The 1,153,433-nt window shown below is 33.2% G+C and overlaps 2 protein-coding genes across 5 annotated transcripts; both read right to left on the minus strand.

The window, feature by feature from the left end:
- Positions 1-20,405: 20,405 nt before the first annotated feature.
- LOC118180668 (synaptotagmin-12-like) lies at positions 20,406-193,260 on the minus strand. 3 transcript variants are annotated; one of them, XM_085826707.1, is made up of 11 exons: positions 192,775-193,260; positions 100,401-100,439; positions 86,471-86,604; positions 74,406-74,602; positions 70,782-70,986; positions 67,608-67,746; positions 55,226-55,355; positions 53,829-54,038; positions 51,207-51,327; positions 45,832-45,971; positions 20,406-44,012 (listed from the first exon to the last, which is right to left on the minus strand). In XM_085826707.1, exons 4-11 carry the CDS (start codon positions 74,583-74,585, stop codon positions 43,830-43,832), a joined length of 1,308 nt encoding a protein of 435 aa, XP_085682833.1. In that variant the 5' UTR covers positions 74,586-74,602; positions 86,471-86,604; positions 100,401-100,439; positions 192,775-193,260; the 3' UTR covers positions 20,406-43,829. The 3 variants fall into 3 exon arrangements, with proteins under 3 accessions (XP_085682833.1, XP_085682829.1, XP_085682837.1); XM_085826703.1 differs by lacking the exon at positions 100,401-100,439; XM_085826711.1 differs by lacking the exons at positions 100,401-100,439; positions 192,775-193,260 and adding an exon at positions 88,854-88,992.
- Positions 193,261-214,501: 21,241 nt separating this feature from the next.
- LOC118193378 (synaptotagmin-5-like) lies at positions 214,502-892,095 on the minus strand. Of its 2 annotated transcripts, XM_085826718.1 has the most exons (9): positions 891,378-892,095; positions 811,418-811,515; positions 361,944-362,160; positions 254,703-254,935; positions 249,719-250,026; positions 241,174-241,323; positions 239,147-239,457; positions 234,914-235,034; positions 214,502-223,526 (listed from the first exon to the last, which is right to left on the minus strand). In XM_085826718.1, exons 2-9 carry the CDS (start codon positions 811,420-811,422, stop codon positions 223,222-223,224), a joined length of 1,650 nt encoding a protein of 549 aa, XP_085682844.1. In that variant the 5' UTR covers positions 811,423-811,515; positions 891,378-892,095; the 3' UTR covers positions 214,502-223,221. The 2 variants fall into 2 exon arrangements, with proteins under 2 accessions (XP_085682844.1, XP_035220348.1); XM_035364457.2 differs by lacking the exons at positions 361,944-362,160; positions 811,418-811,515; positions 891,378-892,095 and adding an exon at positions 336,610-336,737.
- Between the last annotated feature and the right edge of the window lie 261,338 nt (positions 892,096-1,153,433).

A 1,153,433-nucleotide genomic window follows, 5' to 3' on the forward strand; every position in this document is an offset into this window, starting at 1 on the left:
TGTTATAATGGGATTCTATCCAGCAATTATTTACAGATAGCCATTAAAATAACTAGATTATGTCAGTTCAGAAAATAAATTTTTGATAGTACTTTAGCCTGGAAAGTAGATACTTAAAATATCGTTGAAGGAGCTTGACCTACCTCAAAGTGTCCAGAGGGATGGTTACAGGTGGTCTGTGTTGGTGCAGTACCAAGTATTTACCAAATTTCACATATAACATTTATTACGATGACAAACACAACACAAAATTATATGGAAGGAAGAATGATACATTTTCAAGAATGGTGCTACAAGATTTGAGCTCGTTTGACGCTGCAAGATATGCGTCTGTATATGGTGAGTTACAAGGCTTAACTTACATGGTGAGTTCGTTACTTAACCAACGAAAATTCTTTCGGCGCATCAGCGCCACCTGTATTATCTCAGAATTCAGAACAATCGTCCTTACAGTAATCTTCCTAACTGGATCTTCCCAAAATTTCTTTCTAACTGGACATCATTGTTTTAATGTTCTTCTGTTTTACATTAGGCTCAGGAATTCTCCAATGTGTTTTCAATGTGAATTTGAACAACCCATGAACCGTGAACATTAAAACATACGCACTGCACTTAATGGTTTTAATTTTGCAATCCAGAAGTATTGTGAGGAAAGACAGCTCATGAATTAAGTACCACACAGAAGCATCTATAACTAAATAACTTTACTATATAGAAATGACAGCTATCTACTTACAATGCATACTTGGTGTTGCTTATACATATTTCTACATTAGGTTGAGCCAAAAAAAAACATTTTTTTTTTCTATTGCTTTCTCATGGAAAAGTTGCATACTGTCTAGTTAAGTAAAATGAAATATATATATATATATATATATATATAATATCTTCCGTTCGCGCATGGTGCTGAAAATTTTGAAAAATGGTGAACGTTTCATATGTTTCGTCAATTTTTTACAGTTACTAAACTCATTAATATCGAAACGTTATGTATTCCTAATGTGAAGTTTGGAACATGAGGAATATGGTGTTATCTGCCAGATCGTACTGCACGTTGAAAGACCACTGCAATGGGCCATATGGCTTCTATACTTCAATGAATTAAAATTCCGTCACCATGTTTCATCAATTAGACAGTACTGGCATAGGGTCTAAATCCTTCAGAAGATCGATTAGGGAAAATTTCTAGCTGTATAAACCTCCCACTTGTTCGCTTTGAAGATGTTGAATGCTCTGCTTTTCAAATTGACAGAAAGGTTCTGAGCAAGGATCAGTTATAATTATTTCTTATTTCTGCTGCTATAAAGTCAGGTACAATTTTATAAGATTTAGCAGCTCATGATCCTGATCAGCTTCCACACTCAAGATGACTGATGACAGCAAATTGTCATCTCAGACTAGGAAAACCCACTGAGGAATTTGGGCAATTGATGCATTTTATTTTGAATTGTTACATGCTTCTCTGGTTCAAAATAAACACCACAAAAAATTTCTCAGACTGTCCAAATATAGTTTTCGAAGCCGTCAGAACGACAGGATACCTAATTCAAAGTTTAGTGCAAGTCCTCAACCCAGTAATTCAGCGGAATTTCGTTTTATTTGCTCATCCCCGAACATTTCATCCTTGCAATTGTTGTGGATGAAAAAAGATATGTGAGACAACTAGGGGCTACTCGCCGATTCTTGCAACCTCTGATTACTTGCGAAGTAAAAGACTATTCGACATATCACAAAGCTAAAACTTAACTTTGAAGCAACAGATTGCTTCAACATAATTTGGTGGGATACTTGTTATATCTCTCCTCCTGCATTATTAATTAACATTATGGATGAGGACATCAAAAATTTATTAAAGACTGGAACACTGCTGCAACCAAAGTTTTCCTTGTCACATTCATGCTTATCAAACTTGTTAATCGAGACATCTATAAAATGTGCGTCGCTGACGAAAGAGACGGCTTGATTAGGGATACTCTCCAATCAAGTTGTGTTATGTCGGAATTTTTTCCCAAAATATTTAAGGTTCAATCTTTTGGGTAAAAAATATAAATGAAAAATATATTTACTGTTTGTTTATTAAAAGTGGAAAAGTAAAATTTTCATAAATAAAAAAATGTCGCTATTTTATTTCCTTATCGTTTGTCACGTATCTTTTCTCAATTATGCTTACTATTTTCATTTTATGATGTGGAGGGAGAGGGTATTAAACCCTAGGCACACCAAAATAGTTAATTCTTGGTCTTTGGTATTGCAATTTTTAGAAAAAAACTGTGTTTTTTGCGCTTTGGGGGCAAACAATACATAATTTGAAATATCAAAATTCATATTAGAAACAATTGCATTTCAATAGTAATAAGTTTTGTAATTATGAAAAATTGACAAAAAAACAGCAAAATTTCGCTGGTTGTCAAAGCACTGAGTGCGCTGCAAGAACGAAAGATACATTTTTGTATGAAATTTTTTAATTTTTTTATTTTCCTTTTGCAACACTAGACGATATGCAATTTTTCCGGAACATAGCGATAGGGAAAAAAAAAAAAAAAAAAAACTGTTTTTCGACCACTGAACTCTAGATACCTACTTCAACATAGTAGCTAACAGAAGCTGCTACATTGAACCAAAAGGATGTTAGTGTTTATGTTCCATAGCCCATTCTAAGTTTCAACTTAACCGCACTGCTACGGATGAGTGGCATGAAGATTAGCACAGTGCTTTTTCAAAACCAAACGGCTTACAATTTTTACCTAAATTGAAAGTTTCTGATCCAATACACGACTTCTTTTCTACATACTAGCTAGCAAGAACTATCTTAACACTATATTCCTAGGTTTATAGTGAAAGGGAATATGCGGATGATTATATCGGCAGAATCTTCTTGAACAAGCTCATCCCCTGAAGAACTTAAAGAACGAGGATATTGTATTCAAAAGACATTTACTTAAGCAACGTTATTACTCAGAAATTGCAGAATTATTAAAAATTAGCCGCGTTGGCAATAAAACTTATCAGGTGTAATTCTAACACCATTGTGTGCAAACACATGAATTACTTTTCATATTTTAGCTTTCTGTTGTTTTAATCAAATTTATAAAAAGGCTTTGAAATGTTCTCTTTACATATCCGAGGCATAAATGTTGCTCAAATTTATTATCCTCTTCGAAGCTATATACATAGATCAAGGAGTTAATACCTTATATCCAAAAAATTGATAATGAGTATTCAGTGAGTAAGCACGAGTTAGGTTAACCACAAAAGCTCTTAATGTTTTACAGCGATGTCCGTGTGAAACGATTTTTCCATTTCCGATAACTCTTACATCAAACTTCTAAAAACTTTCATTCCTCGTATTTATGCTTTCTGCATTCATGTACAAAATTGATTAGATTTTGGGCGAAATTGGACAAACGGAAGTGGTGCTTTACTTTGAAGCCCATAAAAGGCCTATTTACATTTGGTCGGAATTTGAGCCCGAGAAACGCGCATAAACTTGACAGCTTCGTTAAAGTAGAAAAAGGGCATTGTCTGTTTTTATCTCTTGACAGTCATTGATTTGTCAATCTGAAACACTATACGACCAGAGGATATACTACGATCGGTGCAAAACTTTCAAATAAAAGCATGAGAACTGATCTGTACAAGAGGAAGTATAGTTATCATATAAGACTACTATTTTTCCTTATCTGCTTAATTGGTAAGGGAGGTAAGTTTTCGGTCCAAAAATTCGTTTGTGAGATTTCAGTGAATAAACACGAATATGGTCCTTACAACATGTTTTTACTATTTTTACAATGATGTTTGTCTGTCTATCTCTATGTGACGGTATTTTCGTCTATGATAATTCTTATATAAAACTTTTAAAAATTTATATTTTCTATACTTAAACTATCTGCATTCATATAAAAAGCAGATTAGATTTTGAGTATAATCGGACGACTGGGTTTGTTACTTTACAGAAAGCTTTTACAGTCTTCAACTGACTATCGGAAGCGGTACTTTACTTGAAACCCCTAACAGTTTTTAATGAAAAACTATATTAAAATATAATCCAAAACAAAAACTTCTATATCCATGGGAACAACATATTATATTTTGGTTAAAATTGATTAAACGGAAGTGACACCTTACTTGAAGCTCTGAATATATATATATATATAACGCTAAATTACGATAACGATACGCTAAATGGTATTACGCTAACTGCAACAAGAATAAGCTCATTATGAAGACGAGCTCTCGTTATGAAGCAATTAAATGCATCAGCCTCAATCCTCAATTTTGCATTCCTTTCATTTTTATGTCGAATCACTTTTCAAATAAAAGGATGCTGCAACCAAATGTTATCGCTATGTATTAAAAAAGTAATATGGCGAATATAAAAATAAATATATGGCAACAATTAACACTCTATCGGGAATTCTAAAGATATGCTGCCTTTAAAATGCCTGCCATTCTTAAGTCATTTATTTGTCAATCTGAAACACTATACGACCAGAGGATATACTACGATCGGTGCAAAACTTTCAAATAAAAGCATGAGAACTGATCTGTACAAGAGGAAGTATAGTTATCATATAAGACTGTTAACCAGAGAACAGGGGCTCCATTACCTAGCTGACATGATGTCTGCCTTACACGGATTAAAGCCCCTGCCTCCAGAAGCTATTTATTATGACTAAGCAGAATAAGTTTACAGTGGCATACAAGGCCTTCAAGAACACAAGAACATAAGTAACATAGTCATAAAAGACCCTAAAGAAAGCATGTTACAAGTAGTACCTATAGCATTCAAACAATAAACCGAGTATACTTTCATAATTTGTACTGAAAATACGAAATACTTTCAAAACTGAGTCCAACTAATTTAAATAAAAACTATAGTACAAACAAAATATAATACATCCATTACTGAATTATACACAATTAATATCAATTAGATTCACAATTTCAAGAAGAACCATTCAATTTAGAAAAAAAAAATGCATAAAGATAAACTAAGGCAATAAAAAACTGCCAAATAAAATTTTTTCATATGAATTCAGAATTAAGAACCAATAACTTTGATACCTGAACAATATTATCATAAAATACACTTGTAGGGTTTATATTTATTTTAACTAACATTTATTTTAAGTTTAAACTATCTTTCCTGTCAAGCCTTACTTTCCCCTGGAACTGCCAATGCCAGAATATGTAAATTTGAGTAGAACGCGCAAGCATTCAAATTATCAGCGGAAGTATTCTGATTTAAATAGAAGGAAACGAGTTCGGTGTGATATTCTTACTGCACGAGCGCGGAGGTAGTTAGCGAGAATTGAAGAACCCCGCGTTGCGGCCTATGTGCTTGGCGGGAAGTAGTGGTAATCGTTCCAGTGAGCTTCAAGTCTGCTGAATTAGCAGCGGTATTGTAAAACGCGGTGAGTTAGTTATTTTAGAGAGCCTCGTAGTTAGAATCTTGTCTTTACTTTCTTTTCAGGTTATTATTTTTATTTTGACTGCCAAGTTGGCACAGTCTGTGAGCGTCAAGAGCACGCAATTGTAATTTTATTACGTTGAATAAAAAGGGACTTAAACCCTTCACAAGGCTCTACCTTTTATACAAGTTTTCACAGTCACCTCTTGGTTGCGTGCAAGTTGGAGGCGCGCAACGTTATATTGGCGCCCGAACAATTATCGAACTGAAATGGCCGAAAACTGGATGGAAGCCGCTGGACAACACCAAGAAATGACAACTCAGTTAGAAGGATTTGGATACCTGGTCCAGACTTTGAGAGCATCAATCAAGCCAAACGTCCATTTCGACGGAAAAAATTCGGTGGCGGTATTTCTCGAAGGTCTAGAAAACCACTTTCAGCTCTACCCTGTGCCTGAAAGACAAAAAGTTGCCATCGCCACATCAGCACTAAGAGGACAGGCCGCGCTACGGTGGAAAAATATAGGCAAATTTCTTCTAGGTGAATTTGGAAGCCCGACGTATACATTTGAAAATTTCAAAAAATCGTTAGTAAAGGCCTTCCCCATAGTGAAAGATCGCGCACGGCTGGAAGCCGAACTATATAGTTTCTATCAACGGGATACAGCACAATTGACGGACTTTATTTTACGAAAAATCAAGCTAACGGATATGCTGTATGGAAAAAGACCCGATGCGGAGATAATTGAAATAATATTACCAAGATTGTTACCCGCTGTCCAAGACTACTTTGAAATTAGAAACCCAAGCACATTGCAGGAACTTTTCGAATTGGCGGTGAAGTTTCAAAATCGCAGAATAGCGGAAAGAGCGAGAGGGGAAACATATTCTCAAAGTACCCGAAGGAAGGAGGAAACCAGAAATGGAAATCGCTCGTATGGGGGAAAGAACTATCAAGCTAACGCATCGAAACTCGAAGGTCAAGGCCCAAAAAGAAAAATTGAAAATAAACATCCGCGTACCCAGAAGACACAGATTGAAAGGAAAGCTCTAAACGACTAGAGGGGCCTGTGAAAGGGAGGGTCCAGACCCCGGAAGTTTTAAAAAAACCCTCAAATAGACATTTAAACACGGTCATCGTAAAAAACTCACAGCTACCAATTATACAAGTCCTGGTTGGCGATGTACCAGTAGAAGCCCTCATCGATACAGGAGCAGAAGGAAATTTTATGAGTGAAAAGTTCTTCAAAAAGAATTTTTATAGGATACGACTATTAAACTTACAGGTAAAAGAGGAAAATCTCAAAGTATTAATTTTTGTGGTGAAAGACCTACAACACTCTCTTATTTTAGGTATGGACTTTTTAAGGGCCGCGAGGGCCAAATTAAACTTTCAAGATAGTTCCGTGGTGTTGGAGATGGACCAGAGGGTGGTGGAACCCGTGGAGACACATGAAGTGGACCTTAGCCATCTGAATGACCATGAAAGTAAAGCAATACAGCAAGTGGTGAGTAATTTTTCTCATTTGTTTTCAGAAAAACCAGGAAACTGCCAGATAGTAACTCACAAGATTCAATTAAATGCCGAAAAACCTTGTAGGACTAAACCATACCGTTATGACAAACAAAAAGACTTAATCATCGAAGAACATATTCAGGAGATGTTAAAGAATAAAATAATAACGCCCATAAATAGTGAGTACGCGAGTCCAGTCGTACTATGTAGGAAAAAGAACGAGTTTCCTCCTTCGGATAAAAGGGCTTGGAGGTTTGCTATTGATTACAGAAAACTAAATAGTATTACTAAATTTCCAGTTTACCCTTTGCCGGTTATAGACGAGATCATTAGACAGATCAAATCGACAAGATATATGTCTACTTTGGACTTAACGTCTGGCTACTATCAAATAGCTATGAGACCCGAAGATATACACAAAAACGCGTTTATAACAAAATCGGGCACTTATGCATTTTTACGCATGCCCTTTGGGTTGTCTGGGGCCCCATCAACATTCCAGAGAGCTACGGACATTGTTCTAAAGCCTGTCCTAGGAAAATCAAGTTTAATTTATCTAGATGATATAATTATAACGAGTAGTACGTTGGAACAACACATTAATGACCTCGAACAAGTTTTTAAATTATTAAAAGAGGCCGGTCTTACAATTAACGCCTCAAAATGCAAGTTCGCAACTAAAGAACTTAAATATCTCGGTTATAAAATTTCGCAAAAGGGTATAGAAACGCAAGATTCAAAAATAAAAGCTATTAAGAATTTCCCACCGCCCAACACCGCCAAGAAACTTTCGTCTTTCCTTGGATTATGTTCTTACTATCGATCTTTCATAAAAGATTTCGCTAATATTGTTGAACCACTCTTAGTAATCAAAAGAAAAAAGAGTAAGTTTACGTGGACAGCGGAAGCTAACACAGCTTTTGAAAGATTAAAAGAAGCGCTTATTAATGCCCCTGTTTTAAAATTCCCTGAGGGGGACGAAAACCTGGAAATTGCAGCAGATGCGTCAGACTATGCGGTGGGTGCGGTTCTTATGCAAAATAACCATCCGCTGGCAATTTTTAGTAAAACATTGAATCAGACACAAAGGAATTATACAGCTACAGAAAGAGAAACATTAGCCGTATTAATGGCTGTACACAAATTTCGAGTTTATTTCGGCAAATCGCCAGTAACAGTCTTTTCGGATCATGCGGCTGTTGGTAGACTTTACTCGGGAAAAAACCTAACGCCCAGGTTAATAAGATGGGCTTTAAAACTACAAGAATATAATATCACAATAAAATATAAACCGGGTAAGGAAAACAATGTAGCTGACGCACTTTCTCGTATAAAACTGGACGATGAAGGAAATGAACTTAAATGCGCTGTGTTGACTTCAAAAATTTTAGATTCTAGAGATACGGTTATTACTGAACTGAAAGCTGATCCTGAATTTGGAAATATCTATGCTTATTTGAAAGACCCGAAAGCTTTGAGCATACAGATATCGATGCGATAAGAAATAGAGCAAAAAACTATGAAATAATAGATAATTTATTATTTTATACGAAAACAACAAACGAAAATCTTGAGCATAAGCCAGTCATCCCAGCCTCGCTTCGATTAAGCAGTTTGAAGGAGTTGCACGAAAAAAAAAACAGCGGGCCACCTAGGGGTCAGAAAGACTTTAAAAAGGGTACGCGAGGCGGTATATTTCCCGCAATTATACAAAATAGTAACGGCGTATGTCAGGTCCTGCAATCAATGTCAGTTAATAAATGATATTAATTACAGCCCGGCCGGGTACTTAAATAGCATTCGCGCTACATTTCCGAATGAAATTTTAGGCATAGATCTCCTTGGTCCCTTCCCCCAGAGCGAGTTAAATAAAAATCGTTTTCTTTTAGTAATAGTAGATCATTTTTCAAAATGGATAGAAATTGTTCCACTTAAACGCGCGTCAGCCAAAACAGTCGCAGATGCATTCTTACACAGATACATTTTAAAATACGGTGCACCGATAAAAGTCATTAGCGATAACGGAAAACAATTCATTAGTCAAATATTTGAAAACATATGCAATGGACTTGGCATACGCCATATCAAAATGGTTCCGTATAGACCACAGGCTAACATAGCAGAAAGAGTTAATAAAAATATAGTAAAAATAATTCGCAGTTACGTGAGCACACATCACAAGCGCTGGGATGGCTACATAAATGAATTAGCTTATGCTTTAAGAACGGCAAATCATGATACTACGGGGAAAACTCCAGCAGAATTATTTTTAGGCAGAAAGTTAATTACGCCTTTAGATAAATTATTCTTTGTGCAACAAAGAGAGCAGGAGTTCAAACAAAAAGATGTGCAAAAGCTGATTGATCAGGCGCTTAAAAGCTCGGATACTGCAAGAAATAGGCAGAAAATATATTATGATAGAAAACGCCGTGAAGCAGATTTTAAAGTTGGGGATAAAGTATTGAAGCGGAAATTTTCTTTATCAAGTGCCCCAGACAATTTTACGGCAAAGCTAGCTCCAAAGTTTGAAGGCCCCTATGTAATTCAGGAAATCAAAGGGGTAGTATTATATCTTAAGAACGAGAGAGGGGAAATCTGTAAAGCAAGTCCCGACCAGGTGAAAAAATACTATAATCCAAATGATTTTGAAATCCTTAAAAGTTTCTTGCAGGACTCAAGTCTAAACGAAATAGAAGGTCCAGAGTCTACAACAACTATTCCACCACCCAAGAAACAGAGAACTGAAGAGAGACCTAGCACTTCTACAACCCGGACGTCGGTATCAAAAAGAAAAAATAATTTTCAAACTCCGGCGTTTAAGAAAAACAAAAATACAGATGCACCGGGTAAAGAAACCGTGGTAAAGAGAAAAACACCACCTACAAAGGATAGCAGAAGAAATTACACATCAAGGAAAACGCGCACACGGCCACAGAGTCAGGTGCCAGCAAGGCCGCCGTTCCGGAAACTGAAACGCCAACAGGAGGCACAAAAATACGACGAACAGAAGAAATTCAAGAAGGACTCCAGACCGGAGGACGTCAAGACCAGCCGTCCCAGGCAGAAACGGAAAGGCCAACAACCAGACGATTACTCCGTCAAGAGGCCAGCATGTAGAGGACGCAAAAGAAAAAGCAACGTGGACGACACTCGGAGATCAATAAGGAGAAGATTGACATCCATGAAACCTCTAACTTGGGATCAATTTTGCCAAAAACGGATGACGGAGTTTCAAGCATCGAAAACTCAAAGATAAGTTAAAACCTTCTATAATTTTTTTTTCTCTCTTTTGTTCCGAAATGTTATGCATAAGTACGAAGTTCTATGTTTTGACGAAAGTCAATATGTCTCAGTTGAGACTTAGTTTTGTTTTACTTTATTTAGCTAAGGCAAAAGTATTATTTTCTTTAAGTGTAAAAACTAAAAACAAGCATTTTCTGTTGGTCGAAAGACTAATTCTGTTATGTTAAAGCCAAAATTTGGCCGAAGACAAAAATAACTTCGTATTCTTGTATTAATAAGAATTTTAGTTTCAGTGCCGCCAGCCTGGCGAAGAATGAGTAAAGTAAAAATTTATTTTCTCTTATTCATTTTATGGTAAATTGTAAAAAGCATATGTATTAAAATTTTGTAAATGTACGTAAATCCTTGAAGGTTATGTAAAAGTAGAATTTAGTCTAGAAGCATAAAATTGTAGATGCTAAAAGTGAATGCTTAAAAGCAATGAAGTCAAAATTTAAGTAGTAAATTGTAGATAAAGTCATGCTTTAGAGCGAAAGCCTGCATGTTTAAAGATGGTGGTGTATTTAATTATGGCAAAGCACACTAGGGCTATCTGCCTAAGGGGAGGGATGCCTTCGTGGAGGACTTTCTAAGGGAAACTGGCTCGTATACACGTTACACATGGGGAAAACCACGAAAACACCCATGCAGCCAGCCCGTTCGCGGGATTCGAACCTCGGACCGAACTACCAGTGTTCAGCGACTTTTACCGCTCGGCCGCTGGTGGGCCATGTTTAAAGATGAATGAGGGGGAAGTTAGAATGAATGTGTTTTGTAGGGTTCTCCACCTACATTTAAATTTTTAAGAATATTAAAGTAGCTCATTGAGTTGTAGAATGTCGAGTAAGGTGTGTCTATTTGGTCGTTGAATTCTAACAAATCATGGTGGTTAGGGGAAGTGTTGTAAGACTAAAACACGAATATTCCCGTTTGACACCACACACGGTGGAGAGCCAGGGTAAAGTTAAATTAATGCTTGAAAAATTGAATGAATGTGAAGTAAGCAATAACTAAGAAAAACGAATCGTTTAAAAACAAAAATTTATTGTGTCAAGAAAGTGTAAATTATAATGTATTTAGAAAGATACTGATACTTATTCCTTCCAGATGCTGGAAGGAAAGACCAAGATTGATTGATGAAGTCCAGGAAAAGTTGCTGTAAGAAGAAAGTATAACGAGCAACAGAATTTTAGTATATAATTGTTACATAAGATTTTTTTGTGTAAACGAGGTTCTCGCCAGTTAGTTCAGAATTAGATAAACTTACAACAGGTCGTTTGTAGGACCTGCTTCCAAGTTTTCCAAATTCTGGCAGCGGCAAATGTAGGGTTTATATTTATTTTAACTAACATAATTTTTAAGTTTAAACTATCTTTCCTGTCAAGCCTTACTTTCCCCTGGAACTGCCAATGCCAGAATATGTAAATTTGAGTAGAACGCGCAAGCATTCAAATTATCAGCGGAAGTATTCTGATTTAAATAGAAGGAAACGAGTTCGGTGTGATATTCTTACTGCACGAGCGCGGAGGTAGTTAGCGAGAATTGAAGAACGCCGCGTTGCGGCCTATGTGCTTGGCGGGAAGTAGTGGTAATCGTTCCAGTGAGCTTCAAGTCTGCTGAATTAGCAGCGGTATTGTAAAACGCGGTGAGTTAGTTATTTTAGAGAGCCTCGTAGTTAGAATCTTGTCTTTACTTTCTTTTCAGGTTATTATTTTTATTTTGACTGCCAAGTTGGCACAGTCTGTGAGCGTCAAGAGCACGCAATTGTAATTTTATTACGTTGAATAAAAAGGGACTTAAACCCTTCACAAGGCTCTATCTTTTATACAAGTTTTCACAGTCACCTCTTGGTTGCGTGCAAGTTGGAGGCGCGCAACGTTATACACTGAACCTGAGATATTATTAAAATGCAAAACATAAATTTGGTTTAAAAACAAAACCACTCCAAGTAATATAAAAACTCTACATCAGGTTTGCTGGCAACGCGATCGAAATACAGTACAAGAATAATGCCAACATAAATATATGAAAAATTCCGATTCCAAAAACCACATACATTCAAAAATAAGTCAAAGAAAATTATTATAAAATACTGCCTTAAATGCACATTTTACAATAGAGAACTCAAGTAAAACCAATAAAATTTACAAAAACAGGTCAACTATTCAATTCAGAAAAGTGCAAAAAGGTATACAAAATAATTATTCTAGATTAGGTTTGCTGGCATTGCTAAGACAAATGCAATACTAGAAAAATGCCGACACAAAATTTTACAGAATTTCAAAATCAAAAACAAAATGCATTCAAGATTAAAGTAAAGAAAATTAATATAAAATAACTATCATGAATGCAAATTTTTATAATAGAATGCACAATTAATGCCTATCAAATTCACCAAAGTGAATCAATTCAATTACAAAAGAACGCATTAAAATATGCAAAGTAATAAAATTGTCACAAAAATTTTCTGATAAATTTAATTAACAATTAGAAAACTAATAGGCTACAAGTAACCGTTACAATTTATAAGAGCATAGATGCATTCAATGTCAGATACGTCTGTTCTACGTAAAACCATTTCTAATTTTAAATCAGTAACATAAGTAGTGGAAACAACAAAACTGAACAATAATAAGCATCAAACACACAAAGTTAAACAATTACCATTATAAAGTAAAAATCTAACAGTCGCTGAAAGTCAATTACTCACTCCCAATAGAGATGATCTGAGAGAATTATTTACAGAAAAATTTAATTCCTGACAGAAAAGCATAATTTCCTTAAATTTCTTACTCTCACTAGAGGTTTTAATATCATTTCAGCCCATTTTGGCCTGTGTTGATCTAAAGGTTTATTCAAGTGAAGGTTTTTAGTAAATGGACAGTGAAAGATAAAGTGTTCAGGGTCTCCCAACTCCCCGCAAGAACAAAGCTCAGTCGTACGTAGTCCAAATCGAAAGAGATATGTATTAAAAGGTCCATGACCAGTGAAAAATTGAGTATAAAAATTGGATGTGCTTCTTTGACTGAGTGAAACTTTTGGAAAGAAAGAGAAGACTCGTCTTCCTATGGAGTCATTAGTCCATCTTTCCTGCCATTTCACAAGCAGTGTATTTAAAGTCTCGCTCTTCAAGTGTGAAAAAGGCAATTTCGTTGGATTTTCAGTTCCGTTGATATCATTAGCAGCTCATTTAGCTAAAGTATCTGCTTCTTCGTTGCCCAGTATGCCAACATGAGCTGGCACCCAGGTAAGAAGTGGTCTTTCAGATGAATTAAATCTTAGCAATTTCTCTAGAATAACTTGTACAATCGGATTTCTGTTCATAATGTCTGAGATAGCCTGCAGACTAGATAATGAATCACTGAAGATCTTAGTCTTGTCCGATAGATTTCTTTTAACATAAGTGAGAGCAGCGTTTATCGCTAAAAGTTCTGCCTGAAAAACAGTATTTCTGTTATCAAGCCTTCGAGTCCATGTATATACCTTTTGAGTATTGTTAAATACACAAAATGCACAACCTGTTCCACGTTCAGTTTTAGAACCATCTGTAAATAGAGCAATGTCATTGGCTACTGGAGCCGTATAGTATAAATTGACTGCAGATTTGAGTTTTAAAGAGGCAGGATGGCCAAGATTAGATGGAACCCGTAGTTCATAATCATTTACTAGGTGATGTTGGTTCCATAAATCCCCATTCAATCGTAATCGTAGGATCCGTCCTAAGAAAGCGTCTCTTTGAGCCTGCAGATCTAATGGAGGTATACCCGCCAAAATCTGCAGTGATGCTGTCGAGGTTGTTCTATAACCTTTGGAAATAAGTAATAGCTGATGCCTCTGTATTGAATTCAGTAAGCCACTCATAGTTTTGTTCATATCAAAACCCCAAATGGAGACTCCGTACAAAAGAACTCTTTCAGTGATTGTTTTATACCACAGCCGCAAGATTTTTGGGGAAGCACCCTAATTAAGGCCCATAGTCTTTGTCATGACATTCGTAAGAACGGCACATCTCTGTTTAAGATGTTTCACATGTGGAAACCAAGACAGCGTATTGCTGATAGCAAAGCCTAAATATTTCAAGGTGTTTGCACATTTTATTGGCCTTCCATGGATTTTTATAGACGGATTTCGACGCATTTTTCTTTTCCTACCGATAAACAACATAGTAGTTTTTTCTTCGGAAATTCTTAATTTATGCATGTCTGCCCACTCTACAAACTTATTAATCGCTTGTTGAGCTCTTACTTCAATGTCCTTTACGCCTGAGATAATTAACAGAAAATCGTCGGCATAAGCTTGCAAAGTTACTTGTTCAGTATTTTCAAACATACCAAAGGCCGAATTAGCGACTAAGTTCCACAGGGTTGGTCCTAAACAGGAACCCTGTGGACAGCCTCTTTGCAAATCTTTTATTAAAATTTCATTATCCAGGGTTAATTGAATTTTGCGTTGTTCCAAATAATTTCGACTTAAATTCAAAATTTCTACAGGGCAGTTTGCGCTATCCAATGCATCAATTATGTCAGGCCACCAGACCGTGTCAAATGCATCACGTATATCAATGGAGATAATTAACGTGTGCCTGTTACCATCCCTGTTGCGTTTTACTGTGTTTAGCAGATTAAAAACAGCCATTTCAGTTGAAATCCCCTTTTTAAATCCAAATTGAAAGTCGCTGAGATCACTTTATTTTCAGTTAGAAAATAATTTAGTCTGTTCAATATTAATTTTTTAAAGAGTTTATTTAAAGAAGAAAGAAGACTCACTGGTCTAGAAGAAGACAAAATAGCAGGATCTTTACCTTTTTTGCCAAATAAAACTATTTCGGCAATTTTCATCTGCCGTGGAAATAAAGCCAATTTCCAACATGCTCGATATAAAGATAACAACAATTGGGGGAATTCTTTGAAAAGTATCTTTATGATAATATTATCAAGACCGCCTGGTCCGGGGGCCTTCTTAGACGGTAGAGAACGAATTGTATTTTCTAACTCCTCAAGCTCCAGGAGGGCAGAGTCACTTACAGTAGAATTCCAAGTTTTATTTTAAAATTTTTCTCGCATTACTTTAGTAAATCCATATCGTCAATCTCCAGATCCAATGGAAATAAATCATCTAATTTTTTTTTTTTATATATTTCTCTCCCAGAGAAGTGCAGTCCGGAGCTACCTCTACTGGCAGCTGAAGAGGTCGAAATACTCTGTCCACTGCCATCTTTTGAGTGATGTCATAAGGATTTTCAATAGCTGCACAAAATGCCTTCCAAGATTCACTTTTTGTCTTTATAATCATTTTTGTCTTTATAATCAATCTTTTAAAAATTGCTAGTTCCTTCTTATAAGAAATTTTAAGTAAATGCCTTATATTGTCATCCCTTTCTTTTTGCATACGTCTCCTCAAAGCACGAACTTTGTTCCTTTTTATTGTGAGTGAGTTGGACCACCATGATGTAGAGGTTTTAATCCGTACTCTTTTCGACTTATAGGATGCTGTTGCTGCATCCATCAATGAGCCAATAAAAAGGTCGTAGTTATTTTCTAAATCCCCTCGAGAAGTATTCGATTCAAAGAAATTTATAAATTGAGAAATTCGTGGACGAAGTTTCTCAATGAATTTTTCATGTCCACCATATGAAGTTTTAAATCTGTTTCAAAATTATGTCTTCCGAGATTCAATTGCAAACAAAATAATTTGATTATCACTAATAGACAAACCTGTCAACACCCTCCAATTTGTTATAGAAATTGCAAAAGGAGATGAAGCTAATGTAATATCAGGGCAACCCTTGGCTCTTTAATTAAGGTTCAAACCTCAAAAAATGAATTCATAAATTGTAGATGTTTACTAGATTCAACTAGTGAAAAATCATTCATTCGTCGGAAAACAGTTTTCAATTTAGGATTGAGCATAAAGGATTCGAAGATATTAGTGTCATTGCTTAGGTACTTTCAAAACAATTACTACTGGAGAAGTTGACTTGTTGTTTACACCTCATTTTAATATTAGTTGCAGAATTTCAACGTCCGCTTACATAATAGACAAAATTACAGGAAACATTCCAAGTGTAACATTACCTTTGAATTTATATGAAAGCTTCTAAGATTTAACTTTAGCAGATCCTACATTTCATGAATCGGTAGAAATTGATATTTTGCTAAGAGTTAACGTATTCCTTACTTTAATCAATGGAGAGGTAATTAAAAGGGCCAAAAAATCTTCCATTTGCATTTTGTTCTAAGTTAGGATGGTTAATTACTGGAACTACATGTTTTGAATTCCCAAACCGTAAGCAAGTTTCAGTCAACATAAACACAGACACAGTAAACATAAACACAGAGGAATTAGTTAAATCATTTCGGGATTTGGAACAAATTCCCACATCGAAACTTTTAACTAAAGAGGAAAGATTGTGTGAAAACCATTTCGTGGAAAATCACGTCCTTAGAGAAAATGGGAATTACTCAGTAAAATTGCCATTCAAGTCTAAAAGAATTCAGTTTCTCAAAAACGACAAATGCACAACCAAACAACTTTGAGATAAAAATTCCTTTTATGAAGTACACAAGTGTTACCAGTAAATTATTCTTAACATAATCCAGTAGTGTTACCGGTAGGTAGGTAATCCTCCAGATAATTTATATCGCAATGTTTCTACCTATTGGATTCGTTCTTGTTGACACTGCATTTTCACAGATTTCATTACCCGAGTGAACTCTTGTGTCCTTGTGTTTGAGCTTACCTTGAGGACTTTAATCAGTCTATAAAGAAAATTAGTATGCTTCAAAACACTATTACTGACCTTACATACAAGAGTAACACAATGTCTGAAAAATAGAATTATTCCCAAAAATAAGATGTCTGTTACAGTGCGCACATAGAAATGCCGTTTTTATGGAAGCCGAAAGCTGATGCTTCCAAACTGTTATAAATAATTCAGGAATGTTATGCAGCTGTAGCTAAAGTTTTACTGGCTGATTCTTGCAAGTGGCTCATTCTTGCACCACTGTTCAATATCTGAAGTCATTCGATTCCTGAGAAAAAAGCTTGCTCTAATTTACACTTCCTGGTTTACGTATCGAGCACACACATATCGCTGTGATAAAACGATAAGACTTTTAAATGTATATAGTGGATTTAACATTTTTATATTGGTCGAGACTTACTTTGAAAAGGTCAGTTATTAATACGGCGAAATTTTTGTGCGTAGAATGGATTGCCCGTTTTCATACCCTCCTTTATCGTGCTTATCTATATCGATGCACAGATGATAAGGAGAAGCCAGGATCGACCTTACCGGGTTTCAGACCAAGAGCAGACGAAACAATGTGTCTCGGATTCGGAATGAAAATAGGTATTTGACAACAAGCACAAATCAATCTAAGAATGCTATTTTCGTTTTTTTCATCGTAGATCAGAGCTACGCATGCATAAAAAAGTTTGGATCTTATTGCAGTAATTACACGCAGTGGATTTCAAGTGCAATTAATACCCGGTTACTTTGTAACGGGTTATTGTTGTAACTTTGTTGCTGTCACTGGAGGAAGACCGTGTATAGAATGCTCGGTCACACTTGAATAAATTGTGTTTCTTAAGTCCTACTGTTTAAAAAAGAGTTGACAAATAAAAAAATTATTTAATTGTACATTGTTTTCCTGACTAAGACCTGTAAATATATACACCCTTTTGCTAACGCATTTAAAACTATTCTGAATTATTTTGATATTCGCGTTTCGATATTTCCTATTTTACGTTCAGAATGCCTCCGTTTATTCTTACGAAAATCAGTTGGCGGTAAACTAGTTTTAATAAGCCATTTTGCAGAATTGCTGCTAATTGAATAAGTCAGTAAATTTACATGCTTTAATCCTACTACATTTCGCTACCTACTTTAATCCTACGATTTTATGTTCAGTCACATATATTCAATAACATTATGCAAGCCAAAAAATTGTTTTTTACTTTTCAATCATTTGATTAAAACCGTGTAATTAAAAAAGTTTTTTTTTCCTAACATATATATATATATATATACATTATATGTATCTATATTTTCTCATTCCTGCTCTAGAATATAAAACGAAACATTTCTAAATAAAAATTAGACAAACTAAACCTTCGAATCTTTAGAAGTATGAATTTAACGATTTTTTTAAACAAAATAAAAATTATTTCCAAATGATTATTTTTATAACGTCTCAAAACTTTTTCCTATCTCTTTTTTATTACTAATTTTGAACAATTAAATTGTACGAAATCCGTTTAGAATCCGCCAAATATGATTAATCACAGCTGCATGTTTTATTACTACATTTGTACATGCTACATCTCAAAGAGAACAAGGTGAAAAGAAAATAATGATGGAAAAAGTTAACTGTGCTTTAAATGTCAAATGTTAGGAATATTTCATTGATTCCGTGACTACTATATATTTCTTTCCTAAATTTTTGTTAATTTTGCTTATGGCCCGTCCTTAGTAAGTAAGGCCCGTCCCTGTAAGTTTATTCATATTAGTATCCCTAAAAAATGCTAGATTTTTAAGCATTTTCTTTATTTACAGAATTAGAGGGGTCACTGAACAAAAACACGTGTAAAACTTATTTACAAAGTTTAGCTAAACAACAAACTCAACACACATTGTTTATATTTTGAAATATGTTAATGGTAAAATTTTTTGTTATTTTCAATTTAATTTGCATTATTAATATAATTCACTTCAGAAAGTTAATTATTCATTTCAGATTGAATAATTATGAATAGCTAGTATATAAAATAATCAACTTTTGCTTTAGTTAAAATGCAACAATTTTAATTACATTTATTCCAGTTCTAAAACATTCTAAAATCTTATTTGGCTGCTAAAACAAAGGGGAGAGGAAGGTAAAGGTAAAGGTAAAAGTATGGGGGACACCAGCGATGTACCATAGGTCAACTGGTAATGCCTTCCCATACTAACTCTTTGAGAGAAAAAAAAAAGGGGGGGGGATAATTGCAAGTTTTATAAGAATTTGCATAGACTGAAGCTTTTCAAAAGGTCTAAAGTTTGCCTATTATGGTACATCGTGCAATTCCACAGTACGCCCCGTATCCAGTATTTATTAAAAATAATGGTGTAGGGCATAAGTATATTACAAAATAGTAGGAATACAATTTGAGATTCACAAGATAAATTGAACATCTGATTTGGTGCAACAAAAATAGGAGATAAACAAAATTAATAAACAAATAAACATAATGAGATAATTGTAATTAGTACTGGCAACACAATGTTAAATGAATTGTTATAATAATGCTAAAGAGGTAGGTGTCCATGGGTTATTTCAGATATATTGGTTTATTGCAGTTTATAAAGTTCAGTTCACGAGCGGATCCATTTTGTCCATAATTACAGCATGTAAGAGTTCACTAAGTTTAAACTGTATGTGGACTTACACTTGACAGAGATCTAGGCCGTAGGAAGAGAGTCGTTGCATAATTTTCTGAAACTTTGGATATTGATGTTTATCTTTAGGGGAGAGGAAGGGAAGGATAATAAAGTAGGCTACTTTATTATTTAATTAGGCTACTTTATTTTTATTTGCTTGATAATCTTGCTTCAAAACACCAGTTGCAACCAATCCCAGCTTTATTCTGCATTTTCAATAATATATGTTTTTCTGCATTTTAATGTCTAAGAATTTGAAAACATATGTACAATTAAACAACGCAAATAGTTATAAAAATGCACAACGTAATTCGAAAATAATTTATTTCGAGATTTACTTGAAATAAATTATTTTCAAATTACAAAACTGTAAAATTGATTTTTTTTTTTTTTTTCTGTGAGTTCTGGACTTCCTTTAAAATTCTTTCTACTTTTTCATATTTTAGCTATCTTACATCAAATCACTATATAAAATTCTGTTAAAAGTATTTTCCGACACAATTTAAAATTAAATTATATAAACTTGGATTTATATGTCTTAATACATGTAAGCGAAAAATATTTTATTTAAAAAAATGTGAAAAGGAAATAGAAGTATAGGACTTTTGAAATTGAGATTAATAAGGAAATTTAACAGATGTTGGCTGGCAATAGATGAGAGCCAAATTGCGACTGTATTCTTGAATATGCTCTAATGTTATTGCGTTAAGATGTTGGTAAAAATGAACGAGTTTTCAGTTATATAATCATTATTGACTGAAGTATATCAACGACAGTATTGATACAGACTTTTATTTTCTTCAAAAAGAAAATACTTCACAAAACGATGGAAACAATTTTTGAACAGTAGAAATTTCCATTTAAAAACACAAGTGTTTGGGCTTTGCAAAATAGAAGAAAATTTTCATTTTATTTTTGAAAGTATCACAACTATTTTGCACTGAGAAATGAAACAAATATCTGCATTCTAACACAAATTAACTACACATACGAAGATAAATGTTGCAAAAGTGTAACAATTCTCATAACTGAACACATTTCAAACTTTATTCCAATAAAATTACACATCACATCAATACAGTCATTTTTTTTTATCAGTTCACCAAAAGACACACAGAGCTTTAATCTCAAGATGATGACCAAAATAATGATATGTCTGGACGTCAAACAGCTTCGTAAGTACTAATAACCTACTGGAAGAAAAATATTTAAGGCCCCGAAATTTTATTTTTTACTTTCTAACTACCATTAATTTATTCTTTCTTTTTTTTTTTTTTTTTCAATATTGTAAAAAATCAGCTATTCGGTAAGTTTAAGCAATAGGCACTGCTATAAAGTAATAACCAGTTAACGAACATCGATACTTAAAATTGTAAACAAATGACAACATCAAGATGTTAACACTAAAAGCAACATTTAATGAGCTGATAATAAAATCTCGCATAGCAAAGAGAAATTTTAATTAATTTTCTGTTATCATAAACGATTAATTTTTTAGTGTATCATTTAATTGAATTTTTTTCGTATTATTTTACTTCCGTAAATTTAATTCGTTTTTATTTTCTTTATATTTCTTGTTGAGAGGGGGTGACCCTGAAGCTCACTGATGATCTTAAGACTATGCATCGAAAGTATTTCAAATGACTTTAGATTTGGAAAATCCGGATATTTTAGAAAATTCGGATAGTTTTGTTGTTTTTCTCCTGCAGACAAAATACGTATTTATCGCAACGCAAGGGAAAAAGTTTTGACAGTAACCCACTACTTAAGAAAAGTTAAACAGTGACGTTATTTAATTATATATGTAATAAACAATATAATTTTATTTCATTGAAATAAATTATGAGTTTATTAAAATTATTATTAATTAATGCTAACTATAATTAAAGTAATTATTATACATTAATTACATAATGAATAAATGTATATTCATTAAATTCATAATTATGACAATTACTTATTAAAATTATTAATGAAATCATAACTAAAATTCATTATAATTTAAATATTAAATTAATATTCAATTTTTACAATTACAATATTTCTAATAAATTATTTAACTTGAATTAAATTTGAAATTAACCGCTTATTTTCAAGTAAGTGTATTAAATTTCTACCATGGTATTTCTCCATTTATCTTTCTAATGTATAACAGGTCGGAAATAACGATGAATCTCGGGTGAATCACGATGAATTACGGTCAAACCAGATAGACATGTCTTTTTTCTTCTTCCGTGGGGTAAGGAGCCCACCAGCGGCCGAGCGGTAGAGTCGCTGAACACTGGTAGTTCGGTCCGAGGTTCGAATCCCGCGAACGGGCTGGCTGCATGGGCGTTTTCGTGGTTTTCCCCATGTGTAACGTGTATACGAGCCAGTTTCCCTTAAAAAGTCCTCCACGAAGGCATCCCTCCTGTTAGGCAGATAGCCCTCGAGGCTTTGCCATATTTACACACACACACTTCCATGGGGTAAACCACAGTCAATCATAACCGAGCAATCTTAAGCTACACCGCCACATCTACTATGTACTGCTGTGAAGAGTAGAAATAAATAAAATTTTTTTGAACGTCTAAATGATGCCACGTCTATGTTTAGTCAGTTAGACTCTTTTTAAGCCCAGTCTTAGCTCAAATGATATGAAGTTGAAGAATTTCAAACCTTCAGACAAGCAAGGATTAACGCCATGCCTTTGCCTAACAATGAAGTTGCCCTTAAGCCACTTAAGATATATATGTCATAATGTGAATAACTTTATGGGATACTTTTCCATTTTTAATGGCTCACAGCTCCATATCCAAGATACAGGATCACTGGCATTTGGTTACAGGATTTTAATTTTAATTTAATTTAATTTATTTATTTTTACATATTGTTATCGTATCTCTTATCGCTTTTATATGCTGTAATTTCCCGTGAAGATATGTTTAATAGTTTATGGCTACAATGATGCTCGGTCAAGTTTTAATAGGTGTGGTAAAACCTTAAGATATTTTGAAGAGGTCTACATATACAAGATATGTTTTACCATATCGCTTATTATAATTTCTATATGCTTTTCTCGTTATTTTATGCCATACTAATATAATAATCTAAATACTAACACATTAAAATTTCTATGTTGATGATAAAAATATATTTTTAGATCATTAGTTTTAAGTCCGCTTCGAAGTATTAACTCAGAGTGTGAAAATTTTTTTAGTTAATATCATTAACAATTTCTAAAAGGAAAGAAAACTGATTGTTGCCGAAAATTTTATCTTAAAAAGGGTAACTTTTATTTCAACTTGGCTATTTTTGCATTTTGAATTCTAATGCATAAAATTTAGGCTAATATGCGTTTATTTCAAATGTTTTGTGATTAATTTCAGTTTTAGTGAATTTCAATGTATTTTGGCCATTTTCTTGTCTCTTAATGCAGGATCAGATCTTTTTTCAAATTAAACACATCATCAAGTAATGTAAAGTAAAACACTAGGAGGAGGGGCGTGAAAAAAGAAAACAAATACAATTAAAAAGTTAACAAAATAAGAAGTTCAAACAGCTTTAGCTTATTCAATTAAACAAATAATTCATGGAAAAATATTCATAAATTTAAATATCAAAATTCCAGGCCACAGAATTGAAGGATTCTCTAATAAATTTGCTTTCTAATAAAATATGTTAGTAAAGTCAGTCTGTGTCTTAAACATTTGTAAGCTCCCGGATAGCTGAGATTTTACAATTTACTGTTCAGATTTAAACGACTGAATAATTATGCAGACAAGTGCAAAATAATAATGTAATTCAAAATAAAACTGCATAAAAAAGTCGAGGAGGGGTGACTTTTTTTCTTATAAGAAAGCCCCACGAATATTAAGGGCAAACTTAAACGTATCCCTCTATATCTCACAGATCTAAGTTCAGCAAGTTATTGCTATTTTCTTATATACTGTAAACTATTATAAAGGGCGACAGCGTTGTAACGTATTAAAAAAATAGCTTCGTAAGAGAAAAATTGCTTTTGACTTCTGACTCTCTATCAAGAAATGCTTATAAGAATGCTAGTTTTTTTTTTTTTTTTTTTTTTTTTTTTTTTTTTTTTTTTAACATTTAACGTTTCAGTAAGACCACAGGGAACTTCAGCCGGTTCAAATTTCCTAACATATTTTTAATAAGGCAAACCGGTTGCTAAGATTGAATTGCAATATTTATTTTTGAAATTTATTGCTACTTAATAGATAATTTTATAGCTTACTTAGGTAAATTCTTAAAATTTTTTAATATCATCACTCAATATGATTCCTTTTAGATGATGATCCAGCTGCACTACATATTCTTCTGAAAGATATGACAGCCTTCTGTTACTTAATGTAATTCATCATCATGGATATTGGTGACAGAAACTCTAATGCAGTCTTTCAATTCCAGCACATTAAGCGCAATTTGTTTGGAAAATTTTTTACTTGAAATAATTCCATAAGAAACATCAGAATCATTAATTCTTAAAATTTCTGAAACTAGTAGATAAAACCAGGTTCCGCTCCAAGCATAGGCGACAAAGGCAGTTCCTTAAGGTGTCGATTTTCATAGAGCGCAAAGTTTAAGTTGTAGTTCCGGCGAGTAGCAATGTACAGATGCAGTGATAAGGATAAAATACTAAATTTGACATTAGAGCTGAAGAAGTAATCACAGACTTGTGCAACTTACAGTATCTCATTTCCGAATTGGCAAAAAACCCACCAGTGGCTGAATGGTTAAGACCACTACATGTTGTTAGTTTGACTGGGTTAAAACCAAAGAAACGGGTTGACGTAATTAATTTTCGTGTTTTTATGCATATGTAACGTGACCATGAGGCAGTTTTTCTTAGTCCTACACGAAAGCAACTCCTAGGCAAATAGCCCCATATGCTTTGTCATATCCAAATAACATAAAAAACCAGAGAGAAAAAATACCAAAAATAATTGCTTCTTACATCTACACCTAAGGTTCTTCTACACTCTACAAAATACATATAGGGACCATCTAGAAAAAACACAAAAGATTGTTCCTTTTTACATTTACAAGTAAATTTCTACACTTTACAAAATACATATGAGGGCCAAGATACGTATGGTTTGCACTAAGAACACTTTTGGCAATTCTGTGAAAAAATTACAGCGCAGAGGACTTTTTCTAAATTTAGATTCACTATACTTATCAGCGTGATGTTACGTGAAGAAATTTGAATCCACTTCCATTTCTATCAACGGATAATACTATTATTCAATTGCGTACGATGACACATCAATGAATTTTCTGTAAAAAAATATGTAGTTCAGTTACAGTAGATTGCAAGTGATACAGATGTTATTTCTTAATTAATTTAAAACGTATATTTTGGTTGGAAATATTAATTTGTTTAATGTATTACAGGCCGTAAATTGCACTGAAGACACTGAAAATCCTCTAGCTGGGCCTGAGTGAAAAAGCAGAAGCGTTATTTTTGATTCAGATTTCAACAACAGAAATACGAAACTCAGCGTTCCAACTCAGTGATCCATTGCAGCCATTAGCAAAAGAAAACTGCATTAATCTGGCAGTCGATGGTTCTTAATTGTTGGCAACCGCCGTCGATTCCCCTAGCGCATGCGCATGATAAGCAAGTTCTCTGCTGCGTAATACTTATACTTAGTAGGCAGTTAGCCAAAGTCAATGGTGAGTAATCCATGTAAGCGAGAAGGGCTAAGCGCTGTGTAATATCATGTTTCTACTCTGCTGTTCAACGTCTTCGTAGTTTAAATAAATAATTGTTATGTACATAGAAGACGTCATTTTATTCTTCAAAGGTTATGGGCCCAGATAGCGCTTAACTGTGCAGAGCAACTACCATTGTTAAATTCTTTCGGCAAGCCAAGCTGCGTCGACTGAAATGAAAATGGCGACGACTAATACAGTGTCAATTGAAAAGCTAAACAAGGACAACTTTGACACGTGGAAGTTGCAAATGGAAGCAATACTGATTAAAAATGATCATTGGGACTATGTAACTGGGAAAATTCCGAAACCAGAACCTGGTGATGAAGAATTTGCTAAATGGAAAACTACTGACCAAAAGGCACGAGCGGATATAATCCTATCCATCTTACCCAGTGAACTTCCACAAGTAAAGAATTGTGTAACATCTCACGAACTGTGGCGTAAATTGCATTCTATTTACGAATCGAAGGGACCAGCTAGAAAAGCCACAATTCTAAAAAAATTGCTTTTTACAAAAATGAGTGATTCTAAACAAATGACTGTTCATCTAAATGATTTTTTCATTCTTGTGGACAAACTTAAAGAAATGGAAATAAACATTGCGGATGATTTGCTTACAATATTGCTTTTATATAGCATACCGGACTCTTATGAAAGCTTTCGAATAGCAATCGAATCTCGTGATGAACTGCCTTCTCCAGAAATGCTGAAAATTAAACTGTTGGAAGAAGCTAACGCTCGCAAAAATACAGATTCAACGTTTTCTGAACCACAACATGCGTGCTATTCAAAAGATCGGAAGTATACTCAACGACCGGTTCCTAAACCGAAACCAGATAAATCTGCAAACCGAAGACAGTATCCAGTTAACTACAGATGCAACTTCTGCCATATCTATGGGCATAGAGCATCGGAATGTATGAAGAAAAATAAAGAAACTAAAAGCAAACGCCTCAGTGAAACTGCGATGTCTGCAGAATATCAGAATTCCTTGGAGCGAGAAAAAGCCGTAGCATGCACTAATAGTAATTCTAAAGAAATTTTTTGTCTGGATAGTGGTGCAACATCGCATATGTGTAACAGCAAGGAACTGTTTCAAGAAATTCACGAGGTAGGTGATACTTATGTTAAATTAGCTGCTGATAAAACTGTTAAAGCTATTGGAAAAGGAACTGTTAAATTTAAAGTTCGCATAGGTTCTAAAACTGAAAATATCAAACTCAAAAATGTATTGTGTGTACCTGATTTGAAAAATAATTTAATCTCAGTGTCTAAAGTAACTGAAAATAATCTTTCAGTAATTTTCAAAGAAAAATGTGCTCAAATAATTAATTCTAATAACGAAATAGTAATTTTGGCTAAACGCAAAAATGATCTTTATTTTGTCATGCCAATATTTGAATCTGTATCAATTGCTAAAGAAATAGATCAGTGGCATATAAGATTTGGCCATTTAAATGAAAATGATCTTAAAAAACTTCAAATAAATAACATGGTTAGAGGTCTTTCTTTTTCTCAAAATGACTCTCTTTCTACTTGTAAGGTATGCATTCAGAGTAAACAAACCGCAACCCCTCTTCCCAAAGAATCTGAATATAGAAGTACTGAATTGTTGAATCTAATTCATTCTGATTTGTGTGGTCCCATGAGAACTGAATCAATCGGTGGATCATTTTATTTCGCAACATTTATTGATGATAAATCTCGATATGTTCGTGTTTATTTTCTGAAATCTAAGGATGAGGTTAAAGAGGCTTTCAGAAATTTTAAAGCATCTTTTGAAAATAAACTTAACTCTAAAATCAGAATCCTGCGAACCGATAACGGGCTAGAATATTTAGGGAAAGACTTTAATAAATTTCTTAATGATGCGGGAATAAAACACGAAATGAACACTCCTTACACGCCAGCCCAGAATGGCGTCGCCGAAAGATTAAATCGCACTTTAGTTTCAATGGCGCGATGTTTGTTATTGCAATCCAATATGCCTCAGAAATTCTGGGCCGAAGCCGTCAATACGGCTGCTTACATTCGAAATCGCTGCCCAACGCGAGGTTTAAAACACGAAATAAAAACACCTTACGAAGTGATGTTTGGCAGAGTACCTGCTGTCTCTCACTTCAGAACCTTTGGCCAAAAAGCATTTTCGCTAAATAAAAGGCCGGGAATAGGCAAATTTGATATTCGATCTAAAGAATGTATTTTTATTGGCTATTCTGATGAATCAAAAGCGTATAGACTTTGGGATCCCGAGGCATGTAAAGTGATAATAACCAGAGATGTAAAATTTATTAATGAGTTTGAAAACTGCTGTAGTTATGACTCAGAGCAAGAAATAAATCTGCCTTTCGCTCCGGAGAAAAAAATTATAAATAAAACATGTTGTGATGAATCATCACCTCTGGACGGTAGCGAGTCGCCACTTCACTCTGAAGCTGAAAAGGAAAGCGGAAGTGATTTAGATAGCGAATCAATGCTTCCTATCCTGATTAAAAGGGGGCCTGGTCGACCCAAGAAAATAAAAACAGGTTTGCCAGGAAGGCCTAAAAAGGAATATCATTATACAGTTGTAAATAAAAATGAACAAATTCAAAATGCTGTTGAGGAAAGCATTAATCCTACGGTGCAAGAAGCATTAAATGGACCATATGCTGAAAATTGGCATAATGCCATGCTGTTAGAATATAACTCGCTTGTTCAAGAAAAGGCTTGGGAATTAGTAAAAAGACCTGAAAACAAGAAAGTTATTGGTAGTAAATGGGTTCTTAAATTAAAATATAACCATGACGGCACTATCAAAAAATACAAAGCTAGGCTAGTTGCTAAAGGGTGCGCTCAAATCCCTGGTCTCGATTTCACTGAAAACTTTTCCCCTGTTGCTAGATTAAGTTCCATAAGAACAGTTTTAGCCTACGCAGTAGAACACAATCTCAAAGGTTACCAATTAGATTTTGTAATGGCCTATGTAAATGGAAATTTAGATGAAGAAATCTACATGGAAATTCCCGACGGTTTTCGCGATGAAACTAATTCAGATAAAGTGTGTCTTTTAAAGAGATCATTACACGGTCTTAAACAGTCAGGACGTCAGTGGTACAAAAAGTTGGATGAAAAATTGAAATCTATGAAATTTAAATCTCTTAATTCAGATAATTGTGTTTATATTAAAAAGACGCCTAACAGTGAAAGTATTATAATCGTTTATGTAGACGATCTTATCGTTTTTACCGATTCTCAGCAAACGTATGAAACAATTCGCGATAGTTTAGCTTCTGCTTTCAAAATGAAAGACTTGGGAAAATTACATTATTGCTTAGGAATAGAATTTTACCAAAATGAGAATTCAATTAAAATTTCTCAAAAGAAATACGTTGATGATATTTTAAATCAGTATAACATGCAAAATGCTAAATCTGTGTCTTCACCTATAGATAACAGCAAAAAATTATCAAAAGAGATGAGTCCTAAAAACGAAAACGAAATCGCTGACATGAAAAATGTTCCATTTAGAAATCTGATCGGATCATTAATGTACCTTTCAGTAGCTACTAGGCCAGATATCACATACGCCGTGAATTTCTTAAGTCAATTTAACAACAATCCTGGAAAAGAACAGTGGCATGCTGCGAAAAGAATACTTCGATATCTAAAGGGAACCCAAGATCAAGGACTAATTTATACGAAAACAGGAAAACCACTCATCGCCTTTGTGGATGCAGACTGGGCATCAAATGTCGATGATAGAAAATCTTACACCGGTTTTGTATATATATTAAGTGGTTCAGCTATAACCTGGGAATCACGAAAACAACACAGTGTAGCTCTATCTTCAACGGAGGCGGAATATATGGCTCTGTCTGAGGCCGCCAAAGAAACTGTCTACCTACGTCGTTTCCTGAAGGAGCTGGGTTACAACATAGAGCACCCAACAACAATATACTGCGACAATTAAGGAGCTCAGAAAATTACAAAGAACTCTGTGTTTCACTCCCGTAAAAAGCACATAGACATTCGCCATCATTTTGTGCGTGAAGTGTCTGAACGCGGTGAATTAGATGTGAAGTACATACCTACCAGTGAAATGGGAGCTGATGTGTTAACCAAACCCCTGACTCCTGTTAAACATCAAAACTGTTGTACAATTGTAGGATTGAATACTGTTTAATATGTATTTTGTTTTATTTTTCAGGAATAGGAGAATCAACGTCGAAAGGGGGTATGTTGGCAACCGCCGTCGATTCCCCTAGCGCATGCGCATGATAAGCAAGTTCTCTGCTGCGTAATACTTATACTTAGTAGGCAGTTAGCCAAAGTCAATGGTGAGTAATGCATGTAAGCGAGAAGGGCTAAGCGCTGTGTAATATCATGTTTCTACTCTGCTGTTCAACGTCTTCGTAGTTTAAATAAATAATTGTTATGTACATAGAAGACGTCATTTTATTCTTCATTAATGTCCATTGCAGTCAAAATATTTTATGAACGCTGCCGCCCCTATGTTATATAAATAGCACTTTACATAGAATGAGCGCGTAGAAACTTACAAATAATACATTTAAATTTAAAAGTTTGTAAAAATTTTACTTGTAATGAAACAGTTATTTTTTAAAATTTGGGATTTAATTTTTGTATTTTAAGCATACTATGCTGCGAAATTGTTTCATAGTGCAGTTGTCTTACTATTGATAACAACATACAATTTCAGCCATGAAATAAAATTCTTTTTTGACATTTTTAAACTACTCATAGACTGCATTTACCTCGAAAACATATGCAAACTTTAGTGTAATATAGCGTATCACCAACAAAAGCTTTTAAAAAATATACTCTTACATTCATGCAGAATGTGTGACATATATTTTACTGATACTATAAATAAAATGTTTAAATTCAACAGAAGCACAGAAATTCTCATTGATACCTCTAAAACGATGAGAAAAATAACAGAACATTAATATTTTTGGAATTTACATTTATGAAGAATAAACATTTCGTTATAATAATAATATTAAACTGACTTACAAGGTGTCCCAAATAACATGTAACAAGGCAAAAGACTGCTTTTAAAAAATTAGAAAAGCCAATTAAGTCAAATTAGTTAAACAACAAATGAAACTGCAATCAGAGTTTTCAAGCTATTTATTTCCTGTCACTCGTGTTGTAGACAGGGGTTCTAAACTCAGTAGTTACAATTAATGTGTCAGAATTTATACATTTCATGAAATGTATGATCTTATTTTTGATTTTTCAAATGAATCTGAGACATCATTGCAAATTTTGTCCACTCCCGATTTGAAATGAGCGCAAGAATTAATCGCTAAGCTTTATGAGGAAGAATGTTGTTTGGAAAACTTTCCAATTTTGCTTCTATTATTGCATCTAAGCTAATTTTATAAAATATTACTCTCAGCCAAAAGAATGCACTATCAGCTGTGTTGGATCAAACACTATCCTCCATGAATCAAAAGTATCGAGTCATACTCAGTAATAATCTTCAGTAGCAAATTCTTACTCAGACCTTTACCAATGACAATATTTTCTGCAGGAATTATTTGCTTAGAACTTTATCACAAACAGGAAAAGGTTTTGTAGGTATATTATTGAAATGTGGGTTCTGAGTTTCCAGTATAATCATTGCTGCCTAAACAATGTGTATTACTTTTATTAATTTTCACATTTTCTACCTTCCAGACAATTAATCTTGCAAAATGGTATAATTTTTTTATTTACTATTCTTTAAACCAAGGGTCCTCAGCCTTATGCCAGAGGGCACCTTTGCGCAGGGAAAGGTTTTACATGAACCCGCTGCTGTGCAACCACGATAAAAAAATTTTCAAGTTTTCTGTAAAATATTATACAAATTTCTTTTATAGTTCGCAGTTAACTACAGGGGTTTAATGTACGCATTTGCTTAAAAATTATTTATTTATAATTACATATTTATAATTTTAAATGAGCTTATCATACGTCCCGATTTGAAAGTACGGTGCCAGTCAGTTATTTGTTAGACCCAGTTACTTGTTAAAAATTTAAAAAAAAAAAAAAAAAAAAAAAAAAATAAATGTCATTATTTTGAGCAATGAATATGACAAAACACAGATCTCGATTTAAAGATGAATATTTCAATGATTCCTTACGAGCTGGAATATCATCATACTCACCTAATTAGAAAGCTATGGCATTTAAAATTCAGTGCCATATATCACAAACTTTTGTTATTATGTATATTATTAACAGTGTCAACCTATAAATTTATCTTGAAAGAATAAATATGTCACCAACCCACCGATATTCTAAAACGTGCTTTAAGATACAAAACGGTCAGGGATACTTATTTTAAACACAGCCAAAGCTGCATCTTTTACAGGAACAGTCTCATAGCATTCGTTTCTTTGTATCTCCAATTGTATAAACCCTTTCGCTTTTAAATAAATGGCTTCTCTTCGAAAATATTAGACACGTTCTCTATCTTTCGCTTTGTCATAATAGAGAACTTATCTTAAAACTTGCATTTCTTGAATCAGAAACGTTTCCTATTGACTTGCTATGTTGCTCATTAACCTAAAATTGAATGGAGATTAAGAAACCAGGAAAGCATGAAAATATTATCATTTTAAAAATGAATAAAATAAAGCTTTACCATGTAATTTCTACTTCAGTAGGAGCTTTCTAAATTTCTTTTAATTAAATCCATATCAAATTATGAATTTATTTCAGTTAGTTGATCAAATGTTTTTACAATAAACAAACGTTCTCCCAATAGTTTCACATTGCATTAGATAAACATACTAATCGTGTAAATAAATCAATAGAAATGTGATCGCGGCAACAAAATATAATTTTTTCATGTTATTTGGGCCACCGCGTATATAAAGCTATGGATTAATTTGAATACGAAATACAGTCAACGCTTATTACAATGGCAGTTCATTATAGCAATCGTTCCTTTACAACGAACGGTATAAAAGGTCCCGAACTAATTGACAGTAAATTAAATCAACTTTTGTTGCAGCAATATTCGTTATAGCGTTCTTTTCCTTTAGAGTAAAAAGGGGCATTGTAAAAAGCGTCAAATTTAATTTAAAGGCATATTTATGTCATAGATAATTTCATAAAGTCACTGATTACTTTAAAGTTCGTATTATACATTCACTTTTATGAAAAGGTAAGCTTAGCTGCAGTAATGATTTCATATCTAAATGTTTTTATACAACATAATGTAAAATGTAGTTTGTTTAGTACTTTTGTCTTTGCAAGAAGCTGCAAATTCTGTAAAAAGAATCTTAACACCTTTAAAAAGCACCCATAGTTAACATATTTTGCATAACATATTTTTCATATTTCAATATCAACATTCAAGTAAATAAATCAGTGTGACATAAAATTGAGCACATCATGCAAAAATCTATTTACGAAAACTATACAGAAACAGTTGGTCTTCAACAATCTGAGCAAGTACTTCACTTTTCACTGTTAGGAAATACAAAATCTACGACTCTTTAACTAACTAAACAGTCTCTGAATACAAGGGTGTTTAGTAAATCAATGACAGAAACAAGTTAATTGCTTTCGAATTCAAAAGAGCTATACAAGGTTTCACAATTTACGTTTACAGTTTTACTTTCACAATCATAACATTGAATACCATTGATATACAGAGATGTAAAAGTATATATATAATACTTGTTAAAATATTAACATTAACTTGCTGCCTCAACAAGCAGATAAGTTTACAGATATTCGTATTTCATTGTGTTTTGATATGCTTAAGAACTTTTATTAGTACTACCTATCATTAAATTACAAAAAAATTAAAATACAACTGGATATTATTGTGTTAATAATAGTAAAGGAAGAAACACAACGAGTAAAATATCTTTCATTTATAATACCCAACAACTAATAAAATGTGAAACATAGAGAGTTTTAGTAGACATAAAATCATACACTGAATATCACAACAAATGTATGCATGATTAAATGAAGCAAATTTTCGTCTAATTTTAAGAAGATACCAGAATATATTCAAGATTATATAGTTTGTTTTTAAAGTTCAATAAATAAACTAAAGCAGTGGCGTAGCTAGAAATTTTGGGTGCTTAGGCAAAACTTAAAATAAGTAAATATATATACATATTTCACTGTTAATGTGATATTTAGTATATATATATACATATAATTCATTTACGTTTCAATTATTTGGACAGAGTTCTCTTTGTTTAAGGGTAAAATTTTGATATGAATTTACTTTGTTTTTTCCTTGCCTTGGGGAAGGGCCAGAATTTTCGGGTGAACTGTTATAATTAAACTACATTGAAATAGTTCATCAGTTAATTATGGATACAGAAAAGCAAGGATTTTTTTTAATAGAAGAGAGATTTTAATTGATTTCAATATTACTCCTCCTGACGAAGTGGCATTGAAGTTAATTAAATTTCTCTTCTTTAATATTCTTTAAATTTCATTAATTTTTTGAATTAAGGTTTTACTTGTTTGAAGTATTTTAGTTTTAATATTTATTAAATTCTTTTTTACATTTATAGGATTTTTTTAAAATGTACTTCTTTTGAATTTCAGTTTTTTGTCTTTGTGTAAAATTTGTTCTAAATCTTTTACTTTATGTCTTTACTGATAACATTTCAGGAGCGTAATGCGCGAAAATACTAGGCATGATTATATTATGTTATTTTAAAAAAATGTTTTGTAATTATACATATTGTATATATCTATCTATCTATATATATGTATGCATACTAAATGTCATATTAGCACTAATCATGAACTTCAAATCCATTTTAACCAAATAAAAGAGCTTTATTTAATATTTTCAAGCAATTAGAGATTATTTTAACAATAACAAAATGTATTAAAAATAAAACCAAACTGAAACAAGTTTGATAAACATAACAAACTAAAAAGGAGGGAAAATACGACTCGTTTGCATTCTCGATAATAAATGGATTTATAAAGTACATAATTAGAATGATCGCTTGCTTTTTTTTTTTTTTTTTTTTTTTTTTTTTTTTTTTTTTTTTGTTGAAGCAAAAGAGTCTACTCTATTTTTCAGGCCCATTTTACTTGTCCTTTCATGCTTGATGGCAAGAAGTGAAAGATAATTTAACCGTGTTTTTGTTCGGTCGTATTTCCTCCGCAATCTTTAATGGTTTTAAGCTTTTAAAACCATCTTCCTACTATTGCAACAGTTAAAATAATCGTTAAAAAAGTAAGAAAACCGTATACATTCACCGTAGTAGTATTCTAGTGAACGGTATTATTTTAACATTAAGTTCCAAAATTCTCGAATGATCATATTTTCAGTAAGCTCATATCTACACAACTATAGTGCATTTGTAAATTGTGTAAAGTAAACGCTGGAGACAAAATTTTAGAATTAATATCTACTAAAGTATCGAATTTTTATATTAATTTAGTTTTTATATAATGAGATTCCCAAAGAAAAAACAAATCGATGTGTCACATTTGTCATGCCACTAAATAGACAATTTATTCGCCCTGAAATAATATCTGAAAAGCATTGAAATGCATTCAGTTTAAAAATTCTTTAAGGATTGAAATTTATGAAGTGTCGAAAACTCATCAAAATGGCATTTCAGCTTATTTTATCTCTCGGTTAGAAATTATGAATTCCATTTTCGGCCATTTGTTTCGATTTTGGAAAAGTGAGTTCAAAATTTCGTTGCATATTTATGTAGGTGTTATTTAAACATTGCGTAGCTTCATCTAGACATATATTAGTTTTCTGTAATATTTTTTAAACGTAATTTATTCCATTTAATACTTTATGCATAAATATATAAATATCAATAAATTCAAAATTTAGTATTTCCTTTTTCATCTGCAGCGCTTCTTCCCGTTCCTCTTTCTTTTTTATTTATTTTAAAGTTGAATTTATTTAAAACGTTCAGAATGTTACTATAATTTAATTTTACAGCATTTAGTGGGGAAATCCTTTCTGAATTGAAGAGTGGAGTTTAGTTTTTCAAAAAATATTTCAGATTTAGATGTAAAATTTCCAGACAAATCCCATAGGTTTATCCTTTTGCTTACAGAATAAATATATATTTTGCAATATATAAAGAAAAAATGTAATGCCCTTACAACCTCTTACAAAGACATTAATGACGAGGTTTAAGTTGCGAGACGAGTACTGTACATATTCTACATTTGGCTGAATAGTTTTTATCCTTGGCTGGAGGCCCTTATAGAAAACACTCATAAGCGCCGTCAATCTTTGCCCATAACGTTTTTTAACTGTAATTTCGTGTTTATTCAAGAAATTGAGAATGAGTTCTTTCAGTCCTTGGGAAGAATGATCTTTTACAGCATAAAATCCGAGAAATACTTCTTTAAAAATAAAATTTACGGGTTCTGAATTATCATTTCTTGCAATATGTCTTAAATCAACACTCATATGATCCGTCTTCGATATATCTTGAGTGGCGTTTAATAATACAGAATAAAAGGCAGATGCATTATCTGGTTCACCAAAATTTGTTCTAAATTATTACCAGTATATTGAATTAACTCACTTTGCGTGGTAGGACTCAAACATTGCACACTTCCTGCTGATATTTCATCAACTTGTTTCGTAACATTGTAATATTTACTTAATAATTTAAACCTGCGATAAAAATTTGCCACTAGAAATAATATTTATACCTTTACTATGCCCATGAATGAATTTTTTGAATTTTTGCTAATGAATTTTTTGACAGCATAAGTTTAATATTAAGTAACCGTTCGAAAACAATTTTCCAAACGTTTTCTTGGTATCGAATTTGTTTATCGAGATCTTCATCAGTAGTCAAATTTTTTTTTCTATGCTTCGTACACAGCGCTCGCTTCTATGTGTGATTTGAAAGAAGTATGGGTTTTAATTCTTGCTGTTAAATTTTCCCAGTATAATACCTGAACGTCAATTAGAGTGAGAAAACAACCAACACGGTTTGCAGTGGGTAGTATTCAATAATTTAGAGTAACAAGAGTATGGCATGGGACTTGTCAATACTTCGTCATGGATATATAATACGCTGCACTAAAATGCGTCTCCTTATTTAGTATCTTTTAGTAATGGATACATAGATTTTTCTGCATTTTCATCGCAATTAATTAAATGCCTTCCCATATCGTCAGTAATATTTTTACCTACATAATTACCTGTATCTGCTGATACGCACTTATTTCTTCTGTACGTTTATTGTCGATGCGACTTCGTTCAGTATGTTCAACCTACTAACAGACACGATATCTACTGAAGAATTTTTCTGTGCGTATGATGGTTTACTAAATAGAGTTGTTTAATTTTGGGAGATTTTTTCTTCTTTCTTCTGCTCGTTCTTTCTTATAGTTTTTTGGGCTCTACTTTTTTTTTTTTAAATTCCTTTCAACTAATAATTTATATAGTATTTCACCAATTACTATAATTATTTTAATATTTCTTACTTTTAAATTTTAATTTGCAACCCAAAACTAATAAAACAGTTGTTAAAAGTTTGCAGAGCTAAATATAGCACTACTATAGGACACACTTGGCTGTTCTGGTTGCCCTTTCATCAAATGCGCATTCGCAATCTAACTAAACTAGCCCATTTGGTTTGTGGTAACATTATTTTTATGTTTTAATACATTCTTATGCTCAAATATAAAAAAACACAGTAAAAACAAACTTAGAGTTATTATCACAAACAAAACAGGCTAGTTTTCGTTAAAAGGAGCATGCGCATTTGACGACAAAGTTATTATGCTGCAGACGGTCCAATAGGTGTAAAGAAAAGAATTCATTACGCAGCACTAGAACTAATAATAAACAAGATAGGCTGATGTGGCATTCAGTTTTATTTTTAATTTTTATATTACTATATGCAAAACTCTCTGAAGATATAAAACTCGTTTATAATTAAAAACATAAATTATTCACTACGTTTAAAATTAATCTGTACATAAAAAATACCAAAGATGTATTCGGCAAAAAATTAATGAGTTTATTATAACTTTTCAAATATAACAAAATCGAAAAGTAATGAACCGTTAAAACGCATGTGCCCTTAGGCATTACCTAATCTTGCCTATCTATAGCTACGCCACTGATCCAAAGAAAATGAAAATATTTAGATTTCAAGAAATGCATAAATGCTAAAGGAATAAGTCAATAAATACTTTTCTTTTTAACATTTTAGATGAATCTGAACGCACTTACTTTTAACACAACAAACAACATTAATTTTTAAAGCATAACATTTTTAGAGCATCAAAATACAGAACAGTTTCTGAAATTTCGTTTGATATTTTGAACATTTCGATGTCACTCTGTGACTTAATAATATAATAATATTATTCAAAACTATTAACTCCCCTAAGAACTTTTATAATACAAATAAATAAGTTATAAAATTCTTAAATTAGTATTTAAAATATTTTATAATTCAGCATTTTTATTCAAAATGACATTTGAATCATATTTCATTCACAGGAAAATGCAACAGTTGTATACGCTGATTCATTCCGTTTTGAGTAGGTAGCATATATAGTTAATATTAGTTTACTGAAAAGAAAAGGAAATTACTTAAACAATTAATTACTTGGGCAATAACTTAAAAAATCCCTTTCTTCTTAGGGGATATTCGTGGTAACGTTATGAGTTAAGAAGTGAAATTCAGTTTTATAATTATAATTTTATTAATCAGTCAAATATAAACACTATTGATTTTGGGGGACGGTGAACATCTTCTAGAGTTGTGCTACAGTGTTTTAATAGATAACATGCAAAAAGTTTGCATAAATGTATATTTTAATATAATTGAATCAAATACCTTTAAATTTTTTTAAAGCATTTGAAGTTTTATGTTTTCACTGTAAAATTATTTTTTAAATTAAAATGCTTAATGCATCAAAATTTTTGTATTTTTTAGAGTTTCAATTTATTATAATTGAAATATACATAACGAACAAAACCCATTTTTCTGAAGTATATTTTTATGCTTTAAAAAGTATATTTTTACAATTAATACTTAACAGTTAGGGATCTCCTACAGAATGCTTTTATTTAACGTCATATTTTAACACTATTTTAAATATCATAAATATTTATATCACGAAATTATAAAATTCCATTTATTCGGTCAATTTTTGATAAATTAAAAGCTCACAGTTTGGATATTGCATATTGAGTGGACGATATTAAACACAAAATTTATCCATCAAGCATCATATTTAAAAAAATTATCTGGTTCACCAAAATTTGTTCTAAATTATTACCAGTATATTGAATTAACTCACTTTGCGTGGTAGGACTCAAACATTGCACAGACTAGATATTTAAGGTGATTCAAAATTCTGTTGAATTTTGAAACAGGATTACTTCACAATGTACTTTTGAGGAAATTCTAACAAAAATTCGCAAAACATTGTTTATATATAGAAATAGTCGAAATATTAAAAGTAATAATAGGAAAAACTCGATATTCGCGAAATTTCGTGAAATCTATGACAATACTCGTGAAATTTGTGACAATTAGGCATGTCCCATAACTTCCTAAGAAATAACAGGGACTTTTGCCTTTTTTCCTTTATCATAATCAAAATGATCTAAAATTAAAAATTACACAATAATTATGATTCTTAATACTTATTCTTGAAGCTTTTTTAATGTTTTTTCCGCTTTAAAATCACTTTTTTTCTAATATATAGCACAGGATTTATTCATGTTTAATTCTTTGGCTTACTGCTATATGTATATATATCTACAGTTGTTGCACTTTATCTCAGTGTACTGTGGTCAATGCAATTATATTGAAGGCACCAATACTCTTTGATTTGGTGGTTTAATTTTCATGCGGTAAAATTTCAATTATAGTGAAATAGGTTAACATGCTGAAAGCATCAAATAATTTTTGGATAATAATAATCCATTATTTTCAGTTTATAACTCGCTAGATACTTTTCTTTATCTAATTCTTGCTTGCATCTGACCTATCATCAAGCTCCGAAATATTTTTAAAGATGCTTATTTTACGATTGCTCCTAAACGAAATTTTCCCATACATTTGAGAGTTTTAATATTTTACAGATATTTTTCACAAACAAGAGACAGAATTACAAAACATTAGCATAATTATTGTCTTATAATGGACTTCAAGCTTAAGTATTATTTTCTGAAATATAAATAATCAATATTTTCAACGGATTTTCTTTTCGAACGGATAACATTTCTAATTCATTCTCATAGGAGTTGCAAATAACATTTCTAATTCATTTATGTAAATTAACAGCTATTGTGTCACAAGCTGAAGAATTTAGAAATATTAAAACCACATATCAGAAAATTAGAAATTTCATTTAGAAGCACGTAGCAGATACTTTAATCTGATGTAACTATCTAATTCTACCTAAATTTGAGCCTTAGAACTCACTAGCAGCTCCTTTTAAGGGCACTTCAGCTATCACTTTTGCCGAGTAAAGGGAATGATTGGTCTAAAGCATGCCATTTTGTGATGCATACATGGATGAATCTGCTACGAGTATTAGATACTCTACTACATTTGTCACAAAAGTAGACTGCGTCTAAGGAAGTCCTTATAAACCCCTTTATAGGGGATATTTTAAAAGAAATTGAGATCAGCTTGTGCGGCAGTGTGCCACATGAGCTAATTGTCCAAGCACGATTTATTGGGTAGTATTTAGGGAGCATATCTGTGTTTCCAGAGACCCTCTAAGCATTTTACTGGACTACTGTAGCTAAATGTCTACTGCATAACTCAAAAGACGCATTACTATGTTCTTATGATGTTCGAAGTTTCATTATGGGGTAATGTCAATAAACAGGTCGAGAAACGCTTTTGTACAACGGATAATTACTGCAGAGGTATCTTGTCACCCAGGTATCTTGTTACAAAAGTGCGAGCACCCTTATGCAGATCAGCCACCAGATTTCCATTATGGCATCTTTCTTTACTACCTCCTCACCATTCCTTTGCTGGCCTGGCACAACCTCTTTCTTTCCCAGCTTTGCATTAGGTCGTATTATCTTTCGCAAACTAGGTTCAGAAACCGTATAGCTAAGAGTTTGGACGAATGTACAACGGATAATTACTGCAGAGGTATCTTGCCACCCAGGTATCTTGTTACAAAAGTGCGAGCACCGTTATGCAGAGCAGCCACCAGATTTCCATTATGACATCTCTCTTTACTACCTCCTTCCCATTCCTTTGCCGACCTGGCACAACCTCTTTTCTTCATCTTCAGAAACCGTACAGCTAAGAGTTTGGACGAATGCCTGTTCTGGCTGAGTTAAGTAATGGCCAAGACAAAAGCTTTCACAAAGCTGCTTGAGTACCAGCGTGAAAATCAGTTTTTTAATTCAAAATACAACTTTTATATAAGTGTGCACTCTTATGCCAAGGTAATTTTATACAAGCTAAGATCTTTAATTCGTCCTGTATCAGCATCTTTATGTCGAGGCATCCTTATGAAGACATACGCAACTGCCGTATCCAGTATATACCGATATATGCCATATCCAACTGCCATATCTAGTATATACCGATATATGCCATACATAGCTGCCCTATATTGGGATATCCAATCGCAATATGAAGCTTGAAGTCGGTCACACATCTGTCGATATATATATTTTTTGGTTTACTAATCAAAGAAAATAAGTGAAACTTTCTGATATAAGAAAGCAAGAAGCATGAAGCTTTCAGCTTGGTCATATTCGAAATACTGTAAAAGATACAACAAAGAACTCTGAGACACAAAACTTCAGTATCCAATGCAAGGAGACTAAACAATCTCTGTGACAACTCCACAAAATTCATTACATTATATTGAATTACATATGTTTATGTAGGAGTATAAGAATTTCCATGACGCATTATATAAACTAATTATTGTAAATTAAGATAAAAGGTAAATTGAATGTAATTTGAAATCAAATATAATTTTGAAAATTTGGTTTGATCAAATGGTATGGTTGGTTTGAAAGGTTTGATAGGCTTACCGAGCTAAATTCTGTTTGATCAAATGGTACGGTTTGGTTGATCGAATAATTTGGTTTGATCAAATGTAATTTTGGAATAAACAAACTAGAATTTAAGAGAACAGGCCTAGGGAAAACTTCCATTCATTTATGAAATGGAGAAATAAATTTCAAAGTAAAATATAATTTATATAAGTAGAAGATAAGTAGGATTTAAAGTGAAAGATTGATTCTGAATCTTCATTTACGTAGCCATGTCTTATTATTTCTCTAATTATGGTAGCGGAAAAAAAATGTTCTTTTTAGCAGGAACAACTTGGCAAGGTCTGCAAATTTTGGTGGGGGGAGATTAAAACTCTATATTTAACCTAAAATAGTGTTTACATTTTTAAGAGATGATAAACAGATCTTATCTTTATGATAAAAAAGTAGAAGATAAAAGTTTCATTAGGTGTAAACGTTTTAAAGTGGAAGTAGAACGTCAAATTTTTCTAATGTTTGCGCCCTCATATATGAATATATACATATATTTATCCACGTGTGAAAATGGTAACTTCAATCACATAATTTCTAATTTCTTAAACAGGGTATAAAGAAGATGAGCTGGAACTTAAAGTGGAATACACTGAACGCGCAACACATATTTAACAGTATTAAAATCTTTGTTGCATATTTTAAGTTTTTAGAGACGATAGGTTATTTGAATCCTTAGATCATACGAATCTTGAAAAAGATTAGAAAATCAAACATTTGAGTCTTATCACCTTTTTCGTTATTCGAATCTTCCAGATCCTATTTTTAAAAAACTGTTAAGCATTTTAATTCAAAATTTGAAAAGATTCATTTTATTAAAGTCTAATGGAACTTTTCAGTAAGAAAAGCAACTGTTGAAATTTCAGTGGTATATTATTTTTGCACTTTGATTAATTTTTAATAAAATTTGCAGACCCTTGCTTTATATTGTATGCTTTATTAAAGACATGTGTTTATTTCATGCAAATTACGTTTCAGCTGAGTTAAAGTTGAAATGAGGTACCATATTACATCGTAACGTTTTCATTAAATAATACATAGAGTATGTATTGTTTAATGAAAGCGTTTTACATAAAATACCACTTGAAAAGTTAGAGAAAATAGACAGCGAAGAATTGACAGAATTAGAAGAAAATGCATTATAGCGAAGAATAGACAGAATTAGAAGAAAATGCATTATAACGAAGAATAGACGTTATAAAAGCGAAGGCATTGACATTTCATAAAGCTTAATTTATTGTTTCTAAACTTTTGCAACATGAAATATTCAACTAAATTGAAATTAAGATAATTAATGCTGCTTTTTATTGACTTTCTTTTAAATTTTTAGCATATTATTTTATTTGTAATAAAATATTATACTAATATAATGTAATATAACAATCATATGATTTTAAATATAAATAAAACTTACTCTTAAATCTAACAAGGAATAAAAATTAAATATCAAGAATATTTTAGTAGGAACCCTAATTACAACTATAAATAAATATTATTTTAAAATCTTAACAATAAATTAAAATGGAAAATATTTTAGTAGGAATCCTAATCATTGCACATTCCCGTTGTTTTAAATTAGTACATTCGCAAATATATATATATATATATATATATACCCGATTAAACCTTTAACTGCGTGAAATCGATTCAGATAACTGTTTATTTTTATTATTACAATATTTATATGCCTACATTACATTTTCCTTTTAAAGGGGGAAATTGTTTAGTGATTAAAAATTTTTAAGCTTGCTAAAAAGTAATGTATTTCTTATCTTAGTGTCCATTTTTATTGTACTTTAACACGAAATAAGTAACATATTCGTGCAAAAAGTATTTAACAACGCTTTTCAAATTACACATAATTTGATTTAATAATAAACAACTCTGTACGTCACAATAATATCTTACACGAAAAAACAGTTAAACATAAAAAAATTAAAAAGTAAGTTACTGGCCCCTGTGCATTACTGTCATAGCAATTTAATGACGCTCTTTTATGGTTTTGATTACAGTTCTGGCGCGTAACGTCTGAGAGCTTTGATGTATATTTTATAAGTATCCCTGGTTTTGCACTATTGGAAATTTCTGCTATTGGCAAGAAGTAAAGTGCAACGATATATACATGTACTAATTCTAATTTAATAAATTATTAAATTTACTCTCATTATAAAATGTAAGAAAAATTTTCTAGAAAAGTATATCTTACAGTGTTTTCGTTCCCCATTTTAAAGAGCATTATAAAGCTGCTTTTAAATCAAGTGGATGTGAAAGAACTACTTATTTTGAAAATGATTTACATGTTGGTACCACGTTTGTTTCAAATCGTGTAAACACACCTTCAAAGTACTCCTATTCATCTTTAGACGCAATGAAATCTTTTATCAGACATTCTATGGTAACGTGTTATGTGCTGTAAATCAACTAACAATTTAGGAAAATTTCTTTCGTACGCTAATTAAAAGTCAGAGATCTTTCTCAATGGATGCCACATCGCTACTGGCTTGCGCAAGGAAGACATCATCTGGTTCCAATGGGACAAGGATTTTCCTTTGCAGTAAGGTCCCACAAATACATGACCGACGGCAGGTGATTTTCCAGAACCTTGGAAATCGGCGACTGTAACTCGTAGTTGCATATTCTAGAAATTAATAAAACATGAAAGGAAAGAATAATTCAGTTTTTGTTAATGACAGAGAAAATTACACAAAAACAGAAGAACAATATAAGTGACAAGAATCTTTTACCTTTTGATGAATTTTATGACATGCAGTTGCAGTGTGCATCACGTTAAAGATTATTTCACTTTTGTAATATTAAATTTTAATTTAAACCTTCTGTATTTCATTACCAATGTTTATCATTTTTTAATCCCACATTTTTGCAAACTCAAAACTTATTGAGCTAAAAAATTTGGCCTCGTTCAGTCTAAAAGACTGTCGTTTAGTGTACAAGTTCTACCATAATCTTCATCCATACTCCTTAACAGCCGAGTGGTTGTAAAACTGGTAGTTTGATTTAGATTCAAATTTAAGAGAACGAACTAATTTCAGGGAAATTTCGTGCCATTCTGTATGCAAAGAGTGAATATTAACCATATTTCCTTATAAAATGCTTCATAAAAACATTTTTCCTCTAAGGCACATAACCCTTATCCTTGTGTTCTTTGCTATAATCCCAATAATCCATTTAATTCTATTATAATGAGTATAAAGTACTGTAAAGAAATGACTCTCTCAAAGATAAATTATTATTATTCAGCATTTTGACATGTCTGATTATATAATAGTAATAATTTTGTAATTCAAGTCAACTGCCTGATAATAATTAAGACACAATAACACGCCGAACAAGTACTAATTCAGAAGTCAAACAGCAAAAATCAGCGTTATATTCTCAAATTTTCACAGGACTAGTTTCGATGGTTTTACCGAACCACCATCGAAACTAGTCCTGTGAAAATTTGAAAATATAACGCTGATTTTTGTTGTTTGACTTCTGAATTAGTGCCTGATAATAGTTAAAAAACTCTCAGTAAATAAAGGTCTTGCTTTATTACATAATGCCAATCACTATTTCAGTGAAATTTTATGAAAAATTAAATTGATTCTGCTCTGGCCATTTTTTTTTTTTGTTTCAATTTAAACTTTTTAGGCTTCTTCAGCTAATACCAGTATTATCTTCGGTGAATACGTAGATATGTCTTACGGCTGGAACCAAATAAAGATGAAAGTTAAATACTAAAAATTTAATTAAATATGATAATGTAGCATAACATTACTTTACGTATTTGATAAGTTATGGATTATACACAGAAAATCAATCGATTAAAAAAGTAATATTTTTAAAATAGTCGACTGCGTATGTTTTTCTGCAAATTGCTATACTTAGTCGAAATTTAAACTACGATTACTAGAAAAACTACAGTTAACTATTTGCTTCTATTTTTCTTATTTCTTCGTTTGGAGCTTTGACCATAATTTCGGAAATATACATATATTGTTGGAGAAAACAACATATAATTCGTTTAGGCATTCCAAAAATAGATATTAGTAATCATGCTTCCTCGGTAATTTTGAAATTTACAATCATTTTTGCAGTGTGTCTACAGATTTTTCAGACTAATTTTTTTCAATCAATTTCAAGAAAACTTGCTTTTCCTAAAACATCGTTTGCTTATGAGTAGAATTTTTTGGGCAATTAGGCAATCAATGTTTTTTTTTTTTTTAATTAGTGGGCATCTGTTGTCGTGGATTTGAAGCCTGACCAAAGAATATCAATCAAGTTTCGCTGTAAAGCAGGGAAAAACAATGAATTAAAAAATAACATTACGAAATTCATTACGTGGCAGATATACACCATCTATGCATTTCCTGAGCTTTCAGATCAGCATTGTGTACAGTATCATACTCCCTACGCAGTATCATACACATTTTTAAGCAAAGGTCTGAATTTTTTACCTGTAAGGCGTGTGAGGGCACAGAAAAGATCATCGCTTCATTGAAATTTGGATCCCTTTCATTCTTTTTAACAGACGTTTTCTTCTTTGCGAATTTTTTGCCATTCTGTAGGAGGTAAACTTTTACAAAGGGGTTGAATTCTGAAAGTAAATAAAACAAAATTCAAATTAAAGAAATATAGATGCTTAAAAAGCAATAATTAAATATAAATTACATATGAAATTCACATTCCACTTTTTTTTTAAAATAACGCAGAATTCAACCTTAGGTGGACGTTGCTTTTATGGAAAAGTTCCAACATATTTCAATCGAGTCTAACAAAATGAATTTCACACCTTGAAGAAGCAGAGCATATTTTAGATTGCCTCGAATCCCATACAAACTTTATATAAAACTAAAGCCAGTCTAAGGTTTACCTTCGGCTAATTCTCTTCAGATCTGCCTGCTTAGCTTCAGTTTAAAACCACTTTATTATTAATTCATATAAACTCCAAGAATTTGTTTCGAAATTTATCGTTGAAGAGATTTAGTTTGTTTGATAGCAGAATCAAAAGGAACACTTATAAAATTAGAATAACGAGGTGGTGGTGGTGAGTAAACAATCGCATCCTATAAACCGTTTCGAAAAAAAGGTATCTTTATGTATTATCGCAAACTAATAGAAATCGCCAAATTTTTAGTAGTCACGATCTCAGCAGGACCAAACTTTGGCTGCCATGTGTATAACAGTTTTTAGATAATCATACCCATTGTAAATTGCAATCCGAACATTCACTAAATCACCTTTTTCTTCTGTCAAACCGCCAAACTGTGCCAAGGTAGTTGTACTAATACGTATGAAGTGAGAAAAAGTAGTAATATTTTTGTTAAAACGCGCATTTTGTAAGTTAAATTCTATCTGTTATTCAGCAAATACTAGTCTTTACATACCGAAACGGCAGTCTACGAGGTACTTTTCATCGGGGAGTAGTGAAGCAAGGCATTTTACATTTGGAAATTCAGAAAATTGCAAAGTGAAGTATTAGGCAGTTTTTCTGATTGCGATGTAGAGCACAATAGGCAATTTACGCCTAGAAATCTGCATTTATTTATTTAAAATTCAGAAGATTTTAAATCTTTTAAAACGAAGTTTACTAGTAGTTAAAAACTACATGTAAAACAATAAATTAGAGATAATTTCAAAATAATTGTTTGAACTGAAAAAAAAAAAAAAAAAAAAAAACAGTAAACCATAACTCTAAACTATATTTAAAAAACAATACATTGCTAATGAAAAATAATATTTATAATTCATTATTATATTATTGAAAACTTTTCTATGAATGCATAATTATCATATAATTAACTATTATTATTATGAATTATCTCATTATTTATTATAATTAGAAAGGGTAGATATTTTTTTAAATAATGCTTAAAACATTTACTGTCGTCGATGCGGTTTTTAAGGCAATTTCTATTTGAAAAAGGAATATCTTTTCACGTGAGGTGGTCAATCATAGAGAAATGATTGCATACGGGAGATGGCACATTTTCCAAAGAAATCTGTCTTATCTGGAAAGTATTTCTCAAAAGATCACTACATTAGGCATGTGCATGGAGGACCGCATTAGGAATCTACATGGAGAACTTTCCAGAGGGATTCGCCTTAAAAAGAGATGTTATTGTATTGAGTCGAGTATTTTATTATTTATTGGACAGTCTATTATTGCTCATTGCACAAGTACATATAAAGCAATATTTCACTTCAGTGTCCTTAAGAAATGACTGCCTACATTAGCTTACTTATTTACTATGCTGATTACTCTTACATGCCCATAAATTTTACTATTTATTAGTAGCCTTACTTAATTACTTTGATGTTTGTTTTTACATGCTTACTACTGTTAATAACTCTGCTTTGTACAATTGTAAATGTCTGGTTCACACTTACCCTTCACGTCATTAGTTCGAAGCGCTTAATAGTGCCTCGGAGCATTTTCAAGTCTGTCAAATTGTCTAGGTATACCTTTGTTCTAATTATTTAATCTCGCTCTTTGCAAATGACTTAAAATGTATATTAAAAATGTTATTTAAATTATGGTTTATAACTTCTGTATAGAACTATTATTTCCTTTACAAATTCGAAGTTGCGTACATATTCTACGAAGGTAGGGTCCTCGACCCCAGGTACTCTGGTGACAATCACCACTCAACCATCTAGCTTAAGGAATGACTGCATACATTATCTCTTGACAACACAGTTTATTTCTGTTTTCTCTTTTTATTTAATTATTTTTCACTAATATATCTGTTTACTTTTAAGTAAAACAAATGAAGCAATAATAAATAAATTTTTGTGCATGGTTGAATATACCCAGTTATAAGGCATTCGATTGTATGTTGTTTTTTATTTATTAAAACAGCACTTTTTATTTTATTTCAGTCAAACCCAGATACACATTGATAGCGATTTTCAACACATTTTGAGTATACATCAGCCCTACATAGATATGAGTAAATGGGAAATATTTTTGCTCTAGGCTCACGCAAAAAGGCTGTTATAATGATGATGCAAACAAAATTAATTAAACTATTAAACTAACAATTATATGCAGTTTAAGATAGTAAAGAAAGATAGTAAAAATAAATAGTGAGAAAGTAAGGAAAAGAAAAATCAGAAAGAAAAGACAGAGGGAGTATATTTTTTGTTTCTTAAAATGCTATTTATTAATAATGCAATAATTTTTTTAATCACGTAATTAAAATCATGATTTAAATGGCTCAATTTTAATTCAGATACACTCTATCTACATTAAACATATACAAGTTGCTATGAATAGAAAAAACATTTCTTATTACAAACTTTAAATCACATCTCTCAAGTAATCTTCTTGAAAATATTTGAGACATTCGCGATAGAAAAATAACTGTGAAACTCGCGTGTTTTCTTTCTGCTCTTCTAGGGAAAGAGGCCCACCAGCGGCCGAGCGGTAAAAAACGCTGAACACTGGTCCGAGGCTCGAATCCCGCGAACGGGCTGGCTGCACATGGGCGTTTTCGTGGTTTTCCCCATGTGTAACGCGTTTACGAGCCTGTTTTCCCTTAGAAAGTCCTCCACGAAGGCATCCCTCCCCTTAGGCAGATAGCCCTCGAAGCTTTGCCATAATCACACACACACTTCTAGGGAAAGAGGGCGTGTGCAAGAACTCTAACTTCTCTACTCCCCGATGAAAATAATAGAATCGCCTCTCTCGTAGGCTGCCGTTTTGGGATGTAGACGCTAGTCATGCAAATGCCTCCGCTTTGTTTCGCTGGTTACTGTCACTCTTTGGTGGTGCCATCTCGTGATGAATGTGGTAAATGCATCATTGCTGAGTCCATGACCTTAGGGGCCGGATTGAGATCCGAGTGAAACCCGAATATAGTACTTCAAGGCCAAAACGTGAACATAACTATATCGTCTTAATAATGCAGTTGGAAGGAGGCAGTATTACAATACGGGACGACTTTTGCAATTTGGCTGCCTTCATAAGGTACTATTAGGTTGCGTTCAGATGGCGACGTAAATGTCAAAAGCATAGTTACAAGGTATAAAATGCGAGAATTCCGTTCACAAGATACTACGATGTTAGTCTTTTAGGCTGGTGTCCAGCACGAATTTCATCGCGCTCTTACCAGCACCGCATTTGCCCCATGATGGGTATACCACGCGTGTATAACCTTATTTATTTTGCCGCTAATGGGGGAATTTCCCGAAGGAAGTGTATAAAATAAGGCTCTTGCCTGTATGATCCGTGTTGGTGCTGCACTGAGATGTGAGATTATGGTAAGATTAAATGTCAAATGTAAATAAATGAGTGGCATATGGTCTTAAGTTAAAATCTTCGTCAAGCAATTCATATTTAAAGTTGTCTGCGTAGTGTACACGGCGTTAGTGACTGCTTTAGTAAAAAAAAATATTATTTATCCTTCTGATGTGACATTTTATATCTTCAATTTCGAGGTTTTTATGCAAATCTTCGTTATGAATAAACCAAGGTGCACCTGTGATCTTTCGTAAGAAGCTGTTTTGAAATGTTTGCAGTTTGAGAAAGTCAGTTTTGGAGGCAGTACACCACGCCGGTGAAGCATATATCAGAATAGGCCGGAGAATACTTGTATAAATTCACTTTTTCCTTGATAGGTCTAATGATGATGATGGGTTAATAAATGAATTAAGCTTTCGAGCAACCCCAGTTGCTTTCCCGATGGCTGTGAAAATATGTGGATTCCAAGTCAGGGTGGAATTAAAGCGAACTCCTAAATAGGTTGCTTTGCTGACTTTTGGAACCGTTTCGTTGAATAAGGTCAGCTCGACATCTACATTTTTCCTTCGGTGGCGCCCTAAAAGTAATAGTTGGGATTTAGAGGCATTTATACTGATCCGTCACTTCCAACACCAATGTTCTGTTTCACGCATCCGCCTCTATATGCGTTGACATTTTCCGGATTGAGAGAACATGAGAGGATGGCTGTATCATCAGCATAACATGCTGCGATACAGTTGCTATTATTATCAAATAACGGAAAATCCATTGCGTAGATAAGGTATAAGAGGAGACCTAAATTTGAACCCTGAGCAACACCTGTTTGGATTTGTTTGTTTGGAGAGTAGTAATAACCGCACCTGATGCTAAATGATCTATTGGTGATGAACGACTAAATAAGGAGAAGCATCTCTCTAGTGACGTTGAGAGGGATCATTTTATATATTAGTCCGTTATGCCGTTTATATATGAGTATGTTATATGGCCCCATACGACGCGTGCAACGGTTGCAAACATGACAAACCTGAAATTTGAATACCTCCCACATCCCCCTTACTCGCCAGACCTCGCACCGAGCGATTTCCATCTGTTTGGTCCGCTCAAAGAAGCAATGGGCGGCAGGAAGTTCCACTCCGATGAAGAGGTACGCAACGCGGTGCACGAGTGGTTGCGTCGTCGCCCAAAAGGCTTTTTTTCTGCAGGTATTCAGGCTCTTCCGAAGCGCTGGCGGACTTGCATTGAACGAGGAGGGGACTATGTTGAAAAGTGATTTACTTCTGTACCCTGTGTGACCAATAAATAATATTAAAAAAAATAATTATGGTTTTCATTTGACTCCCCCTCGTATCATCAATGGAAGGGTAAGGGAACAATAAAAGATAGCGAAGCTGAGCAAAAATATCCCGAAAAAGCGGTGATGAGTCGAAATATTAGGGCTTCCTTGCTTTTCCAAAAATAACTACTCATAAATGTTAATACAGTTTATAATATAGTTTACTGAGAAACAACGAAACAGTTTCCGGCGATAATACATCACTGATGAGTTAAGCAGATTTTTTAAATAGATGGTAATAGGTTAGTACTTACCTGATAAATTGGGTGTCTTTTTCCATCGCAGATTTCTTCCTTTGACAATGACTACAGTTAGGCGTTCAGCGGTAGGTAAGTAACTCAAAGAAAACATAATGTCGCCTAGTTCTGCAGGACCCTATCAAGAAAATAGTTAAAAAGTTTGAAATTAAGAAAAGGTATTTATTAATTTCATTTGCGCTTATAATTGTTCACTTAAAGTATAAGCAATTATGAAACACAAACGAAGATCCATTAAACAAGTTTAAGAATTATTTCCGGATATAATGTTCTTTTAAATTTTGTTCTATTGCTAATTTAATCAGATTTTTTATTTTCTTCGCTTTGAGATGAGGGTAAAGAATAGAGATCTAATTCGAAAATTTAGGGATTAGAGATTTCGTTCAAGTACAATTATAATTATTAAATATTTTAATAAAAACATGGAATATAATCAAAACAGATGTCTACAAAAACTGACATTTATTTAAAAAATAATAAATTTTGTACCAGATGAGTTTATTTATAAGTAATAATTAGATGTATAATGAGTATATTGCATTTCGTAAAAAATTAAAGGCATTTCTCTTTATGACGTTTTGTGATATAACTGTCAGCATATGCCGTTGGAATGTCTGAGGTTTGATTGTCGGCGATGACGCAGCTGACTATTCAAGATTCTTGCTCACCAAAAGCCTAACGATTCTAAGGTGGCGCCAAAGATGATGACGCCTGAAGATAAGAGGTGAACAATATTTATTGCATTTCAAACGCAAGCCTAATTCACGTAAGAAAAGTTAAGAAAGTCAAACTTCACTCATGGCAGCTCTTGCAATTGTTACGTTGCAATCAAAAGGCTTTTAAATCAACCTTTTGAATCAAATTTAGATTCCTTTGTCAGTAATGATAATGATACTAATATACTCGCTAGATGCGAATGCTTTATGCTAGATGCTTATTTAATCTTTTGATTTCGATGGACATTTTTGTTATTTTTGTGAATAAAGCGGCAGAGAATTATTAAATATTTTAATTTTTATGTCCTTGGAATATTTACGGTTAGTTTTATTTTAATGTAGCAAACAAGCTTCGAATACTTCCAAAATACTTACAGATATTCTGACTTAACATAAAGTTCGAGTCGGAAAGCGATATGAAGTAAATATTGTTCAAGTTAGAGGGGATCTTAGAAGTTTTATAAATATATTAATAGAGATAATTTATCATACATAAAGTTAGTGTATTTTGAAATATTTAATAAGGCGAGTGATTTAAAAAATAATAATACAATGAAATTAAAATTTAAAGAGTTCTTACTTGCTAAATCCATTAAAAACTAAGAAACAAATAAACATCTGTAACTTCATGGCAGAAAAGGAAGATTTTTAGGACTATGTTTGTTACAAATAACGAAATTGAATAAACCTTTCATTTATTTTAAAATATCCGCAGTTCTTATTTATTGGTTGGTTGCTTTTATACCCACGAAGTGTGAAACTAATCCATGAATTGTTAGGGCAGCTCGATTAGTATGAAGAAACTTTCCATAGTATGAATTTTCCCGTGAACGTTAAGTATAACATTCTGAAATTCCGCTAATATTACAGGACAGATGCTCTACAGTGAATTCAATAAAAGGAGAATTTCTGCAATATGGACTTTTAACACTTCGATGTGAGCGAATTTTTAATATCTTATAATGCCTAGTTCTCAATCTAGGACTGGATTATTTAATTATGTCAAAGCACACTAGGGCTATCTGCTTAAATGGAGGCATGCCTTCGTGGAGGACTTTCTAAGGGAAACTGTCTCGTATACACGTTACACATGGGAAAAACCATGAAAACGCCCATGCAGCCAGCCTGTTCGCGGAATTCGAACCTCGGACCGAACTACCAATGTTCAGCGTCTTTACCGCTCGGCCACTGGTGGGCTAGTTCTCAATCTTGAAATAATATAAAAGATGTCTAAAAAAACAATGTTTTTCTTCAGCTCTTCACACCAGAGGCTAATTTGATAAGCTCTGCCGTCTGAATGTATGGACACTCCCAGAGGAACACGCGAATACAAGGACCCAATATGTCAGCAATAACTTAATTATTTTGACAAGCACATTTACCACGTAAGTCAGTTGGTTAATGGAAAACACGTAAATGTAAATGCTGTTCTAAAAGGAGTATGTCTAATTAAGAGCCTCGAAAACTACAAAAGCCAGACGGTCCCTGATTTTGTTAAGATGATCCAATGGATAAAACTGAACAATACTGGTAATTTGTTAAGGGTTCCGTTAGGATGAGCTGGCTACTTTAATAGGTTTCGTCGCTTTAATTAGATATAATAAGAATGAATGCATTTCAACGATGATAAATTAGAAAGTCTTCAACAAGTGCACTCCTGCTAAAGCAGACAACATACTTTCCCATAATTAGTTAACTAACCTGTTCAAATTTTAAAATGTATTTTCTTATAGTTTGAAATTGGTTATGACATTAACATCACCACGGAATCAAGTCTCTCGAGCTAATATTGAGAAAACTAATTACTTCTAGATGTTTTCGAAAGATATAAAAATTTGGATTCGTTTAGTGAAGAGTTCTTTAATAAAAAGTTAAAAAAAAAAAAATAAAATAAAAATGAAACCTGATTTGAGTCGATAATTGGGAACCATCCTAGATAAGGCTGCGCTAGGTCAAGATCAGATAATTTGACTTCGCACTCTCCCATCATGGAATTTGTGTACTTGTCACAAGTATACACAGTGCACAATAACGACCTTTGAGGAAGATCCGCTTCATCCACCCCAAAAAGGAACCTTTCTTTGAAGAGTGGGTTATTGGTCTTGCGCTGAACCTGAAAGAATGAAGAATTGGAATAGTTTTAATTCCTGAATAATTTACGCAAAAGAAAAAAAAAAAAAAAAAAAAAAACTTTTAATGTAAAAGAGACATTGTGTAAGAAAAATAATTTTTTCAGAGTTTTGAAAGCATGTTTAGCATTTTGCATTATTCAAGACTGAAGAAGAAATATACATTTACACCTTTAACAATATAAATGTACGATTAAATTCAGTAATTATAAAAAATTAATTTAATTTAGTGAAGTAAAAGTTTCATTAATGATTCCTTTAAGAGTGAAGGATTATTCTAAGCAGGAAATCGGGATAACACTCAAACGAGTTATTCGTATTCATTACCTAAATAAGTTAAATGTGTAAATATTGACTAGTTTTCATTTAATGAATAACAGTTTTCCAATCTTTTCTTCTTAATTCTTCTGAAGAATTTCACATAGATAATAGACATTAAGTATTAGAGAAAATTATCTAGGTACTGTACCAAGTTTCATATCTGTATATACTGTATTTTGTGACAAGGAAGTGAAAATTAAAAAGTACGCACTCGCTCATAAAAGCTATGTCATAAAAGCTATCACCAGCACTTTGTAATTTCTCATACCAGTGTGCGACGTCTTTGCTACGTCACGTGCTACTTGGGTTTATTTAGAATTAACTTCATAGAAAATTATAATATAGTTAAAATTTGTAATTAATTTCCACATCGCATAATTCATATGATTAAGTACGCTTCCACTAATATTATGAAACTTATTATATATATTAAAATGCAAGAATGTATTAATATATTTATACCACGCATTTAATACATCGAACTTTTATATTGATACTAATCGAAGTACTGTTGATTAAACATTAATATGCTATTGAAAGTTGAGCTTATACTAAGGAGTATCCTGAGATGAACACCTTGTGAACCTGAATAATGCACAAGATTTACATTAAATAATATTCCCATGAGTTTTATCTTCTTAGTAAGCAAGATTTATATTAATTTTTCCTCACAGCCGATTAATTTTTCATGCAATTTCAGTAACACATTTTATTCTTAAATAGTTCATCTTTCATATAAATTAAACATCTAATAAGCAGTTTATAACAAATAAATGAAAAACTTGCAGTATAAAATTATTTGAATACTAATAATAATTACTACAATAATAATAATAGTAAATATAATTACCCTTGTTTGCATGTTTGTAGATCTGTCAGGAAGAAGGAATACTTTGATATAAGTATCGACAACAGAGTTAGGTATAGGTCCTACTAAGTCTCTGGCTCGGTTTATTATCACTATTAGATCCTCGGTTTCACTAAAATTGTGTTAGATAGAAGCAGTTATAAATTATCTATGTTAATAACTTCTTTATTCCATAAAAAAAGACAAAATAGATGCCAAAGTACTATCTAATGGCAAAATATTTTGCGATTAGACAAAATAATAACAAACATTGTAATGTTTTTGCTTTATAGTTGAAAGCTTTTGTTAATAATTACTTGAAACTCTGAATGTTTAGAAAATTATACTATAATTTTCAAATTAAAAATAATTTTATAAACATATGCAATGAAATAAGATTAGTTTTAATAGATATATTATTAAAAGTCACTACAGAAAATAAATTAATTGCTATAATAAAGATAAAATGATGGGAGTTCATAAAGCTTCTTAACAACCATTGTTTTCTACTTCAGTAAATCTTCAGATTTCTTTTTATATCACGAAATCAAAAAATCATTTGCTTTACCTAATGATTTTTGAAAAATCTTTAAAATTGATTTTTAGTTTTCTTCAGAAATTTCGTAAGGAAATTTTAATTTTAAATTAAATTTATTTTGTAAAAGATGCATTTTAGAAAGCTACAATATTATATTTTCCGCATTAATTTTAATGCATGCTATTAAGCAGTCTGGTATATGAATCTTTCTCTTATTGGATATCACATATATAAATTCATAAATTACATATATTACTACATAAACTACATACATTATAAAAGGTATTTTATACACAGTTATACACTCCCATTTATGAAAATTATAACACTATGAAATAGTGGCGGCTAGTGGCTAAAATTATTGGGGGTGCTGTTCCAAAAAAATTTAACCTTCTTTTTAAAATTGTGTAAAAGGAAACAAACATGTATAAAAAGAAAATTTATTTTGAAACTTCATGAAATATTACAAGAAAAAGATTAAGCATTTCTTAATTACTTTAACCAAAATTGCTACAGTTGTCTATTCTTTGTTCATTTAAAAATGAAATCTATTCTTGTTTTAATTTGAGCGAAAAGATCAATAATTTTCTCCTTGGTCTCTGGATGACAACTGAGGAAATTTTTCTTTATTGAAAGCAAAAGCGCATTTAGTTTTTCTAAATTCCTAGTGTTTCTTAGAAAAGTTTTCATTCTTTTCAATGTTGAAAAGCAACGTTCTGCCTCTGATGTAGTCATGGGAACTCTCAAGAGAATTTTTATCAGTTTCGTAATTTCACTAAGAACATCATCTAGATTATTTTCGAAGATAAATTTCAGTCTCAATTAATTTGAAGTATTCATGGATATCAGACCTACAATGGAATACTTTTAGTTCAATTTCAAGCTTTTCTTTGTTAATCATTGGATATACTTCACAGTACTATGATATATCACTAGATAATGGTCAGTACTATTTCTTCTGTAGAATGTTCATTCCTAAAACTAAGCATTTCTTGTTAAACAATTTAGCAGCTGCCAAGTGTTTAGTGGAAGAATATCTGTGCATTATATCAATACCTAGTATAAAGTTACATATTTCCTTAGCTTCTGCCATCAGCGTCTTTGAAAAATTATCACAGTACTTTGAGTTTCTTAATTCTAAAATAGCAGTTTTGAAATTTGTTATATATTCATTAACTTTAAACACACTAATTTCTCTGGATTGCATTAAGTTGTATATTATTTCAACATGAGGCATCTTGATAAAAAAGCTCTAACCAAAACTTGAAATTATCACCATTTAGATATTTTAAAATTCCTGTTACTTTTGCAATAGTTTGATCTGCATTTGATGTTGACTGAATTTCAGTAAGGCAGTTTTTTAAAAGTTGCAAATTTTCACGAACTCTGTTTATGATCCGTATGATGAAGTTCCACCTTGTGGAGGAATACCACACGCACAGAGTAAAAAGAAATCACGTTTTTCAGCAACATGCCAGAATTTCGGCACTGCAAGAGTGACAGTGCTCCTCTCTCTACCCGGCTCGTGTGCTTGCTTCTATATGCGCATGCGGAGAAGAGCCAAACACCACGTCGCTGGAACTGTGAAGCGCGCAGTTCCAAATAAAGACTTTCGTACCTCTTTCACAAAGCGGGGGATGGCAACTGACTTTAAGGATTATACATTGTAAAAGTATAAAGAAAGAATTAAAGACTAAAGGGCACACTATATTAAATATTAAAAATAATAATAAGTGGAAATAGAGTGTGCTGTAGTTCCACAGTGCTTATTACGAGTCGCCACTGCTATGAAGAAATCTTCGTCCTAGAAAGAAACATACGCCAGTATTACTCTTAAAGTGCAACGAAAAATTAAGGACTTAAAATTAAGGAGTAATACTCCTAAATCACTGGCCTGAAATCTGCATTTTGCAAAGCATCCATCAATGAAAATAAGTGCTTCTACAAGTCACGGCATCGAATGAGAGATTGTTGTATTACTGGTATACTGTCTGTTAGGCATTATGCTTTCTCGTCGTTGGAATCTACAACTCATTGATAGTGACTTTTAGAAAAATGTGATGAGCCACTGGCCAGTTGACTATCTCTCCTATATGCTCAATCGACATTTCTGGCGAATTAGTAAACCAGGGAATGAACAATATTCGTTGTGCTGCCAAGAAAACACGGACATTCCGGACAGCATGTGGCCAGAAGTCACCTTATTGGAGTGTAACTTTAGAAGTGTATTGAATAAATGGTAGGACCTCAGCCTCTACATCTTCTCTCATATAGCAGTTGCTACTGAGAATACCTGAAACTCTCAATAGCTAACCCATAATAACTTACGACGCCCCCCTCTAAAGCGCCTGCTTATCGCCCAGTATGACGTTCTACAATGAACACTGGATGATAGAGCTCATTACAGGATTCGTGCCCTAATGTGTATGCGGTCATCACTGTAGTCTATTTCAAATCACGATTATCAGTAAACATAACCTCTTGACGCGTCCGTCGTAGTTTGAGGCGTCGATGGTTCATAAATAAGCGATAAGCAACGGAGGACGTGGGCACTGTCCCTTTACCAAAAGGTTAATCGGTATAGCTCCACGTCCACCTATATCTAGAGCCTAAAGAGGAATCACAAGACGCCACGCGCCGGGCGCCCAAACCCAGAGCCAAATTCAACCCGGGGGCAGTCCAACAGACCAAATGCCCACGAAAGACAGTCTCAACAACCGCCCAGGCTCCACATTTATTAAATAAAATAACAAAAGCATGCAGGGCCAAAAAGGGCGAGTAAGCAAAAATTTTACAAAGGTGTAATACACACAAATATAGAATATACATAAGCTAAAGTACAGTCTGATGTTGGGCAGCCCAATAATATACAATGAATAAAATATAGACAGTAGAATTAGACTTAATGACAATATAACATAAAAATAGAGAACATAGTGAAATAATGAATGTAAATGATTACAGCAATACACAGAGGATATACCAAAAGAAATAAAAATAAAAGAATACAATGTAACAGAATGCAATAGCGGTACAATATACTTGATCACGTGGTATTGTGGGAAAAACATGCAATAAGGCTAATTATACGATTATGAGGAATAAAAATAACATATTTAGCCTGCATAAAAGTTAACGAATATAAGATACTATACAATACTATACAATATTACAATACAATACAATACAAAAAAAAATTAACATATTTAACCTGTACTAAAAGCCAACTGATATAAGATACTATACAATACTATATAATACCACAATACAATACGATACAGTAGATACAATACCACAATATAATACGATACAGTAGATGCTATACAATACTATACAATGAAAATACAAAATACATTCAGTGTTGGTGACACAAAAATACATTTAAAATTGTCATGACACTAGTGATGAAAATACAAAATACATTCAGTGTTGCTGACACAAAAATACATTTAAAATTGTCATGATACCAGTGATCCTAATGCAGCAAATAAATTGATGCAGTTACCTGCATAAAAGATAACTTATATAAGATACCATGCAATACTATACAATACTACAATACAATACAATACAAAAGCTAATTAAACGATTATAATGAATAAAAATTAACATATTTAACCTGTATAAAGCCAACTGATATAAGATACTATACAATACAAAACAATACCATAATACGATACGATACAGTAGATACTATACAATACTATACAATAGAAATATAAAATACATTCAGTGTTGATAACACAAATATACATTTAAAATTGTCATGACACTTGTGATCCTTATGCAGCAAATAAATTGATGCAGACAGTTAAATGTGTTACTATACATTTGCAAAGGATGAAATATAGACTTAAGTATGCCACAAATTATGAACATATATTATACCGTGAAAAACACAAAATACATTCAATGTTGGTATAAATACAATGGATATATTTAAAACAATGGATAATGGTTGGATATATTATACAATGAAAATCTCTAGCGACCCCAATACATTCAGTGCTATTATTACACAGAGAATTAAATGTATGATATTACATGGGCAATTGATGAAAAGAAGACAGTAACAGTATAATGTATAGCCAAATATGCAAGTATATGGTATACCGATGTTTAACAGCAACTGGCAAACAATGTACCATTAATACGCCCAACTAGATATGCCAAGATATTATATACTATTATACAGTGAAAAACGCAAAATACGTTCAATGTAGATATTATCATAGTGCATTATGAGGGAATACAGACAGTTATATGTTTGATAATACATGGGCAAAAGATAAAAATAAAGACAATAACATTATTATTCATAGGTAAATATGCAGATTTAATATATTCAGATATTTAACAGCACCTGGTAAAAAATGTACTATAAGTACATTGATAGCTGCTATGGACAACAAAGAGACTATTAGGACAATACATATGCAACAGATAAATATGCAAATTCAATATATACAGATATTTAACAGCACTTGATAATAAATGTGCATATGCAAAAGATAACATTATTATTCATCGGTAAATAGGCAAATGCAAGATATACAGATACTAAACAGCACCTGGTATTAAATGTACCATAGGTTCAAGGACAGCTGTTATAGACAATATTACCTGGTTGCACTTAGAAAAAGATGCTGAGAGAGAATATACAAATATTTGACTGCTGCTATACACAGCGACTTATAACAGATGGATTACAATAGATTACAATGGTTACAAACACTTCAGAGCATAAAAGTAGATGGGTTATAATATATACAAGCAATTGAAGAAGTTGAATCATATGTCGATATTATAAGGCACAAAGATCAAGTCCCAGATTCATCAGTTTGTCAATTAAACGGACTATCTTTTTGACTTGATGCCGTTGCTTAATCAAAAAACGACTAAAGGCAGTCCTATCCGTTGGTGGAAAAGGAATATGGAATTCAGTAGTAAGTGGACAATCGATTAGATAGTGTTCTGGATTGCCCAGTTGTCCACAACTACAGAGTGCTGAGGAAGAGAGTCCATGTCTCTCGAAATAAAAGGGAAAAGGCCCGTGGCCCGTAATGTAGAAGATCAGCTGTGGTGGCATGATTAATCGGTCTAAATCTACTTTAGGGACATGGGCAAATGCTCGGCGACCAGTTTCCTCCGAACTCCATGCATTTTGCCACAAGGAGATGGCTGTGAGAAGTAAGTGACGCTTTAGATTAGATACTGGGCGTGAAACCGTCAAGGTCTGTGTTATCTCGTGATTCTGTGCTGCTTCTTTAGCAAGCCTATCGACAGTTTCATTACCGTAGTTCCCCACATGAGCTTTTGTCCATTCTAAACAAATGTGTAGATTTTTATGTCGAGACAAGCTAGTTTGAATGTCCACAATAATGGGGGATGAATGCAGAGGATTTAAAATGGCATACAATGTGGAGAGACTATCGGTAAGAACATAGGAATGTGAATATCGATGATTAATGATTGTTTGTATTGCTTGTCGAATAGCAATAGCCTCACTCTGGAAGACGCTGTTAAAAGAAGACAGATGGCATTTCCACTGGTGAAGAGTTGTCTGATCTTGCAGTATGGCTATATATGCACAGCCAACCTGATCTTCCAATTTAGAGCCATCAGTATAAAAGACCAGATCAGCATGAGAAACTTGATGACTCGGTTTGAGATTAACATTAACTCCCGTACCATAGAGGGAGGGGTGTTGATCTTCTCTGTTTATTGCTGCTTCATAATCATGGGGGGAGAAAGAGTGATCTCCAAACTGAACTGAACAGCCAAGTTGTCTAATCAACTGATAAGCTGCGTCCTTTTCAACCGCAATAGGTAAAGGCAAGACTCCAGCTGCAACTGCGAGGGCGTTAGTTGGTGATGTGCGGAAGGCACGAGTGATATTTAAGAGAAATGGTCTCTGTATACTATTTAAATGTCGGACTTTGCGTTTTTGCATTGGTGCTGCCCAAATTGCAGCACCATATGAAACAATCTTTTCAGTTACTGTTGCATATAAAACTTTAAGAAGATGTGGATTTAAGCCCCAGTGGATTCCCTTCATAAGTTTAAGGCGTTGAGCAATCACAGCAGTACGCTTCTTGAGATCTAACACATGGGGAATCCAATTGAGTTTGTCGTCGAAAATAATTCCAAGGTATTTAAGTTCACGTTTAATACGAAGACGCTTGCCATTTATGGTTATTCTCGGCTGACGAGTCATAGAACCACCCTTCTTAGGAATGATCAGAATTTGCGATTTCTCTTCAGAGATTTGCAATTTAAAATCTTCACATCTAGTCTGAAACAAAGAACAGGTCTCCTGTGAGTTTGCTTGAAGTTGATCACGAGTCCTACCTCGCACTGTGAATGCGGTATCATCGGCATAAGTAACCACAGTTGTATGTTCAGGCCATGGCTGCTTAAGGATAAGATTGTATGTCACATTCCAGAGAAAGGGGCTCGCACATGAACCCTGCGGGCACCCTCGAGTCTGACATCTATGTACCAGGCCTCCATTATAGGAAATGATCAAATGTCGATCGGACAGATAATGTGCAAGAGTATTATATAAATTGCGGGGGCAATTGGCATTTCTTAATGCATATAGAACTGCCGGCCACCACAACGTATCGAAGGCGCTCTTTAAATCCACTGAGATAAACGCTGTGTGGTGGCCGGAGAACTTATTGCGCAGGATGGTATCTTGAACTTCCTTTAAAGCGTGCAGTGTTGATCTTTTGGTGCGAAAACCGTATTGAAAAGGACACAGATAATTTGTTGAGTACAAATGAAATCTCAATCGTCCCATAAGAAGTTTTTCAAAAGTTTTGCCAAAAGCTGACAACAAACAAATAGGGCGATAAGAATCGGCACGGGCTGGATCACGGTGTTTCTTTAAAAATAAGATCACCTGGCCAATTTTAAAACATTGAGGAAAAGTTCCACTATTGAATAGCTTATTAAACAGGCTTTGGAAGAGACTGAGATTGGTGCTAATAATCAATTTGACAATACGATAGTCAACACCATCTGGACCCGGTGCGCGCTTATTAGGGAGTTGGCGTAAGACTTGCCGAATTTCTTGAGTAGTAAAAATAACATCGTCTGGTGTTTGAAGTCTAGAAGTTTGATTTCGAATAGTCTGATGAAAGGAGGAATCAGTTGAATTATCATCTGTAGAAAAAACCGTATCAAGGACTTCTGATAGAGTTGATTCAGTCAGGTGACTATTAGGACTAACTGTAGGTAAAAGATGGAAAGTTGCTGGCTTAAACAGCTTGTCGGTCGCAATCTTATGATGAATACCATAAACAGATGTTGTCTCAGAACAAAATTTGCGCCAGCTAGTTAATTTGACACGTATAATCATTTGTTTGTAACATGCTCTTTCCTGTCGGTAAAGAGGCAGAGTATTGGAGCTGATATTATTTCGACGCTCTTGCTTTAGCCGACGTCGAAGAGCTCTACATTTTTGTTGTTGAGTACGAAGCTGAGCATTCCACCAATTTAATGTACATAACTTCTTAGTGGTACGAATAGGCAAAACACTATCACATACTATTCGGATGGTAGCCATAAGATCACTAGTAAAATTTTGTAGATCTTCACGAGAATGCAGAGAATGATAAGAGGCCAAATTGGCTTGAATGGCTGCAGTAAACTGTCTGACCTTTCGGCCAGGTAAATTATAACGCCGTATGATTGAGGTGGCTGTAGTTCCCGCGAGTGAAAAACGTATATAGTTATGGTCTGATAGACTTAGACCCTCAATTACTCGCCAATCTTGAAGAAGAGAGGCCATAGGCAAAGTAGACAAAGTCAAATCTGGCCAACCATGTGAATGTTGACGATCAAAAGTCGGAGGAGCATCATGTGAATTATGTTTCACGAGATTAAAACTGGATATAAAATCTTCCAGAAGTCTACCCTTTACGTCCGTAGTAGCATATCCCCACAAACATTATGAGCATTAAATTCACCAGAAAAGAGCAAATTTGGAATTTGAATTGAGGTCAGTAAATCTTGCATCGCAGAGAGCACAGGTTCGATTTCTGAGGACGGTGAGGAATAAATGGAAACCAGAAGGACTGTCAGATGATGAACTTCCAGAAGAACAGCAACAATATCTCGCTGCGCAGTGACAAGTAAAGGAGACCAGGAAGAATTACAATTGACAATAATTGCACGGGGTGGAAGTAAAGGATCTTCCTTTTGATATAGTGTCCAGTGCAGTGGAAAGCCAACCGCCTTACCATTTAGACAATACGGCTCCTGGATTAAGATGAAGTCAATATGTTCAGAAGTAGCATATTCTACAGTCTGTGCCGTCGCAGCTCGAGCATGTTGAAGGTTTATTTGTAGACATTCCGTCGGTAAAGTTCGTTGCAGAAGAGTGGTATTAAGATCTTTTTGTATATGATCCAATGAAGAATCAGATACTAAGTTACCTGATGCTAGACTATAAGGATTGAAGTTAGTAGTCTGTGTTTGCCCCGATGAGCTGGACGCGACGTTGATACTCTGGACAATCGCGGTGGTAGGCGGGATGGGCGAAGTCATATCTGGTACCGTAACGATTATTGGCTTCGCCACAGTTGATGCATTCAAGTGTTTGAGCTGTGCAATCTTTGAGCCCGTGATCTCCTGCACAGTAGGAGCAGTATTTTCGCTTACTCTTGCATTCTGTTTGCACATGGCCATATTGCTGACAGGAGTAACATCTTTTAATTCCAATAAATTCAGTGGCTCTGTGAGCTTGCCAGCCGACGAAAATTTTTCGCCGACGCATGACCGCAGCAAAACTTGGGGAGTCACATTCAACAATCCATTTAATGTATCCCTTCCGTCGCTCCCTGAGACGGAATCGCATCGTGAATGCTGTTTCTGGCAATCCCGTGGCTCCGCTGAGTTCTGAAAGTACTGTTTGCGGTGTGATTGATTCCGGCAAGTCATGGATAGCAATTCTTGGTTTTCGTCTGATTGGTCTACTGACATCTGCTGGTACATCAGAGCGCGTGAGTTCTTGTTCGAGTATCGCAACATCATCAGGTGTTTGACAGAAGACCTCCAAACCTCCGTTATTTATTTTAGTAATACGATCTATTCCAACTTTAAGTTGTGAGAGCGGAACTTTGGTATTAAGCTGTTCTTTAAGCGTATCACTAGTAGTGTCAGCTTTAGGACGAATAATAAGGCTAGGCTTTTTGGGTCGTCGAACAATATCCGCAAAAGATGGAGCAGGAGCCAAAGCCTGATCAGCTGTAGATGGGAGAACAGGTGACTGGAAAGAATGTTGTCGAACCGCTTCACAGCAAAGTATGGTAGATGTATTGACTTCAGCGTCCACCAATTCTGGAATAAGTAAGCCCTCAGGCCCCTGTAAGGCCAAAGTTTGCAAAGTTGTCAGAGATTGTAACAGATGCTCTCGAAGGTCCGAAGATAAGAGGATTCTGCCACCTCTGCTGGTGGTAGCTACTTTGCGTATATCAGCACAGAGTAGTGTAATTTTATCCGCATAAGGTAAGTCAGAGTCTAACAAATCGGGTGCGCTAGTAGCCCCCTGTGATGTTTCTCTGGCAGTTGTTAAAACAGATTTACGGGACATTATAAAGTATTAAAGAGCAGTAGTAAAACATAGACTAAAAGTGCAATGTTCAAAAGTCACTAAGAACGATCAGATTAAAATGTCTATGTGACACGTGATAACAGAGAATAATACAAGCAAAATTCCTGTATAACTAATCAATATACACAAAGTAATGTTTAGACAGCAGAATGACTAAAATTTTAACTGACTCAAATACATATCGAGGTATATTATCAGCAGTTATAATAGCAAGACACTAAATATAGGCAGAGATTATAGATTTCAATCTTCACAATATGAAACAACTAAGTCCAGTAAATTTAATTAAATTACATAAAAAAAAACCCATAAAATAAAGTGAAACAATGCTTAAGGAATATTATAAGACAGTTGAGAGATCAAGAAATATACGTAAAACACTATTTTAATCAATACAAATGTCAAAAAACGAAAACCGAACACTTGTCGAGTGAGATTCGACAATAATCTAATGACGAGAACTGGATCTCGACAAAAAGTTCAACTTCTCGACAATGTTAAAAATTTCGCGAAAAACAACTGCCAAAAGGACAAACCCTTTGGAGCAAATACATATGAAAATACAGTTAAGCCTATTTAAATACAGGGTGAAATTTAGCATAAGTGCATAAAAACATAGCTATTATATACTAACTCGTTAAATATCAATACAAGATTATATTAAGTAATACAAAAAGATAGAACTTAAAATTTAACACATTTTGAACAAAACCCGGTATGAAAATCACTAAAATTTGAAGAGTTATGGATTTTTGAAAACAATTGTCTAATCTCTGGACTTAGAAAATTTCAAGCAAAAAGTTAAGCCTACCTCGGTGCCACGTGTTTGGCCGGCGGTAACCTTCCGTAGGGAAGGCAGCGAGGTAAGTGAACAGAAGTCCGCTGAAATTGCAGCAGCCTATAATCCTTTGTTATTGCACTAAAACACTTATATCTCCGTAAAAAATGGTCACACACACATAAACAAAGTATCCACGCATGTAGCAGATATTCATACATACTTTAAAACCAACGGCGCACTTTCGGCGGCAGAATTTCCAATAGAAAATCTCGAAAAAACAGGAGCGAAACGACACACGTCTGATCTCTCAAACATATATCTCCGACTTATGGTTCATAAATAAGGGAATTTTCCCCAAGGTAACACTTATAAGGCGTTTCTTCCGCCTTCTTAGCGTGCCTTCGCGGTGTAATGGTCAGCACGCTCGGCGCGTAGTCGAGAGGTCCGTGGTTGGAGTCCCGGCAAGAGCATTGCTAATTTTTAATTTCTCCTGCTTTAAAAAATACATAATGTCTCTGCACACTTATATGCAGTATTCCATGTCGAATCGTGGACGCAGGCAGTGGCATTCATGTAACAGAGCTCTAATGCTGTGTTAATGTCAGATATCTCCTGTCATTGTCCCATTTTGTGGTTTTACTGCTGAATTTCGATATGTCCGGTTCTCTTTACTGCTCCAAAGCCATATCACTGTCATGGAATTATTTCAAGTATGATCAACAATATTGTGACATGAAAAGTTTTCACCACTGAGACCGATAATTCTTTCTCAATGAAATTTTACTCTGATTATACGGTACTCTTCGACTTCAAGGAAGTAGTAATGACCTCTACAAGTCAATTTCCAATTCAGTGATGATAATCCACTATATGACCATTTTTATACATCTAATACTACGTTTCAGAGGACTAAAATAAACCAAACGTTTGTTTTATAGGATTTATTCCATTCATTTTCATGCAAAGTTTATTTATTTATTTCCAGAATAAGACTATGTAATTATATTTTTTGTTTAATATCATCTTAAAATTCTTTTTAACGATATTACAATGGGATTACACATTAACATTAACATTATTTCACTCAGCTTATGTAATTTTGCTGATTTAATATATTAAGTCTGCCTTGAAGTTTGCAAAGAAGCAATGAAATGCAAAAGAAACACTTCCCATCTCACTGAATATTTCTGTTAAAATTAGCTTCTTCTATTTTGAATGAGAATGCAAGTACTTTTCGTACCATTTTCTCATTTTGAGCAGTTTTTTTTTTTTGACATTTTGTTACTTGTGTTATGCTTCAGAATGCTACTAATATTTAAAATTGTTTTTGATCTTCAGTGCATTCTTTACATTCATATGATAAGTTGATAACACAAGACATAATCACATTAATAAGAAATACCAATATCATTGTATCGATCCTTAAGCTCGACAGTATACTTACGTATCGTACTCTAATCCTAATTCTAGTTCTCCACAATGATGGGGTGATTCGAGAGCATCTGCTGCTACTGATGAATTAGATGTGATACTATCACAGGAAATGGCTCTTTTCAGAGTGGGTGTATTCGATTTTTCAAAAACTGTGAACAATAATGAAAATATGAATTTAGTATTCAACGCTAACAATTTAATTCGAAATAACTTACTAGTATAAAATGAGATATTCTACGGCAAATTTAGAGCATATTTCTAAATTTTCTAAACATTCTAAAAACATTCCTTCACTGCTTTTATTTTCGAAACCGTTGGTCGTAAACTTTGCATTTCCAATTATAAAAATGTTTTAAAGTAGTAAATTCATGTCTTGGGATTAGCAAATCTAAAAACCCAATTCTGTAGTGATTGCAAAATCTAATCTTTTATAGGGTCCCTTTATCAACTTATTATATTTATCAAAGTTTATATTCATTTTAAAAATAAGACAAAAAGTATGATTTCCGTACCACAAAAATTCAAAACATTTACCGAGATATTTAATTTTAAAATATGAGATCATATTTTCAGAGAAGTCAGGGGTCTTTTATAAATTGAGAAGTGAAATATTTAAATTTTCATATAACTAAAAATGAAATATCAATTTGAGAAAAATTTTTTAATGTTAATACGTTGCCGCTGAACACTGGTAGTTCGGTCTGAGATTCGAATCCCGGCGAACGGGCTGGCTGCATGGGCATTTTCGTGGTTTTCCCCATGTGTAACGTGGATACGAGTCAGTTTCCCTTAAAAAGGCCTCCACGGGGCATCCCTCCCTTTCCGTGTAGTGCCTAAGGGCGGAGCACGTAATAAGTAAAAAAATGTTAATGCGTTAAGTGATGAGCACAAATACGGCAGTTTTTTAAAAAATGGTGTCTTGTTTACCGAAACTTATAGAATTCGTGTTCCAGTAAACAGTAGTAAGCTTCAAGTATTGGCGCGTAACCAATTCGTAATATTATTTGCTTAAATTAAAAATGAAGAAAATTTCTAGTCTAACAAATTTTTAGCGTATGAATTTTAGATTAAGGTAGCAAAGTAGGTAATAAATAATATAATTCTATTCGAATATTATTTACATATTTTTAGCATTTGAAAACTTATAAATTATTTGTGTGAAAATTCGTTCAGCGTTATAACCTAACAAAATTCTAAATTAAAGAAAGTTACGTACTAGAAAATCGCAAAGGAGAATCAGTGAACGACATTAAATACGGAAAAAAATAAAGAATAAACCTCTGAATATCCCTTTCAAATTTAGTTTTTAACCAGACTCTCAAGGAAAGAAATAACAAGTAGTTAATTAATTACCACAATTTTTCTCGTACGACAGCCAAAATATTGTGGCCAGATCACTAGACCTAACTTAGTGTGATTTCCTTATCTAAGGTCACATTAAAGACCCTATATTTGTGTTACCTTTATCCTGAATTTTATTAAAATTAAAATAACGAACTACAATGATTATCACGTATGTAGACCACACAATGGGAAATCAAGCGAGGGTGAATCGAATTAAGATATAAAAGAAGGAGCCTTTAATGTGATCGACGTTAATGTTATCATACGGATATTGTAATCGAATTGTCGAAATCCCGTCCATTTGTATGCAGAAGGCTAGAAACTACATCGTTTGTTGTGATCAATAAGTCTGTTACTATTACCAGAATATCATAGATTTATTTTATTAAACTGAAATAGTTGCCAAATGGATAAAATTGGCCTATAAGGTCAAAATAGAGTATATAAATTGCCAAAAGACAGAAACATGCCGATAAATAAAGGATTGCGTCGCCATGCAACTTGATTTTGATTTAAGGCAATCATGTATATAAGAATTAATTTTCCAGATTTTAGGAAGATCGACTAGACTTAACAGAATTAGCAAACAACGAGGTGCTTTCTGGAAGATTTTGCTTTTTCGCTCGTTTAAAGCTTACCAGAACTGAGTCAGCGGGTAAGCTGCTCTTAAATGAAATATTTCTCCAATTCCCATATACAAATGCTGAAATGAGGATGCCGTATGCGTATCAAAAGTAGGCGTACAAAGTAAAATAACTTCCAGAAATTTTATGAATATGATCAGCTCATAAATGACTTTTCAAACAGCAATTGCAGACAATCAACTATTGATTACTCATTTCTTAATTAAAAGAAATGAGTAATTAGTAGTAAAAGTAAGTATTGATATATATCTCAAGTATTAGCTGTGAAAGTAAGTATTGATATACTTATTGTTATATATGAATTAAATTCTTTAAATTACATAGACATTTTTTAGAATATTTTTTTCATAGTTTAAAACAGTTCTGGAAAATACCGACCACATAAAGCGGCGCTTACTGTATAATTGATTCTATACGAACTCTTGTAAGGAAGTCAAAACTGTGCGTAAAATAAAGAAGTTGCAAATATGAATATTAAAGAAATGACCATAAATTACTTGTAATCGACTCCGTAGTTAGTATAAAGGCTTCGTAAATTGGAGATTCCTGAAAATGTGAATCCGCTGAAGATATTTTCCATACCACGAAAGGTGAATACATCAAAAAATTTTTAAACACTTTGAATATTTCTTCTTCTGTTACCTTCTGTTATATCATGGTAACTATAAGACCATACTGCAATGCACTGGCTCACTAAAAATGCTGGAGAATAACCCCCTACATTACACTCTCTTTTTTTGGTTTATCAAATTTGGTTATAAAATCACTCGCTTGATTTTGGGTTTTCTTTTTTTTTTTTTTTTTTTTTTTTTTTTTTTTTTTTTTTATAAAATTTTCGACTTTTTTAAGGCAAAATTAGGATTAGAAAAATGGCTAATGTTAATTAGTTTATTAATGAAATATTAGCCCTGAAAAGTATTGTAGAACAACATACTTTGAATAGAAAGCAACGAATATTTAAAAGAATTTAATGGAATCTTTCCTAGATTCTGTAAATCATAAAAGTGGAGATTAATTTCTGATCATCTAATGCAAAAAATGTGGACCCTTATATAGTAATAGTTTTCGAATAGTAATTTTAGACTTTGATTGAGAAACTAGGGACAAATTCTCATCAATAAATTTCGAATGATAGATTTTAATTATACATTGAAGGTATTAAATATTGTCTTACAGTATAAAAATGCCATACTCACATAATATTTCTTCTTGATCCCGTTCTTCAGGAAGATCTTTTTGTGGCGCAGCTCCATTGGGCTTCGTAGGTGAAGGCGTAGAAATGATGTGATTCGAAGTCTCCTTGCTTTCCACAGTAGTGACCAATTTCAAGTCATTGCCCACATTGTCGTAATGTTTATAATTGCCGCTCAAGTCAAGTGCAATATCCGATTCAGAGCTCAACTTAGAAAGAAAAAAGAGAAACCAACCAGTACTTGATAACTACACCTTGTACGTAATTAAATGGTGATAATTATTAACAAATGAGGACCGCATATTTATTCTTTCTTTTATAACTTATAATAGAGAGATTAGGGTCGATGAAGAAGTTATTACACTGTCCGGGGTCTTGGAGTAATATTAAAATTTCTCTAAATTATCGCATGATTTTAGAATAATTCAAAAGTTGAGAAGTGATGATTTTTTTTAAAACAAAAGTTGCGTTTTTATTTTGAAGAAACGACAAAAATAAGATACAATATAAGTGAAACATTTGAACAAGATAAATGCTTATACAAATTCAATTAAAAATTTAAAAATATCGCTTTCTTGTTAGTAAATAATTTTATGTTGAATGATGTTTAAAAATATAGATCTAACATGATGAATAATTTTTGAAAGGTTGCAGCTAGCACGTCAAAATTTACGTGGTTTCAAAGAAAACGCAAGAGAGAAGCTGGTAGCCTTTTTGTCCTATGCTGCGCATTGTCCTTTCAAGGGTATTGTATATTCGAAATTCAAATGAATGCGTACAACAGAATCCTTTACTCGCATAATAACAATTTAAGGGTGCCTAACTTCCTCATTACGTCTGCTCTGCTCACCCTATGAAACGTAGAAGTTTTCTATGAAGCTTACAGAATATGTTATCACCTTTGCTAAATCCTGACTCGTCACATAACATAAACGATAAAATGTAAAAATCAACTTTATTTTCTCACAGTTGACTTTATTTTATCATTTTAAAATAATGCAACACAAAATTAGAGTCCTCTTGACACAGCGGCTAGCTGAAACTTAACAGTTTCTTAAACAGATTTTCACTCCCCTTTAATCTACGCGAAGCTAAATTGAGTCGGACTGACAGAGCTCAAACAATTCACAACCCTAACCACCAGTGCCAAAGTTCGGTGTTCACGTCGCTTCTGATCAGCGGCATTTTTTTGATAAGCAAATAACCTGCGGCAACAATAGCCGAGTCACTATTACCAATAATATTGATTTATTCTTTTTCTTCTCATTTCAGCCTATGCCATATGCCTTATCATTTGCATAAGCCCCTGGAAATAGCGAGATTATAACGAAACGGGGCATGACGAAAGACATTGACATAAGTTTAACCGTTAGTCAAATTAAAGGAAATGTCACAGAATGAAACTTCGTAACACGGAAATGTTTTGGAAATCTTTAGGATAACATATTTCGAAAATTTATTAATTAATAAATATACTTTTCTACTAAATTTTACAAATTAAATAATGTAAAGCTGGAGTATTTGTCAGACGATTTTAGTTTATTAAATAAATTAAATAGAAACTTAATAGAAACACTATTCTTATTTTCAAAATCTTCGACAAAATTGAAGAAAGAATAAAAAAAACTGATGTGTAAACAAATCGCAGTGCCTTAAAACTTATTATTGACAATAATCGAATTCTTAATAATCTGTAGAGATAGAGTGTGCTCTACATTGATAATAATTTTAATATGCATTTAAAAAACTGTGGATTCGTTTTCCTCAAATCAGAAAATGCCTGGATAAGATAACCTTCCATTGGCAAAACGTTAATGAAATCTAAACCTCAACTTCTTCAGAACTATATAAAATTAGGAATTATCATACGGTAGTTCCACGAAATTAAATTTCAAACAGATTAACCTACCTGACTTTTTTTATTCTTGAGGAATAGAAATACAGTCCTGGCAAGAAAAGCAATAAAATAATTACGTCATTAGCGAACAGCGCTTTACTTCTGCAAAAAGCATTTTCCAATCTTGCATTAAACACCAAATTATTAGATGTTCAAACTTAAACAAGTTCCTACTTATTTCAAATAGTGAAGTAGACATTTCATATTTAGCGGCAAAGGAAAAGCGTAATTCTTCCCACAGGAAACAACAATAAATACAGGGTATCCACAAAAGCTCTTGAACAACTAAATTTAAAAACTTGTTGTTTGGGAATGAAACACCTTACACCTTTGCTGCTGGTCACACTATCACAAGCAAGGTTCAAAGTTTTTGTGACAAATAACGCAAATTACACGACCACGTTAGGCGCACCATTGGTTGCGTGCAAAATATCAAGCCGTTATTCCAGTTCTGTCCCTGTACGGTGCAAAACGGCGTGATCAATGATCGCAATTACTTACTCTAAAAATGTTGCAAATATAACGTTTTTATAAAAAAAAAGTTAAATTTTGCAACGTTTATTGCATTAGAGATTGTAAAAATTCATAAAAAAATTGTACACATGACACATATGGTAATATTTTCTTACCTTGTATTAAGCATAAGAACAAAGTTTTAGGATTTGGATTTGTTAAGGATTTGGAAAATGCCTCGAGGATCCCCGAATTTGTAATATATAAGAAGAACTACAGATTCATTTTATATTAAATTACTAAAGTATAACACAGAGGAATGAAAAAAGATCTAAATAAAATCCCTTTGCGCTCTGGTAGTAATTGCATGTCCTTTTTGTGATGAAGAAGTCTAAAGAAGGACTCAGGTACTCTGATGTAGCTCAAATGAAGTATTGAATGCACTATTAAACCCCAACATTACATTTAGTACTCAAATGAAACACGAAATGTAATGTTAACTTTTCAACACGTGCAAGAGAACTTTTTCAGAGAACGTTCAACGCAAGCATTTCACAAATGTGCCGGGAACGTTCAGGCTGAATGTTCTAAATCATGTCTCTGTTCAGTTCTAAAACATAACAATAATATGTCAAATGTTCAATATTTCCATGTAAGGTGCCAAATCCAGTGATGTTTTAATATCACTGGCATGTTCTAGTAGATCAATTCTGTATATATCTAGAACCACGTCTGTAGAACTTTGTAAAGGATAACAGCCCTTAAAATATCCGCACTATTAAATTTTTTATATAAAGTTGTTGTTAAAAAGTTCTTCGTAAGATTTCCAAACAAAAGCAAAATTAATTCTAAAAATTATGTATCTATTAACGAAGTTCAATGAATAAGAAGTGTCTCTTCACGATAAAGTTTCAACAATAAGTTGTAATAACATTGCTTCATAACGCAATGCAAAACGTTTTGCACATAAATAACATAATCAAAATTTAGTCACTATGGGAAACAACACAATAGTCGAATTTATTATATGCATAACTTGTACTTTTTACAAGCCGACCTAAAATGTAGAGGATAGTTCCAGTATTACTTTATGTGGAAAGACACGCGCTATTAACACGATTGTAATAAACCGTACCACTTCAGCACCTCTTGCAAAATGCTCTGAAGCCATTTACTATCGATTGAAAATGAATGACCCACACTTTGAACGTTCTGTAAATGTTCCGATGATGCTTGCGTTAATATTACATTCTTACATACTGTAACTATGATACTTACAATGTATCCATTGGCTCCAAAATGTCCATTTTTTGTTAATTGAGCCGTTTCTTCTCGATCGCCTTTAACCCAGGAGTTGATACGAGCCCATCCTCCCAAAAGCTTCCAAAGAGCAACGATTATGAAGACCAGCCCGACAAAGACTCCTGTAAGTGTCAGCACAAGAATCCACACCTGCATCTCGGCATTGGTATAAGCTGTACAACAAGAAATATAGTTATTAAATTGAGTAAAAATACTATTATAAACCACACAAACGGGGGGGGGGACATTATAATGCTCATCTACTCATTTCAAATAAAAAATTAAATTAAAACTCTTTTTCCGTTCTGGTATGTTCAAGAAATTTAAAAATTTGTTGTTAGAATTTCTTATATATTTATAAAACGATTTGTGGATGTTTGTTTTGTAATTATTAAAATTTGTACAAACGCTAGAATTTAACAGAGGCTCCTAACTTTAAAGGGGAATTTTCATAGTCCTTCTTGTAATTGAAGTTCAACGTATTTATAACTTAATGGACAGATATGCACAAGTTTGAACTCGTCAGAAATATAACTAGTTTCTTTCCCCTGCTAGTTTTAATCAACGTTTTGGAAAAACAGATTCACAAAATATTGTGCAGCCAATTATTATTAGATTTTTGGGTAATGAAGGCGTTAACCCGTCTCATATTTATTCGATAATTAAACACTTGCGTTAATAAATATTAAAAAAACTGTGTTCTTGAACAACTTTAATTGCTTGTTATTTGTTATTCGGCCTGATGTCATGTTTTGTCATGCTAATGACAGGAATATTGTGTATATTCCGATGGATGTTAATTCGTAGATGATTAAGTCAAAAATTTTTTACATTTCAAACACAATTCCCCTAACAGCGTTTTCTGTGTATCTTTTGAACATAGAAATACAGGGTGTTCACAAAATCCTTGAACAGCTTTAATAGCTTGTTGTTTGAGAATGGAATAACTTATACTTTTGGTATTGAACACACTTTCATAAGCAAGGTTAATAGTTTTTGTTACAGCCGATAGTTATACAAAGTAGCGGGCGTGGGGCAAAATCAACTGACCTGCGGTAAAAATATGGTTTTCTAGCTCTCCGCAACAGTGAACCCTCGACATTAACAACATTGTCTCTGGTTGACAGTCCTCCGACTGTGGGCAAAGGTAATTAATCAATATATCGAGGTAAACTTCGGCTATGGAATGATAACGGTCCTAAATTCTTATCATGCAGCATTCCACACTAGACTTTCGCTTTCGGGCTGCCCCGTTTCAACTTCCTTAGGACATGTGGAGTTTACGGATCCCCAAATCCTTACATTGTACGTGTATTAAACTAAAACAAACTGCTGGGAGTAAACTTTAATGTATATGTAATAACACTACAAAAGTTCAGAGTTACCTTTTACAAAGTGCTCACAGTAATACGTCAAGAGTCCTTGTGGAGAATCTATATTTGTTTTGTATTTATGTACGTAACTATTTTAGTACGTTATAACATTAGAAGTTGTAAATAGTCATGCGTATGTGTAAAAACCTTTATTTTATAAAGTAGAATTTATTTCTTTGTTTAACTGAATACGGAAAAACACAATAATGATATTTGTCTAAAAGATAACTTCATGGAGGATTTTGAAAAGAAACTGGCTAAGTTCATTCAATGTACACTCTTATCTAACTATGATTGTACATCAAGCTTATGTATTTGGTCATTGTGAGCTTTGTAGAATTAAAGATAATTCGTAATTTGCAGAAATTTGGCGAAATATTAATATTCTGGAGACATTTTGAACTTATTAAAAACTGCGAGTTCCAGCACTTAGCAGTCCATAGGATGTGATGCTGAAATATTCAGGAATTCTTTCTTTCTTTTTTTAGTTTCTGTAAAAAAAATGCGTCTGTTGAAATTTAATCAAGATTTCAAATTAGTATTAATATGTGTGTGTGCAGATGTTCGAAAATTACGAGTTTTATTTCCTTAAATACTTACGAGTTTATTTCTTTAAATATTTATTTAAAAATTTAAAGGTCCTTGATTAGGTTTGGATTGGAATGCAGAAGGATTATCAGTTTTGTCAAGAACTGCAGTCAAACATTTGTTCCCTTTCGCCGCAAATTAAACACATGAAACTGGATTTTTTTCTTTGCTTTAGAATATGCTTTCTTTAGAATGTATTTTCTTTGCTTTCTGTTGCTTTAGAATGTGCAGATACAAGCTTGCTTGTTATTGAAGATGACTTGCTATTGTGTCTTAGTGCGATGACTGCAAGCATTGATGAGACTGCAAGCATTGATGACTGCAAGCATTGATGAAAAATTTTAAATTAGAAAACTTTGTTTTGTATTCGCACTAAGCAATTAAACTAGCACAACCATCTCGCTGATTATCCAATATAAGTAAGTTATCATTTTATCCAACAAGTTTATAATTTTAACAGATTTGAAATCTGTTATGCGATTTTAAGTCTTTATCGATAAAAAAGGCATTCCTCGCTTTATGCAGTTTCGCTTACCACCCACATCGATATAAGAACTGCGCTGTTGGCTGCCATTTCTTTGAGCCTAAGCTCGAATCGAGGAGAAGGCAAGATGTTTGTGTATGTTTAGTATCTTTGCGGAATTAGGGTATTTAAAAATTTTGCCAAAACTTTCACAGTCTGATAATTTAAAACTCCCTAAAAAAGTTTAGTGATAGGATTTCGTCCCCTGAGTTGTTCTAAATTAAACTTGGGACGGAGCTCAGCGAAGTCTTTTGTCGCTTATAAGGTGTCCACGGTCAATAACAGACGCTACGTTTCCACTTCTTGATGAGATAAATTTCGTGGACATTGACCTGGAATCAGAAACAGATCAGAAGGATTAGAGACTTTTTATAATAATGGAGTTTTTCACTCTTATCAAAGACCTACAGCCAGTGCCGAAACAAGGATGAAGCAAGTAGGCACTTGCCTCAAGAGAACAATAGAAGGGCCTCATATTCGCTACAAAAATTTAGAAATTTATTTTTAAGAAAGAAATCACAGTTACTAAATTGTCTCTGGACATTGGAATACATTGAAAGGCATCAAACGAATTTTATATTATGAAAAAATTCAGCGAAACCAAGAGAAGAACTAATAAAATTAATTCTTTTTCAAAACTGCTGACAGTACTAGAGACATTATTTTCCAACATTACAATTTATTGATGGAACTTTACTGAAGATAATTTGCGCTTGTTTTTACTAATGTAATGGCTTACATAGTCTAAACTTTCCTAGAAAGCGTCATGTTACTGACATCAGTAATTCTGTACTACCTTCATTTTAAATTGGATTGTCTTATTGCTCTTAGTACTCCGAAACAAATGAATATGGACGGCGAAGCAACTTTCCATAGTTTTTGAAACCGGCTTTTCAAACAAAAACTTATTGGAATAGCATCGGGAACCTAAATAATAATGTTTAAAAATAAAATGTATGTCATACTTTCAATATTTTGTTTCAATTTGTTTTGTGTAAAATTTACCGTTGAATAAGATGCTTAGTTGAATATTTTGTCTTTTTATTGTCATATTTAATTTGCTCAGAACTATACATTTGGTTTCATTTGCTGTTATTTCAGAAGCAGTTATACATACTGTTGCACACATTAACTGAAAAGGCACATTAGTCAGTCTCATTCTGTGAAAAGACTGCAATGTAAACATATAAGGAAAGACAATACATCTCTCGCTCTCTTTTGCTTGAGTTTTTAAATTGTTTATAATGGAACCGTAAAATGAATTGCTTAGTGCGAATACAAAACAAAGTTTTCTAATTTTAAATTTTTAGGAAAGATTTAATATAACATATTCTGGTTACTTCTAATATAACTGATATTAATATAAAAGAACACATTTTAAAAAGCTTAGCTTTGCTCTTTTCATTCTAAAGTAACCGATAGAAAGTATGTATTTAAAAAAATACGTTTGCTGCAGAAGAAATTTAATAAACACGATTTCTGAAAAAGCTGAAACCTGAAGAACAACGAACGAAACAGAAAACAACGACGCTATAAAATAATTGACTTGATGATTAGAAAAAACGGAAATAAAAAGATTAAAATAAATTAGGCCATAAATTAAACTGCAAACTTGTTTACTTGTGGGAATACAAATTAACAGAAGCACATATAATATTAGGGAAATTTAACACACTGAAAACCCGCAGAATTAATTGATGAAGCGGAGTAAAAGTAAAGAGAAAGCATAAAGCGATATCATAATGATTTTCAATGCTTATATTGAAGGATATGATGAGAACAATAACTTATAAAATTGTACCTGACAGCCGCTTTATCGGTCATATTTAAAACAGAATTAGCCAGCATATAATATTCTTCTCTAATTGTAACAAGTCTTTCTTAGAATAAAACTTCCTTCGACCGAGAAATGATATGCTTGTTTTAAAGACGACTCCTTTAATCAATCGATTATAATAAAAGATAGGGGCTACTTTCTTTAGGAAGGATGCTTTCGTGAAGAATAAACCAAAGGAACTGTCTCGCATTCAAATTGCCCATATGGGGAAAGTTCGAAATTTGCCAACCCTTTCTCCATCATTGACACTAGGACTAGCTGTCAGTGTTAGCCGCTTGGACACTAGCTACCACGAATTTTAGCGAAAGAATCCTCTAGCAATTTTAAGCTGGATAAGGATTCCAAAGATTACATCTTAAAAAACAGGATGGATCACTATTTTGGAATCAAAATATTCGTAAATTTTTAAAAGAAAAGTCTCCAAAACCGTTGGATAGGTCACTGTGGATCTGACAATAGAATATTAAACAAATAACACTGATTTCCCAAGCTTAAGCTTGTCCATGTTTTTGGAAGCGCTTCTGCGGAGAACACGGTAAATGTACGCAAGTACATCCAAAGGTGTTCGACTTGATATACTCTTAAAAGAAATATAAAAATTTTATCAGTTTATTTTTAAACATGATCTCCCTGTACTTCCGGTACATTTTTCACATCGTTTAGTGACCAGCTCTTTGCTCCTGAAAATGTAATCTGAAAGGCTTGACTTCAAAACGTTCCATAACTGTTTTTTTCACGGCATCATCATCATCATCATGAAATTATAAGGATCTTATTTTAGTTTAGAGAATAGCTAATAATCACTTGAAGCTAAATCTAGGCCGTAAACGGGAATCAAGGCCCTTAAACTTACATTGTTTTTTAATAGCGCTGACACGTAGCTATTTATGAATTGCTGAAAGGAGTCAGGGTAACTGACCTATCTTGCAGAAATTTCGCTCATGTGAAGTGTTCACGTGGAATGCGAAAAACAGTTTTAGACAGATACTTTTTTTTCTGTCTCAATGACTTTTCATCGCCTATCATTCAATCTTTCATTCTAGGCACGTGCAAGCCAAAGCTATCGATGATTTTTATGATTGACCTTCATAAAAATCATATTCTATGGATTCTCGACAAATTGTTTTTCTCATTTTATCACTGCGGAATAGGAAGGAGACGAATCATGTACACTATCGCTATAATCCAAATGTTGTTTAATTTTTTTCTATTTTATTTGTTTTATTTATAATTACAAATTAAATCAGAGAACAACAAGCAATTTTAAACTTTTTAAAAATAATTAATGCACTACTTTTTTTTTTTTCAAATTGGCCAAACATATATAGGGCCGTGTAGGCGAAAACAAACTGCCTCAGGTGAAACGCTACGCAGCAACTTCTCAAAAGAGATCCGAAGATGTCCAACGTTTTTCGCAAGGACAAGGAAACGTATTTGGTATTTTTTATACAATGATTGAAGAAAAATATGGCTTAATTTTAAAAGAATACGCAATTCAGATACGAAAAAATGTTTTTATTGATGAAGAAAATATTAAAAGAATATGCCGTATTTAATGTCTTCGACATCAGCGAGAGCATAATTGAAGGCTTGACTTTCGAGACTGGAGCAGGGGAAGCAAAAAAAGTGTATATATTATGGATGCAAACGATCATTTTCTCTATCCCTAAAAAACTTTATTGTCTTGCATTTCTGATCATTTGGTCTTCGTTTCAGCTTAGTGCATCATTGTTTCTGTACGTACCCTCTATCTTTCGAGTTTCGGAACCGAAATTGCATTACATGTTATTTTTAACTGTTTGCGTAGTGCATTTATCATACTTGCTTTTACTCGTGTTTTAGTTTCAGCTGCATGCCCAAAACTCATGAAATAATTTATTATAATTAGATATATTCTCCCACCAGTGGCTGAGCGGTAAAAGCTACTGGTAGTCGGTCTCGGGTTAGAGTCCCGGCGAACGGGCAGATTGTATGGCGTTTTCGGGGTTGTCTGTATTCCTATGTGCAACGTGGAAGCGAGAGAGTTTCCCTTAAAAAGTCCTCCACGGGGCATCAGTCTATTTCCGTGTAGTGCCTAATGGAGGAGTAATAATAAATATTAAAAAGTATGATATACTCTGTTTTGAGGCCTGAAAGCGTTTTCCATATAAGTTAATGATAGCTGATTCTTAACTTTTCACAATTCTGGCCTAAAATAGATTTCAAAAGAAAGTTCTATTTTCACAATGTGCAGGAAACCCGTAGGTGTAATTTATGTACACAAATTTTAATATATTTATATACGCTTCGAAATCAGAAAGCTCGAATCTTAACCATTTGGACTGTGGCGACTTATCTCCTTAGCTTTCACTAACTGTGGAAGTAAATAAAATAAAATAAAAAAAAAAAAACCTTTTCTTCTCACCATTTGTGAGTGAACTTAAAATAGTTAGAAGCATACATTACTTACAGCCAATAGTTGTAAGTTTTCTTCACTTACAAGTAGAGCTACTGGCTGGAGCATACAAAACATTAATTAGCTACAGCACCAGTGGTCCTGCTCGAAGTTACAAGTCTTAAATGTGTTAGAAAACCTAACATTAATTAAAGGGCACATTTACAAAACCGTGTATAATGTCGGAGACTACTTCTAATACAAAAGCGACTTCCGGCAAGATGGCGGCAGTAGCAACAGCCAAAGTTTATTGCAAGTTATTCCGGTTAACAATTCTTCCTCTCAATTTGAATAATACAAATTTTTTCGTATGCCCTAAAATCTGCGCAAACTTCTGGACTGAGAGAATACGCGGCGAAACGAGATATAAATGAAAGAATTAAACATAAAATCTTATCATTTAGTTAAATTAAAATGAAACTTCACACAATGATGCAACAGCTGTGGAATAAGATAAATATAAAATGAGAGTTCTGGTTTCATTATGAAAGCAATTGGCTTTAAATCTCAGTCTACGAATAAAAGATAAATCAAGAAATAAAAATGAAAGTACACAGAACCGATGATAGCTAGATGAAATTTATTTAGAAAAAAGGAAAAGAAAAGAAAACCACTTTATAATTCTGGAACTTTTCACACAAAAGTATTCATATAGCTCTTCTCAGTATGATAAAGCACAAGCAATAGTTACCACTTGACAATACAAAAATCCTCAAATGCGTAAGCTCGCAAAGTAGTCCTTTAATACTCTATACCCTGAACTCTCAGTAATCTGAGTTAAAAAAGAATGTAACATGAAGTAACTAAATTGGTCTCATATTATCCTGGTCTCAATACTGGCTCTGGTCTTGTACAGTTTCCTCCATCCGCCGAGAAATTTCCAGTAGCTTCGATTTCTCGCAATTGCTGGAAGACATGCACAGTTACAGTTACATTGGGCCGGATACAGTTACATTTACTTACGGATCGGACCAGTTACACAGGGATCAGACCCAAATGTCACCAAATGGTGGCAAGTTTGGCGAGTTTTGGCAAATTCTCGCCGAATTTTAAGACAAAAATTGTTCGTCAAAACCATCGCCATCTTGACGTTGGCCATTTACCTCAATGTTAAATGGATTTATCCTGTAATCCTACTTTTCCGGCGATGCTTCACACTTCTGAGGCCTTTTATGATACATGATACAAGAGATGCTACAATTTATACATAATTTTACTAAAATTATTTACATGTATGCGAAATTCGTAGCAACAGCAATTTTTTGTTTTCAATTTGTTTAAGTAAAAATAAATTTTTTTCTTACTGTTTTACTTGGAATAATAAGTATATAAATAATTACTTTTATTCAGTATAATTATTAACTTAATATAAAAGAGACATTATTGTGATATTTTACACCCGGCGGGTAAACCGGTGAGCTTTTTAGAGGATATTAATTTGTCCTAACACTTTTATGCCAGAAAACACGCTATGCTATTGAATGAAACGAACTTTTTTAATCTTTGCATTAGAATAAATCAGAACAATAGCTTTTGTTCAGAAACCAGGTAAATATTACTTAGACAAATAAATCAAAGCTTGCTTTAATTCATTTATTAATTAATAGTTGCTGCTTCGTTATTATAAAGCTAATCCATTTCCTGTTCCCAAACGCAGAAAAAAATGCTGCTTCCTTTTGAAGAATGAGCTCAGAACTAATCTCTGACAAAAGCAGAATTTTCCAATTAAGAACTTTAGTGCATTTTCCCCCCTATTGTTTCAAGAGGAATTGTATATTACGAAATTACTCTTGAGGCAGTAAAACGTTTTTTCTGTCTCACGAGTCGATCTGAAGAGAAATTACATCTGAATTATTTACGAATTCACGAATGCATGATTAAATATTCCTAATGTAGAAATTGAAAATAAGCGACTAGTAGTTAAAATACTTTGAGGATTTCTATTTTCCTTTTAAATTAATGCTTTAGATTTAACTTTGTATCTATTTTTGTTAGCATTTTACACACGGAATATGGAGCTGTGACAAAGATAAGTTCATCACAGGCGAACGGGATGGCTGCATAGTTGGTTTTTGTGGTTTTTCTCATGTGTAACATAAATACGAACCATTTTACCTTGGACCGTCCTCCACGAAGGCATCTCTCCTAAGCAGAAAGCCCGCGCGTGCTTTGTCATATACAAATATATAAATATAAATATCTGACCTTAAAAGCCCATTACGTTGCCTACTCACCACCATTAAATTAAAGGTATAGCAAGCCTATGTAAAGATTTTATTTTGAGATAACAGTTATCAAATTATCCACAGTCGCAATCTTGATTTTACTGGGCTTTTTGGTTCAGAAAGCGTTCCACAGAATCATAACATAAATTCGTATTACTTTTAAATGCGAATACTTTTCCACGGCCTTTTCTATAGATTGCACTTAAAAGAACAAGGTTGGTGGCAAAGAATACTTCTAGATTCAAATTTAAACCAAATCAAAACACAACAAAAGGTTTTATATCTTCGTGGGATTCTTCTGTATCCAACATTCTTTGCGAAAGGCAGCTAAAACAGATATATCGTTCAATAATGATTTGAAGAAACAAGAAAGGTCTTCCAGTCTTGAAATCCCAATGTTTCTAAAAAAATATACAAAAATCTACTCATTTAGAAAAGCAAAATAATTATAATAATAAAAAACTAGAAGCTAATATTCAGGAGGAAAAATGTTAAAAACTGAGGTTTTGGTCTCCAATGACGAATTTGATCGTCAGTGGAGAATTTGCCGACAAAAATGTAAAATTTCGGTAAATCTTCAAACCGGCTCTGTATCGCAAAATGTAGCAGTTTGTATTTAGGAACTAAATTTTAATAATATTATGTACTTCTAAATAAGAAAAAGTATTTTCAGTTTTTTGCATATTGTATTTCTAATGATTTTAATGGTAAACGCTTAATCTGTTTTCCAATGAAATTACAATTTGCATTAACTTGAACTCCAACTGGATTTGAGGGAAAAATATGGTTGATTTAACATCCTCAAAAAGATAGCAATAAAATTAGCTACTAAATTCCTATATATCTAAAAAGAATTAAGGAACAAAAAAAGAAATGAAGCTTTTTGAGACCGAAGACAAACTTTCTCTCCGAAATTTTATCTTCCATTTACTTTTTCTGTGTAATGCTAGTGTTTGGACATAAAACAACTGTAAATCTGCTACTTCAAACCGTATAAACGAAAATAAACTGCCTGTGCTCGGTGACGTGAGGAAGAAGCACAGAAATAAACTGGATAAAATAGGAAGATGTGGTTATACCAAGCAGATGCAATAAAAGAGATTCAGAATAGATATATAAAAATACAAAATGCCTTACTTCATTCCTATCAAGAAGAATCACAAAATCCTTCTGTTCAAGACGAAGCAAAACACTTTAAAAAATAAGAAAAATAGAAGCTTATTCTAATGGAACAAAATGCTGACAAAGCTGAATGCATTTTAGCAAGTCCATACAGCGTCTTTATAATACTTTATCGATCCGTATAAATTTGCTACAAAGTTTACCATGATACGTACATACATGATTTAAGGAAAAAATTAAATAATAATAATAATAATAATAATAATAATAATAATAATAATAATAATAATAATAATAATAATAATAATAATAATAATAATAATAATAATAATATACGAGGCATTAACAATATTCGGCATAAAGTTTTACGCTAATATTGGAGAAAGAACTCGAAAATGTAAGCGGTTTTTTTAATGAAAACACTACATAAATGGAGATATCAGTTTAACTAGTCAAGCAGATTTTAAAACAAGTAAGATTTTATAAGGCTTTTATTTTTAGTCCAAAGGGGCAATTTGCCCAGAAGGACTATTAATTTCGTTTTGGCATTTTGCGCTGATTCACTTTTCAAATTGTTGCCACCAAATATTAGTGCCCTGTATTATATTTAAAGAAATTAAATATTGAAGAGACTGCATAAAGGTATGTATGTTTCTCGCATTGTGATAAAACAACCATAAACTGTGATAAACAACGGTACCTAGAGCCGTCAAATTTTGAATAACCTACGTTTTCACCCAAATATGGGCGTCTGGAAGCCTAAATTTGGAATTTGAAATTAGTTTTATTATCTATTTCTTATTTTGTAAACCTTCAATGAATTTTTGATTAACAAACTCAACAATTTCAAAGCGAGCAATAGTAACAGTGTACGGGGAAAAAAAATGTTTTTCTTCAGCGCGTGAGACTGTATATCGGAATTTCCAAAGCTATATGCTCATTTTAAAATTATTTTGCGATATTGCTGTTGAACTGAATTTTATGGTTGAAGTGCGAAGAATATGATATTTAATAAATAAAGGTAACACACAAAATCCGGCGATGGGTTCATTAATGAACATTGATGAAGTTTAATTAACTAAAATATTGTAAGGAGAAGAAAATTTATATATTTAATTTAAAAAATTCGGAAGCCGTGATCGATTGAAAATTGCATCGGGATTGATTAACTGGACAGCTTGCTATGCATATTTTTAGAGAATTCATCTACAGAATATATTCTGCCTTTGAAGAAATGGCTCTCGTGTAAGATTCTCACAGAATGTATACGACATTTTTATAAAACAAGTGCATTATACTGAGATTGACTTGTACATAACCTGAAAATAATATGTGTTTCTTTTATCAAATTTCATCTACTACAAATTTGGACAGTAGGTGTAATTTTCTTTTTTTTTTTTTTTTTTTTTTTTAATTACAGAATTTCCCTCAAACAGTAAGCCATTAATAAAATTTAAACTAACAGATAAATAAGAGGTTTTCAAAAATCTGTACTAAGATTTGTTTAAAATAGAATGATAAAGTGCTGCGAAATTAATAAGCTTTTTAAAAGTATCAGTAGTACCTAACATTGAATTAAATGTTAAATAGTAATATATTACAAATATATATTTTTAATAATTACAGCGATCTCAATAAAATATTATTATACCATGTTATTACTAAATTATGCGATAATAACATAAATATATAATATATAATATTATTAAAACATATGAAATTATGACATTATGATATTATTGTACTATACATATTACTGTAAAATAAAATTTTAATAACATACCTTTAGCAGTGTCATATTTAAAAAAATTTTGAAATAATACGTAAAATTAATAGCACATTATTTTTTAGAGTACAAACTGGAAACACTTACTCACAAAGCACGGATTACATCAGAGAAAGCCATACAAAAGGAACTCATAATTTGGGTTAAACTTACCTTTGACTTTCTCAGGCCGCTGCAGATAATGTGTTCACCGGCTATGTTTAATTCGTTGCAAGTGACCCCTGTCCTGAATACCTGCAGTCACATCACTGAGCTCCAATGATCACGGTCTACTGGACTTTCGCTCTCTGAAAACAGAATAATATCCATAAGAATGGTCTTGGAATTACTTAGATGCTTCATGTGCAAGTTTTTGCTTTTCCTTTTTTTAGTTTTTGAAAAATTGGGTTTTCCCTACCCTCTTGGTAAAGGCGTTTTTTAAAGACAAACATAAAATTGCATTCAACTAAAATATTGCATCGACCAGGCCCATAATTTGTACATTTTAATAATATAAAAATATGCAGATATATTTTGAACAAAAAATTAAACACATACTTATATATTTTAAGTATTTTTTATACTTCTTATCTATTTTTTTTTCGGTTTATTATTTGTATTTTTGGCATGCACTTTCATTTTTTTTAAAAAGTTTTTCCTGGAAGATAGCTGTTTCTTCTTTTTTATATAAAAAAAAGTTTGTTGCATACGATGCAGCTGTAGAGCAAGTTATAGGCTTTTTGTTCCTATGTTTTCCCTTTTAATTACTTTTAATATATATATATATATATATATACAGTGGAGCACCGTTTATACGACATTCAAGGGTGCATTCATAAACGACTTATAAATGAAAAAGGCGTATAAACGAAATTTTAATTTACGATGAGAAACAAATATATATTAGTTGCACAATTTTGATACTACTGACATACTACTGATGTTGCGCAATTTTAGTATCGTACTTTCAATTTGTTAAATTGTTAACTATGTTCGAACAAATTTAAATTTTAATTTACGATGTGAATCAAATATATATTAGTTGCACAATTTTGATACTACTAACGTACTACTGATATTGCACAATATTAGTATCGTACTTTCAATTTGTTAATTTGTTAACTATGTTGAAACAAATTAAAATTTAATATTTTAAATAAATAGTTAAAAAATATAAATATTTTAAACAACTAAACAGTTAAAATAATTTTTTTAATGAATATTTTAAAATTGAAATTAATACAAATTTAATATTTTCAAAATCATAAGAATGCAAATTTGTGTAAGTAGTTACGTTAAACTGAAAAAAAGTTTTACATTTATTTGAATTACCTAAATTACCATTCTGAACATTTTTAAACTTATACAGCCATCCAGTTGAAAAGCAAGCTTCCTTAACATTCATTCGAATCACTATTTCTTTTGATTTCTCAATTATCATGGGACCATTCATTGGAATATTGGATGTATGACATCAAATAAAAAATTTTAGCAAAATGTGTTTGACCTCAGGTAACTTTCGTCTTGAAACTCAATTTCTTTCAGGCGGACTGTCGACAACTTTCTGCACATTCTTTCAATTTTTTTTTCTATCATAAACAACCATTTTTAGTAATGTCAAAGGAATATCCAGTTTCTTTGCAAACTCAACTTTCGTAAAATCAGTATTCTTATCAAATTCTTTTAAGATTTGAAATTTATATTTTAATGAGAGAGTGTCCAGGTTGAACTACTAATGTTCAGCGACTTTACCGCTCTACCGCTGTTGGACCCTCGTCAAACAGAGAAAAATCTCACCAGGTTTCAGTGCAAGATACATTAAGAAACTGCACCGTAAATCTATTTTTGAGTAAGGAATAATTGCGTATAAATACGAATTATTGCAACCGAGGCCTAAAAGAAAAAGACAATGTATAAAATTAAAATTTAACTCTTGGTAAATAAAAACAAATAAAACATTTATACATTGGATAATCGGGGCTCTATTAATTTTCCTTAAAATGCTCTTCTGAATTCTATATACATCCCAAATGAACAGTTAAACACTTCATATTTATTGTATTGATATTTCATATTTTAGTAGGCATATATTTTGAAATAATTTATTATTTGATCTTTTCTATCAAAAGTAACGTTAATTTAGTTTCAAATAACAAAAGTATTTAAACTATTTTACTGTAACTTATTTATTACCTTTCTTGTTTAAGATAAGTGCGAGAAAATCTTATTTTAAAGAATTATTAGCGTTTCGGAGCTAGAAGACACAAGTAATCAAATGTGCTCATCCCTAGATTCGAATCACAGATCTTTAAGTTTGCTAGTGGACATGCTAGCCATAAACACGGGCGATAATTTCTATTTCTATTCTATACCTGTAACTTAGCTAATTGTAATATTCGAACCCTACATTAGCTTTTCCCAATTCATACATAATAAGTTTTAAGCACTGTTGCAATATAATGCTTATCAGAATTATAAAATGACTCATTTAAAAACGTGTATTATTTAATAATACACTCACATTTCTTAATAATTAACAAGACTATAAAAGGCGTACTTGCTTGCTGAAATGCGGCTTGCATAATAAGCCCAACTAGGATAACTGTCAGAAGTAAAAGCTAAAGAATTTAGGAAAGAGCGCACCTTGAAAAAATTGGAGACAATTCAGGTCTGTAAAGGAATTTAAAGTAGCTTTTATCGCAAAAAGAAAAGCATGGAAGAGTGCAAACAGTAATCTGCTGAACTGGTTACTCAGGGAAAAAATACTAATTTTGCAAGCACTATTCTGTTTGTGACAGATAACACCCATTTTAACCGCAGCTTGTTTATAGCGTTTGTAAACAAGCTGCGGTTAAAATGGGTGTTATCTGTCACAAACGATAGCCTTCATCTAAAGACAAAGTAAACTCCTACATGTAATACAGAACAAATACATTTCACGTTAGCTACAGTTTTAGTAAAATAATTTTAAGATAAATATTTCAACTCAAAGCATTGCTACTCTCATATTAGCTTGATCTCTAATATTTTATCGCCAAAATATAAAACAAAGAGCATAAATTGAAAAAAAATATTAATAATTCATAGAAAATGGGAATAGTAAAATTAGATACCCTTATATTACTTTAAATTCATTACGTAAAGAAAGAAGACTTACGTCACGAGAAAATTATTAGAAAAATTGGCAAAATTTTTACACCCACATGCACAAATAACATTCATGAACAGGTCCTTTTATGCAACAGTGGCGAAATTCTAACAGTGCCGCACAAATACCAGAAACTCTTTCTCTGTCTAAGATTCAAAACTCTCAGCTACATAGCTAATTTGCATTCTGGTAAGGAATACGGAAAGAATAATTTATAATAAAGATCAAAATCATAATAACTTCTTACTTAAATAATAACCTTAGACCCTTCAATAATTACTGTTGCACGCGTACGTGTTCGTAATAGATTGAATGCACACAAGTCTAATGATAGGCTGAATAAAATTTATTTTATCAAAAGAAACACTTCAGAGCTCTTGAACATTCCACAAAAATTCTCCTATAATTTTCACAGTATCACAGAGTGCAATCAGAAGTAACACTTCAAATTACTAAGAATGTTAAACACAATGCAATGCAAAGAGCTGCTAAAGAGCGAAGCGAAGCCAACTACTTCATATAACAGGTAGACGGCTCACCCACAGAGAATTCGTCTGCTAGGGTGTCTCCAACATATACCACGTGACTAATGCTCTTGGCGCTCTTGGGGAGTGATAGCTTAGGCTGTTCATCACCAGTTTGGCCCGCTTTTGATATGGCAGGTAGTACTTTTTATTTCCGTCTGCTAGCAGTCAGTAGACAACGGCCTCGAATTAGGTTGTTCGATTTTTTACAATTATATTTAGATATAACTTAACCCTTTTTTTCCTGAATATTTTATCTATATTTTTAATAATTGCTTTAAATTATTTGCACCATTGTTTAAGATGTTTAGGTTAAATAATTTTAGGAAGAAAATCTAAAATAAATAATAAAAAATTGAGATGGAAACTTTAATTTTGAATAACGTTAAAAAATTAATTGCACTACTGTTATAATATTTGAGAAGGTAAAAAAAATCTCGTTTAATTTTAATGCATTGCATCCTAAAGAGAAAAAGAAAATCACATTGTATTATATGTATTTATGCCATTGATTGTCTTTCTTTTCTTGAGAATATATTACTGGAACAAAATAATGCACTCTCTTTTCTTGAGATTATATTACTGGAACAAAATAATGCACTCTCTTTTCTTGAGATTATATTACTGGAACAAAATAATGCAATCTTAATTACTGATTTCCACACTCATGTGTATGTCATGGGGAGATCAATACATCTTATTAACTATAAAATTTATTTTATATTGAATATGTATCAAACGGTAACAAACTTCAACTCAGTATTTATTATTAGGATCAAAACGATATTACAGTTAAAAATTATTCTCTCACTCTCCCTTTTTTTTTTTTTTTTAAATACTATTTAAAATATACTAAGTTTTTCACATCGCATTTTTTCAATTACAATAAATTTCTAACAGCATCGTAGATGAGACAGAATTATAATCCAGATTATTTTTATTTTAATTGATTTTATAGAAAATAATGATAAAGCATTGAGCTTTATAAAAGTAATCTGATTTTTAAAATAATGCTGTTTAACTGTTTATGTTCAATGTTGCATGAATCAAGATCTTTAGCTTTTTTTTTTAACAAAGTAAACATATCGCATAATCTTTTCTCAATAATTTAATGCTAATAATAGCGTTTTTCTTTTTTTATCGCAAGCAGTAATTGCTTATGAAATCAAAACGCGTACGACTTGGCGAAAAAAGGTTAACGCCAATTGGCGCAGCTTTCTATTTCAACGGAATACACGGAAAAAAACATATAAAATTCAATTATTTGTAAAGGGTGATTCCAGTAAATAGTGTCACAGTATTTAATACATTTTGATGCTAATAATACATGCTGAAAATGTCATATACGGCGGCAATTTTCTTATACAATATGGCTGAAACTTTCCAACCAATTCAACAGAGATAGTAAAATGACAAAAATACTGAAAATAAAATAATAAATCATGCAGTTTTAACTTACCTATGAAAGGTTACAAGTCCTCCTTTCACGAAACTTTCTTTACATCCGTAGGCGGTGCAGCGAATAACCATTTTTACTTAAATTTTATGTGACCAAGCAGAGCAGCAGTCTTTCGTCCCATAGAAAGCAATGTAAAGTATTTCCGCACTTTCGGAATTCGCGCAGCAGTCACGTGACACTAATATTGGAACCGGTTGAAGGTTGCAATACGCTCTCTACCAGTATATTATCTCGTTGAGCGAAACCGGGGATAGTACTCGGAATTCACGCTAAGCAAACAGCCAACCAAAGAATATCTAAGAAGTAAATGTTCCCCGAGGCAAATGTGGCTCCGTCAGACCGAAGAGACACATTATGTATATCCCTGAAGCTTATTTTAAAGGGGCAATCCGCCCACCTTCCGTACCTCACTGCGCATGTGCGAAATAACATCCTGCATGCCGTCGGCCATATTAGCAATCTTTTACCGCGTTGTTCGAAAAGGTTCTTTGTTGTTGTAGTCAGAGGTACTTGGTTCTAGTTATGTGAAATTCTTTAGAAGACTTTTGAAATGTAATGCTGTAAGTGAAATGGTTTTGGCTATTGGGTGCAAACTTTGCTCTTGGTTTTCATAATGGTCATTCCAAATAATTGTCTAAACGTTTTCATGGTATTTTTTTTTTTAAAGTTGTCATCGGATAATTATAATGTATTTCAGTGTTTTCAATTTATTTTGGGGTGCTTTTGATTGTCTTTAATTATTTTTTCTGTTTCAGTTAGTTATATGCAAATTTTGCTTTTAAAATTTCACTGTTACATTTTAACTATTGATTCATAAAAATTTATTACGTATTGTATGGTATATTTAAGTTTTTAAGTTTACAGAATTAAATGTATTCATTTGTTGAATAATTTTGGATTAAATAGATTTTTTGCAAAATTAAAATCATGAAAAATCCAAGCATACAGCAATTTTACGATTATTAGTTTTGTAGCGAAGGTAGAAAATTGTATCATCAGAGAAAATCATTTTTGTAATTTTTATTTAAAAAAAATGTATTCCTAATTTTATAATTTGAAATAATTTTTGTCCCAATGGCTACAATATTTGTTTGATATAACAATATTTATTTGATTCAGTAAATTATTTACAAAATTTCTTCGCAGGTTTTAATGATACCTATAGGTTTAATTTTCATGTTAAGTACTTAATCTTATATTAATAAATGTAAGAAGTATTGAATATTTTGCGAAAAAAGAATGAAATCAGCTATTTTAATAATTTATGTGAAATTCTTTAAAAGACCTTTTAAGTGAAATTTTGTATTTGTTAATTTAAGAAATATGCTTTTGGCTCTTGGCTGCAAACATTGCTCATGGTTTTCATATTGGTCATTCCAAATAATTGTCTAAAAAATTCCTTGGTATTTGTGAAGATGCTTAAAATTATTTTGCATACCTATATTCTGAAACTTGAGAAATGTCAATAAATATCATTGTTTTACTTAAAATGTGTTATTCTTCATTTTAATATTTAATAATATGCTTGATATGAAAAGAATTACAAAATAGCGTTATTTATGTAATTAATTGAAGATTTGTTAGAAATTTAATATCACAGCCGTAGTTAATTTTGTTTTCTATTAATTCTGATGTTAGTTATAAATTAATGCTGGATATTATATCAAATGAAAAACAATTATGTGGATTTACAGAAAGGAGGGTTAAGGGGGAAAAATAAGGCATATAAAAATATAAAATTTATTCACTTTTTTAAAAATTCATTTTGCAATTGAACTTTGGGATGTTCCATGCGAAACAATTAAAGATAAGAACATAAAAGATCAACTTCACAATTTATCTAAAACAAAAGTCTCTGAATCCTGTTAAGTATTAAGAAATTTATTTCATTTAAATTTTGTCTTCGTATGGCTCGCTGTTTAAATTGAAAGTAAAAATTGCATAGGATTCCTATAATTCGCCCAAAATTCCAACTAACATCATTTTGCTCATAAAACTCAGAAATGTATGAAAATAAAACATTTTGAGTTATTTCAAAGTAAAAAAATTACTATCTCGGACGGCGCTATTTAAATTCACCCTGTGCTGGTGTTTCACTGCATAGCCGTGGCTCTTCGGTACAGCGGCGCAGAGGCGAAACAGGTTTACATTGCGTCAATGGAAGCTTTCATTCTTCTCCTTAGAGATTCTTTGAGCTAACCACAACAGATGTACTCTCCGGCCCTTATGTAGTTTTCACCCGGTCGCCGAGCTCTTTCTAGTACTTTCTGATTCTCGAAATTACTGGAAGGCAATATGAAAGCCGAATTACGGTTACAGTTAATATAGTGATGAATTACATTTATTGAGTTGAAATATTTATTACGGAGCAAATGTTCGTCAAGTATGGCGACTTTTGGCTGTTTCTCGTCAAATTTGGCGATAAAAATTAGTCGTCAAATCCGTTATCAGCTTGGCGATATCTCACCAAATTACCGAGATATCCAGTTAATCAACGTTAAATAGACTTGCCCCTGTATTCCTACTTTTCCGGTATAGCTCGTCTCTCTAGATTTTCCTGTTATCTTACACAAAAAATACAACAATTTCACATATCACTGCATTAAAATCATCTACCTATTTACTAAATTCGTGACAATAATAATTTTTATTGGAGGGGGAACAGTGATTTTAGTTCTATATTAAAATCACTAATATTTTGGTATATATAAAACTGCAAGTTTAATTTGATATGTAATTGTGGGAAATGTAATAGACATAGATAGCATTTGTTCGTCAAAGTTAGTTACATTTAAAATTTTGCTAAACTTTTCCGTCTTATATTCGGTTATCAACCAGGTACAAGAAAAATAGAAGTAACATCAGGAAAAAGTGGGGGTTCAAAGCAAATTTCCAACATTTTTTTTTTGTTACAATGAAAGAGGGATACGTGGCGACATAATGGCAGGACAGTTAGAGACAGCAGGAACGAAACGTGTCCAAGACGAAAGCTTGATTCACATGGATTTAGCTTTCAGTTCAGATTTATTTGAATTGGTTAATGCTAAGTTTAGGTTCTTAAATATGATAGCATTCTCGGCTGAAGCGCTATGCAAGTATCTGTGTCATGAATGTTATGTAAAACTCAAACAAGGAACATTAATTTTGATATAACGCACTTTAGAGCGATTTATTATAAGTAGTTACTACTTTTAGGATGGAAAGGGGGAAATAACCAGTTAGTACGGTGAGCTAAGAAACTGTTGAAAATTAAAGTTAGTATATTAATTTACATATTTTTTTCTTATATACAGGGTGTTTCATAGATCATGGGACAAACTTGGAGGGGTGGTGGAGCGTACTAAAACATGCATTTTTTGTATAGTAATGTAGGGTCTAAAGTGACGGGTTAACAAACGACACGAGAGTTACTCGGATAGTAAAACGAAGAGATAGTAAAACGACAATTGTTTATGTACAAAATCAACGCAAAGTGCTTCTTTGCAGCAATACGGTATTCAGAATAAACGTTCAAAAAACAGGAACACTAGCAGTAATAGGAACTACAGTTGTGATTAGCTGGCAATGCAGCCGTAGTGAGCCGGACAAATCACGATCCGATGCATCAGAGGATCATTCGCAACTCTGATGTCGAATGTGATGGGTGAGTTTACGCACAGGGAAAAAGCTGACATGCATCTCATGTATGGTGCTGCTAATGGGAACGGCAGAGCAGCGCTACGGTTGTACCAGGAACGGTTTCCGAACAGGCGTATGCCGAAGCACACAATGTTCGAGAGGTTGCATCGGTCTCTGTGTGAAACGGGTCATTTGAAGCCACCCCTGACACTAGGAGTGGAAGAAGTGCATGACAACCTCGCATTGAAGAATCCATCTTGAGCATTGTGCATGAATCACCTCACACAAGTACAAGAGCTATTGCACGTTGTCTGCGGCTGAGTCATTCTACCGTTTGGAGAGTATTGCATGAAAATGGTTTGCACCCATACCATTTGCAGAAAGTCCAAGCCTCGCAAAAGACAGATTACCCTCTTCGAATTCATTTTTGTCATTGGTTCTTGCAGCAGTATGCGGCGCAGGCGGATTTCCCATCGGATGTGCTACACACGGACGAGGCAACTTTCTCACAGGACGGCATCTTCAATAGCCACAACATGCATGTGTGGGCAAGTGGGCAACTGTTAATTCACTGTACCAATTACTTATTCCAGCATAACATTGCGCACCTAATATTTCAGTATGTACATGTCTTCTGTAATCTAACGATAATGCTTCAAAGGATCATAGTGTACTCAACATTTGAGTACACACGTTATGTATATATGCTACCGTATCCATGCTTTTGCATACACCTTGTAACATGGCAATGTATTATCCAGTGTCTAACATTAATTAGCTTTAACGCCACTGTATTAAGTACCAAATTTGTATGTATGGTTATGTATTAGTATATTAGCACAATGAACACGTATGGTTATCTAGATATAGGTGGACGTGGCGCTATACCGATTAACCGTATTGGTAGAGGGGTGGTGCCCACGTCCTCCGTCGCATGTCGCATGTGTGGGCAACTCATAATCCACACTTCCACATGCATTCCAAACCTTCTTCTCCGTCTGTGTGTGGGCGGGTATTGTTAACGATTACCTCATAGGCCCATACCTCTTACCTGCGCATACAAATGGCTTATGTTATCATATTTTTCTGCAAGAAGTGCTACCGGATTGCTGCAGAATGTTCCAGCTGTCATTCGCGATCGCATGTGGTTCCAGCATGATGGTGCCACCAGCCCATAACCATGTGCGGGTCTGCAATTACTTAGATGGGACATTTCCATGTTGATGGATTGGCCGTGGTGGACCCGTTCGACGGCCTCCCCCTTCGCCAGATTTATCCAGCTTGGATATTTTTTTACGGGGCCATCTGAAGATCATCATTTACTAAACTCCTGTTGACTCACTGGAGGACCTTGTTGCACGACTATCCATTGCGGCTGCAAACGTGCGCGAAATGCCTGTTGTTTTTCAAAATTTTCGTGAATTCCTTCTGCGACGTCACCAAGCATGTATTACTGCTGGTGGTCGCAATTTTGAACATTTATTGTGAATACTGTATTGCTACAAAGAAGCACTTTGCGTTGATTTTGTGCATAATCACATTTTCCTCTCGTGCCGTTTTTTTGCGTTCCTGCCTTAACCCGTCACTTTAACCTATAAAAATATGCATGTTTTAGTACGCTCCATCACCCCTCCAAATTTGTCCCATGATTTATGAAAGACCCTGTATATATATACATATCAAGCTGAATTTATTATACCAAAACCTCTCTGTTCTTCAAACCAACGACTTCTCTTATTGACCGTAAACTGATATGGAAAGGACTCATTACAAATATATTGGAAAGAACTGCCGAGAGACTTACTTTTCTGAAAAGAATTGCTGCCTCTAAGTGGGGATACTGCAGAAAAACCCTTGTCATGACCTATAATTCATATATTTCGCCACTTATCTTACTGTCCCGAGCCTTTGGTGGCTGCAAGTCAGCAAGTTATTGATACCCTGGAAAATTTCCATTCCCAAACCCTTCGTCTTATCCTGAGAGCTGCTAAGGCAACTCCAATTCATGCGCTTTTGATATCTACCCAACATATGAGTATTAAATCAGTAATTGAAGAGAAGGCGCTAATTTTATGGGAAAAGATCGCAAGACTACCAGATTGTTCTTCCCTGTGGAATAGCCCTTTGTCATCATCTTCACGGAACCTTAAAACCCAATGTGGTTTTTTTCAAAGAGTTTTTGATATGAAAGAACAACTAAGATTGAAATGGGAGATGGAAAATCTCATCAAGTCATAATGTCCAGTTGAAGGAAAGAAGTACACGGTTAGGATAAACCTATCAAGTTTGCTTTTTAAAAAGGAAACAAATAACTTGATTCTAAATGTTGTAGCCTTGGAGACTATCCATGAATTGTACCCAGATAATGAGTGGTTGTATGTGTTTACATACAGCTTCATGTTAAATGACCGTATCAATGCGGGCGCTGGTGTCTTCTGCAGGCTTTTCTCATTTTATACCCCTGTCGGAAGATTTAAAACAGCCTTTGAAGCGAAGATCCCTACAATTCAAATCGCCTTGTCACAGCTCCAATACCAATCTGACAATTTTTCAAGGGCTGTTATTCTATCAGATTCTAGAGCTGCCCTCCTGACCATTACTTCATCTGAAGCCTCTGTTTCAGCTGATATTTTGAATATTCGTCTGACCCTTAACGATTTAATCGAAAACCATAAAGAGGTTGCTTTGCAGTGGAAACCAGTACAGTGTAACTCCAGGGTAATGAAATAGCTGACTCCCTGACAAAGAAGGCAACCAAAATTACTCAGATAACAGATAAATTAATTCCTTTTTACACCGTCAAACAGTTAATTAAAAAACTTTTAGAGAGGAATATTGAAAAAATATCAAAGAGGCAAACAAAGACAAGAAATGAATTGAGGAAATCACAAATATTCCACTATGGCCAAGGGACAGAATTGTTGCCACTTTTCGCCTCGTTACGAGCCATGGTCTATATCGTATAAAGCATCTATATCGTATAAAAATACTGCCAAGTCCTCTTTACAAATTGTGCAACATTCGTGAGGAAATGGACATGAACCATTCGAGTCACTGCCCTGCACTGGGCTCGGGACACTTAAAAAGAGTAATACTGGAGATTGAAACTGAGAAATACTGGAAATCGGCACAAAATCGAACGATTTATAGTCTTACTGTAGTTTTAGTTCTATTATTTGTTTCTTCTGTTTGTACTTTTGACTACAGTTGCCCTCTAATTATTAAGTATATAATCACACCTACAGTAAACAAAAGACCTTTATATTCTTCAGACATCATAGCATCATCATTTTCAAATGTAGCGATCCTGTAGTACCAGAGATTAAGTACGCATATTTGTGCCAAATCACATACTAATTTGTAACTAAACGATATCGTTTTCAGGGGAATACAAGACAAAGCCAAATATTTGATTTTTAAAGAAAAATACAGAAAACAAAAATCCGAATTTAAAATTTTGCTCCTTCTAATTTTTTATGATTAAAAATTAAAAAAATTATATATAAAGTTTTATATATTTTAAATATTACAGAAGAATTTGAAGGCTCTCCTAGAAAAATATTTATCATTACTTTTTTATAAAAACAAATAATTTTGGAAACAGATTCCCTAAGTAATATAATAGCGAAAAAGACTGCATTTAAAGTTTTTTAAAAAAGCGATTAAATAATTTGTTTATAAATATTCCCAATTTGGAAAAATTGTAACTACAAGATTAATTAGATTAAAAGATAAATAATATATATATATATCATATATTGTATGATCTTAAATTCATTTAGTGCGAAAACAAGTTTTCATATAAACTATGATAATTTTATTTTGAAATGTTTTGATTTTATGAACTCCTTTACAAGGATGCAATTATTAATATTGTTGAGGAATCACCCTGCTTTGATTCCAATTTACTTTAAACTTTAGATGCTTTAAGTTTATTTTACTTCAACCCTACAGCTATAGCGCAGGACGGGTTTAAAAAATTTGCTTTTTATTTTTGCCTCTTATTAGGTTTATTTATGTATATGTATATAAATATAATAATATATAAAAAATAATTGTTTAATTTTTATAAACTAAACAAGTATAAGTATTTTTACAGTAGTAAAAAGAAATGCTTTATAAATTAAACAAGAATATGTTTGATAAGTACCAAAACTTGAATAAAAGTGTTTTTTATATTTACAATAAAACTCATTAGGTAAATAAAAGGCTGACAACGCCCCCCCTCCCTAAAACTATGATTCTCCTTAGATTCTCAACCTTCCCTTAACCCCTTCGCGCCGACTGTCACGTATACGTGCCAGCAACGAACGCACTTACCTACCGGCCGACACGCAGGCGTGCCAGAGGATTGTTCCATTCTCTACCGACTGTCACGTATTTGTGCCAGTAGTTTGGAACGTTTTTCAAACTATAATTTCTGCCACAAGATGGCACTGTATGTCCATATGGTTTCAGATATATGTAAATTAGACCTTCTACTCCAAATGAGAGAAGCATGACTCACATACACGTGTTTTTGATTATATAAACAAACGGGGAAATAAATGTTTCCGAATGGCGTGATTTATGACGTCTCTTTAAATCGCACTTTATTCGCACGTGGTAGTTGTTTACTGTAAGTAGAGAAGTTTTATTTGCTCTAAAGCGTTGGGTATTTCGGTTTGCAGTTCAGTTTTTAGAAAATAATTAGATCTTGTTAGACGTGAATTCTTTGTTTTTACCGTTGCAATGTCGAAGCGTCGAAAATGTTTAACAGAGCATGAAATAGCAGAAATGATGCAAAATATTTCAGATATTGATTCTGAAAGATTAACTGAAAGACATTTTCCAAAACTTTGTTCAGAAGAGACTGATAAGAAAATGAGACGACGATGCTTCGTTTGTTCACATTCCCGGAAAAATCCTCCAAAACGGCAAATGAGTTATTACGAGTGCAAGGAATGTAACGTAGGACTGTGTGTAGATCCCTGTTTTCAAATTTTTCATACGAAAAGAGAATTTTAAGTAATATATTTAGTTTTCAGATGTATAATGTTAAAATTCATAAAATGGTGAGTAATTAAAATAAAATGTGTAAAATATGCATTTAAACAAGAAATAAGGTAATTAAAGTATATATATAAAAATATTTATAAAGCATAAGCCGTTTAAATACTCTATAGAGCATTATTAAACAATGCGTTGATACTTCAGAAATTTCATGGATTTAGGCTTAGTAGCAAAAAAGCCCCCGGCCCTGGAGAGACGCTAGACACTGCCGGCCTCAGCGATAAGCGCGCGTTTTCGCTACCTGGCTCGAAGGGGTTATGAAATTCCGATACAATTCGGTAAAAGTAAGCAACAGTAACGTACCGAGAATTTTCGAGTTTTTCCATGTACAGGTGCTGCCATCTATGGAAGAGAATAAAAATATATTTAAGATATACTTATCTGGTTTCTAGATATGACAAATAATTATAATTTTTCTGAACTTTAAGGAAGTAAAGTGAACTAAAAAATTAATTAGAACCACAAAGGCATACATTTGGAACCTCTGGTTAGTTAAAAAATATAAGCATTAGACAATACGTGTTTCATTACGACTGCAGTCAGTTGTAATGTTACCTGACATACGAAGCCAAATGACAAATTAATCCTTAAAACTATCTAGTTTACATTAATTAACTGAAGTAAACTATTGCAATAGAAAAGCAACCGTATCCTCTCTTCAAATTTTTTGTCAGCTGCACCCTTCATAATTTCGCTAGAAACCTTCATTTATTGATAAGTTAAGGGAAATTCTGTTTATTACAGAATGTCGTAGAAATTCGAATGCGTAGTAAGAGTATCGATCAAAGAATCGTTCTGTCCTTGAAACTGACATCAAAGCTAAGAAGATAAATTTTTCAATCTGTTTGTTTTGGAAGCATGACAGAAGTAGTAAGACTATTTTTGTTTAGATCTAAAAATAAATTCTAATATTTTTAAGTGAATAGGTTGCTTAGTGTTGAAGAAGTTTGTACAAGAAGTACTTGTAATAAACCCAGAAAGTGTATGTAACTTATTTTACTTATATAATATGTTATATTATAGATAAACTTAGAGTAGTTAACATAGAAAAATGTAAAAACAGTACAGAAATGTAAAAATAAATGTTCCCATTCCGGCGAATATTTTTTGTTTCCTTTTTCAGGATTTAATGATGCCACTTTATTAGCCCAAAGGGGCTTTGTCCCTGAGTTTTCTTTTTGCGATTTTACGTCGAATCACTCTGAATGTCAGTTTCACTCTTCAAACAGTTGCCACCAAATATCGCCCTGTAATTATATTTGAAGAAATTAAATAATGGAGAATCTGCATAAATGTATGTAGTATGTTTCTCGCATTGTGATAAAACAACCGTACCTAGAGCCATCCAATTGAAAATTGGAATTTGTTTTAATATCGATTTCAAATTTTGTAAAACTTTAACGAATTTTTGACTAAAAAACTTCACGATTTCAAAGCGAGCAAGGGTAATGTTGTACAGAAAATACAGAAAAAGCCTTTTTATCTCCAGCGCTTGAGACTGTGTATCGGAAATTCTAAAGATATGCTCAATTTAAAATTATTTTGCGATATTGCTCTTGAACTGAATTTTATGGTTTAAGTGCGAAGAACACGATATTTAATAAATAAAGGTAACACAGAAAATGTTAAAAAAAAAACGCCCCTTAGATCGTAATTTAAAATCTGAAACTTTTCAGTTTTTTTTCTTCCTTTTTTCGAATTAATTTCAAACCAACAATGTCATATTTATTTTTTATTTCGCAATATAATAGAATCTTTTAAGAAACTTTTTGTTGGCCAGAAGATAAAGAATTTCTTAAGGTTCGAGAAGATTTATGAATAATGAAAGCTCATTAAAAAGGAACAAGATAGTAAACAACTTGAAAATCACCAAAGAGATAATTAAAAAAAATATTGCGATCCGATTAAATCTATGTTTTTGGTTCTGATAGAATAGCAATAAACTCCTTATTAACCGGTCTTTTGGTTAATAGGGTTGCTAAATTAAACGACATGAAAGAGTAAACGAAGGAAAAGTTAGAGGAAATTGAAGCCAAAATAGCAGATACGGAAGAAAGTTTTGAAGAAAAACTGAGAAAGTTCCGGAAAAAAAATGGATGTTTTGAAGGTGACTGGACTGAGCACAAGACTGAACCAGAAGATTTTTAAGGTTCTCCCAGTTTCTTCTCATAAGATAATCAAACGAAGCACATGCGATGGAAAATCATCATGGAGTATATATAAGACTCAGTTTTCGATCGTGTTGGAAACTAACTCCCAGATGAAGCCCTCGCAGTCGGCGGCATGACACCGGGGTGATGCTGCAGATCCTAAGACTCCTATCAGAAAACCAGATTTCAATCTTCGAATGCGCTGGAATTGAGATTTGGGGAAAAAATGAGTAAAGGACTGTAGCCTCCTGCAGTTGAAAACTCGCCAGCAGAAAATCACGGTAAACCTTCAAGAGCTGGCGATTGACATTAAAAGGTTGGCGCATCAAGCACATCCGGACTGTCCACCTTACGTCCGCGAAAATCTGGTCCTAATGCTTGATGATGAAGGAACACTGGCTCCATATACGTTACAGATGGGGAAAACTACGAAAATGCCCATGGAGTTGGCCCGTTCGCGGGATTCGAACCTCGGAACGAACCAGTGTTCAGCGACTTTTCCCCTCGGCCGCTGGTCGACTACTTCGCATGAAGAATTACTAAAACGAGTGAAAATTACAAAATAAAATTAACATTTTAAAAATAATAATGTGACACAGAAACACTTCTTTACTTCCCAGCACAGAACAGAAACGCTTCTGAACTCAGCACAGAACAGAAACATTTTGAAATGCATTCTGTACTTATTTCATGTATTTCGTTGGCAATAGACATCTGGTGCTATACTAACTAACATCTGGTACTATAATTTATTACGTGGGCTATTTAAATCCGTTTGTTTTATGTTTTTTCCCCCCTTGAAATGTCTTTTAAGAGTTTTGTTCTCCAGCCTCCATCTCAAAATTTTTCGCGGAACACTTAGTGACTATTAGCAGAAATCGAACATTCTATGGAACATAATTTGGAAAGCGCTGGATTAGGGGAACTAAATATAATGAATACTGAAGAGCTTCCATACAAATTATTAATAGGAGTCCAGCTAGGTAAGATAACTAAGGGCAATTTTATTTAAACCAATCAGATTAATGAACTGTACTTTATTCCCTTTAGATCCCTTTATTTGTACACATGTGGATTAAATATCTTAGCTCTGCAGGGTGGGAGCACACTAGAACACGGCAGATAAAAGTATTTTACATCCGACAAGTGGCAACACACTGTTCTTAAACACCCATGCTTGTTGATTAAATTTCTGAAAATTTTAAATATCTTACACTTTGCAGAATAGCAAAACATTGGCGTGCAGAAGTTAATAACGTTTTATTTCGAGCAGAGTGGCAATACACTGCTTTTTAAAATTGAAAATTTGAATCAGATAATTTTGAATCGAATACGGATACTAAGAAATTTGGTTAATATATATTAGTATTAAATGAAATGAAAGTATATTTTCAGTAGTAGAATCAAAAATATCATTTTTATGATAAACATATTTGTAAATCATATTGAGCCCATACATAAACCGAAGCCCAAATTTTAGTTATAAAACCTTTGCTAAAATTTTGTAGTTTGCACACAACAATATGCAGTAATTATTATCATGCTTATACCACTAAAAACGGTTGTATTCAGCTTGCAATAAGATACAAAAGCTTATATATGAATTATGCTTCAAAACAAATTCAAGGGGGAAAATAAAAACACCGTTTGCTTCCTTTCACCTTATAACATAAGTTTAGATTCGATCCCTTAAACATAGTGAATTAAACTGAAATAATATTAAGCACTTTATTGAAATTTTGGAATGAAACGAGAAGTTGCGAATGTGTTGCGATTCTAATTACAGCACGAATTATGTAAATTTCCAACTCGCTGGCTAAACATTTAAACGGCAATCCAGTATCTCAGTTTCTGAGCAGGAATAAATTTATTAGACACAGTAACAATGTACATAGATATAAATTTCGATTAGGCGTAGCTGATTACTTTTCCAAACGGCTCGAACTCTCTACAGTTTGAAATATTATGCATTTTTAATTAGGTATGTACTAAAGTGTGGAATAGTAAATGATTAATTTAAATGTCACATATATTTTATTAAATATTAATGCAGTAATTGCATATGATCTGCCCTGCCAGTTTCAGTATGTTCCTGATGACTAAACTCTTCGGAGTATTGGAAATTTGTTTCCTTAAAATATTGAACCTGAATCAGAGTTTATGTTGCTTTTTAAAATCAGAATTATGTACAATTATTCTAGAAAATTTGTATTATTTCTCACCCAATACAAGGGCTTGTGTAAAGTTGCATATTTCACAATATGTCACTACACCTTGTAATGTTATGTAAGAGGTGTTAAGATGAAGGCCCTAAAATTTTATCGTCTTCACTTGCTTGAAAAACAGAGAGGGGTCATTCGAATTTTGAAAAATATTCGAAATTCGAAGTGCATTTCTCGCCATTTAAATCTATTGAATTCTAGCTTTTAATTACATTACTCATTAATTTTTTTAATTCTTTTTTTTTTTTTTTTTTTTTTTTTTTTTTTTTTTTTTTTTTTTTTAACGCAAGTATTTTTTTAGCCCAAAGGGCGCTAGCCCAGAAAGGCTATTAGTCTCAAAACGCCATTATGTGGCGTTTCACAAATAAAATGCAAATCACTTTATTAAGTTGTTGCCACCACATATTATCACCCCGTATTATATTTAAAGAAATTAAATAATGAAGAATCTGCATGAATGTATGCATGTTTCTTACAATGTGCAAAAAGCAACGGCGCCTAGAGCCATCGAATTTTGAATAACGCAAAATTCCGCCACCCGATCATCGGCACCTGGAAGCTCGAATTTTGAATTTCGAATTTGTTTTATTATCTGTTTAATATTTTGTAAAAATTTAACGAATTTTTGATTAACAAACTCCACAAATTCAAAGCGATCAATGGCAACACTGGACAGGAAAAGAAAAATTATCTCCAGAGCATAAAACTGTCTACAAGAAATTTTAAAGATATGCTATTTTTAAATATTTCTTGATATTGCTGTTGAATTAAACTTTATGTGGTTTAAGTGCGAAGAACATATTATTTAATTAACGAAGGTGACACACAAAACGTTAAAAAAATACCCCTTTGGAAGATAGTATAAAATCTGAAAGCTTTCAGATTTTATTTATTTCTAACAGAAACGTTCATATTGGGGCGGGGTAATAGAAACGCAATTTTTGTAATTTCAATATTTTATGGTTTACCACTATAATACAGTCTGCTTTTAAGAACTGTTAAAATAAACAAGTACTTCATTAAAAAAAATTCTGGATAATATTTTGAGTACCATGGTTAGTGTTTGTCTATGTTAATTCTCGAAATAATTCTGCCCTGTATATGTGTTTTTGATTTTAAAAAGTTCTGGAAAACAATTTTTTAATTTACTATTCAAATAGTTTCTGCCAGATTAGACACAAAATTAATCGAAATATTCCCAACGTTTTAATTATATACTTTCTTCCTTTATATGTCCATTACAAATACAAATTTGAAAACTGAATGCATAAATTTTATTTAAAGCCAACATTTCTAAAATGAAAAATTCTTAACATTAAAAAATATTTTTATGTGAAGGATTTGACAGAAATGAAGTTCGAAATATTCCTGGAATTGAAGAAGCTTTTGAGATTCTGATTCGGGAATCTACTGAATCCTACTTATGATTGGTTCAACCTCTATTGAAAAGTTATTGGGACTCTATTAAACGAATCAAACACTAGCTTTTAAAGGAAATTATAGAAAAGTGGCAACTTATCGTCCATTAAGAATAATTCATAATAAATAAAAGCGCAGAAATAAACAGCAGTTCACAAAGCCTGCCTGTTGGCATGTTTGTAAGGGAGTCTAGCCTCAGACTCAGGTCTCAATCCTGCTAAATTCATGAACATTTGTATCTGCGTAGTGATTATGCGGCATGAAGACACTTATAGTACTGACGAGACTAAAGTCACTTCGAGAAGTTGATGGTACGGAGAGAGAGTAGGAGTAGATGACTTTCGGATCTGTACCCGTGGGGTTCTCCACAAAATCGCAACTCAGTCAACATTGTACTGTCATCTTTAAGGTGCCCAAGGCCAGGGCAACCGCAGACTCTTACTACTCTTTGGCCATGATGAATTTCATTGACCTGACCTAAAGATCCTCTAAGATCAGAAGGATTAAATAAAAAAATAAAAAAAAAAACAACACAGCTCGCAAAAGAATACAAAACTAAAAAAAAAAAAAAAAAAAAAAAAAAGAAATCTGAAAGGTTTCAGATTTTAAATTACGTCCAAAGGAGCGTTTTTTTAACGTTTTCTGTGTTACCTTTTTATTAATATCATGTTCTTTGCGCTTAAACCATAAAATTCAGTTCAACAGCAGTGTCGCAAAGTAATTTAAAAATGAGCATTACTTTAGAATTTCTGATACACAGTTCCGCGCGCTGGAGATAAAAAGTTTTTTTCTGTACAACGTTGACATCACTCGCTCTTTGAAATCCTTGAGTTTCTAAATCAAAAATTCGTTAAAGTTTTACAAAATATGAAATCGATAATAAAACAAATTCCAAATGCCGATATTCGTAGGAGGATTACGTCATTCAAAATTCGATGGTTCTATGTACCGTGGTTTTATCACAATGTGAGAAATTTACATACATTTATGCAGATTTTTCATTATTTAATTTCTTCAAATATAATGCAGGACTATAACTTTTGGTGGCAACAGTTTGAAAAGTGAAACGGACTTTTATAGTGATTCAACGCAAAATCGCAAAACGAAAACAATAGTCCTTCAGGGACAAAGTTCCTTTGGACTAATTATGACTCAAAGGCTCTATCGTGGCTTGGGATGCTAGATCCCAAACTTCAGTGACAATAATACTGTTCAATATTGAACACTAATGTATTTGAATGATTTATGTAAAATAAATTTCCGGCAACACTCGGTCAAACAGAATATTTTTAAGTTTCTTGATTCCAGGAGTTTTGATAAGCGCTTGAAATCAACATAAATGTTTTCAAAAGTGATTGTCATTACAATTTTGTATGAGAAAGTCAAACATTCTGATACTCAAGAGAAAAGAATACTTTTAAAATGATACGTTTACCATAATAAAATAAAAATAGAAAATTTCACAGTTCTCGAAAGAATGCTACATAAAAGCTCCTTTTGTTATTAGACATAAAAATATAAATCAAATTATATTGTAAAAAAGAGAAGAACTGGTAAAAAATATTTAAATCTTTTGCACCAGAAAAAACCGGGATTTCGAAGTGGCACATCCTAAGCGCCTAAGCGATACACGAATAATAAATTATGCTTAATTCTTTTTTTTTTTTTTTTTTTTTTATTTTAGTGCTTCCTCCGCGTTTTTTTGTGCTTCACTTGATTTCTCTGGAGAGTTTGAACGAAGTGCTGTTATTTGAAGTAGTCTAATGTTGCAGTTGTACAGTATTATATTTTAGAAATTTTATACCTATGAAATAGAGTCATGGCGTTTATTTTTCCGTTTCAATCCCAGACGGACATCTTCTCAAGTTTTGTCTTAAGAACAGACAAAACTCGTGTAGGGACCCTTAAGACATGCAAAAACAGGTATCTGCTAGAAAAAAAATCATAAAAATAACAAAATAAGTAAATAAAACAATTTTTTTGGAGACGCGAAAAATTCAACAAAATTATTTTATATGAATTACCACCGAAAATAGTAAGCTGCTCAGAAATAAATAGTATTAAAAATCTTTAATTAAAATTTTTAATTATTTTTATTCAATTAGATGCATATTTTAAAATTTTATAAGCTTGCTAGTTGGGTACCTGGCTTCGCTCAGGGAGCAAACATGAGATTGTGTGGTATAGTTGTAAAAATGGGATAAACTTTAAGAGGTAAAATTTTTTTATTGATAACATATTCTAACTATATAGAATACTTGTTTATAAACAATATTTTTCATTTTATTATACGGAGTGTATATATATAAATTTTTCGAATTTTCTACTCGAGAGCAACCTACGTTTAGCTGAACCATGAGAAAAACAGGATCTTTGAGGTTGAAGCCGCAATATTTTAAAGTTTGTCCTTGGGCTTTGTTAATTGCAAAACTATACACTAAATTGTTTGGAAATTACAGTCTTTGAAATTGGAATGGCAGTTCAGTAGATATCAGTGGTATTCTGGGGATAAATACTGTTATGTCCTTTGTCCTTTCCAGTCATAAGTTCGGCTTCGATGATGTTATTCGATAGCTTAAAATTTCTGCAGGGAAGTTAAGACCTTCTTCAACGTTTACCATCGTGTCAATCGATTTGTATATTCTCTCTTCGCTAGGAATTTTCTTTTGAATATTAAAGTTAATATCGTCGACAATATTATTTTTAGTTACCAAAATTGCCCTTTGAAACAACCACTCCGGAGTGTTTGGATAAATTTGGTCGAGAGTTTGTTTTCAGTAGTGGCTATGTTGCAGAAATCATTGACAAGAAACTGACGTTCGAACCCACGACATATCTTGCTTTATATACCCCTACCAATGGATAGCCACACCCATACAAAAAGGGCTACGAATGGCCCATAGTGTTCTAGAACATTCCATGACATTCGAGAGTGTTCCAGAATGTTCCACAATGATCTGGGATGTTCCCGAACGTTCCAAACTATTCCCGAACATTACACAACATTCCAGAATGTTCTTGGATGTTCTGGAATGCTCTCTAATGTTCTGGACTGTTTTAGAAATTTCTAGGTTGTGAAACCTGTAGCCCTTATATCTTCAAAAGCACCCCTTTCAGGTAAAAACGGGAACTTTCTCCATGGATGGGGCATAGAGACCTACCACAGCGTATAACTCCATTGAGCGTACCGGGACTCGTTTCTGAGTTTTAACTGCGCGCACATTGTACATTTATTTTTATAATATATATATTGATCATGATAAAATAGTAATCGCCAGGAAATGAGTTTTAGTTTCAGTGACTACTTTTGATTTAATATTTTTTTTTATTCTTCATTTGTTGCGTTATTAAAAAAATGAAATTTTTTCTCAAATACATAATGTGTGGTCTTAGATATTAGGCGAAATTAATCTTATATTGATAAATGATTTTTAGAAAAGTGTTAAAGTTTCGAAAAAGACAGGAAGTTTTTCTGTAATGAGACAAAAACTACGTCAATATAAGGTTGGGTACCGCTTAATTTTGAATTCGAAATTAGCGCGTTTTCTGTCTAGGTATTAAGCTAATGGCATTAAATATTTTATTAAATTTATCTACTATGTGCATCATAAACTATGTAGATTTTTAGATATAAAATAAAAATAAAAGAGTATGATGTGGCCAACACAATCTGTTTGTAAAAAAATTTAATTTCTATATAAGTTATACGGCCCATTATTAATTATAAACATTACTAATTTTTTATTATTTTATTCTCCTAAATGAACAATGACAACTACATATCATCATGTACACATCTGTTCTCATGCTTTGATCTGAAAATCTCGCATCGATCGTAGTATATACCTTCTGGTCATAACACTGTTTCGGATTCACAAATTAATGACGTAATAAACCCAAACGTTTTAAAAACAGCATATCTTTAGAATTCCCGATAGAGTGTTAAGTGTTGCTGTACATTTCTTTGCTTATTAGCTACAGAATTTTTTTAAAAATTGCAGACATCAGTATCATTTGGTGGCAACATCCTTTTGTTTCAAAAGCGATTCGACACAAAGTGAAACAAACAGAGGATTGAGACCGATACATTTAATCGTTTCATAACGTGAACTCGTCTTCATAATGAGTTTATCTCGTTGCATTTAGAGAATTTCAAGAATAAGTTTAATGCTAATTTATGTAACATATTTTTCAGTCACATACCCATTTTAAGTACCACATTTAAAATGCTTTGGATTATCTCTTAATATACTTTTTCATGAATGTTTGTTCAGAATCTCATGTAAAGTGTCACTTCCGGTTTATCAACTTTAGCCGAAATTCTATTGATTTAGAAGTTATTTTCATTGATATAAAATTCTTAAATACTAAAAATGGAAAGGTTTTGATTGACTTTTAATATAATTTTTCATTAAAAAATTGGTTATGGGTTTTAAGTAAAATACCACTTCCGGCTATCTATTAAAGACTGTTATGGACTTCCTGCAAAGTTTCCCTTCCTGTGGTAAAATTTTACTTAGAATCTAATCAGCTGTTCGTATGAATGTAGAAACCTTAAAGGCAGAAAACAGAAATTTTTGGAAGTTTCATATAAGAGGACATTCATGGACGAAAAATTCGCAGCACACGTACAGACATACATGCAAACAAACAAGATTACAAAAATAGTAAAAATGTGTTGTGGAGACTCTAACTCTCGTGCTTACTGAAAACTCACTATCGAATTTTTGGACTGAAGGAAGACCAGTTCCCTGGAGCACAATGGATTCCTTGATACGTCTCAACTTATATGAATATAATTGTCCATCATGTACACACGAGTAGTAAGCGGAGGTACTCGTGCTACGGAAGTGACGTCACAGAAAAGGGACGTGGCTTGGATCACGTGACCGGAAGTGCCGCCATGTTGTCGAGTGGAGTTGAGTGGTTTCGAAGTGAAAGTAGAAGTGAATGGAAATTTCAGAATTTAAGTTTTTTAGAAGTTTCGTTTTTATTGTGTGGCAACGATTATTTTTTTATGTTTATGGCAACGAGCTCTTAACCACGTGTTTGGCAGTTTAATTTATTGTTTTTAATTATTTAATACGTGATTAATTAGTTAATACGTCATTACTTTTAATTATTTACTCATTTTTATACGATTCATTTTAATTATTTAATCCGTCATTATTTTTAACTAGTTTTAATTGATTCCATTATATTTTAATCTATTTTAATGAATTTTAAAATAAACTCCACCGCCGGGATTCGAACTCGCTATCTCTCGGATGGGAGTCTAGCGCTTTACCGCTCGGCTACCCGGTCCTCTTATCAGACTCGTTATTTGAAACTCTATTTAGCCCTTTGACTTTTTGCACCATTGATGACATAAGGCTGAAAGTCTGCGCATGCGCTTTGACATGAAAACCGCATCACACATTTTGTTTTTACACGACGACGAGGATTTCTTTTGGCTTCTTAATCATTACTTTATTCATTGCTGTTTTAAATGTAAGATTTTCCCACAGTTTAATTTTTTTTATTATTAAGATATTTTTAATTGTTTTCATTTTTCATCTCATTCTTCCTTTTTTTTTAAGTTATTAGTTAATTTATTAATTTTTATTTCATTTTTTCCCTTTCCCAAACATAAATTTTATTTTTAACTTTCGCAAATTGACGTTTACTTCCAACAAAAGTGAATTTAAATTTTCTTTTTACTTTTCATTTTGCAAAGTTTATTTTTTTATATTTAATTTTCTTTTTGGTTTTACAAAAGTAATATTTATTTTTACGAATTGAATTTTTCCTTTTCCCTTTTTTATTTTGCAAAAGTTTTTTTTTTCCCCAAAACTTTTTCCTTTTTGTATTTTTACTTTACTTTATTTTAATTTTTTGTTTAAACTTTTTTTTGGTTTTACAAAAGAAATATTTATTTTTCCAAATTTAATTTTCCTTTCCGCTTTTTATTTAAAAAAAAGGTGTTACTACATTTTTAACTTAATTTTTTTTACAAAAATAATATTTAGTTTCATAATTTTAATTTTTTGAGTTTTTTGTTTACACAAATGTTTTTTTTTTTTTTTTTTTTTTTTTGTTACATTTTTATTTTACCCTTAACTTTTTTCCCTTGTTTTAAATACAATACGATGTTACATTTCCATTTCTCCAAAAGTAAACTTACCTACATTTTCTGTGTCTTTAAAATTTTAAGCTGGAATTTACATGCATATAACTTCACTACATAATATTCTCTGTAACATTAAGCCAATATACACAATGCTCTTTCTATATAGTTTAACTGGAATACTACATTTCTTACTTTTTTTACTACTAAGTTGGAGATACTCAGAACTTTTCCTTCTAATGCATTGTACTAACTATTAATGCCTGTACTAACTTTTTTGGCCAACTATACAAAACTTTGTTGATTCCCCTTTACACGTCTTACTTAGGATTCACCAAACTATGTCTGACAAATGTAATTTTTACACTTTCCATTTACACATTTACCCTTATATTTAACTTATAAAACATATTGATGCTGTATTTCTGATTCCTTTTTCCCATAATAAATACAGACTTACGCATGTTTCTTTATTGTAAGACTTACTAACTTTAAAACAAATCTCACAAGGAGCAATAAATTTTCGTGGTATGAAGCCCACTCAAACCAATGCATGGAGGATTTCTACCCAGTTAAGTTTAGATACGTACCAATAGTACTTCATTTCTTCTTATTTTACTCTACTGACATTTATACATATATATATTCAGAACACTCCCTTTTATTTAGTAAGATTCATTTATACTACTGACACAAATTTTGCTAACTCTTTGAAATATTTTACAAAAATATCTTGTATTTTCTTGCGCACATCCTACTAAAATCACCAAACATACACTAAACCTTGATTTTTTCCTTCATATGAAAACGTCACTCGGATTCTTAATATGATTCCACCATTTACCGCAGAACTTTACAAACACTACTCTATTTGAACTTATCACAGCCTTACTCTCTTAACAGGTACAGCAGATTGAATTATTTTTAACTACAGAGAAGAATATCCACATTGTAGCGTATTATTTTAAATTTGAATTATAGTCACATTTCGTGAAGGAGAACTTAAAGTCTATAATACACATGGAATTAATATTCAACCGTGGAAATGAAACTTTATCGCCTTTTTCCCAACTTGGAATATAAAAATTTGTTAATGTGGAATATTTTTAACGTATTCATTGTAACTTAACTGAAAGATACCCATATTTTACATTGTCATAAATTTATTTAGCAAACTTACTGAACTCTTACAGCCTATTGAGAACGAAATTTAATTTATCATACCTGACAAATAACTCCTACATAGTTATGATACATTACACGAAATATTGAGCAGACTTCCAAATAATGATCCAACATAGTAATTAACTTAAAAGACCTAACACAAGTAATTTTAAGATAGAAATTTCAAACTGACATTGCTTAACTCTTACAGCTTTATTTGACATTTAACTTCTCATAGAGAGTAAATAAAACTACACACAAATAATTATACATAATAGGTAATAATGACAGAAACTCCATATAATCTACTATAGTTACCAACTTTAAAAATTTTAACGCATTTTAATATGTCACAAGAAAGACCACACTTTCAAAAAAGCATTATTTTAATTAAACATTGGAGCCATACAATCCTGCGCACATGTTTTTATTTATCATGAACATGACACATAATAAGTAAATAAAATACATTTCACAAAGTACGAAAAGCATTTCTCTCTTAACCAACTGTACTCTTAAGAAAAGTTGCAGTATGGAATGCTTAGAACACTCAGTGCCACAGTTCCTCATTTCCCCACGCATTGACCAAAATATACATGTACTTTAAAATCAGCTAAACAAATTCAAATGTTAGTATTCAAACAGAAATACTTCACAAATTAGATGAAAGAGAGGTACACAATGAACTTGAGTGATACATACAGAAAAGCATGTAAGGACCGAGAGAAAGATGTATTCGTGGAGAACGTTTTTAAGATAAACTTGCTCTATTTTTGCACACATTTTGCATTTCAGATTAAGGAAACATTCAAGATAATTCCTGTATAACTAGGGATTTATTCACACTTGTTAGTAATGTAATTTACTAGAACAGTCACAGACATATAGGACAAGTATGCCATTTCCAAGGAAAACAATTTTTCCCAAGCCAGACTTTAACAGTGAAATATAAAATGGAATAAGAAAATCCCATATTTTAAACATAATTAGTATCTGAGTATGCAAAAACATGAACAAGAAACGAATATTTTTTCTGAAAATGTTCCGAATGGTTTAAGTCAGGACTAGTTTCATGAACAGAGCATGAAAAATAATGATGAATTTTTAATTTTATTTTGTCTGTAGTACATTTACTTATGCTAAAATCTTCCATTTGGTTGATTGTACTTTACATTTAGACCTAAGTTAAAAAATCAGAGGGATTTTTGTGTTTTGAAGCTTAAGATTCAGAAATACTACAATTTCAGAAATAATACAACTCAAAAGCAAAAAGATTAAAACGACAAGAGAATATACTGCAAGCAAGCGAACGTGATAAATGACTTTTTGGGCTGAATTTCATGAATTCATAGATGGGGTGCAAAATTTTAATGCACTGTATATGAACTATTTTTCAAATGTATTACGTTGGTGTATTTGGTGTATTTAATTATGGCAAAGCACACTAAAGCTATCTGCCTAAGGAGAGGGATGCCTTTCGTGGAGGACTATCTAAGGGAAACTGGCTCGCATACACGTTACACATGGGGAAAACCACGAAAACGCCCATGCAGCCAGCCCATTCGCGGGATTCGAACCTTGGACCGAACTACCAGTGCTCAGCGTCTTTACCGCTCGGCCGCTGGTGGGCTCAAACGTATTACGATCACCAACATTACATAGACTTTAAGTAAAGATTTCATGTTAATTTACCATTTTTTCCTGAGATTTATCTACGTATTTACTAAATTTTTGCATTTTGTTTATAAATATAATACCAAAAGAACATAAGAGAACATTTGTTTCTTGAAAATGTCCATAATTTTACCCAACTGTTATTTCTTTCATAGCTTTGAAGTAACCTATTAAACATATAGTTATCTTGTATTGACCAGACAGGCGTTGGTCTTGCCAATGTCTGAGTTAAGTCACAAAGCTAGAGAATTTAAGCAATATTTTACCAGTACGGAGAACTTCTTACGGCGTTTTTGATGAAAATTGACCGAATTTAGTAGTTCATTACTAACCTAGGAGCCTTTAATAATTTTTTTATTCGGAAAAAACACACCAGAAATTATCATCAAGATTTTCCATACAGATTTTCCATGTACTACTTTTCATGTCATTACATTTCCAATGAAATTTGATTCATTGTCAGATAGTTAAAGGTTTGTTATTTTTTCGCATACGAATGCATTTCGTGTCTCACATACGCTCATTACATATGATTTAACAAAATTACAAACGAGTTAGAAGTTAAGTGAATATTTCCTGAAATACTGTACATTTCATTTCGGAAAGTTTACATAAGTATCTTCATTTTGAATCCTTAAATGTTTCTTTTCCTGTATCCAAAGTAGATTTGGAGTAAAAAATTTTCAGTTTGGACGAAAGTTATTTACCGATGGTTGTGACGTGTTCGTGTTTTCATATATTGTTTTTTGTGAAGTACCTTATCGATAACCTTTTGAACACTTTGAATATTATGGCCACTGCAAATCATTGAATTTTCAAATATTTTCTTATTTATCTTTTACAAGTCCTTGTAAAGATTTGGGAACAAAATTTTATTAAATTGTTGTATTGTATGATTTAATAACTTTTTACACGTTTGGAAGATTTAACTTCAACAACACTATCACACTGAATCAGAAATTAAGGAAAGAAATAGAATTTTTTATCTTAGTATACTACAGGAATAGATAAATTTTCTCTAATGTATTCGAATGTAGTAGATAATGGAGACTTTTAACACAGATCATACAGACTTTGAATATTTTCTTTAAGTCACCAAAAATTGCATTGTCATAGATTTTTCTCATAAAGTCTATTTCTTTCTTAAAAGAAGTTTATATACTAATTTCATTAGAAACATATCTAAGAAAATATCTCACATTCATAAGAAAATCAGCGCTTGTTTCTTTACCAAATTTTTACTTTCTGACTTCATTCTACTGAAACAAAAACATTCATAACTTATTGCGATGAAAAATGTTATACTTTTTGATTAATTTTCATACCACAGTACTATCTTTAAAAATTTTTTTTTTTAGTCCACTGCTAATATATTGCTAATTTTCGTACGTGACAAAAAAAAACTCAGTTTAGAAAATTTTCTACTTAAAACCTTGTATTGCATTGCTGAACCGGGGCCATGCTTTCATTTTTATCACATATCATGCGAATATTTTAAAAAAAGCATATTTTTTCCTTCTGTTAGCACAATTTTAACCAACATTTTACTATTACAGAGACTTCTATAGTAAAATCTCAAGTGTTAAATTGAATGTTTCATTACTAATTTTGAAGATTCTGGATATATCCTACTTAAAAGTTCATAACCGATTAGCAAAATAATTTATATATGTACTTCGTTGTGCTCTTGGTTAATTTTTAAATCGTTGTTCAACTATAACACTTGATTTCTAGTGAAGTATCGAAATGATTATTTACTTTCCGCTTTTTTCCAAAGAATTTCGTAGACACATATGTTCAGTACAGAAAATTTTCCTAACTTACCAGTATCATTACCAAAATAGAAAACATGCAAAATTTTCCTAAAAATTTATATATTTGTTTTTTACAAACATTTACACGAATACCCACATTTAATTATTTAATGTGTATTTTCCTATATCAGAACTAAAATTTCGAACGAAAATTTTTAACTAATGTTATGTTCCGTAAAATTTTTGTATTTGTGATGTCATCTTTTTTTCGCAAACTTTTTCAGAGTGTGCTCTCGGTAGTCTTTTAGACATTTTGAAACTGTTTTCTCTTTGCTATTGGAAACTATTCTCTTTGTTATTGGAAACTATTTTATCTTTGTTGGTATATGCCTATGAATTCTCGATACTTTCTTCGTTTATCTTCAACTTATGAAATATTTAAATACTTAAAAATATATTTGTAGATCGTCTATGTTGACACTTGTGATAGATTTCCTGGATTAAGTTTTTTTTGGAAAATGTATTTTATTTTATTCACGTGAATGAAACTGATTTTTTCTTAAAATTTTATTATTCAGAGTATTAGTCAATTATGACAGAATTTCTGATTTGTTCTCTTTTTAGTTTACATTCATATGAACTTCAGTATTCCAAATCTCTCACGTAACTGTAATTTTTCCTATTGGTAGTAGGAAGACGAATGGAATACATGCAGGTTATGCAGACATAAGGTAAAAATCTGGAAGTAGAGAAATTCTTCATATCTAGGCAATTCAGTACAATGTGCAAATATTCATCCTATTCAAAGCTTATTTTTGGAATTACATAACATATAAAGTGTAAATTTAATTAAAAGAGATATAATGAAAATCAAGTACTCTGCAAAATCTGAACGATAATTATGCAAATCTAGTTATAAGGCAGTTTTTCATAAAAAGTGGTTCCTGCGGAAGAAACACGCCAGCAGTCTCCTAAAACTTTAAGTGAGCACCTGATCTTTGCTCTTACAAAAGAAAAGTAGAATTGTAAATTCTACGTAAGAGCGAAGATAAAACGCCCACTTAGAGTTTCAGGAGATTGCTGGCATGTTTCCTTCGTTGAAACCACTTTTTATGGAAAACCGCCATATACCTAGTTTTGCATAATTATCGTTCAGATTTTGCAGAGTACTTTATTTTCATTATATCTCTTTTTATTAAATTTATACTTTATATGTTATGTAATTCCAAAATTAAGCTCCGAATAGGATGAATATTTGCACATTGTACTGAACTGCCTAGATATGAAGAATTTCTCTACTTCCAGATTTTTACCTTATGTCTGCATAACCTGCATGTATTCCATTCGTCTTCCTACTACCAATAGGAAAAATTACAGTTACTTGAAAGATTTGGAATACTGAAGTTCATATGAATGTTGACTAAAAAGAGGACAAATCAGACATTCTGTCATAATTGACTAATACTCTGAATAATAAAATTTTAAGAAAAAATCAGTTTCATTCACGTGAATAAAATAAAATAAATTTTCCAAAAAAAAAAAAAAAAAAAAAAAAACTTAATCCAGGAAATCTATTACAAGTGTCAACATAGACGATCTACAAATATATTTTTAAGTATTTAAATATTTCATAACAAGATATTTTTGTAAAATATTTCAAAGAGTTAGCAAAATTTGTGTCAGTAGTATAAATGAATCTTACTAAATAAAAGGGAGTGTTCTGAATATATATATATATGTATAAATGTCTGTAGAGTAAAATAAGAAGAAATGAAGTACTATTGGTACGTATCTAAACTTAACTGGGTAGAAATCCTCCATGCATTGGTTTGAGTGGGCTTCATACCATGAAAATTTATTGCTCCTTGTAAGATTTGTTTTAAAGTTAGTAAGTCTTACAATAAAGAAACATGTGTAAGTCTGTATTTATTATGGGAAAAAGGAATCAGAAATACAGCATCAATATGTTTTATAAGTTAAATATAAGGGTAAATGTGTAAATGGAAAGTGTGAAAATTACATTTGTCAGACATAGTTTGGTGAATCCTAAGTAAGACGTGTAAAAGGGAATCAACAAAGTTTTGTATAGTTGGCCAAAAAAGTTAGTACAGGCATTAATAGTTAGTACAATGCATTAGAAGGAAAAGTTCTGAGTATCTCCAACTTAGTAGTAAAAAAAGTAAGAAATGTAGTATTCCAGTTAAACTATATAAAAAGAGCATTGTGTATATTGGCTTAATGTTACAGAGAATATTATGTAGTGAAGTTATATGCATGTAAATTCCAGCTTAAAATTTCAAAGACACAGAAATGTAGGTAAGTTTACTTTTGGAGAAATGGAAATGTAACATCGTATTGTATTTAAAACAAGGGAAAAAAGTTAAGGGTAAAATAAAAATGTAACAAAAAAAAAAAAAAAAAAAAAAAAAAACATTTGTGTAAACAAAAAACTCAAAAAATTAAAATTATGAAACTAAATATTACTTTTGTAAAAAAAATTAAGTTAAAAATGTAGTAACACCTTTTTTTTAAATAAAAAGCGGAAAGGAAAATTAAATTTGGAAAAATAAATATTTCTTTTGTAAAACCAAAAGAAAATATTAAACAAAAAATTAAAATAAAGTAAAAATACGAAAAGGAATAAATTTTGGGAAAAAAAAAAAAACTTTAGCAAAATAAAAAAAGTGAAAAGGAAAAATTCAATTCGTAAAAATAAATATTACTTTTGTAAAACCAAAAAGAAAATTAAATATAAAAAAATAAACTTTGCAAGATAAAAATTAAAAGAAAATTTAAATTCACTTTTGTTTGAAGTAAACGTCAATTTGCGAAAGTTAAAAATAAAATTTATGTTTGGGAAAGGGAAAAAAAATGAAATAAATATTAATAAATTAACTAATAACTTAAAAAAAAGTAAGAATGAGATGAAAAATGAAAACAATTAAAAATATCTTAATAATAAAAAAAATTAAACTGTGGGGAAATCTTACATTTAAAACAGCAATGAATAAAGTAATGATTAAGAAGTCAAAGAGCCAAATAGAGTTTCAAATAACGAGTCTGATAAGAGGACGGGTAGCCGAGCGGTAAAGAGCTAGACTCCCATCCGAGAGATAGCAAGCTCGAATCCCGGCGGTGGAGTTTATTTTAAAATTCATTAAAATGGATTAAAATATAATGGAATCAATTAAAACTAGTTAAAAATAATGACGGATTAAATAATTAAAATGAATCGTATAAAAATGAGTAAATAATTAAAAGTAATGACGTATTAACTAATTAATCACGTATTAAATAATTAAAAACAATAAATTAAACTGCCAAACACGTGGTTAAGAGCTCGTTGCCATAAACATAAAAAAATAATCGTTGCCACACAATAAAAACGAAACTTCCAAAAAACTTAAATTCTGAAATTTCCATTCACTCCTACTTCTACTTTCAAACAAACACTTCCACTTCGAAACCACTCAACTCTACTCGACAACATGGCGGCACTTCAGGTCACGTGATCCAAGCCACGCCTCTTTTCTGTGACGTCAACGAAACTTCCAAAAAACTTAAATTCTGAAATTTCCATTCACTCCTACTTCCACTTTCAAACAAACACTTCCACTTCGAAACCACTCAACTCCACTCGACAACATGGCGGCACTTCCGGTCACGTGATCCAAACCACACCCCTTTTCTGTGACGTCACTTCCGTTGCACGAGTGCCTCCGCTTACTACTCACACGTTTAGAGCTGCTCTATTCCGTGATGCAGATAATCACTTTAAGCAGGAAAATATGCCCTTTCATCATGCACGAGAGCCCTTCAAAGTAGTTTGTGAGAAGCATTATTTCGGGTTCAGATTACTTTGATGGGTCAGTTCCCTAATTTCAACTCACATTTTAACATCTGAAAATGCCACTATCTTATCTGATCGAAATTAAAGCTGCTAATAAGTCAGCATGATCATGAATCATGTTCCATGTCTTAACCCACTAAGTGCAAGTCTTAACATGGACTTTCTTCATGAACGATATGTTAGGACATTATTGGTACTCGGAAGGATATTGACTGAAATCAAAGGTAAAGAACCATCAATGCTTGTTGGGAAAAGCATCTCGAAAATTTTATCCGTTCAACCAAAGATAATATTAGAGACATCTTTGTTATGCAGGTATTCTATTTTTCAGTATTAAATTCAAATGGATATTTTGCCGAGTTGTCAATTTATGAGAAATAGGAAGCGTACAATTAGATCAGAACTCTAGAAGACAGTTAATGACTTTTCACTGTGTCTTATAAATACTACAGAGACAAGGAAAGGGTGTAAATGACCCTTTCATTAAACCAGATAAAGTTTAACAGATGGCACCAACTTGTGCTTATAGAAGTCAACATTGTTGGCTTAAATAAAAAATAATGGATAAACTAAAATTCATGAAGTTTAAGTATAGCCTAACAGCTTCACAATATAAATAGCTTACGAGTTGGCTCCGATCGAAGTCGGCGTAAACAAGCTATTAGCAAGCATAACTCATCGCAGCAGAATTCTATTCGAGAGAATCAAAGTTAGCAACGTGGACTTCAAGCACGCAGAACACGCTCTGATTTCACCAGTATTAATACTAATAGTGAACTATCGCTGATTTGTCGCGGGAAGATGATTTAACAGTTCAGTTGAAATTCTGTCTTTATGGTGCAATTGTGAGGAAACTTGCGTGGATGGAGACCGTGAAGACGGAAACGTTGATCTGATTTCACCCTCCGAAACCTTTCTACTTCTTTATTTCTAACTAATTTGAATATCGCGCGCGCTGCAAATATACATTCTAGCCGAGAAACTAAACGAGGCTTGATAGAAAAGTAACTTAAAATAACAGATTAGAAATTAAAATGAGACCTTATAAATTTATAAAAAACGTAAGCATGCGAAAGCTTTCTGAACACCGTTAGATCAGAAAAAACCTTGTAAAGATTCTTCCATCAACCCCATATACAAATTTCCTCGTTTTTCTGATTTTTCAATCATTAAAACTGAATGATTTTTGAGATATGGAGTTTTACGCATTTCAAAGAGCAGTAGGTGGAAAACCAGTTTTATTTGAAATCTAACAGTTTTTGTTTTCAAGGCTATTGAAACTCAGATGTAAAAATAGAAAGATATATCACAGAAAACTTTTAGCTTACGTGTTTTACTTAACTCTTCAAGTTAAGTATTTCTGTTTTTTATATTTATTTTCTAACGGAAGCACAAGGATGGGGATTTAAGATATAAAAATTTAGTCAATATCACCAGAAAACTAAGGCTTAAATCCGAAATTCAACCATGCACTTTTCTCCGAATGAGATATGAAATTGTAAATATCTTCATTATTGAAATTTATTTTAAAAGCCCTTAATTGAAGTTTGCTACAGAAAATTAAAATGAACGGTTCATTAACATATATTCTTGTTCATGAGAATGATAAGAGCTAAGTGGAATTAATAACGTATATTAAGAAAATAACCCTAACTTGAACTCCATACAATTTGGCTAAACAGCTAAACATAAATTTGCGTTGACTGCGGAAAAAATTTTGCATGAAACGGCTAACGAAACTGAATCTGCGGACAGTTGGTAACATAATTAATAACAGAAGGCGAAAATGGGATGAACACAAGTTTATTGTTATTTCTTTTAATGGAAGAAAATCTTAGGTAATTTTAATTCTTGTAATTTCTTTGAGAAGGTAATTAAGAAGTTTAACACATAGGTTCTATACTCATTTCTTGTTCGGCTACGGCTCAACAGATGGCGACACAAATGCTTTTTATGTAGTTTTTATTAATTTAATAAATAATACAACAGTTTTCATGTGCTAGATATTTCTTGAAATGTGGTGAGTATTTTTTTTTTTAAATTAAAGCCACTAATTTTCAACCAGAATAGTTGCCTGAAAAATATAAATTATCAGTAGCAAAATCATTCATAAACGCATAACTTCGTCCTTAGGATCTGCGATAATTTTAATTGTAAATTATTACTATTATGATTCTGTGTTTTTGGTTTTAAAGGATGCTTTTCACCTCTCGTTACAGAATCGAAATTTTTCGGCTATTACGTGCATTATTCCTCAACAGAATTTTTTTATACACTCGACAAGAGTCGATGAGATATAACCGAGAAAGAATAATTTACATTGTATTTTAGGATACAACGTTAGTAGGGTGGGAAAAGAAAGCAACTATAAAGATACAATAATCATTTTATCTTCCTAGCAAAATCGGGAAGAAAATGTCAAAGCAATTTCTGAAAGCGAGTTAAAATTCACGAAATGGAATAAATCGGATTAAGTTTTCCTTTCCCATCCAATCATTCTTTAACCTGGTGACTGGAAACGAAAATATCTTATCATTGGACAACAAAGTCTTTTTTTTTTAAGCAACTGACTTTGATTCTTGGAGAGAAAACCGAAAGCGAAAAAGAGCAAGAATTACTTCTCCGAAAGGGCAGAGGGTTCTTTACCTTAATGACATTTGTTCCGGTCAAGGAAAGAGAGACCTAAAGGCAATTTATTGAGTCCGCTTGCTTTTAACACCGCTCTTAAACGTATTCATCTGTTATCCAAAAAGATACCAAGCGCAACAGTGTACAAGGAAGCAAAAGTTTACATGGAATATTTCTGCACATGAAACTTGCAGGTTGGATTGAATTTGCTGGTTGATTTGCAAAACATGCTATCTACCTAAGAGGAGGGACGTTTTCTTGAAAGATATTTTGTTAAGATGTTTCCTGACATGTGAAGAATAGTTATAAAAGCACATGCATTTAATACAATTGCTGGGATTCGAACCCAAGTTGAACTACCAGTGTTTCGATCGTTTCCGCTAAATACTACTAGTGTTTGAATTGGTAAACAATAACACTTCAAATAAAGCTGGATCTAAGAAAACCAAGCATAAATAGTACATATTTTGCTTTGGTAGAAACTTTTTCAACGATTAAACCATATTGCCTTTTCAGTATCTTTTGCAGCTGAAGCTCCGTCAGTTATCGTTGGTTTCCTATAGTTGACATTAGTATTTATCACTGGTGCTTCTTTCTGATTTTTAAGCAACTGCACATTTATTCCAGTTCTACATTACGGAAGATACGTAAGAACAGTACATAAGCTATTTTGGCTTCTATTGAAACAGTATATATGCTAAAATTATTATTTCAGAAACAACATTAGCCGATGAAACTCATTTAAAGCAATAAAGTTTTCCCCACAATATTGAAATTTGACATGTTATTATTTTTTTCTTGCAATGAAAAAATTATTGTAAGGTTGGTTAGTAGAGTAACTGACGCAGATATGCACTCTAGGACTATCTGCTTCAGTAATGGATAGCCTTGTGGAGCAGTTTTTAAGGTAAGTTGACTCGCATTTAGATTTAATTGACGTTGTCTTCTACAAGTTGCTATAGAAACAATTAATTTTAATCCTTTCCCGAAATTATATCCTGCTTTTGCCAATTATAAAAGTTGAAACATCGTAAATAACTTCAGAGAATATTAAAAATACTCTCAATTTTGGAATTGCTGGAAATTTAATAATTTATAGTTATTTTATAACTAATATATCAGTAATTAGCGATAAAGATCGCGAGATTTTACAATATGCATATACACAGTATCATAGTTTTATTAGTTTAGGTTTAGTTATGACTCTTCCCAGTCGTTGAAAAATTGAAGATTCAGTTAACCTTTGCCATCTTCGGTATATGAGAAGTCAAGGTTTCAAGAAATATTTTAAAATGGGCTCCTCCTTCTTTGGAATGATCCTGAAGCACTGCATGACACTCTCATTGGGCAGATCAAATAATCTTTTCACCTCAGATTATTGAGATGCCACACTTCGATTATATAACTTCGATGCCACACTGTTGGAATCAAATTGTATCCTGCTTTTGCCTTCTGCGCAGTCTTTACTATTCTACCACAATATTCATTTAGCGTTCGTGACAAAGTCCTTTCAAAGGAAGACTTTCATTACCGCAGTCTTCAACTGCACTCGCCAACGGTCAACAATATGCAAAACTGCCTAGAACTCCACGAACTTAGGTAGGCCATACAGCCTCACGTGCATTCTACATAATGTTCAGAAATATCTTTATTTGTTCGCTCTTTCTTCTTTTTTTCTAATATTTTTTATACGTTTTATTTACACATTCTGAAAACAGAAAGTGAAACAAATTCAGTTCCATGCTTGGAGAATTTGTGAGACATTTGTTGTACTAGGTGCTCTTATGCGAGGTGCCAGCACAGCCTGAATAAAATAATTGATAAATATTAGAAGAAAATAATGTCATAATATATTTTAAAGGGTATATATGCAGTGTGATAATAAATAATGGAGTTGTTGTGTAGTAACCACTAAACTATATTTAGTAGCGCAGCTATAAAGCTAGTACTGTTTAAAGCAAATGTTACGATTCCTGTACAGGTAATATATAACACAAAAGAGGATTATTTTTTATTGCAAAGGCACTTGATTATACACCATCGGCCCCCATTCATCTTTGATACATTACATTGGAGCATGACAAAAATACAAAAATAGAAATACAAAAAGACAAAACAGTAATTAACCTCATCACAATAACAATAACTACATTAAAACTTGGAAATGACAAATGACTGCATTAAACATTAATAACAATAATAAAATGAATCTCTGGATGTTAACTACATCAATTCTCTAGCCCGCCAATATCGACTGTATAGGTTTTCTTCCTTCAACAGGAATATGTTAGCAAATGATCTCTGTCCATCTAAAAAAATCTGGTTACATAAGGTACAAAAGAGGTAAAGACAAAAGACATAAGGTACAAAAGACTTGATGTTGAATAAATGTGCAGGCAAGCCTCCACATTTATTCAACATCAAGTCTGTTCACTGCGACCGCTCAATGACACAGCGAGATTGACCACGACAACCGGTTTTCGGTCTCTTGTGCTGCTAGACTCCGAAGGTGTAGGGCGGGCTTCTGTCCGTCCTCACCGCGGATGATGCGTGTCTGCAATTGGTTCTTTTCGTGCCTTTCTGACGACCATCTCCATATAATTTCAAGAGAATACATTATATCAAAAAATAATAGTAAGTAATAGGAAGATTCAACTAAAATTGACCTAGATGCTGACTTCTGCGGTAAATGAATGATGTTTTACGACTTGAGACGTTCTCGAAAGGAAATTCCGTGCACGTGTTGCGACTTTATGCTAATATTGGCCTTGTGTTTCCACAAAAATATATTGAAATAAAAAGTCAAACCAACGTCCTTCGCTATAAAATTACAAATTTGTCATCATGTAACTTTGTGCAACGAAGATGATCTGAGATTTAGTAGATTGGAACTTTACGCATTTTGTGCACGAAAGATTAGGACTCGAAATAGTAGGACTGATTCTTACTGCTGCAGTAGTACGTCGTATATTGTCTTCTGCTTGGCTATGTTTTCTTGATTTATACTAGTATTAATTTAAAATTTCACAATGTCAAGATATAGTAAATTTCTCGTAATTCACATTATTTGAAGTATCGTCCTTTGGGGGTAAGTTACTCTTAATTTCATATTTTTTTCAGATCACACATTTCATCCTCCACGTTTTGGGTTGTTGCGGTATCACATTTGGCACACCCATTTATTATTACAAATAATAAAATTAGTCTTTGGATGTTAACGACATCAACCCTCTAGCTCGCCAATATCGACTGTATAGGTTTTCTTCCTTCAACAGGAATATGTTAGCAAATGATCTCTGTCCATCTAAAAAAATCTGGTTACATAAGGTACAAAAGAGACCGTCATACATACCAGCGCGGTGCAGCTGTTTAGCGAGACAATTATGTCCGAACTCCAAACGAAACGCCGCAACTGAGATTTGAACGCAGCAGCTGGATCTGAATTTTCCTCAGGATATTTTTTACTATTCTTTTCATTAAGGTAAAGGGTACGCCACTACTAACTGATTACAAAATTTCAGTTCCTGTTTTATCTAGTTTAACAACCCATTAGTTACCAGTAATTCCAACATGAGCTGGGATCCACTGTAAGACAAAAGTCATCTCCTTTGAGGCTAAAGTTCTGGAAGATTCTATAATTTTTGATTCCGCGACATTATGAGCAGAAATCGCTTGAATGGCTAAAAATCAGTCTGAAAAAATTAACAATAATTTTGAGATGGATTATTCTAATGATAATTTGTTCAGTTGCAACTTTAATTGCCTCCAGTTCTTCATCGAAATTGGTCCGAAATAGACTAAGGGAATAGTAGAATGCAAAAAGCTCTAAATACCCACTAGCTCCTACTATGTCAAGCTTTTTCGATCCATCAGTATATGTGGGAAGCCAATTCTTCTTTGAGTGCCTGGAGTAAATTGTCTCCACAGTAGCTGTTTTCAGTTCACTATCACTTGATGATGATTTTGTTTTAGTATACATCAAATAACATTAAATTCTAACAGATCCTAGGTGGATAGGACTAGGTCTGGAGATATAATGTCACCATAACTCTGTCGATGGTAATCTGATTAATTTCTTATATAGTATTGAAGCTATGTCCTGAATAATTTCCTCCAATGGTTTATTGCCTGTATTGGGATGGTTTTCATAGCTCCAGTAACAACCCTCAAGGCCTCATTTTGTAAGATTTCAAGTTTTGAAATATTTTCATTGCTACAGGTTATCAGGGCTTATGACAATAATAGCAGATTAACGGCTTGACATATGAATTATATGTTTCATTCAAAGCTGCTCTTCCACAACCCATTTTACCCCTGCAAGTCTTTTAATGACCCTTAGCTTTTTCGAGCTCTATCAATCACGTTATCGATATGTCTTCGCCAAGAGAGCTTTTTGTCAAAATTTCACTTCTAAATAAATAGCTTCCTTCCGTTTCTCGGTTGTTTTCATCATTATACTTCAAGTCTATATCAGATGGTTTATGATTCAAGGTAAATGTTTGGAACATGATCTTGTCAATATTTACTTCCATTTGATTTTCTGTAGACCATTCACATAACGCTTCCAGAGACTGATTGATCCTAAGTATCATTTTATCAGTATGTTTTCTAGGTACTGATGTCCATAGTATCAAATCATCGGCATATTTAACATTAAATTTCCTTTATTGTTTTTAAATTCTGTCAGGAAAATGTTAATGGAAACACTGAAAAGACTTGTGATGGTCGTCCTTCCCTGCGGTAGACCACAACCAGTTTGTTTGTAACCAGGGTTCCGATCCATAGCGAACTGCACAAAAGCTTTGAGTAATGAAACTATTTACCCATAGGGAACATTTTATAAACAATTCCAAGTGTTTTTAATTTATTAATCAATTTAGTTTGCCGAGTATGATCGTATACTGCTCTGAAAACAATAAAAACTGCCACTAAAAATTCACCTCTGCCCAAACTACCTTTAATTGAATGTGACAGTCTTAGAATCTGATCTGTTGATTAGTAGACTGATGAATTCTAAATCCACCCTGAGTATCTGCTAAAAACTCATGATGTTTTAAATAAAAAACAAGGCTGTCATTGAGTATTCTCTTCATTATCTTAGCCATAATGGAACTTAGTGATACTGGTTTGTAACTATCTAGACATTGTACTGGTTTATCTTTGTTATCGGAGTAATAATGGATTTTCGCCAGGCAAGATGGTGTGTAAGAATTCCAAGCCAGATTCTACAGAGTCAAAAGGAAGTTCAAGGTCTTTGTACCTAAACGTTTAATGCATTCTGCATGGATGCCGTCAGAACCAGGATTCTTCTTAACTGTTTTTTCTCAATAGCATAATTTTAGTTCTCTCATAGAAAATTCCATGCATCTAATATCTTCCCTACCCGAATGCTTACGCCCAATTAATCAAAAGAAAATTATAAAAATCTTTATTCTGCTACTCAAGTAACATTACCTTCTCACTGGATAATGTAAGAACTGTAACGTTTAAATCGACCTCTTACTGTACAGGAAAACATTTTTATAAAGATTTAAACAAACATTTGCCAGAATTATCATCCCGAATCAGGCTGGAATTGGCAGCAATTCAAGAAAATCGATGCAGAAATCACGTCGTGAGACATACACTGGTGTGCAAAAATTAAGGATGAAGTCGAAAAATTAGCATATCAGCTGAACGAAGAGGCAGAGCGGACAGAAAGACCAATCAGGAGATTAAGTAAGGTGATGTACGGTAGCACATGCGCAGATATGCAGGTAGACGTAATGGGGAAGTGCCTGAGAAGTATAAAGCATGTTGTCGGTGTAAGATCAGTATTTCTGGCAAAGAGATTGCACGCCGTATAGCAGTTAAAATCACACCGAGTTGCTGCCTCAGCGAGAAATGGCGAATAATCAATCTGTTAGACGACATCTGGATGCTTTTACCCGAGGTCGAATCATTGGGAAGTTGGAGGAAGGCCGCAGTGTGACAAGTGTGGCTGCAGAGTTCGGAATTGCTCACAGTATCGTTTCACGACTTTGGAGACAATTTCAAACTACAGGAACAGCTATCTGGGGGTTTAGTAGTGGTAGTCCACGAGGAACCACACCCTCAGATGACCGGTATATTGCCTTACAGGCCAGAAGAAACAGGCGGCAGACAGCAGGAGAAATCGCTAGACACACGACACAGGCGACTGGACGACCGATATCGCGTTTTACCGTGGCCAGAAGACTGCACGGTGGTGGTCTGTTTGCACGACGCCCTGTACGGTGTGTAAGGCGTTCTCTGTGGTGCCGGGAACACCGGAATTGGAGCGACAATGAATGGGGACGAGTACTCTTTACAGATGAGAGCAGATTAAGTCTGAGTAGCGATTCTCATCGCATACTCATCTGGAGAGAGCGGGGAAGCCGCAATCATCCCTCGAACATCATTGAAAGGGACAGGTATAGAGGTGGCGGTGTTCTCGTTTGGGGAGGCATCATGCTTGGTAGTCGTACAGACCTTCACATCTTCGACGCAGGTTCAGTCAACGGAACCCGTTATTGTAACGAGATTCTTCTTCCATATGTGCGTCTTTTTAGAGGTACTATGGGTCCCCAGTTCCTTTTCATGGACGACAATGCACCATGTCATCGCACAGTAGCTGCCGAACAGCTCTTAGAGAGTGAGGATATTGAGCGTATGGATTGGCCGGCACGATCTACGGATCTCAATCCCATCGAGCATGTATGGGATTTTCTAGGCAGACGCTTGGCAGCTCGTACCTTACCACCAGTAACGATTCCGGAGCTTCGATTGGCGCTGCAAGACGAATGGGCAGCAATGCCTCAACAACTCATTGACACCCTCATTCTCAGCATGGGCAGACGCTGTGAAACCTGCCTAGCAGTCAGGGGAGATCATATCCCCTATTAAAGACCGGATGTTTCTTGCTGGACACCCATCACAGGGATGTTTTGGCCTTCAGTCGCATTGCGCTCCATGCTACTTTTTCAATAAAGCTTCTTTTTATCCTTCTGATTTCTCTTTTAGTAAGTGTTGCTTACATTACTCATGTCCTTACGTATTGGGGATCTTACGGTATTAAATGTGTTGATTTGGAAAGCTTTTGTACAAAGTTATATTGAAAAAACCGTCTCGTCCTTAATTTTTGCACACCAGTGTATTCAAAAACTTTTGCTCTTTTTGCCCCAAAACCAGAGACAGGTGACAGGTGACGGAGGACGGGCACGCCTGATGTTTAACAGAGGTAAACAGGCATATGGCCCGCGCCCTCCCCTATCTAGTGGCAGCAACTCCCAGGAGCCTCATGAGGCCACCTTGGGAGTTTATTGAAGAATTTTACGTAATTGTACATGGCCATACAGAGGCGTCTTAAGAATACATTAGTTTTGATCGATAGGCGAATGATTTGTTACATCTTGGTTTGTTAGACACTGTTAGACACTAATTACAGCATATACATACACATACAAGTACATACACTTGCACATATAAAGATACATACAAAACACTTGTAAAGCACGTATAAAAGCACATATATAACACAGATAAAACATGTAAGCACATTATATAATAATAGAAATTAGATACTAGTTTGCACACACTTATACAAGTAAAACACATACTTATAATGAAACATAATTAAGCTAATATATAGTATACACTTACACTAAAGACACATTTAGATCACATATCACATGTAAAATGCGCATATAAACATACATAAAGCATGCAGGCACACTGTAGAATATTAAATTTTGTTATCAGATGATATAGTAATTACAGATGAAACTTTACTCTGGAGAATACATTATGCAATACGTTATATCAGGTACACAATACTTATTTAATTTGAATAGATACGCTTTTTATATACATAATGCTTACAGAATTGATACACAATGTAAAAACAGATGCTATGCTTGTAAAGCATTAGATATTAGAATTTATACTGCGCACAATTGTACAAACGAAATAAGACACTATACTACTATATACAACACAGTTATGGTGTACAATTATGCAAACACAATTATACTAACGTATTAAAACACAGAATAAAACACTATACTACGGCATATAACACAGTTGTGCACAATTATATAAACACAATTATACTAACAGATTAAAAAAAAAACTATACTATTGTATACACACAATTATAGTACGCAGCACCATGCATGCTATGTTGCCAAGCTATATATTTCTATGCGAAGCTATGAGATTATACAGATAATGCAGATACAATATTGATAGATATAGATGAATTATACATTATGCATATGTCAGATACAGTGCAGATATATTATAGGTAGTTTGAGTAATACAGATATGATGTGCAAGCAATAACTGTAGTGGAGACACTACGTTATAGAATGCGCGGAGCTTATTTTATATTATATTAGATGCACAGTGTTTATTGGATTAAAGTTGGTACACAGTACGTTTTATATACATATTGCTCACAGAACAAATGCACAGTGCAAAGTCAGATACACAACAGGTTGTAAGGTATTGCAGGTAATGCACACGCAATGTAGATAGTTGCATAGTAATTATATGCTTTATATACAGCAGATACTGTGCAGAATTTCAGTGCAGAATGAGGTGCATATATATTGCAGATAGTCTGTATAACGCGTTTATGTAATACAGTACTGGCAATGACTGAAGGAGAAACACTATGTTGTAGAACACACAGTGCATATTAGTATTGTAATAGATACATGATGCTTGTTGTATACACAATGCTTACAGAATGGTTACACAATGCAAAGTCGGATACACATTTGTTTTACACTGTTCATTTAAGCATGGACTAGCATGGACATGCAAGTAGTAGCCTGTGATTAGTCAATGTTGAGCTCTGTACACTGTTGATAAGTTCTGTACGCGATTTGTAAGGGCGTTCCAATTACTCTGCGCACAGTATCTTATACACCGATATATAACTTGCAGTTGTTGTAATAACTGTGGTTATTCCAGTAAATACTTCTATAGATATTTCAGTCGTTGTAATTACTACAGAGACACAATGCAGGTAGCAGTCTGTTCATAGTCAGTAGTTTGCTCTATACGCCGTAAGTGAGTACTGTACGCAGTAAGCAGCTATGTCTGCAATTATGTTACAGTGCAATTATGTTATAAGCACAGCACATAATTTAAACATATTGTAAGTTGCATTCAGCTGATTGTCAGTGTAAGAGACTGTCAGAATTCTGTTGATGATTTGGTTGTAAAAGTTGACTGTGGTTGCTTTATAAGACGCTATAATTGACGCTAGTTTGGTTGGCAGATATCTTGCCCTAGGGCGTTGACCTGCCTAATTATTTGGAAGATCTTTTTGACCGCTGGTGGGTGCTTAATGATGAATCGTTTATATGATTCTATATTTGTGGCTGGGAGTGGTAGGTGAAAGTTGGAGGTAAGGTTGCATTCAAATATGTAGTGGTCGCGGGAGCCAGTTGCCCCGCAGACGCATATATCTGTCATCGAAATTGCATGTCTCTGAAAATAGGATGGAAATGGGCCGTGCCCCGTGATATAGTTTGTCAAGGGTGCAATGGCCTGGAGACGTTCGTTATCTGAAATCCGTACTGCCTCATACTCTAATCTTTGGCAATGGACTAGAATGCAAAATTAGCAGCAACTTACATCAATGTTAGCACTCTTAATGTAAAACTGACATATTCACATACAAAATATTCCATGCATCATCTTCCTTATAATAAATGACAATTAGACTCTAGCGATGAAGTTGTAGGCAGAAGCGTGTTCAATTTCCTTTCAAAAGTTAATACAGTTATCGAAAGTGGTATTCCAAATCAAAAACACGGTTTTTCACTGGATATGCACCATTTATGAGCTAGCGGAATCGATTAAATTTTATGAAAAGTGATCCTTGTATATATGGCGAGACTGGCGACCCTGCCGGAATCGATTCACTTTACACAGCGAATTTAATTCGGTTTCACAAAATGGAGTTGCACCTCTTTTTTACAGTTCTTGTTGGAAGCGTGCCAAGAATAGATATGTGCTATTTGTTTGCAAACGTATTGTCTTTACTGAGCGGGCAAAAGCTTGTTTTGCGAGAAAAGAGCAGAGCTCTTGTTTTAAGCGCATCAGGAGAGTTCGATTCCCATTTTAATCGATAAAATCTTCCCAGTGTTTAATCTCCCTTGTTAAAAGAGAGTTTATTATAATTTCCCAACTTTTTGAAAAATTTTTGTTCTAGAATTTTATTGCTGATACTATACAAAAAGGCAGTTTTAGGAAATCTATATTCTGTTGTTGAAGGAAATCAGTTTAGGCAGCGAGCGTTTGACCTAAGTGGAATCTTCTGATCATACTACTTGTTCGATTCCTTTCGCTTTTCGCTTCTTAATCGTTAACCGGTTTCGATCCCATTCCTCGTTCGATTCTCTCCACTCTTCGCTTTAACCTAGCTAACTGCTTTTGATTCACCCCTCGTTCCGTATATTTTTCATCAAGGTTATTATTAGTGAGCGGTGAGCCATTAAAAATAACCAATTTATTTCAGCGAATGAATGGTTCTGATCCGATCCCAATAAAAGAGTGGTTTTGCTCATCTCTAACCACGATCACTATGCATTTAATTGCCCATTTATCTCCAGCTACCATTTCTGGAATCCAACAGCTGAGAATTTTTATGCATGGGTAGCTAACACCTGGAAAATCAGGCCTGCAATATCCAGCATTGAGGTCTACACTTCCCATACTCTCACTATTTCGAGTACAAGAATACAAGACTTCTAACTTAATCCAGCCAGCCATGTAATGTTGTGTTATTAGTTAAACACCATTTAATACTTTTAGCAATGTCAAGCAGCTGTATATATCGATGTGTATTTTTTATAATTTAATTTTGTAAATTTTTCTTTATGTGTTATAAGGTATTTCTTCCGTCTTCTTAGCATGCCTTCGTGGTGTAGTGGTCAGCACACTCGGCGCGTATTCGAGAGGTCCGTGGTTCGAGTCCCGGCGAAGGCATTGCTAATTTTTCTTGACTTCCAAAATAACCTAATGTCTCTACAGTGGCGCCCGTACTAAAAACATGTGGTGGATGATGATTCTCCACAACCAGGATTTGGCGATTGGGTCCCCTAATCCCCAGTTGCCCTTTAAAAGGGGGAGTATATAAGGTATGTCTCCCGCCTTCTTCGCATGCCTTCGTGGTATAGTGGTCAGCACACTCAAAGCGTATTCGAGACGTCCGTGATTCGAGTCTCGGAGAAGGCATTGCTCATTTTTCATCTCTCCTGTTTCAAAAAATACCTTGATGTCTCTACAGTGTAATACTTAAATGCTTGTTCTGATTTCATCTTTACATCTATACGTAAATCTACATTTTGGCCTCATTATATCTGTATACTCTGCTTATGCTATAATACAGTAATAATTTTGGTATTTCTCACTTTATATAGTCGCGTACTAGAGGCCAGCCTAAGCTGCTAATAAAGCTGCTAGTTTTCTAATAAACGTCGAAGCTTGATTCGTATTAATACTTTAAACTAATTTGCATTCTGCTGAAAGCTGATGAGAGTAGATGTATTGAAACGCCCAAAATGATAAAATAACTGGTTAATTAGAATAAAACTTAAAAATCCACATCATACGGATCACATACTATTATAAATGTAAGTAGATTCTAAATTTTCTTACATATCTATCGATTGGTAAATATGAAGAAACAATGATAACAGAAGTGCTCTAATTACGACATTTGAAAACACATATCTAATGTTTATACTGGTTAAAATGAGACTACGTAGTTTACGTGATAATTATTGTTTATGCTTTGTCTCCACCAGTGCATTTTCCAAGTGCGAAACATTCGTGGTAGCTTCTGGAGCTGTTTGTGCCTTGAAAATGACAAGCTTTTATGATTAAAGCAATTTTTAAAGCCATGTAATAGTTGAGACTCCAGTTCTTCGAATGTTGAGAAAAAATTTGAATTTTCACATACAGGATTTAAAGAATGTATCAAAACTGCAAGCAATGTTTGACTTGCGAGAAGATTGTGGACGCTTTGAATGAAGAGAGCTAGCCTCAGCTAAAACGAATCATTTCACGTGATTGGGATGCAAAACCACTTCAAATAACAATGGGGGTGTTATTCCACAGTAAAATTCACTATATGGACTGTAGAATCTTATCCTAATTATACGGCTTCAGAAGTAGTATTTCAAAATGACTACTTTTGAAGAATATACAAAGTATAGCTATACAGTTCGACAATTCGGGCATTGCATATTTGATGACTGTAAACTAGTAGCCTAACTTGACAAGTCGCGTTTCCAAGATGGAAGAAATTTGTGGAGAGAAAAATCTTATAAATCCATATCTTCCTCATGGAAGAATTTGGGTTTGGAAAAAATTGCAAGTAATTTTACGGACTATGGTGGCTTTATAAATGTATGTAGTTTCATTAGATGGAATTTAATGGGACTTCTGGCACGTCTAGAAGCATATCCGACATGATTCGTGAAGAAAAATTTAAAAATCTTGTGATTTAGAGATAATCCTTGAAATAATTCTAATTTTCCAAATGATCAATATTTAAAAATTTGAGAAACAGTTCTATAAATCACTTCGCAAAGTACATAGTATATTGAAGAGTTTGAAATTGGAAAAATTTAAGACAGATTTAACATAAAAGATTACTTTTTAATTTTCTATCAAAATTGTCAACATCAGTAGAATTCTAATTCCACTAACTGGCATTTTCTCAAAAGAAGGAATTACGTTAAGGGTTATCCCTGCTCAAATAATTTCTATTTACGAAACATAAACTCATTTCAAATCTATTTGGAAGATAAAATTCAGAAAATGAGTAGAAGATTTCAAAAAGTATGCCTGTGCAATCATTCAAGCTTCGCATCATGATTACTAGAACACAAACGAAAACACGAAGTGACAAACAAAAGGAAAGCTTCAGAATTCAGCAAACATATTACATATTCTTTAAACTAAAATATATATATTTCACTCACGTTTGCAACACACAAAGTGAATATTTTTCATTCAAAATGATGCATTTTATTTCAGATTTTATTCAACAGCTATCAGCAAATTCAGGTAATGCGTTTCTGCATAACGGAACTTTTATGTGTGAGAGAATTTTCGAATATCATCAGGTGCGGGTTGAAATTTATCGATTATTTCCTGTAAGGGTCTTAAATCTTTCCAGGGAATCGTAAAAACAGCCTATGTGTTATCGGATTTCTGAATTATTCAGAAGGTTCTAATGGACTTTAGTTTGCTACGTACTTCTAACAGTGCTCTACATAAATGTGCTTTATTTCTGTCAGTAATTTAGGCTAACGAAATGTTATCAGCCATTACGGAAATATGTTTCATTGCTGGGTGTATGTATTTGCGAGGTAGTTAAGCATATAAATTTTATCATCGTATGCGCTGCTCAGCCGTTTTAACAAAAGGTAAAAGTTTAAATTTGTTTTCGATTGGATTGATTCATTTTTTAGATTTTCAAGTGCAATTTCTAAAATTCGGATTCAAGATGCATTAAAATATATAGGTAGGCAAATTTTTCTAGTATATTTATGCAAATTATCCTATGTATAGATATATAATATATATATTACAGTGCCACAAATTTTTTTATTGGAATTGGGTTTCACTTCTTTTGAGTCTTTGTGTAAAACTGGTTCTAAATTTTTTACTTTTTGTGTATATAATATACGTATATATATATGTAATAAAAGAAAAATTGAGAAGTACTGATGCAGAAACACTGTTGATGCGTAATACATAAATAGGATAGATCGTAGATCCATATTGAATAGGAAGAATTCTGATTGAGTAGTAAGCTAATATATACCGAGTTCATAATATCTACTAAACTTGGCAATCGAGGTGGTTTTAATTCCATTTTTATTTCTAGTTGACATTATGTGGCCACAATCACGTGGCACTCTAGTCGTGCCTATTCACAGAACATTTACATTTTTGATACTTTTGCGATAGGAAGAAAGTACAGAGAAATTACGTCCTAGCAGCATAGAGAGAGAAGCTGAAGTGCGTAGTTATGCAATATTGAAGCACAGGAAGAGAAAGGTTTTGGTTTAAGTTAAAAGTTTCAGTTCCCAATTATTACATCATCAGCGCTGCGCAGGCCACGCAAAATGGAATGATCTAGAAATGACGCAATCCAGAGAAGTTATTACGATTTTTAGAGCAGAGAGAGAGAATTAAAGTTTTACCGTTAGTTTAAATTATAATTTTGATTCACATATTTTTTTACCTTACATATATTATATATATAGAGAGAGATAAGATATATATATATATCTATATAAAGAGAGAGGATGATTCGCTACTCTAAGTACAAACGTCTGAGAAAAGTAGGCTACTTAAAAACGAATCGGAATCAGACACCAGTACAGGGTCAGAAAGGCCATTTTTATGTACAATTGTTCAGAGAACACGAGAAATGAAAAAGCAACATATAAGATGAGAATATTACTTTGTTTATAAAATATAGCGACTGCAGTATTAAGACGGACCATAGAAGATGTTCAAAGTTTAAGCCGCTAGTTGGAACACAAGCTTGATATCGGTGTCAAATCGAAAAGCGAAAGCTTTTAAATAATCTAGGCGTCGCTCCGACGGCCGAGACTGCTACGCATTTATATCCGAAAAGATGCTTCTCACTGTCCACTGATGAATCGTGCATCTGGTCTTTTATATAATCCAAGGGAAAAAAATCTAGGGGAGATCGGTACGACAATCGTAATAAATGAGGCCACCATGCCTGATCCATTATTTTTCAAATGTCGCATTGAAATGCTCCCTAACATCACGGTTGAAAAGGACTGCTGCCCCATCATGCGGGAATTCCATGTCACGTACAACGATTGCTGGATCTGGTAATCATTCAATAGCTCAACTAAGATTCCAGTGCAGTGTTTACACCGTCAGGTTTACCAATACACCGTCTGTCCGACAAATAGACAAGAAATGTAGGACTATTAAGTGGTACTCCACAACGCCGAAACAAACACCGACAGAAAATTAAACAATGACATTGCGTTGCATATGCTTATGTTGTATTGAGATGGCACAGCTATGGCAATATTATTCGTTGTACGCTTTTAAGCAGTAATGTATGAAATACATATTTTTACATGAGGCGTAATAACTGGCCATTAATATCTCCTGCAATATACATCTTTAAGAAGAAAATTTTGAATAGTCACATATATTCTTCAGATTTTTCTTATTTTTAACGCGAATAGAAATTCCTAAGTATCAGTTTCCACGACAGAACTACCTTCTTCTTCATAGTACGGAACAAATGCACAATCTTTACACACACACACGCACACACACACATACACACACACACACACATATATATATAGTAGTAAGAAACTTAGATCCAGAACCACATAGACATGAAAGAAATGAAATTTAAAATCAATAAAATAGGGATATTAAATAGGGATAAATATTGTGATATTTTTATTAAAAAAATTCTGTGATACTATATACATATACCTTCATACACTTTCCTAATATACATAGATATTCTGAAGTTAAGAGAAGAACTACCATGCATCGTAATCTTATTGTATCTTATATTAAATTTTGGATTCTGAAAAATAATTGTATTAATAATACTGGATAATATAACTGAATTTTAGGATTAACTTGAACACATTGAGCATGTTTAAAATAGCTACGTATTGAATTCTGCTCAACCAACAAGAGAAAAACAAATATTTTCTTGTGCATGGCAACCTGGCTTATCCATTTGTAACAATACATTAGAACTGGCTCGCAGAAATTTCGCTATCTTATCGTTTCCTACGGCCGAATCCTCAAGGGAAACACTGTATGGGATAGATATGCTTTCCCTGCTACCCACTTAATGACTCTTTTGGACCGACCCTGATGAAAAATGATGCGCGTTAGACACGAATAAAACTGCACTGCAACAACTATCTCTTTCGGAATCCTTGAATAGTTGCCGAATTTCCTTGGTTTGCTAGAACACCGTCTGGGAAATTTATTCTTTGTTTTTCAGCAAGTAGACTCGTAGTATAAAGTGCTTTGAGGAGAACATTCAGTCACTGCTATGTACTTTGACGTTAGTAGATTAAAATAAGTAAATATAAAGTTTAAGTAGTTCTCAGATGGCGCTGAAATGTTTGATTAAGCACCGTTGAGTTTGTGTTTATAATGATTTTACAGAAAAGCTGTTCGAAAAATATCGTTATACACATTTTATTTCCTGAAATATTAATCTTAAATACTGAAGCAAATTAATTACTTAAAAAGGATTCTACAAAAGCATCTACCTTTTCATGTTGTTATAACAGGAAAACTGCGATATATAATTAAATTAATCAAACATTAATAGCTCTATAAATTTTTATTTCAAAATTTACAGAGATATTCAAATACAAGTTTTTAATTACTTTTATTGCGATGTTCTGTGATTTGGCAATTTTCATGGTCCAACATGTTTCCAATCAGCCGCTCTTAATTGGTAATTTGCCACCAGAGTACAGATATCAGGCATATGAGATTCAAAATTAGCAGTTTCAACATGTAAACTTCGAAACCTACTTGTACTTAATAGAATGTTTGATTTTACCATCCTCTATTCATTCAGGATGATTATTTCCTTGTATTACATAATATCCTAGTCCTTCGGGCTTTTTACTAAGAGACCAATAAAAGCAAAAAATAGTGCTAAAATTAATAATCATTATTTATACTTGGAAAGATAGAGTTGCTAAATAAATTAGTTAAAGCATCTCCTGTAAAGACATCGTATGAGTATTATTGGATCAGATCATCAATTATTATGAGATAAAAGAAAAACTACAGAAGATTTTAAAGTTTTTGACTTAACAGGCAAGCCAGAAATGTCGGGAAAATTCTGAAAGACACCATTAGCACAGAATTAAACAATGCATTTTAAAAGTGGCTTAAGACCAACGTAGTGATAGGTTAAGGAGTTTTGCTTAGGTTGTTATCGAGCAACCTGAAATATTTCATAAACAACTGCAGATACTACTTCTTTCAATATCGATGAGAATGCTTAGGATGAAACATAAAATTTCAGTGCATAGCAATCTCAGAGAAAATTATGAAAACATCATTTGGGACCATTAATAGTTTCACTCTTTTCCATTTTAAACTTTGCTTTACCTGTGATCTTAGAGAACTATGTATAATGCGAACTAAGAAATGTAAGGTTATAAGGCATATCTCCCGCTTTCCTAGCGTGCTTTCGTGGTGTAGTGGTTCTGCACGCTGGGCCGGTATCCAGAAATCCGTGTTTCGATTCTTGGCGAAGGCGATTGCTAATTTTTCATCTCTTCTGCTTCCAAAAATTACCTAATGTCTCTACAAGGTAAATATACTACTTTATACTTCGTAGACGATTCTCTTAGGAATTAGTTTCTGCTTCTCAACTTTTTTTTTTTTTTTTTTTTTGTGTGTGTGTGTTTGTGTATCTGTGTGTATGTGGGGGGGGGCTAAGCACAGGTCTGGTTCTTCAGTCTTTTACCGGTATTAATTCAAGTCATTTGAACACAGGACTAGCAAGAAATAAAATAAGGACTGATTGTTTTGAAGATTAGAGGTTCCATCTTATCTAAAGCAACATTAATCACTACACTGTGCGTTTAAAAATTTTAAAAGGAAATTCACCAAAAGTCGAGATATGAAGGAAATACGAGTAATTTGTTCAATTTTTGGCCACCATTTAATCATTGAATACATATTAATATATGTAGTCAATGATATATACTGTATATATATATATAAATTTAATTGAATAAATCACTTTAATTTTAATTTTCACAATTTTATGAATATATATAGTTTTTTTCCCCGCTTAATTCGTAAACTTTTCTACATATATTGTAATTAAAACTTCTTATTTATTTTACTTTTAGTAAATATATTCTAAACTAATTTCGGTTCCTTAATGTATTTTCTTTTGATATGCAAATATTTTAGAAATTTTTCTTTATATCTGGTTTGAAATTTATTTAATTATTTACTTAGCACATGGCTTTTAATTTATCCAATGGTTTTTCCGGTTTATTACTTCGAGAAGTCTCTTTATTTTTACAGCATTTTTGCTTTACGCCAGGGCAGGGTAACGTCGGAGCAAATTATTTTTTGATTATTCATGAAATTAAAAAATACTTTATAGCACTTTTACTGGACTTAAATCAATAATTTTAATTAAATTAACTTTTTATTTCTTTGGAATTATTTCAGGACTTCGCAATCTTTCGGACAGAATTCAGAAACGTGGCTCTGTCGAAAATTCTTTGGCTGCTTCTTGAAAAGGACGAAGGAATTTTCAGCAGTTTGTTATATTAATTTCATTATATTATATTGATTACGTTAGTTTTATTATGTTGTTTTATTTTATTGAATAGTTTTGTTTTTATTTCAATTTTGATGTATATATTTTCTATTAGAATGTTGATCCCCTTTATTGATTAAATTTTAATTCTATTGTTATCTTTTATTCACATGTATAGATATAGATATACAAGGTGTGACAAAAAATAAACGAGACTGGTTCAATAAATTATTGTACTTACAGAATCTGTTCTCCGTGACATTATCACCTTCAAAGTACCTTCATCATTCGCCCACTTCTGCACTTGGTGCTACCATTGCTGGTAAGAGTCACAGTCTCTTTTTTTTTTTTTTTTTTTTTTTTTTTGTGTGTGTGTGTGTCACCTCGTATACTTGAATTCATTGAAGATAGACTTATTTGCCTAATGAACAACTTACAGACGTGGCCGAATTGAATTATTCCTTTTTATTTCTTGTTAGCCAAATATTTCAATAAGACAACATAAAATAAATGGCGCAACAAGTGCACTTGAGTTGGAAAAATTAAATCGGTACCGTTACATTGTTAAAAGCATAACTATCAAGCGTGGCGAAGTAGTAAGACAGCCAACTCGAAATCTGGCATACTTCAGGATGCAAGGAGAGAAAAGAAAGAAGGATTGGATTTCAATTCTCCTCTTCGCTGTTAAAAGTCTCGATACTGGTTGACTGACTTTCGGTTTGCGACATCTAAAGGATGAGAAGAGGAATAATATCCAGATCAAAATAGAGAGTTAAGGGACTAGTGCAAATAAAGGTTTAGTATTTTCTTTTACATATCGTTTTACCTTATATACATACGTAAATTACTACTCCTACCTTCAAATTTAGCTTGTGTCAAAACAGAAACAAATATTGAGAAGGAAAACTAATTACAGTACTTTTGATTCAATATAATCGGAACCGTTTTTACACAGTTAAAATCACAAGTCACTTAATCACGGATTAGATTTACTGTTTCATCCCTTTTAGACTAAATGATTTTCCCTAATTAGATTATTTGAATAGGCTCTCTGCTTTAAGAAAGCAAGTTTTCGTGAAGGACATTCCAAGGGAAACTGGCTTAGATTTTACATTACACATACAGAAAATCATCGCAGCAAATCCCTTCACCGAGATTCGAACTGTATCTTTCTTTGAAACTTTTACACAGCGAGATATATCAATAAGTATTCTACTTATTATACGGCATCTATTTGAAAATTATACAGCCTGAAAGATTTAAGTGCAAGAAATTTTGGCATGCAAATTTAATCCTGGTATTTAACTCTGGATCAAGACTATCAAAGCGCAAAGCACTCCTAAGAGTCAAACTTCTAACTATCCCGGGTAAAGAAAAAAAAAAAAAAAAAAGTCCGGAGAAATAAATTCAATTATTGTAATGATTTGTGTCCACAATCTTTTATTTAATTTCTTACGTGAAAAAAGAATTCGTTCGATTTGCTCCAGTTCTCACGACAAAGGAAAGAAGAAGAATGGATTATTTTTGTCACAGGACAGAGATGTTTATAAAATGCAGTTCATAATAATATACATTTTATTATTACATCCCCTGCAGTCTTTTGAAACAAGATAGTCTCAAAACGATGTTTCATTTAACAGAAACGGGTTTTTAATTAGAAATCGTTGATGGATAAAAATTTCGCTTTTTCTTCGAGGAAATATTTAACGAGATTCAGGTGAAACAAAATCAAGAGGGAACTGACAACTGGATAAAGAATGAATAACTTTGTTACTGAAATAATTTTCAAGATCAACTAAGAACTCTATAGTATTATACAGCAAAGGGTTAGTGCTAAACGACAGTTACATAGGTGGGGGAACAAAATAAAAAATTAAAAGTTAAATAAACACGCTTTTACAGCCACTGTAGTTTAACACCCCAAACAATAATTTATCATTAAAAATTACACAAATATACACTTTTTTCATATTAAAAAGAGTTACAAAACTGCAAACTGATTTTTAAATTCAAATTTCAATGTAATACGTGAAGCTGTTTAAACTTGAAATTTATCAGACTTAAACGTTTAAGAACGAAACCCGAGAAATTAAAAATACAGAACATAAATAAACGTACATTTTAAAACAAACTATTGAGAACAACAATAGAAAAGGCAGGAGAAAAGTGTGCAGTGATATTAATGCATTAGAAATAGAAAATTTTACATTTGTTTAATAAATAAAAAGTTAATTATTTAAGACGAAGCCATGAAATTTTTTAAACTGATCCTTTGCCCCTGAGGTCGACACAAATATTTTCTTGGCTAGAACACGAGATTAGCTTTTAGGTTGATGAATTTAATAATAATAATATGAATGAAGTAATAATGAAAACATCTACATTCTTTCATTCATACAAATATTTTAAAGTTTTACTGAATATTTCTACTAGTGTAACTGTATGCATTTGAATTTCTTATTATGAAAATGAAATAATTTCTTTTCATATTTCATTTAGTAATTATTAAAATAATTATTCACATTTTGTTCATAATTTTCATGCAAATTTACAAGGGTAAGTTTTAAGAAAATGGATGTTTACAAGTCTAAATTTTAATCGCTGTTAACAAACAGAAATAACACAGATCACTGCTTATAATTTTATGTAAATGAAATAATAATAGATATGTAATGAAATACATAATTTATCAAAATGTTTAGCTGGAAAGAAGTATTTCAAATGAAAGGATCAAGTATTCCTTGATGTGGGGATATTCGATACCTTTTATGTTAAAAATCGGAATTTTAATTTCATTCAAATACATTTATTTATTTTCTATTAAAAAATGCCGCATTCTAGAAGAGACACATCGTAAATTTCAATTAAAATTTCGGTACTTGTGTGTTAGCCGACAACTTCCGATGATCCGCCAAAAATTTATTGACACATTTTAACTATGAAATACATTTCGAAGCCAGTAAATAAATTACAAATATTTCTTTTAAAAATTTCCAACAGGTACTATTTTTAGGGTGAATATTAGGTGGTCTCTTCACTTCTACATAACATAACAGGTATTATCTGAGACTTCATTTTAAATCGCATCAAACAGGTTGTTATTCGTCGCAGCTTGTCTATTTCTCGATATGAACTCCGTTGAATACGAAAGCCCTTGAACAATTTCAAATTTAAATTCTAAAACTTTGTTAACTTCACTTTTTATAATACGTTTTCTGTCGTTCATGTCATTAAGCGATAAGTGGAACATTCCCGATGTTTTGGCAAAGAACCGTATACCTGGAAATAAGGATTTCTTTTTCTTACCTTTCTTAGCAAATCTACTAAATATATAGGATGAAGAACGCAATAAAACCTAAAACTAGAAGAATAAACATTGTGTGGAGTTTTTTTCCACGGGAGAAATGGTCAGCTAATAAAATGACGCAATGCAAATATGCGTTTCCTGTAATTGGTCTGAAACAGACCCTGAAATTAAAAAGAGAGAAGTTCTAGTCACCCTACTCTGATTAAAAGAAATGGAACAAAAAGAAAGACCCAAAATAATCAAAATTGGAATAATAAAATGACAGATAAAGACGGCAGTTTTTTTTTTTTTTTTTTTTTTATCTCTAGAAGAATCCGAGACGGTTTCTAAGGTTGGCTCACTGCTTTTAAGAAAGCAAAGTTATGAGTGGTACTGTTGACGGGATAAGAGTAATAGTTGATACCCAAGTACCAAAACGTTTCTTCTAATACCCCTTACAGCAAAAAGGGGAATAATATAAACTTTGCAGAAAGCATAATTAACATATTAATAGGGAGTGGTAGCATATTGGCAGTTTTTCCTACTTCTAATACAACATTTATTTAAATTTTGAAAATATTTGTCGACTACAAACTAGCTACATTTTTCACTTCATCTTATCGCACGCACTTCTGCTGCTTTTCTTCTTTACTATCTGACAGCCATAAATTATGCATCCAAGAAAAGAGGACGAATATTGAACAAACTATCTCAAAGCAGTTTCCGGATAATTAACCCAGTTCAAAATAACCTCGCAAAGGTCCTACTTAATAAATATTATATTTGCTTTCTCTTTCGGAAACTCGCTCCATATGTAATCATCTCAGAAACTACATTAACGCACTCGTTGACGTTTTTCCAGGGCTAGAGAAAAGTATCTCTCTTAAAACAAATTAACTGAAGCCTCCAGGGAACTGTATTTCGCATCATTCGTTCCGAAAAGCAACCAAGTCTGCAGAACGGTAAATATTCCCAAACAAATCTTGTCAAGGTCTAGAAACATCGATCCAGATATTTCATTAGCTTCAAAGGAAAAAGAATGAAGGGTTTTCTAATGTGGTATCTATTTTAAGAGACAGTTTTGCAAGTTTTGCGTACTGGAAAGACTGTATTTTACTATCAAGTAAAATTGCAAGATAAGTCGCTGTTTTCAGGAATGGCTCAGAGATATTCAGAGGTACTTAGTAATTACACTAACATTCGAGGATATTTAATACATTAATGGAAAGTTAAGCATTCGGTGAAGTTTCCACTTATCATAAAGACTAAGGTTTTAAAGACTTGGTATTGTTGCGTTTATAGATTTTACTTAATAACTGCTATAGCGGATACATAAAAAAATTGATACTATAACGAAATAAACTACAGCTAATTCAGCACTATTATAAATAGCCCAAAGAAAAAAATGTAGTGATAAGACAATTTCAACTTAACATGCGGGGAATATCACAGGTCACCAAAATTAAACATTGGTGACCATTTTAAAAAACAAAATTTAAAATTTAAGATAAACAGCAATCTAAGTAACTTAAACATTAGTCTAAAATTAAACTAAGCATCGTTCTAAATTTCTAGATTGCCAGAGGAGTTTCCGTAATTATGAACTACGCAATAATCATGGACTGTAAAAGAAGAAAAAATAATTTTAGAATAAGCATGAGGTTTTCCCCCTTTTACCCTTGGGGTGCACGCACTGACTTAGTATCTTACTATGGTAATAGCACGCACTCTCGGGGAACAAAAACACGAGGCTGGCTTTCCAGAACCCAAAGGGAAGATCGTTTCATACGATTGGACTAAGACGGGATTGGTGAAGACTTCGAACCTGTAAGGTAATAACTCTGTACTCCATCAGGCGGTTGGCCCTGTAGAGGCTGGGTGGAATTTCTGGTAAAGAGACAAATAATAACTCTGTACTCTGCCTGATGTGGTTGGCCCACAGATACGGCGAGATACTGGTGGGAGTATCTTGACGACCAGTCAAATCTCCAGGCTTTCATTGATCCCACAACTGTGCTCTCTGAGCGCCGGAAGTGGTGATCCTATTTGCTCAGTGTGGCAGTAGGCTAGAGAGATTTTCTATGGTCTGCCATCTCGGGATTGGGAGCCCAGAAGTGGCAGCATGATTGGAATATTTCCTACTTCTCGAAAGGGACATTTGGTATGACATTTCGCATATGGAACATTTCGCACATTTCCTAGTCCTCGAAGAGGACTGGACGATCCACCTACCGCCAAATACGGAGGCTTCTCAGTTGGGCCCAGTCCGTGTAGTGCATGAACATTAAGATAGCAGAACATGTACTTAGCACTTAATTACTTACCCTACCTTTAGATATTTACATCTCTCGAAAGTCAACAACGTGCTTTAGACCTGGCAGACATAAACAAGAGTTACTTAAGTATATATCATATAATGAAACAAGAATATAAACAATATTATATTATTTATGCGGTTAACAAACCAAATAAATAACTTTCTGTTGGTTAATTTATCTCATCTTTAGATGGGAAAAATAATAATTCGTAAAAGTAAATAGATATGCATATAACATATATGTACTTACAACTAGAATTTAATTCATCTTATAAACAATATTCTATTGCCTCATCCAACTTTATCTCCTCCCAGGACAGAAAAAATAATAAATCCAGATCGTAAGCACATCCAATATTATAAAGGATGTAACAAGAAAGATATTCACAACTTAAGGAAGTAACAGGACATGACTAAATTAACAATTTTCATGGAAGTAGTGGAATGTGAATGTGAACAACACACTAAATACTGTGGCAACAATTAAATTCATCGCATAGTAACGAGTTGAAATAGTAACGATAAGCTCGGAAGAACAGTTATTATATCTTTTATCTGTGAGTTTGTATCATCATGATATGTTTCTTTTCTGCAATTAGATATTTTTAACTGGTAAATAAATAAATAAGTATTTAAGTACCAATACGAAGAACGTGGAAAACATGAAACGGTTTTACTCATATTTAAAAATGTTTGATATTTGCAAGAATTATTCAATTCAACGATCACCATCTGCTATGCGTGTGTCACAACGATGCCAGAGTGATTGATGTACATTTTGGGAGATGTCCGTCATGTCAAGTACATCTGCAGCAGCATCGTGTCCATGCGCATGTTAAGTTCTAGTACGATGGAGCGCCAACTGATAACATAAAGGAAGGGCAAAACTGTGTGAATAATTCATTTTGCGAAAGGATGAACTAGGCCCCGTGGTGCCATTGATTTGGCATCCTAGATCTCCAGACATCTTCTATATTGCTATCTTTCTCTGATGATATCTGGAAACCCTTGATTACGAGACGCAAGTTGACTCTCCTGAAGAGCTTGTCACTGGAATTAGGATCCATTTGAGCAGTTCTAATAAATATCAATATAATTGCCTATTTCTTGCAAACATTGTGATTAAAACAGATTTTCATTATTCATGGTCTTGGTACTTATTCTTTTTGGACTATATCCACGTTCCTGTTTCAGATTACAACACGCAATACATTATAAGAATTTTTACTGTTCTCTTCTGTTGCCGCTAAACTTGTGGCCATCTTTTTGGTTACACATTAAATATTTACTGATTAATGATAATAACTAAAATACCTTTGGGAATTCATAATGATAGAGTTTCGGGATAAATGATAAGAAGATACAAAACAGAAAGGGTAAGTATAAAGAAAGCAAGGATTCGAGATGCAGCCAATTCATCAAATTTCAAACACAACTCAACAATTCTTTAATTTTAATTTAAAGTTGCTTACACTATTGCAGTTATTACACAGCTAGGTAACGAACAACATGTGGCAAGCAATAATAGTTGCTCTTTACATTTCTAGCCGCAAAAGTATTTTTGCTCGCTAAACAACACTTATTTCACATTTTGATGCTTTCCGAGTTTCGTCAAATATCTGGACAAATAACTGGAAATAGCTTATAGCGTCCTAAAAGGAGTAGCTAAAGAACGAAAGTACCTAACATAATACATTAGCTAATAAGATTATTCAACCATAATCCAATTGGAAGCTCTTAATCTTTCTCTCTCTCAGAAATCTTCGAAACCTTCGAACAGAATCTATTCTCATTGAAACTCCTTCAAATAGTTGTCTAGACTATAAACGATTACATTTAGGTAAGCTAATTATATTAATTTTGTGTACTTTTCTTCATGTGTAAGTTTATATTTCAGAAATTGTCTCATTATTTATGTTTGAACAATTCTCTTCCAAGCGTTTTCACGGATGAAACGAAAATGGTGAGGCTGTTAACAGTGATTTATTTTAAATTAGACTAGTTGAAAAGAGTTTTAAGCGCAGCGAAATGTAATTATCCTCACATATATTATTTCTATACTATCAGTTTTGCTGCTCCCTAAATCTGTATTCATGTGTGTCCACAAATTCCTGCATAACTCTTCCGCCCATTTTCAGTTACATATGACGAAGAATATCATAATAACTAAACTTATTATTTTCATATGTTCGTGATTTAACTAAAACAACGTAACTTATATTTTTTATACATATTTTTATACATATTTTATGTTATAATTCTTAATTCTTAGAAAAGAGATACAGAGTAATAAAAAAAAAAAAGAAAGCCGTTATTAAGCCGTTAAAACTTGTATTAAAGATATTTTTCTACTAAGCCTAGCAACGATGTACTTGATGTACCTTTTCTTTAAAGATATTCTAATTTATCCAAAGATGCAAAATTAAATCAAATTTCTCTTTGATTTACGCATCCGATTTCATCATCGCTGAACATTAATCGTTGAAATCTTTTGATTTAAAAATTCGTTGTCTTTAGAAGTCGCAAGATAGCTAATAATTAGGATGGATTTCTCCAAAAAAGTGTAAGTTACCACCCCCCCAAAAAAAGTGTAAGTTACGTTAAATATTTCAGAAAATACATTTCGGTTGGAAGAATATTTTTCGATCTGCCTGATGATCAAGATTAAAAATGTTTCGATGAACAGTTTGATCATTAAAACGAATATGTTGTAAGGATTATGTTAATTTTATTAACAGTTAAATTTTAAGTTCCTTTTCTGTCACATTCTTAACTTCAACTTACTACTTCCGGCCGGAGCGTAGTTTTGGAATCTTGCTGAATATTTAATGAGGAGGAGTGGTATTTAAACCACGAAGTTACTTACAGAGTCAGAGTTTCTGATTTACGAGCGTCTGCCTTTTTGGCCACTTTCTCTCTCAAAACTGTTATTACGGCCGTACTCAGGTCCTTGCTAAGCTTCGTAGTCAAATAAGTTAAGGGGCCAACTCGATTTGAATCTTGATAGCTTCGGCTATGTTTCTTTAGTTAATCTTAGTTTTAGTTTAATTCTTAGTCTCTTAAGTTCAAGCCCAAATGAGGGCTTTGTTTGTACACACCCAGGCGGAATTTTGTTAAATCTTATTGAAATAATAAAATGTTAGTTACCCTTCTTTTGCTCCCAAGTTGTTTCTTGTCGTCCGAATTTAAGCGATTATTCGCTTATCAGTTCTTAAGATTCTTCACTTCCAACATTAACTTAGAATTAGAAAGTGAGGAACTCTACAATGTGGCAAAAATTCTGCATTGAAATTTGAAAAATGGTTTACGGATTTTAAAAATACCTCTGTAACAAAAAGTGTGTAAAAAATTTATATCAACGATACAATATTTGATAAAAAATCCGTATGAAATTTTCCGTGCGCCAGACGAGATGCAGAATAATATTTTATTGTCATCCTCATTATATATATGTGCCAAGGTTTGAAGAAATCGCTTAGAAAAAGGGAGTAAAAAATAATATCAAGATTAGATTCAAACAAATGTTTGAATAACTAACGAATCTGAACAATATCATATTAAAATAATAACGAGAGAATTAATTACATTCGGAGCATATTCTATAAGGTTTAGATAGATATTAATAAAGAAAGAGTAATAAAAAAGAAAATTATTACATTGTATTAAAGATATTTTTTCTAGTAAGCCTAGCAACGATATACGTGACGTAGTACAGTTTGAATAGATAGTAATAAAAAATTCAATTATAAGTCAAGATTTTGAGGAAGTTTTTGTCGCAGAAAACTATTATTGCCACTGTACAGTAATAGCTCTTGTAAGAGACAAATATGTTGTTTCCCTTCCCTTTGAATATGGATCTTAACCTGTTATTAACGGAAACTGAAAAAAGGTTCAAACAATAAAATAGAGGTAGCGAAATAAATAAAAATAAAAATAATCTTTGTTAGCAATCTTTTGAAGTTTCAATGGCAAGTTTGTGCTTAGTGAAACATGTTACAGGGAAACAATAAAGTGAAAAGTTATCCCTCTCTTCAGCAGGGAAAGAGGAAAATACATTGGGAAAAATAAAGCTGTAGGGCAGTCAAAAGGGTATTACAACACTCATTGGAATTCAGATTCCAGTTATTCTTGCTACATTTCTGAGTAGGGAAAAGAAAACAAAGTTAGCAAGTTGTAAGCTAATCCAAGACAGGGACCAACTTCGAGATGACTGGACCACTTGCCAACGCACAGGGAACTAACAATGTGGATAGAGTGAAAATTTCTGTCATTCTTAGTTCTTGGTAGACTGGGAAGCAAAAGAAGTGTATTTGTGTGTTATTTTTACTTACGTTAACTAGCATCGCTTCAAAGAGGAAAAAATTAACATTAAAACGAAAATTTGACGTAATTCGTGTAGCAGGAACTAAAAAGCTTAGTTTGAGAATTTAGGAAAGAAATTCGGAAAAAGTAAAGGCAAAGTAGGTCTTGTGCCAAAGGATAGAAAAGAAATAAAAACATTATGGATTACTAATCCAAATGAACATTCCAAAACTATAAAATTTGGAAAACTGAAGCATGTGAAATTGATACAGTATTGTTCAATTGGTTTTATTCTATAAGAGCAAGTAATACTTTTGTAAGTGGAGGATTACTGTAAATAAAAGCCAAAAGAATTTTCGAAAAGTCTGGTATTATAGAACTTTGAAGCATCAAAATTGTTGCTTAGATAAATTTAAGGAAAGTAATAACATTACATTTAAGCCCATTTGTGATGAAAGAAAATCAGTAAATATGCAACATGTAGCAGATTGGATAAAAAAGCTAAATGTGACAGCGAAGAACTTAAGATCATCCGTGACTTTAATATCCGCGTGAAAAAACATGCTTGCAATGCGGACTTTCAAACAAATTCATGCAACGGATTATTTTCAATAAATTTCTGTAAATAAAAAACTCTGTTTTGTATTAGCTGAGAAATACTTGGCGCCAGAGCAGAATCTTAGCTAATAGCACCCACCCAGAATTGGCGCTGAAATATATTCTGTGAGAAACTTGATTTTGTGGTACATTCGAAGTTGCGATCAAAATGTTACGCTGTAAGGTGAAACCTCGCGCCAGAGAGTCGCTATGGAAAATAAATGTATTGAAAATTAAAGCGTGTTATTTCTGGGTAATGTGTGTTATTTTATTATGATATATAGCTATCGACGGGAAATAGAATAAGTCAATTTTTATTATAATTGAGTTTTTTGGCCGCTCCGAGCCGGAACAACTAATGAAGTTTATGAGACTGTGATATTACTTTCGGTTTTGTGAAACGAAGTTTTGTAAAAAGTTTATCGATGTTAGTAACCTTGTGATTCCTGAGAAGGTGAATTTGGCGGATCCGGAATTTTATATACCAGAGAAAGTAAACCTGTTGTTCGGCGCGGAAGTTTTTTATGATATGTTACGAGCTGGTAAAATCTATGTTCCTAACACAGACTTGATATTACAAGATAGTGTGTTTGGATATAAATGATTCACAGAGAAATTATTTATCGCATTGTGGGTTAATAAATGATAATTCAGAAAGTGAATTGAAAATGTTTTTCGAACTAGAATCATTAGGAATTAAAGATGATCCTTACTATCATGAGCAAGACAAAGCATTGGAAATATTTAATAAGACAGTTTGTTTTAAAGCTGGTCGCTACGAGGTTACTTTACTTTGGAAAAGGTAAAGTAACCTCGTAGCTGATAGTTACCGAGTAGCGGAAAATAGATTAAAAATCGAGTGAATTAGCTGATAATTACCGAGTAGCGGAAAATAGATTAAAAACTCTTGCAAAGTGAATGAATTATGACAAAACACTGTTTCCTATGTATAGTGAAATATTAGATGATTATCTCAAGCAAGGTATTATTGAGAAAGTGTCAGATGGAAATACAACCTATCGGTAAACCAGCCTTTTACCTACCACACCAACCGGTATTTAGAAAAACCAGTGCTTCAACGAAGACTAGAATAGTGTTTGATGGCAGCTCACATGAGTTCGGGCAGTTATCACTGAACGATTGTCTATGGACAGGGACAAATTTGAATCCTAATATGTTCTATCTGCTAATTAATTTCCGATTAAATAAAGTTGCAATTTCAACGGATGTAGAAAAACATTTTTACAGATTGCTTTGGCAGAAAAGGATCAAGACGCAGTGCGATTCCTGTTTGTGGAAAACATACAATTAAATGATCTAAAACTAGCTACGTATAGATTCAAGCGCGTAAATTTTGGGATTAAGTCAAGTCCGTTTTTGTTGGTTGCAACAATTAAACAACACATTAGGAAATATCGAGATGAGCAGCCAGATGTATTTGAAATATTGAATTCTTGTGTTTATGTTGATGATTTTATTACTGGACAGGACAGTATAGATGAGTCTCTAAGTTTATCGGATAAAGCTAAACAAATTATGAGTGCAGCAAATATGAACTTGCGTAAATGGGTATCCAATGATCCTGAGCTGATGAGAAAATGGGAAAAAGAAGAGTTCGAGATCCATCCACATAAAATCAATGACTCAAACGAGACACTTAAGATCTTGGGAATATTTTGGGATACTAATGAAGACAGTCTGAGTATAGACACAGACAGTTTGATGGAATTCCTTAAGAATAAGCGTAATACGAAACGTTTCATCTTGAAAATTGCCGGGAAGATTTTTGATCCCTTTGGGTTAATAACTCCATTTACTGTTAGACTTAAATTTTTGCTACAAGAACTTTGGGTTCGAAAATTGACATGGGATGATGAACTACCTACAGATATCTGTCAAGAGTGGGAAAAGTGGTGCTGTGAGTGTCATCATCTAAGTAAAATTGCAGTTCCAAGATTCATTTTGAAACCTGAAGCCGATTCCATAGAGATCCATTGCTTTTCAGATGCCAGTCAGAGGGCGTACGGTACTGTTGTCTACGTAAAACTGCGTAAGCAAGAAGAAATTTCTGTGAATTTCGTCGCATCAAAATGTCGTGTTGCACCTGTGAAAAGAATTACGTTACCTCGTCTTGAATTACTTGGTGCATTACTAGCAGCGCGTTTAGGTTCTGGAGTGAAAAAATTGCTCGATCAAAAGAAAACCTCGAGAATATTTTATTGGACTGATCCCAAAATAGTGCTATGCTGGATTAAAGGTACCAGTACCAAATGGAAATCTTTCATCGCCAACAGAGTTAACAAGATTAGAAAGTTAACACAGCCGACAGAGTGGTTCTATTGTTCAACAAAAGATAACACAGCAGATGTTATGACGCGTGGTGTTCAAATTGACTTTCTTGTGAACTGTTCCAAATGGTGGTCATGCTGTGACTGACATCTGGCTTGTATAGAATTGAGGTTGCTGAAGAAGTGTGTTCAAATGAACTTAAAAAGCACAATGAACTGCATAACGGTTATAACTTAGTTTTAATTGCATGTAATGAACCAAACCTCTTTAATGATATTCTTAATTTGTCTTCTAATTATGCTAAACTTATTTGTATTGTAAGTTTCATTTTCAGATTTATCCATAATCTTAAGAACTCTCAGGTAAGGAGGTACGGAGTACTTACTTCAGAAGAGATTAAGGATGCTGAGGTGTATATTTTATTAGAGGCCCCAAAAAAGTGAGTTTCGAGAAGAAATAAATCAATTGAAAAGAGGTAAGTGTGTAAACCTCAAAAGTAAATTAGCATTTTCAAAAGTGATCTTTAAGAGAGACTGTCACCACAAGAAAATTTCACTGTATATTATTTTCTCATTGAAACAAATTATTTGTAACAGTTCCATTCAAACATTTCTTAAAATAAATTAATAAATAAAATTAAAACTTCGAAAATAATTATAAGTAACTTTACATAACGCCATATTCTTGCCATTCCTGATTTAATCAATCAAATAAATTCAGTTTACCAAATATTCCGCAACTGAGTTTCGAGATTATCAAGATATTGAGAGTTCATCATTATAATTACGTGGGAAACATCCGTTATACTTTTGCCGGGAGTCGAACCAGAAACATTTTAGTGCCAGTAAGATATGCTAATCACTGACATCCCGAAAGTACGTTCGAGGTGAATAAAGGCAATTTTACACTTATTGATCTTCCGAGTTTAGACCTTATACGAAGCACTTTCTATGAAAAATTAGTTCCTTTATAATCAAACAAAGAATCAAAAATTCGCTGTAAACGGCGACGTACGCACATAACGGATGACGTGTATATATTAATCAATAACCGCATTATTTATTAAGGATTGAACATATTAAAGCCGCTGTGACTATCCAATCAACGATTATGAATAAAAATGGAGGAAAAGCAATCTCAGAAATGGAGAAACTTCTAATGTAACCGCTTTAGATTAGAATTCCGTATTCCAGTGAGCTTAAAGCTAATTCAAGTAAAAGCGTTAAATCTCTTTTGCAGATACAAGCCTACCTAATGTGCATATAACAACATGTTTACAGCAAAGCACGATTAATTTCATAGATCCAAAACTCGGGCAAATCTGCATAACATTAATGCAATTGATGAAACGACAGATCCGGTTCTGAATATTTTGCCTAAGCATTTGCTAATCGTATCGAAACTCTGTGTTATAAATGACACAAAGTGCTGAGTTATAAGTAACACATTCCCTTGAATTGTGTTATAACTAGCATAGTTTAATATAATTTACTTTCGACTGTTAATTTTTAAAACAAGTGTGAAGTGTTTTTAATTCATAAGGGCAGCGAAAGCAAATCTTTGTTAGCTGAGCCGAAAAAGATTTCAAGCAGCAATTGAAATGCGCACAATGAAAAGATCTGATTTCGTTCTTTTTCTTGCATGTTAAAAGAAAATGTGTATTTAGTCATAAGAGCTATTTTACAAACGTTTAAATTTCAGTGTGCGTATTTAAATTTCAATGTGGCCTTTTTCAGAGGGTGTATTTAAAAGATAAATTTAAAAATGTTGAGAAATTTGCATTCTTCAATTGTTCCACACAAGGAAAGCAACCATTAAATCTTACGTGTTTCAACTCACAGCAAGTTTACTTACTTCTTTGGTAGGGAACCACGCCAAAACTCTCATTATCAACAAATTAAAATTCAACAAAATGTATACACTAAACTTTAATCTGTGTCAGTGTGCACATTAGAGAACACACGTAGAAATCAGCCTATGCATAATAAGTAAGGAAACAAAGGTAAAAAACAAATTCGGAAGTAAAAAACAACGGAAGAAAAGTTACACATTTTAAAAATTAGTCTGCAAGAAACAATTCCACTCCTCTGAAAAAAATTGGAATCTTAAAATTTCCGATTGCACTATAACGCCGCAGGGAAGAATTAATAATTAAAAAATTAAAATATATAAATCAGATTTAAAAAGATAAAAGTCATTTAAATATTTCCTTTCTCTTCTGAAATAAAAAATCATATAATTTATTTTACCAACTTCTGAAACTAAACCTTTATTGTTGAATAGCATTAAAACTAAAAAAGAATTTCAGTTTTAAAATTTCTAGTGTTTGTGTCTATGTTTTGTTTCGTTAGCAAAAACTGTATTTAAAAAAAGCAAAACATTGAAAACTATATAGCCATTAAGAAACATGATCTACACAAAACAGCTGACAATTTGTATATCATTACAAAACATTATAACCTGCACATTTTACATTTCACGCGATGCATGCAAAAAGTAGGATTAGAAATTGAACCATTGATCTATTATTTGATGCCACCAAACCAAACCTCTCCAAATTTAAAAAGAAGAGCAAGCATGGTGGAAAAATTAAAAGCCGTAGTAGCAGAGATTTGGCAGGGGAAGATGCAGGTCTTACAACGTATTAAAGAGTTGTATTATGGAGTGTGGCACAAAATTAAATATCGAGATTTTCCATGTCTTTAGCTAATATGAGAAGCCTGAAAATGAGAAAGCATGCTGAGATACTAAGACTTATTCATTTTCACTCCTTGACTTCTTTATAGAAAATCACACACTTCTGCGTTCTTTCAGAATTAAATATACTTTCAGAATTTGCTGTAATCATTGCAGATACATAACCGAAGGATGTTTGCAACTTTCATTTTCTTTACCCCAAAATTAAAAATCCTCTCAGGAATTTTGCTAACAAAGATAACAATCAAAACAACCAAATACGTAAAAAAGTATTATGTAATAATAAAAGTCATAGGTTTAGAAGGTGAATACAATCTGGACCAGATATATAGAGTTCGCTTTAGCACTTAAAAAAGTTTCAAGCTAAGATATTATGATAAGCATAATTATATTTATTTTATATACAGCTAACTCCCCATTTATCGATAATAACTTAATAAAATAATAACTTATATAAAACTTATGTAAATAAATTTATCATCAAATATTACTTAATTAAATGAACTTATTGTCCAAATTAAACTCTTGCAAAATGCAGCTAGAAGTTTAATAGCAGGCTTTGCTTATTACATTCACATATATGTCTTTTTTTTTCTTTTGAAAGTATCCCCAGGATAACTGTGATTTTGAATTAACTGTGGACGTTTCCTCGATATCGCCACGGTACAGCGAGAGGTGACTGAATCCAGATAAATTTTAGTTTCGTATAATACTTAGGTATTATACCGTGTTTACTATTTAAATATTATTATTTTTTAGTCCAAAGGGACTTGAGTCCCGAAGGACTATTACTTTCGTTTTGGCATTTTGCGTCGGACGGATAAATGTCGGTTCACTTTTCAAACTGTTGCCATAAAATGTTAGAGTCCTGCATTATATTTGAAGAAATTAAATAATGAAAATCTGCGTAAATGTATGTATATTTCTCACATTGTCATAAAATAACGATACATAGAGTCATCGAATTTTGAATAACGTAATCCTCCAACGAATATGAGCATGTGGAAGACCAAATTTGAAATTTGTTTTATGATCGATTTCCTATTTTTTAAAACTTTGACGAATTTTTGATCAACAAACTCAAGGATTTCAAAGCGAGCAATGGCAACGTTGTGCAGAAAAAACATTTTTATCTCCAGCGCGTGAGTCTCTGTATCGAAATTCTAAAGATATGCTCGTTTTAAAACTATTTTGCGATATTGCTGTTGCACTGGATCTTATGGTTTAAGTGCGAGGAACATGATATTTAATAAAGAAAGGTAACACACAAAATGTTAAAAAACGCCCCTTTGGACGTAATTTAAAATCTGAAACATTTCCGATTTTTTTTTATTTTACTATTTTTTATTGTTGTTTACATTTTATTGTTTTTTTGAGTATTATTATTTTGTGCATTGTTTTATATTTGTTTATGGAAAGCCCATGACAGCTATCTAAGAGGATGGATCATCTCATGAGGGATTTAATAGGGAAAAAAGTCTTGTATTCACGTTTTGCATAAGAAAAAACTACGAAAAACCCATGCAGCCATCATACTTCGGGCTTCGAGCCCGAGCCAAACAACTAGTATTCAGCAGTTTTATCACGCAACTACAGATGGGCATAATTCCTTAGAAATATAGGTAAAAGTCATAAATATCATATATAAAATGAGTTATTCGAAATGGCAATAGTTAATGGTAGAAAAAAATTCCGAGTGATATTATTAAAAAGCACACGCCAGATAAATGCCACATAAACATTTCTGCTTTTAATAATTAAGACAACAATAACACGCCGAATAAATACTAATTCAGAAGTCAAACAACAAAAATCAGCGTTAATTTACAAAACTTTCACAGGACTAGTTTCGATGGTTTTACCGAACCATCATCTTCAGCTGCAAAACCGCAAATGAACAAGATAGGAAATAATGTTTAGATAAGATAAGAAAGCCTGGACAAGAATAAGCAAGTGGCGCCATCTGTTGGCGAAACCAGAACTAAAACATAATTTCTCTAAAAGCCGAAGGCAAATTTGGATTGGAATTAGGATCGTTAACTAGAACAGAAAGATTTTTTTGAATGTGAAATGCCTCTAGAAAATCCAGTTCTCCAATGGAAGATGTTTTTTGAATAATTTTGGCAGCAGAAAAATTGAAAGTGTGATTTTCGGACCAACAATGTTGAGCAACAGAAGACTTCTGTGTTTCCTTTTTTCTAACATATGCCTCATGTTCTTTGACGCGAAATTTTTTTTTTTTTTTTTAAGGCTCTCTTAGTTTGGCCAATGTAAATTAAACCGCACTGGCAAGGAATCCTATAAATACCCCAGGAATTCATATCCGGAATGGGGTCCTTGAGTATAGAAGTTGGAATTTTATTGATGGGAGAGTAAACAACCCGAAAGTTAAATTTCTGCAAAATATGTGCAACTTTATAGCTAATTGATGGAAAGAAGGGAATGACAACAGAATTTTTATAATCTCCTAAAATAAGAGTGTGGCTTTTAGTGTGTTGAGATGAGAATTTTTTAACTGCTTGATTAATAATGTTGGGTGAAAAGCCCCTGTCAATAGCTATTGCTTTTAAATAATTTAGTTCTTCATCAAGGGCTAGTTTGGAGGAGCAAACTTGAAGAGCACGGAAAACATAGGAATAAAATGAAGCTAACTTTTGTTTAGTCGGATGACATGATTTAAAGTGTGGTGGAAGGCAAACCGATGAAGGTTTACGGTAAACTGTAGTACTGAAGTTGGATGTGTTACGTGTGACCAGAATGTCGAGAAACGGAAGAGAATTGCAAGTCTCAAGTTCAAAAGTGAACTGAATAGCAGGATCAATAGAATTCATTGTTGAAAGAACTCTATTTAAATCATCTTTATTACCTTCAAACAGGGTAAAAGTATCGTCTACGTAGCGGAACCATGCCGGGAAGTTTAAAGTTTCAAACAATTTTGATTCATAATAATGCATGTAGATATCAGCCAGGATGGGACTGAGGGGGCTTCCCATGGCTAATCCCTCAGTTTGCTTGTAATATTTATTTTGGAAAACAAAATGTGTTTGTTTCAAACAGAGTTGGGTGAGAGAAATTAGCTCATCAATTTCGATGCAAGAGAAATGAAATTCGCGAAGTCTGGTTTCTAGACATCTTAATGCACCCTCCACTGGGACATTGGTGAATAATGATTTTACATCAAAAGAAACCATGAGTAAATTACGAGGAGAAATGTTTTTAACCTTTTTTACAAACTCTATTGAATTTTTTATGGTGTAAATGTTATTGTCTAATAGAGTGGAAAATCTAGAAACTAAATATTTAGCTAATGGATACGAGGCAGTACCTAAATATTCATCGGTTTGCCTTCCACCACACTTTAAATCATGTCATCCGACTAAACAAAAGTTAGCTTCATTTTATTCCTATGTTTTCCGTGCTCTTCAAGTTTGCTCCTCCAAACTAGCCCTTGATGAAGAACTAAATTATTTAAAAGCAATAGCTATTGACAGGGGCTTTTCACCCAACATTATTAATCAAGCAGTTAAAAAATTCTCATCTCAACACACTAAAAGCCACACTCTTATTTTAGGAGATTATAAAAATTCTGTTGTCATTCCCTTCTTTCCATCAATTAGCTATAAAGTTGCACATATTTTGCAGAAATTTAACTTTCGGGTTGTTTACTCTCCCATCAATAAAATTCCAACTTCTATACTCAAGGACCCCATTCCGGATATGAATTCCTGGGGTATTTATAGGATTCCTTGCCAGTGCGGTTTAATTTACATTGGCCAAACTAAGAGAGCCTTAAAATTTCGCGTCAAAGAACATGAGGCATATGTTAGAAAAAAGGAAACACAGAAGTCTTCTGTTGCTCAACATTGTTGGTCCGAAAATCACACTTTCAATTTTTCTGCTGCCAAAATTATTCAAAAAACATCTTCCATTGGAGAACTGGATTTTCTAGAGGCATTTCACATTCATAAAAATCTTTCTGTTCTAGTTAACGATCCTAATTCCAATCCAAATTTGCCTTCGGCTTTTAGAGAAATTATGTTTTAGTTCTGGTTTCGCCAACAGATGGCGCCACTTGCTTATCCTTGTCCAGGCTTTCTTATCTTATCTAAACATTATTTCCTATCTTGTTCATTTGCGGTTTTGCAGCTGAAGATGATGGTTCGGTAAAACCATCGAAACTAGTCCTGTGAAAGTTTTGTAAATTAACGCTGATTTTTGTTGTTTGACTTCTGAATTAGTATTTCTGCTTTTATTTAATACAAAAAGTCGTGTTACTCAAGACATAGCTATGTATTTATTCGGTAAGGATATTTCAGTTATGGCAGGATGGATAAAAGTCGTATATGGAAACGATAAATACTTGGGAAATGGTTCCTTTGAGGTGTTTAAAGAATTAATAAAGTGGTACAGCTTCAGTTTTGTTAAAACAAAGTGAAGCAAGATCGTAAAAAGGGGATATCTATAATTTTAACAGAAAACAGATCACAGAAGGTCAAATCTAGGCCATTAAACACAGAAGGTCAAATCGAGGTCATATATCACAGACCTTCCTTTGCGAGCAATTATTTAAGAAATCTTCATAAAGACCGCTATTATTTTTCAGTTTTACAAAACAAACATAAAGCCTGAACAACAACACCAACAGAAAAGAAAAAAAAAATAATAATTCAGATTCTTCCTCTCATATTTAAAAAATTAATGTATCCACTACATGACTTCCTCGTTATTAAATTACATGCACTTTCTGTTCCACATCATTTAAGCTTACTTCCTGGAATTATTCTAATTTAATTTAACAGAGCCCTCAAGGAAAACTGAAAATGACATAGAAAATTGCAAATTTTGAAATTAAATACCCTGGTTAATTTTTGTCATACGGGAGTGAAACTTCTTTTTTTTATTATTTTCATAACGAGTATAAAGCTATAAGTACAGAAATCGGTAAACCGCATTAAAAGTTAGATTTTGTTATTTGTTGAAAATTAATTTTGTCTGAAAATTTGACATTGCTAAAACTTGGAATATTTTCGTCACTTGAAACAGCTCTGTAACTGGAACAACGACCAATGATTGCGAAATAAAAGTTGCGTACGGACTTTTAAGCCGGGTATGGGTTGATTATGTATATATATGGATATAGTAACATATTTGGCATTAAAATATTGCAGTAAAAAAGGCAGGATCACGATTAGATGTTATAGCAGTCACATATACAAAATTCCAACATTCTACGGCTAATCGGTTTTGAGTTATGCAAGCTACTGTAGAGATATTAGGTATTTTTGAAGCAGGAAACTGAAAAATGAACAATGCCCTCGTCGGCATTCGAACAACGGACCTCTTGAAAACGCATTGAGTGTGCCACGAAGGCATGCTAAGAAGGCGGGAGAAGTACCTTATATACTCCCCCTTTTAAAGGGCGACTGGGGATTAGGGGACCCAATCTCCAAATTCCTATGGTGGAGAATCATCATCCACCACCTTTTTCTTTTTTTTTTAGTTCGGGCGCCACTGTAGATACATTTGGTATTTTTGAAGCAGGAAATTGAAAAATGAGCAATGCCTTCCCACGGACCTTACGGGCCTCGAACCTCGGACCTCTTGAATACGCGCTGATAACTACACCACGAAGGTACGCTAAGAATGCGGGAGAAATACATTATAATACATATATATACACACACACACACAGACCTCAAGAAAAAAAATCCATTTAAAATTCATTTTACAATCCGTTTCGATAAAAAGAGTCCTTTATCTATCCGCACATGCAGACGTCATGCAAAAAAAAAAAAAAAAAAAAAAAAAAAAATCGTTTAAATGGATATGGGAACGGGCAAAATAAATACCCGTTGAATAAGATACCTGAACTTTTTTGCGACTACAATACTTTCTTCTCTTCGTACAAGGAAGTAAAAAAGCTCAATTATTTATTTAAATCTTTTACGTTTGCTAGGAATTCTAACAATTAAACTGAAATGATGATTACATAAAAACATCAGAAGAAGGCAGTGTAATTTTTTTTATTAATATGCTTGTGTCTAGGGCAAATTATTTTAAATATTTTTATTAAAAAAGCATTCCATGTACGCAGCGGTCGAAAATCATACATAAAAATTAGTGTTTGAACTTTCTAAAGAATTGTCGCGTAATTAAATATTCCTAAAAATAAATATTTGACAAAGAAGCGTCATCCCTGTTTCTAAACATTCCGGGAAGAAAAGTGTTTATCCAAGAAATGAAGTCCGTTTTTATCTATAAATCTTTTTAAAGAACCTGGAAGAACTTTTCTCTTTAATTATGATTGCGCAAGAAAAGTGCTTTAAATAAGGAAAAAAACACAAAGATGCATTTGGCACCTAGTATTCTTATCCTCGTAGCCGTAATAAGTCTTAATGAAAAATACTTTGTTTTTAATATTGTGGTTGAATATTTAAAGTTATACATTTGTTTTTCAAATTTGTACGGCTTTAAAACTTCTGAAAAAAAAAAAAAAAAACGTTCTTTGGAGCTTATATCTACAAGCGACTTAGTAATAATCATTTGCAATTTGTCCTTGCTTGTGGGATTTTCAGTTGCTCTCTACAATGAAGAACTTCTTAAGAATTTATTTTCCCATAAAAACTTGAAAACTGTAACTTGATTATTTTTTTCAATCATCTATTTTTGAATCGCAAAAAAATTCTGATATCCTATTTCAATGAAAATATCCATTTTGACCACTCTAGAATCCAATAAGGACTCTTTTTCTCAAAATAGATTTCAAAAGAGATTTAAAACGGATTCAGAGGAGATTTTTTTCACGACATCTGTACGTACGTATGTATGTATGTACCCCCTCCATTACCCAAGTTGGTGAGCTCAGTTTTTTATTGTTATATGTTAATGATTGTATGTTGTTCTTACGTTCCAGTTAAGGTATTTATTCCTTTAGTTAATCTGCATACAATAGTTGTAGAATTATACACAATTTAAAAGTTGTTTAGGTGGTACTAAGCCTAACGAAGCTGTCATTTCTTTACATTTGAAACGCTTGATAGAGCAGTGAATTAAGTCAGTTTGTGCTTAATTAAGTGAATTAAGTCAGTTTGTTCCAACTTCAGTGTCTCTTTGAGTGGGAACAATTGTAAACTTTCAATTTTGTGCACCGAAAAATCTGTCTTCCTGCACGCTGGCCTTATGGCTTGTTTTTGAGTACAGACTCTAATTTTAATTGTAAAAATTGTTTTTTTTTAGCTGTTTTTAACTGTATTTGGTGTTTTATTTCATAGTAACTGATTTTACGATTTTTAATGCAAATATTTCGAGTTTTATGTAATTTTGCCTTGCCGCAAAGGGAAAACTGAATTAATTGAATGATTAATATATCTGTAATGAAACTGGAGGGAATGAATTTAAATTAAATGTAGCATTGATATGTATAATTTAGTAAGCCGTACACGGAAGTCATGTAGTGTCCATATCAGATTTTTTGACACAATTTATAGTTGTAGTAAGAATCATTCTCGGATTCTTATTTTTGATTTTTATTGTTGGAAAATTAACGGATTATCTGGTCGGTGTGATCTATCATCGTCAAAATGAAATTTATTCATCGTCAAAAAATCGAGTGTTAAAAGTCTCTGCCAAGAAGCATATATGTCACGTTCGAAAAAGAGAAATAAACAAATTTTTGATAGCTAATCGGAGTTGCACACTTGATCGCAACTTTGACTTTGTTCTGCAAAAAGCGGGTGAATTGGTTTTTCTGGAAGCTTTTCACATTCACAAAAATTTATGTTTTTTAGTAAAGACATTTTTGCCAATCCAGTTCTTGACGCTTTCGGAATTCTATAATGTCTTACTTTTCCCAGTCTCCGTACTATTTTTCTCGATAGCTGGCGCTACGTTCGTTGTCATTTTGCTTTACCTATAACTTTCGGAATAAATCAGGTCGTCGTTCTTCTCATTTTGGAAACATTCTTGGTACATTTCTGTTAAAGTAGTGAAAATTACGAAATGTGTCTCAAAGCGTTAAATGTGATAGTCGGTTTTTATCACGTGATAAATAGCTGAGCACTGTTTACATATATATAATGCTTAATATGCGCAATGCCAACGCTGTGCATGATGCCGAATATTTATAATTCTCTGATTTTTTCGCTTGAAAAAATCGGAGAATTGCATAAATGCCTCGCTCATAGATTTGGCATCGCGAACATTAAACTTTTTATGTATTATAGTTATTACATATAAAATAGTTATTCTTTTGATATGATAACTCTTAAGTTCCCGCCATCTAGCTAGATTTGAGCCAAAGTTTATGTTTGGCGGTAAATAGTGTCCCTGTTTACGTACCTCGTATTAGAATGCCGCCGACATGGATGACGCAGTTTCTACTTTAAACATACTTAATAAATTCAGTCACTCACGTCTATTTAAATCAAACTGAATACATTTAATAATAGAACATTCACACGTAAACATTTAGTAATAATTCAGGAGTACAGATAAGCATAAAATAATAATTATAACTGTTACAGGCCAGCTACGCTTTTAGCGAACGAATCCTACGAACGACAAATCTCAAAAGCGTGTTGCCAACGCAGGGAAACGAAAAGGTAGAAATTAATTCGACAGGCGTGGAAGTGAACATACTCCCACCCTATCAGGTTTAGTCCTGATACGCAGGCAACGGTGAAAGTTTATTAATTCCTCTTTTGAAAACACCAGTTTTAGTTTTGACAGTGGCTACGCGAGCTAAGCCGTCCTTGCCCGGATAGACATCAATGATTCGCCCTAACTGCCAAGCTAGCGGTGGAGATCCATCTTCGATGATCTGGGTCTCTGGAAAAGAAGTTAAAGTATCACCTGTAATGAAATGAGAAGGGGTTAAAACATTAATACAGTCAATATCAGTATCGTTCACGTAAGTAAGTGGACGTGAATTCAAAATTGCCTCGATCTGGGTAAGTAGCGTTGACAACTCTTCGTAGGTTAAAAGAGTCTCTTTCAATACTTTTCTCAGATGAAATTTCGCTGAGCGAATGCCGACTTCCCATATTCCTCCGAAGTGGGGCGAAGCAGACGGTATAAAATGCCATTTAATAGATGACTTAGTTCTCGGGAAACCGATTCCGCTGCATACAAGGAAGACCAAATCTGATTTAGTTCTTGTAGTTTTCGGCATGGTCCCACAAAATTGGTACCGTTGTCACTGTAAATGTACCGTGGTGCACCGCGACGTGAAATGAAACGTCTAAGTGCCGCGATAAACGAGTCTGCCGTCAGGTCACTGACTGCTTCTATATGCACAGCTTTAGTCGACAAGCAAACAAACAGAGCTATATAGCCTTTCGTTGTTTTAGAGCCACGACCCTTATTAAATTTCATGGTAATAGGAACAGCGTAATCCACACCAGATGCGTAAAAAGGTCGTTCCAAAGTCACACGATGTTCAGGTAAGTCACCCATCAATTGCGGATTTGAAGCAGCTTTAAATCGATGACATATTAAGCAATGGTTGACACAACTGCGTATCAATTTCTTTCCTCCAATTATCCAGTAAGATTGTCTGATGAGGTGTGATAATAAAGAAGGACCAGCATGAAGGTAAGTAATATGAAGTTCTTTCACTAGTAATTCGCTAAATTTATGTCGAGAAGGAAGTATGACAGGATGTTTGATGTTAAATGCTAAAGATGAATTTCGAAGAATGTCCTCCCACCCGTAAGAGAACATCTTTATCTACGAATGGATACAAAGAACGTAGTTGGCTCTTCTTGGGTAAAGGTTTCTCTTCTTTAATACATTGTAAATCATCTTTGAAATGATGATTCTGAATCCAACGAATAATGAAATTTTCTGCTACTCGAATCTCTAGAAATTTTAGCGGCATAAGGCAGCTGGAGTTAATGCCACTACGTGAAGTGTTCTGAGTAACATGATGCTTCTTGCAATTAGTAATAAATCTTTGGCAGTAAGCCAGAATACGAACAATTTTACAACGCGAAGAATAATGCTCGAACAAATTAGCTAATAAATCATTCGATTCACGTATATGAGAAATAAAAATAGGATCAGATCTTTGTTCGGCCTTTACTTCAGCATCATCTTCAGATTTTAATTCATATTCAGGCCATTTTTCCTCTTCCTGACGCAACCATGGTGGACCATTCCACCACAAAGTACAATTTGGTAGGAGTTGAGGTTCAATACCACGAGAAGCAATGTCTGCAGGATTCTGTTTAGAGGGAACATGATTCCAATGTTTAATAGGTATCACTTCTATGATTTGAGATGTTCTGTTTGCCACAAAAGTGCTCCACTTACGTGGATGAGCTGATAGCCAAGACAGAACTACCTTGGAATCCGTCCACGCAAAGATTTCAAAATCAAACTTCTTTAAAATGCTCAATAGAGATCGCATTAATCTGGTCAACAAATACGCAGCACAGAGTTCTAATCGAGGAATGGATACTTGCTTTATAGGCGCGACCTTAGTCTTTGATACCAAAAGATTAACCTTAACCGTACCATAGCACCTTTGGCGACAGTAAATGGCTGCTGCATAAGCCTGCGAAGATGCATCAGAAAATCCATGTAGTTGGATAACACTGTCCTTTGTAAGTATGACACATCTCGGAATTTCACAATTATTGATTTGACTGAATGTCTCTTGAAATTTAGACCAATCATCTGAGATATGCTGGGGAACAACTGAATCCCAGTCGCCTTTAACTAACCATAGTTTTTGATAGAATATTTTAATCAATAAAATGCAAGGAGATAAGAGACCTAAAGGATCGAAAATGCGTTAACATCAATTACTTGATTATTTAACTTTGACCGAACTTTAAAATCAACAGAATCACGAGTTTTGTTTGGCGGTAAATAGCGTCCCTGTTTACGTACCTCGTATTAGAATGGCGCCGACATGGATGACGCAGTTTCTACTTTAAACATACTTAATAAATTCAGTCACTCACGTCTATTTAAATCAAACTGAATACATTTAATAATAGAACATTCACACGTAAACATTTAGTAATAATTCAGGAGTACAGATAAGCATAAAATAATAATTATAACTGTTACAGGCCAGCTACGCTTTTAGCGACCGAATCCTACGAACGACAAATCTCAAAAGCGTGTTGCCAACGCAGGGGAACGAAAAGGTAGAAATTAATTCGACAGGCGTGGAAGTGAACAATCCCGTTAGTAGAAACGTACCACAACTATTTGCTCCTGAAAGAAGGAGATCTGTTTCTAATCGCCCTCTAAATGGATACAGTTGTAATCAAGTTCTATACGAAAGTATGCTTTCTTTTTTGCCTAATTTTACAATTAGTTTTGCCTAAATAACACTAGCTTGCTTCTCTTTCATTTATTATAATTATTTTTCCCATATGAAGTATGAGCCAGTTTATAAGGTTGAACACAATTTGGCTTAATTTAAGATTAATCTAACTGTGTTTGTTTGTTAATATTTAATAGTTTGAAAGACAAATTTTAGTCCCGGCTTTTGTGACAATATCAGAATACTAAATAGAAAGAGATCAGAAATAAAATAGTTTCTTGTTGACTTCAGCTTGTAGTATAAAATTAACTTTAAGTAATGGTTTCCGCTTCTCGCGGGAATAAAATGCAGCATGGAATTCAAATTATTTACAATTCCTAAGTTAAATCATCCTAGCCTCTGAATTAATTTCACGAACTAAATATGGAAAGGGGAACTAAATCTGGAAAAAGGAAACTCAAAAAATGCCAGAAAATATCACTCGTGTCAAAAACAACAAAAGGAGTTCTTTGCGGCACTAAACTTATATTCTTAGTCTGATTTAAAACTCCTCTGATTTTTATGGTCTGGTAGAGTTAACGAAACAGTAGGAGTTTAGGAGAGATTTTTAATGGAAGTAAAAGTGTGTTAATTAAAGTAAACATAAAGTTCGTGAAAAGCTCAGAATCGTAATTTTCTTAAAAATTTGTATTGCATCGCAATGATTTTAAATTCTTTTAAATACTAAATTCAATTTTATCTAGTAAGTGACAACTAAAGTAAAAGTTAATCCAGTAAATGGTACAAAAGTTTGCATTTAAATAAAGTTTCAAAGTACGGGTTAGCAACAGAATTACAAAAAGGTTAGTATAGAAATGCATAAAATAAGGACATTTTTGGTAAAATAAATTATAACAAACATATTTTTTAATTAATATTGTATTTTGAAATCATGAATATATGATATGTTGCTGAACTCTCTGTGCTAGAAACCAGCATGACGCTGATTTATTACCAAACAATATTATTTTAAGTACAAAATAATTGAAATAAATAAATTTATAGTATTTTATTGCGGGATAATGAATCACCTTCTTTTGCTTTTTTTTAACTTTCAGTTTTTAGCTAAAACAGAGTAATGAGCCATATGTTTTAATATGAATTTCCCCATAGATCTTTATGCCTATATTCCTGTAATTTTTTACAATAGAACTATTTGAGTCACAGTTACAGAGAGATCACTTAACATCACTGATAAAGAGGAAAGACAATGAGGCACGACATATAGCAAGATTCCAAGTCTTTTTTTGCTGTCTTAGCCCGTCTACAGGCAGGTTAACAATGGTGGTTAATGAAAATTAATGAGGCTTCTCATATTCAGTATATCAGTATTCACAAAAGTATTTTGTGTCCTTTTTGCAAATTAAAAAAAGTTTACAAAATATACTTTCTCAGAATCACTTCTCTGATTCTATGCATTCCTCAGATAATTGTGTTATTATATGTGTTGAAATCTCCCATACAGAATATCCTTCATCTGCGTGAGGAAAAAAACGTTTCGATTTGAGTCAGCGTTGGCATGGGTACACCATGCAGTATGACGAGTTGTGTAACGTAGATATACTATGCAATATAATACATATAATTCCTAAAAATTTTATTTAAAATGTAGGGCAATATTAAGCAGCGTACTTCAAAATATGTGTTATTATATATCTCCCGTGGTAAGAAATAACTTGTGTGTCACATCTAACGGTTACACAGAAGTTTGTATAAGACGTGGCGAGTTATTGCCCTTACGTACTGCTTAACTACCAACTCTAATTACGAATATTATTGTTAAGAAAGGTAAATGTTGCAATAAAAAAACAAGTAAGTATTAATAAAAAGCATCTGCTGAATTTAATTACAATTTCTTTTTTTTTACACAATTTCCTTGTCGTTTTAAACATTTATGATAACGAACAGAGGTTCTGCATAACGTTTCTATAAAATAGTGCCAATAATCAATTATTAAAAGTTATTTTCTTTTCGGCATCATTGTCTTAATCTTCCTTGCAATCTCCAAGTTGCTGCCATTCACTGAACTCACCATACCACTTCACATATCTGGCAGTGAATGCCGTCAGTCTCCGTGTTTGTTGCTGCTGAGAACTGGATGACACAGTCGTTCGATTTTTAAGGCATTTCAACCTTAGCGTACAGACTGACATCTTAAATGCAAATGGCGTCGAATTTGGAGGAATGTCAGGAGCCTGCGCATTTATTTTCACTCATGTGCGACATTTCAAACGATTTTTATAATCAAATCTTACTTGAAGAATAATCTACTTACCCATCAAATGTAAAAATGTAAACAGGAACAGGACTTTATTTGACATTCTTGGTGAATGGTACAAAATTTAAATTATAACAAATTAAAAAATGAGTTTCTGTGGTGCAAAACTTCCAAGAAAAAGACTACTTGTTTTGATGGTAAAATTAAAGTTTAAACAATAACTTAAAAATTCAAGTCTACAAACATCTGGGGTTCGAATAGCATAACTAATTTCCTAACAACTCACTGAGCACACTAACATCTCTTGATAGTTTCTTCAGAGACAAGGCTAAAGAAGCACAGTGCAAGCTCCACTAGGCTGCTTGTAAAAATGTACCTTCTGCAGTTAAACTATGCCCTTATCGTATAGTTTGCATAAACCTTTCGTCTAATCGAGTATTGTGACAAACCAAGGAGAATAGGATAAAATTTAAATCAAAACCAATTGTTAGCAATCACATCTAAATATTTTTTAAAAACTACAGAGATAGAATTTATAAGAAATAAATATCATTATGATATTTCTGATTTTATTCTAGAACAGCGTCATAGAAATATTTTAATTAATTTCATAACAAGCTCTGTGAATTTTCAAACAGAAAAAGTTGATGAAATGATTTTCTTCTGTCTTATAACAGATGGAGTAAAAGTTATATCAATAAAAAGACAGATGAATTATCACATATTTCTTTTCATCAACAGCTTTTATGTTTCAAATTAATAATAATAAAGTTCAATGGATTTATGATCCATTGAATTTTATGGGAAAGCTTAAGTGAATCTAAAGTAATACTGAAAATTTACTGCGGAAAAGCTTAAGTGGATCTAAAGTAATACTGGTGAATTTATTTCTTTTTGACAAGTGAAAATTTATTTTAGAACGATTAAAAATTTAGAGATGTTATCCTTCACATGTTTCGTTTTCTTAGGCAATTTTGTTTTACGTAGTTCAAAATTTATTTGTAGTTTCTCATATATTATGCGTGCAGTTCAAAATTTATTTATAGTTTCTCATATATTATGCGTTTTTTTAGGCTATTATTTTACGCAATTCGAAATTTATTTATAGTTTCGCATGAATTATACAGACTTTAATTCCAATGGGTTTAAAAATTTCCAGTCACATGCCACTCCATATTATTTACTCTGTTAGAAAGAGGGAATAAAGCCACACAGACACTTTAGATAACTTAGATAGATCATTTAGGCACAACACAGACAGACATATTTTTGACACAACCTTCTATCGGTTATAACATCTGGATTGTTATTGTCAATCATGTTTCGATTGCAGTTCATTTGCGTCATTCATTTAAGTCATAGGTTAAAGTTTCTACATGCCGTCAGCAAACGACGAGGAAGCGAAGGCTCATCGTTTTTCAATATATATTACAAATTTTTATAGTCAAAGGATTGTACGAACATGTTTGACCTTTGTTGTACAAGCATGTTTCGCAAGGTAGGTGTATACTGAAAGGGAAAAAAAAAGTAATTTTTTTTTTCACACAGCAATAGATTTGAATTGGGTTTTCAAAATAAACCTACTTTTTACTAAACAATGCGGTTTTTAAGTACGATTTACATATCGTTCAAAAAGGGATGTGAAATGTTTTTTTCTTACTAAATGGTTGAACATTTGCTCTTCAAACATCAGTCGAGAGTGACCGAATCCTTTTTTGCAGTTAGCCCTTTCATCACCGGTGCACTAAAGAAGGCAGATTGATATTACACCCAGGAGAAGAAAGAAAGGACAAGCTTTAAGCGGTATTCGAACCCGCATCCAAGAGCCCTTCAGCGCAAGTGAGCGACAGCGGATGTACTTAAATTCGCAAAATTAATATAAAGATGGCAGACACACGAAGAATATCAAAAAATTCTTTAAGAAATTAAATTATAAATTGTTTATAAAAAAGAAAAAAAGTCTAAGTAAGCACTTCTTTGTTTATTAATCAATAACGACAGATTAAATTTGAAAGAAATATTAAATATTTTATAGATTATCCAATTTCAACGGAATGGCGCGGGGAAGATAAAAATATTATATTTCAAGGAGTGGCAACACATTTCCTTTATTCTGCTGAATTTATTAAACAAAATTTCATAAAGTGCGCACAAAACAAAATAAATTTATAGATATAAAGTTCAAAATTCGGGCTGCTAGGTGGGCATGCTAAGATGAAGGACTATGCATGTTCAAAACATGGCAGCTGTAGATGCTGCTGTTTTCCTTGAACGCGAGGAACAAACGCACATAGATATAGATTTTTAACCATTTCATATTTTATACGTATCAGTGGATATGACAATTATTACTTAGTTCATAAGCTTTTCATGGGATGTGAATATAAGAAATGTACAAAATCTTACATGGCTTCTTCCTAGCCATGTGATATTACATTTTGCATTTAAACAAAAATTTTTGTTTAATACCTCTGACTTATACAGGGAGGTATGTGTAATTAAACACAGATGTTTCCGTTTTGGCCTAACCTTCAAATAGTTATGGTTAAAAGACTCCATGTTAGAAAACCACTGCGTCCATAAACGAACTTGAAAATGAACTGAAAACAACATGATATTAAGAAAATCATTATTTAAAAAATATCAAGTTAATCAAGGAAATTCTTTAACATCAATGCACTGATTTCTTTGTATCAGCAGTAAAGACAAAATCGACTTATAATAAAAAATCGACTTATAATAAAATCGACTTAAATTAATTTGCACTAAATAATACTTGTTCTGCCCTTCACAGATAAATATTATACATATAAAGAGAGAAAAATCTGGAGTACCCTACCAAGATATATCTGACTATTACGATGATAAACTGCAGCATCCTACCTTATATTTATAATGCATAACTAAAGAATAAAATGTGAAATACCGTCAGTCGACAAGACTCTAGCAGCATCCCCATTTGCGATCTTTATCCATTATTAATGAGGGGCGAAAAACGCTGCAGAAATAAAATAGATAAATCCTACCCTATTATATCACGGAATATTTCCAGCCGGTTCTATTATTCAGAACCACGGCAGTCGAAGTTAGCGGAGATAAGACGCAGCCCTTTTTATTGATTTAGTAAAAGATATAGAGATATGGCATTAATATATTTCAAAGAATTGATGATACTGTAATGTTGATTTAACGTTAGTGGAACATTCACAAAATTACATGGTCCTCATCAATGCATTCCTTGAGCGTGTTTTATGCTTACACTAATGATACATGGATGAAGATCAAGTAAGAAGAATCTTAGCATAAATGTGTTGTTTAAATATGAAGTGTTTTAGAAACATTCCAGCAGTGTTTTAGGAAAATGAAAATGTAAATAGTTTCAAATTTAACTGATTGATGGTGTGGACCTACTGACTATTCATATTTGAGCGTTAGATTTTAATAATCACCAAATCATTTGCTTTATTCTTTTATTTACAAAACAAAACTATAGTTTAACTGAACTATCTAAACACAGAGGAGAAAAGAATAAACATAAAGGTTTGTACTAGGTTACTTGTCACCTCTACACTGCAGAAATACTGATTGCTGCTAACATAGAACAATCAGTGTCATAATTAAGAATCATTCAGTGGCCCAAATGTTTCAAAAAGTATCAAAGAAAGATGTTCGAATTGAGAGATTTCAGCTTTAAGTCAAGATAGTAATTTCTGAGAACGTTTTGCGATTAATAAGAAGTACTTAACGGTAAGAAATTTATCTCAAAAGCTAAATATTCCTATTTTCACTGTTCACAAGCTATTAAGATAAGAAAATTGAGTTCAAATGTATTTCTCCTCATGTGGTTCATTTCATGAACAAAATTCGGTACATCTCTGTGATAGGATTATTAGAAATAGCTAATGTCAGTACAGATTTACACCGTGAACAGCAGGGGATAACAATACCATCGTGAAATATAGATATAGAATGCTGAAATACGAACGCCTTTACCCCGTGGGAAAAATACAGCATCAACAAATATTTCCAAGATTAAATCTAAGGCAAAGATTTTTTTGACTTACAATAAACCAATTTATGAAGAGTTTATGATTGTAGGGCAATTTGTAAAGAGAAGCGTTTGATTAGAAGAAACGACAAAATTAACACAGTGCATTAGAAGGGAGAGAAGCATATCATGGGAGACAGAAGCATTTTATCTAATCTTACATTAGAAAAGGAGGACGTGTGTGCAGTGGATGCAGCAGCTGATCAATGTTCACATTTCCAGCATGTTAAATGTTGCTATATTGTTTTTATATTCGCTATACTATTTATAACTGGGATGTAAACTGATGAAAGAATCTGAATGATTTGCTCCAAAAATCTTCATCTATAAAATTGATACTGCTTGGAGTTGTAAAAAGGGTACCAAATATTTTTGGTAAATTTTTTAAACTTCTTATAACGTTTATAGTACGAACTGTTAACACACAAAAATGCTAATTTAATACCTGAAAATTTTGGAAAATATTAAAAGGTTTAATTTAAGTATTCTTTGCTTTGAAGCTATGGATAGCAATGACTTGTGACACAATTCAAGATGTAATCCTAAGTTCTAAAACATGTATTTTAGAAAACAGGTGAGAAGTTATTTTTATATTTAAAATTTGAATTTTAAGATCCCAATCACACAATCCATAGGACGTTATAAGCCTTATTATTATAGCAGAACCTTAAATATGCATTCTGTAAACTGTTTTGATGTCAATTTTAGGATGCTATAAGTTGAATGAGCTTTAAGGCACGGGTTGTATACTTTAGTTATTATTTCTAGCGTTAGCAGTGACATCAGCATCCTGGTTAATATATTTTAGAAAGGCGAAGAGAAAGAAATGCGATGAAAAAAGAAGGACAAAGAAAAAAATTGCGTGGGTGTGGACGTGTAGCTGCAGCTGAGGGTGCACCAAAAATAATACACTTGTATCCAAAATTAAGAGATTTTGCAAATTTGCAAAAAGTATTGAATCAAAGATACTAATTTGGCACTAATTAGTTTTTCAGAAATTCTATATAATATGCAAATTCTCTTATTTTTGTACACGCGTAAAATTTTATTTTTTCTTATCTAGCAAAAACGTGACTACTATTTTGGGTTAAAAAAACTTCTACAATGCATTCTGTTTAAATTTTTTTGGAAGTCTTAATTATTTTAGCTATGATTAGAAACGATATGGTACAAATGATTAGAATAGATATGGTAGTATATATATATATAAATTTTAATTGGTAATCTGCTGAGAAAATGTAGTACACATACAAAAAATATGCTTAGAAAAGCAGAATTAGATGATATTTAAGTTAATATTATCTCTTCATTTGGAGTATAAAAAGGAAAAAAAAAATAAATGATCAATGTGTAGCTAAGCGTTTAATGCAACGGTAAAGTAAAAGAGATACGTAACAAGGGAATAATTAAACTGGTTCTGTGCCGCGCTGCCCGTCCTGAAGTTTTTATAGGATTCTAATTCTTGTATATTCTAGTTCGTCCTTTTCACATTTGAAGCTATCTGAGTGCAGATGTCAATGAAAAATTAAATGTTATATCTTTATTTGAAATGAAGTATAAAATGGCAATATGTGTACCAGAAAGAACTGAATATATTTTCCTGTTATGAAATTAGAAAGAAATTGATATTATTAAAATAAACATAACGAATCGGGCATTACCGGTGCGTGGAACTGTTTTTAGCGACTTGATAAAAATATAAACAATATAAATTTTATGATTTGCTATACAATCATTGAGCTTATTTTAGTGAATCATTGATGCTATGTTATAAGAAAATAAAGAGTCCCTATCGACAGTACTGAATTATTTTCAGCTGCGAAATCCAATAACAAAAGACTAAAAATCCGATAATATATCAGCTGAGAAAGATTCTGAGAAATAGAAAGTTTGAAAAGAGAATCTCCGATGCAAATATTCTAAAAAGAATATTAGAATGAATATTTTATAGAGGAAGGAAAAAATATGCGAAAAATATATCACGCATTTAAAAAATAATGTACATTGGGTATATAAAAAGTGAGAATTGCATATTAATTTTTAAACGAAATCGTTTTTCTCGTGCGGATATATTTCGAGTATTCGCCTATTAGTGATCGATTTTAAACTCAGAATATTGCATACGTTTATATTAGAAATAACCTCGTATTATTTTATACTAGTCACTACGCGGCTAGCCTTTGTCTGGCTTTTAAATATATCGAAAAAATGCCTAAAGGGAACATCAAACATTTAATTTAAAAACTGCACAGAATTTTACTCTGCAGAACAACTTTATATATATAAAAAAATTCAATAAAAATGTATTACATATAAAAAATTACAATGAAATAAGAAATAATCCTTAATACAAATATCAATTATCCTAATAAATAAATTAAACCTGTAGAGAAATTAGGTTATTTTGAGGCCGGAGAGATGAAAAATTAGCAACGCCTTCGCCGGGAATCGAACTACGAACCTCTGGAATACCGGCCCAGCTTGCAGAACCACTGCACCACGAAGGAACGCTAGGAAAGAGGGAGAAATATCTTATAAACCAACTTCCCGTTACCTTCTCCCGACACACGTCCAGTATCTAAGAGAAACATTAAATTAAAAATCTGCACAGAATCATCGCCTTCATTTTTCCAAGTGGCAACAGTGCTGATATCAGCAACAATGGCTACAGTGATATATGAGAAACAATGGCTGCATGCCATTGTTGCTGATATAATGAGAGAATTATCGATTTGATGCAATTTGACACACAGACAGACTCTTTCTTTTCTTATATGTAGAGATAAAGGAAAGAAATAATTTTCTCTGTATTATAATTAATAAGCACTTAGCCGAAAAACTTTGCAGGAGCATCGTATATATTGGGAAAATTGTCCTCTATAATTTATAAATTTCGCTTTTAGTTTTCTTGGAACAGCTTTGTTATTTCACGGGTTAGAAAATAGCTGTTAATGATTTAGAATGAAATTTAACCTTGCATGTGTGAATCCAAGTTAAAAATACAAGGTGGAACACGCTTTTGATTCCTTGATTTTCCACTATCATTTAAATATTTTAAGAATATTTGTAGAATAGGGTTGAAGGTTACATTCGGCAACTCAACATCACAAACATCAATCCATAACAACATAAAATGTTGAAATCATTTTTTAAATCAATGCCTTTCGTGCACCATTCAGCTATTTTATTATATATAAATTAGTAATAATAGCTCTATTTAAAACATTTTTGTGATATATGCATTCAATCAACGACTGAGGAAGCGAAGGCTGCGTAAGGATTTTCGTTTCCGTGGACACTGAATGTATACTGACTAATGTCGTCTATGATTTTAATATAAACGACATTTCTAGTTTCGAGGTACATTTTTTGACAATTATGTAATAAAAAACTAAAATATTGCACATTATGCGAAAAAAAAAACTTGATCTGGATCACCATTTTACAATATTCTAATTTTTATTTTTATAAAAAAAAAAGGGGGTTATTTTTTTGACTGCTGTAAGTTGCGTGTGTGTGGGAGAGAGTTAATTTAAATTTTCTTTTTATAAAACACATGCAAAAACATTTTATAAAGGACACAACCAGTAATTCTTATATTATGCATTCGCTGCTTAACCAGTCCAAATAATATAGCAATAAGTGCGGTTTGACTTATTTATTTATTTATTTTTTAAATTTAGAAACCATGTATTACTAGAAGAAAAGTGCTTGGCCAGTTTTGCATTCGTTTAATGGGTTTCGCGTTACATTTGCTTGCATTTTACTTTTATAAAGAAAAATTCGTTTTTCCGTGAATTGTCGCAATTGCATTTTCTTCGTCAGCTACGAGTTCATGATTTAATTCATCTATACACCGATACCTTAATTTCTTTGCTGTTAGTTTTATTTGGAGAGTCTTCTATAATTTAATTCAGGGTTTCTTAAACTGTGGGTCGTGACTCCCGAGGGGGTAGCGGGACCTGCAGCAGGGGGTCACCAAAAACTTTAGCAGTTTTCATATTTCTATAACTTATTGTAATAATTTTACAATTACCAAATATTTTTACACAATGTATCTGAAAATATATAAAGATAAGACAATACAGACAAAGAAAGAAACGAAAACTTTTCGACGCATTCTTTTTACAATATAGACATTCCTTTTCTTTGTTGCTTTGCAGGTAACCCTGTCATTTCGTCTGTTACTTATTTAAAATTATCACATTGTTCTATGTCTTAAAATTAGAAATTAATGACCTAAAACTGCAATAGTATTGTTACGTTCACTTTCTGACACCAGTTGTTACGTTATTTTCTTCACGGGTTCGTGCAGATTTGGAGCGAATAACGACGACACTTGAGGAAGTATCGAAACACACTTTATTTAGCCAATATTAGTCAGGACAGCTCCAAAACACTTTTACAGTAGTCGAACTATTATAAACAAGCTGACACATTCAGCGACACATCCTTCATGCTGTCAGGCAATAACGGTGGAGACAGCATCACTGCAAAGCACCAGAGTACAGCTCCCGACTCTTCGGTTCAGTCGTTCCCGGAGCTGAACACACTCTCTGGACTCTCCATGCTACAACTCGCGATGCACTCGACGAAACACTAGAGTATAGCTCTCAGCACAGTCTAAGACAAAACTCGACAATGCACTAATTCGCGATACATTAAAAGACTCTCTCGATGCGCTCGACGACCAACTCGGCGCTAGACTTCGAGATACTCGCTCAATGACTGACTATCAGCTCGCTAGACGAGGCACACACTCGATACTAAGTAGATGAGACTATCTCGCACTCCAGACGAGGCACTCTGACTCGCCCTCTAAACGAGACACACTCCGACTGCGGACCAGCAGGGTTTATATAGCTTTCGGCTTGTGTTCGAGAACATTCTGGGCTAAATCGGTAAGAATTCGTTCCAGAAGGTACTCCATTCGTCAAATGTCGCCTAATGGGCGATTTCTCGCCAAATATGGCAACCCTGCATTCCCTTGCCATTTTATAGCAACCCTACAACTGCTTTGCGGGAAGCCATCTCACCGCGCCTGTGCATTTCATAACAGTATATTACAGTACAAGTGAAAAAATTGACAGTTTCACTCAAGCGTGTGCCGGATTGGCGCAATACTTATGGGGTCCCACAAAATGTTTGTAAATAATATGGGGTCCTGGGGGTCGCAAAAAAATCTCAGTGATAAAAAGCGATCGCGACTGAAAAAAGTTTAATAAACCCTGATTTAATTCAACACTTATCTATAGGTGATCGATAATCAGAAACTAATAAATGGATCGTGTGAGGATGAAACCTGTTACACACATTTCTTTTAAGTACCAATACATTATACAGAGGGTGTTTACACACTTTTAGAACGATTCAGGGCCCTTTAACTAAAGTTAAAAATGTAATGAGTACTTTTTTAAGTATTCAACCTGATAGCATGTTTTTTGAACTGTAAGTTTGCATCGTGATTTCCACGATAAAAGGGCTTATCATAAAATCTTAAGATATACTGATTTTCCTTCTTCTTCCAATACTTTCCAGAGCTTTCCATCAACCGTGTTTGGTTAGCGCTTAGTAAGAGCTGTTTGTAAGAGACCAAGTGCATAATATCCCATAGGAGACCTTGCAAGAATGCATTGAAAAGATATATATGCAATACAAGTATGAAGCTTCACTTTTTCAAAAAATTCGTAGTATGACTGTTTGCTTTGTTTTTATCAAGCTACAACTATCTTTGAAAGTCAGTGGGGTAGAGAAATGCAATTTCTTTTGTAAATATCGGCAGTAAAACTTTCTATTGATAATACAATTGAGCTGATTTAAAACATTTTCTCCCACTCTTCTTATTTTTAATTTCACTTTGTAAAAGAATCCGACGACAATCATAAACCTATTACTGAAACTTAATTTCCATTGACGGAACCAGGTTTGTGCATTATCTTCTCTTCGTTCTGGATAATATGTAGACCTTTTCTTTCCGTCATTTAGCTTGCAAGCATTCGTTTGCAAGCTTTATGCGATCACAATTTATTTATATTTATCTCCCGCTAAATATTTTTCACGTGGAGCTCTATAGCTTGTTCTGCGTTAAACCACATGACTCGCTAAAAGCTGGTGAACATTACTTTTTTAGCTTTTTTAAATTGTAAGTCTTGGTTTATTACTTTAATTATTGTTGCTACAGACTGTGTTTAAAGATATTGTCATTGACTTCTGCGTCGAAGAATTTTCTCTTATAAAAAACATTTAACTTCAGTAAGGTTAGAAACATTACGTACCTTTTTCAGGTATTTGTTTGATGTCTTATTTCCATATAGAAGTAATGATTGACTTTTTTTTCCTTTCCGAATAATAATGATGCTCATTCTTCATTTAAAATTTTAATACCATGAATTTAAAAAAACTTTTTGGATTATGGAATAAAAATATTTCGCTTCAGAAAGCGCAAAAGCATACCCTTCAATACCCAACTTCTTTACATGCGATATTTTAAAAGAAGAATAAATTTAAAAGTAGCAGACAATATTATTCATTTCAAATTAAGCTGTTGCTAGAAAGTTTTATTCCAAAACATTTGCGTTTCCTTAATTCTTTATCGAAATCGTTCTAAAAATCTGAAAACATCCTCTGTAATTATAGATAACGCATGAATGAAGTATACCAGTCAAATTGAAACAAAATTATTCAAAATCTACTCTTAACAAATGCTATGATGAAAGGGAGAACTGTTCTTTTGCTGTACTAATCTCGCAAATATTTTTCCCTATAGAAAAGAACTGTAAGAAACTGTATAGAAAGGCACCACTGCTATTCAAGTTCCCTTATAGGGTGGTAAATGATCTTAGGAGTTGAATTGAGGTCTGCAGCGAAGAACCCAAATATCATAAAGCCAAAGTAAAATGCACTTCTGCCTTCGCTTCGATAACTGGAATAGGGCTCCTCTAGTGGCCGAGTAGTTGAGACCACTAAGCAGTGGTAAGTAGTGGAAGTTCGATCCGGTACGATACCAAGCAAACAGGCTAGCTGCGTAGTTGGTTTTCGTGCTTTTTCCAAAGTACTGTAAAATTTCTCAACGAAAACATTCCTACCGTTAGGCAGATAACCCCCGTGCTTTTCGTTGATTACAATTAATCTAATTTATCTAATCATTACCTAATTTATCTAATCGATATCGGGATCTGTTGCCTTTGTTTTAGCCTTGAAATCGGCTATAACGAATTGCGCACACAAGATTTCTTCTCTGTAATATTATAGGTAAATTCTGTAATTCATAGATGAACAAACATATAAATTAGGAATTTAACTATATAATAATCGGATTTGTGTTTCTGTTAGTTTTCTTGAGACCTGGGTACACGTTTAAGAAATAATTAAAAATCTACGTTATTTTTACTTCACTGTAAATATCTGCAATGTCTCCAGTTGATGAGAATTCGTATTTCGTAGCAATTCTATAACCTGAGCTTGGACTATCTCAGATATATCCGCTACTTTTTATCACGAATATTTATTTTCATTTATATGTCGAAAACTCTTTTTATTGCTATTTATTTCCTGTTGAAAATATACAGTTTCTCATCTGTCGCTGCATTGAAAAATGACGTCATGAAAATCTGTTGTATAGGGGGTAAGACAGAGCTGTCTATTGCATGCACTCTATGGGCTGGCTTCATTGTTTTTGTGGATACTCCTGTTATAATCTTTCAAAGCGGGTCATTGAGCCTTTCCTGAATGACGCTACGATGTTTTCTGTTTCTATGATGTGCGGGCGGCTTCTATGCCAGGTTATGTTGGAAAAATCCCTTCCTGAACCTGAATTCCTGTACGAAATACTGAAGATTCATTCCAAAGAAATTTCCGACGTTTAAAAGATCAGGTCAAGAACTACCTGTTTGAAGCAAACACTCTGCCGTGTTATAGCCCTTTTTAATCACAAACTCTGATTACGGACGCTGGTTTATCAAAACTCTTAGAGTCCCACCAGCGGCAGACGTCGCTGAATACTGGCAGTTCGGTCCGAGGTTCGAATCCCGGGAACAGGCCGGCTGCATGGGCATTTTCGTAGTTTTTCCCATGTGTAATGTGGATATGAGCCAGTTTATCTTAGAAAGTCCTCCAAGAAGGCATCCCTCTTCTCAGGCAGATAACCCGCGAGGCTGTGCTATGATCACATAACCTCAAGACTCAGATTTATATTTCTTATTTTTTCAGTTAATTAAAAAATTGTTTTTTAAGCAATAAGATCTCTTCACCTTCAAAAACAATATGAGTTGAATTTAACCACGGGATTAACGTAGACCTGATCAGGGCGGAATTCAATATAGGGTTGCACAAGAGTAACCTTTGGAAGGAGTGCGTTACGCCCCATCAAATTACGGTATGAATTTACCTTATCCTTTTTCAAAAAGAATAAAATTAAAGATTTAAAATTATCATTTCTCGCGTATCTTTATGGCGTTGGCTCCAAAATGTATTTAAATATAGCAGTAAAGTCATACATCGTTACGTTTCATAAATTTAACTGTGAAATAGGCATTACAGGACAGCAGTTAATGTTCGTGACTTAGAAAGCAATTGAAAAGAATTCGCATTGAAGTAAAAAAGTAGGGTATAGCGTGACCATCCCACTTCAGTTTTAAGTGTTTTCTTCCCAAGTAAATCAAGTTAATAGTTCAAGGTATAACGTACTCAACAATATTATATGTATTATTTTGAGATTTCTTTCTTTCCTTAAAACAGAAAGATTCTTTGTAAAATATATGAAAAGCCTGTAACAGAAAGATTAACTCATTTGTCTTGAAACAGAAATCCTGATGCTCGTTATGAGTTGTTCCCAGACTACTATTCAGAAGGTAGGGTTTACATACGATCCTAATCTCTTATTTTAAAAATACTTTTGATTCTCGGATTGATATTTAGGGACATAAAATCCGCAATTCTCCTTTTTTGGAGAACATGTATATTAACATATAATTAATATTTATTTTAGATAGGACGTTATCTTTATTTCGTTTTTTATTGTGAGTTCTATTTCTTCCATCAATTTTCAATAGAATGTAAATTTATTTAGACAGTGAATATGGAATTTAAGGAACGAGTTTTGGCAATACGTCAACGATCAAATTTAGTTCCTTGGCCTCCACCAGTTTGTCGATCCTCTTCTAGTGAATGATTTGCTTGCATTTGTTAGCAAAGTCTAGAAAATCACGAGTAGCTGGAGTACATATTTAAATATTTATCTTTCTAAGAACTGCAAGGAATGGTAGACAAATTTTGTAAAATTTTAGTTGTATCTATTAGATGCAGTATTAATTAACTTTTAATCAAAATTTACATTTAGACTGTTTTCCTAAAATTTACAAGTACGAAAATGATAATTCTTTCCTATAACAAGCAGATTAAACAGGTTTGTAGTATTAACTCATTTGTCTAATACAGATAATTAGGTTTACAGACAGACGGAAGAAAAACACGCTAATGTGAAACTTGGACAAGATTCATCTTTAAACTGAAGCTGATTTCATAGAAAATCTTTGCACAGTTTGAAAACAAAGACTGAAACGGGGCTTTCGAGTGCCACAGTTTTTGTCTAAAACAAATGTCAAACTAAGGCTGTATTTTATTTCATTTAAAAATCCAAAAATTATCACATGAACAATACAGATTAATTTCGTTTAATCTTTTACAAATTTGGTGTTGGTGTATTTAATTATGGCAAAGCACACGAGGGCTATCTGCCTAAAGGGAGGGGTGCCTTTCGTGGAGGACTTTCTAAGGGAAACTGCCTCGTATACACGTTACACATGGGGAAAACCACGAAAACGCCCATGCAGCCAGCCCGTTCGCGGGATTCGAACCTCAGACCGAACTACCAGTGTTCAGCGTCTTTACCGCTCGGCCGCTGGTGGGCTTTACAAATTTGGAGGCTCTCTCTCTCTCTCTACTCTACACAAGCATGAGGACAACAGGCTTGCTATTATGCTTAAGCTGTTATTGCGTGTTTTCTAGAGGAAAACAAAACTACTACCTGTGCACCACGGTCAAGGCCATAGAGGATATTACATGGGCATACAAAGCCCTTGAAGGAAATACATTGAAATCCGGTGTTGCTACATGTGAACAGTGCATCATAAGCTTAAATTTGCTCTGCTTAAATTATAGGATCATTTACAACAATTTCAGAGAATCATATGTTGTGCCAGAAGTTATAGGCACTTTTTAAGCAAGTATCAAAATAATAATTCACAAGAATGCTAACATAATATTTACAAAATAACGGTTTAGACAGCGTGAAGAAAATATGCGCGTTACACCATTAAAAGGTATATGAGATTGAGCAATGTAGTACTTCGCAATAGATAGATAGGAGTATATGCTGTGCGAAAGGCCTAAATAATAGCGTCATATATGCAGTTACTTTTATAGCTTTCTTCAGATATTTAAGTTTTCACTAGCTGAGCTCTCCAGGTCTGTAGAGGTTTTTCGAGAGATACGTGTCCTTGTGTTAGGGTGCACAAATCTGGAGGCTGGAATCTTGCTTGACAAGCCTCTAAAAATCTACCGGAAAGGCTTAACCAAAAAACAAATAAGACAAATGCCTAGGCCCAATAACTCGGAAGAACCCTACTTCAGTACAGAAAAAATATAAATATATAAATAAAAAATTAAACAAACAAAAAATATTAAATCTCAATTACATAGAATATTTATTATTTGAGATTAAGTACTGACGAGAATGAATGCATCCAGGAAATCCATAGAAGACCCTAGTTGTAATTTAATGAACTATACGGAGTTTCTATAAATTTTTATCAAAATAGTCTTGATTTAAAAAGAAAATATAAGAAAACGGATGCATTAACAATATACGACTTCAAAATTTACATTAATAAACAAAAGACCTAGAAAACGAGTATTTGATTTTCATTGGTCAAGCAGATATTAAATAGATACATTTTGGTTGTATGCTTATATCTATAAATAGTATAATCCAGGTAATGAGACTCTGTAACAACAAAACATTACATTTATAAAACGCCACAATAAAGTAACGTAACGCAAAAAAGAAACAAAAGAAGAGGTGGTCCACCGCTCTGCGCGAGCTGCAGTAAAGCCAGTACTGGGCTTTCGGGAAGAGCAGAAATACAGCCATAATAGACAGGCTACTTGTAGTAACAGCAAGCAGCTTAACCATGTAAGCATAGAAACAGTTCCGAAGAGAAATCCAGACACCGCTCGCAGGCGGCACTCCCTGCTCAGGTACAAGTCCCATGCGGCGTTCCACCACATTATATGCTATTCGTGATAAAACTTGTAGCCAAACTGATATATAAAATATATATATATATATATAATATATATATATATACTCGTATATATATAAAATTAATAAAATATTTCAAGCGGCTTCTTATAGAATTTAAAGATTTAAAGAATGTATTGGATTAAACATGTGACATATGGATCACAAAATTTTGCTTCAGTGACACTAATGTATGAGGCTTGGACAATGAGTTGATATAACGTATTGCAATGGACTGTACCAGTTCTTACACAATAACAATATTCTATCTTCATTTTCTAATACAGAAATATCGTTGAGAATTTATTTAACTGTGCCTATACGTAATACAACAAGAGAAAAATCTTTCTCTGCTTTAAAACGAGCTAAAATTACTTAAAAAATCAATAGAATAGGAAAAGCTAGTTCTTTAATAATACTTGCTACAAGAAAGGCATTTATTAACGGTTAGATTCCGAAGATACTATTGAAAAGTTTTCTTAAAATGATAATCCCAAAATGAAAAATTTACATTTTTTAGAGGCGCTGATTAACGGCTATTAATTATATATAATTTTATACATTTTTCAATACACCAGAAACTCTTTCATTGTATAATTATTATTCTATTAAAGTTTCTCTTTGTGATAAAAAAGGCAGTATATTTACGTTCCAAAATATTTCTGTGATCTTTAAAGAACGTATATATACGCGTATCTTGAAATATGTCCAAGATATTATAGCAATATATTAAAAGTAAACAAATCCAAGTATAAAATATCAGAGTAATTTTTGCATTATAATTTAAATACTACGTCTTTCTCGGAGCAATTCTGGGGAATTTAAGCTTTCGTAGCAAAAGCCCGAGGGGTTCAGAGGGTTTTAATAAACACTTCAAAGGACGTTATTTAAGATTTTATAAGAAACAACTTATATAAATGGGGCCCCGATTTTAATTTTGTCTAGGGCCCCGACAAGAGCTTAATCCCGTTCTGCACAAAAGAAGCAAGTAAAATTTCCGAAGTAGAAATACAAATTACTTAAAATAAAAGTTATGATATATAAAACACTTGGAAGTAATCTCAGTAATAGTCTCACAAATGGAATGGTCATGGTTACCCTCTATTTATAGACGTTCTGTGATCGATAGATGATATATCCGTAATCGATTCTTTAACGCGGAAGTTACTTTCTTTTTCACAGGAAGTTTGCCTAATTACCCCCCTCTCTTGCAGAACGGTTGAGGCGAGAACTGAGCCGAGATATTTTTGCTATAGAGCCGAGCGAGAGGTACGTGCTTTTATTGATTAAGGGCAGAACCCAGCATTATTAGTGGAAAATCTCATTAGGCTTAGACAGTACATATTGGGATATCCTCCCTTCAGAAAGTCGTTTCTTTTCACCTGCCATGCTTGAAGATAATTATTAATTTCCTGAGTATGAAAAGTAATATATTCCCCAAAAATCATGAATGCTGTTTCCATTGATGTGCGCTGTGTTTCAAAGAAGGAGAATAAATCTTTGAACTTTCAGAATTAGTTGCTGAATTTCAAAACTAATTGGATTTTATCTTCTTTATTCAAAGGAAAAGGCAATCTAATAATCATGAAGATTCAGAATAAATCTCATCATTTCTTAACATATAAATATGTGTTTGTGATTTTCAAGGCCAGGTATTTTGCAGTTTCCCATTATATAAACTTTTTGTGGGTAAAATGAGAATAAATTCAAATGAGAAATTAAATTCTTTAATTTAAATTCTTTTTCGTTAAATTCAAAAAACTTTATTTTTAACTAAGAAAATTTTTTTAGTTATTAATAAACTGTTTTTACTTATTTCTATTTATTATTTATCTTTTTTTACCTATTTCTTTCTACTTAACACTAAAATGCTATTTTTAGTATAAAGTCTTAATACTTTTTTTAAACACTGCGATACTTGAGACATGCTTCAACACTCACACAAGCAGTATTCAACTTTCACCCAGGCAGTCAGTTTCACCCACCCGATGCCACATAAGACTCGCGAAGGGTATCATGAAATTTTTGAATTATAACATATAAGTAAATATACAGTATATGCTAACTGAAAGAGGAACAAAGTAAAATTAAAAATTAGACCAGTATTTGATTGTCATGGAGATGATAAGAGTTTTATTGAAAGTCCATGCCAAAGACTGGACAACATACAAAATGCCAGTAAGTTTCGAAAAGCTTTGTTCTGTAATTATGCTTAGTTAGCGTAATTATCATAGAATAAACATCCTGATGGACTACTAAATTGAGTTTATTTTTACACACGACAAGGCGGTACCACAGATATAAAGACTAGTTTTAAAACATAGACTTGAACAATGGGGAAAATATTTAGCTAATTAATACGAAGTAGATTATGGGCAATTAACTTCCTTTTTAAGTGATATTTGTAGCGAGAGCTACGAAACCTGCACGAGTTTAATGAAAATTTTTATTTTGTTTCTTTACGTAAACCTGATCGGCTGAGAGAATTCTACGCATTTTCAGAGAGTATTTGCTGGACAACATACAAATTTTCGGGATTCGCACCAAGGTCTTCCAAAATTAACCAGACATGTTATTTCTTTATAACAAAGACCACACGCGGATTAACGACCGCACATTGTTCTGCATATTATCGCACTCAAAAGGCAACTGAAAAGTGGCACAAGGCCTATCGGTCAAATTCAATCGATGACAAAATATTGTCCACCCCACTTTCAGTTCTGTCATTCCTGTAGTGATTATTAAACATTTTCTACCAGGTAGCATGAAAAATCAAATGTGTCCTCACTGAAATTCAAAACAAGGATCTTTCAGTGCTAATTGGATGTACTAACTACTTATACCATGAGAATACATATGGAGAAATGCGGTAATTACTTATACATTTAAGTCTCGCATCTGTCAAAAGAGATTACAATTCAAAAGAGCTACAAAAGAGAATGCCAATTCATAAGGTACCTATACTATTCCTTGCCAGATTTGCTTAATATACATTGAATCTAGGACAGCCTTTAAATTTTGCACTAAAGAACATGAGTCACATGCTAGGAGAAATGAAAGTCATAAATTCTCCATTATTCAACATTGCTAGTAAACAAAATTGCATTTTCCATTTATGTTCGGCCCAAATTACTCAAAACGTATTCATTGCCCAATTATATTCTCTAACAGCGTTTCACGTTCATAAAAATCTTTCACTTCTGGCTCATGTCCTCAATTTTAATTTGTGTTTATCTTCAGCTTCAGCTTTATTTCCCATTTGCTTTCATTTTTGCCAAAGAGGGTGCCAATGGCTTTGCTTCTTCTTTGATTACTTTCAAATTTTTTTTGTTTGCTGTTATTGAAAAAGTTCTATTTAAACTTAGAAACTATAATCATACAAATTTGTGCATGTTACGCTAGTTCCTGATGGTATAACACTTTTACCATCAGTACATCCAGTTTGAAAATCGGAATTTCGTGGTTTGAAACCTGACAAGAACATAACTGAATTTACATGTTTCCGCCTTCGAAAATCTTAATGATAGTGATGCCCGAAGTAAATTTATGATAGTTGATATTTCGTCACCGCCTCGAGTGATCGACGGTGTCTTCATATTTTAAGGGGAGAAGAATAAATGATTTATTGTATTCTGTCGTACGTGTTCTTGTGGTGTAAGTGTCCTTAGCAATTGAAATACCCTAACAACCTGGTACCGTTAGGCCCCAATATTTAATGTAATTTCAGTCAAACTCACTATCTCGGATAAACAACGCTAAAGGCAGGCATCAACCAAAACGTTTATCATGATGATGAAGTTACCATCACTTTCTCCTAAACCTAGATTCTTTCTCCCTATTTAAAACTCACCCCATTTACATATTCTGGTGAAGTAGAACAGTCAGCAGTAGTGCATTCAAGATTCAGCATAAGAAATTACATGCTAATTAAAATAAACCCTACAAAACTATCTTAGTAAGAATGGAAGCTTAGACTAATTTGCAGAAGTGCCTGGAGAATCATATACGTACAAACATATATTGAAGAACAACTTGCATTCAAGTAAATCAAGACTGTATTCTTCAATAATTTATGATATTCGCCATTTATATATTCGCCAAATCATCTGCTATAGATTCAGAAACCCTCTGAGTTAAAGGGCGTGAGCAAAAGCCATCGACAAATGTCATTTGTATGAGTTTCATTCACTGATTTCGCTTTGAGCAAACAATAACTTATCATAGATCAAAACAAATAGCACTAGAAGCGATTTCATTGCCTGGTTATTCTTTGTAAATACCGCTGGAAATATATGTTGCCCAAAATGAAAGAAAGATAATATTGAGTATTCGCACTATTTTCTTGACTTGAGCACTTTTGAAATAAGATACGTATTACTCAGATGCAAGGTACTATAAATATGCCTTCTAAGAAGCAAAGTTCTAAGTTCTTATAAGAGCTTTGCAAGTTCATACTGTCTCCCTGAATTACGAAAAATCATTTTAGTAATGCAGTATTAAATTTGTGATCATATTAATGTAACTAATGATTTCTTGAAGATGCGCAGTTTAGACTTCCCTCATCTTTTCCATTTCTAGTAGAAAGTCTATGTGATTTGTATGACGACTTTATGCACCTTTTTCAAAATACTGATATAGACCAGCTGCTGGTTCGATTTGTATGTAGAGATGTTAGATTTATCGAAGACAGAAAATAAGAAAATCAATTGAGCTCTTGCCGGGATTCAAACCAAGGATTTTCGAGTTGCTAATTGAACATGCTAGAACTTATAACTAGAACTTATAACACGAGCGCACGCACGGAAATATAATAATTTCTTATTTATTTTTCATCTTAAAAGATGACTGAAGAAAGACACGAGAACCAAGAAATTAAAGCGATGTGTGAGGTCCACCACATTTTAGTTAGGACGCCATTATGGAGACATTTGGATTTTAGCAACGAGAAATATGGAAAATACGTACACAAGTATATGTAAATAAAAGCCAGCAGTTACAACTTTAATTACAAATAACATTTAGTTCACTAATTTTATATTTTTTAATGTTTTTTGAATGTTTAAAATTTACGCAGATTGTCTACTAGTTTAATTTTCAAATTAATTTGAATCACAAAAAATATTTTACACGTAATAGAAATTCATTTTCCCATTGGGCAGAAAAACTGTTTTTAAGCTTAATTGGCATGAAGTGATAAAAGAGGCTTAATTTTTTCGAGTTACATGAAAGCTAAAGGTCAGATATTAACCTTTTATCTTCGTGAAAATAATATTTTTGTTCATAGATAATAATATTCTCTCTCACAAAATGTAAAACCCAAATCAAATTTAAAATAAAAAACCCAAAAGATTTTTTATTTAATTTAATTTTTGTCCTGGGTTCTGTCTTTTAAAGTGGTTGTGTGACAGTTCATAAAATATTAGTAACTGACTTATAAAAAAAATCCACTTACTTTAATATATTTTCGCTTAAAATGCCATTTTCTTTTTTTCTTAAGAGAAAACAAGATCGGAAAATATAGAGAATATACATCAGTTTCACAGGATAGATGCTTCAGCGCTCTTTGAGTGGGTCAGATTTTTGAGTGGCATGAGCGCTTTCAACTAATCATGATAATTTCGCCACTTATTAAATATTGGCTTATACTTTTAAATATTTTGCTTTCTTACTTTATTCTTGTCTTAATGATGCAAATATCAGCTTAATGAATGAGAGTTTATAGAAACGGTGTCTAAAATAAGTAATTATAAAAATTTAGCTAGTAAATGTTCTTTAAAATACAGGGCCCCATGAGCAGATTCAGAACGCCGTGCCATTCAAAGTATTAAAATTAAAAAATCTGACTCCCTCAAAGAATTTTAAAAAATAACCTCTTACGTAAAAATGAAAAATAATTAATTTTAATAACCTTTTTTACAGATGTCTTTATAACAAGATCAATGATTGATAAAGTACATAATAAAATCCTGTTTTCTTTAAACAGTATGTATAAGGTTAAAGAAAATGAAAGTATTTGAAATCATTAAATATAAATGCAGCGTATTAATCTCTAAAGCTATAGTGACATGTAATGCTGATTTTATTTTCATTTATTATGATTCGGATGCAATAATTGCATTTCTTAAAGTGCATTTTTTAAAGTGCAGTATGCTGATAATGAAATTCAAATCACTTTTCCCTGATTATATTTTGTGCATTTAAATGCCACTGCGCAACTGATAGTCATGAGGATGAAAATTAATTACAACATCTATACAGATAAATGAAAAATTAATAAGAGTACTTGTACGAAACAATATGACTGTAAATACAAATATATGTGCAGAATACATTTGAATAGGAAATTTGCACGCATATGTTTTTCTTCTCACGGCGGGGACATGAATCAAACACATGCAATACACAGCATGTATTAGTTATCTCTTAAACTCTCTTTATCTTTATCTTAAAATCTCCTTATCTCTTAAATAAAGTTTATAAATAATGAAACTGATATTTGAATTTATGCCTTAAATTTTCACGAAAAATGCTTGCAGAATTTACATAAGCAATACTTCCTGAAATCTAGCCTATAAATACAGTTTACTGAGCATGCAGCTATATAAGATATTATTATATAGATATATAAGATATATTAAGAGCATGCAGCTATATAAGATATTATTATATAGATATATAAGATATATTAAGAGCATGCAGCTATATAAGATTACTATATATGCAGCTCTATCTTATATATGTACATATCTATCTTATATATGTACATATATAAGATAGAGAAACTCAGTTTGCGCCTTAACATTAAATTTAAGCTTTAAAACTCTTCACAGAATGCGTGAATACATTTGTAATTTAATAGAGCAAATGCAATGTAAGAAATGTTAAAGTGAGGAAAACAACTGCGAAATACCCTATCCACGTGAGAGCACTGTTAATACACAGATCATAACAAATAGCATGCATCGATACTTACTTCGCTCTTATTGGTCCAGCAAGATGTCAGTTAAACAGAGGGAAAGTTATTCCAAAATTAAAGTCAACACAACAGAGAATGACGAAGTTTAGCAGATGTTGCAGTGAAATAATTGATCAACAAATCGAAAGGTAATTACTGCGTCGATGATTAGCAAGTGGACAACGCCGTTTGAAATTAGATGGCGCCATTTTGGTATCCAGCATTTCCCACTGCAACCCGCTAGACGTTCTGTGTGGATGTCTGTCTACGGTAACTACGTTCTTGGGCTTACTGAAGAGAACCAACTGCGTTTGTAGTTTCCGAAAGGAATTATTGATCGAAGTCATCCCGCGCTGTACCCACAGCCATTCGCAAGAGCATTAGGAAGTGCCTTAAAATGCGGTTAGCAGATGGTAGCTTGAAAGTGAAATTCCTTCTGACAAAATGTCTCTTCTTATACTCTAAAACCGTTTAAACTCACCAACTAACGTATGGGAAATATAAACAAAAACACGTTTGCAATATAAAGTCGTTTAAAATTTAATAATACCAATATATAAATTTGCAGTACTAAAACATACTGAATAAATTAATAATTAAAAAATATAATAATGTAAAATAGTATAATAAAAATATAGCAAAAAAAGTAATAAAGAAAAAAAATTTGAAAGCTTTCAGATTTTATATTACGTCCAAAGGAGCGTTTTTTTAAAGTTTTGTGTGTTACCTTTATTTATTAAATATTATGTTCTTCGCACTTAAGCCATATAATTCAATTCAACAGCAGTGCCTCAAAATAATTTAAAAAGCGCACATATTTAGAATTTTCGATATACAGTCTCGCGCGCTGAAGATAAAAATATTTTTTTCCCGTACTGTGCTGGCGTTTCTGACTTTGAAATTGTTGAGTTTCTTAATCAGAAATTCATAAATGCTTTACAAAATATGAAATAGATTATGAAACAAATTCAATTCCGAATTCGGGCTTCCAGATGCCTATATTCGGGTGGAAACGAACGATATTCAAATTTTGATGGCTCTAGTACCGTTATTTTATCACAATGCGAGAAACATACACATGTTTATGCAGATTATTCATTATTTAATGTCTTTATTTATAACACAGGGCGATAATATTTAGTGGCAACAATTTGAAAAGTAAAAAGGGCATTTCAAGTTTTGAACCCAAAATACCAAAAAGAAATTAATAGCTCTTCTGGGCTAACGCACTTTCGGCTAAAAATGTCAAATAAATTAATTAAAGGAAATAGATGCAGTTCTTAAGTATATTATTTTTGTACTTTTTTATCTGTCTGGTTAATAAAAATGTACTTAACTCATATATCTAATTAAAAATATTAAATATTTTTATACATAATTTTCACTAATTCATTACATAATTTTCACTTTTTAAATACACAAAAGATATATATAGTCTAAATGCATATTTATCTAATATTCTATAAAATGTTTCGCTATTCCAGCTGGGTCATCTCTCTATATGATATCTTTAAAAGAATTAAATAATGAAGAATCTGCTTAAATGTATGTACGTTTCTGGCAATCTGAAAAAAAAAAAAGTACCTAGAGCCATCAAATTTTGAATAACGTAGTCCTCCATTCGAACATTTGAATTTCGAATTTGTTTTACTATCTATTTCTCAATTTGTAGAACTAAACGAATGTTTGATTAACAAACTCAACGACTTCAAAGCGTGCAATGGCAACACTGTACGGAAAACATTTTTATCTCCAGAGCGCGAGACTATCAGAAATTCTATAAATATATTGTTTTTAAATATTTTATGATTTTGTTATTAAATCGAATTTTACGTGACTTAAGCGCCAAGAACGTGATATTTAATAAGTAAAGACACAAATCTTTAATAATAAAAAGAAAAACTTGTAAAGCTGTATTACTAAGAACACTGAGCTTTGACATAATAAACTCAAAAAAGAAAAAAAAAAAAAAAAAAAAAAAAAAAATGCATGCCAACCCTTAACGCTACATTGGGAATTCGAAACAGAAAAATATATCCCAACACTTTACGTTACATCAGTAATTTTAAACGTATACTGCTATGTTTCTTTTTAAAATTTTTGTAATTTTGCTATTGGATTGTATATGGCGTAAATGCGAAAAAAATAATGCTTAATAATAAAGATAAAAAGACAAAAAAGTGGGTCAGCAGGAGTGAGTATAACATCAGAAGGGGTAGACTGCGAACTCAGGGAGAGTAAAAAAATCTTAACAAACTCCTACCGTTAAAATCTGAAACTGAATTTTTTTAAAATTTTAGCCGAAATTGGTGTTAGCCCAGAAGGAACGGCATTTTGTATCGAATCATTTTAAATGTCCGAACCACTTTTCAAATTGTTGCCACCAAATTGTATCGGTGTTATGTTTAACGAAAGTAAATAACGAACAATGTACATGAATATATGTATGTTCTCGCATAGAAGAAAAAACGACGGTACCTAGAGGCATCAAATTTTTGAATAACATTGTCCTCCACCCGAACATGGGAGCCTGGAAGCCCGAATTTGAAATGTGTCTATTTTATATTTTGTACACCTTTAACGAGTTTCTGATTGAAAAACTGATCAGATTCAAAGCGAGCAGTGAACACTGTAGCGAATGAAACACTTTTATATCCAGTGTAAGAGACTGTCTATTGGAAATTCTAAAGATATGCTGTTTTAAAATATTTTTAGCACAATATGGCCCAAAGGCTCATGAAACGTGTATGTGCCTGTAAATGGGAAAAAAAAAAAAACGCGCCCGTTTGGGCGTAATATAAAATCTGAAAGATTTTTCAGACCAGATTTTATTTATTTTTTGCCCAAAAGAGCGTTAGCTCAGAAGGGCTATTAATTCTTTTTTGGCATTTTGCGTTGGCACGCTCTAAAAGTCTGAATCACTTTTCAAACTGTCGCCAGAAAATATTAGAGCATTGCATTATATTTAAAGAAATTAAATAATGAATGTATGTATGTGTCTCGCATTGTGAAAAAACAGTGGTACCCAGAGACATCAAATTTTGAATAGCGATGTCCTCCACTCGAATAGGGAGATCTGGAAGCTTAAATTTGGAATTTTTAAATATTTTTTTTTAATTTTTCCCTTGAGTTTCTTTAAAATATATATATATATATTATTATTTCGCAATACAGGACACTGGTAAAGAGCTGCCACTTTGAACAAACTAAGATAAATTTTTTCCCTCATAAATGCCCTTTCTGAACATAACTCTAATTGTACTTGTAGCCTAATATTTAAATTATATTGAGAAAATAGTTTATCTCCTAACTTTTACGTTTAAAGAAGGAAACTCAACTCGATCGACTCAGCATCGACTGACTCGCTAGACGTGACACCAACTAACTCGTAACTAACTCTCCGCGAACCAGCAGGGTTTATATAGCTTTTGACTGGTGTTCGAGAACATTCTGGGCTAAACCGGTAAGAAAACCTGGGCTAAACTAATTCTGGGCTAAACCGGTAGAAGGTTCTCCAACCGTCCATGCTATAATGGCAGTTTTGTCGCCAAATTGGCGATTTCTCGCCAAATGTGGCAAATCTGCCTTCCCTTGCCATTTTATGGCAACCCCAAAACTGCTTTGCGGGGAAGCTATCTTACCGCGCCTGTACATTTCGTAACAATATTCTGGTTTACAGCGGGAATTAATTCCGATCTTACCAAAGCTTATCACAGAATCCCACGAGGGTCTCACACATAAGGGCTCATCAAATTGGTCCACCATAAAGGTGTGTACCTTAAGATAAATTTATATAGACATCGATAATGACATATTTATATATGATTTCCGTATCATTCAATAGTGCATACCACTGATAATTTTATGAACATTAAACCAGTGACGAAATTACCGAAGCAGATTTCTAACGATATGCATGCCATATCTTTCGACTATGAAATATCGTTTTCTTACCTCAGAATAATGTATTTAGAATACTTCAGCATTTTCCTTAGAATACTTTTGGCGGATCATCTTAATATATACAAAGTGACTCATATGAAAACCTTAAAACTCCCTAAAGAATGCAGTAGCGTCTTACATATGAACAATATACGTAATATATTCGGGCAAATGAAACTATGCGCATCTAAAGTAACGGAAATAATTTAGTGAATTCAGATTTAATCATGGTAATGCCAGAAACGACTTCTACGGTTAACTCCAGGGCAGTTAAGAAGTATTAGAAAGAGAAATTACTACTATTATAATTAAAACAATTTACATTTCAGCTATATTTTCAGAGAGTGTACAGTAAAGATTAAGTTCATTTGGTTACATAATTGAAATCTGTATTAAGAATATACTACCAATAATGGAAGTAGAAACAATTTAGAAATGAAGAAAAGTAAGTTGTAAGAGTCATTATAGAGCAATATTAATTTAAACAACGGCATCAGCTCCAAATTCGGTTGAAATGTTCTGCTTTTAACAAAAGTTTCTTTTCACTTCCTTGTACGAAGTAAGTGAAGTATTGTAATAACGAAAAATTCCGGTTACCATATTTAAACGAAAATATCCGTTTTGACCGCTATCGAATGATATTTAATGATGTTTTTGCTTGACATGTTAATGATATTTTTGCTTGACATCTTTGCATAAGGACAGAATAAAGAATAAAGGACTTCAATAAACAGATCTTTTGAGTGCATTTTTAATAACAACTCTTGGCATATTTGCACAATTCCCTTCATCGAATTTGAATTTCTGATAACGGCTTTCTGAACCCTTTGATTAAAATGAAAAAAAAATCGGATGTGGCCAGTACATGACTTCTCACCAGTTTAATGTTGAGATATAGGATTGTAGAAATAGCAGCGAGCTTTAAGTAAACTATTTTTGGGGTTGATTGCTTGTAAATAAAATCTAATTTGTTTGTAAACTAATGAGCTGAATTGTCTTCAGAAGTTTCCCTGTAATGTCTTTATGCAATCCGAAGTTCACCATCTGGCTCTCAGTAACAAATTTCTTGTTAATGTTTCCTTCCAGTCCGCCTGAAACCAAAATTTCTGTGGCCTTGCTGAAATTTTTCCATCCAAAACTGATGATTTTGGACTAGGATCATAATAAAGCACCAAAAGTTTCATCTCCATCTACAAACTGTTTCAAGTAATCGGATTACTTTTCGCTTTGTTCCAAACTTTATTTATCTTGTTCAGTTTTCGGATCCATGAGAATAGTTGCGTTTTGTATTCTAGCAAATTATTAACTTATAGAGTTTGACTTGCTTTGGAAGCATAAACTAGTTTTAAACTCCTAACAGACGCAAAGCGAATAATTTAGTCACAGCGATGATTCGCTGTGACTAAAACATGAACCACTAGGCTAGTAATCAAAAGCTACACATTTAACTAACTTTTAAGTTGACTCATAACTTCTCACTGGTGTAACAATTTAAATGATGGCAGCTATAATGCAAAGCAATTAAAATCCTACAAGAGCTGCCAAAACTAAGTAACATGGCCTGGAGAGACAGAAACACGCTCTGTCTTACATTCCCCAAACTTCAGCTTAAATACTGTTAAAATTATTTACATTTCTGGTGAGGAAACGGAAAGAAGAATATACAGTAGAGGCAGAAATTATAAATAACTGGTTAATTTAAATAATAAGCCTATCAATTGAAAAAAAAAGTAGATGATATTTTAAGAAAACAAACTGAGGTCACAAAGTAATAATTGCTGTCAGTTATCCTTTGGCAGGATTAATTAAAAATTAATTCATTAAAAAGATATTCTTAAAACATCGTAGATATACTGTGTAAATCTCAGCCAATTAATGAACAAAAAATTATCTGACTGTATTTTTCATCATTCAAAAATAAGGAAAACAGTTTTAACCAATAATGACCTTATTTACCACTTATGAAAATGGGACAAATATAAGTGCTACAGAACTGGGAAAAATTATGGTAAGTACAATTTACTTACTGCACAGTTCATCGTATCAAAACATCTTAATATTCTCCAGGCTTATAAACACACATTTTTAATAACATTACGAGAGTGCACTTAAGGTTACATCACAAGTTCAATAACTTGATTGCAAATAAAAGTAGTTCTAACATCGTTTTTTTTCCGAGTGTATTGCCCTTGAATACGGGCAATTAAATATGCATTTTCCGCCATCGTAATGTAATTGTGGCATTAATTACGTAATCAAAGTTCTCTCTTAGTTTTTTTTCGTAGTGTTTTTAGAGTATTTCATCGGGACCTTCCTTTTATTTATCCCCTTGAATTTTGTTAATCTTCTCGTATGTTGATTAAAGTTTGATTCTCAAACCTTTTACCCTGGGGAAATACTATAAGTACTTTTAGATAGCATGCAACGTGTATAAAATGCTATATTTACGGTTGTAGATATAATTACCAGGAACTCTCATTGACAATGTTACTTTCGGCCAAGAACTTATTTCATTGGTTTTCAGTATATTGTGCACGATGTCCTTAATGTATTTTATAAGCATTGTAATTTTTTTTTGTAAGTTGTCATCATTTTGTTTTCAAATGGAGAATATTTGCTTCCTCAGCTTTCGGTTACTAAAGGTAACCTTTGATCATTGAGCAATTATATCAACTAGAGCGATGTTCAAGGTACACGTTGGAGGCAGCCGATATTACATCAAAAGGGAAGATGACATTGGAGCAGAAAATATGATAACATTATAACTTCTATGGTATAAAGTTAACCTTAAACTGAATGTTCAACACGTAAAACGCTAAGTGTTACTTAACTTGCTGACGAGTTATTGCTCTAAATATCTGACAGTAAAATATTTGATATCTTGATTAATATTTCATTATAGTGGAATAGCTCCAAAAGAGCTTTTCAATAAAATGGCAAGTAATTCCATACAAGAATTCTATCACAAAAACTCGCGAATATTTGCAAAGTCCCGTGGGCCAGGGCAAAGTGATGAAAAAGCAAATCAAGTCAACACAAAACTCAAGCCGAATTAAAATTAAAGATTTGTTCATCGACGCCTGGCGAATTAATATTAAAATGACAAATCAAAGTAAAACGATGGACGTATCAGATACAAATATCGCGAAATGAACTTGCTTTCCCTGTCGTTAAGATTGATAATTGCAGGATCCAGACGTTATTCGAACAGTCTATGAAAGCCGACCGGGTGTCCGGAACCTGCGTCACCTGTTCACCTGGCGTTAAGATTCAAATTATTAACAACATGATTTCCCCGAAGCGATTACATAAATTGGGCTAGGATCATCGAAAATGCCTGCATCGAGCTTTATAGTAACTTATAAGGTTACATTACCAGTCACACCTAATTTACTTTCATATTTAGAATATGTGAGAAATTGAGACTGTCGAACTGCACGTTGCCAAATCTCTCTCCAGGCCTTCAAGGGTCTTAAAATGCTTCTTTAGCAGGATGGCGTTCCACAAGACTGATCAGCAGTTTGCTAAATTCCAGTAATTCAATATAGGACGTCTTCATTTTAGAGATGACAATACATCCTATTAAATTATTTTGCTGTGCAGAATGAAGTTGATTTCGCTTCAGTTTTTTTATGTTGTTAAATGGAAAAGGCATGTTATGCAAGCAGCAGATTAAAAATTTTATTGTAAATTTCCTGTGTATATATTTTTTGTACAGGAAACTTAACATTTGCTCTAAACAGTACCAGTTTTATGTCTGTGCTACTAAATTTAGTTTAATTGTTACTACGTTACAACTCGGAATTTCATGAGCAACAACATGTACCTTGGTTGTTTATTATTACAGTGCATATATACCCTTTAATATATATTATGACGTTTCTTCCTACTAATATTTACCTATTATTGCATTCAGATTCCAGTGGTATTTCTCATAAGAGCGCCTAGTATAGCAAACGTCACGTGATTCCATCAACCATCAAATATAGAGCTACCTTTGTTTTACTTCCTCTTCCAATATTGTACGAATGCATAAAAAAAGAAAAAGACATATTGAGACGTGTCGCGGAAGCACTTCTGCATCGTTTCGGACACTATATCCAGGTAGGAGAAGGACATTATTTTCAAGGGTAATTGATGTCTGTATTGTCCGTTTTAAATATATGATAAATGCCTAAATTGGCAGATACAATACGTGCCATTCTGTATTAGTAATAAAGAATCTGAGGTTTTCCCTTAAAAAGAGCATGAGGAAGGACACAGAGAATACATGCGATTCACTTTTAAATATATGTTGTAGAGTCCATTAATTTTTTCAAGAGCAGAAAACATGAAAAATATGTCTTCTAGCTGAATATGCTAATCACTTACACCGAAAGCAAGTATGGGGAATATGATATCGCTCAATTACAAGGACTCAGTCAAAGGGCACATCAGCTTGACCAGAAAAAATCGCTAGCGATTTCATCGAGATTTGAGTTTCGGATAATCCAGATGCTACTTGGACATGCTAACTACTTCTACCAAGAGAAAATGCCATAATTACTTATAGTGCCAATGAAAAATAAATTTTAGAGTCACATTATATCACTAAAGAAACTTTGATAAGATACAAGTCTTCGTTCAAGCATACAAATATTTTGTTTCTCATAAAGGTGAAAGGAAGAGAAAGGAGACACATGAAAAATCATAAAGGGACGAAATATGGTCTTCATATTCCGATATCTGTTTTATGTCTGAAACAATTTAAATCTAAGAAGTTACAATAAACATATTAATTTAAGAGCCAGTATCCACAAATTAAGAATTCAGAACATAAATGTCATATCTACATAAAATTAGTTTTTCAAAACTTCAGTGCCAAAAAAGAAAAATGTTTGTACATTGTTCTTCTCCGAAACATTTGTGTATAAGACTTGAAACAAGTATTTATTATATTTTGCGTACTGGCATAACAGATACTATTACCCGTAATTGCAGTGGTAATAATAGCTGTTTAATCAGGGCAAAAAAATTTAGGCAGTGGAAATAGCAGTAAAACTCTTTGTCAGAGGTAATAAAAATTATTATTATCCTGCTCCCAATATCAAATATAACCTTCACTTCCCCCGATATATACCATATGATATATTTTAACGTCATGTACCTAAGACAAGGCATAAGAAAAATCCTTGTTAAACTACATTAGTGGTGTAAATACTTATAAGGATTATAACTGGGACATAAATTATACCAAGAAATGTATTACAAATAAAGTAAATACAAGGATTATAAAATTATAAGAATTAAATGCATTATAAAGATATTACATTACATAAATGTTCTCATCAAGCCGAGATTAAGAAATGAGACAGCTCCTTAGGTATTTTCGTGGTTATCACGAAATCCTCCGTACCAAAGAAAAATTTCGGCTCGCGTCAGTGCTTGATCCTCGTGTGCTTTACACATGTCATATGTCTTCTTTGTTTTGTAGAGACATTAGGTATTTTTTGGAAGCAGGCAAGATGAAAAATGAGCAGTCGCCTTAGCTGGGAATCGAACCACCGCCCTCTGGCATACCGACCCAGCGCGCAAAACCACCATACCACGAAGGTACGCTGAGATGGCGGGAGAAATACCTTATAGCTGTTTTTCTCGATTTACATTAAACTATATTGCTGTTCTTTGGTCAGATTTGAAACCCACGGCAGTGAATGTCCATTGGATTAAACTAAACGATTTGACTGCACGCAAAATTTCTGTCCTTAAGCAGACTATTTTAGAGAAAGCAGGCTGCGATGCATAAAGTTTCCTTAACGTAACAATTAGTCCTTAAACTTTGTAGATGCACTGTGGATATAGCATATATTGCATGCTTAAAACAATTATGCATAGAATATAATGTGTAAAGTAAGTAGTTATCTCCCACTATGTGCACTTAAAACATAATATATAGGTAACGTATATTGTATACGTAAAGCGATTATGCATAAATCCAAATTAAGCAAGCAATTATGCTTAAAATAATTATCTGTAAAGAATTAAAAATAAATATATGATATTATAGTTCTTTTAGTTAAATATGTTTTTAGAATAGTGCTAGGCATTACCAGATTCCTTTTGTAGTACCAAACAAGAAATATTAGTATGAAGCATATCTAAATGGGTTTTGCATTTTATGCTTTTGGACTGGCTTACTCAGAACACCAGTGGTTATATCTAACGTCAGCATATACTACATGCTGCGAATTGCATTTGCTCGACTAGTATTGCTTAATAACTGTCAAGTGCTTAATATCAACCATAGGCTTTCCATGTAATTAGAAACATCCATTTGCATCTAATGGATTTAGGATATTCTGGTAAATTAATTAGTTCCCATGCTGTATACTTTCATTAGCTAATCATATTATCTTATAATGGGCATTCTGTTTCTAGTGCTCTAAATCTTTTTCCAAGTTTTTCCCATCAGAAAGCTCGTTCTAAGCTACAAGAGTGGTGTGATTTTGTAGACAAATATTTATTGTTATTCAAGATATCTTAAAAATTATTTCATTCATTCCTCAAAATCTGTGCTGTTTTCTGAATTTTCGTTGCTATTAAAATTTTATTTAATATTCTATTTCATTTGATAATTAGTTTCACTTACTACGCATACTTTTGCTAGCATAAAATCGTTTATCATCAAACGGAGATTGTTTTACCTATGTGTGAAAATGAGCCAATGGTAGTAAATCACATGTCAAGGAGTTTAATTAATTCTTCTTTCTAAATTTGTACAAATGATAAAATTTGAGATTTTTAGAATTAAATATATCCTCCTAGATTGGGGAAGAACTCTGCTTAGGATCACTGTGAAGGTGAAATTAATTTTTAATATTTCATGAGTAGGGCGTCCTCTAGTTAACTAACCATTTATTTAAATTTTTGTTATCTTTCCTGAAGTCCTCAACGTCCCTCGCATTTCCTTGCCAGGATGTAAATTTAAAGTTAAGAGAATCCTTCTTCTGTGTTGGTATTCCTTCACGCCTGTGTGAGAATTCACCAGGTTCATTTGTGAGATCTAGGTTAGTTAATGTGGCCTAAAAAGGCTAGATTTTATAACTGACCCCAACTTTTTCCGAACTGATGACTGGTAACGACGCTGAAGTTGAGCTAGCCCCATCGACACGGCAAACTCCACCGGCTCTTGGTAATATCATGGAAGATTTTGGCTACTTTGTTGAAACAATGCGGGCTTTCATGAAACCCACGGGGACATGCATTCGACGGAAGAACGTCGGTCACCAGCTTCCTAGAATATTTACACAACCATTTCCTATTGTTTCCCGTCCCTGAGATTCAAAAGATAACTATAGCGACGACCGCCTTACAAGGACTGGTATTAAGTTAGTTGGTTTAAAGACATCGGGAAATTTCGTCAGGGGGAAATTGATAGATTCACATATACATTTGAAAGTTTTAAAGCTTCTCTGATAAAAGCGTTCACCGTGGTCAAAGACAGAGCAAAACTTGTAGCCGAATAGTACGGCAAATATCAATTTAAAGTCGAAAAACTAGCAGAATATATTTTACGCAAGGTCCAAGTTGCTAATTTGTTGTATGGGAAAAAGGCCCGATGCAGAAAAAATTAAAATTATTTTGCCTCGACTAGTGCCGCAAGTCCAGGATTATATCAAAGTGAGAAACCTGAGCACATTAGAACAATTGTTTTGGCTGGCGGTGAAATTCGAAAGTAGGAGGGTTACAGAAAGTACGCGTACAAAATGTTTTGGCCAGAGGCGTTTTCTAGGCTGTATTCAGAACAAACAAAGGTATTCAATGCCGGAAATAAATTTCAAGATAAGAAGAAAGACGATCGCCAAAAGAAGCCGCAAGATTCTTAAAAAGGGGGCAAGAAAGAGGGAGTTAAACTAGAACGGGTTGCTGACAGGAGGGTACAGTCACCCCACTCGAGGAAAAAATCCCTCGAAAGTACAATTGAACACGGTAGTAATAAAAAATTTGTTCTTACCTGTTATACATATTTGACTAAATAAGGTGCTAACAGAGGCCTTGGTGGACACTGGAGTGTAAGCAAATTTCATTTCGGAAAATTTCTTTCGAAACAATTTAAAAAAAAATACAGGTTATTTAAAGTTCAATACACAAAAGTTATTGCAGCGCAAAACAAACATTGCGCATGTACAGCGACGTTTAATGTGGAGATAAAGAACGATGTACAAAAATCTATATTTTTTGTTGTGCATAATTTACAAGCTTCAGTAATTTTAAGTACCGACTTTCTAAAGCCCAAATTAATTTTCAGGAAGAAACTCTGCAATTGCATGTGGAACCAATGGCCGTGGAAGCTGCGGAGCCGCCTGAAGTAAATGCAAATCGAAGACTGTTATTATTAAATTAGAAGAACTGGTAATTAAATTTAAAGAAATTAGAAGAACTGGTAAGAAAATATTATGTTATATTTTCTTAAACACCAGGCCTCACACAAATTGCACATCATGAAATTAATTTAAAAAGTGAGGAGCCCGTGAAAACCAGGCCATATAGATACGACCGCGTTAAAGAACGACCGCGTTAAAGAAAAGATTATAGAAGTGCATATTCAGCACATGCTCAAAAATAAAATTACTAAACTTATAAGCAACCCATATGCTAGCCCATTAGTGCTTTGCAGAAAAAAGAATGACCTGCCTCCCTCAAATTTTAAAGCGTGGAGACTAGCGGCTGATTACATAAAATTAAATAGTTTAACTAAGTATCCCGTTAACCACCTGCCTATTATTGAGGAAAATATAGGTAACATTAAATCTACTAAATACATGAGCACGATACACTTCACCTCAGGGTACTTTCAGATAGCGATAAACCCAAAGATATGCCCAAAACAGCCTTAATCACGAAATCAGACATTTACGCTTTTCTTAGAATGCCATTTGGATAATGTGGAACCCCAGAAACTTTTCAAAGTACTATGGATATCATATTAAGACCTGTCCTTGGAATATCTACATTTATATATCTGGACGACATAATTGTCACTTGCGAAAATATTGAGCAACATATAAGATATTTAAACGAAATTTTTACATTACTAAGAGACGCTTAGATTAGTCAGCTTCTTTAAGTTTTTCTGGGAGCATAGCAATCATTTTCATTTGATCAAACACGTTCAATTTATTGAAACAACCCTCATTAATAAACCATTCATTCTGAAACAAAAGAAGTACATGCAGAAATCATTTGGACTTTTAGTACATTTACTAACTTCATGCAAGTCTTTATGCGGCCTTTGTTTCCGAAACAGTTGATCGCAGACATATTCTTCGAATTACAAAAGTGTTTAAAATGAAGCAAATATGCACGATTTCGCATTTTAAATTTAAACAACCGAAGTGGTAAAAATAACAAAATCTACTTTTTATACTTTTTCCGGTCCCTAAATGTATGCATAAAAATAGATTATATTTATTCTAGAAAATATGACACAAAAAATGTGACGCCCATACAATAAAAGTTAAGCCATATAATTTAATTTTTAAAAATCTGAGATCAGGTTCTAGGACTGTACACACAATGAAAAGTGAAATGTTAGCTCTTCATCATTTCGTTGTCAACTACGTAACTAAAAATGAAATGTAAATTAATAGAAAGGTTCTGATCATAACAGACTAAATAACTTGCATTGCTATGCAGAGTTTTGGAAAATATTGATCGGTGTAATTTTTTTTTTCAAAACAGAAAGCATTCGTATCCTAAGAAAGAGTATTCGCACATAGCCAACTCATAACATTGTATGGATAAATTAAAAATATTTCTAGTTGAATGAGTTTGTTTGATTATTGGAGCATGATTTTAATGTGATAAAATTTCATGAGAATATTAGCAATGTATTTTTATTGCTTGAAAAATTATAAATAACTTGCACGAAAATTCTTTCGCCGTACCATATGGGACAGAATTTTAAATCAAAATAACTTATATGTAAGTAAATCACGAAAAACTATCATTGGTTGATATTCAAGGTAAAAAATTAAGTTTAACTTATTCTAATTTATATTTAATTGTTCGTTGATAATAAAAAAATCCCAAATTTTGAACTTAAATATATTTATGAATTCTTTCGCATTTGAGTCAAATTTTCTGCTTTTCCTTTTTAATAAATGAGGGTAAAGGTTTACTAACTATAAGGACCAAGGTAGGATCCAAAATATTAGATTTGCAATTTTTGCGGAACTGGGTTTTTAGATTTAAAAATGAAATATTGTGAATATTTGTACCATTTGAAACATTCTGATACTTGGAAAAGATGTACTATCAAAATAATGTCCGAGTAAGGATTTTTATGGACGTTGTGTACAACCGAATTCATATTAACTAACCGAATAAACCTTATCCATCTGGTTGTTTATTAAGCTCAGATGTCATTTAATTATTTCCTAGAAACCTTTCTGCGTATAGCTTAAGCACTTATAACGTCACACTTTATTTATATAGTCTCTAATTTTACTGTGCGTAATATATGCTTGGATTAAAAGACACACACAAAAGCGAGAGATATTGTGACAGTTCAAACTTAAAATATACTGACCATTCTTTTCAGTTTAAGAAGATAGTACCGAATCATGATCTTATTCAATCCGATGTTACGTATATTTTCTTGTTTCGTATACGCGGCCAAAGATCTGTATTGAAGACAGCTGATTGTAGCACATGTTCTATTTGAACGATAGTTGCAACGCAAAAGTCACATTTTAAAATAGCGTCCATTTTCATTATAACGCGAGAGTTCATAATAACGAATGTCAACTTTAACGTATGATTAAACTTTGGTCAATCAGAAGCTTTGTCGAGTTTAGTTTCATAAATTCAGTTTAATAGTTTCATAAATTCAATTATCCCTTTAAGTTTTAAAATTCTAGCCAGATTGTGAAATAAATTTTAAACTATTCTATATTATCAATGTGATTATACACGAGCGATTGTTCAATTAAATAATTTTAAACATTTTTGAATATTCATAATCAATAAATGTTCTACATTTAATTACAGAAATTACTATTTTAATAGGTAAATGAAATAGTTAATTTAAAATCTTATGAAATTGAATTATGGCTTAATTTCTAAGAATTAGTTAGCCAGTACTAATTTTTCATCTTTTTCTGAGCATCATAATTTAAAAGTTGGGTTTCAACATATAAATCGGCTTTTAGTATTTTTTTTAATAAATTTTAATTATATGTTAAGGATTATAATGAGTCAAGTGAAACCCAGAAAGTATTTTAATACTGAAATCGTTATAATTTGCCCCAATTACGTTTCGCTAGGTAGGATGCACATAGAAAAAGTAGTGTATCAGTTATATCGAATTTTTGCTTTCAGTGAAACGTCGCACCTTCGAAAGTTTCCATTTCAGTCACAGTGCAGAGAAAAGTTGCAGACCTAGAGTGTGTCACAAATTTTCCTTTTTACTTGGTTGGCAGCCAGAATATAGCGATGAATATCGACATATTAGGGGCACAGAAGAAAAATGAAAACAACTGTGCGTATGAATCGATTGTCGAAAATTCCTTCTTCTGCAGCTGTGATGTCAAAAATGGACGCTCCCGCGAATGTTGAATGAAAGGAAATTCATATTTATGTAATTCAAGGTACTGTAATTCTCTGCATAAGTTAGTTTCCTTATTAAATATTTAACGCAGGACAATAATGATTCTTATTTAACACGAAAACATGAATATTTAATAAGTACTTGAAATGGCTTCCGAAGAAATGAAGACGATTACGGCTAACTGATCTGAGATATATTTACTACTCTCACTCATTACGTGACTTGAAGGTGATTACTTCAAAATGTTAAGCAAAAACACAAGCTTCTTTTAGGCATGTTTTGACTTCAGTTCGTGAATAAATGTTAGAATAAAATGGATTTAATAGCTATTATTACTCATCGAAAGCAGGTTTTGAATAAGCATAAACTATTGATGTTACTTCATAAAATACATTTTAAGAATACATTTTTCTGGAATAAAGTAGTAACATAAATATATAATATATGTATAGTAATAATATAAATAATTGAAGATGAGTATGAAAAAATACTCCTATTTTAAAAAGCTAAAGCGTATGTATTTCTCTCAAAACGAATTTAATTCAGTTTTAAATTTAACTATGGATATGTAAAGCACACGAAGGCTATCTAATCTATCCAAGGCAGCACATGTCTTGGGGCAGAAATGTTGTTGTTTTTGTGACTTATTTCACTTGTCTGACGGAAACATCAAAACAAGCTCACGAAACTCATCGTGGCGAGAAGTGCAAGACTACTCCTGTCGTTGGCAAGAGCCTTGAGCACCATACAGGTGAATGTACGATTTTGCTCAGTTCCGCTCCTAATTTTGATGAAGAACACTCCTGGTGGGGGACTGGTCCGAGGGTCTTCCACCCCTCTACCACAAACCCCTCGACAGGACTTTCGGCTCGCCGTATATTTAGAGTGCCTCCTTGCCACACAGACATTATACATTTACAAACATCCATGCCTTCTCTGGGATGTCTTCTCCTTTCGGTATGGCAGTCAGAGTCACTAATCACTATCCTGGTTGGGCGGCGGGGAAGATTTTCTAGCAGACTCTGGTTCGTATTTACGTTACACATCATGAAGATAGCCTTTTCATTGGTATTCGAATCCGAATGAAACTACCAGTTTGTAACTTGGGCTTAAAACAGTACAGCAAAGTACAAAAATATTGCACCACAAAACATTTTTATCGCTAAAAGCATGCTTCTTAACTCTTCTTTTTCACTCCTGTAGTGATTAATTCCGGTATACAATCAACCAGTTTCTTCCGTAAGAAATCAGCATCAGCAAGGTTCAGGTTACAAACAGGAGGCCTGTCACAAAACTTCTTATGGAGTCCTTCCTTATAAATAGTTTCAATGCAGGAGCTATTAGTGACGCAAATTTCATAACGCATTTCATAAAATAACATAACAATGTATTACTTTTTTATTTAAAATTATTTAAAGAAAACGTACAGTTCATCCTCATGGAAATTTTTTTCATGCTTTCAGTTCATTATATATTATATATAACTTGAGCATATATTTTCTAACTTAGAATCATTTTCTCAGGAAAAGACTGGGATAAAGAAAGACCTAAAGAATTTTTAAGAATTTTATCGATTCCACTCTTAATTTTAAGGTTTAGACTGCCTGTACTAAGCATTATACAAAATAGAAAACTATTTCCATTGAAACAGCATCGTTTGATAAAACTGCTATAAGAAAATAAGCTTTCCTTAAAAATATCAAAATTTGGCTCTAAATGTATAGGTAAAGTACAAGAGACCTGTCTGAATGAGAAGAAGGATGCTTTCATCAAGGTTCTTCTAAGAAAAACTGCCTCGTATTTACATTACATATCGGTAAAGCAGCGAAAACGCTTATGCAACCAGTTTGGAAACACTTACGCTAACGGTGTTCGAAAGTCTTGTTTATTATTCTATTAGTGGGAGCAAAAGCTTATGCAAGAAAGCATTTTATATGCATTTGCAGGGTTCTACTACAGTACCCGGCATTGAAAATACAACATCAAGAAGGAGTGGCCAGAAAGTGATGAAACTCGACAAAGAGAGACGGTGACGAATAATAAGTGATCTTTATTTTGAAATGATATGCATAATACAGAGCGAGAATAACGTCGGCTCAGTAGGTCGGTTGGTGACGGAGGACGGGGAACCCTGATGTTTAACAGAGGTTAAAAGAGGAAACGTTAAATATATGCTGGGAACATTTGAATGCACTTTATTTAATTAGTGTCTGTAATAAAGTCTTATATAAACTTTATGGGTAGACTTATGTGTCTGCGGATGTGGAACTACGTGCTGACTTAGTGAGTGCATCATCATACCTTGCGAATTTTGGTTGAGGAGAGTATAAATCTCGGACCATTACCATGAGTATGTTGACAACTTTGAAGATTGTATTTACTGCCGATTTGTGCTTTATAAGGAAGCCGTGATAGGCTTCTCTATTGTTGGTGGAAAGAGGGAGGTGATTTCCTGCTGTCAGATGGCATTCAAAAACGTCTGCGGAGAGGAAAGCCTTCCTCTCCGCAGACGTATATGTCAGCGGTTCCTGTGACATGTCTATTGAAGTAGGTCGGGAATGGGCCATGTCCCGTAATATAAGCCGTGAGAAGAGCTATTGCAATGTTGCGTGCGTTGCTAACTTTCGACAGGCAGCTGTATGTACGTCTTCCAGTTGTGTAATGCGTCTAGTCTTTCTGCCAAATTTTTAGGCCTTGAGCCCGTAATAGCCCTTTAAGGTAGGAAGGAGGGGCTGGGATTGTGATTGGTTCAGCTTCTGGATCAGCGTCCGATTGCTTGGCCAAACTATTAGTTACTTCATTCATCTCATTTTCTGCATGTGCCTTGATCCATGTGAAAGAGAGATGTTTCTTCGGGTTGCGCTGTAATAGTTGCTATAATTTGATGATAGGGGACTGAAGGTGATCTCCACATTTCAAAAGTAATGAATAAGGTATAATAAATTTATGAAGAAAATTCAACGCATTAAAGTTGGAAAAGCTCAATCAAGTATCTTGTTATTTCTGTTTGACTGTAAGCCGTTATAAAATTCCATTCTAATTAAACAATTTATAGCAAAGAAAAGCGTTACAATTTTCAGCCTCCTCTTACACAGCAAATTTGGTACCTACAGATTAATTTTTATTTCCTGAAGCAAAATTTCTCCTCAGAGGTTGCTATTTAAATCGTATTTACAAGATTCAGAAGATCTGAACGAAATACTTAAGCAATATCCGAAAATGCGTGTTCTGAATGAGAATCAAGCAGCTGTACGCATGTGCAAATCGTTGTATGAACCGACAAGGATTTTATATTGAAGATTATAAAGTAAGAATTTTGTTCTTTCAAAATTACAAATTAGTCTTCAAAGATCGTTGCCTAAGAAAAGTCAGCTATACTCCCTCCATCCGTTTATAGATGAAAACAGTCTTTTACGGTTGGGAGGGCGTTTACAAAATTCAGAATTGTCTTTTAATCAAAAGCACCCAGTGATCCTACCTGCTAAACACAAGATAAGTGAGCTCATCGTAAAAGAAAAGCATGTGACTTATTTACATGCTGGTGCCTCATTACTGTCCCACATTATCAAACAATCATATTGGATCATAGGTGGAAAAAAGCTTATTAACAAATGTGTTTACAAATGCATCAAATGCTTCAAATTTAAAGCATCCACCGCATCCCATCTTATGGGTAATCTACCCTAAGCATCGTGTAACTTTCGAGAGACCTTTCTTCAACTACGGAGTCGACTATGCCGGTCCTATTTCAATCAAATTCAACAAGGGTCGTGGAGCAAAATCAACCAAGGGTTATATTGCTCTATTTATTTGTCTCGCTACTAAAGCACTACACATCGAGGCAGTTAGTGATTTAATCGCTGATGCATTTTTAGCTGCTTTGCGTCGCTTCAGTGACCTCCAAGTCACATTTACAGCGACAATGCAACAAACTTCGTTGGGGCTAATCGAAAGCTCAGCGAAATACAACGATTGTGGGCTTCACTTCCTAAGAACGAAGCCGTTGCTCATCATTCAATTGATGCTTGACAATAGAATGGCACTTTATACTTCCAGCATCTCCTCATTTAGGAGAAATTTGGGAGGCCGCAATTAAATCAACCAAATATCACTGTAAAAGAGTAATCGGTGAAACTCTACTTACTTTCGAAGAATTGACAACTCTATTGGCTCAGATAGAAGCCATTTTAAATTCTCGTCCGTTATGTAGTGTAAATAATAGTGACATTGATTGCATTAATATTCTCACTCCTTCACATTTTCTTACAGGAGACGTGATCCTATCCCCTCCTGAACTACCTCTTACTAGTCCTGCTAATATACGGAATAGGTGGGATCTCCTTCAAAAGATGTGGAAGGACTTCTGCAAATCATGGACCAAAACATATCTATCTTCTCTTCAAACCAGAAAGAAATGGAAGGACACAGCCAAATATAAAAATTGGAGACATCGTCCTGTTACTAGATGATGGTCATCTTCCAGGTTCTTGGCCACTAGGACAAGTGGTCGAACTTCATCATGGTGCTGACGGACTGGTTCGTGTGGCCACGGATAAAACTAAAAACTCTATTTTCAAAAGAAACATTCATAAATTAGCTCCTTTGCCCATATATCAGGACTAATGCCTGATAGGGTGGAAGTATGTTCCGGTGCGCCGGAACAGAACAACTCACCTGACTCTTTCGCTTTTGGAACTATGCCAAAGAACATTGAATTCAGTTGAACAGTCAGACTCAGACGAACGCATTCGCAAGGCAGCTGGAATGCTGTCTACTTTTCACTATTTTTGTTGTGTTCTCGTGTTTATACGTTTTATATGTCATTTTCTTGTTTATACTTGTATTGTGCAGTTATTTAATATAAGTTTATGTTTAAAACGAGGACGGGTATCTAGTTCATTCACATTATATCGCAACAGGCATGAAAGAGCTCAATGGAATAAGTTTCTGCAATACTGCAATACACCAGTACCCAATTCTATTCTTGTCAAGCAGCTTCTAGCAAAGAAAATGCATAGTTGTCAATAAGCTCTGTCATATATTAGATTGGGCACATTCCATACAACTTTCATTGCTCTAAAGTGAAGCCACAGCTCAAAGGTCATTATTTTAATAAAGATTCAAAAGACTCTAACCACAGACTTAAATAGTAATACAAAAGATGAACTGTATGAGGAAATCAAGCATCTGTATAAACGCGCCAAGCGTTATATATAGATATACAAAGATTATGCATTGAATGTTAAGGCCTAAGCAAGATTTTATTCAGCTCTTTCGGTCTTGTAAGAAGTTAGTTCTATAACATTTTCGATGCATTGTGCCGAAATTCTGAAATGCTATAATACATATAATTTTAAGAAATTAATGAGTGAAAAGCCAAAATACTTAGCTACCGGGTCAAAAATGTTTTGGTCCTAAATGCTAACAAAGGCATATTCACAAATTATGAAAAGATTGAAACTGTGCTGACCATTAGAACTAGCGAACCACGGAGAACAAGATTTAACTTAAAATGCAGATTAATTATTACAGTAAACTAATAAATCAGTATTTCTGCTAGGTATTATGTTTATTTCATTGCCCAACTGCTTGCAAAGGCAAAAAGAAATCATTTTACGACGATCTGTTTCTCTCTCTCTCTGTATTTTAAATTTGCTTTTAATAGTTAGTAATATATTTGTAATCTTTATTTTAAAGTATATTTCTGATACCGGATATTCTTGAAATTCTAGTATTTCGTCTATGTCACTAAAGATATAAATATGCTACTAAAATGTAAATTTTAAATCATGAAGGAGATTGTAATCCCGAATACGATGATCCTGATATATTCTTGCTTGTGTTGAGTGATGGTGAAAGATAGTCGCGTTGAGTGATAGTCTGTTGAGTGATGGTGAATTAAATTTTCACTTGTAGTAACGAGAAAAGGTGTGTTAGCAATAGAATTCTTATTTTGTAGCTTTGATATAAAAATATCTAACTAGTATTGTACTGCCAGGGTAGAAACCAGGAGTTAAGTTTTTTATTCTTTTTATATTCAAACGTTAATTATCAATAAATATTTTAGTATTTTTTCACTTTAATTGTTATTAGTTGTATTGTAGCAATGTAAGATTAGTAAGGGAGAAACGTTATTCCACAATCTGGCAAGGCTACTTTGTTTAGTTCATGCTAAAATTCAGCTTAAATATGTGAAATAAAAGAGATCGAAAATTTACAGAATCATAATTTTGTTTATTACATCCTCCTTATTCACATTTTTATTACATTTTCAATCATATCACAAGTTAACACTTTGTAAACGTTGAAACACAAATGTGACTCAAAATGAACATTCTTCTTCACATTACCATAGAAATAAAGTCTGAGAACATTTCTTGCAGAATGTTTACATTATTTTCGATCGATGTTTATATATTTATATATTCACAACCATCATTTGAAATTATAAGGGTACGATTATGACACATAATGTTATTTAGCTCTCATCCTGAGTTCAGTACACAATGAATACTTTGCATTGGAGATATGTAGATTATGTATAATACCTCAGAAAGTTACTCACTTTCATGAATATGTCGTAAAAGCACATATAACAAGAAGCTCAGGTAAAAGAAGGCTATAAAATTCTTGAAATAGACTTAATGTAGAACCTTCAGACATGTAATTTAATATATTTGCAATTTTACTGAAGATATTAAAATATTTGGGTTCCAAATTAGACTTGAAAATTTACACATTTGTAAATTTGTTTTAGAATTATATTTCAAAAATGTACAAATTTAACATTTCATAGAAAATTTGTTTCATAAGATTTAATAACAAATTTTTCATCGTAATATTATACAGTTTCTATTAAGTATGTATTAATTATGTAACAGTAAAATTTATAAAATATCAGGCACAAAACAATAAAAAGATCACTTGCTCAAAAGATAATGCATATTACATGGAAATTCACTAAAATACTGACATGGAATTTTAGAAAGGATTTTACATAGTTATATTAACAGCAATATTTTCATAAAACCCCATAATGAATTTTAATATTATAAAATATGTTTTGCACATTAAGTTTTATGTTTATACATTTTATGAAAGTATCGAGATTAATGACCTTTCGAGATTATATGAATATCTCACAATTTGAGGACTCACGAGGCATGTTGAACAACACTGAAATTTTCTGTTCATGTAAAATAAAGCCAAAAACATAGAAAGAGAAATGACCCTACTTTTATATAAAATGGGCGGCCAAAATATTTCCTTTGTATTGAGAATTGCGATGAAAGGTAAACACATGCTAAATTTTATTAAAAATATCAAAAAAAAAAAAAAAAAATCTAGGAAAACAAATAAGTAACTGAAATTTTAATAAGTCATAAACTCGAAGATACTGATGTATTTTAGTTAAACAGTTGCACACAATGTATTTATTTACATAAAAAGTCTGAAAATTTTTATTTTCAATATATAATATTTTGGAATAGGAATTTATTATTTACTTAAAAAAATTTCAACCATGTTACAACTGAATAATATATTAAAAACATATTTTTGTTTTCTCTTACTCAGTCGTTCAAATTCCTAGGAAGAGATAGACTTGAAAAAAAATGTGCCCATAGATAGATAATAGATTTATTTAGGCGACATGGATCATCTCAAACTGTCGTTTTCAAAAACCGAGATAAAATAATTAAGTTTTTTAACACAAAGCGTTTCAGTTTTGAGACATTCTTCAACAAGACAACTTTCGAGACCTATCAATAATTACACTTCAAAGAAAAAAATTGCTTAGAGCATAATATTGCCGCTTTAAACAATTATTTCTTACAGTATGCTGCTATAAAGATGGACTTTAAAGAATAGAACTATCAGTTATGCCCAGTGTATATATTTATATACATTCTTAGAAGGAAGGGTCATTTTTAGAGGCGGCTACATGTGGGATGTGGTCGTCAATGAGAAGTTTTACGGAAACGATTGTTTATGGAAACGCTCGTCTTATAGGTGCAATTGCTCGCAGAATGCAGAATGTAATTATCAACGTGAAAGCGTCGGAAGAAACACTGATTATTCTGAAAGAAGAAAAATCTCATTCTGATTCATATAACTTCAGTTTTATACTCGGAAAATTATTGCACGTGTTTCCGGATACAGTATTTCACTATAAATTTTGTTTTAAGATAATTCCTCTTCATGTAACGAATACTCGGAGAACGTTAATCTGTCCTGCATGTTCTTTCATTGTAAAAAAATTTCGAAACCTGATCCGTATAAAATTACATAGCTGATTTAATTTTACTGTTCAGTTTTTCTAGTACGAAGTGCAACTGAGACCAAAACAGTCACTCATAAGACATGTTTACTTTGATATTAGTGAGTTCCGTAATATACATCTTTAAAATTTACTGTTATTGCGTTTTTTAATCGCATAGAATTCTTTCCTGATTGCATGGAGCAACATGAACATATTCTTAACCATTGATCATCCAGGAATATTTTTAGAATCCTTAATAAAATCCGGGAATATTTATAGAATTCAGAACATTTTCCGAAATATATTAAAACTTTGATCTATTTCATACAATGGCTAGTCAAAGTAATTTAACAGCATCATATGGTTGAGTAAATGCAGACATCTAAGTAAATATGTGGTATGGTAAAACTCAAATAACTAACATTAACTGAAACCTGCATTATCGGAAACGTTATGATTACGAATGTATTTACGCTTCTATTATTTAATAGGTCCATGAAAGAAATAGTAAAATTAAAGCTCATCACAGTAAAAAGTGTGCTTTTCCTTTAGTTTAAGTATTCATGACTGTCAGTCATTGTAAGAACTACATCCGAATACTTAAGACTTCCTTCTTTAATTTAACTGACAATTATGAAAGGGCTTGCAAATTTTAATTTCTTTCAGTAGCTGCAAAAGCCAAGAGAAGCGTACTTTAGCACATGCACATATTTTATTGCTGAAGATGTTTGTGTAGCAACATTAAAATTAAACCTGCATTATTTCCTTTTTAATATCTGTTCTCAGTTTTCTCACAGAAACTAAAAGTACGCTAATAAAATCTAGGACTATATAAAGTAGTGCATTATATCACTCTGTCATTTTAAAAAACTGCGTTATAAATGCCTCTTTATATTGAATTTAAAGTACCTACATATGTTATAATAATGAAATTAAGCAGAAAAATATTACTACTACGTAGATAAAGGTTTACTACATCAGTCGGCTCCCAGAGTGAATTTATAAACTTCCCTTAACTTATTAATTTATTGATACAGACATTTCAAAATTAAGTTAATAAACGGTAAGTGGGAAAACATTATTAGTATGCAAAAATGTCTCTTAATATTTTTTATCTTACACGTGTAACTCATTTTTTTTTTAAATTATAAAAATTATAAAATCAATTAACCCCAAAAGGAAGACTAATTTTACATGATAATTTGTATAAATTTGCACTATAACCTAGTGTGAGCGAAGATTTTGTCAGGTTTCAAGCAATTGGGCTAAAAAAAGGAGGCATAATATATATATAAATTATTAGACAATCATAACACTCGAATGCAAATAGAAAGGAATGAGATTTGTTGTTTAAAAATGTGCTTAAGTATTACAGATGTATGTATTTTGAAAAAGTATTACAGATGGACTCATAGAAGTATAATTAAAAGAAACAGAATTATTAATTATCGAATATTACAATAGAGTTTGGCCATCCATTTCTATATTTAACATTTTTTAAGATGCTATTTTCTTCATTTTAATATTTTAGTGGGAACAAATAAAAGCGGTTAAAAAATGATACAGTCGACTCCCGATTAATTGGGATGATTCCGAAAATGACATCCTTAGTTTAACTGAAAATCAGGATTTATCAGAGGGCAGTTAAAAATAAGAGGAAAGGGAAAGTATTACTAATGGTTTGCCTGCGTTAGTAGTTAACTTTAGAGAATTAGTTGTGTAACTTAAATCTGTATTCAAAATTCTCTCTCAGGGAACGGCGAGCTCATCCTTTTTTCTCTTCCTTCCTATTCTAATCTACTCGTATGTTTATCACTTCACGGCGCACATGCTGTTTGTCTTTGTTTACACTGCTTTTTTATTTGAACAGGTGTGAATGTGAAACAAAAGATCATAACGTCTGTACAATTTTTTAAATTGCTCAATTTACTTTTAACGAATAATTTAACAGTATTTAAATATTTAGAAACATGTACAACTAAGTCGCGTGCTTGTTTTGACAAAAAATAATTCCCAAAAGCTATTATATGATATTCTATCGCTACTAGCCCACAGAGCTACTAGCTACTAGTTTTTCTGTTTTTGTAGTTTCCGTTAACAGTTCGGTTGAAATGGCAATGAATGGAAACACCTGTTCTTTATCAATGGTTAACAGGTATATAGTCTCACATCAATTGCTAACAAAAACGTATGATGAAAATATTTTTTGTACACAATATTGTTCCACGCTGAAGACTGTCATACTCAATCTTCTATTATGTGCAGTAAACACACTAGTATTTTGTGTAAAGATAGGGTATGGTTAATCTATACCTGGATAATTTGGGTGTGACTATATTTGTATTGATTACAAATCCGTTCCCGCTTAATAGGGTGTTGACTGTATTTGTATTGATCTTATTGATAACATGCAGAGGTTTCATTGGATGAAGAGATTCCACTTTCGAACTTGCATTTTAATAAATGGAATAAAAATTAAGACTGATCTTTATTTTGTAATTAAAAATGAAATGCAGTTTATAAATTATTAAACTAAGAAAAATTTAAAGACCCATTAACGATACGTTCATAACATAAAATGGGGAATGTTATTCGGGGAAAGCCTTAAATTTGTAGGTTCAGAGCTTTTTTTTTTTTTTTTTTTTTTTTTTTATAAAAAATGCCATATAATAAATTTATTTATATTATAATACCTTAAGGGATTGATACAGAAATTTAGTTTGGTAGCTGTCTAATCTTCCCTTTAAACTTTGTAAATGAATCCAAGCCATTCCAAACACTCTATAATCTAATTTATATATAAGCTCATTTCTCCATTACAAAAGGAGTTTTACATCCACAAGAGATAATTCATTCAACAAATTCAATACATCTGTTAATTTAGCCTAAATATATCAAAGCAAGATTTCGTATAAAATACTGGATTGTCCTTCCATAATTTTATTTTTTTTATTCATATATTTTAAAAAGATTATGTGTTAAAAATAGCGTGTCTTATAAAATGGTGCATTTTTGTTTTAAAAATAGATGTTATCTGTTAATCTATAGAAATATTGTACAGGTTCTAATATATTTTCATTTGTTTCATTAATCAGTGTAATTAATATACTGTAATAAAATTAAATTCTTTACAATAAGTGATTTTGACGACTATTATAACGAAGCGTTATTCTAAAATTACTAAAATTTTTCATTTATTGAATACTTAAACTAATATGCTTTATCATTTCTGGTTTTGAGCTGGCATGGAAAGATCCAAATACGTACACACTTAATTAACTGTATACAAATGTCTGATAATTTATAACAAATTCAGAAATGTTTATAAATAAGCATTTGAATATAAAGTTTTGAATAAATTAACTATTTCATTTACAATTTAAATACTAATCCTTTAGTGCATAAAATTTTAAATTCCAAATAAAAATTATTTTTTGATAGGTTGATGACAGGCTGTTTGTGCACAAGTTGGCAACATGCTTTCTTTTGTTAACTATGGCTTACAATCACAAAATTTCTCAAAACGAGGTAGAAAATGTAATGAAGAGAGTTTCAGCACCGGGAAAGAATGTTTCAAAAATACAATATCTCATCTCTAGGGCTATCTGTTACAACAGTGATCCAATGAGCAGTGATCAAATATTCATGAAGTTAGATTAGGTTAAATATTTTATATAATGCCAATATAAGATATAATATAAGCTGACTATATGATTTAATAAATGTTTGTTATAAGAAGTAATGTATTTTTATGTAAAAATTGATGTGAGATTTTAAAAATCTAAGAAACGAATTAGGTTACTTACTTAGCTTACCAAAGCATATTTTCTCAGAGATAAAATATTCCTTAAAATAATTTAAAATAATCCTTAAATTTTTTCTAAACTTTATTTAGAATTATAAATCAAATTTAGTTTGTTTTGCGGATAAATAGAGTTATAGAAGATAAAGAAAAAAACACACATTAATTTTGTAGAAATCCTTGGAGAAATAGTAGTTGCAAATATCTCTCTAAGTTTTGCACCTTAAGTATAGAGCATTTTTAATTAATTATTAGCGCTGAATGACTTTTACTAACTGAGCTCCGCAAAGACCATAGAAATATGTCAAATTTCCAAAACCATTCCACACCTTGTGTATGCATAAAACATTAGAAAATTTTAAGAAATCTAATCATACATATAAAATTCTCTGCTCTATTTTAAGAAATTTTGTGATTTGTTGTATATATCTGAGATCAATATTAAAAAAAAATAACTTACTTTTGAACGTTTAGCAAAAAGATAAAAAATTATACAAATATTTAAAATTTGAAAGCAAAATTATTAAAAGAAATTTTATGGTGCTTGAAAAAATAATACAAAAATCTTCGAAGTAATTTGTTTTGCAAAAGATTTAGCATTATTATATAACTTAAATTAATTATTAAATAATCAGTAAATAAAGCTATGAAACGATCAGGTATACTAAAACAAATTGGGAACCTACGTAATACTTAAAATAATTCTGATGAGAACTGAAAAAAAAAAAAAAGATATTTGTAGAGATAACAACGTTATTTATCTTGAATTCATTTGAAGAAACGTTAAATGTCAAATGTTTCGAACAGCTTGTGAAAACGTTTAAAATCTATATAGTGCGTACAAATGACAGAGAAAACTTTAGTTAAATAGTATCAGAAGTAAATTCAGTACAGACACATCATGCAAGTAAAAGTTTTAATGAAATTAAAAGTATTCATGAAAGCATTAATGACTCCAACTTTATTAATGAATAAATTTTATCCTTAAAATCTACTGTCACTAAGGAAATGATGTAGATGACTTTGTTATGATAGACAACTTTAATAATATGTTCACCTACATAAATGTAATATGAAAAAGCATAAATTAATATGCGTTCCTGAACTTCAATAATAAACTCTTGCATAACACACTTAAAAATCTTAACTTCAGATTAATTCAAATGTGAAGATATAAATATGAGAGTTTTATGCTTAAGAGAAACCTGCTAGTGTTTATTAATATAGTATACACTTTTTAGAATATATCTGTGCTATCTAAATCTAAAGAATCTAATAGCATTAAAGTAGTATAAAATTCAAGATGTTACTTAAGCATATTACTACTTTTCTAAACTTTTTTAATAATACAATGTCGGATTTTAGGTTCAACTAGTTAATGTAGTAAAAACTCATTTACTTGAGCCTTTTCAAAATGACTTCTAAGCGCCATTATATATATATATATATATATATATATATATATATATATGTTTTTATGTATGTATACTGGCTTTTCTGAGTTTGTTCAAAATATTAAGAAAGAGGCTAAGATCCTTGAATTCGTAAGCATGGCTTGTTTTGGATAATATATCCTATGGGGTTAGATAGCTTATTTCAGAAAAAGAGATGCCCGATATTCGGGATACATAATCAGGTTCAATCAGGATTGAATCAGATCTAACCTACAAGATTCATTACAATTTAGGAAAATATTACACTTAAGACAGACACAAACAATGAACGTTTTGTCTCAATAGCACAATTCCAGTAGCGAATACGTTCTGGATCTCCACAACAAAAGTTCTGATTCATTCAGAACTGCAACAAGACGTTTATAACTTCAATTAGTTCAATAAAAAGCAATGTACGCAGTATTGCAGAAGCAGTTTCATAACACATAGCATTTGAATATGAAAATTCCAACAGAAAAGTGCATTAAAAGGGCATGAAATGTAGGTAAATTAAATGACATTTAATTTCTTCAGAAATTTAAATTGCGAGTGAAAAGTATCTATGCAACATTCAACAAATGCAAAGCATTTAATAATAAAAATAAAGTATGGGTAAAAACCGAAAATATATTATAGCATAAAATATGAAGGACTGATTTTTTATGTTTATTAAACAAAAGTATCTTTTGCCTTCTTTAATATATGAATTAAGATATATACTTCTCTTGTAATTTTTCTTAACAAATAAACATCGCAGTAGCTTTATAAATAAAATAGCCAAATTGGAAAAATAAGTAGAGAAAAGAGATATCAATTACAAGCATTTAACATCAAACATACACACACATTGAACAATACATACATGAAAAAATTATTAAAAATAAATAATTAAAATACTTAAAATGATAAAAACAATTTTTTCTTGAAGAAATAATTTTAGTTATTTATCAAGCAAGTATTATACATATCTTTGTATTCTTTACATGATTCTGTTTCTAAAACTGAATTAATTAAAATTTAATCCAAAAGCACACAAAGAACACATATTATCGTTTCTCTAGAGCATACTGTAACAAATAAAAATATTCATTTTAAAGAATTTAAGCATTTTAAATATTTTTATTAATTTGATAAAACTTTCTTTAACTATTAGATGAATTCTATGGAAGGCATGAAAAGCTATACAAAAAAAAAAAAAAAAAAAAAAAAAAAAAAAATGTTTACGAACATAAATTAAAGAGAAGCAAACTGAAGGAAGCAGTGCCAACAAGTGCATTCTCCCATCTATTAGCAAGTAAAGTATTTTCACACCAAAGCATGGCTCGTACCCGATATATATTTTTGACCAAGGAGTACTAAAAATACCCCATGACACACAACATAAGTGTGTTCAGACAGACAACAATCAACTGACGAAATCAGCTTATTAGCCTGTTTGTCAAATGTAAAGTGGATGCCACATGGCCATCGACTTCCGCGGGTTCTGAACTATATTATCCCAATGGACAGAACCTTGGCCATGTCCTCTGTGCCCTAGGACGCAAGTTCCCAAGAGTGGGCTGTGACCGTGATGGCAATTCACTACACTCACCACCAGGTGGCAGTGCTTCAAATCGTCTTCTGTGACGTCGAAACTGAGCGCCTCGTTCCATACTGGGTTATTGGCACCTTTTTTCGTGGTAGTCTTTTTCTTCTTAATCTTTTTATTGTCTCCAGAAGTGAGACTTACTTTGACATAAGCATCTGAAAATAAAAGGAAGAGTTAAAATTTAATTTTTTTAAATAAAATTAGCAAAGAAATATACATATAAATCCAACTGTCGTATTTGATAGCGAAAACAAGTCGGTTAATGTTCTGATTCTCAGGACAAAGATGATGATTGCTCACTAAGACAATCCAGCCCACCAGCGGTGGAGCGGTAAAGACGCTGAACATTGGTAGTTCGGTCCGAGGTTCGAATCCCGCGAACGGGCTGGCTGCATGGGCGTGGTTTTCCCCATGTGTAACGTGTATACGAGACAGTTTCCCTTAGAAAGTTCTCCACGAAGGCATCCCTCCCTTTAGGCAGATAGCCCTCATGTGCTTTGCCATAATAAAATAATCCAATCCAATCCAATCCACTAAGACAATCCTGATTTCTTGTATCGTAGAAAAGAGGCATTAGGTAACAAGAATACCTATGTAAGATTTAAAAAATATCAATATTTATAAAACAGATTGCAAATGCATTTAGAGAAAATGGCTTAGAGCCGTAAAAAAGGTCAAATAAAATAAAACCCCTAATAAAGCAGAACTTTATTTCCCATTTCAGAAAGAGTTAAAATCATTGATTACCATTATCCTGCATTCACAGAAAATCCACAAATCAAAGAAGAAAACCGTAGATGAAACAAAACGGATAATTTGTATAAAAGCTGCTCGGAAAAAATACTTCGCATGAGTTATTGTTGTGTAATAAATACTTCTCAGGTCTTCAGAGGCATTCTTTTCATTTTTGCTATATAGTCTAAGTATCGGATTTGTAGACTGTTTTAATTTTAAAAACAAATTTCAGTCTTTCTAAAATATTTTAACTATTGGTTTGCTGGATTTTTTAAAGTACCCTCTCTTGCAAAAAGAAAATATGCATCCAGAGAGAAAAGAGCTACAGCTACGAAACTCTGCAGTAATATAGTGTTCGAGCAGATAAACACATGATCAAAAACTGGACAAAAACAATCGGTTTTAATTATGAGTAGCAATACAAAGAAGAATGTGAAAATAAATAGGTGTTAAAGACACTCCTGGGGACTGTACAAGCAGATACTAGGTTGGAGATGAAGTCTAATAAGTTGGCACTGTCTCTCTGCGGTAGACTGTGCCACAAATGGAACAACTGCTCAGCGAGTTGGGGCATATTTGTACACGTCATGTTCCAACATGTCCCAAGTATGTTCGACAGTCGAAAGTCTGTAGACGTAAAAGGCCTAACAGTTGATGGAATAGTCTTGCTGCATGTGAGGGAACGTTGTGCTGGACGTACCTGGAGAACAACAACCTGGAAGAACTGCTATCTTAAGCAGTACCGATCGGCTGAAAACTGTCGTCAATGTACCTGGTACCTGCGAGCATTCACAGTACCTCGCCGCACAACTAATGATGAACGGTTTCCCAGCTGATCGCTTCCCATACTGTAATGCCCTGTGTTCTGTTTGTCAGCCGCTTGGTAACAAATAGTACATTGAACCACTCACTTATCCGTCTCCAGACACGTATTCGGCGATCATCAGGATTGAGAGGAAAGAGTGATTCGCTGCTGAATATCGCATTTCTGCAATCGGACACTGTCCAACTTGAGCAAGAGTGGCACCATGTAAGACGACACTTCTTGTGGTGGGGTGTCAATGGAAAGCGTCATAATGGAAGTCTAGATTTGAGCCCAAGGTTACCTAGTCTTCTGCGTATCGTATCCCGGGATATCCTGACATCACCGAGAGTTGGCAAATGGCATTGTTTTGATGATTGCGTAACTTGTTGGTGCGGACGTGGCAGCTCTTCTAATTGAGCGATCATCTCGCTCATCAGTGGCTTGTGATCGGTGGCCTTCTCTGAGCCACTGTTTACAGCAGAGGACGAACACATCGCTTAGACCAATATGCCGGCCGATATGCCTGTTCAACCAACCAACCTCTTTTAGCCCTATGATGCGACTCCTTTCAAAGTCTGACAACTGTTCGTGACGCCGTGGAGAAAATCTTAAGGGAATCTTTCGTTACAGCGTTCGTGCATCCAAACCATCCGCGCGGTTGTAAATGGTCGTCACTCGCCGCAAATACCTTTTTATATTCTAAGAGCTGCGTTCTTCAGACGCACGTTGTATCTCCGCAGTGTTGATTGGTGCTGGAAGTTTAATCATTGACACATTTCAACAAACCACATTTGCATGCCGCGTTTTGTTTGGTTTGGTTTGATTTATTTAATTACGGCAAAGCACACTAGGGCTATCTGCCTAAGGGAAGGGATGCCTTCGTGGAGGATTTTCTAAGGGAAACTAGCTCGTATACACGTTACACATGGGGAAAACCACGAAAACGCCCATGCAGCCAGTCCGTTCGCGGGATTCGAACCTTGGACCGAACTGCCAGTGTTCAGTGACTTTACCGCTCGGCCGCTGGTGGGCTCGCCGCGTTTTGTAGTTGTGGCTAAATTTTCAGGAGCATTTAGGGGAGCCTGCTGTGGTACTAAAGGGCACGGGTTGGAATTCCGGCGAAAGCATGGTTGTAACTGTCCGTCCCTTCATAGAGGCAACTGTGGACCTCTATTAGTATATCCACAATAAAATGGCCACCACTTCTGGTAAAAGAATAATTTTTTTCTGCAGTGTGTATTCATAATTAAAAGTTTTATTTATTAAGCATTGCATGCATGCAGAAATACATACACAAGCAGATGTGTATGGAAGAAATATTCTACAATATTTATGGCGAATCTAAAGTTTGAAATCTCAATCCAGTGTAAAAACAAAATTATTGTAGCCAAACTATGACCATTATAGAAAACTGAAGGAGTAATACTATCGGTTATTTTGACTATAATAATATTAGTTTTTATTATTCTTTTTATTGCTGTTTCAATGGAATTTGAATTTAAGACTTGTTATTATCATTAACTTTATGTTATACTAAATAACTGAAGCTTCCAGCAAGGTCTTTATCAACCGGCGTATTACCGAACATTCTGTGCATATAATAAAATTAAAAAATAAGCTTGTTTTCTTATACATTTTTGTGGGAACTGCGTTTTTAAAAATGATTTTTTATTATGCTTTATTGCTTCGTTTGTTCATGTCACAGGAATGAGCTAAGAGAATGTTAACAATGATTTTAAACAGCTAAGTAAGTAAGAAATCTTATATTAGTAAAGGCAGATAAGTGTGCGATGGGCATAAGTCACCTGATCAATGTTCACGTTTGCGCATTGTTAAGCGTTGACATATTTAGCTATACTATTTAGATTTGGGATGTAAATTAATCGAAGTATCTGAATGATTTGCGACGGATATTTTTACCAGTAAAACTTGTTGCTGTTTCAAGTTATAAAAACGGCTCCAAGTGTTTATTTAATTTTGTTTGCTCTTCTGGTAAATTTATTCACAAAGTTTATACAAAAAATATATAAAAAAAATGAAATGTTTGAGATTTTAGATTCCGTCCAAAGGGGAGTTTTTTTTAACGTTTTTTGGGTTACCTTCCTTTATTAAATATCATGTTCTTCGCACTTAAAACATAAGATCCAGTTCAACAGCAATATCGCAAAATAGTTTTAAAATGAGCATATCTTTAAAATTTTCGGTACAGACATTCATGCGCTGGAGATAAAAATGTTTTTTCTGCACAACGTTACCATTGCTCGCTTTGAAATCCTTGAGTTTGTTAATCAAAAATTCGTTAAAGTTTTACAAAATAGGAAATCGATAATAAAACAAATTCCAAATTTCAAATTTGATCTTCCACATGCCCATATTCGTTGGAGGATTACGTCATTCAAAATTCGATGGCTCTAGGTACCGTTTTTTTACCACAATGCGAGAAATATACATACATTTATGCAGATTTTCCATTAGTTAATTTCTTCAAATATAATGCAGGACTCTAACATTTTGTGGCAACAGTTTTAAAAGTGAACCGACATTTATAGGAAAAAAATTCTAAGGCAGTTTAAAATGAAATCCTAAGTTTTAAACTTTTTATTTTGGAAAACAAGTAATATGTTATTTTTATATAATTAAAAATTTGAAATTTTAAGATTCCGTTAATAAAATAGATAGGGTGTTATAAGCCTTATTATTATGATTTCATTTTTATGAATTATATTCTAAGAACTGTTTTGATGTTAATTTTAAGATATTATGAAATTAATGACTTTTAAAGCATGAGTAGCCTGCCTACCTTAGTTACTTTGGTGCTACTTTGGTAGACGGTTGCACGGATTTTGGCGATTTTTTGGCGATATTCTGGCGATATTTTTTGGCGAGCGATACGACTTATGGTAAACCCATTGCTGGACAAGTTATTTATGGTAACCGATACTTTGTTGTCATTTTATTTAAAAAAATAATGCGTTTTATTATGCATAAATTCCGTGTTTTAAATATTATTTATGACTTCAAAATAATAAAAATGAAATTAATTTTGCATTTTTATTTGAAATAAAAATTTTATTGTTTATGATATTTTATGGAATTTTATGTTGTGAATGATGCAATGAATGACGTCACATTATTTTAAAAGTAATTGGTTTTAATATCTATAAGTTTAATCTAACGTTTTAAACATTACTTATGGCTGTTAAATATTAAAATACAATTTAATTTTGTAATTTTTTAAATATGATTTTATTATGAATGATTATTTAAATAATTTTAATTCTATGCGTGATGTAATCAGCTCCCTGATTGGTTACTGAATATTTGTGCATTTCCGCGCCATTTTAAAATTTTATTATTCATCTCTTCGAATTCCTCAGATTTCAAAACGAATGGATGTCTCCGTTTCGAAGATAAATGTTGTTATTGGTAATTACCAAGAATTATTAGTATCGGCATAAAAAAATTGCCGTTTGAGACTTTATTTTGGACAACCTGGATTTCCTACTCAAAGATTTATTTATTGTTACAAGGTTCAGAAGAAATTTATTAAAAATTTTTTGAGGAAACCTCGCTAATTGTTTCTTCAATGAAGTGCGAGAGATGGGGATAACAGATGAAAATCTTTTTTTTTTTTTTTTTTTTTTTTTTTTCTGGTACTTATCAATATACTTAAGGTAAAATGCTTAAAAAAAATGTAAGTACATATTTTTCTTTTACTTTATTATTGCATACTTAAATTTTTATTAAAAAATTGATACACTTTTTTCAAAAATTCCTGAGATATTTATTGCCACATGTGTTTTAATGTTAAATAATTATATCCTATAAAACTTATTTTAAAGGATTTGAATTTAAGTAATTGAAAAATTTAATTCTTTTAAACGTTGGTTAATGCTTTTAATTCAATATTCAATTAAAGTAATATTTTACTCCAATTAAATGTTGGCGCAATGTTTTTATAGCGGTGTTTTTATTCTATTATATGAAAGTAATAATTTAACCTTACTTTAGCATTTTATACACTTAGTAAATCTCTTTATTTACATTTGCCAGCCATCTTAAAAAAACAACGTTTTCAACAAAAAATTAATCCATTATTTTTAACGATATTTATTTTTTTAAAGTTTCGAATACTTTACTATGCGTGAAATACGTAAAAACAGCATTTTTCAAGATGGCTGACGACTGTAAAAACCGCGCCAACAATTGTGCCAATGTAAATCGCCAAAAATCCGTGCAACCGTCTACCAAAGTAGTACCATTATGAAATTAATGACTTTTAAAGCATGAGTAGCCTGCCTACCTTAGTTACTTTTAACTTTAGCTATTATTTATTGTAACTTCAATTATTATTAATAGCGTTAGCACTGACATCAGCATATATTGGGTAATATGATTCAGAAAAGCGAAAAGAAAAAAATGGCAAAGAAAAGAAGAAGTTCGAAGAAAATGTCTATAGTGTGTGGATATGCAATTGTAGCTGGCATTATTCCAAAAATAATAATTATGTAATTTCTTATTTAGTAAAAAAAAAAAAAAAAAAAAAAAAAAAAACCCGATAAAGTATTCTAATACTACATTTTATTTAAAATGTTTTGCTTATTGTATTCTTTTATTATTGTTCCTATTCTGAACTACTCAAATGATTGAACCTCTACTTCATTTAAGATTACAAAAACTGAAACAAACATATAAAAGATCATATTTAAAAATATTCTTATGCATATAAGGAATGGAAATAAATTGGCATTTCGATTTTAAACTGCTAGAGACGCACTCAGCTGATCAAGTTACAAGTAATATTTTTGAAAATGAGAGTAATTAAATAAAATCTGAGAGAGATCATTGAGCAGTCAAAACATTTTAGTTCTCTCAGTGCTCTCGAGGAGTTAATATAAACAAAACAAAACAAAAAAAAAAACTTCGAGACATATCAATGGGGACTGAAGTACGCAGTTACAATTGGTTGGCCATTTTGATTTAAAACATTATTCGATTCGTTAGGGAATCAGAAGTTAATTAATAATTTAAGTAGAGTATATTTCTAATAATATGATTAGTCCCGATAAATGGACTTCGATAAATGGACTAGTGTGCGGCCAATCCATCGGCCCCGGAAATGTCCCATCTAAGTAATTACGGACCCGCACGTGGTAATAGGCTGGTTCACCATTATGCTGGAACCACATGCGATCACGAACGACAGCCGAAATATCCCGTAGCAATGGCGGTAGCACTTCTTGCAGAAAAATATAACATAAGCATTTTGTACGTGCAGGTAAGAGGTATGCGCCTATGAGGTAGTCGTTAACAATACCCGCCCACACATTCACGGGGAAGCGGGTGTGGCATACATGTGAACGTGTTCCGTGTGGATTATGAGTTGCCCACACGTGTATGTTGTGGCTATTGAAGATGTCGTCCTGTGAGAAAGTTGCCTCGTCCATGAATAGCACATCCGATGGGAAATCCGCCTGCGCAGCACACTGCTGCAAGAACCAATGACAGAAATGAACTCGAAGAGGGTAATCTGTCTCTTGCAAGGCTTGGACGTTTTGCAAGTGGTATGAGTGCAAACCATTTTCATGCAATACTCTCCAAACGGTGGAACGACTCAGCTGCAGACGACTTGCAATAGCTCTTGTCTGACGTGATTCATGCACAATGTTCAAGATGGATTCTTCAATGCGAAGTTGTCGTGCACTTCTTCCTCTCCTAGTGAGTGAGTGAGTGCACCGCTATGATGGCTTCCGACCACGGACATGAACCAAACGGAATTATATACCATCACGGCGGGGAAGAGTCCAGTAACAAGGTTGAATATTATAAACTAATAACAGTTTTTACATATTGTTAACTGCAAGGCACTAAGCGTTATTCTGGTTATCTGCTTTAAGTTCTGAACTTTTGAAACATTATAATATTATCCACGGTTGTTTCTGCTTAGGCAGTGTTCTGAGATTTTCTCTATTTTATCAAGGGCTATTCTGTTTTTGAGTGTTTTAGTCGTCCACATTGCCCAGGCACAGTCCGCTGGTTTCTTCAAGTGCCAGGTTCTTGTATGTACACAATGGAAGTAATAATGGTCCGTGTCGCCTTCCTCTCCACATTCGCAGAAAGGAGTATCCCTAAGTCTGAATCTGTTCAGGTATACTGGGAATGGTCCATGACCTGTCAAGAACTGTGTTAGGCTAGCACAGTGGGTCTTTATTACCATGTTAACTTTTGGCAGTAAGCAAAATGTCCTTCGTCCTACCTCTGCCTCTATCCATCTACTTTGCCAATTTTGTAGCAAACTTGTCAAAGTTGTTCGCTTAATATGAGACCAAGGAAGTTTAGTTGGTCTTTCTAATATATCCGTACAGTTGGCTGCCTGCTTGGCCAGTAGGTCAGCGGCTTCATTGCCTTGAATCCCTGTGTGAGCGGGAACCCATTTTAAAGTGGGTCTTTGCGAAATAGGCATTGTCAGAAGCTGTTTCTGAATTCTGTATACCAATGGACTCCGGCTGTTTTGACTTGCGATAGCCGTCAGACTTGATGCCGAATCACTGAGTATGGAGAATTTCTCCTGTTGACATGTGTTCGCATATCTAATTGCAGCACTGATAGCTAGAAGCTCTGCTTGGTATACCGAGTTGTTCCAGCCTAATTTCCTTTTCCACTCGAATGTTACAACTCCATTTTCTAGTCTACAGAAGGCGCTGCCCGTGCCGTTCTCAGTTTTGGAGCCATCTGTGAAAAGGTTATTACTGTACCTCTGAATTGGTTGGTCGTTTATACTGATACCGTCAGAGAGATTAAAAGCTGCTGGATGAAAGTTATTGCAGTTGTTTTCCTCCTCGTAGTCCGAGTGGTGATAACTATGACCCCAGAGTGTTGAAGTTTGACCCAGCCTGGTAACCCTTACGATAGCTGCCTCCCTTTCTACTATCAAATCTAGGGGAGGACTTCCTGCTAGTTGTTGTAGGGCTAGTGTTGACGTGGTACGGTAGGCCCTGCATACTTGAAGTAGCTGCTGTCTCTGAATAGAGAGCAGGGATCTTTTCATATGAGAGGTAAGTTCGCCACCCCAGATTGCTGCTCCATAAGTTATTACTCTTTCTGTAATGGTTCTATGCCAAATTTTTAGTAGCTTAGATGAGATACCCCATTTATGTGAAGTCATGCGTCTCATGTTGTTGCTTAGGATGCTAATTCGAGTCTTAAGATTCCTGACATGTGGCATCCAAGAAAGTCTGTTGTCGAGTAATAGCCCAAGATATTTCAATTGGGGGAAACATTTTACCGGTATCCCATGGAGTTTAATGCTTGGGTTGCGTCTTAGCTGCCTGCTGCGTCCTATGAGCAAAGCTTTAGTTTTCACTGCCGAAATCTGAAGCTTATGTGCTCTGGCCCATTGGGAGAACAGATAAAGACAGTATTGAGATCTCATTTCGAGGTTACTCCTTCCTGCCACAACTAGCATAAAATCGTCAGCATAGGCTATGATTCGAGCGTATTCTACGCTCTCAAACTGACGAAGTGCCGAGTTTGCCACTATATTCCACAGTGTTGGTCCAAGGCATGACCCCTGTGGGCATCCTCTAAAGACATTTTTGACATAAATGCCGCTGTCTGATGTTACTTGTACACTTCGATCTTGAAGGTATGAGCGAAGGATGGTAATAATGGCTGTTGGGCACGCCATGTTGTGCAGCAAATTTATTACGTCTGGCCACCAAAGGGAGTCAAAGGCTCCCTTGATGTCAATGGCTATTGCCAGTGAGTGCAAATTGTTATCCTTGTTCTGTTTGATAGTGGCCATTAAGTCTTTTATGGCATGTTCAGTTGAGTTGCCCATTCGGAATCCATATTGGTTGGGATGTAGGGCGTTGTTCCTTTGCAGGAAGAAGTCCAATCTGTAAAGAATTACTCTTTCCAATACCTTACCGAGCGCTGGCAGTAGACAGACTGGCCTGTAAGATGTAGGATCTGCCGGAGTTTTGCCTGATTTTAGGAATAACGCCACTTCTGCCAACTTCATATTTTTAGGAAAGTACTGATGTTTCCAGCAAGCTGAAATGACCACAAGGAATAGTTTTGGGAATTCCCGGTGTATCTCTCTAATGATGATATTATCAATTCCATCCGGACCTGGAGCTTTTTTGGGTGCCAGAGTACGTATGATGTTATCCACTTCCATTTGCGTAGGAGGGAGTTCGTCTCTTCTGGTAACTTGGCGAAATTTCATACTGTAGGTTTTTCTCGCTTCCTCTTGCTCCTCTAAGAAATCCTCTTCATCATCATCAGGAAAAACTGCATTTATGATCTCACTGATTACTTCGATGTTGGATGAGGCAGTGCTATTCACCATAGGCGAAAGGGTCGTAGGACGAAACACCTTGTTACATGTTATCTTTTGAGTAGGTCCAAAGGCTTTAGTGACATTACTACAGTAAGTTCTCCATGAGATTAACTTGGCCTCTTTAATTTTTCTTTTATATAAAGCTCTGGCTTTATTGTATGTTATCATTTTGAGTTGCCGTAGATATGGATCTACCGTGGATTGTGCTTTTCTGCGAAGTGCTCGAACTCTGCTCCTCTCTGTGGTAAGCTCTGGTGACCACCAGGATATTGAGTGTTTTGCCTTTACAGATTTCAAACGATATGCTTTGTGGGCGGCTTGCACTATTTTTGTAACTAGTAAGTCGTAGAGATTATCTAAGGAGTTTCTGTCCTGGCAGTTGTTGAAATCTTTGATAAATTTCTCTACGTACGCTCGAATGTGTTCCCGTAAAACGGAATGTCCTCCAAATGCCGTTTTGAATCTTTTCTTTATTATGTAGTCTATAGGAGTATCCAGCCTGTAAGTAATAATTTTGTGATCACTGAGTGACGGCAGGTCACTCACTGTCCAATCTTGTATGTACGGAGTTGTATTGGGAGTTGATATTGTTAGATCTGGCCACCCTCGAGCTCTAGATGTTTCAAAGGTAGGCGGTGAGTCCTGAGCGTTGATGACAATGAAATGCTTACTGTCCAAGAATTCGAGTACCGCAATTCCCCTTCGGTTCTCCGAGTCAGCACCCCATAGTTGACTGGTGGCGTTAAAGTCTCCTGCTATACAGTGTGATGCCCCAGTTAGAAGGTTAGAATTAAGTTCCTCTAATAGAGAGGTAATATCTTCGCTCGGGGGAAGATACACAGCAATAATATCAATGCTGCAATTACTAGTGTCTAGTCTGATGGAGACTGTATGCTCTGTGATTTTCATTAGGAGAGGGGAGAGAGGGCCACTGTAAATAATCGCAGCTAATGACCCCTTTTCACACAGAGACCGTTGCAACCTCTCGAACAATGTGTGCTTCGGCATACGCCTGTTCGGAAACTGTTCCTGGTACAACCGTAGCGCTGCTCTGCCGTTCCCATTAGCAGCACCATACATGAGATGCATGTCAGCTTTTTCCGTGTGCTTAAACTCAGCCATCACGCTCGACATCAGAGTTGCGAATGATCCTCTGATGCATCGGATCGTAGTTTGTCCGGCTCACTACCGCCCTCTACCGCTGCATTGTCAGCCAATCACAGCTGTAGTTCCTATTACTGTTAGTGTTCCCTTTTTTAACATTTATTGTGAATACTGTATTGCTGCAAAATGTGTTTATGTACAAAATTAATGCACTTTGCGGTGATTTTGTACATAAACACATTTTCCTCTCGTGTCGTTTTTTTGCGTTCCTGCCTTAAACCCTACATTTCTATACAAAAAATGCATGTTTTAGTACGCTCCAACACCCCTCCAAGTTTTTCCCATGATCTATGAAACACTCTGTATATTTACTAACTATCTTTATTAGTTAGTGTCTGTCCGAGACTTCGTCTGCGTCATATTAAAGACTTCACATAACTATTTTGGTTTGCTTTGTTTCTAAATATTGTGAGTGGTAGATGGTATTTGAATGGTAGATTAAAATGTATTTAAAGAACAAAATGTTGCTTTATAAAGGGCCACATGTTTCTTACCTGGGTAGTCTTTAGTATCAGGCGAAACCAGATTGGAAGCCTTAAGAACTACGAGAGTCAAACGCCCTGCAGAAGGTAGGTAACTTAATGACAGAAGAATTTCAGGTCTGTCTTGAGATACCTGAATAAGAAAATAGCCTATAAACTAATCTGTTGCTCAGAGGAAACTTTCAGGTATAAACAAAATTCAGTAAAAAATAATACAGCGCAAAATAAAAATTTCGTAAAAAATTAGAATCCGCATCAGCAACAGAAGATGTCATCCTTGAGTAATGCAAGATTCTGATTATTATTCACATTTACTAATCTGAGATTTAAGGAAACAGGGAATATTTAAGCTCTCCTGTAATAACAAAATTGCAACTCAGTAGTAATAAAAGGTAATAAGTAGTAGGCAGCAATTCATATATTAATAAATAATAACTTAATGGTAACTCATATAGTAATAAAACGCAACTCAATTCGTGTTACATTAATACATATACCTTACAAATATACTCATACTGTGTATATTCAAATCAAGTATTTTGATATATTTTTATATCTGTTACTTCATTTCAAATAGACTAAGTTAATGAATGATAAGGAATTTATAACATTTGTAAGAGTATATTACACGCACATTTTTATAGCTACGATATATTCAAATAGATATTTCATTCTTCACTGATAAAAATCATTGCCTCACCAACTAATACCCAATTGAGTTTGTACTCATAGTGATTATTTTATAAAATTCAAAATAGTTAAGTAACTCACATAAAAATGAAGTATTAACAAAGTAAAATATTTTACATAATAAATAATAATCATTATATAAAAGATCATTATAATCTAACAAAAAGTTTCAATGCAGTTTCAGCCAGAATACCATCTTCATATTCATTTACAATCAAATTTTATAAGTATGGTTTTGTCACATCAAAAGCTATAGTGCTCGTATTAGTGTGACCATGAATATCACATTTATAAATACATGCGAGTATATACACCTGCAAAAATTGTTAATTCAAATAATCCTTCTCTGAAAGCATAAAAATTTGTTCTGCACTTAAAAGGCTTTCTTCTGTAGCATTTAAAACTATTTCCTATACAGTTGTTATCATTGAGTCCAAATATGTTTACACTTTACAGTAACTTACCAGTTTTAAGATAAACAAGGATGGCATCTCGTCTGTGGAAAGAAATATCTCATAAAATCCACAAAAGTTGGAAAAGTTATGGAGTCTCGTATGTTTTGATAACATAAACTTACGAGCACTAGAAAAACTGTAGAGGAATTATCCTCGTCTCTTTAGAAGCAGAGAGACAAAGTTAGAAGAAGGATGTAAAACGAAGGAAGGCTCTGGCTTGTAGAAGCCGGCAAGACGTGACGTGGCCTAAAACAGGCAGAACACGCTCTAAGATCAATTTGCGAAACTTTGCTTAGCTAGCATTCCCTTAATCTCAGTAAACGCGTGTATGTAATTTACATTCTGGTATGAAACGCGTAGGTGAAAAGCAGAGCAACAGAAAAGTTGTTTTAACTCAAAGTTAACTATTAGTCAAAATAAATAAATAAATCTTCACAAAGTAATATATTGTCCATACTTTAAAAAATATTATATTGCTTCTGACATTTACATGAAGTTGTGACAAGTAAATATTTCCATAATCTATTAAAGTTTCGCAATGTTTTCATATTTATATACGGAAACAGAAGGCATTCAGAAAGTAAATTTGATTTTAAACGCTCAACTTTTTTTTGAATGAGTAATTGAGAAGCCGCAGGTTTTTCCTTATTATATACAATGCATCTGAAAAGTTTCAGATTTAATTGTTTAATAAATTCCAGCAGCCCTGCCAAATGATAACTGACAACTTATATTGCAATGCTTTTATTGCTTTAATTCGCTTTTCCTAAAATAACATTTACTACGGACAGATTTTTATAAGTAATTAACGGTTTGCTTTGATCCAATGAATGGATTCGAACAGCTGAGAAAAGAATAACAATAAGAGTTTGCTGTGAAGCGAGAATTAATCATAATTTTCAAACAAAAAGAAACTAAATATCCAGGGTTCGATTCCTGGGCTGGGCAAGGTCGACTCAGTCTTTCATGTCTTGATTTTCATCCCTTGGGTCGATAAAATGAGTACCAAGTTCGCTTGGGGACTGTCACAGGACACTGGGGTCCTGCGACATGCTGACCACTTGTTCAGGGCATATGCTTACGCACCCCGGGGCCCACGGTCAAGAAAGCAGATTTCGGGCACAGCAGACCTTGGCGCATTAAGGCTGTTACGCCACTGAGTTTAGTTTTTTCTAGAAACTAAAGATAAATCTTGATGTTTATCTCATGATCTTGAGACAAACTTCAACCATCTGCTGAGCTCATAGAAGGTTCACCATAACACAAAAACTTTGGTTTTAGAACTTCGAAAAAATATCATTTTAGTGACTAGAAAAGATAATTTAAAAGAAGGTGTAGCTTAGTAATAGAGGATTAACTCCATATTTAAAAAACTAATGGATAAAAATGTGATGTAATCCCCATTTAAAATATAAACATTCTGAAGGTATTCATCGCAGTCTGTAAAATATTAATTGAATAACTTGTATCATCTGCGCAAAAATACTCCCTCATACAATTCTCTTGTGTTCAAAGACTTTTTACAAATAAAAAATTTCACACTTTTCAGCTGGCACATTTAAAGGGCGATTGAGTCCTCTAATTCCCAGTAGCCCTTTAAAAGGGGGAAGTATATAACGTATTTCTCCCTCCTTCTTAGAATGCCTTCAGCACGCTCGGCGCGTATTCGAGGGATCCGAGGTTCGAGTCACGACGAGGGCATTTCCTCATTTTTCTGTCTTCTGCTTCAAAGCAAAATAACCTAATATCTTTACAATTTTACCATCAAAAATAGGTTATATACTGCTGAATAAAGAAAAAGAAGAAATCTTTTGGCACTGTTTTCAGTTGTTTCCAATATGGTACCTGAATATGTTACTGGCTTCCCAGGTTTCCAGACTTGATCGCTTCTGATTTTTTTCCTCAGTGGATTTGTCCAAGAACACCATGTATGCATCACCTGCATCCACTGTATTACATCAGTATCGGCAAGGAATAGATTTAGTAGTGCATTCCGTAGCCACAGAGCAAAAGCACGAGTGTCACGTAAAACTGACGTTTTCTTTGATATATGTCAGTTTAAAGAAAGTGCAAACACATAATGCTTGATACAGCTAATTTTCGTTCTTTCTATATCAGGTGGAGTATGACACCCTATGTTTAGAGGAAAAAAATTCAGAAACAAGTAAAATATAGTCAATCTTTGTGAAATACTATATATTTCCGTATATAAGCCAAAAAAAAAAAAAAAATTTTATACTAACATAGACAAAATTATAAACGTGTGTATAACCCGACTTTAAAATCGCCTTGTTATATCCAAGTACATATTGCCAAAGTAGTGAATAATTAGGCATCTGATTTAGACAGACTTATCAAACAAGCCAAAAATGACTAAATATTTTTTATACTCTCGAGCTATTAAGGGTCGATATTGAGAAATTTCGAAATTGAAAAATCTAATGCATGTATATTAGAGTTAAATTAAAATAATATTTTTAAAAATTATTTAATTTATAATGTTATTTTTTGAACGAATTATTTAAACTTGAACTCGTAAAGAAGCCGACCTCCAAATTTCAGTCGCAAAGCATTTACTAAAATGTTTCAGCTTATAAATAGAAATATGTGGTACCCTATATTATAATAAATGCTACGAATGCTGTTCATACTGCTTGATGGGAAAAAGCGGAAGAAAGCGCGATCTGTAGATTCAGTTATACGTGTTGTCTGCGCAGTTCCTTTAAAACACCTAAATAAACAAAACAACTCCAAAAAACTCACCTAATATAACCTATAGAACTTCAAAACGCCCAAATATATAACTCTAAAAGTGTAAATAAGTGGTTATTTGGCTTAGCTAGACCTATCAACCAAGACTGTTAATTCCTTGTATTTAAAAAAATAGGGAGTCAATATAGAGAAAATTCGAAATTAGGAATAAGCTAAAGAGACACTGAGTAAGACATTTTTTTTGTATACATTAAGTAAATAATTTACTTCGAAATGAAGAGAACCGAACTGCCTTCTAAAACGTTTTTCGGATATTACTGAAATTGAACAAGGACGTTTTATTACAAGCTAAACGGAATGCACGTGAGTAAGTAGTATATCTACTCACTCTTCCACTTTTTTGTATTTCGCTCCAGACTTCTATTTCAGAAGTGATGTCCACTTCGCACATTTGTATCCGAACTTCACCTGTGACATCATTCCGGGAGAACCTATCATAATCGAATACTTGGAAAAGCAGTGATTTGTCGGCCAACTCATCGTATGTGACAGGAAACTTAAAAATCTCATTGAAAAAGGGATCCGAGCAATTCCTTCTGATGTCTGTTCGTCGGACTTTAGAATCCACTTCCGGTATGAGGGATACTTTTACGTAAGGGTCATTGAAACCATTTTCTGAAAGCGTTCCCAGGTCTAAGGCTGGAAAAGAAATTATGGTACATTTAATATATAGCTCAAACGAAGTTTTTATAAATATTTTCTCTTAACTTAATTTAAGAACTACTATATCACATCAATTTTGCCAGAGAATAGCAGTAATCAGTATCATTGCATTTAGTGACATGAGGAGAATCATGACATGATTTAATGACGTGAGGAATAATCAGTGTTATTACATTTAATGCCATTAATGCATTTAATGTCATTATGACAGCAGGCAAAGAACTTCGCATTTTAATAGATTTCGGCAATAAACAAGTTGTACAATTCAGTGAACATAAGATAATTAATGAAAGTAACATTGTGACAAGTATTCGTAAGTTTTACTAATGGTTTTGTTTAATTTAAACTCCATGCTATGCTTGCTCATGTTAAAATATTCAATCAGACCGGAGAGTTATGTAAATTTAATGGCATGTGGTGTAATTTAAAAGCAGAAGCTTATCGGAGCTTCTGACACGTCACTCTAAATCCAAGTGCTGATCATAGCCAACATCTTCAACAGTGAGTCTATCTAAAAGTGCAGCACTTGGCGAGAAAGCAAGGGCAAATTACAACGCAGCACATGGCTAAGATACAAACAAAAATTGCATAGAGTCAGCTAGTCAGTTTCACTAGCACTAGCAAGTTTCTCCTGCTATTAAGATAGCGGGAGAAACTTGCTAGTGCTTTAATAGCTCGTAAAGAAGATACTGAGTTAATTCTAAGTATCTTTTTTGTATTTGTAAGAACAGGTTGCGTTCTACAGTACGTGGCGATTCTACAGTAAGCAATTAGCACCTCCACTTAGGAAATGGAAGATCCGCGTTTGGAATAGAGACAACGGTGCAGATGATAGTTCCCATTTCTCGTTTCGAAAACCCGAATAGTTCTAGTATATAAAGTGGTACCAGAATTAAAATGCTGCATGTGTAAACCAATGCATCCTTAAGTTTACAACATAATTTAAATTATTTGGCTTGGTTTGGTTATTTTTTAATTTGGGATACCGGTTACCATTTCGACCAAATTAAAACATTTGCTTTTCTTTCACATGCTATAGCGCAGATTCATTACAATATCGAAACTGAATTTAACGCCAAAACACCCGTGTTGAATTAATACAAATTAGAAATATTTATAGATAAATCCACTTTTCTACAAATTCAAAGCAATTGTTTAGTACAACCATTTATTTGTCCGATAGATCAGTTTTGCCTTTTGCACACAAAAAAGGACGATATCCTTTTTTTCGTATGATATATACGAATTATCACCTTTTTGTTTGAGTATTCGTGTACTGGAAATGGCTTGTAAGTGCATTTAGAAATTCAAAAGTTCGTTGTTTCATGTGTCGTGTTCCAAAAAATACAGTGATCTTTTTAAGTAAATTACGGAAAATATTTCTGTCGCTTGTAAATAACCTGAACCGAAGCACAAAATGTGACCACCGGTCCATTCAAAGGATTGCACTATATTTTAATCTAGGTCACTTTACCTTGATCTTTAAAATACTTGTGTCCAATTTAAGATTTAACGTAGGTGCTTTTGTGCGAAATTCTGTTCTTCTGTCTATAAGTATAATGACCCTTGCGCTGAGTTTAGCTTGCTAATTTTAATACCTTAAACACGTGCATGATTGGATAAATAACTACAAAGACGCTGGAAATGACGCATTTTAATTCAACACGCTATATAATTTAAAAATAATAATACCTTCTATCACGTGGACAACCAAATCCGATCTGTCGAAATCGTATTTAAGGCGGAAATGGAGACGGCCGTATTTAGTGCCATCTTGGCTGTCCGTTGATTGGTGGAAGAAGACCATATCCTTTTTCTTATACAAATCTGGCTGAATGGATCCTGCAATTTAAAACAAAGCTATAAAAATGAGCAGAAATTTTTGAGTATAGTAATTCACGAAAACCATTTTAACGGATCATTCCAATTCATAGCATATTGTATTATGAATCCTTGAAATAAAAGAGCATAAACCTGTTTTAAATAAAATTTTGCAGTTAATAAGGTTAGTAACAAGTGAGCGAAGTGGATTTAATTAGTGACCGTCGAAAAAATAACGTGCAAGAATAACACAAAGTGAAAAACATCATGGTAGACAACATCATGGTAGAAAAGGAAATAAAAGAGAAAACGTTGTAGTTCTAAAGCATCAGGGTAGGAAATAAAGCGCTGTAAAAATGAGCAGATTTAAAACGTTACCGAGCAAAAAATCATGGCAAAAATAAAGTACCTACAAATCATCATGTCACAATAACATGGTATATATGTATATTTTCAGATTTTAAAATCCGCAAATGCATATTCGCTGTTGCATAAGAATAATAATAAAAAAAAAAGTATTTCAGTTTCTAGCATGCAGGAAAAATAAATACATGTGTGAAAACAAAGAGGATAATTTCGAGAAAAAAATTAATCTAAAATACAGAGTTAAAAAATGATTAATCTCCAATGATGATAGTGCCAAGCACATAAATTACTTTAGCAGGTAGAGTTTCGAATTCGTAAACTGCGTATTCTACGACACTTTCGCCATGCGATGGATTTGTAACCCGCATTATACTTGACTACGATATTTGATGCAAAGATGTTTTGAAAGTGCGAAGTCTTCCTGTTTCTTTATTTCCTACCGTAACATTTTATAATGCTGTGTTATTTCTGTGCTTTCTTTTCTTTGGCGTTTTAACGACGACATTTTTCTCTCACGTTGCGATGTTTTCACCCGTAACCGATCTGCGATGTTTTTCACCCGTAAACGATTCAATATCTGACTCGAAAAAAATGCTTTTTAATTCTATCTTTTTCTTCATATTATAAAACAGATACATCAGCATTCAAACACATAAAGAAATAGGCATCTCTTAAAGTTGGACACGTGACAGAGAGCTAAGACTCCTGGCGGTTACCAGAGGTTAATATGAATTGCCTTCCCCCCACCCCCGCTATCAAGACTTTACTGTAACAAAAAATAATTTTGAGGTCGGAAGACAAGGGTGAGAGTATATAAATTATACATTACATTTATTTTTCCGCCTAGAACATGATGAAAACTTTGGTCTTACAGAAGTTGAGCGTGTTTACTAGCTAAAAATGCGATTTTAGAGCGTAATAAAATAACACTAAACTAAAATGAATATTAAAATTTTACTAAAACTAAGAATACACTAAAAGTAAAACCAAAATTATACACATAACTTATGTTATATATTCACTGTGCACCAGCTGGAAAGAAGTGTAGCTCGGTGAGTGAATGTCCCTGATTTGATTAGTGCTGTTGACAGATATCTTGTCCCATTGCTAGTATGAATTTTGTTATTCTGCAGATTTTATTAATAGCCGTTCTGTTGATAATAATAAACCTATTATATGCATCAACGCTGTTGATAAGAAAACGTAGATGATTTGCCGCTGTTAGGGGGCAGTGGAAAACGAAGTGACCATTGCAGCCTTCGTCTACCCAGACTCAGACATCTGTGTCAGAGATAGTAAAACTATAGTGGGATACGGACCATGCCCAGCAATATACTAACTGGTTAGTTACGAGATGGTAATTTTATGTGTTGGTGAAACTTTCGGTATCATACCCCACGTTCGTTTTCCTATGTCACTATGGTCCCATTCGAATTGTCATATTTGGATCGCCTTGCTCAGCAAAGAGTACTTCAGGTGTGATGATGGCGCTGAAATGTTAAGTTCTGTTGCATTTATGTTGCTGGCTTCTTACTTTGGCGTGCATATCTGCTGTTTCGTTTCCTTCCAGTCCGGCATGTGCTTTTACCCAAGTAAGATTTATGCACGAATATTGTTAAATAGGAGTCTCTGTATTTCTGTTATTAAGAGAGAGGTATGATTAAGGTTCAGAATTTAGAATAGTAGTAGTAACTTAAAGTAGGATGGGTTCATTTAACATAAAACATTTAAAATCACACTTTCTTGATAAGAGATAGGCGATAGATAATTTTTGTAGTTTTTGCTTCTTAGTTTGTGAGCAATTCCTTTAAGACATATTTGTCTAGTGTACTATTATCGAAACATTTCGATTTTATTACTGCAAGAAAAAAATTTTAAATAAGTACTTTCGTTTTGATTCTGGCATGAGTTAACAGTATCGCGTATAAACCAGGTACTGCCTAAATTGTTTGCTTTTTGGGACATGATGAAAAAAAAATGCTATCACACAACCTTTAGCGTAAAACAAAGTTCTATATAGGAAAAGCAAAATAGAAACGAGAAATATTGTTTTTATTCACAACAGTACTTAATTGTCGTAATACAGGTTATATATCCATTATGCAACAAAAAGGCACAAGATTCTCTCGGTCCTTTTTTAGCAAGTTTAAGCTCAATACAGTTTTACAATTATGTTGTAAATTTTTTTCTGTGATGTCATTTAAAATTTAATTTATTCAATTTTAGAAATGTTTATTTTCCCATTATTTAGAGCATGTTTTTTTTTTAAATTTTTAATACTGATTTAACTCATATAGCAAAATGATCTAATTTTCCAGATTAAGCTGCTTGAAAATGCAGGCAAATAGTACTTTGCTATTAATTTATAAGATATGTTTTTTCTATTTCTGGTGTTCTTTTAATATCCCTCGGATTAACTCTGATTTCAAATTAATCATGAAAGTTGTTGCAGTAATGGATGATTATGTCAGTTATTCTTACATTACTTTGGAAGAAAAGTTTACAATAAGAAACATATTTTTTTTGCTTCCATATTAAATTAGCGGCCCGGAGAACAAATTTTGTAGCCATACAGTTTTACTCCGAGGAATAATAAATTAAAAAATAATAGACGTCTTTCTTTTATGTAGCAAACATTTTTCAAGTAGCTCTTCAGGTAGCTTCCATCAAATTGAGTTGCTCTCTGTCGAATAACTTAATCACTGCTGAAATAGTCCTAGATTTGAAGTTCTTTTCTATTCCTTCTCCTTTCAAAGTGATTTCTAAAGAAATCGATATGAAGTTGTCTAACTTGACTACTAATTAGTATGGAAAATACGGCTTTATACAAATTTAAATAAATTATTATTTTATTTTTAATACCCATTTTAAAATTGTAATTGAAACCTTTACAATTTCTTTAGTAGGAACATTGATTTAATTTCGGTCAGGTTCATTTCATTCTCTTTTACTATGATTCTCATTTAAAATGAAATTACAATTTAATTTTTAACTGAAAATTATTGTATGCTTACTCCAACATAAAATCTGCAAACGTAATATCTTTGTCCAGCTCAAATCATGACATTTAGTTAGCAGAATATTCCCTAACGCTGCATAAATGCTTCTTTTTAAGGATTTTACATTCGCAAAAGCAGTACTTCACTTTTATTATAAGTGATAAACAAGGTTAACAACACTTCCAAATTAGTAATCATGTATCCCATTTCTGACAGAATTATATTATGCGATATACGGGTATAACGGAGAAGAAAGCATTTAAGTTAAAGCTTTCTAAAAATGCAGTAAATTAAGCTGATTTTTGGCTTTGATAGCGCAGGGGTTGAATAACTGCCCTCTACTAAAAGAGGTCGTGAGCTCGAAGACCAATCGGCCAATTCCTATGGGATTCCCTAAAGCAGGTTCCATATCAAATTGTAGGAGGAATATAAATGGCTTATCCAGCCTGAACACTACAATCGACACCGAAACGAAGGTCATACATATATATCGCTCCAATAGCTCGGTTGTACAGTACTTTAGAATATATCCTGGAAAAGATGCTTCCAAACTGAAGTCAAAGTTTTTAGCCCCTCATAATACAATTGTAAGTTAAGTAATTAAGAGCCCGGTTAAACTTAAAATTTGCGAAGAAAAATTATTAACTCAAAGGAATACTTTTTTAGACTAGTAGTGAAAAAATAGGTAGATTTAGACAAGTTGGATCTCATGTAACATTTTCAGCCAGACAATAAAAATTATTTCGGATAATAGACACATCCTGACCACTATTTCAGTGGATCTGAAAACTGTATATGATATTGAACAAGACACAACTTCTTAAAGCGTTAAAAATGGAATAAAATCTAGCACAATGAAATGTCTGAGCAGTTCGTTCGAAGCGTGTGAGAACGATCACATATGGAAGTTGTTTTCCTACATGCAAAGTACTCAAGACAGGCCTTCCTTACGGATTTTCTAGCAAGACTCTCTTTAATGAATATATTAGTGACATATATTATTAGATATTTTCTCCTTCCTTTCCGCATGCCTTTGTGATATAATTAGAAGAACACTCCATCTGTATTCCGGAGGTTCAGAGTTCATGCCCCGATGAGGGCATTACACAGTTTCTACGTCTCCTGCATAAAAAAAAAAAAAAAAAAAAAAAAAAAAAAAAAACCTAATAAACTAATGATCCTGTAAGTGTCGCCCGAACTAAAAGATGGTAGACGTTAATCCATCAACACCAGGATTTGACGACTGGTTTCCCTCATCCCCAGTCGTCTTTTAAAATGGAAAATATACAGGGTATTTCTTTCCTCCTTTCCTCATGCCTTCGTTGTGTAACTAGAAGCACACTCGACTCTTATTCGGGAGGTCTGAAATTCGAATACCGGCAGGGGTACTGCACATTTTCACGTCTCCAGTATTAAAAAAAAATGATTCTACAAGGTTTTAAGATGATACCTATGGTGGATATTATATAACTCCTATAGGCATCTGATATAGTTATTTGGAACTAATCTTCTAAACAAGTCATTGAAAGAACAATGCTTTCAAGTTCTCAAAGCACAGAGAATTAGTGTGTTGTGACTGACAAGAAAATAATATATGTAAAATATTATTCCAAAACTCCTTTTGTCCTACTGATGCTAATTGTCTAAGCTATTTCTGATTTTATACGAATTTTTATTGCAAATAAATGGGAAAGTTACGTGCTAAGAAGATTGTGATATGCGTCTCAATCTGCATGATTCTCTTAAAAACTCTTGCCGGTTCCTATCAAAGAGTGTTTAAGTTCGATTTTATACTTGACAAATAAAATAGACGCTCTTGCCTTTGGCATTTTACTTTTGGGATATTTGAGGACTTAAAGTTTTCGAAACACCGTTCTATGTTACATTATGGAATAGTAAATAAATATTCCTACTAATGCAATGTTGTGGCGACTAAACAAAGATACTGAAACTTTAGGCCTACCAGCGGTCGCTGGTAGTAAAGTCGCTGAACACTGGTAGTTCGGTCCGAGGTTCGAATCCCGCGAACGGGCTGGCTGCATGGGTGTTTTCGTGGTTTTCCCCATGTGTAACGTGTATACGAGCCAGTTTCCCTTAGAAAGTCCTCCACGAAGGCATCCCTCCCCTTAGGCAGATAGCCCTAGTGTGCTTTGCCATAATTAAATACACCACACACTGAAACTTTAGATCATGCCATCAGAAATGGACTACAGCGAAGTTTTACTGTCGAAGGAAGAATTGGGGAGAAAACTAGAGCGATCAACAAAATAATTTACCCGAAGAAGATACTTAGAAAAGCGAAATTGGGATATGAGAAATCAGACAATTCTTACTGAAGTAGAGGCGAAACTCTTTCTCAGAACTTTGCTCTTCTATACTGTGAGGCTGCATGCCAAAACCTTTGTGTTCTGTACATTTTATTATTCGAAAAGAATTACATTTTTATCAAAGAACAAAATTAAGATTAAAAAAATTTTGATGGAAAATGATATTAGAGATATAAGAAGAGATTCACTCTAATTCAAACGCTATGAAAAGCATATAGTTCACAATTCGGCGCGTTGTCAGTCAGTGCGAGAGATTAAGAAGGACTTCACAATACTTGGTACGTAATAAATGCTAATTAAATGATTGTAAGAAATTCGATATCGTCATTTAATTAATCAGGCAAAAGAAAGGACTATGTGTGCATGTACATTGAAAACGTCAAATGCGATTTAGTCTTGCGTAACACCAGTACTCGGAATTGAGTTCAATTGAGGAAAATCCAAGCCTACATTTTTCTAGGCTGGAAGAAATAAAGCTATTGCTCTGAGCAATTTCACTTTCAAAATTTAACGAAGAATAAGCAACGTAAAAGGGTCTGTCTTGTTTTTCAACTTCGTTACGCTTATCTGATTTCCTGACTGGATATTCAGATGTTTGGGAATTCCTAGTCTCTAATTAATTTATACATGAGAGAGATGACCATACTTGAACGAATTTGAACTTCGATGTGAAACTCTTTACATGATTACATATCTGAACACACGCTAATACAACTCGTCTCTATCTATCGAAATGTTTCAAGCGTCTCTGCTGCGAAGGTGTAAAGTGTACGCCGGGTCATGCCCTAAGTCTCGACTGTTTGAGGGGTTTAATGGGCTAAACGATGGAGCTTGCGACAGTACCACTTTCGTAAACTCTGCTATTTCAAAAGGAAATAGACTGGCTGCTCTTGCCCCTTGACGTTTTCAGTCCTACAGTGCGGTACCGAAAAGCAAGCCACAAATGGAGCTTACAGATTTTATTTATGCCATCGCCATATCTTTAAATGTCCTTACACATTTAATATTTATTTTTAAATTTCATTTTTTTTTTATTTTTTTGAATTTGATTCTTTAGCATCTTTATTCTTTAGTAGCTCATAAATTGTTTTATATTTTATAATTTTGGCTTCAGATGTCTTGTTTTTATAACCCGGAATTAAAAAATATTGAAATAAAAAAACATTTTTCAGTTTATTTTTATGGAAAAATAAATCACGTATATTAAGTGGCTTTTTTTCTCTCCGTTTCAAGAATGAATTATAATTTATTGCTTTTCCTAATCTTTATTTACTTCCATTTGAGGGAAAAAATTGCTGCCTGGAATACATTTCATTAACTGCGAGTTTCGAAAACTTATTTTATGCAAAGCTCTTAAATTGCAAACCGCTTAGAAAATTATTGATCAGTTGCATAAAGGATAGATTAACAGTTAGAAAAATGTTTCCTCATTAATATGCATTTAATTTGAGAAACCATGTTTAATAAGGATAAAATTTTCAGTGGTGTGTTTCGATTATTACTGGTGTGACACAGATTATTAATTTTAACGGAAGGAAGACAAGTTTAAGAACATTAAAATTTTATACCATCTGAAAGCTAAAACACATTAATAAATGAAGCATTGAAATTAATTCACTGTGAAACAAGCATTCGGAATTTGATGAAATCCTTTTAGTTTTTATCATGAAAAGAACTGACAAAATTTTAAAAGGTTTAATATCATATGGAAACTATATGCGGCCATTTATAAATATGCAAAACATGCCAAAATATCAAATAATATTTTATGATGCTACATATGAGAAAATTTTGACAACACTGATTTACAAAGGCTATTACAGACCTTCATCTCTTTTATTATTAAAAGAACGCAAATATTTATTCAAGGGCGACAGATTCTACACAATAAGTTTTACAAACTAGAGTTTAAAAGTTACTAGTATAAGGACTACAACTAGAATAGCTAACTACTGAAATCTTTACAAGCATTTATGTCTATCTATCATCCGTGATATTATGTTTTATAGTATGCCTGTAATTTCCTGATTTCTTTAGTAACTACTATAGTTCTCATCAAAAATCGAGACAGCTGGAGGGAAAACGTTTTGGCATAATTGTTCCAATTTTTGCACACAGCAATAGGCATTTTATTATTTTAACTAATACTATATTGGCTGTGAGAGGAAAAATTGTTTTACTTGTTATTTTAGCATGTCTTGGATAACAAGAAAAGTTTTGATATTGATAGGAAATTAGCTGATAAATTAGCTACTAGCAGTTTATGATAAGAAGGAAAAAGGTACACTACTTTTGCTCTAAAAAGATGCTTATTATAGACCGTTATGAATATGATAATCTTCGCAGATAGCTTTAAAAATGTTATGCTAAACAATAAACTTGCATGTTTGATATATTATTTAAAATAGGACACAGAGAAAAGATAAAAACTGCCTTTTTAGCGTATTTGTAAGATTTTCTTTTTGTGACACAACAAGCTCCCTAAATATTCATTTGGAAAGCCGCTAGCCCAAGCAAATAAAATTTAAATAATTCCTTAACTGAAAGAATTTGTATCATCTTCAAGAACAAATAATAAAGTCACAATTCCATTAATACCCAAATAAAATTTTAAACGCTGCCAAGAACATCCTATTGAAAGTGCAGTATCAACAAGTATAAATATTAGAAGAGGTAATTTGATATGCAGAGATTACTTTTCCGATTGAATGCAATGACACTCACCGAGTGGGCTAGCAGATCCGGGACTCACTCCGCAGTCCGAATCCTTGGAGTCCCTGGAGCTCTGCGAGTTCTGCGAGTAGGCCGGGGAGAGCAGGGGGCTGAGAGATCTGGGCCTGATCCCCCCTGAGGTGGGGCTGACGGGCCTCAAGACAGGATCCGGAGATCTTGTTTCCGGAGATGGAGTCCTGAGGTAAGAAGGCGACGCTGGGCCCCCTGTCTGACTCTCACATCTGGTACAGATGGAGAGTCGGGGTACGGGACATGGCATCGCTCGAGCGTCCATGGATCGGGCCCGGTTAACTGGAGATCTGAAACAATAAAGCATATTCGAAATGAAAAACAAATCTGTTATTTATCTACAAAAGAATCAGTATTGAAATGAAAATCAAGAATTTGCCTCCTGAATGAGTGGAAAGTCTACACTAACGAAAGATTTACCCGAGCTTACCCATGCTTAATTTACCATGCCTCTGTTTCAACAAAAGACAAGAAGTGTTTGAGAGAAAAGAATGATTACTAATCAGTAAATAAATTTCAGCCAAGCGTTTATGTATTTAACTAACAGAGAAAATAAATCTGAAGAAAAAAGAAAAACTCTCTGTTTGTTACAAGACCGAAGATGTCTTAAGCGCAATAACTATCAAAGTAACCTCGAAAACCTTCTACTGTAATTTTCGGCTATACTTATATGATTCATTACATTTCTTAAAAATTGTTAATAAACGAATGTTACAACTTAAACCGTAAAACAGGATAAATAAGCTTAGAAGATGGCTGTCATATAAAGTATTTCCGTTTTTGAAAGTCAAATTTTATGAAAAAGAGAAAAGAAAGTTTAAGAAAATAAAAACAGAGTGTAACATAATCTATTTACCAGTAAATACGTACCTTACTCTTACATCTGATAATTCATTCCACATGCATATTGCTATGATATAGAGGTTGCTATGACATAAAGCTTGAAACCAGAATAAAGACATTCATTTTCAGTGAACAGTAAATATAAAGTATGAATAAAAAAATACATGATATATTATACATTCATCTCATATTACATAAAAAGTTCATCAGGGTAAGCAAGATCTTCATAGAAAATTATTATTTTTAGAATTTCAGGTATTACCAGCAGGTGCAGGTACTTTATCAGAAACAGAGCAGACGTAAGGAAAAATAATTATTTTGCCTTGGGATTGGCCTTTGTAATATAAAAATGTACTTTAAAAAAATTAAACAGAGCTAATTTTCTGTTCAGCTTCGAAATCTCTATATTACAGACCCATGGCTGACTGTCGTATTATCTAGATAATGTAAATTATTTCTCCTGTCTTCCAACTTTTATCTATATTTTCTCTATGATTATGATTTCGATTCTTATTTTCCTGAATAATTTGTTGTATCTACATGATTAGTTTTTAAGGTACTTCTCCCGCCTCCTTAGCAAGCCTTCGTGGTGAAGTGGTCATACCTGGCGCATATTCCAGAGGTCAGTAGTTCGAGTCCCGGCAAGGGCACTGCTAATTTTTTCCTGTCTCTTGCTTCGAAATAACCTAATGTGTCTACAGTGGAGAACTACTGAACTTAAAACGGTGGTGGATGATGATTCTTTACCACTAGGATTTGGCGACTAGGCCCCCATTTCTCCTCGCCTTCTTAGCATACCTTTGTGGCGTAGCGATCAGCACACTCGGCTCGTATTCGAGTGGTCCGTGGTTTGAGTTCCGGCGAGAGGGCATTGCTCCTGCATCGAAATAAACCTAATGTCTCTACAAATTGATTAATAAATAACAAGTTTATCTTTACGAACATTACTCCGTTTTCCCTAAGATTTTCTGTTGTCCATTTGCTTACTTCAAGACCTTTCAGAAAATAAATACTTTTAGTATATTAAGTCTTCTAATCGATCGACAACGTTTCATCAAATACTCCTAATTCAGAGAAATCCCAAAGAAATCTTATCCCTCTCTTCGTCTTGAAATATTTAGACATAAGACTTGGTAAAGATCTTGCCCTAATTATTCTCAGCAATAATCTGAATTAAGTTGTCCCATTTAAAAATAAAAAAAGTGCGTATAAAAAAAATACTTGAAAGTATACTTTTCACTCGATCAGGGTCGAACACAATATTTTCTATATCATCTTACATATAGCTGAACACTATAACTTCGGTGTTTCTGACCGAATTGCGAAATGTTGAACAAAGACATGGAAAAAACGCTTTCAATTCTTTGCATTCTTCCACTCTGACAAATCGAAGTAATGAAAAAGCATCGGTCAACAATTCAAATGGAACACTAAATGCTGGCAAAAGAGAAAATTATTGGCCGCAAACTTTTAAACAGGGTGTATCTTCACTTAAGGGGAAACTTAAAAATTTTAATGTAAAAGACCTATTTTCAGTCAGTGCACCACAACCTTAGATGGATGGAACGCCTTTAATTCCTTATCCAATTCTATTAAGTAATTCAAATTAATTTCAGTCATGAAATCTCCAGAAGGCTTTCCCTTATTCTTTCCAGAAAGGCTTATTACGCTCAAGAGATAACTACTTTAGCTGCCCAATCATTTCAACATTTTGGACTATTTTAAAATTTTAACTCTTCCATTTGCATAACCAAAACCTAAAAATTCCAAAGCATGAGTAATTATTCATGCTTGCATTTATGAGCAATATCTAAGGAAGAATTTAGTTTCTTATTTTGCGTTTTTAAATTATAACAGAATAATAGAAGTGAGCAGGATCAATATACAAATGCACACGGCTGCAAATATGAATTCAGAACTTAAGTGCTACTAACAACTCCGTCTTGGTAGTGAGTTCTCGAACTAATTGCATCAGAACTCAAAACGTGTCATAAAGTAAGAATAATCGAGCTAAAAACAGCGTATTATATTAGTATAACTTGTACATGATTCGATGAAATTTGAAATGCTCGTTATTGAAAATTAATTGGAATTACACGTCAAATAACCCTTTTAACGTTCAAGCATGTGCATCCAACGCTTACTGGGAAAAACCTAATCCAAGAAAACATTTCTACTTCACTAGGGCTGATTTAGAGATAGTAGGAGACATTAAAGATGCCACTAATTTTTAAAATCCTATGAGGTTAAGCGCTTGGTACACAGTGCGTCTACAAACTTTAGGATTAATTTGATAATTTGCAGCAAGTCTGGTAAACGATTTATAGCCTTTATTTCTATAAAATCTGAACGTGCTTTTTCTAGTTTATCTTCTACTTATAAGCAGAATTTTTTAACAGTTAAACTTCCTTCTATCAAGTGAAATATCTGCTGTCACGGATCAAAAATTAAGCAAAGAACAGAAATAAAATTTTACTGTTAAATGGGAATAATTCCCGAACTTCACAAGCAGTTTGCGACTAGAGACTAAGCTATTTTGTTTTTTTTTATAAGACCCTGAGGCAAAACGATAATCATTTAATGGGACTGGAGATGGTTTACTACATCAACTCCTATTTTGGACAGGTTTCGATTAAAGATCACATTAGTGAGCAGTTGTTCTTATGGGAAAGAAATTACACACAATATATTTGTTCTTGAAAGACAGAAGGTGAACTCCATGATTTATAAAAGTATAATGAACGTATTTCGGAAGGGAATTTAGGAAGTTAAGCCTGAAAACGCTTAGGCAAATACCAAGTTTCTGCTGTATGATAATGTGCTATATGTCTTTTTATCAAGCGCTGGTTAACAGTAAAAAGTGCCACATTTGTTAGACATCTTCCCATTGATTAGATTTGGCATCTGTAAACTACTTCTCTTTCTTGAATAGAAGTCTTACTTCAGAAAACGGTGTTTGAATAATATATAATTAATTCAGAAAACTGCAAACAAAGATTTAAAGGCTATTCCAAAAGATAAGTTCTACAAAGGAATCATGCAGCTGTATAAAGGGGCTACACAATGCACGGACTTGCATAGATTGCATTTTAAAAGATAAAAAATTTAGAATATTGTTTTTCTCAACTTCCAATTTTGTATAAGGGTTTCGATTTTTCATTTTATGAAGGTGAGGAAATACTAAATTTAGCACACAATTTCTAGCCGAAGCACACGATTTTATATCAATCCGTAAACTGAGGTATATTGTGTTAGATTCAAACTCTGACAATTTTTTAAGGTAGTTCATTACGAAAAACAAGACTTTTGAGGTCATATGTCAAGAACCCATTTTCTTGAGTGTCCAAGTCTAGACTAGAGTGCTGTAAGCGTAGTAGACTTGCTGACTTGCAACAGAGAAATTTTTATATACATATAAATCCGACATGGCGTTAATTATATTACGGGCTTATACATATAAATCCGACATGGCGTTAATTATATTACGGGCTTATACATATAAATCCGACATGGCGTTAATTATATTACGGGCTTTGCGTTCATATGCGGAATTAGAGGCCTGTAATTCGTTTTTTAATCAAACCCAATTTCCCCATTGAATTAAATTGAATTAAAACAAGGCTTATACGGTTACGAAGTTCAACCTTGAATAGCCAACTCAGTACTCAATAACCTAAAAGACTGTGGAAATATTTTTCATCTCCTCTGATTTCTAGTAAGAAAGAGCACAGCTAAAGTAAGCGTTTAATATATTTATTAACACACCGCGTTTTTGGTTACACAAACTGAAAACTGCCAGGAACAAAATGGCGCTAATTTCCACGTAGGCAACACTTTTTTCAACACAAAATAAAGTGAACGTATCTCGTAAACTTAAACCGGCATGCTAATTTCAAATAGTTGAATTCAGAGCGGAGCAACAGTCTAATTGGAACTTGATATTTAATTTATATTTTAATCTAATTTGTGTTTTGGTGGAATTTAATGAAAATAAAAGTACAGAAAACCAAAATAATGTTAAGTGGTTAACTAAATAAAAGTTTACAAAATCATGGTAAGCAATTTTACCGATTTAATTTTACCAAATAATTACAGAAGTAAAAACGCAAAAAAATGTTGTCACCTTTTCCGGACAGCGGGTAGTGAGTAGCTGGACTGTGAAGAGGACACCTTTTCATCCTCTACATGAACATCGGGTAGAGAAAGCCGGACATATACGTGATCCTGACATGCCGATGAGTGCGTTACAGCACTCGGCCTAACCGGAGGCATGCCGGACGTTGTGGGACAGGATGAAGAAAGAATGGGCGGCGATGGATGCGTCCTCTGAGGTTGTTCTCGAAATATGCTAAAGTTCTGAAAGAAAAAGAAATCATGATAGAGGAGATTCAAAACAGGTCTCTTTTCAATTGATGCGAAAAATCTCAGTTACATTTTGAATTTATATATCAATCACATATCATATCCATTCTTACTGTAAATTAATTTCAGTGATACAGTTTCTATTAACATCATGAATTTTTATAATATTTTGTAAGATAAAGGCAGGAAAAACTGTCTCGGATATATATATATAGGCATACATAACCAACAAGTGGTCTTGCGTTTGTCTTTCTTTATGACCCGATATTGCTGCTGACAACTGACTGACCTGTTAATGCAATCACCAAACAAGCTGAAAATTTTCTATTAATTATTTCAGTTTGACGATTCTGATCTCCACTCTGATACCATGATGTTGCGACTCTGAACTTCATACCGAATACGGTACATGACATTTGGCGTCGCCAAATGTGGCAATCCTGCCTTCCTTGCTATTTTGTGGTAACCCTAAAACTGCTTTGCGGGATGTAAGATGGGGAAGATGGGTTCTTTGTAAGATGGGGAAGCCATCTTACAGCGCCTGGACATTTCGTAACACTGCCCCCTCCCAAGGACTGCACGTCTCGGGCAGTACAACCCTTGGTCAGAAGCCCAATTCAATACACACAAAACGTAAAAAAACAAACAAATAACATAACTAAAGAAACAAATATTTACACTGTGTTAAAAGTTATAAACACAAATTAAACACATAATAATTTTAAATTTTACAAATTAAAGTTAAGAATGAATCAGTCTTTTCATTAAGTTATACCCGGGTCAAATAATTTTCCACTACAGTTCTCATATGCATTTCTGTTCTGCATATCACAGTCTAAACAGTCAGTTCTTTGAAACTTTCCATCCACAGAAAGATCTGAAACAGTTTGCTCACCACTCTGCAGTTTGTTCGCATCATGTGTACAGTTCACATCGGTATTTTCAGCAGCTGGTACATGCACATTTTCCTCCGCTTCCTGGGAACCAGCTTCAAATTCTGCATCAGAGTCATGAACGGAGCCCAATACCTTACAAACGCAAGTATCCTGGTTTAGAATCAAAATCAAGTCCTTGTCTGCAAAACCTGCACTATGAAGCATACACCCAGTTTGTGAGGTGGGTGAATTTTCTTGCAATACTGGAGCCCACTGCTTAAGCTGCACATCTGCTTCCTCCATCTCTACATCACATGAACTTTCAGATGGTTCAATACTTGCTAACTGGGACTTCGTAACCTCACTATCATTTTTGACGAACTTAACAGTCACATTTTCACTTCAGGCACTTGTGAATCAAAAGCTTCTTTCCCGTCTTTTATTTCTTCATGTTTTCGTTGTTTTCCTTTAATCCCGTTAGATGTTTCATCCATCATTTCTTGATTTTCCCGTTAGATGTTTCATCCATCATTTCTTGATCTTTCTCAGGCAATTCATTAGCTACTTCCTTCATTTCTACATCGTCTTTTATGGCACCAGTTTCTTCTGGAAGCTCGACTTTCACCTATCGGAGTTGCTCTCGCATCTTTTCTTGGCCGACAATTATTTCTTCTCATCGGACTTTCTTCTCTTCCAGTCTGTCTTTCATCTCTTTCAATCTGGCATTCTTTCAGCCTTTATCTCCTCCTTTGTGTTTTCAACATTTTGTGTTTTCAACATTTTGAGGGCTGAAATGAAAGCCCATCAAAGTCTTCGTTTCCTCCGCCATGGCTTTCCTCTGCAGGATGGTAACTGGCATTCATTCGCAAACCCCACTCTGACACCAATTGTTGCGTTTTTTTTTCTTCACGGGTTCGTGCAGGGTTCGTAGATTTGGAGTGAATAATGACGATACTTGATGAAAATACACTTTATTTAGCCAATGATAATCAGGACAGCTCCGAAATAACATTTTACAATCGTCGAAGATCTCCCATAAAAACGCTGGAACAATCAGAGACACAGTCTTCACACTATCAGGCAATAACGGTGGAGACAGCTTCACTTCAAAGCACCAGAGTACAGCTCTCGACTCTGCTCGGTCGTTCTCGGAACTCCACGTATTCTCGAGACTCTCCACGCTACAACACGCGATGCACTCGACGGCACACAGAACACAGCTCCTCACTCTTCGATTCAGTCGTTCCAGGAGCTCAACTCGCTCCCTCGACGATGCACTAACCGCGATACACTAAAAGACTCTTTCGATGCACTCGACGACCCATTCGGCACACGCTGCCAGGCTGTCAACTCGATCGACTCCGCACGGACTGACTAACTCTCTCGCAATCTAAATGAGGTACACACACTAACTGCCTGTGGACCAGCAGGGTTTATGTAGCTTTCGGCTTGTGTTCGTGAACATTCTAGGCTAAACTGGTAAGAATTCGTTCCAGAAGGTTCTCCATTCGTCCATGGCATATCGCCAATTGTGTCGCCATGTATCGCCAAATGCGCGATTTCTCGCCAGATGTGGCAACCCTGCCTTCCTTGCTATTTCTTGGCAACCCTGAAACTGCTTTGCGGGGAAGCCATCTTACAGCGCCTGGACATTTCGTAACAATACTTTCTAATCTTTATACTATTTTGTTAATTTAAATAAACTGGAAATCTTTGCTTTTACTAAAAATTGGGGCTCCTAGTTTCAAAAACGTACTGTACCCCGATTACGTGAAGACTTTTTTCTTTTATAACCTGACTTTTTTCTTTTTCCTCAACTTCAAGCTAGTTTAGGTTTCGCGTTTTAAGAGTTTATTGTGTACATTATCTTTTAGAAAGTTTCTCCCGCCGCCATGTCAGAGTTGCCACTTACCTCTTCATCGGTAGTAATTTTTACAGACCACACAAAACAGCAGTCCCACATACAAATTTCAACTGGATAGGACATTTTGAACACACGTTAAAATACATTTTCTACTATAGGACACTTTCAACCTTATCCCAAACATTTTTCTAAGAAATACAACTGTTAGCTTCTCCAAGAGTAGATTGAAGTTAACTTTATTTTGCACGGAAAACAGTTTGGAAAAAAATGGTCGTAATTCAGTAAGTTTATGTTTTTTTTTTTTTTTTTTTTTTTTTTTTTGTTTTGTTTCTAATAGGTTTTCAGTTTTTAGCTGTTTAAGGCTAGGATTAGAATTTTATATTATCTACAGAAATCTCTTCTGAAAATATTTTCATTTGCATGGTATTAAAGTTTAGGATTAATCGGAGACCACCCAATTTTTTAGTGTTTTTGAAATGACAATTTGATTTAAAAGTGTACTCTTTTGCTCATTTATTTGTAATTGCTTTTGAATGTCGGATTAAAATTTAATGCATATTTGACAATTTTTATTGTTTTGAGTAGTCAATTTTGCATAATGATATGTTTTATTCTTTTTGTCCAAGTGTTTCGAATGCGTGTAGGGAAAATTATAGATATATCTGAGATTCGATCTTTCGGTTTTAAGTGAAATTTAATTGAATCCTTTTTCCGGTTCTTGACCTCAAATGATTCAGCAGAACAAAACATGCATTCGAAACATATTAATCGACTTTTATGAAACTCTAATTCATTTTCCCCTGATGAGTTCAGAATTAGAAGGTTTTAGGAAAAGGAGATTGATTTTCATTATTTTTTTCCTTTTCGTATTTTTATTTTTCGGGGTTATTATACTAATGAATTCTTATTTTAATTTTGATTTGTTTAGATACAATGTTAGACCTCTTATCCACGGTTGCAATTATTAATATTGTTGGGTAATTGCCTTGTTTTGATTCCAATTTAATTTTAGCTTTAGATGCTTTAAGTTTATATATATATTCGTATTTATCTTTTTATTTGTATTTGCTTTTGAATTTCGAATTTGCATATAATGAATTTAGACCAGATTGGTTTTTATGCATGGTCATTTTACTTAATGTAAAGTTTTATGGTTTTTTGAGTAGTCGGTTTGACACAATGTTATGTTTTATTCCTTTTTCCAAGTGTTTCGAAGTAAGAAAAATCCTGGTACATCTGAGATTCGACTTGTCGGTTTTATATAAATTTTAATTTCTTAAATGAAAATATGATTCATTCTTTTTTCGGTTTTGGATCTCTGAACCAGGAGAACGAAACATGATTTCGAAGCATGTTAAGCAACTTTTTGAAACTTTAATTCATTTTCCCCTGATGAGTTCTGAATTGGAGTTTCAATAATAGGAGATTAATTTTTATATTTTTATTATTTTGTATATTTTTCTCTTTTGAATTTTTATTTTTTAGCTTTGTACTACTATTAATTCTTATTTTAATTTGATTTCCTTAGATTTTGTGTTAAACCTCTTATACACGCTTGCAATTATTAATAGTGTTGAGGAATTGCCTTTCTTTGACTGAGATTTACTTTCAACTTTAAATGCTTTATGTTTATTATACTTCTATCCTGCAGCTATAGCGTAGGACAGGTATAAATATTTTGTTTTTAATTTTTAACCTAAAAAATTTTTTTAAAAATTAAAAATGTATATATATAATCATAAAGAAACCTAATATACATTTTTTCAAGAGTGTATATATATATACACACTTGGAAAAAAGTTATTTTTCATTTCCACCTTCCAGTGGATTCAGTTCAGCAATTGCTGGTAAGAGCCATTCAAAGGTTAGTATGATGCTTCCATAGGAATTCCGCTAAGATGACTTCCAGGTAAAGTCATACTTCTGTGTTTCTTATTCTACCATTTTCACGGATCCACATTACCATTCTATATTCTACGTATGGATGCCAGTCGTAGGATGTATAGCTTTGTTCAAAAATGATATAAATAAGCTTCTTCCAGTTTCTTTAGCTTTATAAACTTTCCAACAGTCTATGTAGATCACTGATCCCTCATTCACGTGCTCTTGACTACTTATCATCACGGTTCTTTTGTTTCTCTTTCGCACTTAAACTAAGAAGCATTTGCCTCTGCTGCGGCAAACGTAGCCTAAAAATGCATGTGTATAATATTTGACATCATCTGACACGATTTATGGTTTGCCTTTCTTTTCAGACGGTATTAATTACGCGAACTGCATTATTTATGAAGCTGTAGATGCTTCAGTGCACTAACATTATACAAAATCTATTTAAATTTGGTTTCAAATTATAGATTTATTTAAACTACTTTTCTTTTCCTTTTTTTTCTTTTTTATAATCAAAGGTTAAATCTGATTTGCTTGGGCATAGTTATATATGGCACGTTTCTTTGGATGCTGCCATTTGTTCTAAAAATATTCATTAAGAGGTTTAAAACGAATGTAGCAGTATACTAGTTAATTAACAATAAAGAGATATTTCGATTTAATTAAAACATAATACATTTTATTAAGTAATGGAAAAGAATTTATTCTGTACTTTAATGTAAATTTTTTTTTATCGGTTAGTGGATAATTATTTCAGTTTAACCACTGCTATTTTTGGAAAAAGGAACATTTCTCCCCTCACATTGCCCCCTTAGCAACGTATATTATTCTTAATGCAAATACACAGAATTGTTTGGCACCTGCAGATGACAAACAATAAGTCCTCTTGTGGCTTATTAACTCCTCTACCGCCGAAGCTGTATCGATTATGCTTGCTTAATCGATACAGGGGGAAAGCAGGAAAAGGAGATAGGGGATTCAGCAATTTGGTAGGAACCCACGTTGCAGTTCTCTTTTCAAGCGACGTGTAAAATGAGATCCTACTGTTCCCTTCCCAATTCATTTTTTTATTTTCTTATTTTTTCTTCCTTTAACTCCAGGGAAAAATTTTCAGGCTATTTTATTTTCGACAGAAATCTCGCTTATCGTGTTGTTTTAATCTTCCATCCGTGACTCGAAGCGCAGATGTGGGTTTTTCCTCGGTTGAATGTTAGATTTTACTCAGCGCCTAATATCTATCTGGCTGTTTTTGTTCAGTTTCTTGTTCCATAGCTTGTGAATAAATAACAATAAAATAAAACTGAGAGAAATAGTTTACTTCTACAATTTTTATCACTAATCACTAAAAATTGTTCTTTTGAAAGTACTAAATATATGTTAATCCAGTCATCGTTAGTACTACCCAACTCTCAGTCTGCTGAAAGCCTGATTAATACACATGGGTGTGTTAAGGAGTGATCCCGTTCTTGGCCACATGCCTTGAGCAACAGTTGTGATCGTATGATAATTGGATTTCACTGAGTGCCGTGATATTTATCTGGAGGATTTTATTAAGTTTTTTTATTCCAGAGCTTGCGAATAAATAAACAACAAATATTCGTTCGGAGAGAAGCATTATTCTTCTACAACAGCTATCACTAAAGCATTAAAAACTTTTCTTTTGAATATAATCATTCGACGCTGATCCCATTATCATTAGTGAAACCCAGTTTCCTGGTTTATGGGTCACCTCAAGAATACTCATGAGTGAGTTAAGGAATGAATTAACTATAGGCCCTGAACAACAACAATTATACAATGACTTTACTAGACTCTCTTCAATTTGGTAAAGAACTACCAAGAAAAGAATTCGAGAGGCTTGTACTGTTCTTCCCCTACCATAACCTTTCAAGAAAATTCCGAATTGAGGGATTCCTGTTCAAAGAAACATTGATGTTCTACTTTGGATTTGAAACTGAATTTTGTGGCGGATTAACTAATCATTATATGGAGAGATGTGGTCCTAACCAACCCAAAACTGTTTCACGTACTTTGAAACCCAGAAGAATGTCCAAGGGCCATATCTCTTTGGAATCTTAAAGCTGAAGTTTAGTCCTCTTTAGCTATATATTATGAGAGAAATTAAGTCCTTTTCATATGCATGCTTTCCTGATTTAGGTAAGGTTTTAGCAAAGATCACCTGAGCTATCTGATTAAGAGAAGAGATACCTCCGTGGAGAATCTTCTAATGAAAACAAGGCTCGAACACACGTTACACATGGGTAAATACACGAAAACCAATCTTTCAGCAAGCTCATTATTCTGGTATCAAACTTTCAGTATTCAGTGGTCTTTACCACTTGATCACTCGTGGGGCCTTTTCGTGATCCAAGCGGTTAACACATTGAGCTGCAAATGGATGATAGGCATTTCAAATCCGGCGAAGATAGAAATGGTTTTGCAAGTTTCGTGCATCGAAAAGCTGTCTACAATGTCATCACAACTAAAACATGGCAAACAATAACTCGTGACCATATGGATTTGAATGCTTGAATATCTTCTGACTGTCTCGTGATTGAATATCTTCGTAATTATCTGACTGATTCTTCCAGTCAGTTTTTAATTGAGGGTAGAATTATCGCATTACACCACGCATGCTTTAGTGGGAAATTAGCACATCCACGCAGAAGCTGGAAAATTCATGGTTCGCATCGCGACGAGAAGCTTAATATTTTATGCAAGGATACTACACGTAAGCTTTATAACGGTGACTATACACCAAGAATTGAGATTCGTAATAATAATTAAAAACAATACTTTAATAATAAATTTGTTAGCTCAGTAAGTAATTAATATGCACATTTTAAGTTCTTTAAAAATTGTCAATTAAAATTATAATATGCATTGTTTACGAGAAAATGCTCACAAAATATCGTCATAAAATATATTTAAACACATAAGAAATTAAGGAATTTTTTACTTGTGAGTCTTCTTAATATAATGGTAGTATAACCAGTTAATTCTTTGAAGTTGTATGCCTCGATTCACGGAAAGGGTATAACTGTATTTTAACGTTTCCAATGCAAAATGTTTCACTAAATCGGAAACTTATTTATCGATAAAATACTATTTACAAGAAACAATTTAATGTTATATACTACACTCATTTATCAAACTATATCAATGTGCCATAGCTCTATCAATATATTTAAATCATCTGTAGTAGAAAGACGGCAACCAAAAACTGCGATTGACAAATCTAAATGTTGATTTAGAAGGAACGTGTTTGTGAGGCTAAAGGCAGACATATATATGCTGAAATTTATTAAATGTGTAACTTAACTTCAAAAAATTAATCTTTAATTCAAGTTTCCCATATAATTAATTTTAATGAAGTTTGCACGGTCAAAAGAAACGAATTGTTGCTTACATGTTTCTTGTATGCCAAGCATTTAATTAATATACTTTTGTTGCATATGCCTTAGCAATCTCTAGATTGGTTAAAATATTCGTACGATAATATTTCGCTTGTAGACTGACTTTGATTCGATATAACGCAATTGTTTCCATATACTAAGAAAATGGCATTACATATTCGTAGATTTGTTACCTAACGTGTTATATCCTTCCCCAAGTGCCAATTTGACCTTAATTCATTACAATTAGAACTATAAATCTCTGGACGTCTTTCAATACGTGGCTTGAACTATGTCACACACTTTTAATCCTGACACACTCATACCTCATTGGATATGACCATTGAAACTGATAGCTCGACCTGAGCTTAAATCTGGACAAATAAGTTAGCTGTCTGTCCGTTTTTATAATTTTTTAAGAAATAAAAAATGAAAGAGAATGAAAGAGTTTCTGTGTAGAAGTGAAATAGAGTAAAAATGAAAGAGTTTCTCTTAGCAAGTCCTGTACAAAAATATGCCTTTCCTTAGACTTTTGTATTCTTTGGAATATTTTATAAGGTATTCCTCCCGCCGTGGCGCCCGAACTAAAAGGGTGGTGGATGATGATTCTCCACACCCAGGATTTGGCGATTGGGTTCCCTAAAAACCCCAGTCGCTCTTTAAAAGGGGGAATACATAAGGTATTTCTCACACCTTCTTAGCGTGCCTTCGTGGTGTAGTGGTCTGCATGCTGGGCGCGTATTTCAGAGGCCCGTGGTTCGATTCCCGGCGAGGGCGTTGCTCATTTTTCATCACTCCTGCTTTGAAATAGCCTAATGTCTCTACAACTTAAATAATCCATTCTAATCCTTCCATTAGCTTAAACGATGAGATATTTGACAGCTAATAAAAATGAGCTTTTACTTAGTAGTTCAGATTATTATATTTGACAAAAAGCTTACTTAAACAAAACGAGAAAGACTCGACCAGTAGAGAGGTAAAAGTATTTTAGCATCTAAATAAGACAAGTCTTTAATGATGTCATGTCTTGCTATGAAGAATTCTTTTCATGAAACTGAAAAAAGGAAAATTAGGTAAAATATTAAGCAGCTTCATCGTTAAAAATTTCTGGAGTTCAGGATTTCATATATTCCAAGGTGGGTGACTTCAAAAGGGAAACACATTTTTTTCTGGAAGCTATAAGATTATACAAGTTATTACAAGGGAAAGTAAGTCACACATCGGTATATTATATTTGAAAATAACAGTGAATACTTTTGTTGTATGTTAATATGCAGCAGAACTGTTTTTTTTTTTTTTTTTTTTTTTTTTTTTTTTTTTTTTTGGCGCTGGGGTACAAAATGACTTCATGCGACTGTTATTCCTAAAGGAATCTTTCCTGTTTATGGGAAGAAATGTTTATCGCTTAAAGATATGTTTAAGTGGGTTGAAAAGGTTTCTCACGGTCGCTCTGAAATGTGAAGTTAAGACGTAGATTTAGATAGATTCAGGAGCGCAGAGAGTTAAAGAATTGAACTGCGAAATGTGCTGTACGCTGTAACAATGAATTGTAGCAGTACCTGTTTGGCTCACTAAAAACATCTTGCAGGCAAACGCTTTGCACAGGACGATGATTTCGAAATGAAAACTTAATACCTGACACAGCAACCCGAAGAATTATATGCTGCTGGTACTGGAGCACTGATAAATTGATGTGATAAGTTTATAAATAATTATGAAGATTAGGTTGAGAAAGAAAAACAGTTTTCAAGCGAATACCTCATTAAGATATTTTGTGATAGCTTTTTGTGATTTACTTATTTCCTTTCTTTGGTATAAAAAGCTAAATATAAAATAAAGTAAATTGTATTTAGTCCTGCTTATTAAAGAAGTATTAAAGTTAACCATATAAACCATATAATGTTCTGATATGCTTTTTAATATCTATATTTATTACCTGTTACAATTATCACATTTCAAGCTGTTTCCTTCAGAGTTTCGTTTTCTATTATTATACTCCTAGTGTCAGTCAGAGAATTATTGTAATTTTCTCAGCTTTTATTAGTACCAAAACAAGTTGGTTCATGGTTTTCCTCAAGTGTCAAAGAAACTCGAATTATTTTTTTGTTTTGTAAACCCTTCACAAAGGCAATACCAAATAGCCTTCAAGTGGTTTGCCACCAGCAGCCTAGAGATAAAGTCGCTGGACACTGGTAGTTCGGTTCGTGGTTCGAATCCCGCGAACGGGCTGGATGCATGAACGTCTTGGTAGTTTTCTCCATATGTAACGTGTATGAGAGCCATTTCCCTTAGAAAGTTCTCCACGGAGGCATCCCTTCCCTTAGGCAGATAGCCCTCGAGGCTTTCCCGTAATCACATAAACCAAACCAAACCAAACCAAATCTAAAAACTGGTTTGGCTTATTTAATTATGGGAAAGCATTCTAGGATTATCTGCTATATAAGAAAGACGGCTCTGGGGAGGATATTCTAAGGGAAAGTGGCTGGTAATACATTACACATGGAGAAAAACACGAAAGCGCCCATGCAGCCAGCCCGTTCCGCTGGGATTCAAAACCTGAACCGAACTACCAGTGTTCAGAGACTTTACTACTCGTCCGTTGGCGGGCAGCTTAGAAGAAATGATCGGCTTACCCACAATAATGGATTTAAGTAAAAATAGGGAATAATGAATGAATAATAAATGAATGTATGAATATTAAATGAATTCCTAAGTATAAATAATAACACCACATGAAATCCTCAGTATTGCTAAATACAGTAGAATCTATTTCATTCCGCGAAGCAATCCGTTTAGTTCGCGAATGACGATAATCCGCTCTTATTTTTGGAAGAAAACAAACCAAATTTAGATTTTTATAAAAATTCAGCATGGTAAATTTAATGGCGATTTTTCATTACATACACTCCTCAAACGTGAAATTGAAACACCAAGAAAGAATGCGCGTAGCGTCATGTAAATTGCAGGAGCGAGAGTTGTGAGGTGGATATGCAAATGATAAAAGTTGCGCATGCATTGAATCATGTGGTACGCATATACGGGCTATAAAAGTCAGCCACTTTCTTTTCTCATAAACAGCATCTGAGGGTTTACGGAGCATTGGAGACTTTAGGAGAAGCATAGAAAATGTCTCTGAGACGTCGGAGGCGAGCTCAATCGGCTCAGTACCATCAGTTAACGATCGGGAACATGACCGTATTATCGAACTCCATGAGCTTGGTTTGGCGCTGCGCACAATAGCCGCCCGTGTTGGGCACAATGTGAGTACTATCCAACGTTGTGTCACACAATGTATTCAGGAAGATGTGCGTGCACGTCGAAGAGAAAGTGGTGCGCACAGATGCACGTCAGAGCGCATAGACCGGCATATTCGCGGATTCCATGAAGTACATTTACGTTCAATGGTACCAGCCACAAAAGTACCCTTGACTGCTGAACACAAGGCAAGACACCCGGTGTAGTCCGCATCTACCTTAGTTTCATTACCACTGAAAGCGAATATTAATAACGCACTGGAAATTCTAAAAACAGAGCTAAATAATTTACGATATGATATAAATCTTATTCATAGATCTGAAGCTACAGTTAAGATTAAATTTTATTCGTACATGTCAAAAAATAAATAAACTCAGTTATGAATTTTTGCACCAAGAATAATCACTTTGGGAGTAAATGTACATTTGAATAAGTTTTTTCACTGTTGAAAATTAAGAAGATAATCGGACTGGCAGATGAGCATTTATAATTCATGAGAAGATAATTTCTAGTAATTTTTATTCAAGGCTCCGATTATTATCAGGATCCAAAGCCATCAAGTATTAAAGAATAGTAAGAAATAAAGAAGTTTATAATTATTTGCGTATAAAAATATGTATTTTTATTTATGCGTAGAAGAAATATTTAATAAATAAGAGAAAGAGAGTAAGTTGTGATTATTTATCTTCAAGTTTTATCCCACATAACAAATTTTCTGTAAAAAACTTAGAAAGTTTTCGCAATTTATTTTAGTTTAGATTAAATTATTCAGTAACTAATTAAGCATGTTAGAATTATTTGAAAAAACAAATATGAGTTATTTCAAAGCATTAAATATATAGATATCAATATATTTGAATTACAAAGTGTAGCTAACAGAAATGTCTTTCAGGTAGCAAAACTCTAAATTTCGGACAGAAAAGAAAAATGAATTTGAATATTTTCATTTGCGATTTTATCATTATTATTTATGCATGTTTGATAAATATTTAGTAAGCGAAATTTGAAATGTATTTAAAATATTTTTACTTTATTTTAAAAAAGTTTCATTTTGTTAACCCTTTCCGGCACGCTACCTTTTAAAGTTGGAGTTTTGATAAAAAAAGGTAGGCAGTCTAATTAGGCCTAGAGGAGTACACAAGTAAAATTTTGTGAAGATAGCACTTATCGTTTAATTCTGTGGGTGTGCCCAAAGAGGGCACACTGAGTGAATAGAGCTTCGAAAAGAGTGCTGAAACGAGCATTGTTGTCAATGAACTGACCGATGAGATGCAGAGAAACAAAGAATACAGACTCTCAGTTGTCGTAAATTATCGGTAAGCCCGGTCTGGGCACAGCTAGGGTTCGCCGTTTGATTTTAGGCAAGATTTCAAGGTAAAAATTTAGAACTAATATAGAATAAGGAGATTATCATACAGCCAAAAAATAACATAGAAATTTCTTTTCAAACAATTCCTTTTATACCCTAAAAAATCTGGAAGATTTCTTTGAAAGATGAAGGTCTTTAAGAACTAAACACGGCTAAAATATATGGATTGGTTTGTGTTGAGCTACCATCTACTATAAATAAAGAAGGTTCAGAGTAACCTACAAATTCTTTTTCATTCAATTTTTCTGTGCGTACAAAAGGAAATTTTTAGGTGTGTCGAGACCGAACACACTGTACCGCAAATGGCTAAAAAATAAATAAATAAAACTGGCACTTTAGCTGTTTTTAGGTTATTTGTACAGCATGCAATTTGCGTTTGATACTACTGCTGCACGACACTACAAAGTAATTCAATTGAGTCTAGATATAAGATTTACTTATTAATAAGCACTTGTTTACATTTGCTTTATTTGTTACAGCACAAAAATTTGTTTATCACTAGTTTTAAGCTTTAAGAGTCTTATTGTACTAGTTGTCTTAATGTGTTAGACTCAGTTAAATCTGCTATAGGTACGTATTAAATCAAACATCGCAAAAGTATATAGCTAGCGGCATTTCCAGAAATTCTCGATAATTTTTTGTTCATTTCTTCCATGTTTTAATAAAATCGTTGCTCTGGGTTCTGTGTGTATCGTTCTAAAGAAAGGTTTTTTAAAGCTAATGAAGGACAGACAGAATAAAAATGCTTAGATGATGGAAAACTGACACAGCAATACCTAGACAGTGCTGTACCTAGAGGACATGGAACTAGCTTAACTATATTTAGATGATGTAAAACTTGCATAGAGATTCTTCTAGAAAAACAAAAACACAGAATATGCCACGTGTGGGGAGACTAGAATAGTGGCCTTGTGAACAGGGAAAATAGAAGCCTTTCAAACGGGTTCGCGATACTAAGAATTTTCGGCAGCTATGATTAATCCACCTGATCAAGCAGCATCCGTCAGCCAAAAACCAGCATTTATAACCAGCATTCGACCAACCAGCATTCGTAACTAATATTTAATGGAGCATTCGTAAAGCACATAATTCTTTGGGTTCTACGTAAAAGTAGATAATAGAATATTTTAAAAAGAACGTCATCGAACAGACTTTGAAAATGGATTAGGTAACTAAGCTCATTCTAGTGTTCCAATATTTAATTTTAAAACACAGTTTGTTGAAAGTTAATTAATTAAAGTGCCTTTACATATGCTACAAGTTATTTGATTTGAAGTGGAAGTGAAAATCCCTCTCAGTTGCTTATTTTAATAAGTAGGTTTGATATATCACAGTTTTGACAGCTGCTCTTCTCAGAAGCATTTGCTGGATACATTCATTTCCTTTTCCAAAGCGACTCGTGATATATCGCCAGAATACTTGCTGCAGGAGCACGAAATAGCTTCTCGTATATCTGCTGCTTGGCGTTTACTATACTCGGAATAGAGAAGGTGGATGCTGTGTTTCTTTGCTTTCGTCGAGAACTGGGGTGGGTGGTGGGAGAAAGATGGCTTCACATCCCAGTGAGCCCAGGAGTGGGCAAACCGTCGAGAAGACTGAGCGATACCGTTGTCATGGAAACCGGATGCAGGGATTTCCTGTTATCTCGCGGATAAAAGGACCGAGGTGAAAAATTGCGAAAAGAGAAGTAGTCCATTCAACGATCAAATATCAATTAAATTGATTCAAAAGGGAAGCTCCTTTTAGACTTTAAAAAGAGAACGGACGGAAAAGCTTCGCGAAAAAGGCGTTCAAAATGCCATTTCAGTGAGCTTTCCTTATTTGTAAATTTTATTATATTTGAATTATTTTTTGCTTTTGTTTTGTTTGAATGCTCTTTTGTAGTTTTAGAGCCGTCAATTAATTTTTCTCTACCAGCCAATAAGATGAATTTGCATAATTTTAAATCATCTAGTGCAGCCTTTTAGGATTACCTACGGCTTCATGCACAAAAATGTCTGCAAATACTCGCAAAAGATATTCAAATTTAAGATCGTTACGATAAAGCATGTGCTATATTTGGCAGTCTGTTGTTTCGTGCAGTGTACATTGAAGATATAGAAGTATCAAACTAATAATTCACCAGTCTGGTAAAGACTTTTCTCCTTCATTAGCGCGTACCTTCGTGTTGTGATTGGAGGCATGTCCAGCTGTTAACTGACAAAATAAAATTTGTTGAATAAAGTAAATATACCTCTCTCTATCTCTATGCAAGTTTTACATCATCTAGATATAGTTAAGCTAGTTCCATGTCCTCGTTAAGTCGTTAAATAAGAATTTCGAATACTGTATCAGAAATAAATTTAACTTAGCTATTAAGAAGAATTTAAGAATTTTCATAGAGTAAAACTTTTTATGTGTCTGTTTAATAATATTCTGAAATGACACCAGTACTACATGGCAAGTACAATTATGTTTCAGTTTTGCAATTGTTAGCTGCTAAAGTATAAATGAAGATATTTAGAAGTCAAATTAAACTTCAATGAGATATTTTCTGAACTAGTGAATTTTAAAGAGATTTATATTCCTTACGCTCAAAAATTCAGTGCAAAATACTTAAGGTAGTTTTATTTGAATCATAAAATATGCTATTTTACAAGTAATATCCAACGAGACATAAACATTTATTCCAGCGTTTTTCGCGTCCTTAGAAGTATTGGATAAATCCCTCTTCTGATAGCAATCACAAAAGACGTTACATCGATTTGGATATCCTGAACTTTCCGAAGCTCTTAACACCATACAAACATACTTGAAAGAGAAACCGTCCAGAAGTCAGAGAGTAAAAAAAAAAGGGGAAATAAGGTGGTTGTGAAGTAGAAAATAAAAAACGCTTCTGTGATATGAATTCCATAACTGACATGGCCAAGGGTCTAAAAACATTGATGTGGAACATAATCCATCCGATCTTCCGCTTCTTAAGTTTTATTTGATTCACCTTTTCTCTGTCTATGCATCTCATCAGGACAAAAGGCCTACTATTATGCTTAAGCTCTTATTATGTGTCTTCTATGGGAGAAAAACTACAACCTGCGCACCACTAACAAGGCCTGGGAGGGCTAAATTGATGTGTAGGGTTTATATTTATTTTAACTAACATTTATTTTAAGTTTAAACTATCTTTCCTGTCAAGCCTTACTTTCCCCTGGAACTGCCAATGCCAGAATATGTAAATTTGAGTAGAACGCGCAAGGATTCAAATTATCAGCGGAAGTATTATGATTTAAATAGGAAGGAAACAAGTTCGGTGTGTGATATTCTTACTTCACGAGCGCGGAGGTAGTTAGCGAGACATTGAAGAACCCCGCGTTTCGGCCTATGTGCTTGGCGGGAAGTAGTGTTAATCGTTCAAGCGAGCTTCAAGTCTGCTGAATTAGCAGCAGTGTTGTAAAACGCGGTGAGTTAGTTATTTTCGAGAGCCTCGTAGTTAGAGTCTTGTCTTTAAGTTCTTTTCAGGTTATGATTTTTATTTGACCGCCGAGTTGGCGCCGTCTGTAAGCGTCAAGAGCACGCAATTGTAATTTATTACGTTGAATAAAAAGGGACTTAAACCCTTTACAAGACTCTGTGTTTTATCCTGTTTTCACAGTCAACCCTTGGTTGCGTGCAAGTTGGAGGCGCGCAACGTTACATTGGCGCCCGAACAATTATCGAACTGAAATGGCCGAAAATTGGATGGAAGCCGCTGGACAACACCAAGAAATGACAAGCCAGTTAGAAGGATTTGGATACCTGGTCCAGACTTTGAGAGCGTCAATCAAGCCAAACGTCCATTTCGACGGAAAAAATTCGGTGGCGGTATTTCTAGAAGGTCTAGAAAACCACTTTCAGCTCTACCCTGTTCCTGAAAGACAAAAGGTTGCCATCGCCACATCAGCACTAAGAGGACAGGCCGCGCTATGGTGGAAAATATAGGCAAATTTTTATTAGGGGAATTTGGAAGCCAGACATATACATTTGAAAACTTCAAAAAATCGTTAGTAAAGGCCTTCCCCATAGTGAAAGATCGCGCACGGCTGGAAGCCGAGCTATATAGTTTCTATCAACGGGATATAGCAGAATTCACGGACTTTATTCTACGAAAAATCAAGCTAACGGATATGCTGTATGGAAAGAAACCCGATGCGGAGATTATTGAAATAATATTACCAAGATTGTTACCCGCTGTTCAAGACTACTTTGAAATTAGAAACCCAAGCACATTGCAGGAACTCTTCGAATTGGCGGTGAAGTTTCAAAATCGCAGAATAGCGGAAAAAGCGAGAGGGGAAACATATTCTCAAAGTACTCGAAGGAAATCTTCAAATGAGGAAACCAGAAATGGAAATCGCTCTTATGGGGGAAAGAACTATCAAGCTAACTCATCGAAACTCGAAGGTCAAGGCCCAAAAAGAAAATTTGAAAATAAACATCCGCGTACCCAGAAGACACAGATTGAAAGGAAAGCTTTAAACGAGTAGAGGGGCCTGTGAAAGGGAGGGTCCAGACCCCGGAAGTTTTTAAAAAACCCTCAAATAGACATTTAAATACGGTCATCGTAAAGAACTCACAGCTACCAATTATACAAGTCCTGGTTGGCGATGTACCAGTAGAAGCCCTCATCGATACAGGAGGAGAAGGAAATTTTATCAGTGAAAATTTCTTCCAAAAGAATTTTTATAGGGTACGATTATTTAAAACCAAAAATACGAAAATTATAGCGGCGCAAGGAAAAACATGTCACTGCATCGGGAAATTATCATTAAACTTACAGGTAAAAGAGGAAAGTCTCAAAGTATTAATTTTTGTGGTGAAAGATCTGCAACATTCTCTTACTTTAGGTATGGAGTTTTTAAGGGCCGCGAGGGCCAAATTAAATTTTCAAGATAGTTCCGTGGTGTTGGAGATGGACCAGAGGGTGGTGGAACCTGTGGAGACACCTCAAGTGGACCTTAGCCATCTGAATGACCATGAAAGGAAAGCAATACAGCAAGTGGTGAGTAATTTTTCTCATTTGTTTTCAGAAAAACCAGGAAACTGCCAAATAGTGACGCACAAGATTCAATTAAATGCCGAAGAACCTTGTAGGACTAAACCATACCGTTATGACAAACAAAAAGACTTTATCATCGAAGAACATATTCAGGAGATGTTAAAGAATAAAATAATAACGCCCATAAATAGTGAGTACGCGAGTCCAGTCGTACTATGTAGGAAAAAGAACGAGTTTCCTCCTTCGGACGAAAGGGCTTGGAGGTTTGCTATTGATTACAGAAAATTAAATAGTATTACCAAATTTCCAGTTTACCCTTTGCCGGTTATAGACGAGATCATTAGACAGATCAAATCGACAAGATATATGTCTACTTTGGACTTAACGTCTGGCTACTATCAAATAGCTATGAGACCCGAAGATATACATAAAACCGCGTTTATAACAAAATCGGGCACTTATGCATTTTTACGCATGCCTTTTGGGTTGTGTGGGGCCCCATCAACATTCCAGAGAGCTATGGACATTGTTCTAAAGCCTGTCCTAGAAAAATCAACTTTAATTTATCTAGATGATATAATTATAACGAGTAGTACGTTGGAACAACACATTAATGATCTAGAACAAGTTTTTAAATTATTAAAAGAGGCCGGTCTTACAATTAACGCCTCAAAATGCAAGTTCGCAACTAAAGAACTTAAATATCTCGGTTATAAAATTTCGCAAAAGGGTATAGAAACGCAAGATTCAAAAATAAAAGCTATTAAGAATTTCCCACCGCCCCACACCGCCAAGAAACTTTCTTCCTTCCTTGGGTTATGTTCTTACTATCGATCTTTCATAAAAGATTTCGCTAATATTGTTGAACCACTCTTAGTAATCAAACGAAAAAGGGGTAAATTTACGTGGACAGCGGAAGCTAACACAGCATTTGAAAGATTAAAAGAAGCGCTCATTAATGCCCCTGTTTTAAAATTCCCGGAGGGGGACGAAAACCTGGAAATTGCAGCAGATGCGTCAGACTATGCGGTGGGTGCGGTTCTTATGCAAAATAACCATCCTCTGGCATTTTTTAGTAAAACGTTGAATCAGACACAAAGGAATTATACAGCTACAGAAAGAGAAACATTAGCCGTATTAATGGCTGTACACAAATTTCGAGTTTATTTCGGCAAATCGCCAGTAACAGTCTTTTCAGATCATGCGGCTGTTGGTAGACTTTACTCGGGAAAAAACCTAACGCCCAGGTTAATAAGATGGGCTTTAAAACTCCAAGAATATAATATCACAATAAAATATAAACCGGGTAAGGAAAACAATGTAGCTGACGCACTTTCTCGTATAAAACTGGACGATGAAGGAAATGAACTTAAATGCGCTGTGTTGACTTCAAAAATTTTAGATTCTAGAGATACGGTTATTACTGAACTGAAAGCTGATCCTGAATTTGGAAATATCTATGCTTATTTGAAAGACCCCGAAAGCTTTGAGCATACAGATATCGATGCGATAAGAAATAGAGCAAAAAACTATGAAATAATAGATAATTTATTATTTATACGAAAACAACAAACGAAAATCTTGAGCATAAGCCAGTCATCCCAGCCTCGCTTCGATTAAGCATTTTGAAGGAGTTGCACGAAGCAAAAATAGCGGGCCACCTAGGGGTCAGAAAGACTATAAAAAGGGTACGCGAGGCGGTATATTTCCCGCAATTATACAAAATAGTAACGGGGTATGTCAGGTCCTATAATCAATGTCAGTTAATAAGTGATATTAATTATAGCCCGGCCGGGTACTTAAATAGCATTCGCGCTACATTTCCGAATGAAATTTTAGGCATAGATCTTCTTGGTCCCTTTCCCCAGAGCGAGTTAAATAAAAATCGTTTTCTTTTAGTAATAGTAGATCATTTTTCAAAATGGACAGAAATTGTTCCACTTAAACGCGCGTCAGCCAAAACAGTCGCAGATGCATTCTTACACAGATACATTTTAAAATACGGTGCACCGATAAAAGTCATTAGCGATAACGGAAAACAATTCATTAGTCAAATATTTGAAAACATTTGCAATGGACTTGACATACGCCATATCAAAATGGTTCCGTATAGACCACAGGCTAACATAGCAGAAAGAGTTAATAAAAACATAGTAAAAATAATTCGCAGTTACGTGAGCACACATCACAAGCGCTGGGATGGCTACATAAATGAATTAGCTTATGCTTTAAGAACGGCACATCATGATACTACGGGAAAAACTCCAGCAGAATTATTCTTAGGCCGAAAATTAATTACGCCTTTAGATAAATTATTCTTTGTGCAACAAAGAAAGCAGGAGTTTAAACAAAAAGATGTGCAAAACCTGATTGATCAGGCGCTTAAAAGCTCGGATACGGCAAGAAATAGGCAGAAAATATATTATGATAGAAAACGCCGTGAAGTATATTTTAAAGTTGGGGATAAAGTATTGAAGCGGAAATTTTCTTTATCAAGTGCCCCAGACAATTTTACGGCAAAGCTAGCTCCAAAGTTTGAAGGCCCCTATGTGATTCAGGAAATCAAAGGAGTAGTATTATATCTTAAGAACGAGAGAGGGGAAATCTGTAAAGCAAGTCCCGACCAGGTGAAAAAATACTATAATCCAAATGATTTTGAAATCCTTAAAAGTTTCTTGCAGGGCTCAAGTCTAAACGAAGTAGAAGGTCCAGCGACAACAATAACTATTCCACCACCCAAGAAACAGAGAACTGAAGAGAGACCTAGCCCTTCTACAACCCGGACGTCGGTATCAAAAAGGAAAAATAATTTTCAAACTCCAGCGTTTAAGAAAAACAAAAATACAGATGCACCGGGTAAAGAAATCGTGGTAAAGAGAAAAACACCACCTACAAAGGATTGCAGGAAAAATTATACATCAAGGAGAACGCGCACACGGCCACAGAGTCAGGTGCCAGCAAGGCCGCCGTTCCGGAAACTGAAACGGCAACAGGAGGCACAAAAATACGAGGAACAGAAGAAATTCAAGAAGGACTCCAGACCGGAGGACGTCAAGACCAGCCGTCCCAGGGAAAAACGGAAATGCCAACCACCAGACGATTACTCCGCCAAGAAGCCAGCATGTAGAGGACGCAAAAGAAAACGTAATATGGACGACACTCGGAGATCAGTAAGGAGAAGATTAACATCCATGAAACCTCTAACTTGGGACCAATTTTGCGAAAAACGAATGACGGAGTTTCAAGCATCGAAAACTCAAAGATAAGTTAAAATCTTCTATAATTTTTTTTTTCTTTTGTTCCGAAATGTTATGCATAAGTACGAAGTTCTATGTTTTGACAAAAGTCAATATGTCTCTGTTGAGACTTAGTTTTGTTTTACTTTATTTAGCTAAGGCAAAAGTATTATTTTCTTTAAGTGTAAAAGCTAAAAACAAGCATTTTCTGTTGGTCGAAAGACTAATTCTGCTATGTTAAAGCCAAAATTTGACCGAAGATAAAAATAACTTCGTATTCTTGTACTAATAAGAATTTTAGTTTCAGTGCCGCCAGCTTGGCGAAGAATGAGTAAAGTAAAAATTTATTTTCTCTTATTCATTTTATGGTAAATTGTAAAAAGCATATGTATTAAAATTTTGTAAATGTACGTAAATACTTGAATGTTATGTAAAAGTAGAATTTAGTCTAGAAGCATAAAATTGTAGATGCTAAAAGTGAATGCTTAAAAGCAATGAAGTCAAAATTTAAGTATTAAATTGTAGATAAAGTCATGCTTTAGAGCGAAAGCCTGCATGTTTAAAGATGAATGAGGGGGAAGTTAGAATGAATGTGTTTTGTAGGGTTCTCCACCTACATTTGAATTTTTAAGAATATTAAAGTAGCTCATTGAGTTGTAGAATGTCGAGTAAGGTGTGTCTATTTGGTCGTTGAATTCTAACAAATCATGGTGGTTAGGGGAAGTGTTGTAAGACTAAAACACGAATATTCCCGTTTGACACCACACACGGTGGAGAGCCAGGGTAAAGTTAAATTAATGCTTGAAAAATTGAATGAATGTGAATTAAGCAATAAGTAAGAAAAACGAATCGTTTAAAAACAAAAATTTATTGTGTCAAGAAAGTGTAAACTATAATGTATTTAGAAAGATACTAATACTTATTCCTTCCAGATGCTGGAAGGAAAGACCAAGATTGATTGATGAAGTCCAGGAAAAGTTGCTGTAAGAAGAGAGCTTTATAACGATCAACAGAATTTTAGTATACAAATTGTTACATAAGATTTTTTTGTGTAAACGAGGTTCTCGCCAGTTAGTTCAGAATTAGAGAAACTTACAACAGGTCGTTTGTAGGACCTGCTTCCAAGTTTTCCAAATTCTGGCAGCGGAAAATGTAGGGTTTATATTTATTTTAACTAACATTTATTTTAAGTTTAAACTATCTTTCCTGTCAAGCCTTACTTTCCCCTGGAACTGCCAATGCCAGAGTATGTAAATTTTAGTAGAACGCGCAAGGATTCAAATTATCAGCGGAAGTATTCTGAGTTAAATAGAAAGGAAACGAGTTCGAGGTGTGCTGTTCTTACTTCACGAGCGCGGAGGTAGTTAGCCAGAAATTGAAGAACCCCGCGTTTCGGCCTGTGTGCTTGCCTGGAAGTATTTTTAATCGTTCAAGTGATCTTCAAGTTTGCTGAATTAGCAGCGGTATTGTAAAACGCGGTGAGGTTAGTTACTTTTAGAGAGCCTCGTAGTTAGAGTCTTGTCTTTAAGTTCTTTTCAGATTATTATTTTTATTTGACCGCCGAGTTGGCTCCGTCTGTAAGCGTCAAGAGCACGCAATTGTAATTTATTACGTTGAATAAAAAGGGACTTAAACCCTTTACAAGACTCTGTGTTTTATCCTGTTTTCACAGTCACCCCTTGGTTGCGTGCAAGTTGGAGGCGCGCAACGTTACAGATGAATTAATTAAAAGAATATTGTTAAGTTTATAAAGTATTTCTTCCGCCTTCTTAGCATGAACTCGTGGTGCAGTGGTCAGAACGCTCGACGCGTATTCGAGAGTAGGTCCGTGGTTCGAGTCCCAGCAAGGGCATTGTTCTTTTTTATGTCTCCTGCTTCGAAATAATCTAATATCTCTACAGTGGTGCCCCGAACTAGAAAAGGTGGTGGATGATGATTCTCCACCTTTTCTGCCAATTTGATTTCTGACTGAAACCGGGATTTGGTGTTTGAGTCCCCTAATCCCCAGTCGCCCCTAAAAGGGATAGTATACAAGGTATTTCTCTCGCCTTCTTAGCATTCCTTCGTGATTTAATGGCCAATACACTTGGCGCGTATTAGAGAGGTCCGAGATTCGAGTCCCGGCCAGGGCATTGCTCATTTTTCATTTCTCGATCTGTCAAAATTAAAAAAAAAAAAAAATGTTTCTCTGCAAGTGACATGCGCATACAACACCTTTGAAGGAAATACACTGAAAGACTCACTGTCCTAAATGCCCAAACGCTCGCACTTAGTACACAGAGTTAGCAGTAGTTTCTTTGCTCAAACATTCTTTGTTCAAAATGTGTCATCGAGGCCAAATGATTGAAAGCGTTTTCATTCTGATTTCCTTACAATATGAACTACGGCGTTCCACGTCTTTGCAGTATGAACTACGGCTTGCTGCCACTTCATATATTTCGCTGATAATGTATGTTAATGTCTCTCGAGTTTCAGATGTAAGTATTTCATGTTTCGTGCACCCGAAAGAAAAGCGTTCTGTTAAATTTTTAAACACAATAGCATGATTTTCAAGCAAAAACTCTTAATTTAAGTAAATGAGGTCCTAAGGATGGTCTAAATTTTTATATAAAGTTAAAGGCGTCTTTTGAAGAGTAGTATTCATAATTGTATTTTAGGGTAACCATCTAAGAAACTACTGAAGTACTAAATATTGAATATTGATTATCTATCATTTACGCAAATGCTTAGATCTTGAAACAATTGCTTTTATGACGTGACTATCTAGGAGTATTGTGGAAAATGACATATTCTTGGCAAACATTTAATATATCCAAGCAATTCTTTATAAAATAATTGTCTGTCACGTACAGTAAATAATGGATTTTATTATAAATCGGATTGGTGAAAAGGAAATAATGGGAAGAATTACTGTGCTATGACTCAATTTCAGGCGCACGTTCGAGAGCGCTTTAATGAATAATTTAATTATGTAATAGCAATAGCATATGCTAGGTATACAACGAATAAGTGTAAACTATGTACAATGTTTGTGAGCAATGGTGTCTTCCAAGCGGAGATGAAATAATTTTTGAAGCGGAAACAAAATCATTCCCTCATTTAAGTAATGTATAAGTAATAACTTTCAAGTTTCCCGAATTGTCTTCTTCATGAGTGACGAAAGCTGTTTTTGATAAAATGTATTGGATGATACATCAACGTTTCTCGCATGGCTTGTCCATCATGAACGATATCGATTATCGTGCTTCTCATATTCTGATACTGCCTACAAAAGATAGGCAAATATGTGCATCATTAACTTGCTCATAACATTCTTCTTGCGAAGCGCATCGCAAAATATCATGCCTTTACTGAAAACCTGTCTAAGGGATCATGCGTCACTTTTAGCTAAGACCTTTTAATTTTATTCTGGAACCAAAATGGATAATTGTCTGTGGGAAAGACCCTAGAAGTCAAAGTTTATTAGACATCTACCGAAGCATTGTCTCGGAATGCCTGTGGTTTCAAACTCAGAACATTTAATATGTCCAGGCAATTAGATGAATCTAATTGTTGATTATTGTATCTGCAACGTAAAGGCCAAACAGGACACATATTGCATATGAAACCAACTTCCAATAAGCTAAGTATAATCTAATTATTACTCGGATTTCCTGACAGACCTTTGGCATTACTGGTTTTACTTTCTCGTCAGAAACTTAATTCTCTGTATGTATAGATACAGTCTTTATACGGTTCAGAAAGATGAAAATCCCATCTCTTGAAGTATAATAGAACGAAAATTAAGGCATCAAGAAATATACTTTCAGGTCTCTCAATCTATTATTTATGATTGTTTCATCCCTACACTCTGGTCAAATATTAAAGCTAATGTTGGTCAAGTCATCTACTATTTGACTATTGAAAAGAGCAGTCATATTGCCTATTGATAAATGCTAAAATACTCTAATTCCAAGTTCAGATTTCTTGCAGTTGCAATCAAAGTTACAAAATGAATATCATCGCCAAGCTGATGGATTGGCTATGAGTAATCCGTTCAGTCTTGTACTTGTTGCCATTTACTTGCACTAGTCTGAGGTCAAATTAGTTGTAAAACTATCTTTCCGTCTCTGATTCGCTACGTAGAGGACACTTTCGCACTTTTATTTGGTAATAAAGATTTATGTAATAAAAATTATCCTAGACTTTATCTATGATAAATTCGATTGATCCAGCCATCCAGTTCACCTTTGAAACTGAATCTGAAAATACCCTTAACTTCCTTCATATTCTTATAAATCGCAATGCATTTCATTTCAGCACTACTGTTTACAAACAAACCATTTTCTGTTTGTTTACCACTCCATGATAAGTCATGTCCCCTGGTACATGTCACCATGTACGGAAAAGTTTTTTTTTCTTTTTTAATACCATGTACCTCGCACTCTCAAAGTTTTTTTTTTTTTTTTCAGAAACTTTGCTTGCTAATGAACTCAATTATTTGAGATCAGTTACCATTGACAAATGATAAAAACTGTTGTACCTCTCATCATACAGCGAGGATAAGTCTGGCAACAGCTGCAGGAAGAAAAACTTGGCAGTGCTGGAATGGCAACAGCGGATGATATTCTATAGATTTAATATTTTGATTTTGAGTCGATGTTTCCTTTGCGATACTATTGCGTTAAAACATTTGAGTTTTGGGTGAATGAAATGAATCCGCTGTCCCGCTGCAGATATTAGTAAAATATATTTAGAAAATTAGCTGCGTTGGAAAGGATGAAACCTTGTGTTTGAATTTACGGTAATTTTCCTCCTAAAATTGCATCGAGTTCAGAATATTATGCCAGGCTTATTCACGCAGATAAGTTTAAATTTTGTTTATTGTTTTTATAGTGTATAACTTGCAAATATATGAATAGAATTCTATTAAATAAACATTTAAAATTCTGGAATGGTGTTCAAATTTTAGATGTAGAGTATTCACATCGCTATGTCGGAGCCAGTGGCAGTCAGGTGTAAAGTAAAATTGTTTTTGCTCCTAGACATAACAAAATGGCGAGCCTGCCAGGATTGCGATCCTGATTTGAATGTGTTGGGATTATTATATTAATATAGTTGAGAAAGTATTGAGTTTGCTATATTATATTATTGTAGAAGTAAATATTAATTTAAGTGTTATTTGGAAACGTAATGCGTTTTATCGTCTGCAATGTTGAATTTCGTATTTGTATTCGAATTAATTTCAATTTTCAATCGAAATGCTATGCGTTAAATCGTCTGCAGTGTAAACGTAGAAAAGGTTATGCGTTAAATCTTCTGCGGTGATATTCAAAATAATTTTGTTTTGCTGTATTATGAATGTTATGACATATTGTTATTCATTTTTATTATATTGAGTTATATTTTTGGAATTGCTGAGTAAAGACGAATTTTGAGGATTTGTCGGATTGGTGATAACATTACAGATTTTGAGTTTTAAGTGGGTCTGCGTTTAAAGATAAAATGGATGTTGATATGTTGAAGAAAAAGCGTGCAACGGCACGCATTGCCTTTAATAGGACGGCTAAGATTCTAAAAACCGAACTTTGTAAAGATGTTCAAGCGGATAGAGATGTATTGAAAGACAAAATTTTGAAGCTGCAGATGATAATTGCTGAGTTGAGATCTTGCGATTCAGAAATACTAGATTCAATAATTAAGGAAAAAGCCGCTGAAGATGATCTGGAAACAGAGGTTATAGGCTGCGAAGAATATTCAGACGAGTTTATCACGCTTAATCGTCGGGTGAAAGAGAATATAGATAATGCGGTTGACCGTAGTGTCAATACGAGTTCTAACACGGATAGTAGCATAAGTGCTTCTAATGGAAAACGGTACAAGTTGCCGAAAATTCAAATTAAAAAATTCGATGGACAGTTATTAAGTTACCTTACATTTTGGGGTCAATTTAAAAAGATCCATGAGGATAAGGAGCTTAATGACGTTGACAAATTCCAATATTTAGCTCAATCAATGTTACCCGGAACTCGGGCTAGTGAGTTGATAGATAGTTATCCTTTAACGGCTGAAAATTACCCGAAAGCCATTTCTGCGTTTGAGGAGCGTTTTGGAAACACGGAAATTTTAACTGAGATATATGTGAGGGAATTGTTAAAATTAATTATCCAAAATGTACGCTCACAAGGGAAAGATCGGTTGCCGCTAGTGTCACTGTTTGACAAAATCGAATCCCATCTCAGATCTCTAGAGTCTTTAGGCTTAGCCCTGGATACTAATGTTTCCTGGTTATATCCCATGGTCGAGTCTTGTCTGTCTGCTGAGATGCTTCGAGTATGGCAGAGAAGCGTTTTGTTCAGTAAAGAAGGATCACGTCTCACAAATCTCCTGGAATTTTTGCGTAAAGAGGTCGAAGGAGAGCAGAGAGTTAAACTAGCCAGGTCTGGATTTGAAATTTTTTCTACTTCGCGCAATGAAAATTCTAAAGATGTAAAAGTTAAGACCAAAAACCCAATCGCTAGCGCAGCAAGTCTAGTGGCTGTCAAAGAACAAAAATGTGTTTTTTGCGGAAAATCTCACGAAAGCAAAGAATGTTTTACAGCTCGATCGATGAGCTTAAAGGAAAGATTAGACAAATTAAGAGAATTAAAATGCTGCCTCCGCTGTCTTAAACCTGGGCATTTTGCGAAGAAGTGCCCACAGTTTATTCAATGCTATTTGTGTAGGCGATCTCACCCTATAATTTTATGCCCGGAGGTATTAGAAAACAATGCTGACAATAAAGAAAAACGAAACGAGTCAGTAATGGTACAAAGTACAATGTCCTCTCCCTTATGTATGAATGAAGTCACTCTTATTACGTTAATGGTTGAAATAGTTGTAGGCACTGTAAAGAAGGTGGTCAGGTGCCTCTTGGATTGTGGATCCCAACGATCTTACGTTTTACAATTCACAGCTGAAGCTTTAAATCTGAAAAGCACTTCCTCTGAAACTTTAACTCACGCGTTATTTGGCGGAACAAGGACTGAGTCAAAAATTCACAAGAGATATTCTATAGGTCTAAGCCCGGTTAGGAAAAACAAAGTGTGCCAATTTAGTTTTCTGGATCAAAATACCATTTGTGGAGGCATACCACGCATACCTAAAGGACCGTTATTGAAGGAATTAAAAAGACACAGAATTTGGATTTCAGATGTCGGTGAGGGTCACCCGGAAATAGAAATCCTCATAGGGAGTGATATTTATGGGCAAATACTTACTGGTGAAGTAATTCAGCTTGAGGGTGCTTTGACAGCCATAAATACTAAACTGGGATGGACGCTGTGCGGGGAATCGAAAGGAACGATTATCCAAAGTTTTAAGGGTACCCCATCTATGTTAGTAACTAATCTTCTTATTCAAGACATGGAACCTTCCTTTATGTGGAAGTTAGAAACTATCGGCATTGCAGATGATGCGCAAAGCATTTCCAGGGTCGCAGATGATCAAGCAGCGAAAGATCAGTTTCTTAGGGGCCTTCGCAGAACCGGAGATGGTAGATATTGCGTGAGTTTACTTTGGGCTCTAAAATTCCCTCCTGATATTCCCTCTAACTGGCATATTGCAGAAAAGAGGCTCTTTGCTACTACGAGAAAATTGAGAAAATTAAATAAATTTGACGAGTATAGTACAGTATTTAACGAATGGCTAGCGGAAGATGTCATAGAAATTGTCCCAAAATCAGTAAAGAATGACGGAGGGCATTATTTACCACACCATCCAGTAATAAAATTAGCTAGCCTCACTACCAAGATTAGGCCTGTATTCGATGCGTCGAGCAAAGTCGTTGGTTCGCTTTCGCTAAATGATTCCTTGATAAAAGGTCCAAACCTTGTAGAAGAAATCTCAGCCATTCTAATGCGGTTTAGGGAAAAGGCAATTGGTGTAACATCCGATATTAGGCGGGCCTTTTTACAGATTGAGGTAGAGCGTGAGGATCAAAATTACTTAAAGTTTTTGTGGTGGGTAAATAATAGAATTGAAGTGTTTCGTCACAAGAGGGTTGTTTTTAGGTTAACTAGTAGCCTCTATTTATTGGCAGCTGTGATTTCATTTCATTTGTCCCACGTTTCACCTGAATTCAAAGCTGTTGCGAATAAACTTGCCAAATCATTTTATGTTGACAATTGTGTGACGTCAGTCGATGATAACGAAGAGCTAAAGGTTTTTATGAGCCAGTCGGTTACTATTATGGCAGAAGCCAAAATGGATCTTCGAATGTGGACTTTTAATCAATATGATGATCAAGAGCTAGCAGCTGAAGATAGTGACCCAGTCTCCGCAGTTCTAGGCTTGCAGTGGGACCGACGAGATGACAGCCTTACAATATCCGTCCAAAGAGAAATCGTTAAAAGAGACTTATCAAAAAGGAGACTATTGTCTCTAATCCATGCTGTTTTTGATCCGCTAGGTTTCTTTGTGCCCGTCATATTACCTGCGAAATTAATTCTTCAAGAGGCTTGGGCAACAAAATCGACCTGGGATAAGCCATTACCGGATGAACTTCAAACAAGATTTGAGAGATGGTACGAAAGGTTGCCTAGTCTTTCCAGCCTTAAATTACCTCGTCGCATGGGTCATGGAATTAAGGATTCATGGACTCTACACGTCTTTTGTGATGCCAGTCAAGCTGCTTATGCAACTGTCATTTACTTACGAAGTAAGGAAGAAGACAAAGTTTTCGTGAAATTCGTCATAGCAAAATCACGGGTATCGCCCTTAAAGAAAATAACTATTCCGCGTTTGGAGTTGCTAGCCTGTGTTCTAGGTGCACGCTTGGCAAGGTATACTGTTGAAACCCTGTGCTTAGTCGATGTCCCGATATATTACTGGACAGACGCTACTGTGGCTCTTAGCTGGATACAACGAGAGGAAAACTGGGGAGTATTTGTGAATAATAGAGTAAAGGAGATTTGGAAACTCTCGAAGCAGGAATGTTGGAGACATATCCCTGGGAAATTGAATCCGGCAGATGTGGCATCTCGTGGCTGTAAGCCTGAACATTTGCGGCAATGCAATTGGTGGGAGGGCCCCGAATTTCTGAAAAGCTCTCCGAAAGAATGGCCAGACTTTGAGTTTACTCCAGACGAAAATTCTGTTGCAGCAGAAATTAAGAAGGGAGTGATTGTCAATTTGAGTATAAAATTAGAAGATTCTGAGTGGTAGAAACGTTTTTCGAGTTTTTCTAAAATAGTTAGAGTATTCTGCTGGGTTCTACGCTTTACTAATAAACTCCTAAAGAAGCCCTCGTATTCTTCGGATACCTTAACAGTAGAAGAAAAAACTAACACCGAAACATTTTTGTGGAGTTTAGAGCAAAGGAAGCACTTTCAAGAGAAAGGACATTCCGTCCATGGATTAGTGGTAGTGAGAGACAACGACGGAGTCCTCAGAGTCAAAACTAAAATCATTGAACGTGATGATGAATTCTGCTTCCTTTATCCCCTGTTGCTTCCGTCCAAGCATTATTTAACTGAATGCCTCATAAGAGAGTATCATGAAAAGAACTGTCATGCGGGAGTGCAGATATTAGCTGCTAAGTTAAGAGAGCGATACTGGATCATTTCGTCGAAACGTAATATAAGATCTTGCGTAAGTCGATGTGTAGTATGTAGGAGATTTACCGCTAAGGCTTTATCTACCCCTCCGATCCAGTTACCCTTTGACAGAATAAGAGATTCGGCAGTCTTTGAAACAACTGGAGTCGATCTTTGTGGACTTTTACTTCTGAGACCAAAGTGTAAAGCTTGGATCGTCTTGTTCACCTGCGCCGTATACCGGGCAATTCACCTGGAGCCTGTCACCTCTCTGAGTACCGAAACGTTTCTACAGGCTCTGAGACGGTTCACTGCCAGACGAGGCCGTCCTGCGACAATGTATTCAGATAACGGAACCAATTTTACCGGAGCAGACAATGTTCTGAGATGTCTGGATTGGAGAAAAATCACAGAAAACGAGTGTTTTCCAATAAAATGGAAATTCACCCCCCGCTACGACTGCGTGGTGGGGGGAATGGTGGGAGCGCTTAGTTCGTTCCACCAAGACTCTTCTCGTGCGAATTCTAGGGAGGTCGTCCGTGAATTTCGAGGAGTTACTGACCGTCCTGTGTGATGTTGAATCCACATTAAACAACCGTCCAACATACATCTATGATGATTCGGAAGAGCTCGTACCTCTGACACCTTCCCTGTTTTTGCAAGACATAAAACAAGTGGGGGTACCAGATCTGGATTACATCGATTCCCAGAAACTGAATGTGCGTGTAAATTACTGCAATACGTTGAGACAAGAACTGAGAAGTCGCTTCCGCAAGGAATATCTGGCTCAACTAGTGCAGAAGGCAAGCGCTTCATGTCAAAACCTAAAGGTGGGGGATGTAGTCCTCATAGAACTAGACAATAAAAAACGTCTAATGTGGCCAATGGGCAAAATTGTAAAAATATTCAGTAGCAGAGATGGGGCTACCAGAGTGGTACAGGTAAAAACAAGCAGTGGATATTTGGTAAGACCAATCAAAAAACTGTATCCACTAGAAGTTTCAACTACCAGTGATCCTGTGCTAACACTGGCAACTGAAAACAGATCTAGCTACGGTAGACTCTTAAAACCAAGGACATGCTCTTAGACATAATGTACAATATAGACATTTTGGACTTATATCCTCTTTTCTTTAGCAATGACTTTAATTAGAAGTTTATTCTTTATTGATCTCATTTTAGTATGATCTGTCATATATATTGTATGTTAACCGAGTTTCTTTTATGTGTTTTCTAAACTAATACGTAGTACTGTTTTGTTTTATTCGTAATGTTAGAAAATTTTATGCAATGTCTGATTTTGAGAAAATCAGGGTGAGAGGATGTTGTACCTCTCATCATACAGCGAGGATAAGTCTGGCAACAGCTGTAGGAAGAAAAACTTGGCAGTGCTGGAATGGCAACAGCGGATGATATTCTATAGATTTAATATTTTGATTTTGAGTCGATGTTTCCTTTGCGATACTATTGCGTTAAAACATTTGAGTTTTGGGTGAATGAAATGAATCCGCTGTCCCGCTGCAGATATTAGTAAAATATATTTAGAAAATTAGCTGCGTTGGAAAGGATGAAACCTTGTGTTTGAATTTGCGGTAATTTTCCTCCTAAAATTGCGTCGAGTTCAGAATATTATGCCAGGCTTATTCACGCAGATAAGTTTAAATTTTGTTTATTGTGTTTATAGTGTATAACTTGCAAATATATGAATAGAATTCTATTAAATAAACATTTAAAATTCTGGAATGGTGTTTAAAATTTTAGATGTAGAGTATTCACATTGCTATGTCGGAGCCAGTGGCAGTCAGGTGTAAAGTAAAATTGTTTTTGCTCCTAGACATAACAAATCATTTAAAAATGTTTCCAAATTATCACTGAAAAGACAGTCCAGTGTTAGACATAACATTAATAACCTTGTCGTGCTTCCATTTCATCCTTCCGTTCATTATAAAATTCCACAGATTCTCCATAAGTTAAATTTTCAAGGCATTTTCTCTCCTACCAATAAAATCCATGGTTCGATTCTTAAAGATTCAATTTCTGACTTTAATTCTTGGGAAAGTTATGGCATATCGTGCCAGTGTGGTTTCAGATATACAGGCCAAACTAAAAGAACGTTAAAGTTTCATATCAAGGAGCATGAATCTTATGTCCGAAAAGGAGAAATTAACAAGTCTTTGTTTAATCATAATTTTAAATGGTGGTATTCAAAAATTATTGAAGCTTCTACAATTAGTGAATTGGATTTCCTTGAAACTTTACACATTCACAAAGATTAATTTTGTTTAGTTAATGACTTTAAGTCCAGTCCTGTCTTTCCTAAGGCCTTGTAAAATTCTATTAATTTATTTTTTCAATTTCGTTACTATTTTTGTCACTGCTGCGCTATCTTCTCGTTCGCTTTACTGTCGTTGGATACAAAACAACCGTTGCGTTCGCTGCTTTCCAGTTTTGCAGATTTATTTGAGCCTGATGAAAAGAAAACTTTACCTGGTTTCCCTAGAAATAGTTTGAGGTCTTAATTAAATCTACCCAAGGAAGAATGTGAAAATTGTAGATTAATCTTTGCTGCTTAGAAACACTCAGTGTTTTCTAACTAAACACTCAGGTGATATAATATCCCTTAGGGTCTTTGCCCTATCACGTGAAGTGGAAGGAAGGAATTTATCTTGGTCGATCATTTTGCAAGTTTGCATTTTCTGAGAAGTTTTATGTTGCCGACATCTGGGGCTCCTTTGAAAGAGAGTCTAAAGTTACTCCTGAGCCTAGCAGTGGTGATCAATGAGAACCCCAGGGTACCGGTTACTGCGAAAACCAGCTGTCGCACTTGGCGCTTCCCTAACGAAGCAAGCGGTGGTCTCTTAGTTACACGTTCCCTACTTGTCATCTCGCTTAGTACAGACACAAAGCGAGATGGAACGTCATACAATGTCATACAAATACGGAACCAGAGGGACAGCAAAGCTCCGATAGCTTAACGCAGTCGGCAATAGCTCCCCAAACAGATTAGGTTTACAAACAGAAATGTACGTGATAGCTAGATGCAGAAATTTGGCAGACGCCTGCACAAATTTTCAGGAGTCAAAAGAATGTTATTCCAGCCTAATTGGATTCCTAAATAGAGACGACATTTCCACGAAACTGGCGAAAGTTAAGGAGTTATTTTGACAATATGTTAAAGATATCTCATCAAAGATAACACATCGTCTTTTGGAAGGTCAAGCGGATTAGACCCAGAATCTAGAAGCGTATGCCCAAGGAACTGTCGCCCAGCTGAAGCTAATGCAACATACAGATCTAGGAAACCTGAAATTAAGGGTCGAGATTTAACAAAAGTGGACTGCGGTAGAAGTCACCGAAAAAGAAGAATTGGTGATCTTAGAGGAGGCCATAAAATAGAACAGAAATTTAAAGTGTGGACACAAAATGTCCACAAAAGAGAAACCCAACAGTCATTATTAATAATATAAATGAGGATATTAACAAATATGAACTAGGAAACATACTACACATACAAAATCCAGAATTTAACAAAGCAGAGCTAGAAGTTTTATTTGAAGCGAAAGCTCTGTTCTCACAGCACTGGGTAGTTTCAGTAGACCCAGAAACATTTAAAACTGTAATGAAAAGATAAATGAGCATTGAACAAGAAACAATGCTGGAGAATTTTTCATAATCGCATAATGTGTGAAATGCCTTGACTTTAATCACTCGGCAAAGAACTGTACAGAATATCTGTGCCGGATGCGGATCTAAAGAACTTGACCTCTTAAACCGTGACAAAAAGATAGTTAAATGTGTAAACTGCACTTAAGCGAATGAACGATAATACCAGACTTATAATCAGTACGGTAGTAGAAGTAAAAATTATGCATGCTACTTAAGGATCCATGCTGCTTAGAACGTCAAAAACAACGTATCAGTTATGGATAGTTTACAAATCACTCAGATGCATTTACAGCACAGTGGTCCTAAAAATCAAGATAAATCTAGACGAATATAACCTAGAAGGACCATATGTAGTCAAGGACAATCTCTTAAGATTTCCTATTAGATTCTAGGAGTTCTAGATGCAAAGACTGCAATAACAATAATCGATGCTTTCCTACCTGCATTAGAAGTGAATAGTGCTCCAGAAATCGTAGCACTTAAAATAGGACTCAGATCTTCGTCTAATATCAACGTATTGTCCACCAACACAATATAGCTTTTCTATATAAACAGATCTAAAGAGCTTAACAGCAGAACTTCCTAATACCCTAATTGTTATCAGCGGTGACTTTAATGCTAAGGTTTCCTTGTCGAACCCTCATTATGGCGACCCTAGAGGTCTGACGGTTTGTGAATTTATAGCGAGTACAAGACCATCCATAGTAAACGAACTAAGAGACACCTTAACATTTGCAGGAACAAGCCGCAACAGTTCAGTGTATCTAGCACTTGAGAAAAGAACAGGCACGATGAACATTTAAAAGATGAAGAGAATCACAGTAATCATAACAATTATGAGATTAATAACTTCACACATCGGAACCCCAAAAAGATAAAAATGAATATTCGACAAACTGACTGATTGAAATTTAAAACAGTAGTTTTCAAAATGCTTTCAGACGCCAGACTCTCTCTTGAAGACAGAAAATTTGCAACTGATTTTGATTACAATGTTTATATTTGGTGTGATTTAGAATAATTGTAATTGTAAAATTTTAAAATCTGCGCATTGATTGTATTTACTTTAAGCTTTGCGTTTTAGAGAATGTTAAGAAAATACAAACATGATAGTTACTAATACTAGTATAAATTTCTATTATTAGCAGTTCATTGACTGGAAATCCCAAATAAGAACTATTGTAAACGTCTGTGTTAAAAAAAGGAATTTGATCGCATACTGTATTAGAATAAGCATATTTTTAAAAATAATTTGCTTAGGAATAGTATAACAAACTACCTATCATGCTGCAATCACCAGTATTCCAAAGATTATATCCCTGCTGCCATTTTCAAACAAGAAAAGATAAAGCCACCAAATTTATACAAAGTAAATAAAACCCTTTTAGAACTGAATATAAGAGAGCAAATTCTAGTCAATTTTATTGTTTTTCTTCTGTTGCAGCCTCTCAATCGATTGGTCTTTGCGCAAAACAAAGATGGGAGAGAGACAGAAAGGTTTTGCCATTAAGCGCATAAAGTGACCACGTGTTATGTTCCCTTGCTGCATCATTTTTAACCCTACTAGAAATGTCTCTGCTATGCCTTGGTGTGTCACAAGTGCCAATTCCACATGTGGCTGTTTTATATATTTTAAATTTATGGATCACTTTATGTTTATTGAAAAGAAAAGAGACACTAAAAAAGCTTGAGTTATGCAGCGACATGAAGAATATTTTTCCAGCTGTAAGGAAACGTTATTTTGTATCTTAGCTAAAATTTATAAATCCTGTAAAGGTTTGCATATAATATAAATTTTGAAGTCAATATTTGACGCTAAAATCTAAATTAAATTATTCTAACATTTTGATTTCAATCGTGTGTATCGACTGTAACTGTTTGGAAGATTGAATAAAATGTACAGAAAATTTTAAGTTATAAACAGTGCTTCTACAAAGTTATAGAAATACGTTTGTACAAAACAAACTCAAATTTAAAACAATAAACAACATTTTTACCCAGTCATTGCAAGTCTATACTATGCCTTCACAATCCTTGTAGATCTATACAATGTTCGGCATGTTCTTACAGAAATTTGATTCTTTTGTAGATTTCATCTTTTAGAATACTATTCAGGTTTCTGGTTACAATTCTTTGAAATCTCTTCAGTGTTATTAAAAGTATGTTCTTTGAGATTATGCTTCACTTTGGGAAAGCCAAAGTAGAAGGAGGTTCCAAATCTAGAGATTAAAGAGGGTTAAGAAATGTGGCACTTTTTTTGCTAGAAACTGCTTCACGAGAAAGAATTATGTAACAGCATATTATCATATATCGGGTTTAACTTATACACGATACATGATTTATACATGATAATTATTACATGATATTGATTTATTTATACATTTATATACATGGTATTTTAATCTATAACAATTTTATACATGATATTGATAATCTATAACACTAAAACAATCATTGAAAGTTACCAAAAAACGCATTGACGCCGTGCCTGATGCTGATAGGTAGTTATAATCTCAGCTTCCGCGCATAGGTCAAAATGTGTTTACCCAGGGGTTCTCGTGGTATCCTTATTCTTCTAGTCTGTTAAAGATAAATTTTCAGTTCACTTTATCTGAGATTATCTCAGGAAGCAATTTGTTTATTTATCAATGATCTTCAGATGTTAATTTGATGGAAAACTATTCTATGAATTACACTTATTTCCATTTTTCAGGATGTCTGGGCTTAATTTCACTTACGAAGGAGGCAACAAATCTTTCTCAACAACGAAGGTATTTCCGAGTTTAATCAAAACCGACCAAAAAATTTCTTCTTTGCATTATAACCCTACTAGTTGTTCCTCTAGTATAAGTTGTCTTCCATAGTTGTTACCCTAGTATAAGTGGTTAGGATAGCTATTTAGCAGTTGTTCGAATTCAGTTCGAAACCCGGATAAACCCCATTTTAATTATCACTCCTGCTCTAAATGCTTATATATATTTAAGCGAATCACTTCTGATAAAGTAGAGACTTCTACAGAGGGTGTTTACACGTTTTTAGAACAATTTCCATTACAAATAAAAAAGCAAAGGTTTCTAAAATAAAAATTTCTGACAACAGATTATTATTTTAAATAAGAAATACTTTCTGCTACTTTAAAATTTATTCGTCTTTCAAAACGTCGCATGTAATATAGATTGAAGGATATGTTTTTGCTCTTTCCGAAAAGAAATATTCTTATTCCGTAATTCCAAAATTCTGTAAAATGCATGGTATTAAACTCTTTTAGTGCAAAATAAGAGACATTATTAATCAGAAATGGTAAAACCCATCAGCTATTACTTCTGCATGGAAAGAAGGCTCCAAACGACTATCCGAAAAAGCACTGCAAAAGGTATTAGTGTTTTATTTTACTCTGTGTAAGAATTTGTGATGCTTTTTATTTTCATTTCTTTTTTTCGAAAATTACCTAATATTTCAGTGGTTCCTTGAAATCAAATATTTCTACCATTCCCTAAACTATAGAGTCTGATAAATTTTATTAGTGAGGTATTCACTAAAAATGTAGCAAATTAAAAGTTCTTTTTCTGGAGTATGGAAATTAATAACTTATAAATTTTGCATACTATACTCACAAGCATTTTCCATCAATTACTATCACCCCATAATATACCTTTAAAAACGTGTCATTAACGCAAATTTACATATTTACTCAAATTTGAAACAGCGTGATCGATCATTTAGTGTTTGTTATCATACTTATACCTGAAGTCATTAGGCTTATTTGGTAATTTTCTATTCAAAATTAATTGTCCGCTAACTTTGTTGACATTTCTTTCATTTATGAACCTCTTATTTTGGATAGCGTTAAGGATGAGTATTAGAATAATTATTTTTTACTAGAATAACAACCTCCTTTTCTATCATACTTTATCAGAGCATACTAATACCCTTATTCAATAGTTTATTTTCAAAACGCATATAGTTTCATAGAAACACACATTTCGTAATAGGACGGTAAATACGCATGTCAAGCAAAATAAAGAGCTTAAACTAAGAGGATTGAAGCTGGAAATAGGTGCAGCATTTTTATCTCAATTCATGGGAAACAGCAAGTGAGTACTCATCTGTTAATAGGGTCCATCGTTTGCCGTGGGTATTTTCTGCCTCATCCACGGCAATTAAAAGATCAAAGTTAAGCTTCTAAAAGGTACATATAATGTGGATTCATAAGAAAGGGGGAATTTGATGACATGCTAAAAATACATCATGGAAATGTATTCGTTTTAAGTCAAATTAAATCTTCAGATGAAAATTAAAGCACAGATTGTCAACCAGTTAATTTAAGGGTTGAAATGTTTGACTACGTGTCAGTGAGGATATTGCCAAATGATACCTAGTGGCATTCCTATATTCGTTTAGCTGCTACGAATGGTATGAAATTAAAATGTAAAGAGCACAGAAAGCTTTTAGTCTAATGGCCCTGGTTTAAATCTCGAACTCCAGCTGGATATGTCAAAGTTTTTTTCAAGGTTTCATAACACTTTAACATTATTAAGTATGTGTAATATACAATTTCTCGTGTCCGAAGCCATCTATAGAATAATTCACAAGAAATGTCTGGGAAGAGTAAGTTGCCCAAAATCTTACAGGTATCATATAGCAGTGTGGAGGTCGGAAACGTTAACTGCATATGCTGAGAGAGGAAAAAGCAGCACATGAGAGAGAAAAAGAAGTTTTTTTATTGCTCTCAAAACATATAAGGCGAGTATTGAGGTTACAGAAGGTGTTCAAAGCTGCGACCATGAAGAATAGCATTTACTTTGAAATTAGCAGCACATGGCATCACGAAGTATATTAAAAAATTGTTGACGTGTCTGCGACTTCTGAAGCATCTACAGAAATGGTATTTTGGACTCTGCATTACTGTGCAATTCCAATTTGTCAAGGAATAACCTACCGCTCCAGGAAGTTTGCACATGCTTAACTGAATCATTTATAGATTTTTTTCACGTTGGCTAGATGTAAGGCCTGAGATACCCATTCGTGGCCCATCAGTCTTGTTAAAATACAAAGTTCAAATATCATATATGATTCTGTCTGTAGTAGCTTTGCTGACTGAGGGATGTTTCTGTTTGTTAAAAGTTCTTTGCAAAATGAAACTTTCATGCTAATGGGTCTCAGTTATAATTTTAACTTATGTTTAGTGTGTTCTGGAACAGTGTGTTTCCAGGCTGTGAAAAGCTGCATTTTTGGAAAGTCATTTCGAGATGCTGGTAGCAAAAAAGTCGTGTATGAGATCTTCGAATTCAACTAAGCATGTTTCGAATCAAAACTGGAAACTTACTTCGGCAAAGACATATTGATAGTCATGAGACTGTATGGCTCCGGATAGGAAGAGATATAAGACCAATGAAATGGAATGGAATAATGAAACGTAATAGGATGAAACAAACTGAGTTTATTTTTTCCTCGTTTCATTCTCGTTTATAATCGCATTAAAAATGTCATACAAAACAAACTAATGTTTTGAAGACGCTATTACAACTCACAGCATTGTTTATTGTGTTAAAAATTTCAAACTTTAACCGAGAACTGCGATATAAATTCAGTTTCGGTAATTAAAGTAACATGTAAATCATAATACTACTTCAGCAATCCTATGTTTATAACGCATGTTTTTCCGATAAAAAAATCTAATACCTAATTTGCAGTTGTCGGTATCAGTGTGAATGTATTATTTCCTCCGACTGCATTTAAATTTACTGAGTCTAGTATTTGATTTTCGTTAAAATGCATTAGCTGCAATTTTTCTGTATGTGAAACGTAAATATGAGACTGTTTAATTTAGAAAGCTGTCTATAAAGGAACTCTTCCTAAAGAGTTACCGTATTAACTTAACTCATTCGTCTTTCCGGCCCTTTTATGTACAAAATTGCTTGCAACGTTTATGTTGTCTCTTCCAAACTTACTTGTCTTCAGTAATCTATAGGAGATGACATTATAATAATATAATATACATTCCGTTCTTGCCGTCCTGATCTGTGCAGTGATTAGCGGTGTGTGGGTTGTCGTATCAATGGGCAAGAGTTGAATCGTGGAGAAAGCTGGAATATTTGTAAGTGTATAGTGTTTTTGCAGCATGGGGGCACTTAAACTACTGCCGAGCGCAAAGTCCAGTTGAGAGATTTGATGGTAGGGGAAGAGGCATAGGAGATTTTGGGATCTGTCTCCTGGTGTTCTTTCTTCCCCCCCCCCCCCGGAGTTACTCGTTGGGGAGCAATCCCGGGATTCTGGCTGAATCAGTACGTACACAGACTCGACGTTTGAAGAAAACAGTCTTAACAGTGACTAGAACAATCGTTTACTCTGTGGTAGGTTCAGGCTTGGCAGGAGCCACATGGTACTATCTTGTCTGCCCCTTGGTTATGGGGATGCTGCATGGTTTGATTTCGAAGGTTGTTCCTTTGACGTTTGGCTCTCCTTGGTCAGCACTGGGGAACATACCAACTTGCGTTGTCTTTGTTGACGGTTGTTTACTAACTTGTGTTGTATTTAGCCACATTTCGTTTTTCTTTCTTTCCCCCGGGTTGATCAAACTAGCCGGGTCTGGGTGTCCTTTCCTCCTGGAGAACTGTTGTTCTCTACCAAACTTGGAGGGGAACATTCCTTTCCTCAGTGCTGTAATCCCCTCGGGGATTGACTCAGAAGAATTCCTGGGAAGTACTGGCTAGGATCTGTACTTAGACAGTCTCAACCACGAGGTAATAAAATCAGTCTTCACAGGCTGTGCCTGAGTTTACTCCGGACGGTATGAGCTCGGCAGGAACCGTACTGGTACTGTCTCGTCTGCCTCTGGGCAGTGGGGTCGCAACATATTAGATAAATAAGTACAGGACGGCACTTAATTCCGATTGGAAATAGCCTTAGGACGGAAGTTGTCCTGTCACCAGAGTTGTCCCCCCCCGGGTTGATCGAACTAGCCGGGTCTGAGTGTCCTTTCCTCCTGGAGAACTGGTGTTCTCTCCCAAACTTGCAGGGGAACATTTCTTTCCTCAGTGCTCTAATTCTATCGATCTTTGTGGTGCGCCCAGAGCAACGTTCTCCAGATGAAACGGCCAAATGATCGATGTATGTTGAGTATTACTGACGAATGCATTAAGCTGCAAGTGTCCGGCTATTTGGAACAATGCCGCTTCGTAGGCTTTTTGGTATGTACAGAGAAGAGCAGTAAATTCAGGAACCGACTTGCACGGGAAAACTACAGCTACGGCAATATTGTCTTTACATTAAAATATGAATCGAATCATTTACATAGTAAAACCATAATCTTTAATCTATCATTAAGATACAATAACACGCAGAACAAATATTAATTTAGAAGTGAAACAACAAAAATCAGCGTTATATTTTCAAATTTTCACAGGACTAGTTTCGATGGTTCTATAACGCTGATTTTTGTTGTTTGACTTCTAAATTAGTACTTTAATCTATCACTTCTTGGGGTCCAAATATGTCAGAACGGAAATTTATTAAAGAATGCAGCCTTTCACGGAGCTGCCTTTATGTATGAATGTTACTACTACTACTAATAATAATAATAATAATAAGGTTATAAATGTGTATATTATGATAGTGGATTCATTTTTATGAAAGCATTTTAAAATGTAAATATCAAATCATAATATTTTTGACAAAATTTAATTTTTACGTAATTATTAAACGCTATTTTTGTTATTTAGGAACTACTCGTTTTTAGTTAAAAATTTTTGCAGTGTTTTTAAATATCTTAATACAAAGCGGGATTAAGAATCAAAGGAAAAGATGGTAAATTAATTTAATTCCGTGAGAAAATTACATTGCAAATTTTAAATACGGAAGATATCTATTCTTTGAACGATGTTGTTGTTATTAAATGAATATAAATTCATGTGATGTTAAGCCTACGTTAGTTTGTTTCCTTTGCACTCCTTTAAAACATTTACTACTCTTAACGAGAACGATATGAAAAACAATGTTTTCTTCTCAAAATTCCACTGAAGATTCGCAACATTAATATTTAAGACTCATTTACTTTCTTCTGCAAGCAGCTGCATTATCATTAGCTTTGACATCCGAGGATGCCCTCCATGGTGTGCCCTTAGAGATATTCGCTTAAAAGGAGATGCGGAGTAGGATATTTTGTTTTCATTTAAAATGCCACGAGATACATGCATGTATAAACCAGAACCTATTAAACTTTAGACGAACTGCGCACAAAAGAAGCTTCATGCTGCAGGTAATTCAGCTGTAATGTTGTACTGTATATATAAAATCTTTACATTTTAAACCCAGAACGTAAAAGAATCATCGCTTTTCTTTTGCATTCTTGATTACTATTAATCTTTATTCTTAGCGAATCATGTTTCCGCAGTCTTTTTTTTTTTTTTTTTCTCCTTTCAGATACTTGATGAATACTGGAAATGTTATTTAAGATGTAATATAAATACAACATTATTACAATACATATAAATGTTTGTGTGTAATAAAATTTTAAAAAGCAAATAAACTAAAAAATATCATGTACATTAGCGCTGTTTCAGCGCTAATTTTCCGACGGTTTCCTAAAAGTCCGACGGAAACTGTCGGATTTTTAAAGATAATAGAAGGAATATTTTGTAGTCTATCTTTAAGATATTACTACTAAACAGGAAATGTAAACTACGGCAGAGTAAATATAAAACAGACTCCAATAATTTAAAATATCTGATGTGGGCATCACATGACTTCCTTGTACTACCTATCAAAATTATACCTATTTTTTGCTGCATTTCATTTGAAATTATTTCCTCGAGTTTCATTAGAGATATATTTCTCATTCAATTAATTCAGATCGCAGTTCGTGGCAGGGCAGAAGCACATAAAAACTCAAAGCATATTTATTAAAATTGCAAAATACATAAAAACATAAAACACCAAATACAGTTAAAACAGCTAAAAAAACAATTTTTACAATTAAAATTAGAGTTTGTACACAAAAACAAGTGCTACGCCATTGGCGCAAGAAGACATAGTTTTCGGTGCACTATATTGAAAGTTTACATTTCGTTCCTCTCGGCAAGAAGACACTGAATTTGGTGCACAAACTAAATTCACTATTCTACTAGAAGTTTCAAATGAAAACAAATGGCGGCCTCCTTAGGGTAGCACCGCTTAAGCTTTTAATTGTTAATAATTCTGCAACTGTGCGGCCGATTACAACCAAAAAGGGAGCTGCACTACTTCATGTTATAGTGTTATCATATACAAAATTTCTAATTTCTAAGGCTACTCGTTACTCGTTTTTGAGTTATGCGATGTACATATATACGAACGTATGTACACAAACGTCACAAAATCTCTTATAAATCAATTTTGATTCCATTTTACAATCCGTTTTGGAAAAAGGAGTCTTCTTTTCTAACTATACGTACAAATGTAACGCAAAAACATCGTTCAGATGGATTCGAGAGCGATCAGAGATGGATCGAGAGCGATATTTTCGGGTCAAACGAGTATTTCGGGTATATGAAATAGGCTACCCGAAATTTTTAAAATTACAGTACTTCCTTTACTTTGTACAAAATGTAAAAAACACAATTAAAAATAACTTTTCATTACAGAATAATTATTGTAGGGAATAAATTCGACATGAAAACAAAAACCAAAAAAAAAAAAAAAAAAAAAAAAAAAAAAAAAAAAACGAAGAAATATAATGTAACATCATCTTCAGAAGATTGGAGTTATGAGAATTGTAGTCATAGACTTGTTTCTGAGTTAAACCAAATGAATAGTTTAGTATGCCCGAAATGTACTTAAAACAAAATGAATTTAATTGTAATTATTTGACCCAGCCTTTTCAAGATTATCAGGTAAACTAAAAATCGTAGCAGTGTTAAATTCCATGAAAATTTAAAATAGAAAACCTACCGAAGAAGCAAATTATACAAATTATAATACGAAACATTGAGCGCGATTAAATGCTGAATTAAAGATTACATGGTTAAAAAATTTTAAATAAAATAAATCCAATAGCTAAGCTCCCTTGCAGTTTGCTATAAAATGGATCGATAATTTAGCTAAAAATAATATCCGAAAGGAAAAGTAAAATATGAATTTTGGATCAATTTATATTCCTAGTGAAGGAAAAGAAACGCGTAAATGCAAATAAAGCTTGGGATACGAAGAGAATATGAATTCTGGAATAGAAAAATGGTGCAATACGTCGTCAAGGACAGTTCATAGGATTTTGACCACTGAAAATGAGAACCAAGGAAGAAGTCCTAAATCGTAAATATCAATATTTAGGATTTTCATGCATATATATGTAAAATATAAAATGTGAAAGACGGTCACAAACAAAAGTTTGACAATAGACCTTTTAATTTGAATATAAATACAACTCCCTTCTAGGCATGTAAATTGCCCTGCAGTATTTTGCATTGCGAATGCTCTTGCCCAATCATCACATTCATGTTAAAAACAGAGGAGCCAAGCTTATTAATACTACTGCAATCAACTACGCATCCACTTTCCCCACTTTGCTCTTGCTAACAATTTGTCGCTTATTTTACTGTATCGTTGGTTGTATGAAAATGAGCCAAGCTTTCAAAATTGTGGGATGCTTTTTTCAATCATAATCATAAGGGGTGCAGATATTGTGTCTTCATAATTGTTTATTCAATAATAAAACGATGTTGAATTCATTTGTTTGCAAGTACATCCTTCCATATACGTAGTAAACATTTCCAAGTTACACCTACGGAGTAAACCATTGCCAGTCTATTACAGCTATCACATGCAAAATTATTTGTCGGCCGTTATTAAAAAGTGAATTGGTTAATTAAAAAGTGAATTGGTAAACTCTCACGTAATGTTACGTATCTACAACTAAATAAATCAGCACATAATTTGAAACAAGATGCAACTCACACAAGGTAGAAGATTGGCAGGCGGAAAAAATCACGACTAATTTGACAGTTAACACACCATTTTATTTCTGGACTACGAATTTCATAGAACATATTTTCTTGATTGGCACAGTAAAATGGGGTGTTAAACGCTCCATCAATTTTATGTACGCATATTTTTAAACAATGAAGAATACAGCTAAACGAGAGATGTGGCTTTTCCAGGCTTAAGCAAGCAGCAAAAGAGGATGTAGACAAGGCAGCTTAAGTATTTGTGGCTCAAATTATTTGTTTTTGAGTTTTGAATATTTTTTAGTTCGATTGGGCAAAAGGTTGTAGCGCTGCGCGCCTCCAACTTGCACGCAACCAAGAGGTGACTGTGAAAACTGGATAAAAGACAGAGTCTTGTTAAGGGTTTAAGTCCCTTTTTATTCAACGTAATAAATTACAAGTGCGTGCTCTTGACGCTCACAAACTACGCCAACTTGGCGGTAAAATAAAAATAATAACCTGAAAAGAAACTAAAGACAAGACTCTAACTACGAGGCTCTCTAAAAGTAACTAACCTCACCGCGTTTTACAATACCGCTGCTAATTCAGCAAACTTGAAGATCACTTGAACGATTAAAAATACTTCCAGGCAAGCACACAGGCCGAAACGCGGGGTTCTTCAATTTCTGGCTAACTACCTCCGCGATCGTGAAGTAAGAACAGCACACCTTGAACTCGTTTCCTTTCTATTTAACTCAGGATACTTCCGCTGATAATTTGAATCCTTGCGCGTTCTACTAAAATTTACATAATCTGGCATTGGCAGTCCAGGGGAAAGTAAGGCTTGACAGGAAAGGTAGTTTAAATTTAAATGTTAGTTAAAATAAATATAAACCCTACAAGGTTTCGCAATGCGGATGACTGCAAATAAGTGAGGTAAAGTGAATATTTATATTGAATACAGAAATTAAAAGATTTATTATCAAAATTTTGTTAATCAATTTCTTTCATATTTTATATTTTACATATGCATATATATATATATATATACAAAAAGTAAGAAATTTATGACCAATTTTACACAAAGACCCAAAAGAACTCAAAGTAGAGAAGTATTTTGAATCCATTTCGCAGCAAGGTTTAAGCAAAGCAAGTTGCTATGCTTAAATTTTGCTTTGAAACGGATTAAGTTGTTATTTAGTAACTAACTACACTTAATTTTAGCTGTCGGAGGTCGATAGAGTCGATGGTCGATGAGGTCGATGAGAGACAATAGAACAACCCTCGGAGTGGGTTTCGAAACTGGGATGGAATTGCATGTTATGCAGAGATTCTGGCATCAGGGTTATTTCTAAATGTTGCTCGATTTTAATTAGGAAGACCAAGAAATTAGAGGTATGAGCATCCTTTCGTTTTTATGTCTGTTGCAATGAGAGATAAAGACATTGTGCTTTATCTTCCCTTAATGAGAAGCAAGTCGGAGGAAGCCCGCAGCGGACCGCGGCATTTTCTAAAAGACTTGCTACAGGTGAAGGTCTGAAAGTGTTGAAAGAGCGGTTAAAATTTATTTTGTTGTGGGAGGTAAATAGATATGGCAGCTTTTTAAAAAATTCTTGACTTGGAGCATGGCACTATTTATAAATGTCCCTTAGACTACAAAATAAAAAAAATAGAGAAACTTCTGCTAGACTGAATATAACTGACTCGAAAATAAGCTGTGGGGTGACTGAGGTGACCAAGTAAGCTCAAGTGAAGCTTATTCGATAACAGATGTCTTTCCATTAATAATTAGGTATAGAGTTATACAGGAAATATTTTTTTCGGAAAAAAAGACCTTTTGGGGGCGGGGCTTGCTTTGAGTCAGATCAGAACAAGTTGAAGGTGGGAGGAAAGAAATTTTTCTGAATAACTAGTAGAAAGTTGTGTAGTTTTTTGAGATGGAGAAAGAACGTTTGATTGGAGATGACTTGGCAACACCGAAGTATAAAGGCCCTTGCCCTACACTGATGAAATATTACAGTTTTACAGATGTTTAACAAACTACTGCGCTAAAAAGGATTCTTTTCTTACACTTAGTTTTGTATTATAATCACCTTAAACTAATCTGGGATATATATCGATTTAGAATGCATCTTCCGGGTCCTACTGATGTGCAGTTTTGCGGCGTTATGCTCGTGTTTCCGAAGTATTATAAAGAGTGTTCCAATTTTATTGAAACTTAGCGAAAGGCTGAAAGAAAAAGATCCCTGCTTGAATTTAGACAACTTTTTAGTGTTCGCGTAGTATTGTAAAGATATTGTTCGAAACTGATATTTAGCGTGATAGATAAAATCGCTTCACTTACGAACAATAACGAGCTGTGTTAAGGACCAAAACTGTCTGTGTCATGGACAGGTTTCAGGAATTCATTTGATGTCGCACTCTGAGAAAAATTTTGTTAATATTCCAATAAAATTCTTATATAGGGGCTCTACGATTTTATTTTAAATTCTATTTGATTAAATATGTTTTACATAGCTAAGAAAAGGTTTTACTTTTCAGTAGCTTTAATTTAAACAGTAAGTTGTTTTATATATTTTATTTTGTTTTATTGTGCAAAATAAGGGTTTAAAATACGACTCCGCACAGATGGAAACTCAACTTCATCGTAGGTGTTTTAAGATAAATGTGTAACATGACCCCTTAGTACATAACCACAATAAACGGTTATTGATTATTTCATGTGTCACTCTTTACTATGTTAACCTAACTAGTTATTTTATGTTTTGTATCTTACTGTCTCTTCTCCCTTCCGGTTTCTCCCCAGAATGCAAATTAGATCGCGTGTATTTAAGGCTAAAGTTTTGAGATTGTAAGACAGAGCGTGTTCTACCTCTCGAAGCCACATTGCTAGATTGTTGCTAGGGTAAATAAGATTTCGGACGATGATTGCATTATAATTGCTCAAATTTGAATATCTACGCCAGTTAGGTTTGTGAGCCAACTTCGCATTAAATCGATTTGTGTAGCCTTCAGCTGCTAGCTTACTTGAACTTAAATTTCACATTTGACTGTCCTTTTAAGTTACGTCGCCACAAATGATTGGCTGAGGTGTCGACATCAGGTGTGTCTTCCGTTCTTCTTTAGTTTTAAATAAAGGGACTTTTACACCCTTCTCAAGGCTCAGTTGTTATTTTAGATTTATCGATGATTCGCTTCCAGTCTATCTTGCTGACTGGAAGTAGTTTGGTTACAATTATGATAATCCAAAAGTTCAAAACTTTATACATGAATAAATGGGAATCAAAGCTCTGGTTCATTATAATCTGTTAATGTGATGACTAATACTTGCCTAATCATTACAGTTTATCTATATTTCATAATATAATAATTACAACTCATAAATATGTAAAACATTCACTGCTTAAATTTATAGTGCTGTTTCTTTGGTTAATAAATCTAGTACGATTATGCTTAGGTTGCTCTTACCATGCTTTTCAAAAAATAATTACTACATTTCTAGTTTTAGTTTTCCTAATTTAATATTCATAATATGAAATGTCATTGTAACATTTAGGTAATTTTAGCTTTCAGAATTTCAACATTTCTAGTGTGAAATATCATTGTGACACGTTGATAAAGCTGGGAACATAAGGTACACATTCAAATTCAAAAACTTTAATGTATTATTTAATTTAATAATTTTTTTCAGAACATCCTTTGTTGATTTATTCCATATTTAATTCTAAATTTCACATTTAAAATTCTTATGATTTTGAAACTTATTCCTGATCTTGAAGTTAAATAGGAGCATGTTATTTACTACATAGTCGAATTTCATCAAATAACTTTGGATATAAAACAAAATAATTTCTCTTTCGTGTGTCTCTAAGGTTAATGTTTCATCCTACTCAATACAGCTTCGATCTATCTGATGAACCAGAATAATATTTAGAAATTAGAGTTTTGTGTATAATTTTTCTGCCAGAAGTTATTTTAGATGCGAAAAAAAAATATGGGTTTTTGAATACGTTGATTTGCTGTTCTAATGTTATCGTGCTGTAACGTACTATACCGATGCATATACATACACACACAAACAAAACACACCATAGCTTTCCCTTTTAGTTTACACAGCCGCTGATGTTTAATGCGTAGATTACTAACAAAAGTATAATACAGAATAAAAGATTTTACACACACTTAAATTTTATTTTTTACTTATTATTGCATTTATTCATTCAAAATCTATGTGAAATTGCTGGATGATATGAGAAATAAAATACGCAATTTAAGATGCCCACAACGATATTCCTAGTAAATGTTAAAGCTATAAATGAAGTGTCATGTGTACATAGATAGTTACTTGGTAGCATATTGCGATTAAAATGATATTTCATAAAATCAAATGACTTTTCATTTCGTTTGACGTCTACATTGAAATCTCCCATCATAATAACAGAAACATTTGTAGCTATAGTAAATTCTTTATCGATCATAATATTTCATCAATGCACTATATATATGTATGTGATGTACCAGCTTTTGTCGGGAATAAATAGATTGGTGAAGAATCATAGATGTAGTCGTAGCTTAAATTATCAGACGATAAGTTTAAAAAACAGGATCCATTTATTATATTTCAGGAGAATAGCAGTTACAAAAATTAAGATCTCCGGAGTAAATAAAAAGAACTACTATAACTTTTTGTATTGAGTTTACTGCATCATTACATTAAAGAAAAGGCCCCGATATTCCTTTGCGAATCCTTTTATAGCCTCTGGAAAGGCGGAGCTTCCAAGAAATGACGTCAGCCTCGTCAGCCATTCCAGTCCGCTTTAAATATCTCCAGAACATTCTATAACTGTTCGTGTAGAAAAGGCGGGAAAAACAACTTGACTACGGGGCTGTGAATTTAATTCCACGTACTTTCAAAATAGAGACCGTCGCCATTAAAAATGAAAGGAACATACAGTTAGAATTTTAAGTGTATTTTTGACTATGGAATTTTATTATTACATATACATATATGTGTGTATATGGCTATAAACATATCCATACCTATATATATAACATAATAAATTTACTACTTCCAAAGACTAGTGGAAAAAAAGATAATCATTTAGTACATGAAAATGTAAATGCAAAAATAATTAAGTAAAACCAATAAATTTCACAGAAGTAATTAATTTAAATTAAACCGAGAAGGAAGCCAACTTGATATAATGGTTTTTGAAAATGTAAGCCTTGGCTCAAAATTGGGCAGAAATCATAGCCAAAATTAAAAAAAAAACTTTTGAAAAGTTACGAATTAAAAATATATCGACCTTGTCTATCGTCAAGCTGGAGGCCGAACCCGAGCATTTTAATCAGACACATTTATAAAATACAAAAACGTTTCCGTATCATGGGAGAGCTCCAACAAATTGTCCTTAAATTAATGAAAAACTTCCTAGACCATTCACAAAAACTCACCTCCTGCATTTCAAGACTTTATTAAAAATGAAATTACGTTGGCAATAATGCGAAAGTTCAGATCGTAACTGAAAAACCAATGCTTTACAATAAATAAATAAATAAAAAAAAAAAAAATCTGAAATGTTTCAGATTTTAAATTACGTCCAAACGTTTTGAGTGTTACCTTTATTTATTAAATATCATGTTCTTTGCACTTAAACCATAAAATTCAGTTCAAGAGCAATATCGCAAAATAATGTTAAATTAAGCATATCTTTAGAATTTCCGATATACACAGTCTCGCGAGCTGGAGATAAAAGTATTTTTTTTCTATATAACGTTGCCATTTCTCGCTTTTAAAGCATTGAGTTTGTAAATCAAAAATTCGTTAAAGTTTTACAAAATATAAAATCTATAATAAAACAAATTCCAAATTTGGGATTTCAGATGCCCATATTCGCAGTAGGATTTCGTCATTCAAAATTCGATGGCTCTATGTACCATTGTTTTATCACAATGCGAGAAATAGACAATCATTTATGCAGATTTTTCATTATTTAATTTCTTCAAATATAATGCAGGACTCTAACATTTTGTGGCAACAGTTTGAAAAGTGAACCGACGTTTATGAGTCCGACGCAAAATCGCAAAACGAAAACAATAGTCCTTCAGGGACAAAGCCCCTTTGGACTAATAAAAATTAAAAATTAAAAAAAAAATAAATAAAACAAAAATATTAAAAAAAACTTTTCTATAATTATAAACAATTTGTGTCAAAATGTATAAAATCAAAAGCTGGAAAAAAAAAAAAAAGAATAGGGAGATTTACCATACTTTACTGAGAAACGTGGGCCAATGCAGTTTTAAAGCTACAATGAGGTGTGAGGAGACTGAATAACGTTTCACTGATGAAAAACAAATTGAGCCAATTGTAATAAATGACTACAAAACGGACTTTACAACGATTCTTTTAACAAAAGGATTTTTAATTTAAATTATATGAAGAAAATTAAATCTCTGGCAGCAGTAAGGAAGGGTAGAAAAGGAAAAATGTAGCATAAGAGCAAAGATCTTTGCATTACGGCTGCAAAATGACTCGAAGAGAAAAAGTTAGTCACAATAAACTTTTGCTCTAGAGAATATAATTACCCCCCCATTAGTACATAAAATACTCATCCGCTATTACCTCCTTATAATTTAAGTTATAGTCTCATACTAACTTTCAGCTTTAAAGTTGGTAATTGATGCCAATTTTTATTAAATTACGAGTTACTAAAATAAACGGGAATTTTTTTTCCTAGAGTGTTTAGGCAAGAATGAGTATTTCATTCTGATGGTCCAAAATTTCTGTGCAAAGTTTTTGAATTCTGTGTATTTCGTTAATTATGGTATTAGGTAAAATGTTTAGATATTTTGAAATTATAGTGGATAAGGATTTTGGTAGCAAATTAAAATTATCTCTTTTGATCAAAAAGTGTAATCCATCGATAGTTAATATTTTTTAAACTGAGAAAAGTAATTTAATTCTGGTTTAAATTGGTATTATTAAGCTTAGAGCAGCTAATTCTGCTACTTTGAGTAAATTCTGCTACTTTGCAGATACCTATCGTTATTAATTAAATTAACTTTTGTTGTCATTATCATTTTTTGTAAAAATTAAAACTCCTTGGCCAAAAGGTAAAGATTGTAATTTCGTGAAAAACAACTTGTCCCCATGGGAATTTCGTTAATTTGTTCGAAAATGTTAACGTTAAAATTAACAAAGTTGTGAAATAAAGAGCAAAGTAGAAACACTTTTATTTCTTGCTTTCAATGATGTGAAAAATTCGTGAGCAATGTTTTGGTAATTCTAATAAGCTATTGTAAATTTCTTTAAGAAGTGCTGTATGCAGATTCAAAAGTCGTAAAATTTAATAGCTTTAATTACGTTTTTAGGGTAGTAATTACTCTTTTATTATTATTAATAATCCAGCCGATAGTGAAGTTTTAATTGATTCCGAGAAAATGTGGAGATACATTCTTTTTTGTTGTTGAGCAAAGTCAATGGCCTTTTTAAGGTTATTAATCCCGTTGGCAATGAAGCAAAATTCAACTGTATTTTTGTGAAATTTAGGTAAAGCATAGAGATTGGGGAATCTGTTGTATTCTCGTTTATGGGATATTTTAAGTTTTCTATATAAAGCAAATAAATTTTCAGTATGGATTTTTCAGTTAAAGAAATCTTTTTTTATATGTAGCAAGATGATGAAGTTCTTGTTTCTGAGCTCGTGGTAAGCGTTTTTACATATAAATGCTAAAATTGTTGTTGGGTTTGCCAATTTTGGAGATGATAAACTTACTTGTTAAATTCGTATTACCGGAAAGTAAATTGAACCAGTTAATTTGCCCTTTAAAAGTCTTTGATTTGGTGAAGCTCCTTTTACGTGTTATATGTAACTTTACTTTAACATTCCAAGAAAGTTTCACTTAGTGAGCTGAACTTGTAGCTGATCTTAGAAATGAATTCATCAAGGTTATCTTTAATACTTTTAATGAAGTAAATTTTATTTAAATAAGAACTGGTTTAAACTTTTCCTTTTTTCATAATGGCACTAAGAGCTTGGTTTTCAACAATTCGTAGACTGCCAGCAATAATGTATTATGAGGTGGATAACAAAAGAAATAAACTCTTTTTCCCTTGCAGAAACAACTTTGTGCATTGCAAATAATATCGTGGTTGTTGGGGATTAAGCTACCAAAGGTCTTATTTTATTTGAAACAGATCTGCCTAAAAGGAATTTTGGCAGGATAAAAGGTTTTGCTTTTGTCAAAAATTTTATTAAATTTAATTTTATCAAAAAATGAATGAAAAGAGGAATAGATGAAAGAAACTAATTTCGAAGCGATTTTCTGAGAGTTTCTTATTATTTTCTTTAATTTGTAAATGAATGAAGGCAAGTACCAGGTCCTTAATAATTTGAATTCTCTCAAATTTTCTTGGAATAACACTTTAAACTGGAGCAGGTATTTATTTTTAAACGTGTGAATGACTGTTAACATATTTTTGGGCAAAACGGGCTTTATTATAAAAACTGTTGAACTGAAGAAGAATCTGATCAATATCCAAGTTAAGTTGGAGGATTTTATTTTTATGACTGTCCCTTTAAAAATTAAAAACTTAAACTGAAATTATAATCTGATCTTCGTATACAGCTTTAAATTTAACATCTGATAATTTTTAACCTATGCATTTACAATAAATATACTCATTTAAAACGTCCTTTTCTAGAATTGAAAAATATATTTTATAAACATAATTTAGAATAAGCTGGTCGAAAAGTCAAAACCAAATGGCAGAAAAACAACATTTGCTCCCTTATTACATTATTTAATCGTAAATTAACGGCACATGCACAGACTTGCACGATTATTTAATAATGGAAAAGCTTTATTATTCAATATATAAATGTGTATTTTATTTCATTGGTTGCTTACGTACCCATTTGCAACAAATATTTCTCTCAAGTGGCAGCACTTCCATTTCTCCGGGTTAAGATAACCATATTTTTAAACAATAGTCATTTTAAAAAGTTCCGAGCTTTGAACTAGAGTGTTCAGTAAAAATGTTTAGTATACATAGGGTGATTCAGAACTATTGTTAAAAAATCTGCATATAGATCAGGAACGCGATAACAAGCAAGAATCGTATAAAGAACATGTGGTTGCACGTGCAATCCACACGAGCAAGAAAGTACTGGAAACTTATTCCTGTTTATGCTATGCTCTGACGTCTGCATAATCGATTGAGCGAAACTGGACGTTTTGAAACACGAATGAATGAAACTGATATTGACAGAACAAAGCTGACGCGTAGCCTGAAAGAAGCTATGTTGTCAGACGTCGAAAAGGATCTAGCAGCGAGTTCCAGAAGTATTGCAACACGTTTACGTACATCTCAATCCAGTATTTGAGTATCTTACGTCAGGGCGAGTTGCATGCGTATCACATGCAAGATGTGCAGGCTCTGTCCGCCGGTGATTACCAGCAGCATAGGGACTTTGAATGGGAACATTGGTTTGTACAACAGAATGCATCGGTCCCCAACTTTGCAGCCAAGGTCCTGTTTACTGACGAAGTGATATTTACACAGGAAAGCATCTGCATTACGCATAATATGCACGTGTGGGCACATAAAAATCCAAGACCCACAAGGCCTAATGCTGCTCAACGTTGCTGTAGCATCAGTGTCTGGAACGGTTTGCTTGGCGAGAGAATGATGGGCCCTTACTTGCTTCCATCGACCCTAGATAAATAGATTTATCGCATCTTTTTGTTCAAGTCCTGCCGGAATTGTTCTGCGGCGTACTGCTCTATGTAAAACAGGAGATGCTGTTTTAACATAGTGGAGATCCAACGCATTTTTCCCGCTTTGCCTGCCTAGATCTGGGCGCTACATTTCCAGGAAATTGGATTGGCAGTGCTTGACCCTTCCCATGGCTACCTTCGTTGAGCAGATTTGTTGACTCTTGATCTTTTTCTTTGGAGTTACATGAAAACTGTAGTATATGAAACCCCTGTGGAATCGGAAATGCATTTGGTAGCACAAACTGTTGCTGTAAGTGGGAGTTATTGCCGATATACTATGCTTTCTTACAAAAGTCATCATTGCGAGGCGTGTATTATAACTACATGGCGCAACCTTGAACACCTGCTTTTAAACTTTCCTGTAAACTAAAATGTTGTGAAACCTCGTCTTTGTGTAATAAATCTTCATTATTTGTGACTTCACATCTTTCAGACTATGGCTTTGTGGTTATGCAGTGCGTCTGGATTGCTTTTGCAACCATATGTTCCTATATGATTCTTGCTTGTAATCGTATTCCTAGCCTACATGTAGATTTTTGAACAATAATTCTGAATAACGCTGTATTTTTGCGCTGTGGTTTTTCGGAAACGTAACATTTTAAATTATAATAACAGTTTGTAGAGATTTATATTTATTTTAAATAACCAATTTTATTTATTTTGTTGTTCTTTCCTATAAGCCTTCATTCCCCTAACTGTCAATGCCAGAATATTGAAATTTAGTAGCGCGCGTGAAGGAATGTAAATTCTACTATGAAGAAAGGGTTTAAAAACCGAGGTTCAGTAGGAAAGAGAGAGAGACAGAGAGTTAGGCTATTGCCGTCACCTCTGTTGCGTAAGTGTCTGCTCCCAGAGTTATTGCTGGTTCGCGTGGCTTAACTGCATTTACTTGCTGCCACTAGATTTCGACGGGGGGTTTAGAAACATGAATGTTCTGAGCTGTAAGTTAGTTCTACTACGTGTACATATCTTCAAATCTTTAGTTAGTTCTTTGACTTCAGTTACCGCCCAAGCAGAGGCGTAGTATGTTAGCGTCGAGTTGACGCATTGTAAATTTTAATTAAAAGAGTTAATAAAGGATACTTTTAACCCTTCTTCTGTGCAGTTACTACTCTTCCAGTTCTCACACAGGAGTTAATCAAGTGGATTCTACAAGTTAATTTTTTGGGGTACTTCTTAAAGATAATTAACCCAAAGTTATGAAAATTTAGTTAATATTAAACTTCCATGTTAGCTAACTACTAACTGAATTTTTCTAATTGTAGCACTTTTCTAACATGCAGCAATTTGCATCTGTCAGCTAACAGCTTTCGTGAAACCGTATGAAGATAGTTTTGTTATAGAACTTGCAGGTACATTTAGAGTCAGCAAAATGATTGAATAAGATGCATCACTAAGAATTTATTAGATGATTCGTCTCTGGGAGAGGTGAATCTGATTACATAATATCTGTTTCCTTATTTACGAAGCGAGTTTTATTTAAACGTTAGGAAGTTCTTTCTTTCAAAAAGAGAAATTCTTTGCTCGCGGCTCATTTTAGACCTTTATCCTGATTATAATCCCGCTGGAAGCCAATATAGTATTTAAGATGTAGTTTTATTTTACCTGCACTTTCAAAAATAGAAACTGTAGACTTTAATACATGATCTGACTGTTTTTTACTTTAACTCGTGTACTTTAAAGTATTTTGATTAGATACGTTTCTGTCTGGGTGATCAATCACTAAAGTCAGTTGCGTCTAGCCAACTAATAAAAGGAAAATACGCCTAAAGCTTACAACCGAATAAATTGCTTTAAATGATAAAAACAGACTATTGAAATCTTTACATAAAAAATTCGTTATATCTTACCTACCTGCGACTCTTAATATTTAGGTTGTCGATTCCACGAACGCCAATATAATTCACAATATGAATAAAAACATAACTTTTGTCGATGGATATTCTTTGAGGATTACATGAATTGCAGGATCAGAGATTCTTATGAAATCCCCCTACAACCAATATTTTAAAATTGCTTTGTCGAGTTATGACCTGTTCCCATAAAACTATTTTCTATTCAAATTAGCATAATTCTTCTTTGAAATTACATAGTATTATATTGCGTTATAATGTAACAGAATTTTATTTTGATATTAAAGTGTTAAATGCTCTTTTACAGCATAACAGCGTAGATAGAGTTTTATTTTAATATAAAAATATTAAATGCTGCTTTTGATAAAATGGTTTAATAATTGGTGCTGTATTACTTTACCTTTGAAACTCTGGATATTCTTTTTAAGTAGGAAAGACTAAAGGTGTGGCTTCAGAATTTTCAAGCAGAAAGTTTCATAGGAATTAAAAAATTAGTTTTAGTGAATAAGCAAGTTAAAATAAAATACTTCTTTAATTATTTTATTTAGGCTATATTTTGATCTTAGGTATCATGTAATATTATTTTACATAATGAAATTTCTGGAAGATTTGCATTTGTTTTGAAATAAGCTTTGTGTAATTAATGTAAAGTAAAAACTTAAGGTTTAATTTAAATGACCAAAGAGAGACCCTCGTTAGCAGTTTAAAGTCTGAAATGCAAATGAAGGGATTTTGGTAACTTAAATTTTTATGATTAACTGATAAGAAATTCGTCGAAACTGATTAGCAAGGTAAATTTTGTAAAACGAAACAGAATAAAAATTTTAATTTCCATTATAATAGCATATAAAATTATATTTTCTGCAGAGAGTACTTGAAAAAAAAAACTTTTATTTAAAAAATAAAAATATTAATTTCTCTCCAAAGTTAATTATGAAAAAAACTATGCATTAATTTTTAATTTTCTATGAGCATTATATATTAATCAAAATGCAAATATCGATAATTCGGGTAGAATTAAATTGCTCTAGTAGAAACTCTATTTTTTTTAATAATAAAGTATTTTATTTTAAGCTTTTGATACAACACTAATTTATCAAAAAGATGAGTAATATAGCTTGTTTTTAAACACAGTAATGCCGCTCATAACAAATTTAATTTATTTTCCGATGTTGTTTGTTATGCAACGCTTTTTCAGAATATCAGTGTAAAAAATCACGGCTTGGATAAAAAAACAGTGGCAATTACGTTTTTTGAAGTTACAAGATGGTATCGTTTCCCATCAGCATGCCCACTTCTGTTTGTGTAACATAGCGAGGGCTGAATAGTAGAGATAATCTTCTATATACTGCTTCAGTGTGTCCCTAAGAAAGAGTCTTCCATTTTAGCAAAGAGGTCGTAGTCAAATGCGTAAAACGTGGATGAATGTAAGTGTTCTTGTAGATCCCATCGTCATCCTCGTGGGAGATCTGTCATCATGAATAACGTGCATTTTTAGGCGAAAGATGGAGTTCATTACCGACAAATATTGTCACTTTTTCCTGAGTATTGCACATATATAACATCACAGGTGACAAGTTCCATCATCTTCTGTAATAATGCAGGCTGTCAGAATACGAGCGCTGTAACGGAACGACGATAAGGTGATGCTGAAACACTTGCTATATTCACCCGATATGAGTGCGTCTGAATATATTATCTTCGCCAGAATGAATGAACCACTACTAGAAATTCATTACAACAGTAAAATCCTAGCAGAAGGGGCCAGTATTGTAAGCATATATACCTGAAGTTTCTTTGAACCACAGACGTACTGCTACTACTTTTGTAATTTAAATATACTCCCGACTAAGTCTCAAATCGCACTTTATATTGGAAAACTTTTAGAGAGTATTAAAAGCCCACCTATGTTGGAGCTACTAGAAATATATACTAATTTACGGTTTATAAAATTCTTTACGTGCCCCTGTGTATGTATACATAGGTTTTTAGTTCATTTTAATCTGAGTATTTCCAGTCTTCCACTGGAGATACAAGACTCAACTATCTTTGACTTAACGTTCATCATTCTTTAGGAAATTCTAGTTTTAAGACATATTTAACTTCAAGAATTGTTACTTCTCTCGTCAGAATCATCCTTGAGTAGTGATCTTCTTATCATTCAATCGACCAACCACTTTTTTCATCCCAGCATACTGGGATTCTATGCTTTCGCTATGACCTAGACTTCTTTCTATTTCAAATTAAACAAACTTTAACAAATAGTCTAAGTTACGTTTGATTAGATGATATGTAATATTTGCAGTAGCCATTTTAAACCATCTGTTTTCTTACCAGGAGGCCGAGCGGGAAAAGTCGCTGAACACTGGTGATTCGATCCGAGACTCGAATTCCGCGAACGGGGTGACTGCATTGAGGGTTTCGTGGTTTTCCCCATGTGCAATGTGTATACGAGCCAGTTCCCTTTAGAAAGTCCTCCGAAAAGGATTAGGCAGATAGCCCTCGAGGCTTTGCCGCAATCACCAAAAACTTCTTACCAGAAGAACATTTCTTTTCTCTGCTTTTAGGACAACAAGTTCCTGGTCAAGCAGGGCTTGAAATTCTTGAATGATAGTATCCAGAATGGTGCCTATTGTACTATAAATCAATTTAAGTTGGTGACCCTGTCAGAATGCAAAGTGCGTAAGTGGGACATATCTGCGTCTGTGAAGAAATAGATGTCCGAAACTTAATGTACCACAAATCAGTGGTGGATGCTGTTGTGGACTGCGGATCTGAAAGCCTTCCTTATAAACATTCTTTTTCATAGCCGCTCGGTGGATACCGTGGAGGAATGGTCGGTAAAACTATGAGAAAAACATTTGGGCGATACAGTTTGTTTTTAACAGAACATCGCAACATCGAGTGCAAATGCTATATTCCGACGCATTTCCACATGACATATTGAAACGCGTCATGGAAGTTTTGAGCATCGCCTGAAACGGCGCATCTTATCACAAGGAGAACATTTAGAGGGCATTATTTTCAAATTTCACTATTGTCTACATTATCCGTATATCATGTACTGCAGTAAATGCGCATACCTATACTGTTCTTCATAACCACGTAAAGCTACTTTCTACACAAACTCAACGCGTTTCTATTGTTATTTAATTTTTTTCCCAATGGCAGATTGTGAACAGTTACAGTTTTGTAACAGAGTCCATTAATCTATAACTAAGGCCAGATGTGGTGGTCTCTTTATTATGGAGGCACCTAATAGGTGGGACACCATTTCCTGGACGAATAGTTACAACCGTGACTTCTCCGGGATTCGAACCCAGGCCCTTCGATATCGCAGTCAGGCTTCCCTAACCACTATACCATCTGGGCGGCTTGTTAGTTAAAATTGGTAGATACATTACGGACTATCGTTATAATATTAATAAATATATTTATTTTCCCGCTTCTGTGCTCGTTACCTTTGTTGCATGCATATATTATGTTTTGTATTTACTTTCCGTTCAAATAGAAAGCACAATAAATTCGGCCTTTTTTTAATTGCGATGAAATTCGCAGTTTGGTTTCTTATTTGAGACTGAGTTCGTTATGCGATGCATCACCATAAATATAATATTAATAAAGTATATATTTTATTTCTATTCCATTATTTTCCGTTACAGATATAAAAGAAACACAATTCTTCTGCTTACAGAAAATGTCTTTCGCCGCATCTCTGAATTTACTTTCATACTTGAATAATTATTTAATTTTTTCATGACATGAATAACATTAAATAATTTCTTCTAAAATAATTAGTAATCTCTAAAATATTTTCTTTCGGAAATTAAGCAGGCTTATGTTTGTTTATAATCTATAACATTTGCAAAATATGATCCATTTCAAGTTCTTGAGACGATTTAATTTTGCTGTTAATTTTCCAATTATGCGGCGCTTTTAAAATAAAAATCCAAATAATTCTTTTAGAAATTATTACCATGGTGGACCTCTCGAGTCCCCTATAGTGCATGTCTAGAATGTACGATTATTTATGCGTTATATTTTTTATAGCATAAATTATTTCCATTGACGTATGCAACGGCACTGACACTTCCATATCTGCTATTTAAAAATCTAAGAGTAAAACAGAGAGTGAGGGACATTTTCTGGAACATAACCTGAAATGAGATACTGCATCGAAATGCGAGATTGTCTTTCACAATCCTATTCGCTTTAGACTAAGCCCGTCTGTTCTCTTTAAGTTAAGCTTAAGGAAAATAATTAGATATTTTCGATTCTGTTGAATGATATTTAACTCTAAAAAAGGCATATTTAACATTACAAAAGCTTTTACTAAAGTACTTAAAATGTTTAACTTAACAAACCTATCACAAATATTATTGTTTTCGTACCATCGTTTACTATAAAACTGTTACAAAATGCAACGCGTAGTGAAATTAATTATGCAGTAATTTATGTGCGATGTATCTAAAAAACAGTAAAAGAATTATAGTATTTGGATAACTATGCTAACAACTGGAATCGTTATTTTTCTTTCCGACCAGATATAGCTACCTGCTTTTCAGGAAAATCAATCGCAGTCAAGTTGATAGAATATACGCAAAGCGCATGCGCTTAATATCGACGAAGATACAGTGGGTACAAAAATTATTTGCACACATACATTTTTGTTCACAATTTATAAGAAAATGAATTAAGAAATACAAAAATTGGCATTTAAAAAACAAAATAAGCTTATTCATTAAAATTTATTACAAAAAATACAATAATATTAATAAAAAAAATTTTTTGCAACAATATTAAAATATCTTATGCCAAAAAAGTATTTGCACACTCAACTCAACTTTAGCAAATTTGCATTTTTATGCTATTATTTGACAGTCATCCTGCAGTAAATAACATACGTAAGACGACTATAAAAGGAGGTGTTTTCGAAACGTTATCAGTTGATTGTCGATTTCAAATTGTAATGGCACCTAAGAAATCTTAATTGCCGATTTCGTTGCGAGAAAAATTGTTTCTCTACGTGAAAATGGCCTAAGTTATCGAGAAATAGATAAAAAAAGTAAATGTTTGCTTCTCTACTGTTCAGTATGTTATAAAACGTCATAAAGAAAGAGGATCTACATCAAATAACTTGCGTTCCGGACGCCCAAAGAAACTTTCACTGTAAATGAAGTGAAAAAATCATAAGAGAAGCATCAAAAAATCCATTTATTAGTGCAATTACTTTAGCCAATGATGTCGCTTCAACATCTGGAGTTCAAATCTGTGCCCAAAGTGTTCGAAATGTATTGCACGATGCACACATTTATGAGAGATCTCCAAGGTAAAAACTTCTCATAACTGAACGAAATAGACTGAAGAGACTTGAATTCGCTAAGAAATATATCAATAAGCCAATTGATTTCTAGAAAAATGTCATATTCTCCGACGAGAGTAAGTTCAATATCTTTAAATCAGATGGCAGGAAATTAGTTTGAAGAAAACCTTGTACTGCTTTTCATACCAAAAATATGTTACCTACAGTTAAACATGGAGGAGGTTCTGTTATGATTTTGGGGTGCTTGGCTAGCAAAGGAGTTGGTAATTTGTGTTTCACTGATGGGAATATGACAGCTCGAACCTATATTGATGTGTTGCGAGATAACTTGCCACAAAGTGCAATAAAATTGGGTATCAGTAATTCATACTATTTTCAGCAAGACAATGGTGCCAAGCACACTGCCGGGTATAACACGTATGTGGTTGCTTCATAATGTACCCAGAAAACTTGCCACTCCACCATTATCACCAGACTTAAATCCTTTGGAAAATTTTTGGAATTCTTTGGATTTAAAAATAAAAAAAGGAAGATTTCAAGCAAATCTACCCTTAAACAAGCCCTTATTGAAGAGTGATCGAATACTGACGCTACTATTACAGAAAATTTAATTAAATCAATGCCAGCAAGATTACAAGCAGTAATAAATGCTAAAGGAATGCATGCTAAATATTAGTTATTTGAAATTTGCTTATATATTTTATTTCTTTTGTATTCATGCAGGTGTGCAAATACTTTTTTGATACGAGGTATTTTAATTTTATTACAAAAAAGCATTGTTATTTATATTATTGTAATTTTTCTGTTTGTTTTGGATGATTAAACTTATTCTGATTTGGCAATACCAATTCTTTTATTTCTTAATGCTTCTTTTTATGAAATGCAAACAAAAATGTAGGTGTGCAAATACTTTTTTTACCCACAGTATGTGGTAAATCTAACAGTGGATTATTAAATAAAACGAGTTCTTAACATAAAAAGTTTTGTACTTTTTGAAAAAGATTGGATTGGGATATGTAACATATGAAGAAGTTTCAGTATGGAAAATTTGCACGGAAATTTGCATTATAAATGGAAATTTAAATCTCTGATAATATCACTTATAAAAAACTTCTGGTAGCGTTATTGCTTTATTGCACAGCAAAATTCTCTACAATACATATAACTTGTTTTGAAATTTACTGATTTTCGAATTAAACTCTACATTCAGCCTTGTTATCCTATAATAATATAATCCGCTATTATCATATAAAATAATACTATATTATAATATACAATATTATTGCATTATTATACAATAATATATTCGATACTGAAGTACACAAGTCAGCCCTGAAATTAAATGTCGATGATATTTGGAATCAGTTAACATCTTAAATACTGAAATAATAATTAAAAAACCTGAAACTTATACTAAAAATTTTCAAATTCAATCAAGTGCATTCAATTTTAAAGTTGAATCACTAAATACGTAAACAATTAGCTGATATATTAAGGTAAATTCATACAGAAATAAATAAAACAGAGAATTGATTTTGAAAATGAAGACAGTAAAAAAGCGATTAAATGCTATTGGATGATTAACCTTATCATAAACTTTAAAAGGTTTTTAATATTTTTAAACAGTAATTTTAAAAAGTAAGTCTAATATTTTCTCGTATAAGCTTTTTGTGGAACACTTTTAAGTTCCTTACGTACTTTGGAATGTGTTTAAGGATTATTTATTAAACTAAAATTTTTAATAAATTACAAACTTTGGGATGTGGTCGTACGAACATACCAAGGATACTGTCCATAGGACACCATAAGTCCTTATAACATATGTTACCACATCCTAGGAACCACATGAGAAGGGTACTGAGGATATGCCTGGTAGTGGTAAGCAAGACTTAAGGTTTTTTTTTAAATTATTTTTTTTTAATATCCTTGTATAATTCTGTGAAGGCCGAACAAGGAAATCCTTGAGATATCTCTAGATATGTCAAATTACACTCAAAGAGGGTACTTTATGTTGGTTACAAATATTTTTGGGGAGATCTTGAAGATATAATCGGGGATTTTGTAAGTAATATTCTGAAGAATATTAGCAAGATGTGTCATAAAAATTTTTCATTTTAATTTAACTGCAACCTGACAATAATTTATGGATGTGAAGCCAAAAATATATAAAAACACTTGCAATCATTAAAAATAACATAAAATTTCTACTGAAATTTTTTTATTTACTACAAACAGTTACAATTCTGTACTATAAATTTTATTATTTATATATTACAAATTTTTATAAATACTTGCAACATTTAGGTAAAATGCGTAAATTTTTTCCCAGAAACTCGTGATTTTTTATCAGCACGCGTAATCGTAATTATTTATCAGCACGCTTTGTAAAACTATGTTTTTAGCGAAAGTTTAGTTTATTATTGTAGACTCTTATAGAAAAAAAATATTTTAAAAGAAAAACAAAATTAGGCTTGAAATAATTGACTTTTTATTTATTCAAAATTTAAAATATAGAAAATTAATATACATATAAAAATTATAATAAAGTAAAATTTTGTAAAAATCTATAGGAAACACAAAATATTTTCACATCATGTCCTTGCTTATCACAAAAGACTTAATTGCAATTTCATCTTAACATACATAGAACTAAGCGAAAGATGTAGTTCTACATTCATATGTTTCTAAATATACTTTATCAACAATCAAACAAGAATAAGACTTTTCTCGTTTAGGATAACAACTTAACGCATGCTGGAAGATTTTAATTTATTTAACTGCAATTTATTTAAAATATTAAAGGGATAGTTTTCTTTTCAAACACGTTTGACAGAGGTTCGTTTACACGAGGGAGAAACTTCGTTTACTGAGTGTTTTATAGGTGTTCTCTTGTATAATATGCATTAGAGTTTTGGTGAAAAAATACCTCCATGAAAACGTAAAGTAATTCTGAAGTATTTCTTTGCTATAAATGCCCAGTTTTATTAATTACCTAAACTTAGTCTGTATCTGCAAATTTCAGATGCCGGCAAAGACATAAGCGGCGGCAACTTTAACAAGAAACAACCACTAAATGTAAATATTCTGCATTCAAATAAAAGACTTTTGAGGAAGAGGATAAACTAAATTAGTGATCTAAAACTGGCAGCCTGCGAGTAGCATGCAGTTTTACACCGCCTGTTCATACATTTGTAAGGTTTATCCTAGTTTTTAACAATTATCTTTAGTTAAAGCTAAATTCCTATCCTTCCTAATTTCAGTTTACAATTTCCTATCATGATGTGTTTTTAGAATCGCGTTTAATGCAAATGAGTAAGAGCGGTATTTAAGTCCAAGTTCCACTGACTTCGTTAGAGAGCCAGAGTTTCTGACTAGCGCGCGTTTGCCTTTTGACTATGTCTCTCTTTAAGCTATTACTACGCTCGGCTGTATTTCAGGCTCTTCATAACTTCACCAGTTTATTTGATATTTAGGGGCCAACTACTTAAATCTTGAAAGCTTCGGCTATATTTTTTAGTTAATTTTTAGTTAAGTTTTATTTCTCATTACTTTGAGTTCAAGCCCAAGTGGAGGCTTTATTGTACGCTCTGAGAAAGGAGTCGACTGTACACTCTTATTTTGAATAATAAACGGTAATTAACACTTCTTGAGTTTTACGTCTCTGTTCCCGAACTCAAGCCATTATTCACTTATCTGTTAACGAGGTTCCTACACATTTAGCTGCTAGATAAAAGAGTGGAATCCTACACATTTACCGTAAAATAAGTAGCGTTTTTATGACAAGAAGTTGAAGACAACGTTTAAGATTTTAATGATTTAGAGTCCAATTTAACATTATTTTCAATATCGAAAACCAACGTGAATAACGCTTTAGAGAACCTACAGATGTGTACAGACATTAGGTATTTTTGAAGTAATTAAAGATGAAAAATGAGCAATGCCCTCGCCGGGAATCGAACCACGGACCTCTCGAATACGCGTTCTGACCACCACACTACGAAGACATAGTGAGGCGGGAGAAATACCTTATAGATATAGCTAATTAATTTACACGGCGATATAGATCTTATTCAAAGATCTAAAGATAGACGTTTGGTTAGCTTTTATTCGTGCTTTTCAACAGATAAATACCATCAGTTACGAATTTTGGCAATAATAATAATCGTTATGTTTGGGTGTACATTTACAGAAGGACAGATATTTGCTTAGTTGAAAATTAATCAATTTTCAGAAAAGAACTATATTGCTCATGAGCATGTACAATATTCAAGATAAAGATCTTTTCTAATATAAAGACAGAAAAAATCAAGTTTTCATAATTTAAGTAAAACATAAAATTAGCAAAGCAAGAACCTTGTGTTTGCTGTAGATTTTAGTCAGGAACTTGCCCAAAATGCCTCTTCCATTGGTAAATTGGATTGTTTTAAAGATCTGGATTTTTTTTTTTTATTTTAAAGATTTGGATTGGATTTTTTCGCATTCACAAAGAACTATATTGAACTATATAATTTTGGTTACTTAAGATTTTAATTTCAATCCACTACGTTCTTATGCATTTAAAATTCTATTAACATAATTTTTGAATTTTCGTTACTAATATTTCTGCCGACAGATGGCGCTGCCTTCTCATTCAATTTACTCCTTTCGGGGTTAAATACAGTCGTGGCTTTCAATTCGTTCCCTCTCCCTAAAGCTCATACAAAAGTTAATTGGTATATGGTTACCGAACAGCTAAATTCTGTTAACAGCAGAGCCACACTTCGTTACGACTGCGATATTGAGCTGGAAATCACCAGATTAAACTCCAAAATTCAAAACGCTATCAATAATGCTACCTATACAGTCAAGAATAAAAATCCCTATGACATCCCAGAAGAAATTAAATCCCTTATACAAGAAAGAAATAGACTTAGAAAAAGATGGCATATTACTCACAATCCTACTGAAAAACGTCATATTAATTATTTAAACAGAAAAATAAAAGAAGACATCGCCACCCATCGATCAAATTCGTGGGATAATTTCCTAGAAAACATGGATCTTTACCCAAACTCTGTTTGGAAAGTAGCTAAATCACTCAGAAATCTTTCACCCAATCAAATTCACCCCCTGTATCACATGGGCAAAATTCACCACTCCGAAGACTCCATAGCTGAAATTCATGCAAAAGAATTAGAAAACATTTTTAAACAACATGAAAATAAAAATTCTGATCACGAAAAAGATATTAATTATTCTGTCAATAGCATCCTCAACAGTCCCAGCATTAATTTTTTTATGCCTGCATCTCCAAACGAAGTTCAGCAAATTATTAAAAAATTAAAGAAGCGCAAAGCTAAAGGATATGACATGATTTCTAATGAAGCGTTGCAAGCTTTACCTAGAAGATGCATAGTCTTAATTACAAATATTTTTAATGCTTGTATTAGACTCAGCTACTTTCCATCGCAGTGGAAACATTCGATCATTGTTATGATCCCGAAACCAGGAAAAGATCCAAAGCTAGCAAATAATTACAGACCCATCAGTCTTCTGCCAGCGCTTGGAAAAGTTTTCGAACGAGTACTTAGTGCTCGGCTCACCAATCATCTAGAACGCCTTAATCTAATAGACAAGCATCAATTTGGATTCCGCAAAGGCCACAATACCACACATCAAATATTAAATTTAGTTGAATTTAGTAGAATTTACAAAAAAGAACGGAGTAGCGGCATGCTTCCTCGATTTCGAAAAAGCTTTCGATCGAGTGTGGCATGCTGGCTTACTTCATAAGCTATCTAACTTCCTTTTACCAAACAGCTTTATTAAGCTTATGCATTCTTATTTTAAACATCGTACTTTTCAAGTGCGCTGTGGTGAAGCAATCTCTTCAAAAAAAGTGATTTACAGTGGAGTAGCTCAAGGCAGTGTTTTAGGACCGAAGCTTTTTACAATATTCATAAATGATATGCCTCTACCTTTTCATTCTAATATACTCAAATATGCCGACGACACAGTCATCCTCACCAGTTCACGAAGTCCAAATAATGCTTTAGAGAAACTTCAGCTCCAAGTCAACATTATTAACAAATTTTGTCAAGACTGGAAAATCAAACTAAATACTGATAAATGCTGCGTAGTTCTCTTTCGCAGATACAGAAAAAATATCCCAGTGAATATAAATATCCGACTCAATAACCAAGATATTCCTGTTGCCAACTCCTATAAATATTTAGGTGTCTATATTGACAAAACCCTAAATTTCAAAGATCATATTCAATATGTTACAAATAAGGCTAACGCTGCTTTCATTGCTCTCTACTCATTAATTGGAAGAAACTCTAAGTTAAGCCTCCGTACCAAGAAAAATATCTACATCTCACTTATTCGACCAATAATCCTCTATGCAGTTCCAGCCTGGGCTACTGCCCGAAAAATAGACAGACAAAAATTAAATGTACTCCAAAACAAAATCTTACGTAGCATAGTGAACGCACCCTGGTTCGTGCGAAATTCTCAAATTCACAAAGACCTGGATATCAATCCAATTCACGACTAAATCCTAATTTCTGCACACAACTTCTTTGAAGATATGAGAAATTCTCCCTATGAAGCTATTAAATCGCTTACAGACTATGACCCTACTATTGAGAACGTAGTGAAAAGACCTCGAACGATCCACCACAATTCTAAGTGGTGGTAGTGTATATAATGTATATAAAAAAAAATAAAAAAAAATTACTATTCCTTTGCAGTTACTATTCAAGAAAGATGAACTTTGCAAAATTAGGACTTTATTTTTCATCGATGAATTCTTCGTTTTACTACTTATTTAACCAAGATGTTTACTTTTTATTTTTAATATTTCGTATCGTGTGTTTTAAAATCAAAGTTCGTGGTAACACCAAGTGCTTACTCTCACTCATTAGCCCTAGTGAGCTACATGACCTCATTTTCACCTTTTACAGTTTCCTATTCATTTAATGATTATATCGCAAGTTTAGAAGATTTTCAAGTGTTTCAAAAGACATAAGACTCTTAAATTCACAAATAGATGTTGCTTTTACTATGTTCGAACTTTATTTATTGCCAAAAACTACAAAAACTTCATTTTTCGAACTCTAACTCCTCGACCAATCTAAATGCCGGTCGCTGATCACGTGCTCCTGCTCTTCTTGACTCACGCAGAAGTTTAGAATTTCATTTCGCTTCTCGCCACCATTTACGTATATAATCACCCATGCTATGCCATGATATGCAACTTAGCAAAACTTATTTTATGAGTTCTCTCATTTATTGATCTCGCCTTCGGGCGCGGTGTATTTTAAATACACCTCTTAAATTTTTAACTTTATGGCCTATGGTAAAATGATAATATACTGGTAAGAGCTCCTAGTAGCTAAAGCCAGCAGTAAAGATATGATCCAAGATCCAAGAATTCGTTTTCAGATTTCTTTGCTCCTGATGAAGTGGATCATGTACCTATTTGCCCTGGAAATCGATAGATTCTTGACTAAAATCTACTGCAAACACAAGTTTTTTTCTTTCCTAATTTATACTTTACTAGGTGTACCCGCCCGGCGTTGCCCGTGCATTTAGAAAATGTAGATAAGTGAATAGCGCAGGAATAGTAGTGTAGGACATGTAGACTGTCTCTCTCTCTTCCCCCCCCCACAAGCTACAAAAAAGAAATGAATTGTAATTAATCGATTTAATGTATCGTCAAAACAGCAAACTAACGCTAGAATAAAGAAATCAATTGTTACAATCGAACGTTATTTGAAAACAAATAATAATATCAGTGAGTCAAAAAAACCGTGATTAATTAATTATAAATAATTTTTTTAAAATTTTTCTAATTCAAAAATCGAAAATCGGGCTTCGAGGTCTGGTGGCCAGCCCCTTTGTGCTTCCGTATAAAAAATTCCAGGTCCCTGCGTGCGATAGATTTGGCTGGAGAGCTCGGTCAGACAGACAGACAGACACATTACACTTGCTTTTATTATTATAGATAATCATTTTTATTCAAGATTATAAACTTTTTAAAATCTAAAACTGAGATATTGTAGCTGAAACTTTTTGTAAGGAATCAAAAAGTTTATAAACACCTATATCAATATGTATTTTTTCTGTATGTGTAAAATTAAAATATAACAAACAAAAGAAAAAAAATTTGGTTTCCATTATTTATTCCCAAGCTTTGTCTCACTTGAAAAGTTTTTATAATTTTAGTTATTTAGACTGTAGAGTACATCAATATGTTAAAATTATTTGCGTAAATGCCAGTCTGAAAATTGAATACTTTGCCGTAAATACATTTGAATTATATGTTATTGAATGCTAAAAGTTTTGTGAACGCTAAGATCGGAAGATCTCTAATCACAACTTATTTTGGCAAAATATGTATGCACTTCACTCTCTGAATGCTTATTTTTATGTCAAGAGTTCTTAACACTACAGTTCTTAAAACTTTTTTTGCGTGATATCTGTACGTAAGGACAAAATAAAGGGCTCTTTCCTCCCAAAAATTATAAAACTGATTTAAAATGGATTCTGAAAAGTTTTTTCGTGGCGTCTGTGCCCGCACGTACGTACGTACGTACGTATGCATTTACTTCGCATAACTCAAAAACGAGTAGCCTCAGTACGTTGAAATTTTGCATCTGGGACTGTAATAACATGTAAATGTGCACCTCGTATTTTGGTTGCAATCGGCCGCTCACTAAATATATAAATATATGTATATCTATGTCCACTCTGTCACTCGGCCCAGTGAACTCAGTTTTTTTAATTCTTATATGTTGGTAAATTACGCATTTTTTGCTTTAAAAAGGATTGAATTATGTTGCTCTTATTTTCCGGTTAAGGTTATTACGCCTTTAGTAAATCTGCATGGAATATTCATAGAATTATCAGCAATTTAAACGTTGTTTAAGTGCAGGTAAGCCTATTTATTTTTACCATAGCAGCCATACTTGTTTGCATTTGAAACTTAGCAGAATAGTGGATTTGTTACCAATCTAGAGAAAATAAGCTGCGCAACAACAAAGATAACGCATTCTTTTATTAATGCGCATTAAATCATGCTTAATCCATTCTGGGATATATTCGAGGAAATAAGTGTTTAAGATTTACTTCGTTATTTTTAACACAGATATTTTGAGTTTTTATGTTTTTTATTTTCTCGGGTAGTAAAAACTGAATTAATTGAATGAGAAATACTGAATCGCTTGTGAAAAACTGTTTCTTTTTTTGTTTGTTTGTTTGTTTAATTTTTTTATACATTGTTTTAGATTTATTATAGGATTTGAATAGAACATGTGGCAACGATTAGATAATTCTTCAGATTGTATAATTTTTGTGCATTCTGAGTTATGAAATGAATGAGATGTAACGCTGTTAAGTGAACCTACCGCCAGCGTGTCAAGAAAAAAGTGCGTATAATTTAATATTGCGTACAGGGAAGTTATGTGGTATACACATCAGATTTTTTTAACACTTGCTTTCTGAAGGTGACAGAGATTCAATAAAACATAGTTATAGTTTTATGGGCTCTCTAAATTCAACAAAATAAATAAATAAGTTTATTGGTTCGTTGAGTCAACAAACTTTTAAGCCTGTTAATCTAAGGTAAGTCACAGTTAACAATAGAATTACCACAAACTTAAAATATACAATCTAATTGTTAAGTTAGTATAGAATGGTAGCTTAATTTCGTGAACTTATTTCTTTTAAAAAACAAAAGTTATAATTTTTCAAAATCTGACACAATAAAATATATGTATATCGAACATTTAAACAATCATTTTCGAATAAACGACAACAGTGTTTATTTTTAAAGAAATTTTTTAAATGGGTACCGACGATAGTTAAAAATTCTAAAGATGTAGCGGTCAGTTGTTCTCCGCATTTTTTTTTTACATTAATGCAAAGGTAAGTATTTGTATTAATTTAAGTATATATTTATTGCATAAAAGTGTTATATCATTGTATTAATTCAATTAGACATAGAATGGGCATATGTATGTTTAGGAAATAATTTCACGGCAGTCTTGCAATTGCAAAATAGATTTCAGAGAATTTGAAATATTATATTTTTTCCATTTATGACATTTCTTGTGTGATTTTTATTACATGGTCAGTGGCTTTAAAATATTTTAATAAGTTCAATAAAGCATGCGCACTTAAATGAATTCGAACGCTTTTCAAAATTTATTCTTGTGTCTTATTCATTCTAGACCCTTATCTCCCCAAGACAAAGGATTTTGCTTTTGAAAACATATTTTTAAACGCTTTTTGCTGCAAAAAATTATCAAATAACATTTTTGTTCTTATTTCATATAATCATTTTCGCAGGTAATTTGTTAATAAAACCTCATTGTATAGAACAGAGAAATGCACAGAAAAATCATTGCGCAGCCGAAATAAAATTACGACTAAGAACTAATGTGAATGTGCCGCCCAATCGGTATAGTGGTCAGGGAAACAGACTGCGATGCCGAAAGGCCTGGGTTCGAACCCCGTAGAAGGCATGATTTTAACTGTCCGTCCCTTCATAGGAAAGGCGATAGTTGCCCACCTATTAAATGCCTCTATAATAAAGAGACCACCACATCTGGCCTTGTATAGATTAATGGACTGGGTTACGTTTGTAATTGTTCACAATCTGCCATTGGGGGGGGGGGAAATTACTGCGAATGTTTTCTGTTCCGATACTTTGTAGCTGCACAGATTGAAATGCGTGCACGTTTTTATAAGTATTTTTAAATTTTGAAATACGCAACCAATCAGTACATAATAATAACAAACACAGCAATGAAACTTTCCTCAGTAGACATACAGTGGCTCATTCTTTTTTTTTGGGGGGTGGGGTGGCACACTTACATTTTACATAGGTCTTGTATAAAATATTGAAACACAGACTTCAAATGCTTTTCTAATGTATTAAGTTCCTATATTTTAAGTCCTGTTCTTTGCAAAATAAATCACATTCAAATATTTCTAGTAATAAAATAACTTAAAAATGCGTATAATTTAATATTCCGTACAGGGAAGTTATGTTATACACATTTTCAAAGTTATTATACGCATTTTCAAAGAGTGTTAAACAGTAACTTACATCAAACTTCGGACAATCGAAAGTTTTGTTGAGACGTTTTGTGTCACGTTTTTTTTTTTTTTTTTTTTTTTTTTGTCTTAAACGGAATTGTATCACAGGAATTATCATCTGCATTTAAAAATATTACTTTGGTTTAAGAAAAATGTTAACATTTTTACATCTGCGTGAGCATGGCAAATCGCTACATTATAGAGACATTAGTAATTTTTTGGAGCAAGAGAAATGAAAATTGACCAATGCCCTCGCCGGGACTCGAACCACGGACCTCTCGAATACGCGCCGGGCGTGCTGACCGCTACATCACGAAGACATGGTGAGAAGGTGGGAGAAATAACTTATAAAATAATAACGACAAGTTCTGTTAGAAATTTAATTATTCATTATTTTCAACATGGTAAAAGTACTCGAAATATCCATAAATTTCTTCATGTAAAGCATTCACCTATCTGTGACGTATAAAACGAAGAAAATTGTTTGGACCTGTTGAAAATGCACTAAAGTCTGAATCCCATTTCAAGCTAACATCAAAGAATCGGAAATTTATCCTATGAAAAATCAAACACGAAATTTAGTACTTCAAAACTTGCAGCGGATTCAGGAAAACATTTTGCAATAAGGCTTAACTTGAAACTGTTAGCAGAGTCCACTTGAAACTGTTAGAGAGTTAGACCACATGGAAACGATGGAAGAACCAGAAAAAGGAAATCCTTCGTCAAAACAAGGAAAATGCACTTGGTGTTCGCAAAATCTCTGGTAAGAAATGATTTATCGTATTGGAACAATGTTATATTTGCAAACAAATACAAATATTTGGGGCCGATGGAAGAATTATTGTGAGGCGAAATAAAAGATTGAATACGAAAACCTGTTGCTTGCTGTTAAGCATGGCGGTAGATGCAGCATTATTTGGGAATATTCTGCTGTCTCTGAAAGTAAAAATTTAAATTTTATAGAAAATAATACGGATCCATATAACAATATAAATATTCTTTATAAAAAACGTAAAAGTATTTGCAAGAAAACTTGGAATGCGAAATGCATTCAAATTCTATCAGGAATATTTGTTTGTGGTTGTTATATAACTGCTCTGAAATTATAAAACCATATTCCCCTTACTTAAATCCTATACAACATGCGTAGAAAGAGTTAGAGAAAAGAAAAAGGGAAAATGGCACTGCTTCGGATATTCTACTAAAAGCAATTCTTCCGGGAGGATGGAAAATACTTGAAAATTACTTGAAAAAATTACTCGAAATTCCATGGCAAAGCGCGTGAGAAGTGTTATTTTAGCTAAAGATATCCAACGAAATGTCCATTATTTTCATCCATTTATTAAATATAAACTGTTTATTTAAAATATCTGAAAACATATTATTCGAGTTCATTTTCAGAACTTTTTGAATAAATTATATTTTAGACCAAAACGTTTTGAATTATCTTTCGCAAAACACGCAGGTTTCGAAACATATGACCGTTAGTTTAAGTGTAAGAAAACGGAAGCCATTTCAGTATCTTTTGTAACTGATGTTTGGTGATCGACAGCAAAGGTGAGCCACTGGATGTTAACGTAGGTCACGAGAATGGACTGTATTTCTTGATATCGATTTTTATAAATTCGGGAAAAAGTGGCAAGCAGTTTATCTTTAAAAAATACCTACTCTGAAATATTAACGGAAATTGTTGCCTATTTATTTTCCCCAATTAGTGAGTGTTGCATCTTTCTAATTTGTAGACAATAAGTAAATGCATTAAATCTTTCGTTAAAGAATAAAATAGTATAGAGCTCATTTTAGGCTCGTATATTATGCAATTAACTACTTTTCTTCGGAAAAAAAGATAAATAGCCTTAACTTTAGCTGGGGTCACTAAAACAACAGATGTTTCTTGAATTAATTATTTACGACAAGAATCATCCAGCTTTTCAACTGCTTTTATTGATGAATAATGACTTTCTTTAACAAAAGGTAAAACAGTTTGCATCCTTACGCAGAATTGAATTGTCAAAGGGGCACATTTCAAACATTTTTTTCTTCTGCCCTTCATTAATCATTTATTTTAACTGCTGTGTTTAGTTGAAAGAAGCACGCTTCAAATATTTACGGTTTCTTCCTTTGATCTAAGCTTATATATTTTAACATGTATTGTATTTTTCTGATAAATTTGTCACTATTTTACTTTTATTATCATTCAATTATGATGGTTTTCAGATATTTATTGATTGTTTTCAGGCACTTTTTTGTAATTCCATCGGCCCCAAATATTTGTATTCAATTTTGACTCGTTTGCAAATATAACATTGTTCCAATACGATAAATCATTTCTTACCAGAGATTTTGCGAACACCAAGCGCATTTTCCTTGTTTTGACGAAGGATTTCCTTTTTCTTGTTCTTCCATCGTTTCCATGTGGTCTAATGACTCTGCTAACAGTTTCAAGTTAAGCCTTATTGCAAAATGTTTTCAGGCACGTCTTTTCTAGAAAATTTATCCCAGCATTTTAGATTTTAAGAAAATTTATCCCAGCATTTTAGATATTCATGCAAATTCCAAATAGATACAAAGATGGTTCAGTTAAAGTACATCAAGGCAACATTTCATTTACAGCAAATGTGGAATCTGTATATAAACGCAAAACGCTGTGGAATAGATACAAATTTCTAAAAATCATTCTGTATTTGTACAAAGTACCTAAATTTAATGGAGCATCCTTTAAACATCCTTCAGACAAATACAACTGTCGTCTAAAAAAAAGGTTCAGCTACGAAATTTCATTTATTTTTTGTTAAAATGAAAATGTAAGAACTATCAGTTAAGAGGAGCGATATCTCCATGAGGGTCTTTCTGAAGGAGGATGGATCATACGATGTAAGGTATTTTTTTCCTCCTTTAAGCAAGCCTTCCTGGTGTAACTGTAAGCTTACTCGAAGCGTAATCGAGAGGTCCAGGATTCGAGTCCTGGCGAGGATACTGCACATTTTTCACGTCTCTAACGTCAAAAAAAACCTAATAGCTCTACAAGTGGCGCCCGAAGTAAAAGGTGGTGAACGATAATTCGTCACCAACAGCATTTGGCGATTGGGTACCTTATTTCCCACTGTTAATAAGCCCTTTAAAAGGAGAGTATATAAGGTATTTTATCCCTCCTTTCAGCGTGCCTTTGTGGTGTAATTGGAAGCTTACTCGAAGCGTATTCGAGACGTCCTGGGTCCGAGTTCTGGCGAGCGCACTGCACATTTTTTTTGCGTCTCCAGGATAAAAAAATCTAATTACTCTACAACGTAACACTCATGCAGCCAACTAGTTCGCTGAGATCTAAACCCTATGAAACCAAATAAATAACCAGAGAGTATTTTACCCGCTCAACCATTGAAGGACCAAATGAAAGTTAAAAAAAAAATACGCAATTTTATACATGCAACCCGTCTTTTATGTTCTGATTATTTGAGCTCTCTTTATGCTCTAATTATCTTTTATGCTGTCATTTGAATATTGTGATCGTTACTTTAGAAAGGTTAAGCAATAGATCGGAGAAAATTATATTAAGCTTTAAAGGTAATACAAGGCTTTTGAATCTCATAAAATAAATGTGAACGTAGTCATTCTGTGAGTAGCTTAAACACAAGCAAGTCTTTCCTAGATTTCCACTCATAAACTAGATTTCTACTCAGTATCGGTGTTTACTTGTGTTTTCGAAACATTTATTTACCTTCAGATGCAGGTGTTTCAGGGAGGTTCATGGTAATTAATATTATTGACTGACGTAAATACGCAACTATCATTTGGTTATGAACTTTTTACAAGTAAACAATGAAAAATGCTAAATATTTTGACTTTTATTTTAATCATAACGATTAGCATATATTCATGGACGATTTACAAGGCCATTTGTCCATTTTGCTTTTTTCCAGGTAACATTTTAAAAATACATTATTAGGATTACCTACTATATTTCTACTACTAGCGACATTCAGAGGCTTTCGTTTTTGCACTGCTGTACTTTACGAACATAATTTGATATAAATGATTTAATAAATGAACTAAATCTTTAAATTTCATTTCAAAATCCAAGATTCAGGATTTTGAAAGGTATTATAATTTTCTATTGGAAAGCATAAGTCACTTTTTAAAACTTTAATTAACTTTTTAAAATATAGTTCTGTCACTTCAGATGGTGCTACACTTCATAAAATCCATTTGGGAGTATGATTTCAGTAAATATTAAATTAAGAAGAAGGCAGTTGATACTTTAAAGGCATAGGAAATCTTTACTGAATAGATATGTAAACATACGGAAGTTTTCACAAAGTTTAAAAGACTTGATTAATTACTATTCATAAACATTAAATTCGTAGTTAAATGCAAATAAATTTCATTTTACTAAACCACAGAAATTCAAGTACATATGTGGTATAACACTAGTCAATGCTGTAAATATCATTTTAAATGCATTTTAAACTTACAGAAAACTTAAGAAATATACCATCAATAACTTTCAAAATTTTTATTTTTCTGTGGTAGTTTAAAAAATTTCGTTAATTTAATTAATATAAATAATTTATTTTTATTCCATTATTTTCTTCTAGGAAAAAAAATAATGAGTGCGTCCGCAAAGTTTCAGGTCTACTTCTTTCAATAAATTTCAGCAAATTTGACGAATGGAAATTGATAGCCTTTATTATTATGATATCTCAACTTGATTTTTGTTACATATCGTCTGCTTACAGAGGTTTCTAAGCAAAGAACAGGAATATGCAAATTCAGGAATACGCAGGGTTTTCTAAAAATCCGGAAACTTTGCAATAGAGAGATTTGAAATATTATATAAAGATATGGAAATTAAGTATTCATAATCAATGTTATTCATGTGGATAATTTTCTTATGGATAAGAAGATGTTAATGAATAACACAGGATAAGTTACACTTCGTAGATTCAAACGGATGAGAACGTCGAAGTACAGCTGTTTCTAAAAAGTCGTTGTCGAATTATAACTGTAAAATATATTGCTAAGGACAGTGTTCACATAATTTTACTGAAATAGCTTCAAAAATAAAATGTTCGTTTTCTGCTGCATAGCAATACGCCATTATACAATTCCATTCCCACCAGGCAGTTCCTAGCAATAAAAAATGTCGCACTTCTCAACTCCTATTTGGCTCTCAGGTTTAGCACTAACAATATATGTTCTTTTCTCTAAAAGGAAATCTCTCCAAAGGTCTTTATTTTAACAAAATTACAAAATTTCAGTTAAAATGTAGCCAGATATTCAAACAGTATTCCAAAAGATAAGTTCTACAAACGAATTAAGATTGCTGTATGAATATGCCAAGCGTAGTATAGACTTAAAAGAATTGTATATTGAAGACTAGGAACTAGGAATACTATTTTCCTTCAACTTTTGATTTTTTAAAAGCTTATTTATAAAACTTTTTGAACACGAAATACATTTATTCTGAGGTAGGAAATTATAGAAATTCCTTGACATGGTCTTTCTAATTTTCATTTAGAAAGACCACATTTAGTTCACAAATATTATTTCAGTTAAGGATATATTTTTACTACGCTTTCATAAATTTAATTTTCAGAGAGTCCGTCTCGTCTGTTTGTCTCTCATTTTATTTATAATCAGGAAATTCTGAATTGGACTTCTGATTTCTGAGCTTTTCGAGATCAAAAAATTTAAAAGAAATCAGAAGCGTTCTATTGAAAACCAGTTTTATTTAAGTAGTAACTGGAATAAGGAATCAAGATATGTAATCTGAAAAAAGAGTCAGTATAACTATAGTAATGCTGTTTTGGTCTTCTTTGAAAGTGGTCTCAATAGAAAAGAGATATTTAACTAGGATACTTATTTATGCTCATATTGGTTTCTTTCAAAAATTAGTTTTCTGATGAGGCAATCGCCATGACAAGAAATATTGTACCTTATTTATAAATGTTATTACTTTTGAACATCAGCAGATAAGCACTTGAAATGCGAGTATTAACCAATAAGAAAGAGAAAATAGAATCTATTATACTTATTTTAAAATATTTCTCTTTCTGGTATATTTCTAAATATTTTTAAGAGCTTTAAATTTTTATCATCAGATATTTTGAAAACATGATGCACAGTTCTATGGTGATAGTTCGAAGAGATGAAATAGATAAGAAGTTTATCAAACAGATGAGAAAGAAAAGTTAGATTTTCTTGAAGAAAATTTTTCTGACATATTTAACAACAGTTTAATAATTTTGTAATTATCAAGTATTTTTAGCTAATTATTTTTTGCTCTGCAATGCTTTTAAATTGTACATCTACGAGCCAATAAATCGCAAATGGTAGTAAAAAAATGCAGAACAAATCATAATGAATTCAATTTTATATCTTTATAATAATATTTAATTTACAAAATTCGAATAAAAGTAAATTAATCGGTCAAACTGTTTAATTATACAAATAGATGGTGATACATATTTAACAACAAATATAAGTTAATACATTTGAATTAATTCCACAAGTATTTAGAAGATGCGTCTACTATTAATCCTATGTCATATGTCTTTGAACACATGTTTCAAAAAAATTCTATTTGGCTATATAATTCCGATTTTTTTCCGGTTATTCTGTCAGTTTTCATGTTACACATGGCTTTCGAAAATGTGATTAATTAAACTTAAATTTCATAGATTTGTTTCTATATTGAGACTTCTTGTAAAATAATTACAAACATAGAATAACTTTACTAGAATGGTACATTATACGTTTTACATCGCGTGCAGCATTTTACATTGTAGCCCGAGTTCCACAATGATTTTGCACTAGCACCAAAATATTTTAATATTCAATCTTATTTTAGCATTCAAAGTTATTCTATTCTTATAACAAGTTACTTTGTACGCAGATACAATTATTACATAGACAGAATTCTACAGATCTTTCGATATAAAAAATATTTTTTTTGCATAAATTATAAATATAATTATGAATTTATATCATTTACACATTACGTGCTGCAATGGTAAAACTCGTACTTCGAGTAATATTGGTCAGAAAAAAAACTGTTAAACAGTAAAAAGCATTGAGTTTCCTTATTGTGTAGCTTACATGAAACAAAAGTAAAATAAAAAACTCAGTATGATGCTTTTTAGTTAACATAAAACAAAAGTAAAATAAAAAACTCAGTATGATGCTTTAGTTAACATATTGGAAAGATATTAATAATAACAACTAAGAAAAGACTTCGCATGCAATAAAAGCGTCTCTTCGAGAACTCAGTTTGATCACAACATAGCTAAGCAAGTCTGTTTAATTAAGATGAGTAGGGATATCCTTTGGCAAAGGGTTTAACAGTAAGAAACGAAAACATTAACTTAAAACAAAGTGCATGATATAACTGAAGTTCCACTGCATTTTACTTCGAAATTCAATAGAATTTATAATTTACAGCCTATTTTAACTCTGATTTTCTTCCCAAACACAATGAAGTGCGTCTGCGATCTCTAAAAGAATTTTCTTATGTAACATTGTTTTTCTCATATATTTACGCATTTTTCTCACTTCTGCTTATAATGCAAAAGGCAACAGCTTTATATGCAACATTTAAATTTAACATACTTATACACTTAAATTGCTCTAAGTATTCTTGAAAACCACAAAAGTATACCATGTATTTAATGTATAATAATTTCTATCATTTCACAGACATATCACTTTATCTTATTTTGTTCGTAAATGGACATCTTTTCAATTAAATGAAAAAAAAAATCATTAAGGTATCTTTCAAAACATAAATTATTGGCTAAAACTGCAAGAAACACCATTGTCTGAGACAGATGTTAAAATATTTCTTTGGTATTGAAGTTTAAAAATATTGTATATGAAGTATAAAAGTAAAATAAATAAATAAACAAACATATCCAAAGTATTTTTCATGTTTGATTTGGCTTAGTGCACATCTGTAATAACATACATTTAATGGTCAATGAGTAAAAGAAGTTAAAAATTGTAATGAAAACATTAAAATATATGAGCGAGATATTAGCTATTTTTTATCACAATGAATGAATTAAAATAATAATTACATCAAAATATAATTTTCTTAAAGCTCTCATAGTTACTCAACAATCCATTCACGTTCATTCCTTTTAAACCTTTTTCCATTATTCCTCACAGCGCTTTACATCTCATTTTACAAACTTACTCTTGCTAAGAGAAAAAAATACCTGTATCCTAAAAGAGTGGTGAGAAGCCCTTGCAAGGGAACTGAATGTTGACAGAGTAGTAAGTGAGTTTAATATCGCTAAGCTACACTTGTTTAAAACCCCGCGGGCGAACGAAGTATTTTTTTCAATTGTTTCTGACTATTTAAAGTAAAGCGAAATACAATGTAACTGTCAAGCGGTACAAACGACGTTTCAAATCGAACTAAATCGAGCTAATTTCCCTAGGACTCTATATAATGCGCTGTTGACAACAAATGAGCATTTGAGACACCGTGACATACTTGTTTACAATCGCCCCCGCGACCGGTGGAGAGCCACGCTTACGAAGGAAAAGGGGATGGGGGAATGAATAAAGAGGATACGAAACTGTTGGGATAAATTTTGGGAGAGTTTTGTCTCACCTTGAGCACCACTTCTTTCCACTTAGCCATCCTTGCGTCTTCAAAAAAAGGATAAACTGGGGGCGCCATCAGATGTAAACGGGATTTCTAGAGGGGAAACCGTCATCGCAAGCTATCCCGGACCGAAAATCCTGTAAGGGTTGCCATTGCGCCTCTGCCACAGCGCATCCTTTGCTGTCACACATACGGACTGCCGGCCACCCCACCCATCAACCCTCATCTATCCTCTCTACTTTCTCCTTGCTCTTTTCTTCATGGTCAGTGAGGATTCCCATTTTTATTTTTGTTACCTCCGCTTTTAAATTAAATCTGAAACTCAAGGTTGGTGAATCAGGTAATCAAAAAAGCTTTATTTTGCAAACGTTCGCAGATGAGTTTGTTTATCAAGTAAAGAAAACTTACTTTCATTTAAAACAAAATACGACTGGTTCTTCTTTAAATAGCGCAAAGATCTATCATCACAAAAATTCTTTAATTTCTCAAATTTGTAATAATTAATACATTATTAAAATTTTCTACAGGTATCTCATGCATGATACATTAGAACGAAAGCTATGTGCCTCATAATATGATTATATGATATTATGAGGCATGATACATTAGAACGAAAGCTATGTGCCTCATAATATCGTATGACAAAATATACATTTACTCATATATGATATGATATATAAAGGACGCATCACATATGGAATCACAGCAGTAAAAACTTAAGTATCTGGTAAAATTTATGAATAATATTACATGGCATATTATGCATTATTCTTAAGAGACGGTTTTACTTTATCACTCTTGAGAATCCAGAAAAAATCCTCTGTAACAAGTCATGCATACAATATTTGCTTTGTTATAAATCGATATTTTTCATAAGCGTGTATTTCATACATGAGCTTCAAACCGAATATATAATCAGCACATGATTATATATGTGTAACATTTCATGCTATATAACAAATACACTTTTGAGTTAACTTGATTTCTCACTAAAATGTTAGTAATTGAAAAAACGTTTAAGAGACATTCATCCAATATTCTTTTGTTCTAAGATATTAAAGAACAAGGCTATTAGATACCAGTTTTAATTCAAAGTGAAACTACTATATTGAAAGTCAGGGAAAAAATTTAATTAATTAAATGTATTAATTTATTATGCACTAAACTAGTGCATAGGTCTATAACTGATATTAAATCTTTAGTAAGTTAAGGAACTCCATTGCTTAAATTTACACATGGTCACTGAAAACAACTTCGCTGTTTTTATTCTGAAAAATTTACCGAGAAATATCACTTCACTTCATGTATATTTTACAACTTGAAATAGAAAGGTTGCGCACCAAATTCAGTTAAGAAAAACTGATATGGTCAGTACATTATCTCCCGCCAATTCCAAACTTTAAATAAAGTGTGAATTAATCAGAGCTCTTTGTTGTTTAAAACTTGGAACTGTTTGATCGTTTATACATAACATATAATATCTTTACAAAATTTATGATGGAATGTTAATTATAAATGGTGTTCTTAATCATTTTTCTAGTCTCGCATACAATCCAAAGTCCTCTCGAGAGGTTTTTGATAGAGGAATATGGCTAAGAGATACTTGGATTCTGTCCCTCAAGTCTGTGCCAGATTGGAAAGCAACTAAAGAAAGTTATAAAGTATTTTCTTTCTCCTTTCCACATGCCTTCATGGTGTAATTGGAAGCATACTCGACGCGTATTCCAGAAGTCTAGGGTTCGAGTCTTGGCGAGGGCTTTGAACGTTTTCACGTTTCCAGCTTCAAAAAGTCTTCTAATTCTACAACGTCACTTTATCGCCTATAAGGTGTCAATGGTAAGCGGCTTTTCTCTAGGACGTGATGAATTCGGGATCTTAATTTGGATTATATTGAAGATCAGATTTCTATATTGAGAATATATTATTGATTTTATTGATATCAAAAGGCAATACTGTACGATGGCAATGGCAATACTGTACGAAAAAAAAATTTTATATCCAGCAAGTGAGATTGTGTATTGGAAATTCTAAAGAAATGCTCATTTTAAAATTATTTTACGATATTGCTGTTGAATTGAATTTTATGCCTTAAGTGCAAAGAACATGATATTTAATAAATAAAAGTAACATAGAAAGGGGCGTTTTTTTAACGTTTCTATGTTTGAATCTGTAAAATCTGAAAGCTTTCAGATTTTTTTTTTTAATTTTTAATTAGTTAAATCATTATTTGACTATAAATATTCTTTTAATGTTAATTTTAGCAAAAATTCATGTACACAAATTGACAAATAAAAAATACCTTTATACTTCTTAGCGAAGACAACGAAGAAAAAAAAATTATTGTCCGTAGGAAAACAACATTTTCGATTCTTAGAAAACGTTTCCATTGAGTCTGTTTTAACTGAAACTCGTTTTTTCATTACATATAGGTAACATCACGAAAACGCTCAAAAGTCGCCGAACACTGGAATTTCAGTCCAAGATTCGAATCTCGCGAAAGGTCTGTCTGCATGGGCGTTTCTTCCTGGGTTCCCCATGTGTAACATGTATACGAACTAGTTTCCCTTAGAAAATCCTCCACCCAGGCATTCCTTTCTTTAGGCAGATAACTTCGAGTGCTCTGCCATAATGAAACAAACCAAACCTATGAAAACGCTCATGTAGCCAATATGCTGGCTAAAATGGAATCGAAATGTAGCAACTTGTATTCAGCAGTCTTATTCGCTAGGCCTTCGGGGGCTAAAGGTTTCTGGAAGGTAGTAGACCTTTTATAAATTTTACCTACGGATGCCACAAAATACCTATTTTTACTTTCATTTCTTACAAACTGATACGTTTTTTCACTCTGTACTGACATAGCATTATGGAACACATCATTATTATTGATATAGACACAACAAATATATACCCAGCGACTTTTCATTCTTGTATTGTATTTCAACCAGTCTACTAAATCTAGACATAAAACACTAAAAATTTTAGTCGGACAATTTATAACACCCCAATACTTTTAGAAGTGCAGTAACCTGTTTTTAACGAAAAGAGATCTGACACTTCTCCTTTCCCCTCTTTTTTTAGAATGCTGTCGAGGTAAAAAGTCGACGTCTGGAGTTGATAAAGAGGAAGAAGAGAAACACGTGGCGCAAACAGACCGGAAGTGTGTTAGAAGCTTCGGCATACGAAACAGAATCACGTCTGCAACCGATAGTGAGATTGTCATGGCAACTAAAGTAAGGATAAGAATTCTTTAAAGACACAAGAGGTAAACTGTCCATCGAATGAAAAACTCAGGTACCATAAAATTAGATTGTGGAGGGAAGTGCAGAAAATACAGGGAATGTCAAAAAAGATCAACCTGTACAAATGATTGTAGCAAATAAATTGAATCGATATACATTTATGTAATATGACAAATTAAGTTTTTATCCAAGTTTAGCGTCACACCTTCTGTTACAAAACGCACACTGACACAACACTCCGTTTTAAATCCAAATATGTTGAAGATATTAGATTTTACTGACGTGAAAAGTTGGATAATTATGAATTTTGAGTACACGAAAGTCAAGTTGGAGAACAAGGACGACACAGAAGCAATAACTTTAACATACACTCTTGTGCAAGAGTAAAGGAATTTGCAAATTATATCTATTTTTACGATACGTATTCAACTAAAGGTACTAATTACGTATGCCTGAAGAATTAGGCAAACATTCACAGTCGAAGAATTAGGCAAACTTACGTGAAACATTCACGTAAGTTTGCACGTATGTGTCTGCGGAGTTGTGCTTGTGAAGTGGATAAAAGTGCAGGGGTTTTCGGCAATTTATGTGCTCATACTCCTTCACGACATCCGCCATGTTTCTCGTAAGATTTAAATTTTATAAGTTATCAGGTAAAATGAGTAGTTACGAACGTATGGATAAGGGATTGCGATGAAGAATTATCGGCAGATTAGGCCAATCATAAACACAGTTGGCTGGCTACAGAGCTCAATGTAATACCCACTGTCGGCTGCAATGTGTGAAAACAGCTTCAAGACATTAGACCGATATCCAGTAGACCTGACCAAGATCGACTAAGATCCACAACGACGAATAAGGATCGTTATTTGGCACTTTCAGAGCGCGACATAGGAGAGCTACAGTTTCACGGCTTTCACGTGACTTATGTGCCGACATTGGAACACAAGTTTCACGATCTACAGTTGCTCGGAAGCTTCTTAAAATAGGGTTGTTGGCTAGAAGACCCGAATTTTCCGTCCTGCTCACTGCAGCACACAAAAGAGCGCATTTAGCATGGTGCAGACTATATATAGCTTAGACTAAACTTCAGTGGGACACCGTGCTTTCTAAATATGAGTTTGGATTCAACATGGAGAGTGATTCTCAGCGTTATCTGTATCTGGGGAGGGCCAGGAACACAATACCATCACTCCTTTATGAGGGAAAAGGATCATTACTGTGGTGGAGGTGTAATGGTTTCGGCAGCTATTGTGTTGAAAACTTGCACACACCTGCATGTGTTTGGCAAAAGCTTTCTGACTGCTATAAGGTACCGGCCGGAGATCGTAAAGTCCTATGTTCGACTTTTCAGGTTCACAGATTGTTCTGGTTTCCTGTAATGAACGACAAGACTCGTTCATATAGCTATTTGATGATTATCTGTAAAGTGAGGATATTCGTTGCATCAACTGACCAGACAGATATCCTGATCTTTGTCCTATACCCCTGCTTTACACTCTCTTGGAAGGGCAATTTGATCTCGCGATTCTCTTCCGAGAACCATTCCGGTGTTGAAAACTGTCTTACTGGAGTGATATCGATTGCCACAGAACAGCCACTCATTTGCCTCCTATACAGTATGCCGTCACACTGCGCGACCTGTTTGGCCGTGAGAGGAGACCCTTTCTCATATTATACTCATTTTCAGTTCGATATCACAATGTAGATTTTGGATATCTGTTCACTGAGAGCTTTACTGATAATCATGAGTACACAAAACGTTTTTGAATTGTACATCCAGATCAGGGACAACGGGGAGGCACTTGCCTCAGGTGAACATTTAGAAAAGGCCTCAAATTAGCTACAAAAATTCAGAAATCAGCTTTTAGAAAAGAAATTATATTTTTTAAAATTCAACTTTGTAACATATCAAGAAGTATGAAAAGAATTGTGTATTGTAAACAATCCGTCTGAACTAAGAGAAGAATTGTTAACATTATCTTATTCTAAAAATGATGAAGTTTCACAGTATTATATACACTGCTTTTATAACATTAAAATTTATTGTCGGAACCAGCATAATGAAGCCAGTTTACGTTTGTTTATATTAGCGTGTTGAGCTGCATAAACTAAACTACCTAAACATTATGATGCTGACGTCATTAGTAATTATTTAGCTTCCTTTAATTTGAAGAACTTTTACTTTCCCGTAACAAGTTTCCAAAGTCCACTAACGGAGAATGGACGGCGATGTTAATGCCTACAGTGTGTTGCAACAGCCCTAACGCATGAAGGCCCACTGAAATAGCATCTTGGAGACTAAACAAGGATGTTTGATATGAAATGTAATGTATTATCAGTCTTTTACTCTATTTCTTTAGGTAAAATTCCATTGAATGAGACACACTGGTTCGAGGTTTTATCTTACATGCATGTTAACTTGTGCCGGAACTGTAGAATTGGTGTCATTTATGATTACTTCTGAAACAGTAACCTATATATTGCTGGATGGATTAAACGAATCGATACGTGAATCTATCTCATTCATTTTCATATCTTATTGAAAACGTATAAGGCAGGGTATGACTTTTCTTTTGAATTGGTCTTTTGTATTTAAAGAAAGAATAAAATTAATTGTTTAGTATAAAAGATATAACAAAGGAGGTTTAAAATTTTGAAATTTTTGGAAGAACACTTAAGACAAACGGCTTTGGTTAATTCTAATATAACAGATATTGATGTAAAAGATGTTTTGAAAAGTTTCGTTTCGCTCTGTTGATTATAACGTAATCGATAAAATAATATATGTAAAAATATATGTTTCTCGCTACAGTTTTGTAAAAATTGAAAGGTCAAGAAAAGAGAAACAAACGAATGCGATAACGTTAATGGTTTAAATATTTTAAAAAGTAAAAAAGAAACTGAAATTAAGCATCAAAACCAGTTAGACCAGGGGAAAACATACTTATTGCTCGGAAAAAAATAACCAAACACCTATCAAATTCGCGAAATTTAACACTTAAGTCCCTTGAGCTGAGCGAATGGAGTAAAAGTAAAGAAGCATCTATAAATTTTATTAATTTTTTTTTAGAATTGTAATTATATTTTAAAGATATGATGAGAAGTATAAAATTATTATTTAACAGCTCTTCAGTTCCGTACTTAATTTAGAGTTATTTGGCATATAATTTGAGATTTAGCATTCTGCTCAAGCTCAGATAAGACTTTATTACAATAAAAATTGATTTTACTGATGTAAGGCCTGCAAATAAAAACATCTGGTTCGTTGATTAATCGATTAATGCAAGGTATTTTTTTCCTTCTTTTCTGCATGCCTTCGTAGTGTAACTGGAAGAATATTCGACGTGTATTCGAGAGGTCCAATGTCAAACCCCGAGGAGGGTAGTGCAGATTCTCCACCTCTCATGCTTTCAAATAACCTAATGACTGTACAATAAAAAGCGAGTCTGTCTATTTTACCTTATGAAGTATGCTGTTATGAAGGATATTCTAAGGGAAATGTCTCATATTTAAGTTGCACATGAGAAAAACCATCTGAAAACTATACTCAGCTAACCCGTTCGCCATGAACCGTATCAAAACAAGCCGCCAGAGTAAGCCATTCGGCCACTTACGGATGCAGTAGTATTAAAGGTATGTTAAAGTTGAAGAAGCTATAGAATTCCTTGCAGGTAACAGAATTCGAATCAGTAATAGAAATAGGGCATGACAATTTTAGGAAGCTAAATAGTTGCAATAATGAAAATCACTTTGAGGTTTCATCAGTGTTACTATCTACTTAGTATTATTAGCATACATTAAAGAGTTCTTAGAGATTTGGAGCATTAATATTTCAGTTGTCGCCGAAATTGGTTTTAAATTTTTAGAAAGAAATTGAAGATTGTGCTAAAGTGTGGGATTTTTCCGTTGTAAGACAATTTGCAATAACAGTTTTCTACACTGATATATATATATATATATATATATATATATAATGTCGTTGCTTATTAACCGCGTTATTTCTGAAAAAGGCCTCCTTGTTTTAAAAGTAGATGACATTGGTATGCGATGGGTATCAAGGACAAAAAAATTTAAGATATTGCATATACAAATGACAAAAGTACATTGGTTATTAAAAGATACAGTATCAAGTTAAAAAATCACTGCAGTGAGATGAAAATAACAACCTTTTGAAATAAATCAATTAAAACTATATATAAAATGTATATATGAGGTTATCTGCATGGAATTTCCTGCAAAAATCAGAATAAAATTCTGTAGTCAAAAACTGTTCACAGTCTATAATGCCGCTCGCTTAATAGAGAAATTTCGTAACTTACTTCAGATCAGGGAAAATATTTCTGAAAATGGTTGTGAGAAATGTAAAAATTTAGCTTTAGAAATAAATATAAGCGTAATTTGAACAGAGACGAAAACGAAAGTTTGATAAATCAGATTGTCAAGAATCAATTAATAAGAAAAGAATTTTTCAAAACAATAATTAAAGAAATGTTTGATGTTTTAATCTCGCAAATACACTCATGTCCATAAATTAAGAATAATTCGGAGTCACGCGGAAATCGAACTCTAAAATAAATATTAACCTGTAAAATCACTACACACATCTTCGAGAATCATATGCGAATAGAATTATCGGCCGTCTGAAATGTGTGCATACCCAACTGGAAGTATCAGACGAACTTGGAATTGCCAGAATGTCATTTCCAGGTTTGGCAACGATTCCAAGATGATGGTAATGTGAGTAGACGTTACAGCACAGGTCGCCCCAGAATTGCAACGCCGAATGAGGACCGGTATTTGGCAGTTACTGCCAAAAGAAACAGGCGGAGCACAGCCTCAGACCTGTCTCGTCAGCTCTCTTCAGGCACTGGTACGACAATTTCAAAGCAGACCGTGTACAGACGCTTAGGGCAGATTGGTCTATATGCTCGTAGACCTGTCAGATGCGTTTCACTTACTGCAACTCACTGTCGCCTGCAGTTGGCCTGGAGTAGAGAGCATGCATTGTGGACACCGCAACAGTGGGCTCGCGTGATGTTTTCCGACGAGTCCAGGTTTAGCTTGCAGTCTGATTCTCGCCGCACTTTCATATGGAGAGCTCCAGGTACCCGTTGCCACCAAAAAACATCATTGAACGACACCGTTACGGTGGTGTAGGAGTGCTCGTTGGGGGTGGAATTATTCTGGGTTCCAGAATTGACCTGCATGTCAAATTGGAACCATGACAAGCCAAATTTATTGGGACGTCATTCTGGAACAATACGTACGTTTGTTTCGGGGCGCCGTGAGCGCACAATTTGTGTTTATGGATGACAACGCCCGTCCTCACCGTGCAAACATCGTAAGCGAATGCCTTCAATGGGAGGATATCACCCGTAAGGACTGGCCAGCATTCTCACCGGACTTGAATCCAGTAGAGCACTTGCGAGACATGCTTAGCCGACGAGTTGCAGCCCGTCAACCTCCTCTTACATGTCTGCCGGAACTTCGGAGAGCATTGCTTTTTGAGTGGTGTAACATCCCCCAAGATCAGATCGATAATTTGATACTCAGCATGCCTCGGCGTTGTACAGACTGTATTGCATCGTCTGGGAGACATACAATGTATTAACAATCATACCAACCATGTAATATTGGTATTTTGTAAATAGGTTTTTTATTGTAATTTGCTCCAGGGACAAAAAATCGCTAATTTTTTTAATAATATCAAACATATAGCATATTTTTTTGCTCTTTATCTTTTTTTTAATAAATAAGCTTTACAAATAAGTCGAATTTGTTTTGCTTCTAACTCTTCCTTTGCCTGATTTTGCATTATCCTTAATTTATGGACATGAGTGTAAAAAACAGATACGAAAAATTAAACAAAATATGTTCCGATTTTTAGCTCCAACTGGTGAAAAATAAATGTCGTTGGATTTAAGTAATTTAAAAGCAATAGGTTATATCTTAGCACTTAAACGTGAATGATATGAATCATGTAAGTATTCAGTCAAAAACACATGGTTTTGAAAAAAACGGTATTTTAATAAATCCGGGCACTAAAGCAGATATCAGCTCATATTTTAAAAATAATTCCTAATATAATTTAGATCCGTAGTATATCTAAATTCTGAAGCAGCACTAAGAAATATTTTTAACATTGCTAGTTGTTGTTGCTAGTGGCGAAAGTAGTTTTTGCAGACTCAAAAATAATAAAAATTATGCATGTCTTCACTTGGTCAAGAAACAATTTCAAGTATGGCCATTTTTCATGACATTCTTCAAAACATGAAGTAAGAGATAAAGTAGATTTTGAATAAAATATTGATAATTTCACTTCTTTAAAAGAAATAAATTAGGTTATTTTTAAATTAACAAGTTAATTTTTAAATAAATCTCCCTAAAGCATTTCCCAAACTGAAATGCTGCTTTTCTTATTTATCACAAGTTTCTTATATCTTTGTTTTCATATATCATTTGCTTATTTTGTTACTTTTATTAAACTGATATCTCTATGAAAACCTTTACATGACCCACTTATTCATGCTCTTTTGGAATGCTTTTACGAAAATTGATTTTAAGCAATTTGCTAAGCTTATTCTTTAAGTCGGCGCCAAGATATTTTCGATCTTCTCCAAATCGGGGCGCGTGTGCTGAAGCGTGAGGGGCACCATCTGTTGTATATATCAATCAGGAAGGGGATGGTTACTGAAAAACCACTGGTCATGATTGAAACTCAATATACAATTTATTGAATAGAACCAAAACCACTTTCTTTTAGTAATGTAATATAAAAGATGTGTTACTATTAGCATAAAAATACTTCAGATACTTGTATGTCAATTATTTAAACATAGATTACTTACATTATGCATTTTTCAGCTAGTAACAATAACCTGTATATAGTACTGCAAAATCACTTTTACAGATTTTACATTCTGTAAATAAATTTTTACATGTGTACTCTCCCTAACTTGGCTTCATTTAATAAACTCTTACTTTTCGAAGAGGACTGTTGTAGCTGCCTTAGATATTACCCGTATAGGAAATGCAATAATATTGTTAAATGTTTCAAAAAGGGCAAAATTCTGCTTGAGGGTAAAGATTTACGCTGTGATAAACTTATTATCCCAAAGAGCGTTAGCCCAAAAGGGCTATTAATTTCGTTTAGCCATTTTGCGTTGGTTCATTATAAATATTGGTTCACTTTTCAAATTGCTCCACTAAATATTAGAGCCTTGTATTATATTTAAAGGAATTAAATAATGAAGAATCTGCATAAATGTACGTATGTTTTTCGCATTGTGATAAAACAACGGTACCTAGAGCCATCGAATTTTGAATAACGTATGTTTAGACTCTAACATGGGCATTTGGAAGCCCAAATTTGGAATTTGAAATATGTTTTATTATCGATTTCATATTTTGTAACACTTCAAAGAATTTTTTATTTACAAACTCGACGATTTCAAACCGAGCAATGGCAACAATGTACGGAAAAAAAAAAAAAAAAAAAAAAAAAATGAAACATCTGCTTGTCGGTCATATTTGAAATGGCGAGTTATCGCCTTGTAGGCGTGGTAATTAACGCCAAACAAACCTTGCAGGCTTTCAGTACAGCGAGAAGAAACAGCGTTTATTTCATTCGATAATTTTTTATTTTATAAATGAAAGCTAAGAGGAATTGTGTGGAATATATTTTAAATAACCTACTGATTTTATTAATAGTTTATTTGTATTTGAATTGAAACTGTTAAAAGTACGATAATTGTTTTACAAGAAAAAAGGTTTACAATCAATATTTACAATCAATCAATTCAATAAATATTTAAGGGCATCGGATACATATTCTTTTAATTTAAATTATGAAAATATGTATAACTAAAATTATATTTTATGCCATTATGCTCTGTTTCTATAGAAACGCTTTTCGGGATCTTGGTGCATAATCTTGCTACTGATACCTACTGCAAAGAGTACAAACCAGTAAATACAGAGTTCGTAAAAGTCACAAGCGTGAATAGAACCAGCGATCTAGAAGTCCGAGAAATTTTTCCATCCTCGTTACCGTTGAGCTACGGTTTCGCCGTTGGATTTCGCACACTTTTCGGTACACAAGGCTGATATAGAAATAGTATAGGTGATGAAGCAAAAGTCGCCAAGTACAAGTATTCTGTAACCCTACGTTTCCTGTTTTAACCAATCGGAGCAAACAGTAGCAGAAACGGTCTGTAGGCCAAAGCTAGGCTTTGTGAGTATGCCAGCTGCGTTCCGCCGAACACTGGTATAAAAAACTGGTACTGAATGAAAAGTTATGAAAGAGAGGCTACCAGAATAACGAAACATTGTCTGCTTTTATGTAGTTAACTCAATTTAAAACAACTCTTAAAGGATATTTAAAAAGAAAATACGGAACAAAGTGGTTTAAATAGCGCACGTTATGCATTTTGTAATGTTAGCATGACACCAGACGGCTTTCATTGCCAATTAAATTATTCTCACAATTATTCTTTTATATGCTCAGAAGCAAAGAAGTATTTCTTTAATGTCACTTTATTATATTAAAAGTCTGTTAATGTCACTTTATTATATTAAAAGTGTTAGTTTTCTTCGGAATTTCAAGTTAATTTTATTTTTTACTAGCTGTACCCGCCCGGCGTTGCCCGTGCATTTAGAAAATGCAGATAAGTGAATAGCGCAGGAATAGTAATGTAGGACATGTAGACTGTCTCTCTCTCTTCCCCCCCCCACAAGCTACAAAAAAGAAATGAATTGTAATTAATCGATTTAATGTATCGTCAAAACAGCAAACTAACGCTAGAATAAAGAAATCAATTGTTACAATCGAACGTTATTTGAAAACAAATAATAATATCAGTGAGTCAAAAAAACCGTGATTAATTAATTATAAATAATTTTTTTAAAATTTTTCTAATTCAAAAATCGAAAATCGGGCTTCGAGGTCTGGTGGCCAGCCCCTTTGTGCTTCCGTATAAAAAATTCCAGGTCCCTGCGTGCGATAGATTTGGCTGGAGAGCTCGGTCAGACAGACAGACAGACAGACAGACACATTACACTTGCTTTTATTATTATAGAAAATTGATAAGTAAATATAAAAAATTTTATTTACATTAAGTTAACACGTTTTGTTGTTAAATGTGATATTGTTTCAAAAAATAAATGTTTTTTTTTTTTTTTTTTTTTTTTTTTTTTTTTTTCCCGCTATGATATATCAGAAAAGTCAAAAGTTCCTTGTACGAAGTAAAAAGGAAGCATTCTAATCGCGAAAAGTTTCAGGCAGCATATTTCAACGAAAATATCCATTTTGACCGCTATCGAATGCAATTTAACGATGTTTTTGAGTGATATTTGTACGTAAGAACAGAATAAAAGACTCGTTTTCTCCAAACTAATTATAAAACTGCTTTAAAATTAATTCTGAAGAGAATTTTTCGTGGCGTTTGTACGAACGTATGTACGTACGTGTGTACGTACGTACGTATCTCGCATAACTCAAAAACGAGTAACCTCAGAGCGTTGAAATTTTGTATATAGGTCTGCTATAACATGTAGAGTGCACCTCCTATTTTGGTTGCAATCGGCCTCGCCAAACGTATATAGATATATTTATATATATATCCACTCTGTTACCCGGCTCAGTGATCTCAGTTTCTTTACTCTTATATGTTTGTAAATTGTACATTTTTTGCTTTAAAAATGATTGAATTATGTTGTTTTTAACTTCCGGTTAAGGGTTTTATGCCTTTAGTAAATCTGTATGCAGTATTTTTAGAATTATGAACAATTTTAAAGTGCCGCTAAGCCTTTTTTTGATGGCGGTCATTGATTGTTTACATTTGAAACAACAGACTAGTGGATTTGTTGCCAATCTAGAGACACTTAGCTTCGCAACAACAAAGATAACGCCTTCATTTATTATTGACAATTAAATCATGCTTAATCCTTTCTGGAATTTTTTCGAGGAAATAAGTGTTTAAGATTTACTTCGTAATTTTTAATATAGATATTTTGAGTTTTTATGCATTTTTGCCTTCTCGCGAAGTGAGAACTGAATTAATTGAATGAGAAATACTCAATCGTCTGTGAAAAACTGTTTCTTTTTTGTTTTGTTTTTAATTTCTTTTATACATAGTTCTAGCTTTATTATAACATTTGAATAGATCATGTGGCAACGATTAGATAATTCTTGAAAGGATATAAATTTTGTGCATTCTGAGTTATAAAATGAACAAAATATAATACTGTTAAGTAAACCTAGCGCCAGAGTGTAGCTATGGTAAACAAAGTGAATTTTAAAGAATGCATTTATTCTATTGTGGTTTATGCGCTGTCGGCGAAGTAGGTTTAATTCAATCTAATAAGTTTAAATGAAATGCAAGAAAAAATGCGTATAATTTAATATTCCGTACAAGGAAGTCATGTGGTGTACACATCAGATTTTTTATTTAGCAATCATTTTTCTACCTGTAATAAGGTTTAAATTTTATCTAAATTTTGACTCTATTTTTTCTGTATTAGCTAGGATTAAAATAGTTCAGGCATCAACCTTCTTTATATACTTCCCAGCATTGATTGTTAGCCTAAAGGGGCGGTAACCCAGAAAGGCTGTTAGTCTCAAAACAGCATTTTGCGGCGTTTCACTATAAACAGCGAATCACTTTTTAAATTGTTGCCACCAAACATTATCGCTCTGTATTATAGTTAAAGAAATTAAATAATGAAGTATCTGTATGAATATATATATGCATGTTTCTTGCATTTTAAAAAACTGCAGTACTTAGAGTCATCAAATTTTGAATAACGCACCTCCACCTGAACATGGCCATCTGGAAACCTGAATTTTGAATTTGGTTTACTATCTATTTTATATTTTGTAAAACTTGAAAGAAATTTTGATCAACAAACTCAATATTTCAAACGAGCAATGGCAATACTATACGAAAAAAGCATTTTTATCTCCAGCGCGGGAGACTGTCTTTTGCCGCCCAACCGGTATAGTGGTTAGCGTTTCTGACTGCCGTGCCGAAGGGCCCGGATTCGAATCCCGGAGAAGGCATGAATGTTTTTAAATGTTTAATAAAAAGTTGTAAAAACGTTTGTTGTTAAATGTCTTCGTTTCAATATTAACCCTCACGAACTGGAGGGAACGGCGTTCGCCAAAGTCCTCATCTCCTTTCTTCTTGCTTAAAAAGCAAGATTGACACAGATACAGAGACTGTCTTTCGGAAATTCTAAAGATATGCTGCTTCTAAATATTTTGTGATGTTGCTGTTGAATGAATTTTATGTGGTTTAAGTGAGAAGAACATGATACTTAATAAATAAAGGTAACATACAAAACTTCAAAAAAGTCTCTTTGAACGTAATATAAAATCTGAAAGCTTCCGATTCTTTTTTTTTTTTTTTTTAATTTTGTCCTCAGTTATTATTAACACTTTAATCTGCAAGTAAATTAGTCACCAAAATTTAAATTTATGCAACTTTAAGAGCTTTCGTTTGTATAAATATAAGTTTGTGTATATTCTTACCTTTGCATTTACAAACATAAAACTGTAGATGAATTCTGTAAATGGAATTATTTAATCTATTAATCCCATTTAACTTTACGCTAAATTTTCTTCTTTGTTTCAGTGCATTAATTGTCATATCCATTTTAAATAAAAGCTTATTGTATGAAAATAATTTTTAACTCAATTTTAGTTTCTTTTTTTAATCTCAGTTACACTGATCAATGATAAAACTTTATTCATTGTTAAAACATAAGCAATAAATTATAAGAAAATTATGAAGTAAAGAAATGTCACTCAACGTTATTCGCAGAATGAAGAAATTTGCTTTGAATGTTTTGTTTCGGAAATTGAATGTAATAACATTGTAACAGCAAGCATTTTACTTGAGGAAAAAATCTAAACACAAATATTGCCAATTTGCCATAAATACACCCAGATAGCGTACTTCGTCATTAAATGCGCCAAGATGACTATATTAAAAGCGAGAAACGCTGTTTCCTTTTTTTCCTGCTTCAGACTTCCACTCATATAAAACAAAATGTAGAAATCGCTGAGTATTTTTAATCACTCTTTTTTCATAAGAGAGCTAAAAGTTTATTTTATAAGCCATGAAAATTTCAAAACTTTATATATGATATATATTTAGATGTGGAAATTTTAAAGTCATGAACGTCAAATCTGAAATATCAAACGATTTTCAAAAACTCGAGAAACATTCGGAAATTAAGTTACATATTTCATTAGAAGTTTCACTAAAAAGTCTGTTTCTAGCTCTATTCGATGGTCGAAACAGTGAAATTCTGATATGCGTAGTTTTTCTATTCAAAATTGAACGAGAAATTTGGGAATAATGCCGGTCAAAGAATGAAAAAAATACTTCGCGAAAGAGATGCCAGCTGATATCAGCTGCGTGTGACGTTCCATAATTCTATTGAAAAATACATCTGGTAAGCTTTAAATAAGATACTCAAACGAGCTGCAGTAATTTAATAATGCACTTCAGTTATACCTGTTAAGAACACTACAGGTGATTCGTTGTTGATACTGATGGCGACTCGAAATCATAAACTCACACTGGAGAGTAATTATATGAAGCTCAACAATGCCAAAACATCAACCCCATTACTATGCAACGTCCAAATTATGAAGGCAATCATCATGAGCCTTGGTTGCCTATTTCTTATCATTCCTGATCTTACAGGTAGCTCTAGTACAGCAATACAGCTAGCAGTTGCGAAGATGGTTTGATACTAGTAACAGTCTTAAAAAAGCAAGGTTTGAATGCAAATCTACTTCAGCTAATAGATGAAAAATTGCAATGATATTGAAACATCAAACTTTCCCAATATATCACTCGAATGCTATCAGCTCTGAGTTATAAAACAGCTGTTTCAAAATTACTGATCTATGTAGTAGGTGGTTTTCTTTTTTCTTTTTTTTTTTTTTTTTTTTTTTTTTTTTGTTCCAGTCTTTTTGAAATTTCAATCCTAGAATTCTTCCTTTTAAATTCGGTAGATTTAAACATTTTTATACAAGTTATCCGTTTAAGTTGTTATTTACTTTAGTGACCCTTTATGAAATTTAATATCAAAATATTAATTTTATTATTAAATGCATGCAAATAGCAGTATGTATAACTGCTACATACTACTTATAACTGTCATTCATATATATATATATATATATGTGCTTATATATACATACACATATGCCATCAAATGAATGCAAATGAATTTTATTTTCAGAGTTCTGCGAAATACAATTGTATGCTTGCAATATAAGCTGTAACACACATAAGATCACCCAGATATTTCAAGAATACGTGGTATATCTTCTTCTCTACATATAAATAAAAGAAAGTGTCTGTCTGTGTGTCTTTCGTTCGCGCTGCGCGTAAGCTAATATACCCACGGCTACGAAATTTGGTACATATGTGCATCTAGACAAGAGCCAGTGCACCTCGAAGCGATTTTTTCGAAATTCGAATTAGAACTTTTTTTATTTTATGTTTTGTGACGAAATCGCGTCATTTTGAGACATAATGGGCTATAGGAAAGCCAGATTTTACTCTACACACTCCATTTTCACATCGTCATGAATTGTAGGTACTTAGCTATTTTACGAACTTAAAATAAATTTCGTATATCAATAAATCGATTAAATACGAATTTATTTAACAAAGGGAGCTTAACACCTTTTCAATTTCGATTTTTTCTAAAATAGTTTATTTTTAAAAATGTGCAGTTTATTTTTCTTTGATTTTTGGGCACGTTAAACTTTTATCCTTGCGACTGCTTTCACAAAAAGAATTTTGGAAAGATGATAATATTTTGTATTTTAAAAACATTTTTTAAATTAAGCTTCCGAGTACACTTCTCACATCTTTAAAAATGTGATTTTGACAACAATTTTCCTGTCTTATTGTTGTTGATAGATTTTTGATGAAATCGCATCATTTTGAATAGTTTCATTCTTTTAGAAATATGGGTTTGGCAACAATTTTTCATCGTATTTTTTATTACACTGTTTTTAAGAGATTGGCATATTTCATTGTCATTTATATATATATATATATATATATATATAATACATTTTTATTGATTTTTTTATAAAGTTGTTCTGCAGAGTAAAATTCTCCGTGGAATTTTATGTTTTTTGAGTTGCTTTTATGTTATTTTTTGCTTATTTCACTGTTTGTAAGATATTGAAAAGTTTTGCATTTTTTTTTCTTCAACGGAAAGTTGGTTAATTTTTTATTAGGATAATTAATATTTGTATTAATCTTATTTCATTGCAATTTTTTTCTGTTGAAAATATAAGATAAAATATCATTAATTTTACTTTGCTTTTCAGAATTTTTTTGTATTCTTTTATGTTATTTATTGCTCATTTCACTGTTTTTAAGATATTGAAAAGTTTTGAGTGATTTTTTTAGGAAACAAAGTTCTTAACCTCCTTTATATCATTTGATTTCTTAAGATTTTGGAAAGGGAAGTTGGTTAATTTATTTATTAGGATAATTAATATTTGTATTAAGGGATATTGCCTATTTTATTGTAATTTTGTTATACGTAATAACTTTTTTTTTATGAAGTTGTTCTGCAGAGTAAAATTCTACGCAGGTTTTAAATTTAACGTTTGTTGTTCCCTTCAGCCATTTTTCCGGTACATTTAAAAACCAGACGAAGGCTGGCAGCGAAGCTACTAGTTTATTATATTTTAAACATCGTATTTAACATTTCTGATTTGTTTAATGTGTTGTCTGTGATTCGGGCTGATGGCCCAAATTTTTAATATCTGAATCCTAGCTTTATTGAATATTCCATAAAAAGGTACATCAAGCTAATGAAATTTATGAGTACCTGGCTCTGAAAATCTATTAACAGCCTTTGAATCACTGCCAGATCAAAAACATTAATTGCCTAATTTTTTAAGTAGAGATAGAGATGTAAACTTCGAAACAAGTGCTCATTATCACGTAACTACTCACAATATCAATCGTAGAGTTAACAGTCTTAACATTCACATTACGAGAGGTGAGGTTAGCACTGATTACGATAATATCAGGAGTAAAAATTGACATAGCCTAACAAAATGTATCTGCATCTCTCCGATCTATTCCATTTGCATGAAAGATCAACATTAAAGAACAACGTAGGAAGGGTGTCCGCCGATAACATCGCAGCAAAAACGCCTGGGAGAAAACAACGCAAGGCGAGAACGTCGTGCTACAAAACATCGTGGGAGATATTTCGACGACGAGTTTTTAAACTGCTAAATTTTTGAACCGCTTTATTTTCGACGACGATATTTTGTAACACGATGTTTTCCCCCACGATGATTTGCAGCACAACGTTTTAGCCTTGCGTTGTATTCTCCGGGACGTTTTCGTCCGCGATGTTTTCGGCTGTAACCGTAAGAGGCCATGCCTCTTCCGTCACTTTTCTAATAATTATTTGAAAAGTTGACTCATGATTGATGTATCATGTCGTGTTCTGACAGTATACGATGCAAAGATCATAGGTCTATGATATAAAGACATATAGACGGCGTCAAATCTCGTCTAGACATACAGAGAGCGAAAACAAGACGGACGAAGTCTTTAAGCTATATTCATATTTTTATCTATACCAGGATTTCCCAAACCTTTTTTTTAATAGATCCCTTTTCAAAGAATGGTTTCTTCATTTTCCTTTATATTTTTCTCTCTATATATTTTTATATAATATACAGTGTACAATCATAATACAAATAATTCACATAAGTAACTTAAAGACAAAAATTAGACTAAAAATACAAGCAAAAGTTTAGGAAAAAAGGCTTATGACACTTATATTTCATAATTTTTGCACCATTATTTTTCTTAAGTTTTCAAATATAAAATAGATTTCAGAACAAAATACACAGATTCGAATCCCACAAAATTTCCATTTTAAGTAATGTGATGATTAAGCTTGATGTACTGATGCAATTTTTTAATATCCAGCATAAAATTAGATTTCTGAATTCGTACATACCTCGATCAAAATTATTCAACCTGTTGCTTGTTTCTTATAGTATTGATTACCGTCTGATTTTAAGGTAAAAATGTGAATAACGCTGTTCAGCAACAATTTTTATTTTGAGATATATCTACCGGATGATTATAAACTCTAAAGCTCAAGATCCGTGTTGAATAAGAAACGTGCCTGAGCATCCTCCTTCAATACAATAATAATCTTCTTGCATCATAATATCGAGATCAAATATATCGCAATTTAATGGTTCTCTGACCCATGGTGACAAATCATTAAACAAATCAAATTTTCAATGTTTAAAAGCGAACGTTAAAATTTTGTAAGCGAATGAAATTTTGCGTTCTTATTTTGTTTTGCAGGGAAAGGGGTCAAGGTTATGTTTTCTAGGCTTCCTGCCTTTTGCTTTTTCTATACTGCATTTTTTTCATAAAATATTTACATATTTTAGAGAAGCATTTTTGACTTAAAAAATGTATAAAATAATTTTTATGCATTTAATCTTATACTTATTTTACAGGATATAACTTTACGTTAACAAACAATTAATTATCAACTTAATCATAATTTATCATAATATTTTTGTAATTAATGCAATCTTCACTTTGCCTATCAATTGCCACGCATATTTGTCTATCGACCTCCAGTCTACCTCTTCATCACAGCTGATTCTTTCTAAAAATTCATCAAAACCTAGGGGGCTGTTATCGACTCTATTGGGAACCACTGTTATATAACTTTCACTTCTGAAATTAAGATTCCAGATCACGGTCGGCTATAATGAATCTGTTTATGACTTCTAAGCAAAAGGATTTAAAGCTCGAAGCGGAAACAGAAATAGTTGTGAACTCAAAAGGAGTTCAGAAACGAACTTTGTATTACTGAAATTTAGGGCAGTCTTTGATGACTGATTAGTTTTAAAGGAATTCCTGAGCTTTTGTTTCAATAGAAGGAAGTATATTACGAAAAATGAAATATAAACAAAAAAATATCAATTGTGACATTGTTTTGAGAGTTGTTTGAGCAGATAATCCAGGTAGACAATGTCCCATGAGACATTGTTTCAGCAGATAATCCAGGTAGACCGCACTGTTGTATAGATTCCTGTTTATTGACCTATTATCTTATTTATGTATCTGTACTGTCACATCTGCTTTCGTCAATTCCCACCAGGATTCAAATAAGTTATTGCATATAAAAAAAGATTTATTGAATTATCGAGAGAGCTTTTCGCAGCGACTGCTGAGCGGCTTATTTCCATCCACCTATAGATTTACTTGAATTGGTAAATTCGCACCCCTGTATACGATGCAAGTTTTATGACCATTTAGGGGGAAAAGAAGAAATATATACACGCAATAAACAAGTTAATTATATCTATAATTATCGAATAATCTAACACAATTGTTGCGGATGCCAAGTATTTGGTCTACAGTCAAATATCAAAGAAAAATATTTCACTTCCTTGATTTTAGAAAAAATTAAAAATCGAATATGGCTGTGTCATTTCAACAGCGGTAAAGTTTTTTAAAATATATAAAGGTTACATAAAGTCATTTATTTCAATGAACAATGAAAAAAATATAATAATATGCTTTTAAAAAGTTTCACTGGCAATACTTGCTTTGAAAAAAAAAAAAGCACTATTTTAAGGGATAAGAATAACATATTCAATTTAATGGAGGCTAATAGTCAACACCGGTACATGTATGTTTCTTTAGAAAATTTTTTGACACATATTGTCCTATAACTAACAGTATCTCACATTTTAATTTTAATATGAACTGTAACTTTGTTAAATAAATTCTGCAACACTTTGCTCCCACAATAAATTTATTACAGCATCAAAATCCAAACTTTACTCCAGTCGACTAATCAACGAGCCAGTTTTTTAATATTCGCTTACTATTTATCATTCAAACCTATTATCATAGCAAGAAAGGCTTATTGCAGCTTGAAGAAAACTTTATTTGTTAGCTAACTCTTATATAAATATGGCTAATAGATGTGCTGTCAGAAAATGTTTATATAGATTGTCATTCTTATCATGCCCTTACAATAAGCGTAGATTTAAAATTAATAAGATTTAGTTCCTTAAAACGCTGGAGATGCATAGCGTGTATGATAGGAACAGAGTCGTAGCTAGGGTTTTCAGCGCCCAGGGACAACTGAAGATTTTGCGCCCCTACTGCTTGCCAAGGATGGAAAACATTTAATTCTAAAATGTCGTAACATCAGTTTGGCGTCCCTTGGATTTTGCGCCCGGGGACAGATGCCCCCCTCTAGCTACGCGCCTGGATAGGAATATTTGAGTTATAATACGCACTTTAAAGACACCTACGCGCTTTCGACACATTGCAATACATTGAATGCCAAGAATAGTATAAATCAGATCTGAATAAAATTTATTACTATGCTCTGATAACTGGCTTACTTAATTAATCTCAGTTTCCTAGAATTTAATTAAAATATATTTGTTCGTTATTAAATTTAGAATATTGAAAAAAAGCCTAAAGTGCATTAAAATTGTGAAGTGATATTTTATGCAATTTTCCTTTTAGCGTAGGTTTCAGAAAGGAGCTGGAATGATGCGTTATAAGGTTATATATAAAGTGAAATTATTACCATATATGAATTAAATTTATTTTAACGTTATATGTATCCAGTAGTATAAATACCTAATTTTTTTGAAGCCTTTCAATTTCGCATTATAAACAAAAAATTATTAAACATAAATAAATAGCAAACAGAATTAAAAATAAACACCTTATTCCGTGAGCAGTAATTTAATGTTATGCCTAAAAATCCTATGCAAATCCCATAGCATTATTTGTGAGCTTCAATAATTAGACTTCAGGTCACCACGATTCTCCTGCTTATTTATTTAGAGGCCCTGCTAGTCTAAAAATAGCCGCAGCCAATCCCTCGGCAGAATGTATTCATGTACCCTTGACATTCAAACATAGGCCACGCGCACTAAAAACCTAAATCAGATTTCATGACTTGGCGAAGAAAAGCTTTTGTCACTTCTAGGTGGTAAATTTCTGCGTCGATTACTCCGCTCCTCCTTCACTTTACATGTGTCTCTTCCATTAGCTGTAATATGGTTGACAGAATTTCCGATTTAACGTCACATGCCAGACTGCACGAATTATTTGGAGCACGAACGACTCGTGTTGTACGTTGACTGCGAAGTTGGTACGTCAAGATAATGGACCGTGCGGAGGTTTTAGTTAGAATATTAGCATACAGAGCGAAAAGAAAGTTTCAGTGGCTCAGCTTAGTTTGCAGATTTTCTAATGGCCCAGCAGTGAGTTTAGAAAATGTTTTTGGGAGTAATAAATAATGTCTATTCGATTCTATATCTTCATCGATATATTATCGATGATTTTAATAGGTATTTTTTAATGATTTAATAGCAGTTTTTAAATCATTAAAAATTATTATCCATTATTAGTTTTTAAAAATATATTTGCATTATTTAATTAATATACATTTACTGCATTTTACAGATATCCAAATAACTAATAAATTTAGATATAAAAGACCTTCAGTAAACAATTTTTAGAAAATTTTTTACAAACGAAACATTTAACCAATTAAGGATAGAAGGAGGGAAAGAAGGAGATGTATGAGAAAGTATTCAAAAATCAGATCTGATTGGATTATGTAGATTATAGCAAAATACGCGAAGACTTGCATAAGGAAAATGATGTCTTTGTGCAATATTTCCTCAGGCAAACAGATTCTAATTTATGTTATAGACGAGAAAAACCTAAATTTATGTCCGACCGATATAACATTTGTAGGCAAGATCATGAGTTGGAAACTGACAGATCGAAAAAATTGAAAAACCTGCAGAAATAGCATTTATCTTTAACGTGTCTTGGCAAATGCTGCCACGCGGCGAAAATAAAATCTATGGTTTATCTGTCATGCATTTTCACATAACTGACTTTCAAACTGTTGTCATTCGACAAAGCAAAGGATATTTAATTTATTTAAAAAAATAATCAAGCTCTTACTGATTAACATACTGAGCGATTTCAAATCAAGAAGCGCGTTATTAATTTAAATTTAAATATTTAGTTTACTATATTTAATAATGTATCTAATTTATAAAAATTAAAGTTCATTTAATTTATAAAGCTGTAAACGATCTGAAAGACAGCTACTGGTGATTCCAAATAATTCTAGTCTTCTGTGTAACTACTCTGCTTAAGGGAGATTGCTAGCCTGCGGGGAAATCCTTTTGTGGCCTCGCCTTCTCTCATTCTTTTTAATATAAATAAGTCACTGATTTGAATTATTCAGGATGATCCAAAATTCAGGCATATCAGAAGTTCAAATATTGTTGATGGCAATTTATTTCGAAGGATAACCCTTAATATACCGTTAGAAGTAATATGTCACTTAGTTTGAAGCTGTTAGCTTTAAAACCTGTTAGTCTGATGCAAGATGAAGATAAGATTTTCCTAAGAAGAAGGAATTTATGATTCAGCATTACTTCACAAAGTATAAATTTAATTTATATGCCACTTCTCTTGAGGATGACTGTAATATTTTATTCTTGATATCGTCCATTTAGTCCGAATTCAAAAGAAAGAGGTGGCCACTTCAGTTCGTATGATGAACGGCTCCAAGTTCTGGAAATCAGGTTGCCAAGATGAAAATCATTGTCTTGTTGAATTTGGTATTTTTTTTATGCTTGTGAAAACTCCTCTAGATCTTGTCCCAATTAAAGAGTTTTTGAAGTTGACAGCAGAAATTAAAACTGCAATTTTTTAAATGATATATTATTTGTAACAGTATAGAGAGCTATATATAGAGATAACTTGCCATTTTAGAATTTTCACCATTTTTAAAAACTCGCTTTGCGTAACTTGTTAATTCCCCTTGTAATATTTATTAAAATAGCCCAAAAATTTATATTATTTTTATACTTATAACTATATAAAAAGATATAATTCACTTTGTTATATGTTTCGTTTTCATGATTTGTATGCATTATAAATTGGGTAAAATATAAGTCAACATATTTTAGACGAAGGAAACACATTGTTCTTTTCTTTTATAGTTTTCTGAAAATAAAATAAAAAATACCGGGATAAAAAGAAGAATGTAATTCTTGCTGATTTTATTGCGCACCTTAATTAATTAAACATCAGAGATAAGACCAAAATAAATTGCCTATTATTTAATAAGTAATAATCTCGAAATAACCATGCTCATAATTATCAAAAGACTCTCATAGTGTGACATCATGAGTTTCTAATGTGATTGTCACAATAACAAAGATATTCTGTGACAACCACATTAGAAACATGCAAACTAATGAACAGCCTTTCGAGTTTTGTCGTCTCAGATATAAGCAAAACTATTTCTAAAACCACATACCTTTTTCAATTTCCAATAATTAAATGAACTTGTTCTCCACATAAATTTGCTTGGAAATATAGGTAAGTTGTTAACAGTATTTTACTGTGTATTATACTACAGGTTATTCCACTTTCTCGTTTTTTAACTATCATCAAATTAATCATTTATAATTCTCCGGTATTAAACTGGTTAATCGACAGTTGACTTTACATGAGCACTTAATAAGTTTATGTATAGGCTAGAAAACACACTTTATAGTACAAGGAAAAAAGTAATTTGGTGAATCATCTTGAACTGAGGCAGTACTAAATTTGTCAGAAATATATCTTAAAAGTAATTTTATACTAAAATAAAAATAAATTAAATTTAAAATATAACTTTTTGACGAAAAACGATGCTCTTCAAAACATAACCTCAAACCCAGAGCTTCTTAACTGCTAAGTCACGATTCCTTACTTCCTTCTACACATTACTATGGCAAGACAACCATGGTAGCAAACTGTACCTCGAACACACAGAGAAAATGTTTAGATACAGGTAAATGAATAAGTGTAAGAGAAAAAAATCTTTCCTCCCTTCGCACCACTGGAAATCTATAACCTCCTCTACTTCGTTAAGGGATGAATCGAGTTTTACTGCCCTAAACAAAAAAAAAAACCAAAATACTTGTTGTCAGGGGCAACCCCCACTTACCTGTTGCTGAGGGGAAAGTGCCAGGGCTGCGCTGGCCTCGCGCATGTGCAGCAACCGCTGCTGCCGTCGTTCTTGCGAGGGGCGGCGAGTCGGTGGGAAAACGATCATCATTTCTTTTCTGTTCCTCGAATAGTATCTGTAGATGACCGCAGACAGGGCTATAAGCAGGGCCAACCCTACTCCTGTCGCGGCTCCGAGAACAGAAGGTGACACTATACTGCGAGAGAAAACAAAAATTAATAACACATACTCATTATAGTATATAATGATTATCAGAGTTATTTTTAATAACAACAACAATAATAATAATAATAATTCTGTAAGTCATGGTAGGTCACGGACTGAAAATTCGTTAAGATATAGGAAATCACATACTGTAGTTGCTTTATTTTATTCTTACATGTTAAAATTAGTGGCACTATGCTAATAATATGCTCTTTACTTTTTTATTTTTTAATCCAAATTGCGCTATCGGAGAAGGGCTATTAGACTCAAAACGGGATTCTACGTTGAATCACTATAAAAGCCTGTTGCCACCAAATATTAACGCTGTGTATTGTATTTAAAGAAATTAAATAATAAAGAATCTGCATGAATGTATGCATGCTTCTCGCATTGTGAAAAAACAACGGTGCATAGAGCTATCAAATTCTGAATAACGTAGCCCTCCACATGAATATGAGCATCTGGAAGCACGAATATGGAATTTTTTTTATCGTTTATTTCATATTTCGTGAAACTTATACGAATTTTTGATTGAAAACTCAATGATTTCAAAGGGACTACTGACAATACTGTAGGAGGTAAAACATTTTTATCTCCAGTGGGTGAGACTGTCTATCGGAAACTCTAATTATATCTGTTTTTAATTACTTTCAGCCCGAAGTGGCGTTAGCCTAAATACTTTCGAAATGTTTATGTGCCTGTAAATGATAAAAATGCCCGTTTGGGCGTAATACAAAATCAGAAAACTTTCAGATTTTTAGCCCAAAGGGCGTTAGTCCAGAAGGGCTATTACGTAATACAGTTTTTTACACAGTTTGGGCGTAATACAGTTTTTTTATTCGCTTTTCAAACTATTGCCACCAACTATTATGGCTCTGTATTATAATAAAAAAGCTAAATATAAAATAATCTGCATGAATGCATGAATGTTTCTCGCATTATGAAAAAAAAAAAAAAAAACGGTACCTACAGCCATCAAAATATAAATAACGTAGTTTTCTAACCGAACATGGGCACTTGGATGCCCGAATTTTCAGTTTCGAATTTGTTTTATCATCTGTTTCAAATTTTGTAAAATTTTAACGAATTTTTGTCTAAGAAACTCAACAATCTCAAAGAGAGCAATGGCAACACTGTACGAAAAAAAAATTATTTCCAGCGCACGAGACTGTGTATTGGAAATTCTAAAGGTTTGTTCTTTTTACATATTTTGCAATATTGCAGTTGCACTGAATTTTATGTGTTTTAAGTGCGTTTAACATAATATTTAACAAATAAAGGTAACACACAACACATTAAAAAAACGCCCCTTTGGGCGTAATATAAAATCTGAAAGCTTTCAGATTTCCTTTTTATCACACCATTTAATAGTTTTTAACACAAAGGGCGCTAGTCTATTAATTTCGTTTTGGCATTTTGTGTTAAAACTTTTAAATGTCCGTTTTACTTTCCAAATAGTTGCCACCAAATATTATATTTGTTACCTCTACATATACACCTCTGTTATATTTAATGAAATTAAACAGTGAAGAATCTGCATAAATGTATGTATGTTTCTCACACTGTGATAAAGGAACGGTACCTAGAGCCATCAAATTTAGAATAGCGTACGTCTCCTTTCGAATATGGGCATCTGGGAAACCAAATTTTCAATTTTTTCTACTATCAATTCCATATTATGTAAAGTAGTTAAGAGTTCTTGATTAAGCAACTCGCCAGCGCGCGAGACTGTGTATCGGGAATTGGAAATATATTCGCTTTTTAAATTATTTTGCGATATTGCTATTGAATTGAATTTTATGGTTTCAGTGCGAAGAACATGGTATTTAATAAATAAAGGTAACGCACAAAACGTTAAAAAAAAAACGCTCATTTGGACATACTATAAAATCTGACAGCTTTCAAATTTTTAGTCCAAAGGGATTTGAATCCCGAAGGACTATTAGTTTCGTTTTGGCATTTTGCGTCGGACGGATAAATGTCGGTTCACTTTTCAAACTGTTGCCACAAAATATTAGAGTCCTGCATTATATTTGAAGAAATTAAATAATGAAAAATCTGCATAAATGTATGTATATTTCTCGTATTGTGATAAAACAACGGTACATAGAGTCATCGAATTTTGAATAACGTAATCCTCCAACGAATATGAGCATGTGGAAGACCAAATTTGAAATTTGAAATTTGTTTTATGATCGATTTCCTATTTTTTAAAACTTTGACGAATTTTTGATTAACAAACTCAAGGATTTCAAAGCGAGCAATGGCAACGTTGTGCAGAAAAAACATTTTTATCTCCAGCGCGTGAGTCTCTGTATCGGAAATTCTAAAGATATGCTCGTTTTAAAACTATTTTGCGATATTGCTGTTGCACTGGATCTTATGGTTTAAGTGCGAGGAACATGATATTTAATAAAGAAAGGTAACACACAAAACGTTAAAAAACGCCCCTTTGGACGTAATTTAAAATCTGAAACATTTCAGATTTTGTTTTTTAACTTTTTTTTTTTTTTTTTTTTTTTTTTTTTTACCTGAAGCACAACAGTTAGCAGAATGCATTACCTCGAGATCATGACTGAAGAATTCACTAAACAGTAAAATTCACTAAACAGTAAAATTACTTTGCGCTGGTGCCAATATTAAATGAAAAAGTTACATTGTTTTTCTTTAACAATTTTGCAAAATTTTTCTACTTTGAAAATCTTGCAGCATCTCATTGATTTTTTTTAAGTTTCGAAACTAAAGTATCTTTAAAAAAAAACACTAAAGTGGAAATTACACGACCAGAAATTGACACTTTCTTTCTTTTCTTTTTTAAGGGGGAGGAGGGGTAAAACTCAGTAAAGTACCAGGGTCAATATACTAATTGTTACGAAATTAATTGCTGCCAAAGCGCACTCTTTTTTTTTTAAACAAAATCAGAAAATCCCAGATCTACAGTTCTAAAATTATGAAGACTTTTAGCTCATTCTTTTCAAGAAATAGAAGAAATAGTTTGAGGGTAACAACAACATTGTATCATAAAACACTGTTAATTAAAAGTCGGTATTCTCTTATAGATGGGTAAATAACTTCAAATTTCTGCTATTGATCATACAAAACGCTTTAATATAACGCGGTAATTATGTAATATTTATATTGGAATGAAAATTAAGTGAACTTCCTCCCAATAATATATACTAATGTTTAATGAAATAATAACAAATTGCATTGCATGCAAATTTACCTTTTTCTCTTACATTTCTGTGAAATAAAGGATAATAGTTGATAGTTGACGGGGGACGTGTGCACCATCCCTTTACCGTAATGGTTAATTGGCATATGCAGCACGTCCACCTCTATCTTGAGCCAGATGGGCCACACAGGCGCCTCGCACCATACACCGAAACCCAGCGACCAGGCCATCCAGGTGGCAGTCCAAAAGACTGAAATACTCGTAAATTACCTACATTGTTTGATTCAGATGAAATAAAGGATAAGAAATTATCGCACTCTTTGAGTGCTTCTCGTGATGTAAATGGTTAGCTAACAATTGGAAGATTAGTAGTTCGGATCCCAAAAATGGCTCAGTGGATTGCTTATGCTTCTGTCGCGGGGAAGACTGTACTGTCTCTTTAAGGGAATTTGATAAATAACTTATCTTTAAGACACGGCAGAACAAGGAAACACATTTCACTTCTATAATATACCCTAAATTTCATTGAATTTACCCTCCGAATAGTAAACGGAAGATAAAAAATAAAATTTGTGAATTCAAATAAAGCATTATGCATACAAAAAAACACAGCCTGATCGGTGAAATATGTCTTGTTAGCGTTGCTGGCTGTCGCATCGTTGAACTTGGCTTTGAATCTTGCAGAAGGATGGAGGCTTCTTTGCGGGGTAGGTATTTAAAATACATGGCGAGCTGAAAGTCCTCTGTAATGATTTGGTGGTAGAAGATGAAAGGTAGGAAACACTTCATGCATCCATCTGGAGATTCTCCTTCAAGATAAGGATAGAGGTGGGCAATGCCATATTGTTACTTATAATGCACCTAAGGTGCATGGTAACGGCAGGTAATGGAAATCCCGCGCTCTTGGCCTTGTTTAAATGGGAATGGGACTATTCGCCGTTTCGACGTGGCCGTTTCGACGTCAGGCCATTTTACCGTCGGGATGTTTCGCCGTCAAGACATATTTTTCTCTACACGACTGTATTATATTAAGTTGATTTCAATTAATAACTTTGTTTAGTTCAATAATTTAATTTAGTTTAATAAACATTTTATATAAAATGTTTTTGTGTACCGTTTTATGCAAATACACCGTTACACATGATATATTAATTTTAAGAGAGTAAGGTGCTGACAAGATTCCAAAGTAATTCCGTTTTCCATTCAGATTTCACAAAACTGTGAATTCCTTGCTTGTATGAGTGATTTCTCTGAATTAGCCGATTAAAATTTCAAGAAATTCTGACGAATCATGTAAGCATTGTACATGCATAATTTTAAAATCGGTAATATAACTTTTGTTATATCAGAATTTTAGCCCCAGTTCTCTTTGATACTGACATAATTTTCCAACTTACTATATGTAATTTCTTTATATCTCATGCTTGTAAATAACTATATATTAAAAGCAACTTTTATTAAGTATTCAAAAGGTAAACAGAATTATTAAACTAAATAAATTTAATAAGAGTATAATAATGGAAGATAAAGTACGGTCATGTAAAGAAAAATATGTCTTGACGGCTAAACATCCCGGCGGCGAAATATCCCGACGATGAAACGGCCACTGTTATTACTAAAACATAGTCTTATCATTAAATATCATTAAAATAAAAATACTTCCTTCACTCATCCCAGATACCGAGCAATCCAGAAAAACTAAAGACAAAACTTGCTCACTTACCTGGGTAGTGTGATGTTGAATCTGAATAAAAACTCTAAGAAGTTGATTTATCTAATTATATTCTCTCTACACTACAAAATATATACATTTTTTAACAATTGTCGGGAAATTTTTCTGGCCCCGAAAGTTATTACATATCTTAATCAGTTCATGTCACGAGGTCGAAAGGGAAAAACCCTTTTTTTCTTCCTACTTCAATGACAGCCAGCGCCATCTGTGTCTCGTGCATCAAAATGAAGAGATTTGTTTTTAATATTTGTTAGATACAACTAATCAGTTTCACAACACTCCCACCTTTTTGATTTTCAGAAGCAAAATCAAAAATCAAATAATGGTATCCTTAGTACAGGAACACACTTCTAGAGGGTACAGTTTACGTACAGGACGAATCAGTATGCCATTTCTAGTTTTCACTTTTACAACTCTTACACGTCCATCTCTGCTTGTACAAAGTTCTTGGACACGAGCAATTGGCCAGTCCACTCTTTTAAGGTTCTCACAACCTATTAGCACGATGTCTCCAACTTTTAATTCACAGTCCTGTCCATGCTTTTGTACTAACTGTCCAAGGTAATCCTTGCAGAAACGGCTACGAAATTGTTCTCGAAGTTCCTGGCAGAAACGCTGTGGAGCCAAGAGTTTATTTCGATCTAAAGTATCTAAATCTGCTGTACCTGAAACCTTCATGTCCTGTAAGAACATGGAAGGCGTTAATGGTAGAAGATCCTCAGAGTCATTTGACACATAAGTAAGTGGTCGACAGTTTATTACGGCTTCCACATCACAGATGACAGTGAGTAACTCTTCGTAATTGACTGCAGCTTGTCCTAAGACTCTCACAATCAAATTCTTGGTTGTGCGGATTAGACGCTCCCACCATCCGCCCCACCAAGCAGCAGTGGGCGGAATGAACTTCCAAGTGATGGGATGCAAAGTTTCCTGAGCAATTACCTTTACCCAGTCAACCTTTTTCAGCAATGCAGATGTACCGACGAAATTTGTGCCGTTGTCTGAGTAAACTGTAGATGGCCGACCTCTTCTGGCTATGAACCGACGAAACGCTTGAATGAAGCATTCAGTACTTACGGATGTCACTAGTTCCAAATGTACACATCTATATACAGCACACGTAAACAGTACTACCCAGGTTTTGTTTTTATTTTTGAGAATCAGAGGGCCACATAAATCTATGCCGGTAACTTCAAATGCGAAAGCATCTCGAACTCTGTCTAATGGTAATTGAATGGGTGCAGTAGTTGAAGGTTTTGCTGAAAATCGTTTACAACGGACGCACTGTTTCACCACCGATCTAATTCGGCGTCTTGCACCAATGATCCAGAATTCTTCTCTAATTATAACAGTTAATGCTTGTACGCCGGCATGAGAATGCTTTAAATGGTAATCTCTAATTAAACAGTCAACAATATAATGCTTAGAAGGCAATAAAATCGGGTACCGGAATGCATAAGAATCATCTCGTTCGGTGATTTTCGTTTTTACTCTTCTTAAGCCACTCTGATCTCGTACGGTCAAAAGACCATTGATGGTGTCTCCAGTATCTGGAAAACTCTCCCCCTGAACAAGTGAAAGAAGTATAATTTTAGATTCCTTTATCTCGGAAGCAGACAGAAAAGGCTCTTTATTTACAATTTTCTTTCAACAATTTTTGATAAATCTCTTTATCCAAACTAAAACTCTTAACATTTTTGAAAATTTAGAAAACTTCTCACACCACTTAACTTTATCCGCTTTTGTAGTTATACTAAGATTTACATTTAAATTTATGCCTTTCCTGCGCTCTGAAAAAACTAAAGTTTCATTTGGCTTAACCTCTAATTTTGGCCAGCTATCTCTAGGGTCTTTGAGCCAAACAGGCCCTCTCCACCAATTTAATTCGAAAAACTGAAGAGGGGAACAACCACGAGAAGGTAAATCAGCTGGGTTAGAATGACCCTGTACATATGACCACTGATTTGCTTTAGTGAAAGCGCAAATTTCCTTCACGCGATTGCCCACAAAAGTCCCCCACGCATCATTTCTTTGAATCCAAGATATGGCCGTGGTGGAATCGGTCCAAAAATATTTCGGGATATCATGTAATGTAAGAGCTTCTGTCACATATTTGGAAAGACGCACGCCCAAAAGACAGGCCATAAGTTCTAGACGAGGAATAGTAAGTTCTTTTAAGGGTGCGACTCTTGACTTAGCCATTACAAAACTGACTAATGTTTCTTCTTTAGTTTCGCATCTCAAAAATATTACCGTGGCATAAGCATGCTGGCTAGCATCACAAAATACATGAAGTGTCCAGGAACTTCTATCTCCAAAACCTATACGTCGCGGTATTCTCAACTTATTCAAAATTTGTAATTTATTATACCATCTCGAAAATTTACTTTTGATACTATCTGGTAATGGAGTATCCCAGTCTGCTTTTATCGCCCAAATTTCCTGTAGCAGTAACTTTGCAGGCAATAAAACAGGTGTCAAGAAACCCAAAGGATCAAACATTGTCTGCGTTACTGACAAAACCTCTCTTTTAAACAAATCGTCCGAAACCAATACAGTCTTAATTTCAATATAAAGGTTATCTTCTATTCTGTCCCACATAATCCCTAAAACTGGTACAGAATTCTCCATTGTGGACTCAGTGCACAAAGTACTTTGGGTTAGTTCCACATCTTTTTCTACTGGGCCATAGGTCCACATACGTAAGTCCATTTTTGCTTCAGCTAATATTTCAGTAGAATATTTCACAAAATTCACAAGCTCCTTTTCGTTATCAACAGAAGTCACACAATTATCAATATAGAAGGATTTATTTAATTTCTGAGCAATAGAACTTTGTTCCTTTGGTACTTGTGCCAAATGAACTGAAATAACCTCTCCTAATAGAAAAGGGCTAGACTTTACTCCAAAAACTACCCTCGTATGACGGAAAACCTTCAGTACATTATTTTTCTCCCACCATAAAAATCTTAAAAAATCCCTATCTTCTTTCCGTAATTCAATCTGTAAAAATGCACGCCGGTTATCAGAGGTTACGCCAATGCATTTTTCTCTAAATCTTAACAAAATTGAAGGGATTTCTTCTATTAAATTTGGTCCTTTTACTAAATAATCATTAAGGGAGGGCAATCTATTAACTTTACATGATGCGTCAAAAACAGGTCTTATCTTAGTTGAGACACTGTCTGGTTTAAATACTGGGTGATGCGGTAAGTAGTGCCCTTTATAATTCAGTTCATTGTCTGGTACTATTTCAATTACACCCTCCTCCATCCATTCATTAAAAATTCTATCATATTCTTCATATTTATGTAAAGACTTGAGTTTTCGGGTGACACTGAACAATCTTTTTTCTGCTACATGACGATTTGATGGCAATTCTGCGTTATATACTAACCAAGGTAATCCGACACAATAACGACCATCTTCGTTTCTGGAAAGAGAGTTTAAAAATTGTTCGTGGGCAATTTCTTCCTCAGCAGCGTTAGTTGAATTCTGATGAGCATCTAATTCCGATCGTTTCTAAGCTCCAAAGATCGGAGATTTTAAAGTCCTGACCCACTAAACTTGCACACAAAATGGAAGCATCTTTATCTTTGTGATTAACAAATTCCTCCGATACACCACAAACTGTCCAACCAAGTTTCGTACAAACTGCTGTAAGTCCTCCTTTTAATTCTTTTACCGATCCCGTGAGAATTTTTCCATAAATATCACTACCGATGAGCATTTCTATTTTTGGACAATCTGCTCCCAGATCCGACAACCAAATGTTGTTTCGTTTTGATTCTTTAAATATCGGACCCTTGGGTACCCGAGGTATATCCCCACATATTATGTCTTGATCTAAAAATTCAAATTCTAGATCTGAATACTTACGCGGACTGGCTGAACATAATTTTTCCAAATATTTGTTATGCATCTTTGCCTCTGTTCTGGCACTTCCAAATAAAGTAAGAGCAACATTTTCTTTAGAAATAATTGGTAACCCCAATTCAGTGGCTAATATTTCAAAATATACGATTTCTGGGAACCACAATCTAAGAGTACTCTAACATCTTTATGCTTTTTGACACCAGCTACTCTTACGCATAAAGTCATTAAAGCTACGTCAGCGGTACAAGTTTGCCTGGCTGTAGCCGTATGTATGTTGTCTATTTCTGATTTTCATTAGGAGTTCAGTTTCATTATTAATGTCCGGACACAAAATAACTGAGTGTGATTTACCACAAGCAAAACACCTAACAAACTGTTTACAGAACTTTGCCATATGATTTGGTTCCAAGCATTTTAAACAGCATTTTTTCTCCTTAACTTTAGAAATCCTTTCATTAAGAGATAATGAACGCGCATCGTAACAATTTTTACTATCATGCATTTTACCACAAAAAATACATGCATGTTCTCTGGTTGTAAGAAAACCTGTTGTAAGAAGTTTATTTCTTAGAGTCCTATCTCGGGACGCCACTATATGTTATTACTAAAACATAGTCTTATCGTTAAATATCATTAAAATAAAAATACTTCCTTCACTCATCCCAGATACCGAGCAATCCAGAAAAACTAAAGACAAAACTTGCTCACTTACCTGGGTAGTGTGATGTTGAATCTGAATAAAAACTCTAAGAAGTTGATTTATCTAATTATATTCTCTCTACACTACAAAATATATACATTTTTTAACAATTGTCGGGAAATTTTTCTGGCCCCGAAAGTTATTACACATCTTAATCAGTTCACGTCACGAGGTCGAAAGGGAAAAACCCTTTTTTTCTTCCTACTTCAATGACAGCCAGCGCCATCTGTGTCTCGTACATCAAAATGAAGAGATTTGTTTTTAATATTTGTTAGATACAACTAATCAGTTTCACAACAGCCACGGTGAAATGGCGACGGCGAAAAGTCCTAAACCCGTTTAAATTCGCGGTCTCTAGAATCTACAAATCCTAGTTAAAATAAAATTCCGTCTTGCCTAGTTGGCATTCTTGTCCAGTTGGCAACTTGGCCTGCCTTTTGTGACTAGTATGCTAGATTTGTTATTTTTTGGATTATGTTATTTGGTTAGAAGTTAAATTTGAGTTAAACTTCCTTTCCTATCGATTCTTACTTCAACTTACCACCTTCCGGGCAGAACGTAGTTTTAGAAGCACATCTGAATGCTAATGAGGAAGAGCGGTATATAACCGCGAAGTTCTACAGTCTTAGTGAGAGAGATACCAAATATTCTGGTTGCACGTGTCCGCCTTTTTAGGCTACTCTTTCGTAAGCTATTATTACGCTCGGCCGTACTTTAGGCCCTTCATAGCTTCGCAGTCAATTAGCGTTAAGGGGCCAACTCTGTTAGAATCTTGATAGCTTCGGATATATCTCTTTAGTTAAGATTAGTTTAGTTTAATTCTTAGTTTCTTAAGTTCAAGCCCTAGTGTCGGCTTTATTGTGCAACTCCAAGACGAAGTTTTGTTAAACTTTAATTGGAATAATAAAAGGATATTTTACCCTTCTGTCTTGTTGTTTCCTGTCACACGAACTCAAGAGATTATTCGCATGTCAGTTCTTAAGATACTTCATTTCCAACAGCAGCTTAGAATTACATAGTAGGGAATCCCACAATGTATTATTAAAGACTTGATTTGCCTCTGTATTTGAAGCACTGCATAAAATCGAAGCACTGCACAGAATCCACTCTGTGTAGATTCAAAGCACATCATAACGTCGACACCATGAAAAAAATTCATAATGGTGTAATAATAAGTATGCGGATTCATGTATATTTGTCGCCTGCATAGACTCGTAATAGACATACTGGCAGTGGCATGTCATCCACACAGCATTTAATCAGTATGAAATTGACGTTTTCTTAGCGTAGACGACACTTTTAATTAGTAAAGATACATAACCAAAATGTTGCGAATTTGGTTAAATGTAGGTAATTTTAGGGCACTTGTAAAAAGAATTGACACCTACACAGGGTCAACATCTGCACAGAATGGACACCAAATAGAGCGGCTATCAATCTTATACAGCTTCCGTCTGCGCTGAATTTCCTATTCAAGTCCACTGGGTCATAAGATTATAAATAGAAATGACGCATTATCAAAAAGTTATTTAGGGTATCTGCATAGGTTCGATATCGGCAGAGGAACAAAACCGGCTTTTGAGCTAGGATTTTGTGCTGGTAGGAAGACTACTATTAATCCTACACAGTCACAATATCGCACCACGGCCATTATCTTCTTATATTGTGTATTTTCTATCAGCTTACAAAGATACAAATCAGACATGTATGTATGTTTTTGAAAGTTAGAGAGCTTTGGCAGCCATGATGACTCTTCTGCTACATTCTCGCCCAGCTCTGTGATTTCATTTCGACTGGATTTAGAGTTTTGCTAGCTGAGTTGCTGGAGCAAATTTGGTTATGTTTATGTTGAGCCAAAGCTCGATAGAACTTTGTATTCGTAAATCTCCAGAATTAATTTACTTTAAATTTTAACTTCCAATTATATTAGATGAATTCCGCAAGTTATGGAAAGTTTATGTAAGCAGAAATTTGTTAAGTTAGTGCATTAAGCCCGCACTGCAAGCACGTGCATTTGTTAAGTTCAAATTTTTAAATAAAAATATTCATTTAAATCTTCTTCTGTGTCAATAGTTGCTTTCATAACGAGTGATAAGTCGCCTAACTATCTCAATACGAACAAAGATAAAAAATAGTACGTGAATGGTACAATTTAAGTATAGGTCTTATGCTACATTTCATATTAGAACCCATCGATTTTGAAACTGCCTACTCTGATTATCATAGCAATCGAAAGTCTAATATAGGTTTATTTCAAATTAAAAATTAAAATATAAAATTTATGTATTTTTTTCTTTAAATGCAACCTTTTTTTTAGAGTTAGTCATGTCATTTCGAAAATCTCCAAGATACTGTACACTCATGCAAGAGACGATACACGATCTTAAAGTATGCAAGAATTTTGTTAAAAAAAAACCTCTCACAAATCAAGAAGTTTTTATCTTGAGAAAAATAAAACTAAATTTCCCCAGAAAAACAAAAACAGTTTTCGTCTGAAGTTTCTCTTATTTTACTAATTGGAAGAATTTTTAAAACGAATTACCACCCTAATGAACAATGCAAAGTATGCGACAAATGATTTTAAACGTTAAAAACACTGTATTAAATTTCGTACATAGTTATATTTAATCTGTAGAAGATTTAATGTGACCTTGAAGATTCGTTTTTTATTAAAATATTTTTCTAGCGTAAAGAGTTAAACATTAATTATTTCACTTATTCTCTTTATTGTTTCAAATAACCTATTTATTTAAAAAGAAAATTAATCTCACCAGCTTTCTAAATCTAAAAAAACTTCCCTAAAAAAATCTATTTTAAAACTGAAAAAGAAAGTAAGCAGTAATACTCAGTGACATAGCGTATAACATTTCATATTGTCTCTACTGCAATTGTACAACGAAATGTGTCTCATATACTCCTTATGTTTTTTCATTTTAAATCGCTTAAAATTGTATTACAAAGGATTAATTCTTACAAGCATATTATTTTTATATGCTTGTCTGCTTACACGTTTTATAGGTCGAAAATTTCAGTCATTGTTGTGTCGAGTACCACGTCAAATCCAGTGGGAATTTGAATCCGTAAAAATTAATAGAACTTTTGCACTTATTTATTATTAGTTCATACCGAAAAATATTATCAAATTGTTTTGTGCCAACAAATAATCCGCTGAAAGGTAGATAAATAAGTGATCTTTATAACGCTTTCTTTATGCTATCCGATAACCTAAAAAGGCAAACTAACAGCTATATAAATTGGTTGCTGTGTTGATTTACTCTTTATTGAACGGAGTAATATCAAAATCTCGGTAGAACCAGAAGCAGTAAAAATACACAGGAAAAAGGAATAACACATATAATCAGCAGATAAATACTGTTAAGAGCTGTATTTATTTTCAAGCAATTCACACCGGAGAGTTAGTTCATTTGCTTACTCAAATTAAATTATTATTCAGAACTCTCTTACACCTACAAGCGCACATACATTCTTTCTCTGTTTTTTATTATTTTTTTTATTTTTTATTTTTCCTTGTCTCTGTTACATATTTCACTCTCATTTCACGAACCACATCATCTTGTTTTTATTTACATTACTCTTGCGCTCGATAGTAGTAAATGTGAAATACAACATTAATGAAACACTTGATTTATTTTTTAGGATTATCCGATTATAAAAATAAAAAAAATAATGATTTTTAAGGAATCCAGCTAATTTTCACAAAAGTATTTAAAGATTTTGAATTAGAAGCAAAAAGTTATACTTTTTTGAAACAATTAATCGTTTTCGAATCTAATGATTCTAGACGTTAGATGTAACAGAAATGATACTATGTACTGTAAGGGATATTGCAGATTGAATACCTTAAGTTATCTTATCATTAAAACGTAAAATCCACATAAAGTTACATTCTAATTACATCGAAATTAAACTGAATAAACTCGATAGATTTTTCATCTCGTCTTCGCTTAGAATACTACAACGCATTTCATAAAAACGAATATATAAAAGTAAATAATTTTTTTTAATTTTTTACTTCAACGTGAAGTTTAAAAATAAAGAAAGTAAAAAATCAAATTACACTATTAGCTATGAATTTAGGTAATAAAACGGCAGTTAAATATTTAAAAGTAAAAAGGGTTAAAGCCTAATATCCTGGTTGAGATAACGCGTCTTCTTACTTAATTCCAGTTACAAAATTCATTCTCCAGCAGGCAGTATATTGCCAGAAGAAACCAGAATCAACGTGTTTCGGCAGATGTTTGAAAAATCTTTCTGGAAGTTAAATGTTTTGCTCATTTTTTATATTCGCTTCATTTGTATGGAGTAGCTAAAGCAGTAGAAGTACAAAAAAGATTCAACATAAAAGAACGTATTTGTGCAAATAACCCTTATAACCATGCAAAGAAAACTGCAGAATATCTGACAAAACATTTGACGAAAGGCTTTATTCTTCATTAAATGCACAGAAAAAAGGTTAAGTATAAAAGAGAATATATGTACTGAAAAGGCTAAACATAAGTAATTGAAGAAACATAAAACATTAATATGGGGAAACCTGTAAATGGTTGCTTCGAAGTTATTTAAGAACAGAAAACCTTAACAAGAAGACATCAAGATGAGAATGAAACTAAAACTGATACCTGCATACCATATTTCACTTATCAGACAAGAACTGATAGATGTTGCTTTGTTTACTGAGAATTTATGAAACTCTCTCTCTCTTTGTTTCTCGTTATTAAGGTTTTCTAACCCTAAAAAGCATTAAAAATATAACATCTCTGAGAGTTTCGCTCTCTACTCCATGTCATTTAACCTTTATGTTTAGTACTTTAACGTAGAAGATACACAACTATACCTACATACAGCTGGGTGTAATAAATTCATTACAAATCCCTATAGTTTCTACAAGCACAATAATATAATATCTTCATTTCGACAAGGGTACGTTTTAATGTTCAGTTGAATCTGAAACTGTTTGCTTTCCTTAATCCGTACGTTGTCTTGAGCGAGAACTCGTACAATTTTATATCAGCAAGTTAGATTTGGAAGGCCTGGGTAAAAATTACATAATGAAAGATTTAGGAGTAATTCTTTAATTCATTTTAAATTATTACAGAATATTAATTTACTCTGGTGTTTAAAAACTTCAAGCTTTAAGATACTAAAACATTTTTTACAATAATTCAAAAATCTGTCACAAATATTTTTGAAATTGGGAAAATTTAATCTTTGATTATCATTCCCAGAATGGGAATTGTTTGAATATCTGCAGTTTGCAATGTTGCGCTTTCATTTGAATGCACAGCTACAAGATACATCCCATATTCTTTGTCACAGTTTAAATAGCCCTATAAATAATAGCCTGCGTTTCCTATAAATGGGAATCTGTTGGATTTACTCTGGTGTTTAAAAACTTCAAGCTTTAAGATACTAAAACATTTTTTACAATAATTCAAAAATCTGTCACAAATATTTTTGAAATTGGGAAAATTTAATCTTTGATTATCATTCCCAGAATGGGAATTGTTTGAATATCTGCAGTTTGCAATGTTGTGCTTTCATTTGAATGCACAGCTACAAGATACATCCCATATTCTTTGTCACAGTTTAAATAGCCCTATAAATAATAGCCTGCGTTTCCTATAAATGGGAATCTGTTGGCTAATGATCTGGTCATTGATGTTTTATTTCGTATAATCATTTAAAGATGGGCATGCTTCGTGACCTTACTCTGCTCCTTTATACTTTTCTATCCAACAAGAATTTTATCATTAACTTGCAATAATGCGTGTTTCATTTTAAGACAAATAAAAGCTGAAGTGTCTTATAGCTCATGTTTAGGATAAATTCCTCGCCTTTTTTAAGAAAGTGACTTCTGCAAATTATATCTTAACCGTCATTCAACTCCCCCTTGTTTTTCTGAAGATAAAAAAACTAGGGTGGTAAAAGACTCAAATCTGTATTAGCGATACTGAAACCTGGTGCAAATATATAAATATTGCCCCTTCCCTTGAATTTGCCACCAGATTAATAGAAGAATATATATGTAATAGACTGGCATAGAAATATATCTGTAAGGGATTGGAGAAGTTTACTGTATAGATATAATGATGAAACTTCAGACAAACGCAGAGGCGTATATAAGATATTATTTATTGCTGGATAACTATATTTTGAGACTTATTTTTTTATTCGCACACATCATCGGCACAATGTGCACCCAATTTTCATAACCTTCTTTCTTATTTACATCTTAAGACACATGACGGATGATAGAAAGAGTGGTAAGCGACAGCATCTTAGCACGAAGGAAGCAAAACAGAAGAGCGAGTAGCTACCCATTATGGAAGTTTGGTTTAAGAGAAAGGTTTCGGTTGTGGAATATTGAGTTTAAGTTTCGAAATGGATACGCCGTCATCGTTATAGTATAAAGAATGAAAAGGGAAAGTACTTAAACTGAAACGGCGAATAAAGGGTGTCATGCCTCGCGCTCGTTCAAACACGAGGTGGGTTCTTCTGTGTGAACTTACCAATAGTGGGAAAATAACACTTGTCCGCTTTGACATTTTTTTCACTAATTTATTACACCTACTGCACTATTGATACATCATACAACGAATACACTGTAAAATAAACTATATACAATATATATATATATAAGGCTCGCAAAAGAAATTAAAACATGTTTCAGTTCTCTACATTCTCACACGGCATGCTTGTCGGTCCAACTCCAAGCGTCAACCCGTCCAGTCTTTCCCCCCCCACCGTCCTGCCTCGACCGGTTTTTCCGGGGTAAATCACTTCCGTTCTTCGTCTTTTATCAGGGGAAGGAACTTCACACCTCCCCTCTGGTTTGTGAATATTTACGACTGAGTCGAAAAATTTGAAACCCATATTATTTTGGCACTTACCAGGTAGTCCCTCTTTTCCGGGACACAGCACAAGTAATCACAGTAAAATCAGAGAGCAAAAAAAAAGGGGCCATGCTACAGTCATAAACACTACAACAAAAAAGAACACTTAAAACACATAAACATAATAACTGCACATGTCCAAATTTCTATAGCAATACAAACAAAACATTGCAATATCAACTCACTGACACTTCTGTAATGAATATTTCTTTTACTAATATACCCTAATAACACAATCTTTTCTAGAGTAACCACAATAATACAAAAAAATAATAAATGAAAATTACAATATCCATATACTTTTTGCCATACTAGCATTGAACATTATCCTTTCTAGTGTTACAATAATAAACAAACACACACACACACACACACACACACCAAAAAAAAATGATACCAACATTAGTTTCTTTTTTTTTTTCAATTTAGTTCAGATTACTGGTCACTTATACATTCGTGAGGGATCCTCGACAATGCGTCTGCATCGGAGATTTTAGCTCCTGGTTTATGCAATACAGTGACTTGGAAGCGAGACAGAGCTAATGCCCATCTCTGTAATCTAGCATTCCGGGGTATCCCTTCGGTTAAGTACTTTAATGGGTTATGGTCTGTATGCAACAAAATTTTATTTCCGTATATCCAAGTTTCGAATTTGTCGAGAGCCCAAATAATTGCATACGCTTCTCTTTCTATAGTGCTCCATTTAGACTGAGCGCTAGTTTATTTCTGGCTAGCAAATGTTATCGGTCTAGCTTTCCCGTAGTCATCTCGTTGAAGTAAACACGCTCCAATACCTATTAGTGAGGCGTCTGTGTTAATTTCAAAAGGTTTCCGTATATCCGGCGTATATAAAGACGATGCTGTGCACAATGCATCCTTTAATTCTTTGAATGCCTTCTCGGCTTTAGACCCCCAAGGTATATCATTAGGTATAGATTTTCTCGTGAGATCAGTTAACGGCCTAGCTATTTTTGCATAATTCGGAACATACTCTTGATAGTAATTATATAACCCCAAAATTGATCTTAATGCCTTTTTGGTTCTAGGTGGCTTCAAATTTTTAATGACCTGCAATTTCTCTGGATCTAAGCCATGTCTGCCCGAGCCTACTATGTGACCTAAATACTTTACCTCCGACTTGCCAAGAGAGCATTTCTCTAAATTAGCCGTAAAGTTCAATGTCTGTAAAGTACTGAGTACGGCTCTTAAATGTTTAAGATGTTCTTCCCACGTTGACGAATAGACAATTATATCATTGATGAAACTTTCAGCATAATCACTATGTGGTCTAAGAGCTTGATTCATAACTCTTTGGAAAGTTGCGTCAGCCCCTGACAAACCGAACGGCATCACTTTCCACTGATACTGACGGAAAAAAAAAACTCGTCAGATGTCTACTTTCCTTCTCCATAGGGATTTCCCAATACCCCTTAAGAATATCTAGCGTAGACAAATAACGTGCTGCCCCTGCCTTATACCGAAGCTCTTCTGCGTTTTGCATAGGAAATGGGATAATCTGACTTTCCGCATTAAGCCCTCGATAATCACAACATAAATGTACGCTTCCGTCCCTATTCGCTACACACACAATAGGGTAAGAAATCTCTGCTGTGGAAGGTTCAATTAAACCTCTTTCTAACAAATCAGCAATTTGTTTTTCCACCTGTGGCTTCAACGCCTCAGATACCTTATAAACATGAGGTTGCTTTCTTTCAACTCCCGTTTTTAACCTGATACTGTGGGATCCTACCTTCGCACATTTAATCTCCCCGTCAAACACTACATGGAAAGATTTGATTAATCTGCTCAACTGATCCCTTTGTGACCTATCTAAATGTTTCCATTCCTCTGAAACACAGATCCTATCTAAAAGTTTGTCTACTTTAGGGTTTCTTTGAACAGGCGCGTGCTGCCCCTCCCCAAATTCTGTGTCAACCTCATAGATTATCCCTACTGCATTTATAGGCTGTATATATTTCCGTAACTTATTTTGATGCAAATGTCTAACAGATTCATCTGGCAATTTTACAAAATATGAATGTGGAGACTTTTTCGCAACTATTTCTTCAGGTCCTGTCCATTTCGAGCAAAGTTTATTTGTTGACGTTGGTATCAGTACTACTACCTCATCTCCTATTACGAATTCATTTTCCTTAGACTTCAAATTATGATGATGAACATATTTCTGCTGTTTAGCTTCCGAATTTTCTTTAGCGAATTTCTCTGCCTCCTGTAACCTATTTCGAAGAGAAATTAAATATTCAGTAACTGATTCCCCAACTCCTTGTGGTAATACCGTCTCATCTACCCAACTTGATTTAAGTATCACCAGTGGCCCCACTGGCACCCGACCATACATCAGCAAAAATGGTGAGACTCCGGTAGTTGAATTCGGTATCTCCCTATAAGCCCATAACAAATATGGTAACTGCTTATCCTAGTTTCTTCCTTGAGTATCTATCGCGTGATGCAACATTGACTTCATTGTTCCTATCCACTTTTCCACTAGCCCGTTTGACTGCGGATACCCTGGCGTAGAAAATTTTGGCGAGGCCCCTAACTTACTTAAAAATTCTTGTGTTAGCTTAGCCTTAAAGTTCGTTCCGTTATCCATGGCTATCATTCTTGGAACTCCTGTTCGCATGAAAATATGAATGAAAGCGTCACATGTAGCCTTCGCTGTTATCGCCTTTAGTGGAATTGCCTCCGGCCATCTGCTATGTTGATCAACAACACATAACACATACTGGTGCCCTCTTGAAGATTTCGGCTCAATCGACCCTAAAGCGTCCGCATTAACCGCTTGAAATGGAAGTTCTAGCCTCCCTACTGCTGTAATTGGAGCCCTATCCTTCACTTTAACTTTCCTTCGTAGCTGGCATTCCTTGCAAGCTTCGCACCACTTCCGCGCCTCCTTTGACAATCCTTCCCACCAAAACGACATTTTAATCCTTTCCGCCGTCTTCTTTGCTGCGAAGTGCCCCCCTTGTAAGCTTTCGTGAGCCAACTTCACAATTTCTTTCCTGCGGCTTTGAGGAACAACTAACTGACTACATCGCTGCCCATTGACACTTCCCGTATGGTACAAAATTCCTGACTCTATCCAATACCCATGCCTGTTATTACGTGCATCCATGAACGCGCTTTTCAGCGAAATACATTCCGCTTGTTCCTGTCTAAAACGTTGAGTTTGCGATAAGGGTGGGTTATCAGCTGACACTTGCTCACTATCCCCCACTTCTGCTTCCCCCTCATCTTTACTCCTTACCAACGGTGTAGTACGAGCTATTTCCGTTTCACCTTCGACCTCGTGACTGGCTTTTTCTGTCGATTCCTTTCCGTCCAAGTTACTCGATACCTGACCAACTCCCAATACTAGTTTTTCTTCCTTATTTTCTCCCCAATAAATATCTCCTTTTTCCCTGAGAAGTCTAAAATCTCGAGGTGTCACCAGCGCTTCCTCGTTCAAATTATGCACTACTGCTGCATCAACGTTTACATAAGGCTGTACCTCCTCTTCTCCTGACCAGATACTGATAGGTACTGTAACTAATTGGGCTTCTACCTGGGGTCCTACGGCGGGTTGTAACCATATCTTCCCTCCAGACTCCAAATATTTCTGTGGAACTACCGATTTCCGGATTACAGTAACTTCTGCTCCGTTATCAATCACTCCTTTAAATCTAGCATTGCTTATCTGCAGCTCTATCCTAGGTAATTCCCCACTTGCCCTAGTTAACGGAATTTCTTCTGCATAGTTAGCTAACTTCAACCCTACGCAAATTTTATTAATCCCTTTGCTTCCTCATCCGTATCCTCTTTTTCGCTTCCTCTCTTGGGTTTCGCTATCAGGTTTATCGCTGGACAAAAACGCTTTATGTGTCCTTCACCCTGACACTGAAAACATTTTAGAACTTTCTTATTTGCCTGCATCATTCCTTGAGGTTCTAAAGTTTTTACCCCTTTGTACTTCTCCTTATCAACCCTGTAATCAGAACTGAAATTCCCCTTACTCTTATTTGGTCGTCCTAATTTTTTCCCCTTGTCTTATCGGTTCCTGTTTTGGTCCCACTTTATTTACTTCCTGAACACTCGTATTGTAATTTCTAGGCATTGCTGCAACGTAATTATCCAAATCATTTGCAAGCTCTGACGGAGATAACCAGTTTTCTACCTCTTTTAACAGTATATGCGCCTTAACATTTGCGGGTAATTGATCTTTTACTTGATAGACAATCAATAGTTCTCTTAATTTATCAAAACTCTTAACTTTTCTGGATTCTAAGTAGAAATCAAGTGCAGCCTCAACCCTCGCTATGTGCTGAGTATACGTTTCCTCGTATCTTTTTACACATTTTTCTAAATTCTTTTTATGTTGTAATGGGGTAATCTGGAATCCTTTTAATACTGTATCTTTAATCTTAATATAATTATCCAAATCCCTTTCACCCAGAGTTGAAATCAAACTTTTAACTTTTAGTTTTTAAACTCTGCAAAATAATTTTCCCCTTATGTTCTTCCGGAATTTTATAGAGATTAAACATCATTTCCGCATGATGGAAAAAGAACGGCCATTCCTCAGCTTTAGATGGTGGGTCAATCATAACTCCTTTCATTATTTTTAAATGTTTCAAGAAATCATTTATTTCCCTTGCTCTCAGCATCTGAAACTTCTTCATCCTCTAAGCCCGATTTACTTCCTCCTTTATCTATTTTCCTACTCTGAATTTCTAATTCCTTAATTTTTATCTCATGTTCTCTCTCTAATTGTCTTTCCCGAAATTCCATCTCTTTTAATCGGTCTTTAGCCGCATCTGCCTCTAACTTACACTTTTCTAACTGCAGCTCCATTTCCTTTAATTTAATTTGAGCCTGCATGTTCTTAATAATTTCATCAGATTCTTCTGACACCCTATTTCTCTTTTTAGGACCCATATTAACATCTGATATTGGTAAAATCCTAGTATACGGTGCAGCCTTGGCGCGACTTTGAAAATTATCGCCAACACCAAAAAGGATCCAAAGAACGTCTATATACTATATATTATACACACATAGTATGTATACTATATACATACGAAAAAATTGAATTTAATTAAATAAATTAATTTAAATAAATAAATTAATTTTTCATGGATTGGTTTTGCACTTGATTTGCTTATGCTTCTGAATTTAAATGATATTGTAGATTAATTCGAAAATTAAATCTTTTATATGTTTACACATTTTTTTAAATAATTTTTTTAATTTTTTTGGCTTTAAATTTGCTTTTTTTAATTTCGGCTTTGAATTTGCTTTTTTACTTTTATACGTGTTTGTTAAAATTTAAATTTAATTAGTTTAGATTTACTATATACTATGTTTAACTGTATATTTTCTTTGAATGACCCGTTAACTACTCACCGTATATGTCTCGTTTTTACTGCTCATCATAAAGTCGCCAAAAGTAGCCAAATCCCGTGTGCACCGGATACTAGGATTAAACCCTGATATTTCGTTTTACAGCTTTACACATACAACACATAAATAACACTTGATTTTACAGGCAAACATACATATTTCACTACTACTGAATACTACCATTATTCATTTAGCAAACATTATCATTAGTGAACACAATCATGAATACCTTCCTCATATTACACTATTAACATATATTTCACCATATATTGTTAACACATAAATACCAAGAATTATATTAGCTTTTGAATTAGTACAAAAAATTAGTTCTGAATACTTTGGCCTTACGCCGTAATACTTTACATATTCTGGAAATGAAACAAACATTTACTTATTGTTCTCAAATCATTAAACTAATTAATTTTTAATCAATCTATTAACTTTAATGACTAAAACATTTTGCCAAAACACGGCAACAACAAAAATAGATAATCATTTCTACCTTAATTAGTAACATGAGCACACAATTAAATGTTTCGAAATTACTGCTGACATATTTTTGAACTATTTTAACATTCATTTAGCATACATTATCTCCTTAATAACAAAATTAATCATAATTCCTTATTTGCATATAAAATATATTTTCTAAGTATCTACTGGCTTTAACGTCTGGCATTCTAATCATGTTATTAACCGACATTAACACAATTTTAATTTTCTCCGTTACTATAGTAATTATAGGGAGGGAGCTCTCTTCATTTATATATTGTGCTTCCCAAGAAATTAAGAGAGACTTACCTTTGATCCCGATAGTAGAAAATAACGAGTTGTGCTCAATTCTGTACAATTTCCTCATCGCGCTGCATATATGTTAATAGTGCATAACACTTCACTTAATAATATCACCACGGTAATACTGATGATCACTTTTACCAAACACTGGTTTCAACATTTCAATTAATAATATCACCACGGTAATACTGATGATCGCTTTTACCACACACTGGTTTCAACACTGCACGAACATTTCAATTAATAATATCACCACGGTAATACTGATGATCACTTTTACCACACCTTGGTTAATCACTTTTCACACGACGAGATCTCACACACCCTTTCGTTTATTTGCACGTGTAGGCTTACGCGTGCCACTTTCCGTCTTTCATGACCATCTTTTGTCATCTTCCTTGCTTTCGTGACTTATTTCCTTCATTTAAACCACGTTCACTCAAATCACTTTTTACGATCTTATTTCCTTCGTATTTTTCGTGATTTCCTTTTTCCCACTATCCTACACGGGTGCGCCATTTGTCATGCCTCGCGCTCGTTCAAACACGAGGTGGGTTCTTCTGAATGAACTTACCAATAGTGGGAAAATAACACTTGTCCGCTTTGACATTTTTTTCACTGATTTATTACACCTACTGCACTACTGATACACCATACAACGAATACACTGTAAAATAAACTATATACAATATATATATAGGGCGCGCAAAAGAAATTAAAACATGTTTCAGTTCTCTACATTCTCACATGGCATGCTTGCCGGTTCAACTCCAAGTGCCAACCCGTCCAGTCTTTCTTCCCCTCCCCCACTGGCCTGCCTCGACCGGTTTTTCCGGGGTAGGTCACTTTCGTTCTTCGTCTTTTATCAGGGGAAGGAACTTCACAAAGGGGCTAATGCAAAATTAAAATTAGTAGTTTGCTTTCATATTTTTTATCCTATATATATATATGCATGTGTCTGTGTGTTTATGTGTGGGTAGTAGTTTAGAAGGGAAGATTTCATACTTGAAAATATGGCCGGTTTATTGCATTTTATTTTATTCTGAGAAGCTCATTCTGAATATGAATTATATTCATCGTAATGGCAGCATTCTGCATGGCCATCTTATCACAGATTTAACTTTTTTACAACTTAGACAACATGGTTGATGAAAGAGATGTGCGCGTCGATAAGTTGGGAGGACAGCCAACAAGAGCGGGAGTGTGACAGGTCTAAAATGAAAGCTGGTTTTTAAATGATTTGAGTTTTGCTTTCCAAAGTTTCTTATTGTTTGTTAATAAAACATTTCGGTTCCAAATGAAATTGAACAGCCAGGTTTAAAGGAAGAGGTAAGGAACTACTGCTAGTTATAATTTTGGCTTACATAGTGTTATGTATAAGCAGAGCTTAGAAATCTAAAATTTAAGATTATAAAATTATTAAAGTTGCGCTGTATGCTTTAAAATTAATTAAACAATCAATAATAATTAAGTAATTAAATCGAAATTTGGTGTCGGTTAACAGTCTACCAAGAAGAAAATGCACAAGACTGAAGAAACAACTATTCAATAAAATATACTGCTTCGAAAAATTAAGGGAAAAATTTCAAAACTAGCTAGAACTCATACAAAAATAATGCAATCTGTATAAAATTCGAATATGTTGTAAAATAAGATTTACTGAGTAAAACTACAGTATGCAAATTAGTGGCGCTGCAATTGAAATACGTCATCTGCGAGGAGCATAAAATTGCATGTTTCAGAGCAAGGCTGCAAATTTCGCTGATACTGAGATAAGAAATCTAGGATAGCCAATTTGTAACAATGACTTCCATGCATCATCTTCCCGAAGAACTACGAAGGACAGCTATTGGCAGACTAGAGGCAGAACAAAGTCAGACAGAAGTGGCCAGATGGCAAAATGTGAGTCCTGTGGTTCATAGATTTTGCCAATAATTTCTAACCACAGAGTCGACATCCATGAGCTTTAGCCAAGGACTGTCAACTGTCAACGAACTGTCAACGAACGCCGATGACTGTTATTTGTTGTTTTGTGCGCAAAGGAATAGAACCGCATCTCCGAGTAACTCAGATACTCCCTTGCTGCAGCTACTGGAAGGCCGGCACGAGCAAATGTCTTCACGAAGGAGTTCTGTATGCGAGGGTACCAGCCATTTGCGTACCGCTCACGTCGCGTCATAAAAGGGATCGTTTGAGGTGGCACGTCAACATGTCAGCTGGATACTTGATAATAGAGGGCTGGTGGGTTTTTTTTTTTTTTTTTTTTTTTTTTTTTTTTTTTTTTTTCATCTAGGCTTAGGTTCCAAAGCGTTAGTAGGAATTATTTGATTTGCACAGAAGCTGGACCCTGTTATCAACTATCAGACATCCGTGAAGAAGGCAGTGTCTGTGCTTGGGGTTGTATCTCTTTGGATGGACGCACAGACTTCCATGTTTTTCAATGTGAAACGTTGAATGATCAAGCCCATACATCCTTGATGCTCATGTGCTCTCTAATGCTGGGGCAATAGGTAATAATTTCATGGTACAGGACGACAACTCTAGACGCTCAGGGCTCGCATCGTGAATGATTCTTTTAACCAGCAAACAGTTAAGCGCATGGAGTGGCCAGCTCGATCACCGAAGATGAAAAACTGGCACATCCGATTTGTTCATTTTATGCATATGCTAATTTCTGTAACAGAATAATTTTTTGATAATTTCTTTTCATCTTTATTGTATACCTTACTATGTGCTTTATGTAGCGGGTCAGTTTAATTAAACGCTACACGTAATTTTTAAGTAATCATGATTTTTGTCATTTTCCCTTAATTAATGATAATCAGTGTAAAAATAAAAAATAATAAAATAAAACAAAAGTTTGAAAATTCTTTGGGCTCTTTCAAGGAGCAGCAGAAAAATTTTCAATGGAGCCACGTTTCCGAATTATATCTGGAGGATTATAAATCAATATATATATATATATATATATATTGATTAAACGCTATGATATATATATATATGTATATATATATATATGTATATATATATATATGTATCATATATGTATCATATATATATATCATATATCATATATATGTCTCAAGAAAGACATATATATATAACATATATATATGTGTCTCAAGAAAGACATAAAATAAGTAGAATGTATTCATATTTGTGCAATTTTGAAAGACATTTGAATTGTTTTAGTTACAAGTTAATACATAACATTGGAAAACAATAAATTCTGAAAACTAATTTAAAATTTAAAAATGATGACTGCCAGAATCTGGAGGGGGAGAGAAAAGAAAACTGTAATCTGGTAAATTTCGGATTATAATCTAATATATCGATACAGTTTAAAGTTTTAAAATTTTAAAAAGCGTTTTATAAAAGAAAAGAAAAAGAAGAAAGAAATCATAAAATTAGAATAAAATGCAATTTTATTTTCTGTTCAGATTTTAGTCTAACAACGTTCATCCTAAATTATTGCTATATGTAGACTAATGTGCTTATTTAATAACGAAAATACGTCATTATTCGTGCTGTGCTTTTCTTTCAACTGATCGTTTGCACTCGAGACTTAAGAAAATACTTCCGTCAGCATGTAATATTATATTTTTGCATGTAGATCAAATTCGCTTTTTGAAAACAATAAATACTACGTAAAGGATTTCTTTTGACGTGTTTAAGATGAAAAATCTCATTTATTTTTTCGTGCTTTAATAAAATCTATTACATTACCTATGTAAGACATTTTTCTGTCGTTCTTAGTTTAAAGTCTTTGAATAAATTATAACATCCGTAAAGAACCGTAATGAAATTTTCAGTTCTACTTCACTGATCTTCTTTTTAATATTAAGATGAAACAGAAATGCAGCGGACATGCTAAAATTTCGGTCGTGATGAAAAAATATAGTCTTGAATATAATTATTTTAGATGCTCAAGGATACCTTTTAAAAACTATTTGAGGTATGATTTTGCCAACCGAATTCGATTACGGATATAATTTTTCAATATTCGATTCGGATGTAATTTTATTCTGTTCGTTTTTTCCCTCGGTCTCTTATCAGAGAACAAATGTAATTAGCATGAAAGAAAAAATACACATATAATTTTTTAGCATATTTTTGAAAAATATGCATACAGAGTGCATTTTTGTAGATGCCTAATTTCTTTTAATGAATTTCTTCATTTAAGAAATACAAACATATAGAGTGCATCTATGACGAAGCCTAATCTCCCTTAAGAAATTCCAGCCGCCCAGATGGGAAAGTGGTTAGCGAAGCGGACTTTCATATCGAAGAGCCCGAGTTTGAATCCCGAAGCATGGTTGTTTTTATGTATAGTATCTGTGTGGCATGGTTTGTAAATATATAGTGCCTGCGGGGCATAAATAGAGCCTCAAAATATGCGGCGAGCCTAAGACTTCTTGAGAGGTTGTGGTAGGGGAAGAGGGGTGGGAGAACATCGGATCCGCTCCCCTCCTAGGGTGCATGGAGGTAGGAAGTAAGATGGAGTCGCCCTAAACAAGTTTCTCCCGTACCCTGCTCTGAAGCACCGGCGATCCCTACTTGGTGACCAAAACATTGGGTCATTTACCATTGAGTTCTATGGGATTTGACGCGTTCGGATGTAAATATTTTGTAATTACGTCGTAATATACATATAAATGTACATATTTTCTTTTTCTACAACACTTCAGAGTCCTAAGTATGTGAAAACAACATATTTTTAAACAACATTTCATTCTGAACGGAATTAAATGCTTTACTTTTCACAGGACAGTTTTCTCAGAATGGTTTAATTTGAATGAAATGTTTTCACAAGTTTTCGTTAATTACATTAGGGAAAAAAATTAAGGTAATTCGATTTTATTCGGTTAAGGTACAAAAATTAAGATCAAAGTTTATTGTATGATTAATATTAAAATTATGCATTATTTCTTTTCTATTTATAGAGCTTCTTCCTAAAATACTTTCTTAAATATGACATGATTTTTTGGTTTCTGAGGCATCTTTTAAATCGAAAAATGTAAGTCAATTTATAATTAATGCTCTATTCAGTTCATTTTAAATTAGAGAATTATTAGGAATTAACGAAATACTTTAAATAAGTATTTCGCTAATTCCTAATAATTAAATAGGTATTAAATAGTACTTGACTTTCTCTGAACATTTCTGAAAGGGAATAAAATAAGTTTTTTTTTTTTTTTTTTTTTTTTTTTTTTTTTTTTTTTTTTAAGTATTATTTAAAACTTGTAACTGAGTTATTATAAAATGTAAGGGGAATAATTCTTTTAATTATACTTATCAGACTTTTTTTACCCTTCATTTCAACAATACATATTCCAAAACTCTTTATTACGTTCTTAAGTGCGCATCTCATAGCATTTGCTTTACAATACCTTTTAACAGATTGCTTTCCAATACGAACAATTCTTGCTTAAATAGTTTTATAACGTATTTGTCAACAGGATTTCAATTTATGTTCACAATTCAATATTAAGGTTATTATATATTTAGATAACATTTATAATCATTATAAATTAGATACATTTAATAATTAAATTTATTCACAGTACTTTCACAGTTGTTTATAAGTGAATAAATTCTTCATTTCAAATACATTTATAAATAATTTAATGAATATTTAAGTATTTTGTCAAAGGCAGATACATGATTTTTGCAAGCACATGCATAAATACCCATACATATTTCCTATTTTGCATTTCCGGCATGTGCAAATCTTTAATTTCTGTGCATTCACTATATTTTTCGTTTAAAGTAATTTACACTAATTTAGCAGACATCCGAAAGTTTTACATAAAAAATATATATGAATATAATTTGAATGAAAATTATAAGTATTATTTTTAATACCCACTCAAAGGTCAGTTTTTCTTCAAAATTCCTCCACGATGGCATCTCTCTCTTTAGGCAGATAGCCCTTGCATGCGTTACTCTATTTAATAAAAACTTAATCTGACCTATGTGCCTAATTACAAATCTTTTAACATACATAATTTTATATTTATAAAACGTGTAAGCCCAAAGTGATTATTTTTCAGATTAATTTTTTGATTATTTTCAGATTAATTTGCTCATTTTAAATGAGCAGCAGTAAAGCCTCTCCTCTAAAAAATTACAAAAGGTACATGTTACAATAATATATGGATGTGAAAAAAAATGTGTTTTATTTAAAATATTTTGACGTTCGGAAAATAAAATAAAAGTAGCGAATACTCTATCAAGGGTATCGAAAGATTTTAAATGTACCGTAAGGTATTTTTCATTCTTTAAGCATAACATTTTTCTTAAAATCTATATTTTTGTAGTGCAACAGCTTATAATTTTATAAAACAAATTCATAATCAAAATCGCTGTTGTTAGTTATCGAAAAATAACCAAGATGTGATTTTTGCGTAAATGTCACTAAACTATACAAATTGCTATTATCCATCACACTATGAATGTTTCTTTCAAGCGAAAGTGTCCCTTTTTCGATTTCTATGGAACTGTCGTGTGTCGAAATACTATCAGAATCTTCTCAAGCGAGCTTCTGAATGTAAACAAAGAACACCCCGTCTGGTGACCCAAGCTTCAAAGCAGTGCTTCACTTTTAGCGCGGGTTGGCCCCTCCTCCCTTTCCTACCTCCATGCTAGGGTGTCACTGTCAAAACTGGAGCGAAACTGAGCATAAAGTTGAACTGTCGCCTGTACTGTGCTCAAAGCTCTAGCCAACGACAGACGCAATCTTGTACTACTTGCCCCGATAATAATTCGTGGGCTTGTATGTTTACATCAGACAAGTGAGATTATCAACAACAATAAGAAATTCCAACAAATCTCCAAATGATCGCAGCGTATTTCCATGATATCTAAGTTCCCTTTCCTTAAATATCTGCTTATAGATTCTGCTTAATACATTTTGCCTTAGATATCTGCTTTTTGCTTAGATAGGATAGAATATGGATGCTTAGATGGATAGAATTTTCTATACAATTGATCAAGTTCTATGCTATGAATTTTCTATGCTATATTCTAAAGATCATACAATATCATGGATTCGAAAGCTTATCAACGAATAGCAATAAAGTTTGCTGTAAATCTGCATATTAATCCTGAATTGTTTTCAAGCAAATTGTGTCTGGAATGGAAATTTGGTTGCCATCTGCTTGAGTCATTAAAGTTTTAGCTCAGGCATAGAAAATTCGGTTTCAGGCATCTCCAGTGAACACATTGCCAGTGATCCTTGTCAGCCAGAAAGGGATAATTCATAAGGAATCGTTCCTGGGGACTAATAGTGAACTGCTTATTTTATAAAGATGGACATGTAATGGACATACTTCTGTAGTAAATTTAGCGTTAGGCCTGAAAACGGTCAACCGAAAAGTCGTTTTTGTTACATGTCAACAGCATTAAAGTCAAGCATTTTTAAAGAAAACAACGTTTCAACTTCTAGGAAGGAAACAAGTAGCTATGTGAACGTGTCATGCGTGGATGTACGGACTTGCAATGATTATATATTGAAGATTAATAACTAGCAATGGTGTTTTCTTCAGCTTTCTATTTTGAACGAATTTACTCTTATCACTGTATATATTTTTAGAGTAAAAATGTACAGTGGCTCATATTTGTTTTCAGATTGTTGTATTTTTGAAATTTATTTACATAGAGCTGCTACCAAATATTGAAACACTGGCTTTCCTCTAAAAAATAATAATTGAATAGGACTGTTGAAAATGCAAGGATATCCGGATCATATTCCAAGCTAAGACCAAGGAATAGGAGATTCATCCTTTGAAAAATCAAACAAGACACAAAAATTAGTGCTGTAAAATTTTCAATGAACTTAAAAGAAGTGTTTGAAATAAAAGTTAGGCATGAAAACATTATAAAAACGATTAAGAAACGTAAATAGAATGGGTGATAATCAAGAAAGAAATTCTTCAGCAACAAGAAAACAAGGAAAGTACTTTTGATGTTCGCGATATCCATGGTAAGCAAATATTTATTATGAATATAAAAATTTTATGTTTGCAGACGAGTCAAAATTAAAGGGCTATAAACGACGAATCACTTTTTATATTGTTGCCACCAAATATTATCGCCCTGTAATATATTTAAAGAAATTGAATAATGAAGAATCTGCATGAATGTATGCATGTTTCTCGCATTGTGAAAAAACGACGGTACCTAGAGACATTAAATTTCAATTAACGTATTCCTCCACCTGAATATGGGCATCTAAAAGCCCGAATTTTGAATTAGTTTTACTTTCTATTTCATATTTTATGAAATTTTAAAGAATTTTTCTTTTATTTTTTTAAACAAAAACGTTTTGTTATTCTTTTAAATAGGTAGGTTTTTAAAAACGTTGATCCATAGTATACGTGAAAGAAAAATAAAATCATTCCTCTAATGTTTAGTAAATGATACTTGCAAATGAAACTGAAAAACACAAGTTTCCGAAAACAAACGTGAGCCTCTGTATAATACGTCAACCATGTGTATTTTACAAGTAATGTGGGCTGGGTTACCATTCAGGAATATGAACATCTAGGTAAGATGCGGATCACCACATTAAAAAAAGATGTGGAATCTTTTTTTAATAAATTCATTTATGCCTCACATATATAGATCTGAACTGTTATAAATTATATGTTGCACATAAAATCTAATTTACAGTATGTACTTATCTGGTTACCTTCTAATTATTCTGAATTTTTTATTTAATTAATATTTATTTCATAGTTCTTCAATTTAAAAAATTCAGATCTGTCTCAAAATATTATATTTTGAGTAATATTACAAATAAAAATTTTTAATTAATCTAAAACTAGCATAATTTAAGTTTAAAATATAGTGCGTCAGTAAAGTCATGGTGCACTTTTGATCGGTCACAAGAAAGCAAAAAAAAAAAAAAAAAAAAAAAAAACAAAATAGAAATATGAAATTTTTACCAAACAAAAGAAAACCTCTTAAAGTTTCATACCTAATTCAGTGCAGTTTGATGGGGGCTCCATCCATGCAGGCACAGTCTACTCCGCAAAGAAAAATGGTCCTATCACTTTATCATGCATCAAGCCACACCACACGTTCACTTTAGGGCTGTCACGTTCGTACTCTACGTGGGCATGATGATTTTCAGCAGCCCATATTCGGATGTTATGGCGATGAACATGTCCACTGACACGGAACATTGCCTCATGGCTAAACACAATCTTCTATAGAAATAGGTTATCATTGTCGACCTCATGGAGCATATCTGTAGCAAACGCAAATCGTTTGGGTCTATCCGTCTTTTTGACAGCGTGCAACAGCTGCAATTTCTAAGAGCTTCTTATGTAACTCTTCCATATAGCCTCTACAGACTCGTCACTGACCGATGGCCTGCCAAAATGGAGTTCATCCAACAAACTGCATGTATCCTTCAACTGCTTATCCGACCGATTAATGTTATTTCTATGTGGTGGCGGTTCGTTGTACACGCGACGATAGCCACAGAACGCACTGAACTTTCCTCTGTACGGTCCAACTGCCGTGGGCGTGGATCTGCTCCTTCGCATTTTGCGGTGTTGTGTCATCACGTGTGTGCGCACATACGTGCACATAATACTACGGAAACTTGGAAGAGTTTTCCTTTTGTTTGGCGAAGATTCACGTTTCTATCTTGTTTTGTTGCTTTCTTGTGACCAAACAAATGTGCACCATGACTTTACGGACGCACTGTATTAGAAATTAACATAGGTACTGATTACCTAAACTATGAAAAGCAATTTATATATACACGTTTCTTAATGGGAATTCGTACTGAATGCCGTAGATCATTCGCTCAGCGAAATTTCATCTGAGAAGAGTATTGAAAGAGACTCTTTTAACCTACGAAGAATTGTCAACGCTACTTACCAGATCGAGGCTATTTTGAATTCACGTCCACTTACTTACGTGAACGATTCTGATATTGACTCTATTAATGTTTTAACTCCTTCTTATTTTATTACAGGTGATACTTTGACTTCCTTTCCAGAGACACATAAGTCTGTTCGCACAAGGAGTTCTAGGTGGGAACTTGTACAGAATCTACGACGCGGATTTTCGAATCGCTGGAAAAGGGAATACTTGACTTCTTTTCAGCAGAGATCCAAGTGGCAGCACACTAAGCCCAACTTGAAGGTAGACACGGTGGTTCTTGTCATTGAAGATAGATCTCCACCTTTAGTTTGGGACGGATCATCGATGTCCATCCAGGCAATGACGGCTTAGTTCACGTAGCTAAAGTCAAAACTAAAACTAGTGTCTTCAAAAGACCTATTAATAAACTTTCACCTTTGCCAGTGTATCAGGACGAAACCTGATAGGGTGGGAGTATGTTTACTTTCAAACCTATCGAATTAATTTTCACCTTTTCGTTGCCGTGCATTGGCAACACGCTTTTCAGATTTGTCGGTCGTAGAATGCGGTTGCTAAAAGCGTAGCTGACCTGTAACGGTTGTAATTCTTATTTTAAAGCTTATCTGTATTGCTGAATTATTACCAAATGTTTACGTATAATGTTTTATTATTAAATGTATTCAGTTTGGTTTAACTAGACCGAGAGTGATTGAATTTATTAAGGATATTTAAAATCGAAACTACGTCATCCATTTCGGCGCCATTCTAACACAGGAACGTAAATTTTATCACGATCCAGTTAAATGGAAATAAACATGGTAATTTTTTGCTGACGGCTTTAAAGAAAGCCAGATAGTCTGTCTTTTCATCTTTTTTTTTTTTTTTTTTTTTTTTTTCTTAGTTAAAGAAAGACACAGAGTGTCTCTTTTCATCATTAATCTCCATAATAATGAAAAGAGACAATATCTGACTTTCTTATTACTTTATCTGACTTTCTTATTACTTTAACATATTTCTCGTAAGAACAGAAATCTTTTATTTTCGTTTTTGGACAATCGCATGCTGTTACGACACCATTAAAAATAACTCCAAAACTAAATTTCTATTGTTTACCAAATCAAGTTTAAAATACATTGTTGCCAATCTAGTTTTCCTTTAAGAAATATTAAACTAGTAAATAATTCGCATTTTCCCGGTAAATATGAATAATATTCAAGTAATAATAATGATTTGACAATAAATATTATAAAAAATTACGTTTTACATAATTCCGTAGGAATAATTACATAATCCGTCACTACGCATTCAAAATCTAATCAACGCAGAAGCGAATCATATGTATTTTATTTTAAATTCTTCATATTAATTGCGTTTACCCTGAAGCAGTAAAATATAAATAACTGCGGAATTTTATATTACTGTCAGAGAAGGAAAATATACATATGTATGAATTTCCAAACATAGGATATACGAAGACTTACAAATTAAAAAGAAATTAAAATTATTTTGGTATTAATTAAGTGCTGCCATCTTGTGGGGATTGTTGAAATCAATTTCGATTTCTCTCCATTAAACCAATCAAGACAGGTTGAATCTACATCAATAACTGGTTGAACAGACAAAGCTCAACTAACATTTAACACTTATCAAACGTATGAGCAAGCAACAGCGGCAGACATACTCAAGTATCTACTACAATTTCTACAAATTAAAATTCTTTTTCTCGTTTTAACCTACACTGCTTACAATAAAGTTTGCGTAACCTTGTAAACTGTGTGAGTACGTAACGAAACGAGTCATAAAGGAAAGTATTGGCCAATTTTAAATGAAATTTCACAAAATCAAGCGAGCATTTTTAGAAACATTGAAAGTGAACAGTTAAAAGATTAAAGTTTTTTGTTTGTTTGTTTGTTGGTTGGTTGGTTGGTTACTATGGGGAAATATCTATAAGTTCTAAAAACATTGCTGAGTTCTACATTTCTAAAGTTATATGCTTTCTTTTATGATCTCCGATGTACCAGTAGTATAGATTTAATCTGAATAACAGAGTTCAATTAACCTGAATTAACTGAAAGTTTAATTTGCAAAGCAAAGGCTAGATTATTTATAAACTTAATACAAAAATTACAACAATAATTAAATTATGAAAAAGAATAAAATTTAATGCGGTTAATCTTGTGTCTAAACTTGTGTAAAACTGGGATCCAAAGGATTCGATGTTTTTTCTCTTTGATATTTCTGAACAGTACACATAGAAAGCCGAAAGATATGTATTGGTAGTAACTGATATTCGGATCTGATACTGATAAAACGACGACATACTCGGTGATGAAATTGTTAAATAACTGTTGGGTTCGGCCACAATTCCCGACTAATACCTTATTAGCAAAAAAGTTAAAAGTTTCCTTGTTAAAAAGTTCAATAACTAACTAACTAAATAAATAAATGCAAAAAATAAATAATATAAAAACTATGTAAAATATGCTTAGTAACTAAATGCTAAATTTCTATGATATTTAAATCCAGTTTTATAGAAGATTTTTGTCTAAAATATTTTTTCCTACGTAACAATATTTCAATATTTTCCTTAATAACATTTCAGACTTAACAAGCAGAGCTAAACTGATTAATCTTCCCATATCAAATTTTAATATAATAATCTCTAATTATTTAGAGGCTGATTTAAAAGTAAATATTGAAAACGATTATATGTCACTGAATTTATCTTTTAACAATGGAATTTCCAAAAAAAAAAAAAAAAAAAAAAATGCCTAAAATTATCAGCTGCCATATTCATAAAAATTTGATTATATAAACATATTTTAACTCTAATAACATCTGCCGGACAACATCGTTTCATCCAATCTTTAATACACGGCTATGCCTCTAAAATATTACTTTCAAAGGTCCGCATTATGCTAACATGTACAGCTTGTGTTTAATCTAGATTTTATAATTTTTTTAAAATTAATGCAGATAGCATTTTGTGCTATTTTTTCTTAACGTACGTTGGAAATTCGTTGAATTGTACTTTTTTGAAAGGCGTAATGACTCCTGAAACATCGCGTAGAAGAGAATTTCAGATTTTCGCATAAATACGATAGTTAATAATTTACAGATTTCTCTATGTCAATATATATTAATAAAAAATAAATTCAGTATTTTAAGCCCTGAAGTTATTCGTTGTTCATTAAAAATGGTATCTTTTTCAAGCATCGTTATTTCTTTGAATTGAAGAACTATTTTTTTTTTTTTTTTTTTTTTTTTTCCGTGTATTAAGAATAGTTATCGTTAAGCATTCAATATTATTAGCACCTTTCAACACTAGATGGCAGCGCATACAAAATGGCTTATGCTCAGCGATACTTTTCTGTGATATAAATAATAAGAAAATATTGACTAAGAGAGTCTGGTAAACAAAAAAAAAAAAAAAAAAATTAGTTTCTTCAAAATAAATTTTTTATAAGTAACATTTTCCTTCGAAATCAGGAAAAAGTTTATAACACAGGTATCATTATAAAAAAATGTTTCTCAAGCGGTGTCCGTGCTGGACTTTTACATAATAATAATAATGATAATAATAAACAAAAAAAAAAAAAAAAAAAAAAAAAAAAATCTGAAATGATTCATACTTTATTCGCATCAGAGAGTTTCTTACGAGTTTTTTATGCTCCCGCTTCGTTTTTTAAATGCTCTCTATCTTCTCGTTGTCTCCCTCCTACTTACGCATCTTTCACGCTTTTAAGTTAATTATTAAATATAACTTTCTTCGCATTTAAGCAACATAAAATTCAAAAGTAAAATAACAAATTTATTAAAAACAGCATACAGCATATTTTTAGAATTCTTGATAAAGTGTTGCCATTTTTTTTTTTTTTTTTTTATTTGTTCCCCGTCGTTTATCAGTTCATCATATTAAAGTTCAGTTTTCTCAGAAAGATGATTTGCACAATTTTTTATTTTTAAAATTTCTGTTATTTAACTTTTTGTCCTTTTAACTTTATTTATTAAACATCGCTTTGTTCGCACTTATACCACACAAATTCGAAAGCAAAATCACGACGTATATTTAGAATTCCCGAAAGAGTGTTAAGTGTCGCAAGTGTCGCCATGTACTTTTTTTTATAACATTTGATGCCAACATCCTTTTATTTGAAAAGTGATACGGGCAAAAAACTATCTAGACTAATAGGAGCTATGATTCTAATAATATAAAGGTGAATCTTTAGTATATGTGTTTAAATTATTAATTTTTAATTACTTCTTACAACAATTACTTTAATTTAGAAATTTTAATGGAATTTAAACAGTTTTACATTTGTATAATTAAACATTTTTTAAATTCCAAGTACTAAAATAGTGCACAAAATAAAGAGAAAAAAAAATCCTGGATTATATCATTTTACCGATTTTGCACTAGTGTTGTTGAACGACTAATTGATTATTACATTTAATAAAATTAAAAATTCTTTGAAATGCTTCATTTAAAATGAAAAATAAAATGAAATCTTATTTTATTTGCTTTTACAGGACAATGAATAATGATTTAAAAAAAGGTTGCAGAAAGGTTACACAAAATTTTATGCATACCCAAAATTTAGTAAGATGTATGATTTTGCGCCCAGAATGTAAAATAAAGAATATATTGTAGAATAGAATAGAGCAATGCTAAGTGTAATGCTGAAAATAATTATCATAAGCTCCTTTCATTATATTCCGGGTGATCAAAAAGTCAGTATAAATTTGAAAACTTAATAAATCACGGAATAATGTAAATAGAGAGGTAAAAATTGACACACATACTTAGAATGACATGGGGTTTTATTAGAACCAAAAAAAAAAGTTGTAAACACCTGCTGGAACGTATGATTTTTATGCAGGATGGCGCTCCACCCCATATTGCTAGACGCGTGAAAGATCTCTTGCGCGCGTCGTTTGGTGATGATCGTGTGCTCAGCCGCCACTTTCGTTATGCTTGGCCTCCCAGGTCCCCAGACCTCAGTCCGTGCGATTATTGGCTTTGGGGTTACCTGAAGTCGCAAGTGTATCGTGATCGACCGACATCTCTAGGGATGCTGAAAGACAACATCCGCCGCCAATGCCTCACCATAACTCCGGACATGCTTTACAGTGCTCTTCACAACATTATTCCTCGACTACAGCTATTGTTGAGGAATGATGGTGAACATATTGAGCATTTCCTGTAAAGAACATCATCTTTGTTTTGTCTTAATTTGTTATGCTAATTATTGCTTTTCTGATCAGATTATTGCTTTTCTAATTATTGCTTTCCTAATAAAACCCCATGTCATTCTAAGTATGTGTGTCAATCTTTACCTCTCTATCTACATTATTCCGTGATTTATTAAGTTTTCAAATTTATATTGACTTTTTGATCACCCGGTACTTCTCTTAATTATTTCTAATCCTGCTGTAGTGATTTTTCTTGCCCACGTGAAGTGCAAGGGAAATTTTCAGTGGATTCTTATGTTTAAGTTATTAAGTTTCTAAGTTATGCTTTATAATTCCTGAGTAAAAGATAATTTTTGAACATTTTTTCGTTCCTTGGTTACCAATATATATATATATATATATATATATATATATTGATATATATCTATATATATATAAACAAAATCTGAAATGTTTCAGATTTTAAATTACGTCCAAAGGGGCGTTTTTTAACATTTTGTGTGTTACCTTTCTTTATTAAATATCATGTTCCTCGCACTTAAACCATAAGATCCAGTGCAACAGCAATATCGCAAAATAGTTTTAAAACGAGCATATCTTTAGAATTTCCGATACAGAGACTCACGCGCTGGAGATAAAAATGTTTTTTCTGCACAACGTTGCCATTGCTCGCTTTGAAATCCTTGAGTTTGTTAATGAAAAATTCGTCAAAGTTTTAAAAAATAGGAAATCGATCATAAAACAAATTTCAAATTTCAAATTTGGTCTTCCACATGCTCATATTCGTTGGAGGATTACGTTATTCAAAATTCGATGACTCTATGTACCGTTATTTTATGACAATGTAAGAAATATACATACATTTACGCAGATTTTCATTATTTAATTTCTTCAAATATAATGCAGGACTCTAACATTTTATGGCAACAGTTTGAAAAGTGAACCGACATTTATCCGTCCGACGCAAAATGCCAAAACGAAAGTAATAGTCCTTCGGGACTCAAGTCCCTTTGGACTAAAAAATTATTCAAAGGATGTTAAGATTTAGAAACAACGTTTGGCAACTAGCTTAGCTAATTTTATATTAGACTTACTGTTACTGTTAAGTTATCTCGCCACAAGTGGTTGACTGAGTTGTACGCACCAAGTGTGCTTTCTGTTCTTATTTAATTTTAAATAAAGGATTTTTTATATCCTTAAGTTTCAGCTGTTGCCGTAGCGACAATTCGCTGCCAGTTTACCTAAAGAATACGCTTGGTACACTTTATGGTATCAAAGAGAATTACTAACATTTATATCCACTTTACTAGTTTAATTTTGGTGTTATGCAGGTCGTATTGTCTTATGTAAGAACAAGAACTCATACCAGCATGTTTCAGAAATTTATCACGAGAGAACGTAGTCTATCGTAACTGCAAATTGTCATTCAACGGAATTGCTGCTCGCTTTGGAAAAGATCTAGTAACTGTTGTGAGTATGCAATGGGTGAGTCCAGGAAAAACCACATAAAGCAATAAGCAGGATTTCAGCAACCCCACTCAACAAAGCCCGGGACAATAGATGTTCGGGTTTTAATGTCCGGAACGGCAGCTTTCTTGTCCGTATCGCTGTTAGAGATCGTACAGTCACATCATGGGTTAGATTACTGTATATGTACGCATCCCCAAATATCTGCCCGTTATAGGACGTTTGTAACACCATGCATTGGAAGTAAGGTAGTCACTGCTTTGACTTGACTCGATGCTAGAGCACAGGAATTAACGCCTGCAATACCCTTTAAATGATACAGAAAGCTACAACAGTGGCGTGATGTATTTTCTGGCGAATTCTGCTTTTATTTGCTGTATCATATTTTTCGTATTCGTGCATGGAACTACAACAGGGAAATAATGTTAAAAAAATAGAAACTACATTTCACATCATATTAGCCGAACACTCAAACTGGTGATATTGGATCCCATTTAGGTACTTATCCATTTCACTTCTCATTCGCATATCGGGTCCGTCGACAGCCCCCCCCCCTGTTACATTCTTAAGGTTCATGGCTGTTCGAAGGCTCCACGCCCTATTATTCAACTGCACAATGCAAGACCGTATATTACCCACGCCATCCTACGTGTTCTAAGCATACAGAAATAAGACTACCTTAGTCGACGATTTCTTAGATCTTTCATTATATGGCCACGGCTTTGTTGCCAATAGCTGCAAAGAGATTGGTACGACAGCATCCAGTACTACAAATGAACATTGGCATAGCGTTTAAGACGAGTGGATTTCAGAATCCCTACCTAGCATTCGATTCGGCTCAACTGCTAAGCCGTGTAACGGCTGCCATTCTTACCAGAACGAATACTTGATTTTTTCATTTCGCGTGTTTTGCAACGGATAGAGTATTGATTTCTACTTGTTGTGTATTTCAAAATTACCTGAAATGTTTACCGTTTCAGCTTTCTGATGTAATATACTTGTAAAATAAATATGATTTTGTTAACTGCTTCCCTTCATGGCTTAGCAATTGTTGCAAGCTTCAAATTACAAGTCCACTGAATTATAGATTTAAATTTGAATTATAGATTTAAATTGTCAACCTAATATCGTGGATGCTGGAGCTGACATATGTTTCGTTATAATCGACTTTCTTGTTGCAGTTGCCCAAAACGTAGTCTATCGTACTGGACAACCGCCAATGATACTGAAGTGTTTTGCAGAGCTATAAGACATTGCCACAGTTAATACTCATTTATCTTATGCGATTCGTTTAGTCATATATGAAAAAGCAAACAAGATTTATCACTCACATAAGATTTTTAAAATGTTAAGAGTGAGAAGAAATTTTAAGATGTTGCGATTGCAAGACGTTTTTTAGACCAGCGGTCGTCAACCCTTAGAACGTTACGAACTACTACATATATAATTTTATATTTGACGGACCACTAATATGAATAAAAAAGAGGTAAATACATTTATACAATAATAATCAGCATATTACACACATTTCGTTCACATCGAAAAATTACATGAAAAAGTACAAAAATCTTACCTTTTTGTACAATGAAAAATGTGCTTCACATTTCCGTATCGCTGAAAAGGAACTTCACGAAAAGCAAGAACAAACCGGCAAACGCAAAGCGATATCAGTAACCTGACAGTGTTACGCCGTCAGTTTTTAATTATTGTAAATTTACTAATCATCGATCAACAGTTAGACAAAACAAAAACGGAAGCTTCCAGTGATGTAATTATAAACAAGAATGCAGATGGTTCTCATAAAAATCCACCAAGATGTCTATTGACACGGAGAAAAGCTGTGTTATTAACGACCACAGTAGCATGTGTTTGTAATTCAAAAGGAAAGAAAATTCCAGTTCGTGTTATTATTGATAACAGCAGCATATGCATAAATGGCAACTCTCCCTTTCAAATGTCGCTAGATACACCTGCAAAAGTACCCATAAAGTCGCTAAATTCAGAAGGAATTTCGCTGGAATTAGTAATATAATGAGTAATAAAATTAGTAATATTCCATAATAGGTCTTGTTACTTGTCATTTTTTAAACTGCATAAAAATATAAATAATGTCCCAAATTTTCTGCGGAACATCAAAAAGTTTCCACTGACCACCGATTGGCGACCGCTGTCCTAGACTACTTTTTCAAAATATCAGAAATTTTAAGGACGTGATCAACAGCTCAGCACACAAGTCATATTAATCACAAAGCACTTCTCTATTTTAATTGTAAAAATTTACTCGTTAAAATCAGATCACAAGTTTTTCAGTTTCTTTTCTACATTATTGTAATCAAGTTAATTCATTGCCGTTCAATATGATGTTTGAAACAGATATTAAATCTAGGCACGTACTCCTTTCCTCACTGGAATGGAGACAGAAATGAACTATTTTATTACTGAAATTTTCAAATATTCTGTCACGAACCTGTTTGTGCAAATTTTTATGATGCATAGTCATCTCCAAAACTTTTCCAGGAGAGATAAAGATTAAAAATAAATAATTTTGTCAATAAGTGTTTATTCAAATACTTAATTTACGAATAAGCTATAGCACAACGACTGCATTATCTGTACAAAATCACATAGTATATAATACATATATCAATACAAAAAATATTTTTACTCGACTCTGAAGGAGGTGACAAGTACTCCAATTTTACTCAGAGAGTAAGCTGGAATACATGAATTTTATTTTCAAGCGAAGAATGAAAACTAAACTGTAAATTTTATGTAGATGCTGCTCACACTGTTCTTCAACAACTGAAAAGTATTAATTAAGAGTTGTAGGCTTTGACAATTTGGAAGATTTTGCATTTATTTAGTAAAGAGAAACTTGATTATTCAATATGTAATTGCTCAGTATTGTGTATGGATTGCATTCCCATCCAGCAAGTGCAGTGACAATAACTTCCGAGATTCTTCGAAGTTTTAAAAAACGTATTACAGTTGCAGAATAAAAAAAAAAAAAAAAAAAAAAAAAAAAAAAAAAAAAAAATTCTGTTGAGATTTGGTTGAAATAAAGAACAGCAGTTGCCTTTGTTATCTAATGTTATTGAAAAAATATTCATCATTACGTTTGGGTCCAATTTTATTATCCCTAGCACTAATAATATACATTTGATTTTTTTCTGCCTGGGAATTCCAAATTCAAGTTCCTAATACCTAAAAGGCAACACTACTGGTCGAATAGCTAAAACCACTGAGAACTGGAAGTTCGTCTATGGTTCCAACCCAGGCAAACGGGCTGGGTGCATAATTGGTTTTTATGGTATATGTGTCGTAAATATGAACTAGTTGTCCTTACAAAGGCCACTGCAGAGTCATCCTTTCCTTCCCTAGCAGTTAGTCTTCATGTACTTTGCCACGTTCCGAAAACATAATTTAAATGCAGAAAAATTTTATTAAATTTGAAATGACCTTTTTACACGCATTGTTGAAGTAATGTTTGAAGAAGAAATTTTACCTCCGAAGTTCATTTTGTAAGTAAATTTATTTTCACTGAGGAAGTATACAGTGCTTTTAATATAAATTATTTCAAGAATTTTACTACTACTTCTGATGGCTTCAAAAGGCAGCAGATTGGACCTTAATTTTAAATATTGTACAATCGAATCGCACAAATCTCTGTCCTCTTGTTCTTCTTTGAAATCCTTCGAATACTAGCCTAAATAATCATTAAATGTTTGAACTATTTTTTTTCTTTTCTTTTTTTTTTTCTTTTCTTTTCTTTTCTTTTCTTTTTTTTTTTTTTTTTTATAACTTTGTTTGACTGTAGTTCATAAAGTATTTTCGGTACTATTCGGTTTTGAGGGCCATAAAAAAATTGCAGCGAAAATGTATGCGCAAAAGCGCCAAATCTAGCGAACGCGCCCATTTAACAGCGCGACAAATCTAGCGTACGCGTTGATTTCAGATTGCGTAAGTTTATATAGTTCTATATTTCTTTAAGACGCCATTGACATACTAGTTTAATTTTTAAATCCTTTTTTGATATCCTATGGAATTAACAATTTGGGAATTGCCCATGACGAAAAGTCGGCAATAGAATTTTGGGTAAAGTGCAGAATCATCCACTGCTTGACGCGTTTTTAAGAATTGCACATCGACCTATTTTCACTTTAAAAAAAAATCCCAGAATTGCACAAAAAATGGCACTGCGCACACCATTGACTTTATCTATGTACACATCGATCTATTTTTACTTAAAAAGTAAAAGAAATTGACAAAAATCCAATTGCTTTTACCCTTGTAAAAAGCGGCAAACAAATAAGTGAGCGATCCTGCACTTTACTGAGAATATTTTCAAAGAAAAGGCATCATTCATTATAGAAAATTACGTTTGAACAACCAACGAGATGAAATTATGTTTTAACGATAAGTCGGTAGCGAAATAGCGATGCAGGCATCCATTCAGTTATGTTTAGCAATTTTTATATAAATTATAATAATGATCTGAAATAGTTATTTACTCTTATGCTTCCATTCAGTCATGTTTAGCCTTTTTCATATAAATTATAATAATAAAAAAGTATTATATGACATTAACCTTTTGATCTAAATTAAAACATCAATCTTAGATTGTTATTTACTACTATACTTCCTTTCTTGCCGCAATTATTAGGGTTGCCGCAATTATTTTTGACAGCATTGGCATCAACAATAGTTTGGCAATTTTTTACGGGCCTGGAAACCAAATAGTACCGTATTTTCTAAAGGGGGGGGGAAGATTGCTGCAAACTGAAAACGCGAATCATTAATATCAATTTCCAATATCAAAATGCCAAAAGGAAAGGTGATCTTTCAAATGATCTTTGTATGATCTTTTCAAAAAATAAAATCTTTACTTTTCTTATTTTCTCGAAAGAACTTAGCGTTCCATATTTAGAATTTATTTACATGAACTCTTAAAACGAACCTTCTTTAAAAAAAGGCTGAAATATTATTGAGAATTTTTTGACTTCTGTTGAGAAAAATTAACCTAAGAATTTAGTAATGTCAATTACATACTACATATACTTAAACATCATTTACATCTTGAAGTATTTCAAAAAAAAAAAAAAAAAAAAAAAAAAAAAAAAAATGAATTTTGAAAATCTTGAAGTATTTAAAAAAAAATTATTTCTAAAAACTGTTTCATATTAAAAGCAGTTTTCAAGTTTTATTTTAGCAGTCTTTTCCTTATTATCGTATATGAAGGATACGAAATTCCCAAGATTCGAAAAATTTCAATGTTCGAAAGAATTTATTAAAGGTTCTCACCTTAGGATTAAGTTATAAAAAATTTAGAATTCGTTCCACCTCTAATTAATTCATCTCCCCCAAAAAAGACATTAATAACGATGAACCTGATACTTTTGAATTTTTTAATTCTTTAATTTAATTTTTTAAAATTTAATTCTTTATACCAATGTAGCACTGTATGTAAATGGTCTAATTTTTAAAACTTTGTGTAGACAGAATTTATATGAAATGTTATAAGAGCTTAATATCTCAGAGTTAGTAAATAACAAGATCAAATTCCATGCTAGGACATATATTAAGTTGAAATATTGAAATATTTCAACTTAATATATGTCCTATATTAAGAAAATATTAAGTTGAAAATATTAAGTTGACTAAAATGTTGACCGAAAATGACCGAAAATGTTGCTATAACTATTACTGTTAAATTAACAATACGTACTCTCATTGCTCTGAATATGGTTTTTGAAACAAATACAGCTTGAGCATCTGAATTTTATACTCTTTTGAGGAATAAGCATTAAATGTACTTGTAGTTTAAAAAATGTTAAAAACGAAATTTGTCCCTTTATAACCTTTCCATATATGCTTTATGTCCTTTCCATATATCATCGCGATATTTTGAAATTATATGAGCACCATGGTGCCGCCATCTACTGTTAAAATATATAACTACTACCTCTTTCGCTGTTCAAATCGATGGAGCTCTATTTTTCCATCCATGCACATAATAAAATTGTATACGTAATTTTTTTCAGATTTAAAAGGAATTATTTCTACCTCTTACCAACCTACATACATAGGTAAGAAAAATAATGTTTTCGGTCTAAAATTCGATAGCGAGTTTTCAGTAAATATACTCGAATTGGGGTCCTCACGCCACAATGTTCACTGTTTTTAAAATAATGTTTCTCTGTCTGTCTACGTGTATCTGTGTGACGATTTTTCTTATTACGATAACTCTTACATCAAACTTCCCAAAGGTTTTGTGTTCCGTATTTAAACTTTCTGCATTCAGATGAAACCTGGATAACCGGAAGGGGTACGTCACTTGAAGCTTGTAAAAACTTTTAATGAAAAACTGTACTGAAATATAATCCAAAACTTCTCAATTTTAGTATATAAGACCTATATGGGAACAACATAGTAGATTTCCACTAAAACTGATAATTCGATAGTTATATTTTTACTTGAAGCTCTGAACGTATATGTGAAAAAAAATTAATACATTTTAGTCACATTTTAGCTGTTATTCCATAACCTAATGAGCATAGTTTAGTTATACCTAATAATCCTGACATATACGGGAAGATAAAACTGATTTTTTGATAGATAGCATAAAGGATAGCATAAATAGAGATAGCATAAAGGAAAGTTAAATTATAAACACGTTTCAAAATATTTTTTTAATACATTATAAATATGAAGTTTTCTTCATTAAAAATGAAATCCACTATACGCTACTCAACTGTTATAAAAACATTAAGAGAAAAAATTTGATTATGTTGGCAAAAATTTAGAAAAACTAGTTTTTACACCTGTGCAATTACATACAAAGAAATATAATATAATCCAAAATTTCTTTCGCGTTACAGACCTTTCCATTTATACGAACAACAAACTAGATTTTGTTGCAGTTCTGACTAGATATAATCCCAGTTTTGAATTTGGGTCTACAAAAATCTTCTAGCATTGGTGAATTGGATTTTCTTGATTATTTTACGATTCACAAAGATTTATATCGTTTAGTTAACGACTTCAATTCCAGCGCACTACTTCGCAACGCTCTTAGAATTCTGTTTACTTAATTTTTCAAGTTTCGTTATTATTTCTGCCGACAGATGGCGCTAACTTCTCGTCATCTTTACGTTCGTTTTTGGGCATAAATGCGATGCTGGCTTTCATTTCTTTGCAAATTTCTTTGCTGCTGATGAAGAGGGACTAGTACCCGTTTGCCCTCAGATTGGACAGTGACTAAATATATGCCAAACGCAAGGTATTTTATGTTTTACTTTGGCCAGTTTCTCTTCCGTCTTGAAACTAGATTTTATTTACAAACGATACTTTACTTAAAGTTCGTTGCTATTTTAAACATGGAATTGGTGGGAGGCCATGTTCTCTCCAAAAGATATATTTTTCAAAAAGTTTTATAATTAACCACAGAAAAACTTAGTATTTAGAATTGTTAAAAACATTTAACATTATTAGAAGCAAACAAAACATTTATAATTATTATTGTTATTTTAGAAAGTTAGAATGTAGAAACTTGAAAAGTAACTGTAGCAAAAGTTGTAGATTTAAACCTAGTAGACGATAGTGATATTTATTAATAATTATAAAAAGCCTTTTCTTAAACATTCATATTGACTTTTAAATTAACATCGTGTATTCTTTAATTTAATCTCCTTAGACAAATGATCTATTTGTTACTTTTATTTTAAATTTATTGTTAATTTCTATTTACAATTTAATTTCTATTTATTTTTTATAATATATATTTATAATTTAACGCTTACTGTCTGCTACAAATATACGAATAATTATCAGATATCTTACTTAGATGGATATATAAATCTCATCTCTAAAATTCAACCAAGACTGTTCAGTTGCAGGGACCAATTACTAACCGCAAGAACCTAGTACTGCATTCTTTTGAGGCAACTAACACTCCCTTTCATAATTTTCAAGAAAAAAAAAAAAAAAAAAAAAAAAAAAAATTACTTTTTCGATACAAGTTATGGGCAGGTTATGAAAACTGGCTGGTGGGTCATTAATAACACTGCATTACGCCTATTGTCTGAGCATGTGTAGTTTTGCTCATTTATCACTTTGTTTATAAAATATATATTTCTCAACTTCGGGAACCCCTCTGGAACTTTTATTTGGTATATAACTTTTCGCAACATACTACATCTCTATAAAAGTAGTAACATGACATTTATTTTCGCAACAGCTGGTCGTGGATTTTCCAGTTGTAAAAATGTTTTAAATGACACGTTTAGTAATTCTTAAATTTAAGGAAAAAGTTCTTTTTATGAAAATTTCAAAATTCTTTTTTTTATACATGCCCAGTCCAGTAAACTGCGCTGAAGCCCAAAGGAACCCGGCTCCGCTACTTCTCAGTTTATTAAATAAAGTATAATTTTAGCCAAAAAGCAAGGCTCCGGCACTTCTTTTGTGTAAGTGAAACTTAATTTCAGCGCACAAATTATTTTAATAATAAATATGCTTAAAAACCGATTGTCTTGAAAGCTTGTCTTTCCCTCGAACATAGGTTAAGACTTTTAAGGAAAGTAAAGCCCGTATCCGAACACCAAAGGCTTATTCTCAAGGTAGTGCAATGAATTATAATAACGGATTCGTTTCGAAAGTTCTAGAAGTTATCACCCTCTTCATGCGTGTGTCCTGCTAGTAATAACTTCCTATTACAAAGCTCCATTAAACTTTTTAAACTGTGTAATCCAACGCTAGGGAACCACTACTGTCACTTGTACAGTAGAGGCCTGCGTTTATTCACACGTTGTTATTGAATCGTATCCAGGAAAAATTTATGCTAGACGGCTAGAATTATATCAACACAGCATCACAACCAGAAAGTCTCGGACTCTTCCCTCTTCATTTTCAAAGCCCCTTTTTTCCTTTAAAATTTCCTTTCATATTCTCACATGTGTTTCCACAATTTTCTCTATTCTCCTTAGTAACGCCTCTGATCGCTTTATCTTTTTCGATTGTGTTCTACAAAAAAAGAATGGGTTGTGTATCTAACATCTCTCGAAATATTGTATTATAATTAGGACATAAATTTAGACGCAGATCGGCTGAGCTAGTTGTTAGTAGCTTCTGAGTGGAATTGTAATTCCAGCCGAAGCCTCAATAAGAGGTCAACTAATTTATTTTTTATTAACTATTTAATAATTTATTAAATTTCATTTTATCTCTTTATAATTCTTTTAATTTTGATTTAATTGTTCAATTATATTAATTTTTAGTTCCTTTATATATTTTTTTCCTTCCTTCCTTCCTGACAGTCTTCCATAAGGTTCCGGCAAATCTAATTTTAGAAATTAAGCCCTAGTTCATATAACTGTCTTTTTAAACTATAAAATTTCTTCAACTAATGTTCTAAACTATAAATGTTTTTGTTTAAATTAATGGGATCCGAAAGTTCGAATATCCTCTCTATAGTTTTTAATATAATATATGCCTAAGAATAGCTTCCGAATTTCAAGAAGAATGTTTTTGTATTTTACCGAAAATCTGGATAAATAACCCAATAGTTATTCGCTGCCCTTTAGTGACGCCTTTAGGTATAAAAAACCTTTGTGTTAGAGCATTATTTTTGTAGAAGTAAATATATATTAATTCGAAAGTAAGACTCCTCCTTTGCTACTATATTTTTTGTTTTAATATGTGGTAGGATTTTATAATCGGGTATTTTATTAAACAAAGTTGCAGAATGAGGGGAACAGATTAATTTAATTATTCGTACGTAATATTTCATTTTAATGTAAAATCTTTCATGTTTCCTGAAAAGTGGGCGAAAATTTAAAATAACTTGAATTTAAGCAAAACATATGTCTAATTCTAATATTTATTTTAGTACTCAAAATATAATTTGCCGTTTAGCATACGTCACTTTTATACCTTTAGTTTTTTTACAGCTTTTTCTTAATTTAATATTTTTTGTCTTCTAAATCTCTCGCTCAAACCCAAAATAATCGGCTTTGAGGAGGGCATTTAACTATGGCGTCATCTGTCGGTCATTAAAAGCATAATTCTTAAATAACAGAGTCGTTTCAGCGAAAAAGTATTAAATTATTTGCGCCCATTGTTCTTGTTATCCGACATAATTTTTTTTCATTAAGGTAATTTATTACATATATAAATTACTATGTTAAAATATTTAATTAAAATTTCGGCAGCAAAATTTTGTATAAATTAGAGAAGAAATTTATTATCGGAAACGAAAATTTCTTTAATTATGATGACATAATGTATATGACGATTTATTGTAACGGAAAAAAGCCTCTAACGAACAATTTATATCTATAAAATTTGCAGTAAATTCTGGACGGTGCCGGTCGGATTTATCGGAAATGGCGATTAAGACCGAAAAAACGATGATGGCAATTTAAAACGGATCGACTGAACAATAATCAACAAATTACTGTAAAAGTAATACTAGATAATATCGGCATAGCTGCTGCATATTAAAATCAAAACGAAATTATATCTTCTGAAATTTATTAGAAGTTAGAAAAAGTTCATTATGCTGTATAACGAACTGAGTAAATTTTTTCAAGAAAAAGGAAATATATACTGTTTAGCAAGTTACTTTGCAGAATCCTAGTTAAAATCAAGGACAAAACAATGTTTAGGATTGTGGTTTCAAGAATTTTAGTTTAGGATTGTGGTTTTATTTAAAAGAAATTGGAGGATTATATGTCTCTAATTAAACACAAGGAATAAATAAGTAATAACAATAGTAACAATGTATGCATATGTAACAGTAATATAATAAGTAATAATTTTACCGTAAAATGAAGAAGCTTTCATATGTTGTTAAACATATGAAAGAATATATATATATTAATATATGTTGTAAAACGAATATTGTTGTAAAACGAATTATTGAATGTTGTAAAACGAATATTGAAATGTGACAACTATTTTTAATTTCACTAACACATTTACTAAGCACTGCCTTATCTTCCCTTGATTCACGTCGCATCTATTTCCTCAGAGTAGAACATTATGCAAATTAAGAGCTCATGAAAGAGAGTTATGATTATTAGGTTATTACGTTAGCAGCAGTTCATGCTTTGGGGAGTGAAGAATTGCCATGCCGATCATGAGAACGTGTGTCAATCCAGAAAGAGACCATTCGGTTTACTAGTTTATTTGGCTGACAAAGCACGCCTGTGTGCTATATACCTAAGAGAAAGGGTGCCTTCTTGGGCGACTTTCAAAGAAGAAGCTAGTTAGTATCCAAGTTATACATGAGGAGGAAAACCATGAAAACGTTTGTACAATCACTTAGAATCGAACTTAAGTCGAACTACCTGTGTTCAGCGACTTTATTACTCGTCCGCTGGTGGGCCAGAAAAGACAGTATCTGTCGGAGGTCGCAACGATTACCATTTACCCCTCCAGGCCTGTAAGTGACATCCTTTTGAAGGGATTAGCTGAGGGAACAACCACGTGTCTTCCTTGAAAAGACCTGATTTATGATAATTGCAAATTTCAAACAATATCGCCTAAATGTCAAAAGTTATTCTCGAGAAGAAATCGAAATGGAGTTGTGATTTTTCATTTCAGTTGTAATTTACCAGGAATGGTAATCAAATTTGTAAATTTTGAATCTGTGTTTGTGTGTAACGTGACTGTAATCAGGGCGATAATATGCAGATAATTCATAAGTAACTGTGATTAAAGTACGGTTAGGTAGACATAGTTTTTACTATAATTTAGCAATAGACTAAAGGATGATCGAAGGTAAACTAATCGATGTCAGCATGTCATAGTTTTAGTAAACTCGTACATTTTAACACGCTGACTGCCGGCACGCATAATGACCAATTTGAGGAGAGTGATTTGCAGAGCGGAGTTTATATTTCCATATAAAACTGAAGAAAAGTTGACCTACCAGTGGTACACGTGGCTTCAATCGTAAACGTTGTTGTGACCTACTGATGGATCGGGAGGCCCCCCAGGACAAACCTATCGTGATTCACGGGTGGGTTACGCGGCAATTAAAGTGTTAAACGCACAAAGAAAGTCTTAAACATTTTCATTTACCGAAAAAGGCATTTATCGAATTACTGATGCTGCCAAAACCTACTTTTGCATATCTGTTTTAAAAGGCTTCTTTATATCTTATGCATTAGGGAAACTATAAAGGTATTATCAATTGTTGATTAGTTTGATACTTTAGTAAAACTTATCATTAAGTGAACTCCAAGTTGAAGCAGATTGGAATGCATTAATTCGTGCATCTAACTAATTAATTTCCACTGAATCAAAGCGTTGCTATGGTTACTTCGGCTTTTGTATCAATCTATACGAAACTGTTAACTGATAAGTATGAGGAAGAAAATTTACTGTAATATTAAGACATTATTCTTTTACGAGTACTTACATGAAAAGGACAGCTAATAAATAAGATGTTGCAATTTTTTTATTTTTTTCCCTTGCGTGCATATATAAATATGCGTTCTGAATAAATAGGATTACATAAACGATTGGTGTATCTAAACAACATCAATTTAATTTTTTTGTTTGTGTTATTAGTTAACTAATTGTGACATAATTTATATAACATTTTTATACCATAATAATTATGATTTGAAATAGCAATAACTACATGTACATGCATACATATATGCACGATATTGATAAAAAATATATAAAACCAAATTCTAACTTTCATTTGTAATAATCCCTTAAATCTCTATTTTAATTTTGATATTTTCCCTTTCTGTCTCATAAAGAGCAATAGATTATAATAAATGGTTCTAAAGTGCATCATTTCAAAATTAATCCTTATCACATAATTTTTATATAACGGTGATGCGTCAGGCTTTTGCATAAAGGATTCAGCTAATAATATTTTTAGAAGCTTAATTATTAACCTATCAAAATAATCCAAACAGAAACTAACTCATTCATAATCTCAATTCTGAATCGAACAATCACATTTGCTGTCTGCTTCTCTGTCTAGCAAGGCTGCTGACTGCTGATTCTGTTCTTACCACATTATTTTAAAAGTCTAAAACGTTCTTTAAGAAAAGGCTCGCTTACTGTGCCAAATTATGTGTGGCTGCATATACACTAGTATAAGAGAAATGTTTAACCGGCCTTGATGACAGCTGTTAATTTTATGCATCAAGATTTCACTCAATAGACGCGTAACATAAAAATACGTGCATGTAACATAGAAAGTCTACGTGAATTTTTCTTATTAACATATTAATTAAACTTCTCATAAATAAAATGGTACAAATGTGTTTACTTTGCATACTTTTTGCCTCTAAGTTAGTTAAATAATTAAATAAATAGGAATGTTGAGTTAAAACAATATGCTAGATAAAGCTTATTAAAAATATACAAAAGCAACAAAAATTTACATAATTTTTCATAAATTCGAAAGCCTAATTTCAAAGGTTTGAATATAGAACCTTGGAAACTAGCCGTGCAAATTTATGAAAAATTACGCTGATATCTGTTACCTTAGTATCACTAATAGTGAGAATGTTGTAAAAGTTCTCTGGCGAATTTAGGAAATAATTGAAAAATACTGATATTATTATAAAAACGACATTTTTTTTTAAATCCTAGAAAAGCTAAAAGTAATTGTTATTTCAATAAGTAATTTCGATCCCAGGCTAGAATCACCATTAGATTGTCATAAATTTAAATACGCTTGGAAACAAGAAATAATAATTCGATTTAATGTTAATTTTAAAAAATATGATGACCACATGACGTCCTTGTACGGAATATTAAATTATACGCATTTTTTTCTGCATTTCATTTAAACTTATTTCCACGAATTTCATTAGAGATATATTTCTCATTCAATTAATTCACTTATCGTTTCCCGGCAAAGCATGCATAAAAATTCAAAATATTTTTAATAAAAATTGAAAGGTATAGAAAAGCATAAAACACCAAAGACAGTTAAAAAAATACAATTAAAATTTCAGTTTTTAAGCAAAAACAAGCATTTCGACAAGCAGGCAAGAAAGCAGATTTTTCGATGCACAAAATTAAAAGTTTCTTTTTGGTCCCACTCTGCACGAAGACACTTGAATGTGCAGAAAGACTTAAGGCACTATTCTGCTAAGTATAAAATATAAACAAATATGGCTGCTATCGTAAAATAATTAGCTTAATTTAAAAGTTGTTTAAGGGCGGCTAACAATTTAAAAGTTGTTTAAGTGCGGCTAAACAACTTTTAAATTGTTGAAAGTTCTAGAACTATTACGCTATTGCTATTGCATGCACATTAACTAAAGGCATAAAATCCTTAACCGGAAGATAAGAACAACACAATTCAATCATTTTTAAAGCAAAAAATATACAATTTACCAACATATAAGAATAAAAAAAAGTTTAACTCATTGAGCCGAGTAACAGAGTGGGTATAGTCGTCACCAACGGAAATATACCGTCACCACCGTCACCACCAGTGGTGACGGTATAGTCCCTGGTTGAAAAGTGGAATAAGTAATTAAATAGTTGAATAGTAACTTCGACTTGTTTAGTGTTATATAATCAAATTAAATGGCATTTGCTGACTTATCAGAACCATTCTCTTCTTTTTAAAATGGTTAGGAATTTAGCTATAGTTTTGCTGTTGTATGGGATAAATAATAAATATTCTTTATAGTATAATCTTAGCATTGACGTACAGTTAATATTACAAAATATGTAATAGTTTAGTGTTACTAATAATTAAGTCTTGGTGATTATTTATGCTTTTAAATTATGCAGCCATATTCAAAGAATGTTCCTTTTACATTTTTTTAATGCGCATTGTAGGCTTTAATGTGGTTACGAATTATGTTATATATAGTTTGGTAATCTGCATTTCTTTAATACACCGTACTGTAAAATTTTCGATAGTGAATGAAAGCTTTATCCATTACTGAGCAGCAGTTCAATGAATTAGTTCACAAGTGAATTTTAATTCTGTAGTGACTATACCATTTTTCAACAGGTCATTTTTTTCAGTGTGAAAATACTCAATACGCATTACAGAGCAAACAAAAAAACACTCCTCATAAAAGCGAAATTTTCTCAGCTTTCTTTTATTGAATATTCAGTTTTCTAATTGCATAGTGAGAGAGAAAGACAGACAGAGAAAGAAAAAAAATTGAGGTTGCTAAGCAATGTCTTGCGGTAAATAATAATAATCTATAACAGGGTAATTTAAGCTTTGTCATAGGGTATGGGATGTTAGAACCCAGAAGAAATGAACATCTGCAAACAGATAAATTATGAGTCACAACTAGATTTTTATATCATATTAAAAGCAGTGCATCAATTTCTGAATAAAAGAAACTATTTTATTGCCCTTAAAGATAGGTTTTCTAGAATTTGTGATTGATATTATATTTTATAATAAGTGTAGTTATCAGAAGTAAAAACAAACGTTTCTTGTTGCTCTAAACTTTTGTATCTCTAACTCTAACTATCGATCTAAACTTTTGTATGACATATTAAACACTTTTTCAGATAGAAAAAACAAAATGTTTTCCCCGTTTCTAAAAGATATTTTTTACTTTTATTCAGCGTTATTTGATTTTAACAGAAATAAACTGGAAAAAGAAAAAATATGCTTTAGTCTGAATAATAATATAAAAAAAAATTTCATGCGTCTGAAGAAAGAATAACGTAAGGTTTTCAGCAATCGCTTCGTTTGAAAGATAATGCAGTAACTGGAGAAACATTCTGTGAAAGATGTCACACTAAAAATATTAATTTTTCTTTATTTTTAATTCTGTAACAAGTGTGATGGAAAAGAGCGTTATGTTTAAAGATTTCAATTCGATATTGAACAATTATTTACAATGTGTTGCCAACTTAGCACAGGGAATGAAAGAAGAATAAATTTTAATAGTTTACTTTTCTTAACACCAACTAACATGAGGTTGAATTTAAAGAAATATTACGGAATACTAATAATTTGATCAATTCATTAATTGCAAACTAGATTATCATATATGTATTTTCCTACTCAACGCATGTTACAAATCATAAATTATTACATCATAAATGGCATGCTTTGTTGGTGTATTCTTTACTATCTCGATGACGCTTAGCTGTTTTTGAAAAGGTATTGCTACGGTAGTAAATTGCAGAAAGCACACATTGTTTGATATTTTTTAAAGTAACATACACCGTTATTTGGTATTAAGTGTCATGCACTTTAAAACATAAAATTGTTAATTATGAACCCTTTGCAGTCGAGACATTATTCTGTGCTCCGATGAACCAGCAGTTCGAAACAGTTTTCAGCATTTTGATAAATTTCATACATCCTACTTAAAATGATTTCACAGAAATCTAATTGATCTTTTATCTGTGAAGATACTTGCGGTCCTGCGTCTCTTCAGACAGGTACAAACGGTATTCTTTGCGGTATTTCTTCCGATTCGGTGTCCCTTATCCATTCTGAATTTTCTGTCTCTTCTGAGGAATAGCTGTCGCTTTCTCAATTTACCATCTATTACACGGATTTTTCGCCTTCTTACACCTTCGTCGCTATCTTCATCACTGCTTTCCAGAAGTATATTTCTAAGGAGTAAGGTGGACTTATCTTTCTACACATTCGTCGCTATCTTCATCACTGCTTTCCAGAAGTATATTTCTAAGGAGTAAGGTGGACTTATCTTTCTACACATTTTGCAAGAGCAATGTTTCCATTACATTTCAGTTTATTAAGATTGTTAGCATACGAGGTTCTCGAATTGGCTGGCAGGCCTTTTCATACATTTCCCCTGGTATAACGTGAATGGGAGTCAGTTTCCCTTGAAAGATCCTCCACTGAAGCATCCTCTCTTTAGACATATAGTGCTTCGCCATAAGCCTTTAAGCAAACAAAAGCTTTTAAACAAACAAACTGAAAATCATTGATAGGTTTTGATCAATTTGTTGCGGTTTGGTCTGAAATTTTATAGTTCATTATGCTTTACTCTAGCAAACTGGAGAGCTTCATGCAATTTTTTGTCTCCTTAAATGCTTGTTTTCTTTGTAATAAGTATTAGTTTCATTTATGAAACATATAATTAAATTTCAACGAAAATATCTTCGCGCTTAGACGCTTGTTTATATAGATGACTAACTTAATTTTTTAATAATATTATTACGTGCATAATAATTTCAAAATGCGTAGACCGCATTAAATTGTCGAAGTAATAAACGAAAGACAAAAATTTCCTTTCTGGACTTTGAAGAAGAGGAGCTCTCTGAAATAGGCATCTGGAGCTACGTTAAATGCATTGTCTTTGCAAAAGGATGCATAGGTCTTTGCATAGGATGGATATATTCTCCTTCCCTCTTGGAGAATTATTTCTTTATTAGACATACTATTGGCTAAAGCAGTGCAGGGCTGCTAGTTCTCTCTGAATACAGGGAAAAAAAAAAAATTGAAAAAATAGTGATTTCGAACTATTTTTTTGGAATGATCGATAAGATACCATAATTTAAGTAAAAGTTTCAACACAAATTACTATGCGTTTAGCTCCTTTTCTTGTTCCATTACCCTTCTTTTCATTAGTATTTATTTATCCTCGTTATAGCCATTATATGCTCTCCACCAAGAAGTATTTCCAGATATACCTCAGGATGATTGTTTTGAATAATTTTCCTTTTTTCAACCTCATATATTATGACATACACATACATGCTCATACATTCATTAAGACATATGCTCATTAAGACAAACACATATACGCTCCATTCTTAATGTTAACTTGCATTTTCTAAAATGGTGAAAGTTTTAGTGAATTGAAATGCTGCATCGAAAACACTGTTCCTGCAACATGTAAGCAAAGAAAGGTTAGTCCTATTCTGTTTGAAACTATGCAGTCTTCGTCCATTAAAACATAATTTTAATAAGCTTAGAACTTTTTATAACTACGTTTGCTACGCACTCTTTAGAATGCCTTTATCATTATTAATTAATTGAGGAAATATTTTACTGCACATTATTTTTATATAGCTATTCCAATAAAAAGTATAAATCGAATTTTTCTTTAAATTATATTACGTTATAATTTAATCTGCTTCGTCGTCCTTTTTTATTAATTTCAATACATTCATAACTTAAACGACTTACTATATACTGAATGCAGTTTCTATGCTTAATGTTTTAACATCAAATATTTTCACGAGTTTGTCTTTCACGTGCCAGTATGTTGACATTTGGCAAGAAGAAAGAAAGAAATTTAATTTTTCTTCCGAATTATTTCAGTCTGTTACTGATTAACAAATTAAGCGATTTAAAAGCACCGAATGCAGTTATCCATTTCTACTATTATTAATTACTGGATAGACCGGCTGAATTACACTAACCGGATTCATTAAAATCATTAGGTATATATATTTCTTTTTTTATAATAACTATTTTAAGTCAGTGTATTGAAACGTTAGGGCTACCAACAGAATATTTTATGTGGATGAAAATGGAATACTAAATTTAATTGATGAAACAATTCGAGTGATAATGATAAAATTTTCTATCAATTTGCTGCATGTGTACGGTTGGATATTTCCTTTTATTTAAAAAAAATATTTAAAAGTCATCACGCATATCAGGGAAAGAATGTTTAGAATGTCTGGTATACAGTTTAATTTTATTAAGCTAAATTCTAGTTACAGTCCTTTAAAAATAAAATTTGCAAGCTTTGTTGTTGCTTACTGTTTTTAAAAATAATATGTCAAAAAAAGAAATTTCAAGCTAGTTGAAAAATCTCATTACTCTTACTAGATATTAGAAAAGGAGGGAATGTACAAATCTATGTACAGCAAGCAGTATCTCACACAGACAGGCTTCGTAGTCCATATTCACTGTAGTCCGAAATAAAATTTTTAAACAAAATAAATTTTAATTGACGAAAAAATAAAAATAAATTATATGAAAATAGTACTTTTAATGCATAAGTGATAAGTTTTTCTCCTTATATAATGAAGTCTCTTTTTATAAGATTTTAAAGCTACACAATGCGAAGGATTTTCCAGTTCAATAAATCCATGCAGTAATTTAATTTTTATATTATTAAAAGATGAAGAACTTGTAAGTATGTTTGTTTGCCCGAAGTATTAATTTTAAATTCATTTTTTATTCATTAAAAAAATTCTGATGTTTTGCACGAATATAATGAAATTTGGATTGACAAATCTAGCGATTTAAAAAAAGAAATATGTTGCCACTCGACAAACTCTAAGATACTTTTGTTTCAAATTTAATCAGAAAACTCAGTGATTTGAAAGAAATTTCATGACACAAACAAAATAAATTGAGTTTATCTTTCACGCGCCAGTATGTTGACATTCGGCAAGAAGAAAGAAAGAAATGTAATTTTTCTTCCGAATTATTTCTGCTACTGATTAACAAAATAAGCGATTTAAAGGCAACAAATGCAGTTCTTCATTTCTGCTTTTATTAATTACTGGCTGGACTGGTTGAATTACACTAATTGTATTCATTTAAATAATTATATATATCTTTTTTTATAATAACTATTTTAGGTCAGTCTATTAAAATCTTAGGACTACCAACAGAATATGTGGATGAAAATGGAATACTGAATTAAATTGAGGAAACAATTCGAGGGAAGACAAGAGGAGCTTCTGAATGAAATGTGAAAATTAGGTTTGGAATGCAGTCAGAGAGTTGAAATTTAATTCACTATTTTCAATATAAATTACACTAATAATTCATTGTAGAAATTCTTGTCAAAAATGAACACTTTTAGAACTCGACAAAAAGTATGGTATAAACCCTCATATCAATAAGAGAATCATACTATTAAGATATACACAGAAAAAAAGGAAGTATGAACGGTTTAAAATACGGTTAAGTATTTTAGATGTAATATTTCACTTTCAAGTCCCAAAATTAATTATAGAAACTTCGGATGGCCATTTTCAGAACATGAAAATAAATATATAAGTTGACAAAAATATTTAACAATCTATCCTCGAAACATTCATAGACTACAAAATGAAATTAAAAAAAAGAGCTGCGAGAAATGACTACATCAAGTTTTAATTAACTACAGGGTGATCGAAATGCCACGAATATTAAAATAAACAAACAAAAACAAATTACTGGTATAATGCATAGATTAATTACTAATTTTTATTGCTTTACATTTTAGAAATGCAACACCAAGCCATGTCTTTACAATGTATTCTAGAAACGACAGCTTCGTACAGCATGTACTTTGATGGTGTTAACAGCAATTGCAATGTTTCTCTTAAGGTCTTCTAGCGTAGCGTATGCAGATTCCTTGTTTAGATGTTTCCTTTAAAGTACTTCCAAAGGAAAATATGGTGCGGTAAGTAGACAAACGCCGAGACTATAATCTTTCTGAAACCGATACAATTGCCGAAAAATCAGCGCAAGAAATACATGGTTCCAGTGGATGCGTAGCAAGTGGCACCATCTTGCTGAAACCAACACTTATGTTCATCGACTTCAAGAAGCGCAATTAAACTACATAATGATGTTTTGGTGCATTATACTATTTATTATAGTTTTAAATACCATTCATCAATGAGAACAACAACCAAATACTGTTCAATAACGAAATTTCGTTATTTCTGGAATATCGACATGTCTATCAAGCAACAAAAACAAAGTTCTAATACAGATATCATTTGATTGTTATACAGCTAAAACTATTACAATTTTAGTTATAGATAAACATTGTATTACAGTTTATAATACGATATTTATCTGACATGATCAACTTTTCGATTTTTCTGCATAACTATAATAACTAAATATAATAAAGGAAATATCAAAGAAAAATAATGGGAAAAAGTTTAGTGAATAAAAGAAATTTTCGCTTTCTCAAGCTTGAAAAAGATTTCGAAACGAAAACCTTTTATGCATTTTTAAATGTTTTCTGTATATTTATAGAATCTTTAGGTTTATTTCGCTGCAAGTCATCGGAAAAATCAACAATGCAGGAATTCGAAATCCGGATTTCCCACTTGCTAGCCGGATGCTTTCAGTTACACCACAAAAGAGAAAAATCATTGCATATTCAACTAGTCATCATCAAAGTGTCGATTAACATAACGAAATCAAAATTGTTAGTGCTTATATTAATTTATATCCGTTTTTGAAAACAGAAGAGATGATGAAAATCATAAAAAGTAACTTCTGCATAGAGAATAAATTGTTAAAGATGCAAACAATACTTATTTTTAGCATATTCAACTAATAACATGTTATTCGATGACATTAAATTTTATCTACTCAGCAAGAAAAGATGAAAATATTAGAGTCTAAAAAGATAAAAATAATAAAATAAGCTCCCAAATACTAAATATTTAATCACTAACATTTAAGGATATCAAAATCGTAAAAACAACCTTGTATTTAGCGTAAGTATATTGAAACACTCAATCGATTTCGAGGGCAGCTAAAGGTCCCTCCTCATTCGAAGTTCAGATTTTGAGCGTGAAGGTGCAGTTGCCCCTCGCTCCCTATTTTTAACTTCGCTTATTTTCTTGTCCTTTGTGTTACATGTTTATCTGGCTCAGTAAAAGTAGGTGGCCAGTGTAACTCTGATTAATAATCCGGTTATAACCACGTGCAGTGCTGATAAGGACCACGTGTTTCTGAGACTCCTTCCCCCTTTATTTTTCTTCCTTCTAGGTATTTCTTTCTCCTGATGAGGAGGGACCCTTAGCTGCCCTCGAAATCGATTGAGTGTTTCAATATACTTACGCTAAATACAAGGTTGTTTTTACGATTTTGATTGTCACATTAGCGTGTTTCTCTTCTAGTCATTTAAGGATATATTTCCTTTGATGTTATGAGCAGTTATAGTAACATACATTACTCATTTGAGTTTCCGATATCTTGGTTTATATAAGTGTCTGGAGGTCGGGTTTCGAAGTTTCGGGGTATAGGTTTAAAAAAGTATAAAGTAAATATTTTTTGACTCCTTCAATATAAATATGAGGCAATATATTGAACATATTTGAACATTTCTAAGAGGAAATTTCTATGGCAATTGGAAATGTCGTTATAATGTTCATCTTTTGTATTCATATGCAATATCACCATTTTTAAGCGTCTGATGTATGCATATAATAATAAAAATTTTATGCATAGAATCCTTTTTTTATTCTATGTATAATAATAAAAGCTTTATGCATAAAGATTTTTAAAATTCAGAAGCCTGAAAATATAATCCATCAAAGACTCGAAACCTTTCGAAATGCGAGAGTTAAAAGTTACCAAGTACTTCTGAATGCAAAGTTTTAAAAGTGCTTCGTATATGTTTATAGGAAAGTCTTCCATTGCATTATTAAACTTATTTTGTTTAAGTTATGGCCAGAAACTGAAAGAAGTATTAAGTTTCATTGAGCTCTTTATAAAAGCAGATATTTTATAATATAATTGATCAAAATGAACTTAGTTTGCAGTGCAAATCAAATTTAGCACGATCGCTTTTCATTTCATACAATTAAATACCGAGCTTCTTCAGTTTCGGAATTGCTAGGATAAAATACTTTTGTTCCATATTATAAAGTTAAATGCAAGCAATTGATTAAAAATGTATTATAGGGGAAGAAATGAAGACTGGAGATTTATAACAAATTTAAATAATAGGAAGAATTTGAAGTTTGTTGAATCTGCCCTCTTTAATAATGAGGCTTTTTCATAAAATTAAGAAATGAAATCATGAAAAATATAGAGAAAAGTGAAGCAAAATTTTTTAATTAATTCATTGATCCATGTAAAATGTAGCAAAGAATAGCACAGAACTTTCGAGGAAATATTTAGAATAACATTGCTTCAACTTAAATAGTTAGAAAACGAGTCGCACTTAACGACTAGTCATCAAAAATGTGATATTTAAAAAAAATTTTGTTTTAATCTCTGTCATTGCCAAATTATGTGATCATATTTTTTACCTTCAAAAGTGATGAGGATTTAGACTGTACGATGCTTTACATTTCATATTCTTTCATCTCTAAACACTAATCCTCATCAACAAAGTAAGGAATCCAAGATGTTTTAATGTGATCCAAGATGATGACCTATAATATACAATGCTGTTGATGACACGCTATGATATAAGGAGGACCAAACGGTAGTCAATAGAAGCCGTATGATGGAATACAGGAATACTGAAGACATATAACTAGGTTTTCCATAAGCTGAAGCTTTATACTTTGTAGGGTTTATATTTATTTTAACTAACATTTATTTTAAGTTTAAACTATCTTTCCTGTCAAGCCTTACTTTCCCCTGGAATTGCCAATGCCAGAGTATGTAAATTTTAGTAGAACGCGCAAGGATTCAAATTATCAGCGGAAGTATTCTGAGTTAAATAGAAAGGAAACGAGTTCGAGGTGTGCTGTTCTTACTTCACGAGCGCGGAGGTAGTTAGCCAGAAATTGAAGAACCCCGCGTTTCGGCCTGTGTGCTTGCCTGGAAGTATTGTTAATCGTTCAACGTGATCTTCAAGTTTGCTGAATTAGCAGCGGTATTGTAAAACGCGGTGAGGTTAGTTACTTTTAGAGAGCCTCGTAGTTAGAGTCTTGTCTTTAGTTTCTTTTCAGGTTCTTATTTTTATTTTACCGCCGAGTTGGCGTAGTTTGTGAGCGTCAAGAGCACGCACTTGTAATTTATTACGTTGAATAAAAAGGGACTTAAACCCTTAACAAGACTCTGTCATTTATCCAGTTTCAACAGTCACCTCTTGGTTGCGTGCAAGTTGGAGGCGCGCAACGCTACATTGGCGCCCGAGCACTTAGCGAACTGAAATGGCCGAAAATCGGATGGAAGCCGCTGGACAACAACAAGAAATGACAAGCCAGTTAGAAGGATTTGGATACCTGGTCCAGACTTTGAGAGCGTCAATCAAGCCAAACGTCCATTTCGACGGAAAAAATTCGGTGGCGGTATTTCTAGAAGGTCTAGAAAACCACTTTCAGCTCTACCCTGTTCCTGAAAGACAAAAGGTTGCCATCGCCACATCAGCACTAAGAGGACAGGCCGCGCTATGGTGGAAAAATATAGGCAAATTTTTATTAGGGGAATTTGGAAGCCAGACATATACATTTGAAAATTTCAAAAAATCGTTAGTAAAGGCCTTCCCCATAGTGAAAGATCGAGCGAGGCTGGAAGCCGAACTATATAGTTTCTATTAACGGGATATAGAAGAATTGACGGACTTTATTCTACGAAAAATTAAGCTGACGGATATGCTGTATAGGAAGAAACCCGATGCGGAGATTATTGAAATAATTTTACCAAGATTGTTACCCGCTGTTCAAGACTACTTCGAAATTAGAAACCCAAGCACATTGCAGGAGCTCTTCGAACTGGCGGTGAAGTTTCAAAATCGCAGAATAGCGGAAAAAGCTAGAGGGGCAACGTATTCTCAAAGTACCCGAAGGAAATCTTCAAATGAGGAAACCAGAAATGGAAATCGCTCTTATGGCGGAAAGAGCTATCAAGCTAACTCATCGAAACTCGAAGGTCAAGGCCCAAAAAGAAAACTCGAAAATAAACATCCGCGTACCCAGAAGGCACAAATTGAAAGGAAAGCTTTAAACGAGTAGAGGGGCCTGTGAAAGGGAGGGTCCAGACCCCGGAAGGTTTAAAAAAACCATCAAAAAGACATTTAAATACGGTCATCGTAAAATCTCACATCTACCAATTATACAAGTCCTGGTTGGCGATGTACCAGTAGAAGCCCTCATCGATACAGGAGCAGAAGGAAATTTTATGAGCGAAAATTTCTTCAAAAAGAATTTTTATAGGGTACGATTATTTAAAACCAAAAATACGGAAATTATAGCGGCGCAAGGAAAAACATGTCACTGCATCGGGAAATTATCATCAAACATACAGGTAAAAGAGGAAAGCCTCAAAGTATTAATTTTTGTAGTGAAGAATCTGCAAAATCCTCTTATTTTAGGTATGGAGTTTTTAAAGGCCGCGAGGGCCAAATTGAATTTTCAAGACAGTTCCGTGGTGCTGGAGATGGATCAGAGGGTGGTGGAACATGTGGAGAAACCGCAAGTGGACCTTAGCCATCTGAATGACCATGAAAGGAAAGCAATACAGCAAGTGGTGGGTGAGTAATTTTTCTCATTTATTTTCAGAAAAATCAGGAAACTGCCAAATAGTCACGCACAAGATTCAATTAAATGCCGAAAAACCTTGTAGGACTAAACCTTATCGGTATGACAAACAAAAAGACGTAATCATCGAAGAACATATCCAGGAGATGTTAAAGAATAAAATAATAACGCCCATAAATAGTGAGTACGCGAGTCCAGTCGTACTATGTAGGAAAAAGAACGAGTTTCCTCCTTCGGATAAAAGGGCTTGGAGGTTTGCTATTGATTACAGAAAACTAAATAGTATTACTAAATTCCCAGTTTACCCTTTGCCGGTTATAGAGGAAATTATTAGACAGATCAAATCGACAAGATACATGTCTACTTTGGACTTAACGTCTGGCTACTATCAAATAGCTATGAGACCCGAAGGCGTACATAAAACCGCGTTTATAACAAAATCGGGCACTTATGCATTTTTACGCATGCCCTTTGGGTTGTGTGGGGCCCCATCAACGTTCCAGAGAGCTATGGACATTGCTCTAAAGCCTGTCCTAGGAAAATCAACTTTAATTTATCTAGATGATATAATTATAACGAGTAGTACGTTGGAACAACACATTAATGATCTAGAACAAGTTTTTAAATTATTAAAAGAGGCCGGTCTTACAATTAACGCCTCAAAATGCAAGTTCGCAATTAAAGAACTTAAATATCTCGGTTATAAAATTTCGCAAAAGGGTATAGAAACGCAAGACTAAAAAATAAAAGCCATCAAGAATTTCCCACCGCCCAACACCGCCAAGAAACTTTCTTCTTTCCTTGGGTTATGTTCTTACTATCGGTCTTTCATAAAAGATTTCGCTAATATTGTTGAACCACTCTTAGTAATCAAAAGAAAGAGAGGTAAATTTACGTGCACAGTGGACGTAAATACAGCATTTGAAAGATTAAAAGAAGCGCTCATCAATGCCCCTGTTTTAAAATTCCCGGAGGGGGACAAAACCTGGAAATTGCAGCAGATGCGTCAGACTATGCGGTGGGTGCGGTTCTTATGCAAAATAGCCATCCTCTGGCATTTTTTAGTAAAACGTTGAATCAGACCCAAAGGAATTATACAGCTACAGAAAGAGAAACATTAGCCGTATTAATGGCTGTACACAAATTTCGAGTTTATTTCGGCAAAGCGCCAGTAACAGTCTTTTCGGATCATGCGGCTGTTGGTAGACTTTACTCGGGGAAAAACCTAACGCCCAGATTAATAAGATGGGCTTTAAAACTCGAAGAATATAATATCAGAATAAAATATAAACCGGGTAAGGAAAACAATGTAGCTGACGCACTTTCTCGTATAAAACTGGACGATGAAGGAAATGAACTTAAATGCGCTGTGTTGACTTCAAAAATTTTAGATTCTAGAGATACGATTATCACTGAACTGAAAGCTGATCCTGAATTTGGAAATATCTATGCATATTTGGAAGACCCCGAAAGCTTTGAGCACACAGATATCGATGCGTTAAGAAATAGAGCAGAAAACTATGAAATAATAGATAATTTATTATTTTATACGAAAACAACAAACGAGAATCTTGAGTACAAACCAGTCATCCCAGCCTCGCTTCGATTAATCATTTTGAAGGAATTACACGACGCGAAAACAGCGGGTCATTTAGGGGTCAGAAACACTTTAAAAAGGGTACGCGAGGCGGTATATTTCCCGCAATTGTACAAAATAGTAACGGCGTATGTCAGGTCCTGCAATCAATGTCAGTTAATAAATGATATTAATTACAGCCCGGCCGGGTACTTAAATAGCATTCGCGCAACATTTCCGAATGAAATTTTAGGCATAGATCTTCTTGGTCCTTTTCCCCAGAGTGAGTTAAATAAAAATCGTTTTCTTTTAGTAATTGCAGATCATTTTTCAAAATGGATAGAAATTGTTCCACTTAAACGCGCGTCAGCCAAAACAGTCGCAGATGCTTTCTTACACAGATACATTTTAAAATACGGTGCACCGATAAAAGTCATTAGCGATAACGGTAAACAATTCATTAGTCAAATATTTGAAAACATATGCACTGGACTTGGCATACGCCATATCAAAATGGTTTCGTATAGACCACAGGCAAACATAGCAGAAAGAGTTAATAAAAACATTGTAAAAATAATTCGAAGTTATGTTAGCACACATCCCATGCGCTGGGATGGCTACATAAATGAGTTAGCTTATGCTTTAAGAACGGCAAATCACGATACTACGGGAAAAACCTTAGCAGAGTTATTTTTAGGCCGAAAGTTAATTACGCCTTTAGATAAATTATTCTTTGTGCAACAAAGAGAGCAAGAGTTTAAACAGAAAGATGTGCAAAAACTTATTGATCAGGCGCTTAAAAGCTCGGATACGGCAAGAAATAAGCAAAAAGCATATTATGATAGAAAACGCCGTGAAGCAGATTTTAAAGTTGGGGATAAAGTATTGAAGCGGAAATTTTCTTTATCAAGTGCCCCAGACAATTTTACGGCAAAGCTAGCTCCAAAATTTGAAGGCCCATATGTAATTCAGGAAATCAAAGGAGTCGTATTATATCTTAAGAACGAGAGAGGGGAGATCTGTAAAGCAAGTCCCGACCAGGTGAAAAAATACTATAATCCAAATGATTTTGAAATCCTTAAAAGTTTCTTGCAGGACTCAAGTCTAAACGAAGTAGAAGGTCCAGAAATAACAACAACTGTTCCACCACCCAAGAAGCAGAGAACTGAAGAGAGACCTAGCCCTTCTACAACCCAGACGACGGTACCAAAAAGAAAAAATAAAAACTTTCAAACTCCAGCATTTAAAAAAAAACAAGAAGGCAGATGCACCGCGTAAAGAAACCGTGGTAAAGAGAAAAACACCACCTACACCGTATCGCAGGAGAAATTATACATCAAGGAGAACGCTCCCAGGGCCAGAGAGTCAGGTGCCAGCAAGGCCGCCGTTCCGGAAACTGAAACGGCAGCAGGAGGAACAAAAATACCAGGAACAACAGAAGAAATTCAAGAAGGTCTCCAGACCGGAGGACGTCAAGACCAGCCGTCCCATGGAAAAACGGAAACGACAACAATCCGAAGATTACTCCGCCAAGAGGCCAGCATGCAGAGGACGCAAAAGAAAAACTAATGTGGACGACACTCGGAGGTCAGTAAGGAGAAGATTGACGTCCATGAAACCTATAACTTGGGAACAATATTGCCAGAAAAGAATGACGGAGTTTCAATCATCGAAAACTCAAAGATAAGTTAAAATCTTCTATAATTTTTTTTTTCTTTTGTTCCGAAATGTTATGCATAAGTACGAAGTTCTATGTTTTGACAAAAGTCAATATGTCTCTGTTGAGACTTAGTTTTGTTTTACTTTCTTTAGCTAAGGCAAAAGTATTATTTTCTTTAAGTATAAAAGCTAAGAACAAGCATTTTCTGTTGGTCGAAAGACTAATTCTGTTATGTTAAAGCCAAAATTTGGCCGAAGACAAAAATAACTTCGTATTCTTGTATTAATAAGAATTTTAGTTTCGGTGCCGCCAGCGTGGCGAAGAATGAGTAAAGTAAAAATTTATTTTCTCTTATTCATTTTATGGTAAATTGTAAAAATCATATGTATTAAAATTTTGTAAATGTACGTAAATACTTGAATGTTATGTAAAAGTAGAATTTAGTCTAGAAGCATAAAATTTTAGATGCTAAAAGTAAAATGCTCAAAAGCAATGAATTCAAAATTTAAGTATTAAACTGTAGATAAAGTCATGCTTTAGAGCGAAAGCCTGCATGTTTAAAGATGAATGAGGGGGAAGTTAGAATGAATGTGTTTTGTAGGGTTCTCCACCTACACTTGAATTTCTAAGAATATTAAAGTAGCTCATCGAGTTGTAGAATGTCGAGTAAGGTGTCTATTTGGTCGTTGAATTCTAACAAATCATGGTGGTTAGGGGAAGTGTTGTAAGACTAAAACACGAATATTCCCGTTTGACACCACACATGGTGGAGAGCCAGGGTAAAGTTAAATTAATGCTTGAAAAATTGAATGAATGTGAATTAAGCAATAGCTAAGGAAAACGAATCGTTTAAAAACAAAAATTTATTGTGTCAAGAAAGTGTAAATTATAATGTATTTAGAAAGATACTGATACTTATTCCTTCCAGATGCTGGAAGGAAAAGATCAAGATTGATTGATGAAGTCCAGGAAAAGTTGCTGTAAGAAGAGAGAGTTATAAGTATCCACAGAAATTTAGTATACAATTTGTTACATAAGATTTTTTTTTTGTGTAAACGAGGTTCTTGAGAGTTAGTTCAGAATTATAGAAACTTACAACAGGTCGTTTGTAGGACCTGCTTCCAAGTTTTCCAAATTCTGGCAGCGGAAAATGTAGGGTTTATATTTATTTTAACTAACATTTATTTTAAGTTTAAACTATCTTTCCTGTCAAGCCTTACTTTCCCCTGGAATTGCCAATGCCAGAGTATGTAAATTTTAGTAGAACGCGCAAGGATTCAAATTATCAGCGGAAGTATTCTGAGTTAAATAGAAAGGAAACGAGTTCGAGGTGTGCTGTTCTTACTTCACGAGCGCGGAGGTAGTTAGCCAGAAATTGAAGAACCCCGCGTTTCGGCCTGTGTGCTTGCCTGGAAGTATTGTTAATCGTTCAACGTGATCTTCAAGTTTGCTGAATTAGCAGCGGTATTGAAAAACGCGGTGAGGTTAGTTACTTTTAGAGAGCCTCGTAGTTAGAGTCTTGTCTTTAGTTTCTTTTCAGGTTCTTATTTTTATTTTACCGCCGAGTTGGCGTAGTTTGTGAGCGTCAAGAGCACGCACTTGTAATTTATTACGTTGAATAAAAAGGGACTTAAACCCTTAACAAGACTCTGTCATTTATCCAGTTTCAACACTCACCTCTTGGTTGCGTGCAAGTTGGAGGCGCGCAACGCTACAACTTCATTTCAAAATAGTAAAACCGTCTTTGAACGAAAAGAAATGTTTAAAATAAATTGATTGTCTCCTTTTTAATAAATGTGATTTTATGTTTTAAAGTAAATAAATAATTCTTGTCACATTATGCATACTCCTGTAATGTATAAGTTGTAAATGTTTGAATGCTTTTCATTAAACTAACAATTAGCGCAGTAATTTGAAAAATAGGACTAGCGATTTGTTTTTACTTTTGACCCAAATGCTATCCTTCAGAAAGAATAAATTAGAGGTCAACACGTACTGCTAAAGATGCTTAATAAGTTGTCAGCTTATGAGGGGTTTTTCATAAAGTTAAAATTGTTTACCCTTTATCGCTGTATTAACATGAGGACCAACATACGGAGATCTGAACTTGATTTATATTACTAAATTGCTTTCTACAGCATAAAAAGTGTTACTTTCTATAACGTAAAAAGTGACGCACCAAGATGGAGTTATCCGAATGGGACGAAAATCGATAGCTATAATGTACATGTATTGAAAACGAAACTCTAACAGTATCATAGGAATGGAATGTTTTATTCTGGAAATATAGCTACAAGAGGGGAAAAGTCAGTAATGCTTTGGTTCACAGGTTCCAACTGTCGAGTTACATCGGAGCCCTCCAGGGACGGTTGGAGATGTTTGACCATGCGAACCTAAACGTGCTCTATCGGGGAGAAACCTGGCGATCGCACCGAGAAGGAAAGTGTTTGGAGAAGCATGAAGATAAGCAGTTGGAAAGGTGTGTAGTGTACGGCAGGACATTTTCATGCTGTTACGTAAGCCTCAGATTCCTTAAAAGGAAGAGCAACAGGACGAAGCGTAGAATCTTATCTGAGTCGTTGCTTTCGGTCGGCCGTTAGCATATTCACGCTGTACAGCCCTGGTTCATCTACTCCTGCCAACATTGTAAAACTGTAACATCGCTCCTACCTAAATGTCTAGCAGACATACGATTTGAACACCCTGCTTGCATTAGTCCCACTGCACACGCTTTCTCAAATGGTGACATCTGCTCATACTGTTCGCGAAGGCGTCTGGGAGGCGTTGATACAATCCACGTGGTTTGATGAAACCACGTTCTTACAGAATATAGCTTAGCAGTGGAATGTCCTCTGTTTTATATATTATCCAGATGCCCGCTGCGATGTCTAGTCAGTCAGTAGTTTTCAAAATTTAATCATTCGCATATTCTGTAATAAAATGTGGCAATACGCAAATTCGTCCCGTCGTTACACGGTGTTCCGTAGTTAATATGGTAGAATTTTCGGCAGTATAAATAGTAGAGCCTGAACGAAGGGGCAAACTGATACATCTTTCAGAAGACTTTTGTGTTAGTCTCCTAATAACGGGCCACATGTTGACAATCTATGAAAATACTAAATATATATTTCTAATTCATATAATAATATAAGCAAGATAAGCAAGATAAGGTGCAATGAAATGTGTTACAAAGAAAAAATAAACAATACAAACACTTGAATATTTACAAATAAAAATCAATACTAATAGTAAGAATATGCTAATCAAAGTAAGGTATATTTAAAACATTCGAATAAAGTACGAACAAATGATTTAAGCAAAAATATAAAAACTAAGAAGCGGTAAGTGGTAGATTAGCCTAACTCGAATCTCATTATGGCTCTTCAGCCTAATTCGAATCAGATTAGCCTAATTCGAATCTAATTATGGCTTCTTGACCATATAGGTCTTTTTTCATTTGTTCTTTTTACTTTAATTAGTTTATATAAATAAATATATATATATATATACGAAAAGTATTACGAATAGTTCAAATGTGATAGAGAAAAGTAGAGCTGTATAACATCAGAGATATCCCATATACTATTATTTATATATTCAAAAACGGTTTATTCAATAGCTGATATATATATTCCGTCTGTCAATTGACTTCCAATATGCACCCTTTATTCATATCTATACATTTCTATCTAATTAAACAACTTTACAAAACAAAAAGAAAAGCAGAGTTATTTTAATTAACAGATTATTTACATTAAATTTTCCCTGCACTTCTACTGTTTCGCTACTCTATCAGAATCAGCAACGGAAGTAAATTTAAATAAGAGGCGGAAATTTATATATAGGAGGAAATGTTGGCTTGCTTTTATGAAACGCCTCTTTCTGTCTGTGTTTAGCGTTTTTGCTATGAGTTGATGAAAGTGACTGAAATAACTTAGGAATCGAGAAATACCGGGGCCAAGTTTTTAGGCCTTTTTACTTTAATTTCGGGTCGTTGTTTTCTGTTCAGTAGCAAGAACAGCTTCCATTGGTGTTTTAAGTTCTGTATTTTTAAGTTAAAGTTCCATCAGATCTTTTAGTTATTTTACATTGTTGTAATTTAGTTTCATCTGACGGATTTATAATTTGTGTCATATATTAAGTAACATTTAGATTAAGTTTAACCTTATCTATTGTTATTAGATAATTTCGTGTTTGCTGAAACTGCATCGCAAAATTTAATATACAGTGCCACAGCTAGTTTGTAGAAGTCCAAGTAATCGTTCATGATGATTTTTATGGTTTATCATGAACGGTGTGCACCTGTGGTATATATGGTATTTGCCTATAATAATTTGACTATAGTAGGTGTTCCAGATACAGCAACGTTGCATTACACTGAACATTATTGTCACTTCGTCACTGAAATACCAGAAGCATATCAAGGCTATTTCGGTTAGCATCATTATTTTCATTCAAAATATTGAAGCTAATTTATTCTAATATAATTGTTTATTTCGTTATACAACAGACTACATAAAAATAATACTTAACACTATAAAAATTCGTAAGAAATCTAAATATAAATGAATAACTACAAATATTTATATAAATTTAAAACAATACGCAAGTCAAGCCAGATAATATCTCATAATTCTTATGAGTGAGTAATATAGGAGCATTTAATGATGTTTTACATTTCAATACATTTAATATGGTTCTTTCTATTAGTGACAGTTCTTTTGACATGACGTTCAGTATTTATTCGACATATATAGAATGGCAGAAAAATAGTCCTTAGAAAATCAGGTATAGTCAAACTCTTTGATAAATTGCAAGAAAAAAATGGTTAGAAACGGATTAAAATTCATCACCTTACAAGTATCTTAAGTTTGCATAATAAATAGAGCACAAGGCACACAACGATATACTAACCATACTGAACAATGAAGGGATACTAACGTTTTGTTTATAATAACCGCTACAAATATATAAAATAATTATAGTTACTATTTTGTTTCTGCAAGTGTTGTTGTTACTTATGCTCACTTGTGTGACTGTAACATCAGCCCAAGCCCACAAAATTCATCGCGGCAAGGAAGCAAGATTACATTTGTCGTTTGCAAATACCTTAAGCACCTTACAGGTGTCGGTGCGATATAGTTCAGTTCCGCCCCCATTTTTGATGAAGAGCACCCTGAGGGGAGACGGGTCCGAGGATCTCCCACCCCTCTCCCTTTCCACCAAACCACACGAGAGGGCTTTCGGCTCGCAGTATATTTATTTACTTACGCTTTTAACGAACAGTGAACAAACAAGCAGTAAACTGATTTTAGCAGAATAAAATAAAAAGAAATAGTTTGAAACAATATTTTAAATTATGCTTTACTTAAAAAGATTTTGGTGCACTCATGAATTAAATGTTTATTCCCTTAACTAAATTTGGTATGTACCTAATAACTGACTCACTTATTAGGCACATCTATAATAAAGTGATCACCGCTTCCAGCCTTAGTAGTGGCCAGCGACTATAACGGCTAGTGCCCGCCATTAGACATGAACAAATTTGGTAATGTTTTATTAAAAGATTAGGATGAATTGTAATAAAATAGCGAGAATATGGTTACGCTCATCGGTTCTGATTAATTAATCTTTAAAAGCTTAAAATATAAATACGTTTCTAAACAAAATTTTGAACACCCATCATTGGCAAGTGTTAAAAAAAATATGTGTCTGTAAATTCTAATATTTATTGCGTCTGAATGTTTTAAGTAATTTACACACATTCAGGTCTCTGCAGAAGAAGTACGTTATAGTAGATGGTTCTGCTGTTTTTTCTAACGAATATTTAGAATTTATATAAAGAGTGTTACGGTAAGAATAAGGAAAATACATTGATTAATAGGGTTAGATTGTTGGAATATGGCAGTTCACATGAGGGATGTCTGAATAAGGATAGATATACGTTGGTGATAGACTTCCAATTACAGAATTGTTTTAAATGAAGCAAACATTTATACCTTCATATTTTTAAATTTAAAACACAAAATCGTATGAAAAACAAAATCTAACATTTCACACTTTCCTCCGGTCCTTATACTTATGTTTGGGGAAAATTTTGTATTCATTATAAAAAATAAAACATAAAAAGGTTTTTTGTACGACAAAAACTGACAGAGATACTTCATATTAAAATCAAGATTCTTATTCAAAGATCGTAAGCAAATTGTTTGCATTTATACTTAACTGAATACAAGCGATCGTTTAGAAAAAGGTTTCTAATGTTAAGAAGTTATGTGATGAATATTTCTATGCAGATTACTAAAAACAAATACTGAATAATACAACTCCTTTTTCAAAATGGTGATCTTATTCCCAGAATCTTACCGAATTCGAGTTCTAGAAAACATGTCTAATAGTGTTTTCTAGATCATAAATAATACAATAAATAATATTTCTTGCATTAATTAAAATTGAAAAGTATTTGTACTTCAATCAACTTTTGTACGTAGTGGTAGTGGTAATGGTGGTTTTCCTGGGCAAAACCTTAGCGGTTATATGCGTCGAAACACGCTTTTTTAAACAATTTTTTAACAAAAACTGGACATATAAACAAACAGGCAAGATAAAAACTACAAGAATAGCATAAAATGCAATGATGAAAATGATGTACAATGATAATGAACCCAATGATAAAATGATGAAATGCTTAAAATAAACAACTATGCACGCCAACACGTAATTATCTCGTATAAAAAACTAGACTAAAATCATCATACATGAGACATATTAAAATACGTGTTATTAAAACGATAAGATAGAATAACAAAACCAGATGAAATTAAATAATAAATACCTCTTTCTTTCAGGTATTGGAACAAATTGGTATTGACCCTTTCCCAATTGTATGGTCTAGAAGCAAGTTACAGTTGTTAAAATCTTTTAAACGAAGTTGTTTAAAATATGAACAGTCTATTAAAAAATGACGAATTGACAGGTGACAGGTGAATGCAGGGCCGGACACCCGGACGCCTTTGTATGACAAATCGGGTATCGTCCTGTACCCGCACCTATCTAGAGCAACACTACCCTCGCGATAGGGAATATATTAATGCGGAATATGAGATTTTGACGTAGCCAAACAAGGGCGTTTGCATACATGCTTCAACATTCAATTAAAAAAATTACATACATAGGTAGATTGGCTGGCATAGGTACATTGGATACATACATACATTGGTCTAAGTGGCATGGTGAATTGGATATATATACATTGGTCTAAGTGGTAAGCGAGATAGGCAACAAAAACACTTATACATTAAAAGAAATGATACATTGATGACGAATTGGAATTATAACGTTACATTGTGAGCACATAGATTCATACGCGAGTGACCGATTCTCAGACGAGTTAACAAGAGTTCCTCCTTCCGGTTCGTAATGGTGTCTTAACATTCAACTCTTGATTTGATGCTGCTGAACTTAATCTAGCTGGTCATCCCAAAATTGCTGCCATTTGATGAATATTCTTTGCTTGATAATCCTATTGACGTCATTAAATGGGACGATATAATCTATCAGATGAGCTGCAGACTTGGCTGTAATGTCTGCCAACTCGTTCTCTTTTATAACCCACATGTCCAGGAAACCAACAGTCGTGGATGTGATATCCAGGACTTTTAAATTTCATATTCAAGCTTTAAACGTCAACAGCAACGGGATTCTGAGTACTATAACTTAATTATAAAAATTTTAAAGTTCTAAACGAGTCCGTATATAATATAAACGTTCTTACACGCGCCTTAGAAATAAATGAAATTGCATTTAATTCTGAGGTGAGGACTGAAAAACCTTCATGTAGTCTTCTACTCTCCATGTGGTCTTTAATAATAAAAAGGACGCACCAACATGTCCTATTGCTTTCGATCATCTGTAAATACAGGAATGTAGCTAGTATATTTGTGTCTATGCTCAAGAAAACGTTGTCTATACACGAACTCGTTATTATATTTTTTTTTGAAGATCTAGGAAAACGTCAAGAAGCCGAATCTGAGCGTCCTCCCAAGAAGAGATTTCGAAATGCTTTACTATCAAGGTAGAGATCTGACGTGTGGTACTTCTCAGTGAGTGAACCCTAAGAGAGAAATAAAACACATAGGATGGTCGGGCCTCAGACAAGGATTTGCAACTGTTATGAATGAAAGAAATCTGATTTGGAGGATCAGAATGTGATAAAACATTGAAATAATAGCAGAGAGACAACTGCTTACGTCTTAGCTGAAGCGATGGCTCGTAGCAGTAAACGCAGAGACTGTGCACTGGAGATGTTCTGAACGCACCAGAACATATTCACAGAGTTTGATGATGAACCGGATCTAGTTTTAGTAACACGGAAGGCCGTGCGGAACCATAAACAATAGCGTATAAGTGCTCTATAAGTCCGAAGTAATGAGAAATGGTCCGCGCCCCAAGAGGTGTTCGACAGTACTTTCGAAAGATTCAACCTCTCTTCCAACACTCTTTCCTTAATTCTTTCGCATCGAGAGAGAACAAAATCTCTTTTCCTCAAACATCGGAAACGTCCGTGTATACGAATTGTCCTTGGAAGGCTTTTTCTTCCCCTCTAGTGAAAATCACGACTCTGGTGGAAACCATGGCAGTTCCATGAAATAAAGGTGGCCATTAGGAATGTTTGTTTCGACGATGTTGCCTTTTTTGTCAGGCCGAGAAGGAGCCTTTTTGAAATCTCAAGTCCTGCTTCAACTTCCATATCATCGCAGTCGGAGTTAATATTTTCCAGTGAGCTTTAACTCCGATTCCTAGGTTTAAGAGTAGGACTTTTAGATTCTTTCATTACATTACATTTATTTGGTTTGGAGGTGGTATTTTCCTGAGTTTTGTTGGTTTCTGCTAACTTGTTCTTTATTTTATTAATTTCTATTATTCTCAATTTTGTGATATTTTCTGTCTCATTATTTCCTTTTTTACATGGAACGTTTAAATTTTTTGTATTCCGATTGTTTTGAATTGTTTTGCAGCATCAGCGTATAAACATTCAAACGTGGCTGTGTACTACTTATACTTCTCTAGCTTTAGCGCATGATATATTTTTGGGCACATTCAGGGACTGTACTAACTTCTCAGCTTTTCATTTAGGATACGAGAGAGAAAATACTGTGTACTCGCTCATACAATTGACACACAGTGGCACAGCGTTGCAATTGTCACTGCTTTCCTCGATAGGATACTTTCGAGTAGCCAAAGCACTGGCACTAGAAGCATCGCATGGAGTTGGAATGTATGGTCTTATAGGGCAATGGAGACACCCAGCCTTTGCACGTTTGGGAAAATCAGGCGTGTTGAAGGTCAGGATCACATGTTTTCCATTTATCAACTGACCTTCTTTACATATCTTGATTCGCCTAGCAGCATAGACATTTTGCTCAGTCACAAAGTCGTCCTCTGAAGCGTCCAGTAGATGAAATTCTGACATTACTCCACGACTAAACGTTTCGGGCTCTGAGACACTTACATTGGCATGTCCTAATTTCTTTAATGCGAGAAGGGTTGGTGATTGGCTAGGAGAATTAGTTTCTATTAGCAGGCCTGAACGAAGTCGCTTGATGATTTTAAGGTCGCTTGCACTATCTTGTATAAAGATCTGTATCAGAAATAGTGACATTTTCTAAATTTCGCCTACTTTGCTACTGATAACAACAAAATGAGGCAATACTTGTTTTATTCTCATTACACTTATTTAAATTTTTTATTTGTATTTTTAGTATTTTCTAATGGAGAAAATTCAATCAAAGTTTCCATATTGAAATAAAAAAGATTCGCACCCAGCGACCCCACGGAGTTCAACAAAGGAAATAGTGCGCCAGGGTTAACCGAATCTATACTCAAACTGAAGCCCCACAATTGGCTTTACCGAAAGCAGGTACTCCCGAGAGCGTATCCACATGCCACTGACGTAAGAACTAGTGACCAACCGATTGACACCCATGAGGATGACAAGGTACCTCTTGTTTAGCTGAAGCAGAAGGCCAAAGCATTGTGTTGGGGACAGTACCTCGCCCCTCAATTATCACGGGTCTCACGCACGCCAAACACGCAGTTTTTCTCGCCACTCGAAGCTGGACATAAGAGCTGTAATAGCATCTGATAACGAGCCCCAACCTTCGAACAGGAAAAACTGCAAGGGAGAAGGGAATGATAAAAGTTACCGCTAAGAGGACAGAAAAGAGACGGAAAAAGGGACGGAAAAAGACAATAGATCACTGAGGCTTTAGGATCATGACACCCGTCTCACCAAGAAAATGGTTCCTTGAACGGCTATGGTACCTAGAGATTGTCACACGCGTACTCACAAGAGTGAGCTCCTGAGGGGGAAGTTTCGTACGATAACCAGATCATGATTCTAAAGTAATAAAATTTCGCGACAGTATTAACGCATTTATAGACTTTGAAAACATATAGATTATTTGTATCAAAATTAGTTTATAAAACTGTGAATTAAAGACACAAATAACAAATTTGTACCACTGAATGGCATTTAAGGAGGATAAACTTCAATTTATGCTAATTTACTTACTAATCGACCCCTCAATACAAATTAAATATGACATCAAAAATAAAAAAAAAATGAAATTAAATATTCATAAATAGTTTTTCTCGTATAAGAGTAAATTCTTTCATTTTTTATAACGAGTTAAATATAAATATAGGCGGGACCGGAGATTCGCATAAAAAGTTAGATTTTGTAATATTTACAAAATTGATTTCTATGAACATCAAAATATCGAAACATGGATCTCTGCGTCATTTCAAGCATTTTTGTAACTTTTGTACAACCAAATAAAGGCCAGTTAAGTAGATTTGTTGACACAATGTATACTTAAACTTTTGTTTGTTACATTATAACATGCTGCAAGATGTTCCAAAAATACACGTCAAAGGAAAGAATAAGTAAAATAAATAAAAGAAAATCTTTGAAAGAAAAGACTAGGAAACGAGGAAGATCATAAATGAGTCAAAATACAGTTTACATATTTTTAAAATAGTCCATCGAAGCACAAAATGTTAAAATTTTAACAAATTTCCCACAGACGGAAGTTATGAACTACAAGAGTAAAATACGAGAGGAACAGAACTAGGAGACGAATAAAAATCCATTGGAAGTAAAACAAAAAAAAAAAAAAAAAAAAGGACTAGGGCTGAAAAAACAAAGACAAACAATGATAGAAGAAAGTAAAATAACAAAGAAAAAAGTACCTCAGGGCAGATCGAAGAGCGAAAACATGAAACAGTGAAAACGTGAAGCACTTCTAATCTTTTTCCCCTTAGTTTTGATGCTCTATTTGAAACAAGTAAAGCCAGCTATAGTATAAGCTTGAATTAAAAAGAGTTTGACTGTAATCTCTCCGTAAGTTTTAAGCATTTCTTTAATAAACATTTTCGTTTACGTCATATTTCTATTTTCAACATTTACTGGTGCAATGAGCCCTCTCGTAGCAACTACCTCCATAGAGACTATGCCTTTAAAATAGTCACTTCAAGGTCTTAACCCTTCAAGATCTTTATTTTAAGGTCCTACAACCTTCACTTATTTACTTTCATAACGCATGTCGTCATTACTGTACACAATACTTATTTGCTTCACCTTATCTGAGTCTGTAGTTTAAGTCAGCCAATGTGTTGCCGTTCGGCAAAGCTAAAGACATTTAATTTTGAAATATCTTGCAGTCTTCTTAAATATGTTATTGCATTTTTAATATCTTTAAATTCAATCTATCTATTATTGATAAACAAAATGTTAAATTTAAAAGCAATATACGTAATTCTTTATCTGTTCTACTTTTGATTACTAGCTGATTCTTGAAAATTCATTATATACATTTCTTTTTTAAAACATATACTTATATATGCGGCTAGCCGCTCGTGTAGCTATATTCCAAAGAGAGCGGAATCTACACTGACGAGCCAAAACATTATGATCATCCCCACATTTCTTAATGAACTCGTCTGGATGACATAGACGGCTCGTGATTAAGTGGGAATGGTATTTAGCTGCTGCTCGAGGAGGCAAAGAATCATTCTTGCAACTTACTTTTGAAGTGATGAGAAAGGGTGCTGATCTAAGCGAATTTAACCAAGGGCAAGTTGTAATGATTCGAAGACTCTGAACAAGTATCCTCGAAACCGCACGACTGGTAGGTTGTTTATTATCTGCCATTGTTAGTATTTATGCAAAATGGATAAATGACGGTGAAATAATCAATAAAGGCCAAGGTTTAAGACGTCCACGCATCATCAAAGAAAACGGACGCACAGCAAAATCGGCGCCAGTCAGTGCCTCAGCTGAGAAGTCCAATGCAATGCTGGTCCAAGTGCAAGTGTTTTGGAACGCACAGTTCAGCGGAGATTGTTGGATATGGACGGCGCAGTAGACGTCCAACTCGTGTGCGCCTCTGTTGACCAAGCATCCTTGTCAACTACGCTTACAGTGTACCCGGGAACATCGAGAATCGATCATGGATAAGTGGAAGCCAGTTGCCTGGTCGGATGAATCACGATTCCTTATTCATCACGTCGATGGTCGTGTGTCAGGGTACGTCGTCTTGCAGGCAAATAGTTTCTGCCCTTCCCTGTACAGAAGGTCATACAGAGGCTGAAGGTGGTGGTATTATGCTTTGGTGAGTGCTCTCATGGGCGTCTCTGGGACCCTAAGTTGTGGTAGAACATAGCATATCTGAACGTAACTGGCCTATCTGAACGTAACTAGGGATCAGTTGTACCCTTACATCGCGTCTGTCTTCCCAACAGGAAATGGAATCTTTCAGCAGGGAAACGCCCCACGCCACATGGCTCGAATTATGTTGGAGTGTTTCGAGGAGCATAAGGATGAATTCCAATTAATGTTCACCTAACTACCCGTATTTTAACCCGATAGAGTATACTTATGATGTTTTGGAGCGGCATTCCAGAGCTCAAACACCGCCATGTAGAAATATCTCAACTTCGCTTGACCGCTGCTTAGACACTTGGCACAACCTGTTTCCAGTCATCTAACAAGAACTTGTGGTATTCATGTCAAGGCGAGTTGCAACTGTTTTGCTGGTCAAAGGTGGCGCAAGCTGTTATTGATTAGGTGGTCATAATGTTCCGACTCTTTAGTGTATGAAGCAAGTGGACATTTGAACTTTATTAAGAAGACTTTATGTACTAGTAGTATAGATGACTTCAAAGCAAAAGCTGATTAAATATAATTAAACTGATTAAATTTTACTGATTAAATAATTTTTTAAATATTGCAGTAGAAATCGCGATTAAGTAGGTGCCAGATTTCGTGATTTGCGTTAACCAGGGCCTTACCCAGAAAAGGTTAGTTTCGTTTCCTGCGGAAAGATGGGAAAATTATCACAGACTAAGAATAAAGCAGAATTTCTATGGGTAAGGTAAACTGGAGAAGAAAATACATGAAATAACTGCAGTGCTAACAGATTATTTCACAATACTTGGGAAATTTTTATTCATAACAGTACGTAATTTAAATGTTCATAATTTGGAATATATAATTATTATTAATTCATTCATTGAAACTAAAATGTTAAATCACAAAAGAAAGTTCAATTTACAGTCATTATTCTTCTCTATCCCCCTGATTCGGACTGAAATATAAAGGACTAATGTAAGGGAAAAAAAAATTTTTTTTTCGTTTTGACGTGTTCATTTGAAGATAATTTAATTTGTATTATCAAACGAATTTATTCCCTCAACTTTAAATATAAAATTTAGAATTTTCTATTAGTGATATTATAGGTTGTTCCTCTTTTCTGTGTTTTTAACTGCGTTCGGATTGTGTGCGTTTGGGTTAACCGTGGATGTTATCCCCAGTGTTATTCCGGTTAGTAGGTAATTTAGTATAAAGGCAACTTTTTCACGTACGTCATCGCTGAAATCTCGAAGAACATGCCGAATTATCAGACTTAATGCTGTATTTACTTATTTAGTGGATTTAATATAATAATTTTACCATGTATTGTTGTTTAATCGAATCTGTGGCGACCACGTTTTTTGTAAGTGTTTATATCGTAAATTACGCTGTAGATAACGCAGTTTACAATTGAGCAATGTTTCATTTATATTATTAGTATTTGATCTGCGTAGATAACAGAATTAGAGACAAAGATAACTGCAGACCTCACTCCGAGTTCGGTGACAAGTTTTATCGTTAAACACACGACGTTTGGTAAATTCTTGCCAACTTAGTGACATTCCGGAAGTTTCTGGAAAGTTTATTTAACAGACTTTTGGAAAGATATTTTTCGACGCTTTCAGATGTGTTTGAATAACCCTATAAATAACGTTTGCGTTGGAGCCGAAACTTATTCAGCTGTGCTCCTCGGGAGTTACTGCTTGATGATAAATTCTGTGAGTGATTTTAGTGTTCGCGGATATTCCTTGCATATTAAGAAGACTTCATTATCATTGTTTACTTTGTTAAATAAGGTGTGATTTTTAAAAATAAATATCAGTTTCCTCCTGTTCATCTAACGTAGTTAGTAATGAAATCTCTTCGAATCTAATCCGATCTAATCTACTCTGATCAAAACTCTCTGATGGAGTCATTAATTTAAAATGTTCGCAGCAAATTAATTTAAAAAGTTCATATCACTTGTAACATCTAATTCTTGAACTTGACTGCCATAGGACGTTAGACGTAAAAGGTATATCCGAAGGTGTCACCGCCAGTAACGCAATTCGTGTTGTAAGCATAAATGAAATTAAAATATCTTTTGGTATTATGGGCGATATTATTTTGAGAAAGTGACGATTGAAGAAATAAGCGTGAGTTTCCTTGAACAGAAACAGATCTGCGTCATGCCACAATTACTAGCAGTTTGAGCAAATTAGAAAAATCTGCCAGATTTCTAAAACGTTAACAGATTTTGTTCCCTATGACTTTCTGTATCTGATTTTGCTTAATCTGCTAGCAGAAGACTTCGAATCAAGCCAGTAGCCTATGATAGTTTATAAGTCATCGAAACAAGTTGGTAACACTTTTAAGTTTCGTTGATCATCCTTGTCATAAAAAGTTCTGGTTGCAATGAAGTTATCTACGGAGTTCTAGGACTGTGAAATTAAAGTTTAGACCGTAAAAATTTCAACGGATAGCTCAAACAAATAAATTAATTCTGTGTATGAACTTTAAGCTTTTTAAAATTTATTCTGTATATGAGCTGAGGATGAGCTTTAAGTCATAGCTCTTAAAAATGCAACAAACATTGTCTAAGACAGACACCTATGATTCTAGATGATTTTGATTTTTGTGAATTTGGTCATCTAAGAGAGATAGTTTCAATATTAATATTCATTGATGTTATCGGAGATATTTTCAAAAGATTGGGCATTTTCAAATGTTATCGTCTTAGAGAAGTGTTCGTCAGAAAAGGGTACATTTTAGCCCAATCTTTCCTGTTTGGATCTTAATTGTTTTAATTAATTTTTGTTAGGTAATAAACCACTCACGATAAAAACTTCCAGCCTTTGCTTTACCGACAAAAACTACAGCCTTCAAGCCTTTAGTCTAAATTGTAGAGTTATTAGGATTTTCGAAGTAGGAATTAAAGGGTGTCCCCAAATTAACGCAAGATTTGAAATTTGTGGCCATTTTTGCATTAAATTGTTGGCAACCCTTAAATAAGAACAGTTTGAAAGCCGAGAGTTTAGGGTTAGTGAAAATAGAGCGTTATAAGATACAACAACTTCATTATTGAACAATATTTTTAAAATAATGAAAGTTTGGCGGCCGCAGTTCGAAAATTTTATGCAAAATATGGTAAAAATAGTGTTTTAACCTGGTCAACTGTGAAAATATTAATTGAAAATTCGTGGAGACTGGATCAGTTGGAGACACTAAACACACCGGTCAAAAACCAAGCCGTTCAAATGTCAATATTGAAGCAGCGCCTGAGAGTGTTGGTGAAAACTCAGGAACATCAATTCGGCGTCGTGGACAAGAATTGCAAATTTCAAGAAGCTTTCTACAGCGTATACTGACAAAAGATCTGTGACTTCATGCTTACAAAATTTAATTAATACAACAACTGACGGTGCCCACCAGCGGCCGAGCGGTAAAGTCGCTGAACACTGGTAGTTCGGTCCGAGGTTCGAATCCCGCAAACGGGCTGGCTGCATGGGTGTTTTCATGGTTTTCCCCATGTGTAACGTGTATACGAGCCAGTTTCCCTTAGAAAGTCCTCCACGAAGGCATCCCTCCTCTTAGGCAGATAGCCCTAGTGTGCTTTGCCATAATTAAATACACACACACACACACAACAACTGACGCCTAATGACCATGAACAGCGAAGAGAAATCGTGGAATGGATTATTAATCATCAAAAAGTGGTTGCTGGTTTTTCGAGCAAAATAATCCTAAGCGATGAAGCACATTTTCACCTCGATGGCTTTGTTAACCGCCAAAATTGCTGTGTTTGGAGTTCGGAGAAGCCACGTGTGATTAGCGAAAAACAAATGCACCCACAATGTGTCGTTGTTTGGTGCGGATTTTGGGCAGAAGGCATCATCGGACCATACTTTTTTAAAAAATGAGGCTGGTCAAGCAGCAACTGTTAATGGTGCTCGATATCCCGATATGATAACACAGTTCTTTCTGCCGAAATTGGATGATATTGATGTGGCCAATATGTGGTTTTAACAAGACGGTGCCACATGCCATACAGCCAATGAAACAATTCAATTACTGCATGAGGCATTTCCTAATCGTGTAATCTCTCGTTTCGGTGATCAGAACTCGCCCCCTAGATCATGTGATTTAACACTATTAGATTTCTTCTTAAGGGGTTATTTGAAGTCAAACGTCTATGTCAACAATCCCACAGCCCCACGTGCATTGCAAGAGGAAATTAAATGCTGCATCAACGAAATTCAGCCACAATTATGCAGAAAGGTCATTAAAAATTTCGACAAAAGGGTGCCTATGTAAAGCAAAGCCGTGGAGGCCATTTACCCGATGTTTTATTCCATAAATAACCCTATCCTATGTACTTTATGATTCACTTAAAAATAAATATCTAAAGACTAAAAACTCTCTTTTATATTGAATTCAAATCTTGCGTTAATTTTGGGACACACTTTATATGAAAGATGTGAAATGCCCTCTCCGGGACTCGAACTTAGACCTCTCAATTAGGCACCGGGTGTGCTACCGTTACACCACGAAGACATGAAGAAAGGAGAGAGAAAATACCTTTTAAAGAGAATTAATGATCTAGGTTCACTTAAATAAACGCTATAACTTCCGAAACATAAATGTGAATATTTACCGAGTTGTGTGTTTTTACTTTTACACGATTAATATTGTTAAAACTATATTCATTTTTCTTGTCCACTATATCTTAGAGCAGTTCGCACGAGTAAGTTAACGAAATGCTATCTATAATCCTAATGGAAAAGTTGATTTGCTTCCTGAGCAGCATTCCGCAGTCGAATCGAAAACATGATAGACAATAAAAAAGCGGGATGATCTTCATGAATTTTTTATTTCTCTGGAGATTTCAGATAATCCGCAACTGAATGCTATCTGCCTGAAATCGATAAAATCTGCCAGAATATAACAAGTTTTTTTCCCCGAAAAGTGCTATAAGGGGTAGAAATATAGTCTCAAATCGCAGATGTTCACGAAGCATTTCAGGATTACATTAAATGCTTTCGTCCATGAAATAAGACCGTTAAGTCTTTTCAGATAAAATAGTGTTACTGATGTTTTGCTGCTCTGACGTTCGTTTGGTAAGTGTTTCTTAAATACGATAAGATAAAGGTCATAGGTGATATATCTTCAACACAGTTTCTTCTCTTTTCTTACATGTACGTTGCACTTGAATATTGCATTTATTTCCTAAATTTTACATTTGTGTATTTAACAGACGTAATGCAGATCAATTCGCAATAAATTCTAAGCATATTTTAAAGCTATTATGAATTTTATTATTAAAAGTTGAGAACGATAAACATAGTGTTCTGCAATTAGGAATAAATACAGGTGCTGGAACTTCTAAAACGGCAACGCTACTTACTGTACATGCATTGAAACGGAATCAGTGGTTCCCAGTTATGCTATGCTACACATTAGTTTGATACGTAACACTTGCCTAACAATGAGTTATTTCTTCTAGGAAGAAGGGCATATGAGGTAACAGGAAAAACAGAATCTCGTACAGTTGATTGTTGAAAACTGGGTAGCCAAGATGCTCTTTAAATAAAAGCAGCTAAATTATTTAAAATGCCAAAATAGCTACGATGAGATGCTAATGAAACTTACTTTGAGAAGAATGAACGAAAAGGAGATGCGAGATGCTTTTTTGCACTGTATAATTGCGTTGGATGAGACAGGGAATGCATTATACTAGCCAAAATTCAAACGTCAGGCATCCTTATGTGTTATGACGAGGATTAAAAGCTCATCTATGCATTGTGAAGATTATGTTGATTTTCATATAGGGCAGGACATTTTCCTAATGCATATTGTAATTAAAGGACGAACGACGAACCTTATTGATGTATTTTCTTCCTAATTTTCACATGCCTCTGTGGCATAATGGGAAGAATAATCGACGCATATTCGAGAGGTTCAGTGTTCGAATCCCTGCGAGGGCATTGCCCTCTTTTTTTCACGTCTCCTGCTTAAAAAAAAAAAAAAAAAAAAAAAAAAAAAAAAAAAAAAACGACTGTACACCAGGATTCAAGGATTATTTTCGTTTGCTAAAACTTGAAAGTAATAAATTAAATTAAATTGACAAAAACCTGCATATTCTTTAATTTAACGTTTTGAGTGATAAGACTTGTTCAGGACAGCGATGTTTAAAAATTTAAAAGAGTTAATTACTTGTAAGCATATTTTTCAAAATAAAAATAGCTCATTCGGTAACTTAATTTGGAGCAACAAAATATTGACAAATAAGGTTTTACATTTTGCTTGTATGACATTTCCTACATACAGAAGAGAGACGGCAAAATTCCAAATTTACGTAAAATCTTAAATGACTAATGCAATTTTGGCGTCGTGAACAACAAAACCCGTTTAAGAAATTTTTCCGGTTAAGAAGTATATCAAGCAAAGACCCAGTACTTTTCCTATTTTGATAAAGCTAAAATGTTTTTGCATAAAAATTTTATTTTAAAACATTTTGCCTTTCTTGAAGTCCACAATTATCATTCGAAAAAAAACTTTGCGTCTTTTGAAAAAGTAGTTTTTGTTTTAATATTTTAACATTTTCTAAGAAATTCTTATTGAATATATGCATTTGCCAAGTTTGAACTAAAAACGGAATTCATCAGTCATCAATCTTATGTTTAAAGCAAAAATGGCTTTTTTAAAAATCTTTTCTTTTTTTTTTTTCTATTTTCTTTCTTTAATCCTTTTTTTTTTTTTTTGTCAATGCCTTTGAGTGCATATTATTTGCATAATGATTAGCGAGATCCCAAGTCGAATTAGCCATTTAAAAGTGGTAAGAAAGGTCGCTCAGTTTCAGCGCATTTTCTAATCCTTTCTTTCACAATATACGTAGATGTTTAAGAATAGGAAAAAGAAACCACCGATACGCCTATGTATTTTTGACCTGATACGGCCGTTTTTGAGATATTTGATATCTCCTATTCACATATTTATTAATGAATGTTTATAATTAATGAAAGACTGAATATAAAATGCTGTTAAATATCTATAAAAATACAGCTAATGTTCTTCTATTCTGTCTATTGTCTATTTGTGCAATTAAATGAATTAATACTAAAATAATTTAATTGAAATGAAAATTAAAAAATTCAGTTTTAAATAGCCATTTAATAAGAAATGAAAATTAACAAGAATTACTTCAATTTAATTTTAAAATAAATAAAATGGATTTAACTTCCAAACAATTTTTAAAGTTATAAATTTAGTATGACATTCTTAGCAAGTTGTTTAGAGAATAACTATTATCTAAAAAAAAATAAAAAAGGCATTTTTATTTGAAACTTTCTTAAGAGTGTTTTGATAATAATAATAATAATAATAATAATAATAATAATAATAATAATAATAATAATAATAATAATAATAATAAAAGTAACAAAACAAGGGTTTGTAAAGTGAATGTAAATTCCTTTTCGTTCAGATCAGTTAGGAAACTCTCAGGAAGCTACAACAATATTATCAGGATTGCAAGATTTTACAGTCGCTAATTCGAAGAGTTTCACTTCAGGAAGCATCGATAAGGCGAATTGGTTGCCCAATAATGAAAATCAATGCCATAGTAAATAAAACTCTAGTCTTACGTTTAATAAACTTAAAATTAAAACAAACAATCTCCAAAAAGCAACTAGAGCTATTTTCTTCCGTTGTGTTATATTCATTGTGATGGAAGATAAAAAGCAAATGAAGGAATGCTGAAACATTTTAGATTAAATATTTAACAGTAAATTGAAAATGTTGCTGATTTGTTTCTTATTGTTACTTCCTATGGATTAAAAAAGTAAAGAAAAGTAGCATATATGAAAATAAAAGCAAATTAAAATATTGATTGAATTTCTTCGCTCATAGAATAAGAGAAATTAAATTAAAATCCCTTGAAACTTGCAAAGACGAATGCATAATTAACACTGTATACATAATTTACCTTCAGCGTAAAATGCCCAAACGTGACATAGCAAATAAAATGAATACAGTATAAGAAAAAAATTTTAAAGTATTGGTATGAAGAATGAACCCGAGAGCAGGCATTTTCCAAATTTTAAACTGTATTGCCTTCTTTAGTTACCACCAAATGAAGGAGTTAACATCCGTAAAAAAGAATTATTCATTGGGCGCCATCTCCGATTGCTGTTATTGTTGGCAAATATGTTTGACCACTTTTGTAGAAAATGGCATTTTTTCGATGAATCTCGAACATTTTTAAAAAGAATTTCTCTGAAGTAAACTAAAATAGTCAGTTATTCTGAGTGTCCACGAAACAAGAACGGCCAATATATAAAATGCATACATAAGATGTAATTCATGTATAGTATGATGAGACCAATTATTTTATGTAAAAAACTACCATTCGTATTATTATAAGAAATGTCTTATATTTAGAAGATAAATTTCTATAAAGATCTGTGCTTATTACAAGAAAAAATGGAATGATATTTTAATGTATGTTTTTATTTAAGTAAGTAGAAAGATAACACGAACAAGAGAGACCTATGTGGTCAAGAATTTTGCGCATTGAGTTGCAAAATTTCAAAATAATAGCAAAAAAGAGGTAATTTCATATATGTAGATGATTAATGTCAAAGATAAAATTATTATTCACTTTGAGTTAATTCAAATGCAAAGAGTTAATTCAGTTTTAAAAATCTACAAATGATTATCATAAACATCAGTCTAAATTCCTTCTACAGTAAGAAAATTTGAACGACATTTAATGCTCGGAGATTACTTGCATTTTGGATGAAAATAAAATTTAGTCACATGTACTTAGGTTAGGTTCTTTAATTACAGCAAAGCCTCGAGGGCTATTTGCCTAAGGGGAGGGATGACTTCGTGAAGGACTTTCTAAGGAAAACTGTCTCGTATACACGTTACACATGGGGAAAACCACGAAAACACCCATGCAGCCAGTCCGTTCGCGGGATTCGAAAATCGGATCGAACTACCAGGGTTCAGCGACTTGTTAAGCACGTGTGACCAAGGCCCACCGCTCGGCCGCTGGTGGGCCTTGGTCACACGTGCTTAACTGATTTTTCATTATTGTAAAACATTACTACAAAGCTAAAAAGTCTTATATTTCACTTCATGTCAATGTGACTCTAGAATTGCATTTTAATTGTAATCTTAGAGATGAACTGTTAAGCATCTATATAAGTAAAACTTGGGAGTTATCACATTCCGTTGTGTGTGTTCTCGCGTCGTGCTGAGTTCAGCTGACAATCAGAATATCAGCGGTTTCAGTCCCAGCGAGAGCACAGTTGATTTTGTTTCTTGCTTCCAAAACCTAATTATCTCTAAACTCAAGCCTAAGTGTGGTGGATGGTATTTCATCTGGATCTCGTGCTTGTTTCTAGCCGCTCCCTAAATGGAGTAAAATGTAAGTGATTATCGCAATCCTAATTCGTGCTGTCATGGTGTAAGCAATTAACCGTCAGGTTAGCAAATGAAAGATCTGCGACTTAAATTTCGGAGTGTGCACTGTTATTTCCTGCTTCAAAAAAAAAATCTATCTTTGCAAAGGAAGCTATTGTGTAAATTAGAGAAGTCAAACAGCATACGCTGATTCTTCTATATAAAACGCTGATTCTTCTATATAAAACGCTGATTCTTGTTGTTTGACTTGTTGTAATCATTATTCGGCGTGTTATTTCCACTTAAACTGCTGTGTAAACTTTGTAAGTGGTTAATGTGCTTAATTTAATTTAAGTATTAATGCGAAATTTAATTTATATTTGGGAATTTTTACGTCGAAAGGACAAGAAAAATGTCTGGTAACTCAATACTCACATATTATTCGATAACCGATAATATATCCATAATAATAATATACAAGATAGGGAACGAAACTACCCACCGAAACTTCTAGGATCGCAACGCTCACAAGGGAGTAGAGTCTTAGGTGATCTTCTAGAGTTAAAACTCTCTATAATGAGCAGAATCATGGGTAGTAAATACTGTTTGCTCTCTATCGCCAGAAATCGGCTAACACACAAGTACTTGTTTTACTAGAACCACGATGCAGATAAGTTTCCAAACAAACAAGTGATTTTATTAAATTTGTTATACTTTCGTTTTGAAAATAAAAATTTACGAAAAATTGATTACCTAAAGTGTGAAAATGCGTAGAGAATGACCTGGAGTGCACTACCAGGAGTAAATTAAATTGCTTGCACGAGAAGAAAAGGTCAAACGAAAACAACTAGGATTAACGGGAGAGATGAACCTGCGCTGAAGAGTTAGAGATGCTAGTAGAAAGAGTTGACACCTGTCTAAATTCCCAGATGTCTGTTCTATTTCTAGGCAAGTAGATTAGAGCAAGCTCTTATAGTGTTCTAGGCAAGTAGATTAATGTCGCGCAAGTATATGGTAAGATAATTTAAACATTAAGAGTTACAAAAAGAATGTAGTAATAGAGTGTTATATATAGTCAGGTATGCATATGAGCACTATTAAGGTGATTAATTAACGCTGAAATAGTATTTTTGCGGTTGTTAAACTGTGCTTATTTTCTGCAAGTTTGGTGTTTTGCTAACAGTTAGCTTTATGCTAATTTCTTTCCTGTATGCCTTGTCTCATCACATACTTGCTCATACTAGAGCTTTACGCAAATTGTGTGAAGAGCAGCGTAGGTTAAAACTAAAATTAATTTTAACCGGAAGCTTAGTAAAGTTCTCTCCTGTCGCTTGGTATCACCAACAGATCAGATGCAGTCCCCAAAATATCAGAAGTTCACAGTGATCTATGTTTGTCGAGTTCGATAAGTGCTAGAAAGCTATCTAAGTTTTCATCCGGCCCATCGTTGTTGTAACTTTTATTTTTGGAATCTCATCAAAATCTGTAGTTTAGCAGCCGGCCTGTACCTAAGTACCTCTACCTGTCTGCCATTGTACCTGTTAATCTGAAAGTCATTAATTATTTTACTACTTTTAGTTGTACTATTATAAGTGTCGGGTACTAAAGTTATGTATTAGATTTTACCCGAGTTAAACCTTTCGTTTCGTAGCGAGCATTTTAGATGGGCGATAACTCGCCAGTTATTAGTGTTAACTTCTTACGATCAGCCATTAGGTTTGCTAACAAGTAAATTTAATTAGTTAAACATGTAAAGAACTTATAAGCTGGAGTGGCGACCTAATTATCTCTAAACCTAATTATCTCTAAACCTAATTATCTCTAAACTCAACCCTAAGTGTGGTGGATGGTATTTCATCTGGATCTCGTGCTTGTTTCTAGCCGCTCCCTAAATGGAGTAAAATGTAAGTGATTATCGCATTCCTCATTCGTGCTGTCATGGTGTAAGCAATTAACCGTCAGGTTAGCAAATGAAAGATCTGCGACTTAAATTTCGGAGTGTGCACTGTTATTTCCTGCTTCAAAAAAAATCTATCTTTGCAAAGGAAGCTATTGTGTAAATTAGAGAAGTCAAACAGCATACGCTGATTCTTCTATATAAAACGCTGATTATTCTATATAAAACGCTGATTCTTGTTGTTTGACTTCTTCAGTAATCATTATTCGGCGTGTTATTTCCACTTAAACTGCTGTGTAAACTTTGTAAGTGGTTAATGTGCTTAATTTAATTTAAGTATTAATGCGAAATTTAATTTATATTTGGGAATTTTTACGTCGAAAGGACAAGAAAAATGTCTGGTAACTCAATACTCACATATTATTCGATAACCGATAATATATCCATAATAATAATATACAAGATAGGGAACGAAACTACCCACCGAAACTTCTAGGATCGCAACGCTCACAAGGGAGTAGAGTCTTAGGTGATCTTCTAGAGTTAAAACTCTCTATAATGAGCAGAATCATGGGTAGTAAATACTGTTTGTACTGTTTGTCCTGTAAATACTGTTTGTCTTTTATACCGGTCGTAGATGTGTATAAATATTTTAGTTAAGTTTGATTTGCTTTTGTTTTTATTTATATAATCTATACCTGAGCGTGTGCAGTAGTAACAATGGTAAATGGGGACAAGCTATTATTACGGTAAAAATACTTATAAAGAATGTTATTAGGACCTTTAAGAAAATGATCTGAGTAAATTCAAGGTAGATAGTACTTTAAGTAAGTGGTCTTCGAATGATATATTTTTTTACAATTTTTAGTTAAATTTTAAGTTTTCATTTATGATAATTAATTAGTTTTCTGAAAATGAAATTCCATAGAAGAAATAAACAACATATTACATCAAGAAAACCCTTTACTGTTTATACTAATTGTACAAACGTTAACAACATTAATGCATGTATAATTGGTTTAGATACCTTCTTTTGTTATCATAAGCGTAACCTTACAATTTGGAAGGTAAATTACAAATCGTTTTCCGTGGACGGGCAATCCTTCATAAAATCGGCAACTGTTCGTACGTAAAAGCAGGAAAGTGTGTTTTTCTCCCTTCCTGTTTGGTTGTTTAAATGTGAACTGCAAAATGAAGAGGGGGTATTGGAAATGTATTGGGAAAGGATGAGTTCGGGGAAGACATTAAAAAAAACTAATTAATGTTTATACTATATACGAGGAATGCCAAGAAACTACTCATATAGCTAACCAATTTATTAGCATTCTAATACCGACAAACAGCTAGTGTTCAGCGTCCTTAGTATGTAAACGACTAAACCTGGTCTCTTAGCACAATGTAATGTGATGTCATCAATGGAAATATTTTTGATCTTATTTTTTTTAACATTCTGAAACTTCTTAGCCTTCAGTCAACGTTAATTTCTCTTTTGGCTACAAGGAATGTATGAAAATTTCCCATTTTTCGCGCCATCCTGACAGGCTAGCAATGCCGGCTATCATATCATTAGTTTCAGTTTCGAATCCTATAGAAGACATGCATGTTTTTAAATGTATAATCTTTGGCGTTCGGATTACTGAAAATACCATACAGCTGAAACCTCCACCCCCCTGAAAGATTGGACCACACTTGGTGACACTATCGCTCAAAAGATGCCAAAAACTTCTGTCAACGACAGGCACTCTCTTCCTTTTCGCCATGGTGAATTTCTGGGCCTGATATCAGGAAAATATCTTAAAGTCTGAAAGATACGTAAAAACAACATTTTATGCGCCGCATATTTCTACATAAACATAATTTTGATTGTAAGGCAATTTAACTCTAATGACTCATAGGATTGAAGTTTAAAATTAAATATAATCTCAGTTTTAAGCAGATCTGTGATATTTTAATGAGAATGATCTGTTTATCGAAATTTCGCTTCAAAATTCAAAGCGCCACTAGCAAATTTATCTAGGTAATACCATCTGACACTCGTTACGGATTTCTGCATGTTGTTCTAGTTACTTCTGAATACGTAGATATAAACAGCATCCGAATACTATTGAGCAAGATAATGGTAACGCTGCAGATATACACATTTAAGCTTTGCATAGTTTAAGCTAAGCTGAACTTGATTGTTTACTACAGAGATTGCAAGTCTGATGTAACACTGAAACAATTTTGATTACTAAATAAATCCTCGACTAGTAATGCCAAAATGAATATGCATGTTCGAAAGGAAGCATAATAATAACACAAAATTAGAAGCTTCGATTTTAGAATGACACAGTTTTCTGGTACATATTTCGTTTGTTATTTAAGTTTTAATAACTGTTTGAGAGAAAATGTTTGCTTCTGAAATTTGATATGAGAGCAATGTTTAATTTTATCTGCCTGTCACAATGTAGCGAATATTTTAATCTTAATTATGTTAAAAATTATAAATTTTTTTAGCTTGAAAGGGCTATTAGTCTCCAAACACGATTTTGCCTTGTTTCACTTTTCATTTGAATCTATTACTATTCGGAAAATCGTTAGATGTATTTTTTTCACATTTAAACTATCTGTTATTAATTAACGAATTAAACTATTTAAAATAAATAGATGCAGTTCTTGAGAATGTATTTTGTTTTTACTTTTCAAGATAATTAATTTAAATAAAAATGCATTTAATTAATCATATATCTATTTAACAACATTAAATATTTTTATAGAATTACATTACACATTTTTTCCACTTTTAAATGCACAGACGATATGTAACGTTTCCATGTTAGTATAAATGCATTATTCGTGTAATATATTGTACATGTTTCGCTATTCCAACTGGGCCATCTCTGTCTCTAATTTCTACTTGATAAACCATATTAAACTTTAAAAGAGTTCTTTTGGGGACGCGTTAAAATCTTAACCATTTTAGATTTTTTCCTCTGTTTATTTATTTATTTATTTAGATTTTATGACTTGATTTTAATTTATTTTTTATTGTTAGGTATTTGTTTTTATTTATTTATTTATTTAAGCATTTAGTGCATTGATATGGAGATTTTATATTTATTTATTCAGTAACTTATTTAATGTTGAGTTGGTAGTCACCTGTTTTGTTGCTATATGCTATTTGCATATGTTATATATGAATCGACTGACATTGATATTGAAAGGACAGCTGAAGTAGAACTGGCGATGTAGGCAGAAACTCTCTCATCGGGACTTGGCGTCGAAATGTGTAGCCAACCTGGCAATGTTTGCCGATTTCAAGCCACCTTAGCGACATTTGGAAAGTTTCTTGAAAACACATTTCCGAAACCGCAAGCGAAATTATTCTCGAAGCTTCCAGAAGTGTTAAGCCTTCTTCTTGAATAAGCTTACAAATAGGAGGCTCTCAGTGACACAACTAAACTGAGTCTTCTGACTGTCTTAGAGCTCTCTAGCGGAGTGACTAAGACTTTACTCTGCCGGCCATCTTGGTTATCTGCTATATATCTCGCGTGTTAATGAGGATTTTAATTTACCGTTACACTTATGCTTGGGTTATTTGCAGTTGTTTTGTTTTGTCTGGAAATTTTGCTATTTTTCTCAATATAGTGTTAAGTCTTAATGTTCATCTGGCTTAGTGATTAAAGGAAATATTTGCACATGATTGCAAGGATATCAAGATATTTGACAGTTCTTTTCGATCACAAATAAGTATTGGTTTTAGTATTAACCAGAAAATATAGACTACGGCAATAACGGACATATGAGACATTTAGTAAAGATATACACAATTTAAATATGTAACATAGATATTCTGAGGAAAATTTCCAGTATGTATATTGTTTAATATCTTACTAAAATATTTTGAAGGAAGATGGAATTGCTTCACAATATGCAAATTAGGTGCCAGAATTTAAAAAAATAATAACAAAGTCTATTTTATGCGATAAAATAATGAAGGCGACGATATAAGAGTTTAATAAAAATTGAATTTATTAAAAAATTGGAATTTATTTTATAATTTCTAGAAATTGTAATCTGAAGACATGGGTACTTAATCAAAATTGATTGAGGAATAAAAATTATAAAAATTTTATTTTTAAGCTCATTTTAATAAAGGATATGAACAGTAATAAGTTTGTATACAGGAGTCAAAGAAAATTTTACTCCTTTTTATTAAGAAATTTTGAACTTTACTATTTTTAAAAGCTATAAAAGATTTCTTTAGAAAGTTCTCCGAAAAGGATTAAACTTCTTACCAGAAGAAAATTTCTGTTCTCTGTTTTTAGGACAATAAGTTCCTGGTCAAGGAGGGCTTGAAATTCTTGAACGTTAATACCAGATTGGTGCGTATTGTATTGTATAAATCAATTTAAGTTCGTGACCCTGTCAGAATGCAAAGTGAGTAAGTGGGACATGTGTGCACCTGTGAAGAGGTAGATGTCCGAAAATTAATGTACCACAAATGGATGCTGTTGTGGATTGCGACTCTGAAAGCCTTCATTATAAACATGCTTTTTCATAGCCCCTCGGTGGATATTGTGGAGGAATGGTCGGTAAAACTATGAGAAAAACATTTGGGCGATACAGTTTGTTTTTAACAGAACATCGAATACAAATACTATACTCCGACGCATTTCCACATGGCATATTGAAACGCGTCATGGAAGTTTCGAGCATCGCCTGGAACGGCGCATCTTATCACAAGGAGAACATTTAGAGGGCATTATTTTCAAATTTCACTATTGTCTACATTATCCGTATCATGTACTGCAGTAAATGCGCATACCTATACTGTTCTTCATAACCACGTAAAGCTACTTTCTACACAAACTCATCGTGTTTCTATTTTTATTTATTTATTTTTTTCCAATGGCAGATTGTGAACAGTTACAGTTTTGTAACAGAGTCCATTAATCTATACTAAGGCTAGATGTGGTTGTCTCTTTATTATGGAGGCACCTAATAGGTGGGCCACTATCGCCTTTCCTATGAAGGAACGGACAGTTGCAACCACACCTTTTCCGGGATTCAAACCCAGGCCCTTCGGTATCGCAGTCAGCTTCCCTAAGCACTGCGATACCGATTGTCCGTCCTCCTATGAAGGACGAACAATTACAGCTATGCTTCCTTCGGGATTCGACCGGGACCTTCGGTATCGCATTAGGCTCCCCTGCCCAGGGCTGCGGCCTGGGAGCTAGTGGTTGACTCCCGTCGAGTTGCTAACCAATTCTGCATGGATATATCTATACCTGGGTCGGAAGCCAACTCAGCGGTTTACCTTCCCTAACCAGTATACCGACTGGGCGGCAGTTTTCAAAGGTAAGTACAGTTATTGTCTTCATTATGAAACGATGTTGCTAGTCGCAAAAGTCTTCTTAGTCGAGAGTTTCATAGCATCCTGACGTTTTGCTGATTGATTTTTTGATGATTGATTTTCCATTGCAGAATCATTCGTCTGTCAGCCCTCGGAAATTGAGAAACTTCGATTATACAGTGAAGATTGCTTAATCCTCTTACATTGGAAGTAAAGCAATGACTTTTTTAATGGCAAGCGAAGATGTTACTGAACACGTTGTTGTTTCTGGAATTTCGGATCCTGTCATCCACACCTAAAAACATTTCGATTCTCTGACGTTGGCCTTTGGATTAAGACTTGTGAAGGAGCTGCACAGAAAAATTTCTTGTCTTTGTGTAGTCTGTCGCAGAGGCAATAAAACCATCAAAATTATGTCTTAAAATTTTGCGCAAAGTAAAAAACAGCTGGAAGCTTTGATTTAGGGATCTTTTAAATACTGAATTTATTAATTTTTTATTTTATTGAGAAATGTTAATTTGGAAATAGTGCTGTTAAATTAATATTTCCGGCAATGGGGCTATGTGATTAGAAGCTGTTTAAGGAACATGAATATAACTAATGTTTTTGAAATGAGTATCGCTATTTGAATAATTTGAAAACCAAACTGAAGAAATTTGCCCAAGAACTAGATCTTTCTGGAATTTTTTGCTTTCATCAAGAACAATATCACAGACATAATACTCAAACGAATGATTGCTACAGAATATATATGTCTTCTGGAAACTACTCCAGAGTCAGCAGACGTTTTACCCAATTGAACATAGGACCCACCAGCGGCCGAGCGGTAAAGTTGCTGAACACTGGTAGTTCGGTCCGAGGTTCAAATCCCGCCAACGGGCTGGCTGCATGGCCGTTTTCGTGGTTTTCCCCTTGTGTAACGTGTATACGAGTCGGTTTCTCTTAGAAAGTCCTCCACGAAGGCAGCCCTCCCCTTAGGCAGATAGCCCTCGAGACTTTGCCATAATCATACACACACACAATTGAACATGTTTGGGAAGAAATGAAAGAAAGTTTCAAAGACTATGAAAAAAAAAAAAAAAAAAAAAAAAACATGACTTTAAGCATTAATTAGGACCAGATGTGGAAAAAATCATAACAAAAAACTACGTTTGAATTAAATAAATTCATTGACTAAATATTTTTAAGCCATTAGTAAAGCAAAAGCACATTACATCAAGTATTATAAAGTATTTCATTCTTTAGATATTAACATAACGTTATGTACATGAATACCTCTTCTCATTGAATTATTTCATTGTATTCAGCGTTAGCTTTTTATTTTTTGTATGTCTGCATTAATTGAGTCAAATACATGCTGAAATATTTTCAGCGATTACTTACAAATCAACCTACTTTAATAAAAAATTCTTCATATGGTTTTAAATTGTTTTTAAATCATATAATTGTATGAATACCTTTTCCCGCACAGTATGCTCTGAACCAGCTACTAATTCTGCGATCTTGATATCACTAAAGTATATTGAATGTCACTTAAATAACTGATCTGTTACCCTTTTTATAGTAAAGGTCTGTTGCGTGGGTTTTACATAATTACCTGTTACCTTGTATTTATACTGTAATATGACACATTGAAATTCGCGATTTATGCTTCCTTTGAAACAAAACCCCTTCATCACTGGCTAAATTTTTAAATTATGCGTTCCTTTTGAACAAAACCCCTCCACTAATGGTTAATTGTTTGCTTTAGGAAGTTCCATCTAGGTTCGATTCCAGACGAATGGAGTCTCCGTATTTCCGTTTTGATGATTTTCCTCATATGTAATGTGAATATGTTTCCCTTAGAAAGTCATCCATAAAGGCATCGCTCATCTTAGGAAGAGAGCTGAGTCAACTTTGCCGTATTCAATTAATGTAGTGTAACCCAACCTTAAAACAAAAAACAAGCCATACATGCAAACGGGGACTTAGACGAAGGACTGGCTGAGTGCTTGCATGGGTGATGCATATAATGAAGTCTTGATGTCAATCCGTAAATGTTTGTTTAAAAAATATTTTTGATGAAGTGAAGTGGAATTTCACGACCCAGTGTCTGAATTTAAATTGGGTAACTATGCTCTTTACTTTTAGGTGAAAATTTCTTTCAAAATATTTTTCATGAATGAGGATTATATGTCATTGACTGGTACTGAATTAAATTCAAGATTAAGTACAAATCTACTCTGCAGTTATAAAAAAAAGAAGTTACTTATTTTGAGAACTAAAGTTTTCAAACTGTATGATACAGAATACGTAATTAAATTCTAGCTTGAACCTGTCTATTTAGTTTGGTTATGATAAAGCGTACGTTATATATCTACTTAATGGAATCAATCTTTCGTGGGGATTACTTTCAAAGGAGGACTGTCTACAATCCACATTATGCATAGGAAAAACGAGGAAAAGCTCCACGCAAGGATTTGAATCCGTTTTGAAAAAGAATTTACTTTTAACTAATTAAAGTATAATAAATGCTTCCTCTAATCTCAAAAGAGTAAGCACTCTCCCCAATGCACTTATAACACTAATTTAGGAATAAATATTGTAGCCATATCTTTGGAACACTTTAAGCGTTCTTCTCTCCTAAATTTTCTAAAATTTTTTTCTAGGGACCACTAAGTAATTGAAATCGTCCCATTCCATTAAGGTTAAATGCGAAGTCATGTATTAGGAAGGAACGTGATGCGTCTTTCATCAACTTATTTTACCTTTTTTAACTAAGTAGCAATTAGTTTACTTTGATATTCCGATTAGTGGAAAACTCTCGAGGAAGGGAATTTGTTTCTGAGAATGCTACAATTAATGTTTCCGCAGAAGGCTGCTTTGAAATATTTTAGTAGCCTGAAATATCTGTAACGCTTTCATAATTGATTCTGATTTTTAGAATCAATGAATTAAACGAACTATGCCTGTCTAAGATTTCTAACAAAGGTTTACGTTGCTCGGATACAGATTCCGCAGTCATTTTACAGGTATGATCACATAAACAGTTTATGATCAATAGCCTTGCCTGCAATATACAAAGCGAGCATACGTTTTTGAATATTTAGGAATCGTGGATGATTACTTGTCATAATATTTACATCAGCTATATGGTAGTAACTTGGCTAAGTTTTCTTTTCTTTCTTTAAATAACATTTCGCCTATCACGAGTTTTAATCAATTTTCAAGATTTCGATATTAGTTTAAGTAACATTTTTCGAGCATAAGTCACAGCTTGATATTCCAAACAACAGATATCAACTCACCTTTCTTTTGTCAACAAAATGAAGGTGATTTTAACAGAAAAACACACAATTTCTCATAAAGAAATGGGTATCCTTTGTAATCTGAGTAATAATATTACTATAACGATGCTGTTTTCTTGGACTTTAATATAACTGATGTTTTTGAAATCAGTATCGCTATTTGAATAATTTGAAAACCAAACTGAAGAAATTTGCCCAAGAACTATATCTTTCTGGAATTTTTTGCTTTCATAAAGAACAGTATCACAGACATAATAGAAGCATCATCTACAAATAAAATGAACACATTTGTTTGTTTTTGCATTAAAGATTCTCGAATTCTGGGTAATTCAGAAATTTTTGTAAAATTTAAAATCACAATTTTGAAGTTATATTTGAGTCTAATATAGTATACGAGCGTTTAGTTGGAAAATATAAGCTAGCTTTTTACACAAAAAATTATTTTAGAGAAGACAAAATTTCCATAAAGAATGAAAATTTGAAAAGAAATATTCATTCCTATTCCGTTTTTAAAGGGGCAGTTTTGTTTTACCAATATGGTTTGATCTACTCGAATTTTTACTGATTTTAAAACAGAGATGTGTTTTGAATAGAGCGCATAGGTTTGCATATGATACAGAAAAAATACATATTTCAAACTGGGTCTAAATCCATTGATTTAGTATTTTCTATATTAACGAACAAATAAAACATACGCAGCAATAGAACGAGTGTTTAATGTTGAAACAAACGAAAAAGAATAATTGCTTTTACGAATCTTTAGACAGCGTGTTTAGCTCTAAACGAGAATTATAGAGGCAGTAGTCTAAACTCTTAAACAGCTTAAAAGCTGAGCAGACTCAATAACAAAACAAATCGTACCAAACAATTAATCATAAAACACGGGTAAACTTAAAAATAAAAAAGAAAGCGTGTTTGAGAAGAATTTAGGGTTCTAAAATAAGTTTGAATACATAATTCAAAGTACCGCTCTAGATTCTGGGATATACAACAGTCATATTTAGTAGCTAGCCATTAAAATATGCTTGCTTAGATAAATAGACATCTGGAGATGGTCTACCAGCTACTGCGTGTACATTCAGACCTAAATTGTCTTATCAAACTCCCAGTGAATGACAGGAGACGTTAATGAAGCACCAGTGACTAGTTAAATGATGAAGCAGAATGCAGTTCGAGGTTCGAGCAACTAAATTTTACATGAACTTCTGGGCTGAGCGAAAATTGGAGTGATAGGAAACGCTAAAAGGAAAAGCAAAAGAGAAATATCGTTATTAGCGTAGAAAAGTTAATATAAATGTCATACAGAGTTAGCGTAGATGCCACAGATATAAATGATTTCACCAAATTTACGTTATATATGTTATCTAAACTAATTATTCAGAGAGAAGGGAATTCGCATTTAAAATATATTTTCAAGATGTTTTTATCGAAATATTTTAGATAGAAAATTTTTAGAATAGATATTTTTATTCGTAGGCTTTTCATCAGCTCACATTAGAAGTCTCTATAATCTTATAAATATTTACATCACACACTAAAATTACAAAGTTTGATTGTTGTTTATTAAAACATTAAGCCATGGTGGGAAAGAATACTTATATGTATATGATCATTAGAGAAATTTGAAAATTTCCTGTTTTTACCGTCACTCAATTTTTCAATATAACTAAGATCTAATTCCGCATTTAGCATTAGAGTTAATTTTCCGCGTTTATAATCAGTTATCGTAAAGCGCACAAGGGAATAAAACCTATAAACAGTTTAAAGTTGATTACTGAACACGGTTATAAAAACTTATTCCAATTGCATAGCCAGTTTTGTCTAAGCTCGTTAATATACTTCATGTTTTGGTAAGAATTTGTTGCATTCTATCGTTTTCTAAATGCACCATGTTTCCGGTAAATAATACAGATAAAGAATTATTATTTACATGGAAAGGGAGTTTTTAGAAACATTCCTTTTCTGAAACGCTTCTAGCAAGAGCTTTACCATCGATGGGGAAACTATTATAATTTGCTCATATTTTTTGGATTATAAATGAGGATACTAGCACATGCACTCATGTAGCCTACACGCTGGTTGGAATTAAGCGAAACAATCTCTAAGAAAGTCGAATTAGTCGAGCTATCACTATGCAGAGCTATTACCCATTTGGAAACTGATGAACATTTTAAATAGAACGAATAGCTATTATTTATTCTAGAAATTTTTAAGCATAACACACTTGTCATATTTTTGAAAATTTCCATTTCACGCTTGTGCATTTAGAATAGACTTCAAAGGAACATAATTCTCAACCACTGTATACCCTTTGTCTTTTTTATTTTTAGAATGTTTTCGGCCAATATGAAAATGTTTCACTACTTCTGGTGTTACAGGTAGAATTAAAGAAATGACGGGCGAGTTAACGTCATTTGAACTTTACCTGTTCCATTCATTCAAAGAATCTTAAGAATCCATTCCATCATAGACCATTAAACCTCGTTAGAGTTTATTGATTCTAAATGAGGACACATTTAACAAACATCTTCGGGTTACATAAATGTTTTCACTATTCTTTAAACATATAAAAGTTAATTTTAAACGAATCAGTTAGTAAGGATCTTTGGTTTGAAAGAATGCGAATTCTGTTAATCAGTGGCAATGATTAACAGATTTCCAATGAATTTCATAGCTTAGAAATGATAGCAGTAAACTTCAGTCAAAAATGAGTAAAGACTGTTTCCTAATAACGCGAAAATTTCCAGTCACACTAAAGTAAATTTGAATCTATAATAAATCAGCCCTTGTCTTTCCTTTCCTTGTCTATCATTCTACTATTACTGCTTAATTGTAATTTTGTGTTGGGGAAAATACAATGTATTATAATTACTAACACATTTTATCTATTTTTTAGACGAAACAAGATTCTTCTGGCACTTCTGCTTTTGAAGTTTAACCGAGGATCAAGTTTAACAGGAGCGGGTAAGCAATTTGTACTGTGAGCGGGACGAATACCATTGCTAAAAGTATGGTTAAGGGAATGATTCTCTTGGTTGTGGAGAAAGCGGTTTGACTTGCATAGTCTGTTCGACTCTGGCGAAGATAAGTTAAATCAGTATTTTCATAAAATTCTCTGCTTTCGGGGCATCAAGAGGCTTTACAACGTGAGACGCAAATACAAAAAACCCCGTGTTTCAATTTTCATTACATCTCTACAGGTCGCCGCCAAGACACGGGAGTCGAGCTGCTGGCAGATAGGTTGAAGAAGTTTCCGATTGTCAACTCAATTTAAGAAGGCGAGATGGGCCTTAGGGACAAGCGAACTAATACGCATAGTCTGCATGAAGGTAACACACTACTCCAACACGAAAGAACTTCGGAACGGAGTATGCGTGAAAACAGTCAAGGGTGAGTTACAGCCAGCGGCGTTAGCCACATCTAAACTCCTGGCTCGTATCTCATGCCTGCCCTTAGACGTAACGTGGAAAACGAATGGCCGTCTGCCTGCCGTTCGTAAAAGGCAGGATACAAGAGGAAACGAACGCGCCTCTCAAATGAAGAATTTGGAGGAGCGCACGAATAAATCCGTCACGTCTGCTCTGGAGTAAGAGCGGTAGCCAAACATTGACCCCTCCACAACCGTACCCGTGAAAGTCTTTAATGCTCAGGATACGAAAGCTCTGGGTCAAAACTGTACTATTGAACCATCGCAGTAAACTTCTTTATAATTGGTCAGTTCATCATATGTTACATGTATTCTTGGAGTTAAAAGGATATAAATTTGAATACGTTTAATTTCTGTGCTAGAAAATGTATACTAAGATGAGGAAATTAAAACTGTGCCTTTGGATACGTGTTTAAACTTCGGTTAAACAGACGAATTAACGGATTAAAATTTTAGTTAGATATCTTACATTTTGCCAAATGGCAACAGTCCTGTTGGTTGGAGATAAAAATGTTTTATTTCAAAAATTGTTGCCACTTTTCGTTTTAAAATGGCCGAGTTCCTTAAGCAAAACTTCATTAAATGTGTACAAAATATAAAATAAATCAAAAACAAATTCTAAATTCAAGATTCGGTCTTCGACGTGCTTATATTCGGATGGAGGACTACGTGTATTAAACATTCGATGACTCTAGGTACCGCCATTTTCCCACATTGCGAGGAACATACACACACATGTAAAGATTTTTCATTATTTATTTAAAAAAATTAATACATTGGGTTAATGTCTGGTGACAAGATTTTAAAGATGATTCGGACACAAAAATGATACACACAGAACGTCAGTTTCGAGATTAATAGTTCAAAAATCTACTACTTAAATACTAGCTAACATCCGCCGATATGGTCGCCTATAATACCACTCACGAGGCTGATGTCCTAGGATGGTGACCGCCGATAACATCGCGGCAAAAAGATCGCGGATGAAAACGTCGCGGAGAAAACAACGCAAGGCGAAAACGTCGTGCTACAAAACATTGTGGGAGAAAACATCGCAAAGAGAAAACATCGCAGTCCTAAAACATCGTGGTACAAAACATCGTCGTCGAAAATAAAGTGGTTCAAAAACTTCGCAGTTTAAAAACATCGTCGTCGAAAATATCATGATAAAAAATAAAGTATCTACAAGTCATCGCATGACGATAACATCGCAGTCATACTTTTTTTCAGGTTTTAATAACTGTAAATGGAAATATGTTCCCATAAGGATTTGTGAGCGCAAGATGTAAAGAAAGCTAATTTTTACTTTCACAGTTTTTTATTGACTAATAAATTTTTGCTGAAAAAGTAGGAAGGAAACTTAAGTATAGAAAATTAAATTCAACTTATAGATTATACTTTTCATGTAAAATTACCAGTAAAAACTTTATAAAAAATTATTTATTTATGACCTTTGTTAGTTAATTATGTCGGTTTAAAATTCTATTGAGTGCTATAAGTTACGTTAATTTTCTATGCTTAAGTTTCCTTCTTATTTTCTCAGCAAAAATTTATTAGTTAATAAAAAATATGAAAGTAAAAATTATCCTTCTTTCCATCTTGCGTTCACAAATCATTATGGGAATATCCATTTACAGTTATTAAAGCCTGAAAAAGCATGTCTGCGATGTTATCGTCATGCGATGATTTGTAGATACTTTATTTTTTACCGCGATATTTTCAACGACGATGTTTTTAAACTGCGAAGTTTTTGAACCGCTTTATTTTCGACGACGATGTTTTGTACCACGATGTTTTAGAACTGCGATGTTTTCTCTTTGCGATGTTTTTTCCCAGGATGTTTTGTAGCACGACATTTTCGCCTTGCGTTGTTTTCTCCGCGACGTTTTCGTCCGCGATGTTTTTGTTGCGATATTTTCGGCTGTAATCCCTAGGATAACAGCCGCAATCCTAGAAGCTGTTGCAGATTCCTCTAGAAAGATGATATTTTGTTCTTTATGATTTTCCCCTTTTTCTTTATTATTATTAATGTTTATGATTGAGAGTTAAAGGAAGACAGGATCACTCTTTTTATTTTACTTTCAACTTCAACCATTAGAGCAAGCCGATATCTGAATTGCGTTATTTTTTTTAAATATTGCTTTCCTTACAGAAAGGCTAGAGGTAAGGTTTGTTTGTCTTGTGTTAACTTTACTGCATTCTAATTCAAGCACTTATGTTAACAACTGTTCACAAAGCATTAGAATTAAGAAGTGAGAACTAATTCAAGGGAAAACTCTTGCCTTCTTCTTTGGTAGAGTTCATATGGCGGAGACAAGCGGTGAGGCGTTGTTGTCTTTTCTTGCGATTTTGAATACGATTAACGAACACTATCGGAAATCAAAAGAACCACTTTTATCGATCTGCTGATGTCGAAAGCATATTTCATCACCAATAGATTTTTCGCAGTGCATTGGCGAGCACCAATTTTTTTCTGCCTTGTTCTCTTCCTTTTTAAGAAATTTGAAAAAGAGGATCAGCATGTATTCAGTCATTAGTGTACTAAGTGGCAACTTTAGTTCAGAACAAAAGAACTAGAATAAATAATTCTTGTGTACATAAAAAATCAGTATAACCTTTGAGCGTAAGAAACTGCTGAAACTGCATTGCTAGACAATGTTCCTTTGCGAATTCATTAAACATTATGAATCGAATTCGCATATAACAGTAAAAGGTTCTGAGAGCACGACTTCAACAGATGTTTATTTCGATAAAGAAGCTTAAAATTGCTGTGACAGAAGGCATGAAATAGCAGCTTCGTGTATGTAAGCGTCAATACTCAAAAAGTTGTTGAGTCAGCTGATAAAATTTTATCCTCTCATGAGTTATTGAAAAACTCCCCAATATTACATCTTTTGACAGGAAATCGTTTAAAGGGACTTTCTTTTATTTCAGTATTCGAGTTCATGAACATTTGGTTTACGTTTTATTTACAAAGATTAGAGGAAAGTTTATGCGTTTAGGAAAAGGAAACTTTAGCCTAGATTTTTTTAAGTATTTGGAAGAGAGAAAAAAATTCGAATGTAGCTGTAGATCGTTTCGGGTACTTATCTTATTCTGAGGCAAAAATCGTTCATTTTATTTAGAGATTAGTTTAAATAATTCTATTGCATTTTTATTTTCAATAAGTATTTTTATTTCTAGGGAAAGGCTTTTTCTTGTTCAATTAATACATTTCTGTTTTCATAGATATGGAGCATTTTGACACTGATTGAACATTTTGACATCACCCAAAATACTATTTTATTAATTAAAAAATCAACAGCTGCGGCATTTCTCTAAGCATGCAAAATATAATTCCATTACAAAGATTATAGCAAAATATGAAATGAATTAAAATAATTAACCCTACGTGTGACAAAGTGCTAAACTCAACAAGCAAGTAATTAATAAATCCTTAATGTCTTCAATTTTTTAAATTGATTATTTAGACTTGCACTACGATTACATGCGTTCAGTAGAAATGTAAATTTAGTTTACCCTTCTTTGACGTTACGAAAATCGTTTGAAAAATTCTTTTAATTGAAGTAGACAGTTCTTTAGATTTCTAATTTCGTTTTCTTTTAACGCTAGGTATGTTTGCTTTTCAGGCTGATTTATAGAATTTAATCTCAGAGTCAGACTCTGAGTGGTTTTTTATATTTTATATCGATAATGTATACAGATTTTTTTAACTTGGCTCCAGTGCTTAACGCCGTTAGATTTAACTTTGGATGAATACTAATATTAAGTTCCTTCTGGGATGATGAAAAAAGTCTGAAGTGATTTTTTAAACATCAACACTTGCAAATAACAGGTTTAAGTTTTTGGTCAATAAAATAATTCTCGCATTTCGTCTTACTAATTTATTAAGAATACAATATAGATATCGATACTTCAGTTATATACTGTGCACAGATTAACATCTTTTGTAGGTTATATGAATTATGCATAGACATAAATAATAACAGCATTTTTTATTCAAGTCATTCTTTTAAAATCATTACTTTGAATGAGTAATCTGTTATCTAACTTCAATAAACTATAACTAAGAAGGTTAAGTAGAATTTTGTTCATTGACCACTGTCGGCAAATGATTTATTCAAAACTTTCTTATGCTTTCATTTGGCTTATGCCATCGAGGAACAAATCCAGTTGGGTAGTTTCCTAATATTTGGACCCAAGCAGTGACAGAGTGACTAAGACTTCTGTACACTGGGAGTTCAACATAAACTCGATCCCAGGTTAATGGGTTGGCTGAATGGCTAGGTTTTTCGCTTTTCCTGTATATAACTTGTATACGAACCAGTTTCGTTTAGAAACGCCTCCACGAAAGTATCCCTTTCCTTTTGACAGATAGTACAGCGGGCTTTTTACATTATGCAAATAACTAACCCAACCTAATAGTGGTGTTCTGAATCTCATACTAATAGATGAAGCACACATCTCTTTACTTACATTTCAATAAGCTTAACCTTCCAGACGGTATACTGTTAGGGGAGTGCAGTACCGAATGGCCTGGATTCAAATCTCGGAGACGCTATGGCTGCAACTGTCCGTCCCTGCATAGGAAGGTGGCTCACCACTTAGGTGCTTGCACAATAAAGTGGCCACTCTTTCTAACCTTAGTAGTGGCCAAGCCTAATCAGTTAAGTGGACGCTAATGGAAAAAAATCGCCCAGTAAAATGGTTACAAACCTTTTTTAATATTATTTGTATGCACAATTTAAGTTTGTATTTGCATACAAAATTTTAGCTACTTTCTTGAAGTATTACAAGTTGATTTCAACTGCGGAGTTTTTGTTCTTACTTATTTCGAGGACATTCTTAATGAGTTTGTAAGGATCTTAAGTTTTACTAACGTTTATTTTATTTTAAATCTTTACTATCACTTCTTATTTTCTACTTCCGGCCAGAATTATAAGCGTGAAGGTTTTTATGCAAAGTTTGTCTGGCGAACGCCAAGTATTTAAGTGTGGCCTTTTTGCCAAGCGAAAGAGAGGAAGCAGTGAGTTCGAAGCAGGCCGCTTACCTTAGAAGTTACGCAGTTGCTATTTGCCTTCCAGGCCAGAGGTTTTAATCCTCTTAATAAATTAAACGTATTGTAGTGTTCACAGTCTCTGTGCTACATACGCTTCCTGTTATTATAAGGCCAATCTTCCACGTGTGTTATTCTAAAGTTAAATTAGAGTTTAGTTTTATTTTTTATACCTTTTACGTTAGACCCCGAGTGGAGGGTCATTGTATTCCGAAGTACGGAAGTCATTGTATATAAAGAAAAATAAAGGGTTTTACATACCCTTCGTCTGTATCCTGTCTACTTACTACAATTAGTTAACATAGCTTTAGTAAGCTCTCTGTTCCTAGTCAGGTCATTGTATGTTTCCGAAGAAGGTTAGAAGAAACATTGAACCTGATAGTGGCGCCCGACGAAGAATAACCATGGCCGAATTTCAAGAAGAACCTGTGCTGCCTGCAGAAACGGCTCAGAATCCAGAAATGCCAGCTGCCGCCCTGGAAGGATTTGGGTACATCATCCAGACCATGCGCGCTTCGATGAAACCAGAAGCAACGTTTAATGGAAACTCACCGGTAACCAGTTTTTTGGAAAAATTGGATGACCACTTCATGCTCTACCCCGTGCACGAGTTTCAAAAAGTTACCTTAGCTACCAGCGCTTTGAGGGGCCAAGCGCTTAACTGGTTCAAATGTATCGGCAGAAGTCTCTTGGGTCAAGCAGGAAGTCCCACCTATACTTATGAAAATTTCAAGACTGCCCTACTAAAAGCCTTCCCTGTTGTAAGGGATCGTGCGAAATTAGAAACGGAACTTTTTAGCATATATCAACAAAGAATCGAAAACCTGTCGAGCTTTATTTTAAGAAAAATTCACGTTTTCAAGCTCTTGTATGGAAACCGTCCGGATCCTGAAATAATTCAAGTGATTTTGCCGAGGTTACTACCCCAAGTGCAAGACTTTATTGAATTAAGAAATCCCATTACACTGGAAAAGTTATTTGAGCTAGCAATCCAGTTTGAAAGTAGAAGAACGGCGGACGTCGAAAGAAGACGCCAATATCAACAGCGAAACCAATTTGGTACGCCAAGACTACAACAAACTCAAGCATACGGCTACGGAGAAAAAGCGAATCAGTGGGCAAGGAAACCCGAGCATTCAAAAACAGCCGGCGAACGTCGACAGTTCAATAGCAACCCAGGAAAAAAGTCTCAAGGCCAGGGGAAAAAGAAGGAAAGCACGGAAAGGAAAAGTAATTTAAACTAAAACGGATTTCTGCTGACGAGAGGGTGCGGAAATCCGAAGGCCACGAAAACCCCTCTTCCTTCAAGTTAAATACAGTAATGGTGAAAAATTTGACTCTTCCGAAGATTGAAGTGTTGGTAAATAATATCCCGGCCACCGCACTCCTGGATACCGGCGCGCAGTGTTCCTGTGTGGCAGAAGTCTTTTTTAGAAAGTATTTTCGCAAATACACCCGAGCAATACCGTAATTCGTCAAATACCGCATATATAATGCGGATAATACGACAGTATTAGCGGCGCAAGGAAAAGAATGTAAGTGCGTAGGTAAAGTACCTTTATATATCCGTATCAAGGACGAACAAGTAAAGGTGATGTTTTTTATAGTAAAGAATTTGCAAGCACATTTAATCCTAGGAATAGACTTTCTTTCAGACGCACAAGCTACACTGGATTTTAATGAAGCGTCCCTTAGGCTGACAATGAAACCAGTGCGTGTAGAAAAGGTTGAACAGCCAAGGTTAAATCTTGACCACCTGCCTAATGACGAGCAAGATAGAATCCGACAAGTGGTAAGTGAATTTGCTTCCTTATTCAGTGATATTCCAGGATTTACTCAGGTTACTAACCATAGTATTGACACCGGAGATGCATTGCCGGTTCGTCAAAAACCATACCGGTATGATAAGAATAAGGAAAAAATTATAGAATGGCATATTACCGATATGCTACGTAAAAAGATCATAACGCCCATCTCAAGTAGTTATGCTAGCCCGGTGGTTTTATGTAAGAAAAATAATGATTATCCTTTGGAGCATCCAAAAAGGTGGAGATTCGCTATTGATTACCGTAAATTAAATTCCATAACGAAATATCCGGTATATCCGTTACCGATCATAGAAGAAATTTTAAGGAACATAAAATCAACCAAATTTATGACGACTTTAGACTTAACGAATGGTTATTTTCAAATAGGGGTCAGGCCTGAGGACGTGCCTAAGACTGCTTTTATAACCAAGTCTGGCACTTATGCATTTTTGCGTATGCCGTTTGGCCTTTCTGGGGCCCCAGCAACATTTCAGCGATGCATGGACATTGTGTTAAGACCTGTTCTTGGAAAGTCCACATTTATCTATTTAGACGATATCATTATTACTAGTGATAATCTCGACCAACATATACAGGATTTAAGACAGGTGTTTTCTTTATTAAATGAGGCCGGTCTAAAAGTTAATGTCGAAAAGTGCAAATTTGCAGCCCCTGAATTAAAATATTAAGGTTACAAAATATCGCAAAAAGGGATCGAGACAGATGAATCAAAAATAATCGCTGTACAAAAGTATCCGACTCCAAACACGGCAAAGAAGCTCTCTTCTTTTCTAGGACTTTGTTCATATTATAGGTCCTTTATAAAAGATTTTGCGGCTATCGCTGAGCCATTGTTAAAATTAAAAAGGAAAAAGGCAAGATTCTCGTGGACGGCCGAAGCCAATAGTGCTTTCGAAAAATTAAAACAAGCATTAACGCAAGCCCCTGTGTTGAAATTTCCTGAAAAGGATGAAAATTTAGAAATTTCAGCGGATGCTTCGGATTATGCGGTAGGAGCGGTACTTTCGCAAAATCAGCAGTCCGTGGCATTTTTTAGCCGAACTTTAAATCAAACACAAAGAAACTATTCCGCGACCGAGAGAGAGGCACTTGCAGTTCTGTTAGCAGTGCAAAAGTTCCGAGTCTATTTTGGAAAGGCGCCGATAACAGTATATTCTGATCATGCGGCGGTAACTAGATTGTACTCAGGGAAAAACTTATCCCCAAGGTTAATAAGATGGGCACTCAAGCTCAAAGAATATAATCTGGTAATCAAGCATACCCCCGGAAAGGAAAATATCGTAGCAGATGCCCTATCACGAATTAAATTAGACGAACAGGGTAATACCGCAAAAGTTGCAATGCTTACAGCGTGTACAATAAATTCCCGAGAAACTGTAATAACAGAACTGGGTAAGGATCCTGAGTTTGGAAGTATTTATGAGTATTTGAAGGATCCTGAAAATTTTAGCCACCAAGATATTGTGGCGATAAGAAATAGGGCGGCCCATTACGAACTAATAGATGGTCTATTATTCTACACAAAAACTACGAATTCCAACAACGAATTTCGACCTGTTATCCCAGCTAGTCTTAGATTAAATATCCTGCAAGAGCTCCATGACAGCCCTTTAGCTTCTCATGCTGGTATTCGAAAAACTATCCAACGCGTACGCGAGGCAGTCTACTTTCCTGAACTGCAAAAGTTAACAAGGGCGTATGTCCAGTCCTGCCCAACATGTCAAGCCGTTAATTATATTAATTTCCGCCCGGCCGGGTTTCTAAATAGTATTAAATCCGAATTTCCAAATGAAATAATTGGCATCGATTTATTGGGCCCTTTCCCAAAAAGTCAGTTAAATAAAAGTCGCTATCTCCTTGTTATGGTTGATCATTTTAGTAAATGGACCGAAATTGTTCCCTTAAAACGAGCCTCCGCGAAATTAGTTACTGATTCTATTTTAAATAAATATATTTTAAAATACGGGGCGCCCCTAAAAGTTATATCGGATAATGGTCCTCAATTTGTAAGTAATATATTTGAAGACATGTGCCAAAAACTTGGCTTACGTCATTTAAAAATGGTCCCGTATCGGCCGAAATCAAATATAGCGGAACGGGTCAACAGAAATATAGTGAAAATTATCCGTAGTTATGTTAAAAATTTTCATAAAAGCTGGGATAACTATGTCAATGAATTTGCTTTCGCCCTTAGGACCGCAAAACATGATACAACGGGCAAAACTCCTGCTGAGTTATTTCTAGGCAGAAAGATTATAACACCGTTAGATAAATTATTTTATGTGCAACAAAGAGCCCCAGAATTTAAAATGGGTGATATAGAAAAACTAATAAAAGAAGCAAAAAAGAATACGGAAGTAGCACAAAGAAAACAGAAGTTATATTACGATCTGAAACGACGGGGAGTAACTTATAAAGTAGGGGATGAAGTACTAAAAATTAAGCATTCACTTTCTTCAGCACCAGAAGATAAAACTGCCAAATTTTTTCCACGATTTGAAGAACCATATGTTATAGAAAAAATAACTCACGCTGTTGTAGTGTTAAAGGCCAGAAATGGTGAAACGTGTTCCGCAAATATTGATCAAATTAAGCCCTACTTCGATCGTAATAAAATGCAAATCTTTTCAGATCTTTTGCAGGATCCAGCACGGCAGACACCGCAGGTACAAGTTCCAGAGGTGGGAAAACGACAAGTACAAGGGCAAGCCAATGAGAGACAGAAGCAAGTGAAAAGAAAATTGCCCCGCGGAAAAATTGAAGGTAAAAAGAAAAAGAAGCCGTTCCACCGTCCAGAAAACAGAGTTCACGAACACCCCCAGAATGAAGAAGGGAGAAGGACGACGTATGTGAAGAGGACCAGGAGAAAGGACGGCAACTATAACCCGGCTTTAAAACGGAGGATCGACTCATCCGACAGAACTCTCCGCAGCAAAAGTCGCCGAACTGCGGAAGGGCCATCAGCGGCGGAGGAAAAAGTACAAGAAAAATTTGAACGGCCAACAACGAGGTCCAAGCAGGATCACGACAGAAGTTTCCCGGTTCCGCCAAGACCAGCTGCCTTCAAACGGCCAAGACCACAAGCAGAGGGGAAAAGGAAGGTGTTCAAGGGTGGCCGTACTGGTGAAAAACGGAAGCTTCCAGAGGAAAGCACTGAAGGGCGAGCCCGTACAAGAAGGAGGATAAACCAGGCTACGGTCTGCAGTACCTTTAAAGACTGGGCCCAGAAAAGGATGTCCGAATATTACAAAGGTAAGTAAAATTTTATGTTACGTTGCAAACTTAAGTTAATCTTTCATTCTTACTGCAAGTGGCAGATTTCAAGAAGTTTTACCTCATGCGAGGTCTACCTTTATCGCCAAAAGGGCGAGAAATGAGTTGTGACCGATTTTCTTATTATGTTTTTCAATTACTCGCGCGTAAAACTAAAGTTGATGTATAATAGCGTTGTGTAAAGACTTAAATATTGTAAAAAGTTATTGTATAAATTTTATTTAAAACATTCTAGCAAGAAAGAAGTTTTAGTCTGAAAGACTTTTTGAAATGTAGTATTATTTCAATGTAGAAAGAATTGGCACTTGCTTTGAAAAGAATAGAAGTTAACAATGTACTACTAATGTATGTTTTCAAATGTGTAAAATTAACGACATGTTGATATGTTCTTATATACATGTGTTCTGTTATTTTAAATGTTAAGAAATACCGTGATATGGTAAAAGTGAAAGTAATGTTAAAAATTTGTTATTCGTGTGACTGTAAAGACTAAATCATGGCGAATATATGTTAAAGGTTGAATGATGTAGTTAGGCTCTCTGACGCTACACTTTAGAGTTAGCCACTTTTAGAATAGTACCTCAGGGTTTAGAGTTGAAAGTAGGGTGTGTTAAGAGGTCTCGTTATGTTGAATTTTAACACTTTAGTGTTTTGATTGTAGGAGGAAGTGTTGAACACATAGACATAAACACATTCGTGTTTGGTGTTCTTTTACAACACATGTCAGAGAGCAAGGGGAGAGATAATTAAAATAGTCATGAATGAAATAAGAATGTTAAGAGAAGTATATTCTATATGTTATTTGCAATGTCATTGTGTAACATTTCATTAAACTAGTTTTCCTTCCAGATCTCTGGAAGGAACCAGAATTGAATAAAGCTCCTGTTTAGATGCAGTACAGATGAAAAAAAAAAAAAAAAAAAAGATTGTTGTAGATCCTGGGAGCTGCTATTGTAACAAATTTCTTTCTTTTAAATTTTCTAGTTTCTAACGAAGTTACGATTGTAAAAGGTTGGCCTCGCGTTATATTCTAGAGCTAAAAGTTTTCAACAAGGTCGTTTTAGACCTCAGTTTCAAACTAATTAACTCTGGCGGGAAGTATGTAAGGATCTTAAGTTTTACTAACGTTTATTTTATTTTAAATCTTTACTATCACTTCTTATTTTCTACTTCCGGCCAGAATTATAAGCGTGAAGGTTTTTATGCAAAGTTTGTCTGGCGAACGCCAAGTATTTAAGTGTGGCCTTTTTGCCAAGCGAAAGAGAGGAAGCAGTGAGTTCGAAGCAGGCCGCTTACCTTAGAAGTTACGCAGTTGCTATTTGCCTTCCAGGCCAGAGGTTTTAATCCTCTTAATAAATTAAACGTATTGTAGTGTTCACAGTCTCTGTGCTACATACGCTTCCTGTTATTATAATGCCAATCTTCCACGTGTGTTATTCTAAAGTTAAATTAGAGTTTAGTTTTATTTTTTATACCTTTTACGTTAGACCCCGAGTGGAGGGTCATTGTATTCCGAAGTACGGAAGTCATTGTATATAAAGAAAAAAATAAAGGGTTTTGTATACCCTTCGTCTGTATCCTGTCTACTTACTACAATTAGTGAACATAGCTTTAGTAAGCTCTCTGTTCCTAGTCAGGTCATTGTATGTTTCCGAAGAAGGTTAGAAGAAACATTGAACCTGATAAGTTAGCATTAATTACTGGTTTCTAATTCGAATAAGTGGTAAAAGTTCTCCGAAATAATAGTTTTTTTAGAATTAACATTAAAGATTTAATAATGTTTAGTCAACCGCAGAAAGCAATTTGCATTCTCAAATTCCAAGTGTGCAAATCTGTTAGAACTATGCACTGGGATTTCCACCGAAGATTCATCACAAAAAGCTCTTACTACTCATAGGAATGTGGGGGTTCATTACAGATTCAGTATACACGCATTCTCTACCGAACATTTTAGATGAGCTCAGGACACGCATTAACAACAGCTGTTAATTTTGTGGTGACTCTGACATACTGTATAATTTATGGTAGAAGTTCGACAATTGACTTGATGTGTGGCGTGCGAGTGAAGGAGCCACACTAAATGTTTCAAAGAAAAATTTATATAACTACAATTATTTTGCATATTATAAAAATTTTTAAATTTTTCAAGTTAATAGAAGACTTTAAAATTGGATGAAGACCTTAACAACATTCTTAATATACAAGCATTTTATCCTAAGAGATTTGTGAGTACATAATTGCTGAAATCTTTTATCTAGTTAGCTGTAGGTTTACGTTATTAACAGACATATATGTTTAAGACAATGATTCGTACTTCTTTCAAAAAAGGTTTAAGAGTACACCATAATTAAAAGTAACGTCTGGCGTTTTTTTTCGCTTCTTCTTTTCATAACAAGCAGTACATCTTTTTGAAGCCTATCGACATATAAGTGTGTCGTTAATTAATACATATATCGTAGCATAAACTAATTTTTTTCCTGTGGTATAATGACTCAACATGAAACTACCAAACATTTAAAGAATTATGTACATTTTTTAGGTCTCTAAAATGTTGCAAAATGCTAAAAAATTCAAGAATTTACCTGTTAGTTTACGACTGTGATATTGTTCACTCTTTCATTTCCTTACTAATGAAAATAATACAGAATAAGAATAGATTTGACCGTATAATGATTTGTTAAAATAAAAATATCATTTATTTACTAAGTAATTGACTCGCAGCTAAATTATTATATACGCGTGCGTGCAATAGTATACACGAGTAAATTATAGCAACTTTTGATTACCTAAATCTGGAAGAAAAAAGGGAGAATAAAGCAGATGTCCGTCTAATAGTTGTTTTCTTACTCCATTCTAATAAAGGAAACATAGAAACGCTATCTTTCAATGATTAATTCATGATTCCTATCAGCCATGTATATAAGACATTTCTCTTGTTATTCGGGTGGCTTTAGAATGAAGTTGTTATGATAAATCTATAAACGAAATATGTTTTGAAATATTACATCGGAAAAATGTAAACAGAAACAAAAGGAGAAAGAAGATATTGATATGCTCAGTTGTAAAGGAAAGCCAAATAACAGCAATATATCGAAGCCAGAAAAGTCAATGGAAAGAGGAGAACAGGAAACACGTGTGGGTGAACATGATAGAGGAGTGTGATGATGCCGAAAACAGAGAAGCTCTCAAAAGAAATGGGAACGAAACTGAAATGATTCAGAATGTAGATTAGATAAATGCAAGAAAGCAAACCAATGCAGAAAAGTATTGTTGGTTTCTTTTTCCTCTTTTCATTTATTTTGAGCAATTATGTCTGAATTTCACATTATATTAGTCATTTAAAATATTTTATTCTCTTCTTTGTTTTAACACTTTCGCATCGAGAGAGGGCAAAATCTCAATTCCCCAAACATCGAAAACGCCCGTATCTAAGAATTTCTCTTGGAATGCTTTCCCTTCCCGCATGACAAGTTGAAGCGAGAACTTCTTTCTTCGACGCTTTGACACTGTGTGAAGTTCCCCCTTGGGACGGGATTGCAACTTCGGGCATCAAAAGCTAAACACTGACAGTAAACAAAGGAAAGGAAGGAACAAAGGAAACAAGGAAGCTACTTTTAGTAGCTTCAAAAGAATGATTGACATGTGATTTAACAACACCTGAAAGCAATGAGTAATGCAGTAACGTGATGGGGGAAAGCACTGGGTAGGAAATTATTCAGGCGTTTCGGGCTTCCAGCCGATGTCTGAATGCTCGGGCGTTTGGGGCGACTTCGATGCGACAGAAATAAATTTTTATCGATAAACCATAAAAATGCACTAAATAAATCATAGTAATAATCAAGGTGAAAAGGATTATCGCGCTTCCTCGCGCAAGTTGCCGGTGTGTAAGTGATTAGCATGTTTAGTTAGAATTGGAAGATGTGTTGTTCGAATATCGCCGAGGACACAGTTAATTTATCATATTCCCTTCTTTCCAAAAATCTAATGATCTCTACAAATATAGTAAACGAATGAGCATATCTGAAAGATTCTACTGTTTAGATGCGTAGATTTCAAATTACTGAGATATATACATGCATTAATGCTTCAGGCAAATATTTTTATAAATTAAACAACATAAAGGTTTCTGTGAGACAGAAAGTTTTCACAGACAACAAAGTTTTCTTGAGAGAGATAAGCATATAATTACAAACCAGACATGGCTTTTTTCCCTTTTTGAATACAGAAAAAAATAATTGAATTTTAATGGAATACGGAAAAATCAACTAGGGATATATATTTAAGAGGAACAATGGTTTCGAGAAAAACGTTTTATCTCTCTTTATGTCACTCATGAGGAAAATCATAAAATTACCCATGAAGTCAGCCGTTTCATCGTGATTCAAACTTAAGCCGAAATACCAGTGTTCTAGTAACGAAATCATATCTACTTGACCACTGGAGGATGGGAGGCAACTGGTCTGTATTACATTTTTATCCATGAAAAAACAAACAGCAGTAGGAAAAATGTCTTAGTTAAAAACAGTATAAAGTGGCTTAAGAAAGCAGTTAACATTTTGAAAAATATTGCATTTTAAGAATAAAAACTCTACTACTACGTGAAACTTTATTCCTAGAAAATTGCTAGAATTCCATGTGTATATTTCTTTCAGATGATTTTTGAGAATAGCAGATTACAGCAAGTAAAAGAATATAGAGATACGTGAGTAATTTAGCAAGATGGCTTTCCTTTAACCTTTACTACACGAATTAAAGAATGATAGTAAGTATGATTATTTAATTTCAAGTGTAAATTTATTATTCTGCTGAAAATTCATATAAGTTTTAAGGTAGCAATAACTTTACCCTGTAGAATCCCCTTTGAATGGCTTTTGTACACCCATTGCTTAAAGAGGCACACCAGCTTTAGACTTAAAACTTTACTTTTTACAATTATGTTTATAAACAAGAATTTTGAATTTGCAGCGAGTCTTATAATTTAATTCATACAGGACAAAACGTTTCTAAGGAGATTAGCAGAAATTTATAATTTTAAAATTTTCAGAATTTATTTTACTTGTTTGCTTTATAACGCAACTCTGAAATATAGCGTTTAACACTTCTAGATACTGAATAAAAATATAAAAAGTAAATACTTCATTATATTAATACTACAAAAGTTCCACATTCGCAGACGTGTCCGTTCAAATTTTGTCAAGGACAAGCAGAGTTAAAAATATTAGTTTGGGATATTTGGTGAATAAATGATTCCCATTTTTCCAATTATTAAATAATGAAAATAAGGGGTACGACAGAAATATGTACTAGATTTAATGATAATAAAATAAAGTTACGCAAAATTTCGTTTCAGTGTTGGGAAGAAAAAGGTTTACCATTTTGTTTCATGTCTGCAAAATTGTAGCACTGTATTGAAAAGTTACAACAATCAATATATGCACCATTATTATCAAAATTACGAATTTGTGAAAACAGCACGTGAAAAATTATATGTAAATACTATTGAAATATACGCACATTCAGTTAGACAGGGAAATTATTTCCAAAGAGATGTTTTGCAAACCATATTAAATCTACCATCTTTGAGGATTCGATAATGAAATAAATTGCAGATATTTTTCGATATTATATATATTTATTATTCGATAATGATATAAACTGCAGATTTAATAAGTTCGAGCTTCAAATCTTCATGTAAAAGCTACGGCAGTTTAAATTATTATTGCCGCGAACATTGCGTAGAAGTGCAACGTGTTCGGCTCCATGAAAATAATTTATACATAACATATCACGCTTAGGTCTTCTCGGGAGGAGGGATGGAAGAGGAAAAGGGCTATGTTTTTTTAGTCATCTATTTAATCATTTACATCCACAAAAATAAGATTTGTATGTTAAAAGTACTACATACTCTCCAGTATTAACTGTTCCAAAAAGAAGATTTCCTGGATACCACATAAACTTAAAACATTTTTAAAAACATATTTCAGCAAACTGGAGTGTTGACTTACTCATAAAAGCGGATTTATTGTTGCCATAAATGGTAAATTGTAGCTCAAAATTTCACTAAATCGTACTTTTGTATCATAATACAAGACCGGAATGAAAAAGAAATATGCAACATATGCTACTTTGCATTTATAATCATTTTAAAATTCTACTAATACAACAGTACCTGAGCACTCGATTGCATGTCTTTTTCTAAAGGTTTTGTAGATGCATGTTTTAGCCATATTAATGATAGATTGTTATTTGTCGGTTAAACACTTTAATTAAAGTGCAAGTTACATCAAAATATTCCCCAATAAAGTAATAAATGTAAATAGTAATCAAAATATTCCCCATAAATGCATTTGCACTCTGATATCCTAGCGTGTTGATTTTATACAATGTTTTTTGAAAGTGTCCAAATTTATGTTTAGAGACATGTTTAGATAAATCTAAACATAGAGATATTGTTTAGAGATATCGGAACTACTCTTATATGCGCCCTCAGGTCGCCAAATTTCTCGCCAAACATTTTTGGCAAGAAACTCTACGGTACCATATTAATATCTAAATTTTTGTCTACATTTCAAACTTTAAGCCTAAAATGTCTCCAAAAACGCGGCTTTCGCACATACAAAAGCCACGTTTTGAACACACAATCTAAGCTTTAAAAAAAAAAAAAAAAAAAAAAAAAATTAGATAGCAAAAACGTAAAGTTTCTAACCAAAAACATTTGACAAAAATCCCGTTACACAGCGATATGTTTTAGCACGTTTACGAATTGCACAATCTAGGCAGCGAAAGAATCTACGAACTACGCACACCCAGCTTTAATAAATTAATATAACAACAATAAATTCCAAAGAATACCATGTACACAGCGTTCTGTTTCAACTTTAAAAACATCTACGAATTGCACAAGCTAGGCATTGCGCACAAATCAACAAAATAAACTAAAATAACTAAAATAAATTACAAATATTTCGAAAAACAACAATACCAACATAAATTCATAATAAAAAAACAATGAACATAGCATTCTACAAAATAAAAACAATAAAATAAAACGCACTTACAATAATGGACGTTTCTTCGGACAGCAGAACGTAGCTTTAATATGCCGCCACGTACTCTCTATGGTATTTATATGACAGCCAGACTCGCTATCCACAGAATTCATACTACGGTTCACAAATAAATGTTCAAAACCTTATTTTCCTAAATCCTTGTAAGATTTCCAGCCATCCGAAAAAGTAGTTGTACAAGGCTCAATCTACTTTTTAATACACTGCATCACCGTTTCCTTACATCTGTCATGCACAGTCACTAAAAATAATCTCCCAGACCTTTCAACCACGTCTCTCATTGCAGCATAGGCCATTTCAAAACACGCACAAGAACCATCGAGCAATTAAATCACTCCAGCAAAACAGTTTTCAACTTCAAAAGAGTTGCCATTCAACAAGCAATCACGCCATAAACCAGAGCAGAACACATATCGCCTCATTTGGTGATCTTAGGGCGCATATAAGAATAAAGCCGAAAAATCTAATTACAGTTATAATGTACTTATAAAGAGTAAATTAAAAGTTTCAGAAATTTTAAGGATACTTGAGTTTCAGAAAGTCTGTCATTGAAAATTTTCATGTAAATTTTAGTAAACTTTCTCTTTTAAACGTGTGTATGTGTGACATATTGATAATTAACCATTTTCTGCTCCTACGTGTGGTTTTGGTAAGTTAATTATCATCTCTAAAACTGATGAAAGTCTTTATTTCTTTCATTTACCAAGTCCAGAACTATGTTTTCAATTGTAATGTATTATTAAGTATAAAACTTTAATTTACATTAAGATTTATTTAAAAATATAAAAGATTTATTACTAAAGCATTTATACATCTGAAAAATGTTTCTCGAAAAATATCTATACTATTAACATAGCAATCAGCAAATAACTCTTTGAAATAAAACTAATGACTTTTGTTCCTGGCTTTAATAAACCCATCGATTCGTTCTTGAAAGCATCTGTTTACGACAAGTCATTTTTCATTTGTTCCTACATTTACGTCAAGGAGTCAACAAAATAACATAATGTATCAATACACACAAAAGAATTGATCGGGAATAGTTTAAGCTGTTGACATCGGAAAATGGTAACCGTATTTAGAGCTTGTATTGCTTTGTTTTCCATCGTTTGTCAGCCATATGTCAATAGTTCATCAACATAACAATGGCGATATAGAGTAAAGTGAAGGGGTGGTATTGAAATCCATAGAATCGACTGGGATTTAAAATTTCATCAATCCGATGGGGCTCAATGAAATTTTAAAGGGCGTAAACGATGATCAAGGAGTCGATAACTGAATATGCATTGGTAACTGATCGAAATAATAATAAAAAAGTCCCCTGGTTACCAAAAAGATATTGATTATGAAATTGATAATTAGTTAATAAAACTATACCATATAGTAAAGAAGAAATCAGATAAAAGAAATGTAAGAGAAAACGTACGGAAAATGTTTTAATATGTTTTTAAATCAATTATTTTAAAAATATAATAACTAAAATATAATACATTTTTTTACGCTCAAAGTGCATTCCAGAAGACCTGATTTGATCCATATAAATATTTATAAAGAATTAACGTAAATGCTGTAAACATGTATACTTAAAGGCGATGCAGGAAAATAAAATTTCAAGCAAACAGCACTCCGCTAGCCCTTTCGAGACAGCGAAACTAGCCACCAGCGCGACGTTTATGAATTGGTACTTTATATGTGAGCTTCATTGCATTTTAGAATCTAATGTACTTATTACATTTAATCGCTTTTTCACTCATGTATATGTTCAGATTATATGTTGTAACGTTGCGCGCTTCTAACCTGCACGCAACAATAGTGGTGATTGCTAAGAACTGGAAAGTAGACCAAAGTCTTGAGAAGGGTTTAAATCCCTTTTTATTCAACTTTAGAAATTACAAATGCGTGCTCTTGACGCTCACAAACTACGCCGACCCGGCGGTAAAATAAAAATAAGAAACTGAAAAGAGATAATAACAAGTGACTAACTACGAGGCTCTCTAAACGTAACTAACCTCACCGCGTTCTAAAATACCGCTGATAATTCAGCGAACTTCTGAATATTACGTTGAAAGATTAACAAATTGCCGAGGCAAGCACACAGGCCGAAACGCGTGGTTCTTCAATTTCTAACTAGCCACCTCCAGGCTCGTGAAGTAAGAAAGCACACTTTCGAACTCGTTTCCTTTCTATTTAACTCAGATACTACCGCTGATAATTTGAATCCTTGCGCGTTCTGCTAAAATTTACATACTCTGGCATTGGCAATTCCAGGGGAAAGTAAGGCTTGACAGGAAAGATAGTTTAAACTTAAAATAAATGTTAGTTAAAATAAATATAAACCCTACATTTGCCGCTGCCAGAATTTGGTAAACTTGGAAGCAGGTCCTAGAAACGACCTGTTGAAAAGTTTCCACAATTCTGAACTAAATTTTAAGAGCCTCGTTTACATAAAAAAAATCTGTTATCTCACAAAAGGTAGAATAAATTTCTGTATATACTTATTTAACTCTCTCTTCTTACAGCAACTTTTCCTGGACTTCAGCAATCAATCTGTTCTCTTCCTTCCAGCATCTGGAAGGAATAAGTATCAGTATCTTTCTAAATACATTATAATTTATACTTTCTTGCACTGAATACGTTTTTGTTTTTGAACGATTTATTTTCCTTAGTTACTGCTTAACTCACATTCATTCAAATATTCAAACATGAATTTAACTTTACCCTGGCTCTCCACCATGTGTGGTGTCAAACGGGAATATTCGTGTTTTAGTATTGCAACACTTCCCCTAACCACAATGATTTGTTAGAATTCAGCGACCAAATAGACACACCTTACTCGACATTCTACAAGTCGATGAGCTACTTTAACATTCTTAAAATTCAAGTGTAGGTGAAGAACCCTATAAAACACATTCATTCTAACTTCCCCCTCATTCATCTTTAGACATGCAGGCTTTCGCTCTAAAGCATGATTTTATCTACAGTTTAAGACTTAAATTTGAATTCATTGCTTTTGAGCATTTACTTTTAGAATCTAAAATTTTATGCTTCTAGACTAAATTCTACTTTTACATAACTTTCAAGCATTTACGTATATTTACAAAATTCTAATACATATGATTTTTACAATTTACCATAAAATGAATAAGAGAAAAATAAGTTTTTACTATACTCATTCTTCGCCAAGGTGGCGGCACTGAAACTGAAGTTCTTATTAATACAAGAATACGAAGTTATTTTTATCTTCGGCCAAATTTTGACTTTAACATAACAGAATTAGTCTTTCGACCAACAGAAAATGCTTGTTCTTAGATTTTATACTGAAAGAAAATAATACTTTTGCCTTAGCTAAATAAAGTAAAACAAAACTAAGTCTCAACCGAGACACATTGACTTCCGTCAAAACATAGAACTTCATATTTACGCATAACATTTCGGAAGAAAAGAAAAAAATTTTATAGAAGATTTTAACTTATCTTTGAGTTTTCGATAATTGGAACTCCAAAATTCTCTTCTGGCAGAACTGCTCCCACGTTATAGGTTTCATCGACGTCAGTCTTCTCGTTAGTGTCGTCCACGTTGCTTTTTCTTTTTCGCCCTCTGCATGCTGGCCTCTTGAAGTGGTAGTCGTCGGGTTGCTGTCTTTTCCGTTTTCCCCTTTGACGGCTGGTCTTGGCGTCCTCCGGTCTTGAATCCTGCTTGAATTTCTTCCGTTGGTGGTTGTCTTTTCGTTCCTCCTGCTGTCTTTTCTTTCTCGGGAACGGCGGCCTTGTTTGCACCGGACTCTCTGGCCCTGGAAGCGTTCTCCTCGATGTAGAATTTATACTGCGATACGTTGTAAGTGGAGTTTTCCTCTTTACCAAGGTTTCTTTACGCGGCGGCTTTACTTTCTTGTATTTCTTAAATGCTGGAGTCTGAAAGTTTTCATTTCTTCTTTTCGGTACCGTCGCATGGGTTGTAGAAGGGCTAGGTTTCTCTTCAGTTCTCTGCTTCTTGGGTGGTGGAACGGGTGACGTTACTTCTGGACCTTCTACTTCTTTTACGCTTGAGTTCTGCAAGAAACTTTTAAGGATTTCAAAATCATTTTGATTATTATATTTTTTCACCTGGTCGGGACTTGCTTTACAGATTTCCCCTCTCTCGTTCTTAAGGTACAATACGACTCCCTTGATTTCCTGAATTACATAGGGGCCTTCAAATTTTGGAGGTAACTTTGCAGTAAAATTGTCTGGGGCACTTGATAAAGAAAATTTCCGCTTCAACACTTTATCTCCAACTTTAAAATCTGCTTCACGGCGTTTTCTATCATAATATAACTTTTGTCTATTTCTTGCCGTATCCGAGCTTTTAAGCGCCTGATCAATAAGTTTTTGCACATCTTTCTGTTTAAACTCTTGCTCTCTTTGTTGCACAAAGAATAATTAATCTAATGGCGTAATTAACTTTCATCCTAAAAATAATTCTGCTGGGGTTTTTCCCGTAGTATCGTGATTTGCCGTTCTTAAAGCATAAGCTAACTCATTTATGTAGCCATCCCAGCGCTTGTGATGTGTGCTAACATAACTTCGAATTATTTTTACAATGTTTTTATTAACTCTTTCTGCTATGTTTGCCTGTGGTTTATACGAAACCATTTTGATATGGCGTATGCGAAGTCCAGTGCATATGTTTTCAAATATTTGACTAATGAATTGTTTACCGTTATCGCTAATGACTTTTATCGGTGCACCGTATTTTAAAATGTATCTGTGTAAGAAAGCATCTGCGACTGTTTTGGCTGACGCGCGTTTAAATGGAACAATTTCTAACCATTTTGAAAAATGATCTACAATTACTAAAAGAAAACGATTTTTATTTAACTCACTCTGGGGAAAAGGACCAAGAAGATCTATGCCTAAAATTTCATTCGGAAATGTAGCGCGAATGCTATTTAAGTACCCGGCCGGGCTGTAATTAATATCATTTATTAACTGACATTGATTGCAGGACCTGACATACGCCGTTACTATTTTGTATAATTGCGGGAAATATACCGCCTTGCGTACCCTTATTAAAGTCTTTCTGACCCCTAAATGACTCGCTGTTTTCGCGTCGTGTAATTCCTTCAAAATGCTTAATCGAAGCGAGGCTGGGATGACTGGTTTGTAGTCGAGATTTTCGTTTGTTGTTTTCGTATACAATAATAAATGATCTATTATTTCATAGTTTTCTGCTCTATTTCTTATCGCATCGATAACTGTGTGGTCAAAGCTTTCGGGGGTCTTTCAAATATGCGTAGATACTTCCAAATTCAGGGTCAGCTTTAAATTCAGCAATAATTGTATCTCTAGAATCTAAAATTTTTAAAAGTCAACACAGCGCATTTAAGTTCATTGCCTTCATCGTCCAGTTTTATACGAGAAAGTGCGTCAGCTACATTGTTTTCCTTACCCGGTTTATATTTTATTCTGATATTATATTCTTGGAGTTTTAACGCCCATCTTATTAACCTGGGCGTTAGGTTTTTCCCCGAGTAAAGTCTACCAACAGCCGCATGATCCGAAAAGACTGTTACTGGCGCTTTGCCGAGATAAACTCGAAATTTTTGTACAGCCATTAATACGGCTAATGTTTCTCTCTCTGTAGCTGGGTAATTCCTTTGTGTATGATTCAATGTTTTACTAAAAAATGCCAAAGGATGGCCATTTTGCATAAGAACCGCACTCACAGCATAGTCCGACGCATCTGCTGCAATTTCCAGGTTGTCGTCCCCCTCCGGGAATTTCAAAACAGGGGCACTGATGAGCGCTTCTTTTAACCTTTCAAAAGCTGTATTTGCTTCTGCTGTCCACGTGAATTTACTTTTCTTTCTTTTAATTACTAACAAGGGTTCAACAATATTAGCAAATTCTTTTATGTATAACCGATAATAAGAACATAACCCAAGGAAAGAAAAAAGTTTCTTGACGGTGTTGGGAGGTGGGAACTTCTTGATTGCTTTTATTTTTGAATCTTGAGTTTCTATACCCTTTTGCGAAATTTTATGACCCAGATATTTAAGTTCTTTAGATGCGAACTTGCATTTTGAGGCGTTAATTGTAAGACCGGCCTCTTTTAATAATTTAAAAACTTCTTCTAGATCTTTAACATGTTGTTCCAACATACTACTCGTTATAATTATATCATCTAGATAGATTAAAGTCGATTTTCCTAGGACAGGCTTTAGAACAATGTCCATAGCTCTCTGGAATGTTGATGGGGCCCCACACAACCCAAAGGGCATGCGTAAAAATGCATTAGTGCCCGATTTTGTTATAAACGCGGTTTTATGTATGTCTTCGGGTCTCATAGCTATTTGATAGTAGCCAGACGTTAAGTCCAAAGTAGTCATGTATCTAGTAGATTTAATCTTTCTAATAATTTTCTCTATAACCGGCAAAGGGTAAACTGGGAATTTAGTAATACTATTAAGTTTTCTGTAATCGATAGCAAACCTCCAAGCCCTTTTATCCGAAGAAGGAAACTCGTTCTTTTTCCTACATAGTACGACTGGACTCGCGTACTCACTATTTATGGGCGTTATTGTTTTGTTCTTTAACATTTCCTGAATATGTTCTTCTATGATTAGCTCTTTCTGTTTATCATAACGATAAGGTTTAGTCCTACAGGGTTTGTCGGCAGTTGACTGTATCTCATGCGTAACTATTTGACAACTACCAGGCCGTTCTGAAAACAAGTTTGAAAAAGTACTCACCACTGGCTGGATGGCTTGACATTCATGGTCATTCAAATGGCTAAGGTCGACTTGCTGTTCTTCTACTGGTTCCACCACCCTCCGGTTCATCTCCAGCACAATAGAACTGTCCTGAAAATTCAGTTTGGCCTTCGCGGCCCTTAAAAACTCCATACCTAAAATAAGTGGATTTTGCAAATTTTTTACTACAAAAATTAATACTTTAAGGCTTTCGTTTTGAAGTTGTATTTTTTAAAGATAGTTTTCCGATACATTGACAAGTTTGTCCTTGCGCTGCTATGATTTCTGTGTTTTTATTTTTAAATAATCGAAACCTATTAAAGTTCTTCTTAAAAAAATATCACTCATAAAATTACCTTCTGCTCCTGTATCGATGAGGGCTTCTACTGGTACATCGCCAACCAGGACTTGTATAATTGGTAGATGTGAGTTTTTTACGATGACCGTATTTAAATGTCTTTTTGAGGGTGTTTTCAAAACTTCCAGGGTGTGGACCCTCGCTTTCACAGGCCCCTCTACTCGTTTAAAGCTTTCCTTTCAACTTCTGCCTTCTGGGTACGCGGACGTTTGTTTTCAAATTTCGTTTTTGGGCCTTGACTTTCGAGCTTCGATGAGTTAGCTTGGTAACTCTTTCCTCCATAAGAGCGGTTTGCATTTCTGGTCTGCTCATTTGAAGATTGCCTTCGGATACTTTGAGAATACGATGCCCCTCTAGCTTTTTCCGCTATTCTGCGATTTTAAAACTTGACCGCCAATTCGAAGAGCTCCTGCAATGTGCTTGGGTTTCTAATTTCGAAGTAGTCTTGAACAGCAGGTAACAATCTTGGTAAGATTATTTCAATAATCTCCGCATCGGGTTTCTTTCCATACAGCATATCCGTCAGCTTAATTTTTCGCAGAATAAAGTCCGTCAACTCTTCTATATCCCGTTGATAAAAGCTATACAGTTCGGCTTCTAGCCTTGCTCGAACTTTCACTATGGGGAAGGCCTTTAATAACGATTTTTTGAAATTTTCAAATGTATATGTCTGGCCTCCGAATTCCCCTAATAAAAATTTGCCTATATTCTTCCACCACAGCGCGGCCTGTCCTCTTAGTGCAGATGTGGCGATGCCAACTTTTTGTCTTTCAGGCACAGGGTAGAGCTGGAAGTGATTGTCGAAGCTTTCTAGAAATATCGCCACCGAATTTATTCCGTCGAAATTGACGTTTGGCTTAATTGACGCTCTCATCGTCTGAACCAGCTATCCAAATCCTTCCAATTGGCTTGCCATTTCTTGTTGTTGTCCAGCAACTTCCATCCAATTTTCGCCCATTTCAGTTCGTTAAGTGTTCGGGCGCCAATGTAACGTTGCGCGCTTCCAACCTGCACGCAACAATAGTGGTGATTGCTAAGAACTGGAAAGTAGACCAAAGTCTTGAGAAGGGTTTAAATCCCTTTTTATTCAACTTTAGAAATTACAATTGCGTGCTCTTGACGCTCACAAACTACGCCGATCCGGCGGTAAAATAAAAATAAGAAACTGAAAAGTGTTAATATCAAGTGACTAACTACGAGGCTCTCTAAACGTAACTAACCTCACCGCGTTCTAAAATACCGCTGATAATTCAGCGAACTTCTGAATATTACGTTGAAAGATTAACAAATTGCCGAGGCAAGCACACAGGCCGAAACGCGTGGTTCTTCAATTTCTAACTAGCCACCTCCACGCTCGTGAAGTAAGAAAGCACACTTTCGAACTCGTTTCCTTTCTATTTAACTCACATACTTCCGCTGATAATTTGAATCCTTGCGCGTTCTACTAAAATTTACATACTCTGGCATTGGCAATTCCAGGGGAAAGTAAGGCTTGACAGGAAAGATAGTTTAAACTTAAAATAAATGTTAGTTAAAATAAATATAAACCCTACAATGTGATTAATTTTCATCCCATATTTTCCAACCAGTCTCATTCCATACATGCCGTTTCGGTTTCAGGTTTTTATACTTCAACCTAAAGAACAGGAAACCTAAAACTCTTATTAATATTTGGAAGAGCTACGTGTGATTTAACTATCTGAGCCAAACGAGTTACTCGTATGGCTCAATTGTTTCTATGTATATTATTTTTTGCCGATTAATTATTATTTTAACTTTGATGCTCCTCTAAAAAGGAGGAAACAAATACACTATTCCGTGTCAAAAACTTTTTCTTGTGCTTTAGTTTAACGCGTGGTGTCAAAATCAGTGTTATTTATGAAACTTCGGGGAGCGAATGCGGCTCGGATTTAATCGACCGAAATATATCTAGTGCTAGCTAGTGTGAATCATTTAATGGATGTCGAACAAAAATGACTTTGGTCGCGAAAGGTTTAACTTATGAGACATGGTGACCAGCCGTTTTGTTTTTCGAAGATCTTCGAAAACATAATAGAGAATAGCGTTTAGTGTATGCTGTCGTATGAGAAGAAGATCCCAATTAGCAATAAGCTATTTGCGTTTGATGAAAACTAATGGATGACCTTTCTAACTTCCTCTATATACTACTATCTAAATCCTGTCTAGAAGAAAAACCAGTTACTGCTAAAAGTGACAGCCTAAAAGAAGAGGCGAAGCTTGTTAATAACTTTTGCTGCAATTTTGCATCATTCGTTTAAATGCTCCAGATACATAAAGATCAAAGCAAGTACCATTTCTTGGTTTAATGCATAAACTACAAGATATAAAATATTTATTGCTTTACCTTGAAAGAATGCAACATCAAATAATGTCTTTACAATATAATGTTTAAAATGGCAGAAATCTCCAGTAATGCATGTTTTTGCTCATTTTACCATGTGTAAGGACATGGAGCATCTATACACTGAAAATATTATAAACGTTCGTCGTAATGTTCTTGTTCAGATCCAGAACTGTACTCAAATTGTTTGTATAATGGTACTTCTTGTTAAAAAACATCTGCGGGTGACAAACCGGATGAACATAAGAATCATAATCCTTTTGAAATGATACAATTGTAAAAAACAACAAAAGAACTGAATGGCTTCATAGGATACGTGATCCACCAGCGGACAAGCGATAAGGGCGCTGTTGTGTTCGAATCCTGATGAAAGCCCTGGCGGCGTGAGAATTTTCGTGATTTTTCCCAATGGTAATATGCAAACGAATTAGTTTCACATAAAAAGTAATCCCCGGAGGCATCCCTCTCTATAGTCAATTTCCCCTCGAATTGTTTCGACTTGATCGTTTAACCTAGGATATGTAACAAGTGCAGGAACTCATTCTCAAGTCACCTGTTACTGGAACTTTACCATAAACTGTGTGAAAACAGCTTTTTACGTTGCACTGCTCACTGTAGTATCAAATATTTTTATACAAAAAAAAAAAAAAAAAAACCTGATGTGCACATGATTTTCTTATACGGCCTATTAAATTATACGCAATTTTGCTGCACTTCATTTAAATTCATTTCCTTGGATTTAATTAAAAATATATTTCTCGTTCAATCAATTCATTTCTCAATTCGCAAAAAGGAGGCAAAAACACATAAAATCTCAAAACATCTTCATTAAATATTGTAGAAATTGTGATACATAAAACCTTAAAACACCAGATATAGTTAAAAACAGTTTAAAAACAACTTATTAAAAAAATAAAATTAGCGTTTCTAAGCAAAAACAAGCAATTCGGCAAAAAGGCAGAAAGACAAAATTTTCGGTGCACAAAAAAATAACTTTTCGTCCCATTAGGCAAAAAGATACTGAAGGTTGTGCGTCAAATGACTTAATTCACTTTCATATGTAAACAAATAGTCGCCAAGTTAGGCCTACTTGCTGCTTACACTTTTAAATTGTTGATAATTCTACAACTATATTACATTCATATTAACGAAATGTATAAAAAGCTTAACCGGGACGAGAACATGATATGTCAATCATTTTTAAAGCAACAAAAAAGAGTAGATATATATATATATATAATTTACTAAAGTAAGATTGATTATATTATCTCCTAATGTAAATTTAGTAGAATGTATCTTCACGGAAATGCTACATTTAAAATGAATGCGTTATAGTACTCTACTTAATTTGGCTATAATATCTCGAGATTTATAAAAAAATCCTTTAACTTAACGGTACTACTTCATCTTAATTCATCTCTTTAATCTCACTAGTTGAATTAAAGTTCGACTACAATTATGGCCTTAACTAAACTCCCAGTTTGGCATCAGTCTTCTTACTTGAGTAAAACACGAAACATCTTCGCATATATTAATTATCGTTAATTAAACGCGGGTGTGTTTGTTCCTCTTGAAAAGTGAACTAACTTCCGATTAATGACGATAATTATTTGGTTTATTAATTTTCATATAAAAAGTTTGTATTTCTATTTTTCATGATTTAAATTCAAGTCTCTTTAAAAAATTATTATTTTCGGAATTAAATTTCATACCTCTGGATTACTTCATTTAGATACATTCTATTAAATTTATATTAGGAGATAACATAATCTATCTTACTTTAGTAAATAAATTATTATTATCTTACTTTGCAGCTATCACGCAAGTATTAGAAAACTTATTTCGATTTCAATGAATTTCAATTCATTAAATCAATATATATATATATATATGTTTGTTGCGGCCGACTGAAAAATGAGAGGTGCACAACTAGATGTTTTAGCAGTCCCAAATACAAAATTTCAACGTTCTGCGGCTAATCGTTTTTGAGTTATGCGAGATAAATACATACATACTTAGGTAGGAACAGACGTCGCGAAAGAAATCCCTTCTGAATTCCTTTTAAATCCATTTTACAATCCGTTTTGGAAAAAGTAGTCCTTTATTCTGTCTGTAGGTAGAGATGCCATTCAAAAAATTCTTCAAATGGATATACAAAATTTCGTTGAAATATGATATACAAAATTTTCGGAAGTACAATACTTCCTTTATTTTATACTAGGAAATAAGGGAAAAATACTAATGAAAATTCATTACATCTAGGAAAACGAGATGTCGACTAGCAACACAAAGAGAGCTACATTACAGATGTCAATAAAAGCCGCATGCTGGAATTCAGTACAGCTAGAGAGCCGCAACTAGATTTTCCAAAAGGTACAAGTCCATATATTTACATCATTTTAAATGTAGTGAAACATGTTTAAAATGTAAAGAAATGTCTGATAAACTTATAAAGAGAAATTAAATAAATTAATTACTTTCTTTTGCACATTATGCAGTTTTAGTTAACCATATTTAATATTATATTTTATTTGCGTAAGAGCCCCATGACTCGCTTGCGAGAGTCGTACTTGGCTCGCAAGTTGCGCTATGCCGCCCTGCCAAGCAGCAACATATGATGCAAATGCAATTTAATTTAGAATAAGATGTATATTTGATATGCATGACTTTTCGGTCAGCCTGTATAAAATGGAAACAAACCTGGTTAATTAACATTAAATCTTATGTAAAACAGAAGTCGCAAAAATCGCGCTCAAGACATAAGCAGATTATCATTTGTGATTTTAAGTTAAATTAACCAAACTTGTTAACTTACATTATACTCATAAGTAAGCCACAGTAAACTGACATTATTCAATTTATACTTTTATCCAAAAATTGGCTCATTTCCACATTTTAATTATGTATACGAAAGGTTAACTTGTTCACATGGACAACTTTTATGATAGAACTTTCTACTTTGGAGCTCAAACAGAGAATTGCAATTGCGTAACAGATAGAGTTATCAGCTAACAACCATACATGGGATCCAGGTATGATATGAGAATTTATTGAGTATAACACTTTTTATCTGAATATTAAAATAAATTTTAGGCATTTTAATATATCCACAAATATGGAGAGAGCTTTAAGTAATCGAATATTCGAGAGCATACTTCTTTTTTATTTTTTTGCAATTGCTGTCATTAGCTCATATTCCTTGGTAAAGGCAGAATAATTTGATTAAGTTTAATATTACTCTTTTTTGGTATAGTTACAAAAAAAAAAAAAAAAAAAAAAAAAAAAAAAAAAAAAAAAAAGCTGCAGTAAAACGTTTTACGTGGCTTTATTATCTCCTAATATGATATTTCCCTAGCTCTGGTTTTCTTGTTTTACTTGCTATATAATCAAAGGCAGTTGATTCCACCTAGACAGCATATGAAACTAAAAGAAGTAAACTTAACGTAACCCTAAAGAATTGAGAACCAACACAAAACGAGTCAGAACCAGTGCGATGAACAACTTAAAATAGACTTAGGGGCGTATTGAGAAGATTGTAGAAAGGTTAGAAGACCAGACTTCGAACTTAGAATGACATGCAGTAAGAACAGGCTTAGATAAGTGCAATATGGCTTAACAGAAATTCTTTTGATTAATCAAATATCCCTGAACAACTTGTAATTAAACATAAATTAAGTTGCAGAACTTGCTAATTGAAGTTCGTTGACCTTAAGTTTTACTAATATAAAAATATTTTCAATATATTAATATAGAGAAATTTTTACAGATCGTTAAATTTTATAATTTCCTAAGCTCGTTTTGAAATTATATACTTCTAAGTTTTAAGAAAAATATGCCATTAAGTTAGTTTGAAGCAGAGGACGAGAAACAATACCCTCGCCGGGACTCAAACCTGGACCTCTCGAATACACGCCAAATGCGCTACCATTACACCACGAAGGCATGCTGGAAGGAAGGAGAAAATACCATATATATACCCCTTTTAAAGGGAAAATGGGGATTAGGAGACCAAGTCGACATATCTTGGTGGTGACGAATTATTATGTACCTCTTTTAGAGTTCGGGCTCCATTGTAGAGTCATTAGGTAAATATAGGTAGGTTCGTAAAAATGTTCGTAAAAATGAGCAATGTCCTCGTCAGAACTCGAACCTAGACTTCTCGAATACGCGCTGAGTATGCTACCGTTACACCACAAAGACATGCTGGAAGGAAGGAAAAAATACATTATATACGTTTTCATTATCTATGTTAGCAACAGTTTCATTATCTACATACGTTTCCACTGTATAGGAAAATACTTTAGAAGTAAAATATAAGTTATAGAGAAGCAATGACATGTAGACATACTCATTTGGAATGATATGTGCGCATATGGCGTATTAAGTGAATCTCCTTTATCTTTTAGAACAGGACATAAAAAAGAAGAGTTAAAACTCTAATAATTTAAAGATCGTTGCACGGCTTAGTGGTAAAAGAAGAAAAAGGGAAAACTACCAGAAAGCAGGCTGCGGAAATAAAAAAATATATTTTTCTCTTCAGTCGCTTCCTGCAATTCAGGATCCCATTTCTAAACTTTGGTAAGCTCTCTACAGCTCTCAAAGATTTACAGTTCCTAATTCCCCAGACCACAAGGTGATCTCGAGTTCCTTTGAATGACGTCGGAAGACGTCAGGAGTGAAGAGGATCTTATTCTCGCCCTGAAAACTCTTAACCTCCCCTGACAAAAGGGATTCTGCAGCCGTCATTCACGGGGTACGAATCGAGATTAAGAAGGATTTGTGAAGTAATGGCTTACGTGGTATTTGAAATGGTTTGATGCTGTGGTTGAATAGGAGACCTTTAGCAGTAAGACGTTTTAAAATTTCAAGCTTGTGACTCATGGATGCAAGGTTTTGTGTGCGTTTGACTGAAAAATTAAAACTGTTCATGTACACATATTTTCATGTTAAAACAAGCATATATTTTCTAGGAAGTCAGTTTCATACATTTTTATTATAAAGCAGCTAGACAGTCATTAAAACACTTCGCTAAATAAAAGTATACATTTCATAGTCCTTCCTTCCTAGCTGCCCAGCCCTTATAGGGATTAGCAACACTGACTGCTGTACAGATGGACCTGGGTTCGAATTCCGAAAAGGCATGGATGTTTGTAAGCAGGCGTAAAATAGCAAGTCTCCTCGCAATGCGCCCTAGGTAACGAATCTGCTACAACTGCTACAACCTAAATCTATTACAACGATTGCTGCTTTTCTATTTCGCCTAATGACAAAAGCGATAAAGGGTTCACATTTGTTTGTTTATTTATAAAAACTTTGTTGATTCTCGGAAGCTCACCGCTTTTAAACAGGTTATTATATATATACGTATAAGGTGGTTAAAATTAAAATACCCATACTTCGAACTCTCTATACATCGAACTACTCAGTGTAAAGGCTCCAAAATTGTTAAACATACTATTCAAGACATGGGAAAACGGATAACGTGAAAAAAAATTAGTTCCAGAAAACTGATAGGTAGCGCTGTACAACAGAATATATGCTGGAAAGACACAAAATACGCTTTATAACACATTTTATTCGAACGTTCCAAACATTCATTTCACAAAGACCTTATGGCTGCAAGGGAAGCTGCTCAATATGGTTTCTTTAAGATGTAAAATCTGCGGTCTGTGGACAGCTTGTTCAACTGCGGATCGTAATTGGTTGATTGAGATGCTTCTCACATGCAGAGTGATACTATCTTTCAAATCTGCCAAAGTTACCAGACGTCGTCGATAAACACGACATTTTAAGTAACCCCGCAGCCAAAAATCACATGGATCTGGAGAACGAGTTGGCCAGAGAGAGAAACTGCAGTTACAATGACAGTTTAAGTTTCTTAACTTTTTTGTTTTCTTTTTTTCATATCAGCAATATATACGTATAATATATATTGCTGATATATACGTAATAGCAATATATACGTAATAGAAATTAAAAAGGAATATTTCCATATCTCATCCTGTTTTTTTTTGTGTGATTATTTGTGCCGTTTCAGCATATTTTCCGTTGCACAGCTTCATATATCGGTGTTTCTGGAACTAATTTTTTTTCACGTAATCCGTTTCCCCAAGTCTTGAATAGTATCTTCAACAATTCATTGTGTATATTTTGTTTTGAATAGGTGTTCTACAACACAGTGTGTCTGAATACAAAGGTTACAAACTTTTGGAAAATATAGAGTGCACCTAAATGACTCTGAAACATACAGGCCCACAAGCGGCCGAGCGGTAAGGTCGCCGAACACAGGTAGTTCGGTCCGAGGTTCGAATCCTGCGAACAGGCTGGCTGCATGGGCGCTTTCGAGGTTGAAAGTCCTCCACGAAGGCAGCCCCTTTTTTTTAAGCAGATAGTCCTAGTGTGCTTTGTCGTAATCTTTATGAACCAATAAACCAACCTGAACTGCACAGTAATGTAGGATCGAAAATGTTTCCGAATCGCAATAGATTACTGTGGTTCAGGTGCTGTTGCAGCTAAGTTTCATTTCACATTCGAGCGTAGAAAGTCGTCGTATAGGTGATTATATGAACGTAGATTTCGCTGATATGCATCTGGTAAAGGGGAGACTTAACATTTGTGAATAAAACTTGATCGTCTGGTGCATTAACCTCTTTAATCGCCGGACCTATCAAGCCTTGATCACTACTTTTGTGAACATAATAAAATCTTGTATGTGACGGCCTCTTTGATAGCTCGAGGAGGACACTTCGACTACCATTTTAAATTTCTGTTACTCCTGTAAACATACTTTTATTATTAAAACGACGCTTATTTACTAAAGTATTTTCCTTTCGTTTCGAGTATTTTCTGTGTATACATCCTCTTGTAAATCACTTCCGACCTGCATTATTAAGTGACTCAAACTTATTTTAATGCACCCTAGCTCTCCTACAAGTTCGTAACCCTCATACTGATATGTCCTGTATTATTATATATATATTAATCCTGCGTGTAGCAAGATTAATGGTGATAACTTTAATGAGTGATAGAATATGGTAGAAGTAAGAATTTTCTTAATACAGTTTGCGATGCAATGCGAACTTGGAGACACAGGAAGTACAAGGTATACAAAAAGTAATTTTAATCCCGGACATTTAAAAAAATAATTTTTTACATTTACACGAAATGTTCAAATGAACGACAGGTAGCCGCAGTATATTCATCTGTAATGTTTTTCATGTCTTGCCAATATTGTTATTCAGACATTAGGGCTTTCGGAGCAGAAAACGTGAAAATAAATTATGGCCTCACCGGGGATTCAAACCATAGCCTTCAATTGCTAGATACAGCAACAGCGCTTACGGAGAAAGCAATAATTTCTTATAATTATTAACGCTCATGATTGTAATATAAAACGACTTAGCGCACATTTGCTTTGCTCATTAAATAGATGAATATGCACCTCGCCAAGTCAGCCAATATCGTCACCCTTACCAGTCCAATATCTTTCTCCCTTCTTTGGCATTACATAGAATGGTAAAGCTTCTCACTAATACAGTACTTTCAGAACTAGAAGGTAAACACTGCTTTAAAATGTTTAATAATATTATTATATTGAAATGAAATGTAAGCTCACCATGTCGTTCTTTAATTGTTCATATAATTATTTTTCTTACACAGCTACTGAATACCTTTCTTGAATTTTCAACATACGTAGCATACTTATATAACTGTATTTGAGGACGTAAGGGGACTGTTGCTAATTTAATGTATAATTCCTACTTAACTTTTTTTTATCTTACATATTACCCGCCCCCCTTCAAGGAGAAAACGCTTTGGCAATAGGAAAGCACTAGAGCGAAAGCACAGTAAGAGAAATTTTCTTTGATATTTGTAATTCCAATGAATTGTTTCAAGATGAAATTTAGAAATATTAGAACAATACGTGATATAATCTGTAAATTAAATTTCGTCCAATTCGAAAGTCAATTTCCAAAGTCCAATTCGAAAGTCTCTAAAATGTAAATGTGTAAAGTTCTTGAGTTGGCTTGAAGATAAGAAATTTTGCAATCTTGTGAAAAATCATTCATGAAAGAAAGGTACGTGTTGTCATCACTATATTTCTATTACATATTCGGCCCACCAGCGGCCGAGCGGTAAAGTCGCTGAACACTGGTAGTTCGGTCCGAGGTTCGAATCCCGCGAACGGGCTGGCTGCATGGGCGTTTTCGTGGTTTTCCCCATGTGTAACGTGTATACGAGCCAGTTTCCCTTAGAAAGTCCTCCACGAAGGCATCTCTCCTCTTAGGCAGATAGCCCTCGAGGCTTTACCATAACCACATACACGCACACACACTATTACATATTCAAGAAATTCTATAAAATTTAATACTTATTATAAAAGGAAACCAGATTTTTTCTTATTGTACAGCAATATAATAATTAGCACAAATAAATTAACAAACTAGAATGTATAAATAATATTAAGCTGGAGATGCTTAAAAATACAGCTGACATAAAACCTCTGTTTCTTATATAAGGTAAATGGCGTTTAGTATTGTATGAAAAAAAAATTAAAGTTTCGATTTACTTTTATGCTTTCAAAATTCTTTACTTTACGTATTAGGTATTTGAAAAAAAAAAATAATATATAAAAATTCTAATTCAAATTAAGACGAATAATTTGTATACTCAAGTTATGTCTTCTTATAAATTTAAAAACAGAATTTGTACATTATCTGTAATAATAGTAACAATAATAATAATAACAATTTATATAAAAAGAAGCTAGGCTAAGAGAAAGCATCAAATCTGGAAGTAAAATTTTCCTAATTAAAGATTTGAATCTTCATAATTATATTCGTTTAAGGAAGGCTTTTCAAAACTTTTTACATAGTATTATAAACATGAAAATCCTAAATACATCCATTAATTGTATATACATTTAGTGACTACTTCGTTATGTCCTCCTGTAAGTTTTAAGCAAATTTGCTATGGCATCACATTGCTACTGCTAAAGAGGTAAGATAGTATTCAAAACGGAAAGCTTTTCTGAGACAGTAGTATAGATGAATTGTTCGTGAACACGGGGGGACGAAATGTGATTTGAGCATCTTTGAATATGGGATTATTGTAGATCTTCGGACCTCCGTTTCTTATAACCCTTAAGCAGAGTTATACCCTGAAGCCTATTTTATAACCCTGAAGCGAGTATCAGAGAAACCGCTGAAGTGTTTAAAAGCTGTAGCACATTGTTTGAAAACTGGATTGCCAAGCAAGAGATCTGATTCTCAAAGTTCAACTTGTGTTCGTTTCCATCTGGGTAATGCTCAGAAGGAACAAAGAATCTTCAGACTTCTAAGGGCAACAGCGCAGAGATTTGCAGCATATTGTAAACAAAGATTTCTGAACGCAGTGTTTGCCGGACAGTGTGTCGTAGTGAATACGAAAACCAAAGGTAATTTCGAACATCGTTACTGTCTGCAGTTAACAAGATGAAACTTCTCAAATCGCTCAGGCGTGCAAGAATTGGAGAGAGGATAACGGGAAAGAAGTTATGTATTTCGATGAATCACATTTTCAGGGACACCATGCATATGTGAATGGGAGAATTTGCCCGAAACAGGGTAAAATCAAGGAAGTTAAGTGCATCGCTATAAACCTTCAAGCTGTCTAAGATAATGCGATAGTTTGGGGAATCTTCTCCTGGCCTGCTTTGGGTGCTTTAATTCGTGTTGATGGACATCCGAAAAAGACATCACATCTGAACATATATGTTGATCAAGTACACCCTGTTATGTTAATGGCTTACACAAATGGCCATAGTACTTTTACCATCCAATCTTACATTATTGGAAAGCGCTATTCATGAAGCATTGTCTCTGATTTCACAAACGACCAATCAACATCTTCTAGAGTCTATGCGAAAAAGAATCAACGATGTATTAAAGACAGAGGAGGGCCCAAAAAAATTTGGTTGAGGGTTTCATAATAAAGTAGCCAATCAGTGTATAGGCAAATCGAAAAAAATATCTTGTGTACATTTATATGTGTATTTATTTGCTTAATACATACCCAACACATGTAAACGTTTTCCAAAATAATGGAAATACTATGCATAGGAAAGTTACTTTTGCTTTTATCAATTGCATCGTAATACATAAATATAGCCACTAATTTTTTGTAAAATTGTTTTACATAGATTCTGTTTCAGTAGAATAACTTCTGCGAAACACATTTATGGGGAAAAAAGAAACTCATTGGCAGCGTTAAAGAGGATTGTTAGGACTAAAAGAATACAAGGTGGTTGATGAACTTAATATGCATTTACGAAACTTAATATTGGCAGATGTTGTACGAATGGAACTTCATAAGGTGAATATTTTCGACATTATTGCCATCTAAAAACCTCTTCTGTCAAAAATAAATGCGCAATGCAGAAAATAGTGGCATCAGAACATAACACTTAGAACATTTATCAATGGGAACGGGTTCTATTTCCATAGAAGCTTCGCCTACTGCGTCATCTCTCCCTGACTCCATCTTGTTCCTGTCACATCTTTCTTACGCGTAACACTTCTACCAACCGTTAATTGCTTGTCGTTATTCATCCCTCCTTGCCTCTACAGCTGAAAATGATTTCTCCATACTACTACATCTTCACGATTTAGGCGGCAGGTCACAAATACTTATCTACCGAAGTAACTTATAAATTCAGCCACAAATTTATTTAATTTTTAATTAAATTTTAATATTCTATAGAGTATTTTGGCTAGACTTAGCGATAATAGAATGCTCCACCAATTGAGTACAAATGCTGAGAGTCATATAACAGGCGGTGCAGCAACTTAGATGGTGGTAAGTAAGTAAATAACTCAATATGCGAAACACTTTCTGAGCACCATGAGATTAGGCCTTGCCTTTCAGCATTATCGCTTCTCTTATTATATCCAAAAGAATGTTATGGCCATTTCAACCAACGACGCTAAATGCAGGATGGGGCTCAAGCCTAGGGTCTTAGTTTTCATGAACACGTAAGTCTTTTGTTTCCAGATGAGAGCCAAATACAACGTTATTTTCCTCCTATGGGCTAGTTAATGTAGGAAGAAAACCAGCAGAAATTTACGGATGTGGTTTAAAAAAAGTGAAATTACCTCTTTATAAGCAAAAATAAATACGTGCCTTGTCTAATCATTTTAAAGAACTATACCCGTTCAGTGGCACAGACATTGGTTTCTACTGATAACTGTATCTCTTAAGATACCATTAACCGAGATGAAATTGCTCAACAGCAGCTAGAAAACATCAAGATGAAATTATTTTACTGGCGTACATAATTACCATACTTAAATGTCCTTCATCTAAGACATTGAAAACAAAGCGAGATCCAGTTTTCACCGCCAACAATTCTTTTAATGAACCGAGGAAGTTTATGATAGGGGAATGATATCAAAATAAGTTTTAGCAACGTTCAGAACTTGTATGTTTTCTTTTGCTTTTAATGCAAATGGTACTCTGCACCAGACAAAATAAATAATTCATCATGATTTTAGGTATTTCAATAATTTTGGTAGCACTTATAGGATTTACAAATTTTAAAAGAATCATTTTCGCTGAATCCATCTATCAATTGTCATTTATAGTTTGCTGTAAAATTAAATTTGTTATCTATTTTATATGAATTCTAAAGGTATCAACATATAAAAAAAGGTTTGGCACTTGAAAATTTTTTTTTTCTTTCACTCTCCCTTTTTTTAATGAAAGAGCATTACAGTTTTATTTATATGTTTTAGCCATTGATGATGTATTCAAAGCAGGGATATGCCGAACAAAGTTATAGCAAGGAATATATATGTATCTAAATTTTAGAAATATGATTTTAATACTTTTAAGAATACGTATTACTGCATGTTAGGTATGTCGAAATGCATTGCAAATAAAATTAGCTATTAAAATACCTCTTGAAATTCTAAATTCATTATAATTAGTTTAAGACTTTTCAATTGACATCTAAGTAATAGTTTTTTAGTTTGGTTTCCTTAGTTATACTAAATTCCCTAGAAAGGCTATTAAATGAGAATCTGTAGTTTGCATAAAAGGTAACATGTAAAAATAATTTCCCTTAATGAGTAATATATAGGTAAAGAAAAATAGCTTTCTTTTATATTTTAGTTATCAAAAAACAGAAAATTTCTTTCAACAGCATCCAGGAACTAGATCTTACTCTTCATTGAATAAAATTAGAATAATTAATTTAAATATTACGAGAACTATCAGTTTTTGAGCTAAGCGAAAATGTGCTTCGATTTAGGTGGGTGATTTTTGTAATTGCAAACTTATTTTATTTGGCAAAAATTTATAGAATTGATAAAAGGTCGCTGTTTTAAGAAAGGTGAATTATGTGATTCGCAGCTATAGGTTAAAAATAGGTAAGGTTAAATCATTGTTAAATCTTACCGATATTAATATTTTGTCAATCTAACGTTATTGCCGTATAAAGTAAAAGCATTTACTTAAATTTATACAATGAACATGTAATTGTTCTAAGTTTCTGCAAATATTTGAGTCAACTTGAATACATGATTGCTTTTATGCACTTACATTCAGATCACTTACTTCCCTTCGCGCGAACTAAGTTTCACAAACTGCAAATAAAATGCTATAACTATATATATACATACATACATATATATATATATATATATAGTTATAGCATTTTATGTATTTCTTATTTATTTATTTGTGTATGTTTTGTGTTTTAGGTAATAATTTTTGTTTAATTAAATTTGTGGCCACCTATTTTATATACAGTACTTATTTCTAGACCTAATTTTTAGATGGTGATTTGGAACCCAACACCGTTAAATTGTGAAAATAACTCAAGTAGATCCTTAAAACATAAGCTATTCTGACAGGCCTTGGCAACAATTGTTTTGCAAAACTGGCGATACTTTGTTTCTTGACAATTTGAAAACTTCCTAGGACTTTTGAGAAATCATATTTGAGACGTTCTACGAGCAACTTTTCCCAAAACATTTAGAATTCTGGCAACACCATGTAAAAAAGATTGAGCTCGAAGAGGCTGAGCTTGGAAGACTTAATTGCGTTTTAGAGTTTATTCTGTGATTGATATCATTAATCTACGATATTTTACATGTGAAAAGGATTTGTATAATTTCTGAGTTGTGCTTGAGTTATTTGCAATCGTTAGGTTTGCTTTGTACAACTTTTAATTGCAATAAATTGCGATTCTTTTTTTTGTTCGTCTGGAAATATTTTCTGAAGAGATCACTACCAACCCGTAGCTCGTACCAGTACGAGTCTAATATCCTGAGAGCTATTATTTTTGCTGATTCTTTTGACACCACTGCATTAAAATTCATGTCTTCTCAGTCACTCGGCATCACGATATTCAATTGCCTACACTGAAACTGTACCCTGATTCTGATTGTTTTCCCATTTTGAGTAATGAATATAAGTCCTGGTACATGACTCTTATTTGAAATGAAAACGGAAGCTTCAAGTGTAATATGCCATTTACGATTTCTCTTAACAATATATAGTATACACAACATTTATTTTAAACTTATAACCGGACTCACCATTGGCTGAACGGTTGAGGCAGCTGAAGACTGGCAATTTCGTGGGTTCCATCACAAGCAAAAGCGCTGACTGCCTTTTGCTCAGGATTGTGGCTTTTCCCATGTATTTTGTGACTACGAGCCAATTTCTGTTAGAAATTCTTCTACAAAAGCAGACAGCCTCAAAATCTTCTCAGACAGACAACTTTAATATGTTTTGCCATATTCAGATAACCTAACAAACATGTAGCCGTATTTATGACTCAGACTGTATATGTTAAACATAAATTTTCAGATTATGAATCTCTCTTGACAGCCTGTTCAAAATTATCTTCAGTTTTCGCAAAACGTTTTGCAAATACCCACGAATTCTCTTCATTGCGCAATAGTTAAAAATCTTAAGCTGGATTATTTTCTATGTACAAGATACTGGTATATTTTTCAGATTGTATGTAAAAAAATAATACTGTGTGATTAATTCTAAAAAGCTGGCCTCAGACGATTAGCAAATCTAAGCTTGTCATAGAAAATTCCTCACAATTCGTCCTTCAGATGAACGTGAGATTAAAAAAAAAGATTAAAAAACTTATAGTAAAAAACATTATCTTCGCTCTTAATTTTAAAGATTAAAAGTGCTTAATTAGAAATGTAGTTTCTTTCAAGATTACTTTTACCGATCACTCTCTAAGCCTTGCTAAATGTAAGCCTTTAGAGCCTTACATTTTTAGATTATTTTAAGTAAAACCAATTAAATTGTTAAATGTGGAAGTTATTAAAATTCAACATATATTTGGAATTTTTATAAACTATAATAGCTTTCGGTAGTTGAAAACTGTTTAAAACTCTTAGAGACAACTCGAAAACACAAAAGTTTCGTTAACATTTGGGACATTCAAATGCACTGTCACAAGTTCATTGCTTTACAAATGTTTAATTTACGCTTTTGGGCACGATATTTTGATAAGACATTTATTCTTCGGGAGAATTCTCTTTTATGACTTTGTAAACATTTTGGTGGTCTGACATTTAAATGAAAACATAAATGTTAGCTTTGAAATTATATTCAGCTATTTCTTACCTTTATGAATGTACTGATTACGAAATCTGACGAAATTTTATTCTGCTTTTTTGATGCGTTATCGAAACCGCATTTAATAAATTCTTCAGAACTTCTGCCACATAACTTTTAGTTTTTAAACTAAGAACACGTTCCTTCTTTCCATTTGTCTGCAATTCATCCCTAAACTCATCTATTTGCTTTCTAAATGCTTAAAATAGTATGATTTTCTGATTTGGTTAAAATCGGTCAAAAAACTATTACAGAAAAAAATAAGATATAAAAAGGAAAATCACTGATAAAAGTTCCTCTTTTTGGCCAAAAGGACTTTTATGTGACCTAATATCAATCTACTCCTCCTGGACAGTTCTAAGTGGTTTGGTAACTAAGGTTGCATTCACGATAGTTGAATTATATCCATGCTTTTAAGGAACTCACAACTAGAGCCTATGGTCATGAAGGACCTTAACATAACATATTGGTTGTTAAACGTACTTTGGTTGGGATAGTCGTCTGTACCACAACAGTCCTTCATGCAGGAATTTAGGAATGATAATGCACCAGGAATCTTGGTAAAACTGATAAGGCAATTACATACTTATTATAGGAATGGAGTATATCGAAAATCCAGTAGCATATTGTCCGTCAGAAAGTGCTCTTAACATAAAAGTACTTAATAAACAGGCAATGTGCTAATGAGTGACTTTTAGTATCATAGAATCTTTTGTAGCACAAAACACATATGAACTGATATGACTTGACTCATATATGGCTGATGGATATAGAGCTGATGTCTTGTATTGATATGGTATTATGGATATACGAACAATGAGCTGATGTCCTGTATTAATTTAGCACTTTATGCATAATCAAGAATCGAATTGTTTAATTCATTCTTACATATATTGCATATATGTAACATACTGTATTCAACTGTGTTTTATTGCCTATTTACATTACTGTGTCCTGTTGTATGTTACCATATTCTTTAGTATATTATTATGTTTATAATCGTAGTACCATTCAATCTAAGCGCTTAACCTACAATCGACAATTGACAGGAGACAGAAACACCATCATACAACCAAGAATTTAGGTGGTATTGTCTAGTATCTCCGCATATCTAGCATTAGAAGATACATCAAATAACAGCGTAAGCTATTGTAGCCGTTGTGAATCAGGACATAATTATTACACTGTTTCAGATACTTAAATCGCTTTATAGTAGAACATACACTTATAATAGTACACATTACAAATACACTTTACAAAGACAATACAGACTTTACAGAAATTTACAATATATATTGCGTGACATCTAACTACAGTAGTAGTACAGAAAGTTAAACTTCTAGAAATGAACTGAGTTAATATTAATTCTTACTCTAGAGACTGTTCCTATTGATCTACTATTTGATTTGCGCTTTGCGTTTGAGGTACTGTTTGAGGCCTGATGATGATTCCGTGGCTAATATGTTAGCAATCTCATTTCAACTCACCTCCAGCGTACGGTTTCACTCAGGAGAACGTGGTGTTATGATGTTGATGGCTCCGTATCTCTCTGGATTTGCGTAACTATAGGGGATATGTCGTGATGGTTGAGTACTAACAGAAGTACTGACATGCTGTTTGTGTGGACGGTGATATCTTCTAGGTTTTCCTGAGTGATGTACTAGATTAGCTCTGTAAACAGCTACTGCTTTTCTCGTACTGATATTCGCTGATTATGTTGCTTTTGTGTAGGTGATGCTTCAGGCGGTTTACTAAGGTTTTTCATATACATTTCCTAGTACTGAAAGCATGCGTACTGGACTGTAGGAATCTGGGTTACTAGGATCTTTGTTGTGTTTAAGAAAGAATATGACTTGTCCGACTTTAAAATCAGTGAGGAAGAGGCCGGCATGCAGAAGCATGTTGAAAAAAATTACGAAAATGCTAGAAAACTTTTATAAATAATTTTGATTACTACATAATTCAAGCCATCTGGGATATGTGTTTTCTCTAAAAGAAGGTTATTGAAGATCTACTGTACTTCTTCTTTTGAGAATTCTTTGTCACCTGCAGTGCTGACTGCTGTACCGTACCTACAGTGGTATAGCCGGCTACTGCCTGATGAACAGTGGAAAATTGCAGATATATACAGCGCCCTTTGCTCCTCTACTTCGGGTGCTTGCCACGCTGCCAGCAGCTTTCAGACTCTATAGTGGCGGATATAGAGCAAAACCGATTAACCCTATGGTAAATAGTCGATGCCTTAGTCCTCCGAAAACAGCCCACAGTAGACTTTCCAAGAAATCTCCGTAAAGTTCTCCATGGAACAGACTTTCTTCACAGAAGCAAACCTACACAAAGCATGTGATTGGCATGAAAAACATTTAAGACATAAATTGGATAGAACTGTATGAAAAGTTCATTTCGAGTTATAAAAATTCACTTGACCAGCCAACTGACTAAATAATAAGCAAACAAACAAATTTATCTACCAACCAGCGAGCCGACAAATAAAAAAGTAGCTGTAACGAGTTTATAATTTTTTTTTTTTTTTTTTTTTTTTTTTTTTTTTTTTTGCATATTGTATGCTCGTTGCAAATATGAATGCTTGAAAAATTTCAAAAAATTCGAGTTTGTAGAACAGGCAAAACACGTACTTTCTATATTTGATCCAAACAAACGTTCAACAAATGTAAAACCTTTCAAAAAAACAACCTACAGGTAATTAAAAAAAAAAAAAAAAAAAAAAAAAAAAAAAAAAAAAAAAACAAGGCCCCGGTTTTTTAATACTGTCTCTAGTTCTCCAGTGAAATATATCTCTGGATTTTACATTTCCTTTCCAGCTCCTACAGTTGTTTCAAGCTAAAGGTTTTAGCAAAATAGATGAAAAAGCTGAGATTTATTAGCTTTACAGCCTACTGCGTTTTAAAACCCAGTACCGAAAAATGCATTCTGTAGGTAAAAGGATTAACAATGCGTAAACAGTACATGACGCAGAAATTTCATCGAGAAAGAAGTTAGTAACTTATTCCACACAGGCAGTATTTTTAAAGCGTCCATTTGTTCACAATTCATTTTTATGGTAGCGAAGTGAAAAGCACTTAGAGGAAGTGCTCGACGAAAGCTTCGGAAAACAAAATTACCTTTTGCACATCTCAACTCGTGCTAGGAGAGCATGCGCATGAATTAAATTAAAGCTGAATGAAGATAAGAGTATTTTTTAAACACAAAATGTTGCAGTTATAGAAAACTGTGTTTATAAGAGAATTTAGACTTTGGAAAGCCATGTTGTTTTAGTAAAATAAAAGATGCTTTGTGAAAGTGAAATTGATTATATAAGATATAAATAAGAATAACAGAAAAATGTATAATTTTTTGAAGTGCCGCTTGTGTATCAGAAACTTTATGTGTAATTTTTAATCTTAAGGTAACGAATTCTGCAATAAAGTAAAAAAAAAAAAAAAAAAAAAAAAAAAAAAAAAAAAACTACATATCGCCTAGTAAGCAAACTAAAATAAAAAAATAAAAATAATAAAAAAGAAACTGTTACAGCTCTTATTTTACTCAACACCCCCTGTGTTATATTAGACATTCTATTAATAAATTTAGATATTTAACATTTTTCTTGAAATTCTATTATTTAATAAATAAAAACGTGTACTATTAGATTTACATTTTAATCAGACGTTGAAGAATTTCATTAGTATTTTGAATACGCCGCTCTGTTGGTATGATAGCTAGAGACATCAGCTGCTGTATCGTTGAGGTCGGATTCGAATCTTAGATGAGGTATGGATATTTGTAACTGCCTATTAACCCACGTCGAGAGTATAATATCGGCTTAACATTTACGGTGCATGGTGAGCAATATCTTGTGTGAGGAGACTGCTAAAAATAACTAATGGTTTCGGCCATTCTGAACCAATACCTAACGAGCAAGTATCTGGACATTGAAAAGGAAAGTGTTTTACATACGCAGTATCTCACTGATGCAATTTTAAATTACATTTATATGTATATATCTTTAAATTTAACAGCTTAACATTTCTCAAGCCAAGTTATTGTGAACAAGAGAGCAAAAAGATTAAGAATTGAAGATTTGTAATGGACAAAAGAAAAATTTTATTGTTCGCAATGCTTCATAATTTTAAAACTTTATATCTTCGCCGGCTTTAACCCTTTCCAGCACGCTACCTTTTAAAGTCGAAGTTTTGGAAGAAAAAAAAAAGGGTAGGCAGTCTAATTATACCTAAAGGAGTACACGAGTAAACTTTTGTGAAGATAGCACTTATCGTTTTAATTCTGTGGGTGTGCCAAAAGTGGCACACTGACCGAATAGAACTTCGAAACGAGTGTTGAAATGAGCATTGTTGTCAATGAACCGATCGCTGAGATGCAGAGAAAGATTTCTTTGAAATATGAGGGTCTTAAAAAACTAAGCATGGCTAAAATATATGGACTGGTTTGTGTTGAGCTGCCATCTACTATAAAAAAGAAGGTTCAGAGTAACCTATAGTAACTTATAAATCCTTTTCATTAAATTTTTCTGTGCGTACAGAAGGAAATTTTTAGGTGTGTCCAGACCGGACACACTGTGCCGCAAAAGGTTGAAACAAAACTTAAAATCTGGCTGCTACGCACATGGAGTAAGCCGCTAAAACGCCCATGCAGCTAAAGCCGTTGGCGGAGTTTCAAACCTCGGATTACCATTCTTCAGCGACATTACGCTCACCCGCTGGTGGACTACTAAACTTAAGCGATCGTTAATTTGTGGACTGTTAAAATAGCTACTATTCTAGAGCAGTAACTACTACAGTTAAATGGAATAATCCAATAAGCTGTGGAGATATATAGCTTTAATTGCAGAAATTTAGATTCAATCTCTCACTTAGAAGTCGGCTAGAAATTCGTAATCAATAACGCACAACAGAGACAAACAATGTTTTGTATTCTCTTCGAAACAGAAAACAATTTTAATTAGTCGCAAATCGCAGTCAAAATTCGGAGCTATCTAAATTTCTCACTCGCGTAACTAAAATTACATTTAACTTCTAGTTTAGACTTCGAAAGATGAGTGTGACAGAATATATAATGATCAGGAACTCGTATGTCCAAAAATTAACTGTTGCAAAATTAACGGAGTTCTGTTAAATTTAACGTTCTTTCAATCATCCATGAAGGTTTTCCACCTCCGTTTAATGGTATAATGTTTTCTCAAGCGTTTGTCGAGATTGGGTAAACCCATAGGATATTTTGCCGTTTTATATCCCAGCCCAGGACGTACTACGTGAGTTCGACTGATGTTAACCCACGAGGTGAGAGGGAAGGATCTACATAAACATCCAAACTTTATGCGGGGTTCGAATCCGATCTCAAAGTTCGGACTAGCAAGTTAGGTTTCGGCTAAATCGTGTAGGGCGATTGTCTGTAGTCAACTAAAAAGTGCGCTTGTCTCAGTTTACTGTTAGAGACTGGTAAATAACATTTTTAATTGAAGAATGGCATTAAAACCCTTAATGCTGTGAATTATAATAGAGTATTTTCAATATTTTAATTTTCACCATTACATGTGACTCATTTTCTTCAATAACTCTCATTCCAATGAATTTATGTAGATTTTAGTGGTGAGTCTTAGTTATTTTTAGAACGAATTAAAAATATATTCGGGAATTCGTCATCTGTGTTCAAGCAGTCTTCGGGTTTCCTCTTTAAAACAATACGTTTTAACCTCAGGATTTGAATCAATACCTCAGCAAAATTTTTCTGAGAACCAAAACGCGAAGAAATAACAGAAAGTTGAATTCCCATATTTTCGTGGCTTCTACTTGTAAAGAAGTTTCTAATGTTGTACTCTAGACCTAGAGCAGTGTAGCGTTTCCAGCCATTTTGTGTAAAAAGAAAGAATGAGCATTTCTAACGGATTTATTGAATCAGCATTTATAACTCAGATATATAATTCAGCTTATTGTTGCAGTCGGTTGAAAACGGCCTCAGTAAGTGAACGCATTACTGCTCGACTAATGCTACTTTGCAACCCCTCAATCGAAACTGAAAAGTAAATTGAAAAACAACTTAATAATTCATTTTAAAATAAATATTTTATTCCTGTAATAAAACTTTTGCATACAGCGATAAACGAACAGTTATCTTTAGAAGTTAGAAAATACTGAAATATTAGAAATCTGAATATACATTTTGCTGAATCTGAAATCTTTTATTGTTTACATTTACTAACAAAATTGTAAAAAATTGATGCTATCATATGTATTACAAAAGGAATAAAAACAGAACGTTGTCCACACATAGATGAATTAACATCATGCATTAAAGGAATATGTTCCCGTTTATTTATCAGAGAAATTTCAATTATTAACTCTGCCAAGCATAGGTTTTCATTTGCAAATGCAGATATTCCACTTAGCCTTACTTCATTCATCTACACTTAAAAAAATTGCACCCAAATCTAAGTCCAAGATACAGCTATTTAAATTAGCAAATTTCAGTAATATTCCCAAATCTACAAGCAAACTGGATGTACAACGTGTTTAAGAACACTGCGCTTCTAAATATTTTTTAAATAATTGAGCATAAATACATGATATAAATTGGAAGAAATAAGGCAAGTCTTCCGACTGTAACAATTTTAATCAAATTATGCACTTTAAAAATATTGAGAAAATTTAAATTTTAATACAAATTTAAGGAAAACATTTAATCCACAAGAAAAATTATTTAAGTAGAATTAATTCTCAAATGATGAACATTACTCTATTAATTAAACTTTTAGGGTCTGTATATGTATGCATTGCTAAAGATAGCAACTTATGGTAAATTTTTAAATGCTAATTTCTACAATCTTCGTTGAAAAACTTAAAATAACCATTTACACTGAAATTCAAAATTTTGTATTTAACAGAATATAGTTTTTGCACAAAACCCTAAGCTTTTCACTAAGGTTGAGACATTAATATCCTTGAATCCGATGAATTTCCAAAAGTTTCGAGATTCGAAAATTGATTCTTTATTCTTTTTTCATCATTCAGAATTTTCGAATCTTAGCAATCATTAAGCAATCAAATTTAAACGTCCAATAGATGCGCTTATAAGAATGAAATTTCTATTATTTTAATAGCCTATATTATGAGCATCACCCTATGGAAGTGATGGTCGAGACACTTCTGGGGAGAATTTAGTGTTCTATATTTAGTATTTATTTATGCCAATTAACTTTGAAATAATCCATTTCCGTCTACATTTGCTTTGATTTAAAGACATTGGGAAAATATAAAAAATGAACAATTACTATTTATTCCTTGTCAAATTATCCTAATAATAATAGTCTTAAAAAATTTTCGATTTTGAATATTGCGTCTCGGGAGTTTTAAAAATTTAAATCTAAGAAAACTTTAAATGCTTTAACACAAAACTTTGGAAACATTAGTATCACTGACTTGCACTGTTTCGCGTAGTACAATGCTTTCTTTAAAATACAGCTTGGCTATTGCAAATTCAGGGGATGTGGATCATAATATCAGTTTCTTAGAAACCCTGTATTATACTCTTAATTTTTTGACAGAGAATGATGAATGATGATGATTCTATGATTAAAGTTTCCCTGTCAAATTACATAAAGAAACTGAATCTTAAGATTAATGAATTTCGAGTTTTATGGCCCAAGAAGTTTAATTATACTAACCTAAGAAACCATTTAATATTTAAATTCGAAACTTTCGGAAGATTTGTTCTATTAACTTTCAGTAGAACCTTAATAAGCGATTCTTCATACTATTTCCGTAATTCGCAGCTTTGCAATTCTAAGCTAAAAATCAGCTAACTTTTTAATCCAGTAAATTGAACAGATACATTTTGTAGCGTCCAATAGAAGCGGGCTTTAAAAAAGTAAAATAATATATAATATACAATAGAAGCGTACACAGAGAATTAGTTCGTTCGTTTGCAGTGTTCTTCTTTAAGTGATTCATTCAAGAGATATGTCGCAGTCTTCAAGTGGTACTACCTTTTTGAAGTACCATGTACTTCGATTAAAGTTTTTTACTAATGGTAATTTTTAACATTTCCTAAAAACAAATTTCAGTTTCATTAAGCGTTGTTTTGATCCCTTGAATGCATTACTGTCGAAGTTTGATATATACTATTACAATTTCTAAAGTTTTTTAGTAGTTCTTTATTATCTGCAGCAGTTTTTACATACCACCTGTACATAAAATTTAAAAATTGTGTAGCTTTCCAAATTTTCAGATTCGACCTTCAGAGCTTTTTAAGTTGACGTCTACTAATACACTAGAAGAATCTTTCATTAAACGTATCTCTAACATAAGCTGTCAGTTCTTTCAGATTCTTTTTTATTTTCAGATTAAATATTATTCCCTCAACAAATATCATAATTCAAATGCTCATAATATGAAAATATTTCCAGATTTTTAAGAGGCTTATTACTTTATTTTTTGTTTTCCCTAAATCATTAGTTTTATGATCTTTAATAATTTGTATTGTGTTTAAAGGGTATTATCGGGGAAACTAATGTTAGCGGTTATCGATCGTAACAGTTTGTTTACGGTTTCGATGACACTATATAACGTTGCAAACAATAATACAAATTAAAATTATGTTTAATTATTAAAAGTGTTTAAAATCTTGATTTAGAATCATTTGCTATTCACAAATTTTCATTATTTTTAGTTTCAATCTCTTGAATAAATCATGTGAAATTCATTCAGCTAATTTCCAGTCGGTATTTTAATGCTTTTATGCACGATTCGTAGTTTCAAGCAAAGATACTGATTAGATATTATTTATAATAGAAACCAAATTAAGTTTTAAAATAAACAAAAGTTTTGCAAATGGTACATTTATGTGTTACGCGTTCCATCCCCCTCCAAAAATAAAATATTATGCATTGCATTTAGCGTTCTGACTTGTTACTGAATTTAGAAGGCTTGATGAATATGATAGACGTAAAATACTTACGTGCTTTATTAGTTTAACTTATAGCTTTGTCAGCAGTTTTTCAGCAGTCTCTTAATTGTGAACTCATAAATTATTTAAACTTATGCCAAAATTGCAACATTAGGCAATTATTCTCACAGTTAGGCCTAATCCTAATTTACTGTAATCTCAATAAATATTTAAAAACGTTCCTTTACTCCTTCTAAAAATTTAGAAACAAATCAGATAACAACTGATACCTGCTTATGATGCTAACAACCTAACGTGCAATCAAAAATAAATTATTGTTACAAAATGTACAGGAGCGGTAAGATGGCTTCCCCGCAAAGCAGTTTTAGGGTTGCCATAAAATGGAAAGATAAGGCAGGGCTGCCACATTTGGCTAGAAATCGCCCATCTGGCAACAAAATTGGCGATATGCCATGGACGGATGGAGAATCTTCTGGAACGAATTCTTACTGGTTTAGCTCAGAATGTTCTTGAACACCAGCCAAAAACTATATAAACCCTGCTGGTACGCAGAGAGTTAGTATCGAGTTGGTGTCTCGTCTAGCGAGTCAATCCCTGCGGAGTCGATCGAGTTGACAGCCAGGCAGCGAGCGCCGAGTGGGTCGTCGAGTGCACCGAAAGAGTCTCGTAGTGTATCGCGGTTAGTGTATCGTCGAGAGAATGTGTTGAGCTCCGGGAACGACACGACTGAACCGAAGAGTCGGGAGCTGTGCTGTGTGTGTCGTCGAGTGCATTGCGAGTTGTAGCGTTGAAAGTCTCGAGAGTACGTGGAGTTCCGAGAACGAACAAGCAGAGTCGATAGCTGTACTCTAGTGCTGTGCCGTGAAGCTATACTTCATCAAGTGTCGTCGTTATTCACTCCAGATCTGCAAACCCCGTTCGAACGTGAAGGAAGAAAATAACATAACAACTGCTGTCAGAAAAAAATAACATAACGGTATATTAATAATTATTTCCTATTAAAATCTTTACAAAAACTGTAGGAAGTTTGGAATTGAATTTTGTATCTAGTTGCGAAACTTATTGTTTGCATCACAAGTAAATAAAAAATAATAAATAAATTGAAATTTTTTCTAACAGATTTATGAAACAAAAATATATTCATGACGTTTAAAATATTTTAAATCAAAGATAATAAAATAAGGGGGAGTAAAACTGTGATAGCCAGTTTTGTAGCTAGAAATACTACTGAGAATGTATCTGAAGAATTATTATAAAACTGTACAAGGAAGAAACCGACTTCTTTTTAACAAAAGAATTACAGATACGTAAAAATTCGTTTTACTTATATCATGGAATTTATTAGCTATAAGTGTAGCCTAATTACAAGTTTTACTGTGTCAAAATCCTAATAAATTTAAGTATTTCATTGATAATTTAAACAATAAGTTGATCTGCAGGCCTTTTAACTTAATGAAAATGATAATATCATTCTTCTAATTCCTTCCCATACATAGTAGCCAAAATTCTTGTTTGTAAGCGTATTATTTGATCGGTATTAATCATAACTGCTTTGGATCAGGATTCCTTGGATCGCCAACTTTCTGAGTAATGTTGTGTGAATGGGGATTATAATGCAATTAGTTACAATCGATCATTGTTAGCCTGAGGTCACGCAGATTGTAATTCCTATGCGGAAAACATTGCAACGCTATTAATCTAGCCGCCACAATATAATAATCTACTTTCTATGAAAGACACATACAAGTGGATTGAAATAACATTCTTATTTTCCTTCCACAATATTACTGCTCCAGGAATGCTCAAAAGATTAAGATAATTAATTTAGTTCCATTTCTACATGGCAGTTCATAAAGATATATAGGGTTATTTTGGAAGATTATGAGAATTGTAAACCTGTGGGAATAGTACAATTTGTGAAGAACCTAAGAAAAACAATTTTACCAACCTTAATATTCGAAAGACTTCTGAAAATTCTGTGTAGTGAGACAGTCGAACTCAGGAAAATTATTGCATAAGAATGTATGATATTTCTTTTTTCAACATCAACGTATGAAGAGAATTTGCTATTAATAAATATACATATTTCAAAAAACGCTAATTTCTGATGTATTTATACTATGACTGTTTATAAATTTTGAGTTAACGAACCTTTATTATGCGAGAGAAAGGAAAATTAATAAACCATCCATGGCTAATGGTCATTGGTCCCTTAATCATTCCTTTAACAAGAATTCTGATAAAATATCCGAAAACTGTTTCAAACAAATGAATTACATTTCTTTGAAACTTCCCACATTATTAAAATCAGGAATTAATTTCAGTGCTATTAAAGCAATAATACAGCAAAATTGTTGTATTATTGCTTCTAATCTCAATCAGGTACATAAAATTCATCAGGGCCAAAAGGGATGATATGAGCCTACCAGGGTACAGGTCTGAGAGTTTTATATTCTTTTTCGGATACCATTAATCTCTCGAGAGCATTTTCGGCTCAACAATATTTTAAGTGACCCCATGCTGCAAAGATATTATACATTTACACGCATTCAAGCTTTCTCTCTGATTCGAATTTGGGCCCAATGCTATGGCAACAGGTATCATTACCACCATGGTAATTGAGCAGTATTCCTTTTAAAGTACTAATCTATTCCCATATATCCTTAAGGTTTCCTATCGATTTTATTGAATTCACATTTTTTTCTTCCTCTGTATTCTGATCCTGACTGAGACTTTTAATATCGACTCCGTGAATCGGTTGATCAAAGATTTTCTCAATGTTTAAATTAAACTTTTAACCTTGTTTAATTTTTGAAGACACTGGATTTTTTTAAATCAAAATTCAGATATTAAGAAGGCAAATCATGAAAGGAAATTAATTAACAAAGGCAGAGCAAAGTTCAAAGAGCTTATAACTGAACTAACAAGGGTTAGTTCAGTTATAAGCTCTTTGAACTTTGAGAACTTCTAACTTATAGAGTCATTAAGTTACGTTGATGCAAGAACGTGAAAAATGTGCAATGCTTTTGCTGAGATTCGAACTCCGGATCTTCTCAATACGCGTTGAGCGTGCTTCCAGTAGCACCACGAAGACATATAAGGAGAGAGAAAATACACCCTTTTAAATAGCTACTGGGAATTAGGGAAAACAATATTTAATATAATACTTGAATTAAAGTAACATCTTAATACTTAAATTGATTTTACCAATGTTACAACGCTTACTGAATATTGAATTATCGTTTTTGTTGTTAACACTCGTCTTCATCGGAATATAATTTAGACTAATTAAGACACAATAACATTTTGCGGTTTTGCAGCTGAAGATGTTGGTTCGGTAAAACCATCGAAACTAGTCCTGTGAAAATTTTGTAGGTATAACGCTGATCTTTGTTGTTTGACTTCTGAATTAGTATAATTTAGACTAGTCTATGAGTTCCTTATGGCCAAGAGGAGGACAGCGTCTATCTTTGGATCTTGAGTAGCCTTAAATCATAATCAGGATAGTAACTAAATTTAATACCAGAATAATAAAACAATTATACTATTAAAAAGCTCAAGAAGATCATTTTAAAAGTAATAATATGAGCTGATCAGCTCTGTCCCGAATTTAATGCTCTATTACACCTCATTTCCTAACGCCAACCTCTCGAAGAGGTTTTCAGCTCGACTGTGCAAACAGCAAAGTGCTCCAATGCAGCAGAGCCCCTTTATATTTACAAACATTTACGTCTTTTCCTGGATTGGAAGCCAGACCCAACTATATGACAGTCGGCACAGCTAATTGCCGCACCGATATGGACGGCTTGAATCTTGTAAATGCTCACCAATGTCTGAATGGGCACACAATCAAATTATTTCATGTTTCGTCACTCGGTGGCAAAAATTCCGGTTACTTAATTATTTTCAGACTTTTATTCCATGTTCCAGTGTGGCTAGGTGTCTCACTGAGAGTTCTACCCGGATGCTTAGCTCTGATAGCAGAGAAACGTCCCGTGTTATAATAAATACATAGTTTATTCTACAGTAACGTTGCTTCTTTAATAATGCTGCATTATTTATAAACAGTGATGTAATAAAACATCAATATTTCTTTTCTATGTGTATGTTATTTAAAGAGGTATATTTTATAACTCGTCTAAGGCATTATTTATTCATTTCAATTTTGACTCTCGATTCTTTTGTTTAAAAGAACTCTTTCATAAATAGACTGTAAACGAGGGAAAATTTCATATGAAAAAATATTTTATAAGCATCCTAGCTACAATATTTGGTAATCCGGTTTCTTCTGAAATGAACAGTTTTTAAACGAATCGAAATTCTGAATCGAAGAAATGTCTTTATTAATTTATACTTGACATTAGTGCTGCATGTCTGCTCCTGCTGAAGTAAAGTGAGCAATTTAAAACTGGAATCTATTATTTTATTGAATTAGGAAATTTCACTAAATTTACTAAGAGAATAAATTTGCTTGAAAAGAAATAAATATTATTATTCGTTTAATCTGAGGATTTAATTTAGAATTGGAGTACAGGGTCTATTCTAATGTGAAAAAATATTCCCTTATCGTAACACCAACCAGGAACTTAAGTACAGAATAAAGATATTGACTTTTAATCAAATATTTTTCATCTCTTTATTTAAATTTCTTCATGGCATTATTAGAATGGAGCTTAAGGTCTTTCGAAAATTCGAAATATGATACAAATTTTAGGATATTATTTTTAGATTTCTTATGTAAAGATAAAACAATTTTAGACTGAGCATTTACGAAGAATTTTATGCAGTTTAGTTTCAATACATTGAGAAAAGTTCATTAAAAACTAATTATACTCTAGTTATAAATTAATATCCTCTAGTTATGTTAGTAGTTACTCTGTCTCATTCTATATTTAATGAGCATTAACTAGAATGATTGAAATATTTGATTTTTACCGCTGCAAGGCTGTCGTAAATTATGGGAAAACAGTATATCCAAATGCTTAGGACTAGAATATATAGAAAAGAAAACCTTATGAACGAACTTTCAATTGCAGTAATACCATATAGCAACTCTTGGTAACGGTTGTGGAAGTGTTAGAAAAGGAAAGCAGTTCAAGGTAAAAAAAAAAAATGAATCTAGTTTGTATCGTTGCGTACCTTGATGTCTTTTTAATCTAGAGTTGATATGTTTTGACTTTATTATCTAGATTTGACCCTTTCTAGACTTAACGTTCCTTTCTCGTACGTGAAGATGTGATTTCCTACGTCATAACACTGTCATCAACCACAGCGATGAAATATGTAACTAATATATTTCTTATTTATACTGCAGAATTTCATAATATGGAGAAAGCAAAGAAGTACGCACAAATGATGTACACAAGATGAGACTGCTTTCAAAATGGAACTACACAGTATTGAGAAATTTTATAATAACTTTTATGTCCAAGACCTACGCACTCTGTAAGTTTTGCACAACGTAATCAATATTACTCCACCTGTATACCGTTGGTTGCATGTAGGTTGTGAAAACAATATTTCCTTGCATAATTCTTGCACGTGGGTTGTCAAAATGATTCTTCCGTATCTTTAACGTAAGTCTACAGAAAAATATATATAAACATTTTTCAATTTTTCGTTCATTTGAAGACAAAGAAGATGCAATTTCTACAGCTGCTGATTTCATTCTTTTAAAGTGATAATTATTATATATTTTTATTGTATAGGATTATGAAGTTATACATAACATTTGTGAAAACACGTATATTGAAACTATTTTGTTTTCAGTTATATATGATACTAGCGGAAGTACCCGATGCCAGTTAAGTTAGATTGAGCGTCTAACAACAGAGAGAACGATACAGCTGTAATCCTTCTCTAATAACGACAAAAAATTAAGATTCATCGTCATACATGTTTCAGTCTGATGCGATATGGAACGCACATAAAAATTTCGATAGAAAAATCAGTTAATTCTCTCATTACATCAGCAAAAATGGCATGCAGTTTTTAATAGTTTTCGTCATTCTAATCAAATGGTCGTAAAAGGCAAGTTGCATCCAAGATTTTGCCTATATTCAATTTTAGTCGTTTATATGTGGCAAAATATTTATAATTGATCCGAAATCAATAACGTGAATAAACAAACAAACACACAAACAGACATTCTTCTTTATATGTATAGATTTTTTAAAACGGACAAAATTTTTGATTAACAAACTCTACGATTTGAAAGCGAGCAGTAGGAACTCTTTTTGAAATAAATAATTTTTTTTATCGCCAACGCGCAAGACTGTTGCCACTCGGAAAAATGAATGCGAAAATTAGCGCTTTCAGAGTTTTTAATTAAGATTTAGGCTGATAAAAGTTGTACGAAGATGGGAATAGTCGGATTGGCTTTCCACGAATTTTTGGAATTGGGAATAATGTATTTAATGTTTGGCAATGCTATTTTTATTTCATCGTATGATTTCGAAAATTTTTATTAACAAACTCTAGGATTTGAAAACGAGCAGTGACAACAGCTTTTGAAATAAGCAGATTTTTCTCTCCAGCTGTTGCCATTGGGAAAAATGAGGGCAAAAATTATCGTTTTTCCGAGTTTTTAATTTTCCGAGTTTTCTGACTTTAGCTACTTTTTTCTGGGAAAAAGTGGACTTCGACCTTTTCCAGGACCCAGAAATGAATCGTAGAAAGTTTGGCAACGATAGCGGTAGTTATTACAGGACGAACACCCAGACTTTCTTCTTTATATATACAGACTGCTGCGTTTTAGCATAATCATGAATGGCTATATACAGTGCGAAAAAAACGAGACAGTTAATATATCTCCCGTTCTACTGGGCCTTTGGATATCTATTAGATTCATATATAGCTTTATTCTAGTATAGGTATTTTGATACAAAAAAGGACTTTTTCTGAAATGGCATGCCAATTGGTTTCCATGTTTCGATTCAACGACACAAATTATGCCAAACTGCCAAGTATTGTAAAAATCGCTCCAGTAGTTTTTAAAATATTAGCTCTCAAAATTTTAGCTCCTCAATGTTAATTGAATTTGATATATATTTATTAATCTCTCTTTTTTTTTTATTAAACTTACTTGATTCCTTCTTCCAGAATTCAAAATTCAGGCTTAAATACAATTCGCACTTTTTTAATGATTTACTTTTAAAACTTGTATTTTTATAAATTTTTCGAAAATATTTTTCGTATTATAACCTATAAAATTTTTAAAATCATCCTAAAGTAGATGTATTTCTAAGCACACCTGCAAAAATTACACTTCAATATATTCAAAATTTTCCAAGATATACATGAATTTATATATTGGAGCGTTTTGAAATTTAGCATCTTTTTTTTGAGCGATAATAACACCAAATGTGGTTTTACGCATTTTGTTAAAATTATTTGAATGTATAAACGTTGAATTTTTTTCCGCTGGTCTACAGTGAAAAAGAGAAAAGGAAAATAGTTTGCTATAAATTAAAAAGTTTGTCAAGTAAATTTTTCTTGGCGAAAACTGAAAAAAATACTCCAAAATAATGTTTTGAATTTCTCTGTAAATTTCGCACCAAATTTTAGAAAATTTAATATTTAGGCATAATTTGAGTCGTAGAATCGAAATATGGAAACCAAATGGCATCTAATATCAGGAAAAGTGCGATTTTGTGTCAAAATACCTATGTTAGAATGATGCTCTATATAAATCTAATGTATATCCTAAGTCACGCATTCAAGACATGAAAAACGCAATTTGAATTTCGTCCATTGATCCAGTAGAACGGGAGATACAGAACTGTTCTTTTTTTTATTTTGCACAGTGTACATGAAGAGTTAGCATACCGAAAATTCTGCTATTTGAAAATTATTGAAAAAGGGAAAATCCGTTTATTTGTTTTACACGGTAAAATTTACACATACGTAAGATTTACAGTTAAAACAATGGACATATTAGATGAGTTTTATGAATTAATAAGTTTGTAGGGTTATACTTGATCTGGTAAAGGTAAATTAGTCCTATGATCCTAATAGAAATGAATAGAATTATCGCTGGTCTGAAAACAATGAATAAGCCTTGTAAAGGTTAAACTAACATTTTTATTCAAACAGAATTTGAAACATAAAGACACTCATTCTCTTGTGTTACAATATCCATAACTCGGGTGGGGGGATGCCAAATAAAATAAAACAGTCTAAATTAATTCGAACGTTGAACAGTAGTCAATTAGATACTACCAGCAGCTGGCTCAATAACTCTAACGGAGCGACAGATTTAAAGTATCAGCAGCGAGAGAACGCAAAGCTAAATCAATACAACTAACAGAGCCGGCTGGAAATTAATAACGTAGTGCTCACGCGATGCCAGAAATATGGAACGTTATTAAAATCTAAAAACCTCCGTTTAAAAGCTCGCTATTTATTTGCATTGTGGTGAGGAATACGAAAATACGAAAAGGAGAAGTTATAGTAAAAACTAAAATTATAAAAACCTATTCATTTAACATAAGATTCCATACAAATTTAAAACTATCATTACGTCTTATGATGAGATGGATATGGATGTGGAAATGATGCACTTACTTAGTTCAGAAGTGCATTCATCATAATAATGTGATTTCGATACATTTGTTTGTCTCAGAAATATTTATATCGATGTTATTACAACATGGGTTTTTTGTTCCATGAAACATTAACTACGTTCTTTAAATAAATTCTTTTTATGATGCCTACTTTGTGTGACTTCTTTTGCATAATGATCATGTTAAAAATATAAACAAAAAAATTCTGTTTTATTTATTTGCATTTTTTTTTTTTTTGAATAAAAACATACCATTTTAGAGGATATTTTTGATGCAATTTTGCCTCAATATACAAATAGACAGAAAAAATAAGCTTTATCGCTTCTTCGTTTAAGAAAGAGATTAAGAGAAAAATTTTTCATCCACTTTATACTGATGAAAGGCACTCAGATTCTTGATGATTTTGCTATATCAAAATGTTTACTTATAACAGAATTTTTTTCATATAAGTTTTTTAGAATCTTTAGTTGTTGTTTCAATATTCTCAATTCAATTAATTTTCAAGTACTGCATATTACAAAAGTTGGCAAAGAAAGAAAAATATACTTTTAAAAATTAATTTATACTAGGGTAATGTCTGCAAATTCAATGTTTGTTATTGCAAAAACAAAATGACATGTCAGCTAAGTTCCTTAAACTCAGGCGTTCTTCAAGTGCAAAAGTACCTTTTTCTCCTTTGCTGAAAAAACTTTCAAGAACGACGTTTTTAATCTCAAGAAAACTTTATATCATCGTCGAGGTGTACTAAAGTTAATTGAATAGTTGAGATAGTTTTTACAAGCTCTCGAAACCATGAAGGTATTTTTAAAAGTGAAGCTCTTCTTCACGATAAAGTATTTTTTAGACTGAAATTTGATACAAGTAACCCTTGTTATTAAACCTTTAATCTGAATAATATAACTTTGCAAAATGTGTTTCTTATGACAACGAGGAAAACCAATCCAATCAAATGAAAAATTATAACCCAAAGAATCACTACATAAGTATTTAAGCATCTTTCGCTCTTTTCATTTATAACTAGGATTAATTAAAAAAACATTTTATAAACTGTAATTACCGTCAACGTATTTATATCAATGACTAACCCTTCTAGCATGCAATTGTCTTTGAAAGATTACAAAATAATGCATATTAATTAAAACGTGCAATTAGAAACTATGGTATAAAAACACTGAAAAACAAAATAGTGTAAAGTCTTAAAATATTGGGAAATTTTAAGTTATACATGTCGTCAGAATAACAAGCATTTAAAAGGTTTTGGAATAACCTTTGAGTTTTTAATCAATAATTAATTTTTTAAATTAATATGCATTATTTTGTATATATTTGCTAATTTTTCCGTTTATTTCTGCTATAAATATAAATATTTTGTTATTTAGCATTAATAACAGAATAAAAATAATTTATAAGAGTTTCGAGGTAAAGCGGCATTTTTGGTAACCCAATTATTTTTCTCAAGCGTAGTTGTCTAAAATTCGTTAGAGGATACCATCTTAAAAATACCTGTTGCAATATAAAAAACACAGACATAAGAAATACTATATTCAAGTATTGGATAGGGAAAGGCATATATATATATATATATATTGTTTCATAAGAATAAATTGAGTTTAATTTAAAAAAATTAAATTTAATACATATTTAATTAAATATTCTTTGCGCCATTGCTGCAAGGAATGAAATTAAAATTTAAACAAATTTAAATTCTAAACAAATACGTATAAAAGTAAAAAAAGTAGAAAAGCAAATTTAAATTCTAAAAAAAAAAAAAAAAAAAAAAGCCAAAATAATTTAAATTAATTTAAAAATATACAAACATGTAAAAGATTTAATTCTCGAACTAATCTACAATATCATTTAAATTCAGAAACATAAGCAAATCAAGTGTAAAATCTATCCATGAAAATAAATCTACTAATTTAATAAATTAAAATTAAATTAAACAATTTTTTTAAAAAATGCATATGTGAATGATCGAAGAGTAGGCAGGAGACAGACTTATCAAGGGGAAGTAGCCTCCAAACCTAACTCTCCAATCATTCAATTCGTGTTTCGTCATTCATGCAGGCAAGGGTAAAAGTCAAAACCAAAAGTAATTCCAATAAAGTGGTACCCTTAGAAATTAACATTTAAGTATTAACATTTAAGAATTAAAGTTCAAAAAGGAAAATACTAATTAAGTCTTTTGAGAAACAAGCAAGTAAAGTCAAAAATTAAACTTTTTCTTAAAAAATTAAATTTTTTAAAAATTAATTTTTTATAAAATAATAAAAAATCTAGAAACCAATGTATTTTAGAAATCCTTGTCTACAGAAACTTCCCCTACACGAATATGCTTATCAATAAAAAGAAACTATAAAAGAACTATACATAATCCATATAAACCAATAAGAAATAAAAAACAAAAAGAAACTAAAAGAACAAATTCACAATTTTTAAAATAAATATATATTTTAAAATATAATTTCATATTTATAAAATACTTAGATACTACATAAAATTTTTTTTTAAAAAAATACTTAAAGCAAGTAAATAGTAAGTTTTAATTCTAACTTACCTACTATATGAGTGTTGGGGTCTGCAAAAGTGTTGTGAAAGAGAAGTAAGTGTGTTCTTCAAATTATATAGATGGCGCTTATGTAGGTAAAGTTGAGTGTCAAGCTGCTATCTTTGTTATAGTAAAAATTTTTTTGTAAATATTAATAGTAATTAAATTAAATTAAATTAAAAATCCTAAAGGTAGTAATATCAATTATTTAGGGAGTTAAGTAACTGAGCCAATCAAGAGATGTATGTTTGCTTGAAGGAAATTAAAGTGAAGTGGTATGTAAAAAAAATGTAAACTGTTTGTAATTTGAAATGTGTGTTCTGTTGAAAAATTGTGAAAATTGTTAAAAAAATTAAGTGAAAGATATTTTGTGTGAAAATTGCAAAAAATTAAAGTAATTAAGAAAATACAGCGTCGAACTATTTCGTGGAGCTACAGCTCCTGATAACATTTTAGCAAGATCGCTGCAATGTTTCTACCTACTATTATTTCATATCGTTTTGCAGCATTATGCGCAAAAAATTTTTAAGACCAAATAGGTCTTACGTCTCATTACTTGTTAGCTTTACAATTTCTGTTTCAATTATATATATATATATATATATATGCACACTGACTACCAATAAGTATTTGGACACCTATGCGAATGACGATATCTGCGGTCCTAAGGTACGTCACGGACTCCGCCGGTATATATCGTGTAGGAAAGAGCATCGGCTTTAGTCGCATGCAAGATGCCTCGCAGTTCGGAGCTCTCTGATTTCGAGAAAGGTATAATTATCGGGTATCACAAATGTCACAAAAACTAGCGGTCTGAAGTACCCAACATCGACAGTGGCCTATGTCATTAAGAAGTGGAAGATGAGCGGTGATTGTCGGAATGTGCCCCAAATCGGCAGACCAACGAAACTGGGAGATAGACTCCGACGAGTGCTGTCCAGAGAAATTTGGAAGAACCACACCCAAACGATGGCCCTCATGCGCGAGTAGTTTCAACAGGCATCCGGGAGTATAGTTTCAATGAATACCATCCGTAAGGAAGCACATCTGCTTGGTTTTCATGGTCGTGCTGCTGCCCATACGCCTTTGATCACAAAGTCCAACCGCGCTGCTCGGTTAACGTGGTGCAAAGCACATCGAAATTGGACCGCAGATCAGTGGAAACGGGTTCTTTGGAGTGACGAATCAAGGTACACCTTTAACCTTTCGGATGACAGGGTCTGGGTCTGGCGTATACCTGGAGAACGTCTCCTGCCAGAATGCATTCTGCCAACAGTCAAGTTCGGCGGAGGTGCAATTATGGTCTGGGGGTGTTTCTCCTGGTATGGGCTGGGACCCTTGGTCCCCATTCATGGTAAGCTCAACTCATGCCTACTGTACTATTTTGGATGACAATGTGCTTCCTACGTTGTAGCTGTTTTACGGGTTGGACCCCTGTTACTTTCAGGACGACAATGCGAGTTGTCATGTTTCGACGTTAACCAAGGCTTGGTATGGTGCCAATGGATTTCATCGAATGGACTGGCCTGCCTAGAGTCCAGAACTGAACCCTATCGAGAACCTCTGGGACGAGTTGCATCGCCGAATTCAGGGGTTCACTACCCGTGCAAAATCGGTGAAGGAACTTCTAGTTCCTTCACCAAGCCGAGTGGAAGAAAATACCATTAGCTGTCATACAAAGACTTGTGGAAAGTATGCCCCGGAGGGTCCATCCTGTAATTACCTCTCGTGGAGGCTCTACCAACTATTGATTTTGAATAAAGTTAGTTTTTCTTTTCTATCACAGGTGTCCAAATACTTATTGGTAGTCAGTGTATATATATATATATATAATTGCTAAAATTGTAATTATTGTAATTATTGTCGCTAAAATTGTAATTATTATTAAATGAGAAATTTCGTACAGAAGACCGAAGATTTTAAGAAAAACTAGTTCACTAGGTTGACAAAGTTTGGGATGATTTTAATGAAAAAAAAAAGTTGAAACCATGACCAAGATATCAATGATCATAAAATTTTAAATGTTAAGCAAATGTTTTCTTTTCGGTTGCAAATTTTATGAAAGTATTTTTGTTATCAATATATTACAACACAATTTCTTAATTTGTTTCAAATACAACTTTTTCATATCATCAGAGATTTGTATATTTATTCTTTGATTCAACTGCTTCAATTCAGGAAATATCATAAACCTGCTAGAAAACATAATCAATCTGTAAGATGATGAAGAAAGAAGAAAAACGCTCCAAAGTAAAACATAGAATCAGGCAAAGCAATAGCCTTGCGTTTGGTAACATTATTAGAGCACGCATGGATAAATGCGATAATAACGGCTACTGCAATTTTTCAGAGCTCCCTTTGCGTATTCAAACCATAGATTTTCCATGGAGCAGATGGAGTGTCAGCCACTTACACCATAAGAACAAGCACAGTAAAGCGCGATAATTCATTGCATTCTCCCCAGCCTTCGTCGGAGTGTACAAAACATCTCTTATTAGTTCAGTAATTTCCCCCCTACAACTGCTGCCTTTGCATCTGATAGTTCAGTATGCAGTATGATAGTGCTTATCCTTTGACTCAGACAAACAGTCAGTTCAAGGGACAGGACCTACGTAAAAACAGATTATAAACAACTTATTCTCGAGCCACCCTGTTAAAATTCAATATTTTTAATAATTAACTCGCTGGCGTGATTTTTGTTTAGGAAAACGAAATCTGAAAAGTCGACTGCGACTGCTTTTGATTTTTAATCACTCAAACTATATGTGGTAACATCTTTAACCATGCCATCACATACGAGAAATATTTCGTTATAAACTGTTATTTGAGTAACGTTTTGCACACGAAACTTTTCAAACGTATAACGTAGAACGCTAATATTTGAGTTACTGAGAAATAAAATATTTTGTATGATTTCGTGATGTTAGTTTTTCAATCCTCTATAGCAGGGCTTCTTAAACTTTTTTCAGTCGTGACTCCTTTTTATTACTGTGATTTGTTTTGCGACCGCAGGACCCTATAATATTTACGAACATTTTGTGGAACACCATAAGCATTGCGCAAATCTGACACACGCGCTAGTTAAACAGTCAATGTTTTGCACTTGCACTGTAATATACTATTGCAGTTTTAGGTTATTGACTTTAATTTATAATTTTAAGACATAGAACAATGTGAAAATTTTAAATAAGTAACAGACGAAATAACGTTTTCGTTTTTTTCTTTGTCTGTGTTGTCTTATCTTTATATATTTTCAGGTAAATTGTGTAAAAATATTTGGTAATTGTAAAATTTGTATAATATAATAAATATTATAATTTAATAAGTTGTATAATATAGTAAGTTAAAGAACTACCAAAACTGCGAAAACTTTTGGCGACCCACAACTCTGCTCTATAGAATACTAATATATATCTCTAAGTTCGAAACTATTGCAATGTGAAAAAATCGTATTACGAAGCTTAGTAACGAGGCCTGCTGGACCTCATTTACAAAGAAAGTATGTTATGAGTTATCTTGAAATTAATTCTCTTTTGTAACTGGATTACTTTATTGAAGTTGCAAAACAGATCTCAAAAGATTTCTCATGTACTTCTTTTAATTTAGTTACTTTTCCTGGGAAAAACTGTTTATTTTCTTAGCATCTTAGTCTCCATTTTTCTATCCTGAATTTTCTGATTGCTATCTTCTAAGGTTAAGCTTTTCGTAATTTAATGATACATTCTCTTTCGTTTTAGTTCTACGCTTTCCAGAATTCCGCTTTTGAAGTAAAATCGTTGGCATTGGCTTTTCTCTCGTTTGTCCAAGGATTCGTTTAACTTTCTAGAGCTTCTACTGTCTTTTTAATATATTGAATAAACGTCTACCCAATTTAAATGAAAATTTTCCTCATTTCTTGGTCACCTTCATTTGGAAATAACCTTACTTATTAAATGAAACTCGTGCAACGTTTCCCATCTTCAGTCTCTTTTCTCAAAAGTTGATCTTTGTAGAATGGAACACAATTGAAGTCCAGAATCCATGTTGTCATTATGAAGTATCTGAATGTGATTTTTAATTATTTAAATTAATTACGAAGTATAAATTTCTTTACATTTCCCATTGCCTATCTGAAGTCATTATTCGGACTGAACTTGCCTAACTGAAGTCATTATTCTGGTAGCATGATAGTTAGGCAGCTAGCTCCCAAAGATACCCGAAGCTCAGGCTCGAATCCCAAAAAAGGTGTGTCTAATTGCAAGCATAAGGGAGCTTTTAAATTATATCAAGCCGAAAGTTTTCTCGAGAGGCAGATTGGAAAAAAGAAGTGTCGGAGGAGAAGTGGTGGTAGGTAAGAGAGGTAGCAGAGAAGAGGAATTTTAATTCAGAGGTTAACAGTTCTGTCTCCTGAGGGTTTCTCCATTAGAACAAGGATGTAGTTGAGCTAACTTGTACTGTCACTTTAAAGATGCCCAAAGTCTAGAGCAAAGATAGGCACCCCTTGCCACCTGACTGCGATAAATTCCTGGACCTGATTTGGTTCAGGTTCAGTCAGTGGTTAACGGAGAGTGTTAATCTGAAACAAAAGAATGTTGTTTGATTGACATGCAGTGTTTAGTTGTTGTATTGATTTCCTTCCCTTCTCTTTCTGGGTGTGATTTCGGAGCGCTTAACTAACTAACCTATGGAAAAATATTTACAGTTCGTGAAAATTATTACTGCGTAAGCCAACCTTTCTTTTATTGCTTATGCCATTTGCCGATGCAATCTTGTGAAAACAGCACATAATAATAGAATATTTAGTAATACAGGTGTACGGAAACAACTAGCGTATTTTACAAAATAAATATAATTATACAAGACTTCGTTTCCTGCCAGAAAAGTCAGAAACTGGAAATGGGACGAATGAAACATTTTCTCCAAACTTAATTTTAAAAGGCTTTTTAATGATAAATTTGAAAGGTTCTCGTATTTTCAAAAATATTAATTTCTCGAATCATTCATATAGTAATAAAAAATTATGGTTGTGTTTATCTGACTGTTGCAAAATATACGAAGGAATCTGTCTAAGGAAATAGACTCCTTCTTGGAAGATTTTCTAAACGAAATGATCGTTTACTGACATTACACATGGGAAAAACTATGAAAACCAATCATGAAGCTAATCACTTCGAGAGGGTTCAAACTACTAGCATTTAGCGGTCTTATTCACTCACCACTGATGAAGCGAAATAATAATAAGAGGAAATCTATTACTTAATATTAAAATTATTAGTTAAAGCAAAATTTTATGTTGGATTTTAATGAAATTTAAGAAAGCAGTTCAAAAAAATATGTTTATATTTGTTAAGAAATAGACACGAAATTGGTAAATAAAATGCATAATTAAAATGTAGCTCTGCAAGTTGATTTTTTTAATATAATTTGATAAATGCTTGATTTTCAATCTCGAATCTTTTTCAGGATTTATCAGATTGGAGACCTCAATCCTAAAATTAATAACAAATAATAACAGCGGGAAATAGCATTTGCAAAATTCTGAATATAAACAATATCAGGTTCTGTACTGTCAGTTAAAACATACTGCTGACCATTTAAGTTGGTACTCCAGGAGGAAAGGAAAATAGAAGAATCTTTTTTACTGTAGATACAGAATAATGGAAGCAAAACATGATGAATTTTGCCAGTGGCTTGAGGTACACAGCGTGGAGGATTCAGTACACAGAGCTGACAACTCTAGCAGAAACAACAGCTGTAATCCAGCTGGGCATTGAGTTGAACTGAGCTGTCTATGCGAACATTACTGTCTATGCGAACAAGAAGTGACCGGAATGTAATCTGAACTCCTTATGTGTGACCAATGGCACCCCATTCCAGCACTCCAGGTGCCGGGACCATGTGATGATGACGAATGAAAGCTGGCAATGATAATTCACCTCGGTGCCGCCTTTATACCTGGATGTGTCCATACTGATGCTGTGCGAGGAACTGCGATATATCTGAAAAGACGACGTGTATTGGTTGTTGTGCTGACAGCTCGTGATGCTGCAGATGCCATTCCGCTGCCCATGGGAACACTTATCATCCTACACACGAGACAAGTGTTTTAACGAGGGTTCGAGACGTGGCTGTGCGATCTCGTAAGGCCGTGGGGGAAAACATGTCTGGTTTCTCTGGCTTTAATTGCCTGGGGCCACTACGATAAACCACCTATAGGCCCTAATACTGCCATTCTGACACATTCTGGTAGGCATTTGTTCTTCTTATATGAGACATAAAACGAACTTTATACAAACATCCAGCATTCAAATAAGATTTCCAAGTGAAAAATTTGCTGCGTGGGTTTTGATACATACGTTTTATAATTTTAGATGTCGAAGATGAGCAACTAAGTCACTTTTTGTAGTAGCTAGGTCTCCATAGTCCAATTCCTTTAGATGGCCCCATAAGATAAAATCTAAAGGTGCCAGATATGTGGATTGTGGCGGCCATAAAACTGGACCTTCATATCCAATCCAGCGGCATCGACATACCATATCCGGCCAATCACGTGTAGCAGTGGTGAATGCGCCAAGCTTCATGCAACTATAGGCGATGTGCTGGATATGACGTAATACTTTGACGTAATACCATTTATTTCGAAAAATATGGGCCGTGCACGTCAGTTCTTTGGGTATCTTTGATGTATTTCAAACGAGGAATGTGGCTATGTTGAGTTTGGGTGGTCTTGATGGAAACCCTATATACAGAAGTTGGCCGATTTGAAATTCGGCTTACAGATTTTCCCCCTGGTTGGAATTTTTTCGGCGATATCTTACCTCACACTTCTAGTAATAAGTTACTGTCTGCAAAAGTGCTGGAAATATGAAGTTGTAGTCTGTTATTCTCTGTTTCTCAGTGGACGATAAACCATCAGCTGCAGGATAGAAACAAATGTGTAATAATTTATGAGGAAAAGTGCGAAAGGTTTAACGTTGCAAATTTGGAATGATATTGATGGTACCTAGTTTGAATATCACACGATCAGCCAATAAAACTTAACTTTTGGTATATTTTAATTTCAAGCACAAAATTAGATTTCAAAATCAGCTGGAAACGTGAGAGAAAAACATAAGAATAATGAGAAGAGTTGAAATTTTAATTTCTGAATCCAGGGTTGAAAATTTGAAATAATTCTTTACGAAGAAGCGAATGCAAAAAGGATGGAATATTGCAGATGAGTTTAATTTGACAGACAGCTAAAAGTCAGTTTAATAGAATGAAGAGAAAATGAAAAAAAAATTATTAATATGGAGAATCCATTTTTTACAATTCTCGTCTTTAATTTTGAATTTTTGTAAGGATATCTAGTAATTAATATTTTAACAGGGAGGTAATGCCAAATTTCTATATTACTTTCCTATTATAATGATACTCTATACACTAGAATTGCGGACATCTGTAATAAAGAGCTCATCAACAAAATAGCAGTTTTCAAATCTCATACTTCTTCCTCTGAATGATTTGGATTTAAATAGCTGACTAGAAGCTCGAAATGTGGATTCTATAAAAATCGTGTAATTAGGTGTGTTCAAAAATTTCATTATTTAAAACATAAAGCTCAAAGTTCAAATAAAAATTTATGAAATGTTTCTATCACCTAATTTTATAACCTATATAAAGTGTATGTTAAATGCTTATTAATTAAATAAAAATACATGTTAGTGTACAGGGTACATATTTGTTTCCTATATATATTTGTCTTTAAATACGAATATATTTATTTTACTTTCGAATGTTATGCATAAGTGTTGTATCTTTTTTCCTTCGTTTCTTACTAGCAAAATTTATCGTCTACAATAAAAAAAAAAAAAAAAAAAAAAAAAAAAAAAAAAAAAAAAAAACACGTTAAAAGTTGACTAGTTGACTATGAGGAAAATATGCTCACAGTTTATTCTACATTTTATAAATATTGCTTTGCATTACAATGCCGAGGTCATTATAATGAACGTTACATATAATTCTGCTTCTACCAGGCGCATTATGACAAAATTTAGTTTCAGAATCATGATCACCGAAAGCGATAGTCAAACATAGGTTAGCTGCTCCAACTTATATAGAAAAATGCAAGTGAAAAAATGAAGAAGTTTAAAAGAGCTTACCTAGTATAACGAAAACTCAGGAGGTATACATTTGATAAACCAAAAAATAAATGAGTTTAAAGTGACAGAAAGCGAAAATTCAATAGAATGAAAAACAAATGAAAAAAAAAGTTAATAATGTGGAGAATCCATTTCTTTTCAATGGAAAGAAAATGCATACAAAACTGATCTCTCTCGACATACTCAGATTAAAAAAAATCTATTCTGTTTAAAAATCATATAAAATAAATATACTTTTTTAAACAGAACTTTTTCATCTTTTCTTATATTATCTTCCCTGAAGGGTTCCATTTTTCAAAGATTTGTTTTTGCCTTAAAATAGCTTAAGGCAGTACTGTCTGAAATACCTTTTTCCTTTCTGTTAATGGTAGTACAGGCTAAGTAGAAAATTCTATTCGCTTAACTATTACCATAATTGTTAAGGGAGTTTTTCATACTACTTTGTGTAGAAAAGGCTTTAAAGTAAACTGAAACGCTTTTTATTCTAATTCAGAAGTCAAACAACAACGTTTTTTATTGTTAAACTCTACTGACAGGAAATGGTTCTTTTGCAGAAAGCCCTTCAGACTTTATACACTTTACGGCACAAATTATAATTACGAAATAAGAATTTCTACGTACGTATTCATGTTTTTATTATAACTTTTCAAATTGGTGTTGCATGTTAAAAATGATTTAACTACCTATGTCTTTGCAGACTTGCACTATCTACATTCACTGTGCATGAAAGTATATGTGCCTTGCCAGCATTCAAACTGCGTATTTTTCGATAGGTACTTATGAGTTTTGAAACTTAACGAAAGCGAGGATGTAATAATTCTATATATGTTTCTTCTCTTAAAGGAGACAGGCTAAGATCCAGCCGATCAGATCCAGCTGACAACGAATTATGGTCGATCATATTTTGATTGGGAATTCCATCGAAGAAAAAATTACATTTTATAAAAGATAATGGGAAAAAATAACTATTTCCTTGAACGACTTAAATCATAGTTCTTCTACTTGCTTGTTGCACATGCTACACACCACGAGCTAAGAACTCATATGCTTTGCAACAATTTTCATTTCTTCAAAGAAAAAATCGTTTTTCATCATTAAGACTGCATTATTAAATGCTCTTGATGAATGGATTTTACGAAAGAGAAATATGATAATACATTCAATAATGACATAATTGTTTATGTAAGTATCGTTTGCTTCATTTTATTGCTGCAAACAGCGTAAATTTCCTTTGTTTTTCTTCCTTTAGTTTTGAACTTTATGTGCGGCAACAAGATAACTGATTGATAGAATTGTGTTTGTGACAGCCATGTAGAATGGCTCGCTTATTTTGTATCATTTATTTCGCATCGCTGACATTTTATTTATAATTAGTGTAATGAAATAAAAGTGAAGGAATACAGTCCATGTGTTACGTGATTATTGTTTGTGAAACATATTAAGTAAAGATCAATAATGATGTTTAAATAATTACTTAATTACGTCGTTTTAGCTTACATCATTCTACCACAATCAGCATTTTTGTAACAGATTAATGAACATTTATTATTTCGTCCTTGACGGAATTCCTGACGCATAGAAGTAAGTAAAGATCAATAATGATGTTTAAATAATTACTTAATTACGTCGTTTTAGCTTACATCATTCTACCACAATCAGCATTTTTGTAACAGATTAATGAACATTTATTATTTCGTCCTTGACGGAATTCCTGACGCATAGAAGAATATTTCAGTGCAAATCGGGCATATGTCCCAGGTCTCCAATTTAAGACGGGTCTCTAAATCTATCTGCTATAATACTTAAAATATATAAAATTTTAAATTTTCTGTTTTAGCTTCTCATATGGTTTTAAAAAATCAGGAATAGGACTATTATCTTGCTTTCTGATTGATGACTGTGTTCATTTAGAGGAGTCTTGACCTGTAAACTTGCAGAGCTATTAAGTTTTGCTTTCAGAGCAAGAACTATAAACAAATCAACTATACCCTCGCAATGACTGCAAATATTGTGACTGCTTAGCGTGACATATTACCACTCGAGACTATATTCCAAGGAAGGAGATAATTTCGTGTAAAGAAAAACTGTTAAACAATTAAATTGTATTTTTTCTTGTCTCCTTAATTTAAGATTTGCAATAAAATTATTAATAATTTTTAGGACCCTTTTTGCTATTTTTTTTGAAAATAAGAGCCTGGTTTTAAATGTATAAGCATATACGTATTTTACAGAAAACACAATAAAGGGATATTATAAAGCACCCCCCCTCCCCCCCCAAAAAAAAACCCCAGAAAAGTGAAATAATTTTTACTGAAGTAACTTCAAATGAAAAAAGCAACGAATTAGTGGGTTATTTCAAAAAATAATTTCTATTATTGGCATTAACGATGTGTGCTACTTTGAAACGAATTACAGAAAGAAGGGCTTGCATAAGAGGTTTCGCTGTAGTCCTCCAGTTTTGCAAGTAGGGTCTTGTCTGGTCTCTAAAATTTAGCAGGTTTTGGTTAGAAGGATTAACATAAATACATTTCTGCAAAGCCTTATAATTCTCGTACAAGTTATCAGAAATATTTACACCGAACAACAATAAAATCGCAAGAGATTAAAAAGAAATTATTGCAAATTTTGATACATTGAATAAAAATGCCCCAAATAAAATATTTTGTCAATTCAAATTTTAAATATACATGGGATGTGATGCTCTGATACTAAATAGAAGTTGTAGCTGTGTTTACATAATAGTGCCTGTTTATCCTCGCTGCAGGTACTACTTTTTTCTTTAATTTTTGTTGTAAATAATGTAAAATACGTAGTACGTTTTTACTTTCGTTTAATTATTGCTTATTTAAGGTGAATTAATTCTTCCAAAATATCAAAATATTAAGTCAAGAAAGGTTCTGGCTTAATCAGTGTAGTACTGTAGAGTCATTAGTTGTCTTTTTTTTTGGGGGGGGGAGGCAGGAGTACATGAAACATGAGCAAAGTTTTCGACGGGACACCAACCTGGACCTCTCGAATACCTGCCGAGTGTGCTACTGTTACACCACGAACGTATACTGGAAGGAGGGAGAAAATACATCATTTGTTTCCCCTTTTAAAGGACGACTGGGGATTAGGGGATCCTATCGCCAACTCCTGATGATGACGAATTATCATCCACCACCTTTTAGTTCCAGCGCCACTGTTGATTCATGAGATTTTTCTGAAGCAGAAGAACACGAACAATGTCCCTCATCGGGACTCGAACCTGGACCTCTCGAATACGCTCCGAGTGTGCTACTGTTCCTCCATAAAGGGATGCTATAAAGAGGGAGAAAACACCTTACGTTAAATTTTTAAATTATAATTATTAAATTAGTGATGATCTTTAAGAAACACTCTTTTTTTTTTAATCTGATTCCACCAAAAATATGCTTGTCCCGAAGAATAAATAAAGTAAATATGCTTTCATATCATTTACCTAAAAGGCGCTTTAATGTCACTTACCTTGCTAATCTTTAAATCTGACCTTCAGTTATATTCAGATGCCTGGCAGATAGAATTATCTAAGATATGCGACTATCACTTTATATAAGGTAATATTAGCTTATACAGAGTATTATTTCGATAACAACTCTATCTAAAACTATTTGCTTAAATTTACGTTTCACAAAGTCCTTGCGTATCCTTGCTTCTGTAATATAATCAATAAAATATGTAAATTTCACGCTTTGGGTAAAGCAACTCTCAAATAGTAGTGTGGATTAAAGACTTAACTAAATCTTACTCCGAAGCAGAATACGAAATTTGAGCATTCAATCTACTTTTATCTGCAATTGCCTTTAGCAGTCTGTCTTAGATTGAATATTTTAGGGTTAATAGAAAGAATTTCCTGTACAATATAAAGAAATGATCTGCACATAAGCATTGGATTGGATCATTTAATTAAAAGAAAGCAAACTGTTTTATAAATAGCTTTCAATTTCCCAATATCTTTTAAACTAATCATTTAATATATATACGTATATATTTAAATTTAAGATGATAACATTCCGAAGTTAATCCAAACAAACACTGAAAATATTTTTATTTTGGATAAGAATTTAATAGCTTTCATGAATTGTAGGTTTAAAATCAGTCCTTTTATCCTTAATTAACTTACGTACGAAGCTTTAGTTTCTTTGGCAAAATAACATAATATGATGAAGCTTATATTCATAATTATGGATACTTTTCCAATACTAAAGAAACAATCAGAAAGGAAACACTTAAAACTACAGGACTAATATTAAAAATATATTTAGATTAATTGTCAAATTAGCAAAATTAATGATTTCTACAGATGATACAATTTCATTTTCTGTGGTGAGAACTTTTATTTCCTTTGCATTTTCCCCCATGTTCTTAAGATGTTACTTAAACATATAGTCTTTATACATACAGCCTTCTATTTTTTTCAAGGTATCTCAGCGTAGTTATAAGGTATTTTTCCCTCATTCTTAGCATGCCTTCGTAATGTAGTGGTCAGCACGCTCGACGCGTATTCGAAAGGTCCGTGGTTCATGTCTCGACGAGGGCATTGCTCATTTTTCATCTCTCCTGCTTCGAAATAACTTAATGTCGCTACACTGGCGTCCGAACTAAAGGGTGGTGGATGATGATTCTCCACCACCAGGATATTGCAATTGGGTCCCCTAGTCCCCCGTCGTCCTTTAAAAGGGGAAGCTTTAAAAGAAGTCTTCCTTTGAAAGGTATTTCTCCTGCCTTCTTACCATCCCTTCGTAGTGTAGTGGTCAGCACACTGGACGCGTATTCGAGAGGTCCCTCGTTCGAGTCCTGGTGAGGGCATTGCTCATTTTTAATCTCTCCTGCTTTGAAATAACCTAATGTTTCTACATGGCTAACTCCAGCCTCCAGTCAGTGATATTGGCAGTAATTAGACAATATCTAAAGAAAGGCTTAATATGCAAAAGTCTAGCTTACTGGTCAGAATAGCTTAAAGATGTCTTTTATTAGAAAAGGGCCTTTATTATAATACGCACCGAGTATGCTTCCAATTACCACACGAAGGTATGCGGAAAGGAGGGAGAAGATACCTTACAAGCCAACTATAGATTATGTTCATGTCAGTATAACTGTGAACATGTTTGTATAAATACAACATTTCATTGTAAAATATCATATACTGCTGGTATGTAACACAAAGAAGTGCAAATGTAAATAGATTAACATGAAATAGTTTGCAGACATATGACAGCAGAAAAATATAAAAATAGTTTCAACCAAGAACTATTTAACTGCATATGAAATTTGAAAAATATGTTGCAAAAATCAGCCAAATGTAACTTTGAAGCTCAGCAAAATGAATATGATATTCAGTGTGAAATAGAACTATATGGACAGTTAATGGAAATTGCATTATACTTCCATTAACAGTTAATGGTGCATAACCTAAAATAAGAATATATGGCCAAATATTAGATTATTTTTTGTACAATAATGAAGCAATATCTGTATTGATATATTCTCAAGGTGAGCATTAGACAGTGCAAGATGTAGAGTTTGCCAAATGCAACAACGAATTGCAGATGTTATTACGTAAACCCAAAAGAGAAATAATTGCATATGTATAATATGTTCATATTTTTTAAAACGCCATAATCTCAAATTGCAAGGCTAATCCCGCCAATCTGGGGGAACGAACCAAAGAGGGAAGGGTGTGAGTGCTCCATCCGCTTTTCCTATCCCTATTTACTAGACAGTTTTTTTAAAAAATAATTTTCGATAAATTTCGTGTTTTTGATCAGATATTTTTTAAAAATTGGTCAGGAATAACAATATGCCAGAATGAGTAGCCGCAACTAAGATTAACAGCTGGAGGAGAAAATAGCAACGTGCGCTACACTAGGGAAATCATGCTCTATCTAACCTTCTCTTTCCGTCTGTTTAAATACTCTCATCACTTAACTTAATTTGCCTCCTGGCGAGGAAATGGGATGAGAAATAAGAAGTTCAGAAAAGATACCGAAATTAAAATAATTGTTTATTCAAATTAAAGGAAACCCTATAATTTAAAATAACTATTAATAGAAATAATATACACCTTACAACTGAATTCATACTGTTAGTAAACATTTAAGAACTAATGTCACAGTTTTAGGAATTTAGAACGTAACTCAGCTTAGTTATTCATTCTTTTGATAGTAGGTAGCTGGATTTGTAGGGTGAGTTTAAATTCCGCTTACACATGGGTGTTCAATTACGGCTGAATATTTTATACAAATTTATATGCCTCAGCTTTCTATTGGCTGAGATCTGTACTCTGACAATCTCGGCTCTAAGTACAGGTTATACGCGAACCAGGTTCTTATTTTATTGTAATTTGCGATGCATTCTGGATGAGATTTTTATCTCAACAACCATGTTCCATTCGCTTAACTAACAGGAAAAAAATGAAAGGCGTCGGGATCTGATATCCAGACATAAGGTCAGAAGTCAACCAGAGAAACACATTAGTTGAGAATGGAATTTTTCCGGAAGTCTGCCACTCACATAGATAATTGTTTAAGACATAAATGGACAAATGTAAACGCTAGACTCATAAAATATTCGGCAGGTAATTCTGTTACTTGGTAAATACAGCGTTTCGTCTAGATTCTGAAACTTAATAAACTTCAAATAAATGTTTGCTTTCTGAAATGCGAGCCTTCGATTGCTCTGTTAGTTACAGTTATTTAACTAGATTAATTATGATTGAACTATGATTAATTATGACTTCAGTCCTATGTGCTGAAACCAAATGCACAGAAGTGAAGGAAATTTAATCATATTATTTATGCAGAAAATTTAGAAAGATTAGAATTACAAACTGTGCATTATTGTAGTACAACTTGAAATATCTGCTAAAAGTGAGTGCGGGTTAACGAATAATGCCATGCATCGAGAAATCCATATTTTCTGTTTAATTCCGTGAGGTGCCCTGGGTATAGTATATTACTTTAAAATAGACACATCTAAGTCTTTTCGACCTTCCTTCATTTACTATCCAAAGTAATTCAGCATCATCCCTATCTCTTATTTTCTCCTTCTCACAGGAGCCTATTCAAATCAGCCTTCATTCATATGCTTTTAAGAGCAGAAACACGCTGATCGCAAATGAATTGGAAAAAAAAATCATAATCAACTCTACCATTTTCCGCAGCTGTCGTTACCATGGTTATGATGCAAGCCAAGAAGTGAAAATGACCTTGAAACGCCTTTTCTAAGTAGCCAGATTATAATCAGATAGCTGCTTAATCAGGTGCATTAGCCCTCTTGTGCTTTTCTAAAATACTTTTATAAAAAGATGATCCATTTTCCCGTTCATGTTCTCATGGAGTAAATGGTTAATAAATGAAGAAGCGTTGCGCGAATCGGAAAAGATATCGTTGATTTTTACCATTTCTGATTTCCAAAATGCCTAACAATCTCTATAGTTGCACCCGATTTAAAAACATGGGGGGGATAGCTCGTTACCATCCGGATTACCACCCGGTGGATTGAGTGTCGCACGTCTATTCAACCACCTTTTAAGTGCGAGAGAATGTAAAGAATTATCACATTCCTCGTGCACTGACTCATCTAACACCTTAACACGTCTAAATAATAAGTGGAAGATCCGTATTTCGAATCCCTGTGATTGCACATATGATCGTTTAGGCTTTTCCACTAAAATCTATTATTCTACATAATTTAATATATTTATTGAACTGTGTCTAATTAGAGAATTTCTAATTCTTCTAAAATCTACATATGAAATACAGAACTTCGGATTCTTTTAAAATTTACATTTGTTTAATTGAATAACTTCATTCAGGAAAACTGCATGAAGGGCTTAATTGAATAACTTCATTCAGGGTCGATATGAATACTGTACAAAATTACAGTAGCATAATCATATTTAATTAAGTCTTCCACGTGACTTAGCGAATTTTCATTTCCAACAGGCATAAAATTTCAGTTTACCTTTGAAATTATGTCATATTACACAGCTTTCAGAAAATTAGACTATCTGGAAGCAATTATGCGTGCTTCTTGGTTATATTGTTAGCATCTGAAACACAAATGTAGTTAATAAAACTTTTTATAAACCCTGCAGTACATACCTCGGAAACAGATTTCCCTTTCCCGAAACAAAACTTTTAGTAATAGTATGTGGATCATTTTACACGGAAGTTCAGCGCATTCCTTTCACTGAATAATTATTGTCGGGTATTGTAAAGCGAGAATAAATTCTGTCTCGTTTTCGGATATAAATAAAATTTTGTTTTCTATGGTAATTGTTGCTCTTGTACACAATGATGCCTAAAATATATGTACAGAAAACGATAGATTTTCTAACGCAGCAAAAATTTGTATCTGGATTATTCTCTAATCTAAATTAGTTCCTGTACATTTATGTTTCATGAGTTGGTGCTAATGCCCAAATTAGATGGCACATTTTTCAATACCTTATGTACAGAAGAACTCAACTTATATGTCTGATGTTTCAAAAACACCTAAAACTGGTCCTATCATTGTTGACTAGAAATTATTATGCCATTTTAAAGTATCTAGTTAATTACAGACCTTTCACTTTTGCCACTTTTCTCCCCTTCAGCCACAATGCTCGGGAAATTATTCCTTGTAGCATCACGTCACCATGATTAAATAAGGCAAGGAACCACAATTTATGATCTCTTTTCAAGAGCAATGAGTTATTCTTTACCATAAAAAGCAATCCAGTCTTTTTTCTAGAAGCTTCTGTGTTCATACAATTAAAGATATTTGGGGTAACACTTTCGAAATTTTCAAAAAATGAAAAACAAATTGAAAACTGTTCGTCTTGCCTTCTAGAATAATGTGTGCTGGTTCATTCTTTAATGTTTATCATAAAAATCATGTTTTAGGTTTACGATTTGATTATTTAAATGCCAAGCGGTTAACTGCATTATTGTTTGTTTTACAGATTTGTATAAATGGTTAAAAATAAATTCTTTCAAGTAAAATTTAAATAAATAAGAAATCACTAATTACCATCAAAACTAAACGCCACTAAAATGATACAATACATTGATAAATCTTACGTAATATGGTATTGCCAATAAACGGTAATGCTATATTCTTTTAAAGAGCTCCATTTTGGGAGTTGGCAATGGTAAGAATTTAATTCTAAGCGCTGTAAAGGTTCTGTTTACACTTTTGGTTTGGTACGTGCATATATGTGCATGGTGCTCAAGCACAATAAAATATTTATGTTAATTTAAGTGTTTATTTATTGTTTCAAAGTGTTAATTCATTGTAAGAACTCGTATGCGTCAGGTCATGAGATAAGATGATAAAACAGACGAGAAAGAAGATGCTTTTGAAAATTTCTTTAACATTCCATGATTACACTTATGTAAAAGAACGATAGCTATGAACAAGTTTCAATTGTGAGTACAACACTTTGTAAAACGGCTGATCTATTGAAAGTTCATAAGATTCTTTTAAGATTCGCAAGATTCTTTATTCGTCAGATTATTTTAATTCTCGTCAGATAAGTGAAAGCTCGATGATAAACTGGGTTTAATTATCCTACCAAATCTAAAGGTTGGCCAAATTTACAGTGTATTTGTTTTGGCTTTTACAATTTATTACTGAAACTGAATAGTATGAAATTTCGCTTCATTTCCACGTTTAATTCATGACACATTGAGCGGTCACCCTTAGCGCTTAAAGGCTTCTGTTTGATGTGAATATAACTTCTCTTCGTCATGTCTCCTCATAAATATATTAAAGCTTGGTATATAAACACTAAAACTACATTAAATGGTTTATTACAACTATTTTACATTTTAGAATTCTCTATTTCATTCATGCAAAAAAATCCAAAAGAACATTTTTATTCCTCCGTGTACGACTTAAGACATAAGAAAGTGAATGTGCTTTCTTTCATTACTTTCATTTAATACCATTGCCATAAAATGTCTACTTTAACAAACTAGAAATAGCTCCTGCAAAGAAATAAGCAGAATCGAAAACACTCATTTGCACTCAGGAATAATGGTTTATCGAAAGAACCTGTTTCAGTTTTCTTTTCACTTTAGCCGTTTCTCACATCTGTATTGGACATCACATCTGTATTGTCATATCATATCTGTATTGGATATCTGTTTATCTTTCATTATATGACTTTTATTAATAGAAGCCAAATATACCTTTATTTATTTTATTTTGGAAATTTATCGACTAATATGATGTGTCAATATATAAATAACTGAATAATTACAGATATTTCGACAGTTATTTGACAGATCCAAATATCTGAAAAAACATTTCAGTTTCATGATCGAAAAGGCTAGATCATCGTATTTCCTTAAGACGAAATACATATATTTAAAGTAATGCAAAACACAGAATTTAATTTTCTTGTTTATTTTTATAGTCTATTACACCTTTCAATATGGGACTGTATTCTGGATTACTTGGGTTATGACAAAGGGAAATCTGAGTTATGTGCTTGGGGAAGAGACGGCTTTGTGTAAGATATTCAAAGGGAATCTCTCTCGCATTACTCATATGAAAAGACCACAAAATTAGCTTTATAGACAGCCAATTGTCTGGGACCTAAATCCCGGTCGGAGTACCTGTGTTCACGCTATTAACAATTTATATTGTAAGACCACACACCAGGGTAGGACGATAATTCCTTATACATTATTATGCTGGATTATAGCAAGTTATGCCTCTTAAGAAAAATAAAATATTTTAATTTCGGTGAACGAGTGTGTAAAACAGGTTTCTTTGACAATAATTAATATATATTTTCTATTTGCCTAAATATTCAACTTATTTCTTCAACCTAAGTAAAATACCAAGTTAATTTCATTTACGTAAGTCTTTAAAAGCTCTTTTTCTTCATAAAAGTTTTACTATTGCTATTATTAAAGAAAGATTTACGTTCATTTACATGCAACCAATTCATAATTCATTCCTATATTTCTTAAATATTTTAGGCTAATTTGTATGCTATATTTATTCAACAAAATTAAATTTTGTAGATTCATAAAAATATTTAATTTACTATATAACTTTCTCTTGTTTAGGCAAAATTTAAAATATTCACAAGTAAATTAACAACAAACTTAATTTTGGCTGTAAAAGAAAGATTTGATATCTGGAATTCTTCAGTAAATTTGCTGGCTTTTAAATTATAATATTCTCCTTATTCCTGAATTTGTTTTGGAGAGGCGCTTTTTACGAAATTAATAATCACGTTCTAAATTTTTGTATTTATTTATTTGTAATTTGGTTTTATGTATTTTTGTTGTATTAGGTAATGATTTATTTGTTTATTTAATGAATTTTTCGTATGATTTACTAATATATATTTCGGAGGATGGAACATGAAATCACTTTTTATGTTTGCATTTCTTATTTCATTGCTAAAACCAAGCATAATAATATATAAGGAATTATCGATTTGCCCCGATATGTGGTCTTGCAGTATAAGTGGTTAGCAGCACAGCTACCCAATTAGAAGGTAGGTGTCTGGAATTCAGGCTAAGTTATAGTTTTATCACATGCTTCTCGCGCTGAAAGGTCTCAATAGGACCAGTTTCAACGATAAAACCATTGAAAACTTGTAGTCCAATCGGGTTTAAATCCCAGCAAATTGGCTGGCTGTATAGAAATTACAGTGTTTTTTTTCTTATGATTAATGCAAACACGAAAGAGTTTCCCTTTGAATAGGAAGGCTTTTCTTTCTTCAGGCAGGTAACTCTGATTTGCTTCAGGCAGGTAACTCTGATTTGCTTCAGGCAGGTAACTCTGATTTGCTTCAGGCATGTAACTCTGATTTGCTTTACCGTAATCCAAGTAATGTTGAATTTAACACTACACTGAAGTCTAAATATTCCAACAAATGAGCAACAAAAGTAGATTCTGTCTCTTGCATTAATCTAAATGTGTGTATTTGGTCTTTAAACGACTGAGAAAATTCTTTTAAATTTTTTATACATTTCAACAGTTATTTATTGGTCGTTTGATTTTAACTGATCGACGTAAAATTAAGCGATATAAGCGATACCATCTAAAAATAATTTGTCACTTGGCATGTTTGTGAAAGCTCCTAGAAAATGCATTTTCATTGCCGCAAGCAGTACGTTTTTCAAAGCTTCCAGAAGTATTGTTTTTTCTCCTTGGAACAACCATATAAATAGCAAGCTGTGAGCAGCTGAGAGTTAGACTTTCAGTACGTTTGCTAAACAACTTATGTTGTGTGATTCTTGTTTAGAAATTTGTTGTACGAGCAGGTTTAGTGATCTACAATATTACACGCATGCTATGAAGAATGTAGCATTTCTGCGCTGGCTGTTTGGTTAATTACGGAAAAGTCTTGAGGGCTATCTGCCTAAATGAAGGGATTACTTCGTGGAGGACTTAAAGGAAACTGGCTCGTTCAGACGTTACACATGAGGAAAGCCACGGAAACGCACATGCAGCCAGCCCGTTTGCAGGATTCGAACTTCGGACCGAAGCACCAGTGTTCAGCGACATTATCGCTATGGCATTGGTGGCTGGCTGCTTAGAACTGTTTATTTTCCTATATGAGTTGTTTGTTATTTACCGCAATAAAAATTCAAGTTTTTTTTGTTCACCTGGTTCAGTTATATAAGAAAATCTCTACAAAATATGTATAATGTATTTTGAACTGTTTTCTCTTTATTCCGAATACATTATCCTTAGATGCCTGTATAGGTGTACCTGAATACAATATCCTTAAGTGTGAAATTACACACACACACACACACACACACATATATATATATATATATATAATATAATATAATAGTAAGATATTATATATATATGATATAATAGTAAGATATTATATATATATATATATAATATTGTTACGAATTTGGTATTTAAAAAGCTAATGTTAGTTCAATTATAAATTAAATGGTTTTATTTCTCGCGCAGTGCAGCGCGTGACAAATATTAAAAGAAAGCTAAGTCGGAAAATTGAAAATACAAGAGCGCGTGCATTAAATAAATATCTCTTTTTGATTTCGAGAAAGTACTGGAAAATTCTAGCGCGTGATTTTAAAATCTTATAAAAGGAGGAAAACATCTCAATTTGTAGTAGTTGCTTAGTTTGTTGTTGTTTCGAGAACTGCTCTTGTTGATTGTAGCGAATTCGCGGATTAGCGTTCTTTAGCTGTTTTGAATTACGTTCTATTGGACATTTGAGTAGTTAAAAGATAACTACTGTGAGATATTGTAATACTTCATGATAATTTGAGACAATTTAAGCATTTTTGTTGTGATAATAATAAATTTTTGTTCATTTTTCATCGGACTTGTGCATTCATTTCATAACGAACCCGTACGCACGCAACAATTTTTGGTGTCAGGAGTGGGGTATTGAATGCCAATCACAAGAGCGATGGAAGAACAGTTAAAACAATTCATGGTAGCCTTTGCTACATTTAAAGAAGAAATGAAAGACTCTGTTAAAGAAGAAATTAGGTCCGTTAAAGAAGAAATGAAGTTGGGCCAGGAATCTGTTAAAGGAGAAATGAAATTGGGCCAGGAATCCATTAAGGAGGAAATGAAAGTAGGTCAAGAGGAATTGAAGAGAGAAATTACTTGCATAATAGAAAACAAGTTCCAAGCTATGGAAGGAAGAATGGACACAGTTGAAGACAAAGTTGGAGAAATTCAAGAAAGAGTTTCTGCGGTAGAGCAACAAATTGAAAAAAAGAGTTTCTGCCGTCCAACAACAAATTGAGGAAAGGGTTTCTGCTGCTGTTGCAAAAGAAGTTGACACTTTAAAGAAGAGCATAGCGACAGAAGGAAGCAATTCTGAAGGTTTTAAATTCTTATCGATGCCTGCTCGTCCATCTCTGAAGTTATCCACATATGATGGGAAGACATCCTGGCAAGTGTATAAAACACAATTTTCTATCGTTTCGGATGCGAATGGATGGGATTCCCAAACTAAGGCCTGTCATCTCGCCGCTTCTCTGAGAACAGACGCAGCGGATATCCTGCAGGCACTTCCAGAAAACCAAAGACTTGACTTGGAAGCTCTATCCGGCGCATCAGAGCTGCGCTTTGGCGAGAAGTGTTTAAAAGACTACAGCAGGCTTCAATTAAAATCCCGTCAACAGAAGCCCACCGAATCACTCCAGGAACTCGCCACGGATGTTGAAAGGCTGTTCCACCTCGCCTTTACGGAGTGCCCGAGAGAACCGAGGGAAATCCTGTCCCTGCAGTACTTTATCGATGGCATCCGTGATCCCGAAATACAGAAGGCTCTACGAATGGCGGATGTTAAAGATTTAAAAAGCGCTCTAGTGTACGCCATGAATTTCGAGGCAGCCCAGCAAGCCACTCGTCGAGACCGCCACCCAGTCAGAGCTGCTCAAGTGCAGGAGCCAGGGGATCAAGTCACCGCTCGTCTAGACGATTTAACTAGACAACTGGACTCCTTGAGACGGAATATTGGTGAGAAGAAACGAACCGTTAAGTGCTGGAACTGCGGTGCTGAAGGACACATACGACGAAACTGCAGAATACCCCAGGGTACGGATGTCAAGACCGCTCCTAACAAACAGCAGGGAAACTAATTAGTGGCCATCTCGCGGGGCGGAGGTTGCCAGATAATGAAAAGCCCCACTTTAAAGCGTTTCAGATTTCTGCAATGAGAGGCGGCAGTAATGGACTTTTCATAATAGGACATATTAATGGAGTTCCCTGCAATATGACGATAGATACAGGAGCCAACGTTACCATCATCCGAAAAGATTTGGCTCAACAACTGGGAAACAAACTTATCTGGACGCCGCCCTGCGTTACCCTCCTAACTGTGTCCGGTGAGAAGATCGACATCGAAGGAAAAGCAAATGTTAACATCACGTTTGGAAGTGCCGCTTACCACCACACGGCATATGTAGCAGAGATCACTGATTCTTGCATACTCGGATTGGACTTTCTAAGGAAATATAATTTTTCCTTGGACTTTAAAAATAACGAATTGCATTCTACATCTGAGGACATAGCGTTATTTGGAGTTAATGATGAAGAAGTTAAATCTGTCCATAAAATCATAGCACAAGACATTATCACAATACCGGCAAGAACAGAAAGTTTACTTCCTGGATCCATAGCCGAAAACAGGAATTTCCGCTACGGCATCATAGAATATCCAAAAAACTGTAATAGCCCAGAAGGAGTACTAGTAGCCTCAACACTCGTCGACCTATCCAGAACGGTTATCCCGGTGAGAGTCGCCAATGTAACTGAAAAGGTGAGAATTATTAAGAAAGGTGAAGTGGTTGCAGCATGTACTCCAGTAACCACCGTTGAAAGAAAGAGTAACATCCAAGAATCCGTGTCTTCAGAAAGCATTACATCAGAGTTACTTCAGAATACGCAATTAAACGATGAAGAGAAGAATGCTTCCGATCGCGTCATTAAAGATCTTCAAGTTGTTTTCTCCCGCTCGTCTTTTGACGTGGGTCGAACCAGTTTGACACAACATAGAATAGATACCGGCGATCATCCTCCGATCAAGCAACATCCAAGACGTCTACCGATTGCTAAACAGGAAGAGGTACGAACACTTTTAACGGATATGGAAGAAGGCAATGTCATCGAGCCTTCAGCAAGTCCATGGGCATCTCCCATCGTTCTTGTCAGAAAGAAAGACGGCTCAACAAGATTTTGCGTTGACTATCGCCGGTTGAATGAGGTTACGAAGAAAGACAGTTACCCTCTTCCTAGAATTGACGACATTCTAGACACTCTTTCTGGAAGCAAGTGGTTCTCAACACTTGATTTAAAGAGTGGTTATTGGCAGGTAGAAATACACCCTGAAGACCGAGAAAAGACGGCATTTACTACGGGTCAAGGGCTTTGGCAATTCAAGGTGATGCCGTTTGGACTGTGTAATGCGCCGGCAACATTCGAATGTCTTATGGAGACTGTTTTGAAAGGCCTTTCCTACGAAGCCTGTCTGATATACCTGGACGATATCATCATCGTCGGAAAGAGTTTTGAAGAGCATCTAGAAAATCTTAGAAAGGTGCTTCAGAAACTGAAAGAGGCCAATCTGAAGCTGACTCCCGCTAAATGCAAATTGTTTCGAAAGGAAGTGACTTACCTGGGACATGTCATCTCTGCGGAAGGTGTGCGCACGGATCCTGAAAAGGTATCAGCGGTTAAATCCTGGAAACGTCCCGAAAATGTCCATCAGCTGAGAAGCTTCCTAGGGCTTTGCACCTACTATGGGAGATTCGTGAAGGACTTTTCTTCCATCGCAAGACCCCTTCACAAGCTGACAGAGAGCAACCAAAAGTTCTTGTGGATAAAAGAATGCGAGGATGCATTTAACAACTTAAAGGAGGCTTTAACATCTGCTCCAATCCTGACGTATCCTCAGCTCGACCGACCATTTATTCTCGACACCGACGCGAGCAATGAAAGTGTCGGTGCTGTTTTGTCCCAAGAAATAGACGGCCAAGAACGTGTAGTAGTTTACTGGAGCAAGTGCTTGTCTAAACCGGAGAGGAATTACTGTGTTACTAGGAAAGAGTTGCTCGCCATAGTCAAAGTTGTAGAACATTTCCATCATTATCTATACGGGAGAAAATTCCTCCTCCGCACGGACCATGCCTCATTGACCTGGCTTTTAAATTTCAAAAATCCTGAGGGTCAAATAACCAGGTGGATACAGAGACTCCAAGAATATGACATCACTATCCGTCATCGTAAGGGATCATCACACGGGAACGCCGACGCCGTGTCTAGACGACATTGCCCGGAAAGCTGCCAATATTGTTCCAGGGATTGTACTGCCCGGGTCTTGCAGTCCTTGGGAAGGGGGCAGTGTTACGAATTTGGTATTTAAAAAGCTAATGTTAGTTCAATTATAAATTAAATGGTTTTATTTCTCGCGCAGTGCAGCGCGTGACAAATATTAAAAGAAAGCTAAGTCGGAAAATTGAAAATACAAGAGCGCGTGCATTAAATAAATATCTCTTTTTGATTTCAAGAAAGTACTGGAATTCTAGCGCGTCATTTTAAAATCTTATAAAAGGAGGAAAACATCTCAGTTTGTAGTAGTTGCTTAGTTTGTTGTTGTTTCGAGAACTGCTCTTGTTGATTGTAGCGAATTCGCGGATTAGCGTTCTTTAGCCGTTTTGAATTACGTTCTATTGGACATTTGAGTAGTTAAAAGATAACTACTGTGAGATATTGTAATACTGCATGATAATTTGAGACAATTTAAGCATTTTTGTTGTGATAATAATAAATTTTTGTTCATTTTTCATCGGACTTGTGCATTTATTTCATAACGAGCCCGTACGCACGCAACAATATAATAGTAAGATATTTAGAACTTAATACACAAGGACACGAAAGAATTTAAATTCAAAATGTGTAAAATTCCAACATTTCCTAATAAATTGTAAAAAAAAAATATCATCTAATTGTTTTCAAACGAGAGTCTAAAACTGATTAATTTTTCAGCAGCATATTGAGCGAAAAATGATATTGGCATAGCTGCTAACTTGAAAATGAAGCAGCTTAAAAATGTTTAAACTTGCTTAGAATGAATTTCGCGCATTGCTTATTTTTAATTACTGGATTTGCATTACCTTGAAATTTGCATTTTAATACTCAGTGTTGCGAGAGGCAATCTTAGCCGTTAATACTTTTATAACAGTTTTTACATTACTTGTAATACGCTAGGCTAATTTAACAGCAATGTACTTGTAAATCTTTCTGTATTGTTATTTTTATCATTAACAGTATGAATTTTTCTAAAATTATGTGTTACCCCAGGTCGTGTCACCACGTTTTACACTTTATTTACCACGTTTTTTAGTTGAATTATCGCATTAAGTATATTGTTGCTTTAATAATTTTAACTAATCACAAATTGTAAAATGAACAAAAATGATATTTTAGCCAAAATAATATTATTTTTCCTTCCTTTTTCTACTCTCTAAATATTACTCCAAGTGAAGAGTTAAAACAAAAAATCAAAATTAAGTTCGAAGCGCTAAAACATTAAGCAATTAGGAAAAGGTAGAAACCTCATCATTCAAATGCATATGTCCATTTTTTGCTCTGCTTGCAGAACTTCCGTGAATAGTAATTACTCCCCCCCCACAAAAAACCCTCTTTTTAAGCACTTTTAAAAAGCATTGCATAATTATGCAACTTGAACAGCCTTAATATTCACGCTTCGATTTTTATCTTTTTGATAAGCAAAACTGTGAGGCAGCAAAGAATGAAATTTTCTGCCATTTTCCCACAACAATTTAAATGAATATGCAAATACTCCATTATGTGTATTTTATTCAAATTAGTTATTCTTTCCTCGATATTTACAGCAAATTATAAATGGACAGCAAATTATAAATGATACAGCAAATTATAAATGCTACAGCAAATTATAAATGGAAGATTATTTTTTATTTTGCGCTTTCCATGTACGAATAAGTAAAATAGTATTTAAATTTTTTTCAATAATTTTTAAATGATCAGACCTGTGATCATAAAGTCTTCTAAATGCCACCTCTTTAAAACGTTTGTTGGATGAGCTTTATATAAATAAACGCTATTTTTATACCTGCATGAAATATTATGAGTCATGGTAAAAATAATGCCCTAAAATAATTAAATTATTTTCTCAAGATGATGAAGATGTGGATTGAAACTCTTATCAAAGAGGAGATCTTTGTAAAGATTTGCTTGATAACACTTTGGTAAGATTCAAAATATAATCAAGATGTATGTTTTGATTATATATTTCAGTTAAATAAAACGCCCATTACAAATGTAATAATAGATTATCACTGCAAATAATTAAATTTCGAACATTGCGTTTCAGAAGAATTCTAAACCTCATCAACGAATGCGTCTAGAAAGATAATATCATCCATAAGAAATTACCCGTAGGGTATGGTTTCGCAAGTTGTACCACAGCTTAATAGTATTTTTTGAATACAATCTGCACAAAAACTATATATGCACTCACAAGGAAACGAACTAGTATCACGAAATTCAGCATTATGAGGAGATAAAGAAATGACTACAAATTCAGAACAAAAGATAATTTTTTAAGAAGTTATGGCATGAAAATGTTACAGCCACCTCTTACCAGCATGAAAAATGTTACCACCAGTATACCAACCTCTTGGAAGTTATACAAGCCGAAGCACCACTTGGCATCGAATCAACTAGGTCATCTATGACCCCCTGATCATAGGAAGCTCATAGGATAATCTTTTCAAGTGGGCAGTTAATTCACCAATATTCTGCAGTTGCCTTCTAAGCATGCCCCAGTGTGTTGTAGAGGGGAGAGGTCTGCTGACCTGATAGGCTACGGGAGTACTTCATATCCTTGAAGACATTGTTGGAAGATTCGCGCAGTATGTGGACGAGCGTTGTTTTGCTGATAAATGGCAGCTGAGCGACATAATAGCATAGGCAGTGCAACCGCCGTTAAAATATCGTCCACGTAACTGTGAGCCGTTGTAGTGCCTTAAAGGACGAGTAGAGGTGATCGTGTGTCCCAATAAATTACTCCCTATATTATAAGACCGTGTGTAATCGCTCGCTGTATGCAGCTCGACAACAAATGCGATCAGACCCGCTGGCCCAGCCGCCTTCACACACGTGCGCGTTGTTTATCAGTACTGAGATTGAATCGAGATTCATTGCTGAAGATCACAGGTTTACAGTCGGGCACACTTTAGCTTCCGCGAGTTCGGCGAAAACCCAACTGACAATGCCTGTGATGTCAGCCAGCCGTCTCAGAATATATTTCCTTGATACTATTGAATGCCTGAAAAGTGTCAAATGGAGTCGAATCGATGCTAGCAACGCTGCTGATGCGGAAGTGGCAGCTCTTATGGTTGCACGATCCTTGCGATCATTTGTGTTCCTGAGACGCCCTGATTCTCTGCAACGGTAGACAGTCCCTTCCGTGATCCATTGTCGCTAACACTAAGCAACTACCACACCGCGCCGACTGAGCTGGCGGCCGATATGCCTGTTCGAAGGCCGATATTCTGCTTCTCTAAGGCCCTCTTATGTCCCTTCTCCAAAGTCCGACAACTGTTCGTACTGCCGCCGGTTATGTCTCAGAGGCATCTTTAGTCACAATCTTCTTAAATAAAGGGATGCCTTCATGGAGGACACCCTAGGCCATTCACCGGAATTCGAAACCGGGAACGAATTACCAGTGTGCAGAGACTTTACCGCTCGGTCGATGGCGGTAAAGTCTGCCTGGCGTAATATGTAAAGTTATTGGTGATATTGTCCACTAACATTCCTGATAAAATTTTTCACCCCATCGTTTTACACTGTTTCTTGCTTCTCTTAAAAATATTAATGTTTTTCAGAATCACTTAAAAGATCTTTTATTTTGTAATAAACAAAATTTGCTTATGTAGGAGTTTAATCACGGGAGACTCCCCTTTCTCAAAATTTACATAATTCCCTTCGCCGATGATTTCAAGCGTATACGTGCCTCAACTTTGAATACCTTTCATAACCTCGATTCCAGGAACCCGTAGTGAAACGTGAGTACTTGGGGGCAACACTTGATGAAGACCCAAAATACAATTTATTCACCAGCAGGCACTATTTCATAGGACAATTCCAAAGGTATGTTCACACTCATAAAAAAACTACAACAAACACGCTGAAACAATCAGTAGCACTGCCTTCCACTGCCACTTAGGCTATAACGGTGAAAATAGCTTCACGGCAGAGCACTAAAGTACAGCTCTCGATTCGGTCGATCGCTCCCAAGCTAATCTCTGAACTCAAGACAAAACGTTTGTCCCAGGACTGGCAGGGAATATATAGCATTAACCTAGCTTCGAGAATACCATTAAGAATGCGCTCTAGAATGTTTTCGCTCCGTCTATGGCATATCGCGAATTTTGTCGCCAAATATCGCCAGTGAGCCAAGTCTGGCAACCTTGCCTTTCCTTGCCATTTTCTAGCAACCCTAACACCGCTTTACAAGGAAGCTATCTCACCGCAGCTGAGTATTTCACAACAATATTTTAAAAGTTAAAAAAAAAAAAAATGTATTTAGTTCTCTTTCGTGCTACTCTTCCATTTGTCCTCCTCTCTGGATACGAACACATAAAGTTGATGTTTTGATGTTTTATAACGTGAATTTATTATATGATTCAACTATTTACATTGTAGAGACATTAGATTGTTTTTTTTTTTTTTTTTTTTTTTTTTTTTTTTTTTTTTTTTGAAGCTGGAGAGATGAAAAATGAGTAACCGCCGGGAATCGAATCACGGACCTTTGGAATGCTGGCCCAGCGTGCAGAACCGCTACACCATGAAGGCACGCTAGGAAAGCGGTAGAAATACCTTATATACTCCCCTTTTTAAAAGGCGACTGTGTTTTAGGGGACCTAATCGCCAAATCCCGTATGTGGAGAATCCTCATTTAACACCTTTTTAGTTCGAGCGCCACTGTAGAGACATTAGGTTATTTTAAGGCCAGAAAGATGAAAATTAGCAACTGCCTTCGCCGGGAATCGAACCAAGGACCTCTGAAATACCGGCCCAGCGTGCTGAACCACAACACCACGAAGGCACGCTAGGAAAGCGGTAGAAATACATATAACATTATACCGCTTAATGTTATAACCTTATAACATTATACCGCTTTCCAGTTTTTTCAATCTGAAGAATTACTCTATACATAAGTCTGTGATTGTTACTGCGTTAAAGGTGTGCATTTATAGTATATGCAAAAAGCTAAATAACTGGACTTTTAAAACAGAATAAGCTTTTTTTTTAAATTTGAGATAAGTTTCTTTATTCAAATTCTTTACATTCTTCAACCAAACATTTCTACTCAAACTAAGCAGAGTGGGTGATCTAGAATTTTTTTTTTTTAAAGTGGGAAGATAGAATTTTCTTACTGAGAATATAGAATCTAAAACAGGCATTTATACGTTACTTGATTTCAAACCGTAATACACATCTTATTGATTTTGCTTTATTTTTACAGTGGCTAAATAGATAAACATTTGCTGTTAATGTAACTAAACGTTTATCACACTAACCGCGTTGAATCATTTATTTTACTTCAAGAAAAGCAAAAAAATTAGCAGTGTTTTCCTGGGTTTCAAACATTGGATTTTCGGATTCCCAGGCGGACGTGTTTCGAGAACACCCCGAAGGCATCCGTAACGAAGGGGAAAATTCCTTACAAATATATTAATTCAACGGTATGGCATTAAAATGAATATATGTACATACTTATAGAGATAATCTAGAATAGTAGTGATAGTGTCCATATGTTATAAGAAAGGAACTTAAAACACGTTATTCCATATCAGATATGATCTGGCAGACAAAGTAAATCCATTCTTACATAAGTCAGGTATTCGTTTTTTTTCTAATATAATCCCCAAGTCGTTTAACACATGCATTTCTGGTTTATCGCACGAATAGGTTTTATACCAGTTTAGAAACAAAATAAAAATAATTTAAAAATATTGATTATAAGTTGAGAAAATAAAATAAACATTGTGTGGGAACACAAACACATTGTTTGTTATTCCAGATTATATGCCGATCGAAACGTGAGAAAGTGTTTTTGCTTTCGGAGAACATGTAACGTAAACAAGATAAATCTACTTAGGGAGCGTAAGGAAGAATCCTCCAGGGTAGAAAACTTTCTTACGTGCTTTGCCGTTATAAAATAAATAGTTCATGGAGTCTTCGCTAAGCTCTAAAACATTTTATTTCTTAGACGTTTCAGCTCGGTTTTGTGTATTACGAACACTTTTAAGGTTATTTGGCAAGTGATAGCCCCTTCTGGATTTCTAAAATTCCTCCTTTAGCGCCAAATTTGGCCTGAGGCTGAAAGAGCATATAATGTGTTTCAAAAAGAAAACAAAAAACTGCTCTTTCAAGTATAGACAACTGCATACCAACGCAGTTCATTGTAACCATAATAAATGCATAGCAATATTCAATCAATGTTCAATCAAATTTTGGAAGCACAGTTAGTTTAATTTTGTATTAAGTGACATGTGGCATACATAAGAAGTATCGTGATTTCTATCGTATTTAAGGCACGTAAATATAAGATAGGTTTTGGCCACACATTATTCCAGTAGCAAATGTTTTTAAGGAAAATGAATGTCATAAGAATTATCTTAAAATTAGTAACTGTAGGCTGACTTCTATTCGAAAATATGAAATAAACATTACACATCTATAACTAAAATACACACAATTGTAAGAACTCTTATTTGCCTTTTATTGTTGGTGTGTATGAAATTCAAAAAAACGAAAATCAGGTTGATGGGAGATGTAAATTGAAAGAAAGAAATTATGTGATTATGAAAGTTTATAGTTGTTCACCAAGGAACAGACTAAAAGTTTTAGGCAATGTATCACATTTCTGAATTCGTCTGCGGATGAATTTTATAATGTACAAATTTGATAAGCAGAAACAAATTTTACCCATAATAGTATACCTAAAGAGAATCAACATGGGGTAAAATGAGAAGAGATTAACAATCGGGTAGAAACAATCCGCCTACAATTAATGGATTTAAATGTTTTTGAATTTCATTCTACTTTTTACTGCTTTATAGACGACTGATAGCCAAGAAGAAGATTGTCAGAGGCGGATAAGTTAAAACAGTCAGGAAAGCAACAATCAGAAGCGGTATTACTGACAACTCCGACCAAATTATATTAAGGGGCAGACCAAAGACTTCAAGGAGGACAGAAGAAAATAGGAAAAAAAAAAGAATCTGATGGCACGTCTAGAAACAAAGAAGGGAGCTAACTGCATATGGTCAGAGAAAGTGGAATGTGAGAGATTGCGTTATATGCGCTAATTTGACTTGAAAATAATAACGATGAGGTAGATTATATAAAAAGGATCCTCCAATTTCCCTCCAAACTGTTTCACTAAGGATATGAGGTTTCGTTTTATTTCTACTGGGTTTATCCGATCAACTAATGTCTATATTTTAGCGGAAATAGAAGCAGGGGATTTATTATATTACTGTTACAAACTTTTACCCATTTTTCTAGTTGCATAAAAATATTATAAACCAGTTACTGAAAACCTTTAATATAATTGACAATTTTTCTGATATTTACTGTCTTATAAATCATGATGCAATCATTTCGAATCGATATATAAATAAATAGGCTATAAAGTATGCTGTTATTTTGCTTGGCCATATGAAACTTAAAATAATATTTATGAATTAAAAAAATAACTTTTAGGAATCATATTTTTCTTAGAGCTATAATAAGAGACTTTTACAAGATATGCCAGAATTTGATTCGTGTCAGACGCAATCACTCTTTTATATAATTGACTGGGTTTATTTTAGCATGGCAAAGCATAAGATAACTATTTGTTAGGAGAGACGCCTTCTTAGACAGCGCTGTAAGGGAAACTGGCTTATATCTGCGTTACATATAAGGGGAGCCACAAAAATATCCATGCAGCTGGCCCCGTTCGCCGGGATTCGGGCCCCGGCCGAAATACCAGTATTCAGTTCTCGGCTCCAACGCTGCTACAACTGTCAGCAAATTGGCCATATAAGCCGGTAATGTTCAAATACACCAGCTTGTGTCCAGTTTTCTAAGGTACATAGCGAGCTAATAGCGAGTAATTACAGGAACTCTGTAATTACTCTGGGAAGTACTGCAGAAGAGCCCTAGGATAAACTGCAAAATTAGGCGGAAGAGCCCTAGGATAAACTGCAAAATCGCAAGAATCAGTCAATTCAGTTAAGAGTCATGCAACTGTATTGATTCGGGAACTGATTGATGTGGGGTTCTGCTATGTTCCTGGCGCATTAAGGTTTTGTTTACTTGATTATGGCAAAGCACACTAGGGCTATCTGCCTCCTGGCGCATTAGCAAGAATTTACATATCGCGGTTTCTTTCATCGGGATATTTGTAGCATTTATCCTTATGATATGATCTTTATTTCTCTAGTAACTATAGCCCGCTACAATACATATCCCTAGTGCTTTAAAAATTATTCGAAGAAGGATGAACTAACAGGCAATTAGTCGACTCGAGTCCTTTAACCTCTGAGCTGTCAGCAGGGTAATTGAAGATGAGTAAAATACAGTTTGTTTATAATTAAAGTTGCGACTTCAAAACGCTCTAGCTTAACTAGCGGTCAGAATGATTTGATACTTTACTAGAATAGTTACTAGGAAATGGAAGTTTGTTTGGCGGAAGAAAAAAAATTTCCAAAATGTGGCCATAGATGGCGTTCTCAAAGGAAAGGCTTAAATGGATTCGTTAAACAAAGAAATGTTAGTCGAATGGAAACAATAGAATCCAAGGACTTACGACAAATTTATTAGCAAAAAGACAAGAATACGTGTTTACAGCGAAAACAGTGATAGTGACAAGAGCAAAAGAGGAGCTTCATGAAACAAACGCCTTAGGGATGATTAACATGGAAGTTGTTCGGAATGCCCTTCATTTTGTTAGGCTACTAGTTGGAAGTATAAAAGGCATGTTCTACAGCAGATCGGTGGGTATCTGTGCTGATGCTATAAATGTGGTGCTTGATGCTTTCCTTCAAGTTGTCAGATTCGCAAATCACCCGCTGTAAAAAGCATTCTTCAGGTATCTTCAAAAGCTGAAAATCACTTGGGTCTAAGTTAGGAGAATGTGGCAGTCACGGTGTTGGAAAATGACTGCTCATTATTCTATCATCTGTGAAATGAGCAATCAGCAGCTGCTTCACATGAGTAGGAATGGGCAGAGGAGCGTTATCTTGCATGAATTTTGTGTGATCCACAAACTGACGCTACTAAAGTGCTGAAAGGACATTTCTGTGCAAAAATGTTTCATACCGCTTGTCATCAGCGGTTCATGTAACGAGAGTCTCAGGCGTGATCTCTCTGAAGAAGAACAGAGTGATGACAAATGCTGCCATTATTCCGCACCACACAGTTACTGAAAACGTAATGGCTGACTCTCGGAAAATTGCCCATATCCTACAATTTTGTGCATTTGCAGAACCTTGCACATGGAAATGGTCTTTGTCAGACCCCAGAGTGTTCCATGTCCATCCATTGTCCACTTCCCTCCGGAAAAGAAATCGTAATGGAAACGATTCACGTGTTTCCAGATCAGCAGGTAGCAGTTGCTGCACGAGTTGGTTTTGTACGGATAGCAGCGGAAGATGTTCCGTAGGACTTTACGCACAATGCTGATAGGCATCGGCAAAGTTCATCGACAACTGCTGATTCCCGCATCACTGCTCGTGTGTTCTTGTAATGCAGTGGCCACATCTTCCACTGTTCCGGAAGATGAAGTAATGATGAAGTAGATCTTTGTGGTCCCCTGCATTTAAGAAATGGATCCAAGAGTTGGACAGTACTGTTTACTTGTGCCGTTTATCGAGCTGTTCATATTGAACTAGTAACGTCCTTGTCTACGGATACGAATAATATCTTTCTAGCATTGAAAAGATTTATAGCAAGAAGAGAACACCCTAGCGTTATCTATTCCCACAATGGAACAAATTTAGTGGGTACGGCTAACGAATTAAAATAAATTGACTGGTCCAGATTACAGGAATTCATATCGTTTAAGAGAATTACATGGTAGTTTAACCCCACATCAGCACCCTGGTGGCGTGGCTTTGAGCAGAGTCTGATAGGTATGTTAAAAGGTATACTTAGACAAATTTTAAGAAATTCTCGTCGAGATTATGAAGACTTATACACAGTACTCTGAGGTGCTGAAGCTATCTTGAATAGCATACCCTTAACCTAGATGTTTGAAGATAGCAAGGATCATATACCCTTATCTCCTAAAAATGCTTTTGAAAGAAATAAAAGAAGCGGGAGTTCCAGATTTAGATCTAATTGATTCAAGCAAGGCTAACAATATTTTGTGCAACAGCTTAGAAAACGATTTAGAATTGAGGGGGAGAATATCGCGAACGTTCTTCCTTCTCAAAAACTGTAATTGTAACCTGGTAGAGAACACTGAGTTTTGATTTGAATGTCGTGCGTAGAAATTTCGCTGTATATACTGAACTCTGTAAAAATGGAAAATATGTGTTTGTAACTTTAATTTTTTTTATTAAATGCTTTCAAAATATTTGCTCTTCTGTGAATCTGGATGAACCCTGGATTTTAACCATTTAGAAAATAATGTTCACCATCAAAGAATTCGGACATCGAAAACGGAAGTAAGATTCAACAAAACTAAAAGTTTAGTGTGAGTAATTTCAGCTTATTTATTGAACTGTTTTTGGAACACATATAAAACAACATTTTACATACAAAATAAAAGTGTTGCTGATTAAACAAGATATTTTATGTATTTACGGAGACGCATTCTTGCTTAATTTGGACATTTTGTAATTTAGGAAATCGAAATATTGCATAAAAATAAGTTTGTATGAAGCAGTTAAAAAACTAAATTTTCCGATTGTGTATCTCAGTTAAAGGAAAGTCTTACATTTTGGATGATAAATCATTCTTAGAAGCAACAACTACCATATATAATAAGCTTAAAATATTATACAACCTTAAAAAGGTTTTTCACGTGTCAGGAAATCGCTCTTTTTAAAAATTTATAAATCTCAGCAAAACTTTTGTATTTCTCTGTGGTGCTGCTATTTTACGTTACAGAATAAAATCATCTTCTTTCTTTCTTTGAAAAAGATAAGCTTTAGAAATACCTTTTTTAGGTATTCATATATGGAAATATTTAAAGATAATATTTAATTACAAGCCGTTTCTAACTTATGCTAAGATAGTACTTACAAAGTGTATTCATTGAAGAAATTATGACGATTTTCTAACTTTCTATAATCAAATAATAACAACAACAGTAGAAATGTGTGAATGTCATTATTGTCAGCCTTGCATGTGATAATTTATCGTCCTTACGTGACACGATACAATCAATGATAAATTTTTACTTGATACGATGAATCATACGGAATAATAACTAGCCATCTTTACTTCATATGATACAATCGTTATGCTATGATAAATTTCTATCCCTATATTAAACGATATGATAATTTGCTATCCTTATTTACATGATTATTTCTTTACATTTCCTATACCGATAAAGATCATAATTAATACCGGCAGGATGGTTTTGAATTTATGCAGTACATAAATCCTTTTATTAATGTTTATTTTGCTACTATTTGCATTATTATTCGTGTTAATACAATTGCAAAACCTTCCATTAACATTCAAGTATTTTTTTTATTATGGTAAAACGTTGTTTCACCATAATAAAAATACTAAAGCCGCGGCGATAGATTTTAAAATGTTATCAAAATCTAAAAACTGACACATCTTAATTACCTTTTTTAATAACTTAACAACAGTAGAAATGTGTGAATGTCATTATTGTCAGCCTTGCATGTGATAATAAGTGGTAAAATTGATCAATACTAGTAATTATACCTGGGTTAAAATCCTTGGAAAGATGCTAACAACAGGGAAATAACCTTTGTATGTTTTCCTAGCCTAAGCATGAATTTAATGAGGTGAGCGAGAATATGACTACATGTTTGATAGCTTCATGTCATGACAGTATTGTAGTTAGAAAGTCTGAGATAGTGTCATCGGACAGGGAAGACTTAAAGTTTATAAAAAATTTTAATAATACCGAACATATGGCACGCGTGCCACAGTCGGCACGCAGAGCTTCATCAGTCGGCATGCGACTAAAATATTACTTCCTTAATCAATAATCACAATAAAATGATACTATGTAATTTAAATAAGTGTTTTATTCAGTTCTTGAACGTTTCACATTTTTACTTATCGCGTAATGACACTGGAATAGGGCTTAAGCCTAGATATAAGATTTTCACATATCGCCATAGAAATGATATACATAATTATTTAAGACGTTTCAGTTGTTTGGGCAAATCATATTACTTTTAAATGGCAAAAAATACGCCAAGGGTGATGCAGCTAATGTTTGCTAAACGAACTCAAATTTATTGCAGAGTGCCGGTGAGTTTTAATACTTTCATTGTTAAACAGATTCCAGTTTTATGGTTTAAGCATTTTGAGGTAACTTATGAATAATTCTAATTTAATATCTTAAGCGGAATGGCAAGCGACCCCAAACATATTCGCCACCACTGCCCTATGTCTTGAACGTTCCCAACCGTTCCTTATTACGATTATTACATCACACCTTTCAGGAGATTTTTTTTCCTGGATGTTTCAAATTGCCAGGAATCGTTTACTGGCTCCTCGTACTATTGATGAAAAACTGCTGCATTAAAATTTTTCCCTCTCTTTCCTCGGTTTCACAATCAGTTGGGCAATAATAAGTTGCTAACTAGGTTACTATTAATAATCACAGCATAGCAACTGTTAACGCAAATGCTCATATTTGCATGTGCAACTTGATACTTCTTGTTTCACGAAGATCTTGGCTAATGATATTAACTCAAGCACGTGACTCTTATTTGAAAAGAAAGGACAGCGTTGGAAATTTAATAGATAACTCAATACACTACATCAAATGTATAGACAGATTTTAAGGTATTTCTCCCGCCCTTTTAGCATACCTTTGGGGTGTAATAGTCAGCATGCTCGGCGTGTATTCGAGAGTTCCAGGTTCGAGTCACGGCAAGGGTATTGCTCATTTTTCATGTCTCCTGCTTGCAAAATGTAACTAATAGCTCTACAGTGGCGCCCGAACTAAAAATGGTCGCGGATGATTATTCTTCACCACCAGGATTAGGCGATTGTATCCCCTAATCCCCAGTCGCCGTTTAAAAAGGGGAGTATGTAATGTAGGTAAGTAGGTATGGCGCGGTCCATACCTACTTACCTACATTACATACTCCTCCTCCTGGCAAGGCCAAGCGCGCCTAGACCAGCAACAAAAGAAGAACATAGAGGACAACACAACACGAATAAACAAAGTTTCTAGCAGCAGTCGTATTGGGAGTTCTTTGTTATTGGTCTAGTCCAATTGCAACTAGGTTTTTATTAATTCTTCCCATGAGCTCTTTTGCTATGTTTTTCCCTTCATTTCTAGTATAAAAAAGTCCTTATAGTCCATCTTGCTATTCCTAAGGTCTTTTGTTAGTTCACATTCTTCCACATACTGCCTGTTATTTCCCAGCTTTCCGCATAGTGATTAGGTTGCGTTTTCTTGAAATTTAAATCTGTTTAGGTAAGCTGGAAATCTACTGTGACCTGAAAGGGTCGAATAGAGGTCTTTATCGGTTATGGTTTTAATTTTTTTCTAGACTTCAGTGCTTTGTAAGTAGTCCTTTCTACGTTCTGAATCTCTCCATTTTTATTTCGTTTTTTATATGTATATTTAGATCCATTTTCCTTATTGTTTTCCATTTAAATCCCCGATAATCTGTTCTTCCTATACTCACCTCAGCAGCAGCGTTTTTTGCAAGGGCGTCCGTCCCCTCATTTCCCTCCCATCCAGCGTGCTCTTTCATCCAAGAAAGTTTTATTCGATGTTTTGTGGAAAGATTCCTCTAGAATCCCTTCTTGAATTTCAAAACTCGGCTCCTCTGGGCTAGAGAGGCTTTTTAATGTAGGGATAGCCTCTCTAGCCGGCTCCTCTGGGCTAGAGAGGCTGATAGGGAATCGGAATAAATCTGAAATCTATGCTGCCTTGACAAATTCCCTTTTATTCAGCTCATCGCTTTTAAGATAGCGACTAATTCGGCTTGATAAACAGAGTTAATTTCCTCTAGTTTATATTTTCTGTTTTCTATTTCACATCCATGAAAATACACAACAAAAGCCAATCCAATTTCTTCTCCAATCCCAGAGCTATCCGTATACATGTTGAGTTTTCCTATTGGTGGTGTCATATTAATATAAGGGATCGATATTCTCTCCTTTGGGTGAATTAAATTGATATTTAGGTTTTCAAAGGCGCTTCTTGTTAGAAAGTAATATTCGTAGATTATAAAATCTGTCTTGCTAGTCCTTAATAAAAATGTTTCGGAAAAGAATTTATGTGATAAAGAAAGAGAGGGGACGCACACCAATATGCATTGCACTTCTGTGGAGATTGTTCTAAATACTCGGGTCATGCACAACAACGAGTTTCTCTGTATTATATCTAATTTTATTCATAGGCGTTGTAATTCCAACGCTTTGATTCCCCATGCTCCAAAAAATACATATCAGTTGTGATCATTGGAATTTTAACGTTTTTAAAGCTTTTGCTTATTATATTACTTTTTCTTGCTAAAACGTCCTGTATAAAATTACGTTTATAGAAATTCAAAATGCTCTCACTTTTCTTAGTATGAATGTAGTTGAAATGTTAATTTGTTGTCTATGATTACTGTTATGTATTAATCGTTTTATTTTCAAGCTTAAGTTGTTTGGCGTATTATTTCAGTTTTGATTTCTAATTGAAGTTCTAATTTCTTTTGTTTTTGTTGTTGTTTTTGGTTGAAAGTTTAAATTGTAACTTTTTTAAACTTTAAATTTTGGTTAGGTTGCTTTAAAAGTTTTCTTGAGTTGAAGTTGTTTAATTTTAATTTGAGTTTAAGGAGTTAAGATTTTTGGTTTTTGTATCTTGTTGTTTTGACCTTTAAGGTTGTTTAACTTTTAACTTTAATTGCCTTGTTGCTGCACCTTGGTGGTTTAAATTTTTTTTCTTAACCTTATGTAATTTAATTTGCATCCCTGTTTCTTTTAAAGTTAAACGAATACATATTTTCTGACTGGCGGTAGGAAAAATTGATTGTAATTGTAATTCAATTTGGATAATATGTGTGTACACTTTAATTGTGGCTGAAGAAACAATTTTTACAGTGCTGACATTTTTATTATGAATTATAATGTTGTGTAATTAGTAGTTTCTTTTTTTAAAATTTCCTAAAGTCATTTTTGTGTTAACTTGGTTCAGATAATTGTCACCCCTTGCCGTCGGCTTGGAATTCATTCTCGGAAACTCTTATCAGGGTTTTTACTGCACTCCAAAATTCCTTTTCCCCAAGCGAAAAAACATATGTGGGGGGTGAAGTGCTGGATGGATACACCATATGGTGTTTCACGAAAAGAGGACCCTGTTTTGCTGGACAGGCGAGCATGGAGAGGTTCTACAGCATATTTTATAGTGGGGGAAAATATCCGTTGAGTTAGAAGCTTTGCATTGTCGATTGGGACCACGAACGAGGGTAGTTCCTTCCCCCCCTTGTTTTCGTCTGAAGATCTGATGACACATTGGTGTGGCCTTGGAAGCTGAATGGAGGAATGAATATAAATGGCTCTTCTGGTAGTCGGGAAACCCCTTCCCGTGAAGATTCTTCGCGTTGGGTTGCTGGTTTTGGCTTCCTTGCTGTTCAACATCTACGCCAAGTTTTCAGAAAACGCGCCAGTTATTAAAGTGGCCGCGCGGTGTTTTCGAGAGAGGAGAAGACGAGGAAACCATTTTGAATAACACGTTTGTTTTCGGAAGGAAGGGACCGAGGAGATTATTTTTGATGTTTTCGATGACTTCCAAGATGCAGAGAGGGGACCAGCCGACGGCGTGCCAGGCAGACCAAGAAATTAAACAACTTGCCCGAAGGTCTGAGTTGCAGCACCTGATTTGCAGAATGACCAGCATCTTGGTGATGACCGGAGTCCTGCCGGTTGGAAGCGGCTGTGGGGCGGGGAGCCTGGCCTCCGAAATTGTTATACATTATTAATTATGATTTGTTTTCCTTTACAGAAACCTCTACCGACGAAATTGTTACAAGAACCCGATAATTTCTTGATGCCTGCGAAAGGCGACATTGTTAAAATTGTATGCAGAAACCTCTACCGACGAAATTGTTACAAGAACCCAAAATTTGTTTGATGCCTTCGAAGGGCGACTTTGTAAAAAGTGTATGCAGGTACGTTAAATTTGTTTCTTCAGAGCAAAGGTAGTCCTGCCGCCACCCATGTTAAAAATGTAATTATTCACACAAATGTTCTCATTAATAAACGTTAGATTGATTTTACCTACTTAGCCTTGTAATTATTGTATTTAATTCCTTACACTGGATCTTAGTCATAGAATGGGTTAGCATTTCACAACGCAACTTCCAAAAATTTAGAATTGTTTGCATATTTTGTTTTTATGTTACACTATGATAACTACTCATATACCTAGTTATGTGATTGATACAATATTGGTTGAAATGTTCTTTTATGTTACATATATACATACAGTTACCTACCTCATAATCTAGTATGGACATTGACAATAGATATTTCACAGTAATGATGTTCAGTAGTAAATATCACGTATGAATTTCTATTATGCTATAATGATATAACATTACTCCTAGGTATTTCATGCTTGTTAAGAATATTAATTTTGTTCCATTATATAGGAATCTCGAATTTCTTATGCGAGTTCCGCCTCTGGGATATAATATTGTCGAAGTCTTGTTGAGATTAAATTCCAGGTTTTCTTTTCTCTTCCAAGTACCCATCACTGTAACTATTTCCAGAAATTTCTTTTCTAGTTTTCAAGTGAGACTTCTTTTGTAAGTAGCATGAGATTGCCAGCAAAACATATAATTTCTACGTCTTCTGGTAGGTCTTGTGAGATCAATTTATTCATGATCAGTTTCCAGAGCAGCGGCGAGCTACATGACCCCCGTGTAATCCTCTGTTCAGATGAAATTCTACTAGGTTATGCAAAGAAAATGTAGTTTTCCTTTCACTAAAATAACGTTTCAATAATTTACAAAGGTCTCCGGATAGTGTACCTTTCGCAGGGTATCTCAAATACATAGCTAACTAACAGTGTCACATACTCTTTTCATGTCAAAGGAAATTGCAGCAACGTGATACTTATTTTTTGTTGTTGGTGAGGTAGTTTACAAGCTGATACAGTGCGTCTTCAGTTGATCTTCGACGACGAGCTCATTGTCGGTTTGATATCAGTACATTTTGGGATACGAAATTATTCGATCTATTTATAATAAATTTAACCAGGACATTGCTAAAGCACTTCAGTAAACAGATGGGTCTATAGGAGCCTTTTACCTTTGGAATAAGGATCAAACCAGCGATTTTCCATACCATCAGAAAGACACTCAAAGGTATGGAACAATTGTATACACTTAAAAAAAGTTCCGGGTTAAAGTAAAATAGTCTTTTAACTACCTCTAGACTAATATTATCAATTTCGGGGGGGGCTTTTATTTCTTACGCTTCGAATTGCTGACGCTACCTCATTTGTGATGAAATACCCTTCCAGGGCACCACATCCATCGTCACTCACATTCTCGAAATCAAGTTGTTTCCCTATTGAGACTTTCAAGTCCAGGGTTCTAGTCAAGATCTCTTCAAAGATTTCTTTAATTTGACGCCCCTCCATTCCTTCCGCGCGTATGCAGATTACCTTCTTTATAAAAATTTTTCCAGCAGCAGTTTTACACACCTGATCATGGCACAATCTAGGAAAATCTCGTAACTTTAGTTCAATTTTGTGTTCCTTAACGTTTTTTATACACAGCTAGTGGTCTTTTATATATTATTTTTCTTCCCTTCTTAAGGTCATTCTCTATATTTGCATGTTGATAACTTTTTCTCAAAGCCCGAACATTTCTTTATCTAGATTCCACCAGTTGATTCCCTTCTCTTTCTTTTTAACGACTTTAATATATTTATCTGCGTAGGATTTCATCGAACTTTCTAATTCTTCCACCGTGTTTTCCATATCTGCCCGATTGTTTATGCTGTTTAGTTTTTATGTGTATTTCGTGATTTAGGCTCTAATTTTCTTGCACACTTTATGTATTATTTTTTTAAGATTTTGCGAATAATAAATTTTCAGTTCTTCGCTACTTTCATTATTATCATTTTCTATCATTATAACCATTTTGAACAGGTATTTATGATCACTAAGTGTCTCTTGCTCCAATACATGGAATTTAAAGTTGTCTCTTATAATTTCTATAGAACCCATTACGAGGTCGGTGAATCCAATCCCGACTGGGGAAACCAAAGTTGGTTTTGAGATCACCTCGTTGAATATATCATATATTAAAATTCCCCTGTTATCTATAATTAACGAGTCCCCTTTTTAAAAAGAAGGCGCATATAAGGTATTTCTCCCGCCTTCTTAGCCTGCCTTCGTGGTATAATGGTCAGATTTCATAATTGTCAGATCTACAAGATTTTTGACGTAGCGTATAGATTAGTCTTTATATGATGGCATTTTGTAGCTTCCTTAACGTTAACAAGAGCGTTTTAGCTCTCCTAAATCTGGCCATTTGTCTACACTTTTAAAGAGAGGTCATAACCAATGGTGTGAGAAATTTCAACTCAAAACCATACCACGGAATGGGGAAAAAATCTGAAGATTATGGCAAGCATGGATATACAGCCATACAGAACGATCGCGAGTTTTTTATGAAGAATTCGGGACAAATCGTAATCTTGGGTGACCTCCTGTGATAAGCAATACACGAGGACTGGGTTGGTCAGTGATTTCGGAGTGTAGCCGATTTGAATGCGGATTTGACTCGCAGCCTTGACTAGGAGAAACAAAATATATAATATTTCTGCTGGCTTAAATTATACTTCTATATTTATATGCGTACCTGAAATTATAAACTGCAAATCTATGTCATTTTTGGATTGCGTTATTCTATTCTCAGCAGGTTATGAAATGAATTATTGTGCTCTCGCAGCAGTGTGAATCATGGATTTTCGAATAGTTAGCTGTCATGTTAAGCTCTTCAAATATGAGATAAAGTATGGGGAAATATGATAATTCCTTCCATTTCCCCTCTTAAAAAACCATTACGGAGAGACACGATACACAGTCTGCCAATGTGATGATGAGTTAGCTGTCACTGTATTTTAATTCCAGTTCTATTTTACAGACCAACAGGACCAGGCATTTTGGACCAGAAAACATAAAAATTAACTGAGCCATTGCCAAAGTTTCTACCACGAATTGTCCAATTGCTAGTTTGACAACCAATCACATACATCAAAAACTGACACATGGATGATCATGACTATGAGACTATGAGATTTTAAAAAAATTCAGTTGTTAAGTGATATACCAATGTCCGAGAAGCCAGTCTAGTCCTAGCGGAAGAGGATTCCGCGCAGCCCCACGGAGGCCTCAAATATAATAATTTATAGGAAAAAGAATCTTATCCTGCGAAACTCAAAATAAGGACTACAGTACTACAATTTAGAATAATACACAACACTATCAATTTAGAACAATATAGCATAATCTTAAAATTTAGAATAATCGACAGTAATATTGCTTGATGACTTAACGATTTCTTTCATCCAATTTCTAATAATTAAAAGAAAATTTCTAAAAAAAGTGACTAATAACATTCTAATGATATGTAGACGACTGATAATAAAAATATAAATATTCTTTGAGTAATAAATTTTGCTTATGGTATGCGCATTTTAGTGGCGAACTTGTAATTAATCGTTTAATTGCTCTACGCGCCCTTTCGTGCTGCAATTGGTTAGCACAACTAGCTATCAAATGGATAGTTCATGGTTTGAATACTCAAGACAGCACAGGTGATTTTTATTTTTCGCCATTGAAAAAATTAATTGCCTCTGCACTTGTGACCAAACTAGAAAAAAATAAGGATGGTATTTTATTAACACTTTGAATTTGGTGGACTAGGCACTTGCCTATCACCAATCTTTTTTCAAGAGGAGAAAATTATAAAGCATTACTTCAGTCTGTGTGTGCTATTGTGATTTAAATAGTTCGCATATCCAATTAATAAAGTAATATAGTAATTCATAGCACAGATTGTTTTTTAAATTTACTGCTCTAAAAATAATAGTGTGAGTAAATTTAACATAAGTATTGTGTTTAATAGATTCTTAAAGTATGCCCTGGTAGTTTTTCGTTATTGAATATCAATTTCACAGTAATTCGTTCCGCAGTTCAAGCAGAATTTTAAATGATTCACTGCATATGTTATTTAAATGATGCACTTTTATTATAAACAGATAATTAATTTCAAAGTATTTAATGCAGACGGATAAATTTTATTATCAGTTTCGGTCTTATCTATGCAATTTAAGATTCCTTCTGACAATAAAAAACGTTTAAAATCCGAAAGGGTTTATAAAAATTAACATTTCTTCATGCTTAAAAAGTAGTCAGGCCGAGATAAATAATGCAACATAAACTGCAAAACATTTCTTAAGCAGCTTTTCCAGAGATTAGAAAACTGAGAATTACTTTTATGCAAATTTTAAAGAACACTTTTGTTAGAGACTGCAAATTCTTTTGAAAGAAAGGTACTTCCATTTAACACCTGAAAAATCCATTAAAGTTCTTTCGAGTTTCACCTTTAAACGCTTGAATCCATTAATAGAGACATTAAAAAAAGCAGAATTTTTGCAGAAAGACTAAATGATATTAAAATAACCACGCGTGGGCATATCTTCATTTAATCTACGTTATTAATAATTTTAGCATATTCTAATGCTCTAATGCTTGACTGAAGAGGGTAAATAATTTCGCAGAAATGTTTTCAATTGCAAGCAGAAAGATCTTGTAGAAAGAAATTAAGAGTTTAAGTAAACAAAAATCCTTAATGTAATAGAAGATTAAATTTCTTGGATTTAAAAATCAAATTAGTATCTGTATAATATAAAAACATGTGATTTTTAAAGATAGTAAAATGGTTTTTCATTTCTCCAACTGTTCGGGTTGTTCGCTGTTTAAAATAAAAGGTGTAAAAAACATAAGTATGTGCGTATTTGACTTTACTTAAGTGTATTTTTTATGTAATTTTAAGAGATATGTATTGCTTTCATTTATTTATTTATACTTATTTTGGGCATTTCTTTTGTAAAACTTTTACTGCACATTTCTGACTAATCGACTCTGCGGCTACTTATTTTCATTGTAAGTACGTAGGTAAGTTGAAAAATAAGTTTCCTCTGTCGACTGTGGTCAGAGTTGTGTATGAAAGTCAAAAAATAGAATGAGACATTAAAGATATGACATACCTTTATTTTATTATTCTCGTACGAGTATGTTGAGACATTTGTCATATCGCTTGATAAGCTTCAAAAAGTCCTCCAAGAAAAAATCAGGGCTTTGCATATGGAAGAAGCGTTGAACGGCTTGTTTCACTTCAGTATTGCTTCCAAAGCGCCTTCCCCCGAGATTTTTCTTTTTTGAAAATGTCAGGAAGGTGGATGACATGATTAGAGCGAACCGGCGTATCACCAACGATGAAGTAGCGGAAGAACTTGGAATCTCACATGAGTGAGCTCAAAACAACATCCACGACATTCTTCGATACAGAAAAGTGTCAGCACGATGGGTACCCCGACAATTAACCTCGACACACAAGGAACAACGCATGGGGGTCAGCCTGGAACACCTCGTGCGTTACCATGAAGATGGCAATGACTTTCTGTCCATATGCAAAGCCCTGATTTTTTCCTGGAGGGCTTTTTGAAGCTTATCAAGCGATATGACAAATGTCTCAATGTACTTGGTACCTATCTGGAAAAATAAAGGTATGTCATATTTTTAATGTCTCATTCTATTTTTTGACTTTCATACACAACTCTGACCACAGTCGACAGGGGAAACTTATTTTTCAACTTACCCTCGTACTTACATTTTGTATCATACTGTAAATCTAATTCTCAATCTATCGACATTTAGTTTGAGAGATAGCCAAAAACTCTCCTGACAAGTTCGTTCTCAATTTGGAGATATTTAAATATTTCTCTCCAGTTTAGAACCCTTATTGGAAATTTCTGAAAACTGCATGTTTGAAGCATCCCTCTTAGGAGGGAATTTTCTCGTAGCTTTCTGCAAACGCAGAAATACGGCTGTGTTGAAACGAAGAGTTCAGTTTAAGAGGCGCGCGATTGAATTTGACTTTATGAAAACTTTTGATAACTCGCGATATTCTTACCGTATTAAGAAACATTTCCACTGTGTCTGTTTTTGTTCTTGAGCTGTTTTTAATTGTTTTGTTTGATGCACGAAATGTGATTTACTTCATAAAAGTGTAAATATTTTCCTTCTGCTCATCTGACATGGATCTCTGCTAATCCATGCGATACAATACTGTTCTGTTGTTTTACTTTAGCAAATAAAAGGATACTTTCAAACACATGCATATAAATAATATCTATATCTGATTATTTGAAATTAAATTAATCGTGAAAAGTTTCTTGTATATATGCTTATTTAAGTTTTCCTCATAAATTAAGGTTTTAATTTTATTAATTTAAGGATTATTTTGAACAATAATGTATTTGAATTCATCATTATTGTTAATTAGAGATATGGGAGAATGTAATAAGTTTATAAGGTTAAATTTAATTAACTCACAACCTGTTCAATCTTGTAGATTCATGAGGTTATACCGATGTTGGAAAACTGAAGAAATCTGCACTGCCCTATCTGGGATTCGAACTCCGGATCTCCCGAACACACATTGAGCTGGCTTCAAATTACCCCACGAAGTTGTGCGGAGAGAAGGAAGAAAATACCTTGTAACGTTTCAGTGCTTCGGAAGAATTCTCGTTTTTCAGCTTATAAAAATTATTTGTTGTGAGAAAGCACAGGAGCAAAAATGTAGTTAAAAGTTTATTATTAACGCTACTTCTTGCAGACAGAATTAATATTTAACAAACATATCCACAGCAAGATGGAACGTAACTGAAATAGAAATGCTAAATTATGTACAACACGACGTCTAAATAAACGAAAACTGTTCGCAAAACAAATTGTTCTCTGGTGAGCTGCCAAATTTCTTCTCCCTAGTTTACACATTTGCTCGTTATTTTATGAGAATTCTAGAGAAGACTAACATAAAAAATAGAAGTTTTAGGAAAGACTTAAAATGAAAGCAAATTGTTACATTAAAATCAGCCTTGTAAAAACATCAGAAAAATCTTTCTCTATGTGCTTGAGGGATACATGAGAATCCTAACAATTGTGCAAGTGCATGATATATTTTGACGTCTGTACAGCCGAAAATATAGCCGACATCTGAAATAAAGTAATCATGTGTAGAATGTTTGTGAATTATGAAATGGAGAGGATGGAACAACAAAATGCAACGACCTCAATTAAGTAATGTACATTCGTATGCTCTGAAAAATCATACTGCCAGGACGTTCAGTTGTGGATTGTTTGTAAACGCGTTCGGTCCTTATAAGTCAAGTACTAAACGCCATATATGGCAAGGCTCCTTGTGTCTCAACGCCATATACTTAAACTCCATACATCTCAAAGCCATATATTGATTTAGGATCATATATGTGAAGCAAAAAACGCTAGATTTCATTTTATGTGCTCTGTTGCTAAACATACGATCCTTTAAATCTGGAGTATAAATGACATAGCATTCTTAGTACACTGAAGGGTTTAAACGGAACGTGAACGGGCATACGTTACTGTGTTACTGTATTACGTATTCTTTAAGTTTTTGCATTCATTTGAAGAAGAAAAACGAATTCTAGGATATGAAACTTTTCAGCGGCAGACATTTATGGCATTGATAAGTACATTCTAAAGAAACACAGTAAAGTATTTTTTGTAGAATGGGATACTGTGTTGTTTCATGAAGAATGTCTTTATTATCTACAAACTTATAATACAAGAAAATCTGATGTGTACACCACATGACTTCCTTGTATTGGAATATTAAATTATACGCATTTTTTCTTGCATTTCATTTAAACTTATTGGATTCAATTAAATCTACTTCGCCGACAGCGCATAAACCACAATAGAATTAACGAATTCTTTAAAATTCACTCTAGTATTTGTTTACCATAGCGACACTCTGGCGCTAGATTCACTTAACAGTATTAATAATTAATTATATAACAGTTAACTTATATGATAATTATATAACGGAAACTATATAATTATTAGATTATATAACAGTTAACTTATATATTTCATTCATATTATAACTCATAATGCACAACATTTATATCATTTAAAGAATAGAATTATCTAATCGTTGCCACGTGTTCTATTCAAATACTATAATAAAGCTAGAATTATGTATAAAAGAAATTAAGCAAACAAAACAAAAAAGAAACAGTTTTTCACAGACGATTGAGTATTTCTCATTTAATTAATTCAGTTCTCACTTCGCAAGAAGGCAAAAATACATAAAAACTCAAAATATCTATATTAAAAATTAGGAAGTAAATCTTAAACACTTATTTCCTCGAAAAAATTCCAGAAAGAATTTAGCATGATTTAATTGGCAATAATAAATGAATGCGTTATTTTTGTTCTTGCGAAGCTAAGTTTCTCAAGATTGGCAACAAATCCACTAGCCTCCTGTTTCAAATGTAAACATCAATGGCCGCTATTAAAAAAAGGCTTAGGGGCACTTAGGCAAATTTAAAATTGTTGATAATTCTAAAAATATTGCACACAGATTTACTAAAGGCATAAAACCCTTAACCGGAAGATAAAAACAACATAATGCAATCATTTTTAAAGCGAAAAATGTACAATTTACAAACATATAAGAGTAAAGAAACTGAGATCACTGAGCCGGGTAGCAGAGTGGATATATATATAAATATATTTATATACGTTTGGTGCGGCCGATTGCAACCAAAATACGAGGTGCACATCTACATGTTACAGCAGTCCTATATACAAAATTTCAACATTCTGAGGCTACTCGTTTTCGAGTTATGCGAGATACGTACGTAGGCACGTACGTACATACGTTCGTACAGACGCCACGAAAAATTCTCTTCAGAATTAATTTTAAAGCAGTTTTATAATTTTTTTGAAGGAAAAGAGTATTTTATTCTGTCCTTAAGTACAGATATCACGCAAAAACATCGTTAAATTGCATTCAATAGCAGTCAAAATGGATATTTTCGTTGAAATATGCTGCCTGAAAGTTTTCGCGATTACAATACTTCCTTTTTACTTCGTACAAGGAAGTGAAAAAGAGTTTGGTGAAACCTAGATAAGCACAATTAACGTGAAATGTAAATGGTATCAGGTATAGATCATGGAAAGTCTATTTGATCTCGATGTTCGTGTTGGCATTTGTTTCAGTTCCCGAATTTTCATGTTCCCTGATCACGTTTGGTATGCTTGCAAAGAGCCTGCTGAATCTCTATTTGAGGCAATTGGTAGAAAAGGCTAGATTACAACTGTTCTAGCTAGATTCCGCAGCGGTCATCTGTATCAGGAGAAATATGTTTTGGGCCTGAGGTTTATATCCCCCATGCGCCAAGTGCTGCTCTTTCGCATATCCTCTCTTGCCCTGGCTCTTTAAAGACCGAATTTATTCTAATCAAGATATGATTCTGAGACGTCTTAGGTCTTTGCGGTGACATCAAAGAATCCTAGAATTTGTGGATATGATATTGCAGCCATTAGTTCGGAAATTTTTAAAGCTATCGAATTTGAAGCATGCTTTCTGGTTGATAATGCAAAATATGACTGAGCTCGTTTTCTTATAGTTTTCTTGCGACAAGTAAAACGCTATGCGTGTCTTCAGTGTCACTAAGTGGTAAGCAAATTCGCGTAAGTAGATAAAGAATTTGATGCAAGCATAGTTTTAAATCTCTTACTTTTATTTTATTTTTTTGGGGGGGGGGAAAGAGCTGGTTTTTGCCATATTTATGGACCTAATTATCTTCATCTGCTTTTATTTTCACTGGTGTTAGATTCACAGATTTTTTTCACATGCGCTATCAGGATATAGTCCTTTGTAAACTAGAGATATTTAAACTCATATAACAGTGATATTTCGTGACCATAAAACATCGGCGAAAGCCTTCTGAGTTTGTTACATGATGAAAAGAGACCAATCATTTTGGAGCTATAATTGGATGAATTATTGGATAAACTATGCCTGGAAAACTTGCTCTAGTTACTGTGTTTATTGAGACATGCCCCAGGTAAAGCCGATAACTCAATTTGACTAAAACAGTTATTTGGGAATGTGCAACTTTGACCGTTTTTCAAATCAGAGAAAATGTGTTTCCTTTCAATGGCAAATACCGTTGGAAAGTTAATGGAAACAGATAGTTGATTAAAGAGAAGTCATATAATTTCTTTTTTGAATAGGAGTCATATATTGTTTAGAAAAGGGGAGAAAAAAGTATCTTTGTAAGTAATGAAAAGATAGAATAAATCTCGTTATCAGCGTAAACTATTTAAAATTGGTGTAAGCTTACTTATGCCGTAGGGACGCAAAAGAGCAAAAGGATAGAACAAATGTTTGCCTGAAATAAACCTTTTATATTGTTGTTACACTGATAATAAGTACTTAAATACTTATGTAATGTACAGTGATGGCCAAAATTGTGGACACTTTTGGAAATTTTTATGTTTTTGAACTTTGTATGCTTATAGAAAACGTTACATTTCACAAAATGCAAAATTGTATATATCATTTTGAAGAGAACTTATTACTGAATTCAATACAAAACACAAAATTCAATAATTTGCAATACAAAAAAAGTTAAACGATAATAGTTATCGATATACATTAGATAGTGATGAATGCAGTGAGTTAGTGAGTTAACAGTACTTAGTAGGGTACCCTTTATTTTTGATTACAGCTTCACATCGACGTTTCATTGAGCTGACAAGAGTTTCAAGCTCTTCTTTCGTTATTACATGATGCCAGAAAACAATTATAGCCTCAATTAGTTCCCTTTTATTTGATGGACGCCTCATTCGGACAAGAGTTTTCAAACGGTGCCACAAATTTTCGATAGGATTGAGGTCAGGATTGTTTCCTGGCCATGAGAACAATTTAATGCTCTTTGTACGAAACCACTCTTTGAATATTTTGGCCGTGTGGCAAGGAGCAGAATCCTGCTGAAAAATAAACGAAGCATTGTTGGGAAAGAGATCTCTGATGGAAGGTAGAAGTTTTGGTTCTAGAATAGTGTCAATGTATTTTCTGGCATTCAGTGTCCCATCGATGACATGAAGGCGACCAATACGATCTGCTGACATGCATGACCAAATCATAACACTAACTGGGTTCTTTACAGTTGCTTGAATGCAGTCAGGATGTAGCTCTTCTCCTATTCTACGTCTTACATAATTTCGCCCATCACTACCGAATAACGATATTTTAGTTTCATCACTCCATATAACTTGTGACCACTGATCATCTGTCCAATTAACCTTTTAACTGTCATGCCCGAGATTATCTCGGGAACAGCACTGGTGTTCGAAAATGTCACGCCCGAGTATTTCTCGGGGTATTGTTTTTTTTTTTTTTTTTTTAGTGCATCGTATTGTCATACCTGAATATATATCGGGAGATGTTTATTTCGGCTACATCTGGTTTTTCCAATAAAAAAATTTGACAATTTGTGTACCCAAATCATGAAACTAACTTGACAGTTAAAGGGTTAATGTGTTCCTTTGCCCACTGTAGTCTTTTTTTCGTTGCTGAAAATTAAGATAAGGCTTTTTTCGTGGAATTCTACCTCTCAGTCCAACATCTGTTAATCTTCTCCTGATTGTTCTTGAACTGACAGAAACACCACCATCATTCAGATCACTTCTGATGGCCGCTGATGACATTTTTCTATCTTAGAAAAAGTCTTTTTATTCTTCTGTCAGCAATAGATGTGGTGCACCTTTTTCGGCCTTTTCCTTCTTTGTTTTTTACTGAATTTGTCTCCTGATATTGTAAACAAAACTTTCGGACTCCAGATGTAGTCACTGAACCACCCACCTGTCTTGCAATTTCAGCATAGGCAAGACCACTTTCTCGTAACACAATAATATTACATCTCTTTCTAGGTGTCCAATCTACTCTTTTATTTGATGCCATTGCTTCTTGACTAAATATTAAAAATTTTACAAAAATTCCTACTTGTAATTGCAGTGTATAAGAAACAGGTCCTCCTTCTACAGAACAAAGCAAAATAATGAATTGCTTCAAGTGTAAACATGATGTCAGTTTCTACTGGCAGTTACTAACATTTGATTGGTTCTCAGAACAAGAACAGTGATTGGCCAGGAAAGCTAGACATTACAAACCACTTCATAACTGTTTTTTATTTATATTAAAGTACATATAACTTTTTTTGTATTGCAAATAATTGAATTTTGTGTTTTGTATTGAATTCAGTAATAAATTCTCTTTAAAATAATATATATACAAGTTTGCATTTTGCGAAACATAACATTTTCTATAAGCATACAAAGTTAAAAAACATAAAAATTTCCAAAAGTGACCACAATTTTGGCCACCACTGTATGTAGTAATAAAAATGTTCTATTAAAAGACAGCAAGAAGGCTCTTTAATCATATTAGGCTTACACCATTACATCGTTCTTTCTTGAATGACTTGTTGTTTTACTTAGTCATAATTTTTTTCACTATTTTGTTTTAATGTTTTGTCGTAATGATCATAAGAACATGATTTTTATTCATTACAACTGATATTTTAGAGAACGGAATTCAGTTGCAAGTACATTTCTTTATGGAAAGCTTATCGTAAAAGATCTAGGTAATTAAAATATATTAACTTAGCTTAATTTAATAAAAATAAATAAAGTTTCTTCCAATCTCGCAGAATATATATGGCATAAATAAATACAAAAATATGAATTTCATTCTTCGTCATCAAAATAACTTCATATACAGGACGTATCGCAGCATAAAAATGTGTACCTCTCTCTATATATGCAACTTTTATACTGTAATACCCCCTATATGCTGTATGCAAATATATATATCTAAAAACGAAAGAATTCTTGATAACGATATACATGGGAAAATATAAAATGTAATGAAAAATATGAATTGAACATTGTATGTTTTACTTATGTTTTACCAACAAAGTATTTTGACTTGTTCTTTCAAATTATTCTATTTCCTTGCACTCATACGCTAGAAAAGGAAAAAAAAAATATAAGCTGAAGACATAGCAACACGCCAAATATGCTTTATTTTAGAAGCGAAAAATCTCCGTTTATATTCGATGTGAAGAATGCTTTCTGTTGCTACTGTTTAAAGAGAAAAAGTAAACTCTGTGTCGGGAAAGTTTTATTTTGAAGCTGAATTAATCCTAAAAGGCATGAGAACTAATTTAATCTGTCTTTTGTGATTCAGGAGTAAAACTTAATTAGGACAACCAAAGCGAAAGAAAGTTACTCCAAAGTTAGAAGTTGAACGTTTTAATAAAAAGAGATAATGTAGTATAATTGCGTAAATTATTTTATTTTCTAAATAACTGTATATTTGTAAATAAAGTGCTTATAAATCACTGTTAAGGTGATACTGCAAGCTCAGAGTTTGAAATTTAACTAGGAAATTTCTTCACAATTGTTTTATCCGTCATGCTTTACCTCAAAAATTTCTAAAGAGTAAATTAGAGTTCAAATCTTAAAGACAGGTATTTAGTGCTTTTACAAAATTTTAAGGAACTGAATTCATGATAATTTAAAGTAGAAATGTGATTTGAATTTCGACAGCATAAGCTCTGTTTTGATTAGGTGAAGACTGTAATTAGGTTTGAGATTGAAACCTAAAAGAAAAGAAGATTAGTTTGTTACAAAATTACTAAAAAAGAATACAACATACTCTTATTAGACCAAACCTCAACTCAGTAGTTCGATAAGCATTTAATCTCTACAGTCAAAACTTTCTTACCTAGGTAAGTCAAAATTTAGATAGATCACAATCGAAATAAGAAAAACATTTCCACAAAACTTTTACAAGATTTATTAGTGCTTTCATAAAAAAATAATGTTCAGCATTAAAATTTAAAAATGTATGTTCAGAATTTATTTGGTTTCTTTTATTTTTTGTACGTAAAATTCTATTCCTATGTTACATAAAGTTTCAAGGATAAATCAATATAAGAAAAGCGAATAAAAATAGTCATAGGCTGAAAAATGAAAAACGAAATGCTATGTAACAGTCAAAGAAAAGAGAAAGAAATCGTATATAACAAGACTATGTAACGAAGAAACTGTGCAACAAAAAATGGTAAGTAACGATCAGAGAAGAAGAGAAATACTATATAACAAGACTGTGTAACGATGAAACTATACGACAAAAAATGTTGTAACAGTCGAATAAACAGTCGAAAAAATGTAACAGTCGAAGAAAGAAATGTTATATAACAAGACTATGTAAGGAAGAAATTATATAACAAAAAATAGTATGTAAACAGTCAAAGAAAAAACGAAATACATATAACAAGACTATATAAGTAACAAACTGTAGAACAAAGAAATGCTATGTAACAGCCCCTTCCCAATTAAACGGAATGTGGATTAATCAGATATTTTCCGAAAAAAGGTAAATTTATTTAATGCGGAACGATGGAAAAATTACCATTATAAACAATCAGAATAAAATGCAGTTGTTACCGAAATATAAAAAGGACAAGAAAAGACGAGAGATAACATTAGTGATAGCAGATAATATCACAATATTTAAAAATTCAACTACGCATAATCTGAAACATAAAAGCAATAATTATTAAATTATCCATTAAAAATAACTTGTCAAATCATAAAAGTAAATTGTGTTCTTATGTACCCTATTCACTTCTATCAAAATACTTGAGTTAAAAAAATATTCTTTTCTGTTTTAAAATGTTTTCTTGTTTTGAAGGTGGATTTAATTTGCATAACCAACTGAAATTACGTTCCAAATTACACCTTGAAAATACTGTTAATTCATAGCATTTTCTGTTAATGGTAATGTAGCTTATTTCTCTTTCCTGTGGATGTTTTAACTGCTATCGGATGTATCTTGATATTTGAATAACCAGGGACCCGGTGTTACTATAATTAATCGGAAGTGTACTGTACCGCATTTTTAAAAGCCAAAATTTATTTAATATGAAATATATATTTTTTTGTAAAGTATCACTTTTTAGCATATAACAACAAACCAACTTTAATAGTGTCTACAGTCTTTGCTTATTTTAAGGTTTTTTTTTTTTTTTTCTTTTCCCACACATATCTAATTTTTTTTTTCAGTGAATTTGAATTTGCATATAAAACTTGAGATAAATATAATTCTGTGATATACAATTAAATAAAACAACAATATTTTTGAGGACATATTGTATGCACCCGTTTATGCTGTCATGGTAGAAGGGAAAATAGCGCTCAGCTAGCAACTGGAAATTCCGTAGTTCGTAGTTCGAGCGTGAGCAGAGTTTGTAAGGATCTTAAGTTTTACTAACGTTTATTTTATTTTAAATCTTTACTATCACTTCTTATTTTCTACTTTCGGCCAGAATTAAAAGCGTTAACTTATTTATGCAAAATTTGTCTGGCGAACGCCAAGTACTTCAGTTGTGGCTTTTTGCCAAGCGAGAGAGAGGAAGGAGTTAGTCGAAGCAGGCCGCTTGCCTTAGAAGTTTTACTCAGTTGCTGTTTGCCTTCCAGGCCAGAGGTTTAATCCTCATGATAATTTTAAACGTATTGTAGTGTTAACAGTTCTCTGTACTACATACGGCTTCCTGTTAATATCCGGCCAATTTTACACGTCGACCCTTGTTTATTTATCCAAAGTTAAGTTATAGTTATATTTTTATATTCTTACGTTCAGACCACAAGTAGTTGGTCTCTGTATTCCGAAGTACGGAAATTATTGTAAAGAGTGAAAAATAAAGGGTTTTGTATACCCTTCCTGTGTATCTTGTCTACTTCCCACAGTTATTGAACATAGCTTTAGTAAGCTCCCTGTTCTGAGTCAGGTCTGTGCATGTTCCCAAAGAAAGTAAGACGGAATATTGAACCTGATAGTGGCGCCCAACGAAGAGGAATAACCATGGCCGAGTTTCAAGAAGAATCCGTGCTGCCTGTAGAAGCGGCTCAGAATCAAGAAATGCCAGCTGCCGCCCTGGAAGGACTTGGTTACATCGTCCAGACCATGCGCGCTTCGATGAAACCAGAAGCAACATTTAATCGAAACTCACCGGTAACCAGTTTTTTGGAAAAATTGGATGACCACTTCATGCTCTACCCCGTGCATGAGTTTCAAAAAGTTACATAAGCTACCAGCGCTTTGAGGGGCCAAGCGCTTAACTGGTTCAAATGTATAGGTCAAGCAGGAAGTCCCACCTATACTTACGAAAATTTCAAGACTGCCCTAGTAAAAGCCTTCCCTGTCGTAAGGGATCGTGCGAAATTAGAAACGGAACTTTTCAGCATATATCAGCAAAGAATCGAAAATCTCTCAAGCTTTATTTTAAGACAAATTCACGTCTTCAAACTCTTGTATGGAAACCGTCCGGATCCTGAGATAATTCAAGTGATTTTGCCGAGATTATGTCCCCAAGTGCAAGACTTTATTGAATTAAGAAATCCGACTACACTGGAAAAATTATTTGAGCTAGCAATCCAGTTTGAAAGTAGAATAACGGCGGACATTGAAAGAAGACGCCAATATCAACAACGAAAGCAATTTGGTGCGCCAAGACCACAGCAAAGTCAAGCACACGGCTACGGAAGCAAAGCGAATCAGTGGGCAAGTAAACCCGAGCATTCAAAAACAGCCGGCGAACGTCGACAGTTCAATAGCAATCTAGGAAAAAAGTCTCAAGGCTAGTGGAAAAAGAAGGAAAGCATGGAAATGAAAAATGATTTAAACTAAAACGGATTTCTGCTGATGGGAGGGTGCGGAAATCCGAAGGCCAAGAAAACCCCTCTTCCTTCAAGTTAAATACAGTAATGGTGAAAAATTTGACTCTTTCGAAGATTGAAGTGTTGGTGAATAATATCCCAGCCACCGCACTCCTGGATACAGGCGCGCAGTGTTCCTGTGTCGCAGAAGATTTTTTTAGGAAGTATTTTCGTAAATATCGCATGTATAATTCGGATAATACGACAGTGTTAGCGGCGGAAGGGGAAAGATGTAAGTGCATAGGTAAATTACCACTATACATCCGTATCAAGGACGAACAAGTAAAGGTTATGTTTTTTATAGTAAAGAATTCGCAAGCACATATTATCTTAGGAATAGATTTTCTTTCAGAGGCACAAGCAACGCTGGATTTTAATGAAGCGTCCCTTAAGCTGACGATGAAACCAGTTCGAGAAGAAAAGGCTGAACCGCCGATGTTAAACCTTGACCACCTGCCTAATAAAGACCAACGAAGAATCCGACAAGTGGTAAGTGAATTTGCTTCATTATTTAGTGATATTCCAGGATTTACTCAAGTTACTAACCATAGTATTGACACCGGCATATCACCGATATGCTACGTAAAAAGATCATAACGCCCATCTCAAGTAGTTATGCTAGCCCGGTGGTTTTATGTAAGAAAACGAACCCTTGACTATCCATTGACACATCCAAAAAGGTGGAGATTCGCGATTGACTACCGTAAATTAAACTCCATAACTAAATATCCGGTATATCCGTTACCTATTATTGAAGAAATTCTAAGGAACATAACATCGACCAAATATATGACGACTTTAGACTTAACGACTGGTTATTTTCAAATAGGGGTTAGCCCTGAGGACGTGCCTAAGACTGCTTTTATAACCAAGTCTGGCACTTATGCATTTCTGCGTATGCCGTTTGGCCTTTCAGGGGCACCGGCAACATTTCAGCGATGTATGGACATTGTGTTAAGGCCTGTTCTTGGAAAGTCCACATTTATCTATTTAGACGATATCATTATTACTAGTGATAATCTCGACCAACATGTACAGGATTTAAGACAGGTGTTTTCTTTATTAAATGAGGCCGGTCTAAAAGTTAATGTCGAAAAGTGCAAATTTGCAGCCCCGGAATTAAAATATTTAGGTTACAAAATATCTCAGAAAGGAATCGAGACAGACGAATCAAAAATAATTGCTGTACAAAAGTATCCGACTCCAAACACGGCGAAGAAGCTCTCTTCTTTTCTAGGACTTTGTTCATATTATAGGTCCTTTATAAAAGATTTTGCAGCTATTGCTGAACCATTGTTAAAATTAAAAAGGAAAAAGGCAAGATTCTCGTGGACGGCCGAAGCCAATAGTGCGTTCGAAAAATTAAAGCAAGCATTAACGCAAGCCCCTGTGTTGAAATTTCCTGAAAAGGATGAGAATTTAGAAATTTCAGCGGATGCTTCGGATTATGCGGTAGGAACGGTACTTTCACAAAATCAGCAGCCCGTGGCATTTTTTAGCCGAACTTTAAATCAAACACAAAGAAACTATTCCGCGACCGAGAGAGAGGCACTTGCAGTTCTGTTAGCAGTGCATAAGTTCCGAGTCTATTTTGGAAAGGCGCCAATAACAGTATACTCTGATCATGTGGCGGTAACTAGATTGTACTCAGGGAAAACGTATCCCCAAGGTTAATAAGATGGGCACTCAAGCTACAAGAATATAATCTGGTAATCAAGCATACCCATATTTATATCGTAGCAGATGCCCTATCCAGAATTAAAATAGATGAAGAAGGTAATACTGTAAAGGTGGCAATGCTCACAGCATGTACAATAAATTCCCGAGAAACTGTAATAACCGAACTGGGTAAGGATCCCGAGTTTGGAAGCATTTATGAGTATTTAAAGAATCCTGAAAATTTTAGCCACCAGGATATTGTGGCGATATGAAATAGGGCGGCCCATTACGAACTAATAGATGGTCTATTATTTTATACAAAAACTACGATTTCCAACAACGAATTTCGACCTGTTATCCCAGCTAGTCTTAGATTAAATATCCTGCAGGAGTTGCATGACAGCCCTTTAGCTTCTCATGCTGGTATTCGAAAAACTATACAACGCGTACGCGAGGCAGTCTATTTTCCTGAACTGCAAAAGTTAACAAGGGCGTATGTCCAGTCCTGTCCAACATGTCAAGCAGTTAATTATATTAATTTCCGCCCGTCCGGGTTTCTAAATAGTATTAAATCCGAATTTCCAAATGAAATAATTGGCATCGATTTATTGGGCCCTTTCCCAAAAAGTCAGTTAAATAAAAGTCGCTATCTCCTTGTTATGGTTGATCATTTTAGAAAATGGACCGAAATTGTTCCCTTAAAACGAGCCAACGCGAAATTAGTTACTGATTCTATTTTAAATAAATATATTTTAAAATACGGGGCGCCCCTAAAAGTTATATCAGATAATGGTCCTCAATTCGTAAGTAATGTATTTAAAGACGTGCCAAAAACTGGGCATACGTCATTAAAAAATGGTCCCGTATCGACCGCAATCAAATATAGCGGAACGGGTCAATAGAAATATAGTGAAAATTATCCGTAGTTATGTTAAAAATTTTCATAAAAGCTGGGATAACTATGTCAATGAATTTGCTTTCGCCCTTAGGACCGCAAAACATGATACAACGGGCAAAACTCCTGCTGATTTATTTTTAGGCAGAAAGATTATAACGTCGTTAGATAAATTATTTTATGTGCAACGAAGAGCCCCAGAATTTAAAATGGGTGATATAGAAAAATTAATTAAAGAAGCAAAAAAGAATACTGAAGTAGCACAGAGAAAACAGAAGCTTTATTACGATTTGAAACGACGGGGAGTAACCTATAAAGTAGGGGATGAAGTGTTAAAAATTAAGCATTCACTTTCTTCAGCACCAGAAGATAAAACTGCCAAATTTTTTCCACGATTTGAAGGACCACATGTCATAGAAAAAGTAACACACGCTGTAGTGGTGTTAAAAGCCAGAAATGGTGAAACATGCTTCGCAAACATTGATCAAATAAAACACTACTATGATCGTAATAGAATGCAAATTTTCAAAGATCTTTTGCAGGATCCGGCACGGCAGACACGGCAGGCACAAGCTCCAGAGGTGGAACTACGTCAAGCGCAAGGACAAGCCATTAGGAGGCAGGAGCAATTGAAAAGAAAGTTTCCCCGTGGGAAAATTGAAGGTAAGAAAAAGAAGCCGTTCCACCGTCCAGATAAGAGAGCTCACTAACACCCCCAGAATGAACAAGGGAGAAGGACGACGAATGCAAAGAAAGCCAGGAGAAATGACGGCAACTATAACCCGGCTCTAAAACGGAAGATCTACTCATCCGACAGGACTCTCCGCAGCAAATGTCGCCGAACTGCGGAAGGGCCACCAGCGGCGGAGGAAAAGTTACAAGGAAAATTTGAACGGCCAGCAACGAGGTCCAAGCAGGAACACGAAAGAAGTGTCCCGGTTCCGCCAAGACCAGCTGCCATCAAACGGCCAAGACCACAGGCAGAGGCGAAAAAGAAGGTATTCAAGGGGTATCGAACTGGAGGAAAAAGAAAGCTTCTAGAGGAAGGCACTGAAGGGCGAGCCCGCACAAGAAGGAGGATAAATCAAACCAGAATCTGCGCTACCTTCCAGGACTGGGCTCAGAAAAGAATGTCCGAATATCACAAAGATAAGTAAAATTTTATGTTACTTTGCAAACTTAAGTTAATCTTTCATTCTTACTGCAAGTGGAAGATATCAAGAAGTTTTACCTCATGTGAGGTCTACCTTTATCGCCAAAAAGGCGAGAAATGAGTTTTTACCGATTTTGGTATTATGTTTTTCAATTACTCGCGCGTAAAACTAAAGTTGATGTATAATAGGAATGTGTAAATACTTAAATATTGTAAAAGTTATTGTATAAATTTTATTTAAAACATTCTGGCAAGAAAGAAGTTTTAGTCTGAAAGACTTTTTGAAATGTAGTATTTCAATGTAGAAGAATTGGCACTTGCTTTGAAAACAATAGAAGTTAACAATGTACTACTAATGTATGTTTTAAAATGTGTAAAATTAACGGCATGTTAATATGTTCTTATATACAATGTAAACTGTTATTTTAAATGTTAAGAAATACTGTGATATGGTAAAAGTGAAAGTAATGCCAAAAATTTTAAAACTTATTCGTGTGACTGAAAAAAGACCAAATTATGGTGAATATGTGTTAAAGGTTGAATGAATGTAGTTAGGCTCTCTGACGCTACACTTCAGAGTTAGCCACTTTCAGAATAGTACCTCAGGGTTTAGACTTGAAGATAGGGTGTGTTACGAGGTCTTGTCATGTTGAATTTTAACACGTTAGTGTTTTGATTGTAGGAGGCAGTGTTGAACACGTATACTTAAACACATTCATGTTTGGTGTTCTGTTACAACACATGTCAGAGAGCACGGGGAGAGATAATTATAATAGTCATGAATGAAATAAGAATGTTAAGAGAAATATAAATATGCATGTTACTTGCCATTTCATTGTGTAACATTTCATTAAACTAGTTTTCCTTCCAGATCTCTGGAAGGAACCAGATTTGAATAAAAGCTCCTGTTTAGATGCAGTACAGATGAAAAATTGGGTGTCCATGGAGCTGCTATTGTATAAACAATTTTTTTTTTTTAATTTCTAGTTTCTAGTGAGAAATGTTTGTAAAAGATTGACCTCGCGTTAGATTCTAGAGCTAAAAGTTTTCAACAAGGTCGTTTTAGACCTCAGTTTCAAACTAATTAACTCTGGCGGGAAGTATGTAAGGATCTTAAGTTTTACTAACGTTTATTTTATTTTAAATCTTTACTATCACTTCTTATTTTCTACTTCCGGCCAGAATTAAAAGCGTTAACTTATTTATGCAAAATTTGTCTGGCGAACGCCAAGTACTTCAGTTGTGGCTTTTTGCCAAGCGAGAGAGAGGAAGGAGTTAGTCGAAGCAGGCCGCTTGCCTTAGAAGTTTTACTCAGTTGCTGTTTGCCTTCCAGGCCAGAGGTTTAATCCTCGTGATAATTTTAAACGTATTGTAGTGTTAACAGTTCTCTGTACTATATACGGCTTCCTGTTAATATCCGGCCAATCTTACACGTCGACCCTTGTTTATTTATCCAAAGTTAAGTTATAGTTATATTTTTATATTCTTACGTTCAGACCACAAGTAGTTGGTCTCTGTATTCCGAATTACGGAAATTATTGTAAAGAGTGAAAAATAAAGGGTTTTGTATACCCTTCCTGTGTATCTTGTCTACTTCCCACAGTTATAGAACATAGCTTTAGTAAGCTCCCTGTTCTGAGTCAGGTCTGTGCATATTCCCAAAGAAAGTAAGACGGAACATTGAACCTGATAAGTTGAGATTACAGGTTACCTTCAAAATCGTAAAAGGAACCTTGTATTTAGCGTAAGTATAATGAAACAATCGATTTCGAGGGCAGCTAAAGGTCTCTCCTCATCAGGAGAAAGAAATACCAAGAAAGAAGAAAATAAAGGAGAAGGAGTCTCAGAAACACGTGGTCCTTATCAGCACCGCACGTGGTTATAACTGGATTATTAATCAGAGTTTCACTGGCCGCCTACTTTTACATAGCCAGGGTATCTGATTAAACATAAAGGACAAGAAAAATTAGCGAAGTTAAAATAGGGAGCGAGGGCCAAATGCACATTACTCTCAAAATCTGAACTTCAAATAATAGAAAGCAACCACTGAACGGATTTTTATATCCTCTGGTAGTACAAACGCGAGGAGGTAACGCCATCTGTCGGCAAAAATAACTGAATTAAGATAGTAGAATTTTAAAGGCATTAGGAAGGACTGGATTGGACTTCAAATCATTAACTAAACCTGCTAAATCTTTGTGAATGTAAAAAGCCTCAAGAAAATCCAATTCACCTATGGAAGAAGCCTTTCGGATAATTTTTGCAGACCCAAAGTCAAAATTATGGTTAAATGTCCAACTATGATACGATATTGAAGACTTGTTAATTTCGCCTTTTCTGACATAAGATTTATGTTCCTTGATACGAAACTTCAACGCTCTTTTTGTTTGGCCAATATATCTTAAACAACACTGACACGATATACTATAAATTCCCCAAGAATTCAAGACAGAAACGCAATCTTTTAAAATCGAAGGGTGAATTTTATTAATAGGGGAGAAACCGACTTAAAAATTGAATTTCTGGAGAATCCGTGCAATTTTATAGCTAACAGAAGGATAAAATGGAAGCACGACAAGGTCATTAATATTATTTCTAACAGTGGAATGTCTTCTTTGATGGGAATCCGAAAATTTTTTAACGACTTTATCAATAATCACGGGAGAAAATCCACGGTCAATCGCAACTGCTCTCAAATAATTAAGTTCATTGGTAAGCAAAGATTCAGAGGAACAAACATTAAGTGCGCAGAATACATAATAGTATAAAGAAGCCATTTTTTGCTTAACAGGGTGACATGACTTGGCATGGGGTGGTAATCCAGTTATAACCACGTGCAGTGCTGATAAGGACCACGTGTTTCTGAGACTCCTTCTCCTTTATTTTCTTCTTTCTTGGTATTTCTTTCTCCTGATGAGGAGGGACCTTTAGCTGCCCTCGAAATCGATTGAGTGTTTCATTATACTTACGCTAAATACAAGGTTGCTTTTACGATTTTGATTGTCACATTAGCGTGTTTCTCTTCTATTCTACAGGTTACCTGGTTTGAAATAATCTAATAATCATCTAAAAGGATTCCTGATTTAAAATGCTATTAGGAATAAACCTTTATCATATGGATTTTCTCATCTGGATCTTATTCTTTTCCCACTTTAGCTACTTAAGTGGGTTGAAATGCAAGACTTTGTCGCATTTTCATGTGTATAGCCGTAGTATGTCCAACTAGAATAGTGATTCTCAGCTTTTTTTGTCTCAAGCATCGCTTTCACCATTGTTAGACGATTATTCTCCCCAAACTCTAAAAATGCATACATATTTTTTAATTAATATTATTTGTAGAGTGTTTTTCAAATTGTTAAAATTAGGCTTTATGATCTAAACAAAAATGTCTCGACTGATTTCAGGGAAATCAGATTCAGATTCAGATCTATTTCATTCTGAAGAAGAAGGACCTGTATCTGATCGCTCTCGAAATCGACAGAGTTTTATTAAAAACCTACGCCCAACATAAGCCGCATTTTTCCTAAATTTAAATTTCTTACTGGCATATATTTTACGATTCATTTGTGAAACTTACGTAAAACTTTTATTGTTGTAAATTCAATTAAATATTTGTGTTTGTTTCGTTTTTCCGCATTTTAGTAGTATTAGGCACTATTTTGTTTAATTTACTTTTTTTTTTGGTACACTTTTTATAAGAATTGTATTGTATTTTTTAATTTTGTAAAGAGCAGGAACTCTTCTGGCGGACATTGGAGTCATTCTGGGAATTTCCATAAAACACATTTTCAAAGATCTAGGAGAGATTTTTGTTAAAGCTTCCAGAAGTTTTGGCACTGCTGGAAAAACATGGGCGCTTGGGAGTAGGTGTCCAATCAGTTCAATGATTTAATTCGTTCAGTCGAGTTGAATATACTGAATGCTTGCTTAGTTACTACTGCTTTAGGCTTTGATTTGAGAATGGTATTGTGCTTTGAGGTATTCTTTGTGTCTTTAGCAGAACTTTTGTTATTTTTGTGTTTCTTCTTGAGCTATTTATTGCTGCTTACCTTTCTATAGACTTTCTATTTATTTCAATAAATTGACCATTTTTTCCTGTTCAAGCGGCGTAATTGGAAAAATTTCAACGAACCGGTTGAAGGCTATAATATTATTCGAAAATAATAAATAAATGAATATATCGTTGTCTTTATACAAAATTATACATTAAATCTCTGATATTATTTCTGAGACTTGGTATTTTTGTTTTGAAAAGAATTAATCGAATGAAAGACCCTGTTCATTTTCATGTACAATAACATACACCAGTGTTTAGATAGAACAGATAAAAACGCAAGATATGATGTTCATTAAAATGACCAAGTACTTGCAATTTAAATATATTCTTTGGGAAAGGCCATTTCGTTACATGGAACGTTATCGAACGTACAGCACAGCGTCGACCGAAATATATTCGGTAAAAGGATGAGCTCTATCCCAGCTTGATGGAGATTACACCGGGAAAGGAATCGGATGGTTTTCTGCTTCTTTTTTCCTGCCAGCATATCTCTTCCGAAGATTTTGGGCTGAGCAGAATTTTATGTTCACCTATGTCTCAAAAATTTATAAATATATCCATGTCTTCTCCGAGTTATCGAGCGAAGGAGCAAAGCTGTGACCGCCGGTTTTCCCACCACCATGTTATCAAGGCAGTAGAAATAAGGTCCAATGAATAGATTGCTGACAAACTGGTTTTATTTCCCAATACATAAATTTCATTCACTCACGCAAACATCTTTAAACAATAACTACGTAAATCATTCTAATGCGGTTATAAGGAAAAGTATATGGTTATATGGAATAGTTAATGAAATAAAATAAGTTATATGGAATAAAGTTTATGGAATTTCATATCGCATACTCTACCTCTCTTTAAGATCGACACCATTGGCTATATTTATCTGCTCTTGTTAATGTGTGTAGATGCAAGTAATACCTACTTTGAAGTAAAATTTACAGAAAACAAATGTCCCTTTAAATGACATAGCCTATGTCACGATCAAAGCAAATATATTATGTGAACTACGAAAGAAGAAAACTCTTCTATCGTCAAAACAAATACGTCAGGAGTGACGTACTACATTCATTGATATCCATGCAACGTACCAAAATTATCACGCAATCCGTTTCTCTAATTTAAGAGCACTTTCATCTTTTCATGAAATATGAATGAATGATGCTACGCGCATTCTTTGAATTTCAAAGAAATGTGGATAAACAACTTCGAGAGAATTAGAAACCTTTGGATGAAATTTTGGCTCGAATGGTACTGAATCTAAGAAATATGACGTAAGTGTAATATAACACTGAATTAAAAGAAGAAATCTGTGGTGTATTATTCTTCGAATAAGCTGAAATCTTCTACGACACACTTTCTTAACAAATAGGAAAAAATATCTTTTATTGCCTCCAGTATTTTCTGAAATATAAGCTTGCAGACATACAAAGAGAACTTAATTTTAATTCATAGAGCGAAGAATATAAATAATATAAATCTGGATACAAATTGATATAAATCTGGATACACTTATAAAATCGGACGCATCAAAATTTCAGAATACTCAAATAAATAAACACTAGTAAAAAATTAAAAAATAAAAAAGCTATTTGATGATAACTAAATACGATTTTAGATTTTCATGATGAAAGCTAAGGATATGAGTTTCAGTAATTTCTTATGAGTTCGAAAGCATAAGATTTACTTTAGTTATTACGTTCTTTTTAATTTAAAGTTTTCCTGTACCTTTTGTTTCTTCTGTCAGCCTGCCACTGCTATTTAACAAGCTAGATTGATGTTAAATAGACAGAGGATTTGTAGTTTTTCGAGACAATTGTAGCATCCTGCCATTAAAGCATTTTACCCAAAGATTTCCTCCTACTGTCGAATATCGTATCTGATGTAAGTGTTTATTATAGCTCAGGGCAGCAAAACTGGTCCACCTCAGCCGAGTTACTGCCAGAGTTAAAGAGAAGGGATTAGAATGGAACTCATTCAACTCGCCGACGCGACTCTCTTGGGGGGGGGTTAACAGGAAGTGGTCTGACGTCACTATGTTGCATCTGCTCTGACTTCGCGTGTTTAAAACTAGCAGTGTGGACATCCTAAAACAATAATAAATGTAATACAATTAATTTTTATTACATGTTTTATTGTTTTCTAGTGAATAAGAGTCAAAGGCAAATTGGCGGTTCACAGCCAATTTGCCTTTGAAGCCCTCGAAATTGGCGGTTCACAGCCAATTTGCGCATGCAGCCCTCGAAATATTTTTATGCTGCCTGCGAATACATTTCCCGTAAATTAATTACATTATTATGACAAGACTTTGAAGAAAAGGTTTAAGATTTTGATGGTCTGGAGTCCAGTTTTACTTTATATTCAGTACCAAAAACGAACGAAACTCTTCGGTGAATCTAGATGTAGAGCTAATTAATTTACACTGTGGTATAAATCTTGTTCAAAGATTTTAAGTTAAAAATTTGATAAATTTTCATTAGTACTTGTCAAAAGATAAATATCTGAAGTTACGAATTTTTGCAATAAGAATACTCTCTTTGCCTTTGAGTACATTTACACGAGAAGAGATTTTTTTTCGTACTTGAAAATTAAGACATCTATGAAAAGATCCATATGCCGAGGAATATCTACAATTTGTGGTGATGCATTTTAGTAATTTCCCTCCAAGATTACAAAGTTCATGAAAAACAAACTCATCAGGTGGTGTAGCTGAAAGGTGTAGTAAAAAACAAAGGTATTTACAATAATTTACATTGAAATATTATTTTTCTGTTTTGCATCATAAAAAATTATAATAAATAAAAGAGACTAGGTTGTCGTTATTAATTCTCAAGTTTTTGTCTTTCTTGGGTAGCTTTAGTATATTTCTTTTTAGTTTAAATTAAAAGTAAGTTACTTAGTAGCTCAATATATTATCATTAGTTGAATAAATGCCAATCTGAAAATTTTAATATTTAGCTTTCTGTTTGAATTCCAAATTGTGACCAACAGAAGTTTCTTGCAGATGCCAACCTTTAGACTTCAGGAAAAATATATACATAAATTTATTATTTTTCTTTACGTTATTTTTATTCGTATGTTCTTACAAATATCTTATAAAAAGTTTTGAATTTAATTACCAAATTTTGTTTTGTTAAAAAAATAAATCCCTCCCCTATTTTTTGTCGGAGGGGGGAAATTACTGCCATCAACTACTTTCAAATTGTGCATTGCCCCGTGTGCAATGTAAGTTTGAGACGCTGCTGTAAAGTATCGCTTATGTAATATGTCTTCTTGTGTTGTAGCAAAGTGCCATAAAGTTCATGAAAATAAGAAAGATAGTGCGTGACATTGTATTTCATATTTTTCCAAAGGACAATTTGCTTTTTGGCGAACAAAATTAATACTTGCGTCGAAGACAGGATTCTATTAAAGTGAAGATCGCAAGAATTTGTAGCGAGCATTGCCGCGAAAGAAACTCTTAAGACCTAATACTGTGTAGAGAAAAGAAAAATGATGCAGAGTGCTTTGAAAAGACTACATGAATTAGATTTAAAGAAAATCCATTTTGAGGTCGATTATGAAAATGATGGTAAGAATACGAATGATTTTAAAAATACTAATACGAACGATTTTAAAATAGAACTCACAAATGACGATCTAAAATATTGCTGAATGCCCTAACATGTTAAAATAACCAAGAATGTATTGATAATTTGTAAAAAACAATGCTAGTTCAGCATTTTAGCTAATTTATAATCGTATAAAATGTCAAAGTAATTTCTCATAAAATAGGTCTTTCTCTTTTGCACCTCTTTTGAGAAATAAAGTACCCACCTTCCTAGCTTGCCTTCGTGGTTCTTCATGCTAGGCCGGTATTTGAGAGATCCGTGGTTCGATTCCCGGCGAAGGCGTTTGCTGATTTTTCATCTCTCCAGCTTTCAAACATTACGTAATGTCTCTACAATGTATATGTATAAATATCAGTTAGACAATTATTTTTATAATACCTGTTATTATATCAAATCGGAAGATAACCATGCCGGTGTAAAATTTATTATTAGGTCAAAAAATAATCTTAAATTGGATTAAGTTTTGAATAAAACTATCGATTTCAAGGGCATTAAAACAAGTTCCTCTTCCTTAGCTGCAGAAAAAAATGACATATGTATATTCGAAACTATGCCAAACTAAGCTTTTCTTTTCTTTTAAAAATCTGTTATTATAACTATCTTAGAAAGAGTAATAGAATTCTCCCACCTAGTATACAGATGAAGAAAATATAATGAATGCCATAGTTTTATCCCTTCATGATTTAATGATAAATGCACAGAAGAAAAAACCTACGACTTTTAAGAAAACGTAGCATATTTTATCTATTATTTTGTAATTAATAAATAAGTATTGTTACGGATTTTATATTTAGTTGGCTATTTTTAGTAAAATTGTAATTGAAATTGTTTTATTTCCCCGTGTAATGCAGCGCGTGACGAATTTTAAGAGAAAGCTACGCCGGAAAAGTGAAAATACAAGAGCACGTGATTTAACATTTAATAAAAGCTTATCTCCGTAATAGATATTTAATTTGAATAAATGTAATTGACTACAATGTTAACTGTAACCGTAACTCTACGCGTTTTGCTTTCCAGAAATTGCTAGATCTCTCTCGTACAGCTGATTAAAAAGATATAAAAGCCAGAGAGAGAACATCTCAGCTTAGTTGTTGTTGTTTACTTAGCTGCTGTAAACTTGAGATCGGATTAGCTTTCTCTGCGCTTTGGATTGCGTTCTATTTAACGCTTTAATAGTTTAAAATATAACTACTTCATGATATCCTGTGATATTGTACGAATATCTTTGAGGAAACATCCAGTGTTTTATTATATTTCTTGTGATAAGAGTAAACTTTATTAACTTTTTACCAGATTTGTGCATTCAGTCTATTACGAACCCGTACTCACGCAACAGTATTAGTAACTTTTGAAACGCAATAAATATATACAGTAATAACACATTCTCTTCTTCTATAAGCTATTTTTTCAAATTTAAAAGGTTTGCTCCTTTGCTGCGAATTACGCCTTTGAAGTCAGTATCAACATGACTACGTTGTCACCCCTCACTTCCTGTTTTAGGGGGGAATCTCTATGAGTTAACCATTCTCTTCTAAGTCCTGGTTATTGGTAGTTATAAGTTACGTTGTCGAAGACAGGATTCCAATTGGATTGAGAAAACAATCGTGTGACTTCTCTTAGACCAATGTAAGATGATAGAGGCGTAGCTGCATCGGAAGAGCTTTAATTAATAATTAAAGCAAGAGTTAAATAACAAAAATGTCATCCAAAAGGAAATGAAAAGACGAAAAGAGAAGAGGGAGAAAGAAAGGAAGTAGAAAAACTTAGCAGAAGTACGCTTATGGAGATCTGGACTGATATTCTTGCGATGAGAAAAGGATGAAAGAAGAAGAAACGATGGAGAAAGTGGTACACGGAAAGTATAGATATACGGAGTGCTGATACGAACTGAGTTTAGGTTGCAAGATGAAATGGATTGGTTGAACTGTGGTATTTTGCTTTGATATTGATATTTAAGAAGAGATTGATTTCCAGGAGTTATTTTTCCAACGATGACGGAAGTTCAAGTTTACTCACTTTTAAAAGAAGTATGTTTCCTGAATGCCTTCGTGGTTTACAACTTTGGAGGATATAGAGTTCGATTTCTTAATGCGACGAATGTGGGACCATTCGAATGATTTGCTCCTGTTTATTATGTGCTGGGAACAACGAAACGTTAAACTTATGGCTACTTGGATGGTATTTTTAAGAAACAAAGGAAGCAGAAATTCCGTTCGTGACTGTTATTTAGTGTGTGGTAAAGAAAACGAACGTGAACGTGTTAACTTCAGTCTTGCAGTTCGGACTTTCGACTGGGACAAGGTTGAGATGATATGCATGTAGTGTTCAGTCTACCTCATCAGTGGGCAATTCTTTAAGACTGCTCTCTATTCGTAGTTTACCCTGGTTTGAGTTTAAGTTCAGCCTAACAAACTGATTGCATAGTTGGTTTTACACATGTGTAAAGGGAATACGAGCAAATTTACCTAGAAAATCCTCAACGAAGGCAACCCTCTTCTTAGGCAGACTTCGTAGGCCTTGTGATTTTTTTATATTCAAATAACTAGCCCTTATTAGAGCTTGTTTCCTATTACTTTTACTATTGCTTATTAGAGCTAGCGCAGTCTTATATGCCTTTTTCAGGGGCTGAGAACAACTGCAAAATGTCACATTTGCCGTTTTGTTATCATTCTTGAATACACCTAAAATTTTCATAGTGACTGTGGTTGAAAGTTTCAGTAGCTTTCCTTATAAGCAAGAAAGAACAGGTACAATTAAAATGTTAAAAAGTTACACATGAAATGTTACATGTTCAACAAGTACAATTAAAATGTTAATTAGGTTTCACCTTAGAATATTAAGGGAGAAAAAGTGGATAGCTATCAAATGTTAAATTTCCCAACAATTTTCCTTTGTTTGTTAAAAATATCAAAACCTAAATTTGTAATTTGTCTCCTGAATCTATTTTAAGGATGAAAGAAAATGATAGCAGATTTCAGGTACCTAAGTCACGAAGGCATACTATTGTATCCATGAAAATATTGTTTCGAAGCTCCAAAATGTCTGAGAATATTCTCTTATACTGTATTGCTCATTATGAATGATTTATTTGAGCGGGAAAGCCTCCTGCCGTTCGAGGTTTGCAGCTGCAACGCCCATATTTCCCCAGGAGCAGAAAGGTCGGGGGTCAGAGAGGAAACAGTGGGCATCAGAATACACGATAATAAATTTTATAACATTTAGTAATTTCCAGAATTGGAACGCTTAAGTTTCTTTCTTCTTACAATTTAAATAAAAATTATTAGTTAATAAAAACATGAAATATAGAATTAAAAATATTAGATTTGCAAAAAAAAAATCTCTTAAAAGTTTTATATTTAGAAGATGCATGTCTGCGATGTTATAAAGCGGTGTCGCTTGAATATATGCCTTAACAGTAGAAGAAAATGCGTTTTTCATGATTTATTATGATTTGATTTATATGGCAAATATTAATCCTAATTTTCTTCAAGCGCATCATGATCGAATGTCATGTCTACTTTGCTAATGATCCTGAGACAAAGCGAAAATCATCTATCGGGATTGAAGAATTTTCACCTCGGCTACAGAATTCTGGATTGCAGAAGCCTCGAGTTCATGTTGGTGAAGCGTTTTGATTGGAAACAGATACTTCCTAAAGAATTTGATTCTGAGGGATAAATGGTAAACTGTTTTCTATAAAAACGTAATGGGTAAACGTATTAAGAGCATTTAACGCATTATCCTTGGAAAATCTCAACCAAATAACTGCTTTTCGCTCCAAAATCGCTCCATCAGATTATTCTTGGCTGATAAGATGGATTCTAGCAAAAAAAAAGGGTCACAGTTCTCAACCACCTCCTTACTCATCTGATTAATCATCTGCAGTGCTCGTTAAAGTAAAGTCTCAGTTCAGAGGTACCCTATTTTTATAGCACTGATTTCATTGAAAAATTATAATTGGTATATTAAACAGTATTCATAGTTATTGGAGATAATTAGGCAACAAACGTCAGCTTAAGTTTTGAAATTTCGGTGATTCTTTTTGCCATATTATCTTCAGTAATCGTTACTTGGCTTATTATTTCAACTGAAATAAGTATTCCTGAAAACGAGTTCTGCGGAAGTATTAAGTATTTTATAAAATTTCCATGCATTGTACAAACTTACAAAAATTTGAGTACTTAAGGGTAGAGCAATGTGTAATGTTTTCTTCAAATTTTGATTTTGTATGAGCTTTGTCCTGAAATATTTTAGACTCACTATAGGAATCAATTTAAATCCATGATTTATGCCTTTATTCCTAATACTTATGTTATATAGTGTATGTACTTTTAATACACACATATGAAATAGGTACTTTTGTTGAATCCATTTTTAATTACTATTTGCCTTCATAATTTCGTGAGCAAAAGTATAAAATTTACTTTTGCTATCACCGAAAGTGTTACTTCGGTGTTACTAAGAAAGTGTTACGAAAGTGATCGAAAGTTACGACGGCGAATAGCTAATTACCATTCGAGTTCATAATTTAGTGAGCAAAAGCATAGAATTTATTTTTGCTATCACCGAAAGGCATAACTGTGACCAAAAGGCTAATATTAATTTTCACACATTGCAATTTCTTATTATTACTGTATTTCTTACTGTTTTAAATATATGTGATAATTGTTTCTTATTGCAAAAAGCTTATATTTCGCATTGGGGAATTTTTCAATTTCGGTATAACTTGCATTTCATACATCGAGTTATAATTTAAAAGCACTGAATTTGTTTCTAATAAATGAATTTCGCTTTTATTGACGAATGCCGATTAATGAGGAGCACATTCATCATTAAACTGAAAGTTTATACTAAGATCTCGCAATACATTTTAGTACTATTTATTATAGAATGAACAAGTGAAAGAAATTATGCCCGGGGGACTATTGAACCTCTTTTTTTTCCTCTTCGTATAAATACCGTGCTCATTAACTGTACTTCAACAAATGAGTTGTTTAATCACACCCGACCACAGCTTCCTTTTCACGAAAAAGATTCAGAAAAATAGACTCTGCACCATCAGAGGAGTCTGGTTAGCGGATGTTGCTATTGGCAACGAGAACATTTCCGTGCCACTGATTGGCGATTATTTTCCACGTAGATACAGGCGGCTAGTTTTTCTTTCCCTTTAGTTTTCCTCATAGGCTGACTGTTCCAGCTAAGTTCTCTTTTGATCGCTTCTTAGTTTGGTCGTCATGGTCCTTAATGAGGGAATGGAAAGGAAATTGTTAGTCGCACATATTTCCGACACCGCGAGATGGTAAAGTAGTGGTAGTGGAAATGAGCTTCATAATGCAGAAAGAGACAGATGGATAAGTGGGATGTTTGCTCTTGTCGACTGTAACAGATGGGCTACGATGAGAAGTGACTTTCTGATGAATGTTATCTCATCTATTTGCAATGAACGCAAGTTCAGTATTGGAGGAAAAGCTTGGAAGATTAGGATAAATGCAATCCATATTGACTAATTTTTAGAAAATTGTAACAGAACTTTGATCATCGAATGCGGAAAAATTCTACTTTTAGTGCTTCTACGTGATTGGTTATTGAAATAAATAAAAAGAATGTTTCCAGTAAATGTACTAAAAACGTTTTTAGAGGCTCAAATCAGCTTAAAAATCTCTCAGATGAACAGCTTAGTGTAAGGAAATGTAGTTGCGAGTTAGTACATTTTATAAATTCCTACAATAAAATATGCATAAATATCTTATTAAAAGTTTTCATTCTGATTTATAATGCTTGAAATATTCGCATCTACTCGTATCATATAAGGCAGTACTGATATCAGAACAGACTGAGAGATACTAATTGCTCTTTAGTAACTGAGTGAAGTCGAGACATTTTAATTTTAGCTATTAACGAGGTGGAAAGTTTATACTAAGTACATATCCTGAGTAATAAGATAGATAAGGTTAAAAAAAATTTCGCCATCTCATAAAATTAATATTTCATTGCTTAGTTAAAATTGAAAAAGAAAAAAAAAATAAACTGTTTTAGTGAACGTGTCAATGCAGAAATTTGTTATCGTACTTAGGGCTTCGTTTCTAATGCAGATGTAGGGCAGAGGTAGGAGCTATGGGAATGTAAACTACTGTTTATTACACTGAAAAGAGATTTTCTGAAGAATTCAGAGTCTGTACATTGTTAAATAATGCTGTATCCGTTTAGTCAACTTGGTCCTCTAAAAATTGAATGAACAATACTGTTCAAAGAACGCATTCGAGTCAGAACATAATTTTACGCAATGAAAGTTCATACCCTATTTTCGTACTGATATTAAGCATTTTTTATCTTTTAGAAATAGTTAATAGTGAGTAAAAGTGTTAAAATACCAGCATACTAACTTAACCCTACCTTGATAGAATCAGCACTAAAGAATTTTAATTTATTAAAAGGAGCTCGACTGTGTTTAAATTTGTTGAAAATCAGCATTAGATTGGTGTTACATTTATATTAGACCCTTACGAATTACGAGAAAATTGATTTAATTCTTATGTTCTAAAACCAGAACTCGAAAAGGATAAAACTCGTATATCTGAGACTTTGTTTCAACAAATGTGTAAAATGCTTAAAATGTACCGAAAACTAGCATGCACTAAAACTATTTTTCTCATCTTTTCTACAGTAGGGAAAATATATCTTATCTGTCATATTATAATTTTTTCCGATATAGGGCAACACGCGCCAAACAATTTACTGCAGAAAAATTAATTGCCAGTCGATATCAGTAAATTAGATATTTGTTCTTATCTCTTATAACACACTTCTTAATTTCAAAGTAAGTACTTGTAAACAAAAATAATGTATTAAATTTTGCTATTTATTTATTGAAATAACTAACGTAAAGGATGTATTTGGTAGGCTACACCACTGCAGTCGAAATCAGGTGAAAGTACCTTTTCTCTCTAGAAATTTTAGTTAGGCGCATTTAACTTTACCATTTACTTCCTTTTGTTTTTGAAGACACTAGTTATTAAATTTATTCCTAATTTTATATAGTTTAAATTCTGTAATATACAGCTAATTTCTAATCACGTCGGAGCACGATTAATTAAAAAATAGTTCTAAACTTTAATTTCTTATTGACATTTTAATACTGTTTAAGTAAATAAAATTATTTAAATTACTTAATTTTAATTAAAAACATTTTATGATTTATTTTTATGAATTTAATTTAATACTCTACTAGATATAACTCAGTAACATGGGTTTGTTTAAAATTTTATTTTTTTCATGATTCTTGAAAAGACCAAAGAACTTTCAAATAGTATTTGTTACTTAATTTTACATTTATTTTGCTAAGTTGTTTTATATTTGTTTCAGTTATGATTTTTAATTTAAATATTATTTTTCCTGTTATTAAGTTTTACTTTTTGAAGGATAAAATTACATTAATTATTGCTTCATTTAATATATATATTAAATTAAATTTCATAATCTTAGCTAAACTACCGCCTGAAAGCTGCTATACTTTAGCAGTAATACTTTAAAATTAAAAGCAAATTGAAAAATCATATTCAAATATTAAATATAACAAAGTAAAACCAAAACAAAATTCGTACAAAAGGCTGTATACAATCACTGTATAAAACTGATATCAACTGATATGAAAAAATTTTTTAAATTAAAATTTGTGGTAAATTAAAAACAAAATTTAAACTGAGAAAAGTTTCAGAAAACATACACAGATATACAAAAGCACAACTCAGATTCACAATATAAAACACAGATAAATATTACAAGACATTATTTAAAGAACCTCTTTTCTGTTTAATCTCCTTTATTTTATTTTAACATATTATTTACTAATTTTCATGAAAAAAGGAGAATAAAATGATTAGATAGAGAAGAGACACATGCTTAAAATTATATTAATTACTATATGCAGAAGTTAATTACAAATTTTAAATGTTAAAATTTTCTTCTTGATTTATGGGCAAACATTTATTATTTAATTCAAAAATGCGGAACATAAAAATAAAAATAATCCTTATTTCTTCATGTACTCATAAATCATTACTCGAAATTGATTAATTTTTTTATAATCAGTAAACGAATTTTTGCAGGGTTATTGTCATGAGAATATTTTAGGGTGCTTTAATGTTTATCAGAAATTTTGTAAGATGATATTTTAATATAAGGAAGTTTGTGCACTGTTTCATTTTCTGCTACATACACGTCTAAGTACACGTGTTTTGTAGATAAAACATTCTGGCAAGATATATCCTAAAATTTCTGTTATAGGTTATAAGGTTTTTCTCCCGCCTTCCTAGCGTGCCTTCGTGATGAGCTAGAGACCGAACAAGGGTAATCAAGTGAGGCACTTGCCTCAGGTAAACAAATAGAAGGGATGCCAAATTAGCTACCAAAACTAAGAAACGTATTAAAAAAATGTAATTTTAATTTTCAAAATAGTTTTGTGATATAAATAATCAATCTGAATTAAAAGAAGTATTAATCACACCCATATATTCTCAAAAAAGATTAGGTTTAAGAGTAGTACATGCGTCATTTTCTAATATTAAAATTTAGTATTGGAACTAACATATCGAAGTTAATTTATACTTGTTATATCGAGTCCATACTCCCGACATAGTTGCCATTGCTCGCTTTGAAATCCTTGAGTTTGTTAATAAAAAATTCGTCAAAGTTTTAAAAAATAGGAAATCGATCATAAAACAAATTTCAAATTTCAAATTTGGTCTTCCACATGCTCATATTCGTTGGAGGATTACGTTATTCAAAATTCGATGACTCTATGTACCGTTATTTTATGACAATGTGAGAAATATACATACATTTACGCAGATTTTCATTATTTAATTTCTTCAAATATAATGCAGGACTCTAACATTTTATGGCAACAGTTTGAAAAGTGAACCGACATTTATCCGTCCGACGCAAAATGCCAAAACGAAACTAATAGTCCTTCGGGGTTCAAATCCCTTTGGACTAAAAAAAAAAAAAAAATTCTGAAATGTTTCAGATTTTAAATTACGTCCAAAGGAGCGTTTTTTTAACATTTTGTGTGTTACCTTTCTTTATTAAATATCATGTTCCCCGCACTTAAACCATAAGATCCAGTGCAACAGCAATATCGCAAAATAGTTTTAAAACGAGCTTATCTTTAGAATTTCCGATACAGAGACTCACGCACTGGAGATAAAAATGTTTTTTCTGCACAACGTTGCCATTGCTCGCTTTGAAATCCTTAAGTTTGTTAATCAAAAATTCGTCAAAGTATTAAAAATAGGAAATCGATCATAAAACAAATTTCAAATTTCAAATTTGGTCTTCCACATGCTCATATTCGTTGGAGGATTACGTTATTCAAAATTCGATGACTCTATGTACCGTTATTTTATGACAATGTGAAAAATATACATACATTTACGCAGATTTTCATTGTTTAATTTCTTCAAATATAATGCAGGACTCTAAAATTTTATGGCAACAGTTTGAAAAGTGAACCGACATTTATCCGTCCGACGCAAAATGCCAAAACGAAACTAATAGTCCTTCGGGATTCAAATCCCTTTAGACTAAAAAAAAAAAAAAATTCTGAAATGTTTCAGATTTTAAATTACGTCCAAAGAGGCGTTTTTTTAACGTTTTGAGTGTTACCTTTATTTATTAAATATCATGTTCTTTGCACTTAAACCATAAAATTCAGTTCAAGAGCAATATCGCAAAATAATGTAAATTACGCATATCTTTAGAATTTCCGATATACACAGTCTCGCGAGCTGGAGATAAAAGTATTTTTTTCTATATAACGTTGCCATTTCTCGCTTTTAAAGCATTGAGTTTGTAAATCAAAAATTCGTTAAAGTTTTACAAAATATAAAATCTATAATAAAACAAATTCCAAATTTGGGATTTCAGATGCCCATATTCGCAGTAGGATTTCGTCATTCAAAACTCGATGGCTCTATGTACCATTGTTTTATCACAATGCGAGAAATAGACAATCATTTATGCAGATTTTTCATTATTTAATTTCTTCAAATATAATGCAGGACTCTAACATTTTGTGGCAACAGTTTGAAAAGTGAACCGACGTTTATAGGAGTCCGACGCAAAATCGCAAAACGAAAACAATAGTCCTTCAGGGACAAAGGCCCTTTGGATTTAAAAAAAAAAAAAAAAAAAAATCTGAAAAGTTTCAGATTTTAAATTACGTCCAAAGGGGCGTTTTTTAACATTTTGTGTGTTACCTTTCTTTATTAAATATCATGTTCCTCGCACTTAAACCATAAGATCCAGTGCAACAGCAATATCGCAAAATAGTTTTAAAACGAGCATATCTTTAGAATTTCCGATACAGAGACTCACGCGCTGGAGATAAAAATGTTTTTTCTGCACAACGTTGCCATTGCTCGCTTTGAAATCCTTAAGTTTGTTAATCAAAAATTCGTCAATGTTTTAAAAAATAGGAAATCGATCATAAAACAAATTTCAAATTTCAAATTTGGTCTTCCACATGCTCATATTCGTTGGAGGATTCCGTTATTCAAAATTCGATGACTCTATGTACCGTTATTTTATGACAATGTGAGAAATATACATACATTTACGCAGATTTTCATTATTTAATTTCTTCAAATATAATGCAGGACTCTAACATTTTATGGCAACAGTAATTCTTTACATTGTCTACCATTAATTTGTACTACTGCTACTTCGCAATAGCAAGCTTTATAATCACTAACTGAGCACAGAACGGCGAAGCAATTGCAGACAGGTTTTCGCAGCATGACGCACAAAGGCTTATTGGAAGAGCATTGTGAGATTGGTGTTTGAAAATCTTATTATTAGCCTTTGATTTTTTTTTTTTTTTTTTTTTTGTATGTCTGTGCATGTGTGTGTGTGTTAAAATTTGCTGATGAACTTACACATGTTTTGAGGCTAGGAATATTGCTTCTTGTGTCTATGTTTAATTTACGCGATAACAGTACTTATGTTTTCATTTACGGATATTGCTGAAGCAGACGTATATTGCTAACGGATTAAAAGAATCGATATAATTTCTTCTCTGATTCTTTGTCAAGTCGTCCGAAATTAATATGCATGGTAGGTATAACTTCGCATTTTTCATGGTTTTCTGTTGTTTATAGTGCAACAATAAAATGAATTATTTAGTTTCAAAGAAATGAAAAAGAATTAAGTTCTTAATAATTTGTCGAAGATTTAAGGCAAAATATTCTGGCTAATTCTAATATAACTGAGTTTGACACAAATTAAACACATTTAAAAAAATCTAATTTTGTTTCTTCAATTTAATATTATCAATATATTTAAAAGAAATTTCCACTAAATTTTAGTTAAGAAATTTTTAATAATACATTTTCAGAAAGACTGCAGCGTGAAGAAAGAGGTACAAGTAAATGCAACAAACTGTTGATTTAAGATTTAAAAACTTAAAACATTGAAATTAGTTAGACCAGAAAGGGAAAACTTGTTCATTGCTGCGAATAAAAACTACTGGCAAACACTTATGACATTCGCGAAGTTTAATACATGCCTTCTGAGTTAACTAAAAACCTGGGATAATAATAAGATAAAATATGAAGTATCATTAAATTTCGTTAATTTTAAAATCGTTCTTATGTTACGTGTGTTAACTCGTTAATTTAAAAATTATACTTGCGTCTTTAAAATTATATATGCAATATTGTAAAATTACACTATTATATACTTATTTTAAAGTTAAAAATACTGTTGGGATATCATTGTTTTTAAATTATCACTCTAAAGATATGAATGTTTTTAAAAGAATTCCAACCAGCAGTCAAAATATGTTAGGGTAGTTTTAGAAAATCCAAATGATTTCAACATGAAAATCATTACGTTAATGTGTTAATATCTACCTATGACTATAAACGTAAATCAAGAACTGTCGTGGATTATTAAACTGCTATTTAAGAAAAAGATGCTTTTTATTTCAAAATTATAAATCATTATATATGTTTCATTTTTCAGAATACATAAAGCAATAGTTAAATACTCTTGCAAGACTTATCTATATATAGAAAGGCGAATGTCTGTTTGTGCGTTTGTTCGCGATGCACTCAGTCACTACTACAGCTATCGTTACCAAACTTTTTGTAGTTCTTTTCTTGGTCGTGAAAAAGGTAAACATCCACTTTGAATAAATAAATAAATAAATAAATAAATAAATAATAAAAAAATCTGAAATGTTTCAGATTTTAAATTACGTCCAAAGGGGCGTTTTTTAACATTTTGTGTGTTACCTTTCTTTATTAAATATCATGTTCCCCGCACTTAAACCATAAGATCCAGTGCAACAGCAATATCGCAAAATAGTTTTAAAACGAGCATATCTTTAGAATTTCCGATACAGAGACTCACGCGCTGGAGATAAAAATGTTTTTTCTGCACAACGTTGCCATTGTTCGCTTTGAAATCCTTAAGTTTGTTCATCAAAAATTCGTCAAAGTTTTAAAAAATAGGAAATCGATCATAAAACAAATTTCAAATTTCAAATTTGGTCTTCCACATGCTCATATTCGTTGGAGGATTCCGTTATTCAAAATTCGATGACTCTATGTACCGTTATTTTATGACAATGTGAGAAATATACATACATTTACGCAGATTTTCATTATTTAATTTCTTCAAATATAATGCAGGACTCTAACATTTTATGGCAACAGTAATTCTTTACATTGTCTACCATTAATTTGTACTACTGCTACTTCGCAATAGCAAGCTTTATAATCACTAACTGAGCACAGAACGGCGAAGCAATTGCAGACAGGTTTTCGCAGCATGACGCACAAAGCACTTATTGGAAGAGCATTGTGAGATTGGTGTTTGAAAATCTTATTATTAGCCTTTGAATTTTTTTTTTTTTTTTTTTTTTTTTTTTTTTTTTTGTATGTCTGTGCATGTGTGTGTGTGTTAAAATTTGCTGATGAACTTACACATGTTTTGAGGCTAGGAATATTGCTTCTTGTGTCTATGTTTAATTTACGCGATAACAGTACTTATGTTTTCATTTACGGATATTGCTGAAGCAGACGTATATTGCTAACGGATTAAAAGAATCGATATAATTTCTTCTCTGATTCTTTGTCAAGTCGTCCGGAATTAATATGCATGGTAGGTATAACTTCGCATTTTTCATGGTTTTCTGTTGTTTATAGTGCAACAATAAAATGAATTATTTAGTTTCAAAGAAATGAAAAAGAATTAAGTTCTTAATAATTTGTCGAAGATTTAAGGCAAAATATTCTGGCTAATTCTAATATAACTGAGTTTGACACAAATTAAACACATTTAAAAAAATCTAATTTTGTTTCTTCAATTTAATATTATCAATATATTTAAAAGAAATTTCCACTAAATTTTAGTTAAGAAATTTTTAATAATACATTTTCAGAAAGACTGCAGCGTGAAGAAAGAGGTACAAGTGAATGCAACAAACTGTTGATTTAAGATTTAAAAACTTAAAACATTGAAATTAGTTAGACCAGAAAGGGAAAACTTGTTCATTGCTGCGAATAAAAACTACTGGCAAACACTTATGACATTCGCGAAGTTTAATACATGCCTTCTGAGTTAACTAAAAACCTGGGATAATAATAAGATAAAATATGAAGTATCATTAAATTTCGTTAATTTTAAAATCGTTCTTATGTTACGTGTGTTAACTCGTTAATTTAAAAAATATACTTGCGTCTTTAAAATTATATATGCAATATTGTAAAATTACACTATTATATACTTATTTTAAAGTTAAAAATACTGTTGGGATATCATTGTTTTTAAATTATCACTCTAAAGATATGAATGTTTTTAAAAGAATTCCAACCAGCAGTCAAAATATGTTAGGGTAGTTTTAGAAAATCCAAATGATTTCAACATGAAAATCATTACGTTAATGTGTTAATATCTACCTATGACTATAAACGTAAATCAAGAACTGTCGTGGATTATTAAACTGCTATTTAAGAAAAAGATGCTTTTTATTTCAAAATTATAAATCATTATATATGTTTCATTTTTCAGAATACATAAAGCAATAGTTAAATACTCTTGCAAGACTTATCTATATATAGAAAGGCGAATGTCTGTTTGTGCGTTTGTTCGCGATGCACTCAGTCACTACTACAGCTATCGTTACCAAACTTTTTGTAGTTCTTTTCTTGGTCGTGAAAAAGGTAAACATCCACTTTGAATAAATAAATAAATAAATAAATAAATAAATAATAAAAAAATCTGAAATGTTTCAGATTTTAAATTACGTCCAAAGGGGCGTTTTTTAACATTTTGTGTGTTACCTTTCTTTATTAAATATCATGTTCCTCGCACTTAAACCATAAGATCCAGTGCAACAGCAATATCGCAAAATAGTTTTAAAACGAGCATATCTTTAGAATTTCCGATACAGAGACTCACGCGCTGGAGATAAAAATGTTTTTTCTGCACAACGTTGCCATTGTTCGCTTTGAAATCCTTAAGTTTGTTCATCAAAAATTCGTCAAAGTTTTAAAAAATAGGAAATCGATCATAAAACAAATTTCAAATTTCAAATTTGGTCTTCCACATGCTCATATTCGTTGGAGGATTACGTTATTCAAAATTCGATGACTCTATGTACCGTTATTTTATGACAATGTGAGAAATATACATACATTTACGCAGATTTTCATTATTTAATTTCTTCAAATATAATGCAGGACTCTAACATTTTATGGCAACAGTTTGAAAAGTGAACCGACATTTATCCGTCCGACGCAAAATGCCAAAACGAAACTAATAGTCCTTCGGGATTCAAATCCCTTTGGACTAAAAAAAAAAAAATTCTGAAATGTTTCAGATTTTAAATTACGTCCAAAGGGGCGTTTTTTAACATTTTGTGTGTTACCTTTCTTTATTAAATATCATGTTCCTCGCACTTAAACCATAAGATCCAGTGCAACAGCAATATCGCAAAATAGTTTTAAAACGAGCATATCTTTAGAATTTCCGATACAGAGACTCACGCGCTGGAGATAAAAATGTTTTTTCTGCACAACGTTGCCATTGCTCGCTTTGAAATCCTTGAGTTTGTTAATCAAAAATTCGTCAAAGTATTAAAAAATAGGAAATCGATCATAAAACAAATTTCAAATTTCAAATATGGTCTTCCACATGCTCATATTCGTTGGAGCTATACGTTATTCAAAATTCGATGACTCTATGTACAGTTATTTTATGACAATGTCAGAAATATACATACATTTACGCAGATTTTCATTATTTAATTTCTTCAAATATAATGCAGGACTCTAACATTTTATGGCAACAGTTTGAAAAGTGACCCGACATTTATCCGTCCGACGCAAAATGCCAAAACGAAACTAATAGTCCTTCGGGATTCAAATCCCTTTGGACTAAAAAAAAAAAAAAAAAAAAACTGAAATTTTTCAGATTTTGAATTACGTCCAAAGAGGCGTTTTTTTAACGTTTTGAGTGTTACCTTTATTTATTAAATATCATGTTCTTTGCACTTAAACCATACAATTCAGTTCAAGAGCAATATCGCAAAATAATGTTAAATTACGCATATGTTTAGAATTTCTGATATACACAGTCTCGCGAGCTGGAGATAAAAGTATTTTTTTTCTATATAACGTTGCCATTTCTCGCTTTTAAAGCATTGAGTTTGTAAATCAAAAATTCGTTAAAGTTTTACAAAATATAAAATCTATAATAAAACAAATTCCAAATTTGGGATTTCAGATGCCCATATTCGCAGTAGGATTTCGTCATTCAAAACTCAATGGCTCTATGTACCATTGTTTTATCACAATGCGAGAAATAGACAATCATTTATGCAGATTTTTCATTATTTAATTTCTTCAAATATAATGCAGGACTCTAACATTTTGTGGCAACAGTTTGAAAAGTGAACCGACGTTTATAGGAGTCCGACGCAAAATCGCAAAACGAAAACAATAGTCCTTCAGGGACAAAGGCCCTTTGGAATTAAAAAAAAAAAAAAAAAAAAAAAAAAAAAAGAAAAATCTGAAAAGTTTCAGATTTTAAATTACGTCCAAAGGGGCGTTTTTTAACATTTTGTGTGTTACCTTTCTTTATTAAATATCATGTTCCTCGCACTTAAACCATAAGATCCAGTGCAACAGCAATATCGCAAAATAGTTTTAAAACGAGCATATCTTTAGAATTTCCGATACAGAGACTCACGCGCTGGAGATAAAAATGTTTTTTCTGCACAACGTTGCCATTGCTCGCTTTGAAATCCTTGAGTTTGTTAATCAAAAATTCGTCAAAGTATTAAAAAATAGGAAATCGATCATAAAACAGATTTCAAATTTCAAATATGGTCTTCCACATGCTCATATTCGTTGGAGCTATACGTTATTCAAAATTCGATGACTCTATGTACAGTTATTTTATGACAATGTCAGAAATATACATACATTTACGCAGATTTTCATTATTTAATTTCTTCAAATATAATGCAGGACTCTAAAATTTTATGGCAACAGTTTGAAAAGTGAACCGACATTTATCCGTCCGACGCAAAATGCCAAAACGAAACTAATAGTCCTTCGGGATTCAAATCCCTTTGGACTAAAAAAAAAAAAAAATTCTGAAATGTTTCAGATTTTAAATTACGTCCAAAGAGGCGTTTTTTTAACGTTTTGAGTGTTACCTTTATTTATTAAATATCATGTTCTTTGCACTTAAACCATACAATTCAGTTCAAGAGCAATATCGCAAAATAATGTTAAATTACGCATATGTTTAGAATTTCCGATATACACAGTCTCGCGAGCTGGAGATAAAAGTATTTTTTTTCTATATAACGTTGCCATTTCTCGCTTTTAAAGCATTGAGTTTGTAAATCAAAAATTCGTTAAAGTTTTACAAAATATAAAATCTATAATAAAACAAATTCCAAATTTGGGATTTCAGATGCCCATATTCGCAGTAGGATTTCGTCATTCAAAACTCGATGGCTCTATGTACCATTGTTTTATCACAATGCGAGAAATAGACAATCATTTATGCAGATTTTTCATTATTTAATTTCTTCAAATATAATGCAGGACTCTAACATTTTATGGCAACAGTAATTCTTTACATTGTCTACCATTAATTTGTACTACTGCTACTTCGCAATAGCAAGCTTTATAATCACTAACTGAGCACAGAACGGCGAAGCAATTGCAGACAGGTTTTCGCAGCATGACGCACAAAGCACTTATTGGAAGAGCATTGTGAGATTGGTGTTTGAAAATCTTATTATTAGCCTTTGAATTTTTTTTTTTTTTTTTTTTTTTTGTATGTCTGTGCATGTGTGTGTGTGTTAAAATTTGCTGATGAACTTACACATGTTTTGAGGCTAGGAATATTGCTTCTTGTGTCTATGTTTAATTTACGCGATAACAGTACTTATGTTTTCATTTACGGATATTGCTGAAGCAGACGTATATTGCTAACGGATTAAAAGAATCGATATAATTTCTTCTCTGATTCTTTGTCAAGTCGTCCGGAATTAATATGCATGGTAGGTATAACTTCGCATTTTTCATGGTTTTCTGTTGTTTATAGTGCAACAATAAAATGAATTATTTAGTTTCAAAGAAATGAAAAAGAATTAAGTTCTTAATAATTTGTCGAAGATTTAAGGCAAAATATTCTGGCTAATTCTAATATAACTGAGTTTGACACAAATTAAACACATTTAAAAAAATCTAATTTTGTTTCTTCAATTTAATATTATCAATATATGTAAAAGAAATTTCCACTAAATTTTAGTTAAGAAATTTTTAATAATACATTTTCAGAAAGACTGCAGCGTGAAGAAAGAGGTACAAGTGAATGCAACAAACTGTTGATTTAAGATTTAAAAACTTAAAACATTGAAATTAGTTAGACCAGAAAGGGAAAACTTGTTCATTGCTGCGAATAAAAACTACTGGCAAACACTTATGACATTCGCGAAGTTTAATACATGCCTTCTGAGTTAACTAAAAACCTGGGATAATAATAAGATAAAATATGAAGTATCATTAAATTTCGTTAATTTTAAAATCGTTCTTATGTTACGTGTGTTAACTCGTTAATTTAAAAAATATACTTGCGTCTTTAAAATTATATATGCAATATTGTAAAATTACACTATTATATACTTATTTTAAAGTTAAAAATACTGTTGGGATATCATTGTTTTTAAATTATCACTCTAAAGATATGAATGTTTTTAAAAGAATTCCAACCAGCAGTCAAAATATGTTAGGGTAGTTTTAGAAAATCCAAATGATTTCAACATGAAAATCATTACGTTAATGTGTTAATATCTACCTATGACTATAAACGTAAATCAAGAACTGTCGTGGATTATTAAACTGCTATTTAAGAAAAAGATGCTTTTTATTTCAAAATTATAAATCATTATATATGTTTCATTTTTCAGAATACATAAAGCAATAGTTAAATACTCTTGCAAGACTTATCTATATATAGAAAGGCGAATGTCTGTTTGTGCGTTTGTTCGCGATGCACTCAGTCACTACTACAGCTATCGTTACCAAACTTTTTGTAGTTCTTTTCTTGGTCGTGAAAAAGGTAAACATCCACTTTGAATAAATAAATAAATAAATAAATAAATAAATAATAAAAAAATCTGAAATGTTTCAGATTTTAAATTACGTCCAAAGGGGCGTTTTTTAACATTTTGTGTGTTACCTTTCTTTATTAAATATCATGTTCCTCGCACTTAAACCATAAGATCCAGTGCAACAGCAATATCGCAAAATAGTTTTAAAACGAGCATATCTTTAGAATTTCCGATACAGAGACTCACGCGCTGGAGATAAAAATGTTTTTTCTGCACAACGTTGCCATTGTTCGCTTTGAAATCCTTAAGTTTGTTCATCAAAAATTCGTCAAAGTTTTAAAAAATAGGAAATCGATCATAAAACAAATTTCAAATTTCAAATTTGGTCTTCCACATGCTCATATTCGTTGGAGGATTACGTTATTCAAAATTCGATGACTCTATGTACCGTTATTTTATGACAATGTGAGAAATATACATACATTTACGCAGATTTTCATTATTTAATTTCTTCAAATATAATGCAGGACTCTAACATTTTATGGCAACAGTTTGAAAAGTGAACCGACATTTATCCGTCCGACGCAAAATGCCAAAACGAAACTAATAGTCCTTCGGGATTCAAATCCCTTTGGACTAAAAAAAAAAAAATTCTGAAATGTTTCAGATTTTAAATTACGTCCAAAGGGGCGTTTTTTAACATTTTGTGTGTTACCTTTCTTTATTAAATATCATGTTCCTCGCACTTAAACCATAAGATCCAGTGCAACAGCAATATCGCAAAATAGTTTTAAAACGAGCATATCTTTAGAATTTCCGATACAGAGACTCACGCGCTGGAGATAAAAATGTTTTTTCTGCACAACGTTGCCATTGCTCGCTTTGAAATCCTTGAGTTTGTTAATCAAAAATTCGTCAAAGTATTAAAAAATAGGAAATCGATCATAAAACAAATTTCAAATTTCAAATATGGTCTTCCACATGCTCATATTCGTTGGAGCTATACGTTATTCAAAATTCGATGACTCTATGTACAGTTATTTTATGACAATGTCAGAAATATACATACATTTACGCAGATTTTCATTATTTAATTTCTTCAAATATAATGCAGGACTCTAACATTTTATGGCAACAGTTTGAAAAGTGACCCGACATTTATCCGTCCGACGCAAAATGCCAAAACGAAACTAATAGTCCTTCGGGATTCAAATCCCTTTGGACTAAAAAAAAAAAAAAAAAAAAAACTGAAATTTTTCAGATTTTGAATTACGTCCAAAGAGGCGTTTTTTTAACGTTTTGAGTGTTACCTTTATTTATTAAATATCATGTTCTTTGCACTTAAACCATACAATTCAGTTCAAGAGCAATATCGCAAAATAATGTTAAATTACGCATATGTTTAGAATTTCTGATATACACAGTCTCGCGAGCTGGAGATAAAAGTATTTTTTTTCTATATAACGTTGCCATTTCTCGCTTTTAAAGCATTGAGTTTGTAAATCAAAAATTCGTTAAAGTTTTACAAAATATAAAATCTATAATAAAACAAATTCCAAATTTGGGATTTCAGATGCCCATATTCGCAGTAGGATTTCGTCATTCAAAACTCAATGGCTCTATGTACCATTGTTTTATCACAATGCGAGAAATAGACAATCATTTATGCAGATTTTTCATTATTTAATTTCTTCAAATATAATGCAGGACTCTAACATTTTGTGGCAACAGTTTGAAAAGTGAACCGACGTTTATAGGAGTCCGACGCAAAATCGCAAAACGAAAACAATAGTCCTTCAGGGACAAAGGCCCTTTGGAATTAAAAAAAAAAAAAAAAAAAAAAAAAAAAAAAGAAAAATCTGAAAAGTTTCAGATTTTAAATTACGTCCAAAGGGGCGTTTTTTAACATTTTGTGTGTTACCTTTCTTTATTAAATATCATGTTCCTCGCACTTAAACCATAAGATCCAGTGCAACAGCAATATCGCAAAATAGTTTTAAAACGAGCATATCTTTAGAATTTCCGATACAGAGACTCACGCGCTGGAGATAAAAATGTTTTTTCTGCACAACGTTGCCATTGCTCGCTTTGAAATCCTTGAGTTTGTTAATCAAAAATTCGTCAAAGTATTAAAAAATAGGAAATCGATCATAAAACAGATTTCAAATTTCAAATATGGTCTTCCACATGCTCATATTCGTTGGAGCTATACGTTATTCAAAATTCGATGACTCTATGTACAGTTATTTTATGACAATGTCAGAAATATACATACATTTACGCAGATTTTCATTATTTAATTTCTTCAAATATAATGCAGGACTCTAAAATTTTATGGCAACAGTTTGAAAAGTGAACCGACATTTATCCGTCCGACGCAAAATGCCAAAACGAAACTAATAGTCCTTCGGGATTCAAATCCCTTTGGACTAAAAAAAAAAAAAAATTCTGAAATGTTTCAGATTTTAAATTACGTCCAAAGAGGCGTTTTTTTAACGTTTTGAGTGTTACCTTTATTTATTAAATATCATGTTCTTTGCACTTAAACCATACAATTCAGTTCAAGAGCAATATCGCAAAATAATGTTAAATTACGCATATGTTTAGAATTTCCGATATACACAGTCTCGCGAGCTGGAGATAAAAGTATTTTTTTTCTATATAACGTTGCCATTTCTCGCTTTTAAAGCATTGAGTTTGTAAATCAAAAATTCGTTAAAGTTTTACAAAATATAAAATCTATAATAAAACAAATTCCAAATTTGGGATTTCAGATGCCCATATTCGCAGTAGGATTTCGTCATTCAAAACTCGATGGCTCTATGTACCATTGTTTTATCACAATGCGAGAAATAGACAATCATTTATGCAGATTTTTCATTATTTAATTTCTTCAAATATAATGCAGGACTCTAACATTTTGTGGCAACAGTTTGAAAAGTGAACCGACGTTTATAGGAGTCCGACGCAAAATCGCAAAACGAAAACAATAGTCCTTCAGGGACAAAGGCCCTTTGGAATTAAAAAAAAAAAAAAAAAAAAAAAAAAATCTGAAAAGTTTCAGATTTTAAATTACGTCCAAAAGGGCGTTTTTTAACATTTTGTGTGTTACCTTTCTTTATTAAATATCATGTTCCTCGCACTTAAAGCATAAGTTCCAGTGCAACAGCAATATCGCAAAATAGTTTTAAAACGAGCATATCTTTAGAATTTCCGATACAGAGACTCACGCGCTGGAGATAAAAATGTTTTTTCTGCACAACGTTGCCATTGCTCGCTTTGAAATCCTTAAGTTTGTTAATCAAAAATTCGTTAAAGTTTTAAAAAATAGGAAATCGATCATAAAACAAATTTCAAATTTCAAATTTTTTCTTCCACATGCTCATATTCGTTGGAGGATTACGTTATTCAAAATTCGATGACTCTATGTACCGTTATTTTATGACAATGTGAGAAATATACATACATTTACGCAGATTTTCATTATTTAATTTCTTCAAATATAATGCAGGACTCTAACATTTTATGGCAACAGTTTGAAAAGTGAACCGACATTTATCCGTCCGACGCAAAATGCCAAAACTAAACTAATAGTCCTTCGGGATTCAAATCCCTTTGGACTAAAAAAAAAAAAATTCTGAAATGTTTCAGATTTTAAATTACGTCCAAAGGGGCGTTTTTTAACATTTTGTGTGTTACCTTTCTTTATTAAATATCATGTTCCTCGCACTTAAACCATAAGATCCAGTGCAACAGCAATATCGCAAAATAGTTTTAAAACGAGCATATCTTTAGAATTTCCGATACAGAGACTCACGCGCTGGAGATAAAAATGTTTTTTCTGCACAACGTTGCCATTGCTCGCTTTGAAATCCTTGAGTTTGTTAATCAAAAATTCGTCAAAGTATTAAAAAATAGGAAATCGATCATAAAACAAATTTCAAATTTCAAATATGGTCTTCCACATGCTCATATTCGTTGGAGCTATACGTTATTCAAAATTCGATGACTCTATGTACAGTTATTTTATGACAATGTCAGAAATATACATACATTTACGCAGATTTTCATTATTTAATTTCTTCAAATATAATGCAGGACTCTAACATTTTATGGCAACAGTTTGAAAAGTGACCCGACATTTATCCGTCCGACGCAAAATGCCAAAACGAAACTAATAGTCCTTCGGGATTCAAATCCCTTTGGACTAAAAAAAAAAAAAAAAAAAAAACTGAAATTTTTCAGATTTTGAATTACGTCCAAAGAGGCGTTTTTTTAACGTTTTGAGTGTTACCTTTATTTATTAAATATCATGTTCTTTGCACTTAAACCATACAATTCAGTTCAAGAGCAATATCGCAAAATAATGTTAAATTACGCATATGTTTAGAATTTCCGATATACACAGTCTCGCGAGCTGGAGATAAAAGTATTTTTTTTCTATATAACGTTGCCATTTCTCGCTTTTAAAGCATTGAGTTTGTAAATCAAAAATTCGTTAAAGTTTTACAAAATATAAAATCTATAATAAAACAAATTCCAAATTTGGGATTTCAGATGCCCATATTCGCAGTAGGATTTCGTCATTCAAAACTCAATGGCTCTATGTACCATTGTTTTATCACAATGCGAGAAATAGACAATCATTTATGCAGATTTTTCATTATTTAATTTCTTCAAATATAATGCAGGACTCTAACATTTTGTGGCAACAGTTTGAAAAGTGAACCGACGTTTATAGGAGTCCGACGCAAAATCGCAAAACGAAAACAATAGTCCTTCAGGGACAAAGGCCCTTTGGAATTAAAAAAAAAAAAAAAAAAAAAAAAAAAAAAAAAAAAAAAAAAAGAAAAATCTGAAAAGTTTCAGATTTTAAATTACGTCCAAAGGGGCGTTTTTTAACATTTTGTGTGTTACCTTTCTTTATTAAATATCATGTTCCTCGCACTTAAACCATAAGATCCAGTGGAACAGCAATATCGCAAAATAGTTTTAAAACGAGCATATCTTTAGAATTTCCGATACAGAGACTCACGCGCTGGAGATAAAAATGTTTTTTCTGCACAACGTTGCCATTGCTCGCTTTGAAATCCTTGAGTTTGTTAATCAAAAATTCGTCAAAGTATTAAAAAATAGGAAATCGATCATAAAACAGATTTCAAATTTCAAATATGGTCTTCCACATGCTCATATTCGTTGGAGCTATACGTTATTCAAAATTCGATGACTCTATGTACAGTTATTTTATGACAATGTCAGAAATATACATACATTTACGCAGATTTTCATTATTTAATTTCTTCAAATATAATGCAGGACTCTAAAATTTTATGGCAACAGTTTGAAAAGTGAACCGACATTTATCCGTCCGACGCAAAATGCCAAAACGAAACTAATAGTCCTTCGGGATTCAAATCCCTTTGGACTAAAAAAAAAAAAAAAATTCTGAAATGTTTCAGATTTTAAATTACGTCCAAAGAGGCGTTTTTTTAACGTTTTGAGTGTTACCTTTATTTATTAAATATCATGTTCTTTGCACTTAAACCATACAATTCAGTTCAAGAGCAATATCGCAAAATAATGTTAAATTACGCATATGTTTAGAATTTCCGATATACACAGTCTCGCGAGCTGGAGATAAAAGTATTTTTTTTCTATATAACGTTGCCATTTCTCGCTTTTAAAGCATTGAGTTTGTAAATCAAAATATCGTTAAAGTTTTACAAAATATAAAATCTATAATAAAACAAATTCCAAATTTGGGATTTCAGATGCCCATATTCGCAGTAGGATTTCGTCATTCAAAACTCGATGGCTCTATGTACCATTGTTTTATCACAATGCGAGAAATAGACAATCATTTATGCAGATTTTTCATTATTTAATTTCTTCAAATATAATGCAGGACTCTAACATTTTGTGGCAACAGTTTGAAAAGTGAACCGACGTTTATAGGAGTCCGACGCAAAATCGCAAAACGAAAACAATAGTCCTTCAGGGACAAAGGCCCTTTGGAATTAAAAAAAAAAAAAAAAAAAAAAAAAAAAATCTGAAAAGTTTCAGATTTTAAATTACGTCAAAAAGGGCGTTTTTTAACATTTTGTGTGTTACCTTTCTTTATTAAATATCATGTTCCTCGCACTTAAAGCATAAGTTCCAGTGCAACAGCAATATCGCAAAATAGTTTTAAAACGAGCATATCTTTAGAATTTCCGATACAGAGACTCACGCGCTGGAGATAAAAATGTTTTTTCTGCACAACGTTGCCATTGCTCGCTTTGAAATCCTTAAGTTTGTTAATCAAAAATTCGTTAAAGTTTTAAAAAATAGGAAATCGATCATAAAACAAATTTCAAATTTCAAATTTTTTCTTCCACATGCTCATATTCGTTGGAGGATTACGTTATTCAAAATTCGATGACTCTATGTACCGTTATTTTATGACAATGTGAGAAATATACATACATTTACGCAGATTTTCATTATTTAATTTCTTCAAATATAATGCAGGACTCTAACATTTTATGGCAACAGTTTGAAAAGTGAACCGACATTTATCCGTCCGACGCAAAATGCCAAAACTAAACTAATAGTCCTTCGGGATTCAAATCCCTTTGGACTAAAAAAAAAAAAAATTCTGAAATGTTTCAGATTTTAAATTACGTCCAAAGGGGCGTTTTTTAACATTTTGTGTGTTACCTTTCTTTATTAAATATCATGTTCCTCGCACTTAAACCATAAGATCCAGTGCAACAGCAATATCGCAAAATAGTTTTAAAACGAGCATATCTTTAGAATTTCCGATACAGAGACTCACGCGCTGGAGATAAAAATGTTTTTTCTGCACAACGTTGCCATTGCTCGCTTTGAAATCCTTGAGTTTGTTAATCAAAAATTCGTCAAAGTATTAAAAAATAGGAAATCGATCATAAAACAAATTTCAAATTTCAAATATGGTCTTCCACATGCTCATATTCGTTGGAGCTATACGTTATTCAAAATTCGATGACTCTATGTACAGTTATTTTATGACAATGTCAGAAATATACATACATTTACGCAGATTTTCATTATTTAATTTCTTCAAATATAATGCAGGACTCTAACATTTTGTGAACCGACATTTATCCGTCCGACGCAAAATGCCAAAACGAAACTAATAGTCCTTCGGGATTCAAATCCCTTTGGACTAAAAAAAAAAAAAAAAAAAAAAAAAAAAAAAATCTGAAAAGTTTCAGATTTTAAATTACGTCCAAAGGGGCGTTTTTTAACATTTTGTGTGTTACCTTTCTTTATTAAATATCATGTTCCCCGCACTTAAACCATAAGATCCAGTGCAACAACAATATCGCAAAATAGTTTTAAAACGAGCATGTCTTTAGAATTTCCGATACAGAGACTCACGCACTGGAGATAAAAATGTTTTTACTGCACAACGTTGCCATTGCTCGCTTTGAAATCCTTAAGTTTGTTAATCAAAAATTCTTCAAAGTTTTAAAAAATAGGAAATCGATCATAAAACAAATTTCAAATTTCAAATTTGGTCTTCCACATGCTCATATTCGTTGGAGGATTACGTTATTCAAAATTCGATGACTCTATGTACCGTTATTTTATGACAATGTGAGAAATATACATACATTTACGCAGATTTTCATTATTTAATTTCTTCAAATATAATGCAGGACTCTAACATTTTATGGCAACAGTTTGAAAAGTGAACCGACATTTATCCGTCCGACGCAAAATGCCAAAACGAAACTAATAGTCCTTCGGGATTCAAATCCCTTTGGACTAAAAAAAAAAAAAAAAAAAAAAAAAAAATCTGAAAAGTTTCAGATTTTAAATTACGTCCAAAGGGGCGTTTTTTAACATTTTGTGTGTTACCTTTCTTTATTAAATATCATGTTCCTCGCACTTAAACCATAAGATCCAGTGCAACAGCAATATCGCAAAATAGTTTTAAAACGAGCATATCTTTAGAATTTCCGATACAGAGACTCACGCGCTGGAGATAAAAATGTTTTTTCTGCACAACGTTGCCATTGCTCGCTTTGAAATCCTTAAGTTTGTTAATCAAAAATTCGTCAATGTTTTAAAAAATAGGAAATCGACCATAAAACAAATTTCAAATTTCAAATTTGGTCTTCCACATGCTCATATTCGTTGGAGGATTCCGTTATTCAAAATTCGATGACTCTATGTACCGTTATTTTATGACAATGTGAGAAATATTCATACATTTACGCAGATTTTCATTATTTAATTTCTTCAACTATAATGCAGGACTCTAACATTTTATGGCAACAGTTTGAAAAGTGAACCGACATTTATCCGTCCGACGCAAAATGCCAAAACGAAACTAATAGTCCTTCGGGATTCAAATCCCTTTGGACTAAAAAAAAAAAAAAAAATTCTGAAATGTTTCAGATTTTAAATTACGTCCAAAGGAGCGTTTTTTTAACATTTTGTGTGTTACCTTTCTTTATTAAACATCATGTTCCCCGCACTTAAACCATAAGATCCAGTGCAACAACAATATCGCAAAATAGTTTTAAAACGAGCATGTCTTTAGAATTTCCGATACAGAGACTCACGCACTGGAGATAAAAATGTTTTTACTGCACAACGTTGCCATTGCTCGCTTTGAAATCCTTAAGTTTGTTAATCAAAAATTCTTCAAAGTTTTAAAAAATAGGAAATGGATCATAAAACAAATTTCAAATTTCAAATTTGGTCTTCCACATGCTCATATTCGTTGGAGGATTACGTTATTCAAAATTCGATGACTCTATGTACCGTTATTTTATGACAATGTGAGAAATATACATACATTTACGCAGATTTTCATTATTTAATTTCTTCAAATATAATGCAGGACTCTAACATTTTATGGCAACAGTAATTCTTTACATTGTCTACCATTAATTTGTACTACTGCTACTTCGCAATAGCAAGCTTTATAATCACTAACTGAGCATAGAACGGCGAAGCAATTGCAGACAGGTTTTCGCAGCATGACGCACAAAGGCTTATTGGAAGAGCATTGTTGTGAGATTGGTGTTTGAAAATCTTATTATTAGCCTTTGATCTTTTTTTTTTTTTTTTTTTTTTTTTTTTTTTTTTTTTTTTTTGTATGTCTGTGCATGTGTGTGTGTGTTTAAAATTTGCTGATGAACTTACACATGTTTTGAGGCTAGGAATATTGCTTCTTGTGTCTATGTTTAATTTACGCGATAACAGTACTTATGTTTTCATTTACGGATATTGCTGAAGCAGACGTATATTGCTAACGGATTAAAAGAATCGATATAATTTCTTCTCTGATTCTTTGTCAAGTCGTCCGGAATTAATATGCATGGTAGATATAACTTCGCATTTTTCATGGTTTTCTGTTGTTTATAGTGCAACAATAAAATGAATTATTTAGTTTCAAAGAAATGAAAAAGAATTAAGTTCTTAATAATTTGTCGAAGATTTAAGGCAAAATATTCTGGCTAATTCTAATATAACTGAGTTTGACACAAATTAAACACATTTAAAAAAATCTAATTTTGTTTCTTCAATTTAATATTATCAATATATTTAAAAGAAATTTCCACTAAATTTTAGTTAAGAAATTTTTAATAATACAGTTTCAGAAAGACTGCAGCGTGAAGAATGAGGTACAAGTGAATGCAACAAACTGTTGATTTAAGATTTAAAAACTTAAAACATTGAAATTAGTTAGACCAGAAAGGGAAAACTTGTTCATTGCTGCGAATAAAAATTACTGGCAAACACTTATGACATTCGCGAAGTTTAATACATGCCTTCTGAGTTAAATAAAAACCTGGGATAATAATAAGATAAAATATGAAGTATCATTAAATTTCGTTAATTTTAAAATCGTTCTTATGTTACGTGTGTTAACTCGTTAATTTAAAAATTATACTTGCGTCTTTAAAATTATATATGCAATATTGTAAAATTACACTATTATATACTTATTTTAAAGTTAAAAATACTGTTGGGATATCATTGTTTTTAAATTATCACTCTAAAGATATGAATGTTTTTAAAAGAATTCCAACCAGCAGTCAAAATATGTTAGGGTAGTTTTAGAAAATCCAAATGATTTCAACATGAAAATCATTACGTTAATGTGTTAATATCTACCTATGACTATAAACATAAATCAAGAATTGTCGTGGATTATTAAACTGCTATTTAAGAAAAAGATGCTTTTTATTTCAAAATTATAAATCATTATATATGTTTCATTTTTCAGAATACATAAAGCAATAGTTAAATACTCTTGCAAGACTTATCTATATATAGAAAGGCGAATGTCTGTTTGTGCGTTTGTTCGCGATGCACTCAGTCACTACTACAGCTATCGTTACCAAACTTTTTGTAGTTCTTTTCTTGGTCGTGAAAAAGGTAAACATCCACTTTGAATAAATAAATAAATAAATAAATAAATAAATAATAAAAAAATCTGAAATGTTTCAGATTTTAAATTACGTCCAAAGGGGCGTTTTTTAACATTTTGTGTGTTACCTTTCTTTATTAAATATCATGTTCCTCGCACTTAAACCATAAGATCCAGTGCAACAGCAATATCGCAAAATAGTTTTAAAACGAGCATATCTTTAGAATTTCCGATACAGAGACTCACGCGCTGGAGATAAAAATGTTTTTTCTGCACAACGTTGCCATTGCTCGCTTTGAAATCCTTAAGTTTGTTCATCAAAAATTCGTCAAAGTTTTAAAAAATAGGAAATCGATCATGAAACAAATTTCAAATTTCAAATTTGGTCTTCCACATGCTCATATTCGTTGGAGGATTACGTTATTCAAAATTCGATGACTCTATGTACCGTTATTTTATGACAATGTGAGAAATATACATACATTTACGCAGATTTTCATTATTTAATTTCTTCAAATATAATGCAGGACTCTAACATTTTATGGCAACAGTTTGAAAAGTGAACCGACATTTATCCGTCCGACGCAAAATGCCAAAACGAAACTAATAGTCCTTCGGGATTCAAATCTCTTAGGACTAAAAAAAAAAAAATTCTGAAATGTTTCAGATTTTAAATTACGTCCAAAGGGGCGTTTTTTAACATTTTGTGTGTTACCTTTCTTTATTAAATATCATGTTCCTCGCACTTAAACCATAAGATCCAGTGCAACAGCAATATCGCAAAATAGTTTTAAAACCAGCATATCTTTAGAATTTCCGATACAGAGACTCACGCGCTGGAGATAAAAATGTTTTTTCTGCACAACGTTGCCATTGCTCGCTTTGAAATCCTTGAGTTTGTTAATCAAAAATTCGTCAAAGTATTAAAAAATAGGAAATCGATCATAAAACAAATTTCAAATTTCAAATATGGTCTTCCACATGCTCATATTCGTTGGAGCTATACGTTATTCAAAATTCGATGACTCTATGTACAGTTATTTTATGACAATGTCAGAAATATACATACATTTACGCAGATTTTCATTATTTAATTTCTTCAAATATAATGCAGGACTCTAACATTTTATGGCAACAGTTTGAAAAGTGAACCGACATTTATCCGTCCGACGCAAAATGCCAAAACGAAACTAATAGTCCTTCGGGATTCAAATCCCTTTGGACTAAAAAAAAAAAAAAAAAAAAAAAAAAACTGAAATTTTTCAGATTTTGAATTACGTCCAAAGAGGCGTTTTTTTAACGTTTTGAGTGTTACCTTTATTTATTAAATATCATGTTCTTTGCACTTAAACCATACAATTCAGTTCAAGAGCAATATCGCAAAATAATGTTAAATTACGCATATGTTTAGAATTTCCGATATACACAGTCTCGCGAGCTGGAGATAAAAGTATTTTTTTTCTATATAACGTTGCCATTTCTCGCTTTTAAAGCATTGAGTTTGTAAATCAAAAATTCGTTAAAGTTTTACAAAATATAAAATCTATAATAAAACAAATGCCAAATTTGGGATTTCAGATGCCCATATTCGCAGTAGGATTTCGTCATTCAAAACTGGATGGCTCTATGTACCATTGTTTTATCACAATGCGAGAAATAGACAATCATTTATGCAGATTTTTCATTATTTAATTTCTTCAAATATAATGCAGGACTCTAACATTTTGTGGCAACAGTTTGAAAAGTGAACCGACGTTTATAGGAGTCCGACGCAAAATCGCAAAATGAAAACAATAGTCCTTCAGGGACAAAGGCCCTTTGGAATTTAAAAAAAAAAAAAAAAAAAAAAAAAATCATGAAAAGTTTCAGATTTTAAATTACGTCCAAAGGGGCGTTTTTTAACATTTTGTGTGTTACCTTTCTTTATTAAATATCATGTTCCTCGCACTTAAAGCATAAGTTCCAGTGCAACAGCAATATCGCAAAATAGTTTTAAAACGAGCATATCTTTAGAATTTCCGATACAGAGACTCACGCGCTGGAGATAAAAATGTTTTTTCTGCACAACGTTGCCATTGCTCGCTTTGAAATCCTTAAGTTTGTTAATCAAAAATTCGTCAAAGTTTTAAAAAATAGGAAATCGATCATAAAACAAATTTCAAATTTCAAATTTTTTCTTCCACATGCTCATATTCGTTGGAGGATTACGTTATTCAAAATTCGATGACTCTATGTACCGTTATTTTATGACAATGTGAGAAATATACATACATTTACGCAGATTTTCATTATTTAATTTCTTCAAATATAATGCAGGACTCTAACATTTTATGGCAAAAGTTTGAAAAGTGAACCGACATTTATCCGTCCGACGCAAAATGCCAAAACGAAACTAATAGTCCTTCGGGATTCAAATCCCTTTGGACTAAAAAAAAAAAAAAAAAAAAAAAAAAAAAAAATTGAAATTTTTCAGATTTTGAATTACGTCCAAAGAGGCGTTTTTTTAACGTTTTGAGTGTTACCTTTATTTATTAAATATCATGTTCTTTGCACTTAAACCATACAATTCAGTTCAAGAGCAATATCGCAAAATAATGTTAAATTACGCATATCTTTAGAATTTCCGATATACACAGTCTCGCGAGCTGGAGATAAAAGTATTTTTTTTCTATATAACGTTGCCATTTCTCGCTTTTAAAGCATTGAGTTTGTAAATCAAAAATTCGTTAAAGTTTTACAAAATATAAAATCTATAATAAAACAAATTCCAAATTTGGGATTTCAGATGCCCATATTCGCAGTAGGATTTCGTCATTCAAAACTCGATGGCTCTATGTACCATTGTTTTATCACAATGCGAGAAATAGACAATCATTTATGCAGATTTTTCATTATTTAATTTCTTCAAATATAATGCAGGACTCTAACATTTTGTGGCAACAGTTTGAAAAGTGAACCGACGTTTATAGGAGTCCGACGCAAAATCGCAAAACGAAAACAATAGTCCTTCAGGAACAAAGGCCCTGTGGAATTAAAAAAAAAAAAAAAAAAAAAAAAAAAAGAAAGAAAAATCTGAAAAGTTTCAGATTTTAAATTACGTCCAAAAGGGCGTTTTTTAACATTTTGTGTGTTACCTTTCTTTATTAAATATCATGTTCCTCGCACTTAAAGCATAAGTTCCAGTGCAACAGCAATATCGCAAAATAGTTTTAAAACGAGCATATCTTTAGAATTTCCGATACAGAGACTCACGCGCTGGAGATAAAAATGTTTTTTCTGCACAACGTTGCCATTGCTCGCTTTGAAATCCTTAAGTTTGTTAATCAAAAATTCGTCAATGTTTTAAAAAATAGGAAATCGATCATAAAACAAATTTCAAATTTCAAATTTGGTCTTCCACATGCTCATATTCGTTGGAGGATTCCGTTATTCAAAATTCGATGACTCTATGTACCGTTATTTTATGACAATGTGAGAAATATACATACATTTACGCAGATTTTCATTATTTAATTTCTTCAAATATAATGCAGAACTGTAACATTTTATGGCAACAGTAATTCTTTACATTGTCTACCATTAATTTGTACTACTGCTACTTCGCAATAGCAAGCTTTATAATCACTAACTGAGCATAGAACGGCGAAGCAATTGCAGACAGGTTTTCGCAGCATGACGCACAAAGGCTTATTGGAAGAGCATTGTGAGATTGGTGTTTGAAAATCTTATTATTAGCCTTTGATCTTTTTTTTTTTTTTTTTTTTTGTATGTCTGTGCATGTGTGTGTGTGTTTAAAATTTGCTGATGAACTTACACATGTTTTGAGGCTAGGAATATTGCTTCTTGTGTCTATGTTTAATTTACGCGATAACAGTACTTATGTTTTCATTTACGGATATTGCTGAAGCAGACGTATATTGCTAACGGATTAAAAGAATCGATATAATTTCTTCTCTGATTCTTTGTCAAGTCGTCCGGAATTAATATGCATGGTAGATATAACTTCGCATTTTTCATGGTTTTCTGTTGTTTATAGTGCAACAATAAAATGAATTATTTAGTTTCAAAGAAATGAAAAAGAATTAAGTTCTTAATAATTTGTCGAAGATTTAAGGCAAAATATTCTGGCTAATTCTAATATAACTGAGTTTGACACAAATTAAACACATTTAAAAAAATCTAATTTTGTTTCTTCAATTTAATATTATCAATATATTTAAAAGAAATTTCCACTAAATTTTAGTTAAGAAATTTTTAATAATACAGTTTCAGAAAGACTGCAGCGTGAAGAAAGAGGTACAAGTGAATGCAACAAACTGTTGATTTAAGATTTAAAAACTTAAAACATTGAAATTAGTTAGACCAGAAAGGGAAAATTTGTTCATTGCTGCGAATAAAAATTACTGGCAAACACTTATGACATTCGCGACGATTAATACATGCCTTCTGAGTTAACTAAAAACCTGGGATAATAATAAGATAAAATATGAAGTATCATTAAATTTCGTTAATTTTAAAATCGTTCTTATGTTACGTGTGTTAACTCGTTAATTTAAAAATTATACTTGCGTCTTTAAAATTATATATGCAATATTGTAAAATTAGACTATTATATACTTATTTTAAAGTTAAAAATACTGTTGGGATATCATTGTTTTTAAATTATCACTCTAAAGATAAGAATGTTTTTAAAAGAATTCCAACCAGCAGTCAAAATATGTTAGGGTAGTTTTAGAAAATCCAAATGATTTCAACATGAAAATCATTACGTTAATGTGTTAATATCTACCTATGACTATAAACATAAATCAAGAATTGTCGTGGATTATTAAACTGCTATTTAAGAAAAAGATGCTTTTTATTTCAAAATTATAAATCATTATATATGTTTCATTTTTCAGAATACATAAAGCAATAGTTAAATACTCTTGCAAGACTTATCTATATATAGAAAGGCGAATGTCTGTTTGTGCGTTTGTTCGCGATGCACTCAGTCACTACTACAGCTATCGTTACCAAACTTTTTCTAGTTCTTTTCTTGGTCATGAAAAAGGTAAACATCCACTTTAAATAAATAAATAAATAAATAAATAAATAAATAAATAAATAAATAAATAATAAAAAATTCTGAAATGTTTCAGATTTTAAATTACGTCCAAAGGGGCGTTTTTTAACATTTTGTGTGTTACCTTTCTTTATTAAATATCATGTTCCTCGCACTTAAAGCATAAGTTCCAGTGCAACAGCAATATCGCAAAATAGTTTTAAAACGAGCATATCTTTAGAATTTCCGATACAGAGACTCACGCGCTGGAGATAAAAATGTTTTTTCTGCACAACGTTGCCATTGCTCGCTTTGAAATCCTTAAGTTTGTTAATCAAAAATTCGTCAATGTTTTAAAAAATAGGAAATCGATCATAAAACAAATTTCAAATTTCAAATTTGGTCTTCCACATGCTCATATTCGTTGGAGGATTCCGTTATTCAAAATTCGATGACTCTATGTACCGTTATTTTATGACAATGTGAGAAATATACATACATTTACGCAGATTTTCATTATTTAATTTCTTCAAATATAATGCAGGACTGTAACATTTTATGGCAACAGTAATTCTTTACATTGTCTACCATTAATTTGTACTACTGCTACTTCGCAATAGCAAGCTTTATAATCACTAACTGAGCATAGAACGGCGAAGCAATTGCAGACAGGTTTTCGCAGCATGACGCACAAAGGCTTATTGGAAGAGCATTGTGAGATTGGTGTTTGAAAATCTTATTATTAGCCTTTGATCTTTTTTTTTTTTTTTTTTTTTTTTTTTGTATGTCTGTGCATGTGTGTGTGTGTTTAAAATTTGCTGATGAACTTACACATGTTTTGAGGCTAGGAATATTACTTCTTGTGTCTATGTTTAATTTACGCGATAACAGTACTTATGTTTTCATTTACGGATATTGCTGAAGCAGACGTATATTGCTAACGGATTAAAAGAATCGATATAATTTCTTCTCTGATTCTTTGTCAAGTCGTCCGGAATTAATATGCATGGTAGATATAACTTCGCATTTTTCATGGTTTTCTGTTGTTTATAGTGCAACAATAAAATGAATTATTTAGTTTCAAAGAAATGAAAAAGAATTAAGTTCTTAATAATTTGTCGAAGATTTAAGGCAAAATATTCTGGCTAATTCTAATATAACTGAGTTTGACACAAATTAAACACATTTAAAAAAATCTAATTTTGTTTCTTCAATTTAATATTATCAATATATTTAAAAGAAATTTCCACTAAATTTTAGTTAAGAAATTTTTAATAATACAGTTTCAGAAAGACTGCAGCGTGAAGAAAGAGGTACAAGTGAATGCAACAAACTGTTGATTTAAGATTTAAAAACTTAAAACATTGAAATTAGTTAGACCAGAAAGGGAAAACTTGTTCATTGCTGCGAATAAAAATTACTGGCAAACACTTATGACATTCGCGAAGTTTAATACATGCCTTCTGAGTTAACTAAAAACCTGGGATAATAATAAGATAAAATATGAAGTATCATTAAATTTCGTTAATTTTAAAATCGTTCTTATGTTACGTGTGTTAACTCGTTAATTTAAAAATTATACTTGCGTCTTTAAAATTATATATGCAATATTGTAAAATTACACTATTATATACTTATTTTAAAGTTAAAAATACTGTTGGGATATCATTGTTTTTAAATTATCACTCTAAAGATATGAATGTTTTTAAAAGAATTCCAACCAGCAGTCAAAATATGTTAGGGTAGTTTTAGAAAATCCAAATGATTTCAACATGAAAATCATTACGTTAATGTGTTAATATCTACCTATGACTATAAACATAAATCAAGAATTGTCGTGGATTATTAAACTGCTATTTAAGAAAAAGATGCTTTTTATTTCAAAATTATAAATCATTATATATGTTTCATTTTTCAGAATACATAAAGCAATAGTTAAATACTCTTGCAAGACTTATCTATATATAGAAAGGCGAATGTCTGTTTGTGCGTTTGTTCGCGATGCACTCAGTCACTACTACAGCTATCGTTACCAAACTTTTTGTAGTTCTTTTCTTGGTCGTGAAAAAGGTAAACATCCACTTTAAATAAATAAATAAATAAATAAATAAATAAATAATAAAAAAATCTGAAATGTTTCAGATTTTAAATTACGTCCAAAGGGCCGTTTTTTAACATTTTGTGTGTTACCTTTCTTTATTAAATATCATGTTCCTCGCACTTAAACCATAAGATCCAGTGCAACAGCAATATCGCAAAATAGTTTTAAAACGAGCATATCTTTAGAATTTCCGATACAGAGACTCACGCGCTGGAGATAAAAATGTTTTTTCTGCACAACGTTGCCATTGCTCGCTTTGAAATCCTTAAGTTTGTTAATCAAAAATTCGTCAAAGTTTTAAAAAATAGGAAATCGATCATAAAACAAATTTCAAATTTCAAATTTGGTCTTCCACATGCTCATATTCGTTGGAGGATTAAGTTATTCAAAATTCGATGAGTCTATGTACCGTTATTTTATGACAATGTGAGAAATATACATACATTTACGCAGATTTTCATTATTTAATTTCTTCAAATATAATGCAGGACTCTAAAATTTTATGGCAACAGTTTGCAAAGTGAACCGACATCTATCCGTCCGACGCAAAATGCCAAAACGAACCTAATAGTCCTTCGGGATTCAAATCCCTTTGGACTAAAAAAAAAAAAAAAAATTCTGAAATGTTTCAGATTTTAAATTACGTCCAAAGGGGCGTTTTTTTAACATTTTGTGTGTTACCTTTCTTTATTAAATATCATGTTCCCCGCACTTAAACCATAAGATCCAGTTCAACAACAATATCGCAAAATAGTTTTAAAACGAGCATATCTTTAGAATTTCGGATACAGAGACTCACGCGCTGGAGATAAAAATGTTTTTTCTGCACAACGTTGCCATTGCTCGCTTTGAAATCCTTGAGTTTGTTAATCAAAAATTCGTCAAAGTTTTAAAAAATAGGAAATCGATCATAAAACAAATTTCAAATTTGGTCTTCCACATGCTCATATTCGTTGGAGCTATACGTTATTCAAAATTCGATGACTCTATGTACCGTTATTTTATGACAATGTGAGAAATATACATACATTTACGCAGATTTTCATTATTTAATTTCTTCAAATATAATGCAGGAATCTAAAATTTTATGGCAACAGTAATTCTTTACATTGTCTACCATTAATTTGTACTACTGCTACTTCGCAATAGCAAGCTTTATAATCACTAACTGAGCATAGAACGGCGAAGCAATTGCAGACAGGTTTTCGCAGCATGACGCACAAAGGCTTATTGGAAGAGCATTGTGAGATTGGTGTTTGAAAATCTTATTATTAGCCTTTGATCTTTTTTTTTTTTTTTTTTTTTTTTTTTTTTGTATGTCTGTGCATGTGTGTGTGTGTTTAAAATTTGCTGATGAACTTACACATGTTTTGAGGCTAGGAATATTGCTTCTTGTGTCTATGTTTAATTTACGCGATAACAGTACTTATGTTTTCATTTACGGATATTGCTGAAGCAGACGTATATTGCTAACGGATTAAAAGAATCGATATAATTTCTTCTCTGATTCTTTGTCAAGTCGTCCGGAATTAATATGCATGGTAGATATAACTTCGCATTTTTCATGGTTTTCTGTTGTTTATAGTGCAACAATAAAATGAATTATTTAGTTTCAAAGAAATGAAAAAGAATTAAGTTCTTAATAATTTGTCGAAGATTTAAGGCAAAATATTCTGGCTAATTCTAATATAACTGAGTTTGACACAAATTAAACACATTTAAAAAAATCTAATTTTGTTTCTTCAATTTAATATTATCAATATATTTAAAAGAAATTTCCACTAAATTTTAGTTAAGAAATTTTTAATAATACAGTTTCAGAAAGACTGCAGCGTGAAGAAAGAGGTACAAGTGAATGCAACAAACTGTTGATTTAAGATTTAAAAACTTGAAACATTGAAATTAGTTAGACCAGAAAGGGAAAACTTGTTCATTGCTGCGAATAAAAATTACTGGCAAACACTTATGACATTCGCGAAGTTTAATACATGCCTTCTGAGTTAACTAAAAACCTGGGATAATAATAAGATAAAATATGAAGTATCATTAAATTTCGTTAATTTTAAAATCGTTCTTATGTTACGTGTGTTAACTCGTTAATTTAAAAATTATACTTGCGTCTTTAAAATTATATATGCAATATTGTAAAATTACACTATTATATACTTATTTTAAAGTTAAAAATACTGTTGGGATATCATTGTTTTTAAATTATCACTCTAAAGATATGAATGTTTTTAAAAGAATTCCAACCAGCAGTCAAAATATGTTAGGGTAGTTTTAGAAAATCCAAATGATTTCAACATGAAAATCATTACGTTAATGTGTTAATATCTACCTATGACTATAAACATAAATCAAGAATTGTCGTGGATTATTAAACTGCTATTTAAGAAAAAGATGCTTTTTATTTCAAAATTATAAATCATTATATATGTTTCATTTTTCAGAATACATAAAGCAATAGTTAAATACTCTTGCAAGACTTATCTATATATAGAAAGGCGAATGTCTGTTTGTGCGTTTGTTCGCGATGCACTCAGTCACTACTACAGCTATCGTTACCAAACTTTTTGTAGTTCTTTTCTTGGTCGTGAAAAAGGTAAACATCCACTTTAAATAAATAAATAAATAAATAAATAATAAAAAAATCTGAAATGTTTCAGATTTTAAATTACGTCCAAAGGGGCGTTTTTTTAACATTTTGTGTGTTACCTTTCTTTATTAAATATCATGTTCCTCGCACTTAAACCATAAGATCCAGTGCAACAGCAATATCGCAAAATAGTTTTAAAACGAGCATATCTTTAGAATTTCCGATACAGAGACTCACGCGCTGGAGATAAAAATGTTTTTTCTGCACAACGTTGCCATTGCTCGCTTTGAAATCCTTAAGTTTGTTAATCAAAAATTCGTCAAAGTTTTAAAAAATAGGAAATCGATCATAAAACAAATTTCAAATTTCAAATTTGGTCTTCCACATGCTCATATTCGTTGGAGGATTAAGTTATTCAAAATTCGATGAGTCTATGTACCGTTATTTTATGACAATGTGAGAAATATACATACATTTACGCAGATTTTCATTATTTAATTTCTTCAAATATAATGCAGGACTCTAAAATTTTATGGCAACAGTTTGAAAAGTGAACCGACATTTATCCGTCCGACGCAAAATGCCAAAACGAACCTAATAGTCCTTCGGGATTCAAATCCCTTTGGACTAAAAAAAAAAAAAAAATTCTGAAATGTTTCAGATTTTAAATTACGTCCAAAAGGGCGTTTTTTTAACATTTTGTGTGTTACCTTTCTTTATTAAATATCATGTTCCCCGCACTTAAACCATAAGATCCAGTTCAACAACAATATCGCAAAATAGTTTTAAAACGAGCATATCTTTAGAATTTCCGATACAGAGACTCACGCGCTGGAGATAAAAATGTTTTTTCTGCACAACGTTTTCATTGCTCGCTTTGAAATCCTTGAGTTTGTTAATCAAAAATTCGTCAAAGTTTTAAAAAATAGGAAATCGATCATAAAACAAATTTCAAATTTCAAATTTGGTCTTCCACATGCTCATATTCGTTGGAGCTATACGTTATTCAAAATTCGATGACTCTATGTACCGTTATTTTATGACAATGTGAGAAATATACATACATTTACGCAGATTTTCATTATTTAATTTCTTCAAATATAATGCAGGACTCTAAAATTTTATGGCAACAGTAATTCTTTACATTGTCTACCATTAATTTGTACTACTGCTACTTCGCAATAGCAAGCTTTATAATCACTAACTGAGCATAGAACGGCGAAGCAATTGCAGACAGGTTTTCGCAGCATGACGCACAAAGGCTTATTGGAAGAGCATTGTGAGATTGGTGTTTGAAAATCTTATTATTAGCCTTTGATCTTTTTTTTTTTTTTTTTTTTTTTTGTATGTCTGTGCATGTGTGTGTGTGTTTAAAATTTGCTGATGAACTTACACATGTTTTGAGGCTAGGAATATTGCTTCTTGTGTCTATGTTTAATTTACGCGATAACAGTACTCATGTTTTCATTTACGGATATTGCTGAAGCAGACGTATATTGCTAACGGATTAAAAGAATCGATATAATTTCTTCTCTGATTCTTTGTCAAGTCGTCCGGAATTAATATGCATGGTAGATATAACTTCGCATTTTTCATGGTTTTCTGTTGTTTATAGTGCAACAATAAAATGAATTATTTAGTTTCAAAGAAATGAAAAAGAATTAAGTTCTTAATAATTTGTCGAAGATTTAAGGCAAAATATTCTGGCTAATTCTAATATAACTGAGTTTGACACAAATTAAACACATTTAAAAAAATCTAATTTTGTTTCTTCAATTTAATATTATCAATATATTTAAAAGAAATTTCCACTAAATTTTAGTTAAGAAATTTTTAATAATACAGTTTCAGAAAGACTGCAGCGTGAAGAAAGAGGTACAAGTGAATGCAACAAACTGTTGATTTAAGATTTAAAAACTTAAAACATTGAAATTAGTTAGATCAGAAAAAGAAAACTTGTTCATTGCTGCGAATAAAAATTACTGGCAAACACTTATGACATTCACGAAGTTTAATACATGCCTTCTGAGTTAACTAAAAACCTGGGATAATAATAAGATAAAATATGAAGTATCATTAAATTTCGTTAATTTTAAAATCGTTCTTATGTTACGTGTGTTAACTCGTTAATTTAAAAATTATACTTGCGTCTTTAAAATTATATATGCAATATTGTAAAATTACATTATTATATACTTATTTTAAAGTTAAAAATACTGTTGGGATATCATTGTTTTTAAATTATCACTCTAAAGATATGAATGTTTTTAAAAGAATTCCAACCAGCAGTCAAAATATGTTAGGGTAGTTTTAGAAAATCCAAATGATTTCAACATGAAAATCATTACGTTAATGTGTTCATATCTACCTATGACTATAAACATAAATCAAGAATTGTCGTGGATTATTAAACTGCTATTTAAGAAAAAGATGCTTTTTATTTCAAAATTATAAATCATTATATATGTTTCATTTTTCAGAATACATAAAGCAATAGTTAAATACTCTTGCAAGACTTATCTATATATAGAAAGGCGAATGTCTGTTTGTGCGTTTGTTCGCGATGCACTCAGTCACTACTACAGCTATCGTTACCAAACTTTTTGTAGTTCTTTTCTTGGTCGTGAAAAAGGTAAACATCCACTTTAAATAAATAAATAAATAAATAAATAAATAAATAATAAAAAAATCTGAAATGTTTCAGATTTTAAATTACGTCCAAAGAGGCGTTTTTTAACATTTTGTGTGTTACCTTTCTTTATTAAATATCATGTTCCTCGCACTTAAACCATAAGATCCAGTGCAACAGCAATATCGCAAAATAGTTTTAAAACGAGCATATCTTTAGAATTTCCGATACAGAGACTCACGCGCTGGAGATAAAAATGTTTTTTCTGCACAACGTTGCCATTGCTCGCTTTGAAATCCTTGAGTTTGTTAATCAAAAATTCGTCAAAGTATTAAAAAATAGGAAATCGATCATAAAACAAATTTCAAATTTCAAATTTGGTCTTCCACATGCTCATATTCGTTGGAGCTATACGTTATTCAAAATTCGATGAATCTATGTACCGTTATTTTATGACAATGTGAGAAATATACATACATTTACGCAGATTTTCATTATTTAATTTCTTCAAATATAATGCAGGACTCTAAAATTTTATGGCAACAGTTTGAAAAGTGAACCGACATTTATCCGTCCGACGCAAAATGCCAAAATGAAACTAATAGTCCTTCGGGATTCAAATCCCTTTGGACTAAAAAAAAAAAAAAATTCTGAATTGTTTCAGATTTTAAATTACGTCCAAAGGTGCGTTTTTTTAACATTTTGTGTGTTACCTTTCTTTATTAAATATCATGTTCCCCGCACTTAAACCATAAGATCCAGTTCAACAACAATATCGCAAAATAGTTTTAAAACGAGCATATCTTTAGAATTTCCGATACAGAGACTCACGCGCTGGAGATAAAAATGTTTTTTCTGCACAACGTTGCCATTGCTCGCTTTGAAATCCTCGAGTTTGTTAATCAAAAATTCGTCAAAGTATTAAAAAATAGGAAATCGATCATAAAACAAATTTCAAATTTCAAATTTGGTCTTCCACATGCTCATATTCGTTGGAGGATTCCGTTATTCAAAATTCGATGACTCTATGTACCGTTATTTTATGACAATGTGAGAAATATACATACATTTACGCAGATTTTCATTATTTAATTTCTTCAAATATAATGCAGGACTCTAACATTTTATGGCAACAGTAATTCTTTACATTGTCTACCATTAATTTGTACTACTGCTACTTCGCAATAGCAAGCTTTATAATCCCTAACTGAGCATAGTACGGCGAAGCAATTGCAGACAGGTTTTCGCAGCATGACGCACAAAGGCTTATTGGAAGAGCATTGTGAGATTGGTGTTTTTTTTTTTTTTTTTTTTTTTTTTTTTTTTTTGTATGTCTGTGCATGTGTGTGTGTGTTTAAAATTTGCTGATGAACTTACACATGTTTTGAGGCTAGGAATATTGCTTCTTGTGTCTATGTTTAATTTACGCGACAACAGTACTTATGTTTTCATTTACGGATATTGCTGAAGCAGACGTATATTGCTAACGGATTAAAAGAATCGATATAATTTCTTCTCTGATTCTTTGTCAAGTCGTCCGGAATTAATATGCATGGTAGATATAACTTCGCATTTTTCATGGTTTTCTGTTGTTTATAGTGCAACAATAAAATGAATTATTTAGTTTCAAAGAAATGAAAAAGAATTAAGTTCTTAATAATTTGTCGAAGATTTAAGGCAAAATATTCTGGCTAATTCTAATATAACTGAGTTTGACACAAATTAAACACATTTAAAAAAATCTAATTTTGTTTCTTCAATTTAATATTATCAATATATTTAAAAGAAATTTCCACTAAATTTTAGTTAAGAAATTTTTAATAATACAGTTTCAGAAAGACTGCAGCGTGAAGAAAGAGGTACAAGTGAATGCAACAAACTGTTGATTTAAGATTTAAAAACTTAAAACATTGAAATTAGTTAGACCAGAAAGGGAAATCTTGTTCATTGCTGCGAATAAAAATTACTGGCAAACATTTATGACATTCGCGAAGTTTAATACATGTTTTCTGAGTTAACTAAAAACCTGGGATAATAATAAGATAAAATATGAAGTATCATTAAATTTCGTTAATTTTAAAATCGTTCTTATGTTACGTGTGTTAACTCGTTAATTTAAAAATTATACTTGTGTCTTTAAAATTATATATGCAATATTGTAAAATTACACTATTATATACTTATTTTAAAGTTAAAAATACTGTTGGGATATCATTGTTTTTAAATTATCACTCTAAAGATATGAATGTTTTTAAAAGAATTCCAACCAGCAGTCAAAATATGTTAGGGTAGTTTTAGAAAATCCAAATGATTTCAACATGAAAATCATTACGTTAATGTGTTAATATCTACCTATGACTATAAACATAAATCAAGAATTGTCGTGGATTATTAAACTGCTATTTAAGAAAAAGATGCTTTTTATTTCAAAATTATAAATCATTATATATGTTTCATTTTTCAGAATACATAAAGCAATAGTTAAATACTCTTGCAAGACTTATCTATATATAGAAACGCGAATGTCTGTTTGTGCGTTTGTTCGCGATGCACTCAGTCACTACTACAGCTATCGTTACCAAACTTTTTGTAGTTCTTTTCTTGGTCGTGAAAAAGGTAAACATCCACTTTAAATAAATAAATAAATAAATAAATAAATAAATAATAAAAAAATCTGAAATGTTTCAGATTTTAAATTACGTCCAAAGGGGCGTTTTTTAACATTTTGTGTGTTACCTTTCTTTATTAAATATCATGTTCCTCGCACTTAAACCATAAGATCCAGTGCAACAGCAATATCGCAAAATAGTTTTAAAACGAGCATATCTTTAGAATTTCCGATACAGAGACTCACGCGCTGGAGATAAAAATGTTTTTTCTGCACAACGTTGCCATTGCTCGCTTTGAAATCCTTGAGTTTGTTAATCAAAAATTCGTCAAAGTATTAAAAAATAGGAAATCGATCATAAAACAAATTTCAAATTTCAAATTTGGTCTTCCACATGCTCATATTCGTTAAAGCTATACGTTATTCAAAATTCGATGACTCTATGTACCGTTATTTTATGACAATGTGAGAAATATACATACATTTACGCAGATTTTCATTATTTAATTTCTTCAAATATAATGCAGGACTCTAAAATTTTATGGCAACAGTTTGAAAAGTGAACCGACATTTATCCGTCCGACGCAAAATGCCAAAACGAAACTAATAGTCCTTCGGGATTCAAATCCCTTTGGACTAAAAAAAAAAAAAAAAAAAAAAAAAAAAAAAATCTGAAATTTTTCAGATTTTGAATTACGTCCAAAGAGGCGTTTTTTTAACGTTTTGAGTGTTACCTTTATTTATTAAATATCATGTTCTTTGCACTTAAACCATAAAATTCAGTTCAAGAGCAATATCGCAAAATAATGTTAAATTACGCATATCTTTAGAATTTCCGATATACACAGTCTCGCGAGCTGGAGATAAAAGTATTTTTTTTCTATATAACGTTGCCATTTCTCGCTTTTAAAGCATTGAGTTTGTAAATCAAAAATTCGTTAAAGTTTTACAAAATATAAAATCTATAATAAAACAAATTCCAAATTTGGGATTTCAGATGCCCATATTCGCAGTAGGATTTCGTCATTCAAAACTCGATGGCTGTATGTACCATTGTTTTATCACAATGCGAGAAATAGACAATCATTTATGCAGATTTTTCATTATTTAATTTCTTCAAATATAATGCAGGACTCTAACATTTTGTGGCAACAGTTTGAAAAGTGAACCGACGTTTATAGGAGTCCGACGCAAAATCGCAAAACGAAAACAATAGTCCTTCAGGGACAAAGGCCCTTTGGAATTTAAAAAAAAAAAAAAAAAGAAAGAAAAATCTGAAAAGTTTCAGATTTTAAATTACGTCCAAAGGGGCGTTTTTTAACATTTTGTGTGTTACCTTTCTTTATTAAATATCATGTTCCTCGCACTTAAAGCATAAGTTCCAGTGCAACAGCAATATCGCAAAATAGTTTTAAAACGAGCATATCTTTAGAATTTCCGATACAGAGACTCACGCGCTGGAGATAAAAATGTTTTTTCTGCACAACGTTGCCATTGCTCGCTTTGAAATCCTTAAGTTTGTTAATCAAAAATTCGTCAATGTTTTAAAAAATAGGAAATCGATCATAAAACAAATTTCAAATTTCAAATTTGGTCTTCCACATGCTCATATTCGTTGGAGGATTCCGTTATTCAAAATTCGATGACTCTATGTACCGTTATTTTATGACAATGTGAGAAATATACATACATTTACGCAGATTTTCATTATTTAATTTCTTCAAATATAATGCAGGACTCTAACATTTTATGGCAACAGTAATTCTTTACATTGTCTACCATTAATTTGTACTACTGCTACTTCGCAATAGCAAGCTTTATAATCACTAACTGAGCATAGAACGGCGAAGCAATTGCAGACAGGTTTTCGCAGCATGACGCACAAAGGCTTATTGGAAGAGCATTGTTGTGAGATTGGTGTTTGAAAATCTTATTATTAGCCTTTGATCTTTTTTTTTTTTTTTTTTTTTTTTTTTTTTTTTTGTATGTCTGTGCATGTGTGTGTGTGTTTAAAATTTGCTGATGAACTTACACATGTTTTGAGGCTAGGAATATTGCTTCTTGTGTCTATGTTTAATTTACGCGATAACAGTACTTATGTTTTCATTTACGGATATTGCTGAAGCAGACGTATATTGCTAACGGATTAAAAGAATCGATATAATTTCTTCTCTGATTCTTTGTCAAGTCGTCCGGAATTAATATGCATGGTAGATATAACTTCGCATTTTTCATGGTTTTCTGTTGTTTATAGTGCAACAATAAAATGAATTATTTAGTTTCAAAGAAATGAAAAAGAATTAAGTTCTTAATAATTTGTCGAAGATTTAAGGCAAAATATTCTGGCTAATTCTAATATAACTGAGTTTGACACAAATTAAACACATTTAAAAAAATCTAATTTTGTTTCTTCAATTTAATATTATCAATATATTTAAAAGAAATTTCCACTAAATTTTAGTTAAGAAATTTTTAATAATACAGTTTCAGAAAGACTGCAGCGTGAAGAAAGAGGTACAAGTGAATGCAACAAACTGTTGATTTAAGATTTAAAAACTTAAAACATTGAAATTAGTTAGACCAGAAAGGGAAAACTTGTTCATTGCTGCGAATAAAAATTACTGGCAAACACTTATGACATTCGCGAAGTTTAATACATGCCTTCTGAGTTAACTAAAAACCTGGGATAATAATAAGATAAAATTAGAAGTATCATTAAATTTCGTTAATTTTAAAATCGTTCTTATGTTACGTGTGTTAACTCGTTAATTTAAAAATTATACTTGCGTCTTTAAAATTATATATGCAATATTGTAAAATTACACTATTATATACTTATTTTAAAGTTAAAAATACTGTTGGGATATCATTGTTTTTAAATTATCACTCTAAAGATATGAATGTTTTTAAAAGAATTCCAACCAGCAGTCAAAATATGTTAGGGTAGTTTTAGAAAATCCAAATGATTTCAACATGAAAATCATTACGTTAATGTGTTCATATCTACCTATGACTATAAACATAAATCAAGAATTGTCGTGGATTATTAAACTGCTATTTAAGAAAAAGATGCTTTTTATTTCAAAATTATAAATCATTATATATGTTTCATTTTTCAGAATACATAAAGCAATAGTTAAATACTCTTGCAAGACTTATCTATATATAGAAAGGCGAATGTCTGTTTGTGCGTTTGTTCGCGATGCACTCAGTCACTACTACAGCTATCGTTACCAAACTTTTTGTAGTTCTTTTCTTGGTCGTGAAAAAGGTAAACATCCACTTTAAATAAATAAATAAATAAATAAATAAATAAATAATAAAAAAATCTGAAATGTTTCAGATTTTAAATTACGTCCAAAGGGGCGTTTTTTAACATTTTGTGTGTTACCTTTCTTTATTAAATATCATGTTCCTCGCACTTAAACCATAAGATCCAGTGCAACAGCAATATCGCAAAATAGTTTTAAAACGAGCATATCTTTAGAATTTCCGATACAGAGACTCACGCGCTGGAGATAAAAATGTTTTTTCTGCACAACGTTGCCATTGCTCGCTTTGAAATCCTTGAGTTTGTTAATAAAAAATTCGTCAAAGTATTAAAAAATAGGAAATCGATCATAAAACAAATTTCAAATTTCAAATTTGGTCTTCCACATGCTCATATTCGTTGGAGGATTCCGTTATTCAAAATTCGATGACTCTATGTACCGTTATTTTATGACAATGTGAGAAATATACATACATTTACGCAGATTTTCATTATTTAATTTCTTCAAATATAATGCAGGACTCTAACATTTTATGGCAACAGTAATTCTTTACATTGTCTACCATTAATTTGTACTACTGCTACTTCGCAATAGCAAGCTTTATAATCACTAACTGAGCATAGAACGGCGAAGCAATTGCAGACAGGTTCTCGCAGCATGACGCACAAAGGCTTATTGGAAGAGCATTGTTGTGAGATTGGTGTTTGAAAATCTTATTATTAGCCTTTGATCTTTTTTTTTTTTTTTTTTTTTTTTTTTTTTTTTTATGTCTGTGCATGTGTGTGTGTGTTTAAAATTTGCTGATGAACTTACACATGTTTTGAGGCTAGGAATATTGCTTCTTGTGTCTATGTTTAATTTACGCGATAACAGTACTTATGTTTTCATTTACGGATATTGCTGAAGCAGACGTATATTGCTAACGGATTAAAAGAATCGATATAATTTCTTCTCTGATTCTTTGTCAAGTCGTCCGGAATTAATATGCATGGTAGATATAACTTCGCATTTTTCATGGTTTTCTGTTGTTTATAGTGCAACAATAAAATGAATTATTTAGTTTCAAAGAAATGAAAAAGAATTAAGTTCTTAATAATTTGTCGAAGATTTAAGGCAAAATATTCTGGCTAATTCTAATATAACTGAGTTTGACACAAATTAAACACATTTAAAAAAATCTATTTTTGTATCTTCAATTTAATATTATCAATATATTTAAAAGAAATTTCCACTAAATTTTAGTTAAGAAATTTTTAATAATACAGTTTCAGAAAGACTGCAGCGTAAAGAAAGAGGTACAAGTGAATGCAACAAACTGTTGATTTAAGATTTAAAAACTTAAAACATTGAAATTAGTTAGACCAGAAAGGGAAATCTTGTTCATTGCTGCGAATAAAAATTACTGGCAAACACTTATGACATTCGCGAAGTTTAATACATGTTTTCTGAGTTAACTAAAAACCTGGGATAATAATAAGATAAAATATGAAGTATCATTAAATTTCGTTAATTTTAAAATCGTTCTTATGTTACGTGTGTTAACTCGTTAATTTAAAAATTATACTTGCGTCTTTAAAATTATATATGCAATATTGTAAAATTACACTATTATATACTTATTTTAAAGTTAAAAATACTGTTGGGATATCATTGTTTTTAAATTATCACTCTAAAGATATGAATGTTTTTAAAAGAATTCCAACCAGCAGTCAAAATATGTTAGGGTAGTTTTAGAAAATCCAAATGATTTCAACATGAAAATCATTACGTTAATGTGTTAATATCTACCTATGACTATAAACATAAATCAAGAATTGTCGTGGATTATTAAACTGCTATTTAAGAAAAAGATGCTATTTATTTCAAAATTATAAATCATTATATATGTTTCATTTTTCAGAATACATAAAGCAATAGTTAAATACTCTTGCAAGACTTATCTATATATAGAAAGGCGAATGTCTGTTTGTGCGTTTGTTCGCGATGCACTCAGTCACTACTACAGCTATCGTTACCAAACTTTTTGTAGTTCTTTTCTTGGTCGTGAAAAAGGTAAACATCCACTTTAAATAAATAAATAAATAAATAAATAAATAATAAAAAAATCTGAAATGTTTCAGATTTTAAATTACGTCCAAAGGGGCGTTTTTTAACATTTTGTGTGTTACCTTTTTTTATTAAATATCATGTTCCTCGCACTTAAAGCATAAGTTCCAGTGCAACAGCAATATCGCAAAATAGTTTTAAAACGAGCATATCTTTAGAATTTCCGATACAGAGACTCACGCGCTGGAGATAAAAATGTTTTTTCTGCACAACGTTGCCATTGCTCGCTTTGAAATCCTTAAGTTTGTTAATCAAAAATTCGTCAATGTTTTAAAAAATAGGAAAGCGATCATAAAACAAATTTCAAATTTCAAATTTGGTCTTCCACATGCTCATATTCGTTGGAGGATTCCGTTATTCAAAAATCGATGACTCTATGTACCGTTATTTTATGACAATGTGAGAAATATACATACATTTACGCAGATTTTCATTATTTAATTTCTTCAAATATAATGCAGGACTCTAACATTTTATGGCAACAGTAATTCTTTACATTGTCTACCATTAATTTGTACTACTGCTACTTCGCAATAGCAAGCTTTATAATCCCTAACTGAGCATAGTACGGCGAAGCAATTGCAGACAGGTTTTCGCAGCATGACGCACAAAGGCTTATTGGAAGAGCATTGTGAGATTGGTGTTTTAAAATCTTATTATTAGCCTTTGATCTTTTTTTTTTTTTTTTTTTTTTTTTTTTTTTGTATGTCTGTGCATGTGTGTGTGTGTTTAAAATTTGCTGATGAACTTACACATGTTTTGAGGCTAGGAATATTGCTTCTTGTGTCTATGTTTAATTTACGCGATAACAGTACTTATGTTTTCATTTACGGATATTGCTGAAGCAGACGTATATTGCTAACGGATTAAAAGAATCGATATAATTTCTTCTCTGATTCTTTGTCAAGTCGTCCGGAATTAATATGCATGGTAGATATAACTTCGCATTTTTCATGGTTTTCTGTTGTTTATAGTGCAACAATAAAATGAATTATTTAGTTTCAAAGAAATGAAAAAGAATTAAGTTCTTAATAATTTGTCGAAGATTTAAGGCAAAATATTCTGGCTAATTCTAATATAACTGAGTTTGACACAAATTAAACACATTTAAAAAAATCTAATTTTGTTTCTTCAATTTAATATTATCAATATATTTAAAAGAAATTTCCACTAAATTTTAGTTAAGAAATTTTTAATAATACAGTTTCAGAAAGACTGCAGCGTGAAGAAAGAGGTACAAGTGAATGCAACAAACTGTTGATTTAAGATTTAAAAACTTAAAACATTGAAATTAGTTAGACCAGAAAAAGAAAACTTGTTCATTGCTGCGAATAAAAATTACTGGCAAACACTTATGACATTCGCGAAGTTTAATACATGCCTTCTGAGTTAACTAAAAACCTGGGATAATAATAAGATAAAATATGAAGTATCATTAAATTTCGTTAATTTTAAAATCGTTCTTATGTTACGTGTGTTAACTCGTTAATTTAAAAATTATACTTGCGTCTTTAAAATTATATATGCAATATTGTAAAATTACACTATTATATACTTATTTTAAAGTTAAAAATACTGTTGGGATATCATTGTTTTTAAATTATCACTCTAAAGATATGAATGTTTTTAAAAGAATTCCAACCAGCAGTCAAAATATGTTAGGGTAGTTTTAGAAAATCCAAATGATTTCAACATGAAAATCATTACGTTAATGTGTTAATATCTACCTATGACTATAAACATAAATCAAGAATTGTCGTGGATTATTAAACTGCTATTTAAGAAAAAGATGCTTTTTATTTCAAAATTATAAATCATTATATATGTTTCATTTTTCAGAATACATAAAGCAATAGTTAAATACTCTTGCAAGACTTATCTATATATAGAAAGGCGAATGTCTGTTTGTGCGTTTGTTCGCGATGCACTCAGTCACTACTACAGCTATCGTTACCAAACTTTTTGTAGTTCTTTTCTTGGTCGTGAAAAAGGTAAACATCCACTTTAAATAAATAAATAAATAAATAAATAATAAAAAAATCTGAAATGTTTCAGATTTTAAATTACGTCCAAAGGGGCGTTTTTTTAACATTTTGTGTGTTACCTTTCTTTATTAAATATCATGTTCCCCGCACTTAAACCATAAGATCCAGTGCAACAACAATATCGCAAAATAGTTTTAAAACGAGCATATCTTTAGAATTTCCGATACAGAGACTCACGCACTGGAGATAAAAATGTTTTTACTGCACAACGTTGCCATTGCTCGCTTTGAAATCCTTAAGTTTGTTAATCAAAAATTCGTCAAAGTTTTAAAAAATAGGAAATCGATCATAAAACAAATTTCAAATTTCAAATTTGGTCTTCCACATGCTCATATTCGTTGGAGGATTACGTTATTCAAAATTCGATGACTCTATGTACCGTTATTTTATGACAATGTGAAAAATATACATACATTTACGCAGATTTTCATTATTTAATTTCTTCAAATATAATGCAGGACTCTAAAATTTTATGACAACAGTTTGAAAAGTGAACCGACATTTATCCGTCCGACGCAAAATGCCAAAACGAAACTAATAGTCCTTCGGGATTCAAATCCCTTTGGACTAAAAAAAAAAAAAAAAAAAAAAAAAAAATCTGAAATTTTTCAGATTTTGAATTACGTCCAAAGAGGCGTTTTTTTAACGTTTTGAGTGTTACCTTTATTTATTAAATATCATGTTCTTTGCACTTAAACCATAAAATTCAGTTCAAGAGCAATATCGCAAAATAATGTTAAATTACGCATATCTTTAGAATTTCCGATATACACAGTCTCGCGAGCTGGAGATAAAAGTATTTTTTTCTATATAACGTTGCCATTTCTCGCTTTTAAAGCATTGAGTTTGTAAATCAAAAATTCGTTAAAGTTTTACAAAATATAAAATCTATAATAAAACAAATTCCAAATTTGGGATTTCAGATGCCCATATTCGCAGTAGGATTTCGTCATTCAAAACTCGATGGCTGTATGTACCATTGTTTTATCACAATGCGAGAAATAGACAATCATTTATGCAGATTTTTCATTATTTAATTTCTTCAAATATAATGCAGGACTCTAACATTTTGTGGCAACAGTTTGAAAAGTGAACCGACGTTTATAGGAGTCCGACGCAAAATCGCAAAACGAAAACAATAGTCCTTCAGGGACAAAGGCCCTTTGGAATTTAAAAAAAAAAAAAAAAGAAAGAAAAATCTGAAAAGTTTCAGATTTTAAATTACGTCCAAAGGGGCGTTTTTTAACATTTTGTGTGTTACCTTTCTTTATTAAATATCATGTTCCTCGCACTTAAAGCATAAGTTCCAGTGCAACAGCAATATCGCAAAATAGTTTTAAAACGAGCATATCTTTAGAATTTCCGATACAGAGACTCACGCGCTGGAGATAAAAATGTTTTTTCTGCACAACGTTGCCATTGCTCGCTTTTAAATCCTTAAGTTTGTTAATCAAAAATTCGTCAATGTTTTAAAAAATAGGAAAGCGATCATAAAACAAATTTCAAATTTCAAATTTGGTCTTCCACATGCTCATATTCGTTGGAGGATTCCGTTATTCAAAATTCGATGACTCTATGTACCGTTATTTTATGACAATGTGAGAAATATACATACATTTACGCAGATTTTCATTATTTAATTTCTTCAAATATAATGCAGGACTCTAACATTTTATGGCAACAGTAATTCTTTACATTGTCTACCATTAATTTGTACTACTGCTACTTCGCAATAGCAAGCTTTATAATCCCTAACTGAGCATAGTACGGCGAAGCAATTGCAGACAGGTTTTCGCAGCATGACGCACAAAGGCTTATTGGAAGAGCATTGTGAGATTGGTGTTTGAAAATCTTATTATTAGCCTTTGATCTTTTTTTTTTTTTTTTTTTTTTTTTTTTTGTATGTCTGTGCATGTGTGTGTGTGTTTAAAATTTGCTGATGAACTTACACATGTTTTGAGGCTAGGAATATTGCTTCTTGTGTCTATGTTTAATTTACGCGATAACAGTACTTATGTTTTCATTTACGGATATTGCTGAAGCAGACGTATATTGCTAACGGATTAAAAGAATCGATATAATTTCTTCTCTGATTCTTTGTCAAGTCGTCCGGAATTAATATGCATGGTAGATATAACTTCGCATTTTTCATGGTTTTCTGTTGTTTATAGTGCAACAATAAAATGAATTATTTAGTTTCAAAGAAATGAAAAAGAATTAAGTTCTTAATAATTTGTCGAAGATTTAAGGCAAAATATTCTGGCTAATTCTAATATAACTGAGTTTGACACAAATTAAACACATTTAAAAAAATCTAATTTTGTTTCTTCAATTTAATATTATCAATATATTTAAAAGAAATTTCCACTAAATTTTAGTTAAGAAATTTTTAATAATACAGTTTCAGAAAGACTGCAGCGTGAAGAAAGAGGTACAAGTGAATGCAACAAACTGTTGATTTAAGATTTAAAAACTTAAAACATTGAAATTAGTTAGACCAGAAAGGGAAATCTTGTTCATTGCTGCGAATAAAAATTACTGGCAAACACTTATGACATTCGCGAAGTTTAATACATGTTTTCTGAGTTAACTAAAAACCTGGGATAATAATAAGATAAAATATGAAGTATCATTAAATTTCGTTAATTTTAAAATCGTTCTTATGTTACGTGTGTTAACTCGTTAATTTAAAAATTATACTTGCGTCTTTAAAATTATATATGCAATATTGTAAAATTACACTATTATATACTTATTTTAAAGTTAAAAATACTGTTGGGATATCATTGTTTTTAAATTATCACTCTAAAGATATGAATGTTTTTAAAAGAATTCCAACCAGCAGTCAAAATATGTTAGGGTAGTTTTAGAAAATCCAAATGATTTCAACATGAAAATCATTACGTTAATGTGTTAATATCTACCTATGACTATAAACATAAATCAAGAATTGTCGTGGATTATTAAACTGCTATTTAAGAAAAAGATGCTATTTATTTCAAAATTATAAATCATTATATATGTTTCATTTTTCAGAATACATAAAGCAATAGTTAAATACTCTTGCAAGACTTATCTATATATAGAAAGGCGAATGTCTGTTTGTGCGTTTGTTCGCGATGCACTCAGTCACTACTACAGCTATCGTTACCAAACTTTTTGTAGTTCTTTTCTTGGTCGTGAAAAAGGTAAACATCCACTTTAAATAAATAAATAAATAAATAAATAAATAAATAATAAAAAAATCTGAAATGTTTCAGATTTTAAATTACGTCCAAAGGGGCGTTTTTTAACATTTTGTGTGTTACCTTTCTTTATTAAATATCATGTTCCTCGCACTTAAACCATAAGATCCAGTGCAACAGCAATATCGCAAAATAGTTTTAAAACGAGCATATCTTTAGAATTTCCGATACAGAGACTCACGCGCTGGAGATAAAAATGTTTTTTCTGCACAACGTTGCCATTGCTCGCTTTGAAATCCTTAAATTTGTTAATCAAAAATTCGTCAAAGTTTTAAAAAATAGGAAATCGATCATAAAACAAATTTCAAATTTCAAATTTTTTCTTCCACATGCTTATATTCGTTGGAGGATTACGTTATTCAAAATTCGATGACTCTATGTACCGTTATTTTATGACAATGTGAGAAATATACATACATTTACGCAGATTTTCATTATTTAATTTCTTCAAATATAATGCAGGACTCTAAAATTTTATGGCAACAGTTTGAAAAGTGAACCGACATTTATCCGTCCGACGCAAAATGCCAAAACGAAACTAATAGTCCTTCGGGATTCAAATCCCTTTGGACTAAAAAAAAAAAAAAAAAAAAAAAAAAAAAAAAACTGAAATTTTTCAGATTTTAAATTACGTCCAAAGAGGCGTTTTTTTAACGTTTTGAGTGTTACCTTTATTTATTAAATATCATGTTCTTTGCACTTAAACCATAAAATTCAGTTCAAGAGCAATATCGCAAAATAATGTTAAATTACGCATATCTTATAATTTCCGATATACACAGTCTCGCGAGCTGGAGATAAAAGTATTTTTTTTCTATATAACGTTGCCATTTCTCGCTTTTAAAGCATTGAGTTTGTAAATCAAAAATTCGTTAAAGTTTTACAAAATATAAAATCTATAATAAAACAAATTCCAAATTTGGGATTTCAGATGCCCATATTCGCAGTAGGATTTCGTCATTCAAAACTCGATGGCTCTATGTACCATTGTTTTATCACAATGCGAGAAATAGACAATCATTTATGCAGATTTTTCATTATTTAATTTCTTCAAATATAATGCAGGACTCTAACATTTTCTTGCAACAGTTTGAAAAGTGAACCGACGTTTATAGGAGTCCGACGCAAAATCGCAAAACGAAAACAATAGTCCTTCAGGGACAAAGGCCCTTTGGAATTTAAAAAAAAAAAAAAAAAGAAAGAAAAATCTGAAAAGTTTCAGATTTTAAATTACGTCCAAAGGGGCGTTTTTTAACATTTTGTGTGTTACCTTTCTTTATTAAATATCATGTTCCTCGCACTTAAAGCATAAGTTCCAGTGCAACAGCAATATCGCAAAATAGTTTTAAAACGAGCATATCTTTAGAATTTCCGATACAGAGACTCACGCGCTGGAGATAAAAATGTTTTTTCTGCACAACGTTGCCATTGCTCGCTTTGAAATCCTTAAGTTTGTTAATCAAAAATTCGTCAATGTTTTAAAAAATAGGAAATCGATCCTAAAACAAATTTCAAATTTGGTCTTCCACATGCTCATATTCGTTGGAGGATTCCGTTATTCAAAATTCGATGACTCTATGTACCGTTATTTTATGACAATGTGAGAAATATACATACATTTACGCAGATTTTCATTATTTAATTTCTTCAAATATAATGCAGGACTCTAACATTTTATGGCAACAGTAATTCTTTACATTGTCTACCATTAATTTGTACTACTGCTACTTCGCAATAGCAAGCTTTATAATCACTAACTGAGCATAGAACGGCGAAGCAATTGCAGACAGGTTTTCGCAGCATGACGCACAAAGGCTTATTGGAAGAGCATTGTGAGATTGGTGTTTGAAAATCTTATTATTAGCCTTTGATCTTTTTTTTTTTTTTTTTTTTTTTTTTTTTTTTTTTTTTTTTATGTCTGTGCATGTGTGTGTGTGTTTAAAATTTGCTGATGAAATTACACATGTTTTGAGGCTAGGAATATTGCTTCTTGTGTCTATGTTTAATTTACGCGATAACAGTACTTATGTTTTCATTTACGGATATTGCTGAAGCAGACGTATATTGCTAACGGATTAAAAGAATCGATATAATTTCTTCTCTGATTCTTTGTCAAGTCGTCCGGAATTAATATGCATGGTAGATATAACTTCGCATTTTTCATGGTTTTCTGTTGTTTATAGTGCAACAATAAAATGAATTATTTAGTTTCAAAGAAATGAAAAAGAATTAAGTTCTTAATAATTTGTCGAAGATTTAAGGCAAAATATTCTGGCTAATTCTAATATAACTGAGTTTGACACAAATTAAACACATTTAAAAAAATCTAACTTTGTTTCTTCAATTTAATATTATCAATATATTTAAAAGAAATTTCCACTAAATTTTAGTTAAGAAATTTTTAATAATACAGTTTCAGAAAGACTGCAGCGTGAAGAAAGAGGTACAAGTGAATGCAACAAACTGTTGATTTAAGATTTAAAAACTTAAAACATTGAAATTAGTTAGACCAGAAAGGGAAAACTTGTTCATTGCTGCGAATAAAAATTACTGGCAAACACTTATGACATTCGCGAAGTTTAATACATGCCTTCTGTGTTAACTAAAAACCTGGGATAATAATAAGATAAAATATGAAGTATCATTAAATTTCGTTAATTTTAAAATCGTTCTTATGTTACGTGTGTTAACTCGTTAATTTAAAAATTATACTTGCGTCTTTAAAATTATATATGCAATATTGTAAAATTACACTATTATATACTTATTTTAAAGTTAAAAATACTGTTGGGATATCATTGTTTTAAATTATCACTCTAAAGATATGAATGTTTTTAAAAGAATTCCAACCAGCAGTCAAAATATGTTAGGGTAGTTTTAGAAAACCCAAATGATTTCAACATGAAAATCATTACGTTAATGTGTTCATATCTACCTATGACTATAAACATAAATCAAGAATTGTCGTGGATTATTAAACTGCTATTTAAGAAAAAGATGCTTTTTATTTCAAAATTATAAATCATTATATATGTTTCATTTTTCAGAATACATAAAGCAATAGTTAAATACTCTTGCAAGACTTATCTATATATAGAAAGGCGAATGTCTGTTTGTGCGTTTGTTCGCGATGCACTCAGTCACTACTACAGCTATCGTTACCAAACTTTTTGTAGTTCTTTTCTTGGTCGTGAAAAAGGTAAACATCCACTTTAAATAAATAAATAAATAAATAAATAAATAATAAAAAAATCTTAAATGTTTCAGATTTTAAATTACGTCCAAAGGGGCGTTTTTTAACATTTTGTGTGTTACCTTTCTTTATTAAATATCATGTTCCTCGCACTTAAACCATAAGTTCCAGTGCAACAGCAATATCGCAAAATAGTTTTAAAACGAGCATATCTTTAGAATTTCCGATACAGAGACTCACGCGCTGGAGATAAAAATGTATTTTCTGCACAACGTTGCCATTGCTCGCTTTGAAATCCTTAAGTTTGTTAATCAAAAATTCGTCAAAGTTTTAAAAAATAGGAAATCGATCATAAAACAAATTTCAAATTTCAAATTTTTTCTTCCACATGCTCATATTCGTTGGAGGATTCCGTTATTCAAAATTCGATGACTCTATGTACCGTTATTTTATGACAATGTGAGAAATATACATACATTTACGCAGATTTTCATTATTTAATTTCTTCAAATATAATGCAGCACTCTAACATTTTATGGCAACAGTAATTCTTTACATTGTCTACCATTAATTTGTACTACTGCTACTTCGCAATAGCAAGCTTTATAATCCCTAACTGAGCATAGTACGGCGAAGCAATTGCAGACAGGTTTTCGCAGCATGACGCACAAAGGCTTATTGGAAGAGCATTGTGAGATTGGTGTTTGAAAATCTTATTATTAGCCTTTGATCTTTTTTTTTTTTTTTTTTTTTTTTTTTTTGTATGTCTGTGCATGTGTGTGTGTGTTTAAAATTTGCTGATGAACTTACACATGTTTTGAGGCTAGGAATATTGCTTCTTGTGCCTATGTTTAATTTACGCGATAACAGTACTTATGTTTTCATTTACGGATATTGCTGAAGCAGACGTATATTGCTAACGGATTAAAAGAATCGATATAATTTCTTCTCTGATTCTTTGTCAAGTCGTCCGGAATTAATATGCATGGTAGATATAACTTCGCATTTTTCATGGTTTTCTGTTGTTTATAGTGCAACAATAAAATGAATTATTTAGTTTCAAAGAAATGAAAAAGAATTAAGTTCTTAATAATTTGTCGAAGATTTAAGGCAAAATATTCTGGCTAATTCTAATATAACTGAGTTTGACACAAATTAAACACATTTAAAAAAATCTAACTTTGTTTCTTCAATTTAATATTATCAATATATTTAAAAGAAATTTCCACTAAATTTTAGTTAAGAAATTTTTAATAATACAGTTTCAGAAAGACTGCAGCGTGAAGAAAGAGGTACAAGTGAATGCAACAAACTGTTGATTTAAGATTTAAAAACTTAAAACATTGAAATTAGTTAGACCAGAAAGGGAAAACTTGTTCATTGCTGCGAATAAAAATTACTGGCAAACACTTATGACATTCGCGAAGTTTAATACATGCCTTCTGTGTTAACTAAAAACCTGGGATAATAATAAGATAAAATATGAAGTATCATTAAATTTCGTTAATTTTAAAATCGTTCTTATGTTACGTGTGTTAACTCGTTAATTTAAAAATTATACTTGCGTCTTTAAAATTATATATGCAATATTGTAAAATTACACTATTATATACTTATTTTAAAGTTAAAAATACTGTTGGGATATCATTGTTTTAAATTATCACTCTAAAGATATGAATGTTTTTAAAAGAATTCCAACCAGCAGTCAAAATATGTTAGGGTAGTTTTAGAAAACCCAAATGATTTCAACATGAAAATCATTACGTTAATGTGTTCATATCTACCTATGACTATAAACATAAATCAAGAATTGTCGTGGATTATTAAACTGCTATTTAAGAAAAAGATGCTTTTTATTTCAAAATTATAAATCATTATATATGTTTCATTTTTCAGAATACATAAAGCAATAGTTAAATACTCTTGCAAGACTTATCTATATATAGAAAGGCGAATGTCTGTTTGTGCGTTTGTTCGCGATGCACTCAGTCACTACTACAGCTATCGTTACCAAACTTTTTGTAGTTCTTTTCTTGGTCGTGAAAAAGGTAAACATCCACTTTAAATAAATAAATAAATAAATAAATAAATAATAAAAAAATCTTAAATGTTTCAGATTTTAAATTACGTCCAAAGGGGCGTTTTTTAACATTTTGTGTGTTACCTTTCTTTATTAAATATCATGTTCCTCGCACTTAAACCATAAGTTCCAGTGCAACAGCAATATCGCAAAATAGTTTTAAAACGAGCATATCTTTAGAATTTCCGATACAGAGACTCACGCGCTGGAGATAAAAATGTATTTTCTGCACAACGTTGCCATTGCTCGCTTTGAAATCCTTAAGTTTGTTAATCAAAAATTCGTCAAAGTTTTAAAAAATAGGAAATCGATCATAAAACAAATTTCAAATTTCAAATTTTTTCTTCCACATGCTCATATTCGTTGGAGGATTCCGTTATTCAAAATTCGATGACTCTATGTACCGTTATTTTATGACAATGTGAGAAATATACATACATTTACGCAGATTTTCATTATTTAATTTCTTCAAATATAATGCAGCACTCTAACATTTTATGGCAACAGTAATTCTTTACATTGTCTACCATTAATTTGTACTACTGCTACTTCGCAATAGCAAGCTTTATAATCCCTAACTGAGCATAGTACGGCGAAGCAATTGCAGACAGGTTTTCGCAGCATGACGCACAAAGGCTTATTGGAAGAGCATTGTGAGATTGGTGTTTGAAAATCTTATTATTAGCCTTTGATCTTTTTTTTTTTTTTTTTTTTTTTTTTTTGTATGTCTGTGCATGTGTGTGTGTGTTTAAAATTTGCTGATGAACTTACACATGTTTTGAGGCTAGGAATATTGCTTCTTGTGCCTATGTTTAATTTACGCGATAACAGTACTTATGTTTTCATTTACGGATATTGCTGAAGCAGACGTATATTGCTAACGGATTAAAAGAATCGATATAATTTCTTCTCTGATTCTTTGTCAAGTCGTCCGGAATTAATATGCATGGTAGATATAACTTCGCATTTTTCATGGTTTTCTGTTGTTTATAGTGCAACAATAAAATGAATTATTTAGTTTCAAAGAAATGAAAAAGAATTAAGTTCTTAATAATTTGTCGAAGATTTAAGGCAAAATATTCTGGCTAATTCTAATATAACTGAGTTTGACACAAATTAAACACATTTAAAAAAATCTAATTTTGTTTCTTCAATTTAATATTATCAATATATTTAAAAGAAATTTCCACTAAATTTTAGTTAAGAAATTTTTAATAATACAGTTTCAGAAAGACTGCAGCGTGAAGAAAGAGGTACAAGTGAATGCAACAAACTGTTGATTTAAGATTTAAATACTTAAAACATTGAAATTAGTTAGACCAGAAAGGGAAAACTTGTTCATTGCTGCGAATAAAAATTACTGGCAAACACTTATGACATTCGCGAAGTTTAATACATGCCTTCTGAGTTAACTAAAAACCTGGGATAATAATAAGATAAAATATGAAGTATCATTAAATTTCGTTAATTTTAAAATCGTTCTTATGTTACGTGTGTTAACTCGTTAATTTAAAAATTATACTTCTGTCTTTAAAATTATATATGCAATATTGTAAAATTACACTATTATATACTTATTTTAAAGTTAAAAATACTGTTGGGATATCATTGTTTTTAAATTATCACTCTAAAGATATGAATGTTTTTAAAAGAATTCCAACCAGCAGTCAAAATATGTTAGGGTAGTTTTAGAAAATCCAAATGATTTCAACATGAAAATCATTACGTTAATGTGTTAATATCTACCTATGACTATAAACATAAATCAAGAATTGTCGTGGATTATTAAACTGCTATTTAAGAAAAAGATGCTTTTTATTTCAAAATTATAAATCATTATATATGTTTCATTTTTCAGAATACATAAAGCAATAGTTAAATACTCTTGCAAGACTTATCTATATATAGAAAGGCGAATGTCTGTTTGTGCGTTTGTTCGCGATGCACTCAGTCACTACTACAGCTATCGTTACCAAACTTTTTGTAGTTCTTTTCTTGGTCGTGAAAAAGGTAAACATCCACTTTAAATAAATAAATAAATAAATAAATAAATAAATAATAAAAAAATCTGAAATGTTTCAGATTTTAAATTACGTCCAAAGGGGCGTTTTTTAACATTTTGTGTGTTACCTTTCTTTATTAAATATCATGTTCCTCGCACTTAAACCATAAGATCCAGTGCAACAGCAATATCGCAAAATAGTTTTAAAACGAGCATATCTTTAGAATTTCCGATACAGAGACTCACGCGCTGGAGATAAAAATGTTTTTTCTGCACAACGTTGCCATTGCTCGCTTTGAAATCCTTAAATTTGTTAATCAAAAATTCGTCAAAGTTTTAAAAAATAGGAAATCGATCATAAAACAAATTTCAAATTTCAAATTTTTTCTTCCACATGCTTATATTCGTTGGAGGATTACGTTATTCAAAATTCGATGACTCTATGTACCGTTATTTTATGACAATGTGAGAAATATACATACATTTACCCAGATTTTCATTATTTAATTTCTTCAAATATAATGCAGGACTCTAAAATTTTATGGCAACAGTTTGAAAAGTGAACCGACATTTATCCGTCCGACGCAAAATGCCAAAACGAAACTAATAGTCCTTCGGGATTCAAATCCCTTTGGACTAAAAAAAAAAAAAAAAAAAAAAAAAAAAAAAAAAAAACTGAAATTTTTCAGATTTTAAATTACGTCCAAAGAGGCGTTTTTTTAACGTTTTGAGTGTTACCTTTATTTATTAAATATCATGTTCTTTGCACTTAAACCATAAAATTCAGTTCAAGAGCAATATCGCAAAATAATGTTAAATTACGCATATCTTATAATTTCCGATATACACAGTCTCGCGAGCTGGAGATAAAAGTATTTTTTTTCTATATAACGTTGCCATTTCTCGCTTTTAAAGCATTGAGTTTGTAAATCAAAAATTCGTTAAAGTTTTACAAAATATAAAATCTATAATAAAACAAATTCCAAATTTGGGATTTCAGATGCCCATATTCGCAGTAGGATTTCGTCATTCAAAACTCGATGGCTCTATGTACCATTGTTTTATCACAATGCGAGAAATAGACAATCATTTATGCAGATTTTTCATTATTTAATTTCTTCAAATATAATGCAGGACTCTAACATTTTCTTGCAACAGTTTGAAAAGTGAACCGACGTTTATAGGAGTCCGACGCAAAATCGCAAAACGAAAACAATAGTCCTTCAGGGACAAAGGCCCTTTGGAATTTAAAAAAAAAAAAAAAAAGAAAGAAAAATCTGAAAAGTTTCAGATTTTAAATTACGTCCAAAGGGGCGTTTTTTAACATTTTGTGTGTTACCTTTCTTTATTAAATATCATGTTCCTCGCACTTAAAGCATAAGTTCCAGTGCAACAGCAATATCGCAAAATAGTTTTAAAACGAGCATATCTTTAGAATTTCCGATACAGAGACTCACGCGCTGGAGATAAAAATGTTTTTTCTGCACAACGTTGCCATTGCTCGCTTTGAAATCCTTAAGTTTGTTAATCAAAAATTCGTCAATGTTTTAAAAAATAGGAAATCGATCCTAAAACAAATTTCAAATTTGGTCTTCCACATGCTCATATTCGTTGGAGGATTCCGTTATTCAAAATTCGATGACTCTATGTACCGTTATTTTATGACAATGTGAGAAATATACATACATTTACGCAGATTTTCATTATTTAATTTCTTCAAATATAATGCAGGACTCTAACATTTTATGGCAACAGTAATTCTTTACATTGTCTACCATTAATTTGTACTACTGCTACTTCGCAATAGCAAGCTTTATAATCACTAACTGAGCATAGAACGGCGAAGCAATTGCAGACAGGTTTTCGCAGCATGACGCACAAAGGCTTATTGGAAGAGCATTGTGAGATTGGTGTTTGAAAATCTTATTATTAGCCTTTGATCTTTTTTTTTTTTTTTTTTTTTTTTTTTTTTTTTTTTTTTTTATGTCTGTGCATGTGTGTGTGTGTTTAAAATTTGCTGATGAAATTACACATGTTTTGAGGCTAGGAATATTGCTTCTTGTGTCTATGTTTAATTTACGCGATAACAGTACTTATGTTTTCATTTACGGATATTGCTGAAGCAGACGTATATTGCTAACGGATTAAAAGAATCGATATAATTTCTTCTCTGATTCTTTGTCAAGTCGTCCGGAATTAATATGCATGGTAGATATAACTTCGCATTTTTCATGGTTTTCTGTTGTTTATAGTGCAACAATAAAATGAATTATTTAGTTTCAAAGAAATGAAAAAGAATTAAGTTCTTAATAATTTGTCGAAGATTTAAGGCAAAATATTCTGGCTAATTCTAATATAACTGAGTTTGACACAAATTAAACACATTTAAAAAAATCTAACTTTGTTTCTTCAATTTAATATTATCAATATATTTAAAAGAAATTTCCACTAAATTTTAGTTAAGAAATTTTTAATAATACAGTTTCAGAAAGACTGCAGCGTGAAGAAAGAGGTACAAGTGAATGCAACAAACTGTTGATTTAAGATTTAAAAACTTAAAACATTGAAATTAGTTAGACCAGAAAGGGAAAACTTGTTCATTGCTGCGAATAAAAATTACTGGCAAACACTTATGACATTCGCGAAGTTTAATACATGCCTTCTGTGTTAACTAAAAACCTGGGATAATAATAAGATAAAATATGAAGTATCATTAAATTTCGTTAATTTTAAAATCGTTCTTATGTTACGTGTGTTAACTCGTTAATTTAAAAATTATACTTGCGTCTTTAAAATTATATATGCAATATTGTAAAATTACACTATTATATACTTATTTTAAAGTTAAAAATACTGTTGGGATATCATTGTTTTAAATTATCACTCTAAAGATATGAATGTTTTTAAAAGAATTCCAACCAGCAGTCAAAATATGTTAGGGTAGTTTTAGAAAACCCAAATGATTTCAACATGAAAATCATTACGTTAATGTGTTCATATCTACCTATGACTATAAACATAAATCAAGAATTGTCGTGGATTATTAAACTGCTATTTAAGAAAAAGATGCTTTTTATTTCAAAATTATAAATCATTATATATGTTTCATTTTTCAGAATACATAAAGCAATAGTTAAATACTCTTGCAAGACTTATCTATATATAGAAAGGCGAATGTCTGTTTGTGCGTTTGTTCGCGATGCACTCAGTCACTACTACAGCTATCGTTACCAAACTTTTTGTAGTTCTTTTCTTGGTCGTGAAAAAGGTAAACATCCACTTTAAATAAATAAATAAATAAATAAATAAATAATAAAAAAATCTTAAATGTTTCAGATTTTAAATTACGTCCAAAGGGGCGTTTTTTAACATTTTGTGTGTTACCTTTCTTTATTAAATATCATGTTCCTCGCACTTAAACCATAAGTTCCAGTGCAACAGCAATATCGCAAAATAGTTTTAAAACGAGCATATCTTTAGAATTTCCGATACAGAGACTCACGCGCTGGAGATAAAAATGTATTTTCTGCACAACGTTGCCATTGCTCGCTTTGAAATCCTTAAGTTTGTTAATCAAAAATTCGTCAAAGTTTTAAAAAATAGGAAATCGATCATAAAACAAATTTCAAATTTCAAATTTTTTCTTCCACATGCTCATATTCGTTGGAGGATTCCGTTATTCAAAATTCGATGACTCTATGTACCGTTATTTTATGACAATGTGAGAAATATACATACATTTACGCAGATTTTCATTATTTAATTTCTTCAAATATAATGCAGCACTCTAACATTTTATGGCAACAGTAATTCTTTACATTGTCTACCATTAATTTGTACTACTGCTACTTCGCAATAGCAAGCTTTATAATCCCTAACTGAGCATAGTACGGCGAAGCAATTGCAGACAGGTTTTCGCAGCATGACGCACAAAGGCTTATTGGAAGAGCATTGTGAGATTGGTGTTTGAAAATCTTATTATTAGCCTTTGATCTTTTTTTTTTTTTTTTTTTTTTTTTTTTTTGTATGTCTGTGCATGTGTGTGTGTGTTTAAAATTTGCTGATGAACTTACACATGTTTTGAGGCTAGGAATATTGCTTCTTGTGCCTATGTTTAATTTACGCGATAACAGTACTTATGTTTTCATTTACGGATATTGCTGAAGCAGACGTATATTGCTAACGGATTAAAAGAATCGATATAATTTCTTCTCTGATTCTTTGTCAAGTCGTCCGGAATTAATATGCATGGTAGATATAACTTCGCATTTTTCATGGTTTTCTGTTGTTTATAGTGCAACAATAAAATGAATTATTTAGTTTCAAAGAAATGAAAAAGAATTAAGTTCTTAATAATTTGTCGAAGATTTAAGGCAAAATATTCTGGCTAATTCTAATATAACTGAGTTTGACACAAATTAAACACATTTAAAAAAATCTAATTTTGTTTCTTCAATTTAATATTATCAATATATTTAAAAGAAATTTCCACTAAATTTTAGTTAAGAAATTTTTAATAATACAGTTTCAGAAAGACTGCAGCGTGAAGAAAGAGGTACAAGTGAATGCAACAAACTGTTGATTTAAGATTTAAATACTTAAAACATTGAAATTAGTTAGACCAGAAAGGGAAAACTTGTTCATTGCTGCGAATAAAAATTACTGGCAAACACTTATGACATTCGCGAAGTTTAATACATGCCTTCTGAGTTAACTAAAAACCTGGGATAATAATAAGATAAAATATGAAGTATCATTAAATTTCGTTAATTTTAAAATCGTTCTTATGTTACGTGTGTTAACTCGTTAATTTAAAAATTATACTTCTGTCTTTAAAATTATATATGCAATATTGTAAAATTACACTATTATATACTTATTTTAAAGTTAAAAATACTGTTGGGATATCATTGTTTTTAAATTATCACTCTAAAGATATGAATGTTTTTAAAAGAATTCCAACCAGCAGTCAAAATATGTTAGGGTAGTTTTAGAAAATCCAAATGATTTCAACATGAAAATCATTACGTTAATGTGTTAATATCTACCTATGACTATAAACATAAATCAAGAATTGTCGTGGATTATTAAACTGCTATTTAAGAAAAAGATGCTTTTTATTTCAAAATTATAAATCATTATATATGTTTCATTTTTCAGAATACATAAAGCAATAGTTAAATACTCTTGCAAGACTTATCTATATATAGAAAGGCGAATGTCTGTTTGTGCGTTTGTTCGCGATGCACTCAGTCACTACTACAGCTATCGTTACCAAACTTTTTGTAGTTCTTTTCTTGGTCGTGAAAAAGGTAAACATCCACTTTAAATAAATAAATAAATAAATAAATAAATAATAAAAAAATCTGAAATGTTTCAGATTTTAAATTACGTCCAAAGGGGCGTTTTTTAACATTTTGTGTGTTACCTTTCTTTATTAAATATCATGTTCCTCGCACTTAAACCATAAGTTCCAGTGCAACAACAATATCGCAAAATAGTTTTAAAACGAGCATATCTTTAGAATTTCCGATACAGAGACTCACGCGCTGGAGATAAAAATGTTTTTTCTGCACAACGTTGCCATTGCTCGCTTTGAAATCCTTAAGTTTGTTAATCAAAAATTCGTCAATGTTTTAAAAAATAGGAAAGCGATCATAAAACAAATTTCAAATTTCAAATTTGGTCTTCCACATGCTCATATTCGTTGGAGGATTCCGTTATTCAAAAATCGATGACTCTATGTACCGTTATTTTATGACAATGTGAGAAATATACATACATTTACGCAGATTTTCATTATTTAATTTCTTCAAATATAATGCAGGACTCTAACATTTTATGGCAACAGTAATTCTTTACATTGTCTACCATTAATTTGTACTACTGCTACTTCGCAATAGCAAGCTTTATAATCCCTAACTGAGCATAGTACGGCGAAGCAATTGCAGACAGGTTTTCGCAGCATGACGCACAAAGGCTTATTGGAAGAGCATTGTGAGATTGGTGTTTTAAAATCTTATTATTAGCCTTTGATCTTTTTTTTTTTTTTTTTTTTTTTTTTTTTTTTTGTATGTCTGTGCATGTGTGTGTGTGTTTAAAATTTGCTGATGAACTTACACATGTTTTGAGGCTAGGAATATTGCTTCTTGTGTCTATGTTTAATTTACGCGATAACAGTACTTATGTTTTCATTTACGGATATTGCTGAAGCAGACGTATATTGCTAACGGATTAAAAGAATCGATATAATTTCTTCTCTGATTCTTTGTCAAGTCGTCCGGAATTAATATGCATGGTAGATATAACTTCGCATTTTTCATGGTTTTCTGTTGTTTATAGTGCAACAATAAAATGAATTATTTAGTTTCAAAGAAATGAAAAAGAATTAAGTTCTTAATAATTTGTCGAAGATTTAAGGCAAAATATTCTGGCTAATTCTAATATAACTGAGTTTGACACAAATTAAACACATTTAAAAAAATCTAATTTTGTTTCTTCAATTTAATATTATCAATATATTTAAAAGAAATTTCCACTAAATTTTAGTTAAGAAATTTTTAATAATACAGTTTCAGAAAGACTGCAGCGTGAAGAAAGAGGTACAAGTGAATGCAACAAACTGTTGATTTAAGATTTAAAAACTTAAAACATTGAAATTAGTTAGACCAGAAAAAGAAAACTTGTTCATTGCTGCGAATAAAAATTACTGGCAAACACTTATGACATTCGCGAAGTTTAATACATGCCTTCTGAGTTAACTAAAAACCTGGGATAATAATAAGATAAAATATGAAGTATCATTAAATTTCGTTAATTTTAAAATCGTTCTTATGTTACGTGTGTTAACTCGTTAATTTAAAAATTATACTTGCGTCTTTAAAATTATATATGCAATATTGTAAAATTACACTATTATATACTTATTTTAAAGTTAAAAATACTGTTGGGATATCATTGTTTTTAAATTATCACTCTAAAGATATGAATGTTTTTAAAAGAATTCCAACCAGCAGTCAAAATATGTTAGGGTAGTTTTAGAAAATCCAAATGATTTCAACATGAAAATCATTACGTTAATGTGTTAATATCTACCTGTGACTATAAACATAAATCAAGAATTGTCGTGGATTATTAAACTGCTATTTAAGAAAAAGATGCTTTTTATTTCAAAATTATAAATCATTATATATGTTTCATTTTTCAGAATACATAAAGCAATAGTTAAATACTCTTGCAAGACTTATCTATATATAGAAAGGCGAATGTCTGTTTGTGCGTTTGTTCGCGATGCACTCAGTCACTACTACAGCTATCGTTACCAAACTTTTTGTACTTCATTTCTTGGTCGTGAAAAAGGTAAACATCCACTTTAAATAAATAAATAAATAAATAAATAAATAAATAATAAAAAAATCTGAAATGTTTCAGATTTTAAATTACGTCCAAAGGGGCGTTTTTTTAACATTTTGTGTGTTACCTTTCTTTATTAAATATCATGTTCCCCGCACTTAAACCATAAGATCCAGTGCAACAACAATATCGCAAAATAGTTTTAAAACGAGCATATCTTTAGAATTTCCGATACAGAGACTCACGCACTGGAGATAAAAATGTTTTTACTGCACAACGTTGCCATTGCTCGCTTTGAAATCCTTAAGTTTGTTAATCAAAAATTCGTCAAAGTTTTAAAAAATAGGAAATCGATCATAAAACAAATTTCAAATTTCAAATTTTTTCTTCCACATGCTTATATTCGTTGGAGGATTACGTTATTCAAAATTCGATGACTCTATGTACCGTTATTTTATGACAATGTGAGAAATATACATACATTTACGCAGATTTTCATTATTTAATTTCTTCAAATATAATGCAGGACTCTAAAATTTTATGGCAACAGTTTGAAAAGTGAACCGACATTTATCCGTCCGACGCAAAATGCCAAAACGAAACTAATAGTCCTTCGGGATTCAAATCCCTTTGGACTAAAAAAAAAAAAAAAAAAAAAAAAAAAAAAAAAAAAAAAAAAACTGAAATTTTTCAGATTTTAAATTACGTCCAAAGAGGCTTTTTTTAACGTTTTGAGTGTTACCTTTATTTATTAAATATCATGTTCTTTGCACTTAAACCATAAAATTCAGTTCAAGAGCAATATCGCAAAATAATGTTAAATTACGCATATCTTTAGAATTTCCGATATACACAGTCTCGCGAGCTGGAGATAAAAGTATTTTTTTTCTATATAACGTTGCCATTTCTCGCTTTTAAAGCATTGAGTTTGTAAATCAAAAATTCGTTAAAGTTTTACAAAATATAAAATCTATAATAAAACAAATTCCAAATTTGGGATTTCAGATGCCCATATTCGCAGTAGGATTTCGTCATTCAAAACTCGATGGCTCTATGTACCATTGTTTTATCACAATGCGAGAAATAGACAATCATTTATGCAGATTTTTCATTATTTAATTTCTTCAAATATAATGCAGGACTCTAACATTTTCTTGCAACAGTTTGAAAAGTGAACCGACGTTTATAGGAGTCCGACGCAAAATCGCAAAACGAAAACAATAGTCCTTCAGGGACAAAGGCCCTTTGGAATTTAAAAAAAAAAAAAAAAAGAAAGAAAAATCTGAAAAGTTTCAGATTTTAAATTACGTCCAAAGGGGCGTTTTTTAACATTTTGTGTGTTACCTTTCTTTATTAAATATCATGTTCCTCGCACTTAAAGCATAAGTTCCAGTGCAACAGCAATATCGCAAAATAGTTTTAAAACGAGCATGTCTTTAGAATTTCCGATACAGAGACTCACGCGCTGGAGATAAAAATGTTTTTTCTGCACAACGTTGCCATTGCTCGCTTTGAAATCCTTAAGTTTGTTAATCAAAAATTCGTCAATGTTTTAAAAAATAGGAAATCGATCATAAAACAAATATCAAATTTCAAATTTGGTCTTCCACATGCTCATATTCGTTGGAGGATTCCGTTATTCAAAATTCGATGACTCTATGTACCGTTATTTTATGACAATGTGAGAAATATACATACATTTACGCAGATTTTCATTATTTAATTTCTTCAAATATAATGCAGGACTCTAACATTTTATGGCAACAGTAATTCTTTACATTGTCTACCATTAATTTGTACTACTGCTACTTCGCAATAGCAAGCTTTATAATCACTAACTGAGCATAGAACGGCGAAGCAATTGCAGACAGGTTTTCGCAGCATGACGCACAAAGGCTTATTGGAAGAGCATTGTGAGATTGGTGTTTGAAAATCTTATTATTAGCCTTTGATCTTTTTTTTTTTTTTTTTTTTTTTTTTTTTTTTTTTTTATGTCTGTGCATGTGTGTGTGTGTTTAAAATTTGCTGATGAACTTACACATGTTTTGAGGCTAGGAATATTGCTTCTTGTGTCTATGTTTAATTTACGCGATAACAGTACTTATGTTTTCATTTACGGATATTGCTGAAGCAGACGTATATTGCTAACGAATTAAAAGAATCGATATAATTTCTTCTCTGATTCTTTGTCAAGTCGTCCGGAATTAATATGCATGGTAGATATAACTTCGCATTTTTCATGGTTTTCTGTTGTTTATAGTGCAACAATAAAATGAATTATTTAGTTTCAAAGAAATGAAAAAGAATTAAGTTCTTAATAATTTGTCGAAGATTTAAGGCAAAATATTCTGGCTAATTCTAATATAACTGAGTTTGACACAAATTAAACACATTTAAAAAAATCTAACTTTGTTTCTTCAATTTAATATTATCAATATATTTAAAAGAAATTTCCACTAAATTTTAGTTAAGAAATTTTTAATAATACAGTTTCAGAAAGACTGCAGCGTGAAGAAAGAGGTACAAGTGAATGCAACAAACTGTTGATTTAAGATTTAAAAACTTAAAACATTGAAATTAGTTAGACCAGAAAGGGAAAACTTGTTCATTGCTGCGAATAAAAATTACTGGCAAACACTTATGACATTCGCGAAGTTTAATACATGCCTTCTGAGTTAACTAAAAACCTGGGATAATAATAAGATAAAATATGAAGTATCATTAAATTTCGTTAATTTTAAAATCGTTCTTATGTTACGTGTGTTAACTCGTTAATTTAAAAATTATACTTGCGTCTTTAAAATTATATATGCAATATTGTAAAATTACACTATTATATACTTATTTTAAAGTTAAAAATACTGTTGGGATATCATTGTTTTTAAATTATCACTCTAAAGATATAAATGTTTTTAAAAGAATTCCAACCAGCAGTCAAAATATGTTAGGGTAGTTTTAGAAAATCCAAATGATTTCAACATGAAAATCATTACGTTAATGTGTTAATATCTACCTATGACTATAAACATAAATCAAGAATTGTCGTGGATTATTAAACTGCTATTTAAGAAAAAGATGCTTTTTATTTCAAAATTATAAATCATTATATATGTTTCATTTTTCAGAATACATAAAGCAATAGTTAAATACTCTTGCAAGACTTATCTATATATAGAAAGGCGAATGTCTGTTTGTGCGTTTGTTCGCGATGCACTCAGTCACTACTACAGCTATCGTTACCAAACTTTTTGTAGTTCTTTTCTTGGTCGTGAAAAAGGTAAACATCCACTTTAAATAAATAAATAAATAAATAAATAAATAAATAAATAATAAAAAAATCTGAAATGTTTCAGATTTTAAATTACGTCCAAAGGGGCGTTTTTTAACATTTTGTGTGTTACCTTTCTTTATTAAATATCATGTTCCTCGCACTTAAACCATAAGTTCCAGTGCAACAGCAATATCGCAAAATAGTTTTAAAACGAGCATATCTTTAGAATTTCCGATACAGAGACTCACGCGCTGGAGATAAAAATGTTTTTTCTGCACAACGTTGCCATTGCTCGCTTTGAAATCCTTAAGTTTGTTAATCAAAAATTCGTCAATGTTTTAAAAAATAGGAAATCGATCATAAAACAAATTTCAAATTTCAAATTTGGTCTTCCACATGCTCATATTCGTTGGAGGATTCCGTTATTCAAAATTCGATGACTCTATGTACCGTTATTTTATGACAATGTGAGAAATATACATACATTTACGCAGATTTTCATTATTTAATTTCTTCAAATATAATGCAGGACTCTAACATTTTATGGCAACAGTAACTCTTTACATTGTCTACCATTAATTTGTACTACTGCTACTTCGCAATAGCAAGCTTTATAATCACTAACTGAGCATAGAACGGCGAAGCAATTGCAGACAGGTTTTCGCAGCATGACGCACAAAGGCTTATTGGAAGAGCATTGTGAGATTGGTGTTTGAAAATCTTATTATTAGCCTTTGATCTTTTTTTTTTTTTTTTTTTTTTTTTTTTTTTTTTGTATGTCTGTGCATGTGTGTGTGTGTTTAAAATTTGCTGATGAACTTACACATGTTTTGAGGCTAGGAATATTGCTTCTTGTGTCTATGTTTAATTTACGCGATAACAGTACTTATGTTTTCATTTACGGATATTGCTGAAGCAGACGTATATTGCTAACGGATTAAAAGAATCGATATAATTTCTTCTCTGATTCTTTGTCAAGTCGTCCGGAATTAATATGCATGGTAGATATAACTTCGCATTTTTCATGGTTTTCTGTTGTTTATAGTGCAACAATAAAATGAATTATTTAGTTTCAAAGAAATGAAAAAGAATTAAGTTCTTAATAATTTGTCGAAGATTTAAGGCAAAATATTCTGGCTAATTCTAATATAACTGAGTTTGACACAAATTAAACACATTTAAAAAAATCTAATTTTGTTTCTTCAATTTAATATTATCAATATATTTAAAAGAAATTTCCACTAAATTTTAGTTAAGAAATTTTTAATAATACAGTTTCAGAAAGACTGCAGCGTGAAGAAAGAGGTACAAGTGAATGCAACAAACTGTTGATTTAAGATTTAAAAACTTAAAACATTGAAATTAGTTAGACCAGAAAGGGAAAACTTGTTCATTGCTGCGAATAAAAATTACTGGCAAACACTTATGACATTCGCGAAGTTTAATACATGCCTTCTGTGTTAACTAAAAACCTGGGATAATAATAAGATAAAATATGAAGTATCATTAAATTTCGTTAATTTTAAAATCGTTCTTATGTTACGTGTGTTAACTCGTTAATTTAAAAATTATACTTGCGTCTTTAAAATTATATATGCAATATTGTAAAATTACACTATTATATACTTATTTTAAAGTTAAAAATACTGTTGGGATATCATTGTTTTTAAATTATCACTCTAAAGATATAAATGTTTTTAAAAGAATTCCAACCAGCAGTCAAAATATGTTAGGGTAGTTTTAGAAAATCCAAATGATTTCAACATGAAAATCATTACGTTAATGTGTTCATATCTACCTATGACTATAAACATAAATCAAGAATTGTCGTGGATTATTAAACTGCTATTTAAGAAAAAGATGCTTTTTATTTCAAAATTATAAATCATTATATATGTTTCATTTTTCAGAATACATAAAGCAATAGTTAAATACTCTTGCAAGACTTATCTATATATAGAAAGGCGAATGTCTGTTTGTGCGTTTGTTCGCGATGCACTCAGTCACTACTACAGCTATCGTTACCAAACTTTTTGTAGTTCTTTTCTTGGTCGTGAAAAAGGTAAACATCCACTTTAAATAAATAAATAAATAAATAAATAAATAATAAAAAAATCTTAAATGTTTCAGATTTTAAATTACGTCCAAAGGGGCGTTTTTTAACATTTTGTGTGTTACCTTTCTTTATTAAATATCATGTTCCTCGCACTTAAACCATAAGTTCCAGTGCAACAGCAATATCGCAAAATAGTTTTAAAACGAGCATATCTTTAGAATTTCCGATACAGAGACTCACGCGCTGGAGATAAAAATGTATTTTCTGCACAACGTTGCCATTGCTCGCTTTGAAATCCTTAAGTTTGTTAATCAAAAATTCGTCAAAGTTTTAAAAAATAGGAAATCGATCATAAAACAAATTTCAAATTTCAAATTTTTTCTTCCACATGCTCATATTCGTTGGAGGATTCCGTTATTCAAAATTCGATGACTCTATGTACCGTTATTTTATGACAATGTGAGAAATATACATACATTTACGCAGATTTTCATTATTTAATTTCTTCAAATATAATGCAGCACTCTAACATTTTATGGCAACAGTAATTCTTTACATTGTCTACCATTAATTTGTACTACTGCTACTTCGCAATAGCAAGCTTTATAATCCCTAACTGAGCATAGTACGGCGAAGCAATTGCAGACAGGTTTTCGCAGCATGACGCACAAAGGCTTATTGGAAGAGCATTGTGAGATTGGTGTTTGAAAATCTTATTATTAGCCTTTGATCTTTTTTTTTTTTTTTTTTTTTTTTTTTTGTATGTCTGTGCATGTGTGTGTGTGTTTAAAATTTGCTGATGAACTTACACATGTTTTGAGGCTAGGAATATTGCTTCTTGTGCCTATGTTTAATTTACGCGATAACAGTACTTATGTTTTCATTTACGGATATTGCTGAAGCAGACGTATATTGCTAACGGATTAAAAGAATCGATATAATTTCTTCTCTGATTCTTTGTCAAGTCGTCCGGAATTAATATGCATGGTAGATATAACTTCGCATTTTTCATGGTTTTCTGTTGTTTATAGTGCAACAATAAAATGAATTATTTAGTTTCAAAGAAATGAAAAAGAATTAAGTTCTTAATAATTTGTCGAAGATTTAAGGCAAAATATTCTGGCTAATTCTAATATAACTGAGTTTGACACAAATTAAACACATTTAAAAAAATCTAATTTTGTTTCTTCAATTTAATATTATCAATATATTTAAAAGAAATTTCCACTAAATTTTAGTTAAGAAATTTTTAATAATACAGTTTCAGAAAGACTGCAGCGTGAAGAAAGAGGTACAAGTGAATGCAACAAACTGTTGATTTAAGATTTAAATACTTAAAACATTGAAATTAGTTAGACCAGAAAGGGAAAACTTGTTCATTGCTGCGAATAAAAATTACTGGCAAACACTTATGACATTCGCGAAGTTTAATACATGCCTTCTGAGTTAACTAAAAACCTGGGATAATAATAAGATAAAATATGAAGTATCATTAAATTTCGTTAATTTTAAAATCGTTCTTATGTTACGTGTGTTAACTCGTTAATTTAAAAATTATACTTCTGTCTTTAAAATTATATATGCAATATTGTAAAATTACACTATTATATACTTATTTTAAAGTTAAAAATACTGTTGGGATATCATTGTTTTTAAATTATCACTCTAAAGATATGAATGTTTTTAAAAGAATTCCAACCAGCAGTCAAAATATGTTAGGGTAGTTTTAGAAAATCCAAATGATTTCAACATGAAAATCATTACGTTAATGTGTTAATATCTACCTATGACTATAAACATAAATCAAGAATTGTCGTGGATTATTAAACTGCTATTTAAGAAAAAGATGCTTTTTATTTCAAAATTATAAATCATTATATATGTTTCATTTTTCAGAATACATAAAGCAATAGTTAAATACTCTTGCAAGACTTATCTATATATAGAAAGGCGAATGTCTGTTTGTGCGTTTGTTCGCGATGCACTCAGTCACTACTACAGCTATCGTTACCAAACTTTTTGTAGTTCTTTTCTTGGTCGTGAAAAAGGTAAACATCCACTTTAAATAAATAAATAAATAAATAAATAAATAATAAAAAAATCTGAAATGTTTCAGATTTTAAATTACGTCCAAAGGGGCGTTTTTTAACATTTTGTGTGTTACCTTTCTTTATTAAATATCATGTTCCTCGCACTTAAACCATAAGATCCAGTGCAACAGCAATATCGCAAAATAGTTTTAAAACGAGCATATCTTTAGAATTTCCGATACAGAGACTCACGCGCTGGAGATAAAAATGTTTTTTCTGCACAACGTTGCCATTGCTCGCTTTGAAATCCTTAAGTTTGTTAATCAAAAATTCGTCAAAGTTTTAAAAAATAGGAAATCGATCATAAAACAAATTTCAAATTTCAAATTTGGTCTTCCACATGCTCATAATCGTTGGAGGATTACGTTATTCAAAATTCGATGACTCTATGTACCGTTATTTTATGACAATGTGAGAAATATACATACATTTACCCAGATTTTCATTATTTAATTTCTTCAAATATAATGCAGGACTCTAAAATTTTATGGCAACAGTTTGAAAAGTGAACCGACATTTATCCGTCCGACGCAAAATGCCAAAACGAAACTAATAGTCCTTCGGGATTCAAATCCCTTTGGACTAAAGAAAAAAAAATTCTGAATTGTTTCAGATTTTAAATTACGTCGAAAGGAGCGTTTTTTAACATTTTGTGTGTTACCTTTCTTTATTAAATATCATGTTCCTCGCACTTAAACCATAAGATCCAGTGCAACAGCAATATCGCAAAATAGTTTTAAAACGAGCATATCTTTAGAATTTTCGATACAGAGACTCACGCGCTGGAGATAAAAATGTTTTTTCTGCGCAACGTTGCCATTGCTCGCTTTGAAATCCTTGAGTTTGTTAATCAAAAATTCGTCAAAGTTTTAAAAAATAGGAAATCGATCATAAAACAAATTTCAAATTTCAAATTTGGTCTTCCACATGCTCATATTCGTTGGAGGATTACGTTATTCAAAATTCGATGACTCTATGTACCGTTATTTTATGACAATGTGAGAAATATACATACATTTACGCAGATTTTCATTATTTAATTTCTTCAAATATAATGCAGGACTCTAAAATTTTATGGCAACAGTTTGAAAAGTGAACCGACATTTATCCGTCCGACGCAAAATGCCAAAACGAAACTAATAGTCCTTCGGGATTCAAATCCCTTTGGACTAAAAAAAAAAAAAAAATTCTGAAATGTTTCAGATTTTAAATTACGTCCAAAGGGGCGTTTTTTTAACATTTTGTGTGTTACCTTTCTTTATTAAATATCATGTTCCCCGCACTTAAACCATAAGATCCAGTTCAACAACAATATCGCAAAATAGTTTTAAAACGAGCATATCTTTAGAATTTCCGATACAGAGACTCACGCGCTGGAGATAAAAATGTTTTTTCTGCACAACGTTGCCATTGCTCGCTTTGAAATCCTTGAGTTTGTTAATCAAAAATTCGTCAAAGTATTAAAAAATAGGAAATCGATCATAAAACAAATTTCAAATTTCAAATTTGGTCTTCCACATCCTCATATTCGTTGGAGCTATACGTTATTCAAAATTCGATGACTCTATGTACCGTTATTTTATGACAATGTGAGAAATATACATACATTTACGCAGATTTTCATTATTTAATTTCTTCAAATATAATGCAGGACTCTAAAATTTTATGGCAACAGTTTGAAAAGTGAACCGACATTTATCCGTCCGACGCAAAATGCCAAAACGAAACTAATAGTCCTTCGGGATTCAAATCCCTTTGGACTAAAAAAGAAAATTCTGAATTGTTTCAGATTTTAAATTACGTCCAAAGGGGCGTTTTTTAACATTTTGTGTGTTACCTTTCTTTATTAAATATCATGTTCCTCGCACTTAAACCATAAGATCCAGTGCAACAGCAATATCGCAAAATAGTTTTAAAACGAGCATATCTTTAGAATTTTCGATACAGAGACTCACGCGCTGGAGATAAAAATGTTTTTTCTGCGCAACGTTGCCATTGCTCGCTTTGAAATCCTTGAGTTTGTTAATCAAAAATTCGTCAAAGTTTTAAAAAATAGGAAATCGATCATAAAACAAATTTCAAATTTCAAATTTGGTCTTCCACATGCTCATATTCGTTGGAGGATTACGTTATTCAAAATTCGATGACTCTATGTACCGTTATTTTATGACAATGTGAGAAATATACATACATTTACGCAGATTTTCATTATTTAATTTCTTCAAATATAATGCAGGACTCTAAAATTTTATGGCAACAGTTTGAAAAGTGAACCGACATTTATGCGTCCGACGCAAAATGCGAAAACGAAACTAATAGTCCTTCGGGATTCAAATCCCTTTGGACTAAAAAATTCAATATACATATAATTAACGCAAGTTAACGAACTTCTGATTAAAACCTCAGAGATCTGAAAGCTTTGCATTACCACTCTGCAAGCACGTAAGATATATAATGTATTTTAAATTTAATTAGAATACTCGGCGATATAAAAAAATATGTTGCCACTCATGAAAACGCAATTATGTTAATTCAATAAAACACTGGCCTATTTAAGAGAACTATGTTGCACTGCCCAAATTAAAATATTTCAAAGTGTGTTATCGTTTAGCAAAGCGTAAAATATTTCACTTTTCACGCAATAACACGCACGCATCAACATATGTGTTACTGCATCACACGCATTTTCTTTGCTTTTGGAAATGAATTTGTAATAGTCGTCCCAAAGCGTTACTTTTGCTGTGAATTATGCCTCTAGAGCGAAAATCGCTGGCTGAATTTGCACTTTAAGCACGGTAACAGAGTGCTTAAGTGATCGGAACAGACTGAGAGACATCGAGAACAGATTGTGAGTTGCTGATACAGCGAAACAGACAATAATTAGAGAAGGATTACAGCAGTATCATTATCTATGTTATTAGATACATTACTCTCAATCTAACTTAAATGGCATCGGGCACTTCCGCTAGTGTACTATAATTTTAAATACTATTTTTAATATGCATAAAATTGCTCAGTTAATATGTAGAGCATATATGAATATGCATACAATGTGTTCATAAAAGTCATTATTGGCCTTTATTATTGTAACTGTTGGTCATAGCTATGTACTTCGACTTATAAAAATGTTTTAAATAGTGTAGATTCATATTTTATCATTATTACATTCGAAGGAATAAATTTTAGATATATTGTTTTCTTCCCCCCCTAAAAATGTACAGAACATAGGGTCGAACATGTCATCTGTTGTCTCAGGTGAAAAAGTTTGTAGGCACGGCTCTGATATGCGCTATTTTGACGTTAAATTATTTAAAGTATTATTTCGGTTTCGTTTTCCTGTACTGATGACAGTTTCCCATTTTAGGTGATAATAAAGACTATATAACATATTTATATTTCATTTTTGAGATTACGGCCCTCTGTACTATCCTCTTCTTTTAGCATATTTTATCTCTTCTGTATTTAGTTACTCCAACCATTCAATTTTCTTTTGCAACTGAATTCGTCAATAGCTCACCAGACCTCCCAGACGATATAGTGGTTACGGGAGCCTACGGTTGTACCGAATGGCTAGGGCTCGAATCCCGGAGAAGGCATGAGTGCTTGTAAATGTATAGTGCCTTTTCGGCATGGGGGCACTCTAAATATATGGCTAGACGAAAGTCCTGTCATGTGATTTAGTGGTAGAGGAGAGGGGTGGGAAAACCCTCGGACCACTTCCTGTGGACCTCGAAATTGGGGTGGAGGTAGAAGTCCAAAATCCTTGAAGCTCTAAAGACCCTTCTTCTATGAAATTCCTGTACAAAAAAACAACAGCAACATGGTTCACCAGTAGCCCAGCGTCAAGATTGCTGCACATTGATAAGTTCAGCATTGCTAAAATACTGACGAAGGGATTAGCCCCATGAGAGATGTCGCGGATTACCTCACATGTACTGAAAAAAAAAGAAACAGTTTTCCGTAAAATGTCCTCCATGAAAGCATCCCTCCTCATAGGCAGATCTCATTCAAGCTTCTTTGCTTTAACCTAAACTTTTTTTGACATTCCAATCATCTGTAATAAATTTGATTTCAATACCAGCTGTGTTACATTTATTGGTTACTTATCTTCTTATGCCATTAATATCATTCTATTAACAAAAGACAACTTAATTTTATTGTTATATTTATTGTGTTTCTAATCTGTATTCCTGAAAATCATTTCTTACACGGAAACACAATATTTGATATTTTTTGCTATTGATACAATCTTTTTGATCCGGTTGCTAATAAAAACATTTGAAATATTCTTCTCTTGATATTATAAAAAATGAGCTGTTATGGACACAACCACAATAATTTTGCTGCCATTTTTATATCTATGAATTACAAATGAATTATAAAATTGATCAGTTTTCCCACACGTTCAATTGTCCTGTTATTTTCTCATCTATCAATAAAATTCGTTATTCGGTCCTTAAACACTGATTTTAATTTTAGGGAAACAATAATAATCCTTATTAGTGTGTCTTGATATGCATCGACCAAACTAAGGGAAGTGTTAAAATTTTACATTAATGAGTACAAGATCTGTATTGGGAAAGATGTTATTGAGCTTTCGATGTTATTGAGCCGTCTCTGAAATTTTCACTGGTAACGAATATTTACACTTAAATTTAAATTTATTTTACTATGGAAATGATTATTGCAGGCAATATCTTCGTTGAACCACTGAATACACGAATCGGAATAGAAGTAGTAACTAACTTCTGAAGACATTCTCTATAAATTTTCTCATAAACCTAAAATGTAAATGTTACTCGTATAATCCTCTATTTTCAGAATTTCCCTACGTTCAGAATTTTGATTTATTACATAGCATAGCATTTTAATGAGATTTCATGCAACTAGTACCTAACACTCATTTGGTTAAATCAAATCTTGAAAGATAACGTCTTACCCTTTCTTGCACGTTTCTTGAGTATAAGCTTCTGGTGCAAAAATAATTAGATAGTATCTTTGCTTTGCAAATATAATCTTTAGAAAAGTATGGAACAAGCAATTTTCTCTCTACTTAAGCCTTTCCAAAGCTAACACTATTATTTTTAATGTATATTATACTTAGATGTGCCTGAAGGGATAATTTAACAAAAACGATAAGGAAGAATACCATTTGGTGATCTTGAGATTTATTCTACGAGCAGTTCGTTTGATTCTTTTCAGGAAGTTAAAGTTTTACTCCTCTAATGCCTTCTGGTAGAAGGCTTCGTTTGTAATATTACTTGCTCAATCTGGGTTTAGTTTTAGGAGGCGAGCAGTTTGACTGTGTGGTTGAATTTTGTGTTTTTGCCCATGTGTTACGCGAATATGATACAGCTTTACTTAGAACGGCTTTCACGAAGGTATCCATTTCCTAATCCAGATAGTTATCGCGTGCTTTGCCGTATTCAAATAATCTGACTAAAACTAAGTCTAGAAGGCAACAGTATTTCATTATATACAAACCAATAATTCATGATGAGTCAACTTTTATAGAACATTAAAAATTTTCAGTTATCGAAGTTGGAACCTATATGAAAGATCAGAATTTCCTAAAACGTTTGACTTCAATGTATACATAATCCTTTTACTAAACTTTTGAATCAACGCACATTGACTGCTATAGAATTTCGATGTCATGGTTTAAGGTTTCGGACTTTATGTGCGATATAATAAAAAAATAGCGTAATGGTGTACACTCTCATTTTCGAGTAAAGTGACCTTCCTTTACCGCTAAGGAAGTTTATTACATTGCATCTTTCTTATAGAGGAATTTGATCATTTTATTTCCTTTTTATTGGACAATGTATAGAACAGACAAACATGTTAATAAGATATTACTGTATTTTTCTCATTGCAAACAGCCACTTAAAATATAATTTAGGTTTCATATCAGAAGTAAATCATAAATTAATTTGTGCGCATATTAAGTAATCCCAAGACTACACTTCCGTGACTGCCTAATGGCTTAAATTCCTGCACTAATATTCGTCAAACTATTATTCGAAAGAATTTTTAATACCATGCTGATCGCAAATCTGACCATCTAAAATAATTAATTAAATCAACTGAAATAATATGAAGTATATTTTTTCACTGAGTAGCATAATGAATTTCTTTTCATTTTCCATGTAAAATGTTTCCTTTACATTGGTTCAAAATCTTTTTAATATTTAATTTTCTGAAGATTGTAATAGTTCTATTAAAGTAAATTATTATAGATTTAACTAAAAATTATTATTTTAAAGGTGTCCTATTCAGCAAAGACTGAAGATCAATTCTAGAATTTTCGTTAGTATAACGATGTATTTGTTAGTATATTTCGTTAGTAGCTTAAATAATGTTTTAAACATTTGACATGCGGGAACACTGATGCTCACGCTCATCTCCACCTTATGATAACTTTTCAAAAAGGCTTCTCACCGACAAATTTTATCTGCCATAGTCCAGTTCGATGCTATATGTCCTACATTTAACTTGAGATTTGAACTAAAGCCTTTGGGCTCAGCAAGTTATTTTACTACCATACCAAAAACAAGGCATATTAAAATAACATATTTTTTAATATTAAAACAATGAAGAATTATTGAATGCTTTCTCCTTTAAAATAGGAAGCAAGTAAATTTTATTCCAGTTCGTTCTCTTCCTGCTTCAAAAGAAGTTCAAATTTAACCAATTTGGGATTTTGTCTCAGACTTTTATAACTTAATCGGTTCACCAGGGAAGAGCTGTCCAAAGGAATTTTCTCCTTCAAATTACAGAATGAGTTATTAAAGTTAATCATCATAGAGCTACCTTCCTTTAATGCGAAAAGTCACAGCAGTACCTGAAATATCGAGGAGCGGAAATTTGATAGAAATGACAAAGCGTGAAATTAATTGGGAAGCGAAGCATTGTGAAGCTTCTGAAACGTTATACATGACTGCTACTGCAGAAACCAGAGAAGGATAAGTAACTATATTAGCTGTGAGATAATTTAAAGAGCAGGTGTCAAAGCATGATTTTGTTGAAATGTCTTATTGGAGGTTGTTGAATTTTATTTAAAAATAAGTGAGTTAAGAAGAAAACTTAACTAAACTTTGCGAGTGTGTATAGCATATTCAAATACGATTAGTGGCTCGTAAAATTTAAATTTCTGCTGAACCTCAAAGCCACTCTCTAACATACGCTTTCTTATCTTCAGAAAATAAATGCTGAAGAATATTTCGATCTCTTCTGCTATAAAATAAAACACAAGCTAAACAATTTTCTTTAGAAATTCAACACACCTACCGAAGAATTATATTTCCGTTATTCGCTCATTTTGAGTATTGAAATCTTTCTCAACATATGAAATATATTTCTTACATTATTTAAACAAGATATAGGTAGATTGCGGCACACACATGTGAATAAGCACAGCGCGTAAGAATTATTTGATCTTTTCGATCGCTGCTTAGTGATTTCGTAGATACGTACAAGAGGAGAAAATAGCAAAACTTAAAAAATTACTTTTTTATGTTTAAAACATTAAGCGGACTTAAAAAACTCATAATCTTGTATGTTTTTATTTGCAAGCAAAAAATGCCTATGAAAAGTAGCAAAAAATTAATTTTTATAAGTGGTAGCTTTTATTTGAAAATTTCGATAGTAAGACTAAAATTGAATGATCATTTCTTTGGATAATATTAGTTAAGATTAGAGACACAAAATATTTATCAAGTTATGGGTGATTAATGTCTCTAATCTTAAAAACGTTCAACATTGTGATAAACAGACCATCTACAAACAAGTATATACTCGCTTTAAAGAATATACAATATGTTTCAGTTCTAGAGACATTAGCATTTTTAGGAAGCAGGAAGATGAAAAATTAGCAACGGCCTTCGCCGGGAATCGAACCACGGACCCCTGGAATACCGGCCCAGCGTGCAGAACCACTACAGCACAAAGGCACGCTAGGAAGGCGGGAGAAATACCTTATATACTCAACCTTTTAAAGGGGCGGGGTTCTTAGGGGGCGCAGTCACCAAATCCTGGGTGTGGAGAGTCATCATCAAACACTCTTTTAGTTCGGGCGCCATTTTAGAGACATTAGGTAATTTTTGGAAGCACGCAAGAGGAAATTTAGCAACCGCCTTCGCCGTGTCCCGGCTCAGTATGCTTCTTAAATACCGGCTAAGTGTGCTGATCACTACACCAGGAAGGCGAGAGAAATACCTTATACAGTAATGAATTAATCGTAAGTAGCATGGAACAGTTAGTTTATGAGCAGATGGTACAATGTGAAACAAATTTGCAAATGTTGTAAGAAGGGCGCAGCGCACAGCCGCAGCTAACTGATGAGAAGACACTGGTATATTTGGATTACTGAACTAGTAAATAAATATTTGTTTGCTTTTAAGGGGATCGAACTTGTAACAAATGAAGTTCTAGTAGTACTATAATTAGTTGTTTTAGAACGCTACCCGTAGTAACTAGTGATTTTATTGGTAATTAAAGGAATGTAAATTGCTAAAAATGGTTTTCTTAGGCTTTCCCTCACCACCACAAGGTGCAGTCTTATTAGTTCGACAGTTTTGAATATTAAGAACGGAAAAGGCACGTATATTTTAATGAAGTTTGCCTTAACGTTTCGACAGGTAGAGAACACTTCAGATCCTGACATCACACGATGTAATCTTAACAAATCTACCATCTTGAAAGTTTAGAATCGAAAACATTATGCATAACTTTATGCAAGCTTGCCATAACGCTTTCAAGAGGCTGAATAAATAACACTATAATGGATTTATTTGTAGTGTATTTGCTTTGATATTAAGTTAAATCCAGAAGACCTTAGATTCGAATTTGAAATAGGTTATCTTTGAGGTTTAGTGTGCCGAGCAGACTAAAGAAACTAACAAACTATATATTGTGATAGAAAGTAGATGTGAGTGTTACATAATATACACAAACGGCAGTTTCACGTGCACAGAGTATAAAATAATAAATAAGTACATTTCTCTATAATAAAATAAATTTTTCTGTAAATGTGTATGTGAATGTAAACATTTTAAATTCTCCAACAAGGTTTTAAAGTCATATTTCACGAATTATTTTACTTCATCTGGCGGGTTTATAAGGTTTCATTTTAGTTAATGCAGTTATCTTAATATTTTGATTGAACTTTCACTTCCTTTTCCCGTAAAAACACATTTGAATGCAATTTATTTCAAGTCTAAATAAGTTTTCATTTCTTGTGTTTGAAGAGAGAGAAAGAGATTTTGGTAACATTTTCTGAACGTTAAATTGTTATGCATCCTTTCTGGTTGAAATATACTTCATAGTATATAACTTCGAAAGCCGCTTTTACTTCGCTTTCTGCCTTTTATTCAATGAATTATTATTATTGCTGATGTTGGCGACTTTTCAGTAGATAATACACTAGTTAAGCGAATAAAAAGCTTGCATAATGTTTCCCTTATTTCCCTCATCTGCGAATGTAAAAAAAAGTTCTATTTTACCTTCAAAATTAGAGTCCTGCAAATTTACTTATGCTACGTCTAATCCTGGTACTTATTGGTTAGTTGTTTAGGGTTTAGATGCAAAGTACTAGAAATGCTGTAGTAATAGTTTTATATAACTACAATTATTCTTTTGAAACTAATTTAACTTTTTATTATACCATCATAGCTAAGAAATATCAAAGAAAAAATGCTTCTTATGGGAGACTTAGATAAAATAAAGCCGTCCTCTTACATTATGGATTATCTGAGAATTAAATTTTTAGGAAATATGCAATTGAGTAAAATATCTATGCGATATTTTTACGCTAATTTTCTATTCTGCTATCTAAATATTATTTTTACTCCAAAAAAGGGAATCCAGGAATTTTGGTTTGAATTTCCCATTTATATAAATGAAAAAAAAATTACAATATTTCATTAAAATATCTAAGTGGTAACATGGCTGCTGAAATAAGGATGTTACCTTATTTAATTATATGAAAATGGTTTGAGTAGCATAATTTTGGTTACTTATTCATTTATATCTATAATATCTATAAGTGGCCACTCAAACAGATTTACTAACTGTAATTTTGCTTGAAGAAAAGTATTAAAGTCCATTACCGACAAAAGAGTGAATTTTTTTATCGTACTGGAGTAAAACCCTCCGGTAAAATCTGTGTTGCTTCAGTACATTTTCTAAACGGAACCATATGTAAAGAGTGTGGTTAACAACCATGTTTGTAAAAATTTGTAATTCGCTCAACATGTGTAAGATTCTAAACACTTTACCTCATACTAAATCTCACTTGTACATACTATTCTTTGATTTCTCCGATTCTTAAATGTTATTCGAGCTTTTCAGATTGGTTTCTTTCGACTATTGGATGGTTATATTAGGTTTGGCAGAACTGACCTTCGTGCTGTGCATGCAAGGCTATCTGACTAAGGGTAGGAATGCTATCTTCGAGGATTTCCTAGAACTGGTTCATATCAACAGGGGGGGAAATTACGAAAACCGTCATGAATCCATCCCATTCGTTAGGATTCGAACTCGAGTGGAACAACAAGTTTTAGCGAATTAATCGCAAGGCCACTGTTGAGCTGCCAAACTCTTCAGAAGTTTTAATTTTAATTCCTGGAAATCTGAACATAGTATGTTTCCAAGAAAACAAAAATTATTGATAAATGTATAGAAGTCTAATTAATTTAAAATATCAGCCTAATAACGATTATTAGAGAAGTTAAACTACAAGAATCAGCGTAATCTCTTTAAATTTTGCAGGACTAGTTTCGATGTTTTAAAGACAGAACCATCGAAATTACAGAGGATGCTCGCACATTTTTAGACGATTTTGGTAAGCGGTAAGAAAACATCGTTTGCTGCAAAAGAAGTAATTGCAATTGTACTATGTTTTTAAAAGTCAAAATTATCGTCTGTGGCTTGAAATTTTTGTTTTTATTCAAAATGACGAATTTAACAAAGCAGTGGTTCGAAGGTTACATAGAGAAATATGCATACTCCGTTATCCAAAAACGATGTGCGAGTCATGGTTTTGTGATATCTAAAGCGTCGATAGCTAATATCATCAACAAGAAAGGAAAAAAACGTCAAATTGGAGCCTCAAGTGGGACAAAAATTCCAAACAAGTATCCAAGGATAAAACGGACATCTTCGACTATTGGAAAGGTACGTAAGGTACGTTGTTTAATGTTAAAAGAAAATTCCCCTAGTCAAAGGACAGTTGCAAAATCATTAAAATGCTCGGTGTCCACTGTAAAAAAAAATGATAAACGTTTACTTAAATCTTGAGAAAGCGAAAAAACGCAATGTGCACCGTCTTCTTCCAAAGCATATCGCTCAACGCATGACACGCTGCAGAATTCTATATGAGAAACACTTATCCAAACAAAAATGGAAAACAATTGTCCCAATAGATGAAGCATGGGTGTATTTAAATGGTTGTAACAAAAAAAAAGCCATTTATTATCATAAAAGAGGAGAAAAAAATTTAAGTACATGGTTCAAAGAATCGAAAGAAAGTTTTTCTAAGGGATTCATGATAGTTGCTGTTTTTTCTTATAACCCTTTGCGACGCACTATACGTTAACGTCGGAATTTCAACAAAAAAAGTTGTATGCAGTCTATTTAGACCTAAAGGAGTATACAGGTAACATTTTGTAAAAATTGCACTTACCGTTTTAATTCTGTGGGTGTTCCATGAGGTGGAACACTGCGCCGCCAGAGCTTTCAAAAGTGCGACTAAGCGAGCATTGCTGTGAAGCACAAAAATGAGTAGAAGCGTTTGTATAAGAATGAAAAAACTCTGTATTATGGCTGTATACATGGTTTCCTGGATATACACAATATTTTTGAATATATACGGATAAATGAGATAAATATCTATATATACAATCCCTATATACAAAAATATTTACAAATTTTCCTATTTCTTAGCTTCGTGAAATTGTTCAAAGCAAGTCACACCTTTTTGATCGAAGCACAAACCAACTACGATTAAAATACACTCATGTCCATAAATTAAGAATAATGCAAAATCAGGCAAAGGAAGAGTTAGAAGCAAAACAAATTTGACTTATATGTAAAGCTTATTTATTAAACAAAAGGTAAAGAGCAAAAAAAGATGCTATATGTTTGATATTATTAAAAAAAATTAGCGATTTCTTCTCCCTGGAACAAATTACAAAAAAAAAAAAAAAAAAAAAAAAAAAAAACTATTTACAAAAAAACAATATTATATGCTTGGTATGATTGATAATACATTGTATGTCTCCCAGAAGTCCGTACAACGCCTAAGCACGCTGAGTATCAAATTATTGATCCGATCTTGGGGGATATTACACCACTCAAAACGCAATGCTCTCCGAAGTTCCGGTAGACATGTAAGAGCAGAATGACGGGCTGCAACTCGTCGGCCAAGCATGTCCCACACGTGCTCTACTGGATTCAAGTCCGGTGAGAATGCTGACCAGTCCATACGGATGACATCCTCCGAGTGAAGGCATTTGCTTACGATGTTTGCACAGTGGAGACGGGTGTTGTCATCCATAAACACAAATTGTGCGCCCATGGCTCCCCGAAACAAACGTACATGTTGTTCCAGAATGACGTCCCGATAGATTTAGCTTGTCATGGTTCCAATTTGAACAAGCAGGACAGTTCTGGAACCCAGAATAATTCCATCCCAAACGAGCACGCCTGCACCACCGTAACGGTGTCGTTCAATGATGTTTTCTTGGTGGTAACGGGTACCTGGAGCTCTCCATATGAAACTCCGGCGAGAATCAGACTGCAAGCTAAACCTGGACTCGTCGGAAAACATCACACAAGCCCACTGTTGCGGTGTCACAATGCATGCTATCTACTCTAGGCTAACCGCAGGCGACAGTGAGTTGCAGTAAGTGGAACGCATCTGACACGTCTACGAGCATATAGACCAATCTGCCCTAAGCGTCTGTACACGGTCTGCCTTGAAATTGTCGTACCAGTGGCTGAAGAGAGCTGACGAGACAGGTCTGAGGCTGTGCTCCGACTGTTGTTTTGGCAGTAACTGCCAAATAGCGGTCCTCATTCGGCGTTGTAACTCTGGGGCGACCTGTGCTGTAACGTCTACTCATATCACCATCATCCTGGAATCGTTGCCAAAGTCTGGAGATGACACTCTGTGCAATTCCAAGTCCGTGTGATACTTCCAGTTGGGTACGCCCCCATTCCAGACGTCCGATAATTCTACCACGTAAAAAATTATCCAAATGCGTCCTTTGTGTCATAACTATTCGGTTATTGCACTGAAAAGCTTATAAAGCGGCTGCGAAAAATTTTACTTCTTTGCCTGTATTCCTTATATATCACTCTCTTACACTCTCGTCATTGTGATGCACCATCGGTGTCATCTGGTTACTTCTTGAAATTTGCATATGATTCTTGAAGATGTGTACAGTGATTTTACAGGTGATATATTTATTTTAGAGTTCGATTTCCGCGTGACTCCGAATTATCCTTAATTTATGGACATGAGTGTAATTAACTACGATTAATGTTAACAATAAAGAAAAATAAGCCTATAATATGTACATACACGAAAAATATCTACACAATTATTGAAAATAAACGGGAATGAGACTAAAAAGCGACAGCAAAAAATTCGCGCAGGTCTAAGTAAAGATGAGTCAAGCTACTAATAAAATTTCCCGCCTAAAAACTACTCCCAAAAAATTCGAGATGCCAATATTAAGGCTTTTATAACACAAAACACACCTAACCCTCAATACTGCTTTGTTTGAATTCTTTCCCCCCCCCCGAAAAAAAAACAACGGAAACAGAAAGCATAAACAACGGATGTTCTCTCCTAAGCACAGATGTTCTGATTAATGACAGCCATGAGATCGCTAAAGACGCAGTGTTCCCGCTAATGGAACACCCGGTTTTATTCAATGATTCTGCGTATGGTTTTTGTATGAAAGACTGAAAAAAATATAGAACAAATAATTTGGAGTAGAGCCAGCAAAATTATGCCTAAATGTTTTTCCAAATAAAATTTTTATATAATTAAAGAAATAGAGAAAATTACTTGAAAAAAGTGGATTTTAATAGCACATAATAAATGAAAATTCTTTGTCTCCTTGTGATATGCTTGTTGGTTGTGCATTAGCACTGAAGGCGTAATGAGTACGTTTCCTCAAGCACAGAATTAAAGAATCATAAGTCAAAAATTTTAACTACGAAATCTTTATTTAATAAAATAGGATAATTCTGGTTAACTTAAGCATAACAATAAAGTAATAATCTTCACGGACATTAAAACACTAAAGTATTGAAAAGGAGATAACTTACATAGAATCATCATCAGTACTAAATATCACCAGGCTTACCTATTTTAGGCAATAAGAAAAAGAAACAAGAATATACTTTGACACCGCACCTGAAAAAGAGAAAGTACTACTGGATTAGACTTTTGGCCAGGTACAAGTAGTTAGGGTGAAAATCGAATATACTGCACTGCACATGAACTTTATTTTCTCTCTCCAATATATATCTTGGCGCGCGTTTGTTTCGTATGCCTTTCGAGTTTCATTATGCAAAATACCTAAATTTATGCTAACAATGCTGCTATCTACTGTTTAAAAAGAAAAGTTCAAAGTATATTATAAAGGCATTTTGATCTATTTACGGTTGAATTTAAAGGTTTCAGAAGCGATTAAATTTGGGTGTTCCATGTAGTGGAACGCTGAGCCACAAAGGGATAATAGCAATTTAAAAATAAAAGATGCAAAAAAAATGTCAAGATTAACTCCAAATACTATCAGGAACATATCTATCTTATCTCCAATTTTTCTGAATGAAATACCATCGCTTTATCCACAGTGACATCAATCTGTGAGACTCCATCAGGACAAACCTAGCAGTCACACATCAAAATCCACTGTAAATTTCCTAAAAGAAATGGAACAAAAAACTGGTATCAAGACCATACCCTTCACTGATATCCCTACTAAATCTCCCGATGTGTCACCTATGGATTGTTGTGCTTTCGGACTTTTAAAAATTGCATTACCCAAACGTTGTCCCAAAACCCAAACAGGACTCGAAAGCTGTTCGGGAGAAATGGGAGAGAATGCCTCTTCTGAAACTTCAAAAGGCATTATTATCCTGGAAATTGCGGTGTCGAAAGATAGTTCAGAATAAGTGATGTCAAACAGAACATTTAAAACACAAGAATTTTATGTAATTTAGTTTTGTGAATACAATATACATCATCTAAAAAAGGTGTGAACAGCCTCTGTAGACCTGCAAAATTTACAAACATTACTCTGATTCTCGTTGTTTAACTTCTCCAATAGAACAGAAGTCTAATTTAAACCTTAGAAAACCAAAGCCTTCATTAACCTGTATGCTTTAAATACCGGAACTCCTGAAATGCATATCGAGATTCACAGCAATTTCCTCCCCTCCGCGTCCATTATCGCACCAAAGAGGTGTGAAGATTTCAAATGTCACCGCAACCTAAAGATAAAAAAACCACAAATAAATCCTTTTAGGACAAGCTGTCTGGAATATATTGATACAATGCATTTGGGTAAACTGTACCTGTTACTGTATATCTTAGGGGAAGGTAAGAAAACAACATCGCATTCTCGGCCGTTTGAATGAAAGGTTGTCTCGGGCGTTTTGGCCTTCAAAGGTTTAAATATATAAGAAATAAATTCATTTTTTAAATTTATTCTATTTTCGTCCCAAATATGGAACATAAATTTTGATTTAATTGCTCATAACAAGGACCTCATCTTTATACATTAATACCATGAACAGATATATTCTTAAGCATTCCCTCAACATAGAAGTCATATCTAGTATGATATATTTATAGAATCCCTAACCATTGCAATATATCCAAATCTTTTACATCATTATGAAATATCAGATTCCATCGCTATTAATAAACATTTGACTTACTCCGTAATGCTAATTGATTTTCAGGAAACCGTTAGAAAATTTGTTTCTAATACGAGTTGCATCTTAAAATAGAATAAACAGAAGTTATAGATGCTTCAGATGGCATAATGTGATATATTTGAAATGGAAGTAGTCAATGTCAATTAGGCTTTGTATGTCACATCTCTAGTTTCAATGGATATTTCGTGTTCCGCGGTACGTTACCTTAAACGTGAACTGATTTGAAATTAAAGATATCGAAATGTCTTATTTTATCTATTGCATTATGTTGTAGTGGCAAATTCTGCTGTAGAATATTTGAATTATCATTAAGTGTCATATACCTCAACAAATAATCTAAAAAGTTGCTGCAAAATGCATGGAGAATTATTGTTGAAGCATACAAAAAAAAAAAAAAAAAAAAAAAAAAAATACATAGAAAGAAGGACAATGATTATCAGGAACATATTATTATATATAATATTATGTCTAATTATTAATATCATAATATTACTGTCTAAACATGTATAAGAAAAAGCAAAATAACAGCAGAAGCTTAAATAGTAAACTATCCGATGAAAATCAATAATTTCAAAATAATTAATAATAGCAATAAATTTTATCATGTGTAATGCTTACTTAATACGTTCACCTTTTGAGCAATTACATAATGATCCATAATATCAGAAAATATAAAACAAAATTAAAACAAATAAAACTGATAGCTATGAGATTATTGGACAACTAACAGCTATTTTAAGTAGAAAGCCCTTGCCGTTCACGCATATTAGTTGACCCCAAAACAATTAGTTTATCAAGAATATTTGACAGAAAACTCTTTAATCTAAACACCTGTGAATTCTTAGGCTTCGAGAGTTTTCGATGGGGATCATACATTTTAACTGATTTCAAGCCTCCATTTTGGTGCACGTCGGAATATTACATATACAATGAATGCATATTTCTGCAACCTTGTAAAACTGTTCTCACAAAATTTCCATTTCCTAAAACTTTCAGATATCCATATTTATTTCAGCAAAGCAGACCAAATTATTTTGAGAGAAAAGACCACAAAACCTAAGCTCCTGTATGCCTAAATATAACAAATCGTCCAGCTTCAAAACAAAATAGTAAATGCTTGGGGGTAGACTAATATAGAAGAATGTATTGCCCTCATCTCATTAACATTGCAGAATATAATTGGAAGGCTTAACTGAGGCTGATAAGCTGTTTCAAGTGGTTGCCACAGTGTATTCCCGAAATTATAAATTCACTGGCTGTATAAAATCAAACTGATTTGGTTCTAATGAACACTGACGGAGAAAAAGAAGGTACAGAAAATAATTAATATAAAAGTAATGCATTAGCTAAAAATATATAAGTCTAAATATTGTGCAAGTTTAAATAGCAAATGTTTTTCAATATTGCAATATTGCAAATGTCCAGCAGTACACTGCTGGACATTAAAACTGCAACACCAGGAAGGAATAATCTGACGGACGTCAAAATCCCATGAAAGGAAGAAGTTCGGATATGCAAATGATTAGTATTTCAGCGCATTTAAACGATGCAAGAGAAGAAAAAAACATCTGGAGCCCTGCATAAAAGAAAAGTTGTGTGGAAAGTGAAAGTGTATTTCTCATTCGGAAAGTTATTTACTTTTTTTAACTTTAGGATTTAAAACTTTAGGGTTCGCATTTGCTCAGATTATCGTGTTATGCCTCGAATAAGAAGAGGAAATGCTTGAAGTTTCGAAATTCGACAGCTGCAGGATCTTTGTCTATCGAAAGTGTAGATTATCGTTCCGTGATATCGCCGGTCGCACTAACCATTGTCATGCGAATAGGGAATCAATGGATTACTGAGAGTCATACTGAACGGCATGCAGGATCTTAGTGCCCTCCCATGACTAACGCCAGAGAAGACAGACATATTTTGAGGTCAGCCATGCAAAACCGTACGATCACATCACGGACCATTAGTCAGGAAATGGAAATGTTTGCAGCACGCCCAATATCAGCTCGTAAGGTGCGTCGACGTTTGTAATAGCGTGGATTATCAGCAGAATGACTATTACATCGTCTGCCTTTGACAATAACAGCATAAAGAGGGAAGGCGACTTTGGTGCGCCAAACGACAAAGCTGGGTATAGGAGTGGCACAATGTCGCCTTTTGAAAAATGCCCCGGTTCTATCTGCAGTATTCGGATGGCCGTATACGTGTCTGGAGTGTCCGAGGAGATTGCACGTCGCCTGGTTGCATTCGATGTGGGCATAGGGGCCCTGCGTAGGGGTTTGGGTAGTCATTGGGTACACGACACGCATATCTCTTGTTCGGATCGAAGGTTATTTGAACCGTGATGGATACATTTCTGACATCTTACTTCCAGTGGTTGTGCTCTATTTTCGAGGCCACCAAACACCATGTTCCAAGAAGATAATGCAAGATCACATGTCCACGTCGCGTTCTTGCCTTCCTCGATACACAGCGTATTTGATTACTGCCCTGACCTGCACAGTCTCCACATTTGTCACCCACTTAAATCATCTGGTCATTGGTTGTATAGACTTGAAGCAGCATGGAATGAATTGCTCATTTCTGTCATCCAAGCCCAGTTTGAGTCCATTCCTGATGGTGTAAGCGCCGTTTGAATTGCCAGGGATAGCAACTGTTCTTACTAATTTTGGTCCTCTGTAAACCTTCAACATGTTACAAATTTAATAATTTTTTCTTCATGCTATACTGTTTACGTGCAATAAATATCTTTTTTGTAGTTGCTTTCCTTCATGGTGTTGAAATTATAATGATCATTATAAAAAAAGAAACACGCTGCTTCGAAATGGCTTATTCTTAACATTGTCAAGCATCATACTATATAATTCAGAAGGCAAATTTAAAATCTTTTTTGTGTGAATTGATAAAAAATTTTGCTTTAATCGGAATCAAGTTCAAGTTTATTTTGAAAATAGCAAATTTTCTTTCGTTCGTTAAATAAACGCTCCGTCTTAAATCCTATACAATTTAATATTAATGCTCGCAGAGATAATTTCTCATAGATGGTATATGGTTAACAATTTCATCGTTTCAGTAAGTTTCAAATGAGTTTAAGAAAACACATTAAAAGGAATTTCGGAAACATGCATCAGGAAATTTATTTTCCCAGTTCCTGCTATTTTCAAACAGCAGAAACATCAAATAAAATGTTTCCAGTTGCTCAAAGTAATGAATAAGGGGAAAACATTCACTGGACCTCAGATTCGCTGTGGGAGACATAAATAACTGAACAGCGTTACAAATAAAGATTCAGAAATGTGAAATCGTTTCAGTAATCCATTACAGAAATTTAATGGATTCAAAAACAAGATGATTTCAATAAATCTTCCGCTACACATTCGGAATTCACGTCCTCCAAAAATTGGGCTTTGTTATTTCCTCTCTTTTTGTTCGCGGAAAATAAACGATAAATTATTAAGCTGCATATGAACTATGCATAACGCTCAGGAAAGCAATAATACTTGGAAAAAAGTGATTGTCCAGCCGGTCGCAGCTTCGGAGATGGATGGCCATACTCTCTCAAAGTGAATAAAAGCTCAGTGATGTACTTTGTGACATTACACCTCATTTATTCCCGACTGTGACGAAAATATTAATTTTTGTGCTTTTGTAGTGCCTATAGTGACAACAATAGCCATTTTTACACCATTCTTTTTCCGAAGAAATGCCATTTTAGGCTGCATTGACACGTTCAGCAAACTAAATTATTAATGCGCATTTGATTCCAAATTAATGCCGCTTTTCTTATAAATAATTATAATCATTCATATAATGTAAGTGATAGTACAAATCAAAGGATATGAATTTTAATTCATGATATTACGTTAGAAATTGAATGATCTGATTTTAAACATGGATAGAAGAGCAGTGGGATCAATTTACGAAATGTAAGTATAGATTTGATTAATATCATAATATAGAAGCTTGCTTCAGCTTAAAGTGAACATATTTTAAGACACATAAAACACTAAACCAGGGTTTCCTACATTTTTCGGTGTGGGGAACCCCTAATATTTATGAAAATTTTGTGGGACCCATAAGCATTGAGCAAATCCGTCACACGCTTGAGTGAAACTATCAGTTTCTTCACTTGTACTGTAATATAATATTGCAGTTATAGGTCATTGACTAATTTTTAAAGTAAAATGAACGTTTCTATTATTATAAAAAATGTGTCGAAACGTTTTCGTTTTTTCTCTGTCTGTATTGACTTATTTTTATCTATTTCAAATACAATATTTAAAAATATTTGGTAATTGTGAAAATATTATAATAAGTTAAAGAACTATCAAAATTGCTAAATTTTTGGCGACCCTATGCTGCAGGTTTCCCGACCCTAGTTGGGGCCGAGACCCACAGTTTAAGAAACTCTGTACAACACTATTCCCTACACATTGAATGGCCTTTGGAATTCTCCTGTGTAATACTCCCGAATAAATTGTGTTTTGATTCTTCATCAAGTGTTAACGTCAGTTTCTCAAAATCCACGAACCCGTAGAACGCAGCACTATTTTCTATCTCCTTAGTTAGATACGAAAGTGTACATATACACACATATATTTACAGAATAAATATAACTAAATTCTGAGAAACGTACTAGGAGAAATTTTAAGATTTCCGCGATGTGTATGTAAATAAATGCTCTGTGTAAATGACAGTAATAGCAAGTAATAACTAATGCCATAACATATCCATAAGTATATTACCGACCTTGTTATAACGCCGATAAATTTAAGTTCTCATTAACCAAGCAAAAATTAAAGATCGGAATTTGGCATAAGAAAAATGTTCAGTAACTTTACTGAACTTGAAAGAAAGTTAAATTTAAATTTTTCTTCCTCCATTTCAACCGATGCGACTAAAATTGATTAAAACACAGAAATTGAAGGTTTCAATTAAACACGCGAAACGCATTGCACGCAGGAGAAACGCATTGCATGAAAAAAGAAACATAACTATATAAAGAGGTCAAAAATATTACTAACAAAGGAAATAAACTGAAAAGAAAGCGAAAATATGCTTTTCTGTGCAACACGTCTGTGTAATGAAAACTAAGTTTACAGCAATAAAATTAAATTTAAATTGTCAGAAGATGCATGAGTAATCATGTTGCAAAATGTAAACTTACATTTAAAAAAGCAGCGTTCTCTTCGTGTTAACTGTAATCGTTCTTTTTCTCCTGTCACAATTGTTAGGTTCAGGAATCGTTGAAGTTTTGAACATATGCTACTAAAAAGTAGCATATGTTTAAAAATTCTCTGGAATCTCTGATCTAATTAATGGAAACTCGAACTAGTCATGAGCAGGGAATTTTACACTTTATAGCTTTCATTATGCAACGGCGTAGTTGAACCTGTTGAATTAATGTAGCTAATACCTGAAAACAACCATGTTTTAACAATATCTTTTTTTAATAACACAATTTCTATGTTACAAACATATTTGAGTAGTGAATTTATTGCAAAACCGTTTCCGTTTTCGTTATGAATTCCTTAATACAAAGTTAAGTTTCGAAGGAAAATTGCAGACAGTTGGAAATTAATTATTTTTTGATTTTTTTGTAGTTTCACATTGGATTTGTAAATAATTTTAGGGCAACAAAAAATTGTTTGTATGTATTTTCTAAGACTAAATAGCCAGAAAAATACACTTTTAAATGAGGTGATAAGAACAACACCGTCTAATTTGCATATAACGAAGCGAAAGTCTCTATATATGTGTGTGTCTAAAATAAATAGAAGATATATGTAAAGCAAAATGTCATCTCTTTATTTTGCCAAATCTCATTAAATCCTCCTTTTAATGTGGATATTTCCCTTGCTATGCTAACATTATTAATGTCTTATAATAAATATCTCTCAATGGTAACATTTGAAAATTAATAGCCGTCAAATTGACTGTTAAAAGAAGCTTAAGTTACATAAGGGCTCAACCCAAAAATAATTTTTAATTTTAAATATTATCGCAATTGCAACTAGATGATTGCGAATCTTAGCATTCTCTGCCAAGCTTGCAGTTTTATCCTGCTTCGAGTATGTTTCAAAATTATAATTGATACCAATTTAGATCTTTGGGAAGAAGTGCCTATTTCTCCAATCCATTTTGTGTTGCCAGTTAAAATGTGTATCAGCGAAAAGAAAAGACGTTATTAAATTCGTTCACGCCTGAAAGTTTCTTCGTTATTTTTCTCCATCGACATTCCATATTACCACACGCAGACACACACATATACATATATTGATGAAATACATACAACAATGTGGTGGCTAAACTTCATAATAATGATAGCCTAGATTTTTTTCAGAGCCACAACTGTACGTATAATTAATTTTCTAAAATAGGAAAATACTTTTAGAATAATAAGATAGTTTTTAAATTATGCAGTTTTATTTACCTTTAATGGCGTAATAACAAATATAATAACAGAATATAAATTACTAATTAGGGATATTAATGCAATTTTAAGCTACAACAAAATCATGACAAAAAATGACGCACATTCAATTCACTAAATGTCTATTTGATAATTTCGATTTAAATTCTGTCATTGTTAGAAACAAACCGATTTTGATATTAGTTAGATATGATAAAGAATATTGCGGCAGTCAGTTACTTCGAAAAAAAGTTCTAGAGCATTTAATTAAAATGTGTTCTTAAAAAATTTACTCATAGTTTGTTTTATGTTTATAACGTGGTAACATGAAAAGATAAAAAAATAATCCTCGTTGCCTCTTCTTAATGTTCAGGAAGTATGCTTCTAAAATAAAAAAAAATCAAGAAAAATTTTGCTTTTGAATAAATACTGATTTTAATACAAATAATAATGAAGTAAAGTAAGATTTAGTCTGTGAGTAAATGTTTTCATTGCATTGGAAAATAACTCAGTAATTTGAATAACGGAATACGAAAGACATTTTTTTAAAAATTTTAGCCCATAATCACTCCTCTGGAAAAAATAGAACAAAGGATACTAAAAACGCACTCTGCGAATAACCGCTATTAGAGAAATTAATATTATTTTAATACAAGCTGTCAACTGTCTAGAATTTTTTTTAAATAATACTTTAGTTTTTCCACAAGACCATTATGGTGTAAACATGCGGAAATCAAAATTTGACTGAAAAAAGTTATTATTAGCATGTATGAATAAATACATGTAAACGAGAAAATAAATTCATATTAACAATGAGGCTATAATAACTAAATAGTCAATATATTATTTCTGGCGGAATCAAAAGTAAAAAAAAAAAAAAAAAAAAAAAAAAAAAAAAAAAAAAAAACCACCATACGTAGTTTTTAGACTTCTATTTATGATTCTCGTAAATTTATATAAGGTATGTTACGTAATCTACAACAGTGCTTGCTTCTTTCAAAACTTTCATCTTTTGGAGTAGTTTAAAGATATACAGTTTATATAAATCTTTTATGTGAGACTAATTTGAAGTAAGATTTCAGTTTAAATATTTTGAAAATGCAAAATTTCTTCAATAAGAGAAGTGAGTGATTACATATTCTTCTACCAAAAACTGAACGAAATTGACAACAAATGGATCGTATTAAAATACACTGCTTACTGCCGAAACCAATTATTTATATTAATATTTCATACCTACAGTCTTCAGTAGTCTTCAGTTTTGAAACCGAGGTTTCTGTGGCCGTTTCAGGCTTCGTGAACCCAAGCAGATGATACCCTTTTTTTTTACCTTTTTTCCAGGATCAGGCACTAAATTTCGTCTTCAGTCAAAATTTGTTTAAAAATCTAGAATTCAGTCAATGTTACAGTGAAGCGTTATTTCTATTCAAGCCTTCTATACCCCGATAGCATATGATCACTGAAACAAAACAGAAAGCTTGTAGAGTCATTAGGTTTTCTTGAAGCAGTAATGCATGAAAAATGAGCAATGCACTCACCAGGACTCGAACATGCGACGAGTGTGCTACCGTTACACCACGAATGCATGCTGGAAGAAAGGAGAAAATATCTTATATAGTCCCTCTTTTAAAGGGCGACTAGGTATTAGGGGTTTCAACCGCCAAATCCTGGTGGTGAAGAATCATCATTTACCACCTCTTTAGTTCGGGGGCCACTGCAGAGTTATTAGGATTTTTTGAAACAGGGTACGTGAAAAATATGCAACGCCCTCGTCTGGATTCCAACCTTGACCTCTCGAATATGCGCCGAGTGTTACACCACGAAGCCTATAACGGGCCTTATATGCTGTCACTTTTTAAAGGGGAGCTGGGGATTAGGGGACTTAGTCGCCAAATCCTGGTGGTGAAGAATTATCATCCAATGTTTGTTTTATGCTAGAGAGATGAAAAATTTGCATTGCGCTTCCCGGGACTCGAACACTGGACCTCTTGAATACGCGCCATGTTCGGTACCGTTACACCACGAAGGCATACGGAAAGAATGGAGAAAATACGTTACAGCTGCATCAAAATTTCTAGCGAAACTTCTGGAAGTTGACTAATAATATTTTAAAAGAAATTGAGATTTCATAGTCAAAGCTGTCAAACACTCTTTGACAGGTTTATTGGACTTTGCCGAAAATTGCCTTTCAACATTGGAGATTCACTGCTGGTGTTTATATACCTAAGTATAAGCACGAAAATACTAAGTTTACTTTTAAATTGCTAAATCATATTAATTTTTTTAATGTTCGTTTAATCTTTTGTCGCAGTTTCTCTATGACAAGAAAGTTCTAATAATTTAAAATCTTAACATTGGCTTGTCTTAAAATGCGAAAATTCTGTAATCAAACACGATTTTATCTCTTCTTATCTTACCACCCAACCTTATTTTTAGAGAAAAGTGTTCTACCCCGTTTGTGTATTTCCTTTCAACCAACACTGACGCATTTTTGAAAAGAACCGAAACTTTAATTCCCGCGAATGAGAAAAGGAATCGTGAAAATTACGCATCTTGGTTCTAATTAAATCTAAGTTCAAAATTACTTCCCCGAAAGTTAATTCTTTATTCAAATGGCAAAGGAAATGTGATCAAGAAATCTCCCTCTCTTACTGGTTCTTTGAAATGAAGCAAAATCGAAAAGAGACACAGTTCCTTGTGTCTCCTTTTCGAAGTGATACTTTCTTTTTTCGAATTTTGTATTCTGAGTATTTAGTTAACCATAGTTTCTAAAACTGAATTCTTTAGTGGAACAGAAGAGGACGGGAATTAGCAATGCAACAAAGGGAAGCATGAATATTTATTTCTTTGTGTGAGATGAATGCTGCAGTTTTCTAATTTTACATTATATTTAAATGTTTTATTCTAAACTTCACTTTATTTCTCAGTTGTTTAGATGGCACCAGTAATCGAACATGAATACATCTTAACACTGATAATTACATACGTGTTCAAATTTTGTAGAACTACTAGCAACATCGGATTTTCTAGTGGTTTCGTCTGCCTAAAGTGAGAACCAGCCGGTTTTTCTTAAAACTTCCTTTAAAAGAAACATCGCTATACAGATAGCTCTCCTTTAGTTCGCTATAATCTTAATCGAATGCCGTAAACATATGGAAATTTTCTTTAATATTCTTTCCGTGCGAAAAAATATCTTTCTTTGATATTCTTGATGTGTTGTTTCAGCCAAGTGAAAAATTGAAACTGTTACAAAACTTTCCCTAAATACCTAGAAATTTCTATCCTTGTGCCTATGAATACCTTATATTGTTAATTTTAATCCTAGTTACTTGTTAAATCTTCTTTATTTATTATGTTCAAGTTTTGGACTGCACCTTATTTTCGCGCTTATTTAGAATGTTAGAAATTTTAAAGCACAAACAAGATGTAAGTCTTAATTAAAATGTTAATTAAATTGTTTTATAGGTACAACTAAAATCTAACATATTTAGAATGTTTGAAATTTTAAAGCACAAACAAAATGCAAGTCTTAATTAAAATGTTAATTAAATTGTTTTATAGGTACAACTAAAATCTAACATAAGCTATCCACCGCTACTTGTGGGATCAAAGAAATGCAAACACACGTACTTTCATAAATATAAATCAAACAAGCTTAAATAACTTAGATCTGACTATTCGCAACTTCTAGGTGCGATGAAAGCAGGTGAACACAAGACAACAGGCATGAAAATCCAGTTCGATATGCAAGTGCCCTAAATAAAATGATTTCTAGATGGGTTGGCAAACCTTCCTCTCTCTGAATTTTACATTCATTTAACTATTTAAACTTCTGCTGTGGCAAATGAGCGATATAGAAATCAAAATATTAATTCACATATAAAGGTTTTATCTAAAATAAACTTTGTAATGTGTGTGTTGTGAGAAAATGTATAATTAGCTATGTCTCTTCAAACATTCACCTGCCATTTGAAGTATGAAAACGTTAGTCTGCTTATACAGATCGACACAGGAAAGTACCTTGTGTTCTATATGACTGTCACGCCTTTGGAGGAAGCCCGTAGCTCCGTGTTTTGTGCTTGCTGATTGTCCATCTGTCCGGGGACTTGGTAGACAAATAGACAGTGGTACAGCTTTATGCTGCCCCTATATTCCATCCTTCTATTTAAATTTTGTTATAAGATGGTTTCCATCTTGTCATATTAATGACGGAAGGTCACAATTGTTTTGTAGGTTACCTTGTTGTACATTGTAATTTTGAGCTAGAACTCTCAGCTAATTTATCTCAGGAAAATTTGTACAAATTAAAAGGATGAGAAAGTAATAATATGGGAAAAGAATGGCTTCATGACTTTTAGGCAGATAATTAAAGTGAATTACTTATTCGAGGGAAATTAATAGGGACGACATCCATGATTAACTTAAAATCACTGCTAGTTTAATGATAGTTAAAAATATCAGAAAAGAAGAACAACTCTTGTTGTAATTAGCAGAAGGATTCTATTAACAACTTACCTGTATTTTCCAGAAATTTAAGCTGGAACATAAGTTTATTTGGTTATGTGAATTTAATTTGTATTGATAGGAACAAACCTGATCTGGACACCACATGACTTCCTCGTACGGCCTATATCCGAGAATCAATTAAGCTAACTAATTTATGTCTCTATATGTAACTAAGTAATATATGCCTATAGCCTTCTGATAGAATTCTGTGTTGTTTGCTGGAGAGTTAGCTTTCTATTTGCAGTTACGCGAGAAGGTGCGTTAGCAGTGGAGCCAGAATCTCTGTCTGTAATATTAGATTTGTGGCTATTTGAGCTACTTCTGTATTATTATGCAAAGAGCAGCATATGTTAAGTTGTATTATGCAGCATAGTTTCAACTTCAAAGTGTAGTACTAATAAATATATTTATATTTATACACACTTATTGTTTTCTTTTTGTGTAATAGGAACTCTACCAAATAAATACTAACTAAGAAAGAAACAAAATGCTCTGGGAGTCTAGTAAAGTAACTCAGGTGTAATTAGAGTGTAACCTTATATCTAAGTATCTATCTATGCGTATATATATATATATATATATAACTGAAACGCATACGGTTATTACTCTCAAATTACATCTAAACTGATTAATTACACCTATTGTACTTATAGAACAAGTACAAATGACATATATACTACACACATATTTCAGTATTGAAGCCTTTTTATTTGCAATACATCTACCTAGGCAGTTGAATGAAGCATGACTGTAGTACTTCTTTTCTAACAATGTAAGCATGCAGACAGGAAAGCAGCTTTTGGATTTAGAAATGAACAAGCTCTTATCACGGTAGACGCCACAGTGATCGCAGTTAATGTTGTCATTCAGATATTTTTATGGGATTGCCGAAGGTAAAAGATATAGATTATTGTGATCAAAAGATCAGCTATATAATCAAGTTTTTAAAACAGAAAATTTGTCACTTATAACGCTTAAATTAGATGAAAATTTCTTAATTACACCTATTATACCTATATTATAAGTAAAATATATGTCGAATGACATATATGTTACATACGTGATTCAGAATTAAGGCCTTTTTATATTGTAATACCTAGATAGATGGCTGAAGCATGACTGTAGTACTTTCGTTCCAACAATATAAGTATGCAGACAGGAAAGCTGCTTTTAGAGTTGGATTTTAGAAGTGAATAAGCTATTAGGCGCCATTTTTAATGTGATCGCTTTTAATGTTCTCATTCGGATACTGTTATGGAATTGCTGAATACATTAGACAAATTAAAAAATAAAATCAAAATAATGAGTAGAAGGTTTGAATGAACTTATTTTTTTGCGCTAAAAACGTTCTTTGCTATGTTTTGAATTTTAGAGTTCTGTACATGTTCTGTTCTATGAACAGTCTATTCTTTTTTAAACTGATTAGTCATTTTTAAAAAGATACTAGTGAAAGGCGTAATGATCTGCATCTAAGCGATAAAATTAACTTACCGTACTACTATGCATTCTGATGAGTTACAGCACAATGATGACTCCCAAAAAATGGTTCAACGAAATGCTGCTTTTAAATTGTTGTCTTTCTCTTAAAGCAGAAAGTCAACGGAATGCTGCTTTAAGTAGTTGTTTTCTTGTTTTTCATATAAAAGGTTTACATAAAAGGTTTGATATTTTATTGGGTTTCATATTAATCACGCAGACATCATTTTCAAATGAAAGCGGAATCGAAATTTAAACATAAAACGGATGCATGGACAGTAAGATTACAATGTTAAGAAAGCGCTGAAGATTTAGCTTGACTGTCAGTGAAAAAAATATGGAAATCAGCTTCTCTTTGATACTAAATCTGAAGAACTGCTTTTAAAAGGTAAAGATTGTCAATTATCTAGGATTAGACGTACAGCATTCATCAAATAATACCCAGAAACATCACGAAGAGATCATAAATGAACTTTGTAACAACTGCAAATAAGTTACTAGTATTAATGAAGATTTTTTAATTAAAATATTGTGAACCTGTTTATATGTTTCTAGTTATATTTATGTTAAACGTGTTAAACTCCTTTGACATTTTCTGAAAGATACTTTTTTCTTACCTTTTAATGTTATAATTCGGTTAACGTTATCAAAATAGACGCGGGCGACCGTGATCATCTTTGGTTTTGGTTTGGTTATTAGATTATGGCAAAGCACTCGAGGACTATCTGCCTTAAGGGAGGGATGCCCTCATGGAGGACATTTTAAGGGAAACTGGCTCGTATACACGTTACACATGGGGAAAACATGAAAACACCCTTGCAGCCAGCCCGTTCGCGGGATTTGAACCTCGAACCGAACTACCAGTGTTCAGCGACGTTACCGCTCGGCCGCTGGTGGGCCCCGGGATCATCTTAAGCTGCATCTCAAGCCTATATCTTAAGCCTACAGTTCTTTCTCTGCTCATGTGGATTTATTTGAGTCTCAGACTGCTGTCTAAATGCTAAAATATTTTTATGTAATTGGTAAATAAATGTAAAACTGTTAATTTTGTTTTTATAATACGATGAACAAATGGTGTGAATTAAGTATAAGAGTTAGAGCATTTATCTTATCCTTATAAGGACCAGACATTTAAGTGTTAAGTATACTTCAAAATCCTCAGTAGTCTCTTCTTTAATCTCCCTCGTATGAAGCTGGCAAGCCATCGCTGTTACAGAATAACATAACTAAAAATATTCTGCCAAGAAGAAATTTCGTGACCTCCACAAAATCTGTTTCAAGATATTAGACCTTCCCTGCTTAGATATAACATGTATGGGGTTGGTGGTATAAAATTAAATTTACTAATGATTTTTCGATTTTGAAATGCGTGATGTTTATTCGAAGTTTCTATATGCATAAGTTCAATAATATTAAGTTTTTCAATACCTTGAAATAAATTTAATATACGAAGTTATTCAAAGTGACTAAATAAATTTTAAATTAGCTATATTCGATGTATGTATTTTAACTTGACGTATATTAACCTATAGTACTGCGAAATGGCTATAGCAAAAATTGTATTTTTCAAGAAAATATTTTTTAGTCAGTAGCTGATCTGTGAGGTGATATGTTTTTCACAGTTCAATCCTATGACATCGAGTCTCATACCCTGAAACATTTGACGTTAAAGATTTTGTTTCCATCTGTAAACATGGTTCCCTTTTCCACAAGCTGACATAAGCTTAGAAATATCATTATCATTGCCACGATGACAGTGACAGAAACGATATGTGAGAAGCACCTAATTAGTATTTCGACGTTGTTCGTCCAAATAAAGAAATAAAGTAATACGGATAATAAACGAAGTACAATTTTTTAAATTTAATTTCATCATATAAAACATTCAGGAATAAGCTTCTCTAGGTTTTCTTAATTTCTTTTATTTAATTTATTTACGTTTTATTTTCCATTTAATTTAATATTCATTGTTAATTTCATTTACTTCATTTTATTATTCATTTATATATAAATCTTATAATTTTTTTTTGAATAAAAATATAAGGGTGTTTAACGCCTGAATATTCTGTAAAAAGATCTGCATAAAAACAGATTTTAATACACAGACATAGTTATCTATACTTTAGATATTATTATAAAGGAATACAAACAGCAGTATTTTGAATTTCGTAGATATATCTGTGCTTTTATTCTTTTTCTTCTTAACTGAAATGCAATACGAAAATAATAATAATAAAAAAAAATAATAATAATAGAAGAAAACCTGACCTAGTCCTTTCTTCATAACAAGCTTATTTCTGTACCTCCAGAGATTCACGTAATTCTTTCTAGAGAATATGCACGATAAATAATTGATATGGAAAGTAAATAAAAGAAAGCGTACGTATGTCTGCAAAGTTAACTTAATTCATTCAGATTAAGAAATCTGAGTTTATTACATTTTATGCAGACATATCTACCTCGATGCTATTCACTTAAGATAAAGCAATTTATTTTGCATTTTATTTGACCCAGGAAATTGATTCTGTCTTTCAGATGTCAAATTTAAATGCGTCTGAATAGTTAGACTATTAGTCGGGTTTTATAAGAATTGTAACTGTATAAGGAATTTTGGTATTCCTTCCACGTTAGTTCGTAAATAACTACCACATCGGTTGAGCACTATGATGGTGTCGTGTTTCAGTCGGGCAAAGGTTGAATTTATTTGTCTATAACACATTCTTAAAATTCTCTATAACATAAAAACTTGGTTAAAATAAGCATCAAGTTATCCACAAAAGTTTCTACTGTTATTACCAGGATGCCCCAAACTTGCTATTCCTAAATTATCATCTGCTTATAGCCAAAGTTTTCTAATTGGTTAGTCAGAGGTTTGATCCGATAAATATCTGCTGTTAGGGATTCGAAACTTAGCAAGGATCGCAAAAATATTTTGCTGCAAAGTTAAAAATAAACAGAAACAGAAATATTTGAAATAATGATTTAAATATATGGGTCTCAAGTTCTCAGGTATTTGCACCCTCCTTACGGTACGCCTTCATGGTATAATTGGAAGTACGTCCGGCTAGCAATCGGAAGGTCCGGCTATCAGTCGATGTCCCGGAGAAGACCTAGGACATTTTTCATGTCTTCAAGTTAAAAATTCTAATTCGTCTGCAAAGCATTAACATTATGCAATATTTGACGTCGAGAAGGAGGATTTCGTGATAGTTGCGAAGATGTTCATGATGAAATATCAAATAAAGACTTGTGTTTTAATTCACCGGAAAGAAATAATTCATAAAGCACAGATCCTTCAAGGATAGGTGAGAAACTCCTTACCTGTTATAAATTTAATGGCTAGACTTCTGAAGATAATTCAAGGCGCTAATTTGAAAACCTTTAATAGAATAAATAGTTTTCACTGCACGGTAATGCACTGTTACATAATTCCATTAAGAACAAGAAGGTTTCTTTCATAGCAAAGTCTCACAGATACATGGCATCCTTTTAATCGCTAGATTTGTCATCTAGGCTCTTTCATTTTTTCTAAACATAAGTCTAGCATTAAAGGCTTTATTTTGACATCACTGAACGAATTTAAAACATAGTAATCAGACTTCTGCACTCTATTCAAAAATGATTTTGATTGAATTTACCAAACACTTTATATACTAAATAATTGTGTGTTAAAATTTAGTTGTAAAAACGCTCGAAGCTTTTCTCAGCAACTTCGACTTTTTATGAACTTAATTTAGCTTCCCTGCTAAAAATGTCCCATAGAAACCAGTAAAACTTTTTATGGGTACCCATAAGATCTTATGGGTTTCTATTGACTTTTACTGGTTTCTGTTGGTCTCTGTGGGTTTTTCTTACTGGTTTCAAAATGACCCATAGAAACCAGTAAAACTTTCTACTGGTACCTATAGAATTTTTGATGGTCTCTACTGACTTTTACTGGTTTCTATTGATCTCTGTGGGTTTTTCTTACTGGTATCATTTGACACCCATACAAACAACATTTCAATGGCAGAACTTTGTACTGGTTTGTATAGGTTTATATTGACTTTACTGGATTTCTTACTGGTATCAGTATAATAATAAATCTTCTGTTGGTTTATATGGGTTTATGTTATTTTTTTATCTGACGTTAATAGACTTCTTGTAAACAATAAAATTAACAGAATGAAAATATGATCTCTTTAAGACCATCAGAGTAATCTGGAAACGCAGGTGTTCGTTTTAGAGAGGGTTTTTACTAAATATGCTTATTTATTTGATTAATTTTTTTTCGGAAACAATAACAGTAATCATATACACCACACACAACGAGGTCTCTCTAATGCGACCAGCCGCAAATAAAAATTCATCTTTGCAAGTGGTCGCCTTAGAGAGGTGATGCTCAATACCAATATATACTCACGTTCTCAGAGATACGTTTATCTTTTAGAGATGGTCATTTTGGGAGATTGCATCTACAGAATGAATCTCTCTAAGGCGACCAGCCACACTCGCAGAATTTTCTTTGTGAATGGTCGCCTTACAGAGGGAATATTCAATACCAAAGTATACTTATGTTTTCAGAAATACTGGTTTCTTTCAGAGGCGGTCGTCATAGGGAGGTGGTTTTTGCTACGAGTTGGTTCTCTGAATACACACACATAAGCACTTATATTTCTGATATTACAAATAAACACCGGTATCCACCAATATCTCTTTAACGCGAACAAGTTCATTCACAATCGCCAAACTTTTCTCCCTGTTAACGCTGACGTGATTGAAAAATCCCCCCTCCCTCCCATGCTCCCTCCTCCACTCTCAGAAGTTTCCCAAACAAGCAATATGGCGCCGCTCTAGTTATTGTTATGCGATGGTGGTGTTATTTTCTTCGTGGTTGTAGTAATGCAATATATTATTTACTACGATTTACTGTATTACAAATTTTACTATGTTTTACTGTTTAGAAATTAGTAATAAATAATAAAATACCAGCACTGACTACGAATATACCACTAAAGCCATGAACGTGTAATCGTGTCTAATGTTTGAGAGAACGTTGCTGATAACTGACTCGTTGTGAAATGGAGTTTCTGTGCGGGAAATTGATTTTCCATCTTTACTTTTATCCTGAAAAACAATGTTCTTAATAACTGAAAAGTGATAATTTCAGACTTGATAATTTGGTTCAGTGTGCAGATGCAGATGTGATCAGGTGCAGAAATATAGTTTTTGCATTCTACTGAAACTGTATTTTGGAAAATTTATTTTTTTGATTACAGTTTAAAAATACTTTTTTAAAGCTTGTTCATGTGGATTGCTTTATCATTTGAATATTATGTACTAATAAATTTGAGCATACCTTACTTAAAAATGATCTTGCATGATTCAATTTTCAATTTTTCTACTAATGTGATGTGGCCAAGCAAAAAGAATGTTTTTTTATGTTTTAAAAAATGTACTAATTATATTTCGCAAGCAAAAAAGGTAAGTTTTATTAATGAAATAAACATTGAAATATTTAATGTGTTTATTACTTATTGAATGGGGTAGACAAGACATACAAGCTTAAGGAATCTTTTTTCCACTACTAAAATTATGTGAAAATTTAGATGATCATAGTAGCTTACATTGTTTTTTCTTTTTGGTCCATTTTTCTTTACAAGTATGAGACTAGAACCACATTTTTACATTAAATATTATGTGCTATTTTGTTAAAACACATATAATCATTTTATGCATACTTTAATTTTCATTATTATTAGTTTGATGAAGAAAATTTCAAATGGGTTTTTCATAAATTGCTTTTGAAATAGAAATAGATTTGTGAATAAGATTTATGTAATATTAAATGTACTAATCTTGGGAGTATAAAAAGTGAATTATTTATTTGAAAAAAATTATATAAAGCCTCATATAGTGGTTATTTTCTTAAATGACCACCTCTGATAATGGCACATTTGTCAGGACAATAATTAAATAACAGGACTTATAAAATCACTCATAGTTTTGTCAGGCTACAGGAAACTGGCATTATCTTGAATTGTGGAGTTGATTGTTTTAGGAATGTTTTGCTGTATAATCAATTGACTTCGGTGTAGTAAATTTTACGTGGGTATGAATTTTGCAGAAGTAATTGAAAGTTTTTACGAGACAATTAAAACCAAAGCTTTTCGGATCATGAATCTTATAAGGGCACTGTTAGAGCATTGCTTTCAAATATAGTTAGAGTAATATCTAAATATTATTTTCGGAAGCACTTCCACAGAGAATCCGGTTGTTCTGTGTGGATGAAAACCCATATAAATAAATCTTCTGTACAGCCTTATACAAATGCAGTTAAAATTACTGTCTTTACAATTAAGCGAATATAGCTACATTTGTTTACAAAAAGTTATTATTGCTAAATACTGCACTTTCTACAATAGAAATCTAAACAACTTACACCTAAAACACTGACTAAATTTATTCCAATAATGCATCGCTTTAATTAAATTTATGTTCCTTTGAGATGATATATGGAAAACCTTGTGTAATAATAAATTATTAATATATATAGGTAAATGGTATTTTTATATATTTTTTCGGGAAAAGTGCAGAATCGCCCACTTATTTATTTGGCACTTTTTACTAAAGTAAAAAGAATTAGATTTTTGTTAATTTTCTTTTGACTTTTAAAGTGAAAATAGGTCGATGTGTACATGGATAAAGTCAAAGGAGTGCGCAATGACATTTTTGTGCAATTCTGGAATGTTTTTTAAGTGAAAATTCTTAAAAACACGCCAAGCAGTGGACGATTCTACACTTTCCCCATTTTTCTATAGGAATTTAGTTTTATTAAATTAGTTACTTAGTATAATTATATTTATTCACATGAGTATATTCATACTTATTCACATAGATGGAATTCACGTTCTTTGCCCAAAAAACTACACACCATGGTTATGGGAGTTATAATAAAATTAACAGTAAAAATTAAAAAAATATAAACACTAAAAGCATAACATTGTACGCTATTTTGTCAGATTGTTTAACGAGTTGAAAAGTTTTCTTTAAGTCCGAATATTCTATATAAAGTTCCCTACATTATGAGGTATTTCTCCCGCCTTCTTAGCATGCATTCGTGGTGTAATGGGCAGCACACTCGGCGCATCTTCGAGGCCCGGCGAGGACAATGTCCATTTTTCGTGAAACCTGCTTCAAAAAACTCCTAACGACTCTACAGTGGCGCCCGAACTAAAAAACGTGGTGGGTGATGATTCTCCACCACAAGGATTTGGCGATTGAGTCTCCTAATTCCCAGCTTCTCTTACAAAGGGGGGAGTGTAAAAGGTATTTCTTTCGCTTTCTTAGCATGCCTTCGTTGTGTAATGGTCAGCACACTCGGCACGCATTCGAGAGGTCCAAGGTTCGAGTCCCTGTGACGGCACTGCTAATTTTTCATGACTCCTACTTCAAAAACATCCTGATGACTCTACAACATGAGTTTCAGTATGAATGTCTTATTGATAGTAACCTTATTATATTAAGTGAATTACACTGAATTTTTATATATTTTCTCGACAACTCTCTCTAACTTGTAATGTATTCCACTTATTAAATATTTATACAAAATTCAAAAATTTGGTTATGCTATAAATATTTCTTATTTTGAGATATGGTAAATACGTATTTACATTACTATAACGTAAAATAGGGAAATTTCTAGATTTGAGATCCCTCCTTTAAGACAATTGTCATCTAATATGCTAAGCAATATTGTTGAACGAATTAAATATAAAATACTAAGATGTAATTAAGAGAACTTTTATAATAGTGTAATAAATACCTTTTCCAATCTTTTAAATCATGTTTACCAAATAACATCCAAGTATTTTTCGAATAATTTAAATTTGAATTTAATTTCTGTTGCTTTTTCTTTTTGACTCCATCAACAATTCTTGCATTTAATAAATTTACAATTAAACTATTTTTACTTTTCATTCATTTCTTTTATTTATTATTTAATTTCTGTTGTAAATGTTTTCGTGTTGTTTTGCAAAATTTAAAAAAACAAAGTCTCACATTATTTTTATATAAATACATATGAATGTAATTACCTCTGCATCATCCCATGTACGGATGAAATAAAATTATTGGAATTAGCAGAAATGTTTTTTGTGATTAGCTTATAGAGTCATTAGATCGTTTTTTGAAGCTAGAGACATGAAAAATGTGCAATACCCTCGCCGGAACTCGAACCAGGACCTCGCGAATACGGGCCGAATGTGCTAACCGTTATTTAACGAAGGCATGCAGAAGGAAGGAAGAAAATACCTTATAATCTTATAATATAACGTCAATGCAATTAACGCGGTGCAGAATATTATTTTTAAATGCTAGGATAGATTGTAGAAATTGGACATGTACGTTGTTGGTTTTTCATTCGTAATTCTTTGGTAGAAAGATTGGAATTTTAAAATTGTGATAAAAATGCATGGAAATGTTTCTATAAAAATTTAAAGTATATATCATTTATAAAACTGTATTCATTATACTAGGCAATTTGAAAATCAAATACCATATTTTAGCAAAATATATAATATTTTTTATTTTTGCATCAAAATTACAAAATTACAAAATTTTATTTATAAATATAAGGAGTTTTGTTTATGTTTCTTCTTTTGGCAAAAATTCGCTCGAGTAACCTTAGTCTTTTATTTATAAGGTATTTCTCCTGCCTTTTTAGCATGCGTTCCTGGTGTAGTGGTCAGCACACTCGGCGCGTATTCAAGAGGTCCGTGGTTCGAGTCCCGGCGAGGATATTGCTCATTTTTCATCTCTCCGGCATCAGAAATTACCTAATATCTTTACATATTATATTCAAAATAAAAATCACAGTAGGATAATTTACCTTAATAAGTAAATAACCTTTAATAAACCTTTAATAAAGTAACTTTTAATAAAAACCTTGAATAAAATTTAACAAAACGAAGTCAATTAAAAATAGTAGTAACTATCAGGTTAAATACATCATATACATTCCTACACATGAATAGTATTCTCTCCTAATCATAAAATCTATAGGATGTTTATGCCTTAGAAGAAACATCGTAAGAATTAACTCTATAATTTTGCTTTTTATTTTTGTTTCATTATATTTTCTGAATTATTTATAAAACGATTAAAACATAACTCACTTTTTTTAAAAATATCTAATGATATTCTTAATGCTAATAAATGTTTGCTTATTAGTCATTCATATATGAAATGGGACTGATACTTAAGAAAATATTTTTTAAATTTTAACTACACATTGATTTAAAAATATCTTAATATAAACTACAGTGATACTGTATGTTGTCGAGAGAAAGAGTGAAATGCATATTAAATTTCTAAATTAATTCCTTCTTTTAAATAAGAGTCACATACCCGAGCTTTGTATATGATTAGCCAAATTGGCGCTGAGCATGCAGCAGCAAGTTATAGCTGTCACACAGACATTTGCATTAATAATCTTAATAATCTCTCATACTGCAAATGATTTTGCCCAAAATAATGTGGCTAATAATTGAGTAGCGATATGACTAATAATTGTTGCTGTTAACTTGATAATGATATGTTTAATAATTTATCATGCGCTGTCAGATTATACAGATATGATTTTAATGGAATATTGCTGCCGTTGAAAGCACACGAAATGATCGCTTATAGTGGCTCCATCCAGGAAAGAAAATCTCATGAAAGAACTCTTCATAGCATTAATAAAGTAGCAGCTATAAGCTTTAGAAATGACGAATAGTTTGATTTAATAAAATAAGTCAGGTTGCTATTGTTGTATATCATTTTTGAGTCTGAAAACTTGACTTTCAAATCTCATTCTCAATAATTGTAATACTGTCATCTCAAAATGCGATCAAATGCACTGTTCTGACTCATCCTGTGAATAAAATCTTCCTTGAAATAAATTTTGCCTTGATGCGACAACGTGGATGAGGATTGGGGAATGGTAAAAACAGTGAGCAGTTTTAAGCAATTAAAATGAACATCATTGATACTGCTCTTCATTGGTCTCCAGTCTGCAAACTTGACTTTCCAACGGCATTATGTCATAGTCTTTAATTATAACATTAATAACATAATGGTACGATCAAACATGTGATCATATTTCAGACTTATTCTATGTATAAAGTAGTCCCTAAAATGATATTATCTTTAGAGGATTTCAAATAACTTAAACCAAAATGGTTGTGTCTCAGATTACATTATAACAACAAAATATCCCTTTAATGAATGCTTAGTAGCATGACAGATACATAACTGTTGGTGTTTCAACCAAACTTGAGAAGTGTGTGATAGTAGTTAGCAAAGTGTATCATGCATTCGGGTTTTTCATAAAGTGATACCAGAAAAATTTATAGATAAAGTATTATTCAATCCACTAGCATTAAAATTCTTAAAATACAAATAACTAGAGACCGAAATTTTATACAAAGTAAATAATTACTTAATAAATAACCTTTATTTTAAATAAATGAAAGTGTTGTATATTAAAAGTGCCCATATTAAAAACCTAAAGTAATAACACCATTTAGGAAGAGAAGAAGACTATATAAAATTTGCAATCAAGCAGAAAAGCAAACTTAGTCATGATGTAAATTTTGAACAAACTTCTGTAGGTTTCGAAAGCAATTACACACGTCATTTCCTCTACAAGAGATAAAAAAAATAGAAAATTATTTTTATTTCTGAAGACGATGATGTTTTGTCTGACTGCTCTCAAAACTGATAAAGTTTAATTCAAAATAATTCCAAACTAAGACTGCGTTTGTGCCTAATTTAAATGTTAATACTACTTTTACTACAAAAGAAAAACGAAAGATGCATAAATCATGCTATGAATTTATGGAAAAAATAACATTTATTTCAGCTATCACTTTTTTGTGTGAATTCTGTTCTACAATTTTTCTATTCTATTTTTCTATTCATCATTCACACTGCTCATTGTATTGTGCGCTTATAATGGGTAATCGCTAAATTAATTTAAATTAAATTAGCGATTACCCATTATAAGCGCACAATACAATGAGGCGCGTAATAATCCAACCTGTGGATTTTAAAAGTGAATTTGTGTCTGTTAGAGCACTACATTAGATTATTAATAGCTAAAAGCGAGTTATTTAGTATGTCAAATTTAGATTTTGTATTGTACATATTAAAATACTTGAGTTATTTAAACACGGCAAACAGTATTGGTTAATGTTTAACTTTCAGTTTTAAGATTTATTAAGACGCACTTTTAACAAACCTTGTAGTAAGTTACTTAGACTCTTATTTATTTGCGAAGGCGATACTTCATTCGAATGAAACACATTTAACTGTATAAGTAAATTTTATTTTAAAAACCAAATGGGAAGAAATTCGAATATTTTAATTAATTTGGGATGTTGTGTGTAATACAGTTTATCATTATATTACCATAAACTTCCAATCATTTATTTGCACAAATAACTGAAATGTGTGGCTTATCAGTATGACTTAATCATATAAAGTTCATCCTGTTAACATTTTTCTTAAAATAAAGAAAGCGGTTCTAGACCTTTTCTATCCGCGGTAGAAGGAATTTTAAAAAGATTTTTGCGAACCTGATGAGAATAAATGTTTTCGGGAGAACTAAACAATTTATTGTAACAATGACAGTTTCGTCGTTCTCTTTCTTACCTAGAGACGTAATGGAATGTCTTGCTTGAAAGCTTTTATCTTGTGCAGTACTTGTAACACAAACCCTGATTTGCCAAACTGAAGGTTCTGAAATCACAAGAAATAAAGAGGAAAACAAAGTAAGTTCACTAACAGAATAATTTCGTGAAAAGTATCTATGATGTCACGCATAAAAAGTGCATTGTGTTCAGCACGATCTTAGGATATTTATTAAATATAAGAAACTCATTTCAATGTATCCGATTTTTACAGAATGGTTACTACCAGATATATTTAAGAAAGGGGATATATATGATTCAGAATCCATGACTATGGTCACAGTTCACTCTAAGAGAAAGTAGTGGTTGCTTTGTTGCTCTTTTTTAAAAGAAGTAAGGTACATAACTACTAGTCAATGCAAAGTTATCTAAAATTTAAGAAAAGTAGGCAATAATTGAAACTTATACATTTTAAGATTCAAAGACTTTCGAAAATTCTCAGGCAACATCTCTGTGATATAGTGAAAATCGCTTGACTACTGCGACTGATGATAATTTCTATACATAGGGAAACGAGTGATGTTTGCTATTATGTGCTTGAAATAATGACTGCCGATATATCTTTACTACTATTTTAGATTAGCAAGAATAAGTTTTCAAATTGCTCAGAAGACTTCAAGAAATAAATCCGCATATTGACGGCAACAGTAATATTATGTCCCATCAAAAATATAAGGTCTAAAATTGGCAACTCTGTGAAACATCCGGTTTGAAAGGATTGGAAGTATGCACCATCTATAAACGAATTCAGATTTTGATTCATGTGTAACACTGGTCAGAACATGAGAGGAATCGATTTTTAAGGTGCATTAAATTATCCTTAAGTAAAAAATGACAAGAAAAATGAAATAACAAATATTTATGTAAAAACACACAGGAAACTGCAAGCACATTTCTGAATAAATCCCTAAACGTGGGATACTCTAGAAGACCCGAATCGAAGAGTTTCACTTCTGGGTTTACGTAACAGGATAAAAAAGAAGTGTTTGTTTGGCTATTTCTGCTGTAATATTTGTGAATTAAAATTATTTGTTCCGAAAGTAGAAGTGGCATCAAAATTAAGAACTTTACTTAATTACTACTTCTTACGTTTCTTCTTTAAGCAAATGCATAGATCTCTACTCCCTAAATATGAGTACGAAACATAAACATTGAAAGGAATAGGAATTATGCCATTTATTCTTAGATTATCTTTATAAATGTGCAAAACGAAATGTGATGTGAGCAACTGTGTCTTGAAGATCAAAAGCGCAAGCTATCCGTGTAAGTAGCGTCATGGCCAGGCAAAGGTTTTTCAGTTTGCTTTCATACCATTCGTGGGCTCTGTCGATCCGGGATTGGTGACTCAGCCGGTTCAACATTGGATGCTAAGAGGGAGTTAAAAATTTAAAAGTCCGCAAGCTGAGGATCGCAGACCCAGAGGCGAACGCAAAATAGATCTCCTCAAAGGGAAGATTTTTGACGTGTTTCCGCCTTTCACCTAATCCGGGGGGGGCATGGAGTCTGTCCGTGTGGTGCCCGTATCAGATTGTGGCGGAACACATATTTGGAGATGACTTACCGAGAAGCGTATTATATGCTGAAACAATTTATGCATTTAACATTATTAACATTAAAATATTGCTTGATAATATTTAGGTTGTGTTCATTTTCATATCTTAAATATGTGTACAATTTTTTAAATTCTAATTTATATTCCGACAAAATTGTCACCATATTTCATCCCAATTTATTTAAAGTTTGTTAAATCTTTACCGCTTCTCCGTTCTCTAATTTATATAACTAAATATATTTGGCTAATTAGTTAAGCAAATGCAGTGTCCAAGCTTAAATGTAAAAAAAATCATAAATCAATGTCATTTGCACATTTTTCCATTCATTGAGAATGGAATCAGTAACTTTATTTAATCTATCCTTAAAATGTTATTAAATTACTGAAAGTATTGAAATAAATATCGTTAGACAAGTGATTTCAGTTTAACTTTTGCTACATAAGTATGTGCGTTACTTGCGTTTTGTATGAATTATATGTTATTCATCAAGTTTGGAATTGCGCACGCGAAAATATAAATATGAGTATGTTATTGCTTTAAGGAAGTGGAAATAACCAAACTGAAAGGAATATTTTAAGAACTATTATGAATTAATGTTAATGTTAACATTTTATTTCATATATAAATGTAAATATATTAAGAAAATTAGAATTTGAAAGTCCTTAACGCTTCTCCTATAATCTAGAGAGAAAGGTTCAGAATGAGCAGATCTGAATATTTTAATTCCTCTAGATTGAACGTAATTCCTCTAGATTGAAAGTCATTGATTACTGAAATATTATATTCTGCTGTATACTTAGCTAGACATTTTCATCGTTTTGCTGTGAATGAATGACTGGAAGCATATTAAGTACTTCATAATTCTACTATATTTAACATTTACATTTCTATTTATTTATTTATTTATTTGTAGAAATCCTAAAACATTTTTATTTATCACTTTTATCCTTTATTTTTCTCTCTATATATACAGACAAATAAATAAAATATGAAAGTAATATATATATATATATACAGACGGTGTTACACATTTTTAGAACAGTCTCGGAGCTGTTTAATTAATGTTTAAAATGTAAAGAAACGGTTTTTTAAATGTTCGATATGATAACCTTTAAATTTGGACTGTAAGTCTGCATCGTGAATTCATGATAGAAGGGTTTCATAAATCTTCCAGGGATATTAGTTTCCATTCCTCTTCCACTAGTTTTCAGATTCCATCAATCGTGGTGGGTTTGCACTAAGAAAGATCTCTTTTCAAGAGACCAAAGGCTCTTGAAGAATCAAGAATCTCTTTTCAAGAGTCATTAAGTAAAAACTTCAAGGGACGTTGAAGGAATACTTGAAAAAGATATGCATGCAGTACCTGTCTAAGGCTTCATTTGTGCGGTGTTATTTTTTGAAGTATGTCTTGTTGCTTTCTTTCTTTAAACGTTTCACTCTTTGAACGTCTGTACATACTGACCGTAAAACGCTCTGTTGATAGTATATGGAGTTGTTTTTTTTTTTCTATTGTAAGAGAATATTGCGATGATCATGAATCCTTTACCGAGATGTTTTCCACTGAATAAGCGAGGTTTCAACAATTTTTCTCCTCGATTTCGGTAAAAAAATATGCCTTTGTTTGCTGCAGACATTTAGGTAAACCCATGCTTGAACAAGGGTCGCAATGTACTTCCCTTTATCTCTTGCAAAATATTTTTCATTAATCGTTCTACAAATTCTTTGCTTTGAACCGTATATGTCTCGGCAAAAGCTAGTGAACATCATGCGTTTTATTTTCTAAAGTAAATCTTAATTTATTATTTTATTTATTTTTGCTACAGTTTTATTTAAAGATATTTCAATTGATTTCTATAACGGTGGAGGTTTTCTTGGTATAAACGATATGAATTTAGAAACGTAAGAAACAGATCGTAAATTCTTCGAATATTGGTTTGGAGTCACGTTAGAAGTAATGATTGAAAACGTTCTGCTTTCCGATTAATTATCTTGCTTATTTTGCACCTAAAAGTTTACTATCACGCATTTCACAATATTTTGAATCATAGAATAGGAATATTTTTCTTCCAAAAGCGCAAAAACACATCCGTCAATTCACAGCTCATTTTCATGTAGCACTTTGAAGAAGAATAAATTTAAAAGTAGCAGACGATACTTTCTCATTTTATTTATACGTTTGCCAAAAATATCTCTTTCAAAGCCTTTATGTTTCTTTATTCGTTATTACGTAAAATCGTTCTTAAAAGTGTGCAAACACCCTTCCTCTCTCTCTATATGTATGTATGTATATATATATACGTCTTGGATACAAAGACATTTTGGCCTCGTTTATAAGAATCGTTTGGCATTAAATTCCTTTTGCAGATAAGTAACAAGAATATTAAATGAATGCAGTTGAAAGTTTTCTTAGTGAAATCATTCTGCGTTCATTTTTTGAATGAAGTGATATGCCAGTATGTTGTAAGTGTTTAATATTGAATCTAGTTAGGTGATTAAGGTTTTGACTAAAGAAGAACATAATTCCAAAGAAATCAAATAATGTTTCAATCATGTGAATGATCCACCTTCTTTCAATTCTACAGTGAAGGGATGGGTAAGACAATTTCAAATGAGCCGAGAATTTGTAAAAATTTAATTTCATGAAGATCAACCATTGGAAGTATTGCTCATGTCCCGGGGCAAATATTACTCAACAAGTGAAGAAAGGCCAAAGAGAGTAGTACAACAAGACTGTATTTAGTCCAATCACTATAAAGTGTCGTCGATCATTATCAGCAAAGGTCATTTAGCAAAAATATGACGTGCAGCTCCAGAGTGATGCTTTTTACCATCTCTGATGTGAAAAGAAACATACATGTCAAATGTTTGTTTAAAACTACAAGCTGAGTTATTGCTGAAAAAATAAATAGCAATTAAATAAAAATTATCAGTTTTTATTAAGAAAACCTGCAAGAAAATTTAGGGCTTCACTTGACTATCTTGTATCATGACTCCAGAAATGATAAACACTGGAATTTAGTTAATTTATATTTTTCATATGCACATTTCAGGTATTTTATATATAAACCGTTCTCAGAAATTTCTTGTACATTTATCACAAACTGAATTGTTTTATAAAATGTTATATGAATAAACAGATAACGTTAAATATTTCCAACAAAGATCTATTACTTAGAATTAATATTTGAATTAAACTGAAATAAGAGGTTTATATGGATATAAACATCAAACAAGATATTTTGTTCAACTTTACGATTTTAATAACTAAATTGTATGAGAAAACTACGTTAAAATACCGTAATATCTTTACATATCTTATATACCGGAACGTTCAGTTTTTATATAAACTTTAAATATAACATTGGTTGAGACACTTTTTTTGCAAAGTACACTCCATATAAGTGCTCTGTATTATCATAGCATAATAAGTTTTCGTTCATTCTAAATTCTTTTCCAAGGTAATTATTTTCATTTATTACTTTTTTCAGAGGATTTTCCCTTTCAATATCCACCAGTGAAGTTTTATTTTTTTGCAGGGAGAGGGATATTCCGAATTTAATCCTTTTATATCGAAATTCAATTTCAAGCTTATCACCAGTCTCTTATATATCTATTTATCTATCAGTCTGTAGTACTGTGTGGCCCCGGCTTGTCAGCAACTGTGGTAGTGACTGCTATGAACTGTAAATTTACACAAACACATAAGAAGGGTTTAAAGCCCTTTTTATTCCACTTTAAAAATAACAGCTGCGTCCACTTGATGCTCACAAACTACGCCGACCCGGCGGTTTAACAAAAACAGAAATGTGAAACTAAAAAAATAATGACTGGATGAATAAATAACTAGATCACTACCTACGAGGCTCTGAAATCTTAACTAACCTAACCGCGTTCTAAAATACAGCTGAGATTCAGCGAGCTTACTGATTAAGCAGTTGAAGGATTCATCAAAAACTACCGAGATAGGCACACAGGCCGAAACGCGCGGTTCTTAAATTTCTACCCAGCAATCTTCACGTTCGCGATTCAAGAAGTACACTTACAAACTCGTTTCCCTTCTATTTAAACTCAACTTACTTCTGCTAAATTTGAATATACTGCGCGTTCTACTAAAATTTACATACTCTAGCATTCTAGGGGAAAGTAAAGACTTGACAGGAAACATAGCTTAAAATAAATGTTAGTTAAAATAAATATAAACCCTACAAGTCTACAGGCTATCTATTTCCCATTGTATGTATGTATCTATCTAGTTACCTGCATTTTGATTTATCTTTCTAGCTAACACTATAGCTATATATGTGTGCGTGCGTATGTGTAAGATAAAACAAAATAGGGGACATAAAATGCTAAGTTTAATGTAATGGCATTTTAACTTTCTTTTTTATTTGATCATTACCAGTTTTCCTCTTAAAAATAGTAAACGCATATAATAAATCTCTATAAACTTCGTCATTTCAAAACCATTCCTGTCACTAGTATTGGGTCTTACATAACAATAGTGTGTCTTACGTAACACTAATGACGCAACACTTCAGGTAGTAGTAATATTAAATATCAGGAGCTGACACTTTTAGCGACCAATATTAGCATCATATTTTTTCTCTCATTTTTCTCTTACTTTGCAAGCTTGTGGCACTCTGCTGTTGTTTCATTCTTAAGATATCTTGTTGACTTGAAAAATGTGAACATTCTTTAAAGAAAAAGCGTGATTTTAGCGCTAATTTATCTTTAGTTGCTAAACATTGTATGTAACTATAAAAAAGTGTTCAGCAGACCTGAACGAGATACATCGAAGTCGGAAAGGGTAACATCCTCTGTCAGGAAATATCTCGTTCATAGAAAAGTTTTATGTGGAATTAAAATAAGTATTTTTTCTGAACTACAAGTTTTAATTTCTTCAACGCGATGTCTGCATAACTTTATTCAGCCATCTTTGCGAATGCTCACTTCTGTAACAAACTGGGTCCTCTATATTGAGAAGCGAAAAACATGTCCATAAATACTGAGCCTTTTATAAGATTAAAATATAATTCATTTTCTAATATGCATTATTCAAATTATATGAACTTTGTTAATTAACTATGTAAATTTAAAATTCTATTAAATGCTATAAGTTGCATTAATTTTCAACTCATTTTCAATTTTTTAAATGCTTAAGTTTCCTTCTTACTTTTTCAGCAAAAATGTTTTTGTTCATTCAAAAGTATGAAACATAAAAATAAAAATATCCCCGTTTCCTTCTTGCGCTCCCAAGTCATTATGCGAAAATACATTTACAGTTTTAAAACCTGAAAAATGCATGTCTGCGATGTTATCGTCATGCGATAATTTGTGGGTACTTTGTTTTCTCCCACTATATTTTCGACGACGATGTTTTCAAACTGCGAAGTTTTTGAACCGCTTTATTTTCGATGACGTTATTTTGTACCTCCATGTTTTCTCTTTGCTTTCTTTTCTCCCACGATATTTTATACGACGACGTTTTAGCCTTGCGTTGTTTTCTCCGCCACGTTTTAGTCTGCGATATTTTTGCCGCGATATTTTCGGCGGACACCAATTAAAAATATGTGAGATATATTGAATAGAAGTCGGAAAGATGACACAAAATCCTAAACACAGGCCATGGACATATTATATAAAACATAAACTCAAACTCCAAAAAAAACGCCACATGATTTCCTTGTACGAAATATTAAATTATACGTATTTTTTGCATTTTCTTTTAAACTTATTGGATTGAATTAAGTCTACTTTGTCGATAGCGCATAAACCACAATAGAATAAATGCATTCTTTAAAATTCACTTTGTTTACCATAGCGACACTCTGGCGCTAGGTTTACTTAACAGTATTATATTTCATTCATATTATAACTCAGAATGCACAAAATGTATATCATTTAAAGAATTATCTAATCGTTGCCACATGTTCTATTCAAATACTATAATAAAGCTAGAACTATATATAAAAGAAATTAAGCAAACAAAACAAAACAGAAACAGTTTTTCACAGACGATTGAGTATTTCTCATTTAATTAATTCAGTTCTCACTTCGCGACAAGGCAAAAATACATAAAAACTCAAAATATCTATATTAAAAATTACGAAGTAAATCTTAAACGGTTATTTCCTCGAAAAAATTCCAGAAAGGATGAAGCATGATTTAAATAATAAATGAAGGCGTTATCTTTGTTGTTGCGAAACTTAATTTCTTTAGATTGGCAACAAATCCACTATTTGGCCAAGTTTCAAATGTAAACAAACATGGCCACCATAGCAAATATAATTAGTTAAATAACTTTTAAGTTCTTGATAATTCTACAAATATTGCACGCAGATTAAACGTTAACGCAGATAAAAACGTTAACCGGAAATCACATAATTTGCATAAAAACCTTAACCGGAAACAACATAATTCAATCATTTTTAAAGCAAAAAAAGCATAATTTACAAACATTTAAGAATAAAGAAACTGAGATCACTCAGCCGAGTAACAGAGTGGATATTTATATATATGTGTGTATTTATATACTTTTTGTGGGGCCGATTGCAACAAAAATAGGGGTGCATATCTACATGTTATAGCAGTCTTGTATACAAACTTTCAGTGTTCTGAGGCTACTCGTTTTTTGATGTATGTGAGATACGTACGTACGTAAGCACAGACGTCACGAAAAAGTCTCTTCAGAATTCATTTTAAATCAGTTTTATAATTTTGTTTGGGGAAAAGAGTCCTTTATTCCCTCCTTACGTACATGTCACGCAAAAACATCGTTAAATTGCATTCGATAGCGGTGAAAATGAATATTTTCGTTGAAATATGATGCCTGAAAATTTTCGCGATTACAATATTTCCTTTGTACTTCGTATAAGGAAGTAAAAATACCTCATACATTAAGATGATAACTAGCTCTATGTTTAAATAGACCAACTCCATTCTTATGACCTCATACTTTGAGATGATAGCTAGCTCTACGTGTAAATAACCCAAGGAGAGGAAAATATGCTATGCCGAATTTTCCTTAACATGCGAGGAATATCATAGATCAGTCTTTTATTTATATAATACAGCTTAGAGCAGTAAACAAGCCGGAATTCATTACAGCCCTATGATTCTAAATTGAATAAATGAACTAACTAAATGACTTCACGAAACTGATATGCACTGGTTATTCATAAATTAAGGAAAAATCACAAAAATCACGATTACTGAAAATGTTACATGTAGACGTTTATGAAACGTACCAACAATATACACATAGTAAGGTATCAATAACATAAAAAGAAATTACCAGACAATTATGATAGTATAGAAATTAGCGCATGTATACAATGAACAAATCGAAGAAGTCAGTTTGCTACTATCAGTTCCATAGGAAGCGGGAGCCGTTGCTCTTGCAAAGCAGTTGCAAGCGCGGCAAGGGTCTAAGGTTGTTTCTGTTGAAGATAATTATATACGATGTTTTGTGTGTTCTTGCATTGTCGTTCTGTAACAGGAAAGCATCACCTATTGCCCCGGCATATGGGCGCACATAAGCATCAAGGATGTCATCTCTATAAACATGAGCATTAACGGTTCCCCTTGGAAAAACATGTAGGTCTGTGCGTCCACCCAAAGAGATGCTACCCCAAGCACAGACACTGCCTCTTCCGTATGCATCTCTTTCACGGATGTTTGACGGATGATAACGGGCTCTAGGTTCTCTCTATATCAAATAATGCCTACTATCGCGATCTAGACTAAACCTGGACTCATCCGTAAAGAGAATAGCCCTCCATTGTTCAGGCGTCCAGTGGCCATGTTGTCGTGCCCACTGCAAACGGTCCCTCCTATGGCGTGACTTGAGCAGCACGCAAATGTTTGTTCGCCTCGCATACAGACCACCCTTCATGAAGCCTTCTACGCACAGTTGACGTTGACACCAACCTTCCGGTGGCTGCAGCAAAGGAGGATCTAAGAAGAGTCGGAGTAGCGGTTCTGTTCCTGAGTGCAAATAATGTCAAATATCGGTGATCGGCGCTCGTCGTAGCAGTTGGCCGTCCTTCGCTGAACCTCCTTAGGTGCCGATTCTGTGATTTGAAATTGCCTCCAAAGTCTATGAACCTCAGAAGGACTCACATTTAGCCATCTGGCCACTTCTGTTTCCCTTTGTCCTGCCTCTAGTCTCCCAATGGATTTCTGTCATAGTTCTGCAGGCAAATGATGCCTAGAGATCATTGCTACGAATTGGCGCTCTCATATTTCTGATGACACTATCAGAGTGAAATATGTGAGTTTGCTCTCAAACATGGACTTTTATGCTCATCGCAGATGACGTATTCCGAGTGCAGCGCCACTAATTTGCATATTGGAGTTTTACTCAGATACTTTTACTTGGCAACATATTCAAATTTTACACGGTTAGCTTATTTTTAAGGGAGTTATCGCTATTTTTGTGATGTTTCCTTAATTTATGATAACCAATGTATATGTTACGGTGAAACACCGAAATCTGGAGAATGTCGATTTTCACCGGAGAATGTCAACATTCGCATAGTCTTTTGGTGTATGTCCGAAATATTTTCCAAATACTCTTATTTCTGACTTACACCGGTCAATGTAGACATTCACCATGTACTAATGGTGAATGTTGAACATATAACAATATTATATTTTCTTCTCCGTAATTCAGTCGCGAATAAACGTACTTGAGACTTGAAATAAGAACTTAAAAACATGAGAACCTAAAACACACTGTACATTCAAAATGAGAAAGGAAAATAATGGAAGTTAAAAACTTACTTTATTATACAGTACGTTCTAAATGAGAAAATAAAATAACAGTAATAAAAACTTACTAAATTATGTGATTCAAATCTTATTTATTGCAACAACTTAAACTACTATTATGGCACTTTATGACCTCTCTTTTCGACTTTCACAAGAGCATATCTGTGATTGTCGACATACACCGGTGAAGGTCCGAATATACAAGAATGTAGTACAATATTCGATCTTTCACCGACGTATTTGGTGAATGTTGTTATTCTCCGGTGAAAGTCGACATTCTCCAATTTCGGTCTTTCACGGTAACATATATATAACTTCTCAGAAAGGGAAGCAGTTCAAAAAGCTCCAAGAAGATGCCTGTCAGGGTTTTGAACACGTATTTCACGGACGTATTGAGAATTTAGGCAAGTGGGCAACAATAGCATCGGAAAACTGTCGCAACCGCAGCTAGGGTTTCCAAGCATATCTCTAGTTCTAGAGATATATTGATATTTCACATAGTAAGATTCAGAATTAAAAATGCACGAAATAATAAACGTTACAAAATAAATGGCTTCAAATCTATGAAGCAAAAACACACAGCTAAGTTATTATATAAAATTACCCGCATAACTAAATAAATAAAACAACACATAGCACTACAAAATGTCTAAAGCCTAAATTACTAACAAATAAACATATAATATTTACAACAGTAATTAACAACGCTGGTACTTGATCTGTTAAGTAGAAATTGTGCATTTGGGCTTTTAAATAAATTAAACATCCTTAACAATTCTAATATTTTTTGTCAAGTAATCTTAAGACGTTTTTTTATTATTTCTCCACAAATAGATTTCAAAACCCACTTCTACGAAACTTCTTTAATATTTTTTAATTCCATTCTCCTCCTTTCCTTTTAAAACTAAATGAAAAAAATATGTTAATAACGAGGATAATTTAAATATATGGTGGTCGCAGGGGTTAGTGCGTGCCATTCCGGACAATAAGAAGTTGGGCATTATAGCATAAATTGTTTTCATTGTGGGTAGAAACAAAAAGTGTGATATTAAATTAAATTATATTTCCGTTGCCATGGTGACAAACGATATTAAGAAATCCATAAGCGCTCCCTACAGAGATTTGTGAAAACTTCGAACTATTATTCGAAAGACATACATTATTTTAATATGTTTTCTTTCAATTATTTATTTAGCCTTTTATGGGGAGAGTTAAGCCAGGGTTTTGCATTATGAAACTACAAGATTATAAATAAATTCTTGAGCTGATTAAATCGGGTAACAAGAGAATGAACTTTGAGATTCAGGTAAAATGTCAGTATCTGAGTTTATTAATATTTATCACGTTTTGAAAAAATTCATATTCAATATATAATTAAAGCTTACTTTTCTTAAGTTACAGAAAGAATAGAAAACTATTTTCATTAAAACTTTCATTTAAAACTTTCATTAAAATTTTCATTAAAGAGGTAAATATTTTAGAATTTGAAAAAAATAAAAAAAATTAAAATTCCCTCCTGCAATTACCCAGTATTACCCAGTAGAGCGGTGTTTGCAACACCAGGGTGCCTAGGCCAGAGGCCTTACCCCTTGTAGAATATGTCTGGTTCCATTTAATATTATATTTACAGTTAACCATTCAATATAAGCATATAAGTAATTACCAAAATAATTTTTTTTAAATTTTTTTATATAAATTTTCAGGTCTTTAGAGGGTAAATTGCTGTTATGGTGGAAGCCCAGGAAAGCTGTCGAGCCGTGACTACAAAGTTACATGGTAAGATGGTAAGTGAGTAAGTACATGATACATGATTCAAAAAATATATCAGCAATAATTAATGATACATTAGAAGATAATAAAATAAGAACATACATGACATCAGAGGCAGGTAAAAGGTGAGAAAGAGTATACACAAATCAGGAATAAATTACATAATGTACACATTGAGCTGAGCAAGGGGACGACCAATATTCGCAAGACCGTTATAATCATATTCACAGATTTTGATGCAGGGATTGTCAATAATTTGCTGCCTACTGTGAAATCTTTTGGCCAGCCTGTAGTAGAATGATCTGAGCTGCATCATGCCCAGCTCTTCATGTATTCTATTATTCCTGATATACCATTCTGCGTTGGTAATTTGCCTTAGAACAATAATCTGACAAGCCTGCAGCCTGTCTCTGTTAGTTTTGCGTGTGTGGGCCCAGATAGGGCTGGCATAACAGAGTAATGGTCTGAGAATGGACTTGTAAATAAGTAACTTGTTGTCTATAGATAACACACTGTTCCGAGCAATTAAGGGGTTGAGTTGCGCTTTACGAACCCGGAACCTTTGGATAATAGAAGTGATGTGTGGGGACCATGTGAGAGTATTGTTGAGGATCACCCCAAGATATAGGACTTGCTTGGCCCAGGGAATGGTGGTACCAAAGAACTGGAGATTTTTCTTGATCTTGGTTTTCCTAGTGAACAGGATGGCCTTGGTTTTGTCAACATTAACTGCAATCTTCCACTGGGTGAGCCAGGCCTCTAGTGCATGGATGTGATTCTGCAGTCGTTGTATTGCTGGACCAATAAATGCACTTTGTGCCAGGATCGCAGTGTCGTCCGCATACATAGCTAATGTTGTGTCATGTGTGGTGGGAATGTCGTTCATGTAAATGTTAAAATATGTAGGTCCAAGCAAGGACCCCTGAGGGACCCCTGCATGGATGGGGTGGAAAGTTGAGTTTGTGCCTGCTACATGAACGACAAAGTATCTACCTGTTAGGTAGGAATTGGTGATGTTAATGATGTATTCTGGGAAACCCAGAACATGTAACTTGTATGTGAGGGCTTCCAACCAGACTCTATCAAAAGCCTTTGCTATATCAAGAAAAATTCCACCAGTGATCCTCTTGTTAGCCATTCCTTCAGCGATGGTCTCAACAACCCTGTAGAGCTGATTTGCCGTGGAGAGTTGCTTCCTGAAGCCGAACTGATGGGGAATCAGAATGTTGTTGTCCTCCACGTGTGCGTTGATTCTTTTGAGCAGGACTGCTTCGAACACTTTGCTGATGGACGAAAGCAAGCTTATAGGCCTGTATGATTCTGGTTTGTTTGGTGGTTTTTTAGGCTTCAGTATAGGGACTATTTTAGCCTTTTTCCAACACTCAGGAAAGTATTGCCATTCCAGGATGATGTTACAGATCTTGGTGAGAATGAAGATGACTTTCACTGGCAGCTTCTTAAGCATGATGTTTGTGATGTTATCAATGCCAGGGCTCTTCCTGTTTTTGAGTTTCTTGATAATAGCTAGGACTTATGAAGGTAAGGTTGGAATAATGTTGTCAGTGCGTGGGCTTGTAGAGAAAGTGGAATGAAAGTATTGAACAGTGCTTTCAGTGGTGGAGTCATGAATGTTGTTAGTGCGAATTTGAGATTCCAGATGCTGCGCTAAAAGTTCTGCTTTCTCAGTTTCGGTGTAATGGATCCCTTGAGGCCCTTTAAGGGGCGGAATGTTGTTGTGGCATTTCGTATACCTTTTGATGGCTCTCCATAGCGAGTTATCGTCTGTGGAGAGGTTTTGAAGGTACCTGGTCCAGCTGAGTTGTGCCTGTGTATTGAGTAGAGATCTGACCTCTCCGCAGAGTCTGTTGAATCTTTGTTTGTCCTCTCGGTTGCGGGACCTCTGGAACTGACGTCTGGCAGCGTTGCGTTGTCTGATGAGTAGTCTGAGCTCTTGGCTTCTGTAAGTGTGCCCCGTCGGCACAGGCTTTCTGGCTGCAGAGTAAGCACGAGTGATATCATCGGTGAAAGTCTTGATTAAACTATCAATGTCATCCCTCGATTGTACTGTGGGGGTTTTGTAGTGCATGTTGTGTAGAGTTTTGGCGAAGGCTCGCCAGTCCGTGCGAAAGACTCTTGTGTCTGGTGGAGTATAGCTGCTGACGTTCAGAATCAGTCTGACCGGATTGTGATCAGAAGAGAGTTCGTCGAGCACAGAAATATCCAGCGGAACGCTGGTATTTTTGAGCAGGAAGAAATCCAAGATTCCAGTAGAACGGGCAGTATACCGTGTTGGTGTTTTGGGAGCTGCTATGTGTAGATTCGCCGATTTGGCCAAATTGAAAACTACACGTCCTATGTCATTTGAATTATAGCAGTTCCATGCGCGATGTCTAGCGTTAAGGTCTCCACCAATAATAACATGTGTGCCAAGTGAGAGTAAAACCTGCAAGTCCATACGGACAAGTTGAGGGTTACGTGTGGGTGGAATGTATGTGGAGACAAAAATGTATGTTATATTATTGCTTGTTATGAGTGAGATGGCTGAGGCCTCAATAGCTGAAAGCCATGGAATTGGAACAGGGTTGTGAGGAATGCAGCGTTTAATAAGAAGTGCTGTGCCCCCGCAATGAGGGTTCTGATCTGTAGCTGGTCTATTATATCTGTGTACAGCATAATTCTGCACAAAGATAGGTGATGAAGGGCCAAGGCGGTGTTCCTGTAGGAAGAAGATATCGGGGTCGTACTTATTTACAAAATCCCGAAGTTCATGAATTTTACGGGATAGTCCATTCGCATTCCATGTAAAAATATGTACACAATTATTCATCAAGTTATTCATTATTTACATTATTAGAGCCAAATATGTCCTCACAAATGATAAAGACAACAAATAGCTTGTCAATGGCATTATTAGCTGCTTGTAACTCTGGCAGCCTGGCACTAATTTTACTAATAACATTGCCTACTGAGAGGCCTTTAAAAACACAGCTTAATTCTTTCAATAACCTTAAAAATGTCCATAATGGCACTAAAGCCTCCCTCAGCAGAGGGGTTACAATTTTTAGCAATATCAACATGAGATTGTACATTTTCATTTTTACGAGGCTTAGTAGATGGCTTATTTACAACATTTTCAGAATTATCAAAAATAACATTTTTAACTGCCGCAGCAAAGGTACGACCATTAGACACATGAGAATTTTGAACATTGGTTTCGCTCTGCTTGGGAGCGCTTAGGGTATCAGAACCAACTTTGGCACCTGCATTTTGTTTTTAATAGTGTTGTTGACGGGGAACTTAGGGCACCCCCTATAATTAGCAGTATGCCCTGATTGTAAGCAGTTACAGCATTTAACAATATCAAGCCTTTTGGCAGAGCATTCGGCAGATTTGTGTGGCCCAGCACACTTTACACATCTTGGTTTAAATTTGCAGTTATCTGAAGAATGATGGAAGTGTTGGCAGTTGTGACACTGCACAACACTTCCGTTTGATTGGTAAGCAGTCACTTTAACATAAAATCACAGGAGCTTGACAATGTCATACACCTGCTCAACACCAGGTACATTGTTAATTTGGGCCTGATAGAGTGGCATAGGAACTCTGGTTTTTATTCTGTGCATTTGAGCGACTCGTCGAACCTTGAATCCTTGGTCTTGCAGCGCTTCGCTTATCTCTTCCACTGGACAGTCGATTGGCAACCCTCTGATTACCACCTTGATCGGTCTGTCATGCTTTGTGAGTATAACATAGTGATCCACTTGTTTAGAGTCCAGGTAGCTCGTAACAATTCTGTGGTCATTTTCTGTAGCCGGGAAGATTTTCAGGAATTCTCCACTGACTTTGCCTACAAAGTCAGCTTTGCTGTCAGTTTTTAATATCTTAATGAAGTCGCTGAATTTTATATCAGGCTTAACCATGATAGGCCGAATTTTTGGCGATAGAGCTGGTGGTATGACACTGTCAGAACCCTGTTGCGTGTCCATTTCAATAATTTCAACTTCATTTTCATTACAATTATTTGGTACATTTTCAATAGCATCATTATTTGCACAAGACAGTTTTTCAAATTTATTGGCCAAAGGGAGATCAATATTGTTTTTAACTAATTTAACAGGGCGGGAGGTATTCTTCGGGAGAATAAAACCCTCATCATCCCTAGTATCATTAATTGATCTTTTAACTCGTTTGACCGAGTTTTTTCTAGCCTTGGGCTTAAGTTTGTTATCATTGTCAGTAGTATTATGAGCATCAGTAACATTACACATATTCAAAACATCAGAAATATCAGATAAATTAAGATTCCTATTAATTACATTTTCCTTAAATCTATTAAAAAAACCAGGATCCAGACTACTAAAGAACTCGCACTTACCTATGCATGCAGAAATAAGTCCTTCGGCAATCGCTCTGGTCTTTCTGTAGTTTTCTTCCACAATCTGTTTCTGGGTATCATCCATCATAATCCTTAGGCTGTTTGCACAATATCGACCTTGTGAGTTAATATCCGCTTTGATTTTGTCACGAAATTGCACACAGGCGATGTAATCTCTAGGTCCGAAATCCTCTTTATGAAGAATGTCACACCAGTTTCCACCTAATACCGAGTTACCGTAATCGATGTAATCCTCAGAGAAATTAACAATTTGCCGAGCAGCCTTTTCCATAATTTTCACACAATTATCACCTTCACTCATGATGAGTGAACAGAATTTCACAAATCACACGTTGTATATTCGCAAAACACACTGAAAAACTTGTAATCACATAGCAATCACAGTAATCCAGGCACGAAAAAAGCGCGAAAGCCAAAGCAGCCAGCTAAGCCGCAGCCTCCCTCCTACAAGTCTTGACAGTGAATATTTATAATACAATCATATACAAAATGGCAATAAATGAACATTTTTAAATTTATTCTTAACCAATGAGAATTCCTGTTTTCTAAAATTCTTCCGAGTTAATTTTTTTAGTCAAACATAATTTTTTTAGTCAAGTGAATAGCTCTAACATATGATATAGCTCTTTCATGCAATATAAAGGTAAATTTCTAAAACTTTGTTAATTTTTATTTTTGTGTTAACTTTGTTTTGCTTAAACAAATCAAAAGTTTCCATTTTTCATCGTCCGTTTAGTACTCACGTTTATCTCAAAGACCATTATTTAAACGGTTCATGTTCATTTTCACAGTAATGCAAAAAATAACATATTTCAAAACATAATACCTCTGTAGCTAACTGGCTTATATTAATGAAACTGAGTATATTAATGAAACGTTGATATTTTGGGTACTGTATTTACTTATTTATTTTATGTTCTAGACATTAAAATATTTTAAATAAAATTTAAATAGTATCTTCTTCATCAGCGGCATAAAACTGTAGTATGTACTGCATGCAGCATTAGGGATAAGAAAATCATTACCGTTAGATACACACTTTTTCTTGGTTTGATTTATTGAGATTACACTAGGGCTATCTGCCTAGAATGTAACATATAATTAAAATGATCTTTTTAAAAATAATCGAAGAAAGTTTTCTTAAAAAATAACATTTTTAAATTTTGATATACTTAGATCGACTTCTTTCATTTAAATTTAAAGGTAATTTATAAAACGTTATGTATGAGAAGCACAGTCATTAGTTAGTTTAAAATAAACTAGCATTCACACAATCGATCAAAATTTCTTCAAATTCTACAGTGGTGGCCAAAATTGTGGACACTTTTGGAAATTTTTGCTTTTGAACTTTGTATGCTTATATGCTTATAGAAAATGTTACGCTTCGCAAAATGCAAACTTGTATATATCATTTTAAAGAGAATTTATTACTGAATTCAATACAAAACACAAAATTCAATTATTTGCAATAGAAATAAACGTTATATGTATTTTAATATAAATAAAAAACACAGTTATGAAGTGGTTTGTAATGTCTAGCTTTCCTGGCCAACCACTGTTCTTGTTCTGAGAACCAATCAAATGTTAGTAACTACCAGTAGAAGCTCACATCATGTTTACACTTGAAACAATTCATTATTTTGCTTTGTTCTGTAGAAGGAGGGCCTGTTTCTTGTACACTGCAATTACAAGTAGGAATGTTTGTAAAAATTTTTAATATTTAATCAAGAAGCAATGACATCAAATAAAAGAGTAGATTGGACACCTAGAAAGAGATGTAATATTATTGTGTTACGAGAAAGTGGTCTTTCCTATGCTGAAATTGCAAGACAGGTGGGTGGTTCAGTGACTACATCTGGAGTCCGAAAGTTTTGTTTACGATATCAGGAGACAAATTCAATAAAATACAAAAAAGGAAAAGGCCGAAAAATGTGCACCACATCTATTGATGTCAGAAGAATAAAAAGACTATGTCTCCAAGATAGAAAAATGTCATCAGCGGCCATCAGAAGTGATCTGATTGATGCTGGTGTTTCTGTCAGTTCAAAAACAATCAGAAGAAGATTAACAGATGTTGGACTGAGAGGTAGAATTCCACGAAAAAAGTCTTATCTTAATTTTCAGCAACGAAAAAAAAAAAAAAAAAAAAAAAAAAAAGACTACAGTGGGCAAAGGAACATATTTAATTGGACAGATGATCGGTGGTCACAAGTTATATGGAGTGATGAACCTAAGATATCGTTATTCGGTAGTGATGGGCGAAAATATGTAAGGAGAAGAGCTACATCCTGACTGCATTCAAGCAACTGTGAAGAACCCAGTTAGTATTATGATTTGGTCATGCATGTCAGCAGATGGTATTGGTCGCCTTCAGGTCATCGATGGGACACTGAATGCCAGAAAATACATTGACACTATTCTAGAACCAAAACTTCTACCTTCCATCAGAGATCTCTTTCCCAACAATGCTTCGTTTATTTTTCTTTTGGCGAATAATACGACTTATGGTAAACCCATTGCTGGATAAGTTATTTATGGTAACCGATACTTTGTTGTCATTTTATTTAAAAAATAATGCGTTTTATTATGCATAAATTCCGTGTTTTAAATATTATTTATGGCTTCTAAATATTAAAAATTAATTTATTTTTGCACTTTTATTTGAAATAAAAATTTTGTTGTTTATAATATTTTATGTAATTTTATGTTGCGGATGACGTAATCAATGACGTCACCTTACTTAAAACGTAATTGGTTTTATTAATATCTATAAATTTAATCTAATGTTTTAAACATTATTTATGACAATTAAATATTAAAATACACTTTAATTTTGCATTTGTTTTAAAAATGATTTCATTATGAATGATTGTTTAAATAATTTTAATTCTATGCGTAATGTAATCAGCTCCCTTATTGGTTACTGAATATTTGTGCATTACCGCGCCATATTAAAATTTTAGTATTCATCTCTTCGAATTCCTCAGATTTCAAATGGAATGGATATGTCCGTTTCGAAGATGAATGTTGTTATTGGTAATTACCAAGAATTATTGGTATCGGAATAAAAAAATTGCCCTTTAAGATCTTATTTTGGCCAACCTGGCTTTCTAATCAAATATATTTTTATAAATTGTTAATATCGTCTGAGGAAATTTATTTTAAATTTTTGGAGAAAACCTCGCTAATTGCTTCTCCAATGAAGTGCGAGAGATGTGGATCACAGAGGAAGATCGTTTTTTTTTCTGGTACTTATCAATATACGACAGGTAAAATACTTTAAAAAATGTAAGTACATAATTTTCTTTTACTTTATAATTGCATAGTTCAACTTTTATTAAAAAATTAATACAATGTTTTCAAAAATTCCTGAGATATTTATTGCCACATATGTTTTAATGTTAAATAATTAAATCCTATAAAACTTAGTTTAAAGTATTTAAGCAATCTTTTAATTCTTTTAAACGTTGGTATGATGTTTTTAATTCGATACTCAATTAAGCAATATTTTAATCCAATTAAATGTTGGCGCAATGTTTTATAGAGGTGTTTTTATTCTATTATATGAAAGTAATAATTTAACCCTGCTTTAGCATCTTATACTCTTAATAAATGTATTATTTACATTTGCCAGCCATCTTAAAAAACAACGTTTACAACAAAAACTTAATCCATTATTTTTAACGACATTTATTTTTTAAAGTTTCCAATACTTTAATATATGCGTAAAATATGTAAAAACAGCATTTTTCAAGATGGTTGATGACTATAAAAACTGCGCCAAAAATTGCGCCAATGAAAATCGCCAAAAATCCGTACAACCGTCTACCAAAGTAACACCTAATTTTTTTGTCTTGAAAATATAAGATAAAATATCATTAATTATACTTTGCTTTTCAGAATTTTTTTGTATTCTTTTATGTTATTCATTGCTCATTTCACTGTTTTTAAGATATTGAAAAGTTTTGAGTGATTTTTTTAGGAAACAAACTTCTTAACCTCCTTTATACCATTTGAGTTCTTAAGATTTTGCAAAAGGAAGTTGGTTAATTTATTTATTAGGATAATTAATACTTGTATTAAGTGATATTGCTTATTTCATTGTAATTCAAATAATTGTATTTTGTTATACGTAATAACTTTTATTATGAAGTTGTTCTGCAGAGCAAAATTTTATGCAGTTTTTAAATTTAACGTTTGGTGTTCCCTTCAGCCATTTTTCCGGTACATTTAGGCTGGCAGCGAAGCTGCTAGTACATAAATATATTTATAAGTTTATTATCATGCATAATTATATGTTTAAACAATACTGCATTCTAAATAATGGTAATTTTTGTTGAGCAATAATAAAAATTAAAATTTAAAAAAAAAAAAAAAGTTGAAATTTTCATATGATTTTAAAATTAATCATAGTTCAAAATGTTTTTATGCCCGAATTACACAATTATCCAAATGTTTTTAAATTCTAATCAGAGAAATCGGAGAAGTCATGGACGCAAACAGGAAAATCATGTTTCTATGAAATTTTAATTATAAAATTAAACTGCCTGAAACTCTTGAAAGCATATTACGGTCTTAAAATTAATAAATATATAGATAGATATGATAATAAATTAATTTTCCTATCATGGGATGTAAGGATCTTAAGTTTTACTAACGTTTATTTTATTTTAAATCTTTACTATCACTTCCGGCCAGAATTAAAAGCTTTAACTTATTTATGCAAATTTGTCTTGCGAACGCCAAGTACTTAAGTTGTGGCTTTTTGCAAAGCAAGAGAGAGGAAGGAGCTATTAGAAGCAGGCCGCTTGCCATAGTAGTTTTACTCGGTTGCTGGTTGCCTTCAAGTCCAGTAGTTTAATCCTCTTGATAATTTTAAACGTGTTGTAGTGTTAGCAGTTCTCTGTACTACATACGGCTTTTTGTTAATATATGGCCAATCTTCAAGTAGCCACTTGTTTATTAATCCAAAGTTAAGTCTAGTTAGAGTTTAGTCAATATTTTTATATTCTTACGTTCAGACCACAAGTGGTTGGTCTCTGTATTCCGAAGTCCGGAAATCATTGTAAAGAGAGAAAAATAAAGGGTTTCGTATACCCTTCTTGTGTGTATTGTCTACTTCCCACATTTATTGAACATAGCTTTAGTAAGATCCCTGTTCCGAATCAGGTCATTTAATGTTCCCAAAGCAAGTAAGGAGGAATGTAGAACCTGATAGTGGTGCCCGACGAAGAAGAATAACTATGGCCGAGTTTCAAGAAGAACCTGTGCTGCCTGCAGAAGTGGCTCAGAATCCAGAAATGCCAGCTGCCGCCCTGGAAGGATTTGGTTACATCGTCCAGACCATGCGCGCATCGATGAAACCAGAAGCAACATTTAATGGAAACTCACCGGTAACCAGTTTTTTGGAAAAATTGGATGACCACTTCATGCTATATCCCGTGCATGAGTTCCAGAAAGTCACCTTAGCTACCAGCGCTTTGAGGGGCCAAGCGCTTAATTGGTTCAAATGTATAGGCAGAAGCCTCTTGGGTCAAGCGGGAAGTCCCACATATACTTACGAAAATTTCAAGACTGCCTTAGTAAAAGCCTTCCCTGTCGTAAGAGATCGTGCAAAATTAGAAACGGAACTTTTCAGCATATATCAGCAACGAATCGAAAATCTGTCCACCTTTATTTTAAGAAAAATTCACGTCTTCAAACTCTTGTATGGAAACCGTCCGGATCCTGAGATAATTCAAGTGATCTTGCCGAGGTTACTTCCCCAAGTACAAGACTTTATTGAATTAAGGAATCCGACTACACTGGAAAAGTTATTTGAGCTAGCAATCCAGTTTGAAAGTAGAAGAACGGCGGACATTGAAAGAAGACGCCAGTATCAGCAACGAAACCATTTGGTGCGCCAAGACCACAGCAAAGTCAAGAACACGGCTACGGAAGCAAAGCGAATCAGTGGGCAAGGAAACCCGAGTATCCAAAAAAAAACCGGCGAACGTCGACAGTTCAATAGTAATCCAGGAAAAAGTCTGAAGACCAGATAAAACCATTCTATAACCGTAATAAAATGCAAATATTTAAAGATCTTTTGCAGGATTCGGCACGGCAGGCACTGCAGGCACAAGCTCCAGAGGTGGAACAACGACAATCACAAGGGCAAGCCATTAGGAGGCAGGAGCAATTGAAAAGAAAGTTTCCCCGTTAGAATATTGAAGGTAACAAGAAAAAGAAGCCGTTCCACCGACCAGAAAAGAGAGAGCACGACCACCTCCAGAATGAAGAAGGGAGAAGTACGACGAATGCAAAGAGAGCCAGGAGAAATAACGGCAACTATAACCCGGCTCCCAAACGCAAGATCTACCCATCGGACAGAAGTCTACGCAGCAAATGTTGACGAACTGCTGAAGGAACACCAGTTACGGAGGCAAAGAAACAAGGAAAATTTAAACAGCCAGCAACGAGAATCAAGCAGGAACGAGAGAGAAGTGTCCCGGTTCCGCCAAGACCAGCTGCTATCAAACGGCCAAGACCACAGGCAGAGGCTAAAAAGAAGATCTTCAAGGGTGACCGGACTGGAAGGAAAAGAAAGCTCATGGAGGAAGGAACTGAAGGGCGAACCCGCACAAGAAGGAAGATAAACCAAACGCTAGTCTTCGCTACCTTCCAGGACTGGGCAGAAAAAAGAATGTCCGAATATCACAAAGATAATAAAACTTTATGTTACCTTGAAACCTTAAGTTAATCTTTCATTCTTACTGCAAGTGGCAGAACTGAAGACGTTTTACCTCATGTGAGGTCTACCTTTATCGCCAAAAAGGCGAGAAATGAGTTGTTACCTATTTTGGTATTATGTTTTTCAATTACTCGCGAGTAAAACTAAAATTAATGTATAATAGGAATGTGTAAATACTTGAATATTGTAAAAGTTATTGTATAAAATTTTATTTAAAAGATTCTGGCAAGAAAGAAGTTTTAGTCTGAAAGACTTTTTGAAATGTAGTATTTCAATGTAGAAGAATTGGCACTTGCTTGGAAAAGAATAGAAGTTAACAATGTACTACTAATGTATGTTTTAAAATGCGTAAAATTAACGGCATGTTAATATGTTCTTATATACAATGTGAACTGTTATTTTAAACGTTAAGAAATACTGTGATATGTTAAAAGTGAAAGTAATGCCAAAAATTTTAACTTATTCGTGTGACTGTAAAAAGAGAAAAATTATTGTGAATATGTGTTAAAGGTTGAATGAATGTAGTTAGGCTCTCTGACGCTACACTTCAGAGTTAGCCACTTTCAGAATAGTACCTCAGGGTTTAGAGATGAATATAAGGTGTGTTATGAGGTCTTGTTATGTTGAATTTTAACATGTTAGTGTTTTGATTGCAGGCGGTAGTGTTGAACACTTGTACATAAACATGTTCGTGTTTGGTGTTTTCTTTTACAACACATGTCAGAGAGCACGGGGAGATAATTAAATAAAGTCATGAATGAAATAAGAATGTTAAGAGTTATGTATAAGTATTCATGTTACTTGCCATTTAATTGTGTAACATTTCATTAAACTAGTTTTCCTTCCAGAGATCTGGAAGGAACCAGATTTCAACTAAGAACTCCTGTTTAGATGCAGTACAGATGAAAAGTAATTGTCCATGGAATTGATAATGTAAAAACGACTTTTTTTTTTTTTTTTAATTTCTAGTTTCTAGTGAAAAATGTTTGTAAAAGATTGGCCTCGCTTTAGATTCTAGAGCTAAAAGTTTTCAACAAGGTCGTTTTAGACCTCAGTTTCAAACTAATTAACTCTGGCGGGAAGTACGTAAGGAAAAAGTTTTACTAACGTTTATTTTACTTTAAATCTTTACTATCACTTCTTATTTTCTACTTCCGGCCAGAATTAAAAGCTTTAACTTATTTATGCAAATTTGTCTTGCGAACGCCAAGTACTTAAGTTGTGGCTTTTTGCCAAGCAAGAGAGAGGAAGGAGCTATTAGAAGCAGGCTGCTTGCCATAGTAGTTTTACTCGGTTGCTGGTTGCCTTCATGGCCAAAGGTTTAATCCTCTTGATAATTTTAAACGTATTGTAGTGTTAGCAGTTCTCTGTACTACATACGGCTTTTTGTTAATATACGGCCAATCTTCAAGTAGGCACTTGTTTATTAATCCAAAGATAAGTCTAGTTAGAGTTTAGTTAATATTTTTATATTCTTACGTTCAGACCACAAGTGGTTGGTCTCCGTATTCCGAAGTCCGGAAGTCATTGTAAAGAGAGAAAAATAAAGGGTTTCGTATACCCTTCTTGTGTGTACTTCCCACATTTATTGAACATAGCTTTAGTAAGCTCCCTGTTCCGTGTCAGGTCATTTAATGTTCCCAAAGCAAGTAAGGAGGAATATAGAACCTGATAGGGTAGTGCGCGGAATTTTATGTGTTTTCAAAAGGAAATCTGTAGGTTTTCGCAAGGCAAAAGAAATCTCAGGAATTTTCGACTCTTGTTAACAGAAAGTCTCCTCAATATTAAGCTTTATTTGTCCCAGTTTTAAAATTCTCTCTTCCAGAAGCTTTACAAGAAAAGTCTGGCAGATCGGGTTCTTTAGTTGTATTTATTATAAATACATTTGAGCCTTAATATTGCATTTAAAGAAAAGATATTTGTATATAGATGAGATATATATTTTTCTTTATTTAATTATAGCTTTCATAATTGATTTAGCACGGTATTTAGACATATTAAACAACAGAAAATAATTAGTTTTTGGAATAATATCTGAGTTTTTATTACTGAATTTTTGAAAATAATCTACGGCTCGTAACGTGTTTGAGTTACTGTATATGTTAACTTACGCACTGCATAGTTGCAGATACTGTAGTCAGTCACTCCATTGATAGCTTGCTTTCTTACAATGAATGAAAACCCTGTGATTCACTACAAAATGGTTTTATAAATTCGACTTTTCATTATTTCACATGTATCTGAACTTATCAGTCTTTATCCATGAGGATCAACTGAGATAACTGGGAAACATTGAAGACTGATATAGCAGCTGAATGCCAGTTTTAAAGAAGTATCCATGTATTAATGTATTGTTAAAGTGACATACAGGAAATTCAGCTGTTCGGAAGACATAGAGAAACAGAGGACAGAACATCCTAACCTCACGCCGTCCAGCAGCCCAGACCTCCAAAGCAGCTGGATTACAGCACCACGCCACCAGTGCCGGTTATTTGGAAGACAAATGGCACAGAAGATGTTCAACGAGTTACCCAGTCTATTAGACAGGGAAAGCATACGCTGATTCCTTCAATGTAGCCGTGCATGCGGCCCCGGGCATTGAAGGGCATCACAGGCCTGTATTGTTCTGATTCATACGGGTTAAATGCGCTTTTGCCATGTTTATTATCAGAAGTAATGAGACAAATTGCTCCACTAACTAAGAACGGCTATGCGCCACCACCCACAGAATTAAGAAACGCTTCAGAGTAGTACTGAATTTTTGTTAACATCATCTCTAAATGAGCTGTTATTTTCTAAGCGTCAGTTAAGAAATTATTTTTGTAATGAGACATTTTAAAGAGGAGTTTTAATAACTGAGGTTGCATAAAAGTCTCGATATTCTGTGGAAATCCAATTTTTATCAATGTGTTTATGATTACATATTTTTGTAGTTTTCAGTATAGAAGGAGCAGAAAAATGAGTCAACAGTTACATGCGACTCGAACCTGCGAGTTTGACATGCCTGTTATACAGCAAACTTAATTGGTGCTGTAATGGGAAATTTAGCTTAGCGTCCTTCTTGAGAAATTTTAAAGAGTAGGACTCGACGATGAAAACTTATTTGCTTCGGTATTAACATTTGTCATGTACTGCATGTCTTCATGCTATATCAATGTCACAATTTTGTAAAAAAATTTGTAATCATTGGCAAGATTTTTATTAAAATTAGTAAAACACAACTTTAAAAAATATTCCTTTTAGTATTAAACACAAGCTTTTGAGCTTTTCTGTTTGAGTTGGGCGTACTTTTATTTACAACATCCAGAATTAATTAGCGATGATGTATGTGAACTGCTTAACAGACATTTAGTAGATTCAAGATAGGCATTGCTGATGTAGCATATTTTAGAAGAATTTCAAAGCAACTATAAATAAAAATGTTGGTCCAAATGATCGAATATTTATAACTTAAAGCATTCCTTTGAAATGTGGAAACCTTTTCTAATTTAACACTTATAAAAAAGAACGTTGCCCAGTGTGCATCCGAGATGAGCCAAATTAGACACACAAGAAGTTGGCAGTACAGTCCCAGTTTTAATAAATAACGATGCGTGAACCATTTAGAAGGTCTTTTACAACTTTCAGCCTGCCAGCAACCTTTCCAAAAGACTTTCAAAAGTATTTTAAGTGCTCTTCTGCTGCGAAGGTACTATGCACTCATAAACAACCGTCACTTCTTCGCGACTCAAACCTGAGCCAAATGCTCTATTTATCTGGTCTAAGGCTCTGTTAGCATATTGGTAAGAGCCCCAAACTCCCCTAACACCATGGCAACAAAGCAGCCTATATATAAAAGTTAAATTTTTTTAAAGAAAATATGTCGGAATCTATTTTTTGACAATATCGGAATCGAATTTTCTGACAATCTTATATTCTGGGTTTCTTCAGAAAAGACGTATTTTCTACTATTGAACATAATTACTTAATATAGTTAAGCTTATGAAGTATCAAAAAATAAATAGTTTGTAGAGACATTAGGTTATATGGCAGCAGGAGATATGAAAAATGAGCCGGGACTCGAACCACGGACCTCTCGATTCGCGTCGAGCGTACTGACCACTACACCACGAAGTCATGCTCAGAACGTGGAAGAAATACCTTATAAGTTAAAAAAATTCTGTAATTATACTTTGATAGTATAAATTTCGAAGACAGTCGAAATTTACGAAAGATTAACTAGCGTAATCTTCCTCGCAATTTTATTTGTTTGATAAAGCATTAATCACTAAAAAGTGAATATATTCTATGTACGAATAGTTACATTACACTACTAGACTGAAATTATCGGCAATCATATTTTGTATGACTGTGGTTAGGTAAAGAAAACAAAATTACGTTATTAATGAATAAAAGCTTCAACACATTCAAATAATTTTGTCTTTATTCCAGTTTATATCTTTAGGTACCTTACATAGAGATTAAAATATTCTTAAACAAAAAAAGTTCGCCATAATGCTGAAGACAGAGCGTTTAATCATTTGCATTGTATTACTAGAATCAAAAATTTGAGTTTCATGCTAGAAAGACATACTTATCTTTTACGCAAGTGAGTAAACTGAAGCTTTGCCTTTTCGTAACGAATAAATTCATTTACGTGTAGTTTATTATTACACCAAGTAGTTTATATTTAGTTTATTTTTGGAATTATGCATAACATTTGAGGTGAGTTTGAGTCTTGTTATTTAAAACAGACTAGCTGAATTTAAGCTATTTTCTCTAGCATTTATATCTGCTTATATCTAGCCTCTTTTCATCTGTATGAAGTATCTTGATGGGATAATTATGCGAGTAAACTTTTATCGCGAATTGGAGTATCTAAAAATTGAATTTCAGGGATTTTGCCTAGCATTTATAGACTGACATATAAAAAATCTCCACCTAATATTTGCTACGCGTTGCGGGATTAATTTCTCCATATGTATAAACTTAACTTCAAAGATGTCTATAAATTATTCATTACCTGTTCCTGTTATAATTAGATGCCAAGTTTTTATATCTAGTTTAATTGGAAATTGTAAAATTTGCTAATTCCTGAATATAGCATTTTGAAAATTAAGCAGCAGTTTTAAAAGGAAAAAGAAAAGTAAACGTTAAATTTCTAGACTTAGCTAATTATTCCACTTTTAAAATATAAAACAAAGGACATTTTATGTTAGACAACGAAAATATGTTTTTTTTTCTTTTGTAAAAATCTGTTCAGAATATTTTATGCTGTATTTCATGGGATATATTTTGATTTTTTTAATAAAAATATGTATATGTCAAGCGTACTATCTGGGAGTTACTGCTGTATGTTCCTAAAAGGTACTCTCAGCTGAAGTCAAATGTTCTCATGTATTATGCATGAGAGTACCGAGTTCATAAAGTATACTTAGCGATCTATTCTGCCCCATCAATCGCTTGTTTCTTTTCTTCTGTGCTTTATCTCTAAAATACCAAATCGCAATGAGACTTTTGTCTCTTTTGGGACGACTTCATTGAGCATTCGTTGGTGTTGAATAAATATACTACCTTTCCTCCTATGGCTAGTTCTGTGTTTGCTCACTGCTTCATTTGCGTTGCTCATCTATTGTAGGGTTAAGGGTATCATTGCGCTGAGCTCAGTATAGAAATGCAGAAATACAGAAAAAGAAATTCTAGTATGGGTAATGAATAATTTTTTTTGGTCTAGCCAATACTAATATATTCCGCATTTTTTAATTTAAAAATTCTTTGAAATTCAAAGAATGTTTATTATTAGTCCAAAAGGGCGGTAACTAAGAAAGCTATTAGTTTGGAAACGGCATTTTGCGCTGTTTCACTATAAATGCCCGTTTCACTTTTCAAATTGTTGCCACCAAGTATTATCGTCCTATGTTAATGAAGAATCTGCAAGAATATATGTATGCTTCTCGCACTGTGATAAAATGACGCTACCTAGAGCCGTCAAATTTTGAATAACGTAACCATCCACCCGAACATGCGCACGTAGATGGCCGAACTTCGAATATTTATTATTAAATGTTAAATATTTTGTAAAACTTTAACGATTTTTTGATTGACAAACTCAACGATTTCAAAGCGAGCAATGACAACAATGTGCGGAAATTATCTCCACTCGCCACACTTTCTGTCGAAAATTCTGAAGATAACTTATTTTTAAACATTTTGTGGTATTGCTGTTGAACTGAATTTTATTTAGTTTAAGTGCAAAGAACATGATATTTAATAAATAAAGGTAACATACGAAACGTTAAAAAAGGCCCCTTTGAGTGTAATATAAAATCTGAAAGCTTTCAGAAATTTTTAGAAATACTGTGTGTTGCACGATGCTAAAATCATCTAAGAGTATGATTTTCGCGTTTCTTTTAAACCTATGAATAAAAAAAAAAGCTTTCAGTTGCATCAAAGACCGAATACACTGTTCAGTGAATGCTCCCCCCAAATCACTCTTAATAAAGTTGGTAAAAAGAACATCAAAGCTGTACCTTTTGTGCGGATATTAATCATCGCCCAATTCTATGATTTTCTGCCAACGTTTCCGTTATTTTTCAAAGCCTTCGGCGCAGAAACTTGGTCGCCGCGAGTCAGATGGTCTTCGCGAGTCAAATCAACACCATTTTGGATGCCCTGTGCAGAATGAAAGATAGCACCAGCAAGATGTAGCTGCAAGTGTGATAAAATGTAGTCCGAAAGAGTAACGTCGGGGCTATATGGTGGGTGTGGCAAGAGATCCCAGTCGATACAGAGTTCACCCGGTTAATGCGGACACATGATGTCTTGCGTTATCTTGATGGGACATTACCTTTTTTCCTCAGTAGCGACGTTTTTCCTCAGTAGCAGCGTCAACGCGGACAAGCATCTCGCTGTACTGACGAGAGATTTACTTTTTTCCCTGATACTCTTTGCGAATAATACCACAGCAATCCTACCAGATACAAAGCATGATCTTTTGTTAGACAAACTGCGTTTTGCGAAGCTGCCAACAGGCTGACTGGCCCAAGACAGACCCTCTTTCCGGCGTGTGTTGTTGAAGCAAATCCACTTTTTATCACGAGTAGTTTAGTGCAGGCCCGTACACTTCTGCACTTATCTGCTTGACCCAGCTCATGCAGCACCCAGCGGTTGAACTTGTACGTCAAGTTTATGCGATGTATAGCACAACTAATATACATAGCACTAACGTCTAACTCCTTAGCAAGCTTTCGAGTGGTTTCATACTGATCTTCTTCCACAAGTTCTGGCGGGCGGGTCTCATCATCATCAGTAGGTCAGCCAGAACGCTCTACTTCTTGAATTTCATAGTCCTTGTTTTTGAACTTTCGGTAGCAAACCCTCACAGTGTCGTATAATACAGCATTAGTACATAAATCTAAATACATAATTTGGTGTTATTCTGTAGCTAACGTTTTGCAACAGAACTGGAAGTAAATGATGGTTCTAATCTCGTAGCGTGATAGTTCCAATTCAGACACCTTGGACTTAATGAAATAAATATTGTTTTACAAATTTCAAAACACAGTGCTCTAAAAGCAAGTCTCTTTATTTCAAATGCCAAAAATCGCTTGACAAAATATGATTAAACATGCCAACACGAACTGTTTGCGCAGATGATATTTGCTTTGGCAGGAAACCCGATAGTTCGCGTATTTTTTATAAACCTATCAAGTTCTCAGTTGTAACAAACCAATTCCTGGATTTCATTGATGGAGCACCTACAAAATTCCTTTCTAATATGGATTTGCATATGTAGCAGAAATCCGCAGATCTTTAGAACTCGCAGTAAGTTGATATACGCTATGCTAAACAGAAGGAAAGGTAAAGATCTTCACTGGATTCTCATTCTCGAATAAAAGCAATACAATTTGATTTTCGGAGGCCAAAGTTATTTATTTTGTCATCTAGCTTCTTCTTTTGGATTTCTTAGAAATATGGAAGTTTTTCTGGAGGACAATCGCGTAAACTACTTAACTTCCACTCCATTCCAATAGGAAGCTTGGTAAAACCTGTTCTGAGCCTCAACTCTCCTCTTCCGATCAAACAATTCAATATCCACGTTAAGTACTGCATTTTTATCGCATTCACAATCGTAATTATACTTTGAGTTCGTTGGACTAAACTACAATGAAATAGTAGTCAGCAATAATACAATAATATTTCTGCTTATTTGCTATGCTACTTTTTTTTTTTTTTCTTTTTTTTTTTTTTTTTTTTTTTTTTTTTTTTTTTTTTGGTAAAGAGCATGCTTTGGTAATGGGTGGTTTTTTTTTAGGTAATATATTTACGTAATTACCTAATAAGTGCAATTCAAAGAATATTATAAATAATTAGCATTATCAAAGCTTTAACAGCTCGTATTGAAAGATTTTACGCTCAAATCGGCACGCTTCTTTCTTTTTTCTCTTCAGTTTTATAGTCATGTTTATATATGCATTAATTCTCGTACGTAGTGTGCTTGCTACATGCATTTAAAACATTTTGTTCTTTTCCCACCTAAAAGCTAATTTTCTGAAACGGAGAAAGCAGTTAGGACTTGTGTTTGTCTTACTTTCTCATGTGTTCGAAATTAAAATATTCACTCCGGACCGAGGTAATTTAGATTTTACTTAAACGTATTGTTACGTAAGCTGCAGCTAACAGACAATTTAATTATCTGAGAAAATTTAAAAGAGTATTATAGGTTCAAGGAAAACAATTTATAGATCATAAGTAAATAAAAATATCATTCAGCTCATAAGCTTACAACAAAATTAGGTTTATTAATTTATGCTTATTGTAAAATATACTTATGCTATAAAAATTTTGCATTTCATTAGGCCCTTCGTTGCTAATAGAAACATATTCAAATTCTTTGCGCTTAAGTATCCATCGCAAAGAAGGAACTTGGAGTACCCTTAATTTACATTTTCTTAATAGGAAACACGGATACCTTTCGTATTTGTTTTATATTAAAGAACTAACTGAAATTTAGAATTCTCTTTTTTATCAAAATTTTGCAGTCATGTGTAGATACAAATACCTTCCTCTCTCACACGAAAAATTTATCAAGCGATATACTAGATGTAATGTGTAACGCCATATAAGGTAGTATATGTACAAATAAAAGTGGATGAAACACCAGAATTTCACCTCTGTTGCACTGATACAGTTCCTGCGCACAATCTGTGCACCTCCGCTCCAATTTTGATGGACAGCACCCCTAAAATCAGTCCAAGATACAACAAAACTATTTGAGAGGACTATCGGTTCATTAGTATTTTAGGTGACCACCCCCCATGTCGCGCAAACACTACATACATACAAACATAATAAAAGGCAAAGGATTCGAATACCTTCTCCAGCATTCGGACCCTGGCCCGTCGTTATGACAGCCAGCTTTGCTAATAACTGTACTGAGCACGATGGCGACAATGTAGTACACAAGATCATATAAAATATATTCATAGAGAGAACTAATTTCAAGGACAGTTCTCAGCGTGCCTAATTCTAGGCTAGTCTGAGATGTCTCGTAGATTATATGTCTAAGGTTAAAACCTAAATTCTTTCTTAAAACTGTATGCTTGTGAAACCTTCCTAGGCAGCAATCGCTTTCCTCCATGCTAAATTTCAAACTACTAGTTTTATTCAATGGAATGAAAATCAACTTAAACAATTATTAGTATTCTGGTGTATAACATTCATAATTTAAAGTTTTACTAACAGCTAACTTTAATGCTAATATCTTTGCTATATGCCTTGTTTCAACACGTTATTATTCACTCAAACTAGAAAATTTTGTAATTTTTAAGGCCCAGCGGCATAGTTTTAATTTGAGATGTAATTCATCGGAAACTCGGTGTAATATGTTTCAGTGCACTGCTCATTCTTCTGAATCCGTTTGTCAAGTATCAATTAATTTCTTATTAAGGCCACAGCTTATTCTGCCGAAGTTTGGCGTAGTTGGTACGTTGGTGTGTAAGGTAGATGCAGTCAAGGTATCGACACAGAGTGAGAACGACACCGGGATGCGATTGGCATTGCATAATGCAGCCAAAGATTATAATTAGGACATCATATAATTAAGGGCAAAAATGGGATTAATTACTATTTTTAGGATTTCTGCATGTGATTGACATCAAAAGACTGACATCGGTATTGTCAAAATCGATTTTTGAACTGCGTTGTCAATCCTGTGCCAGCAGAAAGACTGTCGCTGTGTCGGTTCTGTGCGCATACCCTTATTTTCGACTGTATTATTTTCATCTTCGATGAATTTATCAAGAAATTAATTCACGGGCTCACGGGAAATCAATTCGCGGGATTGCATTTGGGCTCTTGTGAGTGAGTGCAAAAATACGTATCATGGATAGATGTTTCTTCCTAAGGAGCGGTCGTATTACACAAGTAGGCCAACTCTGACAACACTACCATTTTTCAGTGGTTTTGGCAGCTCAGAAAATGTACTTGGAACACCTTGCTTTCAATAGGATACTAAGTTATGACATTTGCTTATAAATGTTATTACAAATATTTTAAATTTCCCTTAATATTGCGACAATAATAACATTCATTTATTTTATGATCTGTAACAATAATTCAAGTTTCGAAATTTGTGGCCAAATTTAATCTCAGAATCATTTTCCATATGTAATGAAATTTTTTGCTAAATTTTATAATATACAAATATATTTACTCCATATCCAATGCATTTTCTAAATAAACTTTAAATATACCAATTAACGATTATTTTCGTTTTAGTGCATGGAATGTAAACCAGAATAGTACTGTTCTTTCGCATTTCATTCATACAATGGCAGTTTGCTTCGAAGCTTCGATATATTTATTTTCTGAAGTTGAAAACGGAGAACGTGAATGTGAATTTTCAGTTCTATGACGAATCACAGCAAATCCAGGTGTCATCTACAGCTTTCCCTAGGGGTAGCAAAAAATAATTGAACGCTTTCTGATTCGTTGAAGAAAGTGAAAATTGAACAGATGTTGAAGAAAAGAGAAATTCGATTTTAAATTACACAGCTAACTCTCAATTTCATTTTATCTCTGAACAATATTTAGCTTCACTATTTAAATTAAGAAATTTAATAAAATAAACCAAATAAACACGAATTTTTTTACATTTAAACCAGTCTTTAGAAAATAGAAACTCTAATTGGAAATCCTAATACTAATTTTAATTATTTTTAGATAAACTTTTAGAAATCATTACTCTTTCAAAAAAAAAAAAAATGTTCAATTTTGAAGACGCACTCGGAAGAAATCTGAATTCTCATAGATATATATAGCAACAAAACGTTAACTGTTTTAAAGATAGATAATATTATACAAAGTAAAAATTTAATAATAAAAGTGTTCTTAATATTCTCCATTATCAAACTTAGCTTAAATAGCTACTTAATATATCAGGTTTAAGTAGATTATTATATCTAATTCTTAGACTAATTTTTCTATTAAGCTGAATGAGTAATATTTTAAAATGAAAAAAAAAATTAACTACGTACTTTAATAATGAAAGAAAAGCACACGGAAGGTACCTCCCTATGGAAAGGAATGCCTTTATGAAGGACTTTTAAAGAGAATATGGCTCATATCATGAAACGTGTATAGGTAAAAACAACAAACATTGAACGGAATTAGTCCATTCACCAAGATCTAAATCTGAATTACACTATCAGTGTTCAGAAATCTTACCAACCAAACGCCGATGGATTGGAGCAGTCTTGTGTTTAAACTCTGAAATAAACTGAAACTGTGTTTACAATTTGGTAGTTAAAACAGATTATTTAGAACTAGTTAAGAACCTTAACTGCCTTGCTTTAACAAGGGCAGCAGACTGTATGGATTATTTCCAGATATTATATATGGTTTACTAGTCTACATTATGATATTTCCAGTATAATAACAAAACACTGAAGCCCTGATTATCTTCGCAAAGATTTTCGTACAGAATTTTCTAGATATGTTACGTGTGAACATACATCATCTGATAGCAGTAACATAATGGACTATGAATTAAAGACCTTACTGTAAAATGGATCTTGGCGCCATTATATTAAATAGTTACGCAGTACAATTTAAAAAAATTAATATTGGAATTATATAACACATTCATTCTTTAAGTGACATATACTCATAAATTTTAATTACTAATAAAATAAATATAAAGTTATAAATATAATTATAATTATACTATATTATAATATAATAAAAATAATTATAACTATTATTTCTTATTTTTTAATCAAAATGCATGGGAATTCGTAACACTAAGATTTTTAAAATTTTCGTGGGAACATTTAGCACCAATGGCGAGAAAGAAAATATGAGCAAAGAACCAACAATTTCACTTATAGTCCATGACACAGAACAAACATTGTTGGCACATCCACATAATGCGTCAAACGAAAGTTAACAGCATTTATTGCTATGATGCTTCAATGTTGTTTCCTAAAATATCTGCGACGAACAGAATTTTGATGGTAGTTAATGGTTTGTTTTGCAAACTACTTTGATGCCGTGAACATCTGCTGTCATGGGCTTATAAGCTGAGCAAGTAACTTAATCCAAATGACATACATTTATTCTAAAATATTCTAACGAATTGTGACTGTAGATGACTAGGGCTTTGCTTATGATTCTGAGTCAAAACGTCAAGCATCTGCTTGAGTTGGAGAAAATACACCATAGCCAAAGAAAATTCGGTTTAAAAATTGTCGAGAAAGGACTACGTTAAGGATTTGTTTTTATTTAGAAAAGGTAATTAACATGAAATTTCCTTCCGAGGAATAGATGGTGAACTCCAGACTTTATAAATACGTAATGGTTAGACTTCCAAACGAATTCACATAGACGCCTAAGACTAAGAAAATTTGCCGTTACAATACTTCTATACTTCTCAAGTAGTCTCTTGTAAAGAAAAGGGTTGCGATTCTCAACATCCTTTCATCATATAATGTTGAACCTGCACACTACAATCATGTTTTTAATGTGAAATCTCACATCAAAGTTTGAGTTTGTTACTTGAATAGCAATGAATAAATTTAGAAAACTGTAACCAGAAACTTAAACAATATTCCAAAATATGAGTGTTGACAAGGGAATCCAGCAGCTGCATGTTGTATAAATTTACAATGATTGTAAGCTAAGACGTGAAACTATTGTTTTCTGCAACTTATACAATTATTCTATTGCTTTAAAATACCAAATCATCTCAAAAGTGCCACAGAGACTGTCAGGCGACCTACCATTCCATCTGCCTCCTAACTGAAGATATCACAACTCAAAGTGAAGGCTTTAAATATTAAGGTTTAGGTAAACGATATACATTAATACATCACCCTGACATATAACCATTTGAAATCGTTTTGGTAACCGTTTGTTACACATACTTGAAAAAGATTAGGATAAGATTAGGAACGGGGAAGACGGTACCACACCTTTACCATTTAGTTCATTGGTTTAGCGCCGTCTCCCCACGACGTGATCCCAGCCGCTTATTGAATGAATACATAAATTACATAATATATAAATAATACATAATACATAATAATAATACATAATTTGGAATGAATACATGAAGATATTATGTTTGACAGAGGTTAAGTTTTCGATGGAGTGACCTACATTTAACTTACTGGATACACAAATCTTTGTTCCAATAGTTAATGGCTTGTAACCTTTTCCTATGACATTGTGGAAGATATGCTTTGCAAGTATCTTCATAAGTTTGTAAGAGGCTATTTGTATAGTTATTAAGGTCCTCTGTTAATCCACATGATTGACGTGTGGTACCATACTGGAGAGGTTTCCACGTACACTCTCTGTAAATATTTGCATTTTCTTGCCAGGCGACTTGTATCTTTGATTATTACGGTAGATGAAACTTGTGCGATTTGGAAGGTTATATGTTTATGATCTGAAAGACTATATTCATCAGAGACTGTCCATTCTTGAATATATGGTGCTAAGGATTGATTCGATATTGTTAAGTCAGGTCATCCTATTGCAAAAATACTGTCAAAAGAAGGGGAGAGTCTGTGCTATTGTGAATTATAAGATTTTTTGAGGCGATATAGTCTTCTACTTAGCGGCATTTAGTATATGTTGTATTGTAACACCATATGGTATTGTGGGCATTGAAATCACCGACAATAAGCTGATGAGTTGAAGTTTGAGAACGCAGAATGAAATCTAAAAATTGTATATCTCCCTCAAGTGAAGCAGTAGATGGTGAGAAGATTGAAATTAGAGCAATTGAAAGCCCAGTTATTTCTAGGAAAACCCTACATCGTCTCTTTCTATCTTCAAGATTGCCGGGGTCTAGTACAAATAATTATGACAGCACGCGGACTTTGCTCTAACTCTGCTTTTTAAGACCAACTATTATTCCATCTCTAGTAAACGGCTCCTGAAGAAATATGATATCAGCTTGATAATTGACAGCAAAGAATGACATGTGCAGTTGCAACTCTAGCTTTTTGTAAGTTTATTTGCAGGCATTTTATTTTATTGCAAAAATTTTGCTTGTATAATATTCAGTTATTGGATTATTATTATATTTGATCAGAGGTACAGAAATATTCTATTTAATTTTGATATTGGGTTCTACCACGGATTTTTTTCCTTCTTCTTGGTAACACGGACAATGCGGAGCATATGCAGGATGTTCACAATAATAATGCGTACCAGAATATTTATTATTTATGATGCAGTCAATACAATTTGCTTTATTGCAGGTCATTCAACTTCTATGTGTGTTTTGCCACAGTAAGCGCAGTGACAGTGATATGGGAAATTATTCGTTTTATGGCCACAAGCTTGACAGTTGACACATTGTCGGCTCAGGCTGCAATTCAGGTTCCCGCGCAGAGCGCTACCCCTTGAATAACATTGTAGCCGATTTTCTAACACATGAAATTTCGAAATTTTTTAAACACGGTCCACATAAGTACTTGGGAGTGAGCGACAATAAAAATCACATAAGAGTTCAGTAAAGATGTGAAGAAAAATCTGAAACAGTCTTTGTAGCCGAACGAATCTAATAGCTAAGCCGGTCGAGACGCTTGGAAATGAAGAAATGTGCAAGGTAAGTTCGCAAAAGAAATGCCTTTTATCACCAAAATCAGTGCCTCACAATTAGCGTGTATTATAAATATAGACACATGAGTACAACAGATAATATGTACTACACACAAAAGTACTGCTAAATACACAGAATAACGCACAATACAAAAAAGGGTATAATAAGCGCAGAGTTTTTGACCTTGGGCAGAAAGAGTACTTGACAAAACAGGTTGAATCTTAATCTGCTTAGCCTGGCTGTTATTTAAATTTAATGTAGGTTTAATGTATTTAATGTTCGTTTCATGCTTCGACTAGTCGCTTTTGCTTCGAAAAGCCAAGTTTATTTGTTTTCACGTTCAATTTTAGTGGAATATATCTTCTGAATTTACCGAAAGTAGCAGAGTTGAGCTTTTTTAACCTTTTTTAAATCTTTTTTACCAAATTACTCATCAACAACTTTAGAATATAGAGGAAAATTGATCAAGCGTTATTGCAAATCAGGATAACGAAGAAGTACAAGACCGACGTACGTATGCCCAGGCGATTAAAATCAAAGCAAAATGATCTTGTACTGGCATACTTGCTTTATCGAAGATATAGCAAGTATGCCAGCCATACTGGATTGTTTTCAAAGAAATACATTTATGAAAGGTAACAAATGTACATTCGATAATTCATTTAATTGTATTATTTCGATATCGAAGTTTAAATAAAGGTTTGAATTCTAATAAATTATGATTTGTTACTCTTGAAAGAATATTTACAACGGCTTTTCCTGTTGCGTTTAGTGGGAGTTGATGAATGGTACATTTTGGTGGTCGCTTTTTGGGAATTCTATTATATATGATATCGTGTGCATGTTCAGATTGCTGGAGTAAGTTATTTAATTTTCAACACCTTCTTTGGTCTTGCAGTGTACGGAAATTCCTCCTTTTTTAGTGGGAACTGTTTTCTTAACTTGTGTTTCAACTTTTTCAATCAGTTGTATGGTTTGCAGTTTATCAGATCAGATAGTTTGTAGATGTGTCGCGTGTCGTTCGCATAGATTAGGAGTACAGGATCATTTTGCTTTGATTTTAATGCCTGAGCATATATACTTCGGTGTTGTACTTCTTCGTTATCCTGATTTGCAATAACGTTTTATCTATTTTCCTCTACATTCTAAATTTGTTGTTGAGTACTTTGGTAAAAAAGATTTAAAAAAGGTTGACAGAAGCTCAGCTCTGCTACTTACGGTAAATTCAGAAGATATATTCCACTAAAATGGAACGTGAAAACAAATAAACTTCGCTTAGCCCATGCATTTTCGAAGTAAAAGCGACTAGTCGAAGCATGAAACGAACATTAAATACATTAAACATACATTAAATTTAAATAACAGCCAGGCTAAGCAGATTGAGATTCAAACTATTTTGTCAAGTACTCTCTCTGCCCAAGGTCAATAACTCCGCGCTTATTAGTACTTTAATAAATTTGTATTTTATTGGAAACTGACGAAAGACCAAACTAGTAAATTGACACAAAACCTTACAAACGTTCAATTTTATACGAACCTGCTTCTGATAATTGCAAGTGCAATGTATCGATATTAAAAATTTACATATTCTTCGCAGTAAATTACTTATTTCCTAATCTTGCTTGTGGACACTGGTAAAAAAAAGTAATGAAAATGAAAACTAAGTGCTTTCGAATGAAATTATACTTTATAATCAATTCAGACTCAATTTAGATGCACTTATTATAACAAGTCACATCCTTGCTTAACCATAACTTTGACAAACATTTACAACATTTACAATTTACAATTAATATTCTTTCAAACATGTCATTAAAAAAACTTTAAAAGAAAGAATTTTTTTAATATATGTAGCTGCCAACTTGTGTTCCAAGTAATGACGGATTACCCTCTAAAAAGCGTTGGGCATCCAGACAGAATCCCTGACAGTGTACGTTCCAGATCGATCCGCACTGAACTTCAATTTGACACTGAAGCCTAAAACTAAATTAACACCAGTAGCTAGAAGAATTGATAGGATAGACTCCACCGGATTCTATCCTATTTATTTTCACGAGCGGGGAATGGAAAACTTTGGAATGAAATTGCATCCGAGAAAAATTCGAAACAACTTTAAAATTATGTTCTAAGAGCTTAGGCTAGTTTACTTCTTGATGTAACAAAATAACATGCGATATTTTGATTGTAGAAAACTTTATTCCAAAAATATAGTACACTTTGTTTTATGCTAGCGATGTATAAATATAAATATTGTTTATCTCATTTGAAATTGGTAGCTTTGAGAAGTATCGACAATTCTATAGCGGTAGTTCTGTATACATTATGAGAAGTTTAATAATTGCATAAAGTCATCAGAATAAGTGCAAGGATATAATGACATTAGGCATTTTCCCGAACCAATAAATATGATAATTCAGCTATGCCGCCATCAGAATTCCAAGCAATAAGGAAGCCACCAATTTTATAGCTGCCAGCTGGATGTTGTACCACATACACCATGAAGACGCGCACACAGTAATTCTTTTTATTCTTCCTCACTCAAAGGACGACCGAGTAGAGACCCGAGACCCAGTCGACTAACTTGAAGTGATGATGAATTATGTTCCATTACAGTTTAGTTCCATTTTAAATGTATACACCATTGGATTTTGTGAAGCCAAATGAACGAATGTAAAAAAGTAGTACCTTACTCTAGATATGAATCACTTTCTTCCAATTTCCATTTAGATGTGCTACGAGGATGAGGTAAAAGAACCTGCACAGGGCTATAAAACAATTCTTAAATGCATTCGTAATTAATATTAATTAAACGCTGTTAGATTTAATTTCATTGTTATATTATGTTGATATTGTAGAAGTGGATATTTGAAGAGTTAAAATAATTTTAAACTCTTATCACAATAATCACATAACATTAAACCATAAAACATTAAGAAGTTAAGATGTCGTAGACTCATAAACTATATTCAAATACAGGTCTATTTTATCAATTGCTACAACAAAAGAAACATATACCTATCAGAAAAGTTACAATTTGCTAAGATTTCGGCCCACAAGTACTTTCATACTTGAAGAGGGCCAATAATAATTACAGAAAAGTACAAAAATATAAGTATAAAATGAATTTTATTTCTATTGTTCATATTGCGATAATTTCGCAGCCATTTGTTATCATAATATGAACAGTTCCCGTATTCGGAGATGCTTAATGCTGCATGGAGTCTGCGAGATGGTGCAATTTACTTTTCACATTGTAAATAAGAAAGCAAAAGACAGAATGCAAGATGGCATACAATTCTACAAACGCTTGCGAATCTGAATTTCTATTGTTCATATTGCGATAATTTCGCAGCCATTTGTTATCATAATATGAACAGTTCCCGTATTCGGAGATGCTTAATGCTGCATGGAGTCTGCGAGATGGTGCAATTTACTTTTGACATTGTAAATAAGAAAGCAAAAGACAGAATGCAAGATGGCATACAATTCTACAAACGCTTGCGAATCTGAATTTCTATTGTTCATATTGCGATAATTTCGCAGCCATTTGTTATCATAATATGAACAGTTCCCGTATTCGGAGATGCTTAATGCTGCATGGAGTCTGCGAGATGGTGCAATTTACTTTTGACATTGTAAATAAGAAAGCAAAAGACAGAATGCAAGATGGCATACAATTCTACAAACGCTTGCGAATCTGAATTTCTATTGTTCATATTGCGATAATTTCGCAGCCATTTGTTATCATAATATGAACAGTTCCCGTATTCGGAGATGCTTAATGCTGCATGGAGTCTGCGAGATGGTGCAATTTACTTTTGACATTGTAAATAAGAAAGCAAAAGACAGAATGCAAGATGGCATACAATTCTACAAACGCTTGCGAATCTGAATTTCTATTGTTCATATTGCGATAATTTCGCAGCCATTTGTTATCATAATATGAACAGTTCCCGTATTCGGAGATGCTTAATGCTGCATGGAGTCTGCGAGATGGTGCAATTTACTTTTGACATTGTAAATAAGAAAGCAAAAGACAGAATGCAAGATGGCATACAATTCTACAAACGCTTGCGAATCTGAATTTACGCCGGCGAAAAAAATTAGCGACAACTACGTTGCGAGCGTACTCGTATTGGAAGGGCCTTAAATGTTTGATTAAGAAATAACGATTAATTTAAAAACAATGAAATTTATTTTAGGGGCAGAATTGAGCATAAGAATGGTATTTTATGAAGTTCGCTCTCTTCCTTGTAAAGAAGCAATTTTGCGTCAGTTCGATGTAACTGTTATTGGTATTTTTTATGAAATCAGTGAAAATTTTTATCAGTAATTTTTGCTGCTATTTATTTTTATAAGTAGCACGAATACGGAGTAAAGGAAGTTTTGTAATCATGGAAAATTCCGAGTTCCATATTTCAAAGAAAATACACATTTTGACCGTTATCGAATCAATTTAACCACGCTTTTACCTGACATCTGTACGTAAGGTCGGAATGAAGACTCCTTTTCCCGAAACGAATAATAAAACTGATTTAAAATATATTCAGAAGAGATGATTTCGTGGTTGTCTGTACGTACGTATGTATGTACCTCGCATAACTCAAAAGCGAGTAGCCTCAGAAAGCTGAAATTTTGTATATAGGACTGCTATAACATGTTGTTGTGTACCTCCCTTTTTGGTAGCAATCGGCTGCACCAAACATATATATATATTTGAAATTTAAGAATAGGTATACATATATATACATATATACCCATTCTTAAATTCAAATTGTTATATACCCATTCTGTTACTCGACTCAGTGAGCTCAGTTTTTTTTATTCTAATATGTTGGAAAAATTTGGTAATTTTGTGCGTTAAAAATTATGTTAAAATGTGAATTATGTTGCTCTTTTCTTACCGTTAAGGCGTTTATGCCTTTAAATAATCTTCATGCAATAGATGCGCAATTATCAACAATTTAAAAGTTGTTTACGTGCAACTAAGCCTAATTTTATTTTTACCATAGCAGCCATATTCCCTTACATTTGAAACTTAGCAGGGTTGAGAATTAAGTCCTTCTGCACCTTTAGTGTCTTTTTACCGAATGGGACCAAAAAGAAGCTTTTAGTCTTGTGCACAGAAAATCTGCCTTCTTGCCTGCTCGCCGAATTGTTTGTTTTTGCGTAGAAACTCTAATTGTAAAAATTGTTTTTTTTTTTAATTGTTTTAACTTTATTTGGTGTTTTATGTTTTTCTATGTCTTTACATTTCCAATGAAGATATTTTGAGTTTTTATGTATTTTCGCCTTGCCGCGAAGTGAGAACTGAATTCATTGAATGAGAAATATATCTCTAATGAAGTTCGAGGAAATAAGTTTAAATTAAATGCAGGGAAAAATGCGTATAATTTAATATTCTGTACAAGGAAATTGGTGTACAAGTGGAAAAATGAGGTGTACACGTAAGACATTTTACATCTGCTTTGAGAGTAATTATGAATGAAACTTGACAGTTCATAACAACAGTTTACTTGATAGGAAGTCAAAAAGCAATCATCTGCTTAAATTAGAATAGGTTCATCACAACCACAGCAATTTCAGTTTCATAAAATTTCAGTAAAGACCATGTGTACCTTGCGAACAAGAATTTCAAGAAAGAATTGCAAGAATTTCAGTAAAGATTTCCTAAAATTTCAGTAAACACCATATGTCGGTGATGTTTTCGGCTTGAAATGAATACTTAATAAGGAATTTGCTCCTGAGGGACAAGTATGTACTTCGCGTTTTATAAAGATGTGGTAATGGGCAGACTTCGGGGAAAACATTCCGCGCACTATGCCTGATTTATCTCATTTCCAGCATGGCATTGCATTCTCACACAATCGCATTACAGGCAAACAAGTTTAGCAGAGGAAAGGGTCACAATTTTCAGCCCACCCATTATTCACCAGATTTGGCATCATTCCTAAATTAAGTTTCTTCTCAAAGTTTATTATTTCATATCATTGAAGAGATGCAGAAAATCATAACCAAAGTTTTAAACAGTATTGCAGAAAATGAATTCGATCAATGAATCAAATATCTGTTAAAATATACCAAGCATTACACAAGACTAAGCAAAATCGGCTAAAAAATAACATCCCTTACATTTTTAAAAAATTTTATGCTATCTTAGCTCCAAAATTTTGTAAACACCTGTGTAATACGTTCAGTGTAAAATAAACTGCTGAAGCCTTTGCGGTTTCGTATCAACAGTCTATTTATAGCGCAAAAAATATTCCATTTGTGACAGAAAACGCTTACACTAGACTTCCACACCTAGAAGCTTTCGTAAATCAAATTGAGTACAGGCGGCTTAAATTTCGTTTAAGAGCATGAGTGGGTTATAAACTTCAGTTGAGACGAGCGGTAGTGAAGCACTTAACTAATTCGCAAGGTATCAAGATCAAATACAGTAGTCGAACTTCTCTTTCTTCTACATTATTTTATTAACTGTTTGCACGATTCAGAAGTAAAGGAACGGTGCAGAGGAAATATTGGAAAGCTTTTAACCTCTCGTAAAACTATAAAAGCCATAAAATCTTAATAAGAAATTTATGAGCAAGCTTGATGGTACTAAATCCCAAGAAAAGCAAGAACTTTTATTTATCTTCTTAGCTTTTGAACTGGTTTGAGTTTACATTAGGAAATGTGCTAAAATTTAAAATGTACTGTTGTATGGGTTTTGAATTTAACCAATTTATGCCTAGCGCTCCATTAATGGAACGATAGTTGTGTTTAAGAATATAAACTGCAATTTAGTTATACATATGCAAATACGGATTGTTAAAAATAATACAGTAATTACTTCCTTTTAGAACTCTAAATGCACAAATTTCTGATTACGCAAAACGTTTATTCAGTGGCCGTGTGATAACACTCCTGTGTAATGGTACCTCGACCCGAGTTCAAAGCCAGATTTACTGCATTTTAGATTTCGTAGTTTCTCCCTTATGCTTAAAGTGAGTACGATTCAAGTTTCTTTGTTCTCCAGGATGGCGCTTTTCTTCTTAGATAGCTTGTCACGATCAAAGTAATCCAAATCCATTTCGCTATGATTAGTACATAGAATGGTTTGAAATTAATATAACTATGATATGTGTCCTAGATAGACAAAATAACACAGTTTAGCGTTTTAAATAAAGATTTAGGAATACTCTGAAACATTTGCCAATATCTGAATGTATTTAAATGTGTCACAGAATTTTGAAATGTTTTCTATCATAAGCAGTTGCCAGGTTTAATATTAGATGTCTTAATTTTCATGTTAATTCTTCTCTGTACCTCCTACTTATTCCATCATTAATTACCAGAACGCATATTAGATTAACTTTAAATAACAAATGAATCTGCAATTAGAAGATGGATGCAGCCAGCATTCAGTAAAAAAGTTAATACTAAACCAACCTAATAACTTGAATGTTTGGTAAAATATTTTTGTAGGTTTTAGGTTCCACGTTTGAAGCCCCTATTATGTGAATCTAGATATTAGTATTTGAAAGTTAGTTTGCATATTATATTTGTTTGAAAAACTGATTTAAGAAAATTCCGCGGACAACGATTGCTAGTACTTGTTGATTGATTTTTAGTTGAACTATAAGTTGTCACTTTTAATGAATCCTTTAGTTACGCTTTAAATCTTGATTTTGTCTTCAAAATTAAGAATACTTAATATAATGACAAAAGTTCTTCCGAGAAAGGAAATTTTAAACAGGTGTATTGAGACATTTATTTAAGTTTAACCTTATGTAGTTACTTTGAATTAAGCAAGGAAATTACTTTCATGCTATTTCAATTAGCCCATACGTCTTAAAACAATTCTAACATGCTGTAAGGAAATTTCGCATATGTCAGTATGAATATAAAGTTGACGCTGTCGAGAAGTAGATTAATGTGATACAAAACCACTCCTAAAACTGTTTTGTTTGGCTTCAGAAAACATAGTTTTGAAAGTCCTGTAGATTCCATGAGAAAACCCTCAGAATCGCTACCGAATACTTTTATTATTAACATAAAATTTCTTAGCGCAATAAAATTTCTCCAGAAATTGCAATGCATTTTATTTTATTTTGATGAAAATAACATAATATGTTTTACAATATTCAGTATCGCATTGCTATGCTGTAACAAATAGAACTTACATAATATTCTAAGCAAAGAGTGGACTTTTAAATAATCGGTTCGATATGCTAATCATTACATCAAAAGAATGCATAAGAGAGATGCTTTAGTTCTCTACAACGAATTACAACAAAACAAAGAATTCTCTAACAAAATTCTAGATGAATATCAGAATAACTTAAGGTTTACATAGCATCGAGTGTGTATAAATATTTCACCTTAAACGAACACTATCAATAAAAAATCTGATGTGTACATCACATGACTTCCTTGTATTGGAATATTAAATTATACGCATTTTTTCTTGCATTTCATTTAAACTTATTGGATTTAATTAAATCTACTTCGCCGACAGCGCATAAACCACAATAGAATAAATGCATTCTTTAAAATTCACTCTAGTATTTGTTTACCACAGCGACACTCTGGCGCTAGATTCACTTAACAGTATTAATAATTATATAACAGTTAACTTATATAATAATTATATAACGGAAACTAAGTTAACTGTTATATAATCCAATAATTACTCGTATATAACTGTTAACTTATATATTTCATTCATATTATAACTCATAATGCACAAAATTTATATCATTTAAAGAATAGAATTATCTAATCGTTGCCACGTGTTCTATTCAAATACTATAATAAAGCTAGAATTATGTATAAAAGAAATTAAGCAAACAAAAGAAAAAAGAAACAGTTTTTCACAGACGATTGAGTTTTTCTCACTTAATTAATTCAGTTCTCACTTCGCGAGAAGGCAAAAATACATAAAAACTCAAAATATCTATATTAAAAATTAGAAAGTAAATCTTAAACACTTATTTCCTCGAAAAAATTCCAGAAAGAATTAAGCATGATTTAATTGACAATAATAAATGAATGCGTTATCTTTGTTGTTGCGAAGCTAAGTTTCTCAAGATTGGCAACAAATCCACTAGCCTCCTGTTTCAAATGTAAACATCAATGGCCGCTATTAAAAAAAGGCTTAGGGGCACTTAGACAACTTTAAAATTGTTGATAATACTAAAAATATTGCACACAGATTTACTAAAGGCATAAAAACCTTAACCGGAAGATAAAAACAACATAATGCAATCATTTTTAAAGCGAAAAATGTACAATTTACAAACATATAAGAGTAAAGAAACTGAAATCACTGAGCCGGGTAACAGAGTGGATATATATATAAATATATTTATATACGTTTGGTGCGGCCGATTGCAACCAAAATACGAGGTGCACATCTACATGTTATAGCAGTCCTATATACAAAATTTCAACGTTCTGAGGCTACTCGTTTTTGATTTATGCGAGATACGTGTACGCACGTACTGTCCTTACGTACAGATATCACGCAAAAACATCGTTAAATTGCATTCGATAGTGGTCAAAATGGATATTTTCGTTGAAATATGCTGCCTGAAACTTTTCGCGATTACAATACTTAATTTTTACTTCGTACAAGAAAGTAAAAATAAGTAGCTTCACTGAACGAAGAATGCCAACTATTTGTTCAGTATCGGTATTTAAAGAACTTAAATCAAAGACAGTGACAAGAATTAAGAGGCGAGTGACAAAAATAAACCAATAAACGTTTGCAGCAGGATTATCTAAAAATAATATACATTCCTGCAAGATGTAAATTTTCGGTATGAAAATGAATTCTCTTCAGTTTTTCCTGCACATAAAAAACTAATTATCACCTTGCTGGTACAAGATGGGAATATATAAGTAAAATAGACTGCAGGTATTTATTTAGTAGGATATGCACGAAAAATTATAATTACGTCTATTGACCTAAAAAAGACAATATTGCAGTAAATGTCTCAAAAAAATTCTTAATATTTGTCATAAAAAATAATTCCAACTGTATTAAAAGAAGTAGATGATTATTCAGATACGCAAAAACTGCATATTTCTTTGTGCGAAAACTATTCAAACACCTTTTGTAAACGAAAGAATAAAAAGGGAAAAAATTATCTCTAGGAATTTTAAGAGCTTTCTGTTCTTACCAGAAATAATCTTGCAAAGCATAAATGAATAAAATTCGGTCATTAAAAATACTTTTAAAACTTGATTGAAAAGGCTAAAGAATATAGTTTTTTTCTTAATATCTTTGCACGTTTGCTGGAGTTTATTATCAATTTAAAAATTTATTCTTCGAAAAGTTTTATAGCTGGGAATGTTTTTATTAATATTGTAGTGTTACGTGGCCCCAACTTGTCAGCAACTATGGTAGTGACTGCTATGAACTGTAAATTACACAAACTCGTAAGAAGGGTTTAAATCCCTTTTTATTCCACTTTAGAAATAACAGCTGCGTTCACTTGACGCTCACAAACTACGCCGACCCGGCGGTTTAACAAAAACAGAACTGTAAACTAAAAGGATGAATAAATAACGAGATCACTACCTACGAGGCTCTGAAATCGTAACTAACTTAACCGCATTCTTCTATTTAAACTCAACTTACTTCTGCTAAATTTGAATATACTGCGCGTTCTACTAAAATTTACATACTCTAGCGTTCTAGGGGAAAGTAAAGGCTTGACAGGAAAGATAGCTTAAACTTAAAATAAATGTTAGTTAAAATAAATATAAACCCTACAAGTCTACAGGCTATCTATTTCCCATTGTATGTATGTATCTATCTAGTTACCTGCATTTTGATTTATCTTTCTAGCTAACACTATATCTATATATGTGTGCGTGTGTATGTGTAAGATAAAACAAAATAGGGGACATAAAATGCTAAGTTTAATGTAATCGCATTTTAACTTTCTTTTTTATTTGATCATTACCAGTTTTCCTCATAAAAATAGTAAACGCATATAATAAATCTCTATAAACTTCGTCATTTCAAAAACCATTCCTGTCACTAGTATTGGGTCCTACATAACAATAGTGTGTCTTACGTAACACTAATGACGCAACACTTCAGGTAGTAGTAATTGTAAATATCAGGAGCTGACACTTTTAGCGACCAATATTAGCATCATATTTTTTCTCTCATTTTTTTCTTACTTTGCAAGCTTGTGGCACTCTGCTGTTGTTTCATTCTTAAGATATCTTGTTGACTTGAAAAATGTGAACATTCTTTAAAGAACAAGCGTGATTTTAGCGCTAATTTATCTTTAGTTGCTAAACATTGTACGTAACTATAAAAAAGTGTTCAACAGACCTGAACGACATACATCGAAGTCGCAAAGGGTAACATCCCCTGTCAGGAAATATCTCGTTCATAGAAAAGTTTTATGTGGAATTAAAATAAGTATTTTTTCTGAACTACAAGTTTTAATTTCTTCAACGCGATGTCTGCATAACTTTATTCAGCCATTTTTGCGAATGCTCACTTGTGTAACAAACTGGGTCCTCTATATTGAGAAGCGAAAAACATGTCCATAAATACTGAGCCTTTTATAAGATTAAAATATAATTCAGTTTCTAATATGCATTATTCAAATTATATGACCTTTGTTAATTAACTATGTAAATTTAAAATTCTATTAAATGCTGTAACTTGCATTAATTTTCAAATCATTTTCAATTTTTTAAATGTTTAAGTTTCCTTCTTACTTTTTCAGCAAAAATTTCTTCAAGTCTTTAATGTGTTGCTCTAACGTACTACTCGTTATAATTATATCATCTAGATAGATTAAAGTCGATTTTCCTAGGACAGGCTTTAAAACAATGTCCATAGCTCTCTGGAATGTTGACGGGGCCCCACACAACCCAAAGGGCATGCGTAAAAATGCATAAGTGCCCGATTTTGTGATAAACGCGGTTTTATGTATGTCTTCAGGTCTCATAGCTATTTGATAGTAGCCCAGACGGGCTGGCTGCATAGACATTTTCGTGTTTTTCCCAATTGTAACTTGTATACTAGCCAGTTTCCCTTAGAAAGTCCTCTACCAAAGGCATCCCTCCCTTTAGGCAGAAAGCCCTCGAGGCTTTGCCATAATCCCACACACACACCTCTATTACCGGCAAAGGGTAAACCGGGAACTTAGTAATACTATTAAGCTTTCTGTAATCGATAGCAAACCTCGAAGCCCTTCTATCCGAAGGAGGGAAATCGTTCTTTTTCCTACATAGTACGAATGGACTCGCGTACTCACTATTTATGGGCGTTATTATCTGGTTCTGCAGCATTTCCTGAATGTGTTCCTCAATAATTTGCTCTTTCTGTTTATCATACCGGTAGGGTTTAGTCTTACAGGGTTTATCGGCAGTTAGTTGTATATCATGTGTTACAATTTGACAGTTACTAGGCCGTTCTAAAAAAAGTTTGAAAAAGTACTCACCACTTGCTGGATGGCTTGGCTTTCATGTACACTCAAATGGCTAAGGTCTACCTGCGGTTGGTTCACTGGCTCAACCACCCTCCGATCCATTTCCAGCATAATCGAATTCTCCTGCTAGTTTAGCTTTGCTTTCGAGGCCTTTAAAACCTCCATGCCTAAGATTACTGGATTCTGCAAATTTTTCACCACAAAAATTAATACTTTAAGGCTCTCATCTTTTATCTGTATTTTTAATGATAATTTCCCGATACATTGACAGATTTTCCTTGGGCCGCTGTAATTTATGTGTTTTTAATTTTAAATAACCGTAATCTATTAAGATTCTTATTGAAAAATTTATCACTCATAAAATTACCTTCTGCCCCTGTATCAATGAGGGCTTCCACTGGTACATCGCCAACCAGGACTTGTATAATTCGTAATTGGGAATTCTTTACCACGACCGTGTTAAGTATCTTCTTGAGGGATTTTTCGAAACTTCCGGGTTCTGGACCTTCGCTTTTACAGGCCCCTCTAATCGTTTAAAGCTTTCCTTTCAACTTCAGTCTTTTGGGTACGCGGACGGTTTTTTTCAAATTTTCTTTTTACGCCTTCACCTTCTAGCTTCAATGAGTTGGCTTGATAGCTCTTTCCCCCATAAGAGCGATTTGTGTTTCCGGTCTGTTGATTTGAGAATTGCCTTCGGGGAACTTGAGAATACGATGCCCCTCTAGATTTTTCCGCTATTCTTCGGTTTTGGAACTTGACCGCCAACTCGAAGAGTTCCTGCAAGGTGCTGGGATTTCGGATTTCCAAGTAATCTTGGTAAAATTATTTCAATTATCTCTGTGTCGGGTTTCTTTCCATATAGCATGTTTGTCAGCTTCACTTTTCGCAGAATAAAGTCCGTCAAATCTTCCATGTTACGTTGATAAAAACTATAAAGTTAGACTTCTAGCTTTGCTCGGTCTTTCACTATGGGGAAGGCCTTTAATAATGATATTTAAAATTTTCAAAGGTATATGTTTGGCCTCCGAATTCTCCTAATAAAAATTTCCCTATACTCTTCCACCATAGTGAGGCCTGTCCTCTTAGTGCAGACGTGGCAATGGCAACTTTTTGTCTTTCAGGCACAGGGTATAACTGGAAGTGATTTTCGTGGCCTTCTAAAAATATCGCCACCGAATTTTTTCCGTCGAAATTGACGTTTGGCTTGATAGATGCTCTCATCGTTTGGACCAGGTATCCAAAACCTTCTAACTGGTTAGCCATTTCTTGCTGTTGGAGTTGTACAGGAGCTTCCATCCAGTTTTCGGCCATCTAAGTTCGTAAGATGTCTGGGCGCCAATGTAGTGTTGCGTAGCCCCAACTTGTCAGCAACTATGGTAGTGACTGCTATGAACTGTAAATTACACAAACTCGTAAGAAGGGTTTAAATCCCTTTTTATTCCACTTTAGAAATAACAGCTGCGTTCACTTGACGCTCACAAACTACGCCGACCCGGCGGTTTAACAAAAACAGAACTGTGAAACTAAAAATTAATGACAGGATGAATAAATAACGAGATCACTACCTAGAAGGCTCTGAAATCGTAACTAACTTAACCGCGTTCTAAGATACAGCTGAGATTCAGCGAGCTTACTGATTAAGCAATTGAAAAATTCAGCGAACTGCCGCGATAGACACTCAGGCCGAAACGTGCGGTTCTTAAATTTCTACCTAGCAGCCTTCACGTTAGCGATTCAAGAAACACACATACAATCTCGTTTCCCTTCTATTTAAACTCAAATTACTTCTGCTAAAATTTGAATATACTGCGCGTTCTACTACAATTTACATACTCTGGCATTGGCAATTCTAGGGGAAAGTAAAGGCTTAACAGGAAAGATAGCTTAAAATAAATGTTAGTTAAAATAAATATAAACCCTACAATATTTTAAATTAAATTACAAAAAGAGCAGAAATAATTTTTTTTTTTTTTTTTTTTTTTTTTTTTTTTTTTTTTTTTTGTGTGTGTGTGTGTGTGTGTGTGTGTGTGTGTGTGTGAATCTATAAAGTCTTAAAAGAAAAACACAGTAAACATTGTGAAAATAATTCCAAAGATACATTGCAATGTTTTCTAAAATGTATTGGAATTACTAGTTAGCTTGCTTCAGAATGTTTGAAGTCTTTAACCAAGAGAGTTTAAGCTAGTTAAATTATTTACGTGTTTTTAATTTATTTTTGTATGTATGAATCTAAGAAAGTCTTAAAAGAAAAACAGAGTAAACGTTGTGAAAATAATTTCAAAGATACATTGCAATGTTTTCTAAGAAATATTGGAATTACTAGTTAGCCCGCTACAGAATATCCGAACTCTTTAATCAAAAGAGTTTAACACCAAAAGAGTTACCAAAAGCGTTAAAAACAAAAGAGAAGAGTTAAAAAAGTTAAAACAAAAAGAGTTAATTTATTTACGTGCATTAAATTTTTTTTGGAGGGTGGACATTAAAAATATAAAATGTGATACAGTAAATAACAGCTTTTCAAGAAAATGTTAAATTAATTTAGATAAATGCAAAGGACATGCAAATTGATTTTTAATTTCCGATAAATGTAAGGGAATAATTGAAATATATTAAATACTGTAACTGAGCCTATTTTTCCTTAAATTACTACTTAGTTATCAAATTTCTGCTTTTGTAATGCAAGTTAAATAAATATGGTAATGCTTTTGTCTATTCACGTTAGAATGACGAAAGGTTGTCTTGCACTATGTAGGGTAACTGCAGTTTTCTTTTAATTATTCCTTTCTTTTTTAGCTGTAGTAACCTTCGCAGAAAACATGCTAAAATTCTGTGGACTTTCTTTTCAGTCCTAGATATCCGAAAATTTTGAATAAGGCTTGACATTCGAAAACTCGAATCATGACATATTTTTCGAAAACTCGAATCATGACATTCGAAAATTCGAAAACTCGAATCATGACATTCGAGACATTGGAAGCTTAAACTAACAAATGAGTGAATGTATAAGGTATTTTCTCCCTCCTTCCGGCATGCCTTCGTAGTGTAATGGTTAGAACACTCAGCGCGTATTCGAGAGGTCCAGGTTCAAGTCCAGGTGAGGGTATTACTCATTTTTCATGTTCTCCTGCTTCAGAATAACCTAATGATTTTACAGTGGCGCCCAAATTAAAAAGTGGTGGATGATGATCCTTCACCAGGATTTGGTGACTGATACCTTAATTCTCAGTAGCCCTTTAAAAGGGGGGTATATAGGTTATTTTCTCCCTCCTTTCTGCATGCCTTTGTGGTGTAACGATTAGTACACTCGACCCGTATTCGAGAGGTCCAGGTTTGAGCTCCAACGAAAGAAATGCTCATTTTTCACATCTCCTACTTCAAAAAATCCTAATGTCTCCACACATTTTTTAATTCATTAATTTAGATACATGAGTTTTAAAAAGCGCAATAGGATGATCTTTTAAAGCCAAAGCCCGACCTTTATTAAACCAGATTAAAATTTTCAGGACTGGATAATGGACAATTATAGAAAATGTGAAACAAACCCTAGGTGTATTCTACAGAATATCATTTCTATCCAGTTCAAATTAAGTGAAAATCTCTGAAATAGTTCCTTCATAGAATACCAATATTCGTGTTATCCGAAACCGTTTAATTTTTTTTAATTTCTGTAGAGAATTCAGTGTTTTAAGCTTATAATTCGTCCTGTCTTACATTTGCTGTGATTTTAAAATAATATGTAAAAAAACTTAAAAAAAGGAATTACTTTTCAAATATTCTTTTATCAAATTATGTCGAGATAAACAGTATTAAAATTCAAGAGTTTTAATTATGCGTTTCATTTACTAAATTTAATTTTATCATTTTAGTAAATGTGGGCGATCCTTTGAAAGATATTTTCTTAAATTTGCTTTTCGTTAAATGCAGATTAATGTTTCCTTAAATTAAAAAATGTTTATTTAGTTATCATTAAAAATTTTAATATTTAGTTTTTGATAAAAATATTTAATTTATTATTATAACATCTAAAAAAAAGTTGTCTAGATACTTATACTACTTGCTTACTCTTAACAGCTGGCCTTTAAAAGTAATTCTAATGGCTGGCCAGCCTTAATGGTTATAATAAACACAAGATGAAACTCAAAGATGAAATGAATCCTTATTTATAATCTAACATATAAATATTTACGTTCTCAACTTGATGCATCGGAACTGAAAATATTTCAGAATAAATATTTCAACAACTCGATACTTCTCTACAGAATATTCGCTATCCAAAAGCACCTTAGAGAAGGTTGCAACACTACCGAGGCAAACGGAAAAGCGCAATTAATAAAGGAAAGAAATTAGCAGAAAGCTAACTTGATAAAATTTAAATCCTATTTTTCGCATTGTTATCATCATTATCATTATTATTAAAATGCTAGTAACAATGATAATAATGTAACTATGAAGGTTCGAAAGATTTCAGAAGTTTAAAATTTCGGATTTGAGAAAGTTTAGACATAAAATGTAAATCCAATAAACTCAAAAGATGTGCTCTCAAATATCTTAATCAGACCCTGATTTCCTGGATTCGTTTAGAATCTAACAAATATCATATCCTACACGAATTGTGCCTATATATTATGTCCCATGCAGCAGCATCATGTTTCATACGAATCACTTCTGACGTTAACTTTGGCAACAATCACTGCGGTGATCAAAGACTTAATCCAAGGACGAATAAAGTTCACTGGCGATTGACGTTGATAGATATCAATGTCGAATATGTAGTTCTATCGCATTTAAAATGGTATCAAATCGCTAATAAAGACGAAAAATTTCTAAAGTTGTCAGTAACGCTACAATAAATACATAAGTGGCTTGTCGGAAAAAGAAAACCCAATTATTATTCCAGTATCTTAAATACTCTTAGCCATATTTAGTCCATGTAATCGGAATTCTGCTCTGCATAATTTCAGTTTGAATTTGCAATTTCAGTCTAATTTTAAATTTAGTAAAATTGTATCTTGCATTGATATTGATTTTATGTCTTTCGAAGGAGATTACTATGAATCTTCCTTCTCCCTCGCTATCAATCTATCTCCCTCGACAAAAATTATGAAATATTAATATATATTAAGGATATTTAGTCCACGTAATCGGAATTCTGCTCTGCATAATTTCAGTTTGAATTTGCAACTTCAGTCTAATTTTAAATTTAGTAAATTTGTATCTTGCATTGATATTGATTTTATATGTCTTTCGACGGAAATTAATATGAATTTTTCTTCTCTCTCGCTATCAATCTATCTCCCTCGACAAAAATTATGAAATATTAAGCAGCTGTTACTAACTGGTGTTATGGTTTTCATTGTTTATACGAAGGAAAATATAAAGAATTGCATGATGATAATGGAAGCCTTATGAAAGCTATGCCTCTGTACCCACACCTTGCGGGCTTAGATCGTAATCGAGTAAAGTTTGAAAAAGACCAATGAACAAGATAGTTCTGAATATATTTTTTATTTTATTGCTTTACTCTGGAAGTTAAACTCAGGATTTAAAGACTAAGCTTAAATATAAATGCGTAGAAATAATATTGTGGTCTTGGAAGTATTTCAGATCAATTTCCTCAAAGTGATCCAAATCATATCATAAAAAAGTTAAAAGGTTAACCATAGCGCTGTTACTGAAATGAATTATCAACAATAATAATAACAACAACAATAATAATAATGAGTAATGTAAGCTTATAATAAAATCTGGAAGTTTGTCGTCAGATTGCGATTACCATACTTTGCAGTCATCATCACGGCTCTGGATTTCGGGCTTAGGTTTACAAGAGGGCTGCAGATTCCTTGCTGCTCCTTGAGTTATACACTGTAGGACTCGATTACGATCTAAGCCCACAAGGTGTGGGTACAGAGGCATAGCTTTTATAAGGCTTCCATTATCATCATGCAATTCTTTATATTTTCCTTCGTATAAACAATGAAAAGTAACGCTAGAGGCCACTAAAATGGTGCAAAATCTAAATTGTTGTAATCAGACCTGGTGTCTTGGATTGACTCAGAATCCAACAACAAAGAATTCTACACGTGTTTATTTATGACATCACATACTACAGCATTGTCCACCGTACGAATAACTTCTGCCATTAAGGTTGGTAACAACTATAGTGATCATTGATTTACATCCACGTACGATCAATGTTCTGATGTTGATGGATCAATATCACTGGACGCTAATGGATCAATATGACGCTGATGTATCAGTATGACTGGCGATGTAATGTCATTGCGCTTAAAATTGGATCGACTCACTCAAGTAAGAAAACTGTTAAGAATTTCTTGAGATGATTCTAATATGGCAATGGGATTCAATTCGTAAGTCCCAATGTAGTTCAGAAAAAGCCCATTCTTTCTTAAAATTTATTAAGAGTCCTGTAAATTCACAATCACGGAGACAAATGTTCAGCCAGGTAAAAAGCGCTTGAATGTTTTGGTTACTTTATTCTATAAGGAACATCTCATGATCGTAATAATGGATACTCAGACTAGAAGAAAAACACGCCAACGTTAAATTTAAAATTAGGTAAAATAGCAACATTGTTTTAAATCTATGCATAATTTTAATTTTGTTTTTAAGTCTTTCATTCCATGGTTACAGAAGATATGATGTAGGATGAGATAATGTCTTCATTCTGCATAAAATATACATTTTATGTTTTGTGTTGAAGAACGCTTTCTGATTTTATGTAATAAATGCTTTAATTTTACTAAATGCACAAATGTTTGCATCTTTGAAAGCAGCTTCCTTTACAAAGAATGCTATGCTTCTAGATATATGTAATTCGAAGTTATTTAAACGTAATATATAAACGAACCTATGCAATCGATTTCTTAAAGAACATTTTAAGCCGTTTTAAGCTCTTTGCTGTCAATTCATAATAAAAACTGAAAATCAGGTTTATTCTTAGAAATACTTTTCGCAAAACACTTAATAAGTGGATTCTGTAAAAGTCAGGTTTTTTCTGTATATTTCAATCTTGTAAAAGCTATTTCTACTCTAATTTTTGTTTTGGTTTTATTTCTTGTTCAAACATGCCGATTTCAAGTTGGTAGTTTAATTAAATTAACATCAGCGAAAGTGCATCTGGAAAAGGAGCTATTTTAATTTCAGTTTCCTGATTGAGAAAAAATGTCTTCTTCACCTCGCTGTTTTTATACGTTTTTATAAGTATTGAAATGCATTATAAAAGAAAGATCTCTTTAACATTTTCCGCTTAAAGTTTTGAACTTAAATGTTTTGAGCTTCAAATTCAAACTAAATTTCATAACCATAACTATCATAAATGTTAGTTGAAACTCACTACATCGGAGCTCTGAATGACAAACACATATTCATTAATGAAAAATATTTTTTAAACATTAAAAAGTCCCATTTTCTGGCTAATATATTTTAAATAATTTTTTCAACCTCTAATTTCGAAATTCATTTGTTTGGTTTTATTCCGAGTTCATTTTTTCAAAGTAACATTTTTAAAGTTATTTTCTTTTCTGTTTTTGGTTGATTAATCTCCTAGTAGGTAAGACCGTTGAACACTGGTATGTAGCGCAAAGTTGGGCATAATTCATTTACAATGAAATTGATTAATAATTCAATTTTAATATAATTCTAAATATAACTTATTCAATTACGATGTAATTAACGAAACTGTAATTGCAATTACTTATACTTTCAATTAACATGTAATTTTGGCTACAATTACAATGTAATCGCTATTACAATTAAAGCAATTACAACGTAGTTGTAATAATAAATTGGGCAATTCCAACTAATTTAATTACAGTGTAATTGTACTATAAATTGTACAATTACAAACATAATTGTAATTGCAGTTAATTCAGTCACAATGCAAGGGTAGTTAGTTCAATTACAATATAATTTTAATTATATTGTAATATTATAATTTTTATTGTAATTGCAGTTAATCCATTTACGATGCAATTGTAATTTCAGTTAATATAGTTATAATGTAACTGTAATTGCGGTAATTCATTTACGATGCAATTGTAAATGTTTTATTTATAACTGCAGTTACATTGCATTTACTACCATAATTAATTTACAGTTGCAATTAAAATTATACACTAAGTATCTTAACTAGAATTATAATATAATTTTAGTTAAATTTACTTGTATTAATGCTTGCGTTTCGTTAGGATTTGAGGGAGGCACGGAAATTTCCAGTTGAAATGAATAGAAATAATCTGCATGCAGCTTTCGAGAAGTTCTGTCAGTGCGTGAAATGTAAGATATTAACTAAAGTTTTACGTGCCTTCATGTATAGCAGTTTCTCAGTATCCTGTCACTCAGCAAAGCATAATTTCTTCAATTTATCCTTAACATTTAATCAGTAGTTAAGCAATTAGTAGTTAGTTTATAGTTATTAATAGTTAGTTTATAGTTACGAGTGTGATTAATTCAGATTTAATTACTTTTATAGTATAAAGACATTTAGAATTACAGCATTACTAAAAACGGAATTACGGTTTTTGGTAGTTAAAACGTTTTTTGGATAGTGATAGATTGTTTCGGACTCGAATTCTGGCAAACAATCTAGATCTATGGCCATCTTCTTCATGATTTTCTTTCCATGAATACAATTTAGTTCCTATTGAAAATCCTACATGAAGACATCCTTATCCTTAGATGGTTTGCCGCATTCATTTAAACACTCGCACTTTTGCTTAACAAATGTAGACTTTTTAATTGGCATCCGAAATATTTTCTTCATAAGCAATTCGCTTGCAATAAAACTTAATTAGCGTCTTTGCCGCAAATAAGCTTTTTATCAAATGAAGACCTAATTCATAATTAATACCATTACTACAGATTGAAATTCACACATTAATTGAGTAGGATAGTTTTGGAAAGAAAATAATGCCATTCAAACATTTCTTCTTAATAATATTATCCTTATTTCCCTAAAACTCTAAAGCAGTTCGAGAAGGTAAATCCACTTATAAAAGTAATGTGGTTTAACTGTTCATTAAAAATAGGGATTGTATTTTGTGAAGAAGTTTATTTCATAGTTATAATCATCACTACAATTCGGACTTCTCAATAATTATACGGGATGATGACGCGTAGAAAATATCATTATTCTGCCTGTCATCTTAAGATACTTTCTTAATATTATACTTCTTTATTTCTATCTGAAGATACAGAAAATAGTTCGGTCAGGTGCGCCCGCTTGTAAAAATAATACGTTTTAACTATTTATTGAAAATATAGATTACATTTAATAGTGGTCTATTTCATAATTAATATCATTACTGCAAGTAGGATTTCACTAAACATTTTGTACGATAATATCAGTTGGAATATAAGGCGATTTTTCTACATTAAAATGGTAATATTATTACACTGATCCTAGTTTAGATCTCAGAAAACGGTCTGGCGGGATAGCACTTTCGCAGTTTTTCCCACTGTAATGTGAATACCAGCTAATTTCCTTTAGAAAATTCTCCACAAAAGCATCTTCCTTGTTAGGCAGACAACCTATGTATGCTACGTCATAACTCATATAACCTAACAGTCTGCCGGAACAGTCATATACAGGCACTTAACAAAACACTGCTTGTTTGTTTTTACCTGAAGCTCTATAAAATAGATCGTACAGGTGCATTCATTAGTAAGTATACTGCTTTTTAATATTAATTTAATGAAAATATGTTTTGCATTTAATAATAAACTAATTCACAATGAATACTATTACTAAAAACTTTAGTTCACAATACAACAATTAAGCAGAGTGATTACAGATCACCATCATGCTTTTACCAGGTATGGCGAACAGAGGATTCAGTTGGATAAGATTATGAAAATTTGATTAGCCTAGTTACCGATAACTTTGTTGAAATGCGACCACTAAATGAAGTTTTCGTCCGTTATTTCCCGTGTGAATATAAAAAAGGCCAGTTCTCTTAACTTTAGAACTTTAGAGGTTAGATTCTCTTAACCTCTAGAAAAGCACCCTTTCCACAAACGTTCAGTCTTTCTTTGCTTTTTTTCTTAATTGAATAATTTAAATGCATATACCTATCAGCGAACATCATAAGCATACTACATATTTAATTAACAGAGTTCTAGATATTTAGTTTTGTACGAAACAACCGAAATTAGTTCATACAATATGCTTTAACTACATTTCTTTTATATATTTACTGAAAATATGTGTAGTATTTAACAAAGGATTAGTTAATACTTTATGCTGCTGTTGGAACAAGCAGTACATGCCGAAATAAAGCAGAATGATTCCAGATGGAACATTCTTATAATATTCTTATAAGTGATTATCCTGCAGTATATTTTAACAACTCGTTATTCAGAATAGTGAACCACTTCGAATATGCTGTTAATTACTGTAATTTTTAATTGTAATCACAATTTTCTTAAACTATACGTAGCTGAAATTATCAGGGTTAATTGCTTTCCTTATTAAGCATTTATAAATACCTACTGCAATTACGAGCACAAGTACGCTGTAATTAGATTACGTAATTACCTTGTAATTCAATTATAATTTAATATAAAACCATGTACGATCCGTTGTTAAAAATAGTGGACTGTAAATTGACTTGATATTACTTCAGTATAGAACCCAAGAAACCTCAGAGTCATAATGTCGACCGAAACTTCTTTATTGGCTTTCAAACAGTAGATTGGATGAGGAACGGCGAAGACCACACTGCAAACTCCGAACTCAGTAGCGGCTTACCAACACAAACTCAGAAGAACCTCTGCTTAGTTGAAACTCCAGTAATTCACAGCAACCTCAAAGCTCTAAACGCGAGCTTTAAAAACCTAACAAATTTGCGTCTGCGCCGCTCCTCGGTACAATGAAAGAAATACAATTTGCATAACATCGAACAAATATATACTAAATTGTAATAGTAATTAGATTTCACAAATAATATGTAAGTATATATAGATTATGCAATTACATCGTGATTATAATTACATAATAGTTGCAATTGTATTGTAACTGTAATCAGATTTCTCAATTGCAATGTCATTATAATCGCCATTTTATTGCAATTACATTGCAACTGCAATTTAGAGTTCACAATTGCAAAGTTATAAAATTTGACCTTCTTAGGTATGTTTAAACTAGATTAAAACTTTTATAAAGACTAGTGGCGAATAATAGCTATGGCTTGTAAGTATCACGGAGACAGGAAAAGGCTATAAAGGGCCCTTCTATTAATTCAAATAAACGTTAACAGTTGGCACCAGCTCGTGTTTGTAGAAGCTAACAGTTATGGCTTAAATCATTAATTGATTACTCATGAAAGCAAGTTAATTAAGTAAGGCTAACAACGGCTTCACAATTATAATAACACGCAAGCTAGCTCTGACCTAAAGACGGCATAACAAGCCTAAATGCGAGAATAACACAACGCCGCAGAATACTAATATTCGCAAAAGAAATCAAAGTAACACCGGGTCCTTCAGGCAGGCAGAACACGATCTCTGAAATCTTCCTTCAAATACTCTCTGTTTTCTAACTCATTTGAACACAACGCGAATAAGAAATTTAAATTCTGGCAGGAAAATGGGAATTGGGCGATAAGATAGAAAATTACGGGAAAACAAGCGGTTACAATCTTAACCGTGAACTTTATAATATAATTATAATTACAATAAATTTGAAAATACATTCTATTTGTAATAATTTAATTACAATTACACTTTAATTGCATACGCATGTTACAATTAAAAATGAATTTGCATTTACAGCATTACATGCTGTAATTACAGTTATAATGTAATTTGCTGAACTCTACTATTACAATATGAACAATTCTGAAATGCTTGTTTTGGTTGTCGGTAAAGGAACCGGTTGCATGAAGTTATCATGGTTCTTGTCCACAAGCAACATAATATGACATGATTTCTTTGACATGATAAAACAGTTTCTCAAAGGACTCAAAAGAAATACAATCCTCCCTGCTCTACTGTGATCAATTAAAGAAAATTGTTCGCCTTCTTCTAAATCAATCAGAAGATTCAGAAATATGCAAATTGTTTTAGTGTTTAAAAAACGCAGCGCATTTAAAATGTAACATTATAAGTCTGGCTTGCTGATTTTACTATTTACACCCCTACTTATACATTGTATCCATTTTTTATTGTAAAAATTTCGAATTTTGCATGAGCGTATCACTTTGGCGGCATGTTGAGTCTTTTTGGTAAGTAATAATTTGGGTATATGTCTTGGGTTTTTTGGTACTCTAAAATATTTCTTAGCTGCCTCTAACTGTGTGTGTTTAAGTAAGTTATTATTAACATGCATTTAACAGAAGCTCATTAGGTTACAGCAAAGTACGCTATGGCTCTTAGCCTAAGAGGAAGGTTATGTTCGTTGTATGACTTTCTAAGGGAAACTGGTTCAGATACATGTTACGCATGCGGAAGGTCACAAAAACAGTCATGCAGTCAGTTCATTCCCCGGGATTCGATACCCGGACTGATATATCAGTGTTTATTGACTTTTACCACTCAGCTGTTGATGGGTACGCATTTGAAAGAAGACTTAATTTAAGTTTCTGAAAGGATAGGGTATGTTTACTAAAAATTGCTTTATTTGTTTACTTGTGAAATTTTAAACTCGCTAAAGCTTAGTTCCCTAATTCAGCAAATTAAACAAATTGGACCTAACATAATTAACAAATTATCTGCAGAAAAGAAATTATTCAACTGTTGCAAGATTAATGCAGCTAAATCTCTACTTGCTTTTAACATGTTTGACATTGCAGAGAATACTAATTGTTTTCTCATAGCAGGAAAATCAGCCGATTCCTCCATAGTTTCAAACCACGGATTTTCTAACTGCTAGCGTGACGTGCTTCACTTGCAGCACGAGAGATAGTATGGAGGAATGCATCAATTACTGACATTCCTTTCCACTCAACGGGCTGCTTGGTACAGATACAAGAACCAGTCGACCAAATCCATGTGATGCTGAATTATCGTCCACCACATTTAAGTCTCAGTGCCATTACAAAACCTCTCTGCTTTTTTTAATTACGAAACATAAAAAATCAACTGTACCCTCACCTGGATTTGAATTACGAATCTTCCAACTGCTAATTATACCCGTTAATTACTCTCATTCAGAAAAGTTAATTCAAAATTTAAAGATTCCCTAAAGCTTGACGAAACTAACCGCAAATTCAATGATAATAGTAAGTTCATCATAATTTCCTAACGGTCATATCGCCCACCAGCGGCCGAGCGGTAAAGTCGCTGAACACTGGTAGTTCGGTCCGAGGTTCGAATCCCGCGAACGGGCTGGCTGCATGGGTTTTTTTTTGTGCTTTTCCCCATCTGTAACGTGTATACAAGCCAGTTTCCCTTAGAAAGTCCTCCACGAAGGCATCCCTCCCCTTAGGCAGATAGCCCTAGTGTGCTTTGCCGTAATTAAATACACCACACCACACACCTAACGGTCATATCCATTGTTTATCATACAAATTTCCAGAATTCTAGATTGCCATAAACTTTTGCTAGCATTTCGCTGAAGAAGGCGAATCTGAGTGTAGTTAGTACAATCTGAGTGTAGTTGCCGCCCAACCGGTATAGTGGTTAGCGTTGCTGACTACCGTGCCGAAGGGTCCGGGTTCGAATCCCGGAGAAGGCATGGATGTTTGTATATGTTTAATAAAAATTTGTAAAAACGTTTGTTGTTAATTTCAATATTAACCCTCACGGCTTGGAGGAAACGGCGTTTGCCAAAGTCCTCATCTTGTTTCTTCTTGTTTAAAAAAGCAAGATTGATACTGATACTGATACTGAGTGTAGTAGCTGTAATTACTATCTCTTCGTCGTTTCCAATTTTTCATTTCTGACGACTAGCTGCCGCGTGAAAACCGATCTGTAAACTCCAATTTCGACTATGAAAATCAAACTCGACTTAAACGCGCATTTAAAAATCTGGGACTTAATTTTTTGTATAATTTTATAAAAATCTCTAGGTTATATACATTACAGTCATTCACATTATAGCTACCAATATAGTTTCAATAGAAAACAAAATTTTGGCTGAAAATGGTAGATCTTCTCTGAATAAACTTAATTAATTTTATTATTAAATTCTTAAACGCGCTTTCATTTATTTATTTTTTGATAGTTACTTGAATTATCCCCTGATAGTTATAGAAACACTACTTAGGGCTCTCATTTGCATGATAGCAGACAGCCATTTTTTTATGGGAGGTCTCATTGCGACTAAAAGCAGTAGTTCGTTTAATATTCCGTGTTGTTGTATACAGATATGACCGCACTGTTACTTCAGAATCCGAGTGTTTCTTATTAGACTCGTACGGCCGACATTAAAAAACCCTATAAATTTTACTGTAAAATCAGTCCTCGGCTTATACATGGAAATATTTATAGCGTGCATACACGCTATTGTGTATTTGGGAAATCAAAAAGTAAGCAAGGTTATTTTGCCAACATGAGCTCAATTCTGAACTTTGGACATAAAATTTCCTCATGTTGCTACAAAATATTACTCTTGTCAGCGAACAGTGAAAACATCACTAAAGCAGTTAATCAATGGATAAAATTAGCTCCTTATATTGACTTATATATTCTTCGAAACACAGAAGGCAAAAAAAGAGAGCATATGTGACGCCAAGTCGGGCTATTCTTGTATTTAAACAACTTATTACAAAATGAAAGAAAATCATCAACGTTCTGTATTTGTTAAAGGGATAATTTTTAAAAGCTCTTGTTAAATAACTTCTAAAGCTAAACATTCAGGAAAACGAAAGGTTATAGAGATGGGCTGAGAGATAGACATTTTTTCCAATTCACTAATTCATTATCAAGCAAGTTCAGTAGCGTGTGTCACAGCTGTAATTAGAGAACAATTTTTGCTACTATCTGTTACTCCCAACTCTCTCTCGATTTTCACTGCGTCTCTTTACGGGAGTTAAATACAGTTAGATATGAACAGGGCTATATAAAACGTAGCGAAAAGTAAAATAAGTAGCCAATTAAACTAAAGTTCTTGCATATTTACTTAAGTATTTGTTGAGAAAAGTTGTGTTATGTACCATAATAGCGATATTTCAAAACTATGTCAGTTGGTTGAATATCTTTAAGTCTGAATCATTTCTTCAGAGTTAGATGATTGTATGAGTATCCCACTGTTTTTCGTTTCAAAATAAAGTCCTTCAGATTTAATTACAATCTTTACAGCTTTTTGTCAACTATTCGAAATCATGAAATAGATAGTTTTGTGACATTCTCTTTTAGCACTATAGCTATGTCTTCTTTCTTTCCGTCATCAGTAAAGAATCTCTTTCGAAGCATTTGCCGTTTTGCCGTTTTAATAGTTGGAACAAGCAGATATCACGAAACGCTAAGCTTGAACAAACAACAAAGAGTCTTTTATCAATTTTAGACAGTGTTGCTATTTCCACCGCAAATACTATATGCGACAGAGGATTGGCCTGGAGCAAACCATTGTTTACTAAGTAAATCCAATGTATTCTTCCTCGTGGTTTTACTTAAATGAGCTTCCTAAATATTGCCACAATAGTAAACTTTCACCCCCTATTTATGGGTTGGCAGTGTTGACATCCGTAATCGTAGTGGATGGCCTGGAAAAATTTTGCTTTATTGATTACTCGCGTCGCATTGCCATCAGTGGTGTACCTCTGCCAGTTAAATGCTGAAAAACGGTGTAGTGCTTCTCAATCGCAGAATGTGATAATATTTCAAATGGCTCTACGTTCTTCTCATGTTTAACGCAAAATTCAATCACAGTGTTATCTTACTTTATCTTACTTATCTTACTCTTATCCGTTCCAGCAAAATATATTAGATATTTCCACTCGCTGTGACCAAATACTTTTGGCATGGTTGCTCAAATACAGTTTGAGACGCGCTTTATTGATTGTCTTTTGAAAACGTGAGTAAAGGGTGCCAACATTCTCATCAAAAAAGTAATAAAGGCAATTTTGAAGCTTTTCAATCAACTCATTTAACAGATGAGAACTAGTAAGTTTTATGCATACATTAGCTTCAATACCTGAGCCAATACCTAATTTAGTGGTGGAGGTTTAAATAATGGAACTAAGTATTAAATCAGGTAACATTAATTTAGTTACATTAAGCAAAATTGCTATCAAACAATTCAATCCTGAGTCTTAAATTATTTATTAGATTTCGTCCATAAAGCAATAAAAATGATTTTTCTGAAAATCATATCTGAAAACAAGTTTGTTATGTGTAGATAATAAATAAATTAAAGCCCACGTATGGAGCATTTAATATCCATGTTTCCTACGTATAGTATGAGAATGACAGTGAAAAAATCATATTATCTTGCCCATTTTAAAGTGAAAATTCGATAAAAGGGTTTAGAATTCCTATTTTAAATATTTATTCATGATTTGAAAATATTTGAAGCATTAAATTTCACAATTATTATGTCACGTGACTTTCATAAATTTAAAATAGAAAAACAAATTATTTAACTAAATGTTCAAAATATTGGCTCATTAAAAGATCCGTCTTGCTTTGATAAATGTGTTTTTCATTTCATTTCAAGGTATAAACTATAAAGAACAATCTATTTGGTCTTAGATGTATATTTTATTGGAATAACTATTATTTTAATCGTACATAGTCTATGATTCATACATACTCATGATACTCTACGAAGCGATTTAAAGCAGAAATAGTGTAAAAGCCTGTCCCATATCCACGCTGTGCAAGATTTGGTTTCCTTCAGTAGATCAACAGGCTTTCTAAATGGGAAATCGTAAGAATGAATTGTGTCCACACCGGCATTCCAACCCTGGATTTTTCAGTAGCTAACTGGATCACAACAACCTGCATGGTATTAGTACAATAATTTCTGACATCCATCCAACAACCTGCATGGTATTAGTATAATAATTTCTGACATCCATCCAAATGTAGGAGGTGATTAATGAGCTGTCTACCACCACACTTTAATTTGGGTGCTGTTGTTGAGATTGAGTAAGATTCTGGAGGAGGAAACAATTTTGCCCTTGCCCAATCACTTATCTTTCACTTGCTATCTTGGCGTGTTGAACATTTGCACCGCTGGGCATACTGCATGTGATGAAGATTCCAATATATTTTATTACGGACACTCCTATTGAGACCCATTAGGTTTCTGGAGGAGGACACGTGAAATATCATGCTTTCCTTTGCTTATTCAGGTTAACTAAACCTGAATGTTAAAGGCATAAAGACCTTAACCGCAAGATAAGAACAACATAATGCAATCATTTTAAAGAAAAAATGCACAATTTACAAACATATAAGAAAAATGAAACCGAGCTCACTGACCCAAGTAACAGAGCGGATAATATATATATATATACATATATTTATATACTTTTGGGGTGGAGTAATGCAACCAAAATACGAGGTGCACATTTGCATGTTGTAGTAGTTGAAATTGTGTATGTAGGAACATATACAATTTCAACGCTCTGAGGCTACTCGTTTTTGAGTTATGCGAGATATGTTCGGACTTACGCACAGATGCCATGAAAAAATCTCTTCATAATTCATTTTAAATCAGTTTTATAATTTTTTTGGGGGGAAAGAGTCCTTTATGCTGTCCTTATTTGCAGATGTCATGCAAAAACATCGTTAAATTGCATTGGATAGCGGTCAAAATGGATATTTTAGTTGAAATATGATACCCGAAATTTTTCGCGTTTACAATACTTCCTTTTTACTTCGCACAAGAAGTAAAAAGAACCATAAAACAATTTTGAAAATAAAATTCCTCTTGACTGATCGTTAAAAATTATTTAAAACTGACTATGCAAATCGCTTTACAGCATGCGGGGATTTTCCTTATTTACGTGGTAATGTCTTATAATTTATGTAGAACTCCACTTTTAATTTAGTTAGCTGCTAATTTTGAGTCTCATGAAATGTGCTTCTCTAGCTGAAACAAAAGTATTATTATTTTCCTTACCTGTACTCAATGCATTAAAAGCGTAATATTAGAATAAGTATATAGCTAAAATTTACCTCTCTGGGTATATTTACAGCAAGGCGAATGTAGTAATCTAATATAGTTTTCATGATAAATTATGCTGAAGATTCGATACGTGAGGAAACAGTCTTGGGTAGATGGGATAAAGAAATATAACATCTAAGGACAATGTTCCAAGCCAATATTTACTTTCACACTTATCATAAGAGCTGCAATACCAAACGTTTCTCTAGTATAGAAATCGATGAAAAGGAGGAAACGAAGTTAGAGCTACTTCAAGCTAAACGTGTCACCAATAATCTGATTAAAACATAAGCTCATCCGAATAAAAGTTTTTTTTAAATTTTATTTTCAAGAAAAATTAAATGACGACAGAAATTAAATAAACGCATAGTAAAACACAGGTTGGTCTAAACGAAATACTAGATAAAAAGGTATTAATGCATTGATGTACAATAAATGTATGATAAAGAATAATAGATTATGATCTAATAAGTTAAGAGCGCATACATCATATGCGATGTTTTTTTAAAAACTTAAATTTTATCTATTTTGGGCCGAATATTTGATTTTTAAGAGAACCAAAAGATCGCAAAGACAAAAATAAGAAATATTAGTGCATGAAACAAGAAGGCTATTGAAATAAACGGAGTATTTCAACTGACTGGAAGATTCGAGATATAAACATGCAGAACATTGCTATTTTTCTAACATATTATCTTTCAATCTACTAATGCAGGTTAGCTTAAATTTTGATAATATAAGTAACTTACGCTGGTCTAAATACCAATTAAAGATGAAAACTAGAAAATCTTAATAATACAACAAATGCATGAGAAGAAAGAGAGAAAGTTTCAAAATTATTTTGTACCGAATACTCAATTTTTATGAAAATTTGACACAAAGTTGGAGAATGTTCTCAAAATGAAACAGACTAGGTACCTCAAATGTACTTAGTTTACAATAATGTAGTACTTAACAAATATTACACTTATCATTCTTAATTTTATTTGGGAACTCAAACATTTATTAATGTTTATTCCGTTTGCAAGGGCTCTTTAGAAGCAGAAAGAAAGCAGTCTCTTACCTTCCTAAAGCTTTTTACCTATCCAAAGATAGATTTAAGGTCAGACAATTTCGAAAGCACATCTTTCTCTCTCCTTTTTTTTAAGATATAGGTTTACCAAAAATACTGGAGGACGAACATTATTATAGGGAGCAAGCGAAATGCGAAAGTTGACCAATATATCCTTGTTGTTGTTTTCTGTTTCCCTGATCTTAAGGTACCTACCCAGTTCAAGTCCATGATCTAATCGTCACCGAGAACAGTGCCACTTTTAAGTAATTTTATGGAGAAGTTTTTTGCTTCAGATCCAAGAATCTCCTATCCTTCCTCGTCTATCACCAGCCTTTGTAGGACGTTCGCTGAATTATATATTAATACCCCCATGCCAAATCCGCGCCCAACGATATAATAGTCGGCTTAACACCATACCAATGAATACGGAAGCTAAGATGTACCCTAGCGATAAACCGATTTTATATATTTAAAGGGGGTAGAGTTATTAGGTTATTTTGAAGCAGGAGACATGAAAAATGAGCAGTGGCCTCACCGGGACTCGAACCTGGACTTCTCGAATACGCGCCGAGTGCGCAACCGTTACACCATGACGGTATGCTGGAAGGACGAAGAAGTACTTTACAAGGGCAAAGCCATTTATACGACTTTCAATCACTGAAAATGCCAACTAAGAAGTACCAGTCTAAAAGCTATCTGAGCTTACAGCCGTAGCGTCTCGAAGATAACGGACTAAAAATAGACAGCGTTTTTCTATATTCCGTGGAAAGCCATAAGTTTTAGATATACGAGTTTGGAGATTGACTTTGATAAGGTTTTAAAAGGTATTTAAGTTAGGAAATGTATTTAAACAATTTTAGTTTGCATGTTCTAAATTTCTTAAGGTTTAAGCTAGCATGTGACTTTGAAACCAAACAGAAATTTCATTGAAGTGTAAAGATTTGCATTTTCAGTAGAACATATTTTTTTATTATTTGAAGTTTTGAAACAACAAATCCAAATACAAGATGGAAACAAAGAGAATCTGTGTAACCTTGACTCATTGGGGTGTTACTGAATGAATGCATTAGTTTTAGTTAATTGCAACTTCATTCTTTTCTTTCCTTGCTGAATGAAGAGGAAGTTAATTAAATATCGCACTAAGCTTTTGGCATGCATTAGATCCCTGTTTTAAAGAGTTTCCTCTTCAGATTGACTCATATAATGGTTTTGCTGTCGTATCCATTACCTAAGAGTTACACAATGCAGTGGGAAATAAATGCAAATAGCGCCGCACAAGATCCTTAGCGGAAATCACGGCTATGCATTTTTTACCTCTGGTATAACAGATAATGTCCTAAATAAAATTATTTTCCTTGTTTTAATTGCTATTGCTACTGCGCAAATATACATGTAGTGAGTAATAGAATATTCTAATAACATCCTCAGAGCTCTTTGTATCAGGTGTTATAAAATCACTTTGCTGGTCTATTAAAGCTTATTGCTCAGTATCCCTCAATCACTGTACGTTTCTGGAGAGCTCTACACGTGTAGAACTTTCAAATATTCGAAAAAGAACTATATCCCTCGCATTATCTCCAGTTAGATCTCCTAATAACCGGCTTCATTACATTAACAATTACATCATAACAGCATTAGGAAGAAGTAATTTCGCATCACTACCTCTCTCCCGCATGTACATAAATTTGAGTGTGCGTAAACACCCCCCTCCGCAACCGGAAAAAAATCCACTTGTCTAAATCAAGCTTAAGAATTTAAACTTAAAATGGAAAAAAAAATAGCTTTGGAATCAGACATTGCATCCATAAAAAACTGGCTGAGTGTGCCGACTATAGCACAGTATGGAAGAAATTCTATAATCAATTACAAGATTACTGAAATTTACATTCCATTTTTCAGGAGCTTCCTTTGTAAAGATTTGTCTGCTATTTAATTTACTTATGATTTCAAAGATAATTTCGTTTATAAGCATTCGACTATTTTTCCCTTAGCGGTGTTCACAAGAACAGCATTACAGCTAACTCTAGATTTTATTCCCTAAAACTGGGTACAAAATCCAAAATCATCATTAATCTAAAGATCATTAAAAAAAGCGCATGAATGGGAAATAACCCATATTAGAGCCAACAGCAAAATATTATTAATACACAATGAACATAAAAAAACTGTTAGAAAGGTATTACATCTTTAACTGCGTTTTTGAACAATTTAATATAGAAATTATGCACATTCAATTGCAGAAAAATAATTTTTCCAAACAAAAAGAACGCATTGTAAATAGCAGTAAAATAAATATCATTACACGTTCAGAACCTGAGTCATAAATGATATTAACCATTTTAAGGCCAAAACGCATGCGATAGTTTTCATTCAAACAAACACAACCGCTCAGAATAGCCATAATGGCGATGTTGTTTTTTCCTCCCGTTAAGGTATGCAGTAACAGGTCCAGTTTCCCCAAATGTATTGCATCAATTTAATGGAAGCTTCTTTATTAGGAAGTGGAAATGATATCATTTGAAATCTTCACACCTCTTTGTGCCTTAATGGAGAAGATGGGAGGAAGCGGAATGGGACGGGTAATGGACGGGGACGGCATTTCGGTACTTTAAGCACACAGGTTAGGAAAGGCTTCGGTTTTCTGAGGTCCCAATCTCATCATGTTTTGGCTACGCGGGACTAGATGTCGAAAGGGACAATTCTCAGAACTCGCACATTTCCAGGAAACCCACGTAGCTGGCCAGGAAACCCACGTAAATGTTAGCATTTTCACTTACTACAAAGAATTGGACGTCAAACAATAATCTATTATCGCTCAGATTGGGATCACGTGATCCTTCAGAAGCAGAACTTTCGTCTGACTGATTGATCTGTACTCGGGACAGTGCTCCAGCCGAGACATTTCCGGTGAGGTTTGAAAAAAATTCCGCGTAGCCGCAACATCATTTCCGTAGCTAGGCGGAACTTCGCTTCCAGCCGGGCTCTTTTTTCGAGAAATCCTCCCTTTTACCCAGTGCTACCAGAATCTCGTTTTTCAGAAGTAGGAACTGACGCCGTATTTGATAATCTCTTAAGATTTAGACAGCAACAGTTTCAGTAATATCAGATTCGATTAAAATGTCTATTAAATATTTTTGCATTTTCTATACTGTGTGTACACGAGATTATAAGTAATTCTGTACTGATGTGAATGGCAATAATTCCCAGATATTATAATATGATCTGCTATCAGTCTTGTTATCTCATGTCTAATTTTTTTCTATCTTTCGCAGATAGTTTGTTTTACGCTGATTGTTTATTATAGTAATATTTCCAAGATCTGCAATAAAAAAAAATCATTCTTTAGAAGAAGGCCGGTGAATACAAAATTCGGTTAATCTACCTCCGAATAACAAATACTTTACTACACACCTTCCCATAACTTTTGTAAGTTAGTCTGTTATAGCAAATATTTGCCACATCAGACGCTCTTTGTCACCATATAAATATTTCAGCCAGACCGTACTATCATCATTCTACAGTAATATGCTTAGTTATCCCTTATAGCAAAGACTCTAGTTTATTTTCTTCTAACTCAGAGTGCTACTTTAAATTCTGTGTAGTAATTACTGATGTCTTCATTAACAGTGATGTATTACCGCCCCATTAGAATATAGTAATCTTCATCTTTAATCTTTAGCTAATTCCATTCAATCCATTACCTTAGCACCGGCTAGGTTCAGTGCTTCTCGAAACGTAAAGGCAAAATTTCTTAATTTACTGTGCAATCTAGCCGCTTGTCCCATAACGCAATATTTCACAAAGAAAACATTTAGATGAAATGGGTGTTACTCTTATTAATATTATTAGTGCCTTCTTTGTCATAAAAGACTGCTAAAATTTAGACATAAAACTTTTACCTCACCAATATGTGTCTAATGTACTTCGATTAACTTTCATTCCCATTCTATTAAAATCGTTTCAAAATTTTCTGCATTTTATAAATTTAAATTATTTGCTTCAATCGGGAAATCATATTTACCTAGATGTTTACTATAAATGCTTAATCATCGAGAATAAATTTTCAGTTCTAATTTAAAATGAAAATTTGAAAACGTTTTGTACCACAATTTAATCTTGAAATCATATTTACAACTTAATCTTGCCCAAAGAACATTTGAGGTAAAATCATATTGACCGCCACAAGCTTTATATTATAAATACAGTAACTCTTGAATATATTCTGCCAAAATTTATTTCTTCTAAGCTTGTGTCCAGGAACTTGCTCGGAAGCATTCGTCGAGAGTTTAGTCATCTCATAATATAGAAGGTTATAACATACAGTTTAAATTTATATTGTATCTACGAGGATAAGTTAAAGATACAACTAAGGCGTATGAAGGAGTTGAACCCGTACTCCTAGCTTTGTGCTAAAAGCGAGCCTCCGCCAACGGCTATACCAACCAGACTAGTCTATTTACATTCTTACAATGTCTTATTTCTTTCATGAACGTATTCCCATACGATGCGATTAGTTGCTTGCAGTATAAAGCTTGTTTTCGCTGCGCAGAGTACGTAGATTATAACCAATAATTTGAGCTATTGACTCGGACAATAATCTCGTACTCATTAAAGGTCATGCATACTAATTACCAGTGAATCATTAAAATCGTTCTTTCTAATATAAGAAAAGAAATTTTTCCGGCAGCTCTTAGGTACAGAGTCCCTTTATTATAATACACAGCCAAGGAGTGAAAGGATATGTTTTTCTTCTTATCTGTATACTTAAAATTCATAAACCGGAGAAAGAAAAGGCTGCAAAAAAATCAAATATCTAGCAAGTGTGGAGAGGAAAACGTGTTCATTATAGAAGCAAACTTCATAGTTATACTTTTGTTTAAAGAATATTCTTTTGTGAGATATTGTTTCACTCTATTATGTCAGTTTCTAATGTTCCTAATTTTGGACCAAAACTTGTACACTGAGTGTCGCCTTTTTCTGCAAGTACATGACATACAAGTAAGTGATAAAGCACACATGAAAATTAAGAGTTAGCTCATGAAATGGTACCTAAATTTAAAAATGAATTATAGATAGAAAATACCTTCACTCTCTTCTGAAAACTTTAAAGGAAAGGCGAAAACTGCAGTTTCTATCAATAATTGGGTAATGGAGTTGAAATTCCTAATTCAGGACTTTTATTTACGTTAGCTAAAACAAAACTAAAAACTGATTGCAAAATATTTAAAAATATAAGACAGCTAACACTTCAAGCTTAAGAAATTGAAGATTTGAGATATTTAAACTCATGAAAATTTCTCGTTAATAGTTTTATGATATTTCTGCAGAACTCTAAAACGTGACGTTTAATGTAAGCTTAAGAACAAGAGACGCATCTTCTCTATACTAAAAATGCAATAAATGTATTTTCTTTTCTATACGTATTTTTCGAAAATTTCTTACTGTTCTATTTCCAAGTATAAAACCTGTCAAGGAAAAATATTTGTGAGTCCTTAATCCTCAGAAAACATAAAAGAGCCAATTTCAACTTTCACAGACAGCTCCTGTCAAGATTTATTTTTGTTTATTCATTGGCTTCAAAACTTCACACAAGAAGGAATTTTTTTAACATTCTTTCTTTTATTAGACTGTAGAAATATAAACTGAAAAGAATTTTAAATGTTTATATAGTTTTTCTTCAATTATTATATGTCGATGCACAAAAGGAACAAAACTAAAGTTCCTAAAAATAATTAATCGTAAGCGCGATAAAAGCACTTATTTTTAAAAGACTTCAGAAATAATAAAGATAAAAAATAATAAAAATAACTTATTAGAAAATCTGAAAGATTTCAGATTTTATATTACTCGCAAAGGCGCGTTTTTTAACGTTTAACGTTTTGTGTGTTACCTTTACTTAACAAAATATCATGTTCTTCGCACTTAAACCATAAAATTCAATTCAAAAGCTATATCACAAAATATTTAAAAGAGCATATTTTTAGAATTTTGGATTAACAGTCTCGCATGCTGGAGATAAAAACTTTTTTTTTTTTTTTTTTTTTTGTACAGTACGATTTCGAGTACCATTGCTCGCTTTAAAATCGTTCAGTTTGTTAAACAAAAAATTCTTTAATGTTTAACACAATATGAAACAGATAATAAGACAAATTCCAAGTTCGTACTTCCAGATACCCATATTCGAATGAAAAACTACCTTATTCAAAATTTGATGTCTCTAGGTACCATTATTTTTTCACAGTGCGGGAAACATAGTACATACATTCATGCAGATTCTTCATTATTTAATTTCTTTGAATATAATGCAGGGCTCTAATATTTGGTGGCAACAATTTGAAAAGTGAACTGACACAAAACGAAATTAAGAGTTCTTCTGGGCAAACTGCCCGTTTGGGCTAATAAAATGTTATTATTTTCGATTTTTTAACAAAAACGAAAATGTTATACAAACTGAAACAAAAATCAGAACTTTGTAGGTACAAAAATGTTAGTATGCCCTGATATTATACCACCCAGCCACTTTCTGGCAATCCTAACCCCGATTTGCGGGGAAGCTATCTCACCACAGCTTGCACATTTCGCAACATTATATTTGAAGAAAATAAATAATGAATAAGATGTATGAATTTATGTATGTTTTTCGCATTCTGAAAAAAAAAAAAAAAAAAAAAAAAAAAAAAAAAAAAAAACGGTCATAAATCATAAAATTTGGAATAACATACACCTCCATTCGAACATGGGCAATTAGAAGCCTGAATTTGGAATCTGGAATTTGATTTATGGTCTGTTTCATATTTTTTATACATTTAACGAATTCTTGATTAAAATACTCAACAGTTTCAAAGCAAGCAGTGGCAACATTGTAGGGAGTAAAGCATTTTTGTCTCCATGCCGCCAGACTGTCTATCGGAAATTCTAAAGATAGGCTGTTTTTAAATACTTTTAACCCAAAGCGGCGTAATCCCAAATGCTTTGGAAACGTGTGTATGGAAATAAATAATAAAAATCTGATGTGTAGACCACATGACTTCCTTGTACGGAATATTAAATTATAAGCATTTTTCTTGCATTTCATTTAAACTTATTGGATTGAATTAAATCTACTTCCCCGACAACGCATAAACCACAATAGAATAAATGCATTCTTTAACATTCCCTCTATTTGTTTACATAGCGACACTCTGGCCCTAGGTTCACTTAAAAGCGTTAAATTTCATTCATTTTTAACTCAGAATGCACAAAATTTATATCATCTTAAAAGAATTATCTAATCGTTGCAACATATTCTATTTACATACTATAATAAATCTAAAACGATGTATAAAAGAAATTAAGCAAATAATACAAAAAAGAAACAGTTTTTCACAGACGATTGAGTGTTTCTCATTCAATTAATTCAGTTCTCACTTTGGGACAAGGCAAAAATACATAAAAACTCAAAATATCTGTATTAAAAATTACGAAGTAAATCTTAAACACTTATTTCCTCGAAAAAATATCAGAAAGGATTAAGCATGATTTAATTCGATATAATAAATGAAAGCGTTATCTTTCTTCTTGCGAAGCTAAGTTTCTCTAGATTGGCAACAAATCCACTATCATGCTGTTTGAAATGAAAAGAAGCAATGGCCGCCATCAAAAAAATTATTAGGCTTAGCGGCACTTAAACAACTTTAAAATTGTTGATAATTCTAAAATTATTCCATACAGATTTACTAAAGGCATAAAAACCTTAACCGGAAGATAAGAACAACATAATTCAATCACTTTTAAAGCAAAATATGTACAATTTACAAACATATAAGAGTAAAGAAACTGAGATCACTGAGCCGGGTAACAGAGTGGATATATATATAAATATATTTATATACGTTTGGTGCGGCCGATTGCAACCAAAATACGAGGTGCACATCTACATGATATAGTAGTCCTATATACAAAATTTCAACGTTCCGAGGCTACTCATTTTTGAGTTATGCGAGTCGCATAACTCAAAAGACGTCATGAAAAATTCTCTTCAGAATTCATTTTAAAGCAGTTTTATAATTTTTTTGAAGGAAACGAGTCTTTTATTCTGTCCTTACGTACAGATATCAAGGAAGTAAAGAAACGTTCGTTTGGGTTTGATGTAAAATCTGAAAGCAATTAGATTTTACTTTTTTATTTTATTATTTCTTTTTCCTCCATAAATATATATAGATATGTTTTTACTCCTGTATTGTATTCAGGAAGGTATGACATGGCAGCACGAATACTTTATGAACCTTAAACTTTGTACTATGAATTAGGTACATGTTTAATTAAAAGGAAATCTGAGCATTTTTTCGGTTTCCAGCTTTTTCCTCCTTCATCTGATTTCAATTGTTAGCTGGATTTTAATCGAAGTAAACTGAAAGAAAATTACTCGATATATAGAAAATGGGAAATTGCTACTGTTAAAAATGAACATCATTGCATGATTTGTGTTTCAGGTTGGAATAATATTTCAAAAATAAAATATTTGTTTACTATAGCACAAACCATACCTAAAGGACCAAACATCTGTAGTTCGTAGGCCCTTACGCTCACATTTTTCAAGGTTGAGTTCTTGTGGAATGGGCTTCTCCAAATTCCGTATAAAATAATGTGAATTTTAATTTATAATTCAGCAAAGTGAACTAATATAAACTATTTATATTTAAAAAGTGTATTTTATGACTTCCAGTTCGTACGAAAATGTATATTTTGCTGTTTTTAAAATAACTGCGTGCTTAATTTTGGTATTTAAGCTGGCACATTCGATGACTCTTACAGTTAATCATCTGTCTTCATGATATTATTCTTTGTAATCCATATTTTGAAATTTTCTGATACGAAAATGCATTAATGGATGCACTTTAAACAGACTTTTCGCTACATTCCATCACAGTTCACATTTGCTTACTAAATACAGAACTTAAGTGTAGCAAAAAGTTTACGTTTTATCGTATCTGAGTCGCAAATCTTATAATAATAAAAGCAAGTGTAATGTGTCTGTCTGTCTGTCTGACCGAGCTCTCCAGCCAAATCTATCGCACGCAGGGACCTGGAATTTTTTATACGGAAGCACAAAGGGGCTGGCCACCAGACCTCAAAGCCCAATTTTCGATTTTTGAATTAGAAAAATTTTAAAAAAATTATTTATAATTAATTAATCACGGTTTTTTTGACTCACTGATATTATTATTTGTTTTCAAATAACGTTCGATTGTAACAATTGATTTCTTTATTCTAGCGTTAGTTTGCTGTTAGACGATACATTAAATCGATTAATTACAATTCATTTCTTTTTTGTAGCTTGTGGGGGGGGGGGAAGAGAGAGAGACAGTCTACATGTCCTACACTACTATTCCTGCGCTATTCACTTATCTGCATTTTCTAAATGCACGGGCAACGCCGGGCGGGTACACCTAGTCAGAAATAAAAGGTGCATAAAAAGAGTATTATTTAGAAATCTCCGATCTTTAAATTGCTACTAAATTACTTCGTGATTAAACTTTATGGAAGGGTTCCCTTCACAGCTTTCGGAAGTGTAAATGATGATGTACTAGACAGACTTTTTCTTTTTATTAGAAGTCTTCTTTTTACTAGAAGAAATTCAGGATGAAGGAAACGATATTCCACTGGTAAATATAATAAATATTGCTTTAGTCTTTTGGGAACAGCGTCGGTGCTTGGAGGTATTAACAGCGAGGCGAAATGTTTTACGAGAGTAGGAAGTTTTATTAATTTTCAGGGTAGTAGATTATCACATAAAAGGAATGAAGAAGTAATAACATTTATTCCTACCACTAGGTAAAGAATATGAATTGTTTTCAGAATAAAGGAGATATGCTTATTTCAACGAAAATCACCGAAATTTATGGTATGAAAAACATGATTAAAATTTTTATCTCTTTTATTTTTTACACATAAATCTCAATGATGTTAAAACATTACGTAAATATTTGTATTTTTTAAAAATATATTTGTTTTTTAATGTTAACCATTGTTTCTATTTATGTATTTACGTATAATTAGTATATTTTATGCAATACATTTATTGTGTATTTTTGTTTAATGAAATTTAGCCTCCGCCTTATTGTGTTTGTAAATACTAATTTCAGATATTATTTTGTAGATGTTGTAGTAGGATAAGTATCGAAGTTTGACTTGTAGAAATATCTCAGTTAGATGCTGGTATATTGGTAAAAAACTTCCTGATAAGTGATATTTGATAATTTCTCCCGAAATTGACGACATTCGTTTTCGGAGCATTACAAGCGATTTTTCTCGAAGTTTCCAAAAGTTTCTATAAACACCAACTGCATTAAAAGGGATTACCAGTTAGCTAGTTCATTCCACAGTCGTATTGATTGAGCTTTTGCTCAATGAATACTGCTCTAGAACTCTGCTCAAGACTTCTGATGTTGATGCTCTACGATTTTTCTCACCTGTTAAGGAGAATTTTTCGTCTCTGTGTTTCGCGTTTGCTATTTATGGCTTCTTATCGTTCTATGTGGACTGTTCTTCATTCGAAGAAAATATAAAATTTTTGTTGTTCCTACGGCGTAAATATTAAGAAAATCTCTGTATAGCTCGCAGCATGTTTGGTCAGATCCACTCAGAATGGACACGAAAGAATCAGTTATTACAAGTAATTAAAATTCCTAAACTACAATTAAAATGTGGTGTAAAACATTGTAATTTTGACTATGTTATGAGTAAAGTATTAGTTTATAACATAATGAAGCATGTCTGACGTTTGAAAAATTTTTATTAATTATGCATACACCTTAAATATATAATAAAATTTGTCAGTTACGTGCATTGCAAATTATATCAATTCAATTTATCATAAAATATAAATTAAAATTGCTCACAAATTCACATACTGCTTCAAAAAAATTCAATTTGATGCATTAAGTTGTTATATAATGTACTTTCGTAATTTGATAATTAAATTAAATATTTTTTATGTCAAGGTTGGAAGGATTTCTCAGAACTAGAAGTTTTGAATGCAACTGCATTATTAGGATTTGTAGCAGCATCAGATAACATAACACAAAATGAAGCAAAAATTACAGAGATTACACTCTCACATAAACATCATAAAAAACTAAAAATGGAACACTCGAATCTCACGAATTTTGCAAACAATTGGAGAATTCCAATTTCTTGCTTTTTCGCTCTTTCATTCTTTTTTATCCTAATCTAAAAGACTAGTCAACACTTCAAAACTTCGCAAAAGTTAGTTTTATTTATTTTCAGTAGAAAGGTTTATTTAAAAGTGGACGCAACTGTTGCAATTTATGTGGGCCTGAGTCAGCAGCAGTATTTTGCGAGGGACGTAAATGCCATAATCTTGATTTTTAGGAGAGACTTTAGCGTTCATGTTTATCTGCGTAAGCTTGTTAACTAATTTTTTTTTCTTCTCTTTAATTCAAAAAGATTCGAGAGAAAATATATAAGATTTCAATTCCAGCTGCGATATTTTTTGTCAAACTACGTTAAGAAATGAATTACAAGATTCAATAACTTTAATTACTCTCTGGGTTGCTAAATTTCATTTGTCTATGAGTAATAAATATAATTGTTTTTAAAGCTGTATTCATAAATTGGTTTCTGTAATTTCATAGCTTTCAAGCGCCTAGTCATGCCAACACAGATTTTTTTTTTTTTTTAATTTTGGTAAACAGTAACAGAAAGATAAAGTTTTAGAAATATCTTTATGAAATACAGTAACCCCCATAAAACAATAGAAGCTAACAACGCTTAGATGTATGGCTCCCTAGTTATAAATTGGCAAACCAGCGCGAGACCGGAATGATTTAACCGATTAAAGAATAGCCAGGACTTAAGAATTCGAGAGTTGCTCCGAACCAGGCTGAAATCCAACCCTATATAGTGAACTTTTAAAGAATCATTTTGATTCTACGCAGTTTCCTGATTCACCATGATTCTGTGCGGTTTAAAGATAAGATAAACTGCCGATTTCTTTAGAAACGGAATCCTGATCGAGAGAAACACTACGATCTGTTAAATGTATGGTTGATTGTATATGCGAAGTAAATACTGTAGAACAGATTTCTCCTACTATAACACGAATTCTTTTGAATTATTTCAAGTGTTCAAGCGGGACAAACAGAAGTTGTATATGAAAGATATTAGGATGGTGATCAATTTTCATTTTTTAAAAAGCCTACATAATTAATCCTTTCAAGAAACCTCCAAACTCGTCAACAAAAGATTCCCGTTTTTTTCCTCGCATAGAAGAATGGTAAGTATATTGTTGGCGCTTTGCCGAACGTCGTACGAGCCTGAGGGAGAGTCCGGAAACTTTTGGCTTTCGAGAGCGTAGTCAAGGCAAGAGATTTTTTTAAACTGGTAAATGTCAACAGAAAGATAAAATTTTAGAAATATTAAAAAAAAATTGCATTTCACATAAAACAATACAAGCGCGGAGTGGTTAGATGTATGGCCTCCTGGTTATATTTCTTATTAAAAAGAGATTTTAATTTTGCTTTAAAAAGGTTTAATATTAAGTAAAGGCGATATTTTCTTTTTCTTCTTATTCTTATATAACGGAATCAAGAGCATCTCATTGTTGGGCCTGGCTAAAATTCATGGTTCGTTTCACCTCTATTAAAAATACTTATATTCATTTATTAGCTACTGAATTAATGAGAAAGAAAAGGAAATGCGTACAATAGAGCCTCATTTATCCAAACTAAATATTGACAATTCATTTTATTATGAAAACATTATTGCTTTTATAAAATATTTATTACATATATTATAAATTTATTATATATAATATATTTATTTGTTATATATTAACAAAAGTATACTTTTATAAAACAAGTATATTTTTATTGAACTATTTTGAAGCATTAAGGGTTTTATCTCAATACCAAAATATATTGTTCGGCTAAACAATCAAATAAAAATATACATGCGTAACATATTTCGTAAAATATGCAATCCCTCACTGTTCTCTGTGTTCATTGAAAAGCTCTTGTCTAAGGAACTGTTCACACTATTGCTTAACGGTCACACAGTAGTTTAGCTGAATTTCTTACTGAGCAACGAGAACTTATCTTCATATGTTATGGTATAACGATCATCTCTTAAATATTCGAACATTTCACCTTTACTCCTAGATGGTATACAAACCGACCGGTCAAGCGAAACAAGCAGAAAACTTTTTTCTTTCTGTGGACGAGCATGTGCATTTACGAAAATTTGCCTTCTTAAATTGGCTATAATTTACACTTTTTCAACAGATGTGATCGAATCCATGACTTTTACTATTTATGACTGTGACAGTTGTGATGGTTAAATCAGAATGTGAAAGCTTCTCGAACTTGCTAAAGTTCCAGACTTACAACATTTTTGTGTGCCTCGGTAAAGAAAATTAACAGTTGCATTTGAGAGCAAAGTTTTCCTGCTGTAAAAGAAATTGCAGTACGTTCTATATGGCCATTGATTTTATCATAGTTTTCCTTGCATTTCCATTTTAAACAGTTATAATTATTTCATCAAAGATGAGTAACTGAAAATATTACGAGTACATAGTGAATACAATAAGTCACAGAATATCGTGAACAAAATTACGAAGTATTAAAACAGAGATCAGTCTAAGATTGCAAGAATTTAACTCGCCTGTTAGGGTTCTTGTTTCCAGGTTTTCCTTGACAGACTACAGAAATGAAATTTTAACGAAATTCCTTAACTAATCATTCGGGCAATCCCAATAAGGGCTAACATTTGTCAGCAGACGAATGATTCCCAGGTTGCATTTGTTTGCGTTATTTAATTCTTATAAAGAAATATGGATTATGTGATTAACACGCCTTCATGATAAAAACCAATAAAAGTTAACTAACATTTATGGTAACTACGCGGTAACATTTCAGTAACTTTATACACTTTTATTGCGCAAATACTATTCATTATTTATTCTGTTTAAGCATCAAATGCAAAATCTGAAAAGAGACATTCTGAAAATAAAATACGCTAACAATACATAATATTTTTCATGCTTATCCATACTGGCCCTTTTTGATCATGCATATTTGAATTTTTTTACATCAGGATGATGTAAAAAATTCACTGTGAAGAACTGTGAAGGAAAACAAATAGTATTACATAAATCTGAGAAAAAGAAGCTGTACACGTTATCATAATTGAGCAGAAAACACGAAAATCGTGCTTCATTCAACAAACCAGTGTGGACACCTTGAACAGAAAAACACTGGGCAGCCTATATTGATATACCATAAATAACATTAGCAATAATGCATGAGGAACGTTTTTCCATGCTATTTAAGTATTCAAACTGTGTAGATTCATAGCAATGTCTTCTTTTAAAGCTGTTGACCAATTATATTACATATGTTCTGAATGAATGACAAATCTGCAAGTACATGAGGACATGACAACTTATTATATATGCAGAAGTAAAGATTTTAAGCTTTGTTAGTAGTAAACCGAATGAGGGATCTGCGGTTCATTTATAGTCTGACTGCGGTAAGTTGGCTTGTCACTTTGGAACCGTTCATTTTTTAATAGGGGTTATCATGTTAGGAATGCTAAAAGCAGATGATGTCTGTTACCGCACTTTTCGCCAAACGATGCTTTTGATTACAACTGTTATATTTACTAATGATTGTAACTTTGATATCAATTAAAAATATAACTTCTAACCAAAAAACGAGCCAGAAATGCCAAATCAGGAAACCATATGGTTATGTTACCACGGAAACATTAGCACTTACCATATTTGAAAAATAGAAGCATCTGAAACCACGTGACTCAAACGTCTTCTTTCAAAGTCGAATTGTAGCAACCACATAAACAACCTCCGAAAACATCAAAGCACATTTAATTTTTGTTTACTAATATTGTAAATAAGTATTTAGTTCACGATGCGAATACTTAAAATTATAATTTAATGTGCTGCAAATCAACTAACTACAGTCTGCGGAAATATCTAGATTAGCATTTCATACTTCTGTGTCTTTATTTCTAGAATGAATACCTCATGTTGGTATTCATTAAAGTTACACGCTGGTATTTATTATATGAATTATTTTATTTATTATAAAATATCTACATGCTTTTATTTATTATATCAAGTGTAGCTATGTATTGTAGAAGCTTTAAAGTACATTGCTGGCCATTAAAATTGCAATACCATGAAGAAGAAAAAATGCAAAAAAGATATTTATTGCACGTATTATGGCATTAAGACAAAATGATTAAATTTGTAAGCATATTGAAGGTTTACAGGGGTGCGAAATTAGTAGAAACAGCTGTCATCTTTGGCAGCTAAAACGGCCTTTACCCCATTACACAGGGAGTCAAACTGGGCTTGGATGACAGAAATGGGCAATTTGTTCCATGATGCTTGAAATCTATGCCACACTTCACCAACCGTATTACTGCCCAGAGGGATGGGAGCCTTTCAGCAACCCATGACCAGATGTTTTCAATTGGTGACAGATCTGGAGACTGTGCAAGCCAGGGCAGCAATCGAATACCCTGCGTACCGAGGAAAGTCAGAGCATGACGTGCAACATGTGTTCTTGTATTATCTTATTGGAACATGGCATTTGGAGGCCTCGGAGATATGGCACAACCAATGAACGTAAGTTGTCAAAAATGTACCCATCTCCATTCAAATTACCGTCGATCCGAACTAGGGAATTGCGAGTCGTGTGTCCAATGGGCGCCCAAACCGTCACACCATATGTATGGCCCCTATGCCGATATCGAATGGCAGCCGGCGACGTGCAGTCTCCTCGGACACTCCAGTTACGTATACATGGCCATCAAAATAATGCACTTAGTACTGGGACACGTTTGAAAACGGGACATTGTGCTACTCCTGTATCCAGTTTTGTCGTTTGACGCACGTGTCTCTCTATGCTGAATTATCAAGGAAAGCCTAAGGTACTCCGACGTTGCTGTTGCAAACGTCGACGAGCTGATACTGGGCGTGCTGCAAACATGCCCATTTCCTGACTGATGGTGTCCGTGATGTGGTCGTCCGGATTTGCAGGGCTGACTTCACAATATGTCTGCTTTCTCTGGGGTTAGATGGGAGGGCGTTGCGATCCTGCATGCCGTTCAGTATGACCCTCTGCAATCGATTGATTCCATATTCGGATGACAGTGGTTTGATGTCGACCAGTGCGAACGGCGATATCACGGAACGATAATCTACACTTTCGATAGGCAACGATCCTGCCTCTATCGAATTCTGACATTTCCTGATAAGTATTTCTTCTTCTTCTTCGAGGCATAACACGATATTCGGAGCAAACTACGACTTTAAAAACGCTTTCCGAAAGAGAAATCCACTACACACTTTTTTATGCACTGCAGTTTCTTCCTCCCGTGTCGTCTAAATGCTTTGAAATACTAATCATTTGTATATCACAACCTCTTCTTCCTTTCATGTGATTATGTCGTTCATCAGATCATTCCTTCCTCATATTCCAATTTTATTGGCCAGCTGTGTAATATAGCTGAAATTCATTGTAAATGATTTGAATATATTGAGCAAGTTGGGTTCTGTTATATCTGCAGTAGAATCTGATCTTTTAGTAAAGTTCAGGCTTGCACTTATAAATGAGGAACTAATTAACTTGATTTAGATATTGTTATGGCGCGAATTTTAATTACTAATATGTGTTTCAAATCATTATTATTCTAATATTTTTGTTTGTATTCATGTGTATTTTAATCTGTAAAAAAAGTATTCTTAAGTTCTTAAGGTTTTATTTAACTCATTATTCTTGAGTAGGAATTGTAACAAAGGCGAGAGACGGTTGCAAGGAAACACATCTGGTTTATTGGTTATAGCCTTTTTTCTACTAACAATGGCGGCAGTAGGGTCCTTTTAACTCATGGCGTGTGAAACGGAAATTGTCTTTCTGTTGCTTTGTAAAGTTTGCAGTTTTGCGTACTTCAAGACAGTGGGGGTTAGGTAATTGGATCCTCCTAAAAGCTAGTTTCACTTGTTAGTTGGGGGGGGTCTATTTTTTTCTCACGTTGTGAGTGCAGATGTTTTATGAATTTCATTGTCAGATTTTCTGATGTTTGATTCGTCATGGGTGTGTCATTTTCTCAATTTCGATTCGTCATGGGTGTGTCATTTTCTCAATTTAGATAACACAAATTTCCGGCATTGGTAAGATTTAATTTTATGATTTTTTTGAAAGCCTATGAACTCACAGAGGCGGAGAAACAGAGATTTCCTGGGTGCTTGCACCAGGCTAGAGATCATTCTGATTCTGATTTTTTTGGAAGAGTAAGAGGAGAAAAAGTGGGGGCTTGACCCTTCGGGTCTTGTTCTCGTGAGTGCCGGTTCGTGAGCAGCGGCGATGTGAAGAAAAAAGGGCGAACGAGGGGCTTTTAGCCCTGCTGCCGGCATTGCCGTGCAGCCGGTTGCCGGGGCAAGAGGACTTGGGTTGCGTTTTTCTTTGCTCTAGAGAATTCTTCTTCTGCGGGATGTTTAAACGTTTTGTGCGAGATGCAAGGAACATTTTCCTGCGTGATGTATGGAGAAATGTGTGCGAGCTGCAAAGAGCATTTTTACTGAGAGCTGATTGAGATGTATAGAAAAAAATCTACCAAGAAAATTTAGCACAGATTTTCTCTCTTCACCTGAATCGCCGGTTTATCTCCAAGAGCCTTTTTCCGAAACATTCAGCATAAAATCTTGCCTCGCCACTTCGATGACGCACGTGATTGTGCTAAAAACTGGTGTATATTCAGCTACCTGTTATTGAATTGAAATAAAGAGCCTTCTGAATTGGACTATTGGTTCCCACTTAATGGACAGATAAAGATCCTTCTGAATTGGACTATTGGTTCTCACCTAATGGACAGATAAAAGATCCTTCTAAATTGGACTATTGGTTCCCACCTAATGGACAGATAAAGCGCGATTCCTGGCTGTTTGAAGAATTATTAGACTGTAATTTCCACTCTTGATCCCTAATGATTTTTAGACGCTTCAGAAAGGGTTGTCACAGAAAGAAAAATGGGCTTGGATCATTTCCATGTGGACTAGACACTAAGGATCCTGCTATCAGGAAAAATTGTTTTCCATCTGTGAGTGAAATTTTAAGCATATTTTCTCTGTCTCTCTCTCTTAGGTTTCCCGAATGCAGAACAGTTAATAATGATTTATCTACCTGTATATCGTTATTACTTATATAAATTAAATATTACAGTTAGTAAAATTAATAAGTTATTTATAATTTCAAGTGAATGCCAGTTTTATGAGGATTAAATTTTGTTACACCTACTTAATTTGAAAAAAAAATAATGTTAATCTTAATTAATGTAAGCTGTAATTTGGTGTAGTATTATGTGTTATTTTGGCTTACAAAAATATGCGGTAGGATTATAGAAAAATATGTGATAGGATTACTGATCAGTTATCCATTATTTAATTATATAAAATAGTCAAGCATTTAATAAATGTGTGTTTAAAATTTAATTGCTTTTGTGTATTTATGTTGTATATATTTTACTGTGGTCTGCCATGTCCCTCCATTTGTTTGAGCCGGGAGGCTTTTAAGAAACATGGAGTTTAATTGAATTTGGAGTTATTGATATTTCCTTTTGCATAGGTTACTCACAACGCAAAACCTAAAAGTTAAATTGTACTACCACTATACGATTGATTGACAGATATGATATACGAATATTTAAAAGAATGTCGAAATGATATATGAATATTATGAATTAGATTTTGAATGTGAATTATTTGATATTTGATTTTTTTTTTTTTTTTTTTTTTTTTTGTTAATTTTTGTCCGGCACCATGAATCAAAGTTTAAAGTTAAAAGTATTAAAAACATAAAATTTTCATATATATCAATATTTGACCTACAGTTCTATTACTTATCAGAAGTTTTCGAAGATAATTTCAAAAATATATTAACTTTCGTTACTCGATAACGCTAACTGTTAGACTTTAATCATTTGCTTCTTAATTTTCTCTGTTTTTTAGCTTAATTTTCTTTTAATGGAACTCTTACGTAGCTGACGTAGCTGTAATTATCTGATAGTAAATTATCAGCTGCATTCTATTCCAAGAGAAAAAGCAATATTGCAAATGGTATTGATCAGAGTATAATTAATCTCTCTATTTAACTTCCAAGGCAAATAATACGGATCTTTTTTAGCTAAATTTCGCCATTTACAGATACGCAAAATTAATTAAATATTCGTCTCGGGTATTTTGAAACAAGTGTTTGAGTAAGAAATTTGATTGGTTGCATTTCTAAATAAAAAACGAAAAACAGAGTAAAAATAATTATTGGTATACTGACATTAGTTTGCAGAAATAAGAGATAATTGATTTCATTTCCATAAAACATTAGAAACAAAAGAATTTAATTATGCCTAAAAATGATATGCAAAAATTTATACGGCTCTAAATTACTATAGATAAATAATACAATAATTCTAGCTGTTATTTAAAAGCGCATTTAATATAATCCTTAAAATAAATCTTTTCCTCTTTAAAAATTAAATTAAATTAACATAATTTTATTTAATCTTTGTATTTTTTCTTTTAAATACTCATATGTTGAACGCACTTTATATTTTAATTGTGCGTTTTTGGATTTGAAAATTTAGATTAAACTAATTAACTTATTCTTTGCATTTTCTTGTGTCTATTTCTATGTAATTTTTTGGAATATACTCTTTTCCTGTGTTCAAGTCTTTTATATATTTTATCTGAATATTCTTCTAATTGTTTATTCAGTACATTGTAACTTTTTGCTTTGAGAGTTTCATCTTCTTCCGTCATTCTCAAGTAAAGCAAATCTAGAACAAAAATTTTAAATTAGGAACTCAATTCCGTATTTTTACTTATTATTTATTTTTGTTAATGTATTTTACTTGCCACTAACATATTTAGTTTTATTACATTTTTATGTCATGTTCGTTGTTTATTGTAGTTATTTCTTTTCGCATAATTTTCTTTTTTTTCCTCCTATAAATTATAAAGGTTAACATGTTTCTGCGCGAAATCATTGCTGCTTAGGCAGACAACCCTTAAATACACTTCAAACAGCAGCTATTTGTTTAAATTTTTTATCTAAGGCAAGTACTCGATGCGAGTAAGTTAGGTTGAGAGTAATGTATTATTCTGCTTATGATATCATTTGAAAGTTCATGTAATAGCGTGCTACACGTCATAAGGCATATGACGCGTCATTGTAATGCATAAAAATGCCAAAGAAACAAAGTAATATTCAATACATATACCATAACTGACTACGTAATCATAGAATTATATAGTGTATATTCCCATATTACAATATGGAATTGCCATTTGGGTCAGCAAAAATGAAAACAAATATACCATTATTTTGAGAAAAAAATACTATTCATAGTCATACATTTTTCAGTCTGATGCGGAATGGAACGAACATAAAAATTTCAATCGAAAAATAAACTAATTTTTTCTCACTGTATCAGCACTGTTGACATTCAGAAAAATGAGGGCAAAAATTAGCATTTTAAGAGTGTTCAATTAATATCTCTGAGTTTAGATACTGTTTTGGGAAACAAGTGGACGTCGACTCTCTCCAGGACCCAGAAAACAATTGTAGAAAGTTTGGTGACGATAGCTGTAGTAGTAACTGAATTATTAACGAACAAACAAACACACAGACTTTCTTCTTTATTTATATATATATATATATATATACATTATAATAATTAGGTAATTTTACCATTATTCTCCAGATTTTATTTCCTTACAGCCGTAACGGCATGGACGGACGTAAATACATATGCATGGATTTCTGTATGTGTAAAACAAAAACAAAAAAAGAAAGAAGGAAAAAAGAGAAAGGATAGAAATTTCCTGATTGAAAAAAAAAAAAAAAAAAAAAAAACGATTTCCTGATTAGCTACAGAATTTGATACGTCTCAATAATAAAGAACTCGTTACGTGACAATATATAAGAGAATATATTAATTGTATGGTGTATTTAATTACGGCAAAGCACACTAGGGCTATCTGCCTAAGGGAAAGGATGCCTTCGCGGAGGACTTTCTAAGGGAAACTGGCTCGTATACACGTTACACATGCGGAAAACCACGAAAACGCCTATGCCTCCAGCCCGCTCGCGGGATTCAAACCTCGGACCGAACTACCAGTGTTCAGCGACTTTACCGCTCGGCCGCTGGTAGGCCAGAGAAAAGATTAACTGAAAGTCTGGTTTGGTTTATTAAATTATGGCAAAGCGCACTAGGGCTACCTGCCTAAGGGGAGGAATGCCTTTGTGGAGGAGTTTCTAAGGGAAACTGGCTCGTATACACGTATATTAATCTTATTAAAAATTAAATAATACAATAGAAATATTGCGTGTTAATTGTTCCATTCTACTCATCATCGGATGTATGCGAACTTCAACACCAAATGCCTTCGGAGAAAGGAATCGACAAAAATCATTATCCTTCCTTTAATTGCCTCGCGTCACGATTTGCAGTGTAACATTCATCAACAGGTCTTTCACCAAAGAATTTTTAAGGGTCCCTACAGATTCTTTGCTTTCACCTCGTGTTCGAAAAACCAATTAAATGAAATAATCTATGCTAGTATGTGAGATTTCTCTACATACAGCTATGTTCTTGAACTACATAATGAATTTTTAGTAATGCTGAATTTTAATTTCAGACAATAAATATTTACCATTTGGTATTTAAATTATCTAATTGTTCATTAATGTAATTTGAACTCCTCCAGCACTAAGAATTAAGAAAGTGAAATAGATCAGACCAAAATTATGTGGGAACAAATATAAATAGTAATATATTCGTACGTCATAGAAAATAGCTAATTAATAAAATGCCTCAAACCATTCAGAAAAATCTAAACTGAAATCTAATAATCAAACAAAAGTGTTACGATTTTGTGAATTGTATTCAGAACTCAAAATAATACATTACAAATATACAAAATAATGAAATGAGTTGAAAACTTAAATAATTATACTTATTGCAAATAATCAAAAATAAATTCCGATACACATAATTATAAAATCAATTTATATTTTGACTTTTCCTCCGAGTTTTTCTTTTTATGTATCCAGTTCCAGCTTCTCTGGAACAGTTATAAAAATTCATTTCATTCTAATATACACTCATGTCCATAAATTAAGGATAATGCAAAATCAGGCAAAGGAAGAGTTAGAAGCAAAACAAATTTGACTTATTTGTAAAGCCTATTTATTAAACAAAAGGTAAAAAGCAAGAAACGATGCTATATGTTTGATATTATTAAAAAACTTAGCGATTTTTTCTCCCTGGAGCAAATTACAAAAAAAACCCTATTTACAAAAAACCACTATTACATGTTTCGTATGACCGTTAATACATTGTATGTCCCCCAGACGATGCAATACAGTCCATACAACGCATAGGCATGCTGAGTATCAAATTATCGATCTGATCTTGGGGAATATTACACCACTCAAAAAGCATTGCTCTCCGAAGTTCCGGTAGACATATAGGAGGAGGTTGACGGGCTGCAACTCGTCAGCCAAGCATGTCACACACGTGCTCTACTGGATTCAGGTCCGGTGAGAAAGCTGGCCAGTCCATACGGGTGATATCCTCCGACTGAAGGCATTCGCTTACGATGTTTGCACGGTGAGGACGGGCGTTGTCATCCAAAAACGCAAATTGTGCGCCCATGGCGGCCCGAAACAAACGTATATGTTGTTCCAGAATGACGTCCCGATAGATTTGGCTTGTCATGGCTCCAATTTGAACATGCAGGTCAGTTCTGGAACCCAGAATAATTCCACCCCAAACGAGCACTCCTGCACCACCGTAACGGTGTCGTTCAATGATGTTTTCGTGGTGGTAACGGGTACCTGGAGCTCTCCATATGAAAGTGCGGAAGAATCAGACTGCAGGCTAAACCTGGACTCGTCGGAAAACATCACACAAGCCCACTGTTGTGGTGTCCACAATGCATGCTCTCTACTCCAGGCTAATTGCAGGCGACAGTGAGTTGCAGTAAGTGGAACGCATTTGACAGGTCTACGAGCATATAGACCAATCTGCCCTAAGCGTCTGCACACGGTCTGCCTTGGAATTGTCGTACCAGTGGCTGAAGAGAGCTGACGAGACAGGTCTGAGGTTGTGCTCCGCCTGTTTGTTTTGGCAGTAGCTGCCAAATACCGGTCCTCATTCGGCGTTGTAACTCTGGGGCGACCTGTGCTGTAACGTCTACTCACATTACCATCATCCTGGAATCGTTGCCAAAGCCTGGAGATGACACTCTGGGCAATTCCAAGTTCGTCTGATACTTCCAGTTGGGTACGCCCACATTCCAGACGGCCGATAATTCTACCACGTAAAAAATCATCCAAATGCGTCCTTTGTGTCATAACTATTCGGTTATTGCACATAAATGCTTACAAAGCGCCTGCGAACAATTTTACTTCTTTGCCTGTATTCCTTATATATCACTCTCTTACACTCTCGTCATTGTGACGTACCATCGGTGCCATCTGGTTACTTCCTGAAATTTGCATATTATTCTTGAAGATATGTGTAGTGATTTTACAGATGATGTATTTATGTTAGAGTTCGATTTCCGCGTGACTCCGAATTATCCTTAATTTATGGACATGAGTGTATTATTGTAGCTTTTAGAGCGTTCATGATTGATTTCAATTTATTTCGTTTATTAATTTTTTTAGTATTTATACATATTGTTACGAATTTTGTACGTACGTAAACAATTTTATTGAAATTATACGTAAAATGGTAGATCTCTTATATAATAGAAGATAAAGTCCTCAAGAAAGAGAGGCTTATGAAATCACCAAACTTTGCGACCATTTGGTGACATTTTGCTCTCACTTCTGCATAACTGTAATTGGTCTGATCCCTCTATGTAACTGTAACTGCATCCGGCAGCATATGTAACTATATATGCCTTATAGTAATATCGAGAAATCGAAGGTACTGGAAATTTTTCAGTGGCCTGGGGAAAACTGTATAAGACAGCAGAGAATCAGTTTTGCTTAGAGCAGAGTTCAGAGTATTGAGACTTCTCCGTAGATGCGCTTGACATTACGTTATGTTTCAGGTTATTAGTAGTTTGGGAAGCTAATGATTGTATCTGTCATGTTGAGGAGAGCTGTACGAGTGCTTTGTTGAAAAGTTTCAGAACTATGTTTTTCTTTGTAAAATAAATGTTATCAGACTATCATCGATTCTATGTGCATTGAATCAATTACGAACCCGTACGGACGTAAGAATATACTTTCGTATGTGTTATAAAGCTTTAGTTGTATTGTAAGTAAAGATGAAGATGTGGCGGTTGTTTTATCAGTCACGTACTTGTTGATCTGGAATAATAAATGTAATGAAATAATACGAGAACAGAAACGGGCACATCAGCTGTTCAGTAGTTGCAAAGATATATTTCATATATTTACAGCATTAAAATTGCCGATAAAAGGAAAGAGAAAACTGTAGTATTCGTTAATTAAATCATAACGACATATCCCTTAAATCAGTGATTTCAAACAGGCAGTCTCGAAAACATTTTACGCTCCCCTCAGATTTATTCCCAGTACATTATTTAGCAGTGATTTCAAACTGGCAGTGTCTCGAAAAAATTTTGCGCTCCCCTCAGATGTATTTCCAGTACATTATTTAGTATTATTATTACATTAATTATAATAGCGAAAATTTTAAGAAAGTTTTAAGGTTTCAATGATTTTCTGTCAAATTTTACATTATTTTCGTTATTATGAAAACAAACTTAAGTAATGCTCCAGAAAATCTACAAATGGAGCTAATTCATCTATACTATGATGTAAATTTGATTCAAAGGTTTGACGGTACAGATTTGATTAATCTTTACTCGTACTTGTCAAAGAATAAATATCCTCCGTTACGAAGTTTTGCAATGAGAAAAATCGCTTTTATTGGGAATATATTTGTATGTCACCAAATGTTTTCTGCATTTAACAATTAATAATTCAGAAAACTGGCATATTAGCATCATTATTTTTGATAAAGATAATTTTTCATGTTTTAAACTGTAACAAAAATAAAACATCATGAGGTGCAGTAGCTGAAAGTTCTAGTAAGAAACAAAGTTGCTCATAATTATTTGCATACAGATATCTATATTTTTTTTTGTAGCGTCAAAGAAAAACCTTCAAAGAAAGACCGTCAAAGAAATCTTTGCCATTTTGGTTTAAAAAATAAGAAGTAAATAAAAAAACTGAAAGTGCTCAGATTTTAAAGTTTGTTTCAAAGGACTCTGCTAAATTTTAATATGGTATATTCTTGGATATTATCAATAGAGATGCCCCAGGTAGAATCAAAAAACATTTTACAGGATACAGACGAATACATACTTAGAACTTTTATACATCTTCTGCCTTCTTGAAAAGTGAAAAAATGTATACTGTAATTCTGTAAACATATTGTTGCGTTTTTCTTTTCTGACACCAGTTGTTACATTATTTTCTTCCTTCACGTTCGTATGGGGTTTGTGTGGATTTGGAGTGAATAACGACGACATTAGATGGAGAAGTATCAAAGCACACTTTATTTAGCTAGTACTAACCAGGACAGCTCAAAAACCACTTTTACAGTCGTCGAAATGTTATAAACACGCTGACACAGCCTTCACACTCTCATGCAATAACTGGAGACAGCTTCACTGCAAAGCATCAGAGTACAGGTCCCGACTCTGCTTGGTCGTTCTCGGAACTCCACGTACTCTCGAGTCTCTTCACGCTACAACTCGCGATGCACTCAACGACATACAGAGCACAGCTCCCGACTCTTCGGTTCAGTCGTTCCCGATGCTCAACACGCTCTTTCGACGATGCACTAACCGCGATATACTACGAGACTCTTTCGGTGCACTCGACGACTCACTCGGCACTCCGCTGCCCGGCTGTCACCTTGATCGACTCCGCAGGGAATTGACTCGCTAGAAGAGACACCAACTCGATACTAACTAACTGCGAACAAGCAGGGTTTATATAGCTTTCGGCTTGTGTTCGAGAACATTTTGGGCTAAACCGGTAAGAATTCGTTCCAGAAGGTTCTCCATCCGTCCATGGCATATCGGCAATTTTGTTGGGCGATTTCTCGCCAAATGTGGCAACTCTGCCCTCCTTTGCTATTTTATGGCAAACCTAAACCTTCTTTGAGAGGAAGTTATCTCACCGCGCCTGTACATTTCGTAACAATATTGAGCGTTTTTCATTATATAAACTATAATGAATGAAATTCATCTTTATTTAATGAATTAGACGAAAAAGTAAAAACTAATAATATGCTTAAGAACTATATATATTGTCCGTAAATTTGTTAATCAATAATAGGCAGTTGAATATGAAATTAATTATTCAATTTGAAAGACAAATTGGCAAGAGATGGCAAGAGATACAAATAAAAAACGAAACAACATAAAATCGTGTTTCGAGACTAAAGAGTTCTGAAAAAAAATCAGCCCGTGAGCTACTTTTAGATCGAATATTCGCTCCGCATTCAATTCACATTTGAGACCACCACCTTAAGTAAAGGAAATTCAGTTCTTTCTTATAGTTCTGCACATTTCTCCTATAAAACACTACGCAGAAAGTTTCGAAAGATTCCTATGTATAACAATTTGTCTTATTCTTACATTAAAGCCTTTCTATTCGGATGTTCAGCTGTAAGCGTTTCTCAAACTGATAGAATAAGCAGCTTCTAAGTTTTACTCAGAGCTTCATAATGAGTAAAGTCCTTTTTCGTTTTCAAGGTTTTCTCCACGGCATCATTAGTATTCAACTTATGAAGTTCATTGTAAGTGAGATTACATGGATTACTTTGCTGAAATATTAAATATAATATAACTTTCGATATGTATTTCCTAGAAAATAAAATCCAAATCATCTTATCAGTTTCATTTTAATTTTATTTATAATAGTACTTTCTTAATACCTTTAAAAAGGGAAAAAAACTGCCCTCATCTTTTAGCTAAGCATTTTTCATTTGGAACAACAAAATTCAAGTAAAATAAACTCTAAATGTAAGAAATACTTTCGAGCAAAAAGTAAAATGTCAGTAGTTATTTGTCAAACGCTTCGCTGAAAAGATGAGAAGCGTTCAAAGTCTGTATTTTTTTAACCATACAATAGAAACTCATCTCCTTTTCGGTCATAAAAGTTGCTATAGACTAACTGGGAAAAGAAGCGAAACTAAAATACCTTCTCCTTCTATGTGACCTCAATATAATGATTTCATCCGCACTGACAGATTAATGTTACATCATAAAGCTGCTGGTGTTCAGAAGCATGTCGCTAAGTTAATAGTATTCTTAAGATATAACTTTAGCTCTCTTGTTTTCTAATCTTTCTCTTACATCTCCCATTTGGCTTAAAATTTATGAAATAATTTCTGGAAACAAAATATCTGTAATTATATTTTTTCGACTATTTAATCCAAGGTAATTTCATTTCCTACTGTATTTTATTGAAGAATCATGCGTAAAGGAATAAAGGTTTCAGTTTTTATACTGCACGAAAGGGGCAGAGTTTTCAATTTTACTAACTGCTACATTTGGATTTATTAAACATAGTTTGCAAGGTTCACTATAATTTACATATTATTCCTTACGTTTATCTTTTTTGCACTTCTACCGATTCATCAACTCACCCAAAAATTACAAATTAAATAAATAGCGAGCGAAACTCTGAGTTCAGAGAGAGATTTGGGAAATGAAGCTCTAAGTTCTTTACTTCTATTTTTTCCTGCTGTAATGCTTTGTTTATTGTTGGCGAGTTATCTTTTTATTTGTAATTATCAGAAAATGTGCGTTAGCACGCGTCCAGGTCTTTAATAATTGATTTGAAAGTAATCGAGATCTTTCAAGATACTGGGTCCATACAGAGAAACTCTGCACAAGGTCGATCAAAATCTACAACGACGAATACGTGATTATACTTTTAAATATTTTACGTTACATAAAAGAATTTTTGTTGCAATAACATCAAATACTTTGCACGCTACTCTGGAAGAGGATTTGCAGTTTATAGCAGTAAAAGATTTCTCTTTTATCATTATAAATCGTTACTTTTCTAGACACGCACATTCACGTTATTCAGAATGCCCGGAAAGCATTCCATAATTCCACAGCATTACCTATTTTTTAACCTTTCTAAAATAAGTTTAGCAAACTCGTTTCGCAAATACACAACTACACTATAAAGTTCAAAAGTTTCATAAGCCATATAAACATATTTCTAAGAGAACTCCTAGCATTTCTGGACATTTATCACAGTATAAATTACCTTGAGGTAAAACACAGGTATTTATACCGTAAAGTAAGTTGCTTAAAACAAATCTTTACCTGTCAGAAGAAGTCTGACTAATGGTAGTTAAAACAAAAATTTGCAAGAAGTAGGCTGAAAAGGATAGCATGCAAAGTAATACAGTATTCTTTTTGAAGGTCAGAGAAATGCTCACTTACCCCATTTTTCTTTTTTTCTGTGGACGTCAGAACAATGTTATTTTTGGGTTACTATTAATACTTCTGATGCATTCGCTGAAGTCACGAAAACAGTTTATCTGAAAGAAGAAATCATGTACTACATTACATGAATTATAAATAGAAATTATAATTGAAATATGAAATTCAAGTCTCTCAAGAGGACTTTCGGCTCGCCAGCATTGCAAATGCTCTCATACTGAACAGGCAATATACAGTTATGAATATTAGCCTTCACCGGGACACTCAAACTTGGGTCTAAAATATAGCAAGTAGCGTCACTAACTAATCAGGCCAATTGTTTAAAAAAATATAATAAATTCACGTAATTTTTTTCACTAAAAATTTTGTATTTCGGCAACCGCTAACGTAGATGTTTATACAGAACATTTAAAAAAAAATACATTAGGTTCAGAAATGAACTATTATAATGCTCTTTTTTTTATCATACGTTGTTAAAAATGTGATTTGCTTGTAAATGTTTACGTATTTAATCTACAATATTGTTGATGTTGCTAGCTTCACTCGAAAAAAAGAAGTAGTTGTGGTAAAAACGAAAGCTGAACTATTTTTAGTAGTCAAATTTATTAAAACAATTCCATATCGTTCACAAATGTTATTCAAATAAGAAAATATAAATTATGAAGTTTAATGCAAAATGTATTTAAACATCATGTTTGCACTAAAAATAAAGTACACAAAAATAAGCTACTTTTATTTTATCATACACACACACACACACACACACACACACATATATATATATATATCCATGTTATATTATTTCTTTTACGCCAGTTATTTCAAAAGAACAAATTTCTGCTTCATGTTATACGATTACTGGTTATCTATTACATGGCAGAAATGTTAATAGTACAATCCAAACTCTGTCGTAGTATGAAATTCTGTTATAATTTAAGCGATATTTGGAGGGTTATCTAAGATTTCAAGAATATTAAGTTTTTCCTCAAATGTCAAATAAATCAGAGAATTTTCAATTATTTCCAATTCATTTTTTAATCTGTATTACCAATATTAGACAGTTTTTATAATTAAGTAATTTTATACACCTTTTCGATTTTATGGAAATAGAAAAACTGCAAAATAATTGCACACCATACTTAAAAAAATAATTTTTAAGCCATCCTGTTCGTAGATTAGTCAGAGATTTGATTGCGATTACCTTGAACCCGTTTACGAATCCAGGAAACCGCACTATTGTTTTCAAGCATATATGGCCATTTTGGCTGAGGCATTTCAAATATTGTTAAATTCCCTCAAGAAGTTGGTAGTAGAAGACAAAGGATAAGAGATTGGTCCCTAAGAAGTTTTCCATAGAAATGGGGAAAGTGCTTGAACAAGTTAGTTTTGTCACCTATAAGGTGCCCCGAAACCATGGCAAATGACAGAAGCTATTCCTTATCACATGGCCATAATTACTTTCATCGTACTAATCTGCCTGTCTTGCCAATCAAGAGCATAATTAACAACAAGCTTTGTTGGATTGCTGAAGCATGTTATTTGCAGAATTTAGGTAAGACCTGTTGCCTGACAGTGACGGTAAGGAATTTCGATGCGGAAAGATACTTTTTAAAAAACGTGTAATTAAATGAAAAAAAAAATTGGCATATGTACTGCATAACGTATAAATGCCCTACCCATTTAAACAACTATTTTAATCCTAATTAACGGTGTTTACTATGTTTCTAAAATTTGAATGGTTAAATTCAAATTAAAATTGTGTTTTATAACTTTTATTTCCTTATGCTCTTTATTTTTATTTTGACAGGCATATAAAAATATATAAATCTTTAACTGCGAAATACTTCAAGAAACGTTTAGTGTCAATCTAAGACCATGGAAATTTCTGGAATTTGCCTATCCTAACGAATTTCACATTAGCCTCTCTCCAAGAAAATTATTTCCAGTCATTAATTATCAATTAATTTCTTTTTACCGTTCTATAAATTATATAATTTTCATGAGTAGTACCAATAATACTGTAGTTTTGAAAAAGAGTCTTTCTCACTTAAAAGCTTCATCTTTGTGGCAACAGAAAAGCTAAACTAAGCAGCAATAGCTACTTAATCGATCTAGTACATAAATGGTAGCAACTCTCTAAACTAAGCAATTACTAGATAGACAATGTAGTTACTTCGCGTAGATTTGTAATAAATCAAAGTTAATCCAAATTTCAGAACTGTATACTGATGTTAACTTTACCTAGTGAGTTTACTACAACTGGAAGAATGATTTTCTCTGTCTTCACTTATTGAAGTTTAACTTGATAAGGTTACTAGAAGTGGTCTCAATCATCTTGTGTCAGTCCTGATATCATTGACGAAATTAACTATAGGAAGTCTTTATATGTAACTAACCTTCACATCTTCGACGCAGGTTCAGTCAACGGGACCCGTTATTGCAACGAGATTCTTCTTCCATATGTGCGTCTTTTTAGAGGCGCTATGGGTCCGCAGTTCCTTTTCATGGACGACAATGCACCATGTCATCGCACAGTAGCTGCCGAACAGCTCTTAGAGAGTGAGGATATTGAACGTATGGATTGGCCGGCATGATCTCCGCATCTCAATCCCATCGAGCATGTATGGGATTTTCTAGGCAGACGCTTGGCAGCTCGTACCTTACCACCAGTAACGATTCCGGAGCTTCGATTGGCGCTGCAAGACGAATGGGCCGCAATGCCTCAACAACTCATTGACACCCTCATTCTCAGCATGGGCAGATGCTGTGAAACCTGCCTAGCAATCAGGGGAGATCATATCCCCTATTAAAGACCGGATGTTTCTTACTGGACTCCCATCACAGGGATGTTTCGGCCTTCAGTCGCATTGCGCTCCATGCTACTTTTTCAATAAAACTTCTTTTTATCCCTCTGATTTCTCTTTTAGTAAGTGTTGCTTACATTACTCATGTCCTTACGTATTGGGGATCTTACGGTATTAAATGTGTTGATTTGGAAAGCTTTTGTACAAAGTTATATTGAAAATACCGTCTCATCCTTAATTTTTGCACACCAGTGTATACCATTTAGTACGTTTCCTGCTTTGGGGATTTCTTTGGAGCTAAGCGTCATCAATTAGTTTTCGTTTCTTTCCTGCCGACAATTGTATTTATAAACATTATTCGCGCAGTCATTTTTCCATCTAATCCAAGTTACTGTTTTTTACTGCAACAGATTTTCTTATTTGGGATTTGGACTATTTTAAAGAAAATAATTCCTGTCACTTCTTTGATTGTACACTAGGTGTCATTCCCGATCTGTTGAGTACTTGTGAGGTAAAGCAAAATGACGCAATAAGTGCCAAAGAGAAACCTGCGAACATTTAACCTTTTATTTAGCTGAGTTCACATGGTGTCGTATAAATTCCAAAGGAGAAACATTCTTTGTCATTCTAAAGCTAGTTTCAGTTTTATAGCTGCTCTGTAGTCTTATTCGATTATTAGTTTAGTTAGGGCAATGTTTATAAATTATTGTTACTTTGCATTTTATTCCTGCGTGCTTTATATTTTTATTTAAGAAGCAATAAACAGAACTATATTTTCCTTATACATATATTTTATGTCTCTCGTATTACTTAAAAAGAGTTTCAGGTATGAAAATAAAAGAAATCAAGAGAAAATATTTCAAATGAATTTCAGTGAAAATCGAAAGAACTTGAAAAATATAAAACAAAATGGAGAGAAAAATCTATAGTATCAAGCCAAAGGGAGGGGGGAGAAAGAAATGTTGCCAATGTCGCTGAAAATGTGTGGTACGGCTTGAATTATGTGTGTTGAATTATGCAATCTCTTTTATGAAATCTGATCATAACTCAGTAAATACGCATTACAGGACACCATAAAACCATATTATTAATAGCTGTAATTAGTTTGCTAAAATAATTATAAGGATATATCAGTTTGGAAAGATTAGAAGTCTTTTTATTTTAATATAACCTACTTTTATGGAAAGTATGCTCTTTATTGGACATAATGTATTTTATATCTTCTTTTACTTTTCAGACAAAGGCCTCCAGAAATTCACTTGGCATGAAAAGCGCTAGAATTTATAGGGCCAAAACAAATTAATACCTTTTATTTAAAACATTTTCCATAATATAATGAAATTGTGAAGATTATATCGTCAAAAAAATCAATCGCATTACATGTTCAAGTACCATTAAATGAACTAGCTAATTGATAAAATGCAATAGAAGAGACTCTTCATTTCGTTTCGAAATCTAAAACGTGCTTCGGTATTCAGCACGATTTTAGAGAGTCTCTCAATGAAATCTTACGTGCCTCCTAAAATGGCTTTCTTCCTAAGACAGACTGGTGCCCAAATCTGAGATACTTAACACATATCATCGACAGTTCCTTGAGGTAACTGGATTAGTCTATTTCTACTTGATAGCGTTATTTTTATCAGAAATATGGAAAAAATAATCAATTAAAATGATAATGCTGTTAAATAAATGATGCATGTGTGAATGCGCGAAGAGTTATGAAAATATGAATGTACAAATAAAAGCTTCCTTTTAGCTAATGGACAGAAGTTTTTTTTTTCTTCAAACTCAACAAATACCCCAGTCTTTATTATTGAAGCAAATACGACGACAGAATAGATTGCTCGAGCTTTGATCGTATCTCATCTCGTGGAAGTCGAAAGTTTGAACAATTTTCTTTTTGGTTTCAGATGCAGGACTATATAGTTTGCTACTATTTACTTTGATTTAACTGCGAATTTTTCATCTGTGTAGATAATAAGGAAAATCTAACACTCCAATGTTCATAATCAATATTTCAGCATTCATCACGAAATCTTTCGTATAAAGAAAAACCATGGATCGTGTTGATATTTAACCCATGTGTTTTGTGCAACATTATAAATATCCTTTTTTCGTTACTGTTTGTACCGCTCTATGAAAAACTTTTAACGCTGTTCTCACCTCATCTTTCTAATCCATTACAGCAGCTGTTCCCAGAATACTACCCTCCTGCAAAGTATTAATTATATAGGACAGAATTATACACCTTTTTTTGATATGAGGTGCCATCATGCATGAAACGCACACTGAGTACATCCCATACAAAATAAAATGATGAAAAAACTAAGATAATGCAATGAGGAAATTCTGTTGATGCAGTGATAAACATATAAATGAAATATAATAAAAAGTAAAATTATGAAATCAAATAAACACATAAAATACATTAAAATGAAGGAGACGCAATGCTCAAATAAATTAAAATTTGTCTCTTTTCCGATAACATGGTCAAGAATTATGATGGAGCTGTTAAACGACATCACACGAACTTTATTAAAATATGAATAATATAAACAAATGCGATTCACTGAAAGAACAGCATTTACACTTACAATCCGCAGATTAACTCTCAGCATGCACTAACTCGAAGGGGACACATTTTAAGGTAAGTTAAAATGTCTTCTTCTCTTCGATTTTCTAGTAGACTTCCAGCACCCTATTCTAGGTTTTATGCTTTTAGGCAGTTGTTTACCCCAGATCTGTTGCCATTTATTAACTAAACATAAAGTTATATGTGTAACTAGTCGATGTTTTAGGAAAACATCAAAGTAATAAATGCTGCCAATTCTCGTTTGACAGGTTTGCTGCAACTCGTTGAAAGATTTATCCTAAAACTTTGTATATTCAAAGTGTACTGAAGGAAAAGTTCTAAAGTATAAATACGAATAATGAAGCTCATAAAAGTAATGCTGAAGCATTAAATCACTAAAGATGAATACACTAATAATTACTTCATTTCGCAGATGTCAGTGATCGTTAATAAAACACCAAGAACAACAACACAATGAAGAATAAACATATGTAGTTAAATGTTTAACGGGTAGGTATTTATGAAAACAATATAATATTCCTCATAATTGATGAAATTTCTTCTTTAAAATTTAACATTAAATTTTTATGTTATGTTATTATTAGTTAATGCTTGAATTAATTATTGCAGAATCTTGTTTCTTTGCATCAGCATATAAACTGAAAACTAATTTATAAACTTTCAAATGAAATTTATTCTGAAGTTTTAACTTAGTTATCGAAGTCTGACAGTTTTTTTTTAAATACAGTTCGGTTTTTTAGCTATAATCTGCTATCAATGACTGATTTTTTAATCATAAGATTTAATTCGTCATTGTTAGCAAATGCATAAGTTTGAGGTCAGATGGAATTTCTGAGTGAAATAGAAATTTAAATGATTTGAATGTCCGTTTTAACCTCGGATAGATTAGAACAACTTTGGGAAAATGATCGTGCTCTAGGTATCCCTTGCTATGTTGGTTAGAAGGAATTTTTCTACGTTCAGAAGCAGTGAGTTTCTTTCCTTATTTTTTTTTTTTTTTTTCGTGTTCTGTAAATTAAAGGTAGACAAATGCTGCCCAGCTGGTTCAATGGTTAGTGATCGTGATTGCCGTAACGATGTGCCAGAGTTTGAATACCGGAGAAGGCATGGTTGTAACTGTCCGGTCCTTCACAGTGCCTCCTATTAGGTGCTTCCATAATGAAATGGCCACCACTTCACTGTTTTGATTATTGCACTAAATTGTAAATATTAATGTTTAGCACTAAAAATATTCTTTAAACAAAATCGAAGGCCACTCATATATTATATGTATTAAAACATCATCAAAATTTAAAAGTATACTAGAATTTATGTTTTACAAGAGACACATATAAGAAATGATAGCACTAAATTCACTTGAATCCACCTTTGGCGCAGATACAGTTATTCCAATATGGAAAGCATCCGAAGGCTACTTATCCAAAGGCCTGCTTAAGACGAGGCATAATCTTCGTTGAGGACTTTCTAAGGAAAACTAGCTCGTATTACCGCTATGCATGCTACAAAAATAAACCATTCATTCAGCGCTTTTCCTCAAAATAGAACCCGAAAAGAACTCCCAGTACTCAATAGTCTAGTGAAGCATTTTTTTGGCTGATCTAATTTAAAATCCTCATCATTAGAAAAACAAATATTTATTTTTATTAAAATTTTTATTTGATTAAAAATGCTATAAAAGCTAAGTATTATTTATTTCCCGTTTTAAAGCATCTGATGAAAATTGTGTAATTAAATGTGTAAGAATTATGTTAATTTTATTAACAGTTAAATTTTAAGTTCCTTTCCTTTCAAATTCTTAACTTCAACTTACTGCTTCCGGCCAGAACGTTGGAATTTTTCTGAATAGTTAATGAGGAGGAGCGGTATTTAAACCCCGAAGTCAGTCAGAGAGAATCAGAGTTTCTAATTTACGCGCGTCTGCCTTTTGGCCACTCTCTCTCTCTAAGCTGTTATTACGCTCGGCCGTACACAGACCCTTGATAAGCTTCGTAGTCAAATAGAGTTAAGGGGCCAAATAGTCCAGAATCTTGATAGCTTCGGCTATATTTCTTTAGTTAATCTTAGTTTTAGTTTAATTTTTAGTCTTTTAAATTCAAGTCCAAGTGTCGGCTTTGATTGTACACTTCAAGACGGAGTTTTGTTAAATCTTATTGGAATAATAAAGGATTAGTTACCCTTCCATTTTGTTGTTTGTTGCCACACGAACTTAAGCGATTATTCGTTAACTAATTCTTAAGATTCGTCACTTTCAACGGTAACTGAGAATTACAGAAGTGAAAAGCTTACAAATGTTTTTAAAATATTTTTTGTTCATTGTAAAGAACAGAAACAGAATCATGACACACGGTTCAGCCTTACCAAGCGTAAAAGTGAGGAATCGAAAAATTAAAATTCACCCTCAAAAGCGAAATAAGACAGAAAAAAATTAAAGTTCATTCAAACATTTTGTGTGTACGTCTTGTTTGGTTAAAACGTTTCATCAAAATGTCTGTTGGCACATTAGACGTCGGCTCATGTTTGATGTCAAATTCTTGTTTATTATTATTATTATTATTATTATTATTATTATTATGGTGTGAGTTTGTTTGTTTTTGAAATCAACGCTTCAACGCTTGTGACTCAATAGTAACAAATGTCGATGTATTTCGCTCAGAAATTATACATAATATTTTATCTTAAAGATTTACCAATTTAAATGTCATTTCAAAGCATCTATTTCCTTGAAATATGTTTACTAAACACAAGGTGCATAAATAAATTGTTTCTCCGAAGCTTCCATTGATTCGTACGGCTGCGTATTTTGAAATTTCCATGGGCAACGTAGTAAAATTTGTTCTTGCCAGCTGCGAGCGACCTAGTAGTAAACTAGCTGAACAGTAGTAGTTCGGTACAGGGTTTAAAAGTCTGCGAACGTGCTGGCTGCATAGCGGTTTCATTGTTTTCCCCATGAACGTGTGTACGATCCAGTTTCCCTTAAAAAAACCTTCCACGAAGGCATCCCTTCCTTTAGGCAGGTAGCCCGAGTGCTTTAACATAGTAAATCATATCAAATGAAAGTGGACTGAAACAAGTTACAAGTTTCAGAAATGCAACGCTATGCAGTAAAATCGCTGAACACAAAAAGTTCAACTGGAATTAAACTTATTCGAACGGACTGGCTGATCAGATGCTTTCGTCGTTTTCCCCATGGATAATGTGAAGACCATTCAGTTTCCCTTAAAAGGACCTCTATTTCTGTGCTATCACCATACGTTTAGAGTTTCTTTCTCACAGTAATAAAAAAGTTGCAGATTGAATAAATTTATATCGATCTTGCAAGTTCCATTTGCTTTCTGTCTAATACTTTGCAAGAATTTCATCACATTTTCTTTATAATCCCTTTATATATGATTGAAGAGTTTCCCCTCTTCTAGGTTTATTCTCTGAAGAGACATGTGCTTCGTCAAATAATGAATATAAAAAAGGAATTTTGCAATATTAAGTATTGAAACATTAGTGGTGTTATTAATATTTCTCAAATATGTAAACGTTAGCAAAATTTATTTAAATTTAAAATAAATTTTGTTAGATTTATTAAAGCACATATTTATATCTCCATTTTTTATATTAAATCACAGGTACATTTAGTTTACAATTAAGTTATGTTGGTTAATACCGTTAGTGCCATTGCCGTTAATCCTCATTAATTGAATTTGGACATTGATTTGGACGAAGAATTGGACATTGATTGGAAGAACGTTTCTGGTCTTTTTTATTAACAGCACTTCGGACAACTTCTTGTGATCAGTTTGAATTTCAGTACCTTTGAAAATTTTCTTCTTCTTTTTATTTTATCCGAAATAAAAAATTACATCCGATATTTTTTGAATTTTGGTGTAAATCGATTAATATCTCTGTATTTTGTTTGAGAGAATCATAGATGTCTTAAGTAACATTCCCATATTTCTGCATCTTATGTGAAAACGATGATTTCAGAATTTGTAAACTTTTGCCGTTGTTACTTTAGGCTATTAAGTTTGTGCACTTTTTTAATCATCAGGGTTTCAGTTTTAAAATAACACAGTTATATGTTCTTACAAAACTTTGATTTTTTATTACAATTTTTTAAATAATTGCCCTCTTTCAATATGATAGTCTTTTATTTATGTTAAATATATCTTTATATGCGATATATATATTTATGTTAAATATATCTTTATATGCGATATATATATTTATGTTAAATATATCTTTATATGCGATATATATATTTATGTTAAATATATCTTTATATAATCCACACAATGCATCAAATTTTTACAAGCAAGGAATTAGAAATCCACGAACTCCTCTTAACTGGTCATTAGTGTCTTCTTCCTACTCATATAAATGAGATATATTCTGAATTGAATGTAAATACAAATCTGCATTTATTTCCCTCCTAAAAATATGATATAAGTTACCATGTATGAAAGAAAGATTTGCTTCCGCTTACTATAGGCATTACTCGAAATCCGTTGCATTACTATATACTTGCAAATTGTTTAAATTAATTTGGCAAACACCATCTGTTTCTTGTTTAAGTACCTGTAGATATTAAGATCATGCATAGAATTTATTTTCTCTGGCCAGCAATAGATCTTATCAAGATTGGAATGGTACATAAAATAACAGCATTCTATTGCTGTTAAGTATTTTACTAAGAACTGCCCCTTTTTTGTGCGTGTATTTTCAATTTATAGAACAATGCTGCATTCAGATCTCATAAATCCGAAAAGTCAATTCTGGAAAACCTTCATTTGCGGATTAGTTTGATTTTAATTTTATTTGCATTGTGGTTTATTATTCATTAATTAAAAGTTTTGAAACGTTCGAATCCCTTAGGTTTCTTTTCAAAGGTAGACTGTAACTTTCTCCTTTTAACAACATTAAAAGTTATGAAGTATTTAGCGAACCATAATGATTCAAATTCAGAAACAACGGACAAATTTTAGAATATTACAAATTTCTATGCTTCGATAGGTTAGAAAATGACTTTTCTAACCTATCGAAGAAATAAGTTGTAAATTAATGTATTGAAAATGGAAGATTCATTTTTATTTTATGCCAGCATAAGACAGTTTATCATTATCTTTTCCTTCAATGCTCGTGAATTACCTAAGTTCCTTTTATTTTTAATTTTTTAATTAATGAATTCATATCATGTAGTATTTACATTGATTTAGTTTATGTTCTATTTTTATTTATTTTTTAATTATCTTTATTTAATTATTTATTTTTTACATTTATTTGATTTATTATGCTTCATTTTTTTATTTCTATTTATTCATTTATGTTTTCAAAATGTCACGCACATCTTATTGATTTATATACAAGTGTATCAGTAAAGTTTATATGTAAATCAAACATATATTAGCAGTTTTGGGAAATTTCAGATAAAATTGATGCACAATACGCATTTGATTTCTGTTAGGCTCTAAATTATCTTACTTGTCTTGGCTCATCTTTAATTATTTTTAACCCATCTTTATCTAAACCCATCTTTAATTATTTTTAACTGGTCAATAAATAAAATTATCAGTTGACTAATATTCCTTTGGAATGTATAGATATAAATTGTAACTGAAACTAAGAAATAAGGATTTCTCTAAAGTCAAAGATTATAATGTTTACTTTTCATCTAACATAATGGGAAAATGTGCTGGAAAAAAATAACTCTTTTAAGATATGTAATCCCTGAAATGAAAATTAATCTATTTAAAATTTCTATGAAGTATATATTTCTGTTAAATAGTCTATTTAACGTACCTAGTTTCTGCATCTAGTTCTTTATCTGTCTTCATCTTTATCTGGTACGATACCCTCAAACGCTATAAATGATTCTACTTTGCTCTCCTTTCACAGGCGGAGTATCGATTATAATAGCAAAACAGTGAAAGAAAGATAACAGCAACAACTGTAACTACGAAAGCAAGAATGTAAATAGAGATGAAGCGATTCTCATTTCGAACACAATGGTTGAATCATCCGATCGATTTCTGTCAACCACGTCCACGTCGAAAACGATTGGAACCAATGTCGTTCCTTAATTGAGTTCTACCTTTAGCTTCCACCCGTAACCTTTTAGGAGGTCCATTCCAGTTACTGACTACTTAGAGAACAATAACCTTTGTTAAATGCCGATTGAAAGGATTTTAGCTGACAGTGCAAGTAATTGCTTAGATGACATTAACTACAATATCATTTCACAATTCCTAAAAGATAAGAATTCACTAGATTAACGGTTAAGTAAAACATGATAGTTTCCTATATTTTGAGTTTTTTGTTGATATACACTTAATATTTTGTATATTCCATCATACGTCAATAAATTATGTGATCATTAAATTTCCTATTTCAAATTACTGTGTCTTATTCTCAGGGTTATCGATTAATAAAAGCATTTTTTTTTGCGATGAACATCAATCATTCTGTGCTTTGTATTATTCGTGATTGTATTTATCCATTTATCACCATCGTCATCCTCTCCATAATCATTGTTATATTTCTCATTATATCTATTATGTATAGATTTATGTACGTATTTTGATAAATAAGTACTACGATAATGACAAAGCAGAATTTTTTAGGCTGTGAGAGGTTTTAGAAAGTCTTTATTTTGGATTCGCACTTTAAAATCTGCGAAATATTAACGCTTTTTTAACACTTTAAAAATTTTATTGTGGTAGATAATACTCGTTGTCACAAACTGTAAAATGTGTTTTGAGTATTTTGATAACCTGAACAACACGAAATGCTTACTCTATCTTCACTATCTGAAACATTAATAGGAATTCGCTACCGGAAGAATCTAAACCTCATATTATCAGCACGCAAGCTCATGCCTAATATTATGAGATATTTCTCTCATCTTCTAGCATGTCTTCGTGTTGTAATGGTCAGTACACTCGGTGCGTATTCGAGAGGTCCGTGGTTCGAGTCCCGGTGAGGGCATTGCTAATTTTTAATGCACACCTGCTTCAAAATAACTTAATGTCCCTACAGTGGCGCTCGAACGAAAAAGGTGGTGGATGATGATTCGCCATCACCCCGATTTGGCGATTGGGTCCCCTAATCCCCAGCCACCCTTTAAAAGGGGGGTACATAAGGTATTTCTCTCGCCTTTTTAGCATGCCTTCGTGGTGTAGCGGTAAGCACACTGGACGCATATTCGAGAGGTCCATGGTTCGAGTCCCGGCGAGGACATTGCTAGTTTTTAATGTACACCTGCTTCAAAATAACCTATTTTCTCTACAATATTAGTTCAAAACTTTTAGTTTTATTTCAAGCAAATATTCAAAATGTGTGTGACAACCATCTTTGAAAGAGTAGAAACTCGACATTCATTAAGCAGGTTTAAATAAAAATGTCCATTTAAATAATACATTATTTCTCATATGAAGAGGATGTTTAAACTGTCAAGAAATAATATTTATGAATTTAATTCGTTCAATTCAATGAGAAGATGGGGAAAAAAATCTGTCAAAGAATCAACGAGAAGATAGAACAAAATGTGTCTTCGCAGTTTTTATTTAAGCAAATAATAAAAAAATAATTTAATTCCTATAAACAGAAATTCATAGCTTCATTTCTCGTGTCACAAACTTTTAACCATTATCTGCTGAATGGCCACATTTAACGCAATGCATCGTAGAATTTGGTTCACTCAAAACATTCCATTGTTGATACTCAGTGATTTAACAGATTGTTTTCTTTGACGCTACCAAAGTTATTTTGATACAACTCTTTAAACATAATATGATTAGGGAAAGGTCAGGGGAATGTAGTAGCCTAACATGATCTAAAAGTTTTATATACTAATAGAATGAGGTTAGGTTAAGCGAAAAATGTAGTAGCTAAAATAATCTAGCATTATTTTTTTTTACTTATTACTTGCTCTGCCTTTAGGTACTACACGGAAAGGGAGGGACGCCCCGTGGATGTCGTCTTAAGAGAAACTGGCTCGGATCCACTTTGCACATGCGAAAAACGTCCAGCCTGTTCTCCTTGACTTGAACCCCGGACCGAACAAAAGCTACTCGGTTGCTTTTACCACTCGGTTGTACGTAACACTATAGTATTCGCTTTTTATGTCCCACTAAGACCTGGAAATATATTATCGGATATCTGTCGCGTATAGGAAACATAATTATTTACAAAACTGAACGGGCGTAAAAGATTATTCCTTAACAAAATGCATAAGATATGTCGTTAGAGTTCTTTAATCATGGAAATATTTAAAAAATGTATCAGGACGTTACACTATAAATCACATGAACTGATGCATTAAACCTTTATTATAACAAACATAGCACACGAAGAAATAAATGATAAAACCTTTTATTTATTTTAAAAAGTCTTTTAACCTAAAAATCTTATAGATCGTGAAATGGAAGAACTCTAAAAATCAGCAGCAGTTCATGCAGTGTGGTTCATAAATGAAAGAGGTTATGTCTCGTGGTAACGTCTATATTTGCTTGCCACGTGAATAATAAACACCCGGTGGCATAATGTAAAGTAAAACGAAAAAACGTAACTGCACAGCTTCTATTGTAAACCTTTCTAGAGTAAATATTACCATGTCTAAATTTCCACTAGATGTATATTTGTTTAAAAAAGCATCCAAAAGAATAGTATATTTTTATAATTAAGCTAACGTTCTGAGAAACTGATGGCTACCCTTTTAATCGATTTTTAGCCTTGCATTAAGGATAAGTACCTGAAACCTACTATTATCTGCTTCATCAGAAGTGTTTAAAACGACGTGTTCAATATTATTGAATTCAAAATGCTTAAATCAGTTTATATTTAAAAATTCGGAAGAAACAAATACTTATTATTGATAATTATACATGTTTTGAATTGAAATATACCTATGTACCTTTTTTATAGCACGATGTAGCACACCACTGCACGTACACGTGAGCATTAAGTTTTTTGAAAACTAAATATTACTTAAATGAATTAATTGCCATCTATAATATCATTTGATACTTGTCATTTTAAATCGTTACAGCTGTACCCCATATCATAAATATCTTTCTAATTCCATCGATTTACTGTCGTATGCATTGAAAAACTGCGCACTGAAAAAAGAATTAAAAAAAAATAAGTTTTGTCACCTGCGATGTTTTTTCTATTTCACTTAATTTAAACGTAAAATGTTCCATTTTGTGCATTAATTAAATGATTAAAATTTTTCTTGGTTCTCTGAATTTCTCGAATTTTTCAACTGAATGGATTACTTTTTTCTTTACGGCAAAGCTATTCTGATGTTTCAAATCAAAAAATTTGATTTTACCATTTAAAATTCAACTTTAGAAATTTTCTTTCTTTGTAGTTCTATATAAATGTTATCTGTTCTGTTTAGTACGTCTCTCTTTAAGCATTTACGGATTTGAAGGATATTTAATGATTTGCATATGCAATGGTACGTATGCTAACAGAATTTTCAATGGTAGTAATTATATGTATTAATAAATGTCATTGTATTTTTAGTTAAGAACCTCATTTAAATTTTCGGATTGCATCGTTTCGGTGTAAAAAGTCGATAGTTTTGCATAAAATATGCAAGTCCGTAAAAAGTCCAAATAAATTCTATTTTATTAAAATAAAATATAATCTCTAAAATAGAATAAATGTAAAAAATATATATTAATCCTTACATAAGTATGATTTGCAATTAAAATAAAAATTACAGATATTTTCAGTTCTACGAATTTAACGTTGATGAAATACAAATCATGTAAATTCACACAAATAATTCCCTCTCATTTTATACCAAATTAATGGTTGTTTACCTTTCAGTAAACTTCATTCTTTACTGTTTAAATATATTAAAAAATAATAAATATTAGATACGCGAAAACATATTAATAATATTTGTGAATAGATGCTGCGCTAGGATATCATCACATTCTTATTCATATTTAATTTTGAGGCAAACTGGATATTAGAGACTCGTTGCTCTAGAGATAGAAAGTGTATATAAAACCTGAAGCATGTAAATTGTGTATTTAAAATATGACATTATAATTATCTTTCTTTAATTATGCATTGCGTACACAACGCTTTAAGACTAGATTTATATAAAAATGATATTTGAAGAAGTCTGCATTCTTCCCCATTCCTATGAATATACAATCCTTGTAAGCCTAAACAAAACTTGACATATTCGCAGGACAGCATGATTCTTTGGCAGAACTCCTTTTCTGAATATGCTTTATGTCTCTGTGTACAGTTATCACTTGTCGTGAGGCAGAACCAATTATTCGATTGAGATTATTCAGCTTTATTGCATTGTATTATCTCAGAAATATATCCGTTAAATTATAATGTATTTTCTTCCTTCTTAACGCATGCCTTCATGGTGTAACTGGTTAGCACACGCGGATAGTATCAAGAGGTACAGTGTTCGAATCCTGGAAAGAGTATTACATATTTTTCAAGTCTCCTGCATCTATGAAACCTAATGATTCTACAAACTCTTAATAAAATATGGATTTCATTGCCTGTTTCACAGACAAAATTTCTTGTAAATTTTCCTTTTAAAATCAAAGGTTTTACCAACATGTCTGTTATCCGAGTTTTCTGAAACCGAAGTTTCGTAATGAATCTTCTCCAATTAAATGTAAGCAATTACGGCCCCTTTTTCCCCAGAATTATAACCAAAGCATCAAATCTCATCTTCGCTCACATTTCATTGCATCTTCGCTCAAATTTCGATTGAAAATATTATAATTAATGCATGCCAATTGCACCAATTCTTGACATGCAGAAACTTGACCTTCTTTCAGTTCTTCAGTCTGTACATGAATAAAAAAACGAGAAATAGGGGTCAGTTTGAATACCTAGCGGACATCAGACCAGCCCCCCCCCCAAAGAAAAAAAAAACCGAGAAGATAGTTTTTCTGTGACAACTTCGTGAACAGTTCTTTTGTTATCAGTGATGTTATGCACGTCAACTTCATTGGAGGAAACAGGAGGCGATTAATTTTTTGTCATTCGCAACAGACTACGGAGGAGCCTATTCCTGGGTTCATTATTAAGATCCTCATATCTATTTGAAATCTCCTACTATACCCTACCAAAATCTTCTATCGTGTAAATGTATAATATCCGTATTTAAAAAAAACATTTCTTTATTGTTGCTTTTCCCACTTACAGCAAAATGAACAGCTTTGCTGAGCTTTCGACTTCATAACAGCATGTTTCCTAAATGAAAGGGGACAATTAGGTACATAGAAAGTTCTGTCCATAAACAGAAAATAATTTGGAAATTTGGAGTTGTTGTAGGTATCATAATTATAAAAGATGTCAAATATTATTTAACAACTTTGCTGTAATTTATTTAAAGACATTAATCTTAAAACGGGGTAGAAGCACGGCGCATTTCTAAAATTTAAACAATGAACTGATTTATTCTCTGTCGGATGCACACATTTAATAAAATTATTGAACGAATATCTTTGAATATTATGAAATATTTTTTCCTCATTTAGTGGGACTTTCGGAAATTTATATTCGGAGTGGACAGATTTAGATTCAGATAATTTCATTTCAGAGATTTATATTCAGATTTATATTCTATTTTGTTTAAAAAAACCTTTTGTTTCAGTTCTCAGAATTTACACTTAATTCATTTCAGTGAACGCCGTTTAGCAAAAATAATGTATTACAAGCGATTAATTTTATTTAGCTGTTCACACACAACAGTGCATTACTATATTAGCATACTTTGTTAAATTAAAAAATAGCATAGTAAAACTACAAGCAAATAGTATTCAATAAACATAAATATTCTCCATGTAAACCTTCAAATAAATCTGAAACGGATTTTATTTTAAAACTGGTAGAAACTACTTCAAGTGAAGAAATTGTACTAAATTATTTTGATTTTTATAACATATTTTGCCGAGACAATGTTCAGTACTTACGAATTTCATATAAAACATTTACTTCGAATGCATCTTCCTAAAATTTTCTCCGCAATTAAACAATTTATTAGTGTAATTCAAGAAATATAAAGCTTTAAGTTATGTAATCATCCAAGAGGAAATAAATTATTTAAATAAGCTTCAGTTCTAATTCTGAAAATCGAATAAAATATACATCTCAATGTTCAAAATATGTTATTAGGAATATAAAAATTCATACGCATAAAAACAATTCCTAAATTTTATACATCTGCATAGAGCAGAAGGTTGCTAGTTCAGTACGTTCGGAATTTCAAAATTGCCCAGTTATCGGATTAAAAGTGCATATTTCAGTAAAGCGAGTTCTTTCGGGTTGTTGAGTATTTCCAAGAAAGAAAATAATTTGCGTAAATGAATTCTACAAACATGTTTAATGAGTAAAACTTATTAGTTCTTAAATTTAGAATTTTGCTTTAAAGTCGTCATGTCATTAGTATTGCCAACGAGTGAAGTTTTCTCAGAGAAATTTCGAATATCTACTCGCTTCATAGTTTCCCCTCTATTCTTTCTTTTTAAAAATGTAAAATTATAAATCTCAATATTATATTTTTAAGTTTTTGTTGGCGAATTTCAAAAATATTTATACTTCACTGATTTCACGCCAAATGATTTAACCTAAATCATCTTCTTCATACGTCACTTTCTTTTCATTTCATTTGTTACCGGCAGATTCAATTCAGCTTTGAAATATAACGACTTCTCTGCTCCCAAATTGGTGTCGTTTGAAGGAGGATTTTCAACTATTTCGTAAACTTATAGTTTTTGGTCTCTTGGATCAAGAATAGTTTCGCCTTTTTCGATAAACATTTGCTTCATGGTATTTGGCTATAATTTTGTTAAGCTTTTTGCAACGTTGGATTGCTTGCATGTTACTAAATAACAGATTCCAAGAAAATTGTTGTATCTGTTGCAAATAAAAAGAACACATATGTCCTTTGTGCTTCAATCACAGTTCAAAAAAAATTTACTCAAACAATTCGTACATTTAAACTGCTATGAGTTAAAGAAACATTGAAAGTTTTAAGTTCTTGATCTGCTTGTTAGATTAATATTTCTCATCTTCTACTGAACTGTTAAAGAAAGAAGCCAAATATTTCCATTATATTTTCTTATTGGCATTTTCATCGGCTTTTAAAAACATTCTACATAAATGAAGATAAAATAGTAAACGACATATAAATGGGAAGTTTAAAACCAAACCAAACAAGTGGGCAGGCTTTCCCGAATATTGCTGAATGAAACGCTAGTAGCTTATGGTAAGAATGTGGATGAAAGTGGGCTCGGGTTATCGTGTGTTTCGTAGCTTTAAATGCCGGATTACCGAAAGTTTGCAGTAAATCTCTTTCCGTCGATTCACGCCCCCCCCAAAAAAGTCTAACAGATTCATATGGGAGAAAAAAATTCAGTTTTTTAGTCTTTTATCATTGCTTAAAAATATATATATCGGTCTTGCAGCAATCTAATGTAAAATGTAAAATCAGCAAAATGAAGTGTGTAATCATGGTCCAGTGAGCTAAATTACGTTCTAAAATAAAGTTAATTCTACAAGCAATGAGTAATAAGAAGTACATGAGGTGCTTATATGTGATGAAATTTGTAATTATTTTGGAAAAAATGTTATGAGACAAAGCAAACATAAAATCAAAAACCAGTTATTTGAAGGCTTCAGTTCTGGGCCAATAGTGCACCATCTGCCTAAAAAATGCTTTAGATATTAATCTCATTTTCAGTGCTCCTAACACTTATTGGGTTATTGAAATGCTGCTTCTATCGCATAATGTATTTGAGCTTTAATGGAGTCTATGTCTTACATTTATTTCAATAAAAGCTATCTCTGTAATCGTACAAGCAAGTTGCAGATTTCTTTTGCTTTAAGATTCCATTAAATATTTTCATCTAAAACGCTATTCTTGTCAGCCTTCAAATAAAAATATTAAATTACGATTATTTTATTGAAGAGATTTTTTTATTAAATATGTAAAATATAATAAATAAAATAATTTTATTAAAAAGGCAGTTTTTTAATAAAATACTTTTATTTATATACATTATCACAAAGGGCATTAGGCCAGAAGGCCTATTAATTTCGTTTTGGCATTTTTGCGTTGATTCACGTTTCAAACCATTGCCATTAAATATAACAGTCCTGTATTATATTTATAGAAATTAAATAATGAAGAGTCTGCATAAATATATGTCTGTTTCTCGCATTGTGATAAAACGACGGTACCTAGAGCCATCAAATTTTGAATAACGTAATCCTCTACCCAAACATAGGCACCTGTAAGCCCGAATTTTGAATTCCGACTTGGTTTTATTATCGTTTTCAAATTTTGTCAGACCTTAAAGAATATTGAATTGAAAAACTTAACTATTTCAAAGCCAAGAATGGAAACACTGTACGGAAAAAAAAAATTATCTCCAGTACGCGAGATTGTGTATCGGAATTTCTAAAGTTATGCTAATTTATAAATTATTTTGTGATATTGCTGTTGAATTGACTTTTATGTTTAAGTGTGAAGAGATATTTAATAAATAAAGGTAGCACATAAAACGTTAACCCCCCCCTTTGGGCGTAATGTAAAATTTGAAAATCTTCAGTTTTTTTATATATAATATCACTTCTTCTTTTTAATATGATATGGCTTTATGTCAATCAAAAATTAATTACCTATTTTACAATACTTATAATTTTTTGTTTATTTCTTTGTAATCTGAAGAAATAGTTAGTTCACTTTTAGTCATGCGTGTGAGCAAACGTATTCATGAAAAATTCTGATTTTGTCAATAAATCAGCACTTTAATACTTTACGCAACATAATTTATAATTTAAAACTTTTCTTTATGAAACATTAATTTATATCAATATATAATCATTTTTAAATTAATACGTACTTTCATTAATACGTACTTAAACATTTCATACTAATTACTTTGCGTATTATCCTTATTGGATTGAATGTTTTGAAACACAGAATAGCTAGGAGGTGACATTAAAGTTTATATTTCAGAACATGAGATTTTTGAAAACTGCGTGAGCTTATAACAAACTACCTCAGAATTTTCAAACTTTCGAAACTGCTTCAGCTTTCCAAGCTGTCTCCTGTTTTCCCAGACTGTCCCAGGACTTTCTCAACTCTTCCCAGTTATCCAACAGCTTTTCGCAAAAATGTTGGATTGTCATGCTTGCAAATTTGTTAATATAAATAGTTCAGGGAATGCTACTGCATTTAAAATTCCCATATTGTTTACTGCTGTGCAGATTTAAATAGATGTGTCGAAATGGTTGAAAAAAGTTTATACTAACATTTTTTTTCATTATGCTATGTGTAGAGATGCAAAATAGCACAGGAAAAAACCTTTCCATTAAACACAAACATAGCATCATAATACTAAATGGTCTCGTTGTTTTAGTATAAAATTCTTAAGAGCATTACAGCACCGCAAAAATATAAAACTATTTATGAAATGTTACGTAAGAGGAATCATATACCTAAAAGTACAAGAGCCTCGCATGGGATACCAAAAAGTATATGTATAAAATAAGTGTTTCGTTTCTAAAAACGAAATTTTTTACATTTAGTTAGCTTTTGTATTTACTCTTTGTATATTTTTCTGTAAATCAGTTTCATGTATTTTAGTTTGAAGAAGAGTATTTAAAGTAAAATTTTAATTTGTATAAATGAGTACGGATTTCATATCTAAACTTTTAAAATGCCAATACGAAAATCAGTTTCGCAAAAGTAATTTTTTTCTGTTCTAAACTGAGCTAATGTTTACAGAACTGTATTTACGGATCTATAATTTTACATGTAAAATGAAAGGCAATTTTTAGTATAAAATGCTAAATTAACAGGCTGTTATTCATACTTTAAAAAATCATAGAGAGAAACTGTAATTTGAAATAAATCTTTGTATAATCAGATTTTGTAATATAAATTTAAAAAAAAGAATCCATAATTTTATTATCTAGGAAAAATAAATTTAACCAAATTAAACCAAATTAAGCTTTATCTTTGCCTTTTCTTTATTTTTTCTTTGCAACATCATTAGTTGACTTATTTGTATCGATTTTTTGCTACATTAAATTATTCATAAAGATGAATATTATTCTTTTTTTTATATTTTTGCCATTTTGTTCTAAACAACTAAACTTTGAAAGATTACTTCATCACTTTTGATTGTTTTTTAATTTTGTTAAAGACTCCGAACTTCCTAAATGAGCTACAGATTCGTCTCTGTTGACAAAAAAGGCAATAAAAATAAAAGTGTGCGTGTTAAAAAGAAATTTTGTGTTTAATTAGACTGTAATTACAGAACTCCTCAGGGGTGTTATTCCATTAGCATGGCTTACAGATGACCTGCTCTTTTAAACTCTGTGTAGTAATAATTAAAAATTAACATTTTAATGAAGCCAATGTGTTTGAAACATAATCCTACATATATTTTTTTTCTTTATTTGTAAATCTCTTAATGAAGCACATGAGAACCTGAGAAAATTAAAACTTTTTCCAGATTTTTGATATTTTTACCTACAAAGTTTACAGTAAAAGTCTCAAATTTAGAATAGTGCATATTTCCAGACTTCTGTTAGAAAAAGATTATTTTACTATAGAATATATAATTATAATTTTATATACTTTAAGCCAATGCATAAGTCTGAAAAAAAATTTATCTTATTTTGAAGAAACTCTTTTGCGTGTTATACGAAAACAAAACTAATAAGAATGATGAGTCCTGTTTTGATCTGGAAATACTATTGTACGGTCATTAGGTAATTTCGAAGCAAGAGACATGAAAAAGGAGCAATGCCCTAGCCGGGACGCGGACCTCTCAAATACGCGTGGAGAGTGCTGACCACTACATCACGAAGAGGTGCTAAGAAGGCGGGAGAAATACCTTACATACCCTCCCTTTTAAAGGGCGATCGGGGATTAGAGGACACACTCGCCAAATCTTGATAGTGGAGAATCATCATTTACCATCCTTTTAGTTCGGGGCCACTGTAGTGTCATTAAGTTATTTCGAAGCAAAAGAGATGAAAAATGAGCATTGTCCTCACAGTAACTCGAACCATGGACCTCTCGAATTCGCGTCGATCGTGCTGACCACTGCACCAGGAAGGCAGGCCAAGAAGGCGGGAGAAATACCTCATACTATGTTGTACTATTTTCTATAATTTCAGATTTTAAAGCAAATAGTATTTATATTTATTAATACTGACTTTGTTTTGGAAAAATAACATACTTCATAACTCATTGTGTGTATTTCATAAATCCTATCGAATAATTAACTAATGCCACAATGGTCAACATACTGTTAATTTAGGTTATTGAAATAGTGCAAAACGCCAGGGTTATATACTTAAGAAGAAGGATGGCTTCGTGAAGGAATTTGACGCATGGTGAACAAAAACCAACCATACAGCTAGCCCGTTTGCTTGGTTCCGAATTTGGGTAGAATTACCAGTAGTCAGTGGTCTTTACCACTCTGCTATTGGTGTTGCATGAATAATATAATTTCTTCAATATTTCAAAAATACAATTAAACTTGTTTTATTTCGATAACATATAAATATTTCAAAGAAATCACTTTTGTAGCCATTTTTCTGCCAGACTGTTATTTCTGATTTTCCAATCTCCCATCAAAATCCGGGCTTTGGCTCGACAGGAAAAATTTACTGTTCAGCTTCTGGTGAGAAAAAATAAACTGTCCAAACCTGTGAGTTTAAAACATTTTCTGTTTAAAAAAGTAATTTGATTATTTCGGTGTGTGTAGCTTAAATGTTCCGTGGCTTAAATGATTTTACGAAATAAAATATTGTATTAATGTTGTTGCGTGATCACGGGTTCATAATGGATTGAATGCCCACAGAACGGAACACAGCGAGATAAAATTAATTTCCCAAAAGAAACATTTTACAGTTCTTGAATTTCCCTCAAAACATACTCCTATAGCTTTTCTCAGTATGACAAAGCACAATCAGTAGTTATTACTTCAAACTACTGAGAACTATACTATTTTGATATTTCAGAGGTACCTGACATCTTAAATATGTTCTCCCTCTCATGTTATTGCAAACCTTTATGCGGTTCGAATACTTTTGATCTCACGTCTTTTGTATATTTATGTAGGATACTAAAAAGAATTATAATATGCGGCGAGTAATGTTACAGATATAATATAAGTCAACCTCCCTATTTACAAGAAACGACGTTCATTGTTACTTGAAAGTTACAGCTAATCCGACCGTAGTTAAGAAATACAGTAAAGAAGAACAGTCCACGTTACATTCAATCGAACAATCCTTTAACAATTTTGTCTGTTTTCAGGGAATTTGATACACAGAATAAATTCATTTCATTACGAAAATTAAATTACATTCAAAGCACGAAGAACATATTGCAAAGGAATCAAAGATAACTACTATTAGAAAGAAAGAAAATAATTTGTAAATGTTAATAAACAATGATAGTTACAAAAGAATTCTTAACATGTTCACTATTAACGGCATATCACTTTTTAAATTGCTGCAACCAAATATTATCGCCTTGTATTATATTTAAAGAAATTAAATAATGGAGAACCTGCATAATTGTATGTATGTTTCTCGCACTGTGAAAAAAAGGAATGCGAGAAAGATAAACCTAGAGCCATCAGATTTTGAATAACGTAGTCCTCACCCGAAAATAGCCCAAATTTTGACCTGGAAGTCCAAATTTCCAGCCAAATTTGAAAACTGGAAGCCTAAATTTTGAATTTCAAATTTGTTTTATTATCTATTTCAAATTTTGTAAAACTAACGAATTTTTTTTTAGCAAACTTTACGATTTCAAAGCAAGCAATGGCATCACTGAACGAAGGGGAAAAAAACATTTTTATCTCCAGCGTGCGAGGCTGTTTGTCTGAAACCCTAAAGATGTGTTTCTTTTAAATATTTTGTGATATTGCTGTTGAATTTTAGGTGGTTTAAGAAGGACGAACGTGATATTTAATAAATAATGGTAACACACATAACGTTAAAAACACGCCTCTGGGCGTATTATAAAAGTTGATTGCTTTCATATTTTTATTTATTTATTTATTTATTTATTTTCGGCAGACAATTTTGTTTCTGGATGACTTGTGATAATTAAGTTTTCCATCGTTTTATAATAAAAAAAGCTTATTTTTTCAGGTAGGCAAGGTTAATTTACCTCTTGGTTAATCAGAAATTTTCTGTAACTGCATTATTAATACTTTTTAGACATAATCGTTCTTAGGCAGAAGTATATACATACAAGATACAGTTATCATAAAGCACTGGGCCCACCAGTGGCCAAGCGGTAAATTCGCTGATACGAGCCAGTTTTCCTTAGAAAGTTCTCTATGAAGGCATCCATCCTCTTAGACAGATAGGAATCGAGGCTTTGTCGTAATCACATAAACAAACAAAAAATATAAAGCACTTATGAGTGTTTTTTCATTAACAAGGCTCAGACCGAGTCTGAATATCCTTACTAAGGGACTACTTTAGATAACATTAATCAAAACAGTTTTACTTTACGCTGTTTCTGTGGGGGCTCATCAGTACAAGGTCCAGAAACAATATGGAAATTCAGAATTTTCTCTAACAGGCCATGGTTTTCCAGGAACTCAATAATTTACAAGGATTTAAATTTTGCATTTAATTCCATCAGAAAATACGATCCTCTTGTCATAAATATTCGCAATGAAACGAAGGACGTATTTTATTTCGAAAAAATGGTAAAGGTTCGCTGCCATTGTGGCAAAGCATAGTCTTTAATTCGAGGGAAATTTACCTGGGTTTTCGAAAGCACAAATTTCCCAAAACTACTATGAGAACCAATTATATTTTTGATTTTCATGTAAAAACTCTGCTAGTATTTTATACCTGGATTTGTGTACTTTTGATATATTGCCTTAATTTCTTTGACTTATTTTAATATGCACGTATATATACGTTCTTACAGATATCACAAAAAATATTCTTGGCCGTATATATACGGCCTTGCCGCTTAGAGTGTTAAGTGAGGTTTTGCCACTGTTTAGACAGAGCGTGTTATGCCTGCTGAAGGCCATATTACTGATTTGCTGTTCTAAGATATGGGAGATGCTATTTTTGGCGTTGCTTTTTTCCTGCCGATAGTGCTTTTCGAGCCTGTGTAAGATTCAGAGCAAATATTCCTCTTTAATTTACAGTGCGTATCCTTTGGTTCTTTCATACTTAGATTTAGTTTTAAATTTAAAATGCAGTTCTGGTTCTCACCATAAATACTGGAGGATTTGTAAGCACAAGGTGCGCCTCCTGTTCATTTTACTTAGATTTAAATAAAAGGGTCTTCTTAAGTCTCTGTAATACTTCTTAAAACATAGCGATAAGAGGCTTACAGTCTTATTCAGGATTAGTTACGATTAGTAAAAGGCTAAGGTATTTAATAAATACGTGTCCAAATTTAATGCTGGCATGTTTTAAAAATTGTATCGGAAGTCGTTTAATGTCCAAATTTGACTTTTGATTAGTTTTTTGTCAATAATGTAGGCATGAAATATATTTATAAAGTTTTACATAATTCTGTGAATATGTCTTATAGAATTTTAATGGGAGAAATAAAATTGCGTTTTCAGTATTTGCTCTGAATTTATGTTTTATAATGTTTAAAACCCTCTGAGCTCCCGGGTTTTTGGATCTGTCATAGGGACCTATATTTAAAGAGCCTTTATTTGCTAAATATGTGGATTTACCTATTTTAGTCTATATTTTTACAAACTTTCATTCATCAAGATGGCATTTATATTATTAATGAAAGTAAGAAAGCAAAATATCTTAAATTATAAGCTAATAAATAACAAGTGATTCAGAAGTCAAACAACAAAAATCAGCGTTATATTTACAAAATTTTCACAGGACTAGTTTCGATGGTTTTACCGAACCACCATCCTCAGCTGCAAAACCGCAAATGAACAAGATAGGAAATAATGATTAGATAAGATAAGAAAGCCTAGACAAGAATAAGCAAGTGGCGCCATCTGTTGGTGAAACCGGAACTAAAACATAATTTCTTTAAAGGCCGAAGGCAAATTTGGATTGGAATTAGGATCGTTAACTAGAACAGAAAGATTTTTATGAATGTGAAATGCCTCTAGAAAATCCAGTTCTCCAATGGAAGATGTTTTTTGAATAATTTTGGCAGCAGAAAAATTGAAAGTGTGGTTTTCGGACAAACAATGTTGAGCAACAGAAGACATCGGTGTTTCCTTTTTTCTAACATATGCCTCATGTTCCTTGACGCGAAATTTTAAGGCTCTCTTAGTTTGGCCAATGTAAATTAAACCACACTGGCAAGGAATCCTATAAATACCCCCAGGAATTCATATCCGGAATGGGGTCCTTGAGTATGGAACTCGGAATTTCATTGATGGGAGAATAAACAACCCGAAAGTTAAATTTCTGCAAAATATGTGCAACTTTATAGCTAATTAATGGAAAGAAGGGAATAACAACAGAATTTTTATAATCTCCTAAAACAAGAATGTGCCTTTTAGTGTGTTGAGATGAGAATTTTTTAACTGCTTGATTAATAATGTTGGGTGGAAAGCCCCTGTCAATAGCTATTGCTTTTAAATAATTTAGTTCTTCATCAAGGGCTAGTTTCGAGGAGAAACAGATCCCATCTGTTGCGAATTGTGCCAGATTCTATGCTCTTCCCAAAATTCATAAAAGTGGTATTCCTTTCCGCCCTATTGTATCAAATTTAGGTACTGCCTCGTATCCATTAGCTAAATATTTAGCTTCTAGATTTTCAACTCTATTAGACAATAACATTTACACCATAAAAAATTCAATAGAGTTTGTAAAAAAAGTTAAAATCATTTCTCCTAGTAATTTACACATGGTTTCTTTTGATGTAAAATCATTATTCACCAATGTCCCAGTGGAGGGTGCATTAAGATGTCTAGAAACCAGACTTCGCGAATTTCATTTCTCTTGCATCGAAATTGATGAGCTAATTTCTCTCACTCAACTCTGTTTGAAACAAACACATTTTGTTTTCCAAAATAAATATTACAAGCAAACTGAGGGATTGGGCATGCGAAGCCCCTTCAGTCCCATCCTGGCTGATATCTACGTGCATTATTATGAATCAAAATTGTTTGAAACTTTAAACTTCCCGGCATGGTTCCGCTACGTAGACGATACTTTTACTCTGTTTGAAGGTAATAAAGATGATTTAAATAAAGTTCTTTCAACAATGAATTCTATTGATCCTGCTATTCAGTTCACTTTTGAACTTGACACTTGCAATTCTCTTCCGTTTCTCGACATTCTGGTCACACGTAACACATCCAACTTCAGTACTACGGTTTACCGTAAACCTTCATCGGTTTGCCTTCCACCACACTTTAAATCATGTCATCCGAATAAACAAAAGTTAGCTTCATTTTATTCCTATGTTTTCCGTGCTCTTCAAGTTTGCTCCTCTAAACTAGCCCTTGATGAAGAACTAAATTATTTAAAAGCAATAGCTATTGACAGGGGCTTTCCACCCAACATTATTAATCAAGCAGTTAAAAAATTCTCATCTCAACACACTAAAAGGCACATTCTTGTTTTAGGAGATTATAAAAATTCTGTTGTTATTCTCTTCTTTCCATCAATTAGCTATAAAGTTGCACATATTTTGCAGAAATTTAACTTTCGGGTTGTTTATTCTCCCATCAATGAAATTCCGAGTTCCATACTCAAGGACCCCATTCCGGATATGAATTCCTGGGGGTATTTATAGGATTCCTTGCCAGTGTGGTTTAATTTACATTGGCCAAACTAAGAGAGCCTTAAAATTTCGCGTCAAGGAACATGAGGCATATGTTAGAAAAAAGGAAACACAGAAGTCTTCTGTTGCTCAACATTGTTGGTCCGAAAACCACAATTTCAATTTTTCTGCTGCTAAAATTATTCAAAAAACATCTTCCATTGGAGAACTGGATTTTCTAGAGGCATTTCACATTCATAAAAATCTTTCTGTTCTAGTTAACGATCCTAATTCTAATCCAAATTTGCCTTCGGCCTTTAAAGAAATTATGTTTTAGTTCTGGTTTCACCAGCAGATGGCGCCACTTGCTTATTCTTGTCTAGGCTTTCTTATCTTATCTAATCATTATTTCCTATCTTGTTCATTTGCGGTTTTGCAGCTGAGGATGGTGGTTCGGTAAAACCATCGAAACTAGTCCTGTGAAAATTTTGTAAATATAACGCTGATTTTTGTTGTTTGACTTCTGAATTAGTATTTATTCGGCGTGTTATTGTGCCTTAAATAACAAGTGATATAAGAATCTCATGACCGGATAAAGCCGGTCATGGCACTCAGAGAGCAAAATGACAACTGCATTTTGAAATATTTCTCTTTGCTATCTGATAAGTACTAGTACAAGAAAAATTTAGTAAAAACGATAGAACGACTTTTATAGATTTTTCAGCGCAGGAGGAAGAAAAATAAAATGTGAGTTGAAAAATCAGAGAATTTATTGTTGATTCGTAAACAGGCAGCGTCATAAGTATACGAAAGGCACACCTTAATACTTTTGGGACACTTTTTATGATGCGTTATCTATTTTGGAAGAGTAAAATTGCTTAGAATAAGATATGTATACGACTAACTCGTGGAAAATAATTAAAAAAAGAAGAAAAACCCATTCAAACATTACGCATTAAAGGAACTTTAATTGACATAGGTTGTCAATTAAAAGTCCATCGATATCGAATACGGTCAAACATAGGCACCTCTTTTACAAATCAAAAGAATATTTTCCAAAGATGGGAAACTTGGGAACCATTTTAAATTGTGTCCGCTGATAACATCGCGGCAAAAACATCGCGGACGAAAACGTCGCAGAGAAAACAACGCAAGGCGAAAACGTCGTGCTACAAAACATCGTGGGAGAAAACATCGCAGTTCTAAAACATCGTGGTACAAAACATCGTCGTCGAAAATAAAGCGGTTCAAAAACTTCGCAGTTTAAAAACATCGTCGTCGAAAATATCGTGGTAAGAAATAAAGTATCTACAAATCATCGCGTGACGATAACATCGCAGACATGCTTTTTTCAGACTTTAATAACTGTAAATAGATATTCCCATAATAATTTGTGAGCACAAGATAGAAAGAAGGATAATTTGTTTTTCATATTTTATATTAACAACTAAATTTTTGCCGAGAAAATAAGAAGGAAACTTAAGCATAGAAAATTAATGAAACTTATAGCACTTATTAGAATTTTAAACCGGCATAGTTAACTAACAAAGACCGTTAATAAATAATTTTTTATAAAGTTTTTACTGGTAATTTTTCATAAAAATATAATCTATAAGTTGCGTTTAATTTTCTATGCTTAAGTTTCCTTCTTACTTTTTCCGCAAAAATTTAGTTAATAAAAAAATGTGAAAGTAAAAATTATCCTTCTTTACATCTTGCGCTCACAAATTATTATGGGATTTTACAGTTATTAAAGCCTGTAAAAAAGCATGTCTGCGATGTTATCGTCACGCGATGATTTGTAGATACTTTGTTTTTTACCACGAAATTTTCGACGACGATGTTTTCAAACTGCGAAGTTTTTGAAACGCTTTATTTTCGACGACGATGTTTTGTACCACGATGTTTTAGATACTGCGATGTTTTCTCTTTGCGATGTTTTCTCCTACGATGTTTTGTAGCACGACGTTTTCGCCTTGCGTTGTTTTCTCTGCGACGTTTTCGTCCGCGATGTTTTCGGCTGTAACCATTTTAAATAGGAACTAATGGGCACTAATGGGCAGAGCATAGAAAACAACTAAGAAACCAGTAATGAAACACGAAACTTTGAGAGAAATTAAGAATTCTGAAAGTGTTAGGCAGAAGTGCATTGGAACTAATGTCGTTATTTAAAGAAGATAAATTTTTGTATATGTGAACACTAACAAACTGAAAAAGCTTTGTGGACAATTTTCGCAGAGTAAAAAAATTAATGATTGTGGTTAAAAGGCAAACTGCTATTAGATGGCGGAATTTTTTTTTTATTTCTCCTTTACTAACATAAGATTTACAGCTAGATATCATGAATGCAAATTGCATTTCACGTTCACAGGATTTTCTGCTTAATTTCTTGCTTAATTGTTTTTCGCTTCACTACATTAATCATAAGAAGTTCAATGACCGTTCCTTATTAACGTGCGTAATCTACCGATTGACAAATGCATCTCATCTCAGTGAATAGAAGAGCTTTATCTAAGAACACATTTTGCCTTCCTCCTAATTCAAACTAAATTGTGAGGAGGTAAAAAAATGTGACGCAATTATTTCTAATATTGAATTTTTCTCTTAACTGTTAGCTAAAACCAATTAATTTCTGTTGCATTAGCATTTTGTTCCATACCACGATTATGAATGTAACGACGTCAATTTTTACGAATATTCGTGGTAATATTTCTTAATTTCAGTGAAGTTTAGTAATAGCTAGATAGTTAGATAGTATACCATCAATGCCTTTAACAATGTGCTTAACCATGAATAAATTCATAATTAGTTTGCGACAAGTATTTTTTGACTTGCAGAATGCAAAATACCACTGTTTTATTTTAACTAAGCCACCTTATTTTGATTACGTTCTAGAATTTATCGTGGTCGACCATGAGAGAGTAGCACCTAAGATTTCCCAAAGTTCAGGCCATCTTGTAAGTGGCATTACGTGTTTACTCAGGGTTTATAAGTACAGCCCGGGAGAGAGATTCTAAAGATATTCTAATCCTCTTTATCAGCCGTCATCCCCCAAGGGAATTTTCGGCTTGAAAGTATTTTTAAATTCCTCCTTGACGCAAAAGCACTACATATTTTAATCATCTATACATTATCCGGAATTCGCCCACAGACCAAACAATGCCATAGATCAAATCAAAGTTCTGAACAAATAAACTTCAACCTATTTAAAAACATAACTAAGCAGAAATAATACACTGCTCGACATTGAAAATGCAACACCAATCCCTCAGGACACCATCCGCAATCTTATTGACTCTATGCCTAGATGTGTTTCTTCGTGCATCGCTGTTCGCGGTTGTTCTACATCCTACTGAGCCGACGCCGTTCTCGCTCTGTATTCTGACTATCATTTTGAAATAAAGATCACTTATTGCTGCTTGCTGTCTCTGTCTTTTTTCCAAATTTCATCACTTTCTGACCTCTCCTTCTTGGTGTTGCATTTTCATTGTCGTGCAGTGTATATAATAAAGCTTATAATGAATATTTTCAAAGAACAGATATCGCAGTGTTGAAACATATTTCTAGAGGTATCGTCTGTTATTGATAAATCCATAAAATATCTAAAATTTTCATTATTTTCCGATGCACTACGTTACTGATGCACAACGGTTTCTTTTAAACGTTACATACATAACTAAAATGGGAAGATTATTTTTTAAGTAAAGTTCAATTCACAATAATAGAGAAACAGGAAAATTTTCTTTTCAAGCACAAATTTATTTTCTGAATTTGCATAGCGTTTTCTATTTTTCATCTTGTAGACTGAAGCCTTTATCAGAAGAAATAGAGTTTTATACATTTCTTATAGAACTTTGCTACTTGTGGCGGCAACCATTTTTTTAACGGGGGTTTCAGTTCTCCTTCAGTATCAGAATTTTCGTTGAATAATCTCACCCATTTTCGGACTTACTGTAATGTCAATTCTATTCACAGGTCATGGTCCATTTCCTTTCTATCTTCATAGATTTGGATTTCACTCTTCAAACCAATGCATTTGTGAACACGAGGGAACAATAGACCATTATCTGTTTCACTGTGAAATTACTAAAGAATTTCATTTTAAACCATGTAATTCAACATCTGCTCCACTTTGGTTCAAAAAAAGCAATACACTTCGTAAAACATTGCAGTCACTTATCTATCTTTAAATTATGACCATTTAGAACCACTGCAAATATTCCTCCCACTTGGTAACTTCTGTAAACTAAGGATTCATCCTTCTTCAAAATTTCGTGTAATATGATATCATCATGCTTTTTCTGAATTTCTTAATATAGAAAATCTAATTACCCAAATTAACAACTGAAGAACTGTTCTCTTCTTATATTCAAGACCTACTTATATTCTCAAGGACTGTTTGCCTTTTACCTTTTACTTATCTCTACAGTTACAGATTACTCATTTACTTCTAGACTCTCTTCTAGAAGCATTTATATGGATTACCATTTAACTCTAAATTTTCTTTTAAGAAAATCATGATTATTATAAACACTAAAACATTATAGACACTTCAATATTGCTCTTCTACCAATTTACTTTATAACCCCATCCTCACATTTTTCAGCATTAGAACTCTAGAAAAAAGACTAAACATTCATTAGCTTCAACGTATAGACATTTTATACGTGGAATTTCAAACTCTGCATATTTGCATTACTTTAAAGAACTCATAGACTCTGAGTTCTCGACTTCTATATTATTCCTTTGTACAGTAGATCCCTACTCATCATTATTAAGTGTACATTTTTTAACTAGCTTACATTTATACATCTTATCAACTTACTTATGTAACTATTTCAATGCTCTATTATTATCGTTCATTATAGGTTTTCTATCCTAATATTATTATACATTAATAATTAATAAGTATATTATCATCTCATTTATGTTTCTATTCTAATATCGTTTTTATTTTATTATTATTCCTTAAATGTTTACGTATCTCTGATTTCATCATTCTTTAGTTATTAACTAATACATATATCATTTATCCACTTATTATTTTGGTTTTAATACATTATGTTCATAACTGTCAGACTTCCTTAATAACTAGTAATATATAGCAATATACTAACACTAACCCCATATTTTAATAATATTCACTTTTCAACTCTTCATCTTCTTAATCCCTTTCATCTAATAATCTTTAATGTTATTAATCTACTTCATCATTAATTATATTATTTTATGTTTATCATCATACTGTCAGATTCTACTGCATTATGCGATTTTTTAACGCATTGCAGTTTCACTAACCTTATTATCAGATAGTAGGTTAACTCCTATTTAATACTAGTACTATTATTGTTAAAATTTTTATTACTATCACGTTTACTGTTTCATATATTGATAATAACAATTCTGTTAATCATTATATCATTTACATTTAATTATCAATATTATAATTTTGTATTATGAGTATTAGTGATGTAGTTAACTCTGTATTTTAGTTATCAATATTTTATAGCTGTAATATTTAAACATTTATAACAGTGGTTCAATATTAATCATCTTTCTCAAGTCTTTGCATTTTCAGTTTACAATCTATTCACCTCCTTCTCTTAGCACTTACCTTAAATATGTTTTCTTCAATAAATTTAAAATATTCCTTTTCTTATTATTAATTATAATACTTGTTTTCTCATAACTGTAAGATTATTCCATAACTATAAGATTATTTGTTAGAAGATTATTAAATATAAGATTGTTAATATTTTCATTATTTTATTTATTATTTACTTTTAGCTTATCTATAATATTTATACCTAGTCTACATTTTACATTTTGCTAAATTTGTTTAATGTTTATTCTATATTTAGTGTTTTTCTCATTCTTTTTTAATTTGGCTTAATAATTTCTAAGTTATACATGTCTAAATTCTGTAAAATGCATAATGTTATTTTATATTATAGAATTCATGTAAAAAAATTTTCAACATCTGTAACAATTCTCTAAATATTTATGTTATGAGCTTTATTGTAAACATTGCCATCTATGTAAACACCGCAAAACCTGAATACTCTGTCGCTGTATGTCATATGTATATTTGTACAACCATTGTAACTTTGTAAAGTTTTATTTCAAATAAATGCCGCTGATAGAGGATAGTAGATAGTTTCCATCAATAGAGCACAAAAGCTGAAAGTCGAAATGATGGTTTAGCTGCTCTATTGATGGTCTCCTGTAACGTCACCGCACACTTCACACATCTGACGATAAATATCAGCAGTCTTTACTGGCCGGTTGACTATAGTTTTTGCTGACATGATTATTGACGGCATTTCATATTCGGCATTTTTTTTAACATTTGTTTTAACCGCATATTATGAAACGTACTGAGTGATGCCGTGAATGCAGGTGGTGACGGATTCCACATAAAGATCCCCGGGAGTCTACGCGCACCCTTATTTTCACGTAGGTGCAAAATTTCGCAGATTTACAGCCAGATATTTATAAACAGACCTTATTTTAAAAGCAAAACTTACGTTTTATTTTCAATAAGCAGAAATTGTTGTATTATTATTAAATAATATAAATAATATCTTACACCGCTGTGAATTTTTTAAAAAAATTGTAGTTCATCTAATTTGTAAACATTTGATGTGCGTTATTATTATTTGTTTCTGCCTGTAATCACTTTATTAAATTTTAATGCATATTAATATATAAATTTAAAAAAGAATTACGTAACATGTAAATAACGTTTACACCATATAAAAGTAAGGAATTAAATTACGTAGATTAAGAGAGCGAACAGTAAGGACAATCATTTAAGTCCTGTACTATGACAGAAAAATCAATTCGATATTTCAGTAGTTATTTAATTAAGTCATAGCTTTCGTAGCGTTTAGCACTATGATACGTGCTTTACTAGAAAAACCGGAAATATCCACACGAAGCTACATTCATTTAAAACATTCGAGATAAAACTCTTATCACAAACCACTAATTGCAAAAATTACATCTTTGTCATGCTGCATTAGCTAGGAATTTTATCTAAGGCCTTACAACTCTGACAGTAGATCAGTCGAAAATCTCGTAAACGACTCTCGATATTCTTACTTGGATTGTCAGTTTGAGGACAATTCAGAACGAGAGAAGAATTTCACTTCTTCTGTAGTTAAAGACTTGGATGAAATTCTTGGCACGAAAATGACTAAATCCTTAAGATTTTAACTTAATTAGCCATTTTTGCTCATGTTTCCTCTTTCATTTCTCGTATGTCATCTGAGCTTTGACTAGAGGATTCGAATTTGACAAATGCTTAAGAAATGTTCCATTGAATAGCTTATGCACCGATATTTAGATCTGAGCTCTCGTATTCATTTGATGCTGCTGTTTAAAGAAAATATAGTTTAAACAAAGCTGGCCTGTGTAATAAATTAAATTTTAATTTTTCATTATTAAGACTATTTTGAATTCATTGCGGTCTTTAAATTCTGCAGCATTTAACTTAATTGAATCTAGCATTCTAAACATTTGCGTAAGCATAAATTTTAAGCTAATTTAAATAAGCTGTGCAAGTTTCTATCGAAAGGTTCTTGCGTAAGTGCATTAAAGTTAAGCCTGGGACAACTACATTAGTCCGTATGCGACAATATAGATATATAGACAAATATTTCATTTGCCATGATAACACCGATTTATTTTGTTCAAAATAAAAGCATTGAAATTTAATTGCTAAAATTGTTTATAAAATGAGTTTCCATTCAGCAAAAGCTGACATTAACGAAATAGTATGCTTTTATGATTGTAAATCGAAAAGAGAAATTTTGCTTTGTTTAAAAGTCAGTAAAACAGTAAAATATCAAAAGCAATTATATACGCTCTGAAAAAAAGGAGAGGACATTTCTATATTTCCCGTTCATCTCAACTGATTGGCGAAATTTAATTTGCGTTTCTCATGTCACGAAAACGCAACTTGGAACTGTTATTAGATCTATATACAGCCTATATTCCTGAAATGACATACCGAATCTTTCCCATATATCGATTCTATTAAACCTAAATTTAAAATTTGGTAAATTCTGGTTCGGAAGTTACCGAGAAATTTAAATATTTATCTTAAAGTACTATTTTCAGTTTGCTCCAAGAATAATTTGTAAAGATCTTAAGTTTTACTAACGTTTATTTTATTTTAAATCTTTACTATCACTTCTTATTTTCTACTTCCGGCCAGAATTAAAAGCTTTAACTTATTTATGCAAATTTGTCTGGCGAACGCCAAGTACTTAAGTTGTGGCTTTTTGCCAAGCAAGCGGAGAGGAAGGAGTTAGTAGAAGCAGGCCGCTTGCCTTAGCAGTTTTACTCGGTTGCTGGTTGCCTTCCAGGCCAGAGGTTTAATCCTCTTGATAATTTTAAACGTATTGTAGTGTTAACAGTTCTCTGTACTACATACGGCTTCCTGTTAATATACGGCCAATCTTCTCGGAGGCCCTTGTTTGTTACTCCAAAGTTAAGTTAGAGTTTAGTTAATATTTTTATATTCTTACGTTCAGACCACAAGTGGTTGGTCTCTGTATTCCGAAGTCCGGAAATTATTGTAAAGAGAGAAAAATAAAGGGTTTCGTATACCCTTCCTGTCTATCTTGTCTACTTCCCACATTTATTGAACGTAGCTTTAGTAAGCTCCCTGTTCCGAGTCAGGTTCTTGAATGTTCCCAAAGCAAGTAAGGCGGAAAACTGAACCTAATAAATTCACTCAGCGAAATTCATAATTTAACTTAGTTTCCTTTCCGTTTCACTGAACACGAGAGAAAATAGGTGTATCATGTACGAAGTAAAAAGGAAGTATGGTAATGGCGAAACATTTCGGGTATGATATTTCAATGAAAATATCCATTTTGATGGCTTTCGAATGCAACTTAACGATGTTTTTGCGTGACATTTGCACATAAGGACAGAATAAAGGACCCCCCAAAAATTATAAAACTGATTAAAAATTAATTCTGAAGAGAAGTTTTCATCTGAGGATGTCTGTGCGTACTTTCGTACGTATCTCACATAACTCAAAAACGAGTAGCCTCAGAATGTTGAAATTTTGTATGTAGGACTGCTATAACATCTAGATGTGCATCTCCTATTTTTGGTTGCAGTCGGCCGCACCAAAAGTATATAAATATGTGTATATATATATCCACTCTGTTACTTGGTTCAGTAAGTTCAGTTCCTTTATTCTTATATGTTTGTCAATTGTGCATTTTTTTCTTTAAAAATGATTGAATTATGTTGTTCTTATCTTCAGGTTAATGTTTTTATGCTTTTAGTAAATCTGCATGCAGTATTTGTAGAATTATCAACAATTTAAAAGTTGTTTAAGGGCGGCTAAGCTGAAGTATTTTTACCATGTCGGCCATGTTTGTTTACATTTGAAACTTAGCAGAATAGTGGATTTGTTGATAATCTGTAGAATATAAGCTTCGCAACAACAAAGATAACATCTTCTATTATTATTGTAAATTAAATGATGCCTAATCCATTCTGAAATTTATTCGAGGAAATAAGTGTTTAAGATATACTTCGTAATTTTTAATATAGGTATTTTGAGTTTTTATGTATTTTTGCCTTGTCGCGAAGTGAGAACTGAATAATTGAATGAGAAATACTGAATCGTCTGTGAAAAACTGTTTCTTTCTTTCTTTGTTTTGTTTTTGTTTGCTTAGTTTATTTTATATATTGTTTTAGATTTATCATAGTGTTTGAGTAGAACATGTGGCAACTATTAGATAACTCTACAAATGATATACATTTTGTGAATTCTGAATTATAAAATGAATGAAATGTAACGCTGTTAAGTGAACGTAGCACCAGAGTGTCACTATGGTAAACAAATATAGTGAATATTACATTATAATAGTGAATATTACAGAGTGCACTTATTCTATTGTGGTTTATGAGTTATCGACGAAGTAGATTTGATTCAATCCAGTAAGTTTAAATGAAATGCAAGAAAAAATGCGTATAATTTAAAATTCCGTACAAGGAAGTCATGTGTACATATCAGATTTTTTCAAATAACTTTAACAAATGAGCAGAAACCACATTTGTCATTATTATCGCTTATATTAACAATGCCAAATTTTAACGCGTCAAATATAAATTCACGTATAGGAGTCAAAAGCTCAAAATTTTGAACGTTTGAACATTTTTGAAGGTGTGTCTAGAAATGTATCTCCTTTAAGTGGTTACAAAAATTTTAAAGGCTGAAAGTAATTTACAAAAATGTTATAAAACTATTTAAAAAAATCTGATGTATACACCACATGACTTCCTTGCACGGAATATAATATTATAAGCATTTTTTCTTGCATTTCATTTAAACTTATTGGATTGAATTAAATCTACTTCACCGACAACGCATAAACCACAATAGAATAAATGCATTCTTTAAAATTCACTCTATTTGTTTACCATAGCGACACTCTGGTGCTAGGTTCACTTAACAGTATTATATTTCGTTCATATTATAACTCAGAATGCTCAAAATTTATATCATTTAAAGAATTATCTAATCGTTGCCACATGTTCTATTCAAATACTATAATAAATCTAGAACAATGTATAAAAGAAATTAAGCAAACAAAACAAAAAAGAAACAGTTTTTCACAGACTATTGTGTATTACTCATTCAATTAATTGAGTTCTCACTTCGCGACAAGGCAAAAATACATAAAAACTCAAAATATCTGTATTAAAAATTACGAGGTAAATCTTAAACACTTATTTCCTCGAAAAAATTCCAGAAAGGATTAAGCATGATTTAATTCGCAATAATAAATGAAGGCGTTATCTTTGTTGTTGCGATGCTAGGTTTCTGTACATTGGCAACAAATCCACTATCCTGCTATTTCAAATGTAAACAAGCAATGGCCGCCATCAAAAAGAATTATTAGGCTTAGCGGCACTTAAACAACTTTAAAATTGTTGATAATTCTAAAAATATCGCAAACAGATTTACTAATGGCATAAAAACCTTAACCGGAAGATAAGAACTACATAATTCAATCACTTTTAAAGCAAAAAATGTACAATTTACAAACATATAAGAGTAAAGAAACTGAGATCACTGAGCCGGGTAACAGAGCGGATATATATATAAATATATTTATATACGTTTGGTGCGGCCGACTGCAACCAAACTCCGAGGTGCACATCTACATGTTATAGCAGTCCTATACACAAAATTTCAACGTTCTGAGGCTACTCTTATGCGAGATGCGTACGTACGTACATACGTTCGTACAGACGCCACGAAAAATTCTCTTCAGAATTCGTTTTAAAGCAGTTTTATAATTTTTTTGAAGGAAAAGAGTATTTTATTCTGTCCTTATGTACAGATATCAAGCAAAAACATCGTTAAATTGCATTCGATAGCCGTCAAAATGGATATTTTCGTTGAAATATGCTGCCTGAAGCTTTTCGCGATTACAATACGTATAAGGAAGTAAAACTGAAGTAGTAAGCAAGCTTTAAAAATTAATCAGAAAATATCGAACTTTATTTATAATTTTTATTTTGTACTGTCAAAGACGAAATCTATTAAGTTTAATAAAAATAGAACTATTAATAATTATGTAGCAAATTCAATTAATACTGAGGAGCTAAACTTTTGAGAGCCTAATTTTTAAAAACTACTACTGCAGCTTTTACAGTGCTTGGCACTTCGGTATAATTTGAGTATTGCAACTGAAATATGGAAAAAATCAGTACATCGTTTCAGTAAAAGTCCGATTTTGTGTCAAAGAATACCTAAATTAGTATAATGCTATACATAAATATAATATATTACTAACTTAAACTTTTAAAATATGAAAAATACAAATTATATTTCTTCAATAGGCCCGGTAGAGCGGAAGATATAGAGCTGTCCTCTGTCCTCTATTTTTTATATGCAGATTGTACCTGTATTTTACAATAATATCGGAACGCGGATGTATTAGCATCGATAAAAGTTTAGGATGTAATTTAAAAAAAGAGGAAAGAAAGTCACGAGAATATTAAAAGAAAATTATAAATTTCTACTGATCACATTGCTCGAAAAGTTAGAATATCGGACTCAACCGTTCCTCGAATTAATCAAGAATCTTGTGTAAGGAAACGGCTCAAAACATTGATTCCATAAGAAGAAGCAACGAAACTGCATTGATGATGCGTAGATGATGAATAATATTTTGTATATAAGTCTAATTCCGATGATATCACTAAATATTATCATCAACATCTTCTGACTCTCTTCCTGTGTACTTCTAAATAAATGACTCTTTTCCTTTGCTCTTGTGTACCAGTGAATGAATCCTACAGAAAAATTTGCGAGAAAAATAATGGTATGATATGTTCTCGACAAAAAATATAATTTTTCTGGACACAGAGTTCTCATATTCAGAGTGCTTGAAAAGTATCTGGAAAAAATGTAAAGACAACTAGAAGAAACCGGATCGAGCAGATTTCGTAACTGAATGAGAATACCAAAATGACGCCTTGAGGTAGAACAAAGCGCTATTGAGTGGAAGATAAACGTATTTTGCAGGCGTAAATTGTCATTTCCATTGCGGACTTTGATCGGTAAATATCGCTATACGAACGCAAAGCTCCCGGACAATACATTTTACCAAAGAGACTGCAGGAAATACTAACAGGAAAATACTAAAATGCAGGAATTACTAAACAGAGGTACAATGAACGAGCACCTGCTCAGTTCTTATCGGTTGGACTACTAATAAAATGCATGTCAGGAAGTTCAATTTTCTTTTAATGATACATATTACTTGAGAGCAGAACGGTGAATAACAATTCACCCCAGCAAAGCGCTTTTAACTCCCCTAGTAGCAGCCTGTGCAACCTAAATGAGCAATGTGGATAAATATTATTACAATCTCTTTCAAAATGTGTTTATTTCAGTCTCTCCTACTTCGTTTATATTTTTACGAAATACTCTAGAAGCGCTCTGTATGCTAAGGTTTCACATCAGCGTAAATTTTGCCTGCGTCAGTTTAAGTTTGCTTAACTGACGCAGTTTTGCAAACTTTTTTTTCTTAATGTTAAATGTTCAAAAGTTCTAATGAAATGGTTCATCAGTAAAAAAAGGAATGTTGAGTAAAGTTTCTTTAATTTTAAGCATATTTTAACTTTTATTTAAATACTTCTATGAAACCAAAAATGAATACTGCACCCGAATGTTCAGCCTAAAAGTTCCGTATGTTTATATCTAATTAGAAACATAACTGAATCGCAAAATCTGTTTAATCTTTTCAGTTGAACAATGTTAAAAAATGCTTTGCATTTTATTCAAAACTTTTACCCACTATGCATCATTTATAGTAATTTCATATATCACTACTATGTAAAATATCATTTTTTTTATTAAACTTCTGAATTCAATATTTTAGAAACTATTCCTCAGAGAGAAGAGCATATGTAATATACATGCCTTCCAAATGTTGAAACAGTTTACTAACAGCTGTTAGTTTGCCAATGTAAAGTTTATTTTTTCCTTCCCCCCAAAAAAATTAATGCATTTATTCAAAGTAAGTTGCAGTAATTTATATTGCTTCAGTCGTGAAATACTACTATAGAAATGTAGAGGAAAACACGGAAAATTACATTCAGCTTAATGCAATGAATGATTTATGAGATATATAAGTAACCCAATTTAAAAGTGCCTACCTTAAGCTATTATTTATTGACGTGATTTTAGAAGTTTTTGAATAATTTAACTAATGCATTACTTGAGTATAGAACCTACGGTATACCTTAAAATAAAAACTAAAAATATTTTGATATTTTTCAGAATAATGATCTCATATTTAGAGATTATTATCTTTGAAAAGTCATTTATTAAACTTTCATATAAAAAGGCTAAGCCCCAGAAAGGGTTATCTAGGCCCCAATAAATATAATTCCTCCTTAAAATGATTTGCATAATGTAATGACTTTTAAAGAAATTTTTGATTCTCAGATGAATATTTATTTCGTAGTACAGCAGGGCTTATGAAAATGTTAAGAATTATGAGCTGAGAGAACAAGGTTAAAAAAATTAGATATTTGAATTTTCTCTTATATCTCTTAAAATTATTCACTTAGACAATGCAAAAATTGTGTAGGGTATCTTATGCTAATTAGGCAGTTCTTAAGATTTCGGGCTTTACTATAAATTTTCCTTTCTATATACCTCAGCAGAATTCAGATAAGTTGTTTGTGTATTCATTTGAGTTGCAATTTTTGGTTCCGGCATTTGTGCCCTATGTGATTAGTTTCTGCTAGCTTTGGCCTGTGAAATGTGAAAACAGGCGAATGTCAGTTAATACACGTACAGTTGGATATATGAGCAGAGATCGAGCAGATATTTTAGTAAATATCAAGTGAAAAGAAGCCCAATAGACGATTTTACAACCAAAAAAATGTTTCACCAACCAATGGCGGTCGCCAAAATAAATCACAAAGGAAAAAAATTGGGGAAAGCTAGAAATCTTTTAAATTAGGCAGGAATGCATGAAGAGTGTACAGTCACCCCGGAGAGAAGGAAATCCCTCTCAAATTCAATTAAATACGGTATTGATTAAAAATTTGTCTCTCCGAGTGATTCAAATTTTGTTAAATAGCGTGCCATCAGATTCACTTGAGGCGAAAGCAAAATTTATTTTTATTTATTTATTTTTTCAGAAAACTATTTTAAAGAAAATTTTAAATTGTACATAGTATTTCGCGTCGCGGGAAACGGGATAGTAGATGATGAATCAAGAACTAAACTAGATGATGAGGTAAAAGAAACATTGTTAACTGAAAAAAAAATTACAGTCACGAAAAATAGTTATCTCAGAACTACAAACAAAACCGGAATTACGATATTAATTATAGTCCAGCCGACTTAAATAGCATAAAACATTCCCTAATAAAATAATAGAAATGACCTATTAGATTTCCGCCCACATAGTGAAAAAAATAAAAATAGATAGTTACTCGTGATCCCTGAATATTTTTCGAAGTGGATAGAAATAATGCCCCTTAAATAAACTTCCGCTAAAATTGTTGCAGATTCGTTCTTAATTAAGTTTACCTTTACATAAGGAGCTCCAATTAAAATAACTCCAGATTTAAAAAAAAAAAAAAAAAAAAAAAAAAAATTCTTATTCAAATTTTTCAGCAAATGTGCACGGGTCTTGTCATAAAACTCTTTAAAATGGTTCCTTATCGAGTGAAGTCAAATATTCCTGAGCGGGTGAATAGAAATATAATTAAAATTATCCACAGCTATGTAAATAATTATCACCACCGTCAGGATCACTGCGTCAGTGAACTTGCATTTGCCTTCAGAACGGCTGAATATGATATAACTGAGAAGACCCGACTGAATTATTTCTTCGAATAAAATTAACTACATCCGTCAATAAACATTTTTTTGTTCAAACGAAGTATGCAGAATTTAAGATGGCAGACTTTCAGACACATTAGTAATTAGAAATTCGGATACGGCAAGGGTCAAACAAAAGTTTTACCATTATGAGAAAAGGCAGGAAATTGATTTTAAGGTGGGAATAAAGTCTTGAAAATAAGGCATTCTCTTCCATGCGCACCGGTAGCAAAGGTTGAGAAGTTTTGTAATAAGTTCAAAGGCTCATTTTTAAATGAGCGAATAAGGGAAACAGTGATATAGCTGAAAGGTCAAAACCGTGAGTGTACAAAAGCGAATGTAAACCAAATTAAACTCTAATATTTGTCCACTGCGATACCACTGTTAACAGATACTTTGCCAGAATCACCTAGTGTGAGTAACGAAGGGCCATCTAGGAATGCAATGGATACAGCATCAATGTCCAAAATAGAAGTTTCGCAAAGAAAAGGAAAGGATGTCGGAAATAGCGCAAAATGCCGAAGTTCGACGATTCTTCAAAGCGATTCTTCAGGGAGCCAATAAGAGAGAAAGGAACAAGGAATTTATACAAAAGTCAAAGAAAAGTATAAAGATCCCTCAGATGCATGGCTAAGTATATTCAGAAGTCAACGAACGAAGTTTACGAGGAAGAGAAAATATCACGCCAACCAAAAGTAGAATCTACGTTGCAAGCGATCACTTTAAGACGAGCTAGGCTACAGGTTGAAGGCCCAGGCAAACTACAGGCCATCTCCGATGGCACATCGATTAGCGAAGAAGCGGCCAGCTACGGCAGAATTTCCACAGCCCAGCAGAAATCTGTGCGGATAAAGGGGTGGTAACAGAAACGGAAGTGACTAGTGGAACGGGCTGGGGAATAAGCAGCATAGGAGAAAACTCCACGTTCACACATAAATGCCTTCGCATCCTGAGAGGAGTTCTTTCAGAAAAGAATGGAAGATTAAAAAAAAGAGAGAGAGAGAGATCAGTAAAATGTAAATTTATTTCTTTAAAATATTCATTTGATTTTTATGTCTTAGAGCAACAGTTGCTATGGTATGCTGAGTTTTGCCTCAGGCAAATGCATCCTATTCTTATTCAGCAAGAAGGTTTTCAGTTTAATTATACATACCTTGGAGGATTTTTATATTTAGTGTTAACATGATGTGGGGTTTTATTCCAAGTGACTGCATTGAGTAAAATGTTGGCACAATTGATAAAACAGACAGTAGCAGCTTCTGAACATTAGGGTGTGCAATTCAAAAAGTAAATTTTTGAATACCATGCTGTAGAGACATTAGGATTTTTTGGAAGCAGAAAAGATGAAAAATTAGCAACCGCCTATTCCGGGAATCGAACCACGGACCTCTGGAATACCAGCCCAGCGTGCAGAATCACTACACCACGAAGGCACGCTAGGAAGGCAGAAGAAATACCTTATATACTCCCCATTTTAAAGGGCGACTGAGGATTTTAGGAGACCCATTTGGCAAATCCTGGGTGAGGAGAATCATCATCCAATACCCTTTTAGTTCGGGCGCCACTGTAGAGACATTGATTTTTTTTTTTTTTTTTGGAAGCAGGCAATATGAAAAATTAGCAACCGCCTTCGCCAGGTATCGAACCATGGACCCCTGGAATACCCACCCAGCGTGCAGAACCACTACACCACAAAAGCATGCTAGGAAGGCGGGAGAAATACTTTATAATGCAAATGAATTTTAATGTTTTCCTTGAAGGATATTTGTTAATTGTTTCGTAAACGTTAAGTGTACTGATGTTGCGTAAGATAAATTAAAAGATGTTTGTTTGTGTTAATGTGTTAATTGTTTCGTAAACGTTAAGTGTACTGATGTTGCGTAAGATAAATTAAAAGATATAAGTAAACATAGCGAATCTGAATTTAATTAAAAGCTATGCTTTCTAGCCAGCACATATAGATTCAATGAAAATTAAACTTAAAACATATATACAGTCTTGGAAACAGGATGTTATTGAGGTCTAGTGTGTCTAACGTATTTAAAGTGTAGGATTTTAGTCAAGCGAATAGTTTGTTGAAAGTGCACATTTTTACACTCACTTTCATGCATTAAAATGCTAGAAAGCAGAGATAAGAAACTGAATATGGGAAGCTGAAAGGTATAAATATTAATACTTTTTCACTAAACTATCTTTCATTCCTTATTCTTGGAAGGCGATGAGATATGAAAACTAAATAGTAATAGCATGAAATTTTTACAAGGAATATTCCAGTTTTTGTAAGATTTCGGTGTCTACTCAATCTACCTTTTTATAACGTGATTAAACTCTCAAATCGAATACCCCGAAAATATTTTTTTCAAACATGGAAGCAGATGTTAGCACAGAAATGTAGGAACAGAATATTCTTTGTGTAGACGTTGAACAATTTCTGAGATTATCACTTCCTCTTTTCAAAACAGAACATGATTGTTCTTCACATCTTCCATGCTTGCAAAAACAAGCAATTAAAAATGCACCTCTATCAAATATTGGACTAAAAGGTATTGTACGGCATAGCTGAATAAATATATCATGACTGCCTCTGGCTGCTAAGGTTGCCTGTAAGTTCTATGAATTGGACTAAAGGTTGATTCCTAAAACTCTATGAAAAAATAGTTTTTCTCTCCCTGAATCATTTAGTTTTTGTGTGTGTATGTGTGTTTCTTACACATTTTATACTTTTGAGTGTAAAATGCATATTTTTTTTATTAGTACCTACAAATATTAATAAAATCAGGATCTAAATTCAATGTTGCTTCAAATATCTACTTAGAAATCTAAATCTTTTATATACATATCAATAGTAAGGAATGTTATGATTTTCTATTTTAATAGGACATTAGGATAATTCTTTCCCGGTCTTCTAAAGTTTATTGTGATGATTTTTCTTACTAACTTCAGCATTTTTACTACCTTTTCAAGATGTGGTCATTTTTTATTTTTCATTTACTCCCTTCTTTTAAAACATATACGAGTTAAGCCTACTTGCAATATTCTAAGTAATGCCACAGTTACTAAAGCAACACAAAGATTCCATTGGTGACCTAAGTAGCGGTAACTCTCGAATGTGTTTTTAGCTTATTCCATATGGATAGCATAAGCTACGGAAAGAGAAGAAACTTTTTTGTGTTAGAAAGAGAAAATATATATTCTTTTTCTGTATAAATTATGGAAATATTATAATCCAGTTTTTATTTTGTATGATAGCTTAAGTAAGGATATCAATACTTTCATATTCAGCTCACATGTATACCAATTTTAGCTTGATATGAGTACTGTACTTGTAGTACATGTAGAATTAATTTTAATAATAGATTGATAATTTCTGATAAAATACCGACTACATCAATAACTGTACATTCTCTGCTTTAAAATGCTGTATTGCTATGAAAGCAACTTCTTTCTCAAAAAAGGTAGATGTTTGGGAAACTTTGGGTCCAATTTTTTAGTAAACGAGAAATAAATCGAACAGGATATTTGCTCTAAGAGGATTCTGTAGCAGAAATGTGTATGGGGAAAACAGAAAAGCGGAAACATAAAAAATGTATAGACATATATTAATCACAAATTGAAATGTATATCCAAAGTCAGCCTTTCGGCAATTTCCATGAAAGATAATCTTACTTATTGAAATCAAATACGGGATCTATTTTTCTTAAGGAATAATAATTTCTCTGCCCCTGAATAGAAGAATCCTAAATGACACATAAAATGCACATAGCACTATTTATTGAGTATACTGAAAAGAGAAACGAATTAAGATAGCCTGTGTAAAAGTTACAAGTACATTTATATTAAATAATTAAAATTTTAAAATTGCGGTGAAGTTGAAAGTCTTCAAGAAAACACACAGTAAATCAAAAAACATTATTCTGCTACTAATTCTGTTACAAATAACTATAGCAAAAAATGCAGTTGGCCCATATTTACTTATGAAACATCGCATTAACCTTGAACTACCCAAATTTCTTGTTACTTGCATGTAAGGTCATTTTTATCATGCTGTAATCAGGCATTCCGTTAGATATGCTCTAGTCCGCTAACTAAAGAAGAAACCAATGATGCACCTTATCTCATTTCCCAATTCGCTGGACATTAGTCCTTGTAAACTTTGCTTTGATGCATATATTTTTGATGATATTGCTTTCCTAATCCATGGCTTATACATGTCTACAGAACTCAAAATCCACATTATCACTTCAACAACATGGACTATACTCCAACGCTTTAATGTATTACAGAAACACATCTGAATAGTTAAAGTTACATTTTATGTATAACAGTTAAACATTTTCCAATTACATTATTTATCATAATCATTTGTAACAAGATTATTCTTACTGACTTTCCTTGTATAAATTAGACCAATGAAGTTGCTTTGAATTTCTTTGGGAGCAGAAATACTGAAAGAATGGCGTAGACCAACAAAAAACTCGGCCATTTGTTTAATTAATAAAGGGAATAAAAAATATAATGAATTAGCATCAACATATTTTTAATAACCGGCAAACTGCTTACACCTTGTAGACGCACGTAGCACGTAGCAAAATGATCTCAAACCTTATGATCTAACAAGTATCAAAATTAATCTCAAATGTTGTCGTCTAGCAAGTTCATTTTTATGCTCATTATCAATGAAAAATAAAGTGAAAACATCATTAGAAATTTCTCATGAACACTAAAAAATTACAGTTATCTACAAGCACCTATTTTAGGAAATATTTTAAATGTTCTTATATTTATTATATTTTAAATATTATTAATTACATCTGGTTCTAAATAAATGGCTCCTTATCATACTTGTCTGCTTAACATATATGGCAAAAAACGTTGATACATGTGAAACAACATTTACAAAATAAATAGTTCAAGGTGAAAGCGATTAATTTAACTTTGATTTTTCCTGTTTATTAATTGTCATGATAAATGTAAAATAGCTTTACATGCCAATAAATAATGCAATTTAAAGAATTCTCGAAAAAATGCTAATATAGTATAATTCAGAAAGAAATACTCATAGAGTACGATCACTGTGAAATAATGAAGCTAATAGAACAACGCAAGGCACATAATTAATTGTATTTAGTTTGATTAGACAAGGAAAAATACTTAAATTTTAATTTACATCTTAGAAGTTACCGAGATTAAGAGTTAATGGTTAGAGAGATTAGAAAATGACATGAACATCAAATGTTGCCCGATCTGAAATAACGTAAAGATGAAAAATGATTGTCAGGGACAAAGGATTCTTTGCAAAAACGAAAAGAACATAAACATCTAATGTATCGAATCGAAAACAGTGGATTCTTTGCATCTAATTCATCTAATGCATCGAATCGAAAACAGTGCTGAGTTTCAATGTTATTTAAAACACACCTTGGCAATTCTTGGCAAAAAGAAAATATAAAGTTCGAATTAAGACAATAACACGCCGAATAAATACTAATTCAGAAGTCAAACAACAAAAATCAGCGTTAATTTTCAAAATTTTCACAGGACTAGTTTCGATGGTTTTACCGAACCACCATCCTCAGCTGCAAAACCGCAAATGACTTTGGCCTTTAAAGAAATTATGTTTTAGTTCTGGTTTCACCAACAGATGGCGCCACTTGCTTATTCTTGTCCAGGCTTTCTTATCTTATCTTATCATTATTTCCTATCTTGTTCATTTTAGGTTTTGCAGCTGAGGATGGTGGTTCTGTAAAACCATCGAAACTAGTCCTGTGAAAATTTTGAAAATTAACCCTGATTTTTGTTGTTTGACTTCTGAATAAAGTTCGAATTAAACTAAATAATAAAAACGATTTTACTAGTCTATTTTCAAAACTAAATTAAAACTAGACGAGCTAAATAAATTTCTGTCCATAAAAATGTTTTCTTAAATTTTTATGGATAAATTTGCAACAGTTTTGAAAATATATATTAACAATGAAAGAAAATATTTGATCGCAGATGCTATGAGACAATATAAAATTAGTTTATTTTAATCAATGAAGAAAAGTTAGCCAATTATTTAAACTCATTTGCTGTTTAGAGAAATGAGAATTTTGTTTCAGGGGCAAATGTACAACGCATAATAAATTTTATCAGCCATATTTTGACAGTACAATTGTTTGAGATATTTTGCATAATAATCACTAACCTAGGTTCAAGGAACCGTCTGCAAAGGTGTTAATTGACGCTTCATTTAAATGAAGGTAACTTAATTTTTATAACCTTACTAGATAATAGCGATTTATCGCTGCATCTGAAACAGTATCACAAAGAAGTACAGGATTTGATAAAGAAGAAAATTTAAAGGGACACTATACCTTAAAAATTTTCAATAATTCAATTTTTCAATTTTGTAAATATTTTTAGCTAAATTACTTCTGAGTAATTTGGCGCTATTTTTATTATACGTTCATTAGTTTTCGAGATATTGAAAATAATGTTAAACATGTAAGCATCTGTTTTTCTTACGCTTGCAACTGTCATGACAATTACTGAAGTGTTTGCTTAAAGGTCTTGAAATTGGATTTCGTGCGTTGAAAGTCAGACATTGTTATTTTTAAATAAAAATATGTCAGGAGACGAAAATGAGATAAATGTTGCTTTAATTTTTTTAAATGTTGTTATCGCTTGTTATGTTGTAGTATAAAGTGTGAAAGATAAGCTGAGGAACTGTGATTTCGTTTGATGTTTGTTGCTTTGATTCCTAATATTTAAGCTCGATTTATTGCATGTATGTACTAAATGTACGTACTGAAAGCACGTTTTAAATACTCTTATGAAGTACTTAACTAATTAAGCTGTGAATTAGGATTGCGAAACTCCTAAAGATTCTTTTGGAAAGCGTCCAAAGAAGGAAAGTTTAACGGCAATCGATTCACAAAATCAGATAAACAAAATAGTGCTTTATCAGGAATATTTAATTCTAGTTATTTTAAAACCATAACTACTGACTCTAAATTTAATTTAAGGAATAACGAATTTTTGACATCGGCATTTTATTTAGTTTTTATTTGCAATAATTGTGGTGGACTGACTGCTTTTTTTTCACATGAAAATTATTCCAGAAATTAATCAAAGATTTCAAATCACATGAAAATAGGAACATGAGAATTTGAAGGGGGACATGAAAACTATTCCAGAAATTAATCAAAGATTTGTGTATGACATAAAGTATATCAATCACGTTCTTGCAGGTATACGCAGATTTTGTTGTGTAATAGACTCAGCATCAACTATCCAAATTCTGCATATCGTAAAATATGAAGCAAAATGTTGTTGATAGCTTCAGATGCTGAAGAGAGGTCTTTGGCACACACTGAGGAATAAGAAATTAAAGCAATTGGCTCCTCAGACCTCACGGTAGGTCGCGATGGATAACGTACAACGTACCATTCAATATGTGTGGGATTTCCGGTGTAAATGGTGCAGAAATTGGCAAAATTTTAGATATTGAAGTTCTTTCATCATATCGTAAAGGTTGTGAATATTAGAAAGGGGCGGAAAGTGAAGCTGAATAAGTTGCATGAAAAGCAAATCATGAACAAAGATGCATGAAAATTCCCGAAGGGTCTACAGGTTAAATGGAAGTTAATGGAATCTGTAAAATATTCAGTCGTTCCATAGAAATGTACAGTGTCCAACATGTCATCTGTATTGGACACTGTGATACCAAACATTTAGTAAATTGAAGAAATTTTATAATTATGGACATGATATTAGGTTGAAAAAATTGAATGTGTTTGTTACGTACAGAAACGAAGGGGTGAGGATTCATAAAATTAAAACTCAGTATGCAAGGAAAACGATCAGAGAATAATACGTCATTGAGTAGAAAAGTCCCATTAACTGATAAATTAAAGTAGGTCAAAGTAATGTGGCAATGCTGATAGAAGCAACAAAAGGTCATGCATGGATATGTGTGGATACTTCTACTGATGATGGACCTCTTCAAGAATTTTATCCACGAAGTGAGAGCTCATAATGTTCCTTTCAAAGAGCAAACGCTGCTGGTTCTGGAAAAGGATTCCACCACAAAAAGAGCATGCCAACTACAGTATTGGATATTGTAAAAACTGTGTTTAAAGCTTTCTCATATCCAAAACTTTTGAAACATAATCTTTAAGGACAAACACAAAACCCTAATGAAACTTTTAGATCCTTTATGTGGAAACTATGTCCAAAACCTAGTGGGTCGGTAAACTTGCTGCACACATTTTGCTCCATATACAGCCATTATGTCATTCAATGATGAAACAACAGCCGAGTGTAAATTCTTATTTTGAGAAATAAAGGGTAATTAACCCTTCTCGGGCTTACGTTTCTGTTTCCTGAACTAAAGCGATTATTCACTGCGAATTTGTATTCTGCAAGAATAAGGAACATTGAAGCCAAAGTAAGGATCAAAATTATAACAACTGGTTAATTAACATGAGAACCTTACATAACTACTGACTCACATGTCTTCAAGGGTTCAGGAAAAGGTGGGAAATAATAGATTACCGTTCATAAAGGGCAATAATTCTGTATTTCATTCAACTTAATGGTTCGGAAAAACAGCAGGTTGCAAATTACACAAGTGCTGATCTAAGCAACCTCATTACCAAATAAAGGGAACTGGAATTAAAAATGAAGACACTCGATAAAATGCAGTTTCTTCCTAAGCTACACATGATATGAATCACTCCGACGCCTATCAAGGGTTAGAAGTCTGGAATCATCACATGCAGCAGAGGGAACATATGTCTCACCCCAAAAGAGGAAAATCATCGAAACCAGAATCTGATTGAAGGTACAACATTCCGCAAAGTTATGATCCCCAACACAGAATCGTCGAAACTGGAAACTGGTTGAAGGTACTGTAGTAACGTGTGGCCCCAACTTGTCAGCAACTGTGGTAGTGACTGCTACGAAATGTAGATTTACACAAACACATAAGAACGGTTTAAAGCCCTTTTATTCCACTTTAAAAATAACAGCTGCGTCCACTTGACGCTCACAAACTACGCCGATCCGGCGGTTTAACAGAAACAGAATGTAAAACTGAAAAAATAATGACTGGATGAATAAATAGCTAGATCACTATCCACGAGTCTCTGAAATCTTAACTAACCTAACCGCGTTCTAATATACAGCTGAGATTCAGCGAGCTTACTAATTAAGCAGTTGAAAGATTCATCAAAAACTGCCGAGATAGGCACACAGGCCGAAACGCGCGGTTCTTAAATTTCTACCTAGCAACCTTCACGTTCGTGATTCAAGAAGTAAACATACAATCTCGTTTTCCTTCTATTTAAACTCAACTTACTTCTGCTAAATTTGAATATACTGCGCGTTCTACTACAATTTACATATTCTAGCATTGGAAATTCTAGGGGAAAGTAAAGGCTTGACAGGAAAGATAGCTTAAAATAAATGTTAGTTAAAATAAATATAAACCCTACAGTACACAATTAAATGTTGTCTTTTCTTAAGTTGCTGATACGATCTGACCGACACAAATCAGCTGTATATAATTTTTATATCCGCCATGCACCGAAGCTGAATAATTGTTTTTTAATAACGAGTTATCTTCATTTCAAAGTTCTCACAAATATCTGTTACTCCAGGAACTTATCAAGATAAGCTTTTTTTTAAGAAACGAAAGCAAATCAGTGTGATAGAACTCACATTATTTGTCACTCGCTCTATTTTCTCATCCTTTCATTCTTTTCCTTATCAAAATAAAAGACCATTTATACTATACAAGTCGGACATAAATTTATACTATACTCATTCTTTTTTTCTTATCCGTTCATCTAATCAGTTTTCCTCACTTATTATGCTGTTTTTAAGTATGAAACAAAAGTTATGCTTGAAGTAATTACGCCTCTCGTTATGGTTTATTGGTAAAAAGATGTCTCACAGCACCTTCTAGAATGCAACTTGGAAAAGCCGAATCAGCCCACAGGCAAAATTAAAAAGGTGACACAACTATAAATATGCACTTGATCGCGGACAGAAAATCTGTAACCTCACAGTAGACTTTCCAGAGCGTGGAACTGCTCGGAACGGTAGTGAGATAATATCTCACAAAGCTACAGTTCCAAATTATACGAGCGCCATTTAAAGTTAAAGTCAGAAGCATCGGAGCGTGAGTTAAAATGAAGATACTCGACAGAACGCAGTCTCATTTTAATGACTTAGGTGACACCAAGATATTCACGAAGAAGACTCTTAAAAATATAGGCAATGTAAAAAAGTCATCTTCTTAATCTTACTGTTAAGTGCAATGGTTATTTCCACGTTTATCGGAATCGAGATGACGTATGGGACATTTTTTTCAAATCATCCTTCCTTCATCAGATCCCCGAAAATAATTTTCCGTCAATTTATTTGTATTATCCATTGTTTCATACATATTTGCTGTTTTCACTGTTCGAAAGAGAATCTGCACAAAGGAGTATGCTTTTTTTCAAATCATCCTTCATTCATTAATTGAGAATTCTCAGCAAAATATGAATCGTTTTAACTAATCAAGAACCCAAGAACGTAAGCTGTTTCTTAACTGTTACGATGGGGGAAAATATTATTCTGTAAAGAAAAAGACAAAACAAAAGTATTTTTTAATTTCCTTAACCTGAAATCCTTTTTTGTAACACATTTCTTTCGGCGTGCGTTAATCTATTTTCAACCGAAATATTTCCCATTCTTTCTTTCAAATAAGTCTGAGACAGAAAATTTATACTACAGGTAACTTAATTTTTCCTGAAGTAAATATAATGAATAATACGTATAATGTTCTATGTTTCACACAGAATCAAATATAAAATTTATCAACCAAAGTTTTCACAGTCCGAAAGATGATAAACTATAAAAAAGCAGAAACAATATATAGTGCTCATATTTATAGTAAGCCGAAAATAATGGTATTGTACTTACGATGTGACTTATTTGTCCAATATCACCATTTAAACATTAAGCATACCTTTCCATAGCATAGCACATTAAACATGAAGATTTGTTGAGATATTTTTCGAGCCCAGTATAAAGTAAGTGGACTGAATCTACTTTTTTATTGGTTTATTTGGATAATTTTCGGCTGTATTCAAATCACATATCTCATCTGTTGGTATAAATTAAGTTAAAAACTAATCTGTAAAAACAAATTTTGCACCGTAATTTTGAAGTAAGATGTAAATTTAAATTTAAAATTGGAATAGTCTGGGTTTAAATTGTAAAAAGTAATTACGATTCTCCTGTTTATGACTTACAGTCATTTAAGCTCTGTAAAAATTTTTAAAATAGATATACACACCATACCAAAGCTTTGAATAGAAGAGAGAACAAGAAAATTGCACATTTTAATTCAAGTAAAAAATCCAAATAGACAGATTAATGGTAAAAACATAGAACTGACAGGAAAATGTTAAAAAACATTTAACGGCTCACCTAATTTGATTATATAACTTCCATGATAGCATCTGAACATAATTTATTATTCAATAATAAATATGATAAATATAATAAAAGTACTGAATAGTGTTGTGTTGATGGTATTTGAATCAAGTTAATTACTTTTCTTATTTAAGAAAATATGAATTTTTATTTAATTCTTTGATTTATTAATTTAATGTTTTATTATTTCATTAATTTAATATTTGGTTAGGTAAATTCTTTATTTTTTGGGGAAAAAACCAATGCTTCAATGATACTTTTATTCTTTTTCTTTATTTAAATTTAGTCAAGATTTTTGTGTCCTTGTGAAGGATTAAGGAAAGAAAGCGAATTTTCGCCCAGTCATTCTCTCGGGTTTATGTACTTCCGTAGATCTTTCTAGAAAGAAATTTCTTTGTTTCGGTTGCCCATTAGGACAACTAAGACTAGAACTACACTCCCATTGTGCAAAATTACTTGTTTATTAAAGATTATGGTGCAGTCTAGAAGGTTTTAATTACCACCGTCACGAGCGCACAGCCGCAGGCCGGGGGCTCAACATACCGTGGCAACATACAAAGTGTCCATACCATAAGAGAGGAACAGGCCAGACGAGGTCCACCGGGGAGCAATCCTTCAGTAACGCGTCCTAACGCATTGAACTCTGCGAGATTTTATTGATTATGTGTACAAAGACCATAAAATACTCATTCTTGGGAAGAGGTAATAACGCCAGGGATTCTCAAAACGGCCTTACGTCAATAAAATGACGAGCCACTATAGATAGCCTTATTGACGGTGATGGAACTAGAGAAGAGACCTCCACTTCCTGTGGAATAGCCGCACTTATGCAGCCTACCACCAAGTAACGCGAACCACAAGTGAAACTCACGTCCGTTCAGACATAGGGGGCTCAACACTCAACTCAAGGTTTCAGACCACTCGCGTCATCATTACGGATTGCACATTAGGACAGGAAGTACGTGAAGAAGTGTCTAAGTGTCCGGTTTTGGCCGCCTTTAAATAAGTGGCGCACGTGCAATTTGAGTTATCTGGTCTTTTAGAGTGAAAAGCGGAAATTTGCCTCTACGGAAGGGGCGAAGATCCAGTTTTGTGGTAGCCAGTGTTCCTTGTGAGAAATGAGGGAAAATTCGAGTACGGGTCACTTTTGGACTGACTTTTAGATTTTACACTTCTTGCGAGGAGCTGAATAAAGTGATGTATCTTGTCTTCTAGCAGGGTCTACGTCGGGGAGAGGCAATTATGCTCCCTGGCCGCGTGTTTCGCTAAAATGCGAGAATAGGATTTTGCGTGTCAATCTTCTGAATTATTGAGCGATTTTTTCTTAATATCTAAAGACTTTTTCCTCGGGTCGTGGTAAGTGTTGGTTGCCGTGGAGTGAGTTGCGAAGGGAAAAGAGAGAAGCTACGCATATGCTTCCGACCTTGTGGCTCCTACCTTAACTTCGGGAAAATAAAAGCTCTCGATGTTTAGCATAAAAATGCTTTTGCTCCCATACTAGTAAATCTGTCTGAACTAAGAGAAAGGATGGTTTCGCTTTTTTTTCCTCGTGTTTCCTACCTCTTTTGATGAGAGCTGGCATAGCCGATCGATTAAGCCTAGAGGTTTGTAGCCAGTTAAGCGTTAATACCTACCTACCATGTACTATGAAAAAAGCTGTTATTTAGAATGGAAGCTGTGTTCTCAGAAGAACGTACCTCAATTGACATGCTGCTTTTTGTCATCCATTAGTGGGTTCCACGTGTTGGATATCAGACTCTTGGCCTTAATTCTGCTAATTGCATTGCCATCGTTTTGCCGCTGATGTTGATCCTCGCCTGTTTCTGCATAATGCTTCAAATCATCAAGTTTGGAAGCCCTGACTTTTCTCCGGCGTGTCATGCAACAGTGAGCCTAGTGAATCGTAGCAGCTGAAGAGCCTTTATTCCTTGGCAGACGCATGCTTCAAACCTCGAATGAAACCTTGGTACCGCATTCAGTAGAAAGATAAGTCAATCTATTCTATTCCTTCCACTATTAATTAAAGGACTGGTGATATTAACTGGCGTTTGGCTCTAAAGTAACCTTATTGAAGGAAATTACCTAATTGAACTCTAAATTTAATTTTCTTGAAAAATTCGCTTGTTTTTTCCTTAGTTCTACTGGAGACTTAATTTTAGGCTGAAGCCCTAATAATTAATAATTGAAAATGTAAAATTATTTCTGAATTAATTGTTCGTCCAACTAATGCATACTTAACACCTGAAGGTGAAAAAACGTAATAGTCTATCTTCTGCTTTATAGCTTGTATTGAACAGTGCTAAATATGTCATAGTTGTTAGTTTATACCAAATTTTGAATTAAGTTAATATACTAAATTTACTGGGTAATCTATAACGATGTAATCCTTAAAAGGTATTTCTGTGAGAATTCCTTTTAGAGCTGAGAATATTTAATAAATTTGGAATTAATTTGAAATTTATGTTATGTAATTATTACATTTATCTTTTTGTCCGATCCTTACCTAGCACGGTCCCAGAATTTCAAAACTCACAACGCAATTCTAACTATAATTTAAATTAGTATTTTATCACGGTTTCACCAGATAATATTGTAAACACCAACACTCACAATGTTACATTGGTGCTGTTAGTTTTACATACGGTTACACCTGTCAGTTCTGTGCTTACACCTGTCAGTTCTGTGCCGATATTTTATAACGATACCGCACCAGAAACTGAACAGTAGTATATAACTAGGGAGCAATTTCCTTGGGAAAAAAGAATGCTTTCATATGTATAATTAATGAAGAAAGTGATGTGATGATATCAAGTTTAATCTTTCTGAAATGGTGTCACATTATCCTTCAGATGTAAAGAGTTTCTCAAAGCTCACTTTGAATTTACACAAATAGAGCATTTATTACTCTCTTTTATATAAACATTCTTCTTTATTATTTACCTTCATTACATGAAAATGTTATGTATGATTTCTATGTAATCTTGCAAGTTAAATTCAATTTCTAAACACTAGTCTAATATTCTTAAACATCCGAAAGAATTGTAAACTTCTCTTCAACTTTCAATCCCTAAGCACTAATAACAACAATGTAAACAAAATTAAAAGATTTATTTGAACTTACGCTTGAAGGAACATAAACTAAGATATTAGTAAAATTAATATTCGCTTTATGAGGGCTGGAGAGAGAAGAGTAATAGAAAATTGTTTACAAGTATAAAACTGAAGTTAACAGCACGGCTTTTCTCTAGTGCTACTACTAACGATATTTAAATCGAAAACGAACTTACAAATTCGTAACACAGCTCTAGAAGTAGGCAGCAACAGAAATGTTCCAACACGGCTTGGTGAGACTGCCAAATTTCTCTCCCTCATAAATTTAAGATTCTCACTCCACATATAAACGCAGTTCATTTATTGATTTTAGTGAAATAGATGAAGTGTTAGAAAAGAACAGATTTGGCATGAAACATTATGTCTTCTTTAAAAAACTAATCATTTAAGTAAATGAAGAAGCAATGAGACTTAAAAAACAATGGTAGCAAGTATAATATAATAATCTTTAGAAAAGACACAAGATGTTTTCTAATTAGAGGCTATTCCGCAGCTTTTTCTAAACTTTATTTTATTTGCAGTTTTGCTGTTCTTTTCAGCTTAGCCCTGTTAAGAAATGGAAATTTAATTAGTGTTTAAAAAGGAGAACCAAATTTCTGAAAATATTACAATACAACAATTAATAGCGAGGATTGTGAGTTGTATGAGCTCCCGAGATTTTTCTTTTTCCCATGGAAATGATAAAAAAAGATCAGGATTAATAGATAGTCAAGTAGCAGAAGTGAAGCCGCGTTGTAACAGAAAGTTAATTTGATATATTGGTAGCTCCATTTAATAGAGCTTAATTCAGTTAGCTTAGCTCTCCTTCTGACAAAGTTCCGAAAGCTCTGAAATTAGATATTGGGTTCCTTTTTGGCATTATAAGTTATGTTCTATTTACTGCAAGAAGCAGAGATACTTTAAATTATAACTTTGTTTGCTTCACATCTACGAACAGTAAATACTCACGTATTTCGGTTTTATTTGACTTATTTATTTCAATTAATTATTCTCTGTGTAGGTATAAAATAACCATCACTACTTTAGACGTAATATTAAGTTGCCAATATAGTTGAATGTAAAGGACAGACCTTTATATGTATGTGTGTGTAATGAAAAAACGTAGAGAAATACTAATGTAGGAACACTGAGCCACACTTTGATTTGATTGAAGAACATTGAGACACACTTTAATTTGAAGAACTTTGATTGAGTATAATGTTAATCCATGATGAATAGGAAACTTGGCAGTTGAAGTAGATGAAATTCCATTTTTTATTAAATTCATATTTGTTGCCAAATTTCACTTGTCACTCCAATCGTGCCTATATCCAGAACATTTCCATTTTTAATACTATTGCGATAGGAAGAGAGCACAGCGAAATGGCATCCCAACAGCAACAGAGATACAAACGAAGTACGCATTAATCTAATATTGAAAATTGCCAAAAGAAAGATTCTGGTTTAGGTTACAAATGTTTCAGTTCTCAGAGTTTAGGTTTCGAAGCAACTACGTCATATCAACTAAATGATTAAGCTTTGCGCAAGCTCTGGCATAGATTTATCTAGAAATAGCGCAGTCTAGAAATATTATTATTTTTTTAATAAAGAGGAAATACCCAGATTAAAAATGAGGAATTAAGAGATTGTTATTAAATTAAATTATAAAGCTGATTTACATTCTTTTTATCTTACACACACACACATATATATATATAAAGATAATTCTAATTTAGACGTTTATATCAGTACTCCAGAAATAATAATGACTAAGCTTTATTCTTCTGATGGCTGTGAGATAAAAATATCTATAAAAGTTCAAGCCTCTCAGAAATGCAAAAAATGTGGAAATAGTGGTGGTTATTTGTGTTTTAGAAATCAAATATAAATTCCTACTGAACTACTTCACGTTTTTGGTTAGCTGATCATACAATATATAGCGTGAAATATCTTAACGTTATTCTTTCAAAATTAAAAGTAATTTTTAAAATATATCAACTGGTAATTTTTAATTGAGTAAAAATAACAGTATATATAAACAGCAGATATACTTAAGAATACAGAGTTCTTATAGCCGGTTTTATTTGAGTCATACATTAAATGTTTTGAGAAAAGGAGGGAACGGGAGAACAAAATACAGTTTAAACATTTGAGGTTGTTCGTGTTCATGTTAATTCTTTCATGTCAATTGAATTCTTCTGTTAGAATTCTTAGAATCTAAATTAAGTAGGATTTAAAAAAGAGTGAAAGTGTTGTAGAGACATTAAGATTTTTGGAAGCCGGAGAGATGAAAAATGAGCAAACGCCTTCGCCAGGAATCGAACCACAGACCTTTGGAATACCGGCCCAGCATGCAGAACCACTACAACACGAAGGCACGCTAGGAAGGCGGGAGAAATACCTTATAGTGTGATTTTGGAAGCGCACCGAAGACTGTTTCTTTTGTGAATCACCCATCTATTACCGATCGTGTAGTTTAAGAATCAGTTAGGTTTCACCTTATAAAATTACGTATTAAAGCCAGCCACCATCGTGTAAAATTGTAGAAGGGAAACTTAAGTACTTTGAAAACAACGTTCTAAAATTCTCAAAGATTGCAAATTTTTTCTGTGCACTACTGTATTTCAGTTGTTTTGCAATGATGATATCGTTGCTAGGCAGGAATAATTACAGACCCAGTTGGACCAAGCATTCGAGTAGCACGATTTCGATCAATTTCGTCTACGATTTTTTTATTTTGGTTTATTTGACTATGGCAAAGCATTCGAGGGCTGTTTACCTAATGGCAGAGATGCATTCGTAATGTGATATACAAGTGTGCTGCAATCCCCCTGGCTGATAATAAACGGCCTCATGGTTAACGTAGCACAACCTACACAGATTAAAACAAAAATACAGTTAAAAACATCAAAAAAAATTCCAAATAGTGTTCGGTTTTCATTTATAACGTTCATCAAATCCTTTGGAAATCTATTTTCTGCGGCAGTAGAATTCCTTTATGTTACCATGTTTATCCTTAGCATGTCGCAAGAAAGCGCAGACTTCGATCAAATGTCGTGTATTGCCTTCAGCACTACAAAAATTACGAAGACTAAAATTTTGCAAATTAAATCTTTTCAGGTACACCGGGAAGCGCCTGTGCCCCAGTAATTATTTTACTGTAATCAAAATCACATATCATTCTCATATTTAATCGTTTTATTTCTCTTCTCAGGAATCATGATAGAAATCGTTGATTTAACAATAACAATTCTTTTTTATGTCTGAATATGGAACGCAACCTCCGGAATTGTACACTGGTTATCATAAATTAAGGAAAAATAAAAAAAATCACGATTACTGATAAAGTTACATGTAGAATTTAATGAAACTTACCCACAATATACAACACATAGTAAGGTATCAAATAACATAAAAAGAAATTACCAGACAAATATGGTAGTATAGAAATTAGCACATGTATAAAATGAACAAATCGAAGGTGTCAATTTGCTATAGGAAAATACCTTCAATATGGAATATGATCCCCTCTAGAAGCAATACAGCACATACAGTGATGTGTGATACTTTCAATTATGCGGTCTATCAGTTCCATAGGAAGCGAGAGCGATTGCTCTTGCAAAGCAATTGCAAGCGCAACAAGGGTCTGAGGGGGCAGATTGAGAGCAGCTAGATGTCTCCCTAAAGCATCCCAAATGTGCTCGATGGGATTCAAGTCCGGGGATCGAGCTGGCCACTCCATGCGCATAATTGTTTCCTGTTGAAGATAATCATCTACGATGCAAGCCCTGTGTGGTCTTTCGTTGTCGTCCTGTAACAGAAAAGCATCACCTATTACCCCGGCATATGGGCGCCCATAAACATCAAGGATGTCATCTCTATAAATCTGAGCATTCACGGTTCCCCTTGGAAACACATCGAGGTCTGTGCGCCCACCCAAAGAGATGCCAGCCCAAACACAGACACTGTCCCTTCCGTATGCATCCCTTTCACGGATGTTTGACAGATGATAATGGGTTCTAGGTACTCTCCATATCAAATAAGTAGAGTCCTGAGGCACATACTAATAGGACGTTGATCTTCCTTTCACATCGATGACAGCCTGCATTGTCTGGCGAAACTTTCCATCAGTTTTTGGTAGGTTGCCGCAGGAACTGACTTCCAGGCGTCCTTCACAGTTGTTGTGAGTGCTGGCAGTGAGGACGTTTGATTTGGCTAGCTACCTAATCTGCGTTTTAATTCGTCCCAAATGTATTCTATGGGATTTAGATCGGGATTCTGAGAAGGCCAGTGCAGATTTTGAATACCAATTTCGTCAAATCATGGCTGCACAAGTCTCGATGTGTGAAAGCAGCAGTTATCCTGCTGAAAGAGAAATTGCCTTTCGCCGAAATATTGCCATAGAGATCGGAGAGCAGCATTGTCCAGAATGTCTTCATACATCTCAGAGTTCATGTTTCCGACCTCAGGAATTAAGGTACCCAGGCCAAGCCATGAAAAACACCCCCACACCCCCACCACCGAACTTCATAGTCGTCACAATATATTCCCTTAAGAAGCGTTCGCCGGGCATCCGTGAAACCCAGATGAGTCCATCAGACTGCCAGACTGTAAAGCGAGATTCATCACTCGAAAGAACTTTTTCCATGTGCCTGATCGTAAGGGTGTACTCCTCCTCCATGACAATGCGAGGCCGCATGTGGCTCGGGAGGCCTGGGACACCATCCAGTGACTGGGCTGGGACACACTACCCCATTCACCATAATCCCCAGACCTCGCGCCAACAGATGTACACAATCTAATGACCGTGAGCTTTGCACTATTGCAATTGACGCTTGGCATTCTGAGAAGAGCTGTTCGGCTTGTGAGCGGCTACCCGACCATGGAATCCCAGGTTTTTTAACTCTCCACAAACAGTCCTGTTGCTATCACTAGCGCCTGATGAAGTTTGAAACTCTTGAGTGAATTCAACCAATGAGACCTTACGATTTTTTTACTACCCTTTTCAGAGTTCTACGGCTGACTTTAGTAATTTTTTTCGGTCTTTCATTTCGTTTTTCTGCAGTTTGACTGCTTCGATGTTTCTGCTTCACAATTATATCACTCACAGTAGATTTTGATTTCTATAGAACGCCGAAAATTTCACGAACTGAGTTCCCAAAGAGGTGGCATACTACTAAACTTCAACAATCAACATCACTAAGCTCCTTTGACTTATTAATTATGTCACAAACACATATATATGATCTGACCAACCACTACCAACAATGTATAGCTTTCGGTTACGTATCAAATTACGTCACTTGTCAGATCCAATTCTTTAGGCGTAGTCCGGATACTTTTGATCAGATAGTGTAATTACTCACTCATAATTTTCCAAATTCTTCAATTCTCTCAGAAATTATACATTTCAGAAATTATTCAAATTATATTGTCTTGCTAATCTCTCGAAACACAGAGAGTACTGATTACGATTTTTAATTCTCATAATAGTATGGTTTTACATTATTGCTATTTATCTGATATTTTCAAGATAAATTTGAGTCAAATTGTGCTTTTATTTTCTTGTATTTGTAAATTTTCAGCTTTTTAACTTATTTTTCTAAGAAACTATGTTTTGAATACAATTTTCTGATTCATATACTATTCCAGTCTACAGATCATACATCGACTCTATGCTACAAAATTATCATAAAAGAAAACTGAGGAAACTACTAAATTATCTTGCGTGAAAGCCAAAAATCTAGCTTCATCGGATCCTGTTTTACAAAGCACTTGGTTGCAGAGATTGAATGAATAATATCGTTGTTAATGCAATCCCGTTTAAATGATTTTCTCTACAACATGTATACATAATAATGAACTGTTATCATAAAGGATGTTTATGAATCTGAAAAGCCATAAAATACTTCAATAGGCTAAATTTAGTCTCACCTCTCTGCTTTGAAATTTCTTCTGAACAATCAGACATTTGTATTAAGGCAAACACACCTGTCCGACTAAAAATGATAAAGCGTGATAAATATTCAAAAAGTGAAATAAAGTATTTTTTATAAAAACATGAGTACTTCCTTATTATTACGGTCCACGTTCTACAAACGAAACCAAGCATATCGATAAATCGCTTGCGCAAAACCATCTTCAAATGGATAGTAATCCTGATGACGATCATCTACGGTTTGATTGTGACAAGAAGAGTTCCGAGTAAACCACGTGTTATTACATTTTCGTTTTTTCATCAAAATGTTAACAGTTCATGATCACTCATAATTCTGTCGTCAATATAATATCTCTTGGAATTCTATATGTTACTATATTATCTTAATAATTTTTTAATGTTTGATTTATAGTGAATTGTGGAAGGTTCTTTCTTGACAGAATCATTTTTTCTGGCATTCGAATATGCGAATGGTCGTTAAATATAACTCAATGAAGTCGCACCGTTAGATTACGCAGTTAAATAATTAAGGCAAAGTAACTTGAGGCATTTTCTATAATACACCGTATTTCAAGAAGAATATACTTATTACAAAGTGTTACATTGTCTAAACTATCGATCACTGCACCTCGGCTCGGCTATTGGTGAAACGGATACATAGTCTAGTTTATATTAATAGCCGCTAGATGTCAGTGGTCTTCTAGTTTGCGTGGTAACCGTCACATCTTTAAAATAGCTACTCCGCAGCAAAAATCATTTTGTATTCTCGAGTTTGCGAAGTGCAATTCCGTGATTACAGAGCAAAGACGTTTCAAGTTGAGGTACCAAAGTGATCCTCCGAATGGGTGGAACATTCGCAGGTGGTATCGACAGTTGTAAATATTGGATGTGTATGTAAAGGAAAGAGTCCTGGCCGCCCTCATGTTCCCGACCAAAATGTTGCACGAATTCAAACTTCCTTCCAACCTAGCCCTTCAGAACAAACTCGTCGTGCCAGTCGGAAGTTACAACTGCCTACAACAACAATTTGGCATGTTTTGAGATTTCGGTTGGTTATGAAGCCGTACAAGTTACATTTGTTACAGACTCTGCGTCCTGATGACAAACGCAAACGTGTGGCAATTTTGTAACAAGATTATTGATGTTATTGACAATGAAAAAACTTTCACACAATGCATCGCGTTCAGTGATGAAGCGACTTTTCAAGTTAGTGGTCATGTAAACAAACACAATGTTTGAATTTGGAGCCTACTTAACCCACATGCAGCCATTAAACATGTAAGAGATTCTCCCAAAATCAACGTGTTTTGTGCGATATCCGAATCATCTGTTTACGGCCCTTTCTTCTTTGATGGTGTAGGGTTTATATTTACCCCGCGTCTCGGCCTGTGTGCTTGCCTCGGAGAATGGTTAATCGTTCAACGTGATATCCAAAGTTTGCTGAATTAGCAGCGGTATTGTAAAACGCGGTGAGGTTAGTTACTTTTAGAGAGCCTCGTAGTTAGAGTCTTGTTATTATTTCTTTTCAGGTTCTTATTTTTATTTTACCGCCGGGGCGGCGTATTTTGTGAGCGTCAAGAGCACGCAATTGTAATTTCTTAAGTTGAATAAAAAGGGACTTAAACCCTTAGCAAGACTCTGTCTATTTTCCAGTTTCAACAGTCACCTCTTGGTTGCGTGCAGGTTGGAGGCGCGCAAATCTACATTGGTGCCCGAACTCTTATCGAACTGAAATGGCCGAAAATCGGACGGAAGCCGCGGGACAACACCAAGAAATGGCAAGCCAGTTCGAAGGATTTGGATACCTGGTCCAGACTTTGAGAGCGTCAATCAAGCCAAACGTCAATTTCGACGGAAAAATTCGGTGGCGATATTTCTAGAAGGCCTAGAAAGTCACTTTCAGCTCTACCCTGTGCCTGAAAGACAAAAAGTTACCATCGCCACATCCGCACTAAGAGGACAGGCAGCGCTATGGTGGAAGAATATAGGCAAATTTTTATTAGGGGAATTTGGAAGCCAGACATATACATTTGAAAATTTCAAAAAATCGTTAGTAAAGGCCTTCCCCATAGTGAAAGATCGAGCAAAGCTAGAAGCCGAACTATATAGTTTCTATCAACGGGATATAGAAGAGTTGACGGACTTTATTTTGCGAAAAATTAAGCTGACGGATATGCTGTATGGGAAGAAACCCGACGCGGAGATTATTGAAATAATCTTACCAAGATTGTTACCTGCTGTTCAAGACTACTTCGAAATTAGAAAACCCAAGCACATTGCAGGAGCTCTTCGAATTGGCGGTGAAGTTTCAAAATCGCAGAATAGCGGAAAAAGCTAGAGGGGCATCGTATTCTCAAAGAACCCGAAGGCAATATTCAAATGTGCAAACCAGAAATGCAAACCACTCTTATGGGGGAAAGAGCTATCAAGCTAACTCATCGAAGCTCGAAAGTCAAGGCCCAAAAAGGAAATTCGAAAACAAACGTCCGCGTACCCAGAAGGCAGAAGTTGAAAGGAAAGCTTTAAACGAGTAGAGGGGCCTGTGAAAGCGAGGGTCCAGACCCCGGAAGTTTAAAAAAAAACCCTCAAAAAGACATTTAAATACGGTCATCGTAAAGAACTCACATCTACCAATTATACAAGTCCTGGTTGGCGATGTACCAGTAGAAGCCCTCATCGATACAGGAGCAGAAGGGAATTTTATGAGTGAAACTTCTTCAAAAAGAATTTTTATAGGTTACGATTATTTAAAACCAAAAATACGGAAATTATAGCGGCGCAAGGAAAAACCTGTCACTGCATCGGGAAATTATCATTAAACATACAGGTAAAGGAGGAAAGCCTCAAAGTATTAATTTTTATAGTGAAGAATCTGCAAAATCCTATTATTTTAGGTATGGAGTTTTTAAGGGCCGCGAGGGCCAAATTGAATTTTCAAGACAGTTCCGTTGTGCTGGAGATGGACCAGAGGGTGGTGGAACTTGTGGAACAACCGCAAGTGGACCTTAGCCATCTGAATGACTATGAAAGTCAAGCCATCCAGCAAGTGGTGAGTAATTTTTCTAACTTGTTTTCAGAAAAACCTGGTAGTTTTCAAATAGTTACGCATCAGATACAATTAACTGCCGAAAAACCTTTGTAGGACTAAACCATATCGTTATGACAAACAAAAAGACGTAATCATCGAAGAACATATTCAGGAGATGTTAAAGAATAAAATATTAACGCCCATAAATAGTGAGTACGCGAGTCCAGTCGTACTATGTAGGAAAAAGAACGAGTTTCCTACTTCGGATAAAAGGGCTTGGAGGTTTGCTATCGATTACAGAAAACTAAGTAGTATTACTAAATTCCCAGTTTACCCTTTGCCGGTTATAGAGGAAATTATTAGAAAGATCAAATCTACAAGATACATGTCTACTTTGGACTTAACGTCTGGCTACTATCAAATAGCTATGAGACCCGAAGACATACATAAAACCGCGTTTATAACAAAATCGGAAACTTATGCATTTTTACGCATGCCCTTTGGGTTGTGTGGGGCCCCATCAACATTCCAGAGAACTATGGACATTGTTCTAAAGCCTGTCCTAGGAAAATCAACTTTAATCTATCTAGATGATATAATTATAACGAGTAGTACGTTGGAACAACACATTAAAGATCTAGAAGAAGTTTTTAAATTATTAAAAGAGGCCGGTCTTACAATTAACGCCTCAAAATGCAAGTTCGCAACTAAAGAACTTAAATATCTCGGTTATAAAATTTCGCAAAAGGGTATAGAAACGCAAGATTCAAAAATAAAAGCTATTAAGAATTTCCCACCGCCCAACACCGCCAAGAAACTTTCGTCTTTCCTTGGACTATGTTCTTACTATCGATCTTTCATAAAAGATTTCGCTAATATTGTTGAACCACTCTTAGTAATCAAAAGAAAAAAGAGTAAATTTACGTGGACAGCGGAAGCGAACACAGCTTTTGAAAGATTAAAAGAAGCGCTTATTAATGCCCCTGTTTTAAAATTCCCTGAGGGGGACGAAAACCTGGAAATTGCGGCAGATGCATCAGACTATGCGGTGGATGCGGTTCTTATGCAAAATAACCATCCGCTGGCATTTTTTAGTAAAACATTGAATCAAACACAAAGGAATTATACAGCTACAGAAAGAGAAACATTAGCCGTATTAATGGCTGTACACAAATTTCGAGTTTATTTCGGCAAATCGCCAGTAACAGTCTTTTCGGATCATGCGGCTGTTGGTAGACTTTACTCGGGAAAAAACCTAACGCCCAGGTTAATAAGATGGGCTTTAAAACTCCAAGAATATAATATCACAATAAAATATAAACCGGGTAAGGAAAACAATGTAGCTGACGCACTTTCTCGTATAAAACTGGACGATGAAGGTAATGAACTTAAATGCGCTGTGTTGACTTCAAAAATTTTAGATTCTAGAGATACGGTTATTACTGAACTGAAAGCTGATCCTGAATTTGGAAATATCTATGTTTATTTGAAAGACCCCGAAGGCTTTGAGCATACAGATATCGATGCGATAAGAAATAGAGCAAAAAACTATGAAATAATAGATAATTTATTATTCTATACGAAAACAACGAACGAAAATCTTGAGTATAAGCCAGTCATCCCAGCCTCGCTTCGATTAAGCATTTTGAAGGAGTTGCACGAAAAAAAAACAGCGGGCCACCTCGGGGTCAGAAAGACTTTAAAAAGGGTACGCGAGGCGGTATATTTCCCGCAATTATACAAAATAGTAACGGCGTATGTCAGGTCCTGCAATCAATGTCAGTTAATAAATGATATTAATTACAGCCAGGCCGGGTACTTAAATAGCATTCGCGCTACATTTCCGAATGAAATTTTAGGCATACATCTCCTTGGTCCCTTCCCCCAGAGCGAGTTAAATAAAAATTGTTTTCTTTTAGTAATAGTAGATCATTTTTCAAAATGGATAGAAATTGTTCCACTTAAACGCGCGTCAGCCAAAACAGTCGCAGATGCATTCTTACACAGATACATTTTAAAATACGGTGCACCGATAAAAGTCATTAGCGATAACGGAAAACAATTCATTAGTCAAATATTTGAAAACATATGCAATGGACTTAATATACGCCATATCAAAATGGTTCCGTATAGACCACAGGCTATCATAGCAGAAAGAGTTAATAAAAACATTGTAAAAATAATTCGCAGTTACGTTAGCACACATCACAAGCGCTGGGATGGCTACATAAATGAATTAGCTTATGCTTTAAGAACGGCAAATCACGATACTACGGGAAAAAGTCCAGCAGAATTATTTTTAGGCCGAACGTTAATTACGCCTTTAGATTAATTATTCTTTTTGCAACAAGGAAAGCAAAAGTTTAAACAGAAAGATGTGCAAAAACTTATTGATCAGGCGCTTAAAAGCTCGGATACGGCAAGAAATAAGCAAAAAGTGTATTACTATAGAAAACGCCGTGAAGCAGATTTTAAAGTTGGGGATAAAGTATTGAAGCGGAAATTTTCTTTATCAAGTGCCCCAGACAATTTTACTGCAAAGTTAGCTCCAAAATTTGAAGGTCCCTATGTAATTCAGAAAATCAAAGGAGTCGTATTGTACCTTAAGAACGAGAGAGGGGAAATCTGTAAAGCAAGTCCCGACCAGGTGTAAAAATACTATAATCCAAATGAATTTGAAATCCTTAAAAATTTCTTGCAGGACTCAAGTCTAAAAGAAGTAGAAGGTCCAGAAATAACGACAACTGTTCCACCACCCAAGAAGCAGAGAACTGAAGAGAGACCTAGCCCTTCTACAACCCAGACGACGGTACCAAAAAGAAAAAATGTAAACTTTCAAACTCCAGCATTTAAGAAAAACAAGAATGCAGATCCACCGCGTAAAGAAACCTCGGTAAAGAGGAAAACACCACCTACAACGTATCGAAGTAGAAATTATACATCAAGGAGAACGCTCCCAGGGCCAGTGAGTCAGGTGCAAGCAAGGCCGCCGTTCCGGAAACTGAAAAGACAGCAGGAGGAACGAAAATACCAGGAACAATAGAAGAAATTCAAGGACTCCAGACCGGAGAACGTAAAGACCAGCCGTCCAATGGAAAAACGAAAACGACAACAACCCGACGATTACTCCGCCAAGAGGCCAGCATGCAGAGGACGCAAGAGAAAAACTAATGTGGACGACACTCGGAGGTCAGTAAGGAGAAGATTGACGTCCATGAAACCTATAACGTGGGAACAATTTTGCCAGAAAAGAATGGCGGAGTTTCAATCATCGAAAACTCAAAGATAAGTTAAAATCTTCTATAATTTTTTTTTCTTTTGTTCCGAAATATTATGCATAAGTGTGAAGTTCTAGGTTTTCACGAAAGTCAATATGTCTCGGTTGAGACTTAGTTTTGTTTTACTTTATTTAGCTAAGGCAAAAGTATTATTTTCTTGAAGTATAAAAGCTAAGAACAAGCATTTTCTGTTGGTCGAAAGACTAAATCTGTTATGTTAAAGCCAAAATTTGGCCGAAGATAAAAATAACTTCGTATTCTTGTATTAATAAGAATTTTAGTTTCAGTGCCGCCAGCTTGGCGAAGAATGAGTAAAGTAAAAATTTATTTTCTCTTATTCATTTTATGGTAAATTGTAAAAATCATATGTATTAAAATTTTGTAAATGTACGTAAATACTTGAATGTTATGTAAAAGTAGAATTTAGTCTAGAAGCATAAAATTTTAGATGCTAAAAGTAAAATGCTCAAAAGCAATGAATTCAAAATTTAAGTATTAAACTGTAGATAAAATCAGGCTTTAGAGCGAAAGCCTGCATGTCTAAAGGTGAATGAGGGGGAAGTTAGAATGAATGTGTTTTGTAGGGATCTCCACCTACACATGAATTTTTAAGAATGTTAAAGTAGCTCATCGAGTTGTAGAATATCGAGTAAGGTGCGTCTATTTGGTCGTTGAATTCTAACAAATCATGGTGGTTAGGGGAAGTGTTGTAAGACTAAAACACGAATATTCCCGTTTGACACCACACATGGTGGAGAGCCAGGGTAAAGTTAAATTAATGTTTGAATAATTGAATGAATGTGAATTAAGCAGTAACTAAGGAAAACGAATCGTTTAGAAACAAAAATTTATTCAGTGTCAAGAAAATGTAAATTATAATGTATTTAGAAAGATACTGATACTTATTCCTTCCAGATGCTGGAAGGAAAAGAACAAGATTGATTGATGAAGTCCAGGAAAAGTTGCTGTAAGAAGAGAGATTTATATAAGTATCGACAGAAATTTAGTATACATTTTGTTACATAAGATTTTTTTTTTTTTTTTTTTTTTTTTTTGTGTGTGTGTGTGTGTGTAAACGAGGCTCTTGAGAGTTAGTTCAGAATTATAGAAACTTTACAACAGGTCGTCTGTAGGACCTGCTTCCAAGTTTTCCAAATTCTGGCAGCTGCAAATGTAGGGTTTATATTTATTTTAACTAACATTTATTTTAAGTTTAAACTATCTTTCCTGTCAAGCCTTACTTTCCCCTGGAACTGCCAATGCCAGAGTATGTAAATTTTAGTAGAACGCGCAAGGATTCAAATTATCAGCGGAAGTATTCTGAGTTAAATAGAAAGGAAACGAGTTCAAGATGTGCTGTTCGTACTTCACGAGCGCGGAGAGGCGCGCAACTCTACAATGGAAACGCGGTTGACGGTCAGCAGTATCTCGCTATGTTACAAAACTGGTTGTTTCCGAGGCTGCACGAAGGCAACTTCATTTTTCAGGAAGACGGGCTCCCCGCTCACTGGTGTCGCCAACTGCGTGATTATCTGAATGAAACTCTAATGAACCGTTGGATTGGTCGTCAAAGAGCTGGCGACTTAGCACGTGGCCTTCGAGATTAGATGGCCTGGTCAGCTGCAGAATCACGTGATTTGACGTCACGTAAGGCGTCTGAACTTTCACCCTTCGCACTGCATTGTGTGGACACTGCAAGCGAAGACTTCTTATTACGTTGATTGCGTGCTGTATATTTTTATTATTCGTGTCTTTTTTATTGCTAAATTTAAGTAATGTTGTTAAGGATATTTTCGTTTTTAAATTGAGATTACTAGTTAACTTATTTGTTAACAAGAATAACGATCGACGTCTACGTAGAGCTGTCTTCATCATGCCTGCACGATGTTGCGTTCCAGCATGCAAATCCAATTACGATGGCACTAATGAATATGAATCAGTATTCAAATTTCCAAAAGATACAGTAAAACGGGATTTATGGATCAAAAACATTCCAAGGAAAAATTTTATTTCAAGTGATCGCAGCGTTGTCTGTGAAAAACATTTCGAAAAGATGATATTATTCGATATGATTATTTACCAACAAACGAAGGTACTTTTATTCAGATGTGTAGAGGGCATCCTAAATTAAATAATGATGCTTACCCATGCATATTTTCTGGTTGTCCAAAATACTTATCTGAAAGTCCAACCCCTCAGAGGATGAGCAGGGAGGAAAAAAGAGCTAAGATGGAGAAGCATATTTTTAATGAATTTTTGAGAAAGGACAAAATAACATCATTTGAGGATTTTTCTTCTATATTACCAAATAAATTAAATATTTCAGATACTTCAAATTTTATTTTACACAAATCTGCTGCTGGTATTTATATTTTATTGCTCAGTTTTCATTCATATCCTAAAATTGAGAAAAGTATCTTTGTATCGCTTCATATAGATACAGCAGTTTATCTAGGAGATAAAGTTGTTCCAGTTGAAAGTAAAGAATAACCAGTAAAAAAGTTGGACAGCATTCTTTACTGGTCAAACTTACCGAGATATATGTACAAAACATTAACATGTTTGATGTTCATGAAACTTGTTTAATGTGTGGAATTCCCTTTTCTAGCAGATTAAAAAAAAATAATGAGTACCATTTCAAATATTTGTTTAAACAATTATACTAAAGTACTTTTTAAAAATAGTATACTAAATATGATGCAGTTTAAATATATTTTCAATAATGTATCTTTTACATTTAAATTTATTAATCCTTTTGCTGTTTCCTTATTATTTGATAATACTTCATAATTTTTCAAAATGAATTATCAATTGCGATTAATTATTGCTTCAGTATACTAGTACAACTTGCACAGTATTTGCTAATTAGACAGAAATGATGGTTTGTTCTATGTATAGTTGTTTTGAGGTTTTCGTTGGCAAATTTATTGATTTTACGCTTTTGTGAAACATTATATGGATGGCTTTTATTTGTAAATATATTATTTATTATGCATCTACGTATAACTAATAATGTAAATATTATTAAATGATGTAAATATTCTTATAATTATTGCTATAGATATAATATACATATAAATATGCGAATTATTGCTATAGATATAATATACATATAAATATGCGAAAATTATTCGTTTTCTATAATGTTGCAGCAAAATTGTAATTTATTTAATTTACAAAGTTTTGAGATTTAAATTTTTTCTGTGGCTTTTCTGTTCATTTTATTAGATAGTAATTTAAATGAATTAAAAATACATTTGCATAATGTTTGGAAGCTCTGAAATATTTATAGTTTTAAGGAAAAATTATTTTTTTATGTCTTTTAATTTGCTAAATTATATTTACTTTTGTTACTGAATTATTTATGTTTCTAAATCTTTTCATTCCTTTCATTCCTCTCCTTCTCAAACTGTAAAGACACTTTTATGTTAATAAATAACAGCCTTTTTATTTATTTATTTCAAAACTTTCTTTTTTGAGTGTATCCTAACAAATTATTACAAGACAGTGTAAAAAAAAAAAAAATGCACAAGATAACCTAAAACATGGCATAGAAAATTTCGTGAATATTTCTTAAAAAATAATATTTATTAAGTTATTAATCTTAACTGCAAATGAATATACGACCTTTTATATACGTTTTCAAGTCTCTGGAAATTTAATTATTATGCATTATTAAAAACAAAACACTCTAAACATCGAACGAAACGCTCGCATTCAAATCTGAAGCAAAGAAAGTCACGGAAGGATCGGACGCCTTTCGTGACGTCACTCGTAGCTAACCAGGCCATGTTATCTCGAAGGCCACGCTTAGCATGCCTCATCTGGCCTCCACGCTCACCGGATTTGACACCCTGTGACTTCTTCTTGTGGAGTTTCATTAAAGACAACGTTTATGTACCACCACTCCCACAGAACCTCGAAGAGGTGTAAAACTGGATCCGTACTGTCATAACATCAGTGATGACAGACATGCTTAACCGAGTATGGGAGGAATTTGAGTATCGATGTGATATTGTTCGTGTCGCTGACGGAGGTCATATTGAGCATCTGTAACATCTGTAATCTGAACTTGAGTGGTTCGTACATATGTGTGTAAAGTTTCATATTCGTATGTCATACAGTTTAATAAATATATGCTTTCGAAATACGTATATTCTTTTTGAAACACGCATTACATTCTTCTTATTACCCTTTACACTTCCGGAATGAAGGGTTATGGAAAACGTATAGGACTCATTGCAGAAATTACGCATATTACCTGGAAACGAACGAATTAACAACTTGTTTTGACCAGGGCTTTCTTGATGATATAACACATTTAATGAATTAGTAATGTGCATGCTATATAAAACGTGTTTTAGATCTTTTAGGAAGTTTTAACAAGTTCCATGAAACTTGCTGCACGATAATTGAAAACATTTATTTCTGTTTCATCTCAGTGTGTTTTTTATAAAATACGTCTGATTGCAGAAGGAATTTTCTTTGAAGTTAATTGTTTTCTTTGTTCTAATAAATATCTGAGCCTTGAATCCGATACCTGAGCAAAGAAAAGAAATATATTTTTTCCTGTTTCGGGGGAGCGGAAACAATTCAAGACTTGAAATGATTAATACAGCATACGAGGATCAAACATTAACAAAGACCAATATTTGTCGCTAGGACGGACAATTTCGTGATAGCCGCAAAGATGTTGATGAGAACATGACGCAATGATGTTTTCTCAGAAGCTGTTGCCCTTTGAGTCGTAGACGAATACGGAAAAGTTCGACAGTTGCTGAAAAAGCATTATTTATACCTACGAATGATATTAACATGAGTAATTAAGAGATGTTGATGAGATTAATATTAGTAGAGGCACTGCTCACAAAGCCTGCACTGGAAGATCTGGGAAAAATGCATCTTTGTTTTGTTCTTCATGCTTCGACAGCAGCAAACAAAGAAGATTGAATTTCTGCATGCCATGAATATTATGTAGAGAACATTAATGACAGTTAATTACACAATTTGTGACAGGAGATGAAATATAATACTTTCCATAAAGCAAGCATAATCCTGCGACAAATGGGAAACACCTGGTACAACATAAGACCTAAAAATTCTCAATCGAATATCTGATTTCAGTTGGATGACAATGCACTGTCGCACAATTCCATTCTCGTCAAGCATCTTATACCAAAAGAGTGTCGCACTTTCCTTGTTCATCCAATTTACCACCTGCAGATTATTTTTTCTACTTACCTCAAAGTACATTATTTAATAGCATTGAAAAGATTCAGAAATTGATAATAGAGATTAAAAAATAAGTTCTACGAAGGAATCAAACAATTTCATGAACATGAAAAGCGTTTTGCAGATGTACTAAGACTTTACATTAAAACTAGAAAGTATAATTTATTGTTTTATTAACTTTCGATTTGACATGAACATAGACCTATGCTTTTATAGATTACTGTGATAGTTTAAAAACTGCATTTTTACGAAAACGTTGATAAGAATACAGAAATTTCTGTTAAGTAATGTACAAATAAAGTAAAACGTATTTTCAATTCTGGTGTGCGTTTATGTGCATCTGAAATTTACGTAATCTGTTTTAATAATAATTCGTCTTTTTATAGCTACTTCAATATTGTATTACTTTATTGCATGCTAATCTAAAACATGACAATTATTACAGGTCAATAGCATATGACGGTGTCCGCCGGAAACATCGCGGCAAAAACAACGCGGACGAAAACGTCATGGAGAAAACAACGCAAGGCGAAAACGTCGTGCTACAAAACATCATGGGAGAAAATAAAACAAAGAGCATACATCGCAGTTTTAAAACATCGTGGTACAAAATATCGTCGTAGAGAATAAAGCGGTTCTAAAACTTCGCAGTTTAAAAAAATCGTCGTCAAAAATATCGTGGAAAAAAAAATAAAGTACCTACAAATCATTCGCATGACTATAACATCGCTGACATGCACGTTTTCCAGTCTTTAATAATAGTAAATGGATATATTCGCATAATCATTTGTGAGAGCAAGATGGAAAGAAGGACAAATTTTACTTTCATATTTTTGTTAAGTAATAAATATTTGCTAAAAATATAAAATGGAAACATATGCATAGAAAAATTAATGCAACTTATAGCACTTAATAGAATTTTAAACTGACATAGTTAATTAACAAAGGTCATTAATAAATAATTTTTTATAAAGTTTTACTGGTAATTTTTCATGAAACGTATAATCTAATAAGGAATAGAATCTGAAAGATAAATAACTAGATGACCGTATCTATAAAAAATTGCTAATTATGAGATTATTTTCTTCACTTTTGCTGTTCTGATACTCTTATACTGGAAAACATTTCTTGTTTTGTTTAAATTTCTTGTTCTGTCTTCTTAAAAAATAATTAGTTAATAAAAATGTGAAAGTAAAAATTATCCTTCTTTCCATCTTGCACTCACAAATCATTATACTTTATTTTTTACCACGATATTTTCGACGACGATGTTGTTAAACTGCGAAGTTTTTGAACCGCTTTATTTTCGACGATATTTTGTACCACGATGTTTTAGAACTGCAATGTTTTCCCTTTTCTTTATTTTCTCCTACAATGTTTTGTACCACGACGTTTTCGCCTTGCGATGTTTCCTCCACGACGTTTTCATCCGTGATGTTTTCGGCTGTAACCCATATGACATACTATTGCTACTTAATATAACTCTTTACACTGTATATAATATATTAATATCATTTGGCATTAAAAATGAACAAATATAGATTTATATATGTTTTATAGTTGTAAATGTACCATACACCAGGATTTGCCAAAATTCTAATGCAGTCATGAAATACCTAACTTAATGTAATTTTTTTTTTAGTGTTCTAAGCAGTGCTTATTTTTAATGGATGGCTTTTAACGGTCTTAAAACTTTTAACTCCGCTTTATTCCTAGGTGTACTTAAATTAAAACAAATATAGTATTTAGGAGCTTGATATTTTCGGTAATATTACATTTGTAAAAAATACTTTTATTAGCTAGAGAAAAGAATTTTTTATTTAATTTTCTTTTTATAAAGTTTACTCTTTTCTTTCCAAAACTGCGTGAAAAAAGATTCAAATTTGATAAACTTTGTTACTCATTTTAACTTACATTCAGGATAGTATTAAGAAAACAATCAGGATCATAGCAGTGCTATGCCAAAGCAGAATTTTAAATCCAACAAACTGATGGTTCTTTCTTTAGGCTTTCGCTAAAGATTGAAGCTCTACCGTTAAATAGTTTTTGAAAATTTTAAGTGGATACTTCGAAGTTTAACAGAAAGGATATATCTTGTAAAGCTTCGAAAATATTTGAATATATAGTAATTTAAATAATAATTATAATAACTTTAGTATATTACTACACTCGTCATTATTTAAAATTAATTTTACCTCTGTCAAAACTATTTGTTTTATTCTTGATACTATAAAGCCAGTAATGTACGACATCGACGCTCCAAGTTTAACACTTTCGTCAAAAGTCGAATTAAGGTTTTCCGTGTATTTTTACTTCCTTGTACGAAGTAAAAAGGAAGCATTGTAATCGCGAAAAGTTTCAGGCAGCATATTTCAACTAAAATATCCATTTTGACCCTATCGAATGCAATTTAACGACGTTATTGCGTGATATCTGTACGTAAGGACAGAATAAAAGACTCGTTTCATCCAAAAAAATTATAAAACTGTTTTAAAATTAATTCTGAAGAGAATTTTTCGTGGCGTCTGTACGAACGTATGCACGTACGTACGTATCTCGCACAACCCAAAAACGAGTAGCCTCAGAACGTTGAAATTTTGTATATACGACTGCTATAACATGTAGATGTGCACCTCGTATTTTGGTTGCAATCGGCCGCACCAAACGTATATAAATATATTTATATATATATATATATATATCCACTCTGTTACCCGTCTCAGTGATCTCAGTTTCTTTACTCTTATATGTTTGCAAATTGTACATTTTTTTCTTTAAAAACAATTGAATTATGTTGTTTTTATCTTCCGGTTAAGGTTTTTATGTCTTTAGTAAATCTGTATGCAATATTTGTGGAATTATCAACAATTTTAAAGTTGTTTAAGTGCTGATAAGCCCTTTTTATGGTCCCCATTGATTGTTTACATTTCAAACAGCAGACTAGTGGATTTGTTGCCAATCTAGAGAAACTTAGCTGGGCAACAACACAGATAACGCCTTCATTTATTATTGCCAATTAAATCATGCTTAATCCTTTCTGGGATTTTTTCGAGGAAATATGTGTTTAAGATTTACTCCGTAATTTTTAATATAGATATTTTGAGTTTTTATGTATTTTTGCCTTCTCGCGAAGTGAGAACTGAATTAATTGAATGAGAAATACTCAATCGTCTGTGAAAAACTGTTTCTTTTTTGTTTTGTTTGCTTAATTTCTTTTATACATCATTCTAGCTTTATTATAGTATTTGAATAGAACATGTAGCAACGATTAGATAATTCCATTCTTTAAATGATATAAATTTTGTGCATTATGAGTTATAATATGAACGAAATATAATACTGTTAAGTGAATCTAGCGCCGGAGTATCGCTATGGTAAACAAATACTAGAGTGAATTTTAAAGAATGTATTTATTCTATTGTGGTTTATGCGCTGTCGGCGAAGTATATTTAATTCAATCCAATAAGTTTAAATTAAATGCAAGAAAAAATGCGTATAATTTAATATTCCGTACAAGGACGTCATGTGGTGTACACATCAGATTTGTTTGTACTTGCATCTCAGAGAATATACATATATATGTATTTTTTATTTTTGAGTTGAATACAATAAAAAAAAAGTTACTTTCATTTTGTTGAAAACACAAATTATACATATTCTCAGTTTTAGAATAATGCAAACTAGATGCTATCTTTTAAAAAAAAGAAGCATTTCAAATTTTGTATTTAATTTTAACTTTCACATGAAAGCCTAGTTATATACATCTTATTGCAATAAATGTATATGACGCAATACGTTATACATTTAACTGAGATGAAAGGCAATAATACTAATAGTTTCCATAGTGTTAATTGAACTAAATAGTTTTAGTGCTCTCCTATACTGATTGTTCCACACGCAATAACTATCATGCTTACTGATGCAATTGTGTTAATTAAAATTTTAAAAAATCATATATTACGTTTTAATACAGATCAGCATTAGTATACAATACCGTCTCAGAATTTTTATTTCTGCATAAGCTTTTTCAATATTGCAGTATTTTATTGTTTTTTTATATATTGAAATAATACAGCTTCATTTATTACTTATTATTTTTATAGAAAACAAAGCTTTCTGTCCTCAACAATATTCTGTATGTTATAAATTCTTCATTTAATATAGTTTTCAAAAATAATTTTTTTCATATTTTATTACATTTATTAAATTCTCAAAATTTATTCAGATGGAAATATTAAACGTTATTATGAAACTAACGATAAAAAATAAATATTAGAACCATTATTATAATTTATGATGACACAATTAACATTTATTATGAAATAATACTTTTCTTACATTTACGTAATTAGTTCAATGAATTTATACTTTAATAAGTTAAAAAGGTACTTACTTTAATCCTTTTTCTTCAATCTTTTTCTTTAATCTTTTCTTTTTCTTCAATACAAAGTGCACGGGGCTTAGAACGTCAGAATGCTAAAGACGTACCAAAGTAAGTTCACAGAAAGCGAAAACAGTTAAAAATATAAAACGCTTCTCTGCGTATTTACGAGTTAATAAAGTCTTCTGTTATTTTTCTTTAGTTATGCGAAGAGATATATTAGATAGATTAAAAACCCAAGAAATCACAGTTTTTAATGAAGCTTTTCTAAAGATGATTGATTTGATAATGTGATGAGATAAAATCAATACATTCAGATTATAGGATATGAATAAAAAATCAGTTTATAGTAATCAAGCTTAGTAGAAGGAAAAAACTCTTAAAAACTATCGGCCCATATAAAGAATCATTGCAATATGTTCCACAAAATAACAGTTTTCGACGATTCTTCTCTACCATTAATAAATTTCACTCTGCGATTATAAATTACACTCCGATAAGATTTGCGAAAGTTTATTATTTTTTGCTAAAGTTGCCAAAACTTAAGAATCACGAGAAAAAGTAGTTGAAACTAATTCTATGGTGCTACTACGAGAACAACAAAAGAAAGAAAACTTTTTCGTCTAGACAGATGCAATAGTGTTATGGCAAACAGATGCTACGGAAGCTATCCCGTACAAACAGAGTCAGACAAAATTTTTCCAGAAATTGGAGATAAAAAATCAGGACCTCCTTATTACTTTGTCCATCCGTGTAGACTGTGATGATGATAGGAGACTAGCAGTGGAGTTTGCTCTTCTGTAGGAGGAACTAGCGCGCATGCGTGGCTTGTCTGTCAGGTGGGCGAAATAAGAGGGATGGTAAGTGGTTATTCGTATTGTTTTCACGAAAAGAATTCGTGCTTCGTAGGAAAGGAAGATCTTTATAAATCGCACGGTTTCTCCTTTCACGCATACGCATAAAATCTTTAAAGAGGCGACTGAAATTCTACGATTATATTTATCTTTGCATTTGTCCTTTTAAAATTGAAAGAATTTGGGGTAAGGTAAAGAATTTCGTTCAGTGGATAGCAATATAACCAGAACTGTGACATTCCAAAACTTACTGCGGCTATATAAAACGTATCATTGCGTAAAACAGGAATAGAAATGGTAACGAACATTATGTAAAACAGGAATAGAAATTGTAACGAACATTATGTAAAGCAGGAATGTAACAATTACTTTTAAGTTTAACAGACAAATTGTGCAAGAAAGGCATTGCCAGAATTTATTAAGTAATTAAAGTATTCTGTAGGCAACAATACATTGCAATTCTTCGACTAAGTAAAATTACGAAAAATATACTGTATTATAGAGTTATACTTTTGAAAGTAATATTCTGACATTCCAATTTAATCCGCAAAATTCGAGCGAGAAACATGGGAATGCATTAATTCTTAAATTTAACAGAATAGCATTCTGTCATAAGCTGATAGAAATAAGAATTGTTCATTTTCCTAGCACTAATATTACATCAATTCCAAGAAATTTCCTTCCACCTTACTGCATGCCTTCGTTATGTAATTAAAAAAGCAATCGGAGGGCCCGGAATTAGAATCTCGGAGAGAACATTGCTCTGTTTTGATATTTTCTGCATTGACAAACCTAATGAATCTGCAGAAATAGCTTCTAAACCTCATTAATATTATTTTTAAGCGTTTGTTGCAATAAATATTAATTCAAAGAGCAGGGAATCAGTGTTAGCAAGTTAATAATGAGAAATAATTGAATACAAGTTTTTGAAGAAAGTGTATGAGCAGGGAAATGAAGGCAAGTTAAAATGTTTTCTGGCCATTGCATTGTTAACGATGACCTTTTTACTATCAAAATTATAGCTATCAAGGTGGTTTATAATGAGAGGTTTCCTGTAACTTTGAAATGCAATTAAGATTTTTAATGACCATTTCTATTCTGCATATTTCGCTTCATCGGCCCCAACATGAGGCTGCGCATGCGCTGAGAGACAGTATTGAACATGTTTGAACTACAATATTTCCACTATATTGCGCACTATTGTCTTTATTATTTCATTCCAAAACTCAACAACGTATAAAGCATAACGCATATTTTCTCTTAATATTCAGAGACGCGGGTACAGACATGGCAGCAGGATATTTGTTATATCACTCACTAAAATGTGTTGTATTCTGTAGGTATGGAGTCAGTGTTGCATCCTAAGCCGTATGATACTTTAAATCTACATTATATTATATATTTGTTGCATTGAAAATAAAGGTTCTCCGTTCAATAATTCAGTTGTTTACCTAGTACTAAAAATGCTTATTACTATTAAATTTCGAAAACATTTTTTTCATATGATTCAACAATGTTATGTAAATAACAAACAGATTTAAATATGTAGTACCACAGCTTAATTTCTAAATCTAGGAATGCCAGAAGCCTATGGAAAATACTCAGCTACGATGAAAAAGTTATATGTTTAAAAGGATAAATAATAAAATAAAAAAATGCCAACTTGATGCGCAATGAAATTTATGGTAGTTTGATTGAATTTTAGAAACTCTTTCCAAACATTAAAGAATTAAATAATTTCGAAATATTAAACGCATATCTAAAATGCACGCTTCAGCGCAGCTTTGGAACTATATTAAAATATCAAGATAAAATATATCTACCAACTAATGCCATCCAGTTACGAATTATTCTGTTGCATTCGTAATATTTTCCTCTTTTTTAAGGAATTTAATTTTATCAACAGTTACCAAAAACCAGAGCTTTTCAAATTTATCTTCAGGTATATCGATGACAAGATTTTTCAAAAGAATAAAATTATTAATGAAAAAATAAAAAATTACACATAAATTTATTAAGAAAAACCTTGCTAAATTACAGTTGAAATTTAATTTTTTCACTGTTAAGCTGCTGTTTATCGTGATAGGTTGCATCTGAACTAATTAGTTGGAACTGGTTGCATGTAATAACTCAGTTCAATTAGACATTTTTATCAAAAATATTACAGTTGTAATAATTTTGATTAGACTGTTTAATAATCTCATTCTTTTATTAACAAAACATGTCTGCTTCATCTTTTCAGTCTCAAGCCAGCTTTCTTGAGTGAAAGTTTGTAATAAGTAACAAAACTTACTTCGTTTTCTTGCTTTATTATTTCTTAAGACTACACATTAAGATTGAATCGTCGGACGGAACTGCTAGATTAGTCTTAACTGCTACATATTAAAAGTTAACTTATTTAAGTTCTTAAGCCACTAAAGTTACATGCTTCACTAAGTTAAAGATTATACTCACTAAAGAAAATTTATTCTTGAATATTAAATACAACCATTACTCCTTGCGATTATAAAATACTTCTACGTCCATTTAACGAATCTGTCTCAACTTTTGGCGGATGACTTGCCTGAAGTTTGCGATTTGCTTTCTGAACTGCTGCAAATTAAGTGTAAACTAACAATTTTCCTTACTTACGACATTAAATTTAAGTAATGCCCATCATTAAATATCATTTTAGCTTAAAAGACTGCTTTTGCTTAAAAATACTTTATGCATCAGTTGCACTTGAAATTATTTTGCAACGTAGCATATGCTAGGGTTAGCTCAGCTCAGTACTTCGACATGCATTTAATACAGACAGAGATTCTATTTTTCCTTTATGACCTTACTTATCTTAAGCAAATTTATTTATTAGATGTAATTTTGGACTCCATATTTAACTCTATTTACTGGATTTAAGAAACTTTGCAATGCAAATAACCTAATTATAAAGTACACACATATTTGTTTTTTCTATTTCTACTGCGTTTTCTATTTTTGTGCGCGATATGTGTATTTGTTTAAAAAAATTTTATATCGACTTGCTTTGAATTTGTTTATTTAAATAAGATGGAAAACTTTGACGCTTTTCCAACAAATATTTAGATCTGAATGGATTTGGGATGTGTAAGAATTTGAACAAAACGCCCTTCTCATTTCAGCCTTTAACGGCTGGACTTATGAAGACACAGAACGTTTTACAAAAATGGTTTTGTAGTTTTTTAGGATTTATTGAAGATTTAAAATTTAAAAATATTGCGTCCTTATTAGTTCAGAAAAAAGCTGTTCTGCTTTTATGAATTTTCAATTCATGTCTTTAGCACTTTTTCTCTGCCCTGTATACAACCGATGATTTACAATGTTGGATACGTTTATTTTATATTATTTTCATAGTGATTTATTGCATTTTTCCACTTTTTCCCACCTCCTTACTTTAAATTCAATACGTATTGGGTTTAAATAATTATTTATTTAATTTATCAATATTATCTCTAGCTATTGCATCTTACAACATATAATTAGATATTATATTAAAACATATTAATGTATTCTGTATTTATTTATTTCATAACACTTGAGTGTAAAAAATTACTGAATATTGGTAGTTCGATTCGAGTTCAGAAATTAGCTAGTCGGTTGACTCAATGCCATTTTTCCTTGATTTTTCCCAAATGTAAGGTGAATATAAGCTAGTTTCCGTTGCTAATATTATCAGGTTCAATGTTTCGTCTTACTTTCTTCGGGAACATGCAAGGACCTGACTCGGAACAGAGAGCTTACTAAAGCTATGTTCAATAACTGTGGGAAGTAGACAGGATACACAAGAAGGGTATACCAAACCCTTTATTTTTCTCTATTTACAATAACTTCCGTACTTCGGAATACAAAGACCCACTACTTGTGGTCTAAACGTAAAAATATAAAAATAAAACTAAACTCTAATTTAACTTTAAAATAATAAACGTGGAAGATTGGCCTTATATTAACAGGAAGCCGTATGTAGTACAGAGAACTGTGAACACTACAATACGTTTAAAAAATATCAAGAGGATTAAACCTCTGGCCTGGAAGGCAACCAGCAACTGAGTAAAACTTCTAAGGTAAGCGGCCTGCTCCGACTAACTGCTTCCTCTCTTTCGCTTGGCAAAAAGCCACAACTTAAGTACTTGGCTTTCGCCAGACAAACTTTGCATAAATACGCTTATAATTCTGGCCGGAAGTAGAAAATAAGAAGTGATAGTAAAGATTTAAAATAAAATAAACGTTAGTAAAACTTAAGATCCTTACATACTTCCCGCCAGAGTTAATTAGTTTGAAACTGAGGTCTAAAACGACCTTGTTGAAAACTTTTAGCTCTAGAATCTAACGCGAGGCCAATCTTTTACAAACATTTTTCGCTAGAAACTAGAAATTTAAAAGAAAGAAATGTGTTTTTACAATAGCAGCTCCCAGGACACGCAATTGTTTCATCTGTACTGCATCTAAACAAGAGCTTTTATTCAAATCTGGTTCCTTCCAGATCTCTGGAAGGAAAACTAGTTTAATGAAATGTTACACAATGAAATGGCAAGTAACATGTATAATTATATTTCTCTTAACATTCTTATTTCATTCATGACTATTTTAATTATCTCTCCCCGTGCTCTCTAACATGTGTTGTAAAAGAACACCAAACACGAATATGTTTATGTCTACATGTTCAACACTTCCTCCTACAATCAAAGCACTAACGTGTTAAAAATTCAACATACCAAGACCTCGTAACACACCCTAACTTCAACTCTAAACCCTGAGGTACTATTCTGAAAGTGGCTAACTCTGAAGTGTAGCGTCAGAGAGCCTAACTACATTCATTCAACCTTTAACACATATTCACCATGATTTATTCTTTTTACAGTCACACGAATAAAAAAAAAATTTTAACATTACTTTCACTTTTACCATATCACGGTATTTCTTAACATTTGAAATAACAGTTCACATTGTATATAAGAACATATTAACATGCCGTTAATTTTACGCATTTGACAACATACATTAGTAGTACATTGTTAACTTCTATTCTTTTCAAAGCAAGTGCCAGTTTTTCTACATTGAAATACTACATTTCAAAACGTCTTTCAGACTAAAACTTCTTTCTTGCCAGAATGTTTTAAATAAAATTTATACAATAACTTTTACAATATTTAAGTCTTTACACATCGCTATTATACATCAACTTTAGTTTTACACGCGAGTAATTGAAAAACATAATACCAAAATCGGTAACAACTCATTTCTCGCCCTTTTGGCGATAAAGGTAGACCTCGCATGAGGTAAAACTTCTTGAAATCTGCCACTTGCAGTAAGAATGAAAGATTAACTTAAGTTTGCAAAGTAACATAAAATTTTATTTATATTTGTGATATTCGACATTCTTTTCTGAGCCCAGTCCTGGAAAGTAGCGTAGTTTGTTGTTTGATTTATCCTCCTTCGTGTGCGGGCTCGCCCTTCAGTGCCTTCCTCTAGAAGCTTTCTTTTTTTACCAGTTCGGTCACCCTTGAATACCTTCTTTTTCGCCTCTGCCTGTGGTCTTGGCCGTTTGATGGCAGCTGGTCTTGGCGGAACCGGGAAACTTCTGTCGTGTTCCTGCTTGGACCACGTTGCTGGCCGTTCAAATTTTCCTTGTAACTTTCCCTCCGCCGCTGGTGGCCCTTCCGCAATTCGGCGACATTTGCTGCGGAGAGTCCTGTCGGATGAGTAGATCTTCCGTTTTAGAGCCGGGTTATAGTTGCCGTCATTTCTCCTGGCTTTCTTTGCATTCGTCGTCCTTCTCCCTTGTTCATTCTGGGGGTGTTCGTGAGCTCTCTTTTCTGGACGGTGGAAAGGCTTCTTTTTCTTGTTACCTTCAATTTTCCCGCGGGGAAACTTTCTTTTCAATTGCTCCTGCCTCTTAATGGCTTGCCCTTGTACTTGTCGTTGTTCCACCTCTGGAGCTTGTGCCTGCGGTGTCTGCCGTGCCGGATCCTGCAAAAGATCTTTCAAAATTTGCATTTTATTACGATCATAGTAGGGTTTGATTTGATCAATGTTTGCGGAGCAGGTTTCACCATTTCTGGCTTTTAACACTACTACAGCGTGAGTTATTTTTTCTATGACATATGGTCCTTCAAATCGTGGAAAAAATTTGGCAGTTTTATCTTCTGGTGCTGAAGAAAGTGAATGCTTAATTTTTAATACTTCATCCCCTACTTTATAAGTTACTCCCCGTCGTTTCAAGTCGTAATACAGCTTTTGTTTTCTCTGTGCTACTTCCGTATTCTTTTTTGCTTCTTTAATTAGTTTTTCTATATCACCCATTTTAAATTCTGGGGCTCTTTGTTGCACATAAAATAATTTATCTAACGGCGTTATAATCTTTCTGCCTAAAAATAACTCAGCAGGAGTTTTGCCAGTTGTATCATGTTTTGCGGTCCTAAGGGCGAAAGCTAATTCATTGACATAGTTATCCCAGGTTTTATGAAAATTTTTAACATAACTACGGATAATTTTCACTCTATTTCTATTGACCCGTTCCGCTATATTTGATTGCGGCCGATACGGGACCATTTTTAAATGACGTATGCCCAGTTTTTAGCACATGTCTTCAAATATATTACTTACAAATTGAGGACCATTATCCGATATAAATTTTAGGGGCGCCCCGTATTTTAAAATATATTTATTTAAAATAGAATCGGTAACTAATTTCGCGGAGGCTCGTTTTAAGGGAACAATTTCGGTCCATTTACTAAAATGATCAACCATAACAAGGAGATAGCGACTTTTATTTAACTGACTTTTTGGGAAAGGGCCCAATAAATCGATGCCAATTATTTCATTTGGAAATTCGGATTTAATACTATTTAGAAACCCGGCCGGGCGGAAATTAATATAATTAACTGCTTGACATGTTGGGCAGGACTGGACATACGCCCTTGTTAACTTTTGCAGTTCAGGAAAGTAGACTGCCTCGCGTACGCGTTGGATAGTTTTTCGAATACCAGCATGAGAAGCTAAAGGGCTGCCATGGAGCTCCTGCAGGATATTTAATCTAAGACTAGCTTGGATAACAGGTCGAAATTCGTTGTTGGAATTCGTAGTTTTTGTATAGAATAATAGACCATCTATTAGTTCGTAATGGGCCGCCCTATTTCTTATCGCCACAATATCTTGGTGGCTAAAATTTTCAGGATCCTTCAAATACTCATAAATGCTTCCAAACTCAGGATCCTTACCCAGTTCGGTTATTACAGTTTCTCGGGAATTTATTGTACATGCTGTGAGCATTGCCATCTTTACAGTATTACCTTCTTCATCTATTTTAATTCTGAATAGGGCATCTGCTACGATATTTTCCTTTCCGGGGGTATGCTTGATTACCAGATTATAATCTTGTAGCTTGAGTGCCCATCTTATTAACCTTGGGGATAAGTTTTTCCCTGAGTACAATCTAGTTACCGCCGCATGATCAGAGTACACTGTTATTGGCGCCTTTCCAAAATAGACTCGGAACTTTGCACTGCTAACAGAACTGCAAGTGCCTCTCTCTCGGTCGCGGAATAGTTTCTTTGTGTTTGATTTAAAGTTCGGCTAAAAAATGCCACGGGCTGCTGATTTTGCGAAAGTACCGCTCCTACCGCATAATCCGAAGCATCCGCTGAAATTTCTAAATTCTCATCCTTTTCAGGAAATTTCAACACAGGGGCTTGCGTTAATGCTTGTTTTAATTTTTCGAAAGCACTATTGGCTTCGGCCGTCCACGAGAATCTTGCCTTTTTCCTTTTTAATTTTAACAATGGTTCAGCAATAGCTGCAAAATTTTTTATAAAGGACCTATAATATGAACAAAGTCCTAGAAAAGAAGAGAGCTTCTTCGCCGTGTTTGGAGTCGGATACTTTTGTACAGCGATTATTTTTTATTCGTCTGTCTCGATTCTTTTCTGAGATATTTTGTAACCTAAATATTTTAATTCAGGGGCTGCAAATTTGCACTTTTCGACATTAACTTTTAGACCGGCCTCATTTAATAAAGAAAACACCTGTCTTAAATCCTGTACATGTTGGTCGAGATTATCACTAGTAATAATGATATCGTCTAAATAGATAAATGTGGACTTTCCAAGAACAGGTCTTAACACAATGTCCATACATCGCTGAAATGTTGCCGGCGTCCCTGAAAGGCCAAACGGCATACGCAAAAATGCATAAGTGCCAGACTTGGTTATAAAAGCAGTCTTAGGCACGTTCTGAGGCCTAACCCCTATTTGAAAATAACCAGTCGTTAAGTCTAAAGTCGTCATATATTTGGTGGATGTTATGTTCCTTAGAATTTCTTCAATAATAGGTAACGGATATACCGGATATTTAGTTATGGAGTTTAATTTACGGTAGTCAATTGCGAATCTCCACCTTTTTGGATGTGTCAAAGGATAGTCATTATTTTTCTTACATAAAACCACCGGGCTAGCATAACTACTTGAGATGGGCGTTATGATCTTTTTACGTAGCATATCGGTGATATGCCATTCTATAATTTTTTCCTTATTCTTATCATACCGGTATGCTTTGTGGCGAACTGGCATTGAATCTCCGGTGTCAATACTATGGTTAGTAAGCTGAGTAAATCCTGGAATATCACTAAATAACGAAGCAAATTAACTTACCACTTGTCGGATTCTTCGTTGCTCGTCATTAGGCAGGTGGTCAAGATTTAACATCGGCGGTTCAGCCTTTTCTCCACGAACTGGTTTCATCGTCAGCTTAAGGGACGCTTTATTAAAATCCAGCGTTGCTTGTGCCTCTGAAAGAAATTCTATTCCTAAAATAATATGTCCTTGCAGATTCTTTACTATGAAAAACATCACCTTTACTTGTTCGTCCTTGATACGGACATACAGCGGTAAATTACCTATACACTTACATTTTTCTCCTTGCGCCGCTAACACTGTCGTATTATCCGAATTATATATACGATATTTACGAAAATACTTCCTAAAAAAATCTTCTGCCACACAGGAACACTGCGCGCCTGTATGCAGGAGTGCGGTGGCTGGGATATTATTCACCAACACTTCAATCTTCGGAAGAGTCAAATTTTTCACCATTACTGTATTTAACTTGAAGGAAGAGGGGTTTTCTTGGCCTTCGGATTTCCGCACCCTCCCGTCAGCAGAAATCCGTTTTAGTTTAACTTATTTTTCATTTCCGTGCTTTCCTTCCTTTTCCCCTGGCATTGAGACGTTTTTCCTGGATTGCTATTGAACTGTCGACGTTCGCCGGCTGTTTTTGAATGCTCGGGTTTCCTTGTCCACTGATTCGCTTTGCTTCCGTAGCCGTGTGCTTGAGTTTGCTGTAGTCTTGGCGCACCAAATTGGTCTCCCTGTTGATATTGGCGTCTTCTTTCAATGTCCGTCGTTCTTCTACTTTCAAACTGGATTGCTAGGTCAAATAACTTTTCCAGTGTAGTCGGATTTCTTAATTCAATAAAGTCTTCCACTTGTTGCAGTAACGTCGGCAAAATCACTTGAGTTATCTCAGGATCCGGACGGTTTCCATACAAGAGTTTGAAGACGTGAATTTTTCATAAAATAAAGCTTGAGAGATTTTCGATTCTTTGCTGATATATACTAAAAAGTTCCGTTTCTAATTTCGCACGATCCCTTACAACAGGGAAGGCTTTTACTAGGGCAGTCTTGAAATTCTCGTAAGTATAGGTGGGACTTCCTGCTTGACCCAAGAGACTTCTGCCTATACATTTGAACCAGTTAAGCGCTTGGCCCCTCAAAGCGCTGGTAGCTAAGGTAACTTTTTGAAACTCGTGCACGGGGTAGAGCATGAAGTGGTCATCCAATTTTTCCAAAAAACTGGTTACCGGTGAGTTTCCATTAAATGTTGCTTCTGGTTTCATCGAAGCGCGCATGGTCTGGACGATGTAACCAAATCCTTCCAGGGCGGCAGCTGGCATTTCTGGATTCTGAGCCGCTTCTGCAGGCAGCACGGATTCTTCTTGAAACTCGGCCATGGTTATTCTTCTTCGTTGGGCGCCACTATCAGGTTCAATGTTCCGTCTTACTTTCTTCGGGAACATGCAAGTACCTGACTCGGAACAGGGAGCTTACTAAAGCTATGTTCAAGAACTGTGGGAAGTAGACAGGATACACAAGAAGGGTATACCAAACCCTTTATTTTTCTCTATTTACAATAACTTCCGTACTTCGGAATACAAAGACCCACTACTTGTGGTCTAAACGTAAAAATATAAATATAAAACTAAATTCTAATTTAACTTTAAAATAATAAACGTGGAAGATTGGCCTTATATTAACAGGAAGCCGTATGTAGTACAGAGAACTGTGAACACTACAATACGTTTGAAAATTATCAAGAGGATTAAACCTCTGGCCTGGAAGGCAACCAGCAACTGAGTAAAACCATTAAGGTAAGCGGCCTGCTTCGACTAACTGCTTCCTCTCTTTCGCTTGGCAAAAAGCCACAACTTAAGTACTTGGCGTTCGCCAGACAAACTTTGCATAAATACGTTAACGCTTATAATTCTGGCCGGTGGTAGAAAATAAGAAGTGATAGTAAAGATTTAAAATAAAATAAACGTTAGTAAAACTTAAGATCCTTACAATATAATCTTATCTTAAGGCTTATGTTGCTTAAAAAGAAGGACCTAGGTCTGATTGCTGTCTAAATGACTAAATGTTATTCTATATGTATGCCACTCTGAGTACATTTCTGCCTTATTTTAATGAAACATTTAGATAATCTGACACGAACCGAAAAAAACAACTTGTAGAAGATTAGCTACAGAGAATATAGCCATTTATATGCGAAACATGTTAGAATATCTTTAAAATACTTATTATGTGTTTGAGGTTTGATACAAATGAAAATGTGTGTTAGAAGACAAAATATACTGCTTCAAATTTATTGTAAAGTTGTATTTTTTACTTTTTTTTTTCAAATAATGTGTTTACACACGAAACGTTTTTGTTGATCTTAAATATTTTGGTGTCTGATCTTAGACTGTCTTAAAATTTCTTATTTCCGTTACTGAAATAACTAATCAATCATATGAAAACTAAATTATTAAGTAAAAGAGAAAAATGGTCTTAAGCTTCTGAACTGATTCCATTTTCTTTCGAGTCAAGACAATGATAAAGGGCGTTGTCTAGTGAACGAACTTGTTTCTTTTTTACTAAAAATGTGAGGGGTATTTACGTTAAGGCTCTAGTTCATACCTGACGCTATTATTGATTGATTGCTTGTGGAATGATAGTTATATAGCATGTTGACTTACGTAAAACTGAGAATAACGTGTTTCTGATTGATAACAGCACGATTGGTAATTGACGAAATATATTTGCTTCACCGCACATTAGACATATTTCCAGTGCCTTCCTAGAAATTATTCTTTACTTTTGTTGTTATAGAATGACAATGAAACACATTTAACAAAAGGTAATGTTTGTTTACCCACATTAAGTTACACTATTTTTCGTTTAGAAATTTGTGTCTCCTTATTTGTGTATTTAGAAATTTGTGTCTCCTTATTTGTGTATTTAGAAATTTGTGTCTCCTTATTTGTGTATTTAGAAATTTGTGTCTCCTTATTTGTGTATTTAGAAATTTGTGTCTTAAAGGCCGAGTGGGAAAATCGCTTGTTAGATCCGAATTAGCGTGTTCCCTCCTCTGTAACATGTTTTTTACATGAGCAAGTTTCCCTTAGACAGCTATCCACGAGGACACTCTTTTCTTTCAGCAGATAGCCCTCGAGTACTCTGCTGTAATTAAATAAACCAAACTATTCTTAAATTATTTTTATATTTCTTATTGAACTTCCAACTGGTGAATCCAAATAGGTTATTTATGTTTCATTCTTGCCCGCCAAGTTTAAAGAAATCAATGAACTATGTGAATTTGCAGCATTATTTAAAACTTATTTTCCTTCCTTAGACACCTTAAATCTCCTTCACTCATAAATGGCAGACATTTTAGTCTGCAAAGGCATTCTAAATGCATGAATATATCACTGCGATGTCTTCGAAATTTTCCAGTTACTCAAAAATCGACTTGTAGCGGTAGTCTAGTATTTCCACCGTATGTCAGTCGATCAAAAATTTATGCTTACTCATTTTTTATTGTAAATATGGAAATTTGAGTATCACATCTATCTGCAAATTACATAAATCGAACCTCAGCAAAGTCTTCTTATCACTGTCTTTTCCGTTTGATGGCAAAATACTCCTGCGTACTTATGGGTTCGTAATAAACTAAATGTACGCAGTAGCTATGATAGGTTGATAAAACTCATGTTACCGAAACAAACACTTCTCTTCTTGCTGGTACTGTGAATTGTCTTAAGGCATTATTTGTTGGACGGACTTAGCTCTTTCATCTTTAATTCCAAACACGCCTATGTCCTCAGGGGCAGAATGCAGTTAGTTATTCTTAAAAGTCAAAGGGAAAATTGCATTTTCTTAGCATGTCTAATCCAAGTATGCAGGGATCTGTAATATTTGCTATATTCAAGTATGTCACGCGGTGGTAGGCGGCACTTCCAAACGTGATGTTTTACATTTAACCTTCCATCGATGTCGATTTTATCACCGTACACAGTCTAGAGGGTTAACGCAAGGCGGCGTCCAGATGAGTTTGCCTTCTAACTCTCGAGCTAAATCTTTTCGGATGATGGTAATATTGGTTCCACTACCAATGGTCATATTGCAAGGAATTTCATTGCTATATCCAAGACAATTTAATTCTGGAGCTAGAATTTATAACAAGGTTCCATGATCCCTAATAACATATAGAAGAATTTGTCCGTCCTTTCGTTCAGTTATGTGTAAAACCTTAGGAATGTTCTTCTTGGCTTATTCGTCTCTAACCTAACAAATAACTCCGTATTTACTTTCTGCGGCAACATTCGATCCAAATAAATTTTCTTTTCCTCGAAGTATGATTTGCAGTCACGATACACACTGATCAAATAAATTAAGAGAATTTGCATATGTTATCAAATTGCATAAAAAAAATAAACTTAAGGAAAGACCACTGCTTCTAGATACAAATGCAAATCTTGTATGGCAAATACGAAAGTGTTCACGTGTATGTAGGCGGAGCCAGCATAAAAACAGGCTTTATAAGTGCTTGGAGGATAAGACGAATTGCATTCGCTAGCATACCTCGACGAATTTTTTGGCGCTATCTTGCAGCAATCGGTTAAATTTACATCGGAACAGTAAAAATGATTAACCACTAACATTTAGATGATGGAAGGAAGTGGCGAATTGTGGGAAGGCTAGAGGCAGGCCAGTCGCAAGTCGAGATATGCAAAGAGTTAAATTTAACGCCCAGCGTCGTGTGTAACCTATGGAAACAGTTTCAGGATATTGGATTCATCAAGAGAAAGCCTGGGCAAGGCCGTCCAGGAGCAGCGATAACCAGAGAAGATCGCTATTTGTTCATTTTAGCGAGACGTAACAGAGGGGCTACAGTTTCTCAGGTCTCTCGGGACCTGTATTCAACCAGAGGAACCCGTATACATGGATCACTGTTTCCAAAAGACTGAATGAGAGAGGGTTGTTTGCCAGAAGACCGGTTGTTTGCGTCCCGATCACGTCTACAGACAGGAAAGTCCGATTAGCTTGGTGTAGGCAGCATAGTAATTGGAGTACGGAGCGACCGTTTTGTTCCCGACGAGTCCCGTTTTAGCCTAAAAACCGATTCTCGCCATACTTTCATATGGAGAGAGCCAGGAACCCGCTATCTACCGTCCAATGTCCGCGAAATCAACAGTCATGGCGATGGTGGTGCAATAGTCTGGGCAGGCATTATGTTGGATGGCCGCACACCTCTCCACGTCTTTGACAGAGGCTCTGTGACTGGTGTGAGGTCTAGGGATGAGGTCTTGGAGCTCAATGTTCGCCTTTTCTGGGGTGCAGTGGGCCCCGAGTTCATGTTACAGGACGATAGCGCGAGGCAACATAGAGCTCTTCTGAACGACGACTTTCTCGAGAGTATATTCGCCGGATGGATTGGCCAGCCAGTTCTCCAGACTTCAACCCTATAGAGCATATTTGGGACGCTCTGGGGAGGGCAAATGCAATTCGCAACACCACTCCGAGAACCATCCAGGAACTGAAAACAGCGTTGCTGAATGAGTGGGACTAGTTGCCACAGGCACTGACAAACTGCCTTATTCCCAGTATGACATCACGCTGCGAGGCCCGTATGGCTGTAAGAGGGGACCATACCCCTATTAACCTATTTATTTTGTGTCTTCTGCAACCGCTGTTTCAGACCTTCAGACTCCCATAAGTGTTACACGAAAATGTGTGTCTATTATAAATGTTGAATGTTTATTTTGTTTGTATTATATCAACCTATATTCACACCAAATTTTACTAAAATCTGTCGAGTAGTTCTGAAGATCGTAGATCAAATATGCAAATTCTCTTAATTTATTTCACCAGTGTACTACGAATATTCCTTAATATAAGTCACATCCTCCCTCCTAATGTTATATCTGTCGTACTTCTCAAATGTTAAGTCATCTTTAGATCTTTAAAATGAATAACAGAAAGGAGTGTATACTGTTAATGAGTATTTACTGTTAAGGAGTGGAATACTTAGCAGCATTCCACTCCTTAACAGTAAATATCGAATATTAAGAGGAGGTAAAGAGAAACACAGTTAAAACTTTCCGTAGCATGTAAAAAATTGTCATAAACACTGGTTTTTGTTTGGTTGGATAGATTCTAGCAAAATACACTAGGGCTATCCATCTAAGGAAAGAGATGATTTCGTGGAGGGCATTCTAAGGGAAATTGGCCCGTATACACGTTATAAACGAGGAAAACCACTAAACTTCCCATGCAGCCAAACCGTTCGGCTGAAGTCAAACCCAGGTCGGAATTGTTGAGCCTTATCAAATGTTGGGATGACGGTGTCAAAGAATCAATGAACTCTCATTTGCCTTGAGTACGGACAAGTATGATATTATATGATATTACCGGGAAGACACCGGCTGAATTATTAGCTATTAATAAAAAAAGCTAATTAGTCCCCAAGAAAATCTTTTGTTTATTCTTAAGAGCTCTTCGGAATTAATGATGGCAGACATTTTGAAATTAGCAGACTAGGTAATTAGAAATTCGGATATGGCCAGAAGAGAACCAAAGTTTTTATCATGGATAAAAGGAGGAAATTTGTTTTTGAAGCGGGAAATAAAGTGTTGAAAATTAAATTAAATTATCTTTCCTGCCAGAAGAAAGAAACACAGGAAGATAACTATGAGAAGTTTTGTAATAAGTTCGAAGGCATGTTTTTAGGTGAAGGAAAAACGTAAACAGTAGTATTTCTGTAAGGTCAAAATGGTAAAAGCACCCAAGACAACGTAGATCAGATAGAACGATATTATAATCACGCTGATATGCCACTGCGAAGAGAACTTTGCGGGAATCACCAAGCCTTAAAAACAAACGACCATCTAGAGGGCCAACAAAAATTCACCAACAAAAAAGGCCAATGGATATCAGATATAGCGCCAACATTCGGAGTACAAGGTACGCAAAGAAAAAAAGAAGGAGGCCTACAGTGTTGAAAAAGTGAAAACAAAATACCTATGTTCGATGATATTTAACCAATTATTTATAATATCATCCTTTACTATAACTTCCTCTTTACGTATTCCTCACCAGAATGCAAATGAGTATCCAGTATTTAAACAGAGGTGTTTGGATTTAAGATGGAACGATGTTTCTGGCATTGCGTTCACGCTACTTTATTGGTTTTTTGTCACTTCTGGTAGTTATAAATATCAGGCTTTGACTTTTCTCTTGCTGCGGACACTTAATTCTGAAGCTCCGGTAAAATTAGTGAGCCGGCTTCTAGTAAAATTTAAATGTAAAGTCTCCGGCTACTGTTACACGTTTAGCTTAAATTCGAGTTTTCTGTTAACATCCCCACGCGTTGTCATATTGTGGCATAGTAGTGTGGCCTTTGTGTTGTAAATTCTGTTAAAATAAAAATGTTATGTTTTAAATCCTAACGACTTTGTCGTTGTTTCATACATAGAAATAATTCGCTTCACGTCCGTTAGGGCTATTGGACTAATTAGAATACCAGATCACGTGTAACCCTACATATTCAAAGATGTTTATTAATATTCTCCCAGGAAGCCTAATTAAAAATTTAATTTTCCTGTCGCATAAATACAAGCCTGAGTAAGATGCTCCATTTTCCTAGATTTCCTTTGTGTTCCACACAGAAATCGATATCTATGTACTTATTCTTTGCACATAAATTCAAAAAAATCAAAAGTTAAAGCTGAAAGCAAAAAGATTGTTTTATTTTATGACAACGAAATTTGTTAGTATCCTAGCCTTACTCATAAAGATAGTTAAAGTAACCAAAACAGTAAAATTTCGGATCTCCTAAACTTACGTTTTACTCTTCAAGTGAATGAGTTTTTGTACTATTTTTGCAAAACTGAAAGCGATTGTGATTTTAACGTGGAACTTGTTCATTCTCCTTTCCTTATATATATATATTCTTAAATTATTCAGTTTCATATGATCTGTAATATTCCAGCCAAAAATATTTGATTTATAAAAGTTTTCTTGAACATTTCTTTCCTTCAGTAACCGGAATACAAAACAAATTAATCTAGAATCTATTCAACGTCTCATCATCAACATCCAAGCTGTATCAAACAAATCGGAAGGGAAGTTCTATTTTTCCACATTTGCCATTTAGCGTTCTCTAAATCTATGCACTTCTGCTGATTTTCCCATTGTCATTCAGAGGTATAGAAGAGTGTCTGTTGAAACTAGAACATACCGATCCCCGTTGGACGGCTATTCAACATCATTTGGGAATGGAAATGGACTGATATCGGAGACGACTCGGTGAAAGATTCCATCTGATGCTCTGAGTCCACGACTCGTACTAGTCCATCCTAACCAGGAAAGATCACCTCGGTGCGAGCTCGGTCCAACTCATGGTAGTCTTGTTTTTATTCCTTCAGCAAATCTAATTGTATTACTTTTTGGCTGGACTTTGGTTAATTCCATTTTGAATGAACGTTCAAGTAGTTGTTGTGTTGCCCTCTCCAACGGTTCCGGAAATGAGTTCAAAATTTCTGAATGAAGGTCCACATAGGAAACAAGGACAAAGAATTTAGAATGTCATTTGGTTCTGGTATCCACAAAAATAAAACTCTTGTTAGGAAATGACCAGAAGGTAAATGCTGAAGATCGCTTGGATCAGCAGAAATAGGTGATAGATATCGAGAGTTCAAGCAAACTTATATTTCTGTAATTAATACATAAGCCCTTCGAAATTTAAAATCGTTGTTTCCGAGACCTTTATCAAAATTATCTTTATTGATTTGATATTAATTTATCACAGCGGTGAAGAAGGAGGAACAAAATTCCACATTATGCATTCTTCGGAACTAAAACGTTGAACAGGATCCGATCTAAAAATTCTAAGGATGTTATCAGAAACATTTTTCGTTCCCTTGAAATTTCGTTCCCCCGATATCACTCCAAACAATTAGAGGGTTTAAACTGGGTTGCAATAAATCTTTTAAGATATGTTGGAAATGCTTCCGCAAGCAAACCAACTTTATTTCTAAATGAATGGCCTTTGTCTTAAAGTATCTAAATATTGCGATATATGATTTTAAAATAAATCTAGATCAAATTAAGTTTGGTAAAAACTGGTTCTGAAAGATCTGCTTTTATTTTTTTGAATGGTGTAGTTGTTACTACTTGATCTTTAGGTAAATATCCCATCATTTGGTTTATGTTCTGATTTTTTGTTCGAAAGCAAGTTATGTATTTATTTATAATACATCTAACTCTTCCTTGTCTAGAAGGTATCCGGTATATTTGTCTAATAAGAGAAAGTGTTACTTGAACGCCCGAATGCAGAGATTTGAGTAATTAAGTGAAATGATTTCTTTTTGGTTAAAAAGGTTGATATTTCTGAACTTCTGAAAGAGTGAAAAGATTTAATCTTCCACCAACTCGTAAAAGTTCATTCTGTCAAGAAATTCATTTCAAGATAAAACCTTACTGATACTTGGAACTGGCTCTTTCGACAGCAGGCCCTGTCGAATGTTGGACCAAAATTGGGTATCTTTCTTTAGGAACAGAAGGCTAAATATTTTCAGACTGAAACTCAGAATATTCTGAAATTTAACTAGTACCGTCGTTACATTCTGCAGTTCAGAAGAACTCAAATAGCTTTCTTTTCTTAACGTTTGATTGATTGTGATATTGTTCACAAATCTTAAACACCACTGAACAGATTCATACTGCTGTACTTGAAAACATTAGTACTGCTGTATAGTCTGTTTTCTAAATCATGAATACTGTTTGATGAATTCATTCTGAAAGGAGATTTTCGTTGATTTAACTCGGAACGGAGATTAAACTTTAATGAAAAGGATGGAACTCTTTTTATCATCAATAAGTTTTTGGTATTGAGAGAGTAGGTAGAGGCTGCCATTCGAATTTAGTTGTCCAAGTGTGCATCAGTGAGTCTGTTTCTGTACTTATTTTTAATAAATTTCATACTGGAAAATGAAGTCTTACAAAGATATGAAGAACTGAACATTGCTTCTACTTTGAGAAAAATCTGGACCAAAATTGGGTATCTTTCTTTAGGAACAGAAGACTAAATATTTTCAGAACCTGGTGAAAACGATTTGGCAGATAACTCATTTTTAAAATAAATCAGTTCTAACTCCACTTCAGCATAGTCTTTATGGAAACTGCTGCTTGATATAAGTAGAGAACTCTTCAGTATTAATCTCCACAAAAGGCGATTTGACAAACAGTGCAACAAAGTTTTGAATCTTGGAAGCGTTTGTTGAATTCTGTTCTATAATCTGAAATAATTTCAACGTATTTTTTGCTGTCGTAAGGAGGTGTTGAAAACCCTTGCTTGTCAAGGGCTTGTTTTAAACAGGAAGAGTGTTTGTATTCACCCTGTATGATATTTTTTCTCACAGTTCCAGCTATTTTTAGAAAAAAGCAACACCAATTGTTCCATCAATATCTCTATCTTTACTTAAAGTTAAGGGTAACTGAAGTAAAGAAACTGCAAGTTAAGGGTATTTAAATTTTCGGAGATGTCTGCGAGAAAAGCAAAAACCTGTAGCCAAACTGTATCTTCTAGTTCACGGAAGGATTCGCCTTGTTCTTTTAAAACTTCTGCTAGGCAAGAATCAACTTTTGAAAAGGTTGTAAAACTTCGCCTCTAATTAACCAACGAACTTCCGTATGAAGCACTCGATCACCATACTGGCAATATGGTTCAGCATTTAGCTCTCTGAAATGGATGTGCTTTCAGAGGACTTTGTTCACTATTTTTATCACTGTTTTCATTACTTTATTCATACTTAGAAATTTTCCACACAGTGATTCCTGATGTATTACACAAGGTTAAGACAGAAATTTCAGAAACCTGTTGACTTTATGACACGAGGTTATGAATCTCTTCTGCCTGCCTGCCATGGCGAAAGCTCTGTTAGTTGCTAAGCCCACCAACTTATTTATGGGTATATTTTCAGAGATCGCAAGATCTTTAACTGCTAAAAACTGCTGTCCGATCCTGTGGTGGGTGCTGTTAACGGTATAATCTTTACCAGCTCCTCCCTCCTTTCGAAATTATCAAAATCCATTCCTACAGAAAACAGTTCATTTGCTACTGTCTTACAAAAGTCGTTTGTTTGTGTCTAGAAGTTTATTATGCAAATATCTTTAGTTTTATAAGGAGAATATTGGCATTTGTTCAGAGAGAAAATTGAAAGAACAACTGTATACACACCGAGATTTGAAGACTATCTATTTGTCTTACGCTTTGTCTTGCGCTTTCCATCTATTTGTGCTATAAACATTTAGCTTTCAAGAACATAGACAGGAAGCTGCGATGATTTCTTACATACTGAATTATTAATTAGCGTATTTAAGTAGTCAGAATGAGATACTTTAAATTTTAGAAATAACTGGGCTGATGTAACTGGAAATCGTCCAGTACAGTGGTTTCGCAAAGAAGCATTATAAACAGCTAGCTAACATTGTATAATCATAGTATGATGAATAAGATGTTTCGATACTCATATATATAAATGATAAGAACTCTTTGTATGTAACATATCAGTTGTAAAGTATCGCACAAATTCAAACAGTTGTTTATTTTTCTTGACATATTTTATAATAAATTTATAAGAGAAATAATATATCTATTATCCTGAGAATATTTACTCATTTTAGAGCAATTTCGGGGCCGTTTAACTGATATTAAAAACGTAGAAAGTATTATTTTAAATTTTTCATCTGATATCCTTTTTTTACCATACCTCAGCATCGTATTTTCCATGATAGAAGGGCTCTTAATTACATTTCTATGGGTAATGACTTCCATTTTTCTTTCACTACTTTCCAGAGTCTTGAACTTAGAAAGAGCTCTTTCAAGAGACCAAAGGCACAGTAGTCTGTAGCTGAATATGTTGAAAACGCACACATAAAATACCTGTATCAGTCTTCATATTTTGAGGAATGCAGAGATATCAGTGTTTTTCGAAGTATGACTTGTTACTTTGTCTTGATGAAGTTCCACTTTTTGAAAGTCACTGAGATGGAATTTCTTCTATAAATTTCTTTCGTAACGTTCTCTTGACAGTACAGTTGATTTTAATATTTTTTCTACTCTTCTTATTTTTAACTTCCCTGCATTGTAGAAGCCAGGTTTCTACAATTCTGTCTCTTCGTTTCCGATGAAAAATCTGGATTAATCTGGCAATAAAAATATACTTTTTATTGCTGCAGTCATTTAGGTAAACCCATGCTTCATCAAAAGTCACAATGTGTCTCTATTTATCTTCTGCTGAATAGTTTTCATGCAGGGTTCTACACACTGCTTTGTGTCGAGCCACATGTCTCAGCAAAAGGCTAGTGAATATTATGGTGAATATTATGTTTTAAGCATTTTTAAGCTGCAAATCTTGATTTATTATTTTACTTTTTGTTGCTGAAGATACAGATGCATTTAAAGACTCTGAAATTGATTTTTCATCGGAAGAAGATTTAACTTTATAAACACTAGAAACAGTATGTACCTTTTTTCGGGTATTCCTTTGGACGTTCTACAAAGTTTTTGAATTACAGGATACGAATATTTCTCTTTGGAATGTGAAAAATCATATCCTTTAATCTACAGCTTGTTTATATGCGACATTTCGAAAAAATAATAAATTTAAAAGTAACAGACGATAGTTCTCATTTTGAATAATAAGCAATTGTCTGTTCCAAAATATTTGTTCCTTTTTTTTCCAAATTCTTTATCGAGATCGTTCTAAACCGGGTGAACACCCTCTGTATTAATTTCCATAATTTTACATTTAACTGTCATAATAATCTTTATTAGAATAAATGATTAATTCGAAATACGATTCCTTTGTCATGGACTAAATTTACTTAGCAGTAATTCAAATTCTACTTATTATTATTAGATATTTTGCTGTAAAATTTTAACGTGTGTCTGATAACCTCTCTACCTTGCATAGTAATTAGATTTATTTATTTTTAATTTATTATTAGCAGTTTCTAGTAAAACGTGTTGTAATGATACGTGTAATCAGTCTAGTGCTCTCACCGTGCAGGTGTCTGCGCACTGTAGCAGTTGAGACTCGTGTTCCTGTTGCCATAAATGATCTGCTATGAGGTGAAGCACAGTAATGTTGCTCCTTCTTCTGCCCGAAAGAGCTAATTAACGGTTTCCTGCAGTTGTTGTAACTCTTAGTATGCCTGGAACATGTCTTCTGGTCACAGAGTCGGATTCAAACTGATTCCATAGTCTGTGGACCACACTACGAGACACTGAGAAGTCTAGCAGCATCAGCTTATGACATCCCCATTTCCATCCAGCCGATCGCCCGCCAACTTAATGAATCAAGCAAGCGACTTCTTCAGGACATTGATAGACTCTCCTGGATATTGCCAACGAAATTGCTAATAACAATTGAAGATCACCACTCGTGAACAAAAGTCACAATTTTTACATTTTTTCTCCAACTCCTATATAATTATTCCTTTCTATAAAATAAAAGTAGTAGGTGTTGTTTTTGCATATGTGTTCTTAAACTTCGTTACTATCATGCGTATAATCTGTGAATTTAAATGTTACTGGTGTTTTTATAATGGTGAGCTACGAAAAACACGCTGTTTCTTAACTTTTGGAGGGCAATGTAGTATAAATTCAAAAAACTGGAAAATCATGTAAACATTTTTATGCAAGTGTAGTGTGATACTGATTTTTGTTTCAGTATAAAAATTAAAAGTGTATCAGTAAAAGACTGTTTCTGACTGTTCGGTAACGATTATGATGATGACGATCAGAAATGCTGCATCAGATTTTGGATCTTTCATTGCTGGACTGTTGACCACTCGTTTAATTTCTTTATAAGAAAGCTATTGAACTAATGAAAATAGTTTATTATGATATAAGTCAACTTTAAGACTTCGATAATCCCATAGTTCAGTTACAGTTGTTCTCTTTTCTGCAGTTTTCCACTCGTACGTTCTTTTCTACAATTTATTCCATGGTTTATTTTCTCCAATTCTAAGAATCACTTGCATGATTATTCAGAATGTTATTCTTGAGAAGAAGAATTTTTGCTATTGGAACATGATTTTCACATTTTTGTGGTACAAAAAACGTTCGCCACTTCTATTTTACAGGCTTTTCAAATTAAGATAATTTTTTTTCGACGATGATTTATATCTTCTAGAAACCTATCAATTCTTTGTTTTTGTCATAAAAAAGGTTTTATTTTAATATTTTAAACTTTAAACAAGTTCTACAGCATAGCTTACGAATGGTCTTGATAAATGAAAGATAAAATTATACTTTAGTACTTTTCAGGGCAGGAAATTATTGCATATTGCTGTTTTTCGATAACTGAATTTAAGAACGTATTCAATTCTACCCTGATCCTAATTCTAAATTATTGCCTTTAAACCTTATTAAAGTACCAGCCAGTTACCAAAGATAATAAGTCCATTTTACGAAACTGTCAGTACTGGAGAAATAAAAGCTTAAATTCCAGACACAATTACAGAATTTAAATTTTTTCAGGACAGGCCGTTAGCACTACAGATCAACACTGTGAGTTGAACGGATGTTCGAATCCCTGGAAATAGGCTGGAAGCATATTAGTTTCTGTAAATGTAGTGTAAATATGAGGCAATTCCTCTTCCCTTAATCTAATCAATATATGTCTATTAGTTTAACGAGTAATTAAACAGCAAGGTAATTAATCTAATTAATACATGGTTATTAATTTAACGAGTATAGCAAAGGCGTAATTAAACAGTAAAGTAATTAAAACGTTCTTGCTAACTCGTTTCTCTCAAGACAACTATTGCTATGTATCTAATCTACTAGTAAACTTTATCTTGCTTTCTGTACAGATATTTACTTATCTATATTTGCTGGAAAATATTGGAACGAAAATGAAAATTATGAAAAAATAATACATTAATACATCCAGTTAGCTAAATTTAAACCTTACGTTATCGTTATATCATTAAATTCCGTGGAAAGCAGATATAATTTTTATTTTAAATACATAGTAATTCGTTGTTTTAAATCTGAAATCGTATTTATAAATATTTTTAATAAAAACGTTTAATGCAGAGGAAAATTATTCCGATGATTCAATCTTATTCAAGGCATTTCTGTGTAAAAGTAATTAAGTTGCATTCGTTGCTAATTTAAAAAAAAATGTAATACATTAATTCAGTCTTCTTCTACAAATTAAGACGCTATTTGTGTTTAAAAAATTTAAAATCTGAAGTTGCACAGATTCTTTTAGTGTTCGTCATATATACCATGCAGAGAACGCACGAAATATTCCCTTGCGCTGAAGCTATATATCACAGATAAATTACTACACAGTTCGTCTATCATATTCTAAGACTAAATTCTTATATACAAACTGAAACTTAACAATATAAAACTTCTTCTTTTTAATTCTGTAATATACAATTAAGTCTATACATGGCTTGACATGTTCAATACATGTACATACAGCTGCTTGATTCAACGTAGAACTTATCTTTTTAAACAATATTCAAATCTCAAGTTCAAGTTTTCTGAATCCTGCTCAAATAATTACGTTGTAGCTAAGACTTTACGTTAGAGAAGCGAAACAAACCTTGCAGATATCAATCCGGAGAACAAAAGGGATGTTTTAGAATAGTAGTACTTTTCTTTGCTAGAAATTGCTTGATGAAACTCGAACTAGCTGACTGTGAATTCAAACATAAATTTCAGAGCTAATGCAATAAATTCTCCTTTGAAAATCTATCCCTTGTATTTTTAAAAAAGAGACCAATTATGTTCTTTTTTAAGAACAAATTCCTTGTGAATTACTTCTCTCCAGCCTGAAAAATATCTGTAAAACTGACTTCGAGATTTCCTAAACCGAAGTTCCAGTAGCTGTGATGAGAACTTCTGAGAACAGAGCAGACGATTGCAATTTTGTCTCAGGATCATGTGTAAAACAACAGTTTTCGTCTAGTTAATTTGTTAACGATAAATTAATCATTAATTTGTCTAAAAAATCAAGAATCTGCGAATTATTCATACTGATCTGAAATATTTCTGATCTGAAATATTATATAAAGGAGAATTTGTCTTATGCCTGTTTTCTCCGCCAGCAATAATTTTTACCATTTAGCGAGCTGTTACATGTTTCATTAAAGTGTCAGTTTTTTCCTGTTAGTCGTAGTTATCAAACAGATGGTTACAACTATAGCCCACAACATTATTTTTAAAACGTGTTGTTAATCATACTTTTTATGAAAATCCAGGACATGAATATGCCTCTACTTCATGCTAAGAGAGTGAGAAAAATTTTAAATTTGAACAACTATTTCTCATGTAGAAATGAATTACGTTATTCAGTTAGACATATCTGAAGGAAACGTTTCACGATTGCTTAAATGACCTTCATGTCTAATTACTCAAGCTTCGTTTATACTTACTCAGTAATAACCTAATAGACATAATACAGTACTTTCCAGTTAATGGATGCATTTCAACCTAGACAAGCGGAGTGGTTTCAGGCTCTTAAATTAATTATGAGGATGCTTTGAGAGTCAAAACTTACGATTTTCATGCACATTTACAAAATGTTTTTATTAATTTTAGGCCAATACTTTTGAAAATATTTCGGTTAGTGGCAGCAGTTCTATTCAGGTAATGGAAACATGAAAGTAATTTTAGGATACTCTTTTCAAAATTAAAATTTATAGCAATAGATTATTGAATGTTCGTAGCATTACAGTTATAAGGAATTATCGCTTTATCTGGTGTTTTTTTTACTGGCGTAAATGTTTCCAACACATCCAGCTCTTGAAGTGGAAGATGCGTGAATGAAATACTGGCTAGGCACAGCTGATTCTTACTTTTGTTTCCCGAAGAAATTAATAATTTTACCTAAACTAAAATAAGAAGAGTGGTAAATCGATAGCATTTGAATTTAGTTGACTGATTCTCTTGCCTCTCCCCATACTTCCTTAATTTGGGATAATAATAAGAATAGTTACATTGCCCCGCACATGGTCTCATGGGGTTATTAGCACGCCCGGTAAAGGCTTCTCGGCTGCCGCCAGCAACATAAGGAGTTTGCGTTTCGCATTTTCTTCTTCAAAACCTACTGATCTTTACATGGTTACTTAATTTACTAAAGGTTACAAAAGTTGTTATTATTTAACATAATTCGAAATAAATATTTAAGGCTTCGTTTAGAAGGAGGAATAATTATCATGGAGACATAGTCATAAAGCATGAAATGCGGGAGTTCCGTTTACACCTGCGAGACAGGGTCTAAACCGTAGCCAATTAGAGAAGCTAAATTTGCGCATGCGTAAATGTGTTTACGGACTTCCTGCTCCGTTTTTCTCTTCTCTCTCAATAGGTTTTGCGCGTTTTCTCTGATTGGTCAAATCGTATACCTAGTTGGCGTAAAGTTTTAAATTTAGAACTTTATACCAAAACCCTTAAATCAGTTTTTGAGATGTAGCAAAGTCTGGTTACCTAACAACGAAGCTCGGCTTAAAACAGTTATGACATTTATATCAACATCTGAGCCAGATTAAATGTGTAATGAATCTAATTTACAACTGCAAGGTGATAAGCTGAACTTAATTAAAACAAGAAAACTCCATAGCAGCTTGTGTGGGAACATTTCTGTTGAAATTAAATCTAATGACAGGTAAATACAACTACTTTCCCTTATTATCGGTAGTAGTTGAAAAACAGAGTGATTAACATTAGCGATCGATTCCAAGGATATTTTAAATATGAGCACACCATGTCGGGTTTTAAATCCTTTCTCAAATTCAGATACAGCAGAATCATCAAATTTAGAAAAAGAACTCAAATCACAACTAACGAAGAACTGAAAGTAGAAATCACAACTAACGAAGAAATGAAAGTAAACTTCAGAAATGGATACCAAAATTTCTGGCTTCAAATATCAATACCAACAAGTCGACCCAGGATTGTGGGCAAGAGAAAAAAAAAAGAAATACCGCTTCTCGTTCATCGTATTCGGCTGAGCCTGAATTCAGTGCAGTAGCTAATTTACTGTCTAAGAAAAGGAACAGACTGCATATCACTGAGCGGGGAAATTCCAGCTGATTTTTTAACAAAATTCGAACCCGATATTCATAAAATGGTAAAATCCCCCCCCCCCAGTCTCAACCATCTCATTATTTTTGTTGTTTCTTATTTTGTGTTTATTTTTAAATTTGTAATAAGCAATTTTTTGATACATTTGATGGTCGTTTTAATTAATTTCTACTTTGTGATTCATAAAAGATAGACAGATAAATTAGATATAAATAATATGCAACATTATCCATATCTATTATTTTATTATTTGGTTCGATTAGCTATTATGAAACAGAGAGTGACGGAGTTTTTGTAAAGGGAGGTGGCAGTCAAGAAGATGTTGGGGACCTCTCAATGTAAGTAATGTGAATGTAAAATAGAAATTCTTTATCAGAAACGTATTTGTCCTGAAATTAAACAAATTACTTCTGACTTTTGGCTACACGAATTTAAGTTTCAAAATATTAAGATATGTAATTTATAAAAAAACCTAGTATTTTAGACCGATAATAAAATAAAACTGCTAATTGGCGCCGACATTACCGGTACTGTTAAAGTTATCCCGCATTAAGTGTAGGTGAAATAAGCTTTGGTTGGACTATAATCGGCAAGCTTATTTCTTGTTTAGTACTATGAGTTTTGCATCACATCTCGTTTCCTTACTGCTACAGAAATATCTGTGTTTGAATAAGCTTTGGAAGCTCCATATTTCGGGAATAACAGACCCAAAACTCAGTTACAGGAAGAGATGGAAAAATACTTTGAGAAGGCTTTTGTATTGTGGTTGATTCGGAGAGATACGAGTTCGCTATGTAGAAGATATAAAGCGATAGTTGAAAAATGTCTTTCGGTCACTAAAAGATTATTAAAATCTTCGAGGATATTCGAAGTCTACGTTGATGCTTTCTAAGACTTAGGTGTAATAGAAAAGACTGCAAAGTATGATTTAAGGGGAGTTTATTTATTACCCCATCGTCCAATTATAAAGGAGAGCCATACGATTAGTATTAGACCAATGTTTAAGAAAAGTTCACATAGACAAGGACACAGAACGTTAAATGACTGTTTATCTACTAAAGAAATTTTAATAGAAAGAATAATTTTGATTCTCGTTCGGTTTCTAAAGAACTATGTTGTTATCGTGTCAGATGTTGAAATGCATTCTTACAAATTGCAACACAAGAAAGGGATCGAAATTTATTCTGATTACTGTAGTTTAATAGAGATAACGAGGGACAAACTGAGAGGTATCGACATCAAAGAGTAGTTTACGGTATTTCCTGTAGTCCCAATTTATTGGACGCTACATTACAGTATCATTTGAAAAGGGTAGCGGAAAATGTTAGTTGCACAGCCTAAATTCAGCTTTTTGAGTTGACAGCTGTGTAAAAAGCATAAACTTTGGAAGAAGAAATGAGAAAACTTGAAATCGAGTCAAAATTATTAAAGCTTCGGGTTATTAAGAGGATAGAAGTCTGATGTAAAAGTTATAGTAAATGAAGAATCTATCTCTTTTAGGCCATTTATTGCATCTGGGCAACTCCTGTAAACTAAATGAAGCTGTAAATTTTCAGCATTAGCAAAACAAAAAAATATATAATTATGAAAAAAAAATCTTAAAATTTTGATTAAAATTTTGAATATAACATTTTTTTACCTCTGAATGCAAATTTTCGATTCTATTGATATTTTCAGTCCAGTTTTAAAAGTTTGCAAAAAATAATTAGAAAACTTCACAGTTCTTGAAAATCTTTGCTTGAATAACAGTTCTTGTCTTGAAAGTATTTTGGTAGAAGCTATTGCATTAATAGTAATTGAAAATTTCCTTTTACATGTTCATAAAATTCTATTAAAATTATTTATTTAGTCATTATAAAACAATTCACATTTACTTATTGCAAAGCACTGTAAAATAAACTTTTGGAATTCATAACATAAAAAATTAACAAAATGCAATAAAATGACAAAATAACTTTTATGAAAATGGTAGATCCTCACAAAGCGAATTAGCATAACAACTTGCCAATGGCTGCAGGATGCTGAAATACAAAACACAACACCAGAAACGACCTCCTGCACTAGCAGTTTGGCCTTTCAGGAATCAGCATCCAGACTCCGGAGACCATCCAAGCGAGCACAGTCCTTGCGGTCTCCACTGGCCAATAACGACACTGCTACCGGGCGCTACCCCTGCCGCAACTTAAACGATGAAGGTGTTCAATCGAAATGCTGTCTCCCCAAGAATAGCCACAATATCTAACAAAAATTCGACTCCACATCCAAGGGGCGGACAATATAATACCAGAACGGTCCTTGCCGGACCTGAACCCTCCCCCGAATGAACGGGTTTCTGGTCCTCTGAAAACTGATTGTATACCTCCTAGTTGATACTGCTTAAGTGCAGATCTTAAACAATACTTCCCAGGAATTCCCCTGAAGTAAACAACCCCCCGTTCCTTATACAAGGCATCTTTTTAGAGTTGTATAAATAAATCAAAGTTATTAACTATGAAGTATGACTACTAAAATCTTTAAATTTTACTACCGAATAAAAACAAATGTACAAAACTTCAAATTTAAATTAAGATGAGTACCTTGCATATTCAAGTTAGATTATACAAATTTAGTGACTACAAAGGAATTTTACATTACCTTACAATAATACGTTAAAGAAAATTCTTTCAGATAAAAAAAAAAGCCGGTTGAGAGAAAATAAAATCTGAGAGTAATTTCTCACAAATTATGTTTAGAATCTTCATAATCATATACTTGTTCAGGGAATGGTTTTTCAAAATTTTCCCACAGCATCGAAATATAATTCACACAGCAATAAAAAACTTTCAAAACTTTATAACATATATAATTTTCATCACTATAACTTGAACTTTATATTATTGTAATACTTTTACTGAAATTATATTTTTATATTATTATTATTGCATTTATAATTTTCTTATTTTAAGGAAAACTGGAAAACCCCACAGCTTTCTCCAAATGCAAATATATTCATCTGCTGGGGAAATCCACAATAACTAACTAATATACTAATTGAGCAATGGTTAAGGGAGTATTAAACAGTTAGGTATAAATGTCTCTGTTTTTTGTACAAAGGCAACTGGCCTTTTTGAACTGCGCTAAAACATCCCAATTTTTTTAAAACACCACACTTCTTTATATATATATAATAAATAAAAATAATAATTATATGAAAAAATCAGTATTTTTCATGAGGCGGGAGCATTTACAGTTTATCTTAATGTATTCTAAATCCCCAGCGTGCAGAGCCACTACACCACGAAGGCACGCTAGGAAGGTGGGAGAAACACCTTATATACTCCCCCTTTTAAAGGGCGACTGGAGTTTTTAGGAGACCCAATCGCCAAATCCTGGGTGCGGAGAATCATCACCCAACACCCTTTTAGTTCGGGCGCCACTTGTAGGATTCTCCACTGTATAATTCTAAGTTACCGTTGAAAGTGAGGAATCCTAAGAACTGATAAGCGAATAATCGCTTGAGTTCGTATGACAGGAAACAACAAAACAAAAATAAATAACCATTTATTAGTCCAATCAAGTGTAACAGAATTCCGTCTTGGAGTTGTATGATAAAGCCGACGCTTGGGTTTCAACTTGAGAGTTTAAAAATTAAACTAAACTAATCTTAACTAAAGAGATATAGCCGAAGCTATCAAAATTGTAACAGAGTTGGCCCCTTACTGCTAATTGACTGCGAAGCTATCAAGGGCCTAAAGTACGGCCAAGCGTAATAAATAGCTTACGAGAGAGTAGCCTAAAAAGGCGGACGCGAGCAGCCAGAATATCTGATATCTCTCTCATTAAAACAGTAGAATTTCGCGGTTAAATACCGCTCTTTCTCATTAGTATTCATATGTTATTCTAAAACTACGTTCTGGCTGGAAGTGGTAAGTTGAAATCAAGAAGCGATGGAAAAGGAAGTTTAACTTAAAATTTAACTGTTAATAAAATTAACATAATCCTTACAACTATTTAAATTAATATTATGTCATATTTAAAAAATTTTAAACAATAATTTAAATTTTCTAACTAATAATACAATGATTTTAATACCTTCCCTAAATAAAACAATTTAAATATTTAAAAAAAAATTATTAAATCAAATTATTAAAATTCCAATTTCTTATACCATGATGTTTTGTCTGATAACTTTATAAAAGACAGCAATATTTTTAAATCTAGTATCGTAAAGAAGAATGCCAGTTTGTAATATTAATGTGATAATGGAAAAACAGAAGTGGAAGTAATTTTCTAGCATACACCAATGAACAAGCATACACCAATTCAAGCACAGTTTTCAGTCCTACACCAATGAAAAGGAACGTTACTAATTTATTCGCTGAACAAAGGAAGTGAAAAAAAAAATCATTCTGAGAGTAAATATGCTGGCTTTTAACATTCGAATTGACCTTCAAATCGCTGCTCCATTAAATGATTTTAGGCAGTCGTGAAATCATTCTATTTTATAAACACTACGCTGAAGCAAGAGTTTCCCCACAAGCGATACTCATCCTACCCGACTAACTGTAATTTGATGACTGGATAGGTAAATGTTGAAGATCAGATGTTTATCTGCGTAGTAATTACTTGGGGAGACATTAATGCATATACACAGGGATGATATTTACAAATTAACCTGTCCGAATTCAAAATAGTTTTATTTCAGGATAAAGCACTTCTAAAGACACCATATTAATTCACACATTTTTATAATGGGCGTGTTATGCACCCCACAGTTTGTACGCTTACATCTTTTTAGACAAAGGAGGATAGCGAAACAGCAAACTGTATGAGGGCATCAGAAGCAAGGCGAAGCAGGAGAAAAGAATTGCGCTATAGTAGCAATGGTATTCACAGTAAAAATTTCCTTTTATCCGATTGGACAACAGCTGTTGCACTGCAGCATAATTACATAAAAAAGAAGTCGATTACTTTTCAGATGACACACTTAGGATTCCAGGAAGGAGACGTAGCCAAATTAAAATCAGGAATCAAAAGGCTAAATTATTAAAGTTAGTAATTTTCAGTTTCAAGTCTTTTTATCTTACACACACGGTCTTTTATCGTTTGTTCTTTCTACTTTACTTTAAATTATATATATATGTGTGTGTGTGTGTGTATTATGGCAAAGCCTCGAGGGCTATCTGCCTAAGAGGAGGGATGCCTTCGTGGAGGACTTTCTAAGGGAAACTGGCTCGTATACACGTTACACATGGGGAAAACCACGAAAACACCCATGCAGCCAGCCCGTTCGCGGGATTCGAACCTCGGACCGAACTACCAGTGTTCAGCGACTTTACCGCTCGGCCGCTGGTGGGCTAATTATATATATATATATATATATATACGTGTGAGTGTGCGTTATGTTTAGAATTAAAAGTAAATAAAGTAGAACGTTTGATTACATACATAGTGGATCCAAAATAAATAACAAGTTTGTCAGCCGAGGCAGATTAAATATTCCTTTTTATTTCAATTAACATCTGTGGCCACATTTCACATGGCACTCCAGTCATGCCTCTTCCGAAACATTTACATTTCTGATAGCTTGGGATAAGAAGAGAAACAGCACAAGCAGTCTATATTCTCTGAGAAGCAGAAGTGTAGTACGTAGTTATCCAGCATGAAAGCTTATTAAAAGAAACATTTCGGTTCACGAAATTTTAAGTTATGAACTAGCTGCGTCATCACTGGTATGTAAAAGGCATATGATATGGATTCATCTAGAAATGATGCAGCCAAACAAAAGTTATTGTAAGAAAGGGAAAGTGTCCAAATTAAAATGGAGTTAAAAGACTATTGCTAATATAAGTTACAATTTTAATTTATATATATATATATATATATATATATACAAATATACATAAATGCGATATTCTAGTTTTTCTCTGTGAAGTTAAGTTTGAATCTTAATTCACGCCTGAATCATGGCCGAGAAGACTCTTGCTTAGATAATGACTATTGCAAAAATCACGTCTTGCTTAATGTTTAAAACACCATTTTTATTTCTCACAAAAACAATTATTCAGAAAATACATCTTTTCTTAAATCTGATACAACAGAAGGAGTGCTAAAAGCACCCCAGACTTTCGATATATGTAGTTTACATTTTAGACAATGAAGAAAGAATGTGAAGCGGGAGAAGTGGTTTACTCCAACAGCAGCTGGCAAAAAAAAAGGAATGCATACCCACCTCGTCCTATTTAGCCAGAAAGTCATCGTGTTTGTCCTGACCAGAGATTAGGCTAAAGATGTCGCAGTGTAGAAAGATTTCAGGAAAAAATTGACGTAACATGCGGCAGAGTGACACAAAATGGTGCAAAGCGTATCTTTGATGCAGGAATGTATTTAATCAAATTTTATGAATTTGAAGAACTCTTGTCAATTGATTCCAATTAAGTTTAATAATTTTGTTTCATATTTTTTTACATATGTAAAATATATATGTAACATTATAACAATATATGTAAAATATATTGTTTCATATTTTATATATGTTTCATATTGTATATTTTACATAAAAATATATACGTAAAATATGTGAAACAAAATTATTAAACTTAATTGCAATCAATTGGCAATAGACCTGCATCAAAATATGCTTTGTACCACTTAATATTACTCTGGCACTGCCACATCTTTACCCTAATCGCTGCTCAGAATTAACACAATGGCTTTCCGGAGGCTGTAAATGCGACAAAACTCCTGCTTCACCTTTTTTCTTCATTGTCTAAAATATTAACTATACATATATGGAAACTGCGGGGCGCGCTTAGCATCCATAATATTGTATCAGGTTTAAGAAAATATATATTTCTGAATAATTGTTTCTGGGAAAAATTAAAGTGATGTTCTAAACATCAAGCCAGTTGTGAGTTTTGCACTAACCTTCATCTAAACAACAGTCCTCTCGGTCGTGAGTCAAGCGGGACTTGTTTCTCATTCCCGCAAAAAATTGCATGTGTGTGTGTGTGTGCATATATATTTTAGCAGTAAACAGGATAATTCAACTGCACTCTTACCGAGGCTTCCATTTGGTCGAGCTGACCACTTAGACGTGTGGTGGAATGCGGTAATTCCTTACGTTATGAATTGAAACATACTACAGATATTATTATTATATTATGTTAATTTATCAACATTTTCTACGACTTTCTTTTTCCCATGTTTTTCAAAGTAACATCTTTTGTTCGCTTTATTTGTTTATACTTTATTTACTAAAATGTTTATCTCCTTTATTTGCATTCTTTTAGTTTTCGTTTAGTACTTAATAGTATACATGCTTACATTTCTTTAACAGAAACATGATATAGAACAGAAATCTGTCGGAAAAAATTACTCGATTAGTAGAAAAACGGCAAACACCAAAAATAGTTTATTCAATGAAAATTCCCATTAAGGAATTAATCATGGATTGGAGATTCAGGCTATCCTATTCCAATGTCTGATATCTCTGAAAAACAGCAGTTAAATGCAGCGTTGTTTATAAAAGAGTCACCTCAAGACCTCTTGCAGTCATATAAAAAATGAGAGTACTGCTTGTTTTAAACACATTACGAAAATATCAAAGTAAACAGACGAATAAACAGTCAATGGAAAGGATTCAAGAAACAGGTTATTTACAAAGAGAAATTATTAAACAGGAAAATGAAATCATACAATTTGTAAAAACTTCATCAATAAAGCAACAGTGTAAAATTCTACGATAAAATGCAAGAGAACACTGGAAATGTCTCGTCTTTCATAATATTCCAGCATCAAACGGTTGATGTACCCGTCTCATGAACTTGCTTAATGCTTAATGTTATATAATTCTGGCATATCACATAATCTAATGTTATGTTATGAGTCGATTTACTGCGTTATTGTCCACTGTACTTTACAAACGTTTGAGAACATTGCTATAGAGATAACTGTTGAAAGTCACCAAATCTTATTTACTTCGTATTTAGTTAATCATGTTTATATTTATTTTGTATGTAGCAAATAATGCTCAAATAATTTTTATACTCTTCATCAACTATCAATTAGAACATTTTTCTAGGCTAAAGGAATAGACGAATATTGAACATTTATTAGAATTTTCTTGCTTCATAATTAAAAATTGTAATTGGATTGCATCATCTACTGCTGCTAAGTGATGTATAAAACACAGAGAAAGGAAATAAAATAGAAATCTTTTTTAAATTTTAAATTGATTTCTTTCTATTCTTTTTTAATTTGTTTTTGTCGAAGACTATTCGAACTTTAGAACAACTTTTAAACTTTTGTGAATAAGGAAATTGGGATTATGCAAATCTTCTTTCAAATTCCTTATTAGTGCATAAAATAAAATAAAAAATGGTGTGCTTTTAGAAAGCGGCCTGATTAAAGTACTATTTCTTTCAATTATTTTAAATTGAATTTCCTTTCTTGTGTCTTAAACTCTTGCGATAATTATATTCGTATTATTTTTGCTACGAATATGTTTCTCTAAATAGAATTATATTTATTACCTATGTGTTCTCGAATTTATATTATAGGGTACACTGGAGATCAAACCAAGGTTATCAAAATATGCATATATTTTAGGAACATAAATGTGTTATACATTTCCTCCAAAGACTATATATACATTTTCAGAGCAAAGCTGAATGAAACTTATCCTGACTCTGGATACCAGGAAAACTTTGTTATCCAAATCGCCTATTTATATTTTTGGCTAGGCAAAATTATGCTTCCTATTAATTTGCTCAAATGACTTTTCTTTTTATTTCGTTCTCTAATTTAAAAAACACAAACGATAGTATCGCACATAATTTTATAAATACGTGTTTTACATTATTTAAATTATTGAGTAAATAAGAGAGAGTATTTCATATTTAGTCTCAGTTGAAGAGAAATATAGTAAAAATTTTACTTTGGACAAGTAATAGTTTCTTTACTTAATTTTATTGTAGTAAAATAGAACTGCATTTTGTTATCGTTTTAGGATTTATTTGAATAATTCTTAAGTTTTCGTAACAGAGCAACACTTGCAACCAATGATTCTTTGGTCAGAGAATTATCTGAAATCAGACTTGATCAAAAGAACAACTAAACCGATGATTTACAAATATTCAATTAGACCTCTCTTGACATATGAAGCTGGAATACGAACATTGGCTGAAAAGGATAAAGAAACACTTGCAGTCTTTGGGAGAAAGATTTTGAGAATCATTGCTGAAGATATTCATATAGTTGACATCTGAAGAAAAAGAATCACAACAAACGTCTACAGGAGGTACAAATCTTTAGACATCATAAATTTTAAATAGGTATTTTAAATAGACATCATAAAAATTAAGATAGGCTGGTCACCTAATCAGAATGGAAGAAAATGTAATTAAATAAACTAAAAAATAGAACTAAAAAATGTCCACGTACAAACCAACAGGCACTCGAGAGGAAAGGAACCGAACTCAGATGGCTAGACTATTTGGAGAGACACTTGTTTAACTAAAAGGTCATTAACTGGAAGAATAAAGCCAAGAGTAGAAGAGCCTGGAATGAAATTCTAAAGAAGGCCAAGGTCCGTCATGAGCTATCAAGCTATTAAAGAAGAAGAAGATAAACCAAATTTATCGATTTATTTTCAGTTGAAAAATAATCTCTATATGTGTGTCTTGGTAAACAAAAATAATTCCCTTTCTTAAGTTAGACGAAAGAATCTGTGTTTTGTATTTATTTATGAAATTAAATTATTATCTTTATTTAAGAATCGTAATCACTGTTAAAAAGAAGTACTATTAAAAGTAATACTTTATTTATTTGTGCTACACTGTAATATTAAATTTAATTAACTATGCAAGACATCTTTATATATATATATAAGCGGCTAAAGTGTGTGTCACCGATAGTTTATTGTTGCCACTCGGAAAAATGAGCACGGAAATTAACGTTTCCGCAGTTTTTAATTACTATCTCAAGCGATGAAAGTCGTACGAAGAAGAGAACGGTATCGATGGATTCGGAAAATTTTTTGGAATCCCAGGATACGCGTCTCGAATTTCAACTCGGGGCCGTTCCGTAGAAATTCGAGAAAAAAGAATTTGGCACGTAGTCAATTCTCTCTAATAGGGAAAAACCCAAGAAAGAAAGTAGCAAATGTAGGGAAAACGTAGGGCAAAATTAGTTTTTAATTAATATCTAGGCTAATTCATGGCCCAAGAAGACGCGAATGGTCAAAATGGCGTGCCACAGACGTGCAGAATCCAACGATGTGCTTCGCTAAGCCCGGGAGCCAGCCGTTTCGGAAGAGATGATGTTATTTCACCCCATATATATGTGCGGCTTAAGTGTTGGTTGCTTACGTAACTGTACTAGCCAATGGGGTGAAGTTGCCACGGCACAGGGTTGCCGTTTTAATTGAAACGTAGACAATTTCCTGTAAAACTTGCCTTTGCTATAACCATCAATAAGTCTCAGGGCCAAACGCTTAAGCGTGTTGGCATTTTTTTACCTGAGCCTGCATTTAGACACGGTCAACTGTGTACAAAGAGAGCTTAAACATATGATTTAACATTTCATTATTTAAATCATCTTTATTGATTGAGCTAGCGGTGGGCTCTTAAGAAATGTACCGCCAGTAGTTTCCTTCATTGTACTCTACTTTAAGCAATTAAGCAAGTAGAAGGGGGAAGCCCTGTGGGGCATAAGCAAAGGGGCGTGCTCGCCGCCTGCCCTGGCTAATTCAGTTTAAATAAGCAGACAACTTTGCACAAATCATTTTAATTACAATTTATAATATCTAGAATAGCGGTCATTTCGTATGACCGCCGGGCTTTCTAGTTATATATAACCCTTTGTATTTTTGATGTATTTTTGATAACTTCTTCTTTTCGCCCTTCATTAGAAATCCACAATGCTAAGCCCTACATTCAAAAAATACAATTTAACAAGAATATTTAAATTCATTAAAAGCTACGTCTTGTAGTATAAATTAAAAATTAACAAAATTTAGCCACGCTATTTAGGGAGTTACAGGAATACTGATAATTAAATTTACACAACGGAAAAAGTAACTTCAATATCCATTTAACCATTTTCCTCTACCCGCGACTTTCGTATATAAGTTTCTAGGTAGAAAAAATAATTTCATTTCCAACGCTAGTCAAATAAATTTGTATTTTGTAATGAAAATAAAATCATTAAGCTCTGGCAAATACAAAATATTACTTATCAAAATTAGATATGCGTACAGGTTGATGGCTCACAGATTAAATTTTTTCTGGTGCATTGTCAAAAGCTTTCTCTCTAAATTTTGCATTCACTTCTTATTTAAATTCCATCTAGTTTCTGCAAATAACAATCACCTGCATTCTGGTGAAAACTGACATAAGAAATAGAAGTTACAGAAAGGTTTAAAATAATATGTTACCTAAAATAAACCTTAAAATAATAAAGGTACATTTAGCTGATAGAATAAATCGTGTTAAAACGTTGGCCGTGCTTATTGAAGGATTGTTATTAGCTGATCCTTTCACTTCAGATATGCGTTTTCTACTTTTCTTGCTGAAAATACGCAACAGGTCATAAATTGAGATAAGGTCGAGCGAATGTCCATACATCACAGGAGTTCAACTAGTTTCGATTTAGACAAGCAGTGGTGGTTTGTGTTCTAGGATCCTTGAAGCATTTTAGCACTTTGAGGTCAATGCAAAGTATCGAAAATAAAAAATGCTCTTTCACAATTGCCTAGGAGTGTTATGCGTTGATACCCTAATTTCTTAGAACAAATAATTAATATCAAATCCCAAACTCCCTCTGTTATGAACAATGACTAAAAATTTCATTTGTTGGTTCATGGAACTTTGTGAAGTATTCACTATTCGACCCGTAGTTGAACTTTTCATACAGTTTTCGAGTGTAGTATTAAAGAGGGCGACATTTCAGGTCAAATCATATGCGACACTGAGCCATTCTCCAGATCATGCGGAATGCAATGTTAAATAGTGCTAAAATATATCTCATCTAGTAACGCTCCTCATATTAAGGCATTGTCTTGATTACATTAAAAATTGTCATTGTCAACTGATTACATTAGAAATTATCATTGTCAACTGATTACATTAGAAATGATAATCTAAAGAAATTTTTAAAAAGCTTAAATATTACTCAGCAAAACGTCCACCTGCGGCGAAATGGAAAATTCGCTAAGCATTGGACCGAAGTTCAAATCTTGGCAAAAAAAGCTGGCTGCATGGGTTACTTTAGTGATTTTCCTATGTGTGACGTGAATACGAGTCAATATTCCTTACAAAATTCTCCGAAGACATGTTATGGTTATGCAGATAGTCTTAGTGTACTTTGCCATATTCTTCTAACAAATCCAAATTATACTGAAGTAAAAATTATTTAAAACTTGTTTCATTGAAATAAGTCATAAAATGTTATATGAGCACAAGTAAAATTAAAAGAAAGGCAAAAGAAATATTTTTAATTTTTATGCGTATGTAACAGAAAATCAGTACCTGAAATCTATCCATCCTCGAGCTTTGGCAAAGAGTTGAGTTTTATAGCTTCTTTCTGAATATCTCTATAATAAATTGACAAAAAGAAAAAGCCGAAAGAGAGGGGACAAAGGTACATATCTAATAAGCAAATCATGTAAAGCTTTCGTCTTTAGTATATTTTAAAAGCTGTCAATAAAAATTAATTATCAGTTTTGTAATCATTGTAACTAATTAGCATAAGATTAGAAGAGATAATCTTTGCTGTATTAGATTTCCCATTAGCTAACTAAGCAACTGAGCTGAGTATTATATTCTTGCTTGCAGTAATTTAAATAATATGAAGTAATACGACAAGTTTCGACAAGTAATTTATTAATGCTGACAAATATTTGAAATTAATATCTCAGCATTATCTTGCTTATTGTACAAACTTTTGATCGAAACATAAAAATTAATTTGAGTATCCCAAAATCGACATCCAATCAACTTATACAAATTATGCTACCCAATTATTAAATTTTATAAGCGAAACAGAAAAATTTCAGACTATACAGAACTATGCTATGAGAACATATCACATTCCTTATGCCTTTGCAGTGTAAGTAGTTAGCATTTCATCTAGCGATAAGAAGATCCATGCTTCGAATTTTTTACTTTCCTTGAACTCGAAAAACCCAAATGTAAACTCTCCCAGTTTATTGGGTTCATATCATGAACGACGAAACTGCTTAACTCAAAAGCACGATTAGTTTAACTAACAGAAAAGCAATATTAAATTTTTTTTTAAATTTTCAAGAAATGTAATATGGATAAGTTCATTTGTTAAATCACTTTTTATTGAAATGTGTATTTATTACGGATTATGTTTAATTAAATTACATATTATTGTATACAAAATATCTTTCAAATATTACGGCCATCATCTGTTAACACCGCTTTCATCTCTTGTCCTCTTTACTATCTTTTCAGTACAAGCTTCGTTTTGTACGCATCGGTTTTGATAAAAACTTTTCTGCACTTCCAGAATAAAAAAAATAACTTTATATATATGTATATATAACTTTATTTGAGTAGGAGGAATCCGTTACCTTGAGTAGTCTGCAGTCGTAATGGCTGAGGGTTGAATGTGTACTGACGAAGATAACAAAACTGAATTCCACAAATCAATAATCTTTATTTTCGCACATGTCAAATCATTTCTTAGTATATAAGATACCTTTAGATAAGCAATTACAACAATTTTTATATACACAGGTAAAGGGATACGACGTCATTTTAGGCAAGTGGGAATAGCAGCGTGCAGATGTTGGAAGGCAGATGCTAGGAAAAGGAATGACGTAGTTGTTTTCCAAAGAGTATTTATACTACCTATGATGCATATCTAGTTATCTGTGATTGGTTAATTTTAGGTTGTTATGTAACATGGAAAGATCTCGAATTTGAGAGAACTGATGAACTGACGATGATAGGGAGAGAACACCAAATTTAGAATAGTTAATTTTGAGGTCGCCGATCGTTTCTTAACACAGCCATCGTATTTCATTTGATCTTACATGCATATGTGTATATATATACATATACGTATATAAAAGAGGAGAAATATGCAAATCAAAATTATCATTTAAACTAACGATAACCCTTTCTCCCTCTCTATTCTAAAAATTGCAATAACTTTCCTGAATTGCGTCATTTCTAGATCAATCTATGATACATGACTTGCGTAATGCTCATGACGTACCTAACTGAGAATTGAACTCAAAACTTGAACTGAAACCTTACTATCCTAATCCAAACTCTTCTTCTTGGCGAGCTTCTCTGTTGCATAATTTCGGAATTTAACTTGAAAATCTGTGCTGCTTGAATGCTATTTCGCTGTGCACCTTTCCTATCGCAATGGTATTCAAAAATGTGAATGTTCTGGAAAAAGGCACGATTAGAGTCCAAGTAAATTGTGGTCACAAGTGGGAATTTAAATAAAAATGGAATTTAATCTACCTCGACTGCCAAGTTTTCTGTTCATTATGGAGTAGCATTCTATGCAATCAAAGTTCTTGCTTTCACTACGCATTCAACCTTTCTACGTTCCACGCCATCAACATTTGCTACTACGTATTTTTCTCTTTTTTTATCATATATATATATATAATACATAAAATTCTTTATACTTTGCGTTAATTAACTTTATATATAGGTTGTGTATATAAAGTTAATTGTACATAAAGGTAACTTTATGTAATTGGGTTGTGTCTATATATATATATAAACAAACGCAGTAAATCCGCTCTTGGTTAATCAGCAGTTTTCAAGATTTTCTTTATTTTTTATTAATTGCTGTACTTAAAAATATGGATTTTTATTATCTGCCTCACATAATTAATAGCTAAGCATTTGTTTCTCAGTGAATACGAACATTTTAGTCGCACTTCGCAGCACGCAGTTGAGAAGCCTGGTAAATGAAAGCACTAAGAGGCTTTGATTTTCCCTTAACGTAATATAGCGAACTGCGTCGTTTTTTTAATAAATGCTGTTTGATCCAATACTCAGTTGTATTCATTACCGAATGCATCACTAACTAATTTTTGACTAAGGGAATTTTGATGACATAGAGTACAAATCCTAATCAAAGTTCTTTCTTATCCAGTGCTCTTCTAATTGCTTAAATTTCATTGATCCAATCTCTATTATTCTGCGTTCAAAGTAATTTAATTAACAACAGTGAACTCCGAGAATCGAAAGCCATTTTACAATTAAATCATTTAATCATTGCATACTGACTTGAGAAGTAACAGAATAGGAGTGATGAATTACTGTTTGGTAGATATAGATTCGAGCGTATTCAGAAATAGCGGATAACAGTTATCTGAGGAGAATAAACGGAATTCCATGGTTTTAAATTAAAGTGTTTTGTTCGTCTCTTTATTATGTTGAGATCAAAAAGTGTTCTTTCTGTCTGGTAAAAGTCTAAAGAATTTACGCATTCACCTATGCATCTTCTCGTTGTGTAAATAGATAATACGGCTGGCTGGCAGTTGAAAGATCGTGATTTAAATCTTAACATGGCTGAAGTTGACTTTTCACGTTTTTTACTCCTAAAAGCCTAATAGTTCATGCAGTGACATACTAACTAAAATGTGATGGACGATAACTCGACCTCACATGCATTTTTAAATGAAAGGTTGTTTCATCTTGACATATCTAATCTAAATTTTCAACAAATCCTTAACACAGAAGATAAAAATAATAAATTTATCTGAGTTCATATTCTTAAAACTTTATTTTCATTCGTCACGAATGCCAGCCATACACTGCTAATATGATTAGAAAAACTCTAGTACATTGGGTTTCTTCTGTGATGAATATTTATTTATTTCAACCTTCAAATCCCTGAAATGTAAGTGTCATTCTTCTATTTTAGTTGTGTTATGTCGCGAATTTCAATTATTAATATGTGTTTTAAGTCATTATTATTCTAATATTTTTATTTGTATTCATGTATATTTTAATCTGGAAAAAAGTATTCTTAAGCTCTTAAGATTTTATTTAACTTGTTATTCTTGAGTAGGATTTGTAACAAAGGCGGAGGACGGTTTCGAGGACACACATCTGGTTTATTGGTTATAGCCTTTTACTAACAATGGAGGCAGTTGGGAGTTGTGTTTTAACTCTTGGCGTGTGAAACGGAAATTGTCTTCCTGTCGCTTTGTTAAGGTTGCAATTTTGCGTACTTCAAGACAGTGGGGGTTAGGTAATTGGATTCTCGTAAAGCTAGTTTCGCTTGTTAGTTGGGGGCTCTACTACTTTTTCTCACGTTATGTGTACACGTGTTTTTCGGATTGCATTGTCAGATTTTCTGGTGTTTGATTCGTCATGAGTGTGTCATTTTCTCAATTTAGATAACATAAAATTCCGGCATTGGTAAGATTTAATTTTATGATTTTTTTGAAAGCCTATGAACTCACAGAGGCGGAGAAACCGAGATTTCCTGTGTGCTTGCACCAGGCTAGAGATCATTCTGATTCTGAGTTTCTAGAAGAGTAAGAGGAGAAAAACGTGGGGGGCTTGACCCTTCGGGTCTTGCTCCCGCGAATGCCGTGTACCAGCGGGCTGCGGACTTGAATTTCTGTCGGCTTTCAGCTGATGAGAATTTTGCTCGGGTTGAGACTAAGTGCTCATGCAAAATATAACTTTCCTGCTTCTTCGTTATATTTTCCCAAGAACTTTAATTTGACATTCTCGAGGTTATCTTAATACAGGTGTTCGTCCCGGATCTCCCTACCTTTTTCTAATACCAGTATTTTTTTCCTGGGTTCTTGAATTTATTGAAGTGTTCCTGATTTAAAGGAAGCATCCTGATACCTGTGTTTTCCTTGAGTCTTGATTTTGCTGAAGGCGTAGCGTTCCTGGTTTAAAAGCAGCTGACTATCTGTTGAACTATCTAGAACTCCGTATTAATCAGTCGATGATGGCATTCCCGATTTCTTCGAAGGATCAACAAAATTAGTTGGACAATCTGTTGAACTATTAACACTCCATAGTAAGCAGTCGATGATGGCATAGGAGTTTAATGTATGAACTTCACCCTGTGAGTGATTTTTCCTTTTTTGGTCTTTTCTATTTAAACTAGTGAGTTATGTAATGTAAAAAAAAAAATTGTACACCTAACATGAGTGTAAGATTTAAAATGATATATATGTTAATTTGCATCTTAAGGTTAAATTGTAGGGGACTAATCAGTTTACCTAGTTATCATATGTTTTAATATTATAGAAATTAATAAATGTGTTTGTTATATATACTATGTGGTCTGTCATGTCCCTCCATTTGTTTGAGCCGGGAGGCTTTTAAGAAACATGGAGTTTAACTGAATTTGGGGTTATTGATATTTCCTTTTGCATAGGTTACTCACAACGCAAACCTAAAAGTTGAATGTAAACTACCACTATACATACGAATGTTTATAAGAATGCCGAAATGATATCTGAATATTATGAATTAGATTTTGAATGTGAATTATTTGATATTTGATTTTTTTTTTTTTTTTTTTTTTTTTTTTTTTTTTTTTTTTTTTTTTTGTTTATTTATCCGGCACCACAGTCAGTCAGTAAAGTTTAAAGTATTAAAAATAAAAATTTTCAGATATAACAGTTGAGAGAAATTCTTGTGTGAAGATGACAGGTTCCAATTTTTGCGAATACAGTATTTATCGTAGCCTATTATTTGTATTATTATCTCAGTAATGTTGGCTAATGGCTGCATGATTAAATAGAGTTTGGTTTCTTCATTACAGTTTCAAATCTAAACGTCAAAGCAGATTGAGTAGCTGTTTAATTTCATACATTTTTCGGTATAAAATACAAATACAAATATTTCTTCTTTGGAGTATCTTCGCCGAGTACTGTTCCTCTTAAATTGAAAGCTTCTAGAGACTGTCGAAAGAGGAAACGTTGTAGTACCTAATTCCAGTTACTTTCACAGAACATTAATTCCAGAGGTAAGTGATAATCCGCTTCGTTATTAATACACACACGTTTTATTTACAATATAATACAATGGTTAAAAGCAATATTATTAGGCTTAACACCTTCGTTCTTCCATCAAACTAAAACATAAGTTACAGAGACAAGACGTTTGCAGCGCCACCTAACGGCGCAAACTATCAATTTGTAAAAAAACGTGAACTAACATAAAAAATTTAAGACCTCTGTTGTTAAAATATAGTATACTAGAATCAAAACCGAGGGGGAAAAGTTCAATTGGCCAAGAACAAACAAATTAGAATTAATTTTTTTATTTTAAAATAAACGTTTTTTGGTACCAGCAAAATGCTAAATTTGAATTTTTTTACATAAATATAGAAATGTTTGCAATATTACAAATTTACATAAAAATCTACAGCAAAAAGATGAATTAAATTAAGAATAAAAACGCAAACCAAAAACGCCCTGTCAATGAATCAAACAGCGGATCTTCCAGTTGAAATATTAAGAAAATCAGAAGGTTAAGCTCTGGCAAAATCCTTAAATCTTTCCATCCCAGCATTTAAGGGCAACTAGAGAAAAGAGCAAGACCCAGTTCACCAATTGAAATGAGTGACTACCATCGTCACTAAAATTTAGTTTAGGCGCTGTTTATAAAGATTATTATGTATTTTCAGACGGGAAACTCGTGATATCAACTATAGTCCCGTCGGGAATCGAAATACTTATTTTTTAGTTGCTACCTGATATGTTAATTATGAAGATCATTACACTACAAAGTTTTTTGTTGTATGACGCCACTGGTCTCTCGTCTGTTGAAAAGCAACTTATTCCTTACTCCATTTGTATCGTCGTTTCTTTCACTTCTGGGAATAAGTTATGTCAGCTTTGGAAAGAACTTGCTTGTGTACTGTCCTTGCCAAATATTACACCATAAGCACTCATACTATCATTCGGAAAAAGAAATGATAATCTTTCAGATGACACTGCGAAATGTTAACCTTCATATATTCACTATCCATATCTTCGCGTCCCTCACGAAATCAACGACTCCTTAGCAAAACGTAGGATCGTGTTAATGCTCGACTCTTTTATGATTTACAGAACATTTGAAATATATTTTTTGCTTTATTTAACTCCTTACAGCAAACCTTTATTGCTATTCTTAGCTCAGTTTTCGAATCCATGACAGCAGATGTTCACTGGATCAAATTAAACTATTCCATACGTATTCAGGAGATCTTTTAGGAGAGGCTAGTTGAAAGTCACAGTAATAAATGCTGCCAGTTATCATTTGGCTGCCTTTCTGGAATTTATATAAAAGTTAACAGCGAAATTTTGTAGACGAACTGTGTATATTGATTTAGACTTATAGCCATTTCAAACATGCAGTTATTCCAAACGTTCTGATTCCGATAGTTATTCAGCTCTGCATAGTATTTCTACATTCAATGGTTATTTGAAATGAGTAGTCTTCTACACATCCCTAATAGACGGATCAAATGCTAAAGGGCTATAATTCATAAAAGTCAGGTGGTAGTTGTCCCTTTAAGTCAGTATTCACAATTTGATATTCAAATAAATTATGATGTAATCTGCATATTGACTACAGTCTAATTTCTGCCTACCAGTACTAGGGCTTTGTATAGATGTGTTTCGAGCAGGTATATCTAAATACATGTGGTTAGTCTTAAGCTTTCTTTATCTGTGGTTTCTTCACAGAATAGTCACAAATTTTGGTTCGTAATATTAATTAAGAAATTAAACTCTTCCTAATGCTATTTCTGTTATTATTTTAACATTATAAATTCAATAATTATATTTTCTTAATAGTAATAATTTCATTAAACGATGTTCCATTTATAATAAGTATAATTAAATATCTAATGTTATTTGTTTGTGAAACATATTTTTAAAAGTTTGAATTTATAGACACCATCTGTACCTACAGTCGACATTAATCCATGCTTAATCCAAGTTAACTGAAGTCAACTTTCATATTTAAATCAAAATCGCAGTAAACTGGGAATATCTATATTTATAATTAACAGAAAAACACTACCGCGCAAACGGGGTAGTGGTTAATGACCCTGACTGCCGTACCGAAGACCTCGGTTTTGAATCCCGGATATCAAGTTATTATTATAGAACACTATAAACATATACTCATATGCAATAATTACTACTAAGTACCATCTGTATAATAGAAAATTTTCATGTTTTAGCTAATATGGTCTTTGGAAGATGTATGAATCTGTTCAACATCAGTAAACAATTTTCTCAACCAATACTGCATCAATCACATTAAATAACAATACGTGTAATTATCAGAGTGAAATAAACAATAAAACAATTCTAAATTACAAAAAAAAGTGCGTTGTGTTGTAAGGATCTTAAGTTTTACTAACGTTTATTTTATTTTAAATCTTTACTATCACTTCTTGTTTTCTACTTCCGGCCAGAATTATAAGCGTGAAGGTTTTTATGCAAAGTTTGTCTGGCGAACGCCAAGTATTTAAGTTGTGGCCTTTTGCCAAGCGAGAGAGAGGAAGCAGTGAGTTCGAAGCAGGCCGCTTACCTTAGAAGTTACGCAGTTGCTTGTTGCCTTCCAGGCCAGAGGTTTTAATCCTCTTGATAACTTTTAAACGTATTGTAGTGTTCTCAGTTATCTGTACTACATACGCCTTCCTGTTAATATAAGGCCAATCTTCCACGTTTATTATTCTAAAGTTAAATTAGAGTTTAGTTTTATTTTTATACTTTTACGTTAGACCCCGAGTAGCGGGTCGGTGTATTCCGAAGTACGGAAGTTATTGTATATAGAGAAAAATAAAGGGTTTTGTATACCCTTCGTCTGCATCCTGTCTAGTTACCACAATTAGTGAACATAGCTTTAGTAAGCTCTCTGTTCCGAGTCAGGTCCTTATATGTTCCCGAAGAAGGTAAGAAGGAACACTGACCCTGATAGTGTGACCCCTTAAAAACCTATTCTATGACTAAGGTCCAGTGTAAAATAACTAAAATTAAATACAATAAAAGGTAAGTAAAATCAAACTAACGTTTAATTATGGTGATAAAGAGATATAGTTACATTACTGATAGTGTCATGATAATCACAATTTTCATTACCATTAGTAAGAGGTGGCTATTACCATTAGTAAGAGGTGGCTATTATTAGTGTTAGTTAACATACTTTGCAGAAGTACAGCTAGAAAGGAAAACACAAAAATCACATACTTTTAAAAACATTGTCAGTGGGGGCCCCACAACCTTACTGGAGATAAATGAGACTATTCACACAGAATCTTGAAAATACATTGTAGTTAGCTCTAGACTGGGAACACTCGACTTCCTTAGAAAGGCTTTTAGCATATCTGTTGAAAATGGAAAGAAAGAGGTAAGCGAAAAAATAAAATCATCAAAAGATGACATCAAAGACGGGTCTGGCTCCAATTTTCCGTTCAAGGCAGCAATTCCATCAGGATGATTCTGTACGCCTAACCTTCCAGAGGCCATTTTCTGCGTGGGTCAAGGATCCGGACTTCTTATTCAGCACGAATCAATTTATGGTGTCCGCCATGTGGGGGTCCGCCATGCAGAGGATAGCAGTAGGTAACATTTTGTCCCTGCAGCTCCGTCAAAAAAAGGGATCTATCAGAAAATTCCTTTCTCCGTCTCCCTCGTCAGCCACTGCGCATCCACTTTTGCACCTGGCGCGATTTTGAAAACATTGGCGAAGTAAGATGGTCGAAAGAACGCCAAACACAGCAACCCAAACAGAGAAATCTTCACGGGAAGGGGTTTCCCGACTACCAGAAGACGCCAACTATCGCGGTTCAACCATTCGACCTCCAAGGCCACTCCGCTGGGTCAACCTCCTCTCTGCTGATGGAAAAGGGGGGGAACTAGCCTCGCCTCGAGCTTCAACTCCAACATTGCGTGCTACCTATCCAACGACTTTTCACTCTTACAAACAAACACTTCGTAGAACATTTCCCCGCTAGAGATGTCACAGCAAACGGGGTCCTGTTTAACTAAAAACTCCAGGTGGTGCAGTCATCAGAACATGTGTTAAAACGCTTGGCGAAAGAATTTCGGTGTGCAGTAATTCCCAGATAAGGAATTCTAAGAAACAAGTGCTCAGCCGACACTTTGGATTTGAAAAGATTTCAGAGCCAGTGAATAGTTTTTCAACCCAATAAACGAATTTCGGACAATAAAAATTAAACTATTACACAACAATTAAATTCATAAAAATGTCAGCACAATAATAAATTGTTTCTTCAGCAGAAATTAAGTATAGACACTCATTATCCAGATCGAGTTTCAATTACCTTTGATTTACCTTACCACCAGTTAGAAAATATGCATTCGATAAACTTTAATAGAAAGAGGGGTAAAAATCAAGTTACCTTAAGTTAAATTAAAAATTAACAAACCTAAAGTGCAACAATAAGGCTTTAAAATAATTAACGTTAAACAATCTTAAGGATTAAAAACAAAAAGTACAGAAACAGAAACTTAAGTCCCTAAACTAAAAACAAACAACTTAAGAAAACTTTTAAAGCAACCAAACCTAAATTTAAGTTTACAAAAAGTCACAGTTTAAACTTACAACCAACTTTAAAAAACTAAAACAAGAATTAATAACTTCAATTACTGAACAAAACAGTAAGCAAGTAACTTAAAGCTTGAAAATAATAACAATTAATGCATAACAAATTAATGCATAAAAATTTAAGAATTGCTTGGAAACAAAACCAGCTCTTAAACTGGGCAAAAAAAATTACAAAGCTTTAGTTTAACCTTACAACCAACTTAAGCAACTAAAGCAAAATTTAATAACTTCAATTACTGAACAAAACTGAATTAAGTAAGCAAAGAACTTAAAGCTTGAAAATAATAACAATTAATACATAACACGGTAAAGGCATGGATGTTACAGAGAACCTTGAAATATGTCAGATAAATGAGATACGATGACAATAATAACAGAAAACCACTATCAACATTCCATATTTTCTAGCAGTCTAGTCTAGAGGATATATAAAAGAATATATTCATTTAATTACGTAAATTAAATCAATATTCACCACAAAGAGATAAAAAGCAAAAGACTAAGTATAATTTGAAATTTAAAAATACGTTATGAATGCTTTTTGAATGAATATTCATAAACGAATTTGAAAAATATCATTCACTTCAAGTTCGTAAGATGCAGTTTGTAACAGTTTTAAACATATTTTGAAAGGATCCGTCTGGCATATAATATCTACTGTTATTAATGTTATTCTATGCATTTTTCGTTACTTTTTCGTATTTTCTGTAGACAGTTTTGTTTTACGCTGATAATTCGGGACAGTCATTTTTCCATTTCTGAAATAAATAAGCTTAATGTCATTTAGATAGAGTCCTGTTCATTTGCATAATCTCCAGTTAATCAGGAGTTTATTGCAATTTTAAGAATTTCGTAATTTCCTTCTAAGTAACTGTGAAACATCACATGCAGTTATAAGATTTAACTTATGAATTGTGTTTGCAAAACCATATTTTTATTTTCGATCTTTACAGGAAACCTTTTTTAAACATTTGAAAATTTCGCATTCAAATAATGTATTTTCGAATTTCAAAATATCGATATATCTCCAAATCTCATTTTGTTCTTTCTAGGACGCATTAAAATTAAAAATAAATTACAAAAAAATCCTCAAATTTAAAAGCTAATAATATTTTTTATGCATTCTTATTGCATTTTCAATAACAAACTTTACGATAACGTGATTAAAAATAGCTGTTGTTAAATTTCTACAATTCCGCTTTGCAAACGCGGATTTGAAAACATTTCCTGGGTATATATCATAAATCGTACTTATTCGATTCAAAACTAAAAGGTAAATCACCGCCAAAACGTTTTTTCACTCATTTATTACTGAATATTTTCATGAACAAATAAATAAAATCTTCCTAAATGGGTTCAGATTGATTATTTAACATTCATTGCAAGAAAAGCTGAAGTATTTCCTATTCAAAAACGTAATTAAAAATAAATTATTCTGAAGCAAGGATACATTTTCAATGAGGTTAGCTTCCAGTGGGGAGTTACAAAACAGTATCGTTAATTCATAATAAGCTATATTTATTATTCTGTATTCCATTTTGCACTTAATATACGGCAGACATTATAAAAGAGGAATTTTTAGTATTTAATATAAAAAACGGAGAAAGCTATCGAAAGAGAAATTGTTTCTATATTTGTACCCTCAAATAATCAGGAAAATGAACAACACACATTGAGGCAAATTTATTTTGAGCTCTAAAATGGGAGAGGCAAGTACGAAATAGTAGCAGTCAGCTCTCTACGATTTCATTAGAAAATACAATTTTTGTGTTTATTGTTCGGGAGGAGATGTTGAGAGTTGTTACCTAGTAGGAAACACGTTTTAATGGTGCTTTCCTTGATCTTAATACTATAGATGAACAATGAACAGAGAATGTCAACCCATGACATGTCAGAAGAAACATGAATGATGTGGATTTCAGGATAATAACTAGACTTTGCATAAACCTGAAAATGATAACTTCTGCTTTACTTCAGGTCTGCTTTGGTTTTATGTCTACTTTGCCTAAAATGTGTTGTACCTTTCACATACTGAGACATTCCACTACATGTCGATGCTTTCATCGTCAAAGGCTGCAGCCGCGACCATCTCCAAGAAAATTGCAACGTTACGCTAGACATCTTCATTAAGCTGTGCCACAGGATTAAACGCCAAGGCTCTCACTCTAAAAGCCAAGCCCTGATTATTCACAAGCTTGGACGCTCCATCACTAGAAACCCAATTCTGAAAAAAGGCAACATCCAAATCAAATGTGTTAAGTCCATTAAATATCTTAGCTTAATTATCGACCATAAGTTCAACTGGATCGAACACCTTCAACAAAAGAAACTCACCACCGTCAAAATTGCTAAATCCGTAAAGACTATGAGAAGTTACTCCTGGGGCCTCAACAGCAAAATCATGAAAATATTACTCAAAACTGTAATCAACAAAATCATCACCTACGCAGTAGTAATATGGGCATTTCCAAATTTCCAATGACATGCGACATGCGACGGAGGACGTGGGCACCACCCCTCTACCAATACGGTTAATCGGTATAGCGCCACGTCCACCTTTATCTAGATAATCATACGTGTTCATTGTGCTAATATACTAATATATAAACATACATACAAATTTGGTACTTCATACAGTGGCGTTAAAGCTAATTAATGTTAGACACTGGATAATACATTGCCATGTTACAACGTGTATGCAAAAGCATGGATACGATAGCATATATACATAAAGTGTGTACTCATATGTTGAGTACACTATGACCCTTTGAAGCATTATCATTAGATTACAGAAGACATGTACATACTGAAATATTAGGTGCGCAATGTTATGCTGGAATAAGTAATTAGTACAGTGAATTAAAAGTTAGACCCTAGATTAGTACTGTGTAATACAGTGTCTTTGGTGCAATTAATTTTAGAGTGGGGCTCTAGTTAGTTCTTTGCGATACGGTGCCGTGTTACAGGATAAAATGTGCAGATGCATAGTTACATTATCATATATACAGAACATAAATTCATATACATATATACAGACACATTAGGTACATGATTATTCAGTGCGTAATAGATGTACATTACAGTGCCAAACTATGTGATAACACTAGTAGATACATGGGTACAATTACATATAAACAAGGACATACACAATTACATATAGACAAAAGCGTGTATACGCTTATATTTTGGTACACAATAGTCATTGGTGACATAAACATTTCGTACTTACTTCATATACTGAAACTCTAGATCCATAAAATAATGTTATAACTAGTAATAGGTGCTTATTTAATTTCATAATAGGACACTACGTTGATGTTTTGCGTTACTGTGTCACGTTACGTAGAAATGTATGCGGGTGCATGGGTACAGTTTCCTATTTACCATGCTATACTGTTTTCTTATTTACAATGCTATACCTATTTACAATGCTTATATCATTCGATTTCATAATCAATAGGTACATGGCACATTTATATACATGAGCAGATGATACATTGTAGAGTGCCGTTGAGGATAATTGATGCAATTAATTTTATAGTATTTTAAAAATAATGCATTTATACGCAATTATAGGGTGTATAATTGTCATTGGGTACATATACAATAGGCGCATAATACATATACATATTCATATATTAGCTTCTTAATACAATGCTAGGGCAAGTAATTGGTGCTGTTATTTTTACATGTTACATGATGCTGTAGGCGATTGGATGGATAAACTAATATATATACTAATATACATATACACAACTTTTAGGCACATAATAATCACTAGATTCTCAGACATTAGGTACATGGTATACATATACATATATAAACAGATGGTTCATAATACAGTGCTATGGAAAGTAATAAATGCAGTTAATTTTATAGTAAAATTCTAGTTTAACACTATGCGAAACGGCTTCATGTTACACAGTGTTAAATACTGACGCATGAATACAGTAATATTTCTACTTGTTAATACTATATATATATATAAATATACAAATATTTTTGGTGCATACTTAACATAGGATACATAATTATTAGATGCACTATGCATATACGTACATAATACATAAGATTAGTACAATGCTGGAACAATTCATTGGTGCTGTTAGTTTAGTGTAAGATCCTAGTTTAACGCTATGTGGTACAGTGCCATACTACAGGATGATATGCGCGGAGCCATGGATGCAGTTATATACATACTAAAACACGTATACCCAATTATTAGGCACGCAGTAATCATTGGATTTATAAGCATAATATGCATGGTACATAAACAGACGATACATAATATATAAACAAATATATATATAATAATAATGCTATAGAAGTTAGTTAATGCAATGGGGTTTTTAGAATTAAGACTTTAGATTAACACTATGCGGTAAAGTGTCATGTTGCGTGATGTTATATTCGGATGCATGGTTACATTATCATATATACGAGGATATATATACATATTATTAGGCACATAGTAATCACAGGGCTCACAATCTTAATGCACATAGTGCCTTAGTCTCGTGGACTTGAAAGTACGTAATAAGGTTCAAATGGTGCTATTAATTTGATGATGCTAAATAATATTAATACAATAATGCAACAATGATTAATACAGTTAATGATCAATATAGTAACATGTATACTAGAACACATATATACAAGTACAAGGCGCATAATTACATTCATTGAGTATAGAAGCATTGGGTGCATTATACATATACATACATAAAACATAACTACATGGTGATGGTACTTAAGATACATTTATAAACAGGTACAGATGGTCCTTATTTACATATTGCGGTACAGATAATAGACATAATTCGTTTGGTTGGCATAATGCAAATTGATTAAATAGTTTATTCTTGCTATTTTACTAGGAGTGTTGGACACTCCTTACGATAATTCACAGTTATTTTGTGGTGTTGGTAGTTGGTGCTAGACACTGAATTACTATTTATCTACATGGCTAAGTATGGCACAGGTCTGTGTTAAGATCGGCCAATTTATCCATTAAAAGCCCTATTTTTCTAACCAAGTGCCTCTGTTTTATCAAAAACTTACAGAAAGCTTGTCGATTGGTCGACGGAAGGTTGATGTGTAGCCCTTCTGTAAGGGGACAGGAGGTTAGATAATTCTCCGGAGAGCTAGTCTGTCCACAGGCGCACTGGCTAGTGTTACTTATCCCGCGCTTGTTAAAGTACTCGGGAAATGGTCCGTGACCCGTAATGTATCTTATCAATTGCATGTTTGCAAAATTTTTTGGAGTGTCCACGTAGCTGACATGGTAATAAGTCCGTCGGCCGGTATCGCTGTTGTCCCATGTCTGCTGCCATTTCCCGATTGCCTTTAAGCGCAATGTTCTTTTCAGGTAAGACACTGGCCATGGGATGTTGATTTGTTGAGATGTTGCTCCTGTGGTAGCTTCTTTGGCTAGATGGTCAGCCAACTCATTGCCGTGGTGGCCGGCATGAGCTTTGATCCATTCAAGTCTTGTATGGAGTTGGGAATTTTTTTCGCAGATCTTCCTGTATTCCCTGAATAATATCGGATGGGTGGTCAGGGTTTCCTATTGCGTATAGCGAAGAAAGACTGTCTGTCTTTATTGTAGCGTTGCGGGAGTGGTGGGATTGCAGGTAGCGGATTGCTTGCGCAATTGCCACTGCTTCTCCCTGAAAAACGCTATTAAATTGCCTTAGTTGACCCTTCCATTGATCTATGACTGTATCTTGCAGCATGACCACATAGGCACTTCCCACGTTTTCGTCTATCTTCGACCCGTCAGTGAAGATAGTAATCTGTGCTGGACGGTGGGCCGTAATTGGATTGGTAATTATGCTTATTCCGGTGCCTTTGGCTGCTGGATGGATTTTCAGGGGGCAGCATTTAGCTTCATAGTCCTCTGGATTAAAATATTCTTCCTCAAAGGTGACAGGTCTTTTAAGCTGCAGGACGATTTGTCTTTCTGCCTCCTCTTCGACACGGATGTGTAGGGGAAGAAGGCCAGCCAGCACGTTGATCGCGTCTGAAGACGTCGTGCGGTAGGCTCTAGTGATACTCAATGCAAAAGGTCTTTGAATGGTAGAAAGGTGTTTAATTTTCCTGCTTTGCATTGGGTGAGCCCATACTGCTGCTGCATAAGTGACTATCTTTTCTACCACTGTGGTGAAGAGGACCTTCTGAATATGAGGATTGAGGCCCCATTTGTGGCCATGAAATAATCGCATTTGCTTCGCTATTGTCACTGTTCTAATTTTGATGTCCTGGATATGTGGTATCCAGGTCATCTCGTGGTCGAACGTAAGGCCCAGATATTTTAGTTGATTGACTATTTGTATCCTCTGATTGTTGATCTTAATGGTTGGTCTTCTTGAAAGAGAACCTCCCTTTTTAGATATTAATAACACTTTGGATTTGTGCTCTGCAATTTTCAGTTTAAGGTTGTCACATAGGGCATAGAATTGGTGGCACACTTCGTTACAGTGAGTCTCTAATTCTCTTCGGGTTCGACCTTTCACTATTAGCGCTGCATCGTCTGCGTAGGCGTAGATCTTTGTGTGCGCTGGCCATGTAGCTGTTAAAACTTCGTTGAAAGTTAGATTCCACACGTGTGGACCAGCGCATGACCCTTGTGGACAGCCTCTCGTCTGCTCCTGTTCTATTATGCCTGAGTTGTGAACTGCTAGTAGTCTTCTATCCTGTAGATAGTTGCTTAGCATCTTATACAGGTTGCTCGGACATTTTGCCTTCCGCAGAGCCTGTTTGATAGCCGGCCACCATAATGTATCAAAAGCGTTTTTGAGATCTATGCTTATCATGGCAGTATGGTGGCCGCTATGTCGATTCTCTAAAATTGCTTCTCTAATGTCGAAGAGTAGGTGGACTGTAGAAGTGCCCGTCCTAAACCCGTATTGTCTCGGGCTTAAGAATCCTTGCGTGTGTAAATGGTACCGTAGCCTGTTCATGATAATCCTTTCTAGTACCTTACCCATTGCCTATAAGAGACAGGTAGGACGAAAGGATGTGGCCTCGGCTGGGTTCCGGTTCTTTTTCAGAAATAAAATAACTTGCCCTATCTTGTATGGTTTTGGGAATATACCTGCTGCCAGAAGCTTGTTGAAATAGTCAACAAAGAATTTAGGGTGAGTTTTGATCGTTGCTTTGGTGATAGCATAGTCCATCCCATCGGGCCCAGGGGCTTTCTTGCGCGGCAGAGTTGCAAGAACATTTTGAAGTTCATTAATTGTAATATCCGGGTCTGTTGGGGTGTCCAGTGTGGTTGTTACTGTCCTGAGAAGAGCTTGTTCTGTTGGGTCCTGCTGTACATCATCTTTGCAGAAAACTGCGTTTAGGAGCGTACCTAGGGTGTCTGCCGTGTACTCCTGACTGTTGGTGATTGAGAGAGGGATCTGTAGCTGCGAAGGTTTAAAAATTTTACCGGTAGCTATTTTGTGGTGAATACCATACGTCTTTTTTGCTTGGGTGCAGAATTCCCTCCAGGAAGTAATCTTAGCCTGAATAATCATCTTTTTGTACCGTTCTTCGCAGTGCTCTGCACTTTCGTTGCTGTATTCTGAGCGCACTCGACCACCAGTGAATGCCTTGGAGTCTCTTAGGTTTTCTAAGAGGGAGATTTTCATTACATATGGCTTGCATTGTTTCTTGTAATGTTACGGAGAAGTCTTCTAATTCTGCTGACGTGTTAGCTAGTTGGAGCGAAGGTTCGAGGCGCATTAGCTGCACTTTAATTTTCTTCGTAAATGTTGTTAATTTTCGGCCAGGAAGGTTATAGCGTTTGATCTTGGACACGGAGGTGGTCTGCGATATAGAAAAGGTAATGAACTTGTGATCACTGAGGCTCTCTTCCTCTTCGACTTTTCAGTCCTGCATAAGAGGTGCTACGTGCAGAGTGGTCAGGGTGAGGTCTGGCCATCCCTGCGCAAAGACCCTGTCGAAGGATGGTGGTGCATCTGCTGTATTCTGGACTATTAGATTACTTGAGGATATGAAGTCCTCTAGTTCTCTCCCTTTCGGGTCTGTAGTTCGATATCCCCAGGCCGTATTATGTGAATTGTAATCGCCTGCGAAGATCATATTTGGGATTTTAAATCGATGTATGACACTTTGGATGAATCTTGTCGTCGGGCCAATATCCGCTGTTGGAGGAGAATAGATCGACGCTAAGATAACAGAGAAGGAATGTACTTCTACGAGCACTGCTACATGATCTTGATCGAGTGAGATAGATGTTGGAGACCAGTCTGGATTACAGCTTATTATTATAGCTCTTGGTGGATGGTCGTGATTGGAACTTTGAAATACTCTCCATTGCAATAGAAAACCTGCTGCCGCGCCATCGCGGGTATATGGCTCTTGACCTATGATAAAGTCTATTTTATTATCAATTGCGAATTGAACTGTCTGAGCGACCGCAGCCCTGGCTCGCTGCATATTGATTTGTAAAAATCTGATGGGTTCTTCGTTTGAGTTAAACACTGTATTTATCTGAACGTTTTGCGCTTGTTGACTTTCGCAATTACGTGGTGTGTTGTTATTAATATTGGGTGATGCTGCGGATGTAGGCAGCTGCTCGCTGGTATTCTGCGCATTCAGTTGCGTAGGCTGGGTGCCTACAGTCGTGCATGGTTCCACGTCTGTCGTTTGCGTCACGGCAGTTAATACATTCTGGTAGTTCTGCTTTGCAGTTTTTGACATTGTGCGGTCCGGCGCAGTAGGCACAGAAGTTCTTCTTGCACGTGCATTTATTCTGGGTATGTCCGAGCTGCTGGCACTTGTAGCAGCGACGGATGCCCAGGTACTCTGTGATTGCGTGTGCGTGCCAGCCTGTGAAAATTCGTCTTGTCCTAAGAACTGCCGGAAGGATGGACGGTTCGCACTCCAAAACCCATTTGACTCGCTTTGGGTTTCGTTCTCGGAGTCTGAAGAGCGCTTTGATGCCTGTGGATGGGATTTCTGCTGTTGCAGCGATTTCCCCGATGAGTTCCTCGGGCATGATGTTGTCCGGGACGCTATGAACTGTGCAGCGTGGCTTTCTTCTTTGCCGTCTTTGCAGATCAATCTCAAGGTTGGCATTTTGTAATTTCTCTTCTAATTGATCTATGTCTTTAGTTGATTTGCAAAAGACCTCTAACTCTCCTTTCGATGTTGAGGAGATATGCTCCACCGCAATTTGTAGGCTGTTAATCGGGGCTTTTTCTTGGAGCTCCTTCCTGAGTTGTGCTTCTCTCTTCTTACCAGTAGGCTTTATTATTAAACAAGGCCTCTGTGTTAGTTTCACTACTTCTGCAAAAGAGCGTGGGGGTGGCTCCTGTATAACTGCTGATGTTGCTGCGTAAGAAACTGATGCACTCAGTGCAGGAAGATCGCTCGAGGTTGTAAAAATCTGTGCACGTACTGCTTCGCAACAGACGAAGGTGGATGTGTTGACCCCAATTTCAGTTGTCTCAGGCTTCAGTGTGTATTCCGGGCCTTCTAGAACTAGCCCTTGTAAAACTTCTAACGACTTTTGTATGCGTATCCTTACGTCGTTTGGCAAGAGGTACTTGTTCCTTCTGGATGTCGCCGAGGCCTGTCTGATATCTTCTGCTAATGCTACGATTTTCTCTGCGTGCGTCCGATCTGAAGAAAGTAAGGCAAAAGGGTCTAGTATGCCATTGATAGGGGTATGGTCTTCTTCAGTCGGCACAGCAGATTTTCGTTGCACGGCAAGAAGCACTATTTAATATTGCAACACTATTCAAAATTGATGTCACACAACACTGATTCTTAACATTCACGAATATGATAGAGAGGTATGCAATTGTGTTTGAAAATGCAGTTGATTGCACAGTTCAGTAATACAGGGAATATTATCAAGATAGCAGTACTGAACAAAATAATAATAATAATAATAATAATAATAGTTCAAAGTTCGGTACAGGGTATTACTGCATTAAAGTTTAGTCAGTGTCACAGATAGGACTAACTCAGTTCAGTGAGAAATATGTTACACTGTGGACTATTAAAAGCCTAGTGTAAAAGCTGTCACAGTAAATAAAGAACTTGTTGCTTTGATGCAGGTTCTAATGTATGTGTGGCATACACTATATTAAAATAACACTATCACTATAGCAGTACAGATAACAGATACAAAGTGACACTATAATTAGTGTAGGCTGTGAGTAAGTACAATTTAAACAGTAAGCCTAGTAAGAAGTCACACCTGGGGATGTCAGTGTATTATACCTTGCACTAACCACAAAATGTTCTGAAGTGTAGTTTGAGATTGTTAATATACGGGCCTACTGCTCCCTGTTTATCTCAGAATGCAAGAAAGATGAGGTAGTTTTACCTCAGTACATTAACATTACAGTTAGTAGTATACAAGGATTATTCATTGACCATCTAGTAAAAGAACCGTGGTTGGAGAAATTCCTTTAAGTCCACTATGTGTCGGGAAAACTAAGAAAGAAAAGGGATGGACACTGAGAACAGATGAAAGAAACAAATTAGAAAGGGGGGCAAGAAAGAGGGGGTAGATGAATAGTAGATGAAATTGTTAATAAGGAGAAGTGAAGTCAAACTGTGGTGGAGTGGAAACTTTGGGTTAAATAGTTACTGAGTAATAAGAGAAATAAAAAAGGGGGTTAGAATCAAAAGGGAGAAAGAAGGGTCGTAGAGAAAAGTGAGAGGTAAAATCGGAGAGGTAATAAGGAGGGAAGACAAACGAAGGTGGAATGGAGGCTCTAGGTGGTGTGGCTGCTGAGTTATTAGAGAAATAAAAAGTGGGGGTTGTGAATTAAAAGGGGGAAAGAAGAAGGGTAGGGGCTTATAACTTCTTAACTATAAGTAAGGTGTCTACGAAAAGGGAATTTTGTGTAGAGAGTGAATAAAAAGAAAAGAAGGTGTTAGAATGTGTTCCGTCTTTTTGGTAGATAGGTGGCGCTCTTGATGCGCGCCGATGAAAAATATATCACTTGACGCTTGAACATGAAGAATGGCGCATGTCATATTTATTTGATGCTTGATTATGTTTCATGGCCGCTATAGGCGGAAGTAATATAAGTTTATCGTTAATAAATGTTATTTTTATGTTCTAAGAAATCTTGAAGTTTTGATTTGAAATTCTAATGCTCTCCCAACCTTGACTCCTGATACGAAACGATCTTTGAATTCACGACTCAGGAAGAGAGAGACACATATACATTTTTCTGGTGTCTGAAACCCGCGACAAGGGGAATTACCTTTTGAAAGGTAAGAAATTTGATTTATTTGTTCTTGGTATCGATCTTTGAAAACGAAACATAATGGATGATTTAGCAAAAGAGAAAAAGAAACGTGCTATTGTACGTAGTAAAGTCACTACACTTCTAAATAAACTTGAGAAATTATTATCGGAAGAATTAAGTAAAGAACATCTAGAAGATTTAAATTCATCATATGAATTGTTAATTGAATACCATGAGAAACTTAAAACTCTTGACTCAAAGATCGATGCTCTCATAATTGATGAAAAAGAATATGATAACGAACTACTTGTATGTGAAGAGTATGATGAAAAAATTATAACGTTTAAAGCTAAGATTATTAGTAAAGTAAAGAAAATTAACAGTAATGAAGTTGTTGAAAGAAGTATAATTACAACTAGTAATGGTATTAGTAGTACTCTAAATGGTAATAATGTTGTTACAAGTAGTGCTTCAGTAAAGTTACCTAAATTAAATATTGAAAAATTTGCTGGTGATCCCAGTAAATGGCTCGAATTCTTTAATTCGTATGATAATGCTATTCATTCTAATCCAAGTTTATCTAAAATAGATAAGTTTACATATTTGAAAAGTTTATTATCTGGTTCAGCATATAATTGTGTTTCTGGTTATGCTTTATCTGAAGAAAATTATGATCTATGTATTAAAAGTTTAGAAGAGAGGTTTGGTCGTAAAGATGTTATTATATCAAAATTCATGCAGATGTTGTTACAGTTAGAACCAGTTAAAAGTTCTTCAAATGTTTTTGGGTTAAGAAAGCTCTATGATCAGTTACAAATCTGTGTTAGAAATTTAAGTAGTTTAGATGTTACTAGCGGTTCATACGGACAGTTATTGAACCCAATAATTCTTAAATTGTTACCTGAAGATTTAGCTCTTGAATTCCATAGAAAAAGAACATCTAACCAAAATATAGAAGTAAGTGAATTAATAGAGTTCATTAAAATCGAAACTGAATGCCGAGAAGCAAGTATTTTGATTAATAGCTCAAAAGGTAATAAATACACAGGGGTTAATCCTAAACAAGGGTTAAAAAATTATAAAGTTAAATCACAAGCTTCTGCTTTTAACAAATCGGTAAAAATGTTTTGCATATTCTGCAAATCAAACGAACATACATCTGCCGGATGTTTGAAATTTTCTGACGAACAAAAACGAAAGAAATTGAAACATGAAGGTCGCTGTTATAGATGCTTTCTAAAACATTTGTCGGCATTTTGTCATTCAAAAATACAACCATGCGAACATTGTAACGAGAAAAATCATAATAAACTTTTCTGCCGTTTGAAATCGAAAGAAATGGAAGATGTTTACTCCGCAGGTACGCAAAATAAAACTTTAGTATTTACTTCCCACTGTAATACTCTAAAACCTGAAAATAGTGTGCTTTTACAGACATGTTCTGTTATTGCTCAAAGCAAAAATAAATCGAGAATCGTAAGATTATTAATTGATTCAGGTAGTGAACGAAACTTCATCACCCACAAGTTAGCGCGCGATTTAGAATTGCAAGTCATTAGAAAAGAATTTCTAACAATTTATTCGTTTGGAAATCAGCGCGGTAACTCGCAAGAATTTGATGTATATAGTCTAAAAATAAAAAATAAAAACGATGATCGCTGCCTTGTTGTAGAAGCTATAGGGATAGAATTAATATCATCAATAGAATTCCAGGCGCCATCAACATGTCAAAACATTAAAGAATTTATGACTAAAAAGGGCTTGGAACTTTCGGATACAAGTCCCGTTAATGAGAACATAAATATTCTGCTTGGCGCGGAGCATTTCTGGTATATACAAACAGGAAGTAATTCAATGATAAATGATGGTTTGTTTATAGTACCGACCATATTTGGATACACAGTGATGGGTAAAGTAAAAAATAATAATACTCGAATTAATGCGTTGTTTTTATCTGCCGTTGAAGGAAACACATTTGATTTGCAGTCATTTTGGAAATTGGATTCGATAGGAATTGAAAATGAAAACAAAACATTTTCGGAAACTGATTTGGATACTATTAAGCATTTTAACGACAGTTTAAAATTTAATAACGGCAGATACGAAACAAAACTCTTTTGGAAGGACAATAAATCACAACTCGCTGATAATTTTTTCGTTGCTAAACAACGATTTCTAGGACTAAAGCATAAATTAAAGGGAAATGATTTCCTATATAATGAATATGATAATATAATTAGAGAACAAGTTGAAAAGGGGATTGTTGAACAATGTAAGTTTGTTGAAAATGAACCTAACTGTTATTATATGCCTCATAGGCCCGTTATACGTGAAGAAAAAGTAACAACAAGAATAAGAATAGTATATGATGCCTCTTCTAAGTCTGAAGGAGCTAAATCGTTAAATGAATGTTTGATATCAGGCCCTAATTTAAATCCTAACTTGTTGGATATAATTTTAAAATTTCGCGTACATAAAGTTGCATTTTGTGCAGACATAGAGAAGGCTTTTCACCAAATTCAAATTGATAGTGAAGATAGAAATTTTTTAAGGTTCTTGTGGTTTGATCATTCTTACGACAATAGTGACAATAGTTTAGGCTTTAAGGTTTTCCGAATGTGCCGAGTGCCGTTTGGAATGACAACAAGTCCGTTTATTTTGTCCGCCACTATCAAACATCATATTAAGGGTTATGAAAAGAAATATAGCAAAGCTGTTGACATGCTAAATAAGTCCTTATATGTTGATGACCTTATCCATGGAGCAGACTCCGTTGAAGAAGTTTTCTCATTATCAGCTGATGCAGTTAAAATTCTTCAAGACGCTGGTATGAACTTAAGAAAATTTGAATCAAATTCCGTATCTTTAAAAAATCATTGGCAAGATATTGGTTTAATTAATAAGGAAGATAATTTGGATAAGAAAACGTTAAAGGTGCTGGGAATAATTTGGGATTTGGATGAGGACACATTGAAATTAGATGTACAAGAACTTTTACAACCAGTTGACTGGAAACACGTTACGAAGCGAAAGGTATTACAGATTGTGGCAAAAATTTATGATCCAGTTGGATTCATTGCACCTTTTGTTATCAGAATAAAATTCTTATTACAAGAGTTATGGGAATTGGGTATTGAATGGGACACAATTTTGCCCAGCTATTTGAGTGAAAAATTTAAAACTTGGTACTTTGAAATTGAAGTTATTCTCAACTTGTGTATTCCTAGAAAATACATATTAAATGATGAATGTGTAAATTTCGGTAAAATAGAGCTTTTTGTCTTTTGTGACGCCAGCCTCAAGGGATATGGAGCTATTGCATATTTTCGTGATCCTGATTCTTGCTGTACGTCTTTTGTTCTTTCAAAGAGCCGTGTATCCCCACTTAAAAAATTAACCTTGCCTCGTTTAGAACTTATGGGAGCTATTATTGCCGCAAGAATAGTTAAATATTTAAGGAAATTATTTAATATCCAAGAAGATAATGTATTTTGTTTTAGTGACTCTAAAATTGTTCTTCACTGGATCAGGGGTACCGCTGATAAATGGAAACCCTTTGTTGCTAATCGTGTACGTGAAATACAAGATGTTGTATCACCTTCGCAATGGAAATACTGTAAGGGAAATGACAATCCGGCTGACATAGTTTCACGTGGATTAAGAGCTTCTGATCTAGTGGAAAATAAACTTTGGTTCAATGGACCAGTGTGGTTAAAAGAGAAAAATGTACCTTCATCATTTTTTGATCCTTTGATCGAGCCTATGGTGGAAGAGGTACAGGTAGAACAGCGTCAAACTACTGTATGTTCTGTTATTAGCCAAGAGGCTGAATTTGAATTGACATCCAGATTTTCATCCTGGAAAAAATTGAAACGCGTAACTGCATGGTGTTTAAGATTCTGCCACAATATTAAACCTACATCTTTAAAACTCAAGGGTTTTTTAACAGTTCAAGAATTGGATAAGGCAAGCAATTTGATTTTTAAAATCATGCAAAATTCCGAATTTAGAGAAGAAATTAGACTTTTGAAAGCAAGGAAGAAATTGAATCTCAGCAGTAAAATCCTGAAATTAAATCCTTTTCTTGATAGAGAAGAAATCCTTAGAGTCGGTGGTAGACTCTGTAACTCGAATCTTTCAGAAAACACAAAGTATCCAATCATTCTTCCCAAAAGTCACCAAGTCACTGAATTGATAGTCAAACACTTTCACGAAGTGAACTTTCACGGAGGAGCCACATTAACATTATCTGCTCTGCGACAGAAATATTGGATCGTTAATGGCCGAGAAATTGTAAGACAAATAATTTGGAAATGTATAAAATGTTTTAAAAATCGAACAAGCACATCCAATCAGATAATGGGCGACCTACCTGCTTCTCGCGTATTGCCGGATAGAACATTCTCGAAGACAGGACTAGATTTTGCAGGCCCCTTTTTAATTAAAGCTAGGAAAGGAAGAGGAGGAACGAGATATAAATGTTACGTTTGCCTTTACATATGCTTCACCACAAAGGACCATTCACCTAGAAGTAGTCAGTGATCTAACAACTGAAGCATTCCTAGCATCTCTGAAAAGATTTGTGTCACGCAGAGGAAAACCCAAGAAAATCTTTTCAGATAGAGGAACCAACTTTGTTGGGGCTGATCGAGAATTAAGAAGATACAAAGCTACACTTTCCTCTGAAGAAGCATTTCAAAACTACCTGAGCGGTGAAAATATTCAATGGATCTTCAATCCTCCTGCTGCCCCTCACTTTGGAGGCCTTTGGGAGGCTGGAGTGAAACAAATGAAGATTCACTTAAAGCGAACTATTGGGACCCAGGTTTTGACATACGAAGAATTTCACACCTTAATTACACAAATCGAGGCGTGTTTGAATTCCAGGCAAATAGTTTCCATCTCATCTGACCCTGAAGATTTTAATCCTTTAACACCTGGACATTTCCTAATTGGGACTGCATTAACAGCAATTCCTGAACCTGATCTTACAAATAATAAGCTAACCCCTGCTGAAAGATGGAAATTGACACAGCAAATTTTCCAGAGCTTTTGGAAACGTTGGTCTAGAGATTATCTTTCACAATTACAAGGGCGTACCAAATGGTTGAGGGATAAACCAAATTTAGCCCTCAATGACTTAGTCTTGATAAAGAAGTAATTGAACTATATCCTGGTGCTGATGGAAAAGTTCGTGTTGTGAAACTAAAAACTTTATTGGGCGAAATGAAGCGTCCTATACATAAACTTTCCCGCTTACCATTGAGTGAATAAGACTCTAAAAAAAAAAAAAACCATTAATTGTATATTCATAATTTGTGTCTTTATTATTATTATTAATTCAATTATGTTTCAGATTCATAGAATGGACCACAATTGTGGATTATGGTAATTTAGCAGTTTCATTATTTTGTTTTCCTTCTAGAGATTGTAAGTATGTTTTATTTGTAAAATTTTGTGCTAAATTTAATGTTGTTATTCAATTTAAATTTGTCATTATGCATTTTTATTTTATATGATATACTGTTGAACTTTTGGAAAACTTGTTTGAATCTAAAATTGAAAATCTTTATAATAATGTTGTAATGAACCAATGTTCATCGGGGCGGAGTATGTTCCGTCTTTTTGGTAGATAGGTGGCGCTCTTGATGCGCGCCGATGAAAAATATATCACTTGACGCTTGAACATGAAGAATGACGCATGTCATATTTATTTGATGCTTGATTATGTTTCATGGCCGCTATAGGCGGAAGTAATATAAGTTTATCGTTAATAAATGTTATTTCTATGTTCTAAGAAATCTTGAAGTTTTGATTTGAAATTCTAATGCTCTCCCAACCTTGACTCCTGATACGAAACGATCTTTGAATTCACGACTCATGAAGAGAGACATCACAGAATGTTACAGGGAAGAGCTGCAAGAGAAATAAAACGTAATTAAATACAATTAAACGTAATTAAAATAGGAATAGCACTGAAACTAATGGAGTTAGAGAAGAGGGGAACTGGGGATGTCAATAGGAAGGAAAGGGGAACCTGTGTATGTAATTTAGTGGGGCTAGCTTGGGTTTAAAAAATTGGGGGGCTTAGCGTATGATTAGTCTAAAGAGTGTTCCTGTGTGTGGGGTACTTATCCCTAAAATTTTCCTTTATAATTCTGGTATGAGACTTAGAAAAATTTCTCCGTTGAACAAAAATGCACTGGTGAACATATCTTGCAGGGTAATAAAACCATTAAAAAAGCACAATAATTGCAAATAAACACATAATATGTTTAAAAAATAAATACAGTATGAAAAAAAAAATCAAATAGAGCTAAATTATAGTTTTAGATCATAATTTAATATGCCTTTAAAACGTTGTATAACACAATACTACCACAGAATATTAAAAATATGGGCAAAATAGCTAAGTACAAAATATAAACAAACACACGTGGTGAATAAAACTCATATATCCCACTTTGGAAAATTATTTAAAAATAATTAGATAGCTATCGGAGACCTAAAATACCATTAGTGCTTTGTACTATAAGTATAAAGTTATGAAAAAATACTATTATTGACACATATGTATTCAGTTTTTAGTAATAGCCCTTTGAAAGTACCTATTTAGCACAAAAACTATCAGCTCTTGTGAAAACCCGGTTGTTTAAGTCCCGGTTATGCAAATCGGAACCAGAGGCTATTGCAAATTTACAAATTAATTTTTAATAATTTAATTAAAAGTGATATCAAAAATCTGGTTCGATAAGTCTTCCAGATCAGACTTAATGTAACTAAATAAAAAAAAATTTTAAGTTTCTAGGATAATATTAAAATGTTGACATAATGTATAGAAATAGGCTGTATAAAAAAGCAGTTACATAGAACAGAACCAGCTGCCTCTATACTATTGAATGAACAGAACTTACAGCATTAAATTCACATATAAATGATATTAAAACTGAATACGCTCTTACTACTAACAACAATTGAGCATTATCAAGAATTTGAAGTAGGATTAACTAATAAGATTTAGTTATATTCAGTAATCAAGACCACAGAATCAAATGTTAAAATATAAAGTGCCTGTTACTAGGCTCTACCGAACTGTGCATACGACCTTAGTCAAGGTCGAGTTGTTGTTGACAATATGGCTGACGCAAAATGAAGCTGGTCAGTTATTCAATGTTACTCACAGCTCAATAGATAGAATGTAAGAAGCCTACCTTGGCAGTGATAAGATGAACATGGTAATCCAATGTAATACTGGGTAATGAATTTTTAAACACTTTTATCAATGATTTCTTGGACTTAGAATAAATTTCGTAAGGTTAACACATTACACAACACTGTTGACACACACAAAAGAGACGCTACGAAGACAAGAACAATGGACGAATAACAAAAACACTAATTTCACAAAAACCACTAGACGCACAAACACATAACTTATATCAAAATGCTCCTCCAACACTCACTCAACTTAAAAGCAACTTTTCTATCACTTGTAATTAAAATTTCCGCTAATTACAGGGAATAATTGCGGAGCGCTTACAGACACGTCTTACTCCCTCGGCGGAATCAGTAGGAAAACAATTTCCAATGACAGAGCGCAAAAGAAGATTATTAAATTCAATTCAGCCACCATTCCTACTCAACATAACAAGAGCATATGTCACAACTTCAACAAACGCCCTTCAAACACTCGCCGGAATTATTCCCCTACCAATAGAAACTCAAGCAGAAGCAATCTCGATAACAGTATTACAGCTAAGAAAACTAGCAAAATTCGCAGATACTATTTTCCACCCTGATGAATATGAAGAAAAACCCCAAAAATACCAGATACATCCAGCCTTCAAACTCTATAACCTCCTCTGCAACTTCACCCAACCTCCTCCTAACACCAGCATAACAGCTTTTACAAATGGTTCCAAAATTTAAAATAAAGTGGGTTGCGCAGCATTAATCTGCATTATCACCAATACACCTGAATCAGCACAAGCGTAAGTTCACTCGGAATGGCAGGGGCACCTGAGATCAAATAACAGTGTCTACCAGGCCGAATTAATCACTACTCGTCTCACCATCAACCGCCGGCTACGAGACCCAACATTCACCATTCATATCGTGACAGACAGTCAGTTACCTATACAAGCTATTCAGAGCTTCTACACCAAATCACCAATAGCCCAGGACATCCAGAATACCATAAGGACAAGTAATAAGCAGTTCGTTCTCTCATGAATGAGAATCCATAACAATTGTGAGGGTAATGAGAGGGCGGACTTCGCAAAAGAGGCATCACTCGATCAAGTCGGTGACGGTATAAACATCCCCTGGCCACAATCCGCATTAAAATCAAAACTCAAACAACTTGCAACTGAGACATAGCAGAAAGACTGGAAAAATGGTACAACAGGAAGACAAACCTACAGCTTAATACTGAAGACAGACGATACACGTACAGTATCCAACTATTTTTTGGCACAACATATCTCAGGTCATGCCCTTTCCCTACATATTTCTTGGAAAGAAATTTTGCATCTACTGAGTTGAGCGTATGTGGGGAAAGAGGCGACCCTGACCATCATTCATTGCCCACTTACTGCCAACCTACATGTCAAGCACCCTACTCAAATGGGAATGGAATTTAAAAGATTCCTAATCAACCATCAACACACCTACAAAAGCAATTAACTAAAAATAGACAAGCTACAACAATAAGGTAGAGAACTATGCCACTCATAAATAACAAAACAGACGCAATGATGAATACCTAGCAATCGAAGTGCCACCACACAGCTGTCCAAAGCATCATGACTGTTTGCTCACCTCCATTGAAGATCAACTCCCAATCTACTGCTTCACCATTTAACTACCCATGGAAACAACCTAAGGTACCCATTTGATTCAAATGTGATATTCAACAGGGAGTGCTCCTATTCTAAGTCATCACTATTTATGTTATTGATGATTATCAACTACCAGTGCCTTCAAATTGCCAAAGCGCAATACCAGTACTCTACACTCTGAAGCTCAGATATATGAACTACGAACTTTGAACTTTACATTATTACCTGATGCTCATAATACAAAGTGCTCTCCATGCTGCTGTGCACAATTCTGTGCATATTTAACTCTATGCACAATGAACTCTGTGCAAAGTGAAGTCTGTGAAATCTGTGCACAATTACACAACGATACCACCAACACAAAAATAACATAGCATTATAACTCACATCACACCCATCTTCCCAAATGATAACGTATTCCTCCAAGCACACCAACAAATGTCAAACTGCAACACCTAATTAATTGTAACATGTTATCTGCATCTTGATTCCTGTATACCAATATATCTGTACCTCGCTTACCTGTACCCCAATTTATCTGTATGTTTGTTCTTCTTATCTAAATAACTTGTTACTTTAATGTACTTTATTATGTCAACAGTGTAATGTAATGAACTGATATGTAATCTTTTGTCTTTATACTCAATAAATGCCAGAAAATCTTAGTGCAGTGCAGCAATACTATTTTTGTCTATGACGATGTTGTAGTGCCCCCCTGCACTTTTTCCTGTCCTGTCCTGTCGATGCATTAGTTCATCGCTGATACTATCCGAGATTTGAACACCACACTCTAAAGGATTCCTTTACATGTTCTTGTTTTCCCCTGCAACATTCCGTATCAGGATTTTATGCACCACATAGTCACACTACGATGGACAGAACCACGGGAACAGTCACGTCAGTAACCTCTCGGATAGAACACAAGGATTCATCTCTTCATCCCTGAACGGACGCAAAGGAGAAGGAATATTTCCTAATACCGTTCCATAAAATGCAACGTAAGTGTAAAAACTGGCATAAGCATTTAAAATTAAGCAAATGTGTAGCTTTAGATTGGCATAGGTATTGAATAAATCTCTATTTATGGTGACATCCGACTGAAATGTGATGTAGGTCTTTTCCAGGAGCAAAATCACGCTGACAAAAAATTTATGATTCTAAATTATCTCATTGAACTGAGATATATTTCAATCATTACCGATGGATCGAGAATCAGCAATTATAAAATTGTAGCATAAAGGGTTTCAATATTTCTTGCTTCCACTTTCCTTTCTCATCACGCATCAGAAGTTAATTCTCCTGAATTGATTTATCATTTTTATTGAAGTGATATGTTCCAGATAATAGGTAAAATTGAAAATTGAAACATTTTTTCTTAATATACGGAAATAAATTTAAGCTTTATTATATTTAATAAATATATACTATTTATATGTATTATAAGATATTTCTCCCGCATTCATAACATGCCTTCGTGGTGTAATGGTCACCACGCTCGGCGCGTATTCGAGAGGTCCGAGTACCGGCGAGGGCATTGCTCCTTTTTCATGTCTCCTGCTTCGAAATGACCTAATGTCTGACAGTGGCGCCCGAACTAAAAGAAGTGGTGGAGGATGATTCTCCACCACCAGAATTTGGCGACTGGGTCCCCTAATTCCCAAGCGCAATTTAAAAGGGGACTATATAAGGTATTTCTCCCGCCTACACAGCATGCCTGCGTGGTGTAATGGTCAGCACCCTTGACGCGTATTCGAGAGGTCCAAGGTTCGAGTCCCGGCGAGGGCATTGCTCATTTTTCATGTCTCCCACTTCGAAATAGCCTAATGTCTCTATAGTATACTGGTATTTAAATAAATATTAACTTTAATGAATATCACTCTAAAATCGTTGCTTATGAATTTGCTTCGTTTGCCTGATGTCTAAATTTATCAGCCGTGTTCGGTCATGAGATTTCAGGCAGGATTCATCTGTTCTTACCTGTGAGCTTTCTATTGAACAATTCCTTCTTACGGGGTTATTTTGAGAATTCCTCCTGTGTGTTGATGATAACTACCAAATCAGCTACCCAATTAATTAGCTATCACTGTTTCGGGGGACTTCTGCAGAAAAACAAACTTCAGTTGATCTTTCGTATAGTTGTACTGTAACATGTACTTCATTAGAAAATGCATTTAAATGAGTTTAATAGCAAGCAAGAATCCAAGCTTAGAGAGCTTTGGCAAGTCTGGTCTGGAGCGGAGTAATCGTGTTTCTTCAGACTGGTGGGCTGAGTATAGGTAAATTAAAATATCATTGTTAGTTATGTGGGGAGGCGGGTTAGCATAAGAGCTAGGTTCTTAGTGTTTAATTTGTTGGATTGTAAATATCTAGCTTTTATTGTGTTATCAGGCCGCAAGCAACAGAATTTTAAGTTTAGTCATTATCTTGTTAGCAGACTTACAGCTGAAGTGCATATAAATATTTAAATTGTTTTTGAATATTTGATGTATCAGTTTCTATTGTATAACTCTAAGTTACCTCTGGACGAATAGTGATTCAACGGTCTAGTAAGAATAATCAGTTTCGGTTTAAATGTTTTTTAGAGTGTCACTTTATAAATTTGGTAAAATTTCAAAAGCTTTTAATTCCTTCTTTCAATTTAAAAAAGCTTCTTTCTTTCTATCATTTTCAAGTAAGATATAATTTTGCATAGTATACTGGTATGGAACATGCATACTAAAGTGTATAACTAGGATATTTAATGTTTTTGCCTCGCTTGGATTCAAACTTTGTACTCTCTGGGATTTGAATCTAGTATCAAAGAATATGGATGGACAGTTCAGATTCTTTACTATGAGCTTCTCCCTTAAATCTGACTGAAAGTACTGCCAAGTTAGTACTCTTCTAATGATATAAGATAGTGCACCAAAGATTGTTTCTAAACACGCAAAAGACTGGTAAACTCTGAGCTATTCTTTTGCTGAACAGTCCTTTGTGTTCACCTCTTTAGTTTTTTAAGAGAAAGAAAACATGGTTAGGAAGAGTTAATGAATAATTTTTGTTCCCTTTAAAATTTAGGATCCTAGCCAGGGCTGGAACTTTTGTGCGTAAGTTTTAGTCAGATACTGTTATGATCCTTTCGCCTTATGTGAAGCATTACAATTAATTATGTGAAGCACATAATAGAAGTGTATAGATTCCTTAATTTAAGAATTAAATACTTAATTTCATATAAGTACCAAATATAAATACCAAATAAGGGTGGTTCTAAATCGAAATTAAACACAACAGTGCTTTTATTAGCGTAAATGTAGCTTGCACACACTAATAACACTGCATTGTGGGCAAATGTAGATGTAATATCATTATAGAAGATATTGAAACTGATACCCTGAGGCCTGACACAGGTTAGTGCTTGTTAGAGTTGTCTTGTGTAGTATAGCGGTCTTATTTGGAGGTATAATGTGAAAGTTAGTTTGAAATTAATCTTGACATATTTTATAGGAGATATGCGCTGCATAAGACTTGACGACAAAACACATTGCTCAGTGTTAACATCATATTCATGTAGTGTTTATCTTACTGATGTATGTAAAATAATGAATAACTAATAACGATAGTTTAAGCGCTAATTAGAAAAGCAAAAATAACAAAAAAAAAGGTATTTCCAATCGTCTACATCCGCTTGCATTTAATCTAAAAAACCATTTTAAAAAGTATTCTATAGAGCAATAGCAGTTTTAAATAAATGATAAAAATGATAACTTTAGCCAAGTACATTTTTTAACTTTTAACTAATGATGAACGACTATCTTAAAAAATATTGTTCATAACGTATCACTCTTCTGTGAATAAAAAGAATATAGTATTTACTCTGCAAATATTTCTGCTTTAATTGTGAAATAAAATTTCGTAAATAAAAAGAATAAATTCAGAACTGTAATCAACGTTAGAGTATAGGTAAATATAGTAAAATTTAATGTTTTACTTCAAAGTACATTTTAATTTTTCTTTTATTCTATAAAAAAGCAAATATTACTAAACGTTTACATTTATTTCTTTATAATAATCATTTGACCTTAAGCATCTTAGGTACATTCAACATTTTAAGTGGTAATATTAGAATTAACGAGGTTTCAACGAAAACATTGATCAGAACAATTGTTGCATAAGCTTCATTTTGATCATAAAAAAGCGCCATTTTCTTCAATACTTACATACCAGACAAAATATTAAATTAGAAGATCAGCTGAGCAATGGTAATCTTTTCGTAATATTTTGATATTTTTTATGATTTATATTTTTTAATCCCCACCGAGTAGTTATATCATAATTTGCATTGTTAAACTAAAGTCTCTGTCAGGATTTTTAAAAGCAGCCTAGCTTTTTTTACATTCGTTTTTTTTATTGAGATTATTCTAATGTTGCAAGCTTTTTACTTTTAAGTTTACTTTTACCTGTTTCTCTAATGTTGTGTATTTTCTGTTTGTAACTTGCTTTTTCTCCTTGTCTGCCAAACTTGCTTTCAGATTCTAAAAGATACTACAATGAAAATAAATGAAAGTGTCCACGTGTAGAAATATAAATTCCGAATCTTCTTTTTAACTTCAGCATATGAAAAATAGCAAGTATATTTACGGAGCAGAATATTGAGATATGAATTATCGTCTTTCGCATTCCTAAAATACGTATTTGAAATAAATATACAATTTTTTACATCTGTCTCTTTGAATGTGGAATTTTGAAAGTCTCACATTTCTGGATTTCAAATATGCACTAGAATTATTGCGCATGAGGAATAACTTTTTTATCCTGTCTATCGATCCTATTTAAAAATTCTTTTCACATATATCTATGTGATCGATAATACAGTAATCTACAAAAAATTTCTTTCTCTTTTTTTCCCAAAATTCTAAATGATACTTTTTGAACTAAATGTTGCAATTTTTCTTTAACTCTTGTTGAGTAGTCAAACTTTTCATCATAGAATTCCGATTTTTACACCATCAAATAGATCACAAAATAATATTCCAAATAATGTTTTCTGGAAATTTCTAAAGTAATCTTTTTTATTTTAGTGGTTTTATAAATTTGCAAGATTTTTTTTTCCAGATTGATGCAAATACTCAATTATCCTGCAGTTGCTGACAGTAATAGATTTTAAATCAAAATATTTAATTCTTCTCTACTTTCATTATTAGCAAATACTCGACTTTAAGTAACTATTAGTTCGGGTGTCCAAATCGAACAAAAATTTAAGTGAATTTAATGTGATATTAAACCAGATGATTAAAAAAATGTCCTACCTTCTGAAGCAAGAATTTGTGTTTGTCACTCTTCTGAGTTCTATAAACTAATAAAATAAAATAAAATATGTAACGAAATCTTCCTAAACTATGTAATTATGCTCAAATACTTAAATAGTAAAAAGTAATTTTTAACATTCTTTATATTCTTCATCACGATGAACTGAAAATATAACGATTCCATAAACGAATTACATTCCGTCCGAATTATAGAAATTGTAGATTAAAGAAATAATATTTTATGCTATATGAGAAATTATATTTTATGCTTCAATTTGCTTACATTTCTCTTTGAGAAATTTGATTTTAATCTTTCATTGTTTGCATTCGTATCATTTTTAGTTGCATAGACAAGAATATTATAATAGCGAAAATAATCATTTATAAGGTACTTACGTAACTTCCTGTCAACCGTTAAAGCTGGTGCAGACCCTGCCAAATTTGCGCCAATTATTCTAGCGGAAGTTTAAAAGTACAAACAGATCACTTTTTATTAGCTTGGTAATCAGCAGACACAAGTTACGAATATAAGCATACAAAACATTTTAATAAACTGGAGCATTGAGAAAATTTCGCAAACAAATTCATTAAAATTTGTGCCAGTTATTTGATCCGACCAAAATTCCCACCACCAGTGCAAAGTTAGCGATTCATAAATTTGTTTAAATGCTAATTTAAATGATGACACGCGGTATTTTTTATTGAATCGTTTTGCCAAATTCCAGACTTTTTAATGTTCTCAGGTATGCGTAACAATACAATCTGCCCTGTAATTTTAAAATTACTTCACTACTTATCCTTTGTAGAAAACAGGTCACGCATTTATAATGCAACAAAAAATGTAGTTAATATATATTATTGTATGCAAAATCCAAACTGGCTTATTACGAATGAGAGCTACATAAAATAAAAGCGAAAATCTTGTGTTGTGACGTCTTATCACATTGTGACGCATTGACATTGTGACGCCTTGGACACGTTGTGACGTGTCCTCTATTATCAGTGCTATATTGCACTGTTCGGAGACAATTTTTATTTATTGAAAATAGTCGACTTGAAAATGCGTAAGTACTTTTACATTTTATGCAGTTAAAATCGTGCATTTTAAAAAAAGGATTTATATATTTTTATTGCGAGTAATATGTTATGCAAGTTGCAAATTGCGTGCTCACTTTCAGTTACATTGACAATAATTTGCCTTAAAAAAGCTATCCAAAATCCTCGTAATAAATAATTAAATAATCGTAATTCAATATGAGATCATTTATTGCATAATCATTTATTGTATGATAATTCAATATGAGGTCATTTATTGTTGAATGAATTACTGCATGGAAGTTTTGTAGTTTTTCCCATTTGTAACGTAACTACAAATCAGTTTACTTTGTAGAGACATTAGGTATTTTTGAAACAGAAGAGATGAAAAATGAGCAATGCCCTCGCCGGGACTCGAACCACGGACCTATCGAATTCGCGTCGAGCGTGCTGACCACTACAAAACGAAGGTATGCTAAGAAAGCGGGAGAAATACCTTATAACTTCAAAACGTTTTCCAGGAAATAAGTCCATCCCCGTTAGGCAACAAAGACTTGCAGACTTCATTCAAGTAACTGAGCATTAATTTGATCGATCATTAATATTTTGCGTAATTTTTTTAATTAATAATATTTTACGCTAATAGAGGATTTAATAAACTAAAATATTTTTTTAATTTACTTGCGTTTAGGTTTAGAGAACAAAAATATCATCTGAAAATCTGATACAATGGTAAAGCCTGACTCAAAACTTAATATAGTTAAAGCAGTAAATCGGAGTAAATTAACTTTAAACTATCAAAAGAACTGGTACTTAAATTAACACTCTCATCAATTCAGATTCCTTTTCAGCTTGTAAATTTCAAATAAATTTACAGCGAGCAGAAATGTTGTCACTCTCTTTATTAGTTTATTCAATTAGCTAATAGCATGTTCAAAAGCAGTACCATAATACCCGAAAATCCTCCAACAGGAGATCTAAACTGGTATGTGTTTGCTCGAAGATCTGTCTTTTGCCTTCAGATCAGTGTAACTCTCTTCCTCGACATCCGAAGCATCTAGAAATTAAAAGACTTAGTTGGCTAAATTAGAAACTTATGACGGATAAGTTGCAATTTTTATGAATCATGGCAATCTTAGAAAAAGCTAATTTAGAAAAGAATTGCTTCTACAACATCAGGTATAATAAATCTTCTACAACATCAGATTTATTATACCATATTAAATACGGTAAATATTTATGTTGCTTTGCTTATAATTTATAATATATGTATTTCTGCAGTTTTCATCTGGTAGCTTATTCATTTAATACAGTTTGTATTGTTTTTATGTCTTCTTTATTTTATTTTGAATTTCTGGCTGCCTGTTATGTGTTATTTGAATTATAAGTTTTTAGAATTTTTAACTCGAGTTGATTGATTTTCGACTTCATATATATAAATGCATAAAACCTGAAGGTATGCACGAAACATCTCCTACCACACCTTTGTAACAATTTGTGTCCTTAGTTGACGACGTTTAGCTATTTCTCGCTGACTTAGAGACAACACGAAAGCTTCGAAAAGCAAATTTTTAAAGTTAATCGAGCGATTTTAGTCGATGCTTTTAGAAATGCTTGTCTTTCACCTTGAAACGAAAGCTACAAATGCGAGTACGCAAACAGGCCTCCAGTGAATTAGCCAGTTGAATTCCAGAGCTATATTTTGCTACTGCGCCTCTCTCATGGTGATTTTATACCTAACGAAGACAGTCCTGTGTCTATTTTTAGATATTAATATTGTCTATAAGTGCTGTTATTTCTTTAAACAATTTTGAAGTTTCATCTCGCCTAGTTGTTTAAGTAGATATTTATGAATCTGTGGCAGGCAACAATATTATTGTAAATATTTCTGAAAGTAAAGTTGAAAGGAATAAAGCAAAATGTTTCTAACCAAAACTCATGAAGATTACATTTGATGCTGAATGACATATAACACAAAGTTTATTATACTTTTTTATTTCGGAGATAGCTTTCTATTTGATGGTGATTTATATATATTTTTCATTTAATTTACTATGTTTTATCTATTTAAGTTAATGATTTACAATTCGTTCTAATAGGAAGTCGGAAAAGTGGTTGGCAAGATTTATTCAGTGAAATCTATCTCCCTGAGAAAGAACCTAGCTGAAACGATCATTATTTATCCCTTGAACAAACGAATTTGTATGGTTCTACTTCGACTTTTTTTGCTTTTTTTTTTTCAATTTTATTATTTATTGTTCAGCTATGATTAGTTTTTTACAAATTAATTTCTTTTCATTCATAATCGAATGCATTTTATGATTGCGTTTTATTTGTTTTACATTAATGAGGTATTTTGAAAAAGTAATTTCATTTATAATTGCTTATTATACTGCAATACATGTTGTTCTTACGATGAACGCTGGGAAAAAAGTTAGTGTTTTTCTGAATTGTTTTGTAAAACAGTCAAATAATTCAATATAAATTCAATTTTTTAGTAGTCAATTTAGCACTATGTTATGTTTTATTCTTTTTACCAAGTGTTTCGAAGGCGTGTAGGGAAACTGCTAGTACATTTGAGATTCAAATGTTTGGTTTGATATAAATTTTAGAGTCTTAAATGAAAATTTAATAGATTCTTTTTTCAATTTTTGATCTCAAATGAACCAGGAGAACAAAACACGTTTTCGAAACATATAAATCAACTTTTATGAACCTTTAATTCATTTTCCCTTTTGATTTCTGAATTGGAGTTTCAGAAAAAGGAGATTAATTTTTATTTTTATATTTTTATTATCTTGTATTATTTTCCCTTTTGCTCTTTCATTTCATTTTTCTTTTGCATTTTCCTTTTTAATTTTTATTTTTAGAGTTTGTGCTGCAATGGATTCTTATTTTAATTTTGTTATGTTTGGATATTGTGTTAAGCCTCTTATACACGATTGCTATTACTAGTACTGTTGAAGAATAACCTTGCTTTGGCTCCAATTTACTTTTAACTTTACATATATATATACAATCTTTCCTGTGATATTAAGTGCTATTTTGCTATTCAACATACACTGGTCTGCAAAAATTAAGGACGAAGTCGAAAAATTAGCATATCAGCTGAACGAAGAGGCAGAGCGGACAGAAAGACCAATCAGGAGATTCAATATGGTGATGCACGGTAGCACATGCGCAGATATACAGGTAGACGTAATGGGGGAGTGTAGGAGTAGTATAAAGCATGTTGTCGCTGTAAGATCAGTATTTCTGGCAAAGAGATTGCACGCCGTATAGCAGTTAAAATCACACCGAGTTGCTGCCTCAGGGAGAAATGGCGAATAATGAATCTGTTAGATGACATCTGGATGCTTTTACCCGAGGTCGAATCATTGGGAAGTTGGAGGAAGGCCGCAGTGTGACAAGTGTGGCTGCAGAGTTCGGAATTGCTCACAGCATCGTTTCACGACTTTGGAGACAATTTCAAACTACAGGAACAGCTATCCGGGGGTTTAGTAGTGGTCGTCCACGAGGAACCACACCCGCAGATGACCGGTATATTGCCTTACAGGCCAGAAGAAACAGGCGGCAGACAGTGGGAGAAATCGCCAGACACACGACACAGGCGACTGGACTACCGATATCGCGTTTTACCGTGGCCAGAAGACTGCACGGTGGTGGTCTGTTTGCACGACGCCATGTACGGTGTGTACCTCTAACGCCTGCCCATCGGAGAAGGCGTTCTCTGTGGTGCCGGGAACACCGGAATTGGAGAGACAATGAATGGGGACGAGTACTCTTTACAGATGAGAGCAGATTCAGTCTGAGTAGCGATTCTCATCGCATACTCATCTGGAGAGAGCGGGGAAGCCGCAATCATCCCTCGAACATCATTGAAAGGGACAGGTATGGAGGTGGCGGTGTTCTCGTTTGGGGAGGCATCATGCTTGGTAGTCGTACAGACCTTCACATCTTCGACGCAGGTTCAGTCAACGGGACCCATTATTGTAACGAGATTCTTCTTCCATATGTGCGTCTTTTTAGAGGCGCTATGGGTCCGCAGTTCCTTTTCATGGACGACAATGCAACATGTCTTCGCACAGTAGCTGCCGAACAGATCTTAGAGAGTGAGGATATTGAACGTATGGATTAGCCGGCACGATCTCCGGATCTCAATCCCATCAAGTATGTATGGGATTTTCTAGGCAGACGCTTGGCAGCTCGTACCTTTCCACCAGTAACGATTCCGGAGCTTCGATTGGCGCTGCAAGACGAATGGGCAGCAATGCCTCAACAACTCATTGACACCCTCATTCTCAGCATGGGCAGACGCTGTGAAACCTGCCTAGCAGTCAGGGAAGATCATATCCCCTATTAAAGACCGGATGTTTCTTGCTGGACACCCATCACAGGGATGTTTCGGCCTTCAGTCGCATTGTGCTCCATGCTACTTTTTCAATAAAGCTTCTTTTTATCCCTCTGATTTCTCTTTTAGTAAGTGTTGCTTACATTACTCATGTCCTTACGTATTGGGGATCTTACGGTATTAAATGTGTTGATTTAGAAAGCTTTTGTACAAAGTTATATTGAAAAAACCGTCTGGTCCTTAATTTTTGCACACCAGTGTATTTGAGACACAAAAGAAAAATTTCATTTTACATATTTTCATTTTATTTATTCGATATTATAGTTATATATAACATTTGAGGATGCACAAGGGAGAAAGTCTTATACAAGATGCGGGGAATTAGAGATTTATTGTTGTGCATCGCATTATTATGACATCCTCGACGTCTAAAATTTATGCTGACAAGTTGTAATCTTTTGCATCCAGACGGAATTTTTTCCTTTGAATACAATATTTCCGGTTCTGTTCATAAACCACACTACATTTTCACCAAAACCAATAAGCATAAACGTAATAAACAGAGGCAGAATGTCGCAATAGGTTTGGTTTGAGGTAAGAAAGAATTTCCTCGCAATTCATTGTAAGCATAAAAGAAACTTTTGGTTTTGAACACAAAGGATTTTGAAATAGTTGGTTTTGTTGATCGTAAACGAAGCGAAGAAATTTCGCAACTTCTGCCAATACTGCCTTTGAAGGATTTCTTTAAGAAAATATATAGTGAAGTTCAAGAATAAATACAGAATAGATTTGCTTTCGACAGTCCAAACATTTGTCTACAAAGCAGAATTTCATAATCTTAAACTCTTCTACAGAGGTCTAAGAAGAGCATTTTACCTTTCATTGGTAAGTTTGCTTATTTCCTTTCTTAAAATCTTTCAGTTGCTTTTCATAAAATTATTCATATCATTTTCATCTATTTAGCATTGTGCACATAATTGTGTCGATGTTTTGTGAAGGGAAGAACACACGATATCTCATTTTGTCTCTACTAGTATTTACTAGCAACCTTTTGAATCCTAAATCATCAAAGCAGAAGTAAACCATAATATTTAACGGTTCCCACAGATTGGTAATATAATATCATTTCGTGAAAAATGAGATCCTAAGTTCGAATCCCTGTTCGAACCCGATTCACAACAGTGAAACTTTGGAAACGACTGTGGAGTATTTGGGTATATAGAAAATGCCCGCTGAAGTCGACTGGGAAAAAGACGCAGCAATTTTAAAATGAATATAAGCATTAAAATTGAAAGGAATATGAGATCACAGGGGTAGAAATGCCATCACCAGAAACTAATCAATAACACATACAATTCTGTAAAGTATTTTCGCCCTCCGTATCATGTGCCCTCGGTGTGTAATTAAAAAGCACGTCCGACTGCTTGGCTTCCTTAAAATGCAAACAGTCTTTTTTCATTAAATCCAGTAGATGTCCATGGTTAAAATTATAAAAGTACTATATCTATTAAAGAATCACAACTTTGAAGACAGAAGTTTGAAATATGAGATCAGTATTTTGCGGATTTAACAACTAGACACAGGTTTGTCATTATTTTGCCGAAAGAAAGAATATCTAACCTTAAATTTTAATACTAGCCTTTGAGAAAATACTGACGACTGTTTAGCAACTGAAAACATAACTTACCATCAATTTTATTCCCGGATTGTGAAATTAATCTTTAAAATAAGTGTTATAAACTAATTTATAATTTATTTTATAAACTGCTGCAAACTGAGGCATTTATCCTTTGCTACTACATCGATTTAGGAGGGAGGTGCATTTAAAAAGGAAGTTATTAACTTCGAAATCTTTGTTAAAGTTACTAGGCGTTACTGTAGTAATATACAGATATGTCTTTGCCAATAAAAGTCTTCCGCACCTCCAAATTTAACGTTTCTGTCAAACTGACGAAGAACTTAACCAGTAAGTGACAACAAAATCAATACCGAGGAAAACCAACGGCTGAAAGGATGTTGAAGCACTTTGGAAATGCTAAACTTTTTCCATATGTTTGTATTATATTGCGTAGAATGGCGAAAACTTAATATGATTTTGAATTTCTGTTAATTGTTTACTGGCGTTCTAGAGATACTTAACATTAAAAATATCTTTAATAATAGACACGTATGTTTTATTATGAGGGATTTATCCCATAACATACAGGATTTCAGGAAACAATGATTATATGCTTTGTTTCCTTAATTATGGAACTTAGCTTTCATTTCATTGGGACATTCAACAATAAATTTATTGATTTAGATCCCTTTTCAGAGGCTATCACTAATTAAAATCTGGTCAACCAGATTTGGAGAAAAACAACAAAACAAAGAGGCATGTGTTGTTGATTAAGAATTCCATATTATACAAAATCGCGCTCGTTTAGAGCTTATACCTGGTCACATGAAAATACTAATGACTCACAATACTTTTTTTTTTTTTTTTACTTTTTGTTTCTTTCTTTTTTTTTTTCTGCACATTTTTGTACGTATACACGTATTCTGCGCGTATGCACAAATCTGCATGTTTCTTCGAATTTTACATAGCCTTTTATAGTTAAACTATTCAAACATAATAATTGTCCAGAGCGTTTTTGATAAGGAGAATCTTTTTAATGTCCACTTATATTGCTGAACCCCTGCTTGTTTCAACAGTATATTTTTAATGCAACATTTTGTAAATGCTTCTTAAATTTATAAAAATACTAATTGTATGCATACAGGCTTCTAAAAGACACAAACAGTTTTGTGTACAACTGTTAAATAAATAAGATACGAAAACACATAAAAATTGGCAGTTTTGCCATAAATATTACATATTGCATTTGGAAAATATTTATGTAGCTTACCAACTTAAATTACATTACTTTGAGAAGAGGAAGGCTAACACAGTTTTTAAGCATGATTTCATTAAACTTAATTTAAAATATTTCCTTGGTTACACTGACGGAATCTGAAATCGTTACTGCAAATTAATATCATTCTGAGACAACTCAGTGAAAGCTTATAGGCATGAATCATTGTTCCAGCTCATTTAATGACATTGGCGGAGAGCGGAGATATCCTATAAGAGCTCAATAGATCAAAATAATCCTGTAAGAACTCGATGGGATTAATATCTGGTGGCTGAAATGAATAGTTGGTTAATTCATTACTTTACACTCTGATAAGTCAGGTAAATACAGCTAGCTGTTGAGAGAGATTGGACTTAATCTATCAGTAAGACAAAAAGATCATAAACGCCATCGATGTACATAGTATATATTAAGTATTTATCACCAATTTCAGCTTGCCCATGAACCAGAATTTAACGTGCTAAGATCCCTACCGTGATATAATTCTGACTGCATCCAAAGTACTGGATTATTTATACTGTTCTTAATTTTCTTCAGATAATATTTCCGTTGTATATAGTATTGCAAAACAAATCTACTATAGACCATTCAGAATTTCTAAGCCTAAAAATGTGAAATATCAAATGTTTCCTAGGTGGAATTCCTCCGGATTTTTCACATACCAGTTGTGTACTAACCACTTACACAACGACAGCATGATCAATGAAGAAATGCGATAATTCCTTATATTCTCCACTGAATGGGGAGGATGGAAATAAGTCCCAGACCCATATGATCAAATAAAATTGACGAGTTATTGTCTACGGCATTTTATCTCGGAAAAAAAATCGAGAATCTGTCGACTAAATCCAGAGAGTGGCGATTAGTAAACGAGTTATTTTCGTTAGGTTTCACTTACTATGATTACTTAGTTATTAGATGAAGATTTTTAGGTTTTAGAAAGCCAGTAAAGTTGAAATTTCTCCTCTGTTCCCACCTGGGTTCAAACCATGTGTCTTCCAACTGCCATTTATTCGTGCTCACTATACCCCTACCCCCGAAATCACGAAAGAGGGAAAAAATTAATTCTGGTCTTTTCATCGCTGGAATGTTATAAGTATGAATGCTGTTTGTCGAACAACAGTTATGTTTTCGATATTTAAAATTTACAGTGCATAAGTGAGTATCTTGTACAATATCCTTAAAATGTCATTTTCTCACAATATTAAAAACAATTATCCCTCGAAATGGTCACAATTATAGAATGACTTACTATGTCAAGATACCATAGTGATGGTTCCCTCCTTAATATGTTCTAAATTATAAAACTTGAGTATAAACGAATGCAATATGTGGCTTAAATTATGCAGAAAGGCTTAATTATGTAATTATGCAGAAAAGCTTAATTATTTCTTTTATTGAACAGAATATTTTACAGACAGCACGGATTTGTGTGCTTACAATCACCGACCACTTGTTGGGAAAAGCTTAAAAAAAATGATGCAACAGAGAAAAGCGTAGTGCAAGACTGCATAATTCAATTAAATCCAACAGGGTGACCCAGAACCTACACCGGTAGGATAATATTTCGGCGGCAAGAACGTGAAGCCGATTTTCAAGTTAGCAGCTGAAAGAAATAACACCGTGAGCTTATAGTAGCAAACCACGCTCTGACTAAAATTTCCGCTACATCAGTTTAAATACTTTCGTTCACCCTAGCTAATTTACATCCTGGCGGGGAAACGCGAAGGGAATCAGAAGAGGCAGAAAAGGCTAATAAACTTATATCAATGTTAGTGGAAATAAATGAAACCCTACAAAACGACAACGAAACGTTCCTTGTATAGAAACTTATCGAAAAAAATTTATCTTTGCGCTGCATAGATTATTTATACATAGTTTTATCGGAAATAAATGGAAGCTCCATTCGGCAACTTAATTTTAAATTCTTTTATTCGTTCTGTAGGATATACTCTAAGTGCTTCTGTACTTTTTTCCCTCATATACTAGTTTTTATAAATCAATTTATATGCTCACGGGTCGACTCGTATCAAAAAACAGAAATGCAATTCCAAATCAGTGAATAGCTCATATTGAATAACATAATAAAAATATCTCATATAGCGGTAAAAAAAATTGTTATTTTGTGGACTCTTTTCTAATGACGAAAATGTATTTGTTTCGAATTCAATCTGCAGTGTAAATAAAACGTTAAAAATTCTGAATATGAAACAGGAGATAGAGAGAATAAGCATTTTATGTTGCATGAACTATCTTTGCTCTAGAAGATAAATAGCTAAAGAAGGAAAATTTATTTTGCGGAAATCAATGAATGCTTGAATATCGATTTATCCATTGTTTATTCCAAATTATGTTATTTTAATTGCACTCTGGCAGCTAGGTTTTCATCCATATGTGCATTCATGAGATCGTTTGTTTGAGTAATATCATGAGTGGCTTCTTCAATACTCACTTATATGAAGAACACGATGGAGTCAGTATGCTTAGTAATATAGGGAGAATGCTTCCTCAAGTGCATAATGCTATTTCAGACAAACTTATCCCTCTATAAGAGCGTATGTGAAGTGAAAATAAAGTCCGAAGGTAACTAAGTGTAATTATACTTTAGCATATATTAAATTAAATATATAATGGAAATGCATTTTCAAGGAAGGACTTCTGTTTACAATCTAATCAAAAGATCTGTGAATGCTTTATTAGAAACTTTTCTATGCGCCTGTTTTAAGATCGCTTGTCATTAGTTGCGAAGCTATGAATGACAGTTTTTTTTTTTTTTTTTTTTTTTTTTTTTTCATTTTAACATTCCTTCTGTCTATCCCCAGCAAGCTAATGTGAAGTATGCGGTCAGCAATGCGTTCATATTTTTGTTCTATTGCATTTGAACAGCTCCGGAATTTAGCTGCAAAGGCTCCGGAATTTAGAAAGACATAATCTATAGAGGCAGCTTATACATTTTTAGAGCATATCCTTTAAGAATTTAAAAAGGCAAAATGGTTTAGAATAAAACTTTCTGGAAACAGCTTATTATTTGAAATGAGAAATATCATCTGTTACGTTTAAATTAATTCCTCTTTCAAAATGTCCCATGTAAACAAGCAGTGGATATGTTTTTGCGCTTTCCAAAGAGAAATATTCCTCCTCCATAATTGAAAAACATTGTAAAACGCATGATATTAAAATTTCTATATGCACAATAAGCAATGTTATTAATCGGAAAAGGGAAAACCAACAACCATTATGTCTGCGTAGAAAGAAGACTCCAAACGAAGCTTCGTAAAAGATACGTACTGTTTCTGATGCTTCTAAAGTTAAATCTTCGTAGCAAGAGAAAAGTCCTCCGAAGCGGGGATCAATTGCAGTCTTTAAATACATCTGTAGCAACATTAAATAAATTAATAATATAAGATTTACAATTTAAAAAATGCTAGAAAGCATAATGTTGACCGCCTTTTGCCGAAGCGTGAGGCTCAATTCAGAACAATTTTTGGAACCCTGTATGAAAGCTATTTAGCAAAAGAAAAATTCAAATTCATTGTGACCCTTGATGAAGCATAGATTAACCTAAATGAATGTAACAACAACAGAAAAAAGATCTATTTATTATCGAAAAGGAAGAGAAAAATATATACAAATCTGATTCCACCAATGCATATGAAGTTTCAGTAAGAGCATGTAGTAAATGTAGAGTAATGCATATGAAGTTCAGAAGTTTCAGTAAGAGGTTTATGATTGTCGCAGTAATCCCATTCAACAAGAAATTAAAAATGATGAGAGTGGAAAAAGATGTTAAAATTAACTCAACTTATTACCAAGAGAATGTCTTACGTCCGATACTTACAGAAGAAATTCCATTTCTTTATCCCTTTGACTTTCAAGTACTGAAACGTCCTGAAGACAAAACAACAAGTCATACTTCCAGAAGTGCAATTGCATCCCATGCAAAAATGAAGCCTGATACAGGTATTGCATTTATTCCTTCGAAGTCCCCTGTCGTTTTTCCTATAGACTACTTATGTCTTTCACCTCTTAAAAAGAGCTCTTGCTAAGCTTGAACCCATTACTTTTAAAGGATTGTGTAAAGAAACCTAAGTCAATACCCTTAAACTTAAATCAATACCCTTAGAACATTTATTAAAAGCCCTTTGGTCATGAAACTCACGATGCGAACGTATAGTCCAGAAAAATGCTATCAGCCTGACCATTAAAAAATACTCTTTGCATTTTAAATGTTAATTAAATGTCTCCGAAATCGAAGAAATGTGTAAACGGCACGTTATTTAAAACTGTCCTTATTTAAAAGAAAACAGTTTCTAATATCCCACATATTTTAGTAATTTCTTGTTCTGTTAAGAAAGTCGTTTCTGAATTTTGCCTCCAAAGTTCAACGATATTAGAAGGAGAATAAGTATACCTTGTGCAAGGTTAACATAGAACATACAGGAAAACATGCAAGAGGTTTTTTTGATCCCCTCAAAATGATATACTTTTAAAGCTATTTTAGCAAACGTGCTTCTGCTGCTAAAGAGTGTTTAAAGAAAATTTAACAAATTAAATCCATGAACATACATAACTAAAATTTACATTTTTTCCGTTTTTTCACAATTTCGTTATTTGACGTCTTTCTTTATTAAAACCGTTTTGATGTTTTCGGAATACAGACAGACTTGATTTAAAAATATAATGCCTAGCCTGTTATAGCAATGTTATAGAAAGTTTTATTTTGGGATGTGGCTTTAAGTCCGCATTTTATAATCTTTGATTTAAAATAATCTATAATAAAAATTCCTTCTGTAGTTTTAGTTTGGTAATCGTTTCGAAACAGAAAGACTACATACTAGAATGACATTTAGACTGCATACATTTACTTCCTAGGCTCTGAAACGTCTGGATAGTAATCAGATCTATGTAAAGAAGTTTCAGACATAAACTGCATCTTTACGCAGATTAAGATTTTATTTTGAATGCTTTCAGAAAACTCGAGAGGCAATATTCATCCCTCCCCCCCCCCACAAAAAAAAAAAGGAAGACATAATAAGAGCAAACTGACAGATGAAACCAGACCCCATAAAGCACAAGCCTAATTGCCTAAAAATAAGCACCATATGCAGGGTACTTAAGCAAAATTCACATCATTTCAATGTTAATAGCAGGAATACAGGACAGAAAATATTAGTATTTTTGGTATTATATATCACAAAGTTTTGGGTTTTCAAAATGACAACTATTAGCAGTAATTTATCATCTTCAGCGCTTCAGGCTATAGATCGGCAAACAATGAACGACATTTCAATGAGGAAAGAAATGCAGGTAGTAGTCACATGCTTCGAAGACCCCCAGGGAAAATTCCGAAATCCTTCAGTGAAAACACTACTGATGGAAAATGAATTGTTTCAACTTATCAAAATCAGTGACAGTGCTAAAATGCAAGAACATTTAGAAATCGTTGCAAACTTATATACTTATGACACAAGTGACGAGCATAAAATCTTTTATTTCAGTTGTAAGTGATGGTGTGAACTTGAGAAAAAGTAACTTGGAAAGCAGTGAGGAAGACGTCTGATTTAGTTTATGTGATTACGGCAAAGCCTTGAGGGCTATCTGCCAAAGATGAGGGATGCTTTCGTGGAGGAATCTCTAAGGGAAATTAGATCGTATACACGTTACACATCAGGAAAACCACTTAAACGCTCATGCAACCAGACCATTCATGGGATTCGAAACCTTGGACCAAGCTACCAGTGTTCAGCGACTTTACTACTCGGCCAGTAGTGGGTCTCGGTGAGGAAGACGAAAAAGAGACAGAATAAACGTGTGATATGAAGAAACTTTAGAAATGCCTTAAAATAAGCCTCTAATTTAAAAAAAAAATTATGATAATTGATCACAGTGAAAAACTTAAGATTATCAGTGAATTTAAAATGCACCTGGAAAAAGTGCTTGTAATACACAAACTTTTAAATAAACACCTGTAACGTATTATTCTTAATAACGTTCTGTGCGTACAAAACTATATTGTTCGTTTCATACATTTTTGAAAGAATTAAGCTTTTTAAATCAGGAATATCCATTTTTCATTACCTTTAAATTTCAATAAACACCTGTGACTATGGTACACATTTATATATAGCTTGATGCAACCAGATTTTCTAATTAAGTTGCATTTTTTATTATGTACCCTCTGAAAAAGGAACGCCTCTATTTAAGGAACAAAATGTCTGGTCCGGTGGGTGTCCTTTATTGGGACGTGCTACTGCATATATAAAAGAAAAATATGTAAATCAAAATTCTAATTTTATTTACAATAGTCTCTTAACTGTGCATCTTAATGTGAATATTTCTCTTTTCAATCCTAAAATAGCAACTGCTTGTAATAAACATCATTAACTGCGTTATTTCCACATTAATCCATCTCTTATATTCTTACGTAAAGGCTATGATACAAATAACTTACACAACGCTATTATCCAATAATTTTTAAAAAGAAATTTTTCAAGAAATTTTTGAAAAAATATGAAAAAACAAATACATTCAGGCAACGTTCGTTACATCCGAATTTTGTACTCTTGAAAGTTTATCATAACAGTGTAAAATAACATTAAATATACAGGAATGGAGGGAACCAAAAGATTCCTTCGCTATATCCAGAAGTTCGTTATAAGCCGGGTTTCTCAGAGTGGGGTTCAACTGTATATCGAATAAAATCTTTTAGTTTCAATGGCGATAAAAAAAAAAAAAAAAAAAAAAAAAAAAAAAAAAAAAAAAAAAAACAGAAGATCTACAGGAGCAAAATGTTTTGCAAAAAAAGGGAAGACACGATAACCATTTCATGATGAAAGCAAATGATGCTACGAAATGGAAAGGAACATACCGCTGTATATTTGAAAAATAGTAACGAAACGTGAACGTTTACTTCAAATCACATCTACCTAAGTTTGTGCAACCCATATGTGACTATAGAATAGGCTTACTCCTGTCAGATGAGCCGTGTTGCAGCCGAAGAATACCTATCTAAGATCGCTAAGCCTATTTATACTCAAAATATGTTGACAATATTTTCTGTGTAATAATATAAAAAAAACTTTTGAAAACATCTTTACTTGAGCATAATACTTTGTACATGTCTAACCCATATAGAAAAGCATCTTACTTTTGTTCAAAGTCGTGGGCAAGATTTTTTTTCATAATGCTTCAACAATACACTTTAAGATAAAGATACGGAAAACCTTCAAGCGATACAGAAATAAATCATTCCATGAGGAAAACATCGATCTTTTTTACCAACATTTTCCGTTTACAGGCTAACTGAAATTCTCCGTGTTGTTCAATGTCAGGTTATTTATTTGATTTTCTGCTTTCTTAAGTAAAAACTTGAGAGAGAGAATCTGTTTTTTTATTGAATTGTGCTGGTAATGGCTTTCTGATCCACATCATTACGTGGCAGCTGTAGAGTTTCTAAGGTTGAAGAATACGTACTAGCTACAAAGCGAACATCTGACGCTAAATGTAGAGACATAAAACAAGATATTACGTTAAAATAAATTTAGCAGTGAGTTTCAGCCACAGCTCTCAATTTGTAATAAAGGGGTTTCAAACGAATAAGCATTAAATAACTATCCTGGCAACCTGTAATGATCAATAAGTTTAAAGAAACATATCCTTTTATATTACTTCTCTTGCTTGTTGGTTGATTTATTGTTTTGTAAATTACGTAAGCATTTTAAAAATTTTATTTAGTTTTTTAGTTATTTTTGCATTGTTTTTAATTATTTCCTTATTTTCTTACTTATTCAAAGCATTTTTCATCATAATTTTATGTTTATTTTTTGTGTTTTTTCTCGGCCAGGGTTTTCACTAAGAAAGCACAAATTTCCCAAAACTACTATAAGAACAAATTATATTTTTGATTTTAATGCAAAAGCTCTCCTGGCATTTCATACCGGGATTTGTTTCCTTTTGATATATTGCCTTAATTTCGTTGACATATTTTAATATGCACGTATATATACATTCTTACAGATATCACAATAAATATTTAGAGGGTTAATCCAACTTGTCACTACTTCTTGTATTTGTTATGTGTTTATTCCCTGCATTATGTTCCAAGTTTTTTAATTTGAAGCTTACTGATGTTAGAAATGTGAATATATCAAAACCAGAACTACTATATATACTGATAGAAACTTTCAGCACGGGTCTTTATGACATTTTTATCGCCAATTTGGTAATTTACAATGATTTCTCGCAAACTAGGCGGCATTTTGGAAGCTTCGAACGAACTTTGAAATATCTCAGAATACCGATATCACAAACAAACCTTTAAAAACGTCTAAAGAAACGATCACCGAGCTCAGTACAGTCGTGCAGTTTTAGATTGAATTATTCAATTAACTAATTGACCCTCGGTTTCAATACAGCCCTATTTGTAGGATTACTTGGCACTTCTGGAAGCTTCTAATATTTCTAAAAATCGCTCCTAAGTCTTTCCCCTACAGTTCTCAGTGTCATTTATTTGAAGAAAAATCATCAAATGCTTCCAATTTTAAAGTAATAATTATCTCCAAAGTGAAAAGCTAGTTACAATTTTAATCCTTATCTCAGGTGCTAACAGGTTCACCTAGCTTTACCATTTATGTATCGATTCATTCAGAATTAGAAGATCTGCAATATGATATAAGAAATAAGCACTTACAAGCATAATAGTTAGCCACCAGTTCAATTAGATGAACTATAAATTTGCCTCATAAGATGCTCAAAAGAGATAAATTAATCAATGAAAATAATAACTAACAGCATAAAATAAAAGAGAATCCAAAGTACAATAAAATAAACTCACTTATTTACAAAACATTATAATTATGCAACTTCAGCAAAAACTGAGCACTTTAAAAGACGTACATTTATAAAACGGTATGAGCTTTTACTGTGATCGAGAGTATTTGAGAGTATAAATATGACATGGTGTGTTAATTGTCTACAATAAATCGTCAAATAAATGGTGGAGACAAGTGAGATAAAGTAATATTTTAACTGGCCGCAGGAAAACAAAAGACTCCATTATGAAGCGAACACAACACGAACTCTCCAAAAGCATTAAAATGGTAGTAACAATTTAGTAATTGTAAAATGGATTAAATTATTCTTTTGGGGAAGGAGTTGAAATAACCTATTATAACACGTTCATTACGACATCACAAACATTAAAATTGCAAAACAGAGTTATTATGTTTACTTAATTCTCTTTTCAGATGAAGTCTGTTTGAAAATATGAAAATGTTTTCACTGCCCGTGGAATCACTGACAACAGTTTAGAGCCATCTGCGTTAGATAATAATACCTCATTCTTCAACTTAAAATATGTATTATTTTTCTCTTGCCATGAATCTTGTGAGATATTTAAACACATTGCGAACTCGCTTCTGATGGGATAAAATAACATTTAATTATGAAAAAAAAGGTTATGTTATCACTATGTTATCTTATCACTCATGTTAAAATTTCATTTTTAAAGACTAACTTCTGTCACTTTAACTAGATTTCTATCGAAAACGTAGCAGAAACTGAACAAATTTAAAGAAACATAATAGTACGGTTGATTGCAAAGGAGCGAAAAATTTGTTTTCAAAGATGATAATGAGCTATCCACATTTATTAAAAGCAAAACTACAATAATTTACTCCTTATTAAGAAGTAGATTTCTGATTAACAAATAGAATTATTCAATAAAATAATATGAAAACATCATGAACTTGTACTGAGAACAGTTTTTTTTTTTTTTTTTTTTTTTTTTTTTATTAAAGTTAGCAAGACGTGATAACATCGCATTAACAATATTATAAGAAAACCTCTTTTGGAAAATGTTGAGAACAGGTGTAATTTGATTAAATGACGATGGAATCTGGAGATTATTAATTTATACTCCTAACAATAATATAAAAGATTGTGAAAAATCACTTCTAAATTCCATTACTTCCCCCAAACAGAATTCGAAGCTTAGAGTTGAAAAAGAAAGAAGAAGAAAGCAAATAGAAAAGAATAAAGTAGACTGAATTGGAAGAGAAGGAAACAGAATTAGAAGCAAACAGAATTCGAAGTTGATTCTCGGCAATAACTTTCAATACTTAGATCACCTACCTGAAATTTAATTCTATCAAAATCAACTCCTCTGCTACAGGACCCTGGTTCTACTCTCAGATAATCTCTACGAAGAGGGCACTTATCAGTCTCTGGCAACTGGAATTGATTCGCTCTCCGACAATTACTAAATCTTTTCAAATATATCGGAGTAGTTTTTCATGATCAGCTTGGCACCTTCGCATTCCACAGTCATAAGCTGCAGTTAATATATGCTGCGTTTTAAACTCTCCTGTTTTTAAGTTGCATAATCTCCTGCTCCGAAGTAAAATTTACTTCATAAATCAACAGGAAGATCGAAATGCAAATAAATTAAGCGTTATTTAAACTTAAAATAATTTTTATAAATTCATTTTAAAAGAAATATTTTTGAAGCTTCTGAAAACTACTGCGAAATAAAACTTTAAGAATTTCATGGTTAAGTTGTCATTTTATAATGAGTTTGTAAAATGTATTTCAATAAAAAATTTCTAATAATTTCATGAATAAAATTTTTAATATTAAAAAACTCATTGGATTTTTTATTCAATTGGAATATAATCTTCATATTAAGATATCTGCAAAATTTTAGCCATTGATCATTAATTAACCTTTCTTAAAATGTCATGCGTGAAATAGTGAAAAATCATGTTTTGATAAAAATCAAATTTTAATGTAAATTTTTAAATACTTGTCTTAGTACTTTTTCTGAATGATATGATAAAAGTATATAATTTCCAATATCTGATATAAGCATATTTAACATTATAACGTTGCGCGCCTACAACTTGCACGCAACCAAGGGTGACTGTGAAAGCTTGTATAAACCACAGAGTCTTGTAAAGGGTTTAAGTCCCTTTTTATTCAACGTAATGAATTACAATTGCGTTCTCTTGACGCTTACAAACGGTGCCAACTCAGCAGTCAAAATAAAAATAAGAACCTGAAAAGAAAGTAAAGACAATATTCTAACTACGAGGCTCTCTAAAATAACTAACTCACCGCGTTTTACAAAAGCCGCAGCTAATTCAGCAGACTTGAAGCTCACTGGAACAATTGCAACTACTTCCCGCCAAGCACATAGGCCGCAACGCGGGGTTCTTCAATTCTCGATTTCTACCTCCGCGCTCGCTAAGTAAGAATAACTCTCTCGCCGAACTCGTTTCCTTCTATTTAAATCATACTACTTCCGCTGATAATTTGAATGCTTGCGCGTTCTACTCAAATTTACATATTCTGGCATTGGCAGTTCCAGGGGAAAGTAAGGCTTGACAGGAAAGATAGTTTAAACTAAAAATAAATGTTAGTTAAAATAAATATAAACCCTACATTTGCCGCTGCCAGAATTTGGAAAACTTGGAAGCAGGTCCTACAAACGACCTGTTGTAAGTTTATCTAATTCTGAACTAACTGGCGAAAGCCTCGTTTACACAAAAAAAAAATCTTATGTAACAATTATATACTAAAATTCTTTTGCTCGTTACAAAGCTTTCTTCTTACAGCAACTTTTTCTGGACTTCATCAATCAATCTTGGTCTTTCCTTCCAGCATCTGGAAGGAATAAGTATCAGTATCTTTCTACATACATTATAATTTACACTTTCTTGACACAATAAATTTTTGTTTTTAAGCGATTCGTTTTTCTTAGTTATTGCTTACTTCACATTCATTCAATTTTTCAAGCATTAATTTAACTTTACCCTGGCTCTCCACCGTGTGTGGTGTCAAACGGGAATATTCGTGTTTTAGTCTTACAACACTTCCCCTAACCACCATGATTTGTTAGAATTCAACAACCAAATAGACACACCTTACTCGACATTCTACAACTCAATGAGCTACTTTAATAGTCTTAAAAATTCAAATGTAGGTGGAGAACCCTACAAAACACATTCATTCTAACTTCCCCCTCATTCATCTTTAAACATGCAGGCTTTCGCTCTAAAGCATGACTTTATCTACAATTTACTACTTAAATTTTGACTTCATTTCTTTTAAGCATTCACTTTTAGCATCTACAATTTTATGCTTCTAGACTAAATTCTACTTTTACATAACATGCAAGTATTTACATACATTTAGAAAAGTTTAATACATATGCTTTTTACAATTTACCATAAAATGAATAAGAGAAAATAAATTTTTACTTTACTCATTCTTCGCCAAGCTGGCGGCACTGAAACTAAAATTCTTATTAGTACAAGAATACGAAGTTATGTTAAAGCCAAAATTTGGCCGGAGATAAAAATAACTTCGTATTCTTGTACTAATAAGAATTTTAGTTTCAGTGCCGCCAGCTTGGCGAAGAATGAGTAAAGTAAAAATTTATTTTCTCTTATTCATTTTATGGTAAATTACTTATGTTATGCATAAGTACGAAGTTCTATGTTTTGACGAAAGTCAATATGTCTCGGTTGAGACTTAGTTTTGTTTTACTTTATTTAGCTAAGGCAAAAGTATTATTTTCTTTAAGTGTAAAAGCTAAAAACAAGCATTTTCTGTTGGTCGAAAGACTAATTCTGTTATGTTAAAGCCAAAATTTGGCCGGAGATAAAAATAACAGAATTAGTCTTTCGACCAACAGAAAATGCTTGTTTTTAGCTTTTACACTTAAAGAAAATAATACTTTTGCCTTAGCTAAATAAAGTAAAACAAAACTAAGTCTCAACCGAGACATATTGACCTTCGTCAAAACATAGAACTTCGTACTTATGCATAACATTTCGGAACAAAAGAGAAAAAAAAAAATTATAGAAGGTTTTAACTTATCTTTGAGTTTTCGATGCTTGAAACTCCGTCATCCGTTTTTGACAAAATTGATCCCAAGTTAGAGGTGTCATGGATGTCAATCTTCTCCTTATTGATCTCCGCGTGTCGTCCCCGTTGATCTTTCTTTTGCGTCCTCTACATGCTGGCCTCTTGACGGAGTAATCGTCTGGTTGTTGGCCTTTGCGTTTCTGCCTGGGACGGCTGGTCTTGACGTCCTCCGGTCTGGAGTCCTTGAATTTCTTCTGTTCCTCGTACTTCTGTGCCTCCTGTTGGCGTTTCAGTTTCCGGAACGGCGGCCTTGCTGGCACCTGACTCTGTGGCCGTGTGCGCGTTCTCCTTGATGTGTAATTTCTCCTGCCGTCTTTTGTAGGTGGTGTTTTCGTCTTTACCACGGTTTCTTTACCCGGTTCATCTGTATTTTTTTTTTCTTAAACGCCGGAGTTTGAAACTCATTTTTTCTTTTTGATACCGACGTCCGGGTTGTAGAAGTGCTAGGTCTCTCTTCAGTTCTCCGTTTCTTGGGTGGGGGAATAGTTGTTGCAGTCTCTGGCCCTTCTATTTCGTTTAGACTTGAGTCCTGCAAGAAACTTTTAAGGATTTCAAAATCATTTGGATTATAGTATTTTTTCACCTGGTCGGGACTTGCTTTACAGATTTCCCCTCTCTCGTTTTTAAGATATAAGACTACTCCTTTGATTTCCTGAATTACATAGGGACCTTCAAATTTTGGAGCTAACTTTGCAGTAAAATTGTCTGGGGCACTTGATAAAGAAAATTTCCGCTTCAATACTTTATCCCCAACTTTAAAATCTGCTTCACGGCGTTTTCTATAGTAATACACTTTTTGCTTATTTCTTGCCGTATCCGAGCTTTTAAGCGCCTGATCAATAAGTTTTTGCACATCTTTCTGTTTAAACTTTTGCTTTCCTTGTTGCAAAAAGAATAATTAATCTAAAGGCGTAATTAACGTTCGGCCTAAAAATAATTCTGCTGGACTTTTTCCCGTAGTATCGTGATTTGCCGTTCTTAAAGCATAAGCTAATTCATTTATGTAGCCATCCCAGCGCTTGTGATGTGTGCTAACGTAACTGCGAATTATTTTTACAATGTTTTTATTAACTCTTTCTGCTATGATAGCCTGTGGTCTATACGGAACCATTTTGATATGGCGTATATCAAGTCCATTGCATATGTTTTCAAATATTTGACTAATGAATTGTTTTCCGTTATCGCTAATGACTTTTATCGGTGCACCGTATTTTAAAATGTATCTGTGTAAGAATGCATCTGCGACTGTTTTGGCTGACGCGCGTTTAAGTGGAACAATTTCTAACCATTTTGAAAAATGATCTACTATTACTAAAAGAAAACAATTTTTATTTAACTCGCTCTGGGGGAAGGGACCAAGGAGATGTATGCCTAAAATTTCATTCGGAAATGTAGCGCGAATGCTATTTAAGTACCCGGCCTGGCTGTAATTAATATCATTTATTAACTGACATTGATTGCAGGACCTGACATACGCCGTTACTATTTTGTATAATTGCGGGAAATATACCGCCTCGCGTACCCTTTTTAAAGTCTTTCTGACCCCGAGGTGGCCCGCTGTTTTTTTTTCGTGCAACTCCTTCAAAATGCTTAATCGAAGCGAGGCTGGGATGACTGGCTTATACTCAAGATTTTCGTTCGTTGTTTTCGTATAGAATAATAAATTATCTATTATTTCATAGTTTTTTGCTCTATTTCTTATCGCATCGATATCTGTATGCTCAAAGCCTTCGGGGTCTTTCAAATAAACATAGATATTTCCAAATTCAGGATCAGCTTTCAGTTCAGTAATAACCGTATCTCTAGAATCTAAAATTTTTGAAGTCAACACAGCGCATTTAAGTTCATTACCTTCATCGTCCAGTTTTATACGAGAAAGTGCGTCAGCTACATTGTTTTCCTTACCCGGTTTATATTTTATTGTGATATTATATTCTTGGAGTTTTAAAGCCCATCTTATTAACCTGGGCGTTAGGTTTTTTCCCGAGTAAAGTCTACCAACAGCCGCATGATCCGAAAAGACTGTTACTGGCGATTTGCCGAAATAAACTCGAAATTTGTGTACAGCCATTAATACAGCTAATGTTTCTCTTTCTGTAGCTGTATAATTCCTTTGTGTTTGATTCAATGTTTTACTAAAAAATGCCAGCGGATGGTTATTTTGCATAAGAACCGCATCCACCGCATAGTCTGATGCATCTGCCGCAATTTCCAGGTTTTCGTCCCCCTCAGGGAATTTTAAAACAGGGGCATTAATAAGCGCTTCTTTTAATCTTTCAAAAGCTGTGTTCGCTTCCGCTGTCCACGTAAATTTACTCTTTTTTCTTTTGATTACTAAGAGTGGTTCAACAATATTAGAGAAATCTTTTATGAAAGATCGATAGTAAGAACATAGTCCAAGGAAAGACGAAAGTTTCTTGGCGGTGTTGGGCGGTGGGAAATTCTTAATAGCTTTTATTTTTGAATCTTGCGTTTCTATACCCTTTTGCGAAATTTTATAACCGAGATATTTAAGTTCTTTAGTTGCGAACTTGCATTTTGAGGCGTTAATTGTAAGACCGGCCTCTTTTAATAATTTAAAAACTTGTTCGAGGTCACTAATGTGTTGTTCCAACGTACTACTCGTTATAATTATATCATCTAGATAAATTAAAGTTGATTTTCCTAGGACAGGCTTTAGAACAATGTCCATAGCTCTCTGGAATGTTGATGGGGCCCCACACAACCCAAAAGGCATGCGTAAAAATGCATAAGTGCCCGATTTTGTTATAAACGCGGTTTTATGTATATCTTCGGGTCTCATAGCTATTTGATAGTAGCCAGACGTTAAGTCCAAAGTAGACATATATCTCGTCGATTTGATCTGTCTAATGATCTCGTCTATAACCGGGAAAGGGTAAACTGGGAATTTAGTTATGCTATTTAGTTTTCTATAATCGATAGCAAACCTCCAAGCCCTTTTATCCGAAGGAGGAAACTCGTTCTTTTTCCTACATAGTACGACTGGACTCGCGTATTCACTATTTATGGGCGTTATTATTTTATTCTTTAACATCTCCTGAATATGTTCTTCGATGATTAAGTCTTTTTGTTTATCATAGCGATAAGGTTTAGTCCTACAAGGTTTTTTGGCATTTAATTGAATCTTGTGAGTCACGATCTGACAGTTTCCCGGTTTTTCTGAAAACAAATGAGAAAAATTACTCACCACTTGCTGTATTGCTTTACTTTCCTGGTCATTCAAATGGCTAAGGTCCAATTCAGGTGTCTCCGCAGGTTCCACCACCCTCTGGTCCATCTCCAGCACCACGGAACTATCTTGAAAATTTAATTTGGCCCTCGCGGCCCTTAAAAAGTCCATACCTAAAATAAGAGAGTGTTGGAGGTGTTTCACCACAAAAATTAATACTTTGAGATTTTCCTCTTTTATCTGTAAGTTTAATGATACTTTCCCGATGCAGTGACATGTTTTTCCTTGCGCCGCTATAATTTCGTATTTCTGGTTTTGAATAGTCGTATCCTATAAAAATTCTTTTTGAAGAACTTTTCACTCATGAAATTTCCTTCTGCCCCTGTATCGATGAGGGCTTCTACTGGTACATCGCCAACCAGGACTTTAGAATTGGTAGCTGTAAGTTTTTTACGATGACTGTATTTAGATGTCTATTTGAGGGTTTTTATAAAACTTCCGGGGTCTGGACCCTCCCTTTCACAGGCCCCTCTAGTCGTTTAAAGCTTTCCTTTCAATCTGTGTCTTTTGGGTACGCGGATGCATTTTTTCAAATTTTCTTTTTGGGCCTTGACCTTCGAGTTTCGATGCGTTAGCTTGATAGTTCTTTCCCCCATATGAGCGATTTCCATTTCTGGTTTCCTCCTTCCTTCTGGTACTTTGAGAATATGTTTCCCCTCTCGCTCTTTCCGCTATTCTGCGATTTTGAAATTTCACCGCCAATTCGAAAAGTTCCTGCAATGTGGTTGGGTTTCTAATTTCAAAGTAGTCTTGGACAGCGGGTAACAATCTTGGTAATATTATTTCAATAATCTCCGCATCGGGTTTCTTGCCATACAGCATATCCGTTAGCTTGATTTTTCGTAAAATAAAGTCCGTCAATTGTGCTGTATCCCGTTGATAGAAACTATATAGCTCGGCTTCCAGCCGTGCGCGATCTTTCACTATGGGGAAGGCCTTTACTAACGATTTTTTGAAATTTTCAAATGTATACGTCGGGCTTCCAAATTCACCTAGTAGAAATTTTCCTATATTTTTCCACCATAACGCGGCCTGTCCTCTTAGTGCTGATGTGGCGATGGCGACTTTTTGTCTTTCAGGCACAGGGTAGAGCTGAAAGTGGTTTTCTATACCTTCTAAAAATACGGACACCGAATTTTTTCCGTCGAAATAGACGTTTGGCTTGATTGATGCTCTCAAAGTCTGGACCAGGTATCCAAATCCTTCTAACTGAGTTGTCATTTCTTGGTGTTGTCCAGCGGCTTCCATCCAATTTTCGGCCATTTCAGTTCGATAAGTGTTCGGGCGCCAATATAACGTTGCGCGCCTACAACTTGCACGCAACCAAGGGTGACTGTGAAAGCTTGTATAAACCACAGAGTCTTGTAAAGGGTTTAAGTCCCTTTTTATTCAACGTAATGAATTACAATTGCGTTCTCTTGACGCTTACAAACGGTGCCAACTCGGCAGTCAAAATAAAAATAAGAACCTGAAAAGAAAGTAAAGACAATATTCTAACTACGAGGCTCTCTAAAATAACTAACTCACCGCGTTTTACAAAAGCCGCAGCTAATTCAGCAGACTTGAAGCTCACTGGAACAATTGCAACTACTTCCCGCCAAGCACATAGGCCGCAACGCGGGGTTCTTCAATTCTCGATTTCTACCTCCGCGCTCGCTAAGTAAGAATAACTCTCTCACCGAACTCGTTTCCTTCTATTTAAATCATACTACTTCCGCTGATAATTTGAATGCTTGCGCGTTCTACTCAAATTTACATATTCTGGCATTGGCAGTTCCAGGGGAAAATAAGGCTTGACAGGAAAGATAGTTTAAACTTAAAATAAATGTTAGTTAAAATAAATATAAACCCTACAACATAAAATAAACTACATGCACCAATGTATATCATATCCACTGAAAATGATTCGAAATTTGTGCACAACCAATCAAACAAATAAAATTTTTGGATGAAAACTTAGCTATACGCAACTATTATGTTAACGTTCTCTCTACATTAAACTATAACATACATATAAATTACTTAACATAGTTTCCAAAGGGCGACTTTAATCTACGCGAAATGCATGCAACAAATGCAAAAACCATATTTTAAAAACTGAGAAAAAATATTACGTTTTAATGTTCACGTCTTTAAAATACAATTTTCTAATAAAAGTGCATGGTATATTTATTTTCTGAATGATAAATCAGCAATATATAAATTTTAATAATTTGCATAAGCACTATTAATATAAAATACCCTAAATTCCCAAGAATACAATATCAAGACAGAAAATAACAGTTACACTGCGGGAAAAAAAAAAAAAAAAGGGTGGACAGTTTTATAGCTCCCGTTCTCCTGGGCCGATTGCCAAAATTCAGTTTGCTTTTTCATGTCTCGAAAGCGCGACTTAGGATATGCATTAGATTTACATATAGCATCTTTCTAATATAGGTATTTAGACACAAAAATCGGACTTTTTCTGAAATGCCATGCCAACGTTTTCCATATTTCAATACTACGACTAAAATTATGCTAAATTGCCAAGTTTTGTAAAAATCGCAAGCGTAGTTTCTAGCAAATTAGGTTTTCAAAATTTCAGCTCCTCATTGTTAATTGAATTTGAACTATATTTATTAATATCTCTTTTTTTATTAAATTTGCTTGATTCTTTCTTCCAGAATTTGAAATTTAGGTTTAATCCAAATATTATTCGCACATTTTTTATGATTTATTTTTTTAATTTGTATTCAAATATTTTTTATAACTTTTTCGAAAACATTTTGTATTAGAACCTAAAAAAATGTTTACATCTTCTTAAAGTAGATGTAGTTTTAGACACACCGGCAAAAAATTAGAGTTTCTTTATTCAAAATTTCGTAAGACATAGTGAATTTACATTTCGGCGCGTTTTGAAGTTTAACGTATTTAATATTAGCGATAATAGGGAAAATGCCGTTTACGCACTTTGTTAAAATTATTTGAAAGACTGAACCTGAACGATGGACCTTTTTTCCCCTCGTGCATCAATGAAAAAAAAAAAAAAAGGAAAGTAAGTAGGTTACTATAAATTAAGAATTCCGCCATGTGAATTATTCTTGGAGCAAACTTGAACGTTCTTTAATAAGAACACTTCAAACACAGTAATTCAAATTTTGAACACAAACCATGATGAAATAATTCAGTTAATTTCCCATCCTCTTTACAACTGAACTAGTTTATAGTCGTTTGAAATAAAGCATCCAAATCATACACTATAATCATTAAAATTAAGCCCACCAGCGGCCAAGCGGTAAAGTCGCTGGACACTGGTAGTTCGGTCCGAGGCTCGAATCCTGCGTACGGGCTGTCTGCATGGGCGTTTTCGTGGTTTTCCCCATGTGTAACGTGTATACGAGCCAGTTTCCCTTAGAAAGTCCTCCACGAAGGCTTCCCTTCCCTTAGGCAGATAGCCCTAGTGTGCTTTACCGTAATTAAATAAACCAAACCAAACCATTAAAATTAAATTCTATACTCTCATCGTTGAGTGCTAAGATAGCATTACTAGCCACTTTCTTGAACGAGGAACTAACACAACACTTGTATTTGAAAGAGCCCTGTACTGATTTCTATGGAACTTGCGTTTCTTGGGTCAGACGATGTTTTACTTTTTTAATACATTTTCATAGTCTTCCATAATTATCAAGTGATAAGTTCGCAAAAACATTAAAGAATAATTGTAATATTATAACAAAATCATCATCCAAAGAATTCATGAGAAATCACTTAAATCGCAAAAGAATTTCTAAGCAAGCATGCTTCGAAGTCGCTAATACAAAGGTAGAGTAATATTTCAAAAGAAAAAGTTTAGAAAAAGCTCTAGTGAAAATACAAGTTGTAAAGCTAGCTAATATATGCACAAAATGTCTACTAGAAAAGTCAGTGTTGATAGTAATTGAAGCCCAAACAATAAATACTTTGACAGCTCATCGCTGACGTTAATCCTTTATATCCGTGAAATGACGTCTGACTGACTGTTTGTATTTGATCACAGAAAAATAATTAATGTAGCTATATCAATGAGAGTAGTTGCAAAAGAAGCAGTAAAACAGATAGCTTTAAAAATGAACTAAATTTTGAAAACTTCGATTTTGTCTTAGAATTTAAGGTGTACGAGATTCCTTAAATAGTTGTTACAGATTATGCACTGATTAATAAGAATCCGAGATGGCTTCGCGTCGTTGTGATCGCTATTGACATACGGACTAACCTTAGAGCTATATTATCTCACGCATGCTTAAATTGGTAACAAATACGACGATCGAATACGGCAAGAACTAGTTGGTAGATTCTGATCACAACAGAAAGTTAAACGCTCTGAGGTACTTTAGTGGTAGTACTGACTTATTTAAATGCTGCTGCAGAAAACTAGGCAGACTTCGCGCTGTCATTTTTCTTCCAAGACTTCATTATATTACGCTATTTTAAGCCAAACACTTCATGTCCCCCCCTCCCTCATCTACGATAATAAAGTGTCTCATCCTCATCACCGAAGAGAGGCAATTAGAGTAAAAAAGTACTTATTGAATATTGTTTATTGTTCATTCCAAATTTTGCGATACTTTTATTGTTTGTATTCAGTCTAAACCAGTGTTCAGTATAGGTACTAAGCTACAACTAAATGTTTAAGTTGTGAGGTTTTATGCCAATGCCAATGATTTAAAAATTTCGGAGTTCCTATGGTTCAAAACCATCTACCTCCACATCAGAATTACTAAAAGCGAGCAGAAATAGGAAAAATTTGGCATAAGTGATTTACTTGATGCACACTAGAGGGAGCCACAGGCTCGAGAAAGTTTAGGGATAGAGATGAGAAATAAAAACTTAAGTTTCATAATTTTTTTATAAGTTTTTAGGTTTTTAAAATTTTTTTTTGTATTTTATATTTTATACTTTTTTTGGTTTTTTATAATTTTTTATACACAGTACAAACACTAAAGCAAAAAGTGGATAGGAAAGATTTTACGATTAATAGGCTCATTGGCATGTGGCTTGTGTTGGAGAGTGCAAATAATTATTGAGATCGCGATGAAAATATTCTTAGGCAGATTTGAAATCTGCGGGAGATGTGATTCTTAAGTAAACAGATTGATAACTTCGCTTGAAGATCTTGATAGTAGAAGCAGAGGATGAAATAAGCAATTATATGGCAGCTCGCTGAAGAGACGTCCTTCCTTCATGGCGCGGGAGCTGGAACTGATGTTGAGTTTGCTTAAATGCTAATTGCTTATGCTTATATTAGCCCAGTTGGGCTTTAATAAGCTATATTGATCTAATCCCCTAAGGACAATCAGAATGTCAACTATCAGCTAGTTCCCAGCCAGGAAATCGGAGCGGGTAAGGAAAAGAGGGCCCATCGGCCATAGTGACAAAGTCCAATCATCAAAGTAACTTAACTCTTACCCCTGAGACAAGAGTAATAATCACGTGTATGGAGCTATGAAGATGCAAAAGAAATGAAAATACATGAAATGTGCATAGGATACAGTGTTGAACATGTAATAAACAAATGAAAGTGAAGTAATGTACGCATAAAAATGTGTTATTTACATATTTGAAAACGAGTGGGCTAAGTGACAAAATTGTGATCCCTCATTCTGTGAGCCGTGAAAGGCCTGATATTGTAGTCCTCGGGAATGCAGACATAGTTCAGTACAGCATTAAAGTTTCCTTTACTGCAATTCAAGCCTTTGTCAAAGAACTTGCTGTTAAGTTTTTGCAGATATTTGTCAATATATTCAACTTGTAAATCATCGTGCAGGAGTTTGTTACGGATGTAAAAATGCGCTCCTGTCATGGTGCGTAAGATTGTGTTTTGAGTCACCTGCAATTTGTTGATATCTGAGCTCGTAGCAGTCGCCCAGACAGGGGACGCATAACACATAATTGGTCTTAAAATGGAAATATAAATCTGTCTTTTCCTTCTCAGATCTAACTGCGAGCTGCGCCCTAGCAGTACTTGTAATTGTTGAGCAATTCCTCTGGTCTTGTTTGCAATGTAATTGACATGCGTACTCCACGTGAGTCTTCGATTCAAGTAAACACCTAAATACTTGGCCTTGTTTACTATCGGGACACGTTGGCCGAATAGGTAAAGTGGCTGAACTGAGACCAGTATTTTCTTCCTTCTAACAAGAAGTAGCTGTGATTTAGTCGCATTGATGGAAATCTTCCACCTGGAGCACCACTCCTCAATGTCCATAATTATATCCTGCATAACAGAAATTGCCCTGTTAGGCTGAATAGATCTGACCGCTACAGCGGTGTCATCCGCATAGCAGGCCAGCAATGTATTTCTGTTGAGTTTATCCCGCGGGAAATCAGCCACATAGAAAAGATAGAGTACTGGGCCAAGACAGGACCCCTGGGCGACGCCTGCAGCGATAGTTTTGTATCCAGAATGACTTTGCTTGCAGCTAACTGTAAAGTAACGATTTGCAATATAAGATCTGGTGAGTAAGATCAGTTCTCTAGGCAAATTCATCATTATCAATTTATATATTAAGCCCTCATGCCAGACACGGTCAAATGCTTTGATGTTGAGAGGGCGTGTCTTGCCCTTTTGGATGGAGGGTAGATGCCGAACTCTCGGCCAATCACGGCTCTCGGTCTCTTCTGTGAGCTGCGAATAGCAGGATCGTATACTGGAATCCGCTGAAGTGCTCGGTTATCAATCTGTTCAATTTTGAGGAATAAATTTTGACTAAGCTTTTAATATGGTAATCTACAGGTTTAATATTTAGGTCCGAATGAATCACATCTGTACGGACGTACCAGGCTGCATTCAGGGCCATACGTAGGGTCTTACTTTGAAAAGATTGAAGTTTTTTGACATGAGTTTTTGCAGCAGTACCCCAGATTATACATGCATACATGAAGACAGGTCTTATAATTGATGTATAGAGAAGAATTTTGTTTTTAATTGACAGTTGGCTCTTACGAGCTAAAAATGGGTAAAGTTGGGCCCTAGCACCTTTCGCTTTATTGAGAACACTTTCAATGTGAAGGCGCCAGGTTAATTTTGAATCAAGTACAACTCCTAGGTACTTGTAAGAGTTTGACCAGGGAACATAATCGTCGAAAAACTTTAAATTAATGGAAGGGTACGGGAGGGGGCTACGTTTGAATATCATAGCAGCACATTTAGCAACATTAATTTTGATTTTCCAAGTGATGAGCCAGTGCTCAAGGCTAGAGAGATAACTCTGAATGGTTTGGACCAAGTTTTCGAGGCGTTTGTGTTGAGCTAGGATGACCGTATCATCTGCATAAAGTGCAAGAGTGATACTAGGTGATTTTGGTATGTCATTTATAAAAATGTTGAACAAAATTGGGCCTAAAAGTGACCCTTGGGGGACGCCGCTGAGTATAGGACGGGGTGCCGAAATGAAAGAATTAACTCGTACAGAAAAAGATCTATTAGTGAGGTACGAATTAATTATATGAATTAAATGGGCCGAAACGTCAAGTCGTATGAGCTTGATAATAATTCCTATATGCCAAGTCCTATCAAATGCTTTGGCTATGTCAAGAAATAAAGCGCCAGTAAGCATTTTGTTACGAAACCCTTCGTGAATGAACTCCACTGTCCTCAGCAGCTGGTGCGTGGTGCAGTGTTTTGCTCGAAATCCAAATTGTTCATCAATCAGAACGTTGTGATTTCGGAGAAAATCATTCAGGCGTTTAAGTAACACAAACTCGTACATCTTAGATAACGAGGATAGGAGGCTGATAGGTCTGTAATTTTGAGGGTTAGAAAGGCTTTGGCCTGGTTTTGGAATAGGCACAATAAGTGCTTGTTTCCAGCTTTGAGGAAAATAGCAATGTTGTATCATAAAATTAATAAGCATTACTAAGAAAAATAGATAGTTGGTGGGTAAATTTTTAATCATACGATTTGAAATAGCGTCCATACCAGGGGCTTTTTTGGGTTTGAGCTTGGTAATGTATTCACTTACCTCGCTCATGGATGTATAGTGTATTTCTCTCGCAAAGGGCGAGGAGAGGAAACGTTCAACATCTTGTGGGAAAGAATTTGCGCTGTTCGCAAAAATACCTTCATTATGTGGTGTAAATTGAGTTTGAAGAGAATCCGCAATTAATTCGGATTTCTCAGCGTCTGTGTGAGCCACCGTTGCGTCCGTAGCTAAGGACGGAATGTTAGATTTGTGTTTGCGTAGGCGGGCTGATGCGCGCCAAAGACTGTTATCATTGGTCGTTAAGGACTGAATGTAATTCGTGTATTGTGATTGGAAGAACTGGTCACATGATGCCTTGATCTCATTTTGGAAAGTACGGAGTTGAATTTTTAAGCCAGGATTTCTATTTCTTTGCCAAAGTCTCCGTACTTTATTCTTTTCTTTAATTTTGAGTTTAATTTTTTGAGGTATTTTACGAAAATTGGGTCTGAGGGTGGGTTTTGATACTTTCTTATAAGTATCAGTTAGGGTGTTCGTTAATTGATCTACTGCTTTGTCGATATCATGGCTGGATTTAATTTCGAGGGAGGGTATGCTTTTAGAATTTAATTTAAAGCGAAAATTGTCCCAATTTGTAGAGACGAGTGCCGGAAAATTTTGAGTAAAAATAGTACAGCTAAGGTCGATGGTTACGGGGTTGTGATCTGATGATAAACAATTTTCAACAGTCACTTGATATCCAAAAGGGATGTTTCTAAAGAGTGCCAAATCAATAAAAGAGGGGGCACCCCGTGAACCATATCTAGTGGGGGAATCCGGCGCAATGATTTTAATTTGGGCGCACTGAGCCCATTTTAGGAGGCCACGACCAGCAGGGTTTGATCTATGGCAACGCCAATGCTGGTGGTGACAATTTAAATCACCAGCTATGATAAGATTATTTGAAAAATTGAGCAGTTTATTAAAATCGACCACAGGAAAATTTCCACCTGGTGGAAGATAGGCAGAGATCATGACTAGGGATGGCGAATTTTGAATAAAAATTTCAATAATTGTTGCTTCAAGTTTGCTCATATTTGGAGTGTCAATTCTGCGATGCGGGATTGAATTTTTTATGTAAATACAAGTGCCACCATGATAAACATCACGTGTATTCGAAGCTTGTCTGTCATTTTTATAAAGTGCATAATTTACAAGCTTGGGAGCTCTCCCTGGCTGGAGTTTGGTCTCTTTGACAAAAATGATATCAAAATCCTTCTCTTCTACATAGTCTCTAAACTCATGAAATTTGGAAAGGATGCCATTTGCATTCCAGGTGCATAGTTTAAGATTTTTCAACCCTTTCAAAGTATTGAATTTTAATGGATGTGGGAATCAGAGAATTGGAGAGTGACATAGCTCTCAAAGATGTAGTAGGCCGCGTCAGCACCAGATGGAGCCACTCTGAGCTGCGGTAAGGCGTTTTTGAATGCCAAAAGTAATTTGCTCTGGTCAATACCAGGCTGGTTAGAAATTTGGATTATAGCCAAAAGGATTTCGGTGCAATTTAGATTCGAATTTACTCCAGTGGGGACCGATAAATTTGGAATAAGTGGGGGTGCAGTCTGTTGCATACCCGTAAGGGCAGCAGAGTAGGATACTCCAGGACGAGTATTATTTGCACTGGGAGTGTGTGCAGCCGGCAGTGTTGGAAATGAATTGTGTTGTATATTAAATTTGTTCGTGTTGCCAACAGTCTGACTGGGTTTTGTACTTGGCTTTGGTGGTTGACGATTTTTGGATCCAGGGAATCTTGGACAGGATCTCCAGTTTGCTGCGTGGCTCCCGGAACAGTTGGCACATTTGTTGGGTTCTTCGAAGGGCTTGGTGCATTCCTTCGCCTGATGCGGACCAGCGCATCTAACACATCGTTGGGGTAACGTACAGACCTCCGAAGAATGAAACAATCCCTGGCAACGCCAGCATTGTGAGGGACCTTTCTGCCCTTTGAAGTGCTCCATCACCACTTCTGTGCCAAGGAGTTCGGTGACTGAATAGATTTCTGATGCTTTGAGGCTATTGTGAATTTGGAGATAGAAGAGTGGCATAGGCATTTTTGTCTTGAATTTTTTCAGCTGCGATATCTTATGGATTTTAAAACCAAGTACTTCGACCGCAGTCTGCACAACGTTGATCGGTGTGTTGGAGGGTAATCCCCTAATGACCACTTTGAGTGGTCTGTCCGATTTTAGTGTGTGTGACTTGAATTGAATGTTGTTTTCGGTGAGAAATCTAACGACTGTCCTATAATCTGTTTCGTTAGTAGTGGTGAGGCGTAGAAATTCAATGTCTTGTTTGGATTGGACAGTCGGTGCGTGTCTGCGTAGCTGATTTAGTAAAAAGAACCAATCAGCACGCGGTTTAATGAAGATGGGTGGTGGTGTTTGAATTTTAGGTGTTGTAGTTTCAGCCGGCTGCTGCGTTAAGTTTTCTGTGTTTTCTGAGACGTTTTGAATGTTAGTGTAAGAATTTGTAATTGTAATGTTGTTAGAGTTTTCTTTAGTGTTGGGTAGTTTCTTTCCAATCAAGTGTTTAGGGGGGATTGCAAAGCCGTCACTGTCGACTGGCCTGGATCTTTTTTTGGTATCAGTCTGAGAAGTTTCTTTGGGTGGGTCTGAGGATGAGGGTGAGTTAGATTTTGGATTATTGTTTTCAGGTTCAGAGGCTTTGGTGGTTTTTTGAAATTCCTTAATAAATTCATCTTCTGTTGCAGGTAGAGTGAAGAGGTTAATGTTGAGGCGGGTGCAAAGTGTGTGTAAGGAAAATAAAATTTTCTCACCCTCATCCTGTAGTTGTTTCATCATCAGGTCCTTGTTGGGAGTTTCAGATCTTTGTAGACGCTGAATGTCAAATAGAAGATCAGTGTGCCGGGTCTTTAGAGCGTATATTTGAAGTGCGCTTTTTGAAAGTTCTTGAGCTGAAGGAGAAGCAGGAGGAGTTGAGTTTGTAGTGTCCATATCTGTAAGTACTTGCAAAGGTTGCGAAGTCGAGGGATTGCCTGCTGGCGGCGCCGTATTCGTGGTATCCGTTTTCGCATTGCGGAGCTCTGAGCTCGCACGTCTGTCGCTCTTGGCGTCCATGACGCGAATCTGTGAGGTTTTATCCATTTATTTTTAACTAATAATTAATTTTAAGTTGCGAGCCTTTACTGTCACTATCTTTTCAACCACGCTTTTCTTACCAGAATATAATGAGATAAAGGGCGTTTTTTTTCATATTAAGGGAGAAAGAAGTGCAGTTTAAGCGAAGGTTACGCAAGTTAGTTTTAGAATGCGTTCTGCCTATTCCAGGCCATGTTGTACTATGACTATTAACGATTTGATTCTGTGGCGTTGAAGGCTTCCAGCCATTTAGCTTTGTCTCGCCGGTTTTCTATAACCCAGATCATTTAAATTATCCTGTGAGCCGTTAGCCTAGTGATCAATAATTATTTATTTTTAATCTCATTTTATTTTCCATAATTTGGATAAACTTTCCAACATTTCATAACGCGAAAATGTTAATCTTTCGAACTGCAAACAAAGCATTGTACATTATTTTTCATTTATATGTAAACATGAAAACTATGGATAAAAAACCAGCTTTTTTTTAGACTTTTTAAATAGTATATAATTTTCTTCAGTTTGGCGATAAAATAGTAGCATTTTCGATTATTATATTTATTTTTTAAACAAAGATTAGCGTAAAAGATCTTTTATAATAAACTAAATATTAAAAGAACATATTTCATCATTTATTTATCGGTATAAATGCATTGAAAATTGATTTTTAATAATAACTTCTAAGATCAGTATTGTTTTAAACTGAAAATCAAATCGTGTTATGTAAGTAACTCTGTTGTTAAAATAACTATTAAACTTGCAGTGATCCATATTCTTATAGAATAAAACCAAAGATCTATTTTTAAACTTTCATAGAAAATCATTTTACTTTAGCTTTGCCGACTGCCTTTATTAAATAAATTTTAACTAAGATATGATTCTTCTTATTCTGCATTACTCTTTAGCGAAATCTTGATATGTCCACGTTAGAATTTATGAACATATTAATTAATTTCCGAATTCTCTAAATCGAAAGTTGTGCCTATAACTATGTGTGAGTTTTGATTCTTTGGATTACTAATCTGTATCCTTAAAGAATTGTAAAGGGGGAAAATAATAATTCTTTGAAAATTTAATAGACATAACTTTTTAAAGGAACACGCTGCAGAATTATGCTTTGCATTTTAAAATTTGCAAGGTAGTTAGCCGAGGTTCCCACATCTCGTTACCAAAGTGCACGTGGTAGAGCTTATATCATATCAGGGAACTGAAATGCTAGTATAGGATACTGGACGTCCCTTGCAGAAGCACCTCATTGTCCGAGCATATTTTATCTTTTTTAATTGCTTATTCTATTGCATATATCTATGGTATAGATATATGGTGGTTATAGAGTAATAGTAGGGTTATAGCCCTTTAAAAATTTAGCATTTTGGTATTGTATGAAGTTTAACATAAAAAAAGTAATAGCAAAATTTTAAAAATGATTTTTTTAATAATTCTATGTTTTATAAGCAACTGGGGTAACAATATTCTTTTCAAGACTTGTTTAGATATTTCTTAAAAATATAATATTAATTACAATTTTCACAATAAATTGGAAAATGTGACAAAAACGTTAAAGGGTAATGTGTTCCTTTAAAATATTATAAACAAACAAATTTGAATTTTTAAATAAGAAACATTATAGCTGTTAAATCTTTAAAACTATAATGACAAGTGCATTAAAAATAAAACCTAAATAAATTGTATATTACGAATGCTATCTTAAGTTCCAGTTGTGTGTACTTTCTTAATTATTATTTTATAGTTGAGCACTGAATTTTCTTCTGAACATTTAATTCTATATGATGAATATGTAATTATAATGCACAATCATAATCCACATTTCTGCAATTATGTATGAAACAAAATTAAATAATCCTCTAGTATTATGCACTTAGCTAACCATCAGAATATTATATATGAAGTAAAATTAAATAATCTTCTAGTATTATGCACTTCAGAATCAGAATATTTACATGCAATTTATGAAGCAGCATGCATTTGTTAACAAAATTATAGAATTCACTTTAAGACAAATTACAGGAAACAAAAACTTATTGTACTGTTTATTTACATTAGAAATGATTTATTGTTTGCTTTTAAATTTTACACTAGTTATCGTTTACTTTATATTTTACACAAGTTTTTCAGTAGGAAATCATTTTGGCTTTAAATACAGACATATTAATCATATTTAATATTTAAGCTATTAAATGTTTCTTTAAATATCAATAAAATCATAGTAATTGAATGCTAACCCTGCTGTTTTTAGTCGGAATGAAGGCCTTTCGTTTTATTTCACGTATCCACTTTACTTTCACTTCTGCATCATAAGGAAAAGCAAAAATATGTTCTTTAGGTACAGATTTGTAATGTCCATTACATCGCGGCACTGAACACATGTAAGACATTGTACTGTTCCTTAAACAGCCTACAAATTGCCAAAAAACTCAAATGTAACGCATCCAACTGCATAAACTTCACGGTATATACCAATATTTTAGGTCAATAACTGCAGTTCAAACACTTCTCTTGCAGCTGTAGCCGTGTGATATGGGTCTGACCCAACGCTGCCCTCAGCCCCATAGAAGGGATGCACTCATTGGGCTGAAGTCACACATGAACGTCACTAAGCTGTAATGCCTTGTTCTCGAAGGTCACCTCGCATCCAGCATTTCTTAAAAATAATGATTTAGACATAATTAGATCACAATACAATTCGAATACAATTTGAAATTCAAAAATTAACTTGAGAACATTTGTTCTGATATTAAAAAATGGCAAATACATATAATAAGTACTAGAAACACAATTTTATAATGAACTGCACTAATAATACTCAATAAGCGTTCAGGGGGTCAGATCGTTTGAGAATAGCATCAAACAATACTGTGAGTAAGAATCTGAGAGCTCAGGGACTTCGGAATACAAAAACTAATTTTAGCAAGAAACCAACACAATTTTAAAAAAATGTACTTAAAAATGGAACGTTAGAGCAGATTAGTATAGTTTATAAAGTTCTGTTTTTTTGGTGTATTAGATTACGGCAAAGCACTCGAGGGCTATCTGTCTTAAGGGAGGGATGCCTTCGCGGAAGACATTTTAAGGGAAACTGGCTCGTATACACGTTACACATGGGGAAAACTACGAAAACGCCCATGCAGCCAGCCCGTTCGCGGGATTCAAACCTCGGACCGAATTACCAGTGTTCAGCGACGTTACCGCTCGGCCGCTGGTGGGCTTATAAAGCTCTGAAATGGGGTCATCTTGAGCATATTTACAGGATCTAAATGTTCATTAAATTTATGCAGCATGAAAAATTCATCTTGCCAAAGACCTAGGCCGTAGGAAGAAAGTCACCATATTTCTCAAGATGAAATATGTGGGAAAGAAGGTGTCCTGTTGTACGTTGTATAGCAATTTAATGAAGGATTGGAATATAAATATATAAAACTTACTTTGGTAATAATATGTGCATCTTCCCCGTGAAGTATTATTCCACAAATATTGACAATATTTTGAAGCAAGTTGTTTTAGTTGGTATTTGAAATTTGAACGAGGCTATGAAAGGAATGTTTTGCCACAGGTTTCGATGGTGAATATTAGTGATGCAAAGCTTCCTATGTACAGTTTTTGTTAAGCTGAGTGCGTTCAAGAGATTGAGATGCGCAGTAATTTAAAAAGTCGTTGTTTCAAAATATTTGGTCACAAGTTGTTTCGATACGGCAACATATTTTTCAAATAACTCCCTCTTGACTCCGCAATTATTTCCATCGGACGAAAATCTTGGCTTTTCTAGATATTGTTGCGTGCGTATGGGATCGCATTAGATTGAACGAACAAGTCTGATGAAAAGTTAATAAAATTTATTCTTATCACAAGAAATAAAACAAAATGCTGAAATTTTTCCTCACATCTATTCGTACAATATCGCAATATACACAGTAATTATATTTTAAACTATTAAATGTTCAATACAACACAATTCACAACGCAGAGAAAGCTAATCCGATATCACCGCGAATTCGCCCCATTCAGCAGCAGAAACTTAGTAAACAACTGAACTGAGATGTTTTGCTCCGGTTTTTATAAGCTTTTTAACCCGGCGGAAGTCGCACCAAGAAAAGTAACTAGAGTGGTCGCGTGGGGTATCACATACCCCAATATTTAAAATACGATAAAAATTGTTTTATTTAGTTTTAAAGCTGTTTTTCTAGTTTTCGTGTATTATAAATAGGTAAATAATAACTGACTTTCAAAAAATTAATTTCAAAAATAATCTTAGAGTTAGGATAAATGAAAATAATGAAAAAATAAATATCATGACTCTAAGTTTCATTGCATCTCTAATAAACAATGCTTATTTTATTTCTTCACACTTTGAACGAAATACATTCATGTGTTCTTGGCACAGATTGTTTTCACATTTTAAACATTGCATTCACGTTCTTCTGTCCTTGGCGCGAGGACAAAAAATTTATCACATCTTTCATACTTAGTTGTTTAGAATTTCATGTATTCATTTTAATTCTTCGTCGAAACTTCTGCTTTTGTTTTGCATGCAGTCCGTCAGTTTCTTGGTAAAGTATTAATCTCAGATCTTTGTTTTAATTGTAATGCTAAGTCCTTCAAAAACAGACTTCTGTTTCTGGTTGGTGGAATAGCAGTTGAATGTAATATAATTAAAGTATTTATTACAGCAACATTCAGTGCAGGAAAAGAAAATTACCATTAGCCACCTCCTTGTTATTCTGTCAATTGAATAATTGGCTGACTTTTCATCCCCCATATCCACTGCTCCTTTAGTCTTATTATAAAAACATATAATTCCTGACATTTTTTTTTTCTCCAATAGTATCATCTATAGTATGATCGTTATATAATGTTGAAAGCATAAGAACAGTTTTCCCTTTTTTAGGAACATCAGGAATAAATGTTTTATCTTTTTCGAAACCAAAACAGTGTAGAAAATATTCCTAGTTTCATCTTTAGTTTCCGAAATGCAGTCTTCATCGCTTTCAAATATTTCTAATAAATCTCACAGGCGTTGCATCTCCAATTCATAGGGAGCCATTCTTTTTCCCATAATGCAGTTAGAAATTTTTTAAAAATTTAATGTCACGTACTTTAAAATCACTTGCGAGTATAAATATTTACTGTTACACTCTAGAAATAAATTTCTGAACTAAATATTCAGTCAGAAAAACACTTACGCGGACAGGCGCGTGGGGTGTGTCATACCCCAGTTTCAACAAAATACCGATAAATCTTTTTCTGAAACACACAGGCAAAGAAAAAGCGGTTCTGAAAGTCAACCAGAACTAGAAACTCAGCTACTGAAAGCATCACAGAATTTCAGTTTCACAAGTTAGGAATATCCCACTTTTATGTAGGGTTGGGGTATGATACACCCCATGCGCTTTCCCACGGGTTAATCAGTCCCGAGAAGCTTCTCGTAATTTCTCGAGATTTCTGGAAAGCAAAAGTGTGGAATACAGTTACAGCTAACACACAATTGCGTTATTTCAATTTAAATATAAATTACGAGTTATCTATTTATTAAATGCGCCTACTCCTGTATTTTTACTTTTTCAGCGTAGCTTTCTCTTAAAACTCGTCACGCGCTGCATTCATTACACGGGGAAATAAAACAATTTTAATAACAGTTCTACCAAAAAAGCTAACTAAATACAAAATCCGTAACAGTATAAATACATGAGCATGGATACTATCATCCATAATTAAAAAAACGACTTGCGACTTGCTATCGTAATAATAGATATTTAAGTTAGACAAGCCCATTTCTATCATCAGTGTGACTATTCATCCTCCGGATCATTTAATTATGAGCCAGAGGCTGGAATAACAAAATTTCAGCCCTTAATCCCTCATTTTAATTTGGGTATTTAACTAAACTACGTCATTTTCAAAATTATTCCCGATCATGATATCTTACGGGACGCTGCAATGCAGATACCTTTATACTATAAGCCAATCACTGTGTTAGATACCACAGTAAATTATTTATTCTACCAACTAAATAACATTTTAGAGCTGTTGCCACTCAAGCAAAACTAAAAAGGAAATTAATATTACACTAGTTGAATGTAGATGAACAATGCTATACTTTACACACTGAATGAGACTTTTATCGAAAACCGAAAATTTTTATACCATCCCACACTAATATTGAATGAGTTGGTCCTTTTCCGATTGCTTGCATCAAAGTAACACATCGCTGCTTCCTTCTGTCTTTCATCGATTATGTTAAAATGTGTTAAGTTTCGATGTCAGATGTCACCAACTCTCCCAAATTATTACACAACACACACACACATACATGGAATTTAAATGTTTACGTAACTTTTCATTAATACCAATTCCATAGCACAGGTATATATATACATGATCTATATTTATATGCATAATCGGCATTTGATTTCAGACTCTTTATTCTGAAAAGGTGATTCGAAAATAATAGCCCCTCTGATGCTAGTAAACATTATGAGAACATAGTACCGTGGAAGAATTAATGCAATGAAATTCAAATAATAATAGCAAACATTAAAACTATTTTTAAAACATTTGACTTGCGCTTATATCTCAGTACAGAAGCATTAAACGTTCAACAAAACTCACTGACTATTATTTTCCTAATATTAGAATGAATACTGAGTATCGGAAGAATAACTTGAATAATTAATATACTTTTAAATTATTCGGATGACAAAATCAGCATCATAACACCCAAATATTACCATGCTTTTATAAGTACATAGAATAGTATGTTATTGCTCATTATTTTAATTGAATCATAAAAGCATTTATGCTGAATTAATCTAAATTAAAGATTTCGGTGTTTGCCGAATTTCAAATATTCATTAATATTATTTAAATAAAAGCAGTAGTTAACCCTAGCCCATTTCTCGACTTCAGCCTCTGTATATAGAGAAATATCTATTATTAGGACATTTAAAATCATTAAATGTTAATTCGTTGCTAATTTCCTAGATAACGTTTAAGTGCACCCACCGTTAAGTAAATTTAATTCATATAATCTCTAGGGATACTGACTGTTGTTATACCGCTTGCCTCCTCCACAGTTATTTTAAATCTGCAGTTTCACTTGCATTGCAAATATTTAGCTATTTCTCTGTGATTTTTCATTATTTAAAACTGCACTATTAGCTTTCTTCCTTTCTCTGTAGATATTTATAGACTAGATTAAATAATTGTACACTGTTAACACTGGATGCTTTTTCATTCCAATTAAGTAAAACTTCTATCTCAGTAGCCTAACTCATGAGCAGTTGGGTGAATTACTTCTGAGGATACAAAGATCTTGAGGAAAATTAAAAGTACTTTTCAAATAAACCTACTCTAACTTAGATTTTTTTTTTTTTTTTTTTTTTTTTTTTTTTTTTTTTGTCTTTCGGAACGCTTACGCCTTACATTAGAGTTGATTTGAAAGTTTAAATGTAAGCTAAAACTCTCAAATCCAGTTCACTTCTGGAATTCAATTAATGACAAACTATGGAAACTATTTTATTGAGTAGGTGGAGGAATTCTTCAATTAATTGTGTGAGATTATTTGCACGCAAATTAATCATGAAAAAATATATATTCTTGATATTCAGCAAGGAAATTAGTTTTTGAAAAAGTGTTAATGGTTCGGTATTTATGAATAAAGATGATGAAAGAAAATATGAAAGTTATAAAAATGAAGTTGTTTCGTAAATTCAAACAAAAATATTTCAGTATTTTCAACTTCGCAGGAATGAAGAATTTCTCAAGTTCATTGTAACTGTAACTGATAATATAATAAGATTTAAAACTACACATAGTGCAATTTTGAAATGTTTCATTTTCCACAATTAAGCTATGAATTACACAAACAGAAACTGAATTTCATTTTTGAAACGCAGTTTCTAAAATTCAAAAATCAGTTGAATAGATTATCTTAGCATCGCAAAAAGAAACAACTTTTTCTGGTAGTTAACAATACAAAGTTTTTCCAAAAGAAAAGAGTCTAATTGCTGAACTTAAATAGCACTACTTTCAATAACTAAGTTCAGATAGAACAAAATGAGGGTAGAAAATGTTGTTATGAGTTTCAAAATATTTTTGCATTCTTGAAAACCTTACATCTCACAAGCTAATTTTTCCGTCATTTCTTGTTCTTCCATTTAATGAAAATTGCTTGAGCTTACCGATATGAGATGCGTAGTTTTGAAACGACAATAAATCTTATTAATTCTCATGTTTTAACATTTGCATTTAAATAGTAGCTTATATGCGTTCCCTTCTCTGTAGCAAACAAAGCGCGCCGTTGTGGGTTTAATTGAGTGATTTCTTTCTCTGTTAGCGCTCTGAGCTAAAGTTCGCAGTAACTGAAATCTGGATTAAGGAAGCATTTGAAATTGCTTTATACATTATACATATTTACTATTAGAGTTTCTGAGATTCCACAAGTAGAGGCGGTTAGATTTTACTAAGTTTTTGATTTTGTTAAACAAACCTTTCAGTTTAATTTTATCTCTTGTGCTTACTTAGTGATTCTTAAAACTTAAGTGATACTTTTCTTACTTAAAACTTAAGTGATACTTTTCTTACTTAAGTGATTCTTAAAACTTAAATTTTTAGTAAGTTCGTTTAAAGAAAGGAAGGTTCAACGGTTTTCATAGTTGAAAAGTTGGTTAGGTTTCACTTCATACATATAATTTCTAAATTTAATTCAGTTTATCGTTATTTTGATGTCACTGTGCTTGGTTGTTTTATATGAGCACAACAAATTTCAGAACATTCGATATTTAGATTCGGAAAAAATTCACAAAAATAAAAAACTGATTTGAAAATATACATCATACGTACTTCGTGAAAACCACAAATCTGCAAACCTATTATATTATTTCGAAAATTTTCAACTTTAATGGAAAATTAGGAAATGACTTATAAAAAGTACTTTCTTCATTTTTTCTCTGACACCTTTTGCACTACTCTCTGTTGGTACGAGCTGACACACTGAAACAGCAACTCGGAATATATTAGGCTCGAACAGGAAAACAAGTGCATATTCGATGCTTAAGCCTGGTACAAATACTATATTCAAACCTTCATAAAGATAATTTTTAGGATTTAAAAGCCGTGTTTGTAATACATGAATGCACGAAATCAAACTATGCATTTGAACTTGCAAAATATGCATTTGAACAGACATTTTTGTCCAGCTTCGCCGCAAAATATTTGTTTTCATGTTAGCATGCTATAATTTCTAATTTTTACGTTACCTTTTTAAAATGTTTCTTAATCTTTTCTGCCTTTTCCAGAATTACCTAGGTGTGTGCAACGTTACTTTAACGTAAACAAAAACAGAAAACATTCAAAATACTTATTTAAAAACAACTAGTGACGAAGGTAAACAATTCTCTTAATTAATAGCGTCTATTATTTCATCATTCGTTGTCATTCGCAGTTACCTAAACTAAAACAGACATTGTAACTACTGAGGAAATAACGTTTTGGCAAAGCTACTTTGCTAGTAATTAGATTTTTGTTGGTAGACGGCAAGTTCATTATTATGGTAAAGCTTCTATCATAGAGAAACTAAATAATTTTGCATAAGTACCAGCAGTAGCCATTAATTTAATGATCGTCATTTGCAACATTGTTACGTTTCTCTCGTTACGTATATAATTTTAGTTCTAACATAAATTACAAGTCATTATCCAAACAAAACCCTTATCTTAAAAAGCATTTATTAAACAATATAAATGTTGACGAAATCTGGTGCCGTTTTTTTAGGTATATCCAGCAATTCTATACAAAATCCAATTTACATAAATTACAGGTCACTGAAATATATTTTTCTTTACTTTCATTTAATTTTCTTATCTTGCTTGAATTTACTTTATTATTTAAATTAAAATAAGTACGGAAATAAATTCTTAATTGCATTATTAAGAAAAAAATACTTTTCCATGTTTAATAGAAGTATTGTAAATTTCAATATTTTGAAAATTTTTTTATGTGTAAATTACCCATTGTCATCCTTGAATAATACGTTACCAGCTTTCAGAAATATTGGCTGACTTCTGCGCTGATAAAGTCTTTGTGCAATTTGGATGTACACATGAAAGAATGAAAACGCATGTTATAATATTAGGAACGCTTTATTTGTATTGTTATTATACAGAAATATGCTTCGGAAGTGAAGTGAATTCTAAAGTATATCGCTTCATATAATAAATCAAAAAGGTTTTAGGTTTTAGCTTTTATTAGCCTACACTGTAGGTGCATGACTTAACAGAAACGTAAAAATGAGAATTTATATCTAATAGAATGGAAACCAGGCTTGGCACTGCTTCACCTATTTCCATTGCTTTTTTTTTTTTTTTTTTTTTTTCATGAGGTGATTTCAAAACAGTTCTCTACAGATTAAATTCATAGTCTGGAGACTGGTTTTGAATGAAAATCTCAAAGGCTGGGCACGAAAACAACAAATATCACGTTGAAACTCTTCGAAAATTTTCTTATCTTTTTAATCAAAAACTGATTGCATGGCATGTGAACTAAGCTCTGTGGCAGGAAAAATTCGCAAGTTTCTCTGTCATGAATATTAGGTCCTATGTAAAATAACAGAACTAAGTTTCCATGTTTAAAAATAAAATAGGGCTACCATAATTAGTATGGTGGTCACTGATATTGCCATATTTCTCGGCCCGTTTCCAAAAGTGGAGAAGCCAAGGATGTTTTTTCATCGCATGGGTAAATATGCAGCGTCTTTATGACGTGGGAAGGTATTTAAATTATCATCGATCCAAAAGACATCGTAACGGTTTATATTTTTAAGAATTTTCTATGTATGTAAATAATTTTAGTGAAATTATGTTTAAAATTGTAGTATCTTTTGTATAATGCAACATGAAAATCTGAGTGTCGAAGATCCGCTGGAAAAAGGAGACTACAGGACAAGCCTATTTACCACTGGAAGTGAATAGCTATCTCGGCAAACTGGCGAGATATCGCTAAGCTAGCGATGAATTGGAACACTAATTTTTGTTGCAAAATTTGACTAAAAATCGTCAAAAGTCGCCAGGTTTGTCTACCATTCGGCAGCATTTTGGTCCGGTTCCTGTATTAACACCGTTATTGAATAACTGTGATTGATCCCTATATGTAACTGTAACGCATAAGGCCCTTATATGTAAACCATATATTCCTTCCAGTAATTACGAAATATGGAAGGTTCTAGAGATTTCTTGGCGACCGGAGGAAAACTGTGTAAAACAGGAGGAGCTCTCAGTTTTTCAGTTCACAATCGATTACGCAGTATTGAGATAACTCCATGTGAGCTTCGCTCTTTATATGGCGCCACCAGCGGCCGAGCGGTAAAGTCGCTGAACACTGGTGGCTCGGTCCGAGGTTCGAATCCCGCGAACGGGGTGGCTGCATGGGCGTTTTCGTCGTTTTCCCCATGTGTAACGTGTATACGAGCCAGTTTCCCTTAGAAAGTCCTCCACGAAGTCATCCTTCACCTTAGGCAGATAGCCCTCGAGTCTTTGCCATAATCACACACACACACACGCTCTTTAGATGCGTTTTGCATTGCGTTGGATTTAACATTTTTAGCAATCTGAAGTGTAACTACTGATTGTGCTCTGTGATATTGAGAATACTTTTAGGAGTATTTTCTGGAAAATTTCAGAAATGCAAGCGGTTAGTTCGGTAAAAATTTATTTTATAAAGCTGTTTTTGCTCAATTCCGAAAAACGAAGAAAGCGGCCGTCAACTCCGTTAAAGTAGGGATGAACATGGGCCAAGAAGAGATGAAAGAGAGTCCAGAAAAGATGGAAGTGTCCGTCAAATCAGTTTAAGAAAAGATCGAAGCAGCTCAAGAGGAAATGAAAAGAGAAATTACTGTCATAATAGGAAACAAATTTGAAGTTACGGAATGCAAAAGAGGCATATTTAAATACAAAGCTGGAGAAATTGAAGAAAGAAATCTATCTTCTGTCAAAGAAAAATTGAAAAGAGAGTTTCTGTTACCAAACAACAAATCGATTACCCAGTTTTTGCTGTTGCCAAAAGCGCTGATAGCTTATAGAAATTCATAGCGACAGCAAGAACCAATTTCGATGGTTTTAAATTAGACTAAATTCTTTATAGAGGCAAACGCAAATGGATGAGATTCCAAAACTAAGGCCTGTCATCTCAACGCTTCTCTAAGAGCATATACAATAAACAACTCTGCCCGAAAACCAGAGGCTAGACTTTCAAGTACTCTCCGTCGCGTCGGAGCTGCGTTTTGGCAAGAAGTGCTAAAAAGATTATAGAATACTTCCATTAAAATGCCACGTAATTCTAAGGAAACACTCCAGGAGCTCGCCACGGATGTTGAAAGGCTGGCTCACTCGTTTTTTCGGACTGCCCAACAGAAACAAGGGAAATACTGTCCCTGCAGTACTTTATAAATAAAATCCGGGATACTGAGATACAGAAAGCCCTGAGAATGGTGGGTGCCAAAAGTCTTAAAAGCGATTTAGTTAACGCCATGAAATTTGAAGCCGACCAGCAAGCCACCTGCAGAGCCCGCTACCCATCTCCTACTCATGTCCAGGAGCAAGGGGACAAAACTGACAATTCATCTAGACGATTCTGCTAGGCACGTCAATGACTTGAAGAGAAATAAGAGTGATAACGAACCGATCCTAAAGTGCTGAAACTGCGATGAGGAATGCCACGCAGTTTCAACACTTTAGGATCGGTTAAGAACACTATAAGGATTAACTTAAGAACACTATAAGGCACCGAAGTTAAAACCGCTGCCCAGCCAACAACCAGGAAAAATTAGTGACCATCTTGCGGAGTGGAAGATGCCAGATATGCAGAAGCCCCATTTTAAAACGCACATCGGATTTCTACACTGAGTGGCGGTAGCAATGGTTTTATTCATCATGTATTATATTAATGGAGATCCTTGTAATATGGCCATCGATACGATCGTTAATTTTACTATCACGCGAAATGATTAAGCTCAACAATTGGAAGGTAAACTCTTCTCTTCTTTATTATTAAAGCTCTGCGGGAGGGGGAGGGAACTAGAAAGATTTTAAAAATTTAATAAGGATCGATACTCCAGAAATTCTTAAAAAAGTTTTAATTCAGAACGCTTTTATTTTGATTATTGAAAAAATAAATATAGAAACAAATGATTTCTAATTACAGTAGTGTCTTGCGTAATGAACATCTATCATAAGGATTAGCATCGGTTAAAAAATCACGCACATGCGAATCGCATAAACAAACACGAATTTCGTTACTTAAAGCGGGTTTAATTTGTTTCACTTTTTTGACGGCTCATAAACACAGTAAATATCCTGTACACAAAGAAAAACAACAATCAGTGATTTGAAAATTAAACATATTTTTTAATATTACATTATGACTAAAAACTAAAAAATACTTCTTCATCAAGAATATATTCCATGTATAATGCGATTATTAGTGTGTAAGCTAAGAAAGTGCTAGAATGATTATCAGTGCTCAACAATCTGAATTTCACTGCTTACTTAGAAAGCATTGAAGGCAAGGCAATATTTAGAGTATAGGTTAGTATGCTACAGACTAGGTTAAAACCTCTCTTCTTCGGTTATCATGTTAAAATGCGTTCCAGGAGAAAATTACGTTGGCCACATTTGAGAGCTTCTTTGAAAGAAGATTTGAGTTTCTCGTTAGCTTAGTAGCAGACTAAGCTAACGTCTGTCGTAATGTGAATCTCAGGGTACTGTTTCAGGTGAAAGACAGCCAATGCAGTTTTGCTCCTAAGCCAAGCTTCACTTTAGCCTCACAGGATAACATTCTCTGCAAGATATTATAAACCGTACAGGCACAAAGCAGAACACCTAGCTACGGAACAAGAAAGGCAGAAATGCGCCGACAATGAGAATTTGTTGCCAAAGTAGTGTGTCCAATTTCAGTGAAGTACGATACAGAAGAAGTGACATTATTAGATTCAATTTCTTTGAATGAAGTAGATTTCTGAATATATGAGGTATATGGTTTCTTGAAAACTTAGACGGCTTATTTGTCAAGGACATAATATAAAAAAACTGTGAAAAAATATTAAAACTCAGTTCGTGAAAATTCTACATTTAGAAGCAACAGTCTTAAAATATCAACTCTATAAATGTCAAGGCGAATAGACCCAAAGTGTTGTAAACTATCTTAGAGGAATTGTTTCCCAACAGCAAGCAACATTTTCGAGTAAATTAAAAGAAAGCAATATTTTCTAACAAAGAGCTCGTTTGCTCCCAAGGAAATATAACGAACGGCAGAAGCATGTCACGCTAATTTAGAAGATAATTTTAGGGTGCGTACGTAGAAAATATGGTTAACCATATAATAATTACGCACAGCTAAAGACAGGAGTGAAATTTCTGAGAAGATAAAGCAGGGATACAGTCTCACTCCGCTTGTCAAAAAGTAGATTTAGAAATATTACACAATGTGATCAAAGAGATAAAAAAAAGAGTGAAACTAGTAACTGAGATCAAACGATTACAAAACCTTGTAGAGTCATTAAGCTTTTTTGGAATAGGAGACTTGAAAAGTGTCCTGTGCCCTCGCCGGAACTCGAACCCTCGACCTCTTGAATACGCGTCGAGTATGTTTCCAGTTACACCATGAAAGCATGAGGAAAGGAGTCAGAAATACCTTATACCCTAAAATCTTAATATGTAATCCTAATGGCGATTTAGAAAAGAAGAAAATTTCAAGATTGTTTAGATGTTTGTATGCAAATAATTATAATATTTGTAGAGTCATTCGGAATTTTTTCGAAGTCAAGAAACTGAACATATACTCAATGCCATCTCCGGGATTCGAACTCCTGATATACCAAATACGCGTCGAGTGTGCTTCCAATTACACCATGAAGGAATGCAGAAAGGAGGGAGAAAATACCTTATATACTCCCTTCTTTTAAAGGGAAACTGGGGATTAGGGAACCTAATCGCCGAATCCTGGTGATGACCAATTTCCTTTTACCACCTTTTAGATGAGGTGCCACTTTTTACAGTCCTTTAGAATTTTTGGGATGTCAGGAAACTGAAGAAATCCTTAGTGCCCTATGAGGATTTGAACTCCAGACCTCTCTAATATGTATCGAATGTGCTTTCAGTTACACAATGAACGTATGCGGAAGAGAGGGAGAAAATCACTTATAACTCTCTTTCTTGCTATAAATGGACACTTGAGAGCATTTCCGATAAAGTGCGTAGCCTTGGCGAGAAATTACAAAACTTTATTTTCATCAGCTTGGGTCACGGTCAGTCGAATTCTTTTCTTAGTAATATTCAACTGTGAAATTTTGTACACATATAAATGTATCTAAACAAAACGATGGTTCTTAATGCAAAAAATTCGTAACTGAGCTTTTTTTTTTTTTTTTTTTTTTTTTCAAATAAGAATCAAATTTAATGAAATCTGTGTCCACATTAGCTTTATTTGTAGTGCTTTATTCTCTTATTATTTAGCTTTATTTGTGTTTATTTGTGACTCTCTGGTGCTTTATTCATTTCGTTTTTAATAGAAATCGAAGTAATATAAACTCAGACTTCAAATAACTAAAATCTCGAAATCATTGCTACACCGTATTTGCAACAAATTCATAAGCCAGTGTCTTCACGGACCGCATAAAATTGGCACATGCGGCCTTCGCTTCCTCTGTTTGAAACCAATCAGAATAAATAAGATGTTCTCATTATCAGAATAACATGTGTTTTCATGAATACAAAACTAAGTATAACAACAATGGAATTATGGACTAGGAACCCTCAATAAAATGCTATCATCTCATGCACTGACCCAATAATAAGAAGTGATATATAACCTCTGAGTTAATAAATTAAATTCAAACGTCTCAAATCTTTCGTGACCTGCGGTTATTTATCTTGTTTATTGAAACTTCAAATTTTATTTTTAAATATTGGCTGACAAAAAAGGGCTGTTTTACCGAAATTAGTGCAGTAGATGATATTTAATCAAAATTAAATCTAACTTTTATTTTCAGTTTAATAGGTTTAAATTTGCTTTTCTACTACATTACAAGTATACCCAGAGAGCTTCTAAACGTGTTTGATATAGTGAAACCAATAAACTTTATACGTGTGAACTGGAAAATTGAACAAGATATGCAGTTATTTGCAAGATATACATATACTTTATTGAATTGAGAATTTAAGACATGGCTGAAATGCAAACTGCAATTGAATTACTGATCAACTGTACTAATTAATTATTACGTTTTACCAAACTAAAGCTCAGAATTTTATAACATTAATTTAGCCTTATCTAGTAATGCCCGTAACTCTAATCTCCTTTTAAGTATATACTAATGCCATTTCATTGTATAGTTTTGGTATTTGTTTGACCTCTTGAACACATTACAGCAAGTCATATTGAAGATATTTGAATAAATATAAGCTTACTATTCGGTAACCACAAGTTTAAAGTTATCTGAGAAGACTGACAACTGGAACAGATAACATAGCATTTGAATGCGTTCAGCATGATATTGTGATTAACTGTTTGCAGACAAGCAATCTATTCCATGCTCAAGAGGGATTAGTTAGTTGGTAATGCAAACGCATTGAATTCTGGGGATATGGCATATAGATTTCAGACTAACAAATATGTACCACATGTTCAAAACCATGAAATTAGCAGCATTTTTGTAATAATATTCGGTAACTTTATTTTTAAATGAATGTATTACATAATAGAGTTGCATTAAATCATTAGTGAAGTACTACTTAATGGCATAAAAATACATTCCAACGTAATTCCTCTTTGAAACGAGTTTCGGTTAAATTAGGTAGTTATTATGGGTTATGCTTCATAGCAAGTAAAGTCATTTCACTGTATTCATATTCGCAAATACGATTGCTTTCTTGAGTAAAACAAAAGCAATTCAGTTTGATATGATTATACTTTAAAGATTATTATACTTTAGTCAATTTATCGAAAACTTCATTATATATTTAAACGTGTTTTATAAATTTAAAGAAATGTAACTTCATTTGCTGACATTGGTACAGCAAAGGTATTTCATATATTTTCACAAATTTCATTCAGACTTGAATAATATAAAAGAGAATATAGGGTGGTTAGATTTCATATTATAATTTAAACAATGAATAACACGATTTTCTTTAAAAATTATTAATCTTTTGCGGTCCTCAACATAAAATTGTTACGAAATGCCCAGCTGCGGTAAAATATCTTTCCCGCAAAGCGGGTTTAGGATTGCCAGAAAGGGGCAGGAAAACGTAGAGTTGCCACATTTAGAGCGAAATTGCCTATTCGGCATCGAAACTGCCGATATTCTATAGTCGGAGCCAGAACATTCTAGAAAGCATTCTTAGCGGTTTTCCTCGGAATGTTCTTAAAGGTAGATTTCATCTATATATGCTCTACCTTTACACGGAGAATGAAGAGTAGGTTGAGTTCAATAGTAGTGTTTTGAGCTTGAGACAGATCAAACCGAGTCGGAAGCTGTACTTTAGTGCTTGTCTTCATCGTTGTAGCCTGAAGGCTGTGTTGCTGATAGATTCAGCGTGTTTATCGTACTTTTTCGAAGACTGTAAACGGGTCTTCAGAACTTCCTTGTGTAATACTGGCGAATAAATTGTGTTTTGATTCTTCAAGTTTTATCTTCAATTACTCCAAATCCACAAACTCGTAGAACGCAACAGTATGTATTAAAACCTTTACATTACAATTTAAAATAATATCTTTGATTGTTAACTACGGCTGAACATACTCTGTCCTCTGGAATCTTCTTGGATTTTCGGGTACACGTCTTAATTCCATGTCGAATACTCTATTTACTAATATTACTATTTACTATTTTATTACTAAATACTGTTCTAGTCCTAATTCCAAAGAGCAAACAGGATAATGTTACTAACTACTATTATCTTCCTAATTTTTATTCTACTAGTTGCGTGTACTTTATATTTCAACAGCCATGGAGGGAAAAATATATGATTGTTAAATATCAATACCGCAATGGCCAGTTGAAATTCGAAAATTGGGAACTTTCGAGATTGCAGAAATGTTCCCCAAGAGAACCGCTGTTTATCAAAGAAAATGCTGAACCATCAAGTAAACTGTTCAAACATCGTGAACCTAACGAACGTTAATAAGTTAATGAAAGCTCATTGCGACAAAACAACAAGACTGTTAATTTTTCAAAGTAAAGTTGAACAATTTTGAACTTTATTTTAGTGGTGAACCTTTCCATCATAACATCTCCAAGTATTTGCTACATAATATTAAAACGTAAAAGAGAAAATACAGTCTGAGAAAAATCTATAAATAAACTATATATGTAAACTATATAAATCATAATGCAAATTATGTGAAACTCTTCAAATTTATAGTCGCTAAAAATTACACCAAGGAACAACTGAAAACCATTATGCATATACTTAAGTCGTTTAGCAATAATTTTGAATAATAAAGTCACAGAGCAGATTTTAATTGTTGGAATACATACATAAATATTAGACCTAATTTACACCAAACTGAATGCAGCGTTCCCCTTTCCCAAGTTTTAGAATGGTTGCAGAAAATCATTCTTTTAGAGGTAATGTAGAGTACCTCTTAGACAGCTTGTTGCCTAATCGTCAGTTATTATGCTTAAAATTCCTCTGCCAATACCCGTTTTCTGTAATACCTCATCAAATGTAACGTATCTATTTGCCTGTATCAAGGGAGCACATGGTGTACTGCGGCTGGACTATGCGTCATTATTGATCTACCTCTGCTGATTCCTTTCCCCACCCTTTCCTTTTCCATGTTCAAATGCAGAGCTTTTCTTAGGAATTTTCTTACCACATATATCCACTAATAAGCAAGGAATTCATGCTGCTGACCTTTCCTCTTTCCATGCAGAGGCCATTCAGTTCGCTAGTGGCCATGTGCCCTTACTCTGCAAGGTACCATGCATATACTTTTCTATGGTCTTCTGCACTGCGCTTTACATTATGTCTTGATATTATTATCGAACTGTTATTGGTGAAATAAATTAGGAGAATTTGCATATTTTATCGAATTACTTGAAAAGAACTGAACTGAAAAAAAAACTACTGCTTCTAGATAAAAATGCAAATCTTGTACGGCAAATACATAAGCGTACACGTGTATGTAGGCGGAGCCAGCATAAAAACAGGCTTTATAAGCGCGTGGAGGGTAAGATGAATTGCGTTCGCTAGCACACCTCGGCGAATTTCTTGGCATCATCTTGCAGCAATCGGTTAAATTCACATCGAAACAGTAAAAATGAGTAACCACCAACGTTTAGATGATCGAATGAGGTGGGGAGGCTAGAGGCAGGCCAATCGCAAGTCCAAATATGCAAAGAGTTAAATTTAACTCCCAGCGTCGTGTGTAACCTATGGAAATAGTTCCTGGGTATTGGATCTATCGAGAGAAAGTCTGGGGAAGGTCATCCAACAGCCACGACGGCCAGAAAAAATTGCTATTTGTCCATTTTAGCGAGGCGTAACAGAGGGGCTACAGCTTTTCAGCTCTCTTGGAACCTGCATGCAGCCACAGGAACCCGTGTAACAATGGTGACTGTTTCCAAAAGACAATGAGAGAGGGTTGTTTGCCAGAAAACTGGCTCTTTACGTCCCGCTCACGTGTACGGACAAGAGAGTCCAATTAGCATGGTGCAGGCAGCATAATGATTGGAGTGCGGAGCAATGTGTGACCGTTCTGTTCACCGACGAGTCCTGTTTTAGCCTAAACACCGATTCTCGCCGTACTTTCATATGGAGAGAGACAGAGACCCACTACCTACCCTCCAATGTCCGCGAAATCAACAATTATGACGGTGGCGGTGTAATGTCTGGACAGGCATCATGTTGGATGGCCGTACACCTCTCCATGTGTTTGACAGAGGCTCTGTGAGGTATAGGGATGAGGCCTTGGAGCCGTATGTTTGTCTTTTACGGGGTGCAGTGGGCTCCCAAATTCATCTTACAGGACGATAACGTGAGGTCACATAGAGCTCTTTTAGTCGACGAATTTCTCGAGAGTGAGGATATTAGCCAGCCAGGTCTCCAGACCTCAAGCTTATAGAGCATATCTGGGGCGCTCTGGGGAGGGCAATTGCAGCTCGCAACTCCCCACCAAGAACCATCCAGGAACTGAAAACAGCGTGGCTGAATGAGTGGGACTAGTTGCCACAGGCACTGATACATTGCCTTATTTCCAGTATGACATAACGCTGCGAGACATGTATGGCTGTAAGAGGAGACCTTATACCCGTATTAACTCATTTCTTTTGTGTCATCTGCTACCTCTGTTTCAGACCTTCAGACTCCCGTGAGTGTTAGACACGAACATGTGTGTCTATTATAACTGTTGAATGTTTATTTTGTTTGTATTATATCAACCTATGTTCATACCAAATCTTATTAAAATCTGTCCAATAGATCTGGAGATCGTAGATCAAATATGAAGATTCTCTCTATTTCTTCGCAGAGTGTATATCAGCTACCTTACGACAGAATGTTAAACTCACGTGACTATATAAAACAAATATCTCCATAGCTGTTTGTTGCACTGGAACAGCAACATGAGTAAAAATAGTATGGGGCGTAGCAAGTATAGTACGATTGCCTTGCAGTTGTATATTATTATTTCCTAGCCATACCTTGGCGTATATGCACTTACATATAAGCCAAGTAAGTGCTATCTCACATTCAACAGACATTTAACCTTTGTATTTTCATGAATTTCTGATATTTGATAAAGCAATTAGCACCAAAATGCACGAAATTACAAGCTTGTTTTACTTATTAATACATAGTTTTAATTACTATTAAAATTCAATAGCACATATGTTATCCTGAGTACGTTTTGATGAAACCTTATTTAACTCCTTTCATTTTTTTGTCTGTTCTGGTGAACTTGCCCTTACCAGCCTGCTTATAAGGACTTGAAGTAGAGTTGTTCACCCCCCTTTCTTCCTGGGGCAGACTGGTGGCGAGTTATTGGAACAACTATAAATTAACTTGCACACAAAGATTGCATTTAATATCTCCCACATACCTACAGAGTGGAGCTTTCTTTGAGGCAACATTTGGGGGTTTGTTCCGTTAATCGCCCATAACCTATCTAGTTTTGAAACTATTTTTCGCTTGTTTTTTAATTTACATAACAATTTAGTCTAAGCCAATATATATGACATGAACCAGAGAGCAGACAGGAAAATGTTTAACTTTTAGTCAAACTTAGGGACTCTTATCCCAACTTTAAAACGGAGGTAACGTTTGGAGCGCTGAAATCTTTCTGTCAACTAAGTGTCATCTCGAGAGACAAAGGACTATTTCCAGTTTGAGTACCATTTTGAGAAATTGGACTTCGAAAGATTTTCCACGAAGTGGAGAGACCTGCGACTATGGTTGCAGTTGCAGACAAATTAAACATATTGGTCAGAAGAAAGCTTTTAGCGAAGTTTTATTTCAAATTGGCATTTTCTGAGACTTTCTATACCTGATCTATACCTTCCTAAAACTACCTACAATTAGTCAATATCTTTAAAAAATTTTTGCTCCCGCTGCAGATCATGCGTAACCTGATGAAAGAGAAGTTAACTAAAAATGCACTTTATAATTATTCTCCTCCTATGATTTTAAGCTATTCTATATTATTATTCTGTAATTTGTGAGATTAAGCCTTATTCCAACCTTGTTACAAACTTATTTAATCTTCCTAGATCATTAGCAAATTAGAGAACAGGGCAGATTCAACATAAAAATGGCATATTAATTAAAATACACCTTAAAACTGTTCATCAAAATTGACTGAAGCATATATTTACTCTTCCATGTGTATTCTAGTGTTGTAGGTAATAATTATCTATTTGGCGGTTGGCTGATGAGGAATGCATGGCTGATATTTCATGTTTCTTACACCGGAAAATCTTATTTTTCTATGCATTTTACAAACATTGACCGACTTATAGGTCGCCTTGTACATTACAGTCAGATATATTTCAAAACTTCGGAATTTTAAAGAATGATTATAATAGTTTCCCCAATGCCATAATCGATATATAACTAGTATGTTGAATTATCATAAGCATTATTTATCGGAAAAAATTATGAAAGAAATGTAAACAGAAATAAATCTCATAATTCTTATAAAGCACAGTGAAAGCCTTAAAGGTTCTTGCAACATCAATTGCTCCTTTAATACTTTAATCGCTTCTTAAATTTCTCCTGCCTAGTCTCTGCTTTAAAAATTGCTGGAGAACTCAAAAGTGAGGGATAAGAGATAAACATGGGAAACTTTTGATATAGTTTCCTAAAAGGAGATCTGGAGAACAAATAAAAAGAATTCATGCTTGGTTTGTTCCCGATTTTCTTTAGAAAATAGGAAAGAGCTTAACTTGAAGTTCTTGCTTAAAGCTTGTTTGACTTACCTGAGATCAACATCTGTGCTTTTCTTATTTGAGATGTCTGTGCATTCATTAGGAAACTTTAAACCATTTTTTTCTTTTTCGGAAATTCTTTGGGCGCTTAAAAAATGTTCTTTAGTCAGTTATTTTTATATCAATACCAAATCTTATTTTTATGTGGGCTAAACTACCCAATTACTTTCAACTTAAAATGATTATTGACAAAATCGAAAGATACTATTACTGCTAGATATTGCATTTCAAAATAATTGCAAGTTTTCCAGATTTTAGTTTTCACTCTTCCGTTTTCCTGTTCAGAAAATAAAATTAATCTTTTAGAGAAATTACTGTTAGAATGGTACTACATATTTTACATTTTCTGCTCTGTTGCCATTTAGCTGAGAAGAAACATATTTATTCGGGGGGGGGGATGAAGGGAAGTTACCCTTTGAGGATCATGCCAAAAATTACATCTAGATTATAGCCTTTTTTCATTAAAGAATTCACTTATGATACACATTATTTAATTTAGCTTTGAAATGGTATCAAGGTATTCACTCCAAGCTTAGATAAAAGCAGTATGAAATGATATTCCTTAGGTATCCACTCAAATAATTTTTGTTTCAATAGGAGGGCGAGTTAAGTTCTTATAGCAGCGCATAGAGGCTTCACCAGATACTGATTTTGCATTTGATATTCTTGTTTTATTCTGCAATTTGGTCATTTTTATATGTTTCTACATGTCGTGTAATTAGTTATCTTGATTCTTTCATGTGGCCGATATTTTCACAAATAAGAGCGTATATTTTGGCTTAAGAAAAACAACCTCAAAATGGCAGTGTTGCGAAGATTCACTGTTGGTATTTTTAGAAAGAAATTTTAAAGAAATTAGTGACCGCAACATTCCTATCATGGACGTTGAATCATTTACAAGAAAGGCGAAAGACGAATACTTTGAAAAACACCTACTACACTTTTTGGAAATCCAAAGGAAGGGAAAAAAATCTTCAAACTGAAATTTCTCTGCACACAAAGATTCGTATTTCCTTTTTGAAGGTAAAAAAAATTGAAGTTAATTAATGTTTCCAATATTAGCGCTTCGGTTTTAGTTACACGTGATGTTTCGACACACCCTCCTCTTCGAAGGGTTATAAAGAACATTTCACATACATATGTCCCTTTCATCCGATAGTCTTTTCGTCCTTATATTAGATGTTCCGGTGATCAACCAGCCTTACGAATTCCTATCTTGATTTTGCAAAAAGGCCAGGACTATCAAAATAATAACGTTCACTTCATTAGTGAAATATCTTTATTTGAAGCCCAAATTTCACAAGCCAGATGTTACTAAGGAGCCAGCTGAAACCAATGACTCTCAGCCGGATCTCCTTCATATTCTTGAGCAACTGAAAGACAGATTATATGAATATATTAAGGTAGCAGAGTTGTGCTGAGATGCGAAAGCTTACTTGCAAAAGCACTCGAATTAATGGGAACAAAGATGGAGGGTGACAGTAAGAAAATTTAATTATTTTTACACTTGTGAAGATTTATATAATATTTTTGACTAACAGTTAATTTTTAGTTAAAGCTACTTTCCTTTAACTCTCCTTTCACACACTCTTTCTACGCCAGAATGTAAATTAGATAACGTGCGTTTTTTCAGATTAAGAGAGAAAGAAGTGCTATTTAAGGGAAAGTTTCAAAAGCTGATTTTAGAACATGTTCTGTCTCCTTCAGGACACATTGTTACCGTGATTTAATAGCGATTTGATTCTGTGGCGCTGAGTGCCTCTAGCAATTATATGCTTGTCCCGCCGATTTCTACGAGCAAGAGCCTTCCTATGCATTTACTTTATCCTCTGAACCGCTAGGCTAGTCTAATTACATTTTATTTTAAGATCAACATTACTTGTTTACGTTAAGCAGAAGTGTTGACTTAATGTCATCCATCTTTGTTCCAAGAGGTGTCGATATAAAATTCTTTGTGATCGAATAAAAAGGCAATTTACACTCTTCTTCTGACTTTGTCTGCCTCTTCATGTTTATACACTTACTTCGTGAAAGCTTCTTCTCTGTCTCGATGCATCAGCACCGAGATAGACAGGAAACTTGCGCCTTCTCAAAAATGCTTTCCAGATAGTCAGAATATTTGAGCTCTGATCTTGATGGTATCTTCTATCTGCATCTCCACGTCCAGACTTATTTTCTCTCACTCATCTAATGTTGATGAGCTGTTTAAAGTATATGGTGCGTTTTCTCTTCCTTTTCATTACCTCCATTGAAGATTTATTTCAGGAACTCTCTCTTTTTCAAGACCCTCATGTATTCATCTTAGAATTTCTGGAAAACTATTTTTAATAGCGGAATGCGAGATAAATCAATGAATATCTAAGTATCGTATACTAGCTATAACATTTCAAGCCTATTACATATACATTTGATACATTTGGTGGGAGAAGATTCTGAATATTTCTTTCGCAGCAAAGAATTCTGAATATTTCATTTCATGCATTTGGATTTTGATCTCCTCTTTTTAATATGTTTGCTATGCCGCCAACAACACATTTTCTATATCGAAAATAAATTCACCGCTTTTTCTTCAATATTACAAAATTTCATACTGTTTCAAAAAATTTTCCAGTTTTATGCGGTGTTTTGGTATATATTTATTAAACCTTATTCTTGTCTGGAACAGCCTTTTACAGAGAAAAAGAAACAGACACATTATCAAAAAGGACAATTTTCAAAACAACGACTTAAGATTTCCTGCATATTTAAATAACCAGGCATCACATAACTATTTAATTTTTATTTCTAGATGTATAATATATGACATATCTTCTGTTATTGTAATCAGATTGTAAATTAATTGCCTACTAATAAATGGCGCTTTTGACATCATATCATTACCCGAGGTCTAAAATACTAGAAGAGCATACTTATGGGGAAAAAATGTAATAAAAACAAATTTCATCTCGCCAAATATTACTTTTCTATATATCGCACTAAACACGAACGATTTTCAATCTTATTTTATTATTTTAATTACGAAATTAAATATTAGTAAAAAATAAAATTCTATTCACCTTAGCTAAATTTTATATAAAGCTTGAAATAATTTTTATTCATCTTTTTTAGATGTAAATATTAAACAGCACAGACTATTAATTACTAAACCAGATTATTATGGTTTCGTTTTTATTACTAATAAGATTCATGTATTAAAAAAATCTTATTTGTTTTAGTGCAAAAGATACTATTAGTCAAGAAATAGGATTTTGCATAGATTTACCATAAACGGCGTATTTTTCAAATTTTGCCACCAAATATTATCGCCATGTATTTATTTTAAAAAGCTTAAATAATGAAGAGACAGCATATATATCTGTATGTTCCTTACTTCTGAAAAATCGTCGGTAACTAGAGCCACCAAAGTTTTAATAACACAATCCTTCATCCAAAAATGTGCAAGTGGAAGTCCGAATTTTGAATTTCGAATTTGTTTTGTTGTTTGTTTCAGATTTTGTAAGACTTTAATGAATATCTGATTAGAAAACTCAACGATTTCAAAGCTAACAGTGAAACCCTGCACGGAATAAAATATTTTTCTATACAGCACTCTAGTCTGCCTATCGGGAATCCTAAAGACAGATTACTTTTTAATTATTTTGTGAGTTTGCTGTTGAACTGAATTTTATTTGGCATAAGTGTGGAGAACATGGTACTTAACAAATAAATGTAACACATGAAATTTTAATAATCAAAAGAACAAAAAAAGTGTTAGCTGTCTTATTAAAAAAACTGAATATTGATATGATGAACTGAGAAGACTAAAAAAATATATAAATGCATTCAAACATTTAACAATACATCGGTAATAATATGCTGCTCTATACAGTTTTTAAAATTTTGGTGATTTTGTTGTTGAACTGTATGTATGTAAACGTAAGTGTGAAGAACCCATGCTGAATAATAAAGCTAAAAAGATAAAAGAAAAATGTGTTTTAGCAAATGTAAGTGCAAAAGTAGACTGAGAGACTGTGAAAAAAACCTTAAAAACCCTTTCGAGGGGCCGTTAAAATCTGAAATCTTTCAGAAATTTTTGATACTGTGGACATTTGCCAAACTGTCATCAGTGCATCTAAAAGCATCTATAAAAAGAAAGTGAGAGAATGAATTGCTTAATAAAGCTCATTTCCTTCTTTAGACAATAAATGTTTAGCATACTTTTCATAAAACTTCGTTTTGAAATCGAAATTATTATTGCTAATTATTTCTAATTGCAGCTGACGCTTCAGATCTGAACTTGTTTTAATGCCAAACTTCCTTGAAATGCGATCCGTTTTTCCTTCGCTTTTAACTCCCTCTGTTACAAATGTTCCTTAAAAAACTTTCTCTGAGAAACTTCACAGTCTTGTAATTTCATTTCTGCTTGAGATGGCAAAATGTTCAAACTCTTTCAATTCTACAGAAAAAAAAATTTTGCAACTACTTCAGGAAAGGAATAAGAGCTTTTTTTAGATATATAATCAGTCAGCACTTTAATTTATTTAACTTAGCATGATTAAAGTTAGCTAGTCATAGGTTATCTGATTATGGTGTCGTATCACTGGGAACGTAATAAACATTTCACGTTTAATTTTTCCACTGCTAGTTTACATACCATTTTTGTTTTAAATTTTTATGCTAATGCTTTTCAGAATTTGCGAAGAAGAAAAACGCAAAAGGTTCCTGAGGATTAACGAAAGAAATATCTGGCCAGAAAATCTAATTTTCAAATTTTATTCAGAGCTAAAATAGAAAATTAAATTAAGTATCAGTAAAGCTGTAGGCAAATAAATACTCCTTAAATATTTAATTATTTTATTTCTCCCCAAATTTTATTTATTTCTATGATCTTCAGTAGTCTAAGAATGTGCTGTTATTCAGGCATATGGCACAGTTAAAAAAGAAACCCACCATCTCTTCAATTACTGACTCTTGCAGACTTACATATGATAGATTCGAAATAGTCTTTATAAAAGCCCTTAAGAGAGCACCCTCATTATCCAGTATACGCTAAAGTCCTTATCCGACCTATATTTTCGCACTCATTGCTGCTCACAGATATATACTTACTGCCGTAAAAAAAGGTTTTAAAAGACGCAAATTATACTGTTTGGGCCTTTTTTTAATTTAAAGAAATCAATTTTATAAATTTATAAAGGAAATCTTATTTTATTTTATTATTTTTTTTTTACTTCCTGATCCTTAAATTTATATTTAGGAATGTTATGGCATTCCTAAATATAAATTTAGGGATCAGAAAAGTTTTATATCAGTTTATATCTTTCTTTAAAAGATATAAAACTCAAAAGGTTAGACTCTAAAGGCTTACGTATGAGAACAATTGACCGAGATATTTGATATAATAATAACAAGGAATCATATTCAGGGACTGTACATAAAATGAAAGCTAAACGTTTGCATTTACGCATAACTAAAAATTAAAATATTGCTTAGAAAATTGTATCTGATATTAAGAGATTTAGGTGACCAACATTTATATACAGATTATTGTGAAAAATATCGAAAATAAATAAAAAAAAGTAAATTAACATATTTTTTCCCAAAAAAGGAAATTTTATTTCCAGAACCTCATAGAATTTATGTTTTAGAATACACTGACAGGCTACAGCATTGACTGCAACGTATTCGTAATATTGTTTGCATTAGTTAACGGGAAATATTTGTACTTTAATGAATACTTTAATGAATATTTTATGATTACCAGATTATGATTTAAATTAATAAAACTCCATGAGAATACTAATAACATATTTTTAGACTTTCGAAATTTATAAATCGCTTTTGTGACAATTCTTTCGGGAAATAAAGACACTAATAAATCACGAAAGAGTAGCATAGAATGGCATTTAAGGGGGGAAATCAACTTTGAATTATTTTAATATACGTATTTATTAACCAACCCCTCTAAGAAACTTCAAAAAGACATGAAATATCGCAAATTTTAAAATTAAATAGCTAGGTCAATTTTATCATACAAGAGCTACGCATTTTTATTTATTTATTTATTTATTTATTTATTTATTAACGAATACACAATTTCCTTAATTATATTTACAGGGATCGGGGAAACGTGTAAAAGTTATATTTCGTACTTTACACAAAATTGATTTTTTTTTAATTGAAATTACGAAAATAATGAATCTTTGTACTGTTTAAAACGCTTTTTAAACTGGAAATATATGTCTACTACTAACGGTTGCGAATATAAAGGGCGGGTAATTTCTTTCGGAAACACAGCATACATTAAGTTTGCTGCACGTAAATGCTACGCGTCAACTTTCCTGCATCTTAATCTCGTTAATAACTGAAATATTTAGTATTTTGTAAATCAACATGCATCTTAAACCTTTTATTAACTCTCAAAATTCATTTCTGAACTTGTCCACATTTTTAACATTGTTAATTTAAAAAATAAAGGAACCCTTATTAATTTGCACAGGGAAGTAAAGAGTGTTGCCATTGGTTAATTTTGAATTTTTTTTTAGTGTAACCGTAACTAAGGGAGTTTCAATGATTTAAATCATAACAATATCAAGTGCATACCTTTCAGTTACAGTATCTGAAATTTAATTTCGATTCGTTGAGTGGATTGGCTGCTAGGGTTTCGTATAACGGGAAAGTTTTTTAATACAAGTAATCCTTAGCAATGTACGCCAGCTAATGTCAGATGTCTTTGAGAATTCACATATTTGGGGATCATATTGGCATCTTCATTTCAAGCATATAAATAACACACTAACTAATTAAATTTGTAGTTTTTGAGTAAATATAAAAATATATTGCATGGTACGTGAAAGCCCTTAAAGTAGGCATTAGTACTCTAAGTTGAAATAAAAAGTTGATATCAATCTTCGAATTAGCACTTTTCTTAATAAAATATAATAAATATACAAAGTTCAAATGTTAAGCATAATTCATTAAACTTACAATATAGTGGATAAATGTAATGTCAGAAATTTTCAGAGAGATTTTCCATTAACTTCAATTAATCTCTGTGCCTATAAAAGCTTATCATTCGACGGTACATCTACACTTAAGACTCGCATATCATAATGCCATGAATGCAACTAACCTCAGACAACATAATTTACTTCAGTTTCTTAGTGCTGATATTCTTGAGCAGAAATTAAAACCGACACAACGTTGAACATTTTTCAAGAAGAGAATTATCGTAATAATGCCATCACGAACTGTTACAGGTAAAAGGTAGCAGATCACTGGATGAGCCTCAATATTAATATTGAGACTGCAGAAAAGATTCCAAACACTGAAAAAAACTAGACGAAAACGAATAGAAGATCATCCAAGAACTCTAAATTTTCACTAAAACAGGTATCTATTCGGCATTAGCTACACTGCAACTTAGAATAAATCTGTAATACAACGCCTACCTTTGCTAATAAATGCCACAGGAGTAACTTTTCCGCACACAGTGTTTGCAAAAAAACGCTTAGAGAATCAGTCTGCATTCTCTACTCACGAAGATATATAAACTTGCGTAGATAATGAAGTCGCAACGTCAAAATAAGATTTCTGAATCTGAAATGGTCTCCGCTACGGAATTCAGTTCCTTTTCCAGAGTCAGTTTTATCGCTCAACTGTACAACGATAACGAGGAATGTCCACTAACCCTGTATGTATTACTAGGATTTTCGAAGCGGCGAAAGCATGAAAACTCAGTTGTGCCCTTGCCGGGGTCAAACCACGGAGCTCTTTGTTTTCAGCCGAACGTCTTAACCATTTGGTGACCAAATCCAGAGCGTTGCACATCATATTTCAATTCAGGGATCGGTAACCATTGCATATTTCGAAAAATGAAAAGGAAACATTTTACAGTGCTCTCACAGAGACTCAACCACAGACTTGCCAGCTGTCAGATAAATTTCTATTACGAGAGATAGAAAGAGGTAATTGGATAATTCCGTACAATCGAAGTTCCGCATCTCACAAAGAGATCGGTAGGGAGATCTAATTAGCATAAATATTATCAAACAATGCTAAATAGTGCAAAGATCATCATGTTTGTTGTAAAAGATAAATAGACTTTAAGCTAGGCTTTATATTATCTAGGGCTTTATATGACAATGAGTTCCAATGCAAGATTTTTTTTTATTCGCTTCGTCAGCGATATCAACTAGTTGTATTCTTCACAAACTGAAGACATCCAGCGGATGCTGTTCTCATCAAACTCTCCGGAAGCAAAGTCCATTAAGCGTGCAACAGAATGCACTAAGAAGCAAATTGCTTGAGGTTACCATCTACTGAAAACCAATCTGGAGCTAAAAATGGCTTTATTTTGGGGGCAGAACGTTTGTCCCGCAGTTAGGCCATGTCGTAAAATACAGAAAAAATCGCCAAGCGTTTTTTGTACTTAAATCAGTAGTATATACCCCATAAAACTGCCAATTTCTTCCTTTTTTTCTGTGTGATAGTGAAAAGGAAAGAAGGATAATGTCTTTTAAACATTTTTCATTTTTAAACATGTATAAGTCTTACATGACATGATTTTAAATTTTTATTTTCTGTAGTGCTTGTATTAATAAGTATATAAAATTTCATTTCATTCTAAGTTTTAATATATGAAAAAATAAGGAGATTTTATTTAAATTATTGGACATTGGAGTATGTAATTTATAATGCAAAGAATAATTCATTAATTGAAAACTTCTGGCGAATTTTATAACCGCGAATGAAGATTTAGAAATTCAAAATTTCGTGTAACTGCTGTAAAGTTGTGTGTCAAGCTCAAATTTTTAATCCATGGTTGCCAAAACTGTAGATTATGAAGATTTGATACAGAAACTCAACGTTATTCAAAAGGAAAATAGTTGAAAATGAAGAAGCAAGAAACGAAGTTAGAATGCATTATTCTAGTATCTTTACTTGGTATTCTTCAAACCTGAAAATTTGACTTAATGAGAATTTTTCTTTAATAATGATTTAGGTCAGGAATACTCAACTTAAATAACTCAATCAGCGAACAGCTCTCAAACACAGATCATTTTTAATTCCTTTTAAATTTTAAGAAAAACTAAAACTGGATTTCTCTCAAACGTTTCCATATTTCTAGCCAAAAGTTTATAATATCTTTTTAACAATGTGTTCCTGTGCAAGAATAGCTTTTCATCTATAATATGCCCAAAATATAATTACTACAGCAGACTAAATCTGGAGTTTCTTGACTTAATCTTGAAAGTTTCAACTCGATAAGAAAATACAAAAGGACTACGTGAACTCTACAAGTTCATCCTTTCAGACAGAAATCTTTAGATATTCATAATCTTCCAATTTTATAATTATACATAAAAGTTTTGTTTAGAAGAATTTAGAGCTTTGGTTTATTGTTTGTTCTTTACTCTTGAAGGAATTATATTAAAGGAATGAATAGCGGATTTTACGTCATTTTACAACTAATATTTATTTATTTCATTAGTTCATCATAACTATCTGCGATAATGATTTATATTAAAACAATAAAATTTATCATTAAGCTGTTCTGAAATATTTTAGTACAAATGTACTTTTACTGTAAATTACAAACTGCCTAATATTATTGTCAGGGTTTTAGAAATGTGTCTAACTTTAAGAAAATCTGTTTCAGGAGTCATTAATACTCTTAAATTATTATTAGAGAGTAAAATCTGTGAATTGTGAGGGTCGCTAATGTAGTTAATTTAAAGCAAACTATTTGAAATTAATAAATATTTCATATGAATTTAGATGCAGTCATGACTACCTGAGGTACAAAAGTTTTGGAGTTAAAATTAGTTGAGAACCATTTTGATGCGAAAACATTCTTAGATCATTATCTAAAATTATGAATTTGAATATAAATAAATAAGTTACATAATTCCATGGGCAGGAGGTTAAAGAAAACAAAAATAAGTAACCAATTTAAAATTAAGCTGAAGGGGGAAATCCATTTACGATTGCTGTGACTTATATAAAATATGCCTAAATATATTAGCAAACTTTGAGGAGTCAGATACTTTAAAATTCCCCTTTTAATTATTTGGTCACTTCTTTAATTAATTTGGAAACAAAGTAAAGATTCCTTTAATTTTCTTAATTAATTTTTAAAAATATATAGTGTAATAATTTTAGTCAGTAGTACAATGTAGTAAAAATGAAATAAATATTTACGAAATTGGATATATACCCACAGATTGCATTTAAAGGATGTCTAATAAAAGAATGAAATACACCAACTGAAATGCGTGTATGAAAAAAAGTTTGCAAAATTTAAGTTATTTAACTATTTCAATGATTTGGATCTACCCTATAACTTCTACTTTTTATCAGACTTCCCAAGAACAAAAATGATTTAAGACTATTTAAAAAGGAGTTCTTGAAAGTTTCACAAATTGAGATTTTTGACAGGTGACAGGTGACGGAGGACGGGGACGCCTGAAGTTTAACAGAGGTTAACAGGCATATGTCCCGCGTCCTCCCCTGGAGTTTATTTAATAGTTATAAGTGTGGATACATGGCCATACAGGAGAAACTGTTTGACATCTGGCATTTGAAGTACATTTGAATTAACATACAGGCACGGTTAAAAAAAAAAAAAAAAAAAAAAAAAACACTTAATAGGTTATAACAAAAGAAGAAAATTAAACACCTAAAAATGGTGTTCAATTTTCTTCTGCTCCCTATGCAGTCAGAGATTAGATGGTAGAGCATTAGAGTGCATATGTCAGTGCAAGTAATGCATGTAAGCCATATTACTCTGGTTGACAGAGGTCCTGGCCATATGCTGCAATGGTGGTTATTATTTTGCAGATTTTATTTATGGCCGCTCTGTTTTTGGCTAGGAGCTTGTGAAATGCTGAGATATTGGCTGGTATCGGGAAGTGGAACTGTTCCGTGAGTGGGCACTGAAAGATATAATGGTCCGGTGACCCCTCACCCCCGCAAACACAGCGATCCGTGGTTGAGATGGTGCGGCGGTAGAAGTAATCCGGGAAGGGACCATGACCAGTAATGAAGTTGGTAAGGGGAGCAATTGCCATAAGGCGCTCCGTGGTTACTTTTGGCAAGAAGCTATGCGCTCTCCTTCCCGTGTCGCCCTGATCCCATTCTCTTTGCCACCACTGGATAGCGGCATTTCGCAGTTGACTTTTGAGGAAAGATGGTGGTGCTGATACTGATATCGGTCTGGCATTTTGGTTCGAAGCAGCCTCTTTAGCGAGTTCATCCGCTGTCTCATTACCCATGTTACCTGCATGGGCTTTAATCCATACTAGGTCAACATGTGCGTGCCGATTATCTTTTAGGATATGCTGCAGTCGTATGATCAGCGGGGAGGCGTGACTATGTTTGTCAAGAGCAAGCAGTGTCGACATACTGTCTGTATAAAGCTGCACATGTGTGATGTTATTGAGCGCCACGTATTCAATGGCAGCTGTTATGGCAACTACTTCTGCTTGAAAAATGCTATTATTTGGATTGAGGTGCCCTTTCCAATGGTGTGCAGCATGGCCTTGCCTGTAGTATATAAAGGCACTACCTACACCCTCAGCAGTTTTCGAGCCATCTGTGTAGAACGCGTGCATATTAGGGTTTCCTTCTGGTTGACTTCGTGACGGTTTGAGGACAGTGTGAATGCCAAGTCCCTTGTGTGCTGGGTGCGTGTGGAGAGGAGTACATGGATGTTCGTAATTTGCAGGGCTATGTAAGGTGCCTGCAAAGGTTGCGTCTTTCTGTAGATGTATTATTTTAGTATATGTGGCCTCTAGCTCCGCTTGGATATGAAGTGGTATGATGCCTGCCAAGGTGAGTGCTGCATAAGTTGCAGTGGTGCGGTAGGCTCTGCATAAGCCTATGGCGAATGGGCGCTGTAGTGATAGGAGTTGCTTAACCTTGCGTGCGGTCATGGGTTGTGCCCATATAGCTGCCGCATAGAGTGCCACCTTCTCAGCTACAGTTTTATAAAGTACCTTTTGAATGTGGGGATTCCGTCCCCAGTTCCGACCTTGGAATTGTCGTGATCTCCTGGCAATTGCAGATGTTTTAATCTTTTGTGCCTGGATATGCGGAAGCCAAGTCAGACCTGGGTCCCATATTACCCCAAGGTATCTTAAAGTTTTTACGACTTTAATATTCCGGCCTTGTAGTTTGATACATGGGCTACGTGTTGGATTTGTACCCTTTCTTGGAAAGATGATAGCAGTGGACTTTGTGGTGGATATTTTGAGTTTTAGCTCTTCGCAGAGGTTGGCAAAGATAGTGCATGACTCACTGCCATGGGCTTCAAGCTCAGCGCGTGTGCGGCCTCTGACCAGTAATGCCGCGTCGTCCGCGTATGCAACTAACACAGTATGTTGTGGCCACCTTGCCTCTAAGACTTTATTAAAGGTGAGGTTCCATAGCAGAGGCCCTGCACAGGACCCCTGTGGACATCCTCTCACTTGTGTTATTGAAACAGTACTACTGTTGTTAGAGATCATCAGTTGCCGGTCTGCCAGATAGTTGTCCAGAACTTGAAAGATATTTCTTGGGCATCTTGCCTCTCTGAGGGCCTGCCTGATGGCAGGCCACCAGAGGGTATCGAACGCACTTTGCAAATCTATCGATATAAAAGCCGTCTGGTAGCCCTGCGATTTGTTCTGAATTATGACTTCATGGATTCGCTGCAGGGCATGAATGGTAGAACTGCCTTGTTTGAAGCCAAATTGTCTTGGGCTAATGCTTTGGTATTGATGTAGATGAAAGAATGCTTTGGTATTGATGAGATTTTTGACAGCGACGCTCGCTAGTTGTACTTTCTCTCGCCCAGCTCTGCTAGGTGCTATTTCGCCGTTAGCCATTCTGCTAGCAGAAGTTAATCGCGCAATTAAATTTGAGCCAATGCTTAGTTAGGCGATTTAAGTTATAGCCTCTAGCAACGGATCTATTTAAATTTGCGAATTCAATTATATGTTATTTTAATACGCGCAAATGGCGGAGTTGATTTTTAAGTACGAGTGCGGCAATTGCTTCGTTCGATTTTTAAATAAAAAAGATTACTTAAAACCGTTTTAGGAGTTTATAGTACTTTAAGAGATGGATCAGTAACTCATTTGTCAGCCTATAGGATTTTAGGACTGAGTACGGAAGTCAGAGATCCACATAGTTGAACTGTATACATTCATTGATGTAAAGTTTATTTTAGCAGAAGCTGTTTTTATAAGTTCAATGCAGAAGCTCTTTTAGTTGTCTGCCTAAGTTGCAGCTAAATAAATGAGAAGTATCACAAACAGGAAAAACGACTGACAAATTTTAGAGAATTTTCTAGAAGCTAATCACGACGCCTTCTACAACTAATTCCTTTTTCCATCCCTAGACGTTACAATTTGTTTTAATTACCTTCATTATTTTCCTTTTCTCTTTTATATTATAGTAATAAACTTTTGCCATTCATCATGTGTTATAATGACTTAATTTTCAATTTCTAGGTGGCAATACTTGCTTTTTTTTTTTTTTTTTTTTTTTTTTGTGTTATTTTATCTTCTCGCTTTCACTATATATTATAAAGAATTCCATTTTTAATTCCTACATGGCTTCATCTGTTTTGTTTCTTTTCTTTATTTTTCGTTTCTTCTTCATTATAAAATGCTCGATGGTAAGATACTAGAAAGTTCTGGAAAATTCATGAATCTCTCTTTCAGTTTCTGGTACTTGTCTACCATTTTATTGCATATGAAGAAGGCGATAATTTTTGGAATCGTCAAAAGCGATTCTACTAAGTGAAAGATTTTTTCTTTTTACATTCAACATCAAATTGCAAGTTGCAGTGACAATTCCAGTTTGCAATCCGAAAAGCGTAAAAGAAATTCAAAGGGACTGCTAAGCAAAATATCTTCGAATCTTTGAAGAATAGACGGTGAGCCAATGAGGAACTATGCTGTAAACAATCACAGTTAGTACGTGAGAAACAGCAGCTGCCATGGCTTGTCGTTGATATTTACCTATCGTAGAGAGCTCCATTGCTTGAAAGTAGTTCCGTTCTCTGAGTTCTATCGAAATGCTGACCAAGCTAAAAATTCACATATGTTTAAAATCAAACCAAATGTTAGGTCTCAGGGATGTTAGAATGAATATTCGTGAAGAATATTCGTGAAGAATATTTTTCTGATATTTCACCAGAAAAGGAAAACGAATAAAAGGTATTCTGACATGCTATGGAAAGTATGGAAAGATCAATATTCTCTAGAGGTGTGGGAGATCTACAAACTTTAAAATGCTCATTAAATATAAATGAATACGATCTTATTTTATGATGAATTCCAAAACCTCCCTTATGTTAACACTGCGTGTATGAAAAGTACATTTATACTCTATGGGTTCATTAAAATCTCTTTAATAACTACCGGATGAATAATAAAAATTAAATTGAAAATTTATTAAAATAAATTGCTCTACAGCAAGGTGAAAAGCTATAAGTAACAGGAGAAAACTGAGATGAGTAGTTTCTCTTTAACACATTAATAGTATCGTAGATCATTATAAATATTCAAAGAGCAAAGCTTAAAGTTGTAGCTACGCAGCAGAATTTTAATAGTGGCATAACTATGAACTGAACTATTCAACTACTTGAACTAGCATATTTTTGTTTCAAAAGCTGCTATGTTTATAGAAAGTGTGCAAACACTTCTGGAATACTTCTAGAAAAAACCAGTCCTAAGGTTTCGGAAACACGTTTTCTAGAAACTGCTAGAATGTCACCAAGCTAGCAGTTAGACACCGAAAACCGTCTGAACCTCATAGGAGGGTTTCTGCTTATGTAGCAAATTCTAATTGGGCTACGCCTACATTCAAACATCGATTGCATCGGAATTACGCAATCTAGAACACAATGCAAGAAATAAACAAAAAAAAATAATAAATAAACACAAGTTCTAGTAAATAAAATTATTAAAAAATTATATATTAACTGTGCTAAATAAAATAAATAAATAAAAACGATACAAAAAATCTGATGTGTGCACCAAAACATGACTTCCTTGTACGGAATATTAAATTATAGGCATTTTTCCTTGCATTTCATTTAAACTTATTGGATTGAATTAAATCTACTTCGTCGATAGCGCATATACCACAATAGAATAAATGCACTCTTTAAAATTCACTATAATTGTTTATCATAGCGACACTCTGGCCCTAGGTTCACTTAACAGCGCTACATTTCAATAATTTTTTAACTATGTCTATGTATATGTCTTATCACTTAGTAAGAGGCAATCGGCCATTAACGGCCTTTACCAATATATTATACCTGACTTTTAAATGCGTGAAGAATCGAGTAAGTTGTATCCAATAATATGAAAGTACTTGTGCACATGCTGTGCTAGAACTGAGAGATTACTAGCGACGGATGCTCCTGTGACGCCGTCCGTAGAATAAGTAAACTTTGAACAAATGAGGCGCTTGTGTGACGCCATCTATTAGCAGGGATGAAAAGCATTATAGTTCACTGGAGCTCTGGTGGCGCCATCTCTTGCAGGATGTATGGTAAGGCATTTTTAAAATTTCATAAAAATTATTTTTCTGATAAGCAATAATTGGTAAGTAAAATGATAAAAAAAGTGCTACTTTGGTAGACGGTTGCACGGATTTTTGGCGATTTACGTTGGTACAATTGTTGGCGCGGTTTTTACAATCGTCAGCCATCTTGAAAAACGCTGATTTTACGTAGTTTACGCATAGTAAAGTATTCGAAACTTTAAAAAAATAAATATCTTTGAAAATAATGGATTAATTTTTTATTGAAAATGTCGTTTTTTAAGATGGCAGGCAAATGTAAATAAATACATTTACTATGGGTATAAAATACTAAAGTAAGATTAAATTATTACTTTCATATAGCTAAGAAATAGAATAAAACATTGCGCCAACGTTTAATTGTATTAAAATATTACTTAAATTAAATATCGAATTAAAAACATCATACCAACTTTTAAAAGAATTAAAATATTACTTAAACTGAATATCGAATTAAAAACATCATACTAACGTTTAAAAGAATTAAAATATTACTTAAATTCAAATCCTTTAAAATAAGTTTTATAGGATATAATTCTTTAACATTAAAACATATGTGACAATAAATATCTCCGCAATTTTTGAAAACAGTGTATTAATTTTTTAATAAAAATTGATGTATACAATTATAAAGTAAAAGAAAAATATGTACTTGCACTTTTTTGAGTATTTAACCTGGCGTATATTGATAAGTACCACAAAAAAATCGGAATCATAATTTAGATATCAATGAAAAAAATTTGAAAATGCAATATAATTTTTAAAATGTATGTAATCTAAGGAATTTGAAGAGATGAATAATAAAATTTTAAAATGGCGTGGTAATGCACAAATATTCAGTAACCAATCAGGAAGCTGATTACATCACGAATAGAATTAAAATTATTTAAATTATCATACATAATAAAATAATTTTTTAAAAAATGCAAAATTAAATTTTATTTTAATATTTAACAGCCATAAATAATGTTTAAAACATTAGATTAAATTTATAGATATTAAAACCAATTACTTTTTTAAAGTAATGTGACGTCATTCATTACATCATCCACAACATAAAATTCCATAAAATATCACAAACAATAAAATTTTTATTTCAAATAAAAATACAAAATTAAATTGATTTTTAATATTTATGTTATGTAGAGAAATTATCTGATAGCGTTGTAAAAACTATGTGAATGATTTTCTGATTTATGGAAATTTAAATTTTATTTTGATTCTGAATTATTTATTTTAAGGCTTTAATTTTGGGGAAAAACAGATGCTTCTGGAAATATTATTTAGTTTAAATGAGTATTATTTATTTTCCTCTATTTGCAAATCTTGTACAAACTTTTATTCATTGTGAAAGAAGCAGGGAAAGGGAGGCAATTTTTTGCCAAGTCATGATTTCGCGCGCTTTGTCCTTTAGAATGTTCGAGAAAGAATTTTCATTGTTAGTTGACCTTAAGAGAGGAAAGTACGTGACAGAAAGGTCAAAGGTTGCTACTTGTCTTTCAGTGTAAGTCATTCAGGTTTTTGGCGATTGAGGGTCCGGTTGTTGGCTAAGTGAAGAAAGGCGCGCATGCGCGATCACCCTTATTTCCGCATTCAGGGGTTGAAAACGAAGATTTTGCAAAAATTAAGGGGGCGATAAGTGAAGCCATAGTGGGAGCCCGTGTTTGTGAAGGAGACGAAGGAAATTCGAGTTGGATTAACTCTCTGTCTCACTGATTTTGGGGCTGGCTGGACTAGTGGACGTTGCTCTTGAAAACTGGCTTGAAGGAGATAAATGTAATTGACTACGAGAGATGTTTTCCGGCGGGGAGCGGCAAATATGCTCCCCGGCCGCGTTTTGGGTTAAGAGGCGACTCTCTTACGCACTCACTCTTGGACTCGCTGACTTTCGTGCTTGCTGGACTTGTGGACGTTGCTCTTGAAAACTGGCTTGAAGGAAATTCGAGTTGGATTCTCTCTCTTACTGACTGGCGGGTGGAACTTACTTGGGACGTTACTCGTGAAGCTTGCTCTTGGGATGAGTAAGAACAGGCGAGCCGTAATTGCCTAGAAAAAACGTTTCTGACCTGAAGCTGAAACCCTCTTCCTTGCGGCGTGCTGGTAAAGAGGCGAAATTTGAACGAGTTACCTGCGTGTTGACTTAGGACTTTCAGGACCAAGCGGATAGCCGTCCTGGGCAGCAGTGCTCCTGTTTCTGTTCTACAGTGGGAAGTGGCGTCGACCTTTTTTTTTTGAACCAGTGTAAAGATGAGCCCGGCCGACGTCAACGCTTGTTAGGATACGAGTCCTCCACTTCAAGATGTCCCAAGAGCAGATAAGTCAATTTTTTTTGTGTGTTTGAATTCTCACGGTATTCTTCATAACACTGGTGCCGTGTATGTGTCTATTTGTTTAGGAGTGTTATGAAGAATACCATGAGAATTCAAACACAAAAAAAAATTGACTTATCTGCTCTTGGGACATCTTGAAGTGGAGGACTCGTATCCTAACAAGCGTTGACGTCGGCCGGGCTCATCTTTACACTGGTTCAAAAAAAAAAGGTCGACGCCACTTCCCACTGTAGAACAGAAACAGGAGCACTGCTGCCCAGGACGGCTATCCGCTTGGTCCTGAAAGTCCTAAGTCAACACGCAGGTAACTCGTTCAAATTTCGCCTCTTTACCAGCACGCCGCAAGGAAGAGAGTTTCAGCTTCAGGTCAGAAACGTTTTTTCTAGGCAATTACGGCTCGCCTGTTCTTACTCATCCCAAGAGCAAGCTTCACGAGTAACGTCCCAAGTAAGTTCCACCCGCCAGTCAGTAAGAGAGAGAATCCAACTCGAATTTCCTTCAAGCCAGTTTTCAAGAGCAACGTCCACAAGTCCAGCAAGCACGAAAGTCAGCGAGTCCAAGAGTGAGTGCGTAAGAGAGTCGCCTCTTAACCCAAAACGCGGCCGGGGAGCATATTTGCCGCTCCCCGCCGGAAAACATCTCTCGTAGTCAATTACATTTATCTCCTTCAAGCCAGTTTTCAAGAGCAACGTCCACTAGTCCAGCCAGCCCCAAAATCAGTGAGACAGAGAGTGAATCCAACTCGAATTTCCTTCGTCTCCTTCACAAACACGGGCTCCCACTATGGCTTCACTTATCGCCCCCTTAATTTTTGCAAAATCTTCGTTTTCAACCTCTGAATGCGGAAATAAGGGTGATCGCGCATGCGCGCCTTTCTTCACTTAGCCAACAACCGGACCCTCAATCGCCAAAAACCTGAATGACTTACACTGAAAGACAAGTAGCAACCTTTGACCTTTCTGTCACGTACTTTCCTCTCTTAAGGTCAACTAACAATGAAAATTCTTTCTCGAACATTCTAAAGGACAAAGCGCGCGAAATCATGACTTGGCAAAAAATTGCCTCCCTTTCCCTGCTTCTTTCACAATGAATAAAAGTTTGTACAAGATTTGCAAATAGAGGAAAATAAATAATACTCATTTAAACTAAATAATATTTCCAGAAGCATCTGTTTTTCCCCAAAATTAAAGCCTTAAAATAAGTAATTCAGAATCAAAATAAAATTTAAATTTCCATAAATCAGAAAATCATTCACATAGTTTTTACAACGCTATCAGATAATTTCTCTACATAACATTTAGAAGCCATAAATATTTAAAAACACGGAATTAATGCATAATAAAACGCATTATTTTTTAAATAAAATGACAGCAAACTATCGGTTATCATAAATAACTTGTCTAGCAATGGGTTTATCATAAAGTCGTATCGCTCGTCAAAAAAAAAAAAAAATTGCCAAAATCCTTGCAACGGTCTACCAAAGTAACACTGATAAAGAACACAATTTCCAGTACATTGAAACGTTTCACAAGAGTAAAAACTATTTACACACAAAGTCTACCTGCTTTGGCAGGAACAAAGTTCATAGCGCTTTGTAATTTGATAAGTAAAACGGTACTACTTTGGTAGACGGTTGCACGGATTTTTGGTGATTTACGTTGGCGCGATTTTTACAATCGTCAGCCATCTTGAAAAACGCTGTTTTTACGCATAGTAAAGTATTCGAAACTTAAAAAATAAATAAATAAATAAATATCGTTAAAAGTAATGGATTAATTTTTTGTTGAAAATGTCGTTTTTTAAGATGGCAGGAAAGTGTAAATAAATACATTTACTATGAGTATAAAATACTAAAGTAAGGTTATTATTACTTTCATATAGCAAAAAAGAGAATAAAAACACCGCTTTAAAAATATTGTGCCGACGTTTAATTAGATTAAAATATTACTGAAATTGAATATCCAATTAAAAACCATCATACCAACATTTAAAAGAATTAGAATATTATTAAATTCAAATACTTTAAAATACGTTATATAGAATATAATTAACATTAAAACATATGTGACAATAATTATCTCAGCAATTTTTGAAATTAGTGTATTAATTTTTTAACAAAAATTGAAGTATACAATTATAAAATAAAACAAAAATATGTACTTACATTCTTTGAGTCATTTAACCTGTTGTTTATTGATAAGTACCACAAAAAAATCGGAATAATAATTGAATCGGCTCTTTTAACCATCTTCATCTGTGATCCACATTTCTCGCACTTAATTCAAGTAGCAAAATTAGCGAGGTTTCCTCCAAAAATTTAAAATAAACTTCCTCTGAGGCTATTAACAATTTATAAATAAATCTTTGATTAGGAAAGACAGGTTGGCCAAAATAAGGTCTCAAAGAGCAATTTTTTTTATTCCAATACCAATAATTCTTGGTAATTCCCAATAACAACATTCATCTTCGAAACGGACATATCCATTCCATTTGAAATCTGAGGAATTCGAAGAGATGAATACTAAAATTTTAAAATGGCACGGTATTGCACAAATATTCAGTAACCAATCAGGGAGCTGATTACATCACGCATAGAATTAAAATTATTTAAATAATCATCCATAATAAAATCATTTTTAAAACAAATGCAAAATTAAATTGTATTTTAATATTTAACAGCCATAAATAATGTTTAAAGCATTAGATTAAATTTATAGATATTAATAAAACCAATTACTTTTTAAGTAAGGTGACGTCATTGATTACATCATCCACAACATAAAATTATATCAAATATTATAAACAACAAAATTTTATTTCAAATAAAAATGCAAAATTAAATTGATTTTTAATATTTAGAAGCCATAAATAATATTTAAAACACGGAATTTATGCATAATAATACGCATTATTTATCTTTTAAATAAAATGAAAACAAAGTATCGGTTACCATAAATAACTTATCCAGCAATGGGTTTACCAGAAGTTTTATTACTCGCCGAAAGAAAAATAGCCAAAAAATTGAGAAAATCCGTACAACCGTCTGCCAAAGTAGCACCAGTAAAACTATAAGTAAAGAAAATGAAGTAAAATCTTGGGTAAATAAGAAGAAAACGAAAATATATACATTACCACCGACTATTATTAATTTTTTAACTCAGAAATGCACAAAATTTATATCATCTTAAGAATTATCTAATCGTTGCCACATGTTCTATTCAAATACTTTAATAAATCTAAAACAATGTTTTAAAGAAATTAAGCAAAGAACTACAACAACAACAACAAAAGAAACAGTTTTTCACAGATGATTCAGTGTATCTCATTCAATTAATTCAATTCTCACTTCGCGACAAGGCAAAAATACATGAAAACTCCTAATGTCTGTATTGAAAATTATGAAGTAAATCTTAAGCACTTATTTCCTCGAATAAATTCCAGAATGAATTAAACATGATTTAATTCGCAATAATAAAAGACGGCGTTATCTTTGTTATTGCGAAGCGTACTTTCTCTAGATTGGCAACAAATCTACTATTTTGCTGTTTCAAATGTAAACAAGCAATGGCCGACATAGCAAAAATTATTAGGCTTAGCGGCACTTAAACAACTTTTAAATTCTAATTCAGAAGTCAAACAACAAAAATCAGCATTAGGCACAGCTTCAGTATAGCCTACCCGGAATTTTATAGCCTACCCAGAATTTTAAATAAAAAATATCGCTAAGAGCGGCGATAAATGATATGATGTGGTAACCCATACTATTCGCCAAACGCGATGTAAACAAGAGGATGGAATTACGGTTGCAGCTAATATAGTAGTCAGTTACATTTATTCAATTTCAATACAAGTTACCGAGATATCCGTTTACTCAAAGTTTAATGCACGGGCTCTATATTCTTACTTTTCCGGTATATATTTCTCTTAAAATTTGTCTCACGCTGCGTTGCAGGGGAAAATACAACATTTTTAATTAGAATTCTATTAAAATTAATATATAAATACACAATTCGTAACACTGTTATTGGCGATTGTTTAACGCTCAGATACCGTGAATACTATTTTGTATATATTTTTTTGGCTACTTTGGAGGTGATACTTTTGCGTTTAGTTGTTGCTTGCTCTAAAACTGCTGTTAGTGATGTTGTAATTAAGTATCAGGAGATTTTAAAGGAAAATTTAAGGTGGGAGTTTTCAAACAAGCGTTAAAAGTTTGGGAAGAGATATTTTACGTATGAATTAACAAGAGAGTATGAACTTTTTAGAGGATTTTTGATGGATTCTGGATTATTGAAGGCTAAACGTTTGTTGTGAAAAATGTAAGATACCATGCTGGTTAGTTAGTCAGAAAAAGTCATCGAATGGTAGTATTTGGAGATGCAAGAAGTGTAGGGCTGAGAAATCAATTAGGCTAGGATCTTGGTTCACCTTTAGTAAGCTCAATTTTTCTGGAAACATTTTTTTTTTTTTACAACGCGAATCAATGGAGTTGGTTATGCGCGAGTTTCTGCAATTCTCCGATTTCTTTTAAGTGAAAGCACATTTCTTAGTATATGAACAATACAGAGTTTATTCAATGTCTGATTTTTAAGTGAAAAGAGATCGTTATATACATGGGCAAAGCCAAAGTAGTGCGCAATGCCGAGGTAGTGCGCGATGCCGAGTTTGTGCAATTCTCGGATGTTTTTATATGAAAATAGATCGATGTGTATATGGGCAAAGCCAGTGTAGTGCGCAATGCCAAGGTTGTGCGCAATGCCAAGGTTGTGCGCGATGCCAAGTTTGTGCAATTCTCTGATTTTTTAGGTGAAAATAGTTCGATGTGTACATGGACAAAACCAATGTGGTGCGTAATGCCGAGGTAGTGCGCGATGCCGAGTTTGTGCAATTCTGTGATGTTTTTTAAAGTGAAAATAAATCGATGTGCATATGGGAAAAACCAATGTGGTGCGTAATGCTGCGGTTGTGCGCTATGCCGAGTTTGTGCAGTTCTCGGATGTTTTTTTAAGTGAAAATAGATCGATGTGTACATGGGCAAAGCCAATGTAGTGCGCACTGCCGAGTTTGTGCAATTCTCTGCTATTTTTAAGGTGAAAATAGATGGATGTGTGCATGGACACTGAGTTTGTGCCTTTCTTTGATGTTTTTCGAGCGAATACGAATCGTTGTGTACATAGGAAAACGAGATAGTGTGTGATGCCGAGATGTAATGTAACGTATTTTATATGCAATGTTTAACATATCATTTGTGTATTTTAAATTTGTACTGTTGTTTTAATTGTGAATTATATTTAAGATATCATTTTTTATTTAAATTTTATTTTTAATTTTTTGTTTTGATATTTTTATAACGCTTTCCGCCTTACGATGTACATCGATAGCCCGACGATCTACTCAACAAAACTATAAAGTTTGACCCTAGAAGTAATTTTTACATCATTATTTTAATACATAGTGTTTGTTATCGTAACTGCACTTGATAATATGAGTTCTTTGATAATATGTGTGTTTGTATATGAAGCATTGCTTAGTGTTCCAAATTCGTAGTATTTATTTTCATATAATATTTTCTTTAATTGTGAGAAATTAGATTTTTTTTATTTATTAATGTGTAGAATTCTAGTATGCCTGCCTACAGAGAATATGATGTGATTTAGGAACTTACGAACCTGTTTTTCATTAATGTGAAGTTTAAAATTTTTAGACAATAATGAAAATTGTCTAATTACTGGTACGTAAGGGATTATGTCGTTACGTAGCAAAACGTTAATTTGTAAATATGATAAAATTGATATGTTCCAGAGTATTAATTTAAATTTTAAAAAATCTTTTTTTATTTGTATAAATGCTAAAACTTAAAAATCTTTGAAAATACTGAAACTGTATGAAATACAAGTATGAGAGACTGCGACGTACTTTATCGTTTTAATAATTGGTAGAATTCGTTTACTGTATCATGGTAGTTTTAAATATAAACAATTTATTATACTTATTTTCAGTTACGCCTAAGCTTAAATGTCAGAAATGTAAATTTAAAGTAAAGAATTTCATGTTAATTTACAATAATAAGCAATTCGTTATTGTTTTTTAAAGAGAAAATAGAAATTACGCGTAGCATAAATGCGAGAATAAATTGTGACGTCACAAGCTTATTTCCGCCCGTTTATGGACGTCACACAGCTCCGCCTTCTCAACTTTGTTGATGCAGCCTATTCTACTCTTTTACCAAATTATTTATTAAGGGTAAAATAGCTAAAGGTTTCCGGTATTGCTTTTAAAATTTCAACCTTAATCATTCTTATTAATCATTTCTTAATATTTCTCTCTCTTAAAATTGTGTATAATAGTCGTAAATTTATTTCTATTATCCACGATTTCTGGCGAAAGAAAGATGGCCACCATTTTTTGAAACACGGAGTTTCGTCGAAAATCTGGATGGCAACCATTTTTCAAAACAACGTATTTCATGTGCTTTGGCGCCAAAACAAATTCACCAAACTTTGAAGGCGGGCTATACTGAAGTTGTTCCCAGCGTTATATTTTCAAATTTTCACAGGACTAGTTTCCATGGTTTTACCGAAACACCATCGTCAGCTGCAAAAACGCAAAAGTGTGTTATAACACTCAACGTTTAGTGTGTTGAGTGTCTCAACACACTAAAAGGCACACTCTTGTTTTAGGAGATTATAAAAATTTTGTTGTCATTCCCTTCTTTCCATCAATTAGCTATAAAGTTGCACATATTTTGCAGAAATTTAACTTTCGGGTCGTTTATTCTCCCAACAATAAAATTCCGAGTTCCATACTCAAGGGCCCCATTCCGGATATGAATTCCTGGAGTATTTATAGGATTCCTTGCCAGTGTGGTTTAATTTACATTGGCCAACCTAACAGAGCCTTAAAATTTCGCGTCAAGGAACATAAGGCATATGTTAGAAAAAAGTAAAACACAGAAGTCTTTTGTTGCCCAACATTGTTGGTCCGAAAATGACACTTTCAATTTTTCTGCTGCGAAAATTATTCAAAAAACATCTTCCATTGGAGAACTGGATTTTCTAGAGGCATTTCACATTTAAAAAAATCTTTCTGTTCTAGTTAACGATACTAATTCCAATCCATCTTTGCCTTCGATATTTAAAGAAATAATGTTCACCATCTGTTTTCATCAACAGATGGCGTCACTAGTTTATTTTCTGTCCAGGCTTTCTTATCTTATCTGATCATTATATCCTATCTCGTTCATCTGCGCTTTTGCAGCTGACAATGGTGGTTCAGTAAAACCATCGAAACTAGTTCTGTGAAAATTTAAAAATATAACGCTGATTTTTGTTGTTTGACTTCTGAATTAGTATTTGTTCGGCGTATTATTGTGTCTTAACTTTTAAATTGTTGATAAGTCTAAATATATTAAATACAGATTTAATAAAGGCATTAAAAACCTTAACCGGAAAATAAGAACAGCATAACTCAATCATTTTAAAGCAAACAATGCACAATTTACAAACATATAAGAATAAAGAAACTGAGATCTCCGAGCCGAGTAACAGAGTGAATATATATATATATACATATACTTATATACTTTTGGTGAGTTCGATTGCAACCAAAATACGAGGTGCACATCTACATGTTATAGCAGTCTTATATACAAAATTTCAACGTTCTGAGGCTACTCGGTTTTGAGTTATGCGAGATATATACGTACATACGTACGCACAGACGCCACGAAAAATTCTCTTCAGAATTCATTTAAAATTAATTTTACAATTTTTTTGGGGGAAAAGAGTCCTTTATTCTGCCCTTACGTACAGATGTTAAGCAAAAACATCGTTAAATTGCATTCAATAGCGGTGAAATGGATATTTGCGTTGAAATGCCTGATATTTGCCTGATACTTTTCGCGATTACAATACATCCTTTTTACTTCGTACAAGAAAGTAAAAACAGAAATATATTTAAGTAACTACAAAAATATACAGCAAACTTTCTCTCAACTTTTTGTCTCCTGTCTAGGATTCTTGTACAGATGTTTAAAATGTGATTTCAGCTACTACTGTATTTATCAGTCATTTCGTTTTCAGATAGTTAAGGTAGGGTTTTCTTTTAATTTTTTTTATCTAAATAATATATATTAACAATAATGTTTAATAATAACATATATTACAATCATTTCATCTCCTTTTAATGAAATATTGATTAAAATGTGGCAAACAGATGTAGATAAAATGTCAAGGGTATAAATTTCGAAATCATTGTTTGCGAAACACGGCTTTTCGTCCAAAAAACCATTTTCATTGTATTTTCATCGATCCTCTGATCTAATGTTTTGTTTATATTTCTGTGCTTCCGTCTTAGGAACTTCCGCCGAAACCATAAAGTTCCTTTCCACGGACTGTAAATCGGGTTTACTGTTTTCGTAACGACATTTGTTGCTGCAGGCAGAATTTCAAAACCTTAAGGGGAAGGTCACGATTTCATTACTGTTGCCTTTCAAGAAAAAAAAAATAGCTTCAAAAGAAAATCGGAGCCCCCAAAATCTTTTCACTTATTGTAAGAGACCGTTACAGTTAGATATATAGTGAGACCTGTTGGAAAATCCAGAGGAGTGGTAAAATGGAAGAGAGATATTTTTCTATGTGCAATCTGGAGTTTGACTTAGAACTGCACTTTTTTACATCACGATCGAGGCATCAACACTGCATATAGGTGAGGTTTCGCCGAAATTGTTTCGTTTAATTAGAGTATAATTCATTATTCAAACGTAGTTAACATACTAATTTTCTATACTGTATATAATTTACTTTTGTACTTAACTCGCATATTTCATCAATAATCATGGATCCAATTATGGATTAAATGGCAGTGGATTAACCGAAACCTGTCTAAAAAACTTTATGTTTACATAATGTGAATGATAGAGAAATTACTATCACAAACTGTCAGCGAGAAACAGAAATGTTTAAAGAAAATAAAGGGAAGCAAACTTCCCGTTCCGCAAAGCGCCAAATCTAATTTAGAATCTAATTTGCAAAGAGCTTAGCATTAAAATTTTCCATCCATAAGGAAAAGCATCTAGCAATCCAGAGTATGAGTCACTGAATTTCCCTTTCCTTGTGGAGTAAATGCACCCCATTAAAGATGAATTTAATTGCACACAAGGGCTATTGTTGTAGGAGGTGATTTCTGGAAAAGGCGCTAAGTACAAGAAACTCCGCCCTTTTAAGTACTTTACAAATGTCCAAGCAACGAGCTGAAAAGGTTAATTGACTTCCGGAATTAGTGCTGAAACTTAATCTACTCTCGTCTGTTACATGTTCCTGACTTCATTCCTTTATGACACCGTTCATACGTTATTTGTACCAACATACTTTTACGAGCTACGTATTCGTTGTTTTCTGCTTAAATAATAACTCCAGATGAGCAGGAAGAAACTGACAATTAATTATAAGTAATCAATACAACAAATAAATAGCTGCACATAGCACAGCAAGAACGATGATATTAAGCAATTCGTCCTTGTCACAGAAGAAGTATCGTAAATTCCCAAATTACTCACAGACTAAACTACACAGCACAATTTAGCTACCTTTCTTTGAACGGCAAATTCGCGTAGCGGATTAACAACTAACTAGACCTGGCTGCCGGAGCAGTATTTAGATGGTTTAGCTCTCTCTTCTAGAAGCTTTTGAGGAAACTGGCTGTAGGGCTTTGAAATGCGTTTCCTCGAATCTCGAATACTATCAAGTTGGCAAAAAATATATCGGGAAAATTTCAATTAAACCATAGAGTTGGAGAAACGGGCAATTTTACTCGATTTTTAAGTCAGATTTTAACTTCTGCCCGATATTAGACTTAAGCTACACCATTCAATTGTATTACTCTTCTTTTCCAGTTTCTTCTACTAGTCAGTTTTGGTTTGCGAATGGTTTATTTCCAGCGAAGATCCATCATATACTTTTTTACGTTCTGTGGCTCTCAGTATGGCTGTAGTTCATTGTAATCAGCTATGCCATGCAGTTCTGTTCCTCTATGCTTCCATTATTGTTCTTCAAATCATTTTTTGTCTATGTGGGGTCTGTTTCTGTCAGAGACTCATGTTACATTTTTCTGTGTTCTGTGGCTGGCATACTGAAGCAAAGCACAGAAATTTAAATTAGAAAAAAAAAATAACATGCTAGCTGAAGTATCAATAATAATAATAGTATCATAGTAGGAATGGAAGATTTTTTGCGATGACCTCGCTGATGATATTTCAGTAAAACAAGTATTTTAGTGCTGCTTGATATCTGTATATTGATGTCAAAAAGTGTGATAAACTGATCTTTTAGACAATGTCATTTATTTTACTTACATCACTTAACAAGAGATATATTTAAATCCACGTAGGATTTAAAATTTGGGGGATCATGTTAAGTGAAATTCACTATTAAATGCTAGTAATCTAAACTGTGAGTTTCCTGCATTGGGCCAAATAGTTGTTGTAGTTAGATTTACCAAAACCCTTCTTACTTCTTACTTATTTCCCTCTTTAGATGCCATGATCCATATCTTCTAGACCTGAACTCAATCCAGATCAAGTCAGTATATTTTTCAAAGCCAAGAGGTAGAAAGCGTTTATGGCCAAGCTTTGGTGCAGCACCAAAAGCAAAGGCCGAGCTTTTGGTAAGGTTACTTTCGTGTTTGCCCTGCTCTGTTCCAGTTTTGATCAAGAATAATGCGGGAGATAAATCCAAGGACTTCTATCTTCTGCTTCTGTTACCAAGCTCTTGAGAATAATTTCGACTTGACATACTTTAAGTGATTTTATACTATACATTTATAAACAATTGTACGTTCTATGGGATTCGAAACGTTAGGTTAGGTTATTTAATTACGGCAAAGCCTCGAGGGCTATCTGCCTAAGGATATGCCTTCGTTTAGGCCTTTCTAAGGGAAACTGGCTCGTATACACGTTACACATGGTGAAAACCACGAAAACATCCATGCAGCCAGCCCGTTCGCGGGATTCGAACCTCATGGGGGGATTCGAAACGATGCCCGTTGCTGTGGAAGCCGGAACCGCTACGAACCATACTAATCAGGGCGGTTCGTGGTGTCTTTAAAGACTACATATGATCGTGCCATCTTTAAAATGTACCTAATCAGCTTTAAAATAATATTTCTCAACCAAAAGTCCTTGAATGATTAAAAATCAGCGAGAAATAAAGGGTATTAAATAACGAAAACGACTTTTCCTTATCCTGTTATAAAAGATCGCTATAGTAATTATGTAGCAAGAATATTTTGAATTAGACAAGAAACCAAACATAGACATCAGTTTGGTTTCTCTAGGGTGAGCTGGGAAGTCGTTGATGGGATTATTTTTCGACTATAATTTGCGTCATTCGATCACTTGAGCACGTATACATTGTACGATTCTACTATTCAATCAGTTGATAGACTGAAAACGAAAACATATGCTTCCGATCGAAAAAAATGCCATTCGTAGGTTACATTTGCTTTTTAAAGCTGAATTCAATTTAATTTTCAAAATTCATATTAAGAAAAATGAAATCGATATAATGCAATACAAAATGTTTAAGTACTTCATCTTGAATCAGATCACCCAATAATCCAAAATTCTTAACCAAGTGGCTTATTCGTAATACATAAGGGCTTCATTCGATCTCTTTTCAGGCCAACAGTAAAATTTAAAAAAGAACTATTATTCATTCTCCGTGTATCCAAAACTCAAATTACTCTGGATTCTATTTTTAGGTCAAATATTGAGAAGCTTATTATTAATTTATTTCCGTATTTTAAATATTTTAATTAATTTAACTTGACTAAAAATGTATATTTTAATTATTTTAATTTAAGGGCAAATTTTGCATTCGATGTCAGTAAAATATAATGTCTTTTGTTAGTTTAATTTCAATTAAAAACAAAGAGATTATACGTTTCCTTTCACTCAAAATAATTTCTTCTCTTAATTTAGTACAACAGAAACGGAACTATGATTATGGGTTTTGTTTAAAATCTACAAAGAATACTTTTAATTTTATTATTTTCCTTTTATTGGAATAAAACGTAAGGTAGAAATCAATGTTTATTTAGTTTTATGAAGAACAGTCGTGACAATAAGTTTTAATTACAGTTAAACTTAGACAGACTCTGGCCTATATTTCTTGGCTTATGCCACAACATTCGCTCAGTCATAAACTTATGCAAATTTAAGACATATGGCATATTTTAAATATAGCTTTGGTTTGGTTTGGTTTATTTAATTATGGCAGAGCACGCGGGGCTATCTGACAACACTAAAGGAAGGGATGCTTTTGTGGAGAATTTTCTAAGGCAAACTAGTTCGTATCAGCGATATACATGGGGAAAAGCACGAAAACGACCGTACAACTAGCCCATTCGCCTGGAATTAAGCCCAACTACCAGTGTTCAGCGACTTTACCGCTCGGCCACTGGTGGACTGTATTTTAAATATAAGAGTTCAGCCTTAACTATGGGCCTATAACAGCCTTCGCCGCATTGGCGTTGTTGAAAAATAGCTCCTGATCAATCCATAGAAAAATTAGATAATAGTTGTGCTACTCGCAAAGTGATTTTAAGGTTTATACGTAGTATAGACCAGCAAGGTATTTAGTTATGAATTTAGCTTCGAATCAGAAGTTTATTTTATATAAATTTGATCATTAGGTATACGGCAGCTAGTTTATCATTGTAATAGTTTCACAATTCTGTTTTAGTTCGTGTTATAACTTTCAGCTTCAAACAACTAAACGAATGGCTTGGTTAATTTTATTTTTAGTTTAGTTTGACGAGTTTTATATTCACAGACTGAAAGTTGCTATGAGCGAAATTTTACCCACGTGTTAAGAAACGTGTGCGGGTTTAGTCACTAGGTTGAATTTTCACTTTTGAAATAAATTCAGAACACGGTGTCAGAGAATAGAGCGTGTTCATTTTGCTCTATGGGAATAAACGTATTTACATTTTTAATTACATGATTTTTATAGAAACAAAAAAGATAAATGAATAAATAAAATTCTGCCATTTTCGTTAAGTCTTTAGAAAAAAAATATCTAATGAATTTCTTTAGCTTTCAACTAGTCTGTGACTCCAATAAGAGTGGTATTTATAATTCTACCGTACAGTAAAAAATTATTAATATTTCGAGAAAATTAATCACATAAATTCAGAGCATGATCCTACAGATGTAAATTCTGAAGACAAATGTTTTAGTCTGAAAAACCATAGGTTTCAAAATAAAGAAACATGAACTTGCCCAAATAATTAAACACTTAGCTAAATAATATAAACTTAGTTAAACAACACTATCTTTTAAACACAGATCTGGAGGAACTGAAGCTCCTTCATGTATGTGTTTAGATCTCTGCATTGAAAGGAACAAAAATTTCGAGAGACAGAGAGCACTTCACAAATGCTTAAATCTACACCACAGTATTTATAAAAGTCGGTCTTCCCCGCCCTTCAGAAAAAGATAAAGCTAACGAACGGAAATAAGAAGAATAAAGCGAAGTCAAGATTTTGCGAAAGCAAACTGAAACGAGAAATATATTTTAATCGAAGGAAAGTGTTTCCTTTTGATAAAGCTTATGGGAAACGAAAAAGAAATATTAAGTGTGGATTGCTTAAGATTAATTATGGAATGCTCTTCATCAAGCTTTGATACTTTTATCACGGAGTTTTTCAACATTGTAAAGTGGTATATTTTTGTTAATTTTCGAAACTTGGCCGCGTTTTTGCAATGCTTTTTGTGTTTTGTTACAAGAATTCAGGAAGCCACCAGCTCCAGCGGCCGAGCTGCAAAGTCGCTGAACACTGGTAGTTCGGTTCGAAGTTCTAATCTAGGAGAACGGACTGGCTGCATAGGCGTTTACGTGGTTTTCCCCAAACGTAAGTTTATACGAGCCACTTTCTCTTAGAAAGTCCTCCCCGAAGACATCCCTTCCCTAGGAAGATAGCCCTCTAGTGCTTTACCATAAATAAATAAACCGAACTAATACAAGAATACGACAGGGAACACGACCATTACGTCAGTTGTAGCCATGAAACACGAGAAACTAACTGTGCTTTCGGTGGTTTTCTAACTGCGGAATTTACAATATTACTTACAGCAATATCGCACAGCACGCATAGGTTAACGCAATAGTTTTTAAAAACAAATTTTTCTAATCAGTATAAATCAATAAATTTTAAAACTAATATTCTATGTTGAATAATAGTCTGAGAAAAGCTAAATTATTATAACTTTCAAATAGAACCTATTAAAACTTTTTCTATCATAAACAACGCGGAAGTTCATTTTATGCGTTAGGAAAAGCTAGACTCCCATTCTCCATTAATAAAGTTACGTAATGTGTTCTGAAACATCTAATGACAAAGCGAGATAATTTATCTCACAATTTGCATATATATATATCCCTTATTATACAGGTACAGGATTACCATTTTGTGCCGTAAAGCGACTTAAAATAATGAAAAATAACTGTTAGCTAGCAATCCCCCTATTGAGGTTTGTACACGTTGCTTAGGGAATAAAATTAATAACTAGAAGCTACATCAAAGAATAATGGCAAGAGTAAATGTGCAGAAATTCTAATTTTATCATACTGATTATTCATTTTTTCCTATTTTTCTTTTCTTTATAATCATCGGCTGGACAATTGTTCCACTCTTGCATATTAGCCTTAATTTCCATTCAACGGAGTAATATAATATGACAAGATATGAGAACGAAATAAACCGATAATATGACAAAAGAATTCATCTACCTCTTTCTACTGAAAAAGTAACAAACAAATTCAACTTTCAGCGAAAGTTAAAAATATTCTGTACTTGGTCTAAATTCTAAATGGAAAAGGTAAACACATTTGGAAAGACTAACATCACGTTTTTCAGTATCCTGATCAGGATAAAGATATTAATGCTAACGATATTAGCTCTGTAAAGTGTATTTTAATTTAACCATAGAACACTAGTGTACGTAAATTTTACGTGCTGTCATCCTTTATTGGTTCCTTTCTGCCCTTTCCTTTTCACCTATACATTTGTTTGACCTTGAGTGCTTCGAGGGGTCATGTAGTTGGCTGCATGCCATGTGGTTTGATTTTTTCGTCTGCGGTTCATTTGTCTCGTTACATGACGTGAATAGCTCAGACGTGAATTTTACGTGTCGCTAGTAATACTCGAAATTTTGAACACGTAAATTTTTCGTGTCACTAGTAATACACGACTTTTTAAATACGTAATTTTAACGTAGTCCTAGTGATAGCGTCTGTTATTTTTAAATTTGTGAGCGGCATATATAAATGTGTTTCAAATCTTATTTCATACTGTGTTGAAAAAATGGCGAAACACCGCAAATATTTAACGAATGAAGAAATTCAAGCAATGCTTTTGGAATCTGATGAAAGTGAAAGTGGTGATAATGTTGAATTTGATGAAGATATTGATGACAGTGATGCTGATCCGGATTATATTCCTGATGATAGAATAGAGATTGATCCTGATTTAGTGATTGATTTCCCGATACAAGATATTGAGTGCAGTAGTGATATGGACAAAAGTAAGAAAAAGAAAGTTGAATTAAATGTTGAAAAGAAAAATAGAAAGACTACAAATATTGAAGATACAAATGAACAAGGACATATTATATTTCTGGATGCTGACTTAGTAAAAGGAATAAATGGTTATGAGTGGTGTACGAAAATTAATGACACCACTAAACAGAAAACCAGCGCAAAAAATATAGTTCATATAAGACCAGGTCCAGTTGCTGAGGCTCGATTTGCTAAGGAACCAATTGATTGTTTTAATTTGTTTATTTCCGATGTAGTAAAGGAAGAAATACTTACACAAACGCAGAGATAAACAGAAAGAAGATAGGTTATGCCAATGCTACGGATGGTTCCCTAAATAATTTAAATTATGATGAACTGAATGCCTTGTTTGGAATATTAATACTTTCTGCAGCTTTAAAAGATAACCATTTGTCAACAAAAGTTATGTTTGATGTAACTTTTTCTGGTGGAAGGTATAGAGCAACATTTTCTGAGAGACGCTTTTCATTTCTTTTGGATTGCTTAAGATTTGATGAAAAAGACACAAGGGAAGAGCGTAAAAAAACTGATAAATTAGCTGCTATTCGCCAAATATGGGAAATTCTTATTGAAAATTGTAAAAAATATTACAAACCCAGTTCATACACGACTATAGACGAGCAGTTGATTGGATTTCGGGGAAGGTGTCCTTTTCGCATGTACATTCCGTCAAAACCCAACAAGTACGGGATAAAAGTGATAATGATATGCGACAACAGCACTAAATACATGATGAATGCGGTCCCATATTTAGGAAGCGGAAGTGTACCTAGAGGAATGGTTGCAGCAGACTATTTTGTAAACAAACTGACCGAAACTATCAAGAACAGTAACAGACACGTAACAATGGACAATTGGTTCTCGAACGTGCCTCTTGGTGAAAAGATGCTAAAAGAAGACAAACTAACAGTGGTTGGCACGATAAAGAAAAATAAAAGGGAGTTTTCTCCGGAATTTACCGATGTAAAGTATCAAGAGCGAAAGAATGGTTCTAGTTTGTTTATATTTCACGATGAAGTCACTGCAGTATCTTACAAAGCAAAGAAAAAACTTGTGACTTTAATATCAATGATGCATTCTAACTCAGAAGTTAACCAGTCAACCGGGAAACCAGAAATAGTTATGACATACAATTCTACAAAAGGTGGAGTTGACTGTTTTGATCAATTGTGTAATCATATGAACTGTGGCAGAAAAACCAAAAGATGGCCAATGGCTTTTTTCTATAATATTTATAAATATAGCAGGAATAAATGCATACGTAATTTATCTGCATAATTTTTACAGAGATCGAACTGGAAATGGAATGCCATTATCAAGATTGAACTTCATGTTGAAACTTCATCAACAATTATGTAAAAAATGGCAACTTCAACGTCTAAATGTTCCAAATCTGTCAAGAGAATTGAAAGATATAATCACAAAAGCGTTAGGACAGGAACCACAGATTTTAGAACTTCCCCAAAATCAGCAAGGTCTTCGAACCTATTGCAGCTTTTGTGACTATAAAAAAAAGAGAATGACAACCACCTACTGCAAATGTGGAAAAGCTATATGTGGAGAGCACCAGATGAAGTCATGTCCTTCTTGTGTATAGACATAATTGTATTGGTAATTAATTATTATGTAAATTTATTTTTTAATTGTGTCAATTATATTAAATTTAAAAGGCAAACAACTTTTATTATAGTTTTTTTTTTTTTGTTGTTTTGTTTTGTTTTCGTGGTTTTTAAGTCTATTATTAATTGATATTTTAATATGTGTTATTTAAAATAAAATGTGCTAAACTATATTTTATTTATATTTTATCTATCAGTATACATTTTTATAGTTTTCAATTATATTTTTAAATACAATTAATTATCAAGTTTATGAAAATTTAGTAATATTGGGTAAAACAGCAAATAAAAACATATTTAGAAACATCATTAATGTAATATAAGTAAAAAAATGAATTTTAAACGAGCACGTAAATTTTACGTATCGCTAGTGATAGCGGCATATATAAACACGCTAGTGTTCTAGGGTTAATAACAGTTATTTTTAATTTTGAAACCCAATTCTTGTTTCCCACTTAAAATTCCCTACCAGAATGAGATTTTAGAATCGCGTTGAATGAGAATGAGTTAGAAGTATTATTTAAAGGAAGTTCAATTTACTTCGGAAGAGAGTGCTATGAGACGTATTAATGGCGCGTATTTGCCTTCTTACTACTTCGTTCTTGAATCTATTACTCTCGGCCGTATTATATGTGCCTGTTGATAATCGCCGGTTAGTTTAAATTAAGGGCTAACTACGTTAGATATTTGTGTCTAGCTTCGGATAAGTCTATTTGGTTTAGTATTAGATTAGTTTCTTAATTTCTTATCCTGATTTAAAAGACGGAGTGGAGGCTTTGCTGTAAGCCCAAGAAGGGGACCATCTATTATTGTTTGAGTGAATAAAAGGGTATTTTAATCCTTGTAAGTATTTCTCCCGCCTTCCTACCGTGCCTTCGGAGTGTAGTGGTTCTGCACGCTGAGCCGGTAGTCCAGACGTCTGTGGTCCGATTGCCGGCGAAGGCGATTGCTAATTTTTCATCTCTCCGGCTTCAAAAAAACAACCTAATGTCTCTACACAATTCTCGAGTTTACGTTGTAAGTACTTGAACACAGCAACAATTTGCTACTTAGTTCACTACGTTCTTCGATATTAATTATAATATCAGCTAACGCGTAACTCACGCATGTTTCAGTTTGATTAAATTCTGCACCATAATATAATTGTAAAGTTAAATATTTACTATTTCCAGGTTCAGAAATTAGGGATTAATTTATGATTAATTCTTAACCGATCATATTTTGGTCAGCCCGACTTTCATGGTTTGTCATCGTAGTAACCGACGGACACATTTCCTGCATCTTGGATAAGGCATAGCCACTTGTAATATCACCACCGCGGGGCACTTTCGAAGATGTTTTGGGCGATAAAGTTGATAAACTCGGTTATTCTTCGGAGAGAGCCTCATCGACAAGAATCAGGTTGTTGAAAAAAGAAGAAAGGATTATCATTCCAATGATGACTTTTCGTTACTAGTAGTAGAAGTTCAAAATAATACTTATTGCTAGCGTTAGAATAATTATATTTAACAACAATCAATTCCGTTGAGTTAGAAAAGAAACTTATTCAAGTAGTCAGAATATTCGTTACTTTAGCTCCACTTTTCGATAATCTGTAGGCCCAAAAAAACTGCTATTGATTCTCTATCATTGCTCCACGTGAAAATTTTCGAGGAGTCCTTTGTTCATTTTCTTCAGAGATGGAACATTTGAATTCTGAATCCTAAAAATCTTTAAAAAAATCAAAAATTGAAAGTTCGAATCTGGTACTGTTTCTCTCAGTTGAATCTTTCAATTCCTAACTTAAGGACCCGTCAAACTTTTAACTCAAAACTCTGAAAACATTAGTTTTGTCGAAGTCGAATAGAAGCATCAGTTAAAAATCACTAACGACACTGTTAATGTTCCAGGGTACGTTTTTGAAAAAAATGCAACTTTTGTCATTTGTCAACAATTTTTGATAACAACACAAGCTACTGTCTGCTACAAAATCAAATATGGCAGCTATTGTAGAAACATCGTGAGTGCAATGTGACTATTTCTATTGCTCTTGCTGCTACGTTCTACTATGAAATTTTTAATACGAATTTGGTACCTGCATTTCACTATACACGATTGAATTTTGCAAACTTCTAGCTACTGTATCTTCGGTTTATATTTAATTCTAACTTTAAGAATTTCTGTTGCTAACTGTACTAAGATGGAAAATATCTTCTTGTTAAATACTAGCAGGTAATATAAATGAAAACTAGTAAGTGCAACTGATACAATGTTTCTCAACCTGATGATAAGTGTACTTCTGAGGATACGAGATGGTTTAAGTTAGAGATAAGCGATAAAAGTATTAGTAATGGATGAAATTGCAGAATATTAGAATAACTGCTGATTTAAAAAAAGAAAATATTTAGGAAGTTAAAATTTGTCATTTGAAAGCAACTGTGAGGATTTCCGATGTAAGCTTCACTGACCAAAATGCATACAAGAGGAATGTTACTAGTTGTAGTTAACCTCATCCTCACATGTATTGTTATTTAGACCCTTACGCGTGTAACCATCCTTCCCTTCGCAGCTCTGTTATTGCGTACCATCGATAAAAATTATTAACCAATCATAATTTCTGTATTGAGTGAAGTATTCAATTAATTAAGTACAATGTTATTTCTTTACAATTATGTTACTGAGACTAGTCTGAGTCTGATTGAGTTTTGTTTTATATTAGTTTGCACTTTTTATTTGTAAATATAGAGTGTTTACATAAAAGTGTAAAAGTTGTTAAAAATTTTCTCACAGTTCTAAAAGTACAGTAGCTAAAAGCTGTCAAACAGCTAAACAAAAGTGTTGTCTGCTCCAAGCACTTTTTGAGGCTATAAGACTAGCCATCTCAGTTAAGCTTGAATTTGACAACAATGAATGACTTCAGAGGCTTGAATACCATCTGATATTTTTTTCAAAAAAAAAAGTGAACTCAGTGTAGGATTATAGGAAAGTTCTATTTCTGTTTTCAAAGTACCTGGCAAAACTGTTTCTGTGATAGAAATGCTACACGATTTGTAAAAGCCAGTCCAAAATTATCATTCATAACAACTTATTTATTTTATTTTCCTAGTATTATCCGTTGTAATTTATTAATTTTACAGCATTAAAATAATAGTAAGGCTATATTGCAGAAATATTGTATGTAGAGTTTAGGTTTGGAAGGGGATTAAGAATGCTCTATAATTACAATCTTTCTAAAGGATACGCGAAATAAAAGATGTTTGATGCCGCTGAGCTAATAAGAATTTTTTTTGAATATTCGACATTAACTGTATACTTTATAAGGTAATTTCTTTCTTCTTACCGCGTGTCTGCCTGATTTAACTGGATAGCACGTTCGGCTAGCATCAGACGTCCAATGTTTGAATTCCGGCGAGGGCATTGCATATTTTTCACATCTCTTGCATCGATTAACTTAATGACTCTACAAGTGGCGGTCGAACTAAAAGAGGTACACGATAAATCGTCAGCACTAAGATATGGCGATCGGATTCCTTTATCCACAGACTTTAAAAGCTGCAGTATGTAATGCATTTTTTCCCTAATTTCAGCCTGCGTTCATGGTATAACTGCATGGTACATCCGGCTAGCATCGAGAGGTCGGCTCTAAAGTCATTAGCTTATTTTGAAGCGGGAGATGCGAAAAATATCCAACACCCTCACTAGGACTCGAACCTAGACCTCTCAAATATGGGTCTAGTGTGCTACCATTACATCATGAAGATATCCTGGAGGGAGGGATAAAATAATTAAATCGTTCAGGTGCTCATTCTTATATAACCTCCTTTTAAAGGGCAACTGGAGATTAGGGGACGTAATCGCCAAATCGTAATGGTGAAGAATCATCATCCACCAACTTATAGTTCGGGTGCCACTGTGCAGTCTTTTTTTTTTTTTTTTTTTTTTTTTTTTTTTTTTTTTGAAGCAGGAAGACGCGAAAATGAGCAATGCCCTTGCCGGGACTCTAACCTGGACCTCTCGAATACGCGCTACCGTTACACCACGAAGGCATGCAGAAGGGAAGGAAGAAGGAAAAAATATCGTATACGGTGTTCGAATCTCACCAAGATCAGAATTCACTGCACACTTTTTGTATCTCTTGCATCTATAAACCTAATGACTCCACAACCTCATTACTAAATTTTATTTATTTCTTAAAAAATGCAGGCGCTTTTTTTTAACTGATTGAGTTCATTTGTCATGAAACATAAATTTCAAATTTTAATGTAAAGACTTTCCTCATTAAGCTTTTTTCTTGTTCTAATCATTCCTATATGAAGTTTCGAAAGATTCGATCTTTGGAACTTTGGATGTGAAATTCAACAAATCTTGCGCCATTCGCAAAATTCGAGAGAAGCTTTCAGGATCTGAATCCGAAAAAAATGCAATTTACCTTTTAGTTTCGATCTCCATGGCTTTAGGAAGAAAGTGAGTCACTGTCAATTAACAGTTGCAGATTTTTCAAATTAACAGTTCTTCTCGATTGTACTCTAAATAATCCCCACAGATTGGATGAAAGATTTTAATATTTTTATGAGTTTCTGAGCAATTTTTACCTTTTACCGTTACCTCATGCAATAAAAAGTGGAGATCATGCTTGGTGATTAATATTTGCTGCAAAACACTCATTCATAATTTATGCCAGCACTCGCTAAAGCCGCATTCTGATAAATACTTTATAATAATCTGGTTAAACTAATTAAGGCTACCTTAGAAGGTTCACAATCAAAAAATAACTGTGCACTGTATTAATCTGGTACCCCTAATCATCGCGTGCCCTAGCAGTTTATTGAAGTCTAAGAAAAAAAGAAACTACTACTTCCAGCAAAGAGATGGTAGTTCTGGTTCCTCTAGAATGCTGATATGCATTTTTGTCATTTGTGTTTGAGGAATTCGTAATAGAAGATTATTATTCAAAATATCATTAAAAGGTAATATCAACACGCAATCTAGACATTTACCTGGCTATGATAATAACATAAGCTTCGATAGGGATCGATAGGTATGACGTTACTAGCTGTGTTTTGAAAATTTCCATACTGATTTCTTGAACGATATTGTGATTCAGATGGGTACAAATATGATACAGCTGTTTGTGTGATTTTTGGTAGGCATATAACAGTAATAAATAAACACTGTGTGATTGAAAAACGAATAGAATAATATTGCAAGTTCAATATAACGTTTTATGGTAATGAAGCTTCTAATTATATAAAGGAAAAATATCAAAATTTTACTTAAAATTGCAAAAATTTGCAAAATTCCTATTCGTGAACAATTTGTCATGTGACATCTTTCAGAAGATAAACGAACTCTTCGAGTTCAAAGGGTAGTCTAAACTTTAACTCCATTTTTAAATAACTATATTGTATTTTTTTTTTTTTTTTTTTTTTTTTTTTGTAAATTAATCTTCTTTACTCCAAAGTAATGAAAAAATCTCCAGGTATCGATTGTAGGAATGGAAGAAGCAACTTGTCATGAGAAAAAGGTTTGACAGTAGCAATAATGCCGCGCCCACCAGCGGCCGAGCGGTAAAGTCGCTGAACACTGGTAGTTCGGTCCGAGGTTCGAATCCCGCGAACGGGCTGGCTGCATGGGCGTTTTCGTGGTTTTCCCCATGTGTAACGTGTATACGAGCCAGTTTTCCTTAGAAAGTCCTCCACGAAAGGCATCCCTCCCCTTAGGCAGATAGCCCTAGTGTGCTTTGCCATAATTGAATACACCACCACCAATAATGTCGCTGCCAATTGATTACCAACAATTTAGTATGATGTTTTGGCATAAAGATGGCAACCATGCAATAAAAAGTGGAGATCATGTTTGGTGATTTTCAGATAGAAATATTCAAACATATTTTCGGTTAATTTATGAGACCCAGTCATCTACTGCAAACTGCATCAATCTGTTGCCTTTACAACCAGCCATGTTTGATCTCCAATGCATGTAAATGGAAACTGTTTCGTATTTGCAGGGCAACCAACAGAACTTAGACTGAATTTTAATTTACAGGCGAAAGCATCGCGGCAAAAATGTCGCGGACGAAAACATTTCGGAAAAAACAACGCAAGGCGAAAACATTATAGAATACAACATCGTAGGAGGAAAGAAAGCATCGCAATTCTAGAACATCTTTTTATAAAACATCGTCGTCGAAATTAAAGCTGTTAAAAAATTTAGTTTAAAAATATCGAAAAAATAAAAAATAAAGCACCTAAAAACCATCTGATTCCGATAGCATTGCGGACTTATGTTTTCCAGGTTTTAAAAGTTGTAAATATTTGTTCGCATAATAATGTGTGAACGCAAGAATGCATGAAGAATATTTTTACTTTTTACACTTTATTTCGTAATTTTGGATTAATCAATAAATTTTTGATGAAATGCAAAAATAAAACTTAAGCATTCAGAAATTGAAATAAGCAGAAAATTTATCCAACATATAGCAGTTAATAGAATTTTATATTTATGTGCTTAACTATTAAAAGTCTTTACTTAATTAATATCTTTTAAAAAGTTGTACTGCTAGATTTTCATGAAAAATATAGTCTAAAATATTATAAAAGAAATTATGAGTAACTGCATGAAATTACCTATATTAAAATTATTTAATTAGTTACGAAACCGTAAGATCAATTTCTTTCATTTCCTTAATCAGGTATTTATTTAATAAAAATGGAATTTTGTCTTGTTTCATTTAAGTGTGTAAATTTAAAATGGTATTAATTGCTATACGTCGGATTAATTTTCTACTGATGTTCAGTTTTTGAATGCCAAACTTTCCTTCTTGTTTTTTAGCAAAAAATAATTAATTAATCAAAAAGGATGAAAGATAGAAGAAAAATCTAAGTAGACACCAAGTGACTTCCTTGTACAGCCTATTAAATTATACACATTTTTACTGCATTTCATTTAAACTTATTTCCTCGAAATTCATTATTCATATATTTCTCATTTAATTAATTTAGTTCTCACTTCGCGGCAGAGCAAAGATTCATAAAAACTCAAAAAATTTCATTAAAAATTTTTTATTTCATTAAAAATTGTAAAATACAGAGAAACATAAAACACCAAACAGTTAAAAAAAACAATTTTTACAATTAAAATTACAGCTTAAAACAGTTAAAAAACAATTTTTACAATTAAAATTACAGCTTTTGAGATAAAACAAGCAATTCGGCTCGCGGACAAGAAGGCAGACTCTTCAGTACCCAAAAGTGAAGGTTTAATTTTGGTAACACACTGCAAAAAGACTTTGAAGGTGCAGAAACTGTCTTAATTCACTATTCTACTGAGTTTAGAAAGTCAACAAACAGCGGTTCATTAGGTTTAATTTGAAAATTTTAAACTGTTGATAATTCTATAACAGATTAAAAAAGGCATACTTAACTGAAACATAAAAACTGCATAATTCTCTCACTTTTAAAGCAAAAAAGGCACAATTTGCCAACATATAAGAATAAAACAAGTGAGCTCAGCAAGCCAGGTAACAGAGTGGGAATGTATATGCATATATGATTGGTGCAGCTGATTTCAACGAAAACGGGAGGTGCACAACTACATCTTATAACAGTCCCATATACAAAATTTCAACGTTCTACGACTACTCATTTTTGAATTATGCGAGATATACACATACGTGCGTACTTACATACGTACAGACGTCAAGGGAAAAAACTCTTCTGAATCCATTTTAAATCCATTTTACAATCCTTTTTTGACAAAAACAATCCTTTATTCTGTCCGTATTCACAGATGTCATGCAAAACTATCTTTTAATCTTTTAAATGGTTTCGAGAGCAGTTAAAATGGGTATTTTCGTTTAAATATGATACCAGAAATTGTTCGCGATTAGAATACAATACTTCCTTTACTTTGTACAAGGAAGTAAAATCAATTTGAACATTAACTCTTTTTTTAAATATCCGTATTTGAATTTTCAAATAAAATCTGGAAGCATTGTAGCAAAGAATCTTCAGATTCAAAAACAAGTGTTTACATCCGATGAGTATACGTCAAACTGTCGCAGCAATTCAGCGTAATAAGTAGGTATTCATATCCTAAAACAGACACAAACTCTCTAAACCAAGCCCAAACATGCTCCAAATAGAATAAAATAAGAAAATAGGAAGTAGAGAAATAGGAAAGACAATTTTTCAGAGAGGAAAAAAACCTCCATTTACTTTAACTGCAAAAATAATTCGGATGATGAACTGAAGACCAATAAATGAAAGATTTCATACAGACTGAATCTTACCTTATGTAAGCCTTAGTAATTGTCTTTTTCTGGATATTTTCGTTCTCGAGATGCCTGAATTGTAACACTAGTAATTAATTTATTTATTAAAGTTTGAAATACCCTTTTCAAAATTTGAGATGTCTTGAGATTTCAAAGGAGATTATTAAGTTAAAAAAAGGCGTATTTATATAAGGAAAACTGACATATTTGATTACAGCAAAGCATTCGAGGAATATCTGCCTAAGGAAGGCATGCCTTCGTGGAGGACCATACAACCAGTCCTTTCCCCGGGATTCGAAATCCGGAACAAATTACCAGTGTTAAATGACTGTATCGATCGGCCGTTGGTGGGATAGAGTTTATTGGACTAATTAGCTTTACCGTATAAAGTGAAATCTCACGAGCGGTTTATTTTAAAGTAGCTTTTCAAAGCACAACAATAAAAAATGTAAAATAACCTGATAAACAAATCCTATGTTCTACGCAAAATTTCTACAAATGGAGATGTTCCTTTCTTTTGTTTTAGTACCTGTTTTCTCTAATACAATGCAATTTTCAGTTTTTTCCAAATTCCAAATTGCCAAATGTTTCACGTGCTAGCTGAAAAAAGTACTTCAGTTGAGGCTTAATTTTGGTTTCGTTCGCCTTCTCTAGATAAGAATCCTTTGTTTGAGGTCTTGACTTGTTTATGCGAATGCACTTCGGCATTAGGTTATTTGTAATTGTTTTGAGACTGACGAAAGACTTGGACTGAATCTAGAAATCCTATGAGCAGTAAAGCGAACATGCTAAAAAGAACTTCGGACCGCAATCAAAATGTTTCATTAAGATGCAATGGGAACATATACCAACCAAGAAATATTCTGGCATAAAAATGAAAAGACCTCAAACGAAGTACTATATATAGAGAGGCTTGCGAAATAAAATGAAAATCCCTTTCATCTCGAAGACGTTTTCCTGATAGCAGCTTTAAACGAATAGAAGCCGGTGTTACTTCTTTCTGGTGATATTATATTTTGTTCAGCATAGTGCACTAGCGTTACGAGTATTTATTCTAGTTAACAGACAGAATTACTTAATATTCGTATAATATCTTCTGGTTTCCAAATAACTCAATATCCATCTATAATGTTATTTTAAAACATAGGCTTATTCTGATATTAAATGGCTGGAGTTTTCACTGCATCCGTATTGTGGAAGATTTCCAGATTTGGGAATTCGTGGATGTTTCTCTCCTCTCCCCGCCCCCTAATTTGTGACTTTCTAAGAATTTTTCTCTTCAGTTCTAAGATATAGAACAAGAATTTTGAAGAATTGAATTTCGTGATTTCCTTATCAATCTCGAGACATTTTGTTTTGGGGTTCTTATTAATAAACATGCAGTTGCATAAAATTAACTTTAGACTCATCAAAAGCATTCGCTCCCATTCTTTGCTTCACATTTTCTACTGCTAGTGGTGTGAGGTCGTTGAAAATCTACTATCCAATGAAAGTTTACAATTTCCGGTTCCAGTTAGAACATTCAAGCTCTGATCCCCACCACCACCACCACGGAAGCCATTAAGAAAGTTTTTGCCATTGTAGTTAACGGCACGTTTTTTGATCCAAGATGAAACAGCAATGTTTAGACAGAAAAAACATCTTCATCTCATACCAATAATTCTGCATCTACCAAATTCCATCAGATGAGGTAGCTTTCTATCATTCTGCCATGGTTCATACTTACTTACTTCCAGTAGCAACATAAAATTTGTTGACGGGATACTTAAATATATGTTTGTTAAGGTCTTGTTTTATCTCAGTCTATCCACACTTCTCACAAGTTATTGTTGTTCTACTACCATGAATACATCCATCATGAGAGATATCGTGATAGATTCAAAATAACAAATAAACAAGAAAACTTGATTAAAAATAACATTTAGATGCGATAAGAAATCGCAACTTTCACTAATAGTTAATTTTAATTTCTATCCTGTTCTTCGGGTTCGTCATTATAGTCGCTCAAACCTGAAACTTTATGCAACCTGAATGACAAGCAGCGTAGTTTAAAATTAAAATATTAATCTTAAGCGGAGCCTACTGGAATTTGCAACGCGTTGTTGCCACTTTGTTTAAGTAAGTTTTCCTATGACAATCATGAAGGAGACACTAAATGTTATCATGGATATTGGTAAGTTTATTTAGATAGTAAGTACATCTCATATGGCCCGATGTTTATAGGTTGGAGATATAGGTTATTGTAAATAATCGGAATCTTAACACTAATACAAGCTGCCTACATCTGTAAGTTTCGTACGAAAAGAACCCAATTTTACACGTTCTCATTGTTACTTTTCTAACCCTACCAGAAGTGGTTAATAAAGCTTCTGTATTAGTTTTATATTTGAGATCATGCATTGTATTTATATTTAAACAGTATCACGGATGTTAACTCGCCAAATGTTTATATAAATTCTGTGGATAACCGTTTGGTAATCAGCTTAATCTATTTCACTCACATAAATTTGACGATTCTCGAGCACTTTTTATTTTATTTTATTATTAAGCTTTATTTACGTATTTTGATTTCCCTTAGTTTTTATAAACGCAAAAAAACTAAGTTGTAAATTATACTCGAGGATAAATGAGCGTTAACTGACTCTGAAACAACTTCATTGCAATTTCACATGAGCCGAGATCATCAATCATTTGCAATTTGTATACTTTCAGCAAATCGCTATTTCTTTTTCCATGATATTGCATTGCCTTTGAACATAAATATATATATGTCTAGGAAATTTATTTAGCTGATCTGTAATTTTACATAATGTTCTAAAGCAAAACCAGAATCAAAGGATTTTGGAAAGTGTCAGGAGCTTTGACCTCTGAAATATTTTCCTTCCACTGCATGACAGTATAGGTTGTATTTTTACTTGTAGAACTCTTTTTTTCCTTGTTTATAATTTAGTAGTTTTCTTCTCTTTTCTTGAGAATGGTAATTAAAAGTGTAACAAACATAAATTTTAAGAAACATAACCATTCATTTTCTTTGTAAACACGAACTGATTCATGAATAACTGGTATTAAAAGTACTCTTGGATTATTTTATGTGTCTTTTGGAAGCATTAAAAAATAAATAAGCCATAATGAACAAAGAAAGAAAGGATGTTGAATTTAAGTGACGCCAGAAGTAGATACACTGCGCAAAAAAAAAAAAAAAAAAAAAAAAAAAAAAAAGAACAAAAGGGACAATTTCTGTGTATCCCATTCTAGTGAGCCGATTGGCGAAATTCAACTTGACGTTTTTCATGTCTCGAAAGCGCGACTTAGGATATGTGTTAGATTTACATACAGCATTGTTCTAATATAGGTATTTTGATACAAAATCGGACTTTTTCTGAAATGGCATGCCATTTTTTTTCCATATTTCGATTCTAGGATTCAAATTATGCCAAATTGCAAAGTTTTGTAAAAATCGCACGATTTTGGTTTGGTTTTTAAAAAATTAGCACTCAAAATTTTAGCTCCTCAATGTTAATTGAATTTGATACATATTTATTAATGTAGCTTTTTTATTAAACGTATTTGAATCTGCCTTCGATATTTCGGAATTTAGGTTCACTCCAAATAAAGTTCGCCTATTTTTTATGATGTATTTTAAATAATTTTTACGAATTTTTCGAGCAAAATTTTGAATTATAATCTACAAAACTTTTACCATCACCTTAAAATAGATGCAAAAAGCATACCTGCAAAAAATCACAATTTTTATTGAAAATTTCGTAAGATATACGTGAATTTATATATAAATTTATATATTTATATATTACGTGAATTTATATATTTATATATTTGAAATTTGGCTTATTTGTTGAAAGCGATAATAACATCAAATGTGGTTTAGGCACTTTGTTAAAATTATTCGAAAGTAGAAACGACGTTACATCTTTTCCGCTCATCCACAACGTAGAAAGCTAGGAAAGCTGTAACATTTTTTCCGCTCCTGCACAATGGAAGGGAAAGGAAAATAGGTTGTCATATATTAAGTTGGTTTGGTTTGGTTTTTTTAATTATGGCAAAGCACACTAGGGCTATCTGCCTAAGGAGAGGGATGCCTTTGTTGAGGACTTTCTAATGGAATCTCCTCGTATACAAGTTACACATGGGAAAAACCACTGTCATATATTAAGAAGTTCGCCAAGTGAAAAGCAATGCATTAAGTTAAATTTTTAAATTTCTCCATAAATTTCGCACGAAGTTTTACAAAATTCAATATTTAGGCATAATTTTAGTCGTAGAATCGAAATATGGAAAACAATTAGTATGTTATTTCGGAAAAAGTCCCATTTTGTGTCAAAATACCTATGTTAGAACAATGTTATATATAAATCTAATATACATTTTAAGTTGCGCTTTCGAGACATGAAAAACGCAATTTGAATTTCGGAATCGGCCCAGTAGAAAGGGAGATATAGAACTGTCCTTTTTTTGGGGGGGGCGCAGTGTACATTGGCTATTACTAAAGATATAAATGAAGTAAGAAAGAATATAGAAGTAACTCTACAGGAAAATGGTAGGTTATATTTTACGTTATTTTGTCACTAATTTTAGAGCTAACTTATTTTTAATAGAAGAAATCATTAAATTCTTCGAAATTTAAACCATTAAATCCGTAAGATAGCAGGAAATAATGAATAATATTCATATAATGTAAAGAAAGAAAAGCCCACTGTTAAATTATTACGTTTCTCATCAATCCATGAAATTACTTTATTTTTATACAAAAGCCTAAATTTGTTATTAAGTCTCCTAGCATCTCTTAGTTTTTGTTTCGAATGGATATGCAATCACTTTCTAAGATAATCTTTTTAAGTCATTAAAGCCTCCTTTACTTTCAAAACAAGAAAACCAAATGTTTGTTTTGTGGTGCATTAGTTAATTAGTTTTGGCTGTTCTAACAGCATTAATTTAACAAGTTTTTTTTTTTTTTTTTTTTTTCAAATCGACGTAAATTATTATTCTGTTAACTAAGCAATTTTTATTATGATTTCGTTAAAATTAATTTTTTAAGCAAATAATTCAGTTGAAAATTTCTAATCAAGCAAAAATGAAAATTTGCTTTATCCAGAAACGAGTCTTCAGGTTTAACATTAACAGGTTTACGCTCTTCAGAACTTTTACGAGAAGCGAAACTAATACTATTAACTCTATTCCTTTGTTATTTTGACGGCAGAACGATTTCATTTCAGAGTAATTTTGATGGTTGTAAATTTACAAGGCATTTTAATTATAAAGGAGAAACTCAGGATTAATGCTTCAAGGTAAATTAATTAACCTTTTTAAATTAAATTTAGAGAGTATGTGTTCTGAGACCTTCAAGATATATGACATCCATAATCTCATTTGTGATATTCTCCTTCAATCAAGTTTTTATAAATGAGTTTTATTGTCATAGATTAAACTTTCAATACATTTTATCTAAAAATTTTAAACAATAGATTTAGTAAAGAGAAGTTCCTAGGAGCAATATTTCCCCCCTTTTTTGGGGGTAATTATATGCAAGCATCTAAATTTTTTATTGATTCTAGTTTTTATCTGCTTTCTCTTTGTATTACTATACTTCATTAAAATAAATTATAATGCAAAAAGCGTTCTTGGGTAACTTACTTCTCCCATACAAAAAACAAAAGCTTAACAAATCACACAGAAAGTGTTTTCTAACGAATGTTAAGATTTTTAACTAAATTAATTGCCCAAATGGTGTTTTCATTCATGTACAATAGAAAGAATGGATGGACAAAAACGCTGTAAAATCGTGGACTAAAAATGTTTGGCAAAATCCACCTATCCCTTTAAAGAATACAGAGTGCCGTTTACTTTGGAACATATTCCAATCCCTTCAAACGGATAATACGAAGCAAGTGACAAAAGAGTGTAACATAGACAAGACAGTTATTTCAAGCGGATGGACGCGATTTGTTCATTTTTTAGATCTGTGTACCATTAAACCATCCAAAGGAAATTTAAAACAACAGTGGAATACGTGGATATTAGAACATAAAAAATATTTACGCCAGGAGACCTAGTACGGCATGCCAGTCTAAAAATAAATTCAGTCATGCAATAAAAGTAGTTCATGACTGAATAATAAAAGCACGGAATAAAATTAATCCGACCTAAATCAAACCTTATTCAAAAAATGCAGCATATCTAACCATCTAGATAGAACGGAAAATGATTACTTATTTATGGCTCAGAGTAACAGTGATGTGAAGTTGAATAAGATTTCGATGATGTGCCTGAAGATATAATGGAATACTAATATGACGAACCTTTCATATTATTTAATAAAAAAAATATTAAGTTCATAAGGTATGTGATTTCCTTTGAATAAACAGCATTTAAGTAGAATCTATTTCTAGAAATCTAATTTTTGTATGCTCATCTTTTTCTTATTTTTAAAACTATCATTTTTATATCCGGCGTATAACGCGCACCCCTCAAATTTAGATCTCTCTTTTTTTTTTTTTTTTTTTTTTAAAGTACGCGTAATATACCGAAATATTTATTTCACCGTAGATTAATTAGCTATGTTGGCCGGCATGACGCAGAGTGAAGAGGCTTCACTGAAAGGGCTTAGGAAAGTTCTCCGAAATATCAGACGATTATTTTCTTCTTATTTTGATTCAAAGTTAATAGTGAGAAATTTTACCAGGCTTTTTAAAAACTGTAGTAGAACAGTATAAAATAAACACGGCTGCATATAAAGGTTTTAGTAACAACTGGTACTTGCTTTCTTATCGATTGTGTTTTTTCATGAAAGGAGCTTTCGGAAAATCACCATCCATTTTGGCCGATTTCTTCACTGTTTTCGAAACATTCGCACAAACTGAGAGAGACATCAATTAAATTCTGCTTTAAAGCTTCTACACTGGTGTAAAGAGTAAAGGAACAGGGCATCATCTAACGGTTCTAGTAAGAACTGACAGCGAGAACGCAAGAACGGTAACGTAAATCGAAGAGGGGAGAGCAACGTTCTAATGCAAATGTCCCGAATGTGGATCCCGAGGGGTGTGCTTCAAAATCTTACGTTAGGCAATGATCTTCGTCTTATTGTGAAGGTCAAGTGTGTAAAATTTCATCAACGTCGGAAGAGATCTATAGCACATGCACAATAAGCAATCAAACTGTCTTCTTTATATACATAGATAATTTTAATGAATCCAGTTAGTGTAATTTCATGGGTCCAGTTACTACTAAAAACCCTTTCAGGACGGGCATCCCATATACGCATTTCCTAAGAACGTCTCTTAGAGCCGGGCGTCCCATCCACGCATCGCTAGAAATTGCATTCAGAGGACGGGTGATGCGTATGCGCACTTTAAGCTGGAACGTTTTTCTGAAGGCCACTAGATGGAATCCTATGTCCATTACTTTTGAAATGAACACAGTTTTAAGTTCCTGACCTTGAGTTTGATATATTCTGCTTGACTTTGGTATTTTACTCATCAGCTCTTGAGAGGGTGGGGGGGAGGGAAAACGTAAACAGAGGTGAGTTCTTTAAATCTCTGCGTGCTAATGAAAACATTCGCGTGTCTGATTTATATCCAATTCCTTTTTTTATTCTATTTTTTTCCTTTACTATATACGGTCTTTTAGGGTTAGTATGTGGAGTGTTGTTACGTTTTGCATTGACCTTCAGATATATTTCCGTTTCGGCTCTTTTTTATTTCGGAAAGCCTCTCTTCCAGTCTATCATAGCGGAAAGGCGCTATTTATCAGAGGAAGAATTTCCTTGTACGGTCAATGAACCATTTATTAACGCAGATGAGAGTGATGATTCAATTTCCAAAGAGTTAGAAAGTGATACTTTTTCTAATTGTTAAAAATTGCTACTTTTTCTAAGAGTTAGAAAGTGCTACTTCTCCGTACTTCGAGATTTACCACAGTCTTCATTTTAAATTTTGTTACTTCTTACTGTAAATATTCTTTATTGTGTTGTTTTATTAATTTCAAAATTTATTGATGGATTTTTATCAATTAAAACTTTGAAATAATTTGAATAGCGCTTCCGAAAATTATTTTACAAGACAAGCAATTTTTTAAGTATACTTTCATGTAAAATAAAGAAAAAAAGTTATTAAGTTCTAATTTTAACATATTTAAGAGCTCAAGTAATAATCTAAGACAATAAAAAAAAATACAATGCTAGAAGCGAAACTTTTTTTCTGATCTTTTTTTATAAAATTAGGCTTAGCGATGCAAAACTTCCGTCCTGTATGGTGACTGCCTTCGATTCCCTTCCGTCCCGCACGAGCGTCTTAAACAAAGGTGCGCCGTCGCGAAAAGGTTAACAATAGCTAAAATGAATTAGCGTTTGTTACTTTTAAATCTCTTAGTTTTTTTAATTAATAAGAGAATTAATTTCAAACAAATATTAAATAATATACACTTTGCTGAACGCCAAAACATATTGCGCGTTGAAGAGAAAATTATTTTAATTAGAGCAGTATCAACGCATTTCTTTTAAACTACTGAGTTTGTTTACTGAATTCGAAAGACAAATATATCACGTGCGGCAACAAACTTCTGTTATAGAGCCGAGTTTAGTGATTAAATTTGAAACTTAAATATATTACACTTCGCAGAGTGGCAACACAAAGCTTTAACGCATTGGCTTTACCTCGCTGTTTGTAGATATAAATAATAAAATATATAATTTCTTAAAATTTGAATCGAATGCTTTTACCTTGTTGCTTTGCAGATATGTATTCATGCATTACAAGTTTTAGAAAGAAACTGACTTTTCTACAACTTATGAGATAATGCATTTAGGAATAGCTAACTTCAAGAAAAATATTTTATTTTATTTATTTATTTATTTATTTTTGTAATTTTGACCATTTAACTATCATTATTGTTCGGTGTAAAAAGCCGATTTTTTTTAATTTCTTCTTTCAGTTCATCCAAGACTTGATTAATACAAGGGGAAACTAACATATACCCCAACATCCACTTTCAAAGAAGCGCCCAATCCCTCATTCCTTATTTAAACTATGTAACTTTTATATATTTTTTCAATTCTAAGTTTTAAAAATATAATATTACGAAAGGAAGGCTAAAATTTATTGAAAACATAGCAAGTTATTAGACTGTTTAACAAAATACTGTACATAATTTCCATTAATGATATGGCCTACATTTAAAAAAGGAGAGTCCATTTGTCCAGGACTCTTCTTTTGTAAATTGTTAGCTCCGTATACAAAATCTGAGAGAAAGTAAGGCTAATCAATCGTACATTAATTTTTCTTCAGAGCAGTTCAGTAGTTTGAAAAGGTATAACAGAAGAATGAAGCACCAAAACTTCTTCCTCTAAATCACTGCCTAATCCTTGAGGGCAATGAAGATAGAATTTTAACATATTAAGTACATAATATAAAATTAATTATTATATTTTGCTATTAAAGATAGTATTCTCCTTGTTAATCTTTGCTAATGACAACTCATTTTACCACGAAGGTATGCTGAAAAGGAAGGCGAAAATACCTTATGCCTAAATAATATTTAAACGCGGTTTTATTTGTGACTGACTAATGTTTGACTTTATCTAATGACTAGCTAACTGTTGATTGGCCGTTTTTCTGACGCTTTTGAATTCCTTAATTTTATTCTGAGTTTTCCACAGAACAGAATGAATTTTAACTCAGTTTTATAAAATATTTCGAGAATAAATAAGTTACCTTATCTTGTCCTTTTTTTCTCATTCTGATCCATCGTGTACTCCGTGTTAATTAAATGTAATCAAATTTTTACTCATGTTTCAATTGTTCGATAAGAGAAATTTCAAATTAAACAGGCACTATCATTCTAAGGAGCGTAAGATTATCTTGCATTGAGTTATAGTTAAAACTATTTCTGATGCTTATACAAAGAAATTTTAGAAGACTACTTCAGAATCAAGATTGGGATCTTAGGTTACGTAATAGCAATAAGTAGAACCTTCCATTGTAATGTTTAAATGACTAATCCCCAAAGCTTCAAAATAAAAAGTAATTACACTATTTTTTAATATCATGTATGTGTCGAAATTATGTTTTCAGATACAATTGCAACATGGATATATCATTATGTCGAAAATACTGTTACTATTACCGATAGCTTACTGAACTCGGTAGTTTAAGTTTACTTTTAATATACTCATAAAACTGACGCAGCAAACACACACGAGCAAGTTTTCCTTGTACCTGAAGAATATGAGCAGATTTTACTACTAACTTACTAAACACCATGCCTTAATCATGCCTATTTTTAAATGCCCTCATAGATTTAAAACTGCGCAGCGTAGATTTTGAATAAAATTCTACCTATTTTCAGACATCGGTCACTCTTCTTCAGAAGTAGAAAATTTTGGTTATTTGCGAGTTCTATTTTAGAATGTCTCCAATATCGATAGGATTTTTTTTGAAAAGCAACGCTAATCTGAGAGTCCTTTTTGTGTAATTTTAAAGCTTCCTTTGGCATGTTTCTTTTCCAGTGTGGATTCCATGAGACTTTAATACAGCAGAATATCGTGACAGAAATGTAGTATACGGCTTAGACGCAAACGTATGCAAAGTGTAACCCAGCGTTTCTCGGAGCTTCTGAAAAAAAAATCGTTTCTATAACTTACAAGTGTATTTAGATTTTCTCCAACTTGGCGATAAATTGCTTAATGTCGTCAACTTAGTCAAAACCAATATCCCCGAGTCGTGACACTTGGCAATAGTTTTTAAAAAGAAGGGATTTTGCGTTTATCTCAGCTTCTTAATTGAGCAGTTTTTAACTTTTTAACATTCGATCGGTCCAGAACTACAAGATCTACATAATACATGTAAAATCTGCTTACAAAAGTAAAATCTGCTTACATAACAAGATTAAATAAATATGCTTAAGAGATTCATTAAAATAAAGATAAAATGTAGTAAATAAGTATACAAACAGGTAAAAAAATGATACTTAATCCTATAAAAAATTAGAAAAGCCGAAATAAATAAAGCATACATTGCTGACACTGGAAATTATCCGTGCACAAAACAGTACAGAAAAGGTACAATTCAAAGTTCTATTACCTAATAATACTAGTGCTTTGTTTTATCCATAGCTATAATATACAATTCTAAATCTAATGATCATAAGTCGAATAATATCTATGTATGACGAGGAGCGGCAATTTGCAGTATCTAAATTATTTTTACTAAAGCATCAGAGAATAATTCAGACTTTTAAATCACTTCCAGCTATATTTATACGCTTTATTAAGAAACACAACAGCCTTCCGTAATTATAACAATAAGAATATACTAATCTGTCTTTTATATAAGGTATTACATAAAAGAAAGATTAATATATTCTAAAAAGTTCGTCACAACTAATCAATATATTCATTTATTAACTCAAATAAAATAGTCATTCCAAATGGCTCTCTTTGGAAGAGAAATTTCACCTAGACTCATTTATTTTTAAAGTCTATTAATAAAAATATGTGGGTAGGATAAAACGTGTTGTTATCCATGTAAATATTATGTGCGACGTCATTTTAAAGGCAAGATGAAACTTCCTGTCCTTTTGTTTCATTATCCCGCTTATTAAATGACATCTCTTGAGATGCAATAAATAAGGTGAAAGAGTTTCGCCCACACAGAGCTCTACAGCGTTTTAATAATGTGTTACGGATTTTAAAGGATAAATGAACAATGTATAGACAGATTAGTTCAAGAGGAAATTCTTGGAGTTAATGAAGCAAAAGTAACTGTTTTCCTAAAATTCAGTTTCTAAAGCATTGCGCTATAATTACCCCCTTGTATGCTGCTATAAATAGGAACTAATATGGATCTACAGCAGAACGTAGTTTTTAATGCAAATTTGAAATGGAATATCATTTTCTTTAATTCATTTCAGAATAAGCGACTCTATTGTTAAATTAGTATCTTAGGTAATAATACAAATATGGACAAATTATTAGAACCAAACAAAATATATTAATAATGTTGATAGCAATTCATCTATAAATAGAAGTACTACTGTTATTTAGTATATAAATAAATAATTCTAAAAATTCACATTTTCATTTCGTAGTTCTTAAATAATCACTACAATGCTTAATTAGTAAACATACTTTATAATATTCGAATCGCGTTGCTATAAATTATCTATTTAAATTAATAATTTTACTTGTCGTTACTTCAGTTCTATTTTTTTTTTTTTCGTTTTAATGTTTTTAGGCTTTTTAATTGCATTAGAAATTGTGATACAATCTAATTTATAGATTTTTAAGATATTATTTGCGTTGATTTTTAATTAAATTTTATTTATTACTTTTACGTATATATTTTTCCAAATTTTTGTTATATGTTTTTCAATGGAAAGGAGAAAAGATTTTTAATTTCGCCATTGTAATGACCTTATGGATGAATAAGGCACCATAAGGAAAACGACACCAACATTTATTAAAAATTAACGTTCAAAGAATAATGGTAAAAAAAAAATTAACGTTCACAGAATAATGGTAAACTCGGAGCACTACCGCGCTCCTACAGCATAATTAATCTACCACCTGCCTCCTCTGAGGCTAACATGCAACTGTCATCTCTCTCACTTACTGGGCTCTGCCTGGCAGCTGATTGGCTCACCGCAGCCAGATATATGACACCCCGTCCCGGTAAGATTGTACTACCCCAAAGCGAAGCAGAATCTGAAAACTGAACCAGCAAATACAAACTTAAATTGTATACTCCACATACCACATTAATTCAAAATATATGAACATGTATACATGATGTAATAACATACTTTGAAATAAATGCAATAAACATTCATCTCACAACAGATGAACAGATGGCTTGATACAATACCGGAGTTCTGTAATAAAACATATATGCAATACTATTTCAAAACACACTATTATAAAGCAAAATTAAATGGAAACCAGTAATTTGATTTTCAAAACAGATGGTAGTAGCTCTCGTACAATTCCGAAACAAAAGAAAAATAACTAATGCAAAGTTTTAAAACGTATTAGTTCATACTTAGTTCACACCTATTTCATTCACCCACTAGTCTTGAAAGACCATCTGCATTTTTTAATTGCGCACCAGGGCAATGAGAAGTATGAATATTATAACGCTGAAGTGCCATTGCCCATCTCTGTAATTTGGCAGAATGCGGTGCCGACTTATACAAATATAATAATGGATTATGGTCTGTGATCAGCTCGATATTCGATCCAAACACCCAACACTCGAACTTTTTTAATGACTACACAACGGCATAAGCCTCGCGTTCAATAGTTGACCAGTTCTGCTGAGTCTTCGAAAGTTTTTGACTGGCAAAGCTGATATGATGCAAACTGCCTTTGCTGTCTCGTTGTGACAAGCAAGCACCAACACCATATGAACTAGCATCACACTGTATGGTGTAAGGTTTTTCTGGTTCTGGAGTGTACAGTTTTGGTGCTTCACACAGTCGATGTTTCAGTTCTTGAAATGCTGATTCCTCAACTTCAGTCCATGGAATTATCTCAGGAATTTTCTTTTTCGTAAGCTCCGTCAATGGACGAGCTATTTCTGCATAATTCTTTATGTAATCACGATAATAGTTGAATAAGCCTAATGCACTCTTTAGAGCAGTCTTTGTTTTAGGACTTTTTATAATTTCAATGGCTTGTAATTTTTCAGGATCAGGTTGATGTCTTCCAGCTCCTATTATATGTTCTAAATACTTTATCTCCGAACGTGCAAAAACACATTTCTTTACGTTCACCGTAAACCTGAGATCACTTAATGTAGTTAGCACAGCATCTAAATGTTTGAGATGCGAATTCCAATCTGGTGAAAAGATAGCAATATCATCAATATAAGCTTTGCAAAAATCACTATGTTTTCTTAAGGCATCATTCATCACTTGCTGAAAAGTAGAAGCTGCATTTTTTAATCCAAAAGGCATCACTTTCCAACGATGATCATGTGATCATGTGATATTGGGAACGATGTGTCTTGAATGATGTTAAATCACGACTTTCTTCTTCTAAAGGTATTTCCCAGTAAACGTTCAAAACATCTAAACTGGTGATAACATTCTCGTGTCCAATTTCATTGATTAGATCAGTCACATTCTCCATTGGAAAATCAACAGGCTTGGTTACTTGATTCAACAATCTGAAATCAATACATAAACGCATACTTCCGTCTTTCTTGGCAACACATACGACTGGGTATGCTATTTCAGCTTCACTTGGCTCAATAAGACCCAAGCTCTCCAATTCCTCGATCTGTTTATCTACCTCAGTTTTCAAAGATTCTGGGATCTTATAGATATGTAGCTTTTTTCGGTTGATCTTTACAATATGGTAACTGGTAATTTGGCGACATTTTGGAGGCGATAAAGGTTACTACCTGGGACTTTGGTAATAATGTGAGCAGTACTCAGTTCCGATTACGCATTATTTTGTGTGAGGGAAATGAGAGATCATGTGATATGTCATGTGATATTAATGGACGAATTACGGTTCTTTAATCGGAAAAGGGGGGAAATCGGGAAAAAAATCTGGAAATTTTGTATTTGCCTTTATTCTGTGTTGTGTGAAACAGTGTTTGTTAATTTTTGGACCCCATGGCCCTAACTAAAGTGAATTCGAAATGGGTATTTAGTGGGATTGAAAGGATAAGTGTTTCTTTAAGGTTGTGCGAGCTAGAAGTAAAGATGTTGTATTAAGTTATTTGTTTTACCTGGTACCTTGGTGTGAACTATAAGTATGATTTTAAAGATCGTGAAACAGAAATAAGAAAAGTTTATCGGACACGTAATCAAGATTCTGAAGAAGAATAGGTAAGTTAGTATTTTTAATTATTTGAGGATATTATTTTTATGCATTGTTCTAAATGTAAGGTGGAAGTAAAGTAATTTGCGTAAACGTGCATGGAAATAATTTAAATATTTGACACTAAGTATTTGTAACCATTTGTAATGAAGGTAAGGTATGAATTAGTTAGTGACGTTTGTAATATAATAGATAATGTAGAGGTAAAAGTTTTTGGATATTTTATTTATTTTATACGAGGAAATGTTCATATTTGGAAAGGGTATGTATTTTTTCGCGATCAGGTAATTTCATATATGTTCTTTTTACCGGGTTTAAAGATTCAGAAAATTGTTATGCATTTTCATGAAATTTTTCTAATTTATGAGAAAAAATCAGTGTACATGGATATAGTGAAGAGTGTGCGCAATGCCATTTTTGTGCAATTCTGGGATGTTTTTTTAAGTAAAAATAAGTCGACGTGTACATGGTTTAGTGATATTTTAATTAAATGATAGTTATTTTGTGAATTTTATGTTTGTAGAAATTTGGTATACGTTTAAGTTGAAGTAAACGTGCATGAAAATAATATAAATATTTGACACTCAGTATTTGTAATGCTTGCGGTATGAATTCGTTGGTGACGTGTATAATATAATAGATGATTTAGAGGTAAAAGTTTTTGGATATTTTATTTATTTTATATGTGGAAATGTTCATATTTGGAAAGGGTATAAACTTTTTCGCGATCAGGTAATTTCATATATATTCTTTTTACCGGGTTTAAAGATTCAGAAAATTGTCATGTATTTTCGTGAAATTTTTCTATTATATGAGAAAAAAGCAGTGTACATGGATATAGTGAAGAGTGTGCGCAATGCCATTTTTGTGCAATTCTGGGATGTTTTTTTAAGTAAAAATAAGTCGGCGTGTACATGTTTTATGTGTATGTGTTATTTTGAAAATCGCGTAAGGAGTATGGTATTGTGCACTTTTTCCCAATTTTGCAGTGAATATTTGTCATGATGAAGCAGTTTTGTTAGATAAAATTTCTAGCATAAGTGTAATTCGGCTAGTAGATTGTTGAAAGAAGTGTTCAGTAGATAAAAAGAAAAGAAACATGTCTTTACTTCGTGAAGACAAAATGGAGGCGGGAAAAAAAATAGAGGATTGCTGTAGGAGAGTTGGTCGCCAAATTTTCGCCAAAAAATCGCCAAGTTACCATAATGTAAAGATCAACCCTTTTTTCTTTCAACTCCAGGTAACAACCGAATTCTATGTTCACCAAATTAATATCCACCTCGATTTCCCTTCTAGTTGCTGCGCAATCTCCTTTATTTCGAGTTGCATGAATTTCCCCAAACTCAGAATCATCTTCAAATATCACTCCCACAGTTTGTGCTCGAACATAAAATTTTCTTATTTTGTTCACATGAACATGCCTTACACTCCCATCGGGTAATTTAACTTTATAAGAATGAGGATTTACTCTTTCAACAGCTTCACCTGGACCTGTCCACCTAGCATATAGCTTGTTGCTAGAGTCTGGTATAAGTAAATATACTAGATCACCATTTTTTAATTCTTTCATACTTTTGCGACGGTCAAAATAATATGCATAAGCTTCTTGTTTTTCCGCGGCAGATAAAGAAGCGAGCTCAGATGCTTTCTCTAAATTTATCTTTAATTCTTGTAGATAATCAACTGCTGAATTACTCAGATTAAGAGGTAATGGTATTTCACCGGACCATGATGATTTTAACACGGCTAAGGGACCTCTAGCTTCACGACCGTACATAAGCATAAATGGAGATACACCTGTAGTGCAATTTGGAACTTCACGGTACGCAAAGAGTAAATACGGTATGTGCTTGTCCAAATTAACAGGATCTGTGCGAATTACATGATGTAACATTTGTTTAAATACCCGATTCCATTTTTCCACTGAGCCGTTTGATGCTGGATAACCAGGTGTCGAAAAAACGAGGATGAGTTCCTAACCTTTTTTCGAATTCCTGAGGTAACTGTGAGGTAAAATTAGTGCCTTGATCACTATAAATTATTTCTGGAATGCCGGTCCTCATAAAAATATCTAAAAGAGCCTCACAAATAGCTTTAGCAGAAAGACTTTTTAAAGGTATGACTTCTGGCCATTTTGAATGATTATCTATCAAACATAAACAATATTTATGTTTCCTTCCTGAAGGCGGTGAAATTTCACCAATAATATCTATATTTACTGTATGAAAGGGATATGGCGCTCGAACAATAGGAGTAATCGGAATTTTATCCGATTGTCTTTCCGGACTTTTTAATTGACATATTTCGCATGTTCTACAATAATTTTCTACATATTTGGATATGTTCGGCCAATAAAATGAAAGCTTAATTCTTTCTTTAGTTTTCCTCATACCTAAATGATTTCCGAATATGGAATCATGAGCTAATTGAAGGACTTTATTTCGATAATTCTCGGGCAAAACTAACTGTTGTATGTTTTCCCCACAAATTTTTTCTTTATGAAATAATAATTCGTCCTGTAAAAAGAAATTATTCTTCCCTCCGAGTCCTTAAAAGAATTTATTAATGTTTGGCAGTTTCCCTGATCGACCTTAAATTTATTCGATTCCGAATAACTTTAGTATTTCATCATTCTGATTCGCAACTGAGCTATAAAAAAGATTTACACCTTAGGGTGTTTTTGTTTGAGTTTCCGGTTTCGTCTCGGGGTAGACTATTGATTCATTCTCGTCTTCAAATATGCTATCCCATACATCTGGTGTAATTAAACATTGAGCTTATCTGTTAACGCGAAAAGAGCTTCTACGCGCGAATGCAGACAACTATTTGGTTTTTTGTAATAAATGGGAATAGTTGCTAACGTTGCCTTCTATGACGTCGCCAAATGCGGAACTTAAAATGATTTTACCCTTACTTTCTATTTTTAAATCAGGAATTAATATAGTGTTCAAAATTGGTATTTCCGTACCTGAAATCTTTTATAGCTTCTACTTGCTTCCCTGCAATGTAAATAGTAATCTTTTCCAAGGAATAAAAATTAAGTTTTCCGTCGGAACACTCGGGTTTTTGTAAATGTTTAGAATTTACATTTGTTAACAACCGCATTGTCCTTCGGTTTAGTTGAAGTGTTAACTTTCGGTTTGACCGGGATATTATCGTTCTGTTTATTGGAGCTCTCAAATTTATTTCGCCTGTTCGGGCAATTCTTAGCCAAATGTAAACTGCTACTACACACATAACATTCTCGCGGTTTAAACGAATGTTTCTGTTCATTTACCACTAAATCTTTTCTTAGCGCTGGTGGAATATATTTAGAATTTTTGTTGTATGAATCACGAAAATTAGCGCGTTTTTCACCTCTTATGTCATCAAAAGATTTACCTTTTGCTATGAAATAAGTGTCGCATTCCTTCGCTAGTTCTTCTGGACGTAGCCAACTTTCACCTTGTCGAACTGCAACATGGCACGCCAAATCACTATCCAATGTTTGAAAAAGTTTGTCAGAAATTATTAAGTTAATTAAAGACTCAAAATCATGGACGTTTCTACTTTTACAATAATGGATCCAACATGATCTTAAACGAGAGGCGAACTGCAAATGAGTTTCCCCCGTCAACCTTTGTGCTTGGCGAAAATTTTCTAAACATATAATTGGCGATGGTTCATATTCCTTATAGATTAAAGATTTAATTTTTTCATAATCTTTCAAATCATCATCTTTAATATATACTAGAATATTAGAAGATTTATCACCTATCAGTTTAAGTAAAATTTCAGACTTAAACTCATTTGGTACGTTCTTATGCTTAAAAGCCCTTTCTATAGAATCGAAAAATAAGTTCCATGCTTCACCCTTTTTAGGTACAGAAATCGATAATGCCTGTACAACTTTCAAAAGCTTATCTAATGAAAGTGTATTTTCTACGTTGTTACTTTCGATTTGCATTAAACGCAATTTCAGAATTTCTTCTGACTTTTTCCTTTCTTCAACGGTAGTATTAAGGAATTCAATAACAAAATCTTTATCTTTCAAATATTCTTTAGAACTTAAAAGCTTACCTTTTAATTCTACAACTTTTAAACTAGAATCGGCTTCTTCACCTAGTTCCTTCAACACCGAAATCAAATCACTTTTAACTACTCCTTTAAACATATTTAGAAGAAATTTTCCTTAAAGTTACAACAAAAATTTCTCACCTTTTCTCCAAAATCCAGTCGGCTTCGTTAGCTCTGGTTCTCGAAATCGATCGTGCTGTAATGACCTTACGGATGAATAAGGCACCATAAGGAAAACGAAACAAACATTTATTAAAAATTAACTTTCAAAGAATAATGGTAAAAAAATTAACATTTAAAGAATAATGGCAAACTCGGAGCACTACCTCGCTCCTACAACATAATTAATCTACCACCTGCCTCCTCTGAGGCTAACATGCAACTGTCGTCTCTCTCATTTACTGGGCTCTGCCAGGCAGCTGATTGGCTCGCCGCAGCCAAATACATGACAGCCATGTTCACATAATAAAATATGATAGGGTACGGTGCCAGCAGCATATACAACCGATGCCAGCAGCATATAAAAAATACACAGACACATGAAGAATAAGTCACATGCAAAAGCATCGCGGACGTAAGTGTAGCGGACAGAGAGACAAAAACAACGTTGTGCAAAAACAAAGCAGTGCAAAAATGGTGGTCAAAATTGAAGCAGTTAAAAATATGCTTTTAAATGCTCTTAACCTTATTTAAATTAATATTTTAATTTTGCTTGACGGTTTCTGCGATTTTCGTGGAAGCTCTTAAAATGGCGGTGAGCCTAAAGTCGTCTCGAGGGGCTTGGTAGTCGCGAAAGAGGAATGGGAGTCTCTCGAATCCATCTTTTTAAGTGCTCTGCATCAAACGTGAGACGGATTTAGTAAAGTTGGTTCTATATTCTACTTCTTCCTGCCAATTAACCAACCTCCAAGTTGACGACTAAAAAAGAAATTTATTTTAAACATTGACGAGTTTATATTTTCTTACCTGGAGATTGAGACAAGAAGATAAGTCGTCTAATTGTCTTTGCAATTCCAGATATTAATATTCAGATAGTTTTTATTCGTACAGTTTTACTGCTATTTGTTCTCAAGATTTAAGAAGAATGCGAGAAATTTTTCTTATAGGTGACTATTCAGGAGCCTTTTCATTTTTATAATACAGGCAGTCACTAAAAGTAAAAATGTTACTTGTATAATAACCAGTACACTACAATGTATTGACGAATCTATCGCTAACAGTTCATTGCGATAAAATATGTTTTAGACATCGGCAGATCAATTTATGTTTTCCGGAAACTTTTGTTTGACGTTTATATCAGATAGTTATTATCTCTATATGGAGTTTACTGAGAAAGCAAATGACTACTATCGAATGAATTTACCATTCTTATTCTAACAATTTTCAGTTTCTGTTGACATTATATTTCCATAATAAATCTTATGTCATGTTTAATTTCATTGCACGAGAATTGAAATGCCGTTGATATTTTGGCAAAATACTAGCACAAGTTGGGAAAAGACAGACTGCTTCTGTTTCAGTTACCGGCAATTTTAATAAAGGCGTGATTCCAAATGCAGTAACCATTTTAAAACGAGAATTTTGTCTAAGAAAAGCAATACAAAAAAAAAAACAATTCACGCAGTGCAATGTACATACACTCCAATTAATCAGAAACTGACTTTGAAATAGAAACAGAAACCATCCCGCCTTCACCTCTACTCTTCGGATTCCAGAAAAATAAAAAGAGAAGCATTCATAAAAATGTAAAGAAAAAAATCTCAGCATTGTGGGACAAACCAAAACAACTACTAAGATCGACAGATATTCGTAAGAAAGAATGAGGGGTGGTATTTTTGACGATGTATCAACAATTCTGGCTAATACACAAGTAAGGAAAAAACATAGCAAGAGAATTTTCTCAAGTGCAGAAAATATTCAACAAATCTTCTTTGAAGATTATAGTTATATCAAGGTTATAAGATACTTTGTTAAATGCTACTTATAACTGGAAAGCTACTGATCCATCAAATTCCTGCTGTTCATAGGAACATCAATTCCTGCTGTTCATAGGAACATCAAATTCCTGCATAGGAACAAGCTTAAAAGTAATGAACAGCAGGAATTTTGATGGCGTAGAAGTGTTGATCCATAATGAATAGAAAATTTGGAGGCGAAGGCAGATTAAATCTTCATTTTTTATTTCGGCAATCAAGTTGGCACATTAATTTTGCTATACCGAAAAGTTTTACATTTTAGATAAATTTGCAGTAAGAAAGAATGAGCAGACAGATATCACTCCAGCTAGGCCAAAACGTAGAAAGCAAGTGCGTTATGTTCAGGCTGGTATCTTAATTCAGACTGAGTTAGTTTTGGTTCTCAATGCATTTTGATTGGATAGTTAATACTGCTGTTTAAAATTACCATTAGCTGTTTGAGTTTTAGTTTCATTTACATCATCAGAGTTATCTAAGAGTCATATGACATAGAGTAGTATCAAAATGACGCAGTGCAAGTAGAGGTTACTATTTTTAGAAGACAGAAGGGAAATTTACGTTGCTAATTTAATCTTTTACATATCCTTTAACTTTCTTACATATATATACTGTTAGGAAAAGTACAGATGCGGTGAGATGGCTTCCCCGCAAAGCAATTTTAGGGTTGCTATAAAATAGCAAAAAACACAGTGTTGCCACATTTGGCAAGAAATCGCCCATTTGTGGACAAAATTGGCGATATGCTATGTACGGATGGAGAACCGAAAGCTATTTTATTTTATTTATTTATTTATTTATTTTTGTAATTTTGACCATTTAACTATCATTATTTTGTTCTGTGTAAAAAGCCGATTTTTTTTAAATTTCTTCTTTCAGTTCATCCAAGACTTGATTAATACAAGGGGAAACTAACATATACCCCAACATCCACTTTCAAAGAAGCGCCCAATCCCTCATTCCTTATTTAAACTATGTAACTTTTATATATTTTTTCAATTCTAAGTTTTAAAAATATAATATTACGAAAGGAAGGCTAAAATTTATTGAAAATATAGCAAGTTATTAGATTGTTTAACAAAATACTGTACATAATTTCCATTAATGATATGGCCTACATTTAAAAAAGGAGAGTCCATTTGTCCAGGACTCTTCTTTTGTAAATTGTTAGCTCCGTATACAAAATCTGAGAGAAAGTAAGGCTAATCAATCGTACATTAATTTTTTTTCAGAGCAGCTCAGTAGTTTGAAAAGGTATGACAGAAGAATGAAGCACCAAAACCTCTTCCTCTTCCTCTTCTTCTTTTCCTCTCTTCCTCTTATCCTCTAAATCACTGCCTAATCCTTGTGGGCAATGAAGATAGAATTTTAACATATTAAGTACGGTCACATTGTAAGGATCTTAAGTTTTACTAACGTCTATTTTATTTTAAATCTTTACTATCACTTTTTATTTTCTACTTCCGGCCAGAATTAAAAGCTTTAACTTATTTATGCAAATTTGTCTTGCGAACGCCAAGTACTTAAGTTGTGGCTTTTTGCCAAGCAAGAGAGAGGAAGGAGTGATTAGACACAGGCCGCTTGCCATAGCAGTTTTACTCGGTTGCTGGTTGCCTTCAAGGCCAGAGGTTTAATCCTCTTGATAATTTTAAACGTATCGTAGTGTTAACAGTTTTCTGTACCACATACGGCCTTTCTGTTAATATACGGCCAATCTTTAAGTAGGCACTTGTTTATTAATCCAAAGTTAGTTTAGTTAGAGTTTAGTTAATATTTTTATATTCTTGGTTAATATTTTATATTAATTAATAGTATTACTAAAAATTAATATTTTCTATTAATTTTTAGTTAATATTTTATATTTCTTCTATATGGTTGGTTTCTGTATTCCGAAGTCCGGAAATCATTGTAAAGAGAGAAAAATAAAGGGTTTCGTATACCCTTCTTGTGTGTATTGTCTACTTCCCACATTTATTGAACATAGCTTTAGTAAGCTCCCTGTTCCGAGTCAGGTCATTTAATGTTCCCAAAGCAAGTAAGGAGGAATGTAGAACCTGATAGTTGTGCCCGACGAAGAAGAATAACCATGACCGAGTTTCAAGAAGAACCTGTGCTGCCTGCAGAAGTGGCTCAGAATCCAGAAATGCCAGCTGCCGCCCTGGAAGGATTTGGTTACATCGTCCAGACCATGCGCGCATCGATGAAACCAGAAGCAACATTTAATGGAAACTCACCGGTAACCAGTTTTTTGGAAAAATTGGATGACCACTTCATGCTGTATCCCGTGCATGAGTTCCAGAAAGTCACCTTAGCTACCAGCGCTTTGAGGGGCCAAGCGCTTAATTAATTCAAATGTATAGGCAGAAGCCTCTTGGGTCAAGCGGGAAGTCCCACCTATACTTACGAAAATTTCAAGACTGCCTTAGTAAAAGTCTTCCCTGTCGTAAGAGATCGTGCAATATTAGAAGCGGAACTTTTCAGCATATACCAGAAACGAATTGAAAATCTCTCAAGCTTTATTTTAAGAAAAATTCACGTCTTGAAACTCTTGTATGGAAACCGTCCGGATCCTGAGATAGTTCAAGTTATTTTGCCGAGGTTACTTCCCCAAGTACAAGACTTTATTGAATTAAGGAATCCGACTACACTGGAAAAGTTATTTGAGCTAGCAATCCAGTTTGAAAGTAGAAGAACGGCGGACATTAAAAGAAGACGCCAGTATGAACAACCAAACCAATTTTGTGCGCCAAGACCACAGCAAAATCAAGAACACGGCTACGGAAGCAAAGCGAATCAGTGGGCAAGGAAACCCGAGTATCCAAAAACAACCGGCGAACGTCGACAGTTCAATAGTAATCCAGAAAAAAAGTCTGAAGGCCAGTGGAAAAAGAAGAAAAGCATGGAAAGGAAAAAAACAAGATTTAAACTAAAACGTATTTCTGCTGACGGGAGGGTGCGGAAATCCGAAGGCCAAGAAAAACCCTCTTCCTTCAAGTTAAATACAGTAATGGTGAAAAATTTGACTCTTCCAAAGATTAAAGTGTTGGTGAATAACATCTCAGCCACCGCACTCCTGGATACAGGCGCGCAGTGTTCCTGTGTGGCAGAAGATTTTTTTACGAAATATTTTCGTAAATACCGCATATATAATTCGGATAATACGACAGTGTTAGCTGCGCAGGGAGAAAAATGCAAGTGCATAGGTAAATTACCGCTATACGTTCGTATCAAGGACGAACAAGTAAAGATTACGTTTTTTATAGTAAAGAATTTGCAAGCACATATCATCATAAGGATAGATTTTCTTTCAGAGGTAGAAGCAACGCTGGATTTTAACGAAGCGTCCCTTAAGCTGACTATGAAACCAATTCGAGAAGAAAAAACAGAACCACCAATGCTAAACCTTGACCACCTGCCTAAGGAAGCGCAACAAAAAATTCGACAAGTGGTAAGTGAATTTGCTTCGTTATTTAGTGATATTCCAGGATTTACTCAAGTTACTAACCATAGTATCGAAACCGGAGATTCACTGCCAGTTCGCCACAAACCCTACCGATATGATAAGAATAAAGAAAAAATTATAGAGTGGCAAATTAGAGATATGTTACGTAAAACGATCATAACGCCCATCTCAAGTAGTTATGCTAGCCCGGTTGTTTTATGTAAGAAAAACAATGACTATCCAGTAACACATCCAAAAAGGTGGCGTTCTGCGATTGACTATCGTAAATTAAACTCCATGACTAAATATCCGGTATATCCGTTACCTATGATTGAAGAAATTCTAAGGAACATAACTTCTACCAAATACATGACGACTTTAAACTTAACGACTGGTTATTTTCAAATAGGGGTTAGACCGGAAGATGTGCCTAAGACTGCTTTTATAACCAAGTCTGGCACTTATGCATTCCTGCGTATGCCGTTTGGCCTTTCAGGGGCACCGGCAACATTTCAGCGATGTATGGACATTGTGCTAAGGCCTGTTCTAGGAAAGACCACATTTATCTATTTAGACGATATCATTATTACTAGTGATAATCTGGACCAACATGTACAGGATTTAAGACAGGTGTTTTCATTATTAAATGAGGCCGGTCTAAAAGTTAATGTCGAAAAGTGCAAATTTGCAGACCCTGAATTAAAATACTTAGGTTACAAAATATCTCAGAAAGGAATCGAGACAGTCGAATCAAAAATAATCGCTGTGCAAAAGTATCCGCCGCCAAATAAGGCGAAGAAGCTCTCTTCTTTTCTAGGACTTTGTTCATATTATACGTCCTTTATAAAAGATTTTGCAGCTATAGCTGAACGATTGTTAAAATTAAAAAGGAAAAAGGCAAGATTCTCGTGGACGGCCGAAGCCAATAGTGCTTTCGAAAAATTAAAGCAAGCATTAACGCAAGCCCCTGTTTTGAAATTTCCTGAAAAGGATGAGAATTTAGAAATTTCAGCGGATGCTTCGGATTATGCGGTAGGACGGTACTTTCGCAAAACCAGCAGCCCGTGGCATTTTTTAGTCGAACTTTAAATCAAACACAAAGAAATTATTCCGCGTCCGAGAGAGAGGCACTTGCAGTTCTGTTAGCAGTGCAAAAGTTCCGAGTCTATTTTGGAAGGGCGCCAATAACAGTGTATTCTGATCATGCGGCGGTAACTAGATTGTACTCAGGGAAAAACTTATCCCCAAGGTTAATAAGATGGGCACTCAAGTTACAAGAGTATAATCTGGTAATCAAGCACACCCCCGGAAAGGAAAATATCGTAGCAGATGCCCTATCCAGAATAAAAATAGATGAAGAAGGTAATACTGTAAAGGTGGCAATGCTCACAGCATGTACAATAAATTCCCGAGAAACTGTAATAACCGAACTGGATAAGGATCCTGAATTTAGAAACATTTATGAGTATTTAAAGGATCCTGAAACTTTTAGCCAAGATATTGTGGCGATAAGAAATAGGGCGGCCCATTACGAACTAATAGATGGTCTATTATTTTATTCAAAAACTACAAATTCCAATAACGAATTTCGACCTGTTATCTCAGCTAGTCTGAGATTAAATATCCTGCAGGAGTTACACGACTGCCCTTTACCTTCTCATGCTGGTATTCGAAAAACTATCCAACGCGTACGCGAAGCAGTCTATTTTCCTGAACTGCAAAAGTTAACAAGGGCGTATGTCCAGTCCTGCCCAACATTCAAGCAGTTAATTATATTAATTTCCACCCGGCCGGGTTTCTAAATAGCATTAAATCCGAATTTCAAACTGAAATAATTGGCATCGATTTATTGGGCTCTTTCCCAAAAGTCAGTTAAATAAAAGTCGGTATCTCCTTGTTATGGTTGATCATTTTAGTAAGTGGACCGAAATTGTTCCCTTAAAACGAGCCTCCGCGAAATTAGTTACTGATTCTATTTTAAATAAATATATTTTAAAATACGGGGCGCCCCTAAAATTTATTTCGGATAATGGTCCTCAATTTGTAAGTAATATATTTGAAGACATGTGCCAAAAACTGGGCATACGTAATTTAAAAATGGTCCCGTATCGGCCGCAATCAAATATAGCGGAACGGGTCAATAGAAATATAGTGAAAATTATCCGTAGTTATGTTAAAAATTTTCATAAAAGCAGGGATAACTATGTCAATGAATTAGCTTTCGCCCTTAGGACCGCAAAACATGATACAACGGGCAAAACTCCTGCTGAGTTATTTTTAGGCAGAAAGATTATAACGCCGTTAGATAAATTATTTTATGTTCAACAAAGAGCCCCAGAATTTAAAATGGTTGATATAGAAAAATTAATTAAAGAAGCAAAAAAGAACACTGAAGTAGCACAGAGAAAACAGAAACTTTATTACGATATGAAACGACGGGGAGTAACTTATAAAGTAGGAGATGAAGTGTTAAAAATTAAGCATTCACTTTCTTCAGCACCAGAAGATAAAACTGCCAAATTTTTCCACGATTTGAAGGACCATATGTCATAGAAAAAATAACTCACGCTGTAGTGGTGTTAAAAGCCAGGAATGGTGAAACATGCTCCGCAAACATTGACCAGATAAAACCATTCTATAACCGTAATAAAATGCAAACATTTAAAGATCTTTTGCAGGATCCGGCACGGCAGGCACTGCAGGCACAAGCTCCATAGGTGGAACAACGACAGTCACAAGGGCAAGCCATTAGGAGGCAGGAACAATTGAAAAGAAAGTTTCCCCGTTGGAAAATTTAAGGTAACAAGAAAAAGAAGCCGTTCCACCGACCAGAAAAGAGAGAGCACGACCACCTCCAGAATGAAGAAGGGAGAAGTACGATGAATGCAAAGAGAGCCAGGAGAAATAACGGCAACTATAACCCGGCTCCCAAACGGAAGATCTACCCATCGGACAGGAGTCTACGCAGCAAATGTCGACGACTTGCTGAAGGAACACCAGCTGCGGAGGCAAAGAAACAAGGAAAATTTGAACAGCCAGCAACGAGATCCAAGCAGGAACGAGAGAGAAGTGTCAATGTTCCGCCAAGACCAGCTGCCATCAAACGGCCAAGACCACAGGCAGAGGCTAAAAAGAAGGTCTTCAAAGGTGACAGAACTGGAAGGAAAAGAAAGCTCATGGAGGAAGGAACTGAAGGGCGTACTCGCACAAGAAGGAAGATAAACCAAATAGTAATCTTCGCTACCTTCCAGGACTGGGCAGAAAAAAGGATGTCCGAATATCACAAAGATAAGTAAAACTTTATGTTACTTTGCAACCTTAAGTTAATCTTTCATTCTTACTGCAAGTGGCAGAATTCAAGACGTTTTTACCTCATGTGAGGTCTACCTTTATCGCCAAAAAAGCGAGAAATGAGTTGTTACCTATTCTGGTATTATGTTTTTCAATTACTCGCGAGTAAAACTAAAAGTAATATATAATAGGAATGTGTAAATACTTGAATATTGTAAAAGTTATTGTATAAAATTTTATTTAAAACATTCTGGCAAGAAAGAAGTTTTAGTCTGAAAGACTTTTGAAATGTAGTATTTCAATGTAGAAGAATTGGCACTTGCTTGGAAAAGAATAGAAGTTAACAATGTACTACTAATGTATGTTTTAAAATGCGCAAAATTAACGGCATGTTAATATGTCCTTATATACAATGTGAACTGTTATTTTAAACGTTAAGAAATACTGTGATATGTTAAAAGTGAAAGTAATGCAAAAAATTTTAACTTATTCGTGTGACTGTAAAAAGAGAAAATTATTGTGAATATGTGTTAAAGGTTGAATGAATGTAGTTAGGCTCTCTGACGCTACACTTCAGAGTTAGCCACTTTCAGAATAGTACCTCAGGGTTTAGAGATGAATATAAGGTGTGTTATGAGGTCTTGTTATGTTGAATTTTAACACGTTATTGTTTTGATTGCAGGCGGTAGTGTTGAACACTTCTACATAAACACGTTCGTGTTTGGTGTTTTCTTTTACAACACATGTCAGAGAGCACAGGGAGAGAATTAAATAACGTCATGAATGAAATAAGAATGTTAAGAGGAATATAAGCATTCATGTTACTTGCCATTTAATTGTGTAACATTTCATTAAACTAGTTTTGCTTCCAGATCTCTGGAAGGAACCAAATTTCAACTAAGAACTCCTGTTTAGATGCAGTACAGATGAAAACTAATTGTCCATGGAATTGATAATGTAAAAACGAATTTTTCTTAAATTTCTAGTTTCTAGTGAGAAATGTTTGTAAAAGATTGGCCTCGCGTTAGATTCTAGAGCTAAAAGTTTTCAACAAGGTCGTTTTAAACCTCAGTTTCAAACTAATTAACTCTGGCGGGAAGTATGTAAGGATCTTAAGTTTTACTAACGTTTATTTTATTTTAAATCTTTACTATCACTTCTTATTTTCTACTTCCGACCAGAATTAAAAGCTTTAACTTATTTATGCAAATTTGTCTTGCGAACGCCAAGTACTTAAGTTGTGGCTTTTTGCCAAGCAAGAGAGAGGAAGGAGTGATTAGACACAGGCCGCTTGCCATAGCAGTTTTACTCGGTTGCTGGTTGCCTTCAAGGCCAGAGGTTTAATCCTCTTGATAATTTTAAACGTATCGTAGTGTTAACAGTTTTCTGTACCACATACGGCCTTTCTGTTAAGATACGGCCAATCTTCAAGAAGGCACTTGTTTATTAATCCAAAGTTAGTTTAGTTAGAGTTTAGTTAATATTTTTATATTCTTACGTTCAGACCACAAGTGGTTAGTCTCTGTATTCCGAAGTCCGGAAATCATTGTAAAGAGAGAAACATAAAGGGTTTCGTATACCCTTCCTGTGTATCTTGTCTACTTCCCACGTTTATTGAACATAGCTTTAATAAGCTCCCTGTTCCGAGTCAGGTCATTTAATGTTCCCAAAGCAAGTAAGGAGGAACATAGAACCTGATAACATAATATAAAATTAATTATTATATTTTGCTATTAAAGATAGTATTCTCCTTGTTAATCTTTGCTAATGACAACTCATTTTACCACGAAGGTATGCTGAAAAGGAAGGCGAAAATACCTTATGCCTAAATAATATTTAAACGCGGTTTTATTTGTGACTGACTAATGTTTGACTTTATCTAATGACTAGCTAACTGTTGATTGGCCGTTTTTCTGACGCTTTTGAATTCCTTAATTTTATTCTGAGTTTTCCACAGAACAGAATGAATTTTAACTCAGTTTTATAAAATACTTCGAGAATAAATAAGTTACCTTATCTTGTTCTTTTTTTCTCATTTTGATCCATCGTGTACTCCGTGTTAATTAAATGTAGTCAAATTTTTACTCATGTTTCAATTGTTCGATAAGAGAAATTTCAAATTAAACAGGCACTATCATTCTAATGAGCGTAAGATTATCTTACATTGAGTCATAGTTGAAACTATTTCTGATGCTTATACAAAGGAATTTTAGAAGACTACTTCAGAATCAAGATTGGGATCTTAGGTTACGTAATAGCAATAAGTAGAACCTGCCATTGTAACGTTAAATGACTAATCCCCAAAGCTTCAAAATAAAAATAATTACACTATTTTTGAATATCATGTATGTGTCGAAATTATGTTTTCAGATACAATTACAACATGGAAATATCATTATGTAGAAAATACTGTTACTATTCCCGATAGCTTACTGAACTCTGTAGCTTAATTAAGTTTACTTTTAATATACTCATAATTATCAATATTTGACGCAGCAAACACACACGAGCAATTTTCCCTTGTACCTGAAGAATATGAGCAGATTTTACTACTAACTTACTAAACACCATGCCTTAATCATACCTATTTTTAAATGCCCTCATAGATTTAAAACTGCGCAGCGTAGATTTTGAATAAAATTCTACCTATTTTCAGACATCGGTCACTCTTCTTTAGAAGTAGAAAATTTTGGTTATTTGCTAGTTCTATTTTAGAATGTCTCCAATATCGATAGGACTTTTTTAAAAGCAACGTTAATCTGAGAGTCCTTTTTGTGTAATTTTAAAGCTTCCTTTGGCATGTTTCTTTTCCAGTGTGCATTCCATGAGACTTTAATACAGCAGAATATCGTGACAGAAATGTAGTATACGGCTTAGACGCTTATTACTCGCTCTTGACCAGTAACCATCGTGAGAACAGATGTAGCTCAAGAATTGTGCGAAACGTTGCGTTGGACTTCGCCCTGTGTGACTTTACAAACAGTGACGAGTGATAAGATTCACATTGAAGGTAAAATTAATATCAGCATTACCTTCGGAAATGAGACCTACCAGCACTTAGCTTTCGTCGCTAATATCGCGGACGAATTAATCCTCGGACTGGACTTTTTCCGGAAATACGACTTTACGTTGGACTTTAAACGCAACGAAATGCGCTCTGTAAAAGAAGATATAACTGTGTTGTAAATGAAGAGCACCATTCCCTCAGCTTAGCATGTAACAACAAAAACAGATGTCACCCTCCCTCCGATGACAGAATTATTAATAGCCGGCTCCATAGAAAAAAATAGCTTCAGATTTGGACTAATTGAATACCCTTAAAATGGCCCAAGAGAGGTATTAGTGACCTCCTTATTAGTAGACCTTTTGAAAGCTTTCATTCCTGTGAGAGTGGCGAATGCTAACCACAGACCGAGAAACATCCAAAAGGGTGAAGTGCTAGCAGCATGCACTCCAGTTACTTGCGTTTACAAAGCCCCACTTGAAATTCCGACTAGAAAATTAATGATAAACTAGAAAATTAATGGAAGAAATTCTGCAGAGTGCAAATTTAACCCACGAACAAAGACGTGCAGCAGAGGAAACAATTAAAGAATTTGAAGATCTATTTTCTAGGACATCCAGAGATGTTGGCCGCACAAAACTGACGCAACATGGAATTGATGCGGGAGATCACTCTCCAATAAAGCAGCATCCCAGACGTCTACGATTCGCAAAACAGGAAGAGGTTGGAAATCTTGTGAAGGAGATGCAAGAAAATGATATCATTGAACCATCCACGAGTCCATGGGCATCTTCTATAGTTCTCGTCCAGAAAAAAGACAGCTCGACATGATTTTGGGTCGACTACCGGAGACTAAATAATGTGACTAAGAGAGACAGTTACCCTCTTCCCAGGATTGACGATACGCTAGACACCCTATCAGGACACAAGTGTTTTTCCACCCTGCACCTCAAGAGATCTTTCTGTGAATGAAAAGTCTGAAAGGACTGAATCTTCATACTGTAATATGCAAAACAAAAATGCATCTGAGAACTGCAGTGGAAAAGTATTTGATCCGGGTATAACTTAATGAAAAGACTGAGACTGAAATTCATTCTTAACTTTAATTTGTATAATTTATAATTGCGATGCGTTTAATTTGTATATATAGCTTGTACATAGTGTAAATATTTGTTTCTTTAGTTGCGTTATCTGTATGTTTTAAAGCGATTTGATTGTATCGAACTAGGCTTCTGACCAAGGGTTGTACTGCCCGGGACATGCAGTCCTTGGGAGAGGGCAGTGTTACGAAATGTACAGGCGCGGTGAGATGGCTTCCCCGCAAAGCAATTTTGTGGTTGCCATAAAATAGCAAGGAAGGCAGGTTGCCACATTTGGCAAGAAATCGTTCATTTGGCTATATTTGGCGACAAAATTGGCGATATGCCATGGACGGATGGAGAACTTTCTGGAATGAATTCTTACCGGTTTAGCCCAGAATGTTCTCGAGCACAAGCCGAAAGCTATATAAACCCTGCTGGTCTGCCGTGCGAGTTAGTGTGTGCCTCGTCTAGCGAGCTGATAGTCAGTCATTGAGCGAGCATCTCGAAGTCTAGCGCCGAGTTCTTCGTCAAGTGCATCGAAGAGTCTCTTAGTGTATCGCGGTTAGTGCATCGTCAAGGGAGTGTGTTAAGCTCCGGGAACGACTGAACCGAAGAGTCGAGAGTTGTGCTCTGTGTGTAGTTGAGTGCGTCGAAAGTTGTAGCGTGGAGAGTCTCGAGAATATGTGTAGTTCCGAGAACGACCGAGCAGACTCGGAAGCTGTACTCTGGTGCTTTGCAGTGAAGCTGTCTCCACCGTTATTGCCTGACAGTGTGAAGGCTGTGTCGCTGATTGTTCCAGCGTGTTTATTGTAGATCTTCGAAGACTGTAAAAGTGTTTTGGAGCTGTCCTGATTAATATTGGTAAATAAAGTGTGTTTGGATACTTCGTCAAGTGTCGTCGTTATTCACTCCAAATCCACACGAATCCCGTACGAACGCAAAGGAAGAAAACGTAACAACTGGTGTCAGAAGGAAAACGCAACAATATGTATATATATATATATATATATAAACCCTGCTGATATATATATATATATATATATATATGTGTGTGTGTATATATATATATATGTGTGTATATGTGTGTGTGTGTATATATATATATATATATATATGTGTGTGTGTGTGTGTGTGTGTGTGTGTGTATATACGACTTGGAATATTTTTGTGACAAAGGCAAGGCAAATTAAGGCAATATATTCAAAATGCATAAATCTAGGTATGGGCATTTCGGCATTAGAATCAAGAAACCGACTCTTTTTCGTCGTAGTTTTGGAAAATTTTCGCTTTCGTAACAAAATCCCTTGGCGGCTGGGGGTTGACTGCTTTTATGATTTTGAAAAAGTGTGTCACATTTTCTACTTCTAGATCTGTACTCAAGTTTTGTGTTTAGAATGAATTTGCAAAAGGTAAATTTTTTTCAGCTATCACCTTATCATTATTCCAAAATGTTTAAAAAGAAATTACGACTCAGAAGAAAGTAACTTTAAAATGCAATAAAATATTAATAGTTAGTGTAGTAGTAAAGAAGAAAGAAGAAACGATAGAAAGATCAGAAATCAAATTTAAAAAAAAAATCTTGACAAGGCCTTTCCATCAACTAATACATTTTTTTATCCTCCTATGACTTTTTATCACTTTCAAATCTGTAGGCTATTCTTATTCTTGGTATGGCTCCCTTCGATTGCATTCATCTCCCAAAAGTATGGGAAAGTTTGGATTTGCCTCATCACATTCTAAAGCACTTCTATTATCAGAACTGCTTGAGGGCTTACTTGATTCCTATTCAATCTACCATGAAATTGTGATCACACTAAATATTTTATATATCCTTATCCCTTTCAAATAAAATCTTTTGTAAAAAATAATATGCATCCCGTTGAATGAAAAATGGTTTTATTAACGTATGTTACTAAGCTACTTTGTAGCAAAGAACAAAATAATGAAAGTAAATGCAAAATGGCTTCATTTTTATAACGCAATAACATTTTTGCCTTTATATTTATTGCATTAGAATGGGATCTATATAAACCCTAGCTATTATATTGTAAAGATTTACATTTACTTTGAATAACCAGTTAAGTCTAAGTTTACTTTCTATCCTATAAGCCTTCATTCCCCTAACTGACAATGCCAGAATATTTAAATTTGGTAGCGCGCTTGAAGAAATGCTAATTCTACCTTTAGGAAAAAAGGTTTAAATATTGAGTTCTAGAAGGGAAAGAGAGAGAAAGAATGTGGCCAAGCAGTGTAGCTATCTAGCGTGAGCTTCTGATTCTGCATTTATTGCCGGTTAAGCGTAACAGCCATTACTTTGCTGCCACTAGATTTCGACGCGGTTTTAGACAACAGGATTATCTGAGCCCTGGGGAAATTCTTCTGCTGTGTTAATGTCTTTGAATTTTAATTTTTGTTAGGTGAGTTGCCGCCCAAGCTAGGCGTAGTTTGTTAGCTTCAAGTCGACTCGACGCATTGTGAATTTTAAAGAGTTTAATAAAAGGTTCTTTTAATCCTTCTCTTGTTAAAACACGTACTTCAGCTGTCACACTAAAACTCAACAAGTAGATATAACAATATTTTAAATGGCAGTATTAGAGAATCCATATTCTCATTTGCATATAGTTTCATCTTTCAACCTCCAATATTCCTAACTAGAAATGAATAAAAAAAAACTATTTTTTCAGACTTTAAGAAATAGGTCTTCAGTTCAATCCTTACAAGAAAGGACAATCACTTCCCAAATAATTTGCTTCAGCAAATCTCTTAACGCTTAAACCCGTTTAAGAAGTCTCACTGTAAAAAAGTTTATTTAACAAAATCCTAAATAATTTTCCGATTTCAATAATGCCAAATTTTATTTCATAATAAATTTTACCTTGAAATATTTTCCCACTTAAGGATTCCTTACTAATACTTTGAAAATTACTTTCTTCCTTCAAAAAATAGATTTCTTTCTCACTGAATGATTTTATTTCCGAAACTTGAACTACATAATAATAATCTCGTTTTTAGAATAGTAGAGGTATCTTCAAATTGTTGTCAATATTCTCGACTGGCCTTGCTGTCATTATAGTAGTTAATAAGATCGCTTCACGAATCTGCCGTTTAAGGTTGACAGAACAGTAACTGTTATTCAAAATAATGGAAACACCTCAAAATATAAAGCTAATATAAAGTACGAGCTAATATAAAGGAGAAGAATCGTTGGCATCCAAAATTCTTTGTAATCGTTTTGAGTGGAGGAAGACGAGTTCTGAAGTATTTTGTAAAATTCTTCTATCAGTAACTTTTCAAATTCTTTGAGCCGTCCAAGAATGTAAAGTACAGTCTACAGTGTTTTAATAATATTTAAATCTGGTGACTTTTCAGGCCAATGAAGATGTGTAATTTTACCTTCATCGTGTTCCTTAAATTACGACTGAACTATTTAATTTCGGTAAATAAGGATACTATTTCCTTGAAAGATGCAATTACCCGTTTACAAAAGTTTCTTTGCTATTGAATTGACATGATCGTTTAAAATTGTTATGTATGTTCATAACATTTCTTCTATTCATCTGAAAGCATTACTTCTATGCATTGAGCAATAATCCACGTTTTCTGTTTCTGGCACACCTATACTTACTTTTTTACATTTCCAAAAGAAGTTCTGAGATACAGATTCTGGTTGTACGTAATTAAATCTGTATATTCATTATATATTCATTACATGCATTAAACATGCGCATGAAACATTAATATAGGAATGTGATATAAACATACAAACCTAAGGGTTTGTAATGCTCAGCCACCAGTGAGGCTAACTGAATGAGTCTAAGTTAATGAGATTGACAAATACCTTGGCTCATTACTACGATGATGTCCAAGACTTTACAAATTTTGTTGAAGGCCACTCTATTTTTTAACACGAAAGATTAATATGCTTCCATGTTGTTTGATGAAAGTAGCAAGTGCATTCATCATTGTAGCTTTTTAGTCATAGCGATCGTGACTTCCCTATTTATCACAGTCACAGACTTTTATATTTGAAATAAATGGGTGATGGACCATTTCCACTTGTATGACGGAAATGGCCCATGACCAATGACGAATCGAATGAGCTGCGGCAGAGTAATGGGCTGCATGGTTGAAACGTTTAGAGCGAATGCATCACCCTGTAATAACTGTTGTCTCATTCTTGTTGCCATTGCTATTGGGTTTCATACTGTAGGAAGCCGTAGCACCATTAACCTAACTAGGTATTTGATGAAAGGCGGAGATATCAAAATTGCGTTATCAAAATTGCATGACTTTTCGGGCATTTAATATGTTTGATATTTTCACTTTTACAGTACTTTGGACCATTTTCGGATTACTCGTACGTGCCTCCAGATGTAATTAACACGGACAATCGAGGGGCGAGTGCATCTTTCTCCGCACTTTTCTTTGATGTTCAGCGATAAATAATTTTTATTACACCTTAGTCAAAGGATACTCAACAGTATTCCATAAAAGTGATTTTAACATAATGCAGTTATATGCGGGAATTGTCCTTTTAGACCCCTGAGGATCCTTCCTTAGTTTTACATAAATAAGATATATAAAAAAATCCATAAACACTGAAATAAATTTTGAACTGAGAAAGCTAGGGTTGTGGAAGTTGTGTCTATTTAAAGTAACTGTGCAGTGTATTTACAGTCAAGTGAGATCAAATGCAGCTCTTTTAGAAGTAAATTTTGAGAGATAATTAACCCAAAAATTATAAAAGACAGCGAAATGGACTTACTAGTAAAATAATAGAGCATCACTTATTAGTATGAAATGTTTTGCTAATTAACTAATGATTTGAACAGAGGCTTTGAATTGAAGTTTCTCACAAATCATGAAGAATACGATCATGTGCATGGATGCATCAAACTGCATCATTAATCGCGGATTCACATTATAGCAAAAATCCTAATTTATTAATAAAAATAACACAGTTCATTACATTGAGAAATTTGTACAGCAGTTGTAATAATCAATAATAATTTAGTATGCCCATCAGCAACTAATATTGTCCATCTGTTCTCGAGCTAGAACTTCTTGTTGGATGTTCTGCACTATTTCAGGTGTTGTGTCACTCTATACTTGGATAACAAGAGTTTATAGAACATTTAAACATGGCAAAATGGCACGTTGTACATCTGGTTACATCTAGTCTTTTACGTTGCCCCGCAAAACGTCCGATGGGGTTAGGTCAGGTCTCATTCAGGGCCCGATGGCTCCCGAAATTGCAGTTAAGATACTTTGCATTGACGCTAGTTGATACGGTGGAATGTCATTTTTCTGGAAACATATAAACTCAGATATACTGACGTACAGTCATCTGAGAATTACGAGCATATTGTTGCGTGCGTACGGTTTCGTAGTAAATTGAATGCACAAATCCGATCAAAAGTGAATAAAATTTATTATTATCAAAACAAATAAAATAAAATGCTTAAATTTCCTCAGATATTCGTACAATATTGCAATATCTCACAATAGTTATATTTTAAACTACTAAAACGTTCAACAGAACTTAATTCAAAAAGCTAATTCGATTTCACCGCGAATTCATAACGATCATTAACACGAATAAGTAAAAAACTACTCAATTGAGATGCTTTCCTCCACCGCTTTATAAGCTTTTAACCACGCGTGAGAAACTTTTCGTATTATCTCGATTTTTCTAGATATTAAATGAGAACAATTACGAGATATCTATTTATTAAATGCGCATTTCGGAGTAGCTTTGTCTTCAAATAAGTCTCGCGCTGCACTGCAAAGGATATAAAAAAATTTAATAACAATAATACTAAAAATTAGCAAATTAAATGCAAAATTCGTAACACTGCCCCTTCCCAAGGACTGCACATCGCGGGCAGTACCATTCTTGTACAGAAAGCCAAACTTACAACTAAGGCAAAACTGCAATAATTAATTAAACATTACATTACAAACAACATAAAAATTTGTCATAGTAATCAACTAACCTGTCGTAATGAACGACCTTAGGCTTAGAATTCGATGACTTATGGATCCGAAACACGACGTCGTTCAGCCTGTTGAGGACTGTGTACGGACCATCCCAAGGTGACTGTAATTTAGAGTAGAGTCATTTCCGTCGAATCAGGTTCCACAAACACACCTTGTCTCCTTCGTTAATCGATGTCCAGCAGCTCTCGTGTCGTATCGGGTCTTCGTCTTCTCCGTCGCCAAGTTGACTCGCTCTCGTGCAAAGTTGTGCATCACTTCAAACCAGGACTGAAGATCCTCAATGTCTTCCTCAGCCGATCAAGGCGCAACCGGAGGGCTACCAAACAAAGGATCATAGGGCAGACGAAAGTCACGACCGATGAGCATCTGGAATGGAGAATAGCCGGTAATCTGGTGTTTCTCTTCCACCCTAGTATAATTTCGGCAGCTTTCTGAGCAGGGTCTTCTAGAGAAGGAGTTGGCGTTTCCAAATGAGGATCCCTTCTGATGATCGGCCGTTATGTCCTCTGATACTAAAAGCCGTTTGTTGTTTTTGAAGTCCAAGGAAAAACTGTATTTCCTTAAAAATTCTAATCCGAGTAAGCAGGGATCTGTAATATTTGCCACATATGCCATGTGATAGTAGGCGGCAATTTCAAACGTGATGTTAACGTTTAACTGCCCATCTATGGTGATTTTATTACCAGACTCAGTCTGGTGGGTAAGACAGGATGGCGTCCAAATGAGTTTAAACTGTTGAGCTAAATCTCTCCGAATGATGGTAACATTAGCTCCTGTGTCAATGATCATACTGCAAGGAACTCCATCGATATGTCCATTGATGGATAGTCCATTACTGTTGCCGCTCACTGCAGAAATCTTGAGTTCTTTAAAGCGGAGTTTTTCATTCTCTGGCAACCTCCGTTCCTCGATATGGTCATACGTTTGTTTCCTCCATCGTTGCTGAGAAAAAGTCTTAATTTCCGTGCTCTGAAGTGTTGTGCTGTTCCTCCGAACGTGGCCTTTAGCTCCTCAGTTTCAGCACATTGGTTTCTTTTCACTCCTTTTCTGTCCCATGGCATTAAATCTTTTGCCTTATTTTCCGTGCTCTGTGGTGTTCTGCATTTCCTTCGTTCGTAAGTGGCCTTCAACACTGCAGTTCCAGCACTTTACGGTCGGTTTCCTTTCACCAATATTTCATCTCAAAGCATTCACTGGTCTTGTCAAATCTTCCATTTTATCTTCCGCGCCCTGGGGTGTTCTGAAAAGCCGTCGTATGTGCCCTTCAGTACCACATTTTCAACATCTTACAGCCACTTTGTTCTCACTCCTACTCCGTATCAAAGCATTGACTTGTCTGAATAAATCATCTAAACGAGCCATCAATTGATCCACTGCCTCGTGGATTCGCATAGCTCTGACTGGGTAACGATCTCTACGAGTTGCTTGCTGAGCTGCCTCGAACTTCACGGCGTACAACAGAGGTCTTTTTACATCTTTAAAACCCGCCATTCGTAGAGCTTTCTGTATTTCAGGGTCACGGATACCATCGATAAAGTATTGCAGGGACAGGATTTCTCTTCTTTCTGTCGGGCACTCCGAAAAGGTGAGATGGGACTGCCTTTCAACATTCGTGGCGAGCTACTGGAGTGTTTCGCTGGACTTCTGTTGACGGAATTTTAATTAAAGCCTGCTGTAGTCTTTTAAACACTTCTCCCGAAAGCGCAGCTCCAACGCGCCGGACAGAGCTTCGAAATCTAGCTTTTTGCTTTCGGGAAGAGTCTGAAGTATGTCCGCTGCGTCTGCTCTCAAAGAAGTGGTGAGATGGCAGGCCTTAGCTTGGGGATCCCATCCATTTGCTTCGGCCACTATAGAAAACTGTGTCTTATATACTTGCCAGGAGGTCTTCCCATCATATGTAGATAGCTTCAGGGAAGGCCGAGCAGGCATGGTTAAAAATTTAAAACCATCAGAATAACTGCCTGCTGTCGCTACGAATTTCTTTAAGGCATCAACTTCCTTGGCCACCGAACAAACCCCGTCATAAATTTGTTGTTGAACGCCACAAACTCTTCCTTTGATTTCTCCTTGGCAGATTGACAGAAGAAACTCTGTAACTTATTTGTTGTTCCACGGCCGAAACTCTCTCTTCTATTTACTCTTTCACAGAATAAACTCTTTCTTCTATTTGTTCTTTTACAGAAGAAACTCTTTCGTCACTGCGTCCAACTTTATTTTCAATAGCGCCAATTCTGCCTTCCATAGCCTCAAATGTGTTTTCTATTACGCAGGTAATTTCTCTTTTCATTTCCTCTTGACCTGCTTCAATCATTTTTTGAACAGTCTCCATTTCTGCTTTAACAGGTAGTTCATCTGCTTCCATCTTCTTTTGTACAGGATGCATTTCTTCTTTAACAGAAACTTGGCCGGTTTCTATCTTTTCTTGGCCCACCAGCGGCCGAGCGGTAAAGTCGCTGAACACTGGTTGTTCGGTCCGAGGTTCGAATCCCGCGAACGGGCTGGCTGCATGGGTGTTTTCGTGGTTTTCCCCATATGTAACGTGCATACGAGCCAGTTTCCCTTAGAAAGTCCTCCACGAAAGGCATCCCTCCCCTTAGGCAGATAGCCCTCGTGTGCTTTGCCATAATTAAATACACCACACCACACCACACCACCATCTTTTCTTGACCAGCATTCCTCTTCTTTGACTGCTTTTATATCCTCTTTAACGGAATCTTTCATCTCTTCTTTAAATGTAGACATTAGCTGTCTCAACTGTTCCTCCATCGCTCTTGCTATTGGTATTCTGTAGCCTACTTCCTATACCAAAAAGTGTTGCGTGCGTACGGATTCGTAATAAATTAAATGCACAAGTCCGATGAAAAGTGAATAAAATTTATTATTATCACAACAAATAAAACAAAATGCTTAAATTTCCTCAGATATTCGTACAATATTGCAATATCTCACAATAGTTATATTTTAAACTACTAAAACTTTCAACAGAACTTAATTCAAAACAGAGAATCCGATTTCACCGTGCATTCGCTACATTCATTCACAGCAATAAGTAAACAACTGCTAAACAACTACTTAATTGAGATGTTGGTACTGCTTTGGTAGAAGGTTGCACGGATTTTTGGCGATTTACGTTGGCGCGGTTTTTACAGTCGTCAGCCATCTTGAAAAACGCCATTTTTACGTATTTCACGCATAGTAACGTATTCGAAACTTTAAAAAAATAAATATCGTTAAAAATAATGGATTAATTTTTTGTTGAAAACTTTGTTTTTAAGATGGCTGGCAAATGTAAATAAATACATTTACTAAGAGCATAAATGCTAAAGTAAGGTTAAAATATTACTTTCATATAATATAATAAAAACACCGCTATAAAAACATTGCGCCAACATTTAATTGGAATAAAATATTATTTAAATTGAATACTGAATTAAAAACATCATACCAACGTTTAAAAGAATTAAAATTTTTCAATTAATTAAATTCAAATCCTTTAAAACTAAGTTTTATAGGATATAATTATTTAGCATTAAAACATATGTGGCAATAAATATCTCAGGAATTTTTGAAAACAGTGTATTAATCTTCATCTGTGATCTACGTCTCTCGCACTTCAACGAAGAAGCAATTAGCGAGGTTTCCTCCAAAAATTTAAAATAAATTTCCTCTGACCCTTGTAACAATAAATAAATCTTTGATTAGGAACGCAAGGTTGGCCAAAATAAGGTCTCAAACGGCAATTTTTTTATTCCAATATCAGTAATTCTTGGTAAATACAAATAACAACATTCATATTCGAAACGAACACATCCATTCGCTTTGAAATCTGAGGAATTCGAAGAGATGAATAATAAAATTTTAAAATGGCGCGGTAATGCACAAATATTCAGTAACCAATCAGGGAGCTGATTATATCACGCATAGAATTAAAATTATTTAAATAATTATTCAAAATAAAATCATATTTAAAAAAATGCAAAATTAAATTGTATTTTAATATTTAACAGCCATAAATAATGTTTAAAACATTAGATTAAATTTATAGATATTAAAAACGCATTATTTTTTAAATAAAATGACAACCAAGGAGGAACCTCCTTGATGACAACAAAGTATCGGTTACCATAAATAACTTGTCCAGCAACTGGTTTACCATAATTCGTATCGCTTGCCAAAAAATTCGCCAAAATCCATGCAACCGTCTACCAAAGTAGCACCGAGATGTTTTCATCCAGCCTTTTATAAGATATTTTAACCACGAGAGAGAAACTTCCGTATTTTCTCGATTTTTCAAGACATTAAAAAGAGTACAAATGCGAGATATCTATTTATTAAATGCGCGTGCTCCTGTACTTTAACTTTTCCGGCGTAGCTTTCCCTTCAAATAAGTCTCGTGCTGCATTGCACGGGATATAAAACAATTTAATAACAATTCTACTAAAAATTAGCAAATTAAATACAAAATCCGTAACAATATAATTTGCAATAGTTCTAAGTATATTCACCCACTTAAGGTTCCACCTTAGAGTTTGCATACCAATGCACTGTCTCTTTGTTAAATGTTCCAGGAGTTTGATGGAAATACACCGGGGATACAACAGGTTTCTGGAACAAACCTTCCCGGGACAGGTTATGCCCCTATACCGGTTTGATCTATCCGAAATTGACAAAACAAAATTTCAGTACTGACTAAAAATACCTTCCTGGTGTTTCTAAGGCAGTATCTTCAGAGGAGTGCCCTTCAGACCTAGCAAACAAGTGTCCTGGGAAGATGGTCCACTACAGCCAACAGAATTCTTCGCCTTTATGTATCATTCTCGGAACAAACAGACGACTCGAAGCTACTAGTCGAATATTATAAAGTTGTATATGCTATCCTTGTTTGAAGTAAAGAAAATCCCGAAAGCAACACAGGAAACACGTCACGTTCACGGAATGATCGAGAAAAGTTCATACTTCCCAGAAAATTTTAAGACAGATGTTCACGAAGTTATTCAGAGGAACTGTTCTTTCGTTAGCTCTGAAATATCCTATTGGTGATGATGGAAGATGAACGAGCACATATACGTGAATTTGGCCTGAAAATAATATTGAAAGCCAAAAAAAAAAAAAAAAAAAAACTGACTGAAAGAAAAATTACGACAACTTGTGCTTCCCAAATTAAATTTAAAAGCATAGGAATAGGTTCCAACCTTTTATCTAGCAGCTACGTGTGTAGGAACCTCGTAAACATGTAAGAGAGAAATCGCTTTAGTTCAGATACAGATACTTAAAATTCAAGAAGGGTTGATTTCCCTTTATTTATCAAAATATGAGCTTAACAGATGGCTCCTTTTGAGCGTACAGCAAAGCCTCCACTTGGGCTTGAGCTCAAAGTAATAAGAAATAAACTTAACTAATGCTTAACTAAAAAAAACATAGCCGAAGCTATCAAGATTTCTAAGTAGTTGGCTCCTAAAGTATCAATTAAGCTGACGAAATTATCAAGGGCCTGAAGTACGGCCGAGCGTAGGAATAGCTCAGAGAGAGGGTAGCCAAAAGGCGCTAGTCAGAAACTCTGGCTCTCTAAAGCTGCGTTCAGACGGCGGCATAAAGAGCATAGAGGCATAAAATACGGGAGTTCCGTTCACACCTGCGAGACTATGGTCTAAGCTGTGACCAATGAGAGAAGCTAAATTTGCGCATGTGTGGATGTGTCTACACCTTTCGCGCGCTGTTTTCTAGCTCGATTCATTTCCCGCGCTCGCTCTGCTTGTTTTCGTTATTTTGTGTCATGGCTTTTTCAGCTCACCGCAAAGTTTTACTGGTTCAACAGAATGCTCTTTTATCTGCCCTTCTTATAAGCCAAGAGGCAGCGGAAGAAGTTAAAAAAAGAAAAAGAACGAAAAGGTCTGGAGATATTTTTTTGGAAAGACTTATACTTGGTTGGCACATAGCAATATGGAATATTTCTGCATGGTATACACAGTGTAAGCAGTGCTGTGAAACTATTAAAGAAGAAACAAATCTCATCAGTATGGTTAATCTCATAATATGCTCTCTCTATACTATAAACATGCACATGCATATATATGTCATAATAAAAGCAAAGGAAAAGACGGAACACTGTAGATGCGTGGTTAGACCCATATTGAAGAAAATTTTGATTGCGTAGTATGCTAGTAATGCTAACTTGGTAATATCTAAAGAACTTGGCAGTCGAAGCAGTTTTAATTCCATTTTTATTTCCAATTGATATTTGTGGCCACAATCACTTGGCACTCTAGTCGTGCCTTTCCACAGAAGATTTACATTTTTGATATTGTTGGGATAGAAAGCAAGCCAGCGAAATTACATCTTAGCACAGTAGAGAGCAAAAGCTGAAGTGCGTCGTTATGAAAGATGGAAGCACGCGAAGAGAAAAGTTTTGGTTTACAATTCGGTGATTGGTCGTCAAGAGGCATCTGGTATTAACGATTACATAAGATCGCATGATTAATTTGAATGACGCAATGCAGATAAGTTATTACGATTTTAGAATAGAGAGGAAGAATTAATGTTTATAGTTATATTATAATTCTGATTCATACATTTTTATCTTACATATATATATATATATATGAAAACCTTCTTCAATTTTTATATATAATTTCTCTTAGGAGAAATACGATATTCTAAATATGCCTAGTTAAAAAAATCTTGAGGATAAGTAACAGACAGCCTGTATAAAATATTTTTCCATTTTGCAGGTGTGAAAGCAGTTAAGCGGAAAACAGCACTTACCATACATTATTTTTTTAAATTTTCAGTCAAAAGGAACATGTTTCTGTGCTTTGCAGTCCTTATTCACGGTCAATGTCGATCACTACAGTAGTTGGCTGCACTACCGGTATCAATTATCACTAGTACTATGTATTATCCCACAACTGGTCACCATAACCAGCAACCACAACTAGTACAATACAATGAAACGTTCACCCGGCAATGTATTTTATGCTCAATCATTAAATACATTTTGCTGTGTTGCCAGTTGTTTGTATACATCTATTTCTAATAATTTGCATGTATAAGAGCCGCACGCCTGAATTTCAAATGCTTTTTCTGAAAAAAAAAAAAAAAAGGTAGGTTACACTCGAGAGACTACAGTACATAGTAAACACTAATTTTCAGGAATTTTTGTGGATAATTCTGCAAAGCAAACTGGTATCTTTACATCATATGAGTAATTCAAATTAAACTCTACTTTGCTGTGAGATGTCATAGATGTCTACACGTCTTCATCCACGTCTGTTGTCAGAAGTAATTACTTTTAATGATATTTCATTTGCTGACAGATTATGACAATTCTTCACTCACTGCTATACATGCATATTAAAGCACCAAAAAGAGTTTAATTTCAACATATGCTGTCATTTCTATTTACGACCAATATCTCAATAGCAATTTCACATTGACAAATTTTAGGTACCCAAGTCTTCAAATACAATAAAATTATAAACATTCATACCTTATCCAGGAATTTTTACCAGAGAAATAGCATGAATTTAATTATCAAAATTCCATTCAAATGATAGTAATAAGAGTGGGTAATAATAATAAATACTATTCATTAAATTATAGTTCACGTTATGAATTATGTAGGCTATTCAGTTTCATTAAAAGTAAATTCCTTTCATGGAGAACGTAATTAAAAAACAGAACAGAACATCAACAGGAGACAAAACTGTCTAGACTGTTGACTGTTGTTTTAAGGATATTTCACTACATTTTTTCTTTCTTGTAATTCATAAGAGCATTTTCTCAAAAGATTAAACTTTTATTACTTATACGAAGCTTACACCATTGAATTTTGACTGTTCTTAAATAAGTGAAAATATTTTTTTCTGTTTTTAAAAGTAATATTTTTACTAAAAAAAAAACCAGCAGATTCTTGATATTCATTTGATGTTTTAGTAAAATCAATTCATGAAGTTTGTTTGGGAAGAAAATCAGCATTTGAAGCAAATAGCAATACAATATTTCCAGCTTTTTCAATAAATTTATTCTTAAATACAAAAATAATTAAACAGGAAGAAAATTATAGTATTAATTTATACAAAAATAATAAATAGAAAGAAAGCAATAATAGTAATTTACACAGAAAAAATAAAAATTTTTGCAAGCATGCATTTTCTAAAGAATTTTCATAATAAAATGAAAAATAATGGATAGGATCAATCATCTACAGGATCATGCATAGCGTGCATGATTCTGAGCTTAGCTTTCGCTTTTCGAGTTTCATCCATATTTTTCAATTTATTGTTAAAACTCATTAAACAATGTCTGTCATCGTAATCATCGTAGATTTCTTGCGAGATCAACTCATTATTTCGTTCGGATACGATTACAACACATTCGGATACGATGTGCTTCATATTTAAAAAAATGTCGCCTTCGATGTGACAGCGAAATCGTCTAAAGAAAGCCGCTTCGTTTTAGCTTCACTCTAATGGGTCGACGCTTATCACAAACTCGGCGTAAAGTTGAAAACTTGAAACCTTGTGTCACCAGCCTTAAACCAGATTATGTGACGTAGCACAGACTGATTGCCTTGGCAACGTAGCTCGGCTTCAACCACGTATGCCTTTTACTCCCCCGTCTGAACACAGCCTAACGAAGTCGGTGGAACTTCGACTTAAATACCACTGTTGCTATAAATATACTGCCCATTTGCATTAAACGCGATTCTAAAACCACATTCTGGCAGGAAATTGTAAACTGAAATTAGGAGGGACAGGAAAGTAGCTTTAACTGAAAATAACTGTTAACCACTTAGGATAAAACTTACAACGTTTCTAAATATATTCTCCTCATAAACTTTCCCTTATACGTTTAAATCTATAGTCATGCAAGAATATGTCACTGTTTTGGGCACAAAGCAGCTTCCTCATACATAAATTAGTAATAATTGTTTCATTTTGAAACGCTTTACGATTTACGAAAAACTTCACGCGATCACTGTGCATTCGCAACATTGGAGAAAATAGCACATAATTAAATAACTTCTCTTTTTTTTAGCAGAAAGACTCAACTGAAATTTTAATTTACTCTCAATTTATTTCATGAAAAACATCAAATACACTTTAGTACAAACTTTTATTATTTTTCCAAAAAACAAACAATTGCTATTTCAATTTCTACTGTCAAAAAAATTGTTAAAATTTAATGCAAAGAGCATTTTTTGTTTTAGTTAAGTGCTAAGTTTTTTCAGACATATTTACATAGCAAATTTTATCTGCATACTCTTAAATTACTTATGCCTAAATATTTATTCTAATTCTGAAATTAAATAATTATTAATAGCTCTATAGAAATAAACTTGTTGAAATTTACTGATTTGTATATTTTCAATACATAGTTTTGTTTGCATAAGGCTTGCATCTGTCTTCTAATAATGCATAAGAAAATTTCCTCTTGGGTTTTATACTAGAAATGACGTTTCCTTCTTGTAATAGGTTAACATTAAAAGGAGAAAATATTTTAATATTTAACAACGACACTAAATGTTTCTTCATGTTACAAGCAAGAAATGTTTTACACACTTTCATTTCAGACATTTTCATTTTCTTAGAGTCTGAAATAAATAAAATTGCAAAAATCTCAACTTTAAAGAGAGTAAAGAAATTTCTTTCCTGCTGAATTCTTTCCTGCAAATGATTCAATGCTAATGAATATGAAACTCGGAAACAGAAGTTTTTTTTTCTGTTTTAAATATTTTATTTTTTTCATGTAACTTAAATAGATAAATAATATCGGCCACTAATAACTGAAATATTAACTTAATGTTTTTCTTCTTTTCGAAAGAGCATGGAATTATTTATAAAAGTAATGTCTTGAATATTATCTAGCATTTTAAAAGTTTTAATTCAAAGAGATAAATAAATATATTTTTGCAATGCTAAATAGGAATAGCGTGTGAATAATTTAATAGTTAAAGACAAAATAAATAATAGTAAAATTATTTTTCGAAATGTATGAAACTGTACTTACTATATAAGTTTATTGTGATATATTAAAAGTGCGCATTCGGAGTTCTTTCCTTAAATACCTCTTTCCTTCAATACTTTTTAAATAATATTTAGCGTTACATTTTAGATTTGTTGAAAACACATTGAACCATAAATGCTTCAATAATACAGTATGTCCGGCCATAAGATAAGACAAACGATGACACCAGCGATGACAGGGTTTGCAGTGTCGGCTGCACCAGTCAACAATTGAATCTCAAAGACAGAACACCACTGTGGGCCCCAGGGAAGGCGTTGTTAACACTGGATAGCTTGTGTAAAATACCTTTACCTACTTACTCAGGGTAAATAATGAATAGGCGCTTCCTGCAGTTATACCTAAGCTAATCTATGTACCTACACGTCTGAAAACACTCATCTGCATCATTCCGGAAGTAAAAGAGAAATTGCATGAATAATTTCAATCAAGGGGTATATATATATATATATATATATATATATATATATATATATAATAATTTATTTCCTAAACCGTATTGATTAATTGATTATATTATCTCCTAAGTTTAATTAAAGTAGAATTATTTTAAAAGTGTGCATCCATACTGGTAAGTTATATTTTGAAAGATGTTTTGAAGTAATTTGAAAGCAAAATGTTAATAATGTTTTAACGGGGACTGGAGTTAAATCATCACGAAGAATAATATTACAATTGCAAAAGTAGAAATTAAAACATGTAATTATTGTCATTGATCGGAAATTAGTTGACTTTTCAAGGGGAACAAACCAACTCCCGTTCAATGATCAATAATTGATAGAAATACGTAAATATGAAAGTGTTTCGTCTTTACTCGAGTTATAAATTAAAGCCAAACCGGCAATTCTAGTCAGGCCAAATATTTCCGCGAATAGTTGTTACTCAAAGAACTGATTCTCATAAAGCATTTTAGTCAATTCAATTTGGAGTAAAAATCAATTACTGTAGAGAAATCTTGTAAAACTCGAGTAATCGTCCCCGACACTATCATCTTTATGTATTTGTGTACTATATTATTTGTAGAAATTAAACATTGGAAATTGTCATTATGAAATCGAAATCAAAGTAAAGTTGAAATAAACATAGAAGATTATAAAAAAGATAAATAATGCAAACTTTGCAAAAACAAATCAAAGAGAACATAAAAATAATATAAAAATAATATAAAAATAAAATAGAAAATAATATAAATAAGATCAGTGAATGTACATGAAGATATAAAGGCCAGAAAGGTATTAAGTAACTTACATTCTTTCTAGTGGGGGAGTTGGTAGTGTGTTCTCTTCGTGTCTGACTCAGAAGTGTAGGGTGTCTGAAAATTCTTAGCGGCAGTAGGGGCTTTGAATTATATCAGTCGGCAAGATTTGGGTGAAGAAATTTATGGTAGTGGGTGGGACTTGGAATTCTTGAGGGATGTATTTTGTGGAGTTCTTATCTGAGAGAGACCGTCTGTTAAGATTTTTTTAAAAATACTAGTGAATGGAAATTAATTAATTTCTGGCTAATTGTCGTGTCGCAATGATTAAGAATTTAAGAAAGGAAAAAGGCATTTTCGCTATCCAAGAGCTAGTAGACAGTCTAAAGGCAGGAAATAGGCCCATTTTTTTAGTAACAGTATAGTAACAGTATATGTCTGAAGACAATTAGCTTTTTACAATATATACAATTGAGTAATTACACTATATACAAATCTTTCAACTGACAGTCATCCAACTTATACCGCCTTCTCAGGTTTAGGAATAAATTATCATATCCCTATCAGTTAAATGATTTAGAGTGAGTATTTAACGCCTGCTCTTTTAAGGCAATGGTTGATAAATTGAAAGGGAATTAGATTATTTTTGAGAATTTTGATAAGGATCAAAATTTCGCGTTGTAAATCTATTGTATCTGTGCATATAGTTTTAATTCGTTGTATTTGATTAATTATAGTATTGTTAATTACTTTTTTGGATATGTTGGAGTTCCAATTTATTAATTTGTTAGTATTGAAATTGAAGTTTCTTGTTTTGTCAAAAAGTAAAATTTTTTTGTAGTTAATGATTTGAAGATCTAGAAAGTCTATGCTATTTTGTGAATTATTAGTTTTATTAAGTTTAAGACAATTCGGATAAATGTCGGAGTTTTCAATTTTACCAAAATTATTAATTGTAATAAGGTCATCAATAAATCTGTAGGTGTGTTTGTAGTAATTTAACTCTTGTGGTTGTAGATTTTTTTGGAAGTTAAATTCTTTGACAAATAAAAAGATATTACAGATCGAGGTGCTGGAATGTAAGCCCATTGGCAATCCTCTGACTTGTTTAAAAAGTTGATTTTGAAACTTGATGTAGTTATGAAAAAGTGTGCATTTTAGGTAGGTTTTCCATTTGTCAAGAGTCATGATATTGAGTATATTAGGGAAAAGTTTTGGTAGATCAAGTAGACTGGTATAGATTTCTTCTAGAGGAAGTGAGGTATATAAGTTTTCAAAATCATAGCAGTTAATGTTTTGGATGTTAATGGTATGAATGGTATTAATGACAGGAATGTTATTATGAATGATCCAGCAATAGTTATGATTAGTGTTACAATCATCGAAAATAAATTTACAGATTTTATTAAGTTGAATTGAAAAATAATAGTCTATATTTTTCTTGTAATTATTAGTTCCATTAGCTATAAATCTAAATTTTAATGGTGTTTTATGGAATTTGGGAATCGCATAAAGATTAGTAAATCTGTTGTAGTTTGCATTGAAAGTAATATTGAGTTTCTTATGAAAAGTTTTAATCCTGTTTATTATAGATGTTTCTGTAAGGTTGGCTGATTGATAAGTAGTTGCGTTGAGAAGTTCTTTATGAATAATCTCAGTGTAGAATTGTTTTCATATAATGCTAAAGTTATTAGTTGCTTTATCTATTTTTGTAATAGTAAAAAGCTGTTTTAATTTACTAATATCAGATGTAAGTTGCGACCAGTTCAGTGTACTTTTAAATTTGAGGTGACTGATTTCTGTGGATATGCGTTGAAGAATTTTAGCTTTCCATTTTAAGAAGGTATCTATGGGAAAATTCAGTTGATAGCTTGCTTTAACTATAAATTCGTTGATGTTGTTTTCGAAAGTCTTGTAACAGTAATTTGTAGTCATGTTTCTGACTGGTCTAAATTTTGTACCATAACTCATTAGTGTTTTTAGTTGATGGTTTTGTATGATATTCAGGTTGCCAGTAATTATGTGCTGGTGATTAGAATCTACGTAATTGCTGTAAATTGGTGTCTTACAATGTCATTCTGCAGTTTCATCTATTTCATGGTGGTTAGTAAGCAAGTTGCTTAAGGTCCTTTGATATTTAAATGCAATCATTGGTATAGTGTCAACTGCGGGGAAGTAATCTTTACAATCTCTGATGATTCTTGAGAAATGAATATTGTCAAACTGCGGATGCAGAAAATTGACTTTAAAATAAATTTTGCGTTGAGTGAGACTATTAGAGAGTCTGAAAAGACTAAAATCAAGAATCATGTCTTTAATGATTTGTATGTCGTCGTAGCTTTCTTGAATGAATTTTTTTAGTTTGATAAGGAATTTATTAGTACAGGAGTGTAACCAGTTGAGAAGTTTCTTGGGAAAACAGTCTGAGTCAAAAAAACATTTCAATTGTTTTTTCAATGCAAGTGTATCCAAAGTGGATAAAAATCTCGCATTATTTTTTATTTTGCTTCCTCTTTTTCCTCTCTGCGTTTTGATGCTGTAGAGTTTAAATTGGCTGAAAATAGACTTCTTAGAAGTATCTCTATGACTATGTATATAAGTGTTAAGTCCATATGGATAAAGTGAACGTTGTTTTAGTATATAGAGAGATTCCTGAAAAATTCGTGTTTTGTGATTGGGTATTATATCTAGTATCTGAAGTTGAATAGAGTTGAAGTCATGGTGTTTAAAGTGTTCTAATTCTGCTGTATTAAGTTGTGATGGTGTACTTATTTTAATGTTATTTTTTTGTGCGTTGAATTTTTTGATTTGAGCTCTATGGTTATTGATTCGAAAGTTAAGATTGTTTTTAGTCTGTCCTATATATTTAATATGTCAAGTACCGCATGTAATCATGTAAATACAGTTAAATGTTTTTCATAGAAATTGTTTTTTGGGTTTATCTGTAGCAGGCATGGCGTTAAATTTTCAAGTTTGTCATCTAGTGGAATGACATTTAGTGATTTCAATATCAGTTAAACTAGCAAGATATAAAAGTAAGGAGGCTGCTAACCTTCAATACAGTAAAGTTTTTGTATAAGAACTTTAAAACTTAAAAAGGTTGGAAATAATATATAAAGTGGGTACATTAGGTAAGAGATAAATAGCGCTAATAGCTGCTATTTAGCATATCAAATGTTGTATGAACTTAAATCCATTTAGTCGTCTGCTATAACTTATTCAATACAAGAATGAGTGCCGCCATTATAATATTGTTACGAAATGTACAGGCGTGGTGAGATGGCTTCCCCGCAAAGAATTTTTAGGGTTGCCATAAAATTGGCGACAAAATTGGCGATATACCATGGACGGATAGAGAAACATCTGGAACGAATTCTTTCGGTTTAGCACAGAATGTTCTCGAACACAATCCAAAAGCTACATAAACCCTGCTGGTCCGCAGTCAGTTAGTGTGTGCCTCGTCTAGCGAGCTGAAAGTTAGTCATTGAGCGAGCGTCTCGAAGTCTAGGGCCGAGTTGGTCGTCGAGTGCATCGAGAGAGTCTTTTAGTGTATCGCGAATTAGTGCATCGTCGAGTTTTGTCTTAGACTGTGCTGAGTCGAGAGCTATACTCTTGTGTGTATCAAAGAGTGCATCGCGAGTTGTAGCGTGGAGAGTCTCGAGAGTATGGGGAGTTCCGAGAACGACCGAGCAGACTCGGAAGCTGTACTCTGGTGCTTTGCAGTGAAGCTGTCTCCACCGTTATTGCCTGACAGTGTGAAGGCTGTGTCGCTGATTGTTCCAGCGTGTTTATTGTAGATCTTCGAAGACTGTAAAAGTATTTTGGAGCTGTCCTGATTAATATTGGTAAATAAAGTGTGTTTGGATACTTCGTCAAGTGTCGTCGTTATTCACTCCAAATCCACACGAATCCCGTACGAACGTGAAGGAAGGATATAACATAACAATATTTTAACTTAATAATTCCATTTGCCCGATGCAAAGATGGGTTCTAAAGCAAAAGTCGTACAAGTATCCAAAATTAAAAGTCGGGATATGGTGTGTTAATAAAATCCTTTGCCTTCAAATAATTAATTGGTTATCTTCTTAAACAATAGTATAACTTTTTGCAAAGTAACCTAAACAGTTTAGGGAGGTTTGTAAGAGAAAATCAGATGCTGTTTAATGATAAAGTCTAGGGGTGTTCAAATTGTAACAAGAGAGGCAAGGTAAATCTAAAAACTCATCTTATTACAAATGGTTTCGGGAAAGAACATAATTGGCTCATACATCCCTAAGATCCATCAAATTAAATTTTGACTATCCAAGTTCCGTTTCAGACATTGCATAGGATCTATGTAACATACATTAGTCACCTCACGTACATCCAGGCTGCAGTCCAAACCAAGCAAATGAAAATGCTTTTCTTAACTGACCTGTAAATACCAATAAATCCTGGAATTAAATTCCAGGATTTATTGGTAAAAATTATGGAATAATTAATATATTTATAAATTATGGAATTTTCTTGGAAGAGGAAGAGTATATTAAAGATATACTTTTCATGGCGCTATTGTCAGCCGTCCACAGAAGCTCAAAATCTACATTATGCGCTAACTTGATGGCAGTCATTATAGGGTTTTTCTTAATTTGCATAACAAATTTATTTTAAGTTTCCTGTTCTCAACTTCTCAAACTTCCCCTCAGATTCTCTCGCCAGGATGTAAATTTAAAGTTAAGTGAAATGCTAATTAAACGTGTCATTATCTCAGTTTATTCAGAGCGTGTTTCGCTAGCCTAGCGCACTTTCGCTGTTATTTCGTGGTCATTCGAGTAAGCCTTTTGGCCTTATCCGTTTAGTATCATGCCGGTTAGATTTCTGCGAGTCCATCTCTTAGAAGTAATTTTGAAGTGTGTTCTTGCACTCATTTATTTTTCAGATTTGATTTGTATTCTCGTCTACGTTTACGTTATCGCAAGTGAACGGTGTTTTTGTAACGCACGAAGCCCGTCCTGTCTGTTATTTTAGTTTGAGTTAATAAAGGGCTATTTTGCACCCTTCTTTTGTGCTGGTATTTATTTCACACCTGTGTGAGAATTCGCCAGGTTCTCGCACAGGTGTGATTAAGTTGTAGGATCTAAGTCAGTGTATGTGGAAACGTAGAGATAGATCTTACAAGTGGCGCCCGAATTTTTCTGAACTCATGGCTAACAACGAAGGTGCAGCTCAGTTAGCTCCATCAACATCGCAGACCCCACTGGCTCCTGGAAGTATGATGGAAGGCTTTGGATATCTGATGGACACTATGAGGGCCTCCATGAAACCCTCAGTCATATTTGACGGAAAAACATCGGTAACTAGCTTCCTAGAAATTTTAGGTAATCATTTTTTACTTTATCCTGTGTCTGATGTACAAAAGATCACGATAGCCACTACTGCCTTGCGAGGAAAGGCATTAAGTTGATTCAAAGGCATAGGAAAATTTCGATTGGGAGAAATAGGAAGCCCCACTTATACGTTCGACAATTTTAAAGCCGCGCTAGTAAAAGCTTTTTCCCGTGGTGAAGGATAGAGCTAGGCTTGAAGCTGAGTCGCACGGAAAGTACCAATTTAAAATGGGAGAATTGTCTAATTTCCTCTTACGCAAGGTTCAAGTCGCAAGTTTGTTATATGGTAAGAAGCCCGACGAAGAACTAATCCAAATCATTTTGCCTCGACTATTGCCGCAAATTCAGGATTATAATTGAAGTAAGAAACCCCAGCACTCTAAGCAATTGTTCGAGCTGGCGATGAAATTCGAGAGTAGGAGGGTAGCAGAAAGTACGCGTACGAGAAGTTTTTGGCCAAAGATCAAACGGACATTTTGCCAGGCCATATGCGGAAAAAGCGAAAGCATCTTATAGCGGGAATAAATTTCAAGATAAAAAGAAAGGCGATTGCCAAAATAGGCCGCAAGATTCAAAAAATGGGGCAGTTAAGATGGATTTAAACTAGGACGAGTGGCTGCTAAAAATGGGGTACAGTCACTCCATTCGAATAAAAATCCCTCAAAAGTTCAATTGAATGCGGTGATTATAAAAAAATTTCCCTTACCGGTAATTCACATTCGAATAAAGAAGGTGCCAACAGAAGCCTTGGTGGATATGGCAGCATAAGCAAATTTTCTGTCAGAACAATTCTTTCGAAATAATTTAAAGAACTATAGATTATTTCAAGCGCAAAACATCAAAGTCATTGCAGCGCAGGGCAAACATTGTTCATGTATAGGAAAAGCAACGTTTAATGTAGAGATTAAAAACGAAGTTCAGAAGTCTATATTTTTTGCAGTGCGAAATCTACAAGTTTCGGTAATTTTGGGGACAGAATTTTTAAAAACAGCGGGAGCCGAATTAATTTTCAGAATGAAACGATGCAACTCAACATGGAGCCGAAGGAAGTACAAGCTGTGGAGCCTCCGGAACTCAACCTGGAACATGTGAAAGCAGAAGACAGAAAAAAACTACAAGAATTTGTAAGCGAGTTTTCAGATTTATTTTCTCGTGCTATGTCGAAACAAAATGATCTGCCAAATTCAAATTTTAAAGCCTGAAGGCTAGCTATCGACTACAGGAAGCTAAATAGCTTAACCAAATACCACGTTTATTCTCTACCTATAATTGAGGAAGTAATCAGGAACATTAGGTCCACCAAATATATGACCAAATATACCTTACCTCAGGGTACTTTCAAATAGCTATGAAACCAGAGGATATGTTTAAAACAGCTTTTATAATGAAAGCAAGAACGTATGCTTTCTTGAGAATACCTTTTGTCTTATGTGGAGCCTCGGCGACTTTTTAACGCACCATGGACATTATATTGGGGACATTATACTGTCCTCGGGAAATCAACGTTTTTTTATCTCGACGATATAATAGTTACAAGTGAAAATATTGATGAACACGTAAAAGATTTGAACGAAGTTTTTACATTATTAAGAGACGCAGGTCTAAAATTAAATGCGAGTAAGTGTAAGTTCGCGGCGGAAGAACTAAGATACTTAGGATACAAGATTTCAAAACGCGGAATTGAAACTCAAGACTCGAAAGTAACTGCGATAAAGATTTATCCGCCGCCTAACACCGCCAAAAAGCTCTCTTCTTTCTTAGGCATGTGTAGCTATTATAGAACATTTATAAAAGACTTCGCACAAATAGCGGAACCGCTTTTACAATTGAAAAAAAAAATCCAGATTTTCGGCAAACACTGCGTTTTTTTTTTTTTTTTTTTTTTTTTTTTTTTTTTTTTTTTTTTTAAAGAAACACAACAATCTTCCCATGTACCACATAGTATCACATGGGGCTTACAGAAGTAAGTATGAAACACAATACAAAATAAACAGAAGAGAAAACTGAAAAAAAAAAAAATAAGGTTGATTACAAAGTTTTACAATGAATTGACAAAAAGTGTTAAAAGCACTTCTCTCGGAAATAAATTGGTAAAACTCTGGAGGCCAGTTAATATTAAAATTTTTCAGTCCCAGTTTCAAGACTTTTCTTTCGCTCTCATATTTAGGACATAGAAGAAGCCCATGTTCAACATTTTCTTCGCCGCCGAGGCCACAGTCACAGACAGACTCAGGACTCAAATCTATTCAAATAACTTTTAAAATTCCCATGTCCAGTAAGAAACTAGGTTAATTTGTAAAATTTAACCTGGTTAATTTGTAAAACACTGCGTTTGAAAGACTAAAAGCTGCGCTAGTTCAAGCGCCGGTCTTAAAATTCCCGGAGGAGGATGAAAATCGCGAAATTTCGGCTGATGCTTCGGATTTCCTGTAGGTGAAGTTTTGGCACAGAATAAGCAGCCTGTGGTGTATTTTTCAAAAACACTGACTCAAAGAAATTATACTGCAACGGAAAGATGAACTTTGGTCTACGTTTACCCATACAGAAATTCAGAGTTTATTTTGGTAAGGCTCCGATAGTCGTGTATTCAGATCACGCCGCCGTGGGACGACTATATTCCGGCAAAACTTACGCCCACGGCTCATAAGATGAGCATTGAAGTTGCAAGAATTCAACTTAATAGTTAAACACACACCGGAAAAGGAAAATATCGTGCCAGAAGCATTATCTCGAATAAAATTAGACGAAGAGGAAAAACAAATAAAATGCTCCATATTAACATCAAAAGTAGATTCCAGAGAAGCAATTATTTCCGAATTAAAAAAGGATCCAGAATATAGGCATATTTATGCATACTTGCAAGACCCGGATAATTTCGAACAACCGGATATCGTGGCTATAAAGAATAGAGCAGCAAACTATGAAATAGTCGATAAACTATTATTTTACACTAAAACAACAAATGAGAATAGTGAAATAAGGACAGTCATTCCAGCCGGGTTGCGACTCAGTATTTTAAAGGAATTGCATGACACTGTAACAGTTGGACACCAAGGTATTCGTAAAACTGTACAAAGAGTGCACGAGGCGGGTTTTTTTCCCGCAACTTCAAAGAGTGGTAACCGAGTATGTCAGGTCCTGCCATACATGCCAGTTAGTTAACGATGTAAATTATAGCCCAGCCGGGTATCTAAAGAGTGTAAGAGCTACGTTTCCTAATGAGTTAATTGGAATAGATCTACTGGGCCATTTCCAAAAAGTGAAAGTAATAGAAATAGATATTTACTAGCGATAGTAAACCATTTCTCAAAATGGTTAGAAATAGTCCCGCTTAAAAGAGCCTTAATACTAGGCCCGGGCGTTTGGTGTGAATATGCTTCTGGGGCTTCTTTGGTCTTTTGGACTGCTACCTGGACGGCCTGTGTTTCGGTGTATGGTGCGAGGCGCCTGTGTGGTCCATCTGGCTCAAGATAGAGGTGGACGTGTTGCATATGCCAATTAACCATTACGGTAAAGGGATGGTGCACACGTCCCCCGTCAACTAGCAACTATTAAAAGAGCCTCAGCGAAAATTGTAGCCGATTCTTTTCTAAATAAATACATTTTAAAATATGGTGCACCACTTATCAGATAACGGCCCCCAATTCGTTAGTCAAATTTTTGAGGAGCTATGTGCAGGGCTTAGCATCCGCAACCCTAAGATAGTCCCATGCAGACGGCAATCAAATATTGTCGAGCGCATAAACAGAAACATAGTTAAAATCATTCGGAGCTATGTAAAAACGTATCACTGACTTTGGGATGACTGTGTAAATCAATTGGCGTATGCCCTCAGAACGGCCAAGCATGATACCACAGGAAAGGCCCCTTGTGAACTTTTTCTGGGGAGGAAGATAATTACCCCTTTAGATAAATTATTTTTGGTCCAGAAAAGGGAGGGAGAATTAAAACAAAAAGATGTACAGAAGTTAATCAATGATGCAATCAAAAATTCAGATGCAGCGAGAGAAAAACAATCGTTGTATTATAATAAGAAGAGAAAAAAGTTTAATTTTAAATCTGGGGATAAAGTACTGTGAAGAAAACATGCATTGTCTTGCGCCCACTCGAAAAAAATGTCAAAATTTTTCCCGAGATTTGAAGGGTCCTACGTGATTGAAAGTATTTGTGGATCAGTTTTATATTTAAAAGGAAGTAAAGATGGCAAGATCACTGCCAATGCTGATCAAGTGAAAAAATACCATGATCGTAATGAATACCTATTTTTAAAGTTCTTTTGCAGGATAATTCAAATTTAGCAGAAGGACCCTCAACAGCACAAATCGTTCTCCCAGGAACCAAAAGGAATGGAGACAGAGTCTTGAGGCCGGATGGGAAGAAGCTGCGACTTCAAGAATCTAGATGTATGAACAAATAAATGAAATAAGTTCTTGAGACAGGAAGGATAAGATTTGTTTAATTTTTCAAAAAAACTTACAATTTTGTATTTAGCAAGAAGCTTACAATTTTTAATTTAGTAAGGGTTTACAATTTTGTGTTTTTGCATTATTGCTATTATGCAAGTAATTTAAAATTTGTTCTATTAAGCAAGTACCTTTGAATGTTTATGAAAAGTAAGAAAGTTTAGCAAATAATCTTCGCCATGTTAGAATGAAATGTTAACTTTGGTCGTAGAGACTGTGGTAGGAAAACGTTTGTATGATATCAAGAAAACGAACAGCGTTACTCAAAGTGTTAGAAATTCGTGCATGTAGTTAATCTACGCTTATTTTTCAGCGGAGTAAAGTAAAAAATTTGATTATGTAAAAATGTTTGAATTCTGAATTACTTAAAGTATTTTGTATGCTTGAAATTGTGTATCGAATGAAAGAGTAGTCTATGTTACTGGTAATAAGTACTAAAAAGAAGTTAATATAATTTGAGAATGAATGAAATTCAAAAGGTTTGGCTCTCCAGACAACACTAAGTTAATTTTTACTAGCGTTAGCACCTCAGGCTGAGACTTGATTGTAAGATCTCTGTCTAGGTCTAGTTGGTTTAATTCTAAAGAGTAAATGTGGGGTAGTCGGTAAGTGTTGTACTCATTTTACATAAAGCACGCTCGCATTTTACGGTACACAATGCAGGAGAGCAAGGGGGAGTTTCACTGTTATTTAGAACGATTGAATTGATTAAATGTAGAAAATGTTGAACTGTTAAAATATATGTATATTAAAAGTGGGGCAAATGTAAGATATATATAAGCACGTACTAAAACCTTTTCATTCCAGGATACCTGGAAGGAGACAGAACAAGAATTACTAAAGAGAGAAGATATTGTAATTAGGTGCCATATTTCTCCATCTGTAAAATAAACTTTTAAATTTAGTTAAGATATAGATTAAGTTTGTAAAGGTGAACTCACATGTAGATTTAGAATTTAGCTATCTTATCCAGGCTTTTAAAGCCTTGTTATGCGATAGTTAAATTCTGGCGAGGGAAATTGTAGGGTTTTTCTTAATTTGCATAACAAATTTATTTTAAGGTTTCTTGTTCTCAACTTCTCAAACTTCCCCTCACATTTTCTCGCCAGGATGTAAATTTAAAGTGAAGTGAAGTGCTATTTAAACATGTGATTATCTCAGTTTATTCAGAGCGTGTTTCGCTAGCCTAGCGCACTTTCGCTGTTATTTCGCGGTCATTCGTGTAAGCCTTTCGGCCTTATCCGTTTAGTATCACGCCGGTTAGATTTCTGTGAGTCCATCTCTTAGGAGTAATTTTGAAGTGTCTTTTTGCACTCATTTATGTTTCAGATTTGATTTACATTCTCGTCTACGTTTAAGTTATCGCAAGTGAACGGTGTTTCTGTAACGCAAGAAGCCCGTGCTGTCTGTTATTTTAGTTTGAGTTAATAGAGGGTTATTTTGCACCCATCTTCTGTGCTGGTATTTATTTCATGCCTGTGCGAGAATTCGCTAGTTTCATTGTAGGATCCAAGTCAGTGTATGTGGAAAAGTAGAGATAGATCTTACATCATAGCTTCAGCATGTGCGAACAAAGTTGAATTACAGATTAGGCATATATCGCAAGAAAAAAGGATCACGCATAGCTTAACTATAATGCGTGACAAAAACTTGAAGTAATCAAAGTATACTTTGATGAATTACAGGCAAAGAGGGGCCAATTAAATTGCTTTCTATAACCATTTGTTAAGAGGATGATACCTTTTGACTAATCTTGAGCATATTTCAGCGGATTTTGATGAAATACCTAATACTTCTGTATGGAAATTAGTTAAATCTGATTACCATGTCTATAGACTTGATTTCGAAGTACTTCAACGGGTTACAAAGCATTGATTGTGGATGCCAATCATATCAGTATCTCTTGGAAAACGTTCTCAGCGACAAGAAGATGAAATAATTCATCCGAGAAGGCTTTATTGGCAAAGACCCATTCATTTTGGAACAGATTTTGACTTAGATAGTATTTAACAGATAGCATTTAACCATGGAACTTTATTGTGAGTCTTTTTCAAGCAATTAGGTAAGCAGTATTGGATCTCTTTGTAATAATGCAAAAAGTCATCTCGGATTGTTCCAGAGCATTTTAATGACATAGTCTGCTTCAGGGTATATTCTAGAAAACATCTTTGAATCTGTAAAAGTCTTTGAACTTTGTACATAACTGTTTCATTAGTTATAATACATCTAATTATGAAACTATTTTAAGCGTATTAGAATAGAAATACTTTTAATAACAAAATAATCCATGCTTTTTAATAACAAAATATTTTTAAGTTCTAGATGTAAACTCACACAGTCTACACAAAGGTTGGTTTTTATTACAACTACATCTTGTTTTTGAGCAAATGAAAAATAATAAAATCACCGACAGAATTCTAAATAAATAACTTTGAAATCACACCGAAAATATTAAAGTTGAGAAGAAAATATTTTAACGGAGGACAGTTATCGAAAGGTAAATTAATTAATGAAATATTTTGTTCTAAAAAATGCGTAAAAGCTGAAAACTTTGAACAATAGTCCGAGTCCAAAACATAAACTGAGACGAAATAGATTCCTATTCTTTCATTTTTTCAGAACGATTATATTTCTTTTAAATCTATAGGACTGATAATTAAAACATTCTTAATGGGAGAAGATGCAGCATGGGAGAGTGGATTTGGATAATGATCGATGTTTGAGGAATTGAGAAATAAGTCAAATTCTGGTATTCTGAAATTTCAATGATACTCATGAAACGTAATATTGCCAAAATGAAGGAAAGTCCAGCCACTTAACAGAAGAGAGCAAGAAAATTATTGAAGAAAAGACAAGAATATATAACTAATAGGCAGAGTAACAGCTTGTCTTAGAATGTAACTGCTCATGAGTACAAGATTGTTTCTAATTTTTGATATGAAATATTGATAGGATAACAAATCTTACGTTAATTACAAATATTGTCTTTATAATTAAAACATTTAAAAAGAAAGCCTCACATACTTACTTGATTTTGTTCTGGTTTCTGAGATATACAGTTACTTTACATTAGAGGAATTTATGTAAAGATATTTACTCAAAATGATATACTCGTATATGATGTTATAGTAACTTACATATATATGATTCAAGAGAGATTATTATCTAACAAGCCTTCCCATAACTCGTAAATATATATAATAAGACGTATACGTAATAAAATAACAATTCTGTAAGGATTTTGTGAATTTTAATGCGGTAAAGTAGTTACGATTTTGCCAATTGATGACCGATTTTTAGTTTAATTGATAAACGAATTCAGATATTCGATTTTTAGTTAGCGAAATTTTATATTTTAACATTCGTTCTTAAACATTATATCATTAACTTTAACTATCTAAAAACTTATTTTCAAATATTAAATACATTATGCTGGTTTCTGTGCACTGGAACAAATGGAGCTATTTATTATGAGAATTATAGTAAGCTCCAACTGCTGATTTTTCTCCCATTTTTAATCCACAGCTAATGTAACTGCTGTTTCAACACTTTCTTTAAAGAACTGACAGCTAAATCGTTTTAATTGGAAGAATAAGTTTTTAAATCATCTCAACACAAAATAACTTTTTACTTTTGGATGATTATAAAGGACCTTGAAAAATTATTTTTGCTAGGTCAAAAAATGAAAGCAGACCGAAAAAAAGAAATAAATAGAACGAGAAAAGAAGAAAGTAAATTATATTAAACAAAAACAGAAATAGTTATTTCTTAAAGATCAGAGAATTAATCTTTCGAGAACTAAAAAGGGATGGGAAATTCAAAGAACTTGCCTTCTAATAGCTATTTCTAGACTTTTCCCAGAATTTTCGCCCACATCCGTCTAGAAATATTTTATCAAGTAAAATAACCCAAAGTCTGAAAGTAAGAATTGTAAATATTATGAAATCAAAGCAAAAAATGTTTTGTAATGGGCTTCATTTCAGTGCTTTCGTTTAATGGCAGTGTGAATGTACCATAGCGTTAAACTATAGGGCTTCATCATTCATAACATAGGAATGCAAGTATCATTTTGAAAGTAATCTTCTTCAGTGAACGTCTACGAAAATAAAGGTCAAGAAGCCGTTGTCAAATTTATTGCAAACAAGGACGAGCTCAGAAGAATAATGGTGAACGTTTATGTGCTGTTAATTAAATTTCTTTTATAACCATCTGACAGGAACGTCATAAATAAGCCATGCAGGCTACTTAAGGGTAATTTTTACTTCACGTATGAATGTTAAGTAGCATGTATAGGGCAATGATATGGCTTTGGTTGATCTTAAAAGTCATAAAGTGGCATTATCTTCTTGTGTGCATTTGTCAACATTAAATATTATATTTTTAAAAAATATGTTAATTTTTAAAATATGATTGTTTTCTGAAGTCCATTTTAACTGAATTAAGAAGTTTTCTTACTTTTTATTTTTATATTCTGAAATTAATTAAACATACTCATATATATTTTAAGTGATAATAATTTCAAAAGGAAGTTTCCCTTCTACTTTCTCATGCGGAATTGTATTAAATGTATTATTTCCTATAACTGTCGGATATTGATCAAACTTATCCTCATTAATGCTGCATAATGCTTGTTTCTTGAGTTTCTTCATTGATTACTTCTATTCGTAATTAAACGATGCCAATTTTTCGTAGCAATATATTTTAATTAATTAAACAATCTGCGAGATAATAGACCCCCTTAATTTTCTGTTCTTTTTATGCACGGTTCTGGTTGCTACCTGGTTTAGATATCATAATATATTATGCGTTTTCCGCTTTTTCTAAAATGTGTGTATCACTCGTATTTTTTATTTTGTTACAGCAAAATTTCTTTTAACATGTATATATTTTATCTTTATTAGATGCAGTTCAAGCTTTCAGTTTAATCACAAAAAAAAAAAGTAGTCAGCACATTTTAAGAAACGATTTATATTGACTATTAGCTGTTCCTGAGAAAAAAGTAAAACAAAAAACAGCTAAGTTTTCTCTGGAAATGACCTACAGCTAGCGTTGCCATCTCTTGGCTGTCAAAATCTGGGAGAGAGAGAGAAAAGTTTTTTTCAGTTTTTCCCGGAGAAGAAAAAAACGTTTTTTTCTTTCAGTTACAACTGAAAAAAACTCCGCCTCCTTAATTTCCTTTAAAAGTATTTTTTGAGCTGCAGGAGCAAGCATACTCTCGCAAATACTTGTACATTTTGTTCTACCATAAGAAATCGTTTTTCCCAAAGAAGAATCTGGAAATAGAGTGCTATACAATTTGTGAAATCCTGGCTATTAAAGGTGTGATGGTGCTTAATCCTATCATAGACTAAAGTAATTTCAATTGCTGATATATTATCTTGTTCCTCTGAAGATTTTTTCACGAAAACGTTCGAAACCGCTTGCGATAAATCTCTATTCAGTATTAACGACTGGTGTTTCTTGCTTTGGAAATGTACAGTTAAAGCTCTAACATCCTCGTACTTAATATTAATCATTTTCCGACGTACTTTACATTGTCTGTTAAAGTTGTCTCTCTTCATAAGCTAACCAAATGGAGTTAACCTCTTGTCTTGAAACGACGTTGAATGTTTTGTCTTTTTTTGTGGCACTTGTTCACATGGAAGTGCCACAAAACCGTTTTTTTCACTAGACATTAGTACGAAAGCATTTAAATAATTTCAAAATACGCACTTGTTTGTGGATAGCTAGCTAATTGCAAACTAAATGAAAGAATGAATTGAAAATGAGAGGGTGAGAGGAGATGAGGGCGTGTGCGCGCGATACGCCGGCACGAAAACCACTACTCATTCCGTAAGTCGCTTACTACCGCTCACCGTAGATAACTGCTGCAAATATGATTATATGAAATTAATATAAATGAATATAAATATATATGAAATTAATATAAATTAATTAATATATATGAAATTAATATAAATGAATCATATTATTATAACTAATATACAAATTATATTGACATAGACGTTCTTTGGCTGCTGTGCGCGGTTGTGTGATTTTCGATGCTCTCAACCATTTCGTCCGTGCGCATTGTGTCGTTATTTTCGAGAAACTTGGTATTTCGGAAGAGTAATCTCAAGTAGCACGGCAACGTCGTAACGTCGTTGCAAACTGGTTGCGTATGTCGTTGCAAAAACGTTGCAATATGTCGTCTTTAAGAAGCCCAGATGTCCGCGAAACTCCACTGTTTTGCAACCATTGCAAAGACGTGTTTAATAAGTCTCTGAAGATAAGTTTTTTGTTGAATAGACGTCGTTATTGCGTCTTCCTCACGTTATATTTTGGTTGTGAAAGCATCGTATCACGACGTCTTAACGACGCCTAAATGTTCGCAGAATTCAACCTTTCTGCAACAGTTGTGAAAACGTCGTTATGACGTCCTTGTGTTACATATTGATTTATGCAGAAAAATAAGCTTAATAATTAATGTATTTTTCTTCCTTTTTTTTTAATTTTGTATTCCTTGTATTTTTCTAAAGTTTAAATATTTTATCATTACCTAAGAAACAGAAGATAATACATTTTTTTTTCTTTAGACTAAATATGCATAATTAATAATAGCCTTAATTATTTTCAGTACTTTAAACTATATTTTTTAAATAACTTAAATTCTAAGTTACGATTATTTTAGATTTCATCATTTTTCCCTTAATCCTTTAATACGTAAGTTAGAGTAATTATGAAAGTGGTTATTATAAATATATAACAATAATAGCAGGTTTTAAGTAAATAAAACTCAATCAGACATAAATAAAAGTAAAGCTATATATGTGGGTAAAGAAAAGAGTGTTTCTGATTATAACAGCATTATCACATTTATTTCTGTTAAGATGGACTTTAAAAATTAGTTTTTTAAGTTTTTGTGTTTTCAACAAGAAATTCTATGCATATACGTATTATAACATCATTTTGTAAAATATATGCTCAAAATTTCAATTTATTTTAAATTAAAAATTTTTAACAAACAATTAATTATTTTAATTAAAGATTTAAAATGCTCCCTGCGCGCTAATTTTCAATATTTTTTTCTAGTTTTTTCTTTAAGTTAGTTATAAAAACTTGAAAAAAGTTCTTGTGTATCCGTTATTGAATACGATGGATCAGAAATTTTTAAAAAGAGTTTTTGTAAACTTAAACCCAGTTTTCGGAAAAATGTCATCTTTTGTTAAACATTATTATTATTAAACAAGTTTAAACTTCTTAAAAACCTCAAGTCCAAAAATGCATACACAGTTCTACTGTAACGTACAACAAGATACTTTCTTCCAAATATCATTCATTATTAACTAAAAATGAGACGCATAGAGCATTTTCAAGACATACGAACTGCGAAAAAATTTATTTTGAGAAAACCGAATTTAAAGTTTTTCTTCAAACTCACCTTTAATACATGGTCATAAGAAACAGCAAATTAACTTTAAATATGAATATGTAGACACTAGATAACATTTTCGTATCATTTAGCTATTTTTAATCTCATAATATTAAATATGAGAAAAATAAACATATCGCAAATTGGTATATGTAATTCGAAGTTAGAGGTAGAAACAATTTATGCATTATATCCAGTGAAACTTTTAAAATTCACTCGCATGATATGCTTTGCCTTCATTTGCTACATTTGCTTTATCTTTTAATGCTTTACAACTGTTTTTACTATTTCTGCTTTTTTCCAAGCAGTTAAACTTCTCTTTTTACTTTGGTTCAAGTGACGTTGATCAGGCTTTTTTTCAACGAGTAGGGAAAATGAGTTTGTGTCCTCCTGTTTTAAGCGTATAGCATTTACATAACCAAAGTTAAATTCATTAATAGTTGTCAATCCTGACATTTCTAGCCTTTTTTTAGAAATAAACACTTTGTAATGGTTATAATTTATATTAATTTGTATATTAGTTATAATTTATATTAATTGTATTTTAATAGTTATAATTTATATAAAGCAAATATATAAATTATAACTATTAAAATATGTTTTTTTACATTTTCTCCAAAATTTACATGACAAAGTTTACACATTTTAAATGCTTGTAACTTTTTTAAAAATTAGAATATTTGAACTCGGTTTTTTGCATATTATGTAGTTAAGTATGTGTAATATTACGAGAGTAAAAAAAAAAAAATTCAATATTTTGGTTGATTTTTAGCAATTTTAAAGTCCACTGTCCCCTTAAATCTCAGATACAATAAAAATTGCTCCTGTCATGATAAATTAGGAAGCGTAAGGTAACATAATCAGTATTTTACCTGAACTCAAGTATAAATTTATTCGCGTTTCATAGTAAAAAATATAACCATTAACTTCTATATCTCCGAGATGTGCAAATGAAAGACTGTACAAATTAGTTAATAAATGTGATCAAAAATATTTCATACAAAAATACACCTAAATCTAATAACCCACAACACTTCCCATATTCATATCTAAAATGAAATAACATACAACATACATGACAACATACATGACAGCACTATTTAAGAAAAAAACATGAAATAGCAGTGTTTGAAAGCATAAATAGCAGAAGGAAGGTAGCAAAACTAAAATTTCCAATTAATAAAAAAATATTTGCGCTTTTTAAATAGTAAGCATTTAAAAGTGCAATAATTATGGATTGCAGTATTTACTAGCAAGGCTGATGTTTCTTAACACCATTTCTTTTGATCATATGTAAATGTATTTATTTACTATTAGTTTCTACATTTTAGAATAGTGGTAGATTGCAATGATCACTTCATGCACTTTTTATAATCAGTAACTTTTCTTTTGATACTGTACAGAAATAATATAAATAATACAGTATACGATAGTAAGCTAAGTACGTTAAAGTAAGCTCTTCGTTAAATAGCACATGATGAAACTTTTTGTTTTATTATGAATTTCTTTGTTATCACATGCACATAAAATGTAAGCGAAGAAAATAGAATATGCTTAAATTTAATACAGAATAAAACCTAATTTCCAACATTCATTTATTGAGATAATCTAATAGACATACATAACAGCAATATTTAAAAAAACGCGAATTACACAGTGTTTGGAAGAAAGCTACCAAACGACAAGTAATAAAACTGCAATTTGCAATAAATAAAACAATATTTAGTGTTTTTTAATATTGCACACTTAAATATCGTATAATTATAGATTACAGTATTTCATAGCACTCCTAATGTTTCCTTAACACTATTTTTCCGATCATATGCGGAAAGTCTGAGAACCAACCTGTTCGTTTAATATGAGTGATATACGATAAAGCACTTCGGACGTTATAACCGAATCCGTGTATCCAAATATTTCACCGCTGAATGACTAAATATTAGAGAACACCATCATGTAAGTTTGATCACCAGAAACATAAAATACCAAAACAGAACACTATTTCACTGTAGGACGATTTTTAGCACATTGCATTGTACAGCAATATTCACAAACAAAATAAGCAGAAATCGGCATTACCACCATGATTTCTCCTCAATTCAAAATAAACTGCCATCATTAAATTCTTTTCCCTCGTTCTCTTGCTGTATTGAAGCTCTCCAGTATTTAATTCCGAAGATGAATTACAAAACCGTGAAGAAAATATTTCTGAAAATAAGATGGAACCTGAAATTATTGCACCGTTAACTGACTTGTTCGAATTTAGCAGCTAGCCAAAGCGCGCAAGCCTCGAGCTCAGATGTTCGTTTATATAACCAACCTGTAAATAATATGTACATAGAATGTCAATCTCTCGAATAGCAGTTCAGTCTAAACTCTTAGCGGTTTATACGATGGCATTAAACTTTTCGACGGTTCTTCTGATAATTTAATAGAATCTTTTTTAAATGGCATAGAAGAATTACTTCAACTGAATAGAATTAAGAACACTGTTCACAAGATTATATTTACAAAAAAGTATATATCGGGCTCACTAAGACATTTTTAATGTCAATATCGCCAGATCCCGAATGTACCGTATACTAGGACTAAACCAAGCATTTTTAAATGCATAGAGATGGACAAAAACGTAACAAACATTTAATCAGAACTTTTATAGGTAATGAATTTCGTGTTTTTGTTCACAGTTTCTCTAATTTTGATGTCAACATTTATTAGTAATTTATCAAAGCCATTAATTTTGTTGTTTTCTATTAAAAGTGTTAATATTTCTTTCTTCTTTTCCATTAATTTTTCCGTTCTGCTTCTCCTGACTGTCGGTGAACTGTCGGTCAGATATATTGGACAGCCGTTATATATGCATGGATATGAACGTCTTTTAACATTGGACGTTTTCTCGGAATGCTTAAAATCGCCCCATTTATAACCTTGAATACATCCTCACGCACAATCATATCTTCGTGAAAATTGTACTTTTTGCTCTGTATGCGGTAAAAATGTTTCATATTATGTCAGCATATTAGTTCAAATAAATACGTCCTTACTTCAAAAATAATAAATAAGGTCATATTTCAGCAGTAAAATAATTGCTAACGTGATTTGCATTGATTTCGGAAATGTGATTTTTTAAAATATATAAAATGCATAACTTAATAATTTACTTTATAGATTAGTTTCATTTTAAAATATTTTGCTATAATATTTATAAAAAAATATTTTAACAAAATTTTAATAATAATTTAGCACGTAATTTTAGTAATAATTAAATTTAATAATTCAAGTATTTATATTAAATTTATATTTCATTAGATGAACCTACCTTAGATTAATATATTTAGATGAAATAAAGTAATGAAACATTGCAAAATGAATCTTATGCGCACTTCAAATTCTTGAAAGAGCAGATTTAGTCTCTTTTCATTCGCATTTCATAGTAACGCTGATGAACTATGAAAAAGATGCTAAGACGACCACGTCGAAAAATCATGTCATGACGTTTCAGCGACGTCGACAAATTTCCAAGATGAAACGGCAAATATTTTGCGTCTTCGCAAAGCTGTAAAGACGTCGTAAAAGCTACCATGACCACTTTGCAGCCTCTCGGAACAGTTTGCGACATCGTTACGACGTTGCCGTGCTACTTGGGATATATATTTTAATTCCTTCCGGGAGCCGGAAAATTTTAATTTCCACGACTCAATTCTGGGGAATTTCCCGGAACTCAGAAAGATGTGGGAACCCCACCTACGGCTCATTGTATTGTCAGCTGCGTATACTGTTGGTCCACTTAGCTGGCCACTGAAAGCTGAATGTATACCATTACTGTACACTATATTTCAATTATACTATTTCTTCTGTGAACACTTATTATATTGACTTAGACTTGAAGCTGTAAAATAAGATTTAAGTTGCTGATTGGACACTTACAGCTGGATACTTCACAGTAGATAGACAGTCGTCCAATAGGCAGTGTTCCTTTCTGTTCCAGGCTGAGTTTCCAGACTACTAATTTCAAGATGAACTACATTGCAAGAACAAGTGAGAATTATGCCTTTAATTTCTTGCAACTTTATTTACGTATGTATCAAAAAATCAAATTGTATGCAGGTTACATAGGAAAATCGGTGTGCGTCCCTTTTAATTAGAAATGAACAGTTCCATACTGTTCATTTATTATTATACTAATGCCGGCGGCTTTGTCTTACAACATAGCTTTGTTATTCTGAACTTTAGTATGTGAAAACAATGAGAAGGACACTTGGTTAATATTTCTGTACGCTTGAAAAATATTGAACAAGCGTGGGTTTTTTCACACGTGACAGAAATTTTATCAAATATTCCATAAATTCTTTATGTTTGAATCAAAGCAATGATTTCGATGCTTAATAGTTTAGTATAGCGTAATAATGACTTTCTGACTGTCGATTTATAGTACTCAGATAATGTTATGGAGCTTTTTTAATTACGAACTTTTTTGAGAAAATTCTATATCTAAAAAAAATTAAAATATACCAAAAATCTTAAAATACAGTACTATCAGAGTGCCAGCGGCCGAGCGGTAAAGTCACTGAACACTGGTAGTTCGGTCCGAGGTTCGAATCCCGCGAACGGGCTGGCTGCATGGGCGTTTTCGTGGTTTTCCCCATGTGTAACGTATATACGAGCCAGTTTCCCTTAGAAAGTCCTCCACGAAGGCATCCCTCCCCTTAGGCAGATAGCCCTCGAGGCTTTGCCATAATCACACACACTATCAGAGTGCCTGTTCAATACTATCAGTTTCCGATTCAATATTGTCTTTAATTGTTAAAGTTGCTTTACAATAAGCAAAATAGCGTAAAAAGAAAATATTTTATAAAATAAACTTCTATTTCAATATCATAAAATACTCAATAAAATCAAAGGAAGTAAAATAATGTATCAGATTGTTTTATGGAAGCAAGAGATAAACGATTCTCTTTATAAAATTTATCTACTATTTTATACCACGAATAATAAAAACGTGGGATATACTTGATAAATCTATAAAAATAATAGCTTATACTGTGGAAAGTGCAATCGATTAACAGATTATCTATATTTGGATACCCACGCTTTCATTATTCCTGATGAAAAATAGTAGATTAATTTTGTAAAGAAATTAATCTCTTGTTCCCATAAAACTGTACGATAAATTTCTGATCTTTTATTTCATTAATCATTTTATGAGTTTTAAATGAAAAGTTTATTTCATTAAAATTTGTCATCTTGCATTGTTTTAACTTTTTGATTGAATGACAGGGAGTCAAAGGAAATCGAGCAGTTTTCGAAAATCCGCCAGAAAAATCTGAAATAACATGAAAATTCTCATACAATTTTCGTTTAAAAACATTTTTTTTTTTTTCTGTTTTCGTTGACAAAAATAGAAAACTTCTGAGAGTTTTAGTTTCTTCGTTAAATGAAGATACCTGCAAAAAATAGTTCAATATTAAATTTTAAAGAATCTGAATTAAATTTTGTAAAACCTGTCTCTGCGCCAAATCCCATTGTCATTCACAATAACCTGTTTAAAATGTATCGAACCTTTGGTTTGCAAAAATACATTTATTGATTTCGAAATCCGAAGCACTAATTCCATTCAAAGTATTCTCCCAGGTAAGGGATACACTTCTTCCAAGGCTCCCACCATTGTCAGAAGTACCTCTGGAACGTAGTGTTTGGAATGGTTAACAATCGCTCCGCCGCATTCTGCATGGTGCCTTCTGTTGACTCAAATCGGTTCCCTTTTAGCGGTGTTTTCAGCTTGGAAAACACACGGAGCCATGTCGGGTGAGTAAGGATCCTGACGAACCACAAGAATGATGTTGTGTTCCATGAGGAAAGCTTGAATCAAATGCGCACAATAGGCAAGTACGTTATCATGGAGTTTAAGTTTTTTCAGCCAAGTGTTAGCTGCCTACAGATGCGGTCATTTGCGCCGCTCACAAGGCGGCGAAGGACCTCCTGGTAGTACTCCGTGATGGTTTGATCTTGTGGAGCGTACTCATGGTATACCACACCAAGGAAGACGGTCAACAGGACTTTGCTGTGGATGCCCGTCATGGAATTTTTGGTCTCTGGTATGACAAATGTTGCCACTGTAATGACTGAAGCTAGGTTTCTGGGTCGTACACGTACACTTATATTTCATGGTCTGTGACCACAGTGTTCAGAATGTTGGGGTCACAGTTGGCATTATCCAGCATGTCCTATACGATGTCCAGACGCCATTGCTTCTGCTCCATTATTAGCAGGTTCAATACAAATTTAGCGGATAATCTCCTTATTACCAAATTTTCGTGCAAAACTAAATGTACCGATCCGATGTTTACCTTTATCTCGTTCGCAGTTTCTCGGACGGTGACAGGACGATCTTAGTTTACCTGACCGTGGTTCACTGTCCATGATATGCAGCCATCTTTGAAAAGGTTGTACCACTCATTGATGCGAGAGCTGCTCATAGCATCGTCTTCGGAAGCCTGTTAAATCTTGTGAATGGTTTCTGCTTGGAAATCGCCAAGCTTTGCGCAAACGTTGATGCAATATCGCTGCTCAAGTATTTCAGTCAATTTCCAAGTATTCCACAAATCTTGAAATCCGACGAGAACTCACTACGTGCATACATTCGATGGCCTACTGCCAGCAACTGACGCTTTCCGTGGGAGTAGGGGGGATTAACGAATACACATGCCTATCCCCTCTAACATCTTATACTGAAGCTCCTGCGCTTCATTGCTTTACGTGGGAAAAAATAAAATATTACGTTCGATACTTTCAGAACAGCGTTAAGATTTGTTCCAAAATTTGAGCTCGATAATTCATATGGAAATAGTTTAAAATTTGCTGGCAATCTTTTGATCATAGCGAAAAACACCATTAATTAAAAACTCATAAAAAAGGTTTGACACGGTTTGACTTGTTAGAGCTTCATATATTTCAGATGATTTATAAGAAACTTTTTTATTCTAAATACCATGTTTTGGGATAAAATATTAACATGCTTTCTTTTAAAAACAAATTTTAATTGATAAATTAGATCAAAACACTCCAGGGTTCAATAATTCGTTGGAAACGCTTCTTGTACAGTTCAGTTTGAAATTCAAAAAGCTATTACCTAATCTCCACGAAATACGTACACGCAAGGACTATCTGGATAAGGAAGGGAACTCTTAACAGACAGCGTTTTAAGGGAAATTCTTGTATTCATGATTACTCATCGAGGAAGCCACAAAAAATAATTATTCATTCAGCCCGTTTCATGTGTTCAAACCCTGATCAAATTATTCAGCGGTCTTAATCAAATTATTCAGCCATTGGGGGACACCTACTCCAGGACTTCTAATATTCCTGGAAAGAATGACAGAATTTTCTGTTAATATCTGTCATAGATTGGCGTTCCCTTGGTTTTAGATATCTTGAATTGTCTGAAAACGGTGAAGCTTCCTGACAAAAATGATATGAGTTAGAGAATGAGATATCTGTCAAATAAGATACTTTTTACTTATCTCTACAGTTACAGACTACTCATTTATTTCTAGACTCTCTTCTAGAATCATTTATATGGATTAACATTTAACTTTAAATAATGTTTCAAAAAAATCATGATTATTATGAACACTAAAAAATTAGACATTTCAATATAGGTTTTCTACCAATTAACTTTATAACCCCATTCTAACATTTTTCAACATTGAAACTCTAGAAAAAAGACTAAATATTCATTAGCTTCAATGTTTAGACATTTTTTACTTGGAATTTGAAACTATGCATATTTGAATTACTTTAAAGAACTCGACTCCGAGTTCTCGACATTTATATATTATTCCTTTGAACCCCTACTCATGATTATTAAGTGTATATTTTTTAAAGATTTACTTTTTTAACTATCCTACATTTATACATCTTATTAAGTTATTTATGTAACTATTTCAATGTTCTATTACATATTATTATCGTTCATTATATATTTTCTATTCTAATATTTTTATACATTAATAAGTATATTATCGTCTCATTTATGTTTCTATTGTAATATCATATTTTATTTTATTATTGTTCCTTAGATGTTTACGTATCTTAGATTTTTATCGTTCTTTAGTTATTAACTAATACATATATCATTTATCCATTTATTATTTTGATTATAATACGTTATGATCATAACTGTCAGACTTCCTTAATAACTAGCAATATGTAAGATATTAACACTAATTCTATATTTTCCTAATATTCACTTTTCAATTCTTCATCTCTTTAATTCCTTACATCTATAATACTAAAAATCTTTAAGGTTATATTAATCTACTTCATCTTTAATTATATTATTTTATGTTTATCATCATACTGTCATATTTTACTGCATTATACGATATTTTAACGCATTGCAGTTTCACTAACCTTTCTATCAGATAGTAGTTTTACTCCTATTCAACACTAGTACTATTATTGTTAAAATTTTTATTACTATTACATTTACTGTTTCATATATTCATAATAACAACTCTGTTAATCATTATATAATTTACATTTAATTATCATTATTATAATTGTGTATTATGATTATTATTGTTGTAGTTAACTCTGTGCTTTAGTTATCAAGATTTATAGCTGTAATATTTCAACATTTATAATAGTGATTCAATATTAATCATCCTTCCCAAGTCTTTCACTTTTCTATTTACTATCTATTCACCTCCTTCTCTTAGCACTTAGCTTAAATATCTTTTCTTCAATAAATTTATAATACTCCTTTTCTTATTATTAATTATAATACTTCTTTTCTCATAACTAAAAGATTATTCCTTAACTATAAGATTATTAGTTAGAAGATTATTAAATATAAGATTGTAAATATTTTTATTATTTTATTTATTATTTAATTTTAGCATGTCTATAATATTTATATCCAGTCTATATTTTACATTTTTCTAAATTGGTTTAATATTTATTCTATATTTAGTGTTTTTCTCATTCTTTATTAATTTGGCTTAATTATTTCTAAAATATATGTCTAAATTCTTTAAAATGTGTAATGATCTATTATATAATTTGGTTATTCTTCAAAATTTATTTATAAAAATCTGTAAACATTGTCAACTTATGTAACCATTTCTAAATATTTATGTTATGAGCTTTATTGTAAACATCTCCATCTATGTAAACACCACAACACCTGAATTATCTATCTCTGTATGCAATATGTATATTTGTGCAACCATTGTAACTTTGTAAAATTTTATTTCAAATAAATGCCGCTGATAGCGGATGGTAGATAGTGTCCATCAATAGAGCACAAAAGCTGAACGTCGAAATGATGGTGTAGCCGTTCAATTGATGGTCTCCTGTCAAATAAGATGATTGGAGAAAAAAAAAAGGTTTGGTTTGGTTTAGTTTGGTTTATTGAGATTACGGCAAAGCACACTAGGGCTATCTGCCTAAGGGAAAGGGTGCCTTCGTGGAGGACTTTCTAAAGAACTGGCTCGTATACACGTTACACTGCAGCCAGCCCGTTCGCGTGATTTGAACCTCTGGAGCAAAAAAAGGATGAAATTTCTTTGCTATTGATGCATTATCGCGCCATATGATTGAAAGACGTTTAAGCTTCGTTAGCACTACAGCACGGCTATGTTATTCTCTATAATGCCACTTTAGGCATTTCTTACGTAGAGAATATGCTAATGGTCTCTATCAGCCAAATTCAATTATTTCAAGTTTCACTCACATGACTTTTCCACGAACTTTTTTAATGTCATAGTATCTTCCAACGCTAGATTGCGGGTGTAAGGCAGTTAAGTCTTCCAGAATGATATTTTGGTCAAACCGCCGTATTAAATTATAGGCTTGGTTTGACAATTTAATACATTCTAGAGCAAAACCCTGCTATAATAGAATCTTTCCACTAAACTGTGCTTGTGCAAAACACTGGTAAAAGAATATAAAATTAAACTTAATTTGACTGAATCTAAATTATAGCCTTAATTTCTGTGATTACAGAACAAATTATTGCCATGTTCTTACCTGTCAATTCTGAATCAATTCAGCGATTACAACATTATAAATACACTGATGTAAAATGAAATCCCAACAACGAGAAGAAATCGATTTAGAGAAATGATGTATACGAAAAACATTTATCTAAGTAACATACATATTTTGTTAATGTTTCAAGGTCAAAATGTAAAGTACGTGCGAAAAAAGCCATTTGAAATGTGAAATGGTGATACATTAATAACCGCTGTAGTCGCCACGATGATCTGTGCAAGCATGCGAACACGAATCGATTGTGCCGTATAGATGTAGATGTCATTTTGTAGAATGGAGTTTCACTCCTATTGTATTTGGTCAGTCAAATCAGCAACGCTTTCTGTTGGTTTTTGAATTTTTCTTCCAATGATATTTCATATGTGCTCGATGGGAGAAAGATCAGATAACCTTGCAGTCTGTGGCAACATGTGAACACACTGTACAGCAGTTAGGTGATAGCAGTGCTACACTGTTGCAAAATACTCCCTAGAAACTTCCGATTCAGTCACCATTCTGACGTACAAATTTACTATCAAAGTTGTGGTATAATGTTGAGAATTCTCCTGCTGTTGTAGTATGTTGCTCCCCAGACCATAATACCCAGTGTAGGTCCAATGCATCTATACCGCAGACACTTTGGTTCAAAAACTCACCTGAGCTCCATTTAACCAACATACGGCCATCACTGGCATCAAAACAGAAACGGCTGTCAATTGGCAACTCAACAGATCTCTATCCCACCCTCCAATGAGCTCCATTGAGACATCACCGAAATCGCAGCTGGTGGTGGTTGGAACTGAGTGGTATGGCCGCATCATGACGTCTGGTTTGGATCTGTCCCTTAAATAATTGATTTGTTACATTTCGCTATTTCATTCTGGTACCAACAAAAGCTTAAATGTCTGTTTCAAATGCAGCGCGATGCGTCACAGACATGCGGCGAGTACGGTGGTCTTCTCTTTGAGTGATGGAACGCGTGAGATCGCACTCCGGGCTTTCTGACACCGTACCTTCCTATAACTACTGCTGGCAACACTCATGCACACTAGATAAATTCTTCTCAAGTCTTTCTGCAATACCTCGAAAAGAAAATCCAACTTCTCGTAGCCTTATTACACGGCCTTGTTCAAAATGAGTAAATTGCTGATACTGCCTTCTTCGACTCCTTAACTCTTGATTCAAATCTCACTTACAGTGCCCAATCTGGACTATAAATAAAGCACTCGAAGTTCAGATTGCACATTTAAAGCAAACGGGATTTAGATGTTTAGATGTTCATAGTGGAGCAACTAGTGTCGCAGTTATTCATCTAATGCGAAATTTGAATAGATGTCGTTTTTCAGATGTGCAAACGCACCTCCGAAATTTCCTTTATATAGCACAATTCTTTCCATGTGCTAAAGATTTCAGTTTCCATCAGTATAACTAAAGACTTATTTTACTTTAGCTCGAAGTAGAAAAATACACCTAAATTAAGACACAGAAATACAATTAATACACCAAAATTGACGGGCAACCGTGATTCAAATTATTTGCAAGTCAAAAAGATTAAATTTAAATGTTATCACTGCTCTCTACTGTACTAGCACTATTAACGTAATTTCTAAATGGAAGAAATCTCACCAACTGGTAACAATAGCCGTAATGGCAAACAATAACAAAGGAGCTCCACTAGAGCTGCTGCAATTGCCAAATATGTTTTAAAACTTTAATTATTGTTCTATTTAAACTTTCTCTCCTTTACGCAGTAGACGAAACAATAGAAGTATAAAGACACTTTTTATGTGAGAACTAATATGCTAATTAAAATAAACTTTACAATATTATAATCTATAGTTATTCAGTCTTATATTGAATACTCTTATGTTAGCATTCTTTATTTAGAAGCATTCATATTAAGTGGAGAGAAATCGAATCCTAATTTCAGCTGAATATCCCCTGTGATACCGGAAAACAACTTCTTAATTCCGAATACACACGTCGTAAGCAGTTAAAACTGCAGTTAACGCTCCCATGGTAGATGAAGTGGCGTGATGCAGAAAACGAGAAAAGAAGCCGAGCGGGAATCTACCGACGCCATGCCTCTTTCATTTGGGTGTTTTCTTTGATCTTCTTAAGGAAGTCATTTGCTGCGAATAAGCTTCTTCTTAGGACAACGTACCAGAAAAATAACGTCACGATTTTCTGTTTTTACATTTGCTCAGAATGGAAGTAAACAGCCATCTATTATGTTGCTACTTTTGGCTCCAACTTTCTGGCAACTTTCTAAGTAGAGCTTTCCCATCTTTTATATATTAGTAGCAGTTGCTTAGTGAGGAAGAAAAATTAAATAGTATGTATGAAACATGTTTCCGATAGGAACTTCCTTTTTCGCTTACGAATAATACTTTCTAAATAACCTGTTCAGGATACGTATTTAGAATGCGTTTTATGTGGCCCATAAGTAAAACAAAGGAGAGAAATTTCTTTCAAATTTTTCTAAATTAAATAACTAATGTTTACCTTAAATAATCCGCTATTACTTATGCTAAAAATCTGTCCTATAGTCCTCTTGTTTTATCTACTGAACTAAAATATGTAAATGAGAAGAATTTGAAATAAAAGCAAAAATTCAAAGCTTTAGGAGTGGTTTGGCAACTTTAGCACTCGTAATGAAACTCCTCTCTCACTCTCCGGCGTTAGCGTTCTTGGGAATTTTGTTAATAGTATTTTAATAACAGAAGAAATCTAAATTAATAATTAAAATCATTTTCGTCTCTCGATTCCACAAGAAATGGAAGAGAATTTTATATTTATATCATTTCTGCTCTTTGAGCTGAAGTCAAACTAAATATTTAATTATTTTATACTGTTATACTCACAAAGCAGTCTAGTATTCGTGAGTAAAGATGGAATATAAATTCATCTGGATGGTGCTTTCCAATCGGTTTTGCCTTAAAGATTACTTTTATATTTCTGCTGTGCATCTCAAAAACCTGGTGTTTTATTATGTAAATTTACTGGATTATTTTGGGTATCCAAACAATAAGAACAATTAGTAAGAACCTATAAAGAAATGAAGAAAATGCACTAATAAAATGCAAATGTAATATAAGTTCAAACTAATTTTATTTCATATTAGAAAATGACGAAAATCGCATAACTAATATAATAAAATGTACCTGTTAAACTGTTAAATTATCAAATATCTCATTAAGTCATTAACTTGCTATTAATGAGATATTTGATTATTAATATTCTCTGACAACTTATTAAAATTTGGCGTATTCTGGTACATAGCATGTTGTTTCTCACGGGTCCGTGACACTTAACCGACAACCACATAGCCGACGGGACACTTAACCGACACCAGTTAGCCGACAGCACATTTAGCCGAAACGGACACTTAGCCGATACGGACACTTAGCCTACAGGCCAATTAGCCGACACAGACACTTAGCCGACAGGTCATTTAGCCGACACGGACAGTTAGCCGACAATACATTTAGCCGACAAGGACACTTAGCTGACAGGACATTTAGCCTACACGGACAGTTAGCTGACAGGACATTTAGCCGACAGGACATTTAGCCGACAAGGACACTTAGCCGACAGGACATTTAGCCGACACGGACAGTTAGCCGACAGCGGACATTTAGCTACAGGACACTTACCTGTCAAGAAATTTAGTCAATAGGTTACTAAGCCGACAGTGACGTTTAACTGACACGTACCCAAAAATTACTTAAACTATCAATTACAAAATTTCTCGACTACTCCATAAGTTCAATATTTAAGTCATTTTTTTCACTTATCAGTAAACTTCATTTTTCGATTCTTAAAGATCTTATATGTGTTATTAATTATTGTGTTAATTTAGCATTGTTTGATATGTATCGTGCTGTCTGGTGTGCATTGGCCAAATTGAAAAAGCTCTAAAATTTCTCGAAAATGAATAAAACAAAACCTTAAAGAATATTTTACTTCTAAATTAAACATTATGTACTAATTTAGGGCTATAAACATTAATCTAAGTAAGTATTTTAAGCGAGAGGCGTGATCAGTAAAATATTACAGAATTTTTATCTCAAGAATGGTGGCATGAACTGCAAATTATAGAGGTCACAAATAATTTATACCTTTGCTTGTCTTAAAAATTCACTTTTTTTAATTGTTTTTAATAACAAAATAAAATATATTTCCTAAACTAACCCTCACCACCATATGTTTCCATAAAAAGTATAATTTAAGAATAACAATAATTTTTATTGCATTATTCAGATTTTTCATGACAGGTAAGGAAATTTCATTAGTGGGAAGAGCCAAACGATTTTGTAAGGGAAAGAATGGAACATGATGTGATGTGTAAAATAGTAATGAAACGTAAAGGTATTAAAAATTTGAAAGCATTTGGAAGAGCGAGATAAAATTAATATCATTAAGTAAACAAGAAAAATTATTAATGAAGTGAAAGTGTTCAAAAGAACCCAGTTGATTAAATGAAGAAGCTTTATGGATAATTTTTGAAGATCTCACATTAAAATGTAATTAAGTGACCTCCGTACTTAGTTAAAAAATTCTTTTTTCCTTTCAAAATTTCATTCATATTCCCTGACGAGAAATTTCAGCAATATACACCAAACAGCACGATAGATACGTGAATCTTATAAGAGATAGACTAACCAAGTGGGCGGAGCGTGCGTCGCCCACATGTCCGTAAGAAAGAGAAGGGACAATCTGGCTTACTTTAACACGGAAACCGCTGGCGTTTGTATCACATAACTGTTTTTAATTATTAAATGTGATACGTTGTATAAGTGATGAGATTATGAAAGTCACAGTTTTTGCAAACAAGATTTAACATATGTCATAAAAGCACTTTTTACTGCATTTTGCGCATTTTTTTCAAGCGTAATTCTTGTATAAATTTCTTTACTTTAGTAAAACGGTAAAAATTCTAAACCCAAAACTTATGAACTTTTGTGTACAAATAAAGTAAAATTAAATAATACTGATAGCATATGATGCTTGGAAACAAATGAGGTAAAATTAAACAAGATCTGATAATTTTCTTTGATTTTATGAGCATTTTCAGGCAGCAGTTTTTAACATTATTATAACATAACAAGACGATCATTTATTTGATTATATGATCATTAATTATTAACATTACAAGATGATTATTTATTTTAGTGATTCATAAAATTCGGAGCATAAACTTTTTTGAGTGTAATGAGGGGGAAAAAGATAAACTCTGGAAACACTCAGCAATATAATTTTATATTACGCCCAAAGTAGCGTTTTTGTAACGTTTTGCGTGTTACCTTTATTTATTAAACATCATGTTCTTCGCAAGTAAGCCACATAAAATTTAATTCAAGAACAATATCATAAAATATTTGAAAATGACATATCTTTAGAATTTCCGCCCTGGAGATTGTTATTTTCCGTAAAGGGTTGCTATTGCTGGCTTTGAACTCGTTGAGTTTCTTAATCAAAACTTCGTTAAAGTTACAAAATATGAAATGGATTAAAACAAATTCGAAATTAGGCCGTACGGGTGCCCATGTTCAGGTGAAGGAATGCATTATTCAAAATTTTATGGTTCTAAATTCTGTTGTTTTTTTCACAGTGCGAGAGAGACATACATGCATTCATGCAGATTCTTCATTATTTAATTTCTTTAAATTTAATACAGGGCGATAATATTTGATGGCAACAGTTTGCAAAGTGAAATGGACATTTATAGTGAAACAAAGCAAAATGCCGTTTCGAAACTAATAGCTTTTCTGAACTGCCGCCCCTTTGGGTTAATAAAATAAATTAGCAATAAATAAGAAAACTTATGCAGAACTAGACATAAATTAAAAAACTAATCACCATAAAATACTAGTACAATTAATTATTACAGTTAAATACAATTTTTAACATTATAATAAATGCATAAAAATTATTAAAGTGTTAAAAGTGTTAATCACTATGATGTATTATGAAATATTATTGAAATAAAACTTCTTTGTAGAATATCCATACCTGAAATCATGTAACAGCTTTATAATTATTTAGAACATTAATTACGCTTGATAAGCATGCTAAATTTTTAAAAATCAATCTCAGTTTCAAAAGTAAAAATATCTAAAAATTCTAATTTGTGAAATGAGGTGCTATCACCAGCTTTTCCTTGAAAATTATACGCGCTGCAATAGCCAACTATTTTTAAGTTTCTGCAAGTCGTCCCTACTCCTCCGGATGTGGTCAAGGTGACAGCCGGCAATACGCCAAGGCAAGGGAGAAAATCCCTTTGGGTTGGTCTATTTCTTATAATGTCCATGGATACATGTCAAACAATGCTAAATTAACACAATAATTAAAAGTATATATGAGATCTTTAAGAATCGAAAAATGAATTTTACTGATAGTGAAAAAATAACTTAAATATTGAACTTACGGAGAAGTTGAGAAATTCGTAATTGATAGTAAGTTTGAATAATTATTGGGTACGTGCCAGCTAAACGTTAATGTCGGCTTTGCGTCCTGTCGACTAAATGTGTTGATAGTTAAGTGCCCCGTAGTTAAATGTCTTGACGGCTAACTCTCTGTGTCAGCAAAATGTCCTGTCGGCTAACTGTCCGTGTCGGCTTAATGTCCTGTAGGCTAAGTGTCCTTGTAGGCTAAGTGTCTTGTCGGCTAACTGTCCGTGTCGGCTAAATGACCTGTCGGTTAAGTGTCCGTGTCGGCTAAATGTCCTGTCGGTTAAGTGTCCGTGTGGGCTAAATGTCCTGTCGGCTAAGTGTCCGTGTCGGTTAAATGTCCTTTCGGCTAAATGTCCTGTCGGCTAAGTGTTCCTGTTGGCTAAATGTCCTGTCGACTAAGTGTCCATGTCGGCTAAGTGTCCATGTCGGCTAAGTGTCCATGTCGGCTAAGTGTCCCTATCGGCTAAATGTCTTGTCGTCTAACTGGTGTCGGTTAAGTGTCCGCGACCGGTTTCTCACACGCTCTGCAGTCAATTGACTTGCCTTTTAATTATTATTTTGAGTTGTGAAGAAGCCTACTTACAGAGGTATGTCGACCCCAAAAATGTTTTCGCTATTATGCACACCTAAGTATATTTTTGTAGTATCGCTGTTATTTTCTGTTCTTTTGAGTGTTATATTAGTACGAAGAGTAATAATCTCTAATTCACTATCCGATTTGTTAACAAACCAAAACTTTTCCTCCTGATAAAGTCACTTTTGCTATGTGAAATTCCGAGAAAGAACGTTTTGTGAATAATAAATTGGGCTCCATAGAAAACATATGTTAGAAGCTTCTTTTAAATTCTGAGCAAAGTGAGATTAGATTTTCAACATGTTTACTTGGAGCATACTCTAAAATAAATTCTGGGTCTAGAATGAGGGTAAATGACAAATAACAGGAAATGTTGACTGACTGTCTCCAATAAGTTGTTCTTGCACAAAACCAGTTTGAGCCAGGAAAGCAGAAATTGAGCTCATCATTTCCCATACGCGATTTACTTTTCCTTGTGACGTGGTATTTAGGTCGTTCAGTTTTACAGTGATATAGGTTAAAAATGCCAAGTTAGCAAATCACTCTGTGTCATCCAATTTTTGATCATAATTGTCTTTGGGTATAAGAAAAGTTTTAATCTCTGAACAGCATTCGAATAAATCTTGTTAAAACGTTTTCACGACTCAACCATCTTACTTCTGCATGGTAAAATATATCATCATTATCGCTATTCAGCCCATCAAGCAAAGCTCTAAACAGTCGATCATTCAAAAGCCGTCCTAGGATAAAAATTTACACTGCGTACAATAACAATATAACGTGATTGAGGTTAACTGATATTTTTATCCATAAGAATTTCTTGATCAATAACGCAGTGGTATGAATCAAATTAGGCTCATCCTCCTTACAGAGCCCAATAAACCCAGTATTATTCTCGATCATATCTGAGCACTGGTGGTTGTGATTACAACGAATAATTTTATTGGTACGTTCTCTTCAGTAATATAGTTTTTAAGTGCGTTATATGTCTCTTGCCCTCCAGTATATTTGGCCACAGTTAACATGGCCATCATTGCTTCTTTCTTACAGAAATCGGGAAACATTATTCTCGTGAACATCAATTGCGGAGCGTCAGTAATATCAATGGATTCATCAAACTACAAGAAAATATACCTATATCCCCTGATATATGTACACAGAATGACGGTTGCGATATCGTCCATTCGTCATACCACCGTGTTTCGTGACAGAATAACACCTTTTAGAGCTGAAAATAATTTCATTTTTGTTTTGAAAATCGTGAAATAAAGCCAATTGTGAAGACAATTGCCTTGTCTGAAAATGCTTTTACATATGATGCAAGAAAATAACTTCCTTTGATGGATGCTTTTGCATGATTATTTGCTTTCTTATTTTTTAGTGTAAAAAGGCTGCTTTCTCGAGAATTTAGAGAAGAGTTCAATGATTAAAGTTTATATTCGCCTAAAGTAGACCTGATTGGATATTTACCGTTGAAATCTTTGTCAACGGTTTTATGAGGACGTTCAACTTTCGACCGCTTTGATATCGTTACTGAACATCGACACTATGGCCAAATGGATAAGTCATTCTTATTGCAGACATGCAGCGGAGACAGCAGCGAACAGGGCTTGTGTTAAAGCAGGCATTCTAATCCTAATTCGCCATGCGTGTAAGACCGCGGAAACGAGAAGAGTGAAGGTGATAACATTTGAGTAGATGAATATAAATGCAATGCTCCTTTAAGGTGATGTGTAATTGCACCTTTGTGTGGTTGCTTTTTATAGTATGATTGCAGTGGTTGTCTCATAGCGATATTATGATTATGGCTGTCGGGCTACTAAAGATAGGACTGAAGGCTACCAGGTATCCTCAAGCCACCCGTTGAATACCACTGCTCTAGAGTGTTTACTCTTGAGTAATTAGAAAAGTGTTAAAATCAAACTAAGATTAGACACTTTATTCGCA

The sequence above is a fragment of the Stegodyphus dumicola genome, chromosome 1, assembly GCF_044657685.1.
Source record: "Stegodyphus dumicola isolate Sdum_Otavi_A_Nest chromosome 1, ASM4465768v1".
Taxonomy (NCBI): domain Eukaryota; kingdom Metazoa; phylum Arthropoda; class Arachnida; order Araneae; family Eresidae; genus Stegodyphus; species Stegodyphus dumicola.

What these genes read in the sequence shown, in the direction of transcription:
- LOC118180668 (XM_085826703.1), bottom strand. Translation starts at nt 74,585, where the DNA reads ATGCAGGTGTGGATTCTTGTGCTGACACTTACAGGAGTCTTTGTCGGG. An exon ending in CTACAAACATGCAAACAAGG is followed by an intron (nt 54,039 to 55,225) that starts GTAATTATATTT and finishes TCATTCTTTCAG; the next exon opens with GTTCAGCGCAAGACCAATAA. An exon ending in TGCCCTCACACGCCTTACAG is followed by an intron (nt 44,013 to 45,831) that starts GTAAAAAATTCA and finishes ATTAATTTCTAG; the next exon opens with AATATGCAACTACGAGTTAC.
- LOC118193378 (XM_085826718.1), bottom strand. An exon ending in CACTTTCCCCTCAGCAACAG is followed by an intron (nt 254,936 to 361,943) that starts GTAAGTGGGGGT and finishes TTTTTCTTTCAG; the next exon opens with AACTTTAGCATATTTCGAGA. An exon ending in TGATACTAAAGACTACCCAG is followed by an intron (nt 223,527 to 234,913) that starts GTAAGAAACATG and finishes TTTTATTTTCAG; the next exon opens with ATGCTTATGTCAAAGTAAGT.